The sequence below is a fragment of the Scyliorhinus canicula genome, chromosome 12 (genome assembly GCF_902713615.1).
Source record: "Scyliorhinus canicula chromosome 12, sScyCan1.1, whole genome shotgun sequence".
In the NCBI taxonomy this organism is placed as follows: Eukaryota; Metazoa; Chordata; class Chondrichthyes; order Carcharhiniformes; family Scyliorhinidae; genus Scyliorhinus; species Scyliorhinus canicula.
Genome location: NC_052157.1, coordinates 18495220 through 19576246, shown reverse-complemented (window position 1 = coordinate 19576246; position 1081027 = coordinate 18495220). Strand labels below are relative to the sequence as shown.

General features: G+C 47.9%; 1 protein-coding gene and 1 pseudogene across 1 annotated transcript; both read right to left on the bottom strand.

Annotated features, from left to right (window-relative positions):
* Nucleotides 1–162114: 162114 nt before the first annotated feature.
* On the bottom strand, nt 162115–1079317 carry LOC119974515 (NT-3 growth factor receptor-like). The gene is made up of 17 exons (XM_038813455.1): nt 1078687–1079317; nt 837433–837507; nt 830758–830829; nt 658825–658893; nt 652137–652291; nt 646370–646512; nt 619508–619649; nt 617743–618042; nt 585490–585513; nt 583380–583450; nt 550770–550872; nt 356028–356219; nt 247172–247302; nt 244198–244370; nt 190588–190828; nt 177383–177541; nt 162115–165574 (listed from the first exon to the last, which is right to left on the bottom strand). The coding sequence occupies exons 1-17, from the start codon at nt 1078887–1078889 to the stop codon at nt 165389–165391; spliced, it is 2439 nt and encodes an 812-aa protein (XP_038669383.1). The 5' UTR covers nt 1078890–1079317; the 3' UTR covers nt 162115–165388.
* On the bottom strand, nt 544863–545092 carry LOC119975344 (annotated as a pseudogene).
* Nucleotides 1079318–1081027: the final 1710 nt, after the last annotated feature.

Below are 1081027 nucleotides of genomic sequence, written 5' to 3'. Positions count from 1 at the left end.
CCCCCCCCCCCCCCCCCCCCCCCCCCCCCCCCCCCTCGCCCCCGCCGCAACGCTCACACACATCTTCTACCCCTTCAAAGAATCGGCTCATCCTCGCCCTCGTGAGGTGTGCTCTGTATACCACCGTCAGCTGTATCAGCCCCAACCTCGCACATGAGGTGGAGACATTTACTCTCCGGAGCACCTCACACCAGACCCCCTCCTCTATAACCTCTCCCAACTCTTCCTCCCACTTTGCTTTGATCCCTTCCAGTGGTGCCTTATCCTCTTCCAAAATAGCTCCGTACACCGCTGACACTACCCCCTTCTCCAGTCCCCTTGTCGTCAGCACCTCCTCCAGCAATGTGGAGGCCAGTTCCTCCGAGAAGCTCTGTATCTCCTTCCTGGCAAAATCTCGAACCTGCATGTATCTGAACATTTCTCCCTGCTCCAGCCCATACTTCGCTTCCAGCTCCCTCAATCCTGCAAACCGACCCCTAAGAAACAAATCTTTTAGCGTCTTAATCCCCTTCTCTTCCCATTTCCGAAAACTTCTATCCCACTTCCCTGGCTCAAATCTGTGGTTTCCCGAATCGGCATTTCCCTTGACCCTGCCCCCAACCCGAAGTGTTGGCGAAACTGCCTCCAGATTTTCAATGAGGCTATTATTACCGGACTCCCTGAGTATTTCCCCGGAGCTATTGGGAGCGGCGCTGCTGCTAATGCTTTCCATCCTGACCCCCTGCACAGGTTCTCCTCCATTCTGACCCACTGGGAATCAACCCCTCTGACCCAGATCCGCACCTTCTCCACATTCGCTGCCCAGTAGTAGTACATCAGGTTCGGAAGACCCTAACCCCCTGCCTGCCTTCCCCTCTGTAGCAGCACCTTTCTAACTCTGTCCACCTTCCCTCCCCATATGAACAAGGTAATCCTTCCCTCAATCTTCCTGAAAAAAGCCTTTGGCAGGAAATTCGGTAGGCATTGAAAAATAAACAGAAATCGCGGCAGCACATTCATTTTAACCGCCTGTACCCGACCCGCCAGTGACAGAGGGAGACCATCCCACCTTGCCAGATCGGCTTTCACTCTCCCCACCAAACTAGTGATGTTGTACCTGCAAAGCCTCCCCCACTCCCGGGCAACCTGCACCCCCAGATACCTAATGTGAGTCCCTGCCCTACGGAATGGCAGGCCCCCCACCCCTGCCCCCACCCCCAGCCGAAACACCACAAAATACTCACTCTTGTCCAGGTTCAGCTTGTACCCTGAGAAAGACCCAAATACTCGCAGTTGCTCCAATATTCTTCCTATCGATGCACTCGGTTCTGACACATACAGCAGCAAGTCGTCGGCATATAAGGACACAACCAACTCTGTTTCCTTCCCTTCCACTGGTGCTTTAACAAAGTTCAAAACCCTCCTAATGTTCGAAAACAGCTGCCTCCCTTTCATGAACCCCATCTGATCCTCATCTATCACCTTTGGGAGGCACTCCTCCAGCCTACCCGCCAGTAACTTCCCCAATACTTTTGCATCCACATTCAGAAGTGATGTGGGCCTATACAACCCACACTCCATTGGTTCCTTATCCTTTTTCAGCAACAGTGAAATTGATGCCTGCCCCAAGGTTTGTGGTAACACCCCCTTCCCTATCGCCTCTTCAAACATCCCCACCATCAGGGGTGCCAACTTATCCTTGAATTTTTTTATACTATTCCACCGGAAATCCATCCGGCCCTGCCACCTTCCCTGACTGCATCCTCCCAATTGCATCCTTTATCTCCTGCTCCACTATTGCTCCTTCTAATGTAGCCCTGTCCCTCTCCCCTAAACTCAGGTACTCCAACCCATCGAGAAATGCCTGCATCTCACGGTTTCCCCTGGGTGCCTCTGACCTGTACAACCTCTCATAAAACTCCTCAAAAACCTTGTTAATCAGCTCCGGAGCCACCACCAACTTCCCTGCCCGATCCCTCACCTGAAGAATTTCCCTTGCCGCTGCCTCCCTCTGGAGCTGACCTGCTAACATACTTCCATGTTCATGAACTGCACCCCTTGCTCGTCTCAGTTGGCGCACCGCCTTCCTGGTGGACAGTCGGTTGAAGCTCGCCTGTATTTCCTTCCTCTTTTCCAGCTTTGCTGGGTCCCCATCTTCTGCATAACTCCTAACTACCTCCAACATCTCATCTATTACCCTCTACTGCTCCAACCTCTCCTGTTTGTCTACCCTGGCCTGAAACAAAATTACCTCACCACAACCTTTAGAGCCTCCCATACAACTGCCTTCGACACCTGACCCGTACAGTTGAATCTTACATATTCCTTAATTACCTTCTCAATTTTCTCACAGAACACTTGGTTCCCCAAAAGCCCCACATCCAGTTTCCACCACGGCCTCTCTGCTACCCCCTTCTCCAGTACCATATCCACCCAATGTGGAGCGTGATCTGACATAGCAATTGCAGAGTATTCTTGACTCCAGCCAGCAAAGCCTTTCCCACCGCAGAAAATTTGATCCACGAGTATACCTCATGGACTGCTGAGAAAAACGAGTACCACTTACATGGTGTAAATAATTTTTGCCAGGTATACAGAGCTGCCGCTGTCGACCTGGTGCACAATACCCTACCAGTTATTCTATTTCATTTTTTATTGTATTTTTTTTTTAACTATGTATTATTTTCTTCTCTTTGGTATATTGGGGGTGTGCCCTCCTCTTCTATATATATGTGTATATATGTATATATATATACATATATATATATATGTTTCTTATCTTGTGTACATAATGGTAATTATACCTTGTTCAAAAACCCAATAAAAACGCATTTATAAAAAAAAGAAAAACGAGTACTCCCGTTCCCTTGGGTGCAGGAACCTCCAAGTGTCCACCCCTCCCATTTCCACCATTAGCCCAGCCAGCGCCTTTACCTCCCCCCCCCCCCATGGGACCAGCGAGCGCGGCCGTGATCTGTCCAACCTTGGCCCCTGCATCAAGTTCCAGTCCCCCCCCCCCACAATCAGCTTGTGTGTGTCCAAGTCGGGAATGGCCCAAACACCTTCTTCGTGAGTCCCACATCGTCCCAATTGGGACCGTATACACTTAACGGCGCCACTAATCTCCCCTCTAGCGCCCCTGTCACAATCACATATCTACTCCCTGATTTGCCACCACTTTCTCCATCTGGAAGCGTACCCTTTTGCTGACCAATACCACTACCCCTCGAGCCCTTCCATCAAATCCAGAGTGAAACACGTGACTAACCCAGCCCTTTTTAAGTCTCACCTGGTCCTTCACCCTCGAGTGAGTCTCCTGCAGCATTGCCACATCGGCTTTCAAACTTTTAAGATGCGCAAGCACCCTTTATCTCTTGACCGGACCTCCTAGCCCTCTCATGTTCCATGTGACTATCCTTACTGGGGGGGTCTCTCACCCCCCCCCCCACCTTTCTTATCCACCATCATCATAACACCGAGTCCTGCCCCATAAGCCTGACCCGCCCCTGTCCATTGTTAACATCGAACCCCTTCCCCCCCCCCCAAGAACCCCCCCTACATTTCCCCTGAAACAACATCACCCAACATCCATCCCTTCCCCCCCTCTCGCTCGTTTCGTAGGCCGAGTGAAGCCTGCTATCCAGACTCCAACGTCCGCAGCCAGCGCTGGCCCTAGGGTTGCTGGCGCCCCGGGCAAGCTGAACTTCGGCGCCCTGGGGGGGGGGGGGGGGGGGGGGCAGGGCCGAGGGGGGGCAGGGCCGAGGGGGGGGGGCGGGGCGGGGCCGAGGCGGGGCGAGGCGGGGCGGGGGGGCGGACCCGAGGGGGGTGCGGGGGGGCGGACCCGAGGGGGGGAGGACCCGAGGGGGGGGCGGACCCGAGGAGGGGGGAGGACCGGCGGGGGGGGGGCGGACCGAGGGGGCGGACCGGGGGGGGGCCGTCCTGCGGGAGGGCGGCCACCCTGGGGGAGGGCGGCCACCGCGGGGGAGGGCGGCCACCGCGCATGCGCTGGTTGGCACCGGCCCAACTGCGCATGCGCGGGACCCGAGTCTCTGGCGCCCCCTAGCACATGGCGCCCCGGGCGACTGCCCGAGTTGCCGGTGCCTTGAGGCGGCCCTGTCCGCAGCCCTCCTCTCACCTCACCTACGTTCACTAGCTGACTTTAGTTAGTGAGCACGGGTGGCTCCCCCGCCAAGATATATCGTCCCCTTCCACCCAATCCCAGAAAAAGAAAAAACAAAAAAAAACAAAATCAACAATCCAACCCATATAATTCATTAAAATAACATTTAACCGTCGCAACACAGAATGCCAATCAACCCACTATTAACTTGAACTCTGTAACAATGCAAAGCCAAGTAAATTACAATACACATCAGTAAAAAGAAAGTTGTAGCATTTATACATTTTCCAGCTGCTCAAACACAGTCCACAGTCTCTCTTCCAGTTCCACTCCTCACATCTGTCCCAAGCCTTCTGCCCTCACGAACACCTCAGCCGCCTCCGCTGTCTCAAAATAAAAGTCTTTGGTATTGTACGTTACCCTCAACTTCGTCGCGTACACCATACCAAATCTCACCCCCTTCTTGTACAATGCTGCCTTCACTCGCCCAAATGCCGCTCGTCTTTTTGCCAACTCCATTGTCAAGTCCTGGTAGATCTGAACCGCAGTACCATCCCACAGCACCTCACGCTTCTGCAGCGCCCAGCTTAATATCTTCTCCTTCATGCAGAACTTATGGCAGCAGATAATTACTGCTCTAGGCGGCTCATTTACTTTGGGCTTCGGCCTTAATGACAGATGAGCTCGGTCTAGTTCATACCAGGAGGGGTTCTCACCCTCCCCCATCAGCTCCGCCAACTTCTTAGCGAAGTATTGAGTTGGCCTTGGGCCCTCTGTCCCTTCGGGCAAGCCCACAATTCTCAAATTGTGCGGCCTTGAGCGGTTCTCCAAGTCTTCAAGCTTTGCTCGGAGTCTTCTGTTGACCTCCACCACCCTCCGCAGCTCGTCCCCCATCGAGGTGACCTGGTCGTTGTGTCGTGACGCGGCCTCCTCCACTTCCTTCATCTTCTCGCCCTGCTCTCTCACCTCGGCCAATGCCTTTGCCACCGCCACCCTCACCGGGGCGATTGCCTCCTCCACCAATGACTTCAATGCGACCGCCATCTCCTTCTTCAAGGCCTCCATGCGCCTCGCAAACTGTTTTTCCAGCTCCACCGCTATCACCTCGGTCATCTTCTCCACCGTAAGTAGTGCGACCCCACCTTGCGGTTCGGCTTCCGCCATCCTGTCAGCACTTTTGCTCATCCTCTCATTCAGCGGCAAACCGCGTTTCCTCCTTTCTTCCACGCTGCTCTTCGCATCCTTTAGCGGCTTATTGTTTTTTCTTTCTTTTCTCTTCTCTCCCCTGTCCTTCACCAATCCGAATTATTCTTTTTTTTTACATTCTCCTCTACATTCCCAGAGCTCCCCCTGGGACTGGACTTCAGCCTTCTTCATCCTCGGTGGGAGCCGTCCGATGTGGGACACTCTACCTACATCGTGCCCTGGCCTCGGGCCTGCCGTCTCGGCCTCCTTGTAGCTCCGCCCCCGCTGCTCTGACCTCCGCGCCACGCTGTGCCCAGCGCCTCAGCCCCCGCCGCCTGACACCCACGCGGGGTTCTTCGCCGGTTTTTAAACCGGCCCCGCTAGCTGCCCGTGACGGCCCCCAAGGCCGACGATAGGCGGGGGCTGAGTGATGCCTCAGGGAAATCCCCGAAATTGCCGCAAATCGTGGCAACCAGCTGGAGTTCTTCTTATTGCGGCCGCCCTGCTCGCCCAAGCCACCGGAAGTCATTGTCTTCGGTATTGACAGGCATTAGGGCCTCCACAAACAAAGCCTTCATCACATGCAGCATCAAGCTATTGGGTAGGCTATTTGTGAAACATTGGAGGAAGATGGTGCATTTTATGGCTCCCCTTTGTTATTTGGGAGGAGGGAGAGGAGGGAGGCATGATGTCTGCAGATCAAAGCACCACAGAAAATGCCTGCACCTATTCCCTGGTCCCTGTCCATAGACATAGAACATAGACATAGAATGTACTGTGCAGAAGGAGGCCATTTGGCCCATTGAGTCTGCACCAGCCCTTGGAAAGAGTACCCCACCCAAACACACACTTCCATCCTATCCCCGTAACCCAGTAATCCCACCTAACCATTGTTTTGGACACTAAGGGCAATTTAGCATGGCAAATCCACCTAATCTGCACATCTTTGGACTGTGGGAAGAAACCGGAGCACCCGGAGGAAACCAACGCAGACACGGGGAGAACGTGCAAACTCCACACAGACACCAAGCCGGGAATTGAACCTGGGACCCTGGAGCGGTGAAGCAACTGTGAGGCAACTGTGCTAACCACTTGCTACCGTGTCATCTACAGAGAGTGTAGCCCTCAACCAACAGCCCAGAAGATGCCCGAAGAGCTGACTGTGTATTGCTTGCTTTTCACAATGGAGGCCTTCAGCCAACAGGGTGGCCTACTCTGAGCTGACCTGAAACCTTGGTCTAGGTACTGTTGAGTCCTAACAATAGAAATTAAGGTGACCATGACTGTCAACCTTTGTAGGTTTGGATCCTTGCAGACTTCCTCTTCGAAATATTTACTTAATTATCCAAGAAACACCGAGGGGTAGTGTCAAAACTCATCCTCTGCTCTATAGGGCTGGGGGAGTTAATTAAATTTGGAATGCCTGCTCTTTGGAAAAGCAGGGGCCACTAATTTTCAACAGAATTGCTGGTTTCCCCAGAGAGTATGGAATGATTGATGGAATGTGCACGGCACAAAGGTTCTGCTTCAGAAGCCACAAAGCTGCTCTTATGAACAGTAAGTGCCTCCACTCAGAGGTCCTGTTCATGGGTGCTTGCCAAGATGATTCCATTACATTCTATTCAGTAATAGTATTTATGCCGATTATGGGTGTCCGCCCCTCATTCTGCCTTTGAGCAAGCATTGTGCATGCTTTATCCCTCTAAAGCCCAGATTGGAAAAGCGCAGTCTCACAGTGCTTTGTGTGTGCGGTAAGTGAATAAGCAACTGGTCTTCATCCAGCAGAGGGTTGGGGAGAGGTAGGGCCCTGACAATAGCTCATTAATAGGCTTTTTCCACCTCAGTGTGATGACCACATTGGATGAGGGAGAATCTTGTGGCGTTGAAAGTTTCTTCTCTTCCTTGCTCTGATCTTGTCTTTAAGCTACCCTTCTCCCATTCTTCCCTTGAGCCAGCATTGTGCACATCCCTGACCGACAAAGATGAAAAGACGGCAGGGCCTGAAAGTCTTTCTCAGCGACAGTGAGAAGGTGTCTTCCCGGCAGCCTTCTTCCGTGACTCAGGAGGCAGGAGCTTGAAAGGATGCACACTCTCTGCAGGACAACTTAAACGAAAGCTACAAAAAAAAACGACGGGGCATGATCCACGTGCTGCTTCCCCAGCCTTGCTCTGAAAGAAGATTTGTTTTTCTTCGACCTTTGAAACCCTCCACCCTCACACCCTTGAAGTCACATTGGCTCTGCCCCTGTCATGTTTCAACCGTGCTCAGATATCAGTTGATTTCACAGTGTTGTTTATTTTCAGACCTATCGGTGAGGAAATGAATAAATGAATGTGATAAAATTAGGCACTAGGACCCTGAGGGCACTGTGGTCACAGACAGAACAAAGGAAAGCAGAAGTTTCATAGCTCGGGGGAGGGGAGCTTTGCCTCGTGGTGAGCATGGTGCAAAGGATGATGGGGTTACAATGCAAAGCGACCAATCTGGATATAGGGCCAGGTCAGGAGGTGTATAGAATGACCAATGGGAAGCTTATATGTGAATCTTACTGTGATTTTGAATATATCAGCAGAAGCTTTTTTGTATTCTGTCTCTCTTTATTCTGGGCTCTCAGAAGACAGTGTGTGTGTCCTGTGGTCCTATGGATTAAGTCAGCCTTGCAAGTTAGTTATTATTAAATGATATGATACCTGCAAATCCATCTCAGATTTTATTGAATCTAGACTGACAGCAAATTAACCAGGAATCCACATCGGAATTAGATTGCAAGGATAACTGGGTGCAGCAACAAAACAAGCAGAACTTCAGGCGCAGCGATCGGTTGTGCCTATGGAGGCAGCATTAAAGTACGACCCCCCCCCCCCCCCCCCCACCACCACCATCACCAGTCCCCCCACCACCACCAAGTTTCGAACAGAGCTGTAGGGACTGTATAAATGAAATAACACTGACAACTTTTACAGCTGATTTCATTTACAAGCAGTATCTAAATCAGCCGATATAATGCAAATCTAATTGAAGCATCCTTCAAAGGGAATTCAGCTTTCCGTAAAAATGAATTAGATTGCTTTCAATCCTAGTAAGTTTTTGTGACTGCAGTAAGTTATTAATATTCGCACTTCATGCAGAATAACCCCAGCTCCCAAAAGAGATGTACTCTGTGCATAATGGTGGCGCAAACACAACTTTATTTCATTAGCTTTCACCCAGCCTGGGAGAACATGAGCAGCTAAGCAGCTTGAGTTATAGAAAGAGGAATCTCCTCTGGGACCAGATGCTTAGGCTTGTCTTCTGGTACATGGAGGAATGGAGTTATCTCCTCCCTCCGGTGCCATGAATTTTATTGCCCCTGGCACCAGAAGAGATTTTGCCTGCCATTTGGGATTCTGTGCAGTGGAATGTGACTTTTATCTGGGAGCCTGAGGGAATGGGGGCACATTGTTTCCACATCAGGGACCCGAAGGTTTGGGGAGACCTTTCCTTTATTTGTCGAATCAGACAGTGCAGAAGGAGGTTTTTCAGCCCATCGTGCCTATACTGGTTTTGGTTTTTGTGTCTCTAGCAATATTGGTCTCCTTAGGGCGGCACGGTAGCACAGTGGTTAGCACTGCTGCTTCACAGCGCCAGGGTCCCAGGTTCGAATCCTGGCTTGGGTCGCTGTTTGTGCGGAGTCTGCAAATTCTCCCTGTGTCTGCGTGGGTTTGCTCTGGTTTCCTCCCACAAGTGCTGAAACATGCGCTGTTTGGTGAATTAGACATTCTGAATTCTCCCTCAGTGCACCCGAACAGGCGCCGGAGTGTGGCGACCAGGGTATTTCCACAGTAACGTCATTGCAGTGTCATTGCAGGGGCTGGTTTAGCACAGGGCTAAATCGCTGGCTTTTAAAGCAGACCAAGACAGGCCAGCAGCGCGGTTCAATTCCCGGACCAGCCTCCCCAAACAGGCGCCGGAATGTGGCGACTAGGGGCTTTTCACAGTAACTTCATTTGAAGCCTACTTGTGACAATAAATGATTTTCATTTCATTTCATTTCAATGTAAGCCTACTTGTGACACTAATAAAGGTTATTATTATTATCAGGCTAAATAAGTTGCCTCTTTCCCATTAGGCAAGGTGGTGTGTGAATTGTAAGACTTTTCCGTTAATTTTGGGGATTTAAATGTTGCTAAACACATAGATATATCTGTGGTGATATGCATGTGCACAGTAATGTGTACAGTTATCCATCAAGGTATATAGTTGTCTATACGACCTGCGACCAGCAGGTGGCGATAGAGGTCCACCATGTGACTCCAGAGATCGGGTAGTTGGTAGTAAATCGTACTGGAGGACAGTCGTATTAGAAGTAGCTCCAGGAGAATGCACTTACTTGTTACTGTTTGTATTATTGTTCATTAGGTAACTTTCCATGTGTTTATTTTGTCAATAAATTATCTTACTAATCAAAGAACTAGATGTTCTGTTGGCATCCTTACCATGTCCACAACACAGGACATAACAATATTGAAGTCTAAATGTTCTTCTGGATCCCGCCCAATTTCACTGGCCTCAACATAATTCAACTGAGCTCAGCAATCTTCACCCAGGTGGCGGCCTAGAATGTGAGGGGTGTGTGGGTGGGATGCGGTGGGGAATGGTGAGGTGTAACTAACATCTGCAAAAGGACCTGGAGGCTGGGAACAGTGCAGCAGGGGCAGTATTGCTGGTTAAAGTCCTTAAATTAAAATGCAAAAACGGCGTCCCTGCCTTTAATTGAATATGCATGCATTCTACGCTGGACGCTCACTAATTAAAGTAATCTTGGAAGGTACAGGAGGGTTAGTCATTCCGAACTTAGGCAGACCCATGGCCTGTAAGAGGAATGGGATAACCTCCAGAAATGAGAAAGTTCAAGTCAGTGAGATGCCAACTTGTTTATTATCTCACTCCCCATCTCAAGCCCGTCCTGGTAATCTCATTTCACATTGCGGTGACAAAAAAGTATTTGGCAGGCCCAAATAATACATCCTACACCTCAACAGTAGCTGAATAGCACAGTCAGTGGAATTTTGCCTTGACACAATAAACAACAAAACATCTTGGCAGTGAGCAACTTCACTGTTTCCTTATTTCTAACAAAGCTGGTACAAATCCAGCAGTCATTTATAAGTAAGAAGAAAGTAAAACCTCTGCCTTTGTTATCGCCAAACTTGATCATTCCAATATTACCTGGTTGGTCATCCCATCATCTATCCTCCATGGACTGAACCTCATCCAAATCTCTGCTGCCTCTATCCTAACTCGCAACAAGTTCCATTTACCCCATCAGCCTTGTGCTCACAGACCTACATTCTCTCCCACATTAGGGGGCAGCAGGGTAGCATGGTGGTTAGCATAAATGCTTCACAGCTCCAGGGTCCCAGGTTCGATTCCCGGCTGGGTCATTGTCTGTGTGGAGTCTGCACGTCCTCCCCCTGTGTGCGTGGGTTTCCTCCGGGTGCTCCGGTTTCTTCCCACAGTCCAAAGATGTGCGGGTTAGGTGGATTGGCCATGCTAAATTGCCCGTAGTGTCCTAATAAAAGTAAGGTTAAGGGGGGGGGGGTTGTTGGGTTACGGGTATAGGGTGGATACGTGGGTTTGAGTAGGGTGATCATGGCTCGGCACAACATTGAGGGCCGAAGGGCCTGTTCTGTGCTGTACTGTTCTATGTTCTATGTTCTATCAGCAAAATGAATTGAAGAAAGCGCTTGGTAAATTGTACACCGCTATAAATAACAATGAAACAGAATACCCGGAGCCTTGTTCATCATGGCTGGGGACCTCAACCAGGCCAACTTCAAGAGTGTACTGCCAAAATTCCACCAACAAATCTCCTGTCCCAACAGGGACTCCAACATCCTTGACCATTGCTGCACAAACATCAAGGGCGCCTACCGATCCATCCCCTGATCGCACTTTGGAAAATCGGACCACAACATGATGCTCCTTCTCCCGGCATCAAACAGAAATGTAAGCGGGACAATCCGGTTAAGAAGGTTGTGCAATGCTGGTCCAAGGCAACAGAAGAGCTCCGACACGACTGCTGAGGCCAGTAGTCTGGCCATATTCAAGGGCTCAGCGGCCAAGCTAAATGGGCATGCCATCACTGTCAGTAAGTGTGTTGAAGATTGCATGCCAAAGAAGGTAATACGTGCATTCCCCAACCGGAAACCATGATTTAACTGGGAGACTCACTCCCTACTGAAGGACAGGTCTGAGGCGTTCAAAATAGGCGACCCTGACCTATACAAGAAATCCAGGTAAGACTTCCGCAAAGCCATCGGGGGTGACAAGATGAGACTAAGCTAGAGTCACAGAATACCGACACGGACTCTCGTCGGTTCTGGTAAGGCTTGAACAATATAATGGGCTACAAAACAAAGCCTTGTAGAATCTCCAGCAACTGCAACTCCTCCCCGATGAACTCAATGCATTCTATGCTTGTTTCGAGCAGGAAACCAACAAACCATTGTCAGCTACCCCAGCAGCCTTGGAAACACCTACCGTCATAGCCTCCAAAGTCAGATTGGCCTTCTTGAAAGTGAACCTACGGAAAGCAGCGGGTCCTGACGGAGTCCTTGGTCGTGCACGCAGATCCTGCTCTGACCAACTGGCCATGTGCTCGTGGACATCTTCAACCTTCCCTACTCTGCTCCAAGGTTCCCACCAGCTTCACCATCATACCAGTGCTGAAGAAGAATCAGGCAACGTGCCTCAATGACTACTGTCCAGTGGCCTTGATAGTGATCATTATGAAGTGCTTCAAGAAGTTGTCATGAGACACATCAACTCTGTACTCCCAAAATGCCTTGATCCACTGCAATTCACACACTGCCACAACCGGTCCACAGCAGATGCTATCTCTCTGGCCCTATACTCATCCCTAGAGCATCTCAACAGAAAACACTCCTTAGTCAGACTCCTATTCATTTACTACAGCTCCACCTTCAACACCATAATCCCAGCCAAGCTCATATCAAAACCCCTAAACTTTGGACTTGGTTCCTCCCTCTGCAACTGGACCATCAACTTCATGACCCATACACCACTATCAGTAAGGATAAACAACGCACCTTCTCCATGATAGTCCTCAATACAGTACTTAGCCCCCTACTATACTCCCTAACACACACGGCTGTGTGGCAAAATTTGACTCCAACTCCATCTACAAATTTGCTGATGTCATGACCGTGGTGGGTCAGATTTCGAACAACAATGAGTACAGGAGGCTGATAGAGAGCCTAGTGGAGTGGTGCAGCGACAACAATCTCTCCCTCAATGTCAGCAAACTAAGGAGCTGGTCATTGACTTCAGGAAACAAAGTATCGGCCACACCATTGCCTGCATCAATGGTGCCAAGGTGGAGACGGTTGACAGCTTCAAATTCCCGGGTGTGCACATCACCAACAATCTAACCTGGTCCATGCACATCAACGCTATGATCAAGAAAGCACAACAGTGCCTATACTTCCTCAGGAAACGAAGGAAATTCAGTATGTCCACATTGACTTTTAGCAATATTTACAGATGCCTCACAGCCTGGTATGGCAAATGCTCAGCCCAAGACCATAAGAAACTACAGTCGTGAACACAGCCCAGTCCATTATGCGAACCCACCTCCCATCCATTGACTCAGTCTACACCTCCCGCTGGCTGGGGAAAGCGGGCAACATAATCAAAGATCCCTCCCACCTGATTATTCTCTCTTCCAACCTTTTCCATCGGGCAAGAGATACAAAAGTCTGAGAACACGCACTAACAGATTCAAAAACTGTTGCCAGACTCCTGAATGACCCTCTTATGGACTGAACTGATCTCTTTACGCATCTTCTCTATTGAGCAGCACTGCACTCCCGATGCTTCACCTGATGTCTATGTCCATGTATTTACATTGTGTATGTCCTATGTTTTTCATGTATAGAACGATCTGTCTGGATTCATACGCAGAACAATACTTTCCACTGTACCTCCGTACATGTGACAATAAACCCAAATCCAACTTCAAAGCCTCAATTTAAACATTTTCTTCCATGTTTTTAAATGCCCCTGTGATCTCCCTTCTCTGGGGTGTTATGTGACCTGTTTTGAAGTCTACCTGGTAATAGGCCTGGGTGACATGGCTGTTAAAGATTAAAGGACAATTTGGATTGCTTTGCTGGAAATAAAGTTTTTCACACTTGAAGACAATGGCAGCAACTTTGGTGTTTACAGTGTTTAGACTGGTAGCCTCCAATGTCCCAGGAATCTGTTAAGAATGTCGGATTGTAAACAGCTATGCTTTAAACTGTCCATTTATTTCCAGTGTAAAAGAGCGTTGGGGACTTAAGGATGGATAATCAGCATTTCTACATAGATACACAGCCCATGTGATTCACGTTGACATGGAGGTAGATTTTGAGAGGGAAAGAGTTTCTAAGATATCCTTGATAACATACATTGGCAGTCTTCCAGTATCTGGGAGGGAGAGAACAGCTAGAGGTCGGTGGTCTCTCTCATTCAGCTCACAGGAATGCAAGTGGGAGCTCATGCTTGGATTGAAAAGACCACATTTGAGAGGATTTGAAATGAGGCTGGAAGATTTACCCATCTTATACTAGAGGAAGAATAACCAGGAAAAGCTCTCACCATGAAAGACAGTTCAGGGATTAAAAGTTACCAGGTTGTGAAAGGAAAAGAATGGGAGTAAACCCTCAGGAGTGAAGACTCGGTCCAGGAAGCCTGAGTGACAACATAAAGAACAATGTAATATTACTTAAATGACCTGTATTTTCCGGTTGTGTTAAATGTAGAAGAGGAAAGTACTGTTCTGTACTTTAAAGTATAATTTGACTACAAAATATAGTGTTCAGTAAGTAGTACTTTTAGCCTATCTGTTACAGTAAAAGTCTTAAAACATTAAATCTTGGCTGGGATTCGGCAAGACACCGCGGCACAATTGCTCCAGTCGGGGTCATTGAAAGAGGTCCCCGTGGCGATACTTCGCTAGCAACTGGCCGAGTTCCCGTCGGCATGGTTCACTCATGGTTCCACCCGGGGGGCACTAGGAGTAGCGGCTGCGGACACAGTCTGCGACCGCCTCGTTGAGGGGTGGGGGGGATCCATCATGGGAGGGGGGCCGCCACAATGGGCAGGCTTGTGATCAGGGGCCATTGATCGGCGGGCGCGCACGATCTGCGGGGGGTGGGTCAGTAGCTGACCAGCCCATATTGCCCATCCCTAGTTGCCCTTGAGAAGGTGGTGGTGAGCTGCTTTTGTGAACCTCTGCAGGCCCTGAGGTGTGGTTGAACCCACGGTACTGTTATGGAGGGGGTTCCAGGGGTTGGGGTCGGCCCGCTACGTGGTTCCACCATGTTGCACGGGGCCGCTGCCGCAGTCCGCTCTTGCGCGCATGCGTGGACCTGCGGCCGGATGTGCAAGGCCCCGTATCGACAGCCGAGGCTGCGTGGAGCACGCCGGGGCCCTGCAAAGCCCCCTTCCAAACGGAGAATAATTCTGGACTTTCTCCAGGAAAGTCCAGAGTGATTCGCGCCCATTTCCTCGCAGGTGTGGGGACATAGCCCCTTTATCAGAAAATTCCGTCCCTTATCTTATCATCCCGTCAGCAATCAACTGGAAGCTCGAATTTCTTTTTTTTAAAGTTATATGTCTCCACGGGAATCATAACAAATATATATTCATGTGACCAGTGTACCCAGTCAAAGCTTTTGGGAGAGATTGATGGAAAACCTCTAATGGAGCTGTTAGAAAAGACTGAAAGCAGGCCAAGATCAATTAAATCAGATTATGGTTGGATTTGGAACTCAGCAGCTCCAGTTGGAGACAAAAATGGAAGAGGAGAAAAACTTAGAAAACATTTTGAATGATCTGGGAAAACCAATGGCAAGATTATTGAATCATAGATATACTCACATTATAAGATAATGGACAGCTGTGACACCTTTATAATTTAAAACCATATTTTGTGCCACCTACAAATGAAAGAAGTACAACAGGTATTTAATAAAATGCAAATTCAGATCATTAATATAGCATACATTGATTTCTGGATACCAAATGATGAACAGCACATTTTCTGTCCAGGAACAACTGTGAGAACATCACCTGGCCAAGCTAAATTTGGAAGAAATTCTGGATCTTCCCCAATGGAACAGCAACTGGCCCAGTTCTGGCTTAAACCAGGCCCGGGCTCTGTATGAGACCAGGCCTCCCTCGGCTCGGTCTGAATTTAGGCCTGACAATCCATTCTGGAATTGTGGTCAACCCAGGGGAGGGGGTGGCGCAGTGACGCAGGCACTGGGCTCGTAAACCAGAGTCCCAGGTTGATGCTTGGAGGACCCGGGTTCAAATCAGCAGATAGTGAAATTTGATATCAATTAATAAAAACCTGGGATTACGCTAGTGATGACCATGAAACCATAATCGGAAGAAGCAACCCGGTTCACTAATGTCTTTTAGGGAAGGAAATCTGCTGCCCTTATTTACTCCGGCCAGCACGTGACTCCAGGCTCACTCTAAAATGGGCAGGTCACTCAGTTGTATCAACCCGCTAGGATGTCGATAAGGAATGGAATTAGAAAGACCACCGGACATCGGCTCAGACAACAGAAATTACAAAGGCTAAACAGCCCTGTCGACCCTACAAAGTCCTCCTTACTAACATCTGGGGGCGGGGGAGGGGGGGGGGGGCAAAATTGGGTGTGCTATCTCACAGAACAGAAAAGCAACAACCTGACATTGTCATATTCATAGAATCATACTTTATCGACAACGTCCCATACACCACAAGCGGTAGGACAGACCCAAAAGTGGTATACAGCCAGGAGGGAGCTGCCCTGGGAGATCTCAACATCGACTCTGGACCCCATGGTGTCTCATGGTATCAGGTCAAGCATGGGCAAGGAAGCCACCTGCTGATTATACCATGTGCCACAACACCCCCCCCCCCCCCACCCTTTGTACTTATGATTTCCTAAGCATTTCTCCATTTACGAAATAGTCTATGCCTAAATTCCTCCTTCCAAAGTGCATAACCTCACACTTTTCCACATTGTATTCCATCTGCCACTTCATTGCCCACTCTCCTAGCCTGTCCAAATCCTTCTGCAGCCCTCTTGCTTCATCAATATTACCTGTCCCTCTACAGGTCTTTGTAGCATCTGCAAACTTAACAACAGTGTCTTCAGTTCATTCTTCCAGATCATTAATGTATATTGTGAAATGTTGTGGTCCCAGCCCAGACCCCCGAGGCACACCACTAGTCACTGGCTGCCATCCTGAAAAAGACCCCTTTGTCCCCACTCTCTGCCTTCTGCGAGTCAGCCAATCCTCTATCCATGCCAGGATCTTACCCTTAAGACCTTGGGCTCTTAACTTAGCCCAGATCAATCACTTTTGGTAAACCCCACCTGGGGTTTATACGAGTAATACACATCCTAACCCTCCAGAGCCTGTCTACCATCTACAGGCACATGTCAGGTGTATGATAAAATACTGTTGACTTGCCTGGATGAGTGCAGTTCCAACAACACCAAGAGGCTCAGCACCATCCAGGACAAAGCAGCCCGCTTGATTGCCAACTCTTTCACAAACATTCACTCCCTCCACCACTGACGGACAGTAGCAGCAGAGTGCACCTCCTACAAGATGCACTGCTAAATTCACCAAGACTCCTTCGACAGCAGCTTCAAAACCCAGGACAGCTATCATCTTGAAGGACAAGAGCAGCAGATACCTGGGAACCCCACCACCTGGAGATTCACCTCCAAGCCAATCAATATCCTGACTTGGAAATATATCGCTGCTCCTTCATTGTCACTGGACCAAAACGTTGGAACCCATAACAGGACCGTGGGTTCAGCCACACCTCAGGGCCCGCAGCGGTTCACAAATTCAGCTCACCACCACCTTCTCAAGGGCAACTAGGGATGGGCAATATATGCTGGTCAGCTAGTGACCCCACGTCCCATGAAGGAGTTAAAAACATGGACCACTTGTATCTAATTCAATAACAAGTGCTCGCATTTAACATGTTGAACATAAAAAAACAGCCTAAGACTCTATCAAAATAAAAGTTCCAGAGAAAAATCACTGCAAAATTAGAAGAAACAAATATGTTTCTGGTGGCTTTTATTTCTTTGATTTTCACTTAAATTAACATCAGCCTTAGCTTTGATGTCCTGCTATTGTCAGGGTATCATGTAACCTTATTTTTAGGCCACTTGCCTTGCCAAATTGGTACTTCAGTGATTCAGATTGTGGCTATCCCTGTTCAACAAATCATCAACAATTTACAGCATTAACATTCCTTGCCCATCACAGGAGGATGCAGTGTTTAAAGTGGAGTTTTTCCCCTTACCACTCTGCTGTGTTGTGGCTGTTTACATGATTTGTAAATCCCACAAGGGAATACAATAGTCCAATTATTATTCCCTGCACAGTAGCTGTTTGGACAATGTACAAAGCTAATCCCTCCAGAATTAAGATGATTAAGATCAATACAGCAGCCTTCGTGCACTCTCCCTGTAGTTTTGTTCTCCATCTCCCTCTTACTTTTTCTCTCTCTCTCTCTCATTCTGATTGTGGTTTTATCACTTGGCCTCTCTTGTGTCACTAAACCAGCCTCTGCTGAAACCAGATAAAACACTCTCCATTCCTCAATATGTTCAAATAAACAGGAAATGCAACACGGCCTAATAAATCTGTCGCACCTTTCAATCTCCTGACTTGAAGGTTGTGCAAAAGATGTTGTTGACCTTCCTGTTCAAAAATGATCATCGAGGCGCTCTCTGTCTCTTCGTGTAGGTAGTGCGTAGTATTCTCTGCCCACCCAGCCACCATTTCGTCTTACGTTAATACTTTATGATTGCCATCTCACCCTGCTCTGATCAAGCTTGCGTTGCGAATGCAAAATGCTACAGCTGCTAACACATCCTCTTAATATTTCATGGCTTCTGCAGAACACAAAAGAGACAAGCAATTATTGAAACATCAGATAGGCTATCTGCTTCTGGGCTCTACATTGAAGTTTTTATTTAAGATCATTTCAATTTTCTAGGTCCATATATTTAGTCAGATGATCTTTATTGAATTTTGTTATTGCTTTGAGCTGGTTTCTTCAGCCGTTGTGCCATCATCGACCTCCCAATTCCTCCCGAGTTGCTAAGTTTTATAGTATAAGGGTCTGGCACATTTATGGTTAATGTGGGTCTTAGAATAGAGTGATGTAAGAGAGCACATGACCTGTACTCGAGTGTTGGACAGAGCACAAGTCTTCAGTACTATTGCCCGAATATTGTCACAGTCCATGGCTTTTCGCAGTATCCAGTGACATCAGACATTTGGGCCTCACGGTAGCATGGTGGTTAGCATCAATGCTTCACAGCTCCAGGGTCCCAGGTTCGATTCCCGGCTGGGTAACTGTCTGTGTGGAGTCTGCACGTCCTCCCCGTGTGTGCGTGGGTTTCCTCCGGGTGCTCCGGTTTCCTCCCACAGACCAAAGATGTGCGGGTTAGGTGGATTGGCCAGGCTAAATTGCCCGTAGTGTAAGGTTAATGGGGGGATTGTTGGGTTACGGGTATACGGGTTACGTGGGTTTAAGTAGGGTGATCATTGCTCGGCACAACATCGAGGGCTGAAGGGCCTGTTCTGTGCTGTACTGTTCTATGTTCTATTTCTTGGTATCACATGGGGTGAATACATTTGGCCAAAGACTGACACCTCTGATGCTGGGAACCTTCGGAGGAAGTCAAGTCAAGATGGATCATCTATTTGGCACTTCTGGAGATTGTTGCAACTGCTTCGGCTTTATATTTTGTACTGATGTGCTGGGCTCCCCCTTCACTGAGGATGGGGTTATTTGTTGGGCCTCCTCCTCCAATAAGTTGTTTAATTGTCCACCATCATTCACGGCTGGGTGTGGAAGGACCGCAGAGCTTCGATCTAATCTATTGGTTGTGGAATCGCTTAGCTCTGTCTATCACTGCTCTCCACCAGGGCTGTGCCGTGGTCACTTCTACCGATACTGTCACGGACAGATGCATCTGCAGCAGGCAGGTTGGTGAGGGTGAGGTCAAGAATGTTTTCTCCTCTCGTTGGTTCCCTCACCACCTGCTGCAGACCCTGCCCAGCAGCTATGTCTTTTAGGACTCAACCAGATCAGTCGGCCGGGGTCGAGCACAGGGTCTCTCTGTATGCAGATGACCTCCTGCTGTACATTTCCAACCTGGTTGGGAGTTTTGTTAGATCCTGGGGATTGTGGGGGAATTTGACCGTTTTGCATGATATGAATTGAACATGGGAAAAAGCGAGGTGTTCCTGATAAATGCCAGGGGGCAGGAGAGGAAATGAAATGAAAATCGCTTATTGTCACGAGTAGGCTTCAAATGAAGTTACTGTGAAAAGCCCCTAGTCGCCACATTCCGGCGCCTGTTCGGAGAGGCTGTTACGGGAATCGAACCGTGCTGCTGGCCTACTTGGTCTGCTTTCAAAGCCAGCGATTTAGCCCAGTGTGCTAAACAGCTGGGGGAGTTGCCGTTCCGGGTGGTAGGGGTGAGTTTCCGCTATCTCGAGTACAGGTGGCGCGGAGTTGGACCCAGCTGCATAAGTTGAACTTGGCGCAATTGGTGGAGGGAATGAGGGCAGACATCAAGAGGTGGGACGTGTTGCCCTTGTCTTTGGCAGGACGTGGACAGACGGTGAAAATGACAGTGCTGCCCAAGGTGCACTTTGTATTTCAGAACCTCTCCATCTTTGATCCTAAGTCCCTTTTTTTAGAAAGGTGAATGGGGTGATTTTGAGGTTTGTGTGGAGGAGGAACACCTCACGGGTAAGGAGGGGGTTTCTGGAAAGGGACCTGCAAGTGGGCGGGGTGGGGGGGGGGTGGCTTTGCCAAGCCTGTTGAATTAGTACCGGGCAGCAAACATTGCAATGATTAGGAAATGGCGATGGAGGAGGGATCGGTCTGGGGGCAGATGGAGGCGGCGTCATGTAGGGGGCAGTTTGAGGGCACTGTTGTTGGCCCCTCTTCTGTTCTTGCTGGTTCGATACTCCGGGAGCCCGGTGGTGGTTTCAGCGTTGAGGGTTTGGAACCAGTGTAGGCAACACTTCGGACTGGAAGGCATATCTCTGTGGGTGCCGATATGCAACAACCATAGGTTTGCGATGCTGGGGCTGGACAGAGGTTCCGAGGGTAGCGGCAGATTGGGATAGAGTACTTCAGGGTCTTGTTTGTGGGAAGAAACCTTGAGGTGCTTGAGGTGATGCACAAAGCCCACATGATGGTCTCGAGGATGAGCTGGCTTTGTTCAGGGGCGGAGGATGGGCAGTGTGGGCAGTGTGTGTGGGTGGGGGCCGTTGAACCATGTGAAAAAATGAAAAATGAAATGAAATGAAAATCGCTTATTGTCACGAGTAGGTTTCAATGAAGTTACTGTGAAAAGCCCCTAGTCGCCACATTCCGGCGCCTGTTCGGGGAGGCTGCTACGGGAATTGAACTGTGCTGCTGGCCTGCTATGGTCTGCTTCAAAAGCCAGCGATTTAGCCTAGTGTGCTAAACCAGCCCCTATGTGCATATGCTCTGGGCGTATCTGAGGTTGTGAGGTTTGGGAAGGGATTTTCGGACGTAATATCCAAAATTTTGGAAGTAGGAGTGGCTCTGAATCTGGAGGTGGCGATATTCAGAGTGTCGGACGATCCGGGAGCTCAGGTGGAGAGAGAGAGGCCGATGTCTTGACCTTTGCCTCCCTGATAGCCCGGAGATGGATTTTGTTGACTTGGCGGGACTCAGGCGAGGATATGGGTGAGTGACCTGGCAGAATGTTTGCACCTGGAAAATGTAGGTTCGCCATATGTGGAGTGGAGGAGGGGCTAACCCTAAAGTGAAAGCCATTTATAGACTTCTTTAAAATGAATTGAGACATCAGCGGGGGTTGGGGTGGGGGAGTTATGGATGTTTTGTGTTGTCGGGGGGAGGGGGGTGTGAGGGGAAGGGTAAAAAGAAGGCAGGCGACGTGACAGTGGGATTGGAGAGTGGGCGGGGGGGGGTGTTGGTGGGGTTGATGGGGATGATGGAGTGTTAGTTTTGTTACCTATTGCCGAGGTTTTGCTCATGTATTTTTGAATATATGAAAAATGCCTTCAATAAAAATATTTTGAAAAAAAATAAATGAATGGTAAGATCCCAGAGTGGGAATTTGACTCAAAGGACCATGGGCTGGATTCTTCGGCCTCGGGATTCTCCGCTTCATCAGCAGTGCAGAGCTACGCAGCACCAAAAAACGGGCGTGATGTGACAGAGAATCCCGCCCCATAACTTTTACTTTTGTTTAATAAAATGTGCAGGAACAGAGTCACAGGACCACAAATTTGTTTTAACAACAAGAACAAAACATTTATTAAACATGAAAAAAAGCATAACCAATACACATAGATTTTAGGATCACCATGGATTAAAGTATAGCTTAAACTATGATGGTGTCAGTAACAACCTCCCTTTAAACACACAAGATGGCTGTAATCAAATACACAATCCCATCTGAACCTCACGCAAATGTCCATGGAGTTCTCTTCAGAGTCCCCCCCAGATGATTGTCACATGAGAGTTTCCAAACTCCATGAATAGGATGGGAATAGCGGGATACGGACCTGGAAGTGTAGAAGATTTTAGTTTAGACAGGCAGCATGGTCGACGCAGGCTTGGAGGGCCGAAGGGCCTGTTCCTGTGCTGTACTTTTCTTTGTTCTTTGTTCTTTGATCTTTGTCCACTCCCAAAAGCGTGCTTTAAAAACTTTTTTCACAATAATACATTCCATTAGCGGTTTGCATTCCAAACTCCAGTCCAGTTTTTCCAAATGACTCTTTTCCAGGTTCTACACTACCCTCTTTAGAATTTCTTTGTCTTGATTGCTGTACAAACTGTTCACAATTGCTGTAACGCAATCCTCAGACTATTATTATTATGATTTACCTCTGAAATCTGCTTTTGTGGCCGAGTGGTCTAAGGCACTGGATTAAGGCTCCGGTCTCTTTGGGGGCCTGGGTTTGAATCCCACTGCTGCCAGGCCCAACCTTTATGGACAGCATGGTAGCACAGTGCTTAGCACTGTTGATTCACAGCGCCAGGATCCCGGGTTTCATTCCCGCTTGGGTCACTGTCTGCGTGGAGTTTGCACATTCTCCATCTGTCTGCGTGGGTTTCCTCCGGGTGCTCCGGTTTCCTCCCACAAGTCCCGAAAGACGTGCAGGTTAGGTGAATTGGACATTCTGAATTCTCCCTCAGTGTACTCGAACGAGCACCAGAATGTGGCGACTCAGGGATTTTCACAGTAACTTCATTGCCGTGACCAGATAATAATAATAAGCCTACCTGTGACGCCAATAAAGATTTTTATTATTATCTGGTAACTGAAATTGTCTCTTTAACTTGGGCCCGATTCAAATAAATGGGAACAAATTCCCGAAGTGAGAGCGTTCAGCCACGTGTTTCCCAGTGCTCGCATCACCGAGAAACACACAGCTATATGCTGCCACTTGCGATAAATAACGGGCCTGAGCAGGGAATGCGCACCCGAGGCTGCACATATCCCCGTTTCCTACACTGAGGAGTTCCGCTCTGTAGATCGCTTCAGTGTAGTAAGAGATCAGACACCATTTTTAAATGACATCCCAAACTCTGAGGCACCCACGAGACCTCCGAACCCCCCAGTCCCAATGCACTATGGGATAGTCCCCGGCCCCCTCCCGACACCCCTCCCACACCCGCACAGGGCATCCCGGCCCAATCTCCAGCACACACAAAAATATTAGCTTGGCACTGCCAATGGTATCAACCCAGCCAGCTGGCAATGCCACCTGGGCCCCGTGCCGGTCCGGAGAATCGGCGCAACTGCGCCACGACGCCCTGACGCCAGCTGTTCTCCTGGGTGCGGAGAATCGGCGCCATTTGCGCCGGTGCGTTTGGCGTGGCGCCGGCCGCGGGCCGCTGGAATCAGTGGGGCCGCCGATTCTCCGGCCCAGATGGGCCGAGCGGCCGCGCCAATACGACAGAGTCCCACTGGTGCCGTTCACTCCTGGTCACTGCCGGCAGCAACTCCGCGCGAACGATCGGGGGGGGGGGGGGGGGGGGGGGGGAGGCGGCCTGGGGGGGAGGGGTCTCCTTTACCGGGGGGGTGGGGCCTACAATGGGGTCTGGCGCACGATTGGGGCCCATCAATCGGCGGGCCGGCCTCTCCCCCCGGGCCTACATTCTGGCGCGGCCGGCCCCTGAACACCGACGCCATATTGAGTCAGGACCGGCGCTAAAGAAGACCCCTGCGCATGCGCAGGTTGGAGTGGCCCAACTGCGCATGCACGGGTTGGCACGGCACGGGCTGGAGCGGCGTGAACTGCTCCAGCGCCGTGCTGGCCCCCTGTGGGGGCCAGAATCGGCCATACCCGGGCCCAGTTCGCACTGTCGTGAAACGCGACGGCGTTCATGACGGCGCAAACACTCGGGCTCCGTATTGGAGAATCGCCCCTTGATTTTCTATGTTAATCACGTTTTCTTTCAATTGCATGTTATTTGCAATAAATGTCTCATTTTTCTCCACAGCACATCCAAAAATTTGTTAAGATCACTATGATCAACCGCCTGTTGCAAAGAGTTGTCATCACACTACTGTCTCCACAAGCCAAATAATCATCTAGGATGGAATCGATTCCTCCAATAGGTAATTTAGGAATAATTCCTACTGTAACAATTACATTTACAAAATTACTGCTTGGGCAGCACGTGGCGCAATGGTTAACACTGCTGGCTCACGGCGTTGAGGATCCGGGTTCAATCCCGGCCCCGCATCACTGTCTGTGTGGAGTTTGCACATTCTCCCAGTCTGTGGGCCTCACCCCCACAATCCAAAGATATGTAGGGTAGGTGAATTGGCCACGCTAAATTGCCCCTTAATTGGGAAAAAAAAGAGAATTGGGTATTTTAAATTGAAAAAGAAAACAAAATTACTTCTTATAATAATTTTACAGAAAGAAACAGGTCGATCCTATCCATTAATACCTCTCACTACTACTTTCTCCTTCATAAAACTTGCTATGGACCATGGGCCACCATCAATGATTGATCTGCTCCTGTATCTCTCAAAATTTTAATTTGTTTATTTATACTGTTCTCTGAATAAGGAAAACTCTCTCTTTAAAATAAAATATCCAGAACCTCCAATAGCCTGACTTCCTGCACCAGTACTCAAATAATTCTAAGAACTATCTTGAGCTCTATCCCTCTTTAGGTGGATTGGCCATGATAAATTGCCCATAGTGTCCAAAATTGCCCTTAGTGTTGGGTGGGATTACTGGGTTATGGGGATAGGGTGGAGGTGTTGACCTTGGGTAGGGTGCTCTTTCCAAGAGCCGGTGTAGACTCAATGGGCTGAATGGCCTCCTTCTGCATTGCAAATTCTATGATAATCTATGATTAATCTAGGACAAAGGTTCGGCACAACATCGTGGGCCGAAGGGCCTGTTCTGTGCTCTATTTTTCTATGTTCTATGTTCTTTCTCATTGATTCTGAAGGAGCAAGTTTCACCTCTACCACTGCTACCGTTTTAACAGCCATTTATCTTTCAGGTGCTTCCTTTTCTACTACTGCAACTGATCTTCTTCCATTTAATTTCCAACAATTTGCTCTAATATGTGTCACATTGTTACAATGGAAATGCTTAGGTCTCCGACTATCACTTTCACCTTCAGCACCTTCCCTCTTGATCTGAAGTGGCCACCCCAACTGTTCTATCTCTTTCTTGACTGTTTCTTTTTCTTTTCTCCTTCCCACCTTATATCCTTCTCTGGTTTAAAAGGCCATAATGTGCAGATGCCGGCGTTAGACTGCGGTGAGCACAGTAAGAAGTCTTCCTCAGGTGAATGGAGAATCACCTATCTAAGGGCTTCATTGGTTTCCTCGATTGTTAAAACCTCTGTCCAATGGTGAAAATTAATTTGCTTCGCCCTCTCAAATTTAATATGAATCTGTCCATTCTGTTTTCGTGTGTTTCAGAATATATGCCTGTATGTCTCAGGTTCCAATTCACATGCACTGAGGATAGCTTTTGTTACATCATCATAAACTACAGATCTCTCTTCCGACAAAGACACATACACCTCACTAACTCTATCTACCGATCTACTTTGTAAAGAAAATGTCCACTTTTCTTTGGTTATCGCATCAGTTTAGTTCTTTTTCAAAAGAAATAAAGAATGCTTCCACATCCATTTCCTCAAATTTTGGAAGAGTTTGTATAAATGTAAACGTTTACTACCAGGGTCTTGTCTAGAACTACGCTCTTCCGCAACCTCATATAGTGTCTCTGGTTTAGAATGATAAAATCATAGGATCCCTACAGTGCAGAATGAGGCCATTCAGCAGAATGGGTCTGCACAGTCCCTCTGAAAGAGCACCCTACCAGGCCCAACCCCCACCCTATAATCTCACCTAACTTGCACATCTTTGGACTATGGGAGGAAACCGGAGCACCCAGAGGAAACCCATGCAGACACAGGGAGAAAGTGCAAACTCCACACAGACAGTGATGCAAGCTGGGAATAGAACCCGGGACCCTGGAGCTCTGAGGCAACAGTGCTAACCACTGTGCCACCATGCCAACCTACTGTGCCACCATGCCGCTCTACCAGAAGATTCCAGAAATGTTGGGGAATGCAGGGTTTAGTGAGAAGGAGGAACTGAAGTTGAGCAATATCTGTAGAGAAATGGTGATGGGGAAATTGATGGGACTGAAGGCCGATAAATTCCCAGGGCCTGATAATCTACATCCCAGGGTACTGAAGGAGGTAGCTCTAAAAATAATGGATGCATTGGTGATCATCTTCCAGAATTCAAAAGACTGCTGCAGATTGGAGGGTGGCGAATGTAACTCCATTATTTAAAAGGGGAAGTTGAGCGAAAGCAGGGAATTATAGACCAGTAAGCCTGGCGTCAGTAGTGTGGAAAATTCTAGAATCCATTGTCAAAGATTTTATGGCAGAATACTGAGAAAATAGTGGCAGAATCAAACAGAGTCAGCATGGTTTTATGAAATGGAAATCATGCTCGACAAATCTACTGGAATTCTTCGAGAATGTAACTACTAGAATTGATGAAGGGGATCCAGTAGATGTGGCGCATTCGGAATTTCAGAAGGCTTTTGATAAAGTCCCGCAGAAAAGATCAGCGTGTAAAATTAAAGCACATGGGATTGGGGGCAGTGTATTGAAATGGATAGAAAACTGGTGGGCAGACAGGAACCAAAGAGTAGGAATTAGCAGGTCTTTTTCAAATTGGCAGGCAGTGACCAGTGGGGTACCGCAGGGATCGTTGCTCGGACTCCAGCCATTCACAATATATACAAATAATTTAGATGAGGGAACAAAATGTCATATCTCCAAATTTGCAGATGACACCAAGTTGGGTGGGAGGGTGAGCTGCGAGGAGGATGTAGAGATAATTTAGTCTGGACAAGTTGAGTGAGTGGGCAGATGCAGTATAATTTGGATGAATGCGAGGTTAGTCACTTTGATAGCAAAAACAAGAAGGCAGACTATAAACTGAATGGTCATAAATTAGGAGAGGGGAACGTGCAATGAGACCTGGGTGTCCTCGTACACCAGGCACTGAAGGTAAGCATGCAGAGGTGCAGCAGGCGGTAAAGAAGGCAAATGGTATGCTTGCCTTCATTGCGAGAGGATTTGAGTACAGGATCAGGGCTGTCTTGCTGCAATTATACAGGGCCTTGGTGAGACCACACCTGCAATATTGTGTGCAGTCCTGGTCTCCTTATCTGAGGAGGAATGTTCTAGCTATAGAGGGAATGCAGCGAAGGATTATCAGACTGATTCCTGGGCTGGCGGGCCTGACGTATGAGGAGAGATTGAATCGGTTTTGATTGTATTCGCTGGAGTTCAGAAGAATGAGTGGGGACCTCAGAGAAACCTATAAAATTCTAACAGGACTAGACAGTGTAGATGCAGGAAGGATGGTCCTAATGCTGAGTGTGTCCAGAACCAGGGGGCACAGTCTGAGGATGCGGGGTAGAATATTTAGGACAGAGATGAGGAGAGATTTCTTCACCCAGAGAGTGGTGAGCCTGTGGAATTTGTTATCACAGGAAATAGTTGAGGCTAAACATTGTATGGTTTCAAGAAGCAGTTAGATTTAGCACTTAGATTTAGCGAAGGGGTTCAAAGGATATGTGGGAAAACGCGATTAGGCTATTGAGTTGGATGAACAACCATGATTATAATGAATGGCGGTGTGGGCTTGAAGGGCCAAATGACTTCCTCCTGCTCATATTTTTGCTATTTTCTATACCACTATGCCACTGCCTTCCCTAAATTGTCTTTTTAACCCAGAACACTTTGTTTACTATTCCTTGAATTCTACTGAACAATACCTTGGTCTCTGTTCCCTTAACTTCAGCTGTCTTAAGACGTTCTTTCCATCTCATTCCCTGGTTATCTGGACAGATACTGGTTCTTTGGGAAGTCAGACTCTTTATAGTTTTAGCCTGTGCAGTCTTTCTTATGGACATGAGTGAACCAGGTGAGTTTTTATGACAATCGACAATGGTTTCATGGTCATCATTGGACTTTTAATTCCAGATTTTTGTTGAATTCAAATTTCACCATCTGCAGTGGCAGGATTCGAACCCGGGTCCCCAGAGCATTACTCTGGCTCTCTGGTTTAATAGTCCAGTGACTGTAACACTATGCCACCACCTCCCCCACCAATCCTGTCTTGTAGCTTCTTCTGGTTGACACCTCATTTTTAGGTATGCCTGGCCAGGCCATGAGATTACTGATTGTCAAGCACAATTCTGCTGCTGCCACTGATGGCCCACAGCACCTCATGGATGCCCATCCTTGAATTGCTAGATCTCTTTGAAATTTTGCATGGGGGTAGTGTCACACATGATGGAGGATATTCTCAATGTCAATACAGGACTTTGTCTCCACAAGGGCTGTGCAGTGGTCACTCCTACCGATACTGTCATGGACAGATGCATCTGCAACAGACAGGTTGGTGAGGATGAGGTCAAGTGGTGAGGATGAGGTCAAGTATGTTTATCCCTCTTGTTGGTTCCCTCATCACCTCTGGCAGTCCCAGTCTAGCAGTCCCAATCCGGGGGCTGGTTTAGCTCACTGGGCTAAATCGCTGGCTTTTAAAGCAGACCAAGCAGGCCAGCAGCACGGTTCGATTCCCGTACCAGCCACCCCAGACAGGCGCCGGAATGTGGCGACTAGAGGCTTTTCACAGTAACTTCATTGAAGCCTACTCGTGACAATAAGCGATTTTCATTTTCATTTCATTTCATTATGGCCTTTAGGAACTGACCAGTTTGGTCCTACCAAGCTGCTCTTGCTGAAGAACACTGAAGCCTCCCACCCAGAGTACATTCTGTGCCCTTGCCACCCTCAGTGCTTCCTCCAAGTGGTGTTCGACATGGAAGAGTACTGATTCATCATCTGAGGGGGCCTGGTCTGTGTTAATCAGCTGGAGGTTTCCATGTCCATGTTTGACCTGGTTCCACGAGACTTCATGGGGTGAATAGTGAGGACTCCCAGGGCAAGTCCCTCTCCACTGTATACCATTGTGCCACCACCACCCCTGCTGGGTGGGTCCTGCCAGTGGGACAGGACATACTCAGGAATGGTGAATGTGGTGTCTGGGACATTGCCTGTAAGGTATGATCCTGTGAGTACCACTACGTCAGGCTATATCTTGACTAGTCTGTGAGTCAGCTCTCCCAATTTTGGCACGGGAACCCAGATGTTTATAGAGAGAATTTTGCCGTGTTGACAGGGCTGGTTTTGCCATTGTCAGTTTCACTGTCCAAGACAATGTTGGGTGGTCTGTCTGGTTTTATTCCTGTGGTTTATTTGTTTTCTAGCGGTCGAACACAACTGAGTGGCTTGCTAGGCTATTTCAGAGGGAACTTAAGAGTCAACCAAGCTGTGGGTCTGGAGTCACATGTAGGCCAGATCCGGTAAGGCTATTTTTTTCTTTGTTTTTTCTTTTTTATAAATTTAGAATAGCCAATTGTTTTTTTCTCCAATTAAGGGGCAATTTAGTGCGGCCAATACACCTAACCCGCACATCTTTGGGTTGTGGGGATGAAATCCACGCAGACGTGGGGGGAATATGCAAACTCCACACGGACAGTGACCCAGAGCCAGGATTCGATCCCGGGTCCTCAGCGCGGCAGTCCCAGTGCTAACCACTGCGCCACATGCCGCCCTCTGATCAGGTAAGGGCGGTAGATTTCCTTCCCTAAAGTTCATTAGTGAGCCAGTTGGGTTTTTATGACAATCGACACTGGTTTCATGATCATTATTCGACTTTTATTTCCAGATGTTTTATTGTGTATCAATATTCAGCTGCTCTGTGTTTCACTTTACAGACACTTGTAGTTTTAAATTATATTTTTTTAAAAAGTCAGCCATTTAGAAGTTCTAAAAAATAGTTTTGGTGTGAAATATGAGGGACTTCGGATTGTTCAGAACTGGAAAAGACCAATTTTGTCTGTCTGACCAACCCCAGAGTTCACAAATAGAATACACATTTCACTATCTGTAATCTTCCAATTGACTTTCGCACTGAAGGCAATCCACCTTAAATTGATTGATGATATCAGCATTGCTCTCTCTCGATGAGCAGTCCAATCTCATTCACCGCCCTCATGGGTCCATGCCGAGCTTTCATCCTTTGAGCTTCATCCCAATGACCCTGCACTCTTCTTCGTGAAGCCGCAGATTTTGAGGGTTCTACTCGTTCATTTCTTCAGATTGAATAGTTCAACGGCATCCCCATTTACTCTTCTCTCTTATGGGCAGCACGGTGGCGCAGTGGGTTAGCCCTGCTGCCTCACGGCGCCGAGGTCCCAGGTTCGATCCCGGCCCTGGGTCACTGTCCGTGTGGAGTTTGCACATTCTCCCCGTGTCTGCGTGGGTCTCACCCGCACAACCCAAAAGATGTGCAGGCTAGGTGGATTGGCCACGCTAAATTGCCCCTTAATTGTAAAAAATGAATTGGGTACTCTAAATTTATTTTTAAAAATCATCTCTTTCGCATTTTCTCTTTATTCTCAGGTCTCTAGGTACTACATGGATTTTGCTTAATGCCTGACTATATACAAAAGGTGTCTAGATGAACGTATATACATAGAAAGGTGTCGATAGTGCAGATACATGGCAAACGAAACAATATTTACAAAGGTTAAATCGATTAAGTCACAAAATGTACACGAGTTCAGTCTATAGATTTAGTCTTCGTGGTGAGCGACGGATTCTTGTCGATCGCCGCAGAGGTGGATCAGGAGCCGCCTGCACGTGGATAGGCAGGATCGCTGCCATCGCGGTGGTCGCGTGGGCCGGCAGGATTGCTGGTAGATCGGTGGCCTTGTGGTAGGATACGTCCGGTGGAAGTATCGTAGGCGGCGGGGCACGTCGGTCAGGTAGCGGGCATGGAACGCTTCGCAGTGCCCGTCTGTGCACCGTAGCAGGGAGCCATCAGCCATGCGGACAAGGAACGATCTTGGGGCCACTTGTTTGATCACAACAGCTGTGGCTGACCAGCTGCCATCAGGCAATTGGACCCGAACATGATCAGTAGGGGCCAACTTGGGTAGATCCGCGGCATGAGCATCGTATGTGGCTTTCTGTTGGGCCGTGACTGCCGCATTTTCTGTAAGACCATGAGGTGGTCAAGGGCTGGAACATGGATGGCTGGAACTGTGGTCCTCAGAGTGCGATTCATGAGCATCTGCGCTGGAGACAACCCAGTGGACAGTGGGGTTGCCCTGTATGCCAGCAGTGCCAGGTTGAAGTCAGAGCCTGAATCTGCAGCTTTGCACAGCAACCGCTTTACAATATGGACCCCTTTCTCGGCCTTCCCGTTTGATTGCGGGTAGTGGGGATTGGAGTTAACGTGACGGAAGTTGTGGGACTGTGCAAAATCAGACCATTCCTGGCTGTAAAAGCATGGACCGTTGTCGCTCATTACCGTGAGCGGTATCCCATGCCTGGCGAACGTTTCTTGGCAGGCTTTGATTACCGCCTTCGACGTGAGGTCGGACAGTTTCACCACCTCTGGGTAACTGGAGAAGTAGTCGATCAGGAGTACGTAGTCACGCCCCTTGGCGTGGAAAAGGTCTGCACCTACTTTGGACCACGGAGAAGTCATGATCTCATGCTGCTGCAACGTTTCTTTGGGTTGAGCTGGCTGAAACTTCTGACAGGTAGGGCAGTTGAGGACTGTGTTGGCAATGTCCTGGCCGATGCCCGGCCAATAGACTGCCTCCCGAGCTCTGCGTCGGCATTTCTCAACCCCAAGGTGACCCTCATGGAGTTGGCCCTAGCCGCATGCTCTGAGGAATTACGATCCTGTCGAGTTTCAGAAGGATGCCTTCCACCACCATCAGGTCGTCTTTTACGTTATAGAATTGGGTACATTGCCCCTTCTGCCAGCCATTGGTAAGGTGCTGCATCACACGCTGTAGCAGAGGATCTTTGGCCATTTCCTCACGAATTTGGACCACCCATTTGTCAGAGGCCGGAAGGTTGGTGGCACACAACTGCACTTGTGCTTTTATGTGGCAGATGAAGTTACTTTGTTCACACGGTGTGGTAATGGACCTGGATAGGGCATCTGCAATGATCAGCTCTTTGCCTGGCGTGTAGACAAGTTTGAAGTCGTAGCGGCGTAGCTTAAGAAGAATTCACTGTAACCGAGGTGTCATGTCATTTAAATCCTTCTGGATTATGTGGACTAGAGGCCTGTGGTCCGTTTCTACCGTGAATTTTGGCAGGCCGTAAACATAGTCGTGAAACTTGACTATCCCTGTCAGGAGGCCCAGCCACTCCTTCTCAATCTGAGCATACTGTTGCTCAGTGGGCGTCATGGCCCTGGAGGCATACGCCACTGGAGCCCAGGACGAGGAGTCATCCCGCTGAAAGAGCACCGCCCCAATGCCGTCCTGGCTTGCATCAGTTGATATCTTAGTTTCCTTGGCTGGATCGAAGAACGCTAGAACCGGGGCCGTGGTGAGCTTTGCTTTCAGCTCACGCCATTCCTCTTCATGTGTGGGCAGCAACTGGAATTCCGTCGACGTCTTGACGAGATGGCAGAGGGCCGTGGTGTGGGGTGCCATATTGGGAATGAATTTCCCGAGAAAGTTGACCATCCAGAGAAAGCGGAGGACCGCTTTCTTGTCCGTTGGCGTTGATCACCACGACCTTGTCGGCATCTGGCCGCATGCCCTGCTGCGAAATGTGGTCACCAAGGAATTTGATATCCGATTGACCAAATGAACACTTGGCCCTGTTGAGCTGGAGACCATGTTCATGGATTCTCTGAAATACTTTCTTGAGGCGAGCGATGTGTTCCTGGGGCGTTGTGGACCAGATAATTGTCAACGTACACTCGCACCCCCTCGATGCCCGCCATCATCTGCTCCATGATGCGGTGAAATACCTCGGAGGTAGATATGATGCCAAAGAGCATCCGGTTGTAGCAGTAACGCCCGAATGGGGTGTTGAACGTGCACAGCTTGCGACCGGACGCGTCCAGCTGTATTTGCCAAAAACCCTTGGAGGCATCCAGCTTAGTGAAGAATTTGGAATGAGCCATCTCACTGGTCAACTCTTCCCGTTTTGGTATCGGGTAATGTTCCAGCATAATGTTGCGGTTTAGATCCTTTGGGTCAATGCAAATGCGAAGCTCCCCTGACGGCTTCTTTACGCAGACCATGGAGCTGACCCAGTCTGTGGGCTCTGTGACCTTCGATATGATGCCCTGGTCTTGGAGGTCCAGTAATTGCTTCTTCAGACGATCCTTGAGGGGTGCCGGCACCCGGCGTGGTGCATAAATTACAGGGGTGGCGTTCGGCTTGAGCAGGATTTTATATCGGTATGGGAGCATGCCCATCCCATCGAATACGCTGTGGTACTGCATGATAATGTCATCTATGTCGTCTTGCAAGTTTCCATCAGGCGAGGCTGTCGCTGGTGATGATGACATGGTGTGGACGCGCTGAACCAGGCTCAGGAGCCTGCAGGCTCGAGCACCGAGCAGGGATGCTCTGTCAGACCCGACGATTTCAAATCGCAGCGTCGCCTTGATCGCCTTGTTGGATACCCCTAGTTGACGCGAGCCACTGGCAGCTAAGGCATTGCCATTGTAGTCAAGGAGCTGGCAGGCCGGTGGAAGAATGTTTGGTCTGGCGCGCATGGTGTCGAGGTCGGATTTTGAGATGAGGTTCGCCAATGCGCCGGTGTCCAGTTTGAACCGGATGTGAGCCTTGTTAACTGTGAGGACAGCACACCACTCGTTGCCGTTGTGGTGGAAGGCAGCGCATGTGTCGTTATGATGCCCACCCGGTATGGGGACTTGAGGCACTAAGCATCAGGGTCTGTTGGGCTGTCGGGATCGGAATCCGGCATGCCTTGTTCTATTGAGCGGACACTTCTGCGCCGTGGCTGGGATCGCTGGCTGCTGAGCGGTGGAGCAGATCTGCAAAGGGCTGCGTAGTGGCCAAGATTGCCACACTGTAGACACTGGCATCCTTTTGCCGGACATTGCCACTTTAAGTGGGCAGAGCCACAAGCAGGACACGTCATGACGCCGATGTCAGCGCGTTCCGTGCGCCATTGCGCATGCACAGTGCGGTCGGTTGACGTACGCACTGCGCAGTCGGGTTGTTGATCTCGTCGTCCACTTGGTCGTGGCGCGCATGCGCAGGGACCTGGGGAAAGCGCTCAGAACGGCCACTCTCCTCGGTGCTCAGGCCCTGCATCTATGCGATGGCCTGCACCCGTTCCGCCTCGTGGGAGGCCAGCTTTGCAGTCTCTGCCGCCCTGATGTGGGAGTAACGATTCTTAGCATGCTCATGGACAACGCACGTCTCGATAGCGACAGGGTGGGTCAACTGTTTGACTTTCAGGAGCTGCTGCCGAAGGGAGTCGGAGTGTACCCTGAAAACGATCTGATCCCAGATCATAGAATCAGCTGTCGAGTCATAGTTACATGATTGCGCTGGGATGCGGAGATGGGTCAAGAAGGACTGAAAAGGTTCATCCTTACCCTGAAGTCTCTGCTGGAAAACGTACCATTCAAAGCTCTCATTGCAGTGGCTATCGAACTTCAGCAGGACTCTTTTGATTTTCGTTTTGCCTTCGCCTTCAGCGAACGTAAGGGAGTTGTAGATGTGGACGGCGTGGTCTCCCGCGGTGGAGAGAAATAACACGATCTTCCTGGCATCCGATGCGGCTTCGAGGTCAGAGGCCTTGATGTACAAGAGGAACTTTTGCTTGAAGATCTTCCAATTGGCGCCAAGGTTGCCCGAGATACGGAGCTGCGAAGGAGGCTGGGTGTTTTCCATTTCACCGGATGGCTGCTTGCTGGTCAATGATGATTCACTCGAGGTAGATCCGTCAACATCAGTAGCACTCTGGTACCATGATGTGTTAGGCAGGCTGGTTCGATGTGGACTGCACTTAATGCAGGGAAGCTAGAAGCAGACGTCTAACACTGGAGAAAATCCAACACTGTTTTATTCAATGATAGAACTGATATACATGTTCAGCTGTGGGCCGACATTATACTGAACTGACTGGAGACCTTGTATTAGCCTGACCAGACTTACTAGCTACTGCATGGTGTTTGCACTGGCTAGCTCGTGGACTCTGACTGTCTCAGTGGCTGGGTCCAGAGCGAGCGGGAACCCTAGTGCCCTCTGGCTTTATAGTGGTAGTGTTCTGTCTGGTGATTGGCTGTGTTGTGTGCTTACTGGTCGTCCTGTATGTCAATCACTGCCTGTCTGCTCCTCGTTATATACATGAGTGGATATTATGATAGTTAGCACTGTTGCTTCGCAGTGCCAGGGTCCCAGGTTCGATGTCCGTCTGTGCGAAGTCTGCACATTTCCCTCTGTCTGCATGGATTTCCTCCAGGTGCTCCAGTTTCCTCCCACAAGTCCCGAAAGACATGCTTGTTAGGTAACTTGGATATTCTGAATTCTCCCTCTGTGTATCCGAACAGGCACCGGAATGTGACGATGAGGGGCTTTTCACAGTAACTTCATTGCAGTGTTAATGTAAGCCGACCTGTGACACTAATAAAGATTATTTTATTATGTTAGGCAGGATGCCAAGACATTGAAAGGGAGGCGGAAGTGTTTTCCTGGAATGGCACTGGGAAGGAGTGACTGGAGAAGCTGGAATCCTCACAGCGGGGACCATTGGGGTAGAGGGATGTCCAAAGTCATGGATGGTTTTGATAGACTAAATAAGGAGAAACTATAATGGCACAATAATCATTAATCAAAGGTCGCAGATTTAGTGTGGTTGGCACAAGAACCAGAGATGACATGGGGAGCCATTTCATTTTTGCAGAGGGATGCGGTTATCTGATTGATCACTGCCTGAAATGGTGGTGGTAAAAGATTTGATACTAACATTCAAAAGAGACTTGAGAAGGGAGAACATTTACAGGGTCATGGGGAATGTCTCGAATTAACTGAATAGCTCTTTCAAGGAGTCAGCTCAAGGATGGGGAACCGAATGGCGTGTCTGATCTGTATCATTCCATGGTCCACATCTGACCAGCCAGGTCCATAGAATCATAGAATCCCTACAGTGCAGAAGGAGGCCATTCGGCCCATTGGGTCTGCACCGACTCTCTGAAAGAGCCCCTTATCTAGGCCCACTCCCCCGTAAACCTGTCACCCCTTTCTAACCTTTGAGCACTAAGCGAAAATTTACCATGGCCAATCCACCTAACCTGCGCATCTTTGGACTGTGGGAGGGAACCGGAGCACCAGGGCGGCACGATAGCCCAGTGGTTAGCACAGTTGCTTCACAGCTCCAGGGTCCCAGTTTCAATTCCCGACTTGGGTCTGTGCGGAGTCTGCACATTCTCCTCATGTCTGCGTGGGTTTCCTCCGGGTGCTCCGGTTTCCTCCCACACTCCAAAGATGTGCAGGTTATGTGGATTGGCCATGCTAAATTGCCCTTAGCGTCCAAACAAAATGTTAGGTGAGTTTACTGGGTTATGGGGATAGGGTGGAAGCGTGGGCTCAGGTAGGGTGCTCTTTCCAAGAGCCGGTGCAGACTCAAGGGGCCGAATGGCTTCCTTCTGCACTGTAGCTTCTATGATTCTATGATCCATCCAGAGGAAACACACGCAGACACGGGGAGAAAGTGCAAACTGTACACAGACAGTCACCCGAGGCCGGAATTGAACACTGGTCCCATGCTAACCACTGTGCCACCCGTTAAACTGAAATCCCCTCTGGTAACGGTGGGGTTGTCCAACCCTCCAGCCTACCCTGATGTCAGCAGCAAGTCTTATAGCTTTGTCCCTACTCCCAGTTTCAGATCATTGACGCACAACAGGAGTAGAATGGCCCACGAGCCACACCTTTCGGCTTTCCATTGTCACCTTCCCCATCAGACCATTGGAACTCCATGTGTATCACCCCTCACTGTCTCCTTTAATGTAGCCAAATGCCCACTCAATTATGTAGCTGCCCAGCTATTATGCGCGATAAATTGTGGGGATTTGGGGCGAGGGGAAAGAGGTGGGGGTGATCAGAAGAAAGTTTAACCCTTACCTGCCTCCTCTGGGCCCCCAGTCCACCTACCAACATGTTTGGCTGGGCAAGGAAAACTGTCCTGTGCCCTCGTCCAAGCCATCATCGGGGCCAGGTCCCAGTGCGGTCACGTAGTGAGTCAAGCCAAACGCGTAATCGAACAAAAGAAGGCTGGTAAAAGAAAAATTAACAATTACCTCTGCCACCTGCGTGATTCGGAGAAACATTAATGATTTTAAAGCTGCTTCGAAGAGCCAATTCTGATTGCTTCAAGTTACTCAGACGAGTTGCTCTTTTCCCCCTGAATGAATGGGTTTACAGCTCGCAATGCGTGGAATAAATCGCACACTGGAGCAGTTAAATTTTGCTGCCGACAAGAAACATTTCACAATAAAGGAAAGACTGGTGCTGATGTAAACCACTCATACAGGAATACGAGTTGGAACCCATCTCATTAAAATCCCCGACGTCTTTAGACAGAATTCATCCATTAAACGTATTAGAGGATCACATGAATCATTGTGCAAGAAAGCCTATTGAATACAAACTATTTGATGGAATTTTAAACAAGTTTTCACACAGGCTCACTTCACACATGCAGACAACCGCTGAACTGACAGGAATAGAAAGCAGGTGTTTGTAAATGTAACAAGTAGCAATTTCAGTCTCCGCTGGAGCAGCATGCACATGTGAGACAGGGTATTTGCGGCAACGTAAAATCCCAGCTGAGTGTGATGTTAGATGCAAAATACTAGGATCTCCTTCTGACAGTGCAGTTAACGCTAATAGTTTGCTTGCAGATGGCCACAGTTGCTCATTTGGATGGGCATCGTTGTGTAAGTACGTCTCTGAATTTGCCTATTAAAATACTACCAAGAGCGCAGATCGAATTATAGGCCAGAATTTTACACTCTCCCCAGGCAGGTTCTGAGGCAGGTGGGGCGTAAATGTACATGAATAATTCCCCCCCCCCCCCCCCCCCCCTCAGGATCCCAGCTGCCCGATCCATACACAATTTAACAGTGGGGCGGGTAGGCCTCAGGCCTTTCATCTATTCTGGCCCTTAAGCGTCCACTTAATGTTCACTTATTAGGGCAGCACGGTAGCACAAGGGGCTAGCACAGTGGATTCACAGCGCCAGGGTCCCAGGTTCAATTCCCCGCTGGGTCACTGTCTGTGCGGAGTCTGCATGTTCTCCCTGTGTCTGCGTGGGTTTCTTCCGGGTGCTCCGGTTTCCTCCCACAGTCCAAAGACGTGCAGGTTTGGTGGGTTGGCCATGCTAAATTGCCCTTAGTGTCCAAAAGGTTAGGAGGGTTTATTGGGTTATGTGGTGATATGCATCACTGTAAATACACAAGGGGTTAATGTAAATACACATAAACTAGATAGACACTGGAGGGAGCACCAGAGACACGACACACAGACATTCAACCAATAGGTCAGTAAGATAGGACACGATCAATGGGCATTCATGATACACACAGAGGTGACACTACCACAGGGGGGCATTACACCAACCCATATATAAGGACACAGCACACATGGTCTTCCTCTTTCCAGTGGAGACACTTAGTGAGTACACAGGGTTGAGTGAACACATCACACCCATGGATTGTAGCAAACTGGTTAGATAGTCTGAATAGCTATAGCAGGATTAACAGGAGAGTCGAATCCAAGTAGGAGAATTGTTAACAGTTTAATAAATGTGTTAAAGCTATCTCCAAGTCTGAACCTTCCTTTGTCAGAGTGCACATCAAGGAAGCAGCTTATGCTACGTCAAGAGCATAACAAAACAGGTTACAGGGATAGGGTGGAAGTGAGGGCTTAAGTGGGTCTGTGTCGACCCGATGGGCCGAATGGTCTCCTTCTGTACTGTATGTTCTATGTTAAGGGCCTTTTCCTGCTTAGCCTCAATTTCTTTGGTGGGCACTGCTTCCTAACAGGGTGGGAAACTGAAAAATTATCAAATTTCCATCTCTGGCGGGAGAGGGGCGGAGAGTTGTCTCAATCCGAAGGCCCCATCAAACTTTGGGTGCCCTCCCCTCCAGGACCTGGGAGCTCCTGCCCCCCCCCCCCCCCCCCCCCCGTCCCATCCACCCACCAACTACCCGGCTTAGACCTCACCCAGAAGGAAAAAAACAGTAAAATGGGGAAATAAGAATACTGGTCTGAACTGGTCTCGTGTACTTTAAAATGGGACACCAGTAAAACGAAGAAATACAGGTCCAAACTGTTTTACCTACTGGCCGATACCGAGATCGCCCTCGTCCTGATGCCACCCCCCTGCCAAGGCATCCTCCTGCCTGGGAATTGAGCTCAGACACAGTGCTGCAGTACCTCTTCTGGCCACTGCAGGCGCTGTGCCTAGAGCAACTGGAGAGCTGTCGGCCATACTGATTGACTGTAGGACTTCCTTCCAAAGTCGGACAGGTGTCTCGCCTGCTGCCAATCATCACCCAATTGACCATAAAATGGCAGCAGGCCCGTCGGGGTCAGCGGGGATGGGTTACCCTACAACTCTCAGGATTGCGGGTGCCAAGCGCCCACCATCCTGAAAATTCAGGCCATTGAAGGCCATTCAGGCCAGTGGTTGCAGCACTGAAGGAGGCCATTTGGCCCATTGTGTCTGTGCTGGCCTTCTGCGAGAGCAACTCACCAAGTCATGCTCCCCTGTATTTTCCCCGTAGCCCTGCACATTTTCAATCTTCAGTTAAGTGTCCAAGTCTCTTCTTGAAGCCAGGATTGAATCGAGGTCCACCACACTCTCAGATAATACACTCCAGATTCTAACCAGTCAGAATCTGTGGTTTTGGATGAAGCCTGGTGAGATTCCCCTAAAGTTGTTCTTAATGAACTCAGAATTATAGACAAGCAGTGGAGAGAGTGTCCACCGTGAATCCGAGGGGCCATGGCAGTGTCAACCAGGTGAGATCATTCCTCACCTGCAGCTTCTTATTCAGTCACATTCCATCTTGTTGTGCCACAGAAGAATGTCATCTTGAATGAACCTATCGACAGCTTAGCACTGACAGCTTGGTTTGCAAACAGTAACGTTTGCCCCGTCACCATAATTCACCCACCTGGTTACATATTCCATTACGTGTCAGCCATTTTACCGTTCCCATTGTAATTTCCACTTTGATCTCGCCCCCCTATTCCTGATTAACAGTACCCTTTGCTTTTGTTACTGTCCCCTCCCCTCGAAAAATCTCATTCCTGGCCAACCTGACCTCTCCACTGTAATCGTCAAGGTTATTGAACCTTTGGTTCCTGTGAAAAATGAAAATGAAAATCGCTTATTGTCACAAGTAGGCTTCAAATGAAGTTACTGTGAAAAGTCCCTAGTCGCCACATTCCGGCGCCTGTTCGGGGAGGCTGTTACGGGAATTGAACCGTGCTGCTGGCCTGCCTTGGTCTGCTTTCAAAACCAACGATTTAGCCCTGTGCTAAACAGCCTCTAAACAGCCTCCTGTATCCCCGGAGTTCCCTAATTGGAGCCCAGCTCACGGCACAAGACTGTCTATGCCAACGTCATGAACAACATCTTGTGTGACTACAACTGTGGTATTTCATCCTTCCTTCTACCCCTCAATCTCTCTGCCATTTTGCGTAGGCTGTTATGTCAATCTGCTATATGCCTTCTCCTTCACCTCCTTATTCCAGGCCTGTGAGATCTCACCAATCTCAATGTTTCTTTAGCAATGGCTTCTCCTCCCTTCCTCTCAGGGTCACCTCTTGAGTTGCCAGCAGGGGGCTCTTCCATTTTATGGAGAAGTGCTATCTGAGGCCAATAACAGCAACAAGGCTCCAATGTGCAGACCACCCTGACATCCCCCATGTGCTGATCTGTGCATCCTTCATTGTGGTCCTGTGTACCAATTATCGCTGTTCTATATTTAACTGCAACCCTGTGTACACGTTGTCTGAATTCTGTATGCTAACTATCACATTTCTGTGTGCCATCAATCGAGACCTTTGTACCAATTATTACAGTTCCCTTTACCAATTACCGCAGTTTTGGATGCCCATTCATTACAGCCCTGTTTACCAATTACCACAGTTCAATATGCACACGATAAGCCATGTGAATCCGTGATTTTTCTTGGATACTACCGTCTAATACATTGGGACAACTCCAGCGGGATTTCTCAGAAATGAAACGGATGATTCAATTGGAGGTTGGAAATGGCACCTGTTAAACATTTATGTGGACACATCTGCTAATATCCAAAGCCCACGTTCAAAGTTTTCTCCGATAAGGAACAATCAGTGGCAGCCTGAGGGAATGCCTATATAACTGTGACATGCATCTAAGAGCTCGAGAAGGAATCAAACAGTCAGGTTATTTGATGACTTCCTTGGGGGCTTCTATTCATTCTATTTAGTTGCGATAGTCAAAACGCTGAGATTGCCACTTTGAAAATCAAGTGTGAGCATTTGGATTACAAATCGGATGTGAAAAGGCCAAAAGAGAAAACTTGCTGCATGTTTGCACCCACACAGTGTTACAACACTACCTGGTGAGGAGCTGACAATGGTCGTGGCGAAGGCTTGATATATGACAGGTGTGTCAAATAGAATAGGCTGTCAGAGATATTTGCAACTGTTGTCAGTGAGGGTGATTCACCACATTCCTGAATTCCAACGATACATTATAGCAGAGTAGGAATGATGGGGACCCTCGTAGCCAATTGTTTCTCCCATAATACAACTTAAAAATAAAGCCACTCACCTCAGCACTGTGACATGAGGAGTGCAATTGTACATTAGGACAATGCAACCATGTGGCCCAATGGATCTGAGGTACTGGGCAGAATTGAATGCATTCCCCGAGGTGAGTTTGGAAAAGGGCGGAATGTAATTGGGTGGGAGGGTGTTGGGTACCCCACCTCCCTCCTGTCTTTGCTTCAATTAAGTCTGCGATATAAGGCCTGTTGAATGCCTTCCCACCTCCCACCTCCAGTTTAGGTCCTTAAGTGGGCAATTAGTGCTGAAAGAGCCTCATCCTGTCCCTGCTGCCTGAATACCAGTGGTGGGTGGGGAAATTGCCTAGTGGGAAGGCAGAAAAGCATTCACACCTTCCAGCAACAGCCACTGGATAGTGATTGAATACCAACACACAACGGCAGTCGTGTGTACCATCTACAAGATGTACTGCAAGAACTCACCAAGGCTCCTCAGGCAGAACCTTCCAAACCCACGAGTGCTACAATCTAGAAGGACAAGGACAGCAGATACATGGGAACACCATCACCCTCCACCCTGACATGGAAATATATCGGCGTTCCTTCCCTGTCGCTGGGTAAAAATCCTGGAACTCCCTGCTTACTAGACTGGCTGCAGTGCCAGGTACTGGGCTAGTTATGATACTGGTTGCTTAGTTACGAGCAACAATGGACTGGTGGGAAAAAAAGGTAAGGCTGCAGAACTAAGACACATAAAGACAGCAAATGAAAAGCAGGCCAGTGAGAATCTGAAAAATAAAGCGAGGTTTTTGATCCATGGCTGGTTGAGTTAAGTAGATGTGCAGTGTATTATCAAGATCTTCTGTTTTTATTACCATTATTGAACACTTCTCGTCATCCCTCCTTTGATCCCCAAGCTGCCAGCTGTGACCTCCATCCAGTCCTCACTAGCCTGTGCATCCTTCCATACTTTAAACCTCTCTCTCTGGGTGCATTGCCAGCGGCTGCCACCGCCCCTGCGGGTGAAACCTGTAGTGGACAGCTTCCAACCTCTGATTGGCCGGGTCTGGAATTTATGCCCACGGGGTCTGTAATTCTGTGGAAGGCCCATCTCCGGTTGCATAGGTGACTGTTCAGTATTTAATATGTTCAGGGGCTGGTTTAGCTCACTGGGCTAAATCGCTGGCTTTTAAAGCAGACCAAGCAGGCCAGCAGCACGGTTCAATTCCCGTACCAGCCTCCCTGGACAGGCGCCGGAATGTGGCGACTAGGGACTTTTCACAGTAACTTCATTGAAGCCTACTCGTGACAATAAGCGATTTTCATTTTCAATATGCTGGGTCTTCCCAAAGGATGCAACGTACGGCTCTCGCCCGCTCTTCAGCCGTTGAGCGAATCCATATCAGCTACATTAAATACCACCCATAGAGCACAGAAAGGTCCCAGCCTCAGTATCCAAACCCTGACAGTATTGGTCTGCTTTCTTCTGGGTTAGAGAGGGGAAGATCAGTCATTTTTAAAATTAATTCATGAGATGTGGACATCGCTGGCCGGACCAGCATTTATTGCGCTTCCCCAATTACAAATAAATAACCTTTATTGTCAAAAGTAGGCTTACATTAACACTGCAATGAAGTTACTGTGAAAAGCCCCTAGTCGCCACATTCCGGCACCTGTTCGTGTACACAGCTGGTACGGGAATTGAACCCGCACTGCTGGCCTTGTTTGGCATCACAAACCAGCTATCTAGCCCACTGAGCTAAACCAGTGCCTTTGAGAAGGTGGTGGTGAGCTGCCCTCTTGCTGTGCGGTTACGGAGGGAGTCCCAGGATTTTAACCCAGCTACAGGGAAGGAACAGCTTTAGATTACTTGAACATGTATTAACACACACACAGAGCACTATGTACGTGAAAGAAAATTCTCATCACCCTTCATTTTTGTGACCACCTTCAATGTTTGGTTTCTAGACACTGACTTATCCACCAGAGAAAATAATTTTCACGTAATTTATTTTATCAAAACATCAGAATGTGAAAACTTCTGAAAACTTTACTTGAAAGTCTTTTTCTGAGGAAAAGGCCTTCATTTCTTGGGTTGCTCCAAATAATGAACAGTCCTCGTCTGAGAATCTTCTTTTGCTGTCTCTCCACTGCCTTGATTTTTAGCCTGAGCTAAGATTTTGCGGTGTTTGTTGCAATATCGGTTACCCTGCCGGCTGCAGTAAAGTTTTGCGTGGTTGGTTGCAGCAGGGTTTGCAGTACTGGTTGCAGTATCAGTTGTTTTGGGGCCTGGCTGTGTGGGCTTTAGTGCTTATGACAGTGTGAGCAACAGTGTTTGCTCCTGGGTCAGTTATGGTGTCAGGCTAGGATTGTCACCACCCCTTATGTTTCCCTCCAAGATACACACCATTCAGATTTGGAGGTATATTGCCGTTCCTTCACCATCGCATGGGTCAAATAATACCATGGGAATACCTTCACCACCACACTATGTGGCATGTAAAGAAGGTTGCTCACCATCACCTCAAGGGCAATTGGGTGTAAGCAATAAGTACTGACTTTTCCTGTGACGCCTATATCCTATGAATAAAACATGGGCAGCATGGTGACACAGTGGTTAGCACTGCTGCTACCCAGCGCCAGGGACCCGGGATCAATACTGACATTGGGTGGAGTGTGGAGTTTGTACTTTCTCCCCATGTCTGCGTGGGTTTTCTCCGGGTGGCTCCATCTGTACTGCAGAGATTCAATGATAAAACATACACTCGCTGCATTGTTGACAACTCGCCTATTTCCAAAACCAGTTGCTGGCCTGGATTAATTACAGTTAATAATAATCTTTATTAGTGTCACAAGTAAGCTTACATTAACACTGCAATGAAGTTACTGTGAGAATCCCCTAGTCGCCACACTCCGGCGCCTGTTCGGGTACACAGAGGGAGAATTCAGAACGTCCAATTCACCTGACAGCATGTCTTTCAGGCCTTGTGGGAGGGAACCGGAGCACCTGGAGGAAACCCACGCAGACACAGGGAGAATATGTAGATTCGGCACCGACAGTGACCCAAGCCAGGAATCGAACCTGGGACCCTGGAGCTGTGAAGCTACAGTGCTAACCACTGTGCTACCATGCCACCGTTGCAGGGCTGGTTAGATTGCATTAATAACTAGTTGCAGCGTTGATTACGAGACTGGTTGCAGTGCCAGTTACTGGGCGAGTTATGATACCAGTCGCTTAGTTATGGGCAACAATGGAGGCAACAATGGACTGGTGGGCAAAAAAGTAAGGTTGCAGATCAGTGATATATAAAGACAGCAAATGAAAAGCAGGCCGGTGAGAATCTGAAAACGAAAGCAAGGTTTTTGATCAATGGCTGGTTGAGCTAAGTAGTTGTGCAGTGTGTTATCAAGATCTTCTGTTTTTATTACCATTATTGAACACTTCATCCAATTTAAGATAATTGGCAAAAGGACCGGTGGAGAAATGAGAATTGTTTTACACAGCACGTTGTTATGGTCTGGAATGATTGCCTGAAAGCATGGTGGAAGCAGATTTAATCATAATTTGCCAATGGGATTGGCTACACACTTGAAAATGAAATAAATTATGGGGCTCTGGGGAAAGAATGTGGAGTGGGACAAATTGATTGTTCTTTCAAAGAGCCATCTCCAGAACAATGGGCCGAATGGCCATCTCCCGTGCTGTACCACTCTATGATCCAGTGATTCTATATCTTTTAATGTCATTTCAGACTTTGTTACCATGTTCCTATCGGGGCGGCACCGTGGCACAGTGGTTAGTACAGTCTGTGTGGTGTTTGCACTTTCTCCCTGTGTCTGCTTGGGTTTCCTCCGGGTGCTCCGGTTTCCTCCCAAAGTCCAAAGATGTGCAGGTTAGGTGGATTGGCCTTGCTAATTTGCCCCTTAGTATCCAGGCGGTGGATAGGGTGGTGAACTGGGACTCGATAGGGTGCGCCTTCAGAGGGTCGGTGCAGACTCAATGGGCCAAAGGGCCTCCTTCTGAACTGTAGGGATTCTGTCCGTGTTTGGTATTGAGAAGTCATTTGTCGGCCCTGCCACGACTATGGAAGGGCCTACTCAAGATCACTGGCTATAAAGCAAGGCCAGGTGGAATGTCTAGGGTTGGAGCTTCCCTACCCGATGATCTGAACAAGTTCTATGCCCGATTTGAGCAGTCAGCCAATGTATCAGTGCCACCCGCCCCAACAGCCCTGGACACACCCATACCCACTATTTCAGCCTCAGAGGTAAGAGCTGCCTTCTTGAAAGTGAATCCGCGGAAAGCGACCGGCCCCAATGGAGTCTCTGGCCGAGCACTCAGAGCCTGCGCAGACCAGTTGGCGAGTGTATTCGCAGATATCTTCACCACCTCCGCTCTGAGTTCCCCATCTCCTTCAAGAAGGCCACCATAATACCAGTACCCAAGAAGAACAAGGTAGCCTGCCTCAACGACTACCAACCGGTGGCCCTGACGCCTGTTATCATGAAATGCTTCGAGCAGCTAGTCATGAGACGGATCACTGCCAGCCTCCCAGACGGTCTCGATCCACTGCAGTTTGCCGATCACCGCAACCAGTCCAAAGCAGATGCCATCTCCGTGGCTCTACAATCAACACTCGAACACATCAACAACAATAACTATGTAAGAATGCTGTTCATAGACTACAGCTCCGCCTTCAACACCATTATCAGAACAAGACTAATAACCAAACTCTGCAATCTTGGACTTGACCCCTCCCTGTGCAGCTGAATCCATGACTTCCTCACCAACAGACCGTAATCTGTCAGGATCGGCAACAACGCCTCCTCCACAATAGTCCTCAACACCGGGGCCCCGCAAGGATGTGTGCTCAGTCCTCTACTGTACTCCCTATACACCCATGACTGTGTGGCAAGATTTAACTCCAACTCAATCTATAAGTTTGATATGACTGTGGTGTGCCGAATTTCAAACAACAACGAATCAGACTACAGAGGGAGATAAATCACTTGGTTGCATGGTGTACCGAAAAAAAACATCTCTCTAAATGTTGGAAAGACCAAGGAACTGATCATCGACTTCAGGAAGTGGAGCACGCCACACACTCCCATCTGCATCAATGGCTCCGAAGTGGAGATGGTCGACAGCTTTAAGTTCCTGGGGGTCACCATCACCAACCATCACCAAGTCTGTCCTGGTCCACTCATGTTGATGCAACAGTCAAGAAAGCCCAACAACGTCTATACTTCCGATGGAAGCTGAAGAAATCTGGCATGTCCGCACCGACTTTCACAAACCTCTACAGATGTGCGATAGAGAGCATCCTATCCGGCTGCATCACAGCTTGGTATGGCAACTGTTCAGTCCAAGATCGCAAGAAACTACAGACTGTGGTGAACTCAGCCCAACGCATCACACAAGCTTGCCACCCACACATTGATTCTGTATACACCTCCTACTGTCTCAGGAAGGCAAACAGCATTATCAGAGACCCCTCCCACCCAGGCATTGCCTTCTTCCAGACCCTTCCATCAGGCAGAAGGCACAGAAGTCTGAAAACCTGCACATCCAGACATAAGAACAGCTTCTTCTCCACATCTACAAGACTCCTCAATGACTCCCACTCAGACTGATCTGTTCCCTGTAAGAACACTATTCACGACGCCCTATGCTGCTCTTGTTCATGTATTTGCTTTGTTTGGCCCCCTTGTTCCGCACTGTAACCAATCACTGTTTGTCCATGTACCATTTGTCAATGTTCTCTGTTGATTATTCTTTTGTCGACTATGTACGTACTATATACAGTACGTACATGGTCGCAGAAAAATACTTTTCACTTTACTTCGGTACATGTCACAATAAATCAAATCTAATCATTCTAAAGAAGCATCCATTTTGGATCTCCAAGTGTAACTGTATATCGTATCATTGCATCCTAGAGTCCCGACAGTACAGAAGGAGGTCATTAGCCCATCGAGTCTTTGTCAACACTCCGCAAGAGCACCCCATCCCTGTGACCTCACCTAACCTTTTGAACACTGAGGGGCAATTTAGCATAGCTAATCCACCTAATCTGCAAGTCTTTGGACTGTGGGAGGAAGCCAGAGCACCCGGCGGAAACCCACGCAGACACGGGGAGATCGTGCAAATTCCACACAGTCATGCAAGGCAGGAATTGAACCCGTGAGCCTGATGCTGTGAGGCAGCAGTGCTAATCACTGTGCTACCGTGCCCGTCACTTCTACCTTTACATTGGGAAGCTGTGTCCACAACTCTAACAAGCTGTTACCATTGCCCCAATGAACTCAGCCACAGACCAATCAGTAGAGATTTCTCAGGAGATCTCCTTTTTTCCTCCTCATAAATAAAAGAGAGGAACGAGGGAGAGAATTCTGAGCTGCGGTTTCGGGATTTAAATTAGGCTTTATGGAGGGAGAAGGATTAAGTACAGAGTGAGAGTCACCTCACTCAAGAGGTGCAGATAATATTCCAGAAAGGGCTCCGTCACAGGTCAGTGACCACTGGTTAAATTAGATCACAGTGTCAGGAGCTCTGGAGGAGACCATTTGAGCGTGCTCTGATTTTCACTGCGAAGATGGTGCTGGATTCTTCGTTTCCCCAGCCGCGTGCTTCTTGGTGACGCGCCATCTAATAGCTGCGGGATTCCACCTTCCCGCCGCTTGTCGACGGGTTTTCCCATTGTAATCACCCCCTGTCACCGCGAAACCCACTGCCGGGAGTCCGCTGCCAGAGGGAAAAGTGAATCCCGATGACCGGAGAATTCTGGCAATGGTTAACCCGGTTAAGCCAACTTGTTTGAGAGAGCGTCTTGGTTTTTGCACCAGATGTTGTTCTCGGGGATTAGAACCTTCAGGTCCATTGTTATCTTTGAACTTCCGCACTTTGTATTCCAGTATGAATCGACTCAATTCAAAGCCCTTGAGGGTGGATCTGATCGAAAGATATAATATTATGAAGAGTCTGTGCGGAGTCTGCACGTCCTCCCCGTGTGTGCGTGGGTTTCCTCCGGGTGCTCCGGTTTCCTCCCACAGTCCAAAGATGTGCGGGTTAGGTGGATTGGCCATGCTAAATTGCCCGTAGTGTTCTAATAGTAAGGTTAAGGGGGGGAGTTGTTGGGTTACGGGTATAGGGTGGATATGTGGGTTTGAGTAGGGTGATCATTGCTCGGCACAACATCGAGGGCCGAAGGGCCTGTTCTGTGCTGTACTGTTCTATTCTATTCTATGAGAATAATTAAGATAGAAGCAGGGAGGTTGTTTCCACTGGTGAATGAAATGAGAATGAAGGGACATAGCCACAAAATAAGGGGGAGCAGATTTAGGACTGAGTTGAAGAGGAACGTCTTCAGCCAAAGGATTGTAAATCTGTGGGGTTCTCTGCCCAGTGAAGCTACCTCGTTGGATGATTTTAAGGCAAAAATAGGTACATTTTTGAACAGTAAAGGAAGGAGGGGTGATAGTGAGTGGGCTGGTAGGTGGAGCTGAGTCCACAAAATATCAGCCTGGATCTTATTGGCGGCACGATAGCATAATAGTTAGCACTGTGGCTTCACAGCGCCAGGGTCCCAGCTTTGATTCCCGGCTTGGGTCACCGTGGGAGTCTGCACATTCTCCCAGTATCTGCATGGGTTTCCTCCGGGTGCTCCAGTTTCCACCCACAAAGTCCCAAAAGATGTGGCGGGGGGGTGGGGGGGGGGGCGATTCACCGAACCCACGCCGGGCCGGAGAATCAGAGCAACACCCCGACGCCGGCGCGCGATTCTCCGAGGTGCGGAGAATCGGCGCCATTTGGGCCGGCGCGTTTGGCGTGGCGCGGGTCGCTGGAATCGGCGGACCCGCCAATTCTCCGGCCCGGATGGGCAGAGCAGCCTCTCCGACCCAACAGAGTCCCTCCGACGCCGTTCACCCCTGGTCGCCGCCAGCGGGAACTCTGCGGGAATGCTCGGGGGGCAGCCTGTTGGGGGGGGAAGGGGGCTCCCTCACCAGAGAAGGGGGAGGGTGGGGGGTGTGGGGGCTCCGATGGTGTCTGGCCCGCGATCGGGGCCCACCAATCAGCGGGCTGGCCTCTCTGTCAGCGGGCCTCCTTTCCTCCACTGGCAATGTTATATCCCTGTGCCATTTTTGCGTGGGGCGGCCTGGGGGAGGACGGCCACTGCGCATGCACTAGTTGGCACCTGCCCAACCGCGCATGTGCGGGACCCAAGGTAGCGCATCTTTTACGCGGCGCCGGGTCTCCGATGCCGTGCCGAGGCCCCACCCCTGCAAATCATGCCACGCCCCTGCCAGCCCCACGGAGGCCCCATGTATGTGGTCTGGGAACGGGCGCCGACGCCGGAGTAAAACACTCCGGTTTTTACTCTGGCGTCGGTACTTAGACTCCCGTTGCGAGAATCCCGGCCGTGCTGTTTATAGAATGATAGCATGAAGGAGGCCTGTTGGACCATCGAGTCTGCTGGCCCTTAGAATTAGCACCCACTTAAGCCCACACCCGTAACCCAGTAACCCCACCTAAGCATTTTTTGGACACTAAGGACAATTTAGCATGGCCAATCCGCCTAACCTGCACATCTTTGGACTGTGGGAGGAAAACGGAGCACCCGGAGGAAATCCACGCACACACAGGGAGAACGCGCAGACTCCGCAAAGACAGTGGCCCAAGCCGGGAATCGAACCTGGGAGCCTGGAGCTGTGAAGCAACTATGCTAACCACTGTGCTACTATGCTGTTAGATGAATTGGATATTCTGAATTCTCACTCTGTGTACCCGAACAGGAGCCGTAGTGTGGCGACTAGGTGATTTTCACAGTAACTTTGTTGCAGTGTTAATGTAAGCCAACTTGTGACAATAATAAAGATTATTATCATGATTATTGAATGGTGAAGCAGGCTCGAGGGGCCAGATGGCCTATTCCTGCTCCTAGTTCGTATGATCTTATGTGAAACAGATGTCCTCTGTACTGTTTTAGCATGTGCCACTTTCCTTTCTTCATGGTCTGTCTATGTCAGGGAAATACAGGAATTAACTTGGCGGAAAATCAACTGACTTGCATTTAAAGTGATTTCACCACGCTGATCAGATTAACACACAAATAACTAACAGACTCACAGCAATGAGCCAATTCCTCAATGAGCTAAAAGTCACAGATATTACAATTTCGGAGAGAGAAACACTATTGTAAGAAAATCGATCAAAGTTATATATTACCTTGCGGAAAGAGAATGATCAAACTTAAACCTACTTATATGAATTGAACAAAAGGGCACCCATCAAACTGGAAGGATGAGTTTTCAAGTAAAGGAAATCAATAAACCTTATCTCGAGGAAATATTAAACTAACTGGCAAGCAATTTTTTTCAATAATTCTGCCATAGGTTTTATTGTGTTAAGTGTTCTTGTCATATGAAATGTAGGACTTTTTACAGCCAGCTCCCCACCTTGCTTGAACAATGACAGGATTTCCTCCTTTTGAGTTAACCCTTTCTCTAAACTATTGCCCTCATGTTTCCACAGTCAGACATACACAAATGAAAGACCGCCGAGATCACTGGATCACATTCCAAAATAACGAATCTGTGCTAAATTCTGAATGCAAAATTTCATTTCGCAGCTTTCCACTGACAGGAAAATGTAACAAGTTCGTCAGAGAGATATAATTAGTGGAAGAGGCACCAGAACTGCTGGTGAGCACGTTGGAAGAAGGGTTGGTGGCAATTTCAAAAATAAAACAGCTTTCAAAAGGAATTTGGGATAAACTTGAATAAGGGGGGTCCTTTTGGGGGTCTTTGATGGAAGCTCTCTGATGGGGGTCTTGTTGTGGGGATTTGATGAATTGGATTTGTTTACTGTCACGTGTACCGCGGTACAGTGAAAGGTATTTTTCTGCGAGCAGCTCAACTGATCCTTAAGTACATGGGAAGAAAAGGGAATAAAAGAAAATACATAATAGGGCAACACAAGGTACATAATGCAACTACATAAGCACCGGCATCGGATGAAGCATACAGGGGTGTAGTGTTAATGACGTCAGTCCATAAGAGGGTCATTTAGGAGTCTGGTAACAGTGGGGAAGAAGCTCTTTTTGAATCTGTTCATGCGTGTTCTCAGGCTTCTGTATCCCCTGCCCGATGGAAGAAGTTGGCAGAGTGAGTAAGCCTTAATCTCTGCATAGAAACATTTAATCTACCTTTCTCTTTTGTTTTATTGGTGATGAGCTTAAATGTATGTTCTTGAGTTAATGACCCGCTGTTCAATTGACATAACCATTCCTTATTTGGGGATATAAGGAAATCTGCTCCAGATTAAGCAGTGTTTCACTTTCATCTCTTCCAATTTGGTCCACTGCATTCGCTGCTCCCAATGTGGTCTCCCTATCTCGGAGAGACCAAATTCAGACTGGGTGATCACTTTGCTGAGCATCTTCGGTTTGTGCGCATTCAGGTCCCTGACCTTCCTGTTGCTTGCCATTTTAACAAAAGACCCTGCTCCCATGCCAACATGTCTGTTCTTGGCCTGCTGTAATGTTCCAGTGAAGCTCAACGCAAACTGGAGGAACAACATCTCATCTTCCGGTTAGGCACGCTACAGCCTTCCGGCATGAACATCGAATTCAACAACTTCAGATGATCAGCCCCACCTCGACCCATTTGTTTTCATTTCATTTTAACTGTCTTTTACCATTTCTTTCTTTCTTAATATATATTTAATTCCCCCCCCCCCCAATCGTATCCACCTTTCCTTCACCTTTCTCCTCTTTGCTTCCCCCTTCCCCTTCCCCCACATCTACAGTTCATCCTCTGATGTTAGTTTCCGTGCTGTTTGACCTTTCATATCTTTTGTCCTCTCTGGGGACGGCCATTAACACTCTTTCCCCTTGGTTTCTGTGGCCATTAGCACCCGGTTTCCCTGGGTTTCTGTGACTATGACTCATCTTTCATTCTCACTCCACAGTATAAATATTTCCCACTTTCTCTGTCTGTTAGCTTTGACAAAGAGTCTTCGGACTCGAAACGTTAACTCTTTTCTCTCCCTACAGAATCTGCCAGACCTGCTGAGATTATCTAGCATTTTCTCTTTCGTTTCAGATTCCAGCATCCGCAGTAATTTGCTTTTACCTTTCCTTAATTACCTGATCAAAACCTTTAATAACTTTAAACACTGGTGAAAGAGATAGTGGTGGAGATTTGAAAATGTCCGATTGTGTAAAACGAGCAATAGTGAATCAATATCCCAAATGTTCTCTCCAGTAAGTCATTGGAACTTCATCCCTGTGGTGATGTGCATCACTGTAAATACACAAGGGGTTAATGTAAACATACTAGAACTAAATAGGCGCTGGAGGGAGCACCGGAGACATCATGGCTCACGGACATTCGGTGGGATGGGACACGACCAATGGGCATTCAAGATAAACCCGGGGGTGGCGCTGCCACAAGGGGGCTGGCATATGGAAGGGCGGGGCACACATGCTCTTTTGCTTTCCATAGACGACACTCAGAGACACAGGCACAGATAAGGAGGCATCACATCCACCGCATGGATTAGAGGAGACTGGTTAGTTAGATTGAGTTTCTATAGTTAGATTAGCAGGAGAGTCAAACCCAAGTAGGAGAATTGTTAACTGTTCAATAAATGTGTTAAACCTATCTCCAAGTCTGAACCTTCCTTTGTCAGAGTATACATCAAAGAAGCAGCTTATGTCAGTGTTCTTCAAACTCGGGGGTGCGACCAGTGGGTGGGTCGCGGGCAGGTGTCGGGAGGGTCGCGGAGCCGTCCTTAGCAGCGCTCCCGATTGCGCAAATACCCACGCAGCAGCCGGCTTTTAATAATGTTGGCTACAAGCGGCCTTTAAAATGGCCGCGAACATGTAAAAAAAAATTCAGCCGCATTGCACATGCACGCATGATCATCGGCGCGGATGCGCAAAACTATGCGTATGTGCGCCGATGATCGGGCGCGCATGCGCAATGCGGCCGCTATTTTTTTAAACGGTCACAGCTTTTTGTTTTACATGTTCAGGGTTTTTTAAATTCATTTTATTCATTTATTTTATTCATTTAATTTTTATTTATTTCATTTATTTTATTCATTTTGGTTTTTTTTACAAGTTCGGGGGGGTTTTGTTTGATAAAACTTTACAGGAAAAAAATGGACAGAGGAGACTCCATACTTTCCAACACCGGAAGGCTTCACCTTCATCCAGCAGGTTCCTGGAGGAGCGTGCATGAGGGCCAAAGGGACCCAAAACCATTTCCCCCATTTTTATCAGCAGCAAACATGGTAAGAGAAAATGGTGGGTCGCTCAGGTCGGCTGGCGTGGGTCGCGAAGGTCGGCTGGGTTGGGTCCCGAAGGTTGGCCGGTTGGTAAAAATGGGTCCCCGGAAAAAAGGTTTGAAGAACACTGGCTTATGCTATGTGAAGAAGCATAACACAACATGATACCAGTGAGTGACCTGTTGAATCCCCATAGTTCAACTCTAACAAATCCGTGATAACCAGCAACAGCACCCTGGCATGATGTTCGAGATTCCGGTACCGCAGCAGCTCAGTTACCACGGCAATCTCAGTGCACACAGGCGTGCGTTCAGCAGAGATTCGAGATCTACCTGGTAGCGTCCGACCTAGATGGCGTGGCGGATGTAGAGAAAATAAAGCTTCTGCCCAGCATTGCCGGTGCAAGAGCAGCAGAAATCTTCGAGACCTTCAAATACTCAAAAGGGTAAGACAAGAGAGATTTCCAGACAGTCCTGGAAAAGTTTCAAGAATACTGCGGGGAACACAGAAGATAGAACAGTAAAAGAGGCGCCAACACTCATCACGAGGCGAAGGTAGGCCTGAAAATGCAGAAAAAGGCAGTTTTGATAGGCAGCCATCTTGGGAAAGGAGCCGCACATGCACAGTTCTGAAAATGGCACCAAGTAAAGAAACATCGATCTGCGCATGCGCAATCGATTCCTAAGCTCTACGTCACCAGCGTCATGATGTCAGAGGCCCCGGACCATGCCCACGTAAAGGGGAAATGTCCCAATAAAGTGAAAACAAATTTTAAAGACGGTAAATTCAATTCTTTTACCTGGACTTCGACCAGTAGCTGAAAGTAACCTCCGCAGAACCCTGCAAAAAGCAGTTAGCACCACCCTAAGAGATGATTTAGTACTTGACGACTACAACTCGGACGTTGATTACTTCTTTGGACATCGCAGGCACACTGACAACTCCGACACAAAATGTGATGATATGGTCCTTGAAGACTACGACTCGGAAAAAGATTTCATCTTCGCAGATGGTGACCCCAGTACCGAATCCGAACCGCAACGCGATGTGTTGTACAGTGAAGAATCCGACACAGATATGGACGAGTTCTTTGGATTTGACGATCTTCAGCACAGCATATATGACATCCCGTCTCGTGAGTGCAGGATTACGCTGTGGCCTGACGCCAAGAGCTAGAGAGCGGTACAAGCCTCCACAGTGAGCTCGTGGAAAAACTCCACAATGGAAGCAACGCAAGACTCCAGAGCGCAGTCCTTGCATGAACAAGAAGTGATGACAGTCTCCACAGCAAGACCAATGCACGATTCCACACAGGGAACACTGCAAAACTCCACAGAGAGAGTGACACAAGCCTCCACGGCGAGCTCGTGAACAGACTCCATGATGGAAGCAACGCAAGACTCCAGAGCGCAGTCCTTGCATGAAAAAACCATGAAGGTCTAGCAACCTCAAGTGAACAGCAAGCAGACTATGACAGTCTACCACGCTCAAGCGCACAGCAAGAAGACTATGACCCTCTACCATGCTCAAGTGCACAGCAAGAAGACTATGGCAGTCTACCACGCTCAAGTGAACGAGAAGACACTGAGGCTCTACCAACTGTATGTGCGACAAGTGACGACGGCATCCCACTTCCCATACCAGGTGTGCAACATGACAGACCTCAGCTAGTGTGTACAGAAGCACTCGACAATCACAGTGAGACTACTGGTGATTCCGGTGACACCACGTTAATTCAAACCTCATCCGCTCGAGCCTCTCCACAAGCAAATGCATTCCTGAGCGTTTTGACTCCGGACGGGGAGCATCAAGAAACCTCAGCTGACTCAATTGCACATGAAATGACTCCAGATGAGGAGCATCAACAAGCCAAAGCTGATTCAAGTAAGCCGGACATGACTCCAGACGGGGAGCGCCGCGGACTCAGTGACAGCACGCTCAAGGAAACAGCAGATGCCACAAAGGGCACTGACACGAGTAACTGTGAAGGACTCGTATTATTCACAGAGGGTGGTCGTTGAGCGCAACAGACACAACAACAAAACCTACAAACACAACAACAAAGACAACAACAAGAAGCAAACCAAAGGCACCAACGTCAACAGCAAGCACGACAAAAACAACAACAATGGAACTACGACTGGTACGACATGGTACAACTCTGCACATGCGGGACACTGTTACAGTTCAGCTCAGTACAATGTCATTCCATGTCAGGACAACACAGATTACATACATCGCTACCACAAGCATCAAAAGAAAAAAAAGAGTCCAAATCAGAACACAAAGTGATTTGACCACTTCTTGGTTCGTTAAGCACAGGGACAATAGAACATAGAACGTAGAACATAGAACACTACAGCGCAGTACGGGCCCTTCGGCCCTCGATGTTGCGCCGACCTGTGAAACCATCTGAAGCTTATCTGACCTACACTATTCCATTTTCATCCATATGTCTATCCAGTGAACACTTAAATGCCCTTAAAGTTGGCGAGTCTACTACTGTTGCAGGCAGGGCGTTCCACACCCCTACTACTCTCTGAGTAAAGAAACTGCCTCTGATATCTGTCCTATATCTATCACCCCTCAATTTAAAGCTATGTCCCCTCGTGTTGGTCATCACCATCCGAGGAAAAAGACTCTCACTGTCCATCCTATCTAACCCTCTGACTAACTTATATGTCTCTATTAAGTCACCTCTCAGCCTTCTCCTCTCTAACGAAAACAACCTCAAGTCCCTGAGCCTTTCCTCGTAAGACCTTCCCTCCATACCAGGCAACATCCTAGTAAATCTCCTCTGAACCCTTTCCAAAGCTTCCACATCCTTCCTATAATGTGGTGACCAGAACTGCACGCAGTACTCCAGGTGCGGCCGCACCAGAGTTATGTACAGCTGCAGCATGACCTTGTGGTTCCGAAACTCAATCCCCCTGCTTATAAAGGCTAGCACACCATATGCCTTCTTAACAGCCCTATTAACCTGGGTGGCAACTTTCAGGGATTTATGTACCTGGATGCCGAGATCTCTCTGTTCATCTACACTACCAAGAATCTTGCCATTAGCCCAGTACTCTGCATTCCTGTTACTCCTTCCAAAGTGAACCACCTCACACTTTTCCACATTAAACTCCATCTGCCACCTCTCAGCCCAGCTCTGCAGCTTATCTATGTCCCTCTGTATCCTATAACATCCTTCAGCACTATCCACAACTCCACCGACCTTCGTGTCATCTGCAAATTTACTAACCCATCCTTCTACACCCTCTTCCAGGTCATTTATAAAAATGACAAACAGCAGTGGCCCCAAAACAGATCCTTGCGGTACACCACTAGTAACTGAACTCCAGGATGAACATTTGCCATCAACCACCACCCTCTGTCTTCTTTCAGCTAGCCAATTACTGATCCAAACCGCTAAATCACCTTCAATTCCATACTTCCTTATTTTCTGCAATAGCCTACCGTGGGGAACCTTATCAAACGCCTTACTGAAATCCATATACACCACATCAACAGCTTTACCCTGATCCACCTGTTTGGTCACCTTCTCAAAAAATTCAATAAGGTTTGTGAGGCATGACCTACCCTTCACAAAACCGTGTTGACTATCGCTAATCAACTTGTTCTTTTCAAGATGATTATAAACCGTATCTCTTATAACCTTTTCCAACATTTTACCCACAACCGAAGTAAGGCTCACAGGTCTATAATTACCAGGGTTGTCTCTACTCCCCTTCTTGAACAAGGGGACAACATTTGCTATCCTCCAGTCTTCTGGCACTATTCCTGTCGACAAAGACGACATAAAGATCAAGGACAAAGGCTCTGCAATCTCCTCCATGGCTTCCCAGAGAATCCTAGGATAAATCCCATCTGGCCCAGGGGACTTATCTATTTTGACATTTTCCAAAATTGCTAACACCTCCTCCTTTTGAACCTCAATCCCATCTAGCCTGGTCGACAGAACCTGAGTGTTCTCCTCGACAACATTGTCTTTCTCCAGTGTAAACACTGACGAAAAATATCCATTTAACGCTTCCCCTATCTCCTCTGATTCCACACACAACTTTCCACTACTATCCTTGATTGGCCCTAATCTTACTCGAGTCATTCTTTTGTTCCTGATATGCCTATAGAAAGCCTTAGGGTTTTCCTTGATCCTATCCGCCAACGACTTTTCGTGTCCTCTCCTCGCTCTTCTTAACTCTCCCTTTAGGTCCTTCCTGGCTAACTTGTAACTCTCAAGTGCCCTAACTGAGCCTTCATGTCTCATCCTAACATAAGCCTTCTTCTTCCTCTTGACAAGTGCTTCAACTTCCTTAGTAAACCACGGTTCCCTTGCTCGACAACTTCCTCCCTGCCTGACAGGTACATACTTATCAAGGACACGCAGTAGCTGTTCCTTGAAAAAGCTCCACATTTCGATTGTACCCATCCCCTGCAGTTTCCTTCCCCATCCTATACATCCTAAATCTTGCCGAATAGCATCATAATTGCCTTTCCCCCAGCTATAATTCTTGCCTTGCGGTATATACCTATCCCTGCCCATTGCTAAAGTAAACATAACCGAGTTGTGATCATTATCACCAAAGTGCTCACCTACATCTAAATCTAACACCTGGCCGGGTTCATTACCTAGTACCAAATCCAATGTGGCCTCGCCCCTTGTTGGCCTGTCTACATACTGTGTCAGAAAACCCTCCTGCACACACTGCACAAAAACTGACCCATCTATAGTACTCGAACTATAGTATTTCCAGTCAATATTTGGAAAGTTAAAATCCCCCATAACAACTACCCTGTTACTCTCGCTCCTGTCGAGAATCATCTTTGCAATCCTTTCCTCTACATCTCTGGAACTATTCGGAGGTCTATAGACAACTCCCAACAGGGTGACCTCTCCTCTACTGTTCCTAACCTCGGCCCATACTACCTCAGTAGACGAGTCCTCAAGCGTCCTTTCTACCGCCGTAATACTTTCCTTGATTAACAATGCCACGCCCCCCCCTCTTTTACCATCTTCTCTGTTCTTACAGAAACATCTAAATGACAATGATGGCATTCACAAGGACATGCCACCATCAACATCACCACCACACCAACAAGACAAGAAAGCCACTTGACCATATTAATTCATGAACTTTGGATTCATACATATGATTTGGACTTATTGTGTAATCATCACTCATCATGATTCACTTATCTACCTATTTTGTTCATTTTTCTTTGATACAGTGCAGAAAATATGTAACATAAAAAAAGGGGGGATGTGATGATATGCATCACTGTAAATACACAAGGGGTTAATGTAAATACACTAGAACTATATAGGCACTAGAGGGAGCACCGGAGACATCATGGCACAGGGCCATTCAACCAGTGGGACATGACCAATGGGCATTCAAGACACACCCGGGTGTGGCGCACATGCTCTTTCTCTTTCCATTGGTGACACTCAGAGACACAGGTGCAGATAAGGAGGCATCACACCCACCGCATGGATTAGAGCAGACTGGTGAGTTAGATTGAGTTACTGTAGTTAGATTAGCACGAGAGTCAAACCCAAGTAGGAGAATTGTTAACTGTTCAATAAATGTGTTAAATCTATCTCCAAGTCTGAACCTTCCTTTGTCAGAGTATACATCAAGGAAGCAGCTTATGCTACGTGAAGAAGCAATCCCCTTAATCCCCACAACAATCCCCTTAATTGGCTCCAGTCTCTATCTCTGGGCGAAATTCTCTGCAGACCGTCGTAACGCCGATTTCCGGCGAGCAAAATTGGAGTAAAAATTGACTCCGGCGTGGGGGCCTTCTTTTAGGCGGCGATTCTCCGTTCCCGGAGGGGCCAGCAGCTGACTGACGCGATACGTGTCAGTTTCACCAGCTGCGGAAGTGGTGAGACCCGGCGTTGTTTGGAGGAGGAGGAGGAGAGAGACTGACCCGGCGTTTGGGGGGTTCCGGCATTTGGGGGGGGTTGCGGCATCGGGGGGGGGGGGGGGTTGCGGCATCGGGGGGGGGTTGCGGCATTTGGGGGGGGGGTTGCGGCATTTGGGGGGGGGGGGTTGCGGCATGGGGGGGGGGTGGTTGCGGCATCGGGGGGGGTTGCGGCATGGGGGGGGGGTTGGGGGCAGCGGCGTGCAGGGGGGGGGCGACGGATGCCCGGGGCCAACGCCCCGTCGCCCCCCCCTGCACGCCGCTGCCCCTATCCCAACCCCCCCCCTCACCACCCCTACCCCCTTCACCACCCCTACCCCCCTCCAACATCGCACCCCCCCACCCCCCACCCCCCACTAACGCCGCACCCCCCCCACTAACGGAGGAAGGAAGGGGGGGAGGAAGGAAGGGGGGGGAGGAAGGAAGGGGGGGAGGAGGAAGGAAGGGGGGGGAGGAGGATGGAAGGGGGGGAGGAAGGAAGGGGGGAGGAAGAAAGGGGGGGGAGGAAGGAAGGGGGGGAGGAGGAAGGAAGGGGGGGAGGAGGAAGGAGGGGGGGAGGAGGAAGGAAGGGGGGGAGGAGGAGAGAGGGGAGGTGTGTGGGTACCGGCCTTCAGAGGGAGGGGGACGGGGTGTGGGTACCGGCGTTGAGGGGGGGGGACCCGGCGTTGAGAGGGGCGGGACCCGGCGTTGAGAGGGGGGGGGACCCCGGCGTTGAGAGGGGGGGGGACCCGGTGTTGAGAGGGGGGGGGACCCAGCGTTGAGAGGGGGGGGGTTGCGGCGATGAGGGGGGGTTGCGGCGACTGAGGGTGGGGGTTGCGGCGTTGCGAGAGATGGGGGGCGGGGCGGCGTTGGGGGGGGGTAGGGGTGGGTGGGGAGGGGGGGGTAGGGGCGTTGGAGGGAGGTAGGGGGTGGTGAGGGGGGGTGGTTGGGGTAGGGGGCCCAGATGGCGTACAGAGAGGGGGGGGCGATGGTGCGTTGGCCCTCCGGGCATCTGACGCCCCCCCCTCTCATGCACAGCTCGCGGGGGGGGGGCCCCAAACCCCCCCCGATGGCCCGCAAACCACAACCCACCCCCCCGATGCCGCAACCCCCCCCGATGCCCCCTCCCCCGATGCCGCAACCCCCCCGATGCCGCCAACCCCCCCCCGAATGCCGCAACCCACACCCCCGATGTGCCGCAACCCCACCCCCGACTGGCCGCCATCCACCCCCGATGCACACCCAACCCACCCACCCCCCGATGTGGATGTGCGCAACCCACCCCCCCGATGTGCGCAACCCACCCCCCGATGCCGTCAACCCCCCACCCCCCCCCCGATGTGCCGCAAGCCCACGTCCCACCCCCCCTCGATGCCGCAAACCCAACCCCCCCCGATGCCGCAACCCACCCCCCCCGATGCCGCAACCCACCCCCCCTGATGCCGCAGCCCACCCCCCCCCGATGCCGCAACCCACCCCCCCCTCGATGTCGCAACCCACCCCCCCCCCGATGCCGCAACCCACCCCCCGACACTGAACGGCGTCAACCATCATCAATGGTTGACGCCGTTTTAAAGCAACTGTGATTTTCGCCGATGTGGCCACGTCGGCGGGACTTCGGCCCATCCAGGCCGGAGATTTGTGGAAACTAAAAAAAAAATGAAATCCCGCCGGCGCCAGCTGTTTTCAGAGGCTGCCGGCGGGATTTGCACAGCGCCGGTTTTTGGCCGGTCAGAGATTTAAAAACCCTGCGGGAGCGGGATTAACGCCGCTGCCGGCCGATTCTCCGACCCTGCGTGGGGTCAGAGAATTTCGCCCTCTATCTCCTATTATGGGCGGAATTCTCCGCTCCTGCGAAAAATCGGGAAGGCCGTCGTGAACTCGGCCGAGTTTCACAACGGCTTTGGAGGCCGCTCCTCTCACCTTATTCACCCCCAGCCGGGGGGCTAGGAGCGTCGCTCCGTTATTCTCGGCCGCCGGGCGGCGCGCCAAGAATGACGCGACGGCAGCGCCTATATGACGTCAGCCGCACATACGCAGGTTGGCCGGCTCCAACCCGCGCATGCGCGGCTGACGCTACGACAGCTGACGGTTCAAACCCGCGCATGCACGGTTGCCGTCTTCCCCTCCGCTGCCCCGCAAGACATGGCGGCTTGATCTTGCGGGGCGGTGGAGGGGAAAGAGTGCGTTGCTTTGAGACGCCGGCCCGACGATCGGTGGGCACCGATCGCGGGCCAGTCCCCTCCCGAGCACGGCCGTGGTGCTCACTCCCCTCTCCGCCCCCCACAAGCTTCAAACGGCACTTTGACGCCCATGTTCACGACGGCAGCAACCAGGTGTGGTTGCCGCCGTCGTGAGCCGGTCGGGAACGGCAGGCCGCTAGGCCCATCCGGGCCGGAGAATCGCCGGTCGCCGTGAAAAACGGCGAGCGCCGATTCTTCCGAGCGGGGGATGGGAGAATCGCGGGGGGTGCCAGGGGGGCGTGTCATGAGTCGCCCGGCCCTCCCGTGATTCTCCCACCCGGCGTGGGGAGCGGAGAGTCACGCCCTATGTCTCTGACAAGGGGTCTCACTGTACCACTGCCACATGATGCTCCCTCTGTATTTCAACAACACAACTGGGAGCTTGAGTATTTTTGACAAGCCCCAACTGCCAACTGTGATTAAATGTATTCCTGGAGGTTTCATCACATGACTTGTCCCCACACATTATTCAGACAACTGATCCATCCTTTTGACGCACTGCCTCCCTACTCCAATTGGAAAGCAAAAAGACTCATTACGCAATTTGATGATGATGGACTCTGAGCCAAACATTTTCCCCCTGCTTTCAACATTTTTGTAACTGGTAAAGAGAAACGTTCAAGAAAATTTCAGAAACATTATACTTTTTAAATGTCCCTGTGATTTTGCTCCTGTGCCCTGGAGGTTGAACTTTAATTCCTGGAGACGCCAGGCCAATCCTCGAGGGTTGGTAACTCGCCTCAACCAAGGAAACTGGGGAAGACTTGCTGTGGGCTGGACAAACATCCCACCCTGACCCAGTTACCATGGTCGAACCATATGCACAGAATCACAGAATCCCTACAGCGTAGGAGTGCTCATCGAGTCTGCACCCACCCTTTAAAAGAACACCCTACCCAGGTCCACTCACTTGCCCACCCACCCTATCTCCATAACCCTACCTAACCTGCACATCACTGGAAACGTAGGGGTAATTTATCCACCGAACCTGCACATCTTTTTTGACTGGGAGGAAACCGGAGCACCTGAAGAAACCCATGCAGGCACAGGGAGAATGTACAAACTCTACACAGACAGCCACCCAAGGCCAGAATTGAAACCGCCAAGGAGAAATTCAGTGTAGTGTCAATCAATCTCTAATGGAAGCAACTTCTGAGGTATTGTGATATTTGCAATGACTGTGTCGGAGTGAATTCACAGCAGAGATGGACATTTGGTTAATTGATTGTTTTTGACTTGACTATATGTTTTCACAAACCATTTGGGAGCATGACACTGATCTTAAGCAATCGAAAAATTCTGCAGCTTAACACAGAATAATAACAGAAAAATCAAAGCCGGAACATGCAGGGAGACAATGAGGGAGACTTCAATTCTCCGTCGCAATCAATGTGTTCAGAGGGAGCACGAGTGAGAAGGAGTGATCAGAGTTCTAAGTCAGGTCAGCACAATTAATGGATCGCTCACTTTGCTTCACTTCTAACTGAGGAGAAAATTATCAAAAACAATTGGTTGATTGCCGAGACTGGTGAGAGCTGAGTTTGATGAGAGTTTAATCGTGACATGAGCAGCAGGGCCGGCTCAAGGCACCGGCAACTCGGGCTGTCGCCCGGGGCGCCATGTGCTAGGGGGCGCCAGACTCGGGTCCCGCGCATGCGCGGTGGCCGCACTCCCCCAGGGCGGCCCCCGGTCCGTCCCCTCGGTCCGCCCCCCCTCTCGGTCCGCTCCCCCCCCCCGCCTCGGGTCCGCCCGCCCCGCCCCCCCGCCCCCCCCCTCGGGTCCCCCCCGCCCCCGCCCCCCCCCTCGCCCCGCCCCGCCTCGGGTCCGCTCCCCCCGCCCTCCCCTCGGGTCCCCCCCCCCCGGGTCCGCCCCCCCTCGGCCCCGCCCCCCTCTTGGCCCCGCCCCCTCTCGCCCCCCCCTCGCCCCCCCCCCTCGGCCCCGCCCCCCTCTCGGCCCCCCCCCCCCCCCCAAGGGCCCCGAAGTTCAGCTTGCCCGGGGCGCCAGCAACCCTAGGGCCGGCGCTGATGAGCAGTGTAGTTAAGACAGCATGCCAGAGATCTGAGTCCTCACCCCCTATGAGAAACAGGCCGTGGAAATCCTGGGGTTGTCTGAGGAGAGAGCAGTCACCGACAGCGAGATTGGTCTGCGCCACATAGGTGAGGATCCACTGCCCCTTCACCCAGAGATTTGACTCGAGTGAGTTGATCATGTTAGACAAAATGATCCTTCCCTCTCACTGACAACATGTCCATTCTCTCGCAGGATGTCTAATGGGGCCGGGATATCCGGAGTCGTTCCCCACCCCTCCCCACCCGCCCCCCCGCCACCTAAGAGACCACTGAGGAGGAAAGCAATGAGGAGACGAGCATTGAAGCATCACCTTCCACCAGCGCAGAGACACACACCTCGTTGGGGGACAATAGTGGGCAGGCTTCTGACGCTCATCAGGTGGAGGCAGGGACATCCAAGGGAGACAGCAGTCGGAGGTCTGCTGGATCCCAGGACTCAGCTGGGTCCCAGTCAGATGCCAAACCTCTGGACAAGTTTTTACCAGAGCTGATGCAGATGATTGGCCAGAAACGTGACATCCAGGAGGGGATGTCAGGTACAGTCCAGCGACTGAGCAGGAGGGCTCTCTCCTGGAAGTGTTTGGTGGGACAGGCAGGCTGCAGCTGTGGTTGACCCTGTTATGGGTCTCCACAATACTAAAAGATGACTTGAAAGCTTCGCAGACACAAAGCCCCTCACACCCCCAGCCCAGCAGCACCCCCGCCCCCCCCCCCCCCCCCCGCACCGATGCTTCAGCTCTCTGACTCAATGCAACGCTCCTGAGGATGCCCCCAAGCACTGAGCTCGCAGCACCATTGCCCTTGAGCTGCATGTTGGAAAATGGAAATGGCTGCTCACCTCCCCGCTGTAGCCAGTGCGACAGCTTCACCATTTTAAAAAGGAGTACCAAACGACGCCTGTGCGACTTCCCGATGGGGAGTCGGGTGATTCCCGGGAGGCTGCTGCATTCAACTTCAATCTCCCACATGAAATCCGAATGAAAGCAAATGAGGGTTAATGATGCGCTCGCCATTTTTGACCGAGCTCTGGAACGTGTCATCGGGAGTGGGCCGGGTGAATTGTAAACAGGTCCGCGGCTGGCGCGAATCCCGATTTCGGTCTTTCCCGCTATTTACCCGGTGCGCCCAGATCCGCGCAACACGGTGGTTAAATCACGCCCAAGAATACCGGTCCTAACTGTTTTCTTCTTCAGATCAGGAAAAGGGGACATTTCATTTTTTAATCCGAGCACCGTTCAGAATGTCAATAAAAATGAATTTGGTTTAATTAATCCTAGTAACTGATCCATAGATCTCCAAGGAACAGCCTTATGCCTAATGTGTTCCTTAATGACCCTACTCAACGTCCCTACTCCATATGAGACATACACACTGCCTATCTTTCAATGAAAGGGATCGTGCTGCTTTTAACTGGAACTGTTGTGACTGTGTGTTATGTCTTGTGTCATATATTTTGACAAGCATTCCAACCTGAGCTTTACATTTCCTTCAATGCTGTGTGTTATGTACAATGGTGGCTGTTATCTCTTGTGATGTATGTTATGCCCCCGTGTCTCCATGAGCTCCTTGTTGACCTGTTTTGTCTCCTTCCCTCCCTCAGGCAGTGATTCTTGCCGGGAAACCAATTCCGAGGGTCATTCTATGGCTACGAGCCTGAACGGTCAGCATTAACAGGCCAACAGGCTCAACTGCTTAATCCTTTGCTTCCCTGATCCCTGCAACCTCATGTTTCATCAGTGATCAGCTCCAAAGGAGTACTGAAGCCTATTGCACCATCCATGTTCCATCAGTCTGCCTCAGATCGACAAGTCCAACACGGGGCAATTAGATTTGGGGCCCTCGCCTGATTTGAATGGCCCAGTTAGCCGCTGCCTAACCTGGCTCAGTTGCTGAGAGTTACACCTTGGCGAGTCTTGCTCCAGGGAATTTGGATATGTTCTTAAATCACAACAGCTAATGAATGCAGAATTGGTTTGAACTACGTGTTTTCAAACCCTATCCCTTGATCATAAAGAGAGTAACTAAGTTATAGGGGCTGATTTAGCACAGTGGGCTAAACAGCTGTCTTGTAATGCAGAATAAGGCCAACAGCACAGGTTCAATTCCTGTACTTGCCTCCCCAAACAGGTGGCAGAATTTGGCGACTAGGGGCTTTTCACAGTCACTTCATTGAAGCCTACTTGTGACAATAAGCAATTACTATTACCACAGTCCACAAAGGACCCAGGTGCATCTCTCAACGCTGGAGAGAGACAAGGACGGAATTCAGAGCCAAAGACATTCTTTAAGGAGAGAAATACATCTTATAAGTAGCTCTGATAAGTTTGGCAACGTGTTTTACACATGGGGATGGTGTGTACTACTCTGTGTAAAGGTGAAATAATAACACAGTCATTTTCAAACTAAGAGTTGTACCTGCGGGTGGGTCGCGGGGCCATCGGTCGCGGCATTCCCAATTGCGGGAAGAAGAGCGCAACGGCCGGGATCGGCTTTTAGAAATTCCGGCTGCGACCAGCTTTCAGACGCTATCTGTCCCATGCATAGAACATAGAACATGGAAAAGTACAGCACAGAACAGGCCCTTCAGCCCTCGATGTTGTGCCGAGCAATGATCACCCTACTCAATCCCACGTATCAACTCTATACCCGTAACCCAACAACCCCCCCCCCCCAACCTTACTTTTTTAGGAAACTACGGGCAATTTATCACGGCCAATCCACCTAACCCGCACATCTTTGGACTGTGGGAGGAAACCAGAGCACCCGGAGGAAACCCGCGCACACACGGGGAGGACGTGCAGACTCCGCACAGACAGTGACCCAGCCGGGAACCGAACCTGGGACCCTGGAGCTGTGAAGCATTTATGCTAACCACCATGCTACCGTGCTGCCCGCATGTATGTCCCCTCAGCAGTGCACAGGCCCGGAGCCCAGCGAGGCAAGCCGCCTCCTCCTGACGTCAGTGCGCTGACCCAGGAGCAGATGTTTTTGTTTTAAAGATCAATGGAGTATTGCTACCAGATGCAGTAGCAGAGAGTAGGTCACGCGCCTGGTACACTGACGCCACGTGTTCTGGGCGCGAGGGATATGCATCCATTTTGAGCTGCCAGTAAGCAAGCAACAGGAGTGAAGAACTGAAAACGGATCATTTCGTAATAAGGAAGAGAGGGCCAAAGGCACAAACAGTCCAGGATCTCACAACTAAATCTGCTGGAGAAAGGTGATAGGAGAGTCCACAGCAGGACAAAGCAGTGCTTGTGTGAGCTCCCGGGCCTCTGGTGAACAACCCATTAGGAAGAAGCTGAAATCAGGAACAAAGCAGGATAAAGATGATTTCTTGAGTTATGGCTATATTAATTGTGACAATGCATTTCAGGATGCAAAGTCCATGTGTGTTATATGCAGGGAATTACTGGCAAATGAAAGTTTAAAACCCTCAAATCATCAAATGCATTTGAAGATTAAGCATGGCGAGTTTGAGGACAAACCTCTTGATTTTATTCAAAGGATGCAGTGAGAACTTAAACCATCAGCTGAAGTCCTCAGCAGAAATGTAACATTGAATAACAAAGCAAGAGATCGTGAGGGCCACGCAGGCTCACCTGTCGCATTAAAGGTAAGCAATAATGTTGGTCGGCATGGATCCCGAAGGGGTTAAAATGGGTCCTGGAGAAAAAAGTTTGAAAAACACTATAATAACAGGTTCATTGTCAGATATGTTACTGTCTCTCGATTTATGAATATGTCATTAAATAAGGATAAGCAAAAGATTATTCAGGCTTTGAAAATGTTCATTGTGGCATCTGTAGTCATGTGCAGCCAATCTCATCTATTATTTGAAAAAATTACTTTCCAACAATTTCTTTGTTTAAATAGGTCTCTTTGCTTCTCCCAGCTGAGTGACTGAACATTGATCATTCGGTGTGCACCAGTTTACTGTGAGAGGCAATCATAGTAAATGTCATAAGATTACTGTCCATTCAATTCATACACCAATTCGTTTATAATCAAGTAATCGATTGGAGCTTTATTTTTAAGACTGTGTTGTGGGACCACATTTTTCGTGTTGTGTCTGAGGGGAATGATTGACACATAAAACAAACCTGTTAAATTTGGTCACCCCCATCAGAATATCTCCTCCCGTAAATTAGTGTTCATTTTTGGATTTTACCTGGGTGTACTTTGGGATATTTTCTACATTAGAAACGCCAGACAAACGTAATTCATTGTCACCTATTGTGGAGACCCAGCTTCAGGTTTAGTCACACTGCATGTGTAGCTGGATGACGAACATGGCTGCTCCCTAAATTTACTCCCAAGAGCCAGGATTCTCAAATCTACTGTCCCATTTGTAGGCACATCTTTTTGTGCATCTGTGATCCCTTCTGTACTCACATAAGGGAGGCATGGTGGCACAGTGCTTAGCACTGCTGCCTCACAACGCCAGAGACCTGGGATCAATTCCAGCCTCGGGTCACTGTCTATGTGGAGTTTGCACTTTCTCCCCGTGTCTGCGTGGGTTCCCTCCGGGTCCTCCGGTTTCCTCCCAGAGCCCAATGAGGTGCAGGTTAGGTGGGGTTAAGAGGATAGGGAGGGGAGTGGAATTAGGTAGGGTACTCTTTCCGAGGGTCGGTGCAGACTTGATGGGCCAAATGGCTTCCTTCTGCACGATTGGGATTCTGTGGATCAGTCTGCTCAGACAGAATACAGCACAGACTGATTCACGATCAGCCCTCTTGACAGCTTGCCCTGGGTCCCATGGCAGCAAAGAGGGAGGCAGGGGTAACCCAGAGTGAGGGCACGCTGACTTAATGATTTTATATGACCCCGTGGTGTAAAGGTTCAGGGCGATCGTCAGCTTGACGGCCACCGGGAGCGGGTGTCCTCCCCATACCCCCGCGATGCCAGGTGCGCCATGACCTGGCAGATATGTTGCACTGTCTCTCTGCTCTGCCGGCGTCTTCGACGGCATACCCAGCCCGGCAGATCCTCGAATGACAGGCCCTGCCGGTACATATAGCCTCATGCAACGTCTTCTTGGCACCTCCTCTTCTTTGGCCTGTTGGGCGGTTGGCTCTCCATCCTGGGCAGGTGCCTTCTGTTCCTCTGGGGTAGGTGCCACTGCTATAGCCTCCACCTCCCGTGCAGCTCCAGCTCATACTGCCGCAGGACATCCCCGGGCTGTGGTGACTAGGGGAAAGCTGCCATTACTGGTTGTATTCCAATATTCATTGTCTGCAGGGGGTGAAAGGCCAACATGTTAGCATGGTGCGCACTCTTGTGCCCAACCAGCTCCACTGGGCGACATGGTGGCCCCAGCTGGCAGACCCTGCCCTCACATGTCCCCCTGCCCCCGTCCGCTCCGCATGCCCGGCACCTCAGGAGCTTCTGTCCCTGACACCCGTCCCATCTGCCAGGGTAGAGTTGGCTAGTGTTCCCATGCCAGCGGTATGCTCTGCAACACCCATCCGGCGCCCCCTTGGGGGCTACAATGAGCATTGTCTTTGGGTGGGCCACCTGATACCCCGTTGGCGGGTGGCGGTCGGGTGGAGGGTGGTTGGCATGGCGGAGGGTGGAGTGTGGAGGTGGTAGGGTGGGGCGCCCATATAGCTGATGTCATTCTGCAGAACCAAGGCCAAGGTGGGTGGTCAATGGGTGCGCAGCAGGCCGTGGCAATGGCGGCCCATGCCTGGGCACCACCCCAGTTCCGTGGGTGGTTGCTGCAGCCACATGGCCCCTTCCCCTATCACCCCCTCACCCCTGGCCCTGGCCGTGCCCCCACCCCAACCAGTCCAGCCAGTGTCTGGCCCGGCAGCCTATGGTTTTGCCTCACTGTGTTCTACCTCCTCTCTCTCCCTGATCAGGCACGACACCAGTTTCACAATGTTTAAAAGCACCAGTGTACATCGCCGTCGGGAATTTGGACAATTGGAGGCCCGGAGAATACCAGTCGTGGCTGCTAATGATATGCAAATGGCATTTCCTGTACATGCGAAGTGCAACACATTGGTGCCATTACCGCGGCGACGGAGATTTGCCACGATTTCAGAGTAGGAAACGATTTTCCGCCCAATCACGTTTCCTGATTCCAGCGACGGTCGATGGAGAATCCTGCCCAAGCTGCAGTGTAACACACCCAAACGCTAAACTGCTTTTTGTTCCTTCAAACAACTTGTGCATTTCTCTTTTAAACAAATCAGCTCGAGTGTTTCTGTGGATGCTGATGGTGGGTAAACACTTAACATAACCGAGTTAGCAGCTGTAGCAAAATAACAGCCAGAGGAATAACATCCGCACACATTAAGAATTCATTCGCAAATGCAGCGGGACTTCCAGCCTGTGGTGCTCTATTAACCCTGTCATAAAAGTGTACATTTTTGCCCTGAAAATACTTCTGATGCACTGAAATCATACTGCATGAAGATGTCTTGTGCAGGAACCGTGTGTGTCAACTGCATTTTGAATGGCCTCCTAGTTTGGCATTCACAGTCTATGTGAAAATGTAGAAAATAAGATGAGATAACCATTCACCACGGCCCATCCTGGCATGTGTAGTCCTCTGCCCAATAGATCCCTTCTCCTGAAGCCCCCACCCGAACACAATCTCTCACGAACAGGGTCAAATGTAAAGAAAACCTGGGGAAAAGTTCCTCCCCAAGTCTGTGAAGCATCAAGCCCGAGGCGATTGCAATAACCCATAGTGCCACCTAATCCTGGAGCGGAATATTATAGCCCCATCTCCGAAGAGCCGGAACCGGAAAAGTCCACTGACTTCGGTGGGCCCGGAAAATCCCACCGGCGGGAAGCGCCATAACATTCCACCCCCGGTTTTCCATCGCGTAAAGGTGCAAACCTTGGTTCGAGCCAGGTAGCTGCAAGTTAAAGCTCTGTATCAGGGACCTGGATATATTATCGAGGCTGACACTTCAGTGCGGTATTCAGCGACTGCCACCTTTTGGATCGGATCTTAGACTGAGGCTCAGTATTATTCTCTCAGCTCTCTGGAAAAGATCTCGGACAGCAGAGTTTGAAGAAGAGAAAAGAGTTTCTCCTGACCCCACGGCCAATATTTGTCGGCAGCCAATGTGACCAAGAAGTTTTAAATAATGTTGGATAAACTCAGCAGATCTGGCAGCATCTGTGGAGAGATAAAGAGAGTTAGGGCGCGATTCTCTGCACTCACGCCGGTTCGGAGAATAGCGGGCCGTGCATATTTTCACAGCGACGCCGGTCCGACGCCCTCCCGCTATTCTCTGAACCCCGCACAAACTACACGTCGGCATTCCCGGCAAAGGCCTCGAAAGACCCCCCGACACGACCAGAATCCTGACTTATTGGCCCCCCGCTATTCTCTGGCCCGGATGGGCCGAAGTCCCGACGTCATCACGACATGTTTTCACGCCGGCCAACACACCTGCTTTTGAAGTTCGGCAACCAGTCGTGCTGGCTGACGAGAGCTTCGAGGAGGTGAGCGCACCGCTCAGCGCGCAGCTCAGCGCACTGCTGGAGTCTGGCCACAACGGGGAAGGCATCCCCGAGAACGGGAGGGGGTCCAGAGCGGGCGGGAGTGGGGGAGACGGAGGGGGGAGTGCGGGAGACTGAGGGAGGAGTGGGGGAGACGGAGGGGGGAGTGGGGGAGATGGAGGGGGGGGAGTGGGAGTGGGGGGGGTAGGGAGAGAGTGAGCGAGTGACTCGTCCAACCCCGGTTACAATATGTCTGCCACCATGCCATGGTGTGCCGGTCACGAGTACACGGCCGCTGGTTCTCCTGTGGCTTACGGACACAGGCCACTGACGCACCGGTGAGGAGGACGTAGTTAACTGCCCGTTGGATGCAGAAAGTGACCAGGGGTTAGGCTGCCCGCGTGTCAGCAGCGCGACCAGGACACCGGGACACACTGGTATCCCGTGGCTGGCGGCTGCCGAGGTGTCGACTAACCTCCGTCTAACATGTCCCGTTTCTCTGCCCCCCACCACCCTTCTGTAGGTTAGCACAATGTCTGCGACCAGAACGGCTATGTTCTGCGCAGTGGTTGGGGCTGCTGCACTGCATTTGGAGATGGAGCAGCATCCACAGCCACAACCCGCAGTGGATGCAGGGCCAACTGCAGCAGCAGAGGGAAGGGCCGAGGAGTTGCCAGTCGTCGAGCAGCATTGGGGGGGGGGGGGGGAGGAGGAGGAGGAGGGGGAGGAAGAGGAGAGAGTGAGGGTGCAGCCACGGCACCAGAGGCGACGACCAAGGCCGAGGGTGTACCGTGTCCGGATCTCTTTCCTAACAATGACGGATATCACCTGCAGGAGGAGACTCCGGCTGCGTAGGCGGACGGTGATACATATCTGTCACCTCGTGGCGCACCTCGCCCCACGTGGAACGGGGGGAGGACACGCGATCCCGGTTGCCATCAAGGTGACGGTCGCTCTTAACTTCTATGCGACCGGCTCCTTCCAGTCTCCGAGCGGGGACCTCTCTGGGATCTCCCAGTCATCGGTCCACAGGTGCATCCGGGATGTGACCGACGCCCTCTATGCCATCGCGGACCGCTACATCACCTTTCCCGAGGACCGAGCAACTCAAGACTCACGAGCTCGTGGATTTGCCAGCGTGGAAGGGATACCGATGGTGCAGGGGGCAATCGATTGTGTTCACGTCCCCATGCGCATCGCCTGCAGGGGACAGGGAGGTGTTCACAAACAGGAGGGGGACATACTCTATGAATATCCAGGTGGAATATCCAGACGTTCATGAACGTCTGTGCAAGGTTCCCAGGGAGTGTGCATGACTCCTACATACTGGCGCAGTCGTACATCCCTGCGATGTTTGAGGGACGTTCCCCCCCCGGCTGAGGGGCTGGTTGCTAGGCGACAGGGGTTATCCGCTGAGGTCTTGGCTGATGACTCCTATACGGAGGCCTCAGATCAATGCGGAAACCCGATACAACGAGGTCCATGCAGCAACCAGGGGTGTGGTGGAGCGCTGCCTTGGCCTCCTGAAGATGAGATTCAGGTGCCTGGACCGCTCCGGAGGGGCCCTGCAGTACCAGGCCGACAGGGTCGCTCGCATTGTTGTGGTCTGCTGTGCGCTGCACAACATCGCGATGCAGAGGGGAGATGACCTGCTGCAGGAGGCGGAGGGAGAAGCCGGTGGCAGTGGTGCCAGCACAGAGGAGGCAGAGGAGGAGGAGGAGAGGGAGGAGGAGGAGGAGGAGGAGGAGGAGGAGGAGAGGGAGGAGAGGGAGGAGGAGGAGGAGGAGGAGGAGGAGAGGGAGGAGGAGGAGGCTGGCAGAGTGGCAGGCGCAGCACGCAGACACGACCCAGGTGCTGGTGATGTCCAGGAGGCGGCACGACGGACCCGGCGAGGACGGCGGGCACGCGACGCCTTGGTGGCAGCACAGTTCACGTGTCACATGCGACGTCCCCGCTGAACACCAAACCACCACCTGCATCGCTAGTCGTGCAGAGGGTCAACACACAACTGCCACCACCACAACCCCCCACCCACCCCTCTCAGTGTACACTGCTCCACTTCGACATCACCCTTACTACTGGGTCCAGACGGTATGGCTCAACATTGATGGCTGTGTCAGCGGGTGTGATCAGTGCCATGTGGAATGATGACAGCCCGCTCTGCGATGAGCTGTGAGCTCAGAATCGTTAGAGAGAGTCTGACCCATGGCAATAGCTGAACCATCCACCTTGGTGGCTGCTGAGTACGTCACGGACACTCCATCACGTGCCCGTGTGGGCTAGCTGTGGGTGGGGGTGGGGGGAGGGGCAGGGACTGCACACCCATAGAACATAGAACAGTACAGCACAGAACAGGCCCTTCGGCCCTCAATGTTGTGCCGAGCCATGATCAGCCTACTCAAACCCACGTATCCACCCTATACCCGTAACCCAATAACCTTACTTTTTATTAGGACACTACGGGCAATTTAGCATGGCCAATCCACCTAACCCGCACATCTTTGGACTGTGGGTGGAAACCGGAGCACCCGGAGGAAACCCACGCACACAGGGGGAGGATGTGCAGACTCCACACAGACAGTGACCCAGCCGGGAATCGAACCTGGGACCCTGGAGCTGTGAAGCATTTATGCTAACCACCATGCTACCCTGCTGCCCCGGCACCGAAGTTTCATCGCTCGTCAACCCCAGCGACACTCGGTCACCATCACGATTCCTGTGGCTGTGGAACAATCACACGGTATTACAAGTAAAGTGGAACAGTGCGTTTAATGTTAACAATAATTTACAGGTGCCCTAGCCCCAACAACTAAACTGTGCCCTTCACCCGTGCCAACTTACTCAGTGTCTCTCTTTGTTGCCTTACGGGCCCTACCACTACGTCTAAGTGATTCCCCAGATGATACAGCAGGAGTGGAGGAGGATTGCTGCGAATCGCCCCCTTCGACTCGTTTCTCCTTCGGCAAACGTTTCCTGAGGCGACCCGGCCTTGATGGGCCAGGCTGCTCTGCGGGCATCTCGGGTGACGTTGTGCCACCCTGCTCTGCCTGCTGCCCACCCGATGCACCAGGGATGGGATGGGGGGAGGCCGAGAATTCCGGGACGTCCCGTGATGGAGTTAATGGGACGGGCCCCGAAACCTCCTCCTCCCTCGGGGAGCCCGGTGGCCCCCTGGCCTCACTTTGGGACAGAGGTGCGAGCGGGGAGGTGCCCCATCGTGCCACCGACACCTGGCGCTGCCAGTCCTGGAGGCCTGCAACGGTATCCACCAGGATCCGAAGGTTTGCAGAGATGGAGTCCAGGGTGTTAGACATTCCCGCCAGGGACTGTGCGATCTCAACCTGTGAGTGCACGACACCATCCAGCACATGTGTCAGACGGTTGATGCTCTCGGCGACTGACTGCTGGGACTGTGCCATCGACTGCTGTGACTGTGCCATGGCGTGCTGCGACTGGGCCATGACCTGCTGAGACTCGGCCAAGGCCCGCAGCGCGCTGGCAATGTCGTGTTGGCTCTGGCGTATTGCTGCCTGTGAGAGGGTAACCCTGTCCAGGGCCGAGGATGACGCGTGCACATTAAGCCCAACGCCTTGCATAACCTGACCCATTGCCTCCACCGCGGATGCCACCCGTGCGGTGTCGGCCTGGGTTGCTGCCATGAGCGGCACCACTCCCTGCTCGTGGACGTGGTTCGACTCCTCTAACAGCGTCTGCAGAGTCTGGAAGACAGCCCTCATCCCGTCATTGTTTCCCTGGGTTTCTTGATGCATCGGCTGTGCGGGTGGGTTGAGAAAGTCCAGGAACTCGGAAAACATCTGGGAGCCAGCTGGATGCTGGGCCTGGCCTGCCCTCCGCCAGTCCGGGCCCTCGGCTGCTCCGACCTCCACCTGCTGTACCTGCTCAGCTGTGATGTGCGACCCAGACTGTGACCCAGGAGCCTCATCACTAAATAGCCCAACCGGGGTGAGTGTCTCTGGGATGGTGGATGGTGTGGGAAATAGCTGTGCCGCAAGCTCGAGGTCGTCTTGGTTTGACGTCTCCTCTATGTCATCGGCCCGCTGAGAGGCCGCAGGGCGTTCGCGGGCCATTTCTCTCTCTTCCTCTCCACTGCCCTCTGGGCATCCTGCTCCACAGATTCGGTTGGGGAGGATGGGACTCCCCGCTGATCGGGCACCCTCTGTCGTGCGGCCCTGGGTGCGGTGGGGGCAGATGCCTGTGTCCGCCTGGAGGCAGACGGCCCTGGTCGTTCGGCATCACGTCCTAGGGAAGAGAATGAAACGGGTTATTTAGAGACGCTCGGCCGGGCGCTGGACGGTCCCAGTGGGCAGGGTGTGAAGGGACAGAGGATGGGGGAGGTGTCCAAGTGGGCAGGGTGTGTGAAGGGACAGAGGATGGGGGAGGTGTCCAAGTGGGCAGGGTGTGTGAAGGGACAGAGGATGGGGGAGGTGTTCCAGTGGGCAGGGTGTGTGAAGGGACAGAGGATGAGGGAGGTGTCCCAGTGGGCAGGGTGTGTGAAGGGACAGAGGATGGGGGAGGTGTCCAAGTGGGCAGGGTATGTGAAGGGACAGAGGATGGGGGAGGTGTCCAAGTGGGCAGGGGTGTGTGAAGGGACAGAGGATGGGGGAGTTGTTCCAGTGGGCAGAGTGTGAAGGGACAGAGGATGGGGGAGGGGGGGTGTTTGTCATGCAGGGTTGTCTCAATTGTTGCAGCTCCGCCAAACTCGCATTGCGCGATCTCCCGGGTGGCAGATCCCCCAACAAGGTCCAGTGCCCTCTGCTCAAACGTGGTGAGGGGGTGCAGGATGGGCAAACCCCCTCCAGTCTTGTTCCGCTCACGAGTGTTGTGAGCGGTCTTGTCCTGTTGGGGGAGGGGGCATTGGTAGATCATTACAATACGGCAGGTATAAGTAGTCCGTTCAGATATTGGCACAGTTTGGGGGTCAAGTTATAACAAGGCCATTGCATCTCTCCAGGGGGGCCAGAGCGCTGGGTCTGTGACTACTTTGTGAACCACCCTCAACTCACTCTGCCCCAATCCCCCTCCACCCCCCGTGCCGGGGGGGGGGGGAGGTGGGTGATTAAGTTAAGGGGGGAGGGATGGTTGTGACCCGGGGGCGCCCTCTTGGCACTTACCCTGGCAGCCCTGGTGAGGTCGTGCATCTTCTTCCGACATTGCTCTGCAGAGCGAGGGGTCTGCCCCACAGCACTGACGGCAGCAGCCACCTCACGCCAGGCCTGGCGCACCGCGCTGGCAGGGTGGCGATGCCCTCTATGCGGGCAGATGATGCCCTCCTCTGCTCGATTGAATCGAGCAGCCTCTCGACGTCAGCCTCCAAGAATCGCGGGGCTGCTCTCCTCAGCTCCGACATCCTGGCCTACAGTTTCTGTGCTCGCCCGCGCCTTTTTACGGCGTCGGGTGGCCTCACGTGGGCGTGTTCGTGTCGTCATCGTGTTCTGGCGTCATCGCGCACGTAATTGACGCGGCCCCGTTCCTAGCCCATTTCCCGGATGTGAATACGTCGGGAATGGGGCCATGTCGGGCCGTCGCAAATGTCGGCCGTTTTCACGGCCGTCTTCGCAATTTTCCGCGGGTGCGGAGAATCACGCCCTTATTTTTTCGTGTCTGTAGCACTCTACTTCAGACGCTCTGCTTCTCTCTATACTCATTGGAATTTAGAAGAATGAGGGGTGACCTTATTGAGACATATAGGATTTTCAGGGAGCTTGGTAGGGTGGATGCTGAGAGTTTGTTTCCCTTGTCGGAGAGTCTCGGACCTGAGGTCACAATCTCAGAGTAAAGAGGTCACCAATTAAAGACTGAGATGAGGAGGAATTTCTTCTCTCAGAGGGCAGTAAATCTGTGGAATTCTTTACCGCACAAAGCTACAGAGGCTGGGTCATTAAGTAAGTTCAAGGCTGAGATAGACAGATTGTTAATCCATAAGGGAATCGGGGGTTATGATGATAAGACGGGAAAGTGGAGTTGAGTATTATCATATCAGATCAGTTATGATCACATCGAATGGTGGAGCAGACTCGATGGGCCGAATAGCCTACTTCTGCTCCTACGTCTAATGGTCTTGTAGTCTTAAGTCTTATACAGGACGACTATCTGGTCATTTACTGACTGCTATTTGTGGAATCTTGAGGTACAAACTGGCTGCCACACCTCACTGCATTCCAGCAGTGGCAACACTTCAAATGTTTCTTTAGCTCTGAGGCGCACAAGCAGGTTCGAGTTCTTTGTTCCAACTGATCTGATTGGTTGACACAATTTAAGACACGCATAAAGCCAATCACTGTTGGCAGAGAGATCAATAATCAAGGTTGTGGCGTGGGTCGTGGTGAGATTGAAAGTAATTGGCACTAAAGGATTAGAGGAGGGTTGAGGAGTGATGTTTTCACCAGGAGGTTGGTAAGGGCTCCGGAACTCACTGAAACCCTCAGCGCATTTTAAAAATATTTCGATGTGCGCTTGGAAAATAATCTGCGGGGCTGGAAAATGAGATTAGGCTGGAGATGATGGGCTGAAAGGCCTCCTTCGGTTCTGGGGCTGGTTTAGCACACTGGGCTAAATAGCTGGCTTTTAAAGCAGACCATGGCAGGTCAGCAGCACGGCTCAATTCCCGTACCAGCCCCCCCAAACAGGCGCCGGAATGTGGCGACTAGGGGCTTTTCACAGTAACTTCATTTGAAGCCTACTCGTGACAATAAGCGATTTTGATTTCATAAATTTCCTATGCTCCTGGATCATGCATTTTAATACCTGGGGAAGCACGGCACGAAGCTCAGCTTTGTGCCTTGGTTTCGTATTCACTGATTTGGGTAATTCATAACAGCTACTTCTAACACTGTTCTGCAGAATCTGAATGAATAAACACTGCGGCTCGAGCTTGTATTTGTGAGAAGGTCACTGCTCCCGATGCTACGGACTCGCTCATGATGAGAGTTTGCACAATTCACATCCACCTGTCTGTCAACTTGCAGGGTTACAAGCTATCAAGGCAGCATTTACAAAGTGCTCTTCCTCGCAAGGCCAATACTTGAAATTTATTTCAGTTAAAATAATTGAAAAATCTGATCAAAATTTGTCCGGTGAAAAAAACCCAGTGTGTGACAGCGGAGATCGTTTAAGAAGGGGACGGTTGTTAACTCTTCCGAGGGACCATGGGAAAATTTAGACAGTCCAGTTCTATTGTCTGTCCAAGACCTCCAGAAATCTTTTGCTGAAGCTCATGAGAAAAGCTGTGACACGGACTGAAGGCTGTGTGGTTTAATGTAGAAGTTGACTAGAAGAGTAGATGCAGCAGGCAGCAGTTAGAGAAATGGGGTGGGATTCCCCCGTACCCGGTGGGGCGGGGGGTCTCGGCGGGACGGAGTGGCGTGAACCACTCCGACGTCGGCCCGCACCTTCAGGGGCTAGGCCGGCGCCGGAGTGGTTTGCGCCCCGCCGGCTGGCGTGGAAGGCCTTTGGCGCCACGTCAGCCAGGGCCGAAGGGACTCCGCCGGCTGGCGCATGCACGCACATGCGCGGGAGCGTCAGCGGCTGCTGACGTCATCCCCGCGCATGCGTGGTGGGCTGGTTCACCTACGCGTCGGCCATCGTGGAGGCTGACACGGCCGACACGTAGGAAAAGAGTGCCCCCACGGCACAGGCCCTCCCGCGGATGGGTGGGCCCCGATCGCAGGCCAGGCCACCGTGGGGGTACCCCCGGGGCCAGATCGCCCGCGCCCACCCCCAAGACCCCGGAGCCCGCCCGCACCGCCAGGTCCCGCCGGTAAGGGACCTAGTCTAATCTACGCCGGCGGGACTGGCAAAAAACCAGCGGGACTTGGGCCGATCGCGGGTCGGAGAATTGCCGGGCGGGGCCGCAACAAGCGGCCGCCGACCGGCGCAGCGCGATTCCCGCCCCTGCCGAATCTCCGGTGCCGGAGAATTCACCGGACGGCAGGGGCGGGATTCACGCCGCCCCCCCCCCCCCCCCCGACGATTCTCCGACCCGGCGGAGGATCGGAGAATCCCGCCCATGATCTCAGATTGGATTGCCCCAGGGAGCAGTACCAAAGGCCCTTACAGTTTATATGATTCAGACCTACGTTATTCACCAAGAATTTGATAACATAGTCCTTGGCTTAACTGCCCCCCACCCCTCCCCACTCCACCTCCACTCCCCGGGTGCCCCCCCTTCCCCCACCCAACTGAATCTTGGTGTTGAGGAGATGGAGCTAAAATGAAGGGTTCAGCTTATCCTGAAGTCCCTGCTGCTTTCCTGTTGTATCTAGGCCACCAGGGGCTGGATTCTCCGTTTTTGGGACTATGTCCCCATGCCGTCGTAAGAAATGTGACCTTTCACGACAGGAAAACTACCGTGAAAAAGACACATATTCATAGCCCCTCAGGGGGCTCGCAGTGACCCGTTGGGAATCTCGCAGATTTTGCTGCTGATGCAGGCCCCCGCATGTCCGGGTCAGAGGACACGCATGTGCATGGCGGCAGTCTCGGCTGCTATGCCGTGCTCCATGGTGGACACAGACCGCGGAGCTGGACCTTCCAAATAGTTCCCCCGATCGGCCGCGCGCCCGACCCTGACCACCAACCCAAAATTATCCCGGGGCCAGTTAAGGCCCTCCCTGCCCTCCAATCGACCTGCCCCCGACCATGGAGGCCGCGGACTGAGTCCGCAGCTGCTGCACTAGTATCCCGACTGGCAGGACCACATTAGATCCACACCGTCGTGACTACGGCCGGTCGGGGGGCAGAGAATCGCTGGCGGGCCTCCGGCGATGGCTGTAGGAGGAGATACGCGGCACGGCGTACTCTCCGAGTACATCGCTTTTCGGGGCCCGGAGAATCCATTTCGTCATCGGGACTATTTCATCATCGGCATGCGGAGAATCCATCCCAGGCCTTTTTCTGTTCCGTATATCCAGGAAATCTTGTTTAACAATGCAGATTTTGTCCAACTGGGAACCAAATCGTTTGTTTGATCAGAAGGCTGAGCACAAGTGTTTCCTTGTCAGGCGAAACCTACCATGGAGGTAACATCACTTCCCCCGATCTCTTTTGCCCACATCCCGCTTACCCCATCCAGTGGGATCAATCCCTGGCTGCGGCCTCCTGCTGGGATATTTCAGTCGTGCCCACTGGGTATGAGAGGCAAAGTCCAATGAAAGGTCTGGGAAGGCTCAGCCGTGTGTCCATGTCCCTGAACTCCCTGGGTGTGATGTTTGTTTTGGAGGCCGCATCAGGTACTGATTCCCCTTTTAAAGATCAGAGTGTTACGGACACGAAGGGGATTAATGTAAACAGCCCTAGGGCTGCATGGTGGCACAGTGGTTAGCACTGTTGCCTCACGGCATCGAGGACCCGGGTTTGACCCCGGTCCCGGGTCACTGTCCATGTAGAGTTTGCACATTCTCCCCATGTCTGCGTAGGCCTCAACCCACAACCCAAAGATGTGCTGAGTAGGTGGATTGGCCACGCGAAATTGCCCCTTTATTGGGAAAAAAAAATAATTGGGTACAGTAAATGTTCTCCCCTCACTACCTATCCGTAAACATGAAGTGGAGATGCTGGCGTTGGACTGGGGTGAGAACAGAATGGTTTTCAACAAACTACCCAGCCTTCAGAAGAGCGACGGTGACACCACAAAACCCTGCCATGGCAATCTCTGCAAGATGTGTCAGATCATCGACATGGTTACCACCATTACACATGAGAACACCACCCACCAGGTATGCAGTACATACCCGTGTGACTCGGCCAGCGTTGTCTACCTCATACACTGCAGGAAAGGATGTCCCGAAGCGTGGTACATTGGCGAGACCATGCAGACGCTGCGACAACAGATGAACAGATATCGCACGACAATCGCCAGGCAGGAATGTTCCCTTCCAGTCGGGGAACACTTCAGCAGTCAAGGGCATTCAGACTCTGATCTCCGGGTAAGTGTTCTCTAAGGCGTCCTTCAGGACGCGCAACAACGCAGAATCACCGAGCAGAAACTTATAGCCAAGTTCCGCACACATGAGTTCGGCCTCAACCGGGACCTGGGATTCATGTCGCATTACATTCACCTCCCCACCATCTGGCCTGGGCTTGCGAAATCCTACCAACAGTCCTGGCTTGAGACAATTCACACCTCTTTAACCTGTGATTGTCTCTCTCTCCAGTTGCTCTGTTTGGATCTGCCAAGACTTGCATCTTTGACTTTGTCTATATGTATGTTTCTGGAACCTACCTCTTCATTCACCTGAGGAAGGAGCAGTGCTCCGAAAGCTAGTGATTCGAAACAAATCTGTTGGACCTGGTTTGTAAGACTTCTTACTGTATCCCAAAACAGAAGATGTTTTTGATTCCTGATCACCCCCTTTGTAATTCAACGACTGTTCACAGACAGATCAATGATGGGGTTGTGGTGCATGGCGGGGGGGGGGGGGGGGGGGGGGGGGGGGGGGGGGGGGGGGGGGGGATGGAGGTGGGGCATGGGGAGGTGGTGTGGGGAGTGGAGAGATTTATAGGAATTGGCATTAAAGGATTCAATTCGGAGTGTTCTAAACCCCTACTAATGATCCCACAGCAAGCGCGAGATGATATAAATTCAGAAGGTTGGTTTATTTTACACAAAAAGGGAAAGGGATTTTGCAACATCTGTCCCTTTTGAACTCATACAATAAAAAAACTTATACAAGAAAACCTTTGGAAGCAACTCATAGGAAAAGCTGCTACAGGGACTGAAGGCTGTGTGAGAATCAGCGGCTATGTGTCGGCTGAAACGGAGAATCCAGTCCATGATCTTCACTGAGCCACTAATCCAAGAAAGGTGTGAGGAACATGGGGCGGGATTCTCCCAACGGGAGACTAAGTGCCGACGCCGGAGTGAAAACTGGAGTGTTTCACTCCGGCATCAGAGGCCGCTCCTCGCCCCCTATTCCCCCCCCCCCCCCCCCCCCCGGGGGGCTAGGAGCGGCACCGCGTCATTTACACGGTTGCCGTCCAACCTGCGGCGCCCCGCAAGAAATGGAGGAGTGATCTTGCAGGGTGGCGGAGTAAAAGTGTGTGTCCTTCAGAGACGCCGGCAGCGACCAGGTGTGGTTGGCGCCGGCGTGAACCCGTCGTATTGAGCAGGCCGCTCGGCCCATCAGGGCTGGAGAATTGCCGCTCGCCCGTTACAAATTAAATCTCGGCGTGCCGTTTTGGGAGGGGTGGGAGAATTGCGTGCGGGTGCCAGGGCGGCGTGGCGGGACTCGCCCGGCCCCCCCCGTGATTGTCCCCCCCTGGTGTCGGGGAGGGGGGAGGGAGAGAATTGCGCCCATGGCCTTTGCAAGATCCTCCAAATCCAGTGGCAAGGGAGACAGCCCAACAGCGGCAATACGACGTGTCCAGCATTGAGGTGCTAGTCACTCAAAACCAGCCCCGCTGGGTGCGACATGCCATTTGTACACCTGACACCAGACTGCTGAAGCAACTGTTCTCAGAAATCGGTCGTGGCAGGAGATTCCCAGGAGGACAGCAGAAATGCTTTCAGAATTTTCATGAAGCATCTCTGAAGAGATAAAACGTTCCCACCATCTCCTGGGTAACCCCTTGCTTTTGACTGGCCAAAATGATCAACGTTTATTCAGGAAAGCACCGGACACATTGAGAGAGGTTGGGCTGGATTCTCGGCTTTTGGGTCAATGTCCCCACGCCGGTCGGGAAAACTATGGTCTTTTACACCAGGAAAACTGGTGTCAAAAGGACACAGATTCCTTGTTTTGCTGGGAGCTAGCAGGCAGCCATCGTAGAGCCTGCAGCTCTAGCTGCCGATACGACCTCAGCACTTTCGGGTCAGAGGCTGCTCATGCGCATGGAGGCGGCCTGTAGCGGCCGCGCCGTGCTCCATGGCGGACCCAGCCCGCGGACTTCAACCGGCAAAATAATGCCCCGCATTGGCCGCTCGGGTGCTGTGGACTGCCTGCCCACAGAACCCCCAGCTCCAAATGAAGCCCCCCCACCCCACCCCACCCGCCGATCGTCTCTCTCCTGATTGTGGTGGCCCCAGACTGAGAATCGGGGACCGGAGAACCGCGGGAGCAGCGTCGGACCCGATCTCGGGTTTGACGCCATTTCTCCGCCCAAGCGCCGATCGGGATTTCGGCCCGGAGGCTCGGAGAATCCCGTCCCAAATCACTGAGTGTCTTTAAGACAGAGATAGATAGGTTCTTGATTAATAAGGTGATAAGGGGTTATTGGGAGAGGGCAGGAGAATTCGGATGAGAAAAATATTGGCCATGATTGAATGGCAGAGCAGACCCGATGGACCGAGTGGCCTAATTCTGCTCCTATGGTCTTATGGACTCGGATTAGGGTACCGTAAATGATGACGCCTCCAGTTTAAAAACTAAATTGGAAAAATTGACCTCATGATGTCCGTTGGCCATTATAACACGAAACAAACTAGTTAGGTGATACAAGGCCCAATGAAGCTTCCATTGTTGACTGTCATAAAAATCTATCTGGTTCATCCTGTCCCTTTGTGAAGGAAATCTGCCGGCTTACCCGGCCTGGCCTACATGTGACTCGAGAACCACAGCAAATGTGGTCACTGCTTAAATGCCTCTCTGAAATGGCCTGGCAATTCAAGGGCAATTAGGGATGGGCAATAAATGCTGGCCCAGCCAGCGGCGCCTACTTGGATTGGATCTGTTTATTGTCACGTGAAAAGTATTTTTCTGCGAGCAGCTCAACAGATCATGAAGTACATGGGAAGAAAAGTAAATAAAAGAAAATACATCATAGGGCAACACAAGGTATACAATGTGTGGTAGTCACCACTGTTGTATTGTGTATACTGCATACAAGGGTATTACGGTAAGGCCCCTGTACTACAGGTACGGGGGTAGCTCCCTGCCTGCCTCTCCGCCCAGTAGGTGGAGTATAAATGTGTGGGCTTCCCGAGCTGCAGCCACTTCGGCAGCAGCTGCGGAGGCTCCACATCTCTGCTCAATAAAGCCTCGATTACTCTCTACTCTCGTCTTTGACGTAATTGATAGTGCATCAATTTATTACGCAGAGATTTTAAAACGATGGATCTCCGCATCAAGCCTGCAGCTGCACCCTCAAGCAGACAACGCCAAGCCGGCCTTCGCACATTGGCTAGCTTGCTTCGAGGCATACATCGGATCTGCGACTGAACCACCCTCAGAGGCACAGAAGCACCAGATCCTTTCCAGGCGGCTGAGCTCAGACACCTTCCCCCTCATCTGGGACGCGCTGACATACGCTGAGGCCATGGTGCTACTGAAGGAGAACTACGCTCAGCAGATCAATAAATCTACGCCAGGCACCTCCTCTCCACGTGGCATCAACTCCCCGGTGAGTCTGTAGAAGATTTCTGGCGTGCCCTGAAACTCCTAGTGGGAGACTGCGATTGCCAGGCCATTTCGGCCGCTGAACATTCTGACCTGCTACTTCGAGACGCATTTGTTACAGGCATAGGGTCGGCCTTCATCCACCAGCGACTCACAGTAGGGGCTACCCTTGACCTCGCGGAGACAAAGAAACTAGTGCTCTCTCTCACAGTCGCCTCACGCAATATACAGACGTATGCCCCCGACCACACGGCCCACCCCTCCTGGACATCGTGGACCCCACCAGCGAACACCCTACCGTGCACCCCACCAGCGACCTCCCCCAGCCAACCCCAGGCCTGCACCGCGCGGCAGCCAAACAACCCCGGGGGATCCAAGTGCTACTTCTGCGGACAGTCAAAACACCCCCGACAATGCTGCCCAGCACAGAGCACACTCTGCAAGGCCTGCGTTAAGAAAGGACATTTCGCTGTTGTGTGCCAGGCCCGCTCGGTCGCCGCGGTTGCCGCGGCACCCCCCATGTACGACCCGCGGGCACTGCCATCTTCCTCACCTCAGTCCACGTGCGGCCCGTGGGCACCACCATCTTGTTCCCTCACAACACGTGCGGCCCGTGGGTGCCGCCATCTTGCTCGCCATCTTGCTCACCTCACACGTGCGGCCCGTGGGCGCCACCATCTTGCCTGCATCAGGATATGCGCGGTCTGTGGGCGCTGCCATCTTCCCCGCCTCAGGTCCCCTGCTAGTCGGACACCTCATCATGCCGCTCATCGCCTGCAACTGCCGATGACACGATCGACCAGTCACGACCGCACAACCTCCCGACTGGGTTGATGATAGTGAAGGTCCAAGGGCACAATTTTTCCTGCCTTCTGGACTCCGGGAGATCTGAGAGTTCATCCACCCCGATACGGTGAGGCGCTGCTCCCTCACTGTCCACCCCACCAACCAGAGAATCTCCTTGGCCTCCGGATCCCACTCCGTGGCGATCCGGGGGTACTGCATTGCCTCCCTCACCATCCTTGGCGTAGAGTTCAGCGGCTTCCGCCTCTACGTCCTCCCCAACCTCTGCGCTGCCTTGCTACTCGGCCTGAACTTCCAGTGCAACCTCCAGAGCCTAACCCTGAAATTTGGCGGGCCTCTACCACCCCTTACTGTTTGCGGCCTCACGACCCTTAAGGTCAACCCACCTTCCCTGTTTGCGAACCTAACCCCGGATTGCAAACCCGTCGCCACCGACGGTACAGTGCCCAGGACAAAACCTTCATCAGGTCTGAGGTCCAGCAGCTGCTGCAGGAAGGTATTATCGAGGCCAGCAACAACCCCTGGAGAGCCCAAGTGGTAGTGGTGAAAATTGGGGAGAAAAACAGGATGGTCGTTGACTACAGTCAGACCTCAATCGGTACACGCAGCTCGATGCGTACCCACTCCCTCGCCTATCTGATATGGTCAATCAGATTGCACAGCACCGGGTCTTCTCGACAGTGGACCTGAAATCTGCCTACCACCAGCTCCTCGTTCGCAAGGCGGACCGCCAGTACACCATGTTTGAGGCGGACAGCCGCCTTGACCATTTCCTTAGGGTTCCCTTCGCCATCACTAGGGTCTCAGTCTTCCAACAGGAGATGGACCGAATGGTTGACCGGTACGGACTGCGGGCCACTTTCCCGTACCTGGATAACTTCACAATCTGTGGCCACGACCAGCAGGACCACGACGCTAAACTTTCCAAATTCCTCCACACCGCCAAACTCCTCAACCTAACCTACAACAAGGAGAGGTGCGCGTTCAGCACAAACCGATTAGCCATCCTTGGCTATGTGGTTCAGAACGGAGTTCTAGGGCCCGACCCCAATCGCATGCGCCCCCTCATGGAACTCCCCCTCCCCCACTGGCCCAAGGCCCTCTAACGATGCCTGGGGTTCTTCTCGTACTACGCCCAGTGGGTCCCTAACTATGCGAACAAGGCCTGCCCACTCATCCACTCCACTGTTTTCTCACTACCGGCCAAGGCTCACCAGGCTATCAACCGTATCAAGGCCATCATCGCCAAGGCCGCGATGCATGCGGTCAATGAGACGCTACCCTTCCAAGTCGAGAGCGATGCATCAGACGTCGCTCTGGCCGCCACCCTCAACCACGCAGGCAGGCCCGTGGCATTCTTTTCTCGCACCCTCCACGCCTCTGAAATTCGGTACTCCTCTGTTGAAGAGGAGGCCCAAGCGATCGTTGAAGCTGTGCTGCATTGGAGGCATTACCTGGCCGGCAGGAGATTCACTCTCCTCACTGACCAATGGTCGGTTGCTTTCATGTTTAACAACACACAGCGGGGTAAGATCAAAAATGATAAACTCTTGAGGTGGAGGATCGAGCTCTCCACCTACAATTACAAGATTTTGTATCGCCCCGGGTGAGCCTCCCGATGCCCTGTCCCGACGTACATGTGCCAACACACAAGTGGACCGACTCCGCACCCTGCACGACGATCTCTGTCACCCAGGGGTCACCCGCTTTTATCACTTCATAAAGTCCCGCAATTTGCCCTACTCCGTCTCAGGGCTGGTTTAGCACAGTGGGCTAAAAAGTTGGCTTGTAATGCAGAACAAGACCAGCAGCGCGGGTTCAATTCCCATACCAGCCTCCCCGAACAGACGCCGGAATGTGGCGACTAGGGACTTTTCACAGTAACTGCATGAAGCCTACTTGTGACAATAAGCGATTATTATTATTAGGAAGTCAGGGCTATTACCAGAGACTGCCAGGTCTGCGCGGAGTGCAAACCGGACTTCTATCGGTCAGATGGTGCGTGCCTGGTGAAGGCCTCTCGCCCCTTTGAACGCCTCAGCGTGGGCTTCAAAGGGCTCCTCCTCTCCACCAACTGCAGCACGTACTTTCTCAATGTGGTCGACGAGTACTCGAGATTACCCTTCGCCATCCCATGCCCCAACATGACGTCTGCCACCATCATCAAAGCCCTCAACACCATCTTCGTGCTGTTCGGTTTCCCCACCTACATCCACAGCGACCAGGGATCCTCATTTATGAGTGATGAGCTACGACAGCACCTGCTCAACAGGGGCATTGCCTCGAGCAGGATGACCAGCTACAACCCCCGGGGAAACAGGCAGGTGGAGCGGGAGAATGGGACGGTCTGGAAGGCCGTCCAGCTGGCCCTACGGTCCAGAAATCCCCCAGCCTCCCGCTGGCAGGAGGTCCTCCCCGATGCCTTTCACTCCATTCGGTCATTCCTGTGTACTGCGACTAACGAAGCTCCCCATGAACGTCTCTTTGCCTTCCCTAGGAAGTCCACCTCCGGGGTTTCGCTCCCAACATGGCTCGCAGCTCCAGGACCCGTTCTCCTCCGCAAGCACGTGCAGCTCCACAAGGCGGACCCGTTGGTTGAGAGGGTACAGCTACTCCACGCGAACCCGCAGTATGTCTACATAGCGTACCCCGACGGCCGCCAAGACACAGCCTGCCTCCGAGACCTGGCACCAGCTGTGTCCCCACACACCCCCCTCTGCCCTGGCTCCACCCTCCCTACCCCCGGTGCACCCTACCACAGTCCCCGCTCCAGGACGATCCGCCCTCCCCTTGGTCTCACCTGTGGATGACGGTGAGGTCGATGCGTTTCCGGAGTCACCAACAACCGAACCAATGCCTGAATCATCACCCCAATTGCGGCGCTCGCAATGACAGATCAAGGCGCCCGACCATCTAAATTTGTAACCTCTTTCTTAAATTTTAAACAACCTGTACGTAAATAGTTTCCACCACCCCCGCTGGACTCTTTTTTTAACAGGGGGTGAATGTGGTAGTCACCATTGTTGTATTGTGTATACTGCAAATGAGGGTATTACGGTAAGGCCCCTGTACTACAGGTATGGGGGTAGATCCCTGCCTGCTGGCTCCGCCCAGTAAGCGGAGTATAAATGTGTGGGCTCTCCGACTGCAGCCATTTCGGCAGCAGCTGCGGAGGCTCCGCATCTCTGCTTGATAAAGCCTCGATTACTCTCTGCTCTCGTCTCGTCGTAATTGATAGTGCATCACATAAGCACATAATCACATATGCACCGGCATCGGTTGAAGCATACAGGGGTGTAGTGTTAATGAGGTCAGTCGATAGAGGGTCATTTAGGAGTCTGGTAACAGTGGGGAAGATCCTGTTTTTGAGTCTGTTCGTGCGTGTTCTCAGACATCTGTATCTCCTGCCCGATGGGAGAAGTTGGAAGAGTGAGTAAGCTGGGTGGGAGGGGTCTTTGATTATGTTGCCTGCTTTCCCCAGGCAGCGGGAGGTGTAGATGGATCCAATGGATGGGAGGCAGGTTCGTGTGATGGACTGGGAGGTGTTCGCGACTCTCTGAAGTTTCTTGCGGTCCTGGGCCGAGCAGTTGCCATACCAGGCTGTGATGCAGCCCGATAGGATGCTTTCATTGGTGCATCTGTAAAGTTGGTCAGAGTTAATGTGGACATGCCGAATTTCCTTAGTTTCCTGAGGAAGTATAGGTGCTGTTGTGCTTTCTTGGTGGCAGCGTTGACGTGGGTGAACCAGAAATGATTTTTGGTGATGTACACCCCTAGGAATTTGAAACTGCTAACCATCTCCATCTCTCCCCCTTTGATGCTGACAGGGGTGTGTACAGTACTTTGTTTCCTGAAGTCAATGACCAGCTCTTTAGTTTTGCTGGCATTGAGGGAGAGATTGTTGTCGCTGCACCACTCCACTAGATTCTCTATCTCCCTTCTGTATTCTGTATTCCCATGAATGAATAAAAGAAAAGAATTATGGCAGGTGAATTTCAATACAATTAAATGCAAGGTTTTACCCAGTGGAAGAAAAATCAGGATGTGCTTCATTGAACAGTGTTGGGCTAACTTTGAGAAAGGTTGAAGGACACCTGGGAATGAAAGTTCACTCAACGCTGACCCATGTCAGCCATTTCAGATGAGCAATTAACAGAATAAACAATGCACTATACTGCCAAATCAATAGTATTTAAGTCTGAGACCATGTTGCTTTGACCCAAGCACATTTGAATTCTTCAATCAAAGATTAAAGATCTCATGGGGTGGAATTCTCCGCTTTTGACAGTCAGTCCAGTGGTGGGCAACTCTGTCAGCGCCTTTCCTGCTGGCTGCAATATCAGGATCCCACGTCAGATTCAGCACTTGGAACCTCACTAGTTTTGCACAAATGAGTTTCCCTCCGAATCTTCTGATGGGCCGACAGCTAATTTGTCTGCCCGACTTAAGCCGGTGGGTTGTTCAGAGAAACAGAAAATACGGGACAATCTCAGCGGGTCTGACAGCGTCTGTGGAGAGAGAAGGGAGCGAACGTTTCGAGTCTGGATGACTCTTTGTCAATGCTGGAGAGACCTGGGAATAGGGTTAGAGTGATACTGTTGTGGGGGTGGGGGGGGGGGGGGGAGCGCGTGGAGCAGTGGGGCTGGTAGGGGGCCAGCAATAGGTGAAGATTGACAAAGATGTCGAGGACAGAAGACAAAATGAATGTAAATGGAGGTGATTAAGGCTAAGGAGGGGGCTGATAGGAACGCATAAGGACGTTAGAATGTGTGAATGCCAGGACAAAGATGAGCAGTGTGTCAAAGGGGAACAGATGAAATGAAATGAAAATGAAAATCGCTTATTGTCACGAGTAGGCTTCAATAAAGTTACTGTGGAAAGCCCCTAGTCGCCACATTACGGCACCTGTCCGGGGAGGCCGGTACGGGAATCAAACCGTGCTGCTGGCCTGCTTGGTCTGCTTTAAAAGCCAGCTATTTAGCTGAGTGATGGTCCAAGTGGAGTGGGAGGAAGGGGAACAATGGTGAGGGAAAAACAGATCAATGGAAGAGATGAAAATAAATTGATAGAAATAAAAATGGGATGAAGTTGCAGGAGAGAGCTCACAGTCTGAAGTTGTTGAATTCATTGTTAAGTCCGGAAGGCTGTAGCGTGCCTAATTGGAAGATGAGATGCTGTTCCTCCAGTTTGCGCTGGGCTTCCCTGGAACATTGTAGCAGGTCAAGGACGGACAGGTGGGTGTGAAAGCAAGATGGTGAGTTGAAATGGCAGTGACAGGAAGGTCTGGGTCCTGCTTGCAGACGGACTGAAGGTGTTCTGCAAAGCGGTCACTCAGTCTGCGTTTAGTCTCCCCAATGTAGAGTAGACTGCATTGGGATCAAAAAATGCAATAGACCAAATTGACGGAGGTGCAAGCGAAGCTATCGCTCTCTTGAAAAAATGTGTTGAAGGCCTGAGGTGATGGGTTCTTAAGCTCTGGCACCATATTTAAACACCGGTCCAGCACACTCATGTCTTCATCAGCCTTCACAGGACATCCGAAATCCAGGGGGAAAAGACTAGCTGTCTCAGGAAGATGACAGCACCAACTTTCACTTCCAGGACCCTCAAGACACGTCCCCAGGGAGACGAGGCCCACCAGCATGTCCTCTACTGAAGGAATGGCGTGGGGAAGCACATCAACCTCACCTCTCTGAACTGGGAGGTCGCTGCCCAGAAGATAAGGGTAGCTGCCACATGGCCACAAAGCACCATCCAGTTCAGCAAGCAGATGAATGGTCTGATCTGCGACTTCTTTCCATTTTGCGCAGGAATGTCTGCACTCACTTACTCTTGTCTGCAAGCCCTTGAATTTAAGTGATCTACTTCCCATTTCCAAAGAGGATTATGGACAACAGTAGCCTTCACAAACCAATGCAGCCTCCACCTGTTTAATGTTCGTGCAAATTTGCCGCACCAACAGGCACACACCTCATAATCTGCAGTCTGTGTGCATCGCCTTTTAGTAATGCATGTGCTATCCCTTAGACCCCTCCAGCCCCTTGTGTGTCTGCATTTCATGCAGCCTTGTCGAGATCCAACTTCCTCCTCCTTGGCCTTTACTCTGCCTTCCATTGTTTGTTCTCTTCATCTACCTCTTTGCCCCTTTGCCTGCCACCCTGAGTCCTCATGCTCTCCTTGCACTGCCCTCCTTCTATGTTGCCCCCCCCCCCCCGTCTTCTGTAAGTCACCCCCGAACTCACCTCACACCCGAACCCTGGTCGAACTTGGGACCTTTGTTGTGGTGCCTATGTGTGTCCTGCCAGCTGCCACATAGTTCTGTCCAGAAAGACACTGGTGTGTGGCACTGGGGGAAAGGTTATCCCTGTATATCCCAATTCCAGGTGCAAAAGAGATGGTGACATAGGCCATGGGTCCAGCAGCATGGTGCTGTCCATGAAGTGCAGATAGGCATGGCGATTAAGAGTAGAAACCGGTCTGCCCTGGTAGAATGGTGAACAATGCATCAGCAGCATGGCTGAAAGACTTTGTTGCGCCCACCTCACCTCTGGCAAACTGAGGGTCACATGGTGCACTCTTTATCAATTGGGTTTCACACCAACATAATTTCCCTCAGGCCTGACACAAGATTGGAAGACCTGATTGGACAACAGCGGGCAGCTGTTTTAATGGACATTCATGGAATCATAGAATCCCTACAGTGCAGAAAGAGGTCTTTTGGTCCATCGAGTCTGCACCAACCCTTCAAAAGAGCATTCTACCCAGGTCCACTCCCCCCCCCCCCCCCCCCCCCCCCCCCCCCCCCCCGTCCACACCTGCCCTGTCACCATAACCCTTCAACTTAACCTGCATATTCCCAGGCACTAAGGGACAATTTAGCATTTCCAATCCATCTGACCTATACATCTTTGGACTGTGGCAAGAAACCACAGCACCTGGAGGAAAGCCACACAGACACGGGGAGAGCATGCAAAGTCCACAGTCACTCAGGGCTGGAATCAAACCTGTGTCTCTGGCACTGTGAGGCAGCAGTGTTAACCACTGTGCCACCATTTTTTGTTTTTTCAATACACTGCTTGGTGTTTTGCTCCATCCTAATTCAGACGTACTGATGTAAACTGATTGGCAGACTCTGTTCCTCTCTATAGAGGCACAATGACTCTCCCATTGTCTGGCTGAGTGCAGCTCCGGCAACGCTCAAGAAGCCTGATACTATCCAAGGCAAAGCAGCTATTTGACTGGCACCCCATCCACAAACATTCACTCCCTCCACCACCGATGCACAGTGGCAACAGTGTGCGCCAACCACAAAATGCACTCCAGGAACCCACCGAGGCTCCCAAGGCAGGACCTTCCAAACCCACGACCACCCAGAAGGAAAATGGCAGCAGAGTGAAGGGAACACCACCACCTGCAAGCCCCCCTCCAAGCCACATGAGGCACAAATAGAATCATAGAATTTACAGTGCAGAAGGAGGCCATTTGGCCCATCGAGTCGGCACCAGCTCTTGGAAACCCTAACCAAGTCCCACCTCCACCCCATCCCCGTACCCCAGTAACCCCGCCCAACACTGAGGGCAATTTTGGACACGAAGGGCAATTTAGCATGGCCAATCCACCTAACCCGCACATCTTTGGACTGTGGGAGCAAACTGGAGCACCCGGAGGAAACCCACACAGACACAGGGAGAACGTGCAGACTCCGCACAGACAGTGACCCCACGCCGGGAATCGAACCTGGGACCCTGGAGCTGTGAAGCAATTGTGCCAACCACAATGCTACCGTTCACGCCACAACCAATGGAAAGACAGATCCGTCATTAATCCACTATTGGGAGAAATGTGACAAGAGTTTACTCCGGCGGGTTTCCAACTTTTTGACTCCCGCCAAACCTGCCGTGGGGTGGGATGGGAGAATTCCGCCCGCGATCCTTAAAGAAAACAAAGGGCAGGTTTCCCCACCCCGCCGCACTAGATTTCTGGTTCAGCACGCCGGCGGGATGCTCCGTTTTGCTGGCTGGTCAATGGGGTTTCCCATCGTGGGGCAGCCCCCACGCCGTCGGGAAACCCCCGGGCTGCCGGCAAAATGGAGCATCCCTCCGGCGGAGAATCCAGCCCAAAATCTCTGAGATCAGGGTAGAGGCGCCAAGGATGAACACCATTGTTAAAGACCTGAGAAATATTGAAACGTTTGAAAACCTTAGACTCTTCAACAATAAAAGTAAATGGGGGAAAACCTTGCCAAAGCTGTCATTTTAATTTAGATTTTCTGCAGCAAAGAGCTTGCACAGGGCCGATGGGCTGAACATCCTTTTTTTCTCTAAACCTCTCTGGTTCCAAGACACTAAGAGAAATGCTTAATTCCGAGCAGCATCATTGGATCTTCCATCCTTTCTCGCCTTTATTCAATCCCTGGTGTTATTAATCTCAAAGATATTCAAAATTATTTAAAACATATGAAAGGCCAGCTAATAAAATTTCTCCAGAACCTGAATTGCGGCACCTGTTTGACCCTGTTCAGGAATCCACAGACACCAGCTCAGCACCAGCAATATTTAATTTATAGAGTAACAGAATTAGATATTTTACACAAAGTTCGGTTCCAGGCTACTTTAGCCATGTCAGACTTATAAACTGTTCAAATCTTCCGGAACAAAATAATGCAGACCAAACCGCAGCCGAGTGACAGTAATTCTGAGGCAGTCAATTCCTTGTGACAGGAGAGAGAATGATTCTCTTTACTTATAGCTTCATCAATGCCCTTGACCCCGAGCCCATTGTTCCCGTTTCCTGGAACTGATACAAGTGAAAGCTTGTCATCCGTTCGGGGTACTTTCATTGCCAGAGATTCAGAATCATTCTCTCCCCTTCAATTTTTCATATGCCTCTCAATTTTATTTTGCTTCGTGCTCCTATCTTCTTCCCCTCGTTCCAGTGACCCTACTGTACCTGCCCCCCCCCCCCGCTGTGTTCTCACTGCGTCGAAATCACGATTCATCACACCACTACCATTGCTTTAATTCATTCTTTCACATGACTTCAACTCCTGACCTCCCCCAATGTTTCTTTCATCGAGCAATCTACAGACTTTTAAACACCAGCACAGCAGCAACTAATCGTTACATCCTGAGGTGGCCTTGTTGTCTTTCCTCAATCACGTACCGTGTTTTTATGCCTTACACTCAGTAATGGTCAACTTAAATTTCAATTGAAGGTTCCCCAAATTTCATGCCTTTGGGGTAAAATCTGTGAAAGGGTTTCTTGCTCTTTATGTTCATCTTGAAGAGAGTGAAGTTTGATGCTTCAGAAATGGCCTGTTTGCACCAGGTTGCGGAGAATTCTGTCCTTGGTAGCGTTGTTTTTGCTTGAAAGCCAGATGTAGGCCACAACTCTCTGGCCATTGAGATTCGCTTCTCCCGCTGGCAGCGCAGCCCCGCCAGTGGGTCTCGTGGCAGCGTGGAGTGTTTTCAATGGGAAAACCCATCGACAAGCGGCTGGAGGATGGAATCACGCTGCCAGCGAACGGCACGCGGCCATGAGACACGCAGCTGTTCTTAGTGACTCACTCTTCAGAGCTCTTCACTGAAATGCTTTTTGCCCACATTATCACCTGATCGAATAATCCAGCCAAATAAAAGCGATTACGGCGTCCTAGTCCAGAAAGCCAGATGGTGAGGGATAGAAGTGGAGCCAAATCTTTGCACACTTTTCTATTTATTTAATGGCACACACCTCCTCACCCAACAGTCTTGGCCTATTTATAAGAGCTCAAATGATGCCCAGTTAATATCTTGCACCTGCTGAAAATTAAACACCATTAAAAGACAATTAACAAACGGTCTGGAACCATTGATGGTATTGTTCTGTAAGATTAAAAACATTCAAAAAATCAACACTTCATGTTGAGCTTTTAAACAATGAACTTTTAAGGTAAGTGGCCAAAATATGGGAAACATCTTCAAAAGATTTGATGGTCTTGTGTCTGCCGTCCCAGATTCATAGAATAGTTACAGCACAGAAGGAGGCCATTCTGCCCATCATGTCTGCGTTGGCCCTCTGTAGAAGCAATTCACCTAGTGCCACTTTCCTGCCTCTTTCAAATCTCCCCTTAATCTTGTCTCCTTCAAAGCGAACATAGAACCATAGAAATGGTGCAGCTCAGAATGGGGCCATTTGGCCCATCTTGTCCATGCTGACCCAAAGACATCCAGGTGCCCTTTTTAATTCCATCTTCTTGCACCCGGCCAATAGCCCTGCAGCTTACAGCACTTAAGGTGCAGATCCAGGTACTTTTTAAAAGTGTTTAGGGTCGCTGCCTCCACCTCCAACTCAGCCAGTGAATTCCAGGCATCCGCATAAAATATTTTTCCTCATGTCCCCTCTAATCCTTCTGGCCACTGAGCTTGAATCTTTGACCCCTGGTTTTTGAACTCTCTGTCCAGGAAACAGGTTCCTCCTGTCTACTCTATCTCAACCCCTTACAATTTTGTATACCTAAATCATGCCACCCCTCAGCCTTCTCGGTTCCTTTACAGCCTACTTGTGGCAATAATTTAAAAAAAGGTTAAAGATTACCCTTTGTTTGTTGTCGCTAAGCCAACTTTGGATCCAATTCGCCACATGACCCTGTATCGCATGGGCTTTTTTGATCAGTCTACCATGTGGGTTAAATGCCTTACTAAAATTCATGCAGCCAAGATCCACTACACTACCCTTATTGATACTCCTTGTCACTTCCTCAAAGAATTTGACCAAATTTGCAAGGCATGACCTTCCCTGAACAAAGTCATGCTTACTCTCCCTGACTAATCCATGTCTTTCTAAGTGACAGTTTTTCCGATTTCTAATAATTTGCTCATCACCGAAGTTAGACTAACTGGCCTATAATTATTTGGCATTTCCTTTGTACCCTTTTTAAATTAACGGAAAAACATTTGCAGTCCTCTGGCACCTCCCCTGTGTCTACTGGAAATAATCCTCAGAGCATCTGCTATTTCCTTCCTGACCTCCTTCAATATCCTATTTATCCACTGGCAACTTATCCACTTTCAAGGATTCCAACTCCTCTAACGCTTCCTCTCTTATGGTTATTTCATCTAACACTTCACGCTGCTTCTCTTGGATTACTATATCTGCATCATCTCTTTCCTTTGCGACAATGGAGACAAAAGATTTGTTTGAAACTCTTCCCATATCCTCTGCATCTTCACATAATTTCCCTTCTTCATCTCTGATAGGTTCCATTTTTTCCTCATCTAGCCTTTTGCGCTTTATATACTAGTAAAAAGATCTTTGGGTTTTTGTTAATCTTGTTAATCATGCCCTCTCTCTGACTTCCTTATTTCTATTTTTACTTGATCCCTGTACTTTCTGTCCTCCTCCAGGCTACCTGTGGTGTTGTTGTTTTTATGATAGTCCCGACTTTTTGAATATTTCTATGTAATTGAAGTTTTTTTTCATCCGTTCATGGGACGTGGGCGTCGCTGGCTATGCCAGCATTTATTGCCCATCCCTAATTGCTCTTCAGGGGTAGTTAAGAGTCAACCACATTGCTGTGAGCCTGGGGTCACATGTAGGCCAGACCAGGTAAGGATGGCAGATTTCCTTCCCTAAAGAACATTAGTGAACCAGATGGGTTCTTACGACAATGATTTCTTGGTCATCGCGAGACTTTTAAATTCTAGAATTTTATTATCACTTGCAATTACCCTTCGAAGTCATACACTATCATAACTTAGAAATATATCACCATGCCTTCACTGTTACTGCGTCAAATTCCTGGAACACCCTTCCTAACAGCACTGTGGGTGTTCCTACACCACATGGACTGCAGCGGTTCAAGAATGCAGCTCCCCACCATCTTCTCAAGGACAATTAGGGATGGGCAATAAATGCTGGCCTAGCCAGTGACACCCATGTCCCATTTTGTAAGGGGCAGACCGAGGTTGATCAAAAACAACAACTTATTTTATTCTGCACTTTACTATTATGTACACTTCCAGCAGTTCCTTTCTGGGTCTTCTCTAGTCGGTGCGTTTCTCACAGACTCTATTTACACAAAGCAAACATTGTTAAGGGTCTGTCGTCCCCTTATATGGGGAGCTCGTATTCTGCAAGATCCATGGGTAGTTACCCGTCCCTACCCCGTAAGATTACAACATGCCATGAAATAATTTTTCAAAAAAAGAACATTTGCACTCCCCCTCTAAACTTTTTACAATCAGCCTGGTTCTCGGTTACATTATCCTCCTCACATCTGTCACAAACACACTTTTGCTTCTTCATCTTAATCTCCATCTGTTTTGTTGCCCAGAGAGAACTGGATTTGTTCACCCTGCATTTGTTTGCCCTCCTAGGATTGATGTGTTATTTGTGTTGGTCTAACATCAACTGCAACTGGATGCAGTAAAATTAGAAACAGGCTTCCGACATAGGAGATGGTCCAACACTGTTTTATTGAACCTGTTGATTGTTGTACATAATCTGCTGTGGGTTGACACTCTATTAACCTAACTGATAACCTCCTACTGGCTTGACCAGACTAGCTCTCTATCACATGGTGATGATGTTCATTGGCCTGTGCACTGCGACTATCTCCCTAGCCATGTCCTGTGAGGGAGGGAGAGCCTTAATGCCCTGTGGGCTATATAGTGGTGGTGTCCTGTCTGGTGATTGGTTGTTGTGTATCGTGTGTGTTCATTGGTTATCCTGTGTGTCAATCACAGCTTGTCTGCATCTCATGATATACATGAGTGGATATTATGACAGGGATCACATCCTGACTGTACTTGAACTGTTTCTCCTTTAAAGGCAGCCCATTGACCTGTTAGACTCCAATTTGTCTGTGTCAAATTCATTCTTACCCCATTGAAGTTAGCTTTCCTCCAGTTAATTATTCTTACTTTTGATTGTTCCTTATTCTTTTCCATAGCCCCACCTAAACCTGATGATACAATGATCACTGTCCCATAAATGCTTCACTCGGCCCACCTCATTCCCAAGAACCAGGCCTGGCAATGCCTCATTTTTCATTAATCTTGAAACATCCCGCTTGTAGAAAATTCTCCTGGACACTCTCTGGGAACTCCTGCCCTCTGCACTACTACTATCCCAGCCCAAATTCTGATAACATCTACTTCTTCAGTTCTCTGGCCCAAGGAAGTTCCGACCCACAGTGCCATCACCTCCACCAAGGGCAGGGCAAGGAGGCAGATCTCATTCCACCACAGCTGGAACGGGGATTGAACCCCATGCTGTTGGCACCAATCCACACCAGCCGTCCAGCCAAACACATTCCGTCCGAGTTGCTGTGACAGCATACATTTTTACATGCATGGCGTAGCCTGGAGCGATGGGTGGTGACAGTAGTGGCTCAGATAATGTAAGTCCTTCATTATAGTTGCTCAATAATTGTTGCAAAATTATGTAAGCGCTTGACAATAAGGACCCTGTGTAGATAGGAAAGGATCTCTCTGTAAGGAGGGGCACTTTTAAACAACATTGGGGAGTTGGTCAGACAATTGGAAATCTCAGAAGATTGTTTAATAACAATAATAATCACTTATTGTCACAAGTAAGCTTAAGTGAAGTTACTGTGAAAAGCCCCTAGTCGCCACATTCCGGTGCCTGTTCAGGGAGGCCAGTACGGGAATTGAACCTGCGCTGCTGGTCTTGTTCTGCATTCCAAGCCAGCTGTTTAGCCCATTGTGCTAAACTAGCCCCTGCTTGATCATGTCCCAACAAGTTACACGGAACCTGAGGCTGGAATTCCCTAGAAATCTATTTAATTCCCCACCTTTCTGTACCTGCAACACAAACGGGATCAGACAGGCACCTAAGGTAAATTTGGGTTAGTTTGCATTGTTCATGATGTTTCAACATTTAAAACCAATCATCAAACGAGCAAATGCTCAAACCTCGGGTGAAGTTACAAAAAAAAGCAAAATGATCAATCCGCATTTTGTATATCCCTGACATCAGCTGTAAAATGTGGGGCCAGATTCTCCGATTCTGAGGCTATGTCCCCACCCTGGTGTGGGAATGAAGGCGTTTTACGCCAGAAAAAATGGTGCAAAACGGCCACCCATTCCCCATTTTGCTGTGGGGGCCAGGAGGACGGCAGCGTGGAGCACCCAGCTCTAGCTGCCGATATGCCCTGGAGAATTGCTGGGTCCGTGGGCGCACATGCGCATGGTGGCAGCCTGCAGCGGCCGCGCTGTGCTACGTGGCATACGCAGCCCGCGGGCCCGGCCCGTGAAATAGTGCTCCCATTTGTCTGGCTCGTGCGCTCTGGACAACCCCCCCACAGTGCCGCCCAGCCCCGAATAATGTCCCTCCTGCCCGCAGATCAGCCCTCCCCCGACTGGGGCGGCGCTGGACCGAGTCCCCAGCCGCCACTCCGGGTTCCCGACGGATTAAACCATGAGAGACCCACGCCATCGGGAACTTGGTCAGTGGGGGGGCAGTGCATCGGGGGGGAGTGCCTCAGGCAATGTCCTGAGGCCGTCAATACGTGGTGTAGGAGTACGCCGCTTTGGAGGGGGCGGAGCATCGCGAAAGCGGAGCTGCCCCCAATTCTGTTGTAAACTTGGATTCTCCGGCCGATCACTGAACGGGATTTTGGCGACCGTAAAATCGTGGTTTCCGGGGACACCCTTCTGTGCTCACTTAATTGCCCCTTGAACTGACACAACTGTGTCGGCATTAGTTATCACTTCATTGGTTTAATCCTGCCTTTGTGGAATGCTGGATCACAAGCGACACCTGACTAACCACAGGAGATCGGAACTGGATTGGTACTCTGTGAGAGATTTGGTACCCTGTTCCCTAAACTGGGAATACAGGGCGGGATTCTCCCATTCCACAGCAGAGTGTCCACGCCATCGTAAACAGCGTCACGTTTTACGACGTCGTGAACAGGCCGCTGCCAGGAGTAACTCTGGCCCCTACAGGGGGTCAGCACAGCACTTGAGCGGTTGACGCCGCTCCAGCTGCCGATCCTGGTGTGAACTGTGAACTGTGAGATCTGCACATGCGCGGTGGCGCCGGCGCCAATGCGCGGTGGCCTCCTTCAACGCGCGAGTCCCGACGCAACATGACTCAGGACTACAGGGGTCGGCGCGTAGGAAAAGAGGCTGGGGGACAGAGAGGCCGGCCTGCCGATCGGTGGGCCCTGAACGTGGGCCAGGCTGCATCGGAGCCCCTCCACTGGGATCGGAGCCCCCCCCCCCCCCCCCACAGGCTGCCCACCCGCATCATGCACGCGGAGTTCCCGCTGGCTGCGAGCAAGTGTGGACGGCGCCGGCGGGACTCGTTTTTTTTTTCATTGTCGCTCGGCCCATCCGGGCTGGAGAATCGGCCGGCCGGCCGCATAGAGTGGCTCCCGACCGGCACCGCGCCAACCACGGCGGCGCCAATGGCACTGATTCTCCGCTCTGCGGAGAATCGTATGCCGGCGTCGGGGCGGCGTGGCCCGGTCGTGGGGATTCGCCGGCCCAGCCCAGGGCTGGGAGAATCCTGCCCACAACATCTGGAGTCACCAATTTGGGACATTGAGGAATCTGAAAATTTGGAACATTCCGACTCTGTGCTGGAAAACCCGGCAAGCTGCTGCTCTCTGTGGGCTAGTTCTGTATAAAAACAATTGGAAGCTTGACTACAATTGTGCATTGAGAATTAATATGCTTTTCGCTAGTTAAACTCTTGAGGCGCCTGTGGGCATTCATGGGCTTGCATTTTGCCAACACACACCTCTGGACTTGTATAAGTGAGATGTCTTCAGAGTGCCTGCATGCAGAAACCTCTTGCATGGACTTTTCAGCAGTTTGGTTTGGGGATTCTTATTGATTTCTATCTGAGGAGAAACTATCACTGTGAATTCACACTGCCCACATTGAATTAAACCCAGCTGCAACAGGCAATCACATAGTGAAGTCAAATCAATCATCAGAAGGAAGGTTGACTATAAAATGTTGCCATTATGGCAATAAGATGCAGACACTGGACCACACGCACTTTGATTGTTGCCAAGAAAGGCAGCCCAGAAAATAGCCTCTGTTAGTTTTGTTTATGATCTTGTGAAAAGTGAGGTATTTGAGGACTGGCGCAGGAGTGGAGTGTGTGTCCATTCTCTGGCTGTAATGGGACCAGCAGTGGTCCAAGAACATTGGCTTGTTCCTCAACACAAGGGGAGTAATAAATATCCATTAGAAAGCCTCCTATCATAAGCCTCCTTCCCCCAATCCTCTTGCTGAAGATATTTGACACAACGAGTACTCTCCTGCTTCCTTCACCTCTTTCGTATGGAATTTGTTTGCCTGCCCCTGTCTCTATGCAGCCCTGCATTCACAAAGCTGCAGTTATCTCGCTCTACATATTTTGGGAAATGGAATTGAAGGCACGTGACCCCGTTGAAGCCCCATGTAGTTACTTTGAGTCTTTGATCCGTTTAGCTGTCAGCTCGTAACTGCAAATTCTCATTATTAACAACTGCTGGAAATGTGAGAGATTTGGATTTGGGGTTCATGGTTTTAAACAGAAAGGAACAGGTTAATTTTCTTTAGCTGAGTGTGCAGGGTATCCAAGCCAACTCTGCACTCTACTGATATGATTTCAATTAAAAAGCTGGTCCCTGGTGTATTGTTGATAATCTCAGTACAATTAAACAATGTGATTTGAGCTTCCTTCGCTTGGAAATTTCAAACAATAATTTGGAAGAAGCTAGATATGTTCATCTTATATATATTCCTGAAATGTTAACACTAATGCCGGAAGGAGGTGACATCTCCACAGTGGGATCATTAAATACGATGTTGCTCTGACCCCTGAACCTGGTTCGATGAATGGCAAAAAGGTCATCGCTTTCTCTCGGTGCCGAGCAGCCTAGTTAATTGCCGGGGGAAAAAAAGAGAAAATAATGCAGGTGTTGGAAATCTGAAATGAAAATAAGAAGTGCTGGAAAATCTGAGCAGGTCAGGCCATGTCTGTGGAGAGAGGAACAGAGGCGATGGCTTCCCACCAGTTGAAAGCTGGGTGCGAGCCCATCTCTGCATGGCTGGGAGTCCTCAGACTGTTAAGTGTCTCGGCTCATAGGTTCTGCCCTCATCTGGGAGGTTGTCCCGCCTCGGAGAGCTGTTGATCTATCAGCGCTACTGGTGGGACTACAGTCAATTCCACATGAGGAAAAGAAGGAAGGATTTTCCATCTCCGCCTACCATCTGGGGTCAGGGGGTCATCCAGTCCTGCGGAAAGCCAATGGCTGGGCTGTCGATTTTCCTGTGGTGGATCCATGAGACCATAGCCAACGCTGGAGGCTAAGCAGGGCAGTTTCACAGAAGTCAGCTGGCACTGCCCACCATCCCCCCTCCCCTCCCCCCCCCCCCCCCCCCCCACCCGCCCCTGCTGAGATAGCAACCAGAGTTCTAGGTGTTTGAGGTGTTTAAGGTGTTTAACTGGTGGCCTTGTCACATGCCCCCCTCCCTCAGTAAAACACCAGTGGCGGAGGCAAGAGAATCTCAAGTGGCCAATAACATTCCACTGAAGGCCTTCAATTAACCCAAGGGTGGATGCGCCGACAACCCCTTATCCTGTTGCTGGTAAAATAACAGTGGAGGCGGGTAGGTGACAGGCAAGGCTTCGACTCCCCATTAGCATTGATCACCCACCCTACCAGCGGGAGTGGGAGGTTGTGGAGGGAGGGGTGGTGAGGGATGAGAAGGGGTTAAAATACCGGCCCCAGAAATAGTAAAGGATTTGGTGGCTATGCTGCTAGACTAGTGATGCAGAAATCTGGACAAATCACCCAGAGATATGAATTCAAATCTTATCATGATCTCCAGAGAATTTAAATTTCATTAATTGAAAAGAACCTAGAATGAAAAATAGTACCAGCAATGGTGACCATGAAACTACTGAATTTTCATGTCAAACAAACTGTTGTCCTTTAGATAAAGAAGTCTCCCATCCTGACCAAGTCTGGCCTACACTTGACTCCTGATCCACAGCCATGCAGTTGATTCTGGACTAGCCAATCAGTTGCGTTCAAGAGGGTTGCTCACCATCACCTTCTCAAGGACAATTAGGGTCAGGCAATAAATACTGACCTTCGCAGCGATGCCCACATCCTGCAAAAACGAACTTAAAACAAGTTTTATGTTCTAGTTTCCATGAAAGGTCATTGAGCTGAAGTGCTAACTCAATTTGTCTCTCCGTAGAGGCTGTCTGACATGCTGAATGCTTCCAGAACTTTCTGTTTTTGTTCCGGTTAGTGGCATGCCGGTCCCCACGTCAGTAGATTGTGAGCTGGAGCCCGAAGGTTCTGTGGAAGATGGTAATCCTGGCTGGCATTTCCAAGTTCCAGACCAATGAAGGCACTGACGTTTGGATCAGAGGTTAAACCCAGCCCTCATCTGCTTCCGCTGGCAGTTCAGTTGGGAATACTAAAGACCCCGGAGTGAAGAAGAGTTGAGAGTTCTCTTGATGTCTCGATTAATCTTCTGTCAACAACACCGGCAAGAACAGATCATTCATCTCAGTGCTGTTTGCGGGATGTTTTTGCATAAAATGGCTGCTCCATTTATCGGCAGAACAGAATTGACCGTACTTCAAAGTCAAACATTGTCTGTGAAGTGCTGGAAAATGTTTTTCAGTTGTGATAAGGTGCGATATAAATAAAGTCTGCCTTTTTTGCATTTTTTGATGTCTGCATCAGCCATAATGGGAGCCCAACACCCACTGGAACCATTTCAACGGGGCTTTATTCGGAACCAATTTTGCTGAGAAAAGCATATCCTCAGATACTTTAAAGTAAAAAATCCATCTCCTGTGAAGTGATTTGACTGAAGTGACCTGAGGGATTGGTGTTATTTCTGCATTATTCATGAAAGTGGATTATTTGATGTTAAAATTCAACAACATAACAAAGATGAGTGTAGATAAGGGAAACTAATCTTTCCATCCTTTCACAGTCTATAGACCGCCCCGTAACAGAACCGAACTGTCTTTGGCAGCCTCCATATTTATCCCTCCATCCTGACTCACAAACAACTCTAGGTGTTGATCACCCTTTTCTGCTTCCTGACATCAGTCCTGAATTTGTCTTTTACCAGCTTGCGTACCTGTGTCCACTTGTTTGTTGCTCATCATTTGACTTGAGATATATGGATGTTATATTCTACTCACTTTTTCTATCTGTAAAGGCTCCTCTTGGAATCAAGACTTGAGGACAAAGAAGAGAATATTTTCGTAGCCTGCTCGATAAACTCGGCAGAAACTCTGGGGCTAACCTTCTCAAGGGCAATAAATGCTGGCCTAGCCAGCAGCATCCTTGTGCCATTAAAGCATTTTAAAACGCTCTCAACATCAGTGGGGGTTGAAAGCAGGTGATACCAGATTGACTGCCTCTTCAATTTCCCCCCCCTTGCGTCCTCTGACACTGAAGTCACTTCCAGTACAGATTAAGCATGACAGATTGCGTTATGACATTTGGAGGCCTAACACTGCGTGTAAACGGACGGTTGTAAGTTAATCTTCTTCCCCGAGATCTCTCAAACAGCAGATAAGATGTATGACCAGTTGTTTGGAATAGAACAGCTGAGAGGACAGGGACAAGGGCGAACTACTGAGTTAGTGGATGAAGCATCAAAGGATGAAGTAGATTGGAGATGATTCAAAATGAATCACCATAGAGCCAAACGATTGGGAGAATTGCCATCTATCCTGAATCATTTAGAGTCGCAGCTTCTTAACATAGCAGCTATGGCCTAGATATTAACAAGGGTGGGTGGAGTAGGTAGGTGGGTAGGGTTTTGGAGTGGAACTCCACAGCATGCTTCTTTCGCACTTGACAGGATGCCCATCTGGAAGTCAGTCTGATTGGCGGGCTAGTCTTTCAGTCGGATAGGGAGGACTCCAGGGCAAGGCCACAGATCTGGAAACTAGAGGGCAGTCCGATCCTTGATTCTGAGGTTGTGAATGGGCGTGGAGAGCAGGAAGCACTTCTGCTACCCCTGTCTCACAAGCAGTGCTGCAAAGGCACTTATCGTCTCCTCAAAAGCTACACTCAACTCACCTCCCTTCAGCTGCTGTGCTTCCTGAAGCCTGGGAAGCCAGGCCACCCACTGTACAGCTTGCAAAGCAGATAGACCCAGAGGCTGCCAGCCTCATTAAAATATATAAATGACCAAGCTGCCATCTGGGCATGAGTTGGCTGCCTGTTTCTTGTTCCACATTTGTTAAACCTCGACGTGAGTGGGTTGGAGGCGGACAGTGGCCAAGTTGGAGATTTGACCTGACCCCAGGACTGGTGTCAAAGTTCAACTTTGTGTTTCAGTGCTGATATCGACCGGAATTCTCTGTTCCCGCTGGCAGCTCCACCCCGCCCATGGATTTCCTGGCGGTGTGGGGTGGTTTCACGAGGAAATCTAACAACCACAAAGACAGTCCCAGATGGCTTCATCTCTGCCGATGGCATGAAGGTGGAAGCAGAAAAGGTCAATTGGCTCATCAATCCCATTCAATGATCCATCAATCCCATTCATTCCAGTAAACCTATCACAAATATACGCCAAATTCATAAACTCATCAAAAAAAATAAATTTAGTGTATCCAATTATTTTTTTCCAATTAAGGATCAATTTATCATGGCCAATCCACCTACTCTGAACATCTTTTGGGTTGTGGGGGTGAAACCCACGCAGACACGGGGAGAATGTGCAAACTCCACACGGACAGTGACCCAGGGCCAGGATTCGAACCCGGGTCCCCAGTGCTGCAGTTCCAGTGCTAACCACTGCGCCACTGTGCTGATCTCATAAATTCAGGGCAATCAAATGGTCATTTGCTTATTTATCTTGCAGTCTATTCATATCGCAGCCTCATTACAAAAGAAGGCAACAATCGGCTTCCTTCTGTCAGGTTCTCTGGCTGTAATTCTGCCCATTACCAATTAAACTAGTTACCAACAGTGTTTAAAGCCAAACACTGGTAATAAATCCAAGTTTTAATTAAAGACAGAAATCAGGTTTCCCCAACAGGCAATGCTAGTTGACGAATTTTATCAACACCAAACAGTTTCATGTACTTGGTTCACACTCTGCAGTCACTTGCGTTTATTTATTCTAACAATGTGATTTTTCTGTAATCAATATGTGGAATTTATATCATTGTCTTTTGAATCAGTCGCAATTCCCTTTGCAATTTGATATTTTGCCATAAAGTAGCAGACAGATCTACCCTTGGAGTCAAGGAACTTTTTATAACTGTTGTCAACTCCCCAAAATGAAGACTGAGGAGCGCGATTCTCCTCTCCCCACGCTGGTTGGGAGAATCGCAGGAGGGCCGGGCGAATCACGACACGCCGCCCTGGCACCCCCCGCGATTCTCGCACCCCCCCAAAATGGCGTGTCACGGAATCACCGCTTGCCATTTTTCACGCCGATCGGCGATTCTCCGGACCGGATGGGCCGAGCGGCCTGACGTTCCCGACCTGTTCACGCCGCCGGCAACCACACCTTGTCGCTGCCGGCGTGAACATAGCGCAAAAGATAAGTTTGGGGCCTGTGGGGGGCAGAGAGGGGATTGAGCAGCACGGCCGTGCTCGGGAGGGGACTGGCCCGCGATCGGTGCCCACCGATCGTCGGGCGGGCGTCTCCAAGAGACGCACTCTTTCCCCTCCGCCGCCCCGCAAGATCAAGCCGCCACGTCCTGCGGGGCAGCAGAGGGGAAGACGGTAACCGCGCATATGCGGGTTGGAGCCGGCCAACTGCGCATGCGTGGCTGACGTCACTTAGGCGCCGCCGTCGCGTCATTCTCGGCGTGCCGCTTTGACGCAAGCATCAAGGCCCGGCGCTGAGTTTCTCACAACGCCGCATGGCCCCCTGGAGGTGGGGAGGGGGGGTGAATAGGGTGCGAGGAGCAGCCTCCGATGCCATCGTGAAACTCGGCCGAGTTCACGAAGGCCTTCCCGATGTAGCGCGGGAGCGGAGAATTGCACCCGAGGTATTCGACTGTGATACCCTCATGAGGATCATGAGGAATCACTCATTGATCTCCCTGTGGGGCACGTTGAGTATGGGTTCCCATGGTAACAGGCTGACGCCTATCCAGCTGGGGACTCGTTTTTGAGCCTTTTAAATAGATCCGGAATGGGAGTTCATGTTGGGCTGGGACAGGAGTTTCGTATGCTGAGAGTGCTGCTTTACTTTTGAGTTTAAATAAATTTGATTTAATCTCTATCTTCCCTGGATTATTGTATCTACATTAGAAGTCTCCATCAGAAGCTCCCTTCTGAAGTAAGGCATCCCCTGCTTTAAGGTCTGGTAGCCTCTATACTTCTCTCCACCCACTGTTGCTCCCCCCAAGGCCCCATTGTCCCCTTGGTGCACCCCCCCCCCCCCCCCCCCGCCCCCATGCCTTCCCCATCCTCCCCGGCAGGGGGCCCCCTGAATCTACTGACCAAGTGGGACAAATAACCAACAACTAATGGAGGGAGGAATCCACAGATTCCATAGTTTTTGAAGCAATTTCAGGTTTTCTTTGTACCTACTGCTTGCGACCTCAGAAATGTCCTCAGTTCTTTCTGTAGCTGGTACTTCTTTAGTTGTCACTTTGGTGTCTTGGCACTGTAGTCACTGAAAAATCTTCAGAAACAGAATCTTAACTTGTCACTCTCTCTGGGCTCTGTTCCAAAGTATACCTCCCTAAATCTTCTGAAGGTAGAATAACTTGAAAGGTTTCTGCAAACTCATTTCATGCAGCAAGTAAGTGATCAGCATGACATTGCCAAACTCCTTCATCATCTGTCTGTACGGCATATGATATTGGACATGCCTTAAGGTATCCAGACTCTGAATGATAGAACTGCAATTAAGAGGTCAGAAAAGGTGTGGTCATGATTAATTTTAACCATTTATTTGTTTACAGAGAAGTGTCTAAGGCAACATTGTTATAATTGCTGGAGATTCTTTGATGTGTAGATAATTTATGGGGGAGTGGTGTTTAGTCCTAGCTAAGCACGTTATGAAACATAGTGGGATACAAACATAGAACATACAATGCAGTCGGAGGCCATTGGGCCCAACAAGTCTGCACTGACCTACTTAAGCCCTCACTTCCACCATATCCCCGTAACCCAATAACCCCTCCTAACCTTTTTGGTCACTAAGGGCAATTTATCATGGCCAATCCACCTAACCTGCATGTCTTTGGACGGTGGAAGAAAACCGAAGCACCGGAAGGAAACCCACGCAGACACGGGGAGAACGTGCAAACTCCACACAGACAGTGACCCAGTGGGGAATTGAACCTGGGACCCTTGCGCTGAGAAGCCACACTGCTATCCACTTGTGGTACCGTGCTGCCCAACAGATTATGTAATTAATGGGAGAACCCACATTTGTAGTGAGTAGTTTTGGCTGTAGGAGCTTTTAGTCAGGTAGATACAGAAGGATTTGCAGGCTATTCCTAAAAGGGTTCATCTCTACGTTTCTGAAAGGAAACCTCTATGCAACAGCACTGGAAATATCCCTATGTTTGCTAACTTTATTTATAAATGGATTTTGACCTGCAATGGGTTTCCTCAACTGGAAATAGAGGAGGGATGAAGTAGTAATTAATTTGTTTCCTTTTTATTTTTTGAACCTTTAACTGTGAATTGTACAACTATGTGATGTTAAGGTGGTTAATACAGTGGTAATAATCAAGTTTGTTTTAATATTTGACAGTGGAATCACTCCTGGGCAAAGTATCCTTTCCTCACAGGTTTACAAATTGAAAAATTGCTGGGTTGCGATCCGGTTTCCTAACATAACTTGCGGTCTAGTCCGGTACCGTAACAGGGGCAAACCACCTGAGTGAAGGCAAAGATTAGGTGGCTCGTGCAGAAAGAACCACCAGTGCAGATTTGATGGGCTGAATGGCCTTTCTCTCTGGTATCGTATTCAAAAGCTAAGTATAGTGAAGGGAAACCATTGGATTGAAATAACTCATTATTTTATGGAAACTTACTGGGTCTACAAAACAGCACTTAACTGACCCCAGAATGACTGCAATGTTTATTTGCCTCCACTGCTCTACATTCCAAGTGCTAACTGCTCTGTTAAGAAGTGTTTCCTGTAATTAGTCCTGAGTTTCCTTTTTACCAGTATGAACATGTGTCCTCTTGTCCTGAGCCCGTGGTTTAACTTGATGTTTTCCATATGTCATGTTCTGCAGACTGCATGAAGTATATGATGAAATATAGAACATCTAGTTTAAATAACTTGGGCAGGATTCTCCCCTACCCGGCGGGGCAGGGGGGGGGGGGTGGAGTCCCGGTGGGACGGAGTGGCGTGAACCACTCCGGCATCGGGCCGGCGGAATCCTCCGCACCTTCAGAGGCTAGGCCCGCCCCGGAGTGGTTTGCGCCCCACCGGCCGGTGGGGAAGGGGCTTGGCGCCACGCCAACCGGCGCCAAAAGGCCTCCGCGAGTCTGCACATGTGCGGGAGCGCCAGCGTGTGCTGGCATCATCCCCGCGCATGCGCAGAGAGATTCGCTTCCACATCAGGAATGGTGGAGGACCACAGCCTCCGGTGCGGAAGGAAGTGTGAGGCTGGTAAATCGCTGGCTGTGAAAGCAGACCACGGCAGGCCAGCAGCACGGTTCAATTCCCGTACCAGCCTCCCCGAACAGGCGCCGGAATGTGGCGACTAGGGGCTTTTCACAGTAACTTCATTGAAGCCTACTCGTAACAATAAGCGATTTTCATTTCTCATAGAGTGCTCCCACGGCACAGGCCCGCCCGCGGATCAGTGGGCCCCGATCGTGCGGCAGGTCCCACCGTTAAGGGACCTACTCTAATTTACGCCGGCGGGACTGGCAACGAACGGGCGGGACTTTGGCCCATCGCGGGCCTGAGAATTCATGGAGCCCCGGGGCCCATTGAATCCCACCGGCCCCCGCCATTCTCCGAGGCGGGCGACGTGACTCATGCCGGGCAAATTTTGGGGGACGGGCGAATTTGGAGGACGGCGGGGGCGGGATTCACGCCGACCCCTGGCGATTCTCTGACCTGGCGGGGGTCGGAGAATCCCGCCCCTTATTATGAAACAACTGTGTGATAAGATAACTAAGATACATAAAATAATAAACTACTAACACCAATTAACTATTGTAGAGCTATTGCAAAATACATCTATCCTCCAGCATGATCTACTTCCAACTACCAGACTACAGTGTCACATGGTCAGTTTACACTGCCACCTAGTGGTCAGGGCTCACACATAACATTATGTACACATTTGCGTTTTGTGTACCATCACACCATGTGGTTAGGGTTGCCAATCCTCTAGGATTGACCTGGAATTGCCAGGAATAGTAGATCAATCTCCACGCCACTGCTGTGTGCAACCCTGGAGAAAATCATCAGCAAGTCAAGAGATTGTCAGGTATTGTTTTGCAATTTTGTTTGAACATTTCTCTTTACCAGATTTTAAAAAAAATTAAAGTAACCAATTCATTTTTTTTTCCAATTAAGGGGCAATTCAGCGTGGCCAATCCACCTACCCTACACATCTTTGGGTTGTCAGGGGCGAGACCCACGCAGACACGGGGAGAATGTGCAAACTCCGCATGGACAGGGAGCTGGGAACCAACCCGGGTCCTCGATGCTGTGAGGCAGTAGTGCTAATCGCTGTGCCACCGTGCTGCCCGCTCTTTACCAGACAGAAAAATATTGAAGAAGGGAGAAAAAGGCTGTGAACTGAGAGTCCAGCATCAACCAATTGAGTAATGAGGTTTTTTGCTTTCCTATTGGTGGAGATAGGCAGTGTGTCTTTAGGATGGACGTGTTGGCCGACAAATGGCTGAAGTGTGGGGGTAAGTAATGTCATGAAACCACCAGGAATATATTAATTCACACTTGCATGTGGTATCGCATATTCCTCTATAATACCGCTACTCATTCATCTTTTGATTCCTACTCTTTCCTCATAGCCCAGCCGTCTGACATTGGGATCGATGTGCCGATCTTTCTCCGCATCATTTCCCGGGATTGACTATTGAACTTGTGCCTTGTTGACCCACGCAGTGTTGAACACTAACTGCAATCTGGCCACATCCCACCAAAGTGCAGTCTGCAAATTTAAAATTCACCGGGTCTGCCACTTTTTGCCCTCACTGCGAATTCTCGACATTGAGGGAACTTAATTCTGCCTTTGACCCAACGTATTATATGACATGTGAGTACTTGGTGGCGCAGTGTTGTGGAAGCTTTACACGGCATCTGTCTTATACTGTAACTGACAGGTGAGCTTAATGGGGGGAGTTTTAGCTGTAAACCGTTTTGGTTTGATGTCCAACACTTTGTGCGCACTAAACACGGAGCCTTTGCAACCCCTCACTGTTCCCTGATATTTGTCTGCCTGCATTTTCTTTCAGAGCCATCAAAGAGCTGATCTGCATGTTCTTTTGCTTACATCAGGCATCTCACAAAGCTCAATGTATCTTTTAATAAAAGCAATCGCAGATGTTTGCAGCTGCACTGGAAAGGTCAGGAGCAATCTCTTCTCTGTAGATTTGTTTTATTGGCAGCTCCCGCACTGACACTAAATGAGAAACAGAGGGGAGGAGAGGCATCGATACAATTCTAACCAGGCCGCAGTGCTATCAAACTCCGAGATAGAAAATGTTGTTTCACAAGAAAAGGATGCAATTTCAATATAGGACACTTATTCGGTTGTCATCACCAAAGTCATGGTTCGCTCACGGTCAACAACCAGTACACCGAAGTGGGTTCCCTTGCATGGTCCAGCATAGGGTTCAGAGCACCCATGATGTCAGGGTGGCATGGTGGGACACGGTTGACACTGCTGCCTCACAGCGCCAGAGACCCGGGTTCAATTCCGCCCTGGGTGACTGTCTGTGTGGAGTTTGCACATTCTCCCTGTGTCTGCATGTGTCTCCGGGTGCTCTGGCTTCCTCCCACAGCCCAAAGGTGTGCGGGTCAGGTGGATTGGCCATGCTAAATTGCCCCTTAAGAGTCCAAAGATGTGGGGTTATGGGGGATTGGGCCAGGTAGGGTGCTCTTTCGTAGGGTCAGTATGTTGAATGGCATTCTTGTACACTGCAGGGATTCTATTGATTGCAAGAAACGTTACTCTTGGGTCATGGGCGCCTTGGGCAAGACTGCATTTCTTAAAGTGGTGGGCTTATTCCTTGAGCTGTTGCTGTCCATGTGGTAATGCTGTTGGGTAAATAGCTTGACATGCCTTCTGCTTTCCAATTGTGGGGAGCACTGCCATTGGGGAGAATCCAACCAGTTTGCAGTGACTGCCATGGTGGAGAAGCAAGCCTTGGCCCAAAGGTGTGTTGGCCAAAATGACTGCCATATTTGGTTGATTGCTAGCCTCTGCACTTCAAGTGTTTGTGCTATTTATCCCCTTAAGCCCTTTTCCCTATCCAACAAGATCATGGCCAAAGTGCAACCTAATTCCATATCTAAAATCTGACTATGCGGAAACTGGTGGTGACAGAAGACTGGACATTTTTAGATTTTTCCATGCATCAATTTTAATCGATGATAATTAAAAAGATAATTTGCCTGGCCAATCTGGTCAGGCACTGTGTTGACGCTATGTGGCCCCAGGCTAACACCAGCTTTGCATGTTGGCCTATCCTGTTCTTCAAGTGACCCTTGACCACCCCCCCCCCCCCCCCCCCCCACCTGACCCAGTTTGAACTGAACTGCTCACAGTCTGAACCACCTGACTCAAAATCAGGAAATATCCAAAATCAGGCACGGCCTCTGTCCAGAGGGTGCCAGTTTTGAGGTGCTGCACCTCTATTCTACTTTGCCCTACATTCCTTAACACCTTCGGAGATCAAATAGCCACCAATCCCCGATTTATCCAGTATCTATTGCTGTTTATGGGAAAGAGTTCCCCGATTTCTACCACCCATTGTGTGGGGAGGTGTTTCCAAATTTCAATTCTCAAAGATCTGGCTCTAATTTTCACACTATGCTGACAGTCCGAACCTCCCAACTGGTGGAAATAATTTCTCTCTCTCTTCCTCTTAATGTCATGAAAACTTAAAATAGTTTGAAAAATTTCATTGAATTCAATCGAGTCACGCTTTAACCTCTTACATGTTGTGTTTGGTCCCTTGTACTATTATGAAGAACTCACCAAACATTTTGATCTGTCCAAACCAGGATCCTTTTATTGTGTCATGCTCAGAAGATTGGCAATCTGATACAGAGCATGTTATCATGGAGTCATGGAGCTCCTCTGAAACTTACAACTTCTGCTGACCTGTTACATGTACATCTTATTACCCTCTTTATCCTGTTCTTCTGCCGATGGCTGGATGAGCTTCTCTTTATATACAGGTCCCAGGTCACATGACCTTGGTCTTGAGCCCACGTGGTGTGTCTCTACCGCCATCTGCTGGTTGGAAGTCTCAAACCATCCAATTATGATATGGCCCATGGGCATATCACCACACTAAATTCCAAGGAATATAACCCTAGTTTGTTTCTTCTATCCTCGCGATTCAACTCTGGACACTCGGGTATCATTCTGGTAAATCTCTGCTGTGCCCCCAGAGACTAATATATCCTTCCTAAGGTTTTTTTGTAATTAATTTACGAGATGTGAGTGTTGGTGACTAGACCAGCATATATTGCCCAGCCCTAGTTGTCCTTGAAAAGGTGGTGGTGAGCTGCCTTCTTGAACTGCTGCAGTCCCTGAGATGTAAATACACCCACAGTGCTGTTAGGGAGGGAAGGGATAGGTGCAAGGTGAAACAGGAAGCCTGACAATAAGTGCCTGAAGCCTTTTGGAGCAAGTGAAGACTGCTGCAAAGCTAAATTGCTATGTAACGGAGTGCTGACTTGGAAGATTTATCAGGATTAGTGGGGTGTGTTTATCTGCTAGGGTGGACAATTAAACAAGAGTGATACACAATCATTTTTATATTGGCTCATGCCTATTGTCCAGTCACGGTCAATAGAATTCCATCGGTCTAGTGTCAATGATTGATGGGTCTGATGCTCTTCAATAAGTGTTTAAGGACTTTCTTGGTGTCAAGGGAGAATATTATACCAAGCTGCCATCTGACCCAATGAGCCACGGTACAGATTAATCTGTATGGGGGCTGGAAAAGCAGGTGGAGTTTGACAAGAGGGTTCAATGAGCCATTTCAGTGTGAGGAAGTGGATTCCACACTGCTTTGTCTGTGGCAGGGCAGCCAGTGTCGATGATGCCCCCGATTTCTGGCAGCTGAGCCAGGCAAAGAAGATGGCCGAGGACCAGCATTGGTCTCAGTAGGTCAGCACTTACTGAGACAACGATCCTCACAATGTTCCAGCGGGCAGCTGGGGTTTCTATCTGAATGAAGGAGAATCCTAATGAGATGACAAACTGCTGTAGATTGCTGCTGATAAGCCTTAAAGATGTCTCTGGGGCTTTTGTAAAACAGGGGAAGTATCGCTATCAATGATTTTCATCAGGCTTTTAAGCATCTGACTTCAGCAGTCATAAAGAAATAGCTGGACGCCTTGGTAGTAACTGATTGAATCGTGGATTCTATCCAGGGCATGTAATCCTCTTCAAAATCATTTTGATGTCACGCAGTAAACGTACTAAAGATATCTCTTTCAATAGGCAACTGAGTCAAAGGCATGTCTTCTCTCACCTATCATATATTATACTCCTCATCAGGGATGATTGTGATCCCTGACCAGACCTCAGCATTTTCTCGGATACAAGATAGGAACCCCAATACTTTTTTCAAATTTGTAGGATACTTCACTCCAGGAGTGATTCCACGCACAAATACGGATATGGTGTATTAAAACAAACATTATTAACACAGGATTAAACTACCCCAACATCACAGAAATATAGCTTACAATTACCAGTTAAACAATGCTTAACAATAAATGGAAACACTTTAACTCCTAACTGATACCTCCTTTATCTCCAATCAGGCAGAACACATCACTGGTCGAAAGCCACTTTTAAATAAGGTTAGCAAACACAGGATAGCGTACTTTGAAAGATTGCTTGGAGAGAGGGAGAGATCCTTTTCAGTAAACAAACTGGAGAAGCCTGTCTGTTAGGTTAATGCTGAATTTGATAGCCTTCTGCAAAATTTGTTCTTCAGCTCACAACTTCCAGAAAACTACTTAAAACCCTGCCTGCTTCAGACATGATTCCTCTCTTTGCTTACAGCATCATTATTGCTCTCAATTTCCATGACATACCTATTTACGTTTAAGCTCATGGGTTGGATTCTCTGAACGTCCACGCCGAAATCGTGTTCAGTGCGGGGGACGGAGAATGGGTGTCAACCAGGGAATTCGGACTGGCGCCGTTGCCCCGGTTCTCTGGTCCCCCGAGAATCTCTTAAGAATTGCACGCGTACATGAACTATGCGATGTTGGTAGGGGGCCATTGACAGAGATCCTCCCCTACGATTCTCCATGCGCAACAGCCCAATTCCCGACGGCATGGTTCTAACTACCTATTGGCCATCGAGAACGTCGGGTGGCGGCTGCGGACTCAGTCCGCGGGGGTTCGGGGGATCATTCAACGAGAGGGATCTCATGGATGGCCAGGCAATCGGGCAGCTCTGGTCCATGGGTGCACGCGATCTCGAGGGGACCTACTTCTTCCATCACGGTCCGCGGTGCGAGTCTGTCATGTCCACCGTGCGCATGCGCAGACTCCAGACGGGACGTGTGGTGCCCCGTATCCGCAGCCGGAGCTGCAAGAGCCACTCCGGGCCCTACCACCCCTCTGCAGATGGGAGAATCACTCACGACTTTCTTAAGGAAAATTCAGAGTGAATCGGGGACATAGCCCCATTATTGGAGAATCCAGCCCCATGTCTCTAATTGTCTACTCCCCAGAAATCATAACAAAAAGCTATTAAGCTTCTACTTGCAAACAAAAGCATGGCATGAAAGAAAGATGATCACACTTTTACAGCATCTTAATTGCACCTTCGCAACCACACAATCGGTCTGTCTTTTAAACCAGGATTTTTTAAAAGTATTATTGCAGCAGATATATGCACACCCTAATCCAGACTTTTAAAACCATTATTGCAACAGGGAACTATGATACTATATATATACCAATTTCTTGTATTCATCACAATCATGGGCAACATGGTAGCACACTGGGTAGCATTTTCCTTCACAGATACAAGGTCCCAGGTTTGATTCCCGGCTTGGGTCACTGTTTGTGTGGAGTCTGCACATTCTCCCCATGTCTGCGTGGGTTTTCTCCGTGGGCTCCAGTTTCCTCCCACAAGCCTGAAAGACGTGCTGTTAGGTAAATTGGAGATTCTGAATTCTCCCTCTGTGTATCCAGACAAGCGCCGGAATCTGGCGACGAGGAGATTTTCACAGCGACTTTACAGTACTAATGCAAGCCGACAATAAAGAAATATTATGATTATATGGTACTGTCTCAATGTCTGCTCTCAGATCTCTGAAAGGGACACCAGAATTGAGAAAATTCTTCTGTGCAGATTTCTCAGTAGTTTAATTTTGAGACTCTGGAACATTACGAATACATTTCTTGGTGGCTATTTTGAAGGATTTCACCTGGGACTTTTCTCAAAGTATATTGGTGATGTGTGTGTGTGTGAGTTTGGTGAGGGGAATGCCTTCACTAATAGAAATAACAGGCTGCGGTGTACATCTTTTAACTTTGTTGAGGTAGATGCTGGCTGGCAGGGTGGTTAGCATTGCAGCCTCTCAGCGCCAGGGACATGACCTGGGGTCTGTCTGTTCCCCTATATTTGCATGGGTTTCCTCCGGATGCACCGGTTTTCTTTCATGGTCCAAAAATGTGCAGGTTAGGTCAATTGGCCATGCTAAATTGCCCTTTCATTTGCCTTGCCTGTGTGTGTGTGAGAGTGTGAGTGTGGCTGTGATTGGTGTGGTGTAATGCCCCTCAAGCTACAAACCTTTGATGACACACCAGCAACCTGATCCAGGAATAATTAGCTGTAGAAACAGATGAAAGTCTGATCTATGCACCATCAGGGGGCAGAATGGTTGAGAGAGGGAGATGTAGATGCTGGAATTTGTTAGATGCTGTACTACAATGGATGTTACAATGTGATGGGAAATGTGCTGAGGGTTTTGGCCATGTATTTGGATGTTGCCCTATTTTGTGTCCAGAGGCTAGTTATCTGTTGGATATTATGGGATGCTGGGTGCTGCTGTTTTCAAGTTTCTGCAGTAAACTAATGACAGATTAGATAACTTGGATGATGAGGACGTGTAATTTAGGAAAACATGCATTAAAAAAACACCTTATCATGTTGAAATCTCTTTGGCTACTTCACATAATAAATTAATTTGCAGTGCAGTGACAGTTATGTTGACAAATTGTAACACATCACACGCAGTAAAGTGATGAGCAGGTAATCAATATTTGGTGGAAGTGGTTGAGAGAAATATATTGACCAGGTGACTGTGTCTTAGAATAATATCATGGGATCTTTAACTGCTGTGTGATTCACTAGAACAGGTAGAGAGGGATATGGTTTAATGTTCCATGCAAAGAACATCACCTCCAACACTATAAAATTCCCTCAGTACTGCAATGGAGGGCTAGCCTAGATTTCAACGGTAAAATTCTACATTAGGATTAGGCCCATTAATGCCTTGCAGCACTGAATGTGCCAGATCAGCATTAAAAAAAAAAAACTATTCATTTATGGGATGTGGGCATTGCTGGTTAGGCCAATAGTTATTGATTATTCCTAATTTCCCTTGAGAAAGTGGTGGTTGTCGTGATATCATGGTTGTGTTGTAATTCACCGACTGACCACTGGAAGTGTCACTGGTATATAAATGAATGTTAAAGTTAGCTGACCTCAGATTGGCTGGAGGAAGTTGAAGAGAGGTTGCTTGGTAGGATTTTACTGTTTTTCATCTGTTTTTTTGTACATAATTCACCCACAGATAATATTAATAAATTGTTTATAGCTTTAACTGCAAGTATTCTTGTAATAAATCAGGCCAGCCAAAAAGAATGTTACATGGTACCAGCGTTGGATGGTATTAAACACTGGGGGGAAAAAACCTATCAGCCTGCCACAGATATTTGAATATTTTTCGAGACTGCAGAATTAACAGCATGGAGTAATTGAAGCCACCAAAGAGTCTCAGCTTTCATGGTGATCTGGACAGCAACTGGCAAGTGTTTAAACAACAATTTAATCTGATTCTTATTGCAGTAAATTTAGAAGATCAATCAGAGTTGCTTAAGGAGCGGCAGGGCCAGAGGCAATTGCTATGCTTAATACGTTTAAATTTGCAAACGGTGAAGATAGTAAAACCTTTAATTAAGTAATTTGAAGATTTGATGCCAATTGCAACCCCAGAAAATGAAATTTGTGAACTCTGTGTTCAGATCACGTTTAAGACAGGAGAGTCCATAGATCAGTTCATCAGTGATTTAAAGCTAAAAGCTCAAACCTGTAATTTTTCTGAGGAGGAATCTTCCATGATTCGGGATCAGATTGTGTTCGGTGTGAATGAAAATAAGCTGAAGGAATGGTTGCTGAGGGAATCGGAGCTGTCTTTGGAACAGCAGAGCATTCTCAAATGTTTCTCAGTAATGTCGGCATCTTCTTGGAGGAGAAAACTCCAGTTGCCACCCTTTTCCAAAAAGGCAAGAAAATTCTGAAAAAAGGCGGGAAAGTTCCTGCAGCTCCTCGCATTCCAACAAACGGGTTAAAGACCAGGACAACGTATTTCTGTATAACAGATGTGGTCAAAGGCACAAATTAAGACAGTGTCCAGCATTTGGCAAGTTTTTTTCCCGATGCAAAGGAAATAAATCACTTTGCTCAGAATTGTTACTTTAAGCTCAACCCCAGACCAGTCAGCACAGTTGAAGACACAGTCTCCACTGATGAAACATCACTGCTTGTTGGAGTAATAACAGCAAAGAATAATTCTTTGGAGGCATCAAAATAATTCTCCAGCGCGTAAGAAAATGCAAACTGATACTCAATTTAAAATAAATGAGATTGATGAGGACAAATGGCTGCTACCACTTGAAGTAAATGGTACCATGGTCCGAGTGAAGTTAGACACTGGTGCCAAAGCCAATTTAATCAGCATGACTGATTTTAAAAATCTAAAAATTCAGCCGTGTAGAAGTAATCACAAAATATCTCTGAGAGATTTTAATGGTTCAAGCATTAAATGTTATGGTGCTTGTGATCTGAGTGTCGGGTGATGAAGAACACAGTTTATTCCACCCCATTCTATATTGTATCCGAGGGCTTCGATTTATTATTAGGTTATTAGTCCTGTGAAGAATTAGGTCTAGAGCAGTTGGTATATAGCATTCACAACGGATTAGATCAACACTCCAATGATTCTGAGAACATTATCAGTAAATTCAGTGGTGTGTTCACAGGTTTTGGCACACCACCATTCACCAACAAGATACAACTCAAAGAGGATGCAAAACCTGTGATACAGGCTGTTGCTCATTCTGGGTGAGTGTGCTTTACACTCAATTGGCTCTGTTTTATTCCTTAGCTCTAGAGTCGCCAGGTATCCTTATGATACCGCCACAAGATTCAAGTTCAAGTTCAGATCAATGACTCAATACACCAGTTAGTAAGTTCAAACAAAACACGTTTATTATTACACAGTTATTTACTACTCATGCATATAACACTAAGGCTAAACTGTTCCTACCACTACTAGGCCAATACTTATCTGGAATAAGGGAACTGCCGGATCAGGGAACAATGGCCTCTTGCTTTGTCCTGGATCCGCAGGCTTCCAGTTGGTGTGGACTAAAGGGGTCAGGAGTGTCTACTCTCGTAGCATGCATTGTATGACACTTACTTGTCAGTGTAGCAATTGGCCAGGCCTCTCCTTCTCACGTCCAAGTTCCTGGAGAGCTGCTGCAAAGGTGTTCTGCTGGGAGGGCCGGCTAAGAGAGAGAGCTGGGGTCGGGGTCTCTGTCTTATACTGTTTTGGGTTTCACGCCCATCTGGGCGGACCCTCTATAAACTTGCAATCGATTGGGTCTCTTCCCAATCGATTGATTTGAATTTCCCCAATAACGGGGCTGTTCCTCGATCACTGGGCGGTTCCTTCCACCTTATTTGTGTCCTTTTGTTTCAGGCTCCACTGGCGCCGGGATGTCTGACCTGCTATAGAATGTTTAAATCTCTTCTAATTGTGTCCATTGTGCCTGGGAATCACCGGGAATTGCTCACTTAATATGCGCAGCTTGTTAGTTACAATGCTGTCTGGTTTCTTTAGCAGCCAGAATACACAGGGGATTCTGCAAACTGCTTGTCTCTTTGCAACTGTCCATTTTTCCCTGTAACCTTTGCGTTCTTCCATTTTGTGTGAGGAAGTGGCCAACCCAGGTGGCTACAAGGCACCCAGAAGATCACCTTCAACTCTTCAGGACCGCCTCAAGAAAGAGCTAGGCAGAATGACAAAATTATAAGTTATCAGAAAAATGGAAGAACCTACCGACTGGGTAAACTCCATGGTTTGTGTAAAGAAAAAGAATGGCGATATTTGCATATGCATGGATTCTAAAGATCTTAACAAGAATATGAAAAGAGAACATTACCAAATACCAAAGCATGAGGAATTCACATTTGAGATGGCTTTTGCACAATTCTTTACAAAACTTGATGCATCACATGTTTTCTGGCAACTAAAGGTAGAGGAACAAAGTACAAAATACTGCGCTTTCAATGCACCATTTGGACAGTACTGCTTTCAGAGAATGCGGTTTGGCATAATTTTGGCTTCAGGAATTTTACACCGTGCCACGGAGCACGATTATCAAAGACATTGAAGGTGTCCATGTGTACATGGACGATATCATCGTTTAGGGTTCAACCACAGAAGGGCACAATGCGAGGTTACTTGAGTTCAAATGAGCGTCAGGAGAAATGGGCTGAAGCTCAAAAAGCAAACGGGCCAGTTTGGAGTAACTGAAGTCACATTCCTCGGTGACAAGCTCTCATCGCATGGCATTGAACCTGACGAGAACAAAGTCCAAGCAATTCTTAACATGCCAAAATCACATGACAAGAAAGCCATCTTAAGAATAATGGTATATTTTGTCGGGAAATTCACTCCAAATCTGTCAGCAAAAACAACCCATCTACGTGATCTCTTTCACAAGACAACAGATTTCACTTGGACTAAGCAAGATGAACAAGAGTGGAAAAAGCTCAAGACTTCACTAACCACCACGCCAGTTCTCACATTTCTTTGACCCATTTTAGAAGTATCAACAGACATATGCAAAGGTGGTCTGGGAGCTGTTCTTCTGCAACTCGAGCATGACGATTGGAAACCAGTCACGCATGCGTCACAATCCATGACGACAACAGAGCAGACATCAGCTCAAATTGAAAAAGAATTCCTGGGTTTAGTTGTAAGCTTGGAGAAATTCCACGACTACAGCTATGGGCTTCCAACCTTCACATCTGATATTGCTGAGGATGTAGATCCGCATGTCAATCTTATTTCCACAGTACTACCAGTATCAGATGCAAAACTACATGAGATCCAAGAAGAGACCAGGAAGGATCAAACTCTTCAAGAGGCGATGAGCAAAAACAATTCACACTGGCCCAGAGGTCAATGTATGGACTTCTACAATATAAGATCTGGACTCGGTATCATTAATGGAGTAGTGCTTCGTTTGAACACTATAGAAATACATCAATCTCTTCGTACGGATGTACTAAAGAGGATATACGAAGGACAGATAGATATGTCAGGAATAAAAGAATGATTAGGGTAAGAGTAGGGCCAGTCAAGGACAGTAGTGGAAAGTTGTGCGTGGAGTCCGAGGAGATAGGAGAGGTGCTAAATGAGTATTTTTTGTCCGTATTCACACAGGAAAAAGACAATGTTGTCAAGGAGAATACTGAGATACAGGTGTAGAAGTGGATTTCATTTGGAACTTCGCTGATAGGGTTAATATAACAGTTCTGAAAAGCTCTGTGAAAGAGATGTCAACAGGTCAAGGGATGAAATAAAGGGAGTGTGTCTGACCGGCATCTGTGAAAGCAAAGATGTCAGAAGGTTATGGGATGGAATATAGGGAGTGTGGCATTGGTACTAATTAATGTTCTGACCCGCATCTGTGAAAGCAGAGAGGTCAAAAAGTCAAAGAATGGAATGAATGGGAACCGTTACTTTATTGCAGAGATAACGTAATTAAGCTCGTTTGACCAGTTGGAACAAATAAACATTGAAATGTAAAAGGAAGGGCCTTGGAATGAGATAAGCCAGATGGCCATGGGATACAAAAACCTTTGTATTAATATTGATAGTGACTTGTGCTAATGATTATGTCAAAAATAACCTCCCGACCTCGAAGAATAATTCCATATATGTACATGTTCTGGATCCTTGCCAAATCATAGGTGTATCTAGGAATTTAAGGGGACCACCCCTAAGCTGTAAAATGTATAAAGATACCGTCCTTATTCTGGGATTTTGGCACTTCTCGAAGGTGGTTACCCGACTGCTTAGAGATTTGTCCCGGCCGTAAATAAACGAATATTCGTTACTGACGTGTTCGAGTGTTTTACTTCTGGACTGACGATCAGATACGTGAAAGCGCAATTCACACAGGCTCCTAGACTAGAAGGGCTTGAGGTTCATAAGGAGGAGGTGTTAGCGATTCTGGAAAGTGTGAAAATAGTAAGTCCCCTGGGCCAGATGAGATTTATCCTAGGATTCTCTGGGAAGCTAGGGAGGCGATTGCTAAGCCTTTGGCTTTGATCTTTAAGTCATCTTTGTCTTCAGGAATAGTGCCAGAAGACTGGAGGATAGAAAATGTTGTGCCCTTGTTCAAGAAGGGGAGTAGGGATAACCCCGGTAACTATAGACCAGTGAGCCTTACTTCTGTTGTGGGCAAAGTCTTGGAAAGGTTTATAAGAGATAGGATTTATAATCATCTGGAAAGGAATAATTTGATTTGAGATAGTCAACATGGTTTTGTGAAGGGTAGGTCGTGCCTCACAAACCTTATTGAGTTCTTTGAGAAGGTGACCAAACACGTGGATGAGGGTAAAGCAGTTGATGTGGTGTATATGGATTTCAGTAAAGCGTTTGATAATGTTCCCCATGGTAGGCTATTGCAGAAAATACGGAGGCATGGGATTCAGGGTGATTTAGCTGTTTGGATCAGAAATTGGCTAGCTGTAAGAAGACAGAGGGTGGTGGTTGATGTGAAATGTTCAGACTGGTGTCCAGTTACTAGTGGTGTACCACAAGGATCTGTTTTGGGGCCACTGCTGTTTATTATTTTTATAAATGACCTAGAGGAGGGCGCAGGAGGATGGGTGAGTAAATTTACAGATGACACTAAAGTCGGTGGAGTTGTGGGCACTGCAGAAGGATGTTACAAGTTACAGAGGGACATAGATAAGCTGCAGAGCTGGGCTGACAGGTGGCAAATGGAGTTTAATACAAAGTGTGAGGTGATTCATTTTGGAATGAGTAACAGGAAGACAGAGTACTGGGCTAATGGTAAGATTCTTGGTAGTGTGGATGAGCAGAGAGATCTCGGTGTCCATGTCCATAGATCCCTGAAAGTTGCCACCCAGGTTGAGAGGGTTGTTAAGAAGGCGTATGGTGTATTAGCTTTTATTGGTAGAGGAATTGAGTTTCGGAGCCCTGAGGTCATGTTGCAGTCATCTTTTATCTAAAACTCTGGTGCAGCCGCATTTGGAGTATTGCGTGCAGTTCTGGTCGCCGCATTATAGGAAGGATGTGGAAGCATTGGAAAGGGTACAGAGGAGATTTACAAGGATGTTGCTCGGTATGGAGGGAAGATCTTACAAGGAAAGGCTGAGGGGCTTGAGGCTGTTTTCGTCAGAGAGAAGAAGGTTCAGAGGTGACTTAATTGAGGCATACCAGATGATCAGAGGATTAGATAGGGTGGACATTGAGTGCCTTTTTCCTCGGATGGTGATGTCCAGCACGAGGGAACATAGCTTTAAATTGAGGGGAGCTAGATATCGGACAGATGTCAGAGGTAGGTTCTTTACTCAGAGAGTAGTAAGGGCGTGGAATGCCCTGCCTGCAACAATAGTGGACTCGCCAACACTAAACGCATTCAAATGGTCATTGGATAGGCATATGGACGATAAGGGAATAGTGTAGATGGGCTTTAGAGGGGTTTCACAAGTCGGCGCAACATCGGTGCAACATTGAGGGTTGAAGGGCCTGTACTGCGCTGTAATGTTCTATGACATCTTGGGACTGAAGAATGTATAGTTGCTAAACCAGTATTAAAAATGTTTTTAATTAAAAAATAATACTGTTAGACTTACAGGTTCATGATATCTCATGTAAATATACTGTTGATAATGTATTAATTTATTCTTTCAAAGGAAAGTGGGCTTCGTGACATCATGGTTGTGTTGTACTTCACCGACTGACCACTAGGAGTCTCACTAGTATATAAGTGAATGTTAAAGTCATAGAACATAGAACATAGAACAGTACAGCACAGAACAGGCCCTTCGGCCCTCAATGTTGTGCCGAGCCATGATCACCCTACTCAAACCCACGTATCCACCCTATACCCGTAACCCAACAACCCCACCCCCTTAACCTTACTTTTTATTAGGACACTACGGGCAATTTAGCATGGCCAATCCACCTAACCCGCACATCTTTGGACTGTGGGAGGAAACCGGAGCACCCGGAGGAAACCCATGTGTTGGCATAGCCCTCCAATAATATCTCTATCCTCATTTGAACCACTTTGGCATCACCAATTATGGATATTCATCATTTGCATTCTGGATTATTGTTAGTTTCCCTCTAGAATGACCCTTGGCTTATGTATGATGTCCTTTCCATCTACAACCATATTGTAGGTGATTGCATTCACATCCTGGTTTTGACTGAAAATTGGATCAAAGGTAGGGAATACCTTGGGTCTGACTGAAGCCACTTGGCTATACTGGTCAAACTGCCACAGTAGTGGTGTATTCCTTACCAGCAACTCTCACCGTGGCCCCTCCAAGGGGCTGGTTTAGCTCACTGGGCTAAATCACTTGCTTTTAAAGCAGACCAAGCAGGCCAGCAGCACGGTTCGATTCCCGTAACAGCCTCCCCGGACAGGCGCCGGAATGTGGCGACTAGGGGCTTTTCACAGTAACTTCATTGAAGCCTACTTGTGACAATAAGCGATTTTCATTTCATTTTTCATTTCCTCCACTCTTTGGCATTTTCTCCTTCTTTAAGCATCTGACTTTCCCTAACTTTCCCTCACATTTTCTATAAAGTTCTCATTGTCTATATCCTCAAATCCCAATTGCTGAGTTAGACCATAAGACATGGGAGCACAATTAGGCCATTCGGCCCATTGAGTCTGCTCTGCTATTCAATCATGGCTGATATGTTTCTTATCCTCATTCTCTTGTCTTCTCCCTATAACCCCGATCCCTTTTTGATTCCCTCCTCAGCCTCTGCACTGTGGCTCCTCATCCATCTTAATTTTAATCTCCATTTCTGCTCCACTTGCTCATTCTTCTCTGAACGTAATAGCGTCCTGTTTTCCATAAGCTTGTTCCCTCCATAGAAACTCTCTTACCCATATTAACAGCCACCATCCATGATCTCTCCATCTTCTGGTCTTCTTTATTCATGTTGTCTCTGATCAGTGGCTCTGATCACACTCTTGCATCCCCCTTCATCCCCCCCCCATCCCCCCATCCTTTCCAACCTAATTTCCTTCTGAATCCATCTCTACGGGGAACACTTGTCACCCAGGCCATTTACAACAACAGTTTTGACCTCCCAACTGATCCTTCCATTCATCATGATGTCCTTTACAGCTTTCGATCTACTCCATCGTTTCCTCACGTTCTTCATTTGATGCCTTTGTCCTTCAGGAACCCTTACTCTCTTTCATTCTGTTCATTCCTCCTGGCTTGGCCGCGTTGTTGATCTTTCCAGTCCAAGCAATAAAAATCTGAGTGCGCTATCTGACGAAAATCACATCAAGATCTGTTGCACTTCATGCTCTTCTGCTAAAATGATCCACTACTCACAGATCATCCTGATGAGTAAAGATAACCTGTAGTTTCTTGTCTGCACAAGTGACTATTTCCTCTTTCTCTCTTGCTTCTCAATATCAGATGCGAGGAGCTCATGGATTTGTCACTAGAAATGAGCCTCCTGGCTGCTTTCAATATTTACCCATCACCCTTTCTCAACAAGTTAAACCATCCCTTTGGATAAATCCCTCCTTTTAGGCCCTGAATCCATCTCCCGTTATTCCTACTCTGAGCTAATCTTAAGGGTCAGGTCCATCTCTTACTCCCTGGTTGCAGTTTCATTAAGCTGTTGGCCATCCAAAAGCTCTGCCTTGCCACCAGGCTGACTGACATTGGTTTCCTCCCCCAGGTATATTCCTTCACTCCTTTCAGAGCCTCCACCGTCACCCAAATCTTCAGAAGAAATACCACCAATCCCCCTGACCTTGCAAGCTACCAGCCCACCCCCAACCACTTTCCCCACTCCGAAGTCTTCAAAGTTGTTTCCTTTCAAATCCATGACCATTTTCCCGGTTGTTTCCTGTTTGAATCACTCCCGGCACAGCACGGAAGCAGACAAGCACCCAACCAAACAATATTCTCTCTGACTGTAACCATGACAACATATCCCTTCTCACCTCTTTGATCTCTCTTCCAACATGGATAAGTGCTCCAATATCCTTCAACCCATCTTCTCTATCCCAGAAGGACAACTTGCATCAGAACTGTGGTTCCACTCTTTCCTGTTTGGAGTGGCTGCAATAATGACTTTCCTTCCCATTCCAGGATCATTACCTCTCGGCTTCCACCCAAGGATCTAGTCCTGGCTCCCATCTCCTCCTCGTCTACATGTTGCTGCCTTTTGCTGGCATTGTTCACAGATATGGTATCAGCTTCCATACCTACGTTGGCAATACCTAGCTCTGCATCATTATCACCTACCTCAAATGCTTCACTCTTTCTGCACTGTTTATCCAAAAGACCACCTTCATAGAATCAGAGAATCCCTATAGTACAGGAGGCCATTCAGCCCATCGAGCTGCACCGACCCTTTGAAAGAACACTCTACATTTTTAGACTCACCCATCCACTCCGTCCTAAGCCTGTAACCCCATAACCTATCCTGCACATCTCTGGACACTATGGGACACTTTATCATGGCCAATCCACCTAACTCGCACATCTTTGGACTGCGTGGAAACCCAAGCAGACACGGGGAGAAACTAGAAACTCCACACAGACAGTGACCAGAATTGAACCTAGGGCCCTGGCGCTGTGAGGCAGCAGTGCTAACCACTGTGCCACCTGGCTGCAGTGAACATGCAACTAAATAATGGCGAAGCTGAAGCCAAAGTCATTAGCCACAAAATGCTTGGGGGAGGGCGGGTGGCGCCCCTCCTAATATCTTCACCTTTGTCCTCGTGATGGTGTCTATGTGAAGATTGTTTTTCCACATTGAAGGTGAGGTAGAATAATATCCGTGCACACTGATGTGGTAAACGTACAAAATCGAGACTGTCTAAACAACTTCCATGTGTCAGCGAGAAAGTGGTGTCAGTACTTAGATGTCGTTTCTCACAGCTTTGAAGTTAAAGCCAATACAGTATAATATTTTACATGGCGAATACATCCCTGCAAAGCATTAAACCACAGTAAAAGTTAATGTTCTATTAAACTGAGCTGTTCCACAATGAGCTACAATAAATATTTAAATAAAAACTGAATTGGATAACTGTATACGGCTGGGTACCAGAAGCAGCAATTAGAGCTGGCAATGACTTTTCTAACACATCTGTAAGGGTTACACTGGCTGTTCCAGTGGATTCAACAAAAATATTCAGATTTGCATCACTGTATTTTGTTTTGAATAAAGTGTACAGCAAAGAAGGCAAAAAAAAAAATTCAACAAAAAACAAACTTGTGAAACAATTTTTTTTTACAGACTAAGTGCCATTTTGGGCATGAGTCTCGGGGTGATTCCCATCTGGTGTTTGGGTGCGATCCAAATCGCTATTCATAAAATTTACAGTGCAAAAGGAAGCCATTCGGCCCATCGAGTCTGCACCGGGCCTTGGAACGAGCACCCCACTTAAGCCCATGCCTCCATCCGATTCCCGTAACCCCAACCAACCTTTTTGGACACTAAAGGGAATTTAGCATGGCCAATCCACCTAACCTGCACATCTTTGGACTGTGGGAGGAAACTGGAGCACCCAGAGGAAACCCACGCAGACACGGGGAGAACGTGCAGACTCCGCACAGCCAGTGGCACAAGCCGGGAAATGAACGAGGGACTCTGGAGCTGTGAAGCAACTGTGCTAACCACTGTGCTACCGTGCTGCCCCCCACTTACCCACACGTAGCCGGTTTTTTTAACTTTAGGGGTTTCTCACTGAAGAGTTCCACACTTAGAAATGTTTCTGGAATGGGGAACTAACGGAGCATCTCATAAATTGAAGGTCCCCCACAATCCCCCACTAACAGACATGGTGATCCGGCCCCAACACATCCATCCTCGCAGGCATCAGGGCACCAACCCCCCCCCCCCCCCTCACAAGTAGCATACCCCACAATGGGAAGATGGAGGGGCCCAATTTTAAGGCCATCCTCCCCCTTTCAGCCCATCCTCTTTGAGGCCTCCTCTTTCAGGCCAATCTCATCTCTCAATGCAGGACCCCCCTCCAGAATCCCCTAAGTTTTCAAATCCCCTCTTTACCCCTCATCATACCTTCCCCTTCATGTTCCCCACCTTCATACACCCCTTCAGGCCTCTCCCTTTCAGGCCCCCTCTCCAATTGCCCTTTTGTGGGCATGAACCTCCACTGGCCCTATAGAACATTACAGCGCAGTACAGGCCCTTTGGCCCTCGATGTTGCGCCGCTCTGTCCCTTGGTAGTGTGGCTCTGTGGCACTGCCCTGGCACTGGGGCACTGCCACATTGGCACTGCCAGGGTGCCAATGGCAGTACCAGGGCACTTCCCTGCCCTGATGCACCAGGGGCCGCAATATCCTCCGAGCCCCCCAGTGTGGCCACCACGCCTGGTTTCTGATTTTGGAAACCAGTACAGATTTGAGCCGGCATCACGCCGGACTGCTGAGGTTGGTGAATCCCAGGAGCCAGGAGACTCCAGCCTCGAATGGGCAGTGCCTATTTAAATTTGTTTTAAGACTCATTTTAATTTGTCGATCGAGATTATGACCAGCGAGGCCGTGATCCAGATCACATCAGGTGCTGCGGGACAGGAGCAATCGCAATCGGTTTGGTGCCTAACGCGAGACCCATTTGTGGGCTCTCCCGCTATTCACCGAGAATAGCAGGATCAGTGCTGGGGGCAACGCTGGCGGAAAATTCTGCCCCACACCTGGAGTGCTGTAAACAATACTGGTCTCCTTATCGAAGGAAAGATGCAAATGCATCAGAAGCAGTTCAGAGAAGGTTGACTAGACTAATACCTGGAATGGGCGGGTTGTCTAATGAGGAAACGATGGTGAGGTTTGCTTCGTGAAGTTTAGAAGAGTAAGAGGCGAATTAATCCAAACCTTTAAGATCCTGAGAGATATTGACAGGGTGGATGTGGAAAGGACGTTTCCTGTCGTCAGAGAATCTAGAACCAGGCGTCATTTAAAAATAAGGGGTGGGTTACTCTGTCCCACCGTGCCCGATTTCTGCTTCAGCACGCCGGCGGGATGCTCCATTTTGCCGGCTGGTCAATGGGGTTTCCCATTGTGGGGCAGCCCCACGCCGTCGGGAAACCCCCGGGCTGCCGGCAAATCGGAGCATCCCACCGGCGGAGAATCCAGCCCAAACCCATTTAAGATGGAGATGAGGGGCTGGATTCTCCGCTGCATCGGGAACTCTGCTACCGGCAATGGGTGGTGGAGAATCCAATGTCCGGCAGAAAATGGGGCGCCGATCCTGGTCCCATTCTTCGGTCCCCGGCTGCCGTCGGGATCGAGGGTTGCACCCCGCACTAGCGGGAGACGCAAATGGGCCATTAAGACCTGAGAATTGGCACAGGTCTTAACAAGCATGCCCCTGATGCAGTGGACCTAACGGTGGGCCAAGGGGGTAGCTCTTTAATGGAGTTGCCCCAAAAGTCCAACCGAGGGCATCACCTTTCACAATGCAAGACCCCCCCACCAGAGACCCCCCCCCCCCCCCCCCCACCCCCCCCCCCCCCCCCCCCAGAAGAGAGACCCCTGTTTTGACCCCCGGTCAATTCCTGGACTTCAAAGCCACACAAGGGAGATGAATGAAACAATGCTGACAGCTGGATTTGTGTGGACGCTGTCAATCAAAGCCTAGTCAAATCAATATCACTGAGAAACGAATGAAAGGCTTGTGTATCAAAGATCTTAAGGGGGATCGAACCCAGTGACTGTTCTTCTCTTTCCAGGAATTGACAGGTGCTGCTTCCCGTGCCTCCGCAAGCAGATGTGATACGCGGGGGCCGGGTTAACTCAGTTGACTGGATGACTGGTTTGTGATACAGAGTGAGGCTAACAACCCTGGTTTAATTCCTGTACAGGCTGAGGTTATTCATGAAGGCCCCACGCCTGAGGTGTGGTGATCCTCAAGTTAAATCACCACCAGTCAGCTCTCCCCTTCAAAGGGCAAAGGAGCCTATGGTCATCTGGGACTATGGCGACTTTACCTCCGTATTGCCCAGGTGAGTTTTAAAGTAGTAATATATTTCACTGCCTCTGCCTGGGTTGTTGTCCAGCTAAATTTGCAAGGCTAAGGATTGCCACTTGCTTCCTGATTTGTGCACTCAGGGGGGGAATATCGGGCTGGATTCTCCGATTTGCAGACTAAGCGCTGACGCTGGCGTGGGAACAGTTGCGTTTTACACCAGAAAAAACTTTGCAAAAGCTGCACCGATCCCCCATCCGGTGTGGGGCTAACAGCAGTGCCACATAAAGCCCCCGGCTTTACCTGCAGGTACGGCCCCGCACGGATGCCTTCCATAAACTGCCTCCCTGTAACCAGCCTCGCCACCCCTGGACCATCCCCCACCAATCCCCCCAGCCCCGAAGAAGGCCCCCCTGCTAGTGAAACGGCTTCCCCTCCCCTTCCCCCTGACTGTGGCGGCGCTGGACTTAGTCTGCAGCCGCCACGTGGGGTCCACGAAGAAAGCATAAGTGTTCCACGCTGTCGGGAAGTCGGCCCATCGAGGGCGAAGCATCGGGGGAGAGCCTCAGGTGACGTCCTGAGGCCGTCCTGATGCCATGCAGCGTACTCATATGTGGCTTTTGAGCGGCGGAGCATCGCAAAAGCGGTGCCGCCCCGTTTTCGGCGCAAACGGGGATTCTCCGGCCGATTGCCGAACGCGATTCCGCCGTTGGCAACTGGAGAATCCCACTCCTAGTTTTCCAAATGACGAATTCCAGCTGAGGAAAGCAATTTTTTCTCAGAGGGCCGTGAGCCTTTGGAACTCTCTTCCTCGAAAGGAAGGGGAAGTGGAGTTGTTGAATATTTTTAAGGCAGAGCTAGATAGATTCTTGTCTAAAGAGGGGGTGAAAGGTTACCTGGGGTAGGCGGGAATGTGTGTTTTAAGCTACAATCAGACCAGTCGAATGGCCTACTCTTACTTGCAATTCGTATGTTAGCATAGACTGTTCCGAGTCACATTGTAGCTTACTGTGCAACTAGGACCCACGTATTGGCCAGATTATTTAAGGACAGCAGATTTCCATCCTTGAAGAACATTTGTGAACATTTTTAGGTATGCCTGGTGTTTCCCCTGGCTTGCACTACTGCACTCTTCAGTGAGCTGGAGTTGATCCCCCGGCTTGATGGTAATTATAGCGTGGCGGCCATGGGGTTATAATTGTGGTTGTCTGCAATTCTTCTGCTGCTGATGGCCCACTGCCTCATGGTTGCGCAATTTTAAGTTGCTAGATCTTTATGAAAGCTAGCCCATTTCGCACGATGGTAGTGCCACATAACCCGATGGAGGGGATCCTCATCGTGAAGACAGGACTTTGTCTCCATAAGGACCAGTGGTCACTCCCAGCAATATTGTCATCGACAGATACATCTGTGGCTGATAGATTGGTGAGGATGAGGTCAAGTAGGTTTTTCCCTCTTGTTGGTTCCCTCACCACCTGCTGCAGACCCAGTCTAGCAACTATGTCCTTTAGGACTCAGCGAGTTCGGTTGATGGTGGTGCATCCGAGCCACTCTTAGTGATGGGTATTGAGGTCCCCCACACAGAGTACATTCCGTGCACTTGCTCCCCTCAGTGCTTCCTGTAAAAAGTGTTCAACATGGAGCAGTACTGATTCAACAACTGAGGTGGAAGTGGTATGTGATGATCAGTCGGACGTTTCCTTGTCCATATTAGACCTGAGGCCTTGAGACTTCACGGGGTCCAGAGTTGCCGTTGAGGACTTCTAGGGCAATTTCCTTCCGACTGAATACGAATATGCAACCACCTCCGGTGGGGCAGGACATACCCAGGGTTGGTAATGGCAATGTCTGAGACATTGTCTGTAAGGTAGGTTCTGTGAGTATGACTATGTCAGGCTGTTGCTTGACTAGTCTGTGGGGACAGTTCTCCCAATTTTGGCACAAGCCTCCAGTAAGGATGCTGATAGAAATGTAGTTTTAATATATAAGTTTAAAAGGAAGAAGTGGTTCAAAATCAAAATGGCTTTTTAAAGTGATTCAGGATCAAAATGGTTCACTAAAGTCACACAGTTCAAACAGACAAGCAGTGAAAACTGCTGAATACCATGAGAATGGTCAGATTGGGAACTTCCGGTTGCGGCTATGACCAGCTAAGTCGCACATTTGGCAGCTCCTGCGACAAAGGTGTTTAAGGGCCGATTGGAGGGCCCCGACGGTACTGTAAAGACGAATCCCGGTGGGGGAAGGCTCCCTGAGGAGAGTGAGACCAACTTTATGGTCGGTACTCGGAGTGGGGCGACAAAAAAAGCGGCAGCAGCTCCCCGAAAAAAGCGGGGAAAGAGGACCAAAATGGCGGCCGGTGGCGCACTAGAAGATTGGAGAAAATGGGCGGAGGAGCAGCAGGTCGCTCTCCTCCGGTGTTTTACGGAGCTGAAAGTGGAACTCTTAGAGTCTATGAACGCGACGACCACAAGGCTGATGGGGGCCCAGGCGACCCAAGAGGCGTCGATAAGAGAGCTGCAGCAGGAGATGACTGCAAGGGAGGAGGAGGCCACGGTCCTCGTGGGAAAGGTGGAGGTGCACGAGGCACTCCACCTGAAATGGCAGAGCCGCTTTGAGGAGCTGGACACTCGAATGAGGCGGAAGAACTTGAGGATCCTGGGCCTAGCAGAAGGCCTGGAGGGGCCTGATCTCCCGAAATATGTAGCGGAGATGCTGAGCTCCCTGATGGGAGAGGGGGCCGGTCCATCGCCCCTGGAGCTGGAAGAAGCATATCGGGTCATGGCTAGGCGGCCTAGGGCGAACGAGCCCCCGAGGGCGGTGCTGGTGCGATTCCAGCGTTTCTGTGATCGGGAGAAAGTGCTGAGGTGGGCCAAGAGGGAGAAAAGCAGCAAATGGGAGAATTCGACGGTGCGGATATATCAGGACTGGAGTGCGGAGGTGGCAAAGCGGCGGGCCCGGTTTAACCGGACGAAGGCGGTGCTGCACGCAAAGAGGATCAAGTTCGGAATGCTGCAGCCAGCGCGCTTGTGGGTCACCTACAAGGACCAGCACCACTACTTTGAGACCCCAGAGGAGGCATGGACTTTTGTTCGGGAGGAAAAGCTGGACCTGAACTAGAACTTGGGAACGCCGGCGGTCGAGGCCGCCCGAGTACCCTTGACTGATCAAGTGGCCCATGTCTTTCTTAGGCCAGGTCGGAACTTGGTTAAAGTTGATGGATCGTTTGGTTTCTTTGAAACTTGTGTTATGGGGGGTTTCTTTGTTCCTTTTTGTGTGTCTCTTCCCGTTGCCAACTTCCCTTAATTATTGTTGTTGTAGGGGGGGCTTTTTTACTGTTTTTTGATCTGTTCTTTAAGGGTTATGGTTACTGTTCTGTTCGATGGAGGGTGATGGTTAAATACGTTATTATTGGGTAGTTATTTAGTTATGCAGGCATAGTTATGTATTTATGTATTTATTTGAGATTTGTTATTTATATTGTTATATTGTTAAGTTGGGGAGGCGGGACGGGGGGGGTGCAAGTTGGTTATGCGTGTTTTCTTTTTCTCTTTTTTCTTCCTCTCGTTTTAAGGGGGCTTTTTTATGGGCTTGGATGGGGACGGGGGTGGAATTGAAGATGGCGGGGTAGGGTGTGGCCGGGCGAAAGCGCGGGCTTTCCCCTGTTTCCCGCGCGCGGGACGGAGGAAGGGGGAGGAGAGAAGAGTGGGGTGTGGCCAGCAATGGCGGCTTTTCCCGCGCTGAAGCGGGGTCAGAGAGGGATGGCAAGGGGGGGGGGGAGGCCCCTCCCCCCCCACATCGGGAGGAGTCGGAGTGTGGCAGGGGCAGCGAAAACCAGCTGACTCTCGGGAGTACGATGGTGGATACACCGCGGCTAGGAGGGGTCCTAGCCAGGGGGGGGGGGGGGGGGGGGGGGGAGGGGAAGGGGGGTTAGGGGGGGGATACCGGGTTGCTGCTGGAAAGGCCGAGGACGGGAAGGGAAGAACGGGAGGAGAGAGGGGGGGGGGCCATCGCCATGGGGAACGGGTCAGAAGGGGAGGGTCGACCCGGGGCGAACAGGGGACAGGACATGGCTAATAGACAGGGGAAAGGGACGGGTCGCTCCGCGACCCGGTTGATTACTTGGAACGTGAGGGGGCTGAATGGGCCGGTCAAGAGATCAAGGGTTTTTTCACACCTAAAGGGACTGCAGGCGGATGTGGCAATGTTGCAGGAGACTCACTTGAGAGTAGTAGACCAGGTACGCCTGAGAAGGGGGTGGGTGGGACAGGTGTTCCACTCAGGCTTGGACGCAAAGAACCGGGGGGTGGCGATTTTGGTGGGAAAGAGGGTGTCGTTCGTGGCGGCGCAGGTGGTAGCAGATAAGGAGGGTAGGTACGTGATGGTGAAGGGTAGGCTGCAGGGAGAGAATGTGGTGCTGGTGAATGTGTATGCCCCGAATTGGGATGACGCGGGTTTTATGAGGCGCCTGTTGGGCCTCATTCCGGGTCTGGAGGCAGGGGGCCTGATCATGGGGGGGGACTTCAATACAGTGCTCGACCCTGGGCTGGACAGATCGAGTTCCAGGACGAATAGGAGGCCGGCAGCGGCAGAGGTGCTAAGGGGGTTCATGGAGCAGATGGGGGGGGTAGACCCTTGGAGATTTGGCAGGCCAAGGGCGAGGGAGTATTCTTTTTTCTCCCACGTCCACAGGGTGTACTCCAGAATAGACTTTTTTGTACTGAGCAGGGGGCTGATTTCGAGAGTGCAGGACACGGAGTACTCGGCCATTGCGATTTCGGACCATGCGCCACACTGGGTAGAGGTAGAACTGGGGGAAGCACGGGACCAGCGCCCGTTGTGGCGCCTGGATGTGGGGCTGCTGGCGGACGATGAGGTGTGCGGAAGGGTCCGGAAGGGCATTGAGAGATATCTGGGCACGAACGACACGGGCGAGGTGAAGGTGGGGGTAGTCTGGGAGGCCCTGAAAGCAGTGATCAGAGGAGAGCTGATCTCCATAAGGGCACACAGAGAAAGGAAGGAGAGGCAGGAGAGGGAGAGACTGGTGGGGGAACTTATAGAAGTGGACAGGAGATATGCGGAGACACCAGAGGAGGGGCTGTTGAGGGAGCGGCGCAGTTTACAGGCCCAGTTTGACCTACTGACCACTAGGAAGGCGGAGACGCAATGGAGAAGGGCACAGGGCGCGGTCTATGAGTACGGGGAAAAGGCGAGCAGGATGCTAGCACACCAGCTGCGCAAGCGAGATGCAGCCAGAGAGATTGGGGGAGTGAGAGAGAAGGGAGGGAACGTAGTGCAGAAGGGGCAAGAGGTGAACGGGGTCTTCAGGGATTTCTACAGGGAATTGTACCGGTCTGAGCCGCCCAGGAGGAGGGGGGGAATGGAGAACTTCCTCGATAGATTGAGGTTCCCAAAGGTCCAGGAGGAACGGGTGGAGGGGCTGGGGGCGCCGATAGAGCTGCAGGAGCTAGTTAAAGGGATAGGCCAGATGCAGGCGGGGAAGGCGCCGGGGCCGGATGGGTTCCCGGTGGAATTTTATAAGAAGTATGTGGACTTGGTGGGTCCAGTGCTGGTGCGAGCCTTCAATGAGGCGCGAGAGGGGGGGGGGTCTGCCCCCGACAATGTCACAGGCCCTGATCTCCTTGATCCTGAAGCGGGACAAAGACCCTGTACAGTGCGGGTCCTACAGGCCTATCTCCCTCTTGAATGTAGATGCCAAACTGTTGGCAAAGGTCCTGGCAACCAGAATAGAGGATTGTGTGCCAGGGGTAATCCATGAGGACCAGACGGGGTTCGTAAAGGGACGACAACTTAACACAAATGTCCGGAGACTGTTGAATGTGATTATGATGCCAGCAGTGGAGGGGGAGGCTGAGATAGTGGTAGCACTGGATGCGGAGAAGGCATTCGATAGGGTGGAGTGGGAATACCTGTGGGAGACGCTGGAACGGTTTGGGTTTGGGGAGGGATTTATCAAGTGGGTGAAGCTGCTGTATTCGGCCCCGATGGCGAGTGTGGTTACAAACGGGAGGAGGTCAGAGTATTTTGGGCTCCATCGAGGTACCAGGCAGGGATGCCCCCTATCCCCCTTACTATTTGCATTAGCGATCGAACCGTTGGCGATGGCACTGAGGGGTTCAGGGGGGGTGGAGAGGACTGACAAGGGGAGGGGAGGAACATCGGGTATCACTCTATGCGGATGATTTGTTGTTATATGTGGCGGACCCGGAAGGGGGAATGCCGGAGGTAATGGAAATACTAGCGGAGTTTGGGGACTTTTCGGGATATAAATTAAATGTGGGAAAAAGTGAGGTCTTTGTGATACACCCAGGAGATCAGGGGGAGGGAATTGGGCGGCTCCCCTTTAAGAGAGCAGTAAAGAGCTTCAGGTACTTGGGGGTGCAGGTGGCAAGGAACTGGGGGACCCTCCACAAGTTGAACTTTTCAAGGCTGGTGGAGCAGATGGAGGAGGAGTTCAAGAGGTGGGACATGGTACCGCTGTCGCTAGCAGGGAGGGTGCAGTCAGTCAAAATGACGGTCCTCCCGAGGTTCTTGTTTCTGTTCCAGTGCTTGCCCATCTTTCTCCCCAGGGCCTTCTTCAAGAAGGTAACTAGCAGCATTATGGGCTATGTGTGGGCACATGGCACCCCTAGAGTGAGAAGGATTTTCTTGGAACGGAGTAGGGACAGTGGAGGATTAGCGCTACTCAATCTTTCCGGATACTACTGGGCGGCGAACGCATCGATGGTGCGCAAGTGGGTGATGGAGGGGGAGGGGGCAGCTTGGAAACGTATGGAGAGGGCGTCCTGCGGCAATACAAGCCTGGGGGCGCTAGTAACGGCACCATGGCCGCTCCCCCCCACAAGGTATACCACGAGTCCGGTAGTAGCGGCCACCCTTAAAATCTGGGGGCAGTGGAGGCGACACAGGGGGGAAGTGGGGGGTCTGATGGCGGCGCCACTGAGAGGGAACCACAGATTTGTCCCGGGGAACACTGGCGGGGGATTCCAGAGCTGGCACAGGGCGGGCATCAGGCAACTGAGGGACATGTTCATAGAGGGGAGGTTTGCGAGCCTGGGAGAGCTGGAGGAGAAATTTGAGCTCCCCCCGGGGAACACGTTTAGATACCTGCAGGTGAAGGCATTTGCCAGACGACAGGTGGAAGGATTTCCCTTGCTTCCCGATAGAGGGGTGAGTGATAGGGTGCTGTCAGGGGTCTGGGTCGGAGAAGGGAAGGTCTCGGACATCTACAAAATAATGCAGGAGGTGGAGGAGGTATCGATAGAGGAGCTGAAAGACAAGTGGGAAGCGGAGCTGGGAGAGCAGATAGAAGATGGGACATGGGCGGATGCCTTAGAGAGGGTCAATTCGTCGTCGTCGTGCGCAAGGTTGGGCCTCATCCAATTTAAGGTGCTGCACAGAGCCCATATGACGGGGACTAGGATGAGTCGGTTCTTCGGGGGTGAGGACAGGTGTGTTAGGTGTTCGGGAAGCCCTGCGAACCATGTACATATGTTCTGGATGTGCCCGGCACTGGAAGAGTTCTGGGAGGGGGTGGCGGGGACGGTATCGAGAGTGGTGGGAACCAGGGTCAAACCAGGGTGGGGGCTAGCGATTTTTGGGGTTGGGGTGGAGCCAGGAGTACAGGAGGCAGGGGAGGCCGGAATATTGGCCTTTGCGTCCTTGGTAGCTCGGAGACGGATCTTGATTCAGTGGAGGGACACAAGGCCACCAAGTGTTAACACCTGGTTAAACGACATGACAAGCTTCATCCAATTGGAAAGAATCAAATTCGCCCTGAGAGGGTCGGTACAGGGGTTCTTCCGGCGGTGGCAGCCCTTCCTTGACTTTCTGGATCAGAGATAGGAACTGGAGGCCGAAACAGCAGCAACCCGGGGAGAAGGGGGGGGGGGGGGGAAGGGAGGGGGGGGGGGGATAGCAACGAAGGGAGCACGTCAGCGGGGGGTCGCGGGCAATGACTGCCCGAGGCCATCGGCAGAAAGGGAAAAACGGTTTGGTTGCTAGACTGGTGGCGCGGGGGGGGGGGGGGGGGGGGGAAGAGGGTGGGGGGGGTGCGCGCGGGGGAGGGCGTGGGGAGGATTTTCCAGGGGGGATTTGTTGTGTTATAATTTAAAATGTAGTAGGGGTAAATGTTTGTATCGAAAAATTTCAATAAAAATTATTTAAAAAAAAAAGAGAATGGTCAGATTGGAGCTCCAGACACACATATTCGTTAGTATCTGAATCTGGGCAAAGTTCCGAGTTCAGTGTTCATGAGAACTGATGAAGTGTGGTGGGAACGAGATATTATAGTCACCCCATATTAAAAATTTGATGGACAGCCATTTCTATCGAATTAAATGAACTATAATTATTATGACCCAATCACAGTCAGAAGGGGGACAGAACATTAGCAATAGCAATTACCTTAAAAATAGCTGCCGATTTAGAGCGAATTATTCCAGAATGATCTTACTTTCTGTCTTTAACTATTTCCTGCGCTTTGCTCTGAAAGCTGCCATTTTATCTATTTGTATCGTGTATTTTAACTTGAAGAAATCATCAAGAACTGTAATTTGTATCGAATTTGACTCGGTCATCTGTGCTTGCTTGGACAAAACGGAGCTTTTAAAACCTCTGTATTTGCAAGCAAACTGACTTGATGAGAGACATCTGAAAACTGACTAAATAAAGCTTGAATTTACTTCATGCATGAAGCTCAGTTTTAAGTTTTGTTGAGCAATATATTGTGCGGCGACACATACGATATATTGACCACAGTACAGAAGTTATCAGACGCGTTTGCAGAGTCAACAAAGCTAGGCTGCAATTGACGTTTCTGGTGCCTGCGTCAATGCTGGGTTGTCCACCGGGTTTCATTCCTTTTAGACTTGGTAACAGTTTGATACAAGTCTTGAGTGAGTGAGTTGTTAGGTCATGTCAGAGGACATTTAAGAGCCAATCACATTGCTGTGGGTCTGGAGTCACATGTTGGCCAGACCAGGTAAGGACGGCAGATTTCCTTCCCTAAAGGACATTAGTGAACCAGATGGGTTTTACGACAGGGTCACTATTACCGAGACTAACTTTTAATTCCAGATTTTTAATAAGAATCTAATAATAATAATCTTTATTAGTGTCACAGGTAGGCTTACATTGACACTGCAATGAAGCTGCTGTGAAAATCCCCTAGTCGCCATACATTCAGCACCTGTTCGGGTACACTGAGGGAGAATTCAGAATGTCCACTTCTCCTAACAAGCACGTCTTTCGGGACTTGTAGGAGGAAACCGGAGCACCCGGAGGAAGCTCACGCAGACACGGGGAGAACATGCGGACACCGTACAGATAGTGACCCAAGCGGGAATCGAACCTGGGTCCCTAGCGCTATGAAGCAATGGTGCTAACCATTGTGCTGCCAGATTTATTAATGAAATTTAAATTCTACTGGCTGGCATGGTGTGATTTACTCCATCTCCCCACAGTATTAGCCTGGGCCTCTGGATTGCTAGCCTAGTGATATTACCACTACAGCAGTGGCCCCTTTGAATTACAACCCAATAACCTATCTTGGATCCTGACTTTCACTGCAGGATAAAGTTAGTCACAGTGAGCACCCTGCCTTCTGAAACCAATTTTCCATGCAATCCTTCTGAAGAGGCTCCACAAGGAGGTAAGTTTTGTATCATTGAGGCCAGGAGGAGTGGCTCCTCCACGTCCCACAGAAATATTCTGGGTCTTTGCCACTCTGCACTGCACCCTGGCCCCCCTGCTAACTTTTCTTGCTGTTGGTTCAGGCTTCGCCGGGTATTTTCCTATTGGGAGAGCCTAAATCTGCCAGGAACATCCATTTTGGATAGGGAGTTTGCAGGCTCCATTTAAATGAAGCCTGGACCACAAAAAGAATGCGATCTCTTTGTTGCCGGAAGAGCCCCTGCTGGCACATTGCGACAGTCGCTGCCCTTTAGTTTTGGGATGTTGTTTGAAATGGAGGAGTGCGCAGGGTTACGGGGAGAAGGCTGGAGAATGACACGTGGTGAAGTGCCCTTGCAGAGAGCTGGTGCAGACACGATGGGCCAAATGGCCTCCTTCTGTGCTGTAATAATTCAGTATCGTAGTTATGATCAACCAACAACAACTTTAGCATAATAAAACATCCCAAGGTGCTTGGAAGCGTTTCAGTGGAATATGTGAAAATGTCACATATAGGGGCCTCACGGTAGCATAGTGGTTAGCATCAATGCTTCACAGCTCCAGGGTCCCAGGTTCGATTCCCGGCTGGGTCACTGTCTGTGTGGAGTCTGCACGTCCTCCCCGTGTGTGCGTGGGTTTCCTCCGGGTGCTCCGGTTTCCTCCCACAGTCCAAAGATGTGCGGGTTAGGTGGATTGGCCATGTTAAATTGCCCGTAGTGTAAGGTTAATGGGGGGATTGTTGGGTTACGGGTATACGGGTTACGTGGGTTTAAGTGGGGTGATCATTGTTCGGCACAACATCGAGGGCCGAAGGGCCTGTTCTGTGCTGTACTGTTCTATGTTCTATGTTCTATGTCTTAACATATATCACAAGTCATAAGGACGTAATATGGCAGATCACCAAAAGCTTGGTTGTGGGGGTTTAGGGGTAGGTCTTAAAGATTATCTTAAAGGAAGAAAGTGAGATAGAGGGATGGAAAGGTTTAGAGAGGAATTCCAGGGTTAATGCTTCAAGTCCAATAGGACTCCTTTTTTGGAACCCTCTATCTGTTTGTCTTTCTTTCTTCTGTCCCCTCTCCCTCTACCTCATCGTCTCTGCCCGTGCCAATCTCTGTCTCTGTCTCGCTATCTGTTGGTATCTGTCTTTTTTTTTTTCCCTCTCTCCGTCATCCCTGGCCTAAATGTGACTCTGATTCACACATTACAGTTGGCTCTTAATGTCTTCTGCAGTGATCTAGCAAGCCCACTCTGTTGTCAGGGCAACTACAGGAACGGATAATAAATGCATTCTTGCCAGGATTGCCCACATCCTGTGAGCAAATAAAGCAAAATAAAATCATGGGTCCAGGTTAGATGAATCGCAATGTTTTTTCCCAGTCCTGTATATTTATTCATTGCAGCATAATAAACCCCAACCTTGACAAGACATAGCAGCCATTATTGTGCACTTGTGATTTCTGACCCCACATTCTTGTTGACAGGCTTACAGCATTATCCTGAGTTAGGCCTTATGTCCTCACCACTTAACCCTGTAAGAGACTTCAATGCCTCACTTAGATTTACTTTAATATTTCTAAAGCTGACAATTCCCCTCTTCAAAGAGAATCTTAGATAGTTTCATTGTTAATTGATAAGAACCAGGATATGTGGTATCAACTGGTGCGTTTCTTTAGTCACTGCACGAGCTCAATTAAAAGTGGCCATCACGTGTGACCCCGTTCTGTGATCAGTCTCATTCCACTTAATGATGTTAACATGTATTAAGTGTTCCAGCTTGCTGAATTTAAAATTTTGTTTTTGCGCAGAGTAAAGAAGTGAGACAGTAAGACAGTAAGAAGTCTTACAACACCGGGTTAAAGACCAGGTTTGTTTGGATTCACTAGCTTTCGGATCGTAGCTCCATCATCAGGTAAGACTTTTTACTGTCCCCACCCCAGTCCAATACCGGCATCCCCACATCATGGATACCTCTGGCTGTTCAGGCGGAGCAAGCTCCCTTACTGGCAAAGTCCATGAGGGTACTTTCACACCGGCTCGCAAAAGGGAAAACATCAAGAGCCAGGTAGACCCCTGGTTGCGTGGGCAACAGCACGTACAAATGGTGGAATCGACCTGCACCAGTCTATCTCATGGTTTGTTGAAAGAATTCAATCACTAGCTGTTATCACATCAGCTACAAGGAAAGCTGTTGTGACAAAGTTTACAAAATGAGATTCACATAAGCCAGAGTGAATTTATGGCAGGCTCAGAATATAACACATGTCTGTACATCAGTGTCACATCACTTCAAAGCATTTCCTATTGGGAAAAATGCCCGCGAACAAAACCCACTCTTATTTCTTGGCCGTTTCCAAACAGGGGACGGTATTTTCCTTGGATTTGGAGACTTGGAGATCTGCTCCAAAAACACACGACATGGCCAAGAGGTCCAGTAGAAGTCACATTGTGCTAATTCCATATAGCATTTCCAGGGCACCCTTAATTAATACAGGCAGTGGGAACATGTGCCAGAAATCCATAACCTGCTTCAGTCACTGATCATCCTTCATGAAATCTCCATCACCTCTTTCTGTACACTGTAATGAGAGACTGTGGCTGAATATCAAATATCCCTTGAAGTCACCTCTCAAACATTCTGTAAGTTTAGACAGGGATGGCGTGTATAACTTGTGTATTGAAAGTAGGCACCTGGTGAGACAGAAGGGACAAAGGGAATGAATTCCATCCAGAAAGGACCTCATGGCTGTTTCCTCTAACTAAGTCTCAGGTTATGAATGCTAAATTCATCCTAATGTTAATGGTTGAACAGAACCTTTGGTGAGCTGTGCAGCATTGTTCAGGCCCATCTAATGTCTGTCTCTAATGTGTGGAGCTTTCCTGGCACACGCCAGCTTTTAACAAAATGGGCAATAGAAACCATACATTGATCAGTTCAGGATGGAAAAGGCAATGGAAAGAGGATTACTCTCGTACTCATGTGCAACTTTAAAAAACTCATTTACGAGATATGGGCATTGCTGGTTCGGGCAGCATTTTAATGTCCATCCCTAGTTACCCTTCAGAAGGTGGTGGTGAGTTGCCTTCTTGAACCGCTGCCGTCCATGTGGAGTAGTACACCCACTGTGCTGTTTTCATCGCGGTTGAATACAACTGAGTGGCTTGCTCGGCCATTTCAGAGAGGGCATTTTAAAAGTCAACCACATTGCTGTGGGTCTGGAGGCACATGTAGCCCAGACCAGGTAAGGACGGCAGATTTCCTTCCCTAAAGGACATTAGTAAACCAGATGGGTTTTTACAACAATCGACAATGGTTTCATGGTCATCATTCGACTTTGAATTCCAGATATTTTATTGGGTTTAAATTCCATCACCTGGCAGCATGGTGGCGCAGTGGTTAGCACTGCTGCCTATGGCGCTGCGGACCTGGGTTCGATCCTGGCCCCGGGTCTCTGCCTATGTGGAGTTTGTACATTCTCCCCGTGTCTACATGGGTTTCACTCCACAATCCAAAGATATGTAGGGTAGGTGGATTGGCCACACTAATTTGCCTCTTAATTGGAAAATAAAAATTGGGTATTCTAAATAAATAAATAAATTCCATCACCTTCCGTGTGGTTGATTTCGAACCCGGGTCCCCAGATTATAATCCTGTGTGTCTGGATTACTAGTCCAGTGACAATACCACCATGCCACCACCTCCCCACTGCAGGGGAAGAGGTCTATGAGGGTCTGTTTCAGAGCAGCTCCATGGAAGATTAAAAAATGGGAAATAGTATTATAGAATCCCTGCAGTGCTGAATGAGGCCATTCAGTCCACCGAGTCTGCACCGACCCTTCGAAAGAACGCCCACCTAAGCCCACTCCCCTGCCCTATCCCTGTAACCCCACCTAACGTTTGGACACTAAGGGCAATTTAGCACACCCAATCCACCTCGCCTGCACATCTTTGGACTGTGGGAGGAAACCGGAGCACCCGGAGGAAACCCACGCAGACACAGGGAGAACGTGTAAACTCCACACAGCGAGTCACCCAAGGTCGGAATGGAACCCGGGTCCTTTGCACGGTGAGGCAGCAATGCTAACCACTGTGCCACGGGCCGCCCTCTAGTTAGATATGGATTTTTAAAACAAAATCTATTGACAGGAATTAAATAATTCTGTCCCTAATGTAGATCAGGTCAGGTGCGTACGTAATGTAATGTGCTCGGACACTGAGGAAGAAGGGACACGTTCAAGGCTCAAGTACAGGAGAAAAAGTTTCTAAATTCTTATGGAGGTGGGTTGCTTGAGGGTCTACGTTCGAATCCCCTAATGCCATTCAGAAGCAATTTTGCTGCCCTGAATGCTAGAGCTCGCTGCAGCTTGAAAGAGTTTGCTAACAGCACACCCCTCCGCCTGTGCACATTGTTTGAGAGTAACCCATTGCAGCAGGAACAGAGTGCTTCAGTCTTAACTGCTCCATTCTTTCCCAGTAACACAATGTAGGACTAAACTGTAGACAACAATGTTCGATCAAAGTGAGAGAAACTAAATGGATTTTAATGGAGCCAGCACCGGAGGCAAGTTAACCCAGCATTACATAGCCTTCGTGAAACGGAATCCAAGTGAACACGCTCATGATGTCATGGCATGGTGCAAGCCTGTCCTCGGCACTTTGAAAGATTAAAACTCCAAGGATAAGACTGAAAAAGTCTGAATTGCTCTGCGTCTAAAAATAGCTGACTATCGATTATGTCAGCTTACTAAAGTCAGTGCTTGCACTCCAGTTTTCTAATACACAATAGCCATCGAGCAAATTCATACACATGTTTCACTAAATGGATAAAGATAATAGATACAACCAGCAATGCTGAACAGGCCAGTGTCAATCATTACTCAAATCAGAGCAAATATGACTGATCTCTTCAATCTCTGATCTTCCTCGTTTTAAATAGCCTGGCTCTTGGCAGTAGATCAAATCTTTGATTTTCCTCCTCCAACTCAATAACCCTTCAAGGTCCACACGAGCACAGCAAAATTCATTGCCTTCGAGTAAGGAGCACAATGTATCACGTCTTAAAGGAAGGCTAGAAATTTAGAATGGTAATTCTCAATGATATTTATATATGTGTCATCCAACACTATTCCCCGACATAACCCAGAGCGCAACTATGCTCAGGTGATTGAAATAAATGTGCAAAAAAAATGCATAAATTATTCGGGAACTGTGGAGGGAGGGATTCAGAGAAAATATGCATGTATAGTCATTGATGGTCATAGCTTGGTATGAAGAATAGGTATGTACGTGAAAAGCGCATGTTCACTATTTGAAACTGTTACTCTTACAAAACCTAGTAAATGAAGCCCAAATTATTGTTTTCACGCAATAGGTACAGACATACAAAAATCTAATTTAAAAAAGCCATTTATGTGTGTACATTAGGGGCAGCACAGGGATGCAGTTGTTAGCATTGCTGCCTCACGGCGCCGAGGACCCGGGTTCGATCCCGGCCCCGGGTCACTGCCTGTGTGAAGTCTGCACATTCTCCTCGTGTCTGCATGGGTCTCACCCCCACCAGCCAAAGATGTGCAGAGTAGGTGGATTGGCCACGCTAAATTGCCCCTTAATTGGAAACAAAATAATTGGGTATTCTAAATTTATTTTTGAAAAAGAAAAAATTGTATTTATACATTCATTTTAATTTTAAAAATTTTAAATTACTTAAGTCGTATCCTTTTGTCATTTTTAATGGGAGGAGTTATGCTATTACTTTGGTTCCATTGTTTAATGGGAGGAGTGATGCTGGAAAGCTGAATTCTCATATTGAACATGTACACAGGCACTCAGATCTCTCTCAGACACACAGACACGTCTTTCTCACACACTCACCTCTATTTCCCTTTCTCTCTCACACACACACAGCACACAATCACCTCTCTCTCACCCACACACACACACACCTCCTCTACCACCATTCTCTCACACACACACCTCTCTCTCACACACACACACACCTCTCATACATACACACACACACCTCTCTCATACATACACACACACACACACACACACACACAAACTCCTCTCTCTCACACAGAGCACACAATCACCTTTCTCTCATACACACACTCATGCTCTCACCTCTCTATCCCACTCCCACACACCTCTCACGCACACACACCTCTCACACACACACACACCTCTCACGCACACACACCTCTCACCCACACACACCTCTCACGCACTCACCTCTCACGCACACACACCTCTCACGCAGACACAGGGGCCAGAATGCCGCCCTACATCTGTCACTGTGGGAGAAAACCCACTCAGTCACGGGGAGAACGTGCAAACTCAACACAGTCACCTGAGGCCGGAATTGAACCCGGGACTCTGGAGCTGTGAGGCAGCAGTGCTAACCACTGTGCCACAATGCCGCCCCAAATATGAACTGGAAGGTGTGATAAATGTCAGATGATGCAACATAAGCTGCAGACGCTCCATTCATGGGCTCCCCAGTGTAATGGCTGCTTTTCATTCAGGCACTCAAACATCAGTTACGGGTGCCTTGCGGATACAATGCAGGAAGCTGTGGGGGTGCCTTTGACTCATTAGGAGGACTGCGGAGCTGTAGTTGGTGCATTAAATTTACTGCACTCAACAGAAAATGGCACCAATTAATGATATGAGCCATTAACAAGTCTTAATTGATCGCATATTAAGCAATGGTTGGAAACTTGGAATAGTACTCAACCCTGAAGCTAATGCTGCCACTACATTATTTTTGGTCAGTTTCATTGCCTTCAGTGTCAATCCCCAGTAGAGGTGTGCGTTCGGTCACTGCATTATTCAATAATTAACAATGTTTAATATTAATTACTGGACTTTAACTTTAATGAGGCCTGTCTTGGTTAGTTACCACTGTGTAGTTATCACCCCAGCAAAGTCTCTGCCAGTGGTCTGCCTCTGATGTATCATTTTGATGCCCTGTGTCATTTCGCTGCTAGGCGACTGGATGGAGAAGAACCCACTTGGGGAGAGGGGAAAACAGCAATCAGACAATTTGCCTCACCATAGTCCATCATTGCCAAGGAGGCAGTCTTTGCCCCCCAGCACTCTGTTCTGTTCGCTCCACAACCTCCAACCGTCAGGCAGAATCTGGACAAACAGTGACCGAGGGAAGATCGAAGCCAGCAATGCTGGCTGCATAAATGTGACAGGCACTCAAAGGCATTTAGATGAAAGGGTTTATTCAACAAGAACAGAGCGCAAAACACATAGTGTTAACTCAGCAGGTGGCACAGACCAAAATTCCAGAACATTCGGAAGCACAGTGCACGGTAGCACAGTGGGTGGACAGAACAGTAGTGCAGTGGTTAGCACAGTTGCTTCAGGGTCCCAGTTTCGATTCCCGGCTTGGGTCACTGTCTGTACGGAGTCTGCACATTCTCATTGTATCTGCGTGGGTTTCCTCCGGGTGCTCCGGTTTCCTCCCAAAAGATGTGCAAGTTAGGTGGATTGGCCATGCTAAATTGCCCTTAGTGTCCAAAAAAGTTAGGTTGGGTTACTGGGTTAGGGGGATCGGGAGGTGGCGTGGGCTTGGGTAGGATACTCTTTCCAAGGGCCAGTGCGGACTCGATGGGCCGAATGGCCTCCTGCACAGTGAATTCTATGATTCTATGATTTACATTTCTGGAAATAAACAGTTTGGAAAGCTATTGTTCAAGCGAATTCCGCAAAGTGTTCATTCCCCCTTAGAGTTTATGCTCAATTGCTACCAGTTGAGCTCAGGACACTAGTCACACATCTCGGTCTAGCTGTAACCCATTGTGCTCATTCGCCAGTCTGAAGGTTCAGCGATTAACCCATTTCAACGCTTTACTCATTGCAGAGTCCCAACGGTTTGGTGGGTAACTTGTCTCACTTACTCAGTTTGAAGGTTTGGCGGATAATCTTTCTCTGTGCATTTGTCACTCTTATGATCTGACAGTTTGACGATATCGGAAATGTAAATTGGAAATGCATTCCCCGTTCTGCGTCTGTGTCAAATGTTGCTGACAGATCGGAAATGCCTGAAGAAAGAAAAGAGCTCGAAATGTGCAGAGACGATATGTGCCCAAAGGGTTTCTTGAAAAGCAAATTCCAAATAAAACTATCCCCTGCAACTGGGAGAGGAGAATAAGTACTGCATCAGTCAAAGATGGGATGGAGGCTGGGAGGGTTTGGATTGAGAGCACATCAGAAATTATTAATGATAATAGTAAAAAGGTTTGTATCATTCAAAGGAGGAATCTTACGATTTCACTCAGTTCATTGCCAGATACTTAACAACGTGGACTGGGCCGCTGCTGCCCATTTGAGATTCTCTTCCTGACAAGGAATTGAACCCAGGGTCACTGTGACAGAAAGCTACCGTGAGAAGTTCTCTCCCAGGTAACGCTTGTCCTCTGAGGTCAGGCACACAGAAAACTCAAGCTGTCTTCTCCCCAGACCGCCAGGGACTGACAGACAGAGCAACGCGCGGGACACTGAGGGTTACAACGAGGGTTTAGACAAGAGATAGCACATGCATCACAATGAGTCACTCTCTGAGACTCACTGAACAAAGGTTAATCTAGATGTCGGATTTCCTGACAGCTCTGAAATTGCTTCAGGGCAACGCTCCATCTGAAGTCTTAACACAGCACTCAATCTTACCCTGCCTTTCGGAAATGAAAGATTTTTCTAGTGTGTTGCTTTTTCGACCAAATCCATGTCACAACTTTCCCAGTGCTTGATAGCTTGTCTGAACCATGCGTGAGTGCGTGTGTGTGTGTGTCTCACCTGGGCTATTTAGTGCCCAGCTTCAGTGGCAGATTTGCAGTTTCTCGGTGATAAGCATTCTCAGGAAATCTTTTGACATTTTATTCCAAAAATGTCATGTTTTATTCAGCTGAACAACGTCCGTTCTTTTGAAAGTGAAGCTGTTCACAATTGATCTTATTAAATATGGTCTGCCTAAAAGTGAACTTGTGGGGGGGGGGGGGGAAGAAATCAGACCATGGACATGTGACAGCCATCTTTAGCAAATGATATCATTCTCCTGTCACCCTGCCAGCAAGCAGGATGAATTTGATGTCAGCACTGGGCACCTCAGGGGGCAACACTCCCTGCCAGCAGAAGGGCACTTGCCCTGCCAACCCATCCGCGTCTTTTATTTGCTTTGCTGCAGCCTCTCCCGGTGTGCAAGCTGCATTTTGATATATATATATATTTTAATTGTGACAATGCAATTCCATCCTGCCCTAATTGCACTGCATTGTAGAGCCACGAGGCGCTGAGCAATGACCGGGAAATGATTCTGCAGCCTGTGACAACACACATCAACCATGTCATTAAAAGAAAGTGTGTTCACTCAGCTGCTAGCTCCCTTCCCAGTTTCTGACCTCATTGAGATGCAGGGTCCGCTTGCAGCCCACTTGTTGGCTTGTCTCGCAACAACAGACCTTTTCAGTGCGAGTGTGATCCTAGCAATGTCTACATTTCCGCCACAACTCTGAGGCAGCTGTGTCAGTCAATGCAGAGAGAGAGAGAGAGAGCAAGAGAGGGAGACAGCATGAGAGGAATATTAAAGGGATCAGGTGAATCAGCCTCAGAGGCAGCAAACATTTCAGCAAAACAAGCCTGTTTTTTTTTTGCACAGGAGTGTCGACCTGAGGGGCAGCACGGTAGCACAGTGGTTTGCACTGTTGCTTCAGAGCGCCAGGGACCTGGGTTCGATTCCTGGCTTGGGGCACTGGCTGTGTGGAGTCTGCATGTTCTCCCTGTGTCTACGGGGGATTCCTCCGGGTGCTCTGGTTTCGTTCCACAGTTCAAAGATATGCTGGTTAGGTGGATTGGCCGTGCTAAATTGCCCCATGGTGTCCGAAAGGTTTCTGGGTTATGGGGTGGAGGTATGGGCTTAAGTCGGGTGCTCTTTCAAGGGCTGGTGCAGACTCAATGGGCCGAATGGCCTCCTTCTGCACTGTAAATAATATGAATTGGATCTTGAATGAATGCTCGGTATCATAGTATCATAGAATTTACAGTGCAGAGGGAGGCATTCGGCCCATCGAGTCTGCACCGGCTCCTGGAAAGAGCACCCTACCCAAGGTTAACACCTCCACCCTATCCCCATAACCCAACACTAAGGGCAATTTTGGACACTAAGGGCAATTTAGCATGGCCAATCCACCTAACCTGCACATCTTTGGCCTGTGGGAGGAAACCGGAGCACCCGGAGGAAACCCACGCACACACGGGGAGGATGTGCAGACTCCGCACAGTCAGTGACCCAAGCCGGAATCGAACCTGAGACCCTGGAGCTGTTAAGCGATTGTGCTATCCACAGTGCTGCCCCTAGCTCGGTGACCCCTGGCTAGCTGCTTATGTGCTGCGCTCATATCCACCTGTAATTGACACTAATGCTGACATCTCCTGGCGTCAGGGGTGGCCACCCCATCACAAAGGGAGGAACCAAACCAGGAGAAACAACCACGTCAAACAGGGAGTAGCTATAAGAGATTTCAGGTTCATAATCTAACGTTGAGAGGGGCTCTTAAGTGGATGAGATTAACTTTCAACAACTTGCGCTGCCGCTTGATCCTCTTTCAATTCAATAATCGTTTTGCACTTGCTCGCAACCCTCAGTTATTCCTCCTTGAACCTTTCTCATTCCTCCAGGCACGTTGGGAGGTTGGAATGAAACAGGGGCAGGGCACAAATCTTGCGGAGCAATCAGCTAATGCCAAGTATCTGCTTTTTGTTTTAACAATTCAAGGATAGGAGAGCATTTTGGAGGCAGGGTTTGTTGTAGACACCGGGAGGCAAGGCAGCCGGGCTCCCTTCATCATGGAAGAGGCCCCGAGTCCGCCTCCCGGCTCTGCCAAAACCTCCCCTAATTAAGTGGGAGGTGGAAGGGGCTGACTGCCGGCTGCCCAGCAGTGTTGGGATATCAAAGAGGCCCTGAGTGAGCCAATTGACACCTATTATCCCCAAAGCCTGAAGAAATTAGTGGTGATCAGGGATTAAGTAATAATATTTATTATTGTCACCAGTAGGCTTAGATTAACACCACAATGTAGTTACTGTGAAAATCCCCAAGTCGCCACTTTCCGGCGCCTGTTCGGATACAGAGGGAGAATTCAGAATGTCCAATTCACCTAACAAGCACATCTTTCGGGACTTGTGGGAGGAAACCGGAGTACCCGGGGGGAACCCACGCAGATACAGGGAGACCGTGCAGAATGGCGACCTCGCAGCTTTCTCATCTTCCCAAGGCTCCCCAGCAAAACACTGTTGGGTTTGGCAGTGGCCGCCTGGGGTGGTGGGGGTGGTGGTCCACAACCTCCCTCCCTCATAGAATCGCCACAATGCCATTCAGCCCATCAAGTCTGCACCAACCCTCTGAAAGAGAGCCCTACCTAGCCCACTCCCCCGCAACCCCACCTAACCCTTGGTCCCTAATGGGCATTTTAGCACAGCTAGCCCACCTAACCTGGACATCTTTGGACTCACAGTTAGGCACTTTCTGCCTGATGGAGGGACTTGGCATGGAGCAGCATGAGGTGGGTCCTAAAAACCAATCTCTATCGCACCATTCCCATGACCCAAACTTGCAAACCCCCCACCCTCACTCATGTGATGCCTGGGGGTCACTCTCGCATCCAGGGTCTCTGGGGGTCCAGTGCTGCTCCCAGTGGCGTTGGTGGCAATGATGAATTGCCACCCACTAAAAGAAAAGCAAATTACGGCGGCTGCTGGAATCTGAAATAAAAACAGAAAACGTTGGACAATCTCAGCAGGTCTGACAGTGTCTGTGGAGAGAGAACGGAGCTCACAGTTCAAGTCTGGATGACTCTTTATCAAAGCCACTGATTGACTTGCAGCTCTTGGTGGTTGAGACGTCTGTCACTTGGGACCCAGTCATCTGGGATGGCCACTTACAACTAGGTACAGAGAAACTCGCAAAGCCTAGTGGGTAAAATGGACAAGCCAAGACTCAGGCAGGCTCAGAGCCTGAAATGAATATTTGCAAGCAAGAAGTCCAGACGGTATTAAAACCCGACCAATTAGCATTTTAATGGGGCCGATTAGCATTTGATGACCCATCTTCACCAAAACAAAGGACTGGTACTCGAGCAACCGGTACAGTCCCAGACATTTCGGCACCACTCCCTGTGCAAGGGAAACGCAAACAACGGGGTCAGTGACCGCTTGGGACACGCCCAGCCATCCAGGCCCCCGCCCATTTATTGGTTAGGAATCGAACAGAGTGATCAGGGATTACCCAATTAGTAGGGCCCAAACCGAAGGACCGCCCAAAAGAGCTTGGAAACCCCCAAGTATAAGAAGAAGAGTTTGCCACAAGTTCGTCCTCTCTTGGACCTGGCACCCCGGTCACGGCCATCTCCAAGTGCAGCAACATCAGAAGCAAGTACAAGTTCAACGCTCGCTACCAGGTGGATGAGCCCAGCTGAGCAGCAGTTACTCCTTCGGACTCGATAGATCCAGAATCGAACAGCGGCCACTGTTACTCTGGCCTAAGCTGGGTGCCCGAAGTTAAGTACAGGTTGTCTTAGTCGATAGGTGTAGTTAACTAGTAGTGTTTATGTTGCATGACTAATTGTGTGTAAATAAAGTACCCTTGACCTTGAACTAAATAACTGGTGTTTGGCTCTTTGATCGATAGACGGTTGAAACTTGTGGTGGTATTATTTGATGCCTGGCGACTCGAAGCATTAGGACATAAATAACAAAGAAAGAAGGGCAAATGTACTGATTGCCATAATTGGAACAGAGCCACAGAAAGGACAGAGTAGAAGAGTAAAAGGAAAAAAGGCCTCAATCACAACAAATACCCCAGAGTAGACACTTAAGAGTTGCGGGTTCAAGTCCCACTTCAGGGCTTCAGCAGACATGTTTGGATTTGTTTATTGTCACTTGTACCGAGGTACAGTGAAAAGTATTTTTCTGCATGCAGCTCAAGCAGATTATTTAGTACATGAAAAGAAAATACATAATAGGGCAACACAAATTGAGCCTCCCATCTGCCTGCCCGAGGGGTTGTAAAATATCCTGTAGCTCTAATTCCAGAAAGAGAAAAGAAGTTACCCCGCAGCCCAGCACCATAGAAACAGATTACCCGGTCATTATCACATTATTGTTTGTGGGAGCCTGCTATGCACAACTGGCTGCCGTGTTTCCCATATTAAAACTGTGACTACCCTTTCAAAAAGTACTCCATTGACTGCAAAGTGCTCTGTGGCATCAGTGAACATGAAAAGCATGACATAAATGCACCTGTTCCAAACACTGAAAAATCCTAACGTCACTAACAAGATAAGAATTGTCAGGCACAATTCGGCAAATGTTAAGCACACACGAGCTAGTAACTGGAGAAATTTCTGTTAACATTCTTGACTGTGCATCAGTACAGTATTAAGATGGTACACTCAATGTGAATTTTCTTTCTGTCACTCTTCATGTACTCAACCTGATATTGCACCTGATAGAAAAAAGATAAGCAAAGGGACTCTCCAGGATCTTGGGGAATTTCAAAGTGAAGGATCTAGATAAACTCACCTTGTGTTTACTTAACAGCTGCCGCCCCCCTCCAATTACCCTCTCTCTGAATTTAGTGTTTGCTTAATGACAATCAAACTGTGGGGGTGAAATTCAACTTTGGCTGGGGCGTGAAATGGAGGTTTGATTGCTTTTTAAGCATTAAAAGCTCCCTTTAATTCTATTCACTCGAGAATGAACGAACAATCATTAGGCCACCATCTGATTGGACTCCAATGAGATTTTTTTTAATTTTTGCGAGGGTGGGCCGCTGCTACAGATTTCAAACTTCACTTAAGGAGCTGGCTGCTTAAAAATTTGTTCATTGCTAAGTTTCTGATCTTATTCTTGAACCAGCCACTGGGTTTACACAGAACTTCCAACACAAAAGCACCCAATCAGCTTAGCAGCTCTTTGCATGTGTTATGTACCACACCTTATGTATCCACCTTTATGTAACCTTATCAACATAGAACCTTATGTGTTTATCTAGTTGAAGCTGGGGACATTCAGCCAAGAACCGTCTGCCCGCCTGATAGATGGAAATCATCCTCTGTTCCCAGTGGAAAAGAACAGTGGAATTCACCCTGGTGTCTCGGTCAATATTTATCCCTTAACCAGTAACTAAAGCAGATCACCCAGTCATATATTTCATTACTGCTTGTGGGATCTTGATGCCTGCTAATTGCCTGCTGGGTTTCTGCAGTAACTTCATTTAAAAGTACCTCATTGCTTGTGAAGGGGGACATTTCTGAGGTTGTGAAAGATGCTACAGAAATATAGATTCTTGGGCCTCACCCCTACCACCCAAAAATGTTCAGGGTAGGTGAATTGGCCAGGCTAAATTGTCCCATAATTGGAAAGAAACAGAATTGGGTACTCTAAATTTAAAAAAAATATACATAGGTTCTTCCTTTGCAGCAGTTTCCTGCGACTGCTTTTAGTTTTCATGATCTCCTGCGAGAAGTGAAGATTGAGAAGAGTCCTGATAGAGGTGTTCAAAATCATGACAGTAGATAGGGAAAAACTATTTCTATTGGTGGAAGGATCAAGGACACCAATTTAAAGTGATTGGATAAAAAACACTATTTAGCAGCATGAGAATATATTTTTCTCGCATAGCGACTGGTTAGGATCCAGAACATGAGTGTGTTGTAGGCAGGCTCAATTGTGGCGTTCAAAAGGGTATTGGATAAACAGCTGAAGAGAAACCATTTGCAAGGGTTTGGGGAAAGGTGGGGGAGTAGCTAAAATTGTTCTTGCAGAGAGACAGCATGGGCGTGTTGAGCTGAATGGTCGTGGCACTGAATTTGGCCATGCTCTGATCTTATAGTCTTGTTTTTGGGATGTGGTCACTTGCTGCTCAGGCAACACATGCTTGGGGCAGCTTAGAGAAATGGCCACGTCAAAAAATAGAATACTAGCTCCTCCCACTATCTGTAATAGGCTCCCAACAATTCTCTAAGAAAGAATAGTATAAAAAAAGGAAGTTTTCAAAAATGCAGCAAAATCCACGTCAAAAGCTGCAACCTTTGCAATGCAACTAAATATCTCTTCTTCAACTGTAATGCACATGACATTTAACTAGTTTCAGAACAGTAACTTTAAAGCTGGGACTCCAGTGGAACAAGCTGCCGGTTTATTAATATGTCAATTTTGTACAGGCGGGAGAGCAAACTTTGGCATGGATTTTCATTAGCATAAATTCTTCCCTGTAAAGAAGCTTCGCTTTGTGTGTGAAATTATGCGTTGACTCATTATCGTTTCCTGCTTCACAGTGTCAAAGCGGCTCAGTGGTGTAGCACTCACATCTCTGAGTCAAAGGTCAAATCCCACTCTGGCACCTTGCAAGCACAACCCTAGGCTGACACTCCAGAGAATTACTGAGGGAGAACGGTGCGATCAGGAATGCTGCCATTTGTGTGAGACACTGGTCCTCGTTGGGTTGGCGTAAAAGATTCCCCGGCACAAGTTCACAAAGAAGTTCTCCTCAGTGACCTGGTCAATATTTATCCCTCAAACAGTACACTGAAGCAGATTATCGGGTCATAATCACGATGCTGTCTGTGGGATCTTTCTGTGCGCATGATCGGCCGCCGTGTTCCCATATTGCAAGAATGACCAAACTTCAAACAACATCTCATTGCTTGTCCTGAGGTCACGGAAGGCACAATATAAATATAGCAGGGCGCCAGCTCCCCGGATTATTTTGTGGGCCCTGATGGAACATTCTGCGGTTTCATTGCCAAAGGAAACCAGTTGCAACCTGCACAGCGGAGGCTCCCACCAAAAATTGCAATTTGAGTCCTATTTACTTCATTGAACCCTGATTTCTGTGGTAAGAGGGGCCTATTGCCTGAAATAGGCTGCCACTTTGGACACCTTCGACTTTCAAAATGGAGTCAGCCGCGTGTCCAATGCTGGTTGTGTGGAAAGGCTACCAATCCTGCCTTCCAGGCCTTTACATCCCTGTTGGCACCAAGTGATGGCAGGAAGGTCACGCTCAGATTGATTGGATGTGTGTTGTGTCACACACCATTGGCACTGTACTCGAGGCCATGCCCAGCAGTCACACCTACTGCCTGTTAGGGCAGCATTGTCTCTTGTCAACATGAGCTAATGTGTCCATGCACGTACCACATTTAAAACATACAGTCAAGGACACTCAATCACTGAAAGCTTTAAGAAGGTCACAAGTACGATTACATTTAAAGGGCAGTGGCAATGGAGATCATTCAATCTAAGAGACCAAAATGTTTCCAGAAATGTAGGAAACTTTTAATTTCAATGCATGAATTTTGCTTTTGAGGTAATTTATATTCCGAATCACTCTGATTCTAATCCAGCTCAGACAATGAACATTATTGCTCTCGAGGGGTTCTAAGAGTGGTTGGGCGTCTGAACATTGCAGAGCTGCTGGGGCCTGTGCGGCTCTGGAGGTAACCTTGACTGTCAAAGTACGGTTGCATCACGAGGCATTGACCTATCTACACAACACACACTGTTATGTCAGCTTTCCAGGATTCTCCAATGAAAGCCCATCGGTTCGGAGAGTGAAATTGCCCGAGCCCATCTGTCACCTCCAGTAGGTTGTAAATCAAATTTATTTTAGAACAATAAAACTTTATTGCGTGAAAGATGAGATGTAATTTAGAACAGTGCCAATAAATGCTGCAGTTGGTGTCTGATGGTCCTTGTGATAGCACTTATGATTATGTATTCCTTTGTTGATCAAATAAGGGTCATTTTCTTCCTCTTTTCCCAATGGCTGTGCTGAGGTGCGGTATATTCTTGGTAACCAGGGGGGAGGGACGTTCGGGGACCTGGAACATGAAACTTTATGGTTCCAGTCAGCGACGCTGCGTGAATAGCTGGCTTGTAATGCAGAACAAGCTCAGCAGCACGGGTTCAATTCCCATACCGGCCTCCACGAACAGGCGCTGGAATGTGGCGACTAGGAGCTTTTCACAGTAACTTCATTGAAGCCTACTTGTGACAATAGGCAATTATTATTATTATTATTAATAATAGTAAGTGTGCCCAAAGGGTGAGACAGTGCATTGAACGATAACGTAGTGGCAGTGGCACTGGACTAGTGCCCGGGCTGTTACTGTGAGGATATTGGTTCAAATCCAAATGAATAAAATGTTCAATTGAAAGCTAGTGACGGTGGCCATGTAACGATCATCAATATAAAAAATCTATCTGGTTCACTAATGCCCTTCCTTTCGGGAGGGAAATCTGCCTACTTTACCTGGCCTGGCCAGGTGGTTGATGCTGGAAAATTCCCTAATAGCTACACATGAGGGTGACAACTGTTGGCCCAGTCATGCCCGCATCCCATGAAACAATTGATAATTAAAAAAAAAATCTTTATTATTGTCACAAGTATGCTTACGTTAACACTTCAATGAGGTTACTGTGAAAACCCCCTAGTCACCACACTGTGGCGCCTGTTCGGGTACACAAAAGGTCCAATTCACCTAACCTGCACATCTTTGGACTTGTGGGAGGAAACCGGAGCACCCGGAGGAAACCCACGCACACACGGGGAGACCGTGCCGACTCCGCACAGACAGTGACCCCAAGCCGGGAATCGTACCTGGGACCCTGGCGCTGTGAAGTCACAGTGCTGGCCACTGTGCTACCGTGCCGCAGTGAAAGGAGTGACAACAAAGATGTCCCAGTGTCGTCAGGCAAAACCTGCCTCCTTTTTCTGGGTGGGTGGGGGGGGGGGGGGTGGGGGGGGGGGGGGGGGGGGGGGAGAGAAACAACTAAACCATGAAAACCAAAGGAACTTTCTAAACCTAAATAATAGCGTATGGCCAGAATTGTATCTTTTCACTTTCTGACACAGGGAAAGTGTCAGCCTTGGGTGTGTTTGCAATTCTTTCCCTTCCATCTGACTACTTGTCAAAACAACAACAGAAAGAAAAAGGCTGCAAGCATCGAGCAGGTCGGTCGACATCAGTGGAGAGAACATCGGAGTTCAGGTTTCAAGTGAACACCTGTCTTGAAACTAAAGGAGCATTTTGTATATATATATATATATGTGTGTGTAGAATAGACATATTGAGTGCGGTCATGACAGAAACAAACACTGAGGCATGAACGAGACAAAGGCGGCGTTAAGTAACCAAGGAAGCAAGAGTTGGGCTTGAGGAAATGCAAGAAACTGGGAGCAACAGAAAGTGCAGGAAATAGGTGTGAAATTAAAGCAGGTTTGAAAATGAGTTTAGGGCTGATACTTTGTGGCAGGCGTTTTGGCAAATTTGCAAGGCGCCTCCCCGAAGTTGAGGCTGCCGAGCTGCCTGTTTGTGAGATTGAAGCCACTTTAATTTCCTCCTTCTCATTCCCGGTCCTGGCTTTAGATTTGATGGAAGGTTGCTGCGCACATACTTTGCTTCTCGGTGCTGTCTGACCGGCTCAGACGTTATCAGCACAATGGGTTCCTGGCTCCGGCCTTCAGCATTAGTCGTGTCCGGTTACCTTTCACATCGACCTCTCCTGGCCATTGGCCTTGTCCATCCTCTCAGTACCTTGCTGAGCACTGTGTGCATGTAAACCTTCAAACGGTAACTTCACCACATCCTCATTTTCAAACCACTTGTAAAGAGGAAAGGAGACGCATACGGCTAAAAGAAAAAGTGAGACACACAGGCACATGGGCACACAGACACAAAGACAGAGAACCCGGGAGAACTGTGTGAAAGTGAGGAGCAGAGGCCTTTATTTGACATGGTCATTATGTGGCTGGTCATAGAACTGGTAAAAATTGTAATGGTCTCATGCCCACACATGATTTTACATTTCACTCACATAAACCATTATCAACAACAACTTGCATTTATATAGCGCCTGTAATGTGGGGGGGGGGGGGGGGGGGGGAGAAACAACTAAACCATGAAAACCAAAGGAACTTTCTAAACCTAAATAATAGCGTATGGCCAGAATTGTATCTTTTCACTTTCTGACACAGGGAAAGTGTCAGCCTTGGGTGTGTTTGCAATTCTTTCCCTTCCATCTGACTACTTGTCAAAACAACAACAGAAAGAAAAAGGCTGCAAGCATCGAGCAGGTCGGTCGACATCAGTGGAGAGAACATCGGAGTTCAGGTTTCAAGTGAACACCTGTCTTGAAAACTAAAGGAGCATTTTGTATATATATATATATATGTGTGTGTAGAATAGACATATTGAGTGCGGTCATGACAGAAACAAACACTGAGGCATGAACGAGACAAAGGCGGCGTTAAGTAACCAAGGAAGCAAGAGTTGGGCTTGAGGAAATGCAAGAAACTGGGAGCAACAGAAAGTGCAGGAAATAGGTGTGAAATTAAAGCAGGTTTGAAAATGAGTTTAGGGCTGATACTTTGTGGCAGGCGTTTTGGCAAATTTGCAAGGCGCCTCCCCGAAGTTGAGGCTGCCGAGCTGCCTGTTTGTGAGATTGAAGCCACTTTAATTTCCTCCTTCTCATTCCCGGTCCTGGCTTTAGATTTGATGGAAGGTTGCTGCGCACATACTTTGCTTCTCGGTGCTGTCTGACCGGCTCAGACGTTATCAGCACAATGGGTTCCTGGCTCCGGCCTTCAGCATTAGTCGTGTCCGGTTACCTTTCACATCGACCTCTCCTGGCCATTGGCCTTGTCCATCCTCTCAGTACCTTGCTGAGCACTGTGTGCATGTAAACCTTCAAACGGTAACTTCACCACATCCTCATTTTCAAACCACTTGTCAAGAGGAAAGGAGACGCATACGGCTAAAAGAAAAAGTGAGACACACAGGCACATGGGCACACAGACACAAAGACAGAGAGCCCGGGAGAACTGTGTGAAAGTGAGGAGCAGAGGCCTTTATTTGACATGGTCATTAGGTGGCTGGTCATAGAACTGGTAAAAATTGTAATGGTCTCATGCCCACACATGATTTTACATTTCACTCACATAAACCATTATCAACAACAACTTGCATTTATATAGCGCCTGTAATGTGTGTGGGGGGGGGGGGGGGGGGAGGGAAATGTTCCACGGTGCTTCACAGAGGCATAATCTAGATTTTGTTTTAAAAACGGAGGCCCAAGAAAGTAAGAGCTATCAGATGGGGAAACCGAAAGCTTGGGTCGGAGAGACGGGTATCTTAGGGAGGGCATCTTAGAGGAGGGTATGGTGAAGGCTGGGGGAGTTAGGGAAGGAATTCGAGAGGTTGAAGGCATTGTTGCCAATGATGGGGATGCGGGCCGTGGGGTGGGGGGGGGGGGGTGGTTATGGGGGCTGGCGGAATGAAGAATAAACTGGGATTAGAGCCATGAGGTACAATGAGAATTTGTGGCCTGTTGGTGTGCACTACTCTCCTCTTTATAACATCCTTTAGGTGAACCACTGGTGTGGTGGAGAGAGTTTGAGTTCTCTGCTTCTATCAAACGAAGAGGCACAAATGCTACGGGAGTGCTGGCAGGTTTGGTGGACTCGATTGTTCTAACCTAATGTTGCATATGGGAATAGCCTTGCAATACACTGTCATTTGTTGCTGAGGCAGAATGTTTCTTCTCACTTTGGGCCGATGAGATGTGGTTTACCCCGGTGTACCCCTGTGAAATGAAATACCCATGGTTGTCACATGAACCACTGAGATTGGTTTAAAACACAGGAGATGAGTTACAGGACCGTCACTCAATCCTTTGTGTTCGGCGACCATGTATCGACTAACCAAGTGTCACGGTGCTGTAGATATTTGACACGGTGTGAAGCCATTTTGCCGCCTATCCATCTGGATGATTACTCCCCCCGAGGAGTTGTGAGGTCTGAACAGATATTTTGTCTGAAGTTCGGTTAACTGTTCAACCAAGTCAGCAGCATGTCTCCCTTTTAAAAAAAGAAACGTTTTTTCGGTTTAGTCAAACTTTTGCAAAACATTCGTAGACTTTTCTTCTTTTAATCAGTTTAAGATTTACAGAGAATCACTCAGATGGCAGATGATGAATATATTGTAAACTGCAAAAGGCCGTCAGATCCTAGCCTACATGGAACAATAGGGCCAATAATTAATGAGTCTTTAGTGATCATTCCAGCGAACTGCACGTCCAAGAAAATAAAGTACGAGAGTTACACAGAGCTTTTGCACAGTTACATTAAAAACGACCCAAATTCTTCTGCATTTCTGAATGTTTAGGGGAGAGGTGAGAAGAGGGACAATGCATTTGTACGCCGCTCCCTGGTGATTGAGATTGGAAATAGGCAAATGCTGCATCAGGCCTTGGGAGCCTCACTTGCCCGCTCTCACATAACTGTTCTTCAGCCAAGGTGTCAGAGAACATAGCCAACACTGAGCCAGAGCTCTTGGGGTGCACTCCTAGTGCAGGACGTAGTGGTACCATTAATGCATCGATGAAGATTTCCTCTGCTCGGAATTTGCAATGAGATTTGAAACGTGTTCACAAAATAGCGAGAGATACGAGAGAAATGTTCCACTAACCCTCTTATAATTATGCCCCACACATACACACACACAAAGTGCCCAGAGTAATTTTTACCCCCTTGTTATTGAAACATGTTGGTGCCAGTGTCACTACCATCCTTCATCCTGATGCCAGTCCCAGTGCAATTCAATTGTAAGTCCCAGGGTGGCGATGTTTGTCCAGTGGGTGAAATCTTGCACGTTACTGGGTAGACATTGACCACCTGATTTTCAGGACGCTCCAGCTCACTTTAAGATCTGGATGTTGATGGGGTACCGAGTAGTAGAATGGCTCGTACATTGCAGCAAAACATTGCAGGGCATTGCTTAATTCCCTTCTGCCAAAAGCAACACGAAAAACTAAACTGAAGACGGCTACGTTGAAAAAAAAACCATGAAGAATAAGTTAACACCGAGAGAAAGTGCCTCCTGTAGCTTTGCAACTCCTTCTGGAGCAATTTTGAAATGGGGACATGCTGTAAAGTAAGTAAATAACTGACAGGGATGAGGGAATGCGTTCGTTCGGTCCCATGATATGCACAGTGAGCATATTGATTCAGTGCCACTCATGACTGCCCTTAGTTTATGTCTTCGAGGTGTCTAATGTCAAGCCTTCAGAGCTGCCTGCCATTACTTGGTACCCAGTGCATTGATCTGCTCCCCTGTAGTCGACAGTCGTTTACATCCAATTTTGTAAACACCCATGTCTGTAAGGAAATAAAAAATATTGGTGTGATTGGGCCTTCACCTTCGTCCCCTTTCAGTATGAATTAGAATTGCAGACAAGGGAGGTGCGCGCTTGCATAAGATGCTTTGGAAGATGAAGCAGAGGACTGGCGTACTGAGCTCGCTGCTTCCTTTGACGCAATGCAGGCTTCTTCAGATATTCCGGAACGTTCCATCGACACACAGATATTTGTTTGCTCTTTGCTTTGGAGCACAGTATTTGAGATCGCTCGGTACAAGACCGTTAACAGGAAGCTATACAAGGAGGATGGGGAGCAGTGCTGCTCTCCATCTAAAGTTCGGACATGGGTGCTGATCCCCCACACGTGCTCACGGCTCAGTTATTTGCAGCTTCTCAGTAAAGAGCAGATGTGCAGCTGGCACAAGTCTGGATGCTGGACCGCCGACAGATGAAGCCCACGCTGCCAACATCCGATCAGCAGGAAGAGGTCGGAGGTGCCACCATACGATTCAGTGCTTCCTTCAGCTCACACAGCCGACCATCTCTTCCTTATAAAGGAGGAATCGACTGGGCTGATGGGTACTAATGCTGGCCATTTAATACTCAGTAGCCATGCCCAGTCACATTTGAAATTATTATTTGAGCCTCAAGGAGACCTCCGGCCTTTGGTCTCACTGGGAGAATGGAATGTCCTGACCCAGGGGCCTCTGTCTGACCCGCCTATGCGCCATGAAGCGATTGCAGTATCTCTTCTCTTCCACAGAGGTGACTGGCTGAGGAGGCAAGGGCCAGCTGGATTAATGCCAGTTGTAGATGACGGCGCCGGGCAATGTGCTCCCATCTGCCTGGCATGCCAGCTTTGTGCGGCCGGTAGCCACTGCAGGGAGGCTTCCCAACGCATTTCAAGTGGAGGCGCAGTCTACAAATGCTTTTCTGGTGACTGGGAGGAGGCGGCGGGGAGATTTCGCCCAGCTTTGCTCTCCTGTGTACAGGCATCGGCACGCGTTTTGTGACTCACTGCCCTTTGACCCGCAGCACAGGAGGTCACTGGGATGGGGAGATCTTCCTGCCTCCACAAAGTTTACTTTCCCCCTTTAAAAAATTGCTGAGTGTGGTGCCCTGGAAATGAAAATAAAATGAAAACATTTCTGGGTATAAATATACAGATGATAATACAGGTGTCAAGCATTGTAACTGCAGCACACAAAGGTAGCTGACAACAACTTTAAAATAACAGTTGGTTGACAAAAAAAAAAGTACATCGAACTGGCCAGAATAGCGGCCAGCTTCAATCCACATCAAGTGCTTTGTTGGACGTATGAAACCATCGTGGCACCTGCCTGTGACCACAGGGTATTTCAGCTCAGTCGCCCAACTGGTTCTGGAGAGGTATTCTTGTCGCCTTGATCCAGATTGCAGAAACACCCCGGTAAATAATCAAGCAATTGCCCTCAAACAAAAGAAAAAGGTTTAAAACATTCCAAACATTGTTGCCCCTTGGCGAGCGAACTCCGGAACGGTCGTCCGAAACCGCCATTCAGGCAGGTTCTGTTCGGCTCCCTGATCCAATCCGAATTTCGCTGTAGCGGAACCCTGACGACGAGAGGGCAGCTTCACAGCCAGGCCCTGCGCGCCAGGCGGACTGCTGAAATCTGCAGGTGTGCGTGGGGAATGGACACCTCATCCTTGCCACAAGTTGGCGTTGAAAGGTTTATTGGAACACATGCTCCTCCGAGGCCTGGCCCGGTGTTAAAGAGTATCCGAATAATCCGCTGGGCTTCGAGCAGAGAGGCCTCTCTTGTGTTTAAAATGGGGCTCGGGATAAAGTGACGAGGTTTTCAGCAGTCTGGAGGGATTTTGTTTGGAACCGAGCTCCTTTTCGGTTTCGTCACGACAGCTTTCTGTGTGCAGGTACCAGGAAAAACCGCCTCAGAAACAACTGTACATTTTATATACAGCAGGCACTTCACTTTTTTGATTTCCCAAATGAAGCCGTAGTTTACTGTTGGGATAGAGTGCATTCAGGAGGGGCCGGCCCATTTCGCCCTCTAGCCAAGAATATCCAGGTAGATGGGGGAGGTCTTGCCCAGAGCTTGTAGTATCCGCTGAATGTCCTTGATGCTCAGCCTCTGCTGGGGTTCTCGCTGCCAACAGCCCAGCATAATGTCGTACACCTCCTTGGGACAGACTCTCGGCCTCTCCAGCACGCGGCCTTGCGTGATGCATTCAATCACCTGCAATTAAGCAGAACGCTCCGTTAGTTTATGCATTCAGCTCCAGTAATTTCCTGTCATTGGGCGTGATCTAACTCAATTGTAACAGGGTCCCGTGAAAAAGACCACACTATCGACATTGATCACCCTCCCCCCCCCCCACCACAGGACCCCCAAAGCCCCAACTCACCTATAAGGGAGGCCTCAAATGGGCTGGGCTCCCCAGGGCCTGGTCCCAAGCAGATGCACAATGCCCAAGTGGCATCAGCAGTCCCAGGGTGCTGCCCTGCCCAGACGCCAACCATCCAGGGGCCTCCAATCCTCTGGGAGGCCCACCCTCTCCTAAGTGCTGGTCCACATGGTCCTCATTCGTGGGAACCAGTAATGAACGGCACTTGCCGAGAGTCTCGAAGGTGAAGGGGTTGGATCCCAATGCCTTAGTCAGATCAGGTGAGCTCCATATTAGAGTGAGACTAGCTGTTCTGATCCCGCCCACAATGGGTGGGCTTCAGATCGTAGTGTTTCACGAGATACCATTAGATCTCGCGAGGCATTGCGAGCCAGTTAGGTCCCAGAAGAGACCATTCCCAGCATATATGGGCGCGTGTGGTTGGAAAATCGTGCCCACGAGTTTAACAGAGATGGATATAAGGAAAAATGTGCTGGTCGCCGCTAAGAAAGCGTGTTCTGCAAAAAAGCATACAAATCCATTACAGGCTCTGCAGTATATCACTGATGGTCAGTGAGTGCTGATCCACTCACTGTCAGGGCATCTTCCCACATTATTCACTGAATAATGAAAGTTGTTCCAGGTGACTGCTCTGAATAGAATGGTTGCAGTGGAATGTGACACTTCTGCTGCTCTTTTTTCCGAAGTACCTCTTTTTCCAATTGAGTTGGATCACAACTGTGCAGTAACAGAGCAACCATCTCTGCCCTGCCCTGTCCTTCCGCAGCACCACCAAATAAAGAGAAATCAAGCAAGTTTAAAATAAATTAAATTTGTGTTTCCAGCTGGGTGGCCGGTGTTTTAAAATGTGTTGTGATTAAAATTTAGCTCGAATCCAACACTTTTCTCCCTCGCTTCAACTCTGAAGAAGAGTCATACAGAGTCAAAGCATTAACTTTATTTTCTCTCTTCACAGATGCTGACAGGCGTGCTGGGTTTTTCCAGCACTTTCTGCTATTGTTTCAGATTCCGGTTTGGAAGTATTTCACTTTTATTACTAGAACGATACCTGGAATCCACAGATTAAATTATGAAGAGATATTACATAAAATAGGATTGTATCCACTGGAATTTAAAAGATCAAGGGTGATTTGATTAAAGGTTTTGAGACTGTAAGGGATACAATTAGGGCAGTTGATTTCTGCTGGTTTGGGAGTTTAGGAGGGAGCATGGTCTAAAAACTGCGGTCAGTCTTTTCAGAATGATTTACTTCCATACAGAAAATGTCTCAGAAGTATGGAACTCTCTGTCACAAACAGCAGCAGATGCTCGGGCGGCACGGTGGCACAGTGGTTAGCACTGCTGCCCCAGCCTCACAGCACCAAGGACCAGGGTTCGATTCCGGCCTTGGGTGACTGTGTGGAGTTTGAGCGTTCTCCCTGTGTCCGCCCGGATTTCCTTTGGATGTTTCGGTTTCCTCCCACAGTCCAAAGATGTGCAGGATTGGTGGATTTGCTAAATTGCCCCTTCGTGTCCAACGCTTAGCTGTGGTTACGGGGATAAGTTGGGGGAATGTGCCTACGTAGGGTGCTCGTTCGGAGGTTTGGTGCAGACTCAATGGACGGATAAGCCTCCGTCTGCACTGTAGGAATTCTGTGGATTTTATCTGTAAGATCTAAATCTGAGATAGACAGATTTTTATTGTTCAAAGCTATTAATGTTGGAATTGTGTTGCAACCAAGTGCATGCTCGAAGTTAGTTAAGTGCACCTGGCCCCCACTGGGGAAAGGTGATGGAATTCTTGCAAGAGTATAAAAAGTAGTTTATATTGGGTGTGGGGGGGAACAAGAGGAATATGTACCATTACTCTGTAGTCTTGGAAATAAACCAGGCTTAAGTATGGGTTCATACTTCCCTCAATATGTGGTTAAGCGATTAACAAGGGTATGGGGCAATCTTGCAGACCAGCCATGATCTCATTGAATAGCTGAACATGTTCAAGGAGTTAAATGGCCTATTGCAGTTCCTCTGAATACTGTCGATCTGTCCCTGTGTCATCGAGAGAACATGTGAGCCGTCAGAGATCAATATCAGTTGGCATGTGAATTGTCAGCACTTAGGAGGTTATTATTCACCCAGCTAAGAAATGGCTATCAGTCAGGAGGGTTAATACCACCTAGCGGGGGAATGATTGGCATTTGGGAGGTTAATATAACCCAGGGTGGAAACGGCCTGTGCTCGAGGGGTTAACATTTTCCAGCCAACGAATATTTTTGTTTCTCTCCAAACCTGCCTGATCTGTGTGTTTTAGTAAGTGGACCTTTTTGTGGGTTCCCTGGATGAACATGACATTGTGAGTCACTGTCTAACTGGCCACTGTGACATGCTAATTATGAGCTGATGGCGCCAATAAAACCTACTTATGTGAAACAGCAACAGGTTGGAGAGTGGTCACATCTATCCACAACGTGAGAGCCCTGCTTTGCTAAACAGCATTATGGAAATGAAAAAAGAGAAGCTCATCTGGCTCATCATCAGGTTACAACTGCACCACTCACCCACAGCCTGCGGCAAACATTTAATTACCAGGCAAAATGATTGTAGATGCATCGGGAACTGAGAGAACGTTGAGACAGAAAAATTAAATCACAATAAAGAAAATTAAATCTTCACTGCTTTATGAACAAAGTGGTTAATCCCATCTTCTCATATTCTACATGGCATGAATTTGTTTAATTAATTACATTTTTAACTTTGGTGGTATTCTGTTGCGATCACCTGTTCCCAAGCACAATTACCCGGTAAAGCGGTGAGTCCCAAGTCTGCCCAGAGGGAAGTGGTGCACGACCTCTGCCACTAAGGATAGCTTCAACTGGAACAGCAGCGGTAACAGCCTGCATTTATATAGCAGCTGCTACATAGGAAAATATCCCACAGTGCATTGGCAGGAACGGGCTCTAAGGAAAAGGAAATATTAGGTGCTCAAAACTTTGCTTTAAGAGAGCAGTTTTAAGGGATGTCTTGAAAAAAACTGAGGTGGAAAACAGTCCCTGAAATGCAAGCGTTGTCTTATGAGGACCCATAGGACCATAGAACAATGGGATTCACAGTGCAGAAGGAGGCCATTCAGCCCATCGAATCTGCACCAGCCCTTGGAAAGAGCACCCTACCTAAGCCCATACCTCTATCCTATCCCCACACCTCCACCCTATCCCCGTAACCCCACCTCCCCTTTTTTGAGCACTAAGGGCAATTTAGCATCACCGATCCACCTAACCTGCACATCTTTGGACTGTGGGAGGAAACCGGAGCACCCGGTGGAAACCCACGCAGACACTGGAAGAACGTGCAGACTCCTCACAGACAGTGACCCAAGCCGGGAATCGAACCTGGGACCCTGGAGGTGTGAAGCAACTGTGCTAACCAGTGTGCTACCATGGAAAGGCTGGTCAGGCTAGACTTGCATCTGCTGGAGTGAGTAAGAGACATAAGATCCTGAGGGGTCTTGACAGGGTGGATGTGGAGAGGAGGTTTCACGCGCAGGTGAATCCAGAAAAAGGGGTCATTATTCAAAAATAAGGGGTTGCCCATTTAAAATGGAGGCAAGGCAAAATTTCTCTCTCGCAGAGTCGCGAGTCTCTGGAACTCTCTTCCTGAAAAGGTGATGGAAGCAGATCTTTGAATGTTTTAAGGCAGGGGTTGAGAGATTCTTGGTAAGCAAGGAGGTGATAGGTTACATGGGGGAAGTGGGATGCAGATTTGTGGTTGCGATCAGATTAGACACGATCTTATTAAATGGCGGAGCAGGCTCGAGGGGCTGAATGGCCTCCTCCTGATTCTTGTTCATATGCATGTGGGTAAAAGGAAGGGATTCCAGAGGTAACGGGAATGGGGTGAACTTGGGTGTGAAGGGGAACTTTGCAGAAAAGGCTGGATTCAGAAAAATTGAGAGTTTGGAAGGATTGTAGGGCTAGAGCAGTTTCCAGAGATAGGGTGAGACAAGACCACATAAATACATCTATATATGAAGTGAATTTAAATTTGAAGTGCTGGGAAATTGGGAGGTCCTGCTGGAAAAAAAAGATTTTTTGTCAAAGTCCTTCATCTTACATTTGTCAGGGCATTCGCAAGAATACAACATACCGGAAATCAACAAATGCAATTGTATGAAAAGAGAGTGCAAATTTGTTGGCAATTGGACTTTGATTGGTAGAAGCATTTTCATGGAGAATGCACCAGTTGACAGCGACAGCTGGTGAGTCCCAAGTCTGCCCAGAGGGATGTGGTCAAGATATTGCCCTGAGGAATGAACCAGAAAATGGCTGTTGTTTGTTTTGTTTAGTTGAAACGGGGGCTATGTGTGTACATGTTCTTTCTGTTTGCAAAGAACAGGTTCCCAACCAGCCTGTACTTGTAAAACTAAAAACACAGGGCGCGATTCTCCGCACTCACGCCGGTTCGGAGAATAGCGGGCCGCGCAAATTTTCATTGCGACGCTGGTCCGACGCCCTCCCGCTATTCTCCGAACCCCGCACAAACTACACGTCGGCATTCTCGGCAAAGGCCTCGAACGCCGCCCCCGGCACGACCAGAATCGCTACTTATTGGCCCCCCGCTATTCTCCGGCCCGGATGGGCCGAAGTCCCGACGTCATCACGACATGTTTTCACGCCGGCCAACACACCTGCTTTTCAAGTTCGTCAACCAGTCGTGCTGGTTGACGAGAGCTTCGAGGAGGTCAGCGCACCGCTCAGCGCACTGCTGGAGTCTGGCCATAACGGGGAAGGCATCCCCGAGAACGGGAGGGGGTCCAGAGCGGGGGGGGGGGGGGATTTTGGGAGATGGAGGGGGGAGACGGAGGGGGGAGTGGGGAAGACGGAGGGGGGAGTGGGGGAGACGGAGGGGGTAGTGGGGGAGACGGAGGGGGGAGTGGGGGAGACGGAGGGGGGAGACGGAGGGGGGAGACGGAGGGGGGAGTGGGGGAGACAGAGGAGGGAGTAGGGGAGACTGAGGGGGCAGTGGGAGAGACTGAGGGGGGAGACGGAGGGGGGAGTGTGGGAGATGGAGGGGGGGGGGAGTGGGAGTGGGGGGGGGGGTAGGGAGAGAGTGAGCGAGTGACCCGTCCAACCCCGGTTACAAAATGTCTGCCACCATGCCATGGCGTGCCGGTCACGAGGACACGGCCGCTGGTTGCCCTGTGGCTTACGGCCACAGGCCACTGACGCACCGGTGAAGAGGACGTAGTTACCTGCCCATTGGATGCAGAAAGTGACCAGGGGTTAGGCTGCCCGCGTGTCAGCAGCGCGACCAGGCCACCGGGACACACAGATGTCCCGTGGCAGGCGGCTGCCGAGGTGTCGACTAACCTCCGTCTAACATGTCCCGTTTCTCTGCCTCCCACCACCCTTCTGTAGGTTAGCACAATGTCTGCGAACAGAACGGCTATGTTCTGCACAGTGGTTGGGGCCACTGCACTGCATTTGGAGATGCAGCAGCATCCACAGCCACAACCCGCAGTGGATGCAGGGCCAGCTGCAGCAGCAGAGGGAAGGGCCGAGGAGTTGCCAGTCGTCGAGCAGCATGGGGGGGAGGAGGAGGAGGGGGAGGAGGAGAGAGTGAGGGTGCAGCCACGGCACCAGAGGCGACGACCAAGGCCGAGAGTGTACCGTGCCTGGATCTCTTTCCTAACAATGACGGACATAGGGCAGCACGGTGGCACAGTGGTTAGCATTTCTGCCTACGGCGCTGAGGACCCGGGTTCGAATCCCGGCTCTGGGTCACTGTCCGTGTGGAGTTTGCACATTCTCCCCGTGTCTGCGTGGGTTTCACCCCCACAACCCAAAGATGTGCAGGATAGGTAGATTGGCCACGCTAAATTGCCCCTTAATTGGAAAAAATAATTGGGTACTCTAAACTTATTAAAAAAAAAACAATGACGGACATCACCTGCAGGAGGAGACTCCGGCTGCGTAGGCGGATGGTGATACATATCTGTCACCTCGTGGCGCACCTCGCCCCACGTGCAACGCGGGGAGGACACGCGATCCCGGTTGCCATCAAGGTGACGGTCGCTCTTAACTTCTATGCGACCGGCTCCTTCCAGTCTCCGAGCGGGGACCTCTCCGGGATCTCCCAGTCATCGGTCCACAGGTGTATCCGGGATGTGACCGACGCCCTCTCTGCCATCGCGGACCGCTACATCACCTTTCCCGAGGACCGAGCAACTCAAGACTCATGAGCTCGTGGATTTGCCAGCGTGGCCGGGATACCGATGGTGCAGGGGGCAATCGATTGTGTTCACGTCCCCATGCGCCCGCCTGCAGGGGACAGGGAGGTGTTCACAAACAGAAGGGGGACATACTCCATGAATATCCAGGTGGTATGCGACCCCCACATGAGGATCATGAACGTCTGTGCAAGGTTCCCAGGGAGTGTGCATGACTCCTACATACTGGCGCAGTCGTACATCCCTGCGATGTTTGAGGGGCGTCCCCCCCCGGCTGAGGGGCTGGTTGCTAGGCGACAGGGGTTATCCGCTGAGGTCTTGGTTGATGACGCCTATACAGAGGCCTCAGACCAATGCGGAAACACGATACAACGAGGCCCATGCAGCAACCAGGGGTGTGGTGGAGCGTTGCCTTGGCCTCCTGAAGATGGGATTCAGGTGCCTGGACCGCTTCGGAGGGGCCCTGCAGTACCAGCCCGACAGGGTCGCTCGCATTGTTGTGGTCTGCTGTGCACTGCACAACATCGCGATGCAGAGGGGAGATGACCTGCTGCAGGAGGCGGAGGGAGAAGCCAGTGGCAGTGGTGCCAGCACAGAGGAGGAGGAGGAGGAGGAGGCTGGCGGAGTGGCGGGCGCAGCACGCAGACACGACCCAGATGCTGGTGATGTCCAGGAGGCGGCACGACGGACCCGGTGGGCACGCAACGCCTTGGTGGCAGCACAGTTCACGCGTCGCATGTGACGTCCCCGCTGAACGCCAAACCACCACCTGCATCGCTAGTCGTGCAGATGGTCAACACACAACTGCCAACACCACAGCCCCCCCCCCCCCCCCCCCCCCCCCCTCTCAGTGTACACTGCTCCACTTAGACATCACCCTTACCACTGGGTCCAGACGGTATGGTACAACATCGATGGCTGTGTCAGTGGGTGTGATCAGTGCCATGTGGAATGATGACAGCCCGCTCTGCGAAGAGCTGTGAGCTCAGAATCGTTAGAGAGAGTCTGACCCATGGCAATAGCTGAACCATCCACCTTAGTGGCCGCTGAGATCATCACTGACACTCTATCACGTGCCCGCGTGGGCTAGCTGTGGGAGGGGGTGGGGAGGGGGGGCGGGGGGGGGGGGGAGGGACTGCACACCCGGCACCGAAGTTTCACCGCTCGTCAAACCCAGCGACACTGGGTCACCATCACGAATCCTGTGGCTGTGGAACAATCACACGGTATTACAAGTAAGGTGGAACAGCGCGTTTAATGTGAACAAACATTTACAGGTGCCCTAGCCCCAACAACTAAACTGTGCCCTTCACCCGTGCCAACTTACTCAGTGTCTATCTTTGTTGCCTTACGGGCCCTACCACTACGTCTAAGTGATTCCCCAGATGATACAGCAGGAGTGGAGGAGGACTGCTGCGAATCGCCCCCTTCGACTTGTTTCTCCTTCGGCAAGCGTTTCCTGGGGCGACCCGGCCTTGATGGGCCAGGCTGCTCTGCGGGTGTCTCGGGTGACATTGTGCCACCCTGCTCTGCCTGCTGCCCACCTGATGCACCAGGGATGGGACGGGGGGAGGCCGAGAATTCCGGGACGACCCGTGATGGAGTTAATGGGACGGGCCCCGAAACCTCCTCCTCCCTCGGGGAGCCCGGTGGCCCCTGGGCCTCACTTTGGGACAGAGGTGCAAGCGGGGAGGTGCCTCGTCGCGCCACCGACACCTGGCGCTGCCAGTCCCAGAGGCCTGCAACGGTATCCACCAGGATCCGAAGGTTTGCAGAGACGGAGTCCAGGGAGTTAGACATTCCCGCCAGGGACTGTGCGACCTCAACCTGTGAGTGCACGACGCCATCCAGCACATGTGTCAGGCGGTTGATGCTCTCCGCGACTGACTGCTGCGACTGGGCCATGACCTGCTGAGACTCGGCCAAGGCTCGCAGCGCGCTGGCAATGTCGTTTTGGCTCGGGCGCATTGCTGCCTGTGAGAGGGCAACCCTGTCCAGGGCCGAGGATGACGCCTACACGTGAAGCCCAACGTCTTGCATAACCTGACCCATGGCCGAAACCGTTTCACCCATTGCCTCCACCGCGGATGCCACCCGTGCGGTGTCGGCCTGGGTTTCTGCCATGAGCGGCACCACTCCCTGCTCGTGGACGCGGTTCGACTCCTCTAACAGCGTCTGCAGAATCTGGAAGACAACCCTCATCCCGTCATTGTGTCCCTGGGTTTCTTGATGCATCGGCTGTGCGGGTGGGTTGAGAAACTCCAGGAACTCTGAAAACGACAGGGAGCCAGCTGCATGCTGGGCCTGGCCTGGCCTCCACCAGTCCGGGCCCTCAGCTGCTCCGACCTCCACCTGCTGTACCTGCTCAGCTGTGAATTGCGACCCAGACTGTGACCCAGGAGCCTCATCTCTAAATAGGCCAGCCGGGGTGAGTGTCTCTGGGATGGTGGATGGTGTGGCAGAAAGCTGTGCGGCAATCTCGAGGTCGTCTTGGTTGGACGCCTCCTCGATGTCATCGGCCCTCTGAGAGGCCGCAGGGCGTTCGCGGGCCATTTCTTTATCTAGCGGTGTCGCCGCCCTCTGGGCGTCCTGCTCCACAGATTCTGTTGGGGAGGATGGGACCCCGCTGATCGGGCACCCTCTGTCGTGCGGCCCCGGGTGAGGTGGGGGCAGATGTCTGTGTCCGTCTGGAGCCAGACGGCCCTGGTCGTTCGGCATCACGTCCTAGGGAAGAGAATGAAACGGGTTATTTAGAGACGCTCGGCCGGGCGCTGGACGGTCCCAGTGGGAAGGGTGTGAAGGGACAGAGGATGGGGGAGGTGTCCCAGTGGGCAGGGTGTGTGAAGGGACAGACGATGGGGGAGGTATCCCAGTGGGCAGGGTGTGTGAAGGGACAGAGGATGGGGGAGGTATCCCAGTGGGCAGGGTGTGTGAAGGGACAGAGGATGGGGGAGGGGGGGTGTTTGTCATGCAGGGTTGTCTCACTTGTTGCAGCTCCGCCAACCTCGCATTGCGCGATCTCCCGAGCAGCAGATCCGCCAACAAGGTCCAGGGCCCTCTGCTCAAAAGTGGTGAGGGGCCGCAGGATGTGCGAACCCCCTCCCGCCTTGTTCTGCTCACGGGTGTTGTGAGCGGTCTTGTCCTGTTGGGGGAGGGGGCATAGGTAGATTATTACAATACGGCAGGTATCAGCAGTCCGTTCAGATACTGGTACAATTTGGGGGTCAAGTTGTAATGAGACCATTGCATCTCTCCACGGGGGCCAGAGCGCTGGGTCTGTGACAACCTTGTGAACCACCCTCAACTCACTCTGCCACAATCCCCCTCCACCCCCCGTGCCAGGGGGGGAGGTGGGTGATTGAGTAAAGGGGGGGAGGGATGGTTGTGACCCGGGGGCACCCTCTTGGCACTTACCCTGGCAGCCCTGGTGAGGTCGTGCATCTTCTTCCGACACTGGTCAGCTGAACGAGGGGTCTGCCCCACAGCACTGACGGCAGAAGCAACCTCACGCCAGGCCTGGCGCACCGCGCTGGCAGGGTGGCGATGTCCTCTACACGGGCAGATGATGCCCCTCCTCTGCTCGATGGAATCAAACAGCATCTCCACATCAGCCTCCACAAATCGCGGGGCTGCTCTCCTCAGCTCCGACATCTTGGCCGACAGTTTCTGTGCTCGCCCGCGCCTGTTTATGGCTTCGGGCGGCGTCACGTGGGCGTGTCCCTAGCGTCACCGCGTTCCGGCGTCATCGCGCACGTGATTGACACGGCCCCATTTCCTAGCCTATTTCCCGGACGTGAATACCTCGGGAAATGGGTCGTGTCGGGCCGTCGCAAAACTCGGCCGTTTTCACGGCCAACTTCGCGATTTTCCGCGGGTGCGGAGAATTGCGCCCACAGTGTCCAACATTAGATGTGATTCCGCGATTGGACAATATTTGCTAAATAATCCACAGTGTGCTCAGAATTATGCTGACAACCAATTTAAGATTGTCAGTTGGGCTCGCAGTGTTTCACATTTGCATGAACTGGAAGCTACGTAGATTAATGCTGTCATGTAAGTGTCCCTTTAAGAAATGTTTTTGTCTTATCACATGGCTTCAGTGATGTCATTGTGTGGGTGGAGCTAAGCTGTGGCTCTGGGTTTTACTTTTGTTTTTGAGTTTTAACTGGTTTGTACAGCACAGGTTGAAAAAAAAGCTTTTTTCCTCTCTATCTGCATTTCAAGAGCGGTTTCCAGACTGCTTGATAACTTGAAATAAAATAATTGATTTCTGGAAGAAATTCAAACCTCTGTTTTTGAAAGGACATGAGAGCATCCAAACCAGGTTGTGAGTGCCGTGTGCTGGGCCACACCTTTGAAAGGGGTTTTCTGATTTCTGGGATCTTGTTATTAAATTGGAACAGCTTAAGGGGGAATTTATTAAGGGTTATACATAGTGTACTGTAGCTGTGTGGGGTACTTATGTTGGTAGTTGATAAAAATGCTTACTGTGTGTGTTTATAAAAATGTTGACTAAATTTGTGGAATAAACTTTGTTTTGATTAAAAATACTTAAGGTCTCTGTTAAATAACACCTGAAAGATAGGCCCTTGTGCTCTTCGTTAAAATAAATAAACAGTTATGGGTAAGGTGAACTTCATGATATATTTAGGAGTTTTCTAAACCCTGGCCCATAACAATGCACAGGACCCTGTTTGTGCAGATAGTAAACAGGTTTGTCATCAACCTCTTTTTCCACTTCAAATTCACTGATGTGTGGATTGTCTTTGCACTCTTTGCAACACCTCCACCAATCAAAGCCAACAAAATGTGTCTCTTTTTCCAGCAGTACTCAAGTTCTGTATTGCTAAGCAACTAACTGGGTGGTCGGTAAAGTCAGGGGTAATGGGCGAGTGGGACCATGTGCAAGACAGAACACAGGCAGTTGCATGTAAAGAGAGGAGAACATGGGCATTGGGGGGGGGGGGGGAGGAAACTCAAAGGAAAAGGTTAAAATTGAGAGATTCACCGGTTAGAAAACTAGAAAGATGAATTACGGATTCAATTTAATGACAAATATAGAGAGGTTCCACAGTAACAGATATGACTAAATATTAATTAACTTAAGTGGAACCGTCAGTGACTTGCATGCAGTGTTCCAACATCATAAAACATCTTGTGTTAAGCATTGAAAAATGAGCCCACAGCAACAGCAGAATATCTGTTACTCATTGTAATCTGCTCTTGCCCATTCAGACTAATGCATCAGATTGTCACTTGAGGAAACACAGATTGACTAGTTGTGGAATGCACAGCATGTACCCCGAGAGACTGAAGAGCGAGAACATTAGGCTTTCTGCTTAAGTTGTCTTGTGTCTCTAAGGCCCATGTTCATTGTAGCAAGTCTTTCTCTTCCCCCAACACATCTCCAGCAGTGGTTCTTCTGGTCTCTTACCTCATTGTTTGAGAGCTGGAACCAGGGCTGTTTGCCATAGGTGAAGATCTCCCACAGGATCACTCCGAAGCTCCAGACGTCACTCTCAGTTGTGAACTTGCGGTACATTATACTCTCAGGTGGCATCCAACGGATTGGAAGCATAGTGTGACCACCCACCTGGAACACATTCAATCAAAAAGCGTCAGGAAGATCAGTTACATCATGTTATGCTTGGTCACAATTTTTTATTTCTGTATTTTTTCATTTTCTTTATCATTCACGGGATGTGGGCGTCGCGCTGGGTCAGCATTTATTGTCCATCCCTGAGGGTATTTACGAGTCAACCGCATGCTGTGGGTCAGACCAGGTCAGGGCGGCAGATTTCCTTCCCTAAAGGACATTAGTAATCCAGATGGGTTTTTACCGACAGTTAACAATGGTTTCATGTTCATCTTTAGACTTTTTAATTCCAGGTTTTTATTGAATTCAAATTCCACCAACTACCATGGCGGCAGTTGAACCCAGGTCCCCAGAGCATTACTCTAGGTCTCTGGATTACTAGCCCAGTGATAATACCACTGTGCCATTTCCTCCCTGCAATAACACAATAGTAGAAACATGGGCACAGTATGAACCAATGGAAGGATGCAAAGTTGTGAAATGTCATAGCTTGGTGGGATGTAGCTATCTGGCTCTTGTTCTTAGCTGCATTGGGCAAACACCTTCTTCCCATCAATGTCAATACATGTTGATTATCTCTGTTGGGAAAGATGGTAAGACATTCCCGTACCAGCCTCCCCGGACAGGTGCCGGAATGTGGCGACTAGGGGCTTTTCACAGTAACTTCATTGAAGCCTACTCGTGACAATAAGCGATTTTCATTTCATTTCAGTTTCATTGGCTTCAGCACTATGAAATTAGCAGACATGAACACACGGACACACAGAAAGACAGCCCTTCCCATCAACGAGACCTTCTGCTCCTGCCGGAGGTGACCCCCACCCCAGACTGGAAAATCCTAGCCCACACAGCTCCAAAAGGCTTATGTTATGCCACTTAACTTGGTGTATTTTTTAGTCATTTCTGCTACAGTAGAACCTCAGTACATTCCTCCGCATTAAATTTAATCCGTTATTTACCTTTCCAATTTTCTAGCTCTTGGCGAATCAGGCTCCTAAAGTCTGCTTAATTTTCAATATGAACTTTTACCTCAATTCCACTTTTCCGCCTGATCCCAATATCCCTTAAGTGCGCAAAGATCTCTCTATCTCAGCCTTAAATATATTCAATCGTGTAACATCCACAATCTTAAGAGAATTCCAAAGATTCACAACCCTTTGAGTGTGGGAAATTCTCCCCCCCTCTCGGTCCTAAATGATCAGTCTCTTATTCTGAGACTGTGCCCCATGATCTTCATTCACTAGGAGAAACAACCTGTCAGTGTCTACCCTGCCAGCCCCCTTTATAATCTTGTATGTTTCGATGAGAACCCCTCTTCTACCACTCCAGTGAGGATGGGCCCATTTTAGTCAGCCCCGCATCAGAGCAGAACCCTCTCGTCCCAGGAACTAATCCTTTGTAGTGAGTCCAAGGTAAGTATAATCCCTCCTTAGATATGGAGGTCAAAATTGCAAACAGTATCCAGATGTGGTCTCACCAAAACCTGATACAATTGTCACAAGTCTGCCTTATTCTGGTTCTCCAATAAAGGCCAACATGCTGTTTGATTTTATAGTTGTTTTCTGCACCTGCATGCTAGCTTTCTGTGTTCCTTGCACAGGTGCATCCAAGCACCTCTGAAGATTTAACATTTACAACTTTCATGCCTTTTAAAAACAATTCTGCTTTTCTATTGTCCCTTGCAAAGTGAAAACTTCTTCCTCGCATTATACTCCATCTTCCAGCTTGTTCCCGACATACTTTGCTATCTTTTACCACTTTGCAGCTTCTTTGTGTCCTCCTCACAGTTTACATTCCCGCTGAACTTTGCATCATCAGCAAACATAGGTAAATTACTCTCTCTCTCTCTTTGCCTGAACCATTCATGTAAATCAGCAGCACGGGATCAGTTGGTTCTTTGTCCAAAGAAGCAAACTCATTCTCAGATTAGAAATGATATCCTATTCCAAAGCGCGAGTCACAATTGTTCTTTAATGAATTGTGTCTCTGTTCCAGCAAAAAGCAAAATGTGGCAGCAAAGACAAATTTGTCTTTTATTTATTCCTACTCCCTTCCCTTTCTCCTCACCTCCCTCTCTCATCTTGCCTCCTTTTTGCCTCCCCTTAAGTGCAGTGTCCTGGTAGGGAGAGGACAGACTGATGGTGAAATATCCTGAGTCCCTGCCCGGGACCCGCATCACTTCAGACTGTGGAGAGAAAGAATCGCTCCCTGGCTTTTAATCATCTCTCGCTTCACCTATCCTCCTGCTTCCCTCCTTCTCTGAAAACGCCGATGTGTCACTATAATGAGTGGGAAGACTGTTATTAAACCACTTGCAGATGTTACTGTTTATGTAACTCAGCATTTGCTGGTTTAGCGCATTCATTTGATTGAAGGTTTATTCAGCTGTATAAAGGGTGAAGCCTGTTACTCGTGGTACCTGCTGTGTGACTACTGTGCTAACTCCTGCTCCATACCCACTACTTTTTTTTCATTCACAAACTCCAACATGCACTGGATTTTGAAGTTTATCATCTGTGGTGTGTCGTTTGTGAAGTTGCTGCACATAATCGGAAATCGAACAACTTCCCCATGGAGGAATCCCATTGTCAAGTGACTGTCCTACAACAGTGCCTGGGTAGGGATAGTGCATCAGAACATAGCTTGAATGTGGGTCAAACAACTATATCATAAACAATGGCCAGGAGACGAGAGACTACCTTTGAACATCACTGAAGTACACAGATCTTAGCAGCAGCTATCACTGCGGAGTCAGCGGGAGAGTCCGAGATGCTGAATTAGTTCTCACTTCAGTGAATGATGCATCTCTGATATATTAACAGGAAAGTTCCTCTGATAACATATTCCCTGCTTAGCCATAACATTGCTGATTGGCTACACTCACAAGGGTCTTCTGCTCTATTCCATGTGCTGCTGACCGGGGGTGTGGACTATCAGCATTGTGGATTGGCCCACTACCCTGCTTGCATCTTCTACTACCCAATAATAGTCGCTACACGGTTGAGACAATTGACAAGCTCTCCCTACAGGTGGACAGCTGGTACCAAGAGGCCTTCACAAGCAACAGAATAAGGGTGAATTGCCACCGTTCTACAGCATGGGCACAGACTACGCACCATCACATCACAGACCAACCAACTAGAGGGGCAGAGCTTCATCAGCAGTTATTTGTCTCTCAACAACGCAGTCCATGGGAAAAGCACTGAGCTGGAGATACGAGAGGTCATTGAGCCTCTGGAGCTAACTCGCCAGAAGCTGTTGTCTGAAATCTTTGAGTTCTTTTCATCAGCTGAAGAACAGACATCTTCCCTCATTAGATTAGAGGGATGTTGCATTGCGCCACATTTATGTTCTAAAAATCCAAACACAGCCAAAGACCAGAGCCATTTCTCAGACTTGGTCCAAGTCTTTTTGTTTGGGGCTTTTACAAAGAAGCGTTTTTGCCGTGCGTTGAACTTTCCCGACAGGGAGTTGGGCAATAGGTTAGCTTGCTGACCCCTCTTCATATTCACTTGTAGTTTGTAGTCACACCTCATGGCTACACTATGCATCTTGCACATAGAGTAGAGCATGCACTACCAACATGTGCCATGGAATCATGAACCACAAAGAAGAAATATGAGCAAACAGAAGTTCCATGACAAGTTAACCTGAAATAACTTTGCTGCCAATGAAGAAAGATGAGAAATGCCAAACTCCTTGTTGCCACTTGCCAGTGTGACACTGGCGGAATGTATCCCAGCTAAGATTGGTATTCACCTGGACATCCGTAACTCCTCTGAGACTTAAGGCTGGTCAGGCCAGAAGCAATAGAGGGGCTGAAAGAGCTGGTGGAGATGCAGAGCTGTCAATGATCAGCGTATGGGTGATTGTTGATCTAACTAGAAAGAGGAGGGGGAACTGAGAATAGAATGTGAGGTTGACAGAATGGTAGAGGGAAGTGATACCAGCTTTTCCAATGTACTGGCTGTGTTTGGCCCAGTAGGAGTTGAATCATCCACAGGAACTCCTTGGAACTGTGTGGCAGTGATATTGGAGGATGGTGAAGTCAACCCATCCAATGCTGAGGAGAGTTCAGGAAGGGATAAAGCATCATGGTCATGTTTACGCAAGACAGTATTCCAGATTTTTGGATCAGCAGGTTTCTGGGCTGTGAGCAAGTTGGAAAAGCTAAGACGGGGAATTTCAGAAGAAAGAGATAGTGAGCTAGGAGGCAATAATTTGTTCAGGGACCCAATAGAGGAAGCTGGAAAATAGTTAGAACAGTTCCTTGAAGTTTTAAAGGCACACAAGGTAAATTGAAAGAAACTGTTTCCAGTAAATGAAGGGTTTTGGACAAAGACATCAATGTAAGATTATATCTGAGACTTGACAGAACATAAGAGAAGTTGTTCTACACGGTGCATGAGGTGAGAGAATTTACTATTGGAGTTAATTACTGAAGCAAAATTCATGTCAACTTGTAAGAAACAATGGATGGGATTATCTGTCAGCTGATGCCGGAATCGCGAAACGTGATTGGGCGGAGAATTAGTTCTGACGCTGAAATTGTGGCGGCCGATTTCACGCCAAATCACAATTCTCTGTCGCCTCAACAGCAGCGTCAATGTGTTCCAGAATGCACACACCGTAAACACCATTTGCATATCATTAGCTGGCCCAATCCAGTATTCTCCGGGGTCTCCCCGATTCTCCGTCTCCAATGGGCCAAATTCCCTCAGGCGAGGTTCACTTGTGCTTTTAAAAATCGTGAAACCGGCATCATGGCAGATGAGGGAGAGAGAGGGGGTACGGAAAGTGTCCAACACTGCCATAGTTTGTGGACAGTTGTGCCGCTGGCCGGGGGCTTCTGCCAGGGCCGGGGGGCTTTTGTCAGGGCCGGGGGGAGTAGCGGGGGGTGTGCAGGAGGTGGCCTGGAGGGTTGGGGTGGATGGGCACAGAGCAGCATTGCCGTGATTTGCAAGGCAGCCATGCAGCTGCACACACTGCTGACTGCCCACTGTGAACTTCGGGCTACAGGTCGTATGGGTGTCTCCCCAGGGTACCTCCCTAGGTGCCCTCTGGCCCTAGCCAACCCATCAGCGGGATGGGTGCGCTCCAGCGCAATCAGTGCCATCTTGTTGGCTCAGATGAGTGTGTGTGGGGGTTGTAATGCATATATGATATATGTGGCTGCAGCTTGTCAGCCTCCCGCGTGTCCATCATGGACCCGACGAATCCTGCGGACCCGGCCTGCCAGATAGTGCCCCCTTGTAACCCTACTCTCCAACACTGGACCACATTCCACCAGTCCCCCTAGCCCCCGCCGAAGCCCCTCCTGGCCCCTCTCCCCCGACTGTGGCGACCCTGGACACAGTCCACAGCCGCTATGCGAGGTTGATGAAAACCCAGAGCCCAAGTGATCCACGCCGTTGGAAAGTCGGCCCATCAGGGGCGGAGCATCGGGGGAGGGCCTTCAGGTGACGTCCTGAGGCCGTCCTAACGGCGTGCGGCGTACTCGTCAATGACGCCGTTTAGGAGGGGGTGGAGCATCCGCAAGCAAGCGAGACCCTGATTTCAGTGACAGAAGGGATGCTCCGCCCGATCAGCAAATATGATTTCGCCGTTGGCAAGTGGAGAATCCCGCCCTTAGCCTCAGGAACGGACAATCCCGCCCAGCAGGTCTGACAGGATGGCTGAAGGAGATTGATCGGAAATCTGGAAACAGAGCGGATGTAACTATTGCTCATATTGTTTGTATTCTTTCATGGGTTGTGGGCCAGCATTTATTGCCCAGCCCTAATTGCCTTTGAGAAGGTGGTGGTAAACCACTTTCTTGAACCGCTGGAGTCCATGTGGTTTTATTGTGCTAAACGAACAAAATGCTGCGTTACATAAACAGTAACATCCACAAGTGGCTTAATAACAGCACTGGAAAATAAACACTGACAGGGATTGTTTGCCCAAATGACATGTTGTAATTTCCAAGTAATTCTTTTGCTTCACGATATCAATGTCACTTAATCAGTTTGCAGGATGTACAAATACAATCTCATACAGAAGCATCGTTAACCCAAGGAAATTGGGTTGCGTGTAATAGGTGATTGTTTAATCAAGGTTAACATTAATTTGAATAAAAGGGAGGGCAGAGTGTCACAGTAAGCCTAAACGATCCTTCACAAATCCCAGCGTACACAATTTAGTGAAAAGGCGGACTCCTTTCTCTTATCCTCAATGCCTGCAGCACTTTCATCCGTCGCATGGGAAACATTCTAACAGCTTCATCGAGGGAAGAGTTAGTGATATTGATGGAATTTGTGCTTGTGAATTGGTATTCAACAGCACAGGAATCTCAGAATTCAACAGAGTCTTTTTACAATCTTTTCAAACCTTGTCACCCTCTCGAACAACATGGCTAACAACAGCATTGGCAGGTTGCTAAGAAAATAAAATTTCACTGGCTATATTGAGAAACACAATTGTGTCACAACAGTAGTCACTCCCCTCAATGTTATCAACGCCTCGGAGGTTACCATTGACCGGAAACTAAGCTGCAACAAAGAACAAACAAAGAACAATACAGCACAATAACAGGCCCTTCGGCCCTCCAAACCTGCGCCGATCATGAGTCCCATCTAGACCAACCACCTGTATCCTTCTACATCCCGTCTGTTCATGTGCCTATCCAGATAAGTCTTAAAGGTCGCTAACATATCTGCCTCAACCACCTCTTTGGCAGTGCATTCCAGGCCACCACCACCCTCTGTGTAAAACATTTTCCCCGCACACCTCCACTGAACCTTTCCCCCTCACCTTGAACTTGTGCCCCCTTGTAATTTTCATTTCCGCCCTGGGAAAAAGCCTCCAACTGTTCACCCTATCTATACCCCTAATAATTTTATAAACTTCTATCATGTCGCCCCTCAGCCTCCGTCTCTCTCGGGAGAACAATCCCAGTTTTTTCAATCTCTCCTCATAGCTAATACCCTCCATACCAGGCAAAATCCTGGAAAACCTTTGCTGTACTCTCTCCAAAGCCTCCACGTCCTTCTGGTAGTGCCGTGGCCAGAATTGGACACAGTATTCCAAATGTGGCCTAACCAATGTTCTATATAATTGTAACATAATTTTAGAGCTTTTATACTCGATACCCCGTCCTATGAAAGCAAGCATGACATATGCTTTCTTTACCACCATTTCCACCTGTGCTGCCACTTTTAAGGATCTGTGAATCTGCATGCCCAGATTTCTCTGTACTGTATCTCTATGCTCCTGATGGTTCTGCCATTTATTTTATAGCTCCTGGCATTGTATTCTTGCCCTCTTGACATGAATGCTAACATTGCATTTGCCTTCTTAACTGCCGACTGAACCTGTACGTTATCCGTAAGAGAATTGTGAACAAGGACTGCCAAGTGCCTTTGTCCTTCTGATTTCTTAAGCATTTCCCCATTTAGAAAATAGTCTATGCCTAAATTCCTCCTTCCAAAGTGCATAACCTTACACTTTTCCACATTGTATTTAATCTGCCACTTCATTGCCCACTCTCCTAGCCTGTCCAAATCCTTCTGCAGCCCCCTTGCTTCCTCAATACTACCTGTCCCACTACAGATTTTTGTATCATCTACAAACTTAGCAACAGTGCCTTCAGTTCCTTCTTCCAGATCATTTACGTATATTGTGAAAAGTTGTGCTCCCAGCACCGACCCCTGAGGCACACCACTGGTCACCAGCTGCCAGCCTGAAAAAGACCCCTTTATCCCCACTCTCTGCCTTCTGCCAGTCAGCCAATCCTCTATCCATGCCAGAATATTACCCTTAACACCATGGGCTTTTAATTTATTTAACAGTCTCCTATGCGGCACCTTGTCAAAGGCTTTCTGGAAATCTAAATAAATCACGTAAGACAACTCGATTCCTGTTCAGCATCAGACCAAAAAATGTGTGATGAGGAGTGTGATTGGGAGAAGATTCTCATCATGTAGAAGTAGGCTGAATTTTGGGTTGCATGACCCAAGTCAACTCCCCAAACGTATGTGAATCAGGTTTCAATAGTTTCAGCTCATGGTATTCACAATGCCTTTATTCTTCTGTCACTGGGCGACATGGCAGCACAGTGATTAGCACTGCCTCCTCACAGTGGCAGGGACCCGGGTTCAATTCCAGCCTTGGGTAAATGTCTGTGCGAAGTTTGCAGATTCACCCCATCTTTCCGTGGGTTTCCTCCGGGTGCTCCTGTTTCCTCACACAGTCCAAAGCAGGTTAAATGGATTGTCCATGCTAAAATTGCCCCTCAGTGTCCAGGGATGTGCATGTTGGGTGGGGCTGCAAAGATAGTGGGGGTGGGGGGGGGGGGCCTGGACCCAGGTAGGGTGCTCTTTCAGAGATTTGGTGCAGATTTGATGGGCCAAATGGCCTCCTTTTGCGGGCCTGCATTGCAGGGATTCTATTTTTCTGTGGTAATTAGACTAGTGAGGAAGAAGGCTTAAAAAGATTTCTAATGGGATTATACTGTTGTAAGTATTTCCCAAGGTCTTAGCACTCACTGAAGTAATCACAGTTCAGCCTGAGATTTACCAAATAAGCAGTCACCAGCTGGTGCGACCATTCAAAACCCTGGTCTCAATCTCATCCTGACTGCACACTGCGGAGCTCTTCAAATATATAACAGCGTTTAAAATTATTTGAAGAATAAATAAGATCAAACCCTGAAGAAATGAGCACTCGGGAACCCAAGGGACTCAAAGGCTTCAAACTCAATTCATTTCTGTTGAATTTGGTGCATGATCGTAGCAACAGATCTTTGTGAGAGGGTGGGTTGCAGTGTTTAATAAATCCTGGAATAATTAAATTTTGTCGAGGTAATTTACTATTGTGAAATGATCCGGATCCCACATAGTATCAACCACCCTCTAATTGACTGTACAGCAACCAGCACAAGGCAAAGCCAAGGATTCACTGCAGTTGATTTGTTTAAATGAATACATGTTTCATGCACCAGTGCTACTAGGATTAAATGCTTCAATAATGAACTATCATTTAATTTTAGGAAAATGGTTGTTAAGTGATACCCCAGTGACACGTGATTCACAGACATCTTGGTTTCTGTTAAGTATTGGCAAGTGTTAGGAAAACAAAAGTGGTTTAAAGGGATTTATTTTTGTATTGGAAAACATAAGAAATATAGTATAAAGTGTGTTTAATTTTACGTTTATGTGCTGGACGAAAGTGTTTGTGTATATGAGAGTTGGTTCAGTTCCAACTGTCTTCAATTGTGCTTAGAGAGGGCTATGGCGTGAAGAGTAAATAAATTAGCAGTGGTGGCTTAGCAACTGGGGGCAATATAAGGTAGAAATGATTTTCTGCTTTTATTAAGGAATAGGAACATCTGCATTTAACTTCTTTCTTTCAAATTATACCCAAATTCTCTGCAAATTGTCCAAAATTGGGAAGTGGCTTATGTAACATTGGCAGATCAGGTGATGTTACATAAGACATTGTTGCTCCTTTTGGCAGAGCGTTCTGTGGACAGTGCTGAATCGAAGGGACCATGTGATAAATGGTCTAATCCTATTTAAAAATCTATATTATTAGTGTCACGAGTAGGCTTACATTAACACTGCAATGAGGTTACTGTGAAAATCCCCTAGTCGCCACACTCCGGCGCCTGTTCAGGTACACTGAGAGAGAATTCAGAATGGCCAATTTACCTAACATGCATTTTATCAGAACTTGTGGGAGGAAACCGGAGCACCCCGAGGAAACCCACGCAGACACGGGGAGAACGTGCAGACTCCGCACAGACAGTGACCCAAGCTGGGAATCGAACCTGGGTCCCTGGTGCTGTGAAGCAACAGTGCTAACCACTGGGCTACCATGTCACCCATATCAGTATCCCACAAGTATTTGTGCACAGTCTCCCTGGAGTTTAATGCAAATGCAGTAAGACAGATCCTGCTGAGGGGAATTATTTTTGGATATATTTAAACTGCCTGGTGAAAAAGAATAATGAGAGTTTCTTCAATGGATATAGAGAGTTTGACATTTGAATATTGCAAAGGTATCTACCCTGTAGTAATCTGTACTGAATATGGCACATAACCTTAAAATATATAAGGGCAATAACAACTTACTTTTGTATTTCAATGTAGATAAATATACCAAGGCCCCTCATAGAGACAAAATTAATAAATAAAACAAAATGCCCAACCAAAGAAAGAGTTATTCGGAATTGTAACCGATTCAGGAAAGATGGTGTTAAGTAAAGTGGACACAGAGGGTTTAAGGAGGGAATTCAAGACATGGACGTGGTGGCTATAGGCACACCTAATAACTGTGGGGTAATGAGATGGTGGATGTACAGAAGGCTAGGATCAGGGCAAGGGAGAGTTTGGGGCTGGGTGGAATTATAGGAGTGAAGGAAGTTACAAAAATAGATTTTTAACCACAATAATGGATGAGAATTTTAAACCCGTGGATTTGGGGGATTTGGGGAAGTTTGTTGGTCTGTAAGGACAAAGGCAATGGGTTAGTGGGATTTGGGCCTGAATGTTTGATACGTTGGGTGTGTGCACTCGATGTGCCCGGAAGCGGGTGTGAAACGCATGTCCGGCCGGTCAATCCCAGAACGTGATTTCACACTGGTCGGCCAAGTAACGGGCAGCCAGTGTGAAACACGTGCTGGAAAAGGCTGAGCGCTGCCAGGAAAGGGGGGGGGGGGGGGGAAAGAGGGCGGGCACTGAGGGAAAGGCGGGTGCGGACTGACACTTATAATGGACTCCAACAGGGGTGTGACCACTGCGAAGATGTCTCAGGGAGCAGCAGAACTGTACAAAATAAATTGCAATGGACAAACACAATCAAACAGCGCATTCAAACCCAAAGCTCAGTCCCCAGACACCTTTTTAAATGGTTATTTCAGCCAGGACATTTCATCCCACTCTGGATCGAAGTTGAAGTTAAAACGTTAGGGCCTCATGGCCAATTGCGCAATGACATTGGGGCACATGCCTGACTACGTTTTGTGCGTTTTTACAGTTTTCCGGGCTGGTCAGCACCCACCCAAGTAATACAGCACAGTAGCTCAGTGGCTAGCACTGTTGCTTCACAGCTCCAGTGTTCCAGGTTTGATTCCTGGTTGGGTCACTGTTTGTGAGGAATGTGCATGTTCTCCCTGTGCCTGCGTGTGTTTCGTCCGGATGCTCCGGTTTCCTCTCATAAGTCCCGAAAGACGTGCCTGTTAGGTAAATTGGGCATTCTGAATTCTCCCTCTGTGTACCCGAACAGGCACCGGAGTGTGGGCGACCAGGGGCTTTTCACAGTAACTTAATTGCGGTGTTAATGTAAACCTACTTGTGACACTAATAAAGATTATTGTAAAATTCTGGTCTCGTTGTGAGAAAGGTTATTAGAATTTTGGATGGCCTGAAGTTCGGAGAGCACAGGTAGACTGATTGGGAGTGCAATGGTTCAGTCACCGGAAGATGACAAACACATGAATGAGGGTTTCAGAGGATAGACAGACTCTGGCAGAGGCAGAGACAAGCAGTATTTTGGAGGTGAAAGTAGGCTGTCTTTGCGACGGAGAGACTGTGGAGTCAGAACCTTAGCTCAGGGCAAAATAGGAAGTGGAAATTACAAACAGCATGAGATGGTGGTCAGGAAAGGGAATGGAGTCAGTTTGCCCTGGTGCTTCAGATAATGGCTTATCTCGTCCCAATCTTTAACTGGAGGAAATTATACTTTGGTCAAGACGGGGTCAAACAATTAGTCTGACAGCACAGAGGCAATAGAGAAGTGGTGGAGAGGTAGAACTAGCTGTCCTCTACACATGTCGAAATTTCCCCAATGCCTGTGGGTGATGTTATCAAGGTTCCACACAATGAGAAAATGCTTGCAGCAGTCCAGGTCAAGTGAAGAAATTAATAATATCCAGAATAATACTGTAAAGTTAATCTCATGGGACTTCCTTCAGGCTTAGATAATGCCAGCGCCCTGTGTCTGTCCAGGTGTTATGTAGAGGATGCGGCCATGCTGGATTTCTGGGGGGAGCTCCTGAGGTTATGGATGAAAGATTGGAAAGAAATCTGGAGATGATCTGGCCTTGAAAAGGCAAGAATGGAACCAACCAAGACCCGTCCAACTGAACTGGACAATAGGGGAGGCTGCAGCCTGTGTAATGAGGGAGGAAGAGGAGGACATATTCTGGTCACAGTCAATGCTAATTCATTTGTGACTCTGATTAGGGCCATTTTGATGGTGTGGGCAGAATATGACTGGAGAGATTCAAACATTGTGTTGCGAGGGAGCTGGGCACGATTTGGGGATTTGACAGCACGTTTAAGGGCTAGGTGCAGGTTGGACTGGAGGGGCAGTGGCAGGATGCAAGGGCAGAGAGTTGAGCATGGGTATTTTTTGAGGAGGGAGTGAATGATTTCAAAAGAGAAATGGACGGTACATGAAGAGACGCAACTACTTGCAATGTCAGTTTAGTATGAGAGCCAAGGATGAAAGTTGACTGGTCGGTAATTTAGTGGGAATGGGGTGGTGGGAGCAGGGAGTGGGTCATCTGAATAAGGTAACATCACAGATCTTCCATGAGTGGCAATAGAAGACAAACTGGACAGAGGTGCTTGTAATATTTATAGTGAATGAGGAACCACACTATAGGGGCTTTTCACAGTAACTGCATACTTGTGAAATAAAAGATTATATATATGTAATAATTTATACTGAATTAGGAAAGATCCTGAGGGGACTCCAGAGGGTTATAATGGAGGGGTGGAAAGAAAAGTAATTGCTGGAGAGGATCTACCTTCTAGTAATCCATATGTAATAATTTGGAATCAATAGTGAATGATGCACCTACCGTTACTTTCCAGAGGCAATAAAACAGCTACTCTGTAATAATCTGCAGTCAATGAGGTGCCCACCCTGTAATAATATGTTGGCAATGAGTCATCTACTCTGTAATAATGTGTTATCAATGAGGCACCCATCCTGCAATAGTGTTTTGTCAATGAGGTGCTTACCCTGTAATAATGTGCTTTCAATGAGGCACCTACCCTGTAGTAATCCGTACTGTAAACATCTCTCGACATTCCAAAATCTCCAATTTTAACCTGCACATTCCCTCCAACGAGGCAGTTGCGGGTGGCCAGGTCCCTGTGAACAAAGTGTTGTGAGGCCAGGTACACCATGCCAGATGCGATCTGTGAGGCGATGTTTAACATCTGCGAGATGGTCATCTCCCCCTTAAGTCGTGGTTGTCCATCGACCAGAATCATTGCGTCCGGTCCACGAGCCCTGGGAAACCAGTAGAGGACAATCAGTGGGGCAGAGTAATCAAAGTTTCACACTGAAATCTGACTGTCCCAAACAGACTGGATTTTATAAAAAAAACAAACAATTGGAATTGGACAAGATAATCCCACAGACAAACTAATCCAAAATGTACAGCTGGGGCAGGATTACTCCTCGGAGATTAAAAATCACATCAGACATTTCCCCGTCTGATCTTTCCCTACCACCCAAATATGTACACTTACTTACTTCACCATTTTGAACCTTAAACTCGTCAAACTGCTAAATGCTGAGGAATTAAAGACACAAACCCCCATTTCACACCCAAGTGCCAGCATCCGGCACTCGCAGTTTAATTCTAATAAGAATTAGACAGAAAGTCAGGCTCTCTTAAACTGTCCAGTCAAGCACTTCCAGCTCAGGGGCAGCACAAGCAGAATAAAGCTCCACATCCCCTCTCCTCCCCACTGATATGCCTCATGGGAAACCTCAGAAGAGTCCGTGCTCCATTTTGTTTCCCTGTAATTTATTTCTTATTCCTTCATAGGATGTGGGCGGCGCGCTGGGCCGACATTTATTGCCCATCCCTGAGGGGTTTTAAGAGTCAACCACATTGCTGTGAATCTTTAGTCGCATGTAGACCAGACCAGGTAAGGACGAGGGATTTCCTTCCCTGAAGGACATCAGTGAATTAGATGGGTTTTTACGACAATCGGCAATGGATGGTTTCATGACCATCTTTTAATTTCAGATTATTTAATTGAATTCAAACTTCACTAGCTAATATGGTGGGCTTTGAACCCGGGTCCCCCAGAACGTGACTCTGAGTCTCTGGATTACTAGTCATAGATCATAGTCCACTGGATAACTAGTCTAGAACATAGAACATACAGTGCAGAAGGAGGCCATTCAGCCCATCGAGTCTGCACCGACTTACTTAAACCCTCACTTCCACCCTATCCCCGTAACCCAATAACCCCTCCTAACCTTTTTTTTTTGGGCAATTTATCATGGCCAATCCACCTAACCTTCACGTCTTTGGACTGTGGGAGGAAACCGGAGCACCCGGAGGAAACCCACACACACACGGGGAGAATGTGCAGACTCCGCACAGACAGTGACCCAGCAGGGAATCGAACCTGGGACCCTGGCGCTGTGAAGCCACAGTGCTACCCAATAGTCTAGCAACAATACCACTGCGTCACTGCCTCCCCTACTTCAGCTCGAACTGCTTTTTCGCCTGTTTCAGCCAGAAAGGCACAGTTACAGTCAAAACACTCCAATCTCGCTGTTCTCTCTGTTCAGACTTACAGTGAAATTGTAGAGAACACTTGCAGCGAGGAAGTTGAGATCTCCCCATCGATTACCAGATTGTTTGCAGCGTTTGCTCATTCCTTGGATCGTTCTTAGATATGCATATGAGGGACTAGAAATCATGTTGCAAACTCTCCGGGGAAGAAAACCGCCAACATATTTACTCAGAGGAGGACAAACAACAGCAATTAAATGCTGACTGCGAGCACATGAGCAGCAAAGAGGATAACGTTCCTGATGTTACTTCTATAGCAAATGTATCCCACATGGAATGCACAGGGAGAAACAAATCCACCATTTGAGCACTCGGGGGGAATGAATTCCCAATGGACACACCTGAGGGAATAATATCCTCAACAGCAATACACAAAGGATAAAGACTTGTGTCATTCTCTGGCATTTCTTTAACTGAAAAAAGTTGCACCTCAGAATTATTAAGAACAGGGGTCATTAATTCCAACACTCCCCCCCTTCGTTTAAGGGTGGCACGGTGGCGCAGTGGTTAGCACTGCTGCCTCACGGCGCCGGGGTCCCAGGTTCGATTCCGGCCCCAGGTCACTCACTGTCCGTGTGGAGTTTGCACATTCTCCCTGTGTCTGTGTGGGTCTCACCCCCACAACCCAAAGCTGTGCAGGGTAGGTGGATTGGCCACGTTAAACTGCCTCTTAATTGGAAAGAAAAAATAATAGGGTACTCAAACTTTATTTTTAGAAAATCCCCCTCCATTAAGATGGCAAAATGTACATCTCACCATATCTCTCAAACCCCTCCAGGAAACACACCTCATTGTCTCTCAGTGATATTTGTGATCCTTGTCAGGATCAAAAGATACTTCGACATGAAGTGGACCATTCAATCCATTTTATTTCCTCCACCCAGTTCAGCCCTTTGCTCCCCCATTCCTGCATCTAATTGCTTATGAAGTGATTCCAGGGATTTTCCCTTTACCACTTTGCCTGGAAGTCCATTCCAAGTGCTGATCAGTGTCTGCGAAGAATCTCTGACATCAGTCCTTATCGTTATCTTACTTGTGTTCATTAACCTATACCAATGTTCACTTTAGTAGTGTACCAGCTGAACCCAAGTGTCCTCTTGCCCTACTTCCATTGTTTGTTTTAAGTAGTATTCTAAATTAATCATTTCTATGCCAGTTATTATCTTGGCTGTTAGTGTATGCCTAGGCTCAGCGATATGTGACCAAGTCCCATTGCAGAGACCTGGGGCGGGATTCTCCTACCCCCCGCCGGGTCGGAGAATTGCCCGGGGCCGGCGTCAATCCCGCCCCCGCCGTGTCCCGAAATCTCTGCCACCCGAGATTTGGCGGGGGCGGGAATCGCGCCGCGTTGGTCGGCGGGCCCCCCGCGGCGATTCTCTGGCCCGCGATGGGCCGAAGTCCCGCCGCTGACAAGCCTCTCCTGCCGGCGTGGATTAAACCACCTACCTTTCCAGCGGGAGCCGTCGGCGCGGGCGGGCGATCTGACCCCAGGGGGTGCCCCCACGGTGCCCTGGCCCGCGATCGGGGCCCACTGATCGGCGGGCGGGCCTGTGCCGTGGGGGCACTCTTTTTCTTCCGCCTTCACCATGGTCTTCACCATGGCGGAGGCGGAAGAGACCCCCTCCCCTGCGCATGTGCCGGGATGACGTCAGCAGCCGCTGACGCTCCGGCGCATGCGCGGACTTACGCCGGCCGGCAAAGTCCTTCCGGCCCCGGCTGGCGTTGCACTAAAGGCCGTTCACGCCAGCCGGCAGAGCGGGAACCACTCCGGCATGGGCCTAGCCCCTCAATGTGAGGGCTTGGCCCCTAAAGGTGCGGAGACTTCCACACCTTTGGGGCGGCCCAACGCCGGAGTAGCTCACGCCACTCCAACACGCCGGGACCCCCCACCCCGCCGGGTAGGGGAGAATCCCGGCCCTGAGCACACATACTAGGCATTCACATCACTGCAGTGTTGTGGGTGGTGTGCTGTGTTGGAGCTTTGTTTTTCGAGAACACATCAAGCCAAGGTCCATCTAACCTCGTGGGAAGATGCAAGGATCTCTCAGCTTAATGTGAAAATAGACAGGAGAGGTATCTGGGCCAACGTTTACTCTTCAGCCAATTAATCCCACAAGTAAATCAGATTTTCTCGTCACTGTTGGCCCTTCACGTCCACAATTTGGCTGCTACATCCACCAGCCTTCATTATAAAAGTGACTATACTTCAATAGTATTTCATCGATATTTCAATCCAATTCTCTTCCTGCACTATTTCATCAATATGCTTTGGGACATTGCAAAGCCATGAAAGACGTTATTATATAATGCAAGTTCCTTTTCGGTAAGCAGGAATTAATTATGATGAAATTCTGGCGTGGTTTTAGAGTCATCTGAATATTTGTAATCCTTTCAATGAGCTCTCCCAAACTTTAAGAGCGGGTTGATGGGCACAGAGCTTCCTCTGAGGAGCAGTTCACTCTGACAATTGTTTTTGTGGAAGTGCTTTGTTATGTCCCTGAAGCCCTAACGAGAGAACTTTAATTAACAAATTGCAAAAGTGGGTGCAGTATTCTGTTGTGACAGGATTGCGCTGTGAATAGCGTGAGACAACCTGTCAGAATTGCGCTCCTAAACTCTTCCATTCCTCCGTCGCTTCTGCTGCTGATTGAAGGGAGGGTTTGAGCAGGAAGGGAAAAGAACAACAGGAAGAGAGGAAAAGGAGGAGGGAAAGGCTGGCAGGAAGCAGATTTCTGACTGTGCAACAACTTCGGCCTTTCAGGAATGGCTTCAGCCATAAAAATTGAAAATGGATTTGATCCAGTGAGGGCCCGTGTTTCATCGTGTGCCCCTGCAACTAACTAACAGTCCCTACAAATCAGGCATCTGAAGGTTTGACTCCTGCAGGCAACCATATTGTGTTTTATGGCAGTTTGCTCTTCCCTGAGCATAGCAGTGCAGTGAAGCCTACAATCCAGCTGTTGCTGAATATTCACTCATTTTAACTGAAGGGATAATGCTTTGCACGCTGAATGTGTATGAGCATGCATGCAGAGTGTCTAATGCATTACAAATAACTAGTGACATTTAATTCAATTTAATAGCTCGGCATTGCAATATGTGTTGAAAAATAATTCAGATATTTAGTAGTACAGCCACGGGCTCCCACTCTTTACCTCATTGAAAGAAGCAACTTTCCAATACCTCTTCACTGAGACCTCAGTTTACTGTGCCTGCAAACATCTTTTATACGATGAAATGAAATGAAAAATGAAAATCGCTTATTGTCACGAGTAGGCTTCAATGATGTTACTGTGAAAAGCCCCTAGTCGCCACATTCCGGCGCCTGTCCGGGGAGGTTGGTACGGGAATCGAACCGTGCTGCTGGCCTGCTTGGTCTGCTTTAAAAGCCAGCGATTTAGCCGAGTGAGCTAAACCAGCCCCTGGTAAATCGCTTATTGTCACGAGTAGGATTCAAATGAAGTTACTGTGAAAAGCCCCTAGTCGCCACATTCCGGCACCTGTCCGGGGAGGCTGTTACGGGAATCGAACCGTGCTGCTGGCCTGCTTGGTCTGCTTTCAAAGCCAGTGATTTAACTCTGTGCTGAACAGCCCAGAACGCCTAGTTTATTTTGTTATTTTCAAATCATCTCAGTATTTACGATCACTGAAACCAGGACTCAGGCTTCTCACATAATATATTGTGGACAAGTCAAGATTCAGCAGAAAGAAAGAAAAACGCAGCATCTTCGGTGGAATTAACTGCCCCAGGAGGCTTCACAGGTGTATTACGGAACAGAATATGACACCGAGGCAGATAAGGAGATACTGGGCCAGATGGCCAAAGGCTTGGGTAATGAGGTAGGTTTTGAGGGGCGTTTAAAAAGAGGAAAATGAGGCAGAGAGGTGTAGGGAAGGAATTAATTGGGCGTGGGTGAGCAAAAGGGCGGCCACCAATGTTGGAACGACTAAAATTGGGATGGTCAAGAGGCCAGTGTTAGATTAATATGGATATCTCCGGGGCTTGAGGGGCTGCATGTGATTACAGAGATAAGGAGGAGTTTTTTAAAATGTGTTCCCGGAACGTGGGCGTGGCAGACTGGGCCAGCAGTTATTGCCAATCCCTAATTGCCCTTGAGAGGGCACTTAAGAGTCAACCATGTTGCTGTGCATCTGGAGTCGCATGTAAGCCAGACCAGGTAAGGATGGCAGATTTCCCTCCTTAAAGGATATTCGTGAACCAGATGGGTTTTTTAATGACAATCGACAATGGTTTCATTGTCATCATTAGACTTTTAATTCTAGATTGTTATTGAATTCGAACTTCACCAACTGCGGTGGCGAGATTTGAACCTGGTCTCTGGTTTATTAGTCCGGTAACAACACCGCCACCCGGGAAGATTTGAAAAGAAGCATGTTGAGGAATGGACAAATTAACTAAACTGCATTTACATATCACCTTGCACATCCTCAGGATATCCCTGAGCACTTGACAGCCAATTAAGTGCTTTTGGAACAAGCCCCTTGTTCTGTCGGAAATGCAGCAGCTACTTTGTGGAGAGGCGTCGCCACAAATAGATCAGATTATGTGTTAGACAGGGGCTCAGTTGAATTCTTCATGTAGGTGAAATGTACATCACTATTTATTTCAGATTCTACAAGTTACATGTTTGCCAGGCGCAGAGTTTATATTTATGTTGTGGAACTGATCCCTCTTTTATCAATCGAGCTGCTCTTCCTGGGACCCAAACAAACCCCGAATGACCTGGTTTGATATTTGCTTTGAATATGTTGATGCATAAACAGGAATAAAACAAGTCAGATATTTTAGATTTCCCCTTTGGCTTCTAATGCTGGTTAATAGAAACTTTGAAAAAGTAATTCCATGCCCTATCTACTTTTGATTTGAGCGTTCTTCTTTGTTAGCTTTCTGGGTGATGGAATGAATGCTGTATGCCGGGCAGGAGGCAGTGTCAGTATTACAGTCGCTTTTCATTTCGGCAGAGTAATCATTGCCTGAGTAAAACCAATCAGTTTAACCAGCGGAGAGGCTCAAGTCCTCGTTCCTGTCGCACTCTTTTTCTGATGCAGCAGGTTCATTCTGTTTATTCGTTTAAAGCAGGGCTCCCAGGACGTTTGCAGATGAAGCCGTTTATTCTCGAAGCCAGACTTACACTTGAATAGCACTTCATTACATCTCTCAGACACGTGGCAAAGCATTTCACACACAGAGCTTTAATTATTCTGAAGGACAGTGATTGTCATTGTGTGACAATGTGGCAATTATTTTTCTGTAAGGCTTCGATATCAACAGCTGTTTAATCTGGCCTTGGTGCCTGTTCGAAGAATGTTCCCCAGGACACTGAGACACTCTTGGTCTCTTTCTTGATCAATTTAATGTAGTCAGGAATGGAGTAACTTCGGCCTATCTTTAGGTCCATAAGTGAGGCCAATTGTACAGCCTCTGAAAATGGGTACAGGGATTGAAATGTATGATTAACCCACTCCTATTGTTTCAGAGACAGGCAGCATGCCAACTTGGTGCCACCTGTGAATGTGCATGATTGCAGTGCCCAAGCAATGATAAGCACACTGTCGAGCGGCATGTGTAACTCAACAGGTGGCCAATGGTTTGATTAATAGTCATCCAGAATCAAAACTTTAGCTCCCTTCTCTGTCCACCGACGCTGTCAGGCCTGCCGAGATTGCCCAGTATTTTCTGTTTTTGGACCAAGCTCATGCACGGCTATGAACGACGTTTAAGGGGCCCACACTACTGAAAGTGATGGGGCCATTCAAGCTGCAACAGGTGCTGGAAACGTTATTGCAAGAAAATCTACGCAAGAGGGAGTGTCAATGATGGTGCGCACAGCGGAGAGAGCACGTCTAAGTTTCTCTGATGTGGCACTGGATGTCTTGGTGGAGGTGGTAGAGAGGAAGAGAGATGTGATCTATCAACAAGGGGCCAGGAGAACCTCCAGGCAAACTTTGCAAAGATGGTGGTCCCACATTTGAACATGGGTGTTCAATGCCTGGAGTCAACCCCCCAGGATCTGTATGTGGTACGGCAAAAAAGTTCAATGACCTGACACGAGTGGTCAAGGTCACTGAATGTATCTTCAAATGCCATATCCCACCAACTGCCTCACACATTGCTCAAGGCGTCTCACCACCATCACTCACCTACCAATGTTTTCGATCGATCACGACTTCATGTGTAACAGTCATAGCTTCATCTCACCCTCACACACTGAGCAATGCTGCAAACTTCACATCCATATCTCACAGCTCCAGCTATCCAACCATCACAACCACATTTCCTGCAGGACAAGCTGGCGTACACCTGGAGGTAGCAGGGGCTAACTGACGGGCCAGATACGAGTGCTTGTCCTTAAACCGATGGAAGAGATGGTGGCCGCTGCATTTGGAACAGCCATGGCTGACACCTGAGACCACTGAAGATGACGGTATCCTCATACCTAACCATCCTTCCCAAGTGCCACTTCCCCTCATCATAATCTTACCCTGGAGCCGCTCTCCTTTCATATCATCAAACACTGCAATCTCGCCCGGCAGAAGACCGGCACCAACTTGGCACATGAGTCCATCATTTCCAGTGTTGAGGTAGTGGCCAAATCGATTAGCATACTTGAGGACCCAGCTATGACGCAGTGTCAGTTTTCATTTCAGCACAAGGAGATGCCACCTGAAATCTCGGCGCTGCAATATGGAGCTCAAATTTCCACAACCCGAGGTCACCTTGCTGCCATACAGGCCTGGACTGCTCTCTTCCAGCCAGAGCTGGCTAAACTACAAATATAGACTGCTGCCACCATGGCTACAGTCACTAAGGCTCCGTCGAATCCCTACAGGGCAGACGGAGGCCACTTGGCCCATCGGGTCTGCACCGGTCGTCCAAAAGGGCACCCTACCTAGGCCCACTCCCCCACCCTATCCCAGCAGCCCTATAAACTAACTTGCACGTCTTTTGGACAGAAAAGGGAAATTTTAGCATGGCCAATCCACCTAGCCTGCACATCTTTGGACTGTAGGGGGAAACCCGAGCACCCGGAGGAAACCCACACAGAAACAGCGAGAATATGCAAGCTCCACACAGACAGTCACCTAAGGCCGGAATTGAACCCGGGCCCCCGGCGCTACAAGGCAGCAGTGCCAACCACTGTCCTAGCCCGCTTCAAAGTGTCTTGGGGGCGTTTTGCAGCAGTCCAGCAATCTGCCCTCCAACAGGTGAATAGAATTGTTGAGTTGTTGCCCTGGGAAGTTGGCAGTTGCTTCAAGGTGCACAATCCTGCTGTCCTCTTTCAGGATGACAGCATTTGTCCTCATGTGCCTGCACTCTACCAGTGCCGATACTGTTGCCTGTCAAACAACCAGCCCTGTGCTGTCCATGCCAAGGTGATACAGTCTGATGCTGGGTCTTCGAGGTCCAGGGGTTGTCCTCCAAGGCCATCTGTCATGCCACCCGCTGAAAATCAGCAGTCCTCCACAGCCATATGAAGTCACTGTGGTAGCACCGCGTAGGAGCACTAGAACATGCAGAGGCTCATGGGAGACAGGCACTAAAGCAATGTACATGGTTAATTAGTTAATGTTTGCGTGTAAATATGACATGGTTTGCTTTATAAATTTGATATGGGATGTTTATTTTAAACATTGAAACCAAGCAGTCTGCCATGATATTCAGTAAGAGAGGGGAGGTAACAGTTGGGATTGTTGACGAATGGGGGATTAGGGATGCATTCGCTGGCATTACAGTTAGATGATACAATCAAAGATAGCCCAGCCAGACAGGGGCTGTGTTGACTGCCTCCCCCTTTCCTCTTCTTCCTGCTCCTCAGCTTGGCATCGTACAGCTGGTGGCAACGCTGGTTGTGGCCGTGTGATGGCAAAGGTTGTGCAGTACGCAGTGGACCACCATGAATGACACACATTCAGCCGAATATTGCCATGCTCCTCCGGAATGGTTCAGGCAGCGGACACATTGCTTCAAAGCTCCAGCGCTCTGTTCTATCGCATTTCAGGCGGCAGCGTGACTTTCATCGCTTGCACGCTGCCCATGTGGGTTACCCGCCAATGTAATGAACAAGGTGATCAGCTGATAGCCTCTGGTATGTTGTGGTGCTGCAAATGTGGATGGGGCAGTGGGTTGCTGTAAAATAAAAGCATTCTGAATTCTATCAGGCTACCAGGCCTTAGAACATAGAACAGTACAGCACAGAACAGGCCCTTCGGCCCTCGATGTTGTGCCGAGCAATGATCACACTATTCAAACCCACGTATCCACCCTATACCCGTAACCCAACAACCCCCCCCCAACCTTACTTTTTAGGACACTACGGGCAATTTAGCATGGCCAATCCACCTAACCGCGCATCTTTGGACTGTGGGAGGAAACCGGAGCACCCGGAGGAAACCCACGCACACACGGGGAGGACGTGCAGACTCCGCACAGACAGTGACACAGCCGGGAACCGAACCTGGGACCCTGGAGCTGTGAAGCATTTATGCTAACCACCATGCTACCGTGCTGCCCACTTGAACTGAATGATACGGTAACTACGGTCACTCCCCAGCTGGACCCTGAAGAATTGGAATTCCTGCTGGCTGTGACACTTAGGGACCATAGAGGCGCTTGCGGTTCTGGTGAAGCGGTACGCTTCCTCTGCCTACTTGTCTCGAGCAGAAACATATAGCCAAGTTCCGCACACATGAGTACGGCCTCAACCGGGACCTTGGATTCATGTCGCATTACATTCATCCCCCACCATCTGGCCTGGGTTTGCAAATCCTACCAACTGTCCTGGCTTGAGACAATTCACACCTCGTTAACCTGGGATTACCCCTCTCTCTGGAGCTGTAAAGGCTTAATTACCTGTAAATGTTCGCATTCAAAGCATTGTCTTTCATCATTGATTTTGTCTACATATATGTTTCTGGAACATACCTCTTCATTCACCTGAGGAAGGTGCAGTGCTCCAAAAGCTAGTGATTTGAAATAAACCTGTTGGAATTTAACCTGCTGTTGTAAGACTTCATACTCTGCTCACCACAGTCCAACGCCGGCATCTCCACATCATACTTCTCTCTGGCAAGAGAGAGAATTACCTCCCTTATATGTCAGTGGTTCTCAAGCTTGGAGATGTTTGTGTGCTCCAGACTGGAAAGGGTCAGATATACAAGCTCAAGATCGTGGTCACTTTCAAAGCCCCCTGGCAGTGCCATCCTTGCCCTGCTCTCACATTGCAGTTGTGGATGCTGCAGATGGCAGATTACAGTGACAATGTTCTTAGAGGAGTTCAGACATCTGATGCACTGTTCCTATCTGAGATTCAGGCTGGAGAATAGTCCCTTAACACCCTGAGCTAATATTGGCTTCCGTCTGGGAGCCATTCCCCCGTTCCTGCTCCTCCTCCCCCTTTCAGCAGCTTGTCATGCTCTGTGTCACCTCTGCTCACTCTTCCTGCCATATTGTAATAGAAGGCAAATGCATCCTTGAAGCAAAGGACAACATCCTTTCGCGTGTGCCACTTCCTCCAGACCCTATCAATGTTAAATAACTCTAAAAACCTTCAAATACTTGTACAAGCACATCAACAGCCATTAGAAATCAATTAGGAACCAACCTGTAAGAGATTGATGATCCTATTTAATACTGTTGATGCCAGGGCCTTTTCTGCTATTGAACACATGTTGCGTGTTTAAGAGATAGGCTGAAATTCTCTGGCTGTTCCCACCGGCGGAATCCTCAGATCCCACCGACAGTGACACCCCCCCCCCCCCCCCCCCACCCCCCCCCCCCCCCCCCCCCCCCGGCACCCCCACGGGTTACCTGGTGGCAGAGGTTGCGAGCAACGGTAAAATCTGTCGGAATGGAAGATCCCACCGCCGGTCAGTGATTGGCCACCTCTGCGGGGAGGGGGTGGGCCGGGGAAATCCCACTCACCGTGTTAGCTGGAGCATTAAGCTCCAAAATAATAGAACAGTACAGAACAGGCCCTTCGGCCCTCGATGTTGTGCCGAGCAATGATCACCCTACTCAAACCCACGTATCCGCCCTATACCCGTAACCCAACAACCCCCCCTTAACCTTACTTTTAGGACACTACGGGCAATTTAGCGTGGCCAATCCACCTAACGCGCACATCTTTGGACTGTGGGAGGAAACCGGAGCACCCGGAGGAAACCCACGCACACACGGGGAGGACGTGCAGACTCCGCACAGACAGTGACCCAGCCGGGAACCGAACCGGGGACCCTGGAGCTGTGAAGCATTTATGCTAACCACCATGCTACCGTGCTGCCTATAATAACTGGCATCAAATCAGCATGACATCTGGAATGCCTCGTCGCAGATGTGCGCGGCATGCACCGAGGGTGCTATTGCGGAGCCAAATCAAATCTCATGGTGTCAGAACACCAGGCGCGAAGGATCCAAATTTTGAGGCAATGTATGTTCTCTGAAAACAACATCCTTTTAAAAGGCCTTCTTTTGAGTTGTACAATTGCTTCTCAAAAGCACTTCAAAAATTGTTTAATATTAATCCTGATAACTGCCTCTGACAGCAGACCATTTATCTCGCTGATCAAACTCACAATCTAGCACAGTCGGGCATCAGGATCGTCCAATTAGCTTTTCTTCACTTCCTGCTTTTGTTAATATTTGGGAGAGAGTTCGCAAAGAATCGGCGAAAATAAAAAGGATTTTATTCAGCAAATGGACAATTACTCAGCATCCCCATGGATTGTGAGTTGGGTGGGGCAAGTGAGTCAGAGTTGCTGGAACAAGATAGAAGCTTTGAAGTGCAGATATAGAGATCCTATTTTCTGGAAAAGAACTAAAAGGTACATTGTCGAAATTTGACATTATGAAATGAAAATGAAAATCGCTTATTGTCACGGGTAGGCTTCAATGAAGTTACTGTGAAAAGCCCCTAGTCGCCACAATCAGGCGCCTGTTCGGGGAGGCTGGTAGCCTTCCACACAAAGAGTAATGGAAATCTGGAACCCGCTGCCCCAGAATGGCTGTGCATCCTGGCTGAATTGAAATTTTCAAGACTGAGATTGCGAGACTCTTGGGAGGTAAGAATATCAAGAAATGTACAAATGGAGCTGAGGCGGATGCCTTGTGGAACAATCAGTGTGATATTCCCATGTGACAGAAGGCGAGACAGAGAGAGGACGACAGAGAGAATCTGTGAATTTGTGATCGTGTTTTGTTCACGCCAGAAGATTACAGCTCAGGAGGAACGCCAGTAATTACTCAGTCGATCACAGCGAAAGGTCTGACAGAATGTGTGACACTGCCGTCTCGCTCCCCGCATGATGCATGTAAGCCAGTGCCTTTAACTTTCCATTTTACTCCCTCGCTCCCTGTTTTGAAAGCAGCCTGTTTGCTTATGTATTCCTCTCCTGATAGACACTTCCTGGAGGAAGCCACTTGCTGTCTCCCTCCTTTCATCACCTGTGACAATATAATCTGTGGCCACTCTTTCTCGCTGACATTTCCATGGCGTGCTGCGCTAGTGATCTAGTAGCTTCTCCATGATTGAATCAGTGAAGTACGGCAGAAGCACGAGGCACTCGGTGCAATTTAAATCCCCAAAGGTAGGCCTTTTTAAATTAAAGAGGCTGCTTCTGTGCATCGGTCACCTTTATGGTTGAGTATTTTGTCTAAACACAATAAGCAATAAAACAGCGCCCTTTCCCGCTGACACCATCTGAATGGATTAGTTTGATAAGATTGCATGCAGGAATGTTACTTAGCTTCTCAATACTCAGCGCATAGCAGAAGCATTCTAGCTCTCTCTCACTCACTCCAGGTGATAATAAACACTGTACAAACATTAGGGGTTGGATTCTCCGTTTGGGAGATGTTCCTGGTGTGCGATTCATGTTTCGGTTGGGCCTCTATTCTTTCCATTCTTCAGGACATGCAAATGGGCCAGCACTCTGCTAGTGTGAATCGGAAGCAATTCCCGGCACAGCAGTCAATGTTACCACTGAGGCCGGAATTAGCACTAAAAAATCTGACAAGCTGGAGCTGTGTGTAAGCGCAACACTCACCACACACTCATTGCAGCCCCCACGGATGGGTCAGAGAAGACCTGCTCCCTGGTTTCAGGAGCCTGAAGTGGATGCCCTTTGCCAATGAGGAGAGGAGGGACACCCTCTTCCCCAGGGTGGGCTGCAGACTCAAGCCCGATCTCCTGAACAGCGCCTGGGATGAGGTAGCAGAGGCAGTCAGCGCTGCCAGTCTCACCAGGAGGAGACTGCCTGTGATCCTGGGAAGGAGGGGGTGGGGGGGGGGGGGGGCACTGCTGAGACCTCTGCTGTGAGAGGACCACTGTGCAAGGGAGGGTTCCAAAGGCCATTGTGCAGGTTTCCTTTGGTTGGGGTGAGCTCTCCTATTCCCCTGCTTTCTATGCTATGGGGTCGCACTTCTGAGGAGCACATTGAGGAGTGCCATTGGCATCGCCTGGTGTGTCACTGATTGAGCTTGGCCATGCCCACTCCCTTGATGATACCGCTGGTATATGTGGGTGTCCAAAGATGCGGCCTGGATGGGCTCCCACGTTACACTGGCACTCGGAATATTTACGGGTCAGAGTGAGCAGTGAACAGTGTGAGCAGCCAGGAGACTGTCATTGGCGCCAGAGGGGTGTGTTTAAATCACTGCAGCAATGGTGGTCTACACCAGACCACCCTGATCCCGAGGGGTACACCCTGAGCCCATGGACTTGGCACCTAGTTGTTCCCGTTACTCCCCCCTTCCCAGGCAGCCACTCCCCCCACTCCCCAACAAGCCCCACAATGTTTGAGAGGCCTTGAGATTTTCTTTACCCCCCCCATTTCCCCTCAACAACCATGGCACCCAGTCCCCACTTGTAAATATTTGTGCCAACTCCCGCCCATGTGATGTCTGCCCAAGAAGCGTGGAGCATCATGGAGGGGTGGAGCATGAAGTCTCCAACCCGCTAATGAGATTTAAATCCATGCAAGTTATGGTTTCGCAAGGGCGTGCTGGTGCGGTGTGCAAACTTCGCTGAAGCTGCCAGCGGGGGACTGGAGCATATAGTCGGAATCAGCTCTCGCAGCCAATCGTGACTTTTCACTTGTGCGCTATTCTCCGCCCAGTTGCAATTGCCGCTGCCGGCGGTGGGAAGTGGCGAATTCAGCCCTAGACTCCTCTTCCTGTTTCTGCACCATTATCTCTGGTGTTCGGTTTTGTGGCGTTGTGGTAGCTTCCTTACCTCTGACGCAGAAGCTCTGGCGACAAGTCCCATCCCAGCACTTGATGGCCAAGGAACTTCTATTCATAAAGCGGACATAAACAGGTTGATTGTGTCAACCTGCAAATCCTTCCAAAGATGGCAATTGCTGGTGCTAAGAGTGGAAGGGACTCTTGGTCAGCCACACTTGATGTGAACTGGCGACCCTCCAGCTGTAAGACCCCAGTGACAGACTCTCCACCTGTTCCGGAATTATTAGCTATGGAAACATAGGGCAGCATGGTGGCCTAGTGGTTAGCACAACCGCCTCACGGCGCTGAGGTCCCAGGTTCGATCCCGGCTCTGGGTCACTGTCCGTGTGGAGTTTGCACGTTCTCCCCGTGTCTGCGTGGGTTTCGCCCCCACAACCCAAAAATGTGCAGAGTAGGTGGATTGGCCACGCTAAATTGCCCCTTAATTGGAAAAAATAATTGGCTAATCTAAATTTATAATTAAAAAAAAAAAAAGCTATGGAAACATATCATTTCTCATCTACATGAAGCTCTTTGGACGCATCGTCCAAAGGTTCAATGTCAGGTTCCACATCTGCACTGATGACAATGTTATGGGCCAGGGTTTAGAGAACCCCAAAGTGTATCATGGAGTTCACCTGACCCACAACTTTGAATAGCTTGTGGTATGGGGAGCACACGGCCCACTCTACAGGTGTGGTACAGCAGAAATGGAAAAGTATTTTTTAAAGGAAAACAATGTTTATTCCATGAACTCAAGTTAACCTTTTTAAAACATACTGCGAACATCTTCGTAACCATTAATTCAAATACAACCCCCAAAGAATACAACACTAAGTAATCCTTAATAACTTCCCAAACAACATCCAGAAGACAAAAGAAACACCTTTTAACAGAAGTACATTAGGTTTACATTCACTACTGAGAACATTTATAATTCTGAATTCACGAAATGATCAAGAGATAGTCTTTTGATGGCAGAGAGAACAGCAGTACACCTGCTTGGTCTGGCTTCAGCTCCAACACTGAAAACGAAACTAAAACACACCCTGCAGCAAACTAAAACAAAAGTTAAAAAGCTCTCTGACATCACTGCAGTAGTGAACACCCATTTCTTAAAGGTACTCTCACTACAGATATTTATATACACACCCATTTATAAACACCCATTTTGTAAAGGTACTCTCACATGACAACAGCCTCACTACACCTCTGTCGATCTCTCCAACTGCATGCCTGGCTGCTTGTCCTCCATCCCGAACTAGGTGAGCATAGATTGTGGGCAGACTGAAATCATTGCCTTTACAAATCACCACAAATTCTGTCCCTTTGCCACTGCCTCCATCCCTCTTTCTTGCAGCTGAGGCTGAATCAGACCAACTTTGCTGTGATATATTGCTCTGACGTGACCACAAATCTGTGCTGTCACTAAGGCCACCTATTTCCAACATTACCTGGCTCAGTCTCTGTTTCACCTTCACCCTTTGCTCTAATGCTCATCCATGTCTTCAGTTGCTCTAGACCGAACTATTCCCATGCACTCTTGGCCAATCTCCCATGTTCGAACCTTTGGAAACTTGAAGTTATTCCTTACTTGTATCAAGTCCTATTCACCCCGTGTTCACTTGTAGCCATGAAAGGCGCCATATAAATGGACGTCAGTTTCTTTGATTGGCTTCTGGTTAAGCAATGTCTTAATTTTAGATTCCAATCCACGTTTTCAAATTCCCCCATGGCTTCAACTTTTCCTATCTCATTCAGCCCTACAACCCACTGAGATCTCTGCATTTCTCCAAATCTATCCCTGTGAGCATCCCTGTCTTTAATCATCCCTGCATTGGTGGCTGTGGCTTGAGCACCCAACATTCCAGCCCTGGAATTCTCTCAATAGGCTCCTCTGCCTATCTCTTTCTTCCTTTAAAACACATCTTAAAAGTGAGCTGCTTGACCAGGCTTTTGCCCATCTGCCCTAACATCTTCTTGAGTGTCTCGGTGTCAAAAGTTGTTGGATAACATGCCTGTGAAGTACATAGGCCATTTGAACATGTTACAGGCCCTATATAAATGCAAGTTGTTGTTTTGCTGTTAGTGTGCTTTTTGGAATCCAGAAAAGTTATGAAGAAAATCATATTGTGTCTAACTTTGGTTGAACACATTCCTGGAGGTTTCCTCATGTGACCTCCCATCTCTAAATGTTCTTCCCCCACAGTCCCACCTGTGGCTGTCCTCCATGGCCAGGGTGCCCTGCCTTCAACTTCAAAGAAAAAGTGAAAAGGTTCTTCATTGTTCAACTGGGTGACTTTCAATCAAACATCACTGATCATTTTTTAATCAAAAATATCTTTTCTTTTGAACCTTTCATGACATCAGGACAACCCAAAGCTCTTTACAGCTAATTTGATACTTTTAAAGTGTAGTCACTATTGAAATGTAGGAAATTGGAAGCCAATTTGTGCATAGAAAGATCCAGAAACAGAATGAGATAATGATGAGATAATCTGTTTTTTAGCGATGTTGACTGAAAGATAGATATTAGCCAGGGTTCAGAGCTTACTTGTTTTTTCACCGTATATTGGTGCTCTTGCTGCTGGACAATCCAGAGGCCCAGGGTAATGCTCTAGGGGCCAGGGTTCGAATCCCACCATGGGATATTCAAATTTAATAAAAATCTGGAGTTAAAAGTCTAATGATGACCATGAAACCATTGTCGATTGTCATAAAAACCCATCTGATTCACTACTGTCCTTTCAGGAAAGAAATATGTCATCCTTACCTGGTCTGGCCTATATGTGACACCAGATCCACAACAATGTAGTTGGCTCTTAAATGCCCTCAAGGGATGGGCAATAAATACTGGCCCAGCCAGCGACACCCACGTCCCATGAACGAATAAAAAAAATATTTTACGCCCACCTGGGTGAGCAGATGTGGCTTCGGTTTAACATCTCGTCCAAAAGACTTCACCTCCGACAGTGCAGCACTCCCTCACTACTGCAATGGAGCGTCAACTAGATTTGTCATGCTCAACCGGGACTTGAATTCACATCACAGGAGCAGGACTAGGCCATTCGGCCCTTCGGACCTGCTCCGATAATCACGAGCTCAGGGCTGATCTGGTTGTAGTCTCAACCCCACTTCCCTGTCCGTCATCCAACACCCTCGATTCCCTCGCCTATCGAAAATCTGTTTTACTCTGCTTTAGGATGCAGCATCCACTCTTTTCTGGCGAAGGGAATCCTACATAGGAATGGCCCTCAGACAGAAGAATTCTCCTCACCTCAGTCTCATTCTTAAACCGTGTCCCCTGATTCTAGTCTCCTCCACAAGTGGAAACATCCTCCAGGTAGCCAACCTGTCAAAGCCCCTCAGTAAAATGTAAAAAGCTGAAAATTTGGAATAGAAATACAAAAAAGAAATGTCCCCTCAGGATTTTTATGTGTCAATAAGATCGCCTCTCGTTCTTCTAACCTCCAATGGGGTAAAGTCACAAACTGCTCAGCCTTTCTTTATAGGGTATGGCCTTCTCCCAGCAATGAGTCGAGTGAACGCCCTGCTCACTCAGAGGCAAGAGTGCAATCCACGAAGCCGCAGCTCCCATGACTTTATAATGTTATGGGCCAGGGTTTAGAGAACCCTAAAGTGTATCATGGAGTTTACCTGACCCACAACTTTTAATAGATTGTGGTATGGGGAGCACACGCCCACTCTACAGGTGTGGTACAGCAGAAATGGAAAAGTATTTTTTAAAGCAAAACAATGTTTATTCTATGAACTCAAGTTAACCTTTATAAACATACAGTGAACCTCAACCATCAATTCAAATACAACCCAAAATAAGACAACACTAAGTAATTCTTTAAGCTTTCCCTTTAACATTCATAAGACTTAAAACACCTTTTACCAGAAGCACATCAGGTTACAGTCACTACTGTTATTAGTTTTAAATCACCCGGATCGATTTACAGTCCTTAGATTACAGAGAGAGACTCTAATACACCTTCTGGCTGTGACTGCAGCTATCCAGCTCTGAAAACAAAACTAAAACACACCCTGCAGCAAACAGCCTAAAACAAAAGTAAAAAGCACAGACAGCCCAGCTCCACCCACTCTTTGACATCACTGCAGTACTAAACACCCATTTCTTAAAGGTACTCTCACTACAGATACATATATACACACCCATTGGGCAGCACGGTGGCACAGTGGTTAGCATTGCTGCCTATGGCGCTGAGGACCCGGGTTCGAATCCTGGCCCTGGGTCACTGTCCGTGTGGAGTTTGCACATTCTCCCCGTGTCTGCGTGGGTTTCACCCCACAACCCAAAAGATATGCAGGGTAGGTAGATTGGCCACACTAAATTGCCCCTTAATTGGAAAAAATTATTGGGTACTCTAAATATATTAAAAAAATATACACACCCATTTATAAACACCCATTTCTTAAAAGTACTCTCACATGACAATAATAAAAATCATTCAAGGATAATTTAATAAAGGCACACAATTTGTTTCAATGCCCCGATGATTTTTCTCTGCAACTGCTCGCAGCAATATCCTGGAGCGCAATCTTGGAGAACTAGCGACTCCAGGCAATTCTATATGGTTTGGCAACCCGGGATCAAAAGTATTATTGCAGATTTTTAAAAAGTGGGATTCCAAGCTTTCGAGCAATTCCAGGGATAAGAAACTTCGGTTGTGAGGATAGAACGGAGAGTTTGGGACTGTTCTCCTTGAGAGAAGACGGCCGAGAGGCGATTTGATAGAGATGATCAAAATCGTGAGGGGGCTGGACTGGACAGAGTAGATGGGGAGAAACAGTTCCCGCTCGTAAAGGGATAGAGAATGAGGCGGCACAGATTTAAAGTGATTTGCAAACAAAGCAAATGTAAGAAACGTATTCACATGACGATTGCTTGGGGTCTGGAATGCGCGGCCTGGAAGTGTGGTGGAGGCGGGTTCGATCGAGGCATGTAAGAGGGCAGGAGATGATTATTTGAATGGAAACAATGTGCAGGGGTTTGGGGAAAAGGCAGAGGAATGGCACTAAGTCATAATGCTCATCCGGAGGGACAGTGCAGACATGATGGGCCGAATGGCCTCCTCCTGCTCCGTAACAATTCTGCTTTTATTGTGAGCACCAAAGGTTAGTCTTTAACACAGGAACACAAGCAGCAATGCTCAAACAGGTCGGAAAGAATGAGTCAGTTTGAACAAATATCTTTCATGACCCTGGTTAGAGGGAGGTTAGTTTCCCACAACCTTTTTAATATTTTCCTACAAAAGTACAACCCACATTATTCAGGTAACTGGGACTGTTTACGGCACTCAAAAACCTCCAGTTTATCAATTTTGTAAAGTGTTAGATATGAACAGTGTGGCCCAGCAGGGAGCCTGCGATTGCGGAGAATCTTAAACCAAGTGTACATCATTTTCTTCAAGGGAGAGTTGTGGAGTAGCGACTGTTCAGAGAATACATCAAGCTGAGATTCTGCTTTCCCGGAAAATGCCTTCAGGCTGAAGGCAGCGCAGAACAAATAGATACTGCGGCTTCCTTCAGTGTAGTTGGAACTTTAATGAAGCACAATTTTATTTACAGTTCTTCAAGTATAGAATTCTCCCAGGGCGAACACTTTCTGTTGTCCCAGCCTGACTCTCCTTCCACCAAACTAGTGTGTCAGGGAATTTCATTCGTACAGACCTGATTCTGCTGACAAGAAACTGATTCAATTGAGACAACTGCACAGAGAAATCCAGAGTCTTAAATTGAAAGCTAGCTGCAAAGTGATGGCACAGTGGTGAGCACTGCTGGCTGGTTAGCACAGCGGGCTAAGTAGCTGGCTTGCAATGCAGAACAATGCCAGCTGCGTGGGTTCAATTCCCGTACTGGCCTCCCCGAACAGGCGGCGGAATGTGGCAACGACAGGCTTTTCACAGTAACTTCAGTGAAGCCTACTTGTGACAATAAGCGATTATTATTATTACTGTTATTATATCATAGGGTCAGGGATCCGGGTTCAATTCCGTCCTTGGGTGACTGTGTGGGTTTCCTCCGGGGGTTCCGGTTTCTTCCCACAGTCCAAAGATGGGGGGGGGGGGGGGGGGGGGGTTTGGGCCGAGGTAGGGTGCTCTTTCAAAGGATAGGTTCAGACTCGATGGGCCGAATGACCCCCTTCCACACTGGAAGAATTCAATGGTTCCATGGTTCTAAAGGCAAGGCATATGGGCATCACTACATGTTGCCACATATGTGTCAGCTGTGGTAGCCTCCAAATCAGATGTTTCTGCGTTCAAATCCCGCTCCAGCGCATAAAACAATACTGGCACTCCCGTGCAGCACTGAGGGAATGCTGCACTGTCAGAGCTACTGTCTGTGGCGGGGCCTCTGACAGCAGGTGGGCAATGATGGGGGCAGGACTGCAATCAGGAGCTGAGCAGCAGGACAAGCTTGAACATACCTGGCGAGTGCTGTGCTGAGGAGTCGACAGAGATTTGGAGCATTGGCGGTGAATGTTCTCAGTAAAAAGTTATTTCTTGGAGCTACACTGTCCCTTGACAGTTTATTCAGTTTTGATGGTGGTGGAATAAAAGAACCTTGATTCTTTTTGGCTTGTGCAGTCTGAGTGCTTAAACCCCATATTACCTGTCTTTCAGATGATATGTTAAATCAAGGTCCCATAGACCTGGGTGGATACAAAAAAGCCCACAGCACTGTTTTGAACAATAGGAGAGGAATCAACCCTGTATCTTGACCAATATTTATCATTGAATCAACATCACAAAAAAGCAGATTATCTGGTCATTATTGCTTTGCTGTTTGTGGCAGCTGCATTTCCCATAGTAAACTTCAAAAGTACTTCATTGGTTGTAAAAAAACTTTGGTAAATCAAAGAATCCCTACACTGTAAGGTGGCCATTTGGCCCAGCCTGCCTGCACCGACACCTCGAAAGAGCACTCTACCCATGTCCACTCCCCCCGCCAAGGGCAGCACGGTGGTACAGTGGTTAGCACTATGGCTTCACAACGCCAGGGTTCCAGGTTCGATTCCAGGCTTGAGACACCGTGCGGAGTCTGCACGTTCTCCTCGTATCTGCGTGGGTTTCCTCCGGCTGCACGCACCTCGGTGGGAAATGTTAGTGGTCAGGCTCCTGGGCACAATCTAGTGAGCACCACACAGCTGATGATGCACATCAGGTGGAGGCAGTAACCCCCAGGCAAGGCAGCAGTCAGAGGTCTGCTGGATCCCTGGACCCAGCTGGGTCCCAGCCTGATGCTGAGCCTGTGGAAGAGGTTTTCCTGGAGATGATGGAGACGTTAGGGTGCAGCCAGGACATTCATAGAGAGATGTCAACCACACTCCAGCAGGGGGCAGCATGGTGGTACAGTGGTTAGCACTGCTGCCTATGGCACTGAGGACCAATGTTCGACCCCGGCTCTGGGTCACTGTCCCTGAGGAGTTTGCACATTCTCCCTGTGTCTGCGTGGGTCTCACCTCCACAACCCAAAGATGTGTCGGGTAGGTGGATTGGCCATGCTAAATTGCTCCATAATTGGAAAACCAGAATTGGGTACTCTAATTTTTTATTAGAAACACTCCTGCACGTCCATAGCCAATTGGAGGACACCCCGAGGCTACAGGCTAGGAGATGTCGACGGCAATGCTTGGCTTCAAGGCCAACACGGCAAGGGTGTCGGCCACAGTGGAGAGCCTGATGCACGACGTCAGCACCATTAGTGGAGGTGTTCAAGGCGTGGCACAATCATTGGCGGCCATGGCCGAGGGTCTGGGCAGAATGTCCGCTTCACTGGGGAATGTCACCCAGTAGCAGGCTGACCTCGATGAGGTTCTGCGGGACATGTCCCGCTCTCAGATGGGAATTGCCGAGGCGCTGCGGAGCCTGTCCCAGTCGTAGGTGGCCATTGCCCAGGTGCTGCAGAGCATGTCCCAGTCAGTGACGAGCATCGGCGAGGGCATCAACATGATGGTGCAGACTATGGGAGCCGCCAAGGCTGGCAGAGCCAGAAGATGCAGGGGCAGCTGGGGCTTGAACCAGTTGCCCCTCCGGCCCATGGTGAACACTAGGGCCCTGTGGGCACCAAGCGGGAGGAGGGAGCGTTGAGTGCCAACCTGGACCCGTCCCCTTGAGTGGGGATGGTGGCCACCAGCTCCCTCAATTTCTACCGCTCTCATGAGGCTGCATCGCGCAGCCAGTGCACGGGGCAGGGCAGCAGGGCTGTGCATGTGCTGCCGACAATTGAGCCGGGGCCCTCCGGCCCCAGTGCACTGAGAGGATACTCACCAGGGCCATTGAAGGCCACGGGATGTGGTAAGCAGCTGGCTACCTCCACCTCTGATGTGCATCCTGGTGGCACGCCTAGATGTAACGGTAGAGCAAGGAAGGCAAAGCATAACGAGGATTACTGAGGGCACCGGGGGAGGAGGTGGGGGAAGGTATGGGGTGAAGCGGGCAGCACCATGTGGAGAGTGGGGATTTGTTACACACAATAAACACCCTTGTGCATAACCAGTATGAATCCTGTGTCACTTCCTTCCGCAATGCAGGCTGACCTACGAACTCTTGACCCATCTCTCCAGGCATCCCCCTCCCCTCCCGTTAGCACTCACTCACCCTCCGGCTGTGGACATGTCCCTGGAGCTGTGTCCCATCCCTTGTGTGTTTGGATGTTGGCTGCTGCGTGGGCGGCATTGCCTCCCGCAGTGTTCAGGCACAGATCAGGAAATATCAGGACAGATGATCAAAAGAGGGGTACGTTTTAAGGATTGTCTTAAGGGAGATTGTTGAGAGCTGTAAGGATGTACTTTCAGAGATTAGGTCCGAGACAGTTGAAGGTACGGCTGCCATTGGAGCAGCGAAGGCTCACAGAGGGTGCACATGAGGCCAGAATTGCTTGAGTGAAGAGTCCTTGGAAAGTTGTATGGTGATTGGGAGCATAGAACATAGAACGTAGAACATTACAGCGCAAAACAGGCCCTTCGGCCCTCAATGTTGCGCCGACCTGTGAAACCCCTCTAAAGCCCATCTACACTATTCCCTTATCGTCCATATGCCTATCCAATGACCATTTGAATGCGTTTAGTGTTAGCGAGTCCACTACTGTTGCAGGCAGGGCATTCCACACCCTTACTACTCTCTGAGTAAAGAATCTACCTCTGACATCTGTCCTATATCTATCTCCCCTCAATTTAAAGCTATATCCCCTCGTGCTGGACATCACCATCCGAGGAAAAAGGTTCTCAATGTCCACCCTATCTAATCCTCTGATCATCTTGTATGCCTCAATTAAGTCACCTCTTAACCTTCTTCTGTCTAACGAAAATAGCCTCAAGTCCTTCAGCCTTTCCTCATCTTCCCTCCATACCAGGCAACATCCTTGTAAATCTCCTCCCTACCCTTTCCAATGCTTCCACATCCTTCCTATAATGCGGCGACCAGAACTGCACGCAATACTCCAAATGCGGCCGCACCAGAGTTTTGTACAGCTGCAACATGACCTCATGGCTCCGAAACTCAATTCCTCTACCAATAAAAGCTAACACACCGTACGCCTTCTTAACAACCCTCTCAATCTGGGTGGCAACTTTCAGGGATCTGTGGACATGGACACCGAGATCTCTCTGCTCGTCCACACTACCAAGAACCTTACCATTAGCCCAGTACTCTGTCTTCCTGTTATTCCTTCCAAAATGAATCACCTCACACTTTTCTGCATTAAACTCCATTTGCCACCTGTCAGCCCAGCTCTGCAGCGTATCTATGTCCCTCTGTAACTTGTAACTTCCTTCTGCACTGTCCACAAATCCACCGACTTTAGTGTCATCTGCAAATTTACTCACCCATGCTTCTACGCCCTCCTCCAGGTCATTTATAAAAATGACAAACAGCTGCGGCCCCAAAACAGATCCTTGTGGTACACCACTAGTAACTGGACACCAGTCTGAACATTTCCCATCAACCACCACCCTTTCTCTTCTATCAGCTCGCCAATTTCTGATCCAAACTGCTAAATCACCATGAATCCCATGCCTCTGTATTTTCTGCAATAGCCTACCATGGGGAACCTTATCAAATGCTTTACTGAAATCCATACACAGCACATCCACTGCTTTACCCTCATCCACCTGTTTGGTCACCTTCTCAAAGAACTCAATGAAGTTTGTGAGGCACGACCTACCCTTCACAAAACCATATTGATTATCTCTAATCAAATTATTCCTTTCCAGGTGATTATACATCCTATCTCTTATAAACCTTTCCAAGACTTTTCCCACAACAGAAGTAAGGCTCACTGGTCTATAGTTACCGGGGTTGTCTCTACTCCCCTTCTTGAACAAGAGGACAACATTTGCTATCCTCCAGTCTTCTGGCACTATTCCTGTAGACAAAGATGACTTAAAGATCAAAGCCAAAGGCTCAGCAATCTCCTCCCTAGCTTCCCAGAGAATCCTAGAATAAATCCCATCTGGCCCAGGGGACTTAGCTATTTTCACACTTTCAAGAATCACTAGCACCTCCTCCTTACGAACCTCAAGCCCTTCTAGTCTAGTAGCCTGTATCTCAGTATTCTCCTCGACAACATTGTCTTTTTCCTGTGTGAATACGGACAAAAAATACTCATTTAGCACCTCTCCTGGCTCTTCTTAGCTCTCTCTTTAGAGCCTTCCTAGCTAACTTGTAACTCTCAAGTGCCCTAACTGAACCATCACGTCTCATCTTTACATAAGCCTCCTTCTTCCTCTTGACAAGTGTTTCAACTGATTTAGTAAACCATGGTTCCCTCGCTCAACCACTTCCTCCCTGCGTGACAGGTACACACTTATCAAGGACACGCAGTAGCTGTTCCTTGAACATGCTCCACATTTCCATTGTGCCCATCCCCTGCAGTTTTCCTCTCCTGCCGATGCATCCTAAGTCTTGCCTCATCACATCATAATTGCCTTTCCACCAGATATGACTCTTCCCTTGCGGTATATACATATCCCTTTCCATCACTAAAGTAAACGTAATCGAATTGTGGTCACTATCACCAAAGTGCTCACCTACCTCCAAATCTGACAGGGAAGGGCAAGGCCATGGAAGGATTTGAGTTTCTGGAATGGGCAATTTTAAATCTTAGTTTTGCTGAAGTGGGAACCAAGGTAGGTGAATTATCACATGGGTGGTGAAAAGAAATTGTGCCATTTTCCATAGCTAAAGAGGCCAGGAAAGGACCGATGCAGGGGCTTCTTTTGTTTCCCATTTACATATACAATTTAGATAAATATGCACTCGGGGTATTACTAGCAGGGTTGACGGTAATACCAAATTAGGGGCCATGTCAACCTATGAGGAGGAATGTAGAAAATTGTCGAAGAATATAGGTTAGCAACAGGAAATGTTTCAGTCCCATTGGTGTTATGACTGGATGGGAAGGTCCCAGTATGGAACCCTGATGCAAAAGCCCATGGGCGCGATTTTCCGCTCCCCGCGCCGGGTGGGGGAATCGCGGGAGGGACCCCCAACTAATTTCACGACCCCCCCGGCGCCCCCCGCGATTCTCCCACCCCCCGCTCGGAAGAATTCTCCGACCCAGATGGGCCGAGCGGCCTGCCGTTCGTCACCGTTTCACGACGGCGGCAACCACACCTGGTCGCTGCCGTCGTGAAATCGCCATGAGATGCCCGTTTTGAGGCTTGTAGGGAGCCTGGTGGGGAATGAGCACCACGACTGTGCTCGGGAGGGGACAGGCCCGCGATCGGTGCCCACCAATCGTCGGGCCGGCGTCTCAATCGGACGCACTATTTCCCCTCCGCCGCCCCGCAAGATCAAGCTGCCATGTCTTGCGGGGCAACTGAGGGGAAGACGGCCACCGTGCATGCGCGGGTTCAAGCTGTCAGCTGTCGTGACATCAGCCGCGCATGCGCGGGTTGGAGCCGGCCAACCTGCGCATGCGCGGCTGACGTCACATAGGCACCGCCGTTGCGTCACTCTCGGCACACCGCCCGGTGGCTGAGAGTTACGGAGCGCCGCTCCTAGCCCTGCCGGGAGGGGAGAATAGGGGGCGAGAAGCGGCCTCCGAGGCCGTCGTGAAACTCAGGCGAGCTGACTACGGCCCTCCCGATTTTTCCCGGGAGCGGAGAATTCCGCCCCATAACTTTCAGTTTTCATTAGAAAATACGGAGAAGCAGAGTCACAGGGCTTACCAATTAGCTTTTAACAACCGAAAAAAGCATTTATTAAACATGAACAGTCTGACTATAATACCATACTCCCTCATTCCCACTTATCTACACTGATGTACAGTGTTACAGGATAACAAGGGTTACTAAGTATATCTTGTGCCATAATAATCGTATTAAACATACAGTCCTTTTAAGCCTAGATACTGACTGTGTCCAGACACACTGCACTCTGAAACCAAGTGGACTCCTGTAGATTTCTCCTCAAATCCTCCCAGATGATTCTCACACTGTGAGCCAACTTTTCACACTCAATTCCGGTTTCCACACGAGTCATTCAAACCTTCACTCTCAAGAAGACATGCTTTAGAATTCTCTTTCAAGCAACGCATTCTCTCAACTGTTTCAAAAAGGGTCTTGTTCCAGATTCTACAACTCCCATTTCAATATTCCTTTGTCTTAAATACTTTCAAGTTTTTATACAAACTCTGAGATCCAGCCACCGATTTCTTCACAATTGCTTCACATTCTTGTGAGTAAGATATCACAAACCTTAGAATGACTTCAGATATCTCTGGTTTCTCACCAGCCAACTCATTCTCAGCTTCTCAGTTGTCTGTAACATAAATGAACAGTGCCCTGTCCCAGTTCCAGTTTCCCTGGTTCCTTTAAATTTAAACTTCCTGGAAATGTCTCTTCATTCTCCAGTTTCCTTACTAGCTGTTCTTTAGATTTCTCGCACTTGCTTCCTTGCCCCTTACTCCATTGTATGTCTTTTCTTCCAGCGAAGCTGTGAGAGATGTTCCTTCTCTAGGTGCAAACCTCCTTCAGATTCTGAGAGAGAACAGTTCTCTCTCTAGCTTTCTAATTCCATCTGCTTGGAAATTACTAAAAACTAAACGCAAAAAGCTTTCCTACCCTAAAGGTGCTCCTGGTTGCTGAGTAACAGCTCTTTCTTTCTGCAATGTCCTTACTTACTTTTCACACCGTAAGCTCTCTCAGCACAATAGAGACAGTTTGAACTGACACCAAAAACCCCGTACATGCAAGCACATTTGTGCAACATGAATCAAACTACCCTTTACTACACACAAGCACTAAATTAAATTCACTTAAATTGAAACATTCAGCAGGATTCTCCCATCGCGCAGCTAAGTGTTGACACGGGCGTAAAAACGGGAGTGTTTTACTCTGGCGTCAACAGGCCTTTTGGCGCCCCATTCTCCGGGCCACAGGGGGCTAGCACAGCGCTGGAATGGCCCACGCCGCTCCAGCTGCTGATCCCAGTGTCAACTGGGCAGCATAGGGTGCGCGCATGTGCAGTGGCACTGGCGCCAACGGCGCATGCGCAGTGGCTCCCTTCTCCGCACTGGCCCCGACGCCAAATGCCATAGGGCTACAGGGTCGGCGCAGAAGAAAGGAGGCCCCCAGCCCGGGACGCCGGCCCGCCATTCGGTGGGCCCCGATTGCGGACCAGGCCACAACGGAGGCCCCCCCCCGGGGTCGGACCCACCTTCCCCCCCCCCCCCGCCCCAACAGGCCGCCCTGGAACCTTCAACGACGAGGTCCCGCCGGCTCAGAGCATGTTAGAATGGCGTCGACGGGACTTGGGTTTTTTGTCACTGCCCATCCGGGCTGGAGAATCGCGGGAGGTCCGTGTAGTGCGGCCCCCAACTGGCGTCATGCCAACCACACCGGTCCCAATGGTGCCAGCGGAGAATCGCGTCCCGGCGCTAGGGCGGCGCGGGATCGTAGAATCCTGCCCCTTATTTCTAACATCACCAATACAAATGGAGACCACTTAAAACTACCTCTGCTTCCTGACAGAAAATCGGCGACACGTGTAACAAACAGCAGAGAAGGATGAAGTGGTACATTTTTGAAAACAGTACAGTGAAAGAAACTACAATTGCAACAGTGGGTAGGAAGGGAAATATGTGAGCAAATGTACAGAGATCTCTTCATGAGGACATTGGCAGCACGCTGTGTTCCCAGGTTTTGTATATTGGAAAGGAGAAGCTAGAATCTTCAGCAATGGGTTGACCTTAGGAACTGGTTGTGGAGGGAGTTGGTTTCATATTTAACTAATAACTTGGGTTTGCCAGGGATAGTGTTCTCCCTGTCAATAGTCAGTGATTGGTCAGCTTGCTGTGCGATGCTTTCCGCCAGAAATTGGAAGAGGTTTTTCAAACTTGGAAGTGAAAGGAACTCTCTCTCTCACTCCAGCTTGCTGAAGCAAAATAACTGCTCTATTGTTCTGAAAGCAGTGAGTGCCTGTCCTTTGCTGGAAACCTGAAATGATGCTGAGTCTGCAGAGAAGGTGGACAACATTGCCAGAGAAGGCTATCTCAAGCCTAGAATGAAGAAGTATCAAAACGAAAGCCTGAACTTCAGAAAGACATTGACTGGAAGTCATCCCACTGTATCGGAGATACTTACCCTTTTATTTTTGCTTCCCATTTCCACCACCCTTTCCCCTCGGTGTTGTTTGTCTGTGTGTGTGTGTGTGTAGAAAGTAGGGGGAGTTAGAAAGAGGGAGCTGAGAAAGAGGTAATGGATAGTCAGTTACATTTTCTGTCTGTTTGATTATAATACTGTAAATAATAAAAGGTTATTTTTGTTGTAAACTTATAAACCTGGTGACTGTAGTTTATTGGGCTCAGCCAAGGACCTCTAATCTCACCCATGCTACGACTCTCGGTCAAGTGGGGGTGGAAATGACTGTGCACTAGCACAGGGTGTCGTGACAATTTGACAAGATACTCATTGGACTGCAGTTCAATTATTGCTTTCAATTCTTCAATTCCCGACAATCCAATTACAGAAAAGATATTTGGCTCAAGGAGGTGGTGTCCTGAGCAATCACTAGAATTAGATCAGACTGAAGAGGAAAAAGAAACACAAAAATTGAGGCTAATTTCCAGCGAATCAAAGAAGGTTAACGGAAAACGTTTCCAAAATCATGGAAGGACTTGAGAGGGTGAGTGGTGTAAAACTGTTCTGACAGTTTAACAAATCAGTATGAAAGAGAGCACAAATTGAAGACAACCATTTTATTAATGAACGGGGATGTGCGATATTTTTATGGCATGGCGGGTGATTAGAACATTGAGAATTGAATGAAATACGCAAAGGATGTGGAGACAGGAACAGAGTTAACGTTTCGAGTCCGCATGATTTGTCTCCAGAATCGAAGTGGGCAACATGTTCAAAGACCCCTGCCACCCGTCTCATTCGCTCTTCCAACTTCTTCCATCGAGCAGGAGATACAAAAGTCTGAGAACATGCACAAACAGATTCAAAAACTGCTTCTTCCCCACTGTTACCAGACTTCTAAATGACCATCTTATGGACTGATCTGGTCTCTTCACACATCTTCCCCCCTGAGTTGTACAACACCTCATCTTCTGATTAGGCTCATGATAGCCTTATGGACTCATCCGATGCATTAGTCTATGTATTTACCAAAAGAGAAAATGCTGGAAAATCTCAGCCGGTCTGGCAGCATCTGTAAGGAGAGAGAGGAGCTGTTGTTTCGAGTGCAGAGTTCCCTTTGTCAGAGCTCTATGTGTTTAATTGTGTATTATGTTTGCCCTATATAATTTCCTTTCATGTATGGGAATGATCTGTCTGAACTATACGCAGAACAATACTTTTCACTGTACCTCGGTACACGTGACAATAAACAAATCCAACCAAACCCTCCAACATGAGGAGGGAAGTGAGGCAGAATGGAAAGCCAGCGATATGCCGGAGTTAAGGAGAGATCGGCAAAGATATCATGACCATGCAACAAAGGGGCCATTAAGGACTGGAGGGTGTTTATCATGGCAAAGGTGAGATAGCAGGATGTGTTAATAGGAGAATAGTCGTCAGTGCTCATTGGGTGCAAACCTGAACAACAAGAGCAATGGCCATGTGGGGGTGTGGTGGGTAGTGTTGGGACAAGACAGGGGACAAAAGATGGGAGTCAAGGCGGAGGAGAAAGTTCACAGTATTACGTTCTTGAGTCCAGAAGGCTGCCATGTGCCTAATCAGAAGATGAGGTGTTGTTCTTTCATTTTTAATCTATTTCCGTGCTGGCGTTTGAGGGATAAACATTGGCTCGGATACCAGCGATAACTCCCCGGCTGGCCTTCAAAATAGTGCGACGGAAACTTTAACCATTTCATTCGAACGTCTGCTTCAGTTCCCCAATTGTCACTTCGAAAATAATTATATATGTTTTTTTTTTTGAAAGCATCACAATATCTGAATCATAAAGCTTGGGGCAGCCACTGCAGAGGCAAATTAGGAGAAGACCATGCCTGAGGCCTTTCAACCATAGTGCACTCACTGATGTAGAATCCCTCAAACTGTATGCCTGACATTGAACCCATATTGTACATATTAAGAGGATTGTAATTGTCCTAAGGCACCTCAGAGCGTGTGAAGAAAAGTTCAATTCCCAGTAATATTCAATTTGAAATGCACTTCTACAAATTTCATGAATAAAGTATATTTTTGCAAATATTTCCACTTGGCTCATGATGTCAGCATCACAGTAACAGAACACCATCCATGTAAACCTTTCACTTCTCTCTCTTGTCCTCTCCTGAATGTTAAACACTTTCAAAAACCCCCGTGTGCCTGCGGAGCACGACAGAAATGCAAATTATTGCTGTGTGACAGCTCTGGGAGTTTCAGACTGATTGACATGCAGCGTGTAAACACAATTTCACCTATTTAAAGAACAGATAGCATTCCTCATGGAATTCACACTCTTACTTTTTGTACTGGTATCAGAACATTGAATTGTTGCTGGCAGACAAACACGTCCTGTACTTATTTTCCGCTGACAAGCAAACATCTCGGGAGGATTTTCAATGACCTCCGCTCTGGAGTCCCCTGCCTCCATCCTTCTAGTTCGCCAACTGCCTCCCTTCCTTTATGACCCTTCCTCTTTAGGAATCTTTCACTAAGCTTCTGGCTATCCCTCCTAATAACTTTCTTTGATTTGGTATCAGTGTCTTTGGTTACATATAGAAACAAATAGGAGCAGATGGAGGCCAGGCCTCTCGAACTTGCTCTGCCAATCATTCCGATCATGGCTGATCATCCAACCCAGCAGCCTAATTCCGCCTTCCTACCACATCCTTTGAACTCCATTGCTCCAAATGCCTTATCTAAACGTTTCTTGATGGGCGGGATTCTCCGTTGGCTGATGCTTTAATCAGGAAACTCCCCTGGCGCCTGGGTGGAGAAACGGTTTTGCTGCTGAAATTGCAATTCTCCGGTGCCTTGGCAGCAACATCAATGCGTTCTACTCTGCACGTACAGTAAACGCCGTTGGCATATCATTAGCGGGCCTGAGCCGGTATTCCCCGGGGCCTCTGCGATTTTCCACCTCCACCGGGGCGAATTCCCGACGGTGAGGTTCACTTGTGCTTTTAAAAATAGTGAAACAGGCCCCTCAGGGAGAGAGAGGGGTACAGAAAGTGTCTAACATTGCAGGGTGGAGTAGCCGGGGGTAGCCAGGAAGCGGGCTGTGGGGTCAGGGTGGACGGACGCACACGGAACACCATTGCCACAGCCGGCAAGACAACCATGCGGCTGTGACTGCCCACTGTGAACTTAGGGCAACAGGTCGTATGGGCATCCCCTTGGGCAACTCCCTAGGTGCCCTCTGGCCCCAGCCGACCCATCAGCTGGATGGGTGTACTCCAACGCAACCAGTGCCATTTTGTTGGCTGGGATGAGTGTGTGTGGGGAGTGAAGTGTGTATTTGCAGCTGCAGCTTGTCATCTAACCAAGCGTCAATCACAGACCCCATCAATTCCGCACCGTTTCTCATTGGGATGGATTGTGTTCCACGTGGCGCCAGTGCTAGCCCCTCCACAGTAGCTGAATCTGTCAAGATGTGATGCCAAACTTGCTGTCATAGACGAATAGACGATGCTAATCTTCCCTCAGCGTCAACACTTAGTTGCAGGAATGGAAAATTCCGCCAACAATATTTTGGCCTCAACTACTTTCTTTGGTAACGAATTCCACAGGCTCACCACTCTACTAGCTTTTCCATTTTGTCCGTCCTTCCGAAATACTGAATACCCTTGGATGTTCAGTTCCCATCCCTGGTCACCCTGTAGCCATATCCCAGTTACATCGTACCCACTTGCATCTATTTGCACAATTAATGCATCTACTTTATTGTGAATGATTCACTCGTCAAGGCACACAACCTTAAACTTGGCTTTGCAACATTATTTTTCCACCTCCCACTGTGGCCCTGTTTGTATCTGGCCCTTGGTGTCACTGTTTATCACTTTTCTTATTCCCCTTTCTGTCTTTTGTTTTTGTCCTTGACTCACCTTCATCTGCCTCCTTGCATAGGTTCCCATCCTCCTGTTTTTGTTCGTTTAAAACCTTCTCAGACACTCTAGCATATACTTCCCCAAGGATATCAGTCCCAGTCCTGTCCATGTGCAAACTGTCCAGTTTGTACTGGTCCCACCTCCCCCTGAACCAGCCCCAATGCCCCATGAATCTGAAACCCTTCCCTTCACACCATCTCTTCAGCCACGTATTCATCCGATCTATCCTGCTGTTTCTACGCTAACTAGCATTTGGCATTGGCAGTAATCCTGAGATCACTACCTTTGAAGTTCGACGTCACAAATTTCTTCCTAACTCCCTATATTCTGCTTTTAGTACCTCATCCCTTCATTTACCTATATCTTTTGTACCAATTTGTACCATGACCACTGGTGTTCGCTCTCCCCCTCCAGAATGTCCTATAACCGCTCCGAGACATCCTTGACCCTAGCACCAGGAAGGCAACATACTATCCTGGAGTCTCATCTGCGGCCACAGAGACACCTATTTATTCCCCTTACAATTGAATCGCCTGTAACTATTAGATTCCCACACATTTTACTGCTCCCCTCTGCAGCAGAACCAACCGTGGTGCAATGAATTTGGCTGTTGTTGCTTTCCCACGAGAGGCCATTCCCCTTAAAAGTATCCAAAACGGTATGTCTGTTTTGCAAGGGAACGGTCACAGGATATTCCTGTACTCCCTGCTAACTCCATTGTTCTGCCTGGCGGTCGGCCATTCCCTTCCCGCCTGCGGAGTCTGAGCCTGCAGTGTGACCATGTCTCTATATTTGCTGTCGACTGCATTCTCCGCTTCGCCGATGCTCCACAGTGTCCCCAGTCGCCGCTATAGTTAAACTTCAAAAGTATTCCACCTCTGTGAGGCTCAGTGAAACGATTTTCCATGCCAGAGGAGGAATCTCCCCTCTCGGAGAGAGATGAATCTTTGAAATTCTCTACCCCATAGAGCAGTGGAGGCTGAGTCATTGAATATATTCAAGGCTCAGGTGGTCAGGTGTTACGGGGAACCATCAGGAAAATGGAGTTGAAGCCAAGATCTCGTTGAACGGCAGGGAAGGCTCAAAAGCCTTAAAGGCCTCCTGCTCCTATTCTTATGTTTAAAAGTGCTATACTGTGTTACTTGTATTCTACAAGTAACAGTACCATCAAGAAAGACTACCTTGCTCTTGCACATTTACCCAACATGGAAGAAATTCACCTAATCTTAACCCCAAGGGACGATTGTGTGATCTTTCAACAATCCCCCCACCACCCCGGTCACCTCTCCTGCAACACATCTCCACAAAACAGCAATTGGCTTTTAAATCCACAGCATAGTAATTGATCTTTTGCGCCTCAGGTACAGACATGTCTGCTCTAAGGATAGAGGAGGGTTTCTAACTATATAGCTGATTTTAATTTTGAAATTCTCATCCTGGTTTTCAAATCCCTCTGTGGCCTCTTTCCTACCTATCTCTGTCATCCCCTGCAGTCACAAAACCCTCCAAAATATATGTGCTTGTCTAATTCTGGCCTCTTGTGAGCCGCCCTGGGTTTAATCATTTTTCCATTGGCAGCCGCACATTTGGCTGTAAGCTCTGGAATAGAATCATAGAATTTACAGTGCAGAAGGAGGCCATTCGGCCCGGCGAGTCTGCACCGCACCGGCTCTTGGAAAGAGCACCCGACCCAAGCCCATACCTCCACCCAATCCTGATAACCCAGTAACCCCACCCAACACTAAGGGCAATTTTGGACATTAAGGGCAATTTAGGATCGCCAATCCACCAGCACATCTTTGGACTGTGGGAGGAAACCGGAGCATCCGGAGGAAACCCACGCACACACGGGGAGAACATGCAGACTCTGCACAGACAGCGACCCAAGCCGGGAATCGAACCTGGGACCCTGGAGCTGTGAAGCAATTGTGCTAACCACTATGCTACCGTGCTGCCCAAATATCCTCCCTACTTCTCACCACCTCTTATACTTCACTGTTCATCCTTTAACTCACCCCTTAAAACCTACCTCTTTGACCAATCGACAATCTGACCTAATGTAGCTCAGTGTCATACTTTGTTGTACAATGCTCCTGGGAAGCATTGTGGGACATTTTATTATCTCAAAGGAGTAAATAGGAGCTACTGTTGTTAATGGTCAGCAGTCCTCCTGTGCAGTAACAAATAGTCCAATCACACCTCTCCCCTCATATCTCCAGCAAAATCAAACCAATCTCAAACAACAGGCGGGAAAAGAAGCTGGAAATTTGAAATAAAAACAGAACATTCTGTAAATACCACAGCAGGTCAGCCAACGTCCAAGGAGAGATGAACGGCAATGAATGGTACAGACTTATCTTTTCTCTGTACAGGTGTGAACTGACCTGAATTTCGTGTGAAATATGGTCAAGCCTGAAGAGGTGAAGATACGTATTGATCTGTTGAGCTGCTCGCAGAAAAATACTTTCCACTGTACCTCGGTACACGTGACAATAAATAAATCCAATCCAACTTCCTCCGAGGAGTCACATTCGGAAATGTCCATGACTGAATGCATAATTTAGTGCCAATTGGCCAATCCAAGATCACTTTGGTTTTGTGCTGTAGGTTTTCAACATCTCTCTGCGCCGAATGTTCTACAACCGCCAGAGGGAGGAACCATGGCGGCGGGGACGCTAGATTGGAAATTTTCCCATCATGCCCATCGGCGGGAAATTAGTTTGGAATTTTGTTGTGATGTCTCTTTGAAGCCAGCTCAAGTTTCCTGCTGATCTTTGTCGGGTATCACAGTTGCATCTCATGGATGCTCATTAAAACGCCAACTCGCTGGAATAACGTGCCAAGTCAGCGGATTATTAAAATAACCTCTTTCCTGACGATATATAAGAGGCACGCAGCTGGAGAGCTTCAGTTCATCTCGATGTACGTCGGCGTTGCTTATGCCTATCTTTAAGTTAGTAGCTGCAAAACTTTGGGCCCTTGTATCACAAGCTGTACCAAGGCCGGGCAGGGGAGGCAGGCTTATGGAAAGCGGGGTGAGTGTCCGAGGGAGAGTCTGGGGACGGGGACGAGGGGGGGTGGTGGTGGAAGAGTGTCCTTGAGGGTGGGGTCAGTGATGACGACGGTGGGGTCCTGCGGGGATATCTCAGGATGCTGATGGTGAAAGGAACAGTCACAGTCATTAGGGGAAGGGAGGTGTGGTAGTGTGGTAGGTTCAGGGTGGTAGTCTGGTGGGTGAAGGTCTCATTGGGTGCGTCACAAAAGGGGACAAGACAGGTGGCACAGATAACGGGAGGTTGACAGGTACAGGATCGGTGTGGGGACGGTAACAAGTGTTGGCTCTGATGGGTGGAAAGGTGTCTGGAGTTCGATGGTGATCAGGTCCAGGGTAACGCGTGCATGAGACGGTGCGAGGGGGAGATAGATAGATAGAACAGTACAGCACAGAACAGGCCCTTCGGCCAACGATGTTGTGCCGAGCAATGATCACCCTACTCAAACCCACCCTATACCCGTAACCCAACAACCCCCCCCCCCTTAACCTTACCTTTTAGGACACTACGGGCAATTTTTAGCATGGCCAATCCACCTAACCCGCACATCTTTGGACTGTGGGAGGAAACCGGAGCACCCGGAGGAAACCCACGCACACACGGGGAGGACGTGCAGACTCCACACAGACAGTGACCCAGCCGGGAATCGAACCTGGGACCCTGGAGCTGTGAAGCATTTATGCTAACCACCATGCTACCATGCTGCCCAGAATGGAGAGAATGGTGATATTTGGTTTACGGTGATGGAGGGGTGGGACGTTAGTGGGTGACAGGAGAAGGGTGGAAGGTGGTAGAGTGTGTTTGAAACTTTACGCCCACCATTTTCTCAAGGCTGTTCTTGACAACGCGTTGATAGGTGAAGCCTCGCGGATTCCTCTGTCTCCCTTGTCTAGTGATCAAGTTAATAACCTTTCCCTTGGTATCTCCTCTTCAGATTCAGAATAAGCTAAATGAGTCACTTGTCAGATTTAACACTAATTACCTTAGATAGGGATTGACGCTTTTTGACTGCTAAATTAATTCTTTTAATTTTTAAAGAACCAGTTTGAATAATTTTCAATTTTTAGACCATTTGGGCATTTTAGTCTACCCTGGTTCCTTTTTCTTAAATTATTATTTTTTACCTTTCAACGCCAGCTAATCCCAGTTGCAACCAACCCAACACGTCCAATAATAAATCAGAGTTTCATTAATCATTATTCATTATCACTAAATAATAATAATCTTTATTGCCACATAGGCTTATATTACTGTGAAAAGCCCCTAGTCGCCACACTCTGACGCCTCTTTGGATACACAGAGGGAGAATTCAGAATGTCCAAATTACCTAACAACACGTCTTTCGGGACTTGTGGGAGGAAATCGGAGCACCCGGAGAAAACCCACGCAGACAAGACGAGAGTGTGCAGACTCCGGACAGACAGTGACCCAAGCCAGGAATTGAACCTGGGACCCTGGAGCTGTGAAGCAACATGTGCTGCCATGCAGCCCAGCTGGGGGAGGTGGCTTTGTATCGGCATTGTCACTGGACTGGTGATCTAGGGTAATGCTCTGAGGTCCTGGGTTCGAATCCCACCACGGCAGGTAGTGAAATTTGTTATTAATAAAAAATCTGGAACTAAAAGTCCAATGGTGACCATGAAACCATTGATGATTGTCATTGAAAAAAAACCCATCTGGTTCACTGATGCCCTGCAGGGAAGGAAATCTGCCTTCCTTACCCGATCTGGCCGATATGTGACTCCAGACCCACAGCAATGTGGTTGACTCTTAACTATCCCCCAATTGAAATGGCCGAGCAAGCCACTCAGTTCAAGAGCAACATGGCCGGTGACACCCACAGCCCAAGAATGAATTTAAAACAACCTCGATCCAGTTTGAAACCCAGGTTAAAACAAGGCACACCGTTGACCTGTCCAGGAGCAATCATTATCAGCTCTCAAGTTCTGAACACCGTACATTTTGGATCACAGAACTCCACGAAAGCAATTTGAAGAGCTCGTGATTTGTTAGTTTGAGCAGGACGGCATCAGTAAAAGCTTCTGGTAGGCACTATAGATTTAATTAACACAGTATTTCTACAAGAGAAGAAACCAAACGGCGGAAAGAAGAAGCATTTTAAAGAAAGTATTGTTCTGCTTTTCTGATGAAATTGGTCGATGGAGTAACTCACATGAAATTACTTAGCCTGGCTATCTTTCACGCTCTCCTTCATGATGGATCTGATGCTTTTTGTTCATTATTTTAGTTGGTTGTGATTAGTTAGTTGTAGTCAGCTGGCCATTTTATAATTAAATGCAAGGATTGACGAAAAAGGAGGGCAAAATATTGTGGATGCCGGAAATCAGAAATAAAAGGGGAAAATGCTGGGTCTACAGAAACAGAACTGATGAAAGGTCATGGGCCTGGAACCTCAACTCTTTCCCTCGGGCAGCACAGTGGTCAGCACTGCTGCCTCACGGTACCAAGGACCCGGCTTCGATCCTGGCCCCGGGTCACTTTCTGTGTGGAGTTTGCACATTCACCCCGGCCAGGATTCTCCAATCCAGCACCAGGTTGGAGAATCTTGGGGTGGCCCGAAAAACGTGCCACGGCGTTCTGGCGCCGGGCTGCCGATTCTCCAGCAACCGGAGAATCGGCACCAATCTCGCCCGTGGCAATTGGGGGCTGTTGAAACCGCCCCCCCCCCCCCCGGCGATTCTCCACACTCAACGGACCGAGTGCCCGCCGAGTTCAGCCGGCATGGGTTACGTATGGTACCACCCGGTGGGACCTCGGAGTTCCGGCTGCGAGGCCATCCTGCTGGAGGGGCAGGGAGCTCCGACTCTGGTGGGGTCCCCCAGGGTGGCCAGGCTCGCGATCGGGTCCTACCGATCAGCCGGCGGGCTAATTCCGGGAGGAGGGGGGGGCTATGTTCCTCTGTGCCGGGCCTCTGTGTAGGGCTCCGCCATATTGCCCGGGGACCGGCGCAGAGACGGCAACCCACGCGCATGCGCGGACCCGTGCTGGCCATGGCACACATGCGCGGACCCGCACCGTCCATAGGTGCAGGCTTTCGCCGCCGGAGCAGCGGACAGCACTCCGATGCCGTCCTAGCCCCCTCGGAAGGGGTGAATGCCTGGGCCTGGAGACCTGTTGAGTCGCTTGAGTTTTGATGCCGGCGTCAACACTTAGCCGGGATTTCAGAGAATCCCAGACCCCATGTCTGTGTGGGTCAGACCCCCACAACCAAACGATGTGCAGGGTAGGAGAATTGTCGACGCTAAATTGCCGCTTAATTGGAATTAAAAAATAAAACTCTGTTTCCCTCGACACATATGGGGCGGCATTCTCCCCTACCCGGCGTGATGGAGGGTCCTGGAGTAGGGGAGTGGCGCCAACCACTCAGGGGTCGCGCCTCCCCAAAGGTGGGGAATTCTCCCCACCTTTGGGGGCCAGCCCCGCGCCGGAGCGGTTGCCACCAGAAGACCGGCGCAAAAAACCGGCGCCCCCGGCAGCGGGGCTGGCCGAAAGGCTTTCGCCGGTCCGCTCATGCGCCGGCAGTGACGTCAGCGGCAGCTGGTTTAAACGTCGGCGGCGGGGGAGGCCTCCCAGCGGCGGGACTTCGGCCCATCCGGGCCGGAGAATCACCGCAGGGGCCTCTCTGATCGGAGTGGCGAGATTCCTGCCCCCGCCACTTCCCGGGTGGCGGAGAATCTCTGCCACGGCGGGGGCGGGATTTTAGGCGGCCCCAGGCGATTCTCCGACCCTGCTGGGGGTCGGAGAATTTCGCCCATGCTGTCTGACCTGTTGAATGCTTCTAGCATTCCCTGTTTTCATTTGCAATGTACTAATGGGGATTGGCTCATTATTCCTGAACGTCTGCGTTGTGAGAGCTGATCAATTCTGCAAAAAGAGTGAAAGAGCAGATAATATAAGAAAGCGAAGAATGTGTTATAAAGAGCATGTGACTACTTTGTTACCACCGACATGGCTTCAGCACTTGTTGCTGTGCGGGGAAACAAGTTTAATTTCAGAATTGGCAGCAGCTTCCCGATCTCTCTCCAATTCTCTGCAGCTCTTACACCAGTCCAATCAATACCTGTGGCGAAATTCTCCGACCCCCAGCAGGGTCGGAGAATCGCCCGGGGCCACCGAAAATCCCGCCCCCGCCATGTCCATAATTCTCCCACCCGCAAAATGTCGGCGTGCCGCCAATCCCGCCGGCCCCCGCCATTCTCCGAGGCGGGCGGCGGGATTGGCGGCACGCCGACTTTTTGCGGGTGGGAGAATTCTGGACATGGCGGGGGCGGGATTTTCGGCGGCCCCGGGCGATTCTCCGACCCTGCTGGGGGTCGGAGAATTTCGCCACAGAAGTTTAGCTGAGAAAATTTGAAAAGTGCCTCCGATCTATCAGAAGTGAAAGTGGCAATGAGCACGTAATTACAGTCAGACAATTTCATGTAATTGTCTTCAGACAAACAGCTAAAGCTTTTGGCAAGAAAATCACAATGAAATAAGTCAATTACTCTTCTGTCATCTGACGGAGATTATGATCCCATTTACATCTGCAACTGACTGAGCATTACTAAAGGATAATGAAATGCAAAAGTCGTTGAAAGGATGTATGAGATTGACAATAGCTTGGTAATTGACAACACTTTTATTAAAATAGGGGAGAGCATCCACTCACCGCCTGATAAAGATTTTATTTGGAAGAAGTGGGATAGCCGAAACCCTAATAGAAAAGGTGCCTGGAACCTGCTGTTATTTGAATTACTACAAATTGAATTTATCAAGGAACAAAAACAATTCTGGAAATCTGAATTAAGCGCAAACTTGTGGCAGTATACAGATTTCTTATCACTGGAGTAACGTTTCAGTTCAGATCCTTCAATGGATCCCTGTTCAACACTAAGCTGCGAAGTCTATCTTACAAATTTCAGACACTGTCCACAATGGTGTCGAAGAGAGCAAAATGCTTTGCTCCATTACAATCCAAGTGTGGAATGAAAAATCAAATTAATTTAGAATGATACTGTTGCATATTTCTCACCGTTCAACTGACTGATAATGCTGTCCCTATCACACACAGACTTCTCACACACAAACCTCACATAAACATACAGCCCACACCTACACAAGACTCATCACACACACTTGGCCTCAGTGCTTCTTCTGTTTCTGGGCACCTTACCTCTCCCCGCATTTCAACCCTCCCCCTCAATTATGCATGACATAATTATGCATGACATTTTTTTTTCCTTTCGAGATTCACCAATCAATTCACCAAACATGAAAACGTCCGCTGTCGGTATCTGGTTACAAATAGCATCCGATATATATTCAGCAGTTATAACTTTAAGGACAGCAATTGCATAATGCTGTGCAGTGCGTACGCACGATAGGTGATCCAACCATGATTATTAACAGCATTGTGTAATATCATTAATTTGAAAGAGAAATATCCCATTAGTTATTAATAACATTTTGCAGATGAAAGCATTGATCTCAGTGAATGCCTCAGCGTCATTAATATGCTCTGCACTTTGCACCAAATGGACGTGAAATTCATGTTTGGGGAGAGGGGGTGGGAGATTAATTTTTGCAAACCAGGTAAACTTCACAAAGATCAAATGACTCACGAGCAACAAAGTGGGATGATTGAACTACTGAGGTCTTCACTGTCAGTGATAAGTGATGGACCCTCGGATGTCTGTGCACTACAGCTTTTGAAACGCCAGAGAACAAAATTGTATCGGTGTTTTCTTGATCAGAAAGTCTTAAGGCCCTGCTGATTGCTATTTCTCACTACAATATATTTTCAATATCTACTGTTCACCACAACTTTATCACCTCAACAGGTAAGTAGATTAAAAAGACAAGACTGGAGAGATTCTTGAGAATCATTATAAAACAGGTCACTGATTTACTGTGAGCCCATTACACACTCCTGTCCTGGCGATCACACTCCACAAAGCCCACTCACAGTGAACTTTCATGAGCCACAAAATATACAGAACTCCCATTGCAATTCCACCTTCTGTTTCCAAGATACTTAGAGGTGACAAAGGCCGCCCAGCCCAGTTCATCTCCTCCATCACAGAATGATATTGAAACATATACATGAGGAGCAGGAGACTGCTTCACCGTTCGATAACATTGTCTGCATTAAGCCAGTGACTTAAACTCAAAAGTATTTAATTGGCTGTAAAGCGATTCGGGTCAATGTAAAAGCAGGTTTTGTCTTTCTTTCATAAGAACATAAGAACATAAGAACTAGGAGCAGGAGTAGGCCATCTGGCCCCTCGAGCCTGCTCCGCCATTCAATTAGATCATGGCTGATCTTTTGTGGACTCAGCTCCACTTTCCGGCCCGAACACCATAACCCTTAATCCCTTTATTCTTCAAAAAACTATCTATCTTTACCTTAAAAACATGTAATGAAGGAGCCTCAACTGCTTCACTGGGCAAGGAATTCCATAGATTCACAACCCTTTGGGTGAAGAAGTTCCTCCTAAACTCAGTCCTAAATCTACTTCCCCTTATTTTGAGGCTCTGTCCCCTAGTTCTGCTGTCACCCGCCAGTGGAAACAACCTGCCCGCATCTATCCTATCTATTCCCTTCATAATTTTAAATGTTTCTATAAGATCCCCCCTCATCCTTCTAAATTCCAACGAGTACAGTCCCAGTCTATTCAACCTCTCCTCATAATCCAACCCCTTCAGCTCTGGGATTAACCTAGTGAATCTCCTCTGCACACCCTCCAGCGCCAGTACGTCCTTTCTCAAGTAAGGAGACCAAAACTGAACACAATACTCCAGGTGTGGCCGCACTAACACCTTATACAATTGCAACATAACCTCCCTAGTCTTAAACTCCATCCCTCTAGCAATGAAGGACAAAATTCCATTTGCCTTCTTAATCACCTGTTGCACTTGTAAACCAACCTTCTGTGACTCATGCACTAGCACACCCAAGTCTCTCTGAACAGCGGCATGCTTTAATATTTTATCGTTTAAATAATAATCCCGTTTGCTGTTATTCCTATCAAAATGGATAACCTCACATTTGTCAACATTGTATTCCATCTGCCAGACCCGAGCCCATTCACTTAACCTATCCAAATCCCTCTGCAGACTTCCAGTATCCTCTGCACTTTTCGCTTTACCACTCATCTTAGTGTCATCTGCAAACTTGGACACATTGCCCTCGGTCCCCAACTCCAAATCATCTATGCAAATTGTGAACAATTGTGGGCCCAACACGGATCCCTGAGGGACACCACTAGCTACTGATTGCCAACCAGAGAAACACCCATTTATCCCAACTCTTTGCTTTCTATTAATTAACCAATCCTCTATCCATGCTACTACTTTATCCTTAATGCCATGCATCTTTATCTTATGCAGCAACCTTTTGTGTGGCACCTTGTCAAAGGCTTTCTGGAAATCCAGATATACCACATCCATCGGCTCCCCGTTATCTACTGCACTGGTAATGTCCTGAAAAAATTCCACTAAATTAGTTAGGCATGACCTGCCCTTTACGAACCCATGCTGCGTCTGCCCAATGGGACAATTTCTATTCAGATGCCTCGCAATTTCTTCCTTGATGATAGATTCCAGCATCTTCCCTACTACCGAAGTTAAGCTCACTGGCCTATAATTTCCTGCTTTCTGCCTACCACCTTTTTTAAACAGCGGCGTCACGTTTGCTAATTTCCAATCCACCGGGACCACCCCAGAGTCTAATGAATTTCGGTAAATTATCACTAGTGCATCTGCAATTTCCCTAGCCATCTCTTTTAGCACTCTGGGATGCATTCCATCAGGGCCAGGAGACTGGTCTACCTTTAGCCCCATTAGCTTGCCCATCACTCCCTCCTTAGTGATAACAATCCTCTCAAGGTCCTCACCTGTCATAGCCTCATTTCTATCAGTCGCTGGCATGTTATTTGTGTCTTCCACTGTGAAGACCGACCCAAAAAACCTGTTCAGTTCCTCAGCCATTTCCTCATCTCCCATTATTAAAACTCCCTTCTCATCCTCTAAAGGACCAATATTTACCTTAGCCACGTTTTTTTGTTTTATATATTTGTAGAAACTTTTACTGTCTTTTTTTATATTCTGAGCAAGTTTACTCTCATACTCTATCTTACTCTTCTTTATAGCTTTTTTAGTAGCTTTCTGTTGCCCCCTAAAGATTTCCCAGTCCTCTAATCTCCCAGCAATCTTTGCCACTTTATATGCTTTTTCCTTCAATTTGATACGCTCCCTTATTTCCTTAGATATCCACGGTCGATTTTCCCTCTTTCTTCCGTCCTTCCTTTTTGTTGGTATAAACCTTTGCTGAGCACTGTGAAAAATCGCTTGGAAGGTTCTCCACTGTTCCTCAACTGTTCCACCATAAAGTCTTAGCTCCAAGTCTACCTTAGCTAGTTCTTCTCTCATCCCCTTGTAATCTCCTTTGTTTAAACACAAAACACTAGTATTTGATTTTACTTTCTCACCCTCCATCTGTATTTTAAATTCCACCATATTGTGATCGCTCCTTCCGAGAGGTTCCCTAACTATGAGATCATGAATCAATCCTGTCTCATTACACAGGACAAGATCTAGGACCGCTTGTTCCCTCGTAGGTTCCATTACATACTGTTCTAGGAAACTATCGCGGATACATTCTATAAACTCCTCCTCAAGGTTGCCTTGACCGACCTGGTTAAACCAATCGACATGTAGATTAAAATCCCCCATGATAACTGCTGTACCATTTCTACATGCATCAGTTATTTCTTTGTTTATTGCCTGCCCCACCATATTGTTACTATTTGGGGGCCGATAGACTACGCCTATCAGTGACTTTTTCGCCTTACTATTCCTGATTTCCACCAAAATGGATTCAACCTTATCCTCCATAGCACCGATGTCATCCCTTACTATTGCCCGGATGTCATCCTTAAATAACAGAGCAACAGCACCTCCCTTACCATCCACTCTGTCCTTCCGAATAGTTTGATACCCTCGGATATTTAACTCCCAGTCGTGACCATCCTTTAACCATGTTTCAGTAATGGCCACTAAATCATAGTCATTTACGATGATTTGTGCCATCAACTCATTTACTTTATTCCGAATACTACGAGCATTCAGGTAAAGTACACTTATGTTGGTTTTTCTACCTCTGTTTTGAATCTTAACATCTCCAGTTTTATTCCTTTTGTTATTACTGGGCCTATTCACTGAGCTCCCCTCAGTCACTGTACCTTGTACTGTCGCCCTTTTTCTCTGCCTTGCACTTTTCCCCTTACTTCCTTTTGCTTCTGTCCCTGTTTTACTACCTTCCAACTTCCTGCATCGGTTCCCATCCCCCTGCCACATTCATTAGAGGATGCTGATTCACTGTAACAGGGGTGAAATTGGAGGCCCAAAGCTGATTCTCACAGGATAATTAGTCACAGAGCAATCAGCTGATTTTAGGGATGTGACGACAAAGAAATCATTACATTTACAAACACTGTTCAACTCTTTAGCTAACTTCCCCCATAACATCCACTTCAGCCTCACCCAACGCCCCCTCCAAACCTCCCCCAATGCCTTCCTCTGCCCCCTTTGCCCCCCCCCCCCCCAAATGTCCCCATTAACTCTCTCCATAACAGTGCCTCCAGCCATCCCTACCCTGCCTCCATGTCTCCCCTGGCCACATGCACACACACCTTAAACATGTAGCTTCTAGTAGCTCTTGTTATTCGTAGCAGATTTGGAAGCAGATGCAGCTTTCTATGCAGCTGTCATTTAGGAAGCAATACGATAGTGCCATTGAGATGTGGAACAAGCTGTCAAACACTAATCAGAGACCAACTGAACCAATTAATGAGTCAGTTTATTGTTCCACAGAAAAAAAAAGAGTTTGGAAAATACTTAAGAAAAGCTGCCACCAACAGCCTAATCAGTCACAAGCAGATCTGAAAATCGTGGACAACTTGTCAGAAAATCATCTTTGTGTAAGAATGCCGTTGACGCAAAGTAAAGCAAATCATTTCAAAAATGTAGTGATACTGTTGATGCTGCTTGTCAGGTTTCAGAGGGTTCTTTCTCTCACATTTCATTCTGGGAATGAGGCTATCGGGAAGAGTTTGGACCGGACAAGTTTGTTCCTCCTGAATCTTATGCAGAATGACAGTTGATGTTCAGTGTGGGCCAGATGATCCGCCTTTCCTGCGGATAACACCACGTTGTGCAGTGCGAGTCACGCTCCGAGGGGATTGGAAATGCATCCCGTGGGAAACACAAGACCCAAATTTAAGTACATTCTCCGGTTCTTAAAATGTTTTTGATGTGCTGTTCTGATCTCATGCAATGTAGTCAATGGGTGGCTCAGGTCTGGCCATAGGTTTGTCTGCCTTTCCTGATTGACATATTGGAAGCTTCTGTTGCCAATCAGCGTCCAACAATTGGACACCATGTGACCAGGTTTCCAGGCCCATATGTCCCACACAATTCCACAACAAGACAGTCATCAGTGAAACTTTGCAGTTCTTGCTTTGGAGCAAGTTATGTTATTGTTTGCAAAATCCAATATTGCAGCAAGTTTGAGTTATGGGCGGCAGGGTAGCACAATGGCTAGCACTGTTGCTTCACAGCGCCAGGGTCCCAGGTTTGATTCCCGGCTTGGGTCACTGTCTGTGTGGAGTCTGCACGTTCTCCCCTTGTCTGCGCGGGTTTCCTCCGGGTGCCCTGGTTTCCTCCCACAGGTCCCAAAGATGTGCTTGTTGGGTGAATTGGACATTCTGAATTCTCCCTCTGTGTACCCGAAAAGGTGCCGGAATGTGGCGACTAAGGGCTTTTCATGGTAACTTAATTGGAGTGTTAATGTAAGCCTTCTTGTGACAATAAAGATTATTATTATTATTATTATTATTAAAGTGCAGAGTCACAGAGTCATTACAGCACAGAAGGAGGCTATTCCGGATAAGAAATCCATGCTAGCTCTCCATGAAGCAATCCACTTAGTCCCATTCCCTTGCACCACCTCCAACTGCTGAAAGCTCATTTCAATCAATGGCTCACTCAGGTACTGTGTGCTCTGCCTCACCGACCCCTGCACCCCCACCATCACCAACTCAAGCCCCTTATTAGATAAAGCAAATGCCAGTTTGTGATCAACATTGCAGTAATACCAGGGAATGATTATTCAGGGACTTCAGTGGTATCACAAGAATTCAAATAACGCAACACGTCATTAATTCCAACACTTCTTGTGGCAATTAAACATTCTGTAATTGCTAAAGCCTTGTTATGGTTTCTTCTTAATCTCTTTTCTGTTGATCTATCATAACTTTTACGACAATTGTAATAAACGGGGAGCGTGCAACTGCAACATTGTTATAAAATCACCAACTGTTCACACGGCTGCCTGTAAGCAATATAACCCACACACTGATTAACTCTGGCTCTCAGCCTCTGGGTCCACTCCAGCGGTAATCATTCCCTCATTCCTCAGTGACTGGGAAGGTCACGAGGATGTTCTTCCTCCTCCTTCTCCTCCCCCTCCACCAGGGAAGCCAGGCGACAGCCCCAATCCTCTCTACAGCACTATATGGTTCAGGGTGCAGCATACCACTACAATCTGGAGGATCCTCACTGCAAAGGAACCTCCAGATAAATCAAGGCAATGGAACTTCTTGTTGATCAGGCCAATGGCTAGCTCTCTGCTGGTTTAGGTGGAAATACGGTTGCAGTTCTGCCTCACCTGTACCTCTGCAATGGGGTTCTTCTCTCGGGTCATCAGCCAGATACGAGTAGCTATTGCTTTTTCCCGAGGGGACAACCACTAAGATTGACTGGTGGAGACAAGAGCTGCTGAACCTAAGACTAGATGACAATGAAAGTGACATTTCAGCTCCCTGACTGGTTGCCACACTCACCCTAAGCTTAAGGTCATCCAAACCACTGCTGCCTGTGTACTAACTTACACCGTGCCCTATTCACCCATCACTCCCGTACTTCATAGAACATAGAATTTACAGTGTAGAAGGAGGCCACTCGGCCCATCGAGTCTGCACCGGAAAGAGCACCCTACGTAAGCCCACACCGCCACCCTATTCCCGTAACCAGTAACCCCACCTAACCTTTTTGGACACTAAGGGCAATTTAGCATGGCCAATCCACCCAACCTGCACATCTTTGGACTGTGGGACGAAACCGGAGAACCGGGAGGAAACCCACGCAGACACGGGAAGAACGTGCAGACTCCGCACAGACAGTCATCCAAGCTGGAATCAAACCTGGGACCCTGGAGCTGTGAAGCAACTGTGCTAACCGCTTCTACAGATGTGCCATAGAGAGCATCCTATCCGGCTGCATTACAGCTTGGTACGCAACTGCTTGGCCCAAGATCGCAAAAAACTGCAGTGTGGTCACACAAAGGGCTGCACGGTAGCATAGTGGTTAGTGCAATTGCTTCACAGCTCCAGGGTCCCAGGTTCGATTCCCGGCTTGGGTCACTATCTGTGCGGAGACTGCACATTCTCCCCGTTTGTGCATGGGTTTCCTCTGGGTGCTCCAGTTTCCTCCCACAGTCCAAAGATGTGCAGGTTAGGTGGATTGGCCATGATAAATTGCCCTTAGTGTTCAAAATTGCCCTTAGTGTTGGGTGGGGAGTGGGCTTGAGTAGGGTGTTCTTTCCAAGAGCCGGTGCAGACTCGATGGACCGAATGGCCTCCTTCTGCACTGTAATTTCTATGATCTATGATCTAAACTTGCCATCATCCCATTGATTCTGTATACACCTCCCGCTGCCTCAGAAAGGCAGACAGCATTGTCAGAGGCCCCTCAGACCTAGGCTTTGCTCTCTTCCAGAACCTTCCATCAAGCAGAAGATACAGAAGACTGAGGACCAGCGCACATCCAGACATAGGATCAGCTTCTTCCCCACAGCTACCATACTCCTCAAAGTCTCTCCCTTGGACTGATCTGTTCCCTATAAGAATACTATTCACAGCGCTCTATTCTGCTCTTGTCTGGCCCTTGTTTTGCACTGTAACCAATCACTATTTGTTGATGTACCATTGTCAAAGTATTCTGTCGATTATTCTTTTGTCTACTATGTACGTACTGTATACGATTCCTTGGCCGCAGAAAATACTTATCACTGTACTTCGGTACATGTGACAATAAATATCAATCAACACTGTGCTACCGTGCTGATTCACACTGGCTTCTGATTAAGTGACACCTTGGTTTTAAAACTCTCATCCTCGTTTTCAAATCCCTCCAGGTATACCCTCCTATCCTCCAATCCTAGCCTCTTGAGTATCTTCGATTATTGCTTCTCCATTGTTGTCTGGGCCCTAAGCTCTGGAAGTCCGTCCTAACATCATGACATCTCTTAACTTCTTTAGGATATGAAACCTACCTCTTTGCTAGGATTTTGGTAATTTGATCTCATGCTCCTTGTGTGACTTGGTGTGGAAGTTTGCTCTATAATGCTCCTGATGAAGTGCTTTAGGAGACTTAATCCATTAAAGAGCAATATGAATCCAAATTGTTGTAATCTAGGTTATTCACATTGGGTGTGATCCAGCGACCCCGGTGCGCCCGCCGTTGATCCGGGCACAGCAGGTGTATCGCGCACCAGCCACGAATCAGTCTCTTGCTGGGCGTGATTCAGATCTGAATATTTAAATATCCAGCGCCCTGGACCCAATGGCTGTGCCGAGGACCTCGCTTGCGAGCCATTTAGTACTGGTCCACACAAACATGGACCAGTCGTAACGGCACCTGGGGACCTCTCCCAGGCCATTAGAGACTCCTGGGTGGTCGGGGACAGGACAGGGTGGCAGGCTGGCACACCCCCTAGGCACCTTGGCCCTGCCAGCCTGGCACTTCCAAGTTGCCATGGCGGCGCTGCCATGGTGCCAAGCTGGCAATGCCACAGTGTCTATGTGGCAGGTTGGCCCTGCCAAAGTGGGACCCGGTCCGGGAGAACCTTGCCTGGCAAATGTGGGGCCGCCATGAAACATTCCAATAAATGTATCGTTCACCAGACTTTAACTTGAATCCGCTGAATCGCACCCAATGTCCAGCGCGGGTCCAACAATGTTCGATAACTCGCACTTGCTACTCTAATGCTTCGACAGATCAGATTGTTATAAGATGAGTTAGTGGGTAAGACTCCAAGTTCAGCATTAGTCAGTGTATTAAGAATTTAGCTATTTCAATGTGAATTATCTCACATTTATCAATATTAAAATCCATCTGCCATCCTTGATTAGCTTCTTCATTTAATTGCATTTTTTGGAAATTAAATAAATTTGCTTAATTTTAGCTTCTGAATGCTATCAATCTCCATGAGTCGAGTCATCTGGCCAGATGGGGTGGAATCAACAGTAAATTACGTTATATTCCAAATATTCTTTTCCGAATAAGTTAGGCACATTGGAAACAACATGACCTTTAAAAGAACACTTCAGAACTCTACAAGTCGGAAATTGATAATACACATTTGGAGAAACCAAATGGCCTCCTTCTGCATCCTAACAATTCTGTGACCCTGATTGTGTGATTCAGATACCAGAGTATATCGACAGCCTGTCCAAGTAGCATTCTTAGAGCCTAAGACATAACCAGACTATTAATTTAAAAACATTCATTCATAATGTGAGCATTGCTGGCTGGACCAGTGTTTGTTGCCCATCCCGAACTGAGTGGCTTCCTTGGACGTTTCAAAGGGTAGTTGAGAGTTAACCACATTGCCGTGGGTCTGGAGTTACTTGCAGACCAGGCCAGGCCAGGTAAAGATGGCAGATTTCCTTCCCAGTGAACCAGGTGGATATTTACAACAATCGACAATATTGATTGAATTCAAATTTCACCATCTGCGGTAGTGGGATTTGAATCCGACCAGACATAGAAACATACGTAGAAAATAGAAGCAGGAGGAGGCCATTCGGCCCTTCGAGCCTGCTGCACCATTCATTATGATCATGGCTGACAATCAAATTCAATACATCTGATCCCTCCTTCCCCCATATCTCTTGATCCGTTTAGCCCCAAGAGCTGTATCCAATTCCTTCTTCAAATTACACAACCTTTTGGCCTCAACTACTTTCTGTGGTGGTGAATTCCACACATTTACCACTCTCTGGGTGAAGAAATTTCTCCTCACCGCAGTCCTGATAGGTTTACCCCTTATCCTCAAATATGACCCCTAGTTCTGGACTCTCTCACCATCGGGAACATTCCTTCTATCTAATCCTGTTAGAATTTTCTATATTTCTATGAGGACCCCCTCTCACTCTGCTAAACTCCAATGAGTTTTACTTTGGATCTGTGGATTACTAGTCCAGTGACAACTCCCCTTGAAAGGATTATGCCCTGAATGACCCGGGCCAACACTGAGAGAGGTGCCACACCTCAAAGAGTAATTATTCAACACATGCTCCCTGAGGCATTTCAAAGGAAAATGTTCCTTATGAAAGGTAAGGGTCATCCAGGCCCATTTGCGTTGTCAATGTAGAAACCCAGGTTTCCTGGACATTTAGCAAATTCTATCCACCAAAAACCAGGAGAAAATCTGGGAGGAGTAACAAATTGATCAGGATCAAATTTTGGAAAATTTCTACTTGGAATATTGTTAAATATGGCAAGAGGCTAAAATTGCACAACTGGACAAAATCACAACCTCGGCGATTGCAAATCTCTTCTACTGCACATCCATATAGTGAAATAAATCCATAGCACCCTATTGTAAAGTGGGAATACATTTAAACATAAAATTAAGCAATGCATCCTCCTGGATTACTTCCACATTGAGCAGATGTTTGTCACTGAGAGATTCAATAGTTGCTGTCAAACTTCATCAAACCCACAGTAAAGAGATAATAAGTGTTGGGGAAAATTTCGTTGATATTTATGCTTAGCTGCACCACAAACAAATTTAACATTCAGAGCAAGCAGAAATTAAATTACTCGGCTCTTATGCTTTGTGTAGAATGTACAAGGTTCCATTTCTGCCCCTATTTTTAAACTAATTTTCTCAGTTGCTTTCATTGGATACTCAAAATCAATTCCCAGATGTACGTGCACCGCGTTCGTGATACTTAAGAAACATATAGATGAGCACTTGAAACGCCAGAGCAAACAAGGCTATGGACCAAGAGCTGGAAAATGGGAATAGCATAGCGAGGTGCTTGATGGCCGGCACGGACAGGATGGGCTGAAGGGTCTCTTTCTGCGCTGTGAAACTCAATGACTTTGACTCTACATTAACGGACTCAAGGTTAGGGGAATGCTAATTCCGTCCAGCAAGTGGAAACCACATGGAATGGGAATTAAAGTGGTCTTGCTACCCCGGCGAGCATCTTACTGCTGCTGTATGTTTGGTAGCTGGGTCCACCTTGCTGAGGTGGAGCTCAGACATATATAAAAATCAGGACCTGTCGATCAGACAGAATGTCAATGCCATTTTAATAATCTAAGCGAGCAGGACCATGGCAAGAGGCAACCTACTGAGCCAATTTGGCGGACACAAAGCGGAGGCCCTTGTCGGTCAATATTTATTTGTGGCATCAAGAGGATTTGCACAAATATAGACCATGATATCATCAGTAAAAACCAGGGCCAACTCAAGTCCCAGGGCCCGAGTTCTTTATACTGATGACCAAAGGTCTGTTGATTCACGTCATCAGCAGAATGGTGCCCGCCACAGTTTTTAGACTGATTGCAAAATGACCGGACAGTGACTGCATGTAAACTGACTGCAAAGCATTATAAACTGACTGCTCTCCGAGCCTGTTAGGCAAAAGCTGCACATGATGTAATGAGGAGTGTTTTGGATGGGCATTAAGCCATTTATTTAATTTACATCACCAGATTATCCCTGATCTGTCAGGATTTGCCTTCACCGTGGGCACAATATCAGTCAATCTCCTGGAATAACACCCACGCTCCACTCAATTGTAAGAGTCTCATAGACACACAGTGTAATCATTTAGTAAAATGGGTCGCAGAAGAGCACCGACATTTTTGGAACAGGCACACTGAAATACATTTACATCAATGGAACTTTTGAGTTACTTAACCCCAGCTGTACAATCTGCAATTAAATGAAAGCCTATTATCTAAACTTGAAGAAATTAGAAAATGTGAAGCTTCGAAACAAATTAAATTAGCATCTCTCAACATTACCTGGATATTCTCTTCTATCTTTCAATAGTCGTGCACCATATCTGCTCTCGTGACTTGCAGGCAATGCACTCACCTCAGGAACTTATTCAAATCTCCATTCTTCATGTATTCAAAAACCATGATGAGAGGATCGCCATCGACACAGACGCCATAGAACTTCACGATGTGATCATGCCGAAGGTTGGTTAGGAGCTCTGCCTCCCGCTGGAAATCCTTCCGCGCAGAAACTGTGGCATCTTTCAGAGTCTGCAGAGAACGGAAAAGGTCATTGTTACACTGGCATCATCATCCTCAAGCAAGGAGGCGATTCAAAACCGTTATAAATCATTATGAACCTTTCATACCACTATTATCAGTCCTTAATGCCACCATTAACCCCCCCCCCCCCCCCACCGTCTCTGTCCATGACCTATCCCTGACTTTCTATTCTGCCCCACACCCCTCCCCAACTGAACAATTCATCACATTTCTATTCCTCTTTAGTTCTGAAGAAGGGTCATATGGACTCGAAACATTAACTCTGTTTCTGTCTCCACAGGTGCTGCCAGACCTGCTGAGCTTATCCAGTATTTTCTGTTTTTATTTCAGATTTCCAGCATCTGCAGTATTTCGCTTTTACCTTCTAAATCGTGGTTAGGTCTCACAGCTGGAGTACCTTGTCCAATTCGGGACACCACATTTCAGAAAGGGTATCAAGGCCTTGGAGTCGGTTCAGAAGAATTTGACTAGATTGGTAACAGGGTTGAGCGACTTCAGTTATGAGGAGACTGAAGATGCTGGGATTACTCTCGTTAGAGTAAGCGGAAAGGGTTAAGGTGAGATTTAATACTGGAGTTGAAAACTATGAGGTGTTTTAAGGACGTTGGTGGAGGGAAACTGTCAGGAGGGTCAGCAACGAGCGGACACAGATTAAAGATAATTGGCAAAACAACTAGGGTGGAGATGAGGAGAAATTCTTTTGGACAGCATATTATCTTGAGTTGGAATTCACTCCCAGAAGTGGAGGTAGTGCAGTTTCAACAGTAACTTCTAAAAGTGAACTAGATAAACATGAAAAGGAACTTTTCATGAGCTTTGACAAAGGGTCAACTGGACTCAAAACGTCAGCTCTTTTCTCTCCTTACAGATGCTGCCAGACCTGCTGAGATTTTCCAGCATTTTCACTTTTGGCTTCAGATTCCAGCATCCGCAGTAATTTGCTTTTATGAAAAGGGACCAGTTGCAGAGATGCTGGACAAAGAATACGGGAGTCGGTTTAATTGGATCGGTCTTTTAAAGAGCCGATACCAGCACGATGGGCTGAAGGCTTCCTTTTGCATAGTTTGCAGGTACGGACAGCTGTTAGAGTCATAGAGGCTTACAGCATGAAAACAGGCCCTTCGGCCCAACTTGTCCATGCCGCCCAGTTTTTAGCACTAAGCTAGTCCCAATTACCCGCATTTGGCTCATATCCCTCTATACCCACCTTACCCATATAATTTTCCCATAAAATTGTCTACGGCTTTTTAAAAGACAAAATCGTACCTGCCTCTACTACTGCCTTTGGCAGCTTGTTCCAGACACGCACCACACTCTGCGTGACAAAATTGCCCCTTTGGACCCTTTTGTATCTCTCCCCTCTCACCTTAAACCTGTGCCCTCTAGTTTTAGACTCCCCTACCTTTGGGAAAAGATGTTGACTTGACCTTATCTATGCAATTCATTATTTTATAGACCTCCACAAGATCACCCCTAAGCCTCCAATGCTCCAGGGAAAAATGTCCCAGTCTATCCAGCGTCTCTTTATAACTCAAACCATCAAGCACCGGTAGCATCCTAATAAATCTTTTCTGCACTCTTTCTAGTTTTATAATATCCTTTCTATAATAGGGTGACCAGAACTGTACTCAGTATTCCAAATGTGGCCTTACTAATGTCTTGTACAACTTGAGCAAGACATCCCAACTCCTGTAGTCAATGTTCTGACCAATGAAACAAAGCATTGCTGAATGCCTTCTTCACCACCCTGTCCACCTGTGACTCCACTTTCAAGGAGTTATGTCCCTGTACTCAGATATCTCTTTGTTCTGTAACTCTCCCCAACTCCCTACCATTAGCTGAGTAGATTCTGCCCCGATTCGAACTACCAAAATGCATTACCTCACATTTATCTGTTGGAGCAATTCCCAAATAGCCTGATCATTCAGGGTAACAGCAGAAGGTCATAAACTTCAATCAATAAATTTCTCCCAGTGCCAATGTCCAATGTGGGATTGAGGGGGAGGGTTGAATTTAAATTTGATATAAAGCTAATCTCAGGACCATGATGACCATGACAACTATCATTGAGTGTCATTAAAAAGCCATCTAATAATAATCGCTTATTGTCACAAGTAGGCATCAATTAAGTTACTGTGAAAAGCCTCTAGTCGCCACATTCCGGCGCCTGTTCAGCCCACTGTGCTAAACCCAGTCTGGCTCACTAATGTCCTTTGGGGAAGGAAATCAATCGGCCATCCTTTACTGGTCTGGACTACATGTAACTGCAGACCCATCACAATGCGGTTGACTCTGAAATGCCCCTCTGCACTCATTTAAAGGATAATCAGGGATGGGCAACAAATGCTGGCCTTTCCGACGACACTCAGATCCCATGAAACAATAAGACAAAAACAAATCACCATTGTCCTGACTGGTAGTAGCAGTTTTCCAAAAGTTACACTAATGGGCTGGAGAGGATCCAGCCACATCAGATGAGTGGGTCATTGGGTTTCTCCTGGGCACTGATGCAATAGGAGGTGACACAGTATGTGCCAGTACCAGAGTCTTCTGAGTGTGAATCAGTGTGGCCTCAGGCCGTTTCACTCAGATCCTATCAGGAGAAGGCAGGATTCATCAAACCTGAACCCGTTCTCAGTATTAGATATGAGGATAAGCACTGAGGTTAAATAGTTGGTGTTCAGCACTAGGATTGAAAGCCAGCACTGAATTCAACCTGCAACAAACTCAAAGATGTTATCGAAAGGCGATGAAGGAGACATCATCCCCAGGACATGCAATACACTCACCTTAACTGCCACCAGCATCTTGTCCTTGGTTGGGCTCAAATTGTAACATTCGGCCAAGAAAACTTTCCCAAAAGCTCCCTCACCCAGCTCTCGTTTTAACACAATGTCCCTCCTCTTGATGTGCTGCACATCTGAAAGATCAGAATAGTCGAGACAGTAAATGTCTGAGGTTGAGACAAACAGAGCGGGTTAGATACAAGTACAAATGGTCCCAAACCATACACAGAATAAAGTGAATTCCTTCATTTACAAGGCAAAAGTTGTTATTAAATTAAGTTGGGAGGAGTCCATTGCTGCCAGTTACCATGGCCTTTTCCAGCCCTGGCAACCCTTGCAAACCTCACTCTTTAGACCAGCTGTGCGGATCCAGAAACATCTCACATTTACGCAATGAAACAAATAGGGTTGGGGAAAAGTCCCGAATGTTAACTCTGTTTCTCTCTCCACACATACTGCCAGACCTTTGCTGTCTGTTATCAAGGACATCAGGGTTCCACCTGATCACTACCCTCAGCTGGGAGTGCTCTTGCTCCTGATCACTGCCTGATAGTCCACACGAGAAAATGTGTGTCTGTTGGGCGAGAGCACAATTAGACTCAGTGGCAGAAGGCTTACCAATGAAGAAGACAATATACTGGCGGGCAGCTGCCGCACATGGGGATCGGCACCTAATGAGTCTGCATCCTTTCAGGAGGTAACAATAAGAAACAAAGCAAATTGAACTGAGAGATGTGCTCCACACTGCTGAGCTCGCACGTGAGTTCACTGGAAGTTCTTGCTGTCAGCTTCTGATATGCAACTACCTCCACGAAAACTTAGAGTTGGGAAGTGTAAATGTTGGAAATTTGGAATAAGGGCGCTGGACCCGACAAGAAACATCCTTCTAAACATGCCCAGAACTGGACATGGGGCGGCACGATGGCGGAGTGGTTAGAACTACTGCCTCATGGCGCCAAGGACCCATGTTCAATCCCGGCCCTGGGTCACTGTCTGTGTGGAATTTGCACATTCTCCCCGTGTCTGCGAGGGTCTCACCCCCACAACCCAAGTTGCGCAGGGGAGGTGGATTGGCCACGCTAAATTGCTCCTTGGTTGGAAATTGCTTCCAGCTGAATCACATGCTAAGTATCATTATGGGTGTGAATCGTGGCGTGATTCCTGTTGTGTGTTTGGGGGTGATGTAGATCGCAATTCACTCACTCAGTCATTTTTTTGGGAGCTTGGGACAATTCTCACTGAAATATCCCACATTTGAGGCGCGATCCAAAGGCTGTTCACGCCAGTGGGATATCCCGATCCCATACCTGAGCATCGGTATCCCGGTGTTGAGAGGTGCAATCACCGGGAAATCCCATTGACAATGGTGGGATCAGTAAATCCTGCTGGCGGACCGCCGACATTGGGAAGATCCCCAACCGTCAACCAGGAGGGACAATCTCCCCGCCCCCCCAATCAATGTCTTCGCCACCACCCACCCTTACACCACCCAGCCATGAGGGTGACCCGGCCCCGCACCCATCTGTCCTCAACAGCATCAGGGTATTGCCCCACCCCCACCAAGTGAGTATACCCCACCTTGGGGTCGTTGAGGGCCCCCAACATTAAGGCAACCGCACATTTCAGGCCCTCCCATGCTCCCACGTCAGGCCCACCCTCCATACTCCCACTTAATAACCACCACCCCATACACCCCCTTCCCACCCTCACTCTTCACACACCCCTTCTGGCCTCCACCTTCAGGTCTCAATTTCATGCACCCCTTTCACGACCTTGGCCCCCTCAGGCCCACCCCTTGGCACCCTGGTACTGTCCTGGCATTGCCAACTAACACACCTGCAGTGCCAACACGCTGCCAGGGTGCTATTTTGGAACTGCCTGGGTGAAAGGGTAGTGCCCTGTCGTTGAGCACCCGGGGGTTGCAATGGCCTCCGCGCCCCCGGCAAGGTCGTCCCACCTGGAGACCATTTTTGGAGACCGGTACTGATTCGGCCAGCCTTACTCTGCGCCGCTGGGGCTGGTGAATCCTGGGAGCAGGCGGACTCTGCCCTCGAACGGACTGTGCATATTTAAATTAGTTATCAAATTCAAGTTAAAATGCAAGTCTGGTTCATGTCCAGTGAGGGCGTGAACCTGATCGCATGGGCACCATGGGTCAGGGGCATGGTTCTGCGCCTGGCACAAAGTCCATTTATGAGCTTTCCCACCATTCATCAGGAATAGTGGATCGATGCCGGGTGCAACACGACCAGAAAATTGCACCCATTATTTTCTACATCCTTAAGTCTATCTGTGCTAAGTTTGACTGACAGAAGAAGCACAATTTCTACATCTTCCCCGCAGGCAAGTGAAATTAAATGGCAAGTTTACTTTGGAGCTGCTATTGACTGCATGACAGGATTTGTCAGCAGGAACATCCCGCTAAACCAGACAGATTGAATGTCAGATATATGTGCATACGTTTGCATGTGTGCGTGTATGGTTGTGTGCTCTTGTGTGCATGTATGTGTGCCTGTGTGTGTGTCCATGCATGTGTGCACGTGATTGTAGTGTGTGTGCATTTGTGTGCATGCATGTGTGTGTGTCCATGTGTGTGCACAATTGTAGCATGTGTGTGCATGTGTACATGTGCATGCGTGTATGCAAGTCCAAGCAATGTGTGTGTGATTGTGTGCATATGTGTGCATATGGTGTGTGCATGTGCGTGAACGTGTGTGTGCATGTGCATGAAAGTGTGTGTGCATGTGTGTGAACGTGTGTGTGCATGTGCATGAAAGTGTGTGTGCATGTGCATGAAAGTATGTGTGCATATGCGTGAACGTGTGTGTGCATGTGCATGAAAGTGTGTGTGCATGTATGTGTGCCTGTGTGTGTGTCCATGCATGTGTGCATGTGATTGTAGCGTGTGTGTATTTGTGTGCATGCATGTGGTGTGTGCATGTGCGTGAACGTGTGTGTGCATGTGCATGAAAGTGTGTGTACATGTGCATGAAAGTGTGTGCGTGCATGAACGTGTGTGTGCATGTGCATGAAAGTGTGTGTATGTGCGTGAACGTGTGTGTGCATGTGCATGAAAGTGTGTGCATGTGCGTGAGCGTGTGTACGTGCAAGAACGTGTGTGTGCTTGTCCGTGAACGTGTGTGTACGTCCGTGAACATGTGTGTACGTGTGCGAATATGTGTGTGCTTGTGCATGAACGTCTGTGTGCTTGTGCGTGAACGAGTGTGCGCTTGTGTGTGAACATGTGTGTCGTGAATGTGTATGTGTGCATGCACATGAACGTGTGTGTGTGCACGTGCGTGAATGTGTGTGTGCATGTGCGTGAATGTGTGTGTGCACATGCGTGAACGTGTGTTTGTGTTTACACATGTACGTGCACGTGCATGCATGGGAAGGGGAGCCATCTCTTAAGAAATAGGAGAAGTAATTGCAGTGCTGGATGGAGAAGTAATATGAGGCAAACACAAAACAGCAGAAACACTGAGGTTCAGTCTCTTTGATTTGTCAAGTGCATTGTGCACAAATTAAACAGACTGACAGCTTTCTGGCATGACAACCTATAGGAGTGTTAGCAGAATCAGTTGTGTAATGTTGCACCAAACACAAATACAAAAGGCAATGACATTTTGGGGTGGCAAATGCTTTGTCAAATCCGCTGCAGTAGCACAGCAGAGCCACTCAGAGTAGTCACATGGAAGCAGGACTCTAGGCATCATGTGTGTGTGTGAGGGCAGCAGCCCCACAGAGACTCAATCACACAGACAGCCTGTTAGCAAGCACACCTTGTGAAATGTGGGAATTTATGTGGGCAGTCAGAAAGTTAAGCGGGGATTGACTTGGCAGAAATGAAAGCATATGAAGAGCTATGGTCTGGGAATCCTAATATGGTCTCTGTTACTGTCAGGCCGTACTTTACATGCACAGCCACTCAATCATTGGCAATGGGTCTGTGTATGACAGCCGGAGAGAAGCAGCTGCTCTGATCTCCATCACTGGTTCCTGCTCGGATTCACTCCTTCGATTCCACACGAACGCACAAGGATCTTTCCCACACCGGGTCACAGTTAGTTAACTGAAGGCATTCAATCTAATCAATTTTCTCATCACTGCAATTTAGCTCCACGTGAATGATGTTTCCTCCCTGCCAATACTGTGATGGTTGCTGATTTCTCACACATCAGTCAGTCCCAGGGTAATATACTGGCATGGATTGACAATTGATTAATGGACGGAAAAGAGAGAGTGAGAATAAACCGCTCATTCTCAGGTTGGCAGGTTGTGGCGGCCGCAAGTGGGGTACCGCGTGGGTCAGTACTTGGGGCCCCAACTACTCCCAAACTGCACCGATGATTTGGATGCGTGGACAAAACATAATTTATTTCTAGAACTAGGCAGGAACATGAGTGGTGGAGAGGATGCAGAGAGGCTTTAAGGGGATTTTGGCAGGCTAAGTGAGTGGGTAAGAACACGGCAGATGGAATGCAGTGTGGAAAAATGCAAAGTTATCCACTTTGGTGGGAAAAACAGGAATGCAGGGTATTTATTTAACAGTTATTAAAGAGTTATTAAACTCTCTCTCTCATTCCCCCACACAGGCTCAGTTATACATTTAGTTACCGACGCAGATAGTCCCCACACGTTGGACTGTTTGTGCGCCTCAGCCTGAGGGCACATCGACGTGAATCACGAGAGGTCCCCCACGACGGGCAGCTGGTGAACAGAACCCGCTGGAGGCACACAGCGGAGTAAGGCCCCAGTGGGAAGAGGGTCATGCTCAGGCACTGCCCCCCAGCACTGGCCCCTGGCGGGCATGGGGCGGGGGGGTGGGGGGTGGGTCCTTGGTGGGGGATTCATTTTTTCTATTTTAACCTTTTTCACATCGAGTGCCCTTTATGTTTCAAGTGTCTGAGTTGCTGGCAGGGCACGGTCAATCAGAGCCCAGTGCACCCACCCCCACCTCCAGCATAATGTTGTGGGATCCTTTCACTTTTTTCCCCCCAGAGAGTCGAAATAGATGGCAGGAAAAGCTCACACGCCCACACACACTCACTCACTCTCTCCCCCCTCCCCCAAAGACACACACACACTCACTCACTCTCTCTCCCCTCCCCCACAGACACACAGATACACACACACTCACTCACTCTCTCCCCCCTCCCCCACAGACACACAGACACAAACACTCACTCACTCTCCCCTCCCACACAGACACACTCACTCACTCTCTCCCCCCTCCCCCACAGACACACAGACACAAACACTCACTCACTCTCTCTCCCCTCCCCCACAGACACACAGACACACACACACTCACTTACTCTCTCTCCCCTCCCCCACAGACACACAGACACACACACACTCACTCTCTCTCTCCTCACCCACAGACACACAGACACACACACACTCACTTACTCTCTCTCCCCTCCCCCACAGATACACAGACTCACTCACGCTCTCCCCCCTCCCCCACAGACACACACACACTCACTCACTCTCTCTCCCCTCCCCCACAGACACACAGACACACACACTCACTTACTCTCTCTCCCCCCCCCACACACACACACACAGACACACACACACTCACTCTCTCTCCCCTCCCCCACAGACACACAGACACACACTCACTCACTCTCTCTTCCCTCCCCCACAGACACTTACTCACTCTCTCTCCCCTCCCCCACAGACACACACACATTCACTCACTCTCTCTCCCCTCCCCCACAGATACACAGATACACACACACTCACTCACTCTCTCTCCCCTCCCCCACAGACACACAGATACACACACACTCACTCACTCTCTCTCCCCTCCCCCACAGACACACACACACACACTCACTCACTCTCTTGCCCCTCCCCCACAGACACACACACCCACTCACTCTCTCTTCCCTCCCCCACAGACACACACACACTCACTCACTCTCTCCCCCTCCCCCACAGACACACACACCCACTCACTCTCTCTCCCCTCCCCAACATACACACACACACTCACTCACTCTCTCCCCCCTCCCCCACAGACACACACACCCACTCACTCACTCTCCCCTCCCCCACATACACACACACACTCACTCACTCTCTCTCCCCTCCCCCACAGACACACTCACTCCCCCCCCCCCCCCACACACACACACTCAGTCTCTCTGGATTGGATTTGATAATTGTCACGTGTACCGAGATACAGTGAAAAGTAATTTTGTACGAGCAGTTCAAACAGACCATTTAGCACATGAAGAGAAAAGGGAATAAAAGAAAATACATAATAGGGCAACACAAGGTACACAATGTAAATACATAAGCACCAGCATCGGATGAAGCATGCAGGGGTGTAGTGTTAATGAGGTCAGTCCATAAGAGAGTCATTTAGGAGTCTGGTAACCGCAGGGAAGAAGCTGTTTTTGAGTCAGTTTGTGCATATTTTCAGAGTTCTGTATCTGCTGCCCAATGGAAGAAGTTGGAAGAGTGAGTAAGCCGGGTGGGAGGGGTCTTTGATTATGCTGCCCGCTTTCCCCAGGCAGCGGGAGATGTAGATGGAGTCAATGGATGGGAGGCAGGTTTGTGTGATGGACTGGGCGTTGTTCACGACTCTCTGAAGTCTCTTGCGGTCCTGGGCCGAGCAGTTGCCATACCAAGCTGTGATGCAGCCAGATAGGATGCTTTCTATGGTGCATCTGTAAAAGTTGGTAAGAGTTAATGTGGACATGCCAAATTTCCTCAGTTTCCTGAGGAAGTATAGGTGCTGTTGTGCTTTCTTGGTGGTAGTATCGACGTGAGTGGACCAGGACAGATTTTTGGAGATGTGCGTCCCTAGGAATTTGAAACTGCTAACCGTCTCCACCTCTCCCCCATTGATGCTGACAGGGGTGTGTACAGTACTTTGCTTCCTGAAGTCAATGACCAGCTCTTTAGTTTTGCTGGCATTGAGGGAGAGATTGTTGTCACTGCACCACTCCACTAGGTTCTCTATCTCCCTCCTGTATTCTGACTCGTCGTTATTCAAGATCCGGCCCACTATGGTCATATCGTCAGCAAACTTGTAGATGGAGTTGGGACCAAATTTTGCCACGCAGTCGTGTATGTACAGGGAGTAGAGTAGGGGGCTAAGTATGCAGCCTTGCGAGGCCCCGGTATTGAGGACTATTGTGGAGGAGGTGTTGTTGTTCATTCTTACTGATTGTGGTCTATGGGTCAGAAAGGCGAGGATCCAGTTACAAAGTGAGGAGCCAAATCCTAAATTTTGGAGATTTCATATGAGCTTGGCTGGGATTATGGTGTTGAAGGCGGAGCTGTAGTCAATAAATAGGAGTCTGATGTAGGAGTCCTTGTTGTCAAGATGCTCTAGGATGAGTGTAGGGCCAGAGAAATGGTGTCTGCTGTGGACCGGTTGCGACGGTATGCGAATTGTAGTGGATCAAGGCGTTCTGGAGTATGGAGGTGATGCGCCTCATGACCAACATCTCGAAGCACTTCATTACGACTGAAGCCAGGGCCACCAGACAGTAGTCATTGAGGCACGTTGCCTGGTTCTTCTTTGGCACGGGTATGATGGTGGTCTTCTTGAAGCAGGTGGGGACCTCAGAGTGGAGTAGGGACAGGTTAAAGATGTCTATGAACACCTCTGCCAGCTGGTCCGCGCAGGCTCTGAGTGCATGACCAGGATCCCGTCCCGGCCCGTCGCACTCCGAGGTTTCACTTTCAGGAAGGCCGATCTGACTTTGGAAGTTGTGATGGTGGGTATGGGTGAATTATGGGCTGCTGGGGCACTCGACAGCGGCTTGTTGGTTTCCTGCTCGAACCGAGCATAAAAAGTATTGAGTTCATTGGGGAGTGGTGCGCTGCTGCCAGAGATACTGCTCAGCTTTGTAGCCCGTAATGTTGTTTAGTCCTTGCCACAACCACCGAAAGTCTGTCTCTGACTCTAGCTTGGTTTGATATTCTCTCTTGACATCTCAGATGGCATTGCGGAGGTCGTACCTGGATTTCTTGTATAGATCAGGGTCGTCTGACTTGAACGCCTCAGACCTGTCCTTCAGTAGGAAGTTAATCTCGCGATTGAGCCATGGTTTCCAGTTCGGGAACGTACATGCTGCTTTCTTTGGCATGATGTCATCCACACATTTGCTGATGAAGTCTGTGTCAGTGGTGGCATACTCATTTAATTTGGTCATTGAGTTCTTAAATATGGACCAATCCACTGTCTCTAAGCAGTCAGGTAAGAGTTCTTCTGTTTCCTCGGACCAGCACTGCACGACCTTCTTAGCTGGATTCTCCCACTTGAGTTTCTGCTCATATGGCGGGAGAAGGCGTTCATTCCATCACCCACACTCTCTCTCTCATTCCCCCACACACACTCTCACTCTCCCACATCTACTCCCTCACTCTTATTCCCCCCCACACACACACAGTCACTGCCCCACACGCACACTCATTCGTCCTCCCTCTCTCATTTCCCTGACACACACACTCACACGTATACTCCCTCACTTATTCCCCCCACACACTCTCTCACAGCCCCACATGCACACTCTCACTCTCTCATTCCCCCTGCACACACTCACTCTCTCACTGCCCCCTGCACACTCTCACTCTCTCATTCCCCCCACGTGCACACTCACTCTCCCACATATACTCCCTCACTCTTATTCCCCCCCACATACTCTCTCACTCTCTCTCATTCCCCTCGCCCCCAAACACACTCACTCTTACTCTCCCCACACACACACTCACTCACTCTCTGAGGATGTGGAAGGCGCTTTATAAATGCAGATTCTTTATTTCGAACTCAAAGATGAAGAGCAGTAGCAAATGTGTAAGATTATGGCCAGAGTTAAATGGAAAGAAGAAATCTGTTCCCATTTCACTGATCTCTGAACCCTTCCATACTGTAAGTTTCAAAGTTATCAGGTTATATTTTGTCGTATATTTTATATCTCAGATCTATTCAGAGGTGAGATTTGTTTCTATGTGTTCTATGTTTTTATTCACAGTGCTTTAAAATGTCCGCTCCATGCTTCAGCTCTGGCTTCCAGATATTTCTCCAAATTGTTTAATTTTTCCCTGTGTCCACCCCGAGGCTTAACCAATCAAGCACTGTGAGCACCAATAATAAGCAGACTCACATGATCAAACACAGGACAATTGTACATGACGGGTGGTATTATCCCCCCCACCCCGGGTGGGAGAATCCCCGGGGTGCCATGCGAATCGCACCAAGCCACCCCAACCCCCGCACGTGATTCTCCCAACCCCCCGAAACCAGCGGCGTGCGAATTGCGCCGGGCCGCTCGGAGAATCGCCGCAAACGGCGAGCGCCGATTCTCCGGCCCTGATGGGCCGAGCGGCCGCTCAGACATGACAGGGACACGCCGCCGCCGTCCACCCCTGGTCGCTGCCGGCGGGAACTCTGCGGGAATGCTCAGGGGGGGGCCTGTGGGGGATTGGAGGGGGGGGTTCCTTCACCAGGAGGGGGGCTCCGAAGGGGTCTGGCCCGCGATCGGGGCCCACCGATCGGCGGGCCGGCCTCTCCCCCCTGGGCCTACATTGCACCACGACCGGCCCCTGAACACCCACGCCATATTGCGCGGGGCCGGCACGCGTAAGAAGTTCCCCGCGCATGCGCAGGATGGCATGGCCCAACTGCGCATGTGCAGGATTGAGCTGCCCCAACTGCGCTTGCGTGGGTTGGTGCCGCGCCGATTTAGTGCCGCGTTGGGAATGGTCGTGCCCGGACCCTGTTCGCGCCGTCGTGAAACGCGACGGCGTTCACGATGGCGCAGACACTTGGTCCGAGGAGCGGAGAATCGCCCCCGACATATTTGGCTCTGGGTTGAGGTCCAGTTGTTACTGTGAGCTCATCAGACTGCGTAATCTGGTTAGTTACATTTCTAAACTGATGCCTTCTGCGAACCTACAGCTTCCAGCACTTCAAAGACCCTGACATGTCATCTCAGAATCAGAATGGGAGACTCAGATAGAGAGTCATCTATTGGCAGCGACTGCAGTTAAACATGTGGGGCCAGCATTGACTTCACCCAATGTCAACATGAGAGTGCGATGCTCTTTCTTACAGAGGCAGTGCACACAAATACCAGACTCTGACAACAGAAAATCCATCAAAAGCTCTTCATCTTTATCACAGTGTGACATCCCAGATTACTGTGGTCTATTTGCGATGCCCCCAAAAAAAACTTAACGTTAAAGAGAGTAAGTTCGCCTAGAGTCAAGTAAACAAATGCATTCACACATCACAATCACAAGTACCTCCACATTTACGCAAACAGCAATCACACATACACAGTAGCAATGGCCTGAGGTTTTCCAGATAGCAGGGGCCGCCTCCTGCCATTCAAACTGTCAGTGGGGAACACACCCCCACCGACTCCCGACTGACCCGCAGTCGATTTGTCGTGCACTAAGTGCTGACTGGCTGCGGGAGGGACTTGCGTCTCACATTTGGGAGTAAGTCCCATTCAGAGAGCTGCCTACCAATGTGTTTACCCGCCAGTGGGAGAGGATAAAATTCAGGCCAATAACGTATTGAACAAATCAGATAGAAAACTGGACAGCCTAACATGCAAATCATTTGAAAAGAACATGGATAGGAGCTTTAGTATGGGCATATTTTAAGGCTGCTTCACAGAGGATTAAGGGGAAAATGGCATCAAGGTAACAAACGAATGGTTAAATGAACGGCCACAAACTTAGCAGATGGAATATAATGTAGGAAAATGTGAAGTTATGCAGTTTGGTCGGAAGAATAAAGGAGCTGAATATTATTTAAATGGAGAAAGACTGCAGAAAGCTGCAGCACAACGGCATTTGCAAAAATCACAAAAAGCTAATTTGCAAGTTAAGCAGGTAATAGGGAAGGCAAATGGAATGTTAGCCTTTATTTCAAAAGGAATGGAGTATAAAAATAAGGTTGGCTTGCTAAAACTATACAAGGCACTAGTTATACCACACCTGGAAGACCCTGAACAGTTTTGGTCCCCTCACCTAAGGAAAGATACACTGGCATTGGAGGCAGTCAGTCCAGGGAAGGTTCACTCGGTTGATCCTGGGAATGGAGGGGTTTTATGAGGAAAGGTTGAGTAAGTTGGGCCTGTACTCATTGAAGATTAGAAGAATGAGTCATGTGAGATTTCCAGGGGCTTGACAGGGTAGATGCCAAGAGGCTAGGGCAAGAGGGCATAATCTCAGAGTAAGGGGGCAGCACGGTAGCACAGTGGTTAGCACAGGTGCTTCACAGCTCCAGGACCCCAGGTTCGATTCCTGGCTTGGGTCACTGTCTGTGCGGAGTCTTCACGTTCTCCCCGTGTCTGCGTGGGATTCCTCCGTGTGCTCCGGTTTCCTACCACAGTCCAAAGATGTGCAGGTTAGCTGGATTGGCAATGATAAATTGCCCTTAGTGTTCAAAAAGGTTGGGTGGGGTTACGGGGATATGGTGGAGGCATGGGCTTAAGGGGGGTGCTCTTTCTAAGGGCCTGTGCAGACTCGATGGGCCGAATGGCCTCCTTCTGCACTGTAAATTCTATGATTTAAGGCAGAGTTAAGAAGGATTTGTTTCTCTCAGATGGTAGTGAATCTGTGGAATTCTTTACCACAGGAGATTGTAGAGGCAGGGTCATTAAGTATGTTCAAGGCTGAGATAGACAGATTTTTAATCAGTAAGGAAGTCAAGGCTTATGGGGATAAGGCAGAAAAGCTGAGTTGAGGATTATATCAGATCAGTCATGATCTCATTGAATGGCGGAGCAGAACCGATGGGCAGAATGGCCTATTTATATCCAACACCTTTTGGTCTTGTGGAAAGATCAGAAGAGGTAACCAAAAGTTTAAAAGACTGGGTCTGACAGGGAGAAATCAGAGTTTGAGATGCAGAAGCATTTAGTGAGGAAGTTCCAAATAATGAGACATTGACAGCAGAAGAGTTGGTCACCACACGGTGGACGAAGAAAGAGATGAGCGCATTGGAAACCGGAGTCATATGGACTGAAAGATTAGTGGGGGAATAGGTGGCAATGAAATCGCGGAGATGGAGCAGGTGACAGAGAAGGCATCTACAAACATACACAGACACCCACTCAACTGCACACATACACACACACAATCACCTTCCTTTGTACAGCGCTGCTGAATCCCATACACTGCCCACTCAGTCTCTGTGCAAACACTCACTAGCCAATCAACTCATTAACAACCCTGTCAGCGCACACACAGCAATCCACTCAATCACACCCATTCACCTCTTCTGGAAAAAGTTGGCGTGTTAGTAAATTCTCTCAAGTTTCATTCAGGAGGCCTGAACATTTCAGGATCCATCAGGGAAAAGTGATCGCTTCTTTTGTGTGAAAGGAGATCAATGCCCGGCACGTTGCGGCAATGCCTTGCATTTACTTCAAACTATGTGGAATTCTCTCTTCTTCTAAACCCGAAGAACATTGAGAATGTCAAGAGAAGGAGCGGAACGAGGAAACATTCAGCTGCAGCCCACATGACAGGGATTCAAAGTGTTTTCTGTGGACATGTAGTAAGGTCGTCCGAGGAGTGGCGGGGCTAATAAAGGACCAAAATGGAGATCTATGGTTCGAAGGACAAGGTATGGCTGAGGTAAACAAATGCTTCGTCAGTGTTTGCCAAGGAAGAGGCTTTTGCCAAAGTTATGGTAACAAGGAGGTTGTCAGGATACTGAGTGAAATACGTTTTCAAAAGCTAATCAGCTAAATGCTTAAAAGAGAAAAGCCTTGACTTCCTTACTGATTAAAAATCTGTCTATCTCAGCCTTGAACATACTTAATGACCCAGCCTCTACAATCTCCTGTGGTAAAGAATGCCACAGATTCACTACCATCTGAGAGAAACAAATCCTTCTTAACTCTGCCTTAAATCATAGAATTTACAGTGCAGAAGGAGGCCATTCGGCCCATCGAGTCTGCACCGGCCCTTGGAAAGAGTGCCACTTACTGGTGCACTCGAAAGGTCCAATGCAGACTTGATGGGCTGACTGATGGCTTCTCTCTCTGCTTTATTATTTGATAATACTATGATAAACGCATGACTAAAAAAATCATTTTGAACTTTGAAATATTAAGGACTTGCAGAGGGTTATTTACTGACCGAGGGTGGTTTTGCTCATTAAATTGTTTATTTCCCTGCCCCCACCCATGCTTTCTGCATCTCAGCATGACATTTGACCATGGGGGATATCTGGAGATGGGTCTCATCCTAATTCATACCCAGTGCCCACACGCAGATACAGGGGCACTGATGCCAAGTGTAGCACTTCCCATTGTTGTCCAAGTTAACAAGTGGCATTTATATGGCGCATATATGTAGCGAAATAATCCAAGGAATGTTACTGGACAAACTTTGACACTGCGCCACATAAAGAATAAAGAACAATACAGCACAGGAACAGGCTCTTCGGCCCTCCAAACCTGTACCGGTCATGATACCAACCTTTGCCAAAACTGTGAAGAATGAAGAACAATACAGCACAGGAACAAAGGAGACAATGGAGCAGGTAATGACAGCTTGGTCCCAGAGGTAGGTTTTAATGAGCGTCTTATAAGAGACATCGTTGCATAGTTTGGGGGTTACACTGCTAAAAGCATAGCTGCCAATGATGGAATGTTGGAAATTGGGGATGCACAAGAGGCCAAAACTGGAGGAATGCAGAGATCTCCGCGGGTTGGAGGCTTCAAGGTGGCTAGAGAAATAGGAAGGCACAATTAGGCCACAAAGAGATCAGAACTCAAGGATGGGAATTTTAAATTTGAGGCGTTGCGAGACTGGAAGTCAATATGGGGCCAGGGTGTTGGGTGAACGGGACTTAGTGAGAGTTATGATATGGGCAGAAGTGTTTTGGAGGAACTGAAGCTTAGGGAGGTGTGGAGGAGGATGGAGGATGGGAGGCTGCCTGGCCAGGAGAGCACGGTCAAACAACCCAGCAGGGCTCTGTGATCAAACTCGGAGCCTTTGCCCTGTATTCAAGTCTGGCTTAATTCTCTCTGGTGAACTCCACAATTAGCTAATGGATTTTTAGAGCTTCTGCACACCAATTGTCGAACATCATCCATTAGTCCCTTGGAAACACTCCCAGTCAAATTACAGCAGATATTCCTATTAGCAACTATTCCTAAAACCCTCTCACTTGCTTGTACCAAGGAATTCTCTTTCTATAAAGGCAGACCTTCCCAACAATAGGGCTCTTAAACACTGTCAGACAAATCATGGAAAAATGCCACATGTCACATAAACCTGGTGGATTAATTAAAGCCTTTCAACTGACACAGTGTGCTGGGGATGAGCACAATGTGACAGCAATGTTAATGACAAATAATTTAATTAAATACAAAACAAAATGTTATCTTCCCCCGTGTATCAAAGGATGATTGTAATGTCAAAAAAAGAGTTTATTTTAGCCACACCCCCATCCACTCACACGCACCCACCACCCACACATCCTGAATGCATTCTTCACTGCCGTGCCATCACAGAATCTTCATCGTTTGCTGCTGTTTGCCGTCTCCTGCCAACAAGGTTCTCAAATCCCAAGTGCTGAATACCACTCCTCACATGTTGTCTTCTATGGGGATTACACAATAGGGAATACTGAGCCTGCATAGTAACAAATGCTGGGGTATCCAGGGCTCCCACTGGGAGCATGATCTCAGGCAACCATCCCCATAAAAAACCATTTTAATAACACGGTTCTGTAACTCACTTCTGTCAAATCTCTTCTGACTTTTTTTAATGTCAAGTGTTTCTCAACCCAAACCACCCAACGGCAATGTGGGAGCACTTCCACCACATAAACTGCAACCGTTCAAGATGAAAGCCCATCACCACCTTCTCAAAGGCAACTAGGGATGGGCAATAAATGCTGGCCTTACCAAGGTGTCCATATCCAAAAAAGGAGTGGAAGCACAGTGAGCCGGAACTAATGATTTTATGTTACTCCAGCTTTAACCAACCATATGTTAGAGAAAAACCTTTGCCAGATATTGGTCTACGGTCAATATTCTTTTAGGGCACTAATTAATCTTGATCCATTTGTCATTATTGCTGTTACAAGGTGGTCAAATGTTAGGCAGTAAATACACAGAACCTGTTCTGCTCAGTAACTACTAGAAGACCAGGCCATCAAGGAACCTAGGGCAAAATATTCTCATATTGCATCAGGTTGTCTAATTGGTCGAACTCTCAGTTCAGAGTCAGTAGGTTGTGGTTTCAAGCTCCACTCCAGAGACCGTGGAGATAACCTAGGCTGACACTTCACTGCAGTACTGAGGGGGTGCTGCATTGCTGAAGAGGCTGTCTTTTAGATGGCACAGGGGATCTTAAACTGAGTCTGGTTTTTTTCAGGTTGACGTAAAAGATCCCACAGCAATCATTAGTCACAGAAGGTCAGGGGAGTTACACCAGTCTTTTGGCCAATATTCATTCCTCAACATCACCAAAACATCAACTCAAACATCAATTCAATACAACATTCAACATCCAATGGATGGCACGGTGGCACAGTGGTTAGCCCTGCTGCCTCACAGCGCCAGGGACTGGGTTTCAAATTCAGCCTTGGGCGACTGAATGTGTGGAGTCTGCACTTTCTCCCCATGTCCGCGTGAGTTGTCTCCGGGCGCTCCGGTTTCCTCCCACAGTCCAGAGATGTGAAGGTTAGATGGATTCCCCATACTAAATTACCCTTAGTATCCAAAGATGTGAGGGTTAGGTGAGGTTATGGGATCGTGTGGGCCTAGGTCGGGTGCTCTTATGGAGTTTTGGTGTAGACTTGATGGGCTGAATGGCCACCTTCTGCAATGTAAAGATTCTATGAATTCCACAGTAAACAGATTGGCTGGTCATTTATCGTTATGTGGTTTGTGAGATCTTATGCGCGACATTATGCCTACACAACAAAGGGACGACATGGCAAAGGTAACTTCTTATCTCTGACAGACTTTAGGATGTCTAGAGAACGTGACATGTGCAATGTAAATGCACGTGCTTTCTTGAAATATCCCAATGCTCCTTGGTGCGCACTCGCAATTTATAATTTATCAGTTAGCTTTAACAAACTGCAAATTACAGGGTAAGGGCATGCAGGTCTGCAATGTGTGCTCCAGGCGTGTGTCAAAATGTTTCTCAACAGAATTTCTACCTTTTGGATCCCTCCGCCAGCCACACAAGCCAAAAAACAATCCGCCAACTTTACTTTGTCCTTTCCGTTATACAGATCAGACTCAGTGAAATGCAGAGAAACTAACACTGACAACGAGGAGAGAGCTCAGAACCGAACCAGCATTCACCTGCACTGGCCCTGAAAGAGCCCGGCGCACTGTAACATTACAAACCTGCAAATGGCGTGCACGGTCCATAGTGACGCCATCCTCCAGGTGGAACAGGGCTTCAGAAATAAAATGCTCAATGTTAGGCACTATCTCCCACCCAGAACCAATGGGAGTGACATTAAAGCTGCCAAAACAACCTCAATGGAATCACCCCAGCCTAAGGGCAGCACGGTAGCATTGTGGATAGCACAATTGCTTCACAGCTCCAGGGTCCCAGGTTCGATTCCGGCTTGGGTCACTGTCTGTGCGGAGTCTGCACATCCTCCCCGTGTCTGCGTGGGTTTCCTCCGGGTGCTCCGGTTTCCTCCCACAGTCCAAAGATGTGCAGGCTAGGTGGATTGGCCATGTTAAATTGTCCTTAGTGTTCAAAATTGCCCTTAGTGTTGGGTGGGGTTACTGGGTTATGGGGACAGGGTGGAGGGGTTGACCTTGGGTAGGGTGCTCTTTCCAAGAACCGGTGCAGACTCGATGGGCCGAATGGCCTCCTTCTGCACTAAATTCTATGACAAAAATCTAACAGTGAGAGGAAAATGTTGGACATTTTATACCTCAGAAGAATGCAGAAATGACATTAGATTCTATGTGAATTACAGGTTTTGTTAACAGTCCTTCAAAATGTCTACTCCATGCTGCACCTCAGTCTCTCAGCCCTTTGTCTAGCTTTGTTTTCTTTCTTCCGAGTCCACACCCAAGCTTAACCAACCACGCTCAGTGGGGATCGATTGTAAACTGATTCACGTAATCAAACACGAAACTATCGAACACGACAGGGAGGGGTCCAGAAAACTGTTGGCGATTAGGAAGAGGCGGCATGGCAGCAGACAGGCCAAAAGACTTCTTGTCAGGATTGGAAGGGGACATTCCTGCTTCTCCAAATCCATGACGAAATTGCAGGAGATGTAAGGTTAAGTCTTTAACATGGTCCCTTTAGGCCTAGCTGCTCACTAGCACCAGGCTTTACTTATTTGTTTCAGCTTAAAGAAGCATGTGCTGCCAGTGACTTAATTGGGCTGCAATTTTATCATGTAAAGTAGGCCCCTGTCTTCCTGTGGTGGGTGGCCCTCTTACACCTGTTTTGGAGGAATTAAAATGATGGGGACGGGTGGAGGGGGTAGTGGGCAACAGCAAAGTTTCTGCTCCCCCCCACCTTAATCCACTATCCCTGTCACATGGGCGGTGGGAGGAGGGGGTGGTGTTTAAAATCAACTCCTTAAGATCGAAATATAATTTCCAATGGTCAAAGTTTAAATTATGTTTGGATATCCTTTTCAATCCCACAATCAACAGAGAAACCCCACCAAACGGCGAACATTTCCCCACACCGAGGGAGCCACCTCTCGTCGATTGACATCGATTGAATCCAACAATGTATCAATCCACGTGCGCCAGGATCAGCTGGGAGGGCAGGCGTGCTAGCATCAGCGTCCTTGAAGGACAAAGAGTACCAGCATCGAGGCCAAGATCTCCCGAAACCAACTCAGCAGGGCTGACTATGTGCTTAGGATGTCAGAGTCCTGACTAACTAAGCAAGGCTTCTTTGCACAGCTCATTGGAGGCCTCCGAACTAGAGGAGGACAAAGGAAGCGCTTCAAAGACACCCTGAAAGCTTACCTGAAGAAATGCAACATTGATGTCAACGCCTGGGAAGCCTTTGCTCAGAAGAGACCTAACTTGGAGGAACCTCCTGATTAAAGGGAGACAATTCTTCGAGGACACCCGCCGGCAAGACAAGGCCTGGAAAAGGAGCCTGAGAAAGGAATACCTGCAGTCTAGAGTCCAAGGACTGATCTCACTTCCCAGAAATATCCGTCAAGTGTGCGGTCGAAAATGCAGCTCTAGGATCGGGCTCATCAGCTACGCAAGAACCCATGGAACCCGTGACCAGTAACACAGAGTTTCTTTGGTGGGAAATCATACTTGTTAGTGAGTGATCGCCGAAGAAGAAGAAGACAATCCCTCCACCATATTCACCATTGCTCTCCCTCCTTTGATGATCCACCTTTTCCTTTTGGCCCTTTCAGCTATTAGTGACAAGAGGTATTGGCAGGATTCTCCCACGATTGGCGGGGCGGCCCGTACCGCCGCCAAAGAGCGGCGTGTACCACTCCAGCGCGGGCCGTCCGGAAGGTGCGGAACCCTCCGCACTTCCGGTTGCTAGGCTGGCGCTGGAAGGGTTGGCGCCACGCCAACCGGCACCAAAGAGCCTCCACCGGCCGGCGCGAGTTGGCGCATGTGCAGGACCGCCAGCGTGTTCTGGCGCATGTGCAGAGCCACTGGCATGTTTCCTACGCATGCGTGGGGGGTTTCTTCTCCGCGCCGGCCATTGCGGAGCCTTACAGAGGCCGGAGCAGATGGAAAGAGTGCCCCCATGGCACAGGCCCGCCCGCAGATCGGTGGGCCCCAATCGCCGGCCAAGCCACCGTGGCCCCCCAGGGCTGCATCCCCCCCGTGCCCCCCGATGACTCTGCAAGCCACCCTCCAAGCCAGGTCCCACCAGTATGGACCTTGTCTATTTTATGCCAGCGGGACTAGCCGACAATGGGTGGCCGCTCGGCCCATCTGGGCCCAGAGAATTGCCAGGGACCCGCTGCCAACGGCCCCTGACCGGCGCGATCCCCGCCCGAAAGCCAGCGCCGGAGAATTTGCCATCCGGTGCCAGAGCAGCGGGGCGGGATTCACGCCGCCCCCGGCGATTCTCCCACCCAGCGGGGTGGGGTCGGAGAATCCCGCTCATTAAGTTCTTTCTGAAAATAGTTCAAAACTAACTCATGCGACCATACACAAACCAACATATTAATTAGGAGCAGGAGTAGGCCATTCAGCCCTTTGGGCCTATTCTGCTATTTTATCAGATCATGGCTGGTCTAATTGGAGTCTCAACGCGAGTTTCCTGTCCATCCCCTATAACCTTTGACTCCATTGTCTATCAAGAATCAGTCTCACTCAGCCTTAAAACTATTCAATGGACTTGCTCTCTGGAGAAGAGAATTCCCCAGGCTAATGGTTGTCTGGGAGTAAGAACATCTCCTCAGCTCAGTCTGAAATGGTAACTCTATTTTTCAATGGAGTCTCCTGGAGACTCTCTCACCCGCTCAGCATTCACCCTGTCAAGTCCCCTCAGGATCCTATTTGCTCCAATAAGGTCACCTCTCAATCTTCTAAACTCCCACTGAATTCACTGAAAACCTTTCCACATCAATTAATTTATAACCTGGCCCCTGGCATCTGTGCACGCTCTGTCAGAACTATCCAAATGTAATGGGCGCAATTCTCCGCCCCCCACGACGGGTCGGAGAATAGCGGGATGGCCTTACCAACATTTTTCCCGACCTCCCGCTATTCTCCCCCCGCCATGGCCGCCCCACGACATGAATCGCTGCTCGCAGCTTTTTTTACGGCGAGCAGCGATTCTCCCCTATACGATGGGCCGATTTCCCAGGTCTTTACGGCCGTTTTCACGAACTCCAACACACCTGCTCTCACAGTTCGTGAAAACGGCCGCAAAGTGCCATTCTCGAGAACCATGGCACCGATTGGCACGGCCGCACCACGGGCACCGATCGCGGGCAGCGGGTCCGAACCCCGCGCACTCTTTGTTCCTCCGCCGCCCCGCTGGATCAGTCCGTGGGGCGGCTGAGGGGCATAACGGCCCGCGCATGCGCGGGTTTCACGCATATGCGTGATGATGTCATCTGCGCATGCGCGGGTTGGAGCCGTCCAATCCGCGCATGTGCGGCTGACGTCATTGTGCGCATCAGCCGCCGTTACCCTTGGCGCGAAGTTCGCTAAGCCTGCAATGCCGAGGTTCATGGGGCCCCACTGCTAGCCCCGACCGGGGAGCAGAATCGGGTCCCGGGAAGGGGCGCGGAGGCTGCCGTGAAACACGGCCAGTTTCACGGCAGCCTTCACGACTCTCGCATTTGCGGAGAATCGCGCCCAATAACTATGCTGTGCTTTCATCCTCAATTTTCAAATGGGTTATATATAGTATGGTGGCATGGTGCCTTTTATGGGGCAGGCTCCATGTATCATGTGACTGGCTCTGGGCCAATTGTGCAGGAGCATATGAACCCTGGCCAATGGGGAATTTGCACGGGGCCATGGGAAAAGGACCAAGGTGCTGATGTGTTAAGACCTGTCGAATTGTGTTCTGCGCCTGTTACTTGACTGCCTTTCCCTTTCATCAATAAACCACTTTGCTCATGGCTGGAAGCCTCCAGTGTCTGTCTAGAACCACCACATTTGTGACGGGACGAAAGTTTTGATCACAGCCGACAGCCGTCGTGAATTGGGGGGGAGAAGAAAGAACTGTTGAGAAAATAGCGAAGCTCCAGCAAGAGTCAGAATTATTTAAACCGTGAGTGAAAATGCCTATCATTAGTAAACTAGACCCATTTGACTAAGGGGTTGAGGATTGGAGTCAGTACATCAAATGGCTCTGTGTTTTTTTACCGTGAATGAGATCACGGGTGAGGACAAGCAGAAGGCGATGCTTCGGAAAATTTGCAGATCCCAAATGTATAACTTGATTAGGAACCTCATGGGCGGGATTCTCCCTTCTGGGGACTAAGTTTGACGCTGAAGTGGTTGGCGGCGCTCCAGCCAGCGGTGAAGGGCCGGCGTAAGTTCGCGCATTCGCGGAACGGCCGCTGTCATCTCGCGCACGCGCGGACCGGACGGTGTATTTCCACACATAAACGGGGGTTCTCTTCTCTGCGTCGGCCCCCGGGCAATATGGCGGAGACCTACAGGGCCCCGGAGCGGAGGAAAAAAGGCCCCCATGGAAACACCCTGCCTGAAGCATTGGTATGCCCGATCGTGGGCCAGGCCACAGGCCACCTTGGGGCCCCCCCCGGGGTCGGATTCCCCCACTCCCCCCCCCCCCCCCCCCCCAGGACCACCCCCGCACACTTATCTGCCAGGTCCCGCTGTGCGTGAGGTGAGTAATTCACACCGGTGGGACTGGGCAAAATTGGATGGCCACTCGGCCCTTGGGGCCAGGAGAATCACCGGGGGGGTCGCTGTCGCTGACCGGCATGGCGGGAATCCCGCCGAAGCCCGGAAAACGGCGCCAGAGAATAGAGCAGCCGGCGTCGGGACGACAGGGCGGGATGTGCGCCTCCTCCCGGGGATTCTCTGACCCGGCGGGGGGTCGGAGAATCTCGACGCATATTCTTGGAGGTTCCCGACTCAAAAACATTTGACCAGATAGTGAAATTGTTAAAGAACATTTCAACCCAAGGCCCTCATTTATTCCCCAATATTATAAGTTTAACTCTGCAGTGAGGGATCCTGAAAAGTCTGTCTTGGCTTTCATAGCCAGGCTTCGCCAGCTTGCTGAGCACTGTGAGTTTGGGACCGCGCTTAGTGACATGTTGTGCGAGCGGTTGGTTTGTGGGAATCATAACCTTAATATCCAGAAGAGGCTTCTGGCACAGAACATAATTACGTTGGAAATAGTGATTGAGGTAGCTCAGGCAATGGGGTGCACCAAAAAAGGGGCCACCGATCTGCAAAGGGTGGCTGAAGGGGAGGTTAACGAGGTATGGGGCAGTATGGCCATGAGGTCTGCGGTGGGATCAACAGGCACAGGGAAATTTTGAAGATCCTCAGAACAACTAATACCCCAGTGGCATACAGCGGGCAGGAGGCCAATTCGCATTTGGTTGTCATGGAAGAACATCAACCCATCCTGTTGGGAAGAAACTGGCGACAGACGATTAAGCTCAACTGGCTGGAAATCTTCAAAATATCGAACAAAATCTCCAAGGTGTCTTCAGCTGATTATGACGATGTCTTCCACAAGGAATTGGCTGGATTAAAGGTTAATCCAAATTCAAAACTCAAATTCTTCAAAGTTAGACCAGTGCCATACACACTACCTCTGAAGGTTGAAGCAGAGCTAAAGAGATTGGAAGGGTTGGGTGTAATGAAGCTTGTCAAGTTTTCAGAATAGGCAACACCAATAGTTCCTGTCCTTAAACCTGACCAGTCAATAAGGATTTGTGGGGACTATGAACTGACAATCAATCAGGCTGCCCTGGTCAATCATAATCCGATTCCTCAAATTGGGGGCCTCTACGTGAACATAGAACATAGAACATAGAAGCGCAGTACAGGCCCAAGGCCCTCGATGTTGCCCCGACCTGTGAAACCACTCTAAAGCACATCTACACTATTCCCTTATCATCCATATGTTTATCCAATGACAATTTAAATGCCCTTAATATTGGCGAGTCCACTAGTGCTGCAGGCAGGGCATTCCATGCCCTTACTACTCTCTGAGTAAAGAACCTACCTCTGACATCTGTCCTATATCTATCTCCCCTCAATTTGAAGCTATGTCCCCTCATGCTAGCGATCACCATCCGAGGAAAAAGGCTCTTACTGTCCACCCTATCTAACCCTCTGATCATCTTGTTTGCCTCAATTAAGTCACCTCTTAACCTTCTTCTCTCTATCGAAAATAGCCTCAAGTCCCTCAGCCTTCCCTCATAAGATCTTCCCTCCATACCAGGCAACATCCTGGTAAATCTCCTCTGCACCCGTTCCAAAGCTTCCACATCCTTCCTATAATGCAGCGATCAGAACTGCACGCCATGCTCCAAATGCGGCCGCCCCAGAGTTTTGTACAGCTGCAACATGACCTCATGGCTCCGGAACTCAATCCCTCTACCAATAAAAGCTAACACACCGTACGCCTTCGTAACAACCCAATCAACCTGGGTGGCAACTTTCAGGGATCTATGTACATGGACACCGAGATCTTTCTGCTCATCCACAATACCAAGAATCTTACAATTAGCACAGCACTCTGTCTTCCTGTTACTCCTTCCAAAATGAATTACCTCACACCTTTCTGCATTAAACTCCATTTGCCACATCTCAGCCCAGCTCTGCAGCTTATCTATGTCCCTCTGTAACTGCAACATCCTTCCGCACTGTCCACAACTCCACCGACTTTAGTGTCATCTGCAAATTTACTCACCCATCCTTCTACGCCCTCCTCCAGGTCATTTATAAAAATAACAAACAGCAATGGTCCCAAAACAGATCCTTGTGGTACACCACTAGTAAATGAATTCCAGACTGAACATTTCCCATCAACCACCACCCTCTGTCTTCTTACAGCGAGAAAATTTCTGATTCAAATCACCCTGAATCCCATGCCTCCGTATTTTCTGCAATAGCCTACTGTAGAAAATAGGTAGCTGGCGGGGGAACCAGACAACCATTTGGCATTGCCTCTGCCTGTGCTATCTTCCAACGCACAATGGAAAATGCCCTCCAAGGAATTCCCACGGTCATGGTTCCCAGGGGCTGGTTTAGCACACAGGGCTAAATCGTAGGCTTTTAAAGCAGACCAAACAGGCCAGCAGCACGGTTCGATTCCCGTACCAGCCTCCCCGAACAGGCGCCGGAATGTGGCGACCAGGGGCTTTTCACAGTAATTTCATTTGAAGCCTACTTGTGACAATAAGCGACTTTCATTTTGATTATCATTTCATTTTTCATTTTCATTTAATTTCACCTTGAAGGCGTGCTAGTCAACAGCACTACACCAGAAGAACACATGGCCAGGCGAGAGGAAATATTAAAGCGATTTTGTGATGCAGGGGTCTGCCGAAAACATGAAAAATGTACTTTTCAGACCTCGGAAATGATGGATCTAGGGTTTTGCATTGATGCGACAGGGTTTCAGCCCTTGGAAGAAAAGGGCAAGGGCATACGAGACCTGACACCCTCAAATGTCAACGTTTAAATTCTTCCTTGGTATGGTCAATTATTATGGAAGGTTTCTTTCAAACTTAGCCACACAATTAGTCACATTACACCAGCTATTAAGGAAGGATCAGCACTCACAATGGTAAGAGCTCCAAGAGGAAGCCTTCGGAGTCGTGAAGCAAACATCAAACCTCTTGGTGCATTTTGGCACAAGGAAACTAATTGCGCTGACATGTGATGCGTCCCCTTTACGGTAGGGATACGAGAAGTTTTATCCCATAAAATGGGAGATGATTCAGAACATCCCATCACCTTCGCCTCAAGGGCCCCTTCTGAAGCAGATGTCCAGATTGAGAAGGAGAGCTTAATGGTTATATTCATTGTGATGAAATTCGACCATTATGTGTATGGTCAACTTTTCGATATAGTGAGTGACCACAAGCCATTACTGGGGCTTTCAATGGAAGATAAGACCATACCATCCATAGCCTCGACAAGGTTGCAGTGTTGGGCCCTGCTGTTGTTGGCTTATAACTATGCTTTCCAACAGGCCTGGGACATAAAATTTTAATGCGGATGGAATAAGTTGCCTGCCCCTACCCAAGAGCATTCTGCCAAAACCTCTACTCCAGGAGATCATTCTATCTTTAAACTTCCTGGACACTCTGCCAGTGTCCATGGGGCACTTCTGTAACTGGACCCCGAGAGACCGTATTCTTTCAAAGGTTAGACGAATGATACAGACTGGCTGACGTTACGAGAAGTCTGAACAGCTGAGGCTACTCCAGTCATCAGGACGAGTTGATATGTGAAGGCAGCGTGATTCCGTGGGGATCATGGGTGGTCACCTTGCCTCAGACCAGGGGGTCCCTCCTTCAAGACCAACATACCAGGGTAGACAGAGATGAACATGTTGGCGTGGAGTTATTTCTGGTGGCCCGGCATAAATAAAGCTATTGAAGAATTGCAACAACAGTGCCACCCATGCCAAATACAGCAATCTTTCCTGCCTCTGCCGCCTTTCACCCTTAGGAATGGCCAGGTCGCCCGTGGACCAGGGTCCATGTTGACTGTGCTGGCCTGTTTATGGGGGAAGATGTTTTTGGTGCTGGAGGATGCCCACTCTTAGTGGTTATAGGTTCAAGAGATGGGGGCCATGACCTCGGCAGCCAAGGTAGATGCCTTGGGTCGAGTGTTTGCCATTCATGGGCGACTCGAGTCAAATGTTTCAGACAGTGGCACCCCTTCAATGCCGATGATTTCCAGGTTTTTGTGTGAACCAATGGCATGCGAGGAGAGCCCCTATCACGCAGCGTTGAACGGCCTGACTGAGAGGACCATTCAAACTTTCAAGAATGCCATGAAAAAGCATTCTGATAAACCCCTTTGTCAGAGGTTGGCTATTGTTTCTGTTATTCCACAACCCAACCCCTCTTCAAACACGGAGGTCACACCAGCTGAGCTGCTCATGGGCTGTCGATTGAGAACCCAATTGGATCTTGTGCTTCCAAATTTGGCGAGGAGCGTGGAGGCACATCAGGCTTTGCAGAAGAGTCAGTGGTCTAATTTTGCCTCAGATTCACCTTGGTTAGAATTATAGAATCCTTATAGTGCAGAAGGAGGCCATTCAGTCGATCAACTCCAAAGGAGGCCATCCAGCTAATGCACCTAACTTGCACATCTTTGAACTGTGGGAGGAAATCGGAGCAGCCAAAGGAAACCCACGCAGACACGGGGAGAACATGCAAACTCCACACAGTCACCTGAGGCCGGAATCAAAGCTGGGTTCCTGGAAATGTGAGGCAGCAGAGCTAATGAGTGTGCCACCCTGCTGCCCACTGGACGGGTTGTGGCCCAGTCAGGGCTGACGTGTCTGATGGGTGATCAATGTGAATGGAAGACCGTCAGAAAGCACGTCGACCACTTGAGCAATCGAGGGGCGACGACCTCCGACTTGGAGTCGACAAGTCCAACTAGCATTGTGGATACTCCTGTAACTGTCAAGCCAAGGGGAGCCAAGACTCCCGTTTCTGTTCAACCAGCTGCGCCTGTCGAGGCCGGTGAGTCCGGTTCACCTGGCGTTCAGGTGATGGCTCCTGAGGTAGCACCGATTGTTGACCACCCTATCATCTAAAACTGTTCCAACCTGTGGCAGCGCTGCAGATTTCTGGGAGGACCCAAAGGTTTCTGGACGGATTGACTTTTTAATGGACTCTATTTCCCCTGCTGTCCCTGTTAACATTTGTAGCTTCTATATATCATTTTTGGGGTAGTTGTAATAAGGGGATTAGGGGGAGGAGGGATGTGACAACCACGTGACCGACTGGGGGCTAATTGTTGTGAAGCGCATGGACCCCGAGAAATGGTGAGTTTGTGCTGGGCCCTGGGAGCTGGATCCCAGACAATGGGGAGTTTGTGCTGGGCCCTGGGAGCAGGATCCCAGGCAATGGGGAGTTTGTGCTGGGCCCTGGGAGCAGGATCCCAGGCAATGGGGAGTTTGTGCTGGACCCTTGGGAGCAGGATCCCGGGCAATGGGGAGTTTGTACTGGGCCCTGGGAGCAGGATCCCGGGCAATGGGGAGTTTGTGCTGGGCCCTGGGAGCAGGATCCCAGGCAATGGGGAGTTTGTGCTGGGCCCTGGGAGCAGGATCCCAGGCAATGGGGAGTTTGTACTGGACCCTGGGAGCAGGATCCCAGGCAATGGGGAGTTTGTGCTGGGCCCTGGGAGCAGGATCCCGGGCAATGGGAGTTTGTACTGGACCCTGGGAGCATGATCCCGGGCAATGGGGAGTTTGTGCTGGGCCCTGGGAGCAGGATCCCGGGCAATGGGGAGTTTGTGCTGGGCCCTGGGAGCAGGATCCCGGGCAATGGGGAGTTTGTGCTGGGCCCTGGGAGCAGGATCCCGGGCAATGGGGAGTTTGTGCTGGGCCCTGGGAGCAGGATCCCGGGCAATGGGGAGTTTGTGCTGGGCCCTGGGAGCAGGATCCCGGGCAATGGGGAGTTTGTGCTGGGCCCTGGGAGCAGGATCCCGGGCAATGAGGAGTTTGTGCTGGGCCCTGGGAGCAGGATCCCGGGCAATGGGGAGTTTGTGCTGGGCCCTGGGAGCAGGATCCCAGGCAATGGGGAGTTTGTGCTGGGCCCTGGGAGCAGGATCCCGGGCAGTGTGCACCAGGGAGTGAAGTGTTAAAACCTGTTGTATAATGTCCTGTGCCTGTTACTTGACTGTATTTGCCTTTCATCAATAAACCCCTTTGCTAAAACTGCTGGAAGCGTCCCGTTTATTGTCTCGACCCACCACATATAGAAGAATGGATACCAAGAGTGAGCTACAGACTGTGATCTCTCATTGAGTGGAGGGAATTGTTTATATATATAGAATAACTGGTACCCATGAGTAAATAGGGCTGTAATCTATTCATGGGCAGGGATGGATAATATATACAATCACTGTGACACACAGGAGTGACTAAAGGATGACTGGAATGAACTGTTGTTAAAATGATACCTGGATTGAGTAAAATGATGGGGAGGTTGGGTGATTCGCGGGTCTTAAGAGATACAGGGGAATATAATGCACATATGAGAAGAAAATGGCTAATGTAAAGCAACAGCTGGCGAGCGCATGGTGCTGGCTTGGTTGTGAGCGAGACAGCTGGCTACATGGCTCCTGTCTAAATGAGGCTTTTTAAGAGGTTCTGAAATCTGAGTGACAACCATTCCCAAAGGAAGATTAGGCATTCAGCTCTCCGGATCTTCACAGCTTCCAAACAAATGCTGATAGGCTGGCATTGGGAAAAAGGGAGTCAGAATCAGGGCTTTGCTTTGACACCAGAGCGATGTTCTTCAGACACCACTGCCAGAGTTACAAAGCCTGGCATTGCAGAAGTAAAGCACATCTCGGGAGAAGTTTCTGGGCACCCAGACTAAACACTCATCAGATGTGTGGGCCTCATCGAGGAGAGAGATTCTAATTACCATTCATGTTGCACTTAGTTTATGCCCAAAGTGAAACATGGCAGAGAATTGAACTCTGGAACATTAACGGCTGGTGGTGAATGGCAAGGGCGGTTGAGACTCAGTTTTTTATTGGCTGTCACTAGCTGGGAAGCCAGTCAATTCCCCCCCCCCCCCCCCCCCCCCCCCCCCCTCCCCCTTCAGTCGATATCCAAACTTAGGCAGACTCTGTTTGAAATACGGGCCGGGAAATTGAACGGGCAGTGTGAAACGTCCACCGGGCTCTCAGTGGGATGGTGCCAATTGGCATCGGCAGTGGACGGGGACAGGATATTTATCTCATTATCTCAAGCAAAAGAAAATGCAGCAATTCCAATTCCAAAGTGCTTTGGGACGTCCTGAGGTTGTGAACGGAGCTCTATAAAAGCAAGCCTTTCTTTATTGGGGAGCAGCATGCAGCAACAGCAGGTTGCATGCCCTTGTAACTAGCATAAACACCTTCAACAAATGCAACTTATATCAGTAACACATGGAGCAAAGATTCACTGAATAACTGATCAACATTGAACAGATTTTGCTACTTGAAACACTGTGTGCCAAGTCTATTCTGGAACGTGCACCTTGGCACTGCCAGTAACAGGTGGCTGTTTTCACCCACCAGCCTGAAAGCTGACTCTACTCAATTAACATATTCCTGAAATCAATCCCTAATTTTACCTTTTTCTCTGTGGGACAATGAAGAACAGAACTGAGGTTTAATATAAAATCCTCTTAATTCAGTAGTTGAATAAAATTAAACAAAGGGAAAAATATTGAAGTTCTTGAGCCAAGACTGGATACACGTGAAGCTGTCGAACCATTCTATTAAAGGCTTGAGGTTTGTTGAAGACTGAGGTGGTTCTATGGTCTGCCATGGTGCAAAATAAGCACTTTCTGTCTAGGGTCACGTAATTGAAAATGAAAAATGAAAATCGCTTATTGTCAGGAGTAGGCTTCAAATGAAGTTACTGTGAAAAGCCCCTAGTCGCCACATTCCGGCGCCTATTCGGGGAGGCTGTTACGGGAATCGAACCGTGCTGCTGGCCTACTTGGTCTGCTTTCAAAGCCAGCGATTTAGCCCTGTGCTAAACAGCCCCTGCAGCTCCTGCGAACATTGGGAAGGTCTTGGAACTGAAACAGTTATATATTCAGCCAGACATATAGAATTAGAATTGCATGAGCTGCTAGACATGGATCATGTTAAAAAAAATTATTTTCTTCCCAGCAGACTCCCTCTGCTGGTTCTTGTCTGTATGGTAGCCTCAAATGAAAATAAAATGCTCAATGCAATTTTCAATACGCTACAAACATCAGCATGACTGTGCTGCTTTCCTTCTCATTTGTCTAGTAAGAGTTGACCTGGGTGAAAATAGTTGAACACTCTGTTATAGTTTTGAATCCCTTTTGCCCTGTTGATCCGAGACATTTCTGCACCTGTATTTTAGGTCACTCTCACAGGAAAGTCTGGACTCCTCCATGGCTTTGGGAGTAGCTTCAATGCTCAAATTTCTCGGTGCTTGTCAGCAACTCACCCAGGGTAACAAAGATAACGGGCACGATTCTCCGCAAATGCGGAGAGTCGTAAAGGCTGTCGTGAAACTGGCCGTGTTTCACGACAGCCTCCGCGCCCCCTCCCGGGACCCGATTCTCCCCCCCGGGCGGGGATAGCAGCGCGGCCCCGTGAAGCACGGCATCGCGCACGTGATGCGCACGATGACGTCAGCCGTGCATGCGCGGGTTGGACAGCTCCAACCTGCGCATGCGCGGATTACATCATCACGCATATGCGTCAAACCCGCGCATGCGCGGGCCCTCATGCCCCTCAGCCGCCCCGCGGACTGATCCTGCGGGGCGGCGGAGGAACAAAGAGTGCGCGGGTATCGGACCCGCTGCCCGCGATCGGTGCCCACCGATCGTAGGCCCATGCCACCCTTGGCACAGCCGTGGTGCGGCCGTGCCAATCGGTGCCATGGTTGTCCGGGACGGCACTTTGCGGCCGTTTTCACGAACGGTGAGAGCAGGTGTGTTTGCGTTCGTGAAAACGGCCGTAAAGGTCTGGGAACTCGGCCCATCGGCCTGGGGAGAATCGCTGTTCGCCGTAAAAAACGGTGAGCAGCGATTCGTGTCGTGGGGCGGCTGCGGCGGGGGGGAGAATAGCGGGAGGTCGGGAAAAATGTCGGGAAGGCCCTCCCGCTATTCTCCGACCCGTCGTGGGCAGCGGAGAATCGCACCCAACATTTGGGAATGGTCACAGCACAGAAGGAGGCCATTCATGCTGGTTCTCGACAAGAGTAACGTCTTAATGTCTCTCTTGAATCCATCTCCATCACACTCATCAGTAAATTCCAGGTCAAATCGTTTGCTGTAAAATAAAAGCTTTTCCTTGTGTTACCTTTGGTTCTCTTGCCAATCACCTTAAATCAGTGTCCCCTGTTTCTCGACTCATCCATCAATGGGAACAGTGCTCCCCCCCCCCCCCCCCCCCCCCCCCCCATCTACTCTGTTCACACACCCCTTGATTTTGAACACTTCTCTGACTTACTATTTATAAAGCCCAGGATTGTTTCTGCTTTTGTAACTGATTTCTAAACCTGCCATGGCAGCTTTAATGATAAGTGCACATTTACTCCTAGGTCCCTCTACTCCTGCACACCTTTCAGATTGGTCTCCATTGTTGTGGATTAACTCTCCTCGTTCTTCCCAACAAAATGAATCACTTCACACTTCTCTGCTTTTAATTGCATCTTCCACTTGTCTGCCCATTCCATCAGCCTGTCCATATCGTCTTGAGGTCTCTCACTATCCTTGTTACAATTCACAATTTTTGTGTTAATCGGGAATTTTGGAACTGTGCCTGGCACATCCAGGTCAAGATTATCAGTGGATTAGGAAAAGCAGTACCAACCCCTGGGGAACACCACCACCTTCCTTCCTCCAGTCCGAAAAGCAAACTTTCACCACTACAATGTCCCTGTTCCCTGTCACCCAGTGAACTTTCTACCCATGCTGACATTTCATGGGCTTTATCTTTGCAGAAAAGCCTGTTGTGTGGCATTTTCGTAAACACCTTTCTGAAGTTCATGTATATGACATCAGCATTACCCTGATCACACCTCTCTGTTCTCTCATCCAAAATGTAATAAAGTTAGTTAAACACAATTTATCTTTGACAGGTCCATGTTGGCTTTCCTTAATTAAGTTGCATTTGTCCAAGTGATTGTTAATTTTGTCCTACGCTATTGTTTCTACAAGCTTTCACACGCTTGAGATTAAACTGACCGAGCTGTAGTTGCTGTGTTTATCCTTATACTTTTTTTGAACAAGGGTGTAAAATATACAATTCTTCAGTCCTCAGAGGGACTGTGGTCTCATTAAGGGTAGAGCCTGTTATTGCTCAAACAATTGCTGGGATTTAAATAACTAAATCAGCTAAATTCAAAAGGAGTTGCCAGCCATATACCTGACCAAACAAACAATACATTTATTCTCTCACCTGCATCATTCCATTCAGGGAAGTGGAATGAAACTCGGGTGGGCTCTATCATGAATGGGCAAGCTCTTCCACCAGATTTCCATTCAATCAGTGAAAACACAAAAATTATCCCAGTTTGTTTTTATTTGACTATGAGTTATTTCTGCTTATCCTGCCATTTGCTCAGAATGTTCACTATTGGGTTAGGTTACAGGATTCTGATCGCAGCTCACTTTTACATTTCCTCTCCGGTGTGACTGAATTAAAGGGACCACTGCCAAGCTAAGACTCAACAAAAAGGTTTTGGACAATTGAACCCCCACAAGATGGTGCGTGGGCAACAAAGAGACTACAGAACTTTTCAGGACCTCAGAATGTCCAAAAGTGCTTTGCAGGTGATGAAGAACGACTGAAGTGTAGCCGCAATTATGGTGTCGGAAATATGGTTGGTAATTTGCACACAACAATGTCACACAAACAGCAATGTGTTCAGGATTAAGTAATTTGTTTTTTCTTTGTGCTGTTGAATAAGATATAAAAATTGACTGGGACACTAGGGATAAATCAACGGCTCTTCGAAATAATACAATGCAATCCTTTAAATCAACGAAGAGCACGGTTGACCAGTTATCCTAAAGACAGCTTTGGCAATGCTGCATACCTCAACACTGCACTGGAATGCTAATCCTGGGCCACCATGCGGTGGCACAGTAGCACAGTGGTTAGCGCTGTTGCTTCACAGCACCGGGGTCCCAGATGCGATTTGCGGCTTGGGTCATTGTCTGTGCGGAGTCTGCATGTTCTCCCCATGGCTGCGTGGGTTTCCTCTGGGTGCTCCAGTTTCCTCCCACAAGTCCCGAAAGACGTGCTGTTAGGTGAATTGGACATTCTAAATTCTCTCTCTGTGTACCCGAACAGGCGCTAGAGAGTGGCGACTAGGGGATTTTTACAGTAACTTCATTGCAGTTTTAATGTCAGCCGACTTGTGACAATAAAGATTATTATTATTATTAATCTAGATAACATTTTTGGAATAAGCCCTATGACTCAGGAGATAAGAGAACCACCAATTAATTCTCAGCCACACCATATAGTGACGGTGAAATTTCTCACTAACAAACATAAACTATCCGACTTATATTTCTACAACATTAACCGGTGATCAGGAGGCCTTGTGACATAGTGGGTGGCGTCCCTGCCACTGGACCAGAAGCTCCAGGTTTGGGACCCATCCCAGGACTTGCTGGCCAAGGAAGGTGCGTTCATCACACAGCTAAACAAGTCGAGTCTCAACCTACAAACTCCTCCAACACCTGCCAGTGCAGGCGGTAAGAGGGGGCGAGACTCCTGGTCAGCCTGGGAAGAAGGTTGCAGCCGCTGCCATCACTATCCATAGCTCCAGGCTGCAACACCCATGTGAACGTGCATGTTGCCGCGGCAACTCAGACTACCTGAGTGAACAATAACAGAACAGCATCAATGGGTGCTCCAGGAAAGCCTTGGACAGTCCAGTCTGATAAAGGTTTTGGGGCATCGCATCGAATTCAATTATAATTGAACACAAGATGCTCGGCCTCCAAACTGCTTTTGTATTGCTCTCGTGGCCTGTAGTCCAAGGCCGCAACAATGTGTCCTTGAAAGATTTATTAAGGCCACTGGATGGAAATATCTTTTTTTCCCTGGATTTTCTTTGGTTACCAGCCTAAAGTTTTTTTAAATATATATATATAAACATCATTGGTGAAGATACATTAGGAATGCTGTGTAACCTTGAAAAGAACATTGATGCATTCATGACAGGCAAGGATTGAAGCATTGATATCCATGGCCTCAGGCGCTGAAGCCTGAACCATTGCAGAACTGAGAGACAATCAATGCGTAGGCTGCGAACAGTTTCTGTTTAATCTGCATAAGATATGTAGCAGAGCAATTATATTGACTGACACCTACTCCGCTGTGAGTTTCTGCTCCTCTGTGGCAGATGATTGAATGAGGCCTCACTTTACAACAAACAATCTTTGCAAAAGTATACACCGGAATTTCAGCTCTTAACTTCACATTAGAATAAAGAAAAAGAATCCCTTTTGCATTCTTCACATCTGCGAATTCATTCCGTGAAGTGTGTTTGGCATAGTGTCGCTTTCATTTCCACGGCTCCCGAAATTAATGGTATTATTTTAGTAGCAAAGGGGCTGTGTTCTGCTGAAACGGATGCGGATGTTTCTACAGTGTGCGAGACAAAACCTTAAGCTAAAATGTCTCAGCGATGGATAGATTGACCAATGCCATTCACGGTGACATTCTCAAACAAAATTTTCCTGAGTCCCAACAGTCGAGGATATTTTTCTTCTCTCGTTTTAAAACACCAATTTAATTTTTGTGTTATATTGCCACAATCCGTGCAGCCACCTCAAGACTTTGCGGAGCCCTCTTTAAGATGGTGCAATAAAATGTAAAGGGGGTTGTGATGTTCTTTGCTTTCTGAATGAGGATGGCTTCAAAGTGTAGTGTCTCACAAAGAACATCAAGCTAAGTTTTGAACAAAGCTAATTTATTTACACTACAACTTAATAGATTCGACTTGCTTGCTAAGATGTAAAAGATTACAGATTCACTCAAATTACGATTCTAATTACAGAGCTCCTGATAATACAACTATGCTCTATCTCGCCTAACAACCTTCTCCCCGAATCAAGAGTAGCACGTGATCCACGTGTATGCGCTTGATCACCATCTAGTGGTTGGATGCAGTTACAGTAAATTGTTAACCCTTTATTATTCTTTTTATTTAGAAAATATTTTATTGAAGCATTTGTAATTTTAACCCTTTATTATTCTTACAATATACATATTGTCACAGGAGTTTTAGGAAGGCCAGCATCTGCACCAACATCCAGATTTGTTTTAGTTAAAAGCACAATACTTTTGTGGAATCAATTAGAAATCGTACTGAATCCATCTTCTTTCTAGATTTCGCAATTACTCTTTCAGCATTCTGGGCCACAGATCTCCCTCACCAATTGCGCCCAACTACGATCAGTCTTAGCAATTAAAACAAACTGATCTCTCATCAATTTCAAGTAACCGGGATTTTTCATCAATCAGAACAACCTGCGATCTCTCGCTAATCGCAACTAACCACGCTCTCTCTTAGTAATTAAAATAACTCTTAAGCCACGATCTCCCGCTTTATTCACAACAAACTGTGATCTCTCTCACTGATTATAACAAAGCGCCATCTCGCTTAATAATTAGGAAACCATGATCTCTTACTAATTAAAATAACCTGCGATCTCTCTCACTAATTATAACTGGAACGCATATGCCAGCTCGCAAAAGACAACTGACGATTGCAGAATCACGATCAAGCATAAAACAGGTTGGGAAGTGCCAATGTCTGCCTTAATATTGCAACCTATTTGCAATGGGCACTTGAGTGCAACACATCTGTCAATGACCTGTCACTCCGCTGATTAATGATATTTGAGAAATTGATGGGACAGCTGTGACTTTTCATTCCAAGCTCCAAAACTGGATGACACCTCATTAAACAAAGAAGTGAAACACGGTGATCACTCATCACAAAATGGATGTTTCTATCTCTGTGGCCTTGCCTAATATCACAACAATGACTTGCCTTGATGTAATACCTTCAACACCTCAAAGGTCCTTAAAACGTGGAGAAAGAGATGCCAAAGAGTAGGTAAAAAAAAAAGTTAGGGGAAGGTGAAGAGACGGCACAAGTAACAGCTCTTGAGAAGGTTGCTTAAAGTCAAAGAGAGCGAGCGAGGTACAAGGATTTTGTCGAGAGTTCTAGAGCATGGGGCTGATGCAGCGACAACAAATGCGGGAGCGGAGAGAATGTACAACAGGCTAGACTGCAAAGAATGAAGACAAAATGCTGGCATATAGTAATCTTGTCGATTACAGAGGGCAGGAACATAGTAATAGTGGCAGGTTAATCAGCCCCTTGAGTTTGTTCTGTGATTCTGATGATCATGACTGATTTGTATCTTGACTCCATCCACCCACCTTGGCTCCATATCCTCTCACAACCCAGTCCAGCAAAAAGAAATATTCATTGAGCTTGCATCTGCTCAGGGGGCCCTTGGGGCTGGTTTGGCACAGGCCTAAATCGCTGGTTTTTAAAGCAGACCAAGGCAGACCAGCAGCACGGTTCAATTCCCGTACCAGCCTCCCCGAACAGGCGCCGGAATGTGGTGACTAGGGGTTTTTCACAGTAATTTCATTTGAAGCCTACTTGTGACAATAAGCGATTTTCATTTCATTTCATAATGTCAAACTTGACTAAGCTTTCCCACAACCAACGGATCAGATCTAAGTTCTGCAGTCCTGCCACATCCAGCCATGAATAGTTGTGAACAATTGAAAAACACTCTGGAGGGGAAGGATCCACAAATATCCCCAGTCTCAATTATGGAGGAGCCCAGCACATCAGTGCAAAAGATAAGGTTGAAGCATTGGCCACAACCTTCAACCAGAAATGTTGAGTGGATGGTCCATCTTGGCCTCCTCCTCCGGAGGTCCGCAACATCACAATCATCAGTCTTCAATTCAATTCACTCCCTGTGATATCAAGAAATGGCTAAATGCACTGGATACTGCAAAGACTATGGGTCCTGACAATATTTCAGCAATAGTATTAGAACATAGAACATAGAACATAGAACAGTACAGCACAGAACAGGCCCTTCGGCCCTCAATGTTGTGCCGAGCCATGATCACCCTACTCAAACCCACGTATCCACCCTATACCCGTAACCCAACAACCCCCCCTTAACCTTACTTTTTGTAGGACACTACGGGCAATTTAGCATGGCCAATCCACATCTTTGGACTGTGGGAGGAAACCAGAGCACCCGGAGGAAACCCACGCACACAGGGGGAGGACGTGCAGACTCCACACAGACAGTGACCCAGCCGGGAATCGAACCTGGGACCCTGGAGCTGTGAAGCATTTATGCTAACCACCATGCTACCCTGCTGCCCCAATACCCAGTATTAGAGACTTGTGCTCCAGCACGTGCTCTGCCCCCAGCCAAGCTGTTCCAGTACAGCTACAACATTGGTATCTACTCGGCAATTGCTCAAGTTTGTCCTGAACGCAAGAAACAGAACAAGTCCTATTTGGCCAATTACTGCCCCATCAGTCTACTCTCAATCATCAGCAAAGTGATGGAAGTGGTCATCAGCAGCACTATCAAGCGGCACATACTCAGAAATAACCTGCTCACGAACACACAATTTGGGTTCCGCCAGGGACATTCAGCTCCTGACCTCATAACAGCCTTGGTTCAAATGTGGCCAAAAGAGCTGATTGCCAAAGCTAAGGTGAGAGTGACTGCCCTTGACATCAAGGTAGCATTTGACCGAGTATGGTATCGAGGAACCATAACAAAACTGGAGTTAATGGGAATTATGTGGAAAACTCTCTTCTGGTGGGAGTCATACCTGATACAAAAGAAGATGGTTGTGGTGGCTGGAGGTCAATCATCTGAGCTCCAGGACATCACTGCAGGAGTCCCTGAGGATCGTGTCCCAACCATCTTCAACTGCTTCATCAATGACCTTCCTTCAATCATAAGGTCAGAAGTTCGTAGATGACTGCACAACATTGAGCACCACTCGCGACTCCTCAGAGACTGAAGCAGTTCATGTCCAAATGCAGCAAGACCTGGACAATATCCAGGCTTGGGCTGACAAGCGGCAAGTTATATTCATGCCACACAAGTTCCAGGCAATGGCAATCTTTAACAATAGCGAATCCAACCATTTCCCCTTGACAGTCAATGGCCTCTTGCGAGATTTAGGATGCTCGTTATGCCTCGAGAGATCTAACAAGATCTTGCGAGGCATCGCGATCTGGTCCCGTGCTCAATGGGCGGGATCCAGATTTGCATATTCAAGTGAGTAACTAGGCTCACTTGAATATGTCTACGCCAAAGTTACTCAAGGCCCGAGATTGAATAGACTTGCCTCGGAGACCTTGCCATTTAGCACTGGTCTCCACAAATGTGAACCAGGAATATTGGCACTTTGGGGGGGGGGGGGGGGGGGGGGGGTCTCCCAGACCATTGGGGGCCCCAAAGTGGTCGGGCTCTGGGCTGGGTGGTACCCTGACACTCCTGGTGCCACCTGGGCACCATGGCACTACTAGCCTGGCACCCTGACAGTGATGCCAAGCACCCTGGCAGTGCCATCTGGGTGCCACACTGGAAATGCCAGACTGCCAGGGGTACTGCCAGGGTGCAAGGCTGGCAGTGCCAGGTGACATTTTGCCCATGCCAGGGATCAGGCCAGGGTGTGCCTCACCCTTATGAGGTGGGGTGTGGGAGGCTCGAGAACTCCCGTATTAGTAAGTTGGGGTGTTGGGGGTGCCTGGAGGCCACAGGGGTAGGGGATGGAGGGGGGGGGGAGTTGTTGAGAGCTCAGGGGACCATTTAAAAATGGCATCCTGATCTCTGGCGAGCTGAGGTGGTTCGTGCAGGAAATGAGCCTAAGTGTCGGCACATCAGGGTGTGCCTCACTCAGGCCCAAAATAGAAGCAGAGCCCTGTTTAAAAGCAGGGTCATTCTCGGTGCTGCAAGCACCCCGCTAAACGCACCCAAGGATTCTGAAAATAGGGGAGCTCAGAATCCATTTGAGATTTCAGATCCATGGGTGAGATTAGCAACCAATCTTACATCTCTATCTGTGAGATTTCCTTAAATATATTTTTTTTAAAGCCTTTATTTGAGAGGGTTGTTTGAATATATAAGTTACTGCAGGATGCCAACAAAGGCAAAAACATCGTCTGTGGTCAACGGAACCCTTCAATCCAGTTCTTAGTTTAAACGGACGCAATGCACACAGTGCAGCACTCTAACAGACCTCATCATCACTGCCTGCTGCTTACAGAATCGGACCAGAAGGCCAGGGACACCTCCAGTTGTCGAGAATACAGGATTCCTAAACCCGATATTCTACATTTCACCAAAGGAACTATCCCAACACTGTAAAATACAGATAGTCATGCTATGAATGGAAGAAATTGGTATATATATTGTCCTTTTTGTATCTGCTGCAGTTATATATTTTTAAAATCCGCGTTTGAAAGACAGCCAGACTTTGTGGCTGGAGAAGGTATAATTAAGATGTCATAAAAGCGGGCTCATCTTTCTTCCCAATCTGCATATGTTTACAAAGAGAGATGTTTTTGTTCTGATTTCTGGTGAGAGTGGACAATTAGAGACATTGGCACGATTTACTCAAAAAATGAGCCGGTCAGTTTGGACTGGTTTCGTGGGGTGAGTCCCACCTGGTGTTTGAGCACGAACACAGATCATTATTCACCCACATTTAGTCATTTTTTTTGAGCTTGGAGAGATTCTCACTGAATAATCCCACACTTAAAGGGTGGGATTCTTCGGTTCGCCAGCTGCCATTTCCTGCGGGGCGTGCCATCGCCGACAGCGGGGTCCTCCGTTCCGGCAGCTGGCCAATGGGGGTTTCCCATTGTGGCCACCCACGCCACAATGTGGGTGGTGTGGGTGCGCTGCTGGCAGAGCAGAGAATTCCGCTGAGAATGTTTTCAGCTGTGGGGAACTAAAGAAGCCGGCAAGACTGACTACTCAGAGATCGGGGCGCCCCAAAAGGTGCCCAGCACTCAAAGTTAGGTTGAGGGTCCCTCACATCCTCCACCCGCAGATATCCCGACTCCCGAAGACATGGGCACCACCAACCCTTCAGCCCAGAGGCGCAACCTCCCCCCTCCCACAACACTCAGGCATGAGGGTGGCCCGGCCCTACCCCCATCCATCCTTGTCAGCATCAGGGAAACAACCCCCTCCCAAGTGAGCATTTCCCGCTGTGGAGTTGCTGAAGGCCCCTCCATCTTTAAGGCCAACCCCCCTCCCCTTTTCAGGTGCCTGCTTCAGGTCTCCCCTCTCCACCCCGTTTTTATATCCCCTCTTTCATATCCGCTCCCTTCAGACCCCCCACCCTTCATACCCTCTATCATACCCCTCCTTCACTACCCCCAACCTTCATAAACCCCCATTCGCCCCCCCCCCCCATTTCATGGGCATTGGGCCTTCCAGTCCCTGCCCCTTGCCAGAGCCCCTTGGCACCCCTGCAATGTCAGCTTGGCACTGCCAGGGAGACAGGTTGGCACTGCCCAGGTGCCGGGAAAGTCCGAATGCACTGCCCTGCCCTGTCCCCGACCACCCATGGCCTCCGAGCACCCTCCCCCCCCACCACCACCCCAATGAACATCATCACGTCTGTTTTCCATTTTTCGAGACCAGTACTAAGTTACGCTGGCCTTTGGCTTCGCCAGTTGGGCCAGTGAATACCGGGAGCTGGGAGATCCCAAGCCTCAAACAGGCGGCACATCTTTAAACAAGTTTAATGACTCATTTAAAAATGCTGATCAGGATCACTCCCACTTTAAACTTAAGAAAGTAGGCAATGGGATTTGAGTGGAATGGGGATGGTGTAATCAATGGCAGGAGTCAGATCTATGGCAGTCAGTTTTGAGTTAGTTGCTGGAAGCTGAACCGCAGCTCCTGCTGTCAGGGATTCAGCATTAATCTGACAGGATCTCGCACTCTCTTCAAGCCCAAAGATCGCTCTATCCAAAGAGTGGCAAGTAATCCTGTGTTTGCACACCCTATTTAAAAGTGTTTTCTGACCTGTGATGAGTTTTGCTTGATTGGAGATAAAGAAGGTATCGGTTGGGAGTTAGAAGTGTTTCTCCTGATTGTGAAGCATGGTTTAACTGGTAATTGTAAGCTACGTTTAAGTGATATTAAGGATGGTTAATAATGTGTTAACAATAAAGCCTGTTTTACTACATCCTATTTCTATTTGTGCGTGGAATCACTTCTGGAGTGAAGTATCCTTTCCGCAGTTTTACAAATAAAGGAAAAGTATTGGGGTTCCCGCCTGGTAGCCGAGCAAATGTTGGGGTCTGGTCCGGGGTCATAGTCATCATCAGACAATGAGTTCTGTGAAGCTACTGACAGATACCATGTATCTTCACAGCTAAGAGCCAAGAAATACATTGGATTTGACTCAACACCAGGAATCTATGGCAACAATGGATCACAACATCACTGACCACAAGGCACATGACAGGTTAATCTTGCCACCTCCTGTGTCATCCAGACACTGCTTCTCTTCTACATGCCCTGTCCATGGTGCTTTGCTCCACCATCTGACATCCCCGATCGCCCATTCGTGTTCTTGCATCTTCCACATCAGGATTTGATGCCTCATTTTGGCGTGAATTGTTTGGACATTGTTGGTTAAGTAATGGGGCAGAACATCTTTTCTGTTCATGTCATTTCTTTGACACCTGACTGCATTTTACTTGGGGGGGGGGGGGGCGGTGAGGAGGGGAGTGGAGTTGTGTGGAGGTATCACTGTCGGTGGCACTCATCTTTTAATATGCAGGGAGGAACTTCTGTGACAGACTGCTCCTGAAATGTCTACAGTGCTTGGAGTGGGGTGTTGGCATTGATGACCAGTGTAGGCAGTGTGAGTTAAAAGCCTTTTGTGATACAATTAGCCAGAAGCATAGCAAGTCACCCAGATTTGGAGGGAAAAGGAAGGCAGGTGAGGAGGACATGAGAGGAAAGTTCTGACAGCAGCAGGTGGCAACATTTGGGAGGCCAATAATGACCAAAGCCTCAAGGTTCTCTGATACTTTGGTGGAGCAAATACTGAGATAGCAACTATATGCTCATGGTCACTTAAGGACCTCATATGGCCCAAGGGTGCTTGGACCACCCAACACTTAGTCTTCTGCTGGTAAGACACCTCTGGAGGTGGGGAGGCAATGTACACAGTTCTCCACACTACCTCACCCAATCTTACAAAACCAACCACCCTCCTTCACTCTCCCACCCCACCACCGACCTGCTCCCAGGGGAGCATAAAATCCAAGCCATGACTCCACAGACAGATTCAGTGCCAGAAGAATTTTGATGACCCTACTAGACTTGAGGGGCATTTGTCACTTGTTGAGTGGCTACATCAACTACTTCCACAAATGTTTCAGGGTTTCCAGGGCTGAATTGGGATTATTTGTCTTGCTTCCACACAGGTCATTAGCCTAACTAAACTTGTGTGCAGCGCTGTAGTAGGCTGTGATGGAACCATCAATTCACCAGACACGTGTTTTCCGATATGAATATAGGCTTTAATCTACTTACTACAGAGCCAGCCTGTTACCCGTTGATGAACTCTCGGTGAACTGCAGGCTGACTCTGGACAAGGGTATTTATACAGCAGCACAAGGGGGAGGAGTCGTGGGTGGAGCCAAGGGTGGAGCCCTGTACAAGCTCCTGAGCATTCCCAGAGCTACTCCCCCTAGTGGTCGGATAACGCTACTGCGCTTACAAAGATACAGTGTGAATTACCATGTTACATTCACCACAGGCTGCATGGATATACAGGGATATACAGTGACCACCAGTATACTTGCCTCCAACAGTTCTGTCAGGAGTTTTAGTCTGGCCTTGGATGACCGGGCAAATGCGACAGGTCCTTCGAGATACATTAAATTCACTGAGTCGCATCCCATTCCTTGAGTGGCTTATCGATAGAGCCCCAGCTACAAACTCCAAGGCTTCCTGACACTGAGGTGGCACCATGTAGGAATAAGGGAGAGGAGTCATGAGAGGAACGTTAGAGTCATGGTGATGAGGTAACAATCATAGCGATGAGGTAACGGGAGAAACAGGGCACAAAGGGCAGGATGCTAGCATAAGGTACATTTTTGGCAGATCAGTGTGTTTACGTATTTATTTTCCAGACAGGTCTACCTCTCCATGTGATGACTTGTGTTTGTAATCCTTCTCTCCCAGAGAGGATATAAAGAGATTAGCAGAATGGTTGCCAGACCACAAGGTAAAGGTTGTTGATGGATTGCTCAAGAAAGTACTAATTGGAGTTTCTGCTTCCAGGCAGTATTCATTAGCATGTGAGCAGAGGTGGTTAGAGCATTCACTACCTGGTCATTCAAGAAACTAAGTCATTTTCTGCTCGTGAGGTTGATGGTATTTTCAGATGGGGCCATTATGAACACATGGTTGGCATCTTCCACAAATGAAAACTCAGCAACTCAGACAAAGTTGATGGATCTCTTTCTCTCTTTTCACTTCCGTGTGGATCTGAATAAATTCTAAGGGCTTCCATGATGTGTCAATGGACTGCCAAATGGCTGTGAATAATATCACCAGAGGCTGCGCTGCTGCTCCATATAAAGTTAAGTACTGTTGTCACCTCCACAGCAACAGACAAGATAAGATTTCCTGGTGCAAGGAGCCTGGGAGTCTTGCATCAGCTGATGCATTCTGATATGAGGGATAAAAGTACTGGCCACAGGGAAAATCCAGATAAGACCATTCTGGCCTGAGGCACCCATGGCTCAGAAAACTGTGCTAACTGTTTCTTATAAACAGACTGCCAAGATCTGATGGGTTCAATTCTTTCAACTTCCAGCTGCTCATCCTCCTCCTCAAAGCACAGGAATTAAGGATTCACCATGACTTCTCTTCCTTTAAGTTCTTCAAGTACCTTTAGAGGCTCCGAAAGTGCAGGAAGTGACTCTTGCCCAAAACAGTGCCGTGGAATTGCATTCTTCTGTCATTTTTCACATACTTGATCTCTCACCACCTCTGGGACACAATGGGACACACCACCCCTGCGGTGAATGAGATTCGCACGGTATTATAAGTTACCAATGTCACTCTGTTCCCAGTATATATATATACTGATATTGTAAGTTGCACTACCTGACCACCAGGGGGAGTAGCTCTGGGAGTACTCGAGAGTTTGTACTGGGCTCCCCCTTGGCTCCGCCCAGAACTCCTCCCCCTGGAGCTGCTGTATAAAGATCCATGCCACAGAGTCAGCCAGCCAGTTCACCGAAAGTTCAACGGCTAACAGGCTGGCTCTGTTGTAAGCATATTAAAACCGCTATTCTAATCCTACAAGCACGTGTCCATAGAATTGATGGTTCCATCAATCCCACTCCCACCTCGCCATCCCATTTCATTTACATGCAGTTTACCTTGTTTCCCGCAGGTAGATCAGGGGCACAGTGGAAGGAACTCACAGAGGCTATAGTCATGAGGGCTTTTGCGGAAGGCCCTCCCAGCTCCATTTTATAGGACCTCCGAAAAATGGGCAATTTTTAGAGGAAAATCAAAGTGTTTGTGCCTGAAAAACAGCATGCCGATTCTTCCTTCTAAAAACATGGGGAGAGGAGTATTTCACTTGCCGAGCCCCTACCTGATACCTTTGCAGATCTAGTCAATTCAAAAGTGGATCAGACAGCAAGAGAGCCACCTTGAATGAGAACTGCAGACACTAAATTAGCGTGGGCAGCACAGTGGTGCAGTGGGTTAGCCCTGTGCCTCATGGTGCCGAGGTCCCAGTTTCGATCCCGGCTCTGGGTCACTGTCCGTGTGGAGTTTGCATATTCTCCCCGTGTTTGCGTGGGTTTCACCCCTCCAACCCAAAGTTGTGCAGGGTAGGTGGATTGGCCACGCTAAATTGCCCCTTAAATGGAAAAAATTAATTGGGTACTCTAAATGTATTTCAAAAAAATAATAAATTAGCATTCCTCCATGAACAAGTTACCAGCATCAAGTTATCTAGTAGCAATCTCCCATCGCAGGAAAAATAAACTCTGTCAGAGGGCATTGTTAGTTATCCAGAGCAGCCATTACCGCTCGCAATTAATTTTATAAACTCACCGATGAGACGTCGGAAAACCGGCCTGAAGGTGCATGACATCACTGAACCTCATTACATGAAGATATGTTGCAGAATTTAACATTGCTCAGTCCACAGCATTTTACTATTTTTATCTGGAAATGTCAAAGCATGCAGGGCTTGCTCACATTACTGAAAATCCTCAGGCGCACGGAGTTTGCATTGGGCATGGTGAACACATTGCAAAAACTTTATCAAGTGGAAAACCTATCACTTTAGAACATTCTGACAGAGTTCCCTAATGCGGTAGCGAGGAAGTTTATTGGTCTGGCATGCGATTGAACCATATCAACCAGGAGGGTTTCAGATTCTGTACTGATCTGTACTGAGTTATTTGATTTTAGCTGGGGTAGCAGTGGAATTAGCTGTCACTGGCTATGCCACCGCTAAGATGCGTGACAGTCTCAAGTGTCCTGGAGACAGATCTACCCTCTCAGCCTCACAACCACACAAAGAGACGTGCAATGAGCAATACACGAGGCAGGAGTGCTGCTGTTTGCACGTCTCCCTGTGTCTGCGTGAGTTTCCTCCAGGTGGTCCGGTTTCCTCCCACAGTCCAAAGACGTGCAGGTTAGGTGGATTGGCTCTGCTAAATTGCCCTTTGTGTCCAAAAAAGTTAGGTGAGGTCAGGGGCTTGGACCTAGGTAGGGTACTCTTTCCAAGGGTTGGTGTAGACTCAATGGGCCGAATCGCCTCCTTCTGCACTGTAGAGATTCTATGATTCAAAGATATGAATCCTAAATGTACAGTGGATCACAAGGAGAGTGGGCACATCGGCAGATGAAAGCTTATCTTTCTTCTCTTGAGCCTGACAGAGTCTCACACTTCAACGGTTCCCTTGAATCTCTTTCTTTTCTCAGTGCTAGTCATGGTTTGGTTCGTAACACTCTCACCTCAATCAGGAAGTCGTGGGTCCAGAGACCACGGGATCTCCAGGACTGTGGGAATGCAACACTGTCAGAGGTGCGACCCTTGAGGTGAGATGTTAAACCCCTGCTTGCTCTCTCACAGGTGAATGGAAAAGATCCCGCGACATTACAAGGAGAGTAGACATTTCTCCCTGGTGCACTAGCCAATATTTATCCCTCGATCAACATCACTAAAACAGACTTTCCAGTCTCGTCAAATTGCTGTTTTCAGGAGCTTGCCGGATGCAAATTGGATGTCGTGTTTCTAACATTATAACAGTGACTACACTTCAAGGGTACTTCATTGGCTGTGAAGCACTTCGGGGCAACTTGATGTTGTGAAAAGTGTGATTAAAATGTCAATCTTTTTCAATTCTAAGAAGGCTCAAATGCATTAGATAGAGCAAACTGGAATTGAGAGAGCAACGACCAGGCAAGAGAAGCCAAAGAAGGGACAGTCTGGGGACTCTGAAATATAAACAATACTCCCAGGACCAATAAAGGTAGGCAACTGAAGACACTTGTCTGACTTTCAAACACTGATGAATTTCTGTATAAATTTAATAATACTTTGGTGCTTTATTAAGAACTGGTGAAGGCAATTTAAAGAGATGATTTCGAATCCTGATATTAATGAGTCACAGGCCTTTCTCAGGACCACTAATCAATCTGACATTCACTTTTTTGGCTCCATTATTTGACTGTATCATTTATTCTGGCTGGATTCAATGGGAATTAATTATGTAGGTGACTATAGGGAGATCTGCCCACTGTGATCCGGTATTAACATCAAATATAAAGTACCTGTCTTCTTCAGCATGTTCTGACCTGTTTGTATATCTCCAAAAGGGGCAACACAATCGACATGGGAGGCATTTTAACTACTCTTGTATCAAAAGGTATGAGACACAAAGGGTTGTATCGCTGTCTGTCCCACTCTTAAATGTCACATCCATACCCCAAAACTCAAATTCTAGGTGCTCCTGCACTATCATACCTTGTTCTACACACAAATAAACTCTCCAACACCAACACGGTCTGTACCACACTCAAATACCCTCCCCAACACCAACACGATCTGTCCCACACTCAAATACCCTCTCCAACACCAACACGATCTGTCCCACACTCAAATACCCTCTCCAAAACCAACACAATCTGCCCCACACTCAAATACCTCTCCAAAACCAACACGGTCTGTCCCACACTCAAATACCCTCTCCAAAACCAACACAATCTGCCCCACACTCAAATACCCTCTCCAACACCAACACGGTCTGTCCCACACTCAAATACCCTCTCCAACACCTACACGGTCTGTCCCACACTCAAATACCTCTCCAACACCAACACGGTCTGTCCCACATTCAAATACCCTCTCCAATACCAACACAGTCTGTCGCACACTCACATACCCTCTCCAACACCAACATGGTCTGTCCCACACTCAAATACCCTCTCCAAAACCAACACAATCTGCCCCACACTCAAATACCCTCTCCAACACCTACACGGTCTGTCCCACACTCAAATACCTCTCCAAAACCAACAGGGTCTATCCCACACTCAAATACCCTCTCCAACACCAACACGATCTGTCCCACACTCAAATACCCTCTCCAACACCAACACGATCTGTCCCACACTCAAATACCCTCTCCAACACCTACACGGTCTGTCCCACACTCAAATACCTCTCCAAAACCAACAGGGTCTATCCCACACTCAAATACCCTCTCCAAAACCAACACAGTCTGTCCCACACTCAAATACCCTCTCCAACACCTACACGGTCTGTCCCACACTCAAATACCTCTCCAAAACCAACAGGGTCTATCCCACACTCAAATACCCTCTCCAACACCAACATGATCTGTACCACACTCAAATACCCTCCCCAACACCAACACGATCTGTCCCACACTCAAATACCCTCTCCAACACCAACACGATCTGTCCCACACTCAAATACCCTCTCCAAAACCAACACAATCTGCCCCACACTCAAATACCCTCTCCAACACCTACACGGTCTGTCCCACACTCAAATACCTCTCCAAAACCAACAGGGTCTATCCCACACTCAAATACCCTCTCCAACACCAACATGATCTGTACCACACTCAAATACCCTCCCCAACACCAACACGATCTGTCCCACACTCAAATACCCTCTCCAACACCAACACGATCTGTCCCACACTCAAATACCCTCTCCAACACCAACACGGTCTGTCCCACACTCAAATACCCTCTCCAAAACCAACACAGTCTGTCCCACACTCAAATACCCTCTCCAATGCCAACACGGTCTGTCCCACACTCAAATACCCTCTCCAACATCAACACTGTCTGTCGCACACTCACATACCCTCTCCAACACCAACATGGTCTGTCCCACACTCAAATACCCTCTCCAAGACCAACACAATCTGCCCCACACTCAAATACCCTCTCCAACACCAACACGGTCTGTCCCACACTCAAATACCCTCTCCAATACCAACACTGTCTGTCCCACACTCAAATACCCTCTCCAACATTAACAAGGTCTGTGACACACTCAAATACCCTCTCCAAGACCAACACAATCTGCCCCACACTCAAATACCCTCTCCAACACCAACACGGTCTGTCCCACACTCAAATACCTTCTCCAACACCAACACGGTCTGTCCCACACTCAAATACCCTCTCCAAAACCAACACAGTCTGTCCCACACTCAAATACCCTCTCCAACACCAACACGGTCTGTCCCACACTCAAATACCCTCTCCAACACCAACACGGTCTGTCCCACACTCAAATACCCTCTCCAACACCAACACGGTTTGTCCCACACTCAAATACCCTCTCCAATACCAACACGGTCTGTCCCACACTCAAATACCCTCTCCAATACCAACACTGTCTGTCCCACACTCAAATACCCTCTCCAACACCTACACGGTCTGTCCCACACTCAAATACCTCTCCAAAACCAAAAGGGTCTGTCCCACACTCAAATACCCTCTCCAACACCAACATGATCTGTACCACACTCAAATACCCTCCCCAACACCAACACGATCTGTCCCACACTCAAATACCCTCTCCAACACCAACACGATCTGTCCCACACTCAAATACCCTCTCCAAAACCAACACAGTCTGTCCCACACTCAAATACCCTCTCCAATACCAACACGGTCTGTCCCACACTCAAATACCCTCTCCAACATCAATACTGTCTGTCCCACACTCAAATACCCTCTCCAACACCAACACGGTCTGTCCCACACTCAAATACCCTCTCCAACACCAACACGGTCTGTCCCACACTCAAATACCCTCTCCAATACCAACACGGTCTGTCCTATACTCAGATACCCGCTCCAATACCAACACTTTTTGTCCCACACTCAAATACCCTCTCCAACATTAACAAGGTCTGTCACACACTCAAATACCCTCTCCAAGACCAACACAATCTGCCCCACACTCAAGTACCCTCTCCAACACCTACACGGTCTGTCCCACACTCAAATACCTCTCCAAAACCAACAGGGTCTATCCCACACTCAAATACCCTCTCCAACACCAACATGATCTGTACCACACTCAAATACCCTCCCCAACACCAACACGATCTGTCCCACACTCAAATACCCTCTCCAACACCAACGCGATCTGTCCCACACTCAAATACCTCTCCAAAACCAACACAGTCTGTCCCACACTCAAATACCCTCTCCAACACCAACACGGTCTGTCCCACACTCAAATACCCTCTCCAACACCAACACGGTCTGTCCCACACTCAAATACCCTCTCCAATAACAACACGGTCTGTCCCACACTCAAATACCCTCTCCAACACCAACACGGTCTGTCCCACACTCAAATACCCTCTCCAAAACCAATACAGTCTGTCCCACACTCAAATACCCTCTCCAACACCAACACGTTCTGTCCCACACTCAAATACCCTCTCCAACACCTACACGGTCTGTCCCACACTCAAATACCCTCTCCAACATCAACACAGTCTGTCCCACACTCAAATTCTTGTTCTGAGACCGCCATTGCCCATCTCACATGCAAATACTTGCTCTGACAACCACACAATCATCTCAAACACAAATGCCAAACATTAACATAGCCCGTCCCACAATCAAATATCTGCTCCTTCATACCCAGTACAGTCTATCCCATTCTCAATTAACAAAATATCCAACATTTTGTGGCCTGGTAGCACAGTGGTTAGCACTGTTGCTTCATAGCGCCAGGGTCCCATGTTTGATTCCTGGCTTCGGTCACTGTGCAGAGTCTGCACGTTCTCCCCGTGTCCGTGTGGGTTTCCTCCGGGTGCTTCCGTTTCCTCCTACAGTCAAGGATGTGGGGCGCGATTCTTTGCCCCGCCACGCCAGGTGGGAGAATAGCGGGAGGGCCTCCTGACATTTTTCACGCCCTCCCGCTATTCTCCCCCCCCCCCACGCCACGAATCGCCATTCGCCGGTTTTTACGGCGAGCGGCGATTCTCCGAGGCCGATGGGCCGAGCCCTCGCGCCCGTTTCAACACGGCAGCAAACACACCTGCCTGCTGCTGTCGTGAAACGGGCACCAGATGCCCGTTTGGGGCATCTGGGTGCCCGATTGGCACGGCAGTATCATAGGCTCGCGATCGGTGCCCAACGATCGCCGGCCGTGCGTCCGTAACGGACGCACTCTTTTCCCTCCGTCGCCCCGCAAGATCAAGCCGCCACGTCTTGCGGGGCGGCTGAGGGAAAAGACGGCAACTGCGCATACTCGGCTGACGTCATCGGCCGCGTCAGCCGGCATGACGCCCGGGGCCACGCTCCTAGTCCCGCCCGGGGGGAAGAATCGGCCCCGGAAGTGGGTGTGAAGGTAGCCGTGGGTCACGGCCTGTCCCACAGCAGCCTTTACGATTCTCCGCATTTGCGGAGAATCTTGCCCATGCAGTTTGGAAGGATTGACCATGCTAATTTGCCGTTACTGTCCAGAAAGATTGGGTTGGGTGGGGTTACTGGGTTACGGGGATAAGGTGGAGGTGTGCGCTTGGGTCAGGTGCTCTTTTCAAGGGCCGGTGCAGACTCGATGGGGAGAATGGCCTCCTATTGCAATGTAAATTCACTGATACTCTGATTGGCGCACAGCTTGCTACCATTTCAAATAACAGCTTCTTCATCCTGAAACAAGGCCAATTCTTAGAAACCAATTTTTCCACCACCAATCCATAGCCTGTCCCACTCTCAGACACAAGCTCTTCCATCACATACACCCAGCGTGTCCCACTCTCAGATACCAGCTCCTCCATCACTAACACACAGCCTGTCCCACTCTCAGATACCAGCTCCTCCCTCACTAACACACATCCTGTCCCACTCTCAGATACCAGCTCCTCCCTCACTAACACACAGCCTGTCCCACTCTCAGATACCAGCCCCTCCATCAGTAACACACATCCTGTCCCACTTTCAGATACCAGCTCCTCCCTCACTAACACACATCCTGTCCCACTCTCAGACACAAGCTCTTCCATCACTAACACACAATGTCCCACTCTCAGATACCAGGCCCTCCATCGCTAATACACAGCCTGTCCCACTCTCAGATACCAGCTCCTCCATCACTAACACACAATGTCCCACTCTCAGATACCAGCTCCTCCCTCACTAACACACAGCCTGTCCCACTCTCAGATACCAGCTCCTCCCTCACTAACACACAGCCTGTCCCACTCTCAGATACCAGCTCCTCCATCATTAACACACAATGTCCCACTCTCAGATACCAGCTCCTCCCTCACTAACACACAGCCTGTCCCACTCTCAGATACCATCTCCTCCATCGCTAATACACATCCTGTCCCACTCTCAGATACCAGCTCCTCCATCACTAACACACAATGTCCCACTCTCAGATACCAGCTCCTCCCTCACTAACACACAGCCTGTCCCACTCTCAGATACCAGCTCTTCCATCACTAACACACAATGTCCCACTCTCAGATACCAGCTCCTCCATCACTAACACACAGCCTGTTCCACTCTCAGATACCATCTCCTCCATCGCTAATACACATCCTGTCCCACTCTCAGACACAAGGCCCTCCATCACTAACACACAGCCTGTCCCACTCTCAGATACCAGGCCCTCCCTCACTAACACACAGCCTGTCCCACTCTCAGATACCAGCTCCTCCCTCACTAACACACAGCCTGTTCCACTCTCAGATACCATCTCCTCCATCACTAACACACAGCCTGTCCCACTCTCAGATACCAGCTCCTCCCTCACTAACACACAGCCTGTCCCACTCTCAGATACTATCTACTCCATCACTAACACACAGCCTGCCCCACTCTCAGATACCAGCTCCTCCCTCACTAACACACACACTGTCCCACTCTCAGATACCAGGCCCTCCATCACTGACACACATCCTGTCCCACTCTCAGATACCAGCTCCTCCCTCACTAACACACAGCCTGTCCCACTCTCAGATACCAGGCCCTCCATCACTGACACACAGCCTGTCCCCACTCTCAGATACCAGATCCTCCCTCACTAACACACAGCCTGTTCCACTCTCAGATACCATCTCCTCCCTCACTAACACACAGCCTGTCCCACTCTCAGATACTATCTACTCCATCACTAACACACAGCCTGCCCCACTCTCAGATACCAGCTCCTCCCTCACTAACACACACACTGTCCCACTCTCAGATACCAGGCCCTCCATCACTGACACACATCCTGTCCCACTCTCAGATACCAGCTCCTCCCTCACTAACACACAGCCTGTCCCACTCTCAGATACCATCTCCTCCCTCACTAACACACACACTGTCCCACTCTCAGATACCAGGCCCTCCATCACTGACACACAGCCTGTCCCACTCTCAGATACCAGCTCCTCCCTCACTAACACACAGCCTGTCCCACTCTCAGATACCATCTCCTCCCTCACTAACACACACACTGTCCCACTCTCAGATACCAGCTCCTCCATCACTAACACATAGCCTGTCCCACTCTCAGATACCAGCTCCTCCATCACTAACACACAGCCTGTCCCACTCTCAGATACCAGCTCCTCTGTCACTAACACACAGCCTGTCCCACTCTCAAATACCAGCTCCTCCCTCACTAACACACATCCTGTCCCACTCTCAGATACCAGGCCCTCCATCACTAACACACAGCCTGTCCCACTCTCAGATACCAGGCCCTCCATCACTGACACACATCCTGTCCCACTCTCAGATACCAGGCCCTCCATCACTGACACACATCCTGTCCCACTCTCAGATACCAGCTCCTCCCTCACTAACACAGATACCAGCCCCTCCAGCACTAACACACAGTATATTCCACTCCTAGAAACCAGTTTCTTTTTCAATGTCACAACCTCTCTCAAGCTTTCACAGATGGATAAGATTTCTCCTGTCTTTGGACATGCATTTTCCCTTCTGAGCACATCTGAACCTAAAAGCAACCTATCTTCTACTTCAGCACAATCTTTGCAAGTATTTGAACATGAAGAATTCCTCAGACCATGTGACTGTTTTCTGCTCCCTGGCATCTAACAATTACTTGCTGGGCAAAGTAGGAAATGGGGATCTTTGCCTGAGACTGTTAAAGAAAGAAGTTACATTTAGAAATTACCACGCCATCTGATTGAAGAATAAATGTTGCCCAGGACATATCCACAGGGTCTTTTAATTAAGTAGTTTTATAGAGTCTCAGTCTAGTATCATACTGGAACGTGAATTTGAATATATGCCCAGATTATGGTTCAATTTCTGCAGTGGGCCTTGAATATGGGCTCGATTAACTGCAAACATCAGACGACTGCTGAACGTGATAATGCCCCCATCCGGGGGGAGAACACCAGAGGTGATCGTCTCCCTGGATGCAGAAAACGCCTTCGATAGAGTCGAGGGGAAGTATCCCATTGAGATACTAGAGTGGTTTGGGTTAGGGTCAGTGTTCTTCACTTCATGGACGAAACTCCTATATAATGCCTCCAAGGCGAGAGTATGGACCAACAGCACCAGCTTTGAATACTTACAGCTGCACAGAGGCACGAGGCAAGCATTGCGCTTGTTTGCCCTGGCAATCGAGCCGCTGGTGATCACCCTGAGAGCGGCGAGGAGCTGGAAGGGAATCTGAAGAGGAGGCAGGGAGCACAAAGTCTCTCTCTATGCGGATGACCTGCTCCTTTACATCTCGGACCCGCCAAGCGGCATGAAAGGAATCTTGAAGCTCCTGAAAAAATTTGGGGGCTTCTCGGGCTACAAACTCTTTTCTCAGTTTTAAAAATTTTTTCCAACAAAATTGGAAGTTAGCGTGGCCAATCCACCTATCCTGCACATCTTTGGGTTATGGGGGTGGGACCCGCACAGACACAGGGAAAATGTGCAAACTCCACACGGACAGTGACCCGAGGCTGGGATTGAACCCAAGTTCTCGCCGCCGTGAGGCAGCAGTGCTAACTGCACCACCGTGCTGCCCTCGAGCTAGCAAGTCAAACGCAAAGTATTCCCTGTGAACCCGAGAAGGGAAGGGGTAGAGTTGGAGGGTTTACCATTTAAGCTGGCACAATACAAATTTTGCTACCTGATTCCTGCATGGACATCATTGTAGCGGTTCTCCGCATTGGTCTGAGGCCTCCGGATAGGCGTCGTCAGCCACGACTGCAGCGGATAACCACTGTCACCCAAGAGCCAATTCCGCACCAGTGGGTTCACCTCAGAGCTGTGACTTATCGAGTTTGTCAAGACGAATGTGTCATGAACAATGCCCGGGTATCGGGCACAGACGTGCACGATGCGCATCCGGTTGTCACAGACCAACTGCACATTGAGAGAGCGGAATTCTTTCCGACTGGTGAAGGACACCCCCTCATGTGCCGGATCCAGCAGGTGGACATGTGTCCCGTCAATTACCCCTTGGACCTGGAGCATGCCAGCGATGGTGGAGAATCCCATTCCCCGGGTAAGCTGGTGGGCTGGGTCCATGTTGAAGGTGACTTATTGCACCAACATATAAGGTTTCTGGATGCACACCTGTGCCCAGAGATCTGGGAGATCCCAGACAGGTCACCACTAGGCGCTGGAAAGTGCCCCATGGCAACGGTGAGCTGCCAATTGTGCCGCTGGCTGTGGGGGTTATCCGCCCCATGGCATAAAGATTCAGAGCGACCATCACCTTGATGGCCTTCGGGAGCAGGTGTCCTCTCCTATACCCTCCCAGGTGCTCCATGACCTGGCACAGATGTTGCATGGTCTCTCTGCTCAGTCGCAGTCATCGTCGACACGCTCGGACTGGCAGGTCCTCGTACGACAGGCAATGCTGGTATACACGGGGCCTGATGCGACGCCTCCTCCCCACCTCCTCCTCAGCCTGTGCGACAGCCGGCTCTCCAGTCTCACCGGCTGGCCCCTGCTCCTCTGAGGCAGGCACCTGCTCTGCAGGGTCCTTCCCGAGCAGCTACTGCTCGCGCAGCCTCAGTGCATATGTCAGGACTGTGGCCTGGCATCTGCCAACCACACTCGGCTGTAAACGGTAATCCATTTTCTGCAGGGAGTAAAGGACAGACATGTCAGCATGGTGAGTACCCCCCATCCTCACTCAGGTCCAAAGGGCTACACTGCAGCCCATGCCCCCCGCTTACCCCTCCCCTCCCGATTCTGGCCCCCGGCCATTCCTCCGACACTATTCCCTCCACATCATGTCAGTGGCTCGGCTGGTGCCTGTCACTGGGGGCCCACTTTCCCTGCCCCTCGTCCCTACCAGCATCACGCTCTGCGGCCCCTGTACTGGTCCCCCCCCTGGGGGGTCGGGTAGAGGGGTGGCACCAAATGGACGGTGGCACTCTGCACATTCATGGGACACGGTGCGCAATCAGTTGAATGCGCAGTCAGATGGCTGCGCTGCAAACCACTGCATTGCCAGTCTGTGCCCGTCCACCCCAGTCAAGGGTGGTATCCTGACCCCAAGGCCCTTCTCCTGATCATCACCCGCTAATCCCCCCCCGGCTCTGGCGGATAACCCCCCCCCCCCCCCCCCCCAGCCAGCGGCACAATTGGCAGCTCGCCGTTGCGCCTTTGGAAACTTTACTTACCTCCTCTCACTCCCTCGGCAGCCATGCCGTCCGATCCCCGTTCTTAAATACCAGAAATGAACCTCGCTGTCGTCACTCCGCCTGGCGGAGGCGGAGCATCGCGGGAGAACGGAGATTGACGAGTCTGGCCCATTAATGGGATGCTAATTAACGAGGCCGTTACTGTACAATCTGCATCCCCACCGGTGTGGGGCTGGAACGCATTCACGCTGCTATCGAGGCGCCGGAGCATGGCATTCCGCTGGGCCCCCAGCGCCGATGTCGATTTCCGGCCGACGCCGTATTCTCCGCCTGATCGCAGTTCGCGATTCGGGAGTCGGCCGATGGAGAATCTAACCCATAATCATTGGACATTTGGTCGAGAGTTGCCCCTGACCCAAGGTCTTCATCAGTCTAAAGATAGGAATGTTTCTCTGGTCCCTTTTGAAATATTCTCATTTGTTTACTGCGCTGTGGACTGCTCGGAACTATTTCAAAATTCTTAGGCCTGAAGCGTCTGAAACCAATAATGTGCAAATAAAAATTAAATGATTGCCTGAAGTGTCGATCTTCTTTATTATTCATCACAATTCAACTGAATCACAGCATGTTCAAAATACAATCTCCAGGGACCAGAGAAATTGGGAAGGAACTCTTTGAAAACTATTAAACAAAAGACGAAAATGTGGGATTGGATAATGCAATGGGTGAGATGCTCTTTCTTCACTTCGCCAGCTTGGATTTTTATTTGGTCTGGACTGACAGGATGAAACTCTGTCGTCACTGTCATTCTGTTAAGCGTTTGAATGGATTTCCATCCGTTTCCTCGAGCAGTTCACAGAACAAAATCCATGCAAACATTTTCAGCAGATTTGCATTGAATTAAACAGTGTTGGCAGTTATAGGTGGAGGCTGAGAGAAGAGAAAAGAAAAAGGAACTGGAGAGCGTTCCGGAAGAGGATTTCACAAGTGGGAAGAGCGCAAGGCTCAATATCTTTCATCAAAAGAGATGGAGAAATGTGAATGAGCCACACGTGAAATTGCCGGAAATGGTGCTTAATGTTGAAACTCGCCCTTCCTGAAAATGAAAATGAAATTAAAATCGCTTATTATCACGAGTAGGCTTCAATGAAGTTATTGTGAAAAGCCCCTAGTCACCACATTCCGGCGTCTGTCTGGGGATGCTGGTACGGGAATCGAACCGTGCTGCTGGCCTGCTTTAAAAGCCAGCGATTTAGCCGAGTGAGCTAAACCAGCCCCTGGTTCCTGAAACACAGTTTTGTCCAGCGTGTTGACTGACTGTGGTGGTATGCATGTGAGCACTGCCATTGGTGCAGAGCATTGGTTTCCCATTGGCTCTGGCTGGTCATGTGCCTCTCGTCCGATTGACTGGGACTAGTCATGTGACTGCTCACCAATTGGTCAAGAGGCAAGTAGACCCCGCCTCCAAGGCGGGATATAAGTACCCAGGTTTCCCGGCGGTCGGCGTTTCTCTGTAGTCGACCGCCGGGCTAACAACTAGCTGATTAAAGCCACAGTTTGGATCTTCATCGTGTCTCGAGTCCAACTGATGATACTGACACCGCCGTGTCAACCACCGCGAAGGAAGTGCGACGAGGCTCGAGGCAGGACTCACATCAAACAGTATTCTACAGCAAACAGAGTTCATTTTTGCAGCATGTTACAGCAGCCAGGCTACGGGGTCTCTTGGAAGGAGATTATCTGTGAGACAGAGCGAGCAGAGCTCATGACTGAAACTACAGCAACGGCACCCGCTAGATAGAAGCACGCTGATCATAAATGCAGTGATTGGAGGATACAAATTATGGATGTAAAATCAATCCCAGTCACTTACGGCAGTGTGGTCTCTAGCCATGATTGATGAAGGAAATTATCTAGTCCTCTCCATTCTGGCTGGGAATAGTGCTGTCACAATCTGCAGCCAATTTTTCTCAGCAGTAACATAGAAATGAGCAGCCTGAGCCCGGAGATGTCCACGCAGTAAATGGCCTCCTGTTGCGAGTTCAGATTTTTCTCACCTCATGCATTTTCCAATTGGCATTCCAAGAACACCCTGATTTGGATACAGAAATACATCGAACATACAGTGCAGAAGGAGGCCATTCAGCCCATTGAGTCTGCACCGACCCACTTAAGCCTTCACTTCCACCTTATCCCTATAACCCCTCCTAATCTTTTAGGACATTAAGGGCAATTTAGCATGACCTATCCACCTAACAGCACGTCTTTCGGGACTTGTGGGAGGAAACCGGAGCACCCGGAGGAAACCCACGCAGACACGGGGAGACTCCGCACAGACAGTGACCCAGCGGGGAATCGAACCTGGGACCCTGGCGCTGTGAAGCCACAGTGTTAGTCACATGTGCTACCGTACTGCCCATGTATTCTTGAGATGCCTCAAAGTGATATCAAAGAGCATTAAATTTCGCAAAGAAATATTTCCTCTATTTAGCGTTATTAACATGTGGTGGTGGGGGTGGGGGCGGATTGAGGGAATCCAGATTAATCCCATGGGATATCCCATCGCAGTACCTGCCCAGGTACAGCCTTATCTCCTATCCCTCTGCATTGCATCAACATATAACACTGACACATAATCCCTTGCATACCTGTAAGATAATCAGAACATTCCTGCCTATACAGTACTGTAATTAATGGAAAATACCATAGATGCTGGAAGAGATGAAAGCAGAAAATTCTGGACTCAGCAGGTCAGGTAGCATTTGTGGAGAGAGGAACTGAGTCAACACGTCAGGTCAATGCCCGAATCCCTCAGAACCTTCTGATAAAAGATCGTTGACCTGAAAAGCTAGCTGTTTCTCTCGCCATCGAGGCTGCCAGGGACCTGCTGAACACTTCCAGTGTTTTCTGGTATTATTAGGCGCACAGCGGTTAGCACTGTTGCTTCACAGCACCAGGGTCCCAGGTTCGATTCCCGGCTTGGGTGGAGTCAGCACGTTCTCCCTGTGTCTGCGTGGGTTTCCTCCGGGTGCTCCGGTTTCCTCCCACCAGTCTGAATGACGTGCTTGTTAGGTGAATTGGACATTCTGAATTCGCCCTCTGGGCACCGGAATGTGGCGACGAGAAGATTTTCACATTAATTTCATTGCCGTGTTAATAAAAGCCTACTTGTGACAATAATAAAGATTATTATTATTATTACTGCCTTTGAGATGTGGATGCTAAGAGGTATGTTAAAAAATTACATACCGACTAGAAGACAAATGAAGAGGTGCTTGAAATCGGGGGAGCAAAAATAATCTAAAAAGCGACATTGAGAAAAGAAAACGTCAGCATTTTGGACATTTGATCAGAGATTGAAAGCCAGGGAGCTCTCTTCTAGAGAGCAAAGCGGAGAGCAGCAGAATGCGGGGTTGACCTCGGTGTGGTTGGATGACGGCCATCACAGGGTGGTTGCGGACGAGCTACAGTGGTTCCGTGAGGATGGCGTAAGGCAAACGAGTGTACCACAGCGCAGATCGCACAGCAGATCTCCTGGCAGAAGTAGTTACCAGCTGCAGCAACAATTATCAATGCAACCACACACACATGGGTTTAATATATTCCGCTCTTAAACACATGAGGCAAACTCCTCCTTCCACACAGAACGGTAATATGGAGAGATCGAGGCAGACAATGATTCCTCTCTTACAGAAACATAATGGGATCTAATTCAGATCTGACCAGCTCCTTCAATAGAAATCGCACAGGCTGTGTAATCCAGTCGCCCAGCTCAGAGTGCCAGTCATGTCAGGATGCTGTGTTCTGTTTCCAAACGTTACCTGAATATAATCCATTCTTAACCGCTGGCTTTGCACTCTGCTTACCACAGGAAAAATATTCTGTCCATTGTTGAGTTAATAGCAGGTGGTGTGTGACAGTCTATGTACTCTGCACTAAAATGATGGACACCAAGATCAGGAGTCTGCACATATTCAGCTAACAGATCAATGGTGCTAATTCCAACCCTGTTATCTAGGATATTGAAGACAATGACAGAATGCGAGGGGTGAGGCAGCTAACTGCTGGCTGAGGACTGAATGTCGGATGTGATTGTACAGTTTCGTCTCGCCCGTCTGGATGTCGCACCGAGGTCGGGAAATCTGGTGAGTGGCCTCTTGCAAGATTTACGATGCTCGGGACACCTGGCAAGATCTCACTGGGTGATATCCAGATTTGCACACTCAAGTGAGCAGTTAGACCCACTTGAAGATGTCTGCGCCGGAGAACCCCAAGGCCCTGGATCGAATACACCAGCGACTGGGAGACAACACGTTTAGCACTGGTGCCGTTTAGCACTGGCTGCCATAACGCGGACCAGGCATTTGGGAGCGTCTCCCAAGGCGATCGGAGGCCTCCCCCCCGGTGGTACCCTGGCACCCTCAATGCCATCCGAGCACCTTGGCCCTGGCACTCTGGCAGTGCCAAGCTGGCACTGCCAGGCTCAGAGGGGCATTGCCATTGTGTCCGAGTGCCAGGTTGACTCTGCCAGGGATGGGGCCCAGGGATGCCCTACCCTCATGGGATGGGGTGAGTGAGGGGTCTGACGACCACTTAATCTGTAAATTGCGGGTTTGGGGAGTAGGGGGGGCTCGAGAGATTGAGGCAGCATTTAAAAATGGCACCCAATCTCTTTCTGCACTGCAGTGCAGGGAATGAAGCTAAGTATGACCTCGATGGGACAGAGGCCTCCCAAATAAACAGAGTCCCGTTTTATAGTGGGGTGGTGCTCTGCACCCCTCAAAATGCTCCCAAAACGGGACTCTTTCTTTCCTGTTAAATTTCACCCACCGTCTCTAACTACCTCACAAGGGTACTTGGGGCAGTGATCGTGACTGTGCGGGGGGTGGGGTGGGGCAGGCTGGTGGGGGGGGGGGGGGAGGACTTGTGAGTAAGGGCGGCGTGGAGGGTGGCGAACGGGTTCGGGAGGAGGGAATTATCTCAGAAACAACATTGCTTTCCTCCGTAATGGGTTGGATGCCACAAGTGGATACTCTTGAAATGACCCGACAATGTAAATCCCCCTTTTATTTTGATCCCCTGCCGGAGCCTCACCAGAAACAAAAGCAAGCTAGAGAATTTAATAGCTGAACAGTCGGGCAGCAAGGCCGCTAGTTAAGACCAGCCACCGAGCACAGACATCCAATACGTGAACTAGCATTGGCACAGCATCCCAGTGATGTAACAGAATTGGCAATAGAACCAGAGGGGAAATGACAAGATTCTTAAACACATCACAGTTGTCATGTCCTTGCAAGTGTAACCTTAAAGGAGGAAGTAGATTCAATAGCAACATTCAAAAGGGTCCAGAAGGGTAAAAAGACAGTTTGGATCAATATTCTTCGTTCCCTATTTTCCTGGTGTTCCATCTTAAAGTATACAACACCACTTCTGACCAGCCGGGATTCTTACTTCACAGTTTACTTTGCTTCCTGTCAATTGGATACATTCTCGATTAGGAATGAAAATGCCGGATTGTGGAAAAAGCAAGGAAGTGGGACTAATTCTTTCAAAGAGCCAAAAAGGACTAATTGCCCACCTTCTGTTGAGTGTGATTGCATTGAATGTGCTCAAAGGATGTCAATAAGGTGCCATGGCCGATAAAACCATCGGCATTTCTTCACTTTTTATGCCAAGTGTTATCACCAAATCTCTTTGGTAGGTGTTTGGTCAAAACTAACATGGGGTGAAATTCTCTGCCGCCGGTTGCGGGGTTCCCGGAGCGACGGAGAATCAGGGGTCGGAGGTAAAAACCGGATCGTCGTTGTGATCCTCCGGCCCCCCAGCAGGCGGCGAAGTCGTGGTTCTCACCCGCGCACCAGCGGGAGATAAAAATGGATCTTAATCACCCATTTTCACCCACTTAGCAGGCCGGGCACTATATTCTCCCGGCCCTCGCGATTCTCTGGTCTTCTGTGGATGTGGATTTCAACATATTTAAACTGCTCAGGTCCTTAAGTTGCAAGCGATTCATTCATTTCTCTTAGTCGGATGCGATTGACAGCTTCGACACACACACAGCTGTGAGCCTTGCTTCATTCATCATTTTCATGAAGTGCCCGAACCCCAATGTTTACAAACATCAACCACTTCAAAGAGAGTTAAGTGCATTTCAATCACCCCCTTTCACACTTGAGTGCTTTTGAAGTGCTCAAATGGAGATTGACAGCATTAACTCTCTTTGAAGTGGTTGATGTTCATAAACATTGTGGTTAGAGCACTTCAGAGTTACTGAACCATGAACAAGATGAATGAAGCACAGTTCACAGCTGTGTGTGTGCGTGTGTGCCTGTGTGTGTGCAAGCTGTCAGTCACAGGCCACTAAAGGAAATGAATGAATGGCTTGCAGCTCAAGGATCTGAGGGGTTTAAATACAGGTCAATGTGTTCTCTTTACAGAATTGACATGCAGTGCTTCCTCTGTCTGAGCCAGAAACTGAATGCCCAGGTGAGTGTTACACCAGTGAGTTATTTTCACTGCTTCTGTCTGGGGGGGCTTCCTTACAGGTCTCTCCTTTCTGGGAGGGGGATTCCTGATAGTGGTCTCATTTCTGGGAGGCTTCCTGACAGGGGCCTCATTTCTGGGGGGAGGGGAGGGGGGTGACTGTGGGAGGTTTCCCTATTTAGGGAATGTCTGTAGGAGTTCCGCTATATAGGGGGTTTCAGTCGGGGGTCTCAATGGGGGACCCCTATTTCGGGGATCTCTGTGGGGTGCCCCTATTTAGGGGGTCTCAATGGAGGGTCCCTGTAGGGGTCATTGTGTGGGTTGCACCTATTTATGGTGTCCCTCTGAAGGGTCCCCCTATTTAGAGGGTCTCTGTGGGAGGGGGGGTTCGCCACAAATTTGCATGGCTGAGAATTGGGAGTGGCTTCCTGATTTGCATTCCCCGCCTGAGCGCCAATCAGTAGCAATTTAAGTCCAGCGGGAGAACATAATTTCCCGAATGGAGAATGTTCATTCACCAATTTTCCTCCTACGCAACACGTCAGGCGACAAGTAAAGGATGCAGCGAGTTACCGTCTGAGCAGACACTGCCACAGGAAACAACCCTCTGGGGAACAGTGACTGGGGAATGCAGCAAACCCCACCGCGCACAGGAGGGTGTCTCCAACGCGGCAGTCACACCGCTCCCCTTCTCCAGACAAAAATCCAAATCAGACGCCAGTCTCCATCTGGTAGAAGCCAAAAGAATCCAACAAGAAAAAACCCTTTGAATATTCTGTATATGCAGCAAGCTCTGCAGCTGATTCCTGCCTTGTTCACACCTTCTAAACAAGCTGACAGTTTATGACACAGTCTGGAATATTCGCTGAGGTCAGCACACTGTCATAACTCTTTAAAATCCAGCCACATTGCAAAAGGACTGTCAACCTTTTTGAGTAAACTTTATTACTTTGTTGATAATCAAACATCAAATGATAAATGGCAAATAAAGGAACAATATCAACCTTATGAAAATTTTACAATAGTTTCACCCGCAATTCACCGTGTACAAATAACCGCTCAGCCCATTGTATTGTGTGGCAGCGAGTTACAGAGCAAAGTTAGTGACAAACTAAAACTCATCCTCAGACTGCAGCAGGAGGGTAGCACAGTGGCTAGCACTGTTGCTTCACCGCGCCAGGGTCCCAGGTTCGATTCCCGGCTTGGGTCACTGTCTGTGCAGAGTCTGCACGTTCTCTCTCCCTGTGTCTGCGTGGGTTTCCTCCGGATGCTCCGGCTTCCTCCCACCAGTACCGCAAGACGTGCTTGTTAGGTAAATTGGACATTCTGAATTCTCCCTCAGTGTACCCGAACAGGTGCCGGAGTGTGGCGACTAGGGGATTTTCACAGTAACTCCAGTTAATGTAAGCCTACTTGTGACAATAAAGATGATTATTATTTAGGCTGAAGTTTCTGTAATTCATCCCACTATGGCCAAAGAGATTTATTGAACATGTCATCGAGGATTTTCACAGGCACCACAAGCAGCTGGGCAAGTGAGACATGAGGGCAGCATCAGGCTGCAGTTTCGGAGACGTTGTCACTTCATTTACCAGACACTGTCGGTGGGATTTGCTCCCCCTCTCATGGGCTCTGATGCTCTTAGTTCAGCAAGTTGATGGGCCTGAGGCTGAGGTCCCGCATACGCATTTCTCATTCAAACTGCTTGGTTTTGAACATCAGGAAAATATATCTGACATCTGCATATCCCCAATTTCCTTTATTCCACCATTGCCAGCCACACTGTAAACTCTGTGCCATTCCTATCCAAATCCCTCCTTTCTCCTCTCTTAAAACCTGCCTCTATGACCAAGCTTTTTTTCAACTTCCTTATAATATAATAATAATCTTTATTGGTGTCACAAGTCGGCTTACATTAACACTACAATGAAGTTACTGTGAAAATCCCCTAGTCCCCACATTCTGGCGGCTGTTCGGGTACACGGAGGGAGAATTCAGAATGCCCAATTCACCTCACAGTACGTCTCTCGGGACTTCTGGGAGGAAACCAGAGCACCCGGATGAAACTCACGCAGACACGGGGAGAACGTGCAGACTCCACACAGGCAGTGATCCAAGCCAGGAATCAGACCTAGGACCCTGGCGCTGTGAAGCAACAGTGTTAACCTCTTTAATATATCTTTGCGAAACTTGGAAGTCAAATGTTTGTCTGTTCTTGTGAATCGCCCCAAGATGTTTCATGACATTAAACCGAGATATCAATACAAATTGCTGTGTCGCTTGAAATTTTCACCCTATTCTGCACACCAACAGGTAAAGGTATTCTCAGGCCCTGGATCTCTGACAGCTCAATCGTGATTTTAATAAATTTTGGCTTGATAGGGGTACTGTGTTGGTGTATTGTTGCCAGCACCCTGCTGCGTAGTTGCATCGGGTCTGATATTTGCACCACATTATCTGTGCTGTATGATATCATAGATATTTACCATGCACTGGGTCATTTGCCTGGTGTAATGGTCTGGTAAACCTGTGCTACCTGTCTGCATGTTGCACAGGGCACCTATACTGCACACTTGTGCCCTAAACCTGGACCATCTGAAAACCTTACTGAATAATCAGCCAACCACATTTATAATAAACGATAAAACTTTAATTTCATTGAATAAATCTTCTGAAGTCATTACAATTTTACTTATGATTCTGAAAACATGAAAAATTAAACAAAATAACCTGAAGAGAAACGGCATATTAAAGCCTGATTGTAGCGGGCTGGGGGGGGCGTGGGGGCATTTAGGTATTTAAGTACTGGAGTCTCCTGGGGTCAGGATAGAATAATTAAATCTCTCTGCTCCATAGCTGGTCTATATTTGCCTGCTGAAACTCTGACCATATTCCTCTGTAAAGCCATCTACAATTTCACTTCACGTGTTTGACACCAGGCAGGTTTTTCTGGTGAAGAGATACATTGGGGAGCCGGGAAAGGGGTTTGTGGGCAGACACAAAGGGACAGGGTTTTATTGACAGCAAAGCAAGCGCTGCCACAGTAGCATTCGGATCTGATCCCAGGGGCCAGGGCAAAGGGCGTTTCCTAGTGTCAGGGGAATTACCCTTTCAGGAAAATAAAAACATGTCCCACATATTCAAAATAACAATCGGAAGCATGTTCCATCACAGAAACGGGTCATTCAACTATCTCATCTGTGCCAAAGCTTTCCTCCACGTGTGGCATCCATTCTAACCCCACTGTGATGCTTGCACCTCACACAGGTCTCATTTTCAGGCAATTCCTTCTTGAATTTGTGGTTTTTACTTGGGCACCCGTTTCTGTGAGGGAGTACCACATTCTAACCACCCTCAATCTTTCTGAACCTCCCTTTTACTCCTTTTCATGCTCCTCTTAAGCCAATACCCTCTTGTTACCATCTCACATCAATCCATCGTTTAACCCTTTCACAACCTTTGAAACACTGGAATTTTTCAGCCAGTCCATCCCCTTGAACAATTTTCAGCTCTGACAAGGAAGGCACTAATTTCTCATCATGGGTGGCCAAGCGCCATGGGAGTGAAGGGGTTTGTTCGTGCACCACATGCTGTGCCAGCAAAGGTTGTAGAGTTCAAAGCTGTGAGGGAAACAAGCTCAAGCTTTGACAATGACAAGACGTTGGCCCACATTTTCCGATCAATGTTATTTTACTAATGGTGCCAATACACCACCAATCGCGTCCATTGGGTTGTTGGGACAGGGATAACTTCATCACATGGCTACAGTACTGGGGTATCACTGAGAAATTCAGCCAGCAGCTACTCCATCAAACAGAAGCAAAGGGAACACTCAGCCAGAACAGTCCACTAAACCCCATTTAAAATGACAGTAACTGCATGTCTCTTCTAAAACGACTCAACCATTTTTCACTGCTGCCACAATACTACAAATCTCTCCTGAGAAATGGTCGAGAGTCTTGTGGTCTGAGGTTCCATCTCCAGCTGCTCCCGAATTATCTGATCTCCACTGGAGGCAATAATCAGGATCTCGAATTGGCCTCAGCGCCTCTGCATTGGCCACAGCCAAAGAAAGAAAAATTGAGTGAGGCGCCCTCCTTCTGATTGTTGACCAGGGACGCTGGCTAGAGAGGAGAACGGGGGACAAAGAAAAGGGAGACTGGCTTAAAGAGAAAGGTTACGGGACAGCAGAGTGAAAGGGAGGGTTGGCGTGGAGATTTCATAGTCTGACACCCCATGGAATTGTGGCAGAGTGCAGTAACACAAGATTATTATCGATGGCCGAGAGTGCACTCATCACTCTTGGGTGGATTCTGAGTGGCGTAAGTGTCATCATCAAGGAATGATCTTGGGCTTTGGTTCTTAAGAGATAAGAGACTTTTTTTCAAACTCTTGCTTACTCAGGCACCTTTGTACTTTATTTTTTTGAAGAAGCATCTTTGAACTTGAGGCCCTCCTCCAGTGCAGTACAGCCAGTGGACTGCCAACTTTCCTTGAATCCGAGGGGTGGGTCGCTTTTTGTGGATGGGCAACTTTCACCCAACATCATTGAACAGGCGCGCAGGAGAGGATGTGAACTCACGGTGCCTTTCCTCGCTGCTTCATGCTGTGGCCTGGCTTCCGTGCCCTGCGCCACCTCACCCAAAATGACCACCTGAATGGGCGCGGTTGGTCGGCTATTTGACTGCAGAGGGCATCACATTCAGGTCGGAGCCTGTCCTCGTCCAGCAGTACACATGCGTCCACTCACAGGACAGTGAACTGAAGCCAGTACTCGGGCTGGTCTTCTCCCTCCTTAATCCCCGCTCGCTGTGTCAATTGGACTTGGGGCTTTCTATCCTGCACTCACTCACTACACCATGTGAACAGTGAATAGTTGCTTACAGAGAAAGGGAATAAGCAAGGACACAAGGATAGCCACGATCAGAGACGAAGGTTTTTAAACAACCGAGCAACACGTGAAAAACACTCGAATCTTTGGCATCTTGAATCTAACTCTCGTGGTTCAGTAGATCAGGTCCCAGGGTGGGTTAGGTATAGTGACCCTCGGCTCTTTAAAACCTACAAAAGAAAGAAAAAACACACAAACAAAAGAAAACAAAAAACATCAAATTAAAAACGTGCAAATGAAAATGGAACCCAAATTAAACAGGGTGAAACTGAACTGAAACGTCAAGCAAAAAAAAAACCCTGGGCGGGATTCTCTAATCCCGCGGCAGAGTGTCCACGCCGTCGTAAACACTGTCGTCTTTTACGACGGTGTGAACGTGCCACTCCCACGACTAATTCTAGCCCCTACAGAGGGCCAGCACGGTGCTGGAGCGGTTCGCGCCGCTCCAGCTGCAGATCCCGGCGCGAACAGTGCGCCGCGGGATCCGTGCGTGTGCAGTTGCGCCGGCGCCAACGCGCATACGCGCAGTGGCCTCCTTCAACACGCCGGCCCTGACGCAACATGGCGCAGGACTACAGTGGCTGGCGCGTAGGAAAGGAGGCCCCCAGCCACAGAGGCAGGCCCGCTGATCGATGGGCCCCGATCGCGGTCCAGACCACATCGGAATCCCCCCCTCCCTGGGGTCTGACCTCTCACCCCCCACCAAAGGCCACCAACCGACACTACACGCCAAGGTCCCGCCGGCCCGGAGCAGGTTAGAACAGCGCCGGCGTGACTCAGCTCTTTTCTTACCGCCGCTCGGCCCATCCGCTCTGTGGAGAATCGCGTGCTGGCTTCGGGCTGGCGTGGCGCCATTCACGTGGCCGGCCGGCGATTCTCCGACCTGGCGCGGGGTCGGAGAATCCCGGCCCCCTTTGGCTGGCTGGACACTCGCACAACTCTCAGAAATTACTCAGTCAAGTGTGTCACTCAGAAGTGCATGAGTGACAAATATTTCAGTCATTTTGTACATACCAAGGCCTCATCAACAATAACATGAGATGAATGACCAGTCAATTTGTGTTTGGTGATATTTAAGTGTGGAATATTGGCCATGGCACGAGGAGATCACCCAGCTCTTGCAGAGGCAGACAGGGCCTCATTTATTGTAGAATTGGAGAGGCAATCTTTAACAAGGCCACTCTCTGCCAATACCACACCAGTGAGTCAGCCTGCATTACAAACACAAGAACTGCTGTGACATAAGGACTAATTGTTCAGCTCGATTTTATTCCACGGAAATAAAACAGCTTTCGAATTTAGGTGCAAACTCACAAGTCTCAATAATTTGATCCAGGAAAGTGCACTTTACAAGGGGCAAAGAACAGACAAGCGTCTCCTCTACTACTGGAGTAATGTTCTAGTCAGACACAGAGCTGGAGCAGGATTTAATCGTGGAGCACGCAACCTTTAGAATTGTTTCCAGCAGATTTCCTTTTGCAAAAATTCTGATTAGAAGTTTCCATACTACAAATGCTCCAAAGTTAAAGCATGGATCAACGCTCAAAATATTAAACACCAAGTGGACGTGGACTGGATATAAGTGATGTCTGAGAGAGTAATCCGGCAGATGCAACCTTGAAGTGAGCGATCCAGCAGATACATATTTGGAGTGAGTGGCTCAGCAGATACAGACTGGGAGTGTGTGACACAGCAGATACAGACTGGGAGTGTGTGACACAGCAGATACAGACTGGGAGTGTGTGACACAGCAGATGCAGACTGGGAGTGTGTGACACAGCAGATACAGACTGGGAGTGTGTGACACAGCAGATACAGACTGGGAGTGTGTGACACAGCAGATACAGACTGGGAGTGTGTGACACAGCAGATACAGACTGGGAGTGTGTGACACAGCAGATACAGACTGGGAGTGTGTGACACAGCAGATACAGACTGGGAGTGTTTGACACAGCAGATACAGATTGGGAGTGTATGACACAGCAGATACAGACTGGGAGTGAGTGGCTCAGCAGAAACAGACTGGGTGTGTGTGACACAGCAGAAACAGACTGGGAGTGAGTAACACAGCAGAAACAGACTGGCAGTGTGTGACACAGCAGAAACAGACTGGGAGTGAGAGACCCAGCAGATACAGACTGGGAGTGAGTAACAGAGCAGATACAGACTGGGAGTGGGTAACCCAGCATATACAGACTGGGAGTGAGTGGCTCAGCAGATACAGACAGGGAGTGAGAGATCCAGCAGATACAGACTGGGAGTGTGTGACACAGCAGAAACAGACTGGGAGTGTGTGACACAGCAGAAACAGACTGGGAGTGAGAGATCCAGCAGATACAGACTGGGAGTGTGTGACACAGCAGAAACAGACTGGGAGTGAGTGGCTCAGCAGATACAGACAGGGAGTGAGAGATCCAGCAGATACAGACTGGGAGTGTGTGACACAGCAGAAACAGACTGGGATTGAGTGGCTCAGCAGATACAGACTGGGAGTGAGAGATCCAGCAGATACAGACTGGGAGTGAGAGACCCAGCAGATACAGACTGGGAGTGAGTAACAGAGCAGATACAGACTGGGAGTGGGTAACCCAGCATATACAGACTGGGAGTGAGAGATCCAGCAGATACAGACTGGGAGTGTGCGACACAGCAGAAACAGACTGGGAGTGAGTGGCTCAGCAGATACAGACTGGGAGTGAGTAACAGAGCAGATACAGACTGGGAGTGGGTAACCCAGCAGATACCGACTGGGAGTGTGTGACACAGCAGAAACAGACTGGGAGTGAGCGACGCAGCAGATACAGACTGGGAGTGTGTGACACAGCAGATACAGACTGGGAGTGGGTAACCCAGCAGATACAGACTGGGAGTGTGTGACACAGCAGATACAGACTGGGAGTGGGTAACCCAGCAGATACAGACTGGGAGTGTGACACAGCAGATATAGACTGGGAGTGTGTGACACAGCAGAAACAGACTGGGAGTGAGTAACCCAGCAGATATAGATTGTGAGTGAGTAACCCAGCAGATACAGATTGGGAGTGAGCGACCCAGCAGATACAGACTGGGAGTGAGTAACCCAGCAGATACAGACTGAATGAGCGACCCAGCAGATACAGACTGGGAGTGAGTAATCCAGCAGCTACAGACTGGGAGTGAATAATCTAGCAGATACAGACTGGGTGTAAGAGACCCAGCAGAAACAGACTGGGAGTGAGCGACCCAGCAGAAACAGACTGGGAGTGAGCGACCCAGCAGATACAGACTGGGAGTGAGTAACCCAGCAGATACAGTCTGGGAGTGAGTGACCCCGCAGATTCAGACTGGGAGTGAGTGACCCCGCAGATACAGACTGGGAGTGAGTGACCCCGCAGATACAGACTGGGAGTGAGTGACCCAGAGATGCAGACTGTGAGTGAGTGACACAGGAGATACAGACCGGAAGCGAGAGAGCCCACATATACAGATTGGGAGTGAGTAACCCAGCAGATATAGACTGAATGAGCATCGTAGCAGTTACAGTCTGTGAGTGAGAGACCCAGCAGACACAGACTGGGAGTGAGTAACCCAGCAGATACAGATTGGGAGTGAGTGGCAATTCAGGTACAGACTGGCTGTGAGTGACCCTGCAGATACAGTCTGGCTGCGAGTGACCTGCAGATACAGTCTGGCTGTGAGTGACCTGCAGATACAGTCTGGCTGTGAGTGACCTGCAGATACAGTCTGGCTGCGAGTGACCTGCAGATACAGTCTGGCTGCGAGTGACCTGCAGATACAGTCTGGCTGCGAGTGACCTGCAGATACAGTCTGGCTGCGAGTTGCCCTGCAGATACAGACTGAGAACGAGTGACCCTGTAGATACAGTCTGGAAGGGAGTGACCCTGCAGATACAGACTGGCTCTGAGTGATCCTGCAGATACAGACTGGCTGTGAGTGATCCTGCAGATACAGACTGGGAGCGAATGACCCTGCAGATACAGACTGGGAGCGAGTGACCCTGCAGATACAGACTGGCTGTGAGTGATCCTGCAGATACAGACTGGCTGTGAGTTACCCTGCAGATACAGTCTGGAAGGGAGTGACCCTGCAGATACAGACTGGCTCTGAGTGACCCTGCAGATACAGACTGGCTGTGAGTGACCCTGCAGATACAGACTGGGAACGAGTGACCCTGCAGATACAGACTGGGAACGAGTGACCCTGCAGATACAGACTGGCTGTGAGTGATCCTGCGGATACAGTCTGGTTGTGAGTTACCCTGCAGATACAGACTGGAAGGGAGTGACCCTGCAGATACAGACCGGAAGGGAGTGACCCTGCAGATACAGTCTGGAAAGGAGTGACCCTGCAGATACAGTCTGGAAGGGAGTGACCCTGCAGATACAGACTGGCTGTGAGTGATCCTGCAGATACAGACTGGGAGCGAGTGACCCTGCAGATACAGACTGGGAGCGAGTGACCCCGCAGATACAGACTGGGAGTGAGTGAACCCGCAGATACAGACTGGGAGCAAGTGACCCTGCAGATACAGACTGGCTGTGAGTTACCCTGCAGATACAGTCTGGAAGGGAGTGACCCTGCAGATACAGACTGGCTCTGAGTGATCCTGCAGATACAGACTGGCTGTGAGTTACCCTGCAGATACAGTCTGGAAGGGAGTGACCCTGCAGATACAGACTGGCTCTGAGTGATCCTGCAGATACAGACTAGCTGTGAGTGACCCTGCAGATACAGACTGGGAACGAGTGGCCTTGCAGATACAGACTGGGAACGAGTGACCCTGCAGATACAGACTGGGGATGAGTGGCTTAGCAGATACAGACTGGGAACAAGTGACCCTGCAGATACAGACTGGCTGTGATGACCCTGTAAATACAGACTGGGAACGAGTGGCCTAGCAGATACAGACTGGGAACAAGTGACCCTGCAGATACAGACTGGGAGCGAGTGACCCTGCAGATGCAGACTGGGAGCGAGTGACCCCGCAGATACAGACTGGGAGTGAGTGACCCCGCAGATACAGACTGGGAGCAAGTGACCCTGCAGATACAGTCTGGCTCTGAGTGATCCTGCAGATACAGACTGGCTGTGAGTTACCCTGCAGATACAGTCTGGAAGGGAGTGACCCTGCAGATACAGACTGGCTCTGAGTGATCCTGCAGATACAGACTGGCTGTGAGTTACCCTGCAGATACAGTCTGGAAGGGAGTGACCCTGCAGATACAGACTGGCTCTGAGTGATCCTGCAGATACAGACTGGCTGTGAGTTACCCTGCAGATACAGTCTGGAAGGGAGTGACCCTGCAGATACAGACTGGCTCTGAGTGATCCTGCAGATACAGACTGGCTGTGAGTTACCCTGCAGATACAGTCTGGAAGGGAGTGACCCTGCAGATACAGACTGGCTCTGGGTGACCCTGCAGATACAGACTGGCTCTGAGTGATCCTGCAGATACAGACTGGCTGTGAGTGACCCTGCAGATACAGACTGGGAACGAGTGGCCTAGCAGATACAGACTGGGAACGAGTGACCCTGCAGATACTGACTGGGGATGAGTGGCTTAGCAGATACAGACTGGGAACAAGTGACCCTGCAGATACAGACTGGCTCTGAGTGATCCTGCAGATACAGACTGGCTGTGAGTTACCCTGCAGATACAGTCTGGAAGGGAGTGACCCTGCAGATACAGACTGGCTCTGAGTGATCCTGCAGATACAGACTGGCTGTGAGTTACCCTGCAGATACAGTCTGGAAGGGAGTGACCCTGCAGATACAGACTGGCTCTGAGTGATCCTGCTGATACAGACTAGCTGTGAGTGACCCTGCAGATACAGACTGGGAACGAGTGGCCTTGCAGATACAGACTGGGAACGAGTGACCCTGCAGATACAGACTGGGGATGAGTGGCTTAGCAGATACAGACTGGGAACAAGTGACCCTGCAGATACAGACTGGCTGTGATGACCCTGTAAATACAGACTGGGAACGAGTGGCCTAGCAGATACAGACTGGGAACAAGTGACCCTGCAGATACAGACTGGGAGCGAGTGACCCTGCAGATACAGACTGGCTCTGAGTGATCCTGCAGATACAGACTGGCTGTGAGTTACCCTGCAGATACAGTCTGGAAGGGAGTGACCCTGCAGATACAGACTGGCTCTGAGTGATCCTGCAGATACAGACTGGCTGTGAGTTACCCTGCAGATACAGTCTGGAAGGGAGTGACCCTGCAGATACAGACTGGCTCTGAGTGATCCTGCAGATACAGACTGGCTGTGAGTTACCCTGCAGATACAGTCTGGAAGGGAGTGACCCTGCAGATACAGACTGGCTCTGAGTGATCCTGCAGATACAGACTGGCTGTGAGTTACCCTGCAGATACAGTCTGGAAGGGAGTGACCCTGCAGATACAGACTGGCTCTGGGTGACCCTGCAGATACAGACTGGCTCTGAGTGATCCTGCAGATACAGACTGGCTGTGAGTGACCCTGCAGATACAGACTGGGAACGAGTGGCCTAGCAGATACAGACTGGCTCTGAGTGATCCTGCAGATACAGACTGGCTCTGAGTGATCCTGCAGATACAGACTGGGAACGAGTGGCCTAGCAGATACAGACTGGTAACGAGTGACCCTGCAGATACAGACTGGGAACGAGTGACCCTGCAGATACTGACTGGGGATGAGTGGCTTAGCAGATACAGACTGGGAACAAGTGACCCTGCAGATACAGACTGGCTGTGAGTGACCCTGCAGATACAGACTGGGGATGAGTGGCTTAGCAGATACAGACTGGGAACAAGTGACCCTGTAGATACAGACTGTGAGCGAATGACCCTGTAGATACAGACTGGCTGTGATGACCCTGTAGATACAGACTGGGAACGAGTGGCCTAGCAGATACAGACTGGGAACAAGTGACCCTGCAGATACAGACTGTGAGCGAGTGACCCTGTAGATACAGACTGGCTGTGAGTTACCCTGCAGATACAGACTGGGAACAAGTGACCCTGTAGATACAGACTGGAAACGAGTGGCCTAGCAGATACAGACTGGCTGTGAGTTATCCTGCAGATACAGACTGGGAACGAGTGGCCTAGCAGATACAGACTGGCTGTGAGTGACCCTGCAGATACAGACTGGAAGGGAGTGACGAGCAGTTTCAACCTGAGAGCCAGTAACCCAGCAGATACAGCAATGTCACAGACACAACTGCAGCTTTACAATAAGCAGATTCCATGATGATATTTCACTTCAGAAGGCAGGAGATGTGTTTTCTTCTTTTCACTGAATCAATTTGTATGACTTCCTAATGGCCCTATTGGACTTATTCTGACAGATTGGATTAGCTTGTAATCCTGTTGTGCTCATTCTCAGTGTTCTCCAAAGTCGGCATGGTCAGGAGGTCGAGAGAGATTCAACAGGAAAGCAGTTATCGTCCTTAGAATATTTTACTTGAGTTAAGTGTACAATTGAAGCACTTAAAATGAGAATGTATCAAGGGCAGCTTCTCATCAGCGTCTTTCTCCAGCTCAAAGAAGGTTTGTAAAGATGGCATTGCATTATGATATGTAATGGGTATAATAAAATAATAAACAAAGGAATCACGATGGTCAACAGAAAACTAGAAATCCTTCAGCAAGAGAAAATCAAATCCGATGACCTCAGTGTATCGAGCTAATTACCTTCAGTGCAGGAAATACAGAAAGAGAAGGAGGCCATTTAGCCCTTTGAGCCTGTTCCACCATCCTATGAAATCATGGTTGACCTGTGACCTATTTCCGTGTGGTCTGGAGGTCAAGGGACAATGCAGGCCTTTTCACGTAGGGTGGGAAGATGCTGTTTGTGACCATATCATGTTCCTATAGACAGACTTCCACTCAGTTGATGGGCTCAGATGACACCACAGACCTTGAGCATAATTATGAGCAGAACTCTCCCAACAAATGACGAAAGGCTCGATTCAACTAATTGGGGAAAAAAGTCCCATAGTGTTTATGTTTAGCCGCGTGTTTCCCGGCTCTTGCAGTGCCGAGAAACACATGACTATACAACACGACTCACGTTGTATATGGAGCATCAGCGAGGAACGCACAGCCAAGGCTGCATATAGCCCCATTTTGTACACTGAGGTGTTCTGCTCGTTGGAACTCCCCAGTGTAGCGAGTGATCGGGACATCGCTGAGGCTCCCAAAGTGACCCCTGACCCCCTCTAGCCTGAACGCACTATTCGAGGGACACCAGCCCCTCTGCATCCAACACCCACGCAGGCAACCCCCTGGCCGATCGTGAGCAACAAGTGCCAACCTGGCTCCCTGGCAGTTCCACCTGGGCACCTTGGCAGTGCCAGGCTGGCACCCTTGTGGTATTTCCAATGCGTCAGGCTGGCACTGACAGGATTCCCAGGTGGCACCAGCAGTGCCAGGGCACCACCCTACCCAAAGGGCATGCGGCTGGGGGCCTCTGATCCCCTGGGAGCCCCTCCAGCTCTAAGGATTGCTGGCATTGGAGCCCATCTAAGGGGTCTCCCTTCATGCCCCGCCCCTTCTCGCTGGAAAAGACCACCTCCTTGTCACTGGCATCAGCCTTCCTCTATTGCCAGTAGCAGCAACAGCGCCCCCCCCCCCCCCCACCCATGGTCAGGAACATGCACTATGGGGTCACCAAATGCCCCCTTCATGCCCCTCCTTCCATCTCCTTTTCTTCCCCCCTTCATGGACCTGCCCCCTTTCAAGCCCAACACCGTGGCAGTTCCCCCAGCAATGGCACAGCGCCCTGTCAGTGCCAAATGCCAATGTCCCCGACCTGGGGGCACCAATGGCCTCTGAGCCACCAGGTGTGGTCATCACGTCTGGCATCTGTTGATGGAGACGCCGTGTGATTCCCGCTTGCCTCATAATCTCAGCAGGGGTGGAGAATCCTGGGAGTTGGGACACTCCAGCCTGAAACGGTCCGAGCATATTCCACGCTCATTTCAATATGCTCATCTGGTTTACTCCCAGCGAGGCCGCAAATCAGATTGTGTCAGCTGCTGCAGACAGGAAACATTGTGCTCCATTCTGGAGGCAGCGGGAACTCCGTTTTGGGGCTCTCCCGTTATTCAACTGGAATAGCGGGATGTGCACCGGGCACAACGCGGATGGGTAATCGCCCCCAATAACCCACAGATGAAACAAGAGCCCATTACTTCTACTCTGCTGGTCATAACTGGTTTAATTTGCTTCTGGGAAAGTGCACTTTCCAAGGTTAACATTCCTGGGTCCACCCCCAGAGTTAGTCCAAAGTTGTGCGAGCAATTAAAGTGAGCAGAGTCCTTAAGTGGCACTTGAATCTGAACCAGAGGTAGTCCCGCCAACTCACTGGACCACAAGGCCTACTAAAGTCGCCGTCGCAGGGTGGCATGGTGGTGTATTAGTTACCACTGCTGCCTCACGCCGCCGAAGACCCGGGTTCGATCCCAGTCCCAGGTCACTGTCCGTGTGGAGTTTGCACATTCTCCCCGTGTCTGGGTGGGTCTCACTCCCACAACCCAAAAATGTGCAGGGTAGGTGGATTGGCCACACTAAATTGCCCCTTAATTGGAAAAACATAATTGGGTACGCTAAATTTATTTTTAAATGCCACCTTAATCCCAGATGGCCATAAATCCCACCAGGCTGCTGTCCCCTTTGAGCAGGAGAACTGACTGGTGGGGATTTAATCTGAGGGTCACCGCGCCTCAGACGAGGGGCGTGGTTGAGAAGGAGGGGCCTGCCTTCATGAATAACCTCAGCCAGTACGGGAAATGAACCCACACTGCTGGCCTCACTCTGCATCATGAACCAGCTATCCAGCCAACTGAGCTAGACCAGTCCGACATCAATGGCCTGGAAGAAGGAAATGAAGGCACTGTTGTTAAGTTTGCAGATGATACAAAGATCTGAAAGGGACAGGTAGTATTGAGGAAGCAACGGGGCTGTAGAAGGACTTGGGCAAGCTAGGAGAGTGGGAAAAGAAGTGGCATATGGAATATAATGTGGAAAAGTGTGAGGTTATGCACTTTGGAAGGAGAAATGGAGGTGTAGACTATTGTCCAAATGGGGAGATGCTTAGGAAATCAAAAGCACAAAGGCACTTAGGAGTCCTTGTTCATGATTCTCTTAAGGTTAACGTGCAGGTTCAGTCAGCAGTTGGGAAGGCAAAAGCAATGTTAGCATTCATGTAAAGAGGGCTAGAATACAAGACCAGGGATGTACTGCTGAAGCTATATAAGGTTCTGTTCAGACCCCATTTGGAGCATTTTTGGGGGCCAATATCTAAAGAAGGATGTGCTGGCCTTGGAAAGAGCCCAGAGGAGGTCCACAAGACTGACCCCTGGAATGAAGCACTTGTCGTATGAGGAACGGTTGAGGACTCTGGCTCTGTACTCGTTGGAGGTTAGAACAATGAGGGGGGATTGTATTGAAACTTACAGGATACTAAAGGGATGATCCTTAAAAACAGAGATGAGGAGGAATTTCTTCAGCCAGAGGGTGGTGAATCTGTGGAATTCTTTGCCGTAGAGGCTGTGTACGCCAAATCTCTGAGTGTTTTCAAGACTGAGATAGATAGGTTCTTGATTAATTAGGGGATCAGGGGCTATGGGGAGAAGGCAGGACAATAGGGATGAGAAAAATATCAGCCATGATTGAATGGCGGTGCAGACTTAATGGGCTGATTTTTTTTTTCCAATTAAGGGGCAATTTAGCGTGGCCAATCTGCCTAACCTGCACATCTTTGGTTTGTGGGAGTGAAACCCACGCAGACATGGGGAGAATGTGCAAATTCCACACGGACAGTGACCCAGAGCCGGGATTCGAACCCGGATCCTCAGCGCCGTAGTCCCAGTGCTAACCACTGCACCATGTGCCGCCCTCGAGTGGCCTAATTCTGCTCCTATGTCTTATGATCTTATGGTCTAAGGTTAACCCCAATAAATAATATCACTTCCTTGCAATACAATAGGAAGAATAGATACAGCCAGGATATCGGAGTCATTTATGGACCAGTTAAATGTTGAAAATATGGTAAAGTTGAGATTCTGGACGGTTAAGCCTAAATAGGCCATAGGATCACTTTGAACCATTCCTGTAAAATTATTTACATCTGTACATTCACAAGATGCACATGGAGCTTGTATCTGCTACATGTCACCACACCTCAAGTACAGTAACTGGTCTGAATATTTGCCGTATTTCCACCTGATTGTTTGAAAGGTTTTGGCCAGAATTCCCCGGCAATTCGCTGGCGGCGGGATTATCCGGTCCCGCCAGCAATGCAGCCCTGGCTGTGGGTTTCCCGACAATGTGGGAGCGGTGGGAGTAGAGAATCCCGCCGTCGGCGAACAGCAAGGTCCAATTCTCCATCCTCGCCAGCAGCGGTGGTGGGCAGATTCGCAACGGAGAATTCAGCCATACGTTCATAAAACTGCTAGAGATCCAAACTGGCCTGGCAGGCGTGCACCAATGAAACGTTTGAGTTTGGACTTCTGTGGAAAGGTTATTGAGGAAATGTGAAAACAACAGACCAGCAATGAATATGTCGGAAGCCAGCAGCGAGGGTTCAATTCCCGTACCAGCTTACCCGAACGGGCGCCGGAATATGGTGACTGGGGGCTTTTCACAATAACTACACACTTGTGCCAATAAAAGGTTATTATCATTATTATTAAAAGCTCCCAATAACAACTGAAAACAAACTCACGAATGAACCAAACGTGTTTGAAAGTCTTGCTTGCCATCAATATGGACTTTTCCTTATTTGACTGCAAATAACATTTGTCGCATAAGACAGACATGAAAAATTGCAATATTTGCAAGAAATATATTAAACTTACCTATATCAATGCATTTTATTCGTCTATAATGAGTCAGTATCTTCTGTTAAAGGCCTGTACTTTACTGGGAAGCCTAGGGCTGGATTTCATGGATCCTCAAAGACTCATCCAGAATGCATCCACATCCACAACACCTGGGATTCTTTTGGTACGGACACGAAGATCGTTTGGAGGGCATTTCAGCACTTATTGTTTGTAACCCTTTTCCATGCACTCCTCCATTCTTGTGTATCAATTGAGAATTCACTGAGAGGCTCTGGAGGAATCTTTTTCAGAAGCAGTAAAAGGAACATCAAAGTAAAGTAAACCTTGAGTTCACAGAACGTCATAGCAAAGGAGAAGGTCATTAAGCTTATCATGCCTGTGCCAGCATTTTGAAGGAGCTATCCAACGCTGCACCGGGGGGAAGCCCTGTTGAACTAAGTGCCTCTCAGGCATTTAACTGGCCAATGCAGGGCCTTCCCCAGGATTTAGGGCCCTAGCGGAGAGGGGCAGAGGTGTCGAGGGTAGAATCCTGACCCCAAGAACTGTCAGCCTCTTGCATTGCCATGGGGTGTGGTGACTCCAACCAATAGTGCTGCTATTTTGTACTAATTGTCACTGGATCTTTAGTTTCAGGAGAATTGGGGTTATAGGTTGGGGATTGCAGGATTGGGAGGGGGCATTGGAAGTAAGGACAGGGCAGTGGCTTTCAGCGGACTCTCCATTTCTTGATGGTGGATCCCTCAATCGGGCACTGATTACCTGAAAGTGAGCGAGCGATCCCACTGGCAAACCCATCAGGGTTGGCTGGGCATCCTTCAGGAAGCATGGGAAAGCTGTGGAAATTCCATTTAATCCCTGAGGTACCACCAAATTCTGGTGGGCTCAAGGCTCCTGGCCAAGAACTGGTAAATGGGATTAGATAGTGTCATGTGAGAGTACCTTTACAAAATGGGTGTTTATAAATGGGTGTGTATATAAATATCTGCAGTGAGAGTACCTTTAAGAAATGAGTGTTTATTACTGCAATGATGTCAGAGAGTGGGTGGAGCTGGTCTTTCTGTCAGCTTTTTACTTTTGATTTTGGAAGTTTTGCTACAGGGTGTGTTTTAGTTTCATTTTCAATGTTGGAGCTGAAGCCAGACAGAGCAGGTGTACTGTTGATCTCTCTGGCCTGAAAAGACTATCTCTTGATCATTTGGTGAATTCAGAATTATAAATGTTCTCAGTAGTGAATGTAAACTTAATGTGCTTCTGTTAAAAAGGTGTTTCCTTTGTCGTCTGGATGTTGTTTGGGAAGTTATTATGGATTACTTAGTGTTGTATTCTTTGGGGGTTATATTTGAATTAATGGTTGCTAAGATGTTCATTGTATGTTTTAAAAAGGTTAACTTGAATTCATAGAATAAACATTGTTTTGCTTGAAAAATACTTTTCCATTTCTGCTGTACCACACCTGTAGAGTGGGCCTTGTGCTCCCCATACCACAATCTATTCAAAGTTGTGGGTCAGGTGAACCCCATGATACACTTTGGGGTTCTCTAAACCCTGGCCCATAACATTAGTCAGGTCAGGTGTTTTTCATGCATCGATGCAGACCCGATGGGCCGAAGGGCCTCTTCTGCACTGTATTATTCTGTGATATGAATAAGCCTAACTTACATCTCACTGATGTGTTAGGCGGGTTGGTTTTGACGTTGACTGCAACTGGATGCAGGGAAGCTAGAAACAAACGTCTAACACCAGATATGATCCAACTCGGTTTTATTTAAACTATGAACTGCTGTACATGTTCAGCTGTGGGTTGACACTCTACTAATCCTACTGACAACCTCTTACTGGCTCGACCAGACCTACTAGCTACCACATGGCAATAATGCCCACTGACTTGTGCACTCTGACTGTCTCAGTGTCTGGGTCCCGAAAGAGCAAGAGTCTTAATGCCCTGTGAGCTTTATAGTGGTGGTGTCCTGTCTGGTGATTGGGTTGTTCTGTGTTGTGTGTTTATTGTGGTATGGGGAGCACATGGCCCACTCTACAGGTATGGTACAGCAGAAATGGAAAAGTATTTTTTAAAGCAAAACAATGTTTATTCTATGAACTCAAGTTAACCTTTTTGAAACATACAGTGAACATTGTAGCAACCATTAATTCAAATAAACAGACTGGTTTGGTTTGTGGTGGTGTCCTGTCTGGCGATTGGTTGTTCTGTGTTGTGTGTTCATTGGTCAACCTATGTGCCAATCACTGCCTGTCTGCATCTCATTATATACATGAGTGGATATTATGACACTCACCATGTATTTTCCACATGTCCTTCTAGGATGATGTTGTGGGTTTGGTATGTGCTGTCGAAGGAGCCTTCGTGAGTTGCTGTAGTGCATATTGTTGATGGTACACACTGCTGCCACTGTGCATCCGTGGTGGAGGGAAATAATGTTTAAGTTGTTGGATGGAGTGCTAATCAAGTGGGCTGCTTTGGCCTGGATGATGTTGAGCTTCTCGAGCATAGTTTGAGCCACTATCGTCCTGGTAAGTGGAGAGCATTCCATCACACTCCTGGATTTGTATCTTGTAGACAAGCTTTCGGAAGTCAGGACATGAGTCACTTTCCTCAGAATTCCCAGCCTCTAACCTGCTACTGGAGCCACAATATTTATGTGGCTGGTCCAGTTCAGTTTCTGGTAAATAGTAACCCCCAGAATGTTGACAATGGGGGATTCAGTGATGGTAATACCATTCAATGTCAAGGAGATATGGTTTGATCGTCTCTTGTTGGAGATGGTCAATGCCTGGCACTTGTGTGGCACAAATAGTACTTGCCACTTGTCAACCCAAAAACGGAGTTTATCAGCCCAAGCTAAAGTTTGTAATAAAATACAGAATGTAGAACCATACACTGCAATCCACTATAGTCTATACCATAGTCTATTGCATACTTCAGCCTAATATAATTTTCAGTAATATACTGTAATTTATAATATGAAGCAATTTGTTGGATAATATCCTAATTTATATTCCGTAATATAACAGATTGTACAATGTTCAGATATATAAACACTCTGCAATGCATAACATAGTTTGCAATAATTTTATCTATAATATAATTTAGTCTGAAATGGTATTTATTCTGTAAATTTAGTCTGAAATATATTGTAGTCAGAATTAGGAATATAATAGTGTGTAATAGAGTCTGTTGTGCCAGCTATTTATCGAGCGCAGTGCATTCACATGAGGTGTTTAGCTATAAATCTGTCCTTCTGTAAGACTGAACGTGATGTTGGTGAGTGCGACTGATTCCATTTAAAAACCTGATGAGTGTTCTCTGTTGCAGTTTTTCCTCATGTCGGAGCAGCACCACTGGAACCCACTTCCTGAGGCATTCATGTTTATTTAATTTCACCGACGGGAACACAATGAATTTGAATGGAGCATTTTCATTTTGTTGCCCTGTTAAATAATGCAGAGGCAGCACAGGTTAAACAAATCCCTCCACTGAAAGTCGCTCTCCGCAAGGCTGCATGAGAAGGGGGAAGTGAACAGTACGTTCAAAAATTATAGAAATATCAAGGCACGACCAAAACGAGAGACTTTCCTTTTCACAGTTGTTTAACAGTACGACTGACTAAATAAAAAAGATTCGGACCACTCAGTTCAACAACTGAAACGCCACTTATTTTAAAGGTTGCACGGCTGACGCTAAGTGACTGGATGAATGCTAAATAAATAAACCAGCTCCTCGAGACGAGGCACTCTCTGCTGACTGTCGCCAGTGCACTGGGGGTCACGGCTGTGGTGATATGCATCACTGTAAATACACAAGGGGTTAATGTAGATACACTAGGACACTGTAAGTACAATAGGGGTTAATGTGAATACACGTAGACTAGATAGACACTAGAGGGAGCACCAGAGACATGACACACAGACATTCAACCAATAGGTCAGTAAGATAGGATACAACCAATGGGCATTCACGATACACACAGAGGTGACACTACCACAGGGGGGCATTACACCAACCCATATAAAAGGACACAGCACACACGATCTTCCTCTTTCCAATGGAGACAGTTTGTGAGTACACAGGGTTGATTTGAAACACATCACACCCACCACGTGGATTGTAGCAGACTGGTTCGTCAGTCTGAGTAGCTATAGAAGGATTAACAGGAGAGTCGAATCCAAGTAGGAGAATTGTTAACAGTTTAATAAATGTGTTAAAGCTATCTCCAAGTCAGAACCTTCCTTTGTCAGAGTGCACATCAAGGAAGCAGCTTATGCTACGTCAAGAGCATAACAAAACGGCCACATTTATCCGAGCTGTAATGTACCCACCGGACCTCGGCGGTATCTGCACTGCTCTCATTCTGGCCTCATGAGCATACCCGATTATAATCACTCCATAAATGGTGGAATTATGTCTTCAGTTGCCGAGGCACCGAACTCTCGAATATCCTTTCTACACCTCTCTGCCTCACTTAAGACATTCCCCGAAACCTACCTCTTTCACTTTGCTTTTCGTCATCTGACCTAATATTTCCAATGTGTTTTGGTGTCTTGATGTGTTTTGCAATGATCCTTGAAGCACCTTGGGCCATTTCATTATGCGGCCGGTTTAGCTCAGTTGGCTGGACAGCTGGTTCGTGATGCAGAGCGAGGCCAACAGCGTGGGTTCAATTCCCATATCTGCTGCGATTATACGTGAAGGTCCCGCCTTCTCAACCTTGCTCCTCGCCTGAGGTATGGTGACCCTCAAGTTAAATCACTACCAGTCAGCTCTCCCCCTCAAAGAGGAAAGCCTATGGCCATAGAATCTACGGCACAGAGACAGGCCCTTCGAGCCAAACTGGTCCATGCCAACCAAAAAGCCCATCTAAGCTCACCCCATTTGACTGCATTTGGCCAAATTTGGTCATCAGGGACTATGGCGGCTTTACATTACTGAAGGTGTCAGACTGTTGCGGATGTTTATTTGGAAGTCAATACTACAAAGTGCTGGGGATTGACTATTTCAGGCACCAGCATTGGCTGCAGAAGGATTCAGCCTTCATTATATTACAGCAGAGGATTCTGAATGATTTAGATTGTTCATTAGAACTCAGGGCTGTGCTGGTTTTGATGATGGGTTAACAAGTTTGACTGGGACCTGTTCTTTTCTCTTTCAGACGCTGACTGACCTGTTGTAGGTTTCCCACATTTTCTTTCTGATTTACTGTATCTTCTTTGGTTTATGATACTGTGGTGATATGAGTGGGAGCACTGCCATAGGTGCAGAGCATTGGTTTCCCATTGGCTCTGGCTGGTCATGTGCCTCTCGTCTGATTGGCTGGGACTAGTCATGTGACTGCTCACCAATTGGTCGAGTGGCAAGTAGACCCCGCCTCTGAGGCAGGGTATAAGTACCCAGGTTTCCCGGCGGTCGGCCTTTCTCTGTAGTTGACCACCGGGCTAACAACTAGCTGATTAAAGCCACAGTTTGGATCTTCATCGAGTCTCGCGTCCAATTGATGGTACATCAGATACCGATTCACCTGTTTTCTTATCCGTGAAATGCTGATTCTTGCTAGGATGCTACTCCCATGGGTATATAATTAGATGGTAAATATTGGCGGGAGTTTGAAACAGGCGAACCATCAGAACTGGGCCTGATCTATTTCTCATTCAGATGCAAAGAACCAGGAGCATTGAGGCTATCATCCAGGCTGTGATGGGCTTAATCAGCACAGACATGAGATCACAACGGCGATCTTCCTATGCTGTTTGGGTCAGTTGTTCAATAAATAAACCTGCTGAGCCATTGTGGAGGCTATTGGGGTGACTGCAATTTGTTTCAAACTTTAGTTTATTGCATATATTTTATCATATTCACCATTTATACCTCTCAGATTGCGCTGCCCACTCATGCCATGGTAAGAAGTCTTACAACACCAGGTTAAAGTCCAACAGGTTTGTTTCAAACACGAGCTTTCGGAGCGCGGCTCCTTCTTCTTCATTCACCTGAAGAAGGAGCCGTGCTCCGAAAGCTCGTGTTTGAAACAAACCTGTTGGACTTTAACCTGGTGTTGTAAGACTTCTTACTGTGCTCACCCCAGTCCAACGCCGGTATCTCCACATCATGGCACTCATGCCATGTTCTTCAGCTACCAATTCTGCCATTGAAACCACTCCAAAATAATCAAAGGATTCCAATTCACACTGTTGACCTGTTGCTTCCTCCCCCACCTCCCTTTACACAAATAAAGCACACGGCTTTCGATTGTGGACCTCAATTGTTCTGTTTTTGATTATTTGAGTCTATTTACTCAGTATGCTTGATTAGGTTAGACTGGGTGTGGACTCAGAAAAGTAATAAAGCGAGAGGGCGTGATCTTCCGGCCACGCTGCACCGGAAAAGCATCTCGCTGCAGTGCAGGGTGGCCGGTGATAGCCGGGAGACGCCTCTCCCAGGATCCACCCGGCTCGCAACTCCTTGCGAGATTCAACGCAATCTTGCGAGAAGTTGCAAGGAAAATCCCGCCCGTTTGTCAAATCTGTATATTAGAGCGAGGCAGAAAGCCGTACTCTAATGTGTAGGTTTCCAAGGTATCTGTGGCTTTGGCTCGGGACCTCGAGTGAGCGCTGTTTGATGCTGGTCCCCACAAACGGGGACCAGATGGAACGGCGCTCGTGGGGGTCGCCAGGGGGATTGGAGGCCCCCAGCTGCATGCCCTTTGGGCAGGGTGGTGCCCTGGCACTGCTGGTGCCACCTGTGTAGTTTGGCAGTCCCAGCCTGTCACCTTGGCAGTGCCACCTGGGTGCCACTCTGGCACGGCGAAGGTTCTCAGGTGGCAATGCCAACTGGCAGGGACACTGCCATGGTGCCAAGCTGGCACTGCCAAGGTGCCAAGCTGGCATTTTTTCCGTGCGTCCCGATTTCTCGCTGCAACGGGCTGTTCCGGCGAGCGGAGCTTCCCATTGTAAAAAATGGGACTATGCGCAACCTCGGCCGTGCGTTCCCTGTTTTGGCTCCTTCTTCATCACTAGTAGCGCTGAATAGCCACGTGTCTCTCTGCACTGCGAATGCCGGAAAACATGCAGCTAAACATGTTTGCGAGGGGATTTTATTCTCTTTTGGGAAGCTCTGGAAGCCAGAGCTGAAGCATGGAGTAGACATTTAAAAGCATTGTACAAAGCACTCTGAAAAGAATTCCTGCACACGTGGTGATCCCCGGCAGCGGTTTCCCAGCGGCGAGACAGGCAAGTCCCGCAAAGCACTGTAGACATCGGTGGAACACTGTAGTCACCGGAAGATCCTGCTGGCAGCCAATGCTGGGCAACACGCCATGCGGGGGTGAGGGGGGGTGGAAAGTACTGTCACCTCTGCATAGATTTGAGATATAAAATGTAGGACAATCAAATGCTTCAAGGAGAGAATGAGTTATCATATCCTTTACTGAGACCATGGTGCTTGAAAGAGTAAGTAGAAGTCAAACTCAGCAGAGTGTTCCAGCCCTGGGCCAAGAGCTCAAGATCCTAAAGAGTACGGTGGCTATCCTGACAGTCACTAAGTCCCTCAGGAAGAACACAAGATATACAATCATTGGATACCTTGCAATGGCTACCCTGAACTTGGAGAGCGCCTCGGAGCCTCCTGAAATTCGGAACAGTAGCTTTTCGAATGGGGTTGGCGAGGCCTATGGGCTATCTAACTACAAACAAAATGGCTGAAAATACGCAGCAGGTGCGACAGCATCTGTGGAGAGCAACAGAGTTAACGTTTCAAGTCAATGACCTTTCATCAGAATAGGGACATCATCTAAAATGTTAAGCCTTCTGTGCATCCAGCTTCAGCAAAATTTACATTGGGGTTTGTGAAACAATGCAGTTATAAATACAGAGTCATAAGAGAATCCAGCTATAAATATGGGCCGGAATTCTCCGGCCGTTGGGATTCTCTTTTTCCGCTGGCAGCGCACCCCTGCCCATAGGTTTCCCGGCAGCGTGCGGTGGCTTCAATGGGAAATCTCATTGACAAGCGATGGATAGAGAGAATCCTGCTGCCAGTGAATGGTGCATCGCCAAGAAACACCGAGCTGGGGGACCAGAGAATACAGCCCATGGACTTAGAAGATTAAAAGAGTGATTCTCCTATGTTGTAGGAATCAAAACGTAAAAGCAGCTTCATCTGCTTGGTGAAGGTTTAAAGTTTATAAACATGCCTGGAGATAGTTGTGAGTTCCAGAACAACAACATCCTACAGAATGGAATACGGTAGATCCTCTAACACAAGGCAGTTCTGAACAAAAACTGGAACTGGCTGTATGTCACCTCAGCAAAGCATTGATAAATTGTCAGCTACCACAACCTAACAATGAATAACCTTAAGGATGCCCAAAATAACATGTCAACTGAATCCTGGAAACTGAGTGTAGTGACCACTATCTGCACATTTCAGTATCCTGTTTGCTTGAAGGATGAAAATGAAATGAAAAATGAAAATCGCTTATTGTCACGAGTAGGCTTCATTGAAGTTACTGTGAAAAGCCCCTAGTCGCCACATTCTGGCGCCTGTCCGGGGAGGCTGGTACGGGAGTCGAAGCGTGCTGCTGGCCTGCTTGGGCTGCTTTAAAAGCCAGCGATTTAGCCCAGTGTGCTAAACCAGCCCCTTGTGCTAAACCAGCCCCTATGCTGACTAAAACAAAGGATGCCCATGAAAACAAAGGATGTAGTCCAGCACAAGTGCTCAACCTGCTCTTTTATGGAAAAATGCTGAAACCACACAGTAGGATGTTTAGATTTGTTGGATTCACTCCAGTGTCTCTCAAGATAAGGGTATGCTCCTGTGGTGTAGTGATGATAGTGCATCCCTCCATTGGGATCAGGTATGTCACTCGACGTGGTTGCTTTCTATTCTGGGATTTAAGGTAAATACTATAAATACTGTGGATATCTTAAATATCTCTCTTATATCTTAAATAATGTTGTGATTACCATCAAAAATTAATTACATGTTTGGTTCTTTAATAAACTTTTGGATCATTTAGAAAATATGTTGTCTGATGTCGTCTTCTGTACCCAACTCAAAAACCCATCCCCATAAACTCTTCAGTGGAGAGGTCCACTGCTGAGAAGTGATAACTGGATCCTTATAATATCCTGGTTTCTGTAATCTAGCTAATACTTGTCAAAAAGGTGAATTGGAGGGCGGTAATATTCTCTGGTGGTTCCTTTCCTTCATGAAGAGTGGGATCAGCTTTCCAGGCCTGTCTTTCTCAACCTTGCAATAGAATCCTTACAGTGCAGAAGGAAGCCATTCAGCCCATCAAGTCTGCACCGACCGAGGGCAGCACAGTGGCGCAGTGGGGGAGTACTGCAGCCTCACGGCGCTGAGGTCCCAGGTTTGATCCCGGCTCTGAATCACTGTCCGTGTGGAGTTTGCACATTCTCCCCGTGTTTGCGTGGGTTTCACCCCCACAGCCCAAAATATGTGCAGGGTAGGTGGATTGGCCACACCACATTGCCCCTTTAATTGGAAAAAACTGAATTGGGTATTCTAAATTTTAAACAAATATTAAAAAGTCTGCGCCGAACGAGCACCCTACCTCAGCCCACGGCCCCACCCTAGCCCCGCAACCCAGTAACCCCACTTAACCTTTTTTGGACACTGAGGGGTAATTTAACACGGCCACTTCACCGGACCCGCCCCTCTTTGTACTGTGGGAGGAAACCGGAGCACCCGGAGGAAATCCACGCAGACACGGGGAGAAAGTGAAAACTCCACACAGACAGTCACCCAAGGCTGGAATTGAACCCAGGTCGCTGGCACTGTGAGACAGCAGTGCTAATTACTGGGCCACTGAGAGTGATCATCCGAGTAGTTCATCTGATCCAGAATGGGCCCAAAAGGGGAGCCACTTTAGGGTGATATCTAATAAAAATAATAATAATAACCTTTATTAGTGTCACAAGTAGGCTGACATGAACACTGCAAACTGTGAAAATGCCCGAGTCGCCACACTCCGGCACCTGTTCGGGTACACTGAGGGAGAATTCAGAATGTCCAACTCACCTACCTTGGAGGTTGCAACATTAACACCTTTTAATTCATGGCGGGAGAATGCTCACCGCTTACATATGTCTGCAGTTACTTTGAATTATGAAGCTTTTACACTGATGAAATTAACACAGCAGCCGCTGCTTTGGAAGTGAAATCCCACACATTCTGATTATTTGAGACAGTGAAGCAGGAATTTAATAAGAAGCAGAGATTAAGATATTTCTGAACTAATAGCAGTTCACCAATGAATTTCATAATATCATGTTAAAGGGCGCAATGGAGATAATGGGAGTTGGTGTTTGTTTAATATTTATGAAATATAATCTTCTCCAGAAACAGATATGCTGATATCATTCAGCTTATTATTAAAACACTTCAAATTCAGGAGAAACATTCTGAGCTCTGTAATGTCACCCAGTCCTCTTGCAATGATTGCCTGACTCCTCTTTTGTTTCAATGACATCCATCTCTTTCTCATTGCGGTAACTCAACCCAGGCTGATACTCGGGTCAATTATGTTTAATCCACTCCAGTTAATTATGGTACAGTGATCAAACTCACTTTTTCCATGAACCAGGAACAAGCTATCCTGTCACATTAGTCCTCAATTCATGAATCTTCAAAGGATTCTGTCTCCAACTGAACACGGGAGTTTCTTGTGTGGAGTATATAATCATGATCACAAGGACCCAAAGAGAACGGGCAGCATGGTAGCATGGTGGATAGCATAAATGCTTCACAGCTCCAGGGTTCCAGGTTCTATTCCCGGCTGGGTCACTGTCTGTGTGGAGTCTGCACGTCCTCCCCGTGTGTGCGTGGGTTTCCTCTGGGTGCTCCGGTTTCCTCCCACAGTCCAAAGATGTGCGGGTTAGGTGGATTGGCCATGCTAAATTGCCCATAGTGTCCTAATAGTAAGGTTAAGGGGGGGAGTTGTTGGGTTACGGGTATAGGGTGGATACGTGGGTTTGAGTAGGGTGATCATTGCTCGGCACAACATCGAGGGCCGAAGGGCCTGTTCTGTGCTGTACTGTTCTATTCTATTCTATTCTATTCTATAAAAGAAGGCAATGAGCAGGTTGGGATGGGGTGTTTGCTGGGGTTTGGGCAATCTCCGAGAGTGTGAGGTGAAAAGGATGGCGTATAATTTCATACTGGACCTGCATTTATTGCCCACACCTAATTGCCCTTGAACTGAGTGGCTTTTAAGAATAAACTATACTGCTATGGATGTGGAGTCACATGTAGGCCAGGCCAGACCAGGTACAGATAAGGAAGACAGATTTCCTTCCCTCAAGGACCTTAGTGAACCATATGGTTTACAACAATGGTTTCATGATTAGACTTTCATTTCTAGACTTTCATTGAATTCAAATTTCACCATCTGCCATTGTGATATTCAAACCTTGGTCCCCAGAGTTTCAGTATGACTAGTCCAGTTACAATGCTACTATGCCATCACCTCTGATGATACCTGTGGAGTGGGATTCATGCCACTTTCAGATCTGGGCATACAATCAAGAAGGTGGCACAGTGGTTAACACTGCTGCCTCACAGCGCTAGCAACCCAAGTTTAATTCTGGCCTTGGGTGACTGTTGGTGTGGAGTTTGTACGTTCTCCCGTGTCTGTGTGGGTTTCCTCCAGGTGTTCTGGTTTCCTCCCACAGTCCAAAGATAGAATCCCTACAGTGCAGAAGGAGGCCATTTGGCCCACTGAGTCTGCACCAACCCTATGAAAGAGCACTCCAACCAAGTCACTCTCAATAAACTATCCCAATAACCCCTACCTAACCAACACACCTTTGGGCAATAAGGGGCAATTTAGCATGGCCAGTTTACCTAATCTACACATCTTTGTGCTGGTTAGGTGGATTGGTCATGCCAAATTGACACTTAGTGTCCAAAGATGTGAGGTTAGGTGGACTTACGGGGAGGAGGGTGGAGGGGAGTGTGCCTAAATAGGCTACACTTTCAGAGGGTCGGCACAGACACTGTGGGCCAAATGGCCTCCTTCTGCACTGTAGGAATTCTATGATTCTATTCTATGATTCTAGGTGGCACTTGGGGAGCTAGCGGGGGCAGAGGAGGGTGAATTCACTGTACTTTGTATACTGATCTAACCCTTTCCATTAGAAATTATTTCTTATCAGTAGTCAAGTGAATTGTGCTGTTATCAAAAGGTCTTCTTTTAATGAAACTGGTAAAGCCTAACCACCACTGCCTGCTAATAATTGATTCCGTAATTGAGGCCGATGCTATCTGTAACACTTTATCTACACAGAGACTGTTTGTTCATGAATATTAATAAAAAATTCAGGTCAGAATTTTAGATAAGTCTGACTTGGGGAATAGTCAAAATAAAAATTTTAAATCTGAATAATTTACTTATTCTGTTCCCCATCATTATTACTAACTGCCAAAGCAAATTTAATGAGGGAGGTGTTAAGATGCAATTATCTAAGCCACACATAGTGACCTGTTTGAATATAATTGAGTCAGCCACAGGGAATGAAAATTATAACATAATTAACTTAGCAACACAATCTGATACAGAGAGTTACTATAGCACTGTGTTGCACTTTAATTGCCTTTATTTCCTTTGAAGGTGTTAAGTCTTGCTTTGCTCCATCCCATGGATATTGGCTGCCCTGCAGCTTCTCACCAAAGTATCCATTCCTCGTGTCTAAGTTGAGGCAGTGACTGGCTGCAGAATGTTGGATCACAGGGGATATTACAGATGAGCTTGATCACATCGTCAATCAACCATCCAGCACATCTCTGGCCAGGGGGCGCCGGACAGCGATCAGAGGTCAAGAATTTTGGGCCCGCTCCCCACCCTAGCCTAAGGACGTCACAGCCAATCACGCGGCCTCTACTGCTGCTCCAGAATGAAACAGGCAAACTGAGCACAGAGCACTCAGCTCTCCGTGACTTAGGTGGCTTCTATAGGTGTGCATGATGCGACAATTAATTCGCTCAAGGACATGAGTAGAAGTAAACTGTGGCTTTAATCGACTTACAACTGAGCCTGCCTGCGACTAGCTGAACCGAAGGCAGGCTCGCAAGACCGCAGCACTTTATACTTACAGTTGTGGGAGGAACCATGGGCGGAGCCAAGGGTGGAGCCCTGTACATGCTCCTCATCTCCCCCTGTGGGCAGAGCCGCGCAACGGCTCACAGATGGCGCCCACAGGGACACAGTGATACACAGTGCAAATTTATATTATACGTTCACCGCAGTTCATTAAGCGCAGAGCTTTACATACTAAAAATAACATCGGGGATTCGAGGGACTCTCCAGCTTGGCATCATTGCCAAACATCAGATAAAAATAAAAGCAAAACACTATGGGTGCTGGAAACCTGAAGTAAACAAAAAATAGAAATTGCTGGATAAACTCAGCCTCTGTGGGGAGAGGAACAGAGTTAGCATTTCAAGTCCATATGACATTTTTTTCAGACTCTCCTTCAGTTCCAAAGATGAGTCCTACGGACTCAAAACGTTAACCCTGTTTCATCCGCTCAGATGCTGGCATGCCGACTCAGTTTTTCAAGCATTTCTGCTTATATATCCGATAAGAGTGTTCAGGGAATAAGCACTGAGACTGAGCATGTCCTGGTAATGTTAGTGTAAGTAAACAAACAGATTTATGGTCCTACAAATGAACCTTTGATCTGATTTTTCACATAGAGTATTGGTACTAAAGGATGACAAAATGCCATTCCATACGAGGACTGGCAAAGACTCTGCATGTTTTTGCACTAATATATTACCACCATTAAACTTCACACATACAGCAATTTTACCTCAATAAGCAAGTGCCTTGAGTTATGTATCATAAATCATTCACAACACAGGTAGGCAGACATGAATGGTATGTTTAATACATGGCTGCTGTAACTTATTTATTAACCTGGGTGTCTTGACTAGGAGTTAGGTATTATAAATCATCTGCATTCTCAGGCATTAAAAATTCATATGATTTATAATGCATAAGTTCAGTCATTTATTTATCAATGATAAATGTGAATTTTTAGATTCTCACTGATTTCTACATTTAAAGGTGGTGAGGGAGAGAGATTAGACAATAGGGGTTTAACTGTGGGGCTTTGATACAGAACATGATCCTGCATCTACCTGAGGACTACACGCATGTGCTAAGGGTAGCAACCTGGTCCATTTTCCTGCTCTCTCGCCTGGGGCACTGAAGGCAGTTACTGAACCTAGCAAAGCTCAATAAAACCAACAGGGACCCAACATCTCAGGTTTATAGAAAGACAGAAAACCACAACCTTCTGTGGTTGAGATTCACTACCCTCTGAGTGAAGGCGTTTCTCCTCATCTCATTAATAAATGGCATATCCTGAGACTGTGACCCGCTTGTTCTGGACACAACAGCCAGAGGAAACGACATCCCTGCAGCCAACCTGTCCAGTTTGGTCAGAAATGTCTGGATGGGTTTTTCTGTTGCCTGACGCCTATATCGTAATCGGCAATCGGGCAGAGAATCCCTTCCCACGCCCAAATCGGTGGCGGGGCCAGTTTGATGCCTACTTTCGAGGCTCTGCTCCCTCCGAAATGGCGTTATAGCATCGCGCACCGCACGGTGTTAAAACAGCATTGGCCCTGTCCAGCTTGCTCCTGTACAGCTTGCTCCTGTACTCAGGTTCTCTTCAGTGAAGGCCAACATACTATTTACCTTCCGAACTGTGTGCTGTGCCTGCATGCTTACTTTCAGTGTCTGGCTTATTACGACACTCAGGCCCATTTGTACATCAACATTTCCCAATCTATCACCATTTAAATAACACCCTGTCATTCTGCTTCTCCATCCGAGGTGGATAACCTCACAGTGGCCCACATTATACTGCATCCGGCATGTATTGGTCCACTTAGTTAACTTGTCGGAATCACCTTGAAGTCTCACAACCTCCTCACCATTCACATTCTGATCAAGTTTCGTGATGTCGCCTCACGGCGCCAAGGTTCCAGGTTCGATCCCGGTTCTGGGTCACTGTCCGTGTGGAATTTGTACATTCTCCCCGTGTTGCGTGGGTTTTGCCCCCACAACCCAAAGGTGTGCAGGGTAGGCGGACTGGCCACGCTAAATTGCCCCTTCATTGGAAAAAATTAATTCGGTAGTCTAAACTTTAAAAAAAAAAGTTTTGTGAAGTCAGCAAACTTATTCCCTCTTCCAAATCATTGACTTATATTGTGAGAAGTTGGGATGCAAGCACTGATCCCTGCGGGAGCACAATACTCACCACCTACTAATTTCAAAAAGACTGACTATCTTTTAAGTATATAAGTCACTTATATTTAAGTGACTTACTCCTACTATCTGTTTCTTGTCTGTTAATCAATTCTCAATCCATGCCAGTATATTCCCCCCAATGCCATGTTCTTTAATTTTGCACACTAACCTCTTTTGGATGAGTACAGCTCCAACAATACTCAAGAAGCTCGACACTATCCAGAACAAAGCATCCCACTTGATTGCTCCCCCTTCCACAAACATTCAAACCCTACACCACCGACAAACAGTGGCAGCCGTGTGTACCATCTACAAGATGCACTGCAGCAACTCACCAAGATTCCTTAGACATTACCTTCCAAACCCACGAACACTACCATCTAGAAGGGCAAGAGCGGCAGATACCTGGGAACCCCACCGCCTGGAGGTTCCTCTCCAAGTCACTCACCACCCTGACTTGGAAATATATCACCGTTCCTTCACTGTCGCTAGGGCAACATCCTGGAACTCCCTCCCTAACAGCACAATGGGTGCACCTACATCTCAAAGACTGCAGCATTCAAGAAGGTAACTCACCACCATCGTCTGAAGGGAAACTAGGGATGGCCAATAAATACTGGCCTAACAGGCGACGCCCACATCCCGTAAATGAATTTTTAAAAAACATGGCTTTCTGAAAATCCAAATTCTGGGTGGCACCCTGTGGCAATGGTTGGCACTGCTGCCTCACGCACCGAGGAGCCAGGTTCGATCCCAGCCCCATTTCGATTTTGTCCACCCAATCCAAGGTCGTTGAAGTTGATTGTAACATCCTGGCTGAAATTCAATAAGCCAGCTATGGCCATGGATGGAGCAGAGACCTGGGGTCATCCTAGTCCTGGATGAAAAGCTTGGCTCATCATGGGGCAAGATAGAATGAGATTAAAAGCTGCAGTTTTAAATGGGTCATATCCTCTGGGATCTTAGCTTGCAAATTGAAACACCTGATCGCTTGACATTGAGGCATTGCCAAATTGCTGTTCACATGGCAAGTCGATATGACCTAAATTTTAAACGGGTGCTTGTTAGGTGAATTGGAAGTTCTGAATTCTCTCAGTGTACACGAACAGGCACCACAGTGTGGTGACTAGGGGATTTTCACAGGAACTTCATTGCAGTGTTAATCTAGGCCTACTTGTGACACTAATGAGATTATTATTATCGATGTATTTTAACATGGACTCATTTTTATACAACTTCCGGGTAGTAATGCAGGATCTTGTAGGATATCAGCCTGAGGAACAGAACTTTACAGGACATCAGAGTGTGACGTGTGTTCTCACAGGATATGGAAAAGTGATGTTTGATCTCACTAGATTATGGTGTATAATGTAAGATGTCACAATATATTCACTGCACTACTTTACCAAAAGCCATTTCAATTACATTTGCCGAGATGAATTCTAAAACTAAACATAATTTAAATAAACATCAAATGCAACTTCCCATCTGACAAAATAATCAGCAATCAGTGTTGCAGGCACACCAAACTCATTAGTCGATCATCTATTGAGGTTGCTGTGAAACACTTGAGCCAGCAATAATCTAATATTGCATTTTGGGGATTTTGTTAAGTCTATGCATAAAGTAATGGCTAAGTGAATTATTTTAATCTCAGTTTTTGATAACGGTTTTTGTCACCCAAACGCAAAGATACCAGTCAACATAAAAGTTCAGAACGTGAAAATTCCCTGGGCTGAGCTTCTGATGAATTATTTTTCAATTAGCTTTGACAGGAACTGCAATTATTCTGATATTTAATAATTGGGTCATGTCAGCAAGCATAACTGTGCCACCTTATCTTAGGGGGAATCATAGGGATTTGATGTCACTCTGCAATCATTTCTTATAATAAATTGATCTCCACATCAGGGATCTGGATCTCCTTCTGCTCATTTCTTAACAGAAAGTTGGAGATGTTTACACCGCTTAAACACAGCCTCAAAATAGAGTTTCTTTTTAAATCTAGGGGTAATATATCTATATAAGATGGTCTTGTAATGCGGTGGGTAGTGTCCCTGCCAGAAGCTTTGGGTTCGAATCCCACTCCAGGACTTGATAGTCAAGGAAGGTGGCCAAACGGGTTAAGTGTCAACCTGCAAATCCTTCCAATCACACCAATGGCTGGCAGTAAGAGTGGGAGAGACTCTTGGTCGGCCATGTTTGATGCGGAGGGGCATCCCTCAAGCTATAAGCCTCTGGCGACAGACCATTTCCAGGAGTAACTAGCTATGGAAACAGACAAAAGTCTGCCTTAGCGCACCACTAGGTGCGGGAAGAGAATTGGAAAATTCAGGAGAAATCTCTTTATCCAGTGATGGAGTAGCTGAGGTGAATTGCACAGTCACATTTAAGGAGAAGCTAGTAAAGTTGATGAGGCAGAAAGGAACAGAACGATATTTTGACAGAGCTGGATGAAATAGGGTGGCGAGGAGTCTTGTGCAGAGCATAAACGTTGGCATGGAGGTGTTGGGCCACTGTGCTGTAAATCCCAGGAAATCCTTTGTAGAATCGTCTTTCCTCGATTTGTGACAGAGAGGGTGAACAATAGGGAGAGGCAGGGAACAGAGAAGGGGTAAGGGGAGGTGAAATGGAGGCCAGGATTTTCTGGCCCCGACACCGACTGGTGGGATGGGAAAATTTGGGAAGCCGTTGACCTTTGACTCCAAATGTTCCCCTAATGCCCTCTGGTTTCAAGGCTATAAAATCCCACCCAGAGAGGGGGTGAATGCAGTGTCAGGGGGTGGGCAGGGGTGGGGCAGGTTCTGAGGGTGAATTATGGGAAGAAAGGAGGAGAGGGTAAAGGAGAAGGCATGACTGACTGAGGAGGCACTTGGGATGGAATGGGGAAGACAGAGGGAAAGGTGGGAAAGCAAGAAGGTAAAATTCATTGTCAGAGCGGAACCACCATCATGGGAATAAAGCTTAGGCCCAAGAGAGCAGAAACATCAAGATGCGATAGAGGCAGTCTGGATGATACAGGGAACCATGGAAGGGGAGACAATGTAAAAGGGTGACGAAGTAAGTAGCAGCTTGGGTGGAGAGCTGGCATGGTTTTGAATGTTTTAATAGGGACAGAGCATGTGGCAAACACTCTGAGCACTGCGATTCTGAATCTTTCCTTCCCTTCACTTTTATCCGGACAGAAGAACCAAGGGACAAACACTCAGGGGGTAGACGGCACCGAGCGAGACAGTAGTCTAGACGGAGAGAAAAAAAATGGCAGGTGAATGATGCTTCGCCAATTTAATGTGAGCATTGCCACAGGAGATTAATTTACATCCAAATGCAAATTGTACGTGCAATGCTGCAGGACATTAAGCTTTGACACATGAACAGAGGAGTGGTATTGTCACTGGACCAGTTAACCAGAGACCAAGAGTAATGCTCTGGTGACCCAGGTTCAAAACCCGCCACTACAGATGGTGAAATTCGAATTCAATAAAAATCCGAAATGATGACCATGAAACCATCGTTGATTGTCGTAAAAACCCATCTAGTTCACTGATGTCCTTTCGGGAAGGAAATCTGCCGTCCTTACCTGGTCTGGCCTCCATGTGACTCCAGACCCACAGCAATGTAATTGGCTCTTAATTTCCCCCTCAAGGGGATGGAGAAATAAATGCGTGCACAGCCAGTGACGCCCAAGTCCCATGAATGAATGAAAATAAACATTCAGAATCATAAAGCTGGATAATCATGGTTAAAAATAAACACCCGCTGATGAAGCAGAGAAATGCTTACATTTAGCAATTAGCTCTGGAAAGGGGCGAGAGCTTGGCATAGTGGAAATGTCACTGGACCAGCAGTACAGCGATCGGGGGAAATGCTCTGGGGACATGGTTTCAAATCCCACCACAGCCGCTGATAGAATTTGAATTCAATCAATAGATCTGAAATATAAAATTAGACCCACTTGGTTCCCTTTGGGGAAGGCAATCTGCCATCCTTACCCAGTCTGGCCTACACGTGACTCCAGACCCACCGCAACTTGTGACATTATGGGAATTAACCACTAGATGGAGCTAGATGCAGAACTCTATAAAGCACTGACTCACAGACTTCCGAGAGAAGGCTGGAGAGGAGAGCAGAGGATCAGTGAGAGAGATCAGAGTGTAGTTATAGGTAGAGTGTAGAGACTAGTGTTCGTAGATTGTAGATCACTCGATTATTGTTTACTATAGGAGAAGATGGTCGAGCTTTTAGAAGCAGTGTAAATAAATGTTAAATTTGTTAATCAACTTAGCTTCTGTGGTCTTTGTGAACACTACAACATCCATCCTGAGAACAAGCATCACAAAGGACGCCACACAACTGTCAACTTTGCCCTTTGAAATGGCCCAGAATGCCACTTAATTGAAGGGCTGGTTGATTTAAATACACACAAACTGAAAAGATGCTTCCAAGATGAAAGATATTGTGCTCACAATATATAATGGGGGCCACACAATAGCACAACGCAAAGTATGATTAACTAAAAATTGTTTATTTCCGACATTACAATTATTTTAAAGCGAAAAAAGGAAATGCCATGGTTCCATGCGCCTGCTCTGAGGACAGACTCGCTTCCCAATGAAGGGCCGTGCTGAGCCGAGAGTTACAATAGGGGTGATTGCAGCTCTGACCTTCCCATTTCCAGGTTGAACACTCAGGAACACAGGATTTGAATGCGTGCTGCCTGTCCATGTTAAAGGTTACCAGGTCATGGTCAGCGAGAGTGGAGCTGAGGAGTTCATCAGTCATCCATGTCTATCCCCAGTCTGTCAATGTGGCACACATGAAGCTCCTACTTATTCAATCACCTTTACATTTCAGTCTGAAATTCTCCGTCCATTTCTGCAGCTGGTTGCATGTAGACTGCACCTGACCGGAGCAGCGCTCAGATCCAGCATCAAAAGCCAATGTGGCAGCCACAACTCAGTCAAACTTGCAATGCAGGAGCATCAGATTCGGGGGGGGGGGGGGGGGGGGGGGGGGGGGGGATCATTCAGTCCCTCGCGCCGGTTCTGCCATTCAATACGACCGTGACTGTTCTTCTATCTCAACTCTGCCATCCCACACTTCTCCCATTTCACTGAATTCCCTTCATACCCAAATATCTATCAATCTGTCTTGGATAATCTCAACACTTGGCCCACAACTTTCACTCACTCCCTGAGTTAGTGCCTGTCTTCTTTCTCTTATCTACTGTGTAGTAATTTCTGTCTGTACCAGTACTCCTGCTGTCCTTCCGAATCACAACAACAGCTGTCCTGCTTTGCCATCCGATGCAGCAGTTCATAGAATCATAGAATTTATAGTGCAGAAGGAGGCCTTTTGGCCCATTGAGTCTGCACTAGCTTTTGGACAGAGCACCCTACTTAAGCCCACACCTCTTCCACCTTATCCCCGTCACCCAGTAACACCACCTTTTTTGGACACTAAAGGCAATTTAGCATGGCCACACCTAACAAGCACATCTTTGGACTGTGGGAGGAAACCGGAGAACCCGGAGAAACACGCAGACACTGGGGGAGCGTGCAGCCTTTACAAAGTCAGAGACACAGGGAGAACGTGCAGACTCCGCACAGTCAGAGAAACAGGGAGAACGTGCAGACTCCGCACAGTCAGAGACACAGGGAGAACGTGCAGACTCCGCACAGTCAGAGACACAGGGAGAACGTGCAGACTCCGCACAGTCAGAGACACAGGGAGAACGTGCAGACTCCGCACAGTCAGAGAAACAGGGAGAACGTGCAGACGCCGCACAGTCAGAGACACAGGGAGAACGTGCAGACTCCGCACAGTCAGAGACACAGGGAGAACGTGCAGACTCCGCACAGTCAGAGACACAGGGAGAGCATGCACACTCCGCACAGTCAGTGACCCAAGCCGGGAATCGAACCGTGGGACCCTGGAGCTGTGAAGCAACAGTGCTAACCACTGTGCTACTGCACCGTGCAGTTATTACTGCCACTTCTCGTGTTCAGTCTGCCCATATCTTATTTCCAATTGCTGTTCTTTCCAAGCAGAAGAATGGCCACCATGTCCTTTCTGCTGACAGCAGTGCCCCAAACTACAATTTCAGCTCTGACATTGGGGGCTCTGGGGTCATTGTAAGCTTTGCACTGGCTCTGGACCAACAATAACACTGTAATAAATTGATCCATCACAATATAATAATTTTTTTTGCTGAATGACCAGTAATCGTAGCTTAGAATCAACACCTAGAAAATAAAAATTCACATTCAGAAACATTTCACCTGACACACAATACTAACTGCAATTTATCATTTGAAAGATCATTTGATACAGGTTACCCTTAATAACACTTCCAGTCTGGAGCTAAAGTTCCAATTTAATATTGTGTTTTTTTTTTCCATACCAAATCATCCTTCGCATCATGATGGCTGGGGAGCACGTGGCCAATTCTTTGATTCATCTGAACAATGGGCCAGTGTACTGGCAGCACGGTAGCACAAGTGGAGAGCACTGTGGCTTCACCGCGCCAGGGTCCCAGGTTCGATTTCCCCGCTGGGTCACTGTGCGGAGTCTGCACATTCTCCCCGTGTCTGCATGAGTTTCCTCCGGGTACTCCGGTTTCCTCCCACAGTCCAAAGACGTTCAGGTTAGGTGGATTGGCCATGCTAAATTGCCCTTAGTGTCCAAAAGAAAAAGGTTAGGAGGGGTTATTGGTTTACGGGGATAGGGTGGAAGTGAGGGCTTAAGTGGGTTGGTGCAGACTCGATGGGCCGAATGGCCTCCTTCTGCACTCTATGTTCTATATACTTACTGTTTGATCAGTCAAAGATGAAGGACAAAGCATGGTCTGAATGCTTTCCAAAGAGCGTTGGTAATTTTTAGGATTTTAGTTGCTTACCACCCACAATATGAGGTCAATCTCAGTGTGCATAGACCACAGAAACTTCATAGTGTCTGGAAGATTAAATCTTTACATTGCTACATTAATAATCAAAGTGACTTGTGAAACCAGAGTGCATTCAATGGCTGGTGTATCCATTTGAACCATTTCCTGCAGCATTCCAAATACCTTGAATCATCTGCCGGAGTTTGAGCAGTTCCCGTGCCAACCGTCCCAGCTAGTGGGGACAGGAATTCAGCTCAGTCTTCATTCCAGCTGCTACAGAAACAAGGTGTTACAAAGCCCTTTCGCAAAAAAACTCCTATGTCCTGTGACCCTGTATTGTTAATATGCATATGCAGACTACTGACACCTACTGGTACACAGGTGCCTTGAGTTTAGGCACCTTTCCACCAAGTCTCTCAGGGTATGCTGACAATCGCTGATTACGGTGGCGGCGATGTGCTGAGCAGTCATATGAAAGGTGTCTCTCCCCTGGGAAATCCAACTTTGGTCCTTTTAACCCCAAATTAGGTCACTAAACCATCAAACTGCCCATGCTCCCTGTTGTGTTTTGTGTTGTGGTGATGGCAATGATGTACACAGAACATCTAGTTCTTCAACTTGAAAGATGATTTATTAACAAACACGTGGAAAGATAACTCACGAACTATAATAAAAACAGGAACTAATAAATGAGTTCAGTGAATTCTCCTCGAGCTACTTCTAATGCGACTGTCTTCTAGTACGACTTACTGCCAACTGCCCAATCTCTCCAGGCACATGGTGAATCTCTATCACCATCTGCTGGTCGGAAGTCATACGAATAACTATATACATTGATAGATAGCTATATACATTCATGCACATGCATATCACCACCGCCCCCGCCTCTCACCCTGTGCCAACAACCACCTGAGGAAATGCCCTCAAATCAGCCAAGGATCCATAAAGATAGTAAGAGCAACAAGAGTCAGGGAGGAAAATCCAGACCGCAGACACGAGGAGTGAAACGGAACGGGACATGGCGGACCTGGCAGGTTCGCCACTGCAAACGGCAGCTCACCCACTGACATGGCAGTGGATGGAGCTCCTGACACAAGAGCTCCTCAAACAGAGGACTCCATGAAGGAGCATCTCATGGTGGCCATGAAGTCAGCAAAAGTGATCGCTCTGCCCACCTTCTAAGAGGCATAGGAGAGGACAGAACAGCGATTGGAGATTCAGGAGGCAGCGGTACGGGAACTGTAGAAGGCAGCCACCGGCCAGTGATCGGATCACCTCACCCGAGACTGAAGTGGCAAAGTTGGTGGCAGCACAGGGAGCACTCAGGAGGAAGGTGGAAGACCAGGAGAACAGGTCTCGCCACCAGAACCTCGGGATTGTCAGACTACCAGAGGGCAAAGAGGGTAGAAACCCCCAACAGGATATGTAGCACAGGTGTACGGCATGCTGGCCAGGGACAAAAACTTCCCCAAGCTCCCAGAGGTGGACAGGTCGCTCCAGCAGAGGCCCAAGGCAGGAGAGCCAGCATGGACAATTATTGCAAACCTCCACCAATTCCAAGACAAGGAGCTAATGCTGAACTGGACCAAGGAGCACGCGGTCCTGCAAATGGGAAGGGAATACGCTCCGCATGTACCAGGACATTGGGCCCCACCTGGCCAAGCACTGGGCAGAGTGCAATGGGGGCTTGACTTGGGCGGGTGGCGGGGGGGGGGGGGGGGGGGGGGGAGAACAGAACATGCGGGGGGGGGGTTGCAGTAATCATTTTGGGGGGGAGCTACCACGCTGACGAACATGGTAGTAGGAAGTAAGGGACGGGGGACTGCGGCATAGCTCTCGAAAGGGTGGGAACGCCTGGGCAACACCAAATCGGGAGAAAGGGGGAAGAGGACAAGGTGGGGGGTGGGGAGAAGAGGCGGCAAGGGTGGGAAAGCCCACAGGGCCACGTTAAATAGGGGACGGTAAGGGCAGAAGGGTCCATGAGGCTGTTGGGAATCAGGGTGGGGAGTGTGGGTAGAATGCTGATTACAGCAGGTCACACATGGGGATGGCAGGAGCAAAAAAAGACTCTGGCAGCCATCTTGGATGGCCCCCAAACAAAGGGAAACTCCAGCGTGCAGAGGCACACCCACATGGTGAGTATGGCTGACCCCGCAGGAGGGGGAGGGTCAGAAACCCCCCATCAGGATAGTCACCTTGAACGTCAGGCGACTTAACGGCCCAGTGAAAAGATCCAGAGTCTTTATCTACCTGAAAAGTCTGAGGGCCGACATAGTCTTCCTCCAAGAGCCACACCTGAGGGAGAAGGACTGACTGAGGTTAAGAAAGAACTGAATAGGAGAGACCTACCAAGCGTGCTATGGGACGAGGGTTAGGGGGGGTTGGTGGCCATACTGTTTGGTAAGAGGAAGACCTTTACAGCAGCAAATACGGTGACGGACCTGGGTGGTGGTATGAAATGGTCAGCGGTGTCCTGGAAGGGGCACCGGTGATGCTTGTGAATGTGTATACCGCCAACTGGGATGACACAGAATTAATCAAAAAGACCATTACAGAAATCCCCGACTTAGACTCCCACCGACTCATCATGGGGGGAGACTACAATTGTGTAAAGGTCCCACGGATGGACCAATCCAGCCCCCAATCAGGGAGACAATCAGCCATGGGGAGGGAGCTCAATGTCTTTATGGAGAAAATCGGGGGGGGGGGGGGGGGGGGGGGGGGAGGTGGACACATGGACATTCAAACACCCAAGTGAGAAGGGGTTCTCCTTCTTCTCCCAAGTTCACAAAGTATACTCCTGCATTTGTGATGATATGCAGAAGCAATCATGTAAATAGCGATAGATACGACCTCCAACCAGCAGGTGGCAGTAGAGAACAACTATGTGACACTGTTACCTCAGGGGGTCTGGAGATAGTTGTCGTAGTGGACAGTCACATTGTGAAGCAGCTATTCAAAAATGCTATGGACAGCTGGGAAGTTCCATATCTCGCGTTACATAGCTATCGAGCAGCGCTATTGATTAATGGATTATCACCGTCACAGTTGTTGATGAATCGACAGCTCAGAACAACCTTACCACACATCCCACAGTGACCAACAAAGCAAAAGCTTGTGAAGAAGCTCACATTTCAAAAAAGAAGGAAGAAGGGGTATTATGATAAATCCACAAGATGTCTGCTACCATCAGCAAAGATTGACACAGTCAGGGTAGAAGATCCTGATGGAAATGGGTGAGTAAAGTGTGCAAAGGTAACACAACAGAACTTGGACAGGTGTTCAACATTGTCAGGTGTTTTCATAGACTGTGTTTGCTGCCAACACCATGCTTGCACAGTTGTATGCACAGTCAACCATCTTTATGGGGGGAAATGTGTAGTAGGACGCATGTGTTGTTATCTCCAGCCCTTGAATTACAAATATTACAGTGCCGGCAGCATCAAGTGAACACGTTTTGCTGACGGGAAGCAGTCTCTTCATAAGGTTTGAAATTTTATTTGTAAGTGGGGGCGGTCCCCTCCAGGGGCTGAAATAGCAGCAAAGTGCAGCTGGACACTGCTTTTTAAAATAAAATCGCACCCTATAATAAGACCATAAGACCATAAGACATAGGAGCGGAAGTAAGGCCATTCGGCCCATCGAGTCCACTCCACCATTCAATCATGGTTGATTTCAACTCCATTTACCCGCTCTCTCCCCATAGCCCTTAATTCCTCGAGAAATCAAGAATTTAAAGACACTCAACGTCCCGGCCTCCACCGCCCTCTGTGGCAATGAATTCCACAGACCTATCACTCTCTGGCTGAAGAAATTTCTCCTCATCTCTGTTCTAAAGTGACTCCCTTTTATTCTAAGGCTGTGCCCCCGCGTCCTAGTCTCCCCTGCTAATGGAAACAACTTCCCTACGTCCATCCTATCCAAGCCATTCATTATCTTGTAAGTTTCTATTAATCTCCCCTCAACCTCCTAAACTCCAATGAATATAATCCCACGATCCTCAACGTTCATCGTATGTTAGGCCTACCATTCCTGGGATCATCCGTGTGAATCTCCGCTGGACCCGCTCCAGTGCCAGTATGTCCTTCCTGAGGTGTGGGGCCCAAAATTGCTCACAGTATTCTAAATGGGGCCTAACTAGTGCTTTATAAAGCCTCAGAAGTACATCCCTGCTTTTATATTCCAAGCCTCTTGAGATAAATGACAACATTACATTTGCTTTCTTAATTACGGACTCAACCTGCAAGTTTACCTTTAGAGAATCCTGGACTAGGACTCCCAAGTCCCTTTGCACTTTAGCATTATGAATTTTGTCACCGTTTAGAAAATAGTCCATGCCTCTATTCTTTTTCCAAAGTGCAAGACCTCGCACTTGCCCACGTTGAATTTCATCAGCCACTTCTTGGACCATTCTCCTAAACTGTCTAAATCTTTCTGCAGCCTCCCCACCTCCTCAATACTACCTGCCCCTCCACCTATCTTTGTATCATCGGCAAACTTGGCCAGAATGCCCCCAGTCCCGTCATCTAGATCGTTAATATATAAAGAGAACAGCTGTGGCCCCAACACTGAACCCTGCGGGACACCACTTGTCACCGGTTGCCATTCCGAAAAAGAACCTTTTATCCCAACTCTCTGCCTTCTGTCTGACAGCCAATCGTCATTCCATGTTAGTACCTTGCCTCGAATACCATGGGCCCTTATTTTACTCAGCCGTCTCCCGTGAGGCATCTTGTCAAAGGCCTTTTGGAAGTCAAGATAGATAACATCCATTGGCTCTCCTTGGTCTAACCTATTTGTTATCTCTTCAAAGAACTCTAACAGGTTTGTCAGGCACGACCTCCCCTTACTAAATCCATGCTGACTTGTCCTAATCCGACCCTGCACTTCCAAGAATTTAGAAATCTCATCCTTAACGATGGATTCTAGAATTTTGCCAACAACCGAGGTTAGGCTAATTGACCTATAATTTTCCATCTTTTTTCTTGTTCCCTTCTTGAACAGGGGGGTTACAACAGCGATTTTCCAATCCTCTGGGACTTTCCCTGATTCCAGTGACTTTTGAAAGATCATAACTAACGCCTCCACTATTTCTTCAGCTATCTCCTTTAGAACTAGAATAATAGGCATTTTGGAGCAATAGATCGGGTTTGGCAAGAGTGAAGCATTGCAGATATTGAGAATGTTTCCCGAATTGGAACTTCTTTCACTTGAAAATGAAAATTGCTTATTGTCACGAGTAGGCTTCAATGAAGTTACTGCGAAAAGCCCCTAGTCGCCACATTCTGGCGCCTGTCCGGGGAGGCTGATACGGGAATCGAACCGTGCTGCTGGCCTGCTTGGTCTGCTTTAAAAGCCAGCGATTTAGCCTAGTGAGCTAAATCAGCCCCTTGAACAGAAAAGGTGCAGAGGAAATCAAAAGGAGATTTTAAAAATAGTTTTGTGAGAGTAAATAGCGAAACGCTGTTTCCGCTGGTTGGTGAACATGGAACAAAGGGCTCAAGGTGAGAACAATCACTTGAAGAATAATATCACACTGCGGGTTACCAGTACATGGAATATTTTAGCACAGGTGGATATTCGGCACTAAAAGCGCTTGACAAATTCTTGATTAATAAGGGGATCAGGGGTTGTGGGGAGAAGGCAGGAAAATGGGGATGAGAAAATATCAGCCATGATTGAATAGTGGAGCAGACTCAATGGGCTGAGTGGCCTAATTGTGCTCCTATGTCCTATGGTCTTATGGACAAGAAACAATATGAAATTTATAGGGAATGGATAAGAAAACTGGATAAAGCAGACAGTTGAAGGTGGCATGAGTACAATGGGGCTGGTTCAGCACAGGGCTAAATAGCTGGCTTTTAAAGCAGACCAAGGTAGGCCAGCAGCGTGGGTTCAATTCCCGTACCAGCCTCCCTGAACATGCACCGGGATGTGGCGACTAGGGGCTTTTCACAGTAACTTCATTTGAAGCCTACTTGTGACAATAAGCAATTTTCATTTAATTTCATTTCATGGGTTGAATGGCTTCCTTCTCGAATTTCCACCATTGTAGCAATGGACTATAGTGAGTCACCCATAATGCAACATGCAAAATTGTGATTAATGCCGGGTTTCCCACCGCGAGCGTTTTGGGAAGCGTCCAGCGTCATGGGTTCCTGTTTGCTCGAGTATGTGATGAAAGAAATGAACATGAATGTCAAGATTTTTCAAATTATTTCTTCATTTTTGCTGAGCTTCCCCTTGTGCAGAATCGATGTCACTCTGCCGTGCGAGTGCAATGTTGGCCCTGTGCATCCCTCGGCATCACTTTACATCTATCCACTGCTTGAGGGTGAAAGTTAGAGCAACCCATCCTTGTTGACTCCCAACAGTCTCACTGCCATTTTACGCTCCAACACGTATTGATCGCCATCAGGCGGGAACACCACAGTTCACTCAGGGGGATGTCCCACCTTGACTGGAGAGCTGCCAGACAATCTGTTTGGCCGGCAGCTCTCCAGTCCCTCCAGCAACAGCGCTGCAGTGGCTGGAAGAGAAACTGCACGGGGCTTCCTGAAACCAAGTCCAGGAACCGGAAAGAAAAGGGTACCGGCCAAGGGTCCCAGGGTGGGGAAGGCATGGGATGCCTGGGGCGTTGTGGGCCGGGGGGGGGGGGGGGGGGGGGGGGGGGGGGGAGCCTGAGGTCACCGAGATTATTTTGAGGGGGGGGGGAGAGAGAGGGCACCCCAAATCAGAAGGAAAATCTACCCACCCCAGATCAAACCTGGATTGTTTCATGCCTTCCACCATGGAGCTTCAATCCACTCGCCAACCTAAAACGTGAGGCTAGGCGGCAAGCGGCCCTTAAGCAGCTACTCATTGGCCACCTGAGCCTCAGTCCCGACCAAGGACTTGCCCACTCCATTTCAACATCGGGGCGGGCAGGAACCCATCCCCGCAATCTCACGCTCTTAAACTCCCGCACGCCTAAAAGCCACTGGTGGAGGAGTGTAAAATTCAAGCGTTTGACTTTTTAGAAATTCTTGTTTGGCAACTATTTTGGCCATCAACTCTGAGGTTTTGTGTTATTCCTGAGGCTGGTCAGTTATATTGACAATATGAAACATTAAAATTCTAAATTTACGTGGAAGAAACATGCCGACACACTCCTTAACATATACATTTTTAAAGAGCTCACTTTGTACTTCAACAAAAATCCATCACTGCAAAAGATGCTCTTTTGTATATTTCAGTTTTCCTCCATAACATCCAGTAATAGATGAAATCTTTGATATTGGTGCAGCCAATTCAACATGTCCCAATTCACTCTCAGTGTATCTATTGTCTGTCATAAATAACCTGCACAGAAAAAAAAACTCAATTGCAGAATGTTACCTGAAAACAGTGCGAGGAATCAGAAAATCCAGATGTGATCAAAAGGAATTTAACGTTCATTTGGCACGAGGCAGTATTTTGGCCATATGCCTCTATTAAGCGCTATTTTCTCAGTTACGTTTTTACTCACTGTCAGCTTGGTTGAGCCCTGCTTCATTGGCACATACATGTTTACAAGGGTCCCTTGCCGAAACCTGTTGTGAATATAGCAGGGCTTCCAACTCTCTTCCCTTCTCTACCCACTTTACAGGGAGCAAGCGCCTCTCTGTCTGGCCACCTTTGGTTCCAATCATTGTAAAAGATGTAAATCATAATTGTTCAGACAATTAGAAAGCCAAAGAAATCTCACCACATAATTAACCAAACTCTGCTCCAGCAGCCTTACAATCACATAAACACACATCATTTGTTTTGGAGTATTGCGGCTCATTTTTTACTGAATTTAACAAAATATGAAAAGCACATTGTTGCAAGACACCTCAGGAATCCATTTAGCTGTTGATCTCTAAAGCTTAACCTGACTAGATCTCAACTCACACATGACAGGAATGTGCTCTCCGTGGCTCCATTGCACTCACTGCGACATAACATCTCAACTCTACAAGTGTAAGGAAATGTTTCACAGAGTTCAGCCTACTAAATTGTTTGTATTGTGTTTTGGCGCACACTGCAACTTCTAATTCGGAGTGTGTACAGCAATTGCAATAGGATAGATGAGGCAAATGTCTTTAAAAACAACATTAAATTGCACTTACATGTCTCTGGGTGCTTCCCAAGGCTGTGAGTTTGGCGGAAATACTGGGGGTTTTCAATCACCGGGATCCGGGTCATCCCAATAACAACAGCGTCTGGTCCAATATCCATGGATGAGGGTGTGATAATCCCGTGATTGATGTGGTGGAGTGGGCTGCCGGAATCTTCCTCGCCGCTTATCACAGCCACCGGCCCTGCAACACAGTTGGGGAAAACGCGGGTAAAACTTAGCTCACCAGAATCAATAACGTTCTCCACTCTGTGACAGGTGGCATTACACTGCCAAATCCACCTTTACCATGACACGCCAAACGAGAGGTTGAATAAACTTGGTTTGTTCTCACTGAAACAAAGGAGGTTGAGGGGGCGACCTGGTAGATGTCTACAAAATTACGAGGGGCATAGACAGAATGGATAGTCAGAGACTTCTTCCCAGGGTAGAGGGGTCAATTACTAGGGGGCATAGGTTTAAGGGGCAAGGTTCAGAGGAGATGCACGAGGCAAGATTTTTACACAGAGGCTAGTGGGTGCCTGGAACTCGCTGTCGGAGGAGGTGGTGGAAGCCGGGACGATAGTGCCATTTAAGGGGCATCTTGACAAATACATGAATAGGATGGGAATAGAGGGATACGGACCCCGGAAGTGTAGAAGATGTTAGTTTAGATGGGCACCATGGTCGGCACAGGCTTGGAGGGCCGAAGGGCCTGTTCCTGTGCTGTACATTTCTTTGTTCTTTGTTCTAACCATATTCACCCATAATGTCAAATCTAAAGCTGGGATGGGATTCCCATACACTTGACTGACATATGATTCCTCCATATTTCAACGGGAACAATTCCTACACCATGTTGCTGCCAGGTAACTGCAGACTGGAAGAGTGAACTGCAGCTAATTTTGTCAATTAATTTTATTCAAGGTACCATTTTATTCTTTTAAATTTTGCACCACATTTGATCAGTGAACGATTGTTCCACGCGCGCAGACTCACGCATGATTGGGGCTATTGGGCTACAAACAATGGGGCTGCTCAGCAATTGGACCTCGCACAGTGGGGCTGATACATGCTTATTGTTCATCTCGTGGGCCTAATTGCTGCCACCACTTTTGGTTTGCTGGCTTATATTTATCTCCTTAAAGTCATTTGTCTTCTAAAAGCTCCAGATGCCATCCACAAACAGTTCCCCTATCTTATATTTAAAGTCCCAAAGAATACAGACGTCCCACAGTCTGAAAAATCCAAGGTCACACCTTTGTTCTAAATGGGAATAGATATGGGATAGAGATGAGAAGACGTGAGAACCATTTGAGCGTGCACAACAGAGTTTACTCCCTTTAAAAGTCAGATAAATTGAAATATTCTACTTTTCGAACAAAACATGGGAGTTTGGATGAAGCTGATTCTTGTTCGATGTAGCAATTCATCAAGCCCACCTTCCTCTGCCTCCAGGTACCATGCACTAAAATGGTGTTAGCAACTGTGGATTTCCATTGCATTGGTCCATGATTATGCTTGGCAGTGCAATGTGGTGGCTTCCACCCTATACATTCATTCTAAGTATGCCATATTCTAAGCCCAAGCCCATGGCCATTACCAGCATCCTCCCATACAACCCTCCAATAACCACCACTCTGCCCCAAGCCCCGCACTATGTTAAATTCTTCTTGGTCTGACGACAGGAAATAATGATCATCTGGGATCAGAACAAAGCTACTAACATGATATTAATAATATTAAAATCGCTTATAGTCACAAGTCACAAATAAAGTTACTGTGAAAAGCCCCTAGTCGCCACACTCCGGCGTCTGTTCGGGGAGGCCAGTACGGGAATTGAACCTGCGCTGCTGGTATTGTTCTGCTTTACAAGCCAGTTGTTTAGCCCACTGTGCTAAACCAGCCCCACATCAACTGCAAAAGAAAAAACAAATCATAGTAATCTCAGAAAATAATGGACAAAATACAGACTCAACAGAGCTAAATGCATCTGAAAAGTAGCAGGAATGTAATTGCAAATATCTCTGTTATGGTGGCCACGAAGGACAAGGGAGACTGTCAGTAGATATCCCCATTGGCTTTGTGGAAAATTAGTTCCCCTATTCAGCGGGCGGCAGCTCGCTCAATAGGAAATGTATGGTGGGAGCTTAAAATCCGCTGCTCCGACCCGGACTGACATCTCCGTAGGGCCACGGGCCGGGACGTGTGTATTGTAAGCCACAGCTTTATCGTTACTGCAATAAAGGGATTTGGTGTTGGAAGACTGGTCTTGGCGAAGTTATTACAATATCTACCTGCAGTTTAGAATAGAATAGAATAGAACAGTACAGCACAGAACAGGCCCTTCGGCCCTCGATGTTGTGCCGAGCAATGATCACCCTACTCAAACCCACCCTATACCCGTAACCCAAACAACCCCCCCGGAGGAAACCCACGCACACAGGGGGAGGACGTGCAGACTCCACACAGACAGTGACCCAGCCGGGAATCGAACCTGGGACCCTGGAGCTGTGAAGCATTTATGCTAACCACCATGCTACCCTGCTGCCCCCAAATTGCAAGAAATGTCAGCTTTCCGTTTTAGTTAGTGCCACTTGCTGTCTTTGTGAGCGAGTTCCTGACTTGGAAATTTCTGATTGTTTTGTCATACATACCCTGTTTATTTGAATGCACGGTATCTTTAAATGTTTTTCTCTGGTCATCTCTGCACTGAGAGGCATGTGCGGTCAGTACCTGTGCACAGCTTCAGGGAGAATTTCTCACCTTCTCTCTGAGGTGGGCACGAGAGGTGCCAGGGCACTGTTTGAATAGGGGCAGGTGGGTTCTCTTGGGGTCCTCAAGCAGCACTCAAAAACTGATTACCTGACCATTTATCTCATCGCTGTTTATACGAGCTTGCTACACACAAATTGGTTTGCCGATGTTACAGCAGTGGCTGCACTCTCTTGACTGTGGAGTCTTGAGGTCATGCGGGGTGCTATATAATTGAAAGTCATTTGATAATCTTTCTTAACTTTGTATTCCCAGCAGGACACCCCAGCCTACAGGAACAGGGCTTGATGCTCTGTTGGGGCTATTTAAACGGAGGTTCAAAATATCATGCAATCCTAAATTTCTGGCCAGCACTCCAACTCGCACTGAGAGCAGAGTCAGAAAGATATCCCGAAAGGTCCAATCTTTTGAAACTGATCACACATCCATATTGCAAGAAATGTCAGCTTTCCGTTTTAGTTAGTGCCACTTGCTGTCTTTGTGAGCGAGTTCCTGACTTGGAAATTTCTGAGCCGTGTTTACTCTTATACACGCCGCTCCTGGCCTACTTACAAACTGTGCAGAGTCTGCACGTCCTCCCCGTGTGTGCGTGGGTTTCCTCCGGGTGCTCCGGTTTCCTCCCACAGTCCAAAGATGTGCGGGTTAGGTGGATTGGCCATGCTAAATTGCCCGTAGTGTCCTAAAAAAAAGTAAGGTTAAGGGGGGGGTTGTTGGGTTAAGGGTATAGGGTGGATATGTGGGTTTGAGTAGGGTGATCATGGCTCGGCACAACATTGAGGGCCGAAGGGCCTGTTCTGTGCTGTACTGTTCTCTGTTCTATGTTCTAATTTGGAGGGGACAAATAGGCCTCTCAGTATAAAGCCTCATCTGAAGATGAAGGCTTGGTGACGCAGTGCTTAGCCATGCCATCTCACAGCGCCAGTGACGCATGTTCAATTCCGACCTCGGGCGACTGTGTGTGGAGTTTGCACTTTCTCCCCGTGTCTGCGTGGGTTTCCACCGGGTGTTCCGGTTTCCTTCTACAGTCCAAAGATGTGCAGGTTAGGTGGATTGGCCATGCTAAATTAACCCTTAGTGTCTACAGGTTGGATGAAGATACGGGGCTAGAAAAGGGATTGGGCCGAGGTGACACTCGCCAAAATTTTGGTCAAAGGTTTTAAGGAGCAACTTGGAGAGTGTGGAAAGGTGGAGAGAAGTTTAAAGAGGGAACTCCAGGACTTGAAGCCGAGGAACCTGATGGTTCCACCCCAGTTGGCTGCGTAATGCAAATTCAGGTTGGACAAGAGTACAGGACTAGAGGTGAACAGAGTTCTTGGAGAGTTGGAGGCCTGAAGGAGGTTACCGAGTGAGGATGAGGCCAAGGAGGAATCTGGAAAGAAGATTAAGAAGGTTGAGATAGAGGCAGACCTGCAGTTAGGTCAGGTGGAAAGTTGAGTAAGGATACAGGACTCATAATCCAATAATTCATCTCACGGACACACACAACATATTTTCCCTGTGGAATATGCCCGTGCATTTAACCTCTTTTAATCTCTCTCAATTAAAGGCTTTTAATCCCTCAATTGAAGACTGGCCGAAATGTATTTCTTTTTACAAACAAATCTTTTAGAATATAGTCGGTTGCTGTTATTGATGAATATATCCTTGCACCTTTTTGACATAACATACAAATTTGCAATTTAACTTAGAGGGCATGATTAGTGACAATACATTTTTAAGGTACTTCATTTTGTTTCACTTTGTAGGCAATCATCTACGATTTTGGTTGAGGAAATATCGCCATGTCACTCTCATGGCCCAATATTATATCCCTCTTTGCCTTGACATTCACGGTTAGCGTTTTTGATCAATTTGCCAAACAGTTGAACCCAGTGACTATCAATTAACAAAGTGCCTAAAACATCCTTGGTGAACGCAACACAAGAATGCAAAGGCAAGATTAAACCTTAGTATAATTGGACACGAGGATCTATGGTCGGCAGACAGGTTTCTCCAGGAGTTATTTATCTTATTGATGGTGGCAGAGTGCTGAGAGTCTTGCTGAGGTGAAACTAAACTTATTATTACTGCGCTGAAAATTAAATGGTGCTTTTCAGATATTTACTTATGCAGCTTTGTGCATTAAAATAACCCATTTTATTTGAAGGTAAGTGCTTTGTACGATTACTCACACTGAAGTGCACTTTTCTGCATGAAACCCAAGTCAAATACATATGCTGTGCGTGCTGGAAATCTGCCAAAATAATTGAAAAATTTCTTTCCTTTCAGGTTCTGGCTTTAGAATAATTTACACTCAGATTTATTAACGCTGTGAGATACTGTGTAATGCTCTGTAAGCTGTGTGACATGGTGTAATGCTGTGTGGCGTTGTGTAATGCTCTGTAGCATTGCACAATGCTCTGCAACATTGTAATATTCTGTAATACTATGACACTCTGTAGTGCTGTAATGCTCTGTAGCACTGTAATGGTGAGTAACATGGAGTAATATTGCATAACGTTCGGTAACTGTGTGACGCTGAGTAATGTTGTGTGACGCTGTGTGATGCTGAGTAACATTGTGTGATGCAGTGCGATTCTGTGTAATGCTGTTATGCTCTGTAACCCTGTGTAACAATATGTAATGTAACAGTGTAACAGTCGAACACGGTGTAACATTGTGTAATGCTCTGTAACACTGTGTAATGCTCTGTAACACTGTGTAATGCTCTGTAACACTGTGTAATGCTCTGTAACACTGTGTAATGCTCTGTAACATTGTGTAATGCTCTGTAACACTGTGTAATGCTCTGTAACATTGTGTAATGCTCTGTAACACTGTGTAATGCTGTGAAATGTGCAATGTTGAGCAACGCAGTGTAATTGTTAGGTAATTTGGACATTCTGAATTCTCCCTCCGTGTACCCTAACAGGTGCCGAAATGTGGCGACTAGGGGATTTTCACAGTAACTTCATTGCAGTGTTAATGTAAGCCTTCTTGTGACACTAATAAAGATTATTATTATTAGACTATTATTATACTGCTTTGTAACATTGCAAAACATTGTGTAACTCTCTGTAACGTTGTGTAATGCTCTGTAATGTTGTGTAAATGCTCTGGAATGTTACTTAATGCTCGGTAACGCTGTGGCAAGGTGTTCATCCCCTGTTTCAGAGATCATAGGCCGAACATTGTGTGTTTTTCTTATTTTTTAAATTGGAGCTCCCTTTAAAAACGGGGCCGGATCTTTCATAAAGCGACGTTGTTGATGGGGAGAATCAATCAGAACCCACCCCACCAACGTGATGATATGAGACCTACCATTTCCTTTTTTTTCAAAAGAATTTTGAAAAATACAGTGGTAAAAGCCGCCAAGGTAACCTACGAGCTATCTTCCGCCTTTCCCACCCAAGACAGGATTTCCAAAAAAAAAATGAAACTTCTGCCCATTGTTTTACATTTCTAGCTAGATTTCTCTCTACTCGAATTTCTGAATCCTTATTAATCTTTCAGTCATTCTGAGCTGTTCTTTATTATGTATTAATTAATTAGTTCTTAATTAATTTATCATTAATAATGCTGTTTCCAATAATTTTTACCCTTGCTAGTAAATCCTACAGCAACGAAAGAAAGCTCACAATCACTAATAAATTACATGAGTTTTGAAGATAAATGAGCAAAACATTCACCAACCAATCTCATCTATTTTCCTGTGATGTTACATTTTGATTTCTTGGACAGCTTAACCAGTCTGGAGTCACAGACATTTTTTTAAAGTATATTATATTACAAACATGTATCAAAGCAGGTTACAGCCAATAAACACCCCGGAAACATACTCCCCAACAATCAACTGTACAGTCTGTACATATTTTTTCCCTTTTTCACCCTCCCCCCACCAGCCCCCCCCCCCCCCCCCCCCCCCCCCCCCGGCGCCGAACAGCTCCTCAAACACGGTCACAAACATCTCCACCTTTTCTCAAACTCCGCTGCTGAGCCCCTTAACTCATACTTCAACTTTTCCAACTGCAGGAAGTCGTACAGGCCACCCAACCAAGCCGTTACCCCCGGTGGCAATGTCCACCGCCTCTCCAGCAAAATTTGCCACCGTGAAATCAGAGAGGCGAAGCTAACGACATCGGCCTGCCTCCTCTCCATGAGCTTCGGCTTCTCTGAAACATAAGAACATAAGAACATAAGAACTAGGAGCAGGAGTAGGCCATCTGGCCCCTCGAGCCTGCTCCGCCATTCAATTAGATCATGGCTGATCTTTTGTGGACTCAGCTCCACTTTCCAGCCCGAACACCATAACCCTTAATCCCTTTATTCTTCAAAAAACTATCTATCTTTACCTTAAAAACATGTAATGAAGGAGCCTCAACTGCTTCACTGGGCAAGGAATTCCATAGATTCACAACCCTTTGGGTGAAGAAGTTCCTCCTAAACTCAGTCCTAAATCTACTTCCCCTTATTTTGAGGCTATGCCCCCTAGTTCTGCTGTCACCCGCCAGTGGAAACAACCTGCCCGCATCTATCCTATCTATTCCCTTCATAATTTTAAATGTTTCTATAAGATCCCCCCTCATCCTTCTAAATTCCAACGAGTACAGTCCCAGTCTACTCAACCTCTCCTCATAATCCAACCCCTTCAGCTCTGGGATTAACCTAGTGAATCTCCTCTGCACACCCTCCAGCGCCAGTACGTCCTTTCTCAAGTAAGGAGACCAAAACTGAACACAATACTCCAGGTGTGGCCGCACTAACACCTTATACAATTGCAACATAACCTCCCTAGTCTTAAACTCCATCCCTCTAGCAATGAAGGACAAAATTCCATTTGCCTTCTTAATCACCTGTTGCACTTGTAAACCAACCTTCTGTGACTCATGCACTAGCACACCCAAGTCTCTCTGAAGAGCAGCATGCTTTAATATTTTATCGTTTAAATAATAATCCCGTTTGCTGTTATTCCTACCAAAATGGATAACCTCACATTTGTCAACATTGTATTCCATCTGCCAGACCCGAGCCCATTCACTTAACCTATCCAAATCCCTCTGCAGACTTCCAGTATCCTCTGCACTTTTCGCTTTACCACTCATCTTAGTGTCATCTGCAAACTTGGACACATTGCCCTTGGTCCCCAACTCCAAATCATCAATGTAAATTGTGAACAATTGTGGGCCCAACACGGATCCCTGAGGGACACCACTAGCTACTGATTGCCAACCAGAGAAACACCAATTTATCCCAACTCTTTGCTTTCTATTAATTAACCAATCCTCTATCCATGCTACTACTTTACCCTTAATGCCATGCATCTTTATCTTATGCAGCAACCTTTTGTGTGGCACCTTGTCAAAGGCTTTCTGGAAATCCAGATATACCACATCCATCGGCTCCCCGTTATCTACTGCACTGGTAATGTCCTCAAAAAATTCCACTAAATTAGTTAGGCATGACCTGCCTTTTACGAACCCATGCTGCGTCTGCCCAATGGGACAATTTCTATCCAGATGCCTCGCAATTTCTTCCTTGATGATAGATTCCAGCATCTTCCCTATTACCGAAGTTAAACTCACTGGCCTATAATTTCCTGCTTTCTGCCTACCTCCTTTTTTAAACAGTGGCGTCACGTTTGCTAATTTCCAATCCACCGGGACCACCCCAGAGTCTAGTGAATTTCGGTAAATTATCACTAGTGCATCTGCAAATTCCCTAGCCATCTCTTTTAGCACTCTGGGATGCATTCCATCAGGGCCAGGAGACTTGTCTACCTTTAGCCCCATTAGCTTGCCCATCACTCCCTCCTTAGTGATAACAATCCTCTCAAGGTCCTCACCTGTCATAGCCTCATTTCTATCAGTCGCTGGCATGTTATTTGTGTCTTCCACTGTGAAGACCGACCCAAAAAACCTGTTCAGTTCCTCAGCCATTTCCTCATTTCCCATTATTAAAACTCCCTTCTCATCCTCTAAAGGACCAATATTTACCTTAGCCACTCTTTTTTGTCTTATATATTTGTAAAAACTTTTACTGTCTGTTTTTATATTCTGAGCAAGTTTACTCTCATACTCTATCTTACTCTTCTTTATAGCTTTTTTAGTAGCTTTCTGTTGCCCCCTAAAGATTTCCCAGTCCTCTAATCTCCCAGCAATCTTTGCCACTTTATATGCTTTTTCCTTCAATTTGATACTCTCCCTTATTTCCTTAGATATCCACGGTCGATTTTCCCTCTTTCTTCCGTCCTTCCTTTTTGTTGGTATAAACCTTTGCTGAGCACTGTGAAAAATCGCTTGGAAGGTTCTCCACTGTTCCTCAACTGTTCCACCATAAAGTCTTAGCTCCCAGTCTACCTTAGCTAGTTCTTCTCTCATCCCCTTGTAATCTCCTTTGTTTAAACACAAAACACTAGTATTTGATTTTACTTTCTCACCCTCCATCTGTATTTTAAATTCCACCATATTGTGATCGCTCCTTCCGAGAGGATCCCTAACTATGAGATCATGAATCAATCCTGTCTCATTACACAGGACAAGATCTAGGACCGCTTGTTCCCTCGTAGGTTCCATTACATACTGTTCTAGGAAACTATCGCGGATACATTCTATAAACTCCTCCTCACGGTTGCCTTGACCGACCTGGTTAAACCAATCGACATGTAGATTAAAATCCCCCATGATAACTGCCGTACCATTTCTACATGCATCAGTTATTTCTTTGTTTATTGCCTGCCCCACCATCTCGTTACTATTTGGTGGCCGATAGACTACTCCTAGGTAGTAGGACCTCATCCCGTTTTTTACCTATATCGTTGGTGCCTATGTGCACCACGACAGCTGGCTGTTCACCCTCCCCCCCCAGAATGTCCTGCAGCCGCTCCGAGACATCCTTGACCCTTGCACCAGGGAGGCAACATACCATCCTGGAGTCTCGATTGCGTCCACAGAACTGCCTGTCTATTCCCCTTACGATCGAGTCCCCTATCACTATAGCCCTGCCATTTTTCTTCCTGCCCTGCTGTGCAGCAGAGCCAGCCACGGTGCCATGAACCTGGCTGCTGCTGCCTTCCCCTGGTGAGCCATCTCCCTCAACAGTATCCAAAGCGGTATATCTGTTTTGCAGGGAGATGACCGCAGGGGACACCTGCACTGCCTTCCTACTCTTGCTCTTTCTTTTGGTCACCCATTTTCTATCTCCCTCAGTAACCTTCACCTGCGGTGTGACCAACTCGCTAAACGTGCTATCCACGACCTCCTCAGCATCGCGGATGCTCCAAAGTGAGTCCATCCGCAGCTCCAGAGCCGTCAAGCGGTCTAACAAGAGCTGCAACTGAACACACTTCTTGCACGTGAAGGAGCCAGGGACAGTGGACGTGTCCCTGAGCTCCCACATCGCACACGAGGAGCATGACACGGGTCTGGGATCTCCTGCCATGTCTTAAACCCTTGGTAAACTTAAACAACTAGAATTTCAAAATAAAAATAAATAAATTAGACAGTGAAAAGAAAAAGAGAGACTACTTACCAGTCACTTACCAGGGTAAAAAAGCACCTCCTTACACTCTGCACCGAATTACCTCACTGCACCAAATTACCAAGTTTAAATCTCTCACTCTGTATGAGTCTCACTCCGGATGTGTCTCCTGGAAAAGTGCTTGCTACTTTGGGGAAAACCCCAAATATCGCCACCAAAAGATCCGGGTCCACCTCCTCTTCCACTACCCTGGCTAAGATCGCGAACACTCCCGGGGTGTTTATCCACTGGTCTCCCTCAATACCTACTCGGAGCCTTTGGCAACACTGCCATCACCATAGCCCTCAAGCTAGACCCCCTACAAGATTCCTCATCCATCCTAACCCACTCTATCTCTTCCTCTTCCCTCCACCGCTGCAACTTGTCTATATTCGCCGCCCAATAATAATGAAACAAGTTCAGCAATGCCTACCCCACTGCTCCTGCCTCTGTAATAGAGTCCACACTTGACTCAATTGGACAGCTAGGGGGTTGTTATTGCCTCTGGGTCCTCTTTTCTTCCATTATTCCAGGTGGTGATTGTTGCTTCCAGATCCTCTTTTCATCTAGTTTTCGAGATGGTGATGACTGTTTCCGGCTCCAATATTCACCTATTCTTCCAGATGGGGATTACTACCTCTACATCCACCTTATCACACTCTGTCATTATCGTAAAGAGCAGAATGGGGTCAACTCTCGGCCTGCTCTTTTCTATAGATTCAACATTTCCTGATAGTTATCAGCCTCTCAGTTTGGTCTCATTCTTGTGAATCTTTTTTTGCACCTTCGCCATTGTATCTTTAATCCTTTTTTGTAATATAGAGACCAGAGAACTATGCAGATTAGGCCAAGTGTGATCTAAATAAGGTTCAATACAAATACTTGAATTCAGCTGAGCAGCGCTTGCCAATGTTTTTAGCATGCAGTTGCCTGGCTTTGAGAGTGGAAGGCCTGATGAAATAATCTCAGGATCCAGTGTGTGTTATCTCGTCTGTACACGGGACTGAAAAATCACTTGTGTACGGAAGAGATAACACGCTGGCGTTGAGAGCCAATTTAAAAAATGCCCCAAAATGGTAAGTTTTTGAGGCTTGGCGGAAGAAAGCCTGTGAAGGTGCCACAAACACCGAACATCTCAACAAGAAACAGATAGCTGGTAAACGTGCTTCGTAACTCTCTCCCAAACTATACTTAGGTGCGCTTCCCTTTAACTTCACACATATAGCTTCCCCCAGTGCTCCACAGTGCATACTCTCTCCCTATATATTGAATACTTACACCTACCACCCCCCATGACATCGCCCCCCAAAAAACATTGCGCATAGTTCTTTCCTGTCCCATGACCTCAACACAAAACCTTGAACAGCATTCCCATTCAAAAATCAGGAACTACTAGAATTAAACAACGGACCTATCCCGAAGCGACCCTGCCATCTCTGCATTTCTAATGCTTCCCATTTTTATTTCCGATTTCCTTCATGTCAAGGTTTTAGAATGCCTTTTTCTGTTCTAATTTAACAAATACTTTACTTGTTTTCCAAACCTATTTTACTCCACCTCAACCGCTCCTATAATCCAATAATCATACAGCCAGCAGTGAAATACAGAAGAAGTTGTGATCTATTTATAGCACAAGTACACAGAGAGCTGACGTCACACCATTTTCACTCCTCTGGGATAAAGTTGGAGACATCCTAATAGTCTGTACTACTCCCCTTCTGAAAATGACCACACCTCCAGGTGCTGTGTGTCTCCAAATTGAAACGCCGACTGCATAGATTATCTCTACGTACACTCGTCCATAACCAATCCCTCTTGATAATAATAATCTTTATTAGTGTCACACCAGGGGCTGGTTTAGCTCACTCAGCTAAATCGCTGGCTTTTAAAGCAGACCAAGCAGGCCAGCAGCACAGTTCAATTCCCGTACCAGCCTCCCTGGACAGGCGCCGTAATGTGGTGACTAGGGGCTTTTCACAGTAACTTCATTGAAGCCTACTCGTGACAATAAGCGATTTTCATTTCAAGTCGGCTTATATGAACACTGCAATGAAGTTACTGTGAAAATCCCCTAGTTGTCACATTCTGGCGCCTGCTCGGGTACACTGAGGGAGAATTTGAAATGTCCAATTCACCTAACAACATGTCGTTCGGGAGTTGTGGGAGGAAACCGGAACCACCCATAGGAAACCCACGCAGACATGGGGATAACGTGCATACTCCGCACAGACAGTAACCCAAGCTAGGAATCGAATCTGGGCCCCCGGCGCTGGGAAGCAACAGTGCTAACTATACCATGCCGCTGTAACCTCTCCTTCCATTGAGAATCCATTGTTGTACAGACTCCTCCGCGCAGATTAACCCTTCACACTGACTTCCCCTCTGTACAGACTCCTCTGCTACTCTGAATACCCCTGAGTATTCTTCGCACGCACCACCTCTATGCTGAATCTCCCTTCACACCAGGCTCTCCCACTAACACTGACACCTTTAATGTTTCCCCTACAGGCTTCTCTGATTTCAGTCTGTGGAACAAGGTAACAGAGAGGACTTTGAAGCAGCCAGTATAATTTCAGGAACATTTGGGCCTGATGGATGATGAGACAGAGGAATTAATTGGTAGATGGGATTCAGCTATGAGGAAAAGGTCAGTTTTGTCTCAACAAATATTTTCTGTTCTGAAGCAGAGAAAGGCGTTTTGATGGCGTTCCAGCAAAAAAAAACTTTGGTAAACCAAAAGTCTTATTTTCACACAGAATATCAGAACAATTAAGAGACATCTGGGCTTCCAGTTTTCATGCAAAATGGATAGAATTGCATGTGAAGTTGGAGCATCTGTACAAACTCCAAATGATCTCCTGAGATTTGTACTCTATTCCCTGCCCATATAGACCAAGATTCTATCTACTGCCGCACACCAACCTGACAGCTTCAGTGATCTATTGACTAGTAACTCTGAATCCATCTTCTCTGCATAATAACACCATTTAACTTACATTGTCATTGTTTGCCCTCAGCAGTCATTAGTTTTACACACAGTGATGCTCAGAGAATCAGAGACTGAATTAAAAATGTGCTCCGGTTAAAAAGCTTCAAAAGGACCTTGCTCAGCTTGTGAACATGAACTTGTTGTGGCCTTGTAGATGTGCTGGAAACCTTTCCAAGACTCCCTGTGTAATGATGTATTTGCAGAGGCTTCATTTGTGAACAAAGACGGATTTATTTAGTGATCTTCCAAGATCAGCAACATGTTTGCAGCTAGCTCTGAAATACTTTCGCCTCACAACTCCTTCCCCTGGGATGATTCCCCATCCTGTATCCCGATTGGTCACTCAGTCAAGGGGACCCTCAGTCTGCTGTGTTTCCCTTAAAGGGACATTCACACTGGTAAGACAGAGGGCTGGATTCTCAGTTTTGGAGACTAAGTCCCCACACCAGCGTGAAAATTATAGTCTTTTATGACAGGAAAACTGCTGTAAAATTGCCACCGATACGCCATTTTGCTGGGGTCTAGCAGGGAGGCAGCTTGGAGCTCGCAGCTCCAGCTGCCGATATGGTCCTGAGCACTTCGAGTTCTGTAGCCGCGCTGTGCTCCATAGCGGACCCAGCCCACGGACCCGACCGCTAAAGTAGTGCCCCCCCTTACAGCCGCTCGCGCGCCCCGGACCACGCTCCCACAGTGCCCCCAGCCCCGAATGAAGCTACCCCCCTGCCCGCAGATTGGCCCTCCCCTGACTGTGGCGGCCACGGACTGAGTCCGCAGCCACAGACAAGGGGAAGGCCAACCCGCAGGCCGCAGGGGGGCGTCTTCATTCGGGGCTGGGGGCACTGTGGGATGGTGGTCCGGGGCGCGCGAGCGGCCGAAGGGGGGCAATACTTTATTGTCGGGAGCTCGGCCGGTTGGAGCACTGCGGGGCGGGCCTCAGGCAATGGCCTGAGGCCGTGGATAATCACTGGAGTACGCCACTTTTCAGGGGGCGGAGAATACAAAAACCGGCGCCGCTCCCGATAGGGGCTTCAAAACGGATTCTCCACGGAGAATCCAGCCCAAAATCTTTGCTTAGATACAGAGCTACTTGAATTAGCCTCAGGTATGATGGGGATGGAAGTCTCAGCTGCTTTCTTTCTCAGCTTCCCCCACTCCTCTCCAGAAAGTGCTGTGGATGGCACTTTGACCCTCCATACGTGAATCTTGCCAATAAGTCTTGTCGACCTATTAAGCTGTGGGGCGGCATCAATGCTCAACCCAATCCTTTCCCCATTCAGTATCAGTGCAAAGCCAGCATCCAGTAAGTGTCAATGAACGACTAGCAGAAGGAAGCCTGGTTAATTTTGCTCCTCGTTAGCTCAGGATGCCTGGCCCATGGCAGCCAAGTGCTGGAATCAAAATCAGAAACCTTCAAGGTTTGTATGGCTGTTTTACATTGTGCTCACCAACTATTTAATCATTTAATTATTTGGGGGGATAGTGGATTGAAGGAATTAAAGGTATCTTCATGAAGAAGGAAGTGACAAATGTCCCCTCATTTATGAGGGGAGAAGAGTTTGAGAATTATTACGTTCATTTCTGATGGTACAGGAATCACATTATGATTGATTTGGTAAAGTAAGTTTCATGGCGACTTTACCCTTGAAAAGAAAAAGGCCTACAAACTGGGTCTATGAGAAAACCCAGTTCTACTATCAACATTGAGTTCAACAGCTTCAGATTATGACCTTTCTCCTCTATCATAAGCCCTTTTTCATACCCCATATATTTATTGCCTCAAAGCAAACCTCGGCCACACAGGACCATCTGCCTCTTGTTCTTAAAGTTGTGTGATGTTGCAAGGGGTCAGGCAACAATATAGGTGGGGTTTAGAGACATAGGGCGAAATTCTCCGACCCCACGCAGGGTCGGAGAATAGGCGGGAAGCGGCGTTATTTCCGCTCCCGTAGGTTTTTCAATTCTCCCGCCGGTCATAAACCGGCGTTGTGCAAATCCCGCCGGCAGCCTGTGAAAACAGCTGGCGCCGGCGGGATTTCATTTTTTTAAACTTACCTCAAATCTCCGGCCCGGATGGGCCGAAGTCCCGCCGCTGGGAGGCCTTCTCCCGCCGCCGAGGTTTACACCACCTCTGAAACGGCGGACTCAGCGGCGCGAGCGGGCCCCCGGGGTCCTGGGGGGGCGGGGGGCGATCGGACCCGGGGGGGTGCCCCCACGGAGGCCTGGCCCGCGATCGGGGCCCCCCGCTCACTCCGCGGGGCAGTGCCGTGGGGGCACTCTTTCTCCTTCCGCGCCGCCACGGCCTCCGCCATGGCGGACGCGGAGGAGAACCCCGCATCGCGCATGCGCCGGCAGTGACGTCAGCGGCCAGCTGACGCTGATGTCACTGCCGGCGCATGCGCCGACAGCCGAAAGCCTTTCGGCCAGCCCCGCCTCCGACTGCGCCGGGTGTTTGCGCCAGTCTTCTGGTGCAAACTGCTCCGGCGCGGGGATGGCCCCCAAAGGTGGGGAGAATTCCCCACCTTTGGGGAGGCGCGACCCCTGAGTGGTTGGCGCCACTCCCCTACGCCGGCACCCTCCGTCACGCCGGGTAGGGGAGAATCCCGCCCATCACGTGAGCAGAAAGATCAAGTCAAATCAATATACACTTTATTGATTAACATACCTAGAATCATAGAATTTACAGTCCAGAAGGAGACCATTCAGCCCATCGGGTTTACACCGGCTCTTGGAAAGAGCACACTAACCAAGCCGACACCTCCACCCTATCCCCATAACCCAGTAACCCCACCCAATACTAAGGGCAATTTTGGACACCAAAGGCAATTTAGTTTGGCCAATCCACCTAACCTGCACATCTTTGGACTGTGGGAGGAAACCGGAGCACCCGGAGGGAACCCACGCAGAGACGGGGAGAACGTGCAGACACCGCACAGACAGTGACCCAAGCCAGGAATCAAACCTGGGACGAAAGAGAAAATGGTGGAAAATCTCAGCAAGTCTGGCAGCATCTGTAGGGAGAGAAAAGAGCGAACGTTTCGAGTCCGATGACTCTTTGTCAAAGCTCACGTGAACCTGGAACCCTGGAGCTGTGAAGCAATTGTGCTAACCACTCTGCTACTGTGCTGCCCTCTGAATTCATGTAGCCCCAGGTTCACGGTCATATAAACGGAAAAAGGGTTCAAGTTACTGAGGCAGGTTCTCAGCCTCCAAAGCAGGTTCATTGTCTGGTACTGGTCATAACCCACAAAGCCCACAGCAAGTAATTCACATAGGAATCCAATGTCCCCCTCTCTTTCATCCTAAGGCTTCCATGCCCTTTACTTCTGCTCGGTGATCTACTTATATAGTCTATCTCAGGGTTTGCAGCTGAATCTCATCTCCAAGATTGATGTGGACTCACCTACAGGTTGAAGGTCCCCAGTTCTTTCTGGGGATGCCGGTGACCATCTTGAATAAGGCCTGGCTGTCCTCGGCGGCCATGTTGAGTGAGGGACGGACGAGATCCAGAAAGTGGAGGACCGAGTATCGGAAATACTGCCCCTCCAGTACCCGGCCCCTTGTGACATCACGGTTGCTGCATCTTGTTGCAATCTCCCACAGCTACACTTTAATATCCAACACATTGTCCCTCTCGTTTGTTCTGATGAAGAGTCGAATGGATTCGAAATATTGGCTCTATTTTCTCTCCCTGCGGATGCTGATGGACCTGGGTTTTCCAGCATTCTCTGTTTTTTGTTTTCAATTCTACTATTATTGGAATGTGCCAAAGCCACTTCCACTCACAAAGCATTATCAGTGTCATCTCTAAACATTAACAGATACATAGCAAAGGTCAAGTGTGAATGGTACAAAGGTACAACTTGAGAAATGCTGTTTAAAATAAGTAGAGCAGCAATTGGTGGATGAACTAGGCTTTTTCCCCTCAAATGTTGGTATTTTCCCAAATATTTAGTGGAACTTGACATTGAGACAGCAATTCTGAGCTGACAAAAATATTTTGCTGCATATTTTCATTGAAACGTTTGAACAGTTACATCTCATGAGGAGGCATCTCTTAAAAAGGCGAGGGCAAGGGTGGAGATGAAGAGCGACTTTAGCTTTAGGCATTTAAAACTCAGTGGTGGCATATGTTTACTAATCAAAAGGCTGTACAGCCAAATCCAGTATTAAATCGTGTGTTGTTCTCAATTAAGAAAATCAATTAGTGTTCCTGCAATATTAAGACGACAACACCATAAGGGAAATGCCTTCACACTGATTAGCTGAGGCAATCTGAATCTTATCCCAGTGAACATAGGTCTAAAACTCTTCATACTTTTACACAAATTGGGAATCCCAATTTGAACTCGCAAGGCCAGTTTATCACCCTCTATGCCCCCATCGTGGGCAGCACGGTAGCATTGTGGATAGCACAATCGCTTTGCAGCTCCAGGGTCCCAGGTTCGATTCTGGCTTGGGTCACTGTCTGTGCGGAGTCTGCACATCCTCCCCGTGTGTGCGTGGGTTTCCTCCGGGTACTCCGGTTTCCTCCCACAGTCCAAAGATGTGCAGGTTAGGTGGATTGGCCATGATAAATTGCCCTTACTGTTCAAAATTGCCCTTAGTGTTGGGTGGGGTTACTGGGTTATGGGGATAGGGTGGAGTTGTTGACCTTGGGTAGGATGCTCTTTCCAAGAGCCAGTGCAGACTCGATGGGCCGAATGGCCTCCTTCTGCATTGTAAATTCTATGAAATTCCATGAAATCAAATGTGTCACTTAGATCTTTATATATGGTGAAGCTGCAGCAGTTTATTATTAACGTTACTTGGAAGAGGCATAGGACTCGGAACAAAATTGGACCTAACTGTACCATAGAATCTAAATCCCAAGGTCCTGTTGAAGGACTATCCTGTGGACCAAGGCTTTGGCTGGACATTCCAAACTTCAGCAAGTTCCACCTCCTCCTCCCTATACCTGTCTTAATCCTGTCAAACTGATTTTGGTTGGGATGCCATTACAGTGGGCTCCCCCCCCCTCCCCCGGCCAGGCAGATGGTGGCATAGTGGTATTGTCGCTGGACTAATAATCCAGAGACCCAGGATAATGAACGAGGCATCCTGGTTCGGAAAACACGGCAGATGATGGATTTTAACCTCAATTTAAAAAAACTGTAATTAAAAGTCTAATGATGACTATGAAACCATTGTCATTCATCGTAAAAACCCATCTGGTTCACTAATGCCCATCAGGGAAGGAACTCTGTCGTCCTTACCTGGTCTGGCCTACACATTAATCCAGACCCACAGCAATGTGGTTGACTCTTAAATGGCCCAGCAATCCACTCAGTTGTATTCACAGTGAGTGTACCTACGCCTCAGGGATTGCAGCGGCTCAAGAAGGCAACAACCCACCACCCTTCTGAAGGAAACTAGGGATGGGCAATAAATGCTGGCCTACCAAGCGATGCCCACATGCCGTAAATTAATTTAGTAAAAATCACCAGTCAAACTAACACTGAGGAAAAAAATGCAGAGAGCAAATAGATCAAGTAAAAGGGATTATGTAAGAAATCTCGCCGTGTGGTGAAGGATATATAAAAAAATCATTCATAGAAACCTATGGTAATATTTTCCATTAACAATAACATTAGCTTTTGAGCTCTTTGACCAAGTGCATTCAGGAATGTACTCATACACAAATTATGCGGTGATTTGTGGCGGCTTCTTTGCTGTGCAGGAACTCTATGCCCATATTACCCGTGGGGCTCACTGGGATGTTAAAAAATCAGTGTAAAGCAAAGGTAAAGTAAAAAGGACAACAGCAACATCACCAACAGGGGTAATAATGAGCAGGCTGCTATGTTCTGTCATGGTGCATCACCCTCAGAGCTTCTTGCTGCTGGTTCCAATCCGGAGTACACTTATTGGGAAGCCCATTGCAGTTTCTCGGTCATTCTGAAAACATGGGTGCAGGGTCTGAAACAAATGCCATGAGATTGGCAGCACGTTGATCCAGCATAGTACAGAGCTCAGCAAACACCATTTTATAAAGTGGTGAAAATTTATTCTTATGCCATAGTTACAGTAACATTTTCCAGGAAATCCCAGGTCATGTGCTTATGTGTGTCCATGCATAGTTAAATTTGCTCTTATTACAGTGTCTTAAGACCATAAGACATAGGAGCAGAATTAGGTTACTCGGCCCATCGAATCTACCCCGCCATTCAATCATGACTGATATTTTTCCCATCCCCGTTCTCCTGCCTTCTCTCCATAACCCCTGATCCCCTTATTAATCAAGAAACTATCTCTGTCTCAAAGACACACTCGGTATTTGGCCTCCACAGCCTTCTGTGGCAAAGAGTTCCACAGATTCGCCACCCTCTGGCTGAAGAAATTCCTCCTCATCTGTTTTGAAGGATCGTCCCTTTAGTCCGAGATTGTGTCCTCTGGTTCTAGTTTTTCCTACAAGTGGAAACACCTTCTCCATGTCCACTCTATCCAGGCCTTGCAGCATCCTGTAAGTTTCAATAAGATCTCCCCTCATCCTTCTAAGCTCCAACGATTACAGACCCAGAGTCCTCAACCATTCCTCATACGACAAGCTGTTCATTCCAGGGATTATTCTTGTGAACCTCCTCTGGACTCTTTCCAAGGTCAGCACATTTTCCTTCGATACGGGGCACAATACTCCAAATGGGGTCTGACCAGAGCCTTAAGCAGCCTCAGAAGTATATCACTGGTCCTGTATTCTAGCCCTCTCGACATGAACGCTAACATTGCATTTGCCTTCCTAACTGCTGACTGAACCTGCAAGTTAATCTTAAGAGAATCTTGAACAAGGACTCCCAAGTCCCTTTGTGTTCTTGGAGCTCTTTTGGTGGCCCTGTCTCCGAACTTACAGTACCAGGTTCAAGTCCCAATACAGGACTTGTTGGTCATGGAAAGAGTGTTAAGAACATAGTTCAACAGATTGATAATCAGCCTGCTAATCTTTCCAACATTTCCCCACCCACTAACCACAGGCTTAAAGTATATGTGAAAATACCAACAAACAATCTCTTTGTATTTTATACCTTTATATGAATACATTCATCTTGGCTGTTCATTTTTAAAATTCATATATGGAATGTGAACAATACTGGCATTGCTCATCCCTTATTGCCATTGAGAAGGTGACGGTGAATCTTGATCCACTGCAGTCTTTGCTGTGCAGGTAAACTCACAAATCAATCAGGAAGGGAGTTCCAGGATTTTAACCCGGTGGCAAGAAAAGAACGACAGTGTATTTCCAAGTCAGGAAAGTATGTGAGTTTTTTTTAAAACGCATTTAATTCCAACTTGTATCAAAGTAGGTTACAGCAAATAAACACCCCGGGAAACATTCTTCCCAACAATCAACTATACAGTTTGTGCAGGTTTTTCTCCATTTTCACCCCCTTCCCATCACCCCCCCCCCCCCCCCCCCCCCCCCCCCACCACCACCCCCCTGCGATGAACAGCTCCTCAAACACGGGAACAAACAGCCCCCATCTTTTCTCAAACTCCACTGCTGAGCCCCTCAACTCATACTTTATCTTCTCTAACCTTAGGAAGTCATACAGGTCACCCAACCATGCTGCTACCCCCGTTGGCGATGCCGACCGCCAATCCAGCAAAATTCGTCGCCGTGCAATCAGAGAGGCGAAGGCCAAGACATCGGCCTTCCTCCTCTCCATGAGCTCCAGCTTCTCTGAAACCCCAAACATCGTCACCAACGGGTCCGGGTCCACTCTCTCCTCCACTATTCTGGCTAAGACCGTGAACACTGCTGCCCAGAATCTTCCCAATTTTTCACAACCCCAAAACATGTGCGCATGATTCGCTGGCCCCCTCCCACACCTCTCACACTCATCTGCTACCCCCTGAAAGAACCCACTCATTCTCGCCCGAGTCATATGCACCCTGTGCACCACCTTGAACTGTATCAGGCTCATCCTTGCACAAGAGGAGGTCCCGTTTACCTTTCGCAATGCCTCACTCCATACTCCACAATTGATCTCCATTCCCAACTCCGCTTCCCATTTTCCTTGATCTTCACCACCCGCTCGCCTCCCTGCTCCCCCCAGCCACTTGTATATCTCCCCAATTCTTCCCTCCCCTTCCACATCCAGAAGCAGCAGTCACTCCAGCAGGGTGCATCCCGGCAACCTAGGGAACCCCTTCCAGACCTTTCGTGCAAAGTCCCTAACCTATAGATACCTGAACTCACTACCCCTCGGCAGCTCTACCCTCTCTCTTAGCTCCTCCAGACTGGCGAACCTTTCCTTTAAATACAAATCCCTCCACCTCCTGTATACACTATCCATCCCCCCTGGCTCAAACCCATGATTCTCGCACAGCGGCGTTAGCACCAACATCCCTTCCACCCTAAAATGCATCCTCAGCTGATTCCATATCTTCACCGTGGACTGCACCACTGGGCTCCCTGAATACCTACTTGGAGCCATTGTCAATTCTGCCGTCACCATAGCCCTCAAACTAGTCTCCTTACAAGATTCCTCCTCCATCCTAACCCATTCTACCCTTTCTCCTTCCCACCACCGCCGCAACTTGTCAACATTCGCCGGCCAATAATAATGAAGCAAGTTTGGCAACGCCAGCCCCCCCTGCTGCCTCTGCCTCTGTAGCAGGGTCCATCCCACCCTCAGCACCTTCCCCGAGATAATGGTCCGAGATAACTATCCCCGTATACTCTGCCCCCTCCACCCCAACCAAAATCTCCCGATTCACTACAAAGTAATCAATCCTCGAATACACCTTATAGACGTGTGAAAAGAAGGAATACTCCCTTCCCTCCTGAGTTCTGAAAGCTCCATGGATCCACCATACCCATCCTCTCCATAAACCCCCCCAGCTCCCTTGCCATTCATACCCTACCCATCAACCTGGGGCTAGATCTATCCATCCTCGTCTGCAGGACACAGTAAAAATCTCCTCCCATGATCAACTGGTATGTGGCCAAATCCGGGATTGCTGCCAGCAACCCCCTCATGAAACCCACATCATCCCAATTTGGGGCATACACATTTACCAACACTACCGGTGCCCCTTCCAATACCCCACTCACAATCACATATCTCCCACCTGGATCACTCACCTCCTTCGCACTCTCAAATCACATTTTTTTGCTCATTAAAATCGCCACACCCCTCGACTTCAAATCAAATCCCAAGTGAAAAACCTGCCCAACCCACCCCTTCCTTAACCTAAACTGGTCCTTCACACGGAGGTGTGTCTCCTGCAAAAAGACAACTCCTGTTTTCAAGCTCCTGAGGTGCGCGAACACCCTTTTATCCGGCCCATTCAGTCCCCGGACGTTCCACGTTACCAACCTTACTGGAGGCTTGCACCTCCAATCCCCTCTACTGCCCGTCATCTTCCCCACTGAACTCCTGCCCCTTTAATTCCACTCTGTACCTAGCCCATCCCAGATGGCCCCTTTCTTCGACCTTGATCATGTCATCTCTCACCCCCTGCCGCGTCGCAGAGACCCGCTCCCCGCTTTTCCCAATTCCCCTTCTTCCACCCGCCCCCCACTTCCCCTTCCCCCTCCCCCCGGCCACCCCTCTTGGCCTTCTCCCCCACCACCTCACTTCCGTTCACCAACATAACCTGCTAGCACGGCTGCCCCTGCCCAAAGGCACATCCTAATGACCTCCCCCTCCCTCCCATTCCTCAGCTCAAAGGAGAAGGCTTCCTGCTGGCCTTACCCTTCCCCACCCAAACAAGGACTTCTCCTGAACTCCAGGTAGCCTTCTCCAAAAGCAAACAAGCAGATGTTAAACACAAACAGTCCCATAAGACAGGAGGGAGGGATGGGAACATCCATCTCCACATAAACTTTTCACCCGTACAACTCCTTACAATCTCAAAATTGAACAGAACCCCCCCCCCCCACCCTGCCCCCCATCCCCCACACAAAAAAAGGTGAAAATCTCCCAATCCTTACACCCACTTCAAACAGGCTCCCGACCATTACATAGTGCCAGCACCCCGGTTCCCAAGCATTGTCCACTCAGTTCCCCTCCCAGTTTATTCTCCTTCATGAAGTCTTCGGCCGCTTCTGGGGTCTCGAAATAATACGCCCGGCCTCCGAACGTCACCCATAATTTCGCCGGGTCGAGCACCCCAAATCTGATCTGCCGCCGGTACAGCACCACCTTGACCTTGTTGAAACCTGCCCGCCGTCTTTCCAACTCGGTTCCGATATCCTGATAAATCTGGACGTTATTTCCCTCTCAGTTGCAGCTACGCTTCTCCCTGGCCCACCGTGGAATTTTCTCTTTTTCCACAAATTTACGGAGTCCCACGATCACCACCCTTGGCGGTTCCCCAGCTCTCGGCTTTTGCCTCAGAGACCTATCTAGCACCCCTTCTGCCACCAGTCCCGCCAGCTACCTCGGGACATACCTCGTGGCACTCACACCTTCCACTCCTTCAGAAAGGCCCACTATTTGCAGTCCTGCCTTCTCAAAGCATTCTCCTGCTCCTCCACCTTTGCCTTCAATGTTTTACAGAGGTCTTCTTGGAGCCCCCCCCCCCCCCCGCCCCTCCACCTCCAGAGCCACCACATGATCGCTGTGGTCCGAGATCATTCCTTCAATCTCCCGAATCTGTGACCACTGCACCTCCAAACACCTCTCCATCCGCTCCAAAGTACTCTTCAGGGGTGCCACAGCTTCTGCAATGGCCTCATGCATTTCTTTCCTCTGTTTGTGGAATTCCTCCTTGATAAAAGTCATCAGTTCCTGTACCTGGGGCCTTACAGCTTGCCCCTCCCGCGCCTGCATGCTTGAGGAGACTGTCTGTGAAGCACAAGACTGTTTCAACTTTCCAGCCAAACCTCTCACTGTTTTCTGCCGGGCCCGGTGATCAGAAGACATACCATTCCAGGGGTAAACTACTCCTTTAACATTCACCAAAATTCATCAAAATTCCACCAGGATGTGGGGGAAAAGAGCCCTTTTCTGTGACTTTGAACAGGAACAGCCCTTTATGTGACCAATCACTCCATGGTCACAAGCGGAAGTCCCAGGAAAGTATGTGAGTTGGACCAGAACTTGTCAGTTGTCATGTTCCCATGCACCTGCTGCCCCGTATTCTCGTGAGTGTCAGAGGCCATGGGTTTGGCGCTTTTGAAGGAGCTTTGGTGAGTTGATTGTATATGGTGCAGATTGCAGCCATGGTGTGCCAGTGTTGGAGGGTGTGAATTTTATGATGGTAGATGGGGCGTCAATCAAGTGGGTTGCTTTGTCCTGGATGGTGTCGAGTTTCCCGAGTGTTGCTACAGTTGTTTCATCAATGACCTTCTGGAGAGTATTCCATCGCCTTTCTGATTTGTGCCTTGTAGATGGTGGGCAGGCTTTAGGAAATCAAGTACAATTCCCAACCCATTCTCATCTGCTCTTGCAACCACAGCATTTAAGTAACTGGTTCAGGTAAGTTTCTAGGAAAGAGTGATCCCTGGGATGTTAATGGTGGGGATTTCTGTAATGGTGATGGTTCTTGTTGCAAATGGACACAGGCAGCCTCAGCATCTGTGAAGTTGCAAATAGAAATGAACACAATGTGATCAACAGTGAACATCTCTACTTCTGACCTTATGATGATAGTAAGGTCATTGATGAAGCAGCTGAAGATAGTTGGGCCCAGGACACTATCCTAAGAAACTATTACAGCAATATCCCAGGACTGTGATGATTGGCTTCTAACAACCTCAGTTATGTTCCTTTGTACTCTGTATAACTCCAGCCAGTGGAATATTTTCCCCTTTATTCTCATTGACTTAAATTTTATAAGGGCTCCTTGATACCACACTTAGTCACACTTCACCACACAGTCAAATGCTAGTCAAATGCTTACTTAATATCAAGGGCAGTCATTCTGATCTTACTATGGAACACAGCTCTTTAGTTTATATGAAGACTAAGGCTGTAATGAGGTCTGGAGTGAAGTGGTTCTAGTGGAATCCAGACAGGGCAGCAGTGAGTAGGGGAGTAATGCCACTCAATAGCGCCATCAATTTTGTTGATGATTGTCATGGTGACAGGAAACTGTGGCTGAGTGAAAGCTACCTAGAACTTCTACAATCTACAGCGAGCTATAGACATATTGAATTGTTTAAAGAAGACCTTATTAAAAATACAAAAATATACGCCAATATATTGGGGCTTGTTTAGCACAGGGCTAAATCGCTGGCTTTGAAAGCAGACCAAGACAGGCCAGCAGCACGGTTCAATTCCCGTACCAGCCTCCCCGAACAGGCGCCGGAATGTGGCGACTAGGGGCTTTTCACAGGAACTTCATTTGAAGCCTACTTGCGACAATAAGCGATTTTAATTTCATTTCAATCAAAAAATGTCTGCCATGAGTCACCCGTAAATGTATCAGATGTGTCAGGTTTTCAAAATCAAAAAATGTGATTACTTGGTCCAGAAAAATGCCGTTTTAATTCCCTTCCAGGAATATATAGACAGGAGTTTAAAAAACAGTTTTGCCAAGCAGAGAAGAAAAGAACAAGAAGGAGGAGAAACAGATATGACAGTCATCTAATATTTTGCTGAAAAGAGCAAGAAAGATCTCTCTCTGGAAGCTAAAAGGGTGTCTTCCACAAAGTGGAGGCCTGAAGAAAGTCAAAATTCTACAGGAAACCAACTAACTTCAAATGCCTGCAATGTTCAAGAATCTACAGCTCAAAGGCAAGCAAAGGGCTGATTCATATCTTCTTTTAACTTGTAATTCGACTAACTTTCCTACATCTGGTGTGTTTGTGTATGTGTGTCTGTGTGTGCGCGTGCATAGATTATCATAGAATTTACAGTGCAGAAGGAGGCCATTCGGCCCATCGAGTCTGCACCGGCTCTTGGAAGGAGCACCCTACCCAAGGTCAACACCTCCACACTATCCCCATAACCCAGTAACCCCACCCAACACTAAAGGCAATTTTGGACACTAAGGGCAATTGATCATGGCCAATCCACCTAACCTGCACATCTTTGGACTGTGGGAGGAAACCGGAGCACCCAGATGAAACCCACGCACACACGGGGAGAACGTGCAGACTCCGCACAGAGAGTGACCCAAGCTGGAATCGAACCTAGGACCCTGGAGCTGTGAAGCAATTGTGCTATCCACAATGCTACTGTGCTGCATGTGTGTGCTTGTGTCGTCACATCTTTATTACTCTTTCACATGTTTAGTAAAACTTACTTTTTCTTTGACTCAGGAAAACTTGATTGGCCCTTTATTAACAAATAAATCAATTTGGATTGGAAAAGGCATTTACAGGGAAAATATATATATTTTAAATCCTTTCTTGTGTCCATTTGAGGGGGCTGAAGAGAAGGTGAGTGGACTCACTCCTTCTCATCTCGTCATAACGTGACTGAGAGCAAACTGATGGGGTAGAAATTAGTTGGGTTGAATTTGTTCTGCTTTTTCTGTCCAGGACATACACAGGCAATTTTCTACTTTGCTGGGTAAATGTGAATTTTGTGATTGTACTAGAATAGCTTGGCTAGGGGTATGGTCAGTTCTGGAGGACAAATCCTCAGCACTACAACCAGCATGTTATTGGGGTCCATTGCGTTTGCTGTATCAGATGTGCTCAACCACTTTACATGGTGGAGATCAAATTGACTGAAGACCTGCATCTGTGATGATGGGATTTCAGGAGTAGACGGAGATGGATCATGCACGTGCTTTGGTTGCAAATGTTTCAAGCCTTGTTCTGTGCACTGATGGGCTCCGCCATCAATGATGATAGGGGTGTTTGATGAGCCCTCTCCTCCCATTAGTCATACAGTTGTGAAATTAAAATGAAAATGAAAATCGCTTATTGTCACGAGTAGGCTTCAAATTAAATTACTGTGAAAAGCCCCTAGTCGCCACATTCCGGCGACTGTTTGGGGAGGCTGGTACGGGAATTGAACCGTGCTGCTGGCCTGCCTTGGTCTGGGTTAAAAGCCAGCGATTTAGCCCTGTCTATACCAGCCCCATTCATGCTTAGATGGGGCAGGACTGCAAAGCTCTGATACATTGGTTGTGATATTGCTTAACTCACTTTATGGCATGTTGTTTCTGCTGTTTTGTATGCATTTACCAATTAGCTAACTTCCAAGTATTTAATCACTATATGTGTCAGTTTTAATTTGCTCGTACCTTTCCGGTGTAACTACCGATATCATTGGTTAGTATTTGTCCATACATTCCCTTGCATTTAATCACTTCCTCTAAATTTCCTACCCACGCTGGTATTCCAAAGGCTGGATTCTTCATTCTGGAAAACTGGTGCAAAACGGCCACCAATTCCCAGAGGTAGGGTGGGGGGGGGGGGGGGGGGGGGGGGGGAGCGAGCAGCCAAGCAGCGTAGAGCTCCCATCTCCAGCTGCCGATACGGCCTGGAGAACTGCCGAGTCCGTGGCCGCCCATGCGCACAGCGGGGGGCGGCCGCGCTGTGCTTCATTCCAGATGTTGCTCGCGGACCAGGCTCGAGAAATAGACCCCCCCTTCGGCCAGCTCACGCGCCCCGGACCCCCCACCACGGTGCCCCCAGACCTGTATATGGCCCCCTTGCCCGCGGATCGGACCTCCCCTGATTGTGGCGCCACTGGACTGAGTCCGCAGCCGCCATGACGAGTTCCCGACGGGTGAGACCATGAGAGTCCCACGCCGTCAGGAACTCGGCCGGTCGGGGACGGAGCATCGCAGGGCAGGCTTCAGCCAATGCTCTGAGTACGCCGCTTTTCAGGGTGCGGAGAATCAGGCGTCGCTCCGCGATTTCGCCTTCGGGGATTGGAGAATCAGCCCCCCCCATCTTTCAGAATGTTCAAATTACCCAACAGCATGTCTTTCGGGACTTGTGGGAGGAAACCTGGCCAATTGCTGGGTAGAATCACTGAAGTGAGAGCTTCATAGGCGCTAGCACAGTGGTTAGCACTATTACTTCACAGCCCTAGGGTCCCGGGTTCGATTCCTGGCTTGGGTTCCTGTCTGTGCGGAGTCTGTACGTTCTCCCTGTGTCTATGTGGGTGTCCTCCGGGTGCTCTGGTTTCCTCCCACAAGTCCCGAAAGGTGTGTTGTTAGGTGAATTGGACATTCTGAATTCTCCCTCTGTGTACCCGAACAGGCGTCGGAGTGTGGAGACTAGGGGATTTTCACAGTAACTTAAGTGCAGTATTAATGTAAGCCTACTTGTGACAATAAACATTATTATTATAGAATCATAGAATGCGTACAGTATGGAAGAAATCTGCACCAACCCTTCGGCAGAGTACTCTACCTAGGTCCACGCCTCTGTGCACACTGCCGTGTCCCTGGAACCGGTAACCTAACCTGCACATCCCTAGACATTAAGGGGCAATTGATCATGGCCATTCCACCTAACCTAAATATTGTTGGACTGTGGTTGGAAACCGGAGCACCCGAAGGAAACCCACACAGACACGGGAGAACGTGCAAACTCCACGCAGACAGTAACCCAAGGCTAGAATTGACCCCAGGTCCCTGGCGCTTTGAGGCAACAGTGCTAACCACTGTGCATCCCTCGGAATTCCCTCGTGCATCATTGGGATACCCTCCGAATGTGACCCGGGGGAACCGGAAAGTTACTATGTTTAATCCTCATCTTCCTTATAGTTTCTTTGTCCATATATCTTCTATTTAACTTTCATCAATGCATCAACTATGTGTTTGATCCCTGTTGATCTGACTCCAATCAACCACACAAAATTAAAATATTTAAGACACAGAAAAAATAATTTGCTCACCAATTTCCAATTAGTATCAAACCCAGCAAGCGACCTACTTCAAAGATGGATGTGGAGCAAAGCAATTAGAGGCCTGTGGGTGGCAAGTAGCCTAATGTCACCCACCAAAGAGCTGTTTAGTGTTGGGAAAGCTTTTATATCAAATTATGCAGACTCAGAAGTTTGGTTGACTATAAATAAACGAAAGGAAGTTGATGGGGGAGGGAAGGTGTGGGGTGCTGCCTAGCATCCTGACCCCAATCATCAATTCATTAAAATTAAAGCAAAATATAGCAATGGCGGCGGTAGCATGGTGGCACAGTGGTTAGCACTGCTGCCTCACAGCCCCAAGGGTCCGGGTTCAATTCCCAGCCTTGGGTGGCTGTCTGTGTAGAGTCTGCACATTCTCCCCGTGTCTGCGTGGGTTTCCTCCGGGTACTCTGTTTTCCTCCCCAAGTCCAAAGATGTGTAGATTAGGTGGATTGGCCATGCTAAATTGCCCCTTAGTGTCCAGAGTGAATCACTTGTCAGGAGGATAAAGGAGGCTTACGTAAAGATGATACGTGAAGGTTCAGGTAGGGCGCTCTAGAGTTACAAGTTAGCTAGGAAGGACCTAAAGAGAGAGCTAAGAAGAGCCAGGAGGGGACATGAGAAGTCCTTGGCAGGTAGGATCTAAGGATAACCCTAAAGCTTTCTATAGGTATGTCAGGAATAAAAGAATGACTAGAGTAAGAGTAGGGCCAGTCAAGGACAGCAGTGGGAAATTGTGCGTGGAGTCTGAGGAGATAGGAGAGGTGCTAAATGAATATTGTTCGTCAAGGTTCCCCGTTCCCCGTTTGATAAGGTTCCCCACGGTAGACAGAAAATACGGAGGCATGGGATTCAGGGTGATTTAGCAGTTTGGATCAGAAATTGGCTCGCTGTAAGAAGACAGAGGGTGGTGGTTGATGGGAAATGTTCAGCCTGGAGTTCAGTTACGAGTGGTGTACCACAAGGATCTGTTTTGGGGCCACTGCTCTTTGTCATTTTTATAAATAACTTGGAGGAGTGCGTAGAAGGATGGGTGAGTAAATTTGCAGATGATACAAACGTCGGTGGAGTTGTGGACAGTGCGGAAGGGGATGTTGCAGGTTAGAGAGGGACATAGATAAGCTGCAGAGCTGGGCTGAGAGGTGGAAAATGGAATTTATTGCAGAAAAGTGTGAGATGATTCATTTTGGAAGGAGTAACAGGAAGACAGAGTATTGGGCTAATGGTAAGATTCTTGGTAGTGTGGATGAGCAGAGAGATCTTGGTGTCCATGTCCATAGATCCCTGAAAGTTGCCACTCAGGTTGAGAGGGTTGTTAAGAAGGCGTACGGTGTGTTAGCTTTTATTGGTAGAGAGATTAAGTTTTGGAGCCATGAGGTCATGTTGCAGCTGTACAAAACTCTGGTGCGGCTGCATTTGGATTATTGCGTGCCGTTCTGGTCGCGCATTATAGGAAGGATGTGGAAGCATTGGAAAGGATGCACAGGAGATTTACCAGGATGTTGCCTGGTACGGAGGGAAGATCTTATGAGGGAAGGCTGAGGGACTTGAGGCCGTTTTCGTTAGAGAGAAGAAGGTTAAGAGGTGACTTAATAAGGCATACAAGATGATCAGAGGATTAGATAGGGTGGACAGTAAGAGCCTTTTTCCTCGGATGGTGATGGCTAGCACGAGGGGACATAGCTTTAAATTGAGAGGAAATAGATATCGGACAGATGTCAGAGGTAGGTTCTTTACTCAGAGAGTAGTAAGGGCATGGAATGCCCTGCCTGCAGCAGTAGTGGACTCACCAACACTAAGGGTATTTAAATGGTCATTGGATCAACATATGGATGATAAGGGAATAGTGTAGATGAGCTTTAGAGTGGTTTCACAGGTCGGCACAACATCGAGGGCCGAAGGGCCTGTACTGCGCTGTAATGTTCTATGTTCTATGTTTAAAGAGTGCAGGTTAGGTGGGGTTACAGGAACGGGGTAGGGGGGTCGGCCTTGGTAGGAATGCTATGGTTAAAACATTTTAGATAATAAAGCAGAAATGATTGGAACAATTAATCACATTACATGGGGTGAACATGGTCCAAAACTGCTTAGAAAATGAATAAATTAGAAACTTTAAAAGTTAATGAGGAAAATGGAAATGTCATGCTTCAGGTTTTGGGATTAAAGTGCCAGAATGGGGCACTTTAGAGGGAACTTTCGCTGCATATACCCTGTGACTGCACAGATCCAAAAGTGCATGTACGTTTCACTTCCCAGCACTGACATTCATCACCATGAGCGCACGTTTCCCCCCAAAAAATCCTTTAATAAATACCATTTTACAACTCCAGCTAAAAGACACATCCATCAGAGGATTAAACCTTATGAAATTAAATCCTTTGCAAAGGTCATTAATTATCTGTAACACTAAACCAGATTAATTGCTCAAACCATCCTGTGGCATGCTGGAGTTGATGCTCCTCCTTCTATTCGTGGATGTTCTTCTTCGTTGGCTATTTCATTGTATTGCTCCAGAGAACTACAAAGCAGCATGTGACATTCTCCCACAACCAGAGGAGAGACTGAAAACCCCGTTTTTATTAGGGTAAGGAATAAATTTTTGATACTCAGCGATATGAGAAACATATCGATGGTATCCCAAGAACAAAGAAAAGTACAGCATAGGAACAGGCCCTTCGGCCCACCAAGCCTGTGCCGACCATGCTGCCCTTCTGAACATTTAAAAAAAATTTAGCGTACCCAATTCTTTATTTTTCCAATTTAGGGGCAACTTAGCTTGACCAATTCACCTTGCACATCTTTTAAGTTCTGGGGGTGAGACCCACGCAGACACAGGGATAATGTGCAAACGCCACACGGACAGTGACCTGGGGCTGGGATCAAACCTGGGTTCTTAGAGCTGTGAGGCAGCAGTGCTAACCACTGTGCCGCTGTGCTACCCCTCTGCCCATCTAACCTAAAACTTTCTACACTTCTGGGGCCCGTAACCCTCTATTCCCATCCTATTCATGTATTTGCCATGCTTCCCCCTTACCTCTGATCTGGTGTGTCTTCACCTTTTTGTACCAGTCTGCCATGAGAAGCCTTGTCAAAGGCCTCACTGAAGTCCACGTAGACAACATCCACTGCCCTACCTTCACCAATCACCTTCGTCACTTCCTTGAAAAACCCGATCAGGTTTGTGAGACCCGACCTCCCCTTCACAAAACCGTGCTGCCTCTGGCTATTATGTCCACTTGCTTCCAAATGAGAGTAAATCCTGTCTCGAAGAATTCCCTTCAATAATTTCCCTACCACTAATGTGAAGCTCACTGGCTTATATTTTCCTGCATTATCCTTGTTACCCTTCTTAAACAAAGGAACAACATTAGCTATTCTCTAGTGGTCTGGGACCTCATCTGTAGTCAGTGAGGATACAGAGATTTCTGTCAAGGCCCCAGCAATTTACTCCCATTGCCTCCCTCAGTATTCTGAGCTTGATCCCATCAGGCCATGTGGACTTATCTACCTTAATGTTTTTCAAGACGCCCAACACCGACTCCTTTTTGATCTCAATGTGAACCAGACTATCCACACACCCTTCTCCAGACTCATCATCCACCAAGTCGTTCTTTTTGGTGAATACTGATGCAAAGTACTCATTTAGTACCTCACCCATTTCTTCTGGCTCCACACATAGATTCCTTCCCCTGACCTTGTGTGGGTCCCTTTTCCTGGTAACCCTCTTGCTCTTTTCTTTACGTATAAAAAGTCTTGGGATTTTCCTCAATCCTGTTTGCCAATGACTTTTGTGACCTCCTCTAGCCTTCCTGACTTCTTCACTTTCCATAGAAACAACAGTGCTCGATTCATATTCCATTCCTCTCATATATAAAACCACCTGTTACTGGAAGGACACCAAGAATAAATTTATTTCTGAATCAGGAAAAAGGAAACCTTATATGCTTGTGGCCCAATGCCAAGTGTTGTTAAAGCATCTTTACCCACTGCACTTCTTTTTTCCACCAGTGGGATCTTCTGTCCTGCCGAAGGTGACAACCCCCCCCCCCCCCCCAAAACCCCCCACCCACCACAGTGGGTTCCCTGCCGGCAAACCTGCTGCAGTGGGGTGGGGGGGTTGGGGGGGGGGGGGGGGGGGGGAGGAGGGGGTGGCATGGAATCCTGGCTTCAGTGTTTTGGGAGATTTTCAGAACATACAAGAAACAGAAGTCCCCTTGTATCTGTGTTCCTTCATCTGGAAACCTTCATTTAGGCGGCATAGTGGTGATGTTGGTGGACGAGTAATCTGGGTAGGTCCATGCTAATGATCTGGGGATACAAAGACAAATTTGGTTTTCCTCCTGTGGGTAAATGTATTCCTGGAGGTTTTTTCACATGACGCCTTGCCCCCCCCCCCCCCCCCCCCCCCCCCCCCCCCGGCTCCATTCATTGGTCAGCCACCACATCCATCATTGTGACATGCTGCCTTCTTCCACCAGTTGGAAAGAAAAAGGACTGATTGCCCAATTGTGTGGTACTCGACTGTCAGCCGAACAGCCTTTTGGCTGATCTGAGCCATAGTACTGATCTGACTCCATTACACAGGGGGGGCCCATGGGTCTAGCAGCACGGTGTTGAAGACCAGTTCGGCTTGGAGATGGAGAGTAGGAACATGTCTACCCTGGCAGAGCGGTGAACAAGGGGAACCTGGATAAGGACACAAGGAAGAAAGTCACAGAAGAATATATTGGTAGGGTTAGATGAAGTCAGGTAGGAGGAGGTTTGTGCGGAGCATAATGTCTGGCATAGGCCTGTTGGATTGAGTACGTTTCTGTGTCGTAATTATTATATATCATCTAACTACTATACTTTCTGTATTTCCTCAGGAAACCAATAAATGTGACGTATCCAATTTGACTCTTACTAATTTTTACAGAAAGCATCCTATCTGGCTGCATCACAGCCCGGTATGCCAACTGCTCAGCCCAAGACCGTAAGAAACTACAGAGTCATGAGCACCGCCCAGTCCATCACACAAACCCGCCTCCCATCCATTGACTCGGTCTACACCTCCCACTGCCTTGGGAAAGTGGGCAGCACAATCAAATTCCCCTCCCACCCGGGTTATTCTCTCCACCAACCTCTTCCATCGGGCAAGAGATACAAAAGTCTGAGAACACGCACTAACAGGTTCAAAAACAGCTTCTTCCCTGCTGTTACCAGACTCCTGAATGAACCTCTTATGAACTGAACATGGTCACTCCACACATCTTCTCTACTGAGCAGTACTACAATCCGTACGCTTTACTTGATGTCTGTGTCTATGTATTTACATTGTGTATTGTCTGTCCTATGTTTTTTCAGGTATGAAATGATCCGTCTGGACTGTATGCATAATAATACTTTTCACTGTACCTCGGTACATGTGACAATAAACCCAAATCCAGCTCTAGTCTCTCACGACCAAATTTCCCTTTTGAAGTAAGTGGACAGGAAATAAATCAAAATGCAACTGTTACATCTTCTTGACCATCTCAGAACAGACCAATGCTAAAATCATTTGAAGCATCGTGGACGATGCTGTGAAAGGCTCAGTTTCTCAATGAGGGGTGCAGTTAATGATCTGTCTGGCTTTCCAAGGAGTTACCCATTGAGACATCCAGGTAACCAACGGATGTTTGAACTTTTCCCCACGAAAACTTTCTTTTCATTTTTTTGGCCCATTGACGTATTGTGCATTACAGATCCCGCTACTTCAAAGTACATTGACAAGATGCGATGCGTTCACAACACCTGCGGACAAGCAATGGGAGGATGAAATCATTACACCATTTTATTGCTCAAAGTTTCTTTCAAAAATATATCTGGGGATTGAGAAACACGGATAAATTAAGCAAGGCGGCACTAAAGATTGTTACTTGAATGATCTGCACAACATTCTCAACAATGCAGCCTGTTGAGATATTGACAGTTCATGACTCACTTGTACTTCTGTAAATGTGCAAAAAAATCAATAACTGAGTGCAGCATTTTATTGCAGACTGCCTGGTGTACACACACAGGATAATGATGGAATCTCCCAATGGAAGATCTCAGGGTGAATTTGGTCAGACAACATAATGCACGGTGAGAAGTAATTCATCTGTAACCAATTTAGAGCAATGATGACCTTTCATTAAAGGTGAAGATGTGATTAAAAGTAGACAAGGGTTTATACTCAGAAAAGGAGGATGTTTGTTTTATCAATGCCATTTGGCATGACTGGATCAGCCAAGGATTGGAAGCTGATCACTGAGGTAAGATAGGAATGAAACATTTTGTTGAAATAACCTTATATTTTAATCCGAGGCTTTGTAAACAGAATTAAAATCAGCCTGAAAGTATCAGAGCTGTGATAAGAACATAAGGACATAAGAACTAGGAGCAGGAGTAGGCCATCTGGCCCCTCGGGCCTGCTCCGCCATTCAATTAGATCATGGCTGATCTTTTGTGGACTCAGCTCCACTTTCCGGCCCGAACACCATAACCCTTAATCCCTTTATTCTTCAAAAAACTATCTATCTTTACCTTAAAAACATGTAATGAAGGAGCCTCAACTGGGCAAGGAATTCCATAGATTCACAACCCTTTGGGTGAAGAAGTTCCTCCTAAACTCAGTCCTAAATCTACTTCCCCTTATTTTGAGGCTATGTCCCCTAAAGGGGACATAAGAAATATATTCACAGAAAAAAATTATTTAATGGGAACATACTGACAATGAAGTCGCACTGACACATGGCTGGCACTGACAACAACAATGTGCTGACAATGGGGTGTAATTTAAGATAATCTCATACTGACATTGGAAACCATGATGTGGAGATGCCGGCGTTGGACTGGGGTTGGCACAGTAAGATGTCTTACAACACCAGGTTAAAGTCTATCAGGTTTATTTGGAATTATTAGCTTTCGGAGCGTAGCTCCTTCACCATGAAGGTGCTACCCTCCGAAAGTTCGTGATTCCAAATAAACCTGTTGGACTTTAACCTGATATTGGAAAGGCATTGACAATGGGAATTTATTGAAAATGAGAATCGCCCACTTGTGCTGAATTTCTGACTCAGTGCGGAAATGGTTGGGGAGTGCCCAATGGTGGAATGACACATTTAAGCAGGGTGAGCGGACTGTGGGGTCTGTGACGAGGAAGTGTTTTTTAGTGATGATGAGTAGATTCCATTCCTGCTGCCATAGGGCCTCTGCAGTTATTCCTTGGCACAGTGGTCTTAGCTATACAGGCTGGTGTGATGAGAGGCAAGCAGCAAGTGGATTGATAAAGTCCTTGTGTAGCGGCAGGCTTTGGTTGATGTCAACCTTCTCCGGAAGCTTTATTGTTGCAATCTCCCTCCTTATGAGAGTGGGGGGAATGTTGCTCAGGACTGGGAGCCAAGACAGTTTAGTTGATCGGGGAGTACCCGGGTTGAAAGGTATTGTTGTCTTGAACTGGGTATTTACAAACTAGTGTTTGATGAGTTGCTTAATAAGCATCAAACAAAGTGCTCGTCCTTCGAGAAAGAGACGTTAAGTCTTTTCCTGGATCTTCAAAAGATTGAAGTGCAGATAATAAAGTCGGGGAGGGTGGAGTAAGAAAAGCACAACCAACTTGAGTTCCGAACAAAAATATCACAATAATGAACCACTGGCTATTTCATCGAAGTTTGATGTTACAAACAACAACACTAAAGATTTTGCATGTTCTTTGAAAAATAATAGCCAGAATTTTAAGTTGCTTGGCCGGGCGTGCAAGAGGCATCCATTGCTGAGAGGGGCACTGCCGATGAGAATCCACTGACAGTTTGGACACAGTGATAGTGAAGACCCACTAACAATGTGACTCTGCTGACCATGAGGGCAGTCCGACAATGGGGAACACATTGAAAGTCAGGACACAAACCAGCGGAAATCCATCGACAACAATGTGCACGGAGGTGTCATATGCTGGATTATCTGTTATCTTAGCTTTCCACATGTGAAAAGAAGCTGCTTCATGCCACATCCATGGCCCTTCGCTTTCTGTTTGAAATAACAAACTAGGTTCTAATATTGTTCTGGAACTATTAAAATTCAATTTTCATGCCGATCTCTCCAACAGAGAGAAATTAAAATCCAAATCAAACCAATCAGAAGCATATTAGCTGGGTAATGATCTTTATCTTTTTGGTTTTCATGTCATTTAATTGATGAAGGAAGCCATTAGAGCAAACAACAACTTGCATTTACGCAGCACTTTTAGTGCAGAAAAACGTCTTGAGGCAGTTCAACAGGAGGGTTATCAAATTTAATTTAACACCGGGCCTCATAAAGATTTATCAGGGCACTCGATCAAAAGATTGGTCAAAGGTTTAGGTTTGAAAGTGCATTTTAAAGGAGGAAAAGTGTAGGAAGACGGAACGGTAGAGGGAGGGAGTCCGGAGTGAAGACACCACCATTGATGCTGGTATGATTCAAATTGAAGGTGCACGAGGACAGAATAGGAGGTGCATAGCTCCCTCAGACAGCTGTGGGCTGGAGGAGATTCCAGAGACAGAGATGGGCGAGGCCAAGCAGAGGCTTGAAAACAAGAATGAGAATGTTGAAATTCAGGTATTGCTTAACTGGGAGCCTGTGTACATCAGTGAGTACAGGACTGACCTGAACTCAAGATTGGAGTGAGTTTGATTAGAGAGGCACAGTAGCACAGTGGTTAGTACTGTGGCTTCACAGTACCAGGGACCCAGGTTTGATTCCCAGCTTGGCTCACTGTCTGTGCGGATTCTGCACGTTCTCCCCGTGTCTGCGTGGGTTTCCGCCGGGTGCTCCAGTTCCTCCCTCAAGTCCTGAAAGACGTGCTCGTTAGGTGAATTGGACATTCTGATTTCTCCCTCTGTGTACCCGAACAGGCGCTGTAGTGTGGCGACTAGGGGATTTTCACAGTAACTTCATTGCAGTGTTAATGTAAGCCTACTTGTGACACTAATAAAGATTATTATCATTAGTATGATTATTATACAGGCAACCGGGTTTTGGATGAGTTTAAACTAATGGAAGGTTGGCTAAACTGCATTGGAATTGGCTGGAGCAGACATGAGAAAGGTATGGATGAGTGTTTCAGCAGCAGATGAGCTGGGCAGCACGGTAGCACAAGTGGATAACAGTGTCGCTTCACAGCGCCAGGGTCCCAGGTTTGATTCCCCGCGGGGTCACTGTCTGTGCGGAGTCTGCACGTTCTCCCCGTGTCTGCGTGGGTTTCCTCCGGGTGCTCCAGTTTCCTCCCACAATCCAAGGACGTGCAGGTTAGGTAGATTGGCCATGATAAAATTGCCCTTACTGCCCAAAAAGGTTAGGAGGGGTTATTGGGTTACGGGGACAGGTTGGAAGTGAGGGCTTAAGTGGGTCGGTGCAGCCTCGATGGGCCGAATGGCCTCCTTCTGCAGTGTATGTTCTATGTTTAGTGGCAGACGGAAGTCTCCAGGCTGCATTGACTTGACCATCGTAGATAGTCTGTCCAAGGTCGGTTCCACCTGATTTACTATATTTGAACGTGGCGAACTCATATGCTGTTCGACATGGTATTTGTTTAATAAGGGAAGCAATGCTATCATTTGTGCGAGAAACTGAGTGGTCTGAAGGTCAGGTTTGACCTGACGTAAACAAAACCCGTAATCCTGATTCAGTGAATGAACGTGATTGTCAGATGATGTGTCAAAATCAATTGTCCCATGTTACTGAAGCGGGTTGGGACTGGGATACCTCCCATTAGCTTGCGGCAGCACCTGGTCAACACGAGGGTAATTATTGAGGACAGATGGACACTTTGAGCACAAAGATCATCCTGTTGCATTGCCAAACTGCAGACACAACAACAGAATGACGTAACCCTCTTGAGGAATATAATCAATTGTGCGCGCAGAAAAACTGGGAGAATCCAGAATTTGAGAGCCCCTCACTTTGTCATTGGATATCCAAAGATGGAGTCATATTCTCTTGATTATTCCCACACCAACATCACATTTTTACTTGAATTGAATTGAAATTGAAATTGCTTATTGTCACGAGTAGGCTTCAATGAAGTTACTGTGAAAAGTCCCTAGTCGCCACATCCCGGCGCCTGTCTGGGGAGGCTGGTACGGGAATCGAACCGTGCTGCTGGCCTGCTTGGTCTACTTTAAAAGCCAGCGATTTAGCTGAGTGAGCTAAACCAGCCCCTGTTCACAATAGGTGCGTTGAACCTGAACGTTTTTGCTTTGCATATGACCATTCTGATCCTGGGACGTTGCAAATGCTTTGTTTACATGAACAGATGACCCCATTGAAACCTGCAGACTGACCTAATAATATTCTGCAATTATTTTCAATACAACATCTGATGGTGATGCTCTTTTGCTGTTCTGGATTAAAGATTGCATTTTTACTCAGGCCAGGACTGATGTCAAACTGCTTTGCACAGGAAAGCAATGTATCCCCTTCTTAATAAATGCAAAACGAAACTGTAACGATTGGGTCGCCTCATTAAACTGTAGTGAACTGAATGGAGCACATTCTGTATGGATCTTAAATTTTACCATGTGGGGGCTGTAATAATATTGCATGAAATTCCTTGTCCTTGCTGTTTAAATGCAAGTTCCAACCTGCTTAAAATACCCAGTTAGTGCCTCTGTGAAATTAGTGGACAAAAAACACCGTCCACATGCACCAAGTATTATCATAGAATTCACAGTGCAGAAGGAGGCCATTCGGCCCATCGTGTCTGCACCGGCTCTTGGAAAGAGCACCCTACCCAAGGTCAACACCGCCACCCTATCCCCATAACCCAGTAACCCCACTCAACACTAAGGGCAATTTTGGACACTAAGGGCAATTTATCATGGCCAATCCACCTAACCTGCACATCTTTCGACTGTGGGAGGAAACCGGAGCCGAAGGAAACCCACACACACACACGGGGAGGATGTGCAGACTCCGCACAGACAGTGACCCAAGCCGGAATCGAACCTGGGACCCTGGAGCTGTGAAGCAATTGCGCTATCCACAATTCTACCGTGCTGCCCAAAGTGCTCAGTGTCATGGCCTAACATTAAGAGTCAGAGCAGCCAAAGCTGCACTTTATAGGCATCACTGTCAGCTTTGTTTAGCTTTATTGTATGTCTGAGATCTATGAGGCATTCTTATGCATGAAGGGAGCAGCAGATTAACCATTAATCGAGTGTAGCTGGAGGCAATTAATTATTTTAAGCCTGATTAGTTGGGAAAAAAGAGAATTTCTTCTAATAACTCTGGCTTTCTTCACTTTAAAGTTTTATTTTGTTAATTCATTTTTTTTCTTTTTGAAGAACACCTTTCACTGCCCAGAAAGTGTTTCCCCAGCACCAAGGGCTTGGACAGCCTTTGCAAGGAAACAAGGTGAAAGTTTCTAAGGCCTCGCAGAACCCGGAAGCTCAACAGCTTCTAAAGCAATACTTTGTTTCCGAGCAGTATCTTTCTGAGTACAGGTCTTTTATGGGCTGTAAAAATTGTTTTCCCAAAAAAAAAGGAAAACTTAAAGCCAAGAATGCTCCAGAGTTATTCCTGTGCTTCTAGTGAGAAACAACTCTGTCCATCCTCCCAGTGCGGAGCACAGGTCTGGATTTTCACCTCCACCCCCCAGGCGGGAGGAGTTCCGGTTCCATAATCCCGATTTCTAAAACCGCCAGTCTGGGATTCAGATTGTTGGTCCGGTAGGAGTGTGGCCGGCTATATTAGAAGTCAGATCAAGTGATCCCGGAAGTACGAAGGAGGCTGCCAGGAGTGGAAGGTCTGACGTGAGCTCTGGTACTTTGTCCAAAATTTAAAAATAAGAATAAAACATGAAACATTCTGCCAGTGCTCAGCACCCCCACCCTATCCACACATTTCCCATGCCTCATCCATGCCACCCAAGCTTTCCCAACTATCCCCTATCGCTTCATATCCTCAATGTCAACCTATGCCCACATACCCACCCTCCATGGGTCCTTTATAACCCCTTTACCAACTTAATGTCAACTCATGCTTTGCCTATACAACCCCTTTGCCTATACACCGACCATGCCATGTCACCCCCAGTAACCACCATGGACAAACGTCAGAACTCAGTGAGATCAAATAAAGTTCTATAAAATAAAGTTTGAAGTGTCTATTGCAGGCTGCATTAAAAACCCATTTATTACATCGACATGGCATTAAGCCTTATATGTTAAACATTTGATTTCAAGTACATAATCCCTTACAACACATAATAGAATTCAAAAAGTCTATAACCGCTTGTAGCTGTCAATCAAACTATGAAACAGCAGGCACCCTGCTGTGATAATGGATGATTGTAAAATAGTCATGCAGTCATAAGAACATAAGAACTAGGAGCAGGAGTAGGCCATCTGGCCCCTTGAGCCTGCTCCGCCATTCGATGAGATCATGGCTGATCTTTTGTGGACTCCACTTTCCGGCCTGAACACCACAACCCTTCATCCCTTTATTCTTCAAAAAACGATCTATCTTTATCTTAAAAACATTTACTGAAGGAGCCTCAACTGCTTCACTGGGCAAGGAATTCCATAGATTCACAACCCTTTGGGTGAAGAAGTTCCTCCTAAACTCAGTCCTAAATCTCACAGTGGGAGATTCTGTCCACCTTCATGATCAGTGGGACTAATAAACGGGTATTTGGATGAAAAAGACTTTGCGCGCAATTTACCAGCCTCGTCGCACCCATCTCGGGACATGACAATCTTGTAAGAGGCCTCTCGCGAGATTTAAGAAGTTCATTACGGCTCGCGAGATCCAATGAGATTTTGTGAGTCATTGCGATCCGGATCCCAGCAACAATGGGTGGGATGCAGATTTGCATATTCATGTGTGCAATTAAGCTCACTGAAATATGTTTGTGCTGGAGTTACCCAAGGCATGGGATCTAATTGCCGTGCCTCAGAGACCCCGAACGGGCGTCGTTTAGCATTGGTTCCCATAAACGTGAGCACAGTCTTACAACACCAGGTTAAAGTCCAACAGGTTTGTTTCAAATCACTAACTTTCGGAGCATAGCTCCTTCCGCAGGTGAATGAAGAGGTAGGTTCCAGAAACATATATATAGATAAAGTCAAAGATGCAAGACGATACTTTGAATGCGAGTCTTTGTAGGTAATTAAGTCTTTACATGTCCAAATGGAGCAACTGGAGAGGGGGATAATCACAGGTTAAAGATGTGTAAATTGTCTCAAGCCTGGACAGTTGGTAGGATTTCGCAAGTCCAGGCCAGATGGTGGGGGGTGAATGTAATGCGACATGATTCCAGGGTCCTGGTTGAGGCCATACTCATGTGTGCGGAACTTGGCTATAAGTTTCTGCCCTTCAATTCTGCGTTGTCGCGCGTCCTGAAGGCCGCCTTGGAGAACGCTTATCCGAAGATCAGAGGCTGAATGCCCTTGAACATAGAACATAGAACGATACAGCGCAGTACAGGCCCTTCGGCCCTCGATGTTGCACCGACATGGAAAAAATCTAAAGGCCATCTAACCTACACTATGCCCTTATCATCCATATGCTTATCCAATAAATTTTTAAATGCCCTCAATGTTGGCGTGTTCACTACTGTTGCAGGTAGGGCATTCCACGGCCTCACCACTCTTTGCGTAAAAAACCCACCTCTGACCTCTGTCCTATATCTATTACCCCTCAATTTAAGGCTATGTCCCCTCATGCTAGCCACCTCCATCCGCGGGAGAAGGCTCTCGCTGTCCACCCTATCTAACCCTCTGATCATTTTGTATGCCTCTATTAAGTCACCTCTTAACCTTCTTCTCTCTAACGAAAACAACCTCAAGTCCATCAGCCTTTCCTCATAAGATTTTCCCTCCATACCAGGCAACATCCTGGTAAATCTCCTCTGCACCCGTTCCAAACCTTCCACGTCCTTCCTATAATGAGGCGACCAGAACTGTACGCAATACTCCAAATGCGGCCGTACTAGAGTTTTGTACAACTGCAACATGACCTCATGGCTCCGGAACTCAATCCCTCTACCAATAAAGGCCAACACACCATAGGCCTTCTTCACAACCCTATCAACCTGGGTGGCAACTTTCAGGGATCTATGTACATGGACACCGAGATCCCTCTGCTCATCCACACTACCAAGAATTTTACCATTAGCCAAATATTCCGCATTTCTGTTATTCTTTCCAAAGTGAATCACCTCACACTTCTCCACATTAAACTCCATTTGCCACCTCTCAGCCCAGCTCTGCAGCTTATCTATGTCCCTCTGTAACCTGCAACATCCTTCCGCACTGTCTACAACTCCACCGACTTTAGTGTCGTCTGCAAATTTACTCACCCATCCTTCTGCGCCCTCCTCTAGGTCATTTATAAAAATGACAAACAGCAACGGCCCCAGAACAGATCCTTGTGGTACGCCACTCGTAACTGAACTCCATTCTGAACATTTCCCATCAACTACCACTCTCTGTCTTCTTTCAACTAGCCAATTTCTGATCCACATCTCTAAATCACTCTCAATCCCCAGCCTCCGTATTGTCTGCAATAGCCGACCGTGGGGAACCTTATCAAACGCTTTACTGAAATCCATGTACACCACATCAACTGCTCTACCCTCGTCTACCTGTTCAGTCACCTTCTCAAAGAACTCGATAAGGTTTGTGAGGCATGACCTACCCTTCACAAAACCATGCTGACTATCCCTAATCATATTATTCCTATCTAGATGATTATAAATCGTATCTTTTATAATCCTCTCCAAGACTTTACCCACCACAGACGTTAGGCTCACCGGCCTATAGTTACCAGGGTTATCTCTACTCCCCTTCTTGAACAAAGGGACCACATTTGCTATCCTCCAGTCCTCTGGCACTATTCCTGTAGCCAATGATGACCTAAAAATCAAAGCCAAAGGCTCAGCAATCTCTTCCCTGGCTTCCCAGAGAATCCTAGGATAAATCCCCTCCGGCCCCGGGGACTTATCTATTTTCACCTTGTCCAGAATTGCCAACACTTCTTCCCTACACACCTCAATGCCATCTATTCTAATAGCCTGGGTCTCAGCATTCTCCTCCACAATATTATCTTTTTCTTGAGTGAATACTGACGAAAAGTATTCATTTAGTATCTCGCTTATCTCCTCAGCCTCCACACACAACTTCCCACCACTGTCCTTGACTGGCCCTACTCTTACCCTAGTCATTCTTTTATTCCTGACATACCTATAGAAAGCTTTTGGGTTTTCCTTGATCCTACCTGCCAAAGACTTCTCATGTCCCCTCCTTGCTCGTCTCAGCTCTCTCTTTAGATCCTTCCTCGCTTCCTTGTAACTATCAAGCGCCCCAACTGAAACTTCACGCCTCATCTTCACATAGGCCTCCTTCTTCCTCTTAACAAGAGATTCCACTTCTTTGGTAAACCACGGTTCCCTCGCTCGACCCCTTCCTCCCTGCCTGACTGGTACGTACTTATCAAGAACATGCAATAGCTGTTCCTTGAACAAGCTCCACATATCCAGTGTGCCCAACCCTTGCAGCCTACTTCTCCAACCAACACATCCTAAGTCATGTCTAATGGCATCATAATTGCCCTTCCCCCAGCTATAACTCTTGCCCTGCGGGGTATACTTATCCCTTTCCATCACTAACGTAAAGGTCACCGAATTGTGGTCACTGTTTCCAAAGTTCTCACCTACCTCCAGATCTAACACCTGGCCTGGTTCATTACCCAAAACCAAATCCAATGTGGCCTCGCCTCTTGTTGGCCTGTCAACATATTGTGTCAGGAAACCCTCCTGCACACATTGTACAAAGAATGACCCATCTAATGTACTCGAACTATATCTTTTCCAGTCAATATTTGGAAAGTTAATGTCTCCCATAACAACTACCCTGTTACTTTCGCTCTTTTCCAGAATCATCTTCGCCATCCTTTCCTCTACATCCCTAGAACTATTAGGTGGCCTATAGAAAACTCCCAACAGGGTGACCTCTCCTTTCCTGTTTCTAACCTCAGCCCATACTACCTCAGAAGAAGAGTCCCCATCTAGCATCCTTTCCGCCACCGTAATACTGTCCCTGACTAGCAGCGCCACACCTCCCCCTCTTTTGCCCCCTTCTCTGAGCTTACTAAAACACCTAAACCCCGGAACCTGCAACAACCATTCCTGTCCCTGCTCTATCCATGTCTCTGAAATGGCCACAACATCGAAGTCCCAGGTACAAACCCATGCTGCCAGTTCCCCTACCTTATTTCGTATACTCCTGGCATTGAAGTAGACACACTTCAAACCACCTACTTGACTGCTGAAGTGTTCCCTTCCAGTTGGCCAAAACCTGTTGGACGTTAACCTGGTGTTGTAAGACTTCTTACTGTGCTCACCCCAGTCCAACGCCGGCATCCCTCATCATGACCACAAACGTGGACCAGGTGTATCGGCATTTGGGGGAGCGGCCCAGGTGATTCGTGTTTCTGGGTGGTCGGGCTCTGAGCAAGGTGGTACTCTGGCATCCCTGATGCCATCCAGGTACCCTGGCACTGCCACCCTAGCACCCGGATAGTGCCACACATGTGCCACCCTGGCAATGCCAGGGTGCCAAGGTGGAACTGCCAGGCTGGCTGGGGAACTTCCAAGGTGTCAGGCTGGCTGTGCCATGGTGCCCAGATGGCAACCTGGGGTGCCCTGCCCTTATGAGGTGGGGTGCAGGGAGGGGGGCACCTCAAGGACCCCCCAATTGGTACGTTGGGGCATTGGGGGTTGCCGGAGGCCATGGTGGGGGAGTTCAGAGATTGGGGTGCCATTTTTAAATGGCGCCTTGATCTCTTCCTGCATTGGTAAGCTGAACCCGTCAGTGCAGGAAATGAGCCTGAGTGCGGCCTCAGTGGGGAATTCCTCACCGAGGCCCAGAAAAGGAGCAGTGTCCCATTTAATAACGTCGTCGTTCTTGGTGCTGCAAGCACCAGGAAACACCCCGCTAAACGCACCCAAAACGGGACACTGTTTCTCTTCCATTAAATGGCGCCCTTTGATTTAAAATAAACGGCAAGAAGACATCAATTAATTGTGTTGTTGCTTTGATCTTAACTGTCTCCCATTTACTGTTTTTCCAATTACTGGAGTTTCAGAAAAAAACCCGGGAAGTCTGACCAGATGGGTGACCATTCCTATTGGTGAGTGTTCTCAAAAAAATGATTCCCATCTTTCTAATTTTGCTCTGAAGCTGCTCCTCATTCTGAAAGTTTCAAACTCTCAGAAAAACCATTCTTCATCAAACGATGCAGTTTTTGCTGACTACTTTGGAGGATTGTGGGAGTGCTGCATTTCGTGGTTCTGAACTGGAGCTGCTTGAACTTAAACATGAGAATTGAGATAAACTGTGATAATGCATCAATCTGACTGCGTAGCACTTTGCTCACAGCTGATCAATGAGCATATCGGGGAGGACTGGTTACGGTATATGGGCAGGTATAGGTTATGATATACAGGAGACCACTGGTAATGATCTACACCGGAGTACGGAACCTAAATAACTGGACTGTATTAGCTGACAGATATCGGACGGGATTTTGCTACAGTGGAAGCGACCCACCATTGGCCGTGACAGGATCTTCCAGTTCCAATGCTGTCAGAGAACAAAGAACAATACAGCATAGGAACAGGCCCTTTGGCCCTCCAAGCCTGTACCAGTCATGGGGTATTTGGGGCAGCATGGGAGCATAGTGGTCAGCACAATTGCTTCACAGCTCCAGGGTCCCAGGTTCAATTCCCGGCTTGGGTCACTGCCTGTGCGGAGTTTGAACATTCTCCCCGTGTCTGCGTGGGTTTCCTCCGGTTGCTCCTGTTTCCTCCCACAGTCCAAAAATATGCAAGTTCAGTCAATTGGCCATGCTAAATTGCCCATAGTGTCCAAAAAGGCTAGGTGAGGTTACAGGGATAGGGTGGAGGTGTACGGATAGAGTGGAGGTGTGGGCATGGGTGGGCAGCTCTTTCTACGGGCTGGTGCAGGCTCGATGGGCCGGGTCGCCTTCTTCTGCACTGTAAATTCTATGATGATCCAACCTTTGCCAAAACCCTCAGTACTTCCTTGTGCCGCATCCCTCTATACCCATCCTATCCATGTATTTGTCAAGATGCCTTTTGAACACCGTTAATGTATCTGTAAACGGGGCAACGGTTGTTAGCACCTTCCACTGTCGGGAAACCCATGGCGGGGAGGGAGGTCAGTGTCAGCGGGACCGCAAGATCCCACAGCGGGAATGGTGGGAAAACCCCAATCATAGGAAAATGTTGGGAGAAGATACAAGAGAGTTTTGGTTATAATATGTGATCTAGCATTGGCTTGAACCCAGACTCCATACTGTCAACAGTAATTGCTGAATGATAGTAGTACCTAAAATGTATGGCGAGTTTGTTCAAAACTGTTGTAAATATTGTGCTGAAAAAAAAACCTGCATCCCTATTGTCAAAGCTTGCTTTTTCCCGGAACAATTTTTCAGTCCCCTGCAGGCTAAATAGTGTGTATGGAAAAGATAGAATTAAAAAGGAAGAGTTCCTTCAGCTTACACAGCACCTGCATCAATTGAGAAGATAATGAACACTCCTAAAGCTATGGTTTTTTAATGAAAAAATCTTTTCAAATTTAGAGAATGCTCACGGTTAACGTTGTGGGATCGAGTATGTAGCCAAAGGTTAGACTGCACAGCAATTTAGTTGGATACTAAGAGACAATATGCCACTTGAGCTATCAGCATGAGAATGAGCTCAATTGAGAAAAGAATGTTTGTGCATTTTGAATGGAGAGGTGTAATTATTGGGCCTATCATTGGCCAGCACTTGTCACCGAGGAAGTCTCACCAGGGAGCAAAGTTCAAGTTTATGGTGAAGTCAATTAGTTAGAATCACAGAGTTCAATTTTATTCCCATTTGTACCACATCCAGCCTTTTCATTTATAAAATACTAGCTACTGTTAGTATTGTCTGTTGAATTGTAGGACTGAGCTGGTGAGAGGGTCAGAGGGTGCTAGTCCCCTATTCAGAGGGCATCTCACCAGAAGAGAGAGCACCATGGTAACCATTTAGATCACAGTGAACTGATTTAATTGTTCAACAAAATAAAATAGTTCTCAGCAAATGGTTGAGAGTACGACCTCACTGAGCAGAGTCACGGGTGAGAGTGCTTGTTCTGTGTGTCCTTCTTGACAGCTCTCCGCTCCAGAAGACTGAGTTTTCAGGGGAAAAGTGTCCTGTCTCAAGAATCGCAAGTAGCAGCTTTCAAATTACTTTGAATTGTAACTGCTCGGAGAAATGAAAATGAAATGTCACCACAGTCCTTGGGACCATAGGCTTTGAGGTAGAGAGGGCCAACTTGTGGGGTGTGATCTACCAGCCATGTTGTGCCTGATAGTCAGCGTGCCATGACGCAACGTGGCCGGTTAATGCCGGGAGACCCCGCTCTCACGATGTACCCGGCTAAGTATCGCGAGAACTAACGCGATCTCGCGGGTCATCATGATGAGAAACCCACCTATTGTGGGTGAGATCACTTTCTGAAAAATCTGCATATTAGAGTGAGACAGCCAGCCTCACTCTAACATCCTGATGTAACCGAGACAATGGGATCTGTCCCCTCTGCCTCGGAGATCTGGGGTGGAATTTTCCGACCCCCCAATCCCGCCCCTGCCGTGGCCCAAATTCTCCGCCACCCGGGAATCGGCGGGGGCGAGAATCGCGCCGCGCCGGTCGGCGGGCCCCCCCGCGGCGATTCTCCGGCCCGTGATGGGCCGAAGTCCCGCCGCTGACAACTCTTTCCCGCCGGCGGGAATCAAAGCACGTCTGGTGCCAGCGAGATTGGCGGCACGGGTGGGCGCCGGGGCCCTGGGGGTGGCGCGGGGCGATCTAGCCCCGGGGGGTGCCCCCACGGTGGCCTGGCCCGCGATTGGGGCCCACCGATCGGTGGGTGGGACTGTGCCGCGAAGGGCACTCTTTTTCTTCCACCTCCGCCACGGTCTCCACCATGGCGGAGGCGGTAGAGACCCCCTCCTCCGCGCATCCGCCGGGATGACGTCAGCAGCCGCTGACGGACTGGCACATGCGCGGACTTCCGCCGGCCGGCGAAGGCCTTTCGGCCCCGGCTGGCGGGGCGCCAAAGGCCGTTCACGCCGGCCGGTGGAGCGGAAACGACTTCGGCGCGGGCCTAGCCCCTAAAGGTGCAGAGAATTCCGCACCTTTTGGGGAGGCCCGACACCGGAGTGGTTCTCGCCACTCCACAACGCCGGGACCCCCCGCCCTGCCGGGTAGGGGAGAATCCCGGCCCTGAGGTGAGCGGCATTCAGTACTGGTCCCCACAATCGGGGACCAGGTGGAACGGCACTCATGGGGGTCACCAAGGGAATTGGAGCCCCCCCCCAAGTGCTTGTCATCTGGGCAGGATGGTACCCTGGCACTGGCATCCCACCTGGGTACCAATGGCATTGCTGAGGTTTGTGACGGGGATCGGGTCTGTGGGTGCCATGTGCATGTGAGGTGGAGTGTGGGGTGGCCGAGGACCCCTTATAGGAGAGTTAGAGCTTGCGGGCGGGGGGGGGGGGGGGGGGTTCAGGGGTCGATTCATGGGGGGGGCGGTGGATGCTGAGAGGTCGAGATACCATTTAAAAACGGTGTCCCGATCACTCCCTGCTCTGAGGTGTTCAGGCGAATGTGGCTCCTCAGTGCAGGAAATGAGTCTAAGTGCGGCCTCGGCCCCACTGAGGCCCTGTATCTAACCAGAGTCGCATTAGGGGGTGTTTATTGGCGCTGCGAGCACCGGGAAACACGTGGCTAAACAGGCTCGCTATGGGACTCTGTTCCCATTTGGTTAGATTAGGCTCATGGTGATTTAAACTGAGGGTGAGGGGCAAGATTGAGAAGGCCGGGCCTTCATAAATAACCTTTGCCGCTACAGAGATTGAACCTGCAGGAGTCGTGTGACATGCAATCAACAACAACAACAATCTTTATTACTGTCACAAGTAGACTTACATTAACACTGCACTGAAGTTACTGTGAAAACTCCCCAGTCGCCACACTAATTAACCACTCCTGTTGGGGTAATTACCTATAAGTTTCTGCACCCTTTATTCCTCCTGCGTGGTTTCCTGAGCTCATTTTTGAGGGAGGAGTGGACAATAAATTGGGGGAGTTAACAAACAGTGTCGGATTCCACACATACCTCCCAACAACCCAGTGCGATGCTTTTACAAGCAGAACTAACATACGATCCAATAGATGGTGTCAAGGGGGGAAATGCCAGAAATAGCTTGTTCCTTCATTCATGGAACACTGTGCACATCAAAGTCTCTATTACCAGAGGCACATTGAAAAGGGATAAAGAAATAAAGCAAATATGTGCATGAAATCCGTATTTAAAAGGCTTATATCGATTTTTGAAGGAGCTTTATGGTTTATTTAATTCTCTTCCATTGCTGGATTAATCTGTGCCATGGCTCAGAGTCAACTGCAGCTACAGGTGTGCAATATTGAGGATGTCCTCTCCAGCAGAAGCAGTTGTGTTTGAGAGGTGTATTAAACCGAGGTTCTGTTCACTTTCAGTGCTCAGGTGGGTGTTACGGGCCCCCTGGTATATGAAGAAGAGCAGAATTCTCTGGGCCATTCAACCACTGCCAGATCAATATCTCAATGCAGTTTGTTAGCTGTACGGCAACAGAATAGCTGCCGCTTTGGCCCACCTAGCAACAGTGGGGTAGTGGTATTGTCGTTGGATTAGTAATCCGGAGACCCAGAATCATGCTCTGGGGATCCTGGTTCGAATCCCGCCATGGCAGATGGTGAAATTTGAATTCAATAAAAAAAAGTCTAAAGAAAAGATGATCATGAACCATTTTCGATTGTGGTAAAAACATATCTGGTTCACTAATGACCTTCAGGGAAGGAAATCTGCCATCCTTACCTGGTCTGACCTACATGGGACTCCAGACCCACAGCAATGTGGTTGACTCTTAAAAGGACGAATGAAAAAAGTCACTACAGTCTAGCAGTAACTGGTGACATGAAACAATTTTGATATATTTCGACGTCCTACAGAAAATTACAATGGTCGATCTCTATGAGTGCTGGACGCCCCCCCCCCCCCGATTTTTGCAAATCTTTCAATGTTAAAATTCTACCCATCCCCAGAAGGGATAATATGACAGCAGATGCTTTTGTCGCGAGTTTAAGGGTTGATTAGTTACCAGTGGAAGAGTTGGGAAGGGCACCTAGATAATGAGGAAGGATCAGTGGATATATATTTTCGATTTATGTGTTACATACCTCATAATGAATTGTCTGCTGTCATGTGAGAGTACCTTTTAAGAAATGGGGGTTTATCGAATAGCTGTAGTGGGTGTACCTTTAAGAAATTAGTGTGTATTGGAGAGCTGCAGTGATGTCATAGAGTGGGTGGAGCTGGGCTGTCTGTCTGCTTTAATTTTGTTTTAGGCTGTTTGCTACAGGACGTGGTTAGTTTCGTTTTGAGAGCTGGACAGCTGCAGGCAAAGCAAGGAGCTGCATAAGGATCTCTCGCTACAAACTAAAGACTGTCTCCAAATCAATTGGGTGATTTCAAAGTGCTGACTGCTCTCAATAGTGAATTTAAAACTGATCTCTGTGTTAAAAAGGGTCTTTTATCTTCCGAATGTTGTTTGGGAATTTATTAAGGGTTCTCTATCGAGTACTGTATTCTTTGAGGATTTATTAGTGTTGATAGTTGTCAAGATGTTTACTGTGCGCTTATAAAGTGTTAACTGGTTTCATAAACAAACATTGTTTTAATTTATAAGTAGATTTCTGCTGCATCACACCTGCAGAGTAAGCCCGTGTGCTCCCCATAACCACAATCTATTAAAAGGTGTGGGTCATGTGAACTCCATGATACACTTTGGGGTTCTCTAAACCCTGGCCCATAACACTGTCCCCCTGATGTATCATTCCTTTTAAGGCGGGAGGTATGTAAGGGCCTTTCCTGTTGATTCCCTTATTTGATGTGCCTTTAAATCGAGCAGTGGAAATGAGGAACTCAAAAGTTGCAAAATACTGCACTGTGCTATGAAGATTAAAACTTTGAACAGGAGAACTCAGACTTTATGGCACCCGAGAGATTGGAGGGATTTGGTTTGACTTTTTGGCCAAGGACCGTATTATGTCCAGCAACAGACAGTAGTTGGGTCCTGCCAGGTGGGGTGTTTTCAGAGCCCCCAGCAGTAGAAAGCTCCTGGCGCTGAAAGGAAAGTTTGTGTGTTGCTCTCTCCCAAATGAGTCCGCAGCGAAGTCTCGAGGTCCTGATGAATCTACAGTGAAAACCATTACAGACGGAAAGCAAAAACATCCAACTGGAGGCCCAGACTGAAGACGTCCATCTCAAACAGAGGCTGCGATTTAACCAAATGAGAACTATGTCCCAGAGTGAGTGTGTTTATTCGCGTTTTTCCCAGCCCTCACAGCGCTGAGAAACACACCCCTTTCTGACCTGATTCTGGTTGGAGGAGGCCTCAGCAGAGAATGCACGGCCGAGGCCTCACCAGGTCCTGGTTCCTGCACTGAGTGGCCCTGGATGCCGAAACTCCTCAGTGCAGGGACAGATCAGGATGCCATTTTAAAATGGTGTCAAGGTCTCCCGAGCACACAATGTGACCCCCGGACACCCCTCCAAGCCCCAACTCACTGTAAGGGGCTCCCCGGGCCCCCACGCAGGGCAACACTTGCCAAATCGCCACTGTGCAAAAATGTCAGCATGGCACCTCAGCAATGCCAGCCTGGCACCCAGACGGTGCTGCTGCCAGCTGGGAGCACCACGTGGGCACTTTGGCAGTGCCATACTGGCATGCAGGTGGCACAGACAGGGTGCTAGGTTGCCACTGGTGTCCAGGTGGAACCAGCAGTGCCTCGGTACCACCCTGCCCAGAGCTCATGCAGCTGGGGGCCTCCAATCTTCTGGGGGACCGCTGCAAGTGCCATTCCATTTGATGTCCCTTTCGGGAGACGAGTACTGAATGGTACTCGTCCCAAGTCTCCAAGACAAAGGGGATAGGTCCCAATGCCTTGATTACTTCAGGGAACTGTATATTATAGTGAAACTAGCTGTCTCACTCTAATATGCAGATTTGCCAAAACATGATCCCACCACAATGGGCGTTACATTGCGACGTCTCGTGAGATAGCGTTAGATCTTGCAAGGCGTGGCGAGCTGCGTAGATCCCGGGAGCGGGGTGTCCCGTCATTTACCAGACACGTTGCGCTGCTGCACGTTGCTTTTCGTGCGCAGCGTGACCATTAGATCGCACCCAGAGACCTTTATCCTTTTACTTTTAACATCCTCTTTGTTTGTCTGTTTTGTGTGTCTGTGTGTGCGTGTGTGTGTGTGTGTGCAGTTAGAGGGGTGGTCTAAAAATGAGATAATACTTTTCTGAAATAAATTTAGAGTACCCTGGGCGCGATTCTCCCAAAACGGGAGAAATCGTAAAGCTGCCGTAAAACCCGGGCGGATTTTACGGCAGCGCGCCCCTTCCCGACCGGGAACCGATTCTGGTCCCCGGCCGGGGCTAGCAGCCCGACGCCGTAGGCTCCGGCATGACGGGCTTAACGAAAATCGTTAAGCCCGCTTGCCGGAGTTAGCGCCGGCTGACGCGTCATATGACGTCAGCCGCGCATGCGCAGTTTGGAAGACTCCAACCCGCGCATGCGCGGGTGACGTCATCGCTTTTTTGCGCGAAACCCGCGCATGCGCGGGCTGGGTTGCCCCTCAGCCGCCCCGCGAATGGATACTGCGGGGCGGTGGAAGGACAAGTAGTGCGCGGGCATCGGGCCCGCTGCCCGTGATCGGTGCCCACCGATCGCGGGCCCATGGCACCCTTGGCACGGCCGTGGTACGGCCGTGCCAATCGGTGCCATGGTTATTAATAGCGAGTTAGTCACGCCGTTTTTACGAACGGCAAGACCAGGTGTGTTTGCCGTTCGTAAAAACGGCGTAAAGGGCTGGGACTTCGGCCCATCTAATAGCTGAGAATCGCTGCCGGCCGTAAAAAAAACGGCGGCAGCGATTCGGGTCGGGACTTCGGCGGGGGGGGGGGGGGGGGAGAATAGCGGGAGGGCGGCAAAAATGTCGGGAAGGCCCTCCCGCTATTCTCCCACCCGTCGTGGGGGGCGGAGAACTTCGCCCCCTATTCTTTTCTTTTCCTAATTAAGGGGCAATTTAGCGTGGCCAATCCAACTACACTGCACATCTTTGGGTTATGGGAGTGAGACCCACACAGACACGGGGAGAATGTGCAAACTCTATACGGACAGTGATCCGGGGCCGGGATCGAACCCGGGTCCTCAGCACTGTAGGCAGCAGTGCTAACCACTGCGCCACCTCTCCACCGTAGAAATGACGTAATACTTAACTAGCTGTACTTGCTGATTATTTAACTATAATTATTATTGTTAATAAAAGTTGATTGTTTCACTTTACAAACCTGGTGACCTGTAGTTATTGGGTAGCCAAAGACCAGAGACTATTTCTTGAAACATAGAACATAATTGCGAAAAGTTAATTTCAACAGTTTTGCGACTCCGGGTTAAGTGGGGCTGGAGTTAGCCGCGCGCTAGCTCAGAGTGTCAAAAACAGTGTACAGAGGGGTCACCAGTTGTACAAAAGACAATAGCAGGAACAGAAATGTGGAATCAGAGGGACTTGTACTGGAGCTTAGCTGATCTGAATTCCTTGTGAATCTGGTGCTGGTGTCATGGAAACTGTCGGCCGGTCAGAATGTACAGCCTGCAAACCCACACACGTATACAAGGGCAGGGCAGGAAGAAAGATGCTCAATTGCAGTGTACAAAGAGAAATATGAAAATAGATCCGAGTATTGATGGTTTGTGATGTATCATAATGTTACTAACAACTGTAAATAAGATAAGCCTTATTTTAAAACCATCTAGTCAGGTTCAGAGTCTATCTGAACAGACTCCGAAACACCTGGAATAAATCTCTTGAGGTAAAAAGGGTTTGACGTTCAGGATTCCTCATCATACCTTTTTTATTCAAAAATGAGTACAACAATATTTCCAGTAAGGCTGCCGTGTTTATGCAACTTTCTTCCTCCCCACAAAATCTCCATGACAGGAAATATTTTGGGGAAAAACAACAATAGCAGGAAACCAGACAAGCCTCACCCCTCTCTAACTCCCTAAAAACACGAGGCCATTTTCAACTCTCCCGTGTGCCTCTCAAATTGAATAACCTTCACCCTTTCTTCAAATCATATCGATACATACAAGCAACGCTCCCTCAGATCTTACGCCATATCCATCCGCCACATGTAAATCCAGCTATCGCACCATGTCGATATAAATCAAATCACGAGCTGCTCCCTGATGTTAATTACATACAAGACAGCCTCCCTCGCACTCCGCGTCAGTCCCACATCCAAGAAATATGAATTAATTCTTGCCCTCCCAAGCTGTCAATAGATATGAGACAGCTTCTCCAACTCTTCAATGCATTCCTATTACTACAAAATGCTGTCACCCTCCATACATACAACATTCTGTTAGATATGAAACACTCATATGACGTGTAGGCAGGAAAATGGGAATCTCTCTCCCACAAATAGAAGACAACGTCTAGCCTCACAGACAGGAGACGGTACTCCCCGCCCCTTGATAAAAGCTCTGGGATCTGTAGGAATCTCCTCTCAACATTCCTCACTTACCACTGTTTGGTAACAATTTTTAACAATTATGAATTTAAAGCACCCTCTTATTTTTTATTTCCAATTAAGGGGCAATTTAGAGTGGCCAATCCATCTGACCTGCACATCTTTGGGTTGTGGGGGTGAAACCCACACAAACACGGGGTAGAATGTTCAAACTCCACACGGACAGTGACCCAGGGTCAGGATTCAAACCCAGGCCCTCAGCGCCGTAGGCAGCAGTGCTAACCACTGTGCCACGTGCCGCCCTCCTGTTTGGTAACAATGCTGGTCTTAAACAACGTGACTTATTTGCAGTCAAAGTGCAAGTATATGTGTTAATATATTATTCATTAGACTGCACGCTATCAGATCCAATCTAAATTTGAAAGGCAAAGAGCCTTATTCTGAGGGGAGTTGCCTGTACAATCTGCAAAACCATTCTCCAGTTATTTTGTCGTTTTGGCAAAGGCAGACGGGCAGATGGATGGATAGGAACACCGGTGGATCACACCTTCCGCAGGGGAGAAAGGATAATGAGGAATGATGTTCTCCAAGGAGCTACTGTTTTGCCAAACAGAAAATTGTGTTTATGCACAAAGCTGCCAATTGAGACTATCTAAGATGGAGGCAAAAAGGCTTCATGCACAGATTGCAGCCCATTTTCAATGAATTGGACAAATCTTTTGACAAGGAGAAAATGTGGCATTTCTTCAAAACAAAAATCTTCATTGTGATCACATAACAGACTTGCATTTCCATTATTCTCTTCTATTTTACCACATTGATGTGATCACCTTGGCAACAGTTTAGATTATGCTTATTCATTGCCATAGTGGCCAATCTAATCTCCCAGCATCTGTAGGGGAGCAAGTCATACTGTTACGATCCTAGTTGATGCTAGAACTGGATGGGAGGATCCCAGAATCGAACACTGGCTCAAAAGACTGTAACATTATTATTTTTTTTATAAAACATGGAAGAACAGAGTCACAGGACAGCTAGTTAGTTCTAACAACATGAAAAAAACATTTACTAAACTTGAAAAAATTGGAATATAGTACAATACTCCTTTACTCACCTCCTATCTTAACAACTGCACACAGTTTTAAAGATTAACATAGATTACAAAGTATATCTTAAACTACAATGGTCTCATTCACACAAAAAGTCCCTTTTAAGCACACAAGATGACTGTGGTCAAATACAAATGCCACTCTGAGCCCAAGTTAATGTCTGTGATTTTCTGTTTTTTATTCAAAATGGTTCATAAGCAAGGGCAATAATATTTCCAATAAGGCTGCAGTGTTTCTGCAACTTACTTGCTTCCCCCAAAATCTCCATGAGAGGAAATATTTTCCTCCAGCAGGAAACCAGATGATTGGCACGAGAGTTTCTCAACTCCCCTTCAAAAACACAATTTAAAATCTTCTCTCATAAAAATACTTTCCCTCGGTAGTTTGCATTCTAAAATCTAGTCCAGGTTTTTGAAATGATGCTTTCAAACAAACTTGCGCTCCACTTTTAACGGGGAAGCCTATCCAGAATTTCACACCAACCCCATTAGGATTTTTTGGTTTCGGCTGCTGTGCAAACTGCTCACAATTGCTTTAACTCTCGGTTCCAAGACTGTATTAAAATGACATGAAATGTTTCATCGACCTCTGAAGTCTGCTGTCCCACTTTAAATCCAGTTACTGCAATCGTCTCTTGGACTCAGAACATTTTGTTTACCCTAGAATTCTTCCGAACAATACCTTGATCTCTGTTCACTTAACTCCAGACTTCTTAGACAGACTTTCCGTCCCAATTCCTTGATTGTCTGGACAGCACCTTGCTGCTTAGGAACCTCGCATCTTTACAGCTCCCTTGTCGTGTCTAGTTTCTCCTCGCAGAGTTGAGAGTTGTTCATTCAGTGACCTGGGTCCAACTGCACTGGCTTCTAGGTAACACTGGAACAAAGGAAAGTCCATCCCTCTGGAGGTGGCCTCCTTTAGCTAAGCACTGACTTACTTCTATTTATTCTTCACACCGTAGCCCTCTCTGAGCACAACAGAAACAAGTAGGAACTTAAACCTGCACACATACAAACACCTTTTTCCAGCATGAATCTAACTATAGGTTTTACCCTAACAGGCACAGAAACATTAAATTAAACACACCTAAATCTATAGCTTACTTCTAATGTTTATCAGGACAAATATAAGTCCCTTAAAACTACATTTGTTTTCCTAACAATATGCAAATACTTATTCGCTGTGGATGCTGCCTTAAATTCTCCAAGTGGAAAACTGCGATTTGTTGGATTGAGTGTAATGATTTATTAGCCAATTTTTCCAATGCTGCTGTTAGATTTTCAAGACGCAATGCTTCAAGATCTGTTCTCAACAGCTGCACACCACACACGTTGAAGTGATGGACAAGTCATATCTGAAAGGAGTCCACTTGATTTTCCAATATTAGCTGTGCCCAGATGATCAAGAAACAAACTTCCCTAATTTAAGTGGCGGCTCTTTGTGAAATCAGAGCTAAGCTGGCTTTTACAAGTCTACAGGATGTTTCTGTATCATATTGACTTCTCTAGGCACGTGCTTTATTGGTAGGTGAATCTACCCAAAGCCTGAGACATGTGTTCATCAGTAATGATGATAGGCGGAATGTAATTCTTGCCTGGGGATGCTGAGAATACCATCATTTTTTCTAATTCTCCCATCAAAGCCCATTCTTCTGGTACTTTAATCCTTTTAGTAATGCCTGTTCATTGAGCCCGCTAACATTCCCTCTAAAACCGATCCCTTCAAAACTAGAACTCAACCAAAAAAGCCATTCTGACAATACCCTCTATTCCACACTGCACCCTTTACTCCTCTGCAATATATTCCAATCTGTCTCTGAAATCCCCTCCAGAGGATCCCCCCTTAAACCTTCCCGGAGTATTCTATTTACACTTTGTACCCCAACTCCCCTCTAAGGGGAGCCGCCTTTGCCCCATTTTACCACCTCCCTTGCGCAATTTTCCCATCGACAGGCTGGTTTCCCGAAATGAAACTTAGTTCTGCCTGTTCTTTCCGGTGACCTCTTCTCTTCCGTGTTAATCTTTAAACTGGTCCAGAGCCAGTTTGGTGGAGGTGGTGGTGGTGGTTGTGGGGGTGGTGGTTGTGGGGGTGGTGGTTGTGGGGGTGGCAATGGTGGTGGTGGTGGTGGGGGGGACATCTGTGGCTCCGTCTTCTTGGAAAGTTTTGTGCAGCAAGTGTAGCCAATCAGCTCGAAACCAGAAGCAGTGTGACAAAAGCAAAACAGAAATGCAGCTGAAAGCGGTGCAGAGAAAGAAACAGGAAAGAGCTATCAGAGGAAAACGAGTGCGGATAATCATTATTCTTTTCAGCAGGGTAAAGAGAAATTGATAACACTGCATCATTCGAATTAAAGGGGAGCGTGGGGAGGCTATTGAACTAAATCCATTAAACATTTACCATCATTACTGATGAAAGGAAAATGAAAGGATCCATTGCGCAAAACAAGAGTGCAATCAATCTCATGCCAACACTGACTCTTGAGACAGTTCTTCTCATTCCAAATGAATTCCTCCTTACTTTTCCTCTTTATTTGTCGAGCCAGGAGGAAATGATTACAAATTTCTGTTGCAAGAAATCGTGACCAAACTTGATTACTTGAGGGACACAGAGCGCAGAAGGTCGCACCCTTAAAGATTCAGCGTTTCTCAATAAAATCGGGCTGGTCTCGGTGTGTAGTTTTGGATTTTGTTAAGGAAGCTAATCTTGCCTATAAAATGGACCCAAGAAACCCTCAAGATGGCTGCCCAAGTCACCTGACCCTTTTCGACTCCAATGCGGTCAAGCTCTAAAGGCTCCAAATGGATTGCAGGGTGAATATATATAGACATGTGAAGACATTTGAAATTCAATTCACAATTCCACTCAACAGAAACCCATTGTAGCTTATCCCTGGAGATATGAATAGCTCTTTCTCATCTCCACAAACCTGGGAGAATGGGGACCATTGAAGTTAATCACCGAGACCTTTAAAAGGTTAATTACCTCGACTAAAAAAGACAAATGGATGGGATTGTGCCCCTTCAGGCTAACCCAATACCGAATATGGCGACTGTTTCGACAGTTTGGCAGAGGAGGCATTCTATGTTTTGGAACTCTATAAACTTTGGCTAAAAAGGGCACGGGCACGGCTGCAGGGGACAGGGCCCAAGGGCAATTGGAAAGCCAGGGGGAGCAGCAACACATGCAGCAACTCACACTGGGACCAGCATCAGGAAGGCTGGCTGAGGCAGAACAACCGAGTGGAGCCCACAGCCAAGGAAGGGGAAGAAATAAGTAGTTGTAAATATGTATGGTGATCTGTGTTTGTTTGTATGTACTATCATAATAATAATAATCTTTAATAACGTCACAGGTAGGCTTACATCAACACTGCAATGAAGTTACTGTGAAAATCCCCTAGTCGCCACACTACGGCACCTGTTTGGTACACAGAGGGAGAATTCAGAATGTCCAATCCACCTAACACGTCTTTCGGAACTTGTGAGAGGAAATCGGAGCAGCTGGAGGAAACCTACTCAGACATGGGGAGAACGTGCAGACAGTGACCCAAGCCGGCAATCGAACCTGGGTCCCTGGTGCTGTGAGGCAATGGTTAACCACTGTGTTACTGTGCCAGTCTTATGTTGTACTTTCGTCTATATTTGTCGTGTAACGTAGGTCTTTCCTTGGTTGCCATCCGAAAAACATGTGGCTATGAAACCTGTAAATTTTTAAAAAAACTGCTGGCTATAAACAGTCATTCATGTGTGCAGGCTCATCTTGATCATCATTCGAGAGACACCTTGAAACAAAATCTGCTTCTCAATAGGGCAAGAACCAGGAAGGTTTACAGAAACAGCTATTAGACTGTTGTACTATTAGTGGCTACCAAAAGCCACTATCTACAGTACCGTAAAAGGTGACAACTGGGGCCTTCACTCACTCCTTGTTCCGCTTGTCCACCTGAAAAGGCAAACCTCTGACCTCTCCAAATACAGACGACATCGCGGCTGCAAAAACCCAGGCTTAGGTTTCAACCCCTTCACTTTGGAAAGAAGCAATTCAAACAACACGTTCACAATAATTTCTCACAGAGACTGATTTGAAATCTCGTCTTTTTTAAAATAAAATTAGAGTACCCAATTAATTGTTTTCCAATTAAGGGGCAATTTAGCAAAGCCAATCCACCTACCCTGCACATCTTTTGGGTTGTGGGGGTAAAACCCACGCAAACATGGGGAGAATGTGCAAACTCCACACGGACAGTGACCCAGAGCCGGGATCGAACCTGGGACTTCGGCGCTGTGGGGCTGCAGTGCTATCCACTGCGCCACCATGCTGCCTCTGAAATCTCATCTTTAAGTACATTTTCACCTTTATCTGCTTTTAATCTTTGTACCTTTACTTTGGTTAGTAACTTTATCACTTTTACGGATGTAACTTTCCGCAGCAGTTATTTGTGATAAACTTATCTTTATCCTGTTTAAGACTAAAGCTGGTCTGAAACAAAAACAAAGAAATTACAGCACAGGAACAGGCCCTTCGATCGCCAAGCCTGTTCCGATCCAGAGCCTATTTTCTACGGATCTGTATCCCTCTGCTCCCTGCCCATTCATATATCTGTCCAGATATATCTCAAATGACGCAATCGTGCCCGCCTCTACCACCTCCGCCGGCAATGCGTTCCAGGCATCCTGCTGGGTGCTGGGTTATTTTTAAATTGAACCATTTATAAATTGAAAAGGGGACTCCAAGACAACACAAATTCTTAACTCATGGACCACGCTAAGGAAATACCTTTTATGTTGTGATAGCCAAAGATAAGGACTTCATACGAGACCGGGTAGGCAGGATAACAACTAGGTTTATTTACTCAACTTACAGTACCACAATTACACTACTCCCCACCCCGCTGAGTCACCCTCGCTGACCTGGGTCGGGGTTTATCCTGTGTGGTTCCTAGGGTTCGTACTCCAAGGTGTAGGAGGGGAACTGTATACAAAGTAGGGTTTGGCCCCAGAGGAGGTCAGGACAAATGTAGTCGTGACATTTGGAACTACCCCAAATGCAAAGGTCCCCCTCTGCACATTCGGTGTGCTCTGAAGACACCCAGATAAACAATTTCAAAAGGGCAAAAGCAAATCAAAAGCAACATTTTTCCATTTCAAAAAGGATATTGGCGGACCTGAGAGATAATAGAAACATAGAGATAAAAGAAATGTGACTCGAGAGGGAGGAGCAGAAATCTACTTTTTTAAATTGGACCGTAGATCACAATGAGACAGAGCTATCTCCAAATTGTAGCAGACTCCTCGACGACTGTCAATATGTGAATGAGCATGCATTGAAAAACCTGTTGGCACGAGTGCCCGGTTAGGAATGGGACTGAGGATGGGTTGGAGATGATGGAACGCTGTGTGAAGCCCTACAGATACAAGGCCAAGGAAGGAAACTTGTCAAGGATGCTGCAGGTAGAAAATAAATCTTGGAAGTATTCTGAAGAAAGAGGGCAGAGAGAAATGTTCCTCAATGGATGGTGGGGTAGATGGCGGAGTAGATTGCATTTACCCTATTTCAGGAATGACTCAATATGACAGATGGCCTTTTAACCTTGTATTATTCTTAAAGAGGAGAGCGGGATGAGTAAATCAGCACGGGAAACAGTGAGGGTTCTGAGGAGGGACGGGCCAGCAGTGAAAGTACCGAGGGTGGAGGGCCTATCGGCGAGAGTACTGAGGGTGGAGGTTCTCGTGGTGAGAGTACTGAGGGTGGAGGGGTCGGTTGTGAGGAATTTGAGGGTGGAGGGGTCGGTTGTGAGGAATTTGAGGGTGGAGTGCCAGCAGTGAGGGTTCTGAGGGCAGAGGGCCCAGCGGTGACTGTTCTGAGGGCGGAGGGCCAGTGGTGGAGGTTCTGAGGATGGAGGGACCAGTGATGAGGCTTCTGAGTGTGGAGAGACCAGTAATGAGGATTCCGAAGATGGAGGGACTAGTGGTCGGGGTTCTGAGGAAGGAGGGACCAGTGGTGAGGGTTCCGAGGCCTATTACTGCTATATCTTAACAACTGGATAATTAAAAATGATATAAGTATTAAGTCTCTATAATACGGTATAAGTCACAGCTGGTGAATATTAGGGGGGGGGGGGCTACAAGAAATGTTAGAAGAGCAATAGTGATAGAGGATTTGATAGTTTGGGGAATGGAACTGTTTTTTCTGTGCCTGTGACTCCAAGATGGTTTGCTGCCTCCCGAGTGCCAGGGTCAAGAAAGGCTGTGGGACACCCTGAGGGGGGAGGGTGAACAGCCAGCAGTCATAACCCACATTTGTACTGTAACATAGGTAGAAAGAGAGAGGAGTTGAATGTAATAATGACCCCATCCGGGGAGGAGACACCAGAAGAGATCATCTCCCTGGACGCTGAGAAAGTCTTTGATTGAGTAGAATGGAGGTACCTCAATGAGGTGCCTGAATGGTTTGGGTTTGGAGCAGGGTTCACCACGTGAGTGAAACTTCTGTACAATGCTCCCATGGCGAGCGCGCGGACAAACGTCACCAGCTCTGAGCCTTTTCAGCTGCACAGGCGAACGAGGCAGCCATGTGGAAATACAATGGGTGGCATTCTCCGCCATCAGGGTTCTCCGTTTTGCCGGCAACCCGGGGGTTTCCCGACGGCGTGGGGCTGCCCCACAATGGGAAACCCCATTGACCAGCTGGTGAAACGGAGCATCCCGCTGGTGTGCTGAACCAGAAATCTGGTGCGGCGGGATGGAGAATCCAGCCCAATGTTGTGGCTAAAGCAGAGATCTGACTGAATGAAGGGGAGGACTGGGGATTAAACATTCCTGGAAACAAAGGTTTTCTGGGTTCGATTCCAGCCCTGGGTGATTGTGTCAAGTTTGCATATTCTCCCTGCGTCTGCACGGGTTTCCTCTGGGTGCTCCGGTTTCCTCCCACAGTGCAAAGATGTGCAGGTTGGGTGGGGTTACGGGGACAGGGAGGGGGAATGGGCCTTGGTAGGGTGTCCTTTCAGTGGTGCCAGCTCGATGGGCCAAATGGTCTTTGGCACTGTCGGAATTCTATGAATAGCAGTGTTGATTAAGGAGAGCATTTCAGTGCCGGAGGAAGAGGATGTCCCAGAGGGGTCAAGGACAGAATTGATTTCGCTGGAGCTGAGGAACAATAAGAGATGCCATCACATTGCTCAGTGTTGTCTATAAGCCACCAACTAGTGGAAAAGATGTACTAAAGCAAATCTGCAAGAAAATTACAGAGGTGGAAACTTATAATGTAGTTACAGTAGGGGACTTTAATTATCCAAACTAGGGCACAGAGGAGTAAGAGTTCCTGGAGTATGTTCAGGAGAATTTTCTAGCACTGTATGGGTCCCATCAGACGAGAAAGGAGACGCTGCTAGAGCTGGTTATTGAAAATGAGCTGGGTCATATTGATCAAGTGTCAGTGGCAGAATGTTTAGGGGAGAGCGATCATTGTATCATATGGTTTGGGATATAATTGGAAGTGGAAATTAATGAGCAAGAGTGAAAATATTTAACTGGAGGAAAGCCAGCTTCATTAGGGTAAGAATGATCTGAATAAACTGGTTCCAAAGGTTGGCAGGAACATTTATGGCTGTACAAGGGGCTACCTTCAAAGAATTCAGGCACAGGCCAGGTATATTCCCTCAAAAGAGAAATGATGTGGAGATGCTGGCGTTGGACTGGGGTGGGCACAGTAAGACCTCTTACAACACCAGGTTAAAGTCGAACAGGTTTGTTTCGAATCACTAATAATAATAATTTATAGTCACAAGTAGGCTTCAATGAAGTTTCTGTGAAAAGCCCCTAATCGCCACACTCCGGCACCTGTTCGGGGAGGCCAATACGGGAATTGAACCCACGCTGCTGGCATTGTTCTGCATTACAAGCCAGTTGTTTAGCCCACTGTGCTAAACCAGCCCCACGTCAGCTGCAAAAGAAAAAACAAATCATAGCAATCTACGAAAATAATGGACAAAATACAGACTCAACAGAGCTAAATGCATCTGAAAAGTAGCAGGAATGTAATTGCAAATATCTCTGTTATGGTGGCCACGAAGGACAAGGGAGACTGTCAGTAGATATCCCCATTGGCTTTGTGGAAAATTAGTTCCCCTATTCAGCGGGCGGCAGCTCGCTCAATAGGAAATGTATGGCGAGAGCTTAAAATCCGCTGCTCCGACCCGGACTGGCATCTCCGTAGGGCCCCGGGCCGGGACGTGTGTATTGTAAGCCACAGCTTTATCGTTACTGCAATAAAGGGATTTGGTGTTGGAAGACTGGTCACTAGCTTTCGGAGCGCAGCTCCTTCCTCAGGTGAAGCTAGTGATTCGAAACAAACCTGTTGGACTTTAACCTGGTGTTGTAAGACTTCCTACTGTGCTTAAAAGAGAAAGGTAGGGCAAACAAATCCAGAGCTCCCTGGATGGCAAAGGAAATAGAAATTAAGAGAAAGAAGAAAAAGATTCAGAGAGGACATGAAAAAGCCAAGAGGGAACATGAAAAGCGATTGGCCGCTAACTTAAAATGGATTCCCAAAGTCTGTCAGCATATAAATGGATGGTAAAAGGAGGAATTAGGAGCCAAAAAGGGGATTTACATATGGAGGCAGGAGGCATGGGCTGAGGTTTTAAATTAACACTTTGCATCTGTCCAGGAAGAGGATGCAACCCAGGCCATGGAGAAAGAGGAGGAAATTCAGTCAATAAAAGGGTTTAGAAACGATAAGGAGGAAACATTGAATAGCTGTCTGTACTTAAAGTTGACAAGGCAGCGGATCCAAGACATCCAAGGATATGAAAGGAAGTGGCAGTGGAACTTTTCACGCTTCCTTAGAGAATTGCAAACATTATTATTTTTTTCTTTATTCGTTCATGGGATGTGGGTGCCATTGGCTGGGCCGGCATTTAAGAGTCAACCACATTGCTGTGGGCCTGGGGTCACATGTAGGCCAGACCAGGTAAAGACGACAGATTCCCTTCCCTAAAGTTATTGAGTGAACCAGATGTGTTTCAACGACAATTAACAGTTTCATGGTCCTCATTCGACTTTTAATTCTAGATTTTTATTGAATTCAAATTCCACCAACTGCTCTGCTGAGTTTTGAACCCAGGTCCGCAGAACATTACCCTGTGTCTCTGGTGTTACTAGCTGAGTGATAATACCACTGCTCCACTGCCTCCCTCATTCCCTTATTAATAAAGCCTAGGATATTGTATGCTTTATTAATTGCTCTCTGAACCTGTCCTGCCACCTTTAATGACTTGTGCACATATACACCCAGGTCCCTCTTTTTATTAACAGGGAACTTGTGTACAAGACCAAGGAGGTTATGCTGAACTTTTATAAGACATCAGTTCAGCCTCAGCTGGAACATTGTGTACAGATCTGGGCGCCGCATTTTAGAAACAATGTGACTGCATTGGAGAGAGTGCAGAAGTTTACGAGAATAGGTACAGAGAAGAGGAACTTCATTTCTGAAGGAAGGCTGGAGAGGTTGGGTCTGTTTTCCTAAGAGGAAACAAGGCTGAGAGGAGATTTGAGAGAAGTACTCAAAGTCATGAGAGTAGAGAGGGAGAAACCATTCCCACTCGTGAAAGTATCGAGAACGTGAGGGGACAGATTGAAAGTAATTCGCAAAAGAAGCAAAAGCGATGTGGGAAAAAAAACCTTTTCACACAAAGAATGGTCCGGTTCTGGAACACACTACCTGCGAGGGTGTGGTTGAGGCAGGTACAATTGAGGTACTCAAGAGGATGGATGATTATTTGAAATGAAACAGCCTGCAGGAAAGGCAGGAAAATGGCATGCGGTGAATTGGTCATCTTTTTTTTATTGTCACAAGTAGGCTTACATTCACACTGCAATGACGTTACAGTGAAAAGGAACTTCATTTAACTCAAGTAACTTCACTACTGTGAAAAGTAACTTCATTCGGAGAGACCGGACAGACACAATGGGCTGAATGGCCTCCTTCTATGCTGTAACAATTCTGTGACCTTCAAATGAAAGAATCGTAGATATTGAAGCACAGAAAGAGGCCAGTTGATGAATTGCTGGTGCAAGCTTTTTAGCTAAAGCTATTATATTCCCGTTTTCCTGCCCTTTCCAGGAATCCTTTATGTTGCTCCTTTTTAGACACCTTCACTTTCCTTTTGCATGATGTTACAGCTTCTGACTTGGCGGCCAATGTGGTAATGTGTTCCACATTTTAATAACCCTCCAAGGAAAAGTATTCTTCTAACTTCCACCTTTGTTCTTCCAGTTATAATTAGTTCTTGTTCCCTTGTTACTGACTCACCAATAAGTGATGACATTTTTACTATTCATCATCTCAAATCCTTTCATCATTTTGGAAACTTCACATTAGATTCCCCGGAAGCTTCTCTGTTGCAGCAAACGCCCCAATATTGAAGCCATCCTTTATAACCAGAATCTTTCAGTCCTCATATCATTCTAGTCAGTTTTCATTGAACTCTTTCCATTTTATTATGGAGTATCCAAGCTGCACACATTAATCCAACATGCGTTCCCATAAACAACACTATTGATGTGTATATTAACATAGAAGCTTCCCTTAATATTACGGATGGATACAGTGATAACCATGTTTTTTTCCAATTAAGGGACAATTTCACTTGGCCAATTCACCTAACCTGCACATCTTTGGGTAGTGGGGTTGAAACCCACGCAGACGCGGGGAGAATGTGCAAACTCCACACGGATAGTGACCCGGGGCCGGGATTCGAACCCGGGTCCTCAGCGCCGTAGTGCTAACCACTGCACCACGTGCTGCACCTGGATGGATGCAGTAATATACACAATTCTTTACGGTATTATAGATAGATAGTGTTCTTGCTCTTCCCTAATTCCATCGTCTACATGGACTACACCGGTTCAAGAAGGGGCTCAGCCCCACCTTCTCAAGGGCAATTATCGACGGTCTAGCCAACGACACCCACGTCCCGTGAATGAAAATTTCCACAACCATTGGACTTTTCAAAACGTAATCATTCTTTGCGCAGCAGTGAGTAGAGGTTGTTGCTGTGAGGTGGATGAGGAGTTGTAAGTGCAAAAGACTTAAGAGCAATGCCCTTCCCTTTTAATTAATGTAAGTATTTTAGATAAAAACAGAAATACTGTGGTTGTAGTATGGTTAGTTCTCAGCCCTTAATGCATCCTGTAACTGATTGAATTCGAGCCAATGGCCTACAAATATATATCAATCCACACCGAGGAGAGAAGATGGCACACACTGCTGTTTCAGGTTGACAGTTGAATGACTGGAAGTCATTGTGCTTAGTGCTGCACTGGGTAACTTTCCACATCTACATTAGGGTTTGCACGGTGGCACAGTGGTTAGCACTGGCGACACAGTGGTTAGCACTGCTGCTTCACAGCGCCAGGGACCCGGGTGAATGTGTGGAGTTTGCATGTTCTCCTCATGTCTGCACGAGTGCTCCGGTTTCCCCCCACAGCCAAAAGATGTGCAGGTTAGGTGGATTGGCCATGATCAGTGTGCGGGCTTACGGGGATAAGGCAGGGGTTGTGGGCCTAGGTAGAGTGCTCTTTTGGAAGGTTGGTGCAGACTCAATGGGCCGAGTAGCCTCCTTATGCACTGTAGGGATTCGATGGATTATCTTTCACTACGGAAGCTTTGACGCATTCTACTCCTACCGATGACCAAAAGGTCAAATACAGAGCACACCTTAAGTTGTATCAATCCATCACATTCATTAGAAAGAATGGCAGGACAGACCTCTGCGACTGCAGAATTCTGTCTCCTTTTCCTGGGCTGAGTTCCAAACTTTGCCTCCAGGGACAAGGACTGTATTGTCTTGGCGTCGTTCCCCAATGCACCATGCCACTGGCCCTCTCTGAGGACTTCAGGCACATGTATTAGGCAGCTTTGCTGCCAATTATTTCTTACTTACCGGCTATGTGAAATTTGGCACAGTGAAGAATTATTCTCTGAAGCACTTAAACTTTCCGGAGATGATGAAACACGAAAAGGTGAGCTAATCAACAGCTCCAACATCAGTTTGAAGGAATATACTTCAGTATCTATTCCAATTCTTCAATTGAGCTGATCATGGTAAAAGTTTGAAAAGACAAGTTTATTTAGAACACTTTATGATCAAAGACCACAATTCCAGGACATCCTGTAAAACCCTATTTAAGGCTATTTAAGCACAATTCTATTCATAAGAACATAGGAACTAGGAGCAGGAGTAGGCCATATGGCCCCTCGAGCCTGCTCCGCCATTCAATGAGATCATGGCTGATCTTGTGAATCTCTCAGCCTTTGTCAAAAACAATGGGTGGGATTCTCCGTTTCCGATGCCAAAATCGCATTCGGCGATCGGGTGGAGAATCTCTTTTGATGCCAAAATCGGACAAGGTGCCTGCTTTCGAATCCTCCTCACCCTCCAAAACGGCGTCATCGGTGAGTACGCCGCACGACGTTGGGACGGCCTCAGGACGTCACCTGAAGGCCCTCACCCAATGCCCCGCTCTCGATGGGCTGACTTCACGACGGCGTGGATCACTTGTGGTCTGAGTTTTCACCGACCTCACGCGGCGGCTGTGGACTGTGCCCAACTCTGCCACAGTCGGGGTGGGTGGGGAGGGCATTGTTCCGCTGGCCGGGGGAGCTTTGGCAGGGATTGGGGGATTGTTGGGGTTGGTCCGGAGCTGGCCGGGTCTGTGCGCGTCCGGCGCCATACTGTACGGTGCGACCGCTGGAGGTCATCGCCCTGCGCATGCGCAGCCACGGCAATTTCGGTCGGGAACGCTGGGGGTTTTACGTGGCACGGCTGCTCCCCCCACCCCCCACCGGGTGGAGCATTCGACTTTGGGCGCGTCGACTTTTTCATCGCAAGACTAGACACATGCTTGGGACGTAACCTCAAGGGTGCACAGCGTAGCGCCCCGGGCACCTCGCATTAGCTTCTAAAATGAATGACTCAACCCTCTTCAAACTGGCAACCATTTATTAACATGCTCCAATTATACTGTTTCATCAGGCACAGATTTCAGTAAGGTTACGGGGTAGGTCGCAAGTGTGGGCTGAAGTGGGGTGCTCTTTCCATGGGCTGGTGCAGACTCGATGGGCCGAATGCACTTTAAATTCTCTGATTCTGTGAAATGTCAGCCAGGGCTCAGTGAAAGCATTCTCACCTCCAAGTCAGAAGGTAGGAGGTTCGAGTTCCACTTCAAAGACATAGGGCAGGACTTTCCACACAACCCGCTGCATGTCTCACGGCATTGGCCAGCGGCGCAATCTTATGGTCCCACTGTTGTAAATGTGTTTTTCCACTGAATACACCCCTCACCACCGGGAAACCCGTTGGGGAAGAGTGGGGGGGGGGGGGGGGGGGGGGGGGGGGGGGGGTTGGGCACCGTCGGCGGGACATGAAGACCTCGCCGATCTGAACAGACGGAAAACTCTGGCCACATCTATGCTGGTATCTCAATGCAATACTGAGGGAGTGCTGTGTGGTTGGAGGTGCTGTCTTTTCAGTGAGTTGTTGAACCTTGGCCTCATATGCCCTCGGGTGGACTGAAAGGGTCCCATGGCACTGAAAGAACGGCAACAACAGCCGGGGTTATTTCCATCTCCAGTGTCCTGGCCAAACTCTCTCCCTCAAGTACATTGTTAAAAAAGCGAATTTGACCATTTAGTTCATTGTGGATGCAAATTAGCTGCTGTGTTTCCCATATTATAACAATGACAGCTCTTCAAAAGTACATCATTCTTGTCAAGCATTTTAGAATTGTAATATAAACATACGTCTTTATTTCTCTGGCACACGGTCTTGCTACTAGAATCCCAAAAAATGACCGTGCAGGATAGATTTGAAGGGGAGGAAGCCGATCGCATCCTTGTGATTTAAACAATCTGACCACAAGTGGTCTTCTTTGAAGGTTTACTTCAGGTCGGACCGGGAGCAGATTAAACATTTTTTTCCAGCGAATTGGGCAAAAAGTTAACACTGAGAAATCCATCTGAATAAACTATCCCATTGATTAACCCATTGCAACATCATTCATCACCTCGCTCAGCTGCAAATTAAGTGGCACGCTCCCAGCAGCCTGCAGATTATCCCTGGTAGCAGGTTCACAGATTTATATCCCTCACACACAAAAAAAACACTTGTCACCGTTTGACAAGCTTTCTTCAAGGTCGTGTGTGTGTGTGTGTGTGTGTCCACGCGTGAGGCTGCATCATGTTTAATGGGATGAAACCTCCTTTTAATTTATGATCAAAAATGGCACCAGGTCCAGCGAGAGATTTGTTTTTGCGTCTGAAAGGCAGAAATTTGTCACAACGCTGCAGGTTTGTGGGTGGAACGGAGAAGTGCTGCAGCCGTTAGATGGTAGATTGTTACAAGGAAGCAGAGAGGTGCCCCCAGCACTACTTAAAGCAGGCTGCAAGCTTGGATTTTGAATGCCAATTAATAATTGTCGAGGTTTTGGAAAAGAGGAAAAGAATGATTTGGGGATTTAAGGCCCTCGGGTTATGAAGAAAGGCTCACTGAACCGCGGTGGCATTCATTGCAAAATAAAGATTAAGTGGAAACATGATTTAAGTCTCTCACATGCTGAGAGAACCAGATAAAGGAGACGTAAGCGGACTGTTTAACTTGGGTTTGGAAGGCCGAACTAGAGGATACGAGTGAAGAAATTAATGAGCCTCAAATGAAAAGGGGATTAGAAGAATTTATATCTACCCCCGCCCTCCTCACAGTCCAGTGGCCAGGCAGAAGAGGCTGAAGAAAAGCAGTGATTACGGACTCCACAAAATAGAAAAGCATCAGATTAATTGGTTAGAAATGTATGTAACAGGATTAACATTATGTCTGGGTGCGTTTCCCAAACACACTATTAATTGCAAGGGTTTCTATAACCCTTTGGGCAGCACGGTAGCATACTGGTTAGCACAATGGCTTCACAGCGCCAGGGTCCCAGGTTCGATTCCTGGCTTGGGTCACTGTCTGTGCGGAGTCTGCACGTTCTCCCCGTGTCTGTGTGGGTTTCCTCCGGGTGCTCCGGTTTCCTCCCACAGTCCAAAGATGTGCAGGTTAGGTGGATTGGCTATGCAAAATTTCCTTTAATGTCCAAAAAGGTTAGGAGGGGTTATTGGGTTACGGGGATATGGTGGAAGTGAGGCCTTACGTGGGTTGGTTACGGAGATAGTTAAGGCTTAAGTGGGTTGGTGCAGACCCAATGGGTCGAATGGTCTCCTTCTGCACTTTATGTTCTATGTTCTATAACCATTGTGGCCAGTTTGATGTCAACTGGGTAAGGCAGTGGGCTATCTTTGAACATGGAGTGGTGAGTGCATGTAAATACTGAAGGCGGTGTGGGGGAGTGGGGTGGTCACTGTGGGTTCATAAACTTGCCAAGACACACTCTCAGTCACGGGGAGTATTCATTCATTGTGTGAATTAATAGCAGAAAGGTCTCTGCGCTACTGTAATCTTCCTAATCCATCGATCTAAAATGGTGATGGAACCACAAACCGAATTACTCAGGCTCTCCAGCAATGGAAAAGATCTGCAGGACTGTGGGGAAAAAGAGTGGGGGAACGGGTCTAAAAGGATAGATTCACCAAACCATAATGGGACGAATGGCCTCCTTAGACACTGTGTAATTCAATGATTCTAGATTTCGAGGACGAGCTGATATATTTTCAGGGCACTGCCACTTTAAGATCAGTCACAAGAGTTCCACAGATCCTCTGCCCAGTTGCTGTAATGACACCATCTGCTACCTCATGCCCCCGGGAACGAGGATTGCAGTGGGGAAGATGCCAAATGGTGTCTTTAGTTAAAGGGTCAAATCAGTTCAAACCATTTGCTGGAAGCCAAAGAAAACAAAACAAGCCGCTCTTACGATGCTCAGTTCAGTGGCTGTTTACACATTGTGAGATTAATGAGTACCACGAGCGATAGCTTCACAATGATGTTGCGATTAACAGATACCCCTTTCCTCAGACAGTGCCTTTAAACCCTTCTAGCAATGCACAAACACAAAAGGTTGAGGGCGGGATTCTCCGGTCCCCCAGCCGTGTGTTTCCCGGTGGCGCACTGTGTCATTAATATGCACACCATGAGGTAAAAACAGTCAGTGACAGACACCCAGGTTAGCCAATCAACACACAGGAAAGAACACAACCAATCACCAGACAGAACATCAGAGGGGGGCTTCCAACTATAAAACACATGAGGCATCAGCACTCCACCTCTTTCCACTGGTGACAACTGTAGCGACAGTCAGGGTGTATATATCAGTCAGCACCTTCTACACATGGATTAGAGCTAGCCTGGTCTAGTAAGTTAGAGTTAGTACACTTAGAGTAGTCAAGTGTCAACCCACAGCCAGCTGTGTGCATTGTTACAGAAGTTCAATAAATCGTATTGAACCAACGCCTACGTTTGGTGTATCCTTTACCGTTCATCTGCATCCTGTTGCAGTTCGTGTTACCCCAGGGTGAAAAACACGACACACCGTTCGTTGGTGCTGGGATTCTCTCTTCCCGTTGCTTGTCAATGGGATTTCAGGTGGGATTTTCCGAGCAAATGCAAGACACTTTCTTAAAGTGAAGAAATCCCAGAGGATCCCAAGCTTGCCTCCAGCCACGACGCAGTGGCATCGATAGAGGTTTGCGGGAAGTCTCCGGCCCACCACATTACACCACCAGCTAACCCGACATGGCTGTTGAGTGTGAGGACGAGATGCAGCCACTCAGCAGGGTGAGGCCTCACTGCTTTCCGCCTCAGCTGGAGTTATATTTTAAAAGGGGGAGAATGTTTTTGAGCAAACCTTTTGAAATGTTGTTAGAAATGTACAGTGGGTGCTGTAAGCTGCACCAAATACACCATACATCAGCCTCATAGGATGTCACAATGCCTATGACATATTAAAGAGGCTCAGGCATCATACTATATTTTTAAAAATATTAAAGCATGCCACTGTGCAGAGAGACCTGGGTGTGCTAGTGCATGAGTCACAGAAAGTGGTTTACAGGTGCAACAGGTGATTGAGAAGGCAAATTGAATTTTGTCCTTCATTGCTAGAGGGATGGAGTTTAAGACTAGGGAGGTTATGTTGCAATTGTATAAGGTGTTAGTGAGGGCACACCTGGAGTATTGTGTTCAGTTTTGGTCTCCTTACTTGAGAAAGGGCGTACTAGCACTGGAGGGTGTGCAGAGGAGATTCACTAGGTTAATCTCAGAACTGAAGGGTTTGGATTACGAGGAGAGGTTGAGTAGACTGGGACTGTACTCGTTGGAATTTAGAAGGATGAGGGGGGATCTTATAGAAACATCTGAAATTATGACGAGAATAGATAGGATAGTTGTGGGCAGGTTGTTTCCACTGGCGGGTGAAAGCAGAACTAGAGGGCATAGCCTCAAAATAAGGGTAAGTAGATTTAGGACTGAGTTTAGGAGGAACTTCTTCACCCAAAGGGTTGTGAATCTATGGAATTCCTTGCTCAGTGAAGTAAATGAGGCTCCTTCATTAAATGTTTTTAAGATAAGGATAGATAGTTTTTTGAAGAATAAAGGGATTCAGGGTTATGGAATTTGGGCCAGAAAGTGGAGCCGAATCCAAAAAAGATCAGCCATGATCTCATTGAATGGCGGAGCAGGCCCGAGGGGCCAGATGGCCTACTCCTGCTCCTAGTTCTTACGTTCTTATATCTCCCACCTCTCCACTTGGTCTTTGAAAAAAAGTGTATATTCCGTTGCCTGAGATTGTTAATATTCCAACCATGAAGGAGTTGAAAGGAATGTTGCAAGGTCCTTTGTCCTAGCAGACGAGTAGACACCAGGCCTGACTTGTGAAATGTAGATAGCCTTTGTGCAATTCTCTTTGCATTTGGTCTCTGTAGCCCACAGAGATAGTTAGCATATCTTCAGGGATAACGAGACACACGTTTGATACAGCCAGATTAGCTCCTATTGTTCAAAACACACTGCCAGCATGGCTTTAATCATTTTGAAAGGTCATTGTCCAGCTTTTTAAAAAGTTTTTGAATTAGCCATGATGACATATATAAAAATATTTTGTTAAAAATATAGTATTTTTTTTATAAAGTTAGCATACCCAATTCATTTTTTTTTTCAATTAAGGGGCAATTTATCGTGGCCAATCCACCCAGCCTGCACATCTTTGGGTTGTGGTGGTGAAACCCACGCAAACACGGGGAGAATGTGCAAACTCCAAACGGAGAGTGACCCAGAGCCGGGATCGAACCTGGGACCTCGACGCCGTAAGACAGTAGGGCTAACCCACCGCGCCACCATGCTGCTTTGTTAAGAACATAAGAACATAAGAACTAGGAGCAGGAGTAGGCCATCTGGCCCCTCAAGCCTGCTGCGCCATTCAATGAGATCATGGCTGATCTTTTGTGGACCCAGCTCCACTTTCCGGCCCGAACACTATAACCCTTAATCCCTTTATTCTTCAAAAAACTATCTATCTTTACCTTAAAAACATTTAAGGAAGGAGCCTCAACTGCTTCACTGGGCAAGGAATTCCATAGATTCACAACCCTTTGGGTGAAGAAGTTCCTCCTAAACTCAGTCCTGAATCTACTTCCCCTTATTTTGAGGCTATGCCCCCTAGTTCTGCTGTCACCCGCCAGTGGAAACAACCTGCCCGCATCTATCCTATCTATTCCCTTCATAACTTTAAATGTTTCTATAAGATCCCCCCTCATCCTTCTAAATTCCAACGAGTACAGTCCCAGTCTACTCAACCTCTCCTCATAATCCAACACCTTCAGCTCTGGGATTAACCTAGTGAATCTCCTCTGCACACCCTCCAGTGCAAGTATGTCCTTTCTCAAGTAAGGAGACCATGATGTGTGCGAACTGCGGCACTGCCCATTTTTTAAAAAACTGCCCTGCAAGACGCAAAGGCTGTTTAAACTGTGGGAACCCAAACCACTATGCAGCCCTGTGCAGATCTGCACCACCAGTCAGGAGCCAGCGCTCCCAATTCCGACAGCGACGCATCAGAAGTACATAGAACAGTACAGCACAGAACAGGCCCTTCGGCCCTCAATGTTGTGCTGAGCATTGTCCGAAACCAAGATCAAGCTATCCCACTCCCTGTCATTCTGGTGTGCTCCATGTGCCTATCCACTAACCGCTTGAAAGTTCCTAAAGTGTCTGACTCCATTATCACAGTAGGCAGTCCATTCCACACCCAAACCACTCTGCGTAAAGAACCTACCTCAGACACCCCTCCTATATCTCCCACCCTGAAGTGTGCAACACCAAATGCATGACTCTGATGCAGGCAGTGCGACGGATCCAGATGATGAATACCTGGACAACACTTACCGAGTGGGCATTATTACGAAGTGCGAATACGCCAGACCGGACACATCACGAGTCCAAACAATCCTGGCCGTGGATTCCAAGGATGATTGGCATGCCGTGATGAAGGTCAACCACTGCCCCATCCAGTTCTACCTGGACACAGGTGCCTCCGCCAAACTGATTTCATAGGTGGACTGCAAGAGAATCAAGAAGCCCCCCCAAATCCTTCCAGCTGCTTGCAAACTCCTGGACTACAATGGGAACGCAATCAAGGCGCTGGGGACCTGCCATCTGCAGGTGTCCAGCCGACACACACAAGCAAGCTTATGCGTCGGGATTGTTAAACCAGACAGGGCGTCCCTGCTACGTGCGCACGCCTGCAAGCAACTGAACCTCATCCAAAGGGTCTACACCACGACGCTGTCCCATTTAGATCTTCAGGCCAGCATCAACGACATCCTAACCCAGTACCCAGATGTATTTAGCGGGATGGGCACGCTGCCGTACAAGTACAAGGTTCTACTGTGGTCTGATGCCAAGCCAGTGGTCCACGCACCACAACGTGTCCCTGCTCCACTGAGAGAGCGCCCGAAGGCAGAGCTCACGAGTCCACGACAATAAGACATCATCTCCAAGGTCACTGAACCAACCAACTGGGTCAGCTCGATGGTGTGCATAAAGAAGCCTTCGGGGGACTTACGCATCTGCATTGACCCCAAGAATCTAAACTAAAGCATTATGCGGGAACATTACCCCATTCCGAAGAGGGAAGAAATCACGAGTGAGATGGCACATGCGCGCTTCTTCATAAAATTGGACGTATCCCAAGGATTTTGGCAAATCCAACTTGAAGAATCCAGCAGAAGGCTCTGCACCTTCAACACGCCTTTTGGCAGATTCTGCTCCAACCGAATGTCATTTGGCATCATCTCGGCATCAGGGATTTTCCATCGCATCATGGAACAGATGATGGAGGGAATAGAAGACGGTCGTGTCTACACTGACGATATCATAATCTGGTCCACAACCCCAGAGGAATATGTGTCGCGACTCAAGAACTTATTCCGACGCATACATATACATGGCCTCAAGCTAAACAGATCCAAGTGCTGTTTTGGAAGTTCCTGGGCAATCAGATTTCGGAACACGGTGGACACCTGGATACAGACAAAATTAAAGCCATCGAGGCAATGAAAGTCGCCAAGGACAAGAAGGCAGTACTGCGCTTCCTGGGAACGGTCAATTTCCTTGGCAAGTTCATCCCGAATTTGGCCACACACACCACGGCCCTACGCAACCTGGTGAAAATATCAACCGCCTTTGAGTGGAAGGCGGAGCACTGAACAGAGTGGCTGGAGCTGCAAGCCAAGCTCATCACTGCACCTGTCCTTGCATTCTTTGACCCAGACCGAGAGACCAAGATATCCACAGATGCGAGTCAGGACGGCATTGGGGCTTCAAAGAGATGACACGTCATCCTGGGTACCAGTAGCATATGCGTCACGGGCAATGACACCCACTGAGACCAGATATGCGCAGATTGAGAAGGAGTGTTTAGGTCTTCTCACCGGCATCCTCAAATTTCATGATTATGTCGATAGCTTGCCAACATTTACTGTTGAGACGGATCATAGGCCTCTGGTCCACATCACCCAAAAGGACCTGAATGACATGACGCCTCGTTTGCTGCAAATTCTGCTCAAACTCCGGAGGTATGATTTAAATTTGGTGTACACACCTGGCAAGGAGCTCATCATCGTCGTGCATTGTCCTGTTCCGTCACCTCACCCAGTGACCCACTGGAGATCATCCAACACATTGAATTGCAGGTACAACTGTGTGCAAGCACTCTCCCGGCAACAGATGAGAAGATCATTCTCATCCGAGAAGAGACGGCCAAAGACCCCCTGTTGCAGCGAGTCATCCACAACCTCAGCAATGGCTGGCAGAAAGGGCCTCAATTCTACAACATCAAGGACGACCTGACGCTGATCGACTGCATCCTGCTCAAGCTGGACAGGATAGTCATCCCGCTACTTCTCCAGAGGATGGTGCTGAGGCAGATTAATGCGGGACACCTGTGCATCGAAAAGTGCAGACGCAGGGCCCGGCAAGCTGTCTACTGGCCCGGCATCAACCAGGACATCACGGACATGGTCCTGAACTGCAAAACCTGTCAGAGATTCCAATCAGCGCAGAGCAATGAAACGTTCCAACCACATGACATAGAGACCTCTCCGTGGTCCAAGGTTGGCATTGACCTATTCCGTGCGAATGGTCGTGACTATATCTTAGTCATCGATTACTTTTAAAACTATCCTGAGGTGCTGAAGCTGCCAGACCTCACCTCACGGACCATCATCAAAGCGGGTAAAGAGACATTCTCACAGCATGGCATCCCGAACACCGTAATGAGCGACAGTGGCCCGTGCTTCCACAGTCGAGAATGGTTCATGTTTGCCAAGAGCTACAATGTCAGGCCTGTCACCTCCAGTCTGCATTATCCGCAGTCCAATGGCAAAGTCGAAAAACGGGTGCACATCGTTAAGCAGCTCATCCGCAAGGCCTTGGACTCCGCTTCCGATATACACCTTGCACTACTTACGTACCGGGCGACTCCCTTGTCCACTGTCATGTCGCCAGCTCAACTGCTGATGAACAGGGACCTGTGGATGACGCTTCCAGCCATACACCTGCCCAACCCTGATCACCTGCAGAAGATGCAGCAGCTTCGCGACAGCCAGAAGCAGGTCTATGACGCATATGCCACCGATCTGGACGCGCTATCCCCGGTAGACACGGTCAGGATCAAGATACCGGATGGTGGGTGGTCTTCTCCGGCTGCCATTGTTCGACAGGCCGCGCCCAGATCTTACGTCATACGCATGGCTGATGGCTCCATTGTGCGAAGAAATCGAAGGGCACTGCGAAAGGTTGCTTGCCCACAACCACTTTCCCCTCCATTTCCACATGTCGAATTGCCACCTCCAGACACCTCGAACCACGAGGCCAGCAGTCAGGCCTCCTACTCGCCTGTCAAGACACCGTCATCCCCTCCACCACCTCCCTGGCGGTCGACGAGGATCAGACGCAAGCCTCAGAGACTGGACTTATGAGTATTTTGTTTTGTTTGTTCTGTTCTGTATTCCTCAGTCAGTCACATTAGACAGACACATTCACATGTATATACATCGAAACAAAAAGGGGGGGAGATGTCATGATATGCAAACATGCAACCAAAGAACACTCAGAATAGGACACAACCAATGGGCAGTCAGGACACTCAGAGGTGGCATCACCACAAGGGGGCATGACATAAACACTACAAAAGGGATGAGGCACTCACACCCTGCCTCTTTCCACAGACAGACATCTAGAGAGTTAGACAGGGTTGATCAGCAGCATCATACTCCACCATGTGGCTTAGAGCAAGCTGGTACAGTTAGACTGAGTTACTACAGTTAGTTTAGCAGAGAGTCAAACTCATTTGAGAACTGTGTTAATAGTTCAATAAACATGTTGGACTCATTTCAGTGTCTGGAGCATCCTTTAGTTAAGACTGCGTCAAGTAGCAGCCTGTGTTATCTGAAGCAGCATAACACAACAGTACTGGACCTGGTATTGGGGAATGAGCCCGGCCAGGTGGTAGAAGCTTCAGTAGGGGAGCATTTTGGAAAAAACAGTGACCACAATTGAGTAAGTTTTAAAGTGCTGGTGGACAAGGAAAAGAGTGGTCCTAGGGTGAATGTGCTAAATTGGGGGAAGGCTAATTATAACAATATTAGGTGGGAACTGACGAACCTAGATGGATGTTTGAGGGTAAATCAGCATCTGACATGTGGGAGGCTTTCAAATGTCAGTTGAAAGGAATTCAGGACCGGCATGTTCCTGTGCAGGAGAAGGATAAATACGACAAAGCCTGTGTGGAATATAAGAAAGTAGAAAGGAACTTAAGCAAGGAGTCAAGAGGGCTAAAAGGGGTCACGAAAAGTCATTGGCAAATAGGGTTATGGAAAATACCAACACTTTTTACCTGTACATAAAAAGCACGAGGCTAGCCAGGGTAAGGGTTGGCCCACTGAAGGATAGGCAAGGGAATCTATGTGTGGAGCTAGAGGAAATGGACACGGTACTAAATGAATACTTTGCATCAGTATTCACCAAAGAGAAGGAATTGGTGGACGTTGAGTCTGGAGAAGGGTGTGTAGATAGCCTGGGTCACATTGAGACCCAAAAAGACGAGGTGTTGGGCATCTTGAAAAATATTAAGGTAGATAAGTCCCCAGGGCTTGATAAGATCTACCCCAGAATACTGAAGGAGGCTAGAGAGGAAATTTCTGAGGCCTTGACAGAAATCTTTGGATCCTCACTGTCTTCATGTGATGTCCTGGAGGACTGGAGAATAGCCAATGTTGTTCCTTTGTTTAAGAAGGGTAACAAGGATAACCCAGGGAACTACAGGCAGGTGAGCCTGTGGTCCACATCAGTGGTAGAGAAATTACTGGAGAGAATTCTTCGAGACAGGATCTACTTTCATTTGGAAGCAAATGTGCATATTAGCAAGAGACAGCATGGTTTTGTGAAGGGGAGGTCGTGTCTCACTAACTTGATAGAGTTTTTCAAAGAGGTCACAAAGATGATTGATGCAGGTAGGGCAGTGGATGTTGTCTATATGGACTTCAGTAAGGCCTTTGACAAGGTCCCTCATGGCAGACTTGTACAAAAGGTGAAGTCACATGGGATCAGGCTGGCAAGGTGGATACAGAACTGGCGAGGTCATAAAAGGCAGAGAGTAGAAATGGAAGGGTACTTTTCTGATTGGAGGGCTGTGACTGGTGGTGTTCCGCAGGGATCAGTGCTGGGACCTTTGCTGTTCGTAGTATATATAAATGATTTGGAGGAAAATGTAACTGGTCTGATTAGTAAGTTTGCAGATGACACAAAGGTTGGTGGAATTGCGGATAGCGATGAGGACTGTCAGAGGATACAGCAGGATTTAGATCGTTTGGAGACATTGGCGGAGAGATGGCAGATGGAGTTTAATCCGGACAAATGTGAGGTAATGCATTTTGGAAGGTCTAATGCAGGTAGGGAATATACAGTGAATGGTAGAACCCTGAAGAGTATTGACAGTCAGAGAAATCTTGGTGTACAGGTCCACAGGTCACTGAAAGGGGCAACACAGGTGGAGAAGGTAGTCATGAAGGCATACAGCATGCATGCCTTCACTGTCCGGGGCATTGAGTATAAGAATTGGCAAGTCATGTTGCAGCTGTATAGAATCTTAGTTAGGCCAGACTTGGAGTATAGGGTTCAATTCTGGTCGCCACACTACCAGAGGGATGTGGAGGCTTTAGCGAGGGTGCAGAAGGGATTTGCCAGGATGTTTCCTGGAATGGAGGGAATTAGCTATGAGGAGAGGTTGAAGAAACTTGGTTTGTTCTCACTGGAACGACGGAGGTTGAGGGGCGACCTGATAGAGGTCTACAACATTATGAGGGGCATAGACAGAGTGGATTTTCAGAGGCTTTTTCCCAGGGTAGATGCGTCAATTACTCGGGGGCATAGGTTTAAGGTGCGAGGGGCAAGGTTTAGAGGAGATGTACGAGGCAAGTTTTTCACACAGAGGGTAGTGGGTGCTTGGAACTCGCTGCCGGAGGAGGTGGTGGAAACAGAGATGCTAGTGACATTTAAGGGGCATCTTGACAAATACATGAATAGGATGGGAATAGAGGGATACGGACCCAGCAGGTGGAGAAGATTTTAGTTTAGGCGGGCAGCATGGTCGGCGCAGGCTTGGAGGGCCGAAGGGCCTGTTCCTGTGCTGTACTTTCTTTGTTCTTTGTATTCCACACTGTACTGCAAATCAGTCTGCCATCTTCCAGCTCATGCAGCAGCTCAGAAAAGGGGGTCTGCCCAGGTTGAATGCAGGCCTCATCTACACTGTTTCAACTGGGACTTTAAACTTTTTTTAACAACAGCTGCCAAACTAATTCATCCCTGCATACCTATCTCATTATTGAAGTTATCTCTCCTGGAAAAGTTAATTATCCAACCTCATTTTCTCGTCTGCCAATCTCTTTGAAGGAGTAAACCATTGGACTTTGATTCCGGGTTTGTAAAATTGTAGTTCTTTTTTCTCTGTGATCTGCGCCCTGTAACTTATTCTTTATCCCACTCTTCTGTTGGATGAGTGAAAAGGAGGCAGTTTTGATGCGCTCCTCCCATGTTTGAGCATGTGCAAATAAACTAACTCTCCGGGTTTACCATTATCACCTGTTTGCTATGAAATTATAAATTGAAATTGGATCACGCTGAAACTGAGGGGTTGGGAAATATGCCACTGCTTATAAAAGAGGAAATCAGAATGAAAAACAGCTTTCAGTTTACAGATAGGTGGTGAAAGGTCTGTCACACATAGGACTGGATTCTCTGATTTTGACACTATGTCCGGAGAATGTGTCTCATCTTACGATGAGAAATTCGCCGCCATCCCCAGACTAATGCTCCGCCTCGTACGGGGCTAGCAGCCGTGCCACATAAAACCCCTGGTGTTCCTTATAGAAGCGACCGGAGAATTGCCGAGTCTGTGACTGCGCATGCACACAGCGACAACCTGCAGCGGTTGCGCCGTACAACATGGCGCCTGCCGCATGCGGACTCGGCCTGCCAGATAGTGCCCCCTGTAACCCCCTCGCCACACACCGACACCCCCCCCCACCTGTCCCCCTAGCCCCTGTCGAAGCCCCCCCCAGCCAGCAGCGTGTTCCCCACCACTCCCCCCCCCTCAATTGTGGCGGCACTGCACACAGTCCGCAGCCGCCATGCGAGGTTGACTAAAACTCAGAGCACAAGTGATCCACGCCATCAGGAAGTCGGCCATCGGGGGCGGAGCATCGGGGGAGGGCCTTCAAGTGAGGTCCTGAGGCCTTCCCAACGGCGTGCGGCGTTCTCACCGATGATGCCATTTTGGAGGGTGCGGAGCATCCAAAAGCAGGTGCCGTCCCCGATTTCAGCGTCAAAAGGGATTCTCCACCCGATTGCCAAAGGCGATTTTGGCGTCGGCAAGCGGAGAACTCGTCCACTGTCTATCTGGCCTTTTCTCCCTGCTCAAGCCAAGCAGCTGTCGTAGAGATTCAGAATGATGAGTGTTTCTCTTTAAGACCTGCTTTCTGTCACGGACAGGTAACTTTATTCCTATAAGCTATCGCCAGCACAAGGAGTTATGGAACAAGAATCAAAATCACTGGCCTCTGGATCAAAGTTTAATAGGATGATTTGAACCCAGCCCAATTTACTGACAAGCAACTAAAACCACATGTGCCCATCGACACTCCACACCAATAATCCTGCAGGTTTCCCCTTGTAACCTGCTGCTCTGAGCAGGCAAGAGGGTCATTAACTAAAGAGCAATGGACTGACTTCTCAGTGTGTCCAATTCAGCAGGAAGAGGCATCAAAGCCACAGGTGGTCTGTAGAAACTGAGCCATTTAAAATATGTTAAAGGCTGAGATCGACAGAATTTTAGTCAGTGAGGGAATCAGGGTATGGGGATAAGGCGGGAAAAATGGAGTTTAGGATTATCACATCAGATCAGTCATGATATCACTGAATGGCGGAGCAGACTCGATGGGCCGAATGGCGTACTTCAGCTCCTACGTCTTATGGTCTAAAAGTCTAATTACTTTTTCTGACTTTTCTCGTTGGATCAGGTGGACCAACTTTGCAAGCTTAGATGCACTGAGTCTGTCCACTAACACCCCTACCCTCCAACGATAAGGCTTTCAAAGGAATCGGAGCAGGCGTCAGAGTCCTTAATCCTGTATGCAAATCAGAGAATCATAGAATTGAATCCCCACAGTGCAGAAGGAGGCCATTCAGCCCATCGAGTCTACACCAACCCTCTGAAAGAGTATTGTACCTAGGCCCCCTGCCCCACCCTATTCCCTATCCCCCAGCTTTCCTTTCGACACTCAGGGACAATTTTAGCATAGCCAATCCACCTAGCTTGCACATCTTTGGACTGTGGGACGAAACCGGAGCACCCAGAGGAAACCCACGCGGACACGGGGAGAACGAACAAGCGTCACACAAACAGTCACCCAAGGCTGGAAATGAACCCAGTTCCCTGGTGCTGTGAGGCAGCAGTGCTAACCACTGTGCTATCATGCATCCCTCCTCACCTTGCTGTAAGAGGCTAACATACAATTGGCCTTCCTAAGCTGTGCTTCCAAGTTAGCTTTCCGTGACTCAAGAATAAAGACAACCAGGTTCCGGCCAAAGTGGACAACTTCATATTTTTTCAGAGGCCCCTGATTACAGCTTAACTGAAAGTCAGGGACTGCTCAGTCAGTTCCTCGTCAGGGCTGCCTGCACCTGACATTCCATTCCCGTCAAATGGCCAACTACCATTTCCCACCAGTTTCAGGCCTGAGACTAAGACTGGCCAAGGAGTTAAACTCTCTTGGGTGTCATGTTGATGAGGTTGGGGCGCCTTGATTCTTCCAACAACCCACCTTGCCTCCCCTCATCAAATTAAAATCTGGGCCTGAAAGAACATAGCAACTTGCTACATAGCAACTAGGACAGTTTTAAAGTGTTAAATTGCCGCAAGACCTTTCTCAGTAGCAATATAAAACAGAGACATGGAAGGAGATAAGAGGACAGCGGACCAATGTTTTGGTCAAAGGGGTAGGATTTAGAAAAATCTCTCAAAGATAGACAAGTGAGGCAGAGCAGTTTAGGGACAGAATTCTAGACCTTAGGATCTATACAGCTGAAGGCATGGCTGCCAATGGTGGAGCAATGATAAAGGGAATGCAAGAGGCCAGAATTGGAGGAGCTCAAAGATGTTGGAGATGGAGGGCTGGACGAGACCACTGCAATAAGGAGGGACAAGCTATGCAGGGATTTGAAAGCAAGGATCACAGTTTTTTAAACAGCGGCGTTGTTGGACCGGGCACTTAAGGTGAACAAGCACGGGGGAGATGGGTGACTAGGACCTGGTACGAGTTAGGAAATGGGGAGCAGCAGACTTTTGGATGAGGTAAAGTTTATGCTGGGTGCACGGTGTGAGAGGCTTGGCAGGAGAGCACTGGAATAGTCCACTCAGCACATCACAAAACCATAGTAGTTGGGAAGCTGTGCTACATCCATTCCTCAAAGCCATTTAGAAACAGCCGGGCCCACTGCCTGTGGAAATTATCACTGGACTGAATGAGTTTGTTTGCATTGGAAATAACAGATGGTTGGGAGTCTGTTCAAGGCTGGAGCTCACTGAAGGGCTTGTTCCAGATACAGCTCTCAACAAAGTCCCGGGTATCATTTTCTCTTCTACCCAATGACATTGACTGCTTGTTCTGTTCAAGTTGCAATTTGCCATGTGGAATCTGTCATTCTATCTCAGTTCCATCTGAATGCTTCCAATTCTTTAGCCCAATAAGGAACACCATCAAGTATGATGTGATTGGAGGTGTGACCTTCCAGCAAGTGACATGACCCTATCTAGAAATGTCACAAACCTAGACACTGGGATAGCAAGTTAAGTGAGCGATTTATAAACCAGTGTCGGCCAGGTTGGATGGTGTGAATGGCCTACTCCTGTTCCTACTTTCCTTTGCCAAGGTTACTGGGTTAGAACACTGGAGAAATCACATTTACTGTTATTGTGTCTGGGGCAATGCTTAAAATGACCCACACTCAATGACATTCTGATAGGTGTGCTATTCTCAGTACAATGTACAAACTCTGTCCGTGCACATTCGAATAACGCAGTGATATAGCTGGTTAGCTAACTCATTCACTCAAAGAATTAACCCTTTTGTATTTCTGCTGCTGCTATCATTGATCAGCAAACAGGAAATTCCGTCAGCCCCGATGGAGCGGCATCGGGTAGTGGCTGCTATTTTTAACTCAATCTTTTGAACTTTCAATAGTGAGGCCGGAATTGAACCCGGGTCCCTGGTCCTGTGAGGCAGCAGTGCTAACCACTGTGCCACCGTGCTGCCCATAGCACTAGGCATTAGCTTCCCAGTTCAATGGCTCTCCTTCCATACGTTAACAATAAAAAATAGCGCAAGATCCCATCAAACCTGACAATGTCGACCCAAATTGTGGAGTTGAATTTTGTGGTGCTGTGATCAAGCCCGCATTCCTTCAGGGCCCCCATTGTGTTCATCCAGCATTGACAGGCGAACTGCTGCAATGCTCAGCAAATAAACACTGCAGTTTCCAGCCCAACACAGCTGAACCTGGCATCTGTCTGCAGTGCTCTACCAGGCCGCTTCTGGATGGGTATGCCTACAAACAGACAAAAATTCCAACCTCCAGCGGCTGTGTTTTCTCCCTGGGGCCAGGAACCTGACAGTGGGAGAATTTCTGGGCCGCGTTGGAAGTAAATTCCAGACTCGACTTTTTAAATGCATGGCCAATTAATGGCCATTGGCAAGATCGGTGCTCAATTAAAGATTGTGGACAGGCCCCAGATGCTCGAGGGTCAATAACAGACCTCACTGCCCGAGGTGGGTGCTGCTGATCAACAGGAGGGGGGGGGGGGGAAGAGACAGGGAAGAGACAGCCATGTTGACATCCCTTCTAAACTTTCAAAAATAGAAAAATAGAAAGTGGGCACAGTTGCCAGGCTGTCCTCTTGTCGGGGGAGTCCTTCTGCAGGGCAGCCTAATGCAGAACAGTGGCAGCGGTATGGTGGGGGGCGGGGGAGCTGTGGTTTATAAAGTTGTCTAGAGTGCTGGACCCCTCTTCCCCCCATCCCTAATCTGCCACCAGGAGGCAACCTTCTCTCAGTGATTATTTTTAGACCACCAGAGGGGGTTAGCCTGTACTGGAGGCTTCCAGTTGATAAGAGCGAGGACTCTTAACAGGGCCTTTAATAATCTCTATTGGCTGCCTGCCTCCTGCAAGTATGGGTAGTCTTTCTGCCCTCGAACTGGCTCCGGACCAGAACCGTGCTGGCAAACCAGTGGCCAGAGATTCTGGGGCCTACCTTGCCTCCAGTCCCACCCCCAGCTCACGATGAAACGCAACAAGGTCCTGGTCGGCTGAACCCCGAGGTTTTCCACTCCCCGGCCTCACAGGCCGAGAAAAATCAGCAGGTGTCTGCAAAATTTTCAAGAATATCTGCGCTTCTCCTGCTTGATGGAAAATTGTGCCAAATTACATTACTCTGAGGGAAATACTTTTTTCTGGATTTTTAGTAAAAGTTACTAAAATTAGTGAACAGTCAATTCGGAAGTATTCCATCAAACAGGCTGTTCAAAAAGTCGGCGTCACAAAAGTCTCAACCTCTCCTGAGCCACACTGCTAGCTCAAAATTAAAAGCTAATTAAAAGAGGATAATTCTATTCCCAATTCAAAATGTTGGAAATGACCATTATATGTCTTCCTAAATCAGTCACCAGTGGCTGCAACAAGCAGATTCTATCATTTAATCATTTTTATGAGATGTCGCACAGCAGCCACAGGTGACACAGGACTTGAGTCCAGCTTTGTTATTGCTTATTAAAATTAAACATTTTGGGAGTTGGTCCTACCTTGCTCGGCAGTGATGTGGCAAGGAGCCTGGCTCACTGCAAATTAGGGATTCTAATGACATTGGATTGGAAAAGGTCCCTAAATGGGAAAAGGTAACTGGAGAGGCTTGATGAGATGTCACAAGTGTTTGCTCATTTAACTATTGAGCACAATTTTTAAAAGATCAGGCTTTATGTAATGTGACTGTCAATAGGGATCGTAACTTCTTGCATTAATCTCCAATTCTCAGCTGTCAATGCTGTTCACCTTCTCATCCACCCCCTCAAAACCTTGTATGCTTCAAGATGCCTGCTCCTGACTATCCTAATTGCCTAATTTCTCTCCTCTCTTGTGTTACATTAAAAATGTGGTTGCAAAGTTCACACCAAATAAACCCAGAGCCAGTAGGTGCCAGCTCCAGTGCTCAAGTTAATAGGCTTCCCTATGATACCTCATTATCTTTTCTGACATGGAAATGTCAAGCAGACAATTGGGTAATAATACGAGATCAAAGCGTAGAAACAGCTCGTCTGCATGAGGAAGAATACAAAGTTTCTGCTTCCTCAACTCAATTCAAAAGACCAGTTGGGTGAAAATTATCATCTCCCTATGATTCACGTTATTTTAAGGCCTCAATGATGTCACAGGTTCAGCTGCCCTTCCAATGATGTATTGACTAACTGCCTTGCACAAATCAATTCATCATAGGTTCTGCCTCATTTGCAGCTGATTCACTCATTTTGGTTTAAAAATGTGGCCAGTTTGAACTCATCACAGTCTTAAAACATAAGGTCCACGTGTTTGGAATGAATCTTATAGAGGGCGGCACGGTAGCACAGTGGTTAGCACTGTTGCTTCACAGCTCCAGGGTCCCAGGCTCGATTCCCGGCTTGGGTGACTGTCTGTGCGGAGTCTGCACGTTCTCCCCGTGTCTGTGTGGGATTTCCTCCGGGAGCTCCGGTTTCCTCCCACAGTCCAAAGATGTGCAGGTTAGGTGGATTGGCCGTGCTAAATTGTCCTTGGTGTCCAAAAAGGTTAGATGGGGTTACTGGGTTACAGGGATAGCGTGGAGGTGTGGGATTAAGCTTTTTCCAAGGGCCGGTGCAGATTCGACAGGCCGAATGGCCTCTTTTTGCACTGTAAATTCTATGATTATTGTCCTTGATTATAAATTTCGATCCTAACATTTCCCCAAAGCTGATGGCTCTGTAATGTTTCCCAATGATCAAATGATTTTAAAGGGCACGATTTCACCACAATATTGTGCCTGGCATGGATCTGTGTGCCGGTTAAACAGCGGGGAAGGCCAAATCGAGATTCGTGCTGGGCGTGAATCAGTTTGCTATCTAACCGTCTCCTGATGGCGAGTTCCGGATCACACCCAAACATGGTGAGCATATCATTAACCTTAATTTGCATCAATTCCCATCTCATTAGAAATATTGAAGTCGAATGCAATGGCTTCCCAGGAATTAACTGGTTCCCCAGCGAGAAATCACATGGGCGTTGTTTAGTACTACTTTTCAAAAAACGTGAAGCTGGAGTATCGGCTGCTGAGAGGAACTGAGGAGGTGAGTAACCATTTCCATTTTCTGGCATGCACTCCCCAGTGTTCGGGGGGACATGGTGGATGAGGGAGTCATCAGGGGGGTTGGGGTTGGTCAGGAGGCTGAAGCGTTTCAGGTCGGGTGTCACCCCTGGGCCGGGGCGGGTGGGGTGGGGGTAGGGTGATGGGCTGTTCATCTGCTGCCCTTCTGTCCTACCAAACACTTCCAGGACAGAGCCCTGCTCTTTGTTCTATGACGAAGATCACTTTAACTTCCTTTGACTGTGAGCAGCCTCTAGCTTCACAGGCTACTGTTAATGAAGAACTGACCTTGTTAGTTGTGAGACATTACTCGATCCTTGTCTGATTCTCATAGGATGAGGCATTATCCATCACCTCACCCCCCTCCCATACGCCACAATCCCTCCTTCCACCCCAATCCCCCAGTACCTTCCTTCCCACCCTTTCCCTCCTTCCTCACCACCCGTTCTCCAACCCACCTACATCCCCCCTCCCCCCAACCCCCCCCCCCCCCCCTCTCCCCCGAATACACTCTTCCACCCTCCTGTGAGATATCGGTGATGGGCCTCTGTCGGCACTGTCAGTGGGTCAATATACAATGTTGGAGAATGATGATCACTCGCTGTGAGGTTACCTCTGGTGCTTCTCAGTTTATTACAAAGTCTGACTCCTGTCTTTCTGCTGACAGCACGCTCACATCATGGGCGCGATTCTCCGAGCACCGCGCCGGGCTGGAGAATTGCCGCAACCTTCGGAGTTGAGGAGAATCGGCGCCATTTGCGCCGGCGCGTTTGGCTCGGCGCAGGTCGCGGGTTGCTGTCCGCGGCCGGGCCGCCGATTCTCTGGGCCGAGTGGCACGCGGAAACGGCAGAGTCCCGCCGGCGCTGTTCATCCCTGGTCGCTGCCGGCGGGAACAATGCGCAAAGAGGCGGCCTGTGGGGGCGGGGAAAAGCGTTCTTTCACCCGGGGGGGGGGCCTCCGATGGGGTCTGGCCCGCGATCGGGGCTCACCGATCGACGGACCGGCCTCTCCCCCCCCCACCCCGGACCTACTTTATTCAGCTTCTGGCCCCAGAACCCCCACGCCATGTTGCGTCGGGGCCGGAGCGTTGAAGAAGTCCCCTGCGCATGCGCAGGTTGGCGCGGCCCAACTGCACATGCGCCGGTTGGCGCGGCGCCCATTTGGCACTAGGAGGGAAGGCTGGAGCGGCATGAACCACTCCAGTGCAGTGCTGGAATCAGTAATCCCGCGCCTGTTTCGCGCCATCGTGAAACGCGACTGCGTTCACGACGCGCGAACACTTAGCCTCCATTTGGAGAATCGCGCCCCCCTTCCTCTGAATGGTTCTGCATCGGGGGGCGTTTTATCTTGGACCACTGTGCCTGGGGGCGGAGAATGTCAATAGGGGGTGGGGAGCAGACAGGCCCGCTGTGAAGAGTAATGTGATAGAAACTTCACATGTATGAGGTGTAATATGTTTTAATTGTGAACATTTGACATTCCCATTCCTCCTCGCTAAATGTGACTCTCTCTCCCCCCCACCCCCCACCCTTCCACATTGCCCACTCTGTGCTCCTCAATTTCCTTGATTTTGAATGGTCTACTGTTATGTCTAGGTATGTCCCCAGGATGTACATCAGAGGTGGAGGAAACCTGCTGCTTTCTGTCCCCTGTGGCCTTGATACCCTTGATGAACGTTCTCTGGAGGGTCTGGAGGCAGGGGGCCTACCTACCAGTGTTACTGGCATCGCCGTCCCACCCTGTTCTGCCTGCTGCCCTTCAGATGCACAGTTGTCAGAAGGGGGTGATTCGGAAGAACTCGAGACCGCCATCGGAGGCCGCCGTCGTCTCCTTAGTGTCAGGGCCCGGGTTGGCCTCCAGTGTTGCTTCCTCACTGAAGGAGCCCGTCGGGCCCTGGGACTCTCCATGGGACAGAGGGCTAGTTGGAATGAGCTGCAAAGGCCTCTGCTTCACCCGGCTCTGCCAGTCCTGGCAGTTCCCCATTGTCTGCATCATGCTGCCGACACCCTCAGTGATGCACCTCAGTGACTGGAACGTACTCTGGAGTGCCCAGCAATACCCATCTGTGTCTGGGACACATCTGGGATATGATGTCTCGGTCCTCAGCCATGTTTATCATGGACCGAGACATGCTTTTTGCGCCAACAGTCAAGACGCTGTGTCGTGCTGTAGGTTTTCCACTGTGTTCGCCATCCAGTCAGTGTTGGCCTCAGTGCCACACGTTGTCACCATCATCTCCTGCACCTATTGTCTTTGGGATTCCTCCAATCAGCTGTGTGCTCGCTGGAATGTCCCTGACATCCCCTCCTGAATCTCATGATTGTGTCCCATCATCTACATCAGCTCTGGGATAACCTTGTCCAGAGGGACTCTGCTGCGTCCTGACCTCTGACTGCTGACTCTCTTGGATCTTCCAGCCACGACCTGATGTGCATTAGTAACTCTGTGGTGCTCCCCAGATTTAGAATTTAGAAGAATTTAGAACAGTACAGCACAGAACAGGCCCTTCGGCCCTCGATGTTGTGCCGAGCAATGATCACCCTACTCAAACCCACGTCTCCACCCTATACCCGTAACCCAACAACCCCCCCTTAACCTTACTATTTAGGACACTACGGGCAATTTAGCATGGTCAATCCACCTAACCCGCACATCTTTGGACTGTGGGAGGAAACCGGAGCACCCGGAGGAAACCCACGCACACAGTGGGAGGACGTGCAGACTCTGCACAGACAGTGACCCAGCCGGGAATCGAACCTGGGACCCTGGAGCTGTGAAGCATTTATGCTAACCACCATGCTACCGTGCTGCCCCAGGTGAGGATGACAGCTGTGACACATCCAAAGTGAGCACCTCAGAGGAGTCACGCAGCGTAAAGCCTACCTGCGGATACGACCAGAGAATTGCTGGGTCCTTGACCACGCATGCGCATGGCGACAGCTTGCAGCGGCCGCGCCATGAAATATGGCGCCGGCCGCGCGTGGACCCGGCATGCCAAAAACTGCCCCCCCGGAACCAGCCTCACCGCCCCCACCAGTCCACCCAGCGCCAGACGAAGTTCCCCTGCCAGCGGAACGCGCCCCCCCCCCACCCCCTCCCCCCGCCCCACCACCGGACTGTAGCAACACTGGATTCAGTCCGCAGCCGCCACTCCGGGTTCACAAAATAATCTCGGGCAGCACGGTAGCATTGTGGATAACACAATTGCTTCACAGCTCCAGGGTCCCAGGTTCGATTCCCGGCTGGGTCACTGTCTGTGTGGAGTCTGCACGTCCTCCCCCTGTGTGCGTGGGTTTCCTTCGGGTGCTCCGGTTTCCTCCCACAGTCCAAAGATGTGCGGGTTAGGCGGATTGGCCATGCTAAATTTGCCCGTAGTGTCCTAAAAAGTAAGGTTAAGGGGGGGTGGGTTACGGGTATAGGGTGGATACGTGGGTTTGAGTAGGGTGATCATTGCTCGGCACAACATCGAGGGCCGAAGGGCCTGTTCTGTGCTGTACTGTTCTATAAAAAAAAAAAATAAAGATGATATGTGTTCCACGCTGTCGGGAACAAGGCCCATCGGTGGCGGAGCATCGGGAGAGGGCCTCAGGTGACTTGAAGAGTACGCCATTTCTGAGGGTGCAGAGCATCCCCAAAGCGGCGCCGCCCCCGGTTTTGGCACAAACAGGGCTACTCTAGCTGATCGGCAAACGCCATTTCGGCTTTGCGACCGGAGAATCCCGCCCCTCGTATTTCTTTCAATGATTGTATAGCTCACTGAAATTGAAAATGGGAGGCTGCTACGAGCAACTGAAGAGGAAAGTGTGTAAACCTGAGATGTACCGAGATGTTTAGATGAGCTACTCGTAAGTGGATCACCACTACCTACTACATTAGAGGCAGGACATTGCAACCACTAGACAAGTAGGAAAAGTAGGTGGGGCTGGGGTGGCAAAAAAACAGAACTGAAACCTACCTAGCTTTAAAATTAAATGAAGAACTTTTCACTAATGTTTTAAAAGATGAATCCAAAACTCTGGAATGTTTAGTTCTCTGGATGTCCACATCCTGTGCACACCTGCAAACCACCAATGAAAAGAAGCTCATTCCCTCCGTACTTGCTGATTCACCAATCACAACCTCCCCTTCTGCTCTGATGAATGCAGGATTATAAATTTATTGGATTATAAACACTTGGCAATTTAAAGGTTAACATCCTGGTTCAGCATGCGTTTGGCTGCTGTGGTCATGTATTTCAAAATAATCTTATTTTTCAAGACCAGAAAGCTGTTGGGAGCCAGAGGTGAAATTAACCAGAATTATGCATTTTCCGCCTGGGCTAATGCAATGTTGTTTGACTAGGTGGAGTCTTTGGGGAGTTAATGAGTTTTCAGCTTGGAGAGTTAACTTGTTTTCAGCTTTGGGAGATAATGTCATTTCTGGGTCGAGCTAAGGTGTTCAGACATTTTGAGAAAGCCTTTTGTTTGAGTTCTAATTTGGCTACCCTCTTAGACCACAATAAAGTATTTTGCTCTCACAGTAGGATAGTTAAAAAAAAAGAGTAACAGTATTTAAAGCAGAACAGACTTGTCTGAGGACAAGGGGAAAGCTGAAACAAACCAGTTGAAACAGATTTGTAAGCAATCCAGCCAGACTGTGCATGGCTTTTTACAGGAGCAAATTCTGTTCTGGATTGCAAGGATAAATTTTTGCCATTAGGATGTCAGATGGATTGAGAGATATATGTTTTATTTCCCTTACTTGTTGTTTAATTGGGTGTCGAGATCGTAATTAAGAATATTGTAGTTATTCTATTTAGTAGTATTGTTTATGGGGTAATTGTAAGCTATTTTCGGCTGTGATGTTAAAGAGTTATTCTGTTAATAATAAAGTTTTGTTTCAAAATACCAAATCCCTATTTCTTCAAGCAATCACTCCTGGAGTGGAGTATTTTTTCCGCACATGTTACAAACTTTATCGAAAATATCAGGTTTCGGGCACATTGGCGCAGTGCCTCACGGCGCAGAGATCCCAGGTTCGATCCCGGCCCCGGGTCACTGAACGTGTGGAATTTGCACATTCTCCACATGTCTGCGTGGGTCTCACCCCCACAACCCAAAGGTGCGCAGGGTAGGTGGATTGGCCATGCTAAACTGCTCCTGAATTGGGAAAAAAAGAATGAAATATGTTTTTTAATTTAAAAAAATAAATAAACTGTCAGGTTTCGGTCCAGTATCCTGGCCACTGTTGGGGTCTGGTCTGAGATTTAGTCTCTGTGTTTGCCAATCTACCAATTTCCCTTTTCTCACTTTGCACCCACCCCAAGTGCCGGTTGACCCTCCAATCGCAGCCTCCTGCTTCTCTCCGTGTGTTCACTGGCCGTCCAATCATAGTTTTCCATTTTCTTGCCCTCTCCTGCTTTTAGGCTCACTGATCCCCCAATCAGTTCCTCCTCTTTCCTGTCCCTTGCTGCCGTTGTTGCCAGTGACCTACGAGTTCCACGTTTTCAGCCAATCAGACAGCCCATTGGTGATCACATGGTAATGCGGGTGTTGAGGGTTTGCAAGTGGTGAGGGAGGGTGCAAATCTAGTGAATGGTGAGGAGGGAATAGTGGGAGGCTGATACCCAAGTGAGGGTAGGTTGAGGATAACGACAACCCTGAGTTAGACAATTTTTAGTGGTTGTGCAAGCGTGGGGCTGACGAGGAACAAGACAGGGATGAGGAGGAAGTCCTTCTCTCAGAGGATAGTGCATCTGTGAGATTCTTTATCACAGAGGGCTGTCGAGGTTGGGTCAATAAATATGGTCAAGGCTGAGGCATACAGATTTTTAATCAGTAAGGGGGTCAAGGGTTACGGGGATAAGGTAACATAGTGGAGTTGAGGATTATATCAGATCAGCCAGGATCTCATCGAATGGCCTACTTTTGCTCCTATTTTATAGTGAGCAATATTTCAGTATATTTATTTTCAAAAGTTAATTGCAGGGCGACAATGGTGCGAGGTTGAGTATCTGCCTTGGGTGCCCAATGCTCCTGGACTGCTCCTTCACAAAGCTTAAAAACAGGTGCAGATCAGCTACCCAAAACAATGTGATATTCTTAGGATTCTAAAAGAATAGGGCAAGCTGAATACAAAGCAATTCTCACCACTTCCACCACCCTCACTTATCCCATAGGATAAGTTGTCATTGGCATCAATTAAAAAAGTGACTCTTAAAAAGCATTAACCACACTGTCTTTTTTGTGTAGTTCGGTATCTAAACCGATTTTTTCCCAAGTTTTTTTTTAATGGTGACATCGCACCTTGAAAAGGAAGGAGAGCTCCCAGCAGAATCACAAAGGCCTAAACGGAACAAGAGATTAACCTGACCTCACCTTAAACATGGGAGGCTGATCAAAGTTGCCCGAAGTGGCTGCATTCCAACTGCCTCTTAGAATCATAGAATTTACAGTACAGGAGGAGGCCATTCGACCCATCGAGTCTGCTCTGGCCCTTGGAAAGAGCACCCTACTTAAGCCAACACCACCACCCTAACCCCGTAATCCAGTTCTCCCACCTAACCTTTTTGGACACTAAGGGCAATTTAGCATTGCCGATCCACCGAACCTGCACATCTTTGGACTGTGGGAGGAAACTGGAGCACCCGGAGGAAACCCACGCAGACACGGGGAGAACGTGCAGACTCTGCAGAGGCAGCGACCCAAGCTGGGAATCGAACCTGGAGCTGTGAAGCAACAATGCTAACCACCGTGCTACCATGTTGCCTCTTGGTAGTTGTTGGCACGGTGAATAGCTGATGGAGACTTTAGGCAGGGTTAATCAGCTGTCTACACGATAAAGAAACTGCAGGAGGTGGTCAACAGCTTTGCTGCCATGGCCCATCTTGCCAACTCATTGATAACTGTAACCATTTTTTGGTTACACCAGCCACCACCAACAATACCAGCAGCGGAGACTCCACACTGTAAGAGTGATCAACCTACTAACTTGTTTAGAGCACAGAATGAACCACTTAATTCAAACAGAAAGATGGCGCGTCGTTTGCTCAAACCTGTTTCTGATTTAAATTATTTTTGTGTCAAACTTTCATGTAATGAATCCCTGGCAGCCACTGAGAGGCAGTTTATTAGCCTTCACTGTTCAAATCATTGAGTGTGTGATGGAGAACTCAAAGACAGTTTAACTGAAACTTTTAAAGAGTATTAATTCAGATTGATAACTATAAATCAATGAAAAGAAGAAAAATTAATTAATACGGAGATCGATTGCAATTAGGACGAAGTACCTAAGCCATTCATTACTTTCAACTTTATAGTCAGTTAGCACAATTTAACAAGTATATCGTGAAAATATATGTGAAGTCCTATCATCTATTCACTTGTTCATTTACTGCATATATAAATTTGCTGGTTAGAACATAAAACAAGGTCAAGTGTAGTGTAATAACTGCTGCTTCTCGGAAATGAGCAGGATCCTGTGCAGGCAGAAGCAGTAGCTAAAGCACCCTTTTTATTTAAAAAAATGTGATCTCTGCCCATTTAACTGCGTCAGCAACCGGATATTTCTAGATGGTAACAAGAAGGTACTTATGCTGGGAGGTAATTATTTGAGCAATTATTGTTTTCGGAACACCTAGGAAAAATCTACAAGACAGTTGTGAAAGTAGCCTTGTTGTATAATGGAGAAAGCTGGGCAGCATCAAGGTGAGGGGAACAAATACTGGACACTAAAGAGGTGTGGATGCGGAGGTGAATGGGTGGAGGAAGGAGAAAGTGCGAAACTCAGGAATAATGGCATCAGGGTGAAGGTTGTGGGAGCATCGCAGAAAGTAGCCGAGAAGAGATTGAAATGGTAATCTGTTGCAGCGAGGTCATCTGGTGAAAGGAGCGATGTAGATGGGATTTCCAGGGAGGAGGAGTACGGGAAGGCCTCAGACCAGAGGCAAAGGTGCAGGGGCGAGAGACTTAAACCCAGCAGGATTGGAAGATGATTTGGTTGGTGATGTGACCATCAATTCATAAGACACGTGATTGGAAGTGAACAGTGGCTTTAATAATCTTACAACAGAGCCTGCCTGCGACGAGGTGAACTGGCAGCAGGCTCACGACTGCAGAGCTTTATACTTCCGGTTAGTGGGAGGAACCATGGGCAGAGCCAAGGGTGGAGCCCAGTACAAACTCCTCCTCTCCCCCCCTGGGGGCAGAGCCGCGCAACGCCTCGTATACAGAGCCCACAAGGTCACAATACATATAATAGAACACAGTGTGAATTAGTAGGTTTATAATTCACCACAGTTGGATGACAGGAGAAGACTGGGATGGGTGATTGACCATCATTATGGTGGCCCCAAGTAAAATGCAAGAAAAGGATGAAGCAGGCAACTCCAATTTAAATAAGCTATTTAGTCGCACTATATATAAACAGGTCGGCCAGTCCATCAAGCCTGTGCCACATAAACCACTTCATGGTGAATTTTAATCTTAGCTATTCTGCAGAAATGAACCAAGTTACATAGGACCCCCAATGCAATTTTAACTGATCGAGCAGTGGCACAGAAACTGCACAAACGCTAGCTCAATGGGACTCGATATAGAGCCGGCAGGCAAAGGCAGCGAGTTTCTATGAAGGTCGCAACTGTTGTGAAAGAGTCCGCCTGCGATTGTTCCATACCTGGTTTAATCTGGTAAATCCAGCGAGTTTTGCTACGGGTGAGGATCAAAACCCAGACCAAGACTGTTTTCTCCAAACCCTACTCTGCCTCAACACATTTTGAATGGACGAGTAAAATCTCCAACCCGGTGTTTTGGCTTCCCCAAAGCTCCTCCCAACGAGAGGATTGAGAGAGACTGTGTGTATGTGGCGGGCTTGCAGGGTGGGTGTCTTGGCTAGCTTCTCTATAGAAATGGGGACTGAGTCTCTTGGTGGGTGATCCAGAAAAGCTACTCAATTTAAGGTTAGTTGATCGAAATACTTCAGTTCAGTCCAGGGAAGAATCAGATTGATTGGTGACGATCAGATGTCCCTTCACTCACACTCAGTCATGTCTGTGTGATGGTTCCAAATGACAGCTAACTGTCTGGCTTGCTTTTGGGATGTGTGTCAGCCTGCCAGTCCACTCTGCTTCTGCCTCGAGGGTGAACTGTGCATACTCTTGTATCTCCCATCACAACAGCCATTTTTGTGGCATTCTTTCTGTTTGCTATCCTACTGATCCTACCCGATAGTTGGAATACTTACGTTAATGTCAGGGTGCACTGCAACCTTTTTACACCCGCCAGTGACCCACCCATGCGTCGCGACCTCCACTTTGAAAAAGCCTGCATAATCCCTTCAAATGCAGCCCAGGGTAAACAGCAGCAATGGCTAATTATTTTCACTCCCCATCTTGGAGGCAAGGCAGGAAGGGTGGGCGCATGTTCATATGCAGTGACTCGAGGCCACCTGCATGTCTGGGTTCAAGTCATTACGAACTCCCTCCAAATGCCCCAGTATGCCAACAGTGCCTTTGGCCTGTAAACAGGGGGAATAATTGAACAGCTATCTTCGGACTGTATGGTTCACCATCAGATCAGAAGTTTCCCAGATATTGATCGGAATTCTCTGGCCATCGGAATTCGCTGTTCGTGCTAGCAGTGCAACCCTGCGTGCAGGTTTCCCGGCAGTGTGGGGTGGTCTCAATCCCATTGATGAGCGGCAAGAGTAGAGGATCCCGCTGCCAGCGAACGGCGCGCCAACGAGAAACACACGGCCGGAGGAACGGAGCGACCCGCCGGTAAATTGTAATCATTTGTCATCATTCCTACACAACTCGGCAACTTTACAATGTGCCTCAAGATCACAGAACCTTGCAAGCTTTAGGGCCAAAGCCACAGAATATCTCTAAAAATACAAGTCATATTCCATCCACCGCACTGCTCTCATCAGCCAATTTAGTCACCACTTTCTTTTAAAATTCATTTATGGGATGTGGGCATCATTGGCTGTGCCAGCAGTTATTGCCCATCCCTAATTGCCCTTGAACTGAGTGAGTTACTGGGCCATTTCAGAGGGCGGTTAAGAGTCAACCACATTGCTGTGGGTCTGGGATCACATGAAGGTAGGACCGAGGAAGGATGGATGATTTCCTTCCCCCAAGGACAATAGTGAAGAAGGTTTTATCACCTTTTAACCAGCTAAATGCATTGAAAATGATAAAATCAGCATCAATCAAGCAAAATCCTTTCTGAGTGCTATAGACTGTACTGTGGAAAAGGGAAGCACTGTGTAACTCTTTAAAGTAACCTTCAGCATCTGGTCCTTGCACAATACAAAAGAAAAATATAAGCAAGGAATGACACACATCATTAGGTCATCCAACATCAAGGAATAGAGCATAAAGTAGGGAAGTGTTGCTGCAACTGTACAAGGCATTGGTGAGACCATACCTGGAGTATTGTGCACAGTTTTGTCCCCTTACTTGAGGACAGGTGTGGTTGCAATAGAGACAGTTCAGAGGAGGTTAATTGACATTGATTCCAGAGTTGAGCAGTTTGTCTTATGGAGAGAGATTGAGCAGTTTAGACCCAAACCCTCTCGTATTCAGAAGAATGAGGAGATATAATTGAGGTGTATAAGATGATAAAGGTTACTGACAAAGTAGACATAGAGTGGATGTTTCCTCTTGTGGGACAATAAGACCATAAAACCAGAAGACATAGGTGCAGAATTAGGCCACTTGGCCCATCAAACCTGCTCCATCATTCAATCAATGCTGATATTTTTCTCATCCCATTCTCCTGACAACCCCTGACCCCCTTATTGATCAAGAACCTATCTCAGTCTTATAAAAACTCAGTGCGTTGGCCTCCACAGCTTTCTGCGGCAGAGTTCCACAGATTCACCATCCTCTGGTTGAAGAAATTCCTCCTCACCTCTGTTTTAAAGGATTGTCCCTGTAGTCTGAGGCTGTATCCTCAGGCTCTAGTTTTTCCTACAAGTGGAAACATTCTCTCCATGTCCAGTCTACCTAGACCTCTCAGTATCCTGTAAGTTTCAAGAAGATCCCCCTAACCCTTCCAAACTCCAACGAGTATAGACCAAGAGTCCTCAACCGTACCTCATACGACAAGCTCTTCATAGAACATAGAACATACAATGCAGAAGGAGGTAATTTTGCCCATCGAGTCTGCACCGACCCACTTAAACCCTCACTTCCACTCTACCCTCATACCCCAATAACCCCTCACTTCATTCCAGGGATCATTCTTGTGAACCTCCTCTGGATCCTTTGCAAGGCCAGAACATCCTTCCGTAAATACGGGGCCCAAAACTGCTTACAAAACTCCAAATGGGTCTGACCGGAGCTTTATACACGCTCAGAGATACGTCGCCGGTCTTGTATTCCAGCCCTCTTCCAGCATTTACCTTCCTAACTGCCGACTGAAACTGCACGTTAACCTTAAGAGAATCATGAACAAAGACTCCCAAGTCCCTTTGTGCTTCTGATTTCCAAAGCATTTCCCCATTTAGAAAATAGTCTACGCCTCCATACCTCCTTCCAAAGTGCATAACCTCACACTTTTCCGCATTGTACTCCATCTGCCACTTATTTGCCCACTCTCCGAGCCTGTCCAAGTCCTTCTGCAGCCCCCTTGCTTCCTCAATACTACTGTCCCTCTACAGAGCTTTGTATCATCTGTAAACTTAGCAACAGTGCCTTCAATTCCTTCTTCCAGATCATTAATGTATATTGTGAAAAGTTGTGGTCCCAGCACACACCTCTGAGGTACACCACTAGTCACCGGCTGCCATCCTGGAAAAGATCCTTTTATCCTTCTGCCTCTGTCAGTCAGCCAATCCTCTATCCATGCTAGGATCTTACCCTTAACACCATGGGCTCTTAACATATTTAACAGTCTCCGATGCGGCACCTTGTTAAAAGGTCTTCTAGAAATCTAAATAAATCACTTCCACTGGTTTTCCTTTGTCTAACTTCCTTGTACTTCCTCAAAGAACAGATTTGTCAGGCATGATCTCCCCTTGACGAAGATGTGCTGACTCAGTCCTATTTTAACATGCGCTTCCAAGTACTCCGCGATCTCATCTTTAATAATGGACTCTAAAATATTACCATGACCAAACTCAGGCTAACCGTCCTATAATTTCCTGTCTTCTGCTTCGCTCCCTTCTTAAACAGCGGTGTTACATTAGCCACTTTCCAGTCCTCTGGGACCCTTCCTGCCTCCAATGATTCCTGAAAGATCACCACCAATGCCTCCACAATCTCCTCAGCTATCTCTTTGAGAACCCTGGGGTATAGTCCATCAGGTCCAGGTGGTTTATCCACTCTCAGACCTTTCAGTTTCCCCAGAACCTCCTCCTTAGTGATGGCCACTGAAATGAAAAAAATGAAAATTGCTTATTGTCACGAGTAGGCTTCAATGAAGTTACTGTGAAAAGCCCCTAGTCGCCACATTCCGGCGCCTGTTCGGGGAGGCTGTTACGGGAATTGAACCGTGCTGCTGGCCTGCTTGGTCTGCTTTCAAAGCCAGCGATTGAGCCCTGAGCTAAACAGCCCCTGCACTCACCTCTGGTTCTCCTGGAGCTCTGGCATCCCACTAGTGTCTTCCACCGTGAAGACGGATGCAAAGTCACTATTCAGTTCCTCTGCCATTTCTTTGATTCCTATTATTACTTCTTCAGCCACATTTTCCAGTGGTCTAATATCTATTTTTGCCTTTCTCTTACCTCTTATATATTGAAAAAAAAATTTCCTATCTTCTTTTATATTACCAGCTAACTTGCACTCATATTTCATCCTCTCTCCCGTTATTGCTTTTTTTAGTTGTCCTCTGCTCACTTTTAAAGGCTTCCCAATTCCCTGGCTTCCTACTAATCCGTGCCATTTTGTATGCTTTTTCAATTGCTTTTATGCTGTCCTTGTCTTCCTTCGTCAGCCATTGATGCCTTGACCTACTGTCCTGTGAGAACCTTTAAGAACTGGGTGCTTATTAAATAGCGGTAGTGGATGTACCTTTAAGAGATGGGTGTTTATCGAATAGATGCAGTGATGTCAGAGTGTGGGTGGAGCTGAGCTGTCTGTCTTTCACTTTTGTTTTTGAGCAGGCAGCTACAGGGTGTTTTTAGTTTTGTTTTGAGAGCTGGATAGATGCAGGAAAAGCAAGCAGCTGTATAAGGATCTCTCTGCAATCTAAAGACTGTCTCCAGATCATTTGAGTGATTTCAAAGAGATAACTGCTCTCAGTAGAGAATGTAAACCTGATCTCTGTGTTAAAAAAGGTCCTTTGTCTTATGGATGTTGCAAGGAAATATTAAGGGTTACTTATAGAATATTGTATCTGTGGGGATGATTGGTGCTGACAGTTTTTAAGGTGTTTACTTTGGGTTTATAAAGTGTTCACTGGTTTCAAAAATAAACATTGTTTTAATTTAAAATGTATTTAAGTCCAAAGATGTGCGGGTTAGGTGGATTGGCCATGCTAAATTGCCTGTAGTGTCCTAATAAATGTAAGGTTAAGGGGGGGGGGGGTTGTTGGGTTACGGGTATAGGGTGGATATGTGGGTTTGAGTAGGGTGATCATGGCTCGGCACAACATTGAGGGCCGAAGGGCCTGTTCTGTGCTGTACTGTTCTATGTTCTATGTTCTAACTCGCTATTGCACTACACCTGTAAAGTAGGCCCGTGTGCTCCCCATAACCACAATCTATTAAAAGTTGTGGGTCAGGTGAACTCTATGATACACTTTGGGGTTCTCTAAACCCTGGCCCACAACAATACCCTTAGCATGTTTCCTCCTTCTTGGGATGAATTGCCTCCCGAATATCCCCCAAAACCTCCTGCCATTGCTGTTCCACTGTCTTCCCTGCTAGGCTCCTTTTCCAATCAACTCTGGCCAGCCCCTCCCTCATGTCTTTATAGTTACCCTTATTTAATTGTAATACCGTTGCATCTGTTTGCAGCTTCTCTCAGTCAAACTGCAGGGTAAATTCTATCATATTGTGGTCACTGCTCCCTCAGGGTTCCTTCACCTTAAATTCCCTAATCAAGTCTGCCTCATTACGCATCACCAAATCCAGAATTGCCTGTTCCCTAGTAGGCTCTGTCACAAGGTGCTCCAAAAAAAACACTCAGACATTCCACAACTTTCTTTTCTTGTGATCGACTACCAACCTGATTTTTGCAGTCCACCAGCATATTGAAGTCCCCCATGATTATTGTAATATTGACCTTTTTACATGCCTTTTCTATAACCTGATTTATTTTCTGCCCCACATCCTGACTACGCTAGGGGGCCTGTACATGACCCCCATCAGGGTCTTTTTACCTTTGCGATTCCTCAACTCTACCTACAGAGATTCTATGCCTTCTGATCCTATATCGCTCCTTGCTATCGATTTAATGTCATTCCTTACTAACAATGCAACCCCACCACCTCTGCCTATCTGGCTGTCCTTTCGATAGGACATATATCCTTGGATATTTAGATCTCAGCCCTGTTCTCCTTGCAGTCTCGTCTCTGTGATGCCCACAACATCGTACCGGCCAATTTCAATGTGCGCAACAAGCTCATTTACTTTGTTCCGTATACTGCGTGCATTTAGGTACAGCACCCTCAGTCCTGCATTGACCATCTCCCTTCTCACAATTTTTTGCTCTGCCTGAGGGTGATGTTGTTCTCTTATTCTTGTTATCCATTTCCCCTTCAGTTATTATACCTTCTAAATTAACGCTTTGGTTCCCATCCCCCCCTGCCACACTCATTTAAATCCTCGAGTGTGACTCTAACAAACCTCCCAGCCAGGATATCGGTGCCCCTCCAGTTTAGATGCAACCTGTCCTTCTTGTGCAGGTCCCACCTGCCCCAAAAGAGATCCCAATGGTCCAGAAATCTGAAATGCTCCCTCCTACACCACTAGTTTAGCCACGTGTCTAGCTGCACTATCCTCCTATTTCTAGCCTCACTGGTGCATGGCAGAGGGAGTAATCTAGAACAAGAGGTCATAGTTTTAGGGTAAGGGGTAGCAGATTTAAAACAGATGAGGAGAATGAACTTCTCTGAAAGGGTCGTGAATCTGCGGAATTCACGACCCCAGAGTGCGGTGGATGCTGGGACATTGAATAAATTTAAGGAGGAGATAGACAGATTTTTAATTAGCAATGGGTTGCAGGGTTATAGAGAAAGGGCAGGAAAGTGGAGTTGAGGCTGTGATGAGATCAGCCGTGATTGTATTGAATGGTGGAGCGGACTCGAGGGGCTTATTTGTCTAATTCTGCTCCTAGTTCTTTTGTTCTTCCCATACATCATATACAGCCACACTGTTTGCGTGTTATTAAAATACAATGCTAATGTAGAAACATTTAACACCTGTTTCAGCAACTAATCTACAATTTCAAACCGGGAGAAGTCTAATATTGTTGGTTTGTGAATAAAGCTGAACAGACTGAGGATGGGCTATCGCACTCCTCAAACCTGAATTGGGCAATGCGAACTGGAAATTGCACAGGTTGAGAATTAGTCATCTCATTCCTGCACACAACACCGTATTAGCCTGAGGGTAGGCCACCTCACTCTCAACCCTTAAAACAGTTAAGAACTATTTGCAAGATCAAACCCAGTTCAACCCAATTCCCACCTTGAGTGTCAAACCTCTAGCCAGCCATGTGACTCCGATCTCCCTGGCTAGTCTGGGACTTGTCCCTGGTCTCCTTCCTAAGTCCAGAGTTCCCTAGCTGTGCACAGGACGTCCTGATATAATGGAATTTAGGTAATATTACTGGCAAGAGACACATATTGCAGGAGTTGAAATGATCAGAAGAATTTCTCCCACAGGAGAAAAAGATCTATACTTTTGCGGATGATACGACTGTGGTGGGCCGTATCTCAAACAAAGACGAATCACAATACAGGAGGGAGATAAATCACTTGGTTGCATGGTGTACCGAAAACAACCTCTCTCTAAATGTTGGAAATACCAAGGAACTGATCATCGACTTCAGAAAGCGTAGCTCGCCACACACCCCCGTCTGCACCAATGGCTCCGAAGTGGAGATGGTCGATAGCTTTAAGTTGCTGGTGGTCACCATCACCAACAGTCTGTCCTGGTCCACTCACATTGATGCACCAGTCAAGAAACAGAAGCTAAAGAAATTTGGCATGTCTGCATTGACTCTCACAAACTTCTACAGATGTGCGATAGAGAGCATCCTATCCGGCTGCATCACAGCCTGGTATGGCAACTGCTCGGTCCAAGATCGCAAGAAACTGCAGAGTGTGGTGAAGGATTATAGAGAAAGGGCAGGAAAGTGGAGTTGAGGCCGTGATGAGATCAGCCGTGATTGTATTGAATCACGGAGCAGACTCGAGGGGCTTATTTAGGATGCTCTCTGTCGCGTATCTGTAGAAGTTTGTGAGAGTCAATGGGGACATGCCAAATTTCTTTAGCTTCTGTTTCTTGACTGTTGCATGTGTCAGCCCAACACATCACACAAGCTTGCCACCCCCACATTAATTCTGCATACACCTCCCGCTGCTTCAGCAAGGCAGACAGCGTTATCCACCCAGGCATTGCCTTCTTCCAGACCCTTCCATCAGGCAGAAGGTACAGAAGTCTGAAGACCCACACATCCAGACATAGGAACAGCTTCTTCCCCACAGCTGCAAGACTCTTCAACGACTCCCCGTCGGACTGATCTGTTCCCTGTAAGAACACTATTCACAACACCCTATGCTGCTCTTGCTCATGTATTTGCTTTGTTTGGCCCCCTTGTTCCGCACTGTAACCAATCACTGTTTGTACATGTACCATTTGTCAATGTTCTCTGTTGATTATTCTTTTGTCCACTATGTACGTACTGTGTACGTTCCCTCGGCCGCAGAAAATACTTTTCACAGTACTTCGGTACATGTGACAATAAATCAAATCAAATCAGATGTTGATTGGTTGGTCAATTAACTCATTGGTCGGGACATTACTTCATTCTTGCGATTGTTTGAAATTTGGCATTCTTGCATTTGTCCGAATGAGAGCAAGATGAAAAACTTCAGAAACACGTCTTTCTTTTCATCAATATTAAAATTCAGATAATTCCAATCTCAATGTACCTGAGCTGACTTCCTTGAAAGAAACAGAAATCCATTGACTCTGTTGGCTTTTTCTATTGAACCATTGCAAAAGAAAAATGCAAACTGTGCATTGTTGAACCCCAAAACAGCTGGCGGCGAGCTACAACTCCTAACCTTATTTATAGAAAACGGACAGAGCTCCCAGGAAACCGAGTGATGCTGGAGATTGATTTCTTTTTCCGTCACTGAAGGCAAGGCTGTGATTAAACTGCAAGAAGTTGCTAAACTCAACAAAGCTCGGGCTAATCCATCTTGCTCACACTGGGAGCCCAGCCAGTTCCAGAGCAGAAATACTGGTGCAAACTAATTTGATTTTTGCTTATAGTGACATTGCCCTAAAGGTTTTATTTCTCTTCCCCATCCGCCTCCAAGTGGTTTTGAATCTTTGCACAGAGCTCAGCCCGTGGTCTGCTCACGGTCCTCCGGAGCTTCCAGGTGGTTTCGCCGCTAACGTTGTCAGGCACAAAAAGAGCTTGTGATTTTGAAGTGGTGGCACATTGAGGAATTGTCCAGCAGCCGTATGGTGCCCGAGCCTCGAGCGGGTTGACTCGCCTCAGAGTTACCCAAACGGCAGGCTTCTCCAGGCCGCAACTCGGCAAGTCATCAAACCGCAGACACTGGTAGCTGGGGATATTTGACAATGAGATCATGTAGGCCCATCCACCATCTTCTCAAGGGCAACAGCTTTGCCAAGGAATTCCACATCCCCAAAATGAACTCTTGCCATTGCAGTTGGCCTCAGTGCCACAGGAGAGCTGAAACCAAGAAGCTGATTATTATCCTAGAATTGATTCCACAAACTAATCATAATAGGATCATCAATCAGAAGCTTTAGGATTCGATATTTTTACAAATTGTTTTGGTGCCAAGGTGCACCTGCTAAGTGTTCCTTCCCAGCCTTGGGCTGTGGTCAGTTTTCCATGAATCACAAAACATGTACATTACAGATTTGCACACTTGTGATTATAAATCAGGCAGTGCTTTTTGGTTATTCATGTGGACCTCGCTGACTACAGGCCAGCATTTACTGCCCATCCCTAATTGGCCTCGAGATGATGAGCTATCCTCCTGAACTGCTGCAGGTTAAGTAGTGTGGACACACTCTGCCATGAAGGATATAGTAGTGAGTGCAAATATCAGAATAAAAGCATATTACTACAGATGCTGGAATCTGAAACAAAAACAGAAAATACTAGAGAGCCTAACCAGGTCTGGCAGCATCTGTGGAGAGAGAATGGAGCTAATGTTTCAAGTCTGGATGACTCCTTGTCAAAGCTAGAGATAACTGGAAATTGGATTAGATTTATACCGTTTGGGGCGGGGGGGGGGGGGGGGGGGGATGGGTCATGGAGCAGTGGGGCTGGATAGAGGGCCATCGATAGGTGGATATTGACAAAGATGTCGTGGACAACAAAAAAAGGGTATTTAAATGGTGGTGATCAAGGAAAAGAAGGGTGCTGTTCGTGGCACATTAAGAGATCAGATTTGTTAATAGCAGAACAAAGGTTAGCAGTGTGTCAAAGGACAACTGAGAACAGGGGAAAAAATGACCAGGGTTGGGGTGGGGGGGTGGAAAGAGGCAATTGCGAGAGTCAAACAGATCAATGGAAGAAATGGAAATAAATTTATAGAAATAAAAATGGGGTAAATGTGGGGAGGGGAAGGGCTGACTCCCTCACCATTGCCTTCCCTCACCCTCCCCACTGCACCAGGAAGATCTTTTCCCTGTTCCTGACTGTCTTTTGACAAATTATTTGCCTTTGTTCTGCCATTAAGACATTCTGATCTCTTAACCTGCCACCGTCAACAGCCTTCTTAGCCTTGATCGCCACCATTTACAATCCCTTTGTCCTTTTTGTCCATGACATCTTTGTCAATCTCCACCTATCGCTGGCCCTCTATCCAGCCCCACTGCTCCACGACCAGTGAGGCAGTGCAATGGGAGCTTGACTCTACATTTAACCCTTGCTCCATCTGAAGCAGGAGTACTTGATTGGATAATGCAGAAGTAGCTTTAATCTGCATTTAACCCGTTTCAATTGTTTGATGGAATGATGCAGAGGGACATTCACTCTGCTAATGCCCTGGGGATACTTGATGAGATAATGTCGAGATGGACCTAGCCTGCACAGTACCTAATCTCTGCACACACGTAATCTGGATTGATGTAAAAATTCTCTTTTGAAATCATTGTTGATGAAATGATGTACTTTGTGTAGGTAATTACCCCTTATGGGTGGAGAGCAGTGATCTTGTTGATCACGCTGTCAGCTGGTGGGGAGCAAAGAACAATCTGATTATTTTATTTCCCTTTCAAAATTGTCGCCACCAAATCTTCAACATAAAGTTGTGGGTTGCTCAGGGTAACGCCTCAGTGGCTCAGACATACTGCCTGTCGTTTTATACGCCAAAATTCATACACTTCTTCAACCCTCCTCCATCATCAAAAGAAAGTCACCAACAATAAAAAGGTGACCTTCGACCCATCATATGACAAAAGACACAAATGATAGAGATGAATAAAGGAGAACGAGAATGAAAATAGAAACTGCTTACAAAATGATTGGCAGCTCATGGCCTCTTTAATCTCTGCATTTCAGAACTTGCTTTGTCTAATCTGTCATTTAACACCTCTGGTTCTGCTCTTAAAGCAGTTGGATACTTTGCTTCTTGATGCTTTCTGTTTAAAGGAACAATGTTTCTACATTAGAAACCCACCAGGCTGCACTTGGCATCACGTTTGTAGGACTGAACTTTGCCAAAACTGCAGCGTGTGTCATATTTATAAACACATTTTTGTTGGACAACTCTTAAACTGGAACAATCTTTGTCCAAAATGTATTCCGCTCTCCTTCCTTCCCACTCTTCCTTGTTTACGAGCGTTTAACAGGGCGCCCATCAGATTGTATGGCAGCGTGGGATTTGCACGGGGCAACATCGGGCTGGAGTTTTGCCAAGTCGAGATGACTCAGGAGCTCGTTAAACATGGTGGTCGGCTCTCGATTATGGGATATCCAGTCCCCATTCCGGGGGAGGGCAGGGGGTAGGTTTCAATTTTCAGGAACTTCTTTTCAGTGTGTCCGCTGGTTCAGGTTGCGAGGCTTCACCCTGTACTCTTGACCTGGTTAGCTCCATTACAGGGATGGGCATGTCCGAGTCGTCCGCAATTTCCATGCATTCGGGCCAGTTTTTGAAAGAGTAATTGTTCACAGCACCTCAGAGGTGTTGTGAATCAAAGTCTGCATGAGGGAACATTTTGTAAGTTAAGATCAAAAGGTCCTCCTCATGCACCATGTGCCAAGGCATGCCACCCACATGAAATGCTGTGGGCGTTGTGACATTCTGGGAAATGTTCAGAATACAAAGGGTTAATGTCATATCATAATTAACCACTAGGTGGAGCTAGATGCAGAATTATATAAAGCACTGACTCACAGACTTCGGAGAGATGGCTGGAGAGGAAAGCACAGGAGCAGTGAGAGAGATCAGGGTACAGTTATAGAGTGTAGAGACTAGTGTTCGTAGAGTATAGATTGAAGATTACTGATGTGTTGGGTAAGCTGGGTCTGTGAGGACTGCGTTTACTGCAGCGGTGAGAGAGACAGGCTTCCGACACTTGAAGAAATGCAACTCTATTTTGTTGAACTCTTAACTATTATACATACTTTAACTGTGGGTTGACACTATGCTAACTTGACTGGAGACCTGAGGCTAACCTGACCGGACTATCTTAATACCACGTGGTGTATGTTCTAATTGCTGCTCATGGGCCCTGACTGTCTCAGAGGCTGGATCCCAAGAGAACGGGAAAACTAGTGCCCACTGGCTTTATAGTGGTCGTGTCCTGTCTGGTAATTGGCTGCTGTGTTCTGTGTGTTCATTGGTCATCCTGTGTGTCCATCAATGCCTGTTTGTTTTGTTAATCAACTTAGCTTCTGTGGTCTTTGTGAACACTATAACATCTGTAGCCACCTAAGATGGACACTGGGCTACAAAATGGAGAACTGCTAAGGCTGCAGGGAAAAACAGTCTTAGCAAGGACAAGCAGTTTGCAGAAGACTAATTAGCATTCTGCACGTACAGAAACCAGTTTGTGGCCAGGTGCAGAGTCTCAGCCAAAGGTGTAAATGGCAACAAGATCTACATAGTAATGAGGTGATCCAGATCCAGACCCCACACAATAGAAACATTTAAGTATGAATGGATACTTTTGAGTAGACGCCCAGACAGAACAGCACCACTGTATCCAACACAAAGAACCATAGGGACAGCCCACCCATCGAGAAACGACCCTCAGATTGGGGGGGTTTGGAAGATATCGATTGGGAAAGGCCCAATCGATACATGGCAGGTAAAAGGCCCGCCCCGAAGGGGCACGGACTTCTAGGGACTATAAGAATAGACCCCGCACATGGTTCGGTCTGTTGCTTCCAGACTCCAGCCCAGACTTGTTACACCGCATCCTGACTCCAGTTTCAGCACCGGCCGTTGAGCATCAGCCATCGAACTGTAAGTGCCAATACAACGATCGCTACGTGATCCAGACTTTGCTAGATCCTGACAACTTTAAGTACCTGAGAGTTGCAGACCAAGAACGGGACGAAGGCCTTGTCCCCTGACCTTGACTGTTCCTGTCTAGATAAGTATTTTAGTTGTTTAGCATTAGAAGTAAGTTAGTCTCTTTAGCGTATGCATGTGTATTTATTATATTTGTCATAATAAATATCAATCGTTTGGACTTACTAATCGGTGTACAGATTTATTACTTTGAACCTGACCTTGATATACTTGTGAGGTGTCTAAATATGGCACCTGGCGACTCCTGAGCATAATTACATACACAGAGCCATAGTAGTGTTAAGCACACGGCCTTTAAACGGAGGCGTGTTAATACACTCCAGTAAACCGAGCAACACATCCATCCTGAGAACAAGTATCACAAAGAACACCACAGGCGTGTCATTAAACTACAATGCAATGAAGAAACTTCCACCACCTCTATCAGCAGCTAAACCTACAAAGTCAGACTGAAACTGTGAGAAGTCAAATATAGTTGGGTTGTCAGTAAAGCTGCACAGACTGAGGATGGCCATCTCACTCCTCACTCCGCCTCCACTCAAAATGGCTGACAACAAGGCCATTGGCCATCATCTCTGTTCCCAAGCCATCAATTACCTCTAATAGCGATTTTTTATTTGTCTCGGCCTATGTTTCAGTGAAATTATTGGGTACAGGAAATGGCAGCGGTTCAAGAAGACAACTCACCACCACTCTCTCAAAGGCACCGAGAGATGGGCAATAAATGCTGGCCTAACCAGTGACGTCAACACCATATAAATTAATGCAGCAACATGGATAAAAGGCTCATTTCACAATGAAAGCCTATTTTCTCTCAAAGCCTTTACAGTAAAATTGCTATTAAACAAGACGTTATGTGCAAGGAATATGTAGAATCTCCACAATCTATCTCCCACACCCCCAGACCACATTTGGGAAGCTTTAAAAAAATAAATTCCCACTATGGCATTCGATGCTATGTTTTATGCCCGGCCTCTAAAATCCGCATGGTCTCAGAGTTGGTGTTAACAATGCAATGAAGTTACCCCAACAGGATCCCTCAAGATCAGCAGTATTTTCCATCCTGAATCTGGCTCAACACATACCAATCCTGACGGAAAAATCCCAAATCATGTCCCATGCAATATTTTTTCTTTCTTTTTTCACGGGATGTAGGCATCACTGACTAGACCAGCATTTGCTGCCAATCCTGAATTGCCCAAGGACTGAGTGGTTTGCTGGGCCACTTCAGAGAGCAGTTAAGCGCCAACCATATTGCTGTGGGCCTGGAGTCACATGTAGACCAGACCAGGTAAGGACGGCAGATTTCCTTCCCCAAAGGGCATTCGTGAACCAGCTGTATTCTGATGACAATCGACAATGGTCATCATGAGACTTTTAATTCCATATTTTTCTTGAAAATAAATTCATATTCTACCATCTGCGGTGGTGGGAGTTGAACCCTGGTTCCGAGAGCATTATCCTGCGTCTTTGGCTTACGAGGCCAGTGAGAATACCACTGCACCACTACCGCTGTTGCTATTTTAGCAAATGTGTTTTTTCAGTGTTAGTTGAAGGGTTAAATGTTGACCCCAGCACTTCAGCTCCAATTTGAATAACACCATTTATCCATCTGTACAGGCAGATGCTGGAGGCTTGGTTTAACATTTCATCCGAGCTGTCCCACCAACATGTGCACGACAGTGTCAGACCAGATTACTTGCTCAAGTCATGGACTGGTGCTCGACCCAACAGATATTCTGACTGAGTCAATTTGAGATTTATAAGTGGTTAAGAATGTCTGAGTGGTAGTCACATCAAGACAGCTGTTACGGCATTATACTTGTGTTATGGGCCAGGGTTTAGAGAATCCCAAAATGTATCATGGAGTTCATCTGACCCACAACTTTTAATAAATTGTGGTTATGGGGAGCACATGGTCCACTCTACAGGTGTGGTACAGCAGAAATGGAAAAGCATTTTTTAAAGAAAAACAATGTTTATTCTGTGAACTCAAGTTCACCTTTTCAAAACATACAGTGAACATCTTAGCAACCATCAATTCAAACATAACCCCCAAAGAATACAACACTACTTAATCCTTAAACTGTCCTTTTAACATCCATAAGACTTTAAAAAAACTTTAAATAGAAGCACATCAGGTTAAAGTCACTACTGAGAGCAGTTATTAGTTTTAAATGACCAAAGGATCGATTTACAGTCTTTAGATTACACAGAGAGAGACTCATACACCTTCTGGCTGTGACTGCAGCTATCCAGCTCTGAAAATTAAACTAAAACACAACCTGCAGCAAACAGCCTAAAATGAAAGTAAAAAGCTGACAGACAGCGCAGCTCCACACACAATCTGACATCACTGATAAACACTCATTTCTTAAAGGTACATCTCGTAAACACTCATTTCTTAAAGGTACTCTCACATGACACTGGGTTGACTGCTGCATTGACCACCTGATGGCTGAACAGTGCATAATTGGCAAAGACGATGAAACAACCTCAATGAATAGTCAATTTTAAAATAGTTGACCGAAATCTTTGTCCTTCCGTTGCTGAGTGCAAGAAAAAGGAATATGCATCCAGAAATCAAGTTGACATCTGAGAAGCAGCCAACATAGCATCCAATTCTCAGGTTTCCCATCACCAATTAATCCTGAAGCCCCGCTGCTTTAAAATAATTTAGAATGATAGGACGCATGTTCTTTGGCTTCAGCACTTCTGGTGTCGCCTTGCAGTCCTCCCTGATCATTGATATGGGTGGTCTTTAAACTGCTGTTTCTCTTGGTGATTCTCAAGTCTCTCCTTGAAGAATTGTGCTTTCAAAACTTTCCTCATCATTCACCGGTGATAAAAAGCTAAATTGCATAAAGAACTATTTTCAATTTAACTGAGAAAGGAAGTGAAGTGCAACCAACCAGAGTACAGAGTGACGCCATTGAGGGTATGCGTATGAATTATTTGAGGAGGTGACCAAGCATGTTAATGGTAAAGCAGTGGATGTAGTGTACATGGATTTTAGTAAGGCATTTGATAAGGTTCCCCATGGTAGGCTTATGCAGAAAGTAAGGAGGCATGGGATAGTGGGAAATTTGGCCAGTTGGATAACGAACTGGCTCACCGATAGAAGTCAGAGAGTGGTGGTGGATGGCAAATATTCAGCCTGGAGCCCAGTTACCAGTGGCATACCACAGGGATCAGTTCTGGGTCCTCTGCTGTTTGTGATTTTCATTAATGACTTGGATGAGGGTGTTGTAGGGTGGGTCAGTAAATTTACAGACGATATGAAGATTGGTGGAGTTGTGGATAGTGAGGAGGGCTGTTGTCGGCTGCAAAGAGACATAGATAGGATGCAGAGCTGGGCTGAGAAGTGGCAGATTGAGTTTAATCCTGAAAAGTGTGAGGTTGTCCATTTTGGAAGGACAAATATGGATGCGGAATACAGGGTTAACGGCAGGGTTTTTGGCAATGTGGAGGAGCAGCGAGATCTTGGGGTCTATGTTCATAGATCTTTGAAAGTTGCCACTCAAGTGGATAGAGCTGTGAAGAATGTCTATGGTGCGGTATCGTTAATTAGAAGAGGGATTGAATTTAAGAGCCGTGAGGAGATGATGACGCTGTACAAAACCTTGGTAAGGCCACATTTGGAGTACTGTGTGCAGTTCTGGTCGCCTCATTTTAGGAAGCATGTGGAAGCTTTGGAAAAGGTGCAAAGGAGATTTACCAGGATGTTGCCTTGAATGAAGAGTATGTCTTACGAGGAAAGGTTGAGGGTGCTAGGCCTTTTCTCATTAGAATGGAGAAGGATGAGGGGCAACTTGATAGAGGTTTATAAGATGATCAGGGGAGTAGAAAGAGTAGACAGTCAGATACTTTTTCCCCGGGTGGAACAAACCATTACAAGGGGACGTAAATTTAAGGTGAATGGTGGAAGATATCGGGGGGGATGTCAGAGGTAGGTTTGTTACCCAGAGAGTAGTGGGGACATGGAATGCACTGCCTGTGGAAGTAGTTGAGTCGGAAACATTAGGTACCTTCAAGCAGCTATTGGATAGGTACATGGATTATGGTAGAATGATGGGGTGTAGATTAATTTGTTCTTAATCTGGGACAAAAGTTCGGCACAACATTGTGGGCCGAAGGGGCTGTTCTGTGCTGTATTTTTCTATGTTCTATGTTTAAATCATTTACAGGATGCGGATGTTGCTGGTTAGGCCAGCATTTATTGTCCATCCCCAGTTGCCCTTCAGAAGGTGGTGGTGAGTTCCAGGATTTTGTGCCAGCGACAGTGAAGGAGCGGTGATATATTTCCAAATCAGGGTGCTGAGTGACTTGGAGAGGGACCGTGAGGTGGTGGGGTTCCCAGGTACCTGCTGTCTAAGGAACCTTGGTGAGTTACTGCAGTTCCTCTTGTCGATGGTACACAAGACTGCCACTGTCCGTCGATGGTGGAGGGGTTAGTTAGGGGAGAGTTTGTGGAAGACATATCTACATGTCGCATGGGAACTGCAAGTGTGCGATGTGTTTGTTAGTGTGAATCACTGGTGAGCATAGTTGTGGGGGCACCTGGTGTGAAACATGGTGGTTTATTGGATTATATTCATTGGAGTTTAGAAGAGTGAGAGTGGATCTCATTGCACCTTACAAAATTCTAACAGGGTAAGACAGTCGATTCAGAAAGAATGTTCCCAATGGTGGGGGAATCCAGAACCAGGGGTCAGAGATTGAATGCAAGGAGTAAACCATTTTTGATTGAGGTGGGGAGAAATTTCTTCACAGAAAGTGGCGAATTCACCACCACAGAAAGTAGTTGAGGTCAAAACATTGTGTAATATCAAGAAGGAATTAGATATAGATCTTGGGGATAAAGGGATCAAGTGATATGGGGGGGAAGGTGCGATTAGGATATTTAACTTGATGCTCAGCCATGATCATAATCAATGGCAGAGCAGGGTTGAAGAACCATCAATTCGGACAAAACCCTCCTGCTTCTATTTTCTATGTATGTTCTATGTTTGGGGGGGGGGGGTTGTCCATGGTGTGGAACCGCTGGGGAACGGGCGGATAGAGCGGAATGACTGAAGAGGGAAATCACGGTGGGTTACGTGGTTAGGGAGGCAAAGCCTTATGAAAGACAACATGAGCATCTGAGGGACACAAAAGTGTCTAACCTGCAAAGATGCACTTTCACAGACTTCATTAGTGAACGCAAAAGGTATTTATTAATAAGAATTGTACTGCAACCTCATGGCTGTAGCTATCTCCCAAAATTTTTCTTTGCTTAGGAACCTCACATACAATGGGGGGGGATTCTACACTCTGAATCCCAATTGGTCATTCAGGCCAGGTGCCCCTTACTCTGCCCTTCAAGAGACAATCAACACATCACTTCCACTTCATATCATCTTCAATAACTAATTCACTTGGTTCTGAAAACCAACTAAAAATTATATACATGAGTTAACAATTCTAAATTGAGTCTTTGAGGTTTTCTGTTCCTTGTAGAGTGGCGGAATTCTATAGCCTGAGATGCTTTCACAGGATTGACATTAACAGGAACTATAATAATGGGTACCTCTTCTGGCACAGGCAGTTCATCACCATTTGCTTCCACGGAGACGTTAGTTCTGTCGATAACAGGCCGACCAGATATTTTGGTGCTTACGGGTTCGAAAACATTTCTTGATGAGAACATTCTGGAGTGTCTCTCCCCACTCCTCAAGTGGCTGACGGGTTCATGAAGGGTCCGTCACTCCACATCCACTTGGTATGAAAGGGGTCCAGTCTTAGAGACAATAATTCCAGGGATCCTACTTGATCCACTACCGAAGCTTCTCACGTATACAATTTCATCTCTCATAAATGATTGTGCAGTACAATGAGAGTCATAACTTACTTTCTTCTGATTACTTTGGCTGGCTTCCCCCTTCCCTGGCATATTTAGAAATACAAAGCTCTGACTCGTTCTGAAACAACATTTCATTAGCAGTTCTTTTTTTTAATAAACTTAGAGTATCCAATTTTTTTTTAACAATTAAGGGGTAATTTAGCAGGGCCAATCCACCTATCTTGCACATCTTTGGGTTGTGGGGGTGAAACCCACGCAGACACGGGAGAATGTGCATGGACAGTGACCCAGGGCCGGGATCGAACCTGGGACCTTGCCGCCGTGAGGCAGCACTGCTAACCACTGTGCCACCGCGATGCGCTACATTAGCAGTTCTGCTGGTGAAACTTCTGCTGACAGTTTCTTCAGGCCAGGCTTTAAATTTTGGACAGCTCTCTCGGCTAGTCCGTTTAGTGCTGGGTGGTGAGGTGCAGTTCCAATATCTTCAATACTGTTGAGAGCCGTGAAGTTTTGAAACTCAGCACTTGTGAATATGGTTTCATTGTCTGCTGCTATGACGTCAGGTAATCAGTGAGCTGAAAAGCATTGGCATTATTTTTCGACGGTGGCATGTGATGTAGGTGACTTCACCTCCAAGATGTCCACCTATTTAGAGTGTGCATCAATCACGAGCAAAAGCATTGTGCCCAGGAATGGACCAACATAATCGACTTGGATTTGTACCCATGGCTGACCTGGCCATTCCCAAGGGTGCAGTGGGGCTCTAGCAGGCAACCATTGCTGCAGTTGGTGCTGTTGACGGTGCTCGACTGTCTCAATGATATCGGCATCAATATCAGGCCAGCACAATAACTCCTGATGAGCATCTTCATCTTAGAGATGCCAGGATGAGCAATATGTAATTCAATTAGGAGCAACTCTCTGCCTGGTACAGGAATAATTACTCTTGCTCCCAAGAGTATGATGCAATCATGACAACTCAGTTCATTCTTCCGGGTAAAGAATGGTTTCATTTCCTCAGAAGCTGTCTCATTTACCTCATCCTGTCAGTATTTTGTCTCTCACTTTGGACAGAAGCAGATCTCGAAAGGTCCAGTTCTGATCAGCTTCACCAAGACTGGAAATGTGTCTAAAATATTTAATGCCATGACGATGTCTTGTGGTACAGGAGTACATGTGATACCTTCTTGATAGGTGACTAAAAGCATCATCTTCGTTATGGGTGTTCCTGGTCGGTGCTTGAATGTATATTCATGAACAGACAAAATTAATGCCCATCGTTGAATTCTTGCTGAGGGGATCGGCGGGATAGCTTTGTCCTCTTTGAAGAGAGCCAAGAGTGGTTTGTGGTCAGAAACGATGGTAAAGTCTTGACCTTGTAAGTACTGGTGGAATTTCCTGATGCCAGAGCCTATTGATAGTCCCTCCTTCTCAATTTGGGAGTAGCCTTTCTCAGCCTCAGAGAGTTCTTGACAGACGCACAATCGTCCCTTTCAGATTCGTCATCCACCCCATGGGACAACACGGCACCAGCATCATATGGAGAGGCATCACAGGACAACATTAGTTCTTCAGATGGGTCAAAGTGTACTAACAGGTTTGAGGAATACCTTATTCTGTTCACAGCTACCCCCTGGAAGCCTTCCAAGACAAATAATAGAGTTTCTTTAGCAGAATATGCAAGGGGGCCAGTACTGCTGATGAGTTTGTTAAAAAAAAATGTCCATAATAGTTTACAATCCCGAAAAACGATTTGAGTTCAGTTGTGTTTATGGGGGCAAGCACCTTCTTTATTGCCTTAGCCTTGTCTTCCACAGGGTTCAAACTTTGTGCATCTATATAATGCCCCAGGTAGGTAACCTCAGTGGCTTGAAAAGGTGCACTTCCCTTTCTTGAGGTGAACTCACACCTCAAGAAATCTCTTTAACACCATTTCTACATTTGGCCTCTGTTGATCCATTTTTAAGGCAGTCCCTGTAGCAAACTCTCCACTGTCTTTTGGAATATTGCACATGTCGCAGACACACCAAAAGGCAGGTGTGTGTACGGGAACAGGCCTTTGTGTGTGTCTGTTTATTGTGACATAGCTCGGGGAAGTGTCATCTAATTCGAACGGCTGGTTCGCTTGACTCGCATCCAGCTTTGTGAAAGATTGACCTCGTACCAGCTTTGCATACAGGTCTTCAATTTCTGGATTTGGATATTTATCCAGCTTTGAGCCCTAATTAACTGTTGGCTTATAATTGCTGAAAATGCGGATTGTCTTGTCCAGTTTCAGTACGGGGACTGTAGGTGCTGCCCATTCTGAGAACTGAACTGGCTGGATAATGCCTAGTTCTATCAACCTATTTAACACAGTATTCATTTTCTCTCATAAGGCATATGGTACCAGACTTACCCTAAAGAATCAAGGAGTCGCCTCTGGATCCACTTAAATCTTAGTTTATAGCTCTTTGATTTTCCCAAATTCATCACAGAAGATGCTCTTATATTTTCTTATCAATTTGGATATTCCCCCTTCCCACACTTGAAAAATCGCAGTAAAATTCAACTTGATTTCACATTATCACTGGGAGCTGGGTAGACCCATAGCTTCCAGGTACAATTGTGTTGCCTTTTATATTTCTTACTTCTCCCGTATGAGTCTTCAAGTTCAATGGTTGGACTCCCTCTCTTAGGTACTGAAATGGATGCTCACCTATATTGTGGACAATGCCTCAGTATCCATATCTATCTGAAGAGGCTTCCCATTTATTTGGAGCATTCCAGTAATAGGGACTATCTTGCCTGTTTTTAGATTAAACAGCGAGTGAATACCAGAATCACGGATGCTGCCTCTTCCACATTGTATACTTGGAACATTTTAGTTGGTTGATTCCTCGGTGATCTTGACATAGCTCTCCGCTGCTTTATCAAATGTCCCAATACTCAGCTTCCTTTAATCAACATGATTTAGGAGTGCGGTTACCTCCACATCGGTAACATTCCACTTTGAGCATTACTGACTGATTGCCTATCCTGCAACTTTTTGTTTTGTTTGTGGCTGAAATTGTTTCCCACTTCGTGGGCGGGATCCTCCGACCCTGCGCCAGGCCGGAGAATCGCCGGGGGGACCGCACGAATCGGCGCCATTGGGGCCGGCGTGGCGCCAGTTGCAGGCCGCGTTACTCAACCCCCCCCCCCCCCCCAACCTCCCCGCGATTCTCTGGCACGGATGGGCTGAACAGCCAAACAAAAAACTCGAGTCCCACTGTCTCCATTCTAAACTGCTCAGAGCCGATCGGCGGGCCGGTCTCTCTGTGTCCCGGCCTCCTTTCTTCCGCACCGGCGCCTGTACTCCTGCACCACGTTGGGCCGGGGCTGGCGCGGGCAAGGGAGACACCGCGCTTGTGCGGAAATCGCGCCGGCGGGATTGCACATGCGCAGGTTCACGCCGGACCCACTGCGCATGCAATGGCATTTCCGACGGCGTCAATCCCCACCCCACCCCCATATTTGCTGCGGCTGATTTTGCACCATGGCTGGGTGCCGGTTCCTGCCTGAACTGGTGAACAGCACCACCAGCTCTCTGCAGCCCTTGTGCATCTTTTTCAGTGCTTTCCATGGCCAGCATTATCTCCATTATTCGTTTAAAATTTATGTTGACCTTTGCAAGCAACCTATGTTGAATAGCATTGTTTCATGCTGCAGTACAACCAATCCTGTAGCATGTCGTTTAGGGTGGCTCCAAAATCACAGTACTCAGGTAATTGCTTCAGTTGCGCAATGGGAGTCGCGATTGACTTGCCTGGGGCTCTCATCCTCAAATTAAATTTGAATCTCTGGAGTATGACTGATGGTTGAGGTTGCAATTGAGACTTCACTAAATCCATGAGTTCACTAAATGGTTTGGAGGCAAGCGTGCTTCGGGGTGTGAGACTCTGAATAAGGTTATAGGTCTAAGTTCTACAAACACTTAGGAGAATTGCTTTGCGTTTTATCTCCTCCCATATTTAATTTGCTTGGAAATAATACCCAAAGTATTCGACATTTTGGATGCAGTCCTCCATGGATGAATCAAATGGGTCTCTTTGCCCAAAGAGAAGCATTCTGGTGAGTACTGTTTTTGAAGATTTCAATTAAAATAGGAAGCGGGATTCTCTAACGCCCCGCTGGGTCGGAGAATCCCTGGGGTGGCGCAAATCCACCCCACTGCCCCAACGACAGTTGCCGTATTCTCCAGTTGTGGTTTTTGGGCAGGGTTCAAGCCACGCTGGTCGGGGGCCGAGAGGCAGCCCGTTTTTGGCCAGTCATGCTGGCGTGGATCAGCCATGGTCCCACACGGCGGAACCTGGAAGGTAAGTTGGCTGGGGCAGTCCTCAGGGGGGCAAGGGGGATCCGACACCGGGGGGGGGGGGAGCCACCCGGTGGCCTGGCCCGTGATCGGGGCCCACCGATCTGCGGGCGGGCCTGTACCGTGGGGGCACACCTTCCTTCCACACCATCCCCTGTAGGGCTCTGCCACGCACAGCGTGGAGAAGAGAGCCCCCACTCATGCGCCAGACACGGAGGCGGTTCCACGCATGCGCGGGATCATGCCGCCCCTTTGGCGCATGCACGGACTCGCACAGTCCCTTCAGCTTCCACCTAGCCTCCCACTTTCGGGGCTGTTGACGCCGGAGTGTTTCGCGCCGGTTTTCCCGCCGGTGTGGGGACTTAGTCCCCGGAAAAGAGAATCCCGCCCAGGATGTTTGCAGGTGTCGGGCCAAAGGCAGCGTCAGGATAATTTCTCCTCATCGCCAGATGTAAAGATGCGTTTTCACAAACTTCATTAGTGAACACAAAATGTATTTATTAATAACAATTGTACAGCAGCCTCACAGCTGTGGCTTGCTCCCAAATTGCTGTGGAGCCTCTCTCGCCATTGGCTGATTCCATTCTCTGAGTCCAGATTGGTTGGACAGGCCATGTGACCCTGACTCTGCTGTTTTGCCCTTAAAGGGACAATCACCACATAACCCACATATCCAAAAGTCTCTAATAGTGTCTGGACTCTCTGGAGCAATTAACTGTGTCAAACAGCCACAAATGTAAATATACTTTGAATGTGTTTGGAGTGTATTTAAAAAAAGGTTGGATTGATGATGCCACAAAGTACTGCATGAAGCAGTGTTCGGTGAACTGAACATCAATTCTCCAGAGTCTGATGTTCCTGCTTTATGTGAGAACTGAATTTGTTCAAACTACACTCTGCCTTGCTGTTCAATACAACATGGATTACAAGGGGTTTCAGTTTCCTACATTAGGTTTCCACATTCTCTGTCGTACTGACATTTCCTGCGGTTGCAATTGGCTGAATTACAGAAACACACACACTTATATCATTCCCAACACTTCTTTCCTGGTATGTTTCATAGTTAGGCTCCATTGATGGGATTCCCTGGGAAGCATCCTTCTGACTCCTTATTGGGCCATCTTTGACAATGGAGTATCGAGGAACCAGAACCCCAAACCAGATCAATGGCGAGGTTTGATAGAGTATTCCAAAACTCCAACTGCAGCAAAGTAAGGGGAACCTGCCAGCCTTACTTGGTCTGGCCTCTATGAGGTACAAATGCAGCACACAGACATTGACTCTTAAATCTCTCTAACAAGCCACCCAGATATAGAAAGATCCACTGCCAATGTCTACGGCAGCTAGGAATAAGCAACAAATGGAGCCAGGCCATGGTCTTCATATCCTGATAAATAAAAAATTGTCCCATTGGGCAGACGCAGCATGGGTTCGTAAAAGGCAGGTCGTGCCTAACTAATTTAGCGGAATTTTTTGAGGACATTACCAGTGCAGTAGATAACGGGGAGCCGATGGATGTGGTATATCTGGATTTCCAGAAAGCCTTTGACAAGGTGCCACACAAAAGGTTGCTGCATAAGATAAAGATGCATGGCATTAAGGGTAAAGTAGTAGCATGGATAGAGGATTGGTTAATTAATAGAAAGCAAAGAGTTGGGATTAATGGGTGTTTCTCTGGTTGGCAATCAGTAGCTAGTGGTGTCCCTCAGGGATCCGTGTTGGGCCCACAATTGTTCACAATTTACATTGATGATTTGGAGTTGGGGACCAAGGGCAATGTGTCCAAGTTTGCAGATGACACTAAGATGAGTGGTAAAGCGAAAAGTGCAGAGGATACTGGAAGTCTGCAGAGGGATTTGGATAGGTTAAGTGAATGGGCTCGGGTCTGGCAGATGGAATACAATGTTGACAAATGTGAGGTTATCCATTTTGGTAGGAATAACAGCAAACGGGATTATTATTTAAACGATAAAATATTAAAGCATGCCGCTGTTCAGAGAGACTTGGGTGTGCTAGTGCATGAGTCACAGAAGGTTGGTTTACAAGTGCAACAGGTGATTAAGAAGGCAAATGGAATTTTGTCCTTCATTGCTAGAGGGATGGAGTTTAAGACTAGGGAGGTTATGTTGCAATTGTATAAGGTGTTAGTGCGGCCACACCTGGAGTATTGTGTTCAGTTTTGGTCTCCTTACTTGAGAAAGGACGTACTGGCGCTGGAGGGTGTGCAGAGGAGATTCACTAGGTTAATCCCAGAGCTGAAGGGGTTGGATTATGAGGAGAGGTTGAGTAGACTGGGACTGTACTCGTTGGAATTTAGAAGGATGAGGGGGGATCTTATAGAAACATTTAAAATTATGAAGGGAATAGATAGGATAGATGCGGGCAGGTTGTTTCCACTGGCGGGTGACAGCAGAACTAGGGGGCATAGCCTCAAAATAAGGGGAAGTAGATTTAGAACTGAGTTTAGGAGGAACTTCTTCACCCAAAGGGTTGTGAATCTATGGAATTCCTTGCCCAGTGAAGCAGTTGAGGCTCCTTCATTACATGTTTTTAAGGTAAAGATAGATAGTTTTTTGAAGAATAAAGGGATTAAGGGTTATGGTGTTTGGGCCGGAAAGTGGAGCTGAGTCCACAAAAGATCAGCCATGATCTCATTGAATGGCGGAGCAGGCTCGAGGGGCCAGATGGCCTACTCCTGCTCCTAGTTATTATGTTCTTATGTTCTTATGTAAAGTAATATATATTCATTCAAAGCTAAGCAAAAAAAAAGTACTCAAGTGGTCTAAACTTTAAGCCTGTTTTTGACTGCCAGCTGTGGCTCAATTGATAGCAATCTCCGCTCTGAGTCAGAAGGTTATAAGGATCAACTCCTACTCCAGATACTTAAGCACGATAATATAGTTGAAGGCAGTATGGAGGGGGTGCTGCAGTGTTGGAGATGCCATTTTTCAGAGGACGCATTAGCCTAGCCTTCCAGATGGACATAAAAGATCACATTTCACTATTCTGAAGAACAGGAGAATTTTACAGTTTCCTGGCCAATACATGTCCCTCGATCAACAGCACACAAAACAACAATTGTGGTCTTTATCACATTGCTGTTTGTGGGAGCTAACCGTGCGTAAATTGGTTGCTGGATTTCCTGCATTATAAAAGTGTCTGCACTTCAAAAGTACTTCATTGGCAGCAGAGCGCATTAATGGTTCGGCTGTGAAATCCATTCCCAATTCTCTTCCTGCACCTAGTGGTGCACTCAGGCAGAATTTTGTCTGTTTCCATATCTCGGTATTCCTGGAGCGGGTCACTGGTCTGTCACCAGAGGCTTATAGTTTGAGGGGCGCCACTCCACATTGCTGACCAAGAATCTCTCCCACTCTTACCGCCAGCCATTGGCTTATTTTGAATGATTTGCGGGTTCTCACTCAATCTGTGGCCCGGTAGCACAGTGGTTAGATTGTTACTTCACAGCGCCAGGGTCCCTGGTTCGATTCCTGGCTTGGGTCACTGTCTGTGTGGAGTCTGCACATTCTCCCCACGTCTGCGCGGGTTTCCCCGGTGCTCTGGTTTCCTCCCACAAGTCTCTGAAAGACGTGCTGTTAGGTAATTTGGACATTCTGAATTCTCCCTCTGCGTACTCGAACAGGTGGCGGAATGTGGCCTTTCACAGTAACTTCATTGCAGTGTTAATGTAAGCCTACTTGTGACAATAATAAAGATTATTATTATGTTTCTCCGTGTTGTCAATGCTCCTTCCTTGGCCATCAAGTCCTGGGGTGGGACTCAAAATGGCACTCGAACTGGAGCTCAGAGGCAGGGGCGCTACTCACTGCGTCACAAGGTTGAAGTTATAGAAAGTGCTGTATAAACTCAAGTCTTTCTTTACTAAAGGATGTTGCCCCAGGTGCACGCACTGCAGTCCACTCAAGTAAAGAACTTGCATTACTGTAATTCTTGCTTTGTTTTTAGAAATTAAAAAAAAAATTACATTCAAAAAATGTTTCTGTATTTGCACAGAAGGAGCACCCTCAGTTTGCTTGAAGGAACAAATTTGCTCCTTACATTTGTGGAATATTTTATGCTGCAAGTGAGTTCAAACAGGGCAGGACTGGACCACTGTGCCTCGATGTATACATAAACACATACACAATGCTTGCCGAGACTGTGATCAAGTGAATCACTTGATTCCCCTTTGTAATAGTTCCTGACACCATCTCTCGTACTCTGAAAAATGGATCTATAATCATTGTGTCCTATCTATTTGACTCATTGGAGATGGTTGCATCGCAAACACATTTCCAATATACTCGCTTGCTGTTCAAGTAAACCAGAAAGAGGCCATCAAAATGCCAGGTATTCGTCATCTCTTACTTTACTCAGCCTCACACTTATTTCCTTGTGTTCTTTCTTTGCCCTTTGCCCATTCCTATCTATCTGCCGGCAGCCACTTATTTTTATCTATCAAGTGAGAAAGCGCTGGCTTGACACTTGCTGTGATTGTCGGTGCTTCACTCGCTTACTTTCATGTTGGTGTTGCGTGGGACTGGTCATTCACAGTTGATTCAAGCCCATTTGTAATTGATGATTGAAAGCATTATTAAATCGAGAGGTCTGCTGGTTGTTCCCTGCCAGGAAGGGAGGCCTGTGCCAGTTGCCTTGGTAGCTGCATTGTGGAAGTGATTTTATTGTGGGGCTGGATTACAACCAATTAGAACAACAAAAGCGCAGCAACCAGGGAAAGGGTCACATTCGCACAAGTGGTACTAACTCTTTCCTGGTTCTGAACGAATTTCAGTTACCTTGATGATCCTTCTGAAAGTCTTGGAAGGAACAACACAATACTGGAATATGCTAATTGGACATCGTTTTATATTTAAATTAGCTTAATTAGTAAATTGCCTTTCTGCTGTAACTGCAAACACTATTAGAAATTGGAATTTGTTAAGAGTATGTTAATTTTATTGAATCTGCATATATAGATTAGCCTGATTACAATATAATTCTGGAACAGCGAAAGCCCGTTACCATGGTAGTTACATTAGAAGAGGTTATTTAGGAAGGGGAAAAGGCCATTGGGCCAGACAAGCCCACATCTTTTAGTTAGACATGATGTGGAGATGCCGGCATTGGACTGGGGTGAGCACAGTAAGAAGTCTTACAACACCAGGTTAAAGTCCAACAGGTTTGTTTCAAACACGAGCTTTCGGAGCACTGCTCCTTCCTCAGGTGAATGAGGAAGGAGCAGTGCTCCGAAAGCTCGTGCTTGAAACAAAACTGTTGGACTTTAACCTGGTGTTGTAAGACTTCTTACTTTTAGCTAGATTAATCCCACCTTCTAACCAAAATCTTCCTAACTTCTCCCACACCTCTCACTCTCTCTCTCTCTCTCTCTCTCCTGAGCCCATTTGCGTTGGTCACTTCAATATCCTTCACTGATAACTTGTTCCACGAACTCAAATACTCACTGGGTGAAAAAAAGACGGTCTTGACTTTTTTCTCATCCCAAATTTCTTTTTTCTTTTATTTTATTCGTTTTTTTTCTTATCCCAAATTTCTTCATGTTGCCAATTTCCTCCATGAACTTAAAAGTTTGTCCGTTAAACAGATCGGTAGCAGGGTTTTCTATACATTAATACAACTCGACAAAGACACAAAATAAGTAACTCAAAATCGCCTCAATCAAAGCCAACAATGGTTGTCACTGTGACATCATCAACAGGGGACAAAATGTTGCTGAGCAGTGAACCATCAGCGGTGTGAAGCAATCTGTATGTGCAATGAGTTAGCAGAAAGGAAGGATTTCTATTGGGCTCAATGTGTTGAATAGAAATTTCACTGGAATCTGAGCTTTAGCATTCAGGCATACAGCCTCTGAATCCAAGAAACAAATGATGTTTTCTGCCCTAATCCCAATTTAGTGACAGTTCTGTGCAATAATTAATTGGAGGCATGATACTGGTCTCATTTGTACATAGTACTAACCTGCCACTTTGTAACTAAGGCCTGGCCACACTGGCAGATGGTTGCTGGTCCCAGAGGTGGCTCCGATTGAATTCAATTACTGAATTCAATCGCAGTCCTGTCTCCAATCAGCTGTTTAATCCAGGTGGCTGTTTAACTAAGGTGATCACAAGGGCAGTTCCTTTTCCACATACCACTTTCCACCATATCGGGCAAGTGAAATTAGCTCGGGACCGTGAAAACCTTTTCAGGGACAACCGTTAGAGCCAACAGCGGGACTGGACACTTTCAATCTCTTGGTTCAGACCGGAAGGACTCAGGGTACAAAAGGAAGTGGTCGAACAGATCGTGTATCCAATTCCTCAACAATGATTTGATCTGGCATTTGCTCCCAGCAGGGTTGGCATTACGTACGCACACCTGTAGTGATTATTGTTTCCCCTGGATAAGTCCAATGACTCAGTGCTAATAATATCTGTCTCCTTGCCTCAGGTGTAGGGAGCTGAGTTCGTTGGCTCTAATGTACGTGGGCAGCACAGTAACATAGTGGTTAGCACAGTTGCTCCACAGCTCCAGGGTCCCAGGTTCGATTCCCGGCTTGGGTCACTGTCTGTGCGGAGTCTGCACGTCCTCCCCGTGTGTGCGTGTGTTTCCTCCGGGTGCTCCGTTTTCCTCCCACAGTCCAAAGATGTGCAGGTTAGGTGGATTGGCTATACTAAATTGTCCTTAGTGTCCAAAAAGGTTAATTGGGGTTACTGGGTTATGGGAATAGGGTGCAGGTGTGTGCTTGGGTAGGGTGCTCTTTCCAAGGGCCGGTGCAGACTCGATGGGCCAAATGGCCTCCTTCAGCACTGTAAATTATATGATTCTATGAATATGCAAACCAAGAGGGTCTGAGTTCCAGAATTATAGAATAATATGGAACAGAAGAGGACAATTTTTACCCACTGCGTCTGCTCTCTGAAAGAACTACCAAGTAGTCCCATTCATTCCCCAGCTCTTCTCCCATAGTCTTGTGAAATTCTCATGAAAGAAGACTAACAAAACTTGGGAATTTCTGCTCAGGTTAAGCAGGTGTTTCAGTGGTGACCTTATGGTCACCGGTGAGTGGGATGGAGAACATAAATTCAGCAACACTTCTAAATATTCAATTATGGGAGCCAGGGGTTTAATGGCCCACCATCATGTCTCTCCCCTTCCCCCCCAGGGCGTGGCCAGTGGGGGGGATAACATCCTGACCCAAGTGTTGGAGGGGAAAACCTGGAATCGTTTAAGAATTGGTCAGATGCCAAAACAGGGAGGATTGGAAAGGCCAGCCAATAACAATGATTGGATCTTCCTGGACAGATGAGCCAAGGCAGGTCACATGGTCTTCATCCAGAACCATCTTGTGAAGACTATTTGACTAATTGTTCCATCTCAGGGTTGTGGAATAACCCGTGCCTGTGCTATGCAGTGAATGATGGCTTCCCAATGGTGGTGATGATAGTCTTCAGTTGGATCATGCTCCCCAGGGACCTGAAGGTGGTGGCACAGTGGTCAGGCGGAAGTCACCCCTTCAGCAGAAATAGAAAATTCAGCTGCAGAAGCTAAATGAATTAATTGTGTCAGATTAGAGTATTCAAAATCAGGAGTGCGAACTACCTGAACGGGAACAGAGGCCTGTGACGCGTGCGATTAGCCAAGCGTTTCCCAGCAGGTGGCACAGCCAGGGTGCCAGGGTGCCACCCTTCCCAGAGAGCAAACACCTGGGAGACCCCCACGAGTGCCGTTCCCACCTGGTCCCCGTTTGTGAAGACCAGCACTGAACGGCACTCGCCTGAGCTCTCCAAGGTGAGGGGCTTAGATCCCACACCTTGGGTAGATCATGCGAGAGCATATTAGCATGAATCTCACTCTAAAGTTTAGATTTGCTAAAAGGTGATCCCGCTCATGACGTCCTGCTCATGACGTTTGCCAATATCTAACAAGAGTAAGTGCACTTCAAAGGTAATTTTGTTCCCTTGGAATCATTTGAAACATCCTGAGGACGTGAAAGAAGTAACCAATGGAAAGAAGCAGTAAAAGCAATTTCGCTCTCACTATGCTTTTCTCAAATATCCAAACTTGAGTGTCCAGAAAACACTTGAAAGAAAGCACCAAACACATCCGATGTGATTCAATGCACCTCTGGTTTATTGAGGACAAAAAATATCATCCAAGTTTCCTGTGATGGACTGCTGACCAGTGACAGTTTTAAGTGTTAATGGGGTGAAGTATGGATGTGCAGGATTAGGAGAGGGTCAGCTTAGCTATGGTACCCCAGCAGGGAGAGGGGACAGCGGTAACTCGCGTTTATCCAGCACCTTTAGTGTAGTGTTAGCAATTGAAGTTTAACACTGAGCTGAATCAAATGCATATTAGTGCATCTGGCCATACACCTGATCAACAAGGTGGGCTTCAAAAAAGTGAAAATGAAAATCGCTTATTGTCACAAGTAGGCTTCAAATGAAGTTACTGTGAAAAGCCCCTAGTCGCCACATTCCAGCACCTGTTCGGCGAGGCTCGTACGGGAATTGAACCCGCGCTGCTGGCCTGCCTTGGTCTGCTTTAAAAGCCAGCGATTTAGCCCTGTGCTAAACCAGCCCCTACTGAAGGAACACCATTTAGGAGGAGAGAGAGGTAGAGAGGGTCCAGGATACTGAGGCCGGAGGTAGGCTCAGTACACAGGGGCAGGAATGTGGGCAGGGTATGTGCCTAGGGATGCAAATAAATAGGGCAGCCAGCAAGATGTGGGGCAGTGATACCAACAATGGGATCTGGGGAATGGGTGATGAGCAGAGAGGATCATGGCAGTGTGGATTGCCAGTATGCTATCCATTTCCTGGAGCATTTTCAGTGAATAGGAGCCCGCAGATACCGAGCTATAGTTCAATGTTAATTCACAAAGCGTTAATTCTACTATCTGTGATGCTGCAGTTAAGCGGAAAAGGTTGAGTGACTCCATAATTAAACTGCAGCTTAAAAAACAGCTGTGAGAATGATTGAATTTTTAATGAGGGCCTGATGTTGAGCATTCTACAGCAACACTCCATCTACTCTACAGATGGCTGCAGTGCCTCTCACTCGGAGCTGAACTCTTGCAGAGGTCCTGTCGGATGTAATTTACATCAGAGTGCCCATTTGATTGGTGAGTATTGAGTCTCCACAGCTGAAGTCCACGACTAGCCCCAGGAGCTCCGGTTCCATGGAGAGGGGGCGGGGAGGGACGGGAGGAAAGAGTTCAGAGAAGATGACTTTGAAAGAATCTATTGCAACTTTTATTCCGGACTTCTTGCACTCTGAAGAGCTGCTTCAAATTCTGAGAGTAGACATCAAAATACTACCAGCAAATCCTGTTCACTGACAGCTATAGGTAGAATAGGGTTAAGCTACTGGGTTGGTAGTCCAGAGGCCTGGGCCAATAAGCTGCTGAGACGCAAGTTTCAAATCCCACCGTGACAGTTGTGGACTTTAAATTGGGTTAATTAAATAAGTCCTGATTGAAAATACTGGCATCAGTAGCCATGAAACTATCAGACTGCAGTTAAAAACTCATCTAGTTCACTAACAAAGACAGGGGATACCAAAAAAAACTCAGCAGGTCTGGCAGCTACTGGAGGGAGAGAAAACAGAGGTAACGGGCACCAGATCTTACCAACGGCGGGATATCCCGGAAGTGGAGGGTTCGAACAATGGGGAACCCCATTGGGAGTGGCAGGATTGGAAGATCTCACCGCTTGGCCATCTCCGCCACCACAGAACACGCGGAATTCTGCTCTGTGTTTTAAATCCATATGACTTGTAGTAATCCACGGGACGCAGGAGTTCCGTCACCACACCAATATTTATTTACAATAACGATATTACAGGAGCAGCTACAAACAGTGCTGCTAGCAGTCCAGTCAACTTAAGACTGCTCACAAAGCCTACACAGGTGGTTATATGGGCCCCCTCAATGAGCTATCATTGAGGGAGCTCATACTCCAATTGGCCAACCAATAAAGCATATTGGAGTTCATTACATGACTATTCATCAGAACCGAAGAGAGGGAGAAATGTTTTGGATGTTAAACTGTAGCTGGGAGGCATTGCCACAAGATGCAGCAACCTTAAGAACAAGAGAGGGATGGCCTGGACACCTTTCTATTCACTCATGTTGCCATCACCTGGGGTTAAGCAGGTCACAGGACACTTATGAGATGGGGGAATTGATAGTCCCAAAGGCTATGAGGAATACACACTCCCCCACTGGGGGATGGGGCACCCCTTCTACATCCTGTATAAAATCGGAGGGCTATGAACTGTGAGTGGCTCCCCCTGTAGTAGAGTAACTGCTCTGTACTCTCATTCTGTTGTCTTAAACCTTTTCCCTTTTAATTCAGCCGGCTCGGTGCGGACTCCTTTCCTTTTTAAGAAAAGAAACCTATTGTCCTTACTTGATCTGGCTTACCTCCCTTCTGGAAAAGGCCTGCAAGCCATCCAGTTGCATCAAAATCTCTTGCGAAAAGCTCCAACCATCATGGATTGCAATGGGTCAAGAAGGAAGATCGGCACCACCTTCTCCAGAGCAATTAGAGATAGGCAACAAAAGCTGACCTTCCCAGCCACGTTCCACATTCTAAATGATTTTGTAAAAAAATTACCTCACCATACCTATCTCTGTGTTCTTTATTTGTTACCGTGGGGCGGGATTCTCCGACCCCCCGCTGGGTCGGAGAATCGCCGGGGGAGGGGGGGGGGCGTGAATCCCCAGCGATTCTCCTGCCCGCGATGGGCCAAAGTCCCGCCCTATGCAGGTCCCGCCGGTGTAAATTGGAGTTGGTCTCTTACCAGCGGGAACTGGCGGCGCGGGCGGGCTCCGGGGTCCTCGGGGGGGGGGGGGGGGGGGTGTGCAGCGATCTAGCCCCAGGGGGTGCCCCCACGGTGGCCTGGCCCACGATCGTGGTCCACCGATCCGTGGGCGGGCCTGTACCGTGGGGGCACTTTTTTCCTATGCGCCGGCCATGTAAGCCTCTGTGATGGCCGGCGCAAGTGTGAACCCCACCCTGCACATGCGCGGGGATGACGTCAGCAGCCGCTGACGCTCCCGTGTATGCGCGGCGGAGTCCCTTCGGCCCTGGCTGGAGCGGTGCCAAAGGCTTTCCACGCCGGCCGACGGGGTGCAAACCACTCCGGCGTCAGCCTAGCCCCCGAAAGTGCGGAGGATTCTGCCACTCCACTTCGCCGTTTCTGCCCGCCCCGCCGATTCCCGGAGAATCCCGCCCCATATGTTGGACTATGTTACGTCGGGTGTTCATGCTGAATTTCACGTCGTTACCATGGGTGTCTGGGCGTATAACTCAACCTCTGGAACCTCGAAAAATCCTGCAGAAATTGGGTCAACTCAGAGAATATAAGGGAGCCCCGAATGTTGTGGGTGACGGCCATTTTGACATGTCATCAAGCACCTGATGCAAAGAGCAGGTGTGACTTAAAAACCCATCTGGTTCACTACTCTCCTTCAGGGAAGGAGATCTGCCGTCCTTACTTGGTCTGGCCTACATGTCAATCCAGATCCACATCAACGTGGCTGACTCTTAAAATGGCACTCAGTTCGAGGGCAATTGTGGGTGAGCAACAAATGCTGGCTTTGCCTGCGGCAAATCCCATGAAAAAAAAACGAAAAAACCTACACAACTTCACAATACAGCCCATATCATCTGTGTGATCCGTGTGCCCAGTTGTAAGGTACTGGAAAGTACAACATCTATTTGTGGGACAAAGAATTGAGGGTGTCTACGAATGTGAGTGTAGCATGCTTTGGCTCAAAAGAGGAGTCGACGTGTATGCCAAGTTTGTGCATAAATATAACCACTGGGGTTTCAAAAATACAGAGGGCTGAGTTGTACACCGCGATTTATGGTATTTCAGCCCAAGCAAACTCTCGTGCTTAGGAACAGTTTCTTTCACACAGCTGCTGCTCATTCTTTTTTCCAAACGTCGAGTCATTAATAACCGACTCTCAGGCTTCCTCCTGAACCTGCAGGCTGGCTGAGCTCTGCTAACAGAACCTAAAGTGTTCTGGAGCTTTTGCTGCTAACTTAAACACTTCCCCTGCCCACGCTCCCCTCTGCCCTCACCCCAGTCCGTAGCCTGAATAAGTGCAATTTTTCAAATGCTTCCGTCCGTGATGGACCAACGTTTTTGGTCACTTTATTGAAGGGAAGGTACGTTTGCCTTGGAGATGTTGGGGGGAGAATTGTCCCATGATAAGAGGCGGGGTAAGTTGTCTCTATATTCTCTGGAGTTTAGAAAAATGAGAGGTGTTCTCATTGAAATATACACTATTCTGAAGGGGCTTGACAGGTAAGACGCTGAGAAGCTGTATCCCCTGACAGGGGTAATGTAGAGAATATGGAGGGGGGGGGTTTAACAATCTCAGAATAAGGGGTCGATCATTTAGGACTGGGACAAGGAGAAATGTCTTCACTGAAAGGGTTGTGAATCTTTGGAATTCTCTACCTCAGGCGGTCATGAATATTCCACCATCGAATGTAGACAGACAGACAGATTTTTAGTCACTCAGGGAATCAAGGGACATGGTGAGCAGGCAGGAAAGTGAACTTTGCAGAAGATCAGTGTTAACATAATGGGCTACAAAGCAAAGCCGAGCAGAATCTCCGGCAGCAGCGCACCCATCCTTGATGAACTCGGAACGAGCACAAAAACATCAAACCACTGTCAACCGTCCCAGCAGCCCTGGACACAAACATACTCACCGTCACAGCTTCCGAAGTCAGATCAGCCTTCTTGAAAGTGAACCCTTGGAAGGCGACGGGTCCTGAGGGGTCCCCGGTCGTGCATTCAGATCCTGCGCGGACCAGCTGGCAGATGTGTTCGCGGACATCTTCAACCTCTCCCTACTCCGGTCCGAGGTCCCTACTTGCTTCAAAATGACCACCACCAAATCGGTGCCCAAAGAACCAGGCAACATGCCTCAATCGCTATCGTCCGGTGGCCTTAACATCGATCGTAATGAAGTGCTTTGAGAGGTTGGTCTTGAGGCACATCAACTCCATACTCCCAGAATGCCTAGATTCACTGCAATTCGCAGATGCCATCTCCCTGGCCCTACAATCATCTCTGGAGCATCTTGACAACAAGGACTCCTATATCAGACTCCTATTTATTGACTACAGCTCCGCATTCAGCACCATAATCCCAGCCAAGCTCATATCAAAGCTCCAAAACCTAAGACTTGGCTCCTCCCTCTGCATCTGGATCCTCAACTTTCTGACCCATAGACCACAATCAGTAAGGATAAACAACAACACCTCCTCCATGATAGTCCTCAATACCGGGGCCCCACAAGGCTGCGTATTTAGCTCCTGATTATACTTCCTATACACAAGTGGCTGCATGGCAAAATTTGGCTCCAACTCCATCTACAAGTTTGCTGATGACACGGCCATAGTGGGTCGGATCTCGAATAGAACGAAGAACAAAGGAAAGTACAGCACAGGAACAGGCCCTTCGGCCCTCCAAGCCTGCGCCGACCATGATGCCCGTCTAAACTAAAATCTTCTACACTTCCGGGATCCGTATCCCTCTATTCCCATCCTATTCATGTATTAGTCAAGATGCCCCTTAAACGTCACTATCGTCCCTGCTTCCACCATCTCCTCCGGCAGCGAGTTCCAGGCACCCATTACCCTCTGTGTAAAAAACCTTGCCTCGTACATCTCCTCTAAACCTTGCCCCCCGCACCTTAAACCTATGCCCCGTAGTAATTGACCCTTCTACCCTGGGAAAAAATCTCTGACTGTCCACTCTGTCTATGCCCCTCATAATTCTGTAGACCTCTATCAGGTCGCCCCTCAACCTCCTTTGTTCCAGTGAGAACAAACCAAGTCTACTCAAACTCTCCTCAAAGCTAATGCCCTCCATACCAGGCAACATCCTGGTAAATCTCTTCTGCACCCTCTCTAAAGCCTTCACATCCTTCTAGTAGTGTGGCGACCAGAATTGAACACTATACTCCAAGTGTGGGCTAACTAAGGTTCTGTAACGAATAACGATGAGTCAGGATACAGGAGGGAGACAGAGAGCCTAGTGGAGTGGTGCAACAACAGCAATCTATCCCTCAATGTCAGCAAAACTAAAGAGCTGGTCATTGACTTCAGGAAGCAAAGTATCATATACACTGCTGTCTGCATAAATGGGGCCGAGGTGGAGATGGTTGACAACTTCAAAATCCTAGGTGCCCACCCACGTCGATGCTACGATCAAGAAAGCACAACAGCGCCTGTAATTTCCCAGGAAACTAAGGAAATTGGCATATCCACTTTGACTCTTACCAATTTTTACAGATGAACCATAGAAAGCATCCTATCTGGCTGCATCACAGCCTGGTATGGCAACTGCTCATCCCAAGACCGGAAGAAACTACAGAGAGCCGTGAACACCGCCCAGTCCATCACACGAACCTGCCTCCCATCCATTGACTCTGTCTGCACCTTCTGCTGCCTTGGGAAAGCGGACAGCATAATTAAAGACCCCTCCCACCCGAGTTACTCACTCTTCCAACTTCCTCCATTGGGCAGGAGATACAAAAGCCTGAGAACTCAAAAACAGCTTCTTCCCCGCTGTTACCAGACACTTATACGATCCACTTATGAACTGATCTGATCTCTTCACACACCTTCTCCACCTAGTTGTACTACCCTCCTGTATACTTCACCCAATGCCGGTGTCTGTGTATTTACATTGTGTAGTTTATGTTTCCCATATGTACTTTCTTTTCATTTACGGAATGACCTGTCTGAGCTATACGCAGAACAATACTTTTCACTGTACCCCGGTACATGAGACAATAAACAAATCCAATCCAATCCAATTTTTTCAGGGGTTTTACTTTCACTCACAGTATAAATAAAGGATAACTGAGTTTAGGAGGAACTTCTTCACCCAAAGGGTTGTGAATCTATGGAATTCCTTGCCCAGTGAAGCAGTTGAGGCTCCTTCATTACATGTTTTTAAGGTAAAGATAGATAGTTTTTTGAAGAATAAAGGGATTAAGGGTTATGGTGTTCGGGCTGGAAAGTGGAGCTGAGTCCACAAAAGATCAGCCATGATCTCATTGAATGGCGGAGCAGGCTCGAGGGGCCAGATGGCCTACTCCTGCTCCTAGTTCTTATGTTCTTATGTTCTTATAACCAGGTTGCCACACCGTAGGTTACTTAACAAGTTGTCAGAGATTAGTGCAGAGGTATTGCTTGCTCACAGTCTGGAATGGAAGAGGATGGAAAATCTTCCAAGTGTCTCTGGGGAAGACACCATTTAATCAAATGACATGGTATACAGTGAGATATGAATGCTAACATCGCATTTGTCTTCCTAACTACCAACTGAACCTGCACGTTAACTTTAAGAGAATCGTGAACAAGGATTCCCAAGTCCCTTTGTGCTTCTGGTTTCCTAAGCATCTTCCTATTTGTAAAATAGTCTATGCCTCCATTTCTCTTTCCAAAGTGCATAACCTCACACTTTTCCACATTGTATTCCATCTGCCACTTCTTTGCCCACTCTCCTAGCCTGTCCAAGTCCTTCTTCAGGCTAGGAGGTATTGAATGGCAGAGCAGGCTCAAGGAGACATATGGTCGACAAAAAATAGTATAGCCCAAGAAGAGGCCCTTCAGCCCTCCAAGCCTGTGCCTGTCCAAACAAAAACATTTTGCACTTCCTATTCATGTATTCACCAAAATGCCTCTTAAACTCCACTGCCATATTGCTGTACTCCTGCTCTTACTTTTTATATTCTTATGCAAACATGTGCCAGTTTCTCCACCTGTGCTTGAGGCTGGGGTGCAGAATATTGCTGTAGCTCCCCTCATTTTCCCTTTGTAGAGCAACATGGGATCTCCAAGCTGCTCAATCTTCTCTCCTCAAAGCCAAGTATCTTCTATAATAATAACCTTTATTGTCACAAGTAGGCTTACATTAACACTGAAATGAAGTTACTGTGAAAATCCCCGAGTCACCACATTCTGGCGTCTGTTTGCGTATACGGAGTGAGAATTCAGATGTCCAATCTACCCAACAAGCAGGTCTTTTGGGACTTGTGGGAGGAAACCGGAGCACCTGGAGGAAACCCACGCAGACAAGGGGGGGGGGGGGGGGGAATGCAGACTCCAAACAGGCAGTGACCCAAGGCGGAATCAAACCTGGAAGCCTGGCTCTGTGAAGCAACAGTTCTAATCAATATGCTGCCACCTTTGTGCAGAGTTGCCGGGCAAGCAAGAGGAAATATGATTCTCGAGTCCAGCAAATGCCCAAATAAAGGTTCACATGTGTTGATAGTTAACCTCAAACAGTATGGGCTGAGTTCACAGCCATTCACAAGCCTAAAGGCTTTGGATGGAGTGTAATAAATTAAGTGTCAGCTCAGATCTTCTCACTTTAGTCCAGTCATTCGGAAACATCCTCCAGGAAATCTGTATTTTTGCAACCGTTAGGATATCAGAGCAGACCCCAACCTTTGTTCGGATATTGGACAAGAGCTCCAAACACTTTTTTAAATTTAAAAAACTGTGAGCAAAGGATACTTTGCCCCAGGAGTGATGACTCTAATTAATCGGTATTTTTTTGTGTTAATACAAACTTTAACTGAAACACAGAAGTAACTACATTAACGTCAAAGAAACGGTTTTCCAATGATCGGCCTAAGCACAAGGAAAAACGTGAAATTCCAATCTATACCTGCTAATAACTCCAATTAATCAACCCAATACAGTTCAAATGCCACTTATACATAAAGTTAATACACAGATTACTTGCTGAGCTGTGTAGTGACTTTTGGAGAGAAAGTTCCTTTAAAGAGCAGATTCGGTATGCTTCTGCTCAACCTAGCATCATTTGGCAAAACTGCTATCCCACTTAAAATCCTTCTGTCTTGTCAGATTCAAATCCTATGGTAAACTGCAACACTAATGACCATTAATTACATCATTGTTGTAGGTTGTACTAGGATGTCACATGACCTGTTTAGGTAGGACTAAATACAACTCCTCACAAATTATTTGTTCTCATAGAATCATAGAATCCCTACAGTGCAAAAGGTGGCCATTTGACCCATCGAGTCCATACCTACCCTCTGAAAGAGCACCCTACCTAGGCCCAAATCCGAGCCCTACACCCATACCCACACATGGGGGCAATTTAGCACAGTCAATCCACCTAACCTGCACATCTTTGCACTGTGGGAGGAAACCAGAGCACTCCGGGAAAACCACACACTCTCCAGGGAATCTTCGACAATCATAACAATGTGCCATTAGCCCACTATATGTAAACAAATAAATGAATAGAATCAATCATGACCCCACCTTTTACGACTTCTCAATTACAGCTTTAGCGGACACACAATCTGGATACATTAACCTAGGTTCTTTAATAATATTGCTGCAGCAAATATATACCTTAACCCAGGCTTTTAAAACCTTCACTGCAACATCGATAAAATACAATGGGCGGGATTCTCCAACCCCCCATCGGGCCGGAGGATCGCCGGGAGACGGCATGAATCCGCTCCCGCCGGCTGCCGAATTCTCTGGTGCCGAGGTTTTGGCGGGGGAGGGAATCGCACCACACCGGTCGGCGGCCACTGGCAGTGGCCCCACCCCCGGTTATTCTCTGGCCCGCGATGGGCCGAGCAGCTGCCCGTTTTAGGCCGGTGCCGCTGGTGTAAATTAGACCTGGTACTTACCGGCGAGACCTGGCTCTGCGGGCAGCCTCCGGGTTCCTCGGGGGTGCAAGATGATATCTGGCCCCCGGGTGGTTCCCCCATGGTGACCTGGCCCGCGATCGGGGCCCACCGATCCACGGGCGGGCCTGTGCCGTGGGGGCACTGTTTCCCTCCGCGCCGGCTGCTGTGGACCTCTGCCATGGCCGGTGCGGAGACGAACCCCCCTGCGCATACGCTGGGATGATGCCAGAACATGCTGGCATTCCCACGCATGCACTACCCGCGCCAGCCGGCGGATTCCCTTTGGCGTTGGTTCACGCGGCGCCAAGCCCCTTCTGCGCCGGTAGGCGCGGTGACAACCCCGCTTGCGCTGACCTAGCTCCTGAAGGTGGGGAGGATTCCGCACCTTCGGGGCGGCCCGACGCTGGAGTGGTTCACGCCACTCCTTGGCGCCGGGACTGCCTGCCCCGCTAGTTAGGGGAGAATCCTGCCCAATATATATACCGATTTCTTACATTCAGCACATAACTCGCTTTTTAAATAAATAATCATTTGATAAAAAAACAAATCCAAAAGCTTTCTTTTGCATCTTGGAAGAACTTACGGACACAGAAAATGATGTACCTGTAAAATATTCAAGACCTTGGGGTGCACAATCAGTCCCCAAGGTGACCCATCAGCTCCAGGTTTTGGTTAATTATTTTTTGAGGAGATGGAAGATTGAATTCTAAATTATGTATCATAATAAAAACATAATTGCCTTAAAGACTTTAAGGGCAGAAATTTAGTGTCCCATCAGATGAGGGACTGGAGGCCGGGGGGCTGGGGAATTGGCGTCAGAGAGCTGTCTGCCAGTTTGATACCACGTTCCCACCTCCACCTCATTTTGGTAGTGTTTGGGAGGTGTGATGGCTAGCTGGAAGCCCATTAACTAACGCACTGGAGGGTCTCCTGCAATAGACAGAGTTCACAAAATATTTCTCCTTCATTCTTCGAATATCTTCAGTGAATTGCTGTAGCGTTTAACAGTCTGGAGTTGGTTGGAGTTCACTGCATCCTCAAGAGCTCATTTCTCCAAATTTCTCAGTTAATCTATACAACAAAAGAAAAACCTGATTGATTTTTTTTCGAGACGACTCGGGGAGCTGGGGTGGGGGGACGACAGTGTAATTGGAATGAGCTGCTTCTTAGCTGATCTGTTTCCGATATTACAAGAGAGCACAGACAGTTCCTGCCAATTTGTACAGTTGTGCTAAACTACCATTCTTCAAAATAACAATCATCATTTGATGGGAACTGTCAGAGCTCACAATGCGCAAACTCTTTCCTTCTACAAACTGGATGAAAGAAGCAGCAGCACTTTACCGGAGAGGCAGTTTTCTTGGGAGGAGGTCACGCTCGCTCCGAGTAAGTGCTTCTTCCCAGGGGCAGCATTTGTCAGCTGTCAGTCAGCTTAGCGAAGATAGTGGATGCAGGACCAGTTTTGCGAAGGTAATGGATGCAGGACCAGTTTAGTGAAGATGCAGGAACAAGGTTGGCAATACCCAGTGATGTATTGGGTATGCTGGGTCTGCGAGGACTGCGTTTACCAGAGCAGTAAGAGAGACAGGCTACCAACACTTGTAGAAGTGCAACTCTATTTTATTTAACTATGAGCTGTTAAACATACTTGCACTGTGGGTCGGCACTATGTTGAGTTGACTGGAGACCTTAGGATAACCTGACCAGACTATACTGCTAGCACATGGTAGATGTTCGTGTTGCTGATCACGGGCTCTGGCTGTCTCAGAGGCTGCATCCCGAGAGAGCGGGAAAACTAGTGCCCTCTGGCTTTATAGTGGCCGTGTCCTGTCTGGTGATTAGCTGCTGTGTTCTGTGTGTTGATTGGTCTTTCAGTGTGTCAGTCAGTGTCTGTCTATGCACCATCATATACTTGTGTGTATATTATGACACCCAGGAGCCCAAAGGCTTCTCCTTCCAATCAGAAAGGCACAGTTTGGTTAGAACAGCAAATTATATTTACATATGGCATGTTTGATGTGTCAAAACATCCCAGGATGCTGCACTGGAGCATTATCAAACAGAGTATGACACTAAACCACAGAAATAAATATTAGTGTAGATGACCATACGGTTGTACAAACAGGTATGTTTTTAGGAGTATCTTAAAGCGAGGTGGAGAGGGAGGGGATTCAAGGAGGCAAAAAAATTAAACAAACCCCTAAAATAATTTGAAACAAAAGAGAAAATGCTGGAAAATCTCAGCAAGTCTGGTAGCATCTGTAGGGAATGAAAAGAGTGAACGTTTTGAGTCCGATGACTCTTTGTCAAAACTAACAGACAGAGAAAGTGGGAAATATTTATACTGTGGAGTGAGAATGAAAGATGAGTCATAGCCACAGAAACCCAGGGAAACCAGGTGCTAATGGCCACAGAAACCAAGGGGAAAGAGTGTTAATGGCAGTCCCCAGAGAGGACAAAAAATGTGAACGGGCACAGACAGTTCCTGCTCCAACAAACCCCGTGCAAACTCCGCTGGGGTTTCCCGTTGAATGCACCCTTGGCTGCCGGGAAGTCCATGGCAGGAGTGCGCAGCCGCAAGATTCTAGTCAGTGTTATGGGAATACAGATGAGAAATAGCTCCCTCAAGAGCAAGGTTGCCTGAACAAGGTTGAGCAAGGAGGTGAACCCTGTATGGTAGGAGGTTTCCAGGGCTGTTAGTGCCAGGGGCTCGTGGCAGAAGACTGCACTGCAATGTCGAAAAAAGATTAATGCCCTCATCCACTCTGCCCGGGTAAGTGAGCCATTAACTACTCATAATCACAGGGGACATGGGCCTCACTGGAAACGTGATAAGGTCATGTCTCATAGCTGCATCGTGGACCATCTATTCTACAAGTAGATAGGCCATTGTAGGCCCCACGCTCTTCCACACAGAGAGCTCAAATATTGTCCAAGAGAGGAGTAGGAATCTCAGGCATTGAGGACATAAACAAGCACCTCTAACAACGTGCCTCTGTGAACCAGATCTATCCACCTGCATGGCCTCACCTCTCTGAAAGGTGCTGGTCCAGGATCTATCTGAACAACCATAGAGAGAGAATGAACGAGAGGGTGCTGGCCATGATAAAAAGAGCTGACCAACTTCGAGGAGTAGGCAGCCCAGAGATGGAGTTGGACAGATCCATTGGAGATGGAGAGATGGCTTAGAGTCTCCATCCAGTAATGATCCATGCATGCCGCAGGAACCCAAGGGTCAAGCAATCCTCCATGTTGGCAGCAGCTCATGCAGCCGCCAGGAAGAGGACAAGCCCCAAAGAGGGGGAAGCTCTGTCCAGCACACACAAGCTCAGAGAGGAGCGAGGGCATCATGGAGCAAGAGGTTGCACCTGTAGACGCACCCCAACACACATCTGCAACCTCCATCCCTGCCTAATACATCCACCCTCCCCAACCCCACATCTGTTTGGACCAGCACGGTAGCACAGTGGTTAGCACTGTTGCTTCACAGCACCAGGGTCTCCGGTTCGATTCCCGCGTTGGGTCACAGTCTGTGCAGAGTCTGCACATTCTCCCTGCATCTGCGTGGGTTTCCTCCGCGTGCTCCGGTTTCCTCCCACTAGTCCCGAAAAACATGCTGTTAGGTGAATTGGACATTCTGAATTCTCCCTCCGTGTACCCGAACAGGCACCGTGGTGTGGCGACTCGGGGATTTTCATAGTAACTTCATTGCAGTGTTAATGTAAGCCTACTTGTGACAATAAAAATTAGTTTAAATAAACGTGCCTCCACTCCCCACCACACAATTCCACACTCCAGCATGGCCCTTCCCAGCCCACTCCACATCACCCATTTTGTGATCCCTGGAGCATCTCTCTTCCCCTAACACCACCAACCTCCCGTTTCCCACCCCACAGGCCTCCACATCTATCCCATTTCTTCATTCCTCTCCTCCCCATCTAATCCCCCTCAGTACAGTCTTTCGCCAACCAACAGTACTGCAGCCATCCACCATGACAATTCATCTCCTGGAATATCTGGTCCCGGGGTGAAGTGGCTGTGCCAATACAACCATCTCCTGGATGCTGCACTGCAAAGATCATCCATGTGGTTAATGCTCCACCCAGGCAGTGCTGCACATGGTATTCCAGGGTCCTTTTACTGGCAGCCTCTATCTTCTCTTTGGATCTCTGCAAGCAGTACCAGGCCTTCTTCAGCTAACTACCGACATGCACACGCCATGTTGGTCCAAACCTGTTCTGGACTGGCGTGATTTCCCACTGGTTGTGCTGATTCGGGGGGGGGGGGGGGGGGAGAGTGTGTCTGGTTGGGCCTTCATCTACACCTCATTAGTTGGGTGCAACATGATTTCCCGTAGGCCTTCGGCGGGAATTGCAACCCACCATGGCGGGGCAGGAACACAAGATCCTGCTGTTATTTTACACCAGTGGGAAACCTATACTTCAGCTCTCTCTGCATTGTTCTCCACGCTCGCCATTAAACCCGCCGTTGGGGGATGGGGAGGGGGCTGTGGTGGTGGGTAAGGCGGGGGGGGGGGGGGGGGGGGGGGGGGTGGAAATTTCAGCTGACGGAGTTGCCCAGTCAGGATGGAGATGAGGAGGAATTTCTTCTCTCAAGAGGGTGTGAATCTTTGGAATCCTCCGGAGCTGTGGTGGCTGGGTCATTGCATGTGTTCAAGGCTGAGGCACATTTTTGAACTGGGGAGAGTCAAGGGATATGGGTGACAGGTCGGAAAATAAAGTTGAGGACAAGATCAGATCGGTCATGATTTTGTTAAATAGCAGAGAAAGCTTGATGGGCTGTATGACCCACTGTTCAGCTCAGATAACAATTTACAGGACAGGAATAATTCATATTCAAGTTTACTCCTTACATTCTTTCAACCTCGGTCTCCCATTCACTGTAGATTCGCCCACTGTTCCCTGGATCTGCTCATTACCATTTAATGATCCGTAGTCGAGAAGTCTCTCGTAAGGTTTAAACAGTCTGCGCAAAAAAAGGTGAGAGGCAATTGCTTCATTCTCCTTCAAGTGAACAAGCCTGCAATGCCTCTCTTTCAAAGTGTACTGTCAACTACACACACACACACACCTAATGAGTTTCCCTGTGAAAGTGCACTCTGCTATTCAATTTAATAGATCATTTATGCTTTATAGTAATTTACTGATCTGCACCAATTTTAGGATCACTTCGTAAGGGAGAAAGAGTGCCTGACAAATGCAATTTGTGACTATGAACAAGTTATTTTTTGTAATTGGAAATTCAACTTCCTAAAGCAGTGGCAACAAACAATGCTTCAGTAACACATTTCTCACTTGTGTATCGATCGACAAGCTGCCAAATGGCCACCAAAGTTAGCTCACCCGAGATAAATAAATTACGCCCGGAGCTCCCTCACATATTTAAATATGTGTTACACATAATGAGCTCCTGCAACCAGTTGGAAGATTGGCTTCCTGCAAAAGTTACCCGGGCATCCAGGTGACAGCCCACTGGAGATTTTCAACAATTGGAGCTATCGCTTCCTCACAGTTTCCCAAATCCAGAATCTGCGTCACCTGCTATTTTAATTGGAATAAGGTGCTGCGTAAAAGAAAACTGGTCCCTCAGGTGAACTCGCTGTGGCGATGGAAGGAGCCTCAAATTTGAATTTTGAAGCCAAAAGTCAATCTATTTTATCTTTCCCTCTAACAACTAACAGCCGACTTATCTTCTTTCAGGGCAATGCATTCCGCAAAGAGTGAGAGGAAGAGTCAGCAGATTCTAAATGCCATCCTAGCATCGAGTCCGTAGCATATTGGCGAGTACGCTCATCAAAGAGGTACCTCCCAGTCTCTGTCCTATTTTCTGTTTCTTTCTACATTTTGCTTGGGGGGGGAAGGGGGGGGGGGGGGGGGGGTGGTGAGGTGGGGGCTGGTGGTCTGGTGCCACCAGCTTTTCCTTTCTGCATGTTGCGCACGTTGAGCGCTCCCAGGAATGACGCGCAGCGTGTCGGATGCATAAGGAGAGCTTCCCGCAGATGGTTTCGGAAATATATTCCAGAAATACAACTTCAAATAAACAGCTCCCCGCTGTGTCAAACATGACATTTCCAATTGCCTACACCAGCCATCTGTAAGGCCTCCCTGAGTGAGGCTGTCAATTAATGCAACTATCTGCTAATTTGAGCTAAATTAAGGGCAGTGTGGTGTTATAAACCAGTTCTTGCCAGATCATGAGCTGAAACCAATTACACTCATTTTTTTCCTCAGGATTTGTACAATAATACATATTTTCAACTTGCCAGACTGGACAAGCTTGGAATTCAGTTGTGTCATTCACTTATACACCGAGTATACTTCCCTTAATGAACCTCGAGAATCAGAGCAACAATATGAGGCAGCACAGTCTGATGTTCCCTTTTGTCAGAACCAATCGCCTGTTTTGCCTGAACAATCACAAAAATAAACAATCCCCTAAGTGATCCTCTCAGGGGAGCACAATTTAAATAATTGGTTCCAATTTAAAAAGAGGCAAGGGTCAAGTTGCAATAAGAATGTAAGAGTTAGGAGTAGACCATGGGTCTTTCAGCAACATTTGATCTTGGCCCCCAACTCCAGTTTCTAGTCTATCCCCCAAAACCCACAACTCCCTTATCGTTCAAAAATCTTAGTCAACCTTGAATATGTTCAATGACTCAGTGTCCGCAGGTCTCTGGAGCAGAGAATTCCAAACATTTATCTTCCTCAGAGAATAAATTCCTCCTCAACTCTATCTCAAATGAAAGACCATGACACCATAAGACATAGGAGCACAATTAGGCCACTCGGCCCATCGAGTCTGCTCCGCCATTCAATCATGGCTGATATTTTCTCATCCCAGTCTCCTGCCTTCTCCCCATAACCCCTGATCCCCTTATTTAGAAACTGTACCCTCTAGTTCTAGGTTCCCCCATGAGGGGAGAGGTCTCTTCAGCACCTGCCTTGTCAAGCCCCCTCAGAATCTTATGTTTTATTATCAGATCACCTCTCATTCCTTTAAACTCCAGAATGCAGGACCGACCTGCTTAATCTTTCCTCATAAGACAACCACTTCATCTCAGGAATCAATCCAGGGAACCTTCTCTGAACTGCCTCCAGTGCCATTATATCCCTTTTTAAAATGGGGAGGCCACAGTGCACTGGATGTGGTCTCAAAGAACAAAGAAAAGTACAGCACAGGAACAGGCCCTTCGGCCCTCCAAGCCTGTACCGACAATGCAGAATTGAACACTATACTCCAAGTGTAGCCTAACTAAGGTTCTATACAGCTGCAACATGACATGCCAATTTTTATACTCAATGCCCCGGCCAATGAAGGCAAGCATGCCATATGCCTTCTTGACTACCTTCTCCATCTGTGTTGCCCCATTCAGTGACCTGTGGACCTGTACACCTAGATCTCTCTGACTTTCAATGCTCTTGAGGGTTCTACCTTTCACTGTATATTCCGTACCTGCATTAAACCTTCCAAAATGCATTACCTCACATTTGTCTGGATTAAACTCCATCTGCCATCTCCGTCCAAGTCTCCAAACGATCTAAATCCTGCTGTATCCTCCGACAGTCCTCTTCACTATCCGCAATTCAACCAACCTTTGTGTCGTCTGCAAACTTACTAATCAGACCAGTTACATTGTCCTCCAAATCATATGACAGAGCAGAAACGGACTGATTGATAAGGGAAATACTACAGATCGATAGGAGGTATGCGGAGACCCCAGAGTCAGGGCTTTTAAGGGAACGACGGAAGCTACAGGTGGAGTTTGGCTTGTTAACTAAAGGAAAGGCAGTGGAGCAGCTGAGGAAGGTGAGGGGGGGGGGGGGGGGGATTTATGAATATGGAGAGAAGGCAAGCAGAATGCTTGCACAGTAGCTCAGAAAGAGGGAGGCAGCCAGGGAGATTGGGAAAGTAAAAGACGGGGATGGGAACCTGGTTGGAGATTCAGCAGGGGTTAATAAGGCGTTTAAGGAGTTTTACAGTAGGTTGTATGAATCGGAACCCCCAGCTGGACCAGAGGGGATGAGGCAATTCTTAGGGAGGCTAAAGTTCCCGAAGGTGGACGAGAGGTTGATAGAAGGGCTGAGGGCCTTGATCGGGTTGGAGGAAATAGCAGAGGGGCTGAAGGCCATGCAGTCAGGTAAAGCCCCGGGGCCGGACAGGTACCCAGTGGAGTTTTATAAAATGTTCTCTGGGATTGTGGAGTCACTGCTGGTGAGGACATTTAATGAGGCAAGGGAGAGAAGGGTGCTTCCCCCGACGATGTCACAGGCCACAATCTCACTGATCCTGAAGTGGGATAAGGACCCGGAGCTAAATGTAGACGACAAACTGTTGGTCAAAATCTTGTCCTCTAGGATTGAAGACTGCGTTCCGGACGTGATTGGGGAGGACCAGACGGGATTTGTTGAGGGTAGGCAGTTGGCGGCCAATGTAAGAAGGTTGCTGAATGTGATCATGATGCCCCGGACATGGAGGTAGTGGTCGCAATGGACGCAGAGAAGGCATTTGATCTGGTGGAATGGGAATATCTGTGGGAGGGACTGGGGCGGTTTGGATTTGGACGGGGCTTTATCGACTGGGTCAGACTGCTGTATCAGGCTCCGGTCGCGAGAGTACAGACAAATAGCTTAACATTGGGCTATTTTAGGCTGCACTGGGGGACGAGGTAGGGATGCCCCCTCTCCCAATGCTGTTTGCGTTGGCCATAGAGCCACTGGAATTACGTTGAGAGCCTCAAGGGGCTGGAAGGGGCTGGTCCAGGGGGTGGGGTGGGGGTGTGTGGAACAGTCTTGCTATATGCAGACGACCTGCTCCTATATGTTTTGGACCCACTAGAAGGGATGGAAGAAATTATGAGGATTCTGGAGGAATTTGGCCGGTTTTCGGGTTATAAATTGAACATGGGGAAAAGTGAGATGTTCGCAATCCAGGCAAGGGGGCAGGAGAGGCGACTGGGAGAGCTGCCGTTTAGAGTGGTGGGGGGAAGCTTTCGGTACCCTGGCATCCAGGTGGCGCGGGAATGGGAACGGCTACACAAGTTAAATCTGACCCAACTAGTAGACCAAATGGAGGAAGATTTCCGAAGGTGGGACGCGCTCCCGTTGTCGCTAGCTGGGAGGGTGCAGGCAGTGAAAATGACGGTCCTCCCGAGACTCTTGTTTGTGTTTCAGTGTCCCCCCATCTTTATTCCTTGGCTTGGAGGGACTCAAAGCCCCCGAAGTAGGAGTCCTGGCTATCTGACATGGCTAGCTTTCCCTGTTTGGAGAAAATCAAGTTCGCCCTGAGAGGGTCAATGTTAGGGTTCGTCTGGAGTTGGCAGATGTTTGCCGACTCCTTTGGGGAAAATTAACCGTCAACCGATGGGGGGAGGGGCGGTCAGTTTAGCTGAGAGTAGGGTGTTAGAAAAGGTGGGACCTGTGAGGGAGGAAGACGGCATTTGCACTACGTTAATATTTGTATGTACACTGTTTCTTCTGTTGTTGTTATAAAACCATAAATGCCTCAATAAAATGTTTATAAAATAAAAGAATAAAATGACGTGCATCTTGTAATGTATGCCAGTCCTGAAGTGAACCCGTGAACATGATGTGTTCCTTTTCAGAGTCCCTGGGTGACCTTGATAAAATGTGTGGCGGGTGAAAAGTGCAACTTGAATTTTCGGAGGAATCCCTTCAAAATGGGGGCAGCAATCCATGGAACTGTGTGCGCGCATGTGGAAAACAGGTTCTGGTTAGTCACAGAATGCGTATGTGTTTTTACAGTACCTTATTTAAAGTTAAAATACTATCACAACACCTTCCCCCCTAAGTTTCCAGTGGTGCCATGGTCACAGATCATAGAAAACATGGCTTTCCACAGGGGACGTCACTAAAGGCATGTCCTATTTTGATTCAGAATGAATAACCTTGAGCCCAGGAAGGCTTGTGATTCAGTGGGCATTGTCACTCTCTCTGAGTCACAAGCTTCAGTTTCAAGTCTTGCTCTACGACCTTATGGTCAAGGAAGGTGTGTTTGTAACGCATTTGTTATGGGCCAGGGTTTAGAGAACCTCAAAGTCTATCATGGAGGTCACCTGACCCACAACGTTTAATAGATTGTGGTATGGGGAGCACACGGCCAACTCTACAGGTGTGGTACAGCAGAAATGGAAAAGTATTTTTTAAAGCAAAACAATGTTTAGTTTATGAACTCAAGTTAACCTTTTTAAAACATACAGTGAACATCTTAGCAACCATTAATTCAAATACAACCCCCAAAGAATTCAACACTAAGTAAGTCTTAATGACTTCACAAACAACATCCAGAAGACAGTAGAAACACCTTTTAACAGAAGCACATCAGGTTTACATTCACTGCTGAAAACATTTATAATTCTGAATTCACCAAATGATCAAGAGATAGTGTTTTCATGGCAGAGCGATCAACAGTACACCTGCTCTGTCTGGCTTCAGCTCCAGCTCTGAAAACAAAACTAAAACACACCCTGCAGCAAACAGCCTAAAATGAAAGTAAAAAGCTGACAGACAGCCCGGCTCCACCCACTCTCTGACATCACTGCAGTAGTAAACACCCATTTCTTAAAGGTACTCTCACTGCAGATATTTATATACACACCCATTTATAAACACCGATTTCTTAAGGGTACTCTCACATGACACAGCCAAATAGGTTGAGGATCAACTTGTAAATAATTCCAACATACACCAATGGCAGGTGCTAAAAGCAGGAGAGATCCCTGCTCAGCCATGAGATGGAAAGAAAATTGAAGCCACTACTATCACTATCCATTGCTCCGTATTCCATGGGGATCCAGTTGGCTTGATGGCCAGGGTGGATCACATTGGTTTCAACAGCTCAGGATGTGATTCCTGTTCCAGCTGGGGTGAATTTGGAAACGGTTATGACACTCTGGGTCCAACCTGCCTTCATTCAGAGAACTAAAGAACCACGAACACCCATGAGTGTAATGCACTCAATGGCCCTTTGCCTATTCTGTATATCGGGCCCCAGTTCCAGGAATCAAGTATATTTACACTTCTACAGCAGCACCTCATCTCAGTTAGTGGTGAACCAACGTCTAGGCTAAAGCTACTACTGATTACAGTGCATCTCCACTGGCAATTACCCAGTGGTTAAAGTGGTCACTGCACCTCAAATAAACAATTAATTAGGCGCCAACTCAAATGCATCAGTTGATTTGAATACAAATTAAGACAATTGTAGGCTTAGATGTATTTCAGTAAGTCAAAGTGTTTCCATTCATTTTAAGGTATGCCCATTTGTAGGCCGTTTTTGTGAGAAGTGGAGGATTGCAAAACTTCATTGTACAGAGGTCACTGAGCTAGATTTAAGCTCCTGGATGTATCCACATGTGACTGCTTGGTTACTGACCATCTGGCCGCTATAATCAAACTCATTCAGCTACTTCTTTAACACTTTTCATCATTTTGGTAATGTGAGCCATTTTGCTGTATTGCAGTGCCAAAAGGCAGGTGGTGTCTTGTTGGATTTGTTTACTTAAGGATTTCCCTTTTAAATGTCAAATCAGTGATGTAATCACTCCATTTTGTGTGAGTTCAGAAACTGGCACATGTCATGTGTCTGTCGATTCTGTGTTGCAATTTTCCGTTCTAACTACCAATGGAAGACTGGGGGCTAGGTTTTCACGGAATCGGTGTGGGAGCCCAGACATCCATTAGACAGTTGAAACAGATGTGCCCCAGGGACAACATTACTTTATTGAAAGCTCTTTCTCTATAATCTAGTCTGCCCATTGCACAATGTTTATCTACATGATGTAATAAGGTTTCAAGTGCTTGCATTTTCAGCTACTGATACTTTAAAAGGTCTGGATGATTGATATGTTTATTGGGCTGTAATTAAAGGAGGTTTTCTGATTGGAAGTTATCAATAAATGACTTAAAAAAAAGCTTTCTGAACACAACCTATTGCCATCATAGTGTTCATTGGTTCTATGTAGAGCATATAGAGGCTAAAACAGCATATAAGTGCCATAGCTTTCCATGGAAGCCCATGGGAGGGTGGGGATGGGGAAAAGGATTGGCATGGCGGTATAAGGAGACATGAGGGTGGTTAGGGTGATGATATGGATGGGGCATGGGGCGTATGTGAGGCCTTACTGTTTTCATTATAACTGGGACCAAGTCCCTTTTAAATAGCTCACCTCGGTACTCAGCAGCCCATGTGGCTGCTATTATTGAGCTCTTTCTGGGGGTGGGTGGCAAATCTCCTGTTAGCACCAGCTGCTCAGAACAAAAATCTCTTCTTTGCAGGCACTTTCTCCCAAGGCGGGCGTGCCAAACTGGGAAATTTCCTGACTCCCGCTACTCACCTCGAAGATGAAAATCCAACCCTATAATGTGTGTTTTTCATTATTGAAGCCATGACCTGTAATGATCAACGCCATCAGGATTGAGAAAAGTACCCGTGTTTGTTGGTTTTCACCCCCACAACTCTAAGAAGTGCAGGGTAGGTGGATTGGCCACGCTAAATTGCCCCTTAATTGGAAATAATGAATTGGGTACTCTAAATTTTAAAAAAAGATTGAGAAAAATAGGAGTAAAGAGGAGAAGAACCATGAACCGTGACCAGGTGACATCAAACTCAGTTTGTTTTTAAGCGATAAGATTCCTTCAAAGAGGACAGCAGATTATTGGAGGCGGGAAGATTGAGGAGGCAAGAGGCTCCACAATTTTGAGGTCCTGACAAAGAATATATTGGAGTAGGAACTGCCTCAGCATTTAGTACTCTGACATTTTCAGTTAATGAAAGCTATTTGTTTTTCTATGACTGTGCCCCATGACCTGCAAATTGCATTCCTCTGGTGTCCTAGCATTGCTCGCAATCCCCTCGGAGAAACCTGCAGCAATACACCATGTGCAACAAAACAAATCCACTTTTGCACTGTCACTCTGCGCACTTATTCTTTGTTAATTGAATTCTTTGCGAAGTAGTTAAGTGTGAATGAGGCCGAGCCTCAGGCCCAACAGATGGAGTTCTAGAGAAAACCATGTCCAGGAACATGTTGTTTTCAGAATGCATTCTTGTTTCAAAGACAAGTCACAAGGGCAGCATGGTAGCACAAGTGGATAGCACTGTGGCTTCACAGCCCCAGGGTCCCAGGTTCGATTCCCCATTGGGTCCCTGTCTGTGCAGAGTCTGCACGTTCTCCCCGTGTCTGCGTGGGTTTCCGTTGGGTGCTCCAGTTGCCTCCCACAGTCCAAAGTCACGCAGGTTAGGCGGATTGGCTACGATAAATTGCCCTTAGCGACCAAAAAGGTTCGGAGAGGTTACTGGGTAACGGGGATAGGGTGGAAGTGAGGGCTTAAGTGGGTCGGTGCAGACTTGATGGGCCAAATGGCCTCCTTCCACACTGTCTGTTCTATGCAAGCTATATAATAACCAATTCATTGGTTTTGCAGCCCCACAGCATTTCTAACATGGAAAATTCAATCTGATTCATCGATTGAATGACTGCAGCTTTAAGGCTTCCAATTCAGGTTAGCGATCTGGATCCACCCCGCCACTGATTTTATGGAGCTCCTGCATATTTGGCAATTGCACTGTCACCATGGGTATCCTATTGGAAACTTACAGCCCTGGTCTTCTCAATTCTGATACAAATAAGTCAGAGGTTCAAGGCAGAAAAAAAAAGGGCCAACATTGTCCTCTTCCGATGCTGATGGAGGGGGCATATGACCGCAGCAAATTGGGAACATGCTGCGCATGGAGCACAGCCACTTCTAGGAATATTAATAGGAAGGCAGCATATCATTTAAATGAAGAAAGATTGCAAAGCCCTGCAGTACAGAGGGATCTGGGTGTCCTGTCACATGAACCACAAAGTTTTAGCATGCAGACACAGTCAGCGATCAGGAAGGTAAATTAATGTTGTCGTTTATTGCCAGCAGATTGGAATTTTTAAAAAACCTTTCACATTGTGGCCAGCATTTATTGCACATCCCTAATTGGCCTTGAGAAGTTGGTAGTGCACTTCTTGAACCACTGCACTTCATTGGATTGGATTGGATTGGATTTTTTTATTGTCACGTGTACCGAGGTACAGTGAAAAGTATTTTTCTGTGAGCAGCTCAACAGATCATTAATTATATGGAATGAAATGGAAATAAAAAAAGTGCACAATCGGGCAACAGAAGGAACACAATGTGACTACATGAGCACCGGCAATGGATGAAGCATACAGGGGTGTAGTACTAATCGGATCAGTCCATAAGAGGGCCGTTTAGGAGTCTGGTAACAGCAGGGAAGAAACTGTTTTTGAGTCTGTTTGTGCGTGTTCTCAGACTTCTGTATCTCCTACCCGATGGAAGAAATTGGAAGTGAGTAAGCCGGGTGGGAGGGGTCTTTGATTATGCTGCCCGCTTTCCCCAGGCAGCGGGGGATGTAGATGGAGTCAATGGATGGGAGGCATGTGGTGTATGTACACCCATAGTGCTGTGAGGGAGGGAATTTAAAGATTTTGACCCTGTGACAGTGAAGGAATGGCGACATATTTCCAAGTCAGGATAGTGAGTGACTTGGAGGGAAACCTGCAGGAGGTAGTGCGTTCCCATGCATCTGCTGCTCTTGTCCTCCAAGGTGGTAGAGATCATGCGTTTGGAAAGTCGTGTTGAAGGAACCTTGGTGAGTGGCAGCAGAGCATTTTAGAGATGGTACATTGTGCGTGACGGACAGAGTGAATGTTGAAGGTGAAGGATGATGTGCCCATCAAGAAGGCTGCATTGTCCCGGATGATGTCAAACCTATTGACTGTTGTTGGAATTGCACTCATCCAGGCAAGTGGAGCGTATTCCATCACACTTCTGACTTTCGCCTTGTTGATAGTCGAAAAGCTTTGTGGAGGCAGGTAAGTTACTCCCCACAGACCTCCAGCCACTGCTCTGCTCTTGTAACCACTGCATTTCTATGGTTGGTCCAGTTCAGTTTCTGGTCAATAGTAACCACAGGATGTTGAGAGTCAGGGATTCAACAATGGCAATGCCATTGAATGTCAAACGGAGATAATTGGATTGCCTCTTGTTGGAGGTGATCATTGCCTGACACTACTGTGGCATGAAGGTTACTTTTTATTTTCAGCCTAAGACTGAATGTTTTCCAGGTCTTGCTGCGTTTGACAAGGGAGTCAAAGGTTACAGGGTGTGGCCAGGGAACTGGTGTTGTCAGGTGGATGTACCTTTAAGAACTGGGTGTTTATCAAATAGCTGCAGTGATGTCAGTGTGTGGGTGGAGCTGGGCTATCTGTCTTTCACTTTCATTTTGAGCTGGAAGCTGCAGTGTGTTTAGTTTCGTTTTCAGAGTTGGAGAACTGCATTCAAAGCAAGCAGCTGTATAACGATCTCGCTCTCTACTAGCTAAAGAATGTCTTCAGATTTCCATGTAATACCTGTTTCTGTAGAGAATTTAAACCTGCCGTCTTTATGTAAAAAGGGTTTAACTTATGGCTGTTGTTTGGGAAGTTATTAAGGGTTATCTGTAGAATACTGTATCTTTTGGGAGATAGTTAGCGTTGGTAGTTGCTAAATTGTTTACCGCGTGTTTATAAAATGTTAACTGGATTCATAGAATAAACATTGTTTTGTTTTAAACATTCTTTAGTTCTCTGTTGCATCACACCTGCAAAGTGAGCCCTTGTGCTCACCATAACCAAAATCTATTAAAAGTTTTGGGTCAGATGAACTCCATGGTATACTTTGGTGTTCTCTAAACCCTGGCCGATAATAGTGTTGATTCCACAATCAGGTTAGCCATGATCGTATCAAATAGCACAGCAAGCTCATGGGGACAAATAGCCCACTCCTGTTCCCAATTCATAAATTCATATGTTCCTGTCAAATAGTCTGAGTGCAAAGTGGACACATGTTGTTGAGGGTGGGGTATGGTTGCCAAAGAGCGTAAACAAAAGGGCAAAGGACATCCAGCCACTCGGCTTCATGATTCCTGTGTTGTCAACTATTGTCCACCTAAGGACCTAATCCCACCCACACTGGTAATTGCCCGATAGTGATTTTTAAGGGATATGGATTACACTGACGGCGCAGTCTACTGTAATACTGGAAGTAAAGTAATGCAGTCATTGATCAATCCCAGTTTTAGATTTTGAATTGTTGAAATCTATTTTTGCACACCAGAAGTTAACATTTGCATGTCTCTTGTCTCTTGCTAATTTTAATGTGTTTTCTCCTGTGGAAGCTGGAGAGACGAGACAGTGACTACACATGACAATGAGTCGGTTGAGGGAAAGGGGTGAAGGTACAAAGAACGATGATACAGGAAGCGGAGTAGAATGTTTCTTAGACCATGAAACCTCTCGTCTTTCATCCCCAGCAACATGAAACAGGTGTGAGGTCTTTTATATTATGTTATAATAATATCTTGTTACTCTTTTGCTTACTTCCAGAATGGTCTGATGTTCAGTAAAACTTCCAGTCTTCAAATTAAGCAAGTGCTGTTTATTGAGTAACGATTATAAATATCTATGAGTTCGTTCACTCTTCTACAACTATAACTGAAGATTAGATCAGTAAGAATAAGTATATATAACATTTAACTACACCTGCTCACTGAGCTATATCTCTAACATTCTGTTCACGAGTCACTCCTGATACGAAGAGGCGGGAATCTCCTCTGAGTGTAGCTTATATATATATAGATCTGGTGCTGCCATCTAGTGGTTGACTAGCACTATCTTACAGATGTTAACCCCTTACATACCAGCAGATATACAGATCACTACAAGGTCCAAAAGGAGATGTCAGTGCAAATCAGATGAGATGGGAGTTCTTTCTCTCTGAAGGATAACAAGTATCTGTAGTTCGAGACGAATGATTTCTGCAACTGACAATGAGGTGTGGGGATTCCCTGAGCTGACCTTTAAATGTGCCATGTTATGAAATGGGGGTGAGTGACGCAGTACTGCTCAAGGATATTACCACACAGTGCAGGGCACTAACGATGACCAACAAGTCCTGTTGCAGTAAAATGACCTACGATAAAGGCCTATTCTAACAATATAAGCCTGCCCTTCAACATTGAACTTACAAATTAGGGTGTTTTTTTTGCAAGTGATGGGCATCTCACCTGCCAGCTGGAGAGCTGGCAAGATCTCGACATCACCTTTGTTCGGGACATCACACGGCATTCAGTGCCAATCAATCCTCCCATGGTCAATGAGCCAGAGGGGTGAGAGCTGCAGGCCAGTGAGAAGCCAGCAGCTTCTCATTAATAATAATAATAATAATAATAATAATCACTTATTGTCACAAGAAAGCTTCAATGAAGTTACTGCGAAAAGCCCCAAGTCGTCACATTCCATTCGGGGAGGCTGGGACGGGAATTGAACCCACGCTGCTGGCATTGTTCTGCATTACAAGCCAACTGTTTAGCCCATTGTGCTAAACTAGCCCCTCATCAGCATCACTGTGGCTAAAGGGATCCAGGCCCAGGCCACAGGTCAGTGATAGTGGGAGAGGGGTAACGGCGGAGAGAAGAGGTAATGGTGATGGGGGGGAAGAGGGGAGTTGTCAGGAAGGACAGAGGGTTGGCTCTCAGCAGGCACTCACCTGTGCAAGACCAGGTCCCTCAACCAGGCACTGAGTGGCTTTGGACAGACCCAAGCTGGAAGTACACAAGCAGCACTGACGGAATTTAGTTCTCGGGCTCCTTGCAGGGTGCATTCCCCACCCGCCATTGGGCAAATACCAGTGGTGGTAGGATTAGCTGGGCAATAATTGACCACAAAAGGGCCTCGATGGGCCACAAGCCTTCCTACCAAGGTCTTAATTTGGGCACAGGCGGGATGGTGGCATGGTCTCCACCTGCTACCCTCCCACCGATGCCCCCCCCGCCAAACTCAACACGGAGGAGATCTTTCAATTCTACCCACTGCTTCACTGTCTCAGACTCTGTTCAAGTGGGGTTTTCAGCTTTCCACCATGCAGTCTATCCTGAGTGTACATTTAGTAGCTTAGAAATTCTGACTCTTTTGCGCCTCTGTGTATTTATCCATTTTATTGGAGTATATTTTGATACACTCCAATTTATTGGAGACATGAGCGCCATTTACAGGGGTGGCTACCAATACGGAACCCAATAATTTACCCATGGTAAAGACCCAATAAGAAGGCAGTCACGCCTCACCCATTCATTGGGCAGAATTCTCCCAAGCCTCCGCTGGCGTGTTCTTGTGGCCATGGGGGAGAATATAATTTGAGGCCCAGAAATCAGTTTCGCGCTGACATGACTTTACTGCGGGATCTTATGCTGGTGCCCGCCATGTTGAGGTCGGAAAATCCGCCAGAAGGTGGCATGTACCTCATTTCTATCCTGTGAATGGGATGCGGATGAGGGCCCAATCCCGCCAGATTCTCCACAACGCCGGCAGAGAACAGGTTTGGAACAGATATCGAGACTCAGTTAAACAATGCCTGGGGTTGCCTCGGGAGTTTAGAATAGGGGAGGGGGGCACCCACATTCTGGACCATGGAACATCACGGCAGTGGGGGGAGGGGGGGAAGCATTTAAAGACGAACATTCCAGGTTCGACGTCCATCTTCCAGCCTCGGAATGTTCCTGGAGATTCATCTTCTTTCTCAGGAGGTCCACCTTCTTTTTTTCAATAGTGGGCCTGTGATCTTGGCTGACTTTTCAATATAACGCTTGAACACTATGGCGGATGACAGAAGTAAAAACCTGGGTGCATAATTAATGAGATCAGGCTGGAAAATTTGTCATGTTTTCCTGCCGGTCACCATAAAGGAAAACACTTCAGGTTCTAACTTCCGCGAAAGAACTTTGTCTTAAAATGGGAGAATTCCACTCGTGGAATCTAATTGGAAAAAGATTGGATTGGATTTGTTTATTGTCACATGTACTGAGGTACAGTGAAAAGTATTTTTCTGCGAGCAGCTCAAACAGACCATTTATTACATGAAAAGAAAATACGCAATAGGGCAGCACAAGATACACAGTGTAAATACCTAGACACCGGCATCGGGTGAAGCACATAGGAGTGTAGTATGAATCAGGTCAGTCCATAAGAGGGCCGTTTAGGACTCTGGTAACAGCAGGAAAGAAGCTGTTTTTGAGTCTGTTCGTGCGTGTTCTCAGACTTCTGTGTCTCCTGCCCGATGGAAGAAGTTGGAAGAGTGAGTAAGCCGGGTGGGAGGGGTCTTTAATTATGCTGCCCGCTTGTGAAGTTTTGGAAAAGAGTAAAAAGGGAAGAAGTAAATTCTATATTAGTGTCATTAATAATCTATTCGTATTCTTGCACACGTGAGGTGAATGAGAGCAGATCGGGATCTACATTTCCAATCTTCAAAGTGGCAATTTGTCGATGAACAAAGTTTAATGAGTAGCATAGGGGTATTAATTCATTTGGCTGTTTGACTGCATTATTCATCAAAAGAAAATCCATCTGCAACAATGTTGCAACCATAATTTACTGTCAAATTAACAGTAGGGAGAAAGGCGCTAACGGTTACAAAACTGTGACAGCAACTTCAAGCAAGGATAACTGCACAGTTGAAGTCAGAAATCCAAAAGTTTCAGTCCGAGATGCGCCCTACTGCAGGTAGCTTCATAAAAACAATGGCCGCCATCTACCGGCTGCGTTGCACGTGATAAATGGCATCCCGATCTCCTCCTAAAGGAAACGGGTCTAGGTGCAGTCTCGGTGGGGTGTTCCCTGCTGAGGCCCCGGATTGCAACAAAGTTCCATTAGATTGCGTGTATTTCTTGACGCTGTGAGCGCTCAACACGGGATTCTCTTGCAATTTGGTTAGATCGTACCCAATATCTCACTCTCTGGCTCACCACTGTAATGCACTGAACAATTGTTGCATTTGCATGGGAGGTATGGGCTAAACTCAGCGCAGAAAATTAAATCTTGTTCACTTCAGTCTAAATACCCTTTTTACAATGTGGTATGTGTTAAATTCCTTCCACTTAACCTCTCTGGCACTGAAAATTATTTCTTACAATTCTTTTAATTGTGGGTGTACCTGTACCCCATGCGTTACAACGGTTCAAGAAGGCAGCTTACCACCACCTTCTCAAAGACAATTAGGGATGGGCAATAAGTGCTGGGGTCCGAGGACGCAGTGGTACCATCCCTACCTCTGAGCCAGAGGATCCGAGTTCAAGTCTCACCCCGGGACTTGATGGTCAAGGATGGTGCGTTTATAACGCGGTCAGACGGTGCAAATCCTTCCAAACACATCAGTGGTATAGAATCATAGAATTTACAGTGCAGAAGGAGGCCATTCAGCCCACCGGGTCTGCACTGGCCCTTGAAAAGAGCACCCTACCTAAGCCCACACCTCTACCCTAGCCCTATGACCCAGTAATCCCACCCCATCTAACCTTTTTGGACGCTTAAGGGGCAATTTAGCATGGCCAATCCACCTAACCTGCACATCTTTGGATCGTGGGAGGAAACCGGAGCACCCGGAGGAAACCCACGCAGACACGGGGAGAACGTCCAGACTCTACATAGACAGTGATCCAAGCCGGGAATTGAACCTGGGACCCTGGAGCTGTGAAGCAACTGTGCTAACCAGTTGGTAAGATTGGGAGAGACTCCCAGTCAACCATGTTTGATGTGGAGTGGTGCCCCTCAAGCTCTGGTGACAGACTAGCAACCTGTTCCAGGAATAACTAACTATGGGAATGGATGAAAGTCTGCACCACTAGGTTTGGAAAGAGAATTGGAATGGAAATAAGTGCTGGCCTTGCCAACAAAGCCCCATATCCCTTGAGCGAAAATAAAAAATGTTGTAGATTTTAAAAAGTTAAAATTTATTTGTTTAATTTTCTTTGTGGGGCTTTGCTGGGTCTAAATGCAGCCTCGTTGGAGAGTTCCCCGCTGAGGCTCCGATCTCTCCGGATGGGCTTTAGATACTAGGGTGTTTCTCGGTGCTCTTGAGCGCCAGGAAACACCAGGATAATGTTGCGCACTATGGCACTCTGTCCCCATTCGGGTAGATCACGCCCTCAGTATGTGACACATTATCGAAATAGGGCATACAGTTTGTGATTGATCGCTGAATATAGAGCATGCAGACTGTGATAACCTACTGAATACAGACAGTACAATCTGTTATTGATCACTGAATACAAACAGTACAGTTTGTTTTAAATCACTGAGTATAGACAGTCCAGTTTGTTTTTGATCACTGAGTATAGACAGTCCAGTTTGCTTTTGATCACTGAGTATAGACAGTCCAGTTTGTTTTTGATCACTGAGTATAGACAGTCCAGTTTGTTTTTGATCGCTGAGTATCGACAATACAGTTTGTTATTGATCACTGAGTATAGACAGTCCAGTTTGTTTTTGATCACTGAATATAGACAGTACAATCTGTTATTGATCACTGAATACAGACAGTACAGTTTGTTTTAAATCACTGAGTATAGACAGTCCAGTTTGTTTTTGATCACTGAATATGGACAGTACAGTCTGTTATTGATCACTGAATATGGACAGTACAGTCTGTTATTGATCATTGAATACGACAGTAGTTTGTTTTTGATCACTGAGTATAGACAATACAGTTTGTTATTCATCACTGAATATAGACAGTTCAGTTTGTTATTGATCACTGAATATAGAGTATGCAGCCTGTGACAGATTAGAGATTCAAATAGATCATTGAAAGCACATATGCAGTCTGTGATAGATCATTGATTATGGAGATAACAATTTGTGCTGGAAATACAGAGAGGAGCTTCTGTAATAGATCAGACAAATCATGTCAGCAATGTTACCATATCTACCTGTCCGATATTCTTCCAAGCAGGAGAGAATGCAAAGCTTTCACAACATCCATTTTATCCAACCAAGTAACAGCTTCTTAAGGTGTATTGATGGGTGGAGGTTGCATGTGTGTGAATCATAGTTGTGACAGAACTGTCAATTCTCCAGAGGGCAGGCATTTTGGGATCAGCAAGGTAGAAGTTTACTTCTATATGTGTCGATGACTGAAAATCCCTTCAGTCACACTTCGGGAAAGATACGATTGTAAGTGGCAGATCTAATCCCTTGCTTTGCAGGGTTTGCTTCTCTCGCAAAAAAAGTTCTGATTCTCACCTTCTGCAGAGAAAAGGTTAAACATAAAAGAGTGCAAAAGCCTCGGAGGCTCAAAGTTCCATTTTCACTTCTCTCACATGACGGATGAATGTTGTTTTCTATTCGGTCTCCACAGGGACTGGGAGACCGTAAGAATTGAAAGCAATGCCCAATTGCTTTCTCTACGTTGGTTACATATTCAGGGAGAGTGGCAGAGGAAGATTACGTGAATGGTGTTTCCCTGCACTCACAGGGGAAGGTTTACATTAATCCAACTACAGAAGAAAACCTTTGATTGAGGATTCAAGGAGGAGGATGGAAGGAGAGAGTGTAGCCACCTGGGGTGGCCACTTCCCAATTCCAAAATGGATGCCCGCAAAGAATACAGGGAAAATTGGCCAGCCACAGGAAAAATAAGCAGGTGCAAGGTTTCCTGTGTATTAAGATTTGCAGAACCCAGACAGAACCGAAACCAATAGCCATCTACATACTAATGAGCAATCCCCAGGAACAATTAGAAACATTGAATCAATCGGGACCAAGACAGACTCCCCGGCACCAGCAGGAGCCAGGACAAAGGCAGGCCAACGGATACATAGGGCCCGCTCAACGATCAGGGAACAACTCCAGTATTGGAGGAAAACGATAAAAACGATTGGGACATGGTCCAATCGATTGGGACCATGTCCGGGGTCCGCCCAAAAGGGCGTGAAACCCCTGGGACTATAAAGTAGAGTCCCCAAGTTCAGTTCACTCGCTTGGCAGCTCTCAAAGAACACTTGACCGTGACTCTCAGCGAGGAGAGACCTGCCTAGCAGCTGCACCAACCAAGTAAGTCTCCAGTCAACGCACGCTACGAGATAGGCGCTCCGAGCTACTATTCCATACCAGCTTGAAGCCTGCAGACTCAGAACCGGACAAAGGCTGGTGGGCCATTTGAAAGCTAAGTATAGGCCTTTAGTTGTAGTGATAGTCTAGTAAGTAGAGTTTTATGCATGAGTAGTGATTGACTGTGTGTATAATAAATGTGTTTTGATTTGAAACTTACTAACTGGTGTATTGAGTTATTGATCAGCACTTGGCTTTGAACCTCGTGGTGGTATCAGAAAGGTACCTGGCGACTCTAGAGCAAAGGTTATAAAACAGAGCAATTAAGTAAAAGCAACACCTAGCAACAAGAGGAAATTTCAAAAATACCCCAAATATCTTTGTTCAGTATTGGGATTTAAATTCTACAAATGGAATCCCATCCTATTGGACCATTTAACTCTGAATCTGTCTTGTATTAAATAATACTTCTTGAGGCTCAAATTGAGGTTTCTCAGCTTCTCGGTAGCAGCAGATTCAGCTGGAGGGTGGGGGGGGGGGGGGGGGGGTGGGGGGGTGTCTTAGTTTGAAATTACAACGTGTGCTAACAACTTCTGTTGACCCCAAGTTTTACTTCTTCAACTCAAAGAACGGCGATCATGACTTGAGCTAACGGTTTAAAGACAGTTTGAACCAAAATTAACATTCCCAACCATTGACGAATGGCATACCTACATATTGGAATATGGTCGATGATGAACCCAAGTTCAAAAACAGAAATAAGCACTCGCATCTTATAACCAAGTACCCCAACACACTGCACAGCCATTGAAATACTTTTGAAGTGTAGTTACTGTTGCAATGCAGGAAAAGCAGCAGCCAATTTGTGCACAATATGATCCCACAAACAGTGGTGTAATACTTACCAGATGATTTGTCTTTGTGAATTTGATTACAGGATAAATATTGGCCAGGCCATCAGGAAGAGCTCTTCGAAATGGTGTCATGGGATCTTTTAGATCCACCTGAAAAAGCAGAAGCTTAACGCCCCTCCGGAAGATGGAGACTCTGACAGTGAAGCATCCCGTCGGAACTGTGCCAAAGTGTCAACCTAGAGTGTGGTGCCCAAGTTGTAAAGTGGGACCTCTGAAGGTTGGCTTCTCCTAAGAAGAGGAACCTCAGGATTTTGCCTGGACAGCAAAACTCACCTTAACTTAGGACAGAAACACCCATTGCTGGAACTAAGGTTCTAAGTCCTGTGACTCGCTGCTGGCAGCGTGATAGGACAGGACTTGCTGTCACCTTATTGTGAGTTCAGTACATTTGATGATCGGCGAACTGGATAAAAACCCTTCATTGCTTGCAGCAGGAGTTCCGAAACAGATCCCCTATGGGTCACAGGATGAGCAATTGGGTTGCAAGCTCAAGAATCTATTTAACTTAGCCTGAAATGGATCTAGCCTCCAGTGCTCTCTCAGGAAAAGGATTTCACATTCTAAAGGCCCTCAGAGGAAACATTTCCCTTCATCTCTGTTTTGAATGGGGGACCCCTTATTTTTAAACGATGTCCCCTATTTTTGGTCTCTGTCATATTCGACTCATAAAGTTATGCAACAGAGAAAGAGGCCCTTTGGCCCATCATGTTGCACCACCCATCAAGCAGCTATCTATTCTAATCCCATTTTCTAGCACTTGTCCTGTAGCCTTGTATGGCGAGATGGCGTTTCAAGTGGAAACTTTAAGAGGAAGCATCCTTGGAGCATCCGCCATTTCAAATCTCCTTAGAATCTGATATTTTTCAATAAGATGACCTCTAATTCTAATGGATGCAGTCCAATCTTTACTCATAAAGATAACTCCCTTGTCCTTGGAATCGGCATTCACCAAGCAGCTATCGAGCCACTTGTCTTTCTGCAGCCCACTTACTGCCTCCTTTCCCAACCCTCCTGCCCACTGCCCTTCTCACCCTGTCTCGTCTTGCTGCTCCTCTCCCAAGCCCTCACTCATGGCTCGGGGTTCAGGAGAGGGGAGTGGCGAGTTGAGGGGGAGGTGGTGCGGGGGAGGATCAGGGAGGGAAGTGGTGAGTCATGAGAGATGATGAGTCAGAAGAGGCGGTGAGCAGGATTTAAGTTGAATGAGTTAGTGAGTTAGTAGAGGACCTTTGGGCCCTTGAGTTTGAGACAACGAACAGGTTTTGAAAAGTAATGATTACAGGTCAGGTATCAGTGGTGCCTGGTCACAGCGTGGGGATGGCGGGGTAGGGGACCTATTACATGTTTTTTTAATGGGAAAGTGATTTACATTGGCATGGTTTTCACACCGTTTTTCAAGAACACATTAAAATTCTAAATAAAGGATACTGTATAAGTAGCTGTATAAAATTTGAAGGTTATGCTCAATCTATATCGAAGCTTAGTTAGATCATTCTTAGTGTCCTATGTACAGTTATTGAAAATGAAATGAAATGAAAATCACTTATTGTCACGAGTAGGCTTCAAATGAAGTTACTGTGAAAAGCTTTAAAAGCCAGCACTTTAGCCCTGTGCTAAACCAGCCCCTATTGAGTTTATCTTCGATGACCATTTTTGTATTTTGACTCAAAGACCTTTGACCGGGCACTAAAATTGGTTAAAGAACATTACAACTCAAGGCCCTCGATTACCCTCCAATGTTATCAGTTTAAGTCTGCAGTGAGGGATCATGAAGAGTCTGTCTCAGCTTTCATAGCCAGGCTTCACCAGCTTGCTGAGCATCGTGAGTTCGGGACCGCGCTCAGTGACATGTTGTGCGATCGGCTAGTTTGTGGGAACCATAACCTTAATACCCATGAGAAGATTCTGACAGAGGCCACGAATACCTTGCCTCAGGCGATGGGGTGTGCTGAGAAAGGAGCCACTGAGCTTCAAAGTGTGGCTCTATGGGAGATTAACCAAGTATGGGCAGTATGGCTGCGAGGTCCATGGCGGGATCCTCAGGCATAGTGCAGAACCAGACATGGTCCTCTGGACCGGACCTGAGTCAAAGGACTGGGAAAAGGTCAGGACATCAACCCGTGTCTGAGGTGGACTGCTATTGCTGTGGGGGGGGGGGGGGGGGCGGGGGCGTCCTCAGGAGGCCTGCCATGCTCAGGAGTTCATTTGCGTCCAATGCAACTGAAGGGGTACATTCAAGCATGTTGCTACGCAAATGGTTTAGCACACTGGGCTAAATCGCTGGCTTTTAAAGCAGACCAAGCAGGCCAGCAGCACAGTTCAATTCCCGTACCAACCTCCCCGAACAGCACAGTTCAATTCCCGTACCAACCTCCCCGAACAGGCGCCAGAATGTGGCGACTAGGGGCTTTTCACAGTAACTTCACTGAAGCCTACTTGTGATAATAAGCGATTTTCATTTTCATTTCGTGTCCAATTCACCTAACAGCACGTCTTTCAGGACTTGTAGGAGGAAACCGGAGCATCCGGAAGAAATCCACACAGACATGGGGAGAAGGTGCCGACTCCGCACAGACAGTGCCCCAAGCCGGGAATCGAATCTGAGACCCTGGCGCTCCGAAGCAACAGTGCTAGCTATTGGGCTACCATGCCGGTACCACAGCAATAGCAGCACGGTAGCATTGTGGATAGCACAATCACTTCACAGCTCCAGGGTCCCAGGTTCGATTCTGGCTTGGGTCACTGTCTGTGCAGAGTCTGCACATCCTCCCCGTGTGTGCGTGGGTTTCCTCCGGGTGCTCCGGTTTCCTCCCACAGTCCAAAGATGTGCAGGTTAGGTGGATTGGCCATGATAAATTGCCCTTAGTGTCCAAAATTGCCCTTAGTGTTGAGTGGGGTTACTGGGTTATGGGAATAGGGTGGAGGTGTTGACCTTGGGTAGGGTGCTCTTTCCAAGAGCCGGTGCAGACTCGATGGGCCGAATGGCCTCCTTCTGCACTGTAAATTCTATGAAACATGCCGCCCTCCAATTAATAAAATCACGGAGATGAAAACTTCTACTGGATGAGGTATGTTGTGTTTTCAATTCGCTCTCTGGGAATCCGTAAATAGTCGTAAGACAAACGTCTCAGTGAAGCCGGGATCTTACTGAGTGAAGTGCCAAATAATTTCCGGGAAAGATTATTTCAACGTGAAGTAATGAAGGCAAAGTACTGCGGATGCTGGAAATCTGAACTAGAAACAGAAAGTGCTGGGAACACTCAGCGGATCTGGCTGCATCTGTGGAGAGAGAAACAGAGCTAATGCTTCGAGTTGAATGTGACTCCTCTTCTGAAGAGGAATCATTAACTCTGTTTCTCTCTCCACAGATGCGGAGATTTTTCAGCACTTGCATTACATTAACATAATGAACCTTTCTAACAGCACAAAAAAAATGTTCCAATTCACCTTTAATATTCCAGTATTAGATAACTCATCAACACGCTGTACTGAATTCTATGCAAATGGAGTTTTAGGGGGTAATGTAGAAGGGTAATGCAGCACAGATAATGGAGTAAGGCAGAGGAATATCGCACAGACTGATGTTGCAACGTAGAAGGGGTTCATTCTCTCCGTCTGCAGATACCTCCTCCCACCATCAAACGCATGTCTGTGAGCACAACATTGTGAGCATTTCCATCGTGACTCCTCAGTGTACATTCTGAACCATTTCAGTCAGAAAATGACATTTATTGCTCATTAGCGCGCTGGGTGTCTGACAGGCAGGAGATGGCGACGACTGCACTCTGACAGCAAACATCACAGTCGGCAAAGACTCGGTGCACCCCTTGAAGGGTTAACCTTGTTGAGTTAGGCAGTCCCGATGAGGTCCTGCTGATGGTCAGCGAAGATTGGATCTAGATTGTGTGTTTTAATGCATAACAACCCATTTATCCAGGTGCCGCAGTTACCGAAGCAAATTGAGACAACTAATTTTACTTTAATGAATTAGTTTGTGCGTTGCATTCATAAATTTTCCAAAAAGCAATCTTATTCAGCGTCCCCTCCCCCCCCTCCCCGCCTCCATTGCAGAGACCATGAGATCCACTAAATCTTTTTTTAAATTAACTCTGTTTACCGAAATGGAAATGTGCAATGAGACGGTCTGCTTGCTGCTTCTGTGGCAGTAAGTAAAAACAGAGGTGATGAATTGGTGGGATGGGCGAATTGTCAATGTGTCTGGCACGACTTCCAGGCATCACCCCCACCCCCCACACACACACAACTCATTTACATCACCATTTTCAATGGATCCCCTGGCTGCATCTGGAAGCCAATTAGCACCAACTAGGTTAGATATAGAATAAGAATTGCTTTTTTTTTTGTCCAAGATAGATTTGCTGAGTGAACAATGAGATTTCGAACACACGCTGCCCCTCATTCGGTGAAATGAGATGGCTGATTGACACGTGGCAGATAATGTGCTGGAAATGTCACAGTGGGGAGAAATCATGGGCCCGGGTCAAGGGCGAGTGAGAAAACCACAGGGAGCAGAGGTCCAGGCTCTGCAGACAGAATGAATGGGGAGCGTGATACAACACTTTCATAAGCAGGAGTGAGTAGAAAGCAAATCAGATTGTTAGAAAAGCGAATAATGAGGGGAAGAAACAGCCAAGAGGCAAGAGCTGGAAACCTGAAATACAAATTGGCAAATTCTGGAAACACACAGATGCCAGAGTCTGCAGCGAGCCGGCCTTTCTTCTAATAGAAATCAGTTTGGATTATTTAGTTGCACACAAGTGCCGTGAATGGTATGCTGTGATTATGTCCTTGAAATGTACTTAGATTGAGAGTCTATCTTTTTCACTTTTGATGTAGGGTTTATGTGGACTTCAATAGAAAGATCAGGAGCGATATAAAATGGGCTGATGATTCTCTATTACCTATTTTACACAACAGCAAATTTGCATTTATATGGCACCTTTAGAGTAGTAAAACACCCCAGGACACTTCGCAGAAGCATTATCAAACACCGAGTCGCAAGATCACTCATCTCAGATGCCAAAAGTTCGGTCAAAGAGCCAATGTCAAAGGAGCGTCTTAAAGGAGTAGAGAGCTGGAGAGTCAGAGAGGGGGAGGGAGGGTATTCCAGAACTTAGAGCCGAAGCAACTGAAGGCACAGCCCCAACAATGGGGCAATGAAACGTAAGGATGTACAAGGAGTGCGGAGATCCTGGAAAATTGTTGGGCTGGATTGCGTAGCAGAGACAGGAAGAGGAGAGATAGGGAGGGAGTCAAAAACACATATAAGAGTTTTCAAGTGGAGGTGTAGCTTGACCGGGGGCAGGTCAGTAAGCTCAAGATGATAGGTGCATGGGAATTGACATGGGTGTTGTGAAAAATCTTAATGACCCTCTATGAGGGGTTGCCAACCTCCCTGGAATAGCCAGGAGACCACCGGATTTGCCATCAATCGCCTAACTGCTTTTAAAAGTATTACGGCCTCCAAAGGGATTTGCACCTGGATTATATTAGATTCCCCTCCAACACCTTGGAATACGAGCTTCCCAGGTGATTAAGGGGCGGAGCTTTGTCCCACAGGATATAAACCCCAGCCTGGGAGCAGGCCGGGGAAGAGGACCCTGAGGAGGAGTGGAGAGTGAGAGGGTATTGTATTAACAAAGAACAATACAGCACAGGAACTGACCCCTTGGTCAGCCAAGCCTGTACCGGTCATAATACCACCATCGGCCAAAACCCTCAGCACTTCCTCGTGCCCTATCCCTCTATACCAATCCTACCCATGTATTTGTCAAGATGCCTTTTGAACTCCGTTAATGTATCTGCTTCTACAACCTCCCCTGGCAACGGGTTCCAGGCACTCACCACCTTCTGTGTAAAAAAACAGCCTTGCACATCTCTCAACTTTGCCCCATGGACCTTAAACCTATGCCCCCTGGTGACTGACCCCTCCACCCTGGGAAAGAGTGACTGTCCATCGTACTCTGTCCATGCCCCTCATAATCTTGTTGACCTCTATCAGATTGCCTCTCCACCTCCGTCGTTCTAATGAAAACAGTCCGAGTCTATTCAGCCTCTCCGAATAGCTAACCACCTCCAAACCAGGCAACATCCTGGTAAACCTCCTCGACACCTTCTCCAAAGCCTCCACATCCTTCTGGTAGTGTGGCGACCAGAATTGTGCGCAATATTCCAAGTGCGGCCTTACCAAGGTTCAATACAATTGTAACATGACTTGCCAGTTTTTATACTCCCCGTCCAAGGAAGGCAAGCATTCCGTATGCTTTCTTGACTACCTTGTCCAACGTTCAAAGGTCTGTGGACTTGCATGCCCAGATCTCTCTGACTTTCTATATTCCTGAGAGTTTTACCATTTACAGTATATTTCACCTCTATGTTAGACATACCAAAATGCTTACCTCACATTTGTCTGGGTTAAACTCCATTTGCCATTTCTCTGCCCAAGACTCCAACCTATCTGTGTCCTGATGTTTCCTCTGACAATCCTCAACACTATCTGCCACTCCATCAACCTTGGTGTCATCCGCAAATTTACTAATCAGACCAGCTACATTTTCCTCCAAATCGTTTATGTACACTACAAACAACAGAGGCCCCAGCATCGATCCCTGTGGAACACCATTAGTCACAACCTTCCATTCAGAAAAACACGCTTCCACTGCTCCAGTTTGCCTTCTATGGCCGAGCCAGTTCTGTATCCATCTTGCCAGCTAACTTCTGATCCCACGTGACTTCACCTTTTGTACCAGTCTACCATAAGGCACCTTGTCAAAGGCTTTACTGAAGTCCATATAAGCAACATCCACCGCCCTCCCCTCATCAATCATCTTTATCACCTCCTCAAAAAATTCGATCAATTTAGTGAGGCACAACCTCCCCTTTACAAACCCATGCTGTCTATCACTAATGTTCCAAATGGGTATAAATCCTGTCCCTGAGAATTGTCTCCGATTATTTACCCACTACCGACGTTATGATCGGCGGCATATAGTTTCTTAAATCGCGGGACCATTTGTATTGAGGAGTAGGAAAATAAACCTCGTTGTATCCTGTCTGTTCGGCTACCTGTCACAACATAAAGCAAACCAGGAGATTCCAAAATCAGAGTTCTGTGATTCCGTTCTGTGAGTCATGGTCACTGGCCACCGTCCATTCACGAACGTTGATATTTGACTTAGCTGGGGCTGTGCAGGTGCAGACTGTGACACAGAATGGAACCAACGCAACCACGCTCACGTAATGCGTTCACAAATATCGCTGCCGTCGCCGCAGAATTTTCTTTTGCCCCCCGCCGTCACTGCCTGAGCCATGAGTCGACCACGAGGAAGAGAGACCAGGAGAACTGAGAAAGAGCCAGGGGGAAAAGCGGCGAGCGATTAAGGGAAGGGCAACTGTCCCTGCCTGGAAAATTCATAACTCGATTAGTCAGCCTGGAAAACTGTACACGAGAGTGAAAGAAAGTCACAAGACTCGAGATAAGAGGGGGCGCTGACGGCTGCTTTGCTGCTGGGCTCTGTTGAGAAATGTTAGTGATTTAAAAAGCCTAAAAGGGTCACTGACAGTAATCGGTGAAGTTGCTGATTGAGCAACTGTTTATTTATGAAGTTGCATTTATTTTGCTGAAGATACAAGATTGCCTTTCAGTCGGCCTGTAAGATATTCCATCGCACAATGGAGAGACTTTTGCAGGGAATTCTGAAGGTTTTCGTGTATCTGGACAATGTCCTCGTGATGGGGGCGACCTGGAGGAACACAGCGAATTTAGAAGAAGTCGTAAAGAGTTTTAAAGAAGCCGTTGTTCGACTCAAGCGAGAGTAGTGCACGCTTCAGGCTGATGAGGTCATGTATTTAGGTTTCAGAGTTGATGCCATGGGATTACACCAGTTTGAAGACGAGGTAAAGGAAATGAAAGGGGTCCCAAAACCAAGGAATATGTTGGAATTTAAGTCCATTCTGGGGAGGTCAATTATTACGGCTGCTTTTTGCCCAACATGTTGACACCCCTGCAACCACTGGTAAAAATGCACCAACACTGCAAGTGGGGAGATTGCCAAAGGAAGTCATTCGATCAGGTCAAACAGGCCCTGCAGTCGTCGGACTTGCTGGCCCATTTCAACCTGGATAAACCCATCGTTATTACTTGCGATGCATCAGCATGTGGCACTGGTGCGGTACTTAAACACAAAATGGAAAATGGTGTAAAATAGTTTCATCAATATAAGGGTGACCCGGTGGCACAGTGGTTAACACTGCTGCCTCACAGCACCAGGGACCCGGGTTCAATTCCAGCCTTGGGTCACTGTCTGTGTGGAGCCTACGCTTCCTCCCTGTGTCTGTGAGAGTTTCCTCCGGGTGTTCCGGTTTCCTCCCACAGTCCAAAGATGCGTAGGTTTGGCGGATTGGCCACGATAACTTGCCCCTTAGTGCCCAGGGATGTGCAGGTTAGGTTATGGGTATAGGGCAGAGTGGATTGGTGCAGGCTTGATAGGCAAAATGGCCTCCTTCTGCATTGTAGGATTCGATGTTTATGGCCGGCACTTCACCAACGTCATGGACCTTAAATCATTACTTTGCATTTTTTGAACATAACCTCATCCCACCAATAGCATGAGCCTGAGTGCAAAGATGGACACTGCTCTTGGCCACCCATCAGCATACCTTTCAGCAGAGGCCGGGAACCCAGATAACAAATTGGGATGTTTTGAGCAGGCTTCCACTGCAACAAACAATATCCGGGCCTCACACTCCACAGGAGATTGTCGTGGTTCTAAATTTTCTTGATAATTTACCTGTTCCATCCGGCCACATTAGGGCATGGACCAACAGAGACACTGTGTTGTCAAGAATTAAAAGGATGGTTCCTATGAATTGCCATTTTGAACAGATGAGGCCCTATATGAAACCATAAGACACAGGAGCAGAATTAGGCCACTTGGCCCATCGAGTCTGTTCCTATTCAATCACGGCGGATATTTTTCTCATCCCCATTCTCCTGCCTTCTCCCCATAACCCTGATCCCCTTATTAATCAAGATCTGTCGCTGTCTTAAAAACATTCAGTGATTTGGACTCCACAGCCTTCTGTGGCAAAGAGTTACACAGATTCACCACCCTCTGGCTGAAGAAATTCCTCCACATCTCTGTTTTAAAGGATCGTCCCTTTAGTCTGAGATTGTATCCTCTGGTTCTAGTTAGTACTACAAGTGGAAACATCCTCTCCACAGCCACTCTATCCAGGACTCTCAGTATTGTGTAAGTTTCAATAAGATCCCCCCATCCTTCTAAACTCCAATGATTACAGACCCAGAGTCCTCAACCGTTCTTCACACGACAAGCTCTTCATTCCAGGGATCATTCTTGTGAACCTCCTCTGGACACTTTCCAAGGCCCAGCACATCCTCCTTTATATATGGATCCAAATCTGCTCACAATACTCCAAATGAGGTCTGACAAGAGCCTTATACAGCCTCAGAAGTACATCCCTGCTCTTGTATTCTAGCTCTCTTGACATGAACGCTAACATTGCATTTGTTTTCCGAACTGCCGACTGATCCTGCATGTTCAATGTTCACCTTAAGAGAATTGTGAACAAGGACTCCCAAGTCCCTTTGTGCTTCTGATTTCCTCAGCATTTCCCCATTTAGAAAATAGTCCATGCCTCCATGTCTCCTTCCAAAGTGCATAACCTCACACTTTTCCACATTGTATTCCATCTGCCACTTCATTGCCCACTCTCCTAGCCTGTCTAAGTCCTTCTGCAGCCCCCCTGCTTCCTCAATACTACCTGCCCCTCGGCAGATCTTTGTATCTTCTGCAAACTTAGCAACAGTGCCTTAAGTTCCTTCTTCCAGATCATTAATGTATATTGTGAAAAGTTGTGGTCCCAGCACAGACGCCTGAGGCACACCACTACAGTAGTCCCCCTTTATAACGTGGGTGTTGGGGTCCAAGACAGCCACCCGCGTTGCATCCGAGCCGCGGATATCCACGATGGGGGTTTTAAATTTATTTAAAAATCTATGCATGCGCTTCCCATTGTGAGTCTACGGGGGGGGGGGCGGTGTTACATTAGTCACTTTCCTGTCCACTGGGACACTCTCTGCCTCCAGTGATTCCTGAAAGATCACCACCAATGCCTTCACAATCTCCTCAGCTATCTCTTTTAGAACCCTGCGGTGTAGTTCATCCGGTCCAGGTGGTTTATCCACCTTCAGACCTTTAGTTTTCCCAGAACCTTCTCCGAAGTGATGGCCACTGCACCCTGATTCTCCTGGAGCTCTGGCATCCCACGGGTGTCTTCCACCATGAAGACTGACGCAAAGTAACGTAGGGAGGAAACGTCCTTGAAGACATGGTTCTCCGGTGGGTTTGTAGAGTGTTCATGCCACCCCATGGTGGCAGCCTCTTCTTCACGAATTGCACAGTGGTCACCCTGTGCAATATAAAATTAAGGTACTGGCCCGATACGTTCTCAACCGTTCCTCACACGACAAGCTCTTCATTCCAGGGATCATTCTTGTGAACCTGCTCTGGACACTTTCCAAGGCCAGCACATCCTCCTTTATATACGGGGCCCAAAACTGCTCACAATACTCCAAATGAGGTCTGACAAGAGCCTTATACAGCCTCAGAAGTACATCCCTGATCTTGTATTCTAGCCCTCTTGACATGAATGCTAACATTGCATTTGCTTTCCAAACTGCCGTTTGGTGGCCAAGGATCGACAAGGTCATAGAAAGCATGGTCAATCGGTGCGACCACTGTCAGTCTCAACACATCTTTCCGTCTGCAGCACATTTACACCTTTGGGAGGGGCCGTGGACAAGGCTCCATATCAACTTTACGGGTCCCATATTGGGTATGATGTTTTTGATTGGCACGGATGCCCACTCAAACTGACTGGATGCCCAGCTTATGCGTTCGTCCACTGTAGCGGAAACCATCGACAAGCTGCATCTAACTTTGCCATTCACGGCCTACCAGAGGTGATTGTCTCGGACAATACCGTCTTCCCAGCCGAAGAGTTTCAATTCTTTGTTAAGTCCAATGGAATCCAGCACGTAAGGAGAGCCCCCTGCCACCCCATGTCAAACAGGTTGACCCAAAGCGCAGTCCAAACTTTCAAAGTATCAATGAAAAAAGTCAAGCCAATCAGCTACTACTACTTCGATTAGCGGACTTCTTGCTCTTGTGCAATTCAACATTGGATATCGCCAGTGGGGTTGGACGAGCTGAGTTGTTAATGGGCAGGCTCCTTAGGATGCAACTTAATTTTCCAAATTTGTCGGGGAGGGTGAAGGGCTCACGGAAAAGCCAGCACGATACAGCCAAGGAGGGCAGGTTGTTTCATGCAGACGACTTAGGTATTGTGCGGAACTTTGGTGGAGAACCAGAATGGTGACCTGGGAGAATTGTTGGCTGGACGGGGCCAGTATTGTGTATCGTGGACCTACTGGGCCATGAGGCTAGAAAAACACGCTCAAGAAGGAGCGATACCGCCATTCCCGAAAAGGGACAAGTGGACCAAATCCCAGCTACCAGTATATCTCCTGTCCAGGCGGTGGTGTAAGAACCGAGATCATCTGAATGGGATACATCAGGGGGTCACAGGAGGAGTTGAAGAGATGGTCAATATTACCTCTGTTTCGGACTCTTCCGATTTGCCTGCCCTTGCTGTAGACTCGGATGCTTCTAATCCGGAAGAGCCAGCGGCCAAATTGAGACTTTCAGCCAGAGTTAGATAGTCATCTGATAGATTTACATTATGAACTCGGTTTTGAGCTTCCTTACCACAACTCTCTTTGTATGTAACTGTAAATAAAAATGTTTCTATTTTTGTATTTCAGGGATCTGTAAGGAAACTTAAGGGGGGGGAGGAATGTGGTCATGTGGCCCCTTTAAGGGGCGATATTTTATGGGCCATGCGATGGGCCCTGAGCATGAGAATGTTAGCCTATCAGCTGGTTTAGGTACAGATCTGGCTGGTTGGGGCTTATTAGCCTGAGAGTCTTTGCAACAGGACCTGTGTACTAGTTATGCACTCCTGTGTATATTGTTGTTCTTAGTCCAATAAACCTCAACTCTGTTGAGTTTTATCGCTGCCTCGTCGATCGCCTCGCAATATAACAGGCACTATCTAATTTGTTCAAGTTTAATTATCCGAATTACAGCATGGAGTGAAAGAGTAAATGATGAAGGGCTGAGATGAATGGGATTGTGGTTGAATAACACAAGGCAGGATATTGGTCCACAATCTCATTGCAACAGGGATAGCCTTGGTGACCTTGACCCCCCCTTAAATTCATCTCAAAACGTCAACACTGCCAATGAGTTATCAGAGTAAAGTTTGTCAGTTCCCTGCCATGAGCAATGGCCTCCTTTAATAATAATAATCGCTTATTGTTACAAGTAGGCTTCAATGAAGTTATTGTGAAAAGCCCCTAGTCGCCACATGTTAGGGGAGGCCGGTACAGGAATTGAACCCGCGCTGCTGGCATTGTTCTGCATTACAAGCTAGCTGTTTAGCCCACTGTGCTAAACCTGCCCCAACTACTGCCTATCACAGCCCCTCCGACAGTCAGAACCTATCAGGACACAGCACCCACCTATTTGCGGCGATAGGTTTCAATGAATCATTCTACCGTTTATCACCAACTTTGGGTCACATAATTCAACATAAACATCTGGGGCTGGATCCTCCGGTCTCTGATGCCAAAATGGCATTCGGCGACGGGTCGGAGAATCCAAATTCCCGACAGAATCGGGGGCGGCGCTGCTTTTGCGATGCTCCGACCCCTCCAAAGCGGCGGACTCGCCTCCAGCCATTGCCTGAGGTCCTCCTCCCCGATGCTCCGCCCCCGACCGGCCGAGTTCCGACGGCGTGGGTCGCGTGTGGTCTCACCCCTCGGGAACTCGGCGTGGCGGCAGCGGACTCGGCGCCACTGCCAGGGGAGGGCCGATCTGCAGGCAGGGGTGGACATATTCGGGGCTGGGGGCACTGTGGTGGGGCGGTTCGGGGCCCGAGAGCCGGCCAAAGGGGGGGGACTATTTTGCGAGCGGCATCCGCCATGAAGCACGGTGCGGCCGCTGGGCGCATGCGCGGCCACGGACCCGGCAATTCTCCAGGCCTTATCGGCAGCTAGAGCCGGGTGCTGTGTGCTGCCTGGCTGCTAGCCCCCCCTCCGGAACGGAGAATCAGTGGCTGTTTCACGACGGTTTTTCAACCGTTTTCAAGCCGGCATGGGGGACTTAGTCTCCAGAACGGAGAATCCAGCCCCCGATCAGCTCGCATCGAAGTTGACGCAAACTGACTTCGGTACCAATGCCAACCGTTTCTCAGAACATGTGACCCAGAATCCTCCACAGATGAACACAGTGGGCATCGGTTTGACTGGGCCACGTTAATGAGCTGGTAATGGATTTGTTCTGTTCTGGATCGTAAAGGAGCAGCTTGTGAAAGAAAGCAAAGGGATGGTGGCAGCCTGTCAGGCAAGCCGCAGGGAGTGGCGTCTCCCCCCCCCCCCACCTGCCAATCCCCCATGCCCCCACCCTCTGAGGTAGCTGGGTCGATGTCAGGTAGCAGAGACAAAGGGACCAGTTTGTTCGCAGGCTTTGTCTGCGTTTCCGAATGCACAGTAGACTGATGGTCCTTGTGTTACGCACAGCTCTAAGGTATCAATTCCCGGCGTCAGGTAAGATACAAACTGTACACAAACCCATTCTCCTGCTCGTTACTCGAATAGAATACACTTGGAACATTTGTGTTCTAATGTCAGCCGTGTGCTGTAATAAACCTGCAATTTTCAACCTCAATCAGCATTCATTTCCTTGTCTCCTGCTGGCAGTTGTGAAGGTGTGCTGTTGGTTTATGGCAATAATCATGTCCCGGCATTGTTTCACATCTTGTTAAACGATCAAAGATTGTCACACAGAACAATGCTTTAAAGCGACATCACTACACCACACTGACAGCCACGCTGAAGCAGGATGAGGGACATCTTTTTTTGTTATTGTATACAGCACATTATTTATGTATGATGATGGTTGTACGGTGACAGGTTTATTCCCACCTCGAGTGAATTTAGCGGAGGCTGCAGACAGGAGGAGGCCACCTCAACAGCCTCAACGTTCAGCAGTTGCTCTGCTCATTTACAAATGACAAGGGAGATGGTTAGGGACATGGGGTGGGATTCTGCGTTTCTGAGACTAAGTGTTGACGCCAATGGAGAATCCATACGACAGAAAAATCAGCGCCGATTCCGCTACCGGTGAGGGCTAGCACTGGTGCCGCGTGGAACACTATTGATTCCCATGGAAAACGGTGCAGGAGTCGCCGGGTCCGTGATGGACACTCGCAGAGTTGACAAGTTGCAGCCGCACATAAATCGTACTCTCTCCACAAACACACACTGATCGGGGACAATAAGATGGGACAGGACAGGTTGTGCTGGATCGCCTGTACAGCTGATGGGTCGGCTGGGGCCAAAGGGCACCCAGGGGGATGACCCGGGGAGGACGCCTATACGACCCAGGGCACCAGGTTTAAAGCGGTCTGCCCTGCTGGCTGCGGTAATGGTGTTGCATACCCGTCCACACCGACCCCACAGCCCACCTCCTGGCCACCCCACTACTCCCCCCCGGCCATGGCAGAAGCCCCCCGGCCAGCGGCACAACTGTCGGCAAAGTATGGCGCACACTGTCTGTATGCCCTCTCTCTCTCTCTCAGCAACCACCACGCCAGGTTCACGATTTTTGAGAGCACACGATGCAAGTAACTGATCAAGTATAGACCAAACGAAGGTGTCGGTTCAATATGAGATTTATTGAACTCTAGTAACGAAACACATAGCTGCCTGTGGGTTGACTCTCTACTCCCCTAAGTAACTAAAGCTAACTATCTAGACTAGGCTAGCTCTGATCCACGTGTAGGAGGTGTTGAATGATTTGTACACCCTGACTGTCACTACAGTTGTCACCAGTGGAAAAAGGCAGAGTGCTGATGCCTCGTGTTTTATAGGTGGAAGCCCCCCTCTGGTGTCCCGTCTTGTGATTAGTCGTGTTCTGCTCACCTGGGTGTCTGTCACTGCCTGCTTTTACCTCATGATGTGCATGGGTAAATATTATGACTTCCTCCCTTTTGTAAAAAAAATTGTTGGCTGCTTATAGCAGAAACAGCATATTTAGAAGAGTAACTATATACAAACAAATTGGTGGGTGGATGGATATGTACATGTAAAGTGTCTAGCGTGCAGAAACAGAACAATATATGTACAAATAATTATTTATAAGTCCAATCGTTGAGGCTGTCGTCGGATTCTTGTGGACCGCCTGAGAGGTGGATGCGGGGATGAAGGTGTCTTGACCGGTTGGCATGAATGAAATGAAAATCGCTTATTGTCACGAGTAGGCTTCAATGAAGTTACTGTGAAAAGCCCCTAGTCGCCACATTCCGGCGCCTGTCCGGGGAGGCTGGTACGGGAATCGAACCGTGCTGCTGGCCTGCTTGGTCTGCTTTAAAAGCCAGTGATTTAGCCTGGTTAGCTAAACCAGCCCCTGGTGAGCTAAACCAACCCACCAGCATGCAGCCAGGTTGGTGGCCTTGTGAAGCAAGGTGTCCGGAACGGGCAAAAGGACATCTGGGAAAGTAAGATCCGGTGGTGGGCAGGCAAGTTTGCGTAGTGCCCTTCTGTTGCGCCTTATGATAGGTCCATCAGCCATGCAAACCACGAGTGACCTGGGAGCAGCCTGTCGAACAACAGCTGGAGCTGACCAGCCTCCACTAGGCAACTGGATGTGAACAGCGTCCTTCGGAGAGAGCACCGGTAGATCCGTAGCATGAGCATCATATGTCAGCTTTTGCCGGGTTCTGATCTGCTGCATCTTTTGCAGCACTGGAAGGTGATCCAGGTCAGGTATATGAATGGCCGGAACAGTTGTCCGCAGGTTACGATTCATTAGGAGCTGTGCCGGAGTCATACCGCCGGACAGAGGGGTTGCCCTGTACGCCAGGAGAGCGAGATTGAAGTTCGAAGCTGAGTCCGCAGCCTTACAGAGCATCTGTTTCACGACGCGGACCCCTTTTTCGACCTTCCCATTAGATTGTGGGTAATGCGGGTTCGAGGTGATTTTCTGGAAGTGGTATTACATTGCGAAGTTGGACCATTCTTGACTGTAGAAAGAGGGACGTTGTCGCTCATGACCATGAGCGGGATTCCATGCCTAGCGAATGTCTCTTTGCAGGCCCTGGATGTTAGGTCCGATAGTTTCACTACCTCGGGGTAACTGGAGAAGTAATCAATTATCAGGACGTAGTCACGCCCGTTGGCGTGAAAAAGGTCCACTCCAACTTTAGACCATGGAGAGGTCACAATCTCATGCTGGTGGAGCGTTTCTTTGGGCTGAGCAGGCTGGAAACGCTGGCAGGTCGCGCAATTGAGGACCGTGTTTGAGATGTCCTCATTGGTGCCGGGCCAATAGACAGCCTGCCGGGTCCTGCACCTACACTTCTCAATGCCGAGGTGTCCCTCGTGTATCTGCGTGAGCACCAAGCTCTGGATGCTGCGCGGAATGACGATGCAATCCAATTTCAGAAGGATCGCCTCGACAACAGTCAGGTCATCCTTAATATTATAGTACTGAGGGCATTGCCCCTTCTGCCAGCCATCCGTGAGGTGATGTATGACCCGCTGCAGCACAGCGTCCTTGGCGGTCTCTTCTCAAATGATGCCGAGTCGTTCGTCGGATGACGGGAGGGTGCTGGCACACCGTTTCACCTGCGCCTCGATGTCGTGCATGAAGTCTACCTGCTCACATGGCGAGGTGATGGCACGGGATAGAGCATCCGCGATGATCATCTTCGTCCCAGGTGTGTAAACCAGATCAAAATCATACCTGCGGAGTTGAAGGAGAATGCACTGGAGCCTGGCTGTCATATCATTTAAGTCCTTGTGTATAATGTGCACCAGGGGTCTGTGTTCTGTCTCTACGGTAAAGGTCAGGAGACCATACACATAATCATGGAATTTCACAATGCCAGTGAGCAGGCCCAGGTATTCTTTCTCAATTTGAGCACAGTGTTGCTCAGTGGGGGTCATGGCCCTGGACGCGTAGGCCACTGGAGCCCCAGACGAGGTGTCGTCCTTCTGCAGGAGCACCGCCCCAATGCCGTCTGTGGAGATCTTGGTCTCCTTTGCTGGGTCAAAGAAGGCTAGAACAGGAGCGGTGGTTAGCTTCACTTTCAACCCAAGCCACTCTTCCTGATGTGCGGGCAGCCACTGGAAAATGGTGGACTTTTTCACAAGGTATCTGAGGGCGGTGGTGTGTGACGCGAGATTGGGAATGAACTTCCCCAGAAAGTTCACCATCCTCAAGAAGCGGAGGAATGCCTTCTTGTCCTCTGGAGTCTTCATCGTGCTGATTGCCTGGACTTTGTCTGAGTCCGGCTGCACGTCCTGTTGTGAGATCTGATCACCCAGAAACTTAATTGACGACCTGCCAAAGGAGCATTTGGTTTTTTTGAGCTTCGGGCCGTTGGCATGTATGCGCCTGAAGACTTGCTGCAGGCGGGCAATATGTTCCTCCGGGGTCGTGGACCAGATGATGACGTTGTCAACATAGACCCGTACACCGTCAATGCCCTCGAGCATTTGCTCCATTATTCAATGAAAGATCCAAATGGCTCGTCCAGCTGTATCTGCCAGAAGCCCTTCGATGCATCCAATTTTGTAAAGTATTTGGCATGCGCCATTTCACTCGTCAGCTCCTCCCGCTTCGGGATCAGATAGTGTTCCCTCATAATGTTGCGATTCAGATCCTTGGGATCGATGCAAATGCGCAGTTCTCCAGAGGGCTTCTTGACGCAGACCATCAAGCTGACCCAGTCAGTTGGTTCCGTCACCTTGGATATTATTCCTTGATCCTGGAGATCCTGCAACTGTGCCTTCAGACGTCTTTGAGGGGCTCCGGCACCCGGCGCGGTGCATGGATGACAGGCGTGGCATCAGGCCTGAGCAGAATTTTATAGCAGTAGGGCAGTGTGCCCATCCCAGTGAACACATCCGGGTATTGCAGTAGGACCTCCTCAATGTCGGCTTGCAGAGTGTTGTTATCTGAGGACATGGCATTTACACGCTGAACTAGATGGAGGAGTTTGCACGCTCGGGCACCCAGCAGAGAAGCCTTGCCAGGTTGGACGATCTCAAACGGCAAAGTGGCCTTGACGGCCCTGTTGGATACCTGCAGGTGACAGGACCCTTGCGCCGTGATGGCACGCCCATTGTAGTCGAGCAACTGGCAAGCCGGTGGAAGAATGGTAGGCTGCCTCTGGATGCGAGCCAGATCTGCTTTGGATATTAGGTTGGCCGAAGCACTGTTGTCCAGCTTGAACCGAATGCTACAATTGTTGACCTGTACTGGCACGCCACTTTTCCGCACAATCCACTTTAAGGATGGGCGTGTGTGTTGGTGAATGTGAGGATGCGCATGCGTGGGACTCCTGGAAAAGCTCGCAAAATGGCCACCTTCATCGATGCTCAGGTCCCGCATTCGGGCAATGGCCTGTACACTTTCAGCCTTGTGGGAGGCGAGTTGGTCCTGCTCTGCCGACTTCAGGCGGGAATAGCGACTTTTTGCCAGTTCATGGACTTTGCATGTCTCGATGGCCACTGGCAGGGTCATATTTTTAATGTTTCGGAGCTGCTCCCACAGGGCGTTGGAGTGGACGCCAAATACAATCTGATCCCTGATAAGGGAGTCAGCGGTGTCTCCGTAGTTGCAGGACTGCGCTAGAATGCGAAGCTGAGTAAGAAAAGACTGAAAAGGCTCGTCCTTACCCTGAAGGCGCTGCTGGAATACATAACACTCAAAGCTTTCGTTTGTCTCGACCTTGCAGTGACTGTTGAATTTGGCGAGGACAGTCTGTAACTTGGCCTTGTCCTCATTGTCAGAGAAAGTGAGCAAATTGAAGATTTGGATGGTCTGGCCCCCCGCAGTAGACAGTAGCAGGACGATGTTTTGCGCATCGGAGGCACTTTCGAGGCCCGAGACCTCAAGGCATAGGCTGAGTTTTTGCTTGAAGACCGCCAGTTGGCGCCAAGGTTCCCGGAGATGCGGAGCTGCGTGGATCTTTTCCATGCCACAGGAAGGCAGCTGCTGGTCTTCAGAGAATTTTCGAAGGTAAATTACTTCGAGGCAGTAGCCACTTCTGGTATCATGTCGTGTTGTTCACCCTGGGGTAACACGGATTGCACACAATGCAATTAACTGATCAAACAAAGGCGTTGGTTCAATATGAGACTTATTGAACTCTAGTAACGAAACACACAGCTGCCTGTGGGTTGACTCTCTACTCCCCTAAGTAACTAAAGCTAACTATCTAGACCAGGCTAGCTCTGATCCACGTGTATGAGGTGTTGAATGATGTGTACACCCTGACTGTCACTACAGTTGTCACCAGTGGAAAGAGGCAGAGTGCTGATGCCTCGTGTGTTTTATAGGTGGAAGCCCCGCTCTGGTGTCCCGTCTTGTGATTTGTCGTGTTCTATTCTGTATATTGATTGGCTCACCTGGGTGTCTGTCACTGCCTGCTTTTACCTCATGATGTGCATGGGTGCATATTATGCCAGACCGCACCGCCGGGAACTTGACCCATTGGAGGTGGAGAATCGTGGCTGGGCCAACTAATGGTAAGCTTACGCGCGGAGTGAAACCCATTGTCGCCTTTTTCAAGGTGACAGAGAATCATGATTTTGCGCCAAACCGGCGCCTGCCATGATTTTGGCGTTGGACGCTATTCTCTGCCCAATCACATTTCTTGATTTCGGTGTCGGCTAACTGAGACTCCCGCCTCAGATAATGGCTGCACGTGATGCTAAAGCTTACATGATTGTAGCAGGGGTGGTAACAATTGGACTCAGTGCCTCTGAGCAAAGGAAGCAAAAAAAAACATTTGTTGAAATGTTGGAAATGTCAGGCTGGGACTCATGCTCTGCTGGCAGCCATGGTTGAATATCACCCGGTTTTCATTGTCTGCTTTCAAACAGGATGAACAGCCTCACGGGTGTAGTGTTGAGAGCCACCGAATCACCTGTTGAATTGAGTTGATGCGATTGGGAAAGGGAAAAGAGAATTGTGAGAATTTAATGAAAGGGCGGCCTTGCTGATGCGGGACTGAGGCGAGAACTTTTAAATCCGAGTTCTCAGAGACTGAAACGCCCAAGGTTGCACACACACACCTCGAGACTTGTCCAGCAGAAGAGAGCGTTTGGTCTGCGGAGGGATGCCTCAGACCTCCGATGGTCCTTCACAAAAATACTTGTGCCAGGTTCGATTCCCGCTTGAGTCCCTGTCTGTGTGGAGTCTACACGTTCTCCCCGTGTCTGCGTGGGTTTCCTCCGGGTGCTCCCGTTTCCTCCCACAAGTCCCGAAAGACGTGCTCGTTAGGTGAATTGCACACTCTGAATTCTCCCTCAGTGTACCGTAGTGTGGCGACTATGGGATTATCAGTAACTTCATTGCAGTGTAATGTAAGCCAACTTATGACAATACTAAAGATTATTATTATTAATTCAATCATCCCTTAATAGCTGCAGGTATTGACTTATTCAACGTCCCTCTGTCAATTCCCACTGGATTGTCTCTCCAAAGGCAAATCAAAATTGGAGGTTGCAGAACGTGAAAGTAAATGGATGCTACAAGAGGAACATTGGCAGTGTTCTATATCGACCAAGAGCGTGCACCACATGAAACCCTGGATATATCATATCGCTGTATTGTTTAATTTCAACACTAGAAGCATCATTCAATATGTCGTATAAAATGGCCACTACATTGCCAAGAAGAAATCATAACCAAATGTCCATTACAGCGGGCTTACGCGGCCTTTAGTCAGTACTGGGCAGTGAGGATGGCAGCTTGGATACTGCCGACTTCAACACTTAAAACCATTAAATAAACAGAGCACAGAAAGTCTTCCGACATTGCTTTTGTTTATGTCCTTTAGCTGGCTGTCAGAAAGGTCCCCAGCTCCACACAGGGTTGAGGCCTTTTTCTAATAACAGGGCTATTTATTTAAATGGTGTCCAGCCACTTAAATAATGGGCCACGGGGAACCAGAAATCATTACTGTCTTATCCCCTCAGCACGGCGATGTACCGCACAGCTAAAATTATTCAAACGTGTTCTGTCAGTGCTAAACTGTTCCTACACCATAAGACAAGGTGCAAAATATTTAAAAGCCTGAGCTCTAACTCATAGCTGAGTCGATTACTAGCTGGAGCTGTAATGTGAAAAACGGTATATCTAAATGACATTCATCTGAATTTCATAGATGTTCTTTTCAAAGTTCTCCATTATTTTGACTATCTATTTACTGGGGATGACACAGTTCCAAATTCAATCCTCCTCTGATGTAAATAAGTGGCTCATTCTGAATTAACAAGGTTGCTCTTGAAATTGATGTATAACACATACCAGCGACGTCTCAGAGAAGGTGATCTTGCAAACATGGTGCACAGACATTATTGGCAGGGTGTGGGCACTCAACACTGGGTCAACATCAACACCGCATAAGTGGGTATACATCAACACCGCATAAGTGGGTATACACGATCAGACTGGGGACACATCACTGACTGACCACAACCAGACTGGGTACACAAAAACATCTTTCTCATGTTTAATTTTAAAGGTTTAATTTAAAGGAAAAATTCATGGCAGGACAGCTCCAAGCCGTGGTCTTCTCCTCTTGCTCCATGTGGCAGGCTGGGGACAGTTCCAGTCCCCAGTGTCAGCATGTCTGTAGGATGTGTCTCCAGTTACAGCTCCTGGAAGCTCAAGTTTCAGAGATGGAGTGGCGGCTGGATACACTGTGGAGCATCCGCGAGTCGGAGAGCATTGTGGATAGCACGTATAGAGAGGTAGTCACACCGCAGGCTCAGGCTCCGCAGGCAGGAAGGGAATGGGTGACCGCCAGACAGAGCAAGAGAGTGAGACAGGTAGTGCAGGAATCACCTCTGGCCATTCCCCTGCAAAACAGATATACCGCTTTGGATACTGTTGAGGGGAATGGCCTCTCAGGGAAAAACAGCAACAGCCAAACTCGTGGCACCACGGTTGGTTCTGCTGCAGAGGGGAGGGGTGATAAATGTGACAGTGCAATAGTTATAGAGGGTTCAATTGTAAGGGCAATAGACAGGCGTTTCTGTGGCTGCAAACGAGACTCCAGGATGGTATTTTACCTCCATGGTGCTGGGGTCAAGGATGTCTCTGAGCGGGTTAAGGACATTCTGGAGGGGGAGGGTGAACAGCCAGTGGTCGTGGTACACATCGTTACAAACGACATAGGTAAAAAAAGGGATGAGGTCCTAAAAGCAGAATACAGGGAGCTAGGAATGAAGTTAAGAAATCGGACCTCGAAGGTAGTGATCATAGGATTACTACCGATGCCACGTGCTAGTCAGAGTAGAAATGACAGGATGTATAGGATGAACACGTGGCTGAAGGGATGGTGTCAGGGGGAGGGTTTCAGATTCCTGGGGCATTGGGACCGGTTCTGGGGGAGGTGGGACCTGTGCAAACTGGACGGGTTACACCTGTGAAGGACTGGAACTGATGTCCCAGGGGGGCTATTTGCTCGAGCGGTTGGGGAGTGTTTAAACTAATGTGGCAGGGGGATCGGAACCGATGCAGGAGATTGGAAGGTAGTAAAACAGGGACAGAAACGAAAAGCAGTAAGGGGAAAGTGTAAGGCAGAGAGGCCACAGTCAAAAATCAATAAGGGTGACAGTACAAGGTACAGTGACTGAGGGGAGCTCAGTGAATAGGCCCAGTAATACTCAAAGGAATAAAACAGGAAGTAAAAACATAAATGGAAAGTGAAGCGGCAGGTTGTTACATGAAGATATGGGTTCAACGACAAGGAAATTAGGAGAAACGTTAGAGGAAAAATAACTTAGGAGAGGTTACTGATCAAGCTGTTAAGATTCAAAACAGTCATAAAAGCCAACATAAGTGTACTTTACCTGAATGCTCGTAGTATTCAGAATAAGGTAAATGAGTTGATGATGCAAGTCACCGTGAATGACTATGATTTAGTGGCCATTACTGAAACATGGTTAAAGGATGGACACGACTGGGAGTTAAATATCCAAGGGTATCAAACTATTCAGAAGGACAGAGTGGATGGTAAGGGAGGTGGTGTAGAATCATATATCTGGAATTAGAAGTCTAATGACCATGAAACTAGTGTCGATTGTCGTAACAGCCCATCTGGTTCACTAATGCTCTTTTGGAAAGAAACTTTGCCATCCTTACCTGGTCTGGCCTGTGTGTGATTCCAGACTGACAGCAATGTGTTTGAGTCTTCAATGCCCTCTGAAATGGCCTAGCGTGCCACTCAGTTGTGTAAACACAAAAAAGGAATGAAACCAGACAGTCCACCCAGCTTCAAACCAGGCACTGGAAACAACAATGGCAAACACAGCCCTGTCGACCCTGCAAAGTCCTCCTTACTAACATCTGGGGCTTGTGCCAAAGTTGGGAGAGCTGTCTCACAGGCTAGACAAGCAACAGCCTGACATAATCATACTCACAGAATCATACCTTACAGACATGTCCCAGACACCACTATCACCACTCCTGGGTATGTTCTGTCTCACCGGCAGGACAGACCCAGCAGAGGTGGAGGCACAATGGTATACAGTCGGGAGGAAGTTACCCAGGGAGTCTTCAACATTGACTCTGGACCCTATGATGGAAGGTTCATGGTTCAACATAATTAGATGGGACCTCAGCCGTACCAGCCTCCCCGAACAGGCGCCGGAATGTGGCAACTAGGGGCTTTTCACAGTAACTTCATTGAAGCCTACTCGTGACAATAAGCGATTTTCATTTCATTTCATTTTCAGCAGGCGATGAGGGAACCAACAAGAGGAAAAAACATACTTGACCACATCCTCACCAACCTGCTTGCCGCAGATGCATCTATCCATAACAGTATCGGTAGAAGTCGGAGTCAGAGTCAAAGTCCCTTCTTCACATTGAGAATCCCTCCATCGTGTTGTAACCTTAAATAAGCTTCCTTCTTCCTCTTGACTAGAAGCTCCACTTCTCTTGTCATCCAAGGCTCCTTCACCTTACCATTCCTTCCTCGTCTCAGTGGGACAAAACTATCCAGCCCTCGCAGCAAGTTCTCCTTAAACAACCCCTACATTACTGTTGTGCATTTCCCCGAGAACAACTGTTCCCAATTTATGCTCCTCAGCTCCTGTCTAATAGCAGTATAATTTCCCCTCCCCCAATTAAATACCTTCCCATACTGTGTGTTCCTATCCCTCTACATGATTACGGTAAAGGTCAAGGAGTTGTAGTCACTGGCACCGAAATGCTCTCCAAGCAAGACATCTGACACCTGGCCTGGTACATTGCCGAGCACCAAATCCAATATGGCCTTCCCCTAGTCAGCCTATCTACATATTAAGTCAGGAATCCTTCCTGTACACACCTGCCAAAATCTGCCCCATCCAAGCCATTTACACTAAGGAGGTTCCAGTCAATATTAGGGAAGTTGAAGTCACCGATGACAACAACTCTGTTACTTCTGCACCTTTCCAAGATCTGCCGCCCAATCTGCTCCTCCATCTCTTTGCTGCTATTGGGGGATCTATAGAAAACTCCCAATTAAGTGACTGCTCCTTTCTTGTTTCTGACTTCCATCCATAATGACTCAGTGGACAACCGTCGGGGGATTCCTGCACTGTCTGCCCATTCCCGTTCCTTCCCCTGACTGTAACCCAGCTACACTTGTCCTGAGTGTGGCTACTTCCCTGTAACTCCTCTCTATCACCCCCTCTACCTCCCGGATGATCTGAAGTTTATCGGGCTCCAGCTCCAGTTCCCTAATGCGCTCTCTGAGGAGCTGGAGTTGGGTGCACTTCCCGCAGGTGTAGTCAATGGGGACACCAGTGGCGTCCCTCACCACTCACATCCTTTGGGAGGAGCATGCAACTGCCCTAGCTTCCATCCCTCTGATCTGAATTCCCAAAGAGATTTAAAAGGAAAAAAAAAATTAAACACCCGTTAGGCCCTTAAAATATATATATACATACTGCTGCTACTCTCTCAAGTGAACCCTCTAAAATTGGTGATTCTGCTAAATGATACAAATATAACTAAATATAAGTTCCTCAGGGTAGTGGGGGTGGCACTGTGGCACAGTGGTTAGCACTGTTGCCTCACCAGGGACCCAGATTGAATTCCAGGCTTGGGTGGCTGTCTGTGTGGAGTATGCACGTTCTCCCCATGCCTCCGTGGGTTTCCTCTGGGTGCTGTTTTCTTTCCATCGTCTGAAGGTGTGTAGATTAGGTGGATTGGTCATGCTAAATTGTCCCTTAGTATCCAAAAGGTTGGGTGGGGTGACTGGTCTGTCGGGATAGGGTGAGAGCATGGGTCAAAATAGGGTGCTCTTTCAAAGGGTCGATGCAGACTCGATAGGCCGAGAGACCTCCTTCTACTCTGTAGTGTCCTCGACGCACTCATCTTCAGCTGCTTTATCAATGACTTCCCTTCCATCATAAGGTCAGAAGTGGGGATGTTTGCGGATGACTCCACAATGTTCAGCACCATTCGCGACTCTTCAGATAATGAGGCAGTCCATGTCCAAATGCACATTTGGGTACACATCACTGACTGACCACCAGGGTGGGTATGCATCACTGACTGACCACCAGACTGAGTTTACATCACTGACTGACCACTGGAATCTCCTTTCTCTGCACATTGCAAGACCAATTCATTTATTTTTTTCAATAAATTTAGTGTTCCCAAATCGTTTTTTCCAATTAAGGGGCAATTTAGCATGGCCAATCCACCTGTCCTGCACATCGTTTTGGATTGTGGGGCGAGACTCACACAAACACGGGGAGAATGGGCTAAGTCCACACGGACAGTGACGCAGGGTCGGGATCGAACCTGGGTCCTCGGCGTCGTGAGGCAGCAGTGCTAACCACTGCACCACCATGTTGCCCTCAGACCAATTCATTTTAATGTTTAAGTTCTGACAATGGCTGACCAAGTTATTTTCGTTTAATTTTTTTTTAAATGCCACCATTGAAGTTACAAAGCCAAAGCAATGAGTGGACAGGGCAAACCCTTATTCAACCTCATTGTTTGCTCCAAAAACCAATTCAAATTGAATTGAATTCATGGTCTCCACAAGAGAGACATACAAGATCCAAGCTGATAATAACAGTCATTACACCTTATCTTGGGCTTGATCTGACGCTTGATCTTAGCCAAAAGGCCGAGAAACAATGACAAAGTTATTTTCTAAGCAACCTACACATTTTATTTTGTGACGTTCAAATGTTTTATAAACATTGAATTTAACTCTTCCATTAATAATCTTGCCTGTGGTTCACAGCAGAGATACATATAGTGATTGAATGGGTTGGGAGAGATTCATAAACGGAACTAGCACAGTGATTTGCACTGTTGCTTCGCAGCGCCGGGGACCCAGTTTCAATTCCCGGCTTGGGTCACTGTCTGTGCGAAGTCTGCACGTTCTCCGTGTCTGTGTGGGTTTCCTCCGGGTGCTCCGGTTCCCACCATTCCCGAAAGGCATGGTTGTTAGGTGAATTGGACATTCTGAATTCTCCCTCAGTGTACCCGAACAGGCGCCGGAGTGTGGTGAGGCTTTTTACAGTAACTTCATTGCAGTGTTTATGTAAGCCTACTTGTGACATTAATAAAGATTGTTATTATGTACATACATCGGGGTAAAGGTTTCATTCTACTTTGCATGTCCATTCCCACATTCAACCTAACCATTTCATATCCTGTAACTCCCCATCTATAATCTACTTCACCCTGAACTCCACCAATGCATTTGACCACCAGAAAACGATGTTGCAATGTATTTCTAGAACAACAAAATTAGCTGATCAAAATTGTACAGTGCATGTTTCCATCTATTATTTAGCTCTGGATGGTCATTTTTACAGGATCACCGTTGCCGTTGCATTGTATGGAATATTGGACTGCATTTGGATTTGATTTATTGTCAAGTGTACCGAGGTACAGTGAAAAGTATTGTTCTGCGCACAGTCCAGGCAGATCGTTCGATACATGAAAAAACATGGGACATACTATAAATACACAATGTAAATACATAGACACAGACATCGGGTGAAGCATGCAGAGTGTAGCGCAGCTCAATAGAGGAGATGCATGGAGAGATCAGTTCAGTCCATAAGAGAGTCATTCAGGAATCAGGTAACAGCGGGGAAGAAGCTGTTTTTGAACCTGGTAGTGCGTGTCCTCAGACTTTTGTATCTCCTGCCCGACGGAAGAGGTTGGAGGAGAGAATAACCCGGTGGGAGGGATCTTTGATTATGCTGTCCGCTTTCCCAAGGCAGCGGGAGGTGTAGACAGAATCAATGGATGGGAGGCGGTTTTGCATGATGGGCTAGGCTGTGTTCACGACTCTCTGTAGCATCTCACGGTCTTGGGCCAAGCAGTTGCCATACCAGGCTGTGATGCAGCCAGATAGGATGCTTTCTATGATGCATCTGTAAAAATTGGTACGAGTCGCTGTGTCAATGTGTCCATATTTGGTCATCTTCACGTGTGCAGTTTTCACATTCTTCCCCTGTCCACCTAGCCTTCCTCCGGGTGCTCCGGTTTCCTCCCAAAGACGTGCAAATTAGGTAGATTGACCATGTAAAGTTTCCGCTTGTGTTCAAAGATGCGCAGGTTAGGTGAGGTGACAGCGATGGGGCGAGGGAGTGGGCCTAGGTAGGGTTATCTTTCGGAGGGTCAGTGCAGACTCAATGGGCCGAATGGCTGCCTCCCGCACTGTAGGATACCTATAGGTTCTATGGATTCATCTATCTTCACCAGTCCTTCATTAACCAGACATTTATCATGAACATCACTCTGAGGATCTTTTTCTCTTTGTTGGCACTTTGTCTGACCACACCTGTGCCACATGCCTCCTCCCCCCACTTCTTCCACACACCCATGCACCAAGCCAACCCCCTCCCACACACCCCCACCTCCCCCCACCACACACACACCCCCCCCCCCCCCCCGAGCTCATGTGAGTCAGAAATAAATAAGATACTTCACTGCTGAAGTTTCCTGTTTGTCAGTTTTCATTCCTTAAACAGAAGCAGGTGCACCTTCAGCCTGTTTAATGCAGAGGACAAGCTGAATTTGAAGGTGGCGCAGTCTTACAACATCATCACACCTCTCCAATAAGTCACATTTATATTTGAAGATTATCATCGAGGAGGCAGAAGAGCAAGAAACCATCATATTAGAGAGAAGACAAGATGCACTTTGATTCAATGGTGGCAATTAAATCTAAATACCAGTATTCAAACATAGTCAATTAGCATGGCCCATTATATCAGCTACTCAAACTATCCTTATATTATGCACAGTCAAGTGTGAGCACAGCTTAAATGTCAAATGCAACATTAGGAGCTGCATGAGGATTTAAATCCAACACTATAGCAGTGTGTCACCTTGGTTCAGTGATTCCCAAAGGTAGGAGGTAGGTACTGGTGTCGTCATAGGTTCAGCTTTGTGATCAAAGGAGTGTTTGTTTATAAAGCCATGTGTTCGGGGTCAGTCAGTCATTGCTCCACATTTACTGTGAGTAGGACACTGTTCAATACCAATTCACGATATAAGAGGTGGCGACACAGCTGTGTTAATCTTGGGCCAGTGATCGGGCACATGTAAGACATACTGTGGCACAGTGGTTAGCATCGCTGCCTCACAGCGCCAGAGACCCGGGTTTGATTCTGGCCTTGGGTGACCTGTCATGTGAGAGTACCTTTAAGAAATGGGTGTTTATTAAATAGCTGTAGTGGAAATGGATATTTATCGAATAGCTGCATTGATCTCAGAGTGTGGGTGGAGCTGGGCTGGCTGTTTTTCACTTTCGCTTTGAACTAAAGCTGGTGTGTGTCTGTGGGTTTTTAGTTTCATTTTGAGAACTGGATAGCTGCAAAAAAAGCAAGCAGCTGTATAAGGATCTGTCTCCAGATCATTTGGATGATTTCAAAGTGATAACTGCTCTCAGTAGAGAATTTAAACCTGATCTCTGTTTTAAAAATGGTCTTTTGTCTTATGGATGTTAATAAGGAAAGATTAAGGGTTACTTATAGAATATTGTATCTGTGGGGATGAGCGGTGTTGATAGTTGTTAAGATGTTTACTGTGAGTTTATAGTGTTAACTGGTTTCATAAATAAATATTGTTTTAATTTAAAATTACTTTAGCTCTCTGTTGCACCACACCTGTAAATTAGGCCCGTGTGCTCCTCATAACCACAATCTATTAAAAGTTGTGGGTCAGGTGAACATCATAATACACTTTGGGGTTCTCTAAACTCTGGCCCATAACAGACCATTTGTGTGGAGTTTCCACGTTCTCCCCGTGTGTGCGTGGGTTTCCTCCGAGTGCTCCGGTTTCCTCCCACAGTCCAAAGATGTGCAGGTTAGGCGGATTGGCCATGATAAAATTGCCACTTTGTGTCCAGGGATGTGCAGGTTAGGTTGGGTTATTGGGATAGATTGGGTTCTGGGGATATGGTGTGGCATAGGTGGGAGGGGCACTCTTTCAGAGGGTCAGTGCCAACTAGGGCACTCTTTCAGAGGGTCGGGCACACCCGATGGGTCAAATTGTCTCCTTCAGCACTGTAGGCATTCTAGCAACATGGCAGCACAGCATTGTTGTTTCACAGCCCCAGGGTCCCAAGTTCGATTCCCGGCTTGGGTCACTGTCTGTACGGAGTCTGCACGTTCTCCTTGTGTCTGCATGGGTTTCCTCCGGGTTCCCTGATTTCCTCCCACAAGTTCTGAAAGATATGCTTTTAGGTAATTTGGACATTCTGAATTCTCCCTCTGTGTACCTGAACTGGCGCCGGAATGTGGCAGCTACGGGATTCTCTGAAATCCCGGCCAAGTGTCGACGCCATAATCAAAGCCGGCGCGAGCGACGCCAGTGTCAACGGGCCTCCAGACCCAGACATTCACCCCTTCCTCGGGGGCTAGAATGGCGCCAGAGTACTGTCCGCTGCTCCGGAGCTCCACGGCCAGCGCGGGTCCACACATGTGCGTGGGTGCTGTCTCCGCGCCGGCCCTCAGGCAACATGGCGGAGCCCTAAAGGAGCCCAGTGTGGAGGAACATAGGCCCCCCGCGGAACGAGCCTGCCCGCCGATCGGTAGGCCCCGATCGCGGGTCTGGCCATTGTGGAGGCCAGTCTGATCCTCCTGCCCCCCCCCCCCCCCCCGCCCCCCCAACCAGGACAGCCTCTGCAACCAGAACTCTGAGGTCCCACCGTGTAGGGCCATACGTAACCCATGCCGGCGGGACTCGGCCGAACTCAGCGGGCACTTGGCCCGTCAAGCGTGGATAATTGCTGCGGGGGCCGCCTTTAACGGCCCCTGACTGGCGCAGTGGCATCCGCGCGGGCTCGAGAATCGGCGGCCTGGCGTCGGAGCGGCGTGGTGCGATTGTCGTGAACCCCCAGCGATTCTCTGACCCGCCGTGGAATCGGACAATCCCGGCTAGGGTCTTTACACAGTAACTTCATTGCAGTGTTAATGTTAGCATACCTGTGACAATGAAGATTATTATTACGATCTATACTGGTTTCCTATTTTCCTTATATACCATCCTTAAGTCTGATGATTCTGGATCAGAGCTTTCTTTGCTTCGGTCATGCACCTCTGCTTAATTTCTACAAAAACAGGAGCAATTAACATTCCTATAATGTAAAAAATCTTCCCAAGGTCCTTCACAAACGCATTGGGAAAGCAAAATACAAGATAAAGAGGAGAAGGTTAGGAGAACTGGTCAAAGATTTAATCCAAAGGATAGGTTACAAGGAGCATCATAAAGGAAAGGTACAGGAAAGAAATTCTAGAGAACGGGATCCAGCCCTCTGAAGACCAGCAGTGAGGCAAAGTTAAAGGGGAACGTGCAGGAGGTTGGAAGAAGAGAAATTGAAGAGGTGAGAGTCGCAAGGCTGAAGGAGGTAACAGAAATTGGGAAGGTATAAAATGATGGAGAGACTAAAATGCATTATAGGAATTTAAAATTTAATGTGCTGCTAGCGCACGAAGAGGCAATGATGTCAGGTTGCTAACATTGATAAATCAGTCACATTATAAGATCACACAATGTTACAGATTGAAGATTTAGGAGAAATCCGTAGTGTTGGTGTTCGCATCAGTGCTTCAACAGGTATGCGGCACGGTTTAAACAGTTGCGATCCAAGGTCAAATTCAGCAAACCTGCAATGAAACCTTGCTAAATGGAAGTCCTAGACAGCAATAGAGCACAAAAATAGTGTTCTCCTATCATGGGGCTTCGTGGTCGGACTGAAAAGCTACTGAACAAACACTGCAATGTACAAACAATTACCATTGGCTCATAATATTCAATGACATTGCGGCTCCTCCAATCTCTCACCCCTTTATCACCTATGCCCTCAAGGATAATTTGGATGTACCATTGCAGGACCAGAAAGACAAAACTAATCTGCCCCAGATACGTAACTGTCTGATCTAAACAAATAATTCCAATGGACCCATTCTTAATGGATTCCAATGGACCACTACTCATTAAAGAGTGATTGTGCATTGGGAGACTGAGATCACCATATTGAAAGCTTTGTTCCTAATTTGCAGAAATCTTGATTCAAGCAAAACCTTGACTTCTCATTCTAACCATTCGTTAACCAGAACTTTCTCTGTTGATCATCTTCTCGCCAAAACATTGCCGTTTCCATTCACAGAAATCGGCCATTAAATCGCGACAGTTCATTCATCAGTTCCACTGATTGGCAGTGATGCCTTCATCATACACGCCTTGCATCTCCCTCACTATTCCCAATGCCCAACAATGAAACCAGTACAGCAACATCACAAATTCAGTAGAGCAGTCAGTGCGGCCACATCAGTTTCTTTACTCACCCTTCATTCCAAATTTGGAGCGCCGCCCATATTTGTTAATCATTATGAATAAGACGAGCAGGAGGACGCAGGCAAATGCAGCGAGTCCAACAGCAATGGATACCTGCAGGTGGAAAAACAGAGCATCAGATATGGTGTGTCTAGAATTTAAAGTATCCTGGCCTCACCATCACCAGGCTGTCTTTAATGTGTGTTTAATGAGCAGCAGTCTGGTATTTTTGCCTTTTCCTTTGAAGTATCAATCTATCAAATATTCATGAAACAAAGTCAGATTAAAGACACATTTTTAATTAAGTAGCGGACAATCTCACCCACACCATATGTGTATATTGAGATTCAGATCGAATCCTTCCCCACATGATGAATGTACATGGCCTGTTCCCCAACATGGGGAATATATGACCTGTACCCTACAAATGGGGACTATTTGCCTTGTGCCCAGCAATGGGAATATGTATGGCTTGTTACAGATATACATGCTTTATATCCCCGCATGGCAAATATACATATTTTGTACCGCAAAATGGAGAATGGACAAAGCCTGGATCCTCAACATGAAAAATGCACATCCATTCTGTACATCATCATAGGGAATATACATGATCTGGACCCCAACATGGGGAATAAACATGATCTGGGGCGGAATTCTCTGACCCCCCCCCCCCCCCCCCCCGCAGGGTCGGGGAACCGCCTGGGGCCTTCATCAATCCCACCCCTGCCGTGGCCGGAATTCTCTGCCACCCGGGAATCGGCGGGGGCGGGAATCGCGCCCCACCGGTCGGCGGGCCTTCGGCGGCGATTCTCCAGCCCGCGATGGGCCGAAGTCCCGCGGCTGTGAAGCCTCTCCCGCCGATGTGGTTTAAACCACCTCTGGTGCCGTCGGGAGCAGGCGGCGGGAGCGGGGCCCGGGGTCCGGGGGGGTGGGGCGATCGGACCCCGGGGCCCACCGATGGGCGGGCCTGTGCCATGGGGGCACTCTTTTTCTTCAGCCGCGGAAGAGACCCCCTCCACTGCGCATGCGCCGGTGGCGACGTCAGCGGCCGCTGTTGCTCCGGCGCATGCGCGATCTCATGCCAACTGGTGAAGGCCTTTCGGCCAGCCCCGACGCCGGGGCTGGCCGAAATAATAAAATGTGATTTGACCAATAACAAGATTAGTCGATGTCTGGAGACACGTAGGTCCAAATGGCCATATCAAAAACATTGTTTATCAAAGATCAGTGGGGCTATACAAATGATAACTTTGAAAAGGTAAAATAACATGAGCAAGGTCGACAGCAGAATCCACAAGAGGGGTTATGAAAGAGATTGGACAGTATAACAGTTAGCACTCCTCATTGGGGAACCAGGCTAGTTCTCCATCCAATAGCCAGTCAGGTCAGTTCTGTGACCAGGGCAATGGAGGCCTGTTCCAGCTGACATTTAGAGTCATGGCAGATTGCAGATATTCTCCACTAAAAGTTGCAGATTTTGATTTGATTTGATTTATTATTGTCACATGTATTAGTATACAGTGAAAAGTGTTGTTTCTTGCATGCTATACAGACACGCATACCGTACATAGGGAAGTAAGAGACTACAGAATGTAATTTCATCATAGAATTTACAGTGCAGAAGGAGGCCATTCGGCCCATCAAGTCTGCACCTGCTCTTGGAAAGAGCACCCTACCCAAGGTCAACACCTCCACCCTATCCCCATAACCCAGTAACCCCACCCAACACTAAGGGCAATTTTGGACACTAAGGGGCAATTTTATCATGGCCAATCCACCTAACCTGCACATCTTTGGACTGTGGGAGGAAACCAGAGCACCGGAGGAAACCCACGCACACACAGGGAGGATGTGCAGACTCCGCACAGACAGAGACCCAAGCCGGAATCGAACCTGGGACCCTGGAGCTGTGAAGCGATTGTGCTATCCACAATGCTACCGTGCTGCCCACTTACAGAGCTGTTACAGTCATAACTGGGATGTAGAGAAAAGATAACTTAATACGAGGTTGGTCCATTCAAAAGTCTGATGGCAGCAGGGAAGAAACTGTTTTTGAGTCGGTTGGTACGTGACCTCAAACTTTTGTATCTTTTTCCTGATGGAAGAAGGTGGAAGAGTGTATGTCCGGGGTGTGTGGGGTCCTTAATTATGCTGGTTGCCTTTCTGAGGCAGCGGGAATTATAGTTAGAGTCAATGGATGGGAGGCTGGTTTGCGTGATGGACTGGGCTGCATTCACGATCTTTTGTAGTTTCCTGCGGTCTTGGGCAGAGCAGGCTCCATACCAAGCTGTGATACAACCAGAAAGAATGCTTTCTATGGTGCATCTGTAGAAGTTGGTGAGAGTCGTAGCTGACATGCCAAATTTCCATAGTCTTCTGAGAAAGTAGAGTCGTTGGTGGGCTTTCTTATCTATATTGTCGGCCTGGAGACCAGGACAGGTTGTTGGTGATCTGGACACCTAAAAACTTGAAGCACTCGACCCTTTCTACTTCGTTCCCATTGGTGTAGACAGCGGCATTTTCTCCTCTACGCTTTCTGAAGTCGATGACAATCTCCTTCGTTTTGTTGACATTGAAGGAGAGATTATTGTTGGCGCACCAGTTCACCGGATTCTCTATCTCATTCCTGCACTCTGTCTCATCATTGTTTGAAATCCGTCCCACTACGATGTTGTCATCAGCAAATTTGAGAATCGAGTTGGAGGGGAATGTAGCTACACAGTTATAGGTGTATAAGGAGTATAGTAAGGGGCTGAGTACACAGCCTTGTGGGGCACCGGTGTTGAGGATGATCGTGGAGGAAGTGTTGTTGCCTTTCCTTTCTGATTGTGGTTTTGAGCCTTCTTAACCAGGAAGAGACATCTGCCCACACTTGGTCACCTAAGTGGTATTGCATGGTATCTAGCAACTGGATTTGACCGATAGAGTTACTAAAATTGGATGTTACTTGGGAAACCGGGTATGTGGCTATACTTTGGGAACAAGAGGTAACTTTAGATAAAACGGTGTGTTTAGTTATTCATATACTTAAGTGTCAGTGCATATTAGTCTTTTGTCATGCATTTTTTTTCTTATCTTTTAGATTAATAAATATTCTTTATTAATTGTGTTGCACAATGCCTAGACTGGTTCCTCACACTATTCCAAACAAAAAAACACCACCAAGAACCAATATTTCAACATATCTTTTGGGGTTTTGAGACACTCTCTCAGGTAACATCAACAGGGTTCTTAACAGTGCGGAATATACATCATCTAGACCCCTTAACACAGGGAATCATAGAATTAAAGAATCATAGAATTTACAGTGCAGAAGGAGGCCATTCAGCCCATCGAGTCTGCACCGGTCCTTGACAAGAGTACCCCACTTAAGCCCAGACTTCCAACCTATCCCCGTAACCCAGTAACCCCAGATAACCTTTTTGGACATTAAGGGTAATTTAGCATGGCCAATCCACCTAACCTACACAACTTTGGACTGTGGGAGGAAACCGGAGCACCCGGAGGAAACTCACACAGACACAGGGAGAACGTGCAAACTCTGCACAGACAGTGACCCAAACTGGGAATCGAACCTGGGACCCTGAAGCTGTAAAGCAACTGTGCTAACCACTGTGCTATCGTGCTGACCCCAATTGGTTTCCTCCCCTGATTTGTGTCCATTCTCAGAGGTCGAGAAGAGGTCAAGTGTAGTGTTACAATACCTTGGGCTAGTATGCGGTCAACTCGAGCCCCACATGCCCCAGAGTCACATCACAAGTGTACTAATCAATAATTCTTGTAAAAATACCCAGTCTTCGGCCCTTGGCTGTCTAATAATTACAGTCACCAGGTTTGAAGGTTTAAACACAATTATTGTTTATAACAAAACTGTCAAGCAATATTCATTAAATACAACTGGCCAACTATTATTTAACCCCTGACTTTAACTGCCCGCACGCACAGGACAGACAAAACTTGGGGGGGGGGGGGGGATGAAAGATAACAAGGGTCAAGGTCAAATAATAAGAGTCTTTGGTTCAGATTACGAATGATAGAAAAGACCCAAAGAGCATACCACAATGCTGAACGGTTCACCACCACCTTCTCAGGAGCATTTAGGGATGGGTGACATATGCTAGCCTTGCTAGCGGTCCTCACACCTCACGCATGAATTAAATAAGTCCTTATGCAAAATATAGTTATCCCAGTAAGAGATGGGAAGGAAAATATAAGTACATATTTACATCAACCGTGTTATGCTGCAAAATTATCACTTTTATTTTTAAAAATTAACAAGATTTTTCAAAAGAAAAATTCTGGCCACCAGAAATGCTGTGTCTCCAAGGAAAAAGGCAGCTATTTTGTGACTAAGGAAGAGTTAATGTCCCGACTGTTACCTGCTCCAAAACACAATGGGTTTCCACTGGAGGCCTTGTTAGTGAACCCGAAAACAGACTGCCACATGAAAGAGACTTGAGCTGTCTGAATAGCTTTAATTAATAAGCTGTCGATCTTATCATCAGTCACTTTGTGACCTCCAGAGAGAAAAATTAACTCCAGGCAAACAGTCTACAATCTTACCTTTTAGCAACCTGAGGAGGCCTGTCTAGGTATAATTGTCTCTCCCTCATCTACACTGTGACCTATTAGAATATTGGAACTGGTACCTTCATGACTAATTCAACTCTATGTGCCTTCTCCCCTCACGGAAGTCTCACTTCTGGAATGGCAGATCACACTGCGATGTACCCTCTAAAGAAACACTCCATTAGATTTTTGATTCTAGATTCTGACTTACGGAAAACCATAAATTGTATTGTTGTTGCGGTCTGGCCCTGTATCCCTTTCTTTCCCTTATCTCTCTTTTATTGTATGAGTGCAAAATAGGGTCAGATGTTGCAAAACTTTTTTCCCACGTCTTGCGTGTGTGTGAAATAAAGCAACTCTCTTATTTAATCTTATCACTGGTTTACTGTGCCAGTTATTCATAGAGGATCAGAATAATCCAAATTTAAGGGTCTGGATTCTCCAAAAATGGTGCTATGTCCCCACATCGGCGTAAAAGCGCTGGCGTTGCACTCCTAGGTTTCCTGGAAAAAAAACAAACCCGATTCACTTACATGCAGGGGACTAGCAGGGACCTGGGGAGCTTCATGCAGCTTTGGCTGCGTATACGGGCCCCCGCATTTGCAGTTCCCAGTCCGCGCATGCACACGGCGGCGGCCTCCAGCGGCCGCGCCGAGCACTATGGCAGGCTCGGACCGCGGACCAACTCAGACAAACCGATCGGGCACACACCACTGCATCGGCCAGATCGTTGCCCCGGCCGCCCAAGAGGCCCGCCCCGGTGCGCGATCCCCCCGCCCCCCCACCAGCGCGGCCACAGACTGAGTCCGCAGCTGCCACACGAGAGTCCCGACCGGCCAGACCATATTAGTTCCACGCCATTGGGAACTCGGCCGGTCGGGAGCAGAGTATCGCTGGGCAATGGCCCCCCACAGCCGCACGCCGTAATTCGCGGACGCGCAGATATTCATGTCCCGGAGAATCGCCGGAGCGGCGCCGGGCCCGATTCCGTTGGGAACTTCGATTCTCTGCCCCCGCGCAAATGCCATTTCAGTGCGGGACTGCGGAGAATCCAGCCGAAAATTGGGGAAAATGCGTTACCATTTATCAAGAGGGAAATCAAAAATCAAAAACACCTTTCTATTTGCGGATGGGGAGCGAGGGGAGAAATCAAGGCTGCTTAAATGAATCCCCCTCCTATCTACAACATAGGCCATATGCACCCTCCACAAGAATGTATCTACATACCCCTTGTGTGAGTATACAGATGGCTTTTGTCCCCTACATACATCTACATAGAACATACACCTCTGTAGATTTAGGCCTTGCATATTCTCCAGGTGGGTGCACAGACTTTGCACAAACCAGGACAAGCCATCTAAATTCCCCGTGCATTCCACGGACTGTATGAGAGTGCAGATTTCTGAGTCTATATTGTTTGTAATGTGTAAAAAGCAAGGAACAGTCAAAGTACAGACGGCACAACAATTTCCTTCTCCACTCAGTGCCAGGTCTGCCTCGGTAAATGTTCTGAACACAGCCTCCGGTGACACTTTGTCACACTGATTGGGTACATTTCCATTCGATCACAGAGCTTATGTCCATGAAAATGTTGATCCTTAAACTACCTGCTGCTCTGAGGAACCTTTGTGCACTCTGAGTCAGCCAGATTTGTTCAGGATTTCAGTTCAACCACATGACGCTAAACAATGTTCCAGTTAAAATATTACCGAAAAACATTTGTACTGCACATCTCAGCCAAAACTATGGGTATGAAAGAAATCAACTGGCAACAACTCTGAATTGTGAAGGAGATAAATTCTTAAAGTGTTTTTTTTTCCTCTCTCATTTCTCTGCCTCAATGATCTGTGCCTTTCCTCTTATTTTATTGGTATATGTTGAAAAAAGTATAAAAATCAAATTCCACACCTCACTGACAGCAGGCATAAAACAAGGCAATGCCACACTGCAAATATGCCCACGGTGAAGTCTATATGTACACAGCAAATACAACCACATATTCATTAATGTACGCAGATACATTCTATCAGAGTACATGTTCACCAGTGCAAATAGGCATAAGTCCATCGTGCATTCAGAAATACATTTGATCATTCATGCTCATGAGGGCAGCACGGTGGCACAGTGGTTAGCACTGCTACCTCACCCGGGTTTGATTCGGCCTTGGGTGACTGTGTTGAGTTTGCAGTTCTCCCCGTGTCTGTGTGGATTTCCACTGGGTGCTCCAGTGTACCCACATGATCCAAAGATGTGCAGTTTAGGTGGATTGGCCATGATCAACGCGCAGGGCTGCAGGGGTAGGGTGGGGTACTGGGTCTAGATAAACTGCTCCTTCAGGAGGGTCAGTGCAGACTCGATGGGCCAAATGGCCTCCGCCTGCACTGTAGAGATTCTACAATTCTCTGATCCAATCACGAGTACACATACTTAGTAGCATGCGCTTTGAATAGTACACGTACAAATGCATATTCAAAGTACTTATGTTCAATAGTACACACAAAGGCAGCAAAAATAACAGCTTCAGCCAACTTGTTGGTCTCAGCATTTCAGCACTACTCTCCGCCAACAGCAGTTTTATGATAATTAAAATGTTCCCCTCTCTGTAAGTGAAGCTGTGATAAAAATCCTCGGAAGCCAAGAGCTTCCCTTGTTGTCAACACTGTCAAGTATGATTACCTCAGAATGTTCTGGACCATTATCTCAGCCAAATATGCATGCCAGTTGGAGCACAGTGCTCTGCAGGTTTCCCATTGTGTGATGGTACTCCTGCTCTAAGGAGTGAATAAATACTTTGCTTTGGCAGGTGGAGGTGTCGAGCTCAGTTAAAAAATACAATGAAGCAATGAAATCACCAGTAATGTTTCCCCCTAACTGGCGTTAATTTCTTCCACAGAGCATAAAGATTTTCAATACTAAAGTGAAGCCAGTGATATTCTTGGAATCAGAGGGGATCCTTGCTGTCGTTCATCCTCGCGAATGACAATGTGGGAATTTGGGGCGTCGAGCTGAGCCGTTAACTCCGAACCACCGGACACCCATTTTCTGGTGCGGCGCGTCCCCGCCAGCAGCGGGATCCTCTGTCCCGGCAACCGGCCAATGGGGTTTCTCATCGTGGGCACCCCCTCACGTCGTCGGGAAATCCGCTGCCGTGAGTGCGCTATCGGAGAAACGGAGGGCGCGATTCTCCCAGAGGGGGAGAAATCGTAAGGCTGGCGTCAAATCCGGGCGGGTTTGACGCCAGCCCCCCCCCCCTCCCCGACCGGGAACCGATTCTGGTCCCCGGTCGGGGCTAGCATGCCGCCGCCGTAAACTCCGGCATCGCGGGCTTAACGAATTTCGTTAAGCCCGCTTGCCAGAGTTTGCGCCGGCTGACGCGTCATATGACGTCAGCCGCGCATGCGCGGATTGGAAGACTCCAACCCGCGCATGCGCGGATGACGTCATCGCGCATTTGCGCGAAACCCGCGCATGCGCGGGCCGGGATGCCCCTCAGCCGCCCCGCGAAGTGATACAGCGGGGCGGCGGAGGGACAAAGAGTGCGCGGGCATCGGACCCGCTGCCCGTGATCGGTGCCCACCGATCGCGGGCCCATGGCACCCTTGGCACGGCCGTGGTATTGCCGTGCCAATCGGTGCCATGGTTTTAAAAATCGGGACTTTACGGCCGTTTTTACGAACGGCCAGACCAGGTGTGTTTGCCGTTCGTAAAAACAGCCATAAAGGGCTGGGAACTCGGCCCATCGGACAGCTGAGAATCGCTGCTGGCAGCGATTCGTATCGGGAGTCGGGCGTGGGGGGGGGGGGGGGGAGAATAGCGGGAGGGCGTCGGACGAGCGTGGCCGTAAAATTTTACGAGCCACGCTATTCTCCGCACCGTCGTGAGTGCGGAGAATTGCGCCCGGAGGATCCCATCAACGGGGAATCCTGCCCCATTTCTTTCCGCAATGCTGCATGACCCACTGAATATTTCCAGTATTTTCTGTTTTCGTAATCAAATCTGATTTTAGTGCAGGACCAAATCTGGAATCTTTGATAAAATCTAAAACTGCCCATGTTAGAGAGTAAACGAAACAGAACACTTTGGAAAGGGCACAAAGTGATTTTAATTTTGCCAACGAGTGGAACGACTGATATTTTGAAAGGCACCAATGGAAGGCATGGGCTTGATACTGGGTAACTGAGAAATCACATTCACGTTGTTCATGAAGAAAGCAGTAGATTCTACCAAGACTCTGCTAACAGGGTTGGTATTTTTAGAAATGAGGAGGACATTTTAAAAGCAATGGAATTATTATAATACAATGAGAAAAATGTTGAAGGCATTGAAAGAGAGTAAGGTTCAGGGGCCGAATGGGTTGCACACAAGGGCAGTTCAGAAGGTATTCATTGAGGTGGGCCGTTAGGTATCGAAGAACGAGAGTTATTTCAAAGGACTGGAGAGAGGATAACCTAAAGAAAAGCAAGAAGGCTGCCAGTGAACTTGACTTCTGTCATTGGGAAATGTTATACAATGGTCTGAAGAAACCCAGATGGTGGTGTAGTGGTGATATCACTGGACTAGTAATCAAAGAGCCCAGGCTAATGTCCTGGGGACAAGACAAATGTAAAGGGGGGTGGTTAGGGAAGAAGAAAAAATATTGGGCCAAATTTACTGTCCTCCCTGTGGCACAATGGATGGTGGGCATTTAGTCAGGCAGGAGGGTGGCAGCAGGAACCGTGCTCCCTTCCTGATTACCTTCATGGCAGGATGGCTCATAGAACATAGAACATAGAACATAGAACAGTACAGCACAGAACAGGCCCTTCGGCCCTCGATGTTGTGCCGAGCAATGCTCACCCTACTTAACCCACGTAACCCGTATACCCGTACCCAACAATCCCCCCATTAACCTTACACTATGGGCAATTTAGCATGGCCAATCCACCTAACCCGCACATCTTTGGACTGTGGGAGGAAACCGGAGCACCCGGAGGAAACCCACGCACACACGGGGAGGACGTGCAGACTCCACACAGACATTGACCCAGCCGGGAATCGAACCTGGGACCCTGGAGCTGTGAAGCATTGATGCTAACCACCATGCTACCGTGAGGCTCATGTTGACCTCCACTCTGTCAGTTAGGCAGCAAATAAAGCCCACTTCAAGGCCTCATCCCACCACCATTGGTATTCACCCGGCGGCAGGTGGTGGACTCCCCACGTGGTGAGTCCAAAAGGTAAACCCTAACGGGACTGTTTGCAGGCTTGCAGATGAGGGATGGTGTGCCTCCTTCAAAGAAACTCAGTTACTAATTGAAAGACCTGGCATAGGGAAGGGGGCCCAATGAGAGACACCCCCTTCCCCTTGCTCCCAATCACTCTCTCCCCCTCTCCTATGACCCCCCCCCCACAGAGCATCCTTCACCATCTTCCACCATCGCTCGCCAGTGCGTAGAACTCTTGGCAATCCTGTGCCGAAAGTGTGTGCAGTACCGGCAGCCACCACCTCCTCCCCGATGGTGCTGCAACGTAATGAAGAGCTGGTGACCTCTGATTGCCCAACAACTGTAAACTGGCGTGGCTTCCACCGCTGAGGACCTTGATCCTGGGAAGACCCGCCATTACCCAGTTAAACTCCTCTTTGGTACTTAATTTTAAAGTCCTTCCCAAAAAGAGGTGGCATGGGCTCCCGGCGGCTCTTTCGCCAGCAGGTGAGACGCCCCTCTGCCCCATCGCCAATAAAGATCACCCATTTAGTCTATAATGAACATGTCAGACTATAGGAGAAGGATTTGTGATTAATACAAAAGCAAAATACTGTGAATGCTGGAATTTTGAAATAATAACAGAAGATGCAGAAAATATGCAACCGGTCAGGCAGTATCTGTAGAGGGAAATAGAGTTAACATTTCAGGTCGATGACCTTTCATCCCTTGCCCACATGTTGTTGCTTTTTGGGGAGTCATATGGACTGCTGTCGTCTCTCAGGGCTTAGTATTTGGTGAACAGTACATTCTGTTATTTAAACACCAAGGATCTCCAGAATGGTCTCTTCCATGTTCCGATGATTTTAGTTGCACTATGAATTTAGGAACACTTGCTACTCTAACCTCAATCTGTGCATTGAATCCCATTCTGTTAGATACAATACATTGCAACCGTAACTAAGTATTAACTAAAAACCTGTAAGTCTTGCAGAAACATAGTGTTTATGGAAGGTTTCATAACTTAAACCACCCTTTCACGAGGCTTTCAGTGATTGAACAGGTCAATATTATTATTATTATTCTTGCAGGCCATCCGTCCTTATCTTTAGAAGGCAGTGGAGGGCCCTCTACATAAACCCTTATCACGACATTAATTAATTCTCTTCAACTGAATGGCTCATTGCTCGGCCGATTGAGAGTTCAGCCCCAGAGTGTGGGATTAGAATTGTGCATTGGGCCAGAGGGCGTGAATGTGGCAGGTCTGCGTCCTGTCAGACATTTTAGTGAACAGTTGTGTTTCCACAACAATCGGGCAAATTTTGTGCCCCTCCACACCGCCCAACTGACCACAAATAACTGAATTCAATATTGACAAGGTTCCATGGTAGCATTTGAGCGTCACTATTGTACCTTATATTAGTGAGCATGGTCTGTCCCCCTCTGACTCCTAGAGATTCAAAAGCTGTAGCAAAAAATGGATGCTTTGACATCCCCTCACAAATGAGTTTCCACCTGCACTTAGCAAAGACTGTCAAGATATGCAACATTCAAGTGAAGGAAACAGTTTTAATTTTGAGGTAATGACACAAGTATTAGGGTAACAGCTGTTTGATGTTAAGATTTAAATAACAAGCAGATGGGAGCCATGGTAAATGAGGATTAGCAATGAAGAACGTGTGGAGGGGGCGAGGAGGTGGAACAACTGCGGTGTAATGTGGAAATGCACAGATATAGATCATGCACCAAATTGATGATCGTCGCAGAGGAACATCGACTGACAATAGGGGCCTGAAGATACAAGGTCCAAGATGAGACGCAATGGACCATAGAGAACAGGAAGGACTTCAAACCCAATTACACAGTGGAGCTCTGCCATCAGGTCATTCCCACATCTCACCATTGACAAGTGTGTAGCTGTTAGGGAGCAGGGTGAGGAGGAAAATTTTGAGAGAACAGAAATGGGGCAACTGCACCAACATCCCCAGGGACAGTAAGGGGAGGTCGTGCCTGACAAACCTGTTCTTTGAAGAGATAACAAATAGGTTAGACCAAGGAGAGCCAATGGATGTTATCTATCTTGACTTCCAAAAGGCCTTTGACAAGGTGCCTCACGGGAGACTGCTGAGTAAAATAGGGGCCATGGTATTCGAGGCAAGGTACTAACATGGATTGACAATTGGCTGTCAGACAGAAGGCAGAGAGTTGGGATAAAAGGTTCTTTTTCGGAATGGCAACCGGTGACAAGTGGTGTCCCGCAGGGTTCAGTGTTGGGGCCACAGCTGTTCTCTTTATATATTAACGATCTAGATGACGGGACTGGGGGCATTCTGGCCAAGTTTGCCGATGATACAAAGATAGGTGGAGGGGCAGGTAGTATTGAGGAGGTGGGGAGGCTGCAGAAAGATTTAGACAGTTTAGGAGAATGGTCCAAGAAGTGGCTGATGAAATTCAACGTGGGCAAGTGCGAGGTCTTGCACTTTGGAAAAAGAATAGAGGCATGGACTATTTTCTAAACGGTGACAAAATTCATAATGCTAAAGTGCAAAGGGACTTGGGAGTCCTAGTCCAGGATTCTCTAAAGGTAAACTTGCAGGTTGAGTCTGTAATTAAGAAAGCAAATGTAATGTTGTCATTTATCTCAAGAGGCTTGGAATATAAAAGCAGGGATGTACTTCTGAGGCTTTATAAAGCACTAGTTAGGCCCCATTTAGAATACTGTGAGCAATTTTGGGCCCCATACCTCAGGAAGGACATACTGGCACTGGAGCGGGTCCAGCGGAGATTCACACGGATGATCCCAGGAATGGTAGGCCTAACATACGATGAACGTTGAGGATCGTGGGATTATATTCATTGGAGTTTAGGAGGTTGAGGGGAGATTAATAGAAACTTACAAGATAATGAATGGCTTGGATAGGATGGACGTAGGGAAGTTGTTTCCATTAGCAGGGGAGACTAGGACGCGGGGGCACAGCCTTAGAATAAAAGGGAGTCACTTTAGAACAGAGATGAGGAGAAATTTCTTCAGCCAGAGAGTGGTAGGTCTGTGGAATTCATTGCCACAGAGGGCGGTGGAGGCCGGGACATTGAGTGTCTTTAAGACAGAAATTGATAAATTCTTGATTTCTCGAGGAATTAAGGGCTATGGGGAGAGAGCGGGTAAATGGAGTTGAAATCAACCATGATTGAATGGTGGAGTGGACTCGATGGGCCGAATGGCCTTACTTCCACTCCTATGTCTTATGGTCTTATGGTCTTATGGACAGATTTAGGGCGCAATCGAACTGCTTCGTTGCGCCCCAATCGGTGGCACAACGAGGCCATTAAATCGCGTAAGAGGCCTCTCGCAGGGTTAATGATGTCTCGCGAGATCTAATGCGATGCCAGGCTGGTAGTGTCAAGACGCCCAGGTGGCAGGATGCCCGTGCGAGGGATTGGGCTCGGGATGCCCTGCCCTTTGAGGTGAGGTGACGGGAGGGGGCTCAAGGGCCCCCTAATCGGTGAGTTGGGGCTTTGGGGTGGTCTGGAGGCTGCAGTGGGGGGGGATCGAGAGGTCAGGGCAACATTTAAAAATGGAGCCCCGATCTCTTGCTGCGCTGACGAGCGAGGCTCAACACTGCAGGAAATGAGGTAAGTGCAGCCTTGGCGAGGTGTTCCCCGTGGAGGCCCCAGCAAAAAACAAAGTCCTGTTTGCAAGCAGGGTTGTTCTCGGTGCTGCAGGCTATTCACGCCCAAAATGGGACTCTGTTGTTTACGTTAAATCACGTCCATAGTGAGCATCGGATTCAGAATCTGTTCCTCACTGCAGGTTATTTCTGTGAAATTACCGCAGTTTGATAATATCATGGCAAATTTTTCCATCTGTACTGGCTCCTTCTGGCAAACAGATGAAAACTCAATAGCGAGTAGAACCTTGGGGCACAAAATGATAATATCAAAGGATGACAATCTGTTCAGCAAAGGGATCTGACTGTTCAGCACTCATTAAAACTGGATTTGCTGCAGAAAAAAAATCATCACTGATGATCAGATTCTGTCATTCTTTTGGTGACGTTACTAAAGCAACAATGTAAATCCCTCCTCTTCTTAGTGTAATTATCGAGTGGGATAAAATAATTAAACAGTCATGAATAAAGAAAAAAAAATGCGACAATTTAGTAAACTGAAGACAAAAGAGGCAAGAAGTTTTGAGGTCATCTGGGTTGGAAAAAGGTACCAGGCGATGGAACAAAGAGCGCAAGGTACTGGAGATGTGAATCACATTGGTGAACAAAACTCAACATATGTGGAGGCAGTAGAAGACAGAATGGATGTCCGGGAAAAGAGTAATATACAAGAAACCTGAGCGATGAGGGAGAGACATTGGTAATATCCTGGCATGAGCCAGGCAATAGGCAGAGAGAAAGAGGTTAAAAAGCTCCAAGAATAGGCTGGCAATGTTACAGTACTGCTTTATTTCAACTGATTTGTGGCTCAGCCTGATACCAGGCCCAGTATCCCTGTTCATCTAATTTCCCTGATCATCCAATTACCTGAGTATCCAATATTCCCGATCATCCAACATCCCTGATCAGACACTATCCCTGATCAGTCAATATCCCTGATCATCCAATTTCCCAGGTCATCCAATATCCCTGATCAGTCAATATCCCTGATCAGCCAATTTCCCAGATCATCCAATATCCCTGAACATCCAATATCCCTGAGCATCAATATCCCAGATTAGCCAAAATCCATCATCAGCCAGTTTTCCTCATCAGCCAATATCCCTGATCAGCCAAAATACATCATCAGCCAGTATTCCGCATCAGCCAATATCCCTGATCATCAAAATCCCTGATCATCCAATATCCCTGATCAACCTATATCCCTGATCAGCCAATATCCCTGATCATCGAATATCCCTGATCATCCAATATACCTGATCAACCTATATCCCTGATCAACCTATATCCCTGATCAATCTATATCCCTGATCAGCCAGTATTCCTGATAAGCCAATATTCCTGATCAGTCAATATATCTAATCATCCAATATCCCTGATCAACCAATATCCCTGATCAGCAAATATTCCTGATCAGCCAATATCCCTATCAGCCAGTATTCCTGATCATCTGATATCCCTGATCAACCAATAGCCCTGATCATCCAGTATTCCTGACCAGCGAATATCCCGGATCAGCCAGTATCCCTGATCAGCCACAAATCCTATAATTCCAATATCCATGATCATCCAATATCCCTTATCAGCCAATATTCCTGATCTTCCAATATCCCTGAGCATCTAATATCCCGGATCAGCCAGTATCCCTGATCATCCAATATTCCTGATCATCCACTATCGAGGATCAGTCAATATCGCTGATCATCCAATATCCCTGATCAGCCAGTATCACTGATCAGCCACTATTCCTACAATTCCAATATCCATGATCATCCAATATCCCTGAACATACAATATCCCTATTCAGCCAATATCACTGATCAGCTAATATCCCTGATCAGCCAGTATTCCTGATCATCAATATCCCTGATCAGCCAATATCCCTGATCAGCCAGTATTCCTGATCATCCAATATTGCTGATCAGCCAACATTCCTGATCAGCCAGTATTCCTGATCATCCAAGAGTCCTAATCAGCCAATATTCCTGATCATCCAATATCACTGATCAGCAAGTATGCCTGATCGTCCAATATCCCAGATCAGCCAGTATTCCTGATCATTGAATAATCCAGATCACCCAATATCCCTGATCATCCAACATCGCTGATCAGCCAGTATCCCTGATCATCCAATATTCCTGATCATCCAATATCCTGGATCAGTCAATATTGCTGATCATACAATATCCCTGATCTGCCAATATCCTTGATAATCCAATACCCCTGATCATCATATATTCCTGATCAACCCGTATCCCTGATCAGCCCGTATCCCTGATCAGCCAATATCCCTGATCATCCAATATTCCTGATGATCCAATATCACTGATCAGCCAGTATTCCTGATCAGCCAATATTCTGATCAGCCAATATCCCTGATCAACTAGTATTCCTGATCATCCAATATCCCTGATCAGCAAGTATTCCTGATCGTCCAATATCCCTAATCAGCCAGTATTCCTGATCATTGAATATTCCTGATCACCCAATATCCCTGATCATCCAACATCGCTGATCAGCCAGTATCCCTGATCATCCAATATTCCTGATCTGCCAATATCCTTGATAATCCAATATCCCTGATCATCATATATTCCTGATCAGCCAGTATCCCTGATCAGCCAATATCCCTGATCTTCCAATATTCCTGATAATCCAATATCACTGATCAGCCAGCATTCCTGATCAGCCAATATTCCTGATCATCCAACATCCCTGATCATCCAACATCCCTGATCAGCCAATATTCCTGATCATCCAATATCCCTGATCAGCCAATATTCCTGATCAGCTAATATTCCTGATCATCAATATCCCAGATCACCCAATATCCCTGATCAGCCAGTATTCCTGATCAGCCAGTATTCCTGATCAGCCAATATCCCTGATCATCCAATATCCCTGATCAGAAACTATCAATGATCATCCAGTATCCCTGATCAGCAAATCTTCCTGATCATCAATATCCGTGATCATCCAATATCCTTGATCAGCCAATATCCCAGATCATCCAATATCCTTGATCAGCCAATATCCCTGGTCATCCAGTATCCCTGGTCAGCCAATATTCCTGATCATCAATATCCGTGATCATCCAATATTCCTGATCATCCAATATCCCTGCTAATCCAATATCCTTCATCAGCCACTATTCCTGAACAGCCAATATCACTGATCACCCAATATCCCTGATCGGCCAATACCCCAGATCATCCAATATCCCTGATCAGCCAATAACCCTGCTCAGCCAATATTCCTGATCATCAATATCCATGATCATCCAATATCCCTGATCAGCCAATATCCCAGATCATCCAATATCCCTGATCAGCCAACATTCCTGATCAGCCAATATCCTGATCATCAATATCCCAGATCATCCAATATCCATTATCAGCCAGTATTCCTGATCAGCCAATATCTCTGATCATCCAATATCCCTGATCAGCCACTATCACTGATCATCCAGTATCCCTGATCAGCCAATATTCCTGATCATCAATATCCGTTATCATCCAATATCCTTGATCAGCCAATATCCCAGATCATCCAATATCCTTGATCAGCCAATATCCCTGGTCATCCAGTATCCCTGATCAGCCAATATTCCTGATCATCAATATCTGTAATCATCCAATATCCCTGATCGTCCCATATCCTTGATCATCCAATATCCTTCATCAGCCACTATTCCTGAACAGCCAATATCACTGATCATCCAATATCCCTGATCAGCCAATCTCCCAGATCATCCAAATCCCTGATCAGCCAATATTCCTGATCATCCAATATCCCTGATCAGCCAGTTTCCCTGATCAGCCAATATCCCTGATCATCCAATATCCCTGATTAGCCAATATTCTTGATCATCCAATATCCCTGATCAGCCAGTTTCCCTGATCAGCCAATACCCCCGATCATCCAATATCCCTGATCAGCCAATATTCCTGATTATCAATGTCCCTGATTAGCCAATATCCCAGATCAGCCAAAATCCATCATCAGCCAGTATTCCTGATCATCCAAATCCTTTATCAGCCAATATTCCTGACCATCCAATATCCCGATCAGCCAGTTTTCCTGGTCATCCAATATCCATGATCGGCAAGTATTCCTGATGATCAAATATCCCTGATCAGCCAGCATTCCTGATCAGCAAAGTTTCCTGATCTGCCAATATTCCTGATCATCCAATATTACTGATCAGCCAATATCTCTGACCACCCGATATCCCAGATAATCCAACATTGTTGATTAGCCAATATCCCTAATCAGCCAATATCCCTGCTCATCCAATATCCCTGATCAGTCAATATCCCTGACCATCCAATATCTCTGATAAGCCAGTATTCCTCATCAGCCAGTATTCCTGATCATCCAAATCCCTGGTCAGCCAATATTCCTGATCATCCAATATCCCTGATCAGCCAGTTTCCCAGATCAGCCAATATCCCTCATCATCCAATATCCCTGATTATCCAATATCCCTGATCGGCCAGTTTCCCTGATCAGCCAATGTAACCGATAATTCAATATCCCTGATCAGCCAATATTTCTGATCAACCAATATCCCTGATCAGCCAATATTCCAAATCGTCCAATATCCCTGATCAGCCAGTATTCCTGATTATCAATGTCCCTGATTAGCCAATATCCCAGATCAGCCAATATCCATCATCAGCCAGTATTCCTGATCATCAAAATCCCTGATCAGCCAATATTCCTGATCATCCAATATCCCTGTTCAGCCAGTTTTCCTGGTCGTCCAATATCCATGATCGGCAAGTATTCCTGATCATCTAATATCCCTGATCAGCCATCATTCCTGATCAGCAAAGTTCCCTGATCTGCCAATATTCCTGATCATCCAATATTCCTGATCAGCCAATAACTCTGACCACCCAATATCCCAGTTAATCCAACATTGTTTATTAGCCAGTATCCCTGATCAGCCAATATCCCACATCAGTCAATATCCCTGATCAGCCAGTATTCCTGATCATCCAATATCCCTGAACAGCCAGTATTCCTGATCATTGAATACTCCTGATCACCCAAAATCCCTCATCATCCAATATTGCTGATCAGCCAGTATCCCTGATCATCCAATATTCCTGATCATCCAATATTGCCGATCATACAATATCCCTAATCTGCCAATATCCTTGATAATCCAATATCCCTGATCATCATATATTCCTGATCAGCCAGTATCCCTGATCATACAATATCCCTGATCATTCAATATAACTGATGATCCAATATCCATGAAGGTCCAATTTCCCTGATTAGCCAATATCCCAGATCAGCCAAAATCTATCATCAGCCAGTATTCCTGATCATCCAAATCCTTTATCAGCCAGTATTCCTGATCATCCAAATCCTTTATCAGCCAGTTTTCCTGGTCATCCAATATGCATGATCGGCAAGTATTCCTGATGATCAAATATCCCTGATCAGCCAGCATTCCTGATCAGCAAAGTTTCCTGATCTGCCAATATTCCTGATCATCCAATATTACTGATCAGCCAATATCTCTGACCACCCAATATCCCAGATAATCCAACATTGTTGATTAGCCAATATCCCTAATCAGCCAATATCCCTGCTCATCCAATATCCCTGATCAGTCAATATCCCTGACCATCCAATATCAATGATAAGCCAGTATTCCTCATCAGCCAGTATTCCTGATCATCCAAATCCCTGGTCAGCCAATATTCCTGATCATCCAATATCCCTGATCAGCCAGTTTCCCAGATCAGCCAATATCCCTCATCATCCAATATCCCTGATTATCCAATATCCCTGATCTGCCAGTTTCCCTGATCAGCCAGTGTAACCGATAATTCAATATCCCTGATCAGCCAATATTTCTGATCAACCAATATCCCTGATCAGCCAATATTCCAAATCGTCCAATATCCCTGATCAGCCAGTATTCCTGATTATCAATGTCCCTGATTAGCCAATATCCCAGATCAGCCAATATCCATCATCAGCCAGTATTCCTGATCATCAAAATCCCTGATCAGCCAATATTCCTGATCATCCAATATCCCTGTTCAGCCAGTTTTCCTGGTCGTCCAATATCCATGATCGGCAAGTATTCCTGATCATCCAAAATCCCTGATCAGCCATCATTCCTGATCAGCAAAGTTCCCTGATCCGCCAATATTCCTGATCATCCAATATTCCTGATCAGCCAATATCTCTGACCACCCAATATCCCAGTTAATCCAACATTGTTTATTAGCCAATATTCCTGATCAGCCAATATCCCTGATCAGTCAATATCCCTGATCAGCCAGTATTCCTGATCATCCAATATCCCTGAACAGCCAGTATTCCTGATCATTGAATACTCCTGATCACCCAAAATCCCTCATCATCCAATATTGCTGATCAGCCAGTACCCCTGATCATCCAATATCCCTGATCATTCATACCCCTGATCAGCCTAAATCTCTGAACATCCAATAACCCTGATTAGCCTAAATCTCTGAACATCCAATAACCCTGATCATCCAATATCCCTGGACATCCGATAACCCTGATCATCCAATATCCCTGGACATCCAATATCCCTGATCATACAATATCCCTGGACATATAATATCCCTGATCAGTCAATATCCCTGATCATTCATATCCCTGATCAGCCAAAAGCTCTGAACATCCAATAACTCTGATCATCCAACATCCCTAGACATCCAATATCCCTGATCATCCAATATCCCTGGACATTCAACAACCCTGATCAGCCAATATTCCTGATCAGCCAGTATTCCTGATCATCTAATATCCCTGACCAGCCAATATCCCTGATCAGCCAGTATTCCTGATCATCCAATATTCCTAATCATCCAATATCCCTGATCATCCAATATCCCTGATCATCCAATATGACTGATCAGCCAATATTCCTGATCAGCTAATATTCTGATCATCCAATATCCCTGATCAGCCAGTATTCCTGATCATTGAATACTCCTGATCACCCAAAAATCCCTCATTATCCAACATTGCTGATCAGCCAGTATCCCTGATTATCCAATATTCCTGATCATCCAATATTGCCGATCATACAATATCCCTGATCTGCCAATATCCTTGATAATCCAATATCCCTGATCATCATATGTTCCTGATCAGCCAGTATCCCTGATCAGCCAATATCCCTGATCATCCAATATCCCTGATCAGTCAATATTCCTGATCAGTCAATATCCCTGATCATCCAATATCCCTGATCAGTCAATATCCCTGATCATCCAATATCCCTGATCAGCCAATATTCTCCAATATCCCTGATCAGCCAGTTTCCCTGATCAGCCAATATCCCTGATCATCCAATATCCCTGATCAGCCAATATTCCTGATCATCCAATATCCCTGATCAGCCAGTTACCCTGATCAGACAATATCCCTGATCATGCAATATCCCCGATCTGCCAATATTCCTGATCATCCAATATTCCTGATCAGCCAATATCTCTGTCCACCCAATATCCCAGATAATCCAACATTGTTTATTAGCCAATATCCCTGATCAGCCAATATCTCCGATCATCCAATATCCCTGATCATCCAATATCCCTGTTCAGCCAGTTTCCCTGATCAGCCAATATCCCTGATCATTCAATATCCCTGATTAGCCAATATTCCTGATCATCCAATATCCCTGATCAGCCAGTTTCCCTGATCAGCCAATATTCCTAATCATCCAATATCCCTGATCAGCCAGTATTCCTGATTATCAATGTCCCTGATTAGCCAATACCCCAGATCAGCCAAAATCCATCATCAGCCAGTATTCCTGATCATCCAAATCCATGATCAGCCAATATTCCCGATCAGCCAATATCCCTGATCAGCCAGTTTTCCTGATCATCAATATCCCTGATAATCCAATATCCCTGATCAGCCAGTTTTCCTGGTCATCAATAACCCTGATCATCCAATATCGCTGATCAGCCAGTATTCCTGATCATCCAATATCCCTGATCGGCAAGTATTCCGGATCATCCAATATCCCTGATCAGCCAGCATTCCTGATCAACAAAGTTCCCAGATCCACCAGTATTCCTGATCATCCAATATACCTGATCAGCCAATATCTCTGATCACCCAAAATCGCAGATAATCCAACATCGTTGATTAGCCAATACCCCTGATCATCCAATATTCGTAATCATCCAATATCCCTGATCACCTAATATCCCTGATCAGCCACTATTCCTGATCAGCCAATATCCCTGATCATCAATATCCCTGATAATCCAATATCCCTGATCAGCCAATATTCCACATCATCCAATATCCCTGATCGGCAAGTATTCCTGATCATCCAATATCCCTGATCAGCCAGCATTCCTGATCAACAAAGTTCCCTGATACGCCAGTATTCCTGATCATCCAATATCTCTGATCACCCAATATCCCAGATAATCCAACATCGTTGATTAGCCAATATCCCTGATCATCCAATGTCCCTGCTCATCCAATACCCCTGATCAGTCAATATCCCTGGACATCCAATATCCCTGATCAGCCAATATCCCTGATCATTCATATCCCTGATCAGCCAAAATCTCTGAACATCCAGCAACCCTGATCAGCTAATATCCCTGATCAGCCTGTATTCCTGATCATCAATATCCCTGATCAGCCAATATCCCTGATCAGCCAGTATTCCTGATCATCCAATATCCCTGATCAGCCAATATCCCTGATCAGCCAGTATTCCTGATCATCCAATATTCCTAATCATCCAATATCCCTGATCATCCAATATGACTGATCAGCCAATATTTCTGATCAGCTAATATTCTGATCATCCAATATCCCTGATCAGCTAGTATTCCTGACCATCCAATATCCCTGAACAGCCAGTATTCCTGATCATTGAATACTCCTGATCACCCAAAATCCCTCATCATCCAATATTGCTGATCAGCCAGTATCCCTGATCATCCAATATTCCTGATCATCCAATATTGCTGATCATACAATGTCCCTGATCTGCCAATATCCTTGATAATCCAATATCCCTGATCATCATATATTCCTGATCAGCCAGTATCCCTGATCATACAATATCCCTGATCATTCAATATAACTGATGATCCAATAACCCTGATCATCCAATATCCCTGATCATCCAATATCCCTGGACATCCAATATCCCTGATCATCCAATATACCTGGACATCCAATATCCCTGATCAGCCAATATCCCTGATCATTCATGTCCCTGATCAGCCAAAATCTCTGAACATCCAATAACCCTGATCATCCAATATTCCTAGACATCCAATATCACTGATCATCCAATATCCCTGGACATTCAACAACCCTGATCAGCTAATATCCCTGCTCATCCAGTATTCCTGATCATCAATATCCCTGATCAGCCAATATCCCTGATCAGCCAATATCCCTGATCAGCCAGTATTCCTGATCATCCAATATCCCTGATCAGCCAATATCCCTGATCAGCCAGTATTCCTGATCATCCAATATTCCTAATCATCCAATATCCCTGATCATTCAATATGACTGATCAGCCAATATTCCTGATCAGCCAGCATTCCTGATCAACAAAGTTCCCAGATCCACCAGTATTCCTGATCATCCAATATTTCTCATCAGCCAATATCTCTGATCACCCAATATCGCAGATAATCCAACATCGTTGATTAGCCAATATCCCTGATCAGCCAATATTCGTAATCATCCAATATCCCTGATCAACTAATATCACTCATCAGCCACTATTCCTGATCAGCCAATATCCCTGATCATCAATATCCCTGATCATCCGATATCCCTGATCAGCCAATATCCCACATCATCCAATATCCCTGATCGGCAAGTATTCCTGATCATCCAATATCCCTGATCAGCCAGCATTCCTGATCAACAAAGTTCCCTGATACGCCAGTATTCCTGATCATCCAATATCTCTGATCACCCAATATCCCACATAATCCAACATCGTTGATTAGCCAATATCCCTGATCATCCAATATCCCTGCTCATCCAATATCCCTGATCAGTCAATATCCCTGATCATCCAATATCCCTGATCAGCTAATATTCCTAATCATCCAATATCCCTGATCAACTAATATCCCTGATCAGCCACTATTCCTGATTATCCAACATCCCTGATCATCCAACATCCCGGATCAGCCAATATTCCTGATCAGCCAATATCCCTGATCAGTCAATACCCCAGAACATCCAATATCCCTGATCAGCCAGTATTCCTGATCATCCAATATCCCTGATTGGCAAGTATTCCTGATCATCCAACATCGCTGATCAGCCAATTTTCCTGATCATCCAAGACCCTGATCATCCAATATTTCTGATCAGCCAATATCTCTGATCACCCAATATCCCAGATAATCCAACACCGTTGATTAACCAATATCCATGATCAGCCAATATCCCTGATCATCCAATATCCCTGATCGGTCAATATCCCTGATCGGTCAATATCTCTGATCAGCCAATATCCCTGATCATCCAATATCCCTGATCAGCCAATGTCCCTGATCTGCCAGTATTCCTAATCATCGATATCCCTGATCATTCAATATCCCTGATCAGCCAAAATCCCAGAACATCCAATATCCCTGATGATCCAATATTCCTGAACATCCAATATCCCTGATCATTCAATATCCCTGATCATCCAAAATTCCTGAACATCCAATATCCCTGTCATTCAATATTCCTGATCATCAATATCCCTGATCAGCCAAAATCCATCATCAGCCAGTATTCCTCATAAGCCAGTATTCCTGATCATCCAAATCCCTGATCAGCCAATATTCCTGATCAACCAATATCCTGATCGTCCAATAACACTGATCAGTCAATATTCCTGATCATCCAATATCCCTGATCAGCCAATATCGCTGATCAGCCAGTTATCCTGATAATCCAATATCCCTGATCGGCAAGTATTCCGGATCATCCAATATCCCTGATCAGCCAATATTCCTGATCAACAAAGTTCCCAGATCCGCCAGTATTCCTGATCACCCAATATCCCAGATAATCCAACATCGTTGATTAACCAATATCCCTGATCAGCCAATATCTCTGATCATCCAATATCCCTGATCGGTCAATATCCCAGATCATCCAATATCCCTGATCAGCTAATATTCCTGATTATCAATGTCCCTGATTAGCCAACATCCCAGATCAGCCAATATCCCTGATCTGCCAGTATTCCTAATCATCGATATCCCTGATCAGCCAATACCCCTGATCAGCCAGTATTGCTGATCATCCAATATCCCTGATCATTCAATATTCCTGATCATCCAATATCCCTGATCAGCCAAAATCCATCATCAGCCAGTATTCCTCATAAGCCAGTATTCCTGATCATCCAAATCCCTGATCAGCCAATATTCCTGATCATCCAAGACCCTGATCATCCAATATTCCTGATCAGCCAATATCTCTGATCACCCAATATCCCAGATAATCCAACACCGTTGATTAACCAATATCCATGATCAGCCAATATCCCTGACCATCCAATATCCCTGATCGGTCAATATCCCTGATCGGTCAATATCTCTGATCAGCCAATATCCCTGATCATCCAATATCCCTGATCAGCCAATATCCCCGATCTGCCAGTATTCCTAATCATCGATATCCCTGATCATTCAATATCCCTGATCAGCCCAAATCCCTGAACATCCATTATCCCTGATCATCCAATATCCCTGGACATCCAATATCCCTGATCATCCAATATCCCTCATCAGCCAATACCCCTGATCAGCCAGTATTCCTGATCATACGATATCCCTGATCATTCAATATCCCTGATGATCCAATATCCCTGAACATCCAATATCCCTGATCATTCAATATCCCTGATCAGCAAAAATTCCTGAACATCCAATATCCCTGATCATTCAATATTCCTGATCATCCAATATCCCTGATCAGCCAAAATCCATCATCAGCCAGTATTCCTCATAAGCCAGTATTCCTGATCATCCAAATCCCTGATCAGCCAATATTCCTGATCTACCAATATCCTGATCGTCCAATAACACTGATCAGTCAATATTCCGGATCATCCAATATCCCTGATCAGCCAGTATTCCTGATCAACAAAGTTCCCAGATCCGCCAGTATTCCTGATCACCCAATATCCCTGAGCATCCAACATCGCTGATCAGCCAATATTCCTGATCATCCAAGATCCCTGATCATCCAATATTCCTGATCAGCCAATATCTCTGATCACCCAATATCCCAGATAATCCAACATCGTTGATTAACCAATATCCCTGATCAGCCAATATCCCTGATCATCCAATATCCCTGATCGGTCAATATCCCAGATCATCCACTATCCCTGATCAGCTAATATTCCTGATTATCAATGTCCCTGAATAGCCAACATCCCAGATCAGCCAATATCCCTGATCTGCCAGTATTCCTAATCATCGATATCCCTGATCAGCCAATACCCCTGATCAGCCAGTATTGCTGATCAACAAAGTTCCCAGATCCGCCAGTATTCCTGATCACCCAATATCCCTGAGCATCCAACATCGCTGATCAGCCAATATTCCTGATCATCCAAGATCCCTGATCATCCAATATTCCTGATCAGCCAATATCTCTCATCACCCAATATCCCAGATAATCCAACATCGTTGATTAACCAATATCCCTGATCAGACAATATCCCTGATCATCCAATATCCCTGATCGGTCAATATCCCAGATCATCCAATATCCCTGATCAGCTAATATTCCTGATTATCAATGTCCCTGATTAGCCAACATCCCAGATCAGTCAATATCCCTGATCTGCCAGTATTCCTAATCATCCAATATCCCTGATCATTCAATATTCCTGATCATCCAATATCCCTGATCAGCCAAAATCCATCATCAGCCAGTATTCCTCATAAGCCAGTATTCCTGATCATCCAAATCCCTGATCAGCCAATATTCCTGATCATCCAAGACCCTGATCATCCAATATTCCTGATCAGCCAATATCTCTGATCACCCAATATCCCAGATAATCCAACACCGTTGATTAACCAATATCCATGATCAGCCAATATCCCTGATCATCCAATATCCCTGATCGGTCAATATCCCTGATCGGTCAATATCTCTGATCAGCCAATATCCCTGATCTGCCAGTATTCCTAATCATAGATATCCCTGATCATTCAATATCCCTGATCAGCCCAAATCCCTGAACATCCAATATCCCTGATCATCCAATATCCCTGGACATCCAATATCCCTGATCATCCAATATCCCTCATCAGCCAATACCCCTGATCAGCCAGTATTCCTGATCATACAATATCCCTGATCATTCAATATCCCTGATGATCCAATATCCCTGAACATCCAATATCCCTGATCATTCAATATCCCTGATCAGCCAAAATTCCTGAACATCCAATATCCCTGATCATTCAATATTCCTGATCATCCAATATCCCTGATCAGCCAAAATCCATCATCAGCCAGTATTCCTCATAAGCCAGTATTCCTGATCATTCAAATCCCTGATCAGCCAATATTCCTGATCAACCAATATCCTGATCGTCCAATAACACTTATCAGTCAATATTCCAGATCATCCAATATCCCTGATCAGCCAGTATTCCTGATCAACAAAGTTCCCAGATCCGCCAGTATTCCTGATCACCCAATATCCCTGAGCATCCAACATCGCTGATCAGCCAATATTCCTGATTATCCAAGATCCCTGATCATCCAATATTCCTGATCAGCCAATATCTCTGATCACCCAATATCCCAGATAATCCAACATCGTTGATTAACCAATATCCCTGATCAGCCAGTATCCCTGATCATCCAATATCCCTGATCGGTCAATATCCCAGATCATCCACTATCCCTGATCAGCTAATATTCCTGATTCTCAATGTCCCTGATTAGCCAACATCCCAGATCAGCCAATATCCCTGATCTGCCAGTATTCCTAATCATCGATATCCCTGATCAGCCAATACCCCTGATCAGCCAGTATTGCTGATCATCCAATATCCCTGATCATTCAATATTCCTGATCATCCAATATCCCTGATCAGCCAAAATCCATCATCAGCCAGTATTCCTCATAAGCCAGTATTCCTGATCATCCAAATCCCTGATCAGCCAATATTCCTGATGGTCAATATCCCTGATCACCCAATATCCCATTTCATCCAAGATCCCAGATCGTCCAATATCCCAGATCAGCCAGTTTTCCTGATCAACAATATCCCTGATCAACCAATATCCCTGATCAGCCAGTATTCCTGATCAACAAATTTCCCTGATCCGCCAATATTCCTGATCATTCAATATTCCTGATCATCCAATATCCCTGATCAGCCAGTATTCCTTATCAACAAATTTCCCTGATCCGCCAGTATTCCTACTCATCCTATATTCCTGAGAGCCAATATCTCTGATCACCCAATATCTCAGATAATCTAATATCGTTGATCAGCCAATGTCCCTGATCAGTCAATATCCCATACCATCCAATATCCCTGAACATCGAATATCCCTGATCATCCAACATCCCTAATCAGCCAGTATTCCTGATCATCCAATATTCCTGAACATCCAATATCCAGGATCAGTCAATATCCCTGATCATCCAATATCCCTGATCAGCCACTATTCCTGATCAGCCAATATCCCTGATCATCCAATATCCCTGATCATCCAACATCCCTGATCAGCCAATATTCTTGATCAGCCAATATCCCTGATCATCCAATATCCCAGATCAGCCAAAATCCATCATCAGCCAGTATTCCTGATCATCCAAATCCCTGATCAGCCAATATTCCTGATCATCCAATATCGCTGATCGGCAAGTATTCCTGATCATCCAATATCCCTGATCAGGCAGTATTCCTGATCATCAATATGCCTGATCATCCAATTGAGGGCAGCATGGTAGCATAGTGGTTAGCACAATTACTTCACATCTCCAGGGTCCCAGACTCGATCTCCGGCTTGGGTCACTGTTTGTGCGGAGTCTGCACGTTCTCCCCCTGTGTGCGTGGGTTTCCTCTGGGTGCTCCGGCTTCCTCCCACAGTCCAAAGATGTGCAGGTTAGGTGGATTGGCAATGCTAAATTTCCCTTAGTGTTGGGTGGAGTTACTGGGTTATGGGGATAGGGTGGAAGTGTGGGCTTGGGTAGGGTGCTCTTTCCAAGAGCCGGTGCAGATTCGATGGCCGAATGGCCTCCTTCTGCACTGTAAATTCTATGAAATCCCTGATCATCCAATATCCCTGATCATCCAATATCCCTGATCAGCCAGTATTCCTGATTATCAATGTCCCTGATTAGCCAATATTCCGGATCATCCAATATCCCTGATCAGCCTGTATTCCTGATCATCCAATATCCCTGATCAGCCAGTATTCCTGATCAACAAATTTCCCTGATCCGCCAGTATTCCTAATCATCCAATATCTCTGATCGGCAAGTATTCCTGATCATCCAATATCCCTGATCAGCCAGTTTTCCTAATCATCGATATCCCTGATCAGCCAGTATTCCTGATCATCCAATATCCCTGATCAGCCAGTATTCCTAATCATCGATATCCCTGATCAGCCAGTATTCCTGATCATCCAATATACATGATCAGCCAATATTCCTAATCATCGATATCCCTGATCAGCCAGTATTCTTGATCATCCAATATCCCTGATCAGCCAGTATTCCTAATCATCGATATCCCTGATCAGCCAGTATTCCTGATCATCCAATATCCCTGATCAGCCAGCATTCCTAATCATCGATATCCCTGATCAGCCAGTATTCCTGATCATCCAATATATCCAATCAGCTAGTATTCCTGATCAGCCAGTTTTCCTGAACACCCAGTTTTCCTGAGCAGCTAGTTTTCCTGAGCAGCCAATTTTTCTGATCATCCAGTTTTCCTGATCATCCAATGTCTCCAATCATCCAATGTCCCTGATCAGCCACGTTTCCTGAGCACACAGTTTTCCTGAGCAGCCAGTTTTCCTGAGCAGCCAGTTTTCCTGATCAACCATTCTGCCAGAATGGGTAAAGTGAACAGTTTAAATCAACATAATGTCAATGCTTTAGCACCCAGCTACTAGCGGTCAAATGCCAAGAGATCTGACATAACCCATATCTTTACCCAAGATATTGTTTGGAAATGTGCATTTGTGCCCAAATTTATTCCCAATTAGTAAATATCTGGTGACTTGTGTATTTTCTTTTTTTTATTAAATTTAAAGTACCCAATTCATTTTTTCCAATTAAGGAGCAATTTAGCGTGGCCAATCCACCCACCCTGCACATCTTTGGTTTGTGGGGGTGAAACCCATGCAAACACGGGGAGAATGTGCAAACTCCACACGGACAATGTGCAAACTCCACACGAACAGTGACCAGAGCTGGGATCAAACCTGGGACCTCGGCACCGTGAGGCAGCACTATTGACCACTGCACCACTGTGCTCCCCCCCAGACATGTGTGTTTTCATTTATTCGTAAAACCATTCAGCTTTTGGACTCCAGACCCCAGCATTTCTCTCTCTCTCTCAACGCTTAATTGGACGTGTCAGCACTGCAGAGGATGCAACAAAATTAGGGTAGGATATTAATAAACGCACAGAACAGGCAAATGATTGGCAAATGAAGTTCAACACAGATGAGTGTGAGGTCGTACATTCTGGTGGGGAGAATAAGAAAGTCAATTATTACTTGGAAGGTCCAGGTGGGATAAAGGAACAAAGAAATGTCAGAACATGGCATCAGGTTAGATGGGCCATGAGAAAAAGCACCTGGCTTTATTTCCAGAGGGACAGAATTGAAAAGTAGGGAAGTTATGCTAAAAAGAAAATGCTGGAAAATCTCAGCAGGTCTGGCAGCATCTTTAGGGAGAGCAAAGAGCTAACGTTTTGAGTCCAGATGACCTTTTGTCAAAGCTATTGAGAGATAGAACGATTCAGCCAGGCGGAGGAGAGTGGTGGCGGATGGGAATTGTCCAGACCTCTTTTCGAGAAAGAAGCAAAGAGCTCTCAGGCTATCCTGGTGTGGGATGGAGGTGTAAAGAGACTGCACACCCATGGTGAATCCATGGCTGAGCCAGTTAGGGCCCGCGAACTGGAAGCTGTCAATATTGCGCAGCGTAGCAGTGGAATCCCAGATGTAGGTGGGGAGGGAACGGACCAGAGGAGTGAGGATGGAGTCAAGATAAGAGGAAATAGGTTCGGTGGGGCAGGAGCATGCTGATACAATGGGCCTGCCATGACAGTCCTTTTTGTGGATTTTGGGAAGTAGGTAAAAGCGGGCTGTCCGGGGTTGGGAGACTATGAGGTTGGAAGCCGTAGGAGGAAGACATCCGGAGGAAATGAGGTCGCTAACGGTGTTGGATATAATGGCTTGATGTTCAGTGGTCATGGTCCAGGGGGAGGTAAGAGGAAGTACCTGAGAGTTGGTGCTCAGCCTCTGCGAGGTAGAGGTCAGTGCGCCAGATGACAACAGCATCCCTTTTGTCGGCAGGTTTGATGACAAAGTCGGGGTTAAACCTGATGGAGTGAAGAGCAGAAAGTTTGGAAGGAGAGAGGTTGGAATGGGTGAGGGGGGCAGAAAAATTAAGACGGCCAACGTCCCGTCGACAGTTCTCAATGAAAAGATCGAGGACAGGTAATTGTCCCTGTGGGTTGTCCATTGGAGGCAGAATGTTGGAGGCACATGAAAAGATCTGTGGAACGGGGGGAGGACTCTTGCCCAAAGAAGTGGGCACAGAGACGAAGGCGACGAAAGAAGAGTTCAACATCATGTCGAGCCCGGAATTCATTGAGGTGGGGACGTAAGGGTACAAAGCTGAATCCTTTGCTGAGAACAGCACACTCAGCCTCAGAGAAGGGAAGGTCGGAGTGTATGGTGAACACGCGGTAAGGACTGGGGGCTGGGAGAAATGGGGTATGAGGGATTGGGACTGGTGGAAGATCTAGGATTGGCACTGGTGTTGACAAAGGGTAATCTGGACTGGAAATGTTAGCTCTTTTCTCTCCCTACCAGACCTGCTGAGATTTTCTAGCATTTCCTTTTTGCCTTCAGATCCCAGCATCTGCAGTAATTTACTTTTATTTAAGTCCTGCTAAACCTGTTCAATCACACCCAGGGTTTTGCATGCTTCTCTGGTTGCCGTATTATGAAAAGGATATAGAGATACTGGAGAGAGTATAGAGAAGATTTACAAGCATGATACAGAAATGTGTGCGCTTACAGATCAGGAAAGGATTGGCAGGCTGTGTCTCTTTCCCTTGAGAAAAAAAAACTTGAGGGGTAACCTAAAAGAGACATAAGTAGAATGGATAGAGAGAGAATGTTTCTTCTTGTGGGAAGAAGTGGAATTAAAGGCCCATCATTATAAGATGGTCACCAAGAAGTCTAACAATGAATTCAGAAGAAACGTCTTTGTCTGAAAATGTGGAACTCGCTACCACGGGGAGCTGTTGAAACTAGACAAGCTGATGAGGGAGGTGGGAATAGATGGAAATGATGATAGATTTAGATGAAGAACGATGGCAGCAGACTGAATGGCCTCTTTCTGTGCCAGATATCCTTGGCACTCCTCTGTCATCTAAACTCAGCCCTCGACCAACAACAAACACTCCCCGTGGATTTAACTTACGTCATCAGCTCTGCCTCTTATATGAAAATGAATGGAGGTTAACGAAAATTGCCTGGTAATTGGATTGAAATGTCGGAAAAGAGCAGCAAAAATTCAATTTCTCGACGTGGAAGCTGCTTGCATTAATGTGCATTCTACAGCTCCCGATCCTCAGGCCTATTGACAAAATGTTCTTTCCAACCCATTAAATTGGGCAATTGGGCGACTCCTAGGGGGGAGTTAGCCTGATTCGATATCAGAACTATTTCACCAACAAACATCAACAGGAAGATCCAACCTGACGTTTCAAAGTTAAAGGATGACTGCTGAGGTAAAATGAGCGCCGTCAAGTGCTTTGTCCTTGAATGTTCAAAGGGAAAGGATGCACCTGAACAGATCACACTCTTTGCTGCCTTGAGTCCGAAGGATAATCAATGGGCCTGATATCTTTCAGCTAAATGACAGCGCAGTAATTCTGCTTAAAGAGGTACTCACGCCAAAAGTGTCTCCCTCGGGCTTGTGGGTCACACTGACTGGAGGGCCTGTTGTCACTTCAAATGATGGAACTAGAGAAAGAGATCACATGGTTATTCAGACTGCCAGAGAATCAGGCCAGCATTCACAAACAATCCCGAATGCAGTTCTTAACTCCAGCTCCAACAATTCTCTCTCTTGCTCCCTTGAAAGGGCAAAGTGATGCTTCAGAAGCGACTCACAGAAGACAACGCACGGCATCGGACTGGCAACCGAGGCTCATAACTGACCTAAACCTAAAGTGGTTTCGCTTCAAATCCAGGGATTGGACCTGGTCGAAGTGTATGACTTACACACAGATCTGCGGTACTACTGATGATAATTGTAAATTTTGATGAACTGTTCTGAGAGGAGCTGGCTCATACAGATGCTGAGTGCCTCTCCCCAGGTAGCATGCTATCTTGTCAAACCGCATTGGGTGGCACTTTCAAGATCCAGGTCTTCACAGTAATTAGCTGATTCTTGACAAGTCAGCTATTCCTGAATAACTTGAACAGACGTATCCTTCAAGTATCGGGGAATTACCGTCTAATTTGGCATGTGGGGTGAGATACAGATGGATTGGATACAGAGTTTAGCGCCTTCTGTATTGTCCTATCAAACATTTCGAGATCAGGTGCAAGACAAGTTAGATGCAGACTTGTGTTTTCTCCTGAAATACTCCCAGGTCAGGTGCGGCACAAGATAGAAACTGTTCCGAATGCAAGATAATGGATATTGTTCCATGACCCCATTGTTCTCCTGTCTGAACACTCGGTCGAATGCTCTGCACTATTACAGCAGAGTGCTTTTTGCTGAATTGTTGCTTCCCCATTCACTGCAGCTGGCTCATTGGCATTTCAATGGATATCAATGAACAATCCTTTGCAAACCGACAGGAACACGTTCTGACTGACAGACGAATGAAGCTTCACCCTATACAATGGGTTCTCCTTCCCAGGAGGGCAAACCGCTTGTAATTGGGAGAAATCACAGAGTTATGGAGCCAGCCCAACCAGTTACCGCGTGCTAAAGGCAGGAGCCCAGCACTAGGTCCACAGCAGCCCTCGAGTAGAGAGTGATATGGGGAGAGTGAGTAAGTAGGGAAATCTGTAATCCGGGCATTGCCTCATTCTCTTACACACCTCCATATCCTTGCCATTTTCTTAACCATACTATATCATTTTAGCGGCATTCATTCATTAAAAGGGTCAGCATGGTCCAAGTGATGGGTAATTATTTTTATATAATGGTCTGTATCAACAACTCACTGGCCGGGTTCTCCAATCCCACGGCCAAGTTCTGACGCCGGCGTCAAAAGCGGCGTGAGTGACTCCAGCGTCAACGGGCCTCCAGGCCCAAGCATTCACCCCTTCCTAGGGGGCTAGTATGGTGCCGGAGTGCTGTTCGCTGCTCCGGCGCTTGAAAGCCGGCGCGTCACCCCCTTGGCAATATGGCAGAGTCCTACAGAGGCCCGGCATGGAGGAACATAGGTCCTCCCCCGGAATTAGCCCGCCGCCGATCGGTAGGCCCCAGGGCCTGGCCACCATGGAGGCTCCCGCGGAGTCGGATCCCCCTGCTCCCCCACCAGGACGGCCCCCGCAGCCAGAACTCCGAGGTCCCAGCGGGTAGGGCCATATGTAACTCACGCCGGCGGAACTTGGCGGAACTCAACGAGACTGACCCGTTGAGGCGTGGAAAATCGGCAAGGGGGCCCCAAACCGGCGCCGCGGCGACCCCACGGGCACGATTGGCTGGAGAATCAGCAGCCCGGCGTCGGAGCGGCGTGGCGCGATTCTCGTGCCTCCCCCCTCCCGATTCTCCAACCCGGCGTGAGATCGGAGAATCCCGGCCACTATGTCCCTAGTAGGCGTTGCCACCAGCCTGAGATGGTGCCAATTTAGTGATTAATAGACTTGCTCTGGTCCTTTGTTTTATAGTGACCTCTGAGCCTTGGCTCACAGAGTTACATAACAAGAGCATAACAAGAGGTACATAACATACTGGAGCACACAGCATACTAACGTCAATTCTCTTTCAAGAACCCAAGTTCTTTGAACCATTCCAAGCTTAATAACAAAATGATACTTACCATAAAAGGGGTTCTCCAGGATTTCTGCAATGAGGAAAGAGAAAAAGAAAATCATTAGTCTGAAAGATGGTTTGGGTGATTCAGGGTTGGGTTTTGCCGCGAAGGGCTGCAATGTGAAGCTGCATTTAACTCGGAGCTAAATCTCGCAACAGGTACGGGGCCACAAATTCATTGCCGTTGAAGTTGTCCATTTTGCAAACTGTGGCTCTCACGAGAATGTGACATTTGCCACTGCAGCACTGGGCCTCGTCCTTCCACTGCTGCTTAACGATTGTGATGTTGTACGAAGTAACTAATGGTATTCTGGGAAAACCGGTCAACTTTTGGTACAATGTAAGAAAAGCCGAGCTCACATAACCTAAAGCCTGAATAAGATCAGGAAAGGTCAAGTTGTTCCAAAAACTGCCTGACTCTGTAAACTCTAATTAAACTAACTCGTCATAACCCAAAGCAGTCTAAATACGACAAGATAGGCCAGAACTAGTCTCTTACGATACTTAAACAAGCCTGCTCCGTTTCTTAAACATGCGATCAAAAGACAAGATAATGATATGAGACCCCGAGTCCTGAAAGGTCAGCAAGGTGATGCCAGTTTTATGATATTGCTTATGTTTTTTCTTCTGATCGAATTCCTGACCAAGCTGTATTCACGTAATCCTGATTCATATAATGTATAAATATTGTCCTTTTTCTCTGTAACAGCGCAGACTTGGGAAGGACCCAGCAGTTTTTATTTGACTGCTCTCCGACTCCAAGTTTCAGCCATTACTGCATGCAGTTGCAATTCGCAAATAAAGATTTGTTTTGTTTTCTTAACGAGCGTTGTTGAATCTTTCTATCACAGTCCAGAAGCGGGAAAAATATTGACTTCGACAGATATGTTCAGCTTAATCTTTTAACAATAACAATCTTTTTTAGTGTCACAAGTAGGCTTACATTAACGCTGCATTCTAGCCTAACTCTCTGGAGACAAAAAGCTTTTAATTTAGAGGTTGTGCTTTCCTTTTGAAACATCTCAACACTGACACAGCTCTTAGACTAGCACCTACAGGAAGTTGTATTCAGCACACAGATACTTCAGAGAGTGAATTGAACTGTACAGTGCAGAAGGAAGCATTCAGTCAATCGAGTCTGCTCAGATCCCCTGAAAGAGTACACTACCTAGGCCCACTCCCCCGCCCTATCCTCGGAACCTGCCTGCCCCACCTAATTTGCCATCTCTGGACACTAATGGGCAATTTTATCATGACCAATCCACATAACCTGCACATCTCTGGATTGTGGGGGGAAACCGGAGCACCCAGAGGAAACCCACGCAGACACAGGGAAAAAGTGCAAATTTCACACAGACCGTCACCCAAGGCCGGAATCGAACCCGGGTCCCGGCCGCTGTGAGGCACTGTGCCACTGTGAAGACAGATCTACAAAACATCCCTTCGGATGCAGTGCCTTAGAATCCATGACCAAACGCATCAGTATTTACTCACAAAGAGCCAAAGTGGAATTTTTTGCTGCCACCAGACCTTCCTGTTGGTTTATGGTGAACAGCAAAAAGGATTCTTGCTGCCTTAAAGATGGATCCAAAATGAATACAGGAACTATTCAAGCCAAGGAGCAGAATTAGCAATGGTTGTGCAGATTGAAGGTTAACGCCACGACCCCAATCTGACAATATACATCATGAGAGGTTTCTTCATTCCTATCTGTGGCTGGATGGAATGTTCCACCTCAAGTGGGCGTGGGGTGGTGAGAACATGGCACTGTCCCTCCCATCATTTGGCCACACTTCCTGCTGATCTGTCACCTGTGACTAAAGAGTGACGTAGGTGACTGCTCCAATGGCTAGCAAGGAAAGAATGGATTTTAATGGGTATTGTTATGGTGGCCATGAAGGACACGGGGAATCAGCAAAGGCTTTGTGGTGTATAGACCTCCCTATTCAGCGGGTGGAAGCTTGCCTAATGGGAAACGAGCAGTGGGAGTCTAAAACACGCTGCTTCAACCCGGGCCTGTATTCTGGAGGTCCCCGGGCTTGGGTTTGGTGCACTGTAAGCTGCAGCTGTGGCCTTTTCCTTTTGAATAAAAGGATATGAGCCGGGATTCTCCGAGCCAGCACCGGGTCGGAGAATCGGTGGTGACGCGGGAAATTCCTGCAACGCCACTCCGACACCGCAACGCAATTCTCCGGCGACCTGAGAATCGGTGGCAATCGCGCCTGCACAGTCGACGCGGCGCCAGTCGGGGGCCACTGAAAGATTCTCCGCAGTTGACCGGCCAAATTCCTGCCAAAAAGAAAAGCACCCACACCAACGACTGCACAGGCAGCACACACCCCACCCACAATTCGACTCCTATGAATCCGGTCACCGCACAACGCAAGTCATCGGATCAGGATGAGCCTGATATCGTTTACACCACCCCACTATCCAGAACCCAATTAAGAGAAGCTTGCACGAAAATTAGTCCATTCCAGCCCACCGCAGGCCTGCACAGCTTTTTTGGAGGAGGTGCGCCAACAAAAGGTTATGTACGGCCTAGATGAGAGAGAGGAAGTAAAGCTAATAATTATGAGCCTTAGCCAGTCCGTAAGATCAGCTTTGCCAGAACCCCAAAAAGTAGCAGGAGGAACCCTACAGGAAATGAAAACAGCCATATTAGATGCCATCGGGTATAACAAAGGAGATCCAGTAAAGGGTTTAAATCACTGCAGGCAAAAGAAGGGAGAACACCCGACCGCATTTGCTGGTCGTCTATGGATACATTTCATGGCGCACACCTAAATGAGGAGGACATCACTAAATGGCCCTGCACCTTCGTCTCGCATGCCACAGATGCAAGTCAAAAGGCTTGTGTAAACTACGACCAGCAGACCAGAAACAGCGACAGTGCAGATAGCCCTTGGAAACCAATGTCTCACGATTTCGCCTTAGCTACTGCACCACTCCAAAGATGCAACAACAGGAGTTCCATCAGCAGAACTGTTAATCAAACATCATCTCAGAACAGGACTGAGACTTGTGTTTCCAAATTTTCCAGGGACGGTAGAAGCCAGCGAAAGTAATCAGAGAGTAAGCCATGATTCACACAGTACAGCACAATCATTTATGCCAGATGAAATTGTATATAGAACACAGAACAGCACAGCACAGTACAGGCTCTTCGGCCCACGATGTTGTGCCGACCACTTATCCTAATCTAAGATCAACCTAACCTACACCCCTTTAATTTACTGCTGTCCATGTGCCTGTCCAAGAGTCGCTTAAATGTCCCCAATGACTCTGACTCCACCACCTCTGGAGGCAGTGCATTCCACACACCCACCACTCTGTGTGTAAAGAACCGACCTCTGACATCTCCCCTATACCTTCCTCCAATCACCTTAAAATTATGTCCCCTCGTGACAGCTATTTCCGCCCTGGGGAAAGGTCTCTAGCTAACCACTCTATCCATGCCTCTCATCATGTTGCACACCTCTATCAAGTCACCTCTCTTCCTTCTTCGCTCCAGTGAAAAAATCCCTAGCTCCCTCAACCTTTCTTCAGAAGACATGTCCTCCAGTCCAGGCAGAATTATGGTAAATCTCCTCTGCACCCTCTCCATAGCATCCACATCCTTCCGATAATGAGGTGACCAAAACTGGACACAATATTCCAAGTGTGGTCTAACCAGGGTTTTATAAAGCTGCAGCAAAACATTGTGGTTCTTAAACTAAATCCCCCCGTTAATGAAAGCCAACACACCATGCAACCCTAACCATAAGACCCTATGGTCTTAACAAGCCTATCAACATGGGTGGCAACTTTGAGACATCTAATTCCGTGGACCCCAAGATCCCTGTATTCCTCCACACTTCCAAGAATCCTGGGCGGAATTCTCCGACCCCCCGCAGGGTCAGGGAATCGCCCGGGGCTGACGTAAATCCCCCCCCCCCGCCGTGGCCGGAATTCTCCGCCACCCGGGAGTCGGCGGGGGAGGGAATCGCGCCCCGCCAATCGGTGTGCCCCCGCGGCGATTCTCAGGCCCACGATGGGCCGAAGTCCCGCCGCTGTCAGGCCTCTCCTGCCGACGTGGTTTAAACCACCTCTGTGCCGGCAGGATTGGCGGCGCGAGCTGGCCCCCGGGGTCTTGGGCCCACGGGGAGTGCCCCCACGGTGTCCTGGCCCACGATCGGGGCCCACCAATCGGCGGGCGGCCAGTGCCGTAGGGGCACTCTGTTTCTTCCGTTGCCGCCATGGCCTCCACCATGGCAGAGGCGGAAGAGACCCCCTCCACCGCACATGTGCCGGTGGTGACGGCAGTGGGCGCTGACGCTCCGGCGCATGCGCGGACTCACGCCGACCGGCGAAGGCCTTTCGGCCAGCCCCGACGCCGATCGGCGTAGCACCAAAGGCCGTTGGCGCCAGTTTTGGCGGCAGTCGGCGGAGCGGGAGCCACTCTGGCGTGGGCCTAGCCCCTAAAGGTGCAGAGAATTCCGCATCTTTGGGGAGGCCCGATGCCGGAGTGGTTGGCGCCACTCCGCTACGCCGGGACCTCCCACCCCACCGGGTAGGGGAGAATTTCACCCCCTGCCTTTAACCCTGTATTCAGCATTCAAATTCGACCTTCCAAAACGAATCACTTCACATTTATCTGGATTGAACGCCATCTGCCACTTCTCAGCCCAGCTCTGCATCCTGTCAATGTCCTACTGTAACCTGCAACAGCCCTCGACACTATCTATTACTCCACCAACCTTCGTGCCATCAGCAAACTTACTAACCCACCCTTCCACTTTGTTATCCAAGTCATTTATAAAAATCAGAAAGAGCGAGGTGACAGAACAGATCACTGCGGGACACCACTGGTCACCCACCTGGAGGCAGAATACTTTCCATCCACTACCACTTGCTGTTTTCTTTCGGCCAGCCAATTCTGTATCCAGACAGCCAAATTTCCCTGTGTCCCATGCCCCCTAACTTTCTGAATGAGCCTACCATGGGGAAACTTATCAAATACCTTACTGAAGTCATATACACCACATCCACTGCCCGACCTTTATCAATGTGTCTCGTTACATCCTCAAAGAATTCAATGAGGCTTGTGAGGCATGAGCTGCCCCTCACAGAGCCATGCTGACTATCTTTAATCAAACTATGTTTTTCAAAATAATCATAAATCCTATCTCTCAGAATCCTTTCCAATATTTTGCTCACCACAGACATAAGAGTTGCGAGTCTCTACCACTTGCACAAAAGTCTGCAAGTGCACCACAGATCAGTGAGCAAGATAGAATTAAGGAATCAAGATAGGAAACCCACGCAGACACGGGGAGAATGTGCAGACTGCGCACAGACAGTGGGTCTGTAATTCCCAGGGATTTCCCTATTCTCTTTCTTGAACAGGGGAACAACATTCGCCTCCCTCCAATCATCTGGTACTACTCCAGTGGAGAGTGACGATGCAAAGATCATCGCCAACGGCGCAGCAATGTCCTCCCTCGCTTCCCCTAGTGACCTTGGGAATATCCCATTGTATATAACCTTATATAAATTTGGGTATATTGACTTTTGGGTATATTAGCCGAGACTAATACGGTAGCCTGGCCCGTGATTGGGGCCTACCGATCGGCCGGCGGGCTAGTTCCGTGGTTGACTTATGTTCCTCCGCGCCGGGCCCCTGTAGGGCTCTGCCCTATTGCCCAGGGGCCAGCGCGGAGATGGGAACCCACGCTCATGTGCAGACACGCGCCGGCCATGGCGCACATGCGCGGATTCGCATTGCCCGTGGCGTGCATGCCTGGAACTGCGCTGGCTTCCGAGCAGCTGAGCAGCGGACACCACTCCAGCGCCGTACTAGCCCCCTAGGAAGGGGGAAATACCCGGGCCTGATGGCCTGTTGAAACCGGAGTGGCTCACGCCGCTTTTGACGTCGGCGTCAGAACTTGGCCGCGGGATCGGAGAAATCCGGCCACTGACTTTCAGCAGGATGGGAAATGTGGGTGGCACGGTAGCATTGTTGCTTCACAGCTCCAGGGTCCCATGTTCGATTCCCGGCTTGGGTCACTGTCTGTGCGCAGTCTGCACATTCTCCCCGTGTCTGCGTGGGTTTCCTATCTTGATTCCTTAATTCTATCTTGCTCACTGATCTGTGGTGCACTTGCAGACTTTTGTGCAAGTGGTAGAGACTCGCAACTCTCCTGCTTTTTAATCTTCATATTCAGGTCGGCCAGTCTGTAGCAGAAACACAGAAGGCGAACCGAGGGTCCCGGCGTTATCAGAGCCGAAACAGAGGATAACATAATTCAGAGAAGGAAACTTTCGCAGTGGGATTCTGAATTATAAAGGGTAGGATTATGCCGTAAGTGACAACCGAATGCAGTCACAATGTGCACAGCTGTGAACATTAAAACAATTCAAATGAGATGAATTAAGATGAGCTGCATCGGATGGATTATTCTTGCTGAGACGTTGGACGTCAACTGCTTCTTAGAGGCAGGAGATTTGTTTGAATATCTGATAGGTGTTTCGTGCTTTCATTAAAATACCAAACAAGTGGAAGACCTGGTGCTGTGAGCGCTGGACTGGATTTATCTTATTCTCGCAACTAGCACAACCAGAATTGATTAACGTATGAGCCTATTCATCCTCCAGACACCCTCACTGACCCTTTCGTGTTATTGTACCCCCTTGCCCATCACCTGCTTTTGCTGACCACGTAGATCCTGCTTCCCCGAACACATCCAGTCCAACATTATTGACTTTCTCTTCAAATTTCCCAAACCCTTAATTCTCCCTGCCTCTGCGACCTGAGCCACTGTCTGAGTTTGGCCCCATCAGTTCTGTGGCCTCTTAAACACGCCTCGCCTCTCCAACTTTGTCCCACCAGTGATGGTGGAGCTTTCAGCTGCCTTGTCTCGCTCACAGGAACGACATCGTCAAAGTCCTCTCTAAACCCATTGTTTTGATCTAGGCTTCACTCACCTCACCTGGTTCAATAAACCCCCCCCCCCCCCCCCCCCCCCCCACCCACAACCACCACCACACCCCGTATTAATCCTTCATGAATCAGCTTGGAATGTTGAATTATCTCTTGGCCCATCATCTCTGTCTCCCCAGTGTAGGATTTGGGGAATCTCTCTTGGAAGTTCCCATGTAGGAGTTCACCTGGCAGAAGCGCTAACTTCCCCTGGACAATTACTCGGGGCTGGGAACCCTCCAACAAAGTGATTTAAATGTCTAACTTCGGATGGTTCTGACAGTTTTACACTCATAGTTATTCTGAAAGAGTTAGAAGGAAAAAAAATCACTTCTAACTTCAGAGTAACTATTTTAAAGCTCCAGACCGAGCCCCACATGGGACACCCCCTGCCCTGCCTGCCCCCCCCCCCCCCCTCCACCCTTCAATCTGGGCCATTCCCACACCTCAGCCCCATCCCCCAATCTCCAAACCCCCACCCCCCCATGTCCGTACCCCCACACATCCAATGCCCTCCCCCCACTGAATATCCAACTCCTCACTTCCTGAGGTCTGAACCCCCCCCCCCCCCCCCACCCCCACCAATGTCCCAACCCCAACCCCCACCCCAATGTCCACATGACTGCTTGGAGACAGTGGACTGGTCCATATCGAAGAACTCAGCGACCAACTTAAATGAGTACGCCACCACCGTCACAGACTTCATCAGCAAATGTGTGAATGACTGCATGCCAAAGAAAGCAGCACGTGCGTTCCACAACCAGAAACCATGGCTCAACCGCAAGATTGACTCCCTACTGAAGGACAGGTCTGAGGCGTTCAAATCAGGTGACCCTGACCTACACAAGAAATCCAGGTACGACCTCCGAAAAGCCATGCGAGATGCCAGGAGAGAATATCCAGAAGAAGCTAGAGTCAAAGACTAGTGTTACAGACTCTCATCGGTTGTGGCAAGGCTTAAACAACATAACGGGCTACAAGGCGAAGCTGAGCAGTATCTCCGGCAGCAGCGCACCGCTCCCCGATGAACTCAATACATTCTATGCTCAGTTCGAGCAGGAAACCAACGACCCGCTGTCGAGTGCCTCAGCAGCCCATAACACACCCCTACCCACCATCACAGCTTCCAAAGTCAGATCGGCCTTCCTGAAAGTGATCCCTCGAAAGGCAACGGGTCCGGACTGGATCCCTGGTCGTGCACTTAGAGCCTGCGTGGACCAGCTGGCAGATGTGTTCGTGGACATCTTTAACCTGTCCCTACTCCACTCTGAGGTCCCCACCTGCTTCAAGAAGACCACCATCATACCAGTGCCAAAGAGGAACCAGGCAACGTGCCTCAATGACTACCGTCCGGTGGCTCTAACATTAGTCGTAATGAAGTGCTTCGAGAGTTTGTTCATGAGGAGTATCAACTCCATACTCCCAGAACGCCATGATCCACTGCAATACGCATACCGCCGCAACCGGTCCACACCAGACGCCATTTCCCTGGCCCTACACTCATCCCTAGAGCGTCTCCACAACAAGGACTCCTACATCAGACTCCTATTTATTGACTACAGCTCTGCCTTCAACACCATGATCCCAGCCAAGCTCATATCAAAGCTCCAAAACCTAGGACTTGGCTCCTCACTCTGCAACTGGATCCTCGACTTTCTGACCCACAGACCACAATCTGTAAGAATAAACAACAACACCTCCTTCGCAATACTCCTCAATACCGGGGTCCTGCAAGGCTGCGTACTTAGCCCCCTACTCTACTCCCTGTACACACACGACTGCGTGGCAAAATTTGGTTCCAACTCCATCGACAAGTTTGCTGATGACACGACCATAGTGGGCCTGATCTCGAATAACGACGGGTCAGAATACAGGAGGGAGATAGAGAACCTAGTGGAGTGGTGCAACAACAACAATCTATCCCTCAATGATAGCAAAACTAAAGAGCTGGTCATTGACTTCAGAAAGTAAAGCACTGAACACAGCCCTGTCATCATCAATGGAACCAAGATGGAGATGGTTAACAGCTTCAAATTCCTAGGGGTGCACATCACCAAAAATCTGTCCTGGTCCACTAATGTCGACGCTACCACCAAAGAAAGTAAAGAAATCCGCCATGTTCACACTGACTCTTACCAACTTTTACAGATGCACCATAGAAAGCATCCTATCTGGCTGCATCACAGCCGGGTATGGCAACTGCTCGGCCCAGGACCGCAAGAAACTTCAGAGAGTCGTGAACACCACCCAGTCCATCACACAGACCTACCTCCCATCCATTGACTCCATTTACACCTCCCGCTGCCTGTGGAAAGCGGGCAGAATAATCAACGACCCCTCCCACCTGGCTTACTCACTTTTCCAACTTCTTCCATCGGGCAGGAGATACAGAAGTCTGAGAACACGCACGAACAGACTCAAAAACAACTTCTAACCCAACTGTTACCAGACTCCTAAACAACCCTCTTATGGACTGACTGAATTAATACTACACTCTTGCATGCTTCACCTGATGCCGGTGTTTAAGTATTTACATTGTGTTGCCCTATTATGTATTTTCTTTTTCTTTTATTTTAATTTCATGTACTTAATGATCGGTTTGAGCTGCTCGCAGAAAAATACTTTTCACTGTACCTCGGTACACGTGACAATAAACAAATCCAATCCAAATCGTCCACCTCCCCCCATGTTCAAATGTCCCTCACCTCCCCAACCCCCTGATATCCAAACTCCCAACATCCAGTATCCTAACTCCTAGCCTCCCCGACATCCGAGGGCTCCCCCCCCCCCCCCCCACCCCACCGCCACCCGCCCCACGCCCCCCCACATGTCGATCCCGCCGCTATTGGGCAGCGCGTTAGCACAAGTGGATAGCACTGTGCCTTCACAGCGCCAGGATCTCAGGTTCAATTCCTCGCTGGGTCACTGTCTGTGCAGGGTCTGCACGTTCTCCCCGTGTCTGCGTGTGTTTCCTACGGGTGCTCCAGTTTCCTCTCACAGTCCAAAGACGTGCATGTTAGGTGGATTAGCCATGATAAATTGCCCTTGGTAACCAGAGAGGTTCGGATGGGCTATTGGGTTCCGGGGATGGGGTGGAAGTGAGGGCTTAAGTGGGTCGGTGCAGATTCGATGGGCTGAATGGTCTCCTGCACTGTATGTTCTATGTTCTTTGTTCTATGTATTGTCAGGATATTCACATCCCGTTCACTTATCTTCAAAACTTAGCTTCTTCCTTTCATTATGATTCAACAAAGGTGAATATCCTGGACACTACTGCAAGCAACCGAGATTATTGGGCGACCTTTTATTTTTCATTCCCATCCGAAGTTAACGGACCTTTAAATGGTCCGTCAAATTTTCTGTCCTGCCCACAACAGTTCCCATGGTAGGAACCGTAGGACCAGAAGATTTACCCCAAAGACGTTGTACACTCTCTGATTGGCAGTGCTTCATGAAGAGCAACATTTCGGATAAACAATAGTGAGATAAAGGGGCGGCAGGTTGGAGAGGATAAGATCATTGTCACAAAACATCCCAGAGTACATCCGACCAGGGGTGGCAACTCTTCCAAATGCATTTGTCAGTTATTTGCATTGACAACAAAGTTTAGTTTGGGAACATTTGCCGGATTGCAATGGTGCTGCCAGCAGTCATTCCTGATGCACAAGAACTGTAAACAGCTTTAAACTCATACCAACTTCCTTAATCTTTAAATAAAGCTATTGGAAATTCGACATCAGACGTATAAAAAGGAAGGGTCTTCCCAATTGGGCATTGCTGCTTACAGGCGAAAGAGATTATTCAGGCTCATTGATGTTTCCTGTAACGGTGCTGAGACCCCGTCTGTGAACCATGCTGTGATGTAAACCGGATCTGGTGCAGCAGTCTCTTTTGTAAATTGACAGCTTTGTGTCTCTGACCTTGTATTAACCTGCGGGGAGAAAAGACGGCAGGCCTTTTCACTCTCCCACACAGTTTAATCATTCCTTTTAGCATCGAAGCGCTGCACTTTCCCCCTTCATTTTTATGCAGTTCAGCAACCATTGAAGTTGTGAACCTTCTAGACCACGGCTTACTCAGCCTCACCAGGTGCATAAGTATGCCTTGTGGCCCAGTGGGTAGCTCCAGGTTCGGGTCCAACGGCAAGACTTGTTGGCCACGGAAAGAGTGTTCAACGAGGTTCAACGGCTGATAATCAGCTCAGAAATCCTTCCAACACTTCTCCCGCATTCTTTCACAAAGAGAATGGGTATGAAGATCCACGATCAACAACCAGGTGCCTGCCTTCACTGAACACCATTCTGTAATTTTCTCCAGATGTGTGACGGTAGCATAGTGGGGGCAGCACTGTAGCACAGTTGTTAGCACAGTTCCTTCACAGCTCCAGGGTCCCAGGTTCGATTCCCGGCTTGGGTCACTGTCTGTGCGGAATCTACACATTCTCCCCGTATCTGAGTGGGTTTCCCCCAGGTGCTCCGGTTTCCTCCCACAGTCCAAAGATGTGCAGGTTAGGTGGATTGGCCATGATAAATTGCCCTTAGTGTTCAAAAAGGTTTGGTGGGGTTACTGAGTTACAGGGAGGGTGGAAGTGTGGGCTTGTGTATGGTGCTCTTTCCAAGGACCACTGCAGACTCGATGGGCCAAATGGCCTCCTTCTACACTGTAAATTCTATGATTCTATGATATTTGTCATTGTCTCCTAATGTTTGCCAATCTCTCAGTTGCAGTTCTGTTGCAGCAATACTGCAGTTACATCATAGCCGCCTTTATATTCCAGGGTGGTCCAATAGCATAAGTACAACAAAGACAACATCCTTGACCAAAAAAGGACAAGGTTGATGTCTGGCTCTATACAAGACACCAAACACTGTGGCGCGATCTACTGGCCATGTTGCGCCCAAATGGGAGTGCCATGCGACGGATAGGTGCAGGGAGAAGCCTCCCACAGGCTTCCCAAGAGCTGGTACGCATTGTGGAATCTATCCATAATGGGCGGGGCCAAGCTCCACACGTCTAAGTAGGTTTTAAACGCATTTAGGCCTCATTGCCCAGGATTTATCAGGCTCCTGGCAACCAGTGGCCTCCCCAGGGAGTACTCAGCCAGGCGCCGTTCAGTCCTGGCCCACACAAACATGGACCAAGCAGAACTGCACCTGGGGCTCTCCCCGGCCATCAGAACCTCCTGGATGGTCAGAGACATTGCAGGGTGCGCCCCCCCCCCCCCCCCCCCCCCCCCCCCGACCCTCCCCCAGATGTGCAGGCATCTATGCACTGCCTGGCCAGCACTTTGCCACTGCCACTTGCAATGTGCCCGGCCAGGGTGCCAAAATAGCAGTGCCAGGGTTTCCAGGTGCCAGGGTGGCACTGCCAAGGGTCAGGGCCTGACGCGGGCCATGCCCGTGAAAGGAGGGTAGTGGGTTCAGGGCATGTTTGAAGGGGCTTCTGGGAGGTTGAGCGGGGTGAAGGGTGTGGGGGCCCAAAGGGGCATTGGAAGACCTGAAAATGGAGGGGGTGGGCCTCAGCGACCCCGTAGCATGGTGCCATCACTTGTGATGGTGTGGGGTAATGCCCGTGTGTGTGTGTGTGTGTGTGTGTGTGTGTGTGTGTGTGGGGGGGGGGGGGGGGGGGGGGGTGACATTGAAATAGAATGGGGTGTGTGTAGGGGATCCATAAGCCCACTTCGAGATTGGGGCACCCTTTCTAAATGGTGGCCCGATCTCTGAGGACCCGGTCTGGCCTGTGAGTTCAGCTCCCCAGTGATGATGTGGACTAGCCTAGAGAGAAACTCCCAGGGTCCAGGGAAGTGAATAATTGTGGTTAGAATAGTGGTGAGGACCTGGCTGACCGAGCCAGGGTGATAGCCCGCCATAGATGACACTTAGGGCACAAACTAACCTCCATGCAGCGCCCATAATGCAGCGTGCCGTGGTGCAACATGGCTGGTAAATGACGTGAGACCTCGCTCCCAGGATCAATGCAGCTCGGCAGTCTCGCGAGATCGTGTTATGATGTGAAACCCGCTTACTGTGGGCGCAATCAGTCTTTGGCAAATCTGCATATTAGAGCGTGACAGCTGGTCTCACTCTAATATGCAGTTCCCTGAGGTAATCAAGGCATTGGGATCCATCCCCTTGGAGACCTCGGGCGAGGATCGTTCAATACTGATCTCCACAAACGGGGAATGGCAATCGTGGGGGCCTGCGAGGGTTTGGAGGCCCTCAGGTGCATGCCCTCTGGCACCATCTGGGTGCCAGCCTGACACTGCCAAGGTGCCTGGTGGCACTGCCAGCTGGTAAGGGCACTGCCAGGGTGCCTGGTGGCACTGCCAGCTGGTAAGGGCACTGCCAGGGTGCCTGGTGGCACTGCCAGCTGGTAAGGGCACTGCCAGGGTACCAGGCCGACACTGCCAGGTGCCAAACTGGCATTTTTTGGATGGTGGTGATCGGGCCGGAAGTGTCCTGTGGGGTGGGGGTGGGGAGGGTGATGGAAGCCCTGGGTTGAGTTGCTTAGAGTGAGCTGGGGCTTGGGGAAGGTTCAGGGATTGGGTCGAGGGCTCAAGTGATCAGAATGCCATTTCTTTCTGCACTGAGTGCAGCCTTGGCCACATGTTCCCCGCTGAGGCCCCGTATCTAACCGGAGTCACATTCAATAGCATTTTGTTTCTCGGCGCTGTGAGCACCGGAAACACGCGGCTAAATGCGTTCACTACGGGACATACTTCCCATTTGGCTAAATCGCGCCCATAGAAAGCATTCCGTTAGATCGAACCCTGTATCGTTTGAAATATAAACAGAAAATGCTGGAAAAACCCAACAGGTCTGCCAACATCTGTGGAGAGAGGAACAGAGCTAACGTTTTGAGTCCGTCTGACTTTTCTTCAGAGCCTGTATCACTTTGGTCGTTTCACTGCATCCCTCCGATAGAAAGTGTCACAGCAGCAAAACTGATCACTCGCAGCAGTAACACTTGGTTCACGTTGTTTGCAGCTTTGAGGCAAGTGGTGCATTTTTCACTCCACCTGCAGGCACTCCGTTATAAACGGAGAAACTCACACCTATGGAGGCAGCCTCAGTCGATAGAAATTATAGGCTGGACTTTGCAGAAGAAAGAGTGATGGAGCCAACATAGCTTGTGGCTATTTACATGCAAATCAAACAGCAACTTCCAGTAATTGCACATGTGCAATTCAACATGGAAATCAGGAAGTTGTGTTCCACTAAAAGTTGCGTGATAACTGTATCTGACTGAGAGACTCCTCCTCCCCCTCCAGGTGCCATGCCCCTGAGACGGCATTGGCAACCATGGGCTTCCATGGATTGGTCGACGACGGAAACTGTCTTCTCCCCCTCCCCCTGTTACTGCTCACCAATCAGACATATTGGAAAGATTTACAGGGCAGTTACGGGGATAGGTGGAAGTGAGGGCTTAACTGGGTCGGTGCAGACTTGATGGGCCGAATGGCCTCCTTCTGCACTGTATGTCTATGCTCTATGCTCTACAGGCTGAAAATTGACCTGGTGGGCCATGTTATGAACGCACCTTCCATGGTCATCAAGTCCTGAAGTGGGACTTGAACCCAGTTAGCACTGTTGCTTCACAGCTCCAGGGTCCCAGGTTTGATTCCCGGCTTGAGTCACTGTCTGTGTGAAGTCTGCACATCTGCGTGGGTTTCCTCCGGGTTCTCCCGAAAGACATGCTTGTTAGGTAATTTGGACATTCTGAATTCTTCCTCTGTGTAGCCGAACAGGTGCCGGAATGTGGCGACTGGGGGCTTTTCACAGTAACTTCATTGCAGTGTTAATGTAAGCCGACTTGTGACAATAAAGGTTATTATTATTGTTATTAGCTTCTGGCCTCGTGGTCGGATCACTATCCACTGTGCCACATGACCTCTCCTGAGAGCCAAATATATTCCAATTGTACATTCAAATATGTTGTGCAGCGTGAATAAGCAACAATCTCACCAGTAAATATCAAGGATTGTCTATTTCAGAGTCAGTGGCCTTTGAAGGGCACGTTAAGTCCGAATTGTTGTCAAGCAAACTGAATCTGGCCCCACCCCTAAATCCGCCAACCAAGCCACGTAAATCCTGCCCCCACCCCGCACCCCACTCAACCTCACATAAGAATGTACCTCAAACTTCATTCATTCTGAATTTTGGATATCAATAAATAGCAACATAAAAAGAAAATGATTTTTGCTTCATAGTTTTAACTAATGCATTAATCAGATTGGCTATTAACCAGCTATACGGTCGCCAAAACACACCAGAGCCTCCCAGTTGGACGGCAAAGTTATTCTCAGCTACCCACAGGCCATTATTCCACTCAGTTACATTTCAAGTCCTATATTTCTGTGCTGGCCTCTTCCCACTGAAGTAAAATTAAAGTGCTCAATTGAAGCTTTAAATGCCTCTCCGGCTGCACCAAGGTGAGATCACACCTCATTTCAGATGTACAGAGCTACAAAGCGAGTGCAACATGGAGCCTAATTAAAACCTGATTTCATTGATGTCAAAGGACTTTAAATCCAGCAAAGGGATTCGATTCCTGTCACGTGGCTAGCCAGATGGCACGCCTACTTCTACTACCAATGCTCAAGTAAAATTCATCCTGACATGGTGACACAATGGTTAGCACCAGGGACCTGGTTCAATTCCAGCCTTGGGTAACTGTGTGGAGACTGCACATTCTCCCTGTGTCTGTGTGGGTTTCCTCCGGGTGGATTGGCTATTCCAAATTGCCTCTTAGTGTTCAGGGATGTGCAGGTGAGGTTATGGGTTTATGGGAAAAGGGCAGGGTGGACTCGGGGGTGGACTTGGGTAGGGTGTTCTTTCGAAGGGTCGGTTCAGACTCAATGGGTCAAATGGCCTCCTCTGCATTGTAGGGATTCAATGAAATGCAAATTCAAACATTTAGAATGGAATAGAATCCTTGCAGTGCAGAAGGAGGCCATTGGGCCCATCGAGTCAGCACCAGCCCTTGGAAAGAGCACCCTACTTGAGCCCATGTCTCCACCCTATTCCATGATCAATTTAGCATGGGCAATCAATCTAACCTGAACATCTTTGGACTGTGGGAGGAAACCGGAGCACCCGGAGAAAAACTCACGCAGACGCGGGGAGAAAGTACAAACTCCACACAATCACCCAAGGCCGGAATTGAACCTGGGACCCTGGCGCTGTGAAGCAACAACGTTATCCACTGTGCTACCTACCACCCAAGGTTATTTATCAGTGAAGAGCACCAATTCTTGAGATTCTACGGCTCATAAATCCAAGAATGTCCCTTCTAATTTAATTCCCTGTCTCCCATTTCCCAACCAGTTTTCTATCCAGGCTGTGAGGCTCTCATTCAGTTTACCTCCATTTTAGCACGTGTGGAACATCAATAAATACCATGAACATGACATTCACCAAACCCTTCCTGTCGCGTAGCTAGCCAGATGCCACGCTTATTTATGCCACCAATGTTCATGTAAAATTCATCCTGACATGATGACACAGTGGTTAGCACTAGGGACCTGGTTCAATTCAGCGAAGCTCAAGGTCGATGATCCACTTCACTGATTCACTCTTCCCTGGCTCACAGACATTTTATCCTCGTTCCCTCTCCCTATATCACTCTGCCTTCCTTCCTCGCCCCATCGATACTGCAATCCCTTTCCGCATTGTGAAAAGAAAAGCAAAATACTCATTTAGCAATCCCAACACAACTTCTTCCTTAATTATTGACAATGGTTTAAATTTAAACGCATTCAAAGCGTTTCCCTTTCTGGAAAACAATGAACGCTAAATATGTTGATTGATCCCACACCATTTAACAAATATTCCCAAATCAGCCCTTTTGTAATTTGCTGCAGATTCGAGCAGCGATACCAGCTGGCGAGCAATCTACACGGAGTTCAGAATGAGATTTAAAAATAGCCATGTAATGGATATCCAGAGGAAAAAGTCTTTCGTTTTTAAATTGACAAACTGGGGAAATTGCGCAGGGTGTGGGATCTGAGTCGCACTCATGAGGATGCAGCTGCAAAACATCTGGCTACACATTCATTACGAAACAATAAAGGGATATCTAATGAAATTCCTCCATCACTATCACCATTAAATGTTCAACCTTGAGAAACCTCGACATGATTCTACCCATTCCTACACAATGGGGGATGGTGTACAGATTCTATCCAGCGTGTAAAATCCAGAGCCAGAATAAGAAACATAACCCAGAATCCAACCACTCAGAACCCTGTGCCAGTCCTGGGTAGCTGCCACTCCATACAGTGATAACCCGCCAGCGACAAGCAAAAGATCATTTCTTATAAAACCCCAAAGGACATGTGTCATCCCTGGGTTTCAAATAATACCAATGATCTGGAGGATCACAATTATCCTAATCTTCTTTACTTATTATCATCCCATTATTTCCCTTTTACTTATTGTGCTCCCCGAGCTTTGGGATGTCATTGCGAGATTGGAATGCATCTGCACAATCTGCGCCAAGATTAGGTACAGCCAGGGCAGCACGGTGGCGCAGTGGTAGCCCTGCTGTCTCACGGCGCTGAGGTCCCAGGTTCGGATCCGGCTCTGGGTCACTGTCCGTGTGGAGTTTGCACATTCTCCCCGTGTCTGCGTGGGTTTCACCCCCACAACCCAAAGATGTGCAGGGTAGGTGGACTGGCCACGCTAAATTGACCCTTAATTGGAAAAAATGAATTGGGTGCTCTAAATTTATTTTAAAAAAGATTAGGTACAGCAAGGATTAGATAAAGCACAAAATTACCATGTACACAGCCCCATCTAGCATTTACAGGTCAGACGCAACAATTTATGTTCTTCTTCACTGTGCCGTCAAACACTTCCAAGTCAGCTGTTGTACAGTTTAGATATAGAACAAGACTGATCGAACACTCCCAGCTTCGGTACAGTTCAGTTCAGATACAGAGAAAGATAAATCGACCATTCACAGGCCTGGTATAACAGAGATTCCTGCCACTTAACCCCACCCTGATAAGTATGAGATATTTCCACTTCCCAAATCAACCATCCACTTTGGGTGACATTATCTGTTACAAAGGCCAGATTCAGGCCAAGTTTGAGAGTTCATATTGCCCCAAAGTATATTTTACTTCACTGTGCAGTGAGCGGCACAGCGGGCGGCAAGGCACGGTGGCACAGTGGTTAGCACTGCTGCCTCACAGCTCCAGGGCCCCACGTTCAATTCCAGCTTTGGGTCGCTGTCTGTGTGGAGTCTCCACGTTCTCCCTGTGTCTGCGTGTGTTTCCTCCGGGTGCTCCGGTTTCCTCCCATAGTCCAAAATTGTGCAGGTTAGGTGGATTGGCCATGCTAAATTGCCCTTAGCGCCATAAAAAGGGTAGATGGCGTTACTGGGTTACAGGGATAAGGTGGAGGTGTGGGCTTAAGATGGGTGCTCTTTCCAAGGTGCAGACTCGATGGGCCAAATGGCCTCCTTCTGCACTGTAAATTCTATGATACTATGATTCAGATTCGTACAATTTGTATGGAGAGGTGATTTATCCCATCAATTAGGCTACATTCAAGCCAATGGTGTCCTTGTATTTTATAAATCTTTGGAGCATCTGCATATTGGAGGGATTTTCTACCCCCATTTTTGGTGGTTGGGAACGATGACAGGGGCGGACAATTCACAAAACCTTAAAAGGTTTTGCGCCATTGGCATTTTGCATTCTGATTGTCCCCGCCCCCACCAATGACATATTGGGGTTCCCACCTTGAAAGGTCAGGAACTCCATTATCATACATTTTAATATAATTAGCGGGCTTCCAAACTCTGTTACCCTCTCATTACCCTAGTATCTCTCCCCCAAACCCCACCTCCCCTGACCCCAATGTCAACGTGGTGTCATGTTGGTGGGGTTTACAATATCTTGTGACAAACGGGGTCCTGCCGAGGAGAATACCCTGGGGGGGGTAAGTACATCCCCCAGGGGCAGAGGGTCATGCCCGGGTAGAACCCTGACAGGGGGCAGTGCCGGGGGTAAGTGCAGGGGTGGGGAGGACTTCCAATGTGGAAGTCGGTGGGGAAGGGGTTCTCCTTGTTGGGGGCTGGTGGTGGGAGATTCCCTGTGGGGGAAGAGGGGTGGAGGGGGCAGCCGTGCATGTTGGTAGCAGTTCCCATGTCTACGGGGCGGGGGAACCTTTTTCTTATTTTATGCTTAATTTTAGATCAGGGCCAGAACTTTGCTGGCGGTGCAGGCTCAGTCAGAGACCGCCCTGCCAGCTTGATGTCATGGGACTCGTTTCCAGGATATTTTTTGACCAAGTGTCAAAATATATGCTGGGGGAAGCCAGCAGTGGAGCCAGTGGGCTGCACACCACATTTCCCCCACGAGTTGACACTTTGTAAAAAAAACCCAGAAAACCCTGCCCATTGAATGTATTTTGTTTGAGGCGATAGAGGCGGCCCGCCATTGGCTGGTGGGGGATCTTCCGGTCCTGCCATGTCAACGGGTTTTCCCGTAGTTCGTACCCTCCGCCGCTCGGGAAACTGCAGCCGGGGTCTCCATGGTTGGGACCAGAGGATCTCACCGGTGGAAATGGCCGGAAAATTTCAGTCAATGTGTACAGTTCTGGTGGCTGCTACAAAAGAATGATATTACTATTGAATGGATATAGGAGATAGCAACCAGAATTATTCTGCGGATGTATGGATTATGAGGAGTGATTTCCCCAAATTGGGCATGTCCTCCCTGGCAAAGGGAAAGATCGCCGTTGTTAGGAATCTAAAGAGACTAGATACTGTCGATCTGTTTCTCCTTGTCAAAAATAGTGGAACAAAATGACACACAGACTGCATTTGAAGTGAGAAAGGGGTGTGTGTGTGGGGGGGGCATCAAATATAAAGTTAATTTGTGGAACCATTCTCAGTCACTGAATGGTAAATCAATAGAAAAGAGGTCAGCTAGGGAGATGCTAAGAGCAGAGAGTATTCATTCAGTCAAATACAAATTGGATAGATTTCTTTTCAAAATTATATTTGGGATACAGGTCATGAGTATTTTGAGACATGATATGGAATAAACGCAGCATGTTTGGGAGGAAGAAATTAGTTTGGACCTCTAGAGCCCAAAGTGTTCGACCACTAGGATTTTTCTTTTTGTGCCTTCTGTTCGAGTCTTTTGCAGACTAATTGATCAATTGCCAGAATTAGTTATCAACTCCATTTGTGTTGTATCATGTGACAATCAGGATGGTAGAAGGCAAACCAGATGAACCTTGGTCTTTTTCTGTCTGGAAATTCCTTTTCCTGTCCCCCAATTTTTGGGTGAAATGGTAATGGGCTCTCAGTCCTCTTTCAACTCTGCACTGTAATCAGCTCCAGAGTCGTATAACAATACGCCAATGCAATTGATTTATTCATTTTCCTCCCTCCATTACCTCAGAATCGCAGAATGGTTATGGTGCCAAAGGAGGCTATTCGGCCCATTGTTTCTGCACCATCTCTGCAAATTGACATCATAACTTAGTGCTATTTTCCTGTCTTTCTCCCGCATCCCTACATATTGGATTTCTATTCAAATAATCATCTGCTGCTATCTTTAATGCCTCGATTGGACCTGCCTCTGCCACACTTGCAGGCAGTGTATCCCGGACCCCAACCACCCATTAAGTGACAACGGTTTTCTCACATTGTATTTGCTTCTTTTGCAAATCACTTTAAATCTGTACTCTCTCGTTCCTGGTCCTTTTACAAGTGGGAACAACTTCCCCCTATCTACTCTGTCCAGTGTCCTCTATCAAATTTCCTCCCAGCCTTCTTCTCTCCAAACAGAACAGTCCCAACCTCACAAATCTATCCTCACAGCTGAAGTTTCTGATCCTGGGAACCTCTACAGAGTCTGATTCGAGGGGGTTCTAATCTTGTCAGTCTGCAGTACAGAACAGAAAGCTGATTACACAACCCACCCACTGACTGGTCTGAATTCATACCTTGATTGATTTTAGTCAGCTGGATGAAACCATATCACAACAAAATAATCAAACCAAAAGTCTCTGTAATTTCTGAAAAGGAATGTAGTCTCCTCTTTTAGATACTTCCCTTCAAAAGTACATGGCTGGGATTCTCCGCCGGCAGGATTCTCCATTATGCCGGCGCCCGGGGGTTTCCCGACGTTGTGGGGCTGCCCCACAATGGGAAACCCCATTGACCGGCTGGCGTAACGGAGAATCCTGCCAGCCGATCAGGGCAGAAATGTGGCACGGCGGAGAATCCCCCACCATGTCTCTGAAGCCGTTCTTCACTTATAGACTTCAATTCAATTGAGGAAGGGGGTTGGAAGGAGGAAGAAAGCTGAGTAGGGTAATGGGGAGAAGAAATAAATAAAAACAATGCAAAGAGGGGAAAGGCAGAAAAGAAGGAGGGTGCAAGGGAGAGGGAAGGAGAGAAGAGTAGAGAGGGAATAAGAGATGGAGAAAATTAAGGGAAGGGAAAGAGTGTGGCTGGGAAAGGGTGTAGGAGGGGATGATTGGGAGCTTTAGGGTAGAAAAAGGTGAGGGAAGCGATTTGGAGCAGGGTGAAAGAGAGAAATGGAGGGGAGAACGCATGGTTCGTTAAGAGGCTAGGTTAGGGGAGAAGCAGAAATTGGAGGAGAAGGAATGTGGTAGGAAGAGAGGAGTGAAGGAGAGAATACTGAGAGAGATTGATTTGCGAAAAGGAATAGAGGCTCGGGGAGAGGTGGGATGGGGAAGGTTATGGAGGGGTCAGGGGTGAGGCAGCCATGAGATTGCATTGGGATATGAACAGTGGAGGGTTTAAGGACAGGGGACAACATTGTGGCTTAAGTCCTGATTGCTGCTTTGCTAAAAATGCACATCTATTGCAAGCCTCAAATAATCAATTTCACCACGTCAGGAGGAAGGGAGTAATTAGCTTCTATTTTAAGTAAATAGATTGCCTCATCCTGTTTATATTTTTCATTTTCCATGGAGGGGTTAATCAGAAACTGGAGCAGAAACAGAAAATGCTGGAAAATTGCTTGGCAGTATCTATGGACAGAGTCCCAAAAATGACTCTGCCAACCTGGATCAAAAACCCTTCTCAGAACATAGAGTACAATGCATCGTAAAAGTGAAGTTTCAAAATGTCTTCAAACCTGTGATGAATATAAGAAATTGTCATATTTTATAATTTGTGTTTTTGCAGTAATGTTATTAAAATCTTGGTTAAAATGCTTACAGACAGTATACCTGCTAAAGTGGTGATTAAAAGTGAGGTAATCCATGATTTTTACAGGGGAAGTGAGTCATAGATGTTTACAGCAGGCGAATAGATATTAAAAACTGTTTTACCTGTTTTCAGATAGAGGGCCATTGTAATGTTTGAACAGATAGAATCTGGCCAAACAAATCAAGGTACATCTTGTAACAAGAGACAAAGTAATGCTGGTGTAGCTAATGGGAGCGGGCCAGGTCAGTCTCATAAAGAGGGTTGCTTCGAGGGCTCTAAGCTGAGCAGGTTTTGGTCCTAAAAAAAAGAGTTTTCTCTCCAAGGACTCTGCACCAAGTTAAGCAAGTAAACCCTGGTTGCTAACTTTATACATAGAATTTACAGTGCAGAAGGAGGCCATTCGGCCCATCGAGTCTGCATCGGCTCTTGGAAAGAGCACCCTACCCAAGGTCAACACCACCACCCTATCCCCATAACCCAGTAACCCCACCCAACACTAAGGGCAATTTTGGACACTAAGGGCAATTTATCATGGCCAATCCACCTAACCTGCACATCTTTGGACTGTGGGAGGAAACCGGAGCACCCGGAGGAAACCCACGCACACACGGAGAGGATGTGCAGACTCCGCACAGACAGTGACCCAAGCCGGAATCGAACCTGGGACCCTGGAGCTGTGAAGCAGTTGTGCTATCCACAATGTTACCGTGCTTCAAATAAATTATATTTGAAATATATGGGTTGCTTAATTAGAATGTAGAGGCAGGTTTCAGGAAACAAGTTAAGTTGTTGTACCTGTAAATTGGAAAGCTATTTCTTTGTTGCTAGTGTGCGTAATTATGTGTTCAAATTAAAGTTGTTTAAAAATAAAAGCTGTCTCCCAGTCAGTGTTATGACTCCTGAGCAGCACAGAGGTTAGCACTACCGCTTCACAGTGCCAGGGACCGGGCTTCAATTCGGGCCTTGGATGACTGTTTGTGTGGAGCTTGAACTTTCTCCCCGTGTCTGCCTGGGTTTCCTCCGGGTGCTCCGGTTTCCTCCCACAGTCCAAAGATGTGCAGGTTAGGTGGATTGGCCATGATAAAATTGCCCCTTAGCGTGCAGGGATGTGCTGGTTAGGTGGGGTTGCGGGGACAGGGCAGGGGAGTGAGCCTGGGTGAAGAGCTCTTTCGGAGGGTCAGTGCAGACTCGTAGGGCCGAATGGCCTCCTTCTGCACTGTCTAAATTCCATTTATCCTGTGGTGCAGTAACATTTCCTCACAGTTTTACCAAATGCAAATTGTTGGATTCTAATCCAGAATCTTAACCAAAATTGGGTTTCCGGTCCGGAACCATAACATATCCTTGGATCCCAAGTCGTGCCTTCGCTCTCTCTGCTAAATCACTTATTGAGGCAAGTCATGAAACTGACATAATTAACTTGTAAATAAGTTGTCTGCTCGCTGAAACTCACTTTAATGAGAATTTGTCAGCAGCACTCGGATTCATTTCAAAATTATAATTAAAATATTAGGGGGCATATAAGCATAAAAAAATCAAACAGCAATTTATAACATTAATGGATAATTAGTGAATACTTTTTCTCTGAAGGAAGGAAAGCTCTCACTTCTTTCTGCTTTTAGTAGTTTCCTGAAATATGCCAAGAATGAGGACAAGTTTAGAAATTGTAGCTGCAGCATAGATATAAACCAGAGGACCTTAGTTAGGCCTCATTTGGAATATTGTGTACATTTCTGGTCGCCACACTATCAGAAGGATGTGGATGCTTTGGGCCAGGTACAGAAGCGGTTTACTAGGATGTCGCCTGGTATGGAGGACATTAGCTATGTGGAGAGGTTAAATGAACTTGATCTGTTCTCACTGGAATGACGGAGGGGACCTGATAGAGGTCTACAGGGTTAAGAGTGGCATGGACAGAGTGGATAGTCAGATGCTCTTTCCTAGGGTAGGAGTGTCAAGTACTAGGGGATATAGGTTTAAAGTGCTTGGGGAAAAGTTCGGAACAGACGTGGCAGGTTTTTTACAGAGTGGAAAATATATGGAACGCGCTGCCTGGGGCGGTGGTGGGAGCAGGTACGATAGCGGCATTTAAGGGGCATCTAGACAAATAAATGAGTAGGGTGGGAATGGAAGGAGAAGGCCGTAAGTGCATATGGTTTTAGTTTAGGCAGGTACCATGGTCAGCGCAGGCTTGGAGGGCCGAAGGGCCTGTTTTTGCGCTCTATTGTTCTTTGTTCTTTCTTCACAAATAACATACATCCAGTGCACATACTGCACATGCACAGAGCAAGCATAACATAAAGAACACATGTGTAACATGTCTAAATTGACCAGGTATAAAGTACAAATGCGCAAAGATGAAAGTCAGTGGATGATCATGTGTCCTCAGCACGAAGAGGAAGCACAGATGGTAGATTGGGAAACATAAGAACATAAGAACTAGGAGCAGGAGGAGGCCATCTGGCCCCTCGAGCCTGCCCCACCATTCAATGAGATCTTGGCTGATCTTTTGTGGACTCAGCTCCACTTTCCGGCCCGAACACCATAACCCTTAATCCCTTTATCCTTCAAAAAACTATCTATCTTTACCTTAAAAACATTTAATGAAGGAGCCTCAACTGCTTCAATGGGCAAGGAATTCCATAGATTCACAACCCTTTGGGTGAAGAAGTTCCTCCTAAACTCAGTCCTAAATCTACTTCCCCTTATTTTGAGGCTATACCCCTAGTTCTGCTTTTACCCGCCAGTGGAAACAACCTGCCCGCATCTATCCTATCTATTCCCTTCATAATTTTATATGTTTCTATAAGATCCCCCCTCATCCTTCTAAATTCCAACGAGTACAGTCCCAGTCTATTCAACCTCTCCTCGTAATCCAACCCCTTCAGCTCTGGGATTAACCTAGTGAATCTCCTCTGCACACCCTCCAGTGCCAGTATGTCTTTTCTCAAGTAAGGAGACCAAAACTGAACACAATACTCAAGGTCTGGCCTTACTAACACCGTATACAATTGCAGCATAACCTCCTAGTCTTAAACTCCATTCCTCTAGCAATGAAGGACAAAATTCCATTTGCCTTCTTAATCACCTATTGCACCTGTAAACCAACTTTCTGTGACTCATGCACTAGCACACCCAGGTCTCTCTGCACAGCAGCATGCTTTAATATTTTATCATTTAAATAATAATCCTGTTTGCTGTTATTCCTACCAAAATGGATAACCTCACATTTGTCAACATTGTATTCCATCCGCCCATTCACTTAACCTATCCAAATCCCTCTGCAGACTTCCAGTATCCTCTGCACTTTTTGCTTTACCACTCAGCTTAGTGTCGTCTGCAAACTTGGACACATTGCCCTTGGTCCCCAACTCCAAATCATCTATGTCAACATAATGGCAAACGGGTCCACAATTGGCAATAAGATTAGATCAGATAATCTGCTTTTGTGCTGTTAGTTGAGAATGCAAAAAACACATCTATTTCTGACGCAACCAATTCACAAAGCCTGCACCTTCAGAAGAGGGGGAAAGCAGAGGAAATTGCAGCAAACCTTGCACAAACGGATGCCTCACAATCATCCTGCAGACACTCTTTCAAACAGCCCACACCGATGTTAAGGCTGGTATCTGAGTCAAATGGAAACGGACAAAATTCTGAAGAGGCTGATCGGGGCTGACATCGAGATTGTTTTCCCTGACTGGGTAATCTAAGGCATGGGTGTGGGTGGCGGGGTGGGGGGAGGGGCGGGTGGGCAGTCTCTGGGTAAAGGGTCGATCAGTTAGGACTAAGCTGAGAGGAAATTTCTTCACTCACAGGTTTGTGAGCCTTTGTAATTCTCTACCCCAGAGAGTTGTGGATGCCCCATTGTGGAACACATTTAAAGCCGGGATACACATGAATATGGGGAGTGGCGAGGAAGTGGATTGACACAGAAAATCACCGTGATCGTATTGGATGAAGGAGCAGGTTCGGGCCTTGTGGTCTACTTTTGTTTCTATTTCTTGTGGGAGATGGAATCCCTACAGTGCAGAAGTAGGCTATTCAGCCCATTGAGTCTGCACTGACCCTCCGAAAGAGCTCTCTACCTAAGCCCACTCCCCTGCCCTATCCCTGTAACCCTGCGCATTGATCATGGCCAATCCACTTAACCTGCAAATCTTTGGACTGTGATAGGAAACCGGAGCGCCCGGAGGAATCCCACGCAGACATGGGGAGAAACGTGCAAACTCCACACAGATAGTCACCCCAGGTTGGGATCGAACTGGGATCCTGTAGCATTGTGAGGCAGCAAGTGCTAACCACTGTGCCACTGTGCCGCCTTTACGTGCTTTTCTAGAAAGAAACTGCTGATGGAAAAATGAAGTTTGGAACACATCACTATCCTAATGACTGGCAGTTAGGTTAGAGTATGAGATGCATGTCAGCATTACTTCTTCACCGCTGGATATAGTATCCCCAGTAACCTGTCTGATGCACTAAAGAGCAGATCAACCTGGGTTGCTTCAGACTATGGCTGCTGGACTGTTTACTCCTTTGGGCTCCTGAGGTCTTTGATACCAGGATTCAGTTACAGTTTCTAACTTACACAGGCGCAAACATGTGAGTGTAACTTGAGGGCAAGTGCCAGTCTGGTTCCAGATGGGAGCAGTACAATACTCCTAGAGGAAATGGTCAAGCTGCTTTGTTTTGGCACTGCATGGAGTAGAGTCCCCAAACAGTGTCACAGGGGGGGGGGGGGGGGGTTGCTCTGCTGGAGGCAGGGTCTAGAACAAAGGGTCCCAGTCTTCGGATACAGCCTACAGCCTTGGCCATTTCGGACTGAGACGGAGAGCAACCTCTTCATTCAGAGGATGGGAAACCTGTGGAATTCTCAACCACAGAAGGCTGGAGGCCAAATCACTGAATACGTTTCGGAAGGAAATAGATTTCTAGACTCTGAAGGCGTCACGTTGCGTGCGGGCGAATAATGTTAAGATGGGGGGGGGGTCACCCATGATCATATTGAATATCGGAGCAGGCTCTAAGGGCCGAATAGTCCACTCCTGCTCCTATTTTCTATGCTTTGATGTTTCTATCTCCGAGTCACTTTATTAATTACCAAGAGCCAGCTCACAGAGACGGAGAGGGCAGACACAGTCCATCGACAATCTCAATATTGTATAATCAACTCTCTGGGAGAGGAGCTCGACTCTGATGTGCAGTGTGGACTCAAGAAGCTCTCCTGGACATGATATTCAATTCACTGCCAGACCCTGTAATACGCAAATGAATTTTCGACAACACCAATCTGAGACACAAGTAATGAAGCCTTACTGTTGAGGTGAAGGGTCTGTTAATGACTTGGTAAAAATGTGAGGCAAGTCATCCAGAACCAATTAGGGACAAATCCACTGAGACTATCAAGGAAAAACATTTCTGCAGCCTGTGCTCAAACTGGAGCAGCATTGATGAAAGTTTCACTTTCAGTAAATGAAGTTCACTGCCACTGCATTTATCCTCTTTGCAGATACTGAAGCGTGATACATTATATCTGTCTGACAGGAAATTAAAAGGAATTCAAAGAACCTTACTTCAGGCATTCTGCAAGATTACAAAATACACAGACCAGATCATGTGGGAAAGGAACGCAATTATGCAACGGTGTGATAGTTGCTAATAATTTTAGTGATTGATTTCAAATTCAGCCCAGCTGATTACACATCGTTCAAGGCACGATAACCTCAACAAGCTGCGTACATTGATAAGTGTACACCACGGGCGCGATTCTCCGCTGCCCAGGCCGGGTGGGAGAATCGCGGGAGGGACGCTCTGGCACCCCCCCGCGATTCTCCTACCCCCCCAAAATGGCGTGTCGCGTTTTGTGTTTTTCACGGTGACCCGCGATTCTCCGGCCCGGATGGGCCGAGCGGCCTGTTCAAGCCGACGGCAACCACACCTGGTCGCTGCCGGCATGAACATAGCGCAAAAGGTGAGTTTGGGGCCTGTGGGGCGCGGAGAGGGGATCGAGCACCACGGCCGTGCTCGGGAGGGGACTGGCCTGCGATTGGTGCCCACCGATAGTCGGGCCGGCGTCTCCAAGAGACGCATTCTTTCCCCTCCGCCGCCCCGCAAGATCAAGCCGCCATGTCTTGCGGGGCAGCGGAGGGGAAGACGGCAACCGCGCATGCGCGGGTTGGCGCTGCCAACCTGCACATGTGCGGCTGACGTTATTAGGTGCCGCCGGCCGCGTCATTCTCGGCGCGCCGCCTTGACGCCAGCGGCAAGGCCCGGCGGCCGAGTTTCACGAAACGCCGCTCCTAGCCCCCCGGGGGCGGGGGGGGGGGGGAGAATGGCGCCGAGGAGCGGCCTCCGACGCCGTCGTGAAACACTCCGGGTTTCACGACAGCGTCGGCCGTTGTGGAGAATTCCGCCCCACATACCTGAGCTGTATACAAATATATACTCATCCACCCACACCTAGGGTATCTGTGTGCTCTGCATCCACGCACATATATGCATAGTATACCTGTGTTATATGTATATTGCAAAACCTTATCTTGTTCCAAGCAATATTTGAAAAAGCCCAGTACATAAAAATTCACAATTCTTATTTAACATACAACATGGGAGCAAGAGCCAGCTTGAACCCTTGAGCCTGCTCCGACATTTATGCCTGCTCTGATTGTAACCTCGAGTCCACATTCCCGCCTACCCCATTTCAGGCCCTTGCTTGTTGAGACTCTATCTGCCTCTTCCTGATAAATATTGAAAGGCTCTGCTTCTATCACCTTTTCAGGAAGAGAGTTCCAAAGATTCATGTCCCTCTTAATGTGGTGTTCTTTGTGTTGCCACATTTAGGATGGTTGGCGTAGTGTTCACAAAGACCACAAAATAGCTTGAACTTGAGCAAAGCTATAAATTTATTAACACCACTTAATTGGATTCGACACTCCTATATAATACACAGTTGATAATTAACATAGAATCTGCACTCATATGCTACTAATCTCTACACTATTATAAACTATGATCTGCTCTCACTCACACTATCTTTCCTTCAGTCTGTACTCCAGCTATCTCCTTCACTTTTCTCTAACTCACAAGGCTTAGCATCAATGTCTTATATGCTTGTAACTCTAGCTCCCTCTAGTGGCTGATCAAGATATTTCATTAACCCTTGCAATTCTTACACTTATAATAATGTCACATTGAGAGAAAGAATTTCTCTTTGTCTCATTCTTAAATCGGTGGTCCCTTATTCTTAAATAGCTTTTTGCTTTAGATTGCCCCACATGAGGAAGCATCCTTGCCACCCACCCTGTCAAGACCCCTCAGGATCTAATACTCTTCTAAAATCAAGCCTAGACTGTCAAACCTTTTCTCATAAAATAATCCATCCATTCCAGATATTAGTCTAATAAACCTCCTCTGCTTCTAAAACACTTACATCCTTCCTTAAATAAAGAGGCCAACACTGTACACAGTACTCCAGATGTGGTCTCACTAATGCCACATAGAGCTGAAGCATAACTTCTCTACTTTTGTATTCAATGCCCCTCACAATAAACAATAGCATTGTTTATTAGCTTTGTCTATTAACTTTCCTGATTACTTGTTATACCAGCATACTAGCCTTTTGTGATTCATGCAGTTGGGAACCCAGATTCCTCTGCATCTCAAGAGCTCTGAAATCTCTGACAATTTAGATAATATGCTATTTTTAAAAAAAATTCCAGTCAAAATGCACAATTTCACATTTTCTCAAAATGGTGCTCCATTTCTCAGGCCTTTGCACACTGACTTAACCTATCGATATTCCTTCTTGGCCTCCTTATGTCTTTTTCACCACTTACTTTACCAACCTATCTATGTGATGTCAGCAATTTAACAAATTGTATTCTTTTTATTGAATAAAAATTCAAAAATAATTCACTGAAACATACTGGGCGCGATTCTCCGCCCCCCACGACGGGTCGGAGAATAGCGGGAGGGCCTTCCCGACATTTTTCCCGCCCTCCCGCTATTCTCCCCCACCCCCCGCCCAACTCCCGACCCGAATCGCTGCCGCCGTTTTTTTACGGCCGGCAGCGATTCACAGCTGTTCGATGGGCCGAAGTCCCAGCCCTTTACGCCGTTTTTACGAACGGCAAACAGACCTGGTCTGGCCGTTCGTAAAAACGGAGTCACAAACTCGCTTTTCATAACCATGGCACCGATTGGCACGGCAGTACCACGGCCGTGCCAAGGGTGCCACGGGCCCGCGATCGGTGCCCACCGATCGCGGGCAGCGGGCCCGATGCCCGCGCACTCTTTCTCCTTCCGCCGCCCCGCAGTATCCATTTGCGGGGCGGCTGAGGGGCAACCCGGCCCGCGCATGCGCGGGTTTTGCGCAAATACGCGATGACGTCATCCGCGCATGCGCGGGTTGGAGTCTTCCAATCCGCACATGCGCGGCCCGACGTCATATGACGCGTCAGCCGGCGCTAACTCCAGCAAGCGGGCTTAACGAAATTCGTTAAGCCCGTCATGCCGGAGCCTACGACGTCGTGCTGCTAGCCCCGACCGGGGACCAGAATCGGTTCCCGGTCGGGAAGGGGCGCGCTGGCGTCAAACCCGCCCGGGTTTGACGCCAGCTTTACGATTTCTCCCGTTTTGGGAGAATCGCGCCCACTGTTCTTCGTAGTTTCTGTTTGGTGAATAATGTGCCAAAAGATGATAATAATAATAATCTTTATTATTGTCACAAGTAGGCTTACATTAACACTGCAATGAAGTTACTGTGAAAATCTCCTAGTCGCCACACTCCGGTGCCTATTCATAGAATTTAGAATGCAGAAGGAGGCCACTCGGCCCATCGCGCCTGCACCGGCTCTTGGAAAGAGCACCCTACCCGAGGTCAACACCTCCACCCTATCCGCATAACCCAGTAACCCCACCCAACATTAAGGGCAATTTTGGACACTAAGGGCAATTTATCATGGCCAATCCACCTAACCTGCACATCTTTGGACTGTGGGAGGAAACCGGAGCACCCGGAGGAAACCCACGCAAACACGGGGAGGATGTGCAGACTCCGCACAGACAGCGACCCAAGTCGGAATTGAACCTGGGACCCTGGAGCTGTGAAGCAATTGTGCTATCCACAATGCTACCGTGCTGCCCTAAGAGACCTGAGGGACAATTCAGAACATCCAATCCACCTCTCAAGCACGTCCTTTGGGACTTGTGGGAGGAAACCGGAGCACCGGGAGATTCCAAGTGAATAATGTTGAAATATTTTCAAAAATACAAACTCTTTAAATTTATGAACTGAGCTGACCTCAGATGTACATGTGTGGAAATCCACTGGGAGTTCAGGAACTTTGGTCTTAGATGCTCTCCAACAAACGATTAGAACCAATCTCTTTCTACTGGTAGTCTCTCCAAACAGAGTCCAGGTTCTGATCAGGAAGCTTTGGTTTGCTACACTCACACTTGTCAGGTTGCATTGACTAAGTTCAGTGGCACATGTTTGCCCTGATAACTAAGGCAATAAGATCATCCCTGAATACAGCAAATACCAAGAAATTTCCTTTATAACTCATATTATTTCAAAAATGTCATGAAGGTTGTTGCACCCGTTCAGAGAATTATTTATGATGTGCAAAATATTGATTTTAATTATTCTTCCACTGAAAAGAAAGGATTTTCACACTTAAATTATTATGGAATCAAAATGACGGTACTTAATTTGCAATTTCTAGCAGAGATTTATGTTAACACTGATCGTAATGCAATTTGCCAGGTCCTGCCACCTGCAGACTCACCTGTTACTGCGCAGAGGGATCATCTCTGCAACCTCTCCTGCAGCAGCACAAACTCCTATCTATTTTCCTGCCCTGAAAACAGGCTATGAGGAAATCTCCTTTTCCCCCTCATCAACCTCACTTTTCAACCTTGTGGTTGGTAGACTGGTAGAGTTGGGCCTGTTACACAGCTATGTGCCCTCATGGACCGATGGAAGACAGTCTCTTCCTATCTTTATGACCCTCAGTGGTCAAGCCTAAGCTGTCCTGGAGCCTTGGCCTTTGTCTGTGTCCAAGGACGCATAATGAAAACGGCTAGAGTACGTACCAGGAAATGGGATGCCCAGAAAATGTGCGTAGACCGTCTCCGAATCAGTTCCCAAGTCATTTTCTGCAACGAGTGTGTAGTTGCCGTTGTTATAGTGGGTGGGTTTATCAAAGAGCAAGCAGCCATGGAGCCAGTCCGTGGACTCATCATAGACCTTGGTTTTGATGTAGTCAGTCTCATTCAGTCGGTGGCCCCGGTGCAGCCAGTGAATGGTGGGCAAGGGGTTGCCATAGACGGTGAACTGAATGCAGTGCATGTGTCGCTGTTCAGGCTCTGTTAGCTCCTTAATATCGGGAGGAACTGGAAATGCAAAAAGAAAAGAAAAGCACATAAGCTCATTACAATTCAGAAACAATTCAGTTAAGGGTTGATACAATGCCTGCACCCCTGATTCTGCATTTCTCCTGATTATAGCTGTGCTGTGTGATCATCACTAAGGCTCGTAGGGAGATGGTTGCAGAGTGATAATGTTAATTTACTCGTAATCAGAGTACCAGACTAATGCCCCGTGATACAAGCTCATATCCCACCATGGTAGTTAATGGAATTTAAACTCAAGTGATATGAGTCTCTGTGGTGCAATTGGGCGGCAGCACAGTTGTTGGCACAGTTGCTTCACAGTGCCAGGGTCCCAAGTTCGATTCCTGCCTTGGGTCACTGTCTGTGCGGAGTCTGCACGTTCTACCTGTGTGTGCGTGGGTTTCCTCCGGGTGCTCCAGTTTCCTCCCACAGTCCAAAGATATACAGGTTAGGTGAATTGACTATGATAAATTGTCCTTAGTGCCCTCAAAGGGTTAGGTGGGGTTACTGGGTTATGGGGATAGGGCGGAGGTGCGGGCTTAGGTTGGGTGCTCTTTCCGAGGGCTGATGCAGACTCGATGGGCCAGATGGCCTCCTTCTGCACTGTAAATTCTATGAAATTGGTTTGCGCATTTGGCTGTTGGTCATTGGAGACCATCCAGGGATGAACCCTCCATTCCTGATCAGTGTTCTCACTCAGCCCAATCTCCGCAGCATCAAAGGATTGGTCACAGTTGTTCAGCTCCGCTGGGTGGGCCACATCGTCCACATGCCTGACACGAGACACCTGAAATTAGCTCTCCGCTCAGAGTTTCGACAAGGCTAGTGAGTCCCAGGGTGACAGAGGAAATATTTCAAGGACACTCTCATAGCCTCCTTGAAAAAGCGCAACACCCCTCCGATATCTGGGAATCCCTGGCCCAGGATCACACAAAGTGGAGGAAAAGCATCCGGGAAGGTGCTGAACACCTCGGGAGTACAGGCTGAAGTCGAGCATCAACAGCGAAAGGAATGCGTAGCCACCTGGGCACCTCACCCACCTACCCGGGCACCCACCCACCCACTCCCCCAACCACCATCTGGCCCACCTGTGACAGAGACGGTCGGTCACCTATTGGTCTCCTCCATCACCTAAGAACTCAATTTTAGTGTGAAAATAAATCATCCTCAACTCCGACGGACTGCCTATGACAAAGACATTTTAAAAGGTCCCCAATGACTTAAAAAGGTCATGGCCATTGTATCAAACAGGACAAAAGGAGGCCATTTGGCTGTGTTGGCTCTTTGAAAGAGCTTTGCCATTAATTCCACTCTGTAACCCTTTCTCCCTTCAAGCACACCCGTGATACCTGCAACTTCCCCCACCTCGATTCAATTTTTTGACTCTCCTCAAACTTGGCACTGGATCTTGGGACTCTGTCCATGTCTATTTACAGGAATAAGCTGTTATTGCAATTGTACTTACAGTAAACATGTAACAGAACCGAAGCATTCGTCATCCCCACCACGTTCTCTGCAATGCATGTCAACAGCTTTCCGTTATCCTCCTGATCAACATTAAATAGGGTCAGGTTTACAGCTGAGACTGTTGTCAGATTATTGTTGGTCTGGCAGAGAGAGAGAGAGAAGAAAGAAAATGAATAACTCCAGCCGGATCTCTCAAACACAGGAGACCCAGAAAATCCAGGCAATCGGTGGGAATAATTATTGAGGGCGTAAGAAAAGATGGCTTGGGTAGAATTGACACATTTCCCACGGGTTTGTCTCTGATAGAAATTAACAATTCAAGCAATCACTTGTTTTTTCTTTCACTGGCATTGCCACCCAGACACATTTTAGAAAACACAGCCTGTCTACCTGAGCCCGAGATAGTCTGAAGGACACTTGAGGCTGCATTGGCTGATGGACAGTAAGAAGTCTTACAACACCAGGTTAAAGTCCAACAGGTTTGTTTCAAACACGAGCTTTCGGAGCGCAGCTCCTTCCTCAGGTGAATGGAGAGGTATGTTCCAGAGACATTTATATAGACAAAGTCAGAGACTCTTTCTTCGCAGCCTTCAACACATCATCAATGAAGATGAACATCTTGCCAAGGTCATCCCCACACCCCCACTACTGGCCTTCAAACAACCGCGCAACCTCAAACAAACCATTGTTTTCAGCAAATTACCCAGCCTTCAGAACAGCGACCACGACACCACACAACCCTGACAGAGCATTCTCTGCAAGACATGCCAGATCATCGACTTGGATACCACCATTACACGTGGTAACACCACCCACCAGGTACGTGGCACATACTCGTGCGACTCGACCAATGTAGTCTACCTCTTACGCTGCAGGAAAGGATGTCCCGAAGCGTGGTACATTGGCGAGACCATGCAGACACTGCGACAACGAATGAACGGGCATCGTGCGACAATCACCAGGCAGGAATGTTCCCTTCCAGTTGGGGAACACTTCAGCAGTCAAGGGCATTCAGCCTCTGATCTCCGGGTAAGCGTTCTCCAAGGCGGTCTTCAGGACACGCGACAACGCAGAATTGCCGAGCAAAAACTTCTAGCTAAGTTCTGCACGCATGAGTGCGGCCTCAACAGGGATCTTGGATTCATGTCGCATTACATCCACCCCCCACCATCAGGCCTGGACTTGCAAAATCCTACCAACTTGAGACAATTCACACCTCTTTAACCTGTGATTATCCCTCTCCCTGGATCTGTAATGATTTGATTACCTGCAAATGCTCGCATTCCAAGCATTGTCTGCCATCTCTGACTTTGTCTATATAAATGTTTCTGGAACATACCTCTCCATTCACCTGAGGAAGGAGCTGCGCTCCGAAAGCTCGTGTTTGAAAAAACCTGTTGGACTTTAACCTGGTGTTGTAAGGCATCTTACTGTGCTCACCCCAGTCCAACGCCGGCATCTCCACATCTTGGATGATGGAGGTTAACTTCACACTCATACTGGTCTCCTCCACGACATGTTACTCCTCACTCTTGCACAGAGAGCCATCCTCTTGGATGCCATTTGCAGGCTGGCAACCAGCAAGTACTGGAGCTCATCCTGTCCCCATTCATTTTCCGAATTTCCATCTCTTTCTCTGAGCAAACCCTGCACCATCCCTCAGTCCCCACCACCTTTCCTCACGCAGCCTCCTGCAAGGTTGGACCTTCTGCATGACAGGTGTCCAGGTTCTTGATGCTGGGAGGCAGCAATGTTGTACGCATTTAACCAAGTCTGGTCATGGCTTGGGAAAATCAGTACTCAGAAAAGTTTCACTTTCAGACTGTGATACTGTCAATTCACTGCGAGACTGTGAGAACGAGGGAACATAAGGCTTTATTATCCAGGAAATTGCCTGCCAGTGTCTGCTGTACAAATGAGTGCCACCCACAGGTGGCCGGTCTATATGTCGCCCCGGGGAGGGCGGAGCCAGAGGCGGAGCCTGATGTGTTGGGTGCTCTGGATCCGTGAAACACATACAGGCCACCAACACTTAAAATAGTACAACACTATTTTATTAAACTATAAACTGTTGAACATACTCTTACTGTGGGTTAACACGATGTTAGATTAACTAAAGACCTGTGCCTATCCTAACCAGTCTGATCACTCAGCACATGGTGAGAATCTGTGCTGTAAACTGTAAGCTCTGTACTTCTGAGAGGCTGCATCCCGACTGTGCGGGAAAACTGATGCCCTCTGTCTTTATAGTGAGTGTGCTCTAACTGGTGATTGGCTGCGGTGTTATGCATGTTGATTGGTCCGACTGTATGTCCATCAGTGTGTGTGTCTGCACCATGATATACTGGTGTATATTATGACAGAGCCCACCGGGGTTCCAGTACAGTACCTGGAAGTAGACCGTATTATCATGTCCGGGTCATAGGTCACCCCACTATACAGACAGTTTATACTTAGGTGATTACATTCACCACACAGACCTTACTAAGACTGTCAGTCAGCCAGTCAGAATACCAGTATGCAGAGTGGTAGCTGGTTAACATCAGTAGGATCTGTGCGGAACCCGAGACTTTGACCGCATTCCTTGACAGCCACATGGTTCCTGTTGTCCAAGCTGATTAGAATACAGTGGTGTCAAGTGAGTGCTGTATAACATTATGTCGTGTGTATTGTATTGGGAATCCCAAGGTCAAGAGATGCAAAGCAGTGGATCGATATTTCCAGGGATGTGACGCAGTTTGAAATCATCCTCCGAACACCAGGGTGCTGATTCTTCTCTGCCAAGGATAAAACCTTCCAAACATTTGATGCAATTCCAGTCATTTACTTTCCAACATGCCAAATAATCACTTGATTATCTTTTTGATCATTCATCCAGGTGCCGACTTTGTAGAGAAGATGTAATTACTTGAACTCCACTGGGAACCACCTAATCCGCTTCCATGAGTGCGCAAGTGACAATGACACCAAGTCCCACTGTGTGGTTGTGCTTTGCTCTTCAGTGTAGAAGGGATGCAGCCTGGGGAGATAGCGGTGCATGGATGAAGGGGGGCAGTGCAATCAGATTAGTTCGACAAACTCATTGAGAGAGAGCACAGCAGCTCAAGAAATGGAGTGATCACTCCATTCCGGAGAAGGATGCTCATCTGGATCTAGTCAGGGATCTGTTTTTAATAACGTCAGATGTCAGGGCAGGTGTGACATGACTTCTAAACTGTCATTTACCAGATCTCAAGCAGTCATTGCAGAGGCAATGTCTGTCTCTTCGATAAACGCAAATCGACAAAGAAAAAGTGAAACTCCAGGTTTAAGTCTCAGCAGCAAAAGACAAAGATGTCCATCACGTGACAGCACAGCGGAGCATTAAAACTGTAGAGGAATAATCAAAACAAAAATTGGCAGTCTCTTGACTCTGAAATGACCACTGCAGGTTCCTATTGACCTTTGTGGGAATTTGATTGGGTATTTTAAGCATCTGTGAGTAGCTGAAATCACAATGGGCACAATTGGTAAGGGTACACGTCGGTAATCATTACATCCTTGGCTTCTGCACAAACTGTTAAACCAGCTAACGTCTCAGACAACAGGGTTAGTTATGAGCATTCTATAAGATGCACTTACGACACATTTGTGTCAGAATTGTTGCCGAGAGCCACGGCAGGTATTTCTTTTCCTGGAGAGTTCCTGGGATGTGGAATGCTGGTATGCCTGAGGACGACTTGCTGGATCTCTAAAATGAATGTTGGATGCATTGGATGCATACTTGAAGGACTATTTAAAAGGAAGGTACAGGCCAAGAGAAGACAGAAAAGTTAGCACTAGTAAAAATCTAGCATGGATACGATGGATGGCACGGTTGCACAATGGTTAGCTTCACAGCACCAGGGTCCCAGGTTCGATTCCCGCTTGGTCACTGTCTGTGCAGAGTCTGCACGTTCTCCCTATGTCTGTGTGGATTTCCTCCGGGCACTCAGGTTTCCTCCCACAAGTCCTGAAATTCTTGCTGTTAGGTAATTTGGACATTCTGAATTCTCCCTCTGTGTACCTGAGCAGGCGCTGGGTGTGGCAACGAGGGGTTTTTCACAGTAACTTCATTGCAGTGTTAATGTAAGCCTACTTGTGACAATAAAGATTATTATTATGATGATGAGCCAAATGGCTTCCATCTGTCCTTTATAGCTTTTTATTTTCTGAAATATATTAAGCGTACTATTGTCGGGTGTCAAAATGATATATCATTGATGTTAGGTTTCGCAAGTCCAAACTTTATGGGGACAGTGAATTTTAAGCTTGACTTTGCCTCCAGTCCTGCACTTCCTTTTTTTAACATGAGCCTAGCTGAATAACACAGTCAGTATGATAGCTGGATTCTCCGATTTGGAGACTATGTCCCCACGCCGGCGTGGGAACGCCAAGCAAAACTGGCACAAAATGGCCACCGATTCCCTGTTTTGCAGGGGGCTAGCAGGAAGGAAGCTTCGAGCATCCGGCTCGAGCTGTCGATACAGCCTGGAGAATTGCTGAGAATTAGTGGGCAGCACGGTAGCATTGTGGATAGCACAATCGCTTCACAGCTCCAGGGTCCCAGGTTCGATTCTGGCTTGGGTCACTGTCTGTGCAGAGTCTGCACATCCTCCCCGTGTCTGCGTGGGTTTCCCCCGGGTGCTCCGGTTTCCTCCCACAGTCCAAAGATGTGCAGGTTAGGTGGATTGGCCATGTTAAATTGCCCTTAGTGTCCAAAATTGCCCTTAGTGTTGGGTGGGGTTACTGGGTTATGGGGATAGGGTGGAGGTGTTAACCTTGGGTAGGGTGCTCTTTCCAGGAGCCGGTGCAGACTCGATGGGCCGAATGGCCTCCTTCTGCACTGTAAATTCTATGTACATTGCTGGGTTCCGTGGCCGCGCATGCGCAGAGCTGGCGGCCTGCAGCGGCTGCGCCGTGCTTCATGGCGGATGCCGCTCGCGGAACTCGGCCTGCAAAATTGCCCCTCCCTCCCTCCCTCCCTCCCTCCAGTCGGCTCGTGCACCCTGGACCACCCCACCACAATGCCCCCCAGCCCCGAATAATGTCCTCCCCTGCCCGTGGATCACCCCCCCCCCCCCCCCCGACTGTGGTGGTGCTGGACTGAGCCCTCAGCCACCACGCTGAGTGCCTGACGGGTGAGACCATGAGAGACCAGCGCCGTCGGGAACTTGCCCGGTCGGGGGCGGAGCTTCGGGGGGCAGACCTCAGGAAATGGCCTGGAGCCATGGATGCGTGGCGTGGCGTACTCGGAGAGAACGTCGCTTTGAAGGGGGCAAAGCATCGCGGAAAATATGCCGCCCCCAATTCTGTCGGTAGTTTGGATTCTCTGGCCCATCGCCAAACGCGCGATTTCGGCTTCGGCGACCGGAGAATCCAGCCCCGGAACTATGAGGGGAGGCCTCAAAAGAATGGAATTCACTGCTTTTGTACCACAGTCAGTTTTTTTTCTTCAGGAAGCCCCTTTTAATTAACGGCAACTTGAGCAGGCAGAAGGAACCTTGGTCCAACTTCTCATTCAAACACGGGCTAACTTCTCATTCAAACACTATTATGGAGCCTACATTTATGATTTTTAGTTCTAGAATGAGATAGATATTCACAATCTACTGATTCAGAGGCGGCAGATTTCCAATTAAAGTTCAGAACAGAGCAAGACTGATTATTCACAGAATCATTCTTGTTAGTTTTGTACCTGTGGCCCAGGGTCCACCATGCATACACCAAATTAAATAATTTTCTTGCATTCATGCTATCCGTCAGCACATTAAAAATTTGAATGTCACTCTTCCAGTGTGGTGCAACAGAACGCCACAGGCTCTACATTAAATCTGCTCTCCTGTACTCCAGGGTCAGTCACACGGTCAGATTTCTTTCCACGTTGGTCTTTATTCTCTCATACCCATGACCCGTTCTCACACAGATCCCTTGAGGGCCAAGTTCTCACTCAAGCCCTTTCTCACACACTCCAGGCGCTATCTCACACATCCCCAGCCTGCTCTCACATACACCTTTCCTTCCGAACGCGAGACCTGCTCGCACACGCCCTGGGGCCTGTTCTCACATGTTATCTTCCTCTTTTCTTCAATGTAAATGCACCTATCAGACACAAGGATTGGTGACACCATAAATGTGTGTTCTTGAGTTTGAAGATAATACTGTGCACACGTAATATTCACTGCGGGTAGCTGTCAGCAGATCACTGACCTCGACCACTGCTGCTTGGAGGCTGACTCAGAGTCATGGGGCTACAACATCATATCCTGTCAAAGTGGCGATGATTGACAGCAGTTTAAGACATTCTCCTTCAAAGGTACGTGCAGATCATATCACGTGGATCATATCATATAGGGGCTGGTTTAGCTCACCAGGCTAAATCGCTGGCTTTTAAAGCAGACCAAGCAGGCCAGCAGCACGGTTCGATTCCCGTACCAGCCTCCCCGGACAGGCGCTGGAATGTGGCGACTAGGGGCTTTTCACAGTAACTTCATTGAAGCCTACTCATGACAATAAGCGATTTTCATTTTTTCATATCACAACAGCACACACCCAGTGCGTGTTCTGGGCTCAATTTCCCATCTTTCAGGACTATTCTGGCCCACTCGCATGGGCATGTTAGTTTGTTAGTTTATTTGGATCACGGAATCAAATCACCTGCCTTTTGCAGGTAGTTTGTGGGACTGGCTGATGGACAGAAATGCTTCAAAGTGCATTCAAACGGAATCTTGCCTTGGAAGGTGGAAGGTGGCAGAGCCCAGCAGAACAATGAAATAATGGTGCTGTTCAATTTGCCATCAGTATCGAGCAGGAAGGGTGTATTAGTCTTTGTGCTAACATTATTATTTTAAATGTTTGCAAATTTTCATCAAATTAAAAAAAATCCTGGCCTTAAAATACACGGAGAGTCTATATTATGGAAAATGTATTAATTATGTTAATGAGAAGTAATTTATGTCTACAAATTAGCCTAATTAAAACACAGGCTGTCCTATAATTCAAAGGGAAACTCATTATTGAGTGATTTAAAAATAAAACGCTGGCTCCCAACTCTATTTCAAATCAGCAGTTGGCCACAGACACATGCCATGGGATACTTACAACTTTGCATCTTTCCCATGATCAGTCATCAAATCCAGAACACAATAATAAGCCTTTTGCATTGAATGTGCTTCTGTGGAAGCTGGTAGGAGTTCGCATGTGGAGACTCCCTTGTTCACAAGTGATGTGGGTGGGGGAATCTTGTAAAGGATGTGAGGAAACCCTTGAAGACGTGTCCTTTGGCATTTTTGTATTCCCCACTTCCTGAGCTCCAAATAGTCTGCCGGACATACTTTTCCTCTCATCCTCAATGTCTCGAAATCAATTCTGTCTCAAAATTCCTTCCTTCCTCGAGCACTTTCAAAGGGCCATTGCGGACTGGGTGGCCTCCTTCTGCACTGTAGGGATTCTGTGATCCTAAAGCTGCGGGTTGACCGCCTCAAAATTCCCTCCGCCGCTTTCCTACAGGCCTTTTAGACCCAAACTAGATTCTAACCACTGGATGAAAGCAAATTACTGTGGATGCTGGAATCTGCAACCAAAGAGAAAATGCTGGAAAATCTCAACAGGTCTGGCAGCGTCTGTGGGGAGAGAAATGAGCTAACGTTTCGAGTCCAGATGACCCTTTATCAAAGGTCAAAGGCTCATCTGAACTCGAAACGTTAGCTCTGTTATCTCCCTACAGGTGCTGCCAGACTATCTGAGATTTTCCAGAATATTCTCTTCGATTATAACCACTCCTTTCGGATCTACCCAGCTTTCCAACTTGTCTTGCGTGACATGTTATTTACCTGGTTTTGCAATGAGATTTAAAAATTCAAAATATGCCACTGAAGCGGCAAAATATTTAATTAATTTCTGGTGAAATGTATACGGCTCAATACAATAGGTCGCAAACCCAGAGAAAGAAAATGGGCTCTGATGTGCAACTTGAAGATCAGGCCCTGGAGCCTGTAACTTGTATCTGGCCCCTGCTGAAATATAGGCCTCATTAGACACACACATTGGCAGCATGGCTGATTATAATCCGTGTTTAAATGAGCTGTGTTTGTTTCATGTTAACTGAAACCAGCTACAGGGACTGAAAGGGAGGCCTGTTCTAGGAGCACCTGAAGGAGCCCTGGCAACCAACATCTAACTTCAGGGGTCAAATTCTCCGACGCGTTTTTGCCTGAACATTTTTCTTTGTGTCATATCTTCACACATTTCCCTGCTCCTTTGGGGAATAGTGAGGAAGTGTTGGAAGGAGTAGTGGGCTGAATATCAAGTGTTGAACTGGATCATGAATGCTAATTCCGCAGCCAACAAGTCCTAGTGTGGGACATGGACCCGGAGTTTCTGGTTCAGTTGTAGGGGAGCTTTCTACTGAGACACAAGGCCTCCCTGACATGAAGTAATCATAGAATCATAGCATTTACAGTGCAGAAGGAGGCCATTCGGCCCATCGAGTCTGCACCGGCTCTTTGAAAGAGCACCCTACCCAAGCCCACACCTCCACCCTATGCCCATAACCCAGTAACCCCACCCAACACAAAGGGCAATTTTGGACACTAAGGGCAATTTAGCATGGCCAGTCCATCTAACCTGAACATCTTTGGACTGTGGGAGGTAACCGGAGCACCAGGAGGAAACCCACGCACACACGGGGAGAACGTGCAGACTCCACACATACAGTGACCCAAGCTGGGAATCGAACCTGGGACCCTGGAGCTGTGAAGCAATTGTGCTAACCACTATTAAGATCAGAGGATTAAATTGAATCCAATGGTATAAATAGTCCAATTAGATCGCCTTTATTCTCATTTATATTCATGAACAAGCACGGAAAACAGGCCTGTGCAACATTAAACATACCCTGTCCATAAAGGGATATTTATTGTATGATCTATGCACCTTTTCTTATACATACAAGTTTATGTCAACAAAACATTGCTTTGTATGTGAAGATGTAACACTCATTTAACTAAATTTATTTTTGACACAAGACTTCCTATTTCAAGGCTGAATAAAACATAGAAACATAGAAAATAGGATCAGGAGGAGGCCATTTGGCCCTTCAAGCCTGCTCCGCCATTCATTATGATCATGGCTGATCATCCAACTCAATGATCTGTCTCGCTCTCCCCCCATATCCTTTGATCCTTTTAGCCCCAAGAGCTATATCTAACTCCTTGGGAACATCCAATGTTTTGGCCTCAACTGCTTTCTATGATAGTAAATTCCACAGGCTCACCATGCTCTGGATGAAGAAATTTCCCCTCCTCTCAGTCCTAAATGGTTTACCCCGTATCCTTAGACTGTGACCATGATTCTGGACTCTCCCACCATCAGGAATATCCTTCCTGTATCTACCCTGTCTAGTCCTGTTAGAATTTTAGCTGTTTCTATGAGATCCCATCTCATTCTTCTAAACTCCAGCAAATATAATCGTAATTGGCTCAATCTTTCTTCATACACCCGTCCTGCCATCCCAGGAATCAGTCTGGTGAACCTTCTCTGCACTCCCTCTATGGCAAGAACATCATTCCTCAGGTAAAGAGACCAAAGCTGCACACAATATTCCAGGTGTGGTCTCACCAAGGCCCTGTATAATTGTAGCACGACATCCCTGCTCCCCGAATTCTCTCGCTATGAAGGCTGACATACCGTTGGCTTTCTTTACCGCCTGCTGCACCTGCATGCTTGCTTTCGGCCACTGTATACAAGGAACCATAGAATTCCTATAGTGCTGAAGGAGGCCACTTGGCTCATTGAGTCTGCACTGATCCTTTGAAAGAGCACCCTACCTGGGCCACTGCATTGCTCTATCCCTATATCTTTGGACACTAAGGGACTATTTATTATGGCCAATGCAACTAATGCACATCTTTTGTTCTGTGGGAGGAAACTGGAACACCTAGAGGAAACCCGCACAGACACGGAGTGAATTTGCAAATTCAACACAGTTACCCAAGGCTGAGATCAAACCAGATCTCATTGCACATTCCCCTCTCTTAATTTGTAGCCATTCAGATAATAATTTGCCTTCCTGTTTTTGCTACCAAAGGGAATTACCTCACATTTTATCCGTAAGATAATGCATCTGCTATGTATTTGCTCACTGACTCAACTTGTCCAAATCATATTGAAGCATCTTCGCATCCTCCTCACAGCTCACCTTCCCACCCAGCTTTCTGTCACCTGAAAATTTGGAGACATTACATTTGGCTCCCTCATCTAAATCATTAATATGTATTGTGAATAACTGGGATTCCAGCACCAATCCCTGGAGTACCCCACTAGTCACTGCCTGCCATTTGGAAAAAGATCCGTTCATTCCAACTCTTTGTTTCCTGTCTGCAAAGCATGTTTTTCTCCATCTCAATACACTAACCCTAATCACATCAGCTTTAATTTTATGCTCTAATTTCTCGTGTATGACTCTTCTGAAAGTCCAAATAAACCAGATCCACTGGTTCCCCCTCAGCCCCTCTACTAGTTACATCCTCGAAGAATTCTAAGAGATTTGCCAAACATGACTTCCCTTTTGTAAATCCATGCCAACTCTGTCTTATCCTTGGCAGCACGGTGGCGCAGTGGGTTAGCCCTGTTGCCTCATGGCACCGAGCTCCCAGGTTCGATCCTGGCTCTGGGTTACTGTCCCTGTGGAGTTTTCACATTCTCCCCATGTTTGCTTGGGTTTCACCCCACAAACCAAAATATGTGCAGGCTGGGTGGATTGGCCATGCTAAATTGCCCCTTAATTGGAAAAAAAATGAATTGGGCACTCTAAATTCTTTTTTAAAAACTCTGTCTGATCCTGCAACTGTTTTCCAATTGCTGTTAAATCTTTTCCGATGGACTCTAGCATTTGCCGCACTACGAACGTCAGGCTGATTGGTCTGTGGTCTGTAATTTCCTGTTTTCTCTCTACCTGCCTTTTTAAATAGATCTACCCTCCATTCCTGTGGAATTGTTCCAGAGTCTACAGAATCTTGGAAGATGACCAGCAATGCATCCATTATTTGCCACTTCCTTTGGTACTGGTATGTAGATTATCAGACCCTGGGGACTTATTGGCCTTCAATCCCATCAATTTCCTTGACCATTTCCCTACTAATACTAATTTCCTTCAGTTCCTCCCTCTCACTAAACCCTGTGTTCCCCAACGTTTCTGGTACCTTATTTGTGTCCTCCTTTCTGAAGTTAGAACCAAGCATGTGTTTAATTGGCCAGCCAGCCATTTCTTTGTTCCCCATTATAGAACATAGAACATAGAACAGTACAGCACAGAACAGGCCCTTCGGCCCTCGATGTTGTGCCGAGCAATGACCACCCTACTCAAAGCCACATATCCACCCTTTACCCGTAACCCAACAACTCCCCCCCCTTAACTTTACTATTAGGACACTACGGGCAATTTAGCATGGCCAATCCACCTAACCCGCACATCTTTGGACTGTGGGAGGAAACCGGAGCACCCGGAGAAAACCCACGCACACACGGGGAGGACGTGCAGACTCCACACAGACAGTGACCCAGCCAGGAATTGAACCTGGGACCCTGGAGCTGTGAAGCATTGATGCTAACCACCATGCTACCATGCTGCCCAATTCTTCTGTTTCCGAGGTAAGTGACCTACATTTGCCTTCTCCAATTTTTTTCTCTTCACATACCATTTGAAGCTTTTACAGTCAGTTTTTATGTTCCTCAAAAACTTCCTCTCATACTCTATTTTCCCCTTCTTAATCAACCCCTTTGTCCTCCTTTGCTGAATTTAAACTGCTCCCAATTCTCAGGTCTGCTGTGTTTTCTGGAAAATTTGCATGCCTCTTCATTGGATCTAATACTATCTCAAATTATCTTGTAAGCCATGGTTTGGCCACTTTCCTGTTTTATTTTTGCACCAGACAGGAATTAACAATTGTTGCCTTTTACCTATGAACTCTGAATTTTTGCCACTGCCTATCCACCATCATCCCTTTAAGTAATGTCCCCCAATCAACATAGCCATCGTGGGGGAGTCAGTAACCAGGGTAGGTGGATTGATTCCAGTTCCCGTGGGTCTACTTTCCCCTGACTCAATTGAGGTAGAGGCAGGAATATGCAAACATATGAACGAGGAGCGGGAGTAGGCCAGGAGGGAAACCAAGGGGTCTTCACCAACCACTCTCCCAATTAAATGGCCCATGACTCCAAACTTGGGATCATTACATTTTTCCCGCAAAGCAGATTTTCTTTTTATTCATTCACTGAATATGGGCATTGCTGAATGGGAAAGCATCTATTTTCCCATCTTGTACTGAGCGGCTTGAGATCATTCATGTGAGTCAAATTCACATGTAAGACCAGCTAAGGATGGCAGATTTCTTTCCCTACAGATGGGTTTTTACAACAATGGATAAATGTTTCACGGCCATCATTAGATTTTTTAGTTCCAGAGTGTTATTAAATTCAAATTTCACCATCTGCCCTGGTGGGACTACTAGTCCAGTGACATTGCGACTATGCCACCACTTACAGGAATCTCTGGCAAGGCCAGCTTTATTGCCAAACCCTAATTGTCCTTAAGGAGGTGGTGGTGAGTCATCTTCCTGAACTGCTGCAATCCATGTGGTGTATCCCACAGTCTTGTTACGGAGGGATGGAGTTCAAGGATTTTGACCCCTGTTGCAATGAAAGAATGAGATATATTTCCAAGTCAGGATGTGACTTGGAGGGAAACGTGGAGGTGACTGCTATCCCATGCACCTACTCCTCTTGTCCTAAAAGGTCACAGATTTGGAAGGTGCTGTCAAATAAGCATTTTCTTTCCTTGTGGACAGGAATCACCGAGCCAGGCAGGAGTGAGAGCAGCGGCTAAATGGAGCTCTCTGAGCCCTCCACTGAATTTTGTCAGGGGGCAGTTTTCAGTGATGTGAGTCAATGATCGGTTTGAGTTCCCTGCAAGGCCTCACAATTTTCTGCACTCGTGTGGAAATGGTTGAGGTGTGTTGAACGTTGGCATGGCAGGTTGAAGCTGCATGGGCAGGCTGTGGGATCTGTGATGAGGAAGTGGTTTTTAATGGTGGCCTGTTGGTTCCATTCCTGCTGCCACAGGGCTTCTGCTGTTATTCCTTGGCACTGTGGTCTTAGCCATGCAGGTTGGCGTGATGGGAGGGGAGCAGCGGGGGCTTTGGTAATGTCCTTGCGTAGCGGCAGGCTTGGATTGATGTAAACCTTTTCCAGGAGCTTTCTCGTTGCAATCTCCCTCCTTATGTGTCTGTGTATGGCAGGGGATGTTCCTCAGGACTGGGAGACTTGGATTTGATTGGAGGGTACCTGAGATGATACCCATGGTGTGTTGAGCTGGTTCTCTACAAGACTGGTATGAGATGAATTGTCCCATACTGGTGCAGGTTCCGCTGCAGTTGAGTAGACGATGGCAAGACCTGAGGTCCTTAAGGTTTGAGCATCTGTAGCCCATGAAGAGCAGGCAAGTTTGTGAAGGAGGTTACTTTGCACTTTGATCTTTGCAGCTGTCTTGCTCTTAGGTCAAGAGTAACACAGATAAACAGGATGTTGTTCGTGATTCAGTCTCTTGCTATTCAAGGAGATGTTGAATTCCCTCTTGGCGCCGGCACTCTGGAGGTGGAATGTACCTGAGGCTGTATTGTTGCTGCTGAGCTGAAGGCCATGTCTTTCAATAGTTGATCAGCCTTACAACATCGTTATTTAGTGTTGCCTCTAGTTTAGAAAAAGAGAGACGCAGCAGGTATCGTCGGCATTGATGAACGTCTGAGTCAGGGTTGGAGACAGATCATTGATACAGAGATTGAAAAGGGTTGGGGCGAAAACAGAGCCCTGGGGTAGTTTGAAGGTACGTTTGAGTCTTTGACTGATTTCGCAAAGCTTAGATATGTGTTCGGGTTTAGGCAGTCGACTTTGTGTGGGTCACAGATCAATTTTCACAGCGCGTCACATGTGAATACCCAATAAATTCAAGGTAAGCCGATGATCCGACCAGCAAACTGAATTTAGCAAGCTCAGGCTTCAAGAATCACGGGTATCACCACACCAAAAATCGGCAGCAATGTGAGAGAAGCATTGTTGAGTTGGTACAGGACCCTTATAGATGGTACATGCTGCTGCCACCGGATGCCAGGATGGAGGAAGTGAATGTTTGAGGTTATGATTCCACAAGAGTTAGCTCTCGCTAAAGCTCCACTCTCTTGACTCTACTCAGAATAGACAGCACCTTCTACAGCACTTTCCAAACCCACGATCTAGAAGGAGATGGACAGAAGACACATGGGAACACCACCACCCGGAGGTTCCGCTCCAAGCCCATCACCATCCGACTAGGGAATATATCATCGTTCCTTCACTGTCACTGAATCAAAACTCCCTCCCTAACAGCACTGTAGATGTACCTACACCCAATGGGCTGCAGTGGTCCAGGCAGCTCACCAGCACCTTCTCAGGGGCAGTTACGGACAGATGATAAATGCTGGCCTTGCCATTAAAAAAATATATAATTATGTAGATACTCGCTGGGGTAAGTGTATGAGGCGTTGACTCTTGCTGAGATCTTGTTCTTTGATCCAAACATTACATCTGGCTCAGCAGTAGCATTCTTGGCTTGGTGTCAGAAGGCTAGACTTTCGAATTCCACTGCAGAACATGGGCACCGGACCAAGGCTGCTGCTTCAGTGCAATTCACGGGGAATTTTACCTCTCTAATGAAATGTCAAAACACAGTGGCTGCATCTGCCTGCTTCAGTGAATGCGAGAGATTCTAGGGCATGTTTACAAAGGCTTTTTAAAATTCATTTACGGGATGTGGGCGTCGCTGGTTAGGCCAGCATTTATTGCCCATCCCTAGTTGCCCTTCAGAAGGTGGTGGTGAGTTGCCTTCTTGAACCGCTGCAGTCCTTGAGGTGTAGGTACACCTACTGTGCTGTTAGGAAGGGAGTTCCAGGATGTTGCCCCATCAACAGTGAAGGGACGGTGATATATTTCCAAGTCAGGGTGGTGAGTGACTTTGAGTGGAACCTCCAGGTGGTGGGGTTCCCAGGTATCTGCAGGTGAGCAGGGGAATTCTTCCAATGTGTCCTGAGAGATGCCTACTCTCAAATGAGCTAAAACATTCATTCACTTGCTATTTGTGGGATCTTGTTGTGTGGAAAATAAAGAGTTCTCACGAAAATAACTTGTCCAATAGTTCTATAATCTAGAACAAGGGGTCACTGCTTAAAAATAAGGGGTCATTCATTTAAGACAGACGAGGAGAATGTTATTCTCTCATAGGATTGTGCATCTTTGGAAATCTTTTCTTCAAAACACAGGAGGTCAAGAAGCAGAGTATGGGACCTACAGATTGCGTTGCACTTGAAAATCAGCATGGCACACTGCAACGCAACCGGTAGATGTCGGGAAACTCACTTCTCGATCTACCCGGCTTGCCACGCCTTGCGTGATCTAACCACGATGGGCCGGATAAATTTCTGGCAAATTTGAATATTGGAGTGAGACAGCTAGTCTCACTCTAATATGCGTTCCCAAAATCTAACCAAGGCATGGGATCTAATTTGGAGACCTCGGGCAAGCACTGTTCAGTGCTGGTCCCCACAAACGGGGACCAGACAGTTTGGTACTCGTGGGGGGTCTCCCAGGGGATTGGAGCGCCCCCAGGTGCATGGCCACTGAGCAGGATGACACCCTGGCACTGTTGGTACCACCTTGGCATTGCCAGTCTGTCACCTTGACAGTGCCCCTGGGTTCAACCTGGCATGGTGAATGTGCCCAGCTGCCAGGGGCACTGCCAAGATGCCAAGCTGGCATTTTTTGCATGCCGTTGGGGGCGCCATGGACTCCCTTATACTGGGTTTGGAGGGGGTCACGTTGGGGGCTTGAGAGATCAGGATGCCATTAAAAATGCTGTTTCTTGCTGAAAATGGGGCTAAGTGTGGACTCGTCAGGGAGTTCCCTGCTGAGGCCCCCAATCGACTCGGATGGGCGTTAGATAGCGGGGAGTTTCTAGACCCTCTGAGCACCGGGTAACACCCGACTAATCTCTTGCGCTGCAAGACTCTGTCCCCATTTGCACCTAGAATCTTTGGCCAGGACTTTCCACTCCCGTTCGCAACTGGCAAGTTCAGCGATGTGAGTGCAAAATATCGGCAGAAGACCAGGTGTCGGATTTCACGAGAATGGCAAACCAGGAAGCAATCATTCTCTCCCCACATGAGTGACAGGCTGCGTTTCCTGACGTTAAAAATGGCATCCGGATCATCAAGTGTCTGACCCCAACAGCGATAAGTTATGGAACCCGGGACTTCGAGTTTGTTTTCTAAGTGACGTCATTATATATGATGGTGAAAGCTGCCATCGCTGCTTTTAAGGTCCAACATTGGCCTTTGCCGATATCAGAGAAAATCCCAGGCTTTGAATATTTATAAGGCAGATTCTTGATAAGCAAGGGAAACAAAAAGTTATTGGGGACAGGCGGAACTGTGGAGTTGAGGTTACAATTAGATCAGCCTTGATCTTATTGAATGGTGGAGTAGGCTTGAGGGGCCTGTCTCAGGAAGGACATACTGGCACTGGAGCGTGTCCAGCGGAGATTCACATGGATGATCCCTGGAATGGCGGGTCTAACATATGATGAACGGCTGAGGATCCTGGGATTGTATTCATTGGAGTTTAGAAGGTTAAGGGGAGATCTAATAGAAACTTACAAGATAATACATGGCTTAGAAAGGGTGGACGCAAAGAAACTGTTTCCGTTAGGCGAGGAGACGAGGACCCGTGGGCACAGCCTTAGAATTAGAGGGGGTAAATTCAGAACAGAAATGCGGAGACATTTCTTCAGCCAGAGAGTGGTGGGCCTGTGGAATTCATTGCCGCGGAGTGCAGTGGAGGCCGGGACGCTAAATGGCTTCAAGGCAGAGATAGATAAATTCTTGATGTCGCGAGGTATTAAGGGCTACGGGGAGAATGCTGGTAGGTGGAGTTGAAATGCCCATCAGCCATGATTGAATGGCGGAGTGGACTCGATGGGCCGAATGGCCTTACTTCCACTCCTATGTCTTATGGTCTTATGGCCAGTGGCCTTACTTCCTGTTGGCAATTCGTATGTTCATATGTTCAAAAGTAGTTGGCTATCAAACGCTAGGTGCTGTTTTGAGGATGTGAAAATTGTGACATAAATTCAAATAATTTCCTTGCGTGAGTGTGTCTAAACGATGTTATCGGGCCAATTGAATATACAGCCAGGCCTGAGCCTTACCTCATCTGACATCCATAAACAAGCACCTCCAGTAATTGGCATTGAGCAGTGATAAGGAGCAGGAAGATTGATCCAATTACTCTCTTCCCACCCCCTGGCGCTCAGAACAGGTCCAAACTGACATCAGCTAATGGGACACTGACGGAGGATGTGGCCCAATGCGCTGGATGACCAAGTAACATGAGCTGTTCGATCACACACAGGGACAGCAGGTACACCACAACCTCCCGTCCGGATCGCCCACACCAAGAGTGCCTGCCTGAAATGTGAAGGGAGTCCAAGAACTGAATAGCTAGCAACAACACAGCTTGTGGAATTACTAAGCACCGAGCTCATTAATATCCTAACACACCACCCTCCAGGCAGCACCATAATCAAAACAAGAGGCTGGCATCTGCCAAATTTATTACACCATCACGTCGCAAATCATAAAACTGCCTCAGTTTAATTCATCCTTGTTTTAAAGGTCAGGGTATGAGGATTACAATCACAGTGTGATTCTAAAGAGAAAGATTAGTGACGACAACAATATTCGTCTTAATCCCCCTTCTGCGTTCCTGCGGTTCAGTCCCCCCCCCCACCCCCCTCCATCCAGTGTAATCGCTGATGTTTCCTTCATTTTTTTTTCATGTAAAAAGCAAGCCTGTTACAATGCCTTTTGTTTCTAGGCTGGTGAGACTGGAGGTCCCCCCCCCCCCCACACACACACACACACGTCTGCTGGATTCATTTCAATGGGTGAGGTGGCGCTCGATTATTCATTGGAGCATCGGGCAAATTGATTCGAGTTTGCAAACCTGCTTTTGTTTCATCATGCTCTCCGTGATTTACTCCAAGCTGCAGGGACTAACATTGCACAGGCGTTTTGTAATAATAATAATAACTTATTGTCACAAGTATGCTTCAATGAAGTTACTGTGAAAGCCCCTAGTCGCACATTCCGGCGCCTGTTCGGGGAGGCTGTACGGGAATTGAACCCCGCGCTGCTGGCTGTGTTCTGCATTACAAGCCAGCGATTTAGCCCAATTGTACACAGTCAGATTGCATAAACAGCAGAGAGATGGATAGCCAGTTAAGCTGGCTTAGATGGTATCGCAGGTGATGTGCTGGCGCACGAAACAGGGCAATCAGCCTATCTCAACCAGGCTAGTGTTTTGCTCCCCATGAGCCCTGTCTGCTAATCTTACCTCTTGCTCAATGCCTTACAGCAAATTGACGTCCCTCTTTTTTTTTTCTTCAAATTTTTTAGTTCACAGGTTCAATGTCAGGGGTAAAGGTTGAAAATTAAGAATTTCGAGTTTGGAGGGAAGCCATACAATCACATGAAATTGAAACAGAAGCAGGTCATTGTCCCTTCGAGGCTGCTCCGCCATTCAATAAGATCATGGCTGATCAGTACGCGTAGAATTCCACATTCCCCATCTACCCCGATAACCTTTGATTCCTTACCTGACAAGAATCTCTCTACATCCACCTTAAAGAGTCTTTTCCCTAAAAGAGTGGGATGTCAAGTTGCAGGTTGAGTAACCAGGAAAGATCTGGAAGGGGATGGTCTACGCGGGTTCAAGGGGCAATTCAGTGTTGCTATTCGAGAACGGTTTGAAAGGCTGGCTGAGAACGCTGAGAAGTGGGCACAGTAAGAAGTCTTACAACACCAGGTTAAAGTCCAATAGGATTGTTTGGAATATCTAGCTTTCGGACCGCAGCTCCTTCATCAGGTGAGTCTCCAAAAGCTAGTGATTCCAAATCAAGCTGTTGAACTTTAACCTGGTGCCCACCCCAGTCCAATGCTAGCACTCCACATCATGACTAAGAAGTGGGATTGATCCAGAAGGGGTATTTCATTGAATGAAGCAGCTCTGAAGGAGGCCATTTAGCTCCTCATGCCAATTGCTCCGCCGCAAGTAATGGCTTCCCAGGGTGTCCACTCACCATGACTGAAAGGGAGCAACAGGACAAGAAACTAATCAACAAGCAGAACAAGCCAACAAAAATAACCTTTTCAGAGCTGTTATTAGTGTGAAAAGATCAGATTGAACATTCAGCAAGCACCATCATATCCTGTCAATCCTATTGAGTGATGATTGTTAATACGGTGCAGGATATAAATTGAGACTCCGGGACTCCTGTTGACAATCAGCCCCTGATTCAGTTGGATATTCAGAGCGTGTTGCTTTAAAAAAACAAACTGTTAACTTTATGAAGATAGAATTGTGAAGGTCTGAGGTTTTACTGAGTCATTTCACATGGAACCTAGACTTTCTATGAATTGATCGACTGGGAGATCAGTCGTGGCAGGATCTCTGAGGAGGAAAGCAAAAATGCTTGAGGGATGTCCTCAAAGCATCCCTGAAGAGCTCAAACATACCCACCGTGTTGGCTTGTGACAGACCAAATCAGAGAAGGTTCAATTGGGAATGCAGCAAACACATCAAGAGATTTCGCCAGGAGCATGCAGAAGGAAGGTCGAGACATCTGAGGGAGCGCACAAACTTCCAAAACAGCCAATCGACCCAAGCCCTTCAGTATCACCTGTCCCACATGTAGCAAGGTCTTCAAATCGCACATTGGACCCATCAGCTATTTCACAAACCATCAAACCAATCGGAACTAATTCATCCTCACCCCCAAGGGACTGTAAGTGCTTAATACATGAATCAATATAATATCTACTCCATATTACTTAGACTTATTTTCTCTGGTTTTGTGTGGGGGCATGTGGCAGCAAGACACCATCGTCCCCCTGGTCCATCACAATTTCTTTTGCTTCAGCCCACTCTTTGAAGGTCCTCCTTAAATGTACGTCGTCGGGCCTTCTTTGATCAGCCCTGTCACCTTCGTCCTTCTGGTGATGTCCATTCTACTGTCTCTCTCATGGGTCGTATGTCCAGAAGGCAAAATACTTGTCCTGTCAGGCTTTTGTGTCTCTCTGTCACAAGGTCTCACAGGCACCTCTGATTAGTCCTCTGTCGTATATCTTCATTGGTGACGCTGTCTCTCCATCTGATGCCCAGGGTCTTACAAGGCCAGCTCTGGCGAAAGATGTCCAACTTACGTGACACCTTTGCTTATCTCTCCCATGTCTCTCACTGGCATTGATTGCATTTGATACAACTATGGACATGTAGAGTCGTAGCTTCATAGCTGTGTTGATGGTGTTGTCTGTCCAGACCAATATGTTATGTCTCAGAGGGGTATAGTTGGGAGTGCAATGAAGTGTTCTTCGGGTCAAGGGGGGTGGCCGGGCCAGTGTGGAGTCATGCCAGGTTGGATTCTGAGGGTAAAGGTCAGAGAATCCCATGCGAATGGGGAATACCATGAGGGGTGGAGTGCATAGTTGGGAGGGAGGGATTTGTGGAACCCCAGGGATGCTGGGCTGTCACACATGAGGTGCAGTCTGAGGCTGTGATTTTGTGCCCCCGGAAAGTGACATGGGCGCAAAATAACATGGGTGGCCAATAACGAAGGGCGCGATCCGACGGCCCCATTAGCCGTGGACAAAAATCCTGTAATAGCCGCTAAAGAAGAATGAGGGGGGATCTCATAGAGACTTATAAAATTCTAACAGGACTAGATCAGGGTCGATGCAGGGAAGATGTTCCCGATGATGGGTGTGTCCAGAACCAGGGGTCACAGTCTGAGGATTCAGGGTAAACCGTTTTGGATAGAGATGAGGAGACATTTCTTCACACAAAGAGTGGTGAGCCTGTGGAACTCATTACCACAGGAAGTAGTGGATGCTAAAACATTGAATATATTCAAGAGGCGGCTAGATATAGCACTTGGGGAGAATGGGATTAAAGGCTATGGGGAGAAAGCAGGATGAGGCCATTGAGTTGGATGATCAGCCATATCGTGATGAATGGCGGAGCAGGCTCGAAGGGCCAAAAGGCCTCCTCCTGCTCCTATCGTCTATGTATCTATGTATCTACAAATCTCTCCAGTGGACAAAAATGGGATTTGCACCAGTGATATCTCAGTTTGATATCTTCCCTACCCCCCTCTACTAAATTAATCAGGTTCACGCCGAGCAAGGGTGTGAACCTTATTTCCATGTATTTAAATCAATTTTAATGTAATGAATGGGTTTAACACCTCAGCGTCTGTCCAGGGTGTATCCTCCCCCAGCGGCATGACATCATGCTGACGCAAATAACTACTGGTTTTCAAAAGCAAAAAAGTCATATTGACCACGCCGAGGGCACGGAGGTGCCTGTGGGTCCAGGGGCATGTGGGGCAAGTCTGGGCATTGCTCCTCCCAAGGGTGCTATGCCATGGAGAACATAAACAGGGCAGTGCCAAGAGGGCTCATTAGGGGGTAACCCCCCTTGATACACCTTCAATTCACCGAGAGGCAGAGAGAGTGAGTGAACATTAGGCTTTATTAATCATGAACTTGCCTAGCCCGAGTCGGTTGTACAGATGAATGCCGCCCATAGGCGGCCCCCCGGCCGGTCTATATATGGCCCCGTGAGGGCGGAGTCAGAGGTGCAGCCCACTGGTGTTACAGTACAGTACCTGGAAGCGGCTCGTATCACCACTTTCCAGGTCATAGGTCGTAGGTTACAGTATCATACATGCATTAGGTGATTACATTCACCACATTCATCCCCTGTTAAAAATAATCCAGTCTAGCGGGGTTGACGGGGTCATTACATATCAGTCTATCTGGAGGTCGGATCGTTCTCTTCGACCTCCCTCAGCTCTGGTGGTGCGGCGGGCACGGTTGTTCCAGGTGGTGACTCCAGGGGCGTTGTGTCTGGAGCTTGAGCCTCAGTCCGGCGGTGGTCGAGACGGTGGTGGGGTAGGCAGGGGGGTGATGGGTGGCAGCAGTGGCGGCACGGGACAATACAGGAGACCCAGGGGAGCGTACTGGGCACTGGGTGTGGTGGATGGGCAGCGGGGAGGGGGGCGCATTGGCACGGGAACCAGCTGGTGCCAGGTCCCGTAGGGAGACCCGTATCTTGCCGTCCGTCCTGCGTGCACGATGTAGGCGTACTGGGGGTTGGTTGTAGAGCAGATGGACCCTCTCGACCAGGGGTCAGTCCTTATGGCTCCTCATTGTGCCTCCGGAGAAGGACTTGGTCACCGGATGTTTGTCAGCCAAGAGGAAGCAAAGACCCCGGAGACTGGGACTTGCTGGAAGGACAAACAAACTGGTCGTGAGGGGTCTTGTTCGTTGCCGCGCAGAGGAGTGGATCTGATGGCTAGTGGAGGGCGTACGGGGCGGACCTCCTGCCCAGCGGCGGGATCGGGAGACATTCTAGACCTCGAGGGCCAGACAGCGACCTTCCATACCGTTGCCGTTCTCACCTCTCCACCTGCACCCGTATCCCTGCGGGTTATTAGCTCGTTAAGGTCCTGCCTCGGATGCAACTGCCTTTGATGAGCCAGGTACTGACGGTAGCTCATCGCTTCATGAACGCTGGTGTCTGGTACGCTTGTGGCACGTACGGCAGGGTAACCAAACAGTTGTGAGATGCTGTGCAGGTCTTTATTACTAGCTGAGCAGGGCCGGCCCAAGGCCCGGCAACTCGGGCAGTCGCCCAGGCGCCATGTGCTAGGGGCGCCAGAGACTCGGGTCCCGCGCATGCGCAGTTGGGCCGGTGCCAACCAGCGCATGCGCGGTGGCCGCCCTCCCCCAGGGCGGCCCCCTCCGCCCCCCTCCTGCCGCCCCCCTCCTCCCCCCATCTGCCGCCCCCTCCTCCCGCCCCATCCTCCCGTCCCCCCTCCGTCCGCCCTCCGTCCGCCGCCCCCCCCTCGCCCCGCCCCCGCCCCCTCGGCCCCGCCCCCTCGGCCCCGCCCCCTCGGCCCCGCCCCCGCCCCTGCCCCCCGAACCTCGGCTCGGCCCCCCCCACCTCGGGCTCAGCCCCGCCCCCGCCTCGGCCCCCCCCTCCGCCTCGGCCCCCCCGCCCTGCCCCCCTCGCCCTCCCCCCTCGGCCCCCCCCTCGGGACCGCCCCCCCCCCGGCCTCGGGCTCGGCCCCCCCCGCCCCCCTCGACCCCTCGCCCCCCCCCACCACCCCCCCACCCCCCCCCACCCTCGACCCCTCGCCCCCCCCACCACCCCCCCCCCCCCCCCCCCCCCCCCCCCCGAAGGGCGCCGAAGTTCAGCTTGCCCGGGGCGCCAGCAACCCTAGGGCCGGCGCTGGGCCGAGGGCATGTTGGGGCAGGGGACAGCGAAGGGGAAGCGGGAGTGCTCATCGATGACGGTGAGGAAGTATATATTACGGTTGGTGGAGGGAAGGGGCCCTTTGAAGTCAATGCTTAGCCGCTCAAAGGGCTGGGAGGCCATTACCAGGCGGGCCTTGTCTGGCCGGTAGAAGTGCGGTTTGCACTCCGCGCAGACTTGGCAGTCCCTGGTCATTGCCTTGACCTCCTCAGTGGAGAAGGCAGATTGCGGGCCTTAATGGAGTGGGTAAGCCAGGTGACCCCGGGTGACAGAGGTCATTGGGATAGCCCGAAGTTGGTCATCTTGCGCCCTGGCCCATGTGCCGCGGGACAGGGCATCTGGGAGCTCATTGAGCTTCCCAGGACGATACTTGATATCGTAATTGTAGGTGGAGAGTTCGATCCTCCACCTCATGATTTTGTCATTTTTTATTTTGCCCCATTGTGCGTTGTCAAACATGAAGGGTACCGATCGCTGGTTGGTGACGAGGGTGAACCTCCTACCGGCTAGGTAGTATCTCCAGTGCCGCACGGCTTCCACTATGGCTTGCGCTTCCTTCTTGACCAAGGGCTGTCGAATTTCGGACCCGTGGAGGGTCCCAGAGAAGAATGCCACTGGCCTGCCCGCCTGGTTGAGTGCGGCGGCCAGTGCGACGTCTGACGCAACGCTCTCTACCTGAAAGGGGATGAACTCGTCTACCACGTGCATTGCGGCCTTGCTGATGTCAGCCTTGATGCGGCTGAAGGCCGAGCGGGCCTCATCCGTCAGGGGAAAAAGTGATGGTTTGAATAAGTGGGCGGGCTTTGTGGGCATTGTTGGGGACCCACTGGGCATCGTAGGAGAACAGCCCCTGGCATCGATTTAGGGCCTTGAGGCTGTGGCAAGGGGGGAGTTCTATGAGGGTGCGCATACGGTGGGGGTCGGGCCCTAGGACTCCGTTCTCTACGACATAGCCGAGGATGGTTAGTCGGGTAGTACGGAAGATGCACTTTTCTTTGTTGTCTGTGAGATTGAGGGATTGGGCGGCCTGGAGGAACCTCTGGAGGTTGGCGTCATGGTCCTGCTGATCATGGCCGCAGAGGTCATGTTGTCCAAGTACGGGTATGTAGTCCGCAAACCGTACTGTCCACCATTCGGTACATCGTTCTCTGAAAGACCGAGACCCTGTTAGTGACGCCGAAGGGGACTCTGAGGAAGTGGAAGAGTTGCCCAGCTGCTTCAAAGGCAGTGTAGTGGCACACGCATGGGCGGATTGGGAGCTGGTGGTGGGCCGACTACAGATCGACCGTTGAGAACACACGGTACTGCGCAATCTGGTTGACCATCACCGCTATGTGGGGGAGGGGGTACGCATCGAGTTGCGTGAATTGGTTGATTGTCTGGCTCTGTCCACAACCATCCGATTCTTTTCCCCGGTCCGGATGACCACCACTTGCGCTCTCCAGGGGCTGTTGCTGGCCTCGATGATCCCTTCACTCAACAGTCGCTGGACCTCCAACTTGATAAACGTCATGTCTAGTGAACTGTACTGCTCCTGGTGGCAATGGGCTTACAGTCAGGAGTGAGGTTCACAAAGAGTGAAGTGGGGGGGGAGACCTTGAGGGTTATGAGGCTGCACACCGTGAGGGGGGGCAAGGGTCCGCTGAACTGTAAGGTCAGTTACATTGAAAGTCCAATCTGAGCAGTAGGGGGACGCAGAGGTGGGGGAGGACGCAGAGCTTAAAACGAGCGTACTCTGCGCCCTGCATTGCGAGATTGGCAATACGGTACCCCCGGATCTGAACCGAATGGGACCTGGAGGCAAGGGAGATTGTTTGGGAGGATTGGATAGGTGGGGAGGGAGCAGCGCCTTACCGTGTCGGAGTGGACAAAGCTCTCCATTCTCCCAGAGCCGAAAAGACAGGGGGTCTTGTGCCAGTTGACCCGGACGACCACCATGGAGTTCATCAGCTGTTTCGGCTGAGACTGGTCAAGAGTGACTGCACCCAGCTGCGGGTAGCCTGTGCGGTCGGTGGAATCACAAGATGGTGGCCCCCATGAGTCGCACATGTCGGGCTGGGGTGAAGATGGCGACCAAGATGGCCACCCCCATCGGTCACACGTGTTGGTTGGTGCCGGAGCCGGCAGCCAAGATGGCAGCCCCCATGAGTTGCACGATGCTGATGACGCATCTGACGGGGGCGTTCCAGGCAGGCATGAAGCCTCTTTGCAGGGTCTGTGGGGCTGAGAGTCCATGGGTCGGGCCTGGTGCGTTTTCGATTTCTGAGTCTTAGGTCGGCCCAGACAGACTCTAGCGAAGTGTCCCTTTTTCGAGAGATTGGAAAAACTCTCTTGGATTTTTCTAAACATGCAAGTTGTTGAAACAAAATTTCAAGCAGCCAAGTCAATCAACAGGCTGCCTGTTAAATTCAACCAACAGCCGACTGTGCAACGATTGGCAAAGATGTGTTGCATCGTACACCTTGCTCAGTTTATAATAATAATCTTTATTGTCACAAGTAGGCTTACATTGCAATGAAGTTACTGTGAAAAGCCCCGAGTCGCCACATTCCAGTGCCTGTTCAGGCACACAGTGGGATAATTCAGAATGTCCAAATGACCAGTTTGAGAACTCTTCCATTAGCCTGTGTCACCACAAGCTCCATCTGACTTTATAAGTCATTCGAACTTACACACGGTCCTTTTTTTCCATGATTCTGCTCCGGAATCTATGTCCCGGGGCGCACAGGCAACAGGTGTCAAAATTGTAAACCCGACAGCTTTATTATATGGGGTAGCATTATTGCGGAGAGTACTGATATGTCGGAGAGTACTTAGCAATGGAAGAATCTGCCTTCACTGAGCAGAGTCACTTGATAACGACAGCACCCTTCAATTTAACCAACAATAAAGGCAACCCTCAAATACAGTGATCTTGGCAACAGAGACCCTCAACAATGGTAGCCCTAGGCAACAGTTACCCTTGGCAACAGCATCCTTCCACAATTGCGTGCAATAACACCAAACCTTGACAGCGCCTGTACACATCGACAACAGTGACCTTGGCAACGGCAGCAACCTTAACGACAGTACCGGCCTCCCACACACAATCTACTGACAGAACTATTGGCGAAACAATAGGTAGCTCAGGTAACAGCGGTCCTCAGCGACAGAAAACGGCTCTTCATTCCTTCAAAATAACAGCACCAGACAGACACGACCGGCAGGAAGGAGTGATGAAGCAAATAACCTGATTCTCGGAGAAGTGGAACACTTGCCAACTTCACGGCACTGTCTTTCTGGCTTCTGGAGTAACTGATTGACGCCTGCCTCCCTCCCACTTATCTTTATGTGCCCAACCATGATTCACTACACAAATGCAAGTTCTTTCCCTTTCCCTTACCTGGTGGATGCCAATGGAGTGCACGTGAGTGACGTTCCAATCGACGTCAGGGAGTGGAGACCCCGATCCGTTACAGGTCACCACCGCGTCCTCTCCGGCCTTCACCGACAGGTTACTGTGACTCACACTGATCTCTGGTAATTCTGCACAGCAGGACAACAAAAAAAACATCAATCTCACACACCCGAACCTGACAGATCCAGTAAGACTTGTGTCCGCGGCAGTGGAAGGCCGAGAGAACAAAGATTAAAGCGGGAGGCGTGGTGTGTCGACAAAATTACTGCTCTGGCTGTGTCAGAGTCTTGTGTCCGGGACAGAAGCTGCTGTAGGCTGTGCAATGAGATCGCTCCCTTGTCTTGCTCTAAACTAAAACCCAGGACTCAACAGGTCAATGTCAGTGACAGGTTAAAGAGACGGAACGCCAAAACACAGTGCTCGGATCGGTTGGTGTACAGCCCAGAGTGCCAGTCATGAAACAGACATTTCAGGTTCCACAGTGCTTGAAATATCAAACGTGACTGTGTTAATAAAGTAGATCAAATGTAAAGCCTAATTTCAAGGGCATATAAAACCTGTACAACAATTGCTTAATAAAGGGTGCTCAGCAACAAATGGGAAGGGGCAGCTATCTGGCCCGTCGCCATAGAATGTTGCAACACAGGAGGAAGCCATCTGGCCCATCACACTCATACTGTCCCTCTGAAAGAGTCTCCAATTAGTCCCATGCCCTGTTCCTTCCCCACATCCCTTATGTCTGTATTTTCAAATATTTGTCCATTTCCCTTTTAAAAGCCATTGTGGATTTTGCTTCCCCCACTGATGCTGCCAGAACTTTCCATTTCTAAACAATCTAAACCTAACAAGGTGCAAGAAGTAGGCCTTAACAACCCCTCGAGCCCTGACCCACTTTCAAAACGTTTATGGCCGATATGTATCTTCGCCTCAAATCCATCTTCCCTGCTTGTTGCCCATAATAACGTAAGAAATAAACAAGAAATAATCTTCCAGTCTCTCCTGTCATTAAGCTGGTGACTTTTATGTCCTCCAGTTACCATCTCAGTGACAAGTGGAAACAGCTTTTCCAGACTTACTTTATCAAAATCCCTCAAATTTTTTTCAAATCTCCATTAGATCCTCTCAGCGTGATTACACCTCAATGGATCTCTTGCCCCCCATCCATAACCTTTCAAAACTGAGCGTAATATTCTGCAATCAACATATAATTTGTCTAGCTTTAGCAAACCCTCTTTGCTGTTTGTATTCTATGGGCGCGATTTAGCAGGCACGTTGAGGCCGGTGAGGGTCGGTGCGTGCCGATTAGATCGCGGGAGAGTCCGAAATCATGGAACCCCATCAGGCGCCGGGCGATTTGCGATCTAACTGGCCCTCTCCCATTGGCGAGATCCGTCTAGACGCGGCACAGAGCTCATTGAGGTCACTTAACGGCGATTTCCATCTCATTAGCCAAGATGGAAGCTCGATCTAATGGCCTCCTCTTATCTAACCAGCTCCCCAGTGAGAGGTCATACAGGCCACGATTAGCACTAGTCCAACAAATTTGGCACAGGGTCATGGGGGTTCTCTCAGGCCTTTGGAGCCCCTGGATGGTCAGGGGCAGGGCAAGTGGCAACCCTGGCTCACCCTCTGGCACCCCGGTACCTTGACACTGCCACCCTGGAAGTGCCATGATGCTCGGGTACCAGGGTAGCCTGTAATGTGTAGCTGATCTCCCCAAAATCTAATGTATTTCTGTGATGCATGTAGCACAGGCTGGCCATTTTATTCATTGCTTCTGCACAGGCCCTCTCACAGAATATGAGTTAGTCCCATTCCACCATCTCTTCCCTCAAAGGCAGATATTTCCTTTTCAAGTATTTATCCAGAACCCTTTTCGAAGTTACTGTTGAATTTGCTACTTTGACTTTCATGAACATTTAGGCGGTTCCACATGAAAAACTTTCATCTCTGGCTCAGATGGCTGCACCTTAACCCCCAAAGCACCAATTCACCTATAAAGAAGTCTTCTAGGCCCCCCCCCACACCCTACCTCACATTGGCCAGGTACCCCCTGGTTTCTGATCACCACTGCGGGAGATATGCCAGGACTGGCATTGACAGCCTGGCACCCTGCCAAGTGTCTCGAGCAGTGCTCTTCCTGGGGACCTTGACAGTGCCAAGATGCCAGGGTGTCACCAGCAGTGCCAGTGTGTCACCCATACCCAGAGGGCAACCACTTGGGGACCTCCGATCTCCTGGGAGACCATCCCCTCCGATCTCGTGGAGACCCCCACCAAGTATGTTCTGTCCAGTCCCCATTTTATGGGGACCAGCACTGAGCAGTGCCTCACCTGAGGTCCGAGGCAAGGGGTTAGATCCCAATGCTTCGGTAGATCGGGAGAGTGCATATTTAGAGTGGGACTAGCTGTCTCGCTCTAATTTGCAAATTTGCCGATTGTGATCCTGCCCACCAATGGGTGGTATTCAGACTGCGACATATTTAAAAGATCACATTAGTTCTTACGAGACTAGGTAGATCTCGGAAGAGGGATCTCCCGGCATCTGCCGGCCATACCGCCGTTCGGACACAACGCTATCGGTAGATTGCATCCCCCTGCGCAATGCTCTGGGGACCTGGATTCAAATCCCACCATGACGATTTAATTAAAGTCTAACGATGCCCATGGGCGCGATTCTCCGGGAAAAATTCAAAGTGTGGTAGCGAGCAGGAATTGCCGCGAGCTTCCCAACGCACGGCCCAGCGAGGCCGACAACATAATTTCAACGTTGATTGGTCCACTTAACGAGGCCTCACGGGCTTCTCGCCTGCAAAATAAAGGCTCGCCAGCTGATTCGCTGGGACGCGCGCTCGCTAGCTCCCCATGAACAAGGTTGAGCAGCACGTAAGCTGCACTTGCTCAGCCAACCCCAGCCAGCTCACACCAATGACACCGAGGAGACCAGCCCCAAGATTCGGGGATGCGGATCTGGAGAGGCTCCTCGATGTGGTGGAGGTCAGGAGGGATGTCCTGTTCCACTGGGGGTTCTGGAGGGGCAGCCATAGGGCAACCAGTCTGCCTGGGACAAGGTGGCGGCAGCTGTGAGCTCGGGGAGTGTGACCAGGAGGACTGGCCTCCAGGGCCGAAAAAAGGTCAACGACGTACACCAGGCAGCACAAGTGAGTAGATACCATTGCCCCCCACCACCCCCACAATGGACCATCCACCCCCCAACTCCCTATGCAACAGCAACCCTCTCCCCTTCACTCCTCTCCTGCAACTCCCCCAACCCTCCCGCCAGCCCCTCCCCTTTCAACCCTCCCTACCCCTCCTTCACACAACCCCTCCCACCACTGCGAAGCACGCCTGTGGCTAATGATGCCCTCTCTGTGTCTCCTCGGGAAAAGCTCTTCCATAATTGACGGGAGAGGTCCAGACTGGCGATGGGGTGTCGGACTTAAGAATCTTCACCTCCATCAAGGAGCGGGTCCTGGTGACTGGTGTGGCCGAGCACAGGGCGGTCACCAATGCGGAGGCTGGCGTCTGCCACAGAGGTGAGGGACCACCACGCTCCACCCAGGGAACTTATCAAACGTGAGGTTGTTATTGCCTAACTGACTGGCCCATCCTCCCAATGATCACATGTCCATTCTCCCGCAGGTCCTCCAGCAGACGGCGCCGGCCCATCCCAGGCGGCCCCCTCTCCTTACTCCCAGGAGACCACCTCGGAGCAGACCTCCGAGGATACAACAGTTATAGTCGCAGTACGGCCTCCAGCGCCACAGATACACACACCTCGGTGGGACATGTTAGTGGACAGGCTTGGGGGACACAATCAGGCGAGCACCACACAGCCAGCTGTGGGCAAACCAGAGCAAGAAACATAGAAATTGGATGAGAACTTAATTACAGAACAGTACAGATGCAACCTGTGAGAGGAGAAACGCGAGACTGAGGAGAGGTGCTGAGGGCCTAAGCACACAGTTATTGCTTAAACCCTTTAGCGCTAGCCAATATTAATGTGATGCAAACAACATAAACAAAAGCAGAGAACAGTGGGGACCATGTCTGCAGTTCAAGACTTGCAGAAGAATTTTGATCAGCTATGCAAATCAGCTACGCAGATACTGTCTGCATACTCTTGTTAATGCAAAGTTGCTTAATTTGAATAATTCATCAATTCAAATTGAAAACTGTGGAAAAAATCCCCTGTGTTGTTTCCTTAAAAGAGTTTAATTTGAATTTGCGGATAATTTAATCCTTCCTCGAGTGAAAAATGAGTGGATTGTATTTAGGCCAGTTATAACAGCAACATGGGCCCAATACACATCGCTTCTTCATGCTACTTCTTTTACGCTCCACAACGTTCTCAGGGGTTTAGCAATACTTAGCCAATAAAATAAAAACGCAGAGGCTCTGAGATTCCTCCTAACTCCGCCGATCGGACATCCAAAGTGTTCTGACCTGGAACTGAACGGACTGGCATTCGTGGATTTAAACCTGCCTCTGGAAGGCAGCCAAAACAACAGCCAAGAGAGGATCTCCATGGAAACCTATTGGGGTCCTTGGGAGGGTTGGGGGGTGGGGCAGTTTTGGGAGGGGTGCAGGGTGCGGTGCAGAGAAGGCCACCATCTTGTGATTTGAGGGTTGGGGGGGGGGGGGGGGGGGAGGGCAAAGCCTTCTTCAATAACCCTTAAAATGAGCATTGAGCTGCTGCTGTGAAAGCAATATGGGGGTCAAGAGGAACTCTGAGAATGTCGGCCATGGCTGAGTTAGTCGCAACTTGTGGATTCAGTCTCCCCCCCTGAGAACTGAGCACAAACAAGAATCCTAGGCTGATACTCCAGTGTAATGCTGACGGTCCACCGCACTGCTTGCTATGCTGTCTTTCGAATGGGACGTTAAGTTCGGGTCCCACCTGTGACAGTATGAATATTGGGAGAATAATGAAGGGTTAACAATTTGCTGTAACTGCATCCAACCACTAGATGGCGATCAAGCGCATACACGTGGATCAGGTGATACTCTTTGATTCGAGTCGTGCTATCAGGAGCTCTGTCATTAGAATCATAGTTTTCGTGAATCTGTAATCTTTTATGTCTTAGCAAGCAAGTCAAATCTATTTAGTTGTCGTGTAAATAAATTAGCTTTGTTCGAAACTTGGCTTAATGTTCTTTGTTAGACACTACCAAAGCCATGCTCATGCAGAAAACAAAGAACATCACACCATCACTTAGCCATATGACAGCTGCGTGTTTTCGAAGGAGAGCAGGGGAGTTATCCCTGGTGTCGTGGTCAATGTTTACCCATCAGTCAACGTCACTCGAAGAAAAGATTACCCGGTCATTATCACTCTGTTGTTTGCGGGGGTTTGTTGTGTGCAAATCAGCTGCCACGTCTCTTACAGTGCAACAGCGACCATACTGAAAAGAATTGTACAGCGGTAAAGCACTTTGGGAAGCCCTGAGGCAATGAAAGGCGCTATAGAAATGCAATTTCTTTTTTTTTCACCTCTTACAATGCCTGGCAGCAGGAACAATGTGAAGAGGGTGGCGCTCCATCTTCAAGGGAACTTTTCCCCCTCTCTTTATGCACCCAAAGTGCATTGGCAATCAATATCGGGCCCCCCAAGAGTGAATTGGAATCTATCGCACAGAGTTTAGCTCACGCATTTACCAAAAAAACAGTCCTGCCCCTTAATATTCCTGGGAAGACTCTTCACCTTCTCCGTTGAGGACTAATTTCCTCTGCCATGTCTGAAAGCGACTTACCGCACTGTGCGATGTTCATGTAGGCGAGGAGGATGTTGGAACTTTCTGTCTTACAGTACAGCTGTTGGCGCTCCAGCTGTGCCGCCCCTGCCTCCTGCCACAGCTGGATCCAGCGGATTTCACAGCTGCAGTTGAATAGGTTTCCAACCAGAATACTGGAAAGTCACAAAAGAGAATCAAGCGTTAGTGCAGAGAAATTAATTGTCTTTATCCTGGCATAGGAGCGTCATGGAGCAGGCCTTCCATGGACACAAAGGAGAGCCAGAAGGATTGGACTGCCAGCTTTCTCTTATACCTCCACCCAGGGTGATCTGATTGCCAATCTCTCTCAGCTTATAGCCGGTGCAATTGATCCCTAAACCAGATCCTGCGCAGATATAGCTGAGATTAGTGAGTATGTGCAAGGGGTGACTATATGGGAGGAACTATGGACTGAGTCTGCACCATTTCAGTGCATTATGTTGGTGGTTCGAATAACATGCACACAGCTAGAATTTCCTGCAGACAGTGACTCAAATATCTTAATGGTAAATGTGCCAGTCATAGTATACAGATTCTTTACCATGCGCAGGTACAACCCCATCGCACCAGGATGGTAAATTAATCTACAACCCAGTTATTACCAAGATCCAAAAGGCATGGGCTGCAGGTTGGTTAATCACCAGAGGTTAGGTATAGTGGGCACTGGACCGCACAACCAATGGCATCCGGCAGCAAAGCGGGCACACAACTAATGGGAGCTTTCCGGAGATTTTGGCAGTGGAACAACTACTGGACATCAAGAAGCACATTGGCTGTGTAATCACTGAGGACCAAGGGACGTTTCAACTGGTTGGAAACCACACCTGATTGTACCTGAATATCCTCCACATTTGGGATGTGGATCAAATGAATACAGACAATGATTTTGTGCAATTGGTTTGTTTATAATAATCGTTATTATTCTCGCCAGTAGGCTTACATTAACACCGCAATGAAGTTACTGTGAAAATCCCCTAGTCGCCACACTCCAGCACCTGTTCGGGTACACCGCGGAAGAATTCAGAATCACCTAACAAACACGTCTTTTTGTGAGTTGTGGGAGGAAACCGGAGCACCCGGAGGAAACCCACGCAGACATGGGGAGAACGTACAGACTCCACACAGACAGTGACCCAAGCCGGGAATCGCACCTGGGTCCCTGGCGCTGTGAAGCAACAGTGCTAAACACTGTGCTGCGGTGCTGCCCACAGTTGTTTCCAACTGCTGTTGTATCCCTTTAAATAAATGGGAACTGCCAGGGTTTTATTGGGTCTGTACTGGGTAAAGAGGTTGCAAACAACCAAAATTCATGACCAGAAGAAGCAGCAATGCTGAGAGTTCCTATATCCTAGACCTCTAAGTGACAAATCACACCTTTTTAATATCCCACACGGGACCCACAGAATGGGAATGTTTGTCTTCTCCATGTTCCTTGTGGATTACAAGCTCCCCGCTGGGGGTGGGGTATCTCAGTTAGCCGGTGTATATAAGGTCGACCAGTAAGGCACCTGGTGGGGGCCTATCCAAAGTGTTTTTATTTATATATAATATTTATGTATATAATTCATTTACAGATGTGGGCGTCGCTGGTTAGCTCAGCATTTATTGCCCATCCCTAGTTGTCCTTCAGAAGGTGGTGGTGAGTTGCCTTCTTGAACCACTGCAGTCCTTGAGGTGTAGGTACACCCACTGTGCTGTTAGGGAGGGAGTTGCAGGATGCTTCCCCAGCTACAGTGAAGGAATGGCGTTATATTTCCAAGTCAGGGTGGCGAGTGACTTGGAGGGGAACTTCCAGGTGGTGGGGTTTCCGGGTATCTGCGGCTCTTGCCCTTCTAGGTGGTAGTGGTCATTGGTTTGGAAGGTGTTGTCTAAGGAACCTTGGTGAGTTACTGCAATGCATCATGTAGATGGTACACACGGCTACCACTGTTCATCGGCGGTGGAGGGTTTGAATGCTTGTGGAAGGGGGAGAAATCAAGCGGGCTGCTTTAGCCTGGATGGTGTCGAGCCTCTTGAGTGTTGTTGAAACTGCACTTATCCAGGCAAGTGGAGAGTATTCCATTACACTCCTGACTTGTCCCTTGTAGACGGTAGACAGGCTTTGGGGGGTCAGGAGATGATTAACTCGCCATTGGATTCCTGGCCTTTGATCTGCCCTGGTAGCCACAGTATTAATATGGCTAGTCCAGTTCAGTTTCTGATCAATGATAACCCCCAGGATGTTGATGGTGGGGGATTCAGTAATGGTAATGCCATTGAATGTCAAGGGGTAATGGTTAGATCCCCTCTTGTAGGAGATGGTCATTGCCTGACACTTGTGTGGTGCGAATGCAACTTGCCACTTGTCAGTCCAAGCCTGGATATTATCCAGGTCTTGCTGCATTTGGACATTATCTGAGGATTGCGAATGGTGCTGAACATTGTGGAGTCATCCGCAAACATCCCCACTTCTGACCTTATGATGGAAGGGAAGTCATTGATGAAGCAGCTGAAGATGGTTGGGCCTAGGATGCTACCCTGAGGAACTATTTTGTTTGTATCATTTATAAATAAAACTTTGTTCTTATTTTTACTCAGTGCGGACTCCCTGTGCCCCGATTAAAATTTTCAAAGGCCACAACACCAAAAGGAAATGGCAAACCCACCTCTCCCATTGGGTGTGGAGTGCTAAGCATTCGTAAAAAGAATTTTACAATTCCATGGACCAGATCCCATATTCCCTGCCCCCAAACACCTCCCACTCCCCCTTCCACAATCCACCCACCTACCCATACCCCCACAATACAGCAGCTGTTGGAGAAAAAAATAATTTCCTCACCAGTGGAGGTCGAAGTCAATACTCTTTCTCATATTTGGCCAGCAATTGAGGTGCAGAGGGACCTGGGTGTCTTAGTGCATGAGTTGCAAAAGGCTAGTTTGCAGGTACAGCAAGTAATTAAGAAAGTTAATAGAATGTTATTGTTTATTGCAAAGGATGGAGGCTACGCTTCAGTTGTGCAGAGCACCAGTACAACCACACCTGGAGTATTGTGTACAGTATTGGTCACCTTATGTAAGGAAGGTTGAAAATGTGTTGGAAGGAGATTAGAAATGGCAAGATTAGGGAACCATGGATGACAGGTGAAATTGTGAGACTAGCTAAGATGAAAAAGGAAGCATATGTAAGATCGAGGCGACTCAAAACTGATGAAGCTTTGGAGGAATATCGGGAAAGTAGGATGAATCTCAAACGTGCAATAAAAAGGGCTAAAAGGGGTCATGAAATATCTTTGGCTAACAGGGTTAAGGAAAATCCCAAAGCCTTTTATTCGTATGTAAGGAGCAAGAGGGTAACTAGGGAAAGGATTGGCCCACTCAAAGACAAGAGAGGGAATTTATGCGTGGACTTAAGAGGAAATGGGTGAGATTCTTAATGAGTACTTTGCATCGGTATTCACAAAGGAGAGGGACAAGACGGATGTTGAGGCTAGGGGTGGATGTTTAAATACTCTAGGTCAAGTTGTCATACGGGAAGGGGAAGTTTTGGGTATTCTAAAAGACATTAAGGTGGACAAGTCCCCAGGACCGGATGGGATCTATCCCAGGTTACTGAGAGAAACGAGGGTCGAAATAGCTGGGGCCTTAACAGATATCTTTGCAGCATCCTTGAGCACGGGTGAGGTCCCGGAGGACTGGAGAATTGCTAATGTTGTCCCTTTGTTTAAGAAGGGTAGCAGGGAAAATTCAGGGAATTACAGGCCTGTGAGCTTGACGTCAGTGGTAGGCAAACTGTTGGAGAAGATACTGAGGGATAGGATCTATTCACATCTGGAAGAAAATAGACTTATCAGTGATAGGCAGCATGGTTTTGTGCAGGGAGGGTTATGTCTTACAAACCTAATAGAATTCTTTGAGGAAGTGACAAAGTTAATTGATGAGGCAAGGGCTGTAGATGTCATATACATGGACTTTAGTAAGGCGTTTGATAAGGTTTCCCATGGCAGGTTGATGGCAAAAGTGAGGTTGTATGGGGTTCAGGGTGACTAGCTAGATGGATAAAGAACTGGCTGGGCAACAGGAGACAGAGAGTAGTGGTGGAAGGGAGTGTCTCAAAATGGAGAAGGGTAACTAGTGGTGTTCCACAGGGATCCGTGCTTGGACCACTGTTGTTTGTGATCGACATAAATGACCTGGAGGAAGGTATAGGTGGTCTGATTAGCAAGTTTGCAGATGATACTAAGATTGGTGGAGTTGCAGATAGCGAGGAGGACTGTCAGAGAATACAACAAAATATAGATAGATTGGAGAGTTGGGCAGAGAAATGGCAGATGGAGTTCAATCCAGGCAAATGCGAGGTGATGCATTTTGGAAGATCAAATTCAAGAGCGGACTATATGGTCAATGGAAGGGTCCTGGGGAAAATTGATGTACAGAGAGATCTGGGAGTTCAGGTCCATTGTACCCTGAAGGTGGCAACGCAGATTGATAGAGTGGTCAAGAAGGCATACAGCATGCTTGCCTTCATCGGACGGGGTATTGAATACAAGAGTAGGCAGGTCATGTTACAGTTGTATAGGACTTTGGTTAGGCCACATTTGGAATACTGCATGCAGTTCTGGTCGCCACATTACCAGAAGGATGTGGATGCTTTGGAGAGGGTGCAGAGGAGGTTCACCAGGATGTTGCCTGGTATGGAGGGTGCTAGCTATGAAGAAATGTTGAGTAGATTAGGATTGTTTTCGTTGGAAAGACGGAGGTTGAGGGGGGACCTGATTGAGGTCTACAAAATTATGAGAGGTCTGGACAGGGTGGATAGCAACAAGCTTTTTCCAAGAGTGGGGGTGTCAGTTACAAGGGGTCACGATTTCAAGGTGAGAGGGAGAAAGTTTAAGGGAGATGCGCGTGAAAGTTTTTTACGCAGAGGGTGGTGGGTGCCTGGAACGCTCTGCCAGTGGAGGTGGTAGAGGCGGGCACGATAGCATCATTTAAGAGACATCTAGACAGGTACATGAACGGGCGGCAACAGAGGGAAGTAGACCTTGGAAAATAGGAGACAGGTTTAGATAAAGAATCTGGATCGGCGCAGGCTGGGAGGGCCGAAGGGCCTGTTCCTGTGCTGTAATTTTCTTTGTTCTTTGTTCTTTGAGTTCAAAGAAGTTTACAAGACTAATACCTGGAATGGGTGGGTTGCCTAATGAGGAAAGGTTGGACAGGCTGGGCTTGTATCCACTAGAGTTTAGAATAGTAAAAGAAGAGTTGATTGGAACATATCAGATCCTGAGAGGTATTGATAGGTTGGATGTGGAAAGGATGTGAACCCTTTGGTAGAATCTAGCACTAGGGGGGTCACAGTTTCAAAATAAGGGGTCATTTAAAATGGGGTTGGGGCAGAAAAAGTTATCTTAGAGGGTCGAGAGTCTTTGGAATTCTCTTGAAAAGGTGGTGGAAGCAGAAGGAGGGATTCTCCGTTGCCCACCTCCGAAATCTATCCGGCGATCGGGCGGAGAATCCCCGTTTGCGGAGAATCGTGTTGGCACCGTTTTCCGCATGCTCCACCCCCTCCAATTCGGTGTCATCTCGGAGCACGGCGTTGTGACAGCATCACCTCATTGCTTTGAGGCCCTCCCCCGATGCTCCACCCCGATGGGCCGAGTTCACGACCGTGCGGGTCGCGTGTGGTCTGAGTTTTCATACACACCGCGTGGCGGCCATGGGCTGTGTCCAGCGAGCGCTGGGGGGACTGGTGGGGGGTGTCAAGAGGGTGGCGAGGGATTGTCTCGGGGAACACTATTCGGCCAGCCGGCGCCATGTTTGATGGCAGAACTGCTGCAGGTCGTCGCCGTGCACAAGCACGGCCACGGACCCACCAATTCTCCCGCCGTTTATGTCAGGAATGCCGGGAGTTTTACCCGTCGCTGCTGCAAACCCCTCACCGGACAGGGCATCAGTGGGGGGGGGGGGGGGGGGGCGGCACTGACGTTTTCATTGTAAAGCAAGACACGTCCTCCGGACATATCCTCAAAATCGGGGAATCCAGCCCAGAGTCTTTGAGGCAAAAGTGGAGAGATTCAAGGGGGTGATAGGTTGTCAGGGGTAGGTGGGTTGTAAATTTGAGGTTACTATCAGATCTTATCAAATGGCAGAGTGGGCTCGAGGGGCTGAATGGCCCACTCCTGCCCCTTGTTCATATGTTTGTAAGGTACACTTGGTCTTGGGCCTGGGAGGAATATCAGCCAGATGCCCACTCCTCCAGTGATTCATGTGAAAAGACGTATGAGTAGGAACCTCATGAGTTAGGTAAGTGTGACTTCATGTCATCCCCTTCCATGACCTGTGTGAGGATGAATGCTTGACAAAGGAAGCGGAGGGTTCCTGGTCTCTGTACCCTGGAGTTGCACTCCAACAAGAGGCCAGTACTTCCAGTGGGAAAGAGTAGAACTCTGACAGGGGTTGGGAAGGCCGGGTTGGCCGGCACAAAGCAGGCTCCTGGAATTCATCGTTTCACTCCACTTCACACAGTCAGAACAGGAGCAATGGAGCACTCGGCCAGAGTGAGGTAAAGTGGTCTGGATCACTGGAGAAGACAACAGCCCTAAGACACACCAGGTGGCTCTGCAGCTCAGGGCTATGAAGGGAAAAGGAGGACTTGTAACTGGGCTTGTAACAACACCACATGCTTGGTACTTACAGCTGGGCGAGTCGAAGTGTCCGAAAGGGCTGCCAGGACAGGCTGGTGAGATGATTGCCCGAGAGGTTACTGCAGATTCAAGGAGGAAAGAAAATGTATTATTAATTACTTTCAGTGGAACAAGCTCAATGCTCTCATGTCAGAAACCTCACTGTATTTGGAGCTACATGGCGATTAAACACAAGTGCCCTTATTAACACTGCGACCAGTGAGTGGGGTCTTGTTGCATTCGCCCACCTCAATAATCTTGTTTGAAAAGTGCACACGCGATCAGAAATGTTACCCTGTCCCCCATCCCACCCCACAAAAGTTATCCACACATCTCCCTGAGGCCAGCTCCAGACAATGCTGAATCCTACCTTAATTTTGAATCAGTTAATTCTGTTTTTACAAATCAGAGAATACCAAGCCGGGCGCGTATTGGGAGCGGTAAGGTTGGGCAAACTCGAGACTCTCTGCTTAGGAGATTAAGCGCTTGTCAATTAGTGGCTGAGAATCAATGAAAGAGCCTCTCCTGTGATTGATGCTGACAATTATTCAACTTCAAAAACAGCCGCCGTTCCAAATTGTAACGCAAGTCAGTGATGTGCAGATGGGTGAATCAACCCCACACTTCCGAGGCTGGAGGTGCAAACAATGGACTGCGTGCCATAGGACCATAAGACATAGGAGCAGATGACTGCCATTCGACTCATTGAGTCTGCTCCGCCATTCAGTGAGATCATAATTGATCTGGGGTGCGATTCAACATATAAAGTTCAGAGTCTGGTTTCGGGCGCACTTAGTCGAGAAAGAACCCGCTATTCAGCAGCACTTTGCTGTTTTTTTGGCATCAGCGAGGAACACCAAGTCGAGGCTGCACTTTAGCTCAGCTCACCAATGCAGGAAGACAACTCTTGGATCAGTGCACCATTCTTAACGGCAGCCCCTATCATTTGACCCCTCTCAGTGACCCCACCACGGCTTCCGGACCACCCCACTTCACCCAACTGACCTCTTCCGGGGATCTCAAGCAACCACCCTCACCCACATCTTATGGGCAGAGCATCCCCGGACCTGATCACTGGCATGGGCAACCTGGCACCCAGGCACCTTGGCAATGCCAGCCTGGCACCATAGCAGCGCCCCTGCCAGCTTGGCAGAGTCACCTAAGCACTACCAGGTTGCCCAGGTGGCAGTGCCAAGGTGCCCAGGTGCCAGCGGGAGTGCCAGGGTACTATCCTGACAATCCTGACCACCCAGAGGTCTCGAATGGCCTGGGAGACCTCCCGTCCCAGGTGCCATTACGCCCGGTCCACATTTGTGGAAACCAGTGCTAAACGGCGCCTGACAAAGTCTCCCATTGCGGCCATTAGGTCCCGGAGACCAGGAGAATCTGACATGTGCACATTTAAACAATATGCTGATCTGGATCTAGTCCAGCAAGACCCAGATCCGATCACAACTTTCGGTTGAATCTCGCGAAGCATCGCGAATATCACGAGACCTCTCGCAAGATTCAATCGCCTCATTGCGGCACCAAGGTGGAAGAGACGAGGCCGATAAATCGCGCCCCTGATGTGTTAATCCTCATTTCTACTTGCCCACCTTACCCTTGATTCCCTCACTGATTAAAAATCTCTCTACCTCAGCTTTAGACCATAAGACCATAAGGCATAGAAGCAGAATTAGGCCACTTGGCTCATTGCGTCTGCTCCGCTATCAATCATGGTTGATATTTTTCTCATCCCCATTCTCCTGCCTACTCCCCATAACCGCTAATCCCCTTATTAATCAACAACCTATCTATCTCTGTCTTCAAGACACTCAGTGATTTGGCGTCCACAGCCTCTACGGCAAAGAGTTCCACAGATCCTCTGGCTGAAGAAATTCCTCCTCATCTCTGTTTTAAAGGATCGTCCCTTTAGTCTGAGATGGTGTCCTCTGGTTCTAGTTCTTCCAACAAGTGGAAACATCCTCTCCACATCCACTCTATCCAGGCCTCGCAGTATCCTGTAAGTTTGAATAGGATCCCCCCCATATCTTTCGAAAGTCCAATGCGTACAGATCCAGAGTCCTCAACTTTTCCTCATACGACAAGCTTTTCATTCCAGGGATCATTCTTGTCAACCTCCTTTGGACACTTTCCAAGGCCAGCACATCCTTCCTCAGATACGGGGCCATAAATTGCTCACAATACTCCAAATGGTATCTGACCAGAGCCTTATACAGCATCAGAAGTACATCCCTGGTCTTGTATTCTCGCACTCTTGACATGAATGCTAACATGATATTTGCCTTCCCAACTGCCGACTGAACCTGCACGTTAACCTTAAGAGAATCATGAACAAGGACTCCCAAGTCCCTTTGTGCTTATGATTTCAAAGCATTTCCCCATTTAGAAAGTAGTCTATGCCTAAATTCCTCCTTCCAAAGTGCATAACCTCACACTTTTCCACATTGTATTTCATTTGCCACTTCATTGCCCACTCTCCTAGCCTGTCCAAATCCTTCTGCAGCCCCCTTGCTTCCTCAATACTACCTGTTCCTCTACAGATCTTTGTATTATCTGCAAACTTAGCAACAGTGCCTTCAGTTCCTACTTCCAGATCATTAATGTACATTGTGAAACGTTGTCCCAGCACAGACCCCTGAGGCACACCACTAGTCACCAGCTGCCATCCTGAAAAAGACCCCGTTATCCCCACTCTCTGCCTTCTGCTATTCAGCCAATTCTCTATCCATGCCAGCATCTTACCCTTAACACCATGGGCTTTTAACTTATTTAACAATCTCCTCTGCAGCACCTTGTCAAAGGCTTTCTGGAAATCTAAATGAATCATGTCCACTGGTTCTCCTTTGTCTAACTTCCTTGCTACCTCCTCAAAGAACTGTAACAGATTTGTCAGACATGACCTTTCTTTGACAAAGCCGTGCTGACTTAGTCCTATTTTGTCATGCACTTCCAAGAACTCTGCAATCTCAACTTTAATAACGGACTCCAGAATCTTACCAATGACCAAAGTCAGGCTAACCGGCCTATAATTTCCCGACTTCTTCCTCCCTCCCTTCTTAATCAGCGGTGTTACATTAGCCACTTTCCAGTCCTCTGGGACCCTTCCTGCCTCCAGTGATTCCTGAAAGATCACCAGCATTGCCTCCACAATCTCCTCAGCTATCTCTTTTAGAACCCTGGGGTGTAGTCCAGGCCTTTCAGTTTCCCCAGAACCTTCTCCTTAGTGATGGCCACTGCACTCACCTCTGCCCCATGATTCTTCTGGAGCTCTGGCATCCCACTGGTGTCTTCCACCATGAAGACAGGTGCAAAGTAACTATTCAGTTTGTCTGCCATTTCTTTGTTTCCTATTATTACTTCTCCAGCCACGTTTTCCAGTGGTCCAATGTTTATTTCTGCCTCTCTCTTACCTTTTATATATTGAGAAAAACTCTTCCTATCTTCTTTTATATTACTAGCTAGCTTGCACTCATATTTCATCTTCTCTCCCCTTATTGCTTTTTTAGTTGTCCACTGCTCGCTTTAAAAGGCTTCCTAATCCTCCGGCTTCTCCCTAATCCTTGCCACTTTGTATGCTTTTTCTTTTGCTTTTATGCCGTCCTTGACTTCCCTCGTCAACCATGGATGCCTTGTCCTTCCCTTAGCATGTTTCTTCCTCCTTGGGATAAATGTTTGCTGTGCCTCCCGAATAACCCCCCAAAACTCCAGCCATTGCTGTTCCGCTGTCTTCCCTGCTAGGCTGCTTTTCCAATCAACTCTGGCCAGCTCCTCCCTTATTTAATTATAATACCGTTACACACAGCATGGTAGCACAGTGGATAGCACTGTTGCTTCACAGCTCCAGGATCTCAGGTTCGATTCCCGGCTTGGGTCACTGTCTGTGCAGAGTCTGCACGTTCTCCCAGTGTCAGCGTGAGTTTCCACCGGGTGCTCCGGTTTCCTCCCATAGTCCAAAGATGTGCAGGTTAGGTGGATTGGCCATGCTAAATTGCTCTTAGTGTCCAAAAAAATGTGAGGTGGGGTTAAGGGGATAGGGTGGAGGTATGGGCGTGGGTGGGGTGCTCTCTCCAAGGGCCGAATGGGCCGATGGGCCGAATGTCCTCCTTCAGTATTGTAAATTCTATGATCTGATTCCAGCTTCTCCTCTCAAACTGCAAGGTAAATTCCATCATATTGTGGTCACTGCTCCTTAAGGGTTCCTTCACCTTAAGATCCCTAATCAAGCCTGCCTCATTGCACATCACCAAATCCAGAATTGCCTGTTCCCTAGTAGGCTCTGTCACAAGCTGCTCCAAAAAACATCTCTTAACCATTCCACAACTTTCTTTTCTTGGGATCCATTGCCAACCTGATCTTCCCAGTCCAGCTGCATATTGAAATCCCCCATGATTATTGTGATATTGCCTTTTTTTACATGTTTTCTCTATCTCCTGATTTATTTTCTGCCCCACATCTTGACTACTGCTAGGGGGCCTAGTACATAACTCCCATCAGGGTCTTTTTACCTTTGCGATTCCTCAACTCTATCAACAGAGATTCTGTGCCTTCTGATCCTATAATCGCTCCTTGCTATCGATTTAACTTCATTCCTTACTAACAATGCAACCCCGCCCCACTTTGCCCATCTGTCTGTCCTTTTGATAGGACATATATCCTTGGATATTTAGATCCCAGCTCTGATCCCCTTGCAGCCACGTCTCAGTGATGCCCACAACATCGTACCAGCCAATTCCAATGTGCGCAACAAGCTCATTCACCTTGTTCTGTATACTGCGCGCATTAAGCTACAATACCCTCAGTCCTGCATTGACCACCTCCCTTCTCACACTTGTTACCTTTTTTGCTCTGCCTGAGGGTGACGTTGTTCTCTTATTTTTGTTTCTCTATTTTCCCTTCAGTTACGACACCTTCTAAGCTAACGCCCTGGTTCTCACCCCCATTCCATACTAGCTTAATTCCTCCCGAATCTTGAACATACTCAATGTCCCAGCCCTCTCTGGTAAAGAATCCCACAGATTCACTACCCTCAGAGAAGAATTTTCTCCTCATCTCTGTCTTAAATGGGTGACCCAGGAAGATTCATAGAATTTACGTACAGAAGGAGGCCATTTGGCCCATCGAGTCTGCACCGGCTCTTGGAAAGAGCACCCTACCCAACCCACTCCTCCACCCTATCCCCATAACCCAGTAACCCCACAAAACACTAAGGGCAATTTTGGACACTAAGGGCAATTTATCATGGCCAATCCAGCTAACCTGCACATCTTTGGACTGTGGGAGGAAACCGGAGCACCCAGAGGAAACCCACGCACACGCGGGGAGAACGTGCAGACTCCGCACAGACAGTGACCCAAGCCGGGAATCGAACCTGGGACCCTGGAGCTGTGAAGCAATTGGGCTAACCAGTTTGCTATCGTGAGTGGATGCTTGGTGTCCCAGCCGTCTCATACAGTCATGAAGCAAACTCCGGAGCAAAGGACCCATTTCAATGGAATTATTACAGAACCACCTCTCACTGTGTCCGTCTTACCCACGGTCTGTGAGGGAGCACAATGCAACAACATTTCAAGCACAATCTGCCAATATGTTTTTAGAACTCCATTCTGCAGTGGCCACAGTGGGAACGACAGCGAACTCACAGCAGCTCATGCTGTCAACATCTAAAAGAGCATGGGGGGGGGGATCACTTTTCAAACGGGGCCCTTGATTAGAATGGATCAAATTGACTTGAAGAGTCCCTAACAGCTGCAAAGCCTGTTAAGTATTTCCAGCATTTCCCAGACCTAGCAAGTCTTTGTTGTACTGTGTGAACAGAGTCTGTGCGAGACGTCAGTTTCTACATAGCTTTGAGGGGATCTGCACTTCCTGATAAAGTGTTTGGGGAAGATCACTTCACAGGAACTCTTTTGGGACTGATCAAACAACAATCGAAGCTCAAGTAGAGGGAAGCACTTCAAAAACACAGCTCGCATCTCCTCAGAAGCAAACAGTTATCTGTTTTTTAAATTCTGTTGTTTTTATTGTTGGGGCACAATTACTGTACATGTGGCTGATGTTCCCGGCACCATCAGCTGGGGATTTCTGATCCCAGGTCTGAGCTCCCACCGAAAACACCAAACATTCATCTGCGTCTGGGCCTCAATCATACGGACACAGATTTACATTTGAATAGAGAAAAAAAAATTCTTTGTTTAAAGAAAATATTTCCTTGCTGCAGAAGAGCATCCTCTAAGCTAATGTGGTAAGGGGAAAGGGAACCGATGCAGGAAGTCGGAGGGAAATAAAGTGGGGACAGAAACGAAAGGCAGTAAGGGGAAAAGTGACAGGCAGAGAAACCAAAGTCAAAAATCAAAGAGGGCCACAGCACAGAGACTGTGGGGAACTCAGTGAATGGGTAAAGGAAGGCTAAGAGAAATAAAACACAGGGAGAGTGTACAAAACATGACCGAATGTGGTGACCTTTGTGAGGGGTTTCCAGGATGGAAGGCGTAGTGATCACAGAGATACACAAAGCTCCTTTGAAGACCTAAACTAATTTTATTAAGACTACTCCATTTGAGGAAACAGCAAACATACATGTCAGAATTAAACTACACTCACTAACACTCTCTATCTACTAATTATAACTATCATATTTTGATTTGATTTATTGTCACATGTACCGAAGTACAGTGAAAAGTATTTTTCTGCGGCCGAGGAACGTACACAGTACGTACATAGTAGACACAAGAATAATCAACAGAGAACACTGACAAATGGTACATTCGACAAACAGTGATTGGTTACAGTGCGGAACAAGGGGCCAAACAAAGCAAATACATGAGCAAGAGCAGCAGAGGGTGTTGTGAATAGTGTTCTTACAGTGAACAGATCAGTCCAAGGGGGAGTCGTTGAGGAGTCTTGTAGCTGTGGGGAAGAAGCTGTTCCTGTGTCTGGATGTGTGAGTCTTTAGACATCTGTACCTTCTGCCTGGAAGGGTCTGGAAGAAGGCAATGCCTGGGTGGGAGGGGTCTCTGATAATGCTGTCTGCCTTCCTGAGGCAGCGAGAGGTATATAGAATCAATGTGGGGGTGGCAAGTTTGCGTGATGCGTTGGGCTGAGTTCGCCACAGTCTGCACTTTCTCGTGATCTTGGACTGAACAGTTGCCCTACCAGGCTGTGATGCAGCCGGAAAGGATGCTCTCTATCGCACATCTGTAGACATTTGTGAGAGTCGATGCAGACATGCCAAATTTTTCAGCTTCCGCAGGAAGTAGAGACGTTGTTGGGCTTTCTTGACTGTTGCATCAACATGAGTGGACCAGGACAGACTGTTGATGATGGTGACCACCAGGAACTTAAAGCTATCGACCATCTCCACTTCAGAGTCATTGATGCAACGGGAGTGTGTGTCGTGCTGCGCTTCCTGAAGTCGATGATCAGTTCCTTTGGGCACTATCTTAACTACCTCTGCAATACACTATAAATCTTGTCTTCTTCAGCTCCAATTTAATCTCCTCCTCGCTAAGCCCAAGAGCCAGTGCAATTTATAGTGCTGTCCCTTAGCTCCCTCTAGTGGCTAGGGTTAACATAACATTAACTCTTCACATGCTGTAGATTGTCACACTGTATAATGTCACACCGAACAGATGGACTGAGAAAGCAGGGAAGAGAGCAAGGGAAGCCGAGATTAAACTGCATTTATTTCAATGCAAGAGGTCTGATAGGCAAGGCAGATGAACTCAGAGCATGGACGGGTACATGAGACTGGGATATTAAAGCTATTACTGAAACATGGCTAAGGGAGGGCCAAGACTGGCAGCTCAATGTTCCAGGGTACAGGTGCTGTAGGAAAGATAGAACAGGAGGTAAGAGAGGAGGAGGAGTTGCATTTTTGATGAGGGAGAATATCACGGCAGTACTGAGAGGGGATATATCCCAGGCTTTGCCCACTGAGTTCATGTGGGCAGAACTGAAAAATAAGAAGGGAGAGATCACTTTGATAGGATTGTACTGCAGGCCCCGAAATAGTCAGTGGGAAATTGGGCAGCAAATATGTCAGGTGACTACAGATGGCTGCAAGGTAAATAGGGTGGCAATAGTCAGGGACTTTAACTTTCCCAACATTGACTGGGACAGCCATAGCGTTAGGGGTTTGGATGGAGAGAAATTTGTTGAGTGCATTGAGTGTTCACAGCATAGTAGTATTGTGGTTAGGACAGTTGCTTCACAGCTCTAGGGTCCCAGGTTCGATTCCCGGCTGGGCCACTGTCTGTGCGGAGTCTGCACGTTCTCCCTGCGTCTGCGTGGGTTTTCTCCGGGTGCTCCGGTTTCCTCCCACTGTCCAAATATGTGTGGGTTAGGTGGATTGGCCATGTTAAATTGCCCTTAGTGTCCAAAATAAAGGTTAAGTGGGGGTTGCTGGGTTACGGGGATTGGGTAGATACGTGGGCTTGAGTAGGGTGCTCTTTGTAGGGGCAGGGGCAGACTCGATGGGCCGAATGGCCTCCTTCTGCACTGTAAATTCTATGATGTGGATTTCCAGGAGGAACGTCTCATTCAGCATGTGGATGGCCCGATTAGAGAGGGGGCAAAACTTGACCTCCTCTTGGGAAATAAGGAAGGGCAGGTGACAGACGTGTTAGTGAGGGATCACTTTGGGACCAGTGACCATAATTTCATTAGTTTTAAGATATCTGTGGAGAATGATAGGTCTGACCCAAAAGTTAAAATTCTAAATTGGGGAAAGGTAAATTTTTAAAAATAATTTAGAGTACACAATTCATTTTTTCCAATTAAGGAACAATTTAGCGTGGCCTATCCACCTAGCCTGCACATCTTTGGGTTGTGGGGGCGAAACCCATGCAAACACGGGGAGAATGTGCAAACTCCACAGGGACAATGACCCAGGGCCGGGATCAAACCTGGGACCTCGGCGCCGTGAGACAGCTGTGCTATCCACTGTGCCACCCTGCTGCCCGGGAAAGGTCAATTTTGATGGTACCAGACAGGAACTTTCAAAAGTTGATTGGGGAGTCTGTTGGCAGGCAAAGGGATGGTTGGTAAGTGGGAGGCTTTCAAAAGTGTGTTAACCAAGGTTCAAGGTAAGCACATTCCTTTTAGAGTGAAGGGCAAGGCTGGTAAAAATAGTGAACCCTGGATGATTCGGGATATTGAGGTCCTGGTCAAAAAGAAGAAGGAGGCAAATGACATGCAACTGCAGCTGGGATCAAGTGGATCCTTGAAGAGTACAGAGGTTGTCGGAATAGAGCTGAGAGAAATCAGGAGGGCAAAAAGGGAACATGGGGTTGCCTTGGCAGATAAGGCAAAGGAGAATCCAAAGAGCTTCTGCAAATACATAAAGGGCAAAAGAGTAACGAGGGAGAGAGTAGGGCCTCTTAAAGATCTACAAGGCCATCTATGTGCGGATCCACAAGAGATGGGTGAGATCCTAAATTAATATCTCTCATTGGTATTTACTGTTGAGAAAGGCATGGATGTTAGGGAACTTGGGGAAATAAATAGTGATGTCTTGAGGAGTGTACATATTACAGAGAAGGAGGTGCTGGATGTTTTAAAGCGCATCAAGGTAGATAAATCTCGGGACCTGATGAAATGTATCCCAGAACGTTGTGGGAGGCTAGGGAGTAAATTGCGGATCCCCCAGCAGAGATATTTGAGTCGTTGTCCGCCACAGTTGATTAGAGGATAGGATGTTTAAGAAGGGCCACAGGGAAAAGCCAGGGAACTACAGACAAGTGACCTATTGTCTGTGGTAGGTAAATTGTTAGAAGTTATTCTGGGAGACAGGATCAACAGGCATTTAGAGAGGCAAGGACTGATTAGGGACAGTCAGCTGGCTTTGTGAGTGGAAAATCATATCTCACGACTTTGATCGAGTTTTTTCAAGGGGTAACCAAGAAGGTAGGCGAGGGCAGTGCTGACGGTATTGTCTACATGGACTTTATTTAGCAAGGCCTTTGACAAGGTACTGCATGGTAGGTTGTCGCATAAGGTTAAATCTCACAGGATCCAGGGTGAGGTAGCCAATTAGATACAAAATTGGCTTGACAACAGAAGACAAAGGCTGGTTGTAGAGGGTTATTTTTCAAACTGGAGGCCTCTGACCAGCGGTGTGCTTCACGGGATCAGTGCTGGGTCCATTGTTATTTGTTATTCATATTAATGATTTGGATGAGAATTTGGGAGGCATGGTTAGTAAGTTTGCAGAGATTGGTGGCATAATGGACAGTGAAGAAGGTTATCTAGGATTGCAACAGGATGTTGATCAATTGGGCCAGAGGTCCGATGAATGGCAGATGGAGTTTAATTTGGATAAATATGAGGTGATGTATTTTGGTAGATCGAATCAGGGCAGGACCTACTCAGTTAATGGTAGGGAGTTGGGGAAAGTTACAGAACAAAGAGATCTCTGAGTACAGGTTCATAGCTCCTTGAAAGTGGAGTCACAGGTGGACAAGGTGGTAAAGAAGGCATTGGGCATGCTTGGTTTCATTGGTCACCCTATTATAGAAAGGATATTATAAAACTAGAAAGAGTGCAGAAAAGATTTATTAGGATGCTACCGGTGCTTGATTGTTTGAGTTATAAGGAGAGGCTGGATAGACTGGAACATTTTTCCCTGGAGAGTAGGAGGTTTCGGGGTGAACTTATACAGGTCTATAAAATAATGAGTGGCATATATAAGGTAGATAGTGAACATCTTTTCCCAAAGATAGGGTAGTCTAAAACTAGAGGGCATAGGTTTAAGGTGAGAGGGCAGAGATACAAAAGGCTCCAGAGGGGCAATTTCTTCACACAGAGGGTGGTGTGTGTCTGGAACGAGCTGCCAGAGGCAGTCGTGGAGGCGGGTACAATTTTACAATTTACAATTTAAAAAGCATTCAGACATAAGTATGGGAAAGATGGGTATAGAGGGTTATGGGCCAAATGCGGGCAATTGGGACTAGCTTAGTGGTAAAAACTGGGCAGCATGGACAAGTTGGGCCGAAGGGCCTGTTTTCATGTTGTAAACCTCTATAACTCTATGACTGTGACTCGACTGGTGAATCATAAACCAGTGCCCCCTATTGTCTCCCCCACCACAATATGCTGCCCTCTACAGCACACCCACAGAACAGCACCCTCCACTGCACCAGCCAGGGACAGTTCCACCCACCGACTACTCCACCGACAAATGGAGCCCTCTACTGCCCCCTCAACAGAACAAGTGTTCCTCTGCTATACACCAACAGAAAAAAGCAGAACAGTTGGACTATAGTACATTCAGCTGGGGCGCAATAGGTGGGTGGCCAAAGTTGGTGAAGGACAGAATATAAAATGATGAAAGATCAGATTGAAAAATGGATTCTTACATTAGTGGGAGTACCATAGGCCCCCTAATTGTGAGATGGAAGAGGATGGATCCGGGAGATGACGAAGAATAACAGAATTACTGTTGATGAGATTTTAATGATACATTCATTGATTGAGACAGGAAGGGAGTTAATCAAGAAAGGCAAATGGAATTTCTAAAGTGTCTATGGAAGTTTTTTTTTCATGGAGCATGTTCTCATATCACAAAAGTGGAGAAATATCACTGGAACCTGTAAAGAGGAATGATTTAGATTGTAGGGAACAATTATTTGTGGGTGTAACGACCAGAAGGTCATAAAGGCCTGTAGCGATAGGAACAAGGAAAATAGCAGAACTAGATTGGAACAGTGCAGTCTTTAGGAAGCCAGTAGTGAGACAGCTAAAGTGAGATGGAGAGAGAATTTGGCAGAAGGACTGTACAGCAACAATGAGATGTAATCAAACTGAAGATTACAAAGTTTCAGATTGAGTGTATGTACCTTAAAATGAGGTCACTTCATTCTTCAGGGTGGTGTGGATAAATAATGATGCTGGAATCCAAGTAAAATTGATGAAAAGGGCATATGTGGTGCATAGATAAGACAAAAATAATAAATATAAACGAGAATAAACGAGAAAATGAGAAAAGGGGTTGAGAAAGAGATAAGGAAAGCAAGGAGGAACTACGAGGAGAGAATCTTAAGAAAAACGATAAAGCATCAGTAGGGAGAGAATTGTTAAATGTGGAGAGGCGAGGATAGTGAGTTAACAGAAGATAAATGGAATATTTAATCTATATCTTACATCAGTGGTCAAAAAAAAAGTAAGGATGCTAAGGAAGAGGTCGTAAAGTGGTTGGAAGCAGAATGAGAGACTTTTTACATATATTTGTGCTCAGAAATGTGGGTGTTCTGGAGGTGTGGGCGGCACGGTGGTTAGCACTGCTGCCTCAGAGCTCCAGGATATCAGGTTCAATTCCAGCCTCGGGTGACCTTCTGTGTGGAGTTTGCACTTTCTCCCCGTGTCTGCGTGGGTTTCCTCCAGGTGTTCCGGTTTCCTCCCACAGCCCAACGATGTGCAGGATAGGTGACTGGCCATGTTAAATTGCCCCTTTGTGTCCAAAGGGTTAAATGGGGTTACTGGGTTATGGGGATAGGGTGGAGGTATGGGCTTGGGAAGTGTGCTCTTTCCAAGAGCCGGTGCAGACTCGATTGGCCAAATGGCCTCCTTGTGCACTGTTAATTCTATGATTCTATGATTTACTGCCAATCTCTAATTTCCCTTGTACTGCAGAAATCTGTGATGTGTTAGGCAGTTTGGTTCGATGTTGACTGCAATTGGATGCAGGGAAGCTAGAAACAAACGTCTGACACAGGAGATGATCCAACACTGTTTTATTTAACTATGAACACGCTGTACATGTTCAGCTGTGGGTTGACACTCTCCTAATCCAACTGATGACCTCTTTCTGGCTTGACCAGACTTACTAGCTACCGCATGGTAATAGTGCTCACTAACCTGTGCACTCTGACTGTCTCAGTAGCTGGGTCCTGAGAGAGGGAGAGTCTTAATGCCCTGTGGGCTGTATAGTGGTGGTGTCCTGTCTGGTGATTGGTTGTTCTGTGTTGTGTGTTCATTGGTCATCCTGTGTGTCAATCACTGCCTGTCTGCATCTCATTCTATACATGAGTGGATATTATGACAATGTGTACATACACTCATAGAGTACTTTTCCATAAAACTAAAGGAAATTATCAGAGATGGTGATTAAGCTAAATGAGGACAATGTGTCTGAACGTGAAGGTATATACCCAATGAATCCTGAGAGGCATGCGGGAAGAAATATATTGGGCGAAATTCTCCCAAAACGGGAGAAATCGTAAAACTGCCGTAAAACCCGGGCGGGTTTTACGGCAGCGCGCCCCTTCCCGACGGGGGACCGATTCTGGTCCCCCGTCGGGGCTAGCAGCCCGACGTCGGAGGCTCCGACAAGTCGGGCTTAACGAAAATCGTTAAGCCCGCTTGCCGGAGTTAGCGCCGGCTGACGCGTCATATGACGTCAGCCGCGCATGCGCAGGTGGGAAGACTCCACCCGCGCATGCGCGGGTGACGTCATCGCGTTTTTGCGCAAAACCCGCGCATGCGTGGGCCGGGTTGCCCCTCAGCTGCCCCGCGTATTGATACTGCGGGGCGGCGGAAGGACAAATAGTGCGCGGGCATCGGGTGGGCACCGATCGCGGGCCCATGGCACCCTTGGCACGGCCGTGGTACTGCCGTGCCAATCGATGCCATGGTTATTTTTTGCGAGTTTGTCACGACGTTTTTACGAACGGCAGGACCAGGTGTGTTTGCCGTTCGTAAAAAGGTCGTAAAGGGCTGGGACTTCGGCCCTTCTAACAGCTGAGAATCGCTGCCGGCCGTAAAAAAACGGCGGCAGCGATTCTTGTCGGGATTTCGGCGGGGTGGGGGGAGAATAGCGGGAGGGCGTCAAAAAAATCGGGAAGGCCCTCCCGCTATTCTCCCACCCGTCGTGGGGGGGGGAGAATTTCGCCCATTATTTTTCAGAGCTGCAGTGAGTGTGCGTTTATGCTGGAGGATAACCATTTTCAAAAAGGGCAAAGCTCGTTCAAGTAATTACAGACCAATTAGATTTATATTTGCAACAGGGAAAAGTTTGGAATCTTCAATTAAGGGTCAAATTACTACATAGAAATAACGCAGATGAAGAAAACAAATTAGAATTCCGATCGATGTATCTGAAGAGCTGATGGATTTGGCGAATGGGGGATGTGCAGTGATGTGCTGCATACGATCATCCAAAATAATTTTGAGAAGATGCTACGCAAAAGCCTGTTTGAGAAGAATTCAGGAAGGGGACAATAAATCACCTGGAGGATCAAAAGCGCTTCCCGAGGACCATGATAGGATGCGTAAAGCAGCAGATGGAATTTAGTCTCCACATACATGTCAGGTGGTACATTCTGGTTAAAAGTAAAAGCAATTAATAAATATGCTTTGAATAATTGAAGTCTGGGTGATGCGGAGAAGCAAAATTATGTATTCAGGTTTCCGAGGCACTTCGAGCAGCACCTGAAGTGAAGAAGGAAATCTCGCGGAATGCTTACGGAATGCTGATTTATGGCAAGATATATCGATGGCTTATTGTACCTCCTACTTTACTGTCAGCTGCAAATTTGGGCATAATGCCTTTTAGCTCTATATAGTGATCAACCATGTCAACGTGGAATAGAATAATGCCAGAATGGAACCCAGTGAGACACTACTGTCCACGCTCAGAAATTGGACTTCATCCCTTGAATCCTGACAGTACAGACGGAGGCCATTATGTCTGCACGGACCCTCCGAAAGAGAAGCCTAGTCTGGCCCTTTACCCACTCGATCATCGTGACCCCACCTGACAAGTGGGAAATTTAGCATGGCCAATCCACCTAACCTGCACATCTTTAGACTGTGGGAAGAAACCGGAGCATCCGGAGGAACCCACACAGATAGAACATAGAACATAGAACAGTACAGCACAGAACAGGCCCTTCGGCCCTCAATGTTGTGCCGAGCCATGATCACCCTACTCAAACACACGTATCCACCCTATACCCGTAACCCAAGAACCCCCCCTTAACCTTACTTTTATTAGGACACTACGGGCAATTTAGCATGGCCAATCCACCTAACCCGCACATCTTTGGACTGTGGGAGGAAACCGGAGCACCCAGAGGAAACCCACGCACACAGGGGGAGGACGTGCAGACTCCACGCAGACAGTGACCCAGCCGGGAATCGAACCTGGGACCCTGGAGCTGTGAAGCATTTATGCTAACCACCATGCTACCCTGCTGCCCCTCATTCTCTCTTCAGAGCTGTTACCTATGGCTACCTTCAGTGTTCCTAGCTGGCGTGTGTGTCCTGCTCCAAGTTCTGCCCTCTGTGAAGTGAAAGATGAAAGTGAAGTGATACAGAAAGAACGTGCAGACTCCGCATAGACAGTCGCCCAACGTCGGAATGGAACCCCGGCCCCTGGTGCTGTGAGGCAGCCGTGCTAGCCACTGCGCCACCGTGCCGCCTTCTACCCTAATCTTTGTATCTTTCCTTCCAACTAGTTATTCCAATTTGCTGCTTTCCCTGATTTCGGGACCCCTTCATCTTTTCAAACAGACTTTTGTGTGGCACCTTGTCAAAAATTTTCTGAACGTCTATGAATAACACATCTGCAACCCCCCCCCCCCCCCCCCCCCCCCCCCACCCCTCCCCACCCTCATTCCCCAAATCCATCAGCTCTTCAGATTAATCAATTGGAATTCTAATTTTTTTCCTTTATCTAAAATCCAGACATAATAGTTAAATCCATATCAACATTCAGTAAGACCATATTTGGAGTGAACCGTTCAGATTTAAACTCACTTCAGTGGACAAATGTTGAAGTAATAGTGAGGCTACAACACAAATTTCCAAGGGTGCTGTCTGGTATGAGGAAAAGCAAACACAGAGAAGAACTTGCAAAATTGGACCTGCTTTTGCTAGAATACTGAATGATTTATAGAAGTGTCAATACTTTGAAAGAACTAGGCAGAGCTGACTTTGTCCAATGTTTGATGGTCCTAGAATGAGGAGATACAGATATAAGATTAAATGAAAGAGATTTAGCACGAAGAACGGTTTAAAAAAAACAAGAGGGTTTGGAATTCCGATGACGGAGATGTCCTGAGCAGACGCACAAAAGGTGGCTGTCCTCCTGAGAAGTTGGATTTTGGCACTTTAAACTCACAATAGCCTGCTAGAATCGTGGAAAAGCACCTTCCTCCAACAAAACTGGCCATGCCAAACAGCAGCAGCTCCAGAGGACGAAAGGATGGAAAAAGCAACAAAAGCCTGGAGAGGTGAACCGAGGCAATGACAAACACGCGGGGTGATGAAACCCCGGCCACACCCGACCGAGAGGGACCACCAGGCCGTGCACTGAGCTCCCCCTCCCCGGCGAGCGGATGAAGGGAATTCCTTACGAAGGAACTCCAGGAACACAAGGAGGTCATTAAAGTCAATATGAGGGCAGCGGGGGACTGGCCCGAGGACAAGGGGGAGAAACAGGGACAACTCCAGCTTGATGAGCGAAGCTCGCCAGGGCCATTGTCGTGGGCCCAAACAGGGCGGAGCGGCCAAATAGGGTCCACAGCCATGGGGGCGGGTACATGTAAATAGTCATATGGTTCCTTGCTTGAATATGTATATTTTCCCGTTTTGTCTGTCTCTGCTCGTCTCTTTGTGGGAGTTCTGTAAGTATGAAAGCAATTGATTTTCAGCGATTGATGGACTATGCAGCATAAAAAGATGAAAATCAATAAAATCATTTTTTAGAAAACAGAGGGTTTGGAGACAGGAATGAACTGTAGTCTTAATAATCAGAACAGAGTCCATGTTAACTTTTGAGAACAAGTTATATAGATGTTTGCAGGAAAGGGAGATAGAGATATGGGGACAGGATAGATCAATAGGATTAGGATTACTGCTCAAGTGGAGCATGAACACCTGCATACGCTGAGGGAGGCTGAACAGCCTGTTCAGCATCATAATTCCTCTCTTAATTCTATTAGCGGCAACTTCCACTGTCACCCACCAACGCCCCCCCACATCCTCCACAAATAGCACCCTCTGCTGGACAGTTTTCTTCACTGCTCCACCTGCAGGATGGTTTCCGCACCCATTCACTCACTGAAGAGCACACTTGCATGGTGGCGACCCCAGTCTCATTCACGGCATTCTTGTCTCTGAGTCAGCAGGTTGTGGGTCCAGGAGCTGGAACCCAAACTCTAGGCGGGCATGCCAGGGCAATAAGGCTGAGGGTGCCGCACTGCAGGAGGTGATGTCGCTTGGATGAGACAACTCCCTTTGCATCATCTCTGAGAAGAGCGAGTGAAATGTCCCCGGTGTCCTCAGCCTACAACTTAAAAGCAGGTTGTCAGGTCTTTGCCACTTTGCTCTTTTTGGGAGTTTGCTGTGCGAAAATTGGCTGCGTTCCTGCATCTCGACATTCAGCCAACATCACCCTTTGTTGTACGTCCCAGCCAAAGGACATTATTGAGTCAGCATTGTCACGTCCAATTGTCCTCGAGAAGGTGCAACTTGACGACTTAATCCATGGTGTTGACGCACAGAGAAATTAGTGGAGGCTGCAGTCCACTAAACCTGCCGTCACTTTCACCTTTTTTTACACTAATGCACTAGGATTTTGTGAACTGGAAGCAGCCCCCTCGCCAGGGCTTCTGAGCCATAAAGGAAAACAATGGGAGGTATTTTCCGCTCGTGTTTTTGTTTTGGGAGGGGGGGGGACGGAACGGCAAAGGGGCAGAGAATCACAAAATGGCTTTTCCGCCGGTGAGATTTCCTTGTGCGATTGTCCCCGTATGATGTAACAGCAATCCCGACTTTAAACTCGGGAACCTGATTTGCATCCATTTAAATATGCGTATCAGGACTTTACGGCCAATAGCCCCCCCCCCCCCATTTAAAATTGTCCATTCATATTGGCATGAGGGCACACTAGTGTCAATCACAACAGACCCCCTATGGTGTGCACCTGGCGAGCAGGACCCACCAGAGATGCACAAGTGAGTACAGACCCCCGGGGAGAGGGTCATGCCCAGTCATTGCCCCTGGCACCCCCTCACTGCTAGTCTCCCAGAACAACATCTCCCACTGCTACACCTCTTGCTACAATGTCTTGCCTCCGAAGGTGGTGCTCCCAGTGCGTATAGCTCGTCGAACAACACAGCTTCGAACACGCAGCGATTTCCATCCAATTGCTAGTCTCATTTTCCCGACACTCCTGATAGTTTCAGATATTAAGCCATCACTAACACCCAATATTTACTGCACCACACAACTAACCAGCATGCCAAGTACAGAATAAATCCCTTCGAATTGTAAACTGAATGTTCTAATTGCTAATTTTCTAAATGATTTCAGCTGATGTTGGAGTCGCAGACAGGTGTGAGATGTGACTGCCAGAGCAAACACAAGGTGACGGTAATGAAAGCAGAGGTCAGAGGCGGGACATTGGGTTTCAAGACTGTGCATTTATCAAACTGGCTCAGTTCCTCAGACAGATGGATGCGAGTCTCCTCGCTCTCTCTGTCTCTCTCCCTCTGTGATGAAAATGACTGGGTCCAGTCCCTCTATCCTTTTAACTACAACACCTGGGCTTCCGTCCAACAGAGACAGATGCAGTGAAAGTCTCCTCTCTCTGTGGAGGGATGTAACCGGCCTCAGGGATCTTGGCTGCGATCCAGTACATTCACAGGATAAAACGCTCTTCTCTCTGACACCTGGGGAGGGTGCCAAGGGGAAATGAGTTTGGGTTGCCGCAGGTGAAGTCCCGGGGACAGGTACGATGCATAAAACCAGCCATAATAGAGTAATCATCCTGTACCAATTGAGCAATCAGTTAGACAAGGGAGCCTGGCATGGAATGGAAATGTCCTGCTGAAGGTTTTGTGCTGAAAAGGAAAAGATCTTTATTTGGTCACTGCCTCAATATGAGTTAAACTGAACCTGGCACGTTCTGATAGGGGCCACATGGGCAGAATGAGCATGGAGAGATGGGCAGAGGCACACACGGACACACAAACACATGCACACATGGCACAGACACACACAACTAGAGGCAAAGACAGGGACGCACATGTAGACACAATAGGTTGCATTATTTCATGTATTTTCAATGTTTCATGTATTTTCTTGAATTTTGTTTAATTCCCTTTTCTTCCATGTACTTAATGATCTGTTGAGCTGCTTGCAGAAAAATACTTTTCACTGTACCTCAGTACACGTGACAATAAACAAATCCAATCCAATCCAATCCAATCCAATTAATGTAATGGCCTGGAATTTCACCGAGTTGGGATCGCTCAGGAACCCTTGAAAATTGGTTGGGGGGGGGAGCCCCAATTCTGAGATTTCCTACCCCATTGCTGGGTTTTTTTCACTTTCAGGAATGCCTTTTGAGGATGCAGGATGGTTCTGGTCAAAAGCCCATACCCTGCCCTCCTGACCTGGTTGGCATCATGGCAGGGGATCAACAGATCCTTTTCTTCTGCAATTTTCATGGGGTTGGGCCAGGTTTGGAAGGACCTGTGGTTCACTGTGAACCATTGTCAGCAAGAAGTGAGCCTTTTAACATGTAAAAGAAAAGGTCCTCACCTAGGTATATCCCCATCCACTCCCATGCCCCCTCATGCCGCCATGCCTCGGTGTGTCCCCACCCAGCCTCCCCCGCCCCAGCCTCCGTGACTCCTCATGCCCATGCTAAGCTACGGCACATCATTCATCCACTGTGCACTGTACATAACCAATGAACCTAATAGTGACAGTAGTATGTGTAAAAATAAGCTTTAAAATAACAGTCATTCATTAATCACTTTCCACTATGTTGAAAAGATCCTTCCACTACAGCCCAACAAAAGTGTCAATCATCCAAAGTCTTTTAAAGTTCCTATAGCTGAAACGGCAGGCATTAGACATCTCTTAACCTTGTTTAAATAAACGTAACATTGTGAAATTTATGGAAGAGATCAGAGTCCAGAGCTGTCAATCAAGCAATGCTTGCCTTATCTGGGGTTCAGGTGTTTTAGTACTCTCATGGATGTCTAGGATCTTAGCCAAGAATGCATAATGAGGCTTGACTCATATATCTGGTGTATAGTGGGTGAAGGGGCCATGGTTGGACATAAGGGAAATTTTGGGTCATGAGGGTAGATAGAGGGCCATAGCTTGGCATGGCGGCATGAGAGGCCATGGGCTGGGTGGCGACATGACCTGGCAAGAGGTGGCATTGCGGGGACATGAGGTGTGAGGGTGAGGGCTGGAGGACGTTTTTGTTTTTAGTTTATAACAGGGATGAAGCCCCACAGCAGTGAGATGGACCTTTTGAACAACCCACCTCCGTACTCAGCACTCCCTGTGACTGCCTCCTACCTCTTTCCCGAGGTGGCTGGCCTGACTCCATCCCGCACCTGAACCCTGACAATGAAGATCCCTTCCTTACATGCAGTGTCTCCCTAGATGGGCAGGCAGACTCCTGCTACTCGCTTTGGTGATGAAAATGCAAGCACAGCTTAGGCAAGTGGGAGTGGTAGTTAGCATATAGGAAAGAGGAGAAATCAAGAAGGACTGAAGGGTCTGGGTTTTCAAGGGATCTTAGAAGTTAAGGGGAATGGTAGCAAGGTGGTTCAGACAGAGAACATCAGCGAGCTATAATACAGCAAGAGAAACATATACATGACCACATTAACATAGAGAGATCTGGGCATGAAGGTCCACATGCCCCTAAAAAAGTGGCAACAGTTTTGTGGCCAAGGTGATTAAGAAGCATATGGCGTCAGCCGGGGCATTAGGTACAAGAGTTGGGAAATCATGTTGCAGCTGTATAAAACCTTGGTTAGGCCGCATTTGGAGTATTGCATACAGCTCTGGTCACCACATTAGCAGAAAGACATGGAAGTTTTGGAGAGAGTGCAAAGAAGGTTCACCAGGATGTTGCCTGGTCTCGAGGGTGTTGGCTTTGAGGAGAGGTTGAATAAACTGGGATTGGTTTCACTGGTAAGACAGAGGCTGAGGGGAGACCTGATAGAGGTCTACAAAATTCTGGGAGGCATAGACAGGGTGGATAGTCAGAGGCTTTTTCCAAAGGTGAAAGTGTCAATTACAAGGGGCACAGGTTCAAGGTGAGAGGGGGGGGGAAGTTTAAGAGAGATGTTCGGGATAAGTTTTCCACGCAGAGAGTGGTGGGTGCCTGGAACGTGCTGCCAGAGGATGTGGTGGAAGAAGGCACATCAGCAACATTTAAGAGGCATTGGATGGATACATGAATAGGGAGGAAATAGGGGGATACGGACCGAGTAAGGGCAGAAGTTTTTTTTAGTTTGGGGATCATGATCGGCACAGGCTTGGAGGCCCGAAGGGCCTGTTCTTGAGCAATACTTTTCTTTATTCTAAATACTCACAATCACACACACAGAAACACACACTCACAGGCACAAAGACAGACATAAATATACACTCACATAGGCTGACCCACATGGGCACATATAGAATAGAAAGAGCGAGATAAAGAGAGGAGACAGATAGACACATACACACACAACACCACAATTCCATCAGAGCTTCATTATTAATGAACTCTCGCCTGCAAGGAAGGGGAATAAATATTTCTGCAGGGTAATGCTGGTTTCAATTGACTTCGATATTGCCTAAATAAGGATATAAATTACTCACATTTAGATGTTACTCAATCACTCCCTTTGCTCATTTGTCTTTTGCAGAGAGCACCATTCTGATACTAACCAGCCTCATCAGCCATTTGTCTGCCCAGCGTCTGCTGTGCTGTGTGCAAAATGTGAAGTGGGGCTTGTATATTCTTGATCCCTTTTTGTGAGCAGGTGAAACAAAGCTGAACTGATGGGATTCGATACATGTTTAACTACAGCAAAACTCTCCTGGGTCACTCCAGCAAACACAGATTCTCAGGGGGCCCATTATCCCTGGAGTTCTACATCTTTGGCAGTAAATCTGCACAAGGCCCTTGCAAAATCTCAGTCAATGGAGGAAGCTGCGATGTGGAAAGGTTGCAATGGGAGTGGAGCAGTCCCCATTGAGTGTGCACAACTGTGCAATAGCTCCATGCTATTAGTGTGGAAACCTGCTGATGGTGAATAAAACTATTAATGGTATAAACCTGCATGAATGCAACCCCACACTACTTGTGGAGCAGCTCAATACTGTGTGCAATGAGCTCGCACTATTAGAAACACAGTTCCACTGAGTGTGGTACAACAGAATCAATCTGCAAAGAAATAAGAAATGGCAAGGGGAAGAAGTTCCTGGTGGGTGTAATTTATAGGTCCCCAAATCATATTTCCTCAGTAGGACACAGTTTATACTAGGAAATACTGGGGGCTTGTAAGAAAGGCACTTGTCCATGTGAGAGTACCTTTAAGAAATGGGTGTTTATCAAATAGCTGCAGTGATGTCAGAGTGTGGGTGGAGCTTAGCTGTCTGCCTTTCACTTTCGTTTTTGAGCTGGCAGCTGCAGTGTGTGTTTAATTTAGTTTTCCGAGTTGGAGCTGCATCCAGCCAAACATGGTGTAAATTTAAGCTCTCTCTGCATGAAAAGAATGTCTTCAGAGCACTTGCTAATTTAAAAGTGATAACTGCTGGTTTCCGGAGGAGGCTATGAGGGAGTAAGTCGCACACTTGGTGGCTCCAGCTCCGGTCGGACTTTTGGACCTTTTCCCCCGACTTTTTTGCGCTTTTAAGCGCTGGAAAGTAATAGCATTCAGGCACTGAGTCCATACAGAGGTGTATGGAAATAAGAAGTAGGAAGGAGCACAAACAGCTGAAGAAGTGGACAAGCAAGGGCAAAGGGGAGGCTGTGAATTAAACCAATATGGCCGATGTCCAGACCCGGGCACCGTCAGCTCAGCCGACAATGGAGCACCTGTTGCCGGTTATGCAGGAGAACTTCCTAGCACTGAGAAGTGATCATTTGGAACCGCTCCAGAAATCGTTTGACTGAATGGAGAAAAGGCTGGATGCCCAGGCTGAGAAGATCCAGGAGTTGGAGAAGACGGTGGAGGAGCAGGCGGGCTTTCAAACGGTGGCGGACATGCAGATTCGAAGGTTGAGAGACCAACAAAAAAATGCTCCTGGAAAAGCTGGAGGACTTGGAGAACAGGTCTTGCCATCAGAATTTAAGAATCGTTGGCCTCCCGGAGGGGGCTGAGGGGCTGGATGCTGCCATGTATGTGGCAGATATGTTCCAGAAGCTGCTGGGGAACGAGGTGTTCCTTCGCCCGCCGGAGGTGGACAGGGCACATAGAGAGCAGGTGAGGCAGACGCAGCGAGGAGGTCCCTCACGAGTGATGGTGGTCTGGTTCCACAGGTTCCTGGATAAGGAGCAGGTTCTTCAATGGACCAAGAGCACACGGAGCTGCAGCTAGGACAATAGCTCCCTGCGCTTTTACCAAGACCCGAGCGCAGAGGTGGCCAGAAGGAGGGCAGGCTACAGGCAAGTTAAAGAGATTTTATATAATAAGCAGGTGAAATTTGGGCTGCTCTATCCGGCGCGACTGTGGGTTACGCACGAGGGCCAGCACCATTATTTCAAGGAACCCAAGGAGGCGATAGACTTTGCAAAGAAGCAAGGGCTGGTCCCGAGCTGAGGACTCTTGGACTCGTGTTGGAAATTTTAATTCTTTTTGTCTTGTTTCTGAGAGATGCCTGCATGTTTTTTCATGCTTTTGTAAACTTGGTTTTTATGTGTTATTTGTCTTTTTTCATGTCTCTTTTTCGCTTTTGTGTTTGAGTTTTGTTCGATAAAGAGAATAGTTAGAATGGTTCGGATAAGGGGGGTGTTTTTTTGGGGAATTTTTGCAATCTCTTTCTGCGTTCAGGTCGGAATGGTTGACAGTGCCTGCTATTTCGTTTTGTATGACTTAAATTGCACTATTGTTGGGGCCGTCTCTGTCCTGTTTGGAGTATTTGTTCAAGCAGGACTGATTTTGGGAAGTGGTGTGGATGGGCCGGGGGGAGGGGAGCCAGGGAACAATAGGTGAGAGACTCGCTGGCGCCGGAGTTGGGAGCCACCAGGCTAGCTGGGTGGGCTAGTCAACAGAAGCCAGGTAGGGGGTGTTCATTTAGCTAGTTTATGTCAGGGGTTAGGTTATAGGGTGGTGTTGCTCGGGGGGAGAGGGGGGGGGGGGAGCAGAGTAGGTCTGCTGACGATGTTGGAAATTGGGCATGGTAACAGTGAGGAGGTCAGGGGTGGAGGTGGCCAGGAGGCGGGCCAGAGGAAGCGCGACACATGGCTTGGGGGCTGGCCAAAGAAAGCAGATGGCTGATCGGCAAAGGGCGGGGGGAGGGGGGGGGGGGGGGGGGTGAGGTGCCCCCCGGCCAGGCTGATCACCTGGGATGTCAGAGGGCTAAACGGGCCAGTCAAGAGGGTGTGTGTGTTCGCGTATTTACAGGTTTTGAAGGCGGATGTAGTCATGTTACAGGAGACTCATCTGAAAGTGGTTGACCAGGTCAGATTAAGGAAGGGCTGGATTAGAGCAGGGGGGTTGCGATCTTGATCAACAAGTGGGTCCAATTTGAGGTGGAGGGCACAGTTGCGGATGGGGGTGGCAGATTTGTTATGTTTAGGGGTAAACTCGAGGGGGTGAGAGTAGTCCTGGTCAATGTATATGCCCCTATTTGGGATGACGTAGATTTTGTTAAGAGGTTGCTGGGGAAGATCCCTGACTTGGACTCACACAAACTGATCATGGGTGGGGACTTTAACACAGTTCTTGACCCTGGCCTGGACCGGTCATGTTCAAAAACGGGTAGGGTGCCAGTGATGGCAAAGGAACTGAGAGGATTCATGAAGCAAATGGGGGGAGCTGACCCATGGAGATTTAGTCGGCCGTCGCCGAAGGAGTTTTTGTTCTACTCTCACGTCCACAAGGTGTATTCCCAAATCGATTTCTTTATCATGAGCAGGGACCTGCTGACAGGGATGACGGGTGCAGAATATTCGGCAATTACCATCTCAGATCATGCTCCACACTGGGTTGATCTGCAGATTTGCAAAGATAGCTTTCAGCGCCCACAATGGAGGCTGGAAGTTGGGCCGCTGGCGGACGAGGTGGTGTGTGAGAGGCTGAGGAAATGCATGCATAATTACCTGCAGGTAAATGATACTGGAGAAGTCTCAGCAGTGGTGGTCTGGGAGGCGCTGAAGGCAGTGGTGAGAGGGGAGCTGATTTCAATCCGGGCTCATAGGGACAGGATAGATAGGGCAGAAACGGACCAACTGGTTAAGGAAATTTTACGGACGGACAGGAACTATGCGGAGTCCCCGAAGCCAGAGTTACTTAGGAAACGACAGAGGCTGCAGGCCGTGTTTGGAGTGAAAGTGCATCCTTGGCTAAGCACGGAGGTTAAAGACAATATGAAGGCAAAAGTTAAGGCACACCATATTGCAAAGGTTAGTGACAGGCTAGAGGTTTGGGAAACTTCTAAAGACCAACAACGGGTTACCAAAAAAGTAATAAAAAGTGCAAAGGTAAATTATGCAAGAAATCTAGTGCAAAATATAAAAACAGACAACAAAAGATTATATAAGCAGATAACAAGGAAGAGAATAGCTAAAGTCAATGTTGGTTCCTTCGAGGACGAGACTGGGGAGTTAATAATGGAGAAGGCAGAAATGGCAGACACTGCTTCGGTCTTCATGGTGGAAGATACTGGAACCATTGCAATAGTGGCAGGTAATACAGAGGTTGTAGAAAAAGAGGAACTTAAAACAATCTCCATCACGAGGGAAAAAGAACTGAACAAGCAATTGGGATTAAAGGCAGACAAGATTCCAAGGCCTAATGGTCGGCATCTTAAAGTCTTAAAAGAGTGGTAGCAGAGATAGTGGAGGCATTGGTGATAATGCTCCAAAATTCCCGGGATTCTGGAAAGGTTCCACTGGATTGGAAAAAGGTGAATATAACGTCCTGTTCAAAAAGGGAGAAAGGCAGAAAGTAGGAAACTATAGACCAGTTAGTTGAACTTCTGTCATTGGGAAACTTTTGAAATCCATTATTAAGGAAGTAGTAACGGAATATTTGGAAAGTCAAAAAGCCATCCATTAGAGTCAGCATGATTTAATGGAAGGTAAATCGTGTTTGATTAACTTGTTGGAGTTCTTTGAAGATTTAACAAGCAAAGTGGATAATGGGGGAGCTGTAGATGTAGTGTATGTGGTCTTCCAATAGGCATTTGATAAGGCACTGCACAAAAAGTTAATATACAAGGTAAGATCCCATGGGGTTGCGAGTAATAATTAGCTTGGATAGAGGATAGGCTAACCAACAGGATAAATTAGTCTTTTTCTGGTTGACAAGCTGTAACCAATGGTGTGTCACAAGGCCACAGCTTTGACAAAGGGTCATCTGGACTTGATACGTTAGCTCTTTTTTCTCCTTAACAGATGCTGCCAGACCTGCTGAGACTTTCCAGCATTTTCTCTTTTGGTGTGCCACAGCGTTCGGTCTTTGCGACCCAACTATTTACTTGTGCATGGATCGCAGAAAAAGCAAATGGAATTTTGGCATTCATTGCTGATGGAATAGAGTATAAAAGTAGGGAGAGGGCAGCAAGGTGGCGCAGTGGGTTAGCCCTGCTGCATCACGGCGCCGAGGTCCCAGGTTCGATCCCAGCTCTGGGTCACTATCTGTGTGGAGTTTGCACATTCTCCCCATGTCTGCGTGGGTTTCATCCCCGCATCCCAAGGATGTGCAGGGTAGGTCAATTGGCCACATTAAATTGCCCCTTAATTGGAGAAAATGAATTGGGTATTCTAAATTTATATTAAAAAAGAGTAGGGAGGTGCTGCTGCAATTGTATAGGGCACTGTGAGACTACATCTGGAGTACTGCACATAGTTGTGGTCCCCTCACTTGAGGAAGGATGTAAATGCATTTGAGGTGGCTTTGAGAAGGTCACTAGATTTGGTCCAGGTATGAAGGACTTGTCTTTTGAAGAGAGATTGAGCAGTTTAGGCCTGTACTTGATGGAGTTTAGAAGAATGAGATATTTGGGTTCTATAAGATGCCAAAGAGGATTGATAGGGTTGGCGTAGAGCAGGTGTTGGACATTCTAGAATGTTAGGTCATCGCTTTAGGCTATGTGGTGGCAGAATTAAAACAGAAATGAGGAGGAATTACTTCACTCAAGGGTCGTGAACCTGAGGAATTCTGTACCCCAGAGCACAGTAGATGCTGAAACACTAAACAAATTTGAGGAGATAAATAGGTTTTTAATTAGTAGCGGGTTAAAGGGAGCAGGCAACAAGGTAGAGTTGAGGCAGATTTGAGATCAGCCATGATCGCATTGAATGGCAGAGTAGGCTCTAGGGGCTAAATTGCCACTCCTGCTCCTATTTCCTATTTCTTAACTCCAGGGAGGTAGAATTGCCCTATTCCAGACAGCAAGTGTAACAACTCTTCAATTAATGGATTCCTGTCATCCGGCCATATCACTGAAGAACTGTTTATTCATATCTGACACGTCATTCCTCTATTATTTTTTAAAAATAAATTTAGAGTACCCAATTCATTTTTTCCAATTAAGGGGCAATTTAACGCTGCCAATCCACCTGCCCTGCACATCTTTGTGTTGTGGGGGCGAAATCCACGCAAACACGGGGAGAATGTGCAAACTCCACACGGACAGTGACCCAGAGCCGGGATCGAATCTGAGACCTCAGCGTCGTGAGGTAGCAATGCTAACCACTGCGCCACCGTGCTGCCCCATTCCTCTATTATAACCTACCATTACCCAGCTCTCATAGAATTCATAGAATTTACAGTGCAGAAGGAGGCCATTCGGCCCATCGAGTCTGCACCAGCTCTTGGAAAGAGCACCCTACCCAAGGTCAACACCTCCACCCTATCCCCATAACCCAGTAACCCACCCAACACTAAGCGCAATTTTGGACACTAAGGGCAATTTATCATGGCCAATCCACCTAACCTGCACATCTTTGGACTGTGGGAGGAAACCGGAGCACCCGGAGGAAACCCACGCACACACGGTGAGGATGTGCAGACTCCGCACAGACAGTGACCCAAGCCGGAATCGAACCTGGGACCCTGGAGCTGTGAAGCCATTGTGCTATCCACAATGCTACCGTGCTGCCCATGTCTCATCGGGACAGTTCTTATGTTTTTTTAATATAAACAGATTGAATGATATGTAAAGTAACACTGTAGCGGGAGCTCAGTGCGACCAAGAGTAAAATATAATGTGCGACTGAGCCATACAGACCACAGCGGTCCCAGGGTACAGTATAATCAGTGATGGTTAGCTGGTTTCAGATAGGCTGGCAGTCAATGGGTTAGAGTTGGTTTGTGTCAGAGGATAGAGTGACGCTATCTGATTGCAGCATTGGAACGGTTTGGGAAAGGACCCAAATATGTGGTGTGTGTCCCGTTACTTTACAAGGCGCCTAAGGCTAGTGTCCGCATGAGTGTTAGTTCGAGATATTTTCAGCTACACAGGGGAATGAGATAGGGGTGCCCTATGTCCCCTCTCTTTTTATACAGAGACAGGAAAGCCTCCCTCTGTCTTTGGCAGGCCGAGCCCAATCAGTCAAGATGAATATTCTACCAAGGTTTCTGTTCCTATTCCAATGTTTGCCAGTTTTTCTACTTTGTGAGTGTGGAGAGATTGATTTCATCCTTCATCTGGGCAGGCAAGGTGGGAAAGATTCAGAAAATGGTTCGCCAGTGGGACTGGCAGTCAGGGAGTTTGGCAATGCCGAATTTGATATATTGGGCGGGATTCTCTCAGCCCAGGCCAGGCCGGAGAATCGGCAAGACGGGCGAAAATCGCGCAACGCCGCCCCAACACCGGTCCGACGGTTCTCTGGAGAGCAGAGAATGGGCGCCATTACTGCCGGCGCAGTGCCGGTCGGAGGGCTGCTCTATGCAGCTCCCCCCAGGCGTTTCTCCGCCCGGGATGGGCCGAGCGGCCATGCAAAAAACCAAGTCCTGCCGGCGCCGTTCACACCTGCTCTTACCCAGCAGGACCTTGGCGTGCATGCATCAGGGGCGGCCTGGTGGGGGGGGGGGGGGGGGGGGGGGAGGGGAGTCCGACCCGGTGGGGGGTGGGGGAGGGGCCTCCGCTGTGGCCTGGCCCGCAATCGGGGCCAACCGATCGGCGGGACGGCCTCTCGGGCTGGGGGCCTCTTTAGTTCCCAACTGGCCCCTGTAGCCCTACGCCATGTTGCGTTGGGGCCGGCGCGGACAAGGGAGCCACTGTGCATGCACGCATTGCCGCCAGTCCCACTACGCGGCGCCCATCTGACGCCGGGGATCGGCAGCTGGAGCGGTGTGGGTCGCTCAAGTGCCGTGCTGACTCCCTGTAGGGGTCGGAATCACTGCTCCTGAGGCCATGTTGACGCCATTGAGAAACGCGCCATTGTTTACGACGGCGTCAACACTTAGCCTCAGGATCAGAGATTCCCGCCCATTATTATTGAGTGGCGAATGCGGAGAAGGGGTTGGGCTGGTGTCGGGATCAGGAGGCAGTTTGGGTGCAGATGGAGTCAGGGTATTGTTGGAAGTCAGGGCTGTGGGTATTGGTGACCGCCTTGCTTCCATTCTCCCGAGGGAAGTATTCGGCTAACTCAGTGCTCGTCTCCACATTAAGGATATGGAGACAATTTCGTCAGCACTTTATATCAGGGGCAGTCTCGAAGTTGGTGCCAATTTGTGCATATGTTTCAGCCTGTGGGGCTATGTGAATGCATGCTGTTGCTGTTGAAGGCTGAAAGCATATTGACAAGATCACTCCTGCTATTATTCCATGCAGAGTGTACGGTGATCCCTGTCAACTCTCACTTATTGTCCACGGCAGTGTTATGTGGAGGTGAATAGGCTGGGAAATCTTTCTTCACGCTAAACGTAGAAGTCAACATTTCACTCTAATATTCCCATTGACATTCCCAGGGGATCCTCTGTGGGAAGGAAGTTGCCATTCTGTCGGGCATATGATGACATTTAGCACTTTCAAATCCACAGAAAGTGGTACTGTTGTGTGGTACATTCATATCAAATGTACATGAACCAAAAACTCTTGACAGCATATTCACATCGTATGTTGCTCTCAGAAGGCTGACGAATAATCTCTGTCGGTTTGGCTTTGCACCATTCTTACCATCCTCATTAACACATTGTTGGATTGGGTCTGAGCAGTTGTTTTTTTCATAAAGTTCTCAGATGAGGCACTTTGATGATGAAACAAATATTACACCCAAGTACGACCACCAGGATTTCATATCTGACATCCTGAAGTCTCCCTTGGCTGGATTCTCCGACCCCCCCGCCGGGTTGGAGAATCGCCGGGGGGCAGCGTGAATCCCGCCCCCGCCAGCTGCCGAATTCTCCGGTGCCGGGAATTTGGCGGGAATCGCGCCGCGCCGGTCGGCGGTCGCTACCAGCGCCCCCCGGCCCACGAAGGGCCGAGTGGCCGCCCATTTTCGGCCGGTCCCACCGGCGTATGTTACGACCAGCGGGACCTGGTTCTGAGGATGCGCTCTGGGGTCCTCGGGGAGGCACGAGGAGATCTATCCCCGGGGGGGTTGCCCCCATGGCGTCCTGGCCTGCGATCGGGGCCCACCGATCTGCGGGCGGGCCTGTGCCGTGGGGGCACTCTATTCCTCCACGCCAGCCGCTGTAGCAGTCCGTGATGGCCGGCGCGGAGATGAACCCCTTCTGCGCATTCGCTGGGATGACACCAGCACACACTGGCGCTCGCGCACATGCACCAACCCGTGCCAGCCGGCGGATGCCCTTCAGCGGTGGTTGGTGTGGTGCCAAGTCCCTTCCATGCCAGCCAGCGCGGCGCAAACCACTTTGGCACCGGCCCAGCCACTGCAGGTGCAGAGGATTCCGCACCTTCGGAGCAGCCCGACGCTGGAGTGGTTCACGCCACTCGTTCGCGCCAGAGTTGCCCGCCCCGCCGGTTTCTGAAGAATCCCGTCCACTCTCTGTCTCTCTCTCTCTCTCTCTCACACAGTCTTCATCACTCCCTTTCTGTCTCTATCTCCCTCCCCCTCTCTCTGTCTCCCTCTCCCTTACCATGGTTTGCCAGTTTCTGCTCTCTGTGTCTGTCTCTCTCTACACATTTCTCTGTCACTCACCCTCTCTCTGTCTTTCTCTCACCGTCTCTCTCATATTCGCCGAGTTTTTATCTCACTCTCTTCTCGAATTTTTCCCTGCCTCAAAGATTTTTTTCTGCCTCTCTTTCTGATTACCTGCACTTGTCACTCACTCCCTGGACCGAACTTTCACCCGGAATTGGGAAAATCCGACCTGTGTACTATCGCAGCTCAAAAAATGCACTCCCAACCCAGGTGCGACTTTACGAGGGATTTTCATCTTTCCTCACAGGGGGCTGGGCTCACAGTTCCAGGCATGATGGGGAGCACGAGGAGTGTGGGTGTGGAGGTGGGTTGGTTAGAAGGCCTGCCTCGATTCCCCAGCAGAACAGCCCCCTCTCAACATCATTTCAACACCAAGACTCATCCCCTATCACCCACCCCCATTCATCCTAATAACACCTCACATTCCCCATTCCACCCCCATGCCCCCTCAATGCCCCCCATGCATCCTCCATAGCCACTCACCTGGTATGCGTTTTGTGCAGTTGTCAGGATTCATGCAATAACAACAGGAGTTATTTTTTCAAATCATTAAACCTTAAACAATCGAAGAAAATCCTGAATTCAAAAACTATCATTGATGTTGGAGATCTTGTGGAATAGTGGATAATGTTCCTGACTGAGGCCCAGAAGCTCCAGGTGTGAGTCCCACCCCAGGACTTGATGGCCAAGGCAGGTACGTTGGTAATGGGGCCAAAGAGGAAGAGTGTCAACCTGCAAATCCTTCCAAAATATGGCAATGGGAGGCATTAAGGGCAGGAAAATTTTCTGATCAGCCGTGAAATGAAAAATTGAAATGAAAATCGCTTATTGTCACGAGTAGGCTTCAAATGAAGTTACTGTGAAAAGGCCCTAGTCGCCACATTCCGGCGCCTGTTCGGGAAGGCTGGTACGGGAATTGAACCGTGCTGCTGGCCTGCCTTGGTCTGCTTTAAAAGCCAGCTATTTAGCCCTGTGTTAAACCAGCCCCTATGTGATAGAAAGAGAATTGGAGCCTCCATCACTATCCATAGCTCCAGACAACAACATGTCTGTAAAACGTGTATGCCGCCAATGCAACTCAGACTCCCTAAGTGGATTATAATACATTACCACATCACTGGTGCTGGACCAAAAAAGGCAAAGTGAAAAGGTTGTAATACCTGTGTGGAAAGACAGAGGGCGGGATTCTCCGCCAGCCGACGCCGGAATCACAAAAATGAAATGAAATGAAAATCGCTTATTGTCACGAGTAGGCTTCAATGAAGTTACTGTGAAAAGCCCCTAGTCGCCACATTCTGATGCCTGTCCGGGGAGGCTGGTACAGGAATTGAACCGTGCTGCTGGCCTGCTTGGTCTGCTTTAAAAGCCAGCGATTTAGCCTGGTGAGCTAAACGTAATTGGGCGGAGAATCGTTTCCGACTCCAAAATCGCTCAGCCCCAACATCTTGGTATATTCTGGGCAGCACGGTGGCGCAGTGAGTAGCACTGCTGCCTCACGGCGCCGAGGTCCCAGGTTCGATCCCGGCTCTGGGTCACTGTCCGTGTGGAGTTTGCACATTCTCCCCGTGTTTGTGTGGGTTTCGCCCCCACAACCCAAAAAGGTGCAAGCTAGGTGGATTGGCCACTCTAAATTGCCCCTTAATTGGAAAAATGATTGGGTACACTAAATTTATAAAAAACAAAAAAAATCTTGGTATATTCTGATGGCATGGGCCTCCCATCTACAGTCTTGATAGTCCTTCACCCACCTCAACCTGCTCCTTATCCAATATTCCTTATTGATGAAACATGACTATGATCGCCCATGGTGGCTTCCCAGATCTGGGCTGCTGCCTCAGCGATCTATGAGCTCGGTCCAACTCAGGAGGGGGTCAGAAAGACCTCCTCCCACACCAACGTTCCGAGCATCTTAGACACATAGTCCGTGGATTTGGAATTCTCCAGACCCTCCGGCAGCCCAACGATCCTGAAATTCTGCCATCTGTATCATCCAGATCGTCAACCTTGGCCTCTAGCGTTTTACACTTTTCAGCCAGCAATGCCATCACTGCCTCCAGGGAGACAATCTGATCACTATGATCAGAGAGCGCCACCTCCACCTCCTGTATCATCGCCCCTTGGACCTCTATCCACTGGTCCATCTTGTCCACGACCGTGCGAATTGGGGCCAAAGCCCATTGGCGTCTCCAGATCCTTAGCCAACGCCTGCAGCTGCTGCTTAAACCCGTCAGTCAAGAAGGTAACAAACTTTTCAGTCGTCCACTGAGGTGCAACCAAATCATTCAAATCCGCCGCCATGTTTCCCCCTGCTGAGGCTCGAGAAACTTTTGAGTTTGACAACGATCCCTTGCCCAACTTCTGCCTTGAGCCAGGCATTACTCAAACAAGGGGATCTTATTCCATCAAACTACACCAATTTCCTCCGAAGAAATTGTCCATAAACCAGGCAGAAAGGGCCAAAACCAAATACCTTGGCAGGATCCACCGTGTGTGCGACTGCCCACCCACAGCCGTCACTGGAAATCTCCTCCATTGGAAAATCATGTGTGCAACCATATAATGCCAATTAACTCACATTTGCAGGACTGATCCCTATGATGAATCATGACATTAAAAATATACTTACATTATGAAATGGCACAGAATACTGACATTTGAAGGTGTCAGATTATTTTGCACTTGCCTTTCCAGAACATAGCCGACTCCTCAGAAAGCTTTTAATTTTCTTTACAAACTCTCAATCCTGGCGTGCTTTCACAGGGCTTCAAAAACTTCACACGCCACCAGACAGAAATGGTGTGCAGGAGGAAATCTGGGGCGGGTTTCTCCGCTAATGGGGCTAAGTGTTGACGCCGCTGTTGTAAACGCCGGAGCGTTTTACGACGCACCTTCAAGCTGCTATTGGATAGGTACATGGATTACGGAAGAAAGATGGGGTGTAGATTAATTTGTTCTTAATCTAGGACAAAAGTTCGGCACAACATCATGGGCCGAAGGGCCTGTTTTTTATTAGAACAGTACAGCACAGAACAGGCCCTTCGGCCCTCGATGTTGTGCCGAGCAATGATCACCCTACTTAAACCCACGTAACCCGTATACCCGTAACCCAACAATCCTCCCATTAACCTTACACTACGGGCAATTTAGCATGGCCAATCCACCTAACCCGCACATCTTTGGACTGTGGGAGGAAACCGGAGCACCCGGAGGAAACCCACGCACACACGGGGAGGACGTGCAGACTCCACACAGACAGTGACCCAGCCGGGAATCGAACCTGGGACCCTGGAGCTGTGAAGCATTGATGCTAACCACCATGCTACCATGAGGCCCTGTTCTATGCTATATTTTTCTATGTTCTATGTTCTCTAAAGTCAGAACTGACTGTGGGCATCAGGAAAACACAGGTCAATGTAATGGGTGGGTGGTATCTTGTATATTGAAAATTTCAATTGTGCACTTTGTCTATAGGAGGCTACCACCCACACATGTACCAGCAGAGGGAGTCTGCTGAAAGGAGATGAAGAAATCGATCCATGTTTGACAGCTCATGTGTTACTAATTTTAAATCTCTTTGGCTGAACATATAACTGTTCAGAGACAGGGGGCGGGATTCTCCCCTACCCGGCGGGGCGGGGGGTCCCGGCGTAGCGGAGTGGCGCCAACCACTCCGGCGTCGGGCCTCCCCAAAGGTGCGGAGAATTCCACAGGATTATTATTATCTACAGGATTAAATATTTTAAAAATGGGAAACACAATCCCAACTCCTCCAGGAATGCACCACTAGGTGGGAACTAGGTGAGTAATGTGTTCTCGACAGTCGGGTCAGCACGGAATATTTAAATGAGGCTTCATGACCGATTTCCCAGGACTCTGGAAGCCCCAACGCTGAATTTTCTGACTCCGCCGAGGAGGGGAACGGGGCTCAAAAATTCCAGTGCTGGCTGGGTTGCCGGTTTCTCAATCCCATTCCTGGTATCGCTCATTTGAGTTGAGGTGAGTTCGAGACCTGGCAGGGTTTCCTGCCCCTATGATCTGGGCGGCCCAATTCTGCTCACTGAGAGTCTTTTTACGGGCAGTTAACCGAGACTGGCTTGGATTTTCCAGTCAGCCTCCAGTTTTCTGACGTGAGACTGGCAGCAGTCTACCTACCAGGTGGTGGGGACCCAGCAGTAGGTTGAGAGCTGGGCGCCAAGACGATTTACCTGCCTAGCAGAGTGTAGGTGCAGCCAAAGGCCATCCTGCAGAGGGACAGCCCCCCAACAGTGGTGGTCTTTTCCTGATTCTCTTTTACATTTTTTTAAAGTTATTGGGAGGGCACATTCATGTTGAAGCATCCTCTCAGTTACTCACCCTTTATTACAGACAGCTGCTCTTCCCATGTTGGAAGGCCTCTGATTGGCCCTCTAGCTTCAAGAGCCTGCCAGCCTTTCTTCATTGGGTAGGAAACCTGGGCGGAATTCTCTGAACCCCCGCAGGGTCGGAGAATCGTCCGGGGCCTTCGTAAATCCCGCCCCCACCGTGGCCGGAATTCTCCGCCACCCAGGAATCGGCGGGGGCGGGAATCACGCTGCGCCGGTTGACGTGCCCCCCGCGGCGATTCTCCGGCCCGCGATGGACCAAAGTCCCGCCGCTGTCAGGCCTCTCCCGCCGACGTGATTTAAACCACCTCTGATGCCGGCTGGAGCAGGCGGCGCAAGCGGGCCCCAGGGTCCTGGGGGAGGGGCGCCGGGCGATCTGACTCCAGGGGGTGCCCCCACGGTGGCCTGGCCCGCGATCGGGGCCCACCGATCAGCGAGCGGGCCTGTGCCGTGGGGGCACTCATTTTCTTCCGCTGCCTCCACGGCCTCCACCATGGCGGAGGTGGAAGAGACCCCCTCCACCGCGCATGCGCCGGGGTGACGTCAGCGGCCGGCGAAGGCCTTTCGGCCAGCCCTGATGCCGGTCTGCGGGGTGCCATAGGCCGTTGGCGCCGGTCAGTGGAGCGGGAGCCACTCCGGCGCAGGCCTAGCTCCTAAAGGTGCGGAGAATTCCAGACCTTTGGGGAGGCCCGACGCCGGAGTGGTTCTTGCCACTCCGGTACACCAGGATTCCCTGCCCCGCCGGGTAGGGGAGAATCCCGGCTCCTGTCTCCATGGCAATTAATCGGACGCCTCTGTGAAAGTTCCAAAGAGTGATTGCTGCCCCCGGGAGTGGGCTCGGGTTCTCGAAACAGTTCCGCCTCCAGTTTCTCACCCACCCTCCCAACCTGAATATTCAGACCCCAGAAGCTGAGGGGAGGGGGTAACTGCTGCATCCAGCAGAGAAGCGTTTTTCCAGCGCTGCCTGTGGGACAGGAGGAGCAGGAATGCTTCCCGTCTCTCCATCAAGCTTCCATGCAGTGATCTCTCCCCCCGCTCACCCGCAATATGATGCTGATCGGTGTTCTCTGGCTCCTTTCCTCCAGTCCCTTACCTGGTGTCTTCAAGGACAGCCTTTCCCAGACATTGGTCAGTCAGCCTATTATTCTGACCAACTGCTGGACAGGAAATAGAAGGGGAAAAACTCAAATGAGATCCTACTATTTGAACCAGCAGGACTTCAGGGACCCCCAATTCTTGAAAAAGGCTGCCTACCACCCCAGTGACACCCCCCCCCCCCCTCCCTGCCCCCCTCTTTCTAGTGTCATATCCATCTCTACCCATCCTATTCATATATTGTCAAGATGCCTTTTGAACGCCGTTACTGTATCTGTTTTTCACAACGTCTCATGGCAACGCATTCCAGGCACTCACCACCCTCGGTGTAAAAAATCTCCCTCGCCCATCTCCTCGAAACTTTGCCCCACAGACCTTAACCCTATGCCCTCTGGTGACTGACTCCTCCACGCTGGGAACGAATGCCTGCCCATCCACTCTATCCTTGCCCCTCATGATCTAGTAGACCTCTATCAGGTCATCCCTCAACCTCCTTTGTTCTGATGAAAACAGTCCGAGTCTATCAGCCTCTCCACATAGCTAACACCCTCCAGACCAGGCAACATCCTGGTAACCTCCTCTGCACCCTCTCCAAAGCCTCCACATCCTTCTGGAAGTGTGGCGACCAGAATTGTGCGCAATATTCCAAGTGCGGCCTTACCAAGGTTCTATACAACTGTAGCATGACTTGCCAGTTTTCATACTCGATGCCCCGTCCACTTTCTCCCCACCTCCCCTGCAAATACTGAGACCTGGATCTAACCCAGGTCATACCTGACAAAAAACATTGAAGTGAAGTTGCTCGCGAGAGGGAAACCATCACTTACCCGGTCACATTGAAGTGATAAACACCCCTGAAACCCAGAGACACCCGTATTGATTCGAGCATAAGCAGCTTTTTCTCCACACAGAATCACATTTCATAGAGCATAATTCTGCCCACTGTATCTGTGCTCTGAAACATGCCTTCAACATTCACAACTTTGACATAATACAATATCCCATGGCATTTTAGTACAGGTGGCCACAGAGGTAAAGTATTTATTTCATACAATATTCTGGCCTCGAGGCGACTCGGCACTACTGACTGATCTGCTGCCTGTTCCTTTGAACAAAAGTGTCACCCTGGCAACCTGCCAGTCTGCTGACACTCTGCGAACAGCACTCACACAAGACCATCAAGAGCTACGTGAACCAATGCCACCGCCAAGAATGGGCCCCACGCATGACACAGGACGTGACTGCTTGCATTGCTGGGAAGAGTTCAACCCAGCACAGAATATCCCAAGTATCTTGGGTAGAAAGGATGAGGTGCCATTCTTTGGATAAGGAAACGTCAAGTTGACCTGATTCAAACGTTCAAGATAAGGACAAGAACGGACAAAAGTGAAGCAGCAGATCGATTAAGGTGAAGGGCTCAGTTCTCAGGAAGACAAGGGAAAAATAAGGAAGTTATGAACATGGGGAAAGAAGCAAAACCTTTCCAGTCAACGATTCGTGGAATAAGTCATTGGAATCTGGCAGTACAAATCAGTTCAATCAGCAATTGGTCATGTTTTTGGGCTTGAAACGATTGAGAATCTTGATGGGGAGGGGTGATCTCAGAAAGTAAGGTGGGATTGTCTAATTGCCTTTTCTTGTTAATAAAAGTTCTTCTGTCGTTAAATGGTGCAAAAACAATGAAAAAAAAGATTAAATCTGCTTCAGAATGAATAATGAAGCAGGCTTGTCAATTATTAAAGGCGTACTTTAATTCTGTAATAACTCTTCCATGTCACAGAAGCAATAGCGAGCTGAGTGACATTTAAATCAATCCCTTTCAATCTCTTTTATTGCTTCTCATTATTTTCTGCGCCACGTGTTTCTAGTTAAGCTGGTGACTGGGCAACACTTGTCCTTCCTGCCCTGTCTACGTGCTTCTTTGATCTGCCGTGACCCCAACTGTGTTTCTCTTCACATTCAGCATCCTTGTCTTCTCACCCATTTAGAGGTGGGGGGGATGGAGGTTGGTAACGCAAATACTGGGAGCAACAAATGCACTGGCCTTCTTGAGGATAGGCGGTGGAGGTGGGGGGGGGGGCGCGAAATCCCCGACAGGATATTGCTCTTACACTCCATTAAAATGTATTGAGCGGAGACAGTTTAACAGGAAGATGAGACATCTCACTCCAAAGCAGTTTTATGACCACCCACAAATTCAGTACATTTCGAAATCCATCTGTAATTAATAACCGGAGAGTCCTCTCCCAAGAAGAGGCCCCGTGCTATATCGACTCCTGCAGTTAACACAGATAGGTTTTGGTGTAATGCGTCCACTGAGTCTGGGTGCATTGTGAATGTATGCATGGGTCTGAAGCTCAGGGTGTTCAGATGGTCCTTGTGTCAGAACATGGCACAATTGTGGGCAAGCAGTAACCTGTCAGTGGCTGACGAGTGGGGAAGATGACCAGAGGTGAGATTGGTGGGAGAAGATGAACATAATCCCAGATAATCCCAGATGAACTGCCCAGTCCAAAGATGTGCGGGTTAGGTGGATTGGCCATGCTAAATTGCCCGTAGTGTCCTAAAAGGTAAGGTTGGGGGGGGGGGGGGGGGGGGGGGGGTTGTTGGGTTACGGGTATAGGGTTCGAGGGCCGAAGGGCCTGTTCTGTGCTGTACTGTTCTATAATGTCGCTCTCCCCCATAAAATCTTTTGACAGAAGTTACACCTCCCTCCAAATTCCAAAAATTGACTCCAATAACTTTCCTTTCCACTTGATGTGTGTGGCTGCATCTTTGAAGGAGATGCCATGTGTCATACGCGCTGCTCCTCACAGAAGCTGTGATTTTTGAATGCAAAAAACAAACTGTCAATTTATTTTATTGGCAAGGAGGGCTCATTATGTTTGTTATTGAATTGCGAATCACATCCCACTGCTTGCAGTACAACAGGAACTGGGGACAGACTGAGTAATGGATCTACCCGACTCTGGAGACAGCCATGCGTGAAATGCTCACAGTGGCTGGTTCCCATTGACACATACACATGCTTAGGCACCAGTAAAGGCAGTCCCTGCCGATTGGAAGGAGGAATGGATGGAAGGAAGGAAGACAGGGAAGGATGCATGAGCGAAAGGAAAGAATGAATGAAAGGGAGGCATGGAAGCAAGGGACTGAGGGAAGAAAAGAAAGAAGCAATAGGATAAATGATCAGGTTACCTGTTTTTAGTCCTCCAGGGTATTTGACAATCCCTGTGCCCATACCGTACACTTTAGTCCCATGCTGAGCCAGATATTTCTCCAGCTCATTTCCAAGCCTCAGCTGCTTTTGCAAATTTTCCAAATTCACTGTTCTGGGTGATTGAAGTCTTGATTTGATAAAAACTTCCACTATTATCCCATTATAGTCCCACTGCAAATACAGCACACTAACATCGCTAAACCCAACACTGGCTCTGAAAAGTTAATTTATGTTTGTGGAATGCCAATTTTCCCCATTATGCTGAAGATTTTCAGATATTCAAATCGTTTTTAAGGTTTGTGGTATTTTTGCTTCCGTATTGATCCAATTAGTGTCTTAATTTATATTCACATTTTTGCACAGCAAAATAAATGCTTTTACCTTCCTGTTTTGCTGTGTGTGAACGCTGCAATGCGATTGGCTGCTCAGCCCGCTTGCCGACAGAGGAACAAGGAGCAGGTGCCGGCCATTCAGCTACTCGAGCCTGCCCTGCCATTTAATATGATTGTGGTAGTATGACTAGAGGTACTACGGTACCTGGGAGTGTGAGCTGCTATTGGTGTAGAAGGCTCGCTGCCCATTGGCCCAAGTGTTGTCTTCTCATTGGTTGAGAGGAAGGTAGCTCCGCCTACGTGGCGGAGTATAAGAACCCGTGTTTCCCAGCAGCCATCGTTCGTTCTGTACTCCTGCTGCTGGGCACACTTCTTGTAGATTAAAGCCTTCGATTCGGACTACTCCTTTGTTTCTGTGTCCATTGATCACGCATCAATGATCATGGCTGATGTGATAGTGATCTTAAATCTGCATCTCGCCTACCTACCCCTCAATAGCCTACAACCCCCTTTGCTTAACAAGTACCTCTGGACCTCTGCCTTCAAAATATTGAAAGACTCTGCTTCCAATACCTTTTCAGGAAGAGAGTTCCAAACATTCATGACCCCCACTGAGTGCAAATATTGCGCCTCATCTTTGTTTAAAATGGGACAGAGATCATTAGGTCCTTGTGGATAGCTTTTGCCCAGTGTGGTTTAGGCCATTGCTTTGCGCCTGACACAAAATTCAGCCTGACAGGAGGAGCTGATGACAAAAGGAATTTAAAAAAAATCTAATGTCAGTTACGAAATGCCCAAGCACTTTGTGACTATTTTTTAAAAAACTGTGCTCACTTGAGTGAGTCACTTAGGAAAGTACAAATGAACCTTCACTTTTAATGACATCCAGGACGTCAGTGCCACTGCAGACAAGCAGAGCAAGTCAGGAATCAGAAACAGAACCAGCGTTTTGAAATCTCTGCTGGGAGCAGGAGGCTGTCATTAGGGGCTGACAAACTAAATCATCTTTCAAAGGTTTGCCTGATCCAAGTGCAGGCAGCTGTAGTGGCTGAGAATCTTAGAAGTCACAAACTTGTCAAAGCTTCCACCTTTTAGTGCTCATCTCATCTTACTAGCCTACGCTTAAAAGGTGACTGTCATTTTAAAGGTTACATTTCATGTTGCAATGCTTTATCTTCTGAGCACTTTTCAAGTGCAGTCATGAAATAGTGAGGTGGACAGGGAGGAATCCGGAGTGATTCACATGCTCATACTGACAGAGAGCATGCTCAAAGTCTCCCACTTGTCGACAGGTGGGGATATAACACAATGGAAAACAAAAAAACTGTTCTGGAGGCTTTTGATTCAAGCATTCTGGTGCTGAGTGGGGAGGCAGTGGTGTAGTGGTATTGTCATGGAACTTGGAATTCAGCATAACGCCCGGGGGACCTGAGTTCGAATCCCACCACTGTAGATAAATTTCAATTCATTAAAAGTCTAATGATGATCATGAAAACCCATCTGGTTCACTAATGCCCTTTAAGGAAGGAAATCTGCTGTCCTCACCTGGTCTGGCCACCAGACCCACAGACATGGGGATGACTGTTCTTTATTCCAAACATATTCAAACTACAACAACACAAATCAATAACATTCTCAACACCCCAACAATTCACAGTTGTACAATTTTTCCCCCCTTTTCACCCCTCCCCTCCCATCTCCCCCCCACCGACAAACAACTTCCTCAAATATTTTCATAACCAGGTCCCCACAGTGTCTCCCAAGACCCTCCCCCCCCCCCCCCCCCCCCCCCCCCCCCCCCCCCCCCCCCCCCCCCCCCCCCCCCCGGATCCCCTCAACTCAAACTTTGATCTTTTCCAGCCAAAGGAAGTCATACAGGCCCCCCAGCCAGGCCGCTACCCCAGGGCATTGCCGACCGCCAATCCAGCAGTATTCTTTTGCCGGGCAATTAGGGAGGTGAAGGACACAACGTCGTCCCCCTTCCGCTCCACCAGCTCCAGCACTCCCGACACCCCATAGATTGCCACATTGGGTCCGGCCCGGACTCTACCTCTACAATCTTCGATAACATCCCAACCACCACCTGCCAGTGTCCCTCCAACTTCTCACAGCCCCAGAACATGTGCACATAGTGCCCACACTTCTCGCAGTTGTCAGCCACCCCATGGAAGAACTCACTCATCCTCGCCTGGGTCATATGCACCCTGTGCCCCACCCTGAATTGAACCAAGCTCATCCTCGTATGCAAAGAGATCAAATTTACCTGATGGATTGCCTCACTCCACACTCCCCCACGAACTCCTCCTCCCATTTATTCTCAATCCTCACCACCTGCTCCCGCTAGCTTCCCCAGCTCTCCCCGTAGATATCACCAATCCTGCCCTCCCTCTCCACATCCGGAAGCAGCAGCCACTCCAACAGGGTATACTCCGGCAGCTTGGGAAACCCTCTCCATTCCTTCTGCGGGAAATCCTTCACTTGCATATACCTGAATTCACTTCACTTCATCAGCTCCACCCTCTCCCAAAGCTCTTCCAGACCTGCAAACTTCTCTTCCAGGTGCAAATCCCTCACCCTCACCAGCCCCAACTGGATGCTGTAATGGAATTGGGAATAAGATACTGCTGATTCGTCTGCTGGAGTGAGGGAAGAAACCTGCCCTGAAGACATTGCCTTGTGGCCAAAATCTGTTCCACTGGGGCATGACAGAATATTTCAAACTAAATAAACCAGAAAGCAGAGGAAATATGGAAACTTTGAGAAAAGGGTCTTGAGGTTGGAAGCTGAAAGCAGGCTAGAAGTCTCCATAAATTCCATTTTCTGAGGGTGAAGAGAAATGGAATGATGGAAACGAAAAACTGGTTAATATTTTTGGAAACTTTTTTTTTGGCAGTCGACTGTTACGTTTGCAAATTTTTTCCTGACCTTATTAAAGGGAAACAAGCTTTTATCGACGGGTACTCTAACAGGAGAAATGTTGGAAGAGATCTTGCAGATCATGAATCTTTCAAAGCTCAGATTAAAGCTATGTGTGCATTCGTTCAAAGATATACATTATCTGGATGAATTGATTCTGCGCTATTGGCTCAGTTTCAAAGAAATGTTCTTATTGGAGGCAAGTGTTGAGACATGTTGTTGCCACGGTCAAACTGCTGTCTAATTTAGGGCTATTGTGGCTCAGGGAAGACCAACCTTTTAATGTGCAGAACCTATGATGACTTCATCACTATAACAGCAGAGCAGCTGAGAAACCATTTCACTACTGAAGTCAAAGAGACCAAATACTATTCCATTATAGTGGATTCAACACCAGATGTGAGTCATGTGGGCCAATTAACCTTAATTTTAAGATATGTGACCAGTGGTGGTGAAGTTATAGAGCGATTTCTCTGTTTTATCCAGCTACATTCCCGCACTTCTGAATGTCTGGAGACAATGGTTTGGAAATCATTGCAAATTTAGGTTTGGACATCAACAATTGTCATGGGCAGAGCTTCGATGATGCCACAAATATGTCAGGAAAATAGTCAGGTCTACAAACAAGACTGGACAATGCCAGCCCCTGTGTGGTATTCAGCCCATGTTCCAGTGGCTCCTTGAATTTGATCTACAATGCTGAAGCTGAATCTTGTGAGGCAGCTGTGTTCAAAACTTGTATGCCTTTTTTTTCGGTTTCGCATCTGTGGAATATGTTGCCATCTTGCTTGGAGCAGACATAGGGAAAGTATTTCACCGTCAAAAGAATTTGTGACACCAGTTGGTCCATTTGTGCAGGTGCAGTTTTGGCTCTGAAATTTAACTTTGTTGATACGCAGGAAACCTTATTGGACAGAAAAATCACGTATGAAAGCTCAAGCAAAATCCTGAGTAGCAAAGTTTGAAAAGTATGATATTGCTGTTTGTATGATTTTCTGGAACTGTTTACTTCAAAGAATTAATGTCAAAAAATCGCTGCAAATGTGGAAACAACATTAATTTATGTTGCATAATTTGTTAGCCCAGTGAAAGGATCGGACATGGAAGTTAAAAATGACATTGCTTGGTAGAAGCAGAGGCCCTAACATTAAAAAATACAGTTCCCTATGATGATAAGCATACAAGACTAAGGAAGTTATTTTTGATGAAACTAGAGACAATTAAGTCACTTTAAATGGGAAAAAGAAGGATCACAAAATACCACACTTGACACCGTCCTTGCTACGCCCTTCCAAAATTCCCCCAGCGCTGGGCATGCCCAGAACATATGGGTATGGTTTGCTGGGCTCCCTGAGCACCCAATACACCTGTCCTCGCTCCCAAAGAACCGGCTCATCCTTGTCCCGGTCATGTGAGCCCTATGCAGCACCTTAAACTGTATGAGACTAAGCCTCGCACAAGAGGAGGAGGAGTTCACCCTTCCTCGGGCGTCCGCCCACATCCCCTCCTCAATCTCCTCACCCAGCTCCTCCTCCCATTTACCCTTGAGCTCCTCCATCAAGGCCTCGTCTACCTCCTGCATCACTTGGTACGTTGCAGAGATCCTCCCCTCTCCAACCCACACCCCCGAGAGCACCCTGTCCTGGACCCCACATGGCGGCAACAGAGGGAACTCCACCACCTGACAAATGCCCTTACCTGCATGTACCTAAAGGTGTTCCCCGGGGGGGGAGCCCGAACTTCCCTTCCAGCTCACCCCGGCTCGCAAACTTCCCATCTACAAACAGGTCCCTCAACCTCCTAACACCTGCCCTGTGCCAACTCAGGAAACTGCCGTCAATTCTCCCCGGGACAAACCGGTGGTGCCCCCAAATTTTGAGGGTAGCCGCCACCGCCGGGCTTGTGGTATACCTCGTTGGAGGGAGTGGAGGGAGCGGCAGAGGCGTCGTTACCAGTGCCTCCAGGCTCGTGCCCACACAGAACGCCATCTCCATCCTCTTCCATGCTGTCCCTTTCCCGTCCATCACCCACTTACACACCACCACTGCATTGGCAGCCCAATAATACCCACAGAGGTTGGGCAGCGCCAGCCCCCCCCCCCCCCCCCCCCCATCCCTGCCCCGCTCCAGGAACACCCTTCTCACCCTCTGGGTCCTGTGCGCCCACACAAAACCCGTAATGCTCCTGTTAACCCGCCTGAAAAAGGCCTTCGGGATAAGGATGGGGAGGCACTGGAACAGGAACAGAAATCTCGGGAGCACCGTCATCTTGACTGATTGCATCCTACCCGCCAGAGACAGCGGCAACATGTCCCATCTCTTAAACTCCTCCTCCATTTGCTCCACCAGCCTTGTGAGGTTAAGCTTATGCAAGACCCTCCAGCTCCTGGCCACCTGAACCCCCAAGTACCTGAAACTCCACTCCGCCCTTTTTAGTGGGAGCCTACCAATCCCCCCCTCCTGGTCCCCCGGGTGTACAATGAACAGCTCGCTCTTCCCCAAGTTGAGCTTGTACCCTGAGAAATCCCCAAATTCCCTGAGAATCATCATCACCTCCAGCATTCCCCCCACTGGGTCCGCCATATACAACAATAGGTCATCCGCATAAAGCAACACTTGGTGTTCCTCCTCACCCCGCACCAGCCCCCTCCAGTTCCTCGACTCCCTCAGCGCCATGGCCAGGCGTTCAATTGTCAGCGCAAAAAGCAGGGGGGACAAGGGACAACCCTGCCTCGTCCCTCGGAATAACCGAAAATACTCCAACCTCCTCCTACTCGTGGCCGCGCTCGCCATCGGGGCCTCATATAAAAGCCTCACCCACCTGACAAACCCCTCCCCAAACCCGAACCTTTCCAGCAACTCCCACAAGTACCCCCACTCAACCCTATCAAAGGCCTTCTCCGCGTCCAACGCCACCACTATCTCCACCTCCCCTTCTACCGCCGGCATCATTATAACATTCAAGAGCCTCCGTATGTTAGTATTCAGCTGCCTCCCTTTCACGAACCCCGTTTGATCTTCGTGGATAACTTGTGGCACACAGTCCTCTATCCTCGTGGCTAAACTCTTCGCCAACAGCTTGGCGTCTACATTTAAGAGGGATCAGCCTGTATGACCCACACTGCAGGGGATCCTTGTCCCGCTTAAGGATCAAGGTAATCAGCGTCCGAGACATCGTCGGAGGCAGAGCCCCCCCTTCCCTTGCCTCATTGAAGGTGCTAACCAACTGGGCCAACAGGTCTGCATACATCTTATAGAATTCGACCGGGAACCCATCCGGCCCCGGCGCCTTCCCCGACTGCCTGCTCCCTATCCCTTTGACCAGCTCCTCCAGCTCAACTGACGCCCCCACTCCCTCCACCTGTCCCTCCTCCACCCTCAGGAATCTCAGCCGGTCCAAAAAGCGCCCCATCCCCCCCCTCCTCCGCTGGGGGTTCGGACCGATACAGTTCCTCATAAAAGTCCCTGAAGATCCCATTATTGTCTACCCCTCTTCACACCACATTCCCTCCCCTATCCTTAAGTCCACCAATCTCCCTGGCCGCATCCCACTTACGGAGCTGGTGCGCCAGCATCCTGCTCGCCTTCTCCCCATATTCATACACCGCTCCCTGTGCCTTCCTCCACTGAGCTTCCGCCTTTCTGGTGGTCAACATGTCGAACTCAGCCTGGAGACTACGCCGCTCCCTCAGCAATCCCTCCTCCGGAGCCTCCGCCTATCTCCTGTCCACCCTCACCATCTCCCCCACCAGTCTCTCCCTCTCTCTCTGCTCTCTCCTCTCCCTGTGGGCTCGAATGGAGATCAACTTCCCCCTAACCAGCACCTCCCAGACCGTTCCCACTCGGACCTCCCCATTGTCATTGGCCTCCAGGTACCTCACAATACATCCTCGAACCCGCCCACCCACCTCCTCGTCCACCAGCAGCCCCAACTCCAAGCACCAAAGCGGGCGCTGGTCTCTCTCCTCCCCCAGCTCGAGGTCCACCCAGTGCAGGGCATGGTCAGAAATGGCTATCGCCGAATACTCAGCATCCTCCACCCTCGCAATCAGCGCCCTGCTCATAACGAAAAAAATCAATCCGGGAATAGGCCTTATGCACATGGGAGAAGTATGAAAATTCCCTGGCCCTCGGCCTCGCAAACCTCCATGGATCCACCCACCAATCTGGTCCATAAACCCCCTCAACATCTTAGCCGCCGCTTGCCTCCTACCCGTCCTGGACCTGGATCGATCCAGTGGCGGATCCAGCACCGTGTTAAAATTCCCCCCCATTATCAGCATTCCCCCCCTCCAAATCTGGAATCCGGCCCAACATGCGCCGCATGAAACCCACATCGTCCCAATTCGGGGCGTATACATTGACCAGCACCACCCGCTCCCACTGCAGCTTGCCGCTTACCATCACATACCTCCCGCCGCTGTCTGCCACCACATTCGACGCCTCAAACGACACCCTCTTCCCCACCAGCATCGCCACTGTTGGAACCATCAATTCACCAGACACGTGTTTCCAATGTGAATCTACACTATAATCGACTTACTTCAGAGCCAGCCTGTTACCTGTCGATGAACTCGTAGTGAACGCAGGCTGACTCTGGACACGGGTATTTATACAGCTGCACTAGGGGGAGGAGTTGTGGGCGGAGCCAAGGTTGGAGCCCAGTACAAGTTCCTGAGTGCTCCCAGCGCTACTCCCCCTAGTGGTCGGATAACGCTACTGCGCTTACAAAGATATAGGGCTGGATTCTCCCCTACCCGGCGTGACGGAGGGTGCCGGCGTAGGGGAGTGGAGCCAACCACTCAGGGGTCGCGCCTCCCCAAAGGTGGGGAATTCTCCCCACCTTTGGGGGCCAGCCCCGCGCCGGAGCAGTTTGCACCAGAAGACTGGCGCAAACACCCGGCGCCGTCGGAAGCGGGGCTGGCCGAAAGGCTTTCGGCGGTCGGCGCATGCGCCGGCAGTGACGTCAGCGGCAGCTGGCCGCTGACGTCACTGCCGGCGCATGCGCGATGCGGGGTTCTCCTCCACGTCCGCCATGGCGGAGGCCGTGGCGGAGCGGAAGGAGAAAGAGTGCCCCCACGGCACTGTCCCGCGGAGTGAGCGGGGGGCCCCGATCGCGGGCCAGGCCTCCGTGGGGGCACCCCCCCGGGTCCGATCGCCCCCCCGCCCCCCCAGGACCCCGGGGGCCTGCTCGCGCCGCTGAGCCCGCCGCCACCAAGGTGGTTTAAACCTCGGCGGCGGGAGAAGGCCTCCCAGCGGCGGGACTTCGGCCCATCCGGGCCGGAGATTTGAGGTAAGTTTTTTAAAAAATGAAATCCCGCCGGCGCCAGCTGTTTTCACAGGCTGCCGGCGGGATTTGCACAACGCCGGTTTATGACCGGCGGGAGAATTGAAAAACCTGCGGGAGCGGAAATAACGCCGCTTCCCGCCTATTCTCCGACCCTGCGTGGGGTCGGAGAATTTCGCCTATAGTGTGAATTATCATGTTACATTCACCACAGGTACGAAAGCTAGTGATTCGAAACAAACCTGTTGGTCTTTAATCTGGTGTTGTATGACTTCTTATTGTGCTCACCCCAGTCCAACGCCGGCATCTCCACATCATAACAATGGATGAAGCAAGGAAATCTTAAAAATATGTCCCTCTTCCATAATTTCTTATAAATAAATTCTGTTTTTCAAAAGGAACCACCATTTGCCGGCCTAATATAATGGCTGCTGGTCACATGTTGATAGCTCTAACCGACAATCCCCATAGCTCTCAAGGCTGGCATTTAGAAAGTCTTTTCCAGAACAAAGGAATCCTGCCAGACAAAGCCATGCCACCGATATTAGGCTTGGACTCGCTGGACTCCACTTTATTGGAGTTTTTACTCCTGCATTGGGCTTCGTCTGGCCTATCCTGTCCTGTCTTCCACCCCTTTGCGGAAGTCATGTCATTGGCTGATTTTTCCATCTCTTTGCTCATTGGCCAGTTCCATGTCACCTCAAGACACACAGGTATTGATCATCTTTATTGTAATTTTGAGACGAGATGGGCTTGCATTTCAATTCAGCAATTACAGGCATGTTTTTATAAGATAAAAAGCGCTAAAGCAGTTAAGCAGTGGTCAATTTATGCATATTTGTGGCTAGCGCCTTTGCATTCTGTAAGATGACGGGAGATTGGATTGGGTGAGCTGTGATGCTATTGGGGACGGGGTGTAATTTCATTGGGGGAAGGGCATTATATCACTGGGGGAGCATCACGTCATTGGAGGTGAAGCATCATGTCATTGTGAGGGGGGGTGGGTGGGCGCGACATCATGGGGAGCTCGGAAATGGAGGTTAATGTGGGCCTTCCCCAAAGTATAAGTCTCTCACTGATGGCGGGACAGGCCTGCATGGTCTGCAGTCCACCATCTTATCCTGGTACCATATTGAAAAGGCGCCCACCATCACTCACGCACTGTTAAAGAATGCAGGGTGACATCCTGAGAAGGGAGATAGATCGCCTGGAACATTTTGAGGCTGGAAGATGGACCCCCCCTCCAGGACAGCTTGTCTGGAAGATCCACCTGCAGATGCCCCCCCGCTACCCCCACCCCACATTACCCACCGCTGGTTTCTGGTGGCCTCTATCCTGAACTCTGGAGGCAGCCACAGGAAATGTTCCGGTGAATCCTGACATCTGCACGCCACATTGTTCCAAACAGATTTCGCACTGGCGTGTGGTCCTCTGGTGTCGCGGAGAATCGGACCATCAGGTCTTCGCCTGCATCCCATTTCATGCCGGCTGCAGTGGGTTTTCTGATCCAGCGTGGCAGGCACCAGCAGGTGATCCTGCTGTAAATGCACGTTGGTGTAACACCTCCCGCTGTGTTCTTCCCCCACCCCCTTCCATTAAACCCACCGATGGGGACGTGGGAAAATTCTGCCGAGAGTTTTGAAAGTCCAAGGAACAAATTGTGAGACAGATTACAATGATTGCTTGACCCAAAGTGGAGCAGAGATGGGATCAATGAGGAATCAGGTGAATTTGCCGTGTTAAATTGCCCCGTAGCGTCCCAAGATATGCAGGTCAGATGGGCTTACGGGGTTGCAGGGGTAAGGCGGGGGAATGGGAGTGGGTAAGGTGCTCTTCTGGAGGGTAGGTGCAGACTTGATGGGCCAAATGTCCTCCTTCTGCACTGTCGGGTTTCTATGGAAGAGCAAGATTGTTTTGGATGTGATATTTGTGCTCAGACTAAAGAATAAGGACAAATTGATTGACCAAAATTAAAGCAAAAAAAGATTGCAGTAGAAACCGTTTCTCTGTCATCTACTCCAACATACGGCTGACACAGGCCGATAGCCTAATAGCTCATGTTAAATGTAAGTGTCTATTATTATGCTTTTATTAATAATTAGGAGATTAATATAGCAACAATATCATTCTGCTCACGCATTTGGGCCATTACCAAACCAGTCTGAGATAGTAATGAGGCCCTCAGGGCCAGTAACACCAACAGTGCCTGAGTACAATTGCATGACAATCATTATCTCAGACTGATGTGTAATTTGCTCTCCTTCATCATTGCTTGGTTCAGCGAGGCAGAGAGTCTGAATACCTTATTTCATGATGACATTTCCTGCCGCTGTGTCAAGAGGACCCTCAGACCCAGGTTTCTCATTCAGTCAGAGCTGGAACCCCCACCAGGCACAGTGATCAAGTGGATTGTGCCTGAACTAATTGCTGGGCTTGCAATGTCCCGCAATATCTCAGAAGGCCATCAGTAACAACCGAAATGTAAGTACTCATTCTGCTGAGGAGCCTGGATATACATGATCAAACAAATGCAGACCCTAATCCATTAGCCCCGCTATTTTCCTAACTGTACACTGAACTGATATATGCATTCATACCAAAATCAGATACTTATTGCCACAGGAAATATATTATTTCAAATTTTATATTGGCAAAGCTACAAAATAAGGAATGAAAGCAGAAATCTTTGTGGCGAGATGAACACGAATAATAACTTTAATGAACTCAGCTACCCACAGCAGCCTGAACAAGGAAGATAATGTCTCCCTGGTCAGTACTCAAATGCATCACGTGGTGCCCTGAACCAGAGTGGTTGATATTAACTCACGATGGGAGTCATTTTGGGCAGGTGTTGAGGAAGGGGCTGGGGTGGAGGGGGTGAGGCAGGCAGCGTATTGCTCCCTCCTCAGACCATGGATTTGCCAACCTGTCATTGCAGGAAGGTGCATCCTATTGGCCCTCCAGCCTCAGGAGCCTGCTCACCATCCTCCATTGGACAGCAAGCGTGCCCTCTGCTCATTAATTGACCAGCTCGCCAGAAATCAGAATGGGTGATTATTCTCAACGCAGTGGGGAGCTGGGACCCACCTTTGGTCTTGGAATCAGGGTCCCAACCCTCCCAAATGTAAAATCCAGCCCAGTGCTTCAGGAGTCTTATCCAATGGCATGCACGTTATGGTGTAACCCCCTGACTCCAGCATTTTTCTCCTGCATCATTCTCAATATCTTCAGTCGACCCAGAGGCTGCAGACTCTGGTTGATGACTGGGATATAGAAGTCGTGGCAGACCTCATTAAATGAGTGAAAATGCCAAGTTAGGGATTAGTGTCAAAGCTGAATTGCAACTACATAGACTGCAGCTCCAGGCGCTGATTTTAGCCACCTTCCAAGATCTTCCACAGCTGAACCATTTCTTACAACTGCGAATAACATCTGTCAAGTAATCGGAGCCAAACCAATTTATCCTCTGCTTCCATATTAAGTCCTCTAAATATCATTGATTGCTACCTTATGTTTCCCCAGTTGTACCAATCATGTTGTAGATGCCTGGAAAGCTACATGGTTGGATTCAAACCCTACTTGCTTGGAGGCCAGATTATATCATCCTCTATGCTCTGCTGCCCTTGGCATTTGCACTGGCAGTCAGCTTCGACAGCAGAAGATATGACTGCTCTTAACTTCCCTGTTCAAAGGGCCTCTCTCAAATCATCCCTTGCTTGCTAAATGCAGCCACCTTAGTGTCACAGATTGGGCGGGATTCTCCCCTACCCGGCATGACGGGGGGCCCCGGCATAGGGGAGTGGCGCCAACCACTCCGGGGTCTGGCCTCCCCAAAGGTGGGGAATTCTCCCCACCTTTGGGGGCTAGCCCCGCGCCGGTGCGGTTGGCACCAGAAGACTGGCACAAAAAACCGGCGCCCCTGGCAGCGGGGCTGGCCGAAAGGCTTTCGCCAGTCGGCGCATGCGCGATGTGGGTTTCTCTTCCGCATCCATCATGGCGGAGGCCATGGCGGCCGCGGAAGAGAAAGAGTGCACCCAGAGCACTGGCCCGGAGTCTGAGCGGGGGGCCACAATCGCAGGCCTGGCCACCGTGGGGGCACCCCCCAGGGTCCGATCGCCCCCCGCCCCCCCAGGACCCCGGGGGCCCGCTCGCGCCGCCGATCCCGCCGCCACCAGAGGGGTTCAAACCTCGGCGGCGGGAGAGGCCTCCCAGCGGTGGGACTTCGGCCCATCGCGGGCCGGAGAATCGCCGCAGGGGCCTCGCCGATCGGAGTGGCGTGATTCCTGCCGCCGCCACTTCCCGGGTGGCGGAGAATCTCTGCCACAGCGGGGGCCGGATTTTCGGCGGCCCCAGGCGATTCTCCAACCCTGATGGGGGTCGGAGAATTTCGCCCAAGGTTTGTGGGCTTCTGCAGTGAAACCGCAATCGGCAGCTCTGCTGGCACATCATCCCCAATATTCCACATTCATCCTTCTTTTCAATGCAGAATCTCTGAGTTGTAGATCCTGAGCCAAGGCCAACAATCTTTGACCTTCTGGTCAACAGAAACAGCCTTCCATGCATCAATCATAAGAAACATAAGATCATAAGAACTCGGAGCAGGAGTAGGCCATTTGGCCCCTCGAGCCTGCTCCGCCATTCAGTAAGATCATGGCTGATCTTTTTGTGGACTCAGCTCCACTTACCCGCCCGCTCACTGTAACCTTTATTCCTTTAATGTTCAAAAATCTATCTACCTTTGCCTTAAAAACATTTAACGAGGTAGCCTCAACTGCTTCCCTGGGCCGGGAATTCCACAGATTCACCACCCTTTGGGTGAAGAAGTTCCTCCTCAACTCAGTTCTAAATCTGCCCCCCCTTATTTTGAGGCTATGCACCCGCCAGTGGAAACAACCTCCCCAGCTTCTAACCTACCTATTCCCTTCATACTTTTATATGTTTCTGTAAGATCCCCCCTCATTCTTCTATATTCCAATGAGTATATTCTCCTCATAAACTAATCCTCTCAACTCTGGAATCAACCTAAGGAACCTCCTCTGCACACCCTCCAGTGCCAGTACATTTTTTCTCAAGGAGACCAAAACTGTACACAGTACTCAGGGTGTGACCTCATCAGCATCCTACACAGCTGCAACAAACACCATACTCAGACTCGCTAACTATTCCCCCCAGTTGAGTTTTCCTGGGCCACTTGGAAGTACAGGTGATTAGCAGGTGATGCGGGGAAGGGTTGGCTAACTATGAAACAAAATATTAAAACCCATACGTGTCTTATGGGGTAGGGGTGATTAACGACCCCAAGGACCTTGCAGATTACGAGCCCCCCGATAAGGGGGCAAGGGATCTTTAACAATGTCTGGCTATGTATAAATAAAGTCCAACTGGACTCCAACTAGAGAAGGCCAGTAGGGAACTAATGGAGCTGTATAGAATAATAGTTGCAAAATAAAGTAAGTTTGTATTTCAATAAACTCGGTGTGGATTCTGAAATGAAATGAGAATCGCTTATTGTCAGAAGTAGGCTTCAAAAGAAGTTACTGTGAAAAGCTCCTATTCGCCACATTCCGGCGCATGTTCGGAGAGGCTGGTACGGGAATGAATCGGGCTGCTGGCCTGCCTTGGTCTGCTTTAAAAGCCAGCTATTTAGCCCTGTGCTAAACCAGACCCTGTGCTAAACCAGTCCAGATTCTTCGTGGCTCTTATAAAACAAAAGAATCAGGTATTTTTCTGCACCTGCTTGTTAATATGACACAATTAGATGGGCACAAGTAGAAGGTAAACGCAGGTAGATAAATAACATAATTCGCTTTGAATCAATTTCAATTCATAGCTGATTGTCGCTCTTCTATTTCATTGTGTAGGAGTTAGAAGAACAATTTTACTAAAAAATAGCAAAATTGAGCATTTTCTGCAATCTTCACAGCTCTCAGAAGTGAGTGACCTTCAGTTAACCCTAAATTGCAGGCAAACATCTGACATTCTTCAGCTCCCTCATCCGAAAATTATCCTTAGTTTTTCACACCTAACCGATTTAATATCAGCTAATACTGAATTGTGTGTGCTATGGATCCATTAGGAACCGGTTGAAACATCTCCAAACTAATATCAAAAAGGACAATTAAAGCTGTGTGGGGGGGGGGGGGGGGGGGGGGGGGGGAGCGGAGGCTTTCATCATTGCGTCGCTCTGAATTGCATCCGAATATGAGTATTAGAGGTGAAAGAAGCTTATGCCACCCATTACATTATCCACACCCGAACTCCCTTGGATAACACAAAACAATTTTATGATATCGAGTACTGAAATAAACTCTGGAAAACTCACTCACTAAACAGATTTGATTCAATGAATTATGGTAAGTTGATCAGAGCTTTGCACCTTTAGGGGCGGCACGGTGGCGCAGTGGTTAGCACTGCAGCCTCACGGCGCCGAGGAGTTAGGTTCGATCCCGGCCCCGGGTCACTGTCCATGTGGAGTTTGCACATTCTCCCCACGTCTGCGTGGGTTTCACCCCCACAACCCAAAGATGTGCAGGGTAGGTGGATTGGCCACACTAAATTGCCCCTTAATTGGAAAAAAAATTTGGGTACTCTAAATTTATATTATAAAAAAGCTTTGCACCTATCCGCCCTTTGTCAATATTTTGGTTTATTACATTTGGTATATTCTTCCAGATCCAATGTCACCAGCCAATTTCCATGGAACTTGTGGTCTCCACAATCAGAAGACACTTTTTTCTACTGAATATCACAGTACATTACAGTATGACCCTGAAAATGTGACAGAGAACATTATGTATATCAGCTATAGGAGCACAGGATGTGAATGGGAAACAGAATAAATACTCTTAATGATTCAAAGCCAGTTGTCTTGAGTTGATAACCTGCTTCTAAAATTATACCAATAGTGAAATATATAAAACCACATTTTGTTTCTCTCCCTGGACATGGATATTTGAGGCCACATGCTGTGAACTCACTGTGACCTCCCTCCCTCTGGTTGAGCTGGCACCAGCTTTCGGCACATCGCTGAACGGTGACTGTGAGTTTCAATGACTCCGAACTTCCGGCGGGCTGTCAGTATAATTGTGAGAGATGAACTCCCTGCCCACCAAGCTGTCAGTCTTAGACGGCACGAGGGCACTGCCCTCTTCTCAAATGTCTTAGCAACAACATAATCGCTACTCCATCTTTTTGGCTGCGAATGCAAATTCGGTAAAGCAGCCTGCAGTCCCTGAAACAAAGACAGCAAATCACACACCTCTCGCAATTTAATTAAATGAAGTGGCCATTCATCAATATCAAAGGAGAGTGAGCTCTCCCAAGATGTTTGCTCTGGAATGCATGAGGAGGGTGGTGTTGTGTTCATATTACCTGACTGGTAATCAATCCAGAGGCCCAGGTTAATGCTCTGGGGGCACGTGTTTAAATCCCCAAGGCAACTGGTGATAGAACATAGAACGTACAGTGCAAAAGGAGGCCATTCGGCTCATCGAGTCTGCACCGACCCACTTAAGCCCTCACCTCCACCCTATCCCCGTATCCCAATAACCCCTCCTAACCATTTTTTGGTCATGAAGGGCAATTTATCATGGCCAATCCACCTAACCTGCACGTCTTTGGACTGTGGGAGGAAACCGGAACACCCGGAGGAAACCCATGCAGACACGGGGAGAACGTGCAGACTCCGCACAGACAGTGACCCAGCAGGGAATTGAACCTGGGACCCTGGCGCTGTGAAGCCACAGTGCTGTCCACTTGTGCTACTGAGCTGCCTGATATCTAAATTCAGTTAATGAATCTGGGATTAGAAAGCTATACATGGTAATAGTGACATGACTCCATTAATGATTGCCATAAGCCTGTGACCAATGGGGTCTGGCAGGGATCAGTGTTGAGGCCCTTGCTGTTTGTGGTTTATATAAATGATTTAGACTTGAATGTAGGAAGGTTGATCCGTAAGTTCATAGATGATACGAAAATTGGTGGGGTGGTGACAGCCTTGGACCACAGGAAGAATAGACGGGCGAGTCAGTGCCAAACGGAATTCAATTTCAATAAGTGTGAGGTGATGCACTTGGTCAGGACAAACAAGGCGAAGGGATAGATGATAAATGGCAGGACCCAAGGATCAGAGGGACCTTGGTGTGCATGTACACCTTAAGGTAGCAGGACAGATGGATAAAGTGGCTAAGAAGGCATATACTTGCCTTACTTAGTTAAGGCATAGAATTTAAGAGCAGGGAGGTTATGCTGGAACTGTATAAATGATAAGAGATCAAGAGCTGTCAATGAAGCAGTATTTACTTTGGGGCTGAGGTGTTTTAGCACTCCATGATAGAACTTAGTACCTTATGATGAAAGGAAGGTTATTGATGAACTAGCCAAAGATGGTCAGGCCAAGGACATTCCCCTGAGGAACTCCTGCAATCATTTTCTAGACTTGCGATGACTAACCTCCAACAACCACAACGATCTTGGGGCAGCACGGTAGCATGGTGGTTAGCATAAATGCTTCACAGCTCCAGGGTCCCAGGTTCGATTCCCGGCTGGGTCACTGTCTGTGCGGAGTCTGCACGTCCTCCCCGTGTGTGCATGGGTTTCCTCCGGGTGCTCTGGTTTCCTCCCACAGTCCAAAGATGTGCGGGCTAGGTGGATTGGCCATGCTAAATTACCCGTAGTGTCCTAAAAAGTAAGGTTGGGGGGGGGTTGTTGGGTTACGGGTATAGGGTGGATACGTGGGTTTGAGTAGGGTGATCATGGCTCGGCACAACATCGAGGGCTGAAGGGCCTGTTCTGTGCTGTACTGTTCTATGTTCTATGATCTTCCTTTGTGCTAAGTATAACTCCAACCAGCAGTGGGTTTCCCCCCCAATTCCCATTGACTCCAGTTTTTCGAGGGCTCCTTGATGCTACACTTGGTCAAATGTGCCCTTGATACGTGTACAATCCGTGCCATCATAGACTCCATCCCCTCTTTTATTCTCCTTCCACAATTCATGCCAGTAATTCTTCTTCTTCCACAGTCCGAGCATAAGCTGACTGATCACACAACCTACACGTGTTTACCTTTGTGGGGAAATCACCAATCGCTATCACCAGAACATCTCGATGGACCTACATTCTCCAGTATATGCATTGCCTGCTAACTTTCTATGATTAGCATTCTGTTGCCCCCAGGAGTATTTGTGTGATTATTGGTCCACTGTGTCCCTTCAAGTCCCATCCACATCAGATGTTGATGAACACTTTCTTTCAAAGAAGTTCATAAATTTAGTAGTGTTGGATCCCAGTCCATTGCTTTGTTGGAAAACTGATTTTTCTTTCCTAATCTGCAGTCACATTTGAGGCTTGTCTTGTGTACTCACTGAGCATGTCGCAAGCCTGCTTGGTTCCACCACATCCCAACACTGCAAATAATAAACATCGCCACTGACAGGTTCCCCTCCAAGCCACTCACCATCCTGAATTGCAAGTACATCATTGTTCCTTCAATGTTGTTGGAGCAAAATCCTGGAATTCCCTTTCGAACAGCCCTCTGTGTATACCTGCACCACATACATGGACATGTAACGGTTCAAGAAGGCGGCTCATCACCATCTTCTAAGGGCAATTACGGATGGACAATAAATGCTGCCCTAGCTAATGATGTGCACATTCTGTGGGTAAATAAATAAGAAACCTTCCTGACACAACCTCCCCTTCACAAAACCATGCTGCCTCGTGCTAATATGGCCACTTGCTTTCAAATGGGAGTAGATCCTGTCTCGAAGAATTCTCTGCAGTAATTTCCCTACCACTGACTTAAGGCTCACCGGCCTGTAGTTCCCTGGATTATCCTTGATACCCTTCTTAAACAAAGGAACAACATTGGCTATTCTCTAGTCCTCCGGGACATCACCTGAAGACAGTGAGGATCCAAAGATTTCTGTCAAGGCCTCAGCAATTTCCTCTCTTGCCTCCTTCAGTATTCTGGGTAGATCCCATCAGGCCCTGGGGACTTATCCAACTTAATATTTTTCAAGACGCCCAACACCTCGTCTTTTTGGATCTTAATGTGATCCAGGCTATCTACACGTCCTTCTCCAGATTCAACATCCACCAATTCCTTCTCTTTGGTGAATACTGATATAAAGTATTCATTTAGCACCTCGCCCATTTCCTCTGGCTCCACACATAGATTCCCTCCCATGTCCTTCAGTGGGCCGACCCTTTCCTTGGCTACCCTCTTGCTTTTTATGTACGTATAAAAAGCCTTAGGATTTTCCTTAACCCTATTTCCCAATTACTTTTAGTGACCCCTTTTAGCCCTCCTGACTCCTTGCTTAAGTTCCGTCCTACTTTCCACACAGGCTTCGTCTGTTCTCAGCCTTCTAGCCCTGACAAATGCCTCCTTTTTCTTTTTGATGAGGCCTACAATATCTCTCGTTATCCAATGTTCCCGAAATTTGCCATATTTATCCTTCTTCCTTACAGGAACTTTTGTTCTTGGCAACAGCACTCCCCTGCCATGGATTCCCCGTGGAGGACGCGAAAAATGGAAAACCCCATTAACTTTGATTTGGTTTGACTTGATTTATTGTCACATGTACCGAAGTACAGTGAAAAGTATTTTACTGCGTCCAAGGGAACGTACACAGTCCGTACACAGTAAACAAAAAGAATAATCAACAGAGAACATTGACAAATGATACATCGGCAACAGTGATTGGTTACAGTGCGGAACAAGAGGCCAAACAAAGCAAATACATGAGCAAGAGCAGCAAAGGGCATCGTGAATAGTGTTCTTACAGGGAACAGATCAGTCCGACGGGGAGTCATTGAGGAGTCTTGTAGCTGTGGAGAAGAAGCTGTTCCTATGTCTGGTTGTGCGGGTCTTCAGACTTCTGCCTGATGGAAGGGTCTGGAAGAAGGCAATGCCTGGGTGGGAGGGGTCTCTGATAATGCTGTCTACCTTCCTGAGGCAGCGGGAGGTGTAGATAGAGTCAATGTGGGGGTGGCAAGCTTGTGTAATGCGTTGGGCTGAGTTCACCACACTCTGCAGTTTCTTGTGATCTTGGGCCGAGCAGTTGCCATACCAGGCTGTGATGCAGCCGGATAGGATGCTCTCTATCGCACATCTGTAGATGTTTGAGAGAGTCGATGCAGACATGCCAAATTTCTTTAGCTTCCGTAGGAAGTAGAGAGGCTGTTGGGCTTTCTTGACTGCTGCATCAACGTGAGTGGACCAGGACAGACCCGCAGGAACTTAAAGCTATTGCCTATCTCTACTTCGGAGCCATTGATGTAGATGGGAGTGTGTGTCGAGCTACGCTTCCTGAAGTTGATGATCAGTTCCTTGGTCTTTCCGACATTTAGAGAGAGGTTGTTTTCAGTACACCATGCAACCAAGTGATTTATCTCCCTCCTGTAGTCTGATTTGTCATTGTTTGAGTTACGGCCCACCACAGCCGTATCATCCGCAAACTTATAGATTGATATGGAGTTAAATCTTGCCACACAGACATGTGCATAGAGGAAGTACAGTAGAGGACTGAGCACACATCCTTGCGGGGCCCCGGTGTTGAGGACTATTGTGGAGGAGGTGCTGTTGCCGATCCTGACAGATTGCGGTCTGTTGGTGAGGAAGTCATGGATTGAGCTGCACAGGGAGGGGTCAAGTCCAAGATTGTGGAATTTGGTTATTAATCTTGTTGGGATAATGGTTATGATGGCGGAGCTGTAGTCGATGAACAGCAGTCTTACATAGATGTCCTTGTTGTCGAGGCGTTCAAGTGTTGATCGTAGAGCCAGGGAGATAGCATCTGCTGTGGACCGGTTGCGGTGATAGGCAAACTGCAGTGGATCGAGACCATCTGGGAGACTGGCAGTGATCCGTCTCATGACTAGCCGCTCGAATCATTTCATGATAACAGACATCAGGGCCACCGGTCGGTAGTCGTTGAGGCAGGCTACCTTGTTCTTCTTTGGTCCTGGTATTATGGTGGTCTTCTTGAAGGAGGTGGGGACCTCAGAGCGGAGGAGTGAGGTGGTGAAGATATCTGTGAAAATACTCGCCAGCTGTTCTGCGCAGGCTCTGAGTCCTCACCCAGGGACTCCATCGGGGCCCTGCCACACGTTGTGGGTTAGTGTCATGGCTTGGGACTCTCGTCTCATGCGGTATGTCCGACCCCGGGGGGGGGGGGGGGGGGGGGGAGCCTCCGATGTGGCCTGGCCCGCGATCGGGGCCCACCGATCAGCGGGCCGGCCTCTTGGGCTGGGGGCTTTGTTTAATACTAAAGCTAGTTGTGATATTTGTGAACGCTACGCCAACCATCCTAGGATCTGATCCACAAAGAACACCACACTGCTTAGATCACACCTTGCGTAACCGTCCATCAACAGTTAAGGGTATGAAACAGGAGAGGAAGCAAAGAAGAACAAACAAACAAGAGAACTAAATCTTAAGAGTTCGGCTGACAACAGTGCTTTAGAAAGGTCACTTTAGTAACACGAAAAATAAATGTCAGCCAAAATTGAGTTCCAGAAATCAAATCTCCAACGTCAACAGAGGGTAGATTGAAGTATTTTAGTCACTGAGAATGAGAAGCATTAATCAAATGTGAGACAGATTTGAACTGGGAGGCGGGAGGGAACACATTTCACCAGCACGGATTCAAATGCTTGGTGAAGGTGCAACTTGGGCGGAAGGAAATCATTCACCAACGGATATACAGCGCTGTTAGATTTTACGGGGGCCAGATTAATGAATGACCAAGCACAAGTTTGCATGAAAGGTAAGTGCTCCATTTTGTGCATTGCTTATTCAAAATATGGACGAGAAAAGGAATACCTTTTTATGTAAATATATGGCGAGTTCTGAAACGGATCCTCTGGAGAATGTTTGCATCTGGTTATTTACTGTTCAGAGCGTAATCACTCAATGAGCATTGCACCTTACCTCATCATGGGCAGATTTCACATTTTGGGTCAGGACCCTGCCATTTGGGTCAAATGCGGCTCATGACCCCACACCATGGCGTCAAAAATAATCTGACTGGGATTTTGCCTTGATTGGTCGAATGGTGACCAGAGGGTGCTGCGCTCACCAATCGATTTAGAATGGCGGATGGGCTTGATAAGCTGGAGGGCCAATCGGAGACACTCCAGGACAGAAGGAGGAGTGTCCTGTGAGCATGTTAAAACATCTGGGAGAAAGAAATAAGCACGGCTGCTCGGCTATGATTGTGGAGGAAGAACACCTACACGGGGCAGCCAATGGCCTCAATATACCCAGATAGGGGGGCCTCAAACGCATTCTGGATTGTCTACTTGGTGGGCGAGATTCGCCCAGCCCTAGGCCGGGCCGGAGAATCCCCGCGACCGGGCCACGTCGCCCCAATGCCAGCACGCGATTCTCCGCAGAGCGGACTCGGGTGGCGGACTGCAGCCTGCGCAGACCAGCTGGCGAGTGTATTCACAGATATCTTCACCACCTCATTCCTCCACTCTGAGGTCCCCACCTCCTTCAAGATGACCACCATAATACCAGTACCAAAGAAGAACAAGGTAGCCTGCCTCAACGACTATGTTTGTTGTCATGAAATGATTCGATGCCAATCCTCTCACGTATAACAGTGAGGCTGCTCACAGGCTGCAGACTCCATGGAGGGGGCAGCAAGCCAACTGTTGAAAGTATTTAGAAGTTTATAACAGTGTGGCCCACAAGACATTCGGTTATTGGTGTCCAAGCGCAGAGTTGCCACATTCTGCTTGATCCATCCGTGTAATTTGTTTCCTACCGGTATGACTGAAGTGATACCAGTGCAAATTTAACACGGAGTTGAGGAGAAAGTACTTCTCTCAAAGGGTTGTGAATCTGTGGATTTCGCTACCCCAGAGGGCGGTGGGTGCTGCGACATTGAGTACATTTAAGGAGGAGTTGGACAGATTTTTAATCGGTAATGGATTGAAGAGTTATGGAGAACGGGCAGGACAGTGGAGTTAAGGTTAGGATGAGATCAGACAATGGCAGAGCAGACTCGATGGACCAAATGGCCTAATTCTGCTCCTATAGCTTCTGAACATATGAACTTGTGTAAAGCAAGGGCAATTGAAGTGAGATGTGTGCTGATTGCACACAACATTGAATGTCAGAGCCATGTGCTCCTTCTGTGTCCAATCAAGTGTAAATATTTTTTTTTTTTAACCACTTGAAGTTGATGACAGTTCTATTAATATATGAATGGTTAAGCGTTTTCTCCAGCTTGTTGTGATACACTTTCCGTGTATTAAATGTATTCAATCTTATTCAAGGTTACGGTTTGTGAACAATCCTGATTTCAATCTTGCAGCCCACTGAGATGAAGGGGGGCCACACATGCGGCCTACTGACTAGCCTAGGTTGCCCTTCACTGCTGTGCAGCAAGGCATTGTGGTAAACAGATGCAGGATTCGGTGGCCTCTGTTTTCTCGGGGCCCTCATCTCAGCTTTCCATTCGTGCTCCTCTGAGCCGGTGCAGACTCGATGGGCCGAATGGCCTCCTTCTGCACTGTAAATTCTATGAAATCTATGAAATCTTCCAATGCTCTTACAAATAGTCAGCCTCCAGAGATCAAGGCCATCAACAATTGTCTCCCAGATGTCAGTGACAGGCATTACAAATCATCTGTTTAAAAAGTTTCTTCCACCAGTACAAGATGGCCCCTGATGTCCATCAGCACATGTGTACTTGTCCGCACATGTGCAGTAAACCCATGATATCATTTGAAATAAGTCACAGTGCTGGTTGGATCTTAGTCTCATCTGAGCCCCATGTTGGGCAGGTAGGTGGAGCACAGTTTCCAGGGACCAGGATAGTGTTAGGAACAATGCATAACTCTGAGTTTAATTTCTATTCGTATTTGTGTGCTAAGAAAGGTGGAGCATGGTTTCAGTTTCATTTAGTTTTTTTGTTAACTTGGTGAGGCTCTCTCTGGAGGGCCTCCTAACAAAAACGCCAGATTTTCTGCATTTGTTGGTAAGTGCACATTTTCATTGAGGTTTTACAACCCTTGAAGTGAAGAGATGGGTTTCAAAGGGGTGAGAAGTTTAGTGATTTCCGGAAATGCGCAAAGTAGAGCAGAACTTTGCTGTTGCCGAGCGACAGGGGCCCAGTGGCATAGAGAGACACAGGAAAAGAGAGAAAAGAAGCTGAGAGTGTGAGTGTCAGAGAGGGGTGATAGGAGTTCTGAACTGCCTGATAGAAAATACTGCAAGGCTGCTGGGGACTGAGTTTAGGAAACTCATGTGTTTGTTCTGCAGCTGAAGTCAAGGGGGAGTTTAGATTGCAGTTTTGGGTGTCTCGGGAGACATGCTAACTGGGGAAAAAGCATCTAGTGAATGCTTTGAAATCCACTGGAGAGGAGACAGTTTGCAGCTGGGCGAGCCCAACAAGATGCCTTGGTGTTAAGATAGTGGCAAATCTTCACTGGATTTCTGTGCCTGCAAGGGCATTGATGGGATAACAGGACCAGTGCGAATTTAAACTTCTTCTGCGGTGTGTACTGCGATCTTTGAAACCCTTTTGTCTGGTGTAATCTAATTCATTATTCCTTGTTTAATAAGTGTTTTATTTTTTTATGTTGAAAGTTCATCGGTGAACTCATGTGAATTTGATCAATAACTTTCCTCCATGGTTCTAAAAAACAAAAGAAGTTAGGATTTATCAAGCCAGGTTTCACCCTGGGATCTGACTTGTCCAGTATTTTTCTTCTTTTTAAAAAATTTGAAGTCCCCAATTCATTTTTTTTTCCAATTAAGGGGCAACTTTAGCGTGGCCAATCCACCTACCCTGCACATCTTTGGGTTGTGGGGGTGAGACCCACACAGACACAGGGATAATGTGCAAACTCCACGTGCACAGTGTCCCGGGGCCGGGATCAAACCAGGGTCCTCAGCGCCATGAGGCAGCAGTGCTAACCACTCAGCACTGTGCCTCCCCTGACTTGTCCAGTATTAACATCTGCTGGGATGGTTATCACAGGGAGGGTGGAGTTGGTTCTGAGCCACACGGTGACAGTTGCAGTTCCGAATTACAACCTCCATATCCCACGGTAAGGCCCAAGTTAAGGGTAAGGGACTCCAGATTGGGAGATTCGGATACAGCGCGGAGGGCAACAGGAAGTTGGTGAATGGCTTCAGCACTGTCTCCATACAGACCACTGGCAGCTTAATTAAACAACCCTCTAACTTCCCAAAGTTTACATGCAAAAGGTGCTTTGCAACAGGATACTTACATGACATAAATCTTTATTTTTCCCTCTACCCAAAATGGATGCTGCACTCTGCAGTGATTATTTGAGTGGGGCCATCTTTGGTCTTGACTTACTCCGTCGCGCTCGGCGATGATGTAACAGAGTAACACATTCAAACTGCACATGCACTGCGTTTGCAGCTAACGTAACCGAAAAAAATTTACCTGTCAATGAGCTGGAGACTTAAGCTCAAAGGGTGAGTCTTCAATTGGTGACATCGCCAGGAAGTGTGGCCTCACGAGCAATGCACTGCGGTGGAAGACCACACTGCTTGGCCCTTCGACAGGAAGAGGAGGTAGTTTTTGTTACAGCCTACAGCCAAGATGGGCACCGATTTTTGGGGGGCATTGAGCCAGAGCTTTATTGCTCAGAGGAAGGTCAGGTCGCTACAGATTGCAGGTAGCTGAGGCCGAATTCTGTTCTTTGCGGCACCCCAGCAGCCTACCAAGCTGAAAATGACCTATTCTTTCCTCGACAAGTCAGCGGGTGGCAGAGTGAGGGGCAGCAACACCTGCTGATATTCGGTTTGTTACTCTGGGCAACACTTCACCTGTGCAATGAGGCACCAAGTGGAGAATCGGATTTAAAACCTGTTCCAGTGCCTCAGTCCATGAATAGGACAATGCAATCCAGCTCCACATTTCACAAAGTGCAGTGAAGTAATACTGTAACAAGAATGAATTTTATCTTGGATTTAAATTCTAAAATTAATTTCAGTCAGTTTCCGACTGACTAGCGCTAATGGAACTGTAGAAAAGCCTCACATTGGGGGGGATGGAACTGAATTAATTAAATATGAAATAAATTATCTGATTAAATGATATTAATGACAGACATGGATAGAACTCTGGGATTAATTACAAGGATATGTCAATGGCAACAGTGAGTAATGGTAGCCCTTTCAAAACTGTGAAGAATCTTTAGCTGAATGAATGCTTTGAGGGTGATCAGGTTACAAGCTCCACACAGAACCAAACCATCATCTCATATCAAATAGGGAGATGTTCGGGGCCTAGGGTCCAGGTTACTGGCGCTGTGGCACCGGGTTAAGCAAAGGAATGAAGACAGAGAAACGAGCATTTCTACAGCACCTCTCACAACCACAGCACGTCCCAACCCCATCACAGCCAGTGACGTGCTTTTGAAGTCCGATAAGGAAGGGCTGAGTGCAACAGGGATCCACAAAGATGCAATGTGACCAAAATCCGGTAAACTGCGTTAGTGATGCTATATGAGGTAAATATTGGCCAGGACCCAAAATTCACACTTCTTGGAGCTTTTGGAGTGTGAATAAATGTTCTTGGAACTGAAACATGAATGCAAACTTGAATTCCAGCTTTGAGGTTGAACCTTTCCTCTGATGGGTTGCCAGGAAATGGGGAAAGAAGAAAGAAAAGATGCTGCAAAGTTGAGTGAGATGAATGGATTCCAAGTGGGAAGAGAAGTGGCTTATCACTCATAGCCATAGCAACAGTTGAACTGGAGTCCATGAAACACCATTTGAAGATTGCAGTGATAGTAACTGCCCTGCCTGATTCTTTTCGGGATGATGAAGTGAAGAAACTTATTACGTTGTGAAAATAGAAATCAATAGTTGTTAAGGAAGGAAGTCCTTGATAGAATAGTCAGTCGAGGCCTTTGCATGGATCAGCCCAATGGATTTTGGAAGGATTGAAATTGATGGGCTGAATGGCCTTGTGTTCTGAGGGGGAGGTGATGGCATAATGGCATTATTTCTGGGCTAGTAATCCTGCAACCCAAAGTAAAGATCTGGGTTCAAATCCCACCTTGGCAGATGGTGAATTCAATAAAAAATCTGAAATTAAATCACTAATGTCCTGAAGGGAAGGAAATCTGTCCCTTACCTCTGGTCTGACCTACATACGACTCCAGATCCACAGCATTGTGATTGGCACATAATTGCCCTCAGCTCAATAAATGCTGGCCCAGCCAGTCTCGCCCAGTCATGAACAAATAAGAAAAAAGCTAAAGAGACAATGCTCAAGGATGGACAGACACTCATCAGTGGGATCAACACTGTGAAGCCCAAATTTAGCAATATTGTATTCGATTCCAGGTCTTGAAAGCAGATCCAGTCTTGTGTAATGTAATTCCAACACCTTGGGTCTTGAATATTGAAACATCCTTTTAAATGTTCTTCGCCCAATATCAAACAGCATTTATCACAGTTGACCTCAAGGTCAAACATTCCCACTTTCCATCAACAACCAAAGTACTGCAGACAAGATGTTGCAGCAGGAAAAGCAAATATGGTTCGATGGAATGATGCGGACGGCCATTGGGCTGAAAAAGTCGGATTGATCAGAAGAAAATATAAAGTGATTTTTGTAACATCACACACTCCTGCTCCTGTACAAAGGTTCATGCTTAAAGGACTTTGAAAATACCTCTGGTGTAATCACCATAGTGCACTTCCATCTGCGACTCCAATTTTGATTTTCCTGTGCTAACACTGTCACTACGGCAACAGCTCCAGTTGTTTTAATATCATGCTGTCTTCCCCCATCCTCTGAACACATGTTTCTTCGAACATTGGCAGTTTCATATTTTCACTCGTCTTTAAATTTATTTCAATGTATTCTGATGTATTCAATGCCTGATTCAGAGGCAAGTGAGTTCTACTTTTCCCTAAATTGTCCTACATTTTGAGTTTACCTTCTGTTAAATGTATACAATAGTGATAAATTGGCACAGGATTGTGGAAGAGCGAATGTAAAAAGTATTGTGATATAATGTACATGTACCTTTAAGGAAGTGTCGTACAGATGGCATTGGGCGTGATCAACCAGCCGCATCCTGCCCGAGCGGGTGTGCGAATCAGAAGCCGGGAGAGGCTACTTCTGGGATTTCCCCGACTTTCTGCGCCTCGCAAGATCTAACAGGATCTCACAAGACGCCGCAATCTGTGGGCACGACCAGTATTTAGCAAATATGGATATGTCGGAGCGGTTTCAAGACCTGTGTATTGAGTCAGCTTTCACGTGGGGTTATTCCCTGTGGCTCAACTCAGTACAGAGAGGACACAAAAACACAACAACAATCTGGACAAGATGGCTATTTAATCAAGCTTGTTACGCGTACACAAAGAACAGACCTGGATATCAACCAAGATCTGGGGCTGGATTCTCTGACCCCCGCCGGGTCGGAGAATCGCCGGAGGGGGCAGCGTGAATCCCATTCCCGCCGTCTCCCAAAGTCTCCCGCACCAGAGATTCGGCGGGGGCAGGAATCGCGCCGCACCTATCGGCGGGCCCCCCAGCGATTCTCCGGCCCGCGATGGGCCGAAGTCCCGGTGCTGTAATGCCGGTCCCGCCTGCGTGAATCTAAACACCTTCCTTACCGGCGGGACTGGCGGCGCGGGTGGGCTCTGGGATCCTGGGGGAGGTGGCGGGGCAATCTGGCCCCAGGGGGTGCCCTCACGGTGGCCTGGGCTGCGATCGGGGCCCACCAATCGGCGGGCAGGCCTGTGCCGTGGGGGCACTCTTTTCCTTCCGCACAGATCCTACTAATGTTAACTAGCTACCACTCTGCATACTGGTATTCTGACTGGCTGACTGACAGTCTGAGTAAGGTCTGTGTGGTGAATGTAATCACCTAAGTATAAACTGTCTGTTTAGTGCTGTGACCTATGACCCGGACATGATAATACGGTCTACTTCCAGGTACTGTACTGGAGCCCCGGTGGGCTCTGTCATAATATACACCAGTATATCATGGTGCAGACACACACACTGATGGACATACAGTAGGACCAATCAACATGTATAACACCGCAGCCAATCACCAGTTAGAGCACACTCACTATAAAGACAGAGGGCATCAGTTTTCCCGCTCATTCGGGATGCAGCCTTTCAGAAGTACAGAGCTTATAGCTGATAGCACAGACCCTCACCATGTGCTGAGTGATCAGACTGGTTAGGACAGGCACAGGTCTTAAGTTAATCTAACATCGTGTTAACCCACAGTAAGAGTATGTTCAACAGTTTATAGTTTAATAAAATAGTGTTGCACTATTTTAAGTGTTGGTGGCCTGTATGTGTTTCACGGATCCAGAGCACCCAACACATCACAGCTCATCTGACCTACCTCAATTGTAGGGATCTAACCCCTTCGTCTTGGAGAACTTAGGCGAGTGCCATTCAGTGTCGGTCCTCACAATCAAGGGTGTGGTGGAACGGCACTGGGGAGGGGGGTCTCCCAGAGGATCAAAGGGGGGGTGCTCTTCCCAAGTGTGGTTCGGGGGGGGGGGGGGGGGGGCAATGACCCTCTTATAGGTGAGTTGGGGCTTTGGGAAAGTCCGGGGGTCGCATTGGCCGGGCCGCCCCCCCCCCCCCCCCCCCCCCCCCCGGGTAATGCGAGGGGGGGAAGAGATCTGGTGCCATTTAAAAATGGCGTCCCAATTTCCTCCTCCACTGAGGAGTTCTGGTGAGCAGAGCTCCTCAGTGAAGGAAAAAGGACTAAACGAGGCCTCGCAGGCGTTCCCACTCAGGCCTCAGGCAACAGAGTCCCCTACGATAGCATGGCCATTCTCGCCACTACGAGCACCAGGAAACACCCGGCTAAACATGCTTGACACGGGGCTGTTACAATTCGGTTAGATCGTGCCCTTTAGCTACTGCTGCTGTACACTGAGTGAGAAGTCATGGGATTCTGCATCACAACCTGTCTCAGTAGTAGTGATTGACAGCAGTGTGCAATGTGCTTCCGGAAAGGTACATGCACATCATATCACAACAAATAGGGGGAAGCGAGGCTTTAGTTACCCAGAGTCTTGGTAATTGGGAGAATTTTATTCCGTGGCCCTTCGGAGACAGATTTTGCGGCTGGAGAAGGGGGTGACAAAATAGGGGAAAGCTGCACCAGGCTGACTCCCTGATGACTTCCTGCATCTGGAGGACTTTGCCTGGGATGGGAAGGGAACAAAATCCATGGACGTAAGTCACCAATTAGGACAATTAATGTTCCATGTAAGGGCTATTCTCCAACGGCGATGATGGTTTCTGTTGCCAGAATGGCCCCTGTGGTGTGCGGAGCTGGTTGCAACTCTTTGCTTGCAGTGCCTTGGTTATTGGTGGAAATCCTTCATTGAGATGGGCTGGAGGGTCTGAGCTGTGAGGGGAGATTGGATAGGCTGTGACTGTTTTCCTTGGAGAAGGGAAGGTTGAGAGAGGACCTGATAGAGGTGTATAAAATTATGAGTGGCACAGATGGGATGGATAGGAGGCACATTTTATTCTATCAGTAGAGGAGTCAATAACCAGGGACATAAATTTAAGGGAATAAGTGGAATGCTAAGAGGGGAGCTGAGGAGAAAATTTTCACCCAAAGGGTGAAACTCTTGTAACATTTAAGAAGCAATTAGATATTCACTTGTGTTGCCATAACTCTAGCGATTTGGGCCAAGCTCTGAAAAAATGGGACTCGTGTAGTCAGAACTTTGTTGACCTGCATGGACACGATAGACAGGGGGGCCTCCATCAGTGCGGTAAATGTCTATCAGTCTATCATTGTATGAGATCAGCTGTGCTAGACGCGATTGAAGTTTGAGTAACAAACCTCTAGGTTCAATATTGTGTGTCCAGGTCCTTGGAGATGACCTTTCATCAGGAGGTTGGGGGATCACTGAAGGTTAGCATCAAATGGCTGAATCAGAGGGCCACAAAAAGCCTAAGAGCAGCCACAGGCATTCTACTGCAGGAATTATCCTTCACTGTAACGTGTCCCACTACAGTACATTTCAGCCTTCGTGGGAAGCCTTCGTGGGGTGTCCATTTTGAAGCAACCTCAGGTTTCCCTTTAATTGGACCTCCAGCTTACATGCTCTGTCCATCATCCTTAAATGGGCGGAGCTACCAGAGACTGCTTCTTGATTGACCACCTCCAGGAAGATGAGAAATGGCATCCCACATCGGCTACATTGGGTTCCCGATCCGGAATTGAAGTCGACATTGGAATCAAGGACCAATCAGCAAGATTCAGCCCCAAACCTCAGGAAAAGTTATATTGGCCTTGCCAGGAGTACAGCGCAGATTCACTCACATGGTAATGAATCATGAAGAGTCCAAGTAAGAACACAAGTGGTGTAAATCTATTTTCTTGAGTTTAGAAAGCTAAGTGAGTTAATCAAGGTGTATAAAATGTGTAAGGGCCCTTCCTGTTGATTCCCTTATTTCCCCTTTCTTTAATTTTGCTGTTGTCATCTTGATCCATGGATGCTTAATGGACATGTAACTTTAAGTCAAGCAGCAGAAGTGAGGGAGTCAAAAGTTACAAAGGAGAACACCCTGCTGCTTCGGACAGCAGAACTCAGACTTTTCAGCACCCGGGAGATCAGTGGGACTCGGTTCGATTGGTTGACTGGTGGCCAAGGAATTGGCCAATGGGCCGTATTCTGCCCAGTAATAGTTGGTGATTGGGTCCTGCCTGAGTAGAATGTTTTTCAGAGAGCCAGAGGTACAGTTGGAGACCTGCACACTAAGGGAAAAGGATCTGCTCTCTCTCTCTCCCCCCCCCTCATGTTTTCCCCACAAAAGTTGTATTGCTGCTGTATTTCTGAAACTGCAGAGACCTGAATGAATGTATAGTAAAAACCCTAAGCTTAAAGTCTACATTGAAGGGAAAAAAAATGCATGGGCGCGATTCTCCGCAAATGCGGCGAGTCGTAAAGGCTGCCGTGAAACTGGCCGTGTTTCACGGCAGCCTACGCGCCCCCTCCTGGGTCCCGATTCTCCCCCCCGGGCGGGGCTAGCAGCGTGGCCCCGTGAAGCACGGCATCGCGGGCTTAGCGACCGTCACTAAGCCCGCACGCCAAGCGTCACAGCGGCTGACGCGCACGATGACGTCATCCGCGCATGCGCAGGTTGGAGCCGTCCAACCCGCGCATGCGCGGATGATGTCACCACGCAGATGCGTCAAACCCGCGCATGCGCGGGGTGTCATCCCCCTCCCGTGGTGCAGCCGTGCCAATCGGTGCCATGGCTGTCCGGGACGGCACTTTGCGGCCGTTTTCACGAACGGTGAGAGCAGGTGTGATTGCGTTCGTGAAAACGGCCGTGAAGGCCTGGGAACTCGGCCCATCGGCCTGGGGAGAATCGCTGTTCGCCGTAAAAACCGGCGAGTAGCGATTCGTGTCGTGGAGCGGCCGTGAGGGGGGGGAGGAGAATAGCAGGAGGGCGGGGAAAATGTCGGGAAGGCCCTCCCGCTATTCTCCGACCCGTCGTGGGCAGCGGAGAATCGCGCCCCTTAGCTGTCCCAGAATCCACGTTAATCTACAGTGGAAATCTCAGATTGAAAGCCTAATAATAATACTAACCTTTATTAGTGTCACAAGTAGGTTTGCATTAACACTGCAATGAAGTTACTGTGAAATTTCCCTAGTTGCCACACTCCGGCGCTGCTCAGGTGCACCGAGGGAGAATTCACAATGTCTGATTCACCTAACAAGCACGTCTTTCGGACTTTCTGGAAGGAAGGAGCACCAGAGGAAATCCCCGCAGACACGGGGAGAACGAGCAGACTCCGCACAGACAGTGATGCAAGACAGCAATCGATCCCGGGTCCCTGACGCTGTGAAGCAACAGTGCTAGCCACCATGCTATCATGCCGCCCATAGCCTAGATTGAAGTAAAGGAAGGTGTGCTATAAGACAATCATCTGAAACAAAGACTTTTATCCCTTTTGTTGATTATTTTACCCCCTCTGTTTGTCTGCCTTGTAAGTGTGCAGCAGGTGCGATGGATTTAAGTGTGGGCGGGGGGAGGGGGGGGGGGTTGGGAATTTGATAATAGTTAACCTGTTGTATTTGCTGCATATTTAATTATAGTTACAGTTATTACTACACTCACCAGTGCAGGAAGAGACCAGGGTGCCATTTGTACATGCCACCTTGATCTCTGAACCCCCTTTTGACTCCCCAAGGCAGTTCTGCAACCCCCCCCCCCCCCCCCCATCCAAACCTACCTATTAGGGGGTCCTCAAGTCTGAGTCCGGCGCAATAAGACTCTTCGATTAGACCCTTTATTAACTCCTAGAACTGTTTGCACGTGTACACTAAAGTGCATAGATTAGGAGACTTAGGGCTAAATATATCTCTGCTTAACATCACACTGACCCTGGGTGTAGGTCATGTGTCTCTTATGCCTCCATAAAGGCAACTGTATCGGGCATTGCTGAGACTATGTCTGGAGGACTGCGCACGGTTTTGGTGCCTTACTTGAGGAAGAATGTAAATGCATTAGAGGCGGTTCAGAGAAAATTCACTGGATTGATTCCAGGGATGAAGGACTTGTCTTATGAAGAGAGATTGAGCAGTTTAGGTCTATACTCGTGGGAGTTTAGATGAATGACAGAAGATCTAATTGAGGTACATCAAATGCTAAGGGGGATTGACAGGGTAGATGTGGAGCAGATGTTTCTCTTTATTGGACATTCTAGACCAAGAGGTCATAGTTTTAGGCGAAGGGATGGCAGATATAATTCAGAAATGAGGAATAATTACTTCACTCAAAGGTTTGTGAATCTGTGAACGCTCTACACCAGTGGGCATTGAAATACTAAACAAATTTTGGGAGGAGACAGATAGGTTTCGAATTAGTAGTGGGAAGAAGGATTATGGGGAGTGGTTGTGGTAGTCACCACTGATGTATATACTGTATCTATATGGGTTTTAGGGTAAGGCCCCTGTACTACAGGTATGGGGGTAGATCCCTGCCTGCTGGCTCCGCTCAGTAGGCGGAGTATAAATATGTGTGCTCCCCGTACAGCAGCCATTTAGTCAGCTGCTGTAGGAGGCCACATGTCTCAGTGTAATAAAGCCTCAATTACTCTCGTCTTCTCGTAATTGATAGTGCATCAGTGGGCAGGTAGGTGGAGATGAGGTTGAGATCAGAACAGCCATGATGGTATTGAATGGCGGAGCAGGTTTGAGGGGCTGAATGGCCTATTTCAGCTCCTAGTTCTTATTTTCATATGTTCATGTATCATTGTGAGGACGGTACTGCACTCAGTCCCACATTAACCCTATATGTGCCAGACCCTTATACTACAGAAATCTGGAAGTCCCAATGCCAAAAGATTGTGGATTCTGAGTCAATTGACATTTTCAGGACTAAGATAAATAGATTTTTGTTTGGTGTGGGTTTGAAGGTGGAGGTCCTGTGGTGCAGTGGGTGGTATCCTTGCCTCTGAGCCAGAAGCACCAGATTAGAGACCTGCATTCACAGCGCAGCCAAATAATTTGATTATCAACCTGAAAATTCTTCTGTTACCACACCATAGGCTAGTATGCAGTCGATTCCAACCCCACAGATCCTCGTAGTCCCAATAGAAGTTAATTAACCAATAATTTGGTTAATTAATTTGCAGAATATACAACTTGCCCTTGACTCCTCGGTAAGTTATAGCCACCATGTTTGTACGTTAAATGCAACAACTGTTTATTTGTAACAAGAACAAAGTTGAAATATGCAATAATTATAACAGAATAATGGTCATCTAGTCTGCTACTCCCCCTTTTACAGTCCCACCATCTCTACACAACACGCACAAAACAGACACACACTGAGGGAGGGAAAGGGAAAAAATAATAGGGATTAAAATGAAATGAAAGATGAGTGAGTTTGCTTCCGATGTCAAATTTGTTGCAGTAAGCTGTCCTCCCAGAATGCGTGAGGATCAAAGCCACTGGTTGGATTGCTAATCAGGATCTTCCGGCAGGAACATTCATTCAGTACTTCCAGGCTGTAGGGTTTCCTCTGGGAGAGTCACTTTAACCTTTATTAACTTGGGCCTTCACTCAAAAGATCCATCTCAGGCTTGTTTAATTCTTACGTGTTCCCAACTCCACCAGATTGGCCTTACTGAGATAAGAACAGAGTTCCTCACACAAGATTCTTAAAAGGGATTTAAACAACTGACCCTACCTTTAGCTAATACCTGGACTAAATTTCAGTGCAGTTCAATCTGGCTGAGGAGAGAGGGATCGGAGCTGTGACCCCCCTACCCCACCGCCCCAGCTTCTGACCGGAACAAAAGTGAAACACAGTCACACAGAGGAAGGAACACTCCAGAGAAAGCCCCAACCAATCAGCAGGGGGTACTGATAAGACCTGACAATTCAAAATAGTCCATTGGCCCGACATGATGTGACAGCACTGATCTCCCTTGAATCTGCTCATCCGAAATATAAAAGCTCTTTGCAATCTGCCTTGCCTGAGGTCAAAACTCAATCCTCATTTTACCAGTCACTCAAATTAATGGTGCAGTCCATCTTGAAGTCATCGGCACATTAAATGGTCCATGTACAAAAATGTAAAAAGAGTGGGCAAGATTCTCAATCCTGGCAGTCGGCCAAGGGTGTTTGTCATTGTGGGAAATCCACAGGTGTGAGTGCGCTGCCGGCGAAATGGAGGATCCCGCTGACGGAGAATCCAGCCCAGCATATTTCCACAGCAACTCAGAATCCATGAATGAACTTTGTCCATAGAAATGGTGCAAAGGCAAGTAAATGAAGTTGAAATAAAGAGCAGCAATTATCTAAGGGAATGATGAACCCTATAATGAGTAATTTGCCTCCTGACTCCCCAAAGCCTGTCCACCATCTACAAGGCACAAGTCAGGAGTGTGGTGGAATTCTTCCCACTTGCCTGGATGAATGTAGTTCCAGCAACACTCAAGAAGCTCAACATCATCCAGGACAAAGCAGCCCACTTGATTGGCACCCCATCCACCAACATCCAATCCCTCCACCACTGATGCACAGGAGCAGCCGTGTGTACCATCTACAAGATGCACTGCAGGAATTCACCAAAGTTCCTTAGGCAGCACCTTCCAAACCTACAACCACTATCATCTAGAAGGACAAGCGCAGTACATACCTGGAAACACCACCACTTGGTGTCACTCACCATCCTGACTTGGAAATATATTGTCGTTCCTTCACTGTCACGGGGCCAAAATCATGGAACTCCCTCCTGAACAGCATTGTGGGTGTACCTGCACCTCAGGGACTGCAGCGGTTCAAGAAGGCTCCCCCCCCCCCCCCCCCCCTCTCCCCACCTTCTGAAGGGCAACTGGGGATGGGCAATAAATGCTGGGCTAACCAGCGACACCCATATGTTCTAAATAGATTTTTTCAAATACTGGAGTGTGGTGAAAGAGCTGCGACAAAAGGACCAACCGATCACTAAGGTAGAGCAAAAACCAGTACTCAACAAGGATTAAGCTATATCAAGGCTGAGATGTTCCAACGCTGGCCTCCTTTCAAGCAACAGTCTGAAGTCTGATCTCGGTCAAGTCATAACAGTAAGCAAACTCCAAATGTCACAGGAACGCAAAGGTTTGTTGGGTTTTGTTACATATCCTGCTAAATGTTTGATGTATGCTTAATGTGATTCAGCCACTGATCAAAGCTGACATTGAAGATGCAGAATGGTATTGTTACACATTCACGGTCAATCAATTAACTGAATGAAGAGATGATTTGGCACTGAAGTACTACAGTCCATTGCCATTTCAGAACCAACTATTGGAGCTGCTACAACACGTATTGGACAACCAATTCCACATACAAGTAAAGCATCTGTGGTCACTGAGGCTCAGTGAGCATAGATTGGAATAGAGCCTCTACCTCTAGGCTCAGGAAATTCCATCAGAAGCTGTACAGATGCAAACCTTCGATGAAGCTTCGCAGAGTTAGAACCAGTTAACATGGTGAACAATGCAGAACAACATCGACAACAAATCTGTCGGCAATTTTGGAACAAAGGATTCTCATTATAGGCTATTGAGGTCACAGGCCCTTTAACAATTGCTCTCAAATGGAAATCCTGCCCCAAGACTATAACACTTGTTCAGTGTATCATGCACTGTGTCACCACTGAAATATTTAGAAGACCTTGCATTATCCTGTGTCAGTTAATTTAGGTGAAGATGCATATCGTGCCACTAGACCAGGCAGCGGACACTGCAAGAGTGGGGTTACTGGGTTACGGGGATAGGGTGGGGGCGTGGATTGAGTAGGGTGCTCTTTCCTAAGGGCTGGTGCAGACTCGATGGGCCAAATGTCCACATTCTGCACTGTAAATTCTATGATTCTAGTTGTGGTGCTGTGTAGGAGATTCACGCTTTCAGGCCCTGAACAAGATTATGTTGAACATTAGCTGCAGAACAAAACAGAACTTCTAAACCCAGTCATTCATTCATTTAGAGATGGGTTTGGTATGGAAGGGCACATGTTATTTAAGGGGAGAATGAACAGAGTTTTGAGATAGCACTTGAAATGATGAGTCCCCTAAAATTCCATGCAATAAAAAAGTGAAATGAACTGGAGTATAAAAGTAGAGATGTGATGTTGCAATTGTGCAGGGTGTTGGTGAGACCACATCCACAGTATTGTGTCCAGTTTTGGTCTCCTTATTTGAGAAAGGATGTGGTGTCATTGGGGGCAGTTCAGAGGAGGTTCACCAGATTGATTCTGGGGATGAAAGGGTTGAAGTATGAGGAGAGAATGAAAAGTTTGAGCTAATACTCGCTGAAGTTTAGAAGAATGAGAGGGGAATGATTGAGGTATATAAAATACTAAGAGGGATTGATAAAGTAAACATAGGCCAAATGCCCCCTGCTAGTGGGGCAATCTAGAATGAGCGGTCACAGGTATAAGTTGAGAGGCGGTAGATTTAAAACTGAGATGAGGAGGAACTACTTCTCGCAGAGGGTGGTGAATTTGTGGAACTCGCTGCCCCATAGCGCAGTGGAATCTGAATCATCAAATCATAGAATCATACAATTTACAGTGCAGAAGGAGGCTATTCGGCCCATCAAGTCTGCACCAGCCCTTACAAAGAGCACCTTACTGAAGCCCACATATCTACTCTATCCCCGTAACCCAGTAACCCCCCACGTAACATGTTTTGGACACTAAGGGCAATTTAGCATGGCCAATCCACCTAACCCGCACATCTTTGGACAGTGGGAGGAAACCGGAGCACCCGGAGGAAACCCACGTAGACAAGGGGAGAACGTGCAGACTCCACACAGACAGTGACCCAGCCGGGAATCGAACCTGGGACCCTGGAGCTGCAAAGCAACTGTGTTCACCACTACGCTACAGTGCTGCCCTATGTTTCAAGAAGGAGATAGATATATTTCTGATTTTAAAAAACGGATTAAAGGGATATGGAGAACAGGCAAGGAGGTAAATTTGAGACCATGAAGAGATCAGCCATGATCTGATTGAATGGCAGGCTCGACGGGCTGAATTACCTCCTTCTGCTCCTAATATCTATGTTCCTATGCACACTGAAACAGAATATGATGCATCCCACAAAGCAGTACTTTGTTAAGCACTAGAAACTGAACAAAATTATGAAGTCAGATGAATCATCCAAGGAACCAAATTTGAAGGTTGAAATGACCGGCTGTGGTATTAATTATTACGCAATTGCTATCAATCCCTATTTAACTTTGCACCGCACAAATGCCAGGCGATTCTCATCTCCAATAAGAGAGTTAATCCACCTACCTTTGACATTCAATGGCATTATCATTGCTAAATTTCCCACCATCAAGATTCTGGGGGGGTCACCATTGACCAGAACTGAACTGGACCAGCCATATAAATACTGCGGCTGCGAGAATAGGCCAGAGGCTGGGAACTGTGCAGAGATTAACTCACCCCCTGAACTTCAGCCATCTTCAGTGCACAGATCAAGAGTGTGAAGGATAATCACCACTTGCCTCAGTGAGTGCAGCTCCAACAACACTCAAACTCAACACCATCCAAGCCAAAAGTAGTCTGTTTGATTTTTAAAAAAAAATTAGAGTACCCAATTCATTTTTTCCAATTAAGGGGCAATTTAGCGTGGCCAATCCATCTACCCCGCACATCTTATGGGGGTGAAACTCATGCAAACACTGAGAGAATGTGCAAGCTCCACACAGACAGTGTCCCAGAGTTGGGATCGAACCTGGGACCTCAGCGCTGTGAGGCAGCAATGCTAACCACTGCACCAATGTGCTGCCCTGCCTGTTTGACTCATAATCCATCCACCAGATTAAACATTCACTCCTTCCAGCACTGGCACATCGTGGGCGTAACATATACTGTCCACAAGAACCACTGCAGCAACTCATCAATGCTTCTTCAAGAGCAACTTCTAAACCAGTGAGCTCTGTCACCTTTAAGGACAAGGGCAACTGATGCATGCAGATAATACCAGCTGCAAGTTCCTCTCCAATTCATCCTGACTTGAAAATATATTACCATTCCTTCATCCTCACTGGGTCAAATTTCTACCTGAGAGGCACTTGAGGTGTACCAGTTCAAGGTAGGTGCTCACCTGGAAATGGGAAAGAGATGCATTCCTTGCCAGAGACACACCCATACTGTGATCAAATTTTAAAAAAACTTATTGTGAAATTGACACATATTGTGCCAAATAAAATGCACGAGCCGTTTAATATATAGAAAATGGGTATCTGTTTGTCATATAACAGTCCACAGTTTATATTTGAACAGAAAGGAAATTTCAACAGGCAACTTTGTTGTCAGGTTATCTACAAAGCGACAGAAAGGAAGATCAAGCAGGCTAAAGAACAAAATCTCTCAACAAGAAACAAAGATATCTGGGGCAGGCTTTGCAGTGTTAGACGATATGAAAAAATCCACACAAGCAACAGGGAAGTTCATTCAGTGCAGGGCTCAGCAAACAGAATAGCTAACACACTATTACCTCAAAGAGACAACTTGCTCAGACCCATATAGTCTTGACAAAGTGTACCAGAAGCTTGATGGGATAAATACACAGGTTGATGAACGTAACAAGGAGGGAGGCTGACGTGGGGAAAGTACCACCCTGGGATCCTGAGAAGAATTTTAAAAACGGCAGCAATCTGAAGGCAAGCAGGCGTCATATTTTGTGACGTTCTTGCAAAGCAAGTCGACAAGAGGTAACCATGCTCCAGCCAGAGGACAAAAGCAGGATAGAATTACTCTACCCTTACAAAAACAATGAAATAGAGTCCAAAGATACGGATGGCCTGGTCATAAAGTCACTTTGTGGAGGCTTCCAAAGATGGCAAGAGTGATAATAAAGTGTCAGGGGGCTTTTGGAAGATTGTTCGAGAATATATGCCCACAAAATGTGAATGTTGCGTAACCAAAGGTGAAGAAGACGGATAGGGAGGGCAGATCTCTGTGGCAACCTTTGATTCCAGCTGATTAAACTCCATCAGGAGTATTCTGCTGGCTGAAAAGTGCCGACATTTAAGGTTTCTCAGCTCGAAGAATGAAGAGTGCACGGTGATACATAGGATGCCAGGGATGTGAGTGAAGCACCAGTCTAGAGAAGACAGATTACCTGTCCTACAACTGGCTGCAACTCACAATCAGAGGGAGTTGTGACATGATCTTCAAGGACTTTTACTTTTTTAATAATCTTTATTGTCACAAGTAGGCTTACACTAACACTGCAATGAAGTTACTGTGAGAAGCCCTGAGTCGTCACATTCCGGCGCCCTTTCGGGTACACAGAGGGAGAATTCAGAATGTCCAAATACTTAATAGCACACCTTTCAGGACTTGTGGGAGGAAATCGGAGCACCCGGAGGAAACAAATGCAGACACGGGGAGAAGGTGCAGACTCTGCACAGATAATGACCCAAGCCGGGAATCGAACCTGGGACCCTGGAGCTGTGAAGCAGCAGTGCTAACCACTGTGCTACCATGCTGCCCATGATAGCTTGCCATGAATTGGATATATACTTGAAAAGGCAAAATTTCTCATGCTATGGAGCAATGAAAGGGGAGCGGGACTAATGGTATAGCTCTTTGCCACAATAATGAGGTTCGTAAGATTTTAAAAATCTATTCAAGCAATGTGGGTTTCGCTTGCTAGGCCAGCATTTATTGCCCATCCCTAATTTCACGTGAGAAGGTGGTGGTGAGCTGCCTTCTTGAACCGTTGTTTTGGACTATGTCTTCAAACTTCGGTTACCATGATGGTGGTCATTCCGCCTGGCAACATGTCTGGGCGAGATGCAACGGTTTCACATCTGGGAACAAAGGGCAAGGGCAGCTGTGCTTACAGAAAACAGACTTTCCAGCATCCCAGCATTTGGGACAAAACAAAAAGAGATTGGAGCAGAACAGCACAGTTACTAGGGCTCTAGGGTCTTTGTGAGTTATCAAAGCTAGGCACAGGGAGTGAGATGCTCTCCAGTTGAACAGGACGCATTCCACAGCCACCTAAGGAATCCAAGAGATTTGTCCTGACATGAGGGAGGAGCAGAGTCATAGGAAAGGGTTTTGCTGCTGACAGTGGATTTGAGAAACTCTCCAAAACTAAGGGAAATGGGGCATGACGTGGTCGGTAGAATGGGATTAGCGAGATGTCGCAATCTGGGTGGGCAGGATCAGCTTTTGGCAAATTTGCATGTTAGAGTGTACAGCTAGTCTCACTGTAATATGCAGCTGACCTGATCTACCTGTGGCTTTGTGATCTAACCCCTTCACCTCGGAGTGGAGCGTTCCCCGCTAAGGCCCCAGATTGCAAGAGTCCCATGCGATAGTGTGGTCTTTCTCGGTGCTGCAAGTGCCAGGAAACACCCAGCTAAACGCCCTCGTCATGGGACTCTGCTGCAATTCAGTTAGATCATGCCCTACGTGAGCCTTCGATACAAAAAACCTACCAGAGGCCTAAACATAACTTACAAAGTGCCGCTGCAGCCACTGAGAAACACACAGCTGAACCCGCCCAAAACCTTCCGGTTGTCTTGCACCCATAGATTCCTTAAACAGCAGCATCTGGTATGTGGGCTGAGCAATAACCTGTACCTGCATGTGTGCAGCACAGGTCACAGTGTAAGTGGAATACCATGCCCGCAGCTAGCACAGCCTTCAGAAGTAGTGTTCTTATTTAAAGACACGGTCTCTGTTTTCCCTTTAATTATACAAGGAACCAGAGGGGTAAACCTTGCTCGGTTTGTCTGGCTGAGTACCTGCAGAATCATCAGGGGAGCGAGTGAAATAATATTGGACTTTCAAGCTGGCAAATGTATCTGTGAAGCCATCGTTCACTGCAGCAGCAGATTGTCATGCAGCCACAGATCTCAGTCATGCTGCTGTTTGCCTCAAGCTGTCCCTGGCTGCTCCTTTTGTCTCACTTCCCATGCTGATGATTGTTTTATAAAGATGCTGATGTTCCTATTGAATTCCATCTGTTCCATGTTCAGTTGATGTTGCACGAGTGAGAAACAAGTCTGATTGAACAGTGTAATTAAAAATATAGGATAATTAAAGGGATATTTTCTGCAGGAAGAAGTGTTTGCCAAACTCACTGGCGTCTGTTTGCAAACACGTGACACAATGGCGCGGGCGACATGATGTGATACATGGCTCTGAATCGGTCCAACAGCCATATAGCATTTGTCAAACAATGCTTCTATTAAGATCCTGAGGGCCCCTTTAACTCGGAAACATCAGAAAACTGGCAGTTTGATTGCTTTTATGTCTTCGGCCAAAGCTCCACATATGATTGTTTATAATAGTGCAAGATAAATGGTACCTTCTATAGTTTCCGACAGACTGTAGCCAATGGTCATCAACAGTGTGTCCAATGCTTTCCACTGCAGAAATACGCATTTGGGATGTCATCCAAATGGACCCCTGGCCACCAGTCAATATTTCATTAAGTTCACCCAATGGTGCGAGGCTGCATATTCACTAAGTATCAGCCGACTCAGCCAATAGGTATCAGGTGATCGATCTGATGCTGTCTACCACAGCAAGTAGGCACTGGAATTTTACTATGCGGTTTTGGTGAGACTATATCTGGCATACTGTGCGCAGTTTGGTCCCCGTATCTATGGGAGGGTATCTGTGCCTGGGAGACATTCTGAGAAGGTTTTGGAGTAAGAAGGTTGTCCGATAATAAGAGGTTGAGTAAGCTGGGCCTATATTCTCTGGGGTTGAGAAGAATTGTGGTATTATCATAACTATCAGCACAGCATGGGTTAATGCGGTGTCGAGAGTAGCCTCGAAGGGAGCTACAGTTACAACTATATAAGGCAGTGATGCTAAGCCGTGTGGGGGAGAGTGCATGCAGGAGTTAGCTAGTGAAGGTCAGAAGAGCAGATATTGTAAGTGAGAGCAGAGGGCAGCACGGTAGCATGGTGGTTAGCATAAATGCTTCACAGCTCCAGGGTCCCAGGTTCGGTTCCCGGCTGGGTCACTGTCTGTGCGGAGTCTGCACGTCCTCCCCGTGTGTGCGTGGGTTTCCTCCGGGCGCTCCGGTTTCCTCCCACAGTCCAAAGATGTGCGGGTTAGGTGGATTGGCCATGCTAAATTGCCCGTAGTGTCCTTAAAAGTAAGGTTAAGGGGGAGGGTTGTTGGGTTATGGGTATAGGTTGGATACGTGGGTTTGAGTAGGGTGATCATTGCTCGGCACAACATTGAGGGCCGAAGGGCCTGTTCTGTGCTGTACTGTTCTATGTTCTATAGTTTAAACCAGTAGTGAGATTAGCTGTAGATGAGTATAATTTAGATGTTGTTGATCAACTTTGTATTCTTAAAGAGTACGTGTCGAATCCAAGTTAGTAGTGTTAATAAATGTATAGCTTTGTTTAAGTTCAAGCAATTTTATGGTCTTTGTGAACACCACACCAACCATCCCGAAATAAGCAACACAAAGAACATCACAAGAATGCGAGGTGATCTCATTAAGGCATACATGATTCTGAAGGGGCTTTGACAGGACAGGCACCGATAGTGTATTTCCCCTGGCAGGGCACTGGGGACAGAGCCTCAGGATCGTTTATGACTGAGATAAGAAGAAATTTCTTCACTCGAAGGGTTGTGAATCTTTGGAATTCTCTGCTCCAGAGGGCTGTGGGTGCTCCGTTGTTGAGTATATTCAAGATTGATAAATTTCAGGTCTCTGAGGGAATCAATTGATTTGGGGAGTGGTTAGAAAAGTTCAATGAAGGCAGAAAATCAGTCAGGATTGTATTGAATAACAGAGGAGCCTCAAGGGGTGCACTCCTGCTCCTAGTTCTGATATTCCTATGCATGTGCATTCCCTCAATATTAGGCAGCTTGTGTGAATTGAGGTATTTGCACACCACAGTAAATGCAGGTTGGCAAACATCACATCCTAAGCTAGAAATATCGAGTTTTTACTAAAAATGTTTAATCTTTAATAATCTTTATTGTCACAAGTAGGCTTACATTAACACTGCAATGAAGTTACTATGAAAAGCCCCCAGTCGCGACATTCCGGCGCTTGTCTGATTACACTGAGGGAGAATTCAGCATGTCCAATTCACCTAACAGCGCGTCTTTCGGGACTTGTGGGAGGAAACAGGAGCACCCGGAGGAAACCCACGCAGCCATGGGGAGAACATGCAGACTCCACGTAGTCAGTAACCCAAGCCGGGAATCCTATCTGGGACCCTGGAGCTGTGAAGCTATAGTGCTAACCACTATGCTACCGTGCTGCCCAACTGTGCTACTGTGCTATCACTCCTATTTAAAATGTATTTTTTATTCATTAAAGGTGGGTGAGCGCCGCTTGATAGGCCATCATTTGTTGTCCACCCCTAATTGCCCTTGCGAAGGTGGTGGTGAGCTGTCATCCTGAACCGCTCCAGTCCATGGGGTGTAGGTATACCCATAGTGCTATTAGGGAGGGAATTACTTGGGTTACTTGCCGCAGGATTCCCAGCTCACCAGCTTCCCAGCTGACTAACTCACAGTATTTATATGGCTAGTTCTGTTCAGTTTCTGGTCAATGGTAATCCCCTGGATGTTGATAATGGGGGATTCAGCAATGGCAATGCCATTGAACGTCAAGGGACGATGGTTAGATTCTCTCTTGTTGGAGATGGTCATTCCCTGGCACTTATGTGGCATAAATGTTATTTATCAGCCCAAGCCTGGATATTGTCCAGATATGATTACATTTGGCTATGGACTACTTCAATATCTGAGGGGCCCTCCTCACCCATCTTGCCCGCTCCCCCCCGCATCACCCCTCCTGCTCCCACATTTCATCCCATTTATATAAGCACAGAAATTCTTGAATGTACCAATTCGAGGAAAAGGAGCCAATTATTTAGAAAGAGAAATTCAATTCTGAGATTTTGCCTGCAGTGCTTCCTAAACCATTTTATCAAAACCCTTGGTTGATCCTGATGTTAGAATCTTTCCATTCCTGTAATACCTGGAAGTGGTCACGTTTTGAGTAAATTCCTGGCAATCCTTTGAAAGAAAGAATTATTTTAAGATCTTTCTCACTGGACTCATTAACTAAATAATTAGCACAAAAAAGCTGTTGAAAGTACGATCAGAAACCCCACAGTTCAGAAACTAGCAATGAGCCTTTTCAACAGATGTCAGTTTGTTCAACCTTTAACCACATTCTAACTCGTAACAAATTTCACAATTTGAAAATAATGAAACGTTTGCTTGGTACGTTGAGTTAACATCATCATTAAAAACAGGATTAGAAAATCCTTCCATTTAAAATTGACAACAACACCTTGCATTTTTTAACACCTTTGACAAAAGTAAGCATCCCAAGATGCTTCAGACAACTAGAACAAAGAACAAAGAATAATACAGTACAGGAACAGACCCTTCGGTCCTCCAAGCCTGTGCCAACCATGCTGCCTGTCTAAACTAAAATCTTCTATACTTCCTGGGTCCATCTCCCTCTATTCCCATCCTATTCATGTATTTGTCAAGATGCCCCTTAAATGTCACTATCGTCCCTGATTCCACCACCTCCTCCGGCAGCGAGTTCCAGGCACCCACTACCCTCTGTGTAAAATACTTGCCTCGTACATCTCCTCTAAACCTTGCCCCTCGCACCTTAAACCTATGCCCTCTAGTAATTGACCCTTCTACCCTGGGAAAAAGTCTCTGTCTACCCACTCTGTCTATGCCCCTCATAATTTTGTAGACCTCTATCAGGTCTAATGGAAGTAGCTACAGAGATAGTGGGTACACTGGTAGCAATCTTCCAAGAATCTTTTAATTTATTTAAGTCCTAGATGATTGGAAAACTGTCAATGTAACATCCTGATTCAAAAAGGGAGGGAGACAAAATAACAGCAGCTTAACAGCTGCCATTGGGAAAATATTAGAGTCCATTATAAAGGATGGCAGGGTATTTGGAAAAACATCACATAATCAAGCAGTCAGCATGGCTTCAAGAAGAGGAAATAATGCCTGACAAATATTTTAGAGTTCTTTGAGGCGGTGATAAGCAGGAGAGATAAAGAGGAACCAACAGATGTAATATATCTGGATTTTCAAAAAGTGTTCGATAAGGTATCGCACAAATGGCTACTCAATAAGATGAGAGTCCATGGTGTTGGGGTAGTATATTAGCATGGATAAATGATTGGCTAACTGATAGAAGACAGGGAGTTGGGAGAAGAGGGGCATTTTCAGTAAGGAGACCTGGATCTAGTAGAGTGCCACAGGGCTCAGTGCTGGGATCGCAATTATTTACAATGGACGTGATTTAAAGCCCTCAGCACCCCCGGCTTGGGACGTGAAAAGGCTGGTAAAGAGGCATCTTGTGAGACTTACGACACTCGTTTCACCTCGCGGGATCTAACAAGATCTCGCAAGGCTTCACAATCTGGAGCCCGCCATCAATGAATGGGATTCAGATTGTCATATTTAAGTGTGTAGTTAAGCTAACTTAAATATATTTGTGCCAGAGTTACCCAAGATGCGGGGTCCAGCGGCCTTGACTCGGGCACCCCAACTGGGCGTGGTTTAGCACTGGTTTCCACAAACGTGGACCAGGTGTACTGGCACGGCCCAGGCAATCGGGGGGCACCCCGGGTGATCGGGCTCTGGGCGCCGTGGTACACTGGCTCTCCTGATGCCGCCCGGGCATCGTGGCAGTGTCACCCCGGTACCACAGTTTTTTAATCAGTAAGGGAATCAAGAGTGATGGGGATAAAGCGGGAAAATGGTGTTGAGGATTATCAGATCAGCCATGATCTCATTGAATGATGGAGCAGACTCGATGGGCCGAATGGTCTGTCATGTGAGAGTACCTTTAAAAAATGGGTGTTTATCAAATAGCTGTAGTGGATGTATCATTAAGAAATGTGTGTTTATCAAATAGCTGCAGTGATGTCAGAGTGTGGGTGGAATTGGGCTGTCAGTCTGCTTTTACTTTCGTTTTTGAGCTGGCAGCTGCAGTGTGTGTTTAGTTTGGTTTTCAAAGTTGGAGTTTCATCCAGCCAAACAAGGTGTAATTTTGATCTCTCCTCTGCATGAAAAGAATGTCTTAAGAGCACGTGCTAATTTAAAAGTGATAACTGCTCTCAGTAGAGAATGTAAGTCTGCTGTCTTTGTTAAAGAGGGTACTTGTCTTATGGGTGTTGTCAGGAAAGATTAAGGGTTACTTACAGAATACTGTATTCTTTGGGGGGAGTATTTGAGTTGATAGTTGCCAAGATGTTTACTGTGTGTTTATAAAATGTTAACTGAATTCATAGAATAAACATTATTTTGTTATAAATGTACTTTAGATCTCTGTTGCATCATACCTGTCGAGTGGCCCTTGTGCTCCCCATAATCAAAATCTATTAAAAGTTGTGGGTCAGGTGAACTCCATGATACACTTTGGGGTTAACTAAACCCTTGGCCCGTAATTGGTCTATTTCTGCTCCTACGTCTAATGGTCTTATAGTAGTTTGTGTCCTTGCTACACTCAGGCTGCTGTTCATGGGGAAATGCATCAGGGAAACCTGAACTAAGCACAGGTGGTGATCAGGCAATTCTAATTTACGTCCCAAGTATATCTTGAAGTCAGTGCCCAAAGAGACTGAAATTCATAGTGTTGGCCAAGGGTTTGATTGACCCTGACTGCAAAGATTGCAAAAGAAAATACATAATGGAAAACACTGAATCCACTGAAAACACTGAATATGGGAAATTCAGCTGCTCGTTTGACAAAACTAATTAGAATAATTACAAATACTGTAATTACTCATTACGCTGGGAGAAAAAGAATTAATGCTGGGGCAGTAAGCAGATCAGAGCACGTCTGCTACTTGTGACCTGTTGATGTCCTTGAATATTTTATTCTGGTGATGCTGTTTACTCAATGCCCTCCTGTTGTTCCAGGTGCTGGATTTGTTGAAGCAGTGCAAACACTCTTCCCATTCTGTGCTCTGATTCTCAATCCTCGCCCCCAACTCGGCTGCTGGATTGATTTTCTTCCCCGCTGTCGGCAGGTTCCTCTGCCTCAACATCCCAGTTTTGGGTTAATCTCCCTGTTCACATGACACCTTTCGTGTGCATTAAAGAGCTTGTGAACAATGTGATATGGGATTCTCCTAATTACTCAATGAGTAAATGCAAAACCCAGTGTGATATTGAGCTGTATTGCCAAGGAAGATCTCAGCTTCCATGCCTGTGCCAGCAGTCAGAACACTTTTGCTATACCTGACCTGGGAGTGATTTGTGACGGTAGCACAGTGGTGAGCACCTCTGCTTCACGGCGCCAGGTCCCAGGTTCGATTCCCACTTGGGTCACTGTCTATGCGGAGTCTGCACGTTCTCCCCGTGTCTGCGTGGGTTTCCTCCGGGTGCTCCGGTTTCCTCCCACAAGTCCCGAAAGACGTGCTTGTTAGGTGAATTGGACATTCTGAATTCTGCTTCAGTGTACCCAAACAGGCGCCGGAACGTGGCGACTAGGGGCTTTTCACAGTACATTGCAGTGTTAATGTAAGCCTACTGGTGACAATAATAAAGATTATTATTATTTACCAGACCGCGCTTCCCCCTGCATTGAATTTGTGCTGCACCTGATCTGAGACTGTCAATGTAAATGTTCCATTCTCCAGATATTACATTGGAAATTTAACATTGTGGTGTCCTTCTGTGAAAACACTTTAAGATTTGTTTTTATATGTTTGTGTCAAACTATTTTGGTATTCCTATTCATTTATTTCCCCAGGCCTTCCCAACTTTCTGCCCATTGATTTCACTTGTTCTGTGGCTTCCTGTGTTTTTCTGGCTGAATCCCCACTGAATGACGTTTAGTTAAAAAAAAAATGCAAGAATCTCTCTTTTACCATCAGATCTATGAAGTGCGAAGAAAATATTCTTCAAATGGTTTGTGTTATCACACGGACAGGAATGTTTAAATTCTGTCCTCATGTCAGAAATCCAGTGTCTACATTAAACACTCGCAAATCAGCATCGTAAAGCTCCTTCTAATCAGTGCCTGTCAAACATTCCGAGGTCATCTCCAGCACAGGAAAGATGTGCAGTAATGCGTCCTCTCCTCTGTAATAAACTCTCCCAGGTCAAATAAAGCTCAGATTAGACGTAGCGTGAAGCTTTTTAGCTCTTCCTCTACAGCACACGCTAATCTTCACCAAAGAAGATTGTCCCCTGCAATGCCAGTCAACCTCCATTTCACATGCTAGCTATGCTATGATCGCTCAGAAACAGCCAGTTTACTAACAAGCCCCCTTGACTGGCACTCCATCTACCAATTTGTACATTCACTTCCTTCACCAGCAACACACGGTGGCAACAGTGTACCGTCTGCAAGATGCACTGCGTCGACTCATCAAGACTCCTTCGATAGCAAAGTCCAAACTCGCAAACTCTGCGCCTAGAACGACTAGGGCAGGAGATGGCAACACCACGTTGCCCTCCGAGCCACAAACCATCCTGACTTACCGCCGTTCCTTCATTGTCGCTGGGTCAAAATCTGAGAACTCCCTTCCTAACAGCATGGTGGGTGTACCTACACCAGATGGACTGCAGCGGTTTGACAAGGCAGCTCAGCACTACCATCTCGAGGGCAATTAGGGATGAGCAACAAATGCTCATCTAACCCAGTGGCTTCGACACTCTGAGAAAGAATTTTAAAAACTCATGCAGTTGACCAACGTGAGCACTCTTCTGCAATATCCATTACAAATTGTCTTAGTCGGGAGGTTTTTCCCTATGATCTCAAAGAACAAAGAACAATACATCACAGGAACAGGCCCTTCGGCCCTCCAAGCCTTTACCGGTAATGATACCAACCTTTGCTAGAACCCTCAGCACTTCCTTGTGCCATATCCCTCTATACCCATCCTATCCATGCGTTTGTCAAGATGCCTTTTGAACGCCGTTAATGTACCTGCTTCCACAACTTCCCCTGCCAATGCGTTCCAGGCACTCACCACCCTCAGCAAAAAAAACTTGCCTTGCACATCTCCTCTAAACTTTGCCCCACGGACCTTAAACCTATGTCCCCTGGTGACTGACCCCTCCACCCTGGGAAAGAGTGCCTGCCCATCCACTCTATCCATGCCCCTCATAATCTTGTAGACTTGTATCGGGTCACCCCTCAACCTCCGTCTGTCTAATGAAAACAGTCCGAATATATTCAGCCTCTCCACATAGCTAACACTCTCCAGACCAAGCAACATCTTTGTAAACCTCCTCCGCATCCTCTCCAATGTCTCCACATCCTTCTGGTAGTGTGGTGACCAGAATTGTGCACAATATTCCAAGTGCAGCCTGACCAAGGCTCTATACAACAGTAGCATGACTTGCCAGTTTTTATATTATGATTCACCACAAATTCTGAATTTCCCAATCTTGGCTGCCTCCCAGTTCCCCACTCTCTTCACCCCACCATTAATGGTAGCCATGATGTGGAGATGCCGGCGTTGGACTGGGGTGAGCACAGTAAGAAGTCTTACAACACCAGGTTAAAGTCCAACAGGTTTGTTTCAAACACGAGCTTTCGGAGCACGGCTCCTTCACCTGAAGAAGGAGCCGTGCTCCGAAAGCTCGTGTTTGAAACAAACCTGTTGGACTTTAACCTGGTGTTGTAAGACTTCTTACTGTGCTCACCCCAGTCCAACGCCGGCATCTCCACATCATGGCTACCATTGACACCGCAAACTGCCGGCTCAAAGTGGAGAGGATCTCCAGGAAGATCGCGCATATAGACATTTCACCTGAAGAAGGAGCCGTGCTCCGAAAGCTCGTGTTTGAAACAAACCTGTTGGACTTTAACCTGGTGTTGTAAGACTTCTTACTGTGCCCACCATTAATGGCAGTGCCTTCAGGCATCTATCCCCAAAGCTCTTGAATTCGTCCCCCCGAAACCCGAGGTTTTTTACATCTCTCTCTCTCCTTCCATAAAACCAACATCCGTCACTCCTCCTGAAACCTTCTTCTTCAGCTCAATGTCACTGAAACGATGGAGGTTGAGGGACGACCTGATAGAGGTCTACAAAATTATGAGGGGCATAGACAGAGTCAAAAGTCAGAGGCTTTTTCCCAGGGTAGAGGGGTCAATTACTCGGGGGCATAGGTTTAAGGGGTGAGGGGCAAGTTTTGGAGGAGATGTACGAGGCAAGTTTTTTACACAGAGGGTAGTGGGTGCCTGGAACTCACTGCCGGAGGGGTGGCGGAAGCAGGGATGATAGTGACATTTAAGGGTCCCTGCAAATATTGGACTTTAGCCCCATTAGTTTCCCTCATACATTTTCTCTTGTGATAGTTATGGTAAATACATCCTCATGTCTCAAAGTTAAGCTTAAGTTTTGAAGAAGCTGGATTCTGTATGCAGACAATGGGAAATTCTAACCCCTAACAACAGTTGGATTTGGGTCAGATGGGATGTAAACATTTCAAACCTAATCCTAAACTCCCTCAAACTCGCCCACTTCCAGATTTAATGGAGGTGGGAAGAAGCACCCCCGGGCTTTGATCTTTTAGATTGAACCCCAGCCCAATGGCTTTCCTGGCCCTCAGGAAACCCGGCAGCTAAATAGAGGCACGGACTGCTGTGTGGAAGAGGCAACTGTCCTATTAGTATTACAGTGGGCCACACGGTGCAGGGGTGTTTCCTCCCATCTCCCTAAGTAAACCTCCTTCTCCCCCATGATCAGAACCCTCACCACCCCAATAATGATTGGCGTACCCCAAACCCACCTAATCATAGCTGCCCCCCCCCCCATTTTGCCATTAAAATCCTCCCCCACCCTGACAGCCCCCGATTAGTCACTAACCACCCACCCCACCCCTCATAATCTGTGTTCCAATCATTGGACTCCTCCCTGCCCCACCATTGTAGCCTCTTCTTCGGTGTTTCCTCTTGACAGGTAACCAGCCCCAGGGGGCAAGGCAGTTACCAGTCCTATCAATCAGTCTGGCTTCCAAGCGAGAATATTATTGGCAGAAAATAACAAACACACTGTGGAGTTCAAACTCTACTGCATGTGACAAGTATACTCAACTCCACTGCTAGAAGATTCTGCCAAGGGCAAGGCTCATGTCTCCATTGACCACTTCAGTCGCCCAAAGCCTTGTTAGTCTTCTGGCCAACACATACTTAACAATTGGGTGAGTATCACGGGCGCGATTTAACTGAAAAGTTTCAAAGTGTCGGGTGGGGTTTGAGTGACGGTGGAGGCCCGCCAGTGGGTTTACTGGTCCCGCCTTTGTCAACGGGATTTCCCGTTGACTGCACCCCTCATTGCTGGGAAAACCGTACCCTTCAGGCAGGTTTGGCTGGGAGCGTCTCCCAAGCTCTGTCGGCAAGTCCCCCACCGCTATCGAACCACAGTTTTTAAAAAGATATTGGGCGGGATTCTCTGTCCCGCTGCACCCATTTTCTGGTGCGGCACGCCCCGGCCAGCAGCGGGATTCTCCGTCCCGCTAGCTGGCCAATGGGGTTTCCCATTTTCCCGTTGCAAAATCTGCGGGCGTGAGTACGCTGCCAGCAAAACGGAGGATGCCGCTGAGGGAGAATCCAGCCCCATTTTATTCCAAACAAACATAACATCAACAAAATACACAGTCCATCAAAGCATCATCATCAGTTTATACAGTTTCCCCCGTTTAAAACCCATCCCCCCACGACAAGCAACTCCTCAAATAAAGTCATGAATGTCCTCAACCGCACCTCAAAACCCTCATCTGATCCCCTCAACTCTAATGTAATCTTCTCCAGCCGGAGAAAGGCGTACAAATCCCCCAGTCAGGCTGCCACCCCTGGCGCCGTATTCGATCTCCAATTGGCGAGGGTCCTTCGCTGGGCAATTAGAGAGGCGAAGACGATGACAACGACCCTCTTCCCTTCCAGCAGCCCCAGCTCCTCCGATGCTCCAAGGACTGCCACCACAGAATCCGGCCCCCATTAACCTGGATAACATCCCAAACGCCGCCTCCTGAAGCTCTCCAGCTTCTCGCAACCCCAACATGTGAGTATTATTCGCCAGCCCTCGCCCACACCTCTCACACCCATCGGACACCCCCGGAAGAACCTCACCCGGGTCATGTGTACCCTGTGCACCACCTTGAACTGAATCAAGCCCATCCTCGCACAGGAAAAGATGGAGTACACCCGCCGCATGGCCTTACACCAGAGCCCCCAACCCATCTCCCTCCCCAACTCCTCCTCCCACTCACGCTTTATCCTCACCACCTGGACCTTGCCCTGCTCCCCCAACCACCCAGACATGTCCCCAATCCTGCCCTCCCCCAAATCGTCTGGGGGAACGTCTGCCACTTCCTTTGTGCGAAGTCCTGCACCTGCAAGTGCCTAAACTCGCTGTCCCTCGGCAGCTCCAACCTCTCCGGCAGCTCGTCCAACCCCACAAACATCCCCTCCGTGAATATATTCCTAACCCGCTGTAGCCCCGCCTCCCCCCACTTCCCATACACCCCATCCATCCCCCCCCCCCCCCCGCCCCACCAGCTTAAACCTGTTATTCCCACAGAATGGCGTCAACACCTACATTTTATCCAACTTAAAATGCCTCCTCAATTGGTTCCATATCCTGATATTCACCTGCACCACCACACTCGCCTCATACTTCCCCGGGGTTAACGGCAATGCAAACGTCACCAGGGACCTCAAACTAGAACTCTTGCAGGACTCCTCCTCCAACCTAAACCACTCCCCCCCCCCCCCCCCCCCCCCCCCCCGCCACCACCAACGCCTCACCTCGCTATCTAACCACACTTAGTCACTTTTTTGTACCCTGGGGAGTTTCTCTCTGGGCTAGCCCACACTTCGGATTTGTTCATCACCAGGGAGCTGAACTCTCTGGTCAGACTGGCTCCTCAGAGATCATTTTGCAAGGGTGCCCCGATCTCTAAGTGAGCTGCAGGGTCCCCCACGCCCACGGGAAATAGCACCCCAACACGTTTGAGCATGACCCCACAATCTTCCGAAGTGGGGACACCCCACTATGGGGTTGCTGAGGTGGCCCCTTTCCAGGCCTTCCAATGCCCTCTTTTGGGGCCTCCTGTCTTCCAGGGCCCCACTCTGCACCTCCCCCAACCTTCTGGAGGCCCCTCCGTGCCAACCCTTCACCCCCCCCTCACCCCCCCCCCCCCCACACTTCATATCCCACTTCATCCCTCCTTTCATAGACATGCCGCCCCCCCCCCCCCTCCCCCCCTCAAGCACTTATCCTTGGTAGTGACACCCTGGCACTTGGGCATCCTGACACTTCCAACCCGGCACCCTGGCAGTGCTAAGGTGCCCAGGTTCCAGAGAGCAAGACAGGGTGGCACCCTGCTCTGACCCTGACCACCCAGGGGCCTCCAATGGCCTGGGAGATCTCGGGCGCCTGGCTGGGTTCTCCCTGGGGGGGAAGGGGACTAGATTCTGGGAGTCGATTAGATCCGGCGCCGGCATAGTTCGCCATGCGAGACTGGGTCCCGCCCATCGCGACGCCCGCTGGTTAGATCTCGTGAGGTGTAACAGATGTCTGGAAGCCCTGGGGAGGCTTCTACCTGCTGCGACCCACCGTGCCTCCGGCTGGAAGTGACCAGTAGATCGTGATCCACATTTCACACCTAAAAGAATGTGTTGGAGAGTTTGACAATGGAAAGAGGGCATCAAGTAGAAAGATGAAGAATTGAAAGAGAAGTAAGAGATCAAAGCCACAGGTATCACAGCAGCTACAGAAAGCGGGTGCGAGAATTCCTGAGAATTGGAATATTTGAAAGATGAGCTGCAGTTAGAGCAGCAAGACTGACCTGGAAAAAAGCAGAAATCTGGATTCAGAGGAATAAATGTGGGAGGACAAAAGCAAGTGAATATTGTGCTGATGGGACAAGATGGGGAGGCAAGGGAGATGAGCGTGTATGGTTACAGAGTATCATTTTGATCAGATGAGGCAAGAACTTAAGGGTGGAGAGGATTAATGGCCGATGCAAAGTTCTGCGGTGGAGAGGATCACACCTGACTAGAAGAGGGAGGAACGAACGGAAAAGGTCTCCATAGTTGTATGGAGAGATTTGAAGATGAGGCACTGACAATCAACTTCCTGAAGCACAGGGTGGCCCAAAGCCTGTCACAGATGGATGGCAGGAGTATTTTGCAAGATATAGAACTCTGTCAGGCAAATGGGGCAGTTCTGCAGCAGGACTGAATATTGGAGCCAGAGTTAGTCTGAGATGGTAAGTGGACAGATTGGTCGAGTTGGGCTTGGCGGAAGACAAGAGGAAGAACTTTACTTTTGCCAATGCTGTGCTGATGGAAATTCATTGAGAGTGAGACTTGCCTCTACGTGCATCACCCATTTGAATGAGTCTTTTTCTTACGAATAAGCAGAGCACCATGGTGTGTCAATGTCTTTGGGGTCAGCTCCATGCTGTTAATAATAAATCTTTCCTGACAATAACAGCTCTGGTACAATGCACACAGCTACAGACAGAAAGACTCACGGCTAAATGGGCACAATCGCCCGAAAGCAGCTCGCACAGCCATTGCGTGCTGTCTGCAGCATCAGCTGGGACACGTTAATACTTCCTCGGATATTGTGCAGCCCGATATTACATTACAAGAACATTGTTCCACATAAGTAAATGATTGATTTTTCAATTAAAAACCCAACCAGCAGACATGTACTGCCACACTTTCTGAACATGTTCTATTGTGGCTTGTAATTACACAGATAGGGGCCTGTAGGAGCGAAGGCCGTCTCAAAACTCTATCACCTTACAATTAAACACAAAAATGCCTCTTCAGGGCATGAATACTGCCAGATTACCATTTGAGATCTGAAGCATGTTGTACACAGCAGGTACATGGCTATTTTTCATGTGGAAAGATCTCTCTCCTTTGGAAGAATTTCATATCGTCCCTTTTCTGTATTGTGTTGCTGCCAGCATATTCCAGGAATGTTTAATGAAATACATTGCGAGGAACTGATAAGGCATTTAAAAACTGTGGCTTGAGCAATTTATTGCCTGAAGCTCTGGTGTGGCCTTTCGTAACTGGGTTTCCCTACACTCTGATTGATTGTGTACTTGGCTTATTTCGTTTACCTAACCGATTCTGTGAAGCTGCAAGCTTGTGTAAGGAACAGGTTTTACAGGCTGAATATTTTTGCCCCTCTCCTGACACTGTACATGCCCTGGTAACTGAAATGCGACCAGGTTGGCTGCTATCCTTGGAGGGTTAACCGCACTACCCCTGATGGAGTGCCAAGCAGTAACTGCTACCGCATTGGCAATGTTGGTTTTACTGTTTCATCGCGTCACACAAATTATTTTTTTAACTTCCCCCCCCCCCTCTCTCTCTGGGGACAGTGGGGAAGTGTTGGAATAATAATAATAATCTGTATTGTCACAAGGAAGCTTGCATTAACACTGCAATGACGTTACTGTGAAAAGTCCCTGGTCGCCACATTCCGGCGCCTGTTCGGGTACACAGAGGGAGAATTCAGAATGTCCAATTCACCTCACAGCACATCTTTCGGGAATTGTGGGAGGAAACCGGAGCACCCGGAGGAAACCCACGCAGACACGGGGAGAACGTGCAGACTCCTCACAGGCAGTGACCCAAGCTGGGAATCGAACCTCGGACCCTGGCGCTGTAGAGCAACAGTGCTAACCAATGTGCTTCTGTGCTGCCCACGGTATGAGCTGGCTGATTATCAACTTGCCAAACCACATCGTGAACAGGCAGGGGGCATCACTTACTCAGCCACAAGACCTCCTGTTATATATAATCTGTGTAAGAGCAGGCAGTAGGGTACAGTAGAGCTACACTGTGTAAGAGAAGGCTGAAATATAAAATCCAAGGTAAGGTAATTAATGCTACACTGGTGATTGGCATTGCAGACTCCCTGATGTTGACTATGTGGACTGTCTGGTGGGCTGACTGGTGTGTGATATTTTAGTGTTTCAATCAACATTACACAAGGATATTTACACATCCCCACTAGACAAAGGAATGCACATTCATATTGGACTATATGGACACATGCAGCCAATCAGAATAGGAATCATTCGCCCCAATTGTACCATCAGGTAATATCCATGTCCTTCAGAAAAACAGCATGAACGATATTGTTGTGTTGAGACTCGAGCAAGTTTGCAGTGCACTGACATAAACGACTGAGCTGGTCACATCAAGCATGCCATGTTAGAAGGAATTGAATGACCAATAGCCTTCAAAAAGTTGATGTTTAAAAGGTCCCTCAGACGCCCCACTTTTTTCAATTCACAGCGACACTCTAGTGCTTCCCCCATCAAACCTCCACTCGACTCTCTCCCCTTCCATGTTGCGTCAGCATTTCTCACTCCCACACCAACCCTCGGTCAAGCTGCTACTTTTGTTCCAAGGTGACAATCCATTTTCCTTCTCCCACTATCGCCCCACCATTCCAATCATGCTGCCACCCTCCTCCACACTCACATCTTCATGCACCATCGCTGACTTGTCCCCCGACCTCTCTCTGTCCCCCCAGAGATCACAAGACAATGATAACTGAGAAAGGATTTTCGGCCAGTCATAACACGGGTCAGTGGCGGCGAGAACCCAGGGCAGGTCAAGGGACTCATTTGGACTCAACCCAGCGGCTAGTCCGCCAGCCTTTCCACTGCTGGCAAAGTGGCACAGTATGGGCACCCCCACACATTTTTCCAGCATCCCTGTCACCCAGCCTTTCGGAAGGAGCTGGTAAAATTCCAGTCAATGTGTAGCCTGCTCAGGGCGCTCTACAGTTTGAGCATGCTGTCTTCAAAATTTCCATTCTTTCGTTTTGGATATATTATTTGGCATTCTGAGAGCTATGCTACTCTTCATTGCTCAGAGATTTGAAGAGTCTACGAAGTCTACAAACACCACCAAATGTGTTCACGTACATCCCTGGTTGTGTATTCATGGGCAATTCTGTTTGCTGCATACTGCTTGTTCTCTGGGGAATTACTGCTTATCGGAAGCAGTGAGCAGAATGACTTAATGTATCAGGAGGACTTGAGTCAGATAACACTGAGGCAAAAGAGGGCTTGGCAAACCAGTGTTAATGCAAATTTGAAATTCAATACACCAACTGGAATCAGGCCCATTACCCAATAATTTCTGATTTACAATTCAGTCAGCCTCATAATCGCACCTAATAAATTAACACACAATGAGTCTCTCCAGCACTTGTGAAATATTGATGTAAATATTTCCTGCCTCCTCTGGGGTTGTAAATGAAGAAAATTAGAGAATGAAAAAATAATAGCAACATAGGAGCCAAGGTTCACTGCTGCTCCATATACATATGCAGAGTACAGACCTACAGTACACCATTTCCTGCTGTTACACAGTGCAGCCCTACTGTACCCCACTGCCTGCTGTTACACAGTGCAGCCCTACTGTACCCTACTGCCTGCTCCTACAAAGTGCAGCCCTACTGTACCCCACTGCCTGCTGTTACACAGTGCAGCCCTACTGTACCCTACTGCCTGCTCTTACACAGTGCAGCCCTACTGTACCCCACTGCCTGCTCCTACACAGTGCAGCCCTACTGTACCCCACTGCCTGCTGTTACACAGTGCAGCCCTACTGTACCCTACTGCCTGCTGTTACACAGTGCAGCCCTACTGTACCCTACTGCCTGCTCCTACAAAGTGCAGCCCTACTGTACCCCATTGCCTGCTCTTACACAGTGCAGCCCCACTGTACCCAACTGCCTGCTCTTACACAGTGCAGCCCTACTGTACCCCACTGCCTGCTCCTACAAAGTGCAGCCCCACTGTACCCAACTGCCTGCTCTTACACAGTGCAGCCCCACTGTACCCAACTGCCTGCTCTTACACAGTGCAGCCCTACTGTACCCCACTGCCTGCTCCTACACAGTGCAGCACTACTGTACCCCACTGCCTGCTCTTACACAGTGAAACCGTACTGTACTCCATTGTCTGCTCCCACACAGTGCAGCCCTACTGTACCCTACTGCCTGCTCCTACAAAGTGCAGCCCCACTGTACCCAACTGCCTGCTGTTACACAGTGCAGCCCTACTGTACCCTACTGCCTGCTGTTACACAGTGCAGCCCTACTGTACCCTACTGCCTGCTCCTACACAGTGCAGCCCTACTATACCCCACTGCCTGCTCCTACAAAGTGCAGCCCCACTGTACCCAACTGCCTGCTCTTACACAGTGCAGCCCTACTGTACCCCACTGCCTGCTCCTACAAAGTGCAGCCCTATTGTACCCTACTGCCTGCTCTCACATAGTGTAACCCTACTGTACCCAACTGCCTGCTCTTACACAGTGCAGCCCTACTGTACCCCACTGCCTGCTCTTACACAGTGCAGCCCTACTGTACCCCACTGCCTGCTCTTACACAGTGCAACCGTACTGTACCCCACTGCCTGCTCCTACACAGTGCAGCCCTACTGTACCCCACTGCCTGCTCCTACACAGTGCAGCCCTACGGTACCCCATTGCCTGCTCCTACACAGTGCAGCCCTACTGTACCCTACTGCCTGCTCTTACACAGTGCAGCCCCACTGTACCCAACTGCCTGCTCTTACACAGTGCAGCCCTACTGTACCCCACTGCCTGCCCCTACACAGTGCAGCCCTCCTGTACCCCACTGCCTGCTCTTACACAGTGCAACCGTACTGTACCCCACTGCCTGCTCCTACACAGTGCAGCCCTACTGTACCCTACTGCCTGCTCCTACAAAGTGCAGCCCTACTGTACCCAACTGCCTGCTCTTACACAGTGCAACCCTACTGTACCCAACTGCCTGCTCCTACACAGTGCAGCCCTACTGTACCCTACTGCCTGCTCCTACACAGTGCAGCCCTACTGTACCCTACTGCCTGCTCTTACACAGTGCAGTCCTACTGTACCCCACTGCCTGCTCTTACACAGTGCAACCGTACTGTACTCCATTGTCTGCTCCTACACAGTGCAGCCCTACTGTACCCCACTGCCTGCTCTTACGCAGTGCAACTGTACTGTACCCCACTGCCTGCTCTTACACAGTGCAGCCCTACTGTACCCCATTGCCTGCTCCTACACAGTGCAGCCCTACTGTACCCTACTGCCTGCTCTTACACAGTGCAGCCCCACTGTACCCAACTGCCTGCTCTTACACAGTGCAGCCCTACTGTACCCCACTGCCTGCCCCTACACAGTGCAGCCCTACTGTACCCTACTGCCTGCTCTTACACAGTGCAACCCTACTGTACCCTACTGCCTGCTCTTACACAGTGCATCCCTACTGTACCCTACTGCCTGCTCTTACAAAGTGCAGCCCTACTGTACCCCACTGCCTGCTCCGACATAGTGCAGCCCTCCTGTACCCCACTGCCTGCTCTTACACAGTGCAACCGTACTGTACTCCATTGTCTGCTCCTACACAGTGCAGCCCTACTGTACCCCACTGCCTGCTCTTACACAGTGCAACCGTACTGTACTCCATTGTCTGCTCCTACACAGTGCAGCCCTACTGTACCCCACTGCCTGCTCTTACACAGTGCAACCGTACTGTACTCCATTGTCTGCTCCTACACAGTGCAGCCCTACTGTACCCCACTGCCTGCTCTTACACAGTGCAGCCCTACTGTACCCCACTGCCTGCTCCTACACAGTGCAGCCCTACTGTACCCCACTGCCTGCTCCTACACAGTGAAGCCCTACTGTACCCCACTGCCTGCTCCTACACAGTGCAGCCCTACTGTACCCCACTGCCTGCTCTTACACAGTGCAGCCCTATTGTACTCCATTGTCTGCTCTTACACAGTGCAGTCCTACTGTACCCCACTGCCTGCTCTTACACAGTGCAGCCCTACTGTACCCTACTGCCTGCTCTTACAAAGTGCAGCCCTACTGTACCCTACTGCCTGCTCCTACAAAGTGCAGCCCCACTGTACCCAACTGCCTGCTCTTACACAGTGCAGCCCTACTGTACCCTACTGCCTGCTCCTACAAACTGCAGCCCTACTGTACCCTACTGCCTGCTCCTACAAAGTGCAGCCCCACTGTACCCAACTGCCTGCTCTTACACAGTGCAGCCCTACTGTACCCTACTGCCTGCTCTTACACAGTGCAGCCCTACTGTACCCCATTACCTGCTCTTACACAGTGCAGTCCTACTGTACCCCACTGCCTGCTCTTACACAGTGCAACCGTACTGTACTCCATTGTCTGCTCCTACACAGTGCAGCCCTACTGTACCCCACTGCCTGCTCTTACGCAGTGCAGCCCTACTGTACCCCACTGCCTGCTCTTACACAGTGCAACCGTACTGTACCCCACTGCCTGCTCTTACACAGTGCAGCCCTACTGTACCCCATTGCCTGCTCCTACACAGTGCAGCCCTCCTGTACCCTACTGCCTGCTCTTACACAGTGCAGCCCTACTGTACCCCACTGCCTGCTCCTACACAGTGCAGCCCTACTGTACCCCACTGCCTGCCCCTACACAGTGCAGCCCTCCTGTACCCCACTGCCTGCTCTTACACAGTGCAACCGTACTGTACCCCACTGCCTGCTCCTACACAGTGCAGCCCTACTGTACCCCACTGCCTGCTCTTACACAGTGCAGCCCTACTGTACCCCATTGCCTGCTCCTACACAGTGCAACCGTACTGTACTCCATTGTCTGCTCCTACACAGTGCAGCCCTACAGTACCCCACTGCCTGTTCCTACACAGTGCAGCCCTACTGTACCCCACTGCCTGCTCTTACACAGTGCAACCGTACTGTACTCCATTGTCTGCTCCTACACAGTGCAGCCCTACTGTACCCCACTGCCTGCTCTTACACAGTGCAGCCCTACTGTACCCCACTGCCTGCTCCTACACAGTGCAGCCCTACTGTACCCCACTGCCTGCTCCTACACAGTGCAGCCCTACTGTACCCCACTGCCTGCTCCTACACAGTGCAGCCCTCCTGTACCCCACTGCCTGCTCTTACACAGTGCAACCGTACTGTACTCCATTGTCTGCTCCTACACAGTGCAGCCCTACTGTACCCCACTGCCTGCTCTTACACAGTGCAGCCCTACTGTACCCTACTGCCTGCTCCTACACAGTGCAGCCCTACTGTACCCCACTTCCTGCTCTTACACAGTGTATCCCTACTGTACCCCACTCCCTGCTCTTACACAGTGCATCCCTACTGTACCCCACTGCCTGCTCTTACACAGTGTATCCCTACTGTACCCCACTGCCTGCTCTTACACAGTGCAGCCCTACTGTACCCCACTGCCTGCTGTTACACAGTGCAGCCCTACTGTACCCTACTGCCTGCTGTTACACAGTGCAGCCCTACTGTACCCTACTGCCTGCTCCTACAAAGTGCAGCCCTACTGTACCCCATTGCCTGCTCTTACACAGTGCAGCCCCACTGTACCCAACTGCCTGCTCTTACACAGTGCAGCCCTACTGTACCCCACTGCCTGCTCCTACAAAGTGCAGCCCCACTGTACCCAACTGCCTGCTCTTACACAGTGCAGCCCCACTGTACCCAACTGCCTGCTCTTACACAGTGCAGCCCTACTGTACCCCATTGCCTGCTCCTACACAGTGCAGCCCCACTGTACCCAACTGCCTGCTCTTACACAGTGCAGCCCTACTGTACCCCACTGCCTGCTCCTACACAGTGCAGCACTACTGTACCGCACTGCCTGCTCTTACACAGTGAAACCGTACTGTACTCCATTGTCTGCTCCCACACAGTGCAGCCCTACTGTACCCTACTGCCTGCTCCTACAAAGTGCAGCCCCACTGTACCCAACTGCCTGCTGTTACACAGTGCAGCCCTACTGTACCCTACTGCCTGCTGTTACACAGTGCAGCCCTACTGTACCCTACTGCCTGCTCCTACACAGTGCAGCCCTACTATACCCCACTGCCTGCTCCTACAAAGTGCAGCCCCACTGTACCCAACTGCCTGCTCTTACACAGTGCAGCCCTACTGTACCCCACTGCCTGCTGTTACACAGTGCAGCCCTACTGTACCCCACTGCCTGCTCCTACAAAGTGCAGCCCTATTGTACCCTACTGCCTGCTCTCACATAGTGTAACCCTACTGTACCCAACTGCCTGCTCTTACACAGTGCAGCCCTACTGTACCCCACTGCCTGCTCTTACACAGTGCAACCCTACTGTACCCCACTGCCTGCTCTTACACAGTGCAACCGTACTGTACCCCACTGCCTGCTCCTACACAGTGCAGCCCTACTGTACCCCACTGCCTGCTCCTACACAGTGCAGCCCTACTGTACCCCATTGCCTGCTCCTACACAGTGCAGCCCTACTGTACCCTACTGCCTGCTCTTACACAGTGCAGCCCCACTGTACCCAACTGCCTGCTCTTACACAGTGCAGCCCTACTGTACCCCACTGCCTGCCCCTACACAGTGCAGCCCTCCTGTACCCCACTGCCTGCTCTTACACAGTGCAACCGTACTGTACCCCACTGCCTGCTCCTACACAGTGCAGCCCTACTGTACCCTACTGCCTGCTCCTACAAAGTGCAGCCCTACTGTACCCAACTGCCTGCTCTTACACAGTGCAACCCTACTGTACCCAACTGCCTGCTCCTACAAAGTGCAGCCCTACTGTACCCAACTGCCTGCTCTTACACAGTGCAACCCTACTGTACCCAACTGCCTGCTCCTACACAGTGCAGCCCTACTGTACCCCACTGCCTGCTCTTACACAGTGCAGTCCTACTGTACCCCACTGCCTGCTCTTACACAGTGCAACCGTACTGTACTCCATTGTCTGCTCCTACACAGTGCAGCCCTACTGTACCCCACTGCCTGCTCTTACGCAGTGCAACTGTACTGTACCCCACTGCCTGCTCTTACACAGTGCAGCCCTACTGTACCCCATTGCCTGCTCCTACACAGTGCAGCCCTACTGTACCCTACTGCCTGCTCTTACACAGTGCAGCCCCACTGTACCCAACTGCCTGCTCTTACACAGTGCAGCCCTACTGTACCCCACTGCCTGCCCCTACACAGTGCAGCCCTACTGTACCCTACTGCCTGCTCTTACACAGTGCAACCCTACTGTACCCTACTGCCTGCTCTTACACAGTGCATCCCTACTGTACCCTACTGCCTGCTCTTACAAAGTGCAGCCCTACTGTACCCCACTGCCTGCTCCGACATAGTGCAGCCCTCCTGTACCCCACTGCCTGCTCTTACACAGTGCAACCGTACTGTACTCCATTGTCTGCTCCTACACAGTGCAGCCCTACTGTACCCCACTGCCTGCTCTTACACAGTGCAACCGTACTGTACTCCATTGTCTGCTCCTACACAGTGCAGCCCTACTGTACCCCACTGCCTGCTCTTACACAGTGCAACCGTACTGTACTCCATTGTCTGCTCCTACACAGTGCAGCCCTACTGTACCCCACTGCCTGCTCTTACACAGTGCAGCCCTACTGTACCCCACTGCCTGCTCCTACACAGTGAAGCCCTACTGTACCCCACTGCCTGCTCCTACACAGTGCAGCCCTACTGTACCCCACTGCCTGCTCTTACACAGTGCAGCCCTATTGTACTCCATTGTCTGCTCTTACACAGTGCAGCCCTACTGTACCCCACTGCCTGCTCCTACACAGTGCAGCCCTATTGTACTCCATTGTCTGCTCTTACACAGTGCTGCCCTACTGTACCCCACTGCCTGCTCTTACACAGTGCAGCCCTATTGTACTCCATTGTCTGCTCTTACACAGTGCAGCCCTACTGTACCCCACTGCCTGCTCTTACACAGTGCAGCCCTATTGTACTCCATTGTCTGCTCTTACACAGTGCAGTCCTACTGTACCCCACTGCCTGCTCTTACACAGTGCAGCCCTACTGTACCCTACTGCCTGCTCTTACACAGTGCAGCCCTACTGTACCCCACTGCCTGCTCTTACAAAGTGCAGCCCTACTGTACCCTACTGCCTGCTCCTACAAAGTGCAGCCCCACTGTACCCAACTGCCTGCTCTTACACAGTGCAGCCCTACTGTACCCTACTGCCTGCTGTTACACAGTGCAGCCCTACTGTACCCCACTGCCTGCTCTTACACAGTGCAGCCCTACTGTACCCTACTGCCTGCTCCTACAAACTGCAGCCCTACTGTACCCTACTGCCTGCTCCTACACAGTGCAGCCCCACTGTACCCAACTGCCTGCTCTTACACAGTGCAGCCCTACTGTACCCTACTGCCTGCTCTTACTCAGTGCAGCCCTACTGTACCCCATTACCTGCTCTTACACAGTGCAGTCCTACTGTACCCCACTGCCTGCTCTTACACAGTGCAACCGTACTGTACTCCATTGTCTGCTCCTACACAGTGCAGCCCTACTGTACCCCACTGCCTGCTCTTACGCAGTGCAGCCCTACTGTACCCCACTGCCTGCTCTTACACAGTGCAGCCCTACTGTACCCCATTGCCTGCTCCTACACAGTGCAGCCCTCCTGTACCCTACTGCCTGCTCTTACACAGTGCAGCCCTACTGTACCCCACTGCCTGCTCCTACACAGTGCAGCCCTACTGTACCCCACTGCCTGCCCCTACACAGTGCAGCCCTCCTGTACCCCACTGCCTGCTCTTACACAGTGCAACCGTACTGTACCCCACTGCCTGCTCCTACACAGTGCAGCCCTACTGTACCCCACTGCCTGCTCTTACACAGTGCAGCCCTACTGTACCCCATTGCCTGCTCCTACACAGTGCAACCGTACTGTACTCCATTGTCTGCTCCTACACAGTGCAGCCCTACAGTACCCCACTGCCTGTTCCTACACAGTGCAGCCCTACTGTACCCCACTGCCTGCTCTTACACAGTGCAACCGTACTGTACTCCATTGTCTGCTCCTACACAGTGCAGCCCTACTGTACCCCACTGCCTGCTCTTACACAGTGCAGCCCTACTGTACCCCACTGCCTGCTCCTACACAGTGCAGCCCTACTGTACCCCACTGCCTGCTCCTACACAGTGCAGCCCTACTGTACCCCACTGCCTGCTCCTACACAGTGCAGCCCTCCTGTACCCCACTGCCTGCTCTTACACAGTGCAACCGTACTGTACTCCATTGTCTGCTCCTACACAGTGCAGCCCTACTGTACCCCACTGCCTGCTCTTACACAGTGCAGCCCTACTGTACCCTACTGCCTGCTCCTACACAGTGCAGCCCTACTGTACCCCACTTCCTGCTCTTACACAGTGTATCCCTACTGTACCCCACTCCCTGCTCTTACACAGTGCATCCCTACTGTACCCCACTGCCTGCTCTTACACAGTGTATCCCTACTGTACCCCACTGCCTGCTCTTACACAGTGCAGCCCTACTGTACCCCACTGCCTGCTCTTACACAGTGCAGTCCTACTGTACCCCATTGCCTGCTCCTACACAGTGCAACCGTACTGTACTCCATTGTCTGCTCCTACACAGTGCAGCCCTACAGTACCCCACTGCCTGTTCGTACACAGTGCAGCCCTACTGTACCCCACTGCCTGCTCCTACACAGTGCAGCCCTACTGTACCCTACTGCCTGCTCCTACACAGTGCAGCCCTACTGTACCCCACTTCCTGCTCTTACACAGTGTATCCCTACTGTACCCCACTGCCTGCTCTTACACAGTGCATCCCTACTGTACCCCACTGCCTGCTCTTACACAGTGTATCCCTACTGTACCCCACTGCCTGCTCTTACACAGTGCAGCCCTACTGTACCCCACTGCCTGCTCTTACACAGTGCAGTCCTACTGTACCCCATTGCCTGCTCCTACACAGTGCAACCGTACTGTACTCCATTGTCTGCTCCTACACAGTGCAGCCCTACTGTACCCCACTGCCTGCTCTTACACAGTGCAGCTCTACTGTACCCTACTGCCTGCTCTTACACAGTGCAGCCCTACTGTACCCCACTGCCTGCTCCTACACAGTGCAGCCCTACTGTACCCCACTGCCTGCTCTTACACAGTGCAACCGTACTGTACCCCACTGCCTGCTCCTACACAGTGCAGCCCTACTGTACCCCACTGCCTGCTCCTACACAGTGCAGCCCTACTGTACCCCACTGCCTGCTCCTACACAGTGCAGCCCTCCTGTACCCCACTGCCTGCTCTTACACAGTGCAACCGTACTGTACTCCATTGTCTGCTCCTACACAGTGCAGCCCTACTGTACCCCACTGCCTGCTCTTACACAGTGCAGCCCTACTGTACCCTACTGCCTGCTCCTACACAGTGCAGCCCTACTGTACCCCACTTCCTGCTCTTACACAGTGTATCCCTACTGTACCCCACTGCCTGCTCTTACACAGTGCATCCCTACTGTACCCCACTGCCTGCTCTTACACAGTGTATCCCTACTGTACCCCACTGCCTGCTCTTACACAGTGCATCCCTACTGTACCCCACTGCCTGCTCTTACACAGTGTATCCCTACTGTACCCCACTGCCTGCTCTTACACAGTGCATCCCTACTGTACCCCACTGCCTGCTCTTACACAGTGCAGTCCTACTGTACCCCATTGCCTGCTCCTACACAGTGCAACCGTACTGTACTCCATTGTCTGCTCCTACACAGTGCAGCCCTACAGTACCCCACTGCCTGTTCGTACACAGTGCAGCCCTACTGTACCCCACTGCCTGCTCTTACACAGTGCAGCCCTACTGTACCCCACTGCCTGCTCCTACACAGTGCAGCCCTACTGTACCCCACTGCCTGCTCCTACACAATGCAGCCCTCCTGTACCCCACTGCCTGCTCTTACACAGTGCAGTCCTACTGTACCCTACTGCCTGCTCCTACACAATGCAGCCCTCCTGTACCCCACTGCCTGCTCTTACACAGTGCAACCGTACTGTACTCCATTGTCTGCTCCTACACAGTGCAGCCCTACAGTACCCCACTGCCTGTTCGTACACAGTGCAGCCCTACTGTACCCTACTGCCTGCTCTTACACAGTGCAGCCCTACTGTACCCCACTGCCTGCTCTTACACAGTGCAGCCCTACTGTACCCCACTGCCTGCTCTTACAAAGTGCAGCCCTACTGTACCCCACTGCCTGCTCTTACACAGTGCAGCCCTACTGTACCCCACTGCCTGCTCTTACACAGTGCAGCCCTACTGTACCCTACTGCCTGCTCCTACACAGTGCAGCCCTACTGTACCCCACTGCCTGCTCTTACACAGTGCATCCCTACTGTACCCCACTGCCTGCTCCTATACAGTGCAGCCCTACTGTACCCCACTGCCTGCTCCGACATAGTGCAGCCCTACTGCACCCCATTGCTACTCCTATAAGTTTCAGCCCTACTGTACCCCACTGCCTGCTCTTACACAGTGCAGCCCTACTGTACCCTACTGCCTGCTCCTACACAGTGCAGCCCTACTGTACCCCACTGCCTGCTCTTACACAGTGCATCCCTACTGTACCCCACTGCCTGCTCTTACACAGTGCAGCCCTACTGTACCCCACTGCCTGCTCTTACACAGTGCAACCGTACTGTACCCCACTGCCTGCTCCTACACAGTGCATCCCTACTGTACCCCACTGCCTGCTCTTACACAGTGCAGCCCTACTGTACCCCACTGCCTGCTCTTACACAGTGCAACCGTACTGTACCCCACTGCCTGCTCTTACACAGTGCAGCCCTACTGTACCCCACTGCCTGCTCTTACACAGTGCAACCCTACTGTACCCTACTGCCTGCTCCTACACAGTGCAGCCCTACTGTACCCTACTGCCTGCTCTTTCACAGTGCAGCCCTACTGTACCCCACTGCCTGCTCTTACACAGTGCAGCCCTACTGTACCCCCACTGCCTGCTCTTACACAGTGCAGCCCTACTGTACCCTACTGCCTGCTCTTACACAGTGCAGCCCTACTGTACCCCACTGCCTGCTCTTACACAGTGCAGCCCTATTGTACCCCACTGCCTGCTCTTACACAGTGCAGCCCTACTGTACCCTACTGCCTGCTCTTACACAGTGCAGCCCTACTGTACCCCATTGCCTGCTCTTACACAGTGCAGCCCTACTATACCCCACTGCCTGCTCCTATACAGTGCAGCCCTACTGTACCCCACTGCCTGCTCCGACACAGTGCAGCCCTACTGCACCCCATTGCTACTCCTATATGTTTCAGTCCTCCTGTACCCCATTGCCTGCTGCCAAAGTTTCAGCCCTTCAGTACCCCACTGCCTGCTCTTTCACAGTGCAGCCCTACTGTAACCCTTATCCTGCTCTTTCACTGTCCAGCCCTACTGTACCCCATTGCCTGATTGCACATAGTGCAGCCCTATTGCACCCTATTGCTACTCCTATAAGTTTCAGTCCTCCTTTACCCCATTGCCTGCTCTTACATAGTGTAACCCTAATGTACACCATTGCCTGCTCCTACAAGTTTAAGCCCTACTGTACCCCACTGTCTGCTCTTACACAGTGCAATCTTACTGTACCCTGTGTCATTATCTAAAGAGGAACAGGAGCAAAGGAATACTCTGCAATGTCCTGGCCAACATTTAACCCTACACTAATACCCTTCAAAAAGAGCAGCTGACCATTCTCACCTTGCTGTTTATAAGGCCTTGCTGCTCACAACGTGGCTGCTGTATTTTATACATGAAAGCCGTGGCTGCATTTCAAAAGTACTTCATCAGCTATGAAGTACTCGGGCATCCTCAGGATGCCCCATCAAGTCTGCACTGGCCCTTGGAAAGAGCACCCTACTTAAGCCAGCACCTCCACCCTATCCCCGTAACCCAGTAGCCCGACATAACTAAGAGGCAATTTTAGATGGCCAATCCACCTAACCTGCACATCTTTGGACTGTGGAAGGAAACTGGAGCCCCCGGATGAAACCCAAGGTGACTTGGGGAGAAAGTGCAAACTCCACACAGACGGTCACCTGAGACCGGAATTGAACCTGGGACCCTGGAGCTGTGAGGCAGCAGTGCTAACCACATATCACAGTGTGAGCGAAGCAGTAGATAAAAATCTTGCTCCTACGTGCTTCCACCTCCTTGCCTGGGTCTGTGGAACTCTAGGCCACCATGGCTTTCTCAGGTTCGATAGCTCATTGAAAGCTAACATTGCAACCTTTCTTCAATTATGTGGAATGTGAAGCCAACAACAAACAGCATGATGGACAATTTCCATCATTTTTGTTATTGAATAGAACTGAGGGTGCGCTCAGTACCCTTAGACTTCTTATTTCCAGCTGAGTCTCCAGCATTCTGGGGAAAGAACCTAGGCTTCTCGTACAGGACATCACCAGTCGTGAGACAAGGCCCTTATGGGTTACCAGTAGAGAATGAGCTAAGGCCTAAAGTTTCAGGCACCAGAGGGAGGGCCAAAGTCCATTGGGTTGGACACCACCAACAAAAGGACCAAGTCCTCGAGTGCAGGACACCAGTGAAGGAATAAGAGCAAGGATAAGAGAAGCCAAAGATAAATAAAGAGGTGTTCTTCACTCAAGCGTGGTGTTTAATAACTTGTAGATTAGGAGAGGAAGTGGAGCTTGAGGGAGATTAGGGGAAACACAGTCTGGTTTCTGGTTTAAGCAGTCGGGCCTAGTGCAATAATTCTTGATTTTGAAAACCTGACCCTGTAGGAAGGTGGAAATGTCCATTGAATGGGGTAATTGGAGTTTAGGGAAACTTATGCGTTGTCCGAATTATCCTAGCTGACCCATAGCTGGTGCTTTACAGCAGCCCAGGTCTACATAATGGCAACTGTAAACCTGAATGTGTCATGCGTGCATTGCTGGCACTGTGTGGAGTGCCAACTGTATGTGGCAGATGTTAAATATAATATTTATTCTGGTTTAAGCAGCTGTGTTTTGTGAGATTTTGAGATATTTACATAAAAAACAAATTAACAATTGTAATATTGTGAATGTGAGCCATTACCAGCTACATAAAGAGTAACGTTGCAATATGAAAAAGATTGGCAAAATTTGACACTTAACTCCAGGGCATGGTCTGTGACAGAGCCAAGTGCTTTCAGCTTTGCATTAATTTAACAATGCAATTCAGGTGCAAGATTACCCAATGGCCACTTGGGTAAGGGTTGTGAAGACACAGGAGCAGTCAGCCTCCCAGCCAACTCAACGTCCCGCCTGCCGATACACAACTGGGACCCGTGGCGGAGCGAAAAACTCCCACCTGCCACACACACTGAGTCAGCCTCTAACAATGGAGGAAGAGGCCAGTGCCATGTCTGCAGGCTCCAGTGTTTCTGCACAGCCTCAGCTTCCAAACAACAACACGTAAGAAAGGAAAATACGAATTCATCGGCAGCAAAATTGTAAACACGCAGCCAACTAATTAACATTTCTTTTCACAGAGAAGGCATGAAATTATTGCCGACGTACAATAGGCCTGTCAGCTGTGGAAAAGAAAAGGCGGGTTGACCTTTCCGATGGGACACACTATCGGAAGGGACGGTGAGGAAGGGGGGGGAGAGGTAAAGCGAAGGACCCTCACTATGCCTGGTCTGATGAATGATCCCACTGGAACATTAGTCTGACTTCTCCCTTTTTGATGCTGACAAAGTCATGGCCAACAGTTTCTCTGCCTGCGCAACAGTCATTCTATCTCAGACGCATGTGATGTTTGTGAAGAGACGTGATAAAAGCAAGGATCATTATATCATTATTGGATCATTTGTTGATATATAAAAGAAGCAATTGCCTTTTGTGGAGTGGCTGTTTCTTCAGCATTTTCTGCTTTTATTTCAGCTTTTCAATTGTTTTCATTTTCCCTGCACTCTTTTAGATGTGGTAAGTGTTTCATTTGACTTCACTGTCTTCCTGCACTTAATCCCAGGTTGTTAGGCACATTCTGATTCATCATTCTGAGAGTTTCACAGAGGATCTGCTCCTTGCTTATTCCAGATCTACACTGATATGGAGCTAGAGTTTTGAACTAAATCAATTAAACTCGCAGATATTGCGCCTTCTGTGCAACAGGGTGAATTTGTTGCAGGGGCCAAAGAGTGCAAACAGGTAACTATTGTGTAAACTCCGGTGTTGGTTACACTTCAGCAGGTCTGAAGAAGTCTTTATAGTCATAAATAAGTTAACTACAAGACTTTATCGTCTTTAAGAGCTATTTACAAACATACATCAAATGGTACAAGCTGGGAGCTGTCTCCATGCTTGCTGGTTCACATGGCTCTTTCCAACACTCAACTGACTCTGGGTGCGGATCATGTGCTCTCTGTGGTAAACACCACTCGTGATATATTGTATGTATTCCGGCATTGCCTGTGTATTCCAAGTACTACGGTAAATCCCTGCCTGCTGGCTCCTCCCAGCAGGTGGCGCATAAAAGTGTGTGCTCCCCTGCACTGCTCCCATTCTGGTTCCAGCTGCAGGAGGCACAACATCTTGTGCAATAAAGCCTCGATTGTTTCACCATTTTCCTCTCGTGGTAATTGATGGTACATCACTCTCTTACATCATAGTGTGGCAGAAGTGTACCTAGTCTCATTTAGGAACAGAGAACCAGGAGTAGGCCATTCAGCCCGTCAAGCCTACTCTGCTATTCAATACGATCATGACCGATTGGACACTTCAATGCCTTTTACATCCACTATCCCCATAGTCCTTGTTAATCAGAAACCTAGCCATCTCTGCTGTAAATATGCATAATGACCGAGCTTCCTCAGCCCTCTGCGGTAGAGAATTCCAAAGGTTCACAAGCCTCTGTGTAAAGAAATTTCTCCTCATCTCTGTTCTAAGTGGCAACCTCCTTATTTTGAAATTGGGGCCCCTGACTCTGGATTCTGCAACCAAGGGAAATATCTTGGGCTACGTCCACAGGATCCGTCTGGTCTTACGACCAGAAAGTCGGCGCTGCCCCCGCACCGATCCTCCATCCGGTGAGGGGCTAGCAGCCATGCAGAGTAAAGCCCCCAGCTTTTCCTGCAGATACGGCCAGAGAATGACCGGGTCCGTGGCCGCGCATGCGCATGGCAGAGGCCTGCGGTGCCCGCTCTAAGCAACATGGCTCCAGCCGCTCCGACCTGCCAAATCCTGCCCCCCCCCCCCCCTGTAACCAGCCTCGCCACTCCCAGACCATGCCCCCACCAGTCCCCACAGCCCCTGCCAAAGTCCCCCCTGCCAGTGGAATGGCTCCCGCCCCCCCCCCCCCCCCCCCCCCCGTCTGTGGCGGCGCTGGACTCAGTCCGCAGCCGCCACGCGAGGTCCCCGAACAGTGTGTGCGCAGGCGAGCGGCACCGTCGGAGACTCGGCCCATCGGGGGCGGACCATCGGGGGAGGGCCTCAGGTGACGTCCTGAGGCCGTCCCGAGGGTGTGCGGCGTACTCCCCGAATACGCCGTTTTTGAGGGGGCGGAGTACCGCAAAAACGGCGCCACTCCCAATTCCGGCATAAACAGGAATTCTCAGGACGATCGGCGAATACGATTCCAACCTCGGCAACTGGAGAATCCAGCCCCTAACCTGCATCGGCCCTGCCTATTTATTTATGTATTTTGTAGGTTTCATTAGGGATGGGTAGGTTTACATCCGCCATTCCCAGAACAAGTCTTGTGAACCTTTATTGCACCTTAACCCTATATGTGCCAGGCCCATATGCTTCCTGCAAGTCTTTATCCAATATATGTTAAGTGATTATTGTTATCTTTATGTCTTGTATTGTTATTACAGGTTGAACACCCCTTACCCGACCTGCTGTACTGTCACTGGAAATGGAGGTTGAAGCTTATTGATCCTCTGCAACAGAAACACGGTAGCACAAGTGGCTAGCACTGTGGTTCACAGCGCCAGGGTCCCAGGTTCGATTACCCGCTGGGTCGCTGTCTCTGCGGAGTCTGCACGTACTCCCCGTGTCTGCGTGGGTTTCTTCCGGGTGCTCCGGTTTCCTCCCACAGTCCAAAGACGTACAGGTTAGGTGGAGTAGCCATGGTAAATTGCCCTAAGTGTCCAAGAAAGGTTCGGAGGGGTTATTGGGTTACGGGGCTAGGGTGGAAGTAAGGGCTTGGGTAGGACAGTGCAGACTCGATGGGCTGAATGGCCGCCTTCTATACTGTATGTTCTATGTTCTATATTCTCTCTTTTTCATTCTCCACTGGTGGTGACCTCCTGGGTGGTTAGCTGACCTCACCATTGTAGGTTTTCTGGCAACTGTAACAAAAACGGACAAATCTGCTACACAAACAGAGAAGATAGTTCAGAGTTGAAACCCCAGTCAGGATATTCTTTGTCTTTTGAGTACTCAAGAATCCACTGGTCTTTATCATTCACAACAATGGTTGTCTTGACGTCTTCTGCCATTTTGTGATGGTCTAGGGTTACACAGACATTCCGCTCAAGGGAGAGAAAAGCTGGTTACAGATGACATACATCAGCTCAGAGATTTGTTTGCCACCATAGGTTCGTGGTTTCAGAATCAATCCTAAGACTGGAGATCCGATCCTTCTGGGCCCATAGAGTGGTGTGTCTGTTCTTCAAACCCAGAGGTCGTTTAGCCATGGTTCTTTATCTGACGGGACTGTTACATATTTCCTGTGTCTAATTGAAAATTTGTTGACTGGCCATTGATTGAAATGTTCACACACCAAAATGAGAAACCAAGATCTTTGACCTCACCCAAAAAGCATGGGGGTTGCATCTTAAACTTGTGGATGCTCTTTGGACCTTCTGTGTGTTTCCAAGTTTTCACCCTGGACATTTTACCGGCAGTGTCCAATCATGCAGCCCTGAAAGTATTGGGCTGAAATTGCAGGAGATTGATCTCACCTGGGTACGCGCTTTACCCCACAGCATTGGCATGGTCACTCTGCTGGCCACAATTCTTTCCCCGATCTGGAGTGTCCTTGCGCCTTTGTTACTTAACTGGATGAACAGGAATGGCCTCTGTGGCACAATTTATTTTCTCCCCTGAAAATGGTTCTATGTTGCTCATGGAGCACTGACTGTCCAACTACCTGGATTGTCTTTTGCTTTTATGAGGTCAGGGAGAAACTGTCTGCTGCTCTGACCACTATTCTGTCTCTGGTGGGCTCAGATTTTAAGTCATGGTATTTGCAGCATTCCTCTTTTCGTTACAGATCATTGAGAAATTAATTGACAGTTTCTTCTGGTTGCTGGACGTGCTGGTTAAATTACCCCTTCTAAGTAGTTCCCTGCTCAAAATTGCAACATCCCCTCCTCTTTTACCTCCATCCCCGTCTCATCCAAAGATCATGGCTGGATTCTCCGGTCACCGACGCCGAATTAGCGTTCGGCAAGGAAATTTGGCAATTTCATAGATTTCATAGAAGTTACAGTGCAGAAGAAGGTCAGTTGGCCCATCGAGTCTGCACTGGCCCTTGGAAAGAGCACCCTAATTCATCCCATACCTCCACCCTATCCCCATAACCCCACCCAAAAGTTTTGGACACTCAGGGCAATTTAGTGCAAAGGCCAATCTACCTAAAATGCACGGGCGGAATTCTCCGCTCTCCACGCGGCGTGGGAGAATCGCGGGAGGGCCTCCCAACATTTTTTACACTCCCCTGGTGACTCCAGCGATTCTCCACCACCCCCCCCCCCCCCCCAGCTTGGAAAAATCGGCGCTCGCCGTTTTTCACGGCAATTCTCCGAGCCCGATGGGCCGAGCGGCCGGCCCTTCACGCCCGTTTCAACACGGCAGCAACCACACCTGGTTGCTGCATTCGTGAAACGGGCGCCAGATGCCCGTTTGGGGCATCTAGGGGCCCGATTGCCACGGGAGCACCACGACTGTGCTCGGGTGGAGGCAGGCCCGCGATCGGTGTCCACCGATCGTCGGGCCAGCTTCAAAAGCAGACGCACTCTTTCCCCTCCGCAGCCCGGCAGGATCAAGCCACCCGTCTTGCCGGGCGGCCACCGCGCATGCGCGGTTCGTGCCGTCTGCGCAATGAAGTCATCTGCGCATGCGTGGGTTGGAACCGGCAACCCGCGCATGCGCGGATGACCTCACAAATGCGTTGTTTTGTGCATCATTTCCGGCGCGACGAGGCCGCGGCCGGGAAAGACGGAGGCCCGCTCCTAGCCCCCCGGGTGGGGGTGAATTAGGTGCGGGGAGTGGGCCCTGAGGCCGTTGTGAACCTCGACCGATTTCACGACGGCCATCCCGATTTTTATCGGGAGCGGAGAATACCGCCCGCTTTGGACTGTGGGAGGAAACTGGACAAGCCGGAGGAAACCCACGTAGACACGGAAAGAACGTGCAGAGTTGGGTGCAGAGTTGGCTGAGTAACAGGAATCAGAGGGTGATGGTCGAGGGTTTTATTCTGACTGTGGGATCCCAAGGGGAACAGTGTTGGGGCCCTTGTTGTTTGGAGTTTATATAAATGATTTAGACTTTATGGTTGACCAGTAAATTCGCCGATGATACGAAAATTGGTAGGGTGGTAAATAGTGAGGAGGATAGCCTTAGACTACAGTAGAATATAGGTGGACAAGTCAGATGGGCTGATCAGTGGCAAATTGAATTCAGTCTGGATAAGTGTGAGGTGGTGCACTTGGGCAGGAAAAAGAAGGCGAGGGAATACATGTTGAACGACAGGACCCTGGAAAGTACTGAGGATCAGAGGGACTTTGGTGTGCATGTACACCAGTCCCTTAAGGTAGTAGGGTAGGTGGATAAAGTGGTTAAGAAGACATATGGTATACTTGCATTTATCAGCCGAGGCACATAATTTAAGACCAGGGAGGTTATGCTGGAACTGTATAAAACTTTGGTGAGGCCACATCTAGAGCATTTATTGTGCACAGTTCTGGAATCCACATTATAGGAGGCATGTGTTGGCTCAGGAAAGGTTGCAGAGCGGATTTAGCAGGATGTTGCCTGGGCTGGAGAGTTTCAATTATGAAGAGAGTTTGGATAGATTGGGGATGTTTTCCTTGGAACAGAGGAGCCTGAGGGAGGATATGATTGGGATGTATAAAATGAGGGGGATAGATAGAGCAGACAGGAAGAAATGTTTTGCCTTGGTGGAGGAATCAATGATCAGAGGACACAGATTTAAGGTAAGGGGCAGGAGGTTTAGAGGGGATGTGAGGGAAAACCTTTTCACTCAGAGGGAAATGGGAATCTGGACATCACAGCTTGACAGTGTGGCGGATACAGAGACCCTCATAACATTTAATAAGTATTTAGATGTACGCTTGTGATGCCAAGGCATACAAGGTTATGAGCCAAGTGCTGGAAAATGGGATTAGAATAGTTAAGTGGTTGTTTTGACTGGCAGTGACGTGATGGGCCAAAGGGTCTTTTCTGCGCTGCAGACCTCTATGATTCATAGAATCCCTCCAGTGCAGAAGGAGGCTATTTACAGTCTGCACCTCCCCTCTGAAACAGCACCCTACCCAGACCCACTCCTTCATCCATTCCCCATAACCCCACCTAACCTTTTAAACACCCAGGGGCAATTGATCATGGCCAATCCACCTAACCTGCACATCTTTGTGACTGGGGGAGGAAACCGGAGGAAACCCACGCAGACATGGGGAAAACATGCAAACTCCACAGTCATCCAAGTCCGGAATCGAACCGGGTCCCTGGCACTGTGAGGCAGCAGTGCAATCACTGTACGTCCATGCTGCCCCTCTCTATGGCTCTATGATGGATTCCTGGAATGCCTGCTTGCAGAGTTCTCTTGCTCAGGGTTTGTGTTTAAAGTCATAAATACCATCAAATTGTGCTCAGGGCGGCACAGTGGTGCAGTGGTTAGCACTGTTGCCTCGGGGCGCCGAGGACCTGGGTCACTGTCCATGTGGAGTTTGCACATTCTCCCCATGTCTGCGTGGGTCTCACCCCCATAAGCCAAAGAGATATGTAGGGTAGATGGATTGTCCATGCTAAATTGCCCCATTAATTGGAAAAAAAAATTGTGTATTCTAAATTTATTTTAAAAATAAAAATAAATACCATCAAATCCTGGTTTCTGCTTGCCTTTAGCTGGATTTAAAAAGCCACAATTCTGCTGGAATATTCAATTCATTATTCATAAAGACATTTTGGAGTGAACTTGGATGCCATGTGCTAAGGCACTGACTCAGGGATTGGGATTTTAGCAATGACTTTTTTCAAACCACACTTCTGAAATCTTTAAAGAATTCTCTGGACTTGCCGTGGCCTGGAATTTTAAAAGGTTTAGTTCACCCTTGCGAGCTCTATTGATTCTGTGGTCTGGGATTTAGCTAGACTTCCAAAGGAACTGCAATGGAGTCTTCTGCTGTAGTAAGCAATTATAAGTATCAGCTTCCAAGCCTTTCTTTGGAGCTCTTTCTTGAGTGTCTTTCCTCTGCAGCTGTGCTTCTGGAGCTGCTCTTTAGGTCAGACTGCTTTGCTAAATTTTTCCAATGTTTTAGTTTTCTCATTACATTTTCAGCAAGACCTTTTTCCGCAAGCTGCCACCATCCGCCCAGCCGGAACCGATCCGACTTAAACCAGAAATGCAGGTTTTAGCAAAATTGGGGTTTTAGACATAGAATAGACATAGAATTTACAGTGCACAAGGAGGCCATTCAGCCCTTTGTGTCTGCACCGGCCCTTGGAAAGAGCATCCCACTTAAGCCCGCACCTCCGCCTTCTACCCATAGCCAGCAACCCCACTGGATACTAAGGACTGTGAGAGGAAACCAGAGCACCTGGAGGAAACCCGCGCAAACACGGGGAGACAGTGACCCAAGCCAGGGAATCGAACCTGGGGCTGTGAAGTGACAGTGCTAACCACTATGCAACCATGCTGCCCATTAAAAAAAGGAAAATAATTTTTCAAAATCTCAGAAAGGATTTTTTATTTGTACTTAAAGATAACTTAAATGAAAATCAAACTGTAGATTGTCACAGACTCACAGGGAATGGAGGAAGATCAAAGGTGAGCCACTTGTACGTGAGTTTCCAAAGGCCACATGTGTATTAACTGCGGGACTCTTTCAAGGGCAAGGTGCCATTAACTTAGAGTGGCGTTTCGCGCTTTGTCCGTGTAACAAAGGCAACGCAAACCTTCAACCTGAGTCTGGCTGAAACGGGAGAACGAAGGATATAGTAGAAGGAAAAGAGGATTGTCTTCACACTGATCAGCAGCTGACAATCGATGTCCCACTTAAAAATGAAATCGCCCTATCTTGACATTTAGCAGGTTTTATGAAGAATCACACAACGTTTGGACGGCAGAATTACTCTGCAACAGAGCACTTAAAACCTGCCAGCACTAACTCACAGACCTGAAAATAAATTTATTTCAATGAGCTATTTGCTGTTATGAGTTGTCATGACAACCTTAGCATTGTACCCTTTTAAGGAAGAGTGTGTCTCTATGCTGAGTATAAATATTAATCTCAGTTTATTCAGAGAATTATTTAAATAAAAGGATGCTAAATAGAGGAATATAATAGAAATGAGGTGAAAGGAGGAAAAGAATATTCTCACTGAGATAAAAGCAAATGCGGGAATCAAAAACATTTTCACGAGTTGCTTTCTGAGGAACAAGCCCGAAAAACCTGGGTAACGTAAAGGGGGAAGGTTAGAAGTACTTCTCCCATGTAAAGAATATGAAATAACTTTTCCCTCGTAACTATTGAACCTGAATCAATCTTGGCATTGAAGTGGAATTGAAATAAAGGTTTGACAAGAAAAAGCAATAAAAGTCAAAGGGAACGATTAGGGGCCCGAATTAGCCCACATTGCTCTGCCTGAATGATCTCCTTTGAACTGAATTCACCAGTTCTGGGCAGTTTTAATTAATTCTACCTTGATACTATTTGACCCACGCAAACAAAATTGTCAATGTTCGGCAGATTAAAGTGGAGGAGGTTTGATAAGAGTACATAAGAACATAAGAACTAGGAGCAGAAGTAGACCGTCCGGCCCTTTGAGCCTGCTCCGCCATTCTATAAGATCATGGCTGATCTTTTCGTGGTCTCAGAACCACTTACCCGCATTCTCGCCATATCCCGTAATTCCTTTATTTTTGAAAAAAACATCTACTCTATCTTTAAATATATTCAATGAAGTAGCGTCTACTACTCATTTCGGTAGGGAATTCCATACTTTAACCACTCTCTGGGTGAAGAAGTTCCTCCTTGATTCAGTCCTAAATCTGCTCCCCCTAATCTTGAGGCTATGCCCTCTTGTCCTACTTTCATCTACCAGTTGAAACATCCTTTCTATTTCTATCTTATCCATTCCTTTCAAAATGTTATATGTTTCTATTAGATCCCCCCTCAACCTTCTGAATTCCAGTGAATATAATCCCAATCTACTCAGCCTCTCCTCAGACGATAACCCCCTCAACTCTGGAATCAGCCTAGTGAACCTCCTCTGCACCCCCTCTCGAGGTAGCACATCCTTTCTCAAGTGTGGACCCAAAACTGCACACAGTACTCCAGGTGTGGCCTCACCAGCACCTTGTACAACTGCAACATTACCTCTCTACTTTTAAACTCAATCCCCTTCGCAATGAAGGACAAAAGTCCATTTGCCTTCCTAACTACTTGTTGCGCCTGCAGACCAACCTTCTATGACTCATGCACAAGTACTCCCAGGTCCCTCTGCATAGCAGCATGCTGCAGTACAAAATGTTGGTGCGGTAATCTTACTGTGCAAAATGTAAATCTTTGCAGGTCTCCAACATGTCTGACCCATACCAGGCTAACGTGTCTCAGGGTAACAGGGATCTCGTAAATGGATCTGACGAGCCATGTTCTCACAATTTCTGTGGAGTAATTGGCCTTGGAATGAGAAATATAACCTACGCATCATCGCTTCATTGGGGCATCACAATCTCCTTCTATTCAAGCCTTTTTTCTGTGAAATTTGTAGAAAAATGAAGGAGGATGGTGTTTGGCGATTCAGTGGCCCCAAGTCTGATTTTGAACCTCAGAAATTAATCAGACTTGGTTCCATTAATCAAGCTAAAATCTATTCATCAAACTCAGCTCCATGGGAAAGTTCCATTGTTTCCCACCTTGAACAAATGGTAGCATTAAAGCTGCAATTGGTACGGGTGTTAAAGGTTGCTCGCTGAGGGATGCAAAGGGGATTTGCCAGGTGCCAAGCTGCGGCAGTTAGCTGCCTTGATGCAAACCTTACCTGGCAAGACAAATAGCGGCATCTCGTTGATTGAGTGCATAATAACAATATTGAACAGATGAACCAAAAGCAAAACTAAAAATAGGCCAGCTTATTGTTCAGTAATAATACAAAGGCAAAATACTGGGGGTGATGAAAATCTGGATTGAAAACAGAAAATGCTTAAAATTACGCACCATCTTTGGAGTGAGGAACAGGGTTTATGTTTCAGGTCTGTGACCTTTCATCAGAACGGGGAAGAATTAGAGAGGTAATAATTTTTGAACAAGTGAAAGGGAGAGTGGAAAGAAGAGTGGAAAGGGAAGATCGGTGACAGGACGGACGCAGGGCAGATTAAATGACGAAAGGTTTCATGATGCAAGTGCAAAGGATGTGGTAATGGGATTAGTGAAGAAGCAAATTGCTGTTTCCAGAGGAGGGGTGAATGACGGGATAGCTGCCATCCGAACAAAGGAAATGAGCAAAACGAGACATAAAAACCAAACCAGCAAAAAGGAAAATCGGGGGAGAGGTTATGATCTAAAACTGTTGCACTCAACGTCGAGTTCAGAAGGTTGTAAAGTGCCTGGTTGAAAAATGAGATGCTGTTCCAGAGGAACGTTTTGTTTTATTTTTCCTTGCTGTTAGTTTCTTCTCTCGTTTCTCTCTTATTTCCTTTATAATGTGTTCAGCTGGTAGCTATCGCACCATTTAACCCTCCTCTAGAAACATAATTTCTTACTTGTGACATTTTGTACAGTTGGTGGCTATCCAGCCATTCACACCTTCTCTAGGCACATTTTGGGCGAGGTTCTGTGGCCTCTCCACGGTGTGTTTCCCGGCAGCGGGAGGTGGCCCGCCCTCCCATCATTAGCCGGCAGCGGTATCTTCTGGTCCTGCCGCTATCAATGGGATTTTAAATTGAATCTACCCTCCGCCGGCGGGAAACTCGTGGTGGGGGGTGCACAGTCGGTGGAAGAAGAAGATCCCACTGGTATGAACAGCCGGGAGATCTCCTCCCTTGTTCCTTTACTAATCCCATTGCCATGACCATTGGCCTTGCACCATGAAATATTTTGTCATTTAATCTGTCCTCCCCTCCAACCTATAACGGACCCCCCCCCTGTTTTTTTTCTTCCTTCGAATCCCCCCAAACTTTCATTTGCTCAAAACCTCTTACTTTTCCCAGTTTTGATCAGGTGTCACAGACCTGAAACATTAACTCTTTTTCTGTCTCCAACGATAACGTTCTGGTCATTGGCTATCCTGCCAGATGTTCAGAATCCACAGAAGGTCTAATCTGTTTGCATTAGTTTATGATTAATGAATGGAATTGGCGAGGATTATTTAATGGAGTGATGGACAACCTAGGCTGCATGAGTGCCCCCCCCCATCCCGCCATCATCTCAGTGGGCCACAAGATTGAAATAGGACCTGGTCACTAACCATGAACCGATGAACAAGATTGAAAGCAGTTAACACGTTGAATATTTCATAAGAGAGTTGTAGAAAATGCTGAATCATTTAAATGTTAATAGAACTGTCATCAACTTCAAATGGTAAAAACAAAAGTAATATTTACACTTTGGACACAGGGGGAGCGCACGGCTCTCACGGTCAATGTTGTGAGCAATCAGCGGGCAGTTCACTTCACTCGCCCTCGCTTTACGGGCGCGCATCACTTCAGTCGTAGCGCTGGGAAATCAAATCAGCGGAATGTGGCAACGCTGCGCGTCGGCAACCTTCACCAAAATGTCTCATGGGGCGCGATTAGAACCTAGATGGGCCACATGTGGCCCCCGGGGCTGCAGGTTGTACACCACGGTTTTACTATCTCAGCTTCAGCAGCTTTGCACAGAGAAGCATTAAAAAGTTGAAGTTGAAGGGGGTAGTGTCGGCGGTTTACGGGGCTATTCTGGAAGAGGAGGAGTCACCACTGGATGGGATCAAAGCAAAGCAGGAGGAAGAGTTGGGAGTAGGTACAGAGGAGGGGCTCTGGTATGATGTGCTCCGGAGAGTGAACTCCTCCACCTCGTGTGCAAGGTTGGGGCTGATACAGCTGAAGGTGGTGTGTAGAGCACACCTCACAAGGGCGAGGATGAGCTAGCTCTTTGAGGGGGTAGAAGATGTGTGTGAGCGTTGCGGGGGGGTGGGTGGGGGGAAAATCATGTTCATATGGTTTAGTCCTGTCCAAAGCTGGAGGATTACTGGAAGGAGGTTTTTAAGGTAATCTCTAAAGTGGTGCATGTGAAACTGGACCCCGGCCCTCAGGAGGCCATATTCGGGGTGTCGGACCAGCCGGGGTTGGAAATGGGTGCAGAGGAAGATGTTGTAGCCTTCACCTCGTTGATCGCCCGAAGGCAGATCCTGTTGAGATGGAGAGCAACCTCTCCATCCTGTGCCCTGGTGTGGCGGAGGGATCTGTTGGAATTCTTGACCCTTGAGAAGGTTAAGTTTGAACTTAGGGGAAGGATGGAGGGGTTCTACAATTCATGGGCATTATTCATTATGCACTTTCAAGAATTGGATTACATCAAACATTAGTGGGGTGGGTGGGCTGGGAGGGTTGGGGGGAGGAGGACCATATGTGTTAATGGTGACTGTGGGTGATTCCTGATTCCTTTTTGTTATTTGTTTATGTTAACATGCGGGCAGTTGTTTGGGGATTGGTGGGAGGATGGGATTGTTGTTGTTGATATGGGGATTGACATATTCGTTACTGCTTATTGTTTAGTGTTGGTGGGTGCAAATTTGGGAGAAAATGTGAAAAAGGAGAATAAAAATATTTAATTCAAAAAAGTTGAAATTGTGTGGAATATGCACTGACCACCTATAATGTTGGATTTTTCCTGTGATTTGACTTTGCTGTAAAACGAGTTGGTTCTTCACAAATTCTTCTGATCAGTGCCGCCGCAAACACACCTGCTAACGATTGCACGGTTATTGTGGCTGAATGGACATTCACCATTATCTTCCTGCTCAGTAATATAATACCCGAATTACAGGCATTAGCCATGGTACTTGCAGGTTATAATCCAATAATGATTTGGTTATGGTCCAAGCTGAGGATTACGCCAATAAAACAACAGCTAACTCCGACAGAAGTTTACAGTTTAGAGGATACAGTACACAAGTTTGTGTACGAACAGACGATGCACGTGAAAAAGTTCCCATCAGACAAGTTGCCATGAGTGGCAAGGAAAGGAGGGGTGCTTTGACAAAGCACACATTGTTACTTAGTCAGGATGAGTGAAATGCTTGTTTGTACCCTAAACCTGACCAGTGTCCCATCCTTCACCCTCCACAAACAGGAGTGCATCTAAAATTCCACTGTCTGTGTTTTCATTTTCACCAAAATCACCCATGACCCCCTTGATGTACCATCAATTGAACGTGAGACGAGTTGCTGTACAAAAGTATGGCTTTAATCCGCTAGATGTTAGCCCTGCGGTCGATTACAGTATAATGAAAAAATGAAAATGAAAATCGCTTATTGTCACGAGTAGGCTTCAATAAAGTTACTGTGAAAAGCCCCTAGTCGCCACATTCCGGCGCCTGTCCGGGGAGGCTGGTACGGGAATCGAACCGTGCTGCTGGCCTGCTTGGTCTGCTTTAAAAGCCAGCGATTTAGCCTTGTGAGCTAAACCAGCCCCTATGAGCTAAACCAGCCCCTGTGAGCTAAACCAGCCCCTAAGGACGACCACTGGGAGTACTGGGTATTTATACCCTGCCCTGGAGGCGGGGTTAGCTCAGCCTCTCGACCAATCGGGGAGCCGTCACATGACTGGTCTCAACCAATCGGTCGAGAGGCACATGACCGACCAGGACCAATGGTAAGCCGGTGTTCTGCACCAATGGCAGGCAGCTATGCTAATCATACCACCACACCCCTCCCTCCCCCCCGCTGACCAGGGCTGCTGGTTGAGCAATGCCTCAGTTTTAAAATTCTCTTTCTTCCAATTCTGCCAACTGAAACCCGACAGCCCTCCAGTGTAGCTACATCTGGACTCTTGCTCATCCATAATTTTAACCTCTGCACTGTTGGCAGAAGGGCCTTCTGTTGTTGAGGAGTTCAGCTGTGGAAAACCTCTCTAAACCCATCCATCCATCTCTCTTCCTTTAAGACGGTGGCACAGTGGTTAGCACTGCTGCCTCACGGCGCCAGGGACCAGGCTTCAATTCTAGCCTTGGGTGACTGTCAGTGCGGAGTTTGCACCTTCTCCCCGTGCCTGCGTGGGTTTCCTCTGGGTGCTCCGGTTTCTTCCCACAGTCCAAAGATGTGCAGGCTAGGTGGACTAGCCATGCTAAATTTCCCTTAATGCCCAAGGATGTGAAAGTTAGGTGCGTTACAGGGATAGGGTGCAGGAGTGAGCCTGGGTAAGGTGCTTTTTCAGAAGGTCGGGGCAGACTCAATGGGCTGAATGGCCTTCTTCTGCACTGTAAGGATTTAATGGATATATCTATGAAGATGCTCGTGAAGACCTCCCCCTTTAACCAAGCTTTGATTATCTGCTCTAATATCCACTTATGAGGCTAGATGTCAACATTTGTCTAATGGAGCTCTGTGAAACATCTTGGGATATTTGAAAACATTACAGACCCTCTAACGGTACAATGTTTTCAGAGTGCATGAATATCGGATCGTCAAGGACTGGTTAATGAAGGGGTGGCAAATGGTTGGGAAACAATTTAAGACCTCCCTGCCTAATTCGCCATCCATTTTCTACTGGTACGCTGCACAATTTAGCACCGCGGGCAGAGAAAAAAAACAAGCTTGGCTGTCTCTTTCTTTATCCTGAACCCTTCCACATCATTGAGCTCTGATGACGTGATAGAATCAGGGTCACCGAGTGCACTCGCTAATCAATATCAAGAGAATCTAACACTGAAAGCAACAGGTCAATAATCTGTTTCTGCCCCTGTTTAATCTGTACACAAAATCTAGTCAATTAGTGTTTGTACATAGGCCATCAAAAGCATTGATTCAATATTCACATGTAGTTAAGCAAGGAAATAAAATGGTAGTGCAGGAGAAGTTGACGTTGAATTTGGCCTTGGCGAGACCACATTTGGAGTACCATGGGCAAGATGCACCGGCCAGCGACCGGATATTTCCGCCCGAGGTCAATGGATGTTTACATGTTCCGCGCCCTGCCCATGGTGATCGTGCGGTGGGCGGGGTGGAAGAATCTGGCCCAATATGTTTAGCCTTGGCCCCCATATTGCACAAAGCACATAGGTTTATTGGAAAGATTCCAGAGAGGGCCATGTTGTGCTCCATCTTTCACTACATACCACATCAATTGTTCAGTGTTTGATGATATATGTCTGTTGATTGCTCATGATTGTGCGTGTTCTGAGTCAAGCCTGGTTATGGGGATGGCTACACAGAAACTGAAAGTAAAAAAGTAAGTGTGTGGCTGCAGACACATTTAAAGCATTTGAAATTAAATTCCTGTTCACACAGATCTCTTGAGGGAAAGTCATCTCTGCAGATGAGATAGACAGATTTTTGATCGGTCAGGGAATGAAAGTTTTGTGAGCCACAAATGAGTCCGAACTAGGTTAGTAAAAAAGAAACTTGGCTGGATTGGATTGGATTTGTTTACTGTCATGTGTACCGAGGTACAGTGAAATATTTTTTTCTGCGAGCATCTCAAACAGATCATTTAGTACATGGAAATAAAATCGAAAGAAAATACATAATAGGGCAACAGAAGGTACACAATGTAAATACATAGACACCAGCATCGGGTGAAGCATACAGGAGTGTAGTATTAATCAGATCAGTCCATAAGAGGGTTGTTTAGGAGTCTAGTAACAGTGGGGAAGAAGCTGTTTTTCAATAAGAACTAGGAGCAGGAGTAGGCCATCTGGCCCCTCGAGCCTGGCTCCGCCATTCAATGAGATCATGGCTGATCCTTTGTGGACTCAGCTCCACTTTCCAGCCCGAACACCAGAACCCTTAATTCCTTTATTCTTTAATCTGTTCATGCGTGTTCTCAGACTTTTGTATCTCCTGCCCGATGAAAGAAGTTGTAAGAGTGAGTAAGCCGGGTGGGAGAGGGTCTTTGATTATGCTGCCCGCTTTCCCCAGGCAGCGGGAGGTATAGATGGAGTCAATGGATGGGAGGCAGGTTCATGTGATGGACTAGGCTGTGTTCAGAAATCCATGAAGTTTCTTGCGGTCTTGCACCGATCAGTTGCCATACCAGGCTGTGATGCAGCCAGATAGGATGCATCTGTAAAATTTATTGCAAAGCAATTATATTTACAATATACATCAGATCCCAGCTGGGTCTGCTCTGGCTGACTTTATACAGATGAACAATATAGGGCTGAGTGAGAGGTTTGTATTCAGCGAGAACCACAAGCGGACAGATTGTTCCAATCCTGTAGGTCCCGTGCGGGTTGGAACACAAAGGTTATAGGGATAAGGGGGAAAGTGAGGTTGAGGATTATCATATCAGATCAGTCATGATCTCATTGAATGCTGGAGCAGATTCGATGGGCCAAATAGCCTACTTTGACTCCTATATCTTATGATCTTTTGGTCTTAGCTCTGAGGCGCAAAACACAGTAAGTTACAAGGTTGGTTCCTGACCTTTGAGACTATGTTATGAGGAAAGTATAACTAGTCTGGATGAGGGGGACTTGATGGCAGTGAATGGGAAGAAATCTATTTGTGTAGTGCTGATGGAGAGTAATGTTTATTCCTCTAGGGGAGCAGTAGTACTGCCAGGGAACCAATGAAAGCCTTTGCAGAGCCATTAAAAGCAGCACTATGTGAAAACAAATTTCTCCGCCAAAGAGTTTCAGGATTACAGGGAAATTAGTCAGGGGACACCATTATCATCTAACCCCCAACTAGGTCACACACTATCCTGACTTAGACATATGTTATCCTTCATGTTCTTATTCCAGTGCCCTGTATTCCTGCCCAAGTCTTTTTTTTCCCCGAAAGATTGAGATGCTTCTCTCCAACTTTATTTGTGCAGGTAAGGTTCCGAGGATTAGAGGAGGTCTGTTCAGAGGGGCAGCCGGTCGGTGGATCTGGCACGACCAAACTAGTTATTTTATTATTGGGCGGCCAATGCTGAGGAGGTATTAGGGTGGTACGGGGATCTGGGTTCAGATGAAGGCTGGGTCTTGTAGAGGGATAAGCTTTGGGGCAATGGCAAGAGTGCTACTACCGTTGGCGCCGGCTGGATGCTCGGCGAGCTCAGTAGCGTTGTCCACATTAAAGACATGGAGGCATCTCGGCCAGCATTTCAAGCTGGAGACAACCTCAACGCTGCCTCCCATTTGTGATAATCACCTGTGTAAGCTGGCACCATTAGACACCACATTTGGTGCTTGGAAAGAGAAAGGGCTGAAAAGAGTGAGTGATTTAATCCTAGAAGGGCAGTTTGCCAGACTGGAGGAATTGAAGGGGAAATTTGGGTTGGCAGGCTCGGATGTGTTTAGGTACCTCCAGGTACGAAGCTTTGTGATGAGGATGTTCTCAGTTTTTCTGATGGTGTCACAATCATCCTTATTGGAGAGGATTCTTTTCGGGGTTGGAGGAGGGCAACACGGCTGGCATGTATGAACAGGTTGTAGGGGAAGAGTTGAGCTTGGTGGAAGGGGTAAAGGCCAAATGGATGGAGGAATTGGGCCTAAGGCTGGATGAGGAGGCGTGGAGTGAGGCACTGCAGATGATAAATGGCGCGTCTTTGTGTGCGAGATTGAGTCTGATACAGCTCAGGGTGGTGTTTCGGGTGCATCTGACTAAGGCTAGGATGAGTCGGTCTTTTGAGGAATTGGAGGATAAGTGTGGGCATTGTTAAAGGGGGCCCGCGTACAATGCACACATGTTCTGGTCCTGTTCCAAATTGGTTGGTTTTTAGCAATCGTTTTTCAACACCATGTTGACGACCGTAAGTATTGAGCTGGAGCCCTGTCCTTTGGTGGCTATTTTTGGAGTTTCAGATGTGCCAGAGCTATGGACAGGTGTGGATGTCTTTGCCTTTGCCTCGTTGGTGTCTTGGAGGCAGAACCTGTTGGGGTGGTGGTCGGAAATTCTGCCACGTGACTCGGGGTGGTTCGAGGACTTGATGGAATTTTTGCACTTCGAGAAGGTCAAATACACTATGAGTGGATCGATTGAGCGGCACAGTAGCACAGTGGTTAGCACTGTTACTTCACAGCGCCAGTGTCCCAGGTTCGATTCCCGGCTTGGGTCATTGTCTGTGCGGTGTCTACACGTTCTCCCCGTGTCTGTATGGATTACCTCTGGATGCTCCAGTCTCCTCCCAGAAGTCATGAAAGACGTGCTGTTAGGTAATTTGGATATTCTGAGTTCTCCCTCTGTGTACCCGAACAGGTGCCAGAATGTGGTGACTAGGGGATTTTCACAGCAACTTCATTGCAGTGTTAATGTAAGCCGACTTGTGATTTGGATTTTGTTTATTGTCACGTGGACAGTGAAAAGTATTTTTCTGCGAGCAGCTCAACAGATCATTAAGTACATGAAAAGAAAAGGAAATAAAAGAAAATACATAATAGGGCAACACAAGGTTGAAGGGTTCTACTGGAGATGGAAACGGTTCATATTGTGTTTCAGGGAGTTGGTCAGTGTTAGCTGTTGGAGGGGTGTAGTGGGGGTTAGTAACAAGGGTGGGGGAGGGGTGAAGGGGGGTGGCTCCTTGGATTAAAGAGTCATTCTTTGCAGTTCCTTTTGACTGAGTCGGGATCAGGGGTTTTGTTTGTTTTTTGTAATTTTGTATAAAATGTTAAAGTTTTGAATAAAAATATTGTCAAAAAATCTATATATTATCGTTCATTATCACTGGGTTAACAAAAGTGGATCTCCCTTTACTTCAGCAGGGATTATCAACAAATGGACTGCAGCACTTCAAGAAGATACACCAGCACACTCCCAAGAGGAAAAAGAGATGAGCAATAAATACTAGCCTTGGCAACAATGCACAAAACTTTAAGAATCTAGCTAATGCGTGCAGGATTCAGGGGAATACAGATTAAAGCTAAGGACATGAAAGGAAAATTTAAAAAAAGAGTAGGCAACATTTTTTCAGCAAGAGACTGATAAAATTGCAAATCAACTTATCAAAAGAGATGGTGCAACAGAAAAACGTGGAAACTTTAAGACAAAAGACTGGCAAAATTCTTGACAGTAAATCGGATCCAGGGCTATTGGTTCCTGAATTGTGTTTAAAGGTGATGACAAATTTTGAAAGTTCCGTTCGATGTGTTCAATGATACCAATGTTCTTTTTCAGCCCCATGACAATGTAATAAGTCCCAGGTTACTCTATACCACAGCTCAGTAACGCTCAGCACCTCCTGATGATCAGTGAGCGGGGGGGTTTCTAAAAGTGGATACAATTAATAGAAGCATCAACTCTTACAACCTTGTAAAAGAGAATTTAAAGCAGCACCGATGAGACCTTGAATTTATACGGTATATTTTTCACAGGGCACGATTTACCGGCCTCATGAGACTGTTAAATCTCACGAGAGGCCTGTCGTGAGATTTATGCGCTCATTACAGCTCGCGAGATTTAACGTGATCTCGTGAGGCATCGCGATCAGGATCTCGCCCTCAATGGGTCTGATCCAGCTTTGCATATTCAAATGAGTAGTTAGTCTCCCTTGAATATGTCTGCGAAGGAGTTACCCAAGGTGTGGGAGCCAATGACCTCGCCTCGAAGATCCCAAGCGAGCACCGTTTGACACTGTTTCCACAAATGTCGACCAGGCACAGCAGCACCTGGTACGGTCTCCCAGGTGATCGGTGCCCCCGGGGAGTCGAGTCCTGGGCAGATTGGTACCCTGGCACTCCCGATCGCAGTGCCACCTGGGTTAGGAGGGTCCAGAGGCTGCGGTGGTGGCTCCAGAGATCGGTGCATCATCTGTTCTCTTCCTACACTGGTAAGCTGAGCTCATTAGTGCAGGAAATGAGCCTAAGTGTGGCCTCGGCAGGACGTTCCTCGCCAGGGCCCCAAAATGAAGCAGAATCCCATTTAATAGCAGGGTAGTTCTCGACGATGCAAGCATCAGGAAACACTCTGCTAAACTTGCCCAAAATGGGTCTTTGCGTCTTTTCCATTAAATTTCTCCCATAGTAGAACATCCCAATGTGCCTCACAGAAGTCAAAAACATTTTGACATCAGGCCCCGTAAGAAGATATTTGCGCAGGCAGCAGAGTGCAAATTCCTTTTGACTCCCCACAATGCATTTCTTGCTGGCGGAGGGAGTTGGCCAGTTGCGGGATCGCCTGATCCCTCCGTTATCAATGGGGCTTCCCATTAAATCCGCTCCATGCTGACGAGAAACCTCAGCAGGGGTGCACCGTCAGCGGGACTGGAAGGTCCCGCCGGCATTACCAGCTGGAAGATCGCGCCCAGAATATTTGGTCAGACGAAAGTTTTAAGGAGCATCTTAAAGGAGGCAAGAGAGCTTGAGAAGCAAAGAGGTTTAGCAAAGGGAGTTTAGGGCCCAGTCAGCTGAAGGCACAGCCGCCAACGGTGAACAAAATTAAATCAGCGACGTAGAAGAGGCCAGGAGGAACACCGAGACCTGGCAGGATTTTAGGGCTGGTGTCGGTCAGAGAAATAGGGAAGGTCGTGGCCATGTAGGATTGAAGTGCTCAGCTACCAAGAGAACAGGAGGGATGTGTCTACAGGACTTGGTGTGAGTTGGCATGGGGGCAGGAATGTTTTGAATGAGCTTACACCTGCGGCAGGTGAAAGGTAGCACGATGGCGAAGAATGCATAGAATAGGTAACTCTAGAGTTGGCAAAGACCTGGATGAGTGAGGGCTACAGCAGGAGAAACAAACTGAGGCAGGAGCAGAGTCTGGCAATAGAGGAGGAAATAGGCAGCTGTCTCACGGTCAAGCACAACAGCAAGGCTATGAAGACTGTACTTTATCGCCTGAGAAGTTGCCATGACCGGAACGACAAAGAATTGAACTTGTCAACAGTAAAAACAGATTTGAGTAATTTTTCAGTTATAGGATGGAATTCTCCGGCCATTGAGGTTCTCTGTTCCCGCCAGTCGTGCACCCCAGCCGGTGGATTTCCTAGCTTCAATGGAAATTCCCTTTGAAACGTTGCATAAGTAGAGAATTCCACCGCCAGTGATTGGCGCGCCACGAGAAACACGCGGCTGGGGGATGCGGCGGGAGGGCGAGAAACCCACCCATCGCCGTGTTGCCGGCTCTTCAGATCTGACTGTTGGTGAAGGCGGCTGCCAAGCTCCATCGATGCTGGCTCGCTGCGGCCAACACTGATTCAGCTGCTTGCAATCATTTGCTGGCATAATTGAATGAAACGGGGCAGATTAAACCGCCAAAAACATAACTCACACGCATAACAGGTTCAGAATTTTCCTTTCAAAACTTTTGGATTGAACAGCGGATCAATGAGTTGTCAGAAATGAAAAAGTGAGTTGTTTGTCAGTGTTGAATCGATTTTCAGATCAATCTGCCAATTATCACTGCTCTCGGTTTATTCTAAACTGAAAATATAGGGTAATAAGAGGCACTGGTCGGAAGAATCTTGGGGAAATGCTGCAATTTGATTAGTAGAACTGTCTGTATCGATTCATATTCTTTAAAAAAAGTCTCATAAGCACAGGGCTATAAAATGTCTGAGCCAGCAGAATCGTGGATGAAATGCTGGGAAAGTGTACAAGATTGAATTGATATTGGAATCTTTATGACGGAGAGGCACTTTGCTGCTGTATAAACACCTCTGGAATTCCCTGACTGTCAGCAAATGTAAACAGCTGATGGCCTGCATTAATATTCCTTAGTAGGATTTGGTAGGTAATGAGCTGGTGTTGCGGTGATGGGTTAAGGGCTGGTGAGCTGTAAGATTTACGCATTAAATCGTCTTCGGTGAGCACAATGGTAATGAGTGGAAGTGGTGGAAGGACAAAAGACAGGAGAATGCAGGGACCGACAGAGGAGTAAGAAAAATGGGAAAGCTATGTGGCACGTTCAGCAGAAGAGCCAGGGCCCACAAGCTCGCAAGATCATAGCCAGGTATCTATCCTTAAATAAGCCAAATACTGCGGATGCTGGAAGCTGAAGCAAGGACAGAGGATGCTAGAGAAACTCAGCAGGTCAGGCAGCATCTGTAAGGAGAGAAAGCAGAGTCAACGTTTTGAGCCCTTTCGCTCTTCGTCAGAACTGAAGGGAGCTGTGAGAGATTGCAGCAACAAGTAGCAACTTTAAGGACAGGCGGCCTGGTATGGGAGGTGGAGGGATAGAGTGTTTTCATTGAGGCAATACATGTATGGGATATTTTTTAAAAGGGGTTCAAGATGGAGGAGGAATCTGGCCAGTAGAATCTAAAGCTGCCAAACTCAATGTTGAGTCCAAAGGCTGCAGCGTGCCCAACTGAAAGATGAGATATTGCTCCTCCAGCTTGCACAGGGCTCCACTGGAGCATTGCAGCAGGCCAAGGATGGACATGTGGGCATGGTAGCAAGGTGATGAGTTAAAATGGCAAACATCTGGGAGATAGGGGTCAGGTTTGCGGACTGAGCGATGAGAGATGCCGCTAAAGAGCCCTGAGGATATCGGTCCAGGTGGGGCTACCAGCTACAGCTTATACCCTGTCACAAAGCTTTTCCCCACAATGTCTTAATATTATATATTGACTGTTGACCCAGGCAACTCCAACTGAATATTTGCCATGCATGTCCAGAATGCAACAGTGCACAGAAAACAAGAAGCACAAGAAACAGTTTGTTTCGAGAGAGATGGATTCTTGGGGAGTCAAAGGTTATCAGGGGTAGATGGGAATGTTGATGTAATGACCCCCCTGAGTTCCATGGGGACAACCCAATTGATCTCCCCGTGGGACTCATGGAATACAAGCTCCCCAGCTAGTGTGCGGAGGCCCATTAGCTGGGGCTCATCGAAATCTCAACACTACTTTTCACCTACAGGACAAGGGAGCAGAGACCAAAATGGAACAGATCCAAACAGGTGAAGGGCCTCACAATTCTAAAGTTTGGAATACATTTCAATGCGTACCTTAAAATTGCTAAATATTGGCAGCATAGAGGGAAATGGATAGGATTAAAATGGAGGCCTTTTTCAAATTATTTCAATGTGCCAGCATTTATTGCCAACCTCGAATTGCCCTTGAGAAGGTGTTAAGAAGCTGCCTTCATCGAATCATAGAATCGTGATAGTGCAGAAGGAGGCCATTCGGTCAATCTAGTCTACACTGACCCTTCGGAGGACAACCATACCGAGGCTCAATCCCCCGATTTATTCCTGCAACCCTACCCTAAGGGGCAATTTAGCACGACCAATCCACCTACAAGGAAAGAGAGGAAGAATTGATCAAAGGACAAAAAGGAGTGATTTTATTTCAGTTGCTCTGTGTAAAATTGTAAATGTTGAGCTCAGGAGTGAGACGTAGAGACAAAGAAAAACAACTGGAAAAAAGCATCTTGTTGATTCCAAACCTGTCTCAATCCCCATGTTTAAACCTTATGCCGACTGACGTGGGAATACGGATACTAAACCACAGGCCCTGATGGAATGCATCCCAGAGTGCTAAAAGAGATGGCGAAGGAAATTGCAAATGCACTAGTGATAATTCACCAAAATTCACTAGACTCTGGGGTGGTCCCGGCGGATTGGAAATTAGCAAACGTGACACCACTGTTTAAAAAAGGAGGTAGGCAGAGAGCGGGAAATTATAGGCCAGTGAGCTTAATTTCGGTAGTAGGGAAGATGCTGGAATCTATCATCAAGGAAGAAATAGCAAGGCATCTGAATAAAAATTGTCCCATTGGGCAGACGCAGCATGGGTTCATAAAGGACAGGTCATGCCTGACTAATTTAGTGGAATTTTTTGAGGACATTACAAATGCGGTAGATAATGGGGAGCCAATGGATGTGGTATATCTGGATTTCCAGAAAGCCTTTGACAAGGTGCCACACAAAAGGTTGCTGCATAAGATAAAGATATATGGCATTCATGGTAAAGCAGTAGCATGGATGGAGGATTGGTTAATTAATAGAAAGCTAAGAGTGGGGATTAATGGGTGTTTCACTGGTTGACAATCAGTAGCTAGTGGTGTCCCTCAGGGATCAGTGTTGGGCCCACAATTGTTCACAATCTACATAGATGATTTGGAGTTGGGGACCAAGGGCAATGTGTCCAAGTTTGCGGATGACACTAAGATGAGTGGTAAAGCGAAAAGTGCAGAGGATACCGGAAGTCTGCAGAGGGATTTGGATAGGTTAAGTGAATAGGCTAGGGTCTGACAGATGGAATACAATGTTGACAAATGTGAGGTTATCCATTTTGGTAGGAATAACAGCAAACGGGATTATTATTTAAATGATAAAATATTAAAACATGCTGCTGTGCAGAGGGACCTGGGTGTGTTAGTGCATGAGTCACAAAAAGTTGGTTTACAGGTGCAACAGGTGATTAAGAAGGCAAATGGAATTTTGTACTTCATTGCTAGAGGGGTGAAGTTTAAGACTAGGAGGTTCTGCTGCAATTGTATAACGTGCTAGTGAGGCCACACCTGGAGTATTGTGTTCAGTTTTGGTCTCCTTACTTGAGAAAGTACGTACCGGCACTGGAGGGTGTGCAGAGGAGATTCACTAGGTTAATCCCAGAGCTGAAGGGGTTGGATTACGAGGAGAGGTTGAGTAGACTGGGACTGTACTCGTTGGAATTTAGAAGGATGAGGGGGGATCTTATAGAAACATATAAAATTATGAAGGGAATAGATAGGATAGATGCAGGCAGGTTATTTCCACTGGCGGGTGACAGCAGAACTAGGGGGCATAGCCTCAAAATAAGGGCAAGTAGATTTAGGACTGAGTTTAGGAGGAACTTCTTCACCCAGAGGGTTGTGAATCTATGGAATTCCTTGCTCAGTGAAGCAGTAGAGGCTCCTTCATTAAATGTTTTTAAGATAAAGATAGATAGTTTTTTGAAGAATAAAGGGATTAAGGGTTATGGTGTTCGGGCCGGAAAGTGGAGCTGAGTCCACAAAAGATCAGCCATGATCTAATTGAATGGCGGAGCAGGCTCGAGGGGCCAGATGGCCTACTCCTGCTCCTAGTTCTTATGTCCTTATGTTCTTATCCCAGGTCCTAGCATGCTGCTTACATAGAGGTGTCCAGCACTGCACATAATGCTCAAAACTGTGGCTTCACCAATAGTTTGTAAAAATTCAATGTCACTTCCTTGATTTCGTATACAATTCTCAGCTACAACCGCATAATCCCGTTTGTTTTGTATTCCCCATGGCCTTTTCTAACTGCATCCACACCTTTAAAGCTCTGCATCCCCATAATTTAGTGGGTCGTTTCAGACTAAACATTCTTCGAAGATTTACTTGGGGTCAGTCATCTGCCACAGGACATGTCTTTGGGGAATTAAGGCCAAGCTATCATGGCTCAATGAAGGAACAAGATTTGCGGCCCACTTTGCCCCTTCTTGTTCTAAGCTACTGTATATTCCAAACATTATGGTCGGAATTCTCTGGCCATTGGGGTTCTCTGTTCCCGCCACCAGTGAACCCCCACCCATAGGTTTCCCAGCGGCAGAGGTTGCCTTCAATGAGAAATCCCTTTGCCGAGCTTTAGGAGTAGAGAGTTCCACCGCCTGCAAACAGCACACAACCGAGAAACACCCAGCTGGAGGACCGGAGAATCCCCTCCCTGCAATTGTCTATATGCTTTCAATCTTCTCTCTGTAGCCCTGAAATGTTGGTCTGGATTCACTTATTTGGAGGCTAAGTGTCGACGTGGGAACTGCGGCGTTTTTCTACCCACAATTCGGCACCGAATTCACCGATTCCAGGAGGAGGAGCTAGCAGCGGCGCCGGGTAACACTCCCAGCTTCCGCACCAAAAACAACCGGAGAATGGCCGGATTCGTGGCCGCGCATGCGCTTGGCGATGACCTGCAGCAGTTGCGCCACACAACATGGCGAGGCTGGGCGCAGACCCGACCTGCCATATAGTGCTCCCGCCGAAGCCCCCTCCGGCCAGCAGAACAGCTTCCCCCGACCCCCTCCCCCGCCCCCCAGACTGTGGCGGCCCTGGACACAGTCCGCAGCCGCCATGCGAGGTTGATGAAAATTCAAAGCACGCGTTTCCCGCACCATCGGGTAATCGGCCCATTGGGAGCGGAGCATAAGGGGAGGGCCTTCAGGTGACGTCCTGAGGCCGTCCCAATGGCGTGCGGCGTACTCCCTGATGATGCCATTTTGGAGGGGGCGGAGTATCCGCAAACAGGCCCCGGCCCCGATTTTGGGGTCAAAAGGGATTCTCCACCTGATTGCCGATTATGATATGCGCGTCAGGCAATGGAGAATCCCACCCAATCTTTTTGGAAAATTATTTAATTCTCTTTTGGCGCCACACTTCCAGATAGCGTACTCCAGATCCACAGCATGTTAAAGACAAAATTCTCTTGTTGCCTCCTGGTTCATTTGACAAGCGCCTTAAATCAGTGTCAACTGGTTCTTAACCCTTCCCCAGCCTATAAACATTGGGCACCACTTGAAACAGTTAGTGACTCCGAAATCCCAGCAGACTGTGCCTGCTGACCTGTAACTTTTATTCCATAGCATGCAAGCTTTTGAATTCAGATTCATCAAACAGATATTTTTGACCAAGCATGTCTGGTGGCTGCTGCAGTTTTGGATTCTATTGCTTTTATTTGGAAATGGAGCCTCCTTTTCCCAGCAGTGTTAGGTATTTCAGACTTAGATAAAACAGCCACCTCCAACAAAGAATGTCAATTCGATAACAAACAATATCTGAAACTGGATGTTATTCATCCTGAACCTTGTCGAAAGTTAGCACTGTTAACAGAACGTTCGACTCAAGATCTGCCACCCAGTCCTCATCATTAAGAAGTTGTCAATCAAAAGGCATAAGAGGATGTAGAAAAAGCGAGCCTAAGTACCTGAGTCTCAGGGGGGTTGTAGATAGAGATGTTTTCTTGGGTACAGCAATTAAGTGCACAAAAGGCAGAATCAAATAAGATCAATTAAATTTGAATGAAGTGCTTTCAATGTGTTAAAAACTCACTTGGACAACATGCTAATAAAGTCAATATTCTTGCAAAGCAAACGACAATTACTGGTCTGGGACTTCAAATGAAGGTATAATGGGCAGTTTATTTCTCATTTGAGAATAATCCTGAAAATAAAATGGTGGAAAAATAAGTAACTAGGAGAGTGGCGGCCAAGTCAGAGACTGACCTGCGAAATATGCAGGATGAAAACTGAATATTTACTGTAACTGCATACTGTTACTTGATGCTCGATTTGATTCTCTTTAACAGAAGGAAGTCTCTTTGCTCACTAATAACGAGGCACTTACTACCATTACATGACATCATAATACACGCCATTGACTGAAGCAAAGAGGAGACTTTAACTCAATCATACTCTTCAGTCAACCAATCCAACTCAATCCATCTCAATCCACCGACCATTATCGCAAAACCGATGGCTAAAAGATTCAAATAAATCTGGAATTACTAAGTGCAGGGGTGGAGAACATGCTTCACAAATGACGTGACACAATTAGAATTGATAATTCTATGTGCCATACTGAGGGGAGGCAGTGGCGTAGTGGTATGGTCACCGGACAAGTAATCCAGAGACCCCGAGTCATGCTCTGGAGACCTGTGTTCGAATCCCACATGCAATCTGACTAATTTGAACTGCCTGTTTGAGGTCTCTCCACCCTTTTGCTATGGGACAAACCAACAATTCCACCCCATTCAAGGAAACCTATAAGCCTCCTGAAGACGGGCAGCGACCTGGCATGAATGAGCCTTCACCTTTTTCTTGAGGCTATGCAGATCTCTGGCTGCAGTTATGGGAGGAAAGAAGTGGAACCCCAAGAACGTTTATGGCAGTGTGTCTAATCTAAGTTTATTCGCCATTTGTATTAAATTAATGTCCATGCCTCATTGGCGTTACATTCGCGTCACACAAGTGCAAGGCAATGACGATCTCCTACAAGAGAGGATCTAACCACTGCCCCATGACATTCAATGACATTACCATCACATAATCCCGATAATCAACATCCTGGGGGTGATCACTGATCAGAGACTGAACTGGACTAGCCATATTAATACTATGGCTACTGAGGCAGGTCAAAGGCTCGGAATCCTACGGCGCGTAACTTACCTCTTGAGCCCCAAAGCCTGACCACCATCTACAAGGCACAACTCAGGAATGTAATGGAATACTCTCCACTTGCCTGGATCAGTGCAGCGCCAACAACACTCAAGAAGCTCGACACTATCCAGGACTAAGCAGTCCGCTGGACTGCTCTCCCTTCCACAAACATTCAAACCCTCCACTGCCAACGAACAGTGTCAGCTCTGTGTACCATCTACAAGATGCACTGCAGTAACTCACCAAGGTTCCTTCAACAGCACCTTCCAAACCCGCGGCCACTACCATCCAGAAGGACAAGAGCAGCAGATACCTGGGAACTCCACCACCTGGAGGTTCTCCTCCCAAGTCACTCACCGCCCCGACTTGGAAATATATCGACATTCATTCACTGTTGCTGGGGTAATATCCTGGAACTCCCTCCCTATCAGCACAGTGGGCATACCGACACCTCAAGGACTGCAGTGGTTCAAGAAGGCAACTCACCACCACCTTCTGAAGGGCAACTAGAGATTGGCAATAAATGCTGGCCTAACCAGCGACGCTCACATCCTGTAAATGAATTGTAAAGAAATGATGATACAATGCTCAGGATAAGAAGGTCAATGAGGTGATTACAGATAGTTAAGGGGCATTCGGCTCCACCAGTTAATTGGTGTAGGTGCCCCATGCTAACCGCCTTTCACCTCGTCAGCATACTCTTTCTCAGCCATTCCCTTTAATACATCTATGCTGTTTTCCATAACCACTCCAAGTTCCTCATTCTGTTCATCCTCAGAGTGAAGAGGTTTCTCCTGAATTCCTGGTGGGATTTGCTGATGTTTATTCTTGGACAGGGAGTGAGCAACTGGAATTCTGGAGTTGGGAATGCAGCTTGAGAGCATCTCCAGGTGTGCGGATGTTTCCAACACCTCTGCCAATCTAGCCCGTGGTGAAAATGGGGAGAACTGAGAACACCCGCAAATGCACCATATTTGGTCATGCAATATAAATGGGGCATTGAACATGAGGTAGGATGCAATAAATCTATGTTTAACTAGGTAAAAGTACACAGCAATCAGTCACAGCTCATTATGCCAGCCCTCGTTAATCCATCAATTTTGGAGTGCAGAAGCACATTGTGGACCAAAGAGGCATCTGCACAAGGAGAATTAGCCTTTGAAACAGTGATTTAAATTCTGGCCCTGTGTGCTTGATTTATAAGCCAATTTACCCTTATTTCAACACACCTCATTCTAATTCAGGTTGATTTGTGCAGAAAACTGAAGGTAGATGGAAAGCTAGATCAGAGAGTTAGGTAAGGCAAAGTCACTCCATAGTCCCAGCCAGAGGCTGCTTTCCCCTTTGAGGGGGAGAGCTGACTAGTGATTTAACCTGAGGATCACCACACCTCAGGTGGAGGGCAAGGCTCAAAGGCAGAGTCTTCATGAATAACCTCAACCGGTACAGGAATTGAACCTGCTCTTCTGGCCTCACACTGCATCACAAGCCAGCTGTCTCAACAAGTGAGCTAAACCAGGTTACCAGCAGATAGGTACTGATGGACAGGTGGGACATATCAAAGTTTAGGGACCTTCACAAAATCATTCAGGGCAGGATCTACCGAAAAGAAACGCGGTGCAATATGACTGGTGCATGCCAGGAGATCCCAATCTACCCGGATGGCCGTTAGATAGCGGAGAGTTTCCTGGTGCTCCGAGTGCCAGGAAATACCTGGCTAATCCCGTGCGCTCCATTCTGGTAGATCGTAAATATTTGACTATGAATGACAGAGACAGAATTAATTCCCACTTCAGATGGTTTGAAATCATCTTTATTATCTTGGCATGATAATGGACCCGATTTAATGGAAAAGTCTCTCAGGGCAGTAGTGAGCAGGAACCACCGTGGGCTTACCGATGCTCAACCCGGTGAGGCCATCACTGGTATCAAACGTTAATTGGTCAAGTTAACGAGGCCCCACAGGCTTCACACCACAACTGATGGTCCTGCCTGCTGATTCGCTGAGACCCTGCCTCCCAGCTCCCCGCTAACAAGGAAGAGCATTACTTAAACTGATCCTGCAAAGCAAATCACACACATTTCGCAGCGACGTGTCGTCGAGGACACCAGCCACACGATTCGGGAATGCCGGTCTGGCGAGATTGTTGGACGTGATCGAGATCAGATTGAATGCCTTGTTCCCCGAGTTAGGCCACACTTGGAATACGGTGTTCAATTCTGGTTGTCACACTACCAGCAGGATGTGCAGGCTTTGGAGAGGGTACAGAAAAGATTTACCAGGATGTTGCCTAGCATGTGGGGCATTAGCTCTTGAGGAGAGGTTAGAGAAACTTAGTTTGTTCTCACTGGGACGACGGAGGTTGAGGGACGACCTGATAAAAGTCTACAAGATTATTTGGGGCATAGACAGAATGGATGGTCAGAAGCTTGCTCTCGGGGTGGAAGACTGAATTACTGGGGGGCTTAGGTTTAATGTGCGAGGGGCAAGATTTAAAGGAGATGTACGGGGCAGGTTTTTTACACAGAGGGTGGTGGGAGCCTGGAACTCGCTGTTTGGGGAGGTAGTGGAGGCAGATACAATAGTGACTTTTAAGGGGCGTATTGATAAATACATGAAAGGATGGGAATGGAGGGACATAGTCCCCAGAAGGGTAGGGGGTTTTAGTTCAGGCTTGGAGGGCCGAAGGGCCTGTTCCTATGCTGTAACCTCCTTTCTTCTTTGTTCCCCCGTGGGGCTCGGAGGGTCACCCACAGGGCAGCCAGTGCCACCTGGGAGAAAGTGGCAGCGCCCGTCAGCTCGGGGAGCGTCACCAGGAGGACTGGCAGCCTGTGCTGTAAGAAGATCAGCGACCTCCGCCGGGCTGCATGGGTGGGTTGACACAGGCCCCAGGCACCACACCCCGCCCTCCCCCCACAGGGCCATGTGCCTGGCACTACCCCCACCCTGCACTGTACCCATGCCCTGGCGTGGCAACGTCTCAGAGATGAGGATACACCGGGCCTCCCCCCCCCCCCCCCCCCCCCCCCCCCACTGACCACACTCATTCTCCTGCAGGATCTCTCCAACACTGCTGGCTCATCTGGGGTGGTCCTCCCCCCCCCCCACCCCACCCCCGGACCTCCCAAGGGAACACCTCAGAGGGGGGTTCCGAGGAGACCACTGTATTCACGTCACAGCTGTCATCCCCGCCTTCCACCAGCGCGGAGACACACACCTCGGTGGGCGACAGCAGTGGTCAGGCTTCTGGGGCACAATCTAGTGAGCACCTCACAGGTGCTGATGCGCATCAGGTGGAGGCAGGAACCCCCCAGGCGAGACAGCAGTCGGAGGGCTGCTGGATCCCAGGACCCAGTTGGATAGCAGACAGATTCTGAGCCTCTGGATCAAGTTTACCCAGTTTACCCGGAGCTGATAGTGTGCAACCGTGATAGTCAGAGGCTACAGATGCAGGAGATAGCACCGGCAATGCGTGGCACTGAAGTCAAGACTGTTAGGGTGGCGACTGCAGTGGAGAGCCTGGTGCACAATGTCAGCATCATGAGGAAAGGTGTCCAAGGCGTGGATCAGTCAGTGACGGCCGTGGCTGAGCACCTCGACACGTTCCAGTTGCTGCGGAGCATGTCCCAGTCAGAGGTGGGCTTTGTCGAGGCGCTCCAGAGCATGTCGCCGAGGAGCATTGCCAACAGTGTCGACACCATGCTGCAGACATTGGGGGGCTGCCAGGATTGGCAGAGCCAGATGACGCAGGGGCAGTCAGGTCTCGATTCTGCTGTCCCTCCTTCCCGAGGTGAACCTGAGGGCCTTTGGGGTATCGACCGGGAGGAGGGGGCACTGGGTGTCAACCCAGAGCCAACCCATGGAGTGGCGATGGTGGCCACCAGCTCCCCTGGGACCCACCTCCTGACGATTGCCCATGTCGGAGCCAGCGCCCGGAACAGGGTGGCACGGCAGGGCATGTGCTGCTGCCTGACCCCAGGGAACCCAGAGGATGCCCACTGGGCCATCGAAGGCCACGGGACGTGGTAGGCAGCAGGCTGTCTCCTGGGGACACACCTAGGTGCAGCGGTAGAGCACGGAAGGCTAAGCAGATCGAGGGTCACTGAGAGATCACCGGGGGGGGGGGGGGGGGGGGGGAAGATAGCGGGTAAGGAGAGGGCTGGTGCAATTGCAGGGGGGGAGGGATGTGGGGAGGGGTTGGGAGGGGTGGGTAACGTGGAGCTGCACCATCAGGGCTGGGCAGTTGGGGGACACATTTGTACTGCATTGAAAAAGTTGCACTCGAGAAATATGACACCTCTGGCACTTTCACAATGTGGGATGACCACCAATCCCCTGCCCCGGATCCTGTCTGTTTCCCCCTGTACCCCCTCCCCCAACCCAGGCACACCATGTGCAGGTGATGGGTGTGAGCGAGCACACAGCAGACAGGCAGGAGTCAGACCATGGCATAGATTGAGGAGCACCAGCGCTCAGATCTCAGCGGGTTATCATCACCCCTGCCCTCTCCTCGGCAGTGACCCACTGACCGTGCCGACACAGTCCCATCATGTCAAACAAATCCGGGGATGGGGGGGGGGGTGTAACTGGGTGGGTGGGGAAGGGAAAATGGGGGAAAGGGGTAGGGAGAGAGATGGGAAGAAGGGCAAGGGAGGAGAGGAAGGGGAGTGGGGGAGGGAGGGAGATGGGGAGAAGGGCAAGTGAGGAGAGGAAGGAGAGAGGGGGTGGGAGGTAGATGGGGGAGAGGAGTGGGAGGGAGGGGGGAGAGAGGGCACCTGAGGCCTCCACAGTCAGTGGTTGTTATGGTTGGTCGGTGGGACAGTCTGTCAGGGGCTGAGGTCGCACCTTTAGCGGGTTCACATGATCCAGCGGATGGCATGGCGGACCTGCGTGTGCTGAGACACCCACCCCACCCATGGGTGACCCCCCTCTCCTCACCGATTGCAGCCCATTCCGACTGAGGCTGGCCCCACCCCCGAGCACCGGGCAGCATCCTTAGTACCACCTGTGCTCATTGCCTGGGAGCGAAGATGTCTACTCACCCCCTCAGGAGTCTGCAACAGCCCTTCCGCCAGCTTCACATTTTTAAAGGGGTGTAAAAATCAGCGCCTGCGTGACCACTTGCTCGAGAGGCAGTTAGTTCACAGGAGGCTGTTAGATAGGAGGTTGTTCCTGCTAATTGTATGGAGATTGACCATAAGTGGTGATTGTTGGTTTCTTGCCATGTCACAGCAAGATTCTGATTTTGCCAACGGGAGTGGACGGCATGGTTCTCAATTTTGGCCTCTCCTGCGAGCTAACGACCGCAGCGTGTTCTCGCTCAAGCGAAATGCGGCCATTAAATCGCGCCCAATATCTAAAGAGTTTTCATCATAGACAAAACACTGGGCCACGGTGGCCACCATCTGTGCTTTGACAAAAGAGTCATCGGACTCGAAACGTTCGCTCTTTTCTCTCCCTACAGATGCTGCCAGGCCTGCTGAGATTTTCCACCATTTTCTCTTTTGTCTCAGATTCCAGCATCCGCAGTAATTTGCTTTTATCCAATGGAGCTTGACGTTCTGTAATGTTGGCATACTTGGGGCGGCACGGTAGCATGGTGGTTAGCATAAATGCTTCACAGCTCCAGGGTCCCAGGTTTGATTCCCGGCTGGGTCACTGTCTGTGTGGAGTCTGCACGTCCTCCCCGTGTGTGCGTGGGTTTCCTCCGGGTGCTCCGGTTTCCTCCCACAGTCCAAAGATTTGCGGGTTAGGTGGATTGGCCATGCTAAATTGCCCGTAGTGTCCTAAAAAGTAAGGTTAAGGGGGGGGGGGGGTTGTTGGGTTATGGGTATCGGGTGGATACATGGGTTTGAGTAGGGTGATCATGGCTCGGCACAACATCGAGGGCCGAAGGGCCTGTTCTGTGCTGTACTGTTCTATGTTAACAATGCCAGAAGGCAAGCTGCAGGTTAAGGAGAAGGCTGACAATGACGGGCACAGGGCATTAAGGGATGAACAACAAATACAGCATGAGCACATCCTGAGCACAAATAGTTCAATTTATTACTCCCCTTCTGAAATCTATTTTTTAAATTCATTTTTATGGGATGTGAGCTTCGCTGGCTCGGCCAGCATTCGTGCCCATCCCAAATTCCCTCCAGAAGGTGGTGGTGAGCTGGCCTCTTGAACAGCTGCTGTCCATTTCCATCTTAGTGACATTCCAAGGAGTTCCTTTTGAAAGTTCAAAATCAATCACTGCAGGTAAATTCAATTCTCGCACAGCCAAGCAGCAAATTCATGCATACATTTATAAATTTCCTCTTTTGGTTGTCTCAATCTAAGGAGTAATATTGGCCAGAACGCGAGGACAACAGAGGTGTCACTATTACATCCACCTGAACTGATTGATTCAACCACAGCTTAACATTATTTTGCAATTCTTTGCTGAGGTGTGAGCATCACTGGTAAAGCGAGCTTTTGCTGCTAATCCTTAATTGTCTTTGAGAAATGAAATGAAAAATGAAAATCGCTTATTATCATGAGGAGGCTTCAATGAAGTTACTATGAAAAGCCCCTAGTGACCACATTCCGGCGCCTGTCCGGGGAGGCTGGTACGGGAATCGAACCGTGTTGCTGGCCTGCTTGGTGTGCTTTAAAAGCCAGCGATTTAGCTCAGTGAGCTAAACCAGTGGAGGTGGTGGGTCACCACCTTGAACCACTGCAGTCCACGTGGTGTAGGAGCCCCCCTGCCGCTGGGAAACAGTTGCAAATCTGGATGGTGTGAATCCTGGAGGGGACCATTTATGTGGTGGTGTCCCCATTTATCTGTGATTCGTCTAAATGGACATGAAAGTCATGACGATGGGAAAATGTGACTGAGTAAGATCAATATATAACAGACCAGCTAACCAAATATAAATCATATATGCCACCAGCTAACTAAAAACGTATGAGACAGTTTAAAGAGGACCTCTTTTCTTACAAAATACAAGGAAAGATGCTGATAACAAATTGTCAAAAATTTCTGAGGTGACAGGTTAAAAAATGTGATTCCTTGTTCTGCAACCATGATGGCAAGATAAGGTAATGGAATTCCTTCTTGGAATATATTGACAGGAGGTTTAAGAATTGGTTTCGCCAAGCCAGAAGGGAAATAATCAAAGTCATCAGGAAACACTGCTGAAGAAAGCAGTGAGGAATGGCTCTCTTCATACCTGAAGCCAAGATTGCCTCCACCAAAGTGAAGTTACCTGAACTTAAATTCAACACCAGGATTTTAAAAGAACCCAGCTAACTTCAAGCAGCCACAATCTTCAACAATCTATGCCTCAAGGACGAGAAAATCATAAAAACCTAATCATATATTCTTTTATTTGGACTATGACTTTTCTTACTTCTGTGATCTATGCCTGTGTGTCATCACATCATTTATTATTTTCTCTTGGGTTTAATGACTAATAAACTTACAAGTATTTACTTACAAGTAAATACATTTGGACTGGAAAAGACATTTATGGGGACAAATAAATAAAACAAAGAACCTTTGTTGCGATCAAATGAATGGACTGAATAAAGGGGAGTCGGTTCGCTCTTCCTCAACCAGTCGCAACAATATAAAACCCATCTAAATAAAATGCACAAATTATATGGTGCTCCCAGCACCAGTGCCTTGTGTCAATTTAAATGATGCAACTTTGGGTCCCTTTTCTTCTTTGATAGCTTTAATTATTTTTGATGGAACAAAAGTGTTAAGGAATCAAAGTTCCCTCACTCTATTCAGCAAATGAGCAAAAGCTCCCAACCACCGCGGTGATTAAAATAATTCATGTGGATCACCAGGCTATGATCTTTCTGGATTTAAAGCCTATTTCCATGCTATTGTGTCAGTGTTCAAAGGGCACCAGCTGTGGTAACTGTCTTAACATGGTTTCTGCTTATCAAACTCACAGCTGTGTTTTGTTTTCTAAATGGATTAGAGGCTCGAACCTTTGAGACCCTGCCCAAGTACCTTTGGAATTCATTTTTGTTTGCTGTTCCTGCAGTCAGAGTAAGATTGAAACTTTAGTGTTACATGGCGGAGGCAAACAATCGACCCAGACATGGAGAAATTTATTCCACACCAAAATCCAGAGCAGAAACAGGCGTTGCGCCTGGACTGAGAGGTCAAATGCTCGGTACAAGTTAGCCTCAGGCTGCATCAGCACTTATCCGCCAAGATGCAGACACCAATAGGCATCAAGGCAACCTCCAACGGTCCCGTAATGAACCACTAGTTAGGGGTCCGTCGACCCGGAGAGACTAGGCAGAGCATCAGCAGAACATGCCTTGCCCAGCTTATTCTGGAGTTAGGAACGGGGCCTAAAACAGGCTATTTATCGGCACATTTACGATGCCCAACATCTATTTCAGGCAGAAGCTAAATATTGCGGTACCTGAAATTCAAAACAGAAAATGCTGGAAATAGTCAGCAGGTCAGGTAGCACTTGTTAATGGGCGGAACATTGTGCGAGACCCCAAGATGGCAAGATGGCGGAGGGGGGGTGTTTTAATCACCCGGAGGTTGGCAGGTGGGGACCCCGAATAAGTTTGAGGCCGGAACTCCGATGGATTTCCTTCCCGTTCTGCCACAAATTCAGGTCCTTAAATGGGCTCTGACGAACTCTACCAGGCTGTTTGTTGCACAAGGGAATATTTTAACTCCTCGGGATTGAAGGTTTGTCCATGGAAGTGAATGTATACTGACAATCGATAAAATCTGGAGAAAGCCTGAATCCTTGATCACACGAAGGGCCGAATTCTCCATTCTAGAGACTAAGGGCGGGATTTTCATACCCTGCCCGCTGCCAAGTTCATCCAGTCCCACCGAAAGTCAATGGACTTCTGGCTGAGCTGTCAACTCTCCCATGATGGGTGCCGCCAGGACAGAGCCCAAATCCCGGACCAAGTTTGATGCTGGGCGGGAAAGTCATTCCTCTGTGTAGCAGCAGCACAGGTGGGCATGCGTGACCATCCCGATTTTCATCTCATTAATTAGGCATCAGTGAGGAGTTCGACAAATCTCGTGGAGGGGCAGGCAGGAAATCACCCACCCGCCATTGCCTCATGGGGTCAATGGTCCTGGCGTGATAATTGGCACGCAGACAGACATTCACTCGTTGCAGGCCAGGAGGTCCGCGTTACTCCTCCAGAATCATTCCAGCCATTGCTTATACTGGAGAAACTGGCAGATGCAAGCTATTGCATCCTGGGATACATGAGGGCACCACTGCCTTTCGCTCATCTCTAGATAAGAGCGCCACTGGCAGTAGACCCTCAGTTGAGCCAATTCTCACCTTTGCAGCGGTCCATGTGTGTCAGCCTTTTGACCTTCTAGAGGTCCCACTGCCTCTTGCACCTCATGGCCCTATGCCAATCTGTGATGGACTCCTCCTCCTCATCTGGATGAGAGCCATTACCAAGGCAGGATCGCCTGCAGCCTGCTTCATCAATACCTCGCTAGATGTGCAAATGAATTGAAGAGATACATTTACTTGGAATATAATGTTTACTTGGAATATAGTGTTTAATTCTGGTCGCCACACTACCAGAAGGATGTGGAGGCTTTGGAGAGGGTACAGAAGAGGTTTACCCGGATGTTGCCTTGTATGGAAGGCATTAGCTATGAGGAGAGGTCGGGTAAACTCGATTTGTTCTCACTGGAATGACGATGGTTGAGAGGCGACCTGATAGAAGTCTACAAAACTATGAGGGACATGGACAGAGTGGATAGTCATAAGCTTTTTCCCAGGGTAGAAGATTAAATTAGTAGGGGACATAGGTTCAAGGTGTGAGGTTAGAGGCGATGTGCAAGGGATGTTTTTTTACACAGCGGGTAGTGGGTGCCTGGAACCCGCTGCCAGAGGAGGTGGTAGAAGCAGGTATGATAGTGATGTTTAAGAGGCATCTTGACAAATATATGAATAGGATGGAAGTAGAGGGATACGGACCCTGGGAATGCGGAAGGTTTTAGATTAGATGCACAGCATCATCGGCACAGGCTTGGAGGGCTGAAGGGCCTGTCCTGTGCTGTTCTTTTCTTTGTTCTTTGTTCCTGGTTCTATTAAGTGAGCACATCCTTTACAGTTTTCCTGCCATCTCAAAGCCAGAAGGGAAGTACTAAGCTCTGCCATCCACCAAGACTTGTCTTCACCACAAGAGTCTACAGAGAGATCACAGTCTTAGCAGCATAGAAACGTAACCGCACGATTCCTTGTCAGCCATGACCATTCACCCAGGAGGATGGAGTCTCGAGTTGGTTTCCCTCCATTAGCCATGCCCTTTGCAGGCGTTCCACCTTCCTAACTCCCTTCATCCCTGCCTCTGACAGCCGCCGATGGTGAATGGCACAGGATGGATGGCGATGCCTCACCTCACTTCACCACAGAGAGGAGGGCACAAGTCAGCATCTTTGACACCCAGTTGCCTCATAATTATTAGGGTGTCTCTTTAGTTGCCTACGTCTGCTGACCTTGAACTCCTCCTACCTGAAAAACCTTCCTCCCACCTCGAGAGATCACACAGACTGACTAACTGCGGGGTCAAAGTCAGTTTGGAAAAATGCTGCAGGTTATCTTTCAAACTCGCTCCATCACTGTCTACTCTCCCCCATCACCCACCAACTTCCCACCACATCGCACTTGACCCACACAATATCATCATTCTTTTCCCCTCTGTCACCCTTGAGCCTTCCCCCATTATCTTGGACCCCCTCATGATCCACATCCACATGCATTTTCTCCCCTCAGAGCGACACCCATTATCAACCCCATACCGCCCAGAACCTACCCCCTCCTGTGATCTCTGACACCTGTTTTGTCCTACTCGGTCACCCACCTGATGAGACCTTCACTGAACAAACTCTCCCCCTTGGGCTGGTTTAGCACACTGGGCTAAATCGCTGGCTTTTAATGCAGACCAAGGCAGGCCAGCAGCACGGTTCAATTCCTGTACCAGCCTTCCCGAACAGGCGCCGGAATGCGGCGACTAGGGGCTTTTCACAGTAACTTCATTGAAGCCTACTCGTGACAATAAGCAATTTTCATTTCATTTCTCTGGACTTGCTACTCAACCGCCTCCCACTCCCCCCTCTGGCAGTGACTGTTCCCTCTTATCACCAGTCCCCTGAATTTTTCCACTCCCCACCATCGTCACCACTGACCCTGTCTTTTAACACACCCCAATTTCCCAAACAACGCTCCCTCCCTCCCTCGCTCCCCAAAACATCTTTCCATCCTTGCCCACTCTGCCTGCCACCCCTTTCCAGCCTTAAATTCCCTGCTCCCGTCCCCCCTCCCCCCACCCTTCCAGCCTTCACTTGCCTCCCTTGACCAGCCATGGTACAATGTTTACTAACGGCACTGGAGTGAAGTTATGCAAGGTCCCCAAGAAAGGGAGAGCGTTATCTATGGGCTTCACTTAAACCTGAATGTTCTAAATTTTCGCTGGCAGGTAATTAATTTAATTTGGAGGACAAACGGAGTTCCAGCGAGGTGGCCTTTTAATGTGCATGCATGAGATGTTAATGCATGCACACGGGGTTCCCAACATTGTTCTTTGGGAAGGTCATCCTACCTTTAACTCCTTGGAAGTTGGGAGAAAAAAATTGTTTATCCCACTGTCACGAAACAGACTTCCCCCAAATTCAGTGTGTCCACCTGCCACAATCCTGTGCTGGCAGAACAGAAACTTCCGCCCATAGTTATATTGAGGCAACGGAAGAAAAGTGAGGGGTACACATGCATTGGATGGAGTTCACAGAAGGTTCACTGAGCTGATTCCTAGGATCAGGAGTTTGTCTTATGTTGAGCAGCTCAGGCCTGTATGCATTGGTGTTTAAGAAGAATAAGGTGACTTTCTAGAAGCACACATGGTTCTAAGGGGTTTTAGAATAGAACTCCTGCAGTGCAGAAGGCAGCCATTTGGCCCATCGGGTCTGCACCGACCCTTGAAAAAAGCACCCCACACTGGCCCACTCCCCGACCCTACCCCCAGAAACTCACCTAACTGTCATGAGAATGTCGCTTTAAGAAATGGTCGGCTGCTCATGTTACTACAGTGATGACAGAGTGTGTGTGGAGCTGAGCTCTGGTTCTGCTTTTTAGTTTCACTTTGAGAAAAAGCTTGGGTGTATCTGGGTTTTCCAGTGAGCTGCAACTGAAGTTAAACAAAGAACTTTCCTGTTTATCTCTGCCATCCAAAGACAATCTCTGGATCATTTGGTGAATTCAGAATTATAAATGTTCTCAATAGTGAATGTGAACCTAATGTGCTCCTGTTTAAAGGTTTGTTAAGTCTTTCGGATGTTAAAATGACAGCTTAAAGGATTACATAGTGTTGTATTCTTTGGGGGTTATCTTTGAATTAATGGTTGCTAAGATATTCACTGTTTGTTTTAAAAAGGTAAACTGAAGTTCATAGAATGAACGTTGTTTTGTTTTTAAAAATACTGGTCCATTTCTGCTGTACCACACCTGTAGAGTGAGCCGTGTGCTCCCCATACCACAATCTATTAAAAGTTGTGGGTCAGGTGAACTCCATGATACACTTTGGGATTCTCTAAACCCTGACCCATAACATAACCTGCACATCCTTGGACACTAGGGGGCAATTTAGCATGGCCAATCCACCTAACCTGCACGTCTTTGGACTGTGAGAGGAAACCAACCGTTAAGGCTACCATCAGACCCAGGCTAATGATCTGGAGACATGGGTTCAAATCCCACTTGGTAGGAGCTGGTGGAATTTATACTCAAATAATAAAATCTAAAATTGAAAGCTAGTTATGGTGAGCATTGAGACTATCCTTGATTTGTTCATGAATGCTCTTTAGAGAAGAAAATCTGCCATCCTCAACTGGTCTGGTCGACATGTGACTCCAGACCCACAGCAATCTGGTTGACTCTTCGCTGCCCTTTGAAATGCCCTAGCAGCCCATTAAGTTCAAGGGCAATTAGGGATGGTCAACCAATTCTGGTCTTGCCAGCGATGCCCATTTCCCATAAAAAAGAAAAAAAGTCATATCAGCCATGATCTTATTGAATGATAGAGGGGTTTGAGGGGCTAAATAGCCTACTTCCTACGTTCTTAGATAATTATTCTCTGACTGATATCTATAATAGGAAGGGGTTCAACTAAAAACTGTCCATAGTTGTCAGAGTCCTCCCTACTATAGCAGGGCATTGCACAGTGATCACCAATGGACTGTACCTGCAATTTTCAGCTCCTAAATGTTTTTGCAATGTAACTTATTCATTGTGTGAGTGCATGGGGTATCTGGCATTTCAGTGAATAATGGGGCCAACTGTATAACAAATGGAGATCGTTTGAGAAAGAAGCAGTAGGGATGGAGGAGGAAGACCAATTAAAATCAAACCAGGTCGAAAGAGAGAAAAAAAAAGGAGGGAAAGAAATAATGGGTAAAGAGAAAGAGGGAAAAAGGAAAATGTCAGAAAGGTTATTCAAAATTTGTAAAATCTCTAACAACAATTGACAACATGTAGAAATGAGCCGAATAGTTTAAATAGTTCCTTTTCTATGTCCAAGAGGTTGATTTGTATTGTGTTTGCAATTGTCAGGTTGTTCAACTTACATGTGCTATTAAGTTCTACCCTAACTTTGGGCATTGAGTTTAATGAGCAATTAATATGCAAATCCAGCAAGTTCGTAAATATAATGGGGAGGCGAAGGGTGAGATGCTGTTTGTGTGAAGCAAATAGCAAAGCAGCATAAATCAACGGCAATTCTGCAGATTTGCAACTCGTTGTGTGCCTTTTAATTGCCAGGGCCTACCAGCTGATTTGTGCATTAATAACAGCATCTATTGTGAAAGCATCTTTACTTTTGCTTCGCAGGTTTCAGCTCCATATCTCAGGGCAGCAATCTGTTGGAATGATTGAGTTGATCTGATAATGCTGTGGGAAATACAAAACTGCAGTTCTATTTCAGCTTCCATGTTTGTTAAAAGGCACCAAATTTTCAATCAATAAACATCACTGCCTGCAGAGCTCTGGCATTTCTCCAGGCTGAGTTTGTCAAAGATGAGTACTTGGGTGGTACAGCAGAGAGCCAAAACTCCAAGGTGCTAAACTCTTGGGGACAGCAGTGGTTGCTACCCAACTATTTGAAATTAAAATTAGAATTTTCACCATTTGATGGAAGAGGGCTGCATTTGGAAGTTATCTGCGTTATCTGAACTATGGCATTGGATTCTAAATACTCCAGGGTTCTTCCTCGGAAGGAATTGGGAACCTTTGAAATGCCTCCATGTACACGAGTTGCTGAGGAGTCTTGTGGCACAGTGGGTGATGTCCCTGCTCCATGTTTGATTTCCACCCTCGACCTTGATGGCTGAGAAAGATGCATTCATGATGCGGCCAACGCGTTGACTGTCAACCTGCTGAAAAATCCTTCCGACACACCAATGGTTGGCAGTGAAAGTGGGGGGGCTCCTGGTCGGCAATGCTTGATGTGAAGCGGTGCCCGGCAAGCTATAAGATTCTGGTGACCGGTTAGCAACTTGTTCCAGGAATAACTAGCCATGGAAACAGATGAAAATCTGCTCTAGTGCACCACTAGGGGTGGGATTGGGGAACAACAACAGCAAAGAACACCAGGTGCTCCCAGTCATGGTGGCTGTAATTGCAGTTCCCCTTGAGCTGCAATATCCCAGAGGAATGAAGCAGAGGCAAGAGAATAGGGTAAGAGAAGAGGGAGAGGGAAGAAGTGGTCTCCTAGCAACAGGCTGCACTCACCAAGGGTCTGCAGGAAAAAACCTCTCCTTATCCAGGAGCCATGCATTCTGCTCCTGTCCTCCACCAAGGAGACGGTCACAGAACATTGCCACCTCCTCGAACCAGACCATCTCCATCACAGCATTGGCCATCAATGGTCCTCTGTTTCCTTGGCAATGCAACAAGCATTTTGGTATATGCGCCCTTCAGACCTTTTGTATCTGTTGCCACATCAGAATCCTTATTTGAGTCCTCTTTCGCAGAACATTTGTGTGATCTCACTTTCTGGTGAGTGGAAACATAGGCTACCCTTTCGCCCAACCTAGCTCCAGCCCCCCTCGTGCCTGGTGACTCACCATGTAAAGTCCCTGCTTCTTCACTGGACTCTAAAGTGCGCATAGCCCTGATTTCTGAGCTGGTGGCAATGAGTGCTGGAGCAAGTGGTGGTGTGTCTTCATAACAACATAAGAACTAGGAGCAGGAGTAGGCCATCTGGCACTTTGAGCCTGCTCCGCCATTCAATTAGATCATGGCTGATCTTTTGTGAGCCCAAACACCATAACAATTTATTCCTTTATTCTTCAAAAAACTATCTATCTTTATCTTGAAAACATGTAATGAAGGAGCCTCATCTGCTTCACTGGGCAAGGAATTCCATAGATTTACAACCCTTTGGGTGAAGAAGTTCCTCCTAAACTCAGTCCTAAATCTACTTCCCCTTATTTTGAGGCTATGCCCCCTAGTTCTGCTTTGACCCACTAGTGGAAACAACCTGCCCGCATCTATCCCATCTAGTCCCTTCATAATTTTATACGTTTCTATAATATCCCCCCGCATCCTTCTAAATTCCAATGAGTACAATCCCAATCTATTCAAACTCTCTTCATAATCCAACCCCTTCAGTTCTGGGATTAACATAGTGAATCTCCTCAGCACACCTTCCAGCACCAGTACGTCCTTTCTCAGCGAAAGAGACCAAAACTGAACACAATACTCCCAAGGTGTGGCCTCACTAACACCTTATACAATTGCAGCGTAACCTCCCTCGTCTTAAACTCCATCGCTCTAGCCTAGAAATCTGCTCTTTCACTGGGCTGCCACCCTCAGCTACCCCTGACAGGTCTGGCAGCAGTCCTTATTGTAGAATAATGGAGAACGTTAGACCAAGTCCCATAAAGGTATAACAGTAATCGTCAGTGATGCCATAGAAGAGTGTGACATACGCTCCTGTGATGTGAGGCTTCGAGACAGTGTAAAGCGAAGTAAGAGTTAAATAAGCATAGTCAGAAGCTTGTAAAACTATTCTCCATAATCTGTAAATATGTTAAACTGAATAGTGTGTTTGTAGCTGGTAGTCTTTGGGAATCATTGAAACTGATCTCATTCATTACTTTTAACTGAAAGCATGAATGCCCGAGGGAAGTGATGGAATGAGGGAAGTGTGGGGAAATAGGGTGGATGGAAAGCAAGAGGTACATCATTCCCAACTGGGCAGGTTGAACATCATGCCAGATTGCAAGATAAAAGTGGTGGAATTTGAGAAGGTGCAGAAAGCAGGGCCATTTGAGACCTCGGGAGGGTGGGGGGGGGGGGGGGGGGGGGGGGGGGGGGGGGGGGGGGGGGGGGGGGGGGGGGGGAGAGAGCCGGAGGGGGGGGGGTCCTCCCTGCCCTTTTGCAAGCAGGGTTACAAGCCGCAGCCCATGCGGGACCAGCAAACCTTTGGTGGCAATGCTGGAAGAGCAAGTACCTCAAGGGGCACCAGCTGCCTCCAGGCAGAGGATCCTTTGGGAAGAGGACTGGTGTGTCCTTTAATCAAGTATGAGGAAGGCAATCACCTTGTGTACCCTTTTCCCTGCCATATTGCTCATTGAAAGTGAAGATGGTAGGCTCGGACGGGCAGATGAAGAGAAAAGGACAGGATGGTGAGGTGTGAAGAAACGAGCGGAGGGGCTGCCCTCAGGCTGATTGCTACAACTTAAAGCAGGAACATACAACCATCCTGGATGGCTTCAGCAATATCAGTTGCCATGGCCTCAGTGACAACCTAGCACTGTCTCCTCTAATGGGGGTAAGGACCTGTGTCCATGCCTGTCCCCCGCTGCTCTCTCCTACTTTGTGCCAGCTGGTCCTGCAGGAGGGAGGGAAGTGTATCAGCCTGTTACAAAGTGTTTTTTGTTGATGCGCCGTCCGCAGCTAGCTAACTGGAAGTATGTGGAAGCTCAGAGGTGTGGGTGCAAGGCTTGCAACAGTGGCTAAGTAAGCAAGGCTGAGGTGGAGCATGATTTCCGAGTGCTGGGGATTGTTGGTGGGTGAGTACCGGGGATTTGGTGAATTAAGCAGTGACTGAAGCTAGCAGTCAATTGTTAGGAAATGTTATATAAAGATCTATTCACTTACCATGACCACTCATGTGAGGTGTGGGCACCTAAAATGGGCTCCCGCAAAGACCGCTGGGAAAAATGGTCAAAGTCAGATACAGACAGGCTGCAGCTTGCAGATACACAAAAGGCTGCAAGCCAGACTTTGCAAAAGTAACACAGGAAAAAGGCCACTGGCAGGCCATCCCGGGATATGGGCTCAAGGTGGAAATCGACAGCAAGTGGCAGACTTACGGCGGCATGTGGCACAGTAGTTAGCACTGCTGCCTGTGAGGCTGAGGACGAGGGTTCGAATCCCAGCCCTGGGTCACTGTCCGTGTGGAATTTGCACATTCTTCCCGTGTCTGCTTGGGTTTCACCCCCACAACCCAAAGATGTGCAGGTTAGGTGGATTGGCCACGCTATATCGTCCCTTAATTCGAAAAAAAAATTGGGTACTCTCAATTTATATTTTAAGAAATAAGTGGCAGACTTGGTGGCGTCTATTTCCTTATTTGGAAAGGCCTACGTGCCTCAGACACGAATGAAAATGAAAAATGAAAATCGCTTATTGTCACAAGTAGGCTTCAATGAAGTTACTGTGAAAAGCCCCTAGTCGCCACATTCCGGCGCCTATGCGGGGAGGCTGGTACGGGAATTGAACCGTGTTGCTGGCTTGCTTGGTCTGCTTTAAAAGCCAGCGATTTAGCCTGGTGAGCTAAACCAGCCCCTGGAATGGCCACCAAGACCCGCCCCACCATCAAGGTGGCAACCCTCAATTGGTTGGGATCGATCCGGGTGATCCAGCACTGATTGATGGATTGGATGCCTACGTGGGACCGCCCAAAACTTTTCAAGGATACAAGGTGCTGCGCCGCCCACTACTCGCTCTCTCGACTGCAGCTTTCCACAGCCAACACCAACGGTGACCCCTTCACCAACCAAGAGGAAGACCACCCACACCATCGGCAGAGGGACCAGAGTCAAGGACACAGACGACCAGCGACATACTTTCAGCACTGCCAGATGACAGATCTCAGATAAGGCCATATCTGTCCTGCACGTGCCCGTCACCTGGAAGTTAAGTGAAGGTCTTTCTTGTGTGTATTAGCTTAGAGTTCAACTTGCATGTGTGTGCGATTGATTAATACTAACTATTGCATTTATGAAATAAAGTCATATGGTCATTTGTCCATTGTATGCGGGTTAAAACACACTGTGGTTTCGGCGCAACAGAGGTCAATGAACAATTTTCAGCACTGTATCCAGTTCCTCAAGGCCAGATGCCTGGCATGGACCTTCATGGCTACTTGCTTCCAGTGCCTCTGCAGTGTACAGATGTAGGGCCTCTGTCTTCCTGCAGAAAGATGAGCATTCCTCTCCTTTCCACCACCTTCACAGAGGCCGCCACACTGTATCTGAGGACCTAAGAGCCCTTCACAAGGCTTGTTGCTCAGCTTAGCCCTGCTCAGAATCTCTGTCTCAGCAGCAGCAACAGCCAGACTGCACACCCCTTTTAGAGCTGCAGGCTATAGTTTTAATTGGTGCCAGCCTTGCATGCAGTTGAGCCCTGGTTGTGGGTGCAGCCACTTAGCAGCGTGTTCAGTGCTGGCCTGCGCACCTCAATTATCGAAATGAGCAAGCAATGCGAAGCTCACGGGCAGCCTGCATCACTTCCAATGATCCGCGGGGGGTAATCATGTGTCATGATCCCCATGCCTGCTAATGGGCCTTATTGATTTTTTTTCCTCCTCACAGTTTTATGGTCTTGGAAGCAAGACGGTGCCCCTTATCAGATGCAGTCACTCCTACGAATCAAAACCTGTACGTTGTCTGTGCAGTGAATGGAATAACATGTTACTGGGTTAACAATTATTGGGAACTGAATGTCCTTGGCTATAAAATGATAGGGAGCAATAAAGAAGGGAGGAGAGGTCAGTTGGTCAATTAACTACATGATTACAGCTATTGAAAGTCAAGTTCTTCCCAGCAGTGATGCCCAGAGCATTCAGTTTAGGAATGAGAAGGGATCGATTACTCGGTTGGTAGTATATTCTAGACCAATGAATAGCTGGAAGGAAATCAAGGATGAGACTTGCACTCAGTCCAAATCTCATCCTATTCTCACCTCATTTCCGTGACTTGCTGTTGAGAACCTCAAAGATAGCATGATCACTTCCAAGTCAATTATTCCATGTCACTTTCCAGCCTCCCTTCCTCCGTTCTTCCAAAGAGCTCGTCTAAAATTCTGCTGCTCATATACTTTTCAACATCCAGTCTTTCTCATCCCTATACACAAGTCTACATTGACTCAGGATTCCCCCAATGCCTCAAATTTAAATTTTTCATCCTTGTTTTGGAATCCTTTCACAACCTCAACCTTCCAACTCAGTAATCTCCTCCAGCCTGTCAAATATTCCATTCCTCTGGCGCATCTCTTCGTTCCACCACGAGACGGCCAACTACTGAGCTGCTGTGTCCCACCTGCAGGCTTTTAGACCCCACACTCCTCTGTCTTAACCCTTCTCTCTCTTACTATAGGTAGAACTTTCATAGAATTTACATTGCAGAAGGAGGCCATTCGGCCCATTGAGTCTGCACCGGCCCTTGGAAAAAGCACCCTACTAAGCCCAGACCTCCACCCTATCCCCACACCGCCACCCTATCCCCATAACCCCACCTGACCTTTTTTGGACACTAAGGGCAATTTAGCATCACCAATCCACCTAACCTGCACATCTTTGGATTGTGGGAGGAAACCGGAGGTGCAAACTCCACTTGTTGAAGGGAATTTAGATCGGTTTCCGGCAGGAACAGAATTATAATAATGTGGGGGAACAACCTTAATGTACAAAGAACAAAGAACAAAGAAAAGTACAGCACAGGAACAGGCCCTTCGGCCCTCCAAGCCCGTGCCGACTATGCTGGCCGTCTAAACTAAAATCTTCTACACTTTCTGGGTCCGTATCCCTTTATTCCCATCCTATTCATGTATTTGTCCAGATGCCCCTTAAATGTCACTATTATCCCTGCTTCCACCATCTCCTCCGGCAGCGAGTTCCAGGCACCCACTACCTCTGTGTATAAAACTTGCCTCGTACATCTCCTCTAAACCTTGCCCCTCGCACCTTAAACCTATGTCCACTAGTAATTGACCCCTCTACCCTGGGGAAAAGCCTCTGACTATCCACTCTATCTATGCCCCTCATAATTTTGTAGACCTCTATCTGGTCGCCCCTCAACCTCCGTCGTTCCAGTGAGAACAAACTGAGTTTATTCAACTGCTCCTTATAGCTAATGCCCTCCATACCAGGCAACATCCTGGTAAATCTCTTCTGCACCCTCTCTAAAGCCTCCACATCCTTCTGGTAGTGTGGCGACCAGAATTGAACACTATACTCCAAGTGTGGCCTAACTAAGGTTCTATACAGCTGCAACATGACTTGCCAATTCTTATACTCAATGCCCCGGCCAATGAAGGCAAGCATGCCATATGCCTTCTTGACTACCTTCTCCACCTGTGTTGCAAAGAGACCCGACAAGCATTTGAGTTTAAAATGGGTGAAATTCTTAGAATGATCCCAGTTTTCTTACTAAATCTGCTGCCTGCCCAACAGAGAAGGGCCTCACGACCGATCTGGTTCTGGGAAATGATCCAGGGAAGTTAGTGATCTAAGGAGGAACACTTGGGAAATAATAACCTGAAGGTAATTAAATTCACGTTTTAAATAGAAGGAAAAAAAGAGATCAAGATTAAAATGTCGGATGAGAATTAAAAACGGTTTGGAAATTGGGATGGCTGGGGGAGGGGTGGAAAGTCTGTCAAATGGTGGAGTGCAAGTGGAGGATATTTAAATGAGATGGACAAGGTGAAGTCTAAACGTATGCAGACTGGAAACAAAGGATGTGATTCATCAAAAGGCCTTAATAAATATGAAGGGGGTAACAGAGAAATGAGACACAATATATTGAAAATTGTGACGTCGGAGAAAATGATAAATAAGACTAACAGCAAACAGAAAAGCAAATACAAAGGTTTGAGATAAACATGTCGAATTGAAAGAAGCCGATAAGAAGCAAGGCCACAGAGTTGAAGGGACTACCTTGTACTTGAAACAGGGAAAATGGAAGAGATGTTAATAAGTGGAATTATAGGAGCGCCTGAAAAGGTTGTTGAAGAGAGATTATTGGAGATAAATATTCAAAAGGAAAAGGGATTGAAAAGGACTTTAAAAGTAGACAAAAAAAACAAGCTTTTAAGTACGGGGTTAGGAAAATATTCATTTTCCCCACATAGATAGCTAAGAATGCTGAAATAAAAGACCTGCTGCCAAAGTTTTTCGTGTTACATGCATCAGGACAAACACAAGAGTGTCAAGTTTTAAACCATCACAACAATGTATACTACGGGAGAACAGGGCACCTTTTCTGAATTGGTGCTTGGGGAGCCTTTGGTTCCCTCTTGCTCTTTCCATGGTCAATGCCTCAGCCAACCAGAGTCGACTTGCAAACCATCCTTTTCTTCTGTCGTCTACCGGTTTGTCCTGATGAGTGCAAGACAAAAAACTTCAGCAATACACGCATTCTGTACTGCCAAGCGACACAAATCATTTTTAGAATCTGAAACGCTTTACCACAAACGGCTCTCCAGGAAAAGTTTGCCACGTCAAATGAAAATAAATCGGACAAGTCATAAAAATTGCCTACATATAGCACCTATCACGTCCAGGTATAAGTGGCAGGGACTGACAACCAGATAGCGAGCAGGAATGTGTGGTAGGTGGGGAGGCACTCATAGCCGGTGACACGTCTCAACTCATCCCAGCTTCCTGGACAGACAAATACATCATCGGAGCCTGAAGAAAGACACATGTAATTAAAGTTCCCACTTTTCTTTTGAGTATTGTCAATTCATGTGATGTTGGCATCGCTGGCAAGGCCAATATTTGTTGCCCATACCTAATTGCAGTGGATCCGAAGTCACATGTAGTCCAGACCAGGGAAGGGCAGCAGGTGGATTGTTACCACAACAAATTATAGTTTCATGGTCACCATTACTGAGACTTGTTTTTTTTACAGTTGAATTTAATTGCCACCAGCTACCATGGTGGGGTTTGAACCTGTGGTAACCCTCATGAGGACCACAGGGCATCACTCAGTGATTTCCCCATGGGCTGCTGGAGCACGAGTTCTCATGGTAACGGACTGAGGCCACCCAGCGGTAATTCATTACTGAGCCCTTTAAACGCCAGCCCAGACCCAGACCGCATGTCCTGTAAGTTCCGAGCTGACACACTTGTATTGAGCGCCGTGGGTGCGGCTTTATTTATGAGTAGGGAGGCGTGGGTCACGAAGTTTGGGTGGCATGGATCACGAAAGTTGACCGATATGTGTCGCGAAGGTCGGCCGATTGGTAAAAGTGGGTCCCAGGGGAAAAAGTTTGAAAAACACTGCTCTAGATTGTCATTCCAGTGTCATTATCTATATTCCACCATTTTCCCCCTGATTCTAAGGTTCCACAGCAAATGAATGAATGTCCTGGCAAGTAGATGTTTATGTTGAGGCAGGAATGATAATAATAATCATCTTTATTGTCACAGGTAGGCCTACATTAACACTGCAATGAAGTTACTGTGAAAAGCCTCCAGTTGCCACACTCTGGCGCCTGTTCGGGTACATGGAGAGAGAATTCAGAATGTCCAATTCACCTAACAGCACGTCTTTCGGGACTTGTGAGAGGAAACCGGAGCACCCGGAGGAAACCCACGCAGACACGGGGAGACAGTGACCCAAGCTGGGAATCGAACCTGGGACCCTGGCGCTGTGAAGCAACAGTGCTATCCACTTGTGCTACCGTGCTGCTCCAGTACAACACTGGAATGTCAACCTAGGTGTTTTGCTCCAGTTCTTGGAGCGAGACATACAACCTTCAGATTCAGCGACAAGAGTGCTATTACTGAGGCAGGGCTAACACCAAATTAACCCTCACAGACTCACTGGCAGACATAGGACATCATGAAATGTTTTTCTTCGGGCATCCGGAATAGGCGTTAAAACCACTACCTCCTAATTCAAAAGAGACCATGCAGCTAACTGGTTCAAGTTGACACTCTGAAGTATTTACATTGTAATCGAAAAGGAGCTGGGGAAATGAGATTAGTAATTTGCTCCAGTTAGAAGGTTAGCACGACTGTCGGCTGAATGGCCTCCTACTGTGCCGTAATTTCTGTGATTCTATGATTATAACACAGGTCAATTCCCCCTAATCATGTTATCAACCAGTAGGGATCATGTGGAGAAAACGTGTGCTTTAGTCTCCTTCAAAAGATGGAAAGTATTGCTCAGTCAGATTAATGTGTACACACCAAATCTAATAGGTTTCTTTGCAGGTTGATTAATGGGCCGAAACAGAGTGGCACAGCAAGATATAGAGAGTACAGTAACAAGAAAACACTGAAGATACAATCTACAAGAAGCTAAGAAAGCCTTATCAGTGCACATTTCTTACAAAACTTCCAAATCCCTAGATTTGGATGAAATGATTTTTCATAAGAGTTGGACACAGGCAATGAAAATTCCCCACCCATTGGTTTTGGATTCCCAGTCACAACTAAAGACGCAAAGGAATTCTCTCACATCTAAGTGATCCTAAACTTCCTCAACATCTTCGACCATTCTTAAGCAATGTACAATTTGACATGGAAGCCAACATCCATTTGACAGGTAACTAACAAAAAAACATTGTTTGAAATAAGAGACAGAAATGTCTCAACTTCATCACGATACCTGTTGGGTTTTTTTTCTATCCTGACCCGATACAGAATTCCTAAATAACCCCTTTAGCTAATGGAATTTAGCCAAAAAGCATCTCCTTTTCTTTCCCGGAATAAACAGAAAAACAATAAGATGATTAATTCCTCCAGAATATGTTCAATTATCTGCAGGAACAATCCAGATAAAAGATTTCCAGTTTGAACATTCTGTTATCTACCGATCGATCTGTGCTCCTCACTAAACCTGCCAGAAAATCTGAATCATTATCTAATTTCTTTGAGACTTTCGATTGTCAGTTTTATTATTAGTGTCAGGCACAGTGCTTATGCCTCTCTGATACCAGATTGGTCTAGGTCCCGAATCAGCCATGGGTAACAAAATCATTATAGGTCCGGCCAAAGAAGCATTGTGATTTCTCACAAAGTGAAGTGTGCACTCACTGTCTAGTGCAGAGACCGATCACTTGAATCCATCTAAATTACTGGTGAAAAAGCTACAACTATAGTCTTGTCTTAGATCAGGCACACTCCATCATCTCAGCTTAAAGTTCATATCAGAGAAGCAAGGGGGTAGACATTCATCTCTGGCAGAGGCAGAATGCGCATGGGAATTGGTTGCTCATGATATGCAGTGCCTGATATTTCATGCTTTCATGCGGTCAATGGAATGCCACGTTAGGCACCGTGTGTAACAGGCTGCCAGTATGGCAGCACTTGCTTTTGTGACACGCATGAGCCAAATTTCAACCCCAAAGTCTTTCTCCTGGCTTGACATACTTTAAATTTAGTTTTAAAAATTAATTGTGGCGGAGCATTTAGATTTGGGTATCCTGGAATAAGGAAACATGTGCTCAGGTATGGAAAGTAATCAAAAAGGCCCCTTGCAAGATTTGCAATGCTAGAAACACCTCACGAGATTTAATGAAATCCCTGAAGGCATCGCGATCTGGATCTCGCCCTCCTGGGCATGAGCCAGATCTGTATATTTAAATGAGCTGTCCGTCTCATTGAGATATGCATTCGCGGGATTATTCTAACACCCGGGACCGTTCGCCGGGGCACTGTTTAATACAGGTTTCCACAATCATGCACCAATCATAATTGCACCTGGGTGGGAGGAGGGGGGTGTGCTCCCAGGCCATTGGAGACCCCCGGGTGGTGGGGGTTCGGCCAGGTTGGCATTACCAACCTGGCACCTGGGCCCTCTGGCCAGTGTCAAGGTGCCCAGATGCCAGAGGGAGTGCCAGAGTGCAAAGGTTCCAGGTTGGTAATGCCAGGGATTGGGCCTGGGGAGGGCCTTGTGAGGTGAGGGGGTGTTCTTGAGGGCCTCCCTAAGATTTGGGCAGGGAGGAGTGGGGTTTGAAAATGGTTGGAAGACGCTGAAAGGGGTGGTGGGAAAGATCGGGGCAGCCTTCCAAAATGGTGCTCCAATCTGCGAGGAGCCTCAGCTCACCAGCAGGAAATGACTCCAAGTGCAGCCTCGACAGAGAGGAACTCCCTGAGGACAAAGAAAATGGCAAAGTGCCGTTGAATAGCGAGGTGTTTCTCGGTGGCTTATAGCCCACCAAGCGTGCCCAAAACCGGACATTAATTCTTTCTGGTTGAATCACGGCTAGAGTTTCTGTTTGGTATCAAAGAATCTTGAGCATAGGTGCGTAAATGAATTTGATACACAGATCAGTCATGATGCAACAGAATGGCATTCCTCTGATCCAATGAAACTAGAATATAAATGGTGCTAAGTCATAATGCTCATTCGGGGAGCCAGGGCAGGCACAATGGACCGACTGGCCTCCTCCTGCACTGTAACAATGCTGTGATTCTGTGAAAGTGGAAAAATAAATCAAAGAGATTTCTTCAAGAAATCTAATCAAAGTTTTCAAAAACTTCAGTATTTTTGGCACTATTAATGTTTCAGCACCTGAAGTTTAGACATCCACCATGGCAGTGCCCCTGCAAGCCTGTAAGTGGCACCCTGGTAATACCAGCATGACACTGCAGCGTGCTCAGGTGGGACTACAAGGGTGCCAGGCTGGCAGTGTCAAAACAAATGACAATGTCATGTATGAATGCCTGAACGGTAAGTGTAATATATTCAATGATGAGTTGTAGGTTACAAGTTCCAGCCCATACACAGTTGGTCATTAGACACCAAGTGGTGCATGAGACTGTAATAAATGTTTGAAGTGGAATGTAGGTCTTAAGCATAGGGAAAAAAAATCCTGTTAACTGGAGGCATTAAAATCAGGTCGGGTGCAGTTCTTTCAGCTCCCTGGATTGTATATTTTATATCCCAGATCTGTGCAGAGATGGCACTAGTTTCTAAGTGTGCAATAGGTTTTGTTCACAGCGTTTTAAAACATCTACACCATGCCATATCTTTTCTCGCTCTTTCTGCAGTTTATTTACTTTTCTCTGTGTCCACGCCCAAGCTTAACCCATCAAGCACAGTGAACTCCTATAGTAAACAGAGGCCCAGATGTCTGCCACAATGGAGAGCCAGCCTTCCCGCTGTGGCAAAACTCCCAGAAATGGACGAAATTAGTCCCACCACAACCTGCCACATTTTACCTTTGTGGGGGCACTAGAATTGGGCTGGGGTTGGTGCATGAATAATTCACAGAGCCAAATGGCCATTCAAATAACACATGCCACCACAGAAGCGGGATTTTTAAACACTAGCTGCATGAATCCCGGAATGCACAGAGTAGACTAAGTAAGAGAGGTCTGAATTTGGTCAGTTATCTGGATAGCTCGAGTATCCCTTTGGGAGAGATATGGCATCCATTGGGAGAGTGAAGTGAAATGAAGTGAAGGCATCCTTGGTAGAGGTAAGACACTCTTTGCAAGAGATAATACATCCTTTGGGCGAGATAAAGCACCCTTTGGGATTGTTAGAATTAAATATGATTCTGCACGTTTTACGCACAAACTCCTAGGAACTGTCAAGCTGTCCAAGAACTGCTGAGCTGCCCAGGAACTGTCAAGTTGTCCAGAAAATACCAAACTGCCCAGGAACTGGCAAGGTGTCCGGGATGTGCCAAGCTGCCTGGGAATTGTCAAACTGTCCAGGAACTGTCAAACTGTCCACAAACTGTTAAGCTGTCAAGAAGCTGTCAAGCTGGCCAGGAACTGTCAAAATGTCTAGAAAACGCCAAAGGATACCAGATAAGTTTAAATGCAGGGGATAAGGGAAAATGGTCATGGGGTGGGGTCTATGGGGTGGCATAAGTTGCCATTGAGTTAGCATGGGGGTGTGAAGGACCACAGGATGGATAGAGGACATGGGTTAGCATAGGGGGTATGAGGAGTGATGGGGGTTGGTGGGGGGTTTGGCTGGCAGGTTGGCACGGATGCGGCACATGGAGCGTATGGGTGGGGGGGAAATAAGGACCAGAGGAATTTTTTTTTAATTTGACGACAATGCCAGAGCACAGAGACAGATCTTGCGTCCAGCACACCTCCACATCCAGAAGCCTCCATGCTTGTTCCAGGGTCACTCACCCTGACTCCTATTTCAGCCTGCTGCCAACGACCAAAACTCCGACCTGTGGACGGCGTTTTATTTTTAAAGGTAGGGTTCACCGAGCTGGTAAATCAGCAAACTTGCCCCGTGGACGGGAATGTAGGCCAGACTCACATAGTAAAACACAGAATAAATGAATACTACACCCTCTTCACCGAGAGCATATTCTGGCGGGGGTGAGACGAGGCAAATAGCTTACTCTTGCCAAAAATTGGGCAGGCGCATTTAATCATGGGAATTTGAAGGATAGGCAGATCTCCAGAATTTTTTGCAGGTCGAAGGGTCTGGAGCAGTGTTTGAAATTCAAAAAGGCGGCATGGTGACGCAGTGGTTAGCACCGCTGCCTCACGGCGCCGAGGACTCGGGTTCGATCCCGGCCCCGGTTCACTGTCCGAGTGGAGTTTGCACATTCTCCCTGTGTCTGCGTGGGTCTCACCCCCACAACCCAAAAAAAGCACAGGGTAGGTGGATTGGCCACGCTAAATTGCCTCTGAATTGGAAAAACATTATTGGGTACTCTAAATTTATTTTTAAAAAATAAATTCGAAAATGCTAGTTTTGGCAACGCAATCAATCGCAGGACACTGCAGAAACTGACAACTTTCAAAGGTTTTGGTACCTGCTTCCTCCATCCCTGGGACTGCGGAGGGTGCACAGTGAACCTCCTGCAACTGAGGTGGGGGTTACACACACGCTGTGAATATTTTGACAAACCTTACCCCAAGTGAAGGGCTGGGTCTGGGGACAGGCTACCCATGGTTGGGCAGAAGTTCCTCTCTCACATTTCCACTATCAGTGTAGGACTGGAGGAAATCAGCATCTATTCTGTTTACACATTTACCATGCAATCAACATTGATAAAAGTCAGATATAAATATTAATTTTAGGTGCAATCTAAATCATGGATTTCAGCTGGCTTTCCTTGTCCCTAAGGAGCTGTGGTATCTTCAGATTTCTGTTGGTCCGTCATTATTCTATTTTTGCTGTGTTAGACTGTTACTTGCTTTGCATTATTAATAGGCATGCTCATACATTAGTATTATTTTCTCTTGGCTAGCAGGCACTATTTCTCATGAGTTAAGGCAATATTTGTAGAGACCTAATTCCACTCTCGCCCCTTATCCATAATTCTTTACTAACTGGCACTTCTTGGCGTAATCTCCAAGGAGACAGGCCTCCAGAGCATTCACTTGTCGGCACTAGATCACCGGAGAGCACTTTCGCCCCAGAGGCAGGGTTTGGGTTTAGGTCCCACACCAGGGGCGGGATACTCCGACCCCCCGCCGGGTTGGAGAATCACCGGGGGGGGGGGGGGGTGCCGTGAATCCCGCCCTGCCGCTCTGACGCAGGCTGCTGAATTCTCCGGCGCCGGATTTCGGAGTGTGGGGCTTGGGGATCACGCTGCGCTGGTCGGGAGCCGTTGGCAGCGGCCCCCCTGGCAATTCTCCGGGCTGCCAATGGACCGAGCGACAGTCCGTTTTCGGACAGTCCCTCTGGCGTGAAATGGACATGGTCCATCACGGCGGGACCTGGCTTGTAGGCCGGCTAGGTGAGTCCTCGGGGGGCGGGGGGCTCTGTAGGGCTCTGCCATGGCTGGCGTGGAGAAGAACCCCCTGCGCATGCGCAGGAATACGCCGGCCGGTCAGCGCATGCGTGGAACCACGCCGGCGGTTCTGCGCATGTGCCAACTCGCGCCGGCCCTTCGGCGCCCAGGTTGTTACCATCACGTTGCTGTTTGTGGGAGCTTGCTGTGCTCAAATTGGCTGCCGTGTTTCCCACACTACGCAAGGAAATGTTGTTAATTGGCTGTGAAGTGCTTTGGGAGGCCCTGAAGGTGCTATATGAATGCCAGCCCTTCTATTGATAAAATCTGGCAATTGAACTCTGCGCACGGTGTGAGATTGTCATTTAGACATGATTAAAACATTCACACAGAGCACAGCATTAACTAGTGTTCGCCAGGCCTCAGAGCTCCTGTTGGTGGTTAAGAGCAAGTAATTCAGCGCCCAACACCTTCAACCCTCGTCTTCATGATATAATATTCAACACACAGGAAAACTGTGAAAGTTGGTTATATGTTTAAGTATGCCTTTAAGCTAATTAATTCTTAAGTGCTGATCGACAATCTGCTGTGTGAACTGCAGAAAGCCCCTGTTACACCTGTGCATTTAGGGTGTTGCTCAGTGTCTCTCAATACTGTACAAGTGCTTGGTGCACCTCACTCGTAGTATGTAGGACAGGCACTTTATACACCTGTCTAGCCCTGTTGGTGCAGGTACTGCATGTAACTGACCAACCCCACATTGAACAGCCACTCTGTGTACCTGATTAAAATAATGCTATTCAGGCACCATATGCAGCTGACTAAACTTACATTTTGCAGATCTGTGCACCTGGTTGGTTTCATACCTTTGACACCTACCAGTCAGTAGCAATCTTCGCCAGAATCTGATGACTATTTCTTTGTCACCAGCAGTGAAAATGCAAGTTATTCATAGAATCATAGAATTTACAACGCAGAAGGAGGCCATTCAGTCCATCTGCACCAGCCCTTGGAAAGAGCTCCCGACCCAAGCCTACACCTCCACCCTGTCCCCGTAACCCAGTGACCCCACCCAACCTTTTTGAAATTAAATGAAAATGAAAATCGCTTATTGTCACGAGTAGGCTTCAGTGAAGTTACTGCGAAAAGCCCCTAGTCGCCACATTCCGGCGCCTGTTCGGGGAGGCTGTTATGGGAATCGAACCATGCTGCTGGCCTGGTTGGTCTGCTTTCAAAGCCAGCGATTTAGCCCTCTGCTAAGCAGCTAAGACAGCTTTGGACACTAAGGGCAATTTAGTGTGGCCAATCCGCCTAATCTATACATCTTTGGACTGTGGGAGGAAACCGGAGCACCCGGAGGAAACCCACGCAGACACGGGGAGAACGTGCAGACTCCACACAGACAGTGACCCAAGCCGGGAATCAAACCTGGGGCCGTGGATCTGTGAAGCAACTGTGCTAACCACTGTGCTACCGTGCTGTCCAATGTTCCACCTTGACTAATAAAACCAGGATTTAAATCCAATTCGTCTGATGATTGAGGAGCAAGCTGGTTCCAAAATTATCTACTTCGAAATGAAAACACCAAATATTAATAGAAATTGTTGTAAATAAAAAAAAAAATACACTGACCAGTCCAGCGTTAGCATCTTGTTCCGAGCCTGCGGGTCTCAAATACCATTTTAGGGTTAAATGAAATCCTGTGAGGTTTTTTTTTTAACAAATGCGCATCTTAATTTTATGTGAAATGCCTTCTCTTTTGACCCAATTAAATCACGCTCCAGCCACTGCATCAAACAGATAATTGAAATGTGAGGGCACATTATCCGAGGGTGAATGTCTATCCTGGAGGGTGGAGTCAGTCTGGCAGGTTTATAGAGAGTGTTCCCGTACATTGAGTGTCGCACCTTCAGTCACTGGTATTTTGACAGATAATTAATTTCATTGTTGGAACTAATCAGAGATGGGTTCCAAATTAACAAAGGAAATCGCAAAGCTTGATGGATTCAACCCTAATTATAAACCATGACCTCATCGCGAAAGAACAGTTGTGTTGTACATTGTTCAGTCCAAAAAAAAACTGATAATATGACAGAGATAATGTTCCACTTGCTTGTATGGAGCAGTAATACAACATAACCTTGACAAGCTGCATATGGCTTGTTCCCATTTCCTGATACAGGACGGCAGCTAATGGGTCACCATGAGCCAAACGCGGCTGTTCCCAATGCATGCATTATTTGATCATGCCTCCACCTGTGGCTACAGAAACACCTAGAATCTCCACAGTTGCAGAAGGAGGCCTTTCAGCCCATCGAGTCCACACCAACCCTCTGAAAGAGCACTTTACCTTAGCCCAAATCCCTACCTTATTCCCGTAACCCCACCTCAGGACAATTTAACATGGCCAAACTACCTAACCTGCACATCCTTGAACGGTGGGAGGAGACCAGAGCCCCCAGAGGTAACCCACGCAGACACAGGGAGGGCGTGCAAACTCCACGCATATATTTACCCCGAGGTCGGAATTGAAGCTGGGTCTCTGGCGCTGTGAGGCAATAGTGCTGACCACTGTGCCACCGAGGCACCTGTTTCAACCCTGCTGTTAAAGAACTGGCAGAAATGCACATTAAGGAAATATGGTTTCATTCCCTTTGAGGTATTCGTTGGTTTTCCACGCCTGCCCGTTATATATTTTCTAAATTAAGAAGTGGGAAAGTGACCTGTGCTGTTAACCCCAAAATCCAGCCCCACTTCCCCCAAGTCCAACAAACTGCCTTCGCCTGCTCCTATCCAGGAACTCTGCCAAATGCTTGCTCACCATTTATAACAGTGCTTTCTGCAGCAAGTAAGGTGCTTTTTTCCCCAGAATTGCAAAATCTCTGAATCATTGTGTGCCTGCCTTCTACAGGTGACAAAGACAGCCACAGACCAAACAGAGCTGCAGTGCCCACATCAAGTGCAAAGTCCTTTGGTGACAGACATGCGTCCCAGTACATGCTGCTGTACTTAGCTGCTGGAAGCAGAAACTAAAGCATTTTGGTCATGAGCACATTTTCATCAATAGCAGGGATAGGTGGACAAGGCAACTTTGCCAAGGAGATACAGCAGCCATTACTGGTGTAGTTAGAGTGAATGGGCCAGAATCCTTTTCGCACATTTCCTAACCTGGGAGATGCTGATGCAGGATAAAAAGAGGAAAAGAATACTGCATTTCACAGCATTGGCCTAGCCTCCCTGCATACATGACCTACGAAAACTAAATCTATTTGATAAAGGGTCACATCTACACCTTGCAATTAACTGTCACGTTCCTTAAAACCGCAGTTGATTCTATTGTCAAGGTAACGTCTCAATGCAAGTCGTTCTCGGGTTAAGATTCACACCATCTTTCCTCATCCTTGCTGACTGATTAGCGTTATTGCAAAGAAATGGAAAACGATCAACATTTGGCTTTTGAAAATCAGCCCAAATATCTCTTTTGCAGAGGTCTGAAATGTTCACATCACCAGAACCTTTCTCATCAAAGTGCAGATGCATGCGGAATATCTACAAGTTAGAGTTGTCCCGTTGTTTATAAACAAACAACAATCCATTATCCCGCAATAATATAGATTTTTTTTTTTACCATGCAAACAGACCTGCGGAACCTCCAAGGTCTTGACTTCACAAATTTTACCGAGCTTGTTCAAACTCTTGTGCATCATAAGGATGTTTATTTAACAACAAAAAAAGAAATAAGCTTCTGGGGCCATTGATGTTTTCGGTCCCTCGAGTAATAGATTGTGGAACAGTGTAATCTTTATTACCTCAGCATCTGAATTTAAACACTCAACTCCTAACCCTCTATAAACCCAATCTAAGCTTGGGATGACTTACATGTAGTGAAGGTGAGGATTTTTGGCAAAAGCTCGTGGAGCGATCGACCGAAGTCCTGAATTTATGATTGTCCTGGAAATGAAAACAAATGCAGGAGGTTACAAGCGCTGCATGCTCATAACTGTGATTTATTACACAGCCGATCAGATGGGCGGATTGGATAAGCCCTCAATTCATGGTCATTTGTATTCTGTACAAATTAAACATAGACAGGGACAGTAAGACAACCAAAAAAAAAAACAAACTCCAACATTTATTAAAAATGAAAAGTACCTTTTGATGAATTCAGATCAAAGAGATGAATAGATTCTTTGTTCAGTTTTTCTTCAGATACATTACACAGACAGGCACCTTAGGTTAATATTAGTACACATCTCACGTAGCCGAAATGAGCCATCATGTTCTCAGTGAAAAGCAGGGAAGTGGGGCAGTGGATGGATAAGAGCGCCAAGTCTCCTGCTGCTTCTCATAATGCAGCGGACACATTGATCATCTAATATTCTCTACGTTCACTGCAGGCAATATTTTACAGAAAGAGGTCTTGGGCAAGCTGGGGGCGGAGGGGGTTGAAATTGGGTAGTTGGGATTCCCTTCGGGTTCCTGCCCCCCCCCCCCCCCCCCCCCCCCCCAATGACCTGGTTGCTATGCTGCGCCAGGCAAGGCCTAGTGCGGGAAGCCTCAATTAAGGCCCTTAAATGGCCAATTTGCAAAAAAAATTATCTATGGGATATGGGCATTGCTGGCTGGCTAGGCCAGCATTTATTGCTCATCTCTTATGTCCTCCATTTCAGAGAGCATTTGAGAGACCATATTGTAGATCTGTATCTGTATCTGGAGTCACATGTAGTCCAGACCAGGTAAGGATGGCAGATTTCCTTCCCCAAAGGACATCAGTGAACCAGATGGATCTCTATGACAATTGACAATGATTTCATGATCGTCATTAGACTTTTAATTCCAGGATTTTTATTGAATTCAAATTCAAATCTCACCATTTGCCATGAACCCGGGTCCACAGATCTTGGCCTAGGGGCGTGATCTAACTAAAAAAATATATAGAGTTCACACTGGGTGGTATCTAACGTTAATGAGGGCACTTAATGATATCCCACAGGCTTCACACGGCAATGGCTGTCCTGCTGCTGATTCACCAGGACCATGCCCGACAGCTTCCTGCTAATGAGGAGGAGCTGCACTTAAACCGATGCCACAGAGCAAACCCCAAGACAGCAGGCAGCCATGCCACTGGGCATACCACCTGCACAATTCAGGGATGCCGACCTGGCCAGACTGATGGATGGGGTCGAGTACAGACTGTTCCCACCCTAGGGGGTCGGTGGACCAGCCACAGGGCTGCCAGTGGGGCCTGTGAGGCAGAGTCAGCTCGGGGTGTGTCACCAGGAGGACTGCCACCCAGGAGCTCAACAACCTCCAACGGACAGCACGGATGAGTTGCCATTGGCCCCCTGGCATCGGTCCTGCCTGCTACTACCGGAGGCCCCCACCACCAGCCCCGAAGACACAGCGCCAGGCACCGCCCCACCACCAGCACTATGCCAGAACGTGCCCCAGCACACCCATGAATCTCCATCACACCCCCACCCATGCCCAGCAGTGGTGCACCCATCTGATCCCACCATGCTCCCACCCCACCCCACCCTACCCCCCCTTCCCCCCCCCAAACCACCCCATCCACAATGCTTGAAGCTTGCAGCTCATGATGCTCCCTATGTGTCCCTGCAGGAGAACCTGGCCCACAATAGAAGGTAAGGGGCCCAGACAGGCGGCGGGTTCTGGAACTCAGGGCCCTCACTCCCTGTGAGGAACAGCCTGGAGGATGGAGGGGTGGCCCAGGACACATCGGTAACCAACATCGAGATTGGCCCACGCGCAGAGGTAAGTATCCATTAGCCTGCACCCAGATTAAGCTGCCAAATGTGAGTTGTTCATGCCAGGATGATGATCTTTCCTTCCGGCTGACTACATGTCCATTCTCCCTCAGGAACTCCATCTGATGGGAGCCTTTTGCAGGGGATCCTGAAAGTGGTTGTGTGTCTGGCTGACATCTTAATAAAGGAGGCAACACCCGAAGAGCACAGTGCCAATTTGGATGAAGTCCTGGGGAGAGTCAAAGTAGGTGGTGTGGACCTGAAGTGTGAGCTTCCCATTCCACAGGCGATCATCCTGTCTCTGAATTTTCTGCCCATTTCATCAGCCTATATCAAGATGTGGACTGACAGGGACCTGATTTTATTGAAGGTAGAAAGGATGGTTCTCCTTGGCTGGCATTTTGATAAGTCAGACCAAGTCAGGCCCTACTTGCAGCATGGGGATGAATTTACCTGTGAAGAAGGGGTTCTTTTTTGAGGCACAAAGTGATAGTGCCACCCCCAGGGTGACGGCCACTTCTCCAGGAGACGCACAGTGCACATCCTGGCCAGACCAAGATGAAGATGCTGGCCAGGAGCTATGTCTAGTGGCCCAGGAGTGACAAAGAGATGGAGAGTATAGTCAGCTGTTGTGAACATTGCCAGACACAACAGACCCTTCCACCCACAGCTAAACAACACCCTTGGGTGTGGCCAGGCTGTCCATGGACCAGGCTCCACATACATTTTGCGGGGCCCGTTTATAGGAATGATGTATTTCATTGTTGTGGACGCTCACTGAGAATGGTTGGATGTCCAACTTATTCGTCCGATGACTGTGGCAGCCTCCGTTGACAAGTTGCGACAAATTTTCGCAATACGCCGCATCCCAGATATTGTTTCAGACAATACACCGCTTTCACAGCAGAGGAGTTTCAACTCTTCATCAAGTCTAATGGGATCCATCACCTGTGTGTGAACCCCACCACCCCACTTCAAATGGGTTGGCGGAGCGAGCAGTCCAAACCTTTAAATCCTCAAACAATGAAGCAGTCCGACCAGCCACCGAGCAAATATTTTACTCTCCAAAAACACAACCTCGCCGAGTTCTTGATGGGTCGATACCTGAGGACCCGTCTTGACATTGTTTTCCCAAATTTGAAGGGGAGGCCAAGGGGGACAGGTCATTTGAAGAGAAGAATTTAGTTTGCGTCCAAAACTGCAGGGGGTAGGGCAGCTTGGGTACTCAGGAGGGTTATTGCCAGGTCTGGTCCAATGTCTTATATGATTGACCTACAGGACAACGAAGTGTGGAAACATGTCACGGCCTCATCTTCGGAGTCAGTGAATTTGCCAGCCCTTAATGTGAACTCGGTTGCTTCACAAATGGAGAAACCAGTTGCAGCGCTCAGCAAGAGTCCGAAAGTCCCCTGCTAGACTGACCTTTTGAACCTGGCCTTGTCGTTAATTCTGTTTAACTGTACATAGTTTTATATTAGTGTTTTGTTTGTATAATTAGAACATAGAACAGTACAGCACAGAACAGGCCCTTCGGCCCTCAATGTTGTGCCGAGCCATGATCACCCTACTCAAACCCACGTATCCACCCTATACCCGTAACCCAACAACCCCCCCTTAACCTTACTTTAATTAGGACACTACGGGCAATTTAGCATGGCCAATCCACCTAACCCGCACATCTTTGGACTGTGGGAGGAAACCGGAGCACCCGGAGGAAACCCACGCACACAGGGGGAGGATGTGCAGACTCCACACAGACAGTGACCCAGCCGGGAATCGAACCTGGGACCCTGGAGCTGGGAAATTAGGGGATGTGGTTGGGTTGTTCCTTTAAGGGGCGATCCTTTGCAGCCACCTGCCCCACCCAGATCTGATAGGGATGGAGCGCACAAACCTGAGCCAGTGTCATGTGAGAGTACCTTTAAGAAATGAGTGTTTTTGGCTCATCGTGGTGAGCACTGCTGCCTCACAACTCCAGGATCCCAGGTTCAATACCAGCCTCAGGTGACTGTCTGTGTGGAGTTTCCACTTTCACCCCGTGTCTGCATGGGTTTCCTCCGGGTGCTCCGGTTTCCTCTCACAGTCCAAAGATGTGCAGGTTAGATGGATTGTCCATGCTAAATTGCCCCTTAGTGTCCAAAAGGCTAGGTCGGGTTACTTGGTTACGGGGATAGGGTGGAAGTGTGGGCTTAAGTAGGTTGCTCTTTCCAAGAGCCGGTGCAGGCTCGATGGGCAGAATGGCCTTCTTCTGCACTGTAAATTCTATGATAAGAAATCATCCTTGTGAATTGACCCTGACTCATCGTATTACCTTAAACTACAACTACAGGATTCCAGACAAGGTGCAGTGATGTCAGCATGCTGCCGAAGCAGCCAATCACATTACAGAATTCTCACAGACAGCCAACAGGGAATTATATCGAATAAGCATATTACTTTGTAAAATCTTTACGGAGCCAAATAAACATGTGAACAAACACATAAGTTTAAACCTAAAAGATCATGGACAAACTTTAAAAAATAATAATTTAATTAAAAGTCTCGCAATTAATCATAATTAAGAAATTTAATAAGATAACTATATAAATAAATGGAAATATCAAGCTTTCAGGGCCAGGTCTGTTGCTGGGCAGTAGTTACTATTCAGATCAACACTAGAAACCCACTCATTAAATAAGGCTTAGCTCTTTATGGTGATTCTAACAGCAATATAAGAGTGGAAAAGGGGAAGATCTCATTGGATCGATTGATTGCACTAATTGCTGGATCTAGGGGAATCCACTGCGCAGCCTGTGACAAACCCATGAATTACAGATTGTAACCTCCATGATAATCTGCAAATGTGCTAAACTCTAAAGTTGTGGTCAATTTCAGAGGCATAATGATAGTGAGATTTTTTTTTTATAAGTTTGGAGTACCCAATTCATTTTTTCCAATTAAGGGGAAATTCAGCGTGGCCAATCCACCTACCCTGCACATCTTTGGGTTGTGGGGGTGAAACCCACACAAACACGGGGAGAATGTGCAAATTCCACACAGACAGAGACCCAGAGCCAGGATTGAACCTGGGACCTCAACGCCGTGAGGCTGCAGGGATAACCCACTGCGCCACCGTGCTGCCCCATGATGGCGAGAATTGAGTTTACGGTCAAAAGCCTTGCAGGATCCAGACCATTGTGTGCGTCCAACCGTTTTGTCAGTTACACCATGGAATTGGACAGTCTGGCTTCAAATTAAAAATGGCAAACAGAATATTCAAATTGAAGTCAGTCAGCTCCCTTGGACAGGGTCAGTACTCACAATCTGAGAGTTCATCGTAAGTTCTGAAGACAAAAGCTATCATAGAATCATAGGATTTACAGTGCAGAAGGAGGCCATTCATAGAACATAGAACAGTACAGCACAGAACAGGCCCTTCGGCCCTCGATGTTGTGCCGAGCAATGATCACCCCACTCAAACCCACGTATCCCCTCCCCCCATACCCGTAACCCAACAACCCCCCCTTAACCTTACATCCCAGGACACTACAGGCAATTTAGCATGGCCAATCCACCTAACCCTCACATCTTTGGACTGTGGGAGGAAACCGGAGCACCCGGAGGAAACCCACGCACACACGTGGAGGACGTGCAGACTCCGCACAGACAGTGACCCAGCCAGGAATCGAACCTGAGACCCTGGAGCTGTGAAGCATTTATGCTAACCACCATGCTACTGTGCATCAAGTCTGCACAGGCCCTGTTAAAAAGCACCCCACCCAAGCCCACACCTCCATCCTATCCCAGTAACCCAGTAACCCCACCCAAACTTTTTGGACACTGAGGGCAATTTAGCATGGCCAATCCACCTAACCTACACATCTTTGGACTGTGGAAGGAAACTGGAGCATGGCAGGAATCCCACGCGGACACGGGAAGAACGTGAAGGCGCCGCACAGTGACCCAAGCCGGGAATCGCACCTGGGGCCCTAGAGCTGTGAAGCAACTGTGCGAACCACTGTGCTACCGTGCTGCCCCTTGTGCTACTGTGCTGCCCCTATCCTTTAGAGTGGTTTTGAACCAGTCTCTAAGAAAACACAGAGGGCGGGATTCTCCCTTCTGGGGACAAAGTCCCCACACCGGCAGGAAAATCGGCGCCAACCACTCTGGCGTCAACAGCCCCTGAAAGTGAGGAATTCTCCAAATTTCTGGAGGTTAGTTTGACGCCGGAGGGTTGGCGCTGCTCCAGCCGGCGCCAAAGGGCCGGCACAAGTTTGCGCATGCACGGACCGGTCGACCTATTTCCATGCATGCGCAGACCGGCCGGCATATTTCTGCGCATGCGCTGGGGTTCTCTTCTCCACGCCAGCCCCCGAGCAATATGGCGGAGCCCGACAGGGGCTTGGAGCGGTGGAAAGAAGGCCCCCATGGAACAAACCCACCCGCAGGATCGGTAGGCCCCGATCGCGAGCCAGGCCACCGTCGTGCCCCCTCACACCTACCTGCCAGGTCCCACCGTGCGTGAGGTGAGTAATCCACGCCGGCAGGACTGGCCAAAACTGGACGACAACTCGGCCCATCGGCACCTGGAGAATCGCCGGAGGGGCCGCTGTCAATGGCCCCCGACCATTGTGGCGGGAATCCCGCCGGCCCCCGAAAAACGGCGCCGGAGAATAGGGCAGACGGTGTCGGGAAGGTGGGGCAGAATTGCGCCTCACCCCGGGAATTCTCCGACTTTTTAAGAGTGAACACCATTTGATTAATGCAATCTTTTGTCAAAACATCTCTGTGTTTCTGATTTACTTACAGATTCTGTAGTCCAATATAAGGTTCCATGTCAAAAGCATTCAACGTTTGAAGGCTCTTCTGGTTCTCGATGTGTCTGTAAAACAACCAATGAACAAAGAGATTAGAAAGGGTCCAATCCCGGTCCATTATTTCCTGGGACAATTCCCAAGCTCAATCTCTTCTCTGTGCATTGCACAACTGTATTGAACCTTCACAATTACACCGTTGCCATATAGGTGAGTCCTGGCGTACAATCAGTGGAGCTAATTTTCCAGAGATAGCATCACCCTGCAGTATTTTGTTTGCCAAGGAAGATGGTGTAAGAGACTGATAGTCTAAACTTCCAACAAATCTACAACCTCATTTACTGACAGGAAGCTTGACAAATTCTGACTTGCCATCGACTTTTGATTAAAACGATAAACCTTACTGAATGTTCCCTTTGTAGGCCGGTCCGCTAGCTCTCACTGCACAGCTTCACTGATCTGTTTCCATCATTTATTCAATTCGCATTGTCCAGTGGGGCACTTGGGTGAAAGACTGGGATCACTGTCAGTTTGGTGAAAAAAATCTGATTTGCACACACTGGAGTCCGAATTGAGTGTTGGGTTTCAACAGGGGAATGAGAAGCCAGCAGCAATTAAATATCTTCTGATAGCTGAGGGAGTTGCGACGGAGAGCTGCTGTCGCCTTGAAGATGTTGATCGCCTCACAGACTTGACACGGCATTTCATTGGGGGAAAATTTAAGAACATGTTTCATGCGAAAATATTCCTTGATGAGGCTTCAAGGAAAATTCAGCTCAACAGCCCAGAATTTCCCGAGGTCTTGCACCAAGTATGGCGTTGGGACCATTGAACCGCGCAAGAGGAAGTCGTTGTGGTGTAAGTTGTGAATGTTATCTACCTCCTAAAATCCTGGGACTTTTGCGACACTGCCCCTTTACTGTCACTGAAAATAGAAAGATGTTAATACATCAGAGACCAGTAAAATCAATGAGAATCATGATTTCCCTCCATTTATGCCAGTTTTTATAAGTTAGCAAATTAGACTTATAACTAATGGCCTAACTTGCCTGATTTATTGATCAAAATTCGATGTAGAAAACAAAGAGCCAAATATCAGATTGATCTGGCTGAAGACTCTCACCAACACTATCAAAAGAAGTGCAGCCACAATGCTACTTGACAGCACAAAACCTCTTGGCAAACAAATGATATCTTTATCAGGAATCAATTGGCATCTGATAGATAGTGTAGCCCTGCAATCAACCTATTCCATCTCTTCACAGGCATGTGAAAGACTCCAAATGTGTATTCTGAATACATTAACGGTACTGGGCTCCGGTTGAAATGACAACACTGGTTATTTTGTCAATTATCCTTTCAAAGTATGGAATTTATCTTAACTAGTTGATTAATTAGTTGACAACTAGGTTTTAATGCGCAACGTTAAATCCATACCATGTACAGCCTAAATCAATTGATTGTTGTCAGCAGTGCAGGGAAAGGAACATTTAATTCAAGTCTGATTCTTCAAATGATCCCTCACTTGCAATTGCCTCGACAATCAGGCACAGGTTGGGCTGTCTGTCGCTGAAATCTGCAACTATCATATATGGCATGGAGGAATCTGATTGTGGGGGCCAAGTACTCAAATATTGTATTCGACAACTGGCGAAACACTCAACCCTGACCAGCCATGGGTTCAAACAATGTACAACTGCAGTAAAATTCCACACCTCACAATTTAATCGATAATTTAATAACAAACAGGGTGGTGGTGGTTGGGGGGGGGGGGGGAGAGATTTGGTGTGAAACTTCCCTGCATGTTGCTGTAAGGTTTATGGATACTTGAGTTGATTAAAGAACTCGCCCAACCAGATCACATAATCAATTAAAGTAAGAGTGAATAAGAATTGGGTTTCATTACGCTGATTCATTTTATGGGCGCGCTGATATTTCAGTAGCTCACAGACCAGAAACTGTTGCTTTTCCCTCTCACCACAGAGGCTGCCAGACCTGCTCACTGTTTCTTCCATTCCCCGATTTTACTTCAGGTCTCCAACGCCTCACGATATTTTGCTTTCGCCTCGATGTTTAGTTTGCCGTGCAGAAATCCGGAAAATGCAACCTTGGGCGCGACGTAACTACCTCGTCGCGCCCGGCTTGGTGGCGGGATGAGGCTGTTGAATCTCGCGAGAGGCCTCCCGTGAGATTTGCGACGCTTGAAATCCCTCGCGAGTTGTAACGGACCTCACTGGGGTGTGATCCAGATCAGCACATTTAAATAGGCCATTAGGCCTGGGAGACCTCGCAAGGGTGGCATGCAGTACCGGTTTCCAGAAACGTGGACCAGTCACAATGGCACCTGAGGGGGGGGGGGTCTCCCAGGCCATTAGGGACACCTGAATGGTTGGGGATAGGGCAGGGTAACACTCTGGCACGCACCTGGCACCTGGGCATCTTGGCACAGCCAGCCTGGCATCCTGAGTGCCACTCTGGCACAGGGGGCACTGTGAGGCTGGCAGGGGCACAGTCAGGGCGACAGCGTCAGGATGGCCAGGTGCCAGATTGGCATGCCAGAGATCAGGCCCGGGAGTGGGCGCGGAGGTGGGGGCTTAGCAGGTGGAGTGAGGGGAGTTTTCCTGGGGGACTCCCTGAGGTTGGGGGGATTCAAAACGGTGCTGCAGCCACCAAGAAACACCTTGATAAACACGCCCAAACCGCACATAGATTTTGTTCCAGTAAAATCACATCTCTTATGTCCAATTGAGTTAGCAAGGATTGGTTAAAGTTGTCACCCAAGTAAGACCGTAGCATTTTCTCACCCCAGCATATCACACAGTTGATGTTGCAAGGTTATCAAGTCAGTTTGGACATATTAGTGAAGGTTTCATTTTCTCACCTCTGATGACACACTGACTCAAACAGCTTTTTTTTAAAACCCAATTTCTACAAAAAGAATAAAGTCTTCAAGGAAATGTAATACGACTCCCTGCGAGCTCTCCCAGGCAAATCCTCTTTTTACATCTCTTATAATCGTACTATTTTCTTTTCATGTAGTAAATAATCTGTTTGAGCTGCTGGCAGAAAAATACTTTTCACTGTACCACGGTACACGTGACAATACACAAATCCAATCCGATCCAATCCAAATCCCCCGTGTTTTTTAATGTACCTATGGTTTTTTCCCTGGTGTCCAGGAGTTTGCTTTTTAATGTCTGGAGATGTTAAGACAATCCTGAAGAGAATTGACAATCTTATAACAGCAGGAGCAACATATAGGCCATTGGCTTTGCTACTTATGCGTCTTAACAAACTCGGTGACAGGCTGACCAGCTCTTCGGAAGTAAAAATGCAATACTTTGATCAGGCCGGCGAGGGGGCGGTTGTTTGGGTTGGGTGGGTGTGCAAGGACGGGGGGTGGTGACAGTAGGGGTGGAGGAACCTAACTGAATGAAAAACTTGCATGTTGATAGTCTACCTAGCAGTCCCACTCTCCCCATACTCTTTCTCATAGCCTTCAAGTGCTTTGTCTCATCCTGTTAGTAATAACACAGTGGTGGGCAGGGGGCTGGCCATGGAGTGAGCACAACAAGCAAACGTGTGTTCTCTTGTTTGAAGGGGCACATCGAGAGCCATCCACCAGCCCTTGCTGCCGACTCCCCTCCCCCATGACCACCATCCACCTCAAACCCCATCCCATGACACCCGTCCTGCCCTCACTCACCTTTTGCCTGAGATCCAACGATGATCCTTTTGGCCTTGGATAAAAGTCATACCAACAACCACCACCTCTGCAGTGCCACTGCCATTCAATGGAGCTGTGAAACCCTCTGATTGGTCACAAGCTCTCAGCACGGTGGTGGAGGGGGGGGGGGGGTGGACTTCTGCCCTGGAGTCCTTGATTCCAGAGGAAGGCCCACCATTGGGCCTGTCAAGTGGTAGAGTGGATAGGATGTAAGGGCCTTCCCTAAAAGAAGCAACGCGGGCCTCTCACTGATTCTCCAGCCAGTAGCTGAGACCGGAGCAGTCCCCCCCAGTTTCCACCCAGAGTTTCAAGGAGGTCTGCCGAGGGTGTGAATCCACTTCAAGACAAGGACAGGAACAATGTTAGGACTAATGCTCGCAGGTCAGCTGACCTCCAGCTTTTTCCCAGGAACAACACTATTACTGCACCTTAATCTTCCAAATCGGTTCAATATGTTTGTTAAGCAGAGCTTTGCAAACAGCGCGTCCCACAATTCAGGTGGGCAAAACCTGAAGCTCACGGAGTTTAACCATGATGTTATTGCCTGTTTATTGTGCCCATTGTTTAATTTTCACCCGTAGCATCTTAGAGGCAGCTTAGGAAGGACACTTCAACTCTTTCGCGTCACAGCTCCATTTAATACAGAGGCATTTTTCCTTTTTGAAATATTTCTCAAAGCCACAAGATGGTAAAAGCAATTATTTTCCCATATAGACAAGCATACAATACAAAGGGGATAAATTAATCCCAGTGTCCTTCAACAAAGATGCGTTATCCCCAAGGCCTCATTAGTAAATTCAAAGTAAATCAGCAGTCAATACAATCTGAATTAAGGCAATTTGACCCTTTCAATGCTGGATAGAACATAGAACATAGAACGATACAGCGCAGTACAGGCCCTTCGGCCCTCGATGTTGCACCGACATGGAGAAAAAAAAACTAAAGGCCATCTAACCTACACTATGCCCTTATCATCCATATGCTTATCCAATAAATTTTTAAATGCCCTCAATGTTGGCGAGTTCACTACTGTTGCAGGTAGGGCATTCCACGGCCTCACCACTCTTTGCGTAAAAAACCCACCTCTGACCTCTGTCCTATATCTATTACCCCTCAATTTAAGGCTATGTCCCCTCGTGCTAGCCACCTCCATCCGCGGGAGAAGGCTCTCGCTGTCCACCCTATCTAACCCTCTGATCATTTTGTATGCCTCTATTAAGTCACCTCTTAACCTTCTTCTCTCTAACGAAAACAACCTCAAGTCCATCAGCCTTTCCTCATAAGATTTTCCCTCCATACCAGGCAACATCCTGGTAAATCTCCTCTGCACCCGTTCCAAAGCTTCCACGTCCTTCCTATAATGAGGCGACCAGAACTGTACGCAATACTCCAAATGCGGCCGTACCAGAGTTTGGTACAGCTGCATCATGACCTCATGGCTCCGGAACTCAATCCCTCTACCAATAAAGGCCAACACACCATAGGCCTTCTTCACAACCCTATCAACCTGGGTGGCAACTTTCAGGGATCTATGTACATGGACACCGAGATCCCTCTGCTCATCCACACTACCAAGAATTTTACCATTAGCCAAATATTCCGCATTCCTGTTATTCTTTCCAAAGTGAATCACCTCACACTTCTCCACATTAAACTCCATTTGCCACCTCTCAGCCCAGCTCTGCAGCTTATCTATGTCCCTCTGTAACCTGCAACATCCTTCCGCACTGTCTACAACTCCACCGACTTTAGTGTCGTCTGCAAATTTACTCACCCATCCTTCTGCGCCCTCCTCTAGGTCATTTATAAAAATGACAAACAGCAACGGCCCCAGAACAGATCCTTGTGGTACACCACTCGTAACTGAACTCCATTCTGAACATTTCCCATCAACTACCACTCTCTGTCTTCTTTCAACTAGCCAATTTCTGATCCACATCTCTAAATCACCCTCAATCCCCAGCCTCCGTATTTTCTGCAATAGCCGACCATGGGGAACCTTATCAAACGCTTTACTGAAATCCATATACACCACATCAACTGCTCTACCCTCGTCTACCTGTTCAGTCACCTTCTCAAAGAACTCGATAAGGTTTGTGAGGCATGACCTACCCTTCACAAAACCATGCTGACTATCCCTAATCATATTATTCCTATCTAGATGATTATAAATCGTATCTTTTATAATCCTCTCCAAGACTTTACCCACCACAGACGTGAGGCTCACCGGCCTATAGTTACCGGGGTTATCTCTACTCCCCTTCTTGAACAAAGGGACCACATTTGCTATCCTCCAGTCCTCTGGCACTATTCCTGTAGCCAATGATGACCTAAAAATCAAAGCCAAAGGCTCAGCAATCTCTTCCCTGGCTTCCCAGAGAATCCTAGGATAAATCCCATCCGGCCCCGGGGACTTATCTATTTTCACCTTGTCCAGAATTGCCAACACTTCTTCCCTACGCACCTCAATGCCCTCTATTCTAATAGCCTGGGTCTCAGCATTCTCCTCCTCAATATTATCTTTTTCTTGAGTGAATACTGACGAAAAGTATTCATTTAGTATCTCGCTTATCTCCTCAGCCTCCACACACAACTTCCCACCACTGTCCTTGACTGGCCCTACTCTTACCCTAGTCATTCTTTTATTCCTGACATACCTATAGAAAGCTTTTGGGTTTTCCTTGATCCTACCTGCCAAAGACTTCTCATGTCCCCTCCTTGCTCGTCTCAGCTCTCTCTTTAGATCCTTCCTCGCTTCCTTGTAACTATCAAGCGCCCCAACTGAAACTTCACGCCTCATCTTCACATAGGCCTCCTTCTTCCTCTTAACAAGAGATTCCACTTCTTTGGTAAACCATGGTTCCCTCGCTCGACCCCTTCCTCCCTGCCTGACTGGTACGTACTTATCAAGAACATGCAATAGCTGTTCCTTGAACAAGTTCCACATATCCAGTGTGCCCAACCCTTGCAGCCTACTTCTCCAACCAACACATCCTAAGTCATGTCTAATGGCATCATAATTGCCCTTCCCCCAGCTATAACTCTTGCTCTGCGGGGTATACTTATCCCTTTCCATCACTAACGTAAAGGTCACCGAATTGTGGTCACTGTCTCCAAAGTGTTCACCTACCTCCAGATCTAACACCTGGCCTGGTTCATTACCCAAAACCAAATCCAAAGTGGCCTCACCTCTTGTTGGCCTGTCAACATATTGTGTCAGAAAACCCTCCTGCACACATTGTACAAAGAACGACCCATCCAATGTACTCGAACTATATCTTTTCCAGTCAATATTAGGAAAGTTAAAGTCTCCCATAACAACTACCCTGTTACTTTCGCTCTTTTCCAGAATCATCTTCGCCATCCTTTCCTCTACATCTCTAGAACTATTAGGTGGCCTATAGAAAACTCCCAACAGGGTGACCTCTCCTTTCCTGTTTCTAACCTCAGCCCATACTACCTCGGAAGAAGAGTCCCCATCTTGCATCCTTTCTACCACCGTAATACTGTCCTTGACTAGCAGCGCCACACCTCCCCCTCTTTTGCCCCCTTCTCTGACCTTACTAAAGCACCTAAACCCCGGAACCTGCAACAACCATTCCTGTCCCTGCTCTATCCATGTCTCTGAAATGGCCACAACATCGAAGTCCCAGGTACCAACCCATGCTGCCAGTTCCCCTACCTTATTTCGTATACTCCTGGCATTGAAATAGACACACTTCAAACCACAGACCTGAACACTGCCGCCCTCCTGCAAAGTCAAAACTGTGCTCCTGACCTCTCTACTCTCAATCTCTCGCACCCCAAAACTACAATCCAGGTTCCCATGCCCCTGCTGAATTAGTTTAAACCCCCCCAAAGAGTACTAACAAATCTCCCCCCCAGGATATTGGTGCCCCTCAGGTTCAGATGTAGACCATCCTGTCTATAGAGGTCCCACCTTCCCCAGAAAGAGCCCCAGTTATCCAGAAATCTGAATCCCTCCCGCCTGCACCATCCCTGTAGCCACGTGTTTAATTGCTCTCTCTCCCTATTCCTCATCTCACTATCACGTGGCACGGGCAACAACCCAGAGATAATAACTCTGTTTGTTCTCGCTCTGAGCTTCCATCCTAGCTCCCTAAAGGCCTGCCTGACATCCTTGTCCCCTTTCCTACCTATGTCGTTAGTGCCAATGTGGACTACGACTTGGGGCTGCTCCCCCTCCCCCTTAAGGATCCGGAAAACACGATCCGAGACATCACGTACCCTTGCACCTGGGAGGCAACATACCAAACGTGAGTCTCTCTCGCTCCCACAAAATCTCCTATCTGTGCCCCTGACTATTGAGTCCCCAATTACTAATGTTCTACTCCTTTCCCCCCTTCCCTTCTGAGCAACAGGGACAGACTCCGTGCCAGAGGCCCGTACCCCATGGCTTACCCCTGGTAAGTCGTCCCCCCCACAAGTATCCAAAACGGTATACTTGTTACTCAGGGGAACGACCGCAGGGGGTCCCTGCGCTGACTGCTTCTTCCCAGTCCCTCTTACAGTTACCCATCTATCTCCAGTCTTTGGTGTAACTATTTCCCTGAAGCTCCTATCTATGACCCCCTCTGCCTCCCGAATGATCCGAAGTTCATCCAGCTCAAGCTCCAGGTCCCTAACACGGTTTTTGAGGAGCTGGAGTTGGGTGCACTTCCCACAGATGAAATCAGCAGGGACACTGACGGCGTCCCTCACCTCAAACATTCTGCAGGAGGAGCATTGTACTGCCTTCCCTGACATCCCCTCTAGATTAAAAAAAAAACAAGAAAAAGAAAAAGAAAGGAAGAGCTTACCTGATATTACCTCAAACCCTGATCCCGCTGAAAGGTAAGCAAATTTAAAGGCACTCACTCACCTTCACGACAGGCCCCTGCTCCCGCTTCCCAACCACCGTGGGGTGGGGGGGTTGGTTAGAGGAGGAGGTAGGGTGGGAAACACTGACGAAGTGTTTCGGGTTTAACTGTCACTTGCCAACAGCCCCTCCACAAACCACCTTCAACTTAGGCTGACCGCACTGCACGTATGCAAATTTCCCCAGAACAGCTGATCAGTAGCTCTGCTCTGCTGCCCTCTGCTGGTTGCTTGCCTTTACTCAAACTCCTTGGGTCTTCTTCGCAGGTTCACCTTCAACTTAGGCTGACCGCACTGCACGTATGCAAATTTCCCCAGAACAGCTGATCAGTAGCTCTGCTCTGCTGCCCTCTGCTGGTCATATACATATACAGGATGTCTGCTGTATATTTGTATGTTTCTAATACTACCGCAATAAGTATAGTTTTATACTTCCCTCTGGAATTTAATATATTATGCTCCAAAGAGATCTTGCTGAAATATTGCACAATAAAGTCCTCCATTAGTGCCTGCACTATTTTTGCTACATCATTAGCATTGGGCGCTCTTCATCTACGATGCAGTCCTCTTGTAAAATGCACTTTATTTTCACAATTCTGCATGCCTGCCTCCAGTACAGAGTGATATGTTTTGGGTGGCACAGTGGTTAGCACTGCTGCCTCATGGCGCCAAGGACCCGGGTTTGATCCCGGCCCCGGGTCACTATCCGTGTGGAGTTCCCACGTTCTACTCATGTCTGCGTGAGCTTCACCCCCACATCCCCAAGATGTGTAGGTTAGGTAGATTGGCCACGCTAAATTGGGGATAAAATGAATTGGGTACTCTAAATTTATAAAACAAAAACAAACAGAGTGATATCTTTTTATTTATTTTGCAAATTCAGTTTTGCCGCAGAAATCATCGAACATCTACAAACGTTTTGTTCATTGCTCGTATGGCAACCTTCCAAAAAGTGCCAGCAAACAATTATAGATTTTGGGAGGGTGGTCGGTCTCTGAACTCTAGCCCGGGTTTTACTGGTTCCTCCAGCCTCGGGTCATCAATTCTGGGCGGACATATTGACCAGAATTCTCCAGCCGTTGTGATTCACTTTTCCTGCCAACAGCGCACCGCCTCCTGGCGACTTGGGACTGGCTTCAGTGGAAAATCCCATTGACAAGCGGCAGGAAGACAGAATCCCTCTGGCAGTGAACAGTGCGGCCCTGAGAAACACACTGTCAGGGGTCTGGAGAATCATACCTTCAGAACGTCCCACCTCCAACTGCCTCACCCAGTCAAAAAGCCCTTCCTTCCCATTCGCAACAATTTGGGCGCTAATAAATAAGTGTTTTTATCGATTATTTTATTTAAAAAAAAAAAAAATTTAGAGTACCCAATTCATTTTTTCCAATTATGGGGCAATTTTAACATGGCCAATCGACCTAGCTATCCTGCACATATTGGGTTGTGGGGAGGAAACCCACGTAAACACGGGGAGACTGTGCAAACTCCACATGGACAGTGACCCAAAGCTGGGATCAAACATAGAACATAGAACAGTACAGCACAGAACAGGCCCGCCGAGCAATGATCACCCTACTCAAACCCACGTATCCACCCTATACCCGTAACCCAACAACCCCCCCCCTTAACCTTACTTTTTAGGACACTACGGGCAATTTAGCATGGCCAATCCACCTAACCCGCACATCTTTGGACTGTGGGAGGAAACCGGAGCACCCGGAGGAAACTCACGCACACACGGGGAGGACGTGCAGACTCCGCACAGACAGTGACCCAGCCGGGAATCAAACCTGGGACCCTGGAGCTGTGAAGCATTTATGCTAGCCACCATGCTACCGTGCTGCCCGCTAAGTGTTTTTAAAGAAAATGGAAAAATAAGACAATTTATTTTAATGCCTGTGATAATGTTTCTCTCAGGTTACATGCAGCATTGTTTGGAACATTAATCTTTGATTCCTGGAACCTCGAGGGTAATGTACTGTAGTTCCTACTGTAGGGTAGGAAACCCCTACTTCAGCCTGTCTCGCTATGATCTTTGCTGGCACCCTAACCCTATCTTCATTGGCAACCCTACCCTGTTCCTAGTTGGCAGCCCTGACCCAACTCACAAAAGTAATTGGCACACTTTAAATAAAGGAGCTTAGCAACAAGCAATGCCTACGCTCTTAATAAGGGTCGATGAACGAACATCGCCCAAAGACGCTGTGCAGCTTTTTATCTTTCATGTGTTGTTATGTGTTCGCAGCAGTTCTTTCTTTCCGATTTTTTGGAGTTACGTTTTCCTGCAGATCGACTGCTCAATTCTTTGCATAACGTTGCAAAAATGGCAAGTGGCGTTTGAACGTTAGTTATCCTTGTGGACGCTACTTTTGTTTCTGCTGCACATTCACTGCACTTTGGCCAATTGTTATTTTTCAATTTTCAGGCCCCAAGTCCCTTCTCCCTCAAGCCTTTTCAAATGTGTCAAATTGACAAGAAGCATCCCCAAGGCCCGAGGGAGAGGGGAAGCGAAGGTAAGATACCAGCAGTTCCTGTTAACTGAGTGTCTAATCTCAAATTTAACATGAAAACACAGCAATAATGTCCTGACCTTCATTCAGGACGCTGACATGGGTATTTGAGAGAAAGTGGCAGGTTGTACACAGATGAATATGGACAGCTTAGAGTCAATAAAGTAATGTTAAGCCCCGTCCTTGGTTGCAGTATAAAGTATGTTTTGCTTGCATCAACAGGTGTTAAACAGGTTGGGGCCCGTTTTGGCCTTTGGGTGACTGACTGGTCGAGTACATCTTTCAATGCTGAAGAGCACCCTGAGCCCAATTACAATCTGATGGACAAACTACATGACCTACAATGACAGTCATGATCAGATTTGCGTAATTTTTCAAAGAATTTTGCAGAATGGGGGCATCTCTGGCTGTGACAGCATTTGTGCCAATCATTAATTGCCCTGAAGAAGTTGGTAGTGAACTGCCTTCTTGAATTGCTGCAATCCATGAGGTGTCAGTATAACCACAATGCAGTTCGGGAGGGAGTTCTGGGATTTTGACCCAGCAATATAGCTCCAAGTCAGGATGCTATATAGCTTGGAGGACAATTTAATGGTGGTGTTCCCAATCGTCTGCTACCTTCATACTTCTAGGCGGTAGAGATCGGGAGTTTGGAAGGTGCTGTCGAAGGAGCCTTGGTGAGTTGCTGCAGTGCATCTTGTAGACGGTACACATGGCTGGAACTGTGTGTTGGTGGTGGAGGAAATAAACGTTTAAGGAGATGGATGATGTCCCAATCAATGCACCTCCTTCGTCCTGGATGATGCCAGGTTTCTTGAGTGTTGTTGAAGCGGTGCTCATTCAGGCAAGTGGATAATATTCCATCAGAGTCCTGACTTGAGCTTTGCAGATGGTGGACAGCATTTGGAGAGTTAGGAGGTGTGTTGCTCACTACAGAATTCCCAAACGCTAATCTGTTTGTGTAGCCAGAGTATTGTCATCGCTGGTCCAATTCAGTTTTTGGCCAATAGTAAACCCCAGGATGCTGATGGAGGGGGATTCAGTGATGGTAACGCCACTGAATGTCATGGGGAGATGGTTCAATTCTCTTTTGTTAGAGATCGCCATTATATGGCACTTGTGTGGCACAAATGGTACTTTTGACTTATCAGCTCAAACGTGAATGTTGTCCAGGTCATATGGCATATGAGAATGGTCTCTTTCAGTATCTGGGGAGTCATGAATGGTGCTGAATGTTGTGTAATCATCAACTTATATCCCCACTTCTGACCTCATGATGGAGGTCAGATGAAGCAGCTGAAGATGGTTGGGCATAGGCGATTACGCTGAGAAACTCCTGCGGTAATGTCCTGAAATGGAGATGATTGACCTCCCAGCACCACAACAATCTTCCTTTGCACTGGGCTGGGGTTGACTCCAACCGGTGGAGAGTTTTCCCCCCTGATTTCCATTAGCTCCAGTTTTGCTCAGGCTCCTTGATGCCACAATCGATCAAATGGGGCCTTGACGTCCAGGGCAGCCATTCTCAACTCATCTCTTGAGTTCAGCTCATTTGTCCGCGTAAGGATGCCACATTTCCTTCCCTTGGAACAGGCAGAAATAAAGACAACACACTCCAAGGGGCCTGAAATAGAAACAGCGTCTGGTCGAGTATCATGTACCTAATGGTCTGGAGATCGCTACCTGCCAGGAGCAATTTGTTGACATTCTCCTCACCCGTGACAAGGCCTCACAAAACCTCACAGCTCATTCTTTGCATCTCATATGTACCCATAGCTCAAGGCATAAGCCCACTATTGAATTCACAGAAGCAGCCACACGGGAAGCGTTGGGAATGAAAGGTTTTATTTACATAGATACGAAAAGAATATGTACACGGGTCCCGGATGGGCCAACCTTGCCAGCTCACACTCGGGCTGGGTTTATATACTCTGACTTCCACTCCTGCTGATAAGGGGGATCAGCTCCTCAGCGGGGAAGCTCATATGCTACGAGACTCGCGGAAACCCAATCAGCCCAGCCCCATGGGTCCCATGTGGGTTACAGCATTTCTCCCTATGGAAATCTGAAAACTCGTCCAACAAAGGAGGAGGATGAGGAGGTCTGCACCTCCTAGCCCATGGCTGCCTCTTGGCCGTCGGCGGAGCAGAGCCGGCAACGTAAGGCAAGCTGGCGACCGACGCTTCCTTGTCGAACATCACGGTGACACCACCATCGGCGGCTGGTCGTCCAAGAGACTCCACATCAGAAACGTCCGGTGTCAGAACCTCCCTCGCAGAGTCAGAATTCTCGAAATCCTGCAGCTCAGCGTCCCGTCCCCCATGGGATGGCGCCTGTGGAGGCGCTGGCACCGGGGTGGCCTGGAGCTGTGTGGATTCCTCCAAAAGAAAAGGTGCCTCTTCGATTCCCGGCCTTGCATAAGAATCTGGTATGACACAGGCCTGGTCTGCTGTATGACAGTGCCAGGAACCCACTTGGCACCATCTCTGAAGTTGCACACGTGGCCCGCGTCACCTTGCATGAATCGTCAAGGTGGGCATGTTTTACCAGGCAAGGCCCCAGCTTCCCTTCTCTGCAGTGTATCTTCCCACTGATATTGGGCAACATCAGGCTGAGGAGGGTTCGAAAAACCGACGTCCCATGAGACGTTCCGCTGGTGTATGTGGCCAACCGAGCCTCGGTGTCCCTCAAAACAGGAGCTGCATTCCCACCCTGTGCCCCTCAAAAGTGTGCCTTCCGACAACTGAGATGCCGGCACCTGTGTTGAACTCCATTAGCAACGAGTGACCATTGACCAGAACCATGACCCTAGTGGGGGTGACCTTGGGCGGCGCAACACAGATCAACTGCAAACAATCATCAGTGGGCTCTTCCACAAAAAAGGTACAAGACAGGAATGGGCGTCCAGTCTTAGCGGAGGGACTGGTGGACAAACCTTCCTGCAATCACCGCTCCCTGCGGCACCTATGACTGTACGTCCAAAACATCCTGTGTCCAGATCAGGGCAGAGGTCCCACCTGGTCGTCAGGGTCCTATGCCACCAACGCAGACCCCAGCGGGCTGCTGCCCCAGGCATAGACCGGGGTTAATTTTTTTTTTTCAATCTTTTATTGTCATAAGTAGGCTTACATTAACACTAATGAAGTTACTGTGAAAGGCCTCTAGTCACCACATTCCGGCGCCTGTTTGGGTTTCCTGAGGGAGAATTCAGAATGCCCAAATTACCTAACAGCACGTCTTTTTGGACTTGTGGGAGGAAACCAGTGCGCCCGGAGGAAACCCACGCAGGCACGGGGAGAACGTGCAGACTCCACACAGACAGTGACCCAAGCCGGGAATCAAACCTGGGACCCTGGACCTGTGAAGCAACAGTGATAACCACTGTGCTACCGTGTCGCCCACCTGTGTGGGACACACCCTAAATTGAGGATTTCCATCCCTTACAATTTCTGTACACTCTGCTCTGTGCTTTGTCACGACAAGACAATTTCCACAGGCCTGTTTGAGGTCCAGCTGTGGCTCGCTGAGCAACGTTCGTTGGGCCGAAGTGATATTTGCGTAACAGACCAATCTATCCCACAACATTTCGGAGAGAGCGGCGGCATATTCGCAGAATACTGCAAACTTCCCGCGACACGTTACAAATTCCGTTATGGACTCCCCAGGAGTCCTCTCAGCCATATTGAAGAGGTAGTGTTGGACGATAACCGATGGCTTGGGGGTGTAATAATCTGCCACTAGCACTGTCAGATCTGCGAACGACTTTGAACCCTGGGTGGCAGGGTATGTCAGGCTCTTAATAACACTAAAAGTGGGCGCCCCACAGGCCAACAAGTGGATCACAGTCTGTTGCTCATCCCCAACAATGGCGTTTTTTCCCCAAAAAAATAGCACATCCGCTCGACATATTGGGACCAATCTTCTATATTTGCATTGAATGCGTATAGCTTCCCAAGTGCAGCATCGTAACGGCAGGTGAACCATCCTCCAGAGGTCCATGGAGAGGTGTCCGGATACAGTGAAAACAGCATCATCTGCAGCTACACTTAATCCTCATCGCCAGTATTGAGCTGACAGAAGCAGCCACACGGGAAGCATTGGGAATGAAACATTTTATTTACAGAAGTACGATATGTACACGGATCTCGGATGGGACTAACATGCCGGCTCACACTCAGGGGGGCATATATACTCTGGTTTCCTCTCCCATTGGAAAGGGGGCCCAGCGGGGAAGCTCATAATCCACAAGACTCACGGGTGTCTAATCGGTCCGTCCCAGGGGTCCCATGTGGGTTACAACAAAGTGCAATGCAAGGTTGTGAAGCGTGTCATAGTCACATTCTTCCACCACCATAGCACCTCACATTATTTTATAATCAACCGAGTTGCATAATGCACAGGCACCTAGCCTTGCAAAAGGCTGCCACTTAGGGTTTCCAATTCACCAGGATTGCCAGGAGTCTCCAGGAGTTAAATTTTAATCTCCAGCACCACCTGTGAGGTAATGCACGGCAGCATTTCTTTTTAAAGAAAAGCTGTACTTTGAAAATGTTGATTGAATACTTTTGTTTGTCAGTAATTTAGATATTGTAGATGAAAAAACATGTTTGATTGAGTAATAATAATATATTAATAATAATCTTTATTGTCACAAGTAAGCTTACATTAACGCCGCAATGAAGTTACTGTGAAAAACCCGAGTCGCCACATTCCGGTGCCTGTTAAGATACACAGAGGGAGAATTCTGGATGTCCAAATGACCTAATAGCACGTCTTTCGGGACTTGTGGGAGGAAACCGGAGCACCCGGAGGAAACCCACGCAGACACGTAGAGGACGTGCAGACTCTACACTAACAGTGACCTGTTATGACATGCAGCCTGGGTGTACCTTTAAGAAATGGGTGTTTATTACTGCAGGGATGTCAGAGAGTGGGTGGAGCTGGGCTGTCTGTCTGCTTTTTACTTTCCCTTGAGGCTCTTTGCTACAGGGTGGGTTTGGTTTCATTTTAGTTTTGGAGAAGCTGAAATCACAGCAGGCGCTGGTTTAGCTCACTCAGCTAAATCGCTGGCTTTTAAAGCAGACCAAGCAGGCCAGCAGCGCGGTTCGATTCCCGTACCAGCCTCCCCAGACAGGCGCCGGAATGTGGCGACTAGGGGCTTTTCACAGTAACTTCATTGAAGCCTACTCGTGACAATAAGCGATTTTCATTTCATTTCATGTGTGTGAATCTCTGCAAGCTTATGCATGTTGTTTGGGAATTTATTAAGGATTATTTAGTGTTGTATTCTTTGGGGATTGTATTTGAATGAATGGTTGCTAAGATGTTCACTGTTTGTTTTAAAACTTGAGTTAATAGAATAAACATTGTTTTCCTTTAAAAAAAACATTTCCATTTCTGCTGTACCACACCTGTAGAGTAGGCTGTGTACTCCCCATACCACAATCTATTAAAAGTTGTGGCGGTTAACTCCATGATACACATTGGGGTTCTCTAAACCCTGGCCCATAACAAAGCACAGTTTGACCCTGAACCACGGGAACTAAAAGAGGGGGTGGTTCATATGGGGCCGGGGCTGGTTTAGCACGCTGGGCTAAATCGCTGGCTTTTAAAGCAGACCGAGGCAGGCCAGCAGCACGGTTCAATTCCCGTACCAGCCTCCCCGAACAGGCGCCGGAATGTGGCGACTAGGGACTTTTCACAGTAACTTCATTGAAGCCTACTCATGACAATAAGCGATTTTCATTTTCATTTTCATTTCATTTCATATGGCCTGTTGAGTCTGTTTCGCCATTCAATATGATCATGGCTGAGCTTGCATTTGAGCCCACTTTCCTGCCCCCTCTTCACATCTCTCTTGAATCCCTGTGAGACCAGAAATCTGTCTATCCCCCCCTTAAACAAGATAGGCTTGGATAAAAAGGTTGGAGACTCTTAAAGGAGGAACGAGAGATAGAAAGGCCCCGGGAGGGAATTCCCGAGCTTAGCGCCTTGGCTCTGATGTTTGGCCTGCAATGGTGGAGTGATTAAATTTAGAGATGCTCGATCATTTGAATTTTGTGCTCAAGCATTTTGAAGCTTAGGAGATATGGAAGTGTGCAAGTTGTTAAATCGCAGAGGTAAGGTTAAACAATAGCATAACACCCAGTTAGACCAAGGCACTAATCGAAGGAGCTAAGTGGTTTCACTTCCTCTTATTCACAGTAGAAAGCACTTAGCTTCTTTTGTTGTGGTTAGGAGCTGTCAGCCAAAGCAAGACTGTTGATACACATTGTAGTCAGCATCAAAGCAGGGTAATGGCAATGCATTCAATCATGAAGGGAAAGATAGATAAACAATCCATTAAGAACCTGTCTCTGGAGTAATGAAACTGTCAATCACTGGCTAGTGCAATGTATTACTGTGTGAAATTCAATAGGCATTTTGCATTTCAAAGGCTGGGATTTGAAGCCCTTTCAAGTGTACATAATAATAATAATCACTTTTTTGTCACAAGTAGGCTTCAATGAGGTTACTGTGAAAAGCCCCCCATTGCCACATTCCGGCGCCTGTTCAGGGAGGCCAGTATGGTACGTGGCTTCCATGGAAGCCTCTGACACTTGTAGCAGCTGTTGATTTAAACAATTTTGTCTGAAGGAGCAGATGTTGGGGAAGGGTAAGTCACAAGTCAATGATCTTTCACTGTGCTGCCTGGACTGCTCTGCAGCTTTCAGAGAGAGGTGACTGATGGGGGTCTCTGGTAGGATCACTGATGGGGGTGACTGATGGAAGTGACTGATGGGGATGACTGATGGGGTCGTTAATGGGGGTCTAATGGGGAAGTCTGATGGGGTGGTCTGGTCTGATAGTGAGGTCTGATGGGGGGGTCTGATGGGAAGGTTGGGTTACCCTCATGCATGTATGTTGTGGGGAGGGGGGTCCCCTGTGGCCATGGTTGGGGGGGGGAATACGGGGAACCAGGATTTGTATTGTGGGATCAAGGGGGGGGGGATTCCCATGGACTTTGGGGGGGCACCTCAGGCAAACTAACATGATATCAGTATTAACCCCCTTGACCCACCTATGTCAGGGCCATGCTTGGGAAAACATGCACTAAAGCCCGTCCAGAGGATTTCCCAGTGTGGGCGTTGGTGCATAACGGGTGTGTGAGGTGGGGAGGGAGCGGGATGCGGTATGTGGGAGGTGGTGGTGAATCGGGCTTCAAGCCTGTCAACCAAATTCAAATGGCCTCCCACATGGGCATTGAGGCCAGAGGTGGAAGGTCGGAGCATCGCAACGGGTTCGGCGGCGGGCACCAAACCCATTGTTCAGGGGTCGTTCCACTCTCTGTCCGATCAGGAATGTCGATCGCGCCGTCGGCCAATGGAGAGTCCACCCCATTAACTCTGTTCCTCCCACCACATATCCTGCCAATTTTGCTGGGTTTTCCTTGCACTTCCTGGTTTTACTTCAGTGCATAATTTGGGCGGATGAGCCAAACTGATATATTGTTATGGGCCCTCATCAATATGCATCTTATTGAATGAGTGAAACGACACTGCATACAGAAACACATTTGTTAGGAGCACAATGACTCTTCTGCATCGCAAACTAACATGATATCAGTATCATAGAAAATAGAAAGGGGTGCACAGAATGAGTGCAGCAAAGATAGTTTCTTGTCACTTTCGATTTGATGCCTGACAAAGTTACTCTAAACAAGAACAGGCAGGGGCTTTGCTCCAAGTTAATGTGTTTTGCACAAAATCACCATGATGAGCTATCTTGAACTAGAATAAGGATTAAGTAAATGGGTGAATTTTTCACAGGCTAGTGCTGGGTCTGCTTTGTGGCGATGAAAGTCACATTGAATCGGTTCGGGAGAAATTGTTAAGTATTTTGACTTTTTCCTCTGAACTTGGACAGTACTGTCTGTTGTGTTAAGAGGGGTCCTGATGCATTGTTCCATTGTCTTGTGTCATTTGTGATACACAACTCAGAGGTCGCAAAGTATAGAGGAAGGCGGCTGTTCGAAACATCTAAGCTCGTGCTCCCACGGAATCTGATCATAGCAACAAGCTGCTTCTTCCTGTTTTTTTCTTTTTTTTTTCTTAGTATCCAATTATTGTTTTTCCAACTAAGGGGCAATTTAGCATGGCCAATCCACCTAACCTGCACATCTTTGGGTTGGGGGTGGGGGGGGGGGGGTGATACCCACGCAGACATGGGGAGAAAGTGCAAACTCCACACAGGCAGTGATCCAGGGCTGGGATTCGAACCCGCGTCCTCAGCGCTGCAGTCCCAGTGCTAACCACTGCTCCACATGCTGCCCTGTCTTCCTGTCATTTAACCGGTTTTGGCTTCCACCACCAGAGCCTTCCTCTCTCCGTGAAGCGGTGCTGGAAGTATAGATGTCCACTCAGTCACCACAATGATGGAAGTTTGTCTTCACCAGCATAGGAAGATCAGACAGGATAGGGAGCTTTTCAGTCTGTGATTCAGATCGCGCGGCAGCTGATGTATACTTGCTATTGGCACAAGAGCACCGTTCCTGCGAACGTCCCGATTGGTGATGCATGAGGTAACAGCACACTGACAGCAAACATGCAAATGGTGGGTGGCAGTCACAGACAGGCATGAATGAATTGCGTAAGTGGAAACCATATGGATGCCTGTTGCACTAAAGCAAAAGGAGAACAGCAGCTCCAATCACAAAGCCAATAAAATACACAGAGAGAGAAAGAGAGAAAGAGCCAGGTACTCTTTCACATGGAGACATAACAGAAAAACACAGCAGTCCGAAGGGACTGCACATTGTGTCTCGTGAATAACTAACAAAGAAGGTGAATTAATGCAATGCCATTCAAAGTGCAAAGCCAGCCTGAAATTTGTTTGTGGGGAGATGCTGGTGTCATGTTAATGTCACAGGAAGAGTAATCCAGAGCCCCAGGCTAATGCTCTAGGAGCTGGTGGAATCTAAATTCAATTAATAAATCTGGAATTATAAAGCTGGCCTCAGCTGTGACAAAAGACTATCATCAATTGTTGTAAAAACCTATCTGGTTCACTAATGCCCTTGAGGGGAGGAAATCTGCCGTCCTTATCTGCCACCGAGCATTGTCCGCCATTCAATAAGATCATGATTGGTCTAAATGTGGCCTCAACTCCACTTTCCTGCCTGTCCCACATAACCCTTGACTCCTTTGACGATCAACAATTTGTCTCACTGCATACATTCAATGAACCAGGCCACTGCTCCCTGAGGAATTGAATTCCAAAGACCGGCGCCTCTTGAAGAGAAGAAATTTCTCCTCATCTTGTATCGAATGGGAAGCTCCTTGGGCTGAATTCTCCATCCAGTGATGCCGGCATTGGGAAATGGGATAGGGTGGAGAATTGTGCGTCAGCCGAAAATCGAGGCCGATGCCTGGCGCCCAATGGAATGTCATGCTCTGGTGCCTCGACAGCGGCGTGAATAGAACATAGAACATAGAACATAGAACGATACAGCGCAGTACAGGCCCTTCGGCCCACGATGTTGCACCGACATGGGAAGTCAAAAACTAAAGGCCATCTAACCTACACTATGCCATTATCATCCATATGCTGATCCAATAAACTTTTAAATGGCCTCAATGTTAGCGAGTTCACTACTGTTGCAGGTAGGGCATTCCACGGCCTCACCACTCTTTGCGTAAAAAACCTACCTCTGACCTCTGTCCTATATCTATTACCCCTCAATTTAAGGCTATGTCCCCTCGTGCTAGCCACCTCCATCCGCGGGAGAAGGCTCTCACTGTCCACCCTATCTAACCCTCTGATCATTTTGTATGCTTGTATTAAGTCACCTCTTAACCTTCTTCTCTCTAACGAAAACAACCTCAAGTCCATCAGCCTTTCCTCATAAGATTTTCCCTCCATACCAGGCAACATCCTGGTAAATCTCCTCTGCACACGTTCCAAAGCTTCCACGTCCTTCCTATAATGAGGCGACCAGAACTGTACGCAATACTCCAAATGCGGCCGTACCAGAGTTTTGTACAGCTGCAACATGACCTTCGGAACTCAATCCCTCTACCAATAAAGGCCAACACACCATAGGCCTTCTTCATAACCCTATCAACCTGGGTGGCAACTTTCAGGGATCTATGTGCATGGACACCGAGATCCCTCTGCTCATCCATACTACCAAGAATTTTACCATTAGCCAAATATTCCGCATTCCTGTTATTCTTTCCAAACTGAATCACCTCACACTTCTCTACATTAAACTCCATTTGCCACCTCTCAGCCCAGCTCTGCAGCTTATCTATGTCCCTCTGTAACCTGCAATATCCTTCCACATTGTCTACAACTCCACCGACTTTAGTGTCGTCTGCAAATTTACTCACCCAACCTTCTGTGCCCTCCTCTAGGTCATTTATAAAAATGACAAACAGCAACGGCCCCAGAACAGATCCTTGTGGTACGCCACTCGTAACTGAACTCCATTCTGAACATTTGCCATCAACCACCACCCTCTGTCTTCTTTCAACTAGCCAATTTCTGATCCACATCTCTAAATCACCCTCAATCCCCAGCCTCCGTATTTTCTGCAACAGCCGACCATGGGGAACCTTATCAAATGCTTTACTGAAATCCATATACACCACATCAACTGCTCTACCCTCGTCTACCTGTTCAGTCACCTTCTCAAAGAACTCGATAAGGTTTGTGAGACATGACCTACCCTTCACAAAACCATGCTGACTATCCCTAATCATATTATTCCTATCTAGATGATTATAAATCGTATCTCTTATAATCCTCTCCAAGACTTTACCCACAACAGACGTGAGGCTCACCGGCCTATAGTTACCGGGGTTATCTGTACTCCCCTTCTTGAACAAAGGGACCACATTTGCTATCCTCTGTGCATGTGCATGTGTTGTACAGAAAACGCCGTTGGCATTTCATTAATGGGCCCAACCGGCAAATTTTGGGTCCCCTGTGGTTCTGTGTTTCCACCAGGAGGGATTATTGTTGGCGAGGTTCACTTGTGGTATTTAAAATTTGGAAACAGGGTGGCAAGGTGGCACGTGATTAGCACTGCAGCCTCACGCCGCTGAGTACCCGGGTTTGATCCTGATCCCGGGTCACTGTCCGTGTGGAGCTTACACATTCTCCCCGTTTTTGCGTGGGTTTCACCCCCGCAACTCAAAGATGCGCAGGTTAGGTGAATTGGCCACGCTAAATTGCCCCTTAATTGGATAAAAAAAGAGAATTGAGCACTCTCAATTTTAAAGAAAATTGGGAAACAGGTGGCGTGGCTGCTGAGGGAGTGAGAGGGGTAAGGAGAGCGTCCAACCTCACCATAGTGTGCTAAAAGTTTTGCTGCTGGCTGGGGTGTTTCTGCCAAGGCTCGGGGTAGTAGCGGGGGGAGGCCAGGAGGTGGGCCGTGATGTTGGGGTGAACTGGCAGGGTCCACCATTTCCGCAATCTGCATGGCAGCCATGCGGCTGCACATGCCACTGACTGCCCACTGTGAACTTAATGCCATGAGCTGCCTGGATGCCTCCCCAGGCCACCCCCTTAGGTACCCTCTGGCCCCAGCCGACCCATCAACAGGCTGGGACAAGGGCGTGGGGGTGGGGGGGGGGGTGGAATGGAGTGCTTATATGCAGCTTCTGCTTGTCAGGCTCTCCAGTGCTGATCCTGATCCCGGCGAATCACACAACAACGTTCGTTGGAATTGCACGAGTTCCACGTGGCGCCTGTGCTAGCCCGCTAGGATATCCTGAATCGCTCTGGGACCAGCGCCGCTTTCGGGGCTGTAGAACTCATGTGATTCAGTCCCGGTGTCAGCACTTCTGAAATGGAGAATCTGGCTTCTTATTTTTAAACGATGCTCCGCACTACCCCCCACCCCCTCCCCAAACCGCCCCTGTTCTAGATCTTCCTATGAAGGAAACACCCTGTCAGCATCTACCTTGCCAAAGCCCCCTTACAGTCTCACGTGTTTCAGAAGATCGTCTAAGGGCATAGTGTAGGTTAGATGGCCTTTAGTTTTTTTTTCCATGTCGGTGCAACATCGAGGGCCGAAGGGCCTGTACTGCGCTGTATCGTTCTATGTTCTATGTTCTATGTCTCCCATTCTCCTAAACTCTAATTAACACAGGCCCAACCTGCTCAACGTTTCCTCATAAAACAGGCCCTCCATCACAGGAATCAGCCTGATGGACCTTCTCTGAACTGCTTCCAAACATGAAGTACATTCCTCGTCAAGTGAGGTGACCAAAGCTGCACACAGTCTTTCGCTGCAGTATCACCAATGTCTCATACAGCTGTCGCAAGATTTCTCTACTTTTATACTCCACTATCTAATAAAGTCCAACATTCCATTTGCCTTCCTAATTACTTGCTGTATTTTCATACTAACATGTTGTGATTCAGGTGGCCCAGGATCACTGAGGGACCCAGGCCAAAAGTGAGTGAAGCAGGAAGGAGGTTATGGGGCAGGGTTCACAGAGGAGGGGTTTTAGCACAAGGGTTCTTGGGGGGGGGGGGGGGGGGGGGGGGATGCCGAGTCCCTCGATTAGGCACTGAGTGCCTTTGAACAATGGGCCACCACTCCTGCAGCCCCACCCCAGGAGTGCACCAGAAACCCTGGCAGGGTTTGCTTTGCAAGGCTTCATGCATGACGAGTCCCCAGATCTCTGCTGCGTGATTCTCGAAAAGCTCAGGTCAGGGGCGGGACGGCAGCCCATCTGTTAGTGGCGAGCACTTTTGCCATTGGCAGGCCGGGTACCTGCGGTAGCTGAAACTCAGCCAATGGGAGGAGGTGTCAAGCCGATGACGTTGTGGTGAGTGGGGGAGGGGGAGCAGCACTCCAATGAGCTTTTCAAACATCCCATTGCCACCATTTATGGGTGGCTGCAGACTCTCCGATATGGGGGAATCCACAGCAATGGCCAGGTTAAAGGAGGAGCCCTCTCTCTCCTACCTACACGGGTTGGCAGCTCCCAGCTCAGATACATAGATATAGAAGATAGAAGCAGGAGGAAGCCTTTTGGCCCTACGAGCCTGCTCCGCCATTCATAACGATCATGGCTGATCATCCAACTCAATAGCCTAATCCTGTTTTCTCCCCATAGCTTTTGATCCCATTTTCCCAAAGTGCTATATCCAGCCGCCTCTTGAATATATTTAAAGTTTTAGCATCAACTTCCTGTGGTAATGAATTCCATAGGCTCACCACTCTTTGGGTGAAGAAGTGTCTCCTTATCTCTGTCCGAAATGGTTCACCCTGAATCTCAGGCTGTGACCCCTGGTTCTGGACACACCTATCATTGGTAACATCTTCCCTGCATCAACCCTGTCTTGTCCTGTTAGAATTTTATAAGTCTCTATGAGATCCCCCCTCATTCTTCTGAACTCCAGCGAGAACAATCCCAAACTCATATAACAGTCCCGCCGTCCCTGGACGCAGTCTGGTAAACCTTTGCTGCACTCCTTCGAGAGAAAGAACATCCCTCCTCAGATAAGGAGACCAAAACTGCACACAATACTCCAAGTGTGGCCTCACCAAGGCACTGTACAATTGCAGCAACACATCCCTGCTTCTATACTCAAAACCTCTTGCAATGAAAGCCAACATACCATTAGCCTTCTTTACTGCCTGCTGCACCTGCATGCTTACCTTCAGCGAATGGTGCACAAGGACACCCAGGTCCCGCTGCACATACCCCTCTCCCAATTTACAACCATTCAGGTAGTAACCTGCCTTCCTGTTTTTGCTTCCAAAATGAATAACCTCACACTTATCCAAATTATACTGCATCTGCCATTGGTTTGCCCACTCGCCCAACCTGTCCAGATCTTGCTATAGGATCCCTGCATCCTCATCACAATTCACCCTCCCACCTAATTTGGCATCATCTGCAAACTTTGAGATGTTACATTTTGTTTCCTCATCCAAATCATTAATATAGTGAATAGCTGGGGTCCCAGCACCAATCCCTGTGGTACCCCACTGGTTACTGCCTGCCAATTTGAAAAGGACCCATTAATCCCTACTCCCATGCACTTTAATTGATGTTGGGACTGTCGATGTGTCACGGCTGGATAACCTTCCCACCTTGGACAGCAGTGAAAAATCTCGTCAGGGGGCTACATTCAATGCAGGCTCATGGGTCCAAAGCACCCCCCCCTGATTTGGGTTCCCACAAGGAAACCCAACCTAGGGTACAAGCATCTATGGCCTATTCTGGAATCACTGTGAAAGGATACCTCAGCTGATTTATGGGTAGAGTTTTGACCCACAAGGTACCTTGAGATGGGTAGAGTTACCAATTCACCCATTTGCAGGGTTTCCTGATGTGGGTGAAATTACTGACCCACCATTTGTCCAAGGTATAGTGGTGTGAGCTGAATTGTAGGCACACCCCTCAGTCTTTCACATTTCAATGGTCCTGGAGAAGAGGTTGACTTGGCATTCCTCTCTGGTCAGTGTGGAGGTGAGCTAGTGAGAACACTGGGTCTTTTCCATATTCATAAATGGCGCTTGGTAAAGGCAGGAGTGGAATTTGATGGCCGTTCCCAGGAAGCCAAGGGAGTCCTGAACAGCCCACCCCCTCCCCCACAACGGGGCAGTAAGATTACGCCCATGGGTTTCCCTCTGTTTTGTTACTTGTGTGGTCAGTAACATGTGCTACTCAATCCTTGGTTAATGAAGAGGTCTTCTGAATCTCAATGAAGAAGACTCGAACTTGTCCAGTAGTAACAAAAGGTTTATTGAGTAACTTATAACAATAATTGCATGAGCTCTTTACTTTAACTTTGATACTAGTGATAAGGTTAACAAGATCTAACTACGGTAACTATACGTAACTCCACTAGCCATCTGAACTAGTCTGCTATTGCCCTGGTCACAGTGCACCCCCAATACAGCCAGAAACCCAATGCGGTTGCCTTCTATACCCCTGTTGGTCCGGCCCTCTAGTGATCATGTGGTGCTACTGATTACACATTAACCCCTTGTGTACATGCACATATAGTGATCACTACACCCTCCTCGTGTGCTCAGGTCAATTTTCTAAGAGCAGTTGTGATCCCTGAGCTTTTGGATCATTTTGAAGAAAAGCCGAGTTCACTCCTCTCTGTCCCTCTGCACTTAGCTGATCTTTGAGGAGCACCTGGCATCCTGCCTCCTCTTTGAATGGTGTTTGGCGGTGAGGGGGAGATCACAAGGAAGCTACATCCCCAGCGGTTGCTCATTGATCACTCTGGGGTTGATTGCTTGCCCTCCCTGATTGATCACTGTGATGATTGCTTTCCGACAACAGGAGTGGTTAATGCTCCATGCTGGTATTTGACAACAGCACTCTCAGACAAACGACATGTTAGAAAGTCAGTAAGCTTCCTGTGGGCATCCTAATTTTGGCTAATTGACCAGAGGAGTGTGGCTGGCACCCTGGAGAGCTCAAAATCACACACAGGCTGCAACTGAATGCAGCTTTGACCAAAAGATACTCCAGACCTTGAAGTTAGTTCAATCTGATTTATTGAACCAGTAGTACAGTTAGCACAGTTCTCTATGAGTTCAACTCTCTGCTAACCTAAGTGTGGTTACTCTGACTGAACCAGACTAGCTCTTAGCCACGTGCTGGAGGTGTGTTACTGTACATACACCCTGACTCACTCTGTAGATGTTCATCAGCGGAGTGTGAATGCCTCACGCCTTTTATAGTGAGATACCACCCCTGAGTGTCCTGCCTGCTCATTGGTCATGTCCTGTTCTCTGTGTTCATTAGCTGCCTGTCTGGATTTCATTATGTGCATGTTTGCATATCATGACAGAGGATACTTTAATTCGATAGCTTAGACAAAACTCTGTTGTGTGATATATCTGACTTGGTGCACAATGCCCAAGAGGGCACTGCCTGCGGTGGGTTGGAAGATGATAGGAAATCCGGAATGCTCTGTGTGGGAGAGGTCAGTCGAGCTGTGTTAATCGTGCAATTAGTATGCCACCTCCGTTATTAACTGAATTAAATTTACCCATTAAAAAGCCAAAAAACTGTTCGACCGAATCCAGAAGAGACGATAACCCTTTAATATTTGAAACAAAAGCTTTGCAAGTTAACGCAAGCCCTTTAACTGAGGGGCTAATCTGACGAGGCCAAGGAAATGAAAAGTCTGTCCAACGAGATAAGAAGAAATAACTGCCAATGAATCATAGTTATCAGATTGAAAGGGAATGAAAAGAGTGCCCATTGGAAAAGACAGCAACAGCAAGATGAAAAAAAATCAGCCAAGTATAGCGGACGTTTTGGAAAGCTGTTAGCTTCGTCTGCACCAGCAGGGGGCAGATTGATCAGGTATACAGTCGCAGTGCCTCGAACATCACTTCCAGCCAGGCCACAGGTAGTTGCCTATATCAAAGACTTGGACTAACCATAATACTGAGCAATGTTAAGATATTTTAACAAATGCAGCATCCATAAAATGTGTTTTGTTTTGCTCTGGTTAAGGGATTACAGGTCTCACAGAATATCAAAACCCAAATCACCAGATCAAAATCTCACTCTTCCAACTTCTTCCATCGGGCAGGAGATACAAAAGTCTGAGAACACGCACGGACAGACTCAAAAACAGCTTCTTCCCCACTGTCACCAGACTCCTAAACGACCCACTTATGGACTGACCTCATTAACACTACACCCCTGTATACTTCACCCGATGCCGGTGTTTATGTAGTTACATTGTGTACCTTGTTTTGCCCTATTATGTATTTTCTTTTATGTATTTTCTTTTATTTCCTTTTCTTTTCATGTACTTAATGATCTGTTGAGCTGCTCACAGTAAAATACTTTTCACTGTACCTTGGTACACTTGACAATAAGCAAAATCCAAGCTGGGAAATTCAAATCCAAAATCTTGGGATTGTCATTGCGATTTGCTCACCTGCTTCACCGGCCACCACGCCCGATCCTGACCCCTGACTGTCTCCCTCTCCCTCACTGCCTCTGCACCCTCGACGTCTACAGGCAGCAAGTGGGGCTGCGAGCAAAGCAACAAGTGAGCGGAATGGCATGCAGGGCGAGCAAGTGGTGGCAAGCATTCAACAAGCACAAAACAATGATGTCCGTGGCACTGCGCATGCGCCTACGGGCAGAGTTGGTGCTGACTTCCTGTTCCAGGCGCATAATGATGATGTCAGTGGCAATGACTTCCTGTTCCAGTGTGGTGGCAGGAGACAGTGTTTAAGTGTCAGCGCACGTGTTCAGCACAGATGCTATTCCAAATGAAAGATTCCTCCTGAAACATTAAACCGGCTAAGCCCTTTCGGATGCTGGGACTGCCCTCCAGCATTCTTCTGTTGCAGTGATCGGTACCCCATCCACCATCTGAAACATTCACTCCCACTACCACAAGCACAAAATGGCAGCAGTCTGTACCATCTACAAGACTCACACGAGCTACTAGCTAAGGCTTCAACAGTAGCTTTCAGAGCCCGTGAACGAGAAGAGCATGAGCAACAGGGGCACGGGAACACCATTACCTCCACACACATGCCACTTCATCGTTGCTGGGTCAAAATCCTGGAACGGCTTCCCCAACAGCGCAATTGGTGGACCACATGGCACAGTCTCACCATGTTAAGGGCATTAGGAAGGGGTAGCAATGATCACCATAAAATAAAGCATTATTGCAAGGCACAGACAGTTGAACTGCTCTTCTTAAATTTGTCAGGTCCAAAGTAAAAAGTCAGCCACTGTCTTCAAATCAGAGAATGTGACAGCCACTCAGCCCCTTTATACTAGCTCAGGGGACACACTTACAGACTGAGAGTTCAGCAATCCAGTCATGAAGGTAACACCTTAGGGATCCAGAAACGGCAAACCCCAACGTTGGCCAAGATCAAAATAAAACGCAGAAAGTACATAATGGACAGCAGCCAGTGTCAGAAATTGGAATCGATAAGTTCAAATTTCACGTTTCCAGAACTTTCAACAGTTCTGGAAAATAGCCCCTACCCAAGATGACGGACTAAATTAGATTTGAATTTTCCCCACCTCCCAGAGCTCGCCTTGTAGGTGGATTGGAGGGTGGAGGGTGGGAAACTGGGAAAAATACGATTGGACTGTATCAAGGGCAGCTCCATGGGCAGTACAGTAGCACAGTGGTTAGCACTATGGCTTCACAGTGCCAGGGTTCCAGGTTCGATTCCCGGTTTGGGTCACTGTCTGTGCGGAGTCTGCACCTTCTCCCCATGTCTGTGTGGGTTTCCTCCGGGTGCTCCGGCTTCCTTCTCCAAGTCCCGAAAGACGTGCTGTTGGGTAAATTGGACATTCTGAATTCTCCCTCTGTGTAACCCAACAGGCGCCGGAGCGTGGCAACTAGGATGTTTCACAGTAACTTCCTCGCAGTGTTACTGTGAGCCTACTTGAGACAATAACGATTATAATAATATAATATCATGTTCCCAGCCTCGTGCTTTTTGCCTGCAGGTGGGTTCCCATCACAAATAGTGGGCACTTGAAAGGGCATTTAGTCTGTGAAAATGGATTGCAAATATTCCAATGGCATAAGCCCACCTTGACAGTATCAAGAGGCCAGGCGTTGAGCGGAGGTGGCTTCACAGTGAGAGAACAAGTTTCTTTGTCCAAGAATTTTGTCATCACTTTCTCTGGCTTGGTGTCAGTTTTGGTACGATTGCATTTCTTTTCGACAAACCATGTGAGGTAAGTTGCCGGTGTTAACTCTCACTATCCGGGCCCCCCGAGCAGAAGAAAGACAAATGGAGGCACATCATGTTGACTGATGTCGCCATGAATGCGGCTCTTGCTGCAAAGGAAGCTACTGGACTCCTACAGATGGCACCTTCCTGGCACCGCTGCCACATGCCCCTCAGCAGTGCCCATATGGCAAGGACAGCTGGCGACCCTACCCTGGAGCTGTGCCAAATGGGCCTCCTGACAGGGAGCCTGGCTGCTCTTCCAAGTTGGATGGGATTTCCAGAGGTCACTGAATTGGCCACCTCCAGGACGATCATGACTGAAAATCGAATCCACGATCAGGATCATGGCTCATCCCAGGAAAATTAGACCCAGAAAGCATGACCCCTTTTCGACCTCATCTCCCCACTGACTAAATTGTCAATTGGGAGCCCACCCACCAAAATGCCGATTACCCCACAGCCGTTCTGCACTCGGCTGGGTGCGGATTGGCATAGGGCGAGGCTACGCTCCCCAACTGGGGAAGTGAATTCTGCCTCAGAGAGCTGACGGCAAATCACTGAGACCAACAGCTCTGTAGTCCCTTCAGCTCCAGGTTCAAGGAGAGGCTGCTGCTGGAACTACGAGCAGGCCCCAGGCACACACACACAGACTCACACATAGGTGCACACTCAGACTCACACAGACACAGACTCACGCACACACAGACACACACAAACACAGACTCACACATAGGCTCACACGCAGACACAGACTCACACAGACTCACACATAGGCAGACACAGACTCACACAGGCACACACAGACATAGACTCACACAGGCACACTCAGACACAGACTCACACATAGGCAGACACAGGCACACACAGACTCACACAGGCACACAGACACAGACTCACACAGGCACACAGACACAGGCACACACAGGCACACACAGACACAGACTCACACAGGCACACACAGACACAGACTCACACAGGCACACACAGGCACACACAGACACAGACTCACACATAGGCACACACAGACTCACACAGGCACACACAGACACAGACTCACACATAGGCACACACAGACTCACACAGGCACACACAGACACAGACTCACACATAGGCACACACAGACACAGACTCACACAGGCACACACAGACACAGACTCACACATAGGCACACACAGACTCACACAGGCCCCAGACAAAAGGAGGTATGGAGCCAAAACGGGCAGCACAGTAGCATCGTGGTTAGCACAGTTGCCTCACAGGTTTCCTCTCACAGTCCAAAGATGTGCAGGTTAGGTGGATTGGCCATTCTAAATTGCTCTTAGTGTCCAACAAGGATAGGTTGGGTTTAGGGGATAAAGGGGATAGGGTGGAGGTGTGGGGCTTAGGTAGGGTGCTCTTTCCAAGGGCCGGTGCAGCTCGATGGGCTGAATGGCCTCCTTCTGCACTGCAAATACTATGATCTATGAAAGCCTCAAAGTAAATCCAGGGCATTGGCAGGTCCCAAGGAGGAGGCTGAGGGACCGGGTTTGCGAAGCCAGGGGGGGTGGGATAAAGTGGGGCGGGGGAGGCATGATGTTTGTGGGAGGGGTTGCCTCGGATTGGCACAGGAGATCTCTCCCAAAGGAGATTTCCCCATGCGACACCCCTACCTGAAACCAACTCACTCAGTAAAATCTGCCGGGCTACTCACTTTACCCTGTCACAGGTAAAATAGTGGCGGGGGCACGGGATTTGTAACTCAATTAATTGTCCATAAAGGCGTCACTACACTGCCCCATGTCAAATTGGGGACAGACAGGCCATGCGCTGCATTTTATGAGACCCTCCCCCATGCCTTCAAACACACTGGAGTGGGAGCGTAGAATCCAGCCCCATAACTCGTGTGAGAAAGTCCAGCCCATTGTTTCTCTTTCGGATGCTGACTGACCCATTATATCCCTGCACACGTCAGATGGGGGCTCACCCCCTGCCAATGGCTGTTTACCCTCTATTTAGCAGAGGCCATGAAGATGGTGGGAAGGGAGGCTGAGGACATAGTTGAAGTTGGTAAAAGAGGAGAGCACATGCCAACTGAGGGGATGCCATGGCAAACTGATCTTCCTCAGATTGGAGCCTCGTTGCTGCTCCTCAACTGTGAAGAAGGAAATGGCAATGGGGAATCTCTAATATCTCAAGGCGGAAGATAAAGGCAAGCTAATGGTTAAAGACCGAATTGCCTGACAAAGGAATGACAGCCCGTAGGACCAGTCCTTAAATTATAGAATAATAAGAGTCCTCCAAAGCTTTAACGACAAATTTCAGTTAGATTGTGAATCAAGTCTGTCCCAATTACTCAATACTAAATGTAATGCAGTCCGCCATCTTGTTTGCCTGGCAGAATTATGTCCTGTGTAATCTAGTCATTGATCGCTTTCCGACTGAGCGACGTCTGCGCAGACTATGCCATTTTGCTTTGACAGGAAGCACAGTGCAAATAACCCCTGAAAATGCCAGGCTAAAAGGAAAAAACAAACAGGCTGGTGGATTTGTTGGCTTGTGGATTTAGCTGCTCCATTAGAATCAGAATGGCTCTCTGCACATTTCCAGCTATTCTCTATAACCTGACTCCAAAGAGAATACTGGGTGAATAATAATAATGCCTGTAGCCGAATGCTGCAGGCAGCATTAGATGAGTAACGTTTACAATTCAGTATCACAATAGATATCAAGCAGCACACTGAGATGTGGTTGCATGTCATTATGTGTGCGTGTGCATGTGTGTGTGTGTGTGTGTGTGTGTCTGTATGTCTTCCCACCCACTTAATACTGGAAGAACATGATTAATTCCCAACCAGCCTCACCATGTTAGCAATTCCTGCTATCTGCTAACTTGTGGTCCAGATGAATCGGACGATAAGTCATGCTTATACAACTGGAAGTGAAATGTCTTTGTCCTCCTCGTCAGAGGTGCAACCCACAGATTCAATTGTTGTTATTCTGGCTTGCCTGATTGATTCAGCCCAAGGTCTGGGATTAAATTTCCCTCCACTGAAGCAGCGGGACGTCCTCAGCTAAATCTTGGAGACCTGGACTACATGTGAGGACCTATCTCGGTGGGGTGCTGTAAGGCTGTGGCTATCACTCATCGCACATGTAAATATAAATCGATTTTATGATCAGCACTTCCAACAGCAATCTGAAATCAGAGTGCATGCTTTGGGGCTGTGCAGTACAATCACATCACACTGCGAAATAAAATCATTATATATACATATGTTATTTATTTAATATATAGTCGCACACAGACACATGAGATACTGCTAGCTGATATAATATACACAATTATGTGCAAATATGTATACACATAGATCGATATGATATTCAGCAAAGTCATTAAATATTAAAGGAGATGGCAATGTAAATAATCTAAGTGACTCATTGTAAAAGCTGAGGGCGGCTGGCCTGTCTGTACTTCCCAATATTAATCCCCTTTATGTTGGTGATTTTATTTTCAGAGCTATGATCCATTTATACCGCAATTTGATTGCACTCATATCTCTGCTGTGATGAGCTCAGTTCCTCATCTCCTGTGTTGAACAGACTGATTCTGCTGCCGAGCCATTCCCAACTTTCCTTCTTCATCCGTTATAATAATCTTTAGTGTCACAAGCAGGCTTACATTAACACTGCAATGAAGTTATTGTGAAAAGCCCCTAGTCCCCACATTCCGGCACCTGTCCAGGTACACAGAGGGAGAATTCAGAATGTCCAATTCACCTAACAGCACGTCTTTCGGGACTTGCGGGAGGAAACTGGAGCACCCGGAGGAAACCCACGCAGACACGGGGAGAACATGCAGACTCCGCACAGACAGTGACCCAAGCCGGGAATTGAACCTGGGACGCTGGCGCAGTGAAGCAACAGTGCTGACCACTGTGCTACCATGCCACCCATGGACAGCATTGTAATAATTACCAGATAAGATTGTGCCACAGCATCGTTAGCTCCACCTGAGAAGGCAGACAGGGCCGCAGTTTGATTGGAAAGACAGTGCTGCACGTCAGCCTAGATCTTCGGGCAACCCCCTCCCCCCCTCCTCTGGCACTTGAACCCATGACCTTCTGACTCAGAAGCAGAAAGTGCGACCCACTGGGCCGCAGCTGACATTGTCAGCATCGAAAAGAATGGGAGATCAGACTGGACGCAAGCATTTCCAATGGGCGCATTAGGCTGGGAGCTAAAATGTTTAGTCAGGTTGAAGGTTTTCAAGTCTTCAATTTGAATTAAACCTGATCATTTTACCTTTGGACGCCATCATAACGAAATACATAATTTTGTCAATAAAAATCCAACTGTTTCATTCCACCCCCTCCCACCCCCACCCCGCTTACTGGCCGAGCGAGGCCTGATATTACATGCCCTCTGATGCGGCTGAAGAAGCTGTGCTGTTGCTGTCTACAGAGGCAAGCAGTCCAGGTGAGATACTGAACAACTGAAATTTAGAAACAGGAATCTGTAAACAAACTGCCCAGGAATTGGGGACAAAAACAGGCAGGAATTCTCAAAGAATTTAAGGCGGGGTGTTTTTCAGAAAGAAATTGTCTTTTTCTTAGCTAAACAGGAGAAGTTTCATAGAATTTCTGTAAGTGCCCAGTGTTACTTGTCCCCATGCTGCATGGCAAGACAAACTGAACTGCTCACACACAACACTTACAGGTTTTTATACATCATTTGGGTTAGGGCCAATATGACATCTTCCATTGCAAATGGTTCAAAATGCCTTTCACTTAATTCTTCCTGATTACAAACAAGCAATGTTCTTCTTAGCCTGTTTCAATCGATGTATTGTAAGTAGGGTTGCCGATTCCAGGTGGCCCCCTGACTCCAACCGTGATGCCCACATGCGTCTCCCATAGGTCACGCAACGCCAGGGACCCGGGTTCAATTCTGGCCTTGGGGGATTGTCTGTGCAGAGTCTGCAGTTTCTCCCCAAGTCTCCATGGGTTTCTTTCGGGTGCTAAGGTTTCCTGCCACCGTCCAAAGATGCCCAGGTTAGGTGAATTGACCATGCTAGATTGCCTCTGATTGTTCAAAGGTTCGGTGGGGTTACAGGGATAGGGTGGGGGAATGGGTCCAGGTAGGGTGCTCTTTCAGAGGGCTGGTGCGGACCCCATGGGCCGAATGGCCTCCTTCTGCAGCATGGGGATTCTATGATTCTACATCACTATCTCCCTCAGGATTGGGCTAACCTGAGCTGCCACTCAGCATGTCGACCGACCATTACAGATGCCAAACTCAGAAGACAATCAGTACCTCCAGGAGCAGACGAGAAGTAAAGGCAGCCATAGACATTTCAAACCCAGCTTCTTATCAGGTTCCCTGACCACACCATTCCTCCCATAGTCTGAGGTTCACTTCGCAGGTCTAGCTTGCAGTAATCGTTCATCTCAATTAGGTGGGTCAATAAAATGTTGTTTAGGCAAACAAGAAGCAGCAAGGAATTGTAATGCGATAATCATTCATGATTGCATTATCCCGCAGGTAGAACAGACAGATCAGCAAGAAGTGAAAACACAAACAAGTTTCGAAAGTTAATCAGTGACTGCTTCTCAACGCTGGAGACAGCAAGATGTTAGATTAACTTTAGATTAGATTTTAATACTGAGAACACCAGAAATGATTAGTGAATTAAAGGTTTACAACATACAATGTGGGTAATCATTATGTAGATAAAGCCCAAATATAAGACAAGTGGACAAGATATCTGTGCAGTCGACAGTGCAGGTTTTAATGCAAAGGAACACGTCGATCATCATATTTCTGTCTGTCTCTAGCAATTTTTTAAATTTATTGATGGGTTGTAAGCATCACAAATGTTTATTGTCCACCCCGATACAATTGAGTGGTTTTCAAGGTTATTTCACAGGGTATTTACATAGAACATACAGTGCAGAAATGAAAAATGAAAATGAAAATCGCTTATTGTCACGAGTAGGCTTCAATGAAGTTACTGTGAAAAGCCCCTAGTCGCCACATTCCGGCGCCTGTCCGGGGAGGCTAGTACGGGAATCGAACCGTGCTGCTGGCCTGCTTGGTCTGCTTTAAAAGCCAGCGATTTAGCCTGGTGAGCTAAACCAGCCCCAGAAGGAGGCCATTCGGCCCATCGAGTCTGCACTGACCCACTTAAGCCCTCACTTCCACCCTATCCCCGTAACACACTAATCCCTCCTGACCTTTTTGGACACTATGGGGCAATTTAGCCTGGCCAATCCACCTAACCTGCACGTCTTTGGACTGTGGGAGGAAACTGGAGCACCCGGAGGAAACCCACGCAGACACGGGGAGAACGTGTAGACTCCGCACAGACAGTGACCCAGCGGGGAATCGAATCTGGGACCCGAGCACTGTGAAGCCACAGTGCTAACCGCTGTGCTCCGCCAACCAATTGTTGATGCACCACGAATTGAGAGCAGTGTCTCAAAAGCTCTTCACTCGTTTACTTGTATTTGTTGGCTGACATTAATTCCGTGGATTGATTTGCAAATTACATACATGGAATATATCGCCCAGGGAGCAGAAAGGTAGCTTCATCGATTGGCTGGCAAGTTATTTTGTTGGTCTAGTTGCTCGTGATGCCTGCATGGTTTTCCTTTCGAAAACCCAGAGAGTGAATAGGTTACTTCGCCCATCGGTTCTGCTCTCTCCAGTTGACATGTAGGATAGAGCACTCTCTTGCCATCTGTTGACCCCCTGGTTCCCATTGTTCTGCGTAAGATATTTTTTAAAAATATTTTTATTTAAATATTTCCATTTTATACATAACTGTGTAAGATTTTGATCATTACGTTTATTTTTAGTATCTGTGGTAGTTATGGATTTTATTCTTTAACCACTTTTTAAAGAGTTATTTTGAAGGGGTAGGTGATGGCAAAAGGCAATTGTTGCTGGGCTAGTAATCCAGAGACCCAGGGCAGTGCTCTGGATTTAAATTCTGCCATGGGCCGCACGGTAGCACAGTGGTTAGCAAAGTTGCTTCACAGCTCCGGGATCCCAGGTTCGATTCCCGGCTTGGGTCACTGTCTGTGCGGAGTCTGCACGTTCTCCCCGTGTCTGCGTGGGTTTCCTCCCACAGTCCAAAGATGGTCAGGTTAGGTGAATTGGCCATGCTAAATTGCCCTTTGTGTCCAAAAAAAGGTTAGGTGGGGTTACGGGGATAGGGTGAAGTTGTGGGTTTAAGTAGGGTGCTCTTTCCAAGGGCCGGTGCAGACTCGATGGGCCAAATGGCCTCCATCTGTGCTGTAAATTCTTTGATTCTATGAAAAGTCAAACGATAATCATTAAACGATTATCTTAAAAACCCATCTGGTTCATTAATGCCCTGTTGGGAACGAAATCTGCCATCTGTACCTGGTCTGGCCTACATGTGACTCCCAACCCACAGCAATGTGGTCAACTCTTAACTTCCCCCTGAAATGATCCAGCAAGCCACTCGGTTCAAGAGCAAAGGCAAATTACTGCAGATGCTGGAATCTGAAACAAAAACAGAAAATGCTGGAAAATCTCAACAGGTCTGACAGCACCTGTGACGAGATGACGAAGAGTCATCCAGACTCAAAGCAATAGCTTCGTTCTCCCTCCACAGGTGCTGTCAGACTTGCTGAGATTTTCCAGTATTTGCTGTTTCAGTTCAGTGGCAATTAGGAATGGGCAATAAATGCCGGTGCAGTCAGGGATGCCCATTTCCACGAGTGAATAAAAAAAACAGAATTTGGGTTAATCCCGAATAAGGAAGGAGGAATGAGAGACTGAGGGATAAAAGTTGAGAAATCATAATCCTTGTTGGATAGTGATCCAATGGCTTCTGGCGTATGACTCTTCCTAACACAGTTCAACATCACTTCAAAGCAAAGGCGAGAGACACTGGTTGTTCTGACACCACAAATTCCGAAGACCTTGAGAGATGAGAAATTTCTACGTGTCTTCGCTGCTTCTTGTTAAACATATGTAAAATCTCAGACTGGAACTACCAGTGGTGGGGGAAGACAGACGGGGGGAGCTGGAAGCACCAATAGACCTGGGAGAAACCATGGTGAGCATTAGCTCCATGCAGGGGAGGAAGGCACCGGGACCCGACGGGTTCCCGGCGGACTTCTACAAACAATTTGCACCAGTCCTGGCCCCACACCTAAGGGACATGTTCGCAGACTCACTGGCAGGGGGCACCCTGCCCCCCAACACTAGTGCAGGCCATAATCTCACTAATACCCAAAAAAGATAAAGACCTGATGGAATGTGGATCAGACAGACCCATTTCATTGTTGAATGTGGACGTGAAAATACTCGCAAAGGTCCTGGCCAAAAGGCTGGAGGACTGCGTACGAGAGTTGGTCTCAGAGGAACAAACGGGCTTTGTCAAGGGTAGGCAGCTCATAGTGAACATCAGGCAGCTGCTGAATGTGATAATGACCCCCCCCCACCCCCCCCCCCCCACGGAGAGAACACCAGAGGTGATCGTCTCCCTGGATGCAGAAAAGGCCTTTGACAGAGTCGAATGGAGCTACCTCCTTGAGGTACTGGAACGGTTTGGGCTAGGAGTGGCATTCACTGCCTGGGTGAGGCTCCTGTACAACGCTCCCAAAGCGAGTGACCGAACTAATACCACCAGCTATGAATATTTCCAGCTACAAAGAGGAACAAGACAGGGCTGCCCCCTGTCCCCACTCTTGTTTGCGCTAGCGATCGAACCCCTGGCAATAGCCCTGCGGGACGCAAAAAGCTGGAAGGGAATCCGAGGAGGAGACAGAGAGCACAGAGTCTCACTCTATGCAGATGACCTGCTCCTCCATGTCTCGAAGCCACAGGAGGGACTGAAGGCAATACTGCAAATACTGAAAGAGTTTGGAACCTTCTTGGGCTACAAACATAACCTAGGCAAAAGCGAGACATTCCCAGTGAACCCAAAAGGGGGAGGGACAGAGCTGAAGGGGCTTCCGTTCAAAACGGCCCAGAACAGATTCCGTTACCTGGGGATCCAAATAGCCAGAGACAAGTGGAACCTGACCAGCCTGGTGGAGGAAGTAAGAAAGGACATTCTACAGTGGGGCTCACTCCCACTCTCCCTGGCAGAAAGAGTGCAGACGATCAAGGTGAACGTACTGCCAAGGTTCCTCTTCCTGTTTAGATCCACCCCGATCTTCATCCCCAAGGCCTTTTTCCAAAACATAGACAAGCTAAACATGGTGTTTGTGTGAGGGGGCAAGAACCCGAGAATTCCCAAACTGACACTGCAAAGAGGGAAAGTCAGAGGGGGCCTGGCTCTACCGAACCTACAATACTACCACTGGGCAGCAACGGCAGAAAAAGTGAGGGGATGGGTACAAGAACCCGACACAGATTGGGTACAAATGGAGGAGGCATCCTGTAAAGGAACAATGCTCCAGGCCCTGGCCACAGCAGCACTCCCATTCTCCTCTACAAGGTACACAACGAGCCCAGCGGTAGCGGCCACGCTGAGAACGTGAACCCAGTTGAGACAGCACTTCGGGATAACCAAAATGTCCCTTATGGCCCCCATCTGCAGCAATCACAGTTTCCCCCCAGCCATGCTAGATACCACCTTCAAAAGATGGAGGCGGGATGGGGGCACACTGACGGTCGGGGACTTCTATGTAGGGCGCAGACTGGCGACACGGGACGAGCTGACGAGGAAGTGGAAACTAGCACAAGGACAGGAATTGAGACACCTTCAAATAAAGCACTTCCTCCACAAAGAGACAGTAGAGTACCGGGGCCCCAGAAAGCACACTACTAGATGACCTGATAGGCACAAGCAGCGAGAAGGGGGGGGGCTATGTAGGAAAATATACAGACAGCTACTGGACAGAGCCCGAACACCACGGGACGGGACCAGACAAAAATGGGAGGACAAACTGGGGATAGAGGTAGGATGGGGACTCTGGAGTGAAGCACTGAGCAGGGTGAGCTCCACCCCCTCCTGCGCAAGGCTAAGACTAATGCATCTCAAAGTGGTGCACAGAACGCACCTGACCAGAACCCGAATGAGCAGGTTCTTCCCGGAGGTGAAGGACAAATGTGAACAGTGCCAGAGGGGCCCAGCCAACCACACCCACATGTTTTGGGCTTGCCCCAAGCTTGCTGGGTTCTGAACAGCCTTCTCCGAGGCAATGTCCAAGGTTGTGGGGGTGAGGGTGAAGCCATGCCCAATAGTTGCAATCTTCGGGGTATCTGAGCAGCCAGAGCTACACATGGGGAATGGGGCCAATGCCCTTGCTTTCGTTTCCCTATTCGCACGCTGGAGAATCCTGCTCGGCTGGCGATCGGCAACACCACCCAAAGCTGCAGACTGGCTCGCTGACCTCTCGGAATTTCTCCACCTGGAGAAGATTAAGTACGCCATCCGGGGGTCAGAGGAAGGCTTCCTGGATTCTTGAGGGCAGTTCGTCGGCCTGTTCATCTTCACACACCAACGGATTTCTGTTGTGGTTGGTCTGGTGAAACAAGCAACCAACAATGTTGTGTGGTAGAAGTCTCATTCAGGCACGGATTTGAGGTGTTCATGGAACATGTCCCAGGATTTCCAAATCTTGGGAGCAAGATGAACTAAGTGCACCATTAAAAACAGGAGAAGAGCTATAAGTTGGGCTACTGAACCCACTTGATCTTCCATTAATCAATGGGTTATGTTTCACACTGGTAGCATTTCCCACGATTTTCCCCTCGCTGTCCTGCTTGGGCAATGATGACTACCTAGGCATTAAAAACATTCATGTCTTTCTCTCCATCTGCTGGTGTGTAAATGGTCCAGATTCTCCTGACAAAATAATGGTGAGGTTCATGGCACCCGCCATTATTTACGTTCACATGCTACACGAACTTCAAGAAATAGGAAGGCATGTGGTTACACTTCAATATCCAAAGGTTGCCAAGATTGTGTACTCTGGCAGTTAGCTTCAAGAAAACGGCATCAAAATTGAAATGCATTGATCAGCATGAAGTTTCTGTACTTCCATGGTAGATACAAACTTAATTCACCACAAATCTTTGGTCTTTATTCATTCTATTCTCACACTCTTTCAACAATGCGATCAGCATTAATTACTGCCTATTTAAAACAAATCTTTCCGAGAGTGTTTAAAAGTGTGGAGCTGCATTCCTTCAGATTTAACTGTTGGAGACTTTTTTTAAGAAAACATAACATTTTAAATTACTTATTTTTGAACTTTCCTCTTCTGTCTTTTTTTTAAAACTGTCTCTTAATATAATCTTTCTTTCCCTCTCTTTTTCTCTATGAACCTCATTTTGTACTGAATATATTCACTTCATTTCACAATCCTTCAATCTGATTGCTTAAGATACACGGTTGCTTGTGTTCTTCACTCAGGTTCATGATGCCGAGTTCCTTTTGCTGTCACCTCATCACTTCACACATTCAGCAACTTGCCACGCAAAGAAAAACCCAAGCATTCAATGCCAAAGTGAACAGCAGACATCATTAGATGTTCTACTACAGTGAATTACGACTCAATTAACTCCTTCCCAATATATCCAACGTGCGGCACCAGAATAATCCTGAGATTAATGGCTTTTTGGTTTTGTAATTCAAGACAGTTTCACCAATCTTTCTAGAGCTATAATGTGGAGATGCCGGCGTGGGCACAGTAAGAAGTCTTGCAACGTCAGGTTAAAGTCCAACAGGTTTATGTCGATTCACTAGCTTTCGGAACACAGCTCCTTCCGCAGTTGAAGGAGGAACCTGCGCTCCGAAAGCTAGTGATTCGAAACAAACCTGGGGTGGGGAATCGGCGCCATTGCCACCAGTATAGTCGGCATGGCGCCGGTCGAGGGCCGCTCAATGCGGCCACTCCTCGGCGATTCTCACCGCGTGATAGGCCAGGTGCCCGCCGAGTTAGGCCGAGTCCCGCCGGTGACATTCTTGTGTGGTCCTACCCAGCGGGACCTCGGCGTTCATGCTGCAAGGGGCGGCATGGTGGGGGGGAATGGGGGATCCGACCCCAGGGGGGCCTCCACAGTGGCTTGGCCGCGATCGGGTGTACCGATCGACGGGCAGACTTATCTTGGTGGGGGCCTATGTTCCTTCGTGCCGGGCCCTTATAGCTCTCCGCCATGTTGCATCGGGGCCGGCACGGAGATGGCAACCCATGCGCATGCGCAAACTCGCGCCGGCCGTAGCGTGCATGAGCAAACTTGCACCGGCCGTAGCGCGCATGCGCAAACTTGCACCGGCCGTAGCACGCATGCGCAGACCCGCAGCGCCCGTTCTGACGCCCGTATCGACAGCAGGAGCAGCGTGAGGCTCTCCAGTGCCGTGTTGGCCCTGTGTGGTATGGGATCGCTGATCCTAGGGGCCAGATGACGCCGTTGTAAAACGCTTCGGCGTTTACAACGACGTCAACACCTATCCCCAGGATCAGAGAATCCCGTCCCTGCCTTCTAGAGTTAGGACAAGGGCTGGAGTGGTCCCTGTAAATGTGTCGCCACATACGGGATATCACCAAGGTTGTGTCAATGTTAGCAGCGGTGCCAGAGAGGAGGTCAGTATTTACAGGGGGAGTTTTAAAAGAGGTTTCCAGGAGTGTGTCAGTATGTGCAGCAGCCCGTCCTTCAAAATTGTATCAACACCTTGAAAAGATTCACTGGAATCTGCAAATACTTGCAGTCGGTGATCTCCTGCATTGTTATTCCATGGGAAATGTGTCAATATTTGCAGGAACACCACCCTCCCCACGAGTATGTGAACATCTGTAGCTGGGTCTCAGGGGTAGGCCATCATTTGCAGCCTCACCATCTGGCAGCCCTCCAGCAGTGTGTGAATATTTGTCGGGAGATCGCATCTCCACTCACGCAGTGCGAAAGGCTTGCAAACCGGTGGAAATGTCTACAGCGCCAGTGGCACCACGAAACAATAAAAAGGCACCGTAAAATCTAAACTTCAGCGCAAAACCGAAGCATTGATAAAGGTATTTAGGGATTCTCTGATTCTCCCAGCTGAGCGTTTCTCAGCCACATGCTGCCAGCGGGAAAAGTGAATCCCGACGACCAGAGAATTCCGGCCTTAATATGACAACCAAGCCATAGTATTGGGGAATACTTTAAGTGCATTATTCAGCTTTACCTTAACTCTTGGACCCTGAATCAAACAAACTAGCTTTGAATTCAAAGGAGGATATGGGTGAAGCGATAAATCCTGAATCGGTGCAAAGTTAGATGAGAAACATAACAAACAAAAGGAAAGTATGAGCGGAGTTCGTTAAACTAAAGGAGGATAAAACTCTGGGGCCTGACTGGGTACATCCAAGGATCCTGAGGGAAAAGGCTGAAATGCTCACAGAAATGATATTTCAGGGTTGCGTTAAGAGTGGTTGTGTCTGGGTACGTCAGGGATCAGCAACCAATGGAATGCTGATTTTTTAAAAACGGGTCAGGCCAAATATTTTGACATTGATGACAGGGCAGAATTTGGAATCTTTAATTAAAGCTGACAGGCCAAATTCTCCCATGCAGGGATTCGGCATGAGGCCCAGAATTTGGTTTTACTCCGGCGTGAATTTCCCGTGGGAGCTCCACTGGTGCACACAATGGCGGATCGGAAAACCTGCTGATGGCTGGCATGAAATTTATTTGCATCCCGCAACTGGGAAGCGAATGAGGGTCCAACTGGAATCATCCCCCCCCCCCCCCACCCCTCCATGTCCAATTCTTCATTATGCCAGCAGGAAAATATGCCGGTCCAGAGCACGTCCGGAACAACATGGCATGCGGAAGGCAGGACTTGCTCAAAGATGGGCTGGTGCTGCTTCAGAAGTTCTGCATGGAGGCCGCCAACAAACCCGGACCACAGCAGTGGGTGAGGGGAGCAGCTATCAGGTGGATCAACCAGCCTCAATGTGTCCCTGGAGGTCCAGATGATTGGAAAATAAGAAGAGGCCACCATGGATTTGGGAAAAGAAAATGGTGCTTGAGACATGAGAGTTACTTTTCCAAGTAACAACATCGCAGAAAGGCAGTAGATCCATAGACTTTCAGAGTGTCTTCGACAAGATTGCAATAGGCTGAGAGGAAGCAGTGTTCAAATCTGCAAATGATATTAGCAATTCACAGGCCCAAACAACACTCTTGGAAGGTAATGGAAGATGGTGGAACAGGCTAAAAGTGGCAGATGGAATGCAGTAAGTGTGAGGCAATGCATTTTGGTTACAAAATATAGAATAATTATACTTTGAATGGGGAAGGTTTGGCATTAGTGGTATAGTGGTTAGCACGATTGCTTCACAGCTCCAGGGACCCAGGTTCGACTCCCGCCTTGGGTCACTGTCTGTGTGGAGTTTGCAATTTCTCCCAATGTCTGTATGGGTTTCCTCCGGGTGCTCCAGTTTCCTCCCACAGTCCAAATATGTGTAGATTAGGTGGATTGGAAACATTGCCCCTTAGTGTCGAAAAATGTGCAGGATAAGTCATGGAATCAGAGAAGTTTAAAGCGCGGAAAGAGACCCTTCGACCCATCGCATTTGTACTGGCCATCAAGCACCGAACTACTCTAATCCCACTTTCAGCATTGGTCTGTAACCTAGTATGCAATGGTATTTTAAAAGTGCTCCTCTAAATACTCTTAAAAGTTGTGAGGTTTCCCGCCTCTGTCATCCTGTCAAGCAGCGAGTTCAAAATTCTTACCACCCTCTGGATGAAATTTTTTTGTCACATCTCCTCTAAACTTCCTGCACCTTAACATAAAGGTGAATTGGCCATGATTGAACCATGGGATTGCGGGGGTAGGGCGGGGGAGTGGGCCCAGGTAGGGTGCTCTTTTGCACTGTAGGGATTTTATGGATATTACATAGCATTTTACAGCACAGAAACAGGCCATTAGGCCCAACAGGCCCAACAGTTCTGTGCAAGCGTTTCTGCCATATTCCAGTCTCTTCCCAATGTACTTCATTGTCGGGGCATTTAGAAAAGAAAAAGGATGGATCTGCTCTGGACGTAACGGATGATTTCTCACAGGGAATGTGGAAGCTGATATTCGCCATGACCCTAAAGATAGAGAGAGAGTTAGGCAAAGACTTGAATTGTGACAGTTTGAAGTGGGATCAATAATGGGAGCGTGAATGCGTTGTCTGATAGACAAGACAAGGTCAAGAATAATGAAATAAGAGATATTTCAAACTGGGAACAAATTAAAAAAGGTAGGGATTCATCAGTATATCGTAGAGCAGCCAGAAGAATCAAATGATTTTGTGTGAGCCAAGTACAAAGTGCATACAGCATCTGGAAGATTAGCAATTATCTGACGGGCTCAGTGTAAACTGATGATAAGCAGCAGCGAGAATCAAATATTCTTAAGGAGAACAACTTTAGGGCAAATTGGAAAATGTCTCAAAATCTATAAAAATGCAAAGGTCAGTTCCATATGAATTAAGAAGACGTGGTGTAGCTCCTTTTTAGAATTTTCAAAGCAATGAACAGGGGCTGTTTTCAATATCACTAATAGAAAGGTTGCGTCAACAATGTGTCAAATCGTCTAAATACTCACAAAAAAAAATCGGTCAGATGCAAATGAGAGAAATTAGTCAGAAACCTGACGGCAGGAGATAAAATCAAGATTATTTTATTGGAATCAATAAACATTTGACAAGCACCAGCGATCATAGCGGGTGATTGACGCAATTTTGGATGCAACATACAAACAACATCAGCAACCTGACAGAACTGCAATTTTTTTCTTCCAAAATGGCTCTGATTGCAAGCTTTTTATAATAATAATCTTCATTGTCACAAGTAGGCTTACGTTAACACTGCAATGAAGTTACTGTGAAAAGCCCCTAGTCACCACATTCGGGCGCCTGTTCGGGTACACGGAGGGAGAATTCAGAATGTTCAAATTACCTAACAGCACGTCTTTCAGGACCTGTGGGAGGAAACCTACGCAGACACAGGGAGAAGGTGCAGACTCCACACAGACAGTGACCCAAGCCATGAATCGAACCTGGGGCATTGGAGCTGTGACGCAACAGTGCTAAGCACTGTGCTATCGTGGCGGCCACGTGTTATGACTTATGCTTATGACATGTTGAAAGAAGTAATTACACTTAAAGTGCCATTGTCAGGGTGCTGGGGTGGCCAGACTGGCAGTTCCAGGGTGCCCATGTGCCAGGTTGGCACTGCAAGGGAACAGGCCCAGGCAGGTCCGAGGGGTGGTACCGAGGGCCTCCCAAAGGTTGGGGATGTGAGGAGGGCCATACATATGTATGTTTGCATATTACTGTGAGGAATCAGTGAGAAATGGCAAGAGAATGTATTTTCCTGGGGCTTTCCCATTAATTATTTTCTCTTCTCAGTAAATTTCCAACAAGAGAGAACCTAACCATCTTCCCTTGGCCTTTCTCGTGTTGAATCCCACACCATCATAATCCTAGAAGTTGACATCGGCCAGAAACTAAACTGGATGAGCCATATGAAATACTGTGGCTACTAGAGCAGATCAGAGTCTGGGAATTCTGTGGTGAGTAACCCACCTCCTGGCTCCTCAAAACCTGTCCACCATCTACAAGGCACAAGCCAGAAGTGTGATGGGACAGTCTCCACTTGCCTGGAGGAGTATGACACCAGCAAGTCTCAAGAGGTTTGGCAGCATCCGGGACCAAACAGAATAGGCAACCCATTCACCACCTTAATATTATTTCCTTCCATCACCAGCACACAGTGGATCAGTGTATACTATCTGCAAAATTTGCAATTTGCCAAAGTTCCTTCAATAGCACTTGCCAAATCCGAGGTGCCCCCCACCTAGAAGCACAAGGGCAGCAGACGCATGGTGACACCACTTGCAAAATTCTCCTCCAAGTCTATACGCCACCCTGACTTGGAAATATATTGTAAGAAGTCTTACAACACCAGGTTAAAGTCCAACAGGTTTGTTTCAAACACGAGCTTTCGGAGCACGGCTCCTTCTTCAGGTGAATCTGAAGAAGGAGCCGTGCTCCGAAAGCTCGTGTTTGAAACAAACCTGTTGGACTTTAACCTGGTGTTGTAAGACTTCTTACTGTGCTCACCCCAGTCCAACGCCGGCATCTCCACATCATGGAAATATATTAACCATTCCTTTACTGTCGCTGGGTCAAAATCTTGGAAATCCATCCCTAACAGCATGGTGGATCTACCTACACCCCACGGACTGCAGCGGTTCAGGAAGGCAGCTCACTGCCTCTTCCTCAAAGGCAGTTAGGGCTGAGCAATGTTTGGTTTTAACAGTGACAACCACGTCCCATGAACAAATAAAAAGGAAATTGACGGAATTTGGAAAAGTATCAAGGAAGAGTTATATGTTTGTTTGATGGAGGCAGTTTGCAGAATTTTCAAAAAAAATAATTTGAGGCTTTTTTGGGGTGGGGAGAATTTCTACTCATCACGCTGAGGGGTATCTATACACCCAACATCGGAACCAAGCACCCACAAATTAGAATTACATGAGTTGGGTGCAGAGTAAAACCTCCTCCACATTCAGCATATCCCATACCAGCCTCCCCGGACAGGCGCCGGAATGTGGCGACTAGCGGCTTTTCACAGTAACTTCATTTGAAGCCTACTCGTGACAATAAGCGATTTTCATTTCATTTCATATCCAGATCTGATATAGCAGAGGGTAGCTGCATAGTAAAAATCATTCTACAGTAATCTATTAAAAACACTCTGGATGAATAAAGTTCTGGTTAAATACAAAAAGAAGCTCACTCAACATTAATGAGATGGCAGGCTAAACTCGATTTTTTGCTCCAGGAAGTGGGACGCAGGAGTTGGCATTGTTTCCAGATTCCAAACAGGCCTCTGTCTTAAGAGATTCCTGGTTACCCATACTGCAGGTGGAAATGGAAACATACTGTAGTACTTTGCCAAACATAATCCAGGACCAAATGAATGACATTCCATGGTCACCAATTCCTTCTTACGGCGACGTGGTACCTGGAGAAGGGGGAACGTAATTAAAAAGCCCCAAGGCATTTCACAGGAGGATCATCAGCAAATTTTTTTTTTTAAAGAAATTTAGAGTACTCAATTAATTTTTTCCAATTAAAGGGCAATTTAGCATGGCCAATCTACCGACCCTGCACATCTTTTAGGCTGTGGGGGCGAAACCCACGCAGACACGAGGAGAATGTGCAAACTCCACACGGACAATGACCCAGAGCCGGGATCGAACCTGGGACCTCGGCGCCGTGAGGCAGCAGGGCTAACCCTCTGCGCCACCGTGCTGCCCATCATCAGCAAATTTAACATTGAGCCAGATAATGTCCAGGCAGATTGCAAAAAGTCTTGGTCAAGGAGGCAGAGTTGAAAGGAGGCTTTCGGGAGAACATTTCAGAGTTTTGGGCCAAGACTACTGAAGTTGAGGCCACCAGAGGTGCGCAAGAGGAAATAGAGCATTAGGAGAGTGCGGGGATCTCAGAGTGATGTGGGGCTGAATAGAGGTCACAGAGATAGGGATGAGCAATGCCTGCCTTGTCTGTAGTATGCATATAATGCAAGTAAGCCACAAGTGCCGCTGGTCACCAACGTCAGCACCTTCTTCTCCTCTTCCACTCTCTTAATAAGACAGTGTTGATGAAGCCACATCAGATCAGTTATGAAAGAATAAAAACACTCCAACCCTTTTCTATCAGACGGGAGGTGACAGCCTCCATTATACTAAAATGCTTGATGCACATACCATCCTTGAACCCAGCTTCACCAAGGCACTTGTGTTCTGAGCGATCTGCGTGGGAATATGCAGGTCTTTAATACACAAACATCACTCATCCTGATTACATGTCCAAACCATCTGTGTCGACTTTCAGTGATTCACTTCACTGCCCATTTGCTGAGCTCTGTCATTTCTAAGCGAATCTGGAATCTGCTTAATTTGTGTACTGATTGGCAATATATTCTCAGTTATCCTCATGCTTCTTTGAATGTAGTTGTGGGAGGAAATGAAACTGATGTCCATAGTGAACGGGGGGGGGGGGGGGGGGGGGGGCAAGTGGCTGGCTTGCATGGTTTGCATATTACAGACAAGGCATGCGTTGCTCCTCCCTATTTTGCAACCTCTATTCAGCCCCACAACTCTTCAAGACCACTGTGCTCACCTAATGCTCTAATTCCTCTTGGACATCTCTGGTTTTAATTGCCCCACCACTAGTGTCTGCGACTTCAACTGTCTTCACCCTAAACTCTGACATTTCCTCCCTAAAGCCTTCAAAATCTACCTCTTTGACCAGGCTTTTGGCTATCTGCACAAACATTTTGCCACTCAATGTCAAATTTGCTGATAACGCTTCTGCGAAATGCCTTGGAATCTTTTAATCATATTCCTCCATCTTCAGGTATCATGCCCGAAGAAGGAATTGACGACCATGGACCTCCATTTGATTGGTCCATGATAATGCTTGGCAACATACTGCAGTGGTTTGCCATTGCCTTTTGTAGGGTGGATGACCAAAATCCATCCCGTTCTTACGCCCTGCCATCAGGCATGTTGGAAGCATTTACAGGCTAATAATCAAGTTGTTTGGCCATGTTATGAGCGCACCTTCCTTGGCAATCAAGACCCGGTGTCGGACTTGGACCTGGATCTTCCAGCTCAGAGATGGGCGGTCAGAGACTGCCTTTTAGTGCGTTAGAGGTGTTACATAAATGCAAGTTCTTGTTTTCTTATGAATGCCCTGGTTGACACATTCAAATCGATGCATCACTAACTACATTAAAGTAACAGAGACAGAAATATTGGACAAAAAAAGCGGGGCACAAACAGAAATGAAAATGAAATGAAATTAAAACCGCTTATTGTCATAAGTAGGATTCAAATGAAGTTACTGTGAAAAGCCCTTAATCGCCACATTCCGGCGCCTGTTCGGGGAGGTCGGTATAGGAATTGAACCCGCGCTGCTGGTCTTATTCTGCATTACAAGCCAGCTGTCTTAGCCCACTGTGCTAAACCAGCCCCAGTGACGGCCCTTTATTACTACAGACCCCCCCCAGGGACACGCTGGCCAGGAGTTTGTTTTACTGAAGGTTTCTGAGAGGGAAGCAGCCATGGTCTATATATTGTTACTTCAGTTTAAAGAAAGAAACAAATAGTGAATTCATGTAAAGAGGTGTTATTTATTAATAATTTAATTATGTCCCTAGCCTCTGCTTGTGTGAAATGTATTCATCCAAACTCAATCTTTTATCTATAAATGTACCCATAATTTAAATATAGCAGAGCATGACCATACTTTTGAAAATGAACCATTGGAGAATAGCAGAGCAAAGTATGCATTCTCACAAAGCAATATTAACAATTGTTTTCTTACAGTGTTATAAAGTAGATGTCTCAACGCTTCAGATTAAAAGTGTTCTAAAGGGTTTTTGTTTTTTTAGAAACACACACTGTACTTTGAAACGGAAACATTTATTCCATACTGGAGTTGTTACATCTCCCTCCCTTTTCCCACTCTTCATTTAAATAGTCTTTGTTAATTCTTTGTCCCCCTAATATACAGCACCTTAAGGGAAAGCATGAGGCACAGAGTTTGTGTACCCAAACTGGAACAAGTTACATTCTTTGCGTCATCTGTAATTCTCACTCTCCAAAGAAGGCATCGTGGAGATTATCTTGAAAAACAGAAACACAGTCGGCCAAATCCACACATACATGACAGGGGCATGTGTGAGGGAGGGAGTGAACGTGAAGAAGTGGAGAATAGAGACAGAGATAGTCAGAGATACATAAATGTCGTCAAAGAGGGGGGAGGCAACAGGGAATGACACACACATCCGGAATTTTCCTCTCCGGCTTTCATCAGGCAGGTTTGGTGATGGGAGCGGAGAATCTCAAATGGTGTTTCCCACCGACCTAAACACATGATATTGTCGTCCCCCCCCCTCCCCCATCGATGCAAGGGTGCATTTCCCAACATTCAATGTCAGGAATATGATTTGACTACGTTAGTATCTAATTATTAGGCGTCTATGCCTGAATCATGTCCCTTGCCCCACCACTCTGGTCAGAAAATCCATCCACATCGACTTGGAGACAGAACAGCATGAATCACAACTGGTCTCCCAAGGTGTGCATCTAGTGAACAGACTTGCCTGGGGAGGCTCAGATGAGTGCAGCATGCAGGAGGGAGAGGGTCATGCCTGGGCACTGCTGGGGCATAGCATTGGCACTGCCCCCTGGCATTGCCTTGGCACAGCCTCCCCAGGCAGTGCCCCCTGGAGCTGATGGCCCAGCGACTGTCCCCATAGCACTGCAGACTCAAGCAATGCCAGGGCAATGCCATGGGGCAGTGTCCCGGGGTGGTGTTTGAGGTGAACTCATTCGCACTGGGGTGTCCTTTAAAAATGGTGCCCCATTCTTCAAGGGACTAAAGTTTCTGAAAACAAAGGCAATTTTTAAGGGATTTATATTTGTATTGGTAAACATTTGAAATAAGGTACAGTTTTAAGTATGTTTAATTTGATGTTTCTGTGCCTGGTGGGGTAACACCTATAGTTAGATTCATACTGGACAAAGGTGTTTGTATGTATGGGGGTTGGTTACATTCTAACTGTGTTCCTATTGTGCTTAGAGAGAGCATGAGGAATAAATAAACCAGAACTGGTTGCTTAACCTTGGAATGTAGAGAAGAATTTTAAGTTTTAGTTTAGCTAACTTGATTGCAGTCAGAGATAGGTGGTGAGAGAGAAGGCAGCTCCCACCGTTCTGCTCAAAGCCGGTGATTTAGCAAACTAGAGAGGGAACGTCTCTCTCAGCTTTGCCAGAAGAAAAGTCATATTACGGAGTAATGGTTAAGAAAACAGATGCCGGAAAACTAAAATCCAGCTAGTTAAGAGAACTAGAGAAACAAAGAGAAATGTCCAGGAAATCTGGAGTTAAGTCAACAAAAACCACGGTACAGTTCGGAAGAATTCAAGGAAGAGTAAACAACGTGTTCCAAGTTAAAAGGGACAATTCTAGGAACTGGGAGCGGGATTTAACGCGCAAAAAACAGAATCCGGTTTGGGCACATCTAGCGAGGTCTTTCTTGACGCCTGCAGTTTCGAGAACGATCCAATTGTCAAACGGGATTCCGTTGGTTTTCTTTGCCTCGGTGAGGAACATACTGCCGAGGCCGAATTTACCTCACTTCCTGGAAGAGATCGGAGTGCTATTTCTAAATTCCACCCCAACCTCTTGACCCCACTTGAACATCCTACCGCAGCCTCCAGACTCCCCAATGCCCTAATGTACCTCTTGAGGAGTCCTCGAGGCGTCCCCCCAGCCCCACCTCTTAAGGGCAGGGCATGCCCAGGCCCGATCCTTGATGTGGGAAACTTGGCACCTGGGCACCTTGGCACTGCCAACCTGGCACCCTGTGTGTCCTACCATCCTGGCAGTGCCATCCAGGCACCTAGGCAGTGCCATGTCACACTGCCAGGGTGTTTGCATGGCAATGCCATGGTGCCAGGCTGGGAGTGCCACAATGCCAGACAGACAATGCCAAGGTACCTGGGTGCCAGCAGGAGTTCCAGGGTGCCATTCACCCCAGAGCCCGACCACCTGAAGACCTCCAATGGTCTGGGAGACCCTCCCAGGTGCTGTCACACTTGGTCCACATTTGTGTGGACCAGTGCTAAATTGTGCCATGGCAAAGCGTTAGTTGTCCTCGGGAGAATTGGACACAGACATATTTAAATATGTTAACTTGGATCCCTTTCTCACTACCTATCTCTGACTGCAAGGGCGAGATCTAGATCGCAATGTCTCGAGATGTCTCGTTAGATCTTAGGTGGTGTTCCGAGCACCTCAAATCTTGTGAGAGATTTAATGGCCTTGTCACATCACCAAGTTGGGAGTGATGAGGCCGTTTGATCACACCCCAGTGGGATAACAGACTTCAGAGGTAGGTGAAATGTTTGACTTCATTTTAATACAGTCTGTGAATTGAGATTTAAGCAATTGTGAACAGTTTGCTCAGCAGTCAAGACAAAGAAATTCTAAAGTGATCGTTGTAAAATCTTGGACTGGATTCACTGTTAAAAGTGGAGTGGAAACTTTGCTTAAATGTGTCATTTGGAAAACTAGGTCTGGGTTTCAGAATGAAAACCGTTAAGGGAAAGCATGCTTATGAGAGAAATTTTTTGTCCTTGTGAGTAGAGTTTGGAAACTCTCACATGACAATTCTGTGGAGAAATCCTCAGACACTAACAGAGCAGAGAGTGTATTTGACCACAGTCACCTTGAGTGCTTAAAGGGACTTTGTGTGTTCATCAGACGATTGTAGCTTAGGATGCAATTTGTAATCCAGTTTCTCTTTAAATTTGTGTGTTTTGTTAAACTGGGGGGTGGGGGGTAAAGGAATATTGTACTATAGTCAATTTTTTTTCATATTTAATTAAAGTTTTATTCCTGTTGTTAAAACTAATTAGCTGTCCTCTGACTCTGTTACTCCACGTTTGATTAAAGAAAAGTAAAAGTTACGGTCATTTGAGCCAGGGTTCCATTCTGGGATCTTCCCGTTCAGTTGAACCATCAACTGGGATCATAACATTAAGTTGGTGACAGGGCAGACGAATTAGAGGCCAGGCCACCAGTGTTACGTCGTGGGACCCACCCCTTTAAGTTTAAGTTTCTTACTTTAAGTGTGGGACTATACGGTGGAGAAAGCTGTCTTTGCCATCAACATTGCTTTTCCCACTCGACATCGGCCTTTGCCGATTTCTGTGAAAATTCCATCCACAGAGACAAAAAGAGACAGAATGAGATGCAAACAAACAGTAAGAAGGCACAGCAGGTGTAGGAAACATGGTCACAGCATGAAGGAACGGTGCATTGTTACAAACGCCTGGTTAGCTCTCAACAGTGGCCAAGAGGCTGATTCAGAGCCATAACATTTTTAAGTTTTAAGACGGCGCAGAAAGACCGATTCATTCCTGGACTGACAATATAAGAAATAGGTCTTAGAACATAGAACATTACAACGGAATACAGGCCCTTCGGCCCTCGATCTTGCGCCGACCTGTGAAATCACTCTAAAGCCCATCAACACTATTCCCTTATCATCCATATGTCTATCCAACGATCGTTTGAATGCCCTTAGTGTTGGCGAGTCCACTACTGTTGCAGGCAGGGCATTCCACGCCCTTACTACTCTCTGAGTAAAGAACCTTGGTTATTTTATATACTAACTAATTAAAAGAAAAGGAAAAATTCTTAAACTTTTAAACTTCAACCCTAACAATAACAGATTACATGCAGTTTCTTAACCTTAACACACTAGTTCCCATTAAACAATACTGTATCAGAACATGCAGCTCTCATGCCACTTCACAGGCAGATAAAGGCAACACTTGCATTGACAAAGCAATACTCTTCTGGCAGGGACATTCGTTCTGAACTCTTTTTCCAAAGCCTGCCAAAGGCAACTTTCTTGACCTTCTCGGTCAATTTCCAAAGCCTTCTCTTATGTAACTGTTCAAAACAGCATTCCTTCTCTCTGTATCTCAGCCCTGCTCATCCCCTCAAGCAAAGGTTCTATGATGGGATTTCCAGGCTTGAACTGATCATCATTGCCCTGGCAATTTGATGGCCCATTGCTGTTTATACAAAAGAACAGAGCCATGCTAGTGATATGCAACTAACCTCCTATTGACGGACAAAGAGGCCATCAGACTCTGCAATGGGCTAATAGCTGGTGAGACAGAAGTCTCCCAAAGAATAATGGATCTAAGGTATCTTGTGTATTCCCACTAATGATTTTAAGTCTGACTGGGACAACGTAACGTGTCCAGGTTGGGCATATCCCTCTGACTATGTGCTAGCAGATTTTATTTAACTCTCAGTCTGTTTAACCCCTAAATTGTCAGCTGCATTGGGCTCTAATTTCTAGACCCAATTTCCAAACATGTCCCTCACGTGGCAAGAGTAAAAAATTGATGTGGTGCACAAAGACAGTGAGACAAAGACATATGACCATATTGACTGAACTACTGCTTGAATTATAGAATCCCTACAGTGCAGAAGGAGGCCATTTGGCCCATCGAGTCTGCACAACCTTTTGAAAGAGTACTCCACCCAACCAAGCCCACATCCCCACCCTATCCCTATAACCATTTAACCTAACCAACATATCTCTGGACACTAAGGCCGATTTAGCGTGGCCAATCCACCTAACCTGCACATCTTTGAACTGTGGGAGGAAACCACAGTCACTGGAGGAAACCCACGCAGACAGGTCACCCGAGGTCAGAATTGAACCCATGTCCAGGGTGTTATGAGGCAGCAGTGCGAACGACTGTGCCACCATGCCACCCAAATTTTATTAATTCAGATTAAACTCCTTGGCTGCCGTAATGGGATTTGAACTCATGTCTCTGTCATTATTACAGGTCTCTGGATTACTAACCCAGTCACACATCCATTGAGCTAACATATTGCCCAATTTGGCTGCACGTCATTACATCCCATGCTACATTTTGGGCTGTGTGTTGTCACCTGCACCGCAACTCAAAACTGCTGCCAATCCTCAGATTGTGATCCTGGTGTAAGAGGGTCGATGATCCACCCACAAGTAAAGATTTTGATTTGGCCTAAGTTTTGCCAGTCATACAGGTAAATAACAGCAGACATTGAAATATCAATTGGATTCTGCATGCAGAGGTATGTGGATTGCAGGGAGCAAGAAGATAGAAATACCACCTATACAATTGGATAGAGGCTAATTTTTTTGAATCTGCCCGAAGGAATCAAATAGAGAGAGACGCAAAACTGGAGTCAGCGGATGCTCTTTTGGGTGACTTCCGGGGACCCAAATGGCATCCGCTATGCACACATCCATCACAAATTGTGCCAGAAGACATAAATTATGTTGTCTAACTTTGTCTGAAGCAGCCATTGTCTATTTACACGTCCAAATATGGAGTCTAAGGCTCCTGATCTTTTCTGCAACTTGAACTCTGGGCCAGCCATTGCTGGCTATCTGCAGGAAAACCAACGTTAACCTAAATGCCACCCCCCCCCCCCCCCCCCCCCCCCCCAACCCCCCACCACATTGCACTCCCAAGACCTGGAATTTTAACCCAAACCAATTCCCCACTGAACCCCGAAACACTGACTCAGAGGCACAGCTATTCTTCCTCTTCGGCCACCACACTAACCTCTGCAGGCATCTACATTCACGATGAGGTCCCAGGCCCAACATCCGGTAGCCCCCAGAGAGTGCGAAATACTGTGCGGGTAAGACCATCAAAAAAAAAAAGCACCTCCAAATTCCTAGGTTGAAATGTTTGTCAGTTTGGAACAGGAGATATGGAGGAGCTAGATTAGTAGCAGAGCGCCATCTGTATTAACTGAGCAACCAATTTAAACAGTTTGGGGAAAATCAGGACTGCTGCTGAGAGCTGTGGGAGAGGATGTAGTTCCATTCTACGTGCATAGTCTGAACTTCAACACCTTTGTTTAAAACAACCATTTTTGCCTATCTCACTAAGGCAAACAACACTCCGCTCTGTGAATCCGTCCTAAACCCTGTTATCTCAGCACTGACTTTGAAAATGTTGAAAATCCGATTTACTGCAGAACAGGGAAAATTGGATTTAGTTCAATTCCAATGCTCACCCGGCCAGTTCCAAATCTTCTGCTGTCAGTCTGCAGGTTCTAACAAGGAAATTCCCACCATCTTAGCATATTACATCCCCAGAGCTCATATTCATTTATTCGTAAGACCCCTGTTTACCACCTATTCATGTGTAAAATGTGCATATATCTTTTCATTTAAATCTGTTGGCCAAATATTTTCCTGTCCCAGTTACTAAATATTTGCTCAGCAATTGTGACCAAGATTAAGATTGCGAATCCCAGTAAATCCTCAGTTTTAATATTTTTCACTCAGCGAATCTAATGCAGAAAATGGAAGTTTCTCATGTAGCGGTTTGTAAATCTCCGCACTGAATCTGTTGGAAGGCTCTGTGTTATTTTATTTAATACTTAGTTGCTTAGCCAATAGCACCATAAGTCTTTCCATATATTAAACCTGTCATAAGCAGCTAATCTCATTCAAACTTCGATACTATAAAGCCCCATCTTCTACACGGTGCTACTGTGACCAGTAATAAGTAGGAAAGCTCTTTTTAAAAAAAAATACACCATCACAATAAGGAATTCCAAACATCAACTTCCTTTCAAACTCAAACCTATTTTTTATGAGTTTAATACCAAGGAAGGCCCAGCTATTCTATTGGTTCAGAAGATCACTGTACTAGCTCGCGTGATGCTGCTCCTTTCGTAGCAGGGACGTCCCCCCACCTTTGCCTGTTGAGTTGAGCTAGATCTGTCTATATCTGCGGGATTCCTGCTCCTTATTCGGTCCCGTTGGATGTTCTCGTGCATGAACAGGTAAACCTACCTCTACCTTTATCGGTCTGCCTATTGATCGCAGCCACTTTGCTCCAAGATAATGTGATTCAGGTAACCTTCGAGCAAATATGCTATGTTATTCCACCTTATCTAGGGAAGCTTATCACATGACCTATCCTTGTTGGGAAAGAATTTGAGGGATGGCCGACACATTTGCTCACCTCCCACCTCCCTTGATTTTGCACAGATTTGATCTTGAACTCAGTTCTCAGGAAATAGTAAAACATTTTTACATTTGCACTGAACACGGAGTTAAGGTTCTTTACCCCTGTGGCAGCCATGGCTCGGTTGATAGCACTCTTACCTTTAATTTAGAAGGTTGTAGGTTCAAGGCTGATTCTGGAGTGCCAACCATAAAAATTAGGTGACTTTTAGAAGTGCTGTACTGTTGCCTCATCTGAAAAGGTGGCATTCTGTTAAACTAATGCCCTGACTGATATAAACGTGTCTGTGACACCATTTTGAAGATGGCCAAGGGAATTATCCTTGCTGTAATGTGCTTTGGAATGCCTTGAGGTCATCAAAGATGTGATATAAAAGCAAGTCTTTCTTTTTCTGGCTGAATGATCTTCCTCATCAACCAAGTTGTTTACCCGGTTAGGATAATGCTGCAGTACATCTTTCACTGAAGCTGGGCTATGGGCCAACGCCAGTGCTAAGCTGCTTAGATGCAGTGTGACCTGCTTGGCTTGAGAAGAGATGACGTCTGGGATCTGTTTAAACTGGTAGATTGATGCCAGTCTAACATAGCAGCTTCCTGCTCAACAGCATTCCAATTAGCCTTGTCATGCACTTGGCATTTCTTTCAGGATATCAATGAAAGGGCCATTGGGATGTCAACCAATTAGGGGCCTGACATGCCAACTGGTGCTTTTTAATCATTGCTTTCAACTGAGCAGAAGAATCCATCAATGCTCAATTTGAGTAGGCATTCCGTGTAGTCAACCAGGGAACCAAATAGGTGAGGCCATTTGGAACAGTGATGGAGGCTCTGACATGACGATATGGGTGCTTAGTTCTCTGCCCCTGTTTGACCGTTCCTCGTGGTGCTAGTTGAAGGCGGTGGGTTCATATAATGTGCAAAACCAACTGAACAGCAGGTGTTTAAGAAAAGGCCCTCCTCCCCTTGGGAAAAAATGGATTTCTGAAGTACGTATTGTGGTATTATCATAACTGTAAGAATTGCAAGGGTTAATGAAGTGTTTAGAGTAGCCACTAGAGGGAGCAACAGTTACAAGTATATAAGGCAGTGATGCTAGGCCTTGTGGGAGTATGTATGCAGGCATTAATGAGAGAGAGCCAGAAGTACAAATAGTGTGAGTGAGAGCAGATCATAGTTTCTATCAGTATTAAGATTAGCTGTAAATGAGTGTAGTTTAAATGTTAACACTCAACTCTGTATTCTTTAGGAGTACATGTTGAATCCAAATTAGTAGTGTTAATAAATTTATAGCTTTGTTTAAGTTAAAGCTCTTTTGAGGTCTATGTGAACACTACGCCAACCATCCCAAATTAAGCAACACAAAGAACACCACACAGATTTACATGATGCGCCTATGACGTTGCTAACCTATGGCTGGAATTAGTAACTCCTACCGTCATTCATTCTGATATCATAACAAGATTTGCAATCTTCAAAGTTTGAAAGGCTGCAACCTTTGAGGCTCAGGGGTCACATCTGAAGTTTAAACGCAGACTGTCATTTAATGCAGGCATTGTCAAGCTCAGGGGTGCGACCCGTTGGTGGGTCGCGGGCGGGTGTCGGGAAGGTCAAAGAGCCGTCCATCTGGACACTCCCGATCACGCAAAACTGTGCACAACTGCCGCAGCAGCCGGATTTTAATAATAATGCCGGCTGCAAGCGGCCTTCAAAATGGCCAGGAACAGATTTTTAAAATTTGGCCGCACTGCGCATGCATGCCCAATCATCAGTGCACATGAGCAACACTATGCGCATGTACATCGATGATCGGGCACGCATGCGCAGTGAGGCCACATTTTTTTAATATGGTCACAACCTTTTTTTTCAATTTCGGGATCCAAGGGACCAAAGGGACAAAGGGACCATTGGGGCCAAAGGGACCCAAAACTATTTCCTCCATTTTTGTCAGCAACAAAGACGGTAAGAGAAAATGCTGGGTCGCGCAGGGCTGCCGGCATGGGCCGCAAAGGACGGCCGGCGTGGGTCGCAAAGGTCGGCCGGCGTGGGTCGCGAAGGTCAGCCGGCATGGGTCGTGTAGGTCGGCCAGCGTGGGTCGTGAAGGTCGGCCGGCGTGGGTCACGAAGGTCGGCCGGCGTGGGTCGCGAAGGTTGGTAAAAGTGGGTCCCCGGAAAAAACGTTTGAAAAACACTGATTTAATGTGTGAAGGTTAAATTCGCAAAGAACATTTGATGACGTTACTCCACGTTATCTAGCGACAACAGCACCAACAGCCCATGGTGTTCCGGTTTAGGATTTATCCAGCAATGCTAAAAACATCTTTCTGAACTCCAAATGGGACAAACTGGGAATAAAAATATAAGCAGAAATAGGGCTGAGAGACCTTGGGCATTGAGCTTTAGGAGGCCACATGTGGGGGACACGGTAGCACAGTTGCTTCACAGCTCCAGGGTCCCAGGTTCGATTCCCGCTTGGGTCACTGTCTGTGCAGAGTCTGCACTTACTCTCCTTGTCTGCGTGGGTTTCCTCCGGGTGCTCCAGTTTCCTCCAACATCCAAAGATGTGCGGGTTAGGTGGATTGGCCATGCTAAATTGCCCTTAGTGTCCAAAAAAGGTTGTGTGGGTTACTGGGTTAGGGTAGAGGTTTGGACTTAGGTAGCGTGCTCTTTCCAAGTGCCGGTGCAGACTCGATGGGCCAAATGGCCCCCTTCTGCACTGTAAATTCTATGTTCTATGTGGCCCTGGTGCTCCAGGCTGGATATCTGACCTACCATGGTTTCAAAAAGAAAAGAGACTGTGGACAGGGTCTACTCTGTTGGGTACCTTGGAAATGACCATTCCAAAATGGAAACAATTAGTAAGAGCTGACCCTTGACATGCGTCCACAACTAAGGCTCGAGAATCCTTCATCTGGAACCCTCGGGGCCAATGGCATTGCGGATTTCAAATCATTTCAGTTTTTGGACACTCCACATTGGCCACGGCCTACGTACCTTTCAATGACAGAAGCCTAGGCTAGCTATCGTCTAAAGTAAATAATATGACTGGAAAAGTAACGTGTACAACTGAATAATAAATGCAGTGTGCGGTCAGCAAGGTTTATATCAGACTGGGTTGTGTTGGCTCAGGCCACTGACTGTCCGTGCGAAATGCCGATGAGGCTCAAAAAAGATGTGCGCAGCATTCTCTGTTTCAGAGACGATAGTGTTGACACCGGGACTGAATTGGTGGACTTTCATGACAAAAAGATTGGTGACGCTCCAACAACAATTCATGAATCATTTCTGGCCCTTCGAGTCTGCACCGGCTCTTGCTCTGATAGAGTACCTACCTAGGCCCAATCCCCCTCTCCTATCTCCACAGCCCCACCTAACCTTAGGGCAATATTAGCACGGCCAATTCACCTAAACTGTACATCTTTGGATTGTGGGAGGAAACTGGAGCACCCGGAGGACATCCACGTGGACACGGGGAAACGTTCAAACTCCACATAGACAGTCACCCAAGGCCGGAGCTGCACCCGGGTCCCTGGCACTGTGAGGCCGCCGTGCTCGCCATTGTGCCACCAGTCGGTGAATCTGGACTCAATTAGAGCATCCCAGACATGCTGGCACAGACGCACATGTTGTGCGGCCTCCTGTGCTTGCACGGACCTCGCATCATGCCCGTCCTCGCCCTCCCCCTCATCCTCCTGGCAGCAGGCCATTAGGATTTGGGGGACTCTCCTAGCGCTATAAGATATAGATATAGAGAAATACAGCACAGAACAGGCCCTTCGGCCCACGATGTTGCGCCGAACTTTTGTCCTAGGTTAATCATAGAATTTTGGACAATTTTTCATGGCCAATCCACCCAACCTGCACATCTTTGGACCGTGGGAGGAAACCGGAGCACCCGGAGGAAACCCACGCAGTCACGGGGAGGATGTGCAGACTCCACACAGACAGCGACCCAAGTCGCTATACTGGAGGGCCCCTCCAAAGCAGTCCAGCCACCTGAACCACAACTTCAGGATGCCGAAGCTTCGCCCGATCACGACCCTGGTCGTGGCATGGCATTGTTGTAGCGGGTCTCATCGTCGACCTGTGCCTTCTGGATAGGTGTCATCTGCCATGAAGGCAGCGGATAACCGCTGTCACCCAATAGCTAACCCCTCATCCAGGGGGGGTGCACCTTGAGGATGTCAGGAACCGTTGAGTGTGCCAGGATGAAGATGTCACACACACTGCCAGGGTATCGGGCACAGCTCAAGGTCACATATTAGCTGCATGTTCATCAAATGGAATCCCTTTGTGAAGACCAGCCTGTCATGGGCCAGGTGTTCATAGGGCGACATGTATCCTGTCCATCATGCGCTGAACCTGCGGCATCCCGACCATGACTGCAACCCCGCTGCCCGGGCACCTTGGGGTGCTCGGTCATACAGGACTTCAGTTACAGTGCAGATGTGCCTGTGCACCAAAGTCAGTGCGATTCCAGACAGATCCCCACTCGACATGTTGAAGGACCCCGGGAGAAAATTTCTGGCTACTGGCACCTTGACGGCCACCGGGAGCAGGTGTCCTCCCCATACCTCCATAGTGCCAGGTGTGCCATCATCCTGCAGATACGGTTCCCCTGCCAAGTCGATCTTCGATAGGGTGGTGGGATGGAGGGTGAGGGGTGGAATGCTGAGGTGATGGGATGGGCTGGCAATTGGTTCTCCGTTTGGCACTTCCGGTGTCGCTGGATGGGGAAACCTGCCATGGTGTTTGGATGTGTTCGATTTTCGGATTTATGGATAAAGGATATTTGACCTGTATTTACATAATGATAATTAAAATTTACAACCCATGGCCTAGAACAAAGTGTTACTTGGAAATAAAATCTTCAATTTGCACTGCAGATTTGCACATTACTCAGGGAGATTGCAAATCACTTTTTACACAGTAATTTACTTTGAACTGAATGGACTGCAAACAGCAGCAAGGTCCCACATGCAGCATTAAGATGAACTGTTGCGCAGCTCAAGGAAAGAATGGTGATTATAATACCAGAGAATAAGTTTCAATAACCGATTAGAAATCATCGGAGACAGGGCAGCACGGTGCCGCAGAGGTTAGTACTGCTGCCTCACGGCGCCAAGGACCCGAGTTCGATCCCAGCCCCGGGTCACTGTCCATGAGGAGTCCGCACATTCTCCCCATTTCTGGGTGGGTCTCACCCCCACAACCCAAAGATGCGCCGGGTAGGTGAATTGGCCATGCTAAATTGCCCCCGAATTGGCAAAAGAAATGATTTGGGTATTTTAAAATTTAAAAAAAAGAAAACACCAGCTCCCCCCCCCCCCCCCCCCCCCCCCCCCACCCGCCCCACCAAAATGGATTAGTGCACTCCTTCTGCTCTACCAGCAGGTATTGCTGAGCTTATTTCAAATTACATCAGGCTCATATGTACAATATAAAGTGGAAAAACATCTGGGTACATTTATCAACAAAACATCAGGCAAATCTAAACTGGCCAATTACTGCCCCATCAGTCTAGTCTCGATCATCAACAGTCATGGAAGGTGTGATTGACAATAGCACTTACTCAAAAATAACCTGCACACCAGGACTCAGCTTGGGTTCTGCCAGGACCAATCAACTCCAGACCGCATTACAGCCCCAGTCCAAACATGGACAAATGGGCCGAATTCCATAGGTGAGGCAAGGATGGCTGCCCACGATATAGCAAGGCAGCACTTGACCAAGTATGGCACCAAGGAGCCCTTGCAAAACTGAAGTCAATGGGAATACAGGGGAAACACTCCATGGGACTGTCACAAAAGGAAGATTGTTGTGGTTGTTGGATCATTGCTCCAAGAGTTGCTCGGGGCAATGACCTCGGCCTGAACATCTTCAGCTGCTTCACCTTTATAAGAATAATGTGTGATCATCATGGTCATGAGATAGTGATGTGTATCACGATGTAACAGCGACATCAGCACTCATGTGCAAGAGATTGGGAAGATAAGGTGGAATGGACTGTATAAAAGAGGATGCACTTAGCTAGAAGCTTAACATATACGATAGTACAAATAAAAGATTGTTTTCAGAAACCTACTGAAGTTGGAACTATGTCACTTATGAGTAGCGGGAATCCAAACCACAAACTAATCATGACCTTTGCTCCCTATTTTCTGATGGCAGTACAGTGTTAAATGGTATTCATAATTCCTGAGTAAATGATCCAGTTTGTGTCCAGATGAAGAAAGACTTGCTCTGAAATCAGGCAAGTAACATTCATGCCACGGAAATACCAGGAAATGATAATCTTCAACAAGCAGGAATTTAACATCTCCCAATGGACATTCAATGGCTTTATATCACTGAACACCACAATGTCATCATCTGGAGGTCACCCTTAACCAGCAACTTTGCCACATAAATACGTGCCCCCAAGAATAGGTCAGGTGCTGGGAGTTCTGGGGTGAGTGACTCACCTCTTGGCTCCACAAACATTTTCCATGAGGCACAAGTCAGGACTGGGATGGAATGCTCTCCACATGCCTGGATGAGTCCAATTCCATAGTCAAGAAGCTTGACATCAACCAGGACAACTGAGCCACATTGGTTGGTACCCCATCCAAAACTTTTAAATATTCACTCCCTCCACCACCTGGATACCATGGTTCCAGAATGAACCACCTTCGAGAAGCACTGCAGCAATGTGCCAGGACCTCTTTGATAGCATGATCTAAAACCTTGAGCTGCAACACCGAGAAGGAGAAAGGCAACAGACATATGGGAAGTGTTGTCTCCGATGGGGAACATGGTCCGATTGCTGCCAAGTGGATCGGCACAATCAGGATCGCAAGCCACGCACACTTAGGCCGCGATTTACCTAAATAAAATGTGGGAATCGAGGGGTCATTCCAGGCACCGGGATAAACCCGTTATCTAATGGCACTGTGTTCTTTTACAGCCCCTGACAGAGAATGCCTCACCAAGGCTGCACTTAACCGCATATCCTGCACTGAGGTGCTCCGACAAGCATGTTCAGGAATGGGTTCCAATTCAATGTCTCATTTATGTTAAGTATCCAATAATTGACACTGATATGTAAATACGCATGAGGTGGCCTTTGGAGCACATGATGTGATGATAGAGTTTTAAACAGAGTTGTGTTAAAGGAAAATAAAGGTGTTTGTGAGAAGGAGCAGAACTTTTGACTCTTTATGCAACAGCAGCTGAATGGCTAACATTGGTAGCAGAGGACAGTTGCTGTGCAAATGTGAATGGTTGAAAGATACAACTTTTCCAGACCCAACCAAGGAGTGAGTGAGAAAAAAATGTATATATATGGCTGAACCGAGGATAAAGATGGCTGGATATGCCAATCCCCCCTTATTGTCTGAAAGGAGATCGCATGACCAATGGAGAAGTGCAGTTGTTATGTGGACTAAGGTATCTGCCTTGGAAAAGAGGAAGCAAGGTATGGCATTGGCTCTTTCTCTACCTTATGAGAGTAAAATCCGAAGCAAAGTGTTTTCTGAGCTGGTATTGGAAGAGTTAGACTCAGAAGAAGGTTTGGAACTCTATTATGTTATATGGATAAGATTTATCAAAACTATGACTTGTTTAATGTGTATGAAGCCTGGTCAGATTTTGATAGATTCTGGAAAACAGAGGATGTCTCCATTGAAGACTATATAATGGAATTTAGCAAACTATATAAAAGGCTGCAGAAACACAGCCTGGAATTTCCACAGTCTGTGTTGGCATTTAAATTACTGGATTGTGCCAGAGTGAGCAACATGGATAGGCTCCTGGTTTTGACAGGAGTTTAGTTTGCGGATAAGGATACCTTATTCGATCAGATGACAGAGGCCTTAAAAAGGTTTCTGGGGAAATATTCGATTCCTCTGGCTCTGATGACCCAAATAGGACAGTCAGCAATAAAGCAGACTATGAAAGATACACTACTGACAGAATGGCGAAAATGTACGGCAACGAACAGGTTGCAAGAGTATGGAAAGAGATCGGGACCCGGAAATTATGAGGACAGAAACCCATTTAGAACCGATAATAGGAGGAGGGATATGGAGAATGGAAATTGAGGACGGGATTCTCCCCTACTCGGCAGGGCGGGGGGTCCCGGCGGGATGGAGTGGGATGAACCACCCCAGCGCGGGCCGCCCCAAAGGTGCGGAAGTCTCCGCACCTTTAGGGGCCAAGCCCTAACCTTGAGGGGCTAGGACCGCGCCGGAGCGGTTGGAGCCCCGCCGGCCGGCGGGAACAGCGTTTGGCACCACGCCAGCTGGGGCCAAAGGGACTTCGCCGGCCGGCGGAAGTCCGCGCAGGTGCCGGAGCGCCAGCGGCTGCTGACGTCATCCTTGTGCATGCGCAGGGGAGGGGGTCACTTCCGCGTCCACCATCGTGAAGACTATAGTGAACGCGGAAGGAAAAGAGTGCCTACACAGCACGGGCCCGCCCGCCGATCGATGGGCCCCGATCGCAGGCCAGGCCACTGTGGGGGCATCCCCCGGGGCAAGATCGCCCTGCGCCCCTCCCAGGACCTCGGAGCCCGCCAGCGGCGCCTGGTCCCGCCGATAAGGTAGGTGGTTTGATTCACGTCGGCGGGACCGGCATGACAGCGGCGGGACTTCAGCCCAGCGTGGGCCGGAGAATCGCCGGGGGGGCGCAATAGGCGCGGCGCGGTTCCCGTCCCTGCCGAATTTCTGGTGCCGGAGACATCGGGAGACAGCAGGGGCGGGATTCACGCCGGCCCCCGGTGATTCTCCGACCCGGTGGGGGGCCAGAGAATCCCGTCCAGGAAGTTGAACCCCAGAAATGCCCGGGGTATGATAAATCAATGTTTACGGTGTGACTCTTAATACCATTATGCTTTCAACTGTCCAGCACATTATAATAGAGTGTTTAAAGCGATACATGACACGGAAGAGTCATAAGAGGAAAACGATAGTGACCAGAAAAAAGGCATTGTCCTATTAACAAGCAGATTTACTCCGGTAAGGTTAAGGAGTTTTGAAAGTTCCACAAGTTTCGGGTTGCGAGATGATAATACTCTGAAGTCGCTGAAAAGAGTGGTGATCCTTTGCAATATTGCTGGAGTGAATCATTTCATTGGCACGGATGTTGTATTAAGTGAGATATCTTTGCTTCTGAGCAGACCATCAATGAAAAAAGCACACATGAAACTGGATATGGAACAGGATAAGGCAACAATTTTTGGAAAGACAGTGGACTTACAATTTACAGTCAGGACACTATTGTATTCCATTACTGATAAATAATATTTCAGGTGCAGTCGTTAACGATGTGTTAATGGCAGTTGGGAATGGGATTTTAGCAGATAAAAAGCTTGTATTAAAACTGCATTGGCAATTTGCGCATCCGTCTCCTCGGAGGCTGAAAAATTTATTAAAGAATGCATGGGTAAGGGATGAAGAATATACTAAGCTGAGAGAATAGGTTAGTGATTGCTGTGAAGCTTATAGGAAATACAGAAGGACACGATCACGACCAATAGTAACCCTACTTTTGGCCAGGGATTTTAACAACATTGTGGCCATGGACCTTATGATCTGGGATAAAGATAACAATATATTTGTTTTGCATTTTGTAGATTTAGCAACCAGATTTAGTCAATCAACTATTGTATGAAATAAAGAAAAGAGAGTAATTCTCGATCAAATCGTGGAAAAATGGATAGGGACTGGAATGGGTCCACCAGCAAAATTCCTTACGGACAATGGGGGAGAATTTGCTCATGATGAGTTTAGGGATATGTGTGAAACTGTGAATATCACCGTTATGAATACGGCTGGGAGGGCCCATTTAGTAATGGTGTGTGTGAAAGAAACCTTGCTGTAATAGATGATATGCTGCGGAAAATTTTGGTGGATAGAACAAACTGCAAGTTAAATTCAGCTTTAGCATGGGTGGTACATGCAAATAATTAATTGCAGGTGGTTGGGGGCTACAGTCCATATCAATTAGTGTTTGGTAGAAATCCTTAAATTCCGTCCATTTTGGATGTCCAGCCTCCAGCTTGGGAAAGGGACTACAATTAGCTCTGCCTTTGCTGAGCATTTAAATGCATTACATAGCAGTACAAAAGCTTTTTTGGAAGCAGAAGTCTCTGAAAGAATTCGCAGAGCTTTACGGCATAATGTACAGCCATCAAATACCGTTTTTCAGCAAGGGGACGCAGTATACTATAAGAGAGATTATTTTAATAAATGGAAAAGCCCAGGGAAGATCATAGGTATAGATTGCAAAACAATTATTTTGCAACATGGCAATCAAACTGTTCGGGTACATTCATCAAGGAAAATGGGTACAGATTACAAATTTTGAAATTTAGACAGAGCAGACAGACATGATGAGGAACTAGAGTCATCGTGTTACAGAACTATGTGGACCAGTTAACTGTTATAGACTGGGTTTTTGGAGAGGAACACAATACTTCTGATGAATTAGAACAGGCCATTCTTTCAAAAGGACAACTGACAAAAGTTGGTATAAAAGTAACATACTTGCTGAAGGGTCTAGTCAATGAAAGGATGCAACTGTTATTAGTAGAGCAGGGAAGGCCGCTGGAAAGTATAGACATTGGTTGAATGTACAGCATTCGGGGAGGGTGTCAAGACAATGGATTGGGAATATGACATTCAAAAATGGAGGGCACAGAAACGCAGTGCCAGTTCAGATAGTACACCGGATAGTGAACAGGTCCACAGGAAAAGATCAAGAACTATTCAAAGGACATCCCACAGCAGAAAGGAAAGATCAAACAGTAGAAGTACCAGGTGGGATATGGGGCATAGTTTATCAAGGTCTAAGAACATGGGAAAGACTATAAATACTGCAAGGAGTAGAAGCTCACATGCACATGAGATTTCGGTGGCTTCCAATAAATTAGATGAAAAAGTTATCAAAGATGCCAAACAGTAAGAACTGCTTAGTTGGGGTGAATTTGGGGTATACACGGAAGTACCGGATAGGGGACAAAGAGTTCTATCCCACAGACGGATTTGCACAGAAAAGGTTCTTCCAGATGGAACTTATAAGAAAAAGTCCAGGCTTGTGGCAAGGGGATTTGAAGAAAACTTAGAAGATCAGGATTTAAGGGTAGATTCACCTACAGCAGGAAAGGTTATTTTAAAGATCTTCTTGGCTCTATTAGCCACAAAGGCATGGAAATGCAAATCTATAGATATAAAAGCTGCCTTTTTGCAAGGGCATCAGCTTCAGCAAGACATTTTTCTCCGTCCTCCTAAAGAGGCAGCTAACACAGAAGGGGTACTCTGGAAGTTGAACAAATGTGTATATGGATTAAATGATGCGTGTGTTAGGAGACTGTGAAGGAATAAGTTAAGAGACATTCCAATTAACTGTCTCATTCATGCTAAGTATCCAATAATTGACACTGATTATGTAAAGAAGCTTCAGGTGGCCCTTGGGGCAGGTGATGTGATGATAGAGTTTTATACAGAGTTGTGTGAAAGGAAAATAAAGGTGTTTGTGAGAAGGAGCAGAACTATTGACTGAGCTCCTTAGTGCAGGAAGAGATTGGGGCACCATTTTCTCTCAACCTCCCCATGCCCCAACTCACCTGTTATGGGGCCTGCGAGCCCCGCCACGTCCCACCAAGCAGGGCACACCTTCACCCCATCCCCGGCATGGGCAAAATGCCATCTGGTATTTTGGCACTGCCACCCTGGGCACTCTGGTGATGCCACCTGTGCACCCTGGCTGTGCCATGTTGGCACTCACACGGCACTGCCAAGGTGCAAGGCTGAAAGTGCCCAGATGGCGCCAGCAGGACCCGTTTGTGGGGACCAGTGCTAAACGACGCACGCCTGGGGCCTCATCGGCGAGGCTGATAGATGCTGGGTGGTAGTTCAATCTGGCAGCAGCATAGCTAAGTGAGCTTTTAAGCTCTTGTAGCTATGCAAGTCTGGGTACCGCCCAGTGTGGGCGGGGTCCAGATCACATTGTCTCGCGAGATCTCATTAGATCCGGCGAGGCGTAACGACCGTCGGGAAACGCGGGAAAGGCCTCTAGTAGGATCTACTGGCTGTGTTCAATTCCGATTCCGGTGGGGCGTGACTGCACATTGTGTCCCAAGAAATTTATTTCGGTGATTTGCGCCGTGTACGAGGTGTGTGGGATCTAAAGACACCGGCGGATCCGGCTCCTCAGAGACCGGGGCATCATTTTTAAATTATGCCCTGCTGTTAAGACAACCCTGCAGAACACCGCGCCCCCCCCCCCCCTCCCCCTCCAATCAATTGCTGGCAAAGACTCCCCGCTCTCCCCCCCCCGCCCATCATTGTCATCAGCCACCATCACCCGCTCCCCACCTCAGTTGAACGACACCCTGCTATGGGGTTGCCAACCGCACACCCCCTCCTTCAAGGCCACCCTCCTCAGGCCCCATTTTGGACTCAGTCCTTGGCAGTCAGCCCCAGGGTACTTTCCAGCCATGTCCCTGATCATCCGGGGATTTGAAGCTCCCCCCAACGTGATCATTACATACATTTTGGTAATAATTCCCACTGGCTTCACATTGCACCGGTGAGTGGGAGAATAACAGGAGGCAGGTGAATTCAGTTTTAAGCCAGCGAGGGCATGACCCATATTAAGTTGCCTGCCGGGGGGGAATCTCAAAATGAGCTCACACAGGCGCAAATCGCCTCATGAATGACTCGTGAGAGTCTCCAGCCATTGCGCGACTCATGCCTGTGCATTGCCCCCATGATCGCCATCAGCCTAAATTTCCCCTCCACGTCACACACCATCTTGATTTAGAACATAGAACATAGAACAGTACAGCACAGAACAGGCCCTTCGGCCCTCAATGTTGTGCCGAGCCATGATCACCCTACTCAAACCCACGTATCCACCCTATACCCGTAACCCAACAATCCCCCCCTTAACCTTACTTTTTAGGACACTACGGGCAATTTAGCATGGCCAATCCACCTAACCCGCACATCTTTGGACTGTGGGAGGAAACCGGAGCACCCGGAGGAAACCCACGCACACACGGGGAGGACGTGCAGACTCCACACAGACAGCGACCCAGCCGGGAATCGAACCTATATTTGAAAATATATTGATGTTCCTTCATCATTACGGTCAAAGCATGGTGTATGTAACTATGCCACATGGCATACAATAGCTTGAGAAAGCAACTCACCATCACCTTCTGAGGCACGGGATGCGATTCCCTGGCCTCGTTGCGCTCTCCCTCAAGCATAACGAGGCCGGTGAATAGCGGGAGACGTCAAAAATGAGGTCTTCAGGAAAAGGATCAGTTAGGAATGGGCAATAAATGCTGGCCTTGTCTATCGCATTCTAAACTTAGTAACTTAATAAAATGAGAATTAAGACCCCGCCCTGCATTGAGGTGTGAGTTTCCCACAAGCTATCGGAGACACAATGGTTACTCTGCATAAAGCCCCCGGGCAAAATGATGGTGAATGCAGGATGGGCTCTGGAAATCCATCAGCTCCATTTTAACTCCACTGTCTCCCTGTTTTCACTGAATGGAAGTAGTTAAACATTTCCCTCTCAATTCCCTGTTCTTCTTTGAATAATCCACTGAAACTATTGGAACAGGCAGACGAGGGGCTCGGTTCTCCGGTAAATTTCTAAGTGAGGTAGCAAGCGGGAATTGCCAAGAAATTCCCGGCGCTCGGCCCAGCGAGGCCAGCAACGCAACTCAACGTTAATTCATCCACTTAACGAGGCCTCACGGGCTTCTCGCCTCAAATAGTGGCTCGCCAGCTGATTTGCCGGGACCCCGCTTGCCAGCCCTCCTCTAACAATGTCGAACAGTACTTAAGTTGCACTTGCTCAGCCAACCCCAGCCAGCTCGCAATAATGGCGCCGAGGATACGAGTCCCAAGATTCGGAGACGCTGACTTGGGGAGGCTCCTGGACATGTAGGAGGCCAGGAGGGATGTCCTGTTCCCCCGGGGTCCCAGAGGGTGAGCCACAAGGCAGCCAGTGCTGCCTGGGATGAGGTGGCGGCAGCAGTCACCTCGAGTAGTAGGACCAAGGGGACTGGCCAGCAGTGTAGGAAGGAGGTCAACGACCTACACTGGGCAGCACGAGTGAGTAGACACCAACGCCCCCCCTCATCCTCCCTCCCCCACCCCCAGGGAGCACCCACCCCCCAACTCTCCAAATGACCCCAGCCCTCCTTCCCTCCACAGCCCTCCCCCCCCCCAACCCCGCCTGCAGACCCCCTCTCCCACCGTTGTGAACCATGCGTGTGGCTAATGATGCCCCCTCTGTATCTCCGCAGGAAAAGGTCTCCCTCAATCGGTGGCAGAGGGCCCAGACTGGTGGTGGGGTGCCGGACAAAAGAATCCTCACCTCCATCGAGGAGCGTCCCCTGGAGGTGACCAGTGTGGCTGAGGATAGGACGGCCACCCACACGGATGCTGGCAGATGCCGCAGAGGTGAGGCACCACCAGGCTCCACCCGAGGAACCTGTCACACATGAGTTGTTATTGCCAAACTGACTGACCCATCCCTCCCACTGACCACATGTCCATTCTCCCGCGGGTCCTCCAGTTGACGGAGCCGGCCCATCCCGGGCAGTCCCCTCTCCTGACTCTGAGGATGCCACCATGGTCACGGCACATATGTCATCCCAACCCTCCACCAGAACAGATACACACAACTTAACACAATGTTAGTGGACAGACTTCAGGGGCACAATCGGGTGAGCACCACACTGCTGATGATGTACATCAGGTGGAGGCAGGAACCCCAGGCAAAACCCCGCACCCAGCGGCCGTGGGCATGTCCCCCTCCCTTGGGTGTTCGGATGTTGGCTGCTGCGTGTGTGGTGTTGCCTCCTGCATTGTTCAAGCACAGTGTCCAGGCATCAAGGTGTGAGTGGGATGCTGGGCAATGACTCCCACATGCTACATGGCTCGCCCGCCGATGAAAATCCACTTGGATTCTGTGAAGTGCTCACTTAACCACGATTGCCAATTCCCTATTAGCAATAACCTTCAGCCGCAAGGCCAGAGGCCTCAGCACTTGGTAAGGTGTATAGGTGATCGTTCGGGCAGACGGGCAGGGACAAGGATTGGCCCCGGAATGGGGGTACACAATCCTGGGGTTGACATGGTGGTGCCGTGAGCAGTTCCCCCCCACCCCCCACCCCCCCGGGTGCCCCCCAGCGCCTCCCCCCACCCAACAACCCCCTGGCGGCCCACCCATGCGGACGGTCGTCCACCCCCAGCCAATCTTCCCCATCACCTCCCTCTTGCCGAACGCTGGGATGGAAATCCCAGCACCCCCGGGCTCTTAGATGGCAAAGATGGCGACTCACTGCTCCGGCTCCCCACAGAAGCCCTTCCGCCAGGCTCACATTTTTCAAAAGAAGTACTAATCGGCGCCAGTGTGAGCACTTGCTGGAGACGGAGGCTGCTGAATGACGGAGTCAGTTGGATTTAGGGTCACTCTAGTTGATTGTATGGAAATGGGGCTTAGGTGGTGGTAATTAGTTTCTCACCACGCTACGGTGATCCCGATTTTGACTATGGAGCGGTCCATTTGCATAGCAAGCTGGCGCCCGGCGTGGATCTCATTTGTGACCTCTCCCGCTATTCACCAGCCTCGTTATGCTTGAGGGAGAGCGCAACGAGGCCGGAGAATCCGTCCCATGCCTCAGATTAAAGTCTAAACTGAAGGACCATACCAACAGTGCAGCACAGTATTGCTTCAAAGTGCTAGCCTATTTCACCTGATGTCTTGAAGGGGAGCCCAACTTCTGACAACTAACTGAACCAATCGACACCCGTTTCTGCCACCTTATTGAAATTTTAGTCTATATGGAATGCTGTCAGTTAATATTCAGCGCAAATGGGCCCCTGTTTTTTTTTAAAAACGAGGCTCAGCATTAAGTTGTGTGGGTGAAGTGTGCCGTTCTGATCCTCTGCTACTAAGGCAGGAGGAGCAAGCTGATGGCACCATATGGCCACCTCTTGCTCCTATTTCTCACACACTACTCTTCAGTGCTACAATTGCCAGGTAGAACCATGCCTTTCAAAGGCGGGTGGTTGAATAGTGATATTGTCACTAGGCTAGTGATCCAGAAACCCAGGTTAATGCTTTGGGATTCAAATCCTACCATGGCAGACGGTGACCCAGGAAGAAATAAAAACGGGAAATAAGAATACCTGTCCAAACTGTTGTTTTCCCCCTCTGGGAAATTTGAATTCAGTAAAAATCTGGAATTAAAAGTTTTATGATTGTGGTAAAAACTCATCCAGCTCATTAATGTCCTTTACAGAAGGAAATCTGTCATCCTTACCTGGCCTGGCCTACATCTGACTCTCGACTCTTAAAAGGCCTCGCAAACCACTCTGTTCAAGGGCAATTAGGGATGGGCGATAAGTGCTGAATTAATTTTTAAAAACATAGATATGTCAATACGAACATTGGAAAAAGTGCAGACTGGTTGGAGTTTTAGAACAAGCGAACATGGTGCCGAAAGTCAATTGCAATTCCAAAGCATAGGTAAACTAGTGGTAGCAGCATTTCTGCTGTATTAATATGCAAAAATATTCAGCTTTAGAACAATTCGGTCAAGTCATTAACATTTTCATTTAACAAAAACCTGACACAAGTTGACAGATTCTAGCTCACTAATGTTTCTCTTCATTCATTTTAATAAAACTCTGAAATCTGAGGTTTGCACCTTACACATCCGCAGTACTGCGGCAATCTTGTAAAATAGATGCATTCCTGATCCCAATTTTACTCCATCTGCCAAGACCGCAGTGGTGCAAGAATTGCAAATTAAAATAACAAAGGGTCAAATGAAAGGAGGTGGGAAATGATTCACTTTGGCAGGAGGAAGCAGGAGAGGGAATATGAATGGTGCAATTCGAAAGGGGATCTGGGCCTCAAATGAGCCCACATCATTGAAGATCGCAGGACAGGCTGACAAAGTGGTTAATAAATCAAAAAGGATTCTCAGCTTTGTAAATAGCGACAGAGAATGCAAAAACCAGGACGTTATCACAGACCAACATAAAATACTGACTGCCTTAAATAGTCATTCTGTCCAGTTCTGGGCTGGTTTAGCACAGGGCTAAAGAGCTGGCTTTCAAAGCAGAGCAAGGCAGGTCAGCAGCACGGTTCAATTCCTGTACCAGCCTCCCTGAACAGGTGCCGGAATGTGGCGACTAGGGGCTTTTCCCAGTAACTTCATTTGAAGCCTACTTGTGACAATAAGCAATTTTCATTATCGGAAGGATATTGAGGCATTAGAGAGAGCGCAGAAAAGATTGATGGTTTCAGGAATGGGCAACTTCAGTGATGTAGATTGATTGGAAAGGGTGGGGCTGTCCTCTTGAGGGGAAGAGAAGATGAAGTGGAGATTTGATAGAGAGGCGTTCAAAATCATGAGGCTTATGGACAGGGTATAAGGAGAGAAGTTATTCCTGTTCGCGGAAGGATCCAGAACCAGAGACACCGATTTAAGGTGATTGGGAAAAGATGCAAAAGCGACAAGAGGAATTTTTTTTTCTTTTTGCTCAGCCAGTGTTTAAGATCCGGAATGCACTATTTGAGCGCGTGACCGAGGCAGATTCAATCAAAGCCTTCGAGACAACGAGCTAATTAGCCGAAGAGAAAAATAATTGCAGGGCTTTGGAGAGAAGGTGAGCTAGGGAGACTAGGTGAGTTGCTCTTCCCCCGAGAGCCGGCATAAACATGAGAGGCCAAAAGGTCTGCTTCTGCATTGTAAATATTGTGGGATTCTAAAACAAATGATTTGAAAGTTCTTTAATGTCTCCTGTGTGTTTCTTCTGTGGAGCTTGGTTTATTTTTACATTGCAATGTTCTCTTAATTATACTAACCTTCTAACGCAGTCGTATCTCACTTACACTTTCCTTCACCCACCATTCCCCATTAGTCGCCAAGCAGGATTGAAGCCTCCCAGTGAAATGGGTTCTGACTGTCATTGGAGCAAGGGAAGTTACACAATTTTTGGGCCAAATCTTCCAATAAGTGGAAATTACTGTTGCATTGCGAATGACCATTCCGCTCCTATTTACTTACCTTGCGTCAGAGTGCCACATTTCTCACCCAGACATCCTGGGCCTCCTCAGAAATGTCCAGAGTGTCCCGGGTCCAGAGTCGGTCCTCATGGTGCAAAGGTATGTTGAATATCATTTGTGTATGATTTAATAGCCAAACTGCAAGTTAGGATAGGTGCCGTATGCACAGACTGAGATTCTAGCATCCGACGACCACGGGTGGCACAGTGACAGGAGTAGGTCATTGGCAGACTGACCTCATGGAGATATGGGGTAATCTCCTGGACAGCACACAGACAAGCAATCTGGACACAAGCACAGAGCAAAGTCGCATATCGCACAGCTTCTGAGTCGACAGTGATTAATAAGGGTTCACCATAGTTATTTGTATTTAGCCGTAATATCCAACTGCAATCTTACATCATAGAAACCCTTCAGTGATTTACTTAATAAATAAACAGTTTTGTTCATTCACAAAGCCGGATGTTCTCTGATCACTAAAACTACAAAGACCTCACGATCTGTGCATACAGAGAACATTACACATAGTGCAGGAGCCTTGGGGAGAGCTAAACCATGCCCCCTTTTACAGCACGAGGGACGAGATCTCCGGGCTGTTCACGGCAGCAGGATCTTCCCGCTGATGGCGCGACCCCGCCATTGGTTTCCAGATGGCGTGGGGTGGATTGAATAGGAAATCCCGCCACCGGCCATTGGCAAGACGCGGCCTGCCGCCGAGGGGAGGCCAGTGAATCTTGCCCATAGTGTCGTATTCCAGTAGGTTTAAATGTGCCAAAACCACATTGAGAAGCTACAGAGAGAAAGTAAGTGTGTAAGCTAAAGTGGGTGAGGGGGTTGGGAGGGTGAATGATAGTTGGGTGGGAGGCGGTAATTGGGGAGTGTAAGTGGGCGATCAGAGGTGTAGTCAGGTAATCAGGGGGATAGGTGGGTGGGGGTTTAGGGATGGGGGGTGGACATGTAGTCTGGTGAGAGTGTGGTGGTTGGGTTGCGGTGTAGTTGGCGGGTTGAGTAGTCAGGGTGGTATATGCAGTCAGGTAATGAGGGGATAGGCGGATGGGCAGGGAGTCTGGCTGGGCAATCGGACTGCGGGGGTAGTTGGCAGGTTCAGCTGTCAGGTTGTCAGGGAGGGCAAATAGGTGATCAGAGGGATTAGAGAGTTATGGGGTTAGTCAGGTGGGGCTAGTCTGGTCAGGGACAGTCGAGCAGTCAGATCGCCTGGTGCAATGTGGGGTCGGGGAGGGGCTATTCAGATGGCCGGATGTGGTGGTAGTTCAGGGGTCCGTGGGGTGTCAGTCGGGAAGCGGTCTGTAGCGTAGTTACACAGGAGTTAAAACTAGTTTTAATCCTTCTAACTTTTTCTGCGTAACTATTCTGCTCAGTAAGTCAGAACCATTCAAAGTGTCCGAATTTAACTCGGAATTCCAGAGGGTTCTTCGACAAGGTAATTGTCCATCAGAAGTCCACATGGGCAGCATGGTAGCATGGTGGTTAGCATCAATGCTTCACAGCTCCAGGGTCCCAGGTTCGATTCCCGGCTGGGTCACTGTCTGTGTGGAGTCTGCACGTCCTCCCCCTGTGTGCGTGGGTTTCCTCCGGGTGCTCCGGTTTCCTCCCACAGTCCAAAGATGTGCGGGTTAGGTGGATTGTCATGCTAAATTGCCCGTAGTATCCTAATAAAAGTAAGGTTAAGGGGGGGGGGTTGTTGGGTTACGGGTATAGGGTGGATACGTGGGTTTGAGTAGGGTGATCATGGCTCGGCACAACATTGAGGGCCGAAGGGCCTGTTCTGTGCTGTACTGTTCTATGTTCTAAGTCCAAACCTTCTGGAAATTGTCGTGTCATCAGTTTCCAAGGCTCTCCCAGTGCATCTTGGATACCTGAAGGATATGACGATCCAGAAACTGGAGGTTCTGGGCCTTTGTCTCTGACTACATGAGCGAGAGTACGTTTCCCATTGCTTACAATTTCAAAAAATTCTCACAAGTTATAGGGAGAAGAAATAACTTCCAAAGATGTCTGGTGGTGAAATAGATGATGGATTTTTGATGAATCACACATCACTGCAGGACCACATTTGAAAAAAAGTCAGTCTCAGATCTTCTGGAAACCAGAAAGAGCTGGAAGCTAAAGTATTGTGCCCGGGAGGTCATTCAGCTCTTGAAGAGCCACAAATAAAACCTTTCTTTCAATTAAATTAAAGTAAATGCTGAAACGTTGACATGGTGAATAAGGAACAAAGCAATGACTGTCAAAAGAAGCCAGTTCAGAATTTGATTCAATTGTTACTGTATCATAAAAGGAGCAAGGACAGTGTAGGAGCATTGACAGTATTCAGCCATAGCTTTGCTGATCAACATTGGAAGTTAAGACAGGGTCCTCGATTCACCTTTAGCCTTGATTCTGTATTGTAAAGTCGCTTGTCTCATTTAATTTTCTCAATGCTACCATTTACTAACATCTGTCCTGAGGTCACAATTCTTATTAGAAGTTCCTCATCTCACTCAACCATCCATTCCTGGTCAGATTTCCAAGCATTTGCAAGTTGGCCATCAGCTAAACACTATTTACTGATTTATATCAATTCCTCGCCTGCTTTTTTTAACTTCTGGGATCCTGTTTCAAAAATGATTTTTAAAAAATACAATGGGCAGGATTTAACTAAATTGGAACAATGGGCGGGATATAACTAAATGGGAACTAAGTCCCATAGTGAGCAAATTTAGCCTTGTGTTTCCCAGCGCTTGCAGCACCTTGAAACGCAATGCTATAAAAGACACTCACATTAGATAGGGGCCTCAGCGGGGAACGCACAGCCGAGGCCGCATATAGCTCCGTTTTGTACACTGAGAAGCTCCACTTGCTATGTCGAGCTATGTGCGGTCTTGGCTGCCCACCTGAAGCCCCCTATTTTTAAATGGTGTCCCGATCTCTGGAACCCCCAAAATGATCCCCAACCCCCAACACTCTATGGAAGGGTCCCTGGACCCCCCCAACGCCCGCACATTCACCAATATCCATGCAGGGCACTTCAGGCCTGATCAATATCATGCAAGAAATCCCAGCTTGGCACATTGGCAGTGCCAAACTGGCACCCTGGCCATGCCCCTCCAGCTGTTAGTGCCACCTGGACAGTGCCAGGCTGGCACCCAGGAGGCACTGCCAGGGTGCACAGGTGGCACCACCACTGCCAGGGTAACACCCTGCCCAGATCTGCTGGGAGACCCACCCTGCCCAGATCTGCTGGGTGGGAGACCCCACCCCCGGGAGACCTCCACCCCCCCTACGAGTGCCGTCTGTCTGGTCCCCATTTGTAGAGACCAGTACAGAACGGCACTTGCCCGAGGTCTCTGAAGCAAAGGGAATAGATCCCAACGCCTCGGGTACCACGAGAATATGCACATTAAAGTGAGACTAGCTGCCTCGCATTAATATGCAGATTTGCCTAAAGGTGACCCCGCCCACGATGGATGGGATTCACATCGCAACATCTCGTGAGATTGCATTAGATCTCGCAAGGCGTTGTGAGCCGGGTAGATACCGGGAGCAGGCTGTCCCGGCTTCTATCAGCCACGCTGCGTTGTGGGTGCAGCGTGGCCAGAAGCTCCCATCAGCAGGAAGGGCTGGAAAATTCCACCTGCCGTATAAATACAAGTCGATATTGTTGCCAACTTTGAATTTTCATTGTTGGAATCAAACCAAAATGTTCCCAGATACAGACATCCTTCTTACATTTTTCTTCCAGCAGTAGGAAAGGAATCATAGATGACCCATTTTCTCTCTATAGCTGCCACCAAGATGGATGAGAAAGCTGAAGATTTCAGATTCACATTTAACCCAACTCTGGTCTGCAGTCAATGGGAAATATTTTGCTCAACACTCCTGGATTGCTTGTGCAATGCATCTGCTGGTAGGTCAAGTACAGCATGAAATCAGCTGGCATTCACACAAAACCAAATCAGAGGCAGGTGAAACGCACTGGGCGGGATTCTCCGTCCCACCAGCACCGGTTTCCGGCCTGGCACTCCCCCACCGCCAGTGGGATTCTCCATTCCCGCTGCCGGCCAATGGGGTTGGGTGCGCTACTGATGAACCGGAGCATCCTGCCGATAGATAATCCCGCAGACTATCTTTTGCATTTGAGTTGGCTTTAACATCTTGATGTAGGTGGAGGAATTTCTCAACCATTTGCTTTACATGATAAAATAAAACTGAACTATTTGATGTGAAACAGTTAAAAGTCTGCAACTGTTTGATCAAAACCTCTACGATCCTGAGGGGACTTGACTGGGGGGATGTGGAGAGTATCGTCTCTCTTTTGGGAGAATCTAGAACTTGGGGTCACTATTTAAAACTACGTTGAGTCACCTTAGGAGTCACTAAGGAGATGAGGCAAAATGTTTACACTCAGAGGGTGGTGAGACTTTGGAGTTCCCTTCTGAAAAGGTGATGGAAGCAGAGTCTAAATATGTTTAAGGCAGAAGTGGGTAGATTCTTGGTAAGCAAGGGGGTGATAGCCGAGTGCAGATTTGAGGTTACTATTAGATCAGCCAGGATCTTATTAAATGCTGGAGCAGGCTTAAGGGGCTGAATGGACTACTCCTGCTCCTTGTTCGTTTGAAATGTGAAGACAGAGATGATGGCTCAGAAGCCGCCGGCGACGCTGTGCCAAAATTCAAGCAGCTGGCTTCCTGTGTCACAATTTCAGCTCAACAAAATTTCAGCTCAATAACTACCTGAGAAAGTGGCCCACATCAAGATTTGATTTCACTCCTGCAGGCAAATCAAAATGGATAGAGCCTGGATATAGTGGACGTGGAGAAGATGTTTCCACTTGTAGGAAAATCTAGAACCAGAGGACACCATCTCAGATTAAAGGGACGATCCTTTAAAACAGAGATGAGGAAGCTTTTTGTCAGCCAGAGGGTGGTGAAGCTGTGGAACTCTTTGCCGCAGAAGGCTGTGGAGGCCAATTCACTGAGTCTTTAATACAGCGATAGATAGGTTCTTGATCAATAAGGGGATCAGGGGTTATGGGGAGATGGCAGGAGAATGGGGATGAGAAAAATATCAGCCATGATTGAATGGTGGAGCAGACTCGATGGGCCAAGTGGCCTAATTCTGCTCCTATGTCTTTTGGTCTTATGGAACCAAAGTAAAAACCTCAAACCAATATCATTGATGAATTCAAAAGCCCTATGGCCCTGCACACTTGCCCAGACCATTTCACAATTGGCTCCTCCAGTTAAGGGCAGGAAAAAAATAACTTGGCATCGTCAAGGGCCAGCGCCCCGCCGATGGTCAGTGTCCCACCTAGAGCCAGTCCCTGACTGAGTGCCATTGTATCACCGAAAAATCACTTTTACTCAGAAAACAACATAGAATACATGTGGATGGGGGGGGGGGGGGGGGGGGGGGTGCGCGGAAGCATCTCGAATCCAGATCAGGCCTTTTATCAAAGAGAAAAGACATGTATAATCACTTTATTGTGCTTTCAAAGAAAGCGGTTGAACAGTGATATTACAACTCATTGTTAAATGCCAGCAACTGATATTTTGTGTGGGAGAACATCTAAAAAGGTGCCACAGGTGACATTTCCAATTATGCCCTACACTAATGAGGACGGTTTAAGACCGTAAGCTACTGTGAAGGGCAAATAAACTCTAACTTAGAATAGGTAAACTGAATGCAGGGCAAAGGCTGTGAAAACTGGGAATTATTTCATTAAGGACTTCAAAATTTTAAGGCTACAGATCACTGAACCCTTTTTGACACAAGCATGAATTCTGTAATCTGGAGATATGGAAGGTGAACAAACAGCTCAGATGCAAATAGTTCATATTGTTTATTTAGTCTATCTTTTCGTCCCCCCTCTGGGGACTAATGGAGGAAGACGTCCAGAGGTGATTATCAACCCATTGAACCCACATTATGAACGCTCCTTCCATGGCCAACAAGCGTTGGACTTGAACCTGGAGCTTCTCGTCCAGATAATAATAATAATCTTTATTAGTGTCACAATTAGACTTCCATTAACACTGCAATGAAGTTACTGTGAAAATCCCGTTGTCGCCACACTACGCCACCTATTGGGAGAAGTCAGAATGTCCAATTCACCTGACAAGCACATCTTGTGGGAGGAAACCGGGGCACCTGGAGGAAACCCACGCAGACACGGGGAGAACGTGTAGATTCCGCACAGACAGTGACCCAAGCCGGGAATCGAACCCGGGTCCCAGAGGTATGGCCATTGTGCTACAAGACGATCTCCCTATTGAAAGCAGTCAATGTGTGGAACAGATTGCCAAGGGTGTGAGTGGAAACAGGTGGTGTGTGCCATTAAACTTTGACAGGGAATGAGGGAGTTAGGAGGGAGCGGAAAATGGAGGAAGAGGGTTTCTTCAAACCCTGGGGCGGTCTACTCCGATCTTGGACATACCCCCAGCAAAAGGAAGTTAGTTGAGGATGGAAAGGTTAAGAATGAAAGCCTTGACAGGACACAATTCCAACCATGTAAACTTCAAGGGAAAACGCCAGGACTTGGGGCAACAAACCTTTAACATCCCAGCCCAGAAACCAGATAATGAAATCAACTACCTGGAAATACAGCAGACAGGCAACTGAGCCAAGGCCGAGCACAGTATCAGGTTTAAAAAAAAAACACACACAATGCAAGTAAACAGCCCTTGGAGGGATACATTAAAGATTTAAAGTGTACTTGTTCTAACCAATACGCATTAGTGAAATTGAAACATGCATTTAAAGCTGAACACGATGTGACAATTATGTGCCATTACAGTTGATGGGTAAGTAACAGCGGTGGAATTAATTGCGAGTCAAGTTTCTCTCTGGCTTCCAAAAATATTTAGCAGCTTATGTTTACTAATTATCTTCCTTTCCAGGCTGGATCCCTGGGTCGTGTTTTGTCGATATCCATTTCTGGCAGCCAGTGTGGTGTGAGGTCCAGCAAGGGGACCGCTGATTGCCAGGAGATCAATTACTGCTGAGCTTTCATTTCCTCGTCTCCACAGCCTGTCGATACAATATATTGTAAGACGACTTTGGAGAGTGACAGTTGGCAGCCTTTAGAAGGATGCCCATTCCACGCAACCGTGATCGCTACCTCTACACAATCTCTGCCCCACCCAAGATCATACAGTCGCCTGAGAGTGCAAATACATCAGGTTTTTTAAAAAGCAGGCCAATTTGGGTGGGTAGTAATTCTGGGAAACTCCTTTCCCACTCTCTTAGATGATTGAAATGAGTCCAAGAGATCACTCTGGTCTTGATAGTTCTTTGCAATACCTCAGTAACAGTAATGGTTACAATTGCTCACTAATGGAGTACTCCAATACTCATTAACTGGCTCCTTGTTTAAACATCCATTCCTGTAATCCCTAATTGACTTCTCCACTGTTCCCACAAAGAAAACTCTTCCAATCCTCCAAGGACACCAGTTGTCCCAAATGAGTATTTCAGTATTCCCCATTTGGGACCCGGATCAGGCACACTCAATCATCTTCAAATTCAGATTAAGAATAGTTTAAGGCTGAATAAGAAAGAGGAAGTCAATTTTAAATAAAGAGGGAAATAAGAATTTTAGCGCTTTCCGTGAGATTGAAACTGCATCATCTTGAGCCTGAAGGGTGGATGAGAGACACTTTAGCTAAAGGTATGAGTCATCCTGCAGCATCCTGTCGTGCGGTTGGATCTGTGCACAGTACACAGCCCACAGGAAGTCTGACGGTAATGTCAACCCTCAACAGGTGTGCCACTCGTCAAACAGGCTCATCTGAGTCATCAATAATGAACACAATTAATAGTTTATTTTTTTAAAATATGCTCAGTTGAGCAATAACTAGCATTTGCACAGCCTTTATAATGCATTAAAATGTGCTTCGCAAGAGCGGTATCAAACCAGATTTGGTTTCAGAGAAGAGGAACTTCATTGCGAGGTTGGAGAAACTGGGGCCGTTCCCCTTGGCCAGGAGAAGATGAAGAAATTTGGTAGAGGGGTCTGGATGGAGCAAAAGAAAGAACTTACACTGGCAGAAGAACCCAGAAGCAGAGGACACCAACTTAAGGTGATTGGAAAAGGAGGCAATGGGGACATGAGGGAAATTATGGGTGGTCAGGATCTGGGTGGGATCACCTGAGAATGTGGTGGCGGCAGATTCAAATGAAGCCTTCAAAAAAGAATGGGATGATTATCTGAAGAGAAGATATTAGCAGGGCTATGGGAAAAGGAGATGGAGTGGGGACCAGGTGTGTTGCACGATGGACTGAGTGGTCTCTTTCTGAGCTGTAGCCATACTACGATTCTATGAGGTATTAGGTCTGGAGATTAAAAGTTTGACAAATAAGTCATGTTTCAAACGGTATTTTAAAAGGAGAGATGGATGGTGATAAAGTTTTCGGCAGAGAATTCCGAACGCAGCTGAAGACACAGCCACCAATGTTGAAACAATGAGAATTTAGCTTGGCGAGAGGCCAGAATTGTAGGAATGCTGAGATCATGCCGAGGATTCAGGACTGGCGCGATTACAGAGAAAGGGAGAGTGAACTCAGATCAATTACTATATTCCTTCATAGCTTGTGTATATCCGTGTTAGAGGTGAGCCCAAAGCAGTTACCAGGCTCCTACAATCGCTTGTGTATTGCCTGGTGTTAGGATCCAAAAGCAGTCATTCCAGATTGGATTTCAGGCCTGTGCTAATCCCGAGTTGATCTGGAGCAACACTGGAGCCACCAGGTTAGGCATAATTGCCTTGGAGCTGAGCAGGAAGTGAAATCTGCCAGGATTCCTGAGAGTTTCCAGCTCCTGGTAAGCAGCCAGTGAATCTTGCTGGGAAGTCCGTGTGTGTGTGCATGGACAGTGGGTGAGATCACTATTGTCCTCACTCCTAGTCCTTGAAGGATAGCTCATTGTGTGAGGTTATGGAGTTACAGTCCAACACTCATGGAGCTGCACCCCAGGTCAACGCTTCCAGGAGAGGAGCAGAGGGGAAAAGAAAAGGATCAAAATTGGAATTGAGTAACAGTACAGCTCACAAACACCCACACAGTGATACAGGCAGTTGACAAGAACGCTGCGTTAAAATGTTAGATGAAGCCGCAAACAAAGGCAAGCAAATATATTGGGAGAGTGAGTAAGCTTTGAGAAGGTGGCTGTGGGGGTGTTTTGGGCTGTCTAAAAATATCACACAGTGTGGGATTTAGCGTCCATGTAGGCCGTGGGCTCAAATCCCGCAATGGCCGCTAAATCTCACTGAAGGCAAAAAACAGGATTTGCGACGGCGAGATTTCAGATTGCGATCTTCCCAGGCCCTCACGATGACAACATCAGGTTCACATCCAGAGACAGCGAACCGTATTTTCAATGAATATAAATTCTTTTAAATATATTTAGCTTGGTTAAAGTCACATCTACAATTCTCATTGAATCTTCCCACCCATCGGGCGTGGCATCACGCTGGCGTGAATTACTACTGCTTTTTTAAAATGAGGACCAGGCCAGAGGGAGGGAGGAGATGAGCACCACCGTCCCCACTGAGCACCAGGGAGTCCAAGCGGAGGGACAGAGCTGGCAGGCCAGCTCCGGAGGGGGTGCTCAGGAGTTTTCGGGATGGGGGTCGCGGGTGGGTGGCCCTCATGTCTGCTGCCTGTGTTGTTTAAATGTTCAACCTGACTGCCTCACTCCCTCTCTCTCTCTCATCCGTCACAGGTACCCGGACAATATCGGTATGGAGCGACTGGAGCCGGCTATTCTGATTACAGCGCAGGAGGATCAGTCTCCAGCAGCACCCAGGAAAGACCCAGCGACAGGAGACCTAGGGGCCATGGGGGTCAGAGGCCACACCAGCCAATCATGGGGCACAAAGGCACAGAAAGAGACCAAGGGGGTACAGGACTCTAGTGTCCTTCATGGAACCGTTGGACATATGCCCTAGGGGATTCCACCTCACAGGTGCAGGACCTGTGTCACATCCTTGCTGACTTGGCGCCATCTGGTGGCAGAGGATACTTGTTCTCTGAGCCCTTAAGGTCATGGCAGCCCTCAGCTTTTACAGAACGGGGTCGTTCCAGGGCTCTCTGAGTAGCTGTGTGGCATCTCACAACCATCCGCCCATACGAGCATCCATGAGGACATGGGGCAGCATGGTAGCACAGTGGTTAGCACAGTTGCTTCACAGCTCCAAGGTCCCAGGTTCATATCCTGGCTTGGGTCACTGACTGTGCAGAGACTGCTGCACGTTCTCCCCGTCTTGGCGTGGGTCTCCTCCGGGTGCTCCGGTTTCCTCCCACAGACCAAAGATGAAATGAAAATCGCTTATTGTCACGAGTAAGCTTCAATGAAGTTACTGTGAAAAGCCCCTAGTCGCCACATTCCGGCGCCTGTTCGGGGAGGCTGGTACGGGAATCGAACCGTGCTGCTGGCCTGCTTGGTCTGCATTAAAAGCCAGCGATTTAGCCTGGGGAGCTAAACCAGCCCCAGATGTGCAGGTTAGGTGGATTGGCCATGCTAAATTGCCCTTAGTGTCCAAAACGGTTAGGTGGGGTTACTGGGTTACGGGCATAGGTTGGAAGTGTGAGCTTAAGTGGGGTGCTCTTTCAATGGGCTGGTGCAGACTTGATGGGCTGAATGGCCTCCTTCTGCACTGTAAATTCTATGATTCTATGATACCCTCTGTGTAGGAGCTTTGGACTTTATTCATTTTAACTTGGACTATGCCCAGCAGGATGAGAGGGTTGTGGGATTAGTCACCATTGTTGGTCTGTCTTAGGTACAGGGGACGATCAACTGCATCCATGTTGCTCAACGATCCCTGTGGCATCAGTGAATCCCCTATCAAAAACAGGAGGGTGTTCAACTCCCTCAATGTGCAGCTGATGTGTGACAACCAGATGTGATTCCTGTACGTGTGTGCCTGTTTTCGAGGGAGCCTTCATGATCGTTACATCCCGGAGTATTTGCAGATCTGTGGCATTTTCAAGGGGCACCCTAGGTTGCAGGAATGGCCTGCACGGGACAAGGGATATCCCCTGATATCTTGGCTGGTGATGCCAGTGCGGAGGCCGCAGCAAAGGCCCAGTACAAGGCTCACAGTGCAACCCAATCCGTAATGGAGCGGTGCATCGGGTTCCTGAAGATACATTTCCACTGTCTCAAGAAGTCTGTTGGGGTCCTGCAGTAAAGTCACCTGAGGGCCCCCCATGTCCTGGAGGTCTGTTGTGCCCTACATAGCCTAGCTCTGCAGCGGGGCGGTGATGCTCTGTGTCCTCTTCGCAGATCCCCTCTGAGTTGGCATTGAGGGTGGGTAGTGGTACACTGCTGGCAGATGGGCCAGGCTCTTCAGTTGATATTCCCCTGAGGTAATTGACATGGTTTTAGTCGATGGTCTGCTCAAGGGTTTGGACTGCGCAGAACTCACATGAGACTGGTCATCTGGTTGAAGGTACAGTGGCTCCTCACTTTTCTCACAGGCCCACCTTGCTTGCAGCGCAAGCCCACTCCTGCATGTCCAGAGTCAGGATCCTCAGCTCGGCATCCCACCGCCTGTTTTCTCTCACTCGTGGCAATGGTGAGCAAGCTTCCCCTGCCAGGAACTCAAATGGGGATGATGTTAACCAGACGCCCGTCGGGTCAGAGGTCAATGATACCTGACATGTGTGGAAATGGTGCTTAAGCAGGGGAGGGCTTTGATGAGGAGTGCCGGGGCACGTGGAGGATGAGGATGCTGCTGGGAGATTGGCTGCTGTGGACCTGCGAGGTGGCAACTTGTGTGATCGAGGTGACATTTCGGGGGGTGTTGGAAGGGTGAAGTGCAGAGAGGAGGCCGGGAGTACTGGCTGATCGGAGTAGGTCATTCATCTTTTTGCTGCATTGCACACCTGTCCTCTTGGCACTGACCAATGCTGCCACCGTGTCCCAGGCGGGATTTGCCAACCTGCTGCAGGGCTTCCTGCCAGCCCGAGGGTATACTGTGGTCCGCCTTTCCTCCACAGCATCCTGCAAATGGCTGAAGGACCCCTCCGTAAAGCGATGAGCTGGCTTCCTAGCTGCCGTCCTCCTGGTTTTAATGAGAGCGAGTGCTGTGGCGCGGATTAAATGCAGCGTTCCCTTCGTTGAAGAGCTCAGATGACCCCCCCCCCGGGGCGGCAAAATCAGTCGCTTTGTGCCTCACGAACGATATTTCCCCGGCTGGGGAAAAAATACTTCTTCTATGTGCCTGAAAATTACAGACCGCGTCGCGCCGCCCGGGGCCGGTGGAAATCACACCGATTGTCTCGCCCAAGGTGACACTTTTGTCATTTTTTGTCAGAAAATTCTGCCCACAGATTTTCTCCACCCCAAAGATGCATTAGAATTGCAGGATGGTAGTTAATATTCTGTTAGCAATAAACTGAGCTGAACAACAGCTCGGAGAATGTCACACCAACGCCCCCGTCAATGTATCACGTCATGCCTTAAAGTATATTTTTGCTATTTAACCTTCTCCCACTCTACAACAAGGCTGCCCTGAATTTTTACTCTGAACTCAATTCCAAGCATCTTCGAATGGCATTAAAGCTGAAACAGTTGCAAACCACTTCCACAATTATTGGTTAGCAATAAATTTTAACAACTCGTTCTTTCCCAGGACCTCAAGAATTTGAAACTCTTTCGCTCAGTCTCCTCTTCGCACTGTTAACAGGCATTTGCTATCATCTCACTGTGAATTCCCGAGGTAGCCTACTGGCTAGTGCCCTCCACGCCAGGCCCCATGACGGGGTTGCCGACTTTGGCCAGACCTTTTTTGGAGGTTTCATCACGTGACCTTGTGCCTTCAACCACTCCACCCGCACACAACTACCGTGGGATACCAAAGTCATCCATCCTCGCCCCTCACCGCCACATCACCACCAATTGGATGGAAAGCGCACTCTTATCTAGTGTGCCTGTCAAATTGTTTTGGGGGTGGCCCTGGCCACCAGCTGCAAAGGCCTGGCGGGCCTCCATCGGCCCTGGAAGCTGGATTTTACAGTAGCCGAGCGATCAGGCGGCCGGCAGCTCTCCAGTCCCGATAGCACCACCACCAGCAGTGGCCACTGCTCAGAATTGCAATCAAGATCAGGTAACCAGCTAAATTAGAAAACTATTAGCGCAATTCTCCCAAAAGGGAACAAAGTCCCCATATGAGCGCGTTTAGCCGCATGTTTCCCAGCGCTCGCAGTGCCAAGAAACTCATGCTTTTCAACACAACTCACATTGAATTAGGGGCCTGAACAGGGGACGCGAGGCTGAGGCCACACATGGCCTCGTGTTTTACAACAAGGAGCCAAGCTTGCCGGAACTTGTAGCAAGGCTCCCGAACCAGGGTACCAAGCTAGCACTGCCAGAGTGCCCAGGTGGCACCAGAAGTGCCAGGGAACCTGTGGTGAATCATAATAGCATAATTCACACTGTATTACACATGTTGTACCATGCCTCTGTAAGCTCGGCACACGAGCAGTTGCGCGGCTCTGCCCCTAGGGGGAGGTATACTGGGAATGTATGGAAGTTTGTACTGGGCTCCACCCTTGGCTCCGCCCATGACTCCTCCCCCCCACTGGTTGTATAAAGCTTGGCAGTCGGAGCCTGCCTGCCAGTTCATCTCGTCACAGGCAGGCTCTGTTCTAAGACGATTAAAACCACTGTTCACTTCTAACCACGTGTCGCGTGAATTGATGGTCTCATCAGAACCACCCTTCCCAAAGGGCTTGCAGCTGGGGGCCTCCGATCCCCTGGGAAGCTCCCCACAAATGCCGTTCCATCTGGTCCCTGTTTGTGGGAACCAGTAGCAAGTAAAGCTCACCCGAGGTCTCTGAGGTGAAGGGATTGGATCCCAAAGCCTCAGGTGCCTCGGGAGTCTGCACATTAGAGTGAGGCAGACTGCCTCGGTCTAATATACAGTTTTTCCACAAAGCGATGGGTGGGATTCATATAGCAATGTCCCGCGAGATTGAGTTGAACCTTGCGAGGCATTGCGGGTCAGGTGGATCCCGGGAGCGGGGTCTCCCATCTTTCAGCGGCCACGCTGCGTTCCGGCGAGCTGCTTTTCCGGCGCAGCATGGGTGTACGATCGTGCCCTATGCCTGACTGGCCCTGGCGAGTGGAGGGTGGCTGTGGTGATAATTCCGAGTCTAGTTGGGGGTTGGCACGGTGGCATAGTGGTTAGCACCGCTGCCTCACAGTGCCAGAGGTCCAGGTTCAATCCTGGTCGTGGGTGATTGGCACCATGCCTGCGTGGGTATCCTCCGGTTCCCTCGGTTGACTTCCACAGTTTAGGTAGATTGGCCACGCTAAAATTGTCCCTTAAGTGTCCAAAGATGTGCAGGTTAGGTGGGGTTACGGAGGTAGGGTGGAGGAGTGGCCTAGGTAGGATGCTCTTTCAGAGAGTCAGTGCAGACCCAATGGGCAGCATGGCCATCTTCTATACTGAAGGGATTCTATGGAACTATCATTGTTACACTTTCCGCTGGAGGGCATCCTTCTCAGGTACCGAGTACCTGAATGGGAAGGAACCCCTCGTCCCAAGACCGCAGCCAGCCATTTTCTGCCAGACCTACCAGCAGCAACAAGATGGACATGAATTGGCGGCTGAAGGTCCTCAATTGGCCCAGGTTAATGCGTGCCACTCACCTCCCCTGCCTTTGGTAAAATACCACAAGAGGGAAATAGATAACGGGCTTGACGCCTCTCCCAGCTCACTGTTGGCTGAGGCATTAAATCCCAACCACAATTTCTTCACGGGAGTCTGCTAGAAAGGGTTAATTGGCTTCACTTCACCCAAATGTCACCAAGGCAGTCAGCAGTGAGTCTTGTGTTTATTCAGCAAGGAGAGCCGCATTGAATTTACATTCAGAAATGATAAAAAGCAAATATTAAACACTTGAGAGTTGAATGGTTGCACACAGCTGTCACATAACCTCTGCACAAACGATTCTGGAATTTTCTGAAGCAGAATGAATGAATCAAGCAGAACGAAGGGCTATTTTGCAATCTTCAACCGTGCTGACATGGGTTAAAAGGCCACATTCACTGCCAAAAAAAAACCTTTCACCGAACCTTTTCACTGTTGATAAGCAAATTATCTTTTTCTTTTACATCGGCGCATTCCTCCTATGCGGTGTCAGGATTAAAAAAAGAAATCAGACAAGCTGATGCCCCTCCGAAAAAACAGGAAATCTGCCAAAAATCAACACCTCTTGTGGATGCGGTTTCCCTTTTAAGATGCTCTTCTTTGTGATCTTTGTTGCGATGCATAACAAAAAAGTTACTCGCCAGTCATGCAAATAACCAGCTTTACACATGTAAACCTTGAAATTGCCATTTGCAATATTTAGCAAACTGGGCGGGATTTTCTACCCTTCCTGCAGGTTTCCCATTTTGTGTCGGAAAATTCCAGCCACTGTGTGCAAGTCAAAAGGGAGAAAGGAAAAAAAGAAAGGAGAACGGGAGGGGAAAGTGAGAGATGGATCCTAGAGCGATGAGGGGGTGACAGAGACCGCAATGAAGAAGGGGATGGGATGAAGGACGAGAAAAGGCAAACCTGTAAAAATACTGAACGAAAAAAAAACTCGACCAATGTTGAAATAGACACAAAAATAGTTAGAATTGTATAGAAAGTCATTCAGCATCTGGAAACAAATAAGGTGATGTGGTAAATTTCGTGACACTTCACAAAGTCTTGCTCGTTGACAAGAGGGCGATGGGAAAATGAATGGAGGCCACAATTTTGTCATCAATCAGTTTTCCATGTGGGAATTTGACTCGCCATCAGGCTCAAGTGGGGTTCGAAGCCCGTGCGGTATGGGAACAGTCACCTAGCTGTCATTTCCCCCGAATTGGCCAATTAAAGGCCAGAGGGTGGGGCTCACCAACCAATTATGGACGGTGTGGGGTGGGCCCTGAAAAGTTGCACGGCCAACTGAGAACCCTGCAGCTCTAAAGAACCGATCTTAAAAGTAATAATAAGTCTTTATTGTCACAAGTGAGTTTACATTAACACTGCAATAAAGTTACTGTGGAAATCCCCTAGTCGCCATATTCCGGCACCTGTTCGGGTACACTGAGGGAGAATTCAGAGTGTCCAATTCACCTAGCAGCACGTCTTTCAGGACTTGTGGGAGGAAACCGGAGCACCTGGAGGAACCCACGCAGACGGGGAGAACGTGCAGACTCCGCACAGACAGTGACCCAAACCAGGCATTGAACCCTCGCCCCTGGCGCTATGAAGCAACAATGCCAACCAGAGTGGGAATATCCCCTCACTTGCCTTTTAAGACCGGTTCTTTAGAGTTGGAGGGTCTCAAGTTGGCCCTGTAACTTTGAGGGCCCATCCCACACCTCATTGTTCATCCCTATTCCCACTCTGGCATTCCTCTGTCATTCATTCCCTGCACTCTTCCAACCAAATCAAATGCAAACATTTTCTCTCAAGTACCTCGTAGCTTTTGGGAGCACTGGCTTGAGCAACTTCCAGCCTTAGCTATCTCTTCCATATTTTTGCTGCTTTCCTTCATTCCCCTTGCACTCAGTGACTCATTTTGGAGTCATCTTTATTTCCTCTTTGATCTTTCTATTGCCCTTTAACTCTTGAAGATAATCGTTGCGCATTACCAAGCCGGGTCTTAAACCCATTAACTTCCAGCCAAAGGTTAATTTAGTTTTAATGCTCGGAGTTCAGGTTGGTAGCTCCACATCAGAAAATCACAGGACTTAGAATTGGTCAGGTGTTCAATGAATGATGTGTGCTCCATCACACGTGGCTCAGCGCTGGATACGCAAGAGAGGAATATTCACCCCAGTGTCATAGCAATGCGTACACGTGTCTTTTTTACTTTGTCTCCTTTCTCTCTCAATTCAATTTCATTAAAATGGCTTCCTACCTTCTGGTTTCCAACATTGTGAAAGCAACTAACCCTGAAACATTAGCTTGTCTCTTTTTGGGATGCTGGGACCTTTCAATTCAGATGATCGCTGAGGGCTGGATTCTCCGACCCCCCCCGCCGGGTCGGAGAATCGCCGGGGGCCGGTGTGAATCCCGCCTCCGCTGTCTCCCGAAGTCTCCAGCACTGGATATTCGGCGGGGGTGGTAATCGCGCCGTGCTGGTCGGCGCCCCCCCCCCCCCCCCCTCGGCGATTCTCTGGCCCGCGATGGGCCGAAGTCCCGCTGCTGTAATACCTCTCCCGCCGGCGTGAATCAAACCATCTCCCTTACCGGCGGGACTGACGGCGCGGGCGGTCTCCGGGGTCCTGGGGGGCGACGCGGGGCGATCTGGTCCCGGGGGGTGCCCCCACAGTGGCCTAGCCCGCGATCGCGGCCCACCAGTCCGCGGGCGGGCCTGTTCTGTGGGGGCACTCTTTTCCTTCCGAGTTGGCCATAGCCTTCGCGATGGCCGACGTGGAAGTGACCCCCTTTCCTGTGCATGCGCTGGGATGACGTCAGCAGCCGCTGACGTTCCAGCGCATGAGCGGACTTCCGCCGGCCGGCGAAGTCCCTTCGGCCCTGGCTGGCGTGGCACCAAAGGCCTTCCACGCCAGCCGGCGGGACGGGAACCACTCCGGCGCGGGCCTAGCCCCTCAAGGTGAGGGCTTGGCCCCTAAAGGTGAGGAGAAATCCGCACCTTTGGGGCGGCCCGACGCCGGAGTGGTTCACGCCACTCCATCCCGCCGGGACCACACGCCCCGCCAGGTAGGGGAGAATCCAGCCCTGAATCCTGATCTGTTCATTCTCAAATCAAACGCTGAATCTTAAAAGGCTATTTTAAAGGGAAATCCTATGCAGAAACAGATTCATTGAACCTTTTGATGCACCGTCAATTACCACAAGATGAGAATGGTGGAACAATTAAGGCTTTATTGAACGAGATGTTGTGCCTCCTGTAGCTGGAACCAGAATGGCTGCAGCACAGGACAGCACACACATTTATACGCCGCCTACTGGGCGGAGCCAGCAGGCAGGGATTTACCATTGTACCTCTAATATATGGGCAGCACCGTAATACATATAATATACCACTAGTGGTGTTCACCACACCTTTATACGTATATGTGTGTATCATTCTCATTCGTTTATCTCTTCAAATGCTTTGCATATCCCATGGTTCTGATTTGTTTTAAACCAGTACAAATTACTCCACTATTACAGTGGCGTAAAGGCAGAAAGTGCTGGACAAACCCAGCAGGCCTTGCGGCATCTGTGAAGTGAGAGAAAAACAGCAAAGGCTCGTACAAACTCAAAACATTAACTCTGTTTCCCTCTCCACAGACGCTGCCAGACCTGCTGAGCTTTTCCAGCATTTTCCGTTTTTATTTCAGATATCCTTTTTTTAAGAATGGATTTTATTACCAACGTGTATCAAAACAGGTTACAACACATAAACACCCTGGGAAACACTTCCCAGCAATCAACTATACCATCTGTACAAATATTTTCCCCTTTTACACCTACCCCACGTCGCCTCCTGTGACGAACAGCTCCTCAAACATGGTCAAAAATATCCCCCACCAGTTTTAAACCCCCCCCCCCCCCCCCCCCCCCCCCTTCCTCCCTCCCGCAGAGCCTCTTATTTCATACTCGATCTTCCCCAACCTCAGGAAGTCGTACAGGTCACCCAACCAAGCCGCTACCCCCAGTGGCGATGCCGACCGCCACTCCAATAAAATTAGCCGCCGTGCAATCAGAGAGGTGAAGGCCACGATATCAGCCTTCCTCCTCTCCATGAGCTCCGGCTTCTCTGAAACCCCAAATGTCGCCACCAAAGGGTCCGGATCCACCTCCCCCTCCACTATCCTGGCTAAGACCGCGAACACTGCAGCCCAGAATCTTCCCAATTTTATGCTACCCCAAAACATGTGCGCATGATTCGCTAGCCCTCGCCCACACCTCTCACGCTTATCTGCTACCCCCCTGAAAGAACCCACTCATTCTCACCCGGATCATATGCACCCTGTGCACCACCTTGAACTGTATCAGGCTCATCCTTGCACACGAGGAGGTCCCGTTTACCAGACACAGTGCCTCACTCCATACTCCACAATTGATCTCCCCTCCCAACTCCCTTTCCCATTTCTCCTTGACCTTCACCACCCGCTCGCCTCCCAGCTCCCCCAGCCTCTTGTATATCTCCCCAATTCTATCCTCCCCTTCCAAATTTGGAAGCAGCAGTGGCTCCAGCAGAGTGTATCCTGGAAACCCTTCCAGACCTTTTGCACAAAGTCCCTAACCTGCAAATACCTGAACTCACTACCCCTCACCAGCTCCTCCAGATTGACAAACCCTTCCTCCAAATACAAATCCCTCACCTTGACCAGCCCCACTTCCCTCCACCTCCTGTATACACTATCCACCAGCACCCCCCTATCTCCCAGTCAAAAATACAGCAGAATGTGGGGTTGGCAGAAACATATTTACCCATCCCACCACATGGGGCTGTTTAGCTCACTGGGCTAATCGCTGGCTTTGAAGGAAGACCAAGACTAGCAGCACGGTTCGATTCCCGTAACAGCCTCCCCGAACAGGCGCCGGAATGTGGTGACTAGGGACTTTTCACAGTAACTTCATTTGAAGCCTACTCGTGACAATAAGCGATTTTCATTTCATTCTCTGAACCAGCTCCTTTCCATTGTTCTAGAATAAAGGGTTAACTTCAGAAACACACATGATGCTGACGTAAAAGTGATGTTGGAAGAAGCTCCAACCTCCTGTTCAGGTCCAAATGTGTAAATACTTGCTGTAAATACAGAGCAATGGTGTTGAAAATCTACAGACTCGAGCACCATTCTTTGGGGGAATAGACAATAGCCAAAACCGCTGTCTAGACCCCAGCCACACAACCAAACAGTATTTATCCTCAATTAAGAATCCCCATCAATAATCCAAGACTGTGGGTTCACTGAGCACTGCGCCACGTGTTTTTCTGGGATGGAGGGGATCTACTGGTCCCGCTGTTGTCAACGGCATTTCCTGTTGATTGCACCCCTCATTGTTGGGAAACCAGTGTGCTGGTGTAGGAATTTTCCTCTGGGGGCGTGAACAACCTGTAAATCCCACCCTCGAGTTCTTCCACCCTTTTTTTTTGCACAGAGTCCTCCTTGACATCCTTCTTTATCAATCCGCTCACTGGGCAGCACGGTGGCGCAGTGGTTAGCACTGTTGCCTCATGATGCCGAGGCTTCGAACCCGGCCCGGGTCACTGTCCGTTTGGAGTTTGCACATCCTCCTCGTGTCTGCGTGGGTCTCACCCTCACAACCCAAAGACGTTAGGTGGGATTGGCCATTCTAAATTGCCCATTAATTGGAAAAAATAATTGGGTAATCTAAATTTTTTTCAAAATCAATCCTCTCGTTGTTTCATCTCCATCATCACTGCCCGCTCCAACACCCCTTCCATGACAATGCACTTATCTCACTCAGCCTTAATTTCTACTTTGTTCAAATCAACCAAACTGGCAGGCAGCTCCGAGCCGTTCTCCATTGTCTCTGCATCCTTCCAGAAGTCTGGCAACCATAGATAGACACTGCGCTCAGTGTGAGGTCTCACTAAAGGCTCATGGCATCAGGAACACTTCCGTGGGCTTCTATTCTGTTGATTTACTTCCATATACCCCCGTCCGACACTTTGCAGCCGCTGCCAGACATTGCGTTGCTGCTTTCCAAGGTCAGCTTTCTCGGCCAGACTTTTCGGAATGTACGTTGCTTGCGATGTCCTTCACCGCGCATTCAACTTTATTTTCTGTTCCCTGCAACTATCAACTCATTTCTAGCCTGCCTCCCCACGACGCTGCCGATCTCTTTAACACTTCACATCTGAACGTACTGATTCTCCAACAATGCGTTCCTTTCAATTTTAGACATTCTCCTATTAATGCTTCAGTCTGCTGTAAATATTTTGAACAGCAAGCATCCCTTTACTGATTTTTATTGTAATTTTAACCTTATCCACGCAGTAGGAAACGTACAAGAATAGGATATCTGCCTGCATTGCACCTGGCCTGATTTTACTCACCAGTGACACAAAGGGGAGACAGACATTCGATCACGTCAGTTTCCCGCTGGAAGAGGGATCGAAGGTTAAAATGACCCCTCACGCATTCCCCCCTGGCTCCATTCTGTTCCACCCCCGGATTTCCAACCCATTTATTGAACTCAAGCTGCCTGCTGCTTTCGAATTATTCACTTTGTTTTGACTTGCTCCTTTTAATCGATTCCAATGTTTCCCAGCTGTCAACATCACATTAACAGAATTCTCAGGATTGAGCTTCTGGGAAAACTGAAAAGTCTGTAATCATTTTCTCATTTTCTACTACCAGAGCTAAGGGCTCAATTCAACTAAATAGGAACAAAGTGCCATATCTGGAGCATTTAGACACGTGTTTCCTGGCGCTCGCAGTGCTGAGAGACGCATGGCTGTACAACACGACTCGCATTGTACAAGGGGCCTCAGCAGGGAACGCGCAGCCAGGGCTTCACATAGCCCCGTTTTGGGGAGTTCACAAACTCCCCAGCGTAGCAAGAGATTGGGATGCCATTTAAAAATAGGCGTCCTGATCTGAAGAGGCTCCCAAAGCAATCCCTGTTCCCCCCCAGCCTGAACGCACTATGGGAGGGTCCGTGCCTCCCACCGCAACACCCACTCAGGGCACCCCCAGCCCAATCACATATGAGCAAATGTCTGCTTTCACCTTGGCAGTGCCAGGCTGACACCCAGGTAGCACTACCAGTGTGCCAAGCTGGCACTGCCAAGTTGCCTGGCTACCATTGCCAGGGTGCCCATGTTGCACCAGCAGTGCCAGGGCATCACCCTGCCCAAAGGGTGTGCAACTGGGGGCCTCCAATCCCCTGGGAGACCCCCACAAGTGCCGTTCTGTCTGGTTTCCGTTTGTGGGGATAGGCACTGCTGTGCTTTCTTGATCGTAGCGTTGACGTGGGTGGACCAGGACAGATTGTTGGTGATGTGCACATCTAGCAATTTGAAGCTTTCAACCATTTCCACCTCGACACCATTGATGCAGACAGAGATGTGTATGACACTTCGCTTCCTGAAGTCAATGGCCAGCAACTTAGTTTTGCTGACATTGAGGGAGAGATTGTTGTAATTGCACCATGTCACAGGGTTCTCTATTTCCCTCCTGTATTTTGACTAATCGTTGTTCGATATCCAACCCACTTCGGTCGTGTCATCGATAAACTTGTAGATAGAGTTGGAGCCGAACTTTACAGCACAGTTGTGTGTGTATAGGGAGTGTAGTAGGGGGCTAGGTATGGAACCTTGCAAAACCCAGGGGAATTGAGAACTACCGTGGAGGAGGTGTTGTTGTTTATCTTTACTAATTGTTGTTTATGGGTCAGAAAGTCAAGGATCCAGTTACAGAGGGAGAAGCCAAGTCCTAGGTTTTGGAGTTTTGACCTGAGCTTGGCTGGGATTATGGTGTTGAAGGTGGATCTGTAGTCCATAAATAGGAGTCTTTGTAAGAGTCCTTGTTGTCGAGATGATCCAGGGATGCATGTAGAGCCAGGGAGGTAGCGTCTGCTGTGGACCAGTTGTGGCAGTGTGCGAATGGCAGTGGATCAAGGCAGTCTGGGAGTATGGAGTTGATGTGTCTCATGACCAACCTCTCAAAGCACTTCATAATGGACGATGTCAAGGCCACCGGATGGTAGTCAATGAGGTACAATGTCTGGTCCTTCTTTGGCACTGTATGTTCTAACTGATAATGAAAACATATAAAAACGGTGCTTATTTGAACCTCAGAAGTGCTTGAGTGTCCAACATTTGGCCCCGCATGCGTAATAAAATCACTCAAACATTGCATCTGGGCTCCGGCTGTTGGAACTTTCTAAGGGAGTATTTCTGGGACCTTCGGAGACAATTTGGCATGCCATCATGCTTTCCATCACAGATTCATCCCCCACGACAAGCTGAAATGGAGGTGTTGTGATGGGGAGGGCTACTTACACACTGAGTAAATACAAAGGGGGCCATTCTCCGAATTGGAGGCCAAGTGTTTGCGCCGTCGTGAATGCCATTGCGTTTCACGACGGTGCGAACAGGGCCCGGGTACGACCAGTTGGGGGGGGGGGGGGTGGCTCCTTTACCAGGTGGGGCCTCCAATGGGGTCTGTCCCGCAGTCGGGGCCCACCGACGGGCCGGCCTCTTTCCCCCCCCGGACCTACTTCCTGGCGCGGCCGGCCCCCGATCCCATGTTGGGCTGGGTCCGGCGCGCGGAAGACGTCCCCCGACCTATTCTGGCCCCCGGAGGGGGCCAGAACGGTGCTGGAGCGGTTCATGCCGCTCCAGCCTCCTTTCCTGGCGCCAATTGGGTGCCGCGCCAGCCCGCACATGCGCAGTTGGTCCACGCCAACCTGCGCATGCACGGGGGGCTTCTTCCGCGCGCCGGACCCAACTCAACAGGGGATCGGTGTTCAAGGGCCGGCCACGCCAGGAAGTAGGCCCGGGGGGGAAAGAGGCCGGCCCGCTGATTGGTGGGCCCCAATCATGAGCCAGACCCCATCAGAGCCCCCCCCCCGGTGAAGGAGCCCCCATCCCCACAGGCCGCATCCCCCAAGCGTTCCCACAGAGTCACTGCCGGCAGCGACCAGGGGTGAACGGCGCCGGCGGGTCTGTATCGTATTGGCATGGCCGCTCGGCCCATCTGGGCCGAAGAATCGCCGGCCCCGCCGATTCCAGCGGCCGGCGTCACGACAAACGCGCTGGCGCAAATGGTGCCGATTCTCCGCACCTTGGAGAATCGCGCGCCGGCGTCATGGCGCGGTTGCCGCGATTCTCCGGTCCGGCGCGGAGCTCGGAGAATCGCCCCCAAAGCATAATTTTTGTATGCCGAAGAAATGTGTAGATTTTACACATCGGATCGTATTGAACGCCGTGGCCTATGGTATGTTGTTGCAGCTAAAAACACCATGAGGCATCCAGTGGATGTCAAAAGTGCTGTAAACACAACTGTTCCTTCCTTACCAATGCATGTCATAACCCAAAAATCTCAAGCCTTTAGCTTCTTTTTTTTAAGTTTGGCCCTTTGCCAAATCCTGTTTCAGAACACGTGTCTGAAGTTCTCTTGAATTGGGTCAAAAGTAATTTAAATGCAATCTCCCACCCCACACCCCCCCAGCCCCTCCCTCTCTGTGTCTGTCACAAGAGATTGACGAAGAACCTTCCCCAAGGAAATTCCGAGTGCCGTCCTCCTCAGTTTTCCTCTTCTCCTTACCTCAGCTTGCCTTCCAGGGAGGTAGAAATCTGTGCAACTCCCTTTTGGATGAGTGGCAGGTGCACACTGCACCATACCGAACAACGGCTAACTACAAGCGTTGGAGTCAGCGAGCAAACATTTTCTTTGACCATCGTGTCATTACCAATTCCATATCATGAATTTGTATCGAGCTCCTGCCTTCGGAATAGCTCAGCCCTCAGTGAGCATTGTTCGTCTGAGTACTCAGTCTGCTCCTCACAAACGTGCAAAGAAAATAGGAGCTGCTGGAGATTATAGATGAGTTCAGTATGAATGACCTGTTCTGAAAATCTTGTAAAACCCGTTGCAAATACTTTTCTCAAACTGCATTATTTACATTTGATCACACATTCCTGAGCTCTGGAGGCCTCAGAATCACAGCAGATGGGCTTAAAGAGCAAATACCTTTCCCGCCGGAAAGAAAAATATAATTTCCTTCTATTTTCAGCATGCAGCAGTTATAAATACCCTGCTGCTGTTTTATTACTCATGTTGATCAAGCAGGCTCACAAACCTGCCAGATCACAACGGAATGAATATAGAAGCTTGCAGCACCGACGTCCATTCGGCCCATCGAGCGTGTGATAGATCTCATGGCACTTATGAGGCAGTGAGGGTTTGGCTTCCAGGAACGGAATCTAAACTCACCCTCCTCTCCCTTCCAGACCTTCCATAGAATCGCTCCAGTGCAGAAGGAGGCCATTCAGCCCATCGAGTCAACACCGGCCCTCTGAAAGAGCACCCTACCCAGGCCTCCGCCCTGTCCCCTGCAACCCGGGGCGGCATAGTAGCACAGTGGTTAGCACAGTAACTTCACAGCTCCAGGGTCCCAGGTTCGATTCTTGGCTTGGGTCACTGTCTGCACGGAGTCTGCACGGGTTTGCGTGGATTTCCTCCGGGTGCTCCGGTTTCCTCCCACAGTCCAAAGATGTGCAGGTTAGGTGGATTGACTATGTTAAATTGCCCTTAGTATCCAAAAATGTTAGGTGGGGTTACTGGGTTACGGGGATGGGGTGAAGGTGTTGGCTTCAGTGGGGCACTCTTTCCAAGGGCCGTGCAGACCCAACAGGCTGAATAGCCTCTTTCTGCACTGAAAGCTCTGTGACTAACTCCACCTAACCCACGCGTCCCTGGACACCAAAGGGCAATTTAGCATGGCCAACCCACCTAACCTGCACATCTTTGGACTGTGGGAAGAAACCGGAGCACCCGGAGAAAACCCACGCAGACACGGGGAGAACGTGCAGACTCCGCACAGGCAGTGACCCAAGCTGGGAATCGAACCTGGGACCCTGGAGTTGTGTGGCAGCAGTTTTTAAAACTTACACTTTTATAAAAGCTGAAAAATCGGAATTCCCCTTGCCTCCACTTTCTCCAACGCGCTTCAGGCTATTTAAAGCCAAACCTGGCCTCACCCGGGCCATCATCTCCTCATTTACCTCAGCTCCTCTGGTCAGCTTTACTGCTGTCCTGTATTACAACCCTGACAGCTCATGTTGGCTTTTCCAATGGAAAATAAATCAAAATAAAATAACATACTTCTCTCTCCTGGCTGACTACAGTGTGCAACTCACGAGGGAAATCGTAAGGGTGTGGAAATAAATTTTGGAGAATTTTAGCACACAAACATAAAATGGTGAGTAGGATTCAGGTCAAGTTGTTAAAGTTTTATGAACCTAGGACAGGCAGGATTAGGGGCAGCCAGCCAGCACTCTGAAAGGATGCGGATTGGCAATTGAAATCATTTATTGATTTTATTCAGGCTGCCAGCTTCTGATTTAACCTGCTTTGCAGGTTTTACAGTGGACAGCCAGATTTCCCAGGCCTCCAGAAACCCATTAGCTTATTTGAGGAGAATACAGATTCAGGGAGAAGTTAGAGTACCTTAATAGCATTGCTTGTGGTTCAAGAGCATTCTATCGGGCTGCATCACAGCCTGGTATGGCAACTGCTCAGCCCAGGACCGGAGGAAACTTCAGAGAGTCGTGAATACCGCCCAGTCCATCACACGAACCTGCCTCCCATCCATCGACTCCATTTACGCCTCCCGCTGCCTGGGGAAAGCAGGCAGCATAATCAAAGACCCCTCCCACCCGGCTTACTCACTCTTCCAACTGCTTCCGTCGGGCAGGAGATACAGAAGTCTGAGAACACGCACGAACAAACTCAAAAACAGCTTCTTCCCCACTGTTACCAGACTCCTAAATGACCCTCTTATAGACTGACCTCACTAACACTACATCCTGTATGCTTCATCCGATGCCAGTACTTATGTAGTTACATTGTATATCTTGTGTTGCCCTATTATGTATTTTCTTTTATTCCCTTTTCTTCCCATGTACTTAATGATCTGTTGAGCTGCTCGCAGAAAAATACTTTTCACTGTACCTCGGTACACATGACAATAAACAAATCCATTCCAATCCAAGAGCAGAAGTGGAATTTCCTCCGGGATACCTGCACCGAAGCCCCTGGGGTCAGGAATCGGCTTGTACCCCGCCTTCTTCTCACGTTTTTGAATCAGATTCACCCGATCCTGCTTCCTACCCCAAAGTGCTCCTGGCCCAACTGGAAGTATCTGTCAGTCAGGTTTACTTCCAGTCAGGAACCTGGAATGGTAGCATTGTGGTAATGTTTCTGGATGAGTAATCCTGAGACTTGTAATGACATTCTGGAGCCATGAATTCAAATCCCATCATGGGAGAGGATGCCCATTTAAATTAAATAATTCGGGAATAAAAGGCTCGTCTCGGCAATGGTAATCATGAAACTCCCAGATGGTCATAAAAATACATTGGGTTTGATAATGTTCTTAAGAGAAGGAATTCTGCTAGTCCTGGGTCAGAACTGCACTTGATTCCAGGGCAACAGCAATGATTCTTAACTGAAATAACGTAGCAAGTCACTTTGTCAAACTGCTACAGAAAGGTGGAACAAGAATTATTGTGGGAATACCTGCACAACGTGGACTGCAGGAGGTTCAAAAATACAGCTCACCACCACCTTCCCGGCTCTCTTGGCAATTAGAATTGGGCAGTAAGTTGTTGCCTTGTCAGACCGTCCTCATCCCATGTATGAATGAAAAAATAAATCTTGTCAGGGCCAAAAGAGTTCAAATGCCATCCTATCCATCTGTAACTTGCTCTTGCTAATATTCAGGCCATTGTTTTTCTCTCATTTTATCTGAAGTCCTTTCTTCTCTACTTCTGATCATACGGCCTCATCGTGCCCAACTCTGGACGCGATGAAGCCGTTAATTCTCATGAGATTTGTAACGCTCAGGATGCCTCGTGAGATCCAACGATAGGTCTCATGAGATGTCACGGTCTGGATCTTGCCCTCAATTATGATAAGTCTTTCTCAGTATGGACATGGCATATTATGCTCGTAGAGCAAATACTTCTACAATTCGGACACGATTTTTAAGATGATTGCTGCAAATCTTTAGACATTTGGACGACTATAGCATTTCCAGACTGCCTGTCTCTATCTTTCCAATGTATAAAAGGGAAGATCAAAACTCAATGGTCAAAATCAACCTCCCAATACATCACAATGGCCTCCCCCAACCAAACTAGCCTGGTTGATCTTCGGAATTGTTCACCTAGTGGTCATGTGATTGACAATTTCATAGAATTTACAGTGCAGAAGGAGGCCATTCGGCCCATCGAGTCTGCACCGGCTCCTGGAAGGAGCACCCTACCCAAGGTCAACACCTCCACCCTATCCCCATAACCCAGTAACCCCACCCAACACTAAGGGCAATTTTGGACACTACGGGGAAGTTATCATGGCCAATCCACCTAACCTGCACATCTTTGGACTGTGGGAGGAAACCGGAGCACCCGGAGGAAACCCACGCAGGCACGGGGAGAATGTGCAGACTCCACACAGACAGTGACCCAAGCCGGAATCGAACCTGGGACCCTGGAGCTGTGAAGTAATTGTGCTATCCACAATGCTACCGTGCTGCCCAAATTGTTTCAGGGACAGCGTTCATTACCCCAATACCCAGCAGATTCAGAAGAAATCGTTTTTCAGTCCTCCGAGAACCAGCCTCTGAAACCAGCTGCAAGTTATCAAGCAGCCAAAGTACCAAACACGTTTCAGTTTTAAAGTTTACATGAGACTCAAGAAACCTAGGTACTCGAATAAAAGAAACCTCACCACCTGCTGTGAACCATTCACTTTACAAGACCCACACTTTAACCTTAAATCAAATCCAGTCAAGAAACCCCAGGCCTGCCATGTGGGAGACCAAAAATCCTAAATCAGACATCAACTATAAGCTGTGAGAGTGCACTATCTTTATCTGTATCCAAAATTTGCATGCATGTCTGCAAATGCAGGAGACCAAGTGTGTGATGTCACATCAATTTCGGGAAAGCGTGTGGGAATAAATAACCTTCTTTATCTTAAACTCACAAAACCTTGGCGCTGAATTAATTAATTGTAATGCACACTCCAAGGACAAGAAAAGACACCACTTTCCATATAAAACATACTGATGACGGGCAGTGTGCGAGCAAATACATTCTGCCCGTGACACAACATAAATAAAAAAAAAGACAATTGGCATTTGTTGCAAGAGTGATTTTATTCCAAAGTATTTTTTTTTCTAAACAGTTCAGACATTATCCATGTAGTGAAGCCAGATGGAGCCATTTGAGTATTACCATCCCTTTGGGTTGCCTTACTTTTTGTTGCCAAAAGACTGGGACCTGCCTACAACTCAGTATCTAATCAGGGACACGTTTTCGTTCACATGGCTTCTTCATCTGCTCTCCTGGGCCACGGCGGTTCACAACTATGACAGTTATAGAGTCTTTGTTGTCCTGAATTTTATGCTTGTAAATTCGACGAGAAATGTTCATTGTGCAGTAAAAAAGATGTCAGACTCTTAGCTCGTGCAGGCAGGTCATGCATTTACATGACTGGTACCCCGTGGAACAGCTTTAGCTTCTCCGGATGCTTAGCTATCGGAGGGTAGTGGCAGTGCACACGTCTCCTCACTGTTGCTTTTACATCATTTATTCGGGGTTCTTCAGAGGCAAAAATATATTAAAATAACTGAAAGCTCATAATGCTCATCCAGAGGTGGAAAGGGTTCAATTCTCCAACTGTGCAGTGTTAGCTGATCGCAGCCACAGGTGACAGGATCACCTGATCACCTTGTGGGCTCAGTTGAAGGACAGCCTCTCAGTGCTTTAGATATCATTCCTCCAAAAGGCAGCGGTGGGCAGTGCAGCGAATTCGGCGCTCGTGTCCCTCCGACTGATCGCGAGACAGCCACGCTTGCTCGGAAAATAGATGGGCAGAGGCCGGACGAGGGCATTTGGTTTCAATGCACTTGCCAACACCCGCGGCTGAAGTTCTGTTTTGGGGGCGGGAGACCGGAGCTAGGACTGTTTTTAGGTGCCGAGCCCAATCCTGGGGGAGACAAACAGTCATTCATTAGATTTTCTGACCAGTGTGCCCCCATTACTGGTACGGGGATAGGGTCCCTGCCCAATTTAAAATGGCCAGGTGAGCTCTTGCAGCTGGGCGGCCCTCCAGTTTCAGAGGAGACGATAGTAAAGGGTCATTAGATGAGGGGACACTTAAAACTCTAAATGTAAAAATAGAAAAAGCAGTCAGTCCATCACGATTGGAGGGTAGTCTCTCGACAAGGTAGCCTTCGGCTGCACACGTCACGTGTTCAGACAGGCAAAGAGGGGCCTGAAGACATGGCTGGAGCACTGGCACTCTGTTGGCCACCTGCAGGGAGTTGAACAGACACCCCATCGCTCCGAGGAACTGAAGGCCGAACTGGAAAATTCCAGTCAACCTCCTTTAAGTATTGTTGACAAGGTTTCTAATGAGACTAATGTGTGCCTGCATCATGGGGGGGGGGGGGGGGGGGGGGGGGGGGGAGAAGGGGTGCAGTGGCACACCTGGCCAAAAAACTGGTATGATAATTGGTGCCAATATCTTCAGGCCTCATCTGCCTCCTTTCCCGATTTTGGCATGGCTCAAATGTCCTGTCTGCAGAAAAATGGGCAGGTGACCTGTTGCACTGAAGCTCACAGTCGGTGAAGTGACCTGAGCAAGATGTTAATTATCTTTCCCACTGATAGAAATTAAATGGGGCATCTAATCAGATATTGACCAAAATAAATGGGGCTGTTTAGCACAGGGCTAAATTGCTGGCTTTGAATGCAGACCAAGGCAGGCCAGCAGCACGGTTCGATTCCCGTAATAGCCTCCCCGAACAGGCGCCGGAATGTGGCGACTAGGGGCTTTTCACAGTAACTTCATTTGAAGCCTACTTGTGACAATAAGCGATTTTCATTTTAGTTCAAAAAGAATCCCTTTGTTTTCCTTCTTGATGAAGATGGGTATTTGCTCTGGTAGCAAAGTTGAGCAAACGCCTATCCAACACACAGAAATCACAGTCTCAACTATTTAATATGCCGTGTTCAACATGCATCTGGAATGAACGGAAAAAATCTTTTGAGAGAAATTTCAGACACATATAGATGAAATAATTTAATTCCTTGTTCAGGATGGTCGGTGTTGAGGCCAAAAAGCATGGGCCGTTGGCACCTTCTGAAAATGTTTTCAATAATGAGCTCAGGTTGATAAGAACATAAGACATAGGGGGTGGGATTCTGTGATCCTGAGGCTAAGTGTTGATGCTGTCGGAAATGCCGTCAGAGGACCCCTACTGGGGGCCAGCACGGCACTGGAGCAACCCACGCCACTCCAGATGCTGATCCAGGCGTGAACTGGTTGCAGCGGGATCTGCGCATGCGCAGTGCACCAGCACCAACGCGGGCATGCACAGTGGCTCCCATCTCCGCGCCGGCCCCGACGCAACATGGCGCAGGGCTACAGGAGCCGGCACGGAAGAAGGGAGTCCCCCAGCCAGAGAGGCTGCGCGATCACGGGCCAGGCCACATTGGAGGCCCCCCCGGGGTCGGACCCCCCCCCCCCCCCCCCACCCAGGCTGCCCTCGGAGCCTTCCACGCCGCGGTCCTGTCGGCTGAGAGCAGGTGTGAACAGTGCCGTCGGAACTCGGGTTTTTTACAATGGCCGCTCGGCCCATCTCAGGCCAAGAATCGGTAGGGGGGCCGCGCCAACCACGCCGGCGGCAATGGCGCCGATTCTCTGCTCTGCGATTGCCGCCAGTCGGGGGGGGGATTCTCCAGCCCAGCCCCGGGCTAAGACAATCCCGCCCAGGAGCAGAATTAAGGCATTCTGCCCATTGAGTCTGCTCCACCATTCAATCATGGCCGACATGTTCAGAGTCAGTCAGTCAAAGCAGCCCCTTTTGATTGGCACCCCATTTACTTGCTTAAACATTTATTCCCTCCACCACCGATGCACCTTGGTAGCAGCGTGTAGCATCTGCTAAATGCATGGCAGCAACTCACCAAGGCTCCTTAGCTAGCACCTTCCAAGAGGCAGCAGATAGATGGGAACACCACCACCCGCACGATCTCCTCCAAGCCACTCACCATCCTCACTTGGAACTGTGTTGCCGTTTCCTCATCGTTGCTGGGTCAAAGTCCTGGAACTGCTGACCTGAAGGCGCTGTGGGTGTACCTACACAACATGGATTTCAGTAATTCAAGAGGGTAGCTCACCTCCACCTTCTCAGGGGCATTTAGGGATGGGCAACAAATGCTGGCCTAGCTCACAACACTCACTCCCCATGAACGAATAATAAAATTACAATGGTCCTCAAATCTTTCTGGAAAACCCCAGTCAGAAACACTGAAAACCATGAACAATGCCAAGCTAACTTAAAGTGGCTCAGTCAGTTCACTGGAAGCTAAAGTGATGGAGATTTTGGGAAACTCCAAAAAACAAAAGAGAAAAATTGATTTTGTCAATCTGGGTCTGTCTCTTATAAAATTAATTGGTTGAACCATATCAAATCTCACTCCAGACATACAAATCTACCATCACCTCGACGAGAGGCAATTTTAAAAATTGATGGCAAATCCTAACATGACAGGCTTAATTTGAAGTCAATGCTTGTGATACGGGCCAAACATATGTGTATGGTAAGCAGCACAATAGTCTTACTGACTCCGCACACTGTGATGATGTGAAGCTGACACTTAGTGTTAGAGCGACACTTTAAGTGGCTGTAGTACAAGCCACTGTTGCCCGGAGTACATTTCCCCAGCTCTCTCCACGCAGACAGTGACACAAAATCTTTCCAAGATTTGGTGACTTGTGTAGACAACTGCAGCTTGAATCATTGCTGGCGCTTTCAGAGCACACACGTTGTACCAGTCATGAACTTTTAGAAAAACAAAGCAATGCAACAACCTCAAACGTTAGATAGCGAGCACAAGTGCGAGGGCAAATTGGTTGTCTGAAACAAGATTTAAAAAACACTCATCTACATCACTGCTGCCTCTCACCGATGCTGACTCACAGCATATAAAAGGCCTCAGAAACTAAATGAAGTGCTATCAATTGGCTCAATTTTAGGACTTGAATCACTGGACCTATTATGACGCAGTTTGGCTTACCTGAGATTTCATGACTTCCAAACCCCTAGAATGCAGAAAAAATAGACCCTTCAAGCCACCATTTTGTATATTATGCAGGAACCTCCTCATTGGTGATTGTTGAATGTAGATCCACAAGACGTATAAAATTTGCATCAAACTTGCAGCATTGAGACAGGTCATTCAATCCAACTACTCTGTGCCGACCTTAATGCTCCAGACCAGCCTCTTCCCTTCTTACTTCACCTAACCCTACCAACATTGGCATCCCGTGGAGGACGAAGACATCTGCTCCCGGTGGCCGGGAAGGTCTCCGGGAACCCTCCCATTCCTGTCTCTGATGGCCCTCACTGCTGCAGCTTAAAGGATCTGTGTCCTTTGCCTCAACAACTCCACCTGGTAGAAAGTGCCACATTAAAAGCATTACATATTTGGATATGGTGGTGGCCTGGTGGAGGTCGAAGCAAATTGTTTCAGACCACTTAGATGGGACTCCAGTAGTGGACAGGCATTGGTGACCTCGTGGGGGAAAACTATGTTGGAAAATTAACTTGTGGACTTGAGGTGATATATTTTCCAGAAAAATCTAAAATGGGCTGCAGTGAGTTTGGATCGCAAAGGAGGGAAAACTGTGAACGCTAATGAGGTAATGCATGAAACAGCGATTAGGCCAAACTCAGTTTGTTCTTCAAGAAGCCTGCAGCTTGTGGGAGACCAGACGTTCCACAGTTTCGAGGTCCTATGCATGAAGGGTTGGGATAGGAGTCAGAGGAAGACTTTAGCTTCACTACATCGGAAGGTAGTGGTTTGAAAACAGCTCTTAAGGCAAGGTTTGAGATTTTGAACTAACAATGGATGCAGAAGTAAAGGGCAGGAAATTTGCCCCGATATGGGGGTGAAAACAGAGGTGGGCGGGTGTATAATTCGCACCACCTTCACCATTCCGCCACGTAGCATTTTCCTGGGGAGCTGAATAGGGACAGGATCGTTGCCCGTCTCCAAGGAGCGGGTAGCCAGCTTAGATAACTGAAAGGCCAATTAAGGCCATGAATAGGGGCCGATTAGAATTTTCCAGTCAGCCTCGGGATCTCTCTGTGCCATTAACTCCTTGGCAGCTGTCTGGAGGCAAGGTCCCTGTAGTCAACAAGCCCACCAGCCCTTGCAGGTTGACGGTGAGGCCTCGCCATCCCTGCCTACCCCTGGCCACATTTGCAGCCACAGGCCACCCCGAGGAGAGGTTTGTTATATGTTGTGATTCTCGAAGGAAGAGGTTCAGATGCTTGGGGCACGGTTTAACGGAAACATTTCCAAGTGTAATTTTGGGCGCGATTGGGAGGGTGTTTCTTGACAGCCGCATCGGTGAGATCGCGACCCGTATTTAACGGCACTTTGTGTCTGCAGACAGACAATAAAGAGGTGGCAGGACTGGCAGAGCCAGATGACACAGAGGCCTATGGAGCTCACCCCAGCTGCCCCTGCATCCCATGGGGACACCCAAGCTCGACGGGCACCATTAAGGAGGTGCAAGTGCTGGAGGCCAGCCAGGGGCTTGCCACCAAGGTCTCCAGTTCTTCCCAATCCCCTCCCGCCTGACAACCAACTCATCTCAAGGGCAGCAGGCAGAACAGGGTGGCACAGCGAAGCCAGTGACACTGGCAAGTTGCCCGAGGCAATCCGGCTCCAGGTATTCCTGAAGACATCCGGCAAGGGCATCAAAGGCCACAGGTCACGGAAAGCAGCAGGCTACCTCCACCTCTGATGTGCATCCTGGGGATAGAGCTAGATGTAGCAGTAGATCAAGAATATTGAGGAGCACTGAGTGGACACTGGGGAGAGGGAAGGGGGGTTGGGGGGGGGGGGGTCGCTATGTGTAGCTAGGGGAAATCAAAATGTCCAATGTTCACAATTAAAACATTTTACACGTGATACATGTGAAGCCTCTATGCCGACACAGGTCCCTCATCCTGGAGTGGTGTTACACAGACATTGGGAGGATGGAATAGGGTAGTCAGGAGGAAGGAGGGGAATGGGGAGGGGAGGAGGAATGTTGGGGGGAGGGGCAGGCTGGCGGGAAAGGTCTCGTCCTTTGGGAATTTACAGACCCTTGCCACCGCTGTCCTCCATCCACCAGCTGGCCCTTCCCGGGCTCTTCCTCTATTCCCTGCTGGCCCGTCTCCTCCTGTGCAGACAAGGCTGCATGTCCACCTTCTTCCACCTCCAACATGTCACCCTGCTGCTGTGCCAGGCTGTAGCAGTCACGCATGCTCCGTGGGAAGCGTGCACATACTTGTATGATCCGGAGGTGGTGGTCATATACAAGTTGAACATTTAGGAAGTGGAACCCGTTCCTGTCAATGAAGGGCACTCCCTGATGCTCCAGTGCACACAAGGTGGCATGTATACCATCAACGGCCATCTGGACCTGGGGCATCCTGGTGATGACAAATAATCCTGCAGGGTGGGCGTCTTGGTGGGCTTGGTCCGGCTCAAATTTGATACAGCCAGCTGCCCGGGCATACAGGGCATCCGCTCGAAGTTCAGGGCTGCAGTGACCTTCCTGGCCACCAGGAGCAGATGTCTTTGTCCTCCACGGGATGCCAAGTCCGTGAGGACCACGGGATGAAAATCAACTACATTCCACATAATCACACAAACTATTAAATAACAAGGAATCGTCACCATTCCATATTGGTACCAATACAAAGCTATATCAGCTCATTTTCACAAAGATAAACTCAAACATATGGGCCGGGATTCTCCGAAATCCCGGCCAAGTGTTGACGCCGGCATCAAAATCGGCACAAGCGACCCCGGCGTCAACGGGCCTGCAGGCCCTGGCATTCACCCCTTCCTCGGGGGCTAGAACGGCGCCGGGTACTGTGCGCTGCTCCAGCGCCGAAAGCTGGCGGGGGCCCACGCATGCGCGCCACGTCCAGCGCAGGTCCACGCATGCGCGCCACGGCCAGTGCAGGTCCATGCATGCGCGCCACAACCAGCGCGGGTCTACGCATGTGCGCCATGGCCAGCACGGGTCCAAGCATGTGCTCCATGGCCAGCGTGGGTCCACACCATGGCCATCTCAGCGCAGGCCCCTGGGCAATATGGTGGAGCCCAACAGGTACCGGCGCTGAGGAACTTAGGCCCCCTCCCCTCGGAATGAGCCCGCCCGCCGATCGGCAGACACCGATTGTGGGCCTGGCCACCGTGGAGGCCCCCCCCCCAGGAGTCGGCTCCCCCCCCCCCCCCCCCCCCCCCCCCCACCACCACCAGGACGTTCCCGCAGCCAAACGCTGAGGTCCCACTGGGTAGGACCATATGCAACAATGCCGGTGGGACTCGGCGCTTTCAACAGCCCCCAACCCTCGGTCGCCGGTGATTCGGCGGCGCGCCGTCTCAGCGACGTGGTGGGATTCGCGCGCCCCCCCGGCAATGCCGAGTTGGAGAATCCCGGTCATGGTATCACCCTTCACACGTTCCTCAAAAGAAACGGAGGATAAGGCTTAGAATGTGTTATCGTGTCCCGAACTTTGTCTTGGAAATGATTTCTCCAGCAATGTGTTACTTGTTCCACGTATCAGTGCCATTCTCCGTCCAGGCCTAGCAGCTGTGCAGGCCCCCCCCCCCACCCACAGCCCAATCTGACCGGAACCAAATCCTGGCATTCACATTGTCACTGGCGCTCAAGGTACAGTTGAACATCCTTGTTTCCAGCGTGTTTAACCCACAGTGATGTGCCAGTTACAGTAAGAAGTCTTACAACACCAGGTTAAAGTCCAACAGGTTTGTTTCAAACACGAGCTTTCGGAGCACGGCTCCTTCTTCAGGTGAATCTTCTGAAGATTCACCTGAAGAAGGAGCCGTGCTCCGAAAGCTCGTGTTTGAAACAACCTGTTGGACTTTAACCTGGTGTTGTAAGACTTCTTACTGTGCTCACCCCAGTCCAACGCCGGCATCTCCACATCATGGGTGCCAGTTACATGCAGCATTCACCACACCGACAACAAAAGCATCAACAATCCGCAAAAGCATTTCTTAGCAGGTGGCCCATGTGGATCAATGTGGCGCATCAGGTCTTGCAGCGTCTTCTTGCTTCAAACCGGATTGCCTTCCTTACATATTCACCCCCCTGAGCCGGTGTTCCAGGACCCAGGTATCAGAGAAAAAATTGTCCTCCTTTCCGGCTACAGAAAAGGAAGGAAACAGCAACTGCAGCCTCCAGGCATGGGAAGCCACCAGCAGGAGCAAGCAGCAAACAAAACCTGCAGCTGTGAAGTGCTCCCACAATCAACAAGGTCAATTCCTTATTAGCAATAGCCTTCAGCTGTGAAGCCAGAGGCTGCACACAGTCAAATGGAGTTAAAATGACCTTCAGCATATAACCAAGAACAAGGCTCTTCCCTGGAAGTGTTTGCTAAGACAAAAGGGCAGCACCTGCAGTTGTCCCTGTTTTGGTATCCACAATATTTAAAAATGGCTTGAAGGCCTCACAGCCAAAAGGCCCCTCAGTGCACCACCCCCCCCCCCCCCCCCCCCCACTCCCAGCCCAGGCCGACTCCCAACCTGGAGCCAACCTGACCCAGCCCAACCCAAACCCCCCTGATGGGTCACCCCCCCCCCCCCCCACCACCTTCAACCCAACCTCCCCCCCCACCCCTCACCACCACCACCCGAGCATTAGGGCAGCAGCTCCAATGCCCTTGAGCTGTATGCCGGAAAATGGAAATGGCTACTCATCTCCTCAGTTTTCCTCAGCAGCCTTTGCGCCAGCTTCAGCTTTTTAGAAGGAGCACTAAACGACACCCGTGTGATTTCTGGGGAGCCCGTTAATTCCCGGGAGGCCATCATGTTCGCCTGCAATCTCGCTAATGAGGTGGAAATCAATGCAAATCTGGGTCAATGATATGCTTGCCATATTTGGGCGACATTCGTCCTTGCCATTGGGAGGGTGCCGGTTCGATGGCAAACTGATTTGCGTCCCCGATTTTGGCCTTTCCCGCTATTTAACTGGCGTGCCCAGATCTGCGTTGATGCAATGCAGTGGTTATTCGCGCCCAAAGAATCTGAACAGTAAATATTTATATTAGTACATCACTATGTATAGATATACAAAACAACCAGCTTCTTCAGCCCAAACCATGAGGCATCTCAATTCAGACTACTACCAGGCTATTACCAGAAGACTACTAGTCATGTGATTGTGGTGATATGATTTGCATAACTGTCTGCCATTGGGGCAGTACACCGGCTTACCATTGGTCCTGGTCGGTCATGTGCCTCTCGACAGATTGGTCGAGAGGCTGGGTTAACCACGCCTCCTTGCCGAGGTATAAATAGTCAAACGCCCGGCGGTCGTCCATTTTATTGTAGACAACCGCAGGGCTAAGTTCTAGTTTATTAAAGCCTAACTTTTGTAAAGCAACTCGTCTCTCGTGCAATTGATGGCTCATCAGTGATTAAATTTACAATCATCATGTGGGGTTAGTACTGTTTCCCCTGAACACTCTAATTGTACAAGGTTTCCGTTCCACAAGGGTGAGCCAGCAATTTTCTATCAAGTATTTTAAAAATGGCTGAGTGTTTCGCTCTCTCTCTCTTACATGAATTGCAGGCTGCAAATCCTTTCATGCTGGAGAACCTCCTATTGATGTTACAGCTCTGGGAGCCAGCCTGCCCACCCCCTGGTCACTAATTGGCCAATTCTGACAAAATGAATGTCAGGTTGCTCTCCTGACATGGTGCTGCGTCAGGACCTGCATTTGATCCCAAAAATCGGGGTCCCAATCCAAAACACCAAGTCCTTCCCAAGGAGTTGAAAAGGTTGTTAAAGGTTTCCTTAAATCAAACAGGAACAATTGATTGCAACTAGATTGATCACAGTAACTAGTCTGTCAATCCTCTGGAGACAGTATTACAAATTCTGTAGTGACCAAATATTTTTGCACATAGCGTACAGGTTTAATTACGTTTATTACATGGTTTAAGTATTATATGTCGTTATTAACTGTAGACGATGTTGAGGAACACTCGAGTCTTCGAAGTAAACTGAAAGAATTTATTAAGTAATGACAAAACGAGCACCAATGTAACAATTACTAACTGTATAAACTGTATCTAAGCTAAATGTAGTGGCTGGACTGACATCTCTCTGCTTCACTGATGTTCTTCCTATAACTCCTGCTGGAAGTGAGAGAGAGAGGGAGAGAGCGAGCTTCTGGGAGCTCCGGTTATATAGTGGCCCGTGTAATGTCCTCCAGTGGTTATGCCACAGCTGGGTGTTGTGATTAGCCCCTTAGTTACATGTCTGTCTACATATCATAACATCCCCCTTTTTTAAAAACATTTCTTGCTTGGTAACAAGGAAAAATGGATAACAATATTAAAGGTAAGAACATGGGCCGGGATTCTCCCCTACCCGGCGGGGCGGGGGGGTCCCGGCGTAGCGGAGTGGCGCCAACCACTCCGGCGTCGGGCCGCCCCAAAGGTGCGGAATTCTCCGCACCTTTAGGGGCCAAGCCCTCACATTGAGGGACTAGGCCCGCGCCGGAGTGGTTCCCACTCTGCCAGCTGGCGTGAACGGCCTTTGGCACCATGCGAGCCAGGGCCGAAAAAGCACTTCGCTGGCCGGCGTAAGTCTGCGCATGCGCTGGAGCGTCAGCTGCTGCTGACGTCATAATTTCGCCCATTATCCGTTTGCGCAGGGGAGGGGATCTCTTCCGCCTCTGCCATGGTGAAGGCCATGGTGGCGGCGGAAGAAAAAGAGTGCCCCCACGGCATAGGCCCGCCCGCCGATCGGTGGCCCGCGATCACGGGCCAGGTCACTGTGGGGGCACCCCCCACCGGGGTCAAATCGCCCCGTGGCCCCCCCCCAGGACCCCGGAGCCCGCCCGCGCCGCCAATCCTGCCAGTCAGGTAGGTGGTTTAAACCACGCCGGCGGGAGAGGCCTGTGAGCCGCGGGACTTCGGCCCATCGCGGGCCATAGAATCGCCGCGGGGGGCCTGCCAACCGGCGCGGCGGAATTCCCGCCCCCGCTGAATCCCGGGGGACGAGGAATTCGGGACACGGCGGGGGCGGGATTGACGCCGGTCCCGGGCGATTCTCTGACCCCCCCGGGGGGGTCGGAGAATTCCGCCCCTGATATGTACAACTTGTATTCACAGCAAACATGTGAAAGATAATGGGCGAAATTCTCCGACCCCTACGACGGGTCGGAGAATAGCGGGAGGGCCTTCCCGACATTTTTCCCACCCTCCCGCTATTCTCCCCCCCACTCCCCGCCCAACTCCCGACACGAATCGCTGCCGCCGTTTTTTTACGGCGGGCAGCGATTCACAGCTGTTCGATGGGCCGAAGTCCCAGCCCTTTACGCTGTTTTTACAAACGGCAAACAGACCTGGTCTGGCCGTTCGTAAAAACGGCGGGAACAACTCGCTTTTTATAACCATGGCACCGATTGCCAAGGGTGCCATGGGCCCGCGATTGGTGGGCACCGATCGCGGGCAGCGGGCCCGATGCCCGCGCACTATTTGTCCTTCCGCCGCCCCGCAGTATCCATTCGCGGGGCGGCTGAGGGGCATCCCGGCCCGCGCATGCGCGGGTTTCGCGCAAATACGCGATGACGTCATCCGCGCATGCGCGGGTTGGAGTCTTCCAATCCGCGCATGCGCGGCTGACGTCATATGACGCGTCAGCCGGCGCTAACTCCGGCAAGCGGGCTTAACGAAATTCGTTAAGCCCGTGATGCCGGAGCTTGCGGCGTCGGGCTGCTAGCCCCGACCGGGGTCCAGAATCGGTTTCCGGTCGGGAAGGGGTGCGCTGACGTCAAACCCGCCCGGGTTTGACGCCAGCCTTACGATTTCTCCCGTTTTGGGAGAATTGCGCCCACTGTTCATAAGTCTTTGAGGTCGCTATCTCTTTCTCGATGACCTTCTGAGAAGTGGCAGTGAAGATGACGATGGCTTGATAGTTGTGTGTGAATCACAACTAGTAGAGTTGTTGGTTATGGTGTCCCGAAATATCGCTTCATTTAACGACACTTGAGGAGAAATCGGTTGTGGGCATGTGATTTTTTTTGAAGTGTCCTTCGATTTCTGCGATTGATGGTGCCGTCATCTGTAGTAGATGTTCCAGTGTTGTTATTAGGACTGCCTTTTCCCCCTACTTCCCACTTTGTATCATTATCATTTGCTAATCCACCTTTTCCCTCCAGTTTTTGTTTCTATTCACAGTGCCGAGAGGGTGTTTTCCCATATTTCCCTCTTCCGCGCTATTTGTTATCATTGAAAAAGTTAGGGGAAGACCAAAGTTCACAGTGCAGAACATCACAAATTTCGGAAAGAGTGAGAAAGAATACATCCGTATTGAAACTCAATGATTTTCTAAGACCTCCACTCACATCACCGGCACAAAGCATTCGTTCGGTGTTTAAACAACGCCTCTGTGCTTGAGCTGAGTACCAGAGTCACCGGATCAGAAAAGACCTGCAAGATATTTTAATCCAGCCTCATCTAGACTTCAGAACGCAGTGAACAGTTTTTTTTATTTCCTTAGAAAGATAGGGGTAAAAACAGAAAATACTGAAAATACAGATCTGACAGCATCTGTGGAGAGAGAAACAGTCAATGTTTCGAGTGCATATGATTTCTAAAGGACTGACAAGGGACAGAAATTTTAAGAATTATGTATTTGGGAGGGGGTGGGATGGAAGGTCGGGGGATAGGTCAGAGCGGAGGAGAGATTGACAAAGATGGCATGGATATAAGAGAAAGGGGGTATTAGTGGTGGCATTGAGGACTGCAGAAGAGCGAATTGTGCTATCAAGGGAAGAAAACAGAATGTGTGAATAGGATAACAAAGGTCAGAGTTCAGTGGGAGCAAAACTGAAAAAAACAACTGATTGATGGTTCTGTGGAGGAACGGTGGGGTTGTATTAGGGCAATCAAAGGAAACCAGAATAAGACAAAAAAGGGGCAAGATGGACGGGAAAGTTCCCTGTCCAAAGTTGTTGAACTCCCTGTTGAGTCCCGAAGGTTGTCAATGTGTTAACGTGCCCAATTGGACAACAAAGTGCTGTTCTTCCGGTTTGCATTGGTGGTCAGCACTGGAGCATTGCAGCAAGTCAGGGAGGGACACGTGAGCACGGTGCCGAGTTGAAATGGCAAGTAAAAGACATGGAGGCACTGGGGAGGGTCAAAAAATATATAATAATTTGCAAAACTGATACCAGAATCAGAGGTTAGAACTATTAGGAAAGACTGAGCGGGTTGGGACACTTCTGAAAAGAGAAGGTGACTTAACAGATGTCTTAAAAATGATAAAAGGGTTTGATAGGCTCGACAGAAAACATGTTTCTTGTTGTGGTGAAATCTTAAACTAGAAACTATTAATGTAGCATTGTTACGAATAAGCCTAACAAGAATTTAGGAAAAATTATCAAGAGGGTGGTTGGAATATGAAGTTTGCTATTACATGGCATCACTGGGGAGGATAGCTCAAGTACCTTCAAAAGGAAACTAGATTAGTGCATGGGAGGGAAAGGAATACAATCAGATGAATTTGGAACAGGAGTACGCGATTTGGTCCCTGGTGCCTGCTCCACCATTCAATAAGATCATGGATGATTGGACCGTGGACCGTGGCTTCAATTCCACTTTCCCCTTGCACCCTCTTGTTGATCAAAAATCTATCTAATTCAGCTTTAAGAATTTCATCCGATCCTGCTTCCTCCGCTCTCCGGGGAAGAGAGAGTTCCACACACTCCTGATCATCTGAGACGCTCTGAGAAAAAAAATTCTCCTCATCTCTTAAATGGGAGACCCCTAATATTTTTAAACTGTGTCCCCCCTATTTTAGTCTCTCCCACAAGTGGAAACATTTCTCCAGCAACCATCTCGTCAAATCTCCTCAGGATATTAAATGTTTCAATAAGGTCACCTCTCAATCGTGTAAATTCCGATAGACACAGGCCCAGCCTGTCCACCTTCTCCTCATGGAACAATCCCCCCATTTCATGCATCAGTCAAGTGAACCTGCTCCCCGCCCCCCCTCTCACCCGCTGTTACCAGACTCCTAAACGACCCTCTTATGGACTGATCTGATCACGTCACACATCTTCTCTACCGAGTAGTACTACAGTCCTATATGCTTCACCTTATGCCTGTGTGTTTGTATTTATATTGCGTATTTTATGTTATTCATTTCATGTATGTATTTTCATTTCATGTACGGAATGATCCGACCGAGCTGCACGCAGAATAATACTTTTCACTCTACCGAGGTACACGTGACAATAAACAAATCTGTTCATGTCCACTCTGATGGGTGAGATTAGAATTCCCTCCCTGCATTCTGTCCCTGGCCTGTATTTCATTACCCGATTTCGGTAGAAATAGCAGTAGGGATGTTGGGCTTTCTGCTCCTGATCAATAGTGAGCGATCCCTGCTGATACGATGCATGTGTGCAGACACGGAAAATAGGACCAAATGGTTCTCTCTGGTGGCCAAGCATGATTCGACCTGCCCTTGAAAAATGTCCCATTTGGGCCAGGCAGCAAGAAGGAGACTCCTGGAGCTGTGTCCTAGAAAGAGACTGCAACTCCAGCTGAGGAGGGGAGAATCCGGAGGAAAGAAAAGCGAACATCAACACACTTTAGGACGATAGGTGATTGACATCACTTTCAAATTAGAAACTTAAGGTTATGCAGATTAAGACATTAAAAATAAATTAACATGTCAGTAGGTTAACTCTTCTACAAATTGCCTTTAAAGTCATTAGAAGATTAATAAAAAGGCAGCTTGTTGAAATTCATCAGCAGAATGGACTGAGAACTGGAGTTGGAAATGAAGGCAATTATTATAACCCCTAAAGAACAAGCAGATTGCAAACTCTCCACATTGGAGTGAAACATCCCTGCGCAAATGTATCAATGAGATTTACTGTTGAAAATTGCATGTTATGCTCATGTGCGTAATCAGACAAATGAACATCGAACAGAATACACAAAGGGGCATTTAGATAATTATAAATATAATTTAACTTCATTGGAACTCAATGGAAATTATTACTACTTTGCGATCATCCATCCTTATTGGCTGCATCTTCATTTAACTCAAAGAGACTCTTGATAGAGCAGTGACCTTTAGAGTTGGTTTTAAATCCTCAGCACATCAGAGGTGAGCTCATGGTCTGGCCGGGGGTATATTCATTTGTCAACGATGTCTTCCAATTTGACATGAGCTGGCCCCTCAGAAACTGAGCTGGCTCGCATCCATGCTGGGAGCATGTCAATGATTACCGCTGTGGCTGCTATTTGGCTCCAAATAGTTCTCTGTGGAAGTACGTTTTGAGGCAGTGGAAAACCCCATTTGTAATATTTTCCCACCCTTGCCCCACAAGCAGGGTCAAAAAGGTGGCGTAAGATAAGCATAGTAACAAAAAAGGGTAAAATTAATGATTGCAATTTTAACTTTGGACTGGGAAAGGGAATGGTGAGAGATAACATTCAGCAAGAATGAAACAATCTCTAATAATAATTTCCAATTCAATTTGTGTTCCAGGCTAAATATTCCAGTACAAAATGGATGTTTGATTCGATTTATTGCAGTAATATTATTCTTCCACTCCCACACTGTGCGAGCTGAAGACAAACGGAATCAGCTGGCCCAAGGAGACAGAAATCTCCCAGGTTTGTTAGCAACCGAAGGATTATAACATTCAAAGCAGTGGAGCGATGAGGCATACAAACTGGCAATATCGTAACTGGAAATGGCAGCTATGAGCAAGGGACTGTCAATCACTGGGTAAAACGATAGCGTCAAAACTTTACCCCTTCAATCGTCAAGGTCAGGACAGGTTATCCTGGAATACTCCTTACATAAATAAATGGAAATCCTTTTAAACTAATCAAATCTAACTGGCCCAGCTGATGTAAACAATGTTTCTTTTAAAGGGGATTTTGAGGTGATCGCATAGATTCTCAGGATTGTCGAAAGTGAGTGACAAAAAAAAACGATCCAAGCAAATGGTTTATTGCGGTTCAGGAGTCAGATCCCAGGAGACACAAATGTTAAAAAAGGTGAAATTAAGAGTAAATAGAAACAGAAGATGCTGGATAAACGCAGCAGGTCTACAGGAATCTGTGGAGAGAAGAAGATGTTTTGTGTCTGTATGTCTCTTCGTCAGAGCTGAAGAGGGGTAGAAATGTGATGCATCATGTAGTTAGAGAGGGCTCTGGAAGAGGTGGAGCAAAATAGAAGGTCAGGGATATGTCAGACCCAAGCAGAGATTGACAAAGATGTCAAGGCCGCAAGACAAAGCAAATGACATTGGTAGCATTAAGGACGAAAGATGGTGTTGATAGTGGCAGAAAGGTAAGATAGCAGAAAGTGTTATTGAGGCAGAAAGGTCAGTGCTCGGTGAAAGCAAAACGAAAGAACAAGTGACAGATGGCCCAATGGCAGATGGGAGGGGTTGCGTTGCGATAAAGGAAGCGAAGTCAAACATGGGGTCAAGACGGAGGGGAAAGTTCTCAAATAGGAAGATGAGGCGTTTGTTCCTTCAGTTTCATAGATTATCATAAAATTTACAGTGCAGAAGGAGGCCACCCAGCCCATCAAGTCTGCACCGGCTCTTGGAAGAGGGTGAGGACAGAGGTGTGGGAGATGACTTGCAGAATACCTTCATTCAGTGCTCGAGCTTGGCCCCAACCTTACGGTCTCTTGCCATTCCAAATCACAATTTTACTCTCACGTCCACATGTCCGTCCTTGACCCGCTTCAATGTTCCAGTGAAGCCGAACACAAACTGGACCATTCCTTCCGATTAGGCACATTACAACCTTCTGTATTCAACATGGAGTTCAACAACTATCGACTGTGAACTTTCCCCTCCATCTTGATGCTTTTTTTGTTTCCTTTGTTCATCCCAATGTGCCTCTGATCCCGCCCACCCCACTGGGCCATCTGTCACTTGTTCTTTAGTTTTCCTTTCACTGAGCATTGAGTTTTATTCTTCTGTTAACATATTCTGCTATTTTACCACTATCAGCAACTTCTTTATTCCTTAATGCTACCATTAACACTCACTTTGTCTTGTGCCAATGGCATCTTTGTTACTCTCTCCTTACTATTGACCTATCCCTGACATATCCCGTTGCACCTCCTCCACACCTCTCTCCAACTACATAAACCATTACATTGCTACCCCTCTTCAACCCTGCAGTCATGCAGACTCGAAATGTTGACTCGTTTTTCTCTCCGCAGATGCTGCCAGATCTGCTGTGCGATTAACAGTCACCAGGGAAATCAGGTAGAACATCTATAATGATATTAACAATGTGGGATGAGTTGCTGGGTAAATCATTGAAATAAAATGGTATAAATGGGGTAAAGAGATGATTGTGGGGGGGGTGGGGGGCGGGGGAGGTGTGGGGGGGCGGAGATTGAGGGATAAGATAATCATCAGAAGACGGAGTTGACCTATTAAAAAGCATGATGGGATTGTTCAGTTTAATGTCCAAGTCATCATAATCATCAATGAGGGCACTTCACAGGAACATTGCATGGGTTTCCTCCGGGTGCTCTGGTTTCCTCCCACAGTCCAAAGATGTGCAGGTTAGGTGGATTGGCCATGCTAAATTGCCCTTAGTGTCCAAAAAGGTTGGGAGGGCTATTGGGTTTGGGGGATAGGGTGGAAGTGAGGGCTTAAGTGGGTCGGTGCAGACTCGATGGGCCGAATAGCTTCCTTATGCACTGTATGAACTATGATTATCAAATAAGATGTGACACCAAATCACACAAGGGCAGAAACCAAAAGTTTGGTCAAAGGGATAGGGGTGTCTTAAATGAGGACAAAGAGATAGAGAAGTAGAGGGATTTGAGAAGCGGCATCCGGAGGTTCAGGACTTGGTATCTGATGGCACAGATGGTTGAGGAATTTTTTTAATTGGTGAAGTAAAAGAGGCACACATTGGATGAACATGGATGTCCCGAATGGTTGCAGGAGAATACAGAGGTAGGAAGGGAGGAGGTGCTGTTTAACCAGAGTCTACTATGGGCGACTGGCCACAGGAACGATGGATGAGCAATTCAGAGGGTGGGATATTTGGCCGCATCCCATCAATGGAATCTTCCAGTCACACCCCCTTGCCCCCCTCCGTGGCGGGTTCCCCTGCGGCCTGGCTAGCGAGCAACGCAAATGACCACTGACGTTGACGGGTCAGGAAGATCTCGCCAGTGGCCAATGGTGAGCCATCTCTGCTGGGGAAAACTCGCCATGCAGGGGAGGTGGGGGGCAGAAAGTCCCAGACTTGGTGCAAGTTAGCCCAAAGGCAGAGTTTTGGTTGGGCTCAAGTTGAGGGAGGGTGGCATATGCAAAGCTTGCCAGGAGTACATCGGAATAGCCAGTTCCGTAGGTAATAAGAGAGGAGGAAGGGCAGCACGGTGGCACAGTGGTTAGCATTGCTGCCTACGGCGCTGAGGACCCGGGTTCGAATCCCGGCCCTGGGTCACTGTCCGTGTGGAGTTTGCACATTCTCCCCGTGTCTGCGTGGGTTTCGCCCCCACGACCCAAAGATGTGCAGGTTAGGTAAATTGGCCACGCTAAATTGCCCCTTAATTCGAAAAAATAATTGGATACTCTAAATTTATTAAAAAAAAAATAAGAGAGGAGGATATCAGCAGATCATCTGAGGCCGGTGCAGAGCTGAATAACGTCATGGAGCTGAAAATAGGAAGTTTGAGAACCAAATCTCATCACAGGGTCCAATATAACACCGTTTGCAAACAGCCTCGGAGGCCAAAAAGGTGTAAAGCCAAAAGAAAAGCTGCTCGAAAAAAAAGATTCCAAATTATACAAGATTTTATTTTGGGAGAAAAACATAAACAAGACCAGTGACAAACTGGAATAATCTAAAGGACTAAAATAAAAACAGTAAATGCTGGATAAACTCAGTAGGTATGGAAGCATTTGTGGCGAGAAGCAGAGTTAATAGGCGAGATTCTCTGCCGGCGGGATTCTCCGTTTTGCCGGCACCCGGGGGGGGTTTCCCAACGGCGTGGGGCCGTTGTCATAATATACACCAGTATATCATGGTGCAGACACACACACTGCTGAACACACACTAGGACCAATCAACATGCACAAACACCACAGCCAATCAGCAGTTAGAACACACGCACTTTAAAGACAGAGGGCATCACTTTTCCCGCTCATTCTGGATTCTGCCTCTCAGAAGCACAAGAGCTTATCAAGTACAGTACCAACTCTCACCACGTGCTGAGTGATTCAACTGGTTCGGACAGGCACAGGGCTCTAGTTAGTCTAGCATCGTGTAAACCCACAGTTATAGTATGTCTAGCATTTTATAAGTGTTAATAAAATAGTGTTGAACCATCTTCAGTGTTGGTGGCATATGTCTGCTTCACGAATCCACAGTGCCCAACACTTCAGCCGCCCCACAATGGGAAACCCCATTGACCGGCCGGCCTAACGGAGAATCCTGCCGGCGGGCCGGGGCAGAAAAGTGGCGCGGTGGGGCGGAGAATCCAGCTCAATGTTGTGGATCGAAATGACCCTTCTGTAGAAGGGTAACTTAGATCAGAAATGTCGACTCTTGTTTCTCTCTTCACAGGTGCTGCTAGATCTGCTGAGTTCATAGGTCATAGAATTTACAGTGCAGAAGAAGGCCATTCAGCCCATCGAGTCTGCACCAATCCTTTGGAAAGCGGACCCTACTTAAGTCCACACCTCCACCCTATCCCCATAACCGAGTAACTCCTCCTCATCTTTTTGGACACTAAGGGCAATTTAACATGGCCGATCCACCTAACCTGCACCTCTTTGGACTGTGGGAGGAAACCGGAGCACCCGGGAGGAAACCCACGCAGACACGGGGAGAACCTGCAGACTCCGCACAGACAGTGACCCAAGCCGGGAGGAATGGAACCTGGCACCCCGGAACTTTGAAGCAACAGCTCTAACCACTGCGCCACCGTGCCACCCCAAATTATTTCAGATTTACAGCATCCGCAGTATTTGGCTTTTACATCATTTAAAGGTCGGTCCAGGACCTTGGGGAAGCCCAGAATTGTTGGATTAATTGCATGGGAGCCCGGTAGCCTCCGATTAATCGACGGAGCATCTGATTTCGAGGTGAAACATGAGCTGTTGAGGTTAGCCCATCGAGGATTCCCAGGTCATTCAGCTCTTCCTTTAGGCCAGGACTCTGTCCAGCTGACAAGAGTCTAATCCTCACTTTAATTGGGAATGCAGTGGAACAATTACCCTCACTTTAATCCAAGAGCACCTCAAGAGAAACTGTGAGGAGGCCTGAGGCCCTCATTTTAATTCATTGACAGCTTGGAATAGATTTTCAAATCTTTTTCTTCCTTGGATCATTTTACGCGTGGCTGCATTGTAAAGAGAGCTTCAGCTTTTCTCATTGCTGAAACCAATTTGGTACAAACAAGAGCTCTGTGTTCTGTACTGAGCATCCTTCGAGGTCACTGGGGTTTAAGCAGATGTATGAAACACGCAGGCTAGCATAACACGATCAACCAGACTATTTTCAGTTTTAAAATCATAGAACTGCTGAAAACAAGTGGAGGTTAATGGCCCTGTTGTCCTTCCTACCGTACCAAACTGTCTCCAGACCCCCACTGATCAATCGTCATTGATTTGAACAGTCTGTGTCAGTTCTGAACCTTTCTTGCTCCACCCAGGAAGACTGAGGGTGGGATTCTTCAGTCCCACCCACCGTCAACAGATTTCAGCTGCTCTCCAGATTTTCCAGTTCCAATCCCGTCAATTCCCGGCACAGGCGGGACAGGAAAATTCCAGCCTGTGGTTCATTTTGTATTTGTCATTTCTGCAATCCATTGGCTTGCAAGTTTCAGTGGTTGGATATGCCACAGGGAATAGGCAAGGTAAAGTCACCTTAGTCTGACTGGTGGTGGTTTAACCCGAGAATCACCGCACCTCAGGTGAGGGGCAAGGTTGAGAAGGCGGTGCGGGAATTGAACCCGTGCTACTGGCCTTGCTCTGCATCACGAACCAGCTGTCTAGCCAAGTGAGCTAAACTGGCCCCCAGGGACCAACTCATCTCCTGACTTCCCAAAGTCTGTCTGCCACCGGCAAGGCACAATTCAGGAGGGTGATGAAACACATTTGCCAGGATGAATGCACTCCCAATACTCAAGAAGCTCATCATTGTCCAAGAATAAAGCAGTCCATTTGGTCGGAACACCATCCACCACCTCAAACATTTACTCCCCCCACCACCTGTGGATGGTGGTAGTGGTGTGTATCATGTACAAGGGATGCACTGCGGCAACTCACGATGACTCCTTAGTCAACACATTCCAAACCTGCGAGCTCTACCACCTCAGGAAGGGCTGCAGATACATGGGGCGGGATTGTATGACACCCCGCCAGGTCGGAGAATTGCCGGGGGCGGTGTACATCCCGCCCCACCACTCCAATTGGACGGATAAGACTGTTTTCCAAATGGTTCAGGATACCAAACAGAATTGTGGATTTCAATCATCTTTCTCAACTCCTGAGGCGACCAGAACGCATTCCTCAGGCATATACATTTACAATTCAATGAGGGTTCCAAAAGAGTAAGGAGAAACCCATTGATTTGATGGCTTTTCCTCCAAACACCAAGACACTAACTCATGAACCACTCAGGTGTGAATAGGTAGTAATCAAAAGGGTGAAGGAGACTTTGGATAACTGGAATGGAATTCCCACCTTACTGATCTGGAAAATGACTCCAGGGTGCTGTACAGGTCACACGATGTTGCCTTGCCTGTAAAACCATTGAAAATGGCAGGAAAGAGGCTGACCAAACACAGATCTATCTTGAAAACATCATCAGAAAAGCAAACAAGAACTTCAACAAAAAGAGAGGGAGACCAACAAGCACACGCGTTGAACTGCTGTGAAAGAGAGAACCAGAGAATTCGCAGCTAACTATGAAACCAACTTTCAGCAATTTGATACTGGAAACCATTGCCGTTGCAGTGACAACTCTATAACCCCCCCCCCCCCCGCCCCCCCCCCCCCCCCCCCCCCCCCCCCCCCACCCCCCCTCCCCAAGGACTTTGACTTCAAAACATAGCTGGCATTAACTAATCTTCATTTATGTTTGTAAGTCTTAACTTATCTTCTCGCCAGCAGGAACAGCTCCTCGCAGATCGGGGCACCATTTTGGATATTAGCCCGATCTTTCTTTCCTTTCAGGCCCCACCCCCCACATTATTGACCCCAACTTTACCCTCCCTCCCTCTGCCAACTTTGAAGAGTCCCCTGGGACGCTCCCCCCCCCCCCCCCCCCCCCCCAAAGAGGCAAAGCCACCCCCTCAGGCCCAAACTCTGGCAGTGGCAACCTGGCACCTGAGCACCCTGGCACTGCCAGCTTTATTGCGCCCCCAGCACCCTGGTAGTGCCAGCTGGGCACCCTGTCAGTGCCAGTATCATACAGCCAGGGTGCCCAGGTGGCACTGCGAAGGTGCCAGGCTTAAATACAAGGTGCTCGGGTGCCACGGTGATTGCCAGGGTACTGACCTGCCCTGTCCATGACCACCCAGGGGCCTCCAATGGCCTGCGAGACCCTCCCCCCCTGAAGTACTGTTACGCCTGGTCCACAATACTAAACGGCGCCCTGATGAGGTCATGCAAGGACGGTCGTTGACAGGTGAATCCAGCGTCCGTGAATTTAATGAGCCATTAAATATGCAGACCTGGATCTCGGCCAGCGAGAGCGAGGTCCAAGTCGTGCCGGACGGAGCGGGTCAGGTGACTCGCGATTGAGCCGGCGTGGAGCCTGATTTGGGGCTCTCGCACACATCCACCTGTTGTGCCTCGACACAGCCGCTGAATCGCACCCTTTATCTCTCCTTAGGTAACTTCCAGAGCTAGATGAAATAAACTTACCTTTTCAGGTAAAAAGTCTTTGCCGCTGGGTTATTTTAAATTAAATTTATTACTCCACTAATAAGAAAATATATTAGTGGGCAGACACACTGGCACAGTTCACTGGTGACTTTGGGATAACAGCTTCCGAAGCGAGGTATGAATGAATAAGTAAATAAAAATGTAAACGCGACAACTACCAGTAACTACTGATCATTTAGTGACCCTGACCAGCCTCAGTCTTTTCCAAACATTGCTTTATGCAAATGATAACATTGTGCTTGAACGCCCCTCTGACGAACGACACCGAACTTTCAAGCCCAGTTCTAGCTTGCACCGTCATGAAAGTGTCATGCAGTGTTACTTCATTCTGTATAATCACTTCTCTGCCTTTGTGCCTGCCATCCAAGCATCACAAGTGGGAACACTTCCAAAATGTAACCACAGAATACTAACAAGGTTCATTATTTCTGAAGGTGGGCAGGTGAGCCGACAGCTCTGACCGTTTGTTTCGCATTCTTTCAAGGGATGTGGTCTTCACTGGCAAGGCCAGTGTTCTCTGCCCATCCCTAATTGCCCGTGAACTGAGTGACCTGTCAGCCATTACAGAGGGCAGTTGAGAGTCAACCACATTCCTGGAGTCACATGTAGGCCACACCAGGTAAAGATTTAAAAAAAAAAATTTTAGAGTACCCAATTCATTTTTTCCGATTAAGGGGCAATTTAACATGGCCAATCCACCTACCCTCCACATCTTTGGGTTGCGGGTGTGAAACCCACACAAACACGGGGAGAATGTGCAAACTCCACACGGACAGTGACCCAGAGCCGGAATCGAACGTGGGACCTCGGCGCCATGAGGCAGCAGTGCTAACAGTGCCCCCACACCAGGTAAAGATGACAGATTCCCTTCCTAAAGAACACGAGTGAACCAGATTTTTTTTTTTAAAAGCCTCAGTAATTGTTGTCATGGTCACCATTCCTGAGATTAGCTTTATAATTGAATTAAAATTCCACCAGCTAACGTGATAGGATTTTAACCCATGATAACCTGGGCCTTTGGATCACTAACGCAGTGGCATTATCACTCCGCCAACATCTCCTCCTATCACTAGCTCTGCTAATGTTATAGTAATGGCACGAAGGGGGTTGGCTCGTGACATATCAATGCCAATCCTGGTGCCACCAACCCAGCTACAATCAAATACAAATTAGCATCCTCAACGAACATCAAATTGGTCATTATCACATTGTTGTGCGTGGGTGCCCTCATTGGGCGCTTTGTTTCCTATATTACAACAATGATTACCTTCATAAGGTATATTATTGGCTGTAAAACGCTTTTGGTAATCCTGAGGTCATGAAATGCAAGTCGTTTTGCCCATCCATACCTCAATGATTTGTATGAATCTGTCTCCCCATGAGGAGATTTCTTCCTTTTAACAACATCTCCCCTTCCCTCCCTGCCTCCACAGCGCTCTGTCTGTCTGTATCTTTCTCTCTCATGCGTGGTTGCCAGGATCGCTGTCGAAACCTTTCTCTTGTGTTCTTCTTGGTCAGTAGCTATTTCTCTCCTCACTTCCTGTCTCCCCACCTCTCTCTCCATTTCAATCTTTCTCTACCCCCCCCCCCCCCCCCCCCCCCCCTCCACCCATTTCCCAGTCTATGACTTTCTATCTGTCTCTGTTGTCAGTCAGTGTCTGTCTCCAGCTGCTTCTCTGGTCTGTCAGTGACTCTCTCTCTCACACACACACACTTCTCTTTTTGTCGGTATGTCGCTGTCTAGCCTGTCAGTAGCTGTCCATTGTATACAGCAGTTTGAAGCTGTACGTGACAGTTTTGGGCACCCTGAGAAGATAAGCAACAGTTGAAAAGGTGCACCAGAGACATCAAGATGTTACCTTACAAAGACAGACCAGGCAAGTCGGGGCTATTTTGAGTGCGAGCGAGAAGCTGAGCCAGTGATCTCAGAGATTATTGAGAGTAATAATAAAAGTAAATCACAATGAATCGATTCCATTGCTAATACAAGGAGGGCATATATTTATTCGCGACTTTAACACAACGGAACATGTCAAAATGCATCTCAGGAGCATTATAAAATAAAATGTGACACCGAGTCACATAAAGTGTTATTGGCTCTGAATTCCAACAAATTTGGTCGGGGAGGTAGATTTTAAGGGGTGGCTGAAAAGGGGGAAAGCGAAGTAGAGGTGCGCAAGGAATTTTGGAGGGTATTCCATCAGGCCAAGACAACTGAAAATGTCAACTGATGGTGCAACAATTAAATTGCTCAAGGGGCCAGAACTCAAGGTGCAGTGGGCAAATGCAGAGAGAACAAATTTAAGATCAATGGAAAAAGTATTACTGAAGAACTTTGAAAACGTGTCCCAATCTAGAAGGGTATTTCAAATGGAAAGGAGTCGGCAGGAGATTTAATGGGAATTTTTTTAATTCTGAAGGGTTTTGATGCAGTGAATCATATGGCTGTTTGAGAAGTCAATTAATTTTGCCAAGATGAGGGAGGATAGAGACTAGGAGAAATGTTTTTACACAGAGAGTCGTTGCAGTGTGGAATACTTGACTATAAAAAGTATTAACGACAAAGACCCAGTGCATCTTTTAAAATGGACAATTGGGTGTGTGCGTGCGGCAGAAGAAGATACATAGAAATAACAGAGCATTGCATTGAAATTGAAAGCTGGGCACGGTCACAGAAACCAGGAGACTCCACAGAGATGGAACGAGCTTGAGGTGTACTACAAATTGGACCTCAGACCTCACATAATCATAACCACTAAGCTCTGGACGCCAATGCAGTTTGCCTGTTAGGGCCGCAGGAAAATATGCTGGCTTTAATGCTGAGGCAGTTTGGTCCTGGGACAAGGGATTACACTGACTGGCAGAGGGCCACAGGAATGCAAAGGGGGCAGCACGGTGGCGCAGTGGGTTAGCGCTGCTGCCTCCTCACAGCGCCGAAGTCCCAGGTTCGATCCCGGCTCTGGGTCACTGTCCATGTGGAGTTTGCGCATTCTTCCCCGTGTTTGCGTGGGTTTCGCCCCCACAACCCAAAGATGTGCAAGGTAGGTGGATCGGCCACGCTAAATTGCCCCTTAGTTGGAAAAAATGAATTGGGTACTCTAAATTTGTTTTTAAAAAAAGGAATGCAGCAGTACCAGACGCAGGCCTCCCATCTTCCTGACTCCATTTAGAGAAAAGTTACTTACCTTCCAATTGGTGGCCATCAACTCTAAATGGGCCACTGGGGACTGATAAAATCCTACATGCCATGCCTGCACAGTTATGCCAAATATGAAAGTGGAGTCCTCAAACAGGTGCTAGGACCCTGATAACGATATTCTTGGGAGAGGGGGGGATTAACACTCGTTTCAGGCAGGTGCTCTGGAGAGGTGGCAGTTTCGAACAACTGAGATCTATTTCTCCCCTCATGGAGCACGTGTTCTCCTTCAGTGCAGTTGACCAGATGCTCTTCCGCAAACTCTGTTTGTGGGAATGGAGTTGATAAATTCTTCCAAAAATGAATATTGATAAGGCAGGGCAAAGGGGCGGCGGAAACAAGGCACAGACACTTAGGGCATGATCAAACGGCCTTGTCGCACCCGACTCAGTGACACAATGAGGCTGTCCAATTCAGAGTTTAAAATGTCTGACAGACCAGATGAAGATCTTGGACAAGCGGAATGGCTGCCTGTGAACACCATGCCAAGAGTAATCTTCAGGTTGCCCAGGGCTGGAAGGGGCAGTCCAGACAAGGGATCCCCATCCCCGGGAAAGGTCCCAGGCTCAACCCCTTCCCCACAGCCTATACCCAACCAACCCCAAGACCCTTGGGAGACCCACCTTCTGCAGCCTGGCAGCAAAGGAGCACATGAGCAATGCATTGATTCCTGGGCCCATTGTGTCAGGACTGTGATCGAAAATTCATAGAATCACTTGGTGCAGAAAGAGGCCAAAGGGCCCATTGAGTCTGTGCCAACCCTTCGAAAGACCACCACACCTCGGCCCAATCCTCCACCATATTCCTGCAACCCCACCCTGAGGGGAAATTTAGCCTGACCAATCCACCGAACGTGCACATCTTTGGACTGTGGGAGGAAACCGGAACATCCTGGAGGAAACCCATGCTGACAAGGGGAGAAAGTGCAAACTCCACACAGACGGTCACCCAAGGTTGGAATAGAACCCGGGGGATCCCTGGCGCTGTGAGGCAGCAGTGCTAACTGCTGTGCCACCGTGCCGCCCTCTTTCAGCAATTGGGATGATTTAAGCTCCTGACAGGCAAAGAACCTTCAAACAGGTGACAGAACACCAAACTCTGGGTTGATAAATTGAAATGTGTATATTAATTATTTCGGTACCATATAAATTACTTCAGAAATCAGGTCAGGGTTTCTCAGCAGTGGCTTCGCATGCACTTGGCCATTCCAAAATTGTGGGTCTGTTCAAGTGACATTGCAGTCATATTTAAGAAATAATGCATGTTTGCAAAAAATGATACCTGCTGTCTGAATTTAAAAGCACTTTTGTGCTAGAATCAGTGCACAGCTAACCTACTGTTTAGTCCTCACCCAGGGCAACACAACTCAATTCAGCTGGGAGCTCCTTCTTTTAGAATTAACCTGTAATGATTGGAACAATACAAGCAGCAGAATAGAATGGAGAGTCTGGACATTTGTACTGCACATAATATAAAATCAAAATTGGAATTCACATCCTCAGCATGACACAAAAGAACACGTAAATTTAAACTTTGACCCATGCAGAAGGCAGATTGGCAGGGGATGTGTGCCAAACACATTCATTTTAATGAAAAAATATAACATTTTTTTCCCAAGGCATTGAGTAGAATCAAAATAATGTACAGGGGAAGGGATATGTAAAAGAGAAAGATATTTCAGCATCTCTCCTGCTGTCTATGTACCCCCATTATCCAATCTTCCTGTGACTTTTTCTGGATATTACCATTTCTCCACACAAATGTATGTGCCATTTCACTTTCTTGTGTGTGTGTGTGTGTACAGACCTACGTATCACTTTCTCTGTGTTTTAATATCAGTCATGTCTCTGATCAGCAGAACTCTCTTGAGTGAGAAGATTTTGGGTTCAATTTGCACTCCGGGGGTTTAAGTGCAAAATGTATAGGCTGATACTCTTGTACTGGAGCGATTACTACACTGTTGGAGCTGCTGACCTTCAGATGAAACTTTAAACCAAGACCCTATTTTCCCACTCAGCTGCACCAAGGGTGACATGGTAGCCCAGTGGTCAGTACTGTTGCTTCACAGCGTCAGGGACCCAGGTTCGATTCCTGCTTGGGCCACTGTCTGTGCAGAGGCTGCACGTTCTCCCCGTGTCTGCGTGGGTTTCCTCCGGGTGCTCTGGTTTCCTCCGACAAGTCCTGAAAGACGTGGTCAGGTGAATTGGACGTTCTGAAATCTCCCTCTGTGTACCCGAACAGATGCCGGAATGTGGCGACTAAGGGATTTTCACAGTAACTTCATTGCAGTGTTAATGTAAGGCTACTTGTGACACTAATAAAAATTATTTATTTATACGTAAAGGATCCCATGATTCCAAAGACGAGGAGGGTGCTATCCCCCAAGTCCTGGTCAATTGATTAACAGTAACAGAAAAGGGTTATGGGGATAGTGGGGTGGAAAAAGGCATTGAAATGTCCGATCAGCCATGATTGTATTAAATGTTGGAGCAAGCTCGACACGCTGAATGTCCAACTCCTGTATACATGTTCTTATGTTTCAATATTTAATCAACCAACACCTAAAAACTAAAAACAGATTGCCTGGTCATTGTGGGACCTTGCCCTGCACAAAATGATTGCAATACAAGAGTGGCTACACTTTTGAAATGCTTAAATGGCAGTAATACACTTTGGAAAGGAGGTCATGAAAGATGCTGTACAAGTTCTTATTTTAACCTGGGATATACATGTATCTCCCCCTCTAACACCTCCTCCCGGCTTCTCTTCCTTGTCCCTTATTTGCTACCCAACCTGCTCCCTTTCCGTCCAAGTCAATGATTCGCTTGGATATTGGAATGGTTGCTGCTGGGTTAAATTAGTCGATTTCATTAAAGCTGGAACACAGGAGGGAAACTTCAAGAAATCCATCCACCATGGATGGAAAGAGAACGGTGAAGAAAATGAAGCATTTTTCTCTGGTCTTGGCTTGGCATAATTACAATACACAAAGTGGCTGCAGTCAGAATCACACCCGGATTCTAAAAAGTCTCTGCAAAAGAAAAAGCCAATCTTACTTTTTTTTAATCATCTCTGGACAAATTTCCTCGAAGCCGGAACTAAGTCATACATTTGCGGGAAGTTGTCCCTTACTAGCAGCTCCTTTGCAATTAAGCTGACAGTTACAAAAATCCAGCGAAATCTTAGAACTGTTGGAGGGGTATTTAATTAGAGCGAACGGTTCTATTCGGAGACAGTTTCCGCCAGAAAGTAAAATAACTGTAAGCAGAGGTTAACACAAACTAGTAGATTAGCATGTAGATTATTTCTCTTTTGAGGAATTTATACCAGATCCATAGAAATATTTAATCTTCATACATAATATGCAATATACATGTTCATTTTTACATCCCTATTAAATTTGAGGGCTGACATTGTGATGCGTTTGTCATTTTTCAACAATGTGATGATGTTCCTGTGCAGGCACAGGGTAGACTGAGCAGCTTAAAGCAATTTACAGAAAGCTTCTCTCATCAGATCCATACTTAAATATCAGAACCAGTAAAGACACCCAGGAGACCTGGGAAAGCGGAGATTCAACCAGAGGAGTAATTTAAAATATGATCGGCCATTGTATCTCGAGCAAGTTTGGTAGAAAAGGCCCAGAGGTATAACAATAAAAGCAACAACTATAAGTAGGAATGCATCTGCAGGTGAGGAATTACCACGTCTGCCTACAGGAACCCGTCTATTGCACATTTAAAAGACCACAGAGTTTTCAGGGTTTGACTTATTTCACTACTTTTGAAGAAAATTAAACTACTCCTTTGTAGAAACACCATGCAAAAAAGAAAAATCAACAACGCCGATCACCATGTCATGAAATGGCAAAGCAAAGAGTGTTTCAGACAAATATTCACCATAGCAACAATCCAGCGTTAAAAGGGGTTACAGTATTGGATATAGGGGTCACTGGACTCACAGTGGGAATGATCCCATTGCAAGGTTTCTCCTGTTTTGAGATATTATGCACAGAATGAAAATGTAAACAGTAAAGCTGGCAACCTGAGTTTCGAGCTGTTTGAAAGTCTGAAAAGGTTTTAGGAGGATAATACCTGTGGGATCTCATTATCGCTGCTTATAGACAGCAGGATCCAAGGGATAAAAAATTCAAACGTGTCTGTTTTTTTAAAAAAAAACATGGCAAGTTGCTCCGGACTGTGACATGGCGCAAGATCCATGAACCTTCTGAACCTGCAGATATGGGTTTTAGAACAGGGTCCAACGTGCAACGGGCAGGAGTTAATCCGAAGAGTCTAAAAGGGGAAGGGTATACACAGGCATTATGATCAATCACTTGATTTTGGAATCTTTGGGCCTGATCTACCAGCCACGCTGTACCCAAAAGGCAGCTCGCCTTTAGACGGGTAACATTGCCGATAAGTGATAGGAGACCCCGCTCCAGGGATCTACCCGGCTCGCCATGTCTCGTGAGGTTTAACGCAATCTCGCGAGACGTCACGATCAGAAGCCGCCCATTGTGGGCGGGATCACATTTTGACAAATCTGCACATTAGAGTGAGGCAGCTAGTCTCACTTTAATCTGCAGTTCCCTGGGGTAACCAAAGAGTTGGGATCGAGCCCCTTCGCCTTGGCGACCTCAGAGGAGAGCGGTTCAGTACTGCTCTCCACAAACGGGCACCAGATGGAATGGCACTCGTGAGGGACTCCAGGGTATTGGAGGGCCCCAGGTGCAGGCCCTCTGGGAACAGTGGTACCCTGGCACTCCTGGTGTCACCTGGGCACTCTGGAACTGCCAGTCCTGCATGCTGGCAGTGTCAGTCTGGGTACCAAGGTGCCCAGGTGGCACTGGCAGGGAACTGCCAGAGTGCCAGACTTACACTGCCAAGATGGACTTTTTTGCACGGTGGTGCCCTGCGCCAGTGAGGGAGTGGCCTGGAGACCCCTTACAGTGAGTTGTCGCTGGGCGAGGGGCGGGGTTTGGTGGTAATGTCGGGGGCTCGAGAAATCAGGACGCCATTTTGATCTCTCCCTCCAATGAGGGGTTTCGGCGAGCGGGGCTCCACAGTACAGGAAACTGAACCAAATGAGGCCTCGGCCAGGCGTTACCCACTGAGGTCCCGTATCTAACCAGAGTCATGTTAGATAGCGTTATGTTTCTCAGCATGGAGATGGCATGGTGGCACAATGGTTAGCTCTGCTGCCTTACAGTGGAGTTTGCACATTCTCCCCGTGTCTGCATGGGTCTCACACCCACAAATCAAAGTTGTGCAGGGTAGATGAATTGGCTATGCTAAATTGCCCCTTAATTGGCAAAAAAAGAATTGGGTACTCCAAATTTACTTTTGTTTTAGGTGCAGCAAGTGCCGGGAAACATGCTCACTATGGGACACAGTTCCCATTTGGTTAAATCGTGCCCACAGAGTGTCTTCAATACAAATGAACATCTCACCATATATTGAAGGTAGACATCAGGAAACCAGATGCTACGACAAAAAGGGAGAAACAATCAAGACTTGGGCAAAGAGCTGAGCCTTGAGTGTGTTTTTTTTTAAATGGAAGGAAAAGGAGCAGAAGTAGCAAAATTTAGCGGAATAAATTCAGAAAGTAGAAGGGTCTGTCCATTCCTATGGATGGGTAAAAGGAAGTGAGTGTAAATAAATTCATCAAACAAGAGGCGGAATGCAGGTCACATATTGACAGCAGTGGAAGGGGTGATTGGAAGGGCAGAAGTTAGGGATTTGAGATTGAGATTGGAAGGATTGTGAGATTTTGTCTGACTGACCTGGAAGAAGATGTCACAGGGTCGGGGGATGAGGGCAGGAAGCGGTTGGAGATAATCCTGTCAGGGGTTGAAACCACCATTGTGAAAGAACATGAGATACTCAGGGAGCCAAGGGAATGGCGGATACAGTAGAGCAGGTGTTTATATTGGGGTGAGATTGTGGGAAAAGGGTGATGAGTTCAGAGGACAGGAATTCAGGAAATGGAGGTGAAGATGAAAACTGCTGAGGATAAGGATATGCCCAATGTAAAAGCTAAAGGAAGAGAATAGTGAGGTTATCACGGGGATAATAAACAATGAGAATTTTAAACGTAAATTAGAGATATGTGAAGACTCATCATTGAATAGAATCATAGAATTTACAGTGCAGAAGGAGGCCATTCAGCCCATCAAGTCTGCATTGGCCCTTGGAAAGAGCACCCTACTTAAGCCTACACCTCCACCCTATCACCGTAACCCAGTAACCCCACCTAACCTTTTGAACACCAAGGTCAATTTAGCATGGCCAATCCACCCAACCTGCACTTCTTTGGACAGTGGGAGGAAACCTGAGCACCTAGAGGAAACCCACACAGAAACGGGGAGAACGTGCAGACTCCGTACAGACAGTAACCCAAGACTGGAATTGAACCTGGGACCCTGGAGCTGTAAGGCAACAGTCCTAACCACTGTGCTACTGTGCCACCCCGTGACTTAAAGGCAAGTACAAAACTGTCACCACAGTAGTTCTGGTAGCACTGGTGTGAAGGGTAAAGCATGACAGGGAGAGGGAAGGATTTACTGCATGTGAACCACGTTTCCGTCAATGTCAGGACATCAATTCAATTATCCACAATAAGTGGATGACAAGGGTGTAATGTTCAATGGTTTATTTCTTTGGTGTTTGATTGTGAGGCTGGTGAGTGATCTATCCTCACTGCTTGATTGTAGAGCCTCGGTGTGGACTCAGAGCAAAGTAAACAAACACGACAGAAGCTACTGGAATCTGGGCTGTAAGCATAAGTTGTAAAAGAACAAAAATGGGAAAATATGTAATTTGAAACATGGAAGTCTGGCAATACCTGACCTAAGAGTACATGAGAGAACGTAGGGGAAAATCCCACGCAGGGTTAACAGTAGCTGCAAAAGAAGGTTTTGAAATGCAGATAGCCTTTGTCAAACAGGCGTTAAGAAAACAGCTTGCGACTATTCAACCTGTAAAATTGTTGTATGTATTTTAAGTCACAGCAAATTGAACTTTTAGTTATATGGAAAAGAGCAATATTTTGCACCTTTTTGAAGTTAATTATTTTAGTAAGCAGCTAAAAAAGGATATTTAGGAATTTCAGTTGAATTGGGTGACAAATGTTTAGGTGTGAAATTCTGCTGAAAGCAGGTGAATATGAGGAGCTGGAGACAACGTGTCCTCAGGAACACACGTTAGACCCAAATCGGAGTCAGAGTTCTGAGCTGGGGGCACTATTTTGTAATAAAGCAACTTTAGAAGTGACAGGAACCAGATGTAACACCCCTCTGGGATCAAAGCACTTTTGAACATCACAAAGGAAACAATGTAATCAGAGTTCGATGAGCTGAAGTCATGCTCAATATGAATACATAGTCGTGTTAGAAATAATTCAGATTAAAGGTACCTTGTACAATCAAGAGTAAAATAAAGTTACTTTATGATAATGTCATATAAACTTAATAACTGCTAGAAGGGGAATATAAACCCTAAAAAAAGGGACAACAAGCAGAGTCAGCTCTCATAGCTCAGTCATGGGAAGAATAGGACATAGCAACCGAGCAGAACAGCGAATCCATCTGAGGAAGACCAAAAGCTCAAGAAGAGACAGTCAGCTCTCAGGGGCTGGTTTAGCTCACTGGGCTAAATCGCTGGCTTTTAAAGCAGACCATGCAGGCCAGCAGCACAGTTCGATTCCCGTACCAGCCTCCCCGGACAGGCGCCGGAATGTGGAGACTAGGGACTTTTCACAGTAACTTCATTGAAGCCTACTCGTGACAATAAGCGATTTTCATTTCATTTTTCATTTCATAGCTGCCCTCGGTCATGGGAACGATAGAGCATAGCAACCGAGCGGAACAGCGAATCCATCTGAGGAAGACCAAAAGCTAAAGAAGAGAGATTGTCAAGGTGGACCTGAAGGTCTTTTCAACCAACCAGGAGAATCCAGAAGCAAGATCTTTTTACTTTTCTGTAAAGACTGTGAGTGCATCTTTTAAAAGAAAAAATATAATAATAAAATAACTTAAAAGTTTTTACCTGAAACAGTGGTTATTACAAAGTCTACTTTACTTACTTAGCAACGCAGGACCCAGGATTGATGCTTCTAAGTGATAAGTAGGTAAAATTCTTCTATGAAGATATGGGTTATACCGGGGGATAACTTGAAAATATAGTTTGACCCGAATAGCACCCACCTAAGTCTGCATAGGAGTCAGGGAGTGAGAACCCCTGTTCACCATTAAGAATGTCCCTTTTTGGTACAGGAGGAATTCTAAGAATAGTGGTGAGTTTTTTTACTTCAGAGTGCAGACATTTTGTGCTTTCAGAGATATTTAAAAATTGTTGTAAATAAACCTGCTACAAAATTAGAAACTAGTGTTATCTTTGCATTGCTCTGAGATCGATAAAATATACATCAAATGGGGCCTTGTTCACAAATGTTCAGAAGCCAAATATGGATGGGAGTACTGCTGGAAATCAGTAGGCAATTATGATGAAAACTCCTTCAATGACTCAGTAAGTGAGCAACTGAGTCACAAAGCCCAAAAAGGTGACAGTTTCAATGTTCTAAATGTTGTTGATGGGATGACAATACAGATGCTGCAGTTGGCGACAACGCTGATGTGATAGGGCAAGATTAGTCAACTCCAGTTTTTACCTAGTGACTCTTGCTGGAGGGTGTTTGTTTAATCTGTGAGCACCGCTGTGAGCACCAGCATTTACTGCCCATCCCCAAAGGTGGGGAGCATCATGTGAGAGCAGAACTAGAGCGGGCTGTCAGGTTTCGTCCCCCTCCCCCCGCCACCTCCCTCAACCAAACAGCCATTAGTCACATAGAAGCTGCTAAGGAGGAAATATCAGTGGTGGACAAAACGGAGGAAGAATTCAGCCTGTTTTTTCCACCACTGTCCCGATTTAAATCAAGTATGATCTTACCAGAGAATTGGCACCTCCCCAACTGGACCTCAAATTTCCTCTCACGTTCCCAAGGCCAGGATGGCTGTGGGATCCTTTTTCTCTGCCTGTTGCCCATATAGGAGGGGGAATAACACCTGACTTTCTTCCTTGCCACTGTGTAGCTAACCTCGGAGATCCACCGTGAGTAGAATGATAATAACCCCTCGGGTAAGGATATGTAAGACTTCCACTGTATTATCTGGGAGGAGGGGGCCTTGGTGGTGGTGGTGGTAGTGGGGGTGGGGGGCAGTAGGGGTGGGGCTTTAACTCCTCTCCCTCCACAACATCGCCAAACATAAACGTCAGTTCAGTCAGGGCGCTTTGCTAAACATTTGCCCGAAATCCTCGAGGCACTTCTGCCTCTTTGAAAGTAGGACAATTGCATCTCCAACTTCGGGGTGGTAGTGGTGGAAGTGGGCAGCGGTTTGGGACGTGAGTTCTTAGAGATGCAGGTGGATGAAATCCCATCCAAACCCTTCTCTGAAAGTGTGTTCCATTGAGGAAAAGCTCTTTCCTCAAAAAAATGACCAGCCAGTAGATTGTCAGATGCAAGTCTTTATTCAGTACACAGCTTTACTTTGGTTGTGTGGAAATGATTATTGATGACATGAAACCAGTAAGGAGAGCCACTCAATGCAGCGCAGCTCGATGAACTATATCTGTAACCTAAAATCCATTACTCTAGCATGGTCCAGACTATTGAAGGAAATACCTGGAATACTGGGCGAGAATTTGGGACTCCGCAAGTGCCCATTTTTCAGGTATAGAATGGGCCAAAAGGGTAACCACTCCTGAAATACATCCAAATCCAAACAGGGGGCTGTCTGTAATATGGGCTAGGCTGCTAACATTCACAATGAGAAGCCTAATGCATGTATTCTGCCCCTTTGACAAAACTGGACAACACAGGCTAATTTGATTGAAATGAAACTGGGGCTTCAGAATATATCAAGCCTTCTTGCCCCTGGATGAGGCACACTCCCACAGGCTGCCCGAAAGTTAAGATCACCCACTTCCCCTCCAGTCAGTAAAATATGACTGATATGGGGGTTATGTTCTGCGAGACTATTCTCAGATGATTCATGCAAAAAATTATTTTGAAGTTGATGGCACAGGAAAATTACTCACACCTTACAATTCAATGTGATGTAAGAATGGCCTCCGACAGAACAATTACAATGGATGGCACTTCCCGAAAAGTGACAGCCATGTTTAACTTGGGAGTAAAAGGTACAGGGCTGGTTTGCTTCAATCCGCACCCTTATAGCGGCACTTTTCAGCTTGATTCTTTTGCCTGTTGCTCCTTCCTTTTCACTTTCATCCACTCCTGAAAGCTCTGGCTTTTACCAGAATTCTCACTTGTAAGAGAACATCATTCTCCTGCCTTCTCCCCATAACCCCTGACTCCTCATCTGACACCTACAGTGGAGCAAATTACCAACAGGGGCACAATATATTTACCATAAACCAAGGATTCACCCTTTCCCTCTATGAACAACTCCAGCACCTCAGCAAAGATCCACTGGTTAAAGCATTCACCCTGCAAAGATGCCGTGCCTTTGTTTTGTCCTACATTATGCAAGTATCTGTCTGCTAAGCCAGACCGTTGCAGTTAAATTACTCCATGGGCACGACAGTCAACTGCAATGTTTTAGTGCAACCATTAAACAACATCGAGAACTGCAGAGATTTCAGATGAGTCTACTGAGCATTGTCTCCTGCAGTTTAAATTTGAGATCCCAGATTTTGTTTAAACACACTTTGTATTCCAATACCTCAAACCTGCTGCACACTTAAACCACAGGATTAACAACTTCAGGTCCCACCTTCGCCGACGTAAAGTGTTTTAATTATTTCTCCAAATGGTTATTTTAACAGCTCATTAGTCACTAAGTGCCAGAGAGCAACCATTACAAACATCAGATTTGCATTATTTCAAATTGTCCTATTACTGTAATTATAAAACCGCAGGTTTCTACATAAAATTGCTTTTTGTACTTTGTGGTGTGACGGTCACAGCAGTGTGTACTTCAGATAAAACATGTCATACGTAATTATAGGGATAGATAATGCACTGAAGTGCACTGGGGGCCCACACACCGCTCCCCCCACTTAATGAGACACTGAGGCCGTCAATGTATCCAGTGGGTTCAGCACAGGCCAGTATGGCCAAACAGCATGACCTACATTAATCGCTGTGCAAATTATTTAAAATTAAAGAGGTTGCCCCTGTATTTGAGAGTGCCCGAGCTCATAGTTTGGCACGGGTATTGTAGGGAATGCCCGGTTAAATATGATCTTCAGTTACCCTCCTCCAGCACCACCTTCATCTTCCCTCACACTAGGGGGTATTAAAAAAAAGAACGCCCTGCCAGTGTTCTGCAGGAGCCATCAGTCCTTCTTTGGCACCCCCTAGTGTCTTCAGTGCATCATGCACAGGAGTGCCTGAAAAATATTCAAATCAGCTGGCTACATGTTATTGAGCCAGGCCAACTCTCTCATGCATGGAGCACACACAAACACAGCAATCATTTATCAGCCCCATTAAAAACAGAGAATGTTGCATCAGCAAAGCATAAAGGCGAATCCCACCCTCCCCATTTCCTCGAATATTCCTTTTTCTCGTCCGTCACCAATTCCTGTTTATACAGAATTTGACACAAAGAACAGCCATATTCTCTGCCTAAAGATTTTTTTTTTATAAATCCACGTAGTCTTTGTGCTTATCTGAAATGTATTACTATCTCACCGAGCAATGAAAACAAGCGAATGCTATTCACCCTGTTATAACTCTTTCCATCCAATACACCTGTCAGGCAACTCATTAACCTGCTCAGGTATAGTGAAAGAGAAAAAAAACAACTTCTTCAATCTTGCATCACAAAATGGAGCAAAGGAGGTTGAGGGGAGATTTGAGAGAGGCGCATAAATTTACAACAGAAAGAAAAACAAAATAAAATCTGCTGCTGGTAAAATAAGGAGCGAGGGACGAAGATTTAAAGTCTTGGGCAAGATGCGTAGGCCATTGGAAAGAAGAACTTACGATGCCGTGAGTACCAATGACATGGACCGTTGCTTATGTGGGTGACGGAAATGGAGACGATCAATGATTTCAAATGGAAATTGGATAGGCATTTGAGGGAAATAAACTGGCAGAGCTTTGGAGGGTAGGGGGGTAGGGACTGATTAGATTGCTGCACGTTGGGAACAGGCATGGACTCAATTGGTTGAATGGCTTCTGTCTATCTTGTAATGACTCAAAAACTGAAACTCCACATTCATTATAGAAAGTCATTTCATATGGATGAGTGGATATAACACACAGGGACACTGGCATGCATTACCCAGGCCTGGTATACAAAGGATGCATGGCACATCCCTCTCCCATCTAATAGTTATGGGCGCGATTCAAGTAAATGGGAACAAAGTCCCATAGTGATCGCGTCTAGCAGCATGTTTCCTGGCACAGACAGTGCTGAAAAACACACGGTTTTAAATCACCGCTCACTTTAAATAAGGGGCCTCAGTGGGGAATGCGTGGCCGAGGCTGCACACACCCGTGTTTTCTACACCGAAGCGCTCCACTCGCTGGAACTCCTCAGCATAGCGAGAGAAAGCTCCAAGGCCCCCGACATGAACCCCCCCTGAGCATGCATGCAGGGCACCCACGACCCGAACGCCAGCACACATCTTGGCATCCTGGCAGTCCCTATGCTAGCTGGCAGTGCCACCTGGGTACCTTTGCAGTGCCAGGCTGGCACCCGGGTGGCACTGCCAAGGTGCCAGGCTGGCATCGGCAGTGGCATGGTACCCCACTGCCCAGAGGGCATGCACTGGGGGGGGGGCTCTAATCCCTTGGGAAACCCCCATGAGTGCCGTTCTATCTGGTCCCTATTTGTGGAGATGGGAACTGAACAGCGCTCGCCCGAGGTCTCCAAGACGAAGGGGATCCCAGGTACCTCGGGAATCTGCACATTAAAGTGAGACGAGCTGTCTCGCTCTAATATGCAGATTTGCTAAAAGGTGATTCTGCCCACAATGACGGGATTTACATCGCAACGTCTCTCGAGATCGCGTTAGACCATGTGAGTCATTGCGCGCTGGGTAGATCCCGTAAGTGGGGTCTCCCGGCCTCTATTGACCATGCTGCGCTGCGGTGCGCGGCTTTTCAGGCACAGTGTGATTGTTAGATCGCCCCCAATAAAATCACAGCTGGAAGGAAGAGTTGGAGCAACAACTGAAAATACAAACAGAAAATCATCAAAATGTCGGAATGAGAATTCCAACCATTTCCTTCACCCCCGGCAACAACCAAAAGGCCGAAGGTGGCTCAACGTTTCAGACAGGGCACTGTGCCCATGACCACCATTTTCTGTTTCAGGAGTTGCTACAACAGAGGTGGCGAGGGCAGAGATGGTGAAGCATGCATTCGAGGGCACGGGGTCAGAGCTAATGTTGGGAGCACGGTTGGAGAAACCGTTTATTGCGCACGCCAGCTAGAAATTCACCGAAGAGCCAAACACAACTTGACCAGCGCAATGCGATGAAACAGAAACCTGAGGGCATTCCCTCTCTAACGTCTGATGAGATTACACGGCTGTCATGTTGCTAATAGTCATGCTGCTGCAAAGTGCCAGAGATGCAGAAATCTGCTGAATGCCCAGGGACTTTGTTTTTTTTATATTCACTTAAAAACTCAAGCAATACTTACAGCTACAGAAGCAGGATGAGGCAGAATGGTAATGAGGCAGGGGATAGCATGTAAAAGATGGCACAGCAGGGTATATCACATGCTGCATGATGCATTTGCTTTGCTAAGCATTAACTCAGCTGCTACAGTATTCAGGAGCAGCAACCCATATTCATCACACGGATGGAGAGTTGTTTTAAATATACAACCTGATCTAGCTTCAAGTCCCATTTTGCAACAAGGGAGTTGTTTGCATTTCAAAAACACTACACAAGGGATGTACGGAACACAAAAAAAAACAGACTGCCGTACAGCAGTGGGCACTCGCATGTTTCCACGCCTCCACTGCCAGCTCTTTGATCAACCGGAGAGATTAAAAGAACATTAGACATCAAAGTACGAACATCGACCAAAGGAGGCAGACATAGTGGAATTTGTAAACGAACAGCAGAAAAGAGGGGGAAACTAAACTATTGGGCTAAATCACCATGGGAAACTGAGGGGGACAGTGCAGGAGGGTCATTGTCCAGAACGAACATGATTCCTGCCATGGCCAAGTTTCTTCGTTCATCCAGCATCTGGGAGGGTGATGGGGGCAGAGGAATCCACCGTTTTGAGGCCAAGGCCCCAAGCAGGCTTCTTCATGGGCAGTCTTTGACCCACAGAGGGAGCCCCTCTGTTGCAATGGCACCCCCTGCTTTTACAACCCCACCACCACCACCACCATAGCATGCCTGACTGGCCCAGTCCCTAGTTAACTGATGGCGAGGCTGCACGTCCATCACTGCTCACTCGTCCTCTAGGTGCAGTCCCAGCAATGGGCACGCGACTGAGGCTGATAAATTGCTGACCATTTATGAGGCAACAGTTCTAGAATGCAGGTGGCCATTCTTAATTAATTAGCTGCCACCAACAAAATGCCACCTCATATCCCAATGAGTGCCAGAGCGGACATCACTGGGGCCACATGTAGAACTCCCACCCCCAGCACTAAATTCAGCCCTACATTTGAGTCGATGACCTTTCATTGTCAGTCACATTTACAGGAAATAGGAATGACATGTTCCAGAGGGTCCACTTCAACTGCCAGTCTGAGTATTCAGAAATCACTGCTGCTCAGTATCCTTGTTTGAGGCAAGTGTATGGTTTTCACAATTGCATCACCATGGCGACAATTATCTGCAAATAGTATAATAACAAATGGTTCAGCATTGTCCTGTGTTTGCAAAACAAGGTTAGGAGACAGCATCCTTTAATAATGAAACACAGCAGTCATAGAGCCATCTACAATCCTTAAAGTTCACCCCACCACACCTGCACCACAACACGTACATCTGCTTGGACCGTACCCCCTGCACTTCTGGACAAGTTGCAGGTCTCTTCTCAGAACACGGCCTACAGCAATTTCAGAATGCAGTTTTCTCTCATTTTGGAGCTGCATTCAACCCAACCCTTTCGATTTCCTTGGAGTTTTTTTTAACAACCAAAGCGAGAAGCATCCTCCAGCACTTTCCACCCTATTTAAAAATCAACTTACAGGCCCTGAGCTCATCAGCTGCCTCCTTATTGTTGGAGTTGACACACGTAGATGCTTGCCATTTGTCAGTCATGCTCTCTCTTGAGCTTTGAGCTTTGACAAAGGGTCATCTGGACTCGAAACTTTAGCTCTTTTCTCTCCCTACAGATGCTGCCAGACCTGCTGAGATTTTCCTGCATTTTCTCTTTTTGTTCCATCAAGAAGCTTCTGAATAGGATGGCCTAATGTGCAAGAAAGCGCCCCCAACTGAAATGAAGCTGCCTTTTGATAATAGGGTTCAGCTCAGTCATAGCACTGCTGCCTTTCAGTCAGGAACTTGCAGCTTCAAGCTCAAGAATCTGATTGTGAAGGAAATTACCATCATCAGCAGCAGTTACCAAATGGCCCTGACAGGCACATACATCATCACCATACCCATCCCGCCACCTTGGGGTCCTTAGAAACTAGGCCACACTCACATGACCATCACCACATACACCTAATAGGCAGCTCAAGGTGCAGTTTCAAAAGGCTTAATTTAAAAACAAAAAACCTGGACACATCTGCAACAAATATTTATTGGCCAACAAATCAAGGCTATTTCCTTCAAGATCAGATGCAGTAGATCTTGGGCGCGATTCTCCGCACCCCACGCCGGGTGGGAGAATCGCGGGAGGGCCGGGCGAATCATGCCACGCCGCCCCGGCACCCCCTGCGATTCTCCCACCACCCCCCCAAAATGGCGTGTCGCGTTTTGCGACAGGCCGTTCGGAGAATCGCCGCTCGCCGTTTCTCACGGCGACCGGCGATTCTCCGGCCCCAATGGGCCGAGCGGCCTGCTGAACCTGACCAGATCACGCCGGCGCCAACCACACCAGGTCGCTGTCGGCGTAAACAGCACGCGACCACTGTGTGTGGGGCCTGTGGGGGCGGAGGGAGGATCGAGCACCACGGGCGTGCTCAAGAGGTGTCTGGCCCGCGATCGGTGCCCACCGATCGTCGGGCCGCCGTCACTAAAAGACGCACTCTTTTCCCTCCTCCGCCCCGCAAGATCAAGCCGCCATGTCTTGCGGGGCAGCGGAGGGGAAGACGGCAACCACGCGTGCGCTGACATCACTTAGGCGCCGCCGGCCACGTCATTCCCGGCGCGCCGCTTTGACGCAAGCGTCAAGGCCGGGCGTTCAGAATTCACGCGCCGCCACTCCTCGCCCCCCAGGGGAGGGGAGAATAAGGGGCGAGGAGCGGCCTCCGATGCCAGAGTGAAACACTCCGGGTTTCACTCCGGCGTCGGCTGTTTGTCTCCCTTTGTGAGAATTGCGCCCCTTATCTGGCTCAACTGGACACCGCTTATTAAAAGTAGCCAGCAATGGTGGGGCTTAATAATTGCTAACTCACCAGTAACCCAGCTGAATCCGATTATTCATTCAATTCATGTTGTCATTGGCAGTTTCCTTAATTTAGATGTAAAGAACATGACGAACTAATTAAACTGCATAGTTAGTGACCAGCAGGACTGAGGATGCTCCAAGCTTTTTAAAAATTGTTTGTTACTTGGAAGCAATCACTGATCCGGCTGAAATTTCTAAGCTTGGAATAGAATTTTTATGGTTTGCGAAAAAATTTCACACGACTCCCTCATTGTCCACTTCCTTATATTCTCTCCCTGTTTTCTATCTCTCCCCTTTCCTGCATTGCTTGTCTCCATTTTCCGCACTTTTTCCCACTCTCTATCAGATAGCCAGTTGCTCAGCAGCGCCACTGGGAATGGTGGCCACTCCATAAATTGCATGTGGAGGACAAAGGTGTATTAATGGGTATGCGCCCTCACAACCAGGGAAGTGGTTGGGTGTGGCAGGGCTCCAGCAGGGTGTTGCTGAGGTAATGCAAGGGGGTGGCATTGGGAGGGAGGGTAGGTGGTAAAACGCACCCAAAAAGGAGGCACCCCCTCCCCCAGAGCACTGGGTGGCTGCCAGGGATTTACTATCCATGTAGGTGGCCCAGTTGCACTACAGGTAAGCTGTCCGCCTTCTTACACACCTTTGGAAAAAAGGGCATGGTGACAGGAAACTGTCAGGGTTGTTACCCGATGTCCTCCCACACCATTTTGCCAACTGGCCCACCTCTGACCCCATATTGAAAGAATCCAGAAAGTTCTAGCCTTAGTGTGTACCACGTGGACCAGACTGGTTTGGAGTGGCAAGTTCCCGAAGGACATTGGTGAACTTAGTTAGCAGTCTGACACCTTTCTTTTTTTTTGTTTCCTGATGCTAACCCACAGTTTTAGCTCCTTCCCCTTTACATTTCCCTCTGCCCGTATTCCTTACAGCATTTCCCATTCGTCTCCCCTTATCCCCCTCTTCATTCTTCTATTCTCTTATTTTCTCCATTCTCCTTTTTTCCTGTACTATTCATTTATCAAGGTTAGACCTGTAACATTAAATAGCACAAAAGAAAGGGAACAAAATAGGAATAAAATCAGTCAAAGCCTTTTCTGCTTAGCTGTAAAATTTAACTCAGTCAGCCTATTTAGGAAGATTTCTGCCCTCTGCTCTCTATGCAGTCCCTCCACAATGCCTTGTGATCACTATCTGCACAATCTTACAGCATTTAATGAAAACATAAAGAGGTTTTTATAACTTGTTATTTGACACGCACGCACAGTCCATTCTGATTTCAGTATTTGAATGGTTGAATGAATGAGCTTACACTCCAATTATTTCAAAAGAGTTTGGCAGCGCACACGATGAAGGTCTGGCTGACTATTCCTCGTCCAGTGCTTACTTGAATTCAGAACATCCTTTGAATAGGGAACCTATCCCCTCCAATAAAAACTGGGATATAAATATGAAAGGAAAAACTTTTTTTGCTTTGCTAGCAACTGCTGTTGGACGCAAGATCAGGAAGCCCCTAACGAGACAGATGCAATTAGCTACTGATAGGTGCTGCCAGAGCGACACACTTCAACGTCAAGAGGATCTGCAACGTCGGCGATAACTGCAGATTATTTTATAAATGCGCTCATGTCTCAATTTGTACATCTCTTCCTTCAAGCTTGTGCCATGACACTCACTGCCTCACTGAACAAGTCCTCAGCAATGGTAGCAGGAATATCCTATGCTAATTCAGTATCTCTCCGTTTGCAAGCAGGCCGCCCGTTCCCCAGTGCTGTGTCAAAAGAACAGACTGACTACATTTCTCAGAAGCCACAGAACCATCTAAAAACAAAATGCTGCAGATACAATAAAACGAGTTTGAAATGCAGTGGCCATGCATCCAAATAGTGCAGCAGCCAGTTTTGCACACAGCAGAATCCCACACACAGCAACAAGATGAATGACTGGCTATCATGTTTTTGGTGGGTGTTGGTTCTCCAGATGGCACCGCAGGATGCTTGGAATCTTCCGGAACAGATCTCAGTTTAACGTCTCTTGTGGACAACAGCAGCACTCCTTCAGCACCGCGCTTCCTGTACCAGCCTCTCCAAATAGGCGCCGGAATGTGGCGACTAGGGGCTTTTCACAGTAACTTCATTTGAAGACTATTTGTGACAACAAGCGATTTTCATTTTCATTTCATAAGAGTATCAGGGTACAATGTGTGCTGAGTTCATGGGTGGAAATCTTCCCTCGGAGAGTAGCAGCGGGCAACATTTGTTGATATTTCTGCAAATCACCAGGAAACTCTATAAAATTCTCATCAACGGCAAATATTACACCGGGAAGGTAGCTATGGAAATGATGTGGGTATTGTGAAGTCTTGATGGCTGCTTTACTGAATTGGGAAAATTTCATGGACTTCTGGCTCCATTCCTTATCGCTATCCTCTAATTCTCTGCATAACTCTCTCCTTCAATCTCGCCTCCTAAAATTTATTCAATATTACCCTGTTTTTTTTGTCATTTTGTAAGATCTCGGATAGGAAGAGTGCTGGAAGAAAGGGCAGAAGCAAAGGCGCTTCTCAGCTTTATGAAAGCAATGAATTATACATCTCATCGGCTCTGAGAAGCTTCCAACTCACATATCCCTGCAGAGCCAATGCAAGAAGTTTAAAGTGGTGTCATTCTGAAATAATTGCCGTGCCATTAAAATTTATTCTTGGGCCCATTTTGAGGCTCATGCTTTTAGTTTACGAACAGCATGGGAATCTGTAATAGAAAGTCAGAATTATAATCAACAGTTTCCAAAGGAAACTACACCCACCCCCGCCACCCACATCCAAAACCTATATTTTAAGTTTAAATGGTTGGACTAAAGATGCCTCCACATTGGAGCATCCCCTCTCTCTTACTCACCCTTTACTGGATCCTAGTGGTTCTTTCAAACTGTGAGGCCTCTGATTGGACCACCGGCTTTGAGAACCCATCCGCTCTCCTTCATTGGATGATCAATTTTTCATCACCGCCCCCTATTCCGGGGTGGGTCCAGCACCCACAAATAGCCTCGACCTCTGTTTCATGCATTATTTTCTGGGCTAGTGATATATTTTTGGTATATGCCACAATGCACGTTTTAGAACCAACATGCTCTCATCAGTTACAAGAAAGACTCTTGAGTATTTTATAATCTGGGGACAGGAAGAGAGAAGAGGAAAAAAGAGATCGACATGGAGAAGGGGTGGAATTTTAGGGGGCGGAGTAGATGGGTGGAGGAGAAACCGACCGTGCAGGTCTATGACTTACAATCCAGGTGCAGGTGGAGAGATGGCAAGACAAAATGGTTTGAAAAAGACTTACCGATGGTAATTACTAAATATCTGTCATAATATACATACAAGTATATGATGGTGCACAGTCAGATACTGACTGACACACTGAATGACCAATCAACACACAGAACACAGCAGCCAGTCACCAGACAGGACACGGCCACTATAAAGCCAGAGGGCACTAGTTTTCCCGCTCTCTCGGGATGCAGCCTCTGAGACAGCCAGAGCCCGTGATCAGCAACACGAACATCTACCATGTGCTAGCAGGATAGTCTGGTCAGGTTAGCCTCAGGTCTCCAGTCAACTCAACATAGTGTCAACCCACAGTGCAAGTATGTTTAACAGCTCATAGTTAAATAAAATAGAGTTGTACTTTTACAAGTATTGGTAGCCTGTCTCTCTCACTGCTATGATAAACGCAGTCCTCGCAGACCCAGCATCAATATCAGCCTCTGACGAGAAAGCACAGGGTGAGGGGGTAACAAGACATTCCGAATCCAAGGAATGAAGGAACCACTGTTGGGTGTGGCTGGAGAAGGATGGGGTGATGTAATGGTGTCAGAAAGCAGAACAAAACAATCCATAGTTTTTCTTGTGACGCACAATAATCTCTCTTATTCAGAGCCCTAAGATTTGCTCAAGTGTTTGGAAGAAGAGCATCCAGACAGCATCTTTCACATCCTTAATATCTCCCAAATTGCTTGACAGCTAATGACATACTTGCACAGTGCAATCACGGTCGTACCGTAGGGAGATATGGCAGACAATTTGGACTCAGCTCTATGGCAACCTTTTGACTTGTAAGGCGACAGTCTGTGCTGTGACCGTCCACTCTGTGGGTTAGAGTTTCCAATCCCGTCCGCTGCCGGGATCACCTGGTCCTGCTGAAAGTCAATGGACCTTTGGCTGGGCCATCACATCCCTCGCGTCGGGTCCCGCAGAGGGCAGAGTTGGCAAATCCCAGCCTATGTTAAGCACTGCCCACATTTGCTGCAGAGGATGTCAGTGGGTGGCGCAGCAGCATGATTCACCAGCCTGTTTTCTCTGGGCCCCTCTAACTGGTGGCATGGTAGCACAATGGTTAGCACTGTTGCGTCACAGCGCCAGTGTCCCGGGTTCGATTCTCGGCTTGGGTCACTGTCTGCGGAGTCTGCACGTTCTACCCGTGTCTGCGTGGGTTTCCTCCGGGTGCTCTGGTTTCCCCCACAGTCCAAAGATGCGCCGGTTAGGTAGATTGGCCATGCTAAATTGCTCTGAGTGTCCAAAAAGGTCAGGAGGGGTTACTAGGTTATGGGGATTGGATGCAGCTGTGGGCTTAGTAGAGTGCTCTTTCTGAGGGCCAATGCAGATTCGATGGGCCGAATAGCCTTCTTCTGTACTGTAAATTCTATGATTCTATGATATGGCTTTCATCCATCCAATGGTATTGGACAAGCTGACACAAATGTCATTGATGTAACTCACAGGAAAGTTCCACAATTGTCAATGAGATGAATAACCAAATGATCTGTTGGCTAAAAAAGCAACATTAACCAGGGAACCAGGAAAAAAAAACATCTTCAAATATTATCGATGGATCCTTTAGTCTGGTAGCGAAGGTAGTTGAACAACAATATACTTGGTTCATGCAGAGTAGTATCAACTTCAATTAAGTTTCGACACTGAGGGTTGAACCCATGATTTCGGAGCGAGAATGTTATCATTCAGCCATGGCTGACATTTGAAGCAAACTCTGATTTTCTGCATTGCATTGAGCGTCTTTCTCAGCTGAACTCACACAAAGGAGAGAATACCTCACTTTAGCAGATGCTGAATTGGTGGAAAGCCATTAGCTGGGATAATATTTCTCGCTATCCTGCAATTGTGGTCTGCCTCAGGCGCCCTCCATTATTAACACACGCCTGCTTACTCAATACACAGACTAAATTATTCAAATGCAGCACTTTTGCTGGAAGAAGCAGCCTGCTGTCTTCCGCATATGTTTGTGTGTCAGAGACTGCGCTTGCCTGCTTGACAAATTCGAAAGATAGGGAGGTTTGGTAAAGCCGTGTTGAGTCAGCAGGGGTTGTGTGACAGCCCTGTAAACATGCTGATCTGAAGATTTTCCTGGGCTGACCTTTCACATGCTGCTGTTCTGAACTGCAACAACAACCTACTTTCCGTATAACGCTCCGGGATTTAAGGCTTCCCAGATCCAGGTTGTACAAAGCTAGGAGTGGAGGAGGGTGGAGGAAAGGGAAGGGATCGGGCAAAGGGGAATGGAGGGTAATGCGCATCTTTACAATATTGACAATAAATGGCAGTCCAGCAACAGGAGTAGGCCATTCAGCCCCTCAAACCTGTTCCGCAGTTCTCTGGGGTCATGGTCGCTGTGTATCTTAACTCTATCTACCTGCCTTGGTCCAGTCACCTTCAACATCCTCGCTCATTAAACGTTTATCAATCTCAGCTTTGAAACTTGCAATTGAAAGATGACTTGCCTCAGTTAGAATTTACCTATATATCAACCTCTGCATTGAGGAGCTTTGAATGAGGACATGGTAGCCAGTGAGTGGGGAACAAAGAGCAGTTGAACCAGATGGTTGGAAGTCCTGTCAACGACATAGGTTTTGAAGGCAAGGAGATAAGTCATGAGGCATTGATCCTCTTTAATGGGTGGCTGATGGTTCTGGTTTTCGAGCAATGGCAAAGAAGGTACCAACTTGTTCAGGAATAAGGGCAGATACATTGCACAGGGAATGCAAAGTAGAACAGGAGGAAAAGAGAACAAAGACTAGATCGGCAGGAATGGGAAATACAGACAAGACAAGGGAGTCGAGGTTCTGGGGGGGCAGACGGGAAAGTGAAAATGAGATCAGAACCAGGTCAGCCATGATCCTACTGAATGGTAAAGCTGGTTCAAAGGGCCGACTCTTGTTCCCAAATCCTGTGTTCCTATCTTCCTCGAATACAGGGGGAAGGAGGAACTATTGGTCTGGAGAAGAAAAATTGTGGGATGGACAGGGTCATGAACAAACTTGAACATAAAGGCCAGAATTCTCTGTTTGGGACACAACCTTCACTCATACTGGGAGGGCAAATCAGGAAGCAAGTCACATTCCTTAGCCATGCAAATTACTGCATGGCGAGGATTGCGAGGGATTCCCTCGTGAATCCCGCTATCGAGCTGTGATTTTAAGTGGGTGGCCTGATAACGAGGTCAAGTAACTCTCCACAATGAAAATCAGCACCACCTGGGATTTTCTGGGTCACCCCCCTCCCCCCCCCCCCCCCCCCCCCCCACAGTACAACGGTGATTTGATCCCCCACACTGACCCCCCACTAAAGGTCCACAATTCATGAGACTCCCACCAGAGATCCTCCAATTAGAGAGTCCACCAACAGAGACCCCCCAATCAGAGAGACCCCCACCAGAGACCCGCCAATTAAATAGAACATCACCAGAGGTGCTCCATAAGAGAGAGTCCTATCTGGTGTGATGCAGGAGCTGTCAATCATAGCTATAGGCCTGATGTACCCAGCTGTGAAACAAACCGCAATGTTTATAAACATCGAGCTACGATTGACAGCTCCTGGACCACATCAAAGACAGTTAAGTGCTTTCTGCAGTGAAAGGGAGCAAGTGAGGGGACTTAAATCACTGAGGGGTGGGGGTTATTGGAGGAGTCTTTGCCCTGAGAGGGCTACAGAAACAGGAGAGGGTTCCAAAGGCCATGTTACGGGTGTCCTTTGGTTTGGGCGAGCTCTGCTGATCCCTTGTGTCCTCTGCAGTGAGGCAGCACTTCAGAGGGGTGCCAACACCTGGTGGACCACTGATTGAGCTTGGCCACGCCCATCCCTCTGATGATAAAGATGAGGTATGAGGGTTACCAGAGGGGTTGCCTGGGTGGGCTCTCAAATGGCCAGAGCCTCTCTGAGCATTCACAAGACACAGCGAGCACTAGGCAGTGTGAGTAGCATCAGAGAGGTCCATTTAAAACACATACCGCAGCAATGGCGTTCTGAGGCAGACCACACCGATCTGAGGGGGACATCCCAGGTCAACGGAAATGGCACCAAGTTGTTCCCTGCTACTGCACCTAGCTGCAGCACTTTATAACATAACAGAGAGGGAAACTGTGGACAACCTAACATCTTGGCCAAAGTGCTCACTCAATCATTTTGCATTTATTTTCTAAACATCCAATGTAATTCATTTAGAAACAAGGCACAGCATTATCAAATATCAATCCAATTAAAATGACACGCTGCCGTTCAGTCCTTTGCACATTCTCAGTGACGCTGGCATTGGTCACTGTAATAGGGAGCATGCGGTGGCTCCCACAGAGCTGGGAATAATCCTTTACTTTAAACAGGCTGCCAACACTTGCTTTCATCTGCAGGACACATGGCTGGGAAATGGTCAACTGCCTGTCATTAGTAACTCAGTGCTCCGCCAAAGATCCAGTGGATAAATGAAACATCCCATGCGGCAACGAGCACAAGAGCCAAAATTCCATATAGATCCCAATCCAATCAGGATATGACATCACTTGGGATAAAATAAGAAACGGCTCCCACTTCTCATCGCTATACAGTAATCGCTGCTGGCGAATGCATGGATGAGCAGCGTTAGGTTGATTGTGAGCGTTCCACGGTCGAAAATCCTGCTGACACTCATTGACTGGACTTGCATATGAGGCATGGCCATCTGGTTGATGTACCAGAGATTAGACACCCCCATACCACAGCAACATTCTGCACCGTCAGCAGAGATGGGGAGTAGGACAGCAGAGGGCAGCAGAGCTGAGATTCTGATTGGCTGTTCCGTGGAGATTTGCATACGTGCAGTGCGGTCAGCGTAAGTTGAAGGTGGTTTGTGAAGGGGCTGTTCTCGAGTGACAGCTTTACCCGAAACACTACTTACGTAGTGTCTCCCACCCATCCTCCTCCTCTAACCAAAAAAAAAACGTTCTGTCCGTCGGATTGCTAAACTAACAAGTTTCGTTTTAGTTTTCAGTAGTTGGGTAGTTAGTTCAGTGGGGATGGAGGCTAGGGCAGTTGAATGTTCCTCCTGCAGAATGTGGGAGGAAAGGGTCACCTCTAGTGTCCCTGCTGACTACATCTGCGGGAAGTGCACCCAACTCCAGCTCCTTGAGAGCCGCGTTAGGGACCTGGAGCTGAAGCTGGATGAACTTCGGATCATTCGGGAGGCGGAGGGGGTTATTGAGAGGAGTTATAGGGAGGTAGTCACACCTCAGGTAAAAGAAGAAGGTAGATGGGTTACCGTCAGGGGAGGGAGAGGGAACCGGCAGGCAGTGCAGGGATCCCCTGTGGTCGTTCCCCTCTATAACAAGTATACCGTTTTGGATACTGTTGCGGGGGACGACTTACCAGGGGTAAGCAATGGGGCACAGGTCTCTGGCACAGAGTCTGTCCCTGTTACTCAGAAGGGAAGGAAGAAGAGGAACAGAGCACTTGTCATTGGGGACTCCATAGTTAGAGGAACAGACAGGAGGTCTGTGGGAACGAAAGAGACTCACGGTTGGTGTGTTGCCTCCCAGGTGCCAGGGTTCGTGATGTCTCTGATCATGTTTTTGGGATCCTTAAGGGGGAGGGGGAGCAGCCCCAAGTCGTGGTCCACATAGGTACCAACGACATAGGTAGGAAGAGAGATGGGGATTTGAGACAGAAATTCAGGGAGCTAGGGTGGAAGCTGAGAGCTAGAACAAACAGAGTTGTTATCTCTGGGTTGTTACCCGTGCCACGTGCTAGCGAAGTGAGAAATAAGGAGAGAGAGGAGTTGAACACGTGGCTACAGGGATGGTGCAGGAGGGAGGGTTTTGGTTTCCTGGATAATTGGGGCTCATTCTGGGGTAGGTGGGACCTCTACAAACAGGATGGTCTTCACCTGAACCAGAGAGGTACCAATATCCTGGAGGGGGAGATTTGCTAGTGCACTTCGGGGGGGTTTAAACTAATTCAGCAGGGGGATGGGAACCTAAATTGTAGTCCCAGTGTACAGGATATTGAGAGTAGTGAGGTCAGGGACAGGGTTAAAAGTTCGAAAGAGGGCACCGGCAAGCAAGACGCTGGTTTGAAGTGTGTCTACTTCAACGCCAGGAGCATCCGGAATAAGGTGGGTGAGCTTGCAGCATGGGTTGATACCTGGGATCTCGATGTAGTGCCGATTTCGGAGACATGGGTAGAGCAGGGACAGGAATGGTTGTTGCAGGTTCCAGGATTTAGATGTTTCTGTAAGAACAGAGAAGATGGTAAAAGGGGGGGGGGGGTGTGGCATTGTTAATCAAGGAAAGTATTACGGCGGTAGAAAGGACGTTTGAGGACTCGTCTACTGAGGTAGTATGGGCCGAGGTTAGGAACAGGAGAGGAGAGGTCACCCTGTTGGGAGTTGTCTATAGACCTCCGAATAGTTCCAGAGATGTAGAGGGAAGGATTGCAAAGATGATTCTCGACAGGAGCGAGAGTAACAGGGTAGTTGTTATGGGGGACTTTAACTTTCCAAATATTGACTGGAAATATTATAGTTCGAGTACTATAGATGGGTCAGTTTTTGTGCAGTGTGTGCAGGAGGGTTTTCTGACACAGTATGTAGACAGGCCAACAAGGGGCGAGGCCACATTGGATTTGGTACTGGGTAATGAACCCGGCCAGGTGTTAGATTTAGATGTAGGTGAGCACTTTGGTGATAGTGATCACAACTCGGTTATGTTTACTTTAGCAATGGGCAGGGATAGGTATATACCACAAGGCAAGAATTATAGCTGGGGGAAAGGCAATTATGATGCTATTCGGCAAGATTTAGGATGTATAGGATGGGGAAGGAAACTGCAGGGGATGGGTACAATCGAAATGTGGAGCTTTTTCAAGGAACAGCTACTGCGTGTCCTTGATAAGTATGTACCTGTCAGGCAGGGAGGAAGTTGTCGAGCAAGGGAACCGTGGTTTACTAAGGAGGTTGAAGCACTTGTCAAGAGGAAGAAGAAGGCTTATGTTAGGATGAGACATGAAGGCTCAGTTAGGGCACTTGAGAGTTACAAGTTAGCCAGGAGGGACCTAAAAGGAGAGTTAAGAAGAGCGAGGAGAGGACACGAAAAGTCGTTGGCGGATAGGATCAAGGAAAACCCTAAGGCTTTCTATAGGTATATCAGGAACAAAAGAATGACTAGAGTAAAATTAGGGCCAATCAAGGATAGTAGTGGAAAGTTGTGTGTGGAATCAGAGGAGATAGGGGAAGCGTTAAATGGATATTTTTCATCAGTGTTTACACTGGAGAAAGACAATGTTGTCGAGGAGAATACTCAGGTTCAGTCGACCAGGCTAGATGGAATTGAGGTTCAAAAGGAGGAGGTGTTATCAATTTTGGAAAATGTCAAAATAGATAAGTCCCCTGGGCCAGATGGGATTTATCCTACGATTCTCTGGGAAGCCAGGGAGGAGATTGCAGAGCCTTTGTCCTTGATCTTTATGTCGTCTTTGTCGACAGGAATAGTGCCGGAAGACTGGAGGATAGCAAATGTTGTCCCCTTGTTCAAGAAGGGGAATAGAGACAACCTTGGTAATTATAGACCTGTGAGCCTTACTTCGGTTGTGGGTAAAATGTTGGAAAAGGTTATAAGAGATAGGGTTTATACTCATCTTGAAAAGAACAAGTTGATTAGCGATAGTCAACACGGTTTTGTGAAGGGTAGGTCATGCCTCACAAACCTTATTGAATTTTTTGAGAAGGTGACCAAACAGGTGGATGAGGGTAAAGCGGTTGATGTGGTGTATATGGATTTCAGTAAGGCGTTTGATAAGGTTCCCCACGGTAGACTATTGCAAAAAATAAGGAAGTATGGGATTGAAGGTGATTTAGCGGTTTGGATCAGTAATTGGCTAGCTGAAAGAAGACAGAGGGTGGTGGTTGATGGCAAATGTTCATCCTGGAGTTCAGTTACTAGTGGTGTACCGCAAGGATCTGTTTTGGGGCCACTGCTGTTTGTCATTTTTATAAATGACCTGGAAGAGTGTGCAGAAGGATGGGTTAGTAAATTTGCAGATGACAAGAAGGTCGGTGGAGTTGTGGATAGTGCTGGCGGATGTTATAGGATACAGAGGGACATAGATAAGCTGCAGAGCTGGGCTGAGAGGTGGCAGATGGAGTTTAATACGGAAAAGTGTGAGGTGGTTCACTTTGGAAGGAGTAACAGGAATGCAGAGTGCTGGGCTAATGGCAAGATTCTTGGTAGTGTAGATAAACAGAGAGATCTCGGCATCCAGGTACATAAATCCCTGAAAGTTGCCACCCAGGTTAATAGTGTTGTTAAGAAGGCATATGGTGTGCTAGCCTTTATCAGTAGGGGGATTGAGTTTCGGAGCCACAAGGTCATGCTGCAGCTGTACATAACTCTGGTGCGGCCGCTTCTGGAGTACTGTGTGCAGTTCTGGTCACCACATTATAGGAAGGATGTGGAAGCTTTGGAAAGGGTTCAGAGGAGATTTACTAGGATGTTGCCTGGTATGGAGGGACGGTCTTACGAGGAAAGGCTCAGGGACTTGAGGTTGTTTTCGTTAGAGAGGAGAAGGCTGAGAGGTGACTTAATAGAGACATATACGACAGTCAGAGGGTTAGATAGGGTGGACAGTGAAAGTCTTTTTCCTCGGATGGTGATGACCAACACGAGGGGACATACCTTTAAATTGAGAGGTGGTAGATATAGGACAGATGTCAGAGGCAGTTTCTTTACTCAGAGAGTAGTAGGGGTGTGGAACGCCCTGCCTGCAACAGTAGTAGACTCGCCAACTTTAAGGGCATTTAAGTGGTCACTGGATAGACACATGGATGAAAATGGAATAGTGTAGGTCAGATAGGCTTCAGATGGTTTCACAGGTCGGCGCAACATCGAGGGCCGAAGGGCCCGTACTGCGCTGTAATGTTCTATGTTCTATGACAGGGCCGATTGTACATTTTATTCAAATTGATCCTTTTGGTAACTGCTGCACATGAGAAACCTGAGGAGCAGAGGCAGAACCAAATTCCCGAAAAAGTCAAATAAGACAAAAAGGGAGAGATGACATGAAGAGAGACAAAAATAAAGGATTGTTAAACTCAACTTTTTTTTTTGAACCTGACCCTGGAGTCTAGGGTTCAGACAGGGCTCAGAGAAGTAGCTTTGCGAACAAATCAAATTGGTTCTGGGCTTTCAAAAAGATTGGGCGCCTTCAGTTTTTTCTAAAATACAAGAGGAAGGGGGTTATTTTAACATCAATCAGTGATGTGAAATGGACACTATCGAGTGAGCTGCCTGTTACATCATGCATGGTTTTCCATTTCAGAGACTTCAACAAAGGGCTATTTCACAGCCCATACTACATAAACCCATTCTACAGCCAACAAAACTTCACATTCACCCCCAGAAGTCAGCTGGAATATCCTTCAAATTCAGGGTTTAGATATTGTGAATTCCTTCCTTGGGGGGAATCAGTAACAACCCTGCAGGTGATTTGTGGCAAAGCTTTCCCTCCGTGGAGAGAGGGGTAGCTGTGGGCAGCAGCTGAAGATGCGAGTGAGAAGACCATGAGCTTCAAAGCTAGAAGAGACAAAGGGTGAGATTCAGCGGCTTCGTCGTGCCCGACTTGATGTTGGGACGAGATCGTTGAATCTCGCAAGAGGCCTCTCATGAGATTAGCGATGCTTGCAACATCTCGTGAGATTTCATAGAATCTGGCGAGGCGTCGTGACTTGGATCTTGCCATTCAGCTCATTTAAATATGCGGATTCACCCGGGGCCCAGGTTTCACCATCCTCGCTGGCACCATTCACACAGTCGTGAACTAGTCATATTGGCATATTGTGGGGGAGACAGGGCAGTACCCTGGCACTCCGCCTGCCTCCTGGACACCTTGACACCTTCAGGGTGCCCGGGTGGCACTGCCAGGTTGGCAGGGGCACTTCCAGTGTACCACGTTGGCAGTGTCAAGGTGCGCAAGTGTTAGCTTTCCCGTGCCAGGGATAGTCCTGGGAGGGGGAAGGGCTTTGACAAAAGAGATGGGGTGAAGGGAGGCTTGAGAAACCTAGAAGAGGTACGCTGGGTGCAGTGGGGGTTCTGGAGGCTGTGGTGGGGGTGCTGAGGGGGGTCAACACATCAGGGATGCCTTTAAAAGTGCAGCCCCAATCCACGAGTAGTCTTCCTTACATTCGACACGGAATTCCTCACTGAGGCCAAAAAAAAGGCAAAGTGCCGTTAAATAGTGGGGTCTATCTTGTGCAGCGCCAAGTAACACCCCCCCCCCCCCCCCCCCCCCCACTAACTATGCCGTTCAGCAGACTTTAACTCAAGTCTGCTGAATCATGTCCAGAGAGAACACGAGTGGGGAACTGGCTTAACTGCCCACAACCAGAATTAGCATACATCGGTGCTTGAACCAGCCCAGCATATGATCAACACCTCTTGGTCAAACATGGCAGAGTGAAGCTCAACTCTAACTGGGGGAACAAGATGAGTTGGAGCAGTTCAAGTGTCCATGGGTTTCCCGGTGGTGTGGGGTGGCTTCCATTGGGAATCCCGCTGACAATCGAAGAGGGATTCCCTCCACCATCGAATGGCTGCCGTTAAGAAACATACGGCTGGGGGACAGGACAATCCAGCCCTATGAGGGTACATTGATCAATACTAGTTTGCAGAAGGGCAGAAGTTATTTTTTGTCCACAGTGTCTTTATGTTCATCATCCTGACTGCTGAAAATATTCCCCTCAAAAACATTCATCCTGTGGATGGGAAAACTTGTGCAAGGTCTTCCCTTTCTTCACCTGACCTGAGAATGCTTGGTGTTTTAAAGGAATCTTTATTCTGTAAGAAACACATGTTGTACATGAGCTGGGAGTCTTTGATGTGGTATTAGCGTTCCTTTGTACAGCTCCTTGCTGTATGTGACCTTAAGATGGTTTAATTGACTGACTAAAACACCCACTTTCAAAAACTAAAAGCGATTTATCCATAATATTTCAGAGACCAGACGAGTGAGACAATCATGCCGGTTTAAATCTTGCTGCATCTGCTCGAGATAAATAAAATATTTATTTATTCTGTGTAATCAAGCTCATCTGAATTTAATGACTGCTGCCCCCACAACAGGCACAATGTGAAGTGTTTACAGAGAGAAAACTTCCCCATAAACAACACGTTTACCATATTTCACTTTGATGGTCCTTCAATGGAGAATGACCCAATTACTTCACTAAACTCACCAGCAATCTTTCGCATCTGAGAGATGTGCTGAAATCAGCAATGCACGGAGCTCTCTGGACCTGCTTTCACTACCTCCCTCACAACAATTTAATTCTCCTCACCATCAGTTCTCAGGGTTTTCCAGATAGTTGGGCATCCTTAATGAAAATATTCGGCAAATGATAAGGTACCGGGCGGTTGTCATAGAAACACGATTCAGCCCATCCCTTTCTCATTGAGCATCCCATCGTCCACCCACATGCTCAGTATATCCTCCACCCCAGCACTCTCACCATTCTCTCCACTCCCTTCACTCGACAGAAAGTCTGATTCTCCCTTGAGCCAAGTCTGATTCTCCCTTGAGCCAAGTCATACACACGCTTCCAAACTGATTACTACTACTACTAATAATAATCTTTATTATTGTCACAAGTAGGCTTACATTAACATTGCAATGGAGTCACTGTGAAAAGCCCTTCGCCGCCACACTCCGGCACCTGTTCGGGTACACTGTGAGAGAATTCAGCATGTCCGATTCACCTAACAAGCACGTGGGACTTGTGGGAGGAAACCGGAGCACCCGGAGGAAGCCCACGCTGACACGGGGAGAACGTGCAGACTCCGCATCGGCAGTGACCCAAGCAGGGAATTGAACTTGGGTCCCTGGCGCGGTGAAGCAACAGTGCTAACCACTGTGCTACCATGCCGACTTTATTCTGTCGCTCTGTTGCATCCAACACACAGAAAACTTCTAGCTTGAGTTTCGCAAAACAGTGCCACCTCTAACTGCTCCTGTCTCATGAAACCTATTTGCATTTACAAAGCACTCTCCACAACCACATATAAAGGCGCATTATAGCCAATTAAGTACTTTTTGAAATGCTGTTAATTTGCACTTAGCTAGTTCCCATAAAGAGCCACGTGGCAATGACCAGATAATATGTTTTTGTGAAGTTGATTGAGGGATAAATATTGGCCAGGAAACCAGGTATAATCCTCCCCCCCCCCCCCCCCCCCCCACGCTCTTCTGTGTGAAATAGTCCCACAAAATCTTTTACAATGGTTCAAGAAGGCAGCTCATCACCACCTTCTCAAGAGCGATTAGGGACGGGCAATAAATGCTGGCCTAGCCAGCGGCTCCCACATCTCATAAAGTAATTTAAAAAATAATCCACTCAGGCAGGCAGATGGGGCCTTGGTTCAATACGTCTCAATTAAAGACGGCACCTCTCGAAGGGCAGCACCCTCTCAATAACAATAAATAATAATCGCTTATTGTCACAAGTAGCCTTCAATGAAGTTACTGTGAAAAGCCCCTAGTCGCCACATTCCTGTTCGGGGAGGCTGGTACAGGAATTGAACCCGCGCTGCTGCATAATTCTGCATTACAAGCCAGGTGTTTAGCCCACTGTGCTAAACCAGCCCCTAAAGCACTGGAATGTCAGCCTGGGATTTTGTCCTCAATTCCTGAATCAGGGGTCTGCACCCAAAGCCTTGGTGATTCAGAGGTGAGAGTACTGCCAACTGAACCTTGGCTAATGGTGGAATCTGTACCTCTGAGATTTTGAATGAAAGGACAGACACAGGTTAGGGCAAGCTCACTCAAAGCTTTGGTCAGTACAGAGGGCAGCCAGATATCCCCAATCCGCATCAAGTTATTTGTCGGCCGATTAATTAGCGGCATTTCAGGGAGTCTTGCTATTTTTAGGAGGCAGCAGTAATATGCCAGTGTTGAAACAACACGTCAGAGGTATGAAGGATAATTGCTTTAAGCTCTCATTCTCAGTAAGGCCCTCAGCAGCCAAGCAGGCAGAGGACATCTAGAAGTCACGCTGACTGCTCTAGATTTTTCTTCACGGATCCCGAGTGGACATGCTACCTTTTACCGACTCGGCCAACAACTCAGAATAAACGTACAACTGAAATAAAAATTGGACATTGAAATGTCGCTGAGGCCAAGTTAAGGGCTGCAGTTTGCTTTTCCAATTCCCCGGTTTGAAGGTTTAGCTTGGAGTACGTCTCAACGCTCCCAGGGAGCGGGAGCAGCTGATGAAAGCGACTCTGAGAGTTGGCAGGGCTGGAGTTGACGTCTGTGGGCTGGTGGCAATGGGATCTAACAGAGAAGAGATGCTGTTCTTAAGCGGAGAAGCAGTAAATCAAAGACAGGAAAATGTATAAGCAGAAAGCTGTAAGTGGTGAATGAAGAGTAAGTGTGGGACAAAAGGTAATCACAGCTGCCAAGAATCATTATATTTTCAAAGTGGCATTTACAATCAGGAAGAACGACATGAGCCTAAAAATTATGGCTTCTGATAATAGCAGCTGAATGTTTAATGTATTTACGACATTACTCTGTCTGCTACTTTATTGAGGCACTAATACATTTAAACAGGTTGATGTTTCTTTAAAACAGAGAAGAGAGGAATGACACATAAACACATTAAGCATTCATCCACCATCATTCCAAACAGTAATTCTGAGGTTATAGATTGATAACCTCTTTGAACACTGGAGTGATGTTTATTTTCCAGAGTGTTAGACATCAAAATAAGTGATATTAAGATGAAGTAAGTGATTGTCAGTCCCACTTACAGGCTCCTCTGCATTTTTGGCTTCCGGTTGGTTGCCTGGCTGTGCGAGCTGTCAGCCCATCTTAGCTCAGGCTGGGCAGCAATAGGCTGTTTCCTATTCCCCTCGGGAGAGGGGGCCATTCAGACAGCCAGGGTCCTGGATCACTATCCAATGACACCCTGGGTGGGATTCTGTGATCCTGAGGCGAAGTGTTGACGCCGTCGGAAACGGCGTCAGCGTTTCTAGACAATGTCAACACGGCCTCAGAATCAGCAATTCTGGCCCCTACAGGGGTCCAGCACATCACTGGAGTGGTTCACGCCACTCCAGCTGCTGATCCCGGCGTCAAATGGGCGCCGTGGGATCCGCGCATGCACAGTGGCACCGGCGCCAACGCACGCATGCACCGTGGCTTCCGTCAATGCGCCGGCCCCGACGCAACATGGCGCAGGACTACAGGGGCCGGCGCGGAAGAAAGGACGCCGGCAGCCAGAGAGGCCGGCCCACCGATTGGTGGGCCCCGATCATGGGCCAGGCCACATCGGAGGGCCCCCTGGGGTCGAACCTCCCCTTCCCCTCACAGGCCGCCCCCCGATCCTTCCACGCCGAGTTCCCGCCGGCTGAGAGCAGTTGTGGACGGCGCTGGCTGGATTCTGCGTTTTTACGACGGCCACACGGCCCATCCCGGGCTGAGAATCGGCGGGCTGGCCTCGTAGAGCGGCCACCGACCGGCGCCGCGCCAGCTACACTGGTGCCGATTCTCCGCCCTGCAAAGAATTGCGTGCCGGCATCGGGATGGTGTGGCACGATTCGCACCATTCGCGGGGATTCTCCGTCCGGCCCCGGGCTGAGAGAATCCCACCCCGTGCATCTAGGCACTGAGTAAGCTCAGAATGAGGCTTGCTTGGAATATTGACCGTGGTTGGACCTAAACATGGAGAAACTGCAGCTGAACAAGGTGCCGGAAGGCGACGGGCATTCCCCGGAAACTCATCCCAGTACCTCCAGGGAGAGAAGTAGAAACATGGGTTGGATTTTAGGGAAATGGTGGCATCATCCTCAGGGGATAAGCCTGCCTTCATTTCCCTGGGTCACCCTGAACTGATTCAGTGGTCACTGGGCTGCTAATTGGCTCAGGGAAAGACTTTCGTCAACTCCCCCCCCCCCCCCCCCCCCCCTCAATTCAGAAGTAAGAATTACCTCCGGTTACTGCTAATCAATAAAATGGCAGGAGATTCTCCAATCCCAGCAGTGCCACTGAGAGTAGTGGCCAGTGCCATGAACACAGGCAGTCCCCAAGGCCAATGAGCCAAATCCTGAGACACAGGGAAGTCCAGCGTTTCACTGCGGCTAAATTGGAAGGACCCAGTGGGAATTGTGGGTGATTGGGCCCAGTAGGGCATTTAAGGGGTGCGGGGGGGAATCACTTCGGGGAGTGCAGGAAGCATTGTATCATGGGGAGGAATGTCCATTAGGTGCAGGAGGCCAGAACGGAAAGCACCTCTCCTGGCCCACCGAAAGGCGTTTCCAGGTGGTGGCGACAATGCCAGTGACGGTGGGAGGAGGCCTTCAAGTAGTCAATAATTGAACACTTAATGACCTTAATTGGTCCAAGGGTCAGCAGGTCACTCAACACCTCTGCATTCGCAGGTAAAAGATAGGTGGAGATGGGTAGGTGGTGGGTACAGAGTCACTGCCATGGCACCCCTTCCCCCACCTGCTAACCTTCTCCTGGGAGGCTATAAAATTCCACCAATAGGAAATTTGAAGCACAAGGAGACCATTTTACCGATTGCGTCTTTGCCGACTGAGAAAGAGCGATCCAATCTCATCCCATTTTCCACTTTTGTCTTTGTCCTGCAGTCCCTGTAGGTTATAGAACTTTAAATGTTTATCAGCCTTTTAACATGTGCAGAAGGTTTCTCCCTTGACATTGTTATATCAAGAAGAGGGCCCACATGATGAATGTTTCCAGCAGTACAGTTCAGTTATTTGAGAACTCTGTCATTTTGTTACTGGTTGTCTGAAGATATATCACCAGGCGCTGTGATATGGGATTGAATTGAGCTTTGAGATTCACGGCACGCACAGGTCAATCCAGTTTTAGTTTGCGCAGACTGCAACCTTAACCAAAACAAACAATTCTCTGCTGCCTGTGCGAGCTCAGTAATATCACCAGCCATGGGTTCAAGGGAACTGGCAGGGACATACTCACAGAGGATTTCGAACGGGCTTTCTGCTTAGCTTTCAGAGTATACAGCATTCGCGCAGGATACACTGGAGGTCAGTGCTCTCCACGAAGACATACACATCTGACCTTTCAAAGCATGGTGTAAACACAAAGATAGTTGATGCTCAATCACAGGGAATGGTCACAAACAGTTGAGGAAGCTGCTCTGCTTGACTGCCTCTCCTGATAGCTTTTCCAAATGACTACATACCAGTTAGAATTTCTCATTCTCTCCCTCCCTCCCCTGGAGATGATGGCCTTTTCCTGACAGTCGCAGGCACCTTATCTGAGTGACAATTCCTTAGTCGTGCGTCCAAATGATGACTGGCTGTCGGCCATAGGCTTATCCTGCCTTGAGTCCACATCCACAAGCACTCTTGCCAGTCGAGGCCATCTGGCTGGTTGTCAGCAGGGGAAACATGGGCTGCTTTTTAAACATTTTACACCCCCCCCCCCCCCCAAAATCCCCTACAACCCCACCCCTCACCCACCCAGAGGCAGTAAAGGAAACTGACCAATTCCAACTGAGATCAGCTCACTCAATGCAGGCAGAGGCCTTCTGGGCTGTACACTCGCTCCTATGCTGGCTGGGGAAATTGTATTCTTTCAAGCACATGCCTCCATTCACACTGTGTTAATATGAGAACATAAGAAAGAGGAGCTAGAGTAGACCATATGGCCACGCAAATCTGCTCTGCTATATACCATGTTGCCAACTGCGATTAAATGTATTCCTGGAGATTTCATCACCAGAATTTCCCCCACACTCCATCCATCTGTCAGCCAACACATCCATCCTTGTGACGCACGGCCTTCCCGTACCAATTGGAAAGCAATGAGACTCATTATCCAATTGAATGAAGCTTTCAGAGTCAGAAGCCTTTTTCTCTTGCCTCATTTTCAATATTTGTATATCTGGCGACAAAATGACGAAAAAAAGGATCTGGATTTGCATCCGCGCTCTTCGTGATGCAAAAGATGGTCTGGATGCAAAACCACACAAGAGACAAAAGCAATATTTTCACCAGCAAGATCTTGCGGTGCAATTGTCCCTCTCCCCCACCATTGACAAAAACAAGTTTCCCACCCAGGAAGGCTGGAAACCCATTTAAATACATTATCAGCGCATTAGCAGATTTCCCCGCTCATCCCCCCCCCCCCCCCCCCCCCCCCACATTGGGATTTCTCCTCTTGCCAACATGACATCATGTTAGTGAGGTTTACAACTGGCCTGGGGCACTGTGAACCAGGGGTGCACAGGTAAGTGCAGCCCTGTGATGAATGTGGAAATGTATATATTTTATATTTTACTTGTGGCAGTAATGTTACCAAAAGCCTGGGTGAAGGTATATATTTATTGCAGTAACATTATTAAAGAACCTAAGTTAGGGTGCCTGTTAAAGCTATAATTAAGGAGCCATAAAAGGTGAAGTTCCAACCACTCACTTGATTACAGATAAAAGAGCTAATGGGATATTGGTATGATTGCTGGAGATTCACTGGAGATTAGATAATTTGAGGGGTTGTATTTAGTCCCAGCAAAGCCAGTCATGATGTTGTAATTAATGGGAGGAGCCAGGTCTGTCTGTACTTTTACAGTTTGCCATAGCATTTGAGTCTGACACGACAGGGGGGGGATCTGAGCTGAACTGCAGTTTTGCCAAATTCTGCTAGGTTGAGCAGAATTGTACTGAATCTGCTCTTGAAAGGATCTCTCCCCAAAGGTCTGCGCAGCTCAGCCAATAAACTGAGTTTTTGTTAACTTTAAGTAGCATTTGAATTGCATTGGGTTGCATAATTGGAGTTAGTAGCAGATATAGATAGTAAGTGTAAGTATTTCCTTGTGTTTGAGGACCCTTTAATGGATATTTGTAAAGGTAGTTTCTTTGATGTTAATTTGGTTAATTCCATGTTTAAATTAAAGTTTGTTTCAATGTAAAAGATACCCATTAGTCAGAGTCATCACTCCTGGCGCAAAGTATCCTTTCTTCACAGTTTTACAAATTTAAAGAGATGTTTGGGGTTCTTGTCTGGTATCCTAACAAATGTTGGGATCTGGTCTAGTCTCCTAACAAGGCCCCAAGAGGGGAGAGGGACATGGTCAGGCAGTGCCTCCGCCAGTGCCAGCATGCTGCCCATTGCTTTCCTTGCCTGGTCCAGAACTCAGAAGGAAAAATCCACCCAGCATCTTTTTAATTGCCCCAATGGCAGTTCTTCAGGGTCACATAAAGATCCTAGAGATTGACCTTTAATTCCCAGAAACTCAAGGTCAATCCTGGAAGGCTAACAGTCCTAACACCATGGCTGATCATTTCCACTTGGCCTGCCTAATGTCCCATATTCCTGAGAAGACCAAAAACCCATCTGTCGCAGCCATTAACATACTGAACCATGGATCATCCTGAATACTCTGGGGTAGAGAATTCCAAAGATTCACAACCCTTCGAGTTTAGGAATTTGTCCTCGTCTCAACCCTTGTGGATCACCCCTTCTCCGTGGGCAGCACGGTAGCAGAGTGGTTAGCACTGTTGCATCACAGCTCCAGGGTCCGAGGTTCGATTCCCGATTTGGAAACCCACGCAGACACGGGGAGAATGTGCAAACTCCATACATACAGTGACCCAGAGCCGGGATCGAACCTGGGACCTCAGCGCCGTGAGGCGGTTGTGCTAACCACTAGGCCACCGTGCTGCCCAAGAATATCTGCATTGGTTTGTCAGCTCATGATGGGAAAAGCTGCCGAGAGTGTCGGAAGAAACTTACTTGCCACAGTTTCTCTACACATGCACTGTAATAATCTGACCGCCAGGAATTTGTTTGCATGAATGTTAGCACCAAAAACAAAGGCAGGGGGTGAAAGTGGGTCACTGCTCCAAGAGTGAAAGTACTTTTGTCTTGTAAAACCAAAATGACTGGCAGAAAAGAAAATTAACCTTTTGACACTTATTTTTAAAGATACACTAGCTTTCGGTAATTCAGTTAAATAATCATTATTAGCGCAGGGCAAGAGGCTAATTGAGGTTAATTGAGGAACACTTTATTAGTCAGTAATAGGCAAACAGCAGTTGTGGCAGTGGGTTATTTACTAAAGGAAAGTTACGCAGCTTATAATTAAATGGTTACTTTAAAATGATTGCAATAAAGTAAAAAATGTGCCATTAATGCAGCTCAAATGGATCATTTGTTCCCTTTTCTATCATTTGATTTTTCTTCTTAATTACGTTCTACCATTCCCAAGAAAATTCTGAAAAGGCAGTCGCATGCAGTTGGTTCAATTAATCGATTCATGATAAATTTATTTGCACAAGATGATTTTTTCCAATGAATCTGTATTTTCACATCCTCCACGCTATTGACCACGTCTAATGATTTTATCAAATTTATTAATAAAGGAAACCGAATCAATGCAGATGGTTCTGGAAATCAGAAATCTAAGTTAGCAGGAAGTTGCACAAGAATTTGCAGCATCGAAACAGGCCATTCTGCCCAAAAGATCTATGCTGGTGTTAATACTCTTTTCATAGCCTCCTCCCACCCTTCTTCACCTAACCCAATCAATGTATCCTTCTGTTCTTTTCATTCATGTGTTTATTCAGCTTCCCCTTAAATGCATCCATGCTATTCACTTCAAATACTGCTTGGGATTGAGTTCCATATTCTTACCGAGGTTGGGTTTTTTTGAGTTTTCTTGCTGGAAGCACATCACATGAGAATGGGATCAGGTTCAGCTCTGAGGTCCTCAATTATTGAATAGCTTACCAACATTTTTAAGGCTCACAGAAAATGGTAGACACTGGAGAACAAGAGGAGGCGACTCAGTCCATCCTGTTTGTACTAGCTCTCTCTCAGAACTATCTATTCTACTCCCATCCTTCTGCACTTTCTTTGCAATTTTTTCCTCATTCAAGTGTGATTAAATTCCCTCTAATGTTATAAATGACTGAGCTTCAATTGTCATTTATGGTAAAGCACCTTTCATAGCTATTAAAAAGTAAAAGTAAAGTCACCAGAGTCCCAGATGACCATAGGCTGCTTTCCCCTTTGAGGGGGAGAGCTGGCTGCTGCTGATTTAACCTGAGAATCACCACACCTCAGGCAAGGGACGAGGCAGAGAAAGCAACCTTATTTCATGAGTAACCTCAGTTGGTATGGGAACTGAACACGCGCTGTTGAACTTGGTCTGCATCCTAAACCAGCTGGCCTGCCTAGTAGCTATTAACTCTGAATGAAAATACTGCTTCTAACATGTCCCTTTGTACTAATCCTGGGTCCATGCCCCCTTCTTCTCAACTCACTGATCAGTGCAAATAACCATTCAATATTTAATGTCTCAAACTCCTCCATAACGTTGTCAACCTATATGGAATTCAGCCCCATCTGCCCATGCTGTCTCTCTGAGAAAGATATGCAGTTAATCCTGTTCCCTACCCTCTGCATATCTGCATATCTGGGGCTGGTTTAGCTCACTCGGCTAAATCGCTGGCTTTTAAAGCAGGCCAGCAGCACGGTTCAATTCCCGTACCAGCCTCCCCGGACAGGCGCCGGAATGTGGCGACTAGGGGCTTTTCACAGTGACTTCATTGAAGCCTACTCGTGACAATAAGCGATTTTCATTTCATTTTCATTTCATTTCCTTCATTTTTATTTTGCAAACACTACTGCAGGTTCTCTTTCTATTATTTGTTTCTGGTAAGACATTCCATTCCTCAGCAGCACTGTACATAAAAGTGGGGGTCCTCCTAACCTCTCTCTTCACTTATGATCTAAAGATTGGTGCCATCTAGCTACTGATTTAATGGTAAGTATAAGTAGCTTCTTACATATTTTCCTAATAAAAAATCGTAATGACTGTAAAATAAACCCCCAAAAGACCACCTCTTAATCGCCTCAGATGAATAGATTGGCAAAGGGGCTCAATTCACAGTTAATGGTTGGTTTTGTTAATGAGGGCAGTTTTAGGGAGGGAATTCCAGATGGTGGAGCCAAGCTGGCTGACAAAACGGTGTCATTCATTTTGTACGGATGGTTGTGGGGGCTCGGGGTAGGGGGTGTTGTGGAGGGATGCACTGGAAGCCAGTTTCAATCAAAGGACAACATGGTGCAACTGAAGAATGTCAGGCAGGATGAGCCCATGGAGGGGTTTGTAAATGGCAACAAAGAATTCGAATATGGGCCATTGGAGATGACCCAGTAGAAGCCAGTGAGACCCCGTATAGTGAGTAAGCAAGGCCTCGTGCAGACAGTAGAGTTTCCGATGAACAGGACACAAATGTTTAGCAAGACAGTTGAAGAGTCAAAGCTTGAAGTAACAAATTATGTTTCCAGTGATGATAAGGGTGAAGGCGACATACAATGTTGTCTTTTCTTTAATAAATGTTTTTTATTGGGTTTTTGAACAAGGTATAATTACCGTTATGTACACAGGATCAGAAACATATATATACACATATCTAGAAGAGAAGGGCACACCCCAACATACCAAGGAGAAGAAAATGGAACATAGTAAAAAAAAATACAGTAAAATATGAACTAGAATAACGGGTAGGGTATTGTGCACCAGCTCGACAGCGGCAGCTCTGTACACCTGGCAAAATTATTGACACCACGTAAGTAGGCAACTGTTTGCGGGGGGGGGGGGGGGGGGGGGGGGGGGGGGAGAATTGGGTAGGCAAATATACATTTGGGTGCCGGGGAGATAATTACAGTGTGCGATACTTGGCTGTGTTTCGTATATAATGTTGTCTTAATGATGTCGCGTGTTTGGAGCTCTGTTCAGGGTCGAACAGGACACTGAGGTTATATGCTACCCATTTCAACCTGAGTGAACAATTAGGGTGGGGTGGGTGTGGGGTTGGACACAGTAATAGAATCAGGGCCAAGGATGTGAAGCTTTTGTTGGAAGTCAAATAGATGATTGGTTTCCTCATTATCCCAACATTATCTTAATGAATATCTTCGGCACCCTTTCCTTGACCTTGGCATCCATTCTCAAGGTCTCTAAAACTAGACACAATATTCTACCTAGAGTATAACCATTACATAAGCTCGGCATTGCCTACTATTTTTGTACTCTTATACTCTGATTTATTAAACCCCAGGTCTCAAAGGATTTTCTTACAACTTAATGAACTTGTTTTCTCACTTTTAAAGCTTTGCGTTGGTTTAGCATTGTCTCCTTTTTATACTCTGTCTATAAGACCTCGGATCCAATTTATTGGTTTTACGGCTTAATCAAATTTGTCCTCTCACTTCTAAAATTCTAAAAATAAAAGGCCTATGTATAAGTTGGAGAAAAATTGAAGGTGTTCAGCTGTTAGATTTCCAACTATATAAAGTTTATATCGGAGATTCTGTGGCACAGTGGGTAGCATCCCTATCTGTAAACAGGACGCTCTGGGTCAAAGTCCCAGTCCAGGACTTGATCGCCAAGGAGGTGCATTCATAACACGGCCAGACAGGCTGAGTATCAACTTGTAGATCCCTGCAACATACACCAATGACAGGTGGTACAAATGACAGAGATTCCTGCTGATGGAAAGAAAATTGGAGCCTCCTACCTTTACTATCCGTAGCTCTGGACTACAACATGCATATAGCCATAGCAACTCAGACTTCTTTCGTGGGATGGCTAATTGGCTGCACAGCCAACGTGGATCAAATTGTTGCCATCAGTGCGGGGCTGGATCCCTGTTGCAGCTGGGGTGGATTTGGGAGCTGCCTCCTTGCACTACCTGTGCTGCAGGTCATGGCATTGTGGATCAGATCTCGGCCTTTGTTCAGAGAACCGAAGAAGAAGGTTATGCGCCGCGTAAATTGCTCACCAGATGTTTCCCCTTTTTTATTCATACATGAGATGTGGGCATCATTGGCAGTATCTGTTATCCATTCTTAATTGCCCTCGAAAACATGGTGGTGAACTGTTGCAGGCTCGGGTAGCGTGCCCCTTCAAGGGGGCAAGTTTCCAGAGAGTCACATGAGCCAGTCGGCCTATGGGGCCAGAGCATGCAAATCCTGGGGGTGGAGCACAGTTTTCCCAGTTAGCTTGGCGTCTTGGAACATGGTAGCTTTTATCTCACTCACTGTGTATATTTATTAATTAATCAACTTCGTAGGCGCTCATCTGTCGAGATATTACACAGTCCATCTTGTATCTGCAGCAGTTTTGACCCAACTGAATGGCTTACTAGGCCATCTCAGAGCGCAATTAAGAATCAACCACATTGCCACCACAGGGCAAGGATGGCAGATTTCCTTCCCTAAAGGGCATTAATATATCACAAGGGCTTTAATGACAATTGATGAATGTTTTATGGCACAGTTGTACTGAGATTGGCTTTCAATTCCAGGTTTTACTAATTAATTTAATTTAACCTCCATCAGCTGTCATATGGGATTTGAACTTGGTTTCCTGGAACATGAGCCTTGGCCACTGGATTATTGATATTAAACTCTCCTCTTGTAGTTTCGACCTAGAATATGCATCGTAGATTCTCCAGTCAAAAAAGATTGGTGAATTTGAGCGTGGACCCTTGCTGGGCACATTAAGAGAGCAGGTACCCAAGAACAAAAGAAGGCCATCAAAGACTAACTACCATATAGAAGGCTCATCAGGAGCTTGCTGCCAGATTCGAGGCGGATGGAAGCAATCGCAAGAACACTCAAGAACCTCAACATGTTCCAGGACAGAGGAGTTTGTTTCATCGACAACTCCACCACTGGAGACAACATCCAACCCCCCATCACTGGCTGCAGCATTATCATAGAATTTATAGAATTTACAGTGCAGAAGGAGGCCATTCGGCCCATCGAGTCTGCACCGGCTCTTGGAAAGAGCACCCGACCCAAGGTCAACACCTCCACCCTATCCCCATAACCCAGTAACCCCACCCAACACTAAGGGCAATTTTGGACACTAAGGGCAATTTATCATGGCCAATCCACCTAACCTGCACATCTTTGGGCTGTGGGAGGAAACCGGAGCACCCGGAGGAAACCCACGCACACACGGGGAGGATGTGCAGACTCCGCACAGACAGTGACCCAAGCTGGAATTGAACCTGGGACCCTGGAGCTGTGAAGCAATTGTGCTATCCACAATGCTACCATGCTGCCCGATTATCTCAATAGTACTTCCCTCCCCTACCAACTCTATAACGGTAAAGTACAAGAGCAGGAAACTATGGAGTAGATGCCTGACGTCATTAGTTACGCTGCTCCAAATCTTGCCAGGACTTTTGCAGTTTCCTTCAATGAAATTAGATGGCAAGTATTTAACATCACTCTGTTGAAATCAATGGTAATGGCCATTTTCCTGCATTAAAGTTTTCACTTCACTGCCACCCAGACAGTGGAGCCTTATTAGCTTTGTAACACATTCACTGAATCAGACTTCCACTGTGAGATGACTTTTAAATGATGCTGAAAATAATTTTGAGCTCCAAAAAATTGGTTTCCTGTCAGTGTTTAAATGATAACCATCGCTGAGCAAAAGAGATAGGAAAAGCAAGATGCTTCAGCTAAATACCTGAAGCTCAACAAACGCGGAACATCTATTGTTCTGAGGAGAAATAAACAGCCATAAAGCATTAGATGGTCATTTACACCAACCGGCGCACTTTATCAGCCCTTTCAGAATTCATGAAAACAAGCTTCAGTGAACATTTTTTCTGCTCATTCTGTGTGAGCTTGTTATTTTCTTTCTATTTTTCATTGAGATTTTCACCGACACTACAGCTCAAATAATACACACAATTATTCTGCGAAAATACAATTAAAAAGATGAAATGCGGCAACAGAGAGTCTTGTCTTTCCAAATGTTATACAATTTTCTTTTGAGTATTGCAAGGAGTGAAGCAGCTGAATGAAAATTACAATCCAAATAGCTCTTTAATAAAAATAAGGCTGGCCTTCAAACTGTTCAACTTTCAATGTAAACATATAGATTTTGATCCTGCTTTAATACATTCCAGCCCACAACATTTAGAAAAATAATCAGTTCAAGGGCGGCACAGTGGCGCAGTGGTTAGCTGATATACCTTCAGTTCACAGTGAGGCAGAGAGAGCGAGTGAACAGGAGGCTTTATTAGTCATGAACTTGCCTAGCCAGAATTAGTAGTACAGATGAATGCCGCCCACAAGAGGCCGGCTTATATATGTGGGAGGAGCCAGAGGCGGAGCCAGAGGCTGAGCCATACCCAGGTTACAATACAGTACCTGGAAGCAGTTCATATCGCCACTTCTAGGTCACAGGTTAAAGGTTATGGTATCATGCATGCATTATGGTGAATACATTCACCACATTAGCACTGCTGCCTCACAGTGCTGAGGGCCCGGGTTCGATCAGGTCACTGTCCGTGTGGAGTTTGCACATTCTCCCCGTGTCTGTGTGGGTCTCCTCCCACCTCATAACCCAAAGATGTGCAGGGTAGGTGGAGTGGCCACGCGAAATTGCCCCTCAATTCGAAATATTTAAAAAATAAAATAAAATAAATAATTAGTTCCACATTGTTGTGACAATGGATTATAGCGCCAAATTAGACACGGACATATTGAACCCTTAAATTAGGCATTTGGTTTATTTTTATGGATATAGAAGCAAAAACCAGCTGAGACTACAAAGTAACCATTTGTTGGAATTCTTACATGGATTATACTCAGTCCTGGAAGAGCCAACGGAATGTTGCCCCTTTTTTTCAGACAGAGACATTTCAAAGGGAGAGAGGCAATGCAAATACTGACTGTAATCTCCTGTGGAGATAATGGAAGCTGATTACCATCTCAGCAGAAATTATCTCCTGTGGGTTATATCCCAGAAATTATCGTGCTTTTTCCCATCCAAGAAAAGGAGTTAAAACAAACTGCAACTCTGATCTCTGTGCTTGCTTATCTGGTGTTCTAGCTCTACTGTGCTATTGTGCGCTGTGAAGATCACAGCTGAAGAATATCCTAAGCACCCTGTATTGGCAAGTAAAGTCTCTCTCTCACTCTGATTGCTGGATCAACTCAAGTCAGCAAAGTCACATCAAAAGGGTAGCAGGAAAACCCCTTTCAGCTCACCTGCAGAACCAGGAATCTGCAAACTAACCGCTCAACTGCTGAAATCAGCGCTCCCAGAATCACCCAGCTTAACCGCCACAAAGTTTCACAATATACTTCTCACAGATGAGCTAAGGGCTTATTCAAATATTTTTAAACTTCTATTTTTGGACTCATTTCCCATTTCTAATCTGAGTGTTAGAAGTCACAGAATCTCGACAGTGCAGAAGGAGACCATTCGGCACATTGAGTCTGCACTGATAGAACATAGAACATAGGGCAGCACGGTGGCCTAGTGGTTAGCACAACCGCCTCACGGCGCTGAGGTCCCAGGTTCGATCCCGGCTCTGGGTCACTGTCCGTGTGGAGTTTGCATGTTCTCCCCGTGTCTGCGTGGGTTTCGCCCCCACAACCCAAAAATGTGCAGAGTAGGTGGATTGGCCACGCTAAATTGCCCCTTAATTGGAAAAAATAATTGGCTAATCTAAATTTATAAAAAAAAAAAGAACATAGAACATAGACAATACAGCACAGAACAGGCTCTTCGGCACACGATGTTGTGCCGAACTTTTGTCCTAGATTAAGAACAAATTAATCTACACCCCATCATTCTACCGTAATCCATGTACCTATCCAATAGCCGCTTGAAGGTCCCTAATGTTTCCGACTCAACTACTTCCACAGGCAGTGCATTCCATGCCCCCACTACTCTCTGGGTAAAGAACCTACCTCTGACATCCCCCCCTATATCTTCCACCATTCACCCTAAATTTATGTCCCCTTGTAATGGTTTGTTCTACCTGGGGAAAAAGTCTCTGACTGTCTACTCTATCTATTCCCCTGATCATCTTATAAACCTCTATCAAGTCTCCCCTCATCCTTCTCCGTTCTTATGAGAAAAGGCCTAGCACCCTCAACTTTTCCTTGTAAGACCTACTCTCCATTCCAGGCAACATCCTGGTAAATCTCCTTTGCACCTTTTCCAAAGCTTCCACATCCTTCCTAAAATGAGGCGACCAGAATTGCACACAGTACTCCAAAAGTGGCCTTACCAAGGTTTTGTACAGCTGCATCATCACCTCACGGCTCTTAAATTCAATCACTCTGCTAATGAACGCTCGCACACCATAGGCCTTCTTCACAGCTCTATCCACTTGAGTGGCAACTTTCAAAGATCTATGAACATAGACCCCAAGATCTCTCTGCTCCTCCACATTGCCAAGATCCCTACCGTTAACCCTGTATTCCGCACTCATATTTGTCCTTCCAAAATGGACAACCTCACACTTTTCAGGGTTAAACTCCATCTGCCACTTCCCAGCCCATCTCTGCATCCTATCTATGTCTCTTTGCAGCTGGCAACAGTCCTCCTCACTATCCACAACTCCACCAATCTTCGTATCGTCTGCAAATGTACTGACCCACCCTTCAACTCCCTCATCCAAGTCATTAATGAAAATCACAAACAGTTGAGGACCCAGAACTGATCCCTGCGGTACGCCACTGGTAACTAGGCTCCAGGCTGAATATTTGCCATCCACCACCACTCTCTGACTTCTATCGGTTAGCCAGTTCGTTATCTAACTGGCCAAATTTCCCACTATCCCATACCTCCTTACTTTCTGCATAAGCCTACCATGGGGAACCTTATCAAATGCCTTACTAAAATCCATGTACACTACATCCACTGCTTTATCTTCATCCAGGTGCTTGGTCACCTCCTCAAAGAATTCAATAAGACTTGTAAGGCAAGACCTACCCCTCACAAATCCGTGCTGACTATCCCTAATCAAGCAGTGTCTTTCCAGATGCTCAGAAAATCCTATCCCTCAGTACCCTTTCCGTTACTTTGCCTACCACCGAAGTAAGACTAACTGGCCTGTAATTCCCAGGGCTATCCCTATTCCCTTTTTTGAACAGGGGCACGACATTCACCACTCTCCAATCCCCTGGTACCACCCCTGTTGACAGTGAGGACGAAACGATCATTGTCAATGGCTCTGCAATTTCATCTCTTGCTTCCCATAGAATCCTTGGATATATCCCGTCAGGCCCGGGGGACATGTCTATCCTCAAGTTTTTCAAAGTGCCCACCACATCTTCCTTCCTAACATGTATCTCCTCGAGCTTACCAGTCTGTTTCACACTGTCCTCTCCAACAATATGGCCCCTCTCATTCATAAATACTGAAGAAAAGTACTCGTTCAAGATCTCTCCTATCTCTTCAGACTCAAAACACAATCTCCCGCTATTGTCCTTGATCAGACCTACCCTCATTCTCGTCAATGTCATATTTCTCACATATGTGTAAAAGGCCTTGGGATTTTCCTTGATCCTACCCACCAAAGATTTTTCATGCCCTCTCTTAGCTCTCCTAATCTCTTTCTTCAGTTCCCTCCTGGCTATTGTGTATCCCTCCAGCGCCCTGTCCGAACCTTTTTTCCTCAGCCTCACATAAGTCTTCTTCTTTACAAGGCATTCAACCTCTCTTGTCAACCATGGTTCCCTCATTCGACCATCTCTTCCCTGCCTGACAGGGACATACATATCAAGGACACGTAGCATCTGTTCCTTGAACAAGTTCCACATTTCAAATGTGTCCAACCCTGACAGCCTACGTTCCCAACTTATGCACTTCAGTTCTTGTCTGATAGCATTGTATTTACCCTTCCCCCAATTGTAAACCTTGCACGCACCTATCCCTCTCCATTACTGAAGTGAATCTTCCGAAAGAGCACCTTACCCAGGCCCAGTCCCACGCCTACTTAATCTGCACATCCCTGAACACTAGGGGAAAATTTTAGCTTGGCCAATTTACTTAACCTGCACATCTTTGTACTCTGGGAGGACACTGAACACCCAGAGGAAACCCACGCAGAGATGGGGAGAACTTACAAACTCCACACAAACAGTCACCCGAGGCCTGAATTGAACCCGGGTCTCTGGCACTGAGACAGCAGTGCTAACCACTGTGCCACCATGCCGTCTTGCTTTTTATTGTTTCCTTCTTGCGTTTTGGTAATTAACAAACTCACTCTTTCTTTAAATCAAGAAAGCTAGGTTAGATTTTCTCCTTTTAAAACATAAGTACATTTGGACTGGGAAAAGATATCCGCAGGAGAAGGACACCATTTCAAATTAACCAAATGAGAGGTTTGAATAAAGAAGGGGAGCCAGTTCATCCCTCCTCACCCGGGCCAGAACAATTTGCGGATACCTCATCCAGAATCATAACAAGTTTGGGAACCTTTTCCAGGGACCGGTAGTAACAACATGAAGAATGCTGAGGGTGGCTGTCAGAAATTCCCTTCCATAAAATAAAATTCCATTGCTGCTAATTGGCTGCAACGTTCCTGATTCACTGCTCTTCTTGCTGTGGCAAACCGGGGTCAGTTTTCCAAAATTTGGTGTCACATCACCACTGGAGAATTAGGGCATCTAATAGTTTAGTTTGGACATTCATCTCACCAAAATCACCACAGTGGGGTAATCTTGACCTATGTCCATCACTGTTTGAATATTGTCTTCAATTAACGTAGCACATTTCCAAAACCCTGGAAGACACATAAATTCTCTCACCCCACAAGCTGTTGTTGGAAAGATTGAACTCATCCTTTGAAAAATTTCCAAATCAATGACTGTATAAATTGTACCCTTGTGACTTTTCCCTCCTCTAATACACCCATGTAGATAATAGAAGTCTCCACAAGCTCATGTTCCTGTGCACTCTCATTGTGCAGTCCCTCTTTCTATCGTAGGCATGCTGTGTTGACATAAGTTTCTCATTATATATGATGGCTGATGCAGCAGGTTAGTGCTGGAATATAGGTGTGAAAGACATCAGTTCCTCATTTCCTTTGCTGCTTGACCAACCTGAATGAATTTTTTTTGTCATTTCCCTTTACAGTATTTGCCAAGCAATTTCAATTAATCCCACCCACATCCAACCATTCGGTCAGACTGAATTTCTATGCACACAACTCAAAAGTGACCTGTAAATTATAGTTTCTCTATTTCCTTTGGAGTTTAACTTGGTCTAGATACCATAGATTGTCTGTAAATTGCACTTCCTAGAGGTACAATATGGGATAGCTGGCTTGCTCTGTGGCGCCATCTCTTACATATTTCTTTGAAACATTATTTGCATAGTCACGCTTCCTAGTTTAGTGAAATAACTTTCCACATTAATCAAGGAGAAAAGGGAAGGAAACAATTTATTAATTTGTCACGGAATAAATCCAACTGTTTCCAATTGAAATAAATGGAGTGCTTGGGACATTAGAACCGGCAATTTTGAAATTGGCATTAATACAAATGGTTACATTTTTTAAGCAATATAAGCAACAGCCCTGTCAATGTACATTGTTATGGTTTCTTAATGTCAATTACATTATTGAAGTTTGTTGATGTCAAATTCTTTGTTAAGGAAAACAGGCGATGAATATTTGAACACGTAGAGATAGGGGATAGCTGGGACACTGGATCTAGATTAGATGTGCTGACAAGGACAAAGACAACAAACACCCTCAGCGAGGAAAGGCTCTGTGTCGGACCTTTGACTTTGCCAACCAACTTGAATCCTATTAAACAAGCCCAATTCCAAATGTTTATGTTTGAAATGGTGGGGCTTCTACCTTCCTTTGAATGTCATGCTGCCGGCTGTGGGTTTGCACATTTTCATAGAAAAACAAATTAAACTGCAGATCATGATCCCAAAACACCAAGATAGCAAAATCTGATGTAATAAAGCAAAACTGCACTGATTCCTGGGAAAAATACATTGTTCATAAATATTTATTCAGGGTGAACATGCAGTTACTTTTTGAGTTATCAGCTTTTATGGGGGGTGGGTGCGAGACTGATAACTTTCTCAAGAGCTACTTGGAAACTTTTCAACGTTTCATCGGTTGACACAAACCCCTCCATAACTAAAGATTCAAGGTCGAATGCTGGAGATTTACAGACTTTCCTGGATGTGATTTCTACATTTTCTTCAATGGTATTTTGTTTATTTACCACTCAGGAAGTGAGGTTGTTCTGGCTATTTGGTGGTAAAATCAGATTTGTGAATGTCGGCATTATCAGACCTCACTCCTGGCTGGGACAAGTTTGATGTATGGGCATTGAATCCTCTCAGCTCGCAGTGAAACTAAAAACAAATGCAAATGTCGTGACGACCACTCCTTGCCACTTCTGGGTCATTGCAATGGCATGTAGGTAAGTACAGCATTTATTAATCCTGGAGCTTCTGTGCACAGTGATTATAAATCATTGCACTCAACCCAATCTCAATACAATCACACTTGCTTGTGGAATGAAACGTATCAGTGTAGATTTTATCTTCTTCATTAAAAAAACAAAGATAACATTGACACAGCTGCATTTTATTTTTCATTTTGCAGCAGAAGAACGCAATTAATATTATACCAATCACACATTTCATAATGGAAGACTTTTTGTTCATTTTTTCATCAGACTAGCCACCAAAGAGATTCAACTCATTTTGTTTTGAAGCCATGCCTAGCTTGTAAATCCACAAAAGGTTTGAGTGGACATCACTGCGATACCATGGTGTCCAGGAGCTTGAAACATTGGCCCAGATTTATCTGTCAAACGAATCATGAATCTTATCGGGCTTACCGTTATTTATGTGCAAATGCTACAGCAACTCAGACATTGGGCAAATGCATAATTAAACTCAAAAATGCAAAAGGTGAATTCAAATTGAGTAATTCACTGCTTGGGTCACCACTGAAATTGCTATATTTGCACAATCAATATGAACCAACAACACCACAGGAAGTTTTTTTCAAACACTTTTAGAGTATCCAATAATTTTGTTTCCAATTAAGGGGCAATTTACTGTGGTCAATCCACCTACCCTGCAGATCATTTGGGTTTGGGGGTGAGACACACGCAAACATGGGGAGAATGTGCAAACTCCACACGGACAGTGACCCAGGGCCGGGATCGAACCTGGGACCTCGGCGCTGTGAGGCAGCAGGGATAACCACTGCGCCACAGCGCCCCCTTAACACCACAGGAAGTTAAGTCAAGTCACGTTGAGTCCTTCTAACAACAGAATTATGACTAATAACCTTCCCCGGCACTGAAAATGAACAAGTATTAGGTCTCATTCCGTTAGGTTTGAGCTGTTGTTCGTAATATGTGGGAAAAAAATGAACTTTTCTTTCTGTAGCTTTTTTCCTCTCCCTTTATCCAATCTTTCTTTCCTCGACTTTATTTTCATTTCTCTTTCTATACTGTACCTGATTTGATATTGAATTCATCAATTATACTTCTCACTGCCTTCTCAGCTTTTGAGCTCTTAATTCCACAATTCTCCTATCTAATTCATTAAGGGCATTGCACAGTTGCTTGCACTGGTCAATCTGGCCCCAGATGCCCAGTTTCCCTCACTGTGATGTAATCAGAATACACTTTCAGCAACTTGTCTAGAAAAACAATCTAACTTTGAAAGGATAAAATTAACTAACGGCGGATAACGTTAGGCGTCCTGCCTGGTAAATCTTCAAATCAGGCCCATCGACAAAAAACAACTGGTACAATGGGATTGGACAGACCTAATTTCCAAGGAGTGAGGGACTGTCCATTAAGTATTGACCAGACACCAAAGCTTGATTTTAACCCTGCTGGTTGTCATGATAACGATTGTGGTAGTGGACTCCAGTATTGAATATAATACACTCCACTCAGTGCTTCTACGGATTCTATGCTTCACGGAGTCAATGGGCCAGTGGTCAGATAATACATGTAAATCTAAGTTGATTTCAGACAGCGAAGGCGTGCAATGTGTGTACATATTCTGTTCTTAATAAAATTGGTTTACAATAATGATATTGGTCCTCTTGCAATGTGAAAACAAGACACTGCTCTGGTGGGAAAAAGACAACTGATTAACATAGCAGTACTTAGCACCACAACGGGGTTAGGTTAGCACAGTTGGATAGATGCAGATTGACACAAATGGTGCAACCCCAGTACCGGCCTTGGTATTTCATGGAGGCCTGCCTCCTTGCCTTGCTCCATGCTTGCTGAGGAGTTCCCCTCAAAACTGTACATAACCAATTGTCTATCTCCCTCACCAATGGAGACAACTGCCCACGGTTCTGTCTGGACTATGGCTCATTACTTTACCTTACTGTCGCAGTTCCCCTGCGCTTCTGCCCACCATTCTTTTTAACCCCGCACTTTTCAGAGCCCACAGTGGAGACTTTTATACACAAGGGTAATTTTACAGACAACCTCCAAACTTTAATGTCCCTGTAGCAAAGAGACTTTAGTCTCAAGTGAGCTGATTCTCTGCCTTCAGTTCAGTTTCTCAAGGTTTACATCTGTACTGAGTTGTTTCAGTTAATCATGCTATTTAAATCAAGTCCTTTTAGTTAACAAAGAAGCTACATCAATTTGAACCAATGTCAGTCCATCAGGGAGTTCTGTTAACTCCTAGCCTTTAATAAAATGGGACCCCTTCAGTGTCAATGTTTTGTTTCTACCTCCTTTGCTTCCTTGCTATTTCACACTTGCTTCACCACTGCCTTGGCACTGTTCCCCCACATTGAGAACCCTCACACTGCCACTGCCCACCAGCATCACAAAGGCAGTGACTGCTGTGCCCCGTGTGGTGATCGTAGATTGACTAGATACAATACAATTGAGCAAACACTAGAGGGAGAGCTATAAATACACCGGGACAGGATGTACAATTTTCTTTAATGATGTACAGAAAATATGTAAAGAGAAAAAGGGGGATGTGGTGATCACAAGTTAACTAGATGCAATACAACTGAGCAAACACTAGAGGGAGCACGGGAGAGCCATATAAATAGACCAGGACAGGAAGTGAGGACACACTTCACAGAGGGCAGAACTTGGAGCAGGACACAGACACGCCAGCTAGTAGCACTTGAGGTAGCCGTAGGTAACGCTCTGAAGAGAGAACGAATTCACAATAAAGCATCTTCTCCATATTTGAGACTACGAGATTTATTAAGACACGAGGAACAACACACCCCGGATTTCAATGTAACGCATTTGGGCCCTTTTGTATTGAACAGTGAGCAATATTCAATGTACAGTATTCAAACAGGATATACAGAATTCAAACACCCAGCACATGTGTTTGAAATTCTTACCTGCGCTATTTAAGTAGATTATAGTATTCTAAAACAAAATATACAAAGAAATACAGTGAAATTAAAATACTCAACCAGTCGGTCAAACTGGTTTTGACCGATGGTGTTGCAGTCTGCTATTTTCCATTCAATTTATCTACTTGACTTCACTTCTCTATCTTTCTTACCAGTTTGAACCAGCAACCCTAACTATTAGTACTACCAGGCCAAAAATCCACAACAACAATAACTTGCATTTATGTAGCAACTTCAATTTTGGAAAACCCGCCAAGGGGCTTAATCAGTCACAATTACCCCAGGTTTGATTATCAGTCCCTCCACCAGCCCGAGCTAGCAGCTACAAAACCAGCCCTATTAGCCGTAACTATCACATGTTACAAGTACAATCAGCCTTAACTAGCAGCGCCATCGAATAGCTTTATCAGTCCAAACCATTAGCTCCCAGATTGTTATGCTGTCACTCTCTTCATATCACTTGCTGCAAATAATGCAGAATTTTGCAGCAAAAGCTCTGCGGTAATTGGTGGGGGCGGCCGTGTTCTCAGTTAGAGAAAGAAAGACCTGAAGGTACCGTGTGACATTAAAGCTTCTCCAAGAGTGTCTGAACAATGGCTGTCTGTTCGTACAAAGCAAACGTGGGACCAGACAGCTAAAAGAGAAGGGGAGTTAATGATTCCACTGATGTTCAGTGGGAGTCAGAATCAACCTTTAATCCTTCTTCAACACTCGAGAATAATGTGCAAGGCTCATCCCGAGACTTGGCTTCCTTGAAACCTCTTTAATTATTCTTACAGAAGCAAGTTTTCTCGGCCTTAGGATTTCAAGTTGCACGCTCTGCTCTTCCAAATCTAGGTTAAATGCACCAAATATTCCCCCTTCCTTCCCCCCTCCCCTACTCCAACAACCATTACTCGAGTCTGGCTGAGAACAGGATGACCTATGATAGAGTGTTTTCTCCAAAAAAAACCCTAGATCTGGATTCTCCGGTCACCGATGCCAAAATCATTCAGCATTCGCGATTGGCTGGAGAATCCAAGTTTCCGATCAAATCGGGGGCTTTCACAATGTTCTGCCCCCTCCAAAGCGGTGTACTCACTGAGTACGCCACGCGACGTTATCAACGGCCTCAGGACGTTGCCTGAGGCCCGAACCCCCGAGCGGCTGAGTTCCCGACGGCGTGGGTCTCTCATGGTCTCACCCATCAGGAACGCGGCATGGCGGCTGCGGATTCAGTCCAGCGCCACCACAGTCAGGGGAGGGCACATCCGCGGGCAGGGGGCACTTTATCAGGGGCTGGGGGCACTGTTGGGGCGTGGTCCAGGGGTCGCGAGCCAGCCAAAGGGGGGGGGGGCACTATTTCACAGGCCGGGTCCACGAGCGGCCGACACCATGTAGCCCAGCATGGCCCCTGCAGGCCACTGACGTGCGCATGTGCGGCCACGGACCCGGCAATTCTCCGGGCCGTATTGGCAGCTAGAGCCGGGTGCTCTACGCTGCTGGCATGTTAGTCCCCAGCTGCACGGAGGATCAGTGGCCGTTTTGCGCCAAAGTTTCAGGCGTAAAATGCCACAGTTCCCATGCTGGCGTGAGGACATAGCCTCACAATTGGAGAATCCAGCCCTCTGTCGTTCTCCTGAAATCGACCTAAAAGTGTATTGTAGTCACTTGTCTTGGAATAGTTACAGCATACCAGGAGGCCATTCAATTCACTGGGAACATTCCGGCTTTCTGTAGGATCATAGAATCCATAAAATCCCTCCAGTGCAGAAGGAGACCATTCGGCCCATCGAGTCTGCACCCACCCTTTTTGAAAGACCACACTATCTAGGCCCCATCCCGTGTCCCACTCCTGCAATCCCATCCTAAGGGTAATTTATCATGGCCAATCCACCTAACCTGCACATCTTCAGACTGCGGGACGAAACCGGAGCACCCGGAGGAAACCCACGCAGACATGGGGAGAACGTGCCAACTCCGCACATGCCGAGGTTGGAATCAAAACTGGATCCCTGGCACTGTGAGCCACCATGTCCAACATCCCGCTTCCTTGTCCTTTCCCTACAATTGTTCTCTTTTCTCAGGATTATCCAATCACTTTTTGCAAGTCCCAATTAAATCTGCCTCCAAAATATTCTCAGGTCGTGCATTCCAGATCCCAATCACTCGCTGCGTCAACATTTGTTCCTCAAGTCGCTGCTGATTTCTTTGACACTTCCCATACCATCTGAAAAACTAATTTCCTCTAATTCTCAACATTTCTGATCAAGGGAACCGTTCCTCTCCATTTACTCTATCTGGATCCCTCATGATTTTGAACATCTCTATCAGATCACTTTGCCCTTATTCTTAATTCATGCTCAGTTTTCCATTTCCCTCTTGTTGATGTTCTTACGGGTGTTTAAAAGATGTCCAAAACCACAAGAGTGCTGGTCAGAGTAGACGGGGAGAAACTGTTCCTGCTCGCAGAAGGATCAAGAATGAGAGCACAGATTTAAAGTGACTTTCGAAAGAAGCAAATGTGATGTGAGATTTTTAAAAATGTTTTTACACAACGGGTTCGGGTCAGGAATGCACTGGCTGGAAGTGTGGTGGAGGCTGGTTCAATAGAGGTATTCAGGGGCGCATTAGATGATCATTTCAATGGGAACAATGAAACATAGAACAGTACAGCACAGAACAGGCCCTTCAACCCTCAATGTTGTGCCGAACAATGATCACCCTACTCAAGCCCACATATCCACCCTATACCAGTAACCCAACAACCCCCATTAACCTTATTTTTTAGGACACTAAGGGCAATTTAGCATGGCCAATCCACCTAACCCCCACATCTTTGGACTGTGGGAGGAAACCGGAGCACCCGGAGGAAACCCACGCACACACGGGGAGGATGTGCAGACTCTGCACAGACAGTGACACAAGCTGGGAATCGAACCTGGGACCCTGGAGCTGTGAAGCATTTATGCTAACCACCATGCTACCGTGCATGCTAATGTGCAGGGGTGTGGGGGGAAAGGCAGGGGAATGGCGCTAAGTCATAATGCTCATTTGCAGAGCTGGGGCAACCATGATGGGTTGTAGCAATCGTGTGATTCTGTAAACTCACCTTGCTAGGTTAGTGCAATGGTTTTGATGTTGCACTTGGTATAAACAGACATACCAGAATGCCTCAGCTAGGTTATCGACACAAGAAAATGCTTTGAATGAACGCAAAATGTAATTGAGGGAGCGAAGCCTGTTACCCCTTCCCAGTTTGGTCTCCACCTGACTCCAGTCCCTGACTACGTGGTTGACCCAGGATACCCGCCAAGCAAGGATACTGCCTATCACTGGGAAATTCAGGGAGAAGAACGCTTATCATCCTCACAGGGAATCTAAGGATGGAGAATAAATGCGTTCTTTACCAGCATAATCATCCTGCAGAGAATAAACATTTTGGGCGGGATTCTCTTTTCCTGAGGCTAAGTGTTGACGTCGACGCAGAATTTGTGGATTTTCACAACAGCAAAGCTGTTGCCGAACTTGTATCGATTTAGCAACTGTGGAGGGGCTAGCACAGGCGCCAAGTACAACTCAATCGATTCCAATGATAAATGGTGCAGGATTCGCCGGGTCCATGATTGACACTCAGGAGGCTGACTAGTTGCAGCCGCATATACACATTACAATCCCCGCACACATTCATCGCAGCCAACAAGTTGGCACTGGTTGCCCTGGAGTGTGCCCATACATCTGATGGGTTGGCTGGGACCAGAAGGTGGTTACCATGGGGGTTAGCCTGCGGAGAAACCTATTCGACCTGTGGCCCAAGTTTGCAGTGGGTTGTCAGCGCCGTGCACAACTGCATGGCTGCCTTTCCAGCTGCGGCAATGGTGTTCCGGTCCCGTCCACCCTGATCCCACAGCCCACCCGCTACTCCCCCCAGCCCTGGCAAAAGCCCCCAGCCAGCAAACTATGGAGACGTTGGACACTTTCCGTACCCACCCACCCCCACTCTCTCCCTCAGCAGCCACGACACCAATTTCACGATATTGTAATATAAATTTAGAGTACCCAAATCATTTTTTCCAATTAAGGGGCAATTTAGCATGGCCAGTCCACCGACCCTGCACGTCTTTGGGTTGTGCGGGCGAAACCTATGCAAACACAGGGAGAAGGTGCGAACTCCACACGGACTGTGACTCAGAGCCGGGATCGAACCTGGGACCTCGGCGCCGTGAGACAGCAGTGCTAACCACTGCGCCACCGTGCTGCCCTGGTTTCACGATTTTTAAAAGCATAAGTGAACCACGCCATCAGGAACTCGGCCCATCGGAGGCGGAGCATCGTGGTTGCCCCGGAGAATACCGGGTCAGGCCCACTAATGATATGCAAACGGTGCCTACTGCAGGTGCGTTCTGGACCATCATATCTCATATTTTAACCAATGCAAACTTTAGATTATTGAAATAATAGAGTTGGTTTTATAAATCCACAACTTTAACGGAGAGGCTGGTTGCTGACACAACATATTAGGACTGGGTCCATGCTACCAAAGTTTCCAATGCAGTTGTCACCTGAGCCATTCATCAGGTTTATAATGAAGGTTTGTGGCTGCACACTCCAGATGTTACGGCACTGGGGAGATCACAAGATTGGGTGACGTTGCTTGCATTAACAGTTTAGGGCACATGGTACAGTTTGTACTCGGTTTGCAGCAAACAAGGTTATTTTTAAAGAAGTTGGACATTTATAGAAATGAAAGTGGGTCACCTCCTCACGGGCTGTAACGTGCTGCATAAGAGAAGAATTCCAGCCTCCCTGAAATCCAAAGGACAGTCGGCAGCTTTATTGTGAAGCACTGGTTACTGCACTTCAAATATCACGGCTTAATGAGCATTAAAAGAGTCAACATCACTCTGACAGCTGTGAACTCAGCTGGTGTGTCCACACACACTGCCGATCTCCACCAGTATCCAGGGAGGTGGAGGAACTCTCACTGCTGTCCCCAAACAGCTCCTGTGCATCGGACAAGCCCAGTTAGGATGCAAAATTACATAACAACCTCCAGAAGCGAGTACTTTACTGAGCCGCAGCAGTTCTATTTGGTGTTTAAACTAATTTCAGACGTACATGGCAGAGTCATCCACCTACCACTCTGACACTGACCTCAACAATCTCACAATACTGAGGACCCGGGTTCGATCCCGGCCCCGGGTCACTATCCGTGTGGAGTTTGCACATTCTCCCCGTGTCTGCATGGGTCTCACCCCCACAACCCAAAGATGTGCAGAGTAGCTGAATTGGCCACGCTAAAGTGCCCTTTAATTGGTTTAAGAATAATTGGGTACTCTAAAAAAAAAAAATTTTTTAATCTCGCAATAACACTTGTTAGTATGTGGAGTGTTATTGTCGTTCCTCTTCTCTGTTTCTCACTCTCAATCTAGCGGGATCGAACATTGTTGTTTCACAAGCTTTAGACTTAAATGGCTCCAGCGACTCCTGTTACTGGAATTAATAGAGATACTAAAGTAATGATTATTAACATCAAGTTCGCTACATGGCTATTTGCTGAAGCGGCTTAGGAGAAGTAGGTGATTTGATTTGATTTCTTGTGACATGTGCATAAGTACAGTGAAAAGTATTTTTCTGCGGACAAGGGAACGTACACAGTATGTACATAGACAAAAAGAATAATCAGGAGAGAACATTGGTAAATGGTACATCGATAAACAGTGATTGGTTACAGTGCAGAACAAGGGACCAAACAAAGCACATACATAGGGCAGCACGGTAGCATGGTGGTTAGCATAAATGCTTCACAGCTCCAGGGTCCCCGGTTCGGTTCCTGGCTGGGTCACTGTCTGTGCGGAGTCTGCACGTCCTCCCCGTGTGTGCGTGGGTTTCCTCCGGGTACTCCGGTTTCCTCCCACAGTCCAAAGATGTGAGGGTTAGGTGGATTGGCCATGTTAAATTGCCCGTAGTGTCCTAAAAGTAAGGTTAAGGGGGGGTTGTTGGGTTACGGGTATAGGGTGGATACGTGGGTTTGAGTAGGGTGATCATTGCTCGGCACAACATCGAGGGCCGAAGGGCCTGTTCTGTGCTGTACTGTTCTATATTCTATGAGCAAGAGCAGCATAGGGTGGCGTGAATCGTGTTCTAACAGGGAACAGATCAGTCCGAGGTAGAGTCGTTGAGGAGTCTTGTAGCTGTGGGGAAGACGCTGTTCCTATGTCTGGATGTGCAGGTCTTCCGACTTCTGTACCTTCTGCCTGATGGAAGGGTCTGGAAGAAGGCAATGCCTGGGTGGGAGGGGTCTCTGATAATGCTGTCTGCCTCCCTGAGGCAGCGGGAGGTATATATATCCAGGAGAGAAGCGAGCACTTTTCCAGGAGACTCATCCGGAGTGAGACTCATACAGAGTGAGGATTGAAACTTGGTAATTTGGTGCAGTGAGGTAAATCGGTGCAGAGTGTGAGGAGGTGCTTTTTAACCCTGGTAAGTGACTGGTAAGTAGTCTCTCTTTTTCTTTTCATTGTCTAATTTATTTATTTTTATTTTGAAATTCTAGTTGTTTAAGTTTACCAAGGGTTTAAGACATGGCAGGAGATCCCAGACCCGTGTCATGCTCCTCGTGTGCGATGTGGGAGCTCAGGGACACGTCCACTGTCCCTGGCTCCTTCATGTGCAAGAAGTGTGTTCAGTTGCAGCTCTTGTTAGGCCGCTTGACGGCTCTGGAGCTGCGGATGGACTCACTTTGGAGCATCCGCGATGCTGAGGAGGTCGTGGATAGCACATTTAGCGAGTTGGTCACACCGCAGGTGAAGGTTACTGAGGGAGATAGAAAATGGGTGACCAAAAGAAAGAGCAAGAGTAGGAAGGCAGTGCAGGTGTCCCCTGCGGTCATCTCCCTGCAAAACAGATATACCGCTTTGGATACTGTTGAGGGAGATGGCTCACCAGCGGAAGGCAGCAGCAGCCAGGTTCATGGCACCGTGGCTGGCTCTGCTGCACAGCAGGGCAGGAAGAAAAATGGCAGGGCTATAGTGATAGGGGACTCGATCATAAGGGGAATAGACAGGCGGTTCTGTGGACGCAATCGAGACTCCAGGATGGTATGTTGCCTCCCTGGTGCAAGGGTCAAGGATGTCTCGGAGCGGCTGCAGGACATTCTGGGGGGGGAGGGTGAACAGCCAGCTGTCGTGGTGCACATAGGCACCAACGATATAGGTAAAAAACCGGATGAGGTCCTACAAGCGGAATTCAGGGAGTTAGGAGTTAAACTAAAAAGTAGGACCTCAAAGGTAGTAATCTCAGGATTGCTACCAGTGCCACGAGCTAGTCAGAGTAGGAATGTCACGATACATAGGATGAATGCGTGGCTTGAGAGATGGTGCAAGAGGGAGGGATTCAAATTCCTGGGGCATTGGGACCGGTTCTGGGGGAGGTGGGATCAGTACAAACCGGACGGTCTGCACTTGGGCAGGACTGGAACCGATGTCCTAGGGGGGGTGTTTTCTAGAGCTGTTGGGGAGGGTTTAAACTAATGTGGCAGGGGGATGGGAACCAATGCTGGAACTTGGAAGGTAGTAAAACAGGGACAGAAACAAAAGGAAGTAAGGGGAAAAGTGCAAGGCAGAGAAGACATAGTCAGAAATCCATAAGGGCGACAGTACAAGGTACAGTGACTGAGGGGAGCACAGTGAATAGGCCCAGTAATAACAAAAGGAATAAAACTGGAGATGTTAAGATTCAAAACAGAGGTAAAAAAAACCAACATAAGTGTACTTTACCTGAATGCTCGTAGTATTCGGAATAAAGTAAATGAGTTGGTGGCACAAATCATCGTAAATGACTATGATTTAGTGGCCATTACTGAAACATGGTTAAAGGATGGTCACGACTGGGAGTTAAATATCCGAGGGTATCAAACTATTCGGAAGGACAGAGTGGATGGTAAGGGAGGTGGTGTTGCTCTGTTATTTAAGGATGACATCCGGGCAATAGTAAGGGATGACATCGGTGCTATGGAGGATAAGGTTGAATCCATTTGGGTGGAAATCAGGAATAGTAAGGCGAAAAAGTCACTGATAGGAGTAGTCTATCGGCCACCAAATAGTAATGAGATGGTGGGGCAGGCAATAAACAAAGAAATAACTGATGCATGTAGAAATGGTACAGCAGTTATCATGGGGGATTTTAATCTACATGTCGATTGGTTTAACCAGGTCGGTCAAGGCAACCGTGAGGAGGAGTTTATAGAATGTATCCGCGATAGTTTCCTAGAACAGTATGTAATGGAACCTACAAGGGAACAAGCGGTCCTAGATCTTGTCCTGTGTAATGAGACAGGATTGATTCATGATCTCATAGTTAGGGATCCTCTCGGAAGGAGCGATCACAATATGGTGGAATTTAAAATACAGATGGAGGGTGAGAAAGTAAAATCAAATACTAGTGTTTTGTGTTTAAACAAAGGAGATTACAAGGGGATGAGAGAAGAACTAGCTAAGATAGACTGGGAGCTAAGACTTTATGGTGGAACAGTTGAGGAACAGTGGAGAACCTTCCAAGCGATTTTTCACAGTGCTCAGCAAAGGTTTATACCAACAAAAAGGAAGGACGGAAGAAAGAGGGAAAATCGACCGTGGATATCTAAGGAAATAAGGGAGAGTATCAAATTGAAGGAAAAAGCATATAAAGTGGCAAAGATTGCTGGGAGATTAGAGGACTGGGAAATCTTTAGGGGGCAACAGAAAGCTACTAAAAAAGCTATAAAGAAGAGTAAGATAGAGTATGAGAGTAAACTTGCTCAGAATATAAAAACAGACAGTAAAAGTTTTTACAAATATATAAGACAAAAAAGAGTGGCTAAGGTAAATATTGGTCCTTTAGAGGATGAGAAGGGAGTTTTAATAATGGGAAATGAGGAAATGGCTGAGGAACTGAACAGGTTTTTTGGGTCGGTCTTCACAGTGGAAGACACAAATAACATGCCAGCGACTGATAGAAATGAGGCTATGACAGGTGAGGACCTTGAGACGATTGTTATCACTAAGGAGGGAGTGATGGGCAAGCTAATGGGGCTAAAGGTAGACAAGTCTCCTGGCCCTGATGGAATGCATCCCAGAGTGCTAAAAGAGATGGCTAGGGAAATTGCAGATGCACTAGTGATAATTTACCGAAATTCACTAGACTCTGGGGTGGTCCCGGTGGATTGGAAATTAGCAAACGTGACGCCACTGTTTAAAAAAGGAGGTAGGCAGAAAGCAGGAAATTATAGGCCAGTGAGTTTAACTTCGGTAATAGGGAAGATGCTGGAATCTATCATCAAGGAAGAAATTGCGAGGCATCTGGATAGAAATTGTCCCATTGGGCAGACGCAGCATGGGTTCGTAAAAGGCAGGTTGTGCCTAACTAATTTAGTGGAATTTTTTGAGGACATTACCAGTGCAGTAGATAATGGGGAGCCGATGGATGTGGTATATCTGGATTTCCAGAAAGCCTTTGACAAGGTGCCACACAAAAGGTTGCTGCATAAGATAAAGATGCATGGCATTAAGGGTAAAGTAGTAGCATGGATAGAGGATTGGTTAATTAATAGAAAGCAAAGAGTTGGGATAAATGGGTGTTTCTCTGGTTGGCAATCAGTAGCTAGTGGTGTCCCTCAGGGATCCGTGTTGGGCCCACAATTGTTCACAATTTACATTGATGATTTGGAGTTGGGGACCAAGGGCAATGTGTCCAAGTTTGCAGATGACACTAAGATGAGTGGTAAAGCGAAAAGTGCAGAGGATACTGGAAGTCTGCAGAGGGATTTGGATAGGTTAAGTGAATGGGCTCGGGTCTGGCAGATGGAATACAATGTTGACAAATGTGAGGTTATCCATTTTGGTAGGAATAACAGCAAACGGGATTATTATTTAAACAATAAAATATTAAAGCATGCCGCTGTTCAGAGAGACTTGGGTGTGCTAGTGCATGAGTCACAGAAGGTTGGTTTACAAGTGCAACAGGTGATTAAGAAGGCAAATGGAATTTTGTCCTTCATTGCTAGAGGGATGGAGTTTAAGACTAGGGAGGTTATGTTGCAATTGTATAAGGTGTTGGTGCGGCCACACCTGGAGTATTGTGTTCAGTTTTGGTCTCCTTACTTGAGAAAGGACGTACTGGCGCTGGAGGGTGTGCAGAGGAGATTCACTAGGTTAATCCCAGAGCTGAAGGGGTTGGATTATGAGGAGAGGTTGAGTAGACTGGGACTGTACTCGTTGGAATATAGAAGGATGAGGGGGGATCTTATAGAAACATTTAAAATTATGAAGGGAATAGATAGGATAGATGCGGGCAGGTTGTTTCCACTGGCGGGTGACAGCAGAACTAGGGGGCATAGCCTCAAAATAAGGGGAAGTAGATTTAGGACTGAGTTTAGGAGGAACTTCTTCACCCAAAGGGTTGTGAATCTATGGAATTCCTTGCCCAGTGAAGCAGTTGAGGCTCCTTCATTACATGTTTTTAAGGTAAAGATAGATAGTTTTTTGAAGAATAAAGGGATTAAGGGTTATGGTGTTCGGGCCGGAAAGTGGAGCTGAGTCCACAAAAGATCAGCCATGATCTAATTGAATGGCGGAGCAGGCTCGAGGGGCCAGATGGCCTACTCCTGCTCCTAGTTCTTATGTTCTTATACAGAATCAATGTGAGGGTGGCGAGTTTGTGTGATGCATTGGGCTGAGTTCACAATCCTCTGCAGTTTCTTGCGATCTTGGACCAAGCAGTTGCCATACCAGGCTGTGATGCAGCCGGATAGGATGCTCTCTATCGCACATCTGTAGAAGTTTGAGAGAGTCGGTGCGGACATGCCAAATTTCTTTAGCTCCCATAGGAAGTAGAGACGTTGTTGGGCTTTCTTGACTGTTGCATCAACGTGAGTGGACCAGGACAGACTGTTGGTGATGGTGACCCGCAGGAACATAAATCTATTGACCATCTCCACTTTGGATCCACATTGGTGCAGATGGGAGTGTGTGTCGTGCTACGCTTCCTGAAGTCGATGATCAGTTCCTTGGTCTTTCCGACATTCAGAGAGAGGTTAGTTTCGGTACACCATGCAACCAAGTGATTTATCTCCCTCCTGTAGTCTGATTCATCATTGGTTGAGATACGGCCCACTACAGTCGTATCACCCGCAAACTTATAGATTGAGTTGGAGTTAAATCTTGCCACACAGTCGTGTGTGTATAGGGAGTACAGTAGAACTGAGCACACATCCTTGTGGGGCCCCGGTGTTGAGGGCTATTGTGGAGGAGGTGCTGTTGCCGATCCTGACAGATTGCAGTCTGTTGGTGAGGAAGTCATGGACCCAGCTGCACAGGGAGGGGTCAAGTCCAAGATTGCGGAGTTTGTTTATTAGTCTTGTCGGGATAATGGTATTGAAGTCGGAGCCATAGTCGATGAACAGCAGTCTTACATAGGTGTCCTTGTTGTCGAGGTGTTTGAGTGTTGATTGCAGAGCCAGGGAGATAGCATCTGCTGTGGACCGGTTGTGGTGATAGGCAAACTGCAGTGGATCAAGACCGTCTGGGAAGCTGGCAGTGATCCGGTGGCATGGTAAGGGAAGAATAGGAATCCAAACCCATTTGGGGGCTGGTATTCTGATGGAACCATCAATTCACCAGACACGTGTTTTCCGATATGAATATAGGCTTTAATTTACTTACTACAGAGCCAGCCTGTTACCCGTTGATGAACTCTCGGTGAACTGCAGGCTGACTCTGGACAAGGGTATTTATACAGCAGCACAAGGGGGAGGAGTCGTGGGCGGAGCCACGGGTGGAGCTCTGTACAAGCTCCTGAGCATTCCCAGAGCTACTCCCCCTAGTGGTCGGATAACGCTACTGCGCTTACAAAGATACAGTGTGAATTACCATGTCACATTCACCACATATTCAGAATGAAGATTTTGAATGGAGGTAGCGGTCATTGGAGAGTGTGTCATATGCAGTGGCCTAGAGATAATATCACTAAACTAGCACTCCAAAGGTCCTGACTAATGCTGTGGGGACACAGGTTCGAATCCCACCCCGACAGCCTGTGGATTTTAAATTCAATGAATAAACATGGAATGAATCTTGGTGACAGTGTCCATCAAATCATTGAGGATTCTTGGGAAAAAGAAATTCATTTGCTTCACTACTATCCTTTAGTTAGAATCCAAGGTAGCACAAGTGGATAGCACTGTGGCACCACAGCGCCAGGGTCGCAGGTTCGATTCCCTGTTGGGTCACTGTGCGGAGTCTGCACGTTTTCCCCGTGTGCGCATGGGTTTCCTCTGGGTGCTCCGGTTTCCTCCCACAGTCCAAAGACATAGAACATAGAACATAGAACGATACAGCGCAGTACAGGCCCTTCGGCTCTCGATGTTACACCGACATGGAAAAAAACTAAAGGCCATCTAACCTACACTATGCCCTTATCATCCATATGCTTATCCAATAAACTTTTAAATGCCCTGAATGTTGGCGAGTTCACTACTGTTGCAGGTAGGGCATTCCACGGCCTCACCACTCTTTGCGTAAAAAACCCACCTCTGACCTCTGTCCTATATCTATTACCCCTCAATTTAAGGCTATGTCCCCTCGTGCTAGCCACCTCCATCCGCGGGAGAAGGCTCTCGCTGTCCACCCTATCTAACCCGCTGATCATTTTGTATGCCTCTATTAAGTCACCTCTTAACCTTCTTCTCTCTAACGAAAACAACCTCAAGTCCATCAGCCTTTCCTCATAAGATTTTCCCTCCATACCAGGCAACATCCTGGTAAATCTCCTCTGCACCCGTTCCAAAGCTTCCACGTCCTTCCTATAATGAGGCGACCAGAACTGTACGCAATACTCCAAATGCGGCCGTACTAGAGTTTTGTACAACTGCAACATGACCTCATGGCTCCAGAACTCAATCCCTCTACCAATAAAGGCCAACACACCATAGGCCTTCTTCACAACCCTATCAACCTGGGTGGCAACTTTCAGGGATCTATGTACATGGACACCGAGATCCCTCTGCTCATCCACACTACCAAGAATTTTACCATTAGCCAAATATTCCGCATTCCTGTTATTCTTTCCAAAGTGAATCACCTCACACTTCTCCACATTAAACTCCATTTGCCACCTCTCAGCCCAGCTCTGCAGCTTATCTATGTCCCTCTGTAACCTGCAACATCCTTCCGCACTGTCTACAACTCCACCGACTTTAGTGTCGTCTGCAAATTTACTCACCCATCCTTCTGCGCCCTCCTCTAGGTCATTTATAAAAATGACAAACAGCAACGGCCCCAAAACAGATCCTTGTGGTACGCCACTCGTAACTGAATGCCATTCTGAACATTTCCCACCAACTACCACTCTCTGCCCTTGTGCAGGTTAGGTGGATTGGCTATGATAAATTGCCCTTAGTGACCAAAAGGTTAGGAGGGGTTATTGGGTTATGGGGATAGGGTGGAAGTGAGGGCTTATGTGGGTTGGTGCAGACTCGATGGGCCGAATGGCCTTCTTCTGCACTGTATGTTCTGTTCTGTTCTGGAGTCCTTACGTGGGGCGTGATTTAACTAAATGAGAACAGCGTTTAGCTGCGTGTTTCCTGGCACTCACAGAAACAGAACGCTATCAAACCACTCGGGTTAGATACGGAGCCTCAGTGGGGAATGCGCGGCCGTGAATAGCCCCCTTTTCTACACTGAGGAGCTCCTCTCACTGGAACCCTTCAGTTAGGCCTCAGACACAACTCCCCAAGCTCCAACTCACTATGAGGGGGTCAAACCACCCTCGCCACACGGGTGTTGGGCTCCCCCGACTGCCACCGTGCCAAAAAATGCCAGCAGTGCCAAGGGTGCTGGGTTGGCACAGCCAAGGTACCATCCCGCCCAAGGGGCTTGCACCTGGGGGCCTCCGATTCCTGGGAGACTCCATTTGTGGAGACCAGTACTGAATGGCACTCCCCTGAGGTTTCCGCGGTGAAGTGCAGCACGGTAGCATTGTGGATAGCACAATCGCTTCACAGCTCCAGGGTCCCAGGTTCGGTTCCGGCTTGGGTCACTGTCTGTGCGGAGTCTGCACATCCTCCCCGTGTCTGCGTGGGTTTCCTCCGGGTGCTCCGGTTTCCTCCCACAGTCCAAATGGAAATAGGTGTTTATAAAATAGCTGTAGTGGATGTGCATATTAGGTGGATTGGCCATGGTAAATTGCCCTTAGTGTCCAAAATTGCCCTTAGTGCTGGGTGGGGTTACTGGGTTATGGGGATAGGGTGGAGGTGTTGACCTTGGGTAGGGCGCTCTTCCCAAGAGCTGATGCAGACTTGATGGGCTGAATGGCCTCCTTCTGCACTGTAAATTCTCTGAAAAGGGGACGAATCCCAATGCTTCAGGTGCCTCGGGGAACTGCATATTACCATGAGACTAGCCGTCTCACTCTAATATGCAGATTTGCCAAAAAGCGATCCTGCCCGTTAGATCACGCCAGACGTTGCGATAGTAGATATCGGGCGCAAGGTCTCCCAGCTTCTATTGGCCATGTTGCACCGCGATGCTCTGCCTTTCAGGCACAAAGTGGCCATTCGATCGCGCCCTTGGTCTGGCCTGCATGTGACTCCCAATCCACAGCATTATGGTTGACTTTGAACTGCCCTCTAAAATGGCCGAGCAAGCAACTCATTTGTATTTAATTGATATGAAGTCTAAAGAAAACATATGAACCACCCTTTATCAACCAGGCACTGGAAGATGTCACCGGCGCACCTAGCCCTGTTGACCTTGCGAAGTCCTCCTTCCTAACACATGGGGGCTTGTGCCAAAATTGGTAGCGCTTTTCCCACATGCTAGTCAAGAGGGACAGTGTTATACAGTCGGGAGGTAGTTTCCATAAGAGTCCTCACCACCGATTCTGAACCCCATGAAGTCTCATAGCATCTGGTTGAACATGGACAAAGAAACCACCTGCTGGTATCCAGCAGCTGCTCTCCCTCCCTCTTGGAGAAAATACTGAGGGTGGCAAGGGCATAGAATGTATTCCGGGTGAGGACTTCAGTACCACCATTTAAAAAAAAATAATTTTGAGTACCCAATTGATTTTTTCCAATTAAGGGGCAATTTAGCATGGCCAATCCACCTAGCCTGCACAGCTTTGCGTTGTGGGGGTGAAACCCACACAAACATGGGGAGAATGTGCAAACTCCACACGGACAGTGACCCAGAGCCGGGATCGAACCTGGGACCTCGACGCCGTGAGGCAGCAGGGCTAACTCACTGTAGCCACCGTGCTGCCCACTTCAGTACTACCATTCCGGGTGAAGTGCCAAAGGACATAGCTGCAAACCCGAACCAGGATTATCTAGTCCTGCACGTGATGGGACTCGTTGTTGTGGGGACGGGGTCGATGGCGCATGGAAAACCCAAGAGGCAGGAATATACAGGCAAACTGTGGGACAAGACGGGAAAATCCCAGCCTAGGTCTGCAGCAGGTGGTGAGGACACCAACAAGAAGTAAGCACATAGTTGACCTCATCCTCAGCAATCTACCTGTCTCAGATGCATCAGTCCATTACAGTATTTGTTGGAGTGACCATTGCACAGTCCTTGTGGATACCAAGTCCTGTCTTCACATTGAGGATGCCCTACATTGTGTTATGTGGCACTACCACCATGCTAAATGGGATGGATTTCAAACTGATCTAGCAACTCAAAACTGGACATCCATGAGGTGCTGTGGGCTATCAGCAGCAGCTCAATTGTGTACAACCATGATCTGTAACCTCATGGTCCCCACTCTACCATTGCCGTTCTGCCGGGAATTAATCCTCGTTCAATGAATAGTGCAAGAGGACATGCCGGGGGCAGTACCAGGCGTATCTGAAAATTAGACGTCAACCTGTGATGCTACAATGCAGGACTACTTGATAATCAAACAGTGGAAGCAGCAAGTAGTAGAGAGAGTTACGAAATCCTGCAACCAATGGATCTGATCTAAGCCCTACTGTCCTTCCACATCCAGCCGTGAATGATGGTGGACAATTAAACAATTAATGGGAGGAGGAGGAGGTTCTCCAAATGTCCCCATTATTAATGATGGGGTTGCCTAGCACACCAGTGCAAATGACAAGAATGAAGTATTTGCAATCACCTTCAGCTAGAAGTGCCAAGTGGACAATCCATCTTGGCCACGTATTGAGGGCCCCAGTATCACAGTTGCCAGTCTTCACCCAATTCAATTCAGTCCACATGAAATTGAGAAGAGGCTGAAGGTGAAAGCTATGACCCTGGCAACATTCCGGCAATAGCACTGAAGACTTGTGTTCCAGAACTAGCCGCACCCCTAGCCAAACAGACCAAGTACAGCTACAACATTGGGCATCTACCCAGCAATGTGGAAAATTGCCCAGGTGTATCTTGTCCACAATAAGCAGGATACATCCAACCTGGCCAATTACCACCCCATCAGTCTACTCTCGATCATCAGCAAAGTGATGGAAGATGTTCTCGTCATTCAGCAGCACTTCCTCAGTTTGGATTCCATCTGGCCAATGCAGCTCCCGACCTCATTACAGCCTTGGTCAAAACATGAATCAAAGAGCTAAACTCAACAGGAGAGATGAGAGGGACTGCCCTTGACATCAAGGCAGTGTGTCATCAAGGAGCAAAACTGGAGTCAATGGTAATCCAGGGGGAGCTCTCTGCTGATTGGATCATACCTAGCTCAAAGGAAGATGGATGTGGCTGTTGGAGGTCAATTATTTCAATCTCAGGATGTCACTGCAGGAGTTTCTCAGGGTAGGGTCCTCGGCCCAACCATTTTCACCTACTTCCATCAGAAGTGGGGATATTCACTGATGATTGCACAATGCCTTGCACCATTCGTGATTTGTCAGCTACTGAAGCAGTCTGTCTCCATATGCAACAAGACCTGTACAACATACAAGCTTGGGCTGATAACTGGGAAGCAATATTCACGTCATACAAGTGCCAAGCAATGACCTTCTCCAACGTGACATAAACTAACTATCTCCACTTGATATTCAAAGGCAATTCCATCAATGAATCCATCACTGTCAACATCCTGGGGGGTTACCATTGGCCAGAAACTGAACTGGATTTACCATATAAATAATGTGGCTACAAGAGCAGGTCAGAGGCTGGGAATTCTGTGGCAAGTAACTCACCCCCTGACTGCCCAAAACCGCCTCTCGGCCCAAGCCAGGGGTGTGATAGAATACTCTCCACTTACCTGCATGAATACAGCTCCAGATCTCAATGAGCTAAATACCATACTGGACATAGCAGCCCACTCAGATAGCACCCCATCCATCACCCTCAGGATTCACTCCCTCCACCAATGATGCAGAGGAGCAACGGTATGTACCAGCTGCAATATACACTACTGCTACTCACCAAGATCCCTTCGCCAACAGCATCGAAACCCGTGACTGCTTCACCTAGATGGCAAGGGGCAGCAGATGCATGGGAACATCACCATCTTCAAGTTCCCCTCCATTGCACACACCATCCTGACTTGGAACTGTATCACCATTCTTTCACTGTCATTGGGCCAAAATCCTGGAACTCTTCCTAACAGCACAGTGGATGTACCTACACCACATGGACTGCAGTGGTTCAAGAAGGTGGCTCACCACCACCTTCTCAAGGGCAATTAGGGATGTGCATTATATTCTGGCCTAGACAATCAAGCCCACAGCCCATGAAATATATATTTTTTAAACGCTATTATTGTATTGCCTAGCATCAGGCTCAATAGTGGCACTGACCCTAGTCTGGTAGCATTGCATCTGTGAATCAGGGCATGGCGAAAACAGGACATTAAAAAGAGAAAAAGAAAATTCCCTTTATAATATATCAGATAATATTACTTGACGGGAAGGATGTGGTACAGGGCATCATTAAGGCTGAAAAAAAACAATTGCAGGGCAACAAGGCGATGAAAGGGATTGATGAAGGATCTCTTTCATCATTAGGCCATTCCCAGAACTTGTCACAAGGTCTCTTGATACATACCTGAACACCGTGCAGCCAGCTCCAAATACATGAGAACCCTTGTCGATAAAAATCAGATTTGACTGTTTTCGTTGAAATCATTTAGCTACCAGTCGGGCAATAAATATCAACCCAGCAAGTAGCTGGATGATGGAGCAGTTTATATAACGCACCAAAATGAAATTTCCCACAAGTTAATTCATGCTTCTGACATTTTGCAAGGGTACGTGCTACAGGTCAGCAGGACACAAATAGAAATGGCTGGTGCAGATCTTGTCCCTGTGTCTAAGCCAAGAGAACAACCAACAGACTGATCCCTCCATGGCCCTGAACCATTCCGCCTTTTTTTCAAATAAACCTGCTGTGCACTGAATGCTTCGATCTAAATGACACTGATCGAACGTGCCTTTTGGGCAGGCTCACATCGTGCCAATATAATGCGACACAAGTGGTTCTGAAGTCTGTCATTATGAAGAATTCAATGAAGAACAATTAACTCGCGCCTCAACTCTTCGCTCACCTGCCTGTAAATCGTTCTCCAACACATTTCGTTGCATTACAGGGGCTGCTCATTCTCGATTAACATTTACGTTATGCAAATTACTTCACAGTGGCAAGAAAGATAAACTGGTATTACTAGCGATTATTGACACAGAATGATAATCTCACTTCTACAATACTTTTTGCCTTCAGAGTTTAGACTTTTCCACGTGTCCTGGAATGTTCTGGAAAAAGCCAACACTACAGATTGGAGGGGGAGGACCCAAATCAGGTTGATCTTTTGGATTGTGACTCATAGACTGAGCTTGCAACCCATCTGTCAGACACAATAAAAACTACCAAGCGGGGGCAGCAGTGGATGGAGCATGTAATTTGAATGTCTGTAATCACCCACGGGTGGACCCCCTAAGCACCACCATTTGAAGAGCTGCAAAGTAGTACTACTCTGAAAATAGTTTGAATACATGGTCGTTTGATATACACCTGAAAGGATGCACAGTCTAATTCTTCAAGTGGAATTCTTTATTGGAAATCAATGGGGAGAGGAACAAGTGGGAACAAAACAAACAAGAAAGGCTCTTGAAATGTGAATTTAAAATATGGCTTTTTTCTTTTATCACTTCTTCGAATAGAAGAATCCCTACAGTGCAGAAGGAAGCAATTCAGCCCATCGAGTCTGCGCCGGCCCTTCAAATGAGTACTTCTGATAAATGACAGAACTGTAAGGGTTAATGTTATGTCCAAATCAACCATTAGAGGGAGCTCGATGCAGAACTATATAAGGCATCGATACTAAGCTTTGTGGGTGAGAGGTCAAGGCGATGGTTAGAAGACAGATTGTAGGGAAGATAGTGTGAGTGGGAGCAGATCATATTTATTGTATTCATGTGGAGATTAGTAGAAGGTGAGTGTAGATTGTATGTTTATTATCAACTGTTTATTTTGTAGTAAGACGTCTTAAAACACCAGGTTGAAGTCCAACAGGTTTGTTTCGAATCACTAGCTTTCAGAGCTCTGTTCCTTCCTCAGGTGAATGGAGAGGTAGGTTCCAGAAACATTTATATAGATAAAGTCAAAGATGCAAGACAATACTTGGAATGCGAGCATTTGCAGGTAATTAAGTCTTTACAGAGCCAGAGATAGGGGTAAACCCAGGTTAAAGAGGTGTGAATTGTCTCAAGCCAGGACAGTTGGTAGGATTTTGCAAGCCCAGGTGAGACCATGCTGACGCTGCGACAACGGATGAACGGACATCGCGCGACAACTGTCTTACGGTGCTCACCCCAGTCCAACGCCGGCATCTCCACATCAGTAAGTATTGAATCCAATTAAGTAGTGTAAATAAATCTTTAGCTTTGTTCAATATAAAAACTAGTTATGGTCTTTGTGAACACTACGCCAACCATCCTCAGATTAGAACTACAAAGAACACCCCACATTCTACCCATAGCCACTTCCCCAGGTTAAAGAGGTGTGAATTGTCTCAAGCCCGGACAGTTGGTAGGATTTTGCAAGCCCAGGACAGATGGATGTAATGCGACATGAATCATAGGTTCCGGTTGGGGCCGTACTCATATGTGCGGAACTTGGCTACTGTATAAGTTTCTGCTCTGCGATTCTGCGCTGTCGCGGGTCCTGAAGGCCGCCTTGGAGAACGCTTACCCGGAGATCAGAGACTGAATGCCCTCTACTGCTGAAGTGTTCCTCGACTGGAAGGGAACATTCTTGCCTGCCGATTGTCGCGCGATGTCGGTTCATCCGTTGTCGCAGCGTCTGCATGGTCTCACCTGGGCTTGCAAAATCCTACCAACTGTCCTGGTTTGAGACAATTCACACCTCTTTAACCTGGTGTTACCCCTCTCTCTGGCTCTGTAAAGGCTTAATTACCTGCAAATGGTCGCATTCAAAATATTGTCTTGCATCTTTGACTTTGTCTATACAAATGTTTTTGGAGGCCACCTCTCCATTCACCTGAGGATGGAGCAGTGCTCTGAAAGGTAGTGATTTGAAACAAACCTGTTGGACTTTAACCTGGTGTTGTAAGGCTTCTTACTGTGCTCACCCCAGTCCATCGCCGGCATCTCCACATCATGTTTAATTTATAGGAGTAAGTATTGACTCCAATTAAGTAGTGCAAATAAATCTTTAGCTTTGTTCAATATAAAAACTAGTTATTGTCTTTGTGAATTACGCCAACCATCCTCAGATTAAAATCACAAAGAACACCACACATTCTAACCTCAGCCACTTCCCCACCCTATTGCCAAAAGACCACAAGACCATAAGACATAGGAGCAGAATAAGGCCACTCAGCCCATCAAGCCTGCTCCGCCAGTCAATCATGGCTGATATTTTTCTCAGCCCCATTAGAACAATGAACAAAGAAAAAACAAAGAACAAAGAACAAAAAAACAATACAGTACAGGGACAGGCCCTTAGGTCCTCCAAGCCTACGCTGACCATGGTACCTGCCTAAACTAAGTCTGCACTTACGGAGTCCGTATCCTTCCATTCCCATCCGATTCATATCTTTGTCTAGATGTCCCTGAAATGTCACTGTCGTAACTGCTCCCACCACGTCACAAGGCAGCGCGTTCCATATATTGACCACCCTCTGTGAAACACTTGCCTCGCACATCTGTTCTTAACTTTTCCCCACGCACCTTAAACCTATGCCTCCTAGGACTTGACTCTCCTACCCTAGGAAAGAGCATCTGACTATTCACTCTGTCCATGCCACTCTTAACCTTGTAGACCTCTATCAGGGCACCTCTCAACCTCTGTCGTTCCAGTGAGAACGGACCTCTCCATATAGCTAATGCCCTCCAGACCTCCGAATAAACCATTTCTGTACCCTCTCCAAAGCATCCACATCCTTCTGGTAGTGTGGCGACCAGAATTGTACACAATATTCCAAATGAGGCCTAACTAAGGCCCTGTACAGCTGCAACATGACTTGCCAATTTTTATATTCAATGCCCCGACCGTTGAAGGCCAGCATGCCCTATGCCTTCTTGATCACCTTATCCACATGCATTGCCACTTTCAGTGATTGGTGGACATGCATGCCCAGATCTCTCTGCCTGTCAGTACTCGCAAGAGTTCTACCATTTATTGTATAATTCCTACATGCATTGGACCTGCCAAAGTGCATTACCTCACACGTGACCGGATTAAACTCCATCTGCCATTTCTCCGCCCAAGACTCCAACTAGTTTATATCCTGTTGCATCCTCTGACAATCCTCTTCACTATCTGCAACTCCATCAATTTTTGTGTCACCTGCGAACTTATTAATCAGATGAGGTACATTTTCTTCCAAATCATTTATATACACCACAAACCTGCCTTCTCTTGTTCTCTCCCCATAACCCCCGATCAACTTATTAATTAAGAACCTATCTATCTATGTCTTAAAGACACTCAGTGATTTGGCCTCGACAGCCTTCTGCGGCAAAGAGTTCCACAGATTCACCACCCTCTGGCTGAAGAGATTCCTCCTCATCTCTGTTTTAAAGGATCATCCCTTTCATGTGAGATTGTGTCCTCTGATTCTAGTATTTCCTAAAGTGGAGACATCCTCTCCACATCCACTCTATCGAGACCTTGCAGTATCCTGTAAGTTTCAATAAGATCCCCCCTCCTCCTTCCAAACTCCAACGAGTACAGACCCAGAGTACAGAACCGCTCCTCATACGACAAGCTCTTCATTCCAGAGATCATTCTTGTGAACCTCCTCTGTACCCTTTCCAAGACCAGCACATCCTTCCTTAGATACGGGGCCCAAAACTGTTCACGATACTCCAAATGGGGTCTGACAAGAGCCTTATACAGCCTCAGAAATACATCCCTGGTCTTGTATTCTAGCCTTCTTGACATGAATGCTGACATTGCATTTGCCTTCCTACCTGCCGACTGAACCCACACGTTAACCCAGTCACCCCGTAACCTAAGCTGAACATTCCTGGACACTTAGGGACAATTTATCATAGCTAATCCACCTTACCTGCACATCATTGGACTGAGGGAGGAAACCGGAGTACCCAGAGGAAACCCACGCAGGCACTGGGAGAACGTGAAAACTCCACACAGTGACCCAAGCCGGAATTGAACCCAGGTTCCTGGCGCTGTGAGGCAGCAGTGCTAACCACTGTGCCACCATGCCGCCCACTTCTTGTGCTCATCAAGATGAGGGATGTCAGTGCTGGTGTGTGGAACATGCTTGATTTCAGGCCCCAGTGTCAGCATTAAGTGTGGTTCTTCATCCCAGTATAGGATGAGGTACAGTGTAAAATTTATACCATAGTGCCCTACGGAATACTATCATGTATTCATTCGTTGAATCATTGAAACATAAAACACAGAAGAAGGCCATTCAGTAGTCCATCTACGTTGACAAGTAGCCATGTAGCTTTAGCCCATTTTCCCACAGTTAATCATGGTATTCTACTCTAGCATTCAGTTAAATGTGACTAGATCACCTTGTTCTGTTCTTAGTCGGAGAATCTCCTGCCTTGTTTTCTCTCCTGGCCCCTGCAATGTTATGGCTGGAGTCCCACAGGATTAATCCCAGGCCGGCTCCTACATCTCGTCTACATGCTGACCCTGGGTGATCCCATCTGAAGACATAATGTCAGGTTCCAAAATTCAGACTGCTTTTTGGAAATCCATTCCTGGGCTGAGCTGTAAGTTGCCCCCAGTTATATGTTGGGAAGAGCACTGCTACTGTCTGCTGACACAACCACAAAGTCCATTACCCCACCACTGATTCCAACCTCCTCCCTGGCCTCCGAGCCATTAAAAGAAAATAATCAGAAACCACGTCTCAAAAAGCCCATTATCTCACTCCCAGTTGATCTAAATTATTAAATCTTGTAGCAGAATTGTCCGGAACTCTAAATCAGCTAGTTTCATTGCATCAAACCCGGGGAGGATTTCACAACCTGGTCCACTTTACTGTAGTTTCAACAATCACCAAAATATCTCCATGTTATTGCTGCAAAAATCACCAGATATCAATGGGCAGAGTTAAAACTTACACGAACGGATAACTGGTAAAATGTAATCGAGAATATCCAGACACCAAGCAGGAAGTAGTTTTACAGCCATGGCTACATACAGTTTTGGGCCTTTATCCTTGGCTAACAGTTGTGTTCCCTTAAGCCCTGCCAAGTGGCTTTTAATCTTAACAGCAAGCTGCATTCATTAATGGTTTATAGCAACTGTCTGAGCAGAAATTACTGGGTATAACTGTAATCAGAGAGAGAGACTATACATACACTGGATAAAGCTTGAAAAATAACAGGGCATGTGGGATTGAAAGCAGCACCTGTGGCCCCATTACAGATGTGGGGCGGGATTCTTCGGCAACCGGCAGGGTGGGCAACTCTGATGCGAAGGAGTGGCGTGAACCACTCCGGCATCGGGCCTCCCCGGAGATGCGAAATCCTCCGCACCTTCAGGGGTTAGGCCGGCAGCGGAATGGATTGCGCCACGCCAGCCGGCGCAGAAGGGGCTTGGCGCCATGCCAACCGGTGCCGAAGGGCCTCCGGCGGCCGGTGCGCGTTGGTATATGCGCGGGAGCGCCAGTGTGTACTGGCGTCATCCCAACGCATGCGCGCTGCTGTTCATCTCTACGCCGGCCATCGCGGATCAGTACACCAGCCGGCGCAGAGGAATAGAGTGCTCCCACGGCACAGGCCCGCCCTTGGATCGGTTGGCTCTGATCACGGATCAGGCCACCATGGGGGCACCCCCGCAGGGCCAGATCACCCCGCGCCCCCTCGAGGACCCCGGAGGCCGCCCGCGGAGCCAGCTCCTGCCGACAAATACCTGTCGTAACATACGCCAGCGGGACCTGCCGAAAACGGGTGGCCACTCGGCCCATTGAGGGTCGGAGAATTGCCTGGGAGGCCACCACCAGTGGCCGCAGACCGGTGCGGCGCAATTCCCGCCCCCGCCAAATCCCCGGCACCGGAGAATTCGGCAATCGACGGGGGCGGGATTCGCACCGCCCCCCTGTCCATTCTCCAACCTGGCGGGGGGTTGGAGAATCCTGCCCCAGGTCTAGGTAACAACGGGCCCAAAAGCCCAACACCAGTAGAAAATCTAACAATAGAAAACATTACAATGAAGCTGGCTGGAGGAGTCCCTATATGACAATAGTTGAAAAACTAGACAGCATAACTTTAGAAGCGAAGTGCCTGTTTGGCAAACCTCCCAATCATTTTGGAAGTAGTTAGAAATAAAATACTCAACGTCACATCGAAAACATTTGACAAGGGCCGACATGGGTGATGACTGACGAAACCAAGAATGCTCGACTGGAAAAGGAACTGGTTTAAAATAAGGAATAGGAAATCAGAAAAATAGTTTAGAGGAAGTCTTGCAAGCGATCTTGACCGAACCAGCTTTCTGACAGATTGGGGGAGACATGTTGGGTAGTCCTCCTGGGTTGTCATGGACTCTCCAAGGTTTAAGGATTGATCTCCGAGAGATGGGGCCGGCTGAACTATATTCTTCTTCATTTTCTTTTGAAGTCTTGCATCAATTGGTTTTACAAAATTTTAAGATGGGGGGAATGCTGTCTCATTTTTGGAATTTGGTAGGATGAGGGGGGATCTGACAGAAACATATACAACTATGAAGGGAATAGATAGGATAGATGTGGGCAGGTTGTTTCCACTGGCGGGTGAAAACAGAACTAGGGGGCATAGCCTCAAAATAAGGGGAAGTAGATTTAGGACTGAGTTTAAGAGGAACTTCTTCACCCAAAGGGTTGTGAATCTATGGAATTCCTTGCCCAGTAAAGCAGTTGAGGCTCCTTCATTAAATGTTTTTAAGGTAAAGATAGATAGTTTTTTGAAGAATAAAGGGATTAAGGGTTATGGTGTTCGGGCCGGAAAATGGAGCTGAGTCCACAAAAGATCAGCCATGATCTCATTGAATGGCGGAGCAGGCTCGAGGGGCCATATGGCCTACTCCTGCTCCTAGTTCTTATGCTCTTATGTTCTTATGATTTACATTGTTCAATTAGCTAGAAAAGTCATTGCTTTCCAATTGGTCAGTGTACCGTCAGGCTGGTGGGGTCGGGTGTGGGGTGGGGACAAGATGGGAGAATCATGTGTTGATATATCCCACCAAAGTTGGCAACCTTAAGGAGATGCTAAGATGCTAAGGTTGCGTGAATAATATTAGTATCTTATTCACGCAAATGATCAAACTACAATTATTACAATATTGTTTCATGGAATGTGAGTGTCGCTGGCAAGCCCAGCATTTATTGCCCATCCCTAATTTCCCTTGAACTAAGTGGCATTCCAGATCATTTCAGAGGGAAAAGTTCAGAAACAATCACATTGCTGTGGCTCTGTACTCACAGATCGGCCAAGCCAGTAAAGATGGAAGATTTCCTTCCATATTAGTGAACCAGATGGGTTTTTATGACAAACAAGGATAGTTGTTTTGGTCATTTCAACATGTGAATCTATGAATTGGGAGCAAGGGCGGCATGGTGGCGTAGTGGTTAGCACTGCTGCCTCACGGCGCTGAGGACCCGGGCTCGACCCCGGCTCCCGGTCACTACCTGTGTGGGGTTTGCACATTCTCCCTTGTTTGCATGGGTCTCACCCCCACAACCCAAAGATGTGCAGGGTAGGTGGATCTGCCATGCTAAATTGCCCCTTTAATTGGAAAAAAAAAGAATTAGGTACTCTAAAGTTAATTTTACATAATGAATTAAGAGCAGGAGTAGGCCATTCAGCCCCTCGAGCCTGCTTCGCCATTCAATAAAATCATGGCTGAACTGATCATAACCTCAACTCCACAGTCCTGTCCAACCCTGATAACCTTTCACCCTCTTGCGAACCAAGAACCTATCCTTCTCTGCCATAAACGCATTCAAGGGCTCTGCCTCCACTACCTTTTGAGGAAGATGCAAAGACTTCAGACCCTCTGAGAGAACAAAATTCTCCTCATCTCTGACTTAAACGAGCAACCCCTTTTTAAAAACTGTTACCCCTGATTCGAGATTCTCCCACAAGGGGAAACATAACCACCCTGTCAAGACCCCTCAGGATTTTATGCATTTCAATCAAATTGCCTCTTACTCTTCCGAATTCCAGCAGATACAAGCCCAACCTGTCAAACCTTTCCTTGTCGGGCAACCCATCCATTCCTGGTATTAGTCCAGTCAGGCTTCTCTGAACTGCTTCCCATGTATTTACATCTTGCCACGTTTTTGCCAGGGAAGGACCGAAGCACCTGAATGGGTGCTGAGAGCAGACCGCGGTATTGGTCGGTCACCCAATTCTCCACCCAATCGCGACTGGTGTTTCCGGCATTGCGAGGTGAAGAATTCAGCCTGCAGTCTGACTAGTGCTCTGTAAACTGAAGCATTACTTCACTACTTTTGTATACAATTCCCCTCCGCAATAAACAATAAGATTCTATTAGCTTACCTAATTACTTGAACCTGCGTACTAGCCTTTTGTAAGTCACGCACTAGGACACCCAGATAGATCCCTTTATATCTCAGAGCTCTGCAATCTCTCACCATCCAGGTAATATGCCTCCTTTTTATTCTTCCTGCCAAAATGAAACACTTCACATTTTTCCACATTTCCCAGATCTTTACCCACTAACCTAGCTCATCTATATATTTTTGTAGCCTCCTGAATGACCTCTTCACAACTTTCCGACCTATCTTTGTTTGATCAGCAAATTTAGCAATTATACCTTTGGTCCCTTCATCCAAGTCACTTAATTGTAAAAGTTTGAGGCCCCAGAACTGATCCCTGTGAAGCACCACTTATTACATCGTGCCGACCTGAGATGACCCAGTTATGTTGACTTGTTTGCTTCCTCCTCGTTTCTATCCATACCTAAATGCTACCCACAATACCATGAGCTTTTATTTTCAGCAATAATGTTTGATGTGGGGAGGCAGTGTGCTTAGTGGTGCTGTCACTGGACTCGTGATCCAAAGACGTAGGGTCATGATCTGGGGTGCTGGGTTCGAATCCCACCGTGGAAGATAGTGGAACTTGAATTCAATAAAGTCCAATGATGAGCATTGTTGAATGTCATAAAAACGAACTTAGGAAAGCTGCTGTCCTTACCTGGTCTGGCCATAAAGCACAGCAATATGTTTGACTCTGAAATGGCTCAGCAGGACATGCAGTTGAATAAAACTGCTAAAAAGTCAATAAGGAATGAAACCAGATGGACAACCTGGTATTGACCCAGGCACAACAATGGAAAACTCAGCATTATTGACCTTGCAAAGTCACACCAGCAGGATAGGCCCAACAGGTCGCAGCACAGTAGGGTACAGTCAGGAGTAGCCTTGGGGGTCCTCAAAATCGACGCCGGACCCCGTGAAGTCTCGAGGCATCAAGTCAAATACGGGCAATGAAACCTCCTGCTGATCATCATGTACCGCCCACACACGCTCAGCTGATGATCAGTACTCCTCCATGTTGAACACCACTTTCAGGAAGCACAGAGAGTGGCAGAATGAGCTCTGGGTTGGAGCTCTTCAATTTCCATCACCAAAAGTGGCTCCTTGGCACCACCACAGACCCAACTGGCCAGGTCCTAAAGGTCATAGCTGCCAGACTGGATCTGCAGCAGGCAATGAGGGAACGAACAAGAGGGAAGAATATACTTGACCTCATCCTCACCAATCTGTCCACGACACGATTGGTTGGATTGAGGATACCCTCCATTGCGTTGTCTGGCACAACAACCATGCTAAATGGGATAGATTTCAAACAGATAAAGTTCAGTTCATGTCCAAATGCAGCAAGACCTGAACAATATCAGGGCCTGGGCTGACATGTGGCAAGTAACATTCGTGCCACACAAGTACCAGGCAATGACAATCGCCAACAAGATAATCTAACCATTGCTCCTTGCTATTCAACATCCCCCCCAATCAATATCCTGGGACTAACATTGACTAGAAACTGAACTGGACGAGACATATAAATGCCATGGCTACAAGAGCGGATCAGAGACGAGGAATCCAGCAGCAATTATCTCACCTCCTTATTCCCAAAGCCTGTCCACCATCTACAAGACACAAGTCACGAGTGTAATGGAATACTCTCCACTTGTCTGCATGAATGAAGCTCCAACAATACTTATGAAGCTTGACAGCATTCAGGACAAAGCATCCCCTTGATTGGCTCCCCATCCACAAACATTCACTCCTTCACCACTGACATACAGTAGCAGCTGTGAATTCTCCATCTGTGTACCCCAACAGGTGCTGGAATGTGGCGACGTGGGGATTTTCACAGTAACTTCATTGCAGTGTTAGTGTAAGCCTACTTGTGACAATACAGATTATTATTATGAGACAGCATCGTGCAAAGCTACGACCACTACCACCTAGAAGGACAAGGGCTACAGACACGTGGGAATACCACCACCTGGAAGTTCCACTCTAACCCACCCATCATCCTGACTTGGAAATATATTGCTGTTCCTTCACTGTTGCTGGATCAGAATCCTGGATCAAAATCCCTCCCTAACAGCACTATGGGTATACCTAATAACAATACATAGATACATAGAAGATAGGAGCAGGAGGAGGCCTTTTGGCCCTTCGAACCTGCTCCCCCATTCATTACGATCATGGCTGATCATCCAACTCAATAGCTTCATCCTGCTTTCTCCCCATAGCCTTTGATCCCATTCTCCCCAAGTGCTATATCCAGCCACCTCTTGAATATATTCAAAGTTTTAGCATCAACTATTTCCTGTGGTAATGAATTCCACAGGCTCACCACTCTTTTTGTGAAGAAGTGTCTAAGAATAATCTTTATTGTCACAACTAGGCTTAAATTAACACTGCAATGAAGGTACTGTGAAAACAGTATACCACATGGACTGTAGGGATCCAAGAAGGCAGCTCACCACCATCACCTCAAGGACAATTAAGGATGGATAATAACTGCTGACTTCATGATGCCCACATCCCCAAAATTAATATATTTTTCAAATGTGGCATCTTATCAAAGGCCTTTTGGAAACCTAAGTAAAGTACATCCACCAGTTCCCCTTTATCCACAGCATATAAACAAGATAATCTAACCATCGCCCCTTGACATTCAATGGCATTAGCATTGCTGAGCCCCTCACCATCAACATCCTGGGTGTTAACATTGACTAGAAACTGAACTGGACCAGCCACATAAACATCCACGGCAACAGGAGGTGGTCAAAGGCATATATAACTCCTTCAAAGGACTCAAATAAACTTGTTAAACATTATTTCCCTCTGACAAAACTATGCTGGCTCGGCCTGATTACTTTGAATTCATCTCAGTGCGCTGTAATAAAATCTTTATCTTCTAGCATTTTCCCAGTGGCAGATGTTAAGCTAACTGGATTGTAGTTTCCGGCTTTATGTCTCCCTCCCTTTATGAACAAAGGAGTTACATTTGCTATTTTCCAATCTTCACAAAACCTAGGGAATTTTGGAAAATTAAAACCAACACATCAAATATCTCACTAGCCACTTATTTTAAAACCCAAGAATGATTACCATAACTGAGAGTAGCTTTCTAATTCAGGATTTAGTAATAGAATTTAAATTTTACCAGATGCATGGTGCTTAGTGGCCCGTCACCCATCTCGAAGGACAGCATTTCACATTTTATAAGGAAGAAAAGTCGAAAGCTTGCAAAGTTGTAGTGGAATGTGAACTTTATACTTTGATGCTTTAAAGTGTGTTTGAGTGCAAGGACACCTGACTTCGCAATGATCACCCCATAACTGCCTTTTTATCCAATTAGAACTGGGAAAAGCCAAGTGTTGCACGATGGGAAGAATTGGTGGCACAACACTACAATGAATAGCATTGAATTACCACAAGGAAACTTGGAAAGGAACTGGGGAGTGACGGGTAACTTGTTCAATTAGACAATGAGGAGGAGTAATTAAAAAGACAAACAGAATGTCAACATTGCCAGAATAGTATGGTATTTGTCTACAAGTATGGTATCTGTCTCACAGGCTTGCTGGAGCTTTGTAATACTCAGCACACCTCACTTTAAGTATTGGATTCAATCGTGGCCAACACATATAAAGGAGGAAATAAGAGGTGCAGGGAAGAGCGCTGGGGAGTAATAAAAATAAGGTAAAAGTTGAAATCATAGAATCCCTACAGTGTAGGAGGAGGTCATTGGGCCCATCGAGTCTACACCAACCTTCCGGACGAGCACTCCAACAAGGCCCATTCCCGCACCCCATCCCTGCAACCCCACCTAACCTTTTGGATACTATGGGAAATGTAGCATGGCCCATCCACCTAGCTTGCACATCGTTGGGCTGGGGGAGCAAACCGGAGCACCCGGAGGAAATCCACGCAGACAAGGGGGGAACGTACAAACTCCACACAGACAGTAGAGCGAGGCTGGAATTGAACTCGGCTGCTGACCACTGAGCCACCGTGCCATTAAAGACATGCAAAATGGGCAGCATGGTGGCACAGTGGGTTAGCCCTGCTGCCTCACGGCGCCGAAGTCCCAAGTTCGATCCCGGCTCTGGGTCACTGTCCGTGTGGAGTTTGCACATTCTCCCCGTGTCTGCGTGGGTTTCGCCCCCACAACGCAAAGATGTGCAGGGTAGGTGGATTGGCCACGCTAAATTGTCTCTTAATTGGAAAAATGAATTGGGTACTCTAAATTTATATAAAAGAAAATGCAAAATAATTCAGTCCAATAGGAGGTGATTAATTGATTGATCGATTGTCACATGTACCGAAGTACAGTGAAAAGTATTTTCACAGGTGGCCTGCATAAATGTAAATTAATGCTAAGTACATTTCAAACCAATCTTGGAAAAAGCTTCTTTATCTAAAAGGTGATAAATGTTTGGAATAATAGATCAGGAAACGTAGGTGAGGGAATGAAGGTGGTAACTTTGACTAAATCATAGAGGCAACAGGAGAATTTTAAACCACACAAGAATATTCCTCTTGCACTATCTGCCCTGTTCCTTCTCCATCTTCCTTGCCCTGTTTTCCCTATCCTAGCTGCTCCTGTTCTGCCTGTCTTACTCAAATTGCCATTCTCAGCATCTGCGAGAAGGTTCTCAATCCTTTTGATCAAGATTTATGTGGACGGTCCTTCTGGCATCTCACACGTTGCTTTATTCCCGGATACAATTCTCGCTAGTTGTCGATCAATTGATTTGGACCTTATTTGAGAGAAACGGTGTTTTTCAGCTCAGAGGTAAAAAGGAAAATTAAATGCTCAATTTGTAGTACCTGAGGGTCTCAGAGGTTCAATATTTAGTCAACACTTGTTAGTCTTTTTTGCACATCAACAATTTTGCAATTGCAGCCAATCAGGAATCTTTGTGGGTGACAGGGTGATTAGTGCAAACCTCCTTTTGTTCATGAGGTAGCCACATCTTAAATGTGCTCTTGATGGACTGGATGGAACGGACACTATTGTCTAGTTGCCACAATAGTCTCTTTCAGTGCACCTCATGTCCCCACCCAATCCCTTCCTCTAGATTTTGGTCCTTCTTATTGACTATTGTAAAACAGCAATGATTTAATACACTGGGCAGTTAAAAGAGCCCAGCAGTCTGTGGGAAGGAAGAGATACGCTGAGAGTTGTCGTCAAGTGACAAATTACAGGGTGATTTATGGCTCGCCGCTCTTCGCTTTGACAACCAGGGCTAGCCACCCCCCTCATCTTGACTGTCCTGAAATTGCTGCATTTGTGTTGGTGAAATGTATTAAACTCGCTGAAGAATGTTAGGGCCTGTGTCCAATGATGCAAGAACCTACTCAATTGTGTAGACCACTCACCCTCTCAGCCCAGCATGTGGACAACTGAAAGTGGAATCTCACTCCAACAGGCAGTAAATTGTTCCGAGAGATTTGTTTAATTTTTTTTTTAAGTTTCTTACGATCCCTTTCTCTCTTAGTTCAAGCTTCCTTTCCCTCCTTATTTCTCTTTCTACTTTAAATCTAATTCACCCTATTTTCTCCTCCATCCACCTGGTCTTTCTCTCTCCTTAAGCCACAGGACAAAGGAGGTAAACCAGTGGATCCGCCATCCACCAAATGCTGGATGTCACATACCTGCTAATAATTTGCATCCTCCTTTTTAAAATTAATTTAAAGTACTCAATTCATTTTTTATTCCCAATTAAGGGACAATTTAGCTTGGCCAGCCCACCTACCCTCCACATCTTAGGGTTGTGCGGGTGAGACCCATGCAGACATGGGGAGAACTCGCAAACTCCACACAGGCAGTGACCCGGGGCTGGGATTAAATCTGGGTGCTCGGCGCCATGACCACTGCCCCACCGTGCCGCCCCATAATTTGCATTTTCAGCAACTTGTGTCACACCGAAGCAGGAGGAGGAGAAAAAATCCACCAAAGAGTGCAGGCCGTGAGACACCCCATCTAGCAAACGCTGGGCCATTAATTTGATTTTTGTTGAACACAAACTATTATTTTCCAATACGCCAGGTGCCATTGAACATTATTTTTGTTGCTTAGCAATTAATGTTGTTATCAAAGCTCAGCAGGACATTTTAGGTTCCTGCTACTATTACAGTTTGGTCTTTTACAGTTCCATAAATTTGCTTGGCAGTTAATCCCAAGTGAAAATCAAGCGTAGTATTTACTCTACCACCTTCCAGAGACAAGCACATGAGAAGATTGTCACAAAATCAGCAGCTAAAATAAATTGATGAGGGTTGTGATGAACGATATTAATAACTGCTGTAAACGGTACCTGACCTTTAATATCTTGCCCCTTTAAGATGCTTGGAACCCTGGGTAACTCCGCCTCTGGCTACGCCCCCAGGAAACGGTATATAGGATAAGGCTCCATGTGGTGAGCACACTTCTCTCGGATGCTGTTCAGTTCTCTGTAGATTAAAGCCTTTTCATTACCGACCTCTCTCTCGCATCATAATTGAGGGTGCCTCAAGGGTTTACTACTTTATCCCTCAACACACACAAGATTATTTAGATACGTGAAAAGAGATAAAACACTACCGGAATAGAAGGAGTGAGAACACTCCTCGGAGAGTTGGTTGAGCCATGCAAACTTACAAAAGTTCCCGACAGCACAGGAAACTGGTCTCAGTCGTGCGGGAACCCGGCATGACAACTATGGACTGTGTCCAGCGCCTCCACACTCGACCGGGGTCTGTGCCACTGGCCGGTGGGGGGGGGGGGGGGGGGGGGGGGGTGCTTCAGCAAGGGCTGGGGGCACTGGTGGGAGGTGGCCAGAGGGTGGGCTGCGGGATCGCGGCTGGCAGGTTGGGTTCGCACATGGCCGGGGCCATGATGTGCGGCGTTACCGGTGCAGGTCGTCAGTCGTGCGCAACCTGGGGCCCGGCCATTGTCTGCCCGTTTTCGGCGCGATCTGCGGACGTTTTACCCGGCGCCGGTGCTAGCCCCTCACGAGTACCGAGAGGTTTGCGCCGATTTTCCGGTCGTGAAACACCAAGGGCCCCACACCGGCATTGGCATTTAGCCGCTGAATCGAAGGATCCAGCCCATTGTTTTTCTCTTGCTTCCTTCCGGGAGTAAAGAAAAACCATTGATTTGAAAATGTACCATTAATTGACAATCAGCAAAAAAAAAACAATGTTAGATTCACAAACTTTCAGGAACTGCATTTTTTGGCATTTGCAAGAACAGTCTGCACAAACAGAAATGTATACAGCCACTGAAGGCATTGCATGAGTACTTTGGGAGGATCATCACGGCTCAGGTTTTGTAGTGGTAATGCCCGCCAAAACTGTCAGCATTCACTGTTTGCTGAACTGAAACTGACAGAAACTGCTGAAACTGAATTCTGTTGGCTCCTGGATGGCAGGAATAGAGGTGCAAGAGCCAGTAGATTGGGGTCTTCCCAACGGTGCAAAGGAGCTGGGTTAGAGTGTCAACCAGCAGCCCGCTCCATGTAGGCAGACAGCCTAATGCATGATTAAGGTCTCATTGTGGATCAATAGGCAGGGCCGCTGGCATTTTGCCAGCAGCTGGGTGGCCGCCCGCCACATGGGGAGGCCACCAGCTCCATGGAGGTCTGCATCCCGCAGCAACTCGATGACCATTGGAGTTAGAGTCCTCACAGCAGGCAAGAAAGGCATCCTCCATTGTCCCAACAATCGCATCCCCAGATCAGCAGGGCCATCTGCCCTCAACCATCCGAAATGTATTACCCCTACCCTACCTATTTGTTTGGTGCCTTCAAAGTTTGCCTACCTGCCTCAGCAGTGCCCATCACTTCTGTCCTTATTTGGTGTGGGCCCAGAGGTGGCCGATTAGGAGATTATATCCAGTAAAATCACAGAGGTGATCCCATTGACGACAAGTTTGTAAAATTCAATCACCGACAGTCATTCAACGCTTGTCCAGAGTGCCCCCACCCCCATATCAATGGCAATCAATTGAATGGACATGTGGAAAAGATACACTTTATCAAGTGAGATGGTTCTGGGCACTTAATGGAGTGCTAACTTCATAACTGGGTGCTGGTTAGCTCAGTTGGATGGATGGCTGGTTTGTGATGCAGAGCGACGCCAACAGCCTGGGTTCAATTCATGTATCGGCTGGGGTTGTCCAAACTCGAACCTCGCCTGAGGTGTAGCGACGCTCAGGTTATATCACCACTGGTCAGCTCTGGCTCTCTGACTCTCAACAGGCGAAAGAACCTGTGGCCCTTGGGGACTATGGCAAAATCAACTTCATAATTACTGGAAAATATTGGCTGCCCTTAAAAAGTTACTGTTACATTTATGGAACTTTCTCCATCATGATAAAATATTATGCACATACTTTTAAAAAGCACATTTGTTAAGTCTGTTTTTCTTTATTTTAGTTTTGATCTTAATTCATTCATTTATTTTGCTATCTGAAAAATGTAAATTCAATTTGAAGTGTCTTTAAGTTCTTGGCCAGCTGTGTGCAAATACTTCAATGTGATTGGCTGCTTATCTGCTCACTGACTCCATCCCATTCTACCAGTTCCTTCGCCTCCGTCGCATCTGTTCCGATGATGCCACTTTCCAAAACAGTACTGCTGACATGTCTTTATCCTTCCTTAATTGTGGTTTCTCGCCCACTGTGGTTGACAGGGCTCTCAAACGTGTCCGACCCATCTCTTGCACCTCTGTTTTCCCCCCTTGCCATTCCTCCAGAACCAGGAAAAGCTCCACCTTGTCTTCACTTTTCACCCCATCAGCCTCCGCGAGTTCTGTCAACTCCAGCATGATGACACCATTAAAACACATCTTCCCCTCACCACCACCCCCCCCACCCCCCCACCTCCCCAAACATTTGCAGAAGGTGCAACACCTGCCCCTTTATATCCTCCCTGCTCACCATCCCAGGCCTAAATACTCGTTTCAAGTCAGACAGCGCTTCACATGCACCTCCTTTGATCTGGTATATTGCATTTGCTGCTCCTGATGCGGCCTACTCTACAGTGAGCTTTGACAAAGGGTCATCTGGACTTGAAACATGAACTCTTTTCTCTCCCTACAGATGCTGCCAGACCTGCTGAGATTTTCCATCATTTTCTCTCTGCGGTCTACTCTACATTGGAGAGACTAAATACAGACTGGGTGACCGCTATGCAGAACTCCTTTGAACCTTCCTCGAGCAGGACTCAGACCTTCCTGATGCTGCCATTTCAACTCACCATCCTGCTCCCACGTCCACATTCCCTTTTCTTCCATGTACTGAATGATCTGTTGAGCTGCTTGCAGAAAAATACTTTTCACTGTACCTCGGTACACGTGACAATAAACAAATCCAATCCAATCCAATCCAATCTTCCGATGAGGTACACTACAGCCTTCCGGACTTAACAATGAATTCAACAACGTCAGACTGTGCGCTCTCTCCTCCACCTTCACCCCATTTTTATTTCTATCAATTTATTTTCATTTCTTTCATCAATCTGTTTTTCCTTCACCATTGTCCTCCCACCCTCCATCCCAATTGGATCATCTGTTCCCCTTTGACACACTGCTCACCTTTGTTCTGATGTGGAGATGCCGGTGTTGGACTGGGGTGAGCCTTACAACACCAGGTTAAAGTCCAACATGTTTGTTTCAAACACTAGCTTTCGGAGCACTGCTCCTTCCTCAGGTGAATGAAGAGGTATGTTCCAGAAACATATATATAGACAAATTCAAAGATGCCAGACAATGCTTAGAATGTGAGCATTTGCAGGTAATTGAATCTTTACAGATCCAGAGATAGGGGCAACCCCAGGTTAAAGAGGTGTGAATTGTCTCAAGCCAGGACAGTTGGTAGGATTTCACAAGCCAAGGGCAGATGGTGGGGGATGAATGTAATGCAACATGAATCCCAGGTCCCGGTTGAGGCCGGATTCATGTGTGCGGAACTTGGCTATAAGTTTCTGCTCAGCGATTCTGCGTTGACCAAGGTGACCATGACCCAGTAACCCCACCTAACCTTTTTGGACACTAAGGGGCAATTTATCATGGCCAATCCGCCTAACCTGCACATCTTTGGACTGTGGGAGAAAACCGGAGCACCCGGAGGAAACCCACGCAGACACGGGGAGAATGTGCAGACTCCACACAGACAGTTACCCAGCAGGGAATCGAATCTGGGACCCGAGCACTGTGAAGCCACAGTGCTAACCACTGTGCTACCATGCTGCCCAGCTGAGGCCAGAAGAGACATGAGTGACCTTAACGCCTCACAAGACACCAGCATGTCGAGACATTCCTAGCAACACCTTCCTATGTTTGGTTACGCATCAGATGGTATGCAAGTGCCAGACAGGCCAGCTGATTCATTCTTGCAGCAGGTTCTACTGGAGAACCAACTAGCAGGAGGCAAAGCCAATATCCATCCCAATAAGCTCCTTTTGATACAGTGACCTCACACATTTCCACCGCAGAAATAGAATAAAGATGAAGCACCAAGTTGAAGTTGCGTTTCACGCTGTGTTCAAAGTGAAGAATTAGAACGGACATGCATTGATTGCAATGAATTGACTACTTCTGCTGATGGTGTTCTAGTATCGATTTAGAATGGAGCTTCATTGGGTGTTATCAATGGGAGCTTTGTGAGTTGTTTAACAAAGGGATACAGTAGGTGATATTTCTACAGAGGATACAGAATATATAAACAGGAGTCTGAATGGATTGGTCACATTTCCAAACAAAGCTATTTCACAGCCAGCAATGGGTTCCCAATTGAAGCCTGCCAGGTTGCCACTGCTCCTCTTGCTGATACCCTTACTGTGCCTGTGGGATAATCCTTCTGTTGCTTCCATTGCAAAGGCTGTGCAGCCGAAAGCAACAATCCTTAAAATCATTGTGGGTGCATGGCAGGACACCCCAGACCTGTCAAGGCACCGAGAGGACTGCTTCAACATGCCAGTTCTGACTTCTCTACAGTAGTAGGTTCAAAACCATTAACACTCCTGCCTCCAGCTTGGCACAGGATTGTTCACATATGGGTCATGACAACAGAGGGTGGCCATGATCATCCTTCAGCCTCTTCACACGCATGTTTGTGGATCAGGCAACAGTGGAATAGTGAACTGCCCAAACAAAGTATTTTAACAACCTGAGAACTGCTCATAATCAGAAATGAGCTACACAATAGGGCAGGAGTGTCTCTTCCTACTCAGAGGGACAGGAGTGACCCTTCCTATTCACAGAGGCCCAGGAATGACCCTTCCTATTCACAGAGAGACAGGAGGGTCTCTTCCTATTCACAGAGGGACAGGAGTGGTCCTTCCAATTCACAGAGGGACAGGAGTGTCACTTCCTATTCACAGAGACAGGTGTGACCCTTCCTATTCACACAGGGACCGGAGTGTCACTTCCTATTCACAGAGGGACAGGAGTGGTCCTTCCAATTCACAGAGAGACAGGAGTGGTCCTTCCAATTCACAGAGAGACAGGGGTGACCCTTCCTATTCACAGAGAGACAGGAGTGTCTCTTTCTATTCACAGAGAGACAGGAGTGTATTTTCCTATTCACAGAGAGACAGGAGTGTCACTTCCTATTCAGAGGGACAGGAGTGACCCTTCCTATTCACAGAGGGACAGGAGTGGTCCTTCCAATTCACAGAGAGACAGAGTGACCCTTCCAATTCACAGAGAGACAGGAGTGACCCTTCCTATTCACAGAGAGACAGGAGTGTCTCTTTCTATTCACAGAGAGACAGGAGTGTATTTTCCTATTCACAGAGAGACAGGAGTGTCACTTCCTATTCAGAGGGACAGGAGTGACCCTTCCTATTCACAGAGGGACAGGAGTGACCCTTCCTATTCACAGAGGGACAGGAGTGTCTCTTCCTGTCCACAGAGAGACAGGAGTGTCAATTCCTATTCACAGAGAGACAGGAGTATCCCTTCAAATTCACAGAGAGACAGGAGTGTCTCTTCCTAGTCACAGAGCCAGGAGTGTCACTTCCTCTTCACAGAGGGACAGGAGTGTCTCTTCCTATTCACAGAGAGACAGGAGTGACCCTTCCTGTTCACAGAGAGACAGGAGTGTCCCATCCTATTCACAGAGAGACAGGAGTGTCACTTCCTATTCACAGAGGGACAGGAGTGTCACTTCCTATTCACAGAGAGACAGGAGTGTCCCTTCCTATTCACAGAGAGACAGGAGTGATCCTTCCTATTCACAGAGAGACAGGAGTGACCCTTCCTATTCACAGAGAGACAGGAGTGTCTCTTTCTATTCACAGAGAGACAGGAGTGTATTTTCCTATTCACAGAGGGACAAGAGTGTCCCTTCCTGTCCACAGAGAGACAGGAGTGTCAACTCCTATTCACAGAGAGACAGGAGTGTCCCTTCAAATTCACAGAGAGACAGGAGTGTCTCTTCCTATTCACAGAGCCAGGAGTGTCACTTCCTATTCACAGAGAGACAGGAGTGACCCTTCAAATTCACAGAGAGACAGGAGTGTCTCTTCCTATTCACAGAGAGAGAGGAGTGTCACTTCCTATTCACAGAGAGACAGGAGTGACCCTTCCTATTCACAGAGAGACAGGAGTGTCCCTTCCTATTCACAGAGAGACAGGAGTGACCCTTCCTATTCACAGAGGGACAGGAGTGTCTCTTCCTATGCACAGAGGGACAAGAGTGTCCCTTCCTGTCCACAGAGAGACAGGAGTGTCAACTCCTATTCACAGAGAGACAGGAGTGTCCCTTCAAATTCACAGAGAGACAGGAGTGTCTCTTCCTATTCACAGAGAGACAGGAGTGACCCTTCCTATTCACAGAGCCAGGAGTGTCTCTTCCTATTCACAGAGAGACAGGAGTGACCCTTCCTGTTCACAGAGAGACAGGAGTGACCCTTCCTATTCACAGAGAGACAGGAGTGACCCTTCCTATTCACAGAGACACAGGAGTGTCCCTTCCTATTCACAGAGAGACAGGAGTGTCACTTCCTATTCACAGAGGGACAGGAGTGATCCTTCCTATTCACAGAGACACAGGAGTGTCCCTTCCTATTCACAGAGAGACAGGAGTGTCACTTCCTATTCACAGAGAGACAGGAGTGACCCTTCCAATTCACAGAGACAGGAGTGTCTCTTCCTATTCACAGAGAGACAGGAGTGTCAACTCCTATTCACAGAGAGACAGGAGTGTCACTTCCTATTCACAGAGGGACAGGAGTGTCACTTCCTATTCACAGAGAGACAGGAGTGTCACTTCCTATTCACAGAGGGACAGGCGTGACCCTTCCTATTCACAGAGAGACAGGAGTGACCCTTCCTATTCGCAGAGAGACAGGGGTGTCTCTTCTTATACACAGCGGGACAGGAGTGACCCTTCCTATTCACAGAGACACAGGAGTGTCTCTTCCTATTCACAGATAGACAGGAGTGACCCTTCCTATTCACAGAGAGACAGGAGTGTCTCTTCCTATTCACAGAGGGACAGGAGTGACCCTTCCTATTCACAGAGGGACAGGAGTGACCGTTCGTATTCACAGAGACACAGGAGTGTCACTTCCTATTCACAGAGAGACAGGAGTGACCCTTTCTATTCACAGAGAGACAGGAGTGTCTCTTCCTATTCACAGAGAGACAGGAGTGACCCTTCCATTTCACAGAGACAGGAGTGTCTCTTCCTATTCACAGAGAGGCAGGAGTGACCCTTCCAATTCACAGAGAGACAGGAGTGTCACTTCCTATTCACAGAGAGACAGGAGTGACCCTTCCTATTCACAGAGAGACAGGAGTGTCACTTCCTATTCACAGAGAGACAGGAGTGACCCTTCCTATTCACAGAGAGACAGGAGTGACCCTTCCTATTCACAGAGAGACAGGAGTGTCTCTTCCTATTCACAGAGAGACAGGAGTGTCTCTTCCTATTCACAGAGAGACAGGAGTGACCCTTTCTATTCACAGAGACAGGAGTGACCCTTCCTATTCACAGAGAGACAGGAGTGACCCTTCCTATTCACAGAGAGACAGGAGTGTCACCTCATATTCAAGAGAGACATGAGTGTCCCTTCCTATTCACAGAGAGACAGGAGTGTCAACTCCTATTCACAGAGAGACAGGAGTGTCACTTCCTATTCACGGAGAGACAGGAGTGTCTCTTCCTATTCATTGAGGTAGTGGTGTTACATAATGGATATTGATGCAATTACATCGACATCACAAACGTGTTGGACAACTCTGCTAATCTCTACATTTTCACTCTCATGGTTGCCCTTTAGGAGATAGAAGAAAGAACCAATTTGCACCGATATATTGCCATTCATGACTTCAGAATGCCCCCAAATGATTTTACAGCCAATGGGTAATAGTGTGTAGTGACGATTGTTATGTCGAAAACACGGGAGCAATATTCACAAACAGCAATGTCCCATTACCAGCAATGAGATGAATGGCTAGGTAATCTGTTTAGGAGTGTAGGTTCCCCTGGACACAGAGGAGAGAACGACTTTCTGGTTTGGACAGGACGCTCCAATGGGTTCATTTACGTCGTGCTCATTGGGCAGAGGAGGCCTCAGCTAATCATCTCGTCAGAAAGAATTCATAAATCATGCAGTGGTTGAGATTTGTTTCACACGTCTGTTCACTATTGCTTGACGGATATCCGTGATGTCCCCGGTGGAAACAGCTTCACAGCACAGACAAGTTAAGTGGCTTTCACAGCGGCTTGCTGGCAATACAGTGCCGGCGGTGGAGTTAGGATCCAGGTCTGCTTGCTGTATAAAATCCACTGTAGCTTTCCTGGTGAAGCACAGCCTCTAAAACCCCTGGAGAAGTGATGGCCTGCAATCCCCGGAGCACCTCTGCTGTGGCCTGATCTCCTGACCTCCATTTTCCAAAGAGATTGTAGGGACATTCCCAGTGGAAAACTATGGCACTGTAGTGCAGGGGTAAAATAAATACTCCCCCCCCCCGCCCCTCCTCCTCCACATGGCTGATCTGCACCTTAACCCCCAGTTGGACAGTTGGACAGGGGGGGCTTCTTGAAAGAACTCAGTGACAGAAAAAGGAGACAAATCTCATTTGTGTCAGTTTCAGTCCCAGATCTACTCTGAATGATGAAACTATTACCACTGTGGTGCAAATATTGCACATCAACATCAGCATACGAGGATAGATCGGGGTCCGGAATGATAATTGTCCCCATGGAAACTGACTGTGGAAACCCACCCTCTCCGCCAAAAGAAACTGGTGAAAAATGTGCTAATTTAACGTGTGCATCTGCCAGAGAGAAAAAGAAACAAACAGGTTTCAAGCAACTAAGGACTTGCTCTCTGCTCCATTACCTCAACAAGAGTTCAACAGAATTCTTATTGAGATGTACTGACTTTCTACATGACATTCGCAAATGGCTACAGGTTTAAAAATCCTTGGAGTCTGTCCAAAACATTGGAACATCTGCTGCAGACTGAACCACCAACCCATCTCCGGCTCAACCTGAAATTTTGCAAGTAATTAAAAGTCCCCAAGTCCCCTGACCAGAACACCGAACAACTGAACAATCAATCGTGAAATTCCAGGGAATAGCCAACACTAGAAAGAAAAAACAACCCCTGTTCTCCCCCTCCCCCACCCCCGTTCTCCCCAACTCCACCCCCGTTCTCCCTTTCCCCCACCCCCTGTTCTCCCCTTCCCCCACCCCCTGTTCTCCCCAACCCCACCCCCTGTTCTCCCCAACCCCCACCCCCTGTTCTCCCCTTCCCCCACCCCCTGTTCTCCCCAACCCCACCCCCTGTTCTCCCCTCCCCCACCCTCTGTTCTCCCCTTCCCCCACCCCCTGTTCTCCCCTTCCCCCACCTCCTGTTCTCCCCAACTCCACCCCTGTTCTCCCCAACCCCACCCCCTGTTCTCCCCAACCCTACCCCCTGTTCTCCGCTTCCCCCACCCCCTGTTCTCCCTAACCCCATCCACTGTTCTCCCCTTCCCCCACCCCCTGTTCTCCCCAACCCCCCCCGTTCTCCCCTTCCCCACCCCCTGTTCTCCCCTTCCCCCACCCCCTGTTCTCCCCAACTCCACCCCCTGTTCTCCCCAACCCCACCCCCTGCTCTCCCCAACTCCACACCCTGTTCTCCCCAACTCCACCTCCTGTTCTCCCCTTCCCCCACACCCTGTTCTCCCCTTCCCCCACCCCCTGTTCTCCCCATCTCCACCCCCTGTTCTCCCCTTCCCCCACCCCCTGTTCTCCCCAACCCAACCCCTGTTCTCCCTTTCCCCCACCCCCTGTTCTCCCCAACTCCACCCCCTGTTCTCCCCTTCCCCCACCCTCTGTTCTCCCCAACTCCACCCTGTTCTCCCCAACCCCATCCCCTGTTCTCCCCAACTCCACCCCTGTTCTCCCTTTCCCCACCCCCTGTTCTCCCCAACTACACCCCCTGTTCTCCCCTTCCCCACCCTCTGTTCTCCCCAACTCCACCCTGTTCTCCCCAACCCCACCCCTGTTCTCCCCAACTCCACCCCCTGTTCTCCCCTTCCCCACCCCCTGTTCTCCCCTTCCCCCACCCCATGTTCTCCCCTTCCCCCACCCCCTGTTCTCCCTTTCCCCCACCCCTGTTCTCCCCAACCCCACCCCCTGCTCTCCCCAACTCCACCCTCTGTTCTCCCCAACCCCAACCCCTCCTCTCCCCTGCCACAACCCCTATTCTACCTGGTGCCCCAATCCCTTTTCATCCCCCTGTCCCAATCCTTCTATCCCCCCCAGCAACCCCTTTTCTAACCCCACACCAATCCCTCTTCTACCCCTTGCCCCAACTCCCCTTCTGCCCCCTGCCTCAACCATTCTATCCCCCACAGCAACCCCTCTTCTTCCCCCCCTTTCCTAACCCCTCTTCTCCCCTGCACCAACATCTCTTCCCCCATACCAACCCCATCTCTCCCCACCCCCAACCCTTCTTCTCCCCCACCCACAAACCCTCTTCTCCCCCGCTCCAACCCCTATTCTCCCCCACTCACAACCCCTCTTCTCCCCCGCTCCAACCCCTATTCTCCCCCACTCACAACCCCTCTTCCCCCCCAGCCCCTCTTCTACCCCTAGCCCCAATCCCTCTTCCTCCCCATCCCCAACCCCTCTTCTACCCCCAACCCCTCTTCTATCCCCAACCCCTCTTCTCCCCACCCCAACCCCTCTTCTCCCAGCCCTCCACTCAAAAAGGAAGTAAAATTGAGTGGAAACGAGTCAGGAAAATTTGAAGCCAACTGGAACAGGCCACCACAATGGATGCAGATACTGTTGGAATCAATCATCAGGCAGCAGATTAAACATATCACCAATAACAACTTATTTATATAGTGCCTTTAGTGTCATAAAATGTCCCAAGGTGCTTATAGGAGCATTATAACGCAAAATATGACATCAAACCAGACAAGGATATATCAGCTCAGATGACTAAAAACTTGGTTAGAGAGTTGGATTTTTAGAGTATCTTCAAACTGGTAAAATCAAACAAAGATGTGTCAGGAGAGATTTCCAGAGCTTGAGGCCTCAGCAGCTGAAGACACGATCGCCAATGGTGGAGCAATTACAATCAGGGATACTCAAGCAGCCAGAATTAGATATGTCAGAGGATTTTAGGACTGGAGGAAATTACGGAGATGGAGAGGGACGAAGCCAAGGAGGGATGTGAAAAAATGGCTGAAAATTTTAAAATCAACATGTTCCTTGATCAGAAACCAGTTTAGGTTAGAGAGCACAGGGGAACTGGGTTTTTTGCATTTTAGACATGGGGAGCAGAGTTTTGGATGTTCAATAAGGGTTACATGTGGGAGCGCGCCTGCACAGGAAACATGTACCAGGCAAAAATAGCGTGCCACCGAGCACAGTGACCATGATTTAGTTAACTTGCAAGTGGTAGCCTTTTCAGTCAGCATGTAGCGTGGCACGTTAGCACAGTGGATGGCACAGTTGCTTCAGGGTCCCAGGTTCGTTTCCCGGCTTGGGTCACATACGAACATAAGAACTAGGAGCAGGAGTAGGCCATCTGGCCCCTCGAGCCTGCTCTGCCTTTCAATTAGATTGTGGCTGAACTTTTGTGGACTCCACTTTCCGGCCCAAACACCATAACCCTTAATCCCTTTATTCTTCAAAAAACGATCCATCTTTATCGTAAAAACATTTAATGAAGGAGCCTCTTCTGCTTCACTGGGCAAGGAATTCCATAGATTCACAACCCTTCCGTCCTAAATCTACTTCCCCTGATTTTGAGGCTATTTTGGGGCTATTTTGCCCCCTAGTTCTGCTGTCTGTGCGGAGTCTGCATGTTCTCCCCGCGTCTGCGTGGGTTTCCTCCGGGCGCTCCGGATTCCTCACACAGTCCAAAGAGCTGCAGGTTAGGTGGATTGGCCATGCTAAATTGCCCTCAGTGTCCAAAAATGATTAGGTGGGGTTACTGCATTACGGGGATAGGGTGGAGGTGTGGGTTTAGGTAGGGTGCTCTTTCCAAGGGCTGGTGCAGATTCAATGGGCCAAATAGCCTCCTTCTGCACAGTAGATTATATGATTCTATGATAATGCCATTATTTTCAGAGAGTCACAGTCAGTGCACATAAAGTAATGCCCCAGTGGCGTAGTTGAAATGCCAATACCCTATTTAAGCCACGAGGGTAAGGGACCCATCTGCTCAATAAAAACCCTGTTTTATCATAGCAATGACTGGTAATCCCGATAGCTGTTCACATGTTCCTGCAGATTTTCTGCCGAATGTTAAGAAGTTTGTACAGTTGACATTTATTCAATGGCTGTTTGACTGAAACAGTTTGATTAAATGGGTCCCAATAAGCACAAATGATTGAGTTCAATGCTCATTACTGAGCTTCATCTGAAGTCCAAGAGTTCATGTAACAGCAGACCTGATCTATCCAAGAATAAATGCATCTGTATAAACAGTAATTAAATTGCCTTCAGGTCAGCTTGGTAGTTTATGTACCCTGTCACGAAAATGTATAAAAGATCATGTGTCTACAGAACTCCATTCAAATTGCTTCCATATCATGGCCCTATATCACTGCTATGATATCAGAGCAACCTGGGGACAATATAATTATCTATTAGAGAGATTCTGCCTAGTACATCTTGTAGTTTCTTTCTCCAGCCTCTAGACTATATCCTCTGTCACAATTGCAACCATTCTTGTCCGTTGCAGCTTCATCAATATTAACGATGTGGAGATGCCGGCGTTGGACTGGAGTGAGCACAGTACGAAGTCTTACACCAGGTTAAAGTCCAACAGGTTTGTTTCAAACACTAGCTTTCGGAGCACTGCTCCTTCCTCAGATGTATGAAGAGGTATGACACCTCTTCATTCACCTGAGGAAGGAGCAGTGCTCCGAAAGCTAGTGTTTGAAACAAACCTGTTGGACTTTAACCTGGTGTTGTAAGACTTCTTACTGTCATCAATATTAATGCATTTTGTGCTTCTCTGAATTTATATTTTTCCTCCTTAGTTCCAAATATTCGGTCCTGCACAGTCATCCTCCTTATTGCAAGGTTCATCGCTCTGTCACTTGTTATAACTTGGTTTGCCAGCAACCCTTTAGGGATCCTTGACTTTCTAGCCTTCCTTTCTATAATGAATACATAGAACATAGGCAAAGAACATCGAAAAGTACAGGCCCTTCGGCCCACAATGTTGTGCTGACCATTTATCCTAATCTTAGATCAACCTAACCTACACCCCTTCAATTTACTGCTGTACATGTGCCTGTCCAAGAGTTGTTTAAATGTCCCTAATGACTCTGACTCCACCACCTCTGCTGACAGTGCATTCCACACACCCACCGCTCTCTGTGTAAAGAACCTACCTCTGACATCTCCTCTATACCTTCCTCCAATCACCTTAAAATTTATCCATGCCTCTCATCACCTTGTACACCTCTATCAAGTCACCTCTCTTCCTTCTTCACTCCAGTCAGAAAAGCCCAACCCAAGATTAGTGTTAATTTATCAATATTTCTTGATTTGTCTCATATTTTCACCAGAGTCCTGCAATGATCTTCCATGGTCAATAACCATTTTAAAAATCAATTTTTAAAAACATATTTGTGGAATGTGGGCTGTGTCGCAAAGTCAAATTTATTGTCTGTCTTTCAACATCATTGGGCCTACTTCTATGAACCACGCTTTGGTAAAATGGTGTTTTTTTTCCCGAAAACATACTTTATTCATACATTTCAAATTGGACATTACGGAAAGTGCAATAATGTTCAACTTTTCTCCGCAGAGCATGTTGCATTTGAGATACCTCAATACATTTGAAATGCATGTGATACTATATACATAAATGTCAGACATACAACCCATGGGATTCCACAATGTTACCAGCCCCTGGGTGACCTATGGCTGAAAGGCATTCTCTTCACCGATGGCCTTTCCTCACTTTGCCTTTGCATTGACTGCCCCAAGCTTTAGTGCGTCCTGTAGTATGTAGTCATGGACCTTGGAATGATTCAGTTGCATCACTTGGCCATGGACAGCTCTTTGCACTGGTACCATGGTATTAGATTACAGGATTTTGATCTGCTGACAATGAAAGAAAGTCAGCATGTGTCCAAGTCAGGATGCTCTTCCAGCTGGAAGGGAGACTTGCTGCTGAGAGTGCTCTGCTGATTTTGTTGCTCTGGTTCATTTTGGTCATTTAGTTCATGGAGAGAGGGAAACATGGTTGAAGCAAGCTTGACAAATTTCTGCAACAGATCCTATAGATAGTGCATACCACAGTCACAGTGATGGAGGAGTAGGATATTGAGTTCCCTAAACCAATAATGACTGAATAGTTTATTCCATTTTAGGATAAGAAATAAAATTGCAATCAGGAAACATTTTGATCTATTACAGCAAAAAAAGGTAAATTCCACCAAGATTCCTCCTACAGAATTTCACGCAAGTCGGAAACCTGAGCTATCTGGCAAATTTCTTTTAAATCAAATTATTCTTCGGTTACTCCCTGTTAAATGGGGCGAGTGTGGGGAACTTTATTTTAAAAGGAGAAACATTGGGAAGTGAGGACTGGAACTAAAGAGTGAGGTAACAGATTGAGTATTAGAGCAGCGGTGATACAATTAGATCACACTTGACTTTGGTCAGAAAGTTACTTTTAGATAAGGAATGCTTGACTGCTGTGCCAGATATCATGAAGTGAAATGAAAATCGCTTATTGTCAAAAGTAGGCTTCATATGAAGTTACTGTGAAAAGCCTCTAGTCGCCACATTCCGGTGCCTGCTCGGGGAGGCTGGTACGGGAATTAAACCGTGTTGCTGGCCTGCCTTGGTCTGCTTTAAAAGCCAGTGATTTATCCCGGTGTGCTAAACCCGCCCCATTTCCCTCAAAACCTCATTCCCTCAAAATCAATTATTTTCTCTCAGTATATGAACCAGAATACATAGTAATTACATTGTGAACAGTACTGCTCATCAGCTGAAACTTTCATGTGGCATACATTCCAAGATATTACGTTGACTTTGGCTTGTTAAACACACATTTGAATTTATGTGTGGCTGACTTGAGACTATGAAAGCACCCTATATAACATACTCTCTGTTTGACAATGCAACAGTCTATAACACTCTATAATACATAGTACCCTTTATGACTTGGACATGTGCCACCATTCCTTCATCATCACCAAGTCAAAATCCTGGAATTCCTGACCTGATACCATCAACATAATGAACTGTCGAGCAACATCCTTGACTGTTAGCACAATAGAATACTTGATGGAATCCCATACAAGATAGTATTCATTACGGCCTCAGTAATTAATGAACATTCTGTAAAAACACATACAACACTTAGAACATATTTTTAACACACTTTCCCAATGCAGAAATATTGTGAGGAATATTTGGATTTCCTATTAATACCAGAGCACAAGCTAAATAAGGTTTACTCCATTTAGCTCAGGCAGCTTAGAATAAATAGCTTCACAATCAGAAATAAAATCCTGGAAAGAGTAACTTAGCTTCACAGGGTGAGGGAGCTGATTAGTATTATTAATGACTCAGGATGCTGGATGACTGCTGGACAATGGGGAGTGACTGGAGTTTCAAGTAAACCTCTCAGGTTGGGAGCACTGGGTGATTTTTGTCTTCACAGCCCAGCCACACAGGGATGGGAGAAACATGATGTGGATCAATAGTGCCTCAATTAAGTTAATTTAACTCAACACAAAAAAGTGTTTCAATCTTGGGGTTCTCCTCGGCCTTGTGGCTCAGTAACATTCAAGCAGCCCATATGTGTTCAGCCAGCTATCAGGACAGTCCACTCACAACCTCAATGAAATATTTTCCTGCCGCAATGTATTAATAGTCAGGGAGGGGAAGCTGTTTTAAAAAGATACAACAGGGACAGATGAAGACCTCCCTCATCCATTCAGTTAAGAAACAAGCCTTGATCTGGTGTTGAGGTCACACGCCCCTCCATCTGTACTAGTCAATCAGCTTGTTGGCACATGTTTAGGTGCACAAAGAATATGAATACATCAAATATTTAGACAGCACTTATAGCATGTAATAGGATGAAATGAGAGGCACAGGACTAATTTGTGCCACAAACACACACACACTCAGCCATGATGGTTCCTGGACATGGTACTCAACCCAAACGCAAAACCAATTTTAGGTCAACACTAGCTCATTAGAGGTGTACTCATAGTGCTCCAACATCAATTAGATATTTGTTTTCAAAAACATGCGGCCAAAGATGACAGGTGCCCCCAGACTGAGGACCTCGTGTCTTCAGGGAAAGTCATTTTAGAATCAGGAGCAGAGCATTAAAAATGCCTTTGAATGTTGTTATATTTGGGCTTTCTCAAGCCCATTAGGTGGGGAAATGTTTGCCTTAATTTTGAGCTTTATATACATTAAGCTGGATCAATATGAGCACGGGCAGTCCTATCTACATGCTAATCCTAGCAAGGTGTGTTGGAAAGCCAGGGCCCCACAATCTTTTTGAATGTTTAACAGTGTCAATTAGATGTGTGTCAGCTGCACTTGTGAACGGTTTTAAAATGGTTATAGACGGGGAACCTTCGTACGGACAACTCGGTTGTGTTTTCCAGAGGCAATCCCCTCAACCACAGGACTCTGCCACTTGGCACGCCTGTGCTAGATACAAGAGTTACATTTATAAATATAGACCCAATAACTGCAGACAGTTACTGTGAGCAATGGGCCAATTCCCTCATACACAGCATGGATTTTCTAGTTAAGTTGAGACAGATTGCCCTCAACACACAGGAACCATTTCCGAGCATTCTCCTGCAATTGGAATGGTACAACCTTTGTAAAGAGCTTTAAACCGGTAGCACTTGCTAAGGGCCCCGAAGCTTCACAACCAGATTTGGTGGGAAAGATCAGCAAGTCTTAATTTCTATTTTCTGAGCAAGCATTTAAAAAACAAAGCAGGAAAATATTCCCACTTGGGCCGGAGAAACGTCAATCTTAATAAGACACCGCTTTCAGAGTCCACGTTTAAAACGTTAGCACCATCATTCAGTGCTGAATTATAGGACATTTCCAATGTTTCCAGAATAGTTATGAATGCACGTTATACTTTTAGAAATTAAACACTGCTTCGGAGCGCTCCTTGTTAGACCCGACATCAATTCAATTAAAAAAAAATATTTTGTCACAATTATGAAGGTGCAATTTAGCATTTTTTTTTTTTTGCGAGCTCCAGTCAGTTTTGAAAGATGACAAAGTTGTTTTGAAATGTTTCCCTAGGATGGCTTTAGTGCAGCAGGAGCCAGCGTGTGTACAGTCCCCTGGAGATTCGACTAAATGTGTTGGCCAGCTGAAGATTCAGTCTTCAGCACACTCTGCATCTGTGGGTTTATTGACCAGTTTAGGATCCCACTAACCTTCAATGGTTGAGTCGTTTTAATTTACAAATGCTAACAGTTGCAGAGTACAGCCAGTGCAATATCGGGCTGTTAATTTAATTTAGCTTCCCATAGATCGCCATTAAGTAACTTATTTTCCTTGCACAGCACATCAATTGTTCACAGCACAACTGGGTGTAATAATATGATAGCCAAGGCCACGAGATGATTTTATACGGACTCCTGGTCATTTGTATGCACCGCAGTTAAAATAAGTGAACAACAAAGATGTTCAACTGGTATTCTGCAATGCATTATTCAGCAAGGTAGGAACTGAGTTCCTTACAATGCAAACCGCTGCTTGAAGACGCTCTGATTCGCCGCCTCCGTCTCTCCGCTTCACACTCTCTCATCCTGCACTCTCTCACTCTCTCCTCAAAGTCTGTCACTATCGCACCTCGGCACATCTTTCTCAACCTTTGCATCTGTGTCCTCAACAGTGTTGCCTCTCCAAGTCTCTCCCTCTCTCTCTGCTCCATGCACCCAGCCCAATCCTGTGGTCACTCCATTGCTCTCTGTCTATCCTTCTTTACAGAGGCACTGAGTCAGAATGAAGGAGTGAATGAGACAGAGAAGGTGAAAGAGGAGGTCTATACGAACATCGTCATTTTTTAATACATATATATACCTGGAAAAGATTTCACCTTCAACTATAGGAACCCACTGCCCAATGAGCGGGCACCCACACCCCATGTCTGGCCCCGATCTTCAACCCAATCCCTGATCCCAGTCCCTGATCCCAGACCCCAATCCCTGATCCCAGACCCCAGTTCCTGATCCCAGACCGCAGTCCCTGATCCTAGTCCCTGATCCCAGACCCCAATCCCTGATTCCAGACCACAGTCCCTGATCCCAGACCCCAATCCCTGATCCCAGACCACAGTCCCTGATCCCAGACCCCAGTCCCTGATCCCAGTCCCTGATCCCAGACCCCAATCCTTGATCCCAATCCTTGATCCCAGTCCCTGATCCCAGACCGCAATCCCTGATCCCAGGCCCAGATCCCAGTTCCTGATCCTAGTCCCTGATCCTCGTCCCTGATCCCAGTCCCTGATTCTAGACCCCAGTCCCTGATCCCAGTCCCTGATCCCAGACCCCAGTCCCTGATCCCAATCCCTGATCCCAATCCCCAGTCCCTGATCCCAGTCCCTGATCCCAGTCCCTGATCCCAATCCGTGATCCCTGATCCCAGTCCCTGATCCCAGTCCCTGATCACAGACCCCAGTCGCTGATCACAGATCCCAGTCCCTGATCCCTGATCCCAATCCCTGATCCCCGACCCCAATCCCAGACCCCAATCCCTGATCCCCGACCCCAATCCCAGACCCCAATCCCTGATCGCAGTCCCTGATCCCAGACCCCAGTCCCTGATCCCAGACCGCAGTCACTGATCTCAGTGCCTGATCCCAATTCCTGATCCTAGTCCCTGATCCTCGTCCCTGATCCCAGTCCCTGATCCGAGACCCCAGTCCCTGATACGAGCACCTGATCCAGTCCCCTGATCCCAGGACCGCAGTCCCTGATCCCCGAACCTGATCACAGTCACAGATCCCAGACCTCAGTCCCTGATCCCCAACCCTGAGTTCTAACCCTAGTCCCTAAAACTGTTCACTCACAGATTCCAGGCCCCCAAATGGAAGCTGGAATAACGCCCGCACTGAATACTCTCTCCCTCCCCTCCCCCTCCCCATCTCTCCCCTCCGTCCCCCTCTCTCTCCCTCTCCCTCCCTCTCTCTCCCTCCCTCTCTCTCTCCCTCCCTCTCGCTCCTCCCTCTCTCCAGCCTCCCTCTCTCTCCCTCGCCCCCTCTCTCCCTCCCCCTCTCGCTCCCCCTCCTCTCTCTCCCTACCCCACTCTCTCCATCCCACTCTCTCTCCCTTCCGCTCTCTCTCTGTTTCTCCCCTGTCTCTCCCTCACCTCTCCCTCCCTCTCTCCCCCCTCTCTCTCCCTCTTCCTCTCACCCTCTCCCTCTCTCTCCCTCCCCCTCTCTCCTCCCACCATCTCTCTACCCTCCCTCTCCCCCTCCCTCTCCCTCCCCATCTCACCCTCCCTCCCTCTCCCCCTCTCCCTCTCATTCTCTCCCTCCCTCCCTCCATCTCTCCCTGTCTCTCCCTCCCCCTCTCTCTCCCTGTCTCTTCCTCCCCTACTCTCTTCCTCCCGCTCTCTCTCCCTCATCCTCTCTCTCCTCATCCTCTCTCTCCCTCCCCCTCTCCTCCACGTCCCCCTCTCTCCCTCCCCTCTCCCTCCCCCTCTCCCTCCCTCCTCCTCCCCCTTCCTTCCCCCTCCGCCCCTCTCCGCCTGCCCCTTTCACTCCCTCCCCCTCTCTCCCTCCCGCGAGCCCCCTCCCCCTCTCCCCTCCCTCTCCCTCTCCTCTCTTTCTCCCTCCCCCTCACTCTCCCTCCCGCGAGCTCCCCCTCCCCCTCTCCCCTCCCTCTCTCCCTCTCCTCTCTTTCTCACTCCCTCCCCTCTCTCCCCTCCCCTCCCTCTTCCTTCCTCCCCCCTCTCCCCTCCTCCCCCCCCCCCCCCACGCACCTCCCTCCCTCTCCCTCCCTCATCTCCCCCGGCCCCTCCCACCCCACCCTCCCTCACCCCCTCCCACACCACCCTCCCTCACCCCCTCCCTCCCTCACCACCTCCCCCTCTCTCTCGGTCTCTCTCCCCCTCTCTCTCCCTCCCTCCCTCTTCCTCCCCCTCACTCCCTCCCTTCCCCTCTCTCCCCCTCCCTCCTGCCCCCTCTCTTCCTCCCTCCCCCTTCTCTCCCTCCCACCCCTCCCCCCTCTCCCTCCCTCCCCTCTCTCTCCCGCACCCTCTCTCCCCTCCCTCCCGCCCCCTCTCTCCCCCTCCCTCCCTCCCTCTTCCTCCCCCTCCCTCTTCCTCCCTCTCCCTCTCCCCCTCCCTCCTCCATCTCCCTCTCCCCCCACCCTCCATCTCCCTCTCCCCCCACCCTCCATCTCCCCCGGCCCCTCCCACCCCTCACCCCCTCCCTCCCTCTCCTTCTCCCCCTCTCTCGGTCTCTCCCTCCCCCTCCTTCTCCCTCCCCCTCCCTCCTCCTCTCTCCCCCTCCCACCTCCCTCCCTCCCGCGCCCTCTCCCTCTCCCTCCCCCCTCTATCCCTCCCTCCCCCTCTCTACCTACCCCACTCCCTCCCCCACTCCCTCTCTCTCCCTCCCCCTCACACTCCCCTCCCTCTCTCCTCCTCTAACTCCCTCCCCTCTCTCCCTCCCTCCCCCTCTCATCCCTCCCTCCTTCCCTCCCTCTCCCTCCCTCCCTCCCTCTCCCTCCCTCCCTCCCTCCATATCCCTCCCTTCCCCTCTCTCCCCCCGCTCTCTTCTCCCCCCTCTCTCTCTTTCCCTCCCTCTCTCTCTGTCACAAGGTCACTCTCTTCCTGAATATTTTGACTTTTCCTCTGTATGAGACGCTGACAGTTTAAAGCAAACATTGGCACGTGTCATGGAGACTGACACTCCTCAGCGACCTGCATCGCCCAATCGCCATACCAGGCTCAAAAAAAATGAAGAACTCTTTTACAAAAGATTTTCCCCAACTTGAACCTTTTCTTGCATTCACGGCACAGGGCAGCATTTAAAAAAAAGTTGATGGGCAGGAAACAAATCAAAGAGCGGAATGGACAGCATTATTTAAGGGAGAGTGTGGTTTTCTCAATCACAGAACTCTGGAATTGCTGGGACTTCCTGAAGTCCCAACAGAAATGGACTGATCCCAAATTGGTGCACAAATTATAAACTCATTCGCTCCTTCCAGCCCCCGAACCCGAATTGAAATCCAACTCCCCGGAGGCTGCTCAGTCTCTTATTAACGTGGTCGATGGGCTATTGAAGAGCGGGAGTTAAACCGGATTTCGCTGCTCCGTGTGAACAGGAGGGCAGGAGGAGGCAATTCAGCCCCTCGAAATTTGGATATGATGCGGGCTGGAGAGGGGTAGATGTTTCCACCAGCGGTCTTCTGCCTCCTCCACACACACACTCTCTAACTGCGGTTTAAAATGTTATCCTGCAGCCTCCCCTATCTGTTGGGAACTGGACCTGCGAGAAACTCGTACATCTCAGAGATTCTTGCCTCCAAGATTCGGTCCGTCTGAATGAAGCCGTCTTGAATATCAAAGGCAGTCACAACCGATGGAGCAATATTTGACTAGGGGGGGGGGGGGGTCACTGAATTGTTTCTCTCTGGCAAGGCCTAGCGAGAGAGAGGGGGTCATTTTGAAATGTTTCATTTGATCAAATATTGTGGGAAATAACATGCCCAAAAGTGGGATTAGTCTTTTAAACCCCCCCCCAAGTCTGTATAAAATTGACACCGAGCAACCTGGTGGCAAAGTGAATCTGCTCCACATCTGAGGTCAGTCCTCCTCTCACAAACTTCAAAAGGTCCCTATCCGATCTTTCCTATTTGCATTTACTTTTAAAGTGGATTCTAGCCGGCGCCGGGGTGGGGAGGGGGGGGGGGGTGACTTGGATTAGGGGTCTGAGTGAAGCTAACCCTGTCTCAACACATTCCAGCCAGCTTGTTGTCAAATGGGGGGGGGGGGGGGGGGGTGGATAATTCATTTGAGCTCTTCAAGGTGCATTCATCTCTCAGGATAGGTGATAGGGTCAATGGGGAGGGAGGGGGGTATAAACGAGAGAGAAAAGCAGCTGAGATGGAGTCATTGAGAGATATTGTCACAGAGAGAGAGAGATGCTGACCCCGACACAGACTGTGAGACAAGGTCAGAGAAAGTCAGATCTGATAGAAACTGGGGACCACACACAGGAAGAACAATAGCGAGCAGGAAGGAGAGAGGTTAGAGAGAGAGACCCCAGGAGGAGGGGAGGTCCCCAGATAGAGCTACAGGGGCAGCGAGAGTGAGACAGGATGAGACAGAACGACGCAGGTATTAATTCGATTTCACCCAGGTGGAAACGGTGGAAATAAATACAACACCCAATAGATTTGAAGCGGGTTTGAAGAACCCGCTTTGAAGAGTCCAATACTGGACCCCCCCCACCCCCCCCCCCCCATTCCCCGGCCCCCCTCCTGTTGGACGCATTCCTGGGATTAAGGGTTTGCAAACGAAACCTTGATTTCCCCAATGTGTGAAAGGCCTGTGTTACAATGCTGCCCCCCCACCCCCTCTCCACACACACACACCCCTTGGGTATCATTCCAGAATCCCAGGTAACGTCCAGTGCAGAATCCCAAATCCTGGCTGGGAACGCCAATCAGCGGGAAAGTGAATAAAGGCTAGGGGGTTATCCTGCTCCACGAGATTCGCTTCTTTGCATTCCATTCCCCTGCTGACTCATTCGCGTAATGAACTTTAAGTATCAGAATCGAGGGAATAACCTCCTGGGGTTTGATGTTTTCTCTCTCTCTCTCTCTCTCTCTGTCCTCTCGTCTTAAAATTCTCCCATCTGAGAAGTCCCAGTGAGATTTCCTTGTTTAAAAAAACACCCCGGGTTTTTAAAACCCGGTTTTAAATGTAAAATTTAAAACCAAAAACAGAGCTGCTGTGATGTGGAATTTTGACTGCACTGCGGGTGTTAGGAGTCTAATGGAAACACTCTCTCAAGTCCCACAGTGTGTGTATGTGTGTGTGTGCTAACTTATAGTCCAGCTTCTACACCCATCAATTCGCCACAGGACCGCTGGATGTTGCATGCATCGTTATGTTTTTAAATATGCGGTCAAGTGTTCAGTGCGAGCTGACTCCTTTTCTGGTCACATCCAGTCCCATCGTTCAGCCGAATGGGTCCAGTGTGTGATAAATGTCCAAGTTCTGTGTGTACTCACTGCCCAGAGAGCTTGCAAAGAACGTGCGTTGAAATTAAAACATACACTCACACACACACACACGGCAGCATTACTTACATTTCCCTGACGCTCTCCATCTCCTGCAAATCCAGGACCGGGAAGATGGTAACATTATCCGGCTGGTTGCAATAAATCTGGCTGATTTTACAGATACAGTTCCCCGGACACCCCAGCACCCAGAAACAATTCTGCAAACTGCAAGTAACCCACAGAATCCGCCAGAGAAATCCCCGGGAAGGAAAGGCAGGTCGGCAGGACATGGTCAGTCAGTGTCACACACACACACACAAAAAAATACTGTTCACACCAGCTTGTCCGAGATCCTTTATCTTCTCCTTCTTCTCAATCTCTCCTCTCTCCTCTCCCCAGCCGCTAACACGCTCCCATCGACAGGAGGAAGAGAGAGAGAGGAGGGGGGGACGAGGCAGGGAAGCAGCCGACCGCGGGGTCCCCTTCAAAACATCTTCGCATCAGCCGCTCGCTGCCTTTTTGCCACTTTCCAGACTTTGATAACCTCCCCCTGAAGGAGGGAGGGAGGGAGGGAGAGGGACCAAACACACACACAAGCCGGAGCAATGACAAGGTGAGGGGAGGAGGAGGGAAGGGGAGGAGGAGGAGGAGGGGGGGGGGGGTGAAACTGAACCAGGAAATCCCAGGGAAACTGACAAAACACCTGGGAGTGCAGGGACGATCCAGATGCAGATGCAGCCGCGGACACAGCGACCGAGTGAGACTGAGATACCGTGACGCAGGGTTGCTACGTGCTGTTGGTGAGAAAACGAGAGAGAGAGAGAGGGGGGGGGGGGGGGGGTGAGGGAAAGAAAGCAGCAGACGTGATTAGAGAGGCATGATGTAGAGCGGAGGCTGGAGGCTAGCGCGCCCCGTTCAGTTTATAGATTTCCAATTCTGTGCATCACCACTGCGAGTGGGAATATCGCCTCCCCCCCCCACCTCCTCCATCCACCTCCTCCTCTCCGGGAGATTCAGTAATGACCAGGCAACAGTCATAAGAAGGGCTTTTTGAAATCCAATTTTCAGAGATTTAACAGTTGAAAGTTACAAATTGCAGCCAGTGTATTTCAACGAAAATATGCCAGCGTTCCATCTGCAAAGAGAGAGAAGACACAGCTCGCTATCCTCTCTCGCACCACAGTGCTGGAACTCAGCCCAGGGATGTGGGATCGGGGAGGTTCGGTGCAGGAAACAAGGGGTTCATTTATGGACCGCTTTCCCTGCGCTCTGCCCATGAATAGCGAAGCCAAGGCGAAATGCACCAGCAGATGCCCAGAAATATCAGGAAGTGTGCCAGCCACTGAAGGACTGCCAGGGAACAGTGTGTGAGGCAGCGGAGGGGGGTGGGGGAAGAGAGGGGAGAGTGAGAGGAGGGAGAGAGGTGAGGTGGGAGAGGGGGGGGGGGGGGAGGAGAGGGGGCCGAGAGGAGAGTGTGGCTGAGAGAGGAGAGTGTTGGGGGAGAGTGTGGGGAGAGAGATAGAGGAGAGTGTGGGAGGAGGAGAGAGGAGAGTGTGGGAGGGGAAGAGTGTGGGGAGGGAGATAGAGGAGAGTGTGGGAGAGGGTGAGAGGGAGAGGTGGGAGGGAAGAGAGAGTGTGGGAGGGGCGAGGAGAGAGTGGGGAGGGGAAGAGTGTGGGAGGGGGAGAGAGGAGGAGTGGGAGGGGGGAGAGGAGAGTGTGGGAGGGGGAGAGGAGAGTGTGGGAGGGGCAGAGAGAGTGTGTGGGAGGGGGAGAGGAGAGTGTGGGAGGGGGAGTGGGAGAATGTGGGAGGGGGAGAGGAGAGTGTGGAGGGGGAGAGGGAGAGTGTGTGGGGGGAGAGGGGAGTGTGGGAGGGAGAGAGGAGAGTGTGGGAGAGTGTGGGAGGGGGAGAGAGGAGAGTGTGGGAGGGAGATAGAGGAGAGTGTGGGAGGGAGACAGAGGAAGTGTGGGAGGGGGAGAGGAGAGTGTGGGAGGGGGAGAGGAGAGTGTGGGGGGGGAGAGGAGAGTGTGGGAGGGGGAGTGAGGAGAATGTGGGAGGGGAGAGAGGAGAGTGTGGAGGGGGAGTGAGGAGAATGTGGGAGGGGGAGAGAGGAGAGTGTGGAGGGGGAGAGAGGAGAGTGTGGGAGGGGGAGAGGGAGAGTGTGGAAGGGGGAGAGAGGAGAGTGTGGGAGAGTGTGGGAGGGGGAGAGAGGAGAGTGTGGGAGGGAGATAGAGGAGAGTGTGGGAGGGAGACAGAGGAGAGTGTGGAGGGGGAGAGAGGAGAGTGTGGGAGGGGGAGAGAGGAGAGTGTGGGAGGGGGAGAGAGGAGAGTGTGGGAGGGGGAGTGAGGAGAATGTGGGAGGGGGAGAGAGGAGAGTGTGGGAGGGGGAGAGAGGAGAGTGTGGGAGGGGGAGAGGGGAGAGTGTGGAAG

Excerpts from the sequence above, each read along its gene's own strand:
- LOC119974515 (XM_038813455.1), bottom strand. The coding sequence starts at position 1,078,889 with ATGTCCTGCCGACCTGCCTTTCCTTCCCGGGGATTTCTCTGGCGGATT. Across the intron at positions 550,873-583,379 it reads CCGAGGGAGACACTTTTGGC|GTATCCATTGCTGTTGGACT; the intron begins GTGAGTACCTCT and ends TTCCACCTGCAG. Across the intron at positions 177,542-190,587 it reads ACAGTACGGATTACTACAGG|GTGGGTGGTCACACTATGCT; the intron begins GTAGGTGCCTCA and ends AATGTGTTCCAG.